We start from the raw sequence: 1,153,433 nt of genomic DNA, 5'->3' as shown, positions 1-1,153,433 counted from the left end.
CCTCACTACTCTTGGGTAGATGCACACTCATACCACAAGGACATTTGCTCAATTATGTCTATAGCAGCATTATTTGTAATAGCCAGAACCTGAAAGCAACCTAGATGCCCCTCAACTGAAGAATGTATTACTTCACAGTGGAATAAATAAACAAACAAAACAAAAAAAATGACATCTTGAAATTTGCAGGCAAATGGATGGAACTACAAAAAATCATCCTGAGTGAGGTAACCCAGAACCAAAAAACCAAAAAAACAAACAAAAACCCACAGCATGTACTCACTTGTAAGTAGATATTAGACACAAACCAAGGGGTAACCTGGCTATCCCAGGGAAGCCAGGAAATAAGGAGGACCCTAAGAGAGACTTACATGGATCCAGGAAGACAAGCTGTCCTGAGTAAACTGGGAACTCTGGGTGGTGGGAGGGGCGTGGAGAGAGGGGAGGGTGAGAAGGTAGGAGAGCAGGAGGGATCAAGAAGGTTGAGGTAGGGGGAAGGACAGAGAGGGAGAGCAAGGAAAGAGATACCTTGATTGAGGGAGCCATTATGGGGTTAATGAGAAACCTGGCACCAGGGAAATTCCCAGGAATCCACAAGCATGATCCCAAGGAAGAATCTAAGCAATAGTGGAGAGGCTACCTCTAAAGGCCTTCCCCTATAATGAGATTGATGACTACCTTATATGCCATCCTAGAGCCTTCATCTAGTAGCTGATGGAAGCAGAAGCAGACGCCCACAGCTAAGCACTAGCTGAACTCCAGGTATCCATTTGTAGAGAGGGAGGAGTGATGAGCAAAGGGGTCAAGGCCATGTTCAGGAAACCCATAGAAACAGATGACCGGATCAAGTAGGAGCTCAGTGAGTCCAGACTGACCACAGGGGAGCCTGCATAAGACTGAACGAGGCCCCCTGAATGTGGGTGACAGTTGAGGGCTTGGATGGTTTATGGGGCCTCTGGCAGGGGAACCAGGATTTATCCCTAGTGCCTGAATTAGCTTTTTCGGAGCTCATTCCCTATGGAAAGATATCTTGCTCAGCCTAGATACAGTGCCCCACATGATGTAATAGACTTTGATGATTCCCCATAGGAGGCCTCACCCTCTCTAAGGAGTGGATGGGGGTGGGGTGGGGAGAGTAGGAGGAAAGGAAGGAGAGAGAACTGGGATTGGTATGTAAAATAAGTATTTTTCTTCTGTAATATATTTTACTAAGCCTGTAATAATGTAGTATAGGTATACCATGCATTTTGACAATAGTTAGCTTTATTCCTTCCACTAGCCCCTTCTAGACTCACACACACACACACACACGCACACTCACACTCACTCACACACACACACACTCACATACACACACTCACACTCACACACACACACACACACACACACACACACACACACACACACACACACTGCCCCTAACTTCATCTCCTCTTCCTTTTGTATAACCCACTGAATTCAGTTTGTACTGCTCTTGTAGGTTTGGTCCTAGGGCAATCCCCTGAACATGGTCGGCCCTCTCTTTAAAAAACCGGCTACCCTCCCCCACTGTCAATAAATTCTCAGCTGTGGTGGGAGTCACTTTAGGTTCTGGGAGGATTTTGTTTTGTTTTATTTTGTTATTGTTTATCTTTTTTCTAAACATTCCTTTAGATTTTGAATTTAAGTGTGTTAATTTTTTATTTTGTTTTGGGTTTTTTTTTTTTTTTTTTTTTTTTTTCAAGACAGGGTTTCTCTGTGGCTTTGGAGGCTGTCCTGGAACTAGCTCTTGGTAGATCAGGCTGGTCTCAAACTCACAGAGATCCTCCTGCCTCTATCTCCGAGTATTGGGATTAAAAAGACATGCACCACCACCTCCCCCAGTGTTAGTTTTATAAATCTGGAATTTTCCTCTTGGAGAGTTTGTATTTCCCATGAGAAACAGCTCTGTTATTACTAAAAATTATCATTATTGCATAAACAGTACTGAAATGTTACAGAAAGTTTGGAAAACAGAAAAAAAAATAATTACATTCCCACCATCAGAACAGCCATCTGTATAAATTTTCTTCCTGTTTCCCCAGTGTTATTAAGAATAACTACATGGAAACCACCCATCTGTGGTATCTCTAAGTTCCACCTTAAATCTCCAATCTGTAGAGTGTCCTGAGTTCCACCTTAAATCGCCAATATACCAGAGCTGGGAAGAATACATCCCACTTAATTTTGTTAGATCACATATAGTTTCTGAGAACCTAGTGGGAGTTTGAAGAAAGTAATTAATGAGTGGCATGTTGGAAATTTCCACTTCGTTTATGCAAACCACTTCCCTGTGTGGACAGTCTATATGGCTTGCCTCTGATACTGCCTGCCACAGCTGAAATGTGAGGAGCTCAGAGTCCCAGCATGCTCTCTGTGGCTTCCACCTCCTTGACAAGAGGATGGGGAGGAACAACCATCTCCCACTGAAGTGATGATGGCTGAGTTTACAGATGCTGGCTCTGGCAGCAGGCTGGGTGGGTACAGGGTTCAGTGACTCAGCCAACAGCGGGCGTATGGAAGGACAGTGCCTGGAATTTAAAACTGATAAACAGCTTTGTGATAAGCTTTCTCAGTCCTCTGCTCTTTCCAAGTACTCCTCTTTGGGACTGTGAAATGGCTGCACTGTTCTTTTGTGTCCAATAACAGATTCAAGATGTGTAACATCTACAGGACAGCGAGAGCTGGTAGAGCCAAGTTTACCACCTATTACAGTGAACCTGCAAACACGCGCACACACGCACCCCCCCCCACACACACACAGAGGCAGGGAGGGAGGGAGGGAGAGGGGAGGTGTGCTTGAGACTGCCTTACAGCAGAGGACACAGCATAGCTACATAGATCTGAGCTCTCAGAATAACACACATAGACACGCAAGTAAAGGAACGTGCTGGAATGTGACCCAGAGCAGGCCAGCGGTAGGCTTCCACTAGACCTGATCTCTTACTTCTTCTGAATCCATCCGTTCGTTTGCCTCGCATTTTTCTCCTGTTACCACAGAGACCAATGCTAAGTAATCATGACAGCCAACACTTTGGCAGGGATTGAAGCAGCACATTTTACCGTTACCGTCTTAATCCCCATCAAATCTGTAGCTGTGAGCAAACCCTGACTCATGTGTAACTGCTTTCTAACTCTGCACACAAGTATTTCACTAAAAAACCAACAACACAAACAAGCAAACAAAAAAATCTAGTGGTGAAGAAAGAACGAGAGAGAAAGAAAACGAACGTCATTTAGACAGTCCCTAAAATGTTTCTCATCTCCCTGCACCCAACACTTGTCATTTTTGGTGCTTTAATTGGCCTTTCCCCGATCTTTCCAGGGTCTTTTCAGCCATGTGTGTTTCCTTTGAAAGATGGTTGGGTTTTCCTGTCTATAAGAGAATCACTGTGTTTAGTAAGCCGCCTATATCCTGAGCTGTCATGAAGCGCTCCCAGCTACTTCCCCAGTCTCAGATGCCACTCATTAGCTTAAAGCTTAATGATAAAACACAGCCTCCATGCAGCGCAGAACCCGTTTAAACAGGTACTCTACACAAAGAGAACCAATCCCTACAGACTCACGCATGTGAATATCCCCTGGTGGCATCCTTTTTGGTAAGGTACTAGTGGAAACATGTCATTGGGGGTGGGCTTTGAGGTTTTCTAGCCTGGTCCCACTTCCAGTTCTTACTCTGTTTCCTGCATGTGTGAAATTCGATCTCTTTCCTGGCTGCATGGCAGGCCTGTGCTTGTCCTTTACTTCCCAGCCTTGGTGGCCTGTAAGACCCAAACCCCGCCCCGGAACTGGAAACGGGAAGGCCTTTTCTCCTCTAAGTTGCATTTTGCACAACAGCAGAAAAGTAATTAACACACATAAGCGAAATATTCGAGCATTGGCTCGAAACAGGATTCAGTATCAGTTCACTTTTTGTTTGTTTGATTATAGCTTTTGGAGACAAGGTCTCCTGTACCCCGAGTGGCCTCCACTCCCTGTGTTATCAAACCCTAAACTTCTGACCTTCTTACTTCCACCTGCCCTGGCTGCCAAGCCCAGACAGTTTTAAGTGGTACTGGGCATTGAACCCAGGGCCCCGTGCATGACAGGCAAGCATTCTACCAACAGAACTACTTCTCTAACCCCAGCTCCCACCTTTTGAATGTGTGTTTGTAAGCATGTGCACATGTGCCTGCAGGCCTACTGAGACCACAAGAGGGCACTGCATTGTCCAGTGCTCCAATTGGAAGTAGTTATGAGCCACCAACAGGACTGCTATGGTGCATTCCTCTAGAAGACCAGCAGGTGCTCTTGGCTAAGCAGCCCTCCAGCCCAACATCCACATCTTCATCTTCTCTTTCTTCTTCTTTGATGGTACATACAGCCAATATTCATAGATGTCCTAAAGATTGAGAAATTATTACCTACTCTGTGGTAGATGGTTCTAACTTCGGGGCCTCGTTTTCGATTTCTCATTTGCAACCCATTTTTAAATTCCTAACCTACATTGTAACTTCTGCTTCTCCACTTTTTATGTGTTGAAATTTTTATCAGACTTATTTATTGTCATCTTGAAACCAAAGTTGGCAACCTTTGCTCTCTGTTACAATCTTGCTCACTTGAGTACATCTCCTCTTTTTTCCTATCAGCCAATCCATGTCCCTCTGTGGTGATATATTGTTTATGATCTAATAAAGCTTTCCTGGAGATCAAAATGCAAAGCTAGCCATAGCCTTGTTGGTGGCACAAACCCTCAATCCCAGGACTCAGGAGACAGAGGCAGAGGGATCGCTGTGAGTTCACGGTCACCCAGGGCTACATGGGAGTGTGGATCCGTGTAAAAGAGAAACGGAGCTCACGCCTTTAATCCCAGCACTAGAGAGAATATAGGGAGTTCTGTGCAGTCTCAGGCAGCAGTCTGAGATTTGTTGCGGAGCAGTGCAGCCTGGAGATGCAATCTGAGGTTGAGTAAATCACTGCTATGGTCTAAGCATTGGTAGAGGTGACAGTTCTCCAATGGCTTGGTCACTTGGCTTCTTTGATCTTCAGCTTGAACTCAAATATCTGTCTCTGGGTTTTCATTATTCATGCTACATCACTCCCAAACATTGAAACGCTCCATAGAATAGAATAGAAAGGCAAGACTGATTTCAGAGTTGTAAGTAGAAAATGTCTGTTTTCAAGAGGTGAATTAGCTGTCTTGAACTTCATGTTACTTGTTGAATGAGATGGTCTGAGCACCATCTAGATTTTTTACAAGGGGTTAACAAGGTTTTACTCAGAAGGGCCTCATAGACCCCGTGAGATGTGAACTCACTGGAGGGCTGTGACTCTACACTGGCTCTGGGGCACCAGCACACTCCTCAGCAACAAGGCTGCTTACCCACCTGAGCAGAGTTAAGAGCCTTCACCTCATCCACGCTAGAGAGTCACACATGTCATGAGATGCAGCCCTTGTTTTTAATTTTTGACTAGGATTCACATTTTGCACCAACAAGAAGACTTAGTGGATAAAAGTGCTTGCTACCAAGCCCAATAACCTGAATTTCAACCCCAGAGTACAGATGGTGAATACAGAAAACACACACACACACATGCTCACACACACATAAATAAGTGAATACAAGAAATCTTTTAAAGAACAATATTCTTCTTACTCAGGTGTATCTCCAAAACCAGGTAGGTTTCATTAAACAATGTTTGCCTCACACATTATTTCACCTTATTTTTTCCATTTTTCCACAACATTAATCCAACTTACTAAGTAGATGGCAGCAACCATCTAGGATAAGACCAAACTCAGAACCACTGGGACACTTGACAAAAGGGACTTAAGGCGCCAATACGATGCTAGAACACTTCTTGTAGAGAGTTAACATTAAATCTGTGTCAAGCTCCAGGTGACATCTCTTCCCCACATGCAAAGCCCAGAAGGGTGTCTCCACAGTCTGGAATGTGTTCTCTGCCCAGCCCGGAACCATCTTCAGGTTGATGAATGGCCAGTGGTGTTTGTTAGACATCTGTTCTAGGCCATGGTGGACCCCTGAGAATACTTAACCCTACAGCTTTAAGTACCACAAGAGTTCATCTGGGAACACCCCCCTTCAGAACTGCACTCTAAATCATCACTCTCCACCTTTGCTAACTTATTTTTTTCTCTTCCTTCATGCTACATATTTGTTCAATAAATGACCTTTAGACAGTTTAAAAGGAAGAGAAGAGGAATATTTTCCTTCTTTCATGCAGACCAATTTCCAAAAGTAAATAAAACAATCCACACTTGTAAAACTATTGACTAACTTCTATTTTTGAGTGCGTTTTTAGAATCAACTTCAGTTTCACTTTCTAATAATATATTCCTCCTAAAGAAACATGTTTTACCCCAGAACATAAAACCACAAAAACAGCTCCAATTCCTCTTCAGAATCAACAACTGGCAACTTTACTAACTAGAAGTTTCTATCAGTTTACTGTCACAACTACCAACCCCACTGTCTTCACTAACTGCCTTACATTTCCAGAATCTGCCCATTTATTTCAATTCCTCATAACTAAATTCTGGTACCTCCCTATCAGAGCTTAAAAACATCCTGTAGGATGCCCTTAAATAGGTCTGTACTGATTCTGTCCCGTAAGTGTTATGTTGTGGGACGTGGACTCTCTATTCAGCATAAAGAGACTTGAACCCAGCACAGCCATCAGTGAGATCAGACAAGGAAGTTGGCTGTGCACTTTAGGCCAAATTCCTGTGACATTCTGACCCTCCTTTCCAGGCCTCCCCTCACTTCCCATTAGCCAGTCATGAAGGTAACTGGTTTTCTTTTCAACGCTGGGCTTGTGCTGCTCTGCATGGCCAGGCTGCCCTCCCAGCAGAACAGAGGCTGTCACTCTTCCGAGAAGGCTGCCTACAGTTGCTCTGTCTCCGCTCAGCTCTCTTCCTGCGTCTCTATGCTGTAAGATTCCTATAAACAGGAACGGCTGCTTCCATGATGTAAAGTTCCTCGTGGTCCAAGATGCATACCTGGGTACTCTCCAAACAACTCCGAGCTAAGTTCTTAGCTCTGGCAGAATATACCAGAGTATAAATCTGGAGAAACATAAAATTACTCTGAAAACCAAGTAGGCAAAGAACTTTTCTTACCAGGAGAAGGCAGGAGGGGCCAGGGAACCTAAGACACAACCTGGCTGCTGAGCCTCAAGCAGCTGCCCAGGACAGAAGCCAGCATTCTCTGCATCTGAGAAATCTGGCAAACATACCACTGTAGGTTTCCTAGCCTAAGAGCAACTAGCTTCTCTGTGCATGACCCCTGTTCTAGGACACAGCCTAGCCTGTTCTGGACTGTTCTTACCCAGGAAAACAGGAAACAAAGGAAAAGGGAGACTCTGTCTCCCGGGCACTGACTTCCACTGTGCTCGACTCTTCTAGACCTTCATATTCAAGCTCAGAGGCCAAAGCTTCCCACCGCCACACTTCCTAACTGGAGACAAGAGTTAAGAAGGTGTGCGTGGTATGACTAATTCGGGATCTGAATTCGGTCTGTTTTTACAATTCTTTAGGTCTGTCTGGTGTAGTACAACCAGGTCAAAGAATCTGAAGTCTAGCCAGTACATCTGCTCTAATGAATGTCTACTACATCCTGGTCAAGTCCAAGATCCATGCCGGGATGTCAGGGGGTTGGCTGTTAAATCTGCTCACTAAAATGCCTTCCACATGGAACTTCAGAATTTCATTTCCTAACACAAGTAGAAGGAAAATGAAACAGTCTACCAAGTTTGAAGTTGAAGTGTGTGGGAATGGCTACTTCCAGTGAAACTTTATTGTCTCAGAACTAAATACACAAACACATTTGTTTGACATAAAAGTGAGTGTAACAGCTGTTAATCCTCTGAAATGTTTTAATAGAGTTTAACAGAAGTAGGATTATAGACTGTCACTAATGGTAATCTTCCTACCTCAGGCTGTTTAAGAATGTATTTAGCAGGTGCATAGATTGTTTAACAAATTGTTTCGTCACCTCAAGACCATTTGAAAGATCTGATAAAAAGATTCTAGTTTGACAAAAAACAGGACTTCAGAAATCTTTGCATCATTCTTCCCACTACACGTTCTCCTGATTTAAAAAGCAGGAAGCAAGTGAGGATCCTGACACCATATTAGAAAACAGTATCTGCTCATAGGGGCCAGACAAAGTCAGGTCCAAAATTCTTAAATTATTATTCCTTCTCATCAATAAAAGAGAGCAGAAGAGACACTGGTATAATAATCTGGTTAAGAAGATGATTGGTATATATGTTTAAATTCAAGCAACATGAAAAACACGAACACATGGATCTTCTAGGTAAACAGCAGTCAGTGAAGCTGGGCACAGAAAAGGAACAAACAGGGCCAGCAACAATAGTTTCCAAGGGAACAACTTTTGCAGATGGCCTAAAGTGGAGCTAATAAATAACTAACATTATTATACCAAATTCACCTTGGCTAAATTCCTTAAAATTTTCAAGTAACGTTGAACAGAAATTAAAGAAAGCAAATTATCTTTCCTGCTAGCACAAGACACAGAGGAGGTGTACCCTTTCAAGACACTGAGGACCTCTAGGGACCCTGGCGCCTTCCATTTCTGTTTCCCAGCTGTCAGGCGCTGGACAGTTTCCCATGCCATCTACCCCTTACCTCAGTGTTCTACCCTGAGCTTCTACAACATCAGAGAAATCAAGTATGAGCCAAGGGGAAAGCTCTGAAATAGGAGCCAAAATTAGCTTCTTTTCTGCTGAGGTGATCTTCTGATACATCTTATCAGTGATTGAAGAATAAAAAACGGATCAATGCAATTGCAGCACTCAGGAGGCAGAAGCAGGCTGGTCTCTGTGAGTTCAAGGCCAGCCTGGTCTACAGAGTGAATTCTAGGACAGCCAGGGTTACACAGTGAAAAACAAACAATAGACAAACAAATAAATAAATAAAGCCTGATTAACACACTAGCTAATAGTGATGTAATAAATGCTTGAACTTAATTGGAACGGATCTGTGGAATGGAGCCAGCTATCCCAAACTTAGGCTTGCAAACAGCCTCAGAGAAAGGTATAAATTCACCAGGTCCAGGTCCACTCCCAAGGCTACCAACTGAAGCCAATCTCAGGGACAGTAAAAGCCAGATACTGAACCCAGAGTCCTCACTTTCTCAAGTCAACTGTGATTCCTCTGCCTCAGCAAGTGTCACTTCAATATAATAATGCCATGTCTTGCTTCCTGTGAGGGATTTCCACAGAAACTGGCATCTTTCCTAGACATACACACACATACACACACACACACAAGTACAAAATAAATTAAACTCACTAGAGGCTCTGTGCTAGAATGGTTGTCAGAGATATATTCTCAACATGCTTAAAGCCTGAACCTACAATTCAGAAGAACCCTAGTTAGGAACACCAGTTATATTTTCATGGAACACCTGGGATAATTAATTGGCTCATTGAACTGGATGCTTGCCACAGCCAAATAAGACAGAGCAGACCTGTGTACTTCAGGATAGCCTGTGCCATAGAAATGTGCCATTTCCAAAGGACACAAATGCATTGCTCAGACAGAACTGCATAAATACAAAAACAAAAACAAACAAACAACAAAAAAAACGAAGTAAATAACCAGGAAATGGAGGTGGAACGGCAGGAAGGCAATGTTTGCACAGATTCAGAATCAAAGTTGCTAGCAAATAATTTACAGAGAATCTGATTAGAAACAAAAGAAGTTAAAGAGTAAAGTCTGAAAAGCTCTGTTTCCCCCAGTGTCTCCCTGACTGACTCACAGTTAGTTATCTGCTTAAGCTTTGAAGTTCATGGGCCATACACACACACACACACACACACACACACACAAATACATGCACACATACAAATATACACACACAAAAATGCATACATGGACAAATGCACACTCACACACATATACACACACAAATACATACACACATATACATGCATACATACACACACAAATATAAACATACACAAGTGCATACACACACAAATAAATACACACACAAATGCACATATATACAAATACATCACATACCACACCCCCCACATACACAAATACACACACACATACACTCACACACACACAGAGAGAGAGACACATGTATACCCACATACTGTGATCAGAGAAGCAAAGCAGCCAGACACTAGCTCTTACATGTACCTCAGGCCAAATGGGCCACCCAACCTCCATGAACCCTCAGACTGACGGCCTAGACTGCCATGAGCTCCTGTCTCCTCCTGCCTTGTATTCCTCCCTCGGCCCAGCCATTTCCCTTCCTGTCTCCACCTCCTTAGAGCTGGGACTAGAGCCCTGTGTTCCCAAGTGCTGGGGTCACCTGAGTGCTGGGATTAGAGGTGCGTGCCACCACTGCCTGGCCTCTATAGCTAACTAGTGTGGCTGCCTTTGCACTCTGATCTTCAGGCAGAGGCTGTGGTTGTACCCCAGCCCCTCAGCCTGCCAGGGCTTCTTAAACACCTGGACACCACAGGCTTCGTTCCAGAAGGAATTCTTCACCAGATGGAAGTCTTACTCAATCACATAGCAGATACATGATCCAATTTCCTTTTGGTGAACTGGAGCCCACTGCAAACCTTCCTCTACATAAAATGCAGCGGCTCGGGTTCCCTTTACATCCCGTATGTAGATGGTTTCAAACTCCTTACCTGTAAACTGCACCTGCAGTCTGCGGACGTTCTACTACAAAAACTGCAATGGAAGTATTTAACAGCATGGTGTGAATTCTGGACATAACGGTGTGAACACTCTATTACCATGATTTACTTAAGTACATTGTATTTAAAGTGTGTCCATTTTGACATGAAAGTTTAAATTAAAGGTGAAATACATTCCATCGTCATTGAACAGCCTGGAACAGATTCTTTATAGAGCATTGTAATAACAGTATTACTTTATCATTGTATGAGATGGGAGGGGCTAACCAGGGTGATTTAAAAACAAAAACTAAAAGTAATGTAACAGGGGCACAAGTCTATGTATATGAAAACCATCACTGAATTTTTAATAGGGTAAGAGTCATGGCAGTAATGAAACATAAAAAGCAGATGTCATCCCCTAAAAATTAAAAAGCAGCCCTTTGAGCTGGGTGTGGTGGTACACACCTTTAATCTCAGCTCTCAGGGGGCAGAAGTAGGTGGGGATCTCTATGGGAATGAGGGCAGTTTGGTCTGTGTAGGGAGTTAGTCAGAGCTACACTGTGAGACCTTGCTAAAAAAAAAATATCCTTTGAAATGGTACCCTGAAAATAAGCAATGTAGTAATTAATACAGCATTTTAACAACAAATCATAATCAGTTGTACAGTTTCACTTTTGTAGCAATGCCTCCTACATCTGAGTCACTATACAATATTATAGTTGCTGAACAAAAGATTCATTTTAGTGTGTGTGTGTGTGTGTGTGTGTGTGTGTGTGTGTGTGTAGCATGTGTGTGAGCAAAGGTGTAATGTTTGTACCTGAGTGTGGAGGTCAGAAGGTCACTTCTGGAGTCTGTCCTCTCCTTCCACTACGGATTCTGGGGACTGAGCTAAATTCATCAGCCTTGCGCCATCCCATTGGCCCAGGAGAAGATTCTCTCCTCCCTCCCTTCCTTTCTATTTAAGACAGAATTTGGTGTAGTCCAGGCTGTCCTAGAACTATGAGCTTGTGATCCTCCTGCTCTGCCTCCTAAGTGCTGGGATACAGGCACACTGCCACAGCCAGTTTGTGCAGTGCTAAGAATTGAATTGCGAGGAGTCTCCTACATCCTGGGCAAGCCCTCCACCAACTGAGTCATATCAGCCCACAAATATCAATTTTTTATTTTGTTGCTGTTCTTTTATTATGCATACAGTGTTCTACCTGCACGCATGCCTGCACAGTAGAAGAGGGCACCAGATCTCATTACAGATGGTTGTGAGCCACCATGTGGTCGCTGGGAATTGGAGTCAGGACCTCTGGAAGAGCAACACTGCTCTTAACCTCTGAGCTGTCTCCAGCCCCTACCAAGTTCTTATAACCCAATCTAATCAAGCTCACAGTAGTAAGATTCCATAGTATTCTAGTTCTCCTCCATGATTTTTCTTCTCATAGTTTTGGAATCAGTCCCACTATTAAGGGGTCTGATGACAACCTAGACTTCATCATTTCCAGATATTAGCCGGACACAACCTCTTGTCAATCTGGCCATCTAATGAGCACATTCATTTCATAGCATCATTAGCTAGAGGGAGGAAAGGATGAGAAAATTAATATTGAAGATCGTGCCATTCATTGTCCTATATACTCTGCAGATGTCAAGTGTCCAGTACGAGGCTGGAGAGATGGCTCAGCAGCTTTTCCAGGAGGAACCAGGCTCAATTCTCAACACCCACATGATGGCTGTAACCCCTGTTCCAGAGGATCTGTTCCCTTTTCTGGCCTCTGAGAGCACCGGTCACGTGCGTGTGTGGTACACAGCCGTATATGCAGGCAAAGTACCCATGCACATTGTATAAGTAAAAATTTAAATGTATTCAATACAAAGAGATATATGCATGTGAAGTAGACATCATTCAATGCTCTGAAGTGGGTGAGTCATGAGAGACACACAGGATAGGCCCACACTTACAAACGACAGCCGTGGAACTGAAAGGGGACATCACATCACTCACTCCAAAGCCCAAGCTCGGTCTACTAAATGGGACCTTCTGTTAATGCTGCATCTCCCACACGCCTACCAAGTGCTAACGTGTCCTAATGACCACACGTGACACACCAGGCATGTCTGTGAGTGACAATGCAAGCGTTCTCCTTGTCTGTTATCCAGATGCACTGGCATCACCTTGAGCTAGCGGACACCCTGACAGAAGTTCAAAGCTCAGTCTCAAACACAGGTAAACTGAAGCTTCCACGTGAAGCTTGGCCTGAACCTGACCATCTGAGACAAAACGCGTCTGCCATCTGGTCCTTTCCTGGTTTTCCTCTATGAGGGTTGTTCATTATATATTCTTTCTTTACCCTGCAAGGGTCATCTCTTCCAATGCTGTCCCCATGGTCAGACTTCCTGTCCATCCATCCATATTCTCCAGGCCTGGCTGTCCTTCAAAATCAGATTATATATGTGTGTGTGTGTGTGTGTGTGTGATCTGAACATCCCTCCCTCTTCCTTGAGACATCCTTCTTCAATAGTCACACTGAGACACATCAGTCTTCCTCCCTGATTCCTACTCAGTGTTCGTTACCCATCAGCCCCTGCTCTTGACTAGTCCACAGACCCCACCAAATTATTGTTGCCTTCTCTTACTAACAGCTGCCAGGATGACCTCAAAAGTAGGTGTCAGCCGGGTAGTGGTGGTGCACACCTTTAATCCTAGCACTGGGGAGGCAGAGGCAGGTGGGTTTCTGAGTACGAGGCCAGCCTGATCTACAGAGCAAGTTCCAGGACAGCCAGAACTATTTTGAAACACAGAAACCCTGTTTCACAAAATCAAAACAAAACAAAACAAAACAAAAACAAAAAAAAAAACAGGCTGACCAAATTCACAGGCCATCTGGGCCTTGCAGGCCCACCTGGAAAGTCATTTTCTAAGCTACCATCTTCCCTTCATACAGAAGCCTATGTGGGAAAACTTTTCTCTCATCTGCTGAAGATGGACCTTTAAGTTCAGAGAAACTGCTCACTCACTTGAAGAAGTCAAGGGATGATTGTCATATGACATTATTTATGATGTCAGAAAATCAACCAAATCAGATAAGCCAACCTTGTTAAAATGTCATGATTTTACAATTTTTTCCTTCCTTCCTTCATCCCTTCCTTCTTTCCTTCCTTCCTTTCTTTTCTTTTTCTTTTGTATTTTTTTGGGGGGGGTTGGGTTGGTTCTTCAAGACAGGGTTTCTCTGTATAGTCCTGTCCTGGAACTCTGTAGGCCAGGCTGGCCTCCAACTCAGACATCCACCTGCCTCTGCCTCCCTACTGCTAAGATTAAAGGCATGGGCCACCACTGCCCAGGGATTTTGCATTTCCTAAAATGCCCTTAGGAATAGTCTTTCAATAGCCAATCTAAAACCTAGAATGGGAAAAGAAAAATCAATGCTCACTACACTGTTCTGCGGTGTTCTTTCGATATTCGACTCTTGCCTCACTCCCTGCATGTCCATTATAATCTAAAATGTTATTTGAACTTGAGAATGCAAAATGTAGAAAATCTGACTTTCCTAATTTTCTAGGCATCCACATCTCTGCAAAAGTGAGAAAGGTTGAAAAAAAATCCCAGGAACCAAAACTCCCCAGCAGCCTGCGTAGCCTGTGTGCATCTTCCCTCTCTGCATTTGGCATGTTTCAATGCAAACATGCACTTTACACACCACTAATGTGTGCAGGCTCCACCACAACTCCTGCCTCAGTGCAGTAACTGGGTGTTTCCTTTCCAGACAGGGCCTGGTTGCAGAGTCCTGGAAAACCTGGAACTCAAAATCCTCTTGTTTGAAGATCCCAAATGCTATTTTTAAAGGTGTGCAATGAAAGCTAGATTATTGACAGTGAAGTCGGATGCTATAGAGTGTTCCCGTTACTCACATCCAAATAGATGCCTCCTAACGTTTAAATCTGGGCTGAGGAGATGGGGGGTGCTTGCTGTGTAACCCTGGAAACACTGGTTCCATCCCTGGAACCCAAGTGAACAAAAGAACCAACTCATCTCTGACACCAGCACCACATGCACACAAAACAATAATTTTTATTTTTGTTTGCCAAGACAGGGTTTCCGTGTCTCCCTGGGTATCCTGGAACTTGTTCTGTAGACTAGGCTACACTCAAACTCAGACATCTGTCTGGCTTTGCCTTCTAAGTGCTGGATTAAAAGCATAGACCACCATGCCTAGCTAATAATAATTTTTAAAATATAAGTTCACCCAAAGATTACATAACTTTCCTTTTCTCTTCTTCTTCCTCTTCTGCCTCTTCCTTCTTGTTCTTCTGAGACAGGGTCACACATAACTCATATTGACCTCAAACTCACTATGTAACCATGGATGACACTAGACTCCTGTCCTTCCTGTCTCAATTGCTGGGATTACAGGCATGCACCACCACAAATAATTACATTCAATGACCTTGCCCTTGCCCTTTGCCTCAGGGGCTATTGGGATGAACTAGTTTTATGTGAGTTGCTATGATAATACAGAAGCCAGACATCAACATCGTAACTCAAGAGCTAGGCTTCTATGAAAGATGAAGCCAGGGTTCCATGACCTACATGACCAGGCGCTTGGCGGTGGGCTCTGTCTTTCAAGGTGAAAGTTGGTAAAAGCAACTCTTGGTTGATGAGGCCTGCTCTACTGAAGACATACTATAGGGATTATTAGATTTGGGGCAGTGCTCTGGCAGGCTCAAAGAAAGGGAAAAGCTGGCAGAGTTCCTACCTGAACTGGGGACAGGTAGGGACTTGGTATCCGTTTGGAAGCTAACATGGGCAGAATGCGATCTAAGCAGCTTGATGGCTGGCACTGTGATCAGAGCTCTGCCAATAAACAAGGCTCATGAAAGAAGCTCAACATTGTACACATTTATTCCCTTTCTTCTCTCATCTGTCCATCACAAGCAATTCATTATTACATATTTACTCAAAGCAGCGTAATATCTCAATTTCCTAAATCTCCTGTTTCTGCTTAGGAATCCAGGGGAAAGATTAGCCACTTTCCATAGAAATGTATAAAACTCTCATAGACTTATACTTGTCACCAAAACAATGCTGAATGTCAACTGTATTCTTTTTATCTTACATAAGCCTAAATATCACTGTTTCTGAGATCAGCTTTTCAGTGACTCAGAATGTAATGGTTCCCCAGATTTCCTGCACTCTAAGAAGTTCCTAGCCCTCGTGACCGGAGGCCATGCAGGAAGTAGTTACTGGGAAGGTGTCCCTTCCAACACACAGGCACTGCCTTTCTATCCCAATTGCAACCCATTTTTCTGACCTTCTAACCCAGAAAACCACCTCAATGCCTATCCTTTGCGAGGGAAATCGGAGAAACAGACAGCATTCTAGAGTGCCCACTAAGTTCCTGTGGAACACACAATGAGCTAGACTGGAATAGTCAGCCATGCTGGCCGGCTTAGCTCCACTCTGATGAGTACCAAGGCACCCATTTAAATTAACACAAGTGTGATTGCCATCCCTAGGAACAAGGCCCCCGAAATCACCGTAAAGTGCCGTAGTCTGAACCCAGCTCCTAAAATTAATTACAGCTTATTTGAAAGGCTTCTGCTCATTTACCTTGGGTTCTAAGGACTATAAGAAGCAAATGAATGGTGAGGTAATTACACATTCACACTTTTGACTGGACCGCCTCATCCAGCAAGCGAAACCACGTCGGTGAAAGGCACAGCACTCCGGAGTAAACAGGCTCCGTGGATGCCACTTCCGCGGAGACAGCCCTACTGCAAGCTCAGATCCCAGGAAGATGCTGTGCGCTGAGGACACTTCTCGGCATGCCTGCAAATGACTATGTAAACAGGAGGGAACCATGGACAGCCTCTCAAATGCCGTAAACGCTTCCTTTCTCCTTTAGAGCAGGTCTGGAGTATACAAAGCAGAGCCTGGGTTAGTGAAAGTCCATAAAGAAGGTTGAGTTTGTGCAGCAGATGGGAGATGGCGTCTTTCCCACAACTCCTCTTTGTTATTGCTGTTGTTTCAGAAGGGTCTCCTGTAGCCCAGAGGGGCCTCCACCTGGCTACTTAACCAAGGTATCAAGTCAAACCATAGACTCCTTCATCCTCCTACTGCCTGCGCCCCCAGGCAGTAGGCTGATAGGTCCGTGCCCACACACCAGCTGCCTTTCTAAGACAATTCACTGTGGTAAGTGACCCTGGGTTTTCCTTTTACCTTTAACATCTACCTCATTTCAGATCACAAATACATGGGTAGCAGTGAACTTCACACTGAGGTAACCATGCTAAACTATGCTAGTTACCACCCTAGCGTATTCTACAACTTCAACTTGCACCTCATCCCAATCACTGCAATGAGCACAAGGCAGCTTCTTGGGTTCATGGGGCACTAGTGTCGTAAACATCTGCTTCAAGAAAGCAGGTGACAAATCCAGTGATTGCCTGGGTCAGTGAGGGAGGGCCATCAACAAGGCTCAGGGGGGAAAGGCACAAACTACAACTATCTCTGTGAGGAAAATTAGCTTCTGCAAAACAACATCATTAAATTAATTATACGGCGTTGACAAGTTCTGTGTTGGTTTTTTCAATATTGTTTACATTAAAATTGTAAGCGTATTTGCTTCTAAGATATATGAATGTAATACATAGAGTCCATTTCATGTATGTATTGCCCTAATCTGTGGTGCTGGGATTAACAACAGGAGCAAGGGTTGGGAAGGGAAGGGCTTATTCAGCTTATACTTCCGGGTCACATTGTGTCATTGAGGGGAGTGAGGGCAGAATCTGAAGAAGAAATCATGGAGAAACACTGTTTACTGGCTCTCTATCTCACTGTAAGCCACCTTTTGACAGCTCGGAGGGATGATACTGTCCACAGTATCAATTGACCAACCAAGAAAGTGCTTCGCAGACGTTGCACGGGCTGCTGCTGTGGAGGCGAAGCCCTCAGCTGAGGTTCCCTTTTCACAGGTCTTGTCAAATTGGCCACCAAAATTATCCATCACACATATATTTAAACAATCACAGTAAATGTGTCAGTACATATGAGTCTCTATTATGCTTTTTCCCTTTTAAAGAACCCCAAACATACAGGCTTAAGAAACTCTCAACAGCAAACCACATAGCTAGCCAGTTCCAGCATGAGTCCCCAAGAGGAAAGCCAGAATAGAGGAAAGCTGGTCCAGATGCTGCTGCAGAGCAGGCTGGAGGGAAGGATGCTGACAGAAGGGTTGTCTAGTCTGCCTATCATCGTATTTCTGTATCCACCAGGGTGCTTCCAGGACCCCTGGAGCCACTGAAGCCCAATAGCATCACTTAGTAAAGGGCACAGGACACACACACATCGCACTAGCTCTGTACCTCCTGTCTGGGACACTGCTGATGCCTACTGCTTTGGGGAAACGACAAAGGACTGTGGTAGTGAGGCTGCCTGCGAATGCCCCTCCCCAGGCTCATGTGTTTGAATGCTCGGTCCCCAGTTCGTGGAACTGTCTGGAAGAATTGGAAGGTGTAGCGTGTTGGAGGAGGTGTGTCACTGAAGGTACTAGGCCTTGAGGTTTCAAGAGCCTCCTAGAACCCACCCTCTTCCTCTTCCAGCTGCCTGCAGATCAGGATTTAAAGCTCTTAGCTACTGCTCCAGCACCAGGCCTGTCTCCTTCCTGCTATGATGACAACGGACTTACCCTCTGAAGCTGTATAAGCAAGCCCCAATTAAATGCTTCTGTCCATAAGAGCTGCCTTGGTCGTGGTGTCTCTTCATAGCAGTGGAACAGAAGTAAGGAAATGATAAAGTCTGTATAGTTATCTTTCTCTTTTCACTTTTTTTTCTGATTGTAGATACAGAGGGCAATAGGTATTTAGATTATTGGTTGATTGGTTTTAAATTACAAGATCTGGCTAGGCAGATGGCTTACTCGGTAACATGCTTACCATGTAAGCCTGAAGGCCAGGAGTCCGTCTCCAGAACCCATAAATAAATAAATGAATAAATAAATAAGTGGGTGTGTGGTGGTGTTTGTTCACACAGCACTGGAGGGACAGACAGAAGGACCCTAGGACCTTCATGGGCAGCCAGCCACACCTACTTGGTGAGTCCCAGGCCAGAGAGATCCTAAGTCTGAAAACAGGGTGAACAATAAAACAGAAATGACAACCTGAACTTGTCCTCTGCCCTGTGCGAGCACACACATATGCAAATGAAAACTACCAAAAATATAAACACGTGTGGCACGTTGAGTTACATTTGACACACATGTATGCTGCAGAACGGCTAACTGAAGCCAGCCTCTGCATCACTGCACACATCTCTCCTGTACAGTTAGAACAGGTGAAATCTGTTATGGTTCACCCGAGTCTATCTCTATGGCCACCCCACTTCTGTTCCTGCAATGTACGTCAAGAACAAGTTCATTTTTCTCTCAAGGATTCTTTAAATGCAACATATAGGGGGGAAAGCATACGGGAAAGAATATGAGAGACTAATAGTGAACTATTTTACCACGTATGATCCTTAAAGGGGAAATATCAGTAAAAACCTGTGATTTAAAGATTTTAAGACTGGCACCTGATAAAGGAATAAAGTTCACATAACATAATATTTGATAAGGGTGGGGCTTCTGAGTCACACGGTCTGAACCAAACTGGAATCACTGTTATCAAGAACAACGTCAAATAAATAGAACGTATGTGACGAAATACATCGATAACCCTAGGTGTAATGTTTGTAGCTAATTGGCAGCTATCACACTTGGAATTTGAACTCAAGTCAAGATGAATATGGTAAGCTACCACCCTCTTCCTCAGAGTGGGTACAAAAACGGAATGGAATCATTTAAAGCAGAATCATGTGAGCCTGTCAGACCAACAACTCTGGAAACTGAAGGCAAGAAAAGCAAGCGAGCTGAAATGTTCAAACTTATCCTGGCAACATAGGGGCCCTCATATCATAAAATAAACAAGCAAGTAAATAAGTAAAAATTGAAACACTAGCTGCCCTTCCAGAGGACACGAGTTTGATTCCCAGCATCCACAGTAAATAAATAAGTAAAAAATGGAAACACTAGCTGCCCTTCCAGAGGACGCGAGTTTGATTCCCAGCATCTACATCATGGCTCACAACTGTCTATAACTTCAGTCCAGAGATCTGACACTGCCCTTTGGTCTTTGCAGGCACTGCATACATATGCTGCAGACATATACATGCAGGCCAACGCTCATATGCATAAAATATAATTTAAATCTGGTTCAATTCATTATGGCAATGCAATGCTGTGATTCCTAAACCCAGGAAGCTGAAGCAGCTGGATTTCAAACTCAAGGACTGTCTGAACTACATAGTAAGATCTTGTCTACAAATACGAAGGAACAACAACAAAACCCACAAAATAAAACTATCTCATTCAAGATGTAAGTAATTTTCCATACAACCAGCTAGAGAAACATGGGTCTGGGACAGGCATGTACGTATAAACCATAAGAGACCAAGCACAATGAGTGTAGTGCTATCTGCCAATAATCCCGGGACTCTAGAGGTAGAGACATGAAGATAGGGAGCTCAAGGCCACTCTGGGCTGCCCTAGACTCTCTGCATCAAACAAACACTCAGGAATGCACGCTGAAAAAATGACCACATCATTAAGAATAGAAATCAGACACTGCTGACTTTAGTTAAACAGGTCACATTAGAAAATCACTATTAGTGAAACAACACGTTCAGTTAAAATCCCGAAATGGTCACGGACACAACTATTAAACCAGTTGAAGACTTCTTCAGATAGGTAGGAAAAGAGTCAGGACAGCCAGGCTGGAGCAGGGCTCCCTTGGTGGGCCTGGGAGAGCGCTAAGGCGACTTCAGCCCTTCCAACAGGGCCCTATGCTAGCAGCTTTGGAGGATGGGCACCTAGAGCTGCAGCCCGGCCTGGAGCATCATCTTCAGGGGTCAGAAGTGGAGGAGGCAGCACAAAGCAGCCCTCTCCTGCCTCTTCAGCATGTTTTTTGCTTCAAAAGTCCCCATTAGACAGCTGGTACCGGTGTGTGCACGTGTGTGTGTGTGTGTGTGTGTGTGTGTGTGTGTGTGTGTGTGTTGGCATGCCTAGGATCAATTGAAGTGAGTTCTGGGAGTTACTTCTCTCCTTCCACTATGGGTTCCAGCATGGGAAAACAGGTGGTCTGGCTTACATGGCCAGCCCTGGGAATTCATGTAATGAGAAATAAAAGTTTCTTCCGAAATGGAAACAGTGACAAGTTTGTGTTAGTTATGGTTATACACTCATCTCACAAAGCATTCCAGAACTACAGCAGGTTTCTACAGTCAAGGGCATAAGGCCAAATTCAGGAGGCAGGGTCTCAAGTGTGTCCAACCTAGGGCCGGCCCACAGGCTGCGCTCTTCCCAGGAAGCTGTGTATGCAGACCAGTGTGTTTTCAGGTCTCAGTGTTGCCAGGTTGGGCTTGCCTGGTGCCCTCCAAGGCTTCACACCCTCTACACACCCTCAGAGACATAGTCAAGAACAGCCCTAGAGAGCTAGACTGCAGAGTCCCAAGAAAGTATGTGCTATCACCAGTGAAATAAAACATGTCAGGGAATACTGTCAACTCACGAAACACCAAATGCTGACCACCTGCTACTCAAAGCGTGAGCCAGCCTGGCAGGGCACTCTGGGAAAGGGACCTCTCTGAGAAGCCATCACACTTGCTCCCTGGTGCTCAGGAAAATGTGTTCTGAGACCTTAACCAAGATTTCAAACCAGAGAGAAAGGAGTTTACATTTGTGAGATAACCACTCAAAGAACTGCACAGAAGCTTCGTTTTCACAAACCATGTAAATAATCGTCATCATAGTCTCTAATTCAGATTAATTCACAATGGGCATAAACATATTTTCTTTATTCTGGACGAATAACACAGGTGGTGCATAAATATCTGAGCGCTGGATATGGCTACAACCAGAAAAGATCTGGAAAGCATTCATTTCAAGACACCTAAGAGAAATAGTAATACAGTGTCCAAAGTATAGAGCAGACGCTGAGCCTGCTGCAGGTACACACAAATCCCAATCCTATAGACTTGCTTGCAACCCACCTGTGTATTGACAGCACCTCAGGAATGTGCTGGGGACCACCAAACCACCAGAGGCCTCTCTGGCCAATGGCAGTGCCTTCATGAGGGGCCAAAGACCCAGCCTCAGAAGCCGAGGTCTTCCCACGCTTCTATTTAAGACACACAGGCCTGGGGAAGGCAGTGGTGAAGCTTTAGCGGGTGGTAATTCATTTGGTTCCCAGTATGAGAAATTCTGGGTTGAGAAACTTTTAAAAGTTGTAATAACTGAAGGGGGGACGTTCTGGAGGAGAAAAGAAGAAAGAATATCCCGTCGGGAGGGGTGTGGGAAAGTGGGCAGAACCCAGACACTGACATCCATCAGATGTCTCAGAACTGAGTTCTCACCAGTGACCAACGCCACACACGATGCAGGCCAAAATACGGTAGTCACAGAAAACTCTGGGGCTGTAAAATCCACCGGCACTGTGCTGTGTCCCAACAGCTTTCAATGGCCAAACTGCAGACGTGTATTTTTAAACAGCCAAATCAATGACGAGTCACTGTTGTATGGGATTATTTTTCTAAAATAGTACTGAATTCTCTAGCTCCATTTTAACTCTGGAAACTAGGCTCTTGATGTCCCCAGGAGCATTTGTTTGAGACAGGATCTCATTCTGTTGCCCAGGCTGACATGGAATTTCATTCTTAATTCAGACCCCAAACCCCTGACATTCTCCTGCCTCAGCTCGCCAGCCAGAGCAAGCATCACCGGCATGCACCACCATGCCTGGCAAAGTCTAGGACTTTAAAAAAGAAAAACAAAACAACAACCAAAAAATGAATAAAAACAAACAAAACAAAGCACAGTCAGACACCTAAACCTTGACAACAACAAACAAAAGTGAACGTGCCCAACATCTTTTTTAGCTACAAACTACAAAAGTTGCCTGGGGATCTTTGCCTTCCCAGTGTTGCCAGGGAAGTAAATACGAACCACTCCGAACAGACTTTGTTGGCCACCAGCAGGGGAGCCCTTCAGCTTTTGTCCCCAATCCATTCAAACAAAAGAAGCTCGGTCTGAACTTCCCAACCAGGGTCCCGCACCCCGCGGGGCCCAGTACACCCCGGGGCCCGCCACTCACTCCTCAGCGCCCCGATGAGCAGGGAGCCATCCTTCAGCAGCTCTTTGATGAACTTGTTGGTTCTCTCCAGCTCGATCTCGTGACACTGAAGTCTCTCCCTGAAATCCGGGCTGTCCAAGTACGAGTCGCTGAACTCCAGAGTGGGCAGCCCCATGGCCCAGGCGCGGGGGCCGCGGTAGCGGCGGCTGCGGAGGACACTGTGATCGCGGGGAAGCGCGGGGAAGCGCGGAGGACCGGGCCCCGCGCGCCGGGCTCAGTGCAGCTGCCCGGTAGCCGGGCGGAGGCTCAGGGCGCTGTCACCGGGGTGCATCGTCGCTCGTTCGTAGCGTGGGGGTAGCGAGGCTCTGGCTGCGCCGCAGAGCGCAGCCTCCTGGCAGCGCCACTCGCGGGGCCGTGGGGACAGTGGCGCGCACTTAGCCGGTGGTGGCCCGCGGCGACTCGGGCCCGCAGGGAAACCCGCCCCCTGTGCCGAGTGCACGCGGGCCGGGCCGGGCTGAAGCTCCAGGGCCGACCCTCCTCCGCGCTCCCCGCCCCTCGCTGTCCCCGCCCGGTCCCCGCCCGGTCCCGCCGCGCGCACTTCGCTCCCGGCGCCCGGCACTGCTCCGCAGCCTCGCCCGAGTGCGACCTGCTCCCCTCCGGGCCCACTGTGATCGCCCGGCCCTCTGCGCTCCAAACTATCTCCAACCCCCAGCGTCCCTCCCAGGCACTCTGCAAGAGGCTCAGGCTCCCTCGTTAACTCAGGCTAAAGTCAGTATCCTCAAGCCTGCTGGACTCCCCAGCTGCTTCCAGGGTTCACTTTAGGTTTCCGACTTCCAAGGTGGAAAGGGTGTTCTGACTTGATCAGCAGTGAGGTGACTTGGGTGCCCCCCCTGAACCCCCAGCATGTAAGAAGGTGGGAAGGCTTTTTTAATTTACATATTTTGCACCCCAGTTTTAGTATCTAAATTGACACCAGGATGGACAGGCCTACAAACCCGGAGATTCTCGATGTATTGAACTGCTCAAGTATTTCAAAGGAATTTCTTCTCGCCAATACCCGCAAAGAGGCTGAAGCAAGAAAATAGTTGAGAGTTCAAGGTCAACATGAGCTACACAGCAAAACCTGTGTCTGGGGTAAGTTACCCCTGTAGCAGAGGTTAACCTAGTAAATGCGAAGTCTCTTGACACCCTGGCAGCCAAGGAGAGAGGCGCCTGTTCCACCCCATCCTGCGCCATCAGCAGGATTTCTGAGGACTCCTTAAGGCTCTGCTTTTCATTTCTACATTTCCATTGCTTTGTGCATTTGAACCATCTGTTAAAAAAAAAAAAAAATCGCACAAATCATGGGAAAAGTCCATCAAAGAGCTTTACATTTTTTCCCAATTAAATTTCAAGGAACTTTAAGCTTCATTTTTTTTCAATCATACATAACATTAAAAATAGCATGTAAACTTTAAAACAGGCAAAACAGTTTAAACAAATATGCTTGATGGCTTGCTTAAAATTCTTCTTTTAAAAGCTTACATCTATATTTTATTTTCTCTTTCTCTTTTTGTTTTTCAAGACAGGGTTTCTCTATGTAGCAGTGCTGGTTGTCCTGCAACTTACTCTGTAAACCAGGCTGGCCTCGAACTCACAGAGGTCCACCTGTCTTTGCCTCCGGAGTGGTGGGATTCAAGGTGTGCACCACCACATCAAGCTCACATTTTCATTCTTACTGTCCACATTTGCAAAGAATGTGTGATCACAATTGCATGCGTTTAATTTTATTATATTTATAAGGAGCAAGGAGCATCCACTTGTGACGCTTTGGAAGTCAGAGGGCACTTTGATGCAATTGCTTATCTCATTCCATCCAGTAGACACCAGGGACCGAACTCGCTGCAATTGCTTTTGTCAGCTGAGCCTTCTTGCCAGCTCCAGTTACAGTTGTTTTAATCTCCAAGAGTGGAACTTGTCTTCCAGTTGCATATAGGCCTCCTTTGGAAGCACAGGGGAAGACAATAACACTGTTTTTCAACTACAAAGGGGAGGTAGTGGGCTATTCCTTAGGTACTGTGATTTAACATCTATTTGTCACACAAACAGAAGGGCAGAAAACCAAGAAGACCTAACAGCTTCCTGCTCCAAGCACCTAAAAGCTGTGGACCGATCTGAACCAGTATAAAACGGAGTATCGCTTCTTCCAACTCATAACTTGGAACCAATTCTGTGAAAAATGCATCACACTCTTTGAGAAGCAGCTTTTAATGTTGGTGGCTGTTGTTCAGTTTTCCGCAAAAGTCATATAGTACAGATTCTATGACCTGGGTCATCGTTCCCTCATGTGGACAGGTAATTGTATATTTTACGCTGACTGTCTACCCCACTGGGGCCCAGGGCAAGTGATTTCTATGGGAAAATAAAGAAATTGGAGCAACCTGCTGGACCCTGGGATGTTCTTAGGAAAGAAAGTCCAGAGAAGGAATGAGCACACATAATCCCTGAAGCAGGTAGGCATGCTGGAGCCTGGCAGGGGGGCCTAAGAAGCAATGTGTTTCCACTGGAGCCCACTGGCACACTGCTGTGGAGCTGTGACTTTTCTGCCTACCCTTCATCCAGTAGGATCTAAAGTACAGTATGGTGTTGTCAGAGTTACTCGTGATTCAATCTGTGATTCATGCTTTAATGATACCTGCTAGTCTAGCCTCCTCGCATGCTGCATTAACCCAACCACCTGAGACACCAGAAATGGTTCAACTTTAAGAAGATTTTACTGACACTTTTGAACGATTGTTTGCATACTGTTACTCCCCAACTGTACATAATAAATGAATCCTCTACTTTGCAAGAGGTGAGCTTCAAAATGAAAGTTCTCCAAATCTGCAAGTGTGAAGTCTCCTATGGAAGTTTATTTCACTGGAGCCTTTCCAGAGACTTCCACTTTTGCAGTACGTGGCATTTGTTGTCTGCACAGATATTATTGGCTGAACACACCCGCTGGCACTGACATGGATATTGGCACAGTGAGACCTTTCTGTTTGTTTTTTTTTTTTTTTTTATAGAGCAGTGATGAGTGGAGCTTTGTGTTTCTATTAAAGAGTGAATAGGGAAGAGGGCTGTGTGGCAGATGCCCCCAAACTTCCTCTTTCTTAGGCAGATGCCTCCAGAAGTATTTCTGGGAAGGTATTATTTTGCCGTTATTGAGAGCAGACATTTCTTTAAGTTTAACTATGTGTATAAGTGTGTGTGTATGCGTGTGAGCATGCTATGCCACACATGGATAGGCATTCTTGGTGGTCAGAAAAAGGTGTTGAATCTCCTGGAACAGAATCATAGGCAACCGTGTGCTGGGAATCAAACTCGGATTCTTTGTAAGAGCAGTATGTGTTCTTAACCTCTGAGCCATCTCTTTGGCCCCTTGAGAACAGACCTATACATCCAAAAAGCAAATTATCTAGGACTACAATCATGTTTGGGACAAGATGGCTATGCTATGCATAACTGAGGCTTTGGGCCTTTCTTTGAAAGGCCACTGTCCCTGTGAGATCCCCAAACAGGCATTGACTTTTCTAAAGGGAATTCCCTCAGGGTAAGTTTTATATTATTCCATTTCATTCTTACATCACGGCTGTGTGAATGCACTGAGCTATCTCAGCGGCCCCTACATTCAGTTTTGAAGCAGTTACATTTCTAATATACTCTTCTACCAGCAGAAAAAGAATGATGAGATTAGGCCCTAAAGTGGCAAGTATTGTGAATTCTGCCGATGTAAACCATTACAGAGTGTCAGAGGTAACTCAGCAGGGAAGAGCACGTGCTGCTCTTCCAAAAGACTAGAGCTTGGTCTCCAGCACTATGTCAGGTGGGTTCACAACCATAGCTAATACCTGCTCCAGAAATACAGAAATGGCATTCTCTCTCTGGCCTCTGTGGGCACAGGAGAGTGCAAGCACATACACACACGCGTGCACACACACACATACGCACACACACGCACGCACATACACACGCACGTGCACACACACACTGCACCTAAACAAATAACAAATTAATAAAAAAAAGTGTTGTAATTATTGATGTATACCCTCAATGTTCTATCCCTACCATTCCTCAGATTGACTTCAATGCATGTGACTTCAATGCAGGATCTAGAAAATGTTATCACAGGGCGTCTCTAATACATACCTCTCCTTCCTTTGATCACTGTCACAATGAACAAACAAATGTTAAGTACAGCTGGGATTGATGTAAAATGGCTTTGGATGGGCATAAGAAGCCGTAGTGTACCGCAGGGTAAGGCAGACACATTGTATGGGTCTCCAGGCTCCAGGAGCTCCTTATGCAATAGATTAAAGAGCCATGGTAAGAGAACCAAGAGCTACAACTAAGGACATGAGAGTCGAGGAGAGAAAGCCTGGATGTGGTAGATCTGTGCGAGGCTGGGGAAGGCAAGGGGCAGGGAGAAAGAAATACGCTGTGGGATTTGAGAGATGAAGTGGGAATCACTCTGAAATGGAAAGGAATCAGTGTGATAAACTGGGCTGTCTAGGAAGAAGGGTAACCCTGATGCCTGAGGCCTGGGAGTGGGGTGAGGGAGCTGGGGTGAGGCTGAAAATGTGGGGGAGGGACGTGGAGTTAGTTTACCAAAGGCCAATGTCATCAGAGCACCAAGTAAGCAAGCATTAGTAACTGCAAAGCCCGTCCTGCCTTCATAGGGACAAGACAGCAGCGCAGGCACTGGAGACTGAGGTTGATGCTCTCCTGGCCTATTCTCAGAAAACTGCATGAAGAAAACAGGAAACCCAGTGTGAAGCCTTCATGAGCTACTACCATTGCCAGAAGACAGAAGAGGGGTAGATAAGGGGGAGGGAGAGATGGAGAAAGGAAGGGAGGGGGAGGGAGGGAGAAGAGAGGGAGGGGAAGATGGGGCCTCCATGTAGTCAAATTGGGCCTCAAACTCTATATAGGTGAGAGTAACCTTGAACTCCTGATCCTCCTGGCTCTACCTCTTGGACGCTGGGGTCACAGATATGTCCTACCAGGCTTAGTTTATATGGTCCTTGGAATAGGTCCCAAGGTCTTGTGTGTCATAAGCAAGGCCTCTGCCATCTGAACTACATCCTCAGATCCACTTTCATAACTCTTATTCCTTAAAGCAGGGGCTCTCAACATGTGGGTGCAACCCTGCAGAGGTTGCATATCAGATATTTACATTACGATAACAGTAGCAAAATTACAGTTATGAAATGGTAATAAAATAATTTTGTGGTTGGGGGTCATCACAACAGGAGCAACTGAATTAACAGGTTACAGCATTAGGAAGGTTGAGAATTGTGAATTAATGGGTTACAGCATTAGGAATTGAGAAGTGTTGCCTTAGAGAGTTCTAAATACTGTTGGGAACAGATGATGCCTTAAAATTGTCCAGAATGTTTGTCCCTGGCTTTGCTGTTGTAAGGGCGTCTTAGCGCAGGTTTGGAGAGATATGGGAAGGCGACCCTGATTGGCACTTGCTGCTTGAGATTGACCGCATTTAGAAAGAGAGTTTGCTTCCAGCCCCTAAGTGTGTGCTTGCTGGGCCAGCTGGCAACCTGCCAAGGACCCTGGCAAAGGCAGAGAGGGATGTCTTGAGGAAAATATCATGCCCTGCTGTGGTTTAAAGAAGCTAATTCGAGAAAATAGCTCCACATCCAGCAAAGAAAAGTCAGCACTGGAGGGCTGCACACTCATGAATGATTTAACCCTGGAAGCGGACCCACACTGTTTGCACTGGAGCATGCTCAACAGGAAGAACACACATGGGGAAAACCCCTGGATAGTAGTCCCAGTGCCCGCGCCCTCTCTGGGAGACTATTCCCTCCTCACGTGCACTGACTTCCACTCTGTTAGAGTGCACAGACAAGAGAGTCAGACAGCTTTTAAAAGACAGCTAGAACAATGGCAAAGCATCTTTCGTTTTTTCCTGTAAAGGGCAGAGTTATTACTTTTATACTTTATATATTTTATGATTTGTTAGTTAAGTTTTTCTCTCTTCATCAGTTTATTAAACTTTAACTGAGAGAAAGATGTAGATTACTGAGAGGAAGTGTTAGTTTTGCTAGATAAATAAAAGCAGACAGGGAGTTGAGAGACCTACACCTCCCTCCCCACAGACACCCCCCCCACACACACACACGCACACTCACACACGCACAGACACACTCACACGCACAGACACACACACACTCACACACGCACACACACACTCACACACGCACACACACACGCACACACACACATGCACAGACACCCCCCACCCCCACACACTCACACACGCACACACACTCACACACACACAGACACTCACACACGCACACACACTCACACACTCTCACACACTCACACACACACACACACGCACACACTCACACACGCACAGACACACACACTCACACACGCACAGACACACACACACACTCACACACGCACAGACACACACACTCACACACGCACAGACACACACACACACTCACACATGCACAGACACACACACACACGCACAGACACACACACTCACACACGCACACACAGACACCCCCCACACACACTCACACACACACACGCACAGACACACACACACTCACACACGCACACACAGACACCCCCCTCACACACACGCACACACCTCACACACACGCACACACACACAGACACCCCCACACACACTCACACACACTCACACACACTCACACACGCACAGACACACACACTCACTCACACACGCACAGACACACACTCACACACGCACACACACTCACACATACTCACACACACTCACACACACTCACACACGCGCACACACACACACACTCATACACACTCACACACCCACACTGTTAATGTCTGCAGCTCTTGCCCTCATCCCATAGTAAAGCCAGGTTTCAGTGCCCCAGAGCCCAGCATCTGCAGACATGACTTTCAGGTTATTCTGTTTTTCCTTTAGAGGTGGAGTTCTGTGCATCCCAGAATGGACTTGACTTTACTATGTAGAGAGGGTAATAATGAACTTTTGATCCTCTAACTCTTCATTGCTGAGAATACAGGCATGCCCAACAATGCCTGGTTTTATGTGGTGTTGGAGATTAAACCCAGCATTTCATGCAGCAAGAAAATACTGTTACAATTATAATGGAAACAAAGGAAACATTTCATTTCATCATAGATGCTGGGTTCAACTTCACACACAGAGGAGGGGTGTGCTTGACAGATGGGGTTGCTTTCCTATTCTAGGAGACCCTTCTCTTTGGGGGGAGATCTCTTGAGGGGAGCGGCTCCCGGGTGTAGGGTTAGTAACCAGTGTCTCAGGCACAGGTGTGTTGCAAACTTGTCTTACAGGTCCTTCTCTCTGGAGACTGAAGGTGACTCATCACAAACGTTCCCTTTCATGTCTGGATAGGGAAAGGAGGAGACAAGAAACAAGGATATAAATAGTGACAGAGTTTGTCTGATAAGGACGGGGAGAATCTCCAGGGCAAAGGATAGAGAGGATGGATAGGGAGGAGGAGGAGAGAGGATGGATAGGGAGGAGGAGGAGAGAGGAGGGAGAAGTGGGGGAGGGATTTCCAGGTGCTCCTTCCAGGAGAATCTAGCATCCATTTGCTTGGCTTCTGGAATCTCACAGTAATTTAGGAAGAGTGGTACACACCTTTAAACCCAGCACTTGGGAGGCAGAGGTCCAGGAGTCTGAGGTCAGGTCAGCCTGGTCTGTACGATGTGTTCCAGGACAGCCAGGGCTGTATAGGAAGACCCTGTCACAACAAAACAATACAAACACAAAAGGATGAACTAACTGCCCCACACCCTTGCAAACCAATGCTATGCCACACAATTATTGGTGAAGTTTGGTTCCTGTTAATGGCTTCTTTCTGCCACTCCTGAAATTGTGAGGTAGCTGAGGAGCGGCATGTAAGAAGGAAGCTGTGATCCACAGTGTTGTCTACAATAACCAAGTGTGTTCACATTAAAATACTAGGCTAGTGAGGTGGCTGAGTTGCTAAAGCGCTTTCCAAGCAAGCATGAGGACCAGAGTCCAGGTCCCAAATCACACACAAGCCAAGTGGGTGTGGCTGCCTGTAATCCCAAAGAGTCAGGAGGAGGAGAAAGGAAGTCATAAAGCAAGTGGCTAGCTAGCCGAACGTTAGCTCCAGGTTCAGCAAGATGCCATACCTCACTGAGCAAAGTGAACAGCAATCCAAACAGACAACTGACACCAACCCTGTCATCCACACGTGCACCCACGCATACATGAACACACATACATGCAAATGCACACACAGCAGAGAAACAACAAAAAACACCTTTTCTGCGCATCCAGGTATGGTGGTGCAGGCCTATAGTCCCAGAAGTAGGGTGCTGTGTGATATTCCGGTTGTGTTCTGACAAGGAAAGCTTTCTTGGAGTAGGAGGGAGAAGCCAGGCACTAGTTAACCGCAGAGGTCGGGCGGTCTGTACAGAGAGGAGGGAAGAAGAGCTGAAGCAGGGCAGAGAGTAGGCCCTTTCGGAGCAGGGAGCAGAGAAGGAGGGAGCAACTGGCAGTTGCTCCTGGTTCTTTGATCATCCAAGTTCTTACTCCAGTGTTTTTGACCCTTAGCTTTTTTGTGGGTTAAGATTAATTAGGTTAGGGAGGTGAAGGTCAGAGGATTGTTTGTCAGAGGCCAGCTTGAGCTATATATTAAGAGCCCATCCCAAAGCAAATAAGCAAGGAGGCATGATGGAGAATGTTCTATATATAAGTTTGCCTTACTGGTTGAAGACTCTAACACTGATTGGCCAGGCAGTTTGAGAGGAAGGACTAGGAGACAAGGAGGATTCTGGGAAGTATAGGCAGAGAGGAGTCATCATGTGTCCCAGGAAGTGACGTAGCTGTGCAGAAACCTAATACTAGCTAACCATAGAGGTCTGGAGGTCTGTACAGACAGGCAGGAAGTGACATAGCTGGGCAAAATCAGAATATAAGCAGGGACAAACGGGAAATCACTCTTGTCTCTTCTCTGTGAACACGCGAGTCAGTCAACAACCAGAGGAGTAAGAGGTCCCCGGGACCTTTCTCCAGTAAGAAAAGACCATGTGGAAATACTGAGATGAATAGAAATGGATTAAATTAAGTTAGAGCTAGCCAATAAGAAACCATAGCCAACAACCAACAGTTTCATAATCAATATAACATCCACATGATTCTTGGTGTCTCTGGGATCAGCTTTCTTCCCTTCTAGTCCTGGCTTCAGCAGTGCATTGATGGGGGATGTCCTTCTGTATATATATTTCTCTTATTGGTTGATGAATAACACTCTGTTTGGCCAACAGAAGGAGGAAGATAGGCTGGACAAGGAGATGAGGAGAATTCTGGGAAAGGTAGTCAGAGAGAGATCATGAAGAGATGATGTGTAGAGACCAGGAAGATAGGAAGTTCCAGGCATTCTCTGGTAAGATAAGGCCATGTAGAAATACATAGATTAGTAGTTATAGGTTCATAATTTAGACAGAGATAGCTAACTGGAAGCCCTAGTTAGTCATCGGCCAACAGTTTATAGATTAATATAGGTGTCTGTGTGCTTATTTGGGGCTGAGAAGGGCCCCAGGACATGCAGGACAAGAAAACTCCAGTTACAGTTCATTGGCCCTCAGTGCCTGAGAAATTAAAACAAGCCCTTGGCTCCTGTCTGTGGGTCCTGTGATCCATTTCATTCTTTTATTTTTATTTTTCATTTTATTTATTTATTGATTTATTTTTGAAACAGGGCTTCTCTGTGGCTTCAGAGGCTGTCCTTGAACTAGATCTTGTAGATCAGGCTAGTATCAAACTTACATATATCCACCTGCCTCTGCCTCTTGAGTTCTGGGATTAAAGGTGTGCACCAGCACCACCCAGCTATGTGTGCCATTCTTTAACAGTGGTGGAGGTGGATGTATCTTTTAGAAAAAGCAAGTCTTATTCTCTCCAAGGCTTGAGATGCTTCAGAGGCCTCACTGACTGACAATGGGGTCCAGACTCCTAAGAATGCCACTGCACTTGCTGTTACCTCTCCAGCCCTATTGATCTCATCTTTTTTTGTCTGGAGTTATGCTGCAGTTAAGCTTCATTTCTAGGAAGGCTCTTGATGGGCTGGTGAGAGGATTCTTGACCAAGAGGTCTCCACAAATTTGCATCTGAATGTGGAGATGTACATGCCTGTAATTCCACGACACACACATTACACATGAGGTTCAAATGATGTCACAACTTGCTAAATGATTACAGATCTGGCAAGGGTTCCATTTTTCATTTATAAAAGAAATTCCATATCCAGGAATTCACTGTATAAAGGGCTCAGATGCAGAGATCTGCCTGGCTCCCAAGTGCTAGGATTAAAGAAGGTATGCAGCCTCACACTCAGCTCTAATGTTCTCTATACATTTGAATACATGTGTTTGTTTACTGTCTTTTAAGTCAAATGAAAGGACATCATCTTGTGCATAATTGCTTCACACATCAGACAGGTTCAACAAACATCTCCTGAAAGAAAAATAGAAAGTACAGTTCCAGAAGGAACTGGACCCACTCCCAGAGTGGGTGTCCTAAATCCTCCATGCTTTCAGGTGAGTGAGAGAAAAATCAAGAGCCTAGATTTACTTTTCTTTACATAATTTGACTCCAGCGTTATATTTCAACACCTTACTGGTCTCACAGGGAATCTTCTGGAAAATGTATTTGCCCTCACTTTCTGGAACTTTGTTAAAGTTAAAGCATAGAGTTTTAAAATAAGGCAAAAGGAACCTGGTGATTACATTTTGGTTGATGCATCATCAGAACTAAAAAAAGTAGGATTGAAAATGGAAAATTGTTACTGGAAACTCCATCCAAAGCATGGATAACAATTGTGGATGGGCTGGAATCATGGCTGGCATTCATCTTTCAAACGTGCTGGGCAAGTTCTGAAGCATACAGAATCTCCTGGACTCAGCTCCTCAGTTCTGGCTTTACCAGGTGTTTTTGTTTTTTTTTAAAACACGTTTTTATGACACCCAGGCTAGCTTCAAACTCATTATGTAGCCTAAGATAACACGAAGCTCCTGATTCTTCTGCCTCTACCTCCTAAACTCTGAGATCACAGGCATGTGACAGCATACCCAACCCTGTTGTTCATTTGGGTTCTGTCATTTGGTTTTGGCTACTACCTTCCCTGGGACTGTAAAAGAGAGGGTGTATGTGGTTGGGTTCCATTTACCTTTGAAAACAGAACAAAGCTGCAAATACAACATTTGGTTTTATTTATGAGACTAATTTTCTGGCCTACGTATAAAATGCAGACTGCTTTCTCATTTGAAATAACCAGGATATGAGATGATACAGAGTCGAGTCACCTGTCAGGACTGGGGGACTGAGTGACAGATCAAGAACATGTTTGGTTCAATTCTGTCCCCCATGTGCAAATATAACTATATATATTTATTTATGCAAATACTCATAACCATATATGCTTATAAGCACAGTGTGTGCAAATACCGGAAGGCCAGTAATGGGCATCGGATCCCCTGGAACTGGAATTATATGCAGGTGATTGTGAGCAGCCTGGTGTGGGTGCTAGGAAGTGAACCCGGAGCTTCTGCAAGAGCTGCAAGCCCTTGCAGTCCCAGCACCATCTGGCTCCTAAATAAGACTGAAGAGTGCAAACTGAAGGACTGGCCTATGGAACAAAGCCAGGCTGCAGGAGTATGCATACAGATTTTTATTTCTTGTGCTTATTTGTTTACATTTTATTATTACAACAAGTATTTCTTGACCTTGGAGGCACCTCAGTGGTTTGACAGGATAATTCATAACTCGGGCTTCAAACAAGTATTTCTCTCCTTAAACTACAATAGAAGAAGGTGATTTCTCTTCCAGCTTCTACCGAGTTCCGGATCTTACTCACTGGTTGTACTCCAAGATTATCATCAGCTTCTGTTCTGTTTTGTTTCATGTAGCTGAGGCTTGTCTCAAACTCATTATGCATGTGAGAATGACATTGAACTCCTGACCTTGCCTCCTCAGTGCTGAGATGACATGTGTGCAATGTCACAGCCATGATTTTCTTAGGAGTATTCCTAAGCAAAAACATCTCTTTCAAAATCGTATGTAGACTCTAATTCCTTCAGAAGCCTTCCCCCAATCATCCCAAATATTATTGTCTCCTCTTGCCTTGTGTCTCCTGGCTTCATGGAGTAACACACACACACACACACACACACACACACACACACACACACACACACACACACACGGTGCCAGTAGGTATCAGATTTCCTGGAACTGGTGTGACAGATAGTTGTGAATCACCACTCTTGTGCTGGGAATCAGACTCGGGTCCTCTGCAAGAGCAGCCAGTGCTCTTAACTCCTGAGCCATCTCTCCAGCCCCAACTGTGAGTTTTTAAAGCCTCCTTTCTCATCCAGCCAAGTAAATATGTTTACTCTAGGATTCCTTGTCTGGGTTGGGCATCCATATTTGATTGCTCTACTTGAAAACAGAATTTATTTTCTCTGTCTGCCCACTCTTTCTCTGGCCCATAGAGTGTGTGCTCAAATGGTCACTATATCCAAGGAATTAACAGTTGCATTCTTTGGGTATGGCACTACCCTGAATTACAACACTCAGGAGGTCGAGGCAGGAGAATCAGGAGTTTAAGGTCATCCTTGTCTACACAGGCGATTCAAGACAGGCCTGGACGCTCAACAGAATCACAAGGCCTTTCCATTTGGTAAGAGGAAAGGACACAGACTAAAAACAGATTTCTTCTATTTATTTTCTGATGTGTGAGTAAATTGTCTGCCTACGCGCCAGCATGCGGTCTCTTCACAGTCTCTGCTCTCCTTGCCTGGCCTCAAACTGTACTTGCAAAGACGTCAGCCAGGTCTCCAGGTTCCTTCTACCCCTGAGGTTTTCACGTTACCTGTGCACTGAGTTCTGAATGGAGCTCTGTCCTGGGAATCTCAGTGCTCACTTACCCAGTCTGCCTTCTGAGCATCTCAAATGCCTATGCCCTAACCACAGCTGTTTGTTTAGTTCATTCCAGCCGGGACAAACGCTGTCACTATTCTTTCCCTTTTAAGGTAACAATCCAGTTTAATATGGTCAGAGGAAGGGTGGACAGGGACAAGCTACCATCATACAAGAGACAAAAATGCAAACTGTCGTAGCAGTCTGTTCTTTGAGTGTCCACTTTGAAGAGGCAAACACAGTTCATACTTTATATAAAGGAGCTGGGACAATGCCGTGGCAGACAACATAGCCAAATGGTGGCATGAGGTGTGTGTGTGTTGGTGCACATGTGTGGAGGCCAGAGGCTGATTTTGGGTGTCTTCTCTACCTTATTGTTTGATACAAGCCCTCTCATCGGCCTAGAGCTCACTGATCGGCTGCAATGGTTGCCCATCCTTCTGCTTTGGGATCAGAGGCACACATGGGCGTGGCTGCCATTTTGTGGGGAGCTGGGGATTTGAATCCAGATCCTCAGCTTATGTAACCAGCACTTGATTCACCGAACTGGCTCCACATTGAACATTTTTTTCTTTAGATTTATCTATTTCTTATTTAATGTATATGGATGGCATGCCCACTTGTGTGCTTGTGGAGGTCAGGGAGGGTGTTCTGTCCTCAGGAACTGGAGTCACAGATGGTCATGAGCCACCAAGTGGGTTCTGTGATTTCAACCAGGCCCTCTGGAAGAATAGCAATGGCTCTAATGGCTCTTGCTTGCTCATCCATCTCTCCAGTCCCTCGATGCAGCTCTTGTGACTACCAAATAAGATGGTTTGTTAATCTACAAATTGTTTCATCTGTGACATAAGCCATTTGTTTTGCACAAAAAAAAAAAATCTTTCCTAGAGTAAGGTGTCCTCTTTATTTTTGGTTTAAAAACCATGTAAGATATAAAGAAAGGCTATATCGTGATTATAAGTATGTTGTTAATGGACCCCATATAATACAATCTTTTCTATTTATGTGTATGCATGTGTGAGTTTATGAGTATATGTCACATGTATTCAGGGGTTTATGGAGGACAGAGGAGGCCAATGGATCCCCAGGAGCTGGAGTCACAGAGGATTGTCAGGCACCTAGTGTGGGTACTGGGAGCCACACTGGGATTCTCTGAGAGAGCAGTGTGAGCGCTCAGCAGAGTCCTCCAGCCCTGCACAGTCTGGACTACACTTTCCTAAAGGTCGCTTTGTCTCAGAACATCTATTATCTATTTTTCTGCAGAGATGGTGTGGCATTCCTCAAGAAAGATTAAACCCTTGCTTGTACAGGCCTTTACGTTTCTCATGCTGCCTTGTTTAACTCATTGTATCAGTCAGAAATACATCAACTGTGACCAAATGGACTTGAAGCTGTCTTGTTTCAAGGGGAGACCCTGTTGGTCCTGTCGGTCTTTCTTATTTTGAGACAGGACCTCTCTGTATATTCCTGGCTGCTCCGAAGCTTGTTCTGTAGGCCAGGCTGACCTCAAAGCCACAGCCTCTGCCTCTGTAGTACTGGGCTTCGAGGTGTGTGCCACCATGCCTGTCCTGTTGTTGTTTAATATAACATTTTTATCAGTAATTTGAGAATTTTATGCATACATGCAATGTATTTTGATCATATCCAGCCCCTACTCATCCTCCAACTCTCCCCAGGACCACACCCTCCTTCCAACTCCTCCCAACTTCATGCTTTCTTTCTCTCTGGGTCTTTTTCTTTTAACCCACGGAACCCAATTTGTTCTGCTCATATACTTGGGTGTAGGGCCATGTACTGGAGCATGGTGACAGAACTGTATCCACAACTTTAAAGAAAATTGACTCTTGGGACTCACAAGCCCCATCCAAGGGAACTTTTTTAAAGGCAGAGATTTACCTAATGTAAGGTCAGTGGCTCATCTGACTCTTCATGTGACACCATTAACATCTCTATGCCTAACTCTAGCCTTGACTTTTAATTGAAGTTTTCTCTCATAATAGCTAAGACAATCAATTCCAATGCTGCCTGTGTTTGAGTCTTGCTGTTCCAGAGAACATACAGGAAAGTTAAAAACAGACTATGAGCTCTCTGAGGGCTATGGGCCCCGTTGTAGTTTGAATGAGAATAGCCCCCCATAGGACCATATATTCAAATACTTGTTGGTGAGCTGTTTGGGAAAGACTAGGAGACCTGACCTTGTTGGCAGAGGAAGCTTTGAGATGTAAAAAGTCCCTGCCATTCCCAGTTAGCTTTCTCTCTGCTTTCTATTTACAGATAAGGGTGTGTGACCTGAGCTACTGCTCCATCACCTTAACAACCTGCCTGCTGCCATGCTGCCTGTCATGATGGTCACCGACTCACACTCTGGGACTGTAACCCCTAGAAACTCTTTCTTCTGTAAGTTGCCTTGTCATGATGTCTCTTCCCATCAATAGAAAAGAAATTAGGGTATGCCAAGACAATATCTCAGCAAAGAGACCTTGCTGACTGACTGCCCATTGGGTCCTTTGGTACACCTTGTGGTCTGGCGGCTCTCGGAGTCAACTACTGTAGCAGAATTGAAGGAGGAGGGAGATGTTCCTTTTGTAGGGACAAGAGATTGCTGAAGACTTGACAGTGACAGATGGCCATTGTTATCAGAAGCACTAAGAGCATCGGTTTTCCCAATTTTACAGGCTCCAAGATGCTGCCAAAATCCACAGCACAGTTAATAAATAGCTAAACCAACTCTTCGAACCATTTTTTTGTTGTTGTTGTTGATATTTAAGCTGGAGAGAACATTAGCTACTTTAGTCTTTGTTTTTTTTTTTTAAGCAATAAATGTATTTATTTTATGTGTATGTGTTGGGGTACAAAGTAAAATTTAGAGGACAGCTTTCAGGAATCCATTCTCTTTTTCTAGTATGTGGGCCCTAGAGATCAAACTCAGGTCATCAGCTTGGCAGCAACCACCCCTTACCCTAAGCCCTTTCACTGGAACACATTAGGTACTTTAAAAGTTTGTTTTCATCGGGCATGGTAGCATGCAGCTGCAATCACAGCACGTGGGAGATGGAGGCAAGAGGATCAGTAGTTCAAGGCCATCCTCCGCCACAGAGTGAACTCAAGGCTTCCCAGAGAGCCATGAGACCTTGCCTCAAACACATTTTGTTTTTTTTTTTCTAAACAGTAGTATATAAATAGGCATCTCAATTTCCTTTTCAAAGTAAAACAATTCAGAACATTTTATGACCTAAAAAGAAATCTGAAATATTTTGCAAGTGGTTGCAAACAATAAGAAAACATTGCTTTAAATATATCCTGACATTGTAAAAAAAAATACCAATATGCACACATAAAAAATCTGCATTTTTTTCCAGTTGGAAATGATGTTTTGTTAAAAAAGTTACCCAGTTTTGCTGTTTTTATCATTTAAAAAATAATTTTCAAAAATTAGAGCCCTAGGAAAAAAGCAAAACCTCAGTTAATACAGTAATAAACTGCAATGTCATTGTAGTTGGAATATAAAATATTGTGATCTATGAGTCAAATGTCCTCCTAGGCTCATGGTTTTGAGTACTTGTCCAAAATGTCGGTACTGTTATGTGGGGGATATGGCCTGTTCGGGCATAGATCTTAACTAGAGAAAAATGAGTCACCTGTGGGTCAGTTCTGGGGTTTTGTTGTCCAGCAATTCTCACCAGTTTGCAGCCTTTGGTCTGTCAAGGTGTGAGAAATCTTGGCTACAGAGCCCTGCAAACCTCAACTCTACCGTGTCTTCCTCACCATGGTGGATGGTTCCCCCTCAAACCATGAGCCAACACCAATCCTTCCTTGAGTTACTGCAATCATATATTCTATCACAGCAATGAGAAAAGAAACTAAAAGAGAAAAGCATCTAAAGTATGATATGGAGCTGGGCACTGTGGCACACTCCTGTAATCCTAGAACTGAGGCAGAGGCAGGAGGGTCTCCAAGTTCAAGGCCAATCTGATCTAGAGTTCCAGGAAAGCCAGGGCTATACAGAGAAACCCTGTCTCAAAAGAAGAAGAAAAGGAGGAGGAGGAAGGAAAGGAGGGAGGGAGGGAGAGAGGGATGGAGGGAGGGAGGAAGGAAGGAAGAAAATATCGATGATCCCTTCCTTAAAATATTCCAGAACATTCAGCAGGCGGGGCAGTAGGGAGTTTGGACAGAATGATGGGGGAGCCCTGGGGGAAAGAGCAAGCTCTTTAGAAGGGTAGTTTGTGCGCCCAGCTAATCTATATCCCTAAAGCGGAAGGGACCCCATGGGGGCAGACAGCTGTGTATGGTCCTGGAGACTGGACCCACGGCCTTACAAACACCAGACAGACAAGTGCTCCCCCTCTGAGCTACAGCGGGCTCCTTTTAAACACGTAAGGGAAGTGTTATGGTTAAGAGTCATTGTCAACTTCTGGGACTCAGGTATCTCCACGGAGACAAGCCTCAAGGCACCTTTGATCAGGTTCTTTGAGGATGAAGGAAACACAGTACGCATGGATGGTTCTATTCCCTGGACACAGGTCATACCGCCTAACAATGAGCTGAGCTGGACCTTTCATCTCTCCCCTCTTCCCAACTGGATGTGATATGGCCAGCTGCCTCTTCAAGCTGGGGAGGCCTTGACTTCCCGCCTGGGTAATGCACCCTCAACGTGAGCCGAGCCAATGTTGACCCTTCATTCCCCCTCTCTCTCCCTCTCCCTTCCTTCCTTCCTTCCTTCCTTCATTCTTCCTTTCTTTCTTTTTTCCTTTCTATTTAACAACACTTCTTTACTGAGTTTTTGGAAATTTCCACATCATGTCACCCAATTCCACTCACTTCCAGGTCTCTCTCCCTGAAGCAGCCTACAAACAAACAAACAAACACAAAGAAGCAAATCAAACCAAGGCAAAACAAGCAACCAAACAAAAAGAAAAAGAAAAGCAAAAACAAAAGAACAAACACAAAACAACAAAAAACCCTTTTAAAAGTATTTTTTAGATTTAGAAGCAATCTTATTTTACATATCAATCCCTCTCCCTCCCATCCTCCTAATGCCCCCCATCAACGCCCTCAGCCCACCCCCACCCACTCCCTAAGCATAGTGAGGCTTTCCATGGGGGATCATCAAAGTCTGTCACATCCTTTGGGGAGGGCCTAGGCCCGCTTCCGTGTATCTGGGCTGAAATAGTAACCCTTCCCACAGAATGGGCTCCCGAAGTCCATTCGTGCACTGGGGATAAATACTGAAGATCCTTTTGCTCCTCATTCTTAACTCTTCTCCAACAACTTTTCATTTGTCCTGGTGGCGTTGGGAGCAGTGAGTCTCACAGTACACCCTTTTGTCCAATCAGCTTTACTTGCAAATGTTCATAGCAGTGTGTCCCTGGCCTGTTCGGCCTCTGGTTTCTGGCACACGATCATCACTGGGGTCGTTCTGAAACGCCTCTCAGATATTCCTTGGTCCTGAAGTTAACCTCCCACAGGATCAGGCCCTTTGAGAGCTCCAGCAGGTCCTAGCTGGGGTAGATGTTAGGGTGGGCCAACCCATGGCCTGATAATGAGCCTGGTGGTGATTGATTTGGACAGTTCAAGCCTTGAGGGCTGCCTCGTCCAGCAAGGATTGGAGCCAACTGCACTAGCCCATGGCCATCAGGGTCAGCTCTCCCACGCCCGTGTTCAGGGGTGGAAATAGTGAGTGTGGGAGGGGTAGCTCTCCCGTGCGGGTCAGGCCAGCTCTCCTGCTGCAGTGTCCAGCAATGGGCAGGGCCAGCTTTCTCAGTGCCAATGAAGGGTAGGGCTGGCTCAGCATGGCCTCTGATTCCATCCCACATAGTTTCCATGGCTACCTGAGGGCAACGTGGGCCACAGATACCCACACAAAAGCCAGCTGCTGCAGAGGACCCCAGGCCCAGCCATGGCCCTCGGCAACAGCTTGGGGGTGGATGGCATCCTGGCTCCGGATGGAAGCACAGTCCACTCAGATCAGAATGGCTGTGGTGGCCATACCAACAAGGCCACAGATTATAGCCTCCACCATGGGTTTCTGTGCAACCTTTGGTGGCAACACAGACCCCAGCCGTGCTGAGACATGGCAGCAGCCAGGTCTGGATGTCACCATTGCCCCAGGCGGCAGTGTAGGCTGCTTAGATCAGCTTGGCCCTTGGACATTAACATGGCCCCAGCTCTTGGACATTCACATAGTCTTCAATAGTAACAGTAATATCACAGGTCAACACAGACCCTGGCTGCAGTAGGCCACAGAACCAGACATGGCCTTCACTGGAGGCTCTGGCCCGGACATCACCATGGCACTGGGTAGCAGCAAAGGCCTCTCAGATCTGCATGACCTTGCCTGCAACATGGCCTTTAGCCACCATCATGGATTCTGGTGGCTGACCTAATCCTGGGCATCCACACAGTCCTCAGTGGCATCATGGCCCTCAGCAGCAGCCCAGGCCTGGATGACACCATGGCCTTGGGTGGTATCACAGGCTACTCAGATCGGTATGGTCCTGGTGCAACACAGCTGCAGACTCCTACAGGGCCACAATTTGTAGCCCAGACCCTGGGCCCCCAAGTGGTCCCTGATGGCCACATGGGACCTCGACACAGGTTGTGGCTGTGGTAGGACCAGGGACCGAAACATGGTCATTGGCAGCAGCCCAGGTCTAAATGTCACAATGGCAACAGGTGGTACTGCAGGGCATGCAGATTGGCATGGCCATAGCCGTAGTTATGGCCCTCAGACACCAACACAGTCCCAGGTGGTGGCCCAGACTCCAGGAATCCTAGTGACCCTCCTGGCAACAGGAGCCATAGACATCAACACAGCCCCTGGCTGTAGTAGGGCCATGGACTCACACATGACTCCCAGCAGCTTTGATATGGATGTCACCATGGCATCAGATAGTAGTATGTGTCAGTTGGATCTGTATGGCCGCAGACGCAGCACGGTCCCTGAACAACACAATGTCCCAGGTGGCCAATCAGACCCTGCTCCCAGTTGCAAAAGGGCCCACAGACGTTGACTCAGACCCTTGTTGCTATAGGGCCATGGACTCAGCAGCTGCTCAGCCTGGACAGCTACACGCCTCAGGTCTCAGCATAGGACAGCAAGATCAACATGGCTCTTGGACACCTGTATGACCACTGGTGGCAGCCCAGACACTTGTCATCTTTATGGTATTCGTCAGCAACATGGACCATGGATGGCTTCACAGACTGTGGCTGTGGTAGGGACACAGACCCAGACACTGCCTTTGGCAACAGCCTGGGCCTGGACATCACCATGGCCTTGAGTACCAAGCCAGCTCCTACCTCATCCTGTTCTTCACCGTCTTCACTTCTGCCCAGGCTCTTTTCATAGCACATGAACCTCTCTGCTTCTCTTTCCCTCCAATTTCTCCACCACACACTTGCTCACCATGAAGGGACCCACCTGGCTGGCACCATTGCAAGGCTTGCACCTGCCTGAGCCACCTGGCATCAGATGGGCTGTGGATGTCTTCCTGTCTGCCCAGGTCTTGAGGACCTAGGCTCAACACTTCATGTCTTAAGTTGCTTTTGTCAGAATATTTTATCACACCAACAGAAAACTGAGGAAGACAACAAGGGCTGCCTAATTTACTCAGGCTGGCCTTGAACTCACGATGCCTCAGCCTCCTGAGTAGTCAGGATTACTGGCTTGGTCCATAAAGCCAGGTGGTAGTTACTGACATCCATAGCATACAAATCAATGAACCTTTCCAGGCCAGCCCTTGCCTGCTGTGCAATTTTACCATCACTTTGTTGCTTTATTTCCTGACATACTTGAGAAACACTGAGGTATCTCCTCAAGAAACTTGTTCAGAAGTTACAGAATGAATACGAAAAAGCCATTAAGGGAAGCGTTGGGATGAAGGGGCTGGAGAGATGTCTCTGGTTAGGAGCACTTGCTGTTCTTGAAGAGGACCTGGATTTAGTTCCTAGCACCCACATGGAGCAGCTCACAACCACCTGTAACTCCAGGCCAAGGGATCTGTTTCTCTCTTCTGGCCTACAAGGACACAGACACACATACACACACACACACACACACACAGACACAGAGACACAAACACACACAGACACACAGAGACACACAGACACACACGCATACACACACATACACACACACAGACACACAAACACACAGACACACACATGTTTGCACCCACGCGCGCATGTATACACATACAGACACACGCATACACACACACAGACACACACATGCGCGTGCATACACACACATGCACACACATAAATAATAATAAAATATTTTTAAAAGAGAAGCTTTGTGGAGAAAACGACAGACAAGAATCTTAGCTTCACACTGGATGGAAAGACTGGGGGGGCGGGGAATTCAATCCCCAAAGTGGGTTCAGCATGCTGATCTGAAGAGAGAGGAGCTGGAGGTTATGGGAGACCTTACTAAAACAAACAAGCCAAGAGGAGCGGAAAGCATACAGCTGCAGGGAAACACATCCACATATTATGTATCCTGGGGTCTGACTAAAAAAAAGGCCATCACTTAGAAATATTGCATAAATTATAGAAGCATCTTAGCCACATAATTAAGAGGCATTTCAAAACGATAGCCTGGTGCTTAAAATAGTCTTGTGGCTTTTTTATTGTGAAGATGGAATAATGCATAACGCTTTTGGTGTAAGAGAAAATGGCCCTGTGAGAATTCAAGTATGCTCTCAGTGTACAAAGTAAGTGCATGCTATTTTCAGAAAGTGGCTGTGGAGACATATGCTGACCCTGTGTACTCTCCAGGTTTGACAGTCTCTATAACTCTACAGACAACAATGTAGTAGATAAAATATGCTGATTTAAACATTTTCAGAGATGCTGTGGATACAATGACTTTAAAGAGTGAACATTTTGTACTATTTTGGCTTATTTTGTACATCGTTACATCGTTCGCTTTTCTAAAATACATTAGAACTGTTTACTAGCCTGTAGGTGTGAGTCTGTCTGTAGTGAGATTTTGTATGCAAGATCAGAAGGGTGAAAACTCAACATTGGAGATTTAAGTACACTTTAAAATAGGTCATAGGATGACTTAGGGGACTCTGTTCTCTCTTTATACAATGTGGGTCCTGGGGATCAAACTCAGGTCCTCAGCTGGGACAAGAAGAAGTCTTTATCTGCTAAGCCATCTTCACAACCCTAAATGCTCTATTACTCCGTCCTTGGGTTCTCAGTTGAATTCTGGTACAGCTGGAGAGTGATTACCTAAAGCCATACTAGTCAGTCAGGAATCTAGGTAATTGGCTGACAAATTCCCAGAAGCACTGTGTCTGGAAAGCGTGAGGAAACTGAGCAGGCAGAGATCCTGACTCCTGTTCATAGTCCTCCTTGAGTCATTTCTATTTACAAATCTCAAGACACCCAGTTCCATACATTCTGTAAGATATACAACCCCAAGTGCTTCATATCTGTTCATAAGCATCACTAAGGACAGTTAAAATAAACTTTCTTAGGCTCTTGAAACTTTACCTGTTTGGGAGCAAGGAAATTTTTGTATTTTCCCACATTCAAAAAGAAGGTATGTAAAAGAGGGGGCAAGTATAGTGGCATGTACCTGCAGTCTCCACTTTTGACAGATAGACGGAGAATCACAAGGTCAGGGCCAGCCTGGGCTACATGAGGGATCCTCTCATAAAAACAAAACAAAGAAACAATGGGCAGCATTTAATACTGGGAGCCATAAGTGGTCAGAGCACTGAGAATGAGTGATTGAATGTGGGACACACTTACATCATCTATATCCACGCCCCCCCCCCCATCCCACACAGAGCTAGGGGGACATCAGAGAAGAGGGGGCAGGAAATACGTGCGGCCCAGGGATCGCGAGAAACGCTGTGAATGCTGTCTTTTGAAGCGGACTTGACATAGCCGGCACCCTCATGAACTCAGAGAAACTGTGGTCACCCACATAAGACCAAGCAGAGCAAGATTTCATGTGTGGGGAGGGGACTCAGGAGGTCTCCCTTGTAGCAGCTATTGAGGATCAGTGGCTGTTGGGCGGAGGAGAGGAGGAGAGTCCATTCTCATCAGGAGGGTCGTCACTGATAGGTTGCCTATGCTGTAGTGGATGGCCACACCCATGCTGGGGGGGGGTAGCATTAATGGGATTCACAGGGCGGGGAGAAGGACGGAGTAGATGTGTGTGGACTGTATCACTCCCTATCCATTGTGCAGAGCTACCCAAGATTGCGTTGAATTGTACAACACTGGAAAACCTTTTAGGTTCATAGCCCCTAAATGAACCTGCTGATCCTGGCAGCGAATTGCACTCCAGGCGAAGCTGAAGACTCGGAGAGACCGGGCCTCTTCCCCCAGTAGCAGGAGCTGTCTTAATAAGCAGTTTTACAAGAAGGCATGTGCTGTGCTATCATCAGCCAGATCGCCAGCAGCTTCAAGGCTCACTTCTCTCTTCGCTTCCGTTAGGAACCCGTGGGTCACAGCAAAACAGCTCTGTGTTCATCTCTCCCTAGCTGCTTTCCCCAGCCATAAAAGACAAAACAATAGAACAAAACAGTTCTACTTTTCATGGCACTATGCCAATTTCAAACCACAGTTTGGACTCAGACTGAAGGAGCAATACTCACTGCAAAAACAAAAAGCAAAACAAACAAACAAACAAAAAACAACAAAAAAAAACCCCAACAAACTCATTTTTATGGGCTTAGCCAGATGGCACTTTTTAATTTTAACAATTCTCATGAGTGTTTCAATGTAATAGTGCATTTTGTGTGGTAATAACACATAATTATTAGTATCTGCTATTATGCAATGACCTCATGGTGGGGTATAAACACTAATTAATTGAGGTTTACAAAGCCCGTGAGCAGGGTGGCTATGATGCACTCACCCCTCATTTCTCAACGGCTGCTTTGAAGTCTTCGAATATTTAATTAATGATTATAACTCTTGCTGCTATCTGGGAAGATCGACGCTGGCTCCTTTTTCTTTCCCCATGGTTTTCAAATGATAACTAGAGAAATTTGGTTAGTTAATTCTGACCAAGGGCCAGGTGTGGTGGTGCGTGCCATAATCCCCACACTGGGAAGGTCGAAGCTGGAGGATCAGGAGTTCAAGGTTGTGCCCTGAACTACAAAACAAAACAAAGCAAAACAAACAACATCAACAACTAAGACAGAACAACAACTAAAACGTCTCAGCTAGACTGAACTATGTAAGATCCAGCTTCGATAAGACAGTAACAAAAATTTAAGGCTTGAAACTCCAAGCAGGCCAGAGCTATACAGTGACACCTTACCCCAAAGAGTAAATTAAAAAAAAAAAAAAAAAAAAAAAAAAGTACAGCCAAGAGCATGCAAAGTTCATTTTTAGAATACCTGCTTGATCCATATAATTTCAAGAAATGTCAAAAGCCTGCTGTTTTGTGCCAGATTATTTAAAGGACTTAGACAGCAGGGTTTCCTGACTCATGCCTGTATTTTCAGCATCAGTGAGGCTGAGGCAAAGTTTACATGCACAAGGCCAGCCTGGGCATAGTAAAGCTCTGCTTCAAGAACTACAAAGGGGGAAATCAGGGGTGGGCTGGGAATATAATAATATGTAAATAAATGAGACAAAGAAAGAATTGTGGTTTCATAGCAAGTGCAGTCTTACAGGGTGGGTGGTAAGCAAACATCTATACTATATTACAGGGCACTGGGATTTCAATGATTGTCCCCTCCAAAATTCATGTTGCAGTTTTTTATTTCTTGGTTTTCTTTGGAGAGAGTGTCTCACTATGGAGCCCTGGCTGTCCTGGAACTACTTACGTAGGTCTCTGTCTCCTGAGTGTACACCACCATTCCCACATCTAATGATGGTCCTTTGTTTATTTGTTTATTTTGAGACAGGGTCTCAATCTGTAGTTCAGACTAGCCTCAAATTCTCTATGTAGCAGAGGCTGGCCTTGAACTCCTGTCTCCCGAGTGCTAAGATTACAGGCATACACCAAGGTAGTTGGTTTTGGTTTTTGAGGCAGGGTCTTGCTAGACTGGGTCTGTCTTTGGATGCAGTCCATAGTGTGAGATGTGGACTGGCCTAAGTTTCAGAGAAACTCTGCTGCCTCAACCTGCCAAGTGCTAGGATTACAAGTGTGCAGCTTCTGTACCCAGTACTGTGTTGACATTTAATTGCCATCACTAGAGTGTTAAATGGCCAGACATTTGTTACAGTTTGAGTGTGAAGTATCCCCCAAGTCTCATGTGTTTGAACACTTGGCGTCCATCAGGTAGTGCTATTTCCCAAGGCTGTCGGCCCTGGGCTGGAGGGCAGCTGGTAACTGGGAAAGGGTGCTGGCCATTATAACACAGTCCTCCCACTTTGAGACATATGTGTATATGTGTCTGCACACATCCTTCTGTTCCCGAACCACTACCGTGTGAATGAAACAGCTTCACGTTCCTGCTGACATAACCATGAGCCACTCCATTGTCACTTCATGGCAGATTGCATCCTCAAGTTGTGAGCTAACACAAATCTTTCTTTCTTTCGTTCTGTATGTTCCTTTTTGTCAGGTATTTGGTCCCAGCAATGAGACCCTACTGATGCAAATATTAGGAGGCAGTAGGATTACCACTGTTACAGAAGATGAGCTCGGGTGCCTGTGGTTTCTTTGTTTTTCTGGCTTGAACATGTATGGTGAAGTGTTCAAAGCCCCGTCTTGGAATCGGAACCACGGATCTGCCCATGTGTTCATACGCCGTCATGTGCACTTTCAGACACAAAACAACACATTTCTGCAGTCTGAATCACCCAGAGAGTGACACTCTGCTCATGCACTGTGATGGTGATATCCTTTGGGGAGGGTCCTATGTCAATGTCAATACAGGCTCTAATACTTACAAGCTCTTCTTTTGGGAAAACTGCCTGACTGTACTATGTTCAGTTTTCTATGTCATGAAATGGAAAATAAAAATAACTCGTAGAGACAGATTGTTGGGATTTTCTTGTTTTTTTGCACAAATGGTTAAGTTTGCAACTCTAGTAAGACTAAGTGATTCTAAAGCCATTTAGAGTCAGTAGGAAAACAAAGTAAGGAGATTTTCCTTAGACACTGCTAGTATTCTTAGAGTAGAAGCCTGGCCTCTGCACTTAACTCTGGGCTTATGTCACCTTGAAGGAATGACTAAGAGCACGACACTTGTAATTTCATCTAATCCATGTAGGAACTCTATACAGATGAGAACATTAATGTTCCCACTCGAGGGCCCTCCATTGCGGAACTGTAGCATGCCTGCCAAGTGGGCAGGCTTCCTCTCTCAGAGATGAAGCTGGCCTTGTGCGGCCATCTCTCCAAGCTCCAGCTGCAAATAATGTCCACTCTCTCTGTGTGCCTGCAATGCTGGCTGTGTGTCCTGTGTAGGATTAGGTAGGGACACACATACATACATTTGACATGGCGTTTCATATCCAGATAGACCTGGAACTTGTTCTAGATCCAAAGCTGGACTCACACTTGTAATTCCCCTGTTTCAACTTCCTGAGTACTGGATTTAACAACATATACTACACCTGGCAATTTTTTTTTTTAATTGAAGACTTTAAGTCAATTTTTTAAAAAGTAAAACTGTGTCACTTTCTTCTTACATAATCAATGGAGTCTTTACAAGGGCTTATATTAATTATATATGGCTCTGCTTAAATATATATCATAAATAAAAATTGCAAATGGGGTATACTGTTGTTAAGTCAAATAAGCTAATATTTCTGATATATTAGTATACTGCTGATGGGTAAATCATCACATCAAAATTTCATACTGCTGAGAAAATCCATAGTCACTCTAGAAAGAGAGCTGGTTTTAAAATGTTTGAAATTTTTCTTTGTTTACTTTTTTTGAAAGGGTTTCTTTGTGTAGCTTGGCTGTCCTGGAACTGGATCTGTAGATTAGCCTGGCCTCGAACCCACAGACATCTGCCTGCCTCATCAAGCCCAGCAGAGAATTTTTTTTTTTTTTGTACTTAAAATATTTTGTTGTTGTGACAAAAAAAAAAAAAATATGTTTCTTCTGCACCTGATAAGGCACACTGTTAATCCCAACATCCCAGGATCGAAGGCAAGGAAACGCCTGTGAATTCTAGGCCAGTTGCTGTGATAAAACACTCTGACAAGGGTAATTTAGGAAAGGAGGGTGTGCTCGGCCCAGCTTCTGTGAGGAACTGGAGAGAGCTGGACAGAGAGCAATGAGCTGCTCAGCCCCTTTCTCCCTTCGATGCTGTCCCAGATCCCTGCTCAGGAAATGGTCCTGCCCACTTTCTTCCATGTCAAGAACCCTCGTGTAGTCCCTCACTGGTGAAACTGGAGGCTATGTAGTCCCTCACTGGTGAAACTGGAGGCTATGTAGTCCCTCACTGGTGAAACTGGAGGCTACATAGTCCCTCACTGGTGAAACTGGAGGCTACGTAGTCCCTCACTGGTGAAACTGGAGGCTACGTAGTCCCTCACTGGTGAAACTGGAGGCTATGTAGTCCCTCACTGGTGTACCCCAGGCTACGAAGTCCCTCACCAGTACACATGGAGACTTGTCTTCTGGATTATTCCAGATCCTCTCACCTTGACAGTTGACACCAACCTTCACATCATCTTAAAGATTTCTTTTAAAGATTTCTTTTTGGGGGACTAGAGGGATGAGTCAGGGGTTAAGAGTACTTGCTGCTCTTGGGAAGAACCTGAGCTTGGTTCCTGCGATTGAACCTGGAAGCTACATGGCAGCTCACAACTGACTGTTACTCAAATTTCACCATATCTGCCCTTTCCTCTTGTGAATGATTTATTTCACTCAGTATAGTGCCTTAGAGTTGATTAGTATTGTAGCATGTGGGGTGACTACCTTGGGGTTTTTGTTTGATGGTTGGTTGGTTTGTTGGTGTTTATTTAAAGCTGCCTGACAGTGCATTGCATGTTGTCCCATGTTAACAGAGATAGATCATAGAATGTTACTCAGTTCATGGTTCTCAAGCCAGGGAAACCTAAGGCCAAGGAGTGTGTCTCGGAGTTCCTTTTTGTTGTGCATACGTCATAACACACTGGGAAGACATCGTATGGATGTGGACATGGGCAGGACACTTAGCTGAGAAACTCAGCCTATCGGTTAAGCCCCCTTAACTTTCCAGAAGAGCAATAGCCAAAAAGGAGGAGCCTTCATGACCCAGTGTCAGCTTTAACACCCCCCCCTGCCCCCATCACACACGACATTACTGCCCACCTCCATCATTGTGGCACATAAATATTTGGAGATGTTTAAACCACAGGTTGTGTTTATATCAGAATTTCCTTACCCACTCATCTATGTGTGTCTTGTTTGTTTGTTTGTGTTTTAAAACCTGGGGAAACTGAGGCTCTTTTGGGGGGATTCTTAGTCTCTATAGTAGAAGAACAGAGTTTTTTTTTTTTTTTTTAAGTTTAAAGGCTGCCCAGTCCTTCTAACTGAGACTCGTGTTCAGGGGTCTGAGTCAGTCCCATGCTGGATTCCCAGCTGTCAGTCTGGGGGCCGTTAGCTCCTCCCTGTTCAGGTCAGCTGTCTCTGTGGGTTTCTACAGCCTGGTCTTGTCCTGCCTCTCTGAATCTGGATTCTAGTTCGGGTCAGCATTTAGCTGTGGGTGTCTGTTTTTTTTTTCCATCAGCTACTAGAGTCCCTACTCTAAATGACTTGACAGATTTTGTTGACCCCTCCTGGAAGGCCTCACCCTCCCTGTGGAGTGTGGGGGGGGGGTTAGTGGGATGGAGGGGGGCATGGGAGGGAGAGGCAACTGTGATCCATATGTAAAATAAGAAAAATAAATAAATAAAAAAGAAAAACAAACAAAACCAAAATGAGTTAGAGAGAAAGATTAAAAAAAAATGACTTCCTGTTTGTCTTATGTGTGTTTGACCCATCTTTACCATATGTGCTTGACCACATGTGGGCAGGAAATACACCAGGATGTATGCTTGCCCCTGATTGGACCTGATAGAAAATGTGGTGAATTGTGGAACTGCCTTTTTAAGCCCTTGCAAACTGTGGCCATTTTTCTGGGAACACAGAGATGGACGTGCCTAGAGTCCATTCTCCTTGCCAGTATTAAAGCTTGCTTCAGGATTGGCTTTAAATCGTGGTAGTGATCCTATTGGTGACTGGTGGAGTTAACAGTTCCCGGGCTCTTTTGTTTACCCTTTACCCTTGCCCCTCCCCCCTCCTTCCTTCTCTCCCACTCATGTGGCCCAGCTCCGGACCCTTCCAGATGCCTCTACTTTTATGTTTTCCCTTTTATCTATGATAGCCTTCTTCTCCACCACACCCAGGAGAAGGTCCTGTCCTCCTTTTTATTTCTGATTTACATTCACGGGTAACCTGTAAATCTTGACAGGTGCCTGGAGAACGGATGTGGGAAGAGAGAAAAAGCCATGCTGTTTGCGATGGAGATCCACAGGGCAGAGGTGAACTTTAGGAGTGAGAAAGCCCAGGAGGCCAGGGGAAGCATGCTTTAGCTTTGGACAATATCTCCCTCACTCTTTTTCTGGGTCCTAACACAGGAAAATGGGCAGGCCACTTGGCAGAGGCTTGCAATGTTGCCCACAGAAGGACCTGCCCGCACCTGCGCTGAGAGGGTGCCGGCCCTGAGAGGCAGTGGCACCAAAGTCTCAGCTCTTCAACGACTGTTTACTGCTTTCATAACCTGGAGGAAGAACTTTGTGAATCCTGTAGCTTGCATGAGCTTCCTGTGCTTTATACATTTCCTTAGCTTCCTGCGTCTACACCTCTCCACTTTCTCCAGGAGGCGATGCTGCAGAGGGAAGCAGACAGACCCCAGGAAAACACACAGGTTTTATTTCTGGGCTCTATTCTGCTGCATTCCGCTACATAATCTTCCTTGTAGCATCACACACACTTCCCCTCCCATCACGGGAGCTGCTCCTTTTGTAGTGTTTTGGAATTTGGAAGTGTGAGGCTTCCCACTTCGCATCCTTCAAGGACATTCTCATTATAGTTTTTGATAGTTTCCTCTTGGTTTGATTCCTAGAAGAGTATCGCAGAAGAGATGTTCTGCTTTCAGACATCCTGTGCTGTCAATCTCTTCCCTGAGGCTGATAGTGACTTTGGTGTCTGTTAGATGTTAGGACTCACTCTTTGACAGCTTATTTTTGTTTTTCTTGCTCATCCGATCCATGACTTCCTTCTCTGGATTTCACTCTCTAAATATTTCTCAGCTCCATCTGTTTTTCCTCTGAGTCTTTGATCCAACATCCATAAAACATAATGTTCTTTCTCTTAGGAACACAGCTTCTTCTCGACATTGTGGCCCTCAGACTATTTCTATCTTTTCTGTTTTTTCACATGTCAGATCAAACATCACCTCTTCCAGGAAGCCACCCCTGACCTTCACAGACAACAGAAGGCCCTGCTCTTATTCTCACAGTACTGTGCCTGTCATTCTTAGAGTTACTACTGCAGTCAAGTGAGATTTGTTTACATGGATCCTGGATGGGCCTTTACTGGCTTGACAAATGCTGAGCTCCCCAGTACTAGACATTATGTTAATGTGAAACATTAGGCTGCAGCATCCATAACACTTACGTGATGGACAGTCACAAAATGGCAGTGTTCCTTCTGAGTGCACATAACAGTCACACAATGGACAGCCACATGCTGGACAGTCACACGATAAAGAGTCACACGATGGACGGTCAAATAATAGGTAGTCACAGGATGGAAGCGTGCCTTCTGAGTACACATAACAGTCACACGATGGCCAGTCACATGCTGGCAGCATGCCTTCTAAGTGATCGTAATAGTCACATGATGCAAAGTCACGTGGTGGACAGTTATGTGATGGACACTCACACAATAGCAGAATGTCCTCTGAGCACTTGTATTGTCAAGCAACTTGGCTAAGTCCTCAAGGCTAAGAAAAGAAATGGGTAAGGAAGAGTTCACAACACTAACATTGAACTTTCCACTTATATGATCATTGAAAACACATTACGTTGTATGTCTACTTTTGGTAATTTACTATTTAAATCAAAGAATCACAGTAGCTTGCACCACCCCCCAAAGGATCACCATAAAAGGAGACATAATTTCACAGATTTTTGTAAATAATTGCTATTGTCTTTAAAAGTGATCTCTGTGTGGATAAGACATGCACTGTCTCTTGTCTATAAATTGTATGAGCTCCAACTGCACAAAGCATTCTTCTCAACAGGGTGATGACCTGCAGAGGACATGGGCAGTAAGAATGATAAACTCAATGGAAATAGACAGGATATGCATTTGTTTTTTAAATGAATGAAGTCTGGAGAGACAATGAAAGCATGTTCAAAGTAACAGTACTTTAGAACGAATGCCCCTTTTTTGTTCTTCAAAAATGATCTCCCCTTTAAGAAATCAATGAACTCATTTTAAAAAGATGTACTTTATGTTTATTGACATGCATGTGTCTGTGTGAACGTATGCCACATGTGTGACCAGAAGGGGTTCTCAGATCCCCTGGGGCTGAGTTAGAGGTGGCTGTGAGCTGACTGATGTGGGTTCTGGGGACGGAACTCTCATTGTCTTGATGAGAAGCAAGTACCCTGGAATGCTTAGCATCTCACCAGCTACTTCTCTCTCTCTCTTTAAAATTATGCAAATTAATTGATTAAGTGTGTGGGTGTGCATGTGTGTGCATGTGTGCGTGTATAATTGAGCATGTGACAGAGTACAACTTTCTCCTTCTACCATGTCAGTCTTAGGGATGAAACTGTGGTCCTCACACTTGGAAGCAAGTGCCTTTATCCACTGAGACATTTGTGTTGGCTGGACCCATCAGCTTTCATCCTCAAGTCCTCTTTTAAGGTCTTTGACTTCCATCACCCATAATGCATTGTCTGGTTTAACTCTCTTGCCTGTGGTTTAGTCAGCTAAAGATCAGTAGGGAAACATTTGCTTTGTATAAGCTTTGGCAGAAGAAGGGAATGTATTCTATTTATTTACATATTTATCTTTGTTATTTTAAGACAGGCTCTTGATGTGTAGCCCGGGCTGGCTTTAACCTTGCAAACGAAAATCCTTCTTACAACAGCTGAGATTACAGGCATCGCCCACCATGCCTAGCAACTTATTATTTAATTATAACTTGAGGTGTTGGAGAGATGAGTGCTTAAGAGTACTGCCTGCTTTCCCAGGGGACCAGGGTTTCATTCCTGTTGCCTAAAAGTGGCTCACAACCCACCTGTCCCATCCCATAAAAGGAAAGAGTCACTTTGCTTCTCTTGAAACTGTTCACAGTGGCTGACATATAGCCCATAATTTAGTGAGTGGTCTCTATTGCCCAGCTTTGAGATAAAGGGCTAAATAAAATATTCATATGCTATGGTATTTCATGAGATCTCGATGAACTCTTTATCTTCTGGGAAGACACTATGACCCATGTTTTTACCACAACAGAACAGTTAGTCTGTCTATTTAAATGGGAGATGTGTGAATATTCATCTTCTCAGGGGATGGCATGGCATTTGAGTGTCTTCATTCTTAGGAAAGATGGACAAAGGGACTTAGGTTAGCTCAGGTTTGTAACTCTGGCACTTGGCAGATTGAGGGAGAGAATTTATATAAGTGAAGCCAACATAGTGGAACTATGACTCAATGATGAAACAAGCTTAATGAGATTTTTGTCCATCCATAGTCACAGCCCTAGGTTCTGCAAATCCAAATTCCTAGGAATATGGGTGTATCAACTAATTACAGGCCCCAGAGGAAAACAGTCTTTTGTTTTCTAATTCTACTGTGTAAAATTTTACTTAATTTATGTATTTGGGGATGGGGCCTCATACAAGTCAAACAAGGTCTCTACTGTTGAGCCACATGCCTTACTCGGATAGAAAATTTGGAAGTACAGCTAGCTGCTTCCAAAGGGAGAGAACCAGGGAGCAGTTATCTCTCTAGGAAGCTCTGTCTTCACAGACCAAAGACACTTTTAAAAAAGAAACATGATGTGCTCTGTTTGAATTACAAAGTTGAAAAAATAGTGAAGTACTAGTTCTTTTTCATAAAATTAAAATCATAAATACTGCTAGAAAGTATAGTGAAACTAAATATAAACTTATACTTGATATACTTTCCCAGTTTCTCTATATATACACATTTTTCTTCTTAATACCCAGTTCTAAAAACCAAATACAGAGCTGGAGAGATTGCTTAGCAGTTAAAGCATTTGGTCTCTAGCACCCAGTTAGGTAGCTCCTAACTGCCTGCAACTCCAGTTCCAGGGAGCCTCCCAGGGCACCTGGGCACACATGATGCATGTAAGTTCATGTCTGAACACGCACATACACATAAATAGATCTTAAAAAATTAAAATCCAGTTTCATGCACTAAATTTCTTTTGTTCGTAGATACCAAGCCCACAGCTAATAAAAACTTTAAATATTCTTTTGTGAGATTTGTTTGGTAACTACTTTTTAAAACATGGCTGTTGTGTAGTCAGATTTTGTATTTGAGTATGAAAGTATATCTGTTAGAAAAGAGACTATAGTCCACACTATGGTAATTCTGTGGCCCCAGTGCAGGGGCACAGGTTTTACAGTGTATTTTCTATTGTGTGAGACCTTTTCTGGGGAGATATGGCATTAACATACTCACTAAAGAGTGAAGATCAAGGATGGGCAAAGAAATGGTGTCTGTTGACTCATGGAAGCTGCCCTATAGCTCTCTGCACAACATGCTCAACAGGCTAGACGCTCTCCTCTGCTCAGCAGTCCTTACGGAGAATGTAACTTGGACAGGGAGGAGCTTTGTGTATCTGGTAAATTTCAGGTACATCCTGAGACTTATGAGTTGTTTACTTCCTGAGTCACCACGAGCCTGTCTACATTTAGAGTCTAAAGGGGCATTTAAATTAGGAAGAAAGTGCTACATAACATTCTTCCACATAACTTCAAAAAGAAGCACAGTATTCCACAGTAAGACACAGATTCATCTATATAACATGCCCTAGATAATGAGCACCACCTTGCTCCAAATGGCTCATTGTTGGGTACCACAGTACAAGCACCATCCTTGAAAGCCACTTCATTAGTGTTGCCATGATTGCTTCTTTGAGATCAGTTTTTGAAAATGGAATTTTCAAGTGACAAATTCTGTAGTGTTAGAAAGGTCTTCATGTGGATTACCAAATTATTTTCCCAGCAGGACTTTACAAACTTAATGCATTGCCTTAGGAATAAATTTGAAGATTTCAATTTTGCCACAACATTGACATAAGTTTGCTGGTGCTATGAAAAGAAATGAATTGCTCAGTAAAGAATGTACCTTACCACAGACAAATGCTGACAACGTTATGCTTAACGAAATGAGTTAGTCACGGAAGACCACATGTTATATGAACTGTCCAACATGGACTAATTCACAGAGACAGAACATAAATGAGTGGTTTCCAGGAGGCAGAGGGAGCTGATAGTGACTCTTATGCTGGGTTTCTTTTGGGGGCAATGAGACTATTCTAAAATTAGACAGTGGTGAAGCTTGCATAACTGCATGTACTGAGATCACCGAAGTTTATAGTTTCAAAGGAAGAGAAGTGGCTGGAGAGAAGGCTCGCAGCGAAGAGTGTTTGCTGCTCTTGGAGAGGACCTGATTTCTTTCTCAGCATCATGCAGTGACTTGTAGCCACCGGCACTTCCATCTTCAGGAGACCCGATGACCTTTTCTAGACTCCTACACATGTTCAAATACCATACACAGGTACACCTGAATATATGTAATAAGAATAAAAACAATGACTTGATTGCTGTGGTAGTTTGTTTTAATTAATAGTGATTCTACTCTTCATGTCACTGATGGGAGATGTCATCCTGTAAATATGTTTCTCATACTGGTTAATGAATAAAGCACTGTTGCCCAATAGGAAAGCAAGAGAGGAGGGGCTAGGAGACAAGGAGAATTCAAGGAAGTAGAAGGGAGTAGTCAAGATAGAAAGACCAGGGAGAACATATCGCCAGCCCATTCCCCGATAAGATGAGACATGTGGAAGTACTTAGATTAACAGAAATGGATTAATACTTAAGGAAAAGCTAGCCATAAGAAACTAGTACCTGGCCAACAGCATTGTATCAAATACAGAGTCTCTGTGTGTTATTTAGGGCTGGTGCGGTGATGGGACAAGACCAGCAGCTGGCGGGAAAACCTACTCCTTACATGTCACAGTATTTATTCTTACTTAGTTTCTGTCATGTCTCCTCTCTTTCACAAATCATTCTTTTAGCAATGATTCTTGCTTTTCATCCACTGATTTTTATTACTTTCTATTTTTAAATTGAAAATATTTATTTATACACTTTCTTCTGTGTGTGTCTGCCTGCAAAGTTCAGAAGAGGCTATAAGATCCCCTGGAACTGGATTGACAGACAATTGTCAACAAGCATGAGGGTACTGGGAACAAATCCAGGTTCTCTGCAGGAAAAGCCAGTGCTCCTAACCACTGAGCTATCTCTTCAGCATAGATATATGTTTTTTTAATATACACAAAGGAAAAGTCTTTGAAAAATGCTGGCGTTAAGATACTGGCCACTACATAGCTATTTCATATCAATAAGAGGTAGAACGAAACCTCCACACTGCAACTACTCTAGACTCCTGATAATCTTGATGATGCTCTGGAAGATGAAAAGAAGAAGATAACGATTCGAGCTGGGTTAGTTTCAATATCACAGGTCAGTTTGGTGCTGCTGGTATGTGCTCAGTCACTAAATCACACAGAATTTGACCTGGCAAATCTCCTTCAGTATGTAGTGTCGATCTACTTTGGAAAGTTAGAAAATGCTAAATCAGTTGGTAGAGTTCGGCAGAAAATGTGTCCTCAGATATCTCACAATGCAGAGGTTTACATCAATATGCTCAGTGTAGCCTACAGCACATCACCATGTAGCTGGTGATAAAGAACTTCTGGTCTTCCCGCCTCCCCCTCCAAGCGCTCGGGTGTCAAGTGTGCGTTGCCATACTCAGCTGGTAACTGTTCCTGTTTGGGTAGTGAAACATAAATGAAAGAAGACTCTGTTTTGATGCACTGAAATCCAAAGTCTACGTTGTTGGCTCCGTATCTTATTATGGAAACCTCTTCTAATGCTTAAGTTGAAAACACAACACTCGCACATCAAATATATGTACAACTGTGAAATTCGTTGCAATTTTAGACTTTGGTTTGTTTTTCTGTGCTATTGACTCTAGTCTTGGTAGGCCAGGTTGGCCTAAATCTCATTACATAGCCAAGCGTCACCTCAAACTCTCAGTGGTATACTGCCATAGTTTCCTTGGTGTTAGGGTCACATGTATGTTTCACTATGCCAAGTTCTATATTTTGAATATCAAGGGTATCATAAATAATCAACCAGCGGGAGATTGTGTATCCAAGAAGGAACTCCACATTCTTTATTTTCCTAGTGTATGATAGTCTGTTCTCAGGCAGAGTCCAGGAGATGGCTCATCGCTTGCAAATGCGATGTCGTAAGCAAAGAGCAGAACTGTAGAGGCCAGATTGCAATCTGTATTGTCTAGTTTATTGTGAACATCATTGTCTAGCCAAACCAACACCTCCAACTCAGTCCCAGAACTAATTAAACCTAAGTCAGTACTTGCAAGTGGCTGTGGAGAGAGCTTCTGGAAGCCTGGAAGCATTGGGCGAGACTTGTTCATTGTTTCTGCAGCCCCACAGGGGTAGGGAGCTTGAGAAACTTGTTTTTCCATTTGGTTTGGGATGCTGGGAGAGTTTCTCTGACTGACAGTGGAGAAGGGGTGGTCTTAGTAGCTTTAGTAGTTACAGATGGCTGTGTACACCACAGACTGGACATTTTCTGGCCAGATCATCGTAAGTACTCTTACCCTACATACGAGAGACGGGTCTGCTATGAGATGACAGATTTAATTTACTTGGCTATGGTAACCATTGCATATGTGCAAATATATCAAAATAATATGTTGCACATCCAAAATATATTCGAGAGCCAGCCACACATCACTAAGGATCTATGGGCGGTTAGTGATTTCTATGCTGTGGAGAGACATTGTCTTCATGTTGTGCCCACTGGAAAGTAGCTCATGCTCCTGTAAATAACTCCTCACCTGTGAGCCTATAAATAATCCTAATTGATCTCAACATCTTACAATAAAAATAACGAAATTGAAAGGAGACTCCTAAAGAAGAGGAAGGAAATCATGAGTGGGAGGGGACAAGAGAGAGAGGGGGAGAGCAAATAATCTAGAGAGACTATGATCAAAGTTATATATGTACAACGATGTCACAATGAAGCCCATTATTGTGCACAAGTAATGTGCTTACAATAGTAGGAGTAAGGTGGAGAGAAGCAATAGGGAGTCTGGGACCCCAGCAAGAACTTAGGGAAGGATGGAAGGCAGGGAATGAAAGATGACAGGAGCAGATGCCTGCCGGGCTGTCAGAAGCCAGGAACTGGGTAGTATGTGGACCTCCAGGTCAGGGGTAGTTCAACTAGCCTGGATTCACATGAGAGTGCAGACAGCCTTTGCAGTGGGAAAACGGATGATGCATCACAGCATAAATAAACAAGCTTCCTGGGGAACGAGGCACATGTCCAGAGAGCTGAAAAACAAGAGCAGGCAGGCTCTGCAGAGAGCTCTGGCTGGGATGAAGGGAGCTTGCTCCCTGGGAAGCAGTCAGGATTGTGTAGAGAGTTTGTATGTAAACATGTTTTCCAGGCTGAGCTAAAGAATGTGTTTATTTAGCACCTCTCTTGTAAGCACTTAGGGTCTCACAGTTCTACATGTACCTAGTTCTCACGGGTTCTGTAAGAATGGAATTGGTTCTTGTGAGTGCGGCAGAGATCAGTAACAGTCCACTGACACACAGCAACCATAAGGGGATAGAACGCTGGGATGTCTTTGAGTTCTGAAATGAGCAGCTGGGCGGCACTGATGAATAGGAAGTTCTTCAAGGCTCTGATGGTCAATAAGGTTGGTTCTGCACTGAATTTCATGTAGCTTACAGTTCCATGCACGCACACAAAATTACCATGGAGCTTCAGCATTTGCTTTTATACAACCAAGTAAGATATTACCATGGAACAGTAAGGATTGGGAAAAACAGGCTGAATAGATGCTTATTCAGGGAGAAATAACTTACAACAGAGACAGATGAAGCCAACAGGTTCCCATCCAAAGGATGCCTCCGGATGCTCGCTGGCTCTGTCCTGCAAGCAAGAGAGCACTCAGGGGTCCCTACCCCAGACCTAGTTTCCCTAGGTCACCTCGGCATCTGTCCCCATCCCTAATGGGCGTGGTCAGTGCAACAGGTACGGACAGAGTGAATATCTATCTCACTACAAGGTATAATAAGTTTCTATGGCCTAATATGATGCATTGATTTGGGACACAGTTTTCTAAAAAGTTACTCATCTTTTCTCTCCTTTTCAAGTTGGGTACACCCCTTTAATCCTAGCAGTTAAGAGGTGGAGGTAGAGATAGGCAGAGGCAGAGGCAGGTGTGTGTACATTTGAGGCTAGCCTGTTTTAAATAACTAGTTCCAGGTAGCTATTCCACATAGCCAGGGCTATGCACTGAGAGTTTTTCTCATTTTTTTTTTTTCTTTTTACCTCTTCTTACTGCTTTTCAGAAGCAAGACTTTTTATAATGAATGCAACTGCTTCCCCAGATTTCAGAATTAGAAAACTAAAGACAGTCTTCAAGTGCTCAGTGTGATGTATATAAAAGCTTTTTTCCAGGGTAGATTTTTGTGCAATATTTAACCTTTCTTCAATGAATAAATGTATTTATTTCTAATATCATGGATACTTTAAAAGTATAATTTGAGATAAAAATGCATTGCATCTTTATTTATTTATTTAGTGTGTTTGAGTGTGTGTGTATGTGTTTGTGTGTGTGTGTATGTATGTATGTGTGTGTGTATGTGTGCGTGTATGCATATGTGTGTGTGATTGTGTGTGTATGTGTGTGTGCGTTTGTATGTGTGTGTTTTATGTTTGTGTGTGTGTTTGTTTTGTATGCGTGTGTGTGTGTATGTGTGTGTGTGTGTATCTCTTTGTGTGTGTCTATGTGTGTTTATTTGTGTGTGTATGTGTGTTTGTGTATGTGTATGTGTGTCTGTGCATGTGTGTCTGTGCATGTGTGTGTGTGGTTATGTGTGAACATATATATGCTTACACCAAAATGTGCATGTGAAAGTCAGAAAATAGTTTTAAGAAGTCAGTTCTCTTTTTCCAAAGTGTGGGTATGAAGGCTAGAACTCAAAGCCTTAGGCTTGGCAGAAGCACCTTTCCCCTCTGAGCCTTATAACCAGCCCCAACTCAAGATGCTTCTGGCCAAAGGGAAAAAAATCATAACAGAAGGAATGTATTTGTGTTGTTTTATTAGCAATGTGTCTTTCCTATGTAGAGCCTCATCTTAAACAGGAGGACACCCACCCCCCTGAGAAAAGGCCCATTCTTGGGCTATCAGGACATCTGGGAACAACAGATGGTGTCAGACAGAGGATGGGATGAGGCAGAGGAACAGGACCATTGCATACACAGGGGAATTCAGCTTCAAGAGGCCAAAGTGTTCCTGGAGACACCAGGGACTCGGATCTTGATGAGACTTCAGAGACAACGTACTTCAAAGCCTGTCCTTTTTAAAAAGAGAAATCTCAGGCCAGGCAGCTAGGAGACATGTGTGGAGTCACGCAGCTTGCTCAGTGTCAGGTTGAAATCTTCTCATTCCTATTTAGCAATGGTTCTCACAAGCCATGTGGGTCTCCCAGATTCTGCTTCTCCAGCTTGGTGGTCAGAATTCTGAACTGTGCTCTTCCCTCAAGAGCAATCTCAAGACACCCTAAGACACCCGCAGATAGCTAAGTCCCCCACCCCCAGGAAGACAGGCGTCCTCCTCAGAGTCTCCCCCACATCCCCAGGAAGACAGGCATCTTCCACAGATGCTCGACCCCCACACCCCCAGGAAAAAGTGTCCTCCTCAGAGTCTTCCCCACACCCCCAGGAAAAGGCATCCTCCACAGATGCTCTACCCCCACAACCCCAGGTACACAGGTGTCCTCCACAGAGCCTCCCCCACATCCCCAGGAAGACAGGCGTCCTCCACAGAGCCTCCCCCACATCCCCAGGAAGACAGGCGTCCTCCACAGAGCCTCCCCCACATCCCCAGGAAGACAGGCGTCCTCCACAGATGCTCGATCCCACTTCTCTGGCTATGCTGTTGCTTTTCCTTGGTACTCACTTTGTGATCTCTTCTGAATCTTTCTATGAGAAGCACAGCATGGCACCTTGGTATGCAGACACAGTGTCTCTAAACCTGAGCTTGACTGACAGACTGGAGAGAACTACATAGACAAGTTAAGCTGTTTAGTCTGTGTGCCTCAGTTTGTCCAATGCAAAGTAAGAATGATAAAATGGGCATCCTGTCTCAGGCAGTTCTGCTCCCTGGAGTCCCTATCTCAGTATGGTGGCAAACTGCACAGAAATGCATTCCTTCATCTGAGAGGCTAGAAGTCTACTCAGGTACCAGCATAGAGGGGACTCTTCTGTATTCTACACTGGCAAATTTGAAAGATAAAGAGCAGGAAGGTTCAAGGTCTTGTGTAGCTTGGCTTGGCCTTAAAGTTTTATATAGTTGAGGATGATCTGGAAGCCTTGATCCTCTGTCTCCACCCCTGTAGCACAATAAATAAAAGACCCATAGACCCATAGATATTGGGGTTCAACCTTCAAGCTGAAGATCAGAAAAGCAAAGCAGCCAGCCACTAGCTTCTTACCTCTACCTCTGTCTACCTATTAATCCCAAGTCCTGGGATTAGAAGTGTGTGCCTGGATTCTGTGGCTAACTAGTATTCAATGCTTGACTATTTTGATCTCCAGTGGTTTTAATAAATCATAAACAATATATCATCACATACCTTCCAAGTGCTAAGATTACTGTGTAGGTGTGAATTGCCACACCTGGCTGGAGTCCTCCTCAGGGAGAACTAATTCTGTTCATAAAAGTGTCATTGTTAGTGCCTCATTCCCTCTCAAATGTGTAACTCTATCACATTGACTCCATGCGTGAATATTGGAGGTGACCCATAATTTAGTCCATTCACCTTCAGCAGTGGTTGAGGGATTAAATAGCAATCATTCAAGAGAGACGCTTTCAATAAAGTGTCACTTGGTATTCAATAAACAGCAATTATTCTAATTATTTCAGGTCTAGTTCTTTAAATGTTGTTGTGTTTTCCACAAATAACCAATGCTACTTCACTTAGTGCCTCTGAAAGTTTAAACATCCCCAGACCATAACTTCCCTTTCCCCCCTTTGAACTTATACATGTGTTCTTAAGAGCAATGGTGTTGAGTAGTACAAAAATAAAATGTCAGACTTATACTTTAAACCCAAATGACTTGGGACCACTTCTGATTAGGTTCCGCCACTGAATTGAGTGGTTCTGCTTGGCTGAAGCATACCGGTGTTATCCTTTCTGGTGAAGAGGCTGGGATGAGGTGAGTACTTACTCAGAGAACAGATTTTCTGGGCACTGAAGCGTGGAATACAGTTGTTGATCATATGTAAACTAAGGCCCCCTGCATGTGCAGAGGTAGAGCCTGCTAGATGCGGCAGTGCTCATGAAGATGGAGGACTTGGAAGAATCACACTGCATTGCCTTTGGTCATCTGACTCTGATGGGGGAGAAGTCAAAGGCACTTGAGGTGGCTGTGATCTGAGTGCCATCATGATCTAAACACAACCCTAGTATTCTACACAAATGCCACATACTAGTGGTGTGTGCCTGGGAGAGAAGGAAAAAGTCTGGAATTTATAGGTGGGTTTGGTTCGCTGAATCATGAGCCTCCAGATAGCATTATCATAACCAACGCTAAGACGAAACTGCACTTAGTGCTTGTTATGGTGAGGGAATAGACTACCTCCATGAAGCTTTGGTGCAGTCTTGGTATACAGGAAGAAAAGTCATAATTTACTAAGAATTGAAGCTTTTGGGGGATAATGAAAAGATCTGTATAGTCAATTAACAACCCAACCAGGCACTCAGAGATACAGGTTACTGGGGACCTTTGTCAGCAACACTAGCAGGTCCTGAAAGACTAGAAGGGATGCAAGATTGAACATGTGGGGTGGGGCTTAAGTCACTTAATCCTCAGCCTTCAGGAAGAGTCTTCTAGCTCACTACCAACAAAGATTAAAACCATTCTTCTGAACACCTGTTGCAGTTCCCAGGTGGCCCGTCTGTTCATCATACATCCTGTAAATTTTCCCATGGGAGAGAAAGCTCATGGGTCTGATAAGGAGTTTGTTGGAATGGTGATCAAGTTGATACTGGAGCAGAAGTACCTGGTGGAACGATAAAATATTCCCTTTCACTTTAATTTCCAGACTGTAACCAGCCATGGCTTCTGAAATGTCAATCATGTCAGCCACAAGTCCAGACAACTTTGACTTACACAGTTTTCTGAAGCTGTTCTACAAGCTTTAAGACATTCTTGCGTTTCATTGCCTCTCCAGCCCTCTGTCATGGAATACTCTGAGTCTTGACCTTGCATCTCCACTGTGCAGAGCACCCTCAATCCTTCTGCAGGGAAAACACCCTCCAGGGCTTCCTTTAGACTCCCTAGTGGAACTGGCCTTTACATCAGGTTTTTTCTGGCACATCTTCCTTTCCAGTTTACTAGTGATACCAGGATAGAGACAGAAAGTAGAAAGCTATATCTGGGATTGGGGAGGGATGTGGGGAGGATGATTTTGTTTTGCTTTCGTGCTTGTGTGAGATGAGAGTATATGTCAGAAATACATAGTGATGATAGAGGCTATCCACAACTGCGAAGGTCAGGTCTAGAGATGGCCTCAGTAGCTGAGAGCTTTTTGTAGACAAGAGTTTCTGTTCTGCCTGGTCCCAGTGCCCTTCAGCCCCAAATCAACATACAAAGACTTGTGCCAATTATAAACTGTTTAGCTGATGGCTCAGGCTTCTTACTGTCTAGCTCACTCTTAATTATTAGACCATAACTACTAATCTATGTATTTCTACCTGGCCTTGTCTTACCAAAGAATGCCCAGCACATCCTGTCTTACCTGTAGCTACATGGTGTCTCCCTGGCCACTTTTCTCTGCATCCTCTCCCCAGAATTCTCCTCTTCTGGTAGCCCTGCCTACACTTCGTGGCTGGGTACTGGCCAATCAGTTTTTTATTCATCAACTAATAAAACATATATACAGAAGGACATCCCCCATAGCTTGTACTGTCTTCTAGAAGACTGGAATTCGCTTAGAGCAATTCCAGCTCCAGGGGATCTGACATCTTCTAGCCTCCTCAGGAACCGCACTACACAGCTGTCTCTCTCTCTCTCTCTCTCTCTCTCTCACACACACACACACCTTTAAAAGAAGATTGTGACTGAACAGAGTGCTTGCCTACCATTCAGTAAAACCCTGGCTTTGGTCCATAGCTCCATAAATATGGATATATTGGTGCTAGTCTGTAACCCTAGCATTTGGGATTTGTAGACAGGAGGATCAGAAGTTCAGTCATCAGAGTGCCTTAGTGAAACTGATATAAGCCTGAGTTAAGTGAAGCCCTAGTTCAAAAAATATTGTAAATACGCTCATCATACTTTGCTGGATACTTAAATTTAGTGACCATGAGAATTTTATGCTCTGTACATTTCTGCATGATTTATTACTATCAAAAGTAATTGTATAAGAACACAGTACATAAAATGTAGCAATTTCTGGGACTGGAGAGATGGCTCAGCCCTTAGGAGCACTGGCTACCCTTCAAGAAGACACACAACTCCCAGCAGCTCACAACTATCTGTAACTCCAGTTGCATGGGATCTGACACCCTCACATCAATGCACATAAAATAAATTTAAATAAAATAAAGCAAAAAAAAAAAAAAAAACCCTAGCAGTTTCCTAAGAACCTCTAAATTTTTATATTACCACCACCACCACCACCATCATCATCTACCTGTATACATGCAGATGTATGAATGCCATCATGTCCATGTGGAGTTCAACAACACTCAGGAATTGGGATTCTCTTCCCACCTTGGACCTTGGTGTCTGGAAGTAGAACTTGGGTCACCATAGCCTTGCTTTCTGAACATCCCAGTGGCTTGGAAGTAACATTCCGTCTTTCAGTGTGGAGGTAGCTGCTTTTTATTTTATCCTGGGATTCAACTTCGTATGTCTAAACAAGCTCTGTCTGCAATAGGATTTCACTGTGTATCCCCGATGGCTCAGAATTTTGGAATTTGCTATCTAGGCCAGACCGACCTTGAGTTTAGGTTCTCCTCCCTTCCTCCCTCCCTCCCTCCCTCCCTCCCTCCCTCCCTCCCTCCCTCCCTCCCTGTCTCCCTCCCTGTCTCCCTCTTTACCTTCCTCCCTCCCACCCTTCCTCCTTCCCTTCCTCCCTCCCTCTCTCCCTCCTCCCTTCTTTCTACAGTGTTGGGGAATTAACTCAGGACTGTGCATATGGTAGATGGTAGGCTATCACTCTATTGAAGAGTCACATTCAAAACCCTGTAATTATAACTTTTTTTTTTTTTTGGAACAAGAGCTCTTGTTTTATACTTTGCCCATCTCCTGTCCTTTCAATATTTATTCTGTTTCCCTTTTTTCCCTTTGCATTTTAACCAACTCTTGTATGTGTTAGAACTTGAATTCTGTATCATGTGTCCTTGGGGTGGCCATTGGCTCCAGGCATTCACTGAGTGGGCACAGTGCCACCGTTTGTTTTCTCCCTTGTACCTTTCCTCCAGGTTTGGTGAGATGCTATTCTGAATACCTTCTCATTTGTCTGCGTCTGGCAGCATGCCCCGCTCTGCCAGCTCTCCGCCATGGCTGGTTTAGAGTCTGCATGTGCCTGGCTGCTGGCTCTGGCTGGAGACCTGCTTCCAGCAGACACTGCTGATAGCTGATGCTACAGCCAGCCAGTGTGGCTTCCACTCACCCCTGGAGACTCGGCCACCCTGGTCCACATGCCGGAACCAGTCTCCTGGAGACGCGGCCACCCTGGTCTACATGCCGGAATGAGTCTCTTGGAGACGCGGCCACCATGGTCTACATGCCGGAATGAGTCTCCATGGACACAGACAGTGACAGAACCAAGGACAAGTTCACTACATCTTTTTAGCACAGTCAGGTTTTTATTACTTCTCCAGCCCCCAGTGCCCTAGCACACCCTGCCCTCCCTTTGGGCCATGGCCCTAAGCTTCCAAAATGGCTCACAGACATGACTTCCTACAGTTACAACAGAGTGACCCTTGGTAAGAAGCCAAAAGAAAGCAAAACACATGCAGAGGCCCAGAGGGGAGCTGAGCAAAGTTGCGGAGGAAATGGCCAAAAGGAAAAATAGGGGCTAAGAGTCAAGATAATGGACGGAGTTCTGGCTTTCACCTAGATGGCCCACACTGTGGTATCTTCAGCTTCTGTCTGTTTTCTCTCACGGTTGTAATGGTAACACCTGCTACTCTTTTTCTCACAGAGTTTCTACAAAGACCCACTAAACTACATGCAGGAGCACTGGGTATGGGGGAGCACTAGGTATGGGGGAGTATTTGGGAGGGGGGACACTGGGTATGGGGGAGCACTTGGGAGGGGGGAGCATTTGGGAGGGAGGAGCATTTGGGAGGGGGAGCACTTGGGAGGGGAGAGCACTTGGGAGGGGGGAGCATTTGGGAGGGAGGAACACTTGGGAGGGGGAGCACTTGGGAGGGGGAGCATTTGGGAGGGGAGGAACATTTGGGAGGGGGAGCACTTGGGAGGGGAGCACTTGGTAGGGAAGAACATTTGGGAGGGGGAGCATTTGGGAGGGGGGAGCACTTGAGAGAGGGAGCACTTGGGAGGGGGAGCATTTGGGAGGGAGGAACATTTGGGAGGGGGAGCACTTGGGAGGGGAGCACTTGGTAGGGAAGAACATTTGGGAGAGGGAGCACTTGGGAGGCGGAGCATTTGGGAGGGAGGAGCACTTGGGATGGGGGGCACTTGGGAGGGAGAACACTTGGGAGGGGGAACACTTGGGAGGGGGAACACTTGGGAGGGGGGAGCATTTGGGAGGGAGGAGCACTTGGGATGGGGGGGCACTTGGGAGGGAGAACACTTGGGAGGGGGAGCACTTGGGAGGGGGAACACTTGGGAGGGGGGAGCATTTGGGAGGGGACAGGAGGTCAGGAATTCAGGGTCATTCTTAGATACATGGTGAACTCAAGACTAACCTGGACTACCTTAGAGCTTGTCTCAAAAAACCAAAACAGGAATAAAAAGGAAGCAATATATATTAATATATAAAAGTATTATAGCAGGTTTGAATCTTATCCCCAAATGTCAGGACATGGGGAAATACAGTCAAATTTTAAAATTTACGTTTATTTTGTGTGTGTGTGTGTGTGTGTGTGTGTGAGAGAGAGAGAGAGAGAGAGAGAGAGAGAGAGAGAGAGAGAGAGAGGAGAGGATCACTTTCAGAGTTCAGTGTCGCCTTCCACTGTGCACTTCTTGGGAATTGAACTCATGTCCTCAGGCTTGGAGGTACACTTTTTTTTTTTTTTTTTTAACCCAGTAAGCCATCCTGTTTACACATACACACACAACTGAATGCTTAATTGTGTCTAGTCAAATGTTGATTTTGACTAGGTTAGAGTTCTCAATTTTTTTCCTCCCTTAGTTGTGTGAATGAGTTCCTTCAGATTTATGTTGTGAGATGCACTGATAGTTCCTTGCTTGGTTCACTTGACAGGTCTGAAGACTGAGCAAGTACAAGAGAGTTCTCTGTATAGGTTGGGTTGTCCATCACACAGCATCCTGGGACTCAGTGCTGTGCTTTTTATGAATCTGCATCTTGAGCCTTTTATGCTCACCAGGACATACAACTTCCTCTCCCAGAAATTTCCCACGGTTTCCCAGGCTGCTGCTCATAACTCACTCACACCAGACTCTGCCTGCATCAGCAGCAGATGCTACAGTACCTAACCACGTCACCAAATGCTGTCAGTCTGTTTGAAACACACTCTGTATTTTAACATTCACTACCTCCTCCATGTATCCCAGCAGGGATGCAATATTTGGAATAAGTAGGTTTATGATTTATGATTTCTCCCTGCCAGAAGGGAGAGAGAAATAGGCATTAAGGAAGTCGGAGGAGTACCTCTTCCAGCAGCACTCTAATTTTAGTTATTCCCTATGACGTGTGTTCTGGGATGTCATTTAATATTCAGTAAGTGTCCACAGTGTGTGCACATGAATGAAAGAAGGAACTCGGGGAGAGCCACATCATTTGGTTTTGCTATTGGATGGCAAGTGCTGGTTTTAAATGATTCATCCAGTGCCTTCTGTAAGCTCTCTGTGCAGCTCCCACCCCTGCTCATTGCTAAGGAAAACTGGCTCATTCGTAGAATATCCTCTCAGAGTTTATTGTGTGGGACACAGTGATACCTCATCCTCTTAGGATCCATTGCTCAGTCTCAGCCACCTGCTAGAGCACCTGCTAGTCACTGTTCCCAGGCTTCCTGTCCCCCTTAGAAATCTCTTGGAACTGTGCTGCTCCAGATGGGTGAGCATTCTGAGGTCCAGGCAGGAGATGCTCATTTAGTCATGAGAGGAATAGAAAGAGGTACCCTGGAGGACTGGAGAGATCAGAGGATACCAGATAGAGAGTTGGAGTAGTAAGTCAGCCATGGTCTTACTCAGACCATGTCTGTGATCTCAACTCAGAGGTTGCAGAGGCCACAGCCTGGCTATATGCCCATGCTGTTTTTCTTGGTCTTATTATCTCTATGCCCTCTGTCCTGGTTGCTCGACTACTGGTGTGATTAAGCATCATGACAAAAGCAACCTGGAGATTAATGGCTTTTTTTGGGCCAATGTTTCCATATCACTGTTCATCACTGAAGGAAGTCAGGACAGGAACTCAAACAGGGCAGGAACCAGGAGGCAGGAGCTGATGTAGAGGTCATAGAAAGAGCTGCTTCCTGGCTTGCTTCCCATGGTTTTTTCTCTGTCTTCTTAAATTTTTTTGTCTTTTTTTTTTTTTTTTTTTTGGTTTTTCAAGACAGGGTTTCTCTGTGTAGCTTTGGAGGCTAGCCTAGAACTTGCTCTGTAGATCAGACTAGCCTTGAACTCACAGAGATCCGCTTACCCCTGGCTTTTGGAGTGCTGGATTAATGGCATGCTTAAAGGGTTGCCATTAATTAAACACCACTGCCCAGCTCTGCTTTCTCATAGATCCCAGGACCACCAGTCCAGAGGTGGCACAACTCACAATGGGCTGGGCTCCACATCAACCCATTAGGTAAGAAAACACCCTTCATCTAGATCCTATGGAGACAGTTTCTCAACCGTGGATCCCTCCTCCCAGATGACTATAGCTTGTGTCAAGTTGACATAAAACTAGCCAGCAAATTGCCCCCTTGTCAACTTGACACAGAAGCATACCACTGTTAAGCCAAGAACTTTCCTTTCTTGTTCATGTTCAAGAATATACATTGATATCCACATCAAAATATAAAACATTTTATAAGTTAAAAAGTCCTTGCAGCCTTACAAATTCAAACATTAGAGTGTTTTAAATATTTTTTATAATTTATCTTTTTGAAAATTTCATTTTACAAGCACAGTCCTCCCTCCTTACCTCCTGCCCCCCAACCTCCCCTCCCAACCACTCCCCTCAACATGTAAGGGCTCTCCTCTGGGGAGTCAATAAAGTCTGGCACTTTAAGTTGAGGCACACCAAGCCCCGCCCTCTTGCATTAAGGCTGAGAATGGCATCCAATCCTAGGGAATGGATACCAACAAGCTAGCTCATGCACTAGGGATAGATCCTGGTCCTACTACCAGGGGCCCCTCAGATAGTCCAAGCTTCACATCTGTCTCTCACATGTGGAGGGCCTAGCTCAGTTCCCTGGTGGCTTCATGGCTGTTGATATAGAGTTCATGATTAAGGACATTGTGAGTGTTTTAAATTTTTAAAGAAATTAAAAAATGCCGAGCCTCTTTTATGATCTAAAAATCTCGATAAAAACCTCCCAAATCTCCTTTTTAAAAGTTTAAAAGTTTCAACTGTGGGCTCCTATAAAATAAAAAATGAATAAATTAAATACTTTCTTATTTTAAGGAGCATAGCCATGATCTGAACAAAGTAAAACCAAATTCCAACAGCGTAAATAACTCAATGCCCAAGCCCTGAGGTTCACTCACAGTCTTCTGGGCTCCTCCAGGAGTTTGGGTCACTTCTCCAGCTCTACACTCTGCAGCGCACGCAGCTTGCCTTCTAAGCTTGGGCATCTCCTCCCCGACTGCTCCTGGCCGCCTTTGGTCATCACACGGTGCTGATAAGTCCAAAATGCTGGGCTCTTCTGCTGCAACTGGGATACACTTTCACTGATAGCCTCTCTTGGGCTCTCTTCATCATGCTTCACATTCTCTTCCTGACCTTTCAGTATTGGGGCTTAACTGCTACTTCGGCTGCACCTTCTCCAATGGCTTCTCCTGGTTTCCTACAGCACCAAGCCTCAGCTGTTCTCCATGTCTTTATCATGCCTTTAAAACCAGTACCACCTGGATGATGCTTACACATGACCTAGACCAGCTGCCAGCATGAAGTACAATCTTAATGGCCTCTGGAACATGGCTTCTTCCTGCTATTTCTGATGAAACACTTCTCAGAAGATTTTACTTTAGTACTGCTGGTCTCTTCTTAATCACCACTAATTTCTCAGCTTCATTGACCAGCATCAAGTGTCCCAGCAAAGCTAAGTGTTCACTTTAGTGGTTTTGGTATCTTCTTCATCATAGCTGATGCTTTAGCCCCAGCAAACCAGAAACAGAATCTTTACTAAAATATGTGTAACCCCTGATAAAGGTTTTAAATGACTCAAATTGCTCTCTGGAACTTCTCAAGCCAGGTCTCCATCATCTGTGTTTCTCTCAACACTCTTACCCTCCAAGGCCCAGAGGAGAACTCACCAAGCTTTGAACATGCAATGGCTTTTCTAGCCCATAGTTCCAAAGTCCTTCCACAATCCTTCCCAAACTAACACAGTAAGGTCTGTCACAGAAATCCCTGTTCCCAGCACCAATGTATCTTAGTAATGTTTCTACTGCTGTGACTAAACACCATGAACCAAAACAACTTGGAGATGAAAGGATTTATTTGACATACACTTTCATATCATTGCTCACCACTGGAGGAAGTCAGGGCAGGAACTCAAATGGGACAGGAGCCTGGGGGCAGGAGCTAAAGCAGAGGCCATGGAAGGGTGCTGCTTACTGGCTTGTTCCCCGTGGCTAGTTCAATCTGCTTTCTTATAGAACCCAGGGTCACCAGCCCAGGGATGGCCCCACACATAATCATCTGGGCTGTTGGAATTTTGGGAAGTGGAGCTTTGCCAGAGGAAATGGACAGGCCTTGAGGTTAGTAGCCTATCCCAGATTCTTGTCCACTCTCTGATTTCTGTCTGTACAGAAAATGTAAAAAAAAAGAAAAAAAAAAAGGCTTTATGTTCTTTTATGTTCTTTCTTTCTTACATATTCCCAACCGCCATGGTGGATTATACCTTCAAATGGTAAGTTAAAAAAGTCAAATAAATCCCCCTTTGAGTTGCTTCTTGTCAGGTGTTTGGTCATGAAAACAAACAAACAAAAATGTAATTTATGTAGTTATGACCTAGACAAAAATATCACTAGCAAGCCTCCATTCCTAAAGGTGATGTTTGGTACGTTATGGCTCTGCCAAGCCTGGTCCTTCCTAACCAGAGTGTCTTCATCGTTCTGTAGGTGCCCTGTGTTTTGGCAGTTTCCACAGTGAAGTGAAGCCCCACCTCTACACGATCATCTGTGCTGCTTAATCCACAGAATGTTCTCATCTCACTTCTGCTTCTAGACATTTCTTGTTTCTTAAAAGATTCCTTTCAAGCTGGTAGTTAGCTCAGCCATTAGAGCCACTTGACGTCAAGTCTGAGGACCAGACAACCTGGGACCCATGTAAAGGTGGAACCAACCTCCCAAACTTGTACTCTGACCCCCACATTTGAAATGAGATGTAAATGGGTGCATGCATTGACCCTCACACATGTGTGCACACATGATGATGAAGAAAGGAAGGAAGGAAGGAAGGGAGAGAGACAGAAAGAAAACTGTTCAAACCATGCCTACCCACTGAACTTGTTTTATAGGTTGCCTTTGATCTATTTATTTCTGTGTGTGCCACAATGTCTGCCCATTCACCTTATTTTTTGAGACAGGGTCTTTGAATGGGCTAGAGCTTCCTCCTCTGTGCTGGGATTGCAAAGAAGTCACTATACCTAGCTGTAGGAGCCTTGTCTGTGAACCTGTAACGGTGGCCTCTGAGTGCGGCATCAGGTGGATGGAAGTGGAGAGAAGCTCGAGGTGTGGCTTCTGTTTGCCCTCTTTCTGGTGGGTCAGCTGATCTGGTAGGCATGGCAGAGAAACCCTCCCATGGCTCTTTGTATGTTTCTGTGTAAGTGTTTCCAGGAAAACACCCATTTATCATTTATCTTGGGTCTAGTGAAGTCATTACATCATTGCCTTTACCTAGCCTTTTTCAGTAAATTCTGGGGATAGAACTAATGTCTTTGTGTTTGTAAGCCAACAACTTTATCAGTGAAGGTATCTCCCTAGCCCCCAGGGTTACCTTTGCTATCAGGAGACCATGCTAAGACCGAGTCAGCAAGGCAGACTCCTGAGTTCTTTCCAAGCCACAAGGCCTTTAATTGACTCTCTGGACACATCTTTAGTGCCTGTGAGCCAATGGACCAGTGACCATGACGAAGATCTGCTGCCCTTGAGGTCACCATGCAAACTGCCTGAATTTCCTTGCACAGGAGAGTAGTGGGTGACTAAATGTTTAACCAGACTTAAGACATAAACAACCCTGACTTAGGTCATACAACAATTTCTGTGGTATAAATACATCATCCTTGATCCCAAGCCAACCACATGACATTCCTGAAAGCAGATGTCATGTAAGTCCTGGTCTTACACAAAGTTCACCCTGGATGCCAAGCTAAAAGGCACAGGGAGTGGCCAACAGCCAAAGTGAGCCCCACATGCTAATGGACTCTGATGTGGGAGACAGTGACATTTCTCTGGCATACCTCATGCCAAACATTGAACGTTCCCCTGCTCTGTCTTACTAATTGCCGAATTACTTATTTACCCACTGATCCTTTGCTTCTAGCAGCTTCTAGACAAGTGGTTCTCAGCCTTCCTATTGCTGCAACCCTTTAACACAGTTTTGCATGTTGTTGTGACCCCCAATCATATTACTTCATAACTGTAATCTTGCTACTGTTATGAATCACAATGTAAATATCTGATATGCAGGATATTTGCTATGTGACCCCCAAGGGTTTGGAAACCACAGGTTGAGAATGCTGTAAACCCTCCGACATCAGGTCACTCCTCAAGGCCCAGATTTTTATTTTTATTTCTTTTTATCATCTCAGCTCTATCATGGGTATCTACTATTGATCTTTATTGTTGTATTATTCTTAATATTTATGATCTGCATCTCTAGGGTCAAAGTACCCACTGCCTTTAACCAATTTTCCTTTTATGCATTTCCTCTGGATTCTGTCATAAAAACAAAAACTCATTTAAAAAAATCAAACCCACAGTGTTCAGAAGCCAATGTGCCACCTTCACTACTGTCAAGCTATCCCTCAGTTCCAACCTGATTTCTCACACTTCCTGACATCCAAGTGCCGTGTCTGTCACATTTCATCCTTACTTCCGTTTTAACTCTCTTTTTCTTTATTCTTTGTGTCTTTCGGTCCCATTCATCTCCCCTCATATTTACCCTTGCAGCCTCCCTGCCAAAATAAAGTGAAATAATACTTAAGAAAAGAAGGGAAAAGGAGACAGACAAAGGAAAAATCTCATCTCGGAAGTCATAGTGTGACTCATGGAGACTCGCACGGTATATCCTTTCATCCACGCATGTCCTCTTGCAAGGAGGCGCCAGCGTGGTTAGAGGCCTCTGGTTCCTCCTACACTATCGATTCGGGGCCCTCACTGGGCCTCCTCTTGGTTGTCGCCCTGTGTTGTGGAGATCCTGCAGCTTTGGGTCTGTAGGACTGGCCCTTCACGTGCTCCAGCAGATCGTAGATGGGGTGGATGTTGGGGTGGGGTTGCAGGAGTGGCCAGTCCACCAGGCCTCCTCTGTCCTCACACCAGGGTGAGCTCTCCCACATTGTCCTGACCACATCGCACTGTGCAATATGGGGCAAGGGGCAGGGCTGCCCTCCTGCCCTCCTGCCCTCACAGCTGGCGTCCACACACCTACACTCCCAGGAGCAGCGCTACTGTGTTGCCCAGGAGACGGGCACGGGCCACTCTTCTGAGTGCTGCAGCTGGTGAGGGGCAGGACCAGTTCTCCCTAGTGTTGTAGTCAGCTAGGGGCCAACACTGCACAGCCCTGTCCCTCAGCCTTGGGCGGTATCAGGAACCTCTGACGTCCACACAGACCGTGTGCATCAGGACCATGATCCCAGACAAGGGCCTCTGCAGCATCCCAGGCCCAGAGGTCACCATGGCGCTGGGTAGCAATCGAGTCACCCACGTCAGCCTGCTCCTCACTGCTCTCACCTCAGATACGCCACTGTCCACAGCACCGGAACCATCTGCCTCTCTCCCTCCCACACCACACCAGCGTTTGCTCACTATAATAGCGCACCACTGCTGCGAGGCACCAGCCAGGCCCGTGATCCTTCCTTGGCGAGCAGGGCAGAATCCCCAGGGCCTGCATGTGCGTCTCCTTGTCCAAGTTAGTCCATCATGGCCCTGAGCAGGACCATGCTTCTTCCTCAGTGCCTGGGGCGGAGCCCTTATTTCCATTTTCATTCCTTCAGCTCTACTTTTAAAATCCATGACCCTGGTTCTAAATGATCATAATGGGTTTTGTATAATAACTTCCATTTTACATAAAATGCATTTAAAAACGTGCTTGTTTTGTTTTGGTCTCAGACTCAGACATCTGCTCACCTTTGCACCCTGAGTGCTGGGATTGAGGGTGTGCTCAGTGGGTGAATGTGTTTGCCACACAAGAATGATGGAGAGTTTGGTCTCAGGACTTCATGATAAAAGGAATAATGGCACCTGAAAGTTGTTCTCTGACATCCAAGTGTACATGGTGGGACTCAACACCTGCACACAACACACTCAGGCTGCGGTTAGGAGAGACAGAATGTTTAAAAACCAAAAATCAAAGATAACTATATAAAACAGTTTATTTTCATACAACCCTCACATATGTTCATATATTTCCAAATGTTCTCTATATTATTTAAAGAATGTAATTCAGTACAAATGCCCTGTAAGTGTGCATGTTAAGAGCAAGTAATTTTGATCTATGGTTGGTGGGTTAGATGTGGAATCCATGGACCAAACCAACCAAACAAGAAGGCCCAAAATAAACTCTGAAATTCCACTTCCCGGAGGCAGCACTGTTAACCTCTTGGTTAGTCTTAGTCTAAATATTTTGTGTATGCATTGTTGGCGTACGTATGAATGAAAGAACATTTTCGTTAGGTGTAAATACGGTCCACATAGCTCAACCATATATCATATTCACATTTAAGCTAAGCAAGCAGTCCTTCTCTGAACACACAGGATATAATCATATTTTTTTTGTTGTTGTTGTTAATCTTGGCTATTCTTTGCTGACAGGCTTTTTCTGTGTGTGTGTGTGTGTGTGTGTGTGAAAGAGAATAGGTTTTTTTTTTATGACTTATTCATGCAGACACTTACTGTATTGTGCTCACAGTCAGCCCTTTATCTCCCATACCTCCTTCCACTAACTCTTCACACAAATCCCTTTTGTTTCCAGTCACATGATTATACATAGATGTTATTTATGTATGCCGGTCAGCCTTTCATCAATACGTGATACTGCTTCGTGTTCAATGCATATTTTATAATTATAAAATGAAAGCACATAAACCACATTTAAATTTAATAATCTGATATGAATATTTCACTTATTAGTTATTATTCTTTGTGTGTATATATGTTGTATGTGTGTGTAAGTGTGGGCATATGTTAGGGAAATCTTTCTTTCCACCATGGGTTCTGGGAATCAAGCATCAGGATTAGCCACATGTACTTTTACCCACTGAGCCGTCTGTGGTGGTTTAAATAGGAATAGCCCCTATAGACTCATGTGTCTGAATGCTTGGCCCATAGGGAGGGGCGCTATTTGGAGGTGTGGCCTTGTTGGAGGAGGTGTGGCCTTGTTGGAGAAAGTCACTGTGGAGGCAGGCTTTGAGGTGTCACATGCTCAAGCTAGGCCTAGTGTATCTCGGTTTCCTTCTGCTGCCTGCGGATCAAGATGTAGAACTCTCTGCTCCTTCTCCAGCACCATGTCTGCCTGCACACTGCTATGCTTACCATCATGATGATAATGGACTGAACTTCTGAAACTCTAAGCTACCCAATTAAATGTTTCCTTTTCTGAGAGTTACCTGCTCATGGTGTCTCTTCACAGCAATAAAACTCTAAGACACCATCTCACCAGCTAGAGTGTGAATTTTATTTTTCTACTTTTGAGAAAGGTTCTCATTATGAAGCCCTGGCTAGCCTAGAGCTCACTGTATAGACATATTAACCTAAAACCCATAGATACCTACCTGCCTTTGCCTCCTGGAAGCTGGGATTATAGCATGTAGAACCATACTGGTTTATCAGGTGCTAGGGATCAAACACAGGGCTTCCTGCATTGGACACAATCACTCTGTCACCTGAGCTGCCTTCACAGCTCCTCATACAGCCATTGAATGACTGTGTATGCTTCATTAACCCAAGTGTCACTTAGGCAACAGTCAGCTCTTCCCAATTTTGCACTATGAGAAACAAACACTTATGCTCACGTGTCTCCCCATGGATGATGGCTTACTAGAATTCTAAGCTTAGTTAAAATCTTGGATCTTGAGCACATATACACACACACCTCATACTGTTGAATGAGGTCAAGAATGGAGGAAGAACCAGGCCGGGCTGGGGCTCTGAGTGTGGGAGCCAGGGGCTGGGTCTCTTGCTGAGAATGCAAGGAATGGGAATGGAAGATGCAAGGCTGACTTGATGGGTTTACACGAAGTGATGTCTTTTAAAAAGTTGAGAAGAAAACAAGAAAGAAGACAACTTGAGCCTCAGCCTCTCCTCACTGGAGCTGGGATGCTTGCAGTCCAAGCTCCCACCTCCCCAATCGGTTCCCAGGACAAATGTGCACCCACACACTTACAGGATGACAGGCCACGAAAACTTGCCTTTCTATTCTTGCTCCATCCTTCCCTTTTGAAGTGCTTGGCACTGGTGTATATAAAGTCATCCTAAAAATACAACCCCCATGATGTCCCTTTGGGCCCCTGGGTCTGGGGTAAACCTTAGCATATGTCAGACAGGTGAGTGTGAGAACTCACTTGAGGGTACCCGTAAGGATGACCATGGGGGCAGTTACATGCAAACAAGGCATTTGAAGCATGGACGCCACGGAAGGAAGAACGCATGCAAAGCGCAGCCAGGCACAGTGGAATGGATGGAGCGTGAGAAGGGAGCTGTCAGAACAGGGCCCACAGCGGCACAGGAAGAACTTTTACTGCGCACTAAGAGGGCAGAAGACTATTCTCTAAACATGAACAAAATGTGATTGGTTAGAACTATATTCGTGGCAGCCAAATTAAAGGCAGAGTGTTAGTGTTTGTATATTAGCGAAGAAACGAAGCAATCCCCCACGTTTCCTGTAGTGTGGGCTCACAGAGCTGGAATGGAAATTATTAGCTTCAAGGTAAGCTGTAATGAGCTGTGGAGGGGACACGGGGCGAGCTTAGCTGGCTCTGGGTCCCTCACACAGCACACACAGCAAGCCAGTAACTGTGCCAGCGAAGACCCCTGACGCAGAAAGGCTTCGCTAGGCCCATCTCAGTGTCCCAGAAGACGTTCAGTCTTGGCTTGTGCTGGCAATTGGTTTCCGGTGCCTGGGTTTCTCTGTGTTTTGTAATGTTGACTACACTGATTTTCAAACCTCTGAATCCTGTTTGCAGTTCACAGTATTTGGAGAGTGGCAGGGAGCAAAATCTTGCAAATATTTTTGTCCTGAAAACAAAATAAAACAAAACAAAAGGACAGAAAGCAGAAAGCAGCACAAAAACATTACTTTTCAGATCTATTTTTGGCATCTGGAGGATATTCAAAACAAAATCACGTACACATAAGAAAAATAAAGTAAAATAGAGATTATGTTGTGCTACTCCGGGCATAATTGTGGACTTTTAAAAGTCTATGAGGAAAGCTATAATTTTAATCTTCCCACCAAATACATGATTCCCTGGGTTTTGTCACAGACCCTTTGAGGTCATCTGTAGAAGGTCAAATTATTGGTCTAATTTTGGTCTGCCGGTCACAGGACAGAACGGGCTTGGTGGCAATCCCACAGGCTGTCAAATACAAAGTCATCCTTGGGCAGAAAAGCTGCAGGCATTTTCACGGTAAAGTTCAGTTTGTACATAAAACGTCTCAGAATGAGAGGACTCCGTGTGCACGTGCTGTCCTGACTGCTGGGGACTTCGAATGCTCGGAGTGAGGTCATCTGGGTTTTGTCCTCCCTCTGGCTCTATTCTGCTCTGTGACGTGTAGGGACACCACTTGTCATGATGGTCTGGCCCTTCACTCTGTCTGCCAGACTTCGCTGCTTGTCTGCTTCTGGCCTCTTGGGCCCTGCTGTTCGCAAAGCTGGACCACTGGAGCTGAGGCTCAGGCCCAATCTCAGGTTTTATCAACCGTGTGCTGTTGGACACCAAGCTGCGGCCACCTCTGGACACGGCCTTTGACCACCCCAGGCTCCGTTTTCCTGATGAGCACGAAGCAGACCAGCAGATAGATGACATCTGCTGTGATCTTCACCCCTGTCATCAGTGCCTCTCACAAACAGGGACTGCAATTATCGTAATGACAGTAACTGGCGATAATTAAAGGAACGCACTCCAGAACTATGAAGTGTTTTTGTGGTACTGCTGTGACATCACAGACGCTAACAACACCTCCCAGGTTATTTGTATTTGATGTTCTCACTCTGCCTCACACCCCACAGTGGTTTCGTCAGTGCAAATACTGTCTGTTCCTCCTTTCTGCTTCATGCCTCTCTATACAGCTCCGGCTGGCCTGGAACCCACTATGAAGACTAGGCTGGTCTTGAACTCACAGAGATCCTTCTGCCTCTGACTCTAGTGTGCTGAGATTAAAGGTGTGCACCACCACACCAGATCCATTTTGCTTTTAATCACCATAAATATTCACATTTGAAATTATTCCCCCCACAGAGACTGTGTGAATTTTTTTCCCTTTCTTCCTCCTCCTTTCCCTCCCCTCCCTCCTTCCCTTCAAATTTTCCTTCCTTCCATCTTATTTCCTTGCTTTGCAGCCCCCTTTATCCTTTTCATGTCGTGTTTTCCAGACAGGGTGTTGCTGTGTAACTCCCGCTGGTCTGGAAGCCACAATTCCCCTGCTTCAGATTTCAGGCCTCAAGTGCTGTGATTCCAGGCACATGTAACCCTTAAAAAAAAAAGAAAGGAAGGAAGAAAAGAAAAATCAAACGCTATTCTGAGATCTGGCTGCTGCTGTGGTTACTCAATCCCCGTGGAAAGAGTTCAGCATAGATTTGGTTTATACTAGACTGACACAAAAAGATGCTGTTTGGCAGACGCTGAGACCTGGGTTCAGATCCAGATTCAGCAGTCACGTTCTACTGAATCCAAATGATGGATGATGCAAAATCTTGCCACATTTGTTGGCTTCTACACAACAAAAATTCTCAAGGGGACACATGTTGGCACCTGGGCATGGTAGTGTGCCACACACCTATAATCTCAGTACTCAGGAACCAGAGGCAGGAGGATCGTCACAAGTTTGAGGCTATCCTGGAACATGTAGTGGGTATCATGCCATCCAGGGATGCATTTGGAGAGACTATATGAAAAACCGAAAAACAAAACGAAGAAAGAAGGGCCTCTGCCTTTGGATGCAGTGACTTTTCTGACTAGGAAGATTTAAGGACAGACTTCTAGCTGGGCAGTGGTGACTTACACCTTTAATCCCAGCACTTGAGAGGCACAGGCAGGTGGATCTCTGTGAGTTCAAGGGCAGCCTGGTCTACAGAGAAAGTTCCAGGACAGCCAGGACGGTTACATAGAGAAACAAAACAAAACAAAACAAAACAAAAAAAAAAAATCCAAACCAAACCAACCAACCCAAACAAACCAAAAACCAAAGCTTCCCCCCCCCAAACCAAAAAAAGGACTGACTTCTAGAGAAAGCCACACCAGAAAAAAAAAAAAAAAAAAAAAAAAACAAGACCCAACCCATATGACTCATGAGAGCTAAAGAGCTAAACCAATTAACAGAAAAGGTGATGAATGCTATAGATACTATGATACTGACTTAAATTGCAACACGATGCCATGGTGACATGGCAGCATCTTGCTGGTACAGAAACAAGTACCAGCAGGATAGGACAGAGCTCTAGAAGTAAGTCCACATGGACACGGCCATTCAGTCTTTGACCAAACTGTCAAAAGACAATCCACATGCTGGGGACAAGGGAACTTCAGTACATGGTGCGTGGAGAATCAGACGTCTATAGAAGAAGAACGAAGGTGTGCCCATATTCTCAACCTAAACAAATATTCATTCAAAATGCATCAAAGATCACATGGGTGATGGGAGCCAAATTTGGGGCCTCTGAAAGAACATAAATCTCACTTAAACACTAAGCATAGGTCCAGGTTCAAAACCAATTTTATTACGAAAGGCAGTGTTTTCTTTACTTCATTTAAGAATATTTTTAATTTTGCAGCATTATGGAGTCACAGGAAATTGCAAAGAGACTACAGAGGAGCAATGCATATTCATCACCCGTCTTTTCCCAAAGGTCATGTCTTTCTTAATTACACAACAACCTTAATACTGGGATATTTATAATTCTATGTCATCTTATCACAAGTGCACGAGTATTTTTATAGAAACGACAACAGCAAGGAGTAGTTCAATTATTATGCCATGAATTTCATCATCATACTAATACTTTGCTGTCCTATTTTAATATCCTTTCTGTGGATGTGGTAATATACTCTGACTCGAAGCAACTTAAGGGGAGGAAAGCGTTTGTTTCTACTTATGGGTTACCGCCATCATTGAGGGACATGAAGAGAAGAACTCAAGTAGGACCTTGGAGACAGATCTGCTTATTCTTCCACACAGCATTCCCTCCCACCACAGAATCCACTTCTCCAAATAATTTTTTAACTTTTCCTTCTTTTTAATATACTTATTATTTTTCCTAATTTTACATATCGATCCCAGTTCCCTCTCCCTCCTTCCAAAGCTTCCTGACTCCCCCATCCTCCCCCCACTCCACAGGGAGGGTGAGGCCTTCCAGGAGGAAATCATCAAAAGCTGTCAAGTAAATTGAAGTAGGGACTAGGCCCTCCCTCCTGCCTCTAGGTTAAGGGAGTGTCCCTCCATGGGGAATGTGCTCCCAAAGTCCTTTTGTGCATCAGGGATACATCCTGGTTCCACTGTCAGAGCTCCCTTAAACAGACCAGGACTTCTAAGTGAGACCCATGTTCAGGGGGTTTGGGTTGGTCTAATGCTGGTGTCATAGCTCCCCTTGATCAGGTCAGCTGTCTCTGTGGGTTTCTGTAGCCTGGTCTTGACCTCTTTGCTCATCACTCCTCCCTCTCTGCAACTGGATTCCAGGAGTTTGGCTTAGTATTTAGCTGTGGGTGTCTGCTTTTGTTTCCATCAACTACTAGATGAGGGCTCTAGGATGGCATGTAAGTTAGTTACCAATTTCATTATCAGGGAAGGGCATTTAAGGTAGCCTCTCCAGTATTGCTCAGATTGTTAGTTGGGGTCATCGTTGTAGGTTTCTGGACATTTCCCTAGTGCCAGATTTCTCTTCAAACCTATAATGGCTTCCTCTGTTATGGTCTCTTTTCTTGCTCTCCTGCATCCCTCCCCTGACTCAATCTTCCTGGTCCCTCATACTCTCCTCTCCCCTCCTCTCCTTCTCTTCTCTTTCTCTTTCTCCACTCATTGCCTCCCCCACCACTCCCAATATGCTCAGGAGATCTTGTTCTTTTTCCCTTCTGTGAGGGACCTTGTATGAATCTCTTAGGTTCCTCCGTGTAAGTAGTTTCTCTGGTGGTGTGAATTGTAGGCTGGTGATCCTTTGCTTTATGTTTAAAATCCATATATGAGTAGTACATACCATGTTCTTTTGTTGTGACTGGGTTACTTCATTCAGGATGGTTTCTTCAAGTTTCATCCATTTGCCTGCAAGTTTTAAGAATCTATTGTTTTATTCCTCTGAATAGTATTCTGTTGTGTAAATGTACCACATCTCCTTTATCCATTCTTCAGCTGAGGGACATCTAGGTTGCTTTCAATTTCTTGCTATTAGAAATAATGCTGCTATGAACATAGTTGAGCATATGTATTTGTTTCATGGATGTGGATCATTTTGGGTATATGCCTAAGAGAGGGATTGCCTGATTTCCATTTTCCTGAGGAACCACTATACTGATCTCCAAAATGGCTGCACAAGTTTGCATCCCCACCAGCAGTGGAGGAGTGTTCCCCTTTCTCCACATCCTCTCCGGCATAAGCTGTCATTGGTGTTTCTAGTTTTAGCCATTCTGGCAGGAGAAAAATGGTATCTCAGAGTTCCTTTAATTTGCATTTCACTGATGGCTAAGGATGTTGAGCACTTTCTTAAGTGTCTTTCAGCCATTTTGGATTCCCCTATTGAGAATTCTCTATTCAGTTCTGTACCCGACTTTTTAATATGGTTATTTGGTGTTTTGTTGATTAGTTTCTTGAGTTCTTTGTATATTTTGGAGATCAGCCATCTGTCAGTTGTGGGGTTGGTGAAGATCTTTTCCCAGTCTGTGGGCTGCCATTTGGTCTTGTCAACTGTGTCCTTTGCTTTACAGAATATTTTCAGTTTCAGGGAATCCCATTTATTTATTGTTGCTCTCAGGGTCTGTGCCCCTGGAATTATGTTCTGGAAGCGGTCTCCTGTACTGTTAATTCTCTAATGTGACTATCCTCCATTTTTTTTTCCATATGGGCACTTAACACAATGAACTTTCCTCTTAGCATTGCTTTCAAAGTGTCCCATAAGTTTGGGTATGTTGTGTCTTCCTTCTCATTGAATTTTAGAAAGTCCTTAATTTCTTTCTTGATCCAGGAATGGTGCAATTGTGCATTGTTCAGTTTCCATGAGTTTGTAGGGTTTTTCTAAGATTTGTGTTGTTCTTGAATTCCAACTTTAAAGCATGGTGGTCTGATAAGATACAGGAGAGTATTCCAATTTTTTTGTATCTGTTGAGGTTTGTTATGTTGCCTATTATGTGGTCTATTTTTGAGACGGTTCCATGTGGAGCAGACAAGAAGGTATATTCTTGTGTGTTTGGATGGAATGTTCTATGTCTGTAAACCCAATCGGGACATAACTTCTGTCAGGTTTTTATTTCTTGGTTAAGTTTCTGTCTGGTGGTCCTGTCTATTGGTGAGAGTGGTGTGTTGAAACCTCCTACTATGAGTGTGTGAGGTTTTATGTTGGCTTTGAGTTTTAGTAGTGTTTTTTTTTTTTTTTTACAAATGTAGGCCCTCCTCTGGCAGAGGGCCAGGGATGGGGTCCAGAGATCATGTGAGTGGGGCCTCAAGTTACTTCCCCGTGGGTAGGCAGGTCCAGTGTGCTCAGAGCAGACCCAGGAAGTTCCACCGAGGTAGAGGGGTTGTTGGACCCGCACTCTGGCCCAATGCTCAACCTGAGCAGCGGGCTCAGCAGGACAATGGATGAGATGAAGGCAGGCTCAGGGGGGTGTATGTACCAGAGTACCAGGACTGTCCTATCTAGGGCCAGGTTATAGGGGGGAGTGAGATGCAGAGCTTACCCAGGGAGTTCCCAGGGAAGAATTTGGGGGTTATTCCGCCTGAACTGGTCCCAACCTCCCCTCTGGCAGAGGGCCAGTAATGGGGCCCAAAGATCAGGTGAGTGTGGCCTCAAGGTGGTCTCGTGTGGATAGGTGGGTCCAGTGTGCTCAGAGCGGACCCAGGAAGTTCCACAGAGGTGAAGGGGTTGTTGGACCCGCACTCTGGCCCAGTGCTCACCCTGAGCAGCTCACGCAGCAGCAGCAGACTCTCCTTCTCAGCCAAGGAAGCACAGCAGGAACCATGGGAGATTCTGCTCGTTAGCTAACAAAATAGTTCATTCTCTGCTTTCTTATTTAGGTCAGGACTTCCTGTCCAGGGAATAGTGCTGCCCACAGTGGGCTGCGCTCTCTTATGTCAATTAATAATCAAGACAGTCCTTCACAGACAAGCCCACAGCACATCTTGATCTAGGTAATCCCTTAGGCGAGCCTTTCCTCTGAGATGCATCAAGGAGACAATCAAAGAGAGCTGGGCAGATCCCAATAAAGCTGTATGGGAATTCCACGGGGAGCTCTGTAGAATTCTTTCTTTCCCCAGACCCAGAAATTCCTGCAAATGAGACACTGACGGCTGAACCTGGCACATGACTTCTTTTCAACCAATATGATGACACTGAATCCATTCAAGTAGCTGCACACATATCTCACATTGGTATTTCCAGGGAGACAAAACCCTTGCAATTAATACATCCTGGGAGAAAGAAAATCAGTTTTCTTCAGTGGGGTGACACTGAGTATATCAACCATACTCCAATTTAGGTCCCATTCTCAGGAAGAGCTGACCAACACAAATCTTGCTCTCGCTCCCTCCTTCCTCCCTCCCTCTCTCCCTCTCTCTTCCTCCTTTTCTCCCCCTCTCTTTCTTTCTCTCTCCCTCTCCCTTCCTCCTTCCTCCCTCCAGGGGATGGCTCTAGGCATTAAATCAGGATATGTGTATCGTAATCATGCTATCTACTACTGAGCTACACTCCTGGATTTTTTTATTTTTACAGGCAGTTGCATAGAACACAGACTTTTGGGATGATAGCTCTTCTATTTCAGTCCTTGCAAGGCAGATTAACCAGGGGCCATTGCGGTGCCTAACGGGGCTTCTCCTGTGTGGTTCCCCCCCCTTTGGGTGACAACACTCCTCCCTGCTTTCTTTCCAGGTTTGATATTCGCTTCTCACTTCCGGTTTTGTGGAATTTGCCTCTGATATATTTTGGTGTTGGCTTTTGTTGAGCTGCTTGGATTCAGAAGTTTATATCTGCTGTGAAACTTGGGGAAATTTGTAATTATTTCTGTGAATATATTGTTCAAACTTACCCTCCTTCTGCTCTTTTTGAACTTAATACTTACTGTCTTTCAGGCTCCTAAGGACATTCTGATTAGTTTTCTTTCCCAGCATAGTTTTTGTTTTTTAGAAATGGACATTTTACTTTATCATTATGTTCACTGATTTTTATTTCTTCTGAATTCTGCTGTTGAACCTCTATCTGTACATCATATGCACGTGCATTTGTGTGTGTGTGTGCGCGCGCGCGCACGTGTGTGTGCATGCGCATGTGCGTGCATGCGTGCTTGCACATGCATGTGTACGTACGTATAGTCTAGTTGGGGGCGTTGAGATGAAGAAGGCGTGTGAGTGGTCCTGTTGCTCCTGCTTATTTGTGAAATCCCCAATCTCCTCCTCTGATACCATCACAAATTCCTATTTACATGGTCCAAGCTCTAGTTAACCATTTCTGTTAGAAAGTTCACAATTTCTTTTTCTCATTTTTCCCATTCATTTTATTTTGTTCGCTTTATTTTATTTTGAGACGGGGTCTCTCTTTGTGGTCCTGGCTGTCCTAGAACTTGTGTGTAGACCAGGTTGGCCTCAAATTCATGGAGATGCTCCTGCTTGACTGTGGAGTTCTGGGATTAAAGGCGAGCACAACCATGCTTGGCCTCTTCTTTTCTTTTGGGCACAGAGTCTCATATGTTCTAGATTAGCTTCCAATTCACTCTGTAGTGGACTCAAAGGGCCTCGGATCTGGTCTGGCTGAGTCTGCTTCCCAGCATTTAGGGTGTGTACTACTGCACCTGTTTTTTTTTTTAACATAGTTCTGGCACTTGAACCCATTCTCTCAAGTTTGCTAGGCAAGGACTACCAATTGTGCTACCTCCTTGCTAAAGCCGGCACACTTTCTTTCTTTCTTCTGATTGGCTCTCCCCTGCTCCCTACCATAGTTTCTTTTTCTTTCTTTCACACTTATTTTAAGCATACTTAAGGAAATGATAAATGTTCATAAGTAAATTAATACTAGTCCTTTAAAACTGTATCTGGGTCCAGAAAGATGGTCCAGAGACTCAACAGGTATCTGACTCACACGTTGTCCTCTGTCCTTAAATGCACCATGGTACATGCCCGCTCCCCCCACCATGAATTTCTCTCTCTCTCTCCATTTCTCTATTTCTCTCCCTCAACATAAATGTAAAAAAAATGTTTCTGGATATAATTCCCACGGAGCACATTAAACTAGAAACCTTGTAGCCTCCAAGATGTAAGTACTTCACAAGCCCACAGGTCTCTACCGTGGGAAGGCGATGCCATTGAAAGTGTTTGGCAAATGGTGTTGAACTGTGGGTTTCCTGAGACATTTTCAGTGTCATTCTGCATACAAGTCTCTGTTTACCCTCAGCGGGGCTTTCAGGGGTACTGGGATCTGGCTCAGTTGCTTTTCCTTGTAGAATGGTCGCCATGCGGTATGCAGAGTTTTCAGATAAAAGAGGACTTGTCAGGTTGTTTTTGTGAACTACATTTTCCACAGGATCTTAGGGAGCCCATGAGTTTTACATTACAGGAGGAGGAGAAGAAGGAGAAGGGAGAGAGAGAGAGAGAGAGAGAGAGAGAGAGAGAGAGAGAGAGAGAGAGAGATTGGTGAGTCATGCCTTCCTCATATCAGATGGTGAATCTTGTATCAGAAGTCACAGTGATTCTCCACCTGTACACACACACACAAAATGGCATCAAGGAAGCCAGAAACACCTTAAAAATGTCTCCTGACATTTGTATTTTTCAGCAGCACCCCAGTCTGTGACAGGAGTAACTTAGCACATGCCTTAACAAGTGCTTCGTATCCCATGTCATCAGGAGGTCACATGGAACTAATCCATGTAGGTTCGTAAATCCATCAAAATATTTTTCTGCCCAAAGAAGAGACAATCATTGCCTTAGACTGGTCCTGCTGTACTGCAGGCTTCTGTTGAGACAGGGAAAGCATGCACCCAGGGAAACCCTGTTTACTAGCATTCTTCAAATGCAAAGAAATTATCCTTGTACTTCTTATGTAAAAGCACTTACAGTTATGGGTATGGGCCTCTTGCTTTTTCCTCATGTGACAATAAGCATGCTAATTGGAGGCAGGAGAATGACCATAAAGATTCTTAGCGCACAGTCATGCAGTAGACAGGATGGCCCAAGCATAGATATGAATCAATAAACACCAGTAAATAAACACCTCCTTCCATCCACAGTCAACCGTGCTGAACAGGAGTGAACAATTCACAAATATGATATTACGGGCCATTCCCCATAGTGTGGAGCTTTAGACTGCCCTGCCCAGGTCCCTCAAACCCGACTATCACTTGTGCAGTGTATGCATCCATGTTTACATGCCCTTTGCCTGTTAGGCTCCTAGTAGCTGTCCTGGTCATCAAATCAACTTGCAATGTTTTCAAGTAACCGTTGTCTTGTGTAAGAATGGCCTTGTGATGATGAGGTCACACTGTCTACTTGTGACAATTTAGGATGAAGGGGAAAGAGACTCTCAAGTGAGCAGCTGACTAGGTTGGGTTGGCCCGCTGGCATGTCTGTGGGAAATTGTCCTGATTGTTAATTGATCTAGGAGGAGCACTCCAATGTCCCAGAGAGGGGAGGTGGTCCTAAGGAAGGAAGCTGGCTAAGCATGCACCTGCCAGCTAGCCAGCATTCTCCACGGTCCCTACTGCACCACTGTCGGAGTGAATACCTTGTTTGAAGGTGATGCTGTGTGGAAGAGCAAGGAGGCCATCTTGGACTTTTAAGTTGACATCAAGCTTTCTTCCTCTAGGGTGCTTTTTACCAGGTTATTTGTCACGGTATCCGTGACAGTAGAAAAGGGCCCAAGCACAGTAGTTGTGACACTGGCCTCAGGTGTGCAGAGGCAAAGCCATAGTTTATTTCCTTTAAGTGAAAAAGTGTAAGTTCCTACTTAATACAGAAAAAAAATCACATTGTTGAGGTTCTTTGATATTTAATAAGAACTGTGAAGAAAGATAACATGAAGCTATTATGTCTGGCTGCACTAATGTAGAAATCATTTGTAATACGTGTTCTGGGAAGAAGGCCAAGCCAATAAATTTGTATGTGCCTATGTATAAGAAGCAACAGCATTCCTGGGCCCAGAACTCAGCTGGCCCAGTGCTCCCCTAGCATACAGAAAGCCCTGTGGTGGAGTGCTCCACTAGCAATAGAAGTTCTGGGTTTGATTCTTAGCCCTGAAAATACTGGGTGCAGGAGTACATGCATTTGGAAGGAAGCTCAAGGTCATCCTCTGCTACATTGCTAGTTTGAGGCTAGCCTGGACTAGCTGAGAGTCTGTTTCAAAAATAAAAAGGATGGGCTAAAGAGAAGGTTCAGCAGGTAAGAGCTCTGACTGTTTTACCAGAGGACCTGGGGTCAATTCCCAGAAGCCACATGGCAGCACTCAACTGCCTATATCTCCATTTCCGAGGGATCCTATGCTCTCTTCTGGCATCCCTGGTCACCAGGTACACTGGGGTTCACAGATAAAGATGCAGGCAAAACACCCATACATCTAAATAATAACAATAAATAAAATAGACAGTTAAACATATGACTACACGAGTAGAAAAGTAAATGAGTAAAAGTCTACATGGTTACCTCTCCTTATGACAGGGCTGTGTCCTAATAAATCTTGTGACCCCACCCCTTAGTAGTGTGTGTGTGTGTGTGTGTGTGTGTGTGTGTGTGTGTGTGTGTGTGTATAGCCCTTGGTGTTTGCTACAGTTGAGAGAAGCCTCTTTTGGGCTGAATAGCAGTGACATGAGAAGTATTATAGAGGGCTAGCCCAGAAGACCATTTGAAGGAAAATGTTCCCCAAGGGAGTAGCATTAATGGAGGTGTGGTCTTGTTGGAGGAAGTGTGCCACTGTGAAGGCAGGGTTTGAGGTCTCGTATGTGCTCAAGCCGTGCTCAATGAGACAGACCACTTCCTGCTGCTTGCAAGATGTAGAGTTCTCAGCTGCTTCTCCAGCACCATGTCTGCCTGCACGTTGCCATGTCCCACTGCGATGATAATGGACTCAACCTCTGAAAGTGTAAGCCACCCCAGTTAAACAACTTTCCTTTGTAAGAGTTGCTGTGGTTATGGTGTCTCTTCCTAGCAACAGAAACCATAACTAGGACAGGGTCATAGGTCAGAACCTCCGCTTCAGTCCTTGGACAATGAGCTTCAGTCAGGAGTCAGTGCCCAAGGTCCCTGGCACAGGGATACTTGAGCCCTTCACTATTCCTATTGATGATGTGTTTTGTTGCATGGTGCGAAATGCAATTTCCTTGTATAAAGGAAGATTGTGGGACTTTTTCTTTTCTTTTTTTAAAAGTGGTTTCTCTGAAGCCCAACCTAGCCTAGAATTCACAGCTATTCTCCTGCCTCGGCCTCCCAAGGGCTAGGATTAGAGTTGTGTGTTGCCACACCTGGTACTTTCTTTGTTTTGTCATTCCTTGCTTCCCACTGCAGCTTTTCTCCTATAAAGAGAAACTCTTGGGAAGCAACGGTGCTTTTCTTCTCCTGGAAATGCAGCCGCCATTGTGACTGCACATGCCTAGGAGCAAGGAGAACACCAAGGAAGGTAGAGTGGACCGTGAGAAAAATTCAGATCCTTGACGATGTTACTGAGCCTGTGGCATATCAACAGTGGGCTTTAGCGCATGTCATATGTTCCATATTTGAATTCCAAATCTTCAACTCTGAGGGACAGCCAAAAGAGAGAGGTTATTGAGCTGTCTGTCATAAGTGTTAGCTAGGAAAAGGACTGGGCTCTGGAACGAGTTCCTGAAACTACTCCTACCATGGCCCGAGTTAGGGAAAAGCCAGTAGTCCTAAAACTAAAAGTGTATTCAGGCTCTTAGAGATGTGCTTATTTGTTTTTATTATTGTTGTTGTTGATGGTAGTCGTCATAAAACTAAAAGTGTATTCAGGCTCTTAGAGATGTGCTTATTTGTTGTTATTATTGTTGTTGTTGATAGTCGTCATAAAACTAAAAGTGTATTCAGGCTCTTAGAGATGTGCTTATTCTTGCTGTTGTTGGTGATGGTGGTGTGTGGTGCACGCACACACATGCACACACGTACTGCCTGCTGAGGCTAGAAGAGGGCACTAGGTTCCCTGGAGATGGAGATGGAGTGCTGGTGAACTGTGCTGCAGGCTGGGATGGAAACCTCGGTCCCCTGAAGGAACAGCAGGCACTATGAACTATGCGCCATCTCCCCAGAATATTCTTGGTTGCTTGCCTTGCCTCCCCATTGGCTGTAACAAGGTGGGAAAAGGAGCAGCTGTGGGGAAGGTTGGTGGTCCACAGGCAGGAATGAGTGCTGCTTCTGGGTGGGTGTGGCCTCACGGGTTAGAAAGCTCACAATCACTGCTCTGAGATGGTGGGAGCAAGGCAGTGAGAACTAACAGGAAGTAATCTTTTGTTGCTTTTTACCCAAAGCTCTTCGCGGATTCATTTCTCCCCGTCTTTCAACTCCTATATCAAAATATAAGGCATACCAGAAAATTTCTCTTACTACACACATTAAATCCTCCATATTATTGTAGTCTTTTGTGATTTTGGTTTTCTTCCCTTTGCAGTGAAAATGTAACCTTATTGGTGAATATTTTAGTATATTAGACTTGGAAACACACATACACGCACACACACACACACACACTATTAAAAACTGTTCTAGTGAAAAGCTTGACTCTCAGTAAACCATAGTTGTGCTTATTATTAGCCTTGTGTCTTGTACTTAAGGAACTGAATGCACATCACCTGTCTAACACGGAGTTAACAGGATTCTGCAAACACAGCCAACACCCTGATTGAATCTGAGCTGCTGTGGCCTTGGATGAGGCCAGAGGCACACAGCACACTGCTGGGTGAAGGCTCCAGGAGTGCATCAGGTGCTGCCAATGCCTCTGCTCCATGGAAGTGCTAACCCTAGCACAGGGACCACTTGAAAGTGGCTCCATGTCCAGAAGGTCTGGGCTTCACTTCATTCAGCCAGCCTGTCATAGGGAATAACCATAGCCTCACCAGATGGAGGGATTGGTTCGCTGTGCCTGTTGCACTCCTATTTCTAATGACTATAATTACCTGGAGTGATCTCTCTACCACACAGGGTCCTTTAGGCTCAAAATAAAACCAATAGGTGATCCAGAGGAATTCTTTGCCTAGGAGAAATTAGTGAAGTCTTGCCGGGGGAGCATCAGGGAACAGAAGGCCTGTCATCCAAGGTGGAGACAGCCAGAGTGCCATGATAAGCCCTTGGATAACTGGAGAGTGTATTCCTGTAGGCCTCGGGTTGCCAAGGAGACATGCGCTGTGATGGGCTGTTTAGAACAGAAGACGTGTTCTGGGGACAGCAAATATATCCAATTCTATTTTGCTAGACACCATTTGTAAATATCTTTCTACTTGGGAATGAAAGATTATATGCAAGTGCAATGCCTATAACTCTTTCAAGAGACACTCATCTAAACTTGGCCAAGAAACGCAACATTTACAACTTGTTGGCAAGTTGTTAATGACATGTTTCTCTTTCTTGATATCAACCAGGCCTGGGGCAGTGAAACTTCGCCTTCTGGAAAATGTGTGGCCAGGATGCCCACAAGTCCTGAGACTACATTCCAGATGTGGTAGTTATAGCATGAGGCATGCAAGCTTCACATGTCCGGGTGATGTGTGACATCTCCGAAGGGCATCTCCTGCCTCCTTACTTCTCTGTTAACCTCTCAGTGTTCTTCTGGTATGATCTCCATGTCACTTGTCCTCAGCTCCCTGAAGAATCAATGCTGAGAGCACATCTTTCTCCTCCAGATCCCTTCTGCCTGGGATTCCCTATTCTGGTCCCTATGAGATCATTCTTGTTAGAAAGTCACCCTTGAGCACACCTTAATGTTACCCCTTTCTTTGCTCCCTTGCAGGCAGGTACTGAGTCTCATTCATAATCAGCTGTATGCTCAGCATGTGACCTGCGATGTAACGGACATTCAGTAAGTGCTTAATAGGTGAATGCATGATGAAGGGGTAGATGTATTCTCGCGCCGCATTGTCAGTATGGTAGTAAATAATTCAGGAGCAACAGGCGTGATATAAAAACATCGGGTGGAGAAGTTATACTTCAAAACCATTTTATTTTCAAATAATCTTAATTTATGAAATGTCCCAAGAACATTGTATGAAACATAAGGAACTTTTGTGAACATTTTCATTTCCGGAACGAGCTATTTGAACTGCCTCCTGTGACAACTTGAATGGATCTATTGTCGACTTGAGTGGATTTAAAATCACGGAGGAGACATACCTCTGGGAATGTCAGAGAAGGTGTTTCTGCCGAGATTTGCTTAAGAAAGGAAAATTCACCATCTCCGCAGCCAAGGTCATGGAGAGGATAAAAGTGGATGAAAGATGAGAGAAAATAACCTTTGCCAGGCTCATCTGTGCTTCCTGAGTGCAGATGCAGGGTGACAGCTGCCTCCTGCGCCTGCTGTCTGTCACACCTACAGGCACATTCTCTCCATTCCTTCTGTGCCATAATACCCCCAAACCGTGAGCCAAAGCACACTTTCCGTCCTGAAGTTGGACTTGTCAAGCATTTTGTTAAAGCGATGAGAATCGTCCCAGGAGCCACATCCCTCCCACGGGCCCCTTTCTTCCATTTCCTGGACTCTGGCCTCATTTGTTGGGCCTGTGTCGTAGCTACGGCGTTGTCTTCCGCACTGTTCCAGGGTTGGTGGCTTGATCAACAGAGCCTGGAATGGTACCCTACTTTTGTCATTAGATAATGGAGGCACCATTGTGTCTGTCTCTGTGTTGGTGATTTGCTCCAAGGAATCTGTGCTAGATCATGAAGAGAGGTGGCTGGGATGAGAAGCACATTTGTGAGATGCCTTCAGAACAAATCTTTTATATATTGAGAGTTCAGTTGTTTGAGGCCTACTTGTAACACTATGAGAAAGCCTGGGTCAGATCCAACCAGTTACTCCTGGGTTCATGACCCTTTGGGCTGAGATAACTCAATAACCACTGCTCTTGGCCTCTGAGTTTTGGGATAATTTGTTATGTAGCAGGTGATAACTAATATAGCTCCTGACATTCCTGGTTTCCATATAAAAGAAACCTCATGTGCTGAAAAACCTTCCAGTTCTACACAAGCAGCACATGTGTAGAGAGAATGTAAGTTATATTGACATTACAGAATCATAAGGCCATGGATAGTAGCAATGGCTTGATTACAGTATTTTTCCCCTCAAGATGATGTGGCTGAAATAAGTTATCCCTAAATTCTTTCTCAGCATCAAATCAATTGTGACTAAACTTTCTCTCACTTCTTCTCCTTCCTTATCCCCCCAGCCCTCCTCCACACTTCCTTCCTTTCTTTATTCATATGGTAGTAAAGCTCATGCTCAAGCAGACAGGCTGTGGCTGCCCAGTAAGCGTTAGTGTGAGCACTGGATTTACAGCTTGCAATACAGACAGCGTTACATCACTTCTTGCCACAAAAACATCTCCGAAAACATGAGGTTTTAATTCCAACTCCTGTCTAGCTGAAAAGGATTTATGTTGTAATCTCTGTCTTTGATCCTTTCCCTTACTCTAGACTACACAAGATTTCCCCAAAGCATGAGCTAACAATCTCAGTCACCTGTCATTTAAGCAAGAGAAGATTTATTATTTTTTACCATGAACAGAACGTTACCGCACACAGTAGTTTTGCGTGAGATGTCCTTGTGGTGATTTTCATTTTCTTCCTGTGTTCTGAATGTGTTTCTGTGTGCCACCCTCTCCAGCATTGCTATAACAGTAGGAAGCTGGTGTCCTTACTGTGGTGACAGGGGAACAGGCTGCTGTGATGGCATTAAGGTTACAATTACGGTGTGGCGAATGGGGAGGGGCGTCTATAGGGGGTAAAAAGTCACGGGGGAGGGAGAGACATTTTCCTCAGTGGTATAACTGCCGGGGGGGGGGGGCATGCTCTTTTAAATAATCCCTCACCCAGATCTTGGAAGAAAACAGAGAGCAAAATTCACTGGGTCACAAAATACAGAAAGAGAAAGGAAGGAAGAGAGGAAGGAGGAAGAAAGGGAGGAGAAGGAAAGAGAGAGAGGAGATGGCAGGTGGGGGGAAGGAAGGGGTGGGTGAGAGGGCTAGGGGTTTATAAAACGCAGCCTATGCATGCCTTCAGGGTTATAGGCACGCCGCTATTATGGAGAACTAACATGGGAAAAGCGTTCCTCCTTCCCTTCCATCCCCTTCCCTCCCCCCTCCCCTCTCCTTCCCTGACCCCTCCCCTCTCTGTTTCCTCCCCTCGCCTCCTGCCCCCTTCTCTCTCTTCTCTGCTCTTACTCCCTCCTTCCGCTCCGCTCCCTTCTTCTGCTCTCTTCCCTCCCACTCCTTTTTCCTCTCTCTTACACTTCCGTTCTTCCCTCCCTTAGTTTTCCTCTCCTCCACTCCCCCCCTTCGCCCCTCCTCCCTTTTCTGACCTTTTGCCCCTCCCTTCTTTTTTATAGAAAGGAAATGAATAAATATCGCGTAAAAGGAGGGAAGTCCTGCAGGCAGGGAATGTACACGGACTTCCACACCCCAGAGATGATGAGGAAATCTCATTCTCCCCACAAATCCAAATGGCAGGGTTGGGCAGTAGCCGAAGGTCCTGGAAACAGAAGGCTCCTGCTGAATCTCAGCACAGCACACAGGCCTTCGAGGAGGGGGAAGTTTGTATGCGCGACTAAGAGGAAGGAGAGGCTCATGGAGTAATTTCCAACAGTCCCCACCGATGTTGGGGGCTGTACCCAGGTCTCCCATGAGCTATGGCATTCTCCCACTGGGCTACACGTTCAGCTCTAATTAGTAATTAAAAACAGCAGGAAGAGCTAGGGCTGTGCAGACACATGGGACTAGATCTTTGCTGCATTTCCTGTTTGTGTGGTGTTAAGTCCTTTAAGGGTTTGGGAAACAGGGAACCAGACTGGGTGTCATAATAGAGGACTTGCAGATCTTCTGATGTGATGATTTTACAGTGGGCCATCAAATTCTTTAATAGTAGTCCACCCCCAAACTGGAACCTAATTAAAGTTCTTTTCACATCGACCACAAAATGGACAGAGAGCTGTGCCTTGCATCTCATGAATAGTGGAATGAACTGTATGTGATGTGGAGAACATTATAGTGGCTTTTCGGCCTTTGCCTGGTTCTCTCTTTCTTATGATTGTTGTACATGTGCCTTACGATTGTTACAGCAAGGTCCACGGGCCAACTGTGCCAGCCACCTGGTGACAGTCAGCAAGCAGTTGAGGCTTCCTGTCAGCAGTCACGTGGAACGGCCAACTTTGTGCAAGCCTTGCTGTCCATCAAGACTTCAGGCTACAGATCTGCCCATGCATATTGATGACTACAGCTTCATGAGAGATGTCCAGGTAGAGCCACAGCGAAACCATGTCCATATTCTTAGTCCCAAGACACTGTGAAGTAAGATTACTGCTTATGGTTTTTAGATAATTTGAAATGTATTTACATTGTATTTGTATGCCTGTCCATCTTTAGGCTTCCGTAAACATAAGTGAAATAAATATAACCATACTTACCTTCTGTCTTATAAATAATTCTAGTATAACAGAGAGACTGAACACATGGTCCAGGACTTGCGCACTATCTGAAAACAGCCTGCCTCTGCACATGAGCTACAGCTAAAGCGCTATGTAAATCAGATGCCCAGGCACGTCTAGCTCCTGAGCTGTGTTGGCTGCTAGAACTTTTCACACATTTCCTCTTCTGTCCTGCCTCATGGCCACTGGGCATCTGATCTCTGAGTACTGGCATTCTGATGACATAACCCCTTGGAGATATCACATACTAACATGGAAGATTTGAGATCATCTTCCATGGCAAACCAGCGTGGAAAATCTGGCTTGTAGGTATAAGCATGGGCAATGGAAGAGAGAGGGTGAGAAAATAAATCTGTCATCTTCCTGGGAAACACCTATATAAAGACCTTACTTTTCAGGACCAACCACTTCCAGTCATCTGAGACTCACTGTATCCTTCTAATTGTCCCTTTTATCTTTGGAGAGCTTGCCTTTCTTTGCAATCAAATGGTTCTTTTCCAGATAGTGTCCCAAGGCCTCATTACTTTGTCCCTTATTTCCACTCTGGAATAGTTCCTGTGGAGTAGAAGCAATGTTTTATGTTCCAATTTTCAGTAAGCATAGGTTTCGTAACCCAAGAGTGGCCAACATGGATAGTGCCATTGCGGTCACAAGGTAACCGGTAACAATGCAGCCATTTCTTAGGTTTCCAACATACAAGCTCTGAGGGGAGGGCAGCGTGTCATAGCAATGGGAATGGAGATGTAGCTCAGGTATTGGAGTGCCCGACTAACGTGCCTGCAGCCCTGGGTTTGAAGACTTGGGCAAAGGTTAAGTGTTAGAATCTCAGGGCAGGGGGACCAGAATTTCAAGGTCATCTTTAGCCACACAGCAAGTATGAGGTCAACATAAGATACAGAAGACCCTTCAAAGAACAACAAAATACAAACTGAAGAGCTCATTCTGAGCCTTGAAAGCATGAGAGCTTGAGTTCACACTCCAGAACCCATGAAAACTAAGACAGAAAGCCAGGCAGGGTGACACTTGCTTGGAATCCCAGAGCAGGGGAGGTGGAGGCAAGAAGATCCTTGGGGCTTGTTAGCCACGCAGCCTTGCTAAGTTGCACATCAGTAGAGTTGCTTTCTCAACAAGCAAACAAGCAAGGTATGTGGAGCGCCAAGGAGAAACAGCCAGATGTGTCAGTCCTCCACGTAAATACATGCGATGTGCACAAAAGAACATGAGCACATATATTCAACAAAGAAAAGAAAATGGAAATATGTTCCTTAAACATATTCATGTGTGTGTGTGTGTGTGTGTGTGTGTGTGTGTACCGTACTGGTAAATGTGTGTGCCTGTGTATGTCAAAAGGTGGTGCTTAATGCCAGCACCTGGCGTTATAGGCAATGATGAGCCACTATAGGCGTGGCTGGGAACCAAACTCTGGTCCTCTGAAATGGCAGGCCTTTTTTTTTTTTTTTTTTTTTTTTTTTTTTTTTTACATACAATGAAAATCGAGACTATTTCTAACAGCAGGTGCCGAAAAGAAAGATCGTGGTTAATGATCTAACCTCTAACTATATTGTGTGCTTTTGAGCAAAGCAATAGTAATGGGGGGTTAAACATCCAGCCCTTACAAAGAAAGCATTCAAGCACTCTAATCCTAATGAGGCTGAAGAGGAGAGGGAGTGGAAAATGAGAAAGACCCATGATACTTAGACTCCTCCCCTGTGCTGGACACCTCTGCGTAGATTTTAAATATTCGATTTTATTTTTTGTCTTTATCATTATTTTTCCCTACTTTACATATTGATCCCAGTTCCCTCTCCCTCTCACCCCCACTCCTTCCCATCCCCCTCCCCCTCCCAAACTGCACAGGGAGGGTGAGGCCTCCCAGGAGGGGTCATCAAAATCTGTCAAGTCATTTGGAGTAGGGTCTAGGCCCTCCCTCCTCTCTCTAGGTTAAGGGAGTGTCCCTCCATGGGGAGTGTATTTCCAAACTTTCCTGTATCAGGGATACATCCTGGCTCCATTGTCTGCGGTCCCTTAGACTGCCCAGGCCTTCTAACTGAGACCCATGTTCAGGGGGTCTGAGTTGGTCTGATGCTGGTTTCCCAGCTATCAGTCTGGGGTGCATGAGCTCCCCCTTGTTCAGGTCAGCTGCCTCTGTGGGTTTCTGTAGCCTGGTCTTGACCCCTTTTGTTATCACTCCTCCCTCTCCAAAACTGGATTTCAGGAGTTCGGCTCAGTGTTTAACTGTGGGTGTCTGCTCTGTTTCCATCAGCTACTGCATGAGGGCTCTAAGATGGCATATAAGTTAGTTATCAATCTCATTATCAGGGAAGGGCTTTTAAGGCAGCCTCTCTACTGTTCAGGTTGTTAGATGGAGACATCCTTGTAGGTCTCTGGACATTTCTCTAGAGTCAGTTTTCTCTTCAAACCTATACTGGCTCCCTCTTTTATGGCCTCTCTTCTTTTCGCTCTCATCTATTCGTCCCGGACTCAATCTTCCTGGTTCCACATGTTTTCCTCTCCTCCCTTCCTCTTTCTCCTAACTCTCTCTCCACTCACTGCCCCCCCCCACCTCCCATTATGCTCAGCAGCTCTTGTTCCTTTCCGCTTCTGTGAGTGACCCTGTATGAATCTCTTAGGTTCCTCCTTGTGTCCTAGTTTCTCTGTTGGTGTGAATTATAGGCTCTATATCCTTTGCTCTATATCCAAATTCCACATATGAGTGAGTACATACTGTGTTCCTATTTTTGTGACTGGGTTACCTCACTCAGGATGGTTTCTTCAAGTTCCATCCACTTGCCTGAGAATTTCAAGATTCCATTGGTTTTATTTCCACAGAGTAGTATTCCATTGTGTAGATGTGCCACATCTTCTTTATCCATTCTTCAGTTGAGAGACATCTAGGTTGCTAGCAGGAAGCACTCTTAACCACTGAGCCATCTCTTCAGGCCTTTTCCTCCTTTGGTGAACAAACATGTTATTTGTGCCAATAATTAAGTTGACAGCACTTTCTGTAGTTTCTTTGTATAATGCTAGCATCACAATAGAGAACAATGCAGTGTACTGAGTCTGTATCCTTTAAATCTCTTTAGTACAAACTGTTCTCTAAGCACTGAAGAACAAATACGAATGGCAAGAAAAGCAAAACACCCAGTAAGAGAAATCTCATCCTCCAAACAAATTGAAACCATCTGATTACATTTTAAATCAGCAGCATACCTCACTTCTTGAACATTTTAAGGTTGAATTCCTTAAAATACATTTGTAAGAAAGATGAAACTGAACCCCTACTAAATTGTGTGTCCTTTGTGATATCAGATATTAGTAGCTCTTTATTTCTGGCTTTATTTATTTAGTTTTGTTGTTGTTTGTTTGTTTTGTTGTTATTTTGTTTTAGTTTTTGCTGTTTTGTTTGTTTGTTTGTTTTGAGGCAGGGTTTTTCTGTGTAGCCCAGAATTTGCCCTGTAGACCAGGATGGCCTCGAACTTTCTGAGGTTCACCTTCCTCTACCTCTTGAGTGCTGAGAGTAAAGGTGCGCACCATTGTTGCCAGGCTTTATTTATGTACCTTTTGTTTTTGCAAAATAAAAACATTTCCCTATTTCCTCTCCTTCCCATTTCCCCCCATTTTCTCCCCCAGCCAACATCCCCACCCCTGTCCCATCCAGTTCACTCCTCTGTTTCTCTTCAGAAACGGGAGGACCTCCCCTGGAAACCAGCCAGCCATGGTATATCAAGTTGCAGTGAGACCCTGTACCTCGTTCTATTAAGGCTGAAGCAGACAATCCGGTAGGAGGAAATGGTCCCGAAGGCAGGCAACAGAGTCAGAGACAGCCCTGTTCTCTCTGTTAAAGAGCCTCACCATAAGACCAAAATGCCTCTTATCTGTAAGCCCCTTGTCCAGGGACAGATAGTTCCTGAAATTCTGGAGGCTACTGTTTATGGGACAGAACAAGCCACATGTTTGACTCCTCTAAACAAGTTTGTCTGACTCATCTGCATCACACATGTGTTTGATCAAACATGGGCAGGCAATATGCCTCTGACTAGATGTAGGCCGGAGGTGTGTAGGCAGGAAGTAGATCGGGATGTGTGTTTGCCCCTGATTGGACTTGGTGGGAAATGCAGTGAATTATGTGTCCTTGGGGTGTGGGGGGAGCTTCCTTTTGGGTATATGCCCAGGAGTGGTATAGCTGTGTCTTGAGGTAGATTGATTCCCAATTGCCTGAGAAACGACATATTGATTTATGCAGTGGCCGTACAAGGTTTCCCTCCCACCAGCAGTGGAGGAGTGTTCTCCTTGTTCCACACCCTCTCCAGCATCACTTGTGTTTTTGATCTTGGCCATTTTGACAGATGGAAGATGGAATCTCAGAGTTGTTTTCATTTGCATTTCCCTGATAGCTAAGGATATTGAACATTTCTTTTAGTGATTCTTGCCCATTTGAGATTCTTCTGTTGGGAATTCACGTTTATATCTGTGCCCCATTTTTTAGTTGGATTATTTGGTTTTCTGATGTCTGGTTTCATATATATTAGCCTTCTGTTAGGTGTAGGTTTGGTTAAGATCTATTCCCATTCTAGGCTGCCATTTTGTCCTCTTGACAATGTCCTTTGCCTTACAGAAGCTTTGCAGTGTCACAAGGTCCTGTTTGTTAATTGTCGGTCTTAGTGCTTGCATGATTGGTGTTCTGTTCAGAAAGCCTTTTCCTGTGCCAACATGTTCCAGGCCACTCCCCACTTTCTCTTCTACCAGGTTCAATGCTTCTAATTTTATGATGAGGTCGTTTTGATAGATATGGACGATTTGCATTCTTCTACATACCGATAACCAGTTATACCAGCACAATGTGTTGAAGATGCTTTTTTTTTCTGTTGTATAATTTTGGCTTCTTTGTCAAAAATCAAGTGTCCTTAAGGGTGTGGGTTTAGCTCTGGGTCTTCAGTGTGATTCCATTTATCACCCTGCCTGTTTTTTATGCCAATATCATGTGGTTTTTATTACTGAAATCAGGGATGGCGATTCTTCCAGAGGTCTTTTAAAATTATCTTTTAGGATATTTTTTAACTATCTTGGAATTTTTGTGTTTATTCTTTCAATGTCTATAAATAGTTGCATTGGGAATTAAAGGGGATTGCACTGAATCTGTAGACTGATTTTGTTAAAATGGGTGTTTATACTGTGTCAATCCTGCCCATCCAGGAACATGGGAGATCTTTGACATCTTCTCTAGTTTATTTCTTCAGACTTGATTTTATTTTTCTATAAGTCTTTTACTTGCTTGGTTACAGTAACCCCCGAGATATTTCATATTTGTGTGGCTGTTGTGAAGGGTGTTTTTCCCCCCTCTGGTTTCTTTCTCAGCTCATTTATCATTTGTGTATAGGAGCATTACCAACTTTTTCAAAGTTAATTTTGTATCCAGCCACTAAACTGAAGGTGTCTGTCATATGTAGGAGCTCCCTGATAGAAATTTCGGCGCTTATGTATACTTTCATATCATCTACAAATACAAATGACTTCTTCTTTTCCAGTTTGTATCCCCTTGGTCTCCTTCAGTTGACTTATTGTTGTGGCCAAAGCTTCAAGTTCTATATCGAATAGATACGGGGAGAGTGGACAGCCTTGTTTTGCCCCTGATTCTTTATGCTTTATGTTTCTCTCCATTTAATTTGACACTGGCTATTGGACTGCTGTGTATCACCTTTATTATGTTTAGGTGTGTCCCTTGTATTCCTGATCTCTTCAAGACTTTTAACACGAAGAGGTTATTGGATTTTGTCAAACGCTTTTCCAGCATCCAATGAGATGATCATGTTTTTTTTTGCTTTTCAGTTTGTTTACATGGTGGATTACATTGGCAACTTTTCAGATGTTGAACCCTCATTGCATGTCTAGGATGAAGTTCACTTGATCTTGGTGGACGATCCTTTTTTGCTGTGGTCTTGGATTTGGTTTGCCAGTATTTTATTCAGTATTCACGAGGGAAATTGGTCTGTAATTCTCTTTCTTCATTGAGTCTTTGTGTAGTTTGGGTATCAGGGTGACTGTGGCCTCATTAAAAGTATTTACCTTCTATTGTGTGGAATGATTTGAGGAGCATTGGTATTATCTCTTTGAATGCTCTGGTAAAATTCTGTGCTGAAAACGTCTGGCCCTGAGAGAGACAGAGAGTGTGAGACAGACAGACAGACAGACAGACAGACAGACACACACACACACACACACACACACACACACACACACACACACACAGAGAGAGAGAGAGAGAGAGAGAGAGAGAGAGAGAGAGAGGAGGTCTGTGGGCAGCCTCCTTGGTTTTCTAGCTTCTATGGCCTGTGTTTGAGCAGGAGGTGCCTCCTGGAAGGGGGGGGCTGAAATACAGTGATGAGTGGGGGGAAGAAGCTAGGAAGGGATGGTCTGTGGGAGCTGAAGGTAATGTGGGCGGGGGAAGGGAGTTGCAGTTGGTGACTGTTGCAGCTGAGAATATGACCCATGCCTTTATACCCAGAATACATGATCTCTGTGATTTTCAGGCCAGCCTGTTCTACACAGAGACACAGAGTTCCAGGTTAGCCAGGGCTTCATAGTAAGACCTCCTCGCAACTAACTCACTCACTCAAACTCACTCACTCACTAACTAACTAACTAACTAACTAACTAACTAACTAACTACTAACTAACTACTAACTGACTAACCCCACCAAAAGAAAAATTAAAAGTAAGTTAAATGCAAGAAGACAAGAAGGAAAAGCATGCTGACCCCAGGAGGGAAAAAGCTGTGTACCATCTCGGGAAGGAGATAGGCTCCGGAGCTGCAGGTCACTGTGCTACCACGCACATCCTGTCTGTGACCCAGGGGTGCTGTGGAGCACAGCTACCGTGTCTGGCACTACTGATGGCATCTTCCAGGGAGAAGCAGCCCCCTGTGCATGTCATCACTGAGGTTGCTGTTCAGAACCAGTCAGCAGCAGAGAGAGGGAGGAGGGAGAAGGGGGGGGGAGTTGCCAGCTCTGCCCATGGCCCAGCACTTTCATTGGAGTCCCAGAGGTTTTGTTTGCTGATTCAGTCATGGCCTGATTTAGGTCTAGGGATTATGCATTGACAACTTCATTTGTGAACTTAATTTTAGGTCAGAGACGATTTGAGCAAAAATTGATTGCATAGGTCATAGTGCTATGAAAGCATGGAAGAGAGTCACACACATGGAACACACATGGTGATCAAGCATTTACTAGGGAGACATTGCTACATTTGGCCAAGTGTACTTAAAATGACATTTTCTGTGCTAAATACCTTCAATTAACAAAATAATTTCCCAGGACACCCATTAGACATTTTTCCTGGATTATTTTTAATATGTATTTTATTTTTTATTTTAGGTGTATTTGTGTGGGCCTGGTTGAATATATGTGTACCATATGGGTACAGGGACTTATGGAGGTGTGTGTGTGTGTGTATGCATGTGTGTTCGTGCATATGTGTGAGTATATGACTGTGTGTGTGTGTGTTTGTGTGTATGTGAGTCTGTGTGTATGTGTGTGTGTGTGGTGTGTGCATGTATGTGTGTGTATGTATGTGAATGTGTGTGCATGTGTGGGCATGTGTGTGTGTGTGTGTGTGACATGTGCGTGTGTGCTCAAGTGTGCATGACTATGAGCACATAAGTGAGATTCCCTTGAAGGTCAAAAGGGGTGTTGGATCTCCTGGAGTTGGAGACACAAGCAGTTGTGACTGCTCCTTGTGGGTTCTGGGAACTGAATCTGAGTCGTTTGTAAGAGCATCAAGCTCTCTTCAGCACAGAACATCTCTCCAGCCCCAGTTTTGTTCATGTCTCAAGCTCCGAGAAGAAGAAGTGTGATCTCTGGGCAAGGATCGTTAATGTTCACTCCAAGGATTTATTTCTAAAGTCTCAACGAGGCAGCTGGGCCCCTGCTCTCTCAAGATGTCCTGATTCTTGGGGTCGCTGTGTAGCCTCGTACTTCTGGAGGTCTGGGTGGGATTTAAGAACTTAATGGTTCTTGGTAAAACATTGCAGATGGTTTCTCAAACATGTTACCAAAAACGAGTGGCTTAATCCCTTGGTGGAGTCAAACATGAGGGGATCATTAGCAGATGGCAGAGCTACGGAAGGCCTTGGAAGTGGTTCTCTGGGGTTGTGTGATGGAACGGAAGGCCTTGGAAGTGGTTCTCTGGGGTTGTGTGATGGAACGGAAGGCCTTGGAAGTGGTTCTCTGGGGTTGTGTGATGGAAGGGCGTCTTTGCCTTGCTTCTTGGTGTTACTCTTTCTGTTTCCTGGACACCATAACAGGAGCACTGTTAATCCTATGCGTCCTCTGTGCCAAGACGCTTAATCTCATTTCAAGCACAAAGTAATGGGGCCAAACGACTATGGGCGGAAATCTGAAGGTGGAAGCTAAAATATGTCCTTCTTACCTTTAAGTCATTTCTCTCAGGTTCTTTGCCCATTGACTAAAGGTTAACAAAAGATCAGAGATGGGTTCTGGTTATGTGATTTGACTACTGCACTGGTGGTTAGAAGACCACATTGGAGAGCACCAGAAGCCAAAGGCATATCTAAAGAATGATGTGGGTAAAATAAAACGATTTTGGGGAGCTAGAATCCAGAACAAGCCACAGAGGTGTCAGGCCGAAATTTCCCCAGCGTGGCCTGGCTACCTTGTTTTTGTAGAAGTAGCCATGCCCTTAGGACATTGTAGGACCCAATAAACACCATTGCCATTTCTGGGCACTGTCACAGCGTGGGTCACTTCTCTGACTCCCAGCCGACCAGGGGCCATGCTGTGTGGTGTGGCATTTCTGCTTAGAGTGTTTCCATTTAATCACTGGTATGGGAAGCTCTGGCCTGCTTTCTCTGTAACTTGTCTGACGGGAGCTGGCGAGCTCAGCCCTCACCAGACACAAATACTTGATGTGTATGAGTAAACTGAAACTGCCTGTGAGGGTTGGTGTATATAGGGAGACAAGGCCGAAGTCTGAACCGCAACCGTATTTACAGGGAGAAAATAAACAACAGGACAGGCCATCAAATAGCACTTTCTGCTGCTTTCTTCCCTTCCCAGCTTTCCTGGTCTTTGGTGCCCAACCCATGCTCTCTTTGTGAGAACTTCATTTTATCCCTGAAGCTGTTGCATAGCTTGGAGTTGAGAGCAAATTGATATGACCGAGGCTGGAGTGTCAAGATCCCTTTGTCTCTAATAAGAAAAACTGAGGGTCAGGACACATGCACCATGGGGGCAGAAGGATGATGTCATCATTTTGAGGCATTCACTTGGCTTCCCTTTAAACATGGGTCAGCCACTCATCACACATTTAAAGGGGAAACACCATTCCAGGTTTTTGCTGCTCCCCAGAGGAGAGAGGAAGAGAATTTCCTAGGACCCTTCTGAGTCTCCAGGTTGATAGAGATGCATGCTGCAGGCTGACCAAGTCAACACATGCTGAAGGTGGAACCAAGAGCTGGTAGAGATGCATGGTGCAGGCTGACCAAAGCAGACAGGGAACACTAAAAGTGGAACCAAAAGCTGCACACCCCTGTCTGGCTCGGTTTGCTGGAATGTTCGGTTCCTACTGTGTTCCAGGTATCTGTGATGTTAGAGGAGTTTGGTCAGTATTTGTGCTCATTGTCTCTGAGTGAAAGATGAATAAAAGATGGTCACATAACTGCTGGCAATCAGGATTTAGTTGGCCTTCGGCTTGTTTTTTCCTCCATCTGGTTTAGGTTTTGTGGCCCTGTTTCTAGCTCCAAGCAATTGCAATAAAAAGAAAGATCAAGAAAATAAAAACCAAGTATGATTGGAGAATTCCATCCATCCCGAACTTGTAAATAAATATTTTTAAACAAATCAAGGCTAAAATATATTAGGCCAGAAACTACATTGAATGTCCATCTCCCACGCACAGATGAATGAGTTCCAACACTCTTGAATGTATGTTCAGTAGAGGACAAAGACTGTGGTATCCCATCCCACCCTGAGGGTGCCCTGTAAACACTAAGAGGAAAGGTGTATGTGTGTGGGGAGCGGTAGGGTAGGAAGGGAAAGGAAGGGAGGGGAAGAGAAATAAAAGAGAGGAGAGAGTGAGCATGGCAGAGGAAGAGGGAGGGAGAAAGAGACATGGGAGGAGAGAGAGGATGAGGGGAAGGAGAGAGAGAGGAGGGAAGGGAACAGAGATGGGGGAGGAAGGGGGAAGACAACAGAGACTTACCATAACCCCGACCACAGACTTCCCAGCTGAATTCTCTAAGACTCAGTTGTCAGTTTGCAATTGCACATCAACTTTTAAAATGTAGGCAGGTGCAGTTGCAAATACAGTTTGATGAGTAATTGCCATTATAACGCTTGGCATTTGCAAATTTAATTCTAATTACAGAATTAGCTGCTGTATAGTATCAGAAAGAAAAGGAAGTGTTATAATTTAACATTTTAGCAGGAAGTTTATGCATATTTAGCAACTTCATTATAAAACTATCATTAAGCATTTTTTTTTTTTTTTTGACACAATGAGCTGTTTTGATGGAAGACATCATTGTCTTTAAAATAGTGTTTTAGTCACAGCATATTCTTCATTTAGTCCTCAGGTGCCCTCTAGTGGACATAAGTAGTGATTAGTAAAGTAGGTTTTACATTTGTTTTGACTTACTAGAGAGATATACTAGAGAGATAAAGTGACAAAATTTAGTACAATGTTTTCTTTTCTTTCCAACTTAATGCAATGAACACATAATATGTTATATAGTGTGTGTGTGTGTGTGTGTGTGTGTGTGTGTTCATTTGTTTTGCTGTTGTTTTTTGAGACAAGGTCTCACCACGAATAGCCATGGCTGGTCTAGAACTCTCTTTTTAGATCAGGCTGGCCTCAAACTCAAAGAGGCCCACCTGCTTCTGCCTCCTGAGTGTTGGAATTAAAGTTTTGTACCACCACACCTGGGACAAATGTCACACACTATTAAAGATAAGTCAGACGACAGACACTAATGTATTAACATGCAAACATATATTTGTTATATCCGACAGAATAAGAAAATGTTATATCCCAGGGCATCTCTCAAGAAATGAAAAACACTGGCCGTTCTTGCAGAGGGCCAGAGTCAGATTCCACCCCTGTGCTGGGTAGCTCCTAACTGCCTCTCACTCACCTTCTTCCGGCCTTCAATCATGTGCACACACCCCAGCTCCTCATAGTCAAAAATGAAGTAAACATTTAAAAAGAAATATAAAAGTAAACAGGAACATGGGAACAGAGTACTTTCTATCTTCTCAAAGTAAATTATCTCAAAGCCATTCCTCACAGAACCTCCCCCCCCCAAATACCCAGAAGCAATTGATTTCTCAAACTGCACTGATTTGAAAGATCACTTCTTCCCACAGCATCAGAATACACACGACTCTGAAACAGTTTGTCATTTTACTAGAAATTGACGTGTGACATTTAAATTTGTAGAGGGTCAGTCTGTATGTTGGTGTTCTCAAACTCCAATTTGAATCCTGAATTCAGTCTGGTTCTCACTTTGTAAATAGAAAAGCTACTTCTGAAATACTCAGAACAATGTAGACACAACAGGAATTTCCACAAGATGTCACTATGGTACCAAGGAAATACAGCCACAGGTTTATCTGTCTGTGTCCTTATTTTCAAAAATTGATCCAAAGGTATGCACACACAGGGGTATTATCTTGGACTTAAAGACATGCAAATTAATTCCACTTATAGATGCCCAGTAGCCCTTATGACCTGTTTGCAAGCAAGCATACCTATTTAGCTATATGGCACAATTCTTAATTAGATGCATCCAAAGGGAAATATAAAACTAGTCATCTAGTTTTACACAGAAGATGATAGTTGAGGCTATTTATTAGACACATTTTCCGAGGGTGCGTGTCATGTTGTTAGCAGCCCAATCATCTCACTGGGTACTGGGACGTTTAGATGGAGACTATGATGAGTGGATTTAGGAGTCATAGCCTGAGACCTAACAAACCAGGGTTGGCCACCCTTGCTCAGCATGTGGCTGTACTGGGAAGAGGTACAGTGAGATTCGGTGACGTCTTAAGTCATCTTCTGTGAAGATGCCCACCAGTGTCTCACTTCCAAGTCATGTCTGCTGGTCATCCCAGGGTCCGACCGCTGCCCCCAGCAAGAGCTTCCTAGGGAAAGTCTAGTTTCATGTTGTCTCTCCTGATGAGGGACACAGTGTCTCCTTAGAACACTTGCTTTCCTACCAGGTCAGTTACAGCCGCACAGACACTTAGCTCATACTGGTGATGATGAAGGACCAATTCTGAGGGACAGATGTCTGATGATGAACTACAAGATGCTTGTATGTTCTCTGTTTCTGTTTTTAGTGAGCTCCAGGTTAAGAAAGAAGATGGCAGGGAGATCAGAGTTGACAAGTTGACAATCCACCCCAGTCACTGGGGTAACCAGCTCAAGTCAGCTTCCCAGTTTGTAGGTGGGGATGGTAGTCTCTCGTGGTTTCTGCTGGGGCAAACTACCACCACACATGTAAAGCATTTACAAAGAGGACATTGGGCCTGGAGAGACGGTCAGCAGCTAAGAACGTCTGCTGCTCTTCCGGGGGACAGAGGTTTGATTCCCAGCACTGACGAGGCTGCTCACAACTGTCTATAATTCTAGGTCTAGGGAACTGATGTCCTCTTCTCGCCTCTGCATACATGTGACACATAGACATACATGCAGGCAACACACACACACACACACGCACACATGCACGCACACACACGCGCGCACGCACACACATGCACACACACGCACGCACACACACATGCACACACACGCACATGCACACACACATGCACACACACATACACACACAATGCACTCACACACACACGCACACACACACATGCACACACACACACACATGCACACACACACACGCACACACACGTACTCAGCAAACAGTGGTGCTTATAATTCTGAGAGGGACATGATAATGAGAATCACATTTAATGTTCGGAGTATAGCTTTATTATATACAAAGGCTCCACAGATAGGGAATTCCTATTTTTAAAACTTAAATGTAGGTACAATGATTTAAGCATTTTGAGTAAATGATAGTGTGGAACGGCCTTTAATCAAGATTTTGTTTGTTGGACTCAGCCACTTGTTTGAAGAGTAAACAGATCTGGCCCTGCTTTTGTCAAGATTCCCCTCAGCTGGTGACTGGAACCAGAATTTGCCTTAAGTCTGGCAGCTACCTAGTTAAACAGCATTTGGTCATTGTTAGTGGAACTGGGATTCCCTGTCCTCAGCCCCTGTTGATCTGGCCATGCTGCACTGTAGGCTTCTCCTGTGTTTAAGCCTCGCCTAGCTCCCCAAGGATAAACCGAAAACATGGCTGATGTCTGCAGCTTGCTGAGTTAGTCCAATCAGCCTCAGATGTCGAAGCCAGGACGCTCTCGAACCAGTTCATCAGGCACACTTCACTAAAGGAGGATCCGAGGGCCAGAAGCCCGAAGGAACTGGAACGAACTGCTCAATGCACTGCTTGTCCTGAGGTGCTGAGCCAGAACCACAGTCCAAACATCTTTGCTCACTGGCATCGGTTCTGAGTCAGGAGGACTCGGGGCAATTTCCTTCCACTCAAGTGCTCTTAAAGACAAATAACAGGCTTCATCCGTGGAGACCTGCAGGAGATTCAGTCACCCAAAACACTTCTATCTGTATAAAGATGTCTCCGGGGTAAAAGAAATCCTTTTGTGTCTGCGCAAAGATGTCTCAAGGGGGAAAAAAATCCTTCATTGTTTGTTTAATACTTTTCACATTTTTAGACTAACTTTTTTTTGTTTTATTTTAATATTTTAACCTCTGGCAATAGGATTTTAGGCTACAGCCCAGGCAAGCTAGACTCACTGTGTAACCAGCAGGACTTTGACCATACATTGATCCTCCTGCCTCTGCCTCTGCCTCTGCTTAGTTCTTGAATGGCAGCATGTACTGCCATAAATAGCTTCTCTAGAATTTTTAAAAAATGTGATGGTTAACAGAAACAGCTGACCCGAAACAGGGTAGCTCATGGACCCCAGTCTGATAACTGGGAAACCAGTATAGGACCATCCAGATTCCCTGAATGTGGTGTTAGTTAGGAGGACTGGGGAGTCTATGGGGCCCTCTGGTAGTGGATCCGTATTTATCCCTAGTATATGAATGGACTTTGGGAGCTCATTCCACATAGAGGGATACTACCTCAGCCTAGACACATGGGGAGGGCCTGGGCCCTGCTCCAAATGATGTGACAGACTTTGAAGATCTGCCATAGTAGGGGATGGGACAGGGATTGGGGGAGGCAGGAGAGGAGGGGAGGGTAAAGGAACTGGGATTGACATGTAAAACAAGCTTGTTTCAAATTTAAATAAAAAGATATTGTCATAAAAATTTTTGATGGTTAAGTACAATAAAAGAGTCCAATATTGCTAATCATTTTTACGTGGCTTATGGGCCACGGCTTCAGTGCTGCCCAACAAATGGGAAGCTACTTTAGCAACAGTAAGGGCATGTTACACCAGACATCATTTTTTCTTTTTCTTTTTCTTTCTTTTTTTCTTTTTTCTTTTTTCTTTGTATCCCTGGCTGTCCTGGAACTCGGTGTGTAGACCAGTCTGCTCTCAAAATCACAGAGATGTGCTTGCCTCTGTCTCCCATTGCTGGTTTAAAAGGTGTGTGCTAATGAAGGGGTCAGACCCTCACCCAGCCCCCTGCTTTGGCAGCCATGACAGGCTGCAGAAAAGACCCAGCAAGACCTAGGCCTCTGACTCAGCAACATGTGCTGAGCTCCTGACCTTCCCTAATTACTGGGAATAAACCTCCAGAAACCCTTCATGTGGCAAGGAACCAATCAGAAGTTAGCCTTCGGGCTCTGGAATGCAGAGCATAGCAACCACCCTAGGGGGGCCTCTAGGCCATAGCAACCATTCCTGTAGGTGCAGCTGACCTATCACCACAGGACAGGTTGTCCATGTTTGGAGGTGCATCAGTCCTGAAACTGTTGGTTCGCAACTGTGGACCCCCAGACACTTCCCAATATAGTTCCTGCCCTACCACTGCTTGAGGTCCTTCTCCCTCCACCCGCCCTGTCAGACCTTCCGAGGACCGGAGTCAACACAGTTAACTGGTTAATAATTAAAGACTCTTTGCTTTTGCATTGGACCAGCTTTTGCATTGAGCACAGCACAACACTCCCATTGCCCAGCTACACTAGACTCTTGCTACTCCAGAGTACACTCTGCAGCCAGGCAACATGTCTCACTGAGGATTTGGTCTGAAATACAAAATCTGAGGACTCATCTGTTCAGACTTCCTCAGCTGGAACATGCATTATGCCAAGATTCCCATATGGCTGTCATATGAATGGACACTGAAATTTGAGGAACACTTTTTCTCTTTGTTGTGCTGGGATCAAACCTGGGGACTTTCAAATGCTAGGCAAATACTTCACTGCCAAGGTTCCACTGAGCTCTGCTTCTTAGGTACAAGGAACACTTTCTGAGGCTGTGGGGCAAAGAGTCTTCTGGAAGTAGCATGCTGTGGCTGCCTGTGGTGATATATCGTTTATAATCTAATAAAGCCATTGAAGACCAGAAAAGCAAAGCAGCCAGCAACTAGCTCTTACCTCTACATCAGACTGAAAGGGTGACCCTGGCCCTATGAATCTTCAGCATGGTTGGAGACTGAATGCTTAATATTAAATGCCAAGACCCTGTTTCTGTCTTGTATATCTCCCTAGTGCTGGGATTAAAGGCATGAGCTCGGTTTCTCTTTTAGACTGATTCACTCTCATGTAGCCCCCTGTGGCCTTGAACTTACAGAGAGCCATCTGCCTCTGTCTCCTGACTCATGGGATTAAAGGTGTGTGCCACCACTGTCCAGCTTCCGTGGCTTATCTTCAGTGGCTTTATTAGATCATAAACAATACATCTGCACAGCTGCTGCCTTCTGATGCACAGCTGAGGCACATTTCCCAATGCCCATAGTGGCACTCCACAAATGATGACTTCCTGTACCTTCCTTCAAAGTGTGTTGACTAGATTTTGGTTGACAAGAACTTCATTTTGTAAAATAGGGTGGGGAATGTTTCACTTGGTTACTATTTTTCATTTAGGAGTAAATCTATTGCTGCAAATTTAAAGAATTCAATACAGAAAGATTTACACTAGCTTTACCATTTTGATCGATCGAATTTTAGTTACACACACACACACACACATTTAATAAGTAACACATCCACTGGATTAACAAAAAGAGAGGGCTGTATAGAGAACTGTGTTTCAATACCCTATTTACACAGCAATGTTTTCAAGCTGAGGATACATCCACTTAGTAATTTTTTATGTGTATCCTTCCAGAGAAGTTTATGCATATTCCAATAAATATGCATATGTAGAGTTTCTCCATTTAAATCAAGTTTTGCACCTATATGTGTGCAAGTATTAAAACATCCACAGGTACGATAGGTTTTTGTGAGTTACTTTTTTGCTCTTTATTTTACTCCAAGTTTTCTACATGTTTATTTCAAGGTTTACATAAGTGGCCAAAATTATTTGTACTTCCTGATAATTACACACTTAACAAGTAGGAGTTATTTTTGCAGATTTTAGTTCCCCCTCCAATCACAAATACTCTTTTGATGGGATTCTTTGCACAGAATCATTGTTTACTGGGAGCTGTATGGAGCTTGAGGAGACATATACACCAGATGTCATGGCATCCCCAACTCTCTCCCTCCCCAAGCCTTGGCTATTAGTTCATATTCAATTCTGTGGATAACTCTGTAATCTGCTAATATAATCTCCTTCTTGAAAACACTAGGGAGGCATTTAGAGCTTGTAACACTTAAGACTTAATCACTACATACAACAATGAGAAAGAGAAGATGACATTTCTATCTGGTTAGGTGATAGTTCTCCTTATGGTTGAAAGGAATGCCTTCCTCTAATGCAGAAAGCAGAAGCAAACTCCGCAACCACCTAAAACCAATCAAATGACAAGGGGCGAATGTAAAGTGAACCCTGAAGAGCTCATTCTCACTGCAGGAGGGAGGGAAGGAACTCATTCCAGGGAAAAGCTTCCTAAGCTCTAGAGAAGCCTACCAATTGAGGAAAGAGAAGTTCATGAAAGAGTGCTGGTCTGCTTTCCATTTGTGAAGCAAAGGACTGGGAAATAATTAGACAGAATACTCTTGATCAGATAGATCCCAACCAGACAGACTCAAAGTGCTGTAGCTTGTCTGTAGAGCTCATTGAGGGCAGGGGGAAGCTGCCACTGTAGTGGAAGGAGCTGAGGAAGAAGGACTCAGAGTTGCAGAAATACATAGAGAAAAGTCAGTCTGACGTGTTTGGGCAGGGCAATTCTTGAGATGAGGGGTGGGTAAAGAGCACTGAATACTTCCTACTCTCCCCAAACTCAAAGTTAAATTCTGTCTCAGGGAGTCAGTTCATCACAGTTTAGATGAAAATTAAAGTCTTAATTATTTCTCATAGGCTCCAAAGGGAGGGGAGGGAGCTCAGGAAAGATCTGGACATTGTTGGGTTGGGTAACATCTGTAGTTAATAGCTAGTGAAGTGGAACAGCAGGATGTGGGGGGGGGGCACCATGAGAAGGAAGGGCAGTAGTGTTTTCTTACTTTTCCACATGGGCCATAAGAAAGCTGCTCTTTCAGTCACTGCAAATAGGACTTCACTTGCTCAAACCATGCCGAGAGGTTCAACCTTTATAGAGAAATCTAGCCAGCCTTCCCCATTTTGCATCTCTCAGTCATGTGAGGTACCAGTGCTCCATCTCCCCAGCCCTGGAGTGCATTTTTATGTTAAAGCATTTGAGTGGTTTTGGAGATTTAAACCTTTAGCTTAAAAGTGTTCATTTTTTTTTCCAAAGGAAAAACAGCCATAGTGTTTCCTGGAGGAATAAGGAAATGAAATGTCACAACAGAGGAGACAATTTAGTTGTAGATTTCGTATGTATGTGTACCTTGCTGTATGTCTGAGAGATAAATCTATATGGAGAAATGTCATTTGGGGACTACATTTTTATGTTCTGGAAAAATGGTAGAAGAGAGATGAATAATTGACCCTGGCCGTTTTCTGTTTCCCTTGCTTTCTCCTGCTAGTAAATAAAGGACATAAATACTGAAAGCATCCACTCAATCTGCGTTTGGAAGGTGTGGGTTATATAGTAATGGACATTCATGTTGAAGAGCCTTGTCCAAATCACTCATTATCTTTGCTTTCTAAGAACACTGTGGCATGACTCTATGACACTATCATGTGGTGTTTACAGGGCTCTCTATAATTGCTCTCTTGCTGGCTTAGCCCTCGGTGAGCCACACTTTGAACAAACCTTCTATAAAATTCAACTTGGACAATTTTATATGTTGGAGTTGGAGTGTTGTTTGTCTAGCATGGAATAACTCTTTCTCTTACAGACAATCATCAGGAATTTCCTCTACTATTAAACTGTCTACAGTGTGATTTTAAGAGAATAAATTTACACAAAATTGATCCAAATAGCACATTTTCACCAGCCCAGGCCTTTCTTTGAGAATGCTTATGGTATGTAGAGTATTATTTAGTTACCTCTGGAGTCTTAGGGGCTGGCTGTGGAGGGAGGCTTCTGGAAGGGATGAATGTTAGCAGACCTGCTCTATACAAAGAGAAGGCTCATCTTACCTTTGAGAATTGCACCACATGCTAGGGGTCAGTTAATGAACAGCAGAGAGGATGTGTGTCAAAGTCCTTTCTCTTGGGAATAAGCTAGGACAAGGAACTGGGGGAATTCAGGGTGTGTATTATGAAGACTTTTCTTTTCTGTTGGGTCTTTGTCCATATATTTAAGTAACAACAACTTCCATAACAAAGCAGATCCTGAGGTCTGCTTATCCTCCATAGAAAAGAATGGGAGAAACATCATTTAAAAAACAAAGTAAAAGACTTGAGCTGAAAGTCCCAAGCAATAGATCAAGCAAGAGGCAGAAAACAAGTTGTTGAAGGCACAGACAGTATCCTATATAGCTTTTATGTACGAGTGCTCAGGGGACCTAGATAGAGGTCCACCTTGTTTTCAGACATGGAGTCTCACTGGCCTGGAACTCACCAACTAGAGTAGATTGGCTGGCCAGAGAGTCCCAGGGATCCACGTGTGTCTACCTCTCCACTGTTGGCATTATACACAAGTGCCACTGTTGTGGTTGCAGGGAAAAATGTCCCCCCGTAGGTTCATGTATCCACAACTGATTCCATCTTTCTGGGGCCATAAACCCAAATAAAACAATTTATCCTCTAAATTGCTTTTGTCAGAACATTTTATCACAGCAATGAAAGAAGGCTAGGACAAAGACTATGCCTGGGGTTTGAAGTAGGTGCTCATCATTCATTTGCAATCATTTTTCTGACTGAGCTGCCTTCACAGTGCCTCATTTGGATTATTACCCTTATAATTTCCCATGTTGCTTGTTAAAGAATTTCTATCTGGATGTGGAGGCTCATGCCTACAATCCTAGCACTAGAGAGGAGAAAACAGGCGGATCAAGGGTGCAAAGTCACACCTATCTACATAGAACGTTCATGGTCAGCCTGGGCTACATGAAGCTTCCTCCCAATAAAAATCAAAGGTGAAAGGAAAGACTCAAGCTAGGGATGTGGCTCAGTGTAGAACACCTGGCTCGTGAATACAAGGCCTTGGATTCAAATCTCCAGCACCACACATAGATTGACAGAATCATGGGGGTAGGTAGACAAGATTCCAGTTGAGCTGTGTGTGCAGCACAATTCTTAGAATATCATTTCTTTGCGGGGGCCAAGTCCACCCCCTTTTCTGATTCCATCTGTGCACAGGTGCCTTAGATGATTGCATGCCTACACTGGTAAGTACTTGTCCAGGATAATTATGTTGGAGTCATTTATTGGTAACAATTAGCTACTTTTGTTTGCTGAGATAACCTGACAAGGAGAAACTTAGAAAAGGAAGTGTTGTTTTTGGCTTGTGGTTCCAGAGGCAAAGAGTCCACTGTGGCAGAAAAGCCCTGTTCATAACAATCAGAAAGGTTGACTTCATTACACTCAGGCAATAGAAAGGCCCGGAATGGGGGTGGGCGAGGCTATAAAAACTTAACGTTCACCCCCAGTGATGCGCTTCCTCCAGCAAAATTCCACCTACTAAAGTTCCATAACCTTCCTTGTAGTTTTTGGTTTTTTTTTTTTAATTACTCTATTGGTTCTTTTCTCATTAGGGGGTCTGCCACCCAGCTCCCAAATAAATCACAGGGAGGCTTATTCTTTCTCATCAATGCCCAGCCTTAGCTTGGCTTATTTATAGCCAGCTTTCCTTTAATTGTCCCATCTTCAGCCTCTGGGCTTTTGCCTTTCTGTATTCTACACACCTTTCTTTGCTTCTGACTCCATGGCTCGCTGTGTAGCTGGGTGGCTGCTCCCTGAGGTCCTCCTCCTCTTCTCCTTTTCGCTCCTCTATCCTCTTGTTCTTTCCTCCTGTTGATTCTCTCTCCCTGGCAACCCCACTTATTTCTCTCCCCTGCCTAGCTACTGGACGTTCAGCTCGCTATTAGACCAATCTAATGTTTCAGGCAGGCAAAGTAGCATAGCTTTACAGAGTCAAACAAATGCAACAGGAGAGAATGCAATGCATTTCTTTTGTATCAACAACAACAAAAAGAAATAATTCCACAGCATAAACGAATGTAACCCATCTTAAAATAATATTCCACTACACTTCCCAACTGGCTTTCCTAACTTGGGACGGAGTGTTCAGATACATGACCCTGTGGGAGGCATGTCTCATTCAAAGTAGTGCCGAGTATAAAACAGAGTAGTGGAAGACACTCCACAGTGGCAGTCAAGATAGCAAGATGGATACCATTGTTTGTAAAAAAAAATTGGGATCACATGGTATATATTGTCTGTATCCTATTCTTCCTTCTATTACAAACTGTGCCTATCTTTGCTGTAGTGGTATTGTAGGCATACCCTATTAATGGATTATCTTTGACCGATGCCTTCCACTGAGATTAATTTGAAAACATTGGGCAGTGACCTTTCTGCTATGAACAAGTCACTTTCATTTATTGTTCCTCCAGGATCCAGCAAGCAAAGCCAGTTCTTCATAAGATACAGAAAAGAATGGCTTCTGTTGGATGGCACTCTTCCGAGAGACACGAGTGAACATCTCTTTATAAAATCAGGCTAGCAACCACAGACCGAGCAACACCATCACTAAAGTTCAACGTGGTGTACGGAGGGATTAATTGGGGTTATTTACAGGAGCATAGGTGACTCAAAGGAAGTTGTATCGTCAAGAGTTCACCTAGTACAACTTACTAGAGTTACAACCCTGGGGTTCTATCCATGACTTATTGGTAGCTTGGCAGGTTAGAGTTTGCTTCCCTGACAGTTCTTCCTGCTTATATAACCTTGGAGAAGGAGGGACTTTGTGAATATGGTAAGTATTAGGGACTTCCTGAGACTTATGAGTTGTCTATTTCTTTACTCAAAATGAACCCCTGTCCATGAAGGAATACTTCAATTAGGAGGAAATTGCTGTATGGCAGGTTTGCCCAAAAAGGGAACACTTAAAATATCAAACTAAAAGTAAACAAAAGACTCACGAAGTCTGAAGAGAAAGCTAAGTATCACCAGAAAGAGAATGCCATGTAGAGAAGATCCTGGGCCAGTCATCTTCTTGTTCCCCACAGCTCTTTTCCCACTGAGGCACCAAGAGTGGTTTCAGAGAGGCCAGGTATTGTGGTTTCTTGAGCAGCAGAGAAATTTTTGGACTGGGAAGAAATGGCTCTTCATCTATCTATCTATCTATCTATCTATCTATCTATCTATCTATCATCTATCTAATTATTTTTTTCTTATATTACATATCAAAGTTCCTTCTTCCTCCCATTCCCTCCTCACCCCTCCATTCCCATTCCCCACCCACTCCACAGGGAGGGTTAGGACTTCCAGGAGGGACCATCAAAATCTGCCAAGGCCCTCCCTCCTGTCTCTAGATTAAGGGAGCATCCATCCATGTGGAATGTGCTCCCAAAGTCCTTTTGTGCACCAGGGATACATCCTGGTTCCACTGTCAGAGGTCCCATAGACTGCCCAGGCCTTCTAACTGAGACCCATGTTCAGGGGGTCTGAGTTGGTCCGATGCTGGTTTCCCAGCTATCATTCTGGGGCCCATGAGCTCCTCCTGGTCAGGTCAGCTGTCTCTGTGGGTTTCTGTAGCCTGGTCTTGTTCTCATTTTCTTATTACTCCTCCATCTCTGCAACTGGACTCCAGGAGTTCAGCTCAGTGTTTAGCTGTGGGTGCCTGCTTCTGTCTCCATCATCTACTAAATGAGGGCTCTAGGATGGCATATATGATAGGTTAGTTATCAATCTTGTTGTTGTGAGTGAAGAGCATTTAAGGTAGCCAATCCACTACTGCTCAGTTGTTAGTTGGAGTCATCCTTGTAGGTATCTGGACATTTCTCTAGTGTCAATTCTCTTCTTCAAATTTATAATGGCTCCCTCTGTTATGGTATCTCTTTTCTTGCTCTGGTCTATTTGTTCCCGGACTCAAACTTTCTGGTCCCTCATGCTCTCCTCTCCCCTCCTCTTCTCCCCTTCTCTTTCATCTATCTCCCTCTCCACTCACTGCCCCCCCAATATGCTCAGGAGATCTTGTCGCTTTCCCCTTCTCTGGGGGACCTTGTATGAATCCCTTAGGGGCCTCCTTGTATCCTAGCTTCTCTGGTGGTGTGAATTGTAGGCTGGTGATCCTTTTCTCTAGGACTAAAATCCATATATGAATGAGTACATACCATGTACCTCTTTTTTGTGACTGGTTTACTTCACACAGGTTGGTTTCTTCAAGTTCCATCCTTCTGCATGCAAATTTCAAGATTCCATTGTTTGTTTGTTTGTTTGTTTTCCAATGAGTACTATTCCATCTTTATCCATTCTTCAGTTGAGAGACTTCTAGGTTGCTTCCAGGTTCTTGATATTACAAACAATGCTGCTATGAACATAGTTGAGCACATGTCTTTGTTGCATGGTCCCAGAAGACAGGCCAGAGATAGGCCCAAGCTTCCAGACTTCCTTGTGATACATTAACAAAACAATATTTGATTTTCACAGAGTGGGATTTTAATGTTTTCATCGAGTTATATCTCCTTCATGCCTAGTAAACTGTAGAGCATTTCATCGCTACCAAATGAAGTCTAGTATCTGTTAGCAAGGTTCTTGTTCTTTGCATTGCTCCAGTGCTGACAACCCCTCAACTATGGGTCTGCCTGTTCTAAGTGCATCATATTAGCAAGAGATTCCGTGTGTGGCCTTCTGTCACAAACCTCTTTCACTCAACTTCATTCCTTTTTATGGTGAATGGTGTACACAGTCTCACAGTTTGCGGCTCAGTTCATCAGGGGATGGACATGAGGGTGAGCTGTAGTCTTGGCTATCATGAATTCAGCTGCTATGCACATCTGTGCTGACATTTTCATATGAACATCTGTCTTTGGTCCTGTTGACGAGTGAGCATGATGAGTTGGAATACCCCTTCAAATAAAAATGCATGGACTGGGTAATCACGGTACATTTTCTGCTATTTTTTTCTAAGACTTTTGTACAAATAAAGGTGAGTTACCTTTTAAAATGCGAACATCACAGCTCTTTAGGGTGAATGGTGACTTGAATTTGCTTGTGGAAGGGCAGTGACACGGTAAGGATTTGGCTTTTTCAGCCCCAAGGAGAACAAGCTGCAGCCCTGTGAAGCAGTTGGGCATGAGCAAAGGCTGGGCAGGAGGTCCAGCGTCTATGCTGTTCTGGAGGGCTGTGTGGCTTCCACGGAGAGCCAGTCTTTGGGTAAAGGGGATGAAGCATCTCATAAGATGAGTGAGAGTCCTGTCCTTCCCAATTTGGAAACCAGGGTGCAAACTGAACTTCTTTCCTTTAAAGTATTAAAAATTGTAGATTAATGGTATTGGTCTGCGCAAATTAGGAAACAGATGAACATAAAAGAGAAATTAAGTTTTTCCATCTGAATTTTAATAGAATGGGTGATAAATGCACACACATCCATAGTTGTTATTTGTGTATTTGTCTTTGTACCTATTTATTAATATCGTCTTTGTGTCTGTGTATGTATCTATATATATATCTTCTATGTATCTATCTATCATCTATGCATGAATATATCTTTTTGTGGTACTGGGGATCAATTTGCACATGCTAAACAATGATAATATATATCCTGCTTCTCTTAACATTCTTATTCATTCTTTGTGTCTTTCATGTCATGGTCCCATTCGTTTACAGTTTAACAGAAAAAAAAAAAAGAAAGAAAAGGGAAATTCGGTCTCATCATGGAAGCTGCAGTGTGACACAGTGAGTCATGCAGTTAACCCTTTTATCCATACATCTTTACTTGCAAACGTTCATTGCAAAGAGTCAGTGGTCTGGTTTGAGGTCTCCGGTTCTGCTATACTATCGATGCTGGGACCTCACTGGAACTTCTCTTGGCTTGTGTCATGGAGATCCTGCAGCTTTGGGTCAGTAGGGCCAGCCCCATTCATGTGCTCAAGAAGATCGTAGATGGGGTGGATGTTGGGCTAGGCCAACTCATATTCCTGGTTCTGAGCCTGCATAGTCGCAGGATTGGTCAGCCAGTCAGATGTCCCCTTTCATTACCACCATGGTGAGCTCTCCACCATTGCCCTGGTTAGTTTACCTCTTGCAGCCACGAGCAGGGGCAAAGCCAGGTCTCCTGCTTTCACACCCTCATGGTTGGCTCTCCCAAGCCTACACCTACACCCACCAGGGCCAGCTCTACTGTTTTGCCCAGGTGAGGTGTGGGGGCCGCTCTCCTGAGTGGTGCGTCTGGTTAGGGGAAGGAAATCTCTCCCACTCTTATGACCTCAGGGCCAGCTCTCCTACCTACCACAGGCTGTGAGGGGTTTGGGGAGGGCACCTTTCCCCGACCCACACAAACACACACCAGATGATCTCCCACCCTCGCGTTCCTGTTCTCAGGGCTAGTCCACTCGCTCCCCTGTCAATAGGGTCAATTCTACTGTGCTGCCCACTCCGAGGAGCGGGGCCTGCTTTTCTGATGTTGTAAATGGTAAAGGGGAGAAGGGGAGGGCCAGCTCTATTGAAAGCTGGAAGTGGTAGGGGGAAGGGAGAGGGCGTATTTCTCCCCCCCCCCAACTACACCTCACGACCTGCAGCACAAGGGAGAATGGGCCCTGTGCCTTACCTAGGCACCACAGTAAAGCTGACCCTGTAGACAGGCGTGGGGTGCGCCAGCCCTGAGGGTATGCGGGGCACCTCACACCACACCACGTATTTGCTCACCATAATAATGACTACCTGTCCAGCACCCGGCTCATGTTTTCTCGTCAGAGCCCAAGGCAGACCACTAATAACCTATTTTCAAACAAGATGTTCTGGATGAAGACACAGAAAATGCTGGTGACCTCACCACCAATACTAACTTGCACAGGCCCCACTTAGGAAGCGCACACATTTCCTGACACAGATGCTGTGACGTCAGTCTTTCCGGAAAAAGTGACTGAATTGGGAGTCACTCAAGAAGCACACACTGGGTGTGTTTGTGAGAGCGTTCCCGGACAGGTTTCAACAAGGAGGGAGAGATGCACCTCTGCGTGAGGAGGGTTACCATGGCATGACTGGGGTCCCAGGCAGAGTGGAAGAGAGAAACCTGGGTGAGAGCTAGTGGACCTTCTCCAAGCTTGTATCGAGATGTGGGTGTCACAGCCCCTGCATTCCCAATCCCATGCACTCTGCCATGCACCCTGCCAAGAGGGACTGCATCAGTGGCTCTCAACCTGTGACTCCTATTTTCACCAAAGACCTTGAGCATGCTTGGGGTCTGGGTTACTACATGTGCCATGTTGGTGCCCAAGGTCCATGCCAATACAGGGGTCACACCAATCTGAGTGGCCTATATTGCCACGTGGCTCCATGAAGGCATTAGTGCTTGGACTATAACTGAGGGTCCATGGCCTTACTGTGGCCAAAGTCCGTGTTTTTCGTACTGAAGCTGTGGTCCATGTTGATGTCCATTGCCTGTGTTTCCACCAAAAGCCAAAGGATTCTGGGCTGCCATCTGTGGCCATGTTCAGGTCTGAAGGGACATGCAGTTGTTGGGGTCAGGCTGATACAAATGCCCTGAGCTGCTACTCATGGCCAGGGTGTTGTCTAGGCCCTAGCTGCTGCTGAAAGTCATGTCTGGGTCCATGGCCCTATGGCAGCCAATGTCTGCATTGATGTCCTTTGCTCCCGTTACCACTGAAGAGTGTGCAAATGTCTAGGGTCTAGGCTAATATCTGAGGACATGTTGGTGCCTAAGCATCAGGCTGCCACCAGAGCCATATAGACCAGGTTGGCCTGTACTGCCACCCGGGGTCATATTGACGTCTGGGTTCAAGTTGTGGTAGAAGGCCACATATGGGGCTGTGGTCCTACTGTACCCAGGGTTTGTATTCATGTCCATGACTTCTGTTACCACAGAAGGCTGTGAAGCTGCCAAGGGTCTGGCCTGCTATTTGGAACCATGTTGAATTCCAGGAACAGTGCTACGAATGGGCCCGTGGTGACACGAGAAGCATGTACAGCCTCTGGGAGCCATGGTGACAACTTCTGCTGTTGACCTTGTCTGGGTCCATGGTCCTGATGCAGCTGGGGTCAATGTTGATGTCCATTGCCACAGGTGTCCAGTTGCCACAGGGGCTCATATGAACCATATTTTGGACCATGTGTTGAAGTATGATGGCTGTGCTGAGCTGGCCTCACCCTTCACTGGCCTGGGGATATCTGATTCCCCATCATGCTGGAGAACAACCATTGCCCCCTGCTGGTCCTTCCCCTCATAGGAGAGCTGGGCCCTGCACTTGGGAAAGCTGGTCCCACCTCTCAGCATGGGTGTGGGAGAGCTGACTCTTCCTCTTACCTGAGGAGGTGTGGTTTCAGCAGCCCAGACTGAGTGACTCAGCTGCCATCCAGGCACACATCTAGGGTTGTGAGTGGGCACTCCCCAACATCTAGCCCACCTATGACCTGTCGCAGCGTGCTATGAGACTGGTCCTATGGAAGCACGGCCTCAGGGTCTTCATGACTGGGAAGAACAGCAGGATATCCAAGAGGAGATTCAGTGAGGGCCCAGCATTGATAGTGTACCAGGAGCCAGAAGCCTTGAACCTGACCAAAAGTAGTGCAAAGTGAAAATCTGTAAGTAAAGTTCTGTGAACAAGGATATACTGCGTGGCATACCACAGCGCCAATGCCACTAAGATGGATGAAGAGGTAATGGAGAGACAGGACAGATGGAAGAGTGATTTATTTTAGTTGCATGTTTGCCTTTTTTTTAAATTAATATTTTCATTTTATTTTATTATTTTAAGTTATCTTTTGGGAGGTGATGCTAAGGGTAGAGAATGGATATGGAGGAACTGGGAGATGAGTAGAATTGGGGCGCATGATGTCAAATTCCCAAAGAATTAATAAAAATTATGTTTAAAATTAAAAAAAGAAAAAACATCTAGAACAATACCTTCTATATTAGGGTTTCTATTGTTGGGGTAACATTCTATGACTAAAACAGCTCGGGGGTAGGGAGGGGAAAGGGTTTGTTTTACCCTGAAGCTTATATGGCTCTCGCTGAGGGAAGCCAAGGCAGGAAGTTGGAGCAGGGGCTTGGAGGTAGGAGATGATGCAGAGGCCATGTAGGGATGCTGCTTACTGTCTCCCCTCATAGCACGCTCAACCTGCTTTCTTACAGACTCAGGACCATCAGCCCAGGATCTGACCACAACAGTTCTCAATCAAGAAAATGAACCACAGACTTGCTCACAGGCCAAACGTGGGAACATTTTTTCATTTGAGGTTCCCTCTTACAAAACGACTCTAGCTTGTGTCAAGTTAACATAAATCTAGCAGAATATTTTTGAGAAACCAAAAAGGAAAACCAAAAATTTAATAAGTGAATGGGACCACTAATCTGCTAAGTAATAAAGGACTGATAATTGAACAGAGTTAATAGTTCATTCACTTTTAAAGGTATGATTTTAGCTTTTAGACTTTAAAAGCAGCGCAAATAATACCGATTATTTTAAGGAGAATACAGAAAACAAATACTGTGACCAAATGGTAATAATTAATGTTTTTATGATAAGCTTTAGGGTATGTTACTCTAAAACATAACAGTGCAGGAGATAAAAGCAGAAGGAAGAGCTCACCCATCTTCTCCCTGCTCTTGTCTCCTGAAGCAAGATATAAAACCTAGAAATACCACTCTGACCTTTCTCATGCCCCACCCCCTTTGGAGACCTTCACATGAGAGTCCTGTCTTGTGCCTAGAGGGGTAGAATGTTCCATAGGGACACCAAAGACACTTTCTGAAACAGGCTCTTTAAATATCCTCTGGTTTATAACCATTGCCTTATACTCATTTGCCCCAAACCACACTTCTTCTTGTCTGTCTATAATAAACACACTTTCTAATTCCTTTACATCTTCACTTCTTAGAATTCACATTTGTTAGCACAAAACACTGTACTTCAAAACAGTGTATTCTGAGGTAAATATGAGTTACCATGGTACAGTACCAAGGTTTTGGGTTGTTCTGAAAAAAATGTTCCATCATGGAAGTTTTTAAAGGAATGTTTTATAGTCTTCTCTCAGACCCCTCTGAGTCTTGGGTGTAACATGAATGAATAAGAGACCAGGAGACAGATATTGGGGTTTAAGCTGAAGATTAGGGAAGCAAAGAAGCCAGTCACTAGCTTTCACCTCTATCTCAGGCTAAAAGGGCTGATCCATACATGAGCTTTTCACCAAGTCTCAAACTGTTACCTCTACTCAGTGTGTCTGTGAGTTTGAGATGTGATTTTGGATGCAAGAGAAGGATGGATTCTGTTTTCCTATCCAATATATTAACTTGTGTCTTTTTATAGGTGAAATTCTTTCGAATTTGCTGGTATAAGTTCATCTATTTCCTGTGTTCTTGTGGATGTAGATGATTTCCTTGTGTTGGCAATTTCCTTATAGTGTTTTCAGTAGAGCTGGGTTTGTGGATAGATACTGTTTACATTTGGTTATATCTTGTTTTCTCCATCTATAGTTTTTGGAAGTTTTTCTGGGTGAAGTAGTCTGAGCTGGCATCTGTGGTCCCTTAGTGTCTGTGTAACATCTGATGAGGACCTTCTGGCTTTCAGAGTTTCCACTGAGAAGTGAGGTGCAATTCTGATAGGTCTGTCCTTGCATGTTTCCTGGCCTTTTCCTTTGCAACACTTAATATTCTTTCTTTATTATGTATGTTTATTGTGTTGATTATTATGTGGTGGAGGGAGATTTTTTTTGGGGGGGTCATCCAGTTTATTTGGTGATCTGTAAGCTTCTTGTATTTTCATAGGCATATCTTTCTTTAGGTTGGGGAAGTTTTCATCAGTGATTTTGTTAAATATATTTTCTGTGCCTTTGAGTTGGACTTCCCTTTCTACCTCAATCCCTATTATTCTTAGGTTTGGTCTTTTTATGGTGTCCCAGATTTTCTGTATGTTTTGTGCTAAGGATTTGTTGCATTTAAAAATTTAAAAAAAAAAAAAAAACGCTTTGACTCCAAAATTTAAGTTCAAGGACAAGTTACTGGGGAAAAGGATTTCTATTTTTGTTTCCACAGAAAACGAAGAGCTGCGGATTCCTTCCAGATTAATGTGGTTTGATCAAGCCAGACTGCCTGAAGCAGAGTACCAGGTGATCCTGCATTCGGAGCAGCTGGACAAAGCAGCCTTGTAGACTACAGCCAGGATTTCTGCATCTTATTAGAATCCCCCATGACAGCGCCCCTTACCAGCAGGAAGTAGTTTGAAAGAACGATGCCCAAATTCCCAAATATTGTCTATAAATGTTTGTTTTCATTTAAATGGACTATAAAATAAATAAAAAATTCTTTGACCAACAAATCTATTTCCTCTATCAAATCTTCAATGCCTGAAATTCTCTCTTCTATCTCTTGCGTTCTGTTATTTACACTTGCATTTGTGGTTTCTGATCATTTGCCAAGATTTTCCATTTCCAGAATTCCCTCTGTGTTTTCTTTATTGACTCTATTTCAGATTTCAAGTCTTGAACCATTTCCTCCACCTCTTTGATTGCCTTTTTTTGGTTTTCTTTAAGGAATTTGTTAATATCTTCCAATTTTTCAATTGTCTTTTCCTCCATTTCTTTTTTTATTTTTTATTTTATTTTTAATTTTTTAAAATTTATTTTATATAACAAAGTTTATTTAAATGAAAACAAACATTTATAGACAATATTTGGGAATTTGGGCGTTGTTCTTTCCAAACTACTTCCTGCTGGTAAGGGGCGCTGTCATGGGGGATTCTAAGAAGATGCAGAAATCCTGGCTGCAGTCTGTAAGGCTGCTTTGTCCAGCTGTTTTGAATGTAGGATCACCTTTCCTCCATTTCTTTAAGAGAATTTTGCATTTTTTCTTTAAGGGCCTCAATCATCCTCTTGCACTTATTTTTTCGGCCATTTTCCTCCACTTCATATGTATTGGGGTGATCAGGTCTTGTCGTAGAACCACTATTGCTATTTTTATTGTTGAGTGTGTTCTTACCATGTTGTCTATGCATCTCTTCCTCTAATCAGTGCAGGCGGGGCTTTCTTTCCCTGACTTTTATAGGTGGGGGCTGTGGCTCCATTTACCGTTCCTGTAGGCTCACCAAGCAGATCAGAGCCTCTGGGGATCACTCCTCCTGGTGGACGTGGGCCCTGGGCTGCTCCTTGAGGTTCAGGTGGAGCTCCAGCTCCAGTAGACGCCCCTCCCATTGGAGGTGTAGCTGGGCCTGACTGAGAGTTCAGTGGTTGATGTAGTAGCAGATTATCTCCAACTGAGAAATGCCAGTGGACGCTGGGACACAGGTGCTCTTTCCCAGAGGAACGTTTTGCGATAATTTCTGCAAGTTGCTGCTGGAAACTTCTGCTGTTATCTCACCTGGTGATTACTCTTCGTTCCTGGGCCTGAGGCTGGGGTGTCCCTCTAACATTGCTAGCAGGTCTGAGGCTAGTGACTCCCTTGACACTGCTCCAGGCATGAAGCTCTGGCTTCCCTCTGACTATGATAGGGGCCTGAAGTTCAGTCCTACCTCTGGTACTGCTCTGGGCTCTGAGGGTCATGGCTGCCTTGATGCTGCTCTGGGCCTGAAGCTCAGGCCTTCTTCTGATGCTGCTTCTGGGCTGTGATTCAGGCCTCTCACTGATGCTGCTCTGGGACCTGAAACTCGGGCCTCCGTCTCATGCTGCTTGGGGCTTGCCGCTTGAACCTCACTCTGATGTTGCTGCTCTGGCCCTGCAGTTCAGGCCTACCTCTGATGTTGCTCCTGGGTTTGAGTCTAATGGCTTCCTTTACACTGCTTCAGACCTTCCCCATATTTTAATAATAGCTCAAATAACCTAAATACCTCAGAACAAGGAAAACTCTTGTCTGTCCCTTTCATTCCCAGCTTGAATCCATTAAAGCAAAATTATCTCTCCATGACTGCATTTATCAATCAGAATCATTTGGCCTCCTCTGAAGGATATGATCCACAAATATGAGGGTTCTGTTAGCCATTCAGACATGAAAATTCAATTTCTATCCCCAAACTCAGGTCTTCTGGGAAGCAGTGTATAGTCGTAGCTCTGGAGCCATTTCTTTGGTCCTTAGCTGTAACCTCTACTGAATCTTTAGGCCAAAGGAGTGACCCTGTCCCTGTCAATGCTCCGGTAAGACCCCCACTGTTAACTAACAGTCCATGCTAATAGGGTTGGAAACTTGCTCTATATCAGGCTGTCAAAGCCCATCTGCCTCCCTGCAACTCCCCTATTCATCTCTCTCCTTCACCTCTGCCTGATTTTTCCTATGGCCAAAAGGAAGATTACTGGGGGGGGGGGGTGTGGCCAGAAACTGACAGAGGTTGCCCATATTGGTTCTACAAATATTATAAAACCAATGTGGGTCACCCCATTCCATCCTTTCATCTTTACATAAACCTCTACATTTAAGACCCATGGGACACCAGATGGGAGAGGGCGTCACTGGCAAACTGGATTTGGACTTGTTCAGCAGGCACCCAGAAGGCATGATCAAAATACAAAGAGTGTGCATCTCACGATCCCAATATCTAGGTCTAGAAAAAAATTAGGAGATGTGACCCAACATTTACCAAAGGTTCTCGCCTCCTTTACATCTCCTTTTTCGGTCTCTATGTCCTCATGGTCATTCCATCTCTTGTTTCAGACCTTAACCTCTGCATATCCGTTACAGAAAATACTCTGCCTGGCACCTTGGCGAATGCTGGATGTGCGCTCCTCCTGGGCGGAGCTTCTGCCTGGCACCTTGGCGAATGCTGGATGTGCGCTCCTCCTGGGCGGAGCTTCCAATCACTACGTTTGCCTTTGCTCATCACCTCACACCTCTCCCCTCAGTGTCCCTTGTCCACTGCCGAGCCGAACGTCACTGCCACCCCGTACCTCCCACATTTTTCTCTTCAGTATTGCAGACTGCTTTAACTCCTCAGGGACACACTGGGGGACATTAGATCTTTCAGACTGTCATAATCCCCTAACCCGTAGCTCTAATGTCCAGTCTCTCTGCCTGAATGTTTACACTGCCTGCGTTCCCTGTAGCACCCAGACTTATCGAAGCCCACCTGCAGTGTGGTCTGGAACTTGTGCTGTGGTGTCTGTTCCCCTCTCCTACCCAGGAGTGAAGTCAGGTGAATAACCCTTGCAGGTTCCCATCACGGGGTTCACAGTGGCAGTGCACAATAAGTGAGTGGATCAATGCCTACCCCTTCTTGAAGCCCTGGCGTAAACACTGGCGTCATCGCTGGAACAGCAGGACTAGTTACTTCCCTAATTATCTACTATCGGATTTCCTTTCAGTTCATCTAAGACTTCCAACAGGTGGCTCAGACCATCCTTACCCTTCAGGGCCAAATAGACTCCCTGGCCATGGTACTGCTCACGGTTGAGGATTAGATCTACCAACGGTGGAGACGGCCGGCTTTGGCCTTTTCCTCAGGAAAGAGTGTTGGTTCTATGTCAGCCAGCCAGCTATAGTAAAAGACCAGATCCAACAACTCCAAAGAGATCTCCAAAAACCGCCCCTTGCCTCGGGCTGGTGGATCTTTGATGATCCAATATGGAAAGGGATATTGCCATTCTCCTCTTATCCTTCGTTTCCTACTCCTGCTAACTTCTCTCTGTTTCATAAACTGTAAACAGAGGTGAAGCCTCTTTGTTGTTGCATCTACCTGGTCCCAAATAATCACACAAGAGCTTATATTAATCACAAAATGCTTGCTCTATAGCTCAGGCTTGTTATTTACTACATTTTGCCACATGGCTTGTGGCTTTGCTTGTCCTCTAGCATGTCTTGTTTCTCTGGTTGCTAGCTGGCATCTCCCACTGACTCTGCCCTTCTTCATCTCTGTATTTTCAGTTTGGCTTTCACACCCAGCCTTATTCTGCCTAGGCATAGGCCAAATAAGCTTTATTATCAACCAATGAGCGCAATACATTTTCATAGCATACAGAAGGATTATCCCACAGCAATAAACTTCTTGAATATATTTTTCTTCTACAACAAATTCAAAAGATTTCTGGCTAAACCTTGGATCAGTTGTTATTACAGCATTATGAGCTTCTAACTATGAAGCCAGAGTCCTATGATCCCCAGTTACACACGATAGTAAAGAACAAGCTTGCCCCAAGGACTTTATGCCCCCAAGCTGCAAGAAGTAGTGTAATGATAAAAAATCACCCCTCTGGCCCAAGATTAGTTTTCAAAAGTAGATAAAAAAAGGAGCTACGTGTGACTTGATCAAATAGGTTGAGTTGTACTTGTTCTCAGAAAAAGAGTGGTGTTTTGCTTACCCCTGGATGAAAGCAAGACGTTGTCAGCTGTGTGCTTGGCCAGAAAGGAGAGGAGTATGATGACATAAAACACACAGCTTAGTTAAGAGTAAGGTTTCCCCCCTACCGGCCTGGACCTTCTGCGGTGGCAGCCCCAATTAACACATGGAGACTCTGTATTTGATATAATGCTGTTGGCCAGGTACTAATTTCTTATCACCTAGCTCTGTCTTAAGTATTAACCCATTTCTATTAATCTAAGTATTTCCACGTTGTCTCATCTTACCAGAGAATTAATCTAAGTATTTCCACGTGGTCTCATCTTACCAGAGAATGGGCCCGGACCTCTGTTCTCCATCTTGACTCCTCCTTACTCTTTCCTTGAATCCTTCTTGTCTCCTAGTCCCGCCTGTCTTGCTTTCCTATTGGCCAACAGTGCTTTATTCATTAACCAGTATGAGAAACATATTTACAGAATGACATCTCCCATCACAGCTTCACATCACACAAATACTTGTGCCAGTTCACTGTAGTACTGTTCACAACATCCAACACGTGACTGTCCATGAAAGGTGAATGGATAAAGAAAATCACGCGCGCGCGCGCGCCACACCCCCCCCCCCCCCCCCCCCTGTGGTATGTATACACAGTGGAGTGTTGTTTAGTTGTAAAGAAGAACATGATAATTGTGTTTGTAGGAAAGTGGATGAAATCATTGTGTTAGGTAAAGTATACAGCAGACTCAGAAAGATACGGATCATATGAAATGAAAACAGGAAGAGGACTGTGAGGGAGGAGGGGGCAGGGGTTGAGTGGTGTGGGACATGTTGTGATGTGAAAACAGAAGGGTAGAAGTAGGGGCAGAGGGAAGGGGACAGGAAGAGGAGCACAGGAGTGACCTTGCTTACAGTGTAACGAAATGTCATTAGCAACTTACTAAGATTCTCCAACGATGTAGTCTTCAGGACAAGTAGAAGAATTGTAGAGAACACAGCACTCCAAACCAGATTTGATCCAGGAAATCCAGTCCAAAAGCAAAATGTGGGCTTCTACAGTGAGTGTGCTGTCTAACGCACATGACAAAGGCTCAGTTGCCATCCTTGTTCTTCTCAACACAACTTTGTGCATCCTGTGGTCAAGGTAACACAGCAGTTGATGCTGGTGCATCTCCAGCAATGGCCACAGCGAGCTGGAAGGGGTCTTTGAATTCCAGTCTTAGGGACTGATGTAAGGAAAAGGCTCTGAGACATCCTGTAGGACCAGAAAGTTGATCATAGTCATACCAGGGTTGATAGTGTGTGTCAGGACTTTGTCTGGCCAGTGAATGTTGCAGGCAGCTGCAGACCCTGAAAAGCACCCAAGTGTGAGAAAAAAGCCAGGCCAACAGGGGCTTCTTCTGCTTCTGCCTTGTGCTGTTTTTCTCCACTGTTCCCGAGTTCTTATTTGGTCCAAGGAAAGACACAAAAGGGCATACCACTGTGTGCAGTCCCTTCCTGCAGGGATTGAACACATCTGCAGTAATTTTACCCTTTAGTGGCTAAAATAATCTAAGTAGCACAGGTTTGTTTAAGGCAGAAATGGCCATGACATCCAGAACCAGGAAACATGGATTTGGGAAAAGAAAAATTTTGGTGACCCATATTAAATATGCTTTACAAGCAGAGTTGTTTTGTTAATATGGCCATATTCTGGCTTTTCCCCATATTATAGGCCGAAAGATCATGTTCCTGGCATCAGATTTGAATTGCACTCCAAGTATGAATCCTGTGGTTCTTTATTCTGTGTCTCATATCGCCTATTGTTAAATTTTCTTTTTCTGGCAGGCATCTATACTTCTGTTTCCTATTTCATAAAATGCAACGACACCCATTGTTTCTAAGGTGCAAGAAAACAATGTTAAGGGAAATGGCATGCCCTGGACTCAGTTTTGGTGGAAAGTACATGTAAAGAGAACCTGAAAAATGGGCCCTACAATAAGAAGAGCCAGTTTCTTATGTAGAAGGAGAAAGGCAGAGAAAATGCTGGCCTTTCCTTTTCTGAGTGACTCATTCTTGTTGCGCGTGTGCATGTGCGTGTGCGTGTGTGCGCGCGTGTGTGTATGTGCATGCATGTCTGCATGTGTGTGTGTGCTGTGTGTGAGAGAGAGATAGAGAGAGATTGTGTGTGTGCGTGTGTATGTGTGTGTGTATTTATGTGCATGCATGTTTGCATGTGTGTGTGTGCTGTGTGTGTGAGTGTGTGTGTGTGTGAGAGAGAAAGAGAGGGAGACAGAAAGAGAGAGAGAGATAGAGAGAGAGCGTGTGTGTGTGTGTGTGTGTGTTTGTGCTTGTTTCAAATTTTAGGTAACATAAAGTGACAGAAACAACACATGGCAAATGAACACTAGTAAGGTTCTCCTCTGTCTAGAATATATGGATCACTTATTGATGGTTATGATGAATGATTCATTCAAAGAGGTCATTTATTCATAACCCTACCACAGGAGTGCGCTGTATTTTAGGACTGCTACGGTCACACAGTTAGCACTTGCTAATTAGAGCATAGAGAGAGGCGGTGGAGGAGGCCATTAGTCTGCTATTCACTTGTGGTAGCACAGCCTCTCTTCTTTCCTCTGCTTGCTCCCTCCATCTGTTGTCTATTTTTACCTCTCGACTGTGTTTTCATCAGTTACTTTGCAATTCATTTTTGTCTTTGTTCCCCAAAGTGATGTCTGAGAAGAGGGTCACAATCTCCAGCTGCTGTGCATCCCTACCTACCCCGATTACCCAAATGTTCCTCCCGTCTCCTCAAAATCCAGGGCTCTTCCAGGAAATCTTTCCTCAGCTTTTGGTACTTAATACCAAGTAAACCTCAACCAACCCAACACCATGTGATCTGACATTGAGAAGAAGAAGGAAGTAGTGGAAACCGGGAGGTTGAAGAGAATTCAAGGCGTTGCAGCCCGATATTCTCCTCAATAGCCTAAAGAGCACTAGCGGGCAGAAAGTAGCAGGCACCCAGACACAGACAGCATATTCGGGTGGCACAGAGGTAGACACAGACACAGGCACACATGTAGAGTAGCACACAGGTTATAGGACAGTAGGCACACAGACCTACAGACAGACACACAGGCAGGCTGGTGATGGGGTGATGGTGAAGGCCAAAACCTGTGACATCCAGTACATATTTTTATAGAAGCTCCCAAAAGTGACACTTTCTCAGAAATAACTATATCACTGTTTCCTTTCAGCTTCCCTGGACATCCAGTCAGCTAGTCTGTGCTGACTCATTGGACCCGGATGTCCAGTCTTAACCATCTTAGCTCATGCCCGATAGCCATGTGATCACCATATTGTCTAAACACGAACTGGTCCTTATGGCCCTCTCTTCCCTATGCATATTTCAAAGATTATGAAAAAGATAAAGCAGCACACATAACGGCGCTGGGCTCCAGTAATAGCTAGTGTTGTGGATGTGATGAAGAGACAAAAGGAAATAAACCTTCATTATGAAAGAGAAGGAAACAAAAAAAAAAAAAAAACATTAGTTATTCCTGATACAGAGAGAGATTACAATAATAAAATAATCAAACTTTGTGATTTTACTGACACTGTTACCCAGAACCCATAGAGGCCTCTGGGACTCAAAGAGGACACTGACAAGATGAACCATGTGTCCGTAAGCCTAGCTTCTGCACTCTCCTACGATTTCTGGTGGGAAAACCTAGGGATCCTCACTGGATTAAGAACCAAAGAAAAGAAGGGCTGGAGAAACCAGTATGTGTTTAAGAGCAGGTACCACTCTTAGGACCAGAGTCCAGTTCCCAACATCCCCCTGTCCAAAACGCCAGCTCCAGGGACATCCAATGCTCTCTCCTGACCTTTGTGAGCACTGACTGCTCTTGGGTGCATGAATCCACAGGCACACGCGCGCGCACACACACGCACACACACAATCCAAATAAAAATAAAATATTTAAAATAAAATAAAATAGAAGCAGTAGAACCCTTGTCAATGTAGGAAGGAAGACAGTGAAACAAATATTGCGTTCCCAGAAATATTCCCTTAAAATTATCTGTATTGTTTTAATATTCTCAACTAAACAGCAAGAGAGTATCTATTTTCCTTAAAAGGAGGTATATGCTTTTTATTAAGGTGAAAAGATCATTAAACTAAAAGGCAGTTGAGAGTTGTTCCTTCTCTCCCAGAGGATATATATTGAGTTCCTAGATCCCAGACTGGGTGGTTCCTAATGGCTAGAACCTGAGTAGCATGGGTCTTTGAACCCCAGCTAAGGGTCAGTGACTGGCGGGATGAAGAAAGGACAGGCACAAATACAAATACACATTACCGTAAAGCTGGGATCTGCTGGCACCACAACCCAGAGCCAATACATGCTTATAAGACATAGCACGGACAGACAAGGTGGCTAATCCCAGTAGGTCTCTGCAGGGCAGCTGTCTCAGTGAAGAAGCTGTACTTGGTAGTGTTTGCCTACATGTATAGATTAATTGTTCATAAACACTTACTCTCAGGCTCTCAAGGAGAACACTACTATCTTTCTTGAGCTTGGCATATATGGAGAAATGGCTTTGCCAGTAGTCCAAGCATCCAAGCCTTGAGTCCTTGACATGACCATACCCATTTTTAAATTATATCTGCACTCAGCACTTCATTCCATCCCTCACTGAGAGCTTCCTCTATCCTATACATATAGCCATTTGTAGTGTCACTGCAAAAGGGCTCTAATGTACAAACACATACATGCATACATTAATAAAAATAAATCTTTAAAGTAAGTGTCCAGTGCTGTTTCAGCAGGAAGAGTGTTTTAGGAAACCTCAATTCATTTAGAGTACATGCCATATTTCTCTTCCAATTTGATTGGGGGAAAAAGGCTCCACCAGAGGTCACACCTGTCTTCTAAACCCCTGATGCACCCGCAACTGGAAACCTCCTACTCTACCAGGTGCCATGCTCATTGCCAGGACCCCTGCTTTTGTGGAGGATCCAACGGTCATGCCCCAGCCTCCAGAACATCAGCTCCCAACTTGGATGGAAATCCCCTGCTTGACCAGAGGCCACCTCAGACATAAGAAGTCCAGCCTTCAACTGGGGTGGAGGCCCTCTACTGAACCACTGACTATCCTGGTCAGAAGACAAAAGAGGAAACAGAAACAAAGGAACAAAACACACACCTAACAAAGGCAAACACAGAAGTCAGCATCTAGATCTACAATCACCCTAAACCTAGATGAGTAGAAACCAGTGTAAGAAGACAATCAACAACAGCAAAGACAATATCTACTACAGCAAACATGAATATTTCAACACAACTGAAGCACAAGAAATGACCTTAAAACCAATTTTATGAAAATTATAAAGGTCCTTGAAGAGGAAATGAGTAAGTCACTTAAAGAAATCAAGTAAAAGAAAATAAAAAATCAGAGGAAGTGAATAGTCCTTTAAAGAAAACCAAGAAAAAAAACAATCAAATAGGTGAAAGAAATGAATAAAACAGTGCAAGATCTGAAAATAGAGAGAGAATCAGTAAAGCAAACAAAACAGGGAATTCTAGAAATGGAAAATCTGAGTAAGCAAACAGGAACAGATGCAAGGATCATCAGCAGAATACAAGAAATGGAACAGAGGATCTCAAGAATTGAAAATACAATAAAAGAAATAGATAGTCAAAGAAAAATGTCAAATCTAAAAAATTTCTGACACAAATCATCTGGGAAATCTGGGATACTATAAAAAGATCAAACCTAAGAATAATAGAAATAGAAGGAGAAAAATCCCAGATAAAAGGCCCAAAAATATTTTTAACAAAATACTAGAATTTTCTTAACCTAAAAAAGGACATGCACATAAAAGAACAAGAAGCTTACACACCATCAGGGAAAGATTGGACTAGAAAAGGAAGTCACATAGCTACATAATAATCAAAACTCTAAACACACAGAACAAAGAGAACACAAAAAGATGCAAAAGAAAAAGGACAAGAAGCATATGAAGGCAGACTTGTTATGAAATATTAGTTGAAGATGTGTTACATTCATTTTTGCTGTAGAATATTTGTTTAATGTTGCAAAGACGTGTTATATTATTTTATGTTGCATTTGTTTAGTTCTGTGAAATTGTGTTACTTTGCCTGCCTAAAACACCTGATTGGTCTAGTGAAGAGCGGAGTGGCCCATAGCTAGACAGAGGGAAAGGATATGCGGGACTGCCAGTTGGAGAGAATAAATAGAAGAAAAGAGAAGAGGGAGGATTGAGAAGGGAAGGCGGGAGGGAGGATACCAGGAGTCAGACACCCAACCATATAGCCAGCCACAGAGTTAGAAGGGAAGAAAAGTATATAGAGTAGAGAAAGGTAAAAGCCAAGAAGCAAAAAGTAGGTGGAATGATTTAAGTTAAGAAAAGCCGACTAGAAACAAGCCAATCTGAGGCCAGGCATTCATAAGTAAGAATGAGTTATTGTGTACTTATTTGGGAGCTGGGTGGCAGGCTCCCAAAGAGCCAAACAACAACAACAAAAACAAACACACAGACCTATTAGAATTGCAACTGGCATCTCAATGGAGAATCTGAAAGAAGGTCCTAGACAGATGTGTTACAGACTCTAAGAGACCACAGATACCAGCCCAGACTACTATACCCAGAACAGCTTTCAATCACCACAGATGGGGAAAACAAGTTATTATACGATAATGTCAAATGTAAATGATATCTACCCCAAAATGTAGACCTACATAAGGTACTAGAAAAAATTTACAGCCCAAGAAGTCTAACTACACCTACAACAATGCAGGAAATAAATAATCTCATACAAGCAAATGCAAATGAATGGACACACACACACACACACCATCACCACCACCACCACCACCAAAACAACAACAATAACACAACAAAATAAAAGGAAATAGTAGTCATTAGCCATTGATATCTTTTATCTTAGGGTTTCTATTGTTGTGTACAGAGACACCATGGACAGCAACTCTAATAAAGGAAAACATTTAATTTGGTGGTTTACAGTTTCTGAGATTTAGTTCATTACAATCATGTTGGGAATTATGGTGGCATACAGGCAAACACGTGCTGGATCTGAGAGTTCTACATCTTGATAAGAAGGCAATAAGAACTGGGATGAGACACTGTGTGTGGCTTGAGCATAGAGGAGACCTCAGAGTCCAATTCCATAGTGACACTCTTCTTCCAACAAGGCCATATCTACTTTAACAAAGCTACATCTTCTAATAGTGCCACTCCCAATGGGAGCCATTTTCTTTCAAACTACAGCATCTCTCAGTATGAGTGGACTCAATTCCCTAACAACATCCAGATTAACATACTGGATGCACAAACAGTATTCATACTTCTGCATAGAAGAAATACACATCAGTATTAAAGATAGACATTACCTCAGAGTAAAGTGTTAGAAAAAGGTTTTCCAAGAAAATGGACTAAGAAACAAGCTAGTGTAGCCATTCTAATATCTAACAAAATAGACTTCCAATCAAAATTAATCAAAAGAGATGGGGAAAGATACTGCATACAAATTAGAGGAAAACTTTACCAGGGTGATCTTTCATTTTTAACATCTGTGTTCCAAATGCAGGGACACAAACCCATGTTTGTGAAGGAAACACGACTAAAACTTAAGTCACATATTAGTCTTCATACACTGACAGTGGGAGACTTCAATATCCCACTCTCCCCAATGGTCAGGCCATCCAGACAAAAACTAAACAGAGAAATACTGATGTTAACAGAAAGTGGGAACCAAATAGATGTAACAGATGTTTATAGAACATTGCACCTAGACATAAAATAATAAACTTTATTCTTAGCACCTTATAGAACATTCTCCAAAAGTAACCACACACCGTGTCACAAAGGCTCAACAGATACAAGGAAATTGAAATAACACCCTGCATGTTACCAGACCCCAACACATTAAAGCTTAATTTTAGCAATAACAGAAACAAGAGAAACCCTACAAACTCATGTAAACCAAAAAACAACTCTCTAGTGAATGACTACTGGGTCAAGGCAGAAATAAGAAAGAAATTAAAGACTTCCTAGAATTCAATGAAAATGAATGCACAACATACCTAATTTACGGTATACTGTGAGGGTGGTGCTAAGAAGAAAGTTCATAGCACTTAGTGCCTACATAAAGAAACTAGAGAGATCTCATTTTAACAACTTAACAGCACACCTGAATGCTGTAAAATAAAAATAAACAAATGCATCCTTGAGCAGTACACAGTAGGAAATAAACTGAGGGCTGAAATCTATAAAATATAAACAAAGAGAACAATAAAATAGATCAAATAAACAAATAGTTGATTTTTGAGAATATCAAAAGACAGAAAAATCCTTATTCTAACTAAAAGACACAGAATGAATACCTAAATTAACAAAATCAGAAATAAAAAGGGGAATATAACAATAGACACTGAGGAAATCCAAAGAATTATTAGGTCATACTTTAAAAACCTGTACTGTGATCTGGAGCCTGCCTTCCCCTTAACCTTGGCCCTACTGGGCCCTTTGCTTGGGGTGAGTGTTTTGCTAGCTTTGATCCAACACCTCCACCCTCACCTTGGAACTTCCTGAGTCGGCTCTGCACATACTGGACCCGACCTTCCATGGAGGACCATCCAGAGCCTACCCTATCCACATCCTTGGCCCTGCTGCAGCCTCTGCTTGAGAGACCTTAAAGAGAGCCTGGATCATCCACAGTTACTGATAGCAGAGACCTAACCCACTTACACAAGTAGAGAGAGAGACCCACCTCCACCCACTGGAAGTAGGGATGGAAGACAGCAGTACAAGAAACATTCAACAATAGGAAGACCAATATGACACCACCAGAATCTAGGGATTCAATACCAAGTAGACATGAACACACCAAAGCAGATGAAGCAGAAGAGAATGACCTAAAAAACAACTTCATGAAAATAATAGAGGCCCTTAAAAATGATATGAGAAAATCCCTTAAAGCAATGGAAGAAAAAAAAAAAACAAATAACACTTGGAAAAAATAGAGGAAAAGACTAAGCAACAAATGCAAGAAATGAACAAATCTCTTAAAGAAAGAAAGGAAAGCCAAGAAAAAACAAAAGAATAAAAATAAAACCAAAACCAAATAACAAAAAACAAACAGATGAAGGATACAATTCAAAAAGTTTGAGACCTGAAAACTGGAAGAGACAATAAAGAAAATACAAAATGCAGGAATGCTGGAAATACAAAAGCTGGGTAAATGATCAAGAACTACAGATGCAAGTATAACCAGCAGAATACAAGAGATCTAAGAAAGAATCTCAAATGCTGAAGATAAACTAGAGGAAATAGAAAATCTTAAATCCAAAAAATCCTTAACACAAAACATCCAGTAAATGTGGGACACCATGAAAAGGCTAAATGTAGGAAGAACAGGCATAGAGGAAGGTGAGGAAGTCCAGCTCAAAGGTGCAGAAAACATATTCAATAAAATCATTGTAACTTTCCCAATCTGAAGAAGGACATGCCCATGAAAGTACAGGAAGCATACCGAACACCAAATAGACTGGACCAAAGAAAAAAGACCCCTGGACACATAATAATCAAAACACCTAGCATACAGAATAAAGAAAGAATATTAAAAGCAGTGAAAGAAAAAAGCCAGGTAACATATAAAGGCAGACCTATCAAAATTACACCTGAGTTCTCCATGGAAACTCTTAAGGCCAGAAGGTCCTGCATAGATGTTCTACAAGTACTAAGAGTCCATGGATGCCAGCCTAGACTACTATACCCAGCAAAACTCTCAGTCACTATAGATAGAGAAAATAAGATGTTTAATGAGAAAACCAGATTTACACAATACTCCACCCCAAGGAAATTAACTACACTCACAAAAACATAGACAATAGATAATCCCACTTTACCAGAACCCAAAAGAAAAAGATGGGTAAATATACTCACAATACTACCACTACCACCACCAAATCTAAAACAAACAAGAATTAACAATCAATGGTCCTTACTCTCCCTCAATATTAATGGTTTTAACCTGACTATACAATGATACAGGCTAACAGAATGGATTCAAAGACAGCATACATCCTTGTGCTGAATACAAGAAACATCTCAGTTTCAAAGACTGATACTACCTTAGAGTAAAGGGTTGGGAAAAGATCTTCCAATCAAATGGAACAAAGAAGCAAGCAGGTATAGCTATCCTAATATCTAACAAGTTAGATTTCAAACCAAAATAAATCAAAAGAGATGAAGAAGGTCATTTCATATTCATCACAGTAAAATTCCATAAGTACAAAGTCTCAATTCTGAAAATCTATTCCCAAAATATATAGGTACTCACATTTGTAAAAGAAACATTACTAAAACTCAAATCTCACATAAAACCCCACACACTCATAGTGGGAAACTTCAACACCCTACTCACCACTAGATAGGGCCACCAGACAGAAACTTAACAAAGAAACAAAAGAACTAATAGAAGTTATGTCCCAATTTGGTTTAACAGGCATCTATAGAACATTCCATCTGAACAAAAAAGAATATATATTCTTCTCAGCAGCATGTGGAACCTTCTCTAAAAGTGAGCAAATACTCAGCAGTATAACAAACTTCAACAGATACAAAAAAATTGGAATAGCCTCCTGTATGTTATCTGACTACTATGCTTTAAAATTGGAATTCAACAACAACACAAATGGCAGAAACCCTACAAAATCATGTAAACTGAACAATGCGCAATTGCACCATAACTAGATTTTAACGAGAATGAAGACACAACAAACTAAAACTCATGAGACACTTTGAAAGCAGTACTAAGATGAAAGTTCATTGCACTAAGTGCCCACATGAAGAAAATGGAGGATAGTCAGGTTAGAGAATTAACAGCACAAGTGAAAGCCCTAGAACAAAAAGAAGCAAACTCACTCCGGAGAAGTAGACCCCAGGAAATAATCAATTTGAGAGATGAAATCAATAAAGTAGAAACCAGGAAAACCATACAAAGAACCAATGCAACAAAGAGCTGGTACTTTGAGAAAATAAACAAGATAGACAAATCTTTATCCAAATTAACAACAGAGAGAGAGAAAACATGCAAATTAACACAACCAGAAATGAAAAAGGAGACATAACATGGACATCAGAGAAAATACAGAGAATCTTCAGGAAATAACTTGGAAAACCTGTACTCCACAAAATTCTAAAATTTAATAAAAATGAACAATTTTCTAGATAGATATCACTTATCAAAATTAAATCAAGAACAGACAAGCAGTTTAAATAGACTCATAAGCCCTGATGAAACTGAAACAGTCATCAACATTTTGCCAATGAAAAAAAAAAAAAAAAAGCTCAGGGCCAGATGGCTTTAGTGCAGAATTCTACCAGAAATTGGAAGAAGAGCTAAAACCAATACTCTCCAAGCCACACAAAGACACAACCGAAAAAGAGAACTACAGACCAATATAGTTAATGCAAAAATACTCAACAAAATACTGACAAATCAAATCCAAGAACACATCAGAGAAATCTTCCACCATGATCAAGTAGGCTTCATCCCAGGGATGGTTCAACATATGAAAATCTACCAATGTGATCCACCATATAAACAAACTGAAAAAGAAAAATCATAGGATCTTCTCACTAGAGGCTGTAAAAGCCTTTGACAAAATCAAACACACCTTCATCATAAAGGTCTTGGAGAGATCAGGGATAACAATACATTAACTGCCAACATCAAACTGAATGTTGAGAAACTTAATGCGATTCCTCAAAAATCAGGAACAAGACAAGCTGTTTACTCTCTCCATATCTATTCAATATTGTAGTTGAAGTTCTAGCTAGAGCAATAAGACAACAAAAGAGATCAATGAGATACAATTGGAAAGGAAGAAGTCAAACTTTCATTATTTGCAGATGATGTGATAGTTTACATTAGTTACCACAAAAACTCTACCAGGGAACTCCCACAGCTGATAAAAACCTTCAGCTAAGTGGCAGGATAAAAGATTAAAAAAAAAAAAAATCAGTGGCCCTACTATATACAGATGATAAAGGGGCTGAGAAAGAAATCAGAGAAACATTACCCTTTACAATAGCCACAAACAACATAAAGTATCTTGGGGTAATTCTAACCAAACTAGTGAAAGACCTATATAATAAGAACTTTGAGTCTTTAAAGAACGAAATTATAGAAGATACCAGAAAATGGAAAGATCTCTCATGCTCTTGGATAGTTAGGATCAACACAGTTAAAACGGCAATCTTGCCTAAAGCAAACTATTGATTCAATGCAATCCCATCAAAAATCCTGGCACAATACTTCACAGATTCTGAAAGAACAATCCTCAACTTTATATGGAAAAACAAAAGACCCAGGATAGCCAAAACAACTATGTATAGTAAAGGAACTTCAGGAGGCATCACCATTCTTGACTTCAAGCTCTATTATAGGGCTATAGTCCTGAAAACAGCTTGGCACAAAAATAGACACTCAGACCAATGGAATCGAATAGAAAATCCTGATATTAAATCACTCACTTACGAACAACCAATTTTTGACAAAGAAGCTAAATTTATACAATGGGAAAAAAACAAAATTCTTTAACAAATAATGGTGGCATAAGCTTGATGCTGACCTGTAGAAGACTGTAGATAGACCCATGTCTATCACCATGTACAAAACTCAAGTACCAATGGATCAAAGACCTCAACATAAATCCAGCCACACTGAACCTCTTAGAAGAGAAAGTGGGAGGTACCATTGAACAAATTTGTACAGGAGACTGCTTCCTGAACATAACTCCAGTAGCACAGACACTGAGATCAACAATTAATAAATGGGATCTCCCAAAACTGAGAAGTTTCTGTAAGGCAAAGGACACAGTCAACAAGACAAAATGACATCACCCAGAATGGGAAAAGATCTTCACCAACCCCACATCTGACAGAGGGCTGCTTTCCAATGTAACACAGAACTCAAGAAGCTAGTTACCAAAACACCAATTAATCCAATTAAAAAGTGGGGTATAGAACTAAATAAAGAATTCTCAATGGAGGAATCTAAAAATGGCTAAAATACACTTAAAAAAAGTGTTCAACATCCTTAGCCATCAGGGAAATGAAAATCAAAACAACTCTGAGATGCCCTCTTATTCCTGTCAGAATGGCTAAAATCAAAAACACCAGAGAGAGTTTATGCTTGAGAGGATGTAGAAAGGTGTACACTCCTCTACTGTTGGTGGGAATACAAACTCGCACAGCAACTTTGGAAATCAGTATGGCGGTCCCTCAGCAAAATGGGAATTAGGCTACCTCAAGACCCAGTAATTTCATTCTTAGTCACATACTCAAAAGATACACAATCATACAAGAAGGACATCTGTTCAACTATGTTCATAGCAGCATGCTTTGTAATAGCCAGAACCTGGAAGTAACCTAGATGCCCCTCATCTGAAGAATGGATGGAGAAATGTGGTACATTTACACAACAGAGTACTACTCAGCCAAAAACACAATGGAATCCTGAAATTCACAGGGAAATGGATGGAACGGGAAGAAACCATCCTGGGTGAGGTAACCTAGTCACAAAAAGACAAACATGATATGTACCCAGTCATATATGGATTTTAGACATAGAGCAAAGTATTACCAGCCTACAATTAACACTACCAGAAAAGCTAGGAAACAAGGAGGACCCTAAGAGAGACATACATGGCATCCTGGAGAAGCAGTAAGGGACAAGATCTCACAAGCAAATTGGAAGCATGGAGGGAGGGGAGAGGGAGTTATGAGAAGAGGAGGGGAGAAGTGGACATGAGGGAACAGAAAGATTGAGACAGAGAAAGAATAGAGGAGAACAAGAAGATGCCATAATAGAGGGAGCCATTATAATTTAAGGAGAAACCTTGCACTAGGGAAATGCCTAGAGATCTACAAGGTTGAACCCAACTAACAATCTAAGCAGAAGTGGAGAGGCTACCTTTGAAGCCCTTCTATGGTTATGAGATTGAGGACTACCTTATGTGCCATCCTAGAGCCTTCATCTAGTAGGTGATGGAAGCAGAAGCAGACACCCAGAGCTAAAACTAGCTGAACTCCTGGAATCCAGTTACAGAGGGAGGAGTGAAGATCAAACAGGTCAAGACCAGGCTGGAGAAACCCACAGAATCAGCTGACCTGAACAAGGAGGAGCTCATGCACCCCAGTCTCATAGTGGGGAAAGAAGCCTCGGACTGACCCACCCTGAATGTGGGTGTTAGTAATGGGGCCTTTAGTAATGGACTTTAGGAGCTAATCCATACTTTCTTAGCCTAGACACATGGGGGGAAGGCCTAGGTCCTGCCCCAAATGATGTGACAGACTTTGAGGACTCCCGATGGAAGGCCTCACCCTCCCTGGGGAGCAGAAAAGGAATGAGCTAGTGTTTGGTTTTGGTGATATGGGAGGATGGGAGGGTGAAGGAACTAGGATTGACATGGAAACAACCTTGTTTCAAATTGATTTAAAAAAAAAAGGAGAAACAAAAAAGAAAATAGAAGATAAATACAGGTTAGTCAATCCCCTCCTAGGACAAAAGAAAGTTCTAGGGCAAAAGAGCATTTGCCTGGAACCTCGCTTATTTTGTGTGTCCGGTTGGGAACCTAGATTTATTCCTACAGTGAGTGCTCTTGGATTTGGTCTTCACATGATTGCCTGTGGTTGCCCCATCTATCATGTTCAAGCTTGATACTGCATTTACTGCCATCAGTCAATGTCTAGCGCTCACTGAGGAGCTAATGGTTGTCGGCCTGTTAAGTTCTCAGTTCTGTAGACTTCTCAGCCATTGTTCTGTATGGCAGAGTTTCCACTGAGAGTAAGGAGTCCCCTGGATGTTGAAATAGACTTCTGTCAGCCTATTCTCCAGCAGTGATTACTGTCCCTGGGCTTGACTCTAGAACTGCTATGGAAAATTTGGTTAGTTTTGGAGTGCAGACAGGTGTCTGTGGAGTTCCATTTCTGTCCTCCTCTACAATAGACAAACTCAGGACAGTGAGGTGGGGATGAGGATTAGCTGTGAAGTCTTTTCCTAGCATGGGCCAGGTCTTGGGTTGGAGCCTCAGTGCCACATGAGTAGTACTCATCTGTAATACTAGGACTATGGTGGTGGAATTGGGAGGAGAAATTCAACATCATCCTTGCATGTATGGGAGGCTTGAGGCCAGCAGCATGGGATAGAAATCCTGTCTCAATAAAAGACATTATGAAACTGACAATAGACCTAGTGAGTTCCTTGGAGCTCAATGCCTTCCAAATTGGATGAAGAGAGGGAGTGGTCATTGGAATTCTTTGAAGCTCCATGCTAGGGTGGAGGGATAGAAGGTCAGAAAGGAAAGAAGAAACGAGTATAAGTCTTGAGAAGAGATGGTATTTCAGGCAGACATTCCTACAGTTAGAGGTGAAGCAGAACAAATGGACTGACCTTTGTACACAATCTTAGTAATGGTTTTATGGATTTTTTTATTTTTGCCTTCCCACATAGTAACAGCTGTATTTGATACTCTCAGTCTAGTTTCAGCTGATTTTCCAGTGTGCTGGGCCTCCTGATTCTAAACTTTTCAAGGCAAAACCATCAACTTATCCAGCAGAGTACCAGGTCAAATAAATACAAAACCCTCTGAGACAGTTAACGATAAAAACTGAGGTGAGAATCCACATGAAAATGAAGCGAGAAGATGGATTTTTTCCTTCTGGGAATACCAGTGGGATCTAAGTGTCTGGGTCCCATTTTTAGTTTCTTAGATTCATGGCCTTGCGTGAGCTCCTTTCGTGGGCTATCACAGAGATAGGATGCGTGGTCCCTTTATGTCCCCTGTGTGTTAGCTACTTTTCACATTACAGTGACCTAATAACTGACAAGCAAGACAGAGGCACACACTTCTGCTTATGGCTTGAGCAATTAGCCCATGGCAGCGTGAAAGCCACAGCAGCACAGAAAGGGACAGGCCAGAGCTCTGCTGCCTCTCTACCTCCCCCTTCTATCCTCTCTATGCTCTTAGTCCAGCGGATGGTGACATGCACATTTGAGGCAGGGCTTCCTCCTTATGACTCCTCTGTAAATGTCCCCCCAGACATGATCAAAGAAGTTGTCAGTGGTGCTGTAGGCATTTGGAAATGCAGTAAGATTGACAATGAGACCATCATAACCATCCTACAGAGTACCTCCACTAAGGAGATCAACTTTAGCCTCAGTGTATTTAACTATTAGAGGGCTTATATTTGCATCAAAAGTAATTTGAATTCCAATAAAAACGAAAATATAGCTTTACATGCAGAATTTCTCTGTAGTTGGCAGCAATTCAGCAGAAATCCAAATACTTGAGCAAGGTATTTTGAACATTGTGGAGAATTTACTAGCCGCTCCATGAAAACACACCTCGTACTATTTCAGGCTTTTCTTTTCCTGTTCTCAGCACAGCATTTTGGTCTCGAGTCCTTGAAGGCTGTGTGTGTGCATCTGATGGCTTCCTGAGACAGGCAGAATGGTTTCATGGCAGAGAAGTAAGCCAGAGCCTGACTGGAGCTGAACCAACTGGCCTTACATTAAATTGCCTTTCCCACTTGAACAGCCCATGACCTCTATGGCCATGATTTTACTTAAATGGAATGAATGCCTTTCAGTCTGACCTTCCTTGGTGTGCTCATTTTTGAAGTGTAGAAAACTGTCTCTCATTTAAGGTCATCTTCAATTTTAAACCCTGTCAACCTAACACTTACGTTTTATTCTCATGTCTTAAGGTTTCTATTGCTGTGAAGAGAAACCACAATCACAGAAACTCTTATGAAGGGAAACATTGAATTGGGGTGGCTTACAGTTTCAGAGGTTTAGTGTGGGGCATGGCAGCGTGCAGGCAGACAGGGTGCTGGAGAAGTAGCAGAGAGTTCTACATCTGGATCCACAACCAGAAGGAGGTTGCCTACTAGGCCTAACTGAAGCCTATATGAAACCTCAAAGTTTATCTTCACAGACACAGATTTCCTCCTAGAAGGCCCCATCAACTCCACCAAGGCCACACCCAACACTGCCACTCCCTATGGGCCAAGCATTCAGACTCACGAGTTTCTGGGGGCCACACCTATTCAAACCATCACACTGCCAGTCAATGTTAGAATCAGAAATAGGAAGTTTGCAAAGAATTCTCCTATTCTGGCACTTAAATGGGGTCAGACAGCAGCAGTGGGAAGAAAAGGCCAGGTCAACACCCTTCACACAGATTGCCTGGTCACCATGGCATGGCCATATCAATTCTAGCGCTACCCACAAGCAGCAGATGTCTGACCACTGCCTAAATTTAAGTAAGTAACAGTCTAGTAGTCTTTTAGTCAACTTTAAAATCAAGAAAACTTTTAAGTGCAAAAAAGTCATTAAGATTTATGTCACTCTCCACTGGAAGAAACAAAACAGATGAAGCTCAGTGTCCCTCAAGTGTAGCCTGTAAGGAGTGGTTTTCCCCTGTGGCTGGTCTTGTCCCGCTGCTGAGCCAGCCCCAATTAACACACAGAGACTCTGTATTTGATATAATGCTGTTGGCCAGGTACTAATTTCTTATCGGCTAGCTCTGTTTTAATTATTAACCCATTTCTATTAATTTAAGTACTTCCACGTGGTCTTATCTTACCGGAGAGAGAGGCCGCCGGCGTTCTATTCTCTCTGTCTTTCATCTTGACTCCTCCTTACTACTTCCTCTTTCCTCCTTGTCTCCTAGTCCCTCCTCTCTTGCTTTCCTATTGGCCAACAGTGCTTTATTCATTAACCAGTATGAGAAACACATTTGCAGAATGACATCTCCCATCAGTAGCCCTCGCTGGGTGGTGGTGCTGCTCAGGCTGGGTGCAGGGCCTACTCCCTGAGTGCTGCAGCTGGGGAGGGCCAGGGTCTGCTCTCTCACTGTCACAACGCTGGGACCAGCCTTTCCTGTCTGCAGTAGGTGGCAGGAGTAAGGGGCAAGGGATGAGGAGCAAGCTGGTATCTCTCCCTCACCTACACCACCAAGTGACGGAACAGAATGTGGGGCTAGCTCTCCCACCCTTGCATATTCATGGCCCCAACATGGCTCAGATATGGGTCCAGATCCTGGGCATCTACACTGCCTTCAGCAGAGGTCATGTCTGAGGCAAGGTCATGGACCTAGATATGGCCTGGCTGCAACTCAGGCCCTTATAATATCCTGGCACAGGGTGACAATCCAGTCTGTATGGGCCTAAAAGGAGCATAGCCTTTGGGCACCAAGAAGACCACAGATCCTGGACATCACCGTGGCTTTGGTGGCAACATGGGTCACAGACATAGCACATACTCAGGCTGTGGTAAGACCACAGACCCAGACATGGTCCTTGGCAACAGCCCGGGCTGGTTCTCATTGTGGCCCTGGTTGGCATTGCCCTACATTGGCATGGCCCAAATAGCAACATGGCTCCTAAATGCCAACATGACCCCAGGTGGTACTATCAATAATTACAGGAGCCATGGACACAGACCATGGCTGCAATAGGGCCATGGACCCAGACATTCAGGACCAACAACACCATGGCCCCAGGTGGCAGTATGCACCACCTAGGTCTTTATGGCTCTGGTGTCAGCTTGGCCTCTGGCTTGGTTTCATTTAAGTCATTGTGAAATTATAAGTATGATAATCAGGTAAATATTCAGTAGTTTAACTTGTCCTATTATGATACCTATGGACTTCTTGCTTAAAGCTACAGGAAACAGATATGTCCATTTTTGTGTTTTACTCTTTTATTTTAACTAGGTATAAGGCAGAATATATATATATCTCCATACTATAACTGCTCAGATTTGGAGATAGTATGATAATTTTATGTGTACATATAAACTGTTGTGACCATAGGAAATCACTTAGCTTTCTTCTTGGCTTGGTATTCTGTGTTGGAAATCTTTGAGCTTTAGTTATATAAAACATATATTCAAAGTCATTGTGAACTGTAGTATTTCAGAAGCTGGAATCTTCCATCATGAACTATCAAAGTGACAATTAGCTTTGTCACACTTCAGTGGTAGGAAGAGGTCGGCGTCACCCATATCTCAGCACAGATGTGTGGTCTCTGCTGAAGGAGTTCACAGGCATGAGTGCAGAGGACTGGGGGTTTATTACAGACAGGCACAGGTAAGGACAGAGCATTCCTCTACATATCCTCTAGGTGGGCACTATGCTGTCTTCTACAGTGAGTAGAACAAGCAGCTTGCCCTGAAGGCTTTATCCCGCCCAGGTTGTTGACTGGCAGCTTGGATTGTCTCTTACAGGCAGGAGCAATGATGCCTCTTTATTCTTTATAAAAAGCCTCCTCTTACATACAGAAGCACTAAGGGTTAGGGAATTTGGAGCCAGGAATGACTGTCCAATCAGTTCAGGGCATCAGGTCTCCTTCTATGGGCAGAGGAAGACTCAGGTCCCATTCTTCTGAGCAGTAGTTAAACTCCTGCTATTCCCATCTTGTGTTTTATAAGTTACTGACTATGATGGAGGTATGCACAACCCCAATGTCCTCCAAGCCTGATCATGCTTCACTTGCTACCAATACAGGACTCGGTTATACTCAAGGGCAAAGCATTAAGGAATAGGGACAGTGGCAGATATTTTGGAGTCTCTTCACAACCCGTAAATGCAATGTGACAACAAATTTTGATTAAATAACATGGAAAGCACTGCCCCCAGGCAGATGGGAGACTGTATTGTGGTAGCATATGCGCTGCCTGTCTCTGTGGACTTGTCTCTTTGTGTAGGAGAGATAAACTAATCCAGAGTGCACAGGTGGTCCCAGACACCATGGCTGCGGAGTGACTCCGCTATAAAATATCTTTGCTACTATTAGTTATGGGATGGTTTATTTCAATTACGTTTCTCTCTTTATTGTGCAGATGCTGCAGTGTGGCACGGTTAAGTCAGATACAACTTGAGGGAGCCAGCTCTCTCCTTCCACTATGTAGACCTTGGGGACTGAGCTCAAGGTGTCAGACATGGTGACAAACACCTTTACCCACTAAGTCAGTTCACCAGCCCTCAAAGGGAGTTCAAGGGTCATCCAATTTGAGATAGTCTCATTTCTTAAAGGGATTAAAAATAGTCACAGTGTGACTTAAAATGATTTTATTTACTTATTTATAGCATGCTCTGCGATATATATTTAATCATATTTTTGTTCCTCCCATCCCACCCTCCATTTTCCTTTCATTTTATTTTATTTCTTTTAAGATTTCTTTTTGTTTTATGTGTATTGATGCCTTACCTGAGCGTGTGTCTGGAGCGAGGGTGTTAGGGCTTAGAACTCCAGTTACAGACAGCTGTGAGCTGCCATGTGGGTGCTGGGACTTGAACCCAGATCCTTAGGAAGAACAGCCAGTGCTCTTAACTGCTGAGCCATCTCTCCATCCTACCCCTTTCTTCTGCAGATAATTTCGCTTCCACTTTCATTTAACATATACATATATGATTTTGGGGGGTGTCATTTTGATACATAGTTTCGCTGTGTAGCCTGGACTATCCTGGAACTCACTCCATAGACCAGGCTGACCTTGAATTCACAGAAATCTTTCTGCTTCTCTTTCTCAAGTGCTGGGATTAAAGGCATGTGCCACCACCACCTGACTTGATTTGTGTGTGTGTGTGTGTGTGTGTGTGTGTTTACATACAATCTAGAGACCACAATGAAAAAACACTAATGAATCTCCCTCCCCCTCCCCTTCCCCCTCCCCCTCTCCCTGTCTCCTTGGAACAAATGAACAAAAACAGAATTCAGGACAATGGGAACTAGCTTTGATGGGCTATTGCCAAGGGTCTCAGAACACTAAGAGTTGTGTGCCAGAGAGTAGAACAGGGGAAAAGAAGCCTCTTAAATCATTTCTGTTTCACTCAGGACAAACATGAGCCACTGTGTGGCTAGAGATTGCTCTGTCCAGACTAGGTATAGAGTTTGGGCCTCAGGGAGATGTAGAGGGAGGTCAGGCCTGGACAGAATCGTCGGGAACTCCCTGGAAAGCAGCAAAGGTTCCACGGTGCATGGGCTGGGAAAGCATCAAGGTTCAAAGCCAGCTCCAGCACCCTAACCTGAGAAGCACTGGGGTCCATCACACAAACAGGGAGCTACTTACACAGTTGGATCAGACAGCAGAGGAGTGATGTCAAAAGCTCAACCCCATCTCGGCAGAACACATTCTTTTCAGATGAATCCTTAAACTAGGAGCCAGTAGGGAAGAGTACATGAAAATAATACATGAAAATAACTTCCAAGTGTCCAAAATAACTTTAACACTGTCTCTAAAGATCACTGGCTCTTTTATAAATGCCTATTTTTTGGCTTGCCCTTTCCGGAAAAGTCACATCGACCTTCTCACCATGCAGTTAAAGCTCTTACATCCACAATTATAGGGTTAGTTCGTTTTCCTCCTGATATCTTCCATTTTAACTCCATGAGAAGAAGGATTTTCCCTCTATCCTAGTTAGACAGCCCTGCCTATGAAGGAGACAACCTGCAGGCAGAGAGGACACAGAACATACTGTTTTATTGTTTTCTACTGTTGTCTGCATGAGCTATCGGAGAAACCGAGTGAAGGCTGGAGAGATGGAAAAGTAGGTAAGGATTTTTAGCAACTTTTGAGCATGAGGACCCAGGTTCAGTCTCAAGAATCCATGGACAAAGCTTGGAGGTGTGTGCTTGTGAACCCACTTCAGGGGAGGCAGAGACGGCAGAGATCTGAAACTCACAGGTCAGCCTGGCCTAACGGTGAACTCTGGGACATTAAAAGACCTTATCTCAAAAATAAAATGGATGGGCCTCCTGTTCTGACAAATGACATCCAGGGTTGTCCTTGGGACCACACACACACACACACACACACACACACACACATATGTGCCCAGAATCTGCTGAAATCTGAGAATTATGGATAAGAAAAAGTACATGCCTTTGTCACCTATTGCCTATTGCATGGTTTTTGACTGAAGTATCTATGAAGAAGGACTAATAAGGGGAACACACATGTATCTAATATGCTGTAAATGACAACCATGCTTCCACAAAGGGAGTCTCACAGAAACCTTTGTAGTGTTCTATTAAATGTGACACATAGTTGGATAGTCAAAAGGCCTATGAACAGTAAACTGGTGGTAACTTAGCAAGACTATGTGCTCAAGATATTCTCCATATTGTTCTTCAGAGGTAAGAGCATTATTTCCCTTCCTCACAGAAGGGTGTCTCTGATGGACATTACTGTCCCCTACATTCTCAATGTCAGCGAGTTTCACTGTCTGCTTAGATCTTCCAGATTTTGTTTTCGCAAATGTCAGTGTTTGGGGTGATATCATGTCCTGACCACCTTCTGAGGGTTTCTCCAGCCTGGTCTTGACCCCTTTGCTCATCACTCCTTCACATTTGTGGTTGGATTCCAGGAGTTCAGCTCAGTGTTTAGCTATCGGTGTCTGCTTCCACTTCCATCAGTTACAAGATGAAGGCTCTAGGATGGCATATAAGGTATTCATCAATTTCATTATCAGGAAAGGTCATTAAAGGTATCCTTTCCACTATTGCTTAGATTGTTAGATGGGATCATCCTTGTAGGTCTCTGGATATTTCCCTAGTGCCAGATTTCTCTTAAAACTTTTAATGGCTCCCTTTATTATGGTATCTATGTTCTAGCTCTCCTCTCTTTCCCTGACTCAGTCTTCCTGCTTTCTCATGCCCATCTCTCCCCTCCTCTTCCTCCTAACTCCCTCTCCCCTCTCTCCATGCTCCTAATTTCTTGGGAGATCTTGTCCCTGTCCCCTTCTCCAGGGGACCATGTATGTCTCTCTCAGGGTTCTCCTTGTTTCCTAGCTTTTCTGGTGATGTGGATTGTAGGCTGGTAATCATTTGCTCTGTGTCTAAAACCCATATATACGTGAGTACATATGTTTGTCTTTTTGTGATTGGGTTATCTCACTCAGGATGATTTCTTCTAGTTCCATATATTTGCCTGCAAATTTCAAGATTACATTGTGTTTTATTTTTTTTCCCACAGAGTAGTACTCCATTGTGCAATGTACCACATTTTCTTCATCCATTCTTCAGTTGAGGGGTATTTAGGTTGCTTCCAGGTTCTGGTTATTGCAAATAATGCTGCTATTGAAATAGTTGAACAGATGTCCTTGTTGTATGAATGTGCATCTTTTGGGTAGAATTACTGGATTTTGAGGTAGACTTATTCCCATTTTGCTAAAGAACCACCATACTGATTTCCAAAGTGGCTGTATCTGTATGAGTTTGCACTCCCACCAGGAGTGGAGGAGTGTTCCCCTTTCTCCACATCCTCTCCATAATAAACTGTCTTTGGTGTTTTTGATTTTAGTTATTCTAACAGGAGTAAGATGGTATCTCAGAGTTGTTTTGATTTGTATTTCTCTGATAGCTAAGGATGTTGAGTTCTTTCAGCCATTTTAGATTGATTCTCTATTTAGTTCTGTACTCCAGTTTTTAATTGGATTATTTGGTGTTTTGGTAACTAGCTTCTTGAGTTCTTTGTAAATTGTGGAGATAAGCCCTACATCAGATGTAGAGTTAGTGAAGAACATTTTCCATTCCAGGGGCTGCCGTTTTGTCTTGTTGACTGTGTCCTTTGTGTTACAGAGCTTTTCAATTTCAGGAGGTTCCTATCATAGTTTAATAAGGATCAGGAGAAACAAATATGCTGAATAGATGTTTATTCAGGGAGAAATAACTTACAGCATATATAGATGAACACCAGCAGGTTCCTGATCCCAAGGATGCCTCTGGAAGAGAGAGAGCTCCTGGGGCCCCTCCTCAGACCTAGTTCCCCTAGGCAATGTCTGCCCCTGTCCCCACCCCCATTGTTCATGGTCAGTGCCACAGGTTTGGACAAAGTGAATATCTCCCTACAGGTCCCATTATTAATTGTTGGTCTGTGCTACTGGAATTATGTTCAGGAAGTAGTCTCCTGTACTCAAGGCTACCTTGCACTTTTTCCTCTAAGAGATTTAGTGTGGCTGGATTTATGTTGAGGTGTTTGATCCATTTGGACTTAAGTTTTGTGCATGGTGATAGACTTGGATCTATCTGCAGTCTTCTACAAGTCAGCATCCAGTTATTTCTAGCACCATTTGTTGTAGCTGTTTTCTTTTTTTTTTTCCCATTGTATAGTTTTAGCTTCTTTGTCAAAAATCAGGTGTTCATTGGTGTGTGTGGTTTAATATCAAGGTGTTCAATTCAATTCCATTGGTCTTCAAGGATTCCCAAACCTTTATCCAAACTAACCAAAAGGCAGAGAGAAAACATGAAAATTAACAAAATCGGAAATGAAAAGGGGGACTTAACAATAGACACTGAGGAAATCCAAAGAGTCTTCAGGTCATACATTGAAAACCTATACTCCACTAAATTAAAAAAAAATTAACTAAAATGGACAATTTTCTGGATAGATATCACTAACCAAAATTAAATTAAGAACAGCTAAGCAATTTAAATAGACCTATAACCTCTAATGAAATAGAAGCAGTCATCAAAAAATCAAAAGGTTCCCCCTAACCCTCCCCCCCCCCCAAAAAAAAGCCCAGTGCAGAATTCTACCAGAAATTCAAAGAACAGCTAATACAAATACTCCTCAAGGTATTCTGCATAAGAGAAGCAGAAGGTTCATTGCCAAACTCTTTTTATGAGGCTACAATTACCTTAGCAACAAAGCCACACAGAGACACACCTAAGAAAGAGAACCACAGACCAATATCCCTTATGAATATTGATGCAAAAATACTCAATAAAATACTGGCAAATAAAATCCAAGAACAATCAGAGAAATCATCTGCCATGACCAAGTAGGCTTCATCCCTGGGTTGCAGGGATGTTTCAACATAGAAAAATCCATCAATGTAATCTACCATATAAACAAACCGAAAAAGAAAAACTACATGATCATCTCATTGGATGCTGAAAAAGCCTTTGACAAAATCCAACTCCATTTTATGAAAAATGTCCTGGAGAGTCTAGGGATACCAGGAACATAGCTAAACATAATAAAAGCAATAAACAGTAAGCCAACAGCTAACATCAAACTAAATGGAGAGAAACTCAACATGATTCCTCTAAAATCAGGAACAAGACAAGGCTGCTCACTCTCTCCATATCTCTTCAATATTGTACTAACTAGAGCAATAAGACAACAGAAAGTGATGAAGGGGATACAAATTAGAAAGGAAGAAGTCCAACTTTCACTATTTGCAGATGATATGGTGATTTATATAAGTATCCCGAAGAAAACTTCTACCAGAGAGCTCCTACAGCTAATAAACACCTTCAGCAAAGTGGCGGGATATAAGATTAACAAAAGAAAAAAGTAGCCTTACTATATGCAATTGATAAATGGGCTGAGAAAGAAATCAGAGAAATTCTTCCCTTTACAGTAGCTACAAACAACATAAAAATGAAGGACCTATACAATAAGAACCTTGAGTCTTTAAAGATGGAAATTAAAGAAGACACCCCAAAATGAAAAGATCTTCCATGCTCTTGGATTCGTAGGATCAACATAGTAAAAATGATAATCTTGCCAAAACTCATCTACAGATTCAATGCAATCCACATCAAAATCCCAGCACAATTATTCACTGACCTTGAAAGAACAATACTTAACATTATATGGAAAAGCAAAAAACCAAGGATAGTCAAAACAACCTTGTACAATAAAGAACTTCAGGAAGGATCATCATTCCTAACTTCAAGCTCTACTATAGAGTGATAGTAATGAAAGCAACTTGGTGTTGGCACAAAAACAGACAGGTAGACCAATGGAATAGAACTGAAGACCATGATATTAACCCAGACATCTATGAACACCTTGTTTTTGACAAAGAAGCTAAAATTAATCAATGGGAAAAGGAAAACATCTTCAACAAATGGTGCTGGCACAACTGGATGATGGTGTGTAGAAGTCTGCAGATAGACTCATGTCTATCTGCATGCACAAAACTCAAGACCAAATGGAACAAAGACCTCAACATAAATGCAGACACACTGAGCCTCTTAGAAGAGAAAGTGGGAGGTACACTTGAACAAATTGGTATAGGAGATTACTTCATGAACAGAACTCCACTAGCACAGACACTGAGATTGACAATTAATAAACTGGGCCTCCTGAAACTGAGAATCTTCTGTAAGGCATAGGACATAGTCAACTAGACAAAATGGCAGCGCACAGAATGGGAAAAGATTTTTATTAATCCCACATCTGATAGAGGGCTGATTTCCAAATTATACAAAGAACTCAAGAAGCTAGTCACCAAAACACCAATCTATTCAATTAAAAAGTGCGGTACAGAACTAAATAGAGAATTCTCAATAAAGTAATCTAAAATGTCTGAAAGACGCTTAAGAAAGTGTTCAACATCTTTAGCCATTGTGGAAATGCAAATCAAAACAACTCTTAGATACCATCTTACACTGACCAGAATGGCTAAAATCAAAAACACCAATGACAGTCTGTGCTGGAGAGGATGTGGAGAAAGGAAACACTCCACCATTGAGGGTGGGAGTGCAAATTTGGATGGCCACTTTGGAAATTAGTATGATGGTTTCTCAGGAAAATGGGAATCAGTCTACCTCATGATCCAGCAGTTCCACTCTTAGGCATATACCCAAAAGATGAGTATCTAGACAACAAGGACATCTTTTCAACTATGTTCATAGCAGTGTTGTTTGTAATAGTCAGAACCTGGAAGCAACCTAGATGCCTCTCAACTGAAGAATGGATAGACAAAATGTGATACATTTACACAATGGAATAATACTCATTGGGAAAAAACAAACAAAAAACAAACATACTCTAATGGAATCTTGAAGTTCGAAAACAAATGGATGGAACTAAAAGAAACCATCATGAGTGAGGTAACCTAGTCACAGAAAGATAAGCATGGTATGTACACAGAGCAAAGGATCACCAGCCTACAGTCTATACCGCCAGAGAAACTGGGAAAAAAGGAGGAACCTAAGAGAAAAATACATGGTCCCCAGAAAAAGTAGAAAGGGACAAGAACTCCTGAGCAAATTGGGAGCATAGGGGGAGGGGTGAAGGGAGGGAGGAATAAGAGAAGGGGAGAAGAGGAAGGGGGGGGGAGAATAAGAGGGATCAGGAAGACGGAGACAGGGGAGGAATAGAGGAGAGAAATTAAAGAGATGCCTTAATAGAGGGAGCAAGTGTTAGTTTAAAGAGAAATTTGGCTTTAGAAAAATGTTCAGAGATCCACAAAGATGACCCAACTAAGAATCTGGCCAGTAGTCGAGAGGCTGCCTTTGATGCTTTTCCCATATAATGAAATTGATGACTTCCTAATTTGTCATCCTAGAGCCTTCATCTAGTAGCTGATGGAAGCAGAAGCAGGCACCCACAGCTATGCACTGAGCCATACTTCTGGAATCCAATTGTAGAGAGGTTGGAGGATGAGCACAAAGATTCAAGACTGTGCTGGAGAAACCTACAGAACCAGCTGGCCTGACCTAGTGAGAGCAGTGACACCAATCCTAAAGCTGGGGAACCAGCACTGGACTGAACCAAACCCTCTGAATGTGGATGCCAGTTAGGAGGCCTGGGCAGTCTATGGGACCTCTGACAGTGGAACCAGTATTTATCTCTAGTGCACAAAGGACTTCAGGAGCCCATTCCCCATGGTGGGATACTAATTCAGCCCAGGTACATGGAAAAGGCCCTAGGTCCTCCTTCAAATGATGTGACAGACTTTGATGATCTCCCATGGATGGCCTCATTGTCCTTGGAGAGTGGGTGGGGGGATGGGGTGGGGGAGGTTTAGGGGTCACGGGAGGATGGGGGAGAGGGTAAGGGAGGATTGGTATGTAAAATAACTATTTCCAAATAAAAAATTATAACAAACAAACAAAAAACCCATCTGGGCATGGGCTTTTGTTGGCTGAGAAACATTTAATGAGGGGTGTTATCATTCTATTTATATTGTCTATCTGGTCTTGATTTAACTTTTTAAAGTGGTATCTATTGAGATAATTATCATTTTTATTTGATTTTCCAATTTGGTAGAGTACAGGTTTTCATAGTAAGACCTAATTATTCCTTGGATTTTCTCAGTGTCTGTTGTTATGTTCCTGCTTTTAATTTTTGATTTGTTGACTTGGATATTTCTGTCTTATACTTAGTTTGCATAAATGTTTGTTTATCTTCTTGATTTTCCTTTCAATGAAACTCTTTGATCCATTGATTCTTGGTATTGCTCCCTTTGTTTCTATTTTTATTGATTTCAGTCCTTAGTTTGATTATTTCCTCTTGTCTATTTCTCTGGGATGTATTTGCTTCTTTTTATTCTAGAGCTTTTAGATGTACTATAAAGCTGCTTGTATGAGCACTATCCAGTTTCTTTGTATAGGATGCAGTTTTCTTGTATCTGTTGAGCTTGGCTTTGTGACTCAGTTTGTGATTTTGAACAATGTTGCATGAGGTACTGAGAAAAATGTATATTTACTATCAATGTGAGGTTGATGTATGATTTAAGCTTTAGTAGTTCTTCCTTTACAGACATTGTGTGCCCTTGCTTTTGGGACATAGATGTTAAGATTGAAAGATTATCTTGATTGATCTTTCTTTAATAAGTACAAAGTGTCCTTCCCTGTCTCCTTTTGGTTAATTGAGGTTTGAAGTCTATCTTGTTAGATCTTACAAGGCTTCTTCAGTCTATGAGGTAATGTTCATCTTTGATGTTGAAATATGTTTCTTGTATGCAGCAGAATGAAGAATCATGTTTTTTCTGTATCTTCTTTTAAAGATATATATATATATATATATATATATATATATATATATTATGTACATTGGCATTTTGTCTCCATGTAGTTCTGTGTGAGGATGTTAGTCCCCTGGAACTGGAGTTACAGACAATTGTGAACTGCCATGTGAGTTCTGGGAACTGAACCTAGGTCCTTAGGAAGAACAATCAGTGATCTTAATCACCAACTCATCTCTCTAGCTTAGTCTGTGTCTTTTTATTGGGGAATTGAGTTCACTGATATTGAGAGATATCAATGAACAATAATTGCTAATTCCTATTATATTATAGTTGTTCATGGTGGTAGTGTGTGTTTTTCTTTCTGTGTCTCTCTCTGTGTTTCTGTCTCTGTCTCTGTCTCTCTCTCCATGTGTGTGTCCTCCCTTCTTTTGATTTTTCTGGAGTGAGATTATTGATTTCCTATGTTTTCATGTATGTAGTTAACTTCCTTGGGTTGGAGTTTTCCTTCTAGTATCTTCCATAAGGCTGGATTTGTGGATAGATATTGTTTAAGTTTGACTTTATAATGGAATATCTTGTTTTTTCCATATATGATGATTATAAGTTTTGCTGGGTATAATATTCTGGGCTGTCATCTGTGGTCTCTTAGAGTCTGTAGGACATCTGTCCAGGCCCTCCTGGCTTTTAGTCTCCTTTGGGAATTCAAATGTAATTCTACTAGGTCACCTTTATATTCTACTTGGCCTTTTTCCCTTACAGCTTTTAATAATCTTCCCTCATCCTGTGTGTTTAGTGTTTTGGTTATTATGTGGCGAGGGGACTTTCTTTTCTGGTCCAATCCATTTGGTGTTCTGTAAGCTTATTGAATCTTTATAGGCATGTCCTTCTTTAGATGGGAGAATTTTACTCTATGATTTTGTTAAAAACATTTTTTTTTTTGGAACTTTGAACTGGGATTCTTTTCTTTCTTCTCTCCCATCATTCTTGGTTTGGTTTCTTCATGGTGTGCCAGATTTCCTGGATATTCTGCATCACAATCTTTTTATATTTAATATTTTCTTGGCTGATATAAGTACTTTTTCTATGGTATCGTCAATGCCCGAGATTCTGTCTTCCATCTCTTGTACTCTGTTGGTAAAGCTTGCATCTTGCATCTGTAGTTCCTGTTTTCTCACCTAGAGTTTCCATTTCCAGAATCCCCCTTTGTGTTTTCTTTATTGCTTCTATTTCCATTTTATTCATTTCCTTCACCTGTTTATTTTGTTTTTCTTGGTTTTCTTAAGGAACTCATTCATTTCCTCCAATTGTTTGTGTTTTTCTGGATTTCTTTAAGGGGATTTATTCATTTTCTCTTTCAGGGCCTCTTTTATCTACATAAAATAGGTTTTAAGGTTGTTTTCTGCTTCAGCTCTGTTGAAATATTTAGGTCTTATTGTGGTAGGGTAGCTGGGCTCTTGTGACATAGTGCCCTGCTGACTGGCTGTTGTTGATTTTCTTCTTCTTCATCTTCTTCTTCATCTTCATCTTGTCCTTCCTCTTTTCAAGATAGGGTTTCTCTGTGTAACGCTCCTGGCTGTCCTGGAATTTGCTTTATAGACCAGGCTGGCCTTAAACTCACTGAGATCCATCAATTTCTGCCTCCCAAAGGCTGGGATTAAAGGTGTGTGCCTCCACCACCGAGTGTATTGATTTTCTTCTTATGCTGACCTCTAACCATCTGGGTTTTTGGTGATTATAGGTATAGGTGCCAATTAGTGAGTTTGTCCTTGTTGGATGGATATTTTCCCATTGGTTTCTCTTTCCTCTCTGGTCTTCTGGCCTGAGTGGCCTGTGGTTCTGGTGGCCGGCAAGTCCTCTGGTCCAGTGGGGTTTCTTTACTGGAGTTCTGGAGGCCTGAGTGACCTCCAGAGTTCTGAGTGCCAATGTGGCCTCTGGAAAAGCAGAGGGTCTCTGCCAGAGTCGTGGACTTGGATGTGGTAATCAGAAGAGGGGATCCTGTTGTGGGGAAGGCTAGGCAGGCTCTGAGGAAGTGTTGGTGGTGTGGGGGTGGGGACTTATCTGGAGTTCTGGGTACCAGCCTGGCCTTTGGTAGAGCAGAGGTCTTCAGCTGGGGATTTAGGCTGGGATACCACAAATAAGGTTGTTTAAAAACTCAGAGACAGGCCAGCAGGGTAGTGCAGCAGGCACAGGGTTTTGCCATTTAAGCCTGATCACACAGGTTCCATCCCTGGTACCCACAGTGGGAGGAGAGAGCTGATTCCTGAAAGCTGTCCTCTGATGCCTAAACATACTCTCTAGTATGCACAAATAGCTCTCGAGTGTGCTCACACACACACACACACACACACACACACACACACACACACACACACAGGAGACGGAGAGAGGGGTGGGGGGGGGAGAGAGAGAAACCGTCTCTCTCTAATAAATAAAAATCAATATAGTCATTTGTATAGCAGCCCAACCCAGAAGCAAGACTGAGTGTTCTTTCCAGAAGGGGCATCTTGATTTCTCTTGCTTGGTGTCTGGTTTGAATCCTGTAAAGGTCACATTAATAAAGTGTTGGAAGCTATTTTTCTGGGTCAAACTCAGCACTACAATAAATATGGATTCAACCAGAAAAGTGAGCCTTAAATTGCTTACTCTTTTTTTTTTTAATAGTTCTTTCAGCTATGGCCCAGATCATTATACAAGCAAATAAATCCTTTTAATTGGCCCACTCCCCAGGGGGCCAGTAGCCCACCCTAGCAGGCCATCATGGGAATGAGTATAGGCTGTTGAAGTGGGGTGCATCCTGCTGAACAATTTTTGCTCTTATTTTACCAACTGATTTTAAAAGGCAGCATTGTAAGTTGGCATTAAATATTTAAGAATGATATTAAGGTAAGATTGATTCATTTAGCAGGCATAATGGAGTGGGAAAACCACATGGAGTGACTAAAGCGTTTCACAGTGGGAAATCTATGCTAGCAGGCATCAATCCGCACCTGGTAATGGCCATGAATAGGCTCGCCCTCTTGCTATTTAAATAAATTGATGTGCAATTCATCTGCTGCTTGGAGCCTCTGGAAATGCGCTGTAGTAATGCTGTGTGTTGGCAAGCATCCCAATGAAGTGCCTGGACCATTGGTCAGAGTGTCGGATGTCGTTCAAGTTGTTTCCAAGCTTCCACCACTTAGCAAAATGGCAATTTGTTCTCAAAGGGGCTCCAGGGGGTGGCTGGGGACAGTGGGACATAGTTAAGGGAGTGGACTAGGGCAACCACAGTTCAAGCCCTGACTTCCAATGGCACAGATGCCACTGAATTGCCCCCAGATTGTTCCATTATCTCTGCAATGAGAAGAATAACATGCCCAGTTGACTTACTTGTGAGGCACCAGCCAAGATGAAAGTGCAAGTACATTTCCCTTAAAATTTCTGTTCCAGTTATGAGTTATCTCGAGGAGCCTGATTCTTGCAGGGCTGCCGAAATGCCTGCCATTCATTTCTCTTAGCATTCTACACTGTTTTCTCTCTCTGCCTGATTTGTCTTGATCAGACCACATTAGATGGGGAGGAGAATAAAAGTACCCACCTTTTAAAAGGCTCACCTTGTGAGTGACACAGGTTTCTATTTCTTGGTGCTAAAATGTTCAGACAAATCTTGTGGTTTTATTAGCCACTTCCTGGTGATGAAAATGAATCAATAAGAAAGCACTTTCAGGCAGGTATGATTGTGAAGAGCAGCCAGCTAATTGGAGACTTTTAATAGACTGTTGTTGATTTCCATCACTTTAAAGCATGATATTCTTTCTTTAGCCCTTTTTCTGTTAGATGTGTTTGGCAGATTGGTTGCAGAATATGGGCATATGATTTATGCTTTTTAATTTTAGAGGGATGTATCTCAACAAATTAAGTGCGTGCTTTGCATTGAAATGGGAGCTCAGAAAGACAACACTTACTTAAAAGGTTTTGTTTTATTTTTGTGTGTCTCTGCACATGGGTATATGCCTGTGTGAGAATTGGTGCCCACAGAGGCTGCCTATGACTGGCGGTCCTGGCAGTTTTTAATTCTCTGACATGGGTACTAGGAGCTAACATGGTTCCTATAATGTAGCCACATGCTCTTAGCTGCTGAGCCAACTCTCTAGTTCTAAAGGGCTTACTTTTTATGTCACTTACATTGTGTCCCAGAAGAAACTTTAAGACAAGCGGTAAGAATGTTTACAAGTATTGTCTTATGGTCTATAGGTCTCTGCTGTTTCAATTAAAGAAAACCCATATACAATCCTTGAGAGAGGCTATCTTCTACCTTGACTTAACTTGCCTGCTATCCTGTTTTCTTTTCTAATTATTTTTCCCACATTATTAAATATAATAATGAACAAGATGGCTGACTATGGTTTCTAAACATTACTTAATCATTAGCATCTAATATACTTCAGTATCCACTCTGATTAAACATGATGGCTGATTTAATCAAATGGAGTTATTACATAAGGGGAAGCAGACTGCAGTGTTTTAGCTACCCAGGAGCCCCTGTGCCAGGTAAGCTTTTCTGTAACAAGGTGATACTTTCTAAGTCCTTGCAGGCAGTTACCATTGCTATAACTCATCTGTGTACAAGGCTTCCTCTACTGCTTTTCAACTTTCCTGGCTGACTCTCCCCAGCATAATGGTTGCAGCAAGAACTAATCTGGTATCAAGGTCTTTTGGTAAAGACATCAGTGTGTATAAAGAAGTGTTGGTTATACTGGTCATTCTCTTGCTACATTTGCTTGGAACAGAGCTTGTGACATATTTCTATATTATAACATGGAATACCATTTATTCCTGTATATTCAGCTGTGCATTTCGTCACAAGGTATTAAGGGAGAAATGCCAACAGTGTGAGGCTGTGCATTGCATGTTCAGGGCCCTTTACCTCAACGTTATAGGTTGAAGCTACAACTCCCAATGGGGTAGTATCAGAGGTATTCAGGAATCAATTAGTCCTCCATCTCAGTGGTGCAATCAGAATACAGCTGCCTGAAAACCAGGGAAATGCTGCTACTAGAAATGATTCCATCAGTCCCTTAATTTTAGATTTTCAGCTTCCAAATCTGCTCAAGCCCAGCTTCTTAGACTGTGATAACTAACTGAAAGTAGGTTTGCAAAAATTTGGGACGTTGGGAAAAGGTATCTGAAGCGCAAGGACCAGAAATTAATTGAAAATCAGTTGCCAGTGAGCTGGCGAGTTTCTGGCAAGGCCTTGGTTCTGAGCACACAAGGCAAACGTTTCACCCTACGGTGACACTGTACTGCACATGTCAACATTCACACCCGAAGCAGCTCAGCTCAGGTTCCAACTACTGTATGATAGGAACTGCAGCGTTCCCCTGTCCATGCTCAGATTTCAGCTCTTACAGAAATACAGGGGTAAAACTACAGAAAACAAGGACTTCTTGCATGTTTTAAACTGTCCTCTTCAGAATGTACCACATTAGTCTGTTTTGAATTGTGTCATTTAGAATACTTGGTTTTACAATTTGCTGTTTGAGATGGTGACATGCATCTCACAAAATAGCTTTAAGTGAATTTCAGCTTGCGATTAGGACAGACTTTCTAACTATTTTTGATACTGCCCTGAACATGCTTAAACTGTGAATTTATGTGAAGGGAGGTCTCATCGCTTTGATAATACGATGTTCATCAACTCTGAAAGACGGACGTTGAAGATGCTCAATGCCCTGCATATACAATTATCAGGGGAATCAATGTTCAAGTCAATTCTTATAAAAATAAACATGCACACCTGTCTTATTAGTAAATTTTGCTTTATCTTTCACATAGAGTAAAATGACATATATATCAAGAATAGTGCTTTAAAACAAATCTCATTGTGATTGATTTTCAAACAGGGTTTGTCCTATTTCCTGTTTCATTTGCCTATACATCTAGGACTGAGTAAATGTGTTTTCGATGGAGACTAGTCACTGTTGAAAGGCACTTAAGAACCCCTGCTGTAAACCACTCCACTCATGAAACTTCTCTAGTAACCTGAAGTGAAACATAAACATTTTGGTGGTTGTAGAATAATCAAATCGAAGGAAAAAAGCCCGAAGCTAAGAAAGATAAATTCCAACTTGGTGAATAGTGAGTGTGCAGAAACTAGTTCTGCGACATGGTCACAGTCAGCTCGTCTTGTTACAGGTGCTTCAAGTGACCCCTGCTTATCTGGGGCAGAAACATTTCAACATTTGCACACCTCTTTTCTAGGTTTAAAAACAGATTTTCAGATCCTCTCTTCTGGAAAAGCTTCCCACACAGTTGATATGCATTTCTCAGGAACAGGAGGGCAGAGATTCGGAGCTCATGAGTCAGGGATTTGAACTGCAGCCGAGAGAGGAGACAGGGATGGTAAGCAGGCAATTTGGAATGGGAGGAAGGAGCCTCCAGTGCTCATCACTGTGAACTCAGGGTTGGCCTGTTATTGTTTGTGACAGCCACAGAGGTGAATATAATATTAGAAACCATGGTTTCCCAGTCTTGGCCTGGAACCCAGGTGATAAAATGATTGCTGAGCATTCGCGGAAGTCTGGGTTAGATCCATACTGTTGCATAAACTGGGTGTGGGTGTGGCAATATGGGTGTAACATGAGCAATAAAAGACCAAGAGATGGACTTTGGGGTTCAAACTTCAAGCTGAAGATCAGAGAAGCAAAGCAGCCAAGCCAGTAGAACTAATCTCTCTCTACCTCAGGCTGAAATGGCACTCCTGGCTCCACAATTCTCAGAGGCAAAAGGCTCTGGATTCCTTTCTCCTCCTCCTTACATTCCTTTCTCCACCCAGCCATATCCTCCAGTCTCCACCTCTCTTCTGATGGGATTAAAGGCGTGTGATCCCAGGTGCTGAGATCACCTTTGTGTGAGTTGTTTCTTTTAGGACTGGATCAATTTTATGTAATCAATGTGGCCTTGAACTAACAAAGATCCCTCCACCTCTTAAACCCGAGGCCTGGGATTAAAGGTATGTGCCCAGCTTCTATGGCTAACTAGCACTGGAAAGGATTAAAGCCTTTACAATAGTACCCAATATTGAGTGCTTGAAAAATCATCTTATTCACATTTTTTTGATGAAGTCATTTAATCTATGAAGTAAATAACTTTTAGTGAAAAACAGATATCTTCCAATAGCACCTAAAATTCCCTTTAAAGGAAGTTGGTCTGTAATCTTCATTTAAGCTTATAGCCTGCAGATGTCTGCAGTTTAGGTAATTCCCTGATGTGATGAATATTCAAGAAAATACTATAATATTACAAATGAGATCTATGATCTCCTTTACTTATGCCCTATAGATAGCCTGAGAGCTGGCTGACTAGCTGTGTCTTTACTACTATGTGAAGACTCTGGTCAGCGATAATGTCTCAGTCATCTCAAGAATTAAAGACTTTTCCTATAAGCCTTAGTTTATTTATTCATGCCTTGAAGATAATTGCTGACACTTGGTGTAGTGGAGTACCATGTGAATTAATGAATACGTGTATTAGTATCAGTTGCTCTAAATGCTCATCAAGTGCCTTTTGTTACATTTTGCTGGCTCCATTAAGTGTCTGCTTACCTAGATTATTTTTTTTTTCTCCAAACTGTTTTTTTTTTTTTTTTTCCTGTGTGAAACACAGACTCCTGTCATTGGTTCTTAAGCTAAGAATGCCTTTTCTAAGCTGAAGCTACCCTCTCAGGATTCTGCGTTGTATTTTTCCTAGCTCCAGGAACTGGTCTAGTCAAACCACCATGTCTCAAGGAAGGATGCCAGTGTCACCTTGCCCAAAGCTGATGGGCCAGTAGTGGAGAGCAACTGCTGAATAGTAAGTATAGCCGATGAAAATGCTGGCATTGGCTTACATCATTCTTGAGGGGTTGGGGAAGGCAGGTAGACAGAAATATTTGGAAATGATTAAGATTAAATGACCTTTAGTTCATAAAGCAAGTTGTAGTAAGTTTTGGCATGTTAGGGTGGAGGTTAATCTACTGGTTGCGTTTACTCCAAGTTGTATCCAAGGACCTGGTCTTCAGCCACTGGAATTAAATGGTTTCATGTCTCCAAAGGCGTTATCCTAAAGTGCTTTGGAGCAAAGGACAGAAAGAAGCTTCAGAGCACAGATGTCTGACTCTCTTCCATCTCCTTTCCTTTCCAAGATGGGTCATGCAATGCAGAATTTCTTTTCTCCCTGGTAAGTCATGGAAATGAAAAAACTTCTATCTTTCAGAGCAAACCATATGATTTAGACAGGTCACTTTCTGCTTGCTTCCTCCCCCTAAATGCAGGTTATAGAATCCCTGTTCTCTGTGCTGTGGACCTCTATCGAGGGGGCGGGAATGCTATATGGAAAGGCCAAGTGGAAGCTAAGCAAGGAGTTCTTGATGGTTTCCCTTGAGACTGTGACCACTGGGTCAGATGCTTTATCCAATAACATTTCTCTGTGACCGCCTACTTCAGTGAGACTGAGCACAATACTACTTCCTCCTGACTCCCCAGGATTTCCTTTGGGATCTCCATGTGACAGGGAACGAACATAGTTACGCAAATTTGCCCTGCTTCCCTCCTGCTGTCCTGCCCTTTGAGTGTCAGCATTGGTCATCACTTTTTTGCCCCTGCACTGATCTTCATAGACCTAGTGGTTTTCTTTAAGCTTGCATTCTCCTTTCATAGTTGGACTAAGCATAGTTGCCTGCCAAAGACTTTGAAATGAAGCAGGATATGTAGGTAAATGAATCCTAAATGTAAGATTATAATTATAAAGGGTGATGTTTCTCTGATTTCTTTCTCTGCCTCTTTGTCATCTGAAAAAAGTAGGGCTACTGATTTTTTTTGAGTTTATCTTGTATCCTGCTAGTTTGCTGAAGGTGTTTATCAGCTGTAGGAGTTCCCTGGTAGAGTTTATTGGGTCGCTTATGTAAACTATCATATCATCTGCAAATAGAGACAGTTTGACTTCTTCCTTTCCAATTTGGATCCCCTTGATGTCCTTTTGTTGTCTTATAGCATTAGCTAGAACTTCTAGTACGATATTCAAGAGATATGGAGAGAGAGGACAACCTTGTCTTGTTACTGATTTTAGAGGAATTGGCTTAAGTTTCTCTCCATTCAGTTTGATGTTGGCAGTTGGTTTGCTATATATTGCTCTTATTATGATTATGTATGTTCCTGTTATCCATGATCTCTCCAAGACCTCTATCATGAAAGGGTGTTGAAGTTTGTCACTAACTTGTCCATGGAGCCCTCATCTAATGCCTGTTGGAAACAGAAGCAAACACCCATATCTAAACACTGAGTCGAACTAGAATCCAGATGCAGAGGGAGAGGACAAGACCAGGTGCAGAAACACATAGAGACAGCTGACCTGAACAAGGAGGAGCTAACACCCCCCCCCCAGACTGATAGCTGGGAATCCAGCATGGGACTGACTCAGACCCCCCTGAATATGGGTCTTAGACAGAAGGACTGAGTAGTCTAAAGGACCACAGACAGTGGAACCAGGATGTATCCCTAGTGCACAAATGACCTTGCGAACACATCCCCCATGGAGGGATAACTGCCTAAACCTAGAGACAGGGGAGAAGTCCTAGTCCCTACTTCAAATACCTGTCAGATCTACATGACCCTACCTGAATAGCATTGCCCTACATGTGGAATGGGGATGGGGGCATGGAAGGGGAGGGTGGTCAGGGTGCATGTGAGGGGGCAGAGATGGTAAAAGGGAGGGAGGGAAGGAAAGGGAACTGGGATTGACATGTAAAATAATAAATTAAATTTTAAAAAAAGATTGTAATATATTGCATTCCACATGCCTTCTGGCATAATGCCCTCAGTTCCCTTAGTCAGTTTTGCATCTGTCCTTCCTCCTAGCTTCCTTGTGGAAGGCCAGAACGGTGCATGAATTTGACAGTGACGTTCTAGTTGGTAGTTCATGGTATCAGAGAGCTTGGTAACAAAGCTACACCACATGAAAGAGGTTGTATCAGAGCTAGCTAACAGGAGATGCAGAAGGATGAGACATCCTAACAAATGAAGCTGGTGAGAAAAGAGAGAGCAGCTTGAAGATACCGGTGCACAGGAGTCCTAGGGGGACCTGAGCAGAGAGCTGACCTTCATACTCTGATTTTCAGGTTATGTGGTTATTCCTATGGGTATAGACAAAGTAAGCTAGGGATTTCTGAATGCATAACTAAAGCAAACACAGGCCATAAGATTTAAGATCATGTACACTGAGATTCAAACCCACACTTGGGGAATCTTCACATTTGGCTTTGGATGGAGAGAGCCAGATTGCTCCTTCTCAGAAGCACATGGCCTCCTAGACTAGTGACAGCACCATCTGGATTTAGTAAGCAAGGCCTAAGGAGAGAATCAGCTGTCACTTATAGAAGCAGGGCCGCTCTCCTGCCTCCCACACTGTCCTTCCTAATACTGATGTAAGACGTCATTCTGTAAATATGTTTCTCTTATTATTTAATGAATAAATCCCTGTTGGCCAATATGAAAGTGAGATAAGCAGGCTACGAGACAAGGAGGCTTCTGGGAGATGTAGTAGAGGAGATTCAAGATGATGTAGAGACTTGAGAGAAGAGGTCTGGAACCTCTCTCCAGTAAGATAAGACTTAGATTGATAGAAATGGGTTAATACTTAAGACAGAGCTAGCCAATAAGAAATGCTAGTAACAGGCCAACAGCTTTATATCCAATACAGTGTCTCTGTGTGTTATTTGGGGCTGATGCTACACTGGGACCAGGGTGGTGGGAAACTGCTCATAACAGTGTACCTTTTCTCAGGAGGAAAGCAGTTTTTCTTGAAATGAAGAAAGGAATCACACTTGTAGTCTGTGTTGTGAGTCAGATGCCTGTGGTGGTGTCAGAGAGCTCAGTGTATCTGAGATATCAAGGCCAAACCCTCATGTCATTTTAGTAAAAACTTGTTGAAATTGTAATTAGTTAAGTTTTCAATGTATAGCTTTAAATTTGTTCTTTGTCAATTTCATACAAATAAAGAGTGCATTGCATGCCATGTAACCTCATGCCTATCCTCTTCTTTCTCCTCCCTAACAACTCCCTCATTTTTAAAAACAATGAGGCAATTTGTTACTCACACATTAACAAAGTGAGTCTCTAGAGCATCCCTGACCAACAGTTGGGATGTTTATCTAATAACTTAGGCTTTTTTGGAGAATGATCCACCTATACAAGCTACTTCCATTTAAACTTTGTAAAATGTACACCCCCCTACCCCCACACGTGTACACACACACACACCCGCATGCACGCACGCACGCATGCGCGCGCACACACACACACATACACACATACACTTTAATTACATTTATTAATTTATTTTACATCCCCTTCTTCCTCTCCTCCCATTTCCTCTTTCTTTCTCCCCTTTGCTCCCTCCCCCACGCAATCCACTTCTTCCTGTTTGGAAAGGGGCAGGCCTCCCATGGATATCAACAACGCATGGCATATCAAGTTGATGTAGGACTAGGGTCCTCCACTTGTATTAAGGCTGGGCAAAGAAACACAGTATGAGGATAGTTTCCCAAAAGACATCCAAAGAGTTGGGGACAGTTCCTGTTGTGACTGCAGGACTCACATAAGTAGACTAAGGTATACAACTCTCACTCATTGTAAAGGACAATTTCTTTGGCTGTTGATCCAGACCCTGTGAGCTTTTATGAGCTCAGTATAATTATTTCTGTGGGTCCCCTTGCCATGTCCTTGACCCCACTGGCTCATACAATACTTCTTTCCTCTCTTCATTAGGAGCCCTGGAGCTTGGCTCAATGCTTGGTTGTAGATCTCTGCATGTTTCCATCAGTTACTGGATAAAGGCTCTCTGATGGCAATTGGGGTAATCACCAATGTATGACTATAGCAGAATATAGTTAGGCACCATTACATTGACTAAACATACAAAACAAAGAAGGAATATTAAAAGCTGTAAAGGAAAAAGGCCAAGTAATATATCGGAATAAAACACAACTCTTCAATGGGAACTCAAAAAGCCAGAAGGGCCTGGATACAATGGGAACTCAAAAAGCCAGAAGGGTCTTTAAGATACTAAGAGATCACAGATGCCAGCCAAGACTACTATAGCCAGCAATACTTTCAACCACCATAGATGGAGGGGTTTCTCAAACATACTAACTTGTAGCAACCATGATTAAACTCAGTGGATCAATAGGACAACTACAACAAACAAGAAGCAAACCAAACCCCACAAAACCAAAAAAGGACATGAAAAAGAAGGGGTTCATAGGGACACAGAGGGGGTGAGACAGTAGTTGAGGGGGGTGGTGAAAATGACTAAATCCAGTTTATACATGTACGAAATTGGGGGAGAATAAAACAAATTGAAATAGCAGATCTTTACCGCCAGGGAGAGTCTTAGACACTATATAATCAAATTCCTTCCCTTTGAGAGTAGACTGTGAAGGCTCAGAGAGATGAGAGCATCATCAAAAATGCACAACTCTAGCGCCAGGCCCCTCTTCCTTCTTCCCAATGCCATGTCTTCCTCCCCGGGACAACCTGCAGTCCACGTAAGCCAAAGTTACCCATTCCTTCACTGGCTTGTGTTTGTCAGACAGTTTGACTCAGCAGTGGGAAAAATAACTAAAGTAACTGGAAGAGAACAATGTGATGTCTTAGCTGGTCGGTACCTTGGCTTCTGTCCTCTTGTCTTTGGTCAAAAACCTCCCCTCTTCAAGGTGCAGTTTTCTCTCTCATAGAAAGTGAAAGTATGACAGCACATATGTGCACATCTCACATACTACGTAATTGATATAAAGTGCATGGTGCCACACTAGACAGTCAATGCCTATTAAACAGCAGTTATAGTTCTTCATGTGCATTTAAAATTTTTTACTCATGCTTTCTGGGATCAGAACCCATGTCATTGCAAATATGCTACCAAGTAATTTTGTAGTCTTGATGAGCAAATGGAGGTGTTTAAAAGGCAAACATCATATGAACAACTCTTCAATTTTCCTTAGAAGAGCAGTCCTCCCTGAAGCTTTCTTTGAGCCAAACTGCTGTCATTATTGTCTACTAGAAGGGCAAGTGTGAGAGCTTTTGGGGGAAAGATATAGTCAAGGCAGCCTTTCAGCCTTCACCCCAGCTCTTCCTCAGTGAGGAAAGTCATTGTTTTCTCTACAGAGCCAGTTTCTACTCATCTTTCTAGGGCAAGAGGGGCCCCATGATAAGTCCCTGAGCCTGCCCGTAAGTGTCTGAATGTGGGCATCATTCATTTGAATGCAGGTACATGTGATGGCCAGTGACAACCTGCAGTGTTATCCCCAGGGGTAATCTACTTTTTCTTGTTTTGAGACAAGGTCTGTCTAGAAATCCCCTGAGGTCTACTTGTCTCCATCTTGTTAGTCCTAGGATTCTAGATATGTTGTGTGATCATGCTGGGCTTTTAAAAAATGACTTCTGGGATTGACTCAGATCCTCAAGCTTGCAAAGCAACCCCTGTCCTGGTTGAGATATGTCCCCAGTCTCACATGTTTGCCTTTTGAAAAGCACACATCTCTCTGGTGTTAAGAATGGATAAAGAAAATGCGGTATATATTGACAATGAAGTACTATTCGTTGGAAAATCCCAACGGAATCCTGAAATTCCCAGGGAATTGGATGGAACTAGAAGAAAACATCCTGAGTGAGGTAACTCAGTCATAAAACTAGGGACATGATATGGACTCACTCTTATATGGATTTTAGACATAGAGCAAAGGATCACCAGCCTACAATTCACATCACCAGAGAAACTAGGACACAAGGAAGATGCTAAGAGAGACACGCATGGTTCCTCACAGAAGGGGAAAGGGACAAGATCTCCTGAGCATATTGGGAGGGGGGATGCAGTGAGTGGAGAGGGAGCTAGGAAAAAGAGAAGGGGAGGAGAGGAGTGGAGAGGAGAACATGAGGGAGCAGGAAGTTTGAGTCAGGGGAAGAAGAGAGAAGAACAAGAAACGAGATACCATAATAGAGGGAGCCTTTATAGGTTTTAAGAGAAATCTGGCACTAGGGAAGTATCCAGAGATCTACAAGGATGATCCCCAACTAACAATCTAAGCTGTCGAGCGCTGTCGCCTCGCCTGCAAGAATGACACTCAACAACAGGATTCTTCTGCAGCTATGTTTATTGCGTGGCTCATTCCAGCAAGTTGAGGGAAGGACCCCGAAGGAGGAAAAAGGCACTGCTTATATATGCTTTAGGGAGTCATGTCCTAAACTGATAGGTGCAGCCTGCAGCGCTCATAACGGTCACCCCATGACATGGATTGCGCATCCGCGCCTTGCTGGCTCATGGACAGGAAACAGGCGCCATCTTCGGGAATGGCACCGGTGGCTCTCTACATCTCCCCCTTTTTTGTTTTATAAACACAACAGGCAAGGGTAGTGGTCTGATCTCCAGTAACGAGATGGACATTGTAATGACCCTGAATCCTGGTAGTCAGCCAAGTCAGTGCCATACCCGTCCGACATCTTTTCCCTGGAGGTGGGGCCTTGGACACCAACCCACATGCAACCAGACTTGCGCTTCTCGGGGCTGCTCATGGCCAGAGTCAACACAGAGTGCAGTGCTAAGCCAAACAACCTGAGAGTGAAGAATTTATTACAGTGGGCTAAACTAAAAGCACCTGTCTGAGTGCAATGGGGAAAAAACCCCGCAGAACTTTAGGGCTGTTTCTGGTTAAAAAAAAAAAAAATGGACACCCTAACCTGGTGCAATGTCATAGAAGACTCAGGGTGCAAGGGCTGTCCCATATTTTAACATGCTTAGCCACACAGTGGGAGAGGAGCCTATCTCCATAGCAGCTAGGGCTTGAGCGATAACCACTTTGTCACGTGTCTGTTGAGCACGTAGCTTACACACCACCAGAGCAGGAGCACCACCCCACCACATAACAGCAGGCCAAACCCCATTATACCCGCCCACTCCTTAAAGTGGGAAAAAGCAGTGGAGATCCAGGAGAACAATCCTTCTGATAGAGAGGCGCCCACACGGGTGGAATTCACATGGACGATGGCCATTCAGAGTTGGTCCATCAGGCTATCAAATTCTCCTGTCCATTCACCTAAAAGATACTGAAAAAGTTGTTTAGAAAGGTTTGCAGCTCTTGTATAATTTTCATATTGTACACTGGTGACACATAAACTGGAATATTTCCATTGACAGCCCAGTTGGGCTAGCTGCCAGAGTGTGTCAATTTGTTCCTGCACCAAATCAATTCTCTGATTGACTACCATCAATCCTCCTTTTAATCGTGAATCAATGGAGGCCTGTAATTGGCTAAGATCATGCCATATGGCTTTCCATTCCAAATATTGCCCCATAGTGAAGCATGCTTTTGTGACAAACATCCAGTCTGCAGGGGTCATAGCCATAGCAGACAGTCTCTCTACTATGAGGAGGTGTAGTTAGCATTAATGCCATGTGCACGGACAGATTCAGCCAATTCCTTAATAATTGTGTGTTAAGTTAGCTCAAACTAGAGTCATTTGAAGAGGGAGCCTCAAATTGAGAAAATGCATCCAATTAAGATCACTTGCTTATGTTCCAAAGGTTGATGAGTACGATTTCCATCCTCCTCAAAAACAGGAAACATCTGAGTTAATTCCTGCCTGGTTTCAGGTGAGCCGAAAGAGTATTCACACTCCTTTTCTGCATAGGGAGGAGGTCCGGTAGGAGTGATGGGGCTTCGCTCCTTTGGTTTCATTTTTTGTAAGTCTCGGACCTGGCCCATATCGCTCCCTTTCGTATTTTGCCGCCTCCTCCTCTAAGTCCTCTTCCTCAGAGGACGATAATTCATCCTCAGACTCATTGCTGGATAACCCTAAAGCTTCCAGCTCTTCTAAGGGATAAAGATGTTTTCTTTTTTCTCCGAGAGGTTGATCAATCTCTCGGGGCTCTTTCACTTTCTCTTTGCTAGCCTTTTTCTTTTTGCACGCACCCAACTTTTCGTCACGTTCTGCTTCTGACATGCTTTCCTGATAGCATGTCTATCAGAACTTACCTTATTTTGTTACCTGTCTGCCACAGTTCTGAATCCTCTCCAGCTGACTGAAGGGTCCCCCCTGTGCCGCTGATGTCAGGTTCCCAGGTTTTGGCACCACTTGTTGAGCGCTGTCACCTTGCCTGCAAGAACGACGCTCAACAATAGGATTCTTCTGTAGCGTAGCTTTATTGTGCAGCTCTTACCGAGAGATGAGGAAGGACCCCGAAGGAGGAAAAAGGCGCTGCTTATATATGCTTTAGGGAGTTGTGTCCTAAACTGATAGGTGCAGCCCGCAGCGCTCATAACAGTCACCCCATGACGTGGATCACGCATGTGCATTATCAAAAACAACCGCGCCTTGCTGGCTCATGGACAGGAAACCAGCGCCATCTTCACCTGTGGCTCTCTACACTAAGCAAGAGTGGAAAGGTTACCTTATATGCTCTTCCACGATAATGAGATTGACAATTACTTTATATGCCATCTTAGAGCCTTCATCCAGTAGCTGATGAAAGCAGAATGAGACACCCACAGCTAAACACTGAGCTGAACTCCTGGAATCCAGTTGCAGACAGGGAGGAGTGATGAGCAAAGGGGTCAAGACCAGGCTGGAGAAACCCACAGAAACAGCTGACCTGAACAAGGGGGAACTCATGCACTCCAGTCTCATAGATGGGAAACCAGCATAGGACCGACCCAGACACCCTGAATGTGGGTTTCAGTTAGAAGGCCTGAGCAAGCTATGGGACCTCTGACAGTGGAACCAGGATGTGTCTCTAGTGCACCAAAGGACTTTGGGAGCACTTTCCCCATGGAGGGTTACTCCCTTAGCCTAGAGGTAGGAGGGAGGGCCTAGACCCAACTCCAAATGACTTGACAGATTTTGGTGATCCCTTCTGGAAGGCATCACCCTCCCTGTGGAGTTGGGGGTGGGATGGGTAGGAAGGGGGGGTGTCGGGATGCATGGGAAGGAGGGAGAGGGAACTGGGATTGATATGTAACATTAAAATTTTATAATTAAAAAAACACACACAGCCTATCTCATATGGTCATTATCAGGCTTAAGGGGTTAATTGAAAGCTATAAGTGTTTAGAAACTATCATTGTCACAGGGGACACAGGTCCCCTTTGTACATTTTCTGTTTTATTGTAAAAAAAAACAAAAAAACAAAAAAACAAATGGGCTTTGAAGGAAAGTCAAGGACACTTTTTCTCAAGTTTGAGAATGAAAATAACAGGGCAAGCAACCTGGAGCTCCTGACAGCTGTGGCGATGAGAGAGAGAGGGAGAGTGAGAGAGAGCAAGAGAGAGAGGGAGAGAGAGAGAGAGGGAGAGAGAGGGGGGGAGAGAGAGAGGGGGGGAGAGAGAGGGGGGGGGGAGAGAGAGCGAGAGCGAGTCACAGCAGGTGCATCTGTGGAGCCCTTTCAGGGCATTTAAGTGCAGGGCTCATAGGGAGATGGCACTGGTTCTATCTTCCCATCACACCCTCATGAGTCATGGCTGTAGGATGGTCTTTAGGATGTAAAAGAGGATTTTTCCCCCTTATAGTAGGAGGCCTGCAGAAGGACCTGTTCTTTATGTCAAAGAGTGTTGTCAACCACGGGAAGAGGATCTGTGAAGGAGACTCTTGGCTATTACACTGTTATTTATGTCACAGAACGTCATCATATAGATGTTTGTATGTCTCAAAATGGAATTCTCAGCGTGAGAAGCACCCACTGTCTACATGGGAAAGGGTCATGTCATTTGTACCAGATGAAGGGGACAAGAAGAGGCATCAGCCCTAAGCATTGTCTGGCAAGGTGATGGCTACAGCTCTTTTCCCTTCTTTCCCACTGTAACCTGTCATCATTATCTTACATTATATTGTGATATAACAACATGTCCTTCCAAGTTATAAACTCCCCCAAAATCATTGTATTCTCCAAGGCCAAGCAACATTTCCTGATACGATAGAAGGAGAGATTCTGAGATCTTAAAGGGCATAGACGAGCTAAAGAGTTTGCTCAGGGGCTTAGAGAACCTATTGCTCTTACGAATCTAAGTTTGGTGTCTCACGCTGTAACTCCAGTTCTATCAGGTCTGACTCTTCTCTTCTGACCTCCTCTGGCACCCAAACTAACATGTGCCAGAGGATAAGGACTTTGTGTTGCTTACTTGTATGCACAGTATCCGGTGAAGACTGGAATCATTGTCATTTATGCTCATCGACATCTGCAGAAGGAATGAATGCACATTCTTCCAAAAGCCTTTTCCATACTTGCTCTGCAGAGCTCTGGGATGAGTCCCTTATTCCTTTGCGCCCTTGGGTACTTACCACACTCAGCTGTTTTGTCTGTAGTGCATGGCGGCCTTGTACTGTGCTTGCTTTTGTTTCTTTTTCCTTGAGCAGGGGTGAGCTCTGGGAAGAGAAGCTCTGGGTGCATTCTGTATGCCTAAGAACTCAATTCTGTATTAGCAGCCTGGTTCATGTTTCCTGGGACATGACACTGCAAAGCTCTAACTTCGGCAATGGTGACCCAGAACAAATGTTGGGGATGTTACTGTTTGCTGAGTCTCTGGCACCATCACAGTTTTACCACAAAAGTTGTAAACATGACCTCCCATGAAAGAAAGCACCTTATCTTTTAAGTAATTTTAAAACTATTATTTAAGAGAGAGAGAGAGACAGAGAGAAAGTGTGTGTGTGTGTGCGTGCGTGCGTGTGTGTGTGTGTGTGTGTGTGTGTGTGTGTGTGTGTACCTGCCTGAGGATATTAGAAGAGTGTCTAATCTCCTGGAGTTGGGGTTCCAAGAGGGTATGAGCTTCTCAGTGTGAGTGCTGGGAATTGCAAAAGCAGCCAGCACCCCTAAATGCTGAGCCATCTCTCCAGCCCCAGGACCTTATTATTATTATTTTTTTAAAAGAGCTACATAACCCATCTCAGAAAAATTCTAGAAATTGTTTCTGTATGCTCTGAATTCTACAATCCATTATTCAGAACTGCATACTATGTTTGTTTTTCTTTTCTCTAGTATACCCTGTTATATATACATCAGGGCTTCTTTAGAGAAAAATGGGTATTTCATCTTAATTTAAGGTTCTGAACTTTCTTGCTTCTCTCTGGAGGTGCCAAAACAGCCTGTTATAATATAGGCACTGCAATAATTTGAATCAGCAATATCTGGGAAAGGCATGTTGTACCTGCACACAGCATCTAGAATTGTTTGTGCTTCTTATTTCAAAACCTCATATGTCAAGGTTAGAACATAGCTTCTTTTCCTGGGTTGTGAATTCCGCCAAGATGCCATTTTTGTCAAAGTATTTCCAGAGGCCCATGGTAGAAGTTACAAATAGAGACCCAGGGCAAATAGCTGCTAATGTGATTTAGCTTTTGCAATCAAGATCCCATCCTGAGAGTTTTGGTTTTGGTCATACCTCAGCAGGAATACTTTTATATGTGCTTGCCTTCATAAAGGAATTAATTTGTTGAAATACTGCCACACAGCCACTGATTAGGTATTAAGAGTGTCCCAGCATCCCACTGGAGATCCGTGGGTCACATAGGTTTATATAGGCCTAGCTAATGAGTTAGACTCATTTAAAAAATTCATTTGTCATGCTTATTAGAATGAACCTATATTCCTTTATTACCCAGTACAAATCCTTTGCACATCAAGCCCAGAGCATAAAATTAAAATTGCATGAAACTTTGATCTCCTCCTTCATTAATCATGGAGGATAATTACACGCAGGTGCCAGCCCTGCCTAACAGCAGATGCTTCCTGACCCTCAATGTAAGGCTGCATATTTGCTATGTATACTTAAAAGGGAATCAAGGTGTGTACACTACAAACTACAGCCCTTTCATTAAGCCATGGGACATGAAAGTCTATCCATACAATGCCTAGCGATAGTTTTAATTAGAAATCTCTAACAGTTAATCCAATGATAATGAATGGAAGAGTTTCAATGAACAAAAGGATGGAAGAGGGTAAAAATAGGTCAAATTAATTTTTACAAAATTATATATTCATTTGGATCATGTTGGAACCTTGATTTGAATTTCTTAGTTTAGCCTATTAATGCTACCTGAAATAAGTAACCAAGGAATGATCGTTCAAATTGAATAACATAGTATTGCACCCAGGAAAGGAGACAGCACACAACAGTTTGTAAAGCAGTATGCAGTGACTGTTAGGAAAGTCCCGTGTAACTGAACCTATATGAGAGAAGACAGAATCTGCAATCCATTGACTTCCCCTTGGTATAATTTAGAAATAATTTCTCTTTTAACTTTCCCTTTGCATTTTGAGACAGGAGCTCAGGTAGCCTGGCATTGCCTCAAACTCACTACAAAGCTGAGTATAGCCTTGAACCTCTGATCCTCCCACTTCCCACTTCTACCCCAACTCCGGGTACTGGTATCGCAGACATGGACTACCATGCCTGGTTTCTACAGTGCTGGGGATTGAAATTAGTGCATGCCAGGTAAGCACTGTCAACTAAGCCACATCCCAACCCTCATTTAACCTTCAGTCATTTTCTCTCCATTAGAGTATGAAGAAGTGATATAACTTATAAGTTATATATGTATGTGTTTAATTTACTGTTTTGTTTTTCTAAGAATCTGAATCTCAGAACCTTATAACTGACACTAAAAAATAAAGCAAGAATTGAAGATGTTTTTTGTTTCTGTTTTTTTTTTTTTTTTTTTTTTTTTTTTTTTGAGACAGGGTTTCTCTCTATTGTTTTGGGGCCTGTCCTAGAACTTGCTCTGTAGACCAGGCTGGCCTTGAACTCACAGAGATCAGCTTGCCTCCTGAATGCTAGGATTAGAGGCATGTGCCACCAACACCAGCTAAGAATTGAAGATAAAGGAGTATAATAGTAATAATTTTAGAAGAGAATAAAACCCATGAACATGTTAGTTTAGTACATTGGTCAGCAAAATTATTAACATTTTCTTGATTTAGATATCCACTGTGCTAAGTGAATAATAAAGAAAATTCACTTTATTTTAGATATCATTAAATGTGTGATTTTGAATTAATAGAAGAATTTCCAATTACCATATGCTAGGATCTGGAGATGCAGAGAATTTCAGAGGTTAAGGAGCCTGTGAGTTACCAGGCAAAGAGGAGGCAAAGCAGTAACCACAACTCTGTCCTAGAGAGTATTAACTGTCTGTCACTTGACAAAGCTTAGTGCCACCTAAAGAAAGTTCCAACTGAGTAATTGTCTTTGTCAGTTTGGTTTGTCAATTCTTCTGTGAGGGATTGTCTTGATTTTTATTGACACAAGAGGATCCAACCAACTGTGGCCAGCACCATTCCCTGGACCGTGGGCTGTGCAGAGAGATCGTTCACCAGCTAAGGGCACTGGCCGCTCTTCCAGAGGTCCTGACTGCAATTCCCAGCAATCACATGGTGGCTCACAAACATCTCTAGTGGGAAACGATGCCCTCTCCTGACATAAAGGTGCATGTACAGATAGAGTACTTATGTGCATAAAACAAATAAATCTATTTGCTTTTTTAAAAGGAAAGTTATCTAAGCACGAGCATACAGATGAATCAGTGAGAAGTGTTCCTACATAATTCCTGCTTCAAATTCTTGAGTTCCCTGAAAGACAGAGTGTGGTCTAGAAGGATAAGACAAATAATACCATTTCCTGTTCTAAATGACTCTTAGTCAGAGTGTTTATCACAAACAGGAGTCTGGAATGAACAGAATGGTTTACATGGAATGCTGCAGACACCTGAAAAATAGTTTCTCAGTTGTAAAGGAGGGAATGGAAGGGGGATTTGGAGGAGAGAGGCCAGCAGACAAGTTTGCATAAGAGAATAATAGAGTAAGAGTTCTAGAAAGAGGAGATAGCATGGACAAAGGCAGAAAAAGTGACCACACCAGTGTTTCTGCCTCTTGGCTTCAGGGTGAGCATATGCTGAAGCACAGCAAGGGATAAGGGTTGTCCAGGCAAGGACCACAAACGGAGGCATCTCATGGACCAAGCTACCTGTGTGTTATTCCCCCCCTGAATGTAGTCCTGAGGTTTCAAAACATTCCAGACAGGCTAACGATTATGTCCGACTTCCTTGTTAGAGAATGAACTCTGGTCAGTGTGTTAGGTGAAGATGCAGCATTTCAGATTAAACATGTTATAGCTCCAAGTCACACAGTGGCATTTGGGATGACAGGGAAAGAGAATTAGAGATATTAAGAACCAACAATTGACTATCTGTACCTACACTAACAGGATGCACAGTCACAGTCACTTGGCTCCCGGTGAGGGGTTTCTCTACCTGTGTGTGTCCACTTCTCTCTTTATATGTTTCCATGCACGTGTGGTCTTTTGTGTTCATGGAGGTATGGGCTAAAAAAGTGGAAGTTATCAACATATATTCTCCTGCTTTCTCAAAGCCCGGGCCTTAGCAGAGGTTAGAGGAGATGACAGAGCTTATAAAAGGAAATGGCATGCATAAAGGAAATATCTTCCTTAGAAAACAGTAGAAGGACCGTCTGTGTTAAAAGATGGCGTGGGCCAGTGTGTGCTATCCCACTTTTGCATAGTGATTTTGGTGGTGAAAATACTCAGTCTTACAATATGAGGAGCACTTGTGTGTTATGTACAAAGACCACCAGTCTCCAAAGTTCTATTCCTAGTACAGCATCAATTGGACAAGGCGTGAGTCTCCTGTGCAGGGGAGGTAGAAGCAGTAAGATCTGTAGCTCAAGGCTATTCTTGACACATAATGAGTTCATGCTATTTGGGGCTACAAAACAGTGTTGGGGAGGATCTACACAGAGAGGGAAATTTGTGGGCACTGTCTCTGCCCCCGTCAAGGTCAAAAGCAATAGTTTGGCAAACGACAAACCTAAGTCGGCTAAAGTGGTTCCAAAGACAGGGATAATTAGGCAGGGCAGAAGGCTTTAGGGGATGGTTAGGAAGGCAAAACGGGAAAGGCAAACTACAACACTGTGAACTGGTCTGGACACAGTGGCAGCTGCTGGCAGGAAGACTGTTTCAGACACTGTTCATATATGTGACCAAAGAGTCAGTAAACATGTAAAACGTTACAGGAGAATTAAGAGAGAGAGAGAGAGACAGAGAGAGAGAGAGAGAGAGAGAGAGAGAGAGAGAGAGAGAGAGAGAGAGAGAGAGAGAAAGCCCCAGAAGAAATAAAAATAAATCACCCAAGCCAAGTCAGTCAAAGAATTAATTAGCTATAAAAAAAAATGATTGCTGTTGGGTTTTGTTTCCATGATGCAACCCTTGCCTCAGAAGCCCAGGCCCTAACTTTGGTTCCCAGCACCAATTATATGACAGTTGGTCTTTCCTGTATAAGACTGATAGATGAGGATGCAGCTTAAGAGCTATTTCTGGGAATCGATAAATGACGCAACTCTCTCAGCTGGGACCTGCAACAAAGTTTGTCTCTGCAACAAAGCATATGACAAATGCTAAGAAAACATTTTCAAGTAGTCTGAAGTATACAGCTAGTGTTGTCTTATACCTCACAGCTGATTAGAAACTTCAGCTCTGTAGACTTAGAAACATAGCTTATTAACTGCTTTGATGTTTAGATCCTTCAGCGATTTAAAAATTTCTCTACAGAACTCACTCTGGAGTTTGGAGGGCCCTGAGCACCAGTTTCCATTAGCAACCATTCACTCATCTGTCCCATGAATAGGTATGTGTTGAGCAAGCACATGGTGCTATAGGAATCAGAATTTGGTGTTGTCCAGAGTCACCTAGGAGATAATGCTCTTGGAATGAAGGACTTTGGTAGTGCCAGGCGAAGTTAAGTGACAATATAATACCAATCCCTTAGCACAGGTCCTGGAGTGTAGCAAGTTTGAAGAATCTTTTTTAAACTGTTATTTGCTATTGACATGGTTGTTATTAGATGGGAATCACTGAACTGGCTCACTGGGCATTTGTTATATTGCGTTTGAAACTGGGCTTCTTGTAGTAGCTGCATGTTTAGGTAAATTAGGTGTTCACCAACCCCAGGGGCTGCCTGGCAGTAAGGCATCTTGCTTTGGAGAAGTCCTGGCAGGTGCCTTTTATCTGAACTGAAGGATGGGTCGCTGACACTCACTTCCTACTTGTCAACACAAGATGTGGTTATCAATCACTTCATGGACGAATTCGAAAGCAGTTTTGTGAATGATGGAAAAGATGATCAGGTTGATAGGGAATTTACTGTTGACACTCTGACTGGCAGTTGCTGCTCACGGCACTGTGTTAAATAAATCTGAAAAGAACACAAAGATATCTGTGAGAGCAGCAAAGAAGGTCTACAGTTTATGGATAACCTTCTGGGATTCCACAGAGTCAGACAGGAAAGTGGCAACTATGACATCCAGTGTGTTTGTGTGTGTGCCTGTGTGTGTGTAGGTGTGTGTGCGGTGTGTATCTGTGTGTGTGTGTGTATGTGTGTGCATGTGTGTGAGTGTGTGTGCGGTGTGTACCTGTGTGTGTGGTGTGTACCTGTGTGTGTAGGTGTGTGTGTACGTGTAGCTGTGAACATATGGAAGCCAGTTGAAGACACTGTGTGTACAGCTCTATAACTGTATTATTCTCTTGAGACAGAGTCACTCACTGAACCTGGAACTCATCCCGGCAGTCCTCCATTTCACTCCCCATAGTGCTGAAGTCTCATGCACATGAATGGTTGGATTTGGGTCCTTGTGCTTATGCAACAACCACGGTTGCCCATTGATGTATCTCTCCTGCTCTTCTGTTCTGGTTTGAGGGTGAAATATCTCCATCAACTTGTGTGTTTAAAGATGCGGTCTCTAGATGATGGTGCTGTTTTGAAGGCCATGGAACCCATGGGAGGTAGATCTGCTTTGATCATTGAAGGTTGACAATCCATCCATGGCTCCCTTCTCATCTCTGCTTCCTGACCGTGAACTTAGTGTGACCAGCTGATTCAGCTTTCATGCCTTTTACTCACTAATGGATCTGGTCCCGTCAATCAGCAAGCCCAAAATAAATCCTTTCTTAAATTGCTGCTTGTGTCACAGCACTGAAGGAAGCAAATATATCAAATATAGAATGCAACTTAGAGCAGTAGTTCTGGGAGTTAAGAGACCCTTTCACAGGGGTTGTATGTCAGATCTCTTGCATATCATATATTTACATTAAGATTCATAACAATAGCAAAGTTACAGTTATAAAATAGCAATGAGATAGTTTTATGGTAGTGGTCACCACAACATGAGGAACTGTATTAAATGGTCACAGCATTAGGTTGAGAACCACTGACCTAGAGCCTGATTATGAATATTAATCCAGAATATGCTTCCCTGAGGTCTAGGGACATAGCTCAGTTTGTAGTTGTTTCTGGACTTCATGTTATAAAAGACAAACTCAGAAGAACGAATAATTACATGGCTTTCTTTTCTTTTTTAAGAAACAAGAAAGGACAACTAATTTTTTTTGACCTATTAGCATCAACATTTTACAGAAGAAAGAACATTTTTAAATATCAAAAAGTTAGGAAGGTCGTCATCTCAGAGTAGAGCAATCTGTGAAAATATGATTCATTTTTTAAAAACAAAATCCTTTTCTACATTGTCCTTATTTATCGCAATTTCTAGGCAACATGTTATAAATTAATACTAGTCAGTTATTATGGTTTAGTAATTTCACATAGACACAATGAACCTTCCCAGCATGCTTTGGGAGAGCTGATTAAACAGTGAATACTTTTCATTTACTTACACTGGAAAGACTCAGCTAGGTGACATTACAGTTCATGCTAAGAATGTTTGAATGAATGTCTTGTATGGTTGGGGATGATCACTAGTTCATATATTTAAATCTTATGTATTCAGTCATCAGAGGTCTTCAAGCATGGGCTAAATGACTTGTCAGGGATGACTGGAAAGAACATGTTTCTCAATCTGAATTTTCTGGAAAGATTTTTCTGGGGCCAGAGTTAATAACTTAATGCTATTTGACAGATACCAACTTAAGACCGAGTTGGGGATGGTGAGAAACAAGTCAAGGCAGGTTATGAGCGAGCATAAAATTATATGACTTTACAACAGAACATGGAAAACACAGAGGGAATTTAGTACGTGTGAGACTCTTTTGCCTAAGGAATTTTACAAGATGGGTTAGAAGGAAAAACTGTTTTTGGCTTAACTCTAATAAGCAAAACATAGAGGAATTATAAGTCAGTCTTTGTCTTTGGTTGAACTTCCTATACTCCAGGATTCAGTCATCAGGTATGCCTGAAGGATGCTTGCTGTCAGATTCCACACCTATGATGGGGAGTGCAGAATCAGTTCTGTAAATGACCTGAAGACCAGAAAGCCCATGAATAGCTGCATTGGTTTTAGAAGATCAAGATGGTTTGGAAAGAGCAGGAACTATGGCAAGAAGGTTAATGGCCCCAGATAGAGAACCTCAAATAGGTGGGATGAAACTAGAAAAAGAAAAGAGACTTAAATGGTACCAGATGGAGAAACCATGTGGACACAGCTCTGTCTCACTTTTCTCTTACTGTGATTAAATACAAACACAAAAGCAACTTATAGAAGAAAAGTTTTTTTTTGGGGGGGGGCTTATGTTTCTAGAGGATTAGAGTCTATAATAGCAGCAGCCAAGTCCTCACATCTTTATCCACAAACAGGAAGCAGAGGGGGTGTACTGGAAATGTGTAGGCAGCCTCTTGAAGCTTCTAGCTTGCTTCCTGTGACATACCTCCTCCAACACGTTCATGCTTCCCAATCCTTCCCACAAAGTTCTACCAACGGAAGTCCAAACATTAAAACTTCTGAGTGTATAGGGACCATTCTCATTGAGACCACCATGATAGCAATGACTCAAGGAGAGAGAGGGTCAAGAGAAGTGGTACTTACAGAAGCTGGGCAAACATTTATAATAAGAGCAAACATGCACGTCTAATAGTAGTCAAGGACAGAGTTGAATTAGATTCAATATTTTCCAGTATTTTTACAATAACTTCTGGTGGTAACCAGGGAATTTTGCTTCTGAGAAAAGGTCTCATGTACTCCAAGCTGACTTTGAGCTCCCTGTGTTGCTTAGGTTTACCTCCGAGTCCTTTGTCTCTAACCCTCCCTGTCCCACATGCTAGGATTACGGACATTCACTGCCACACCAGTAATGCAAGAAAATTTTATGTAATTTTAAAATGGTATTGTTTGAATACTTTTTACTATAAAATAACTAGTTCATAAGTATGCTTTGACACAACATTTTAACAGAGTGTAGGCTTCCATTTGAACATGATGTTGGGAAACAAAGAATTGAGTCAATGTGTAGAAAAATATTTTAGGTGAACACATGGAGATATGACTAAAACTACTACATAAAGGTCAAAGCTGAGAGATGACACATTACATATTCCTTTATCTGGATGTTCATGGTAGTTTTATGACCACGCAAAATCCTGTGTTGGTGGTAGCTGAAGCTGAAGATGCTGACAACATCTGTTCAGTGAGAGAATGGATTCTGCACAGTACTGAATTTTAGAACCTTGTACTTTTTCTCAATAAAGCTTTACTGGATACCCTGTCTGCTTTTATTGAGTCCCATTTTTTCTTTCATTAAATATTTATTTTTCCTTCTCCCTCGAAGGGAAGAAAAGGTAAGCCTAATAGTCATTTGTAGGCACCCTCCTTCCCTCTCTCCATGCTGTGGCATTGCCTCTAACTAAGGCGATTCATCTTCATCCTTCATTAGAAGGTGTGATTTACTGAAATGCTTTATGGGCAAATAGAGTTGCCAGCCTTGCAGATTCTCTTTGGGGTGGTATTGAATCAAATGTGTTTCTGCTGTCTGCATGAATCATGCTGTAGATGCTCTTGGTTGAATCTGTGTTAATTTCCAGTGCTAACTGTCAAAGAGACGAAGACCTTACTAGCAAAACACACTGATGTGTGGCCACTCTGATTCAGTTTTCCATTAAACACATCGTACCTTCCATGCATCAAATGAATAATGAAAATACTTTATTCTAATTAATGATAAAACTCAAAAGCTATGAAAACTCTGGAAACTTTATACAGAAGAATAAAGCAGATACAGAGAATAAGAAAGGTAATTAGAAATCACCAGCAGCCAGGATTTTGTCTTTGACAAATTGTGTACTTTCATATAGATTATACATGGTTTCTTTTCTCCCCCAGTTTTATTGAGATACAAATAGCAAAAAAAAAAAATGGAATAAGCTGTAAAACAACAATATATATATGTATATGTATATACATATATATTTACATTAAGAATTATTAGCAGAATCAAGTGAATTAATATATCCATTCTCTCAAATGGCTTTTGATTTTTGGGATGTGTGTGTGTGTGTGTGTGTGTGTGTGTATGTGTGTGTGTGATAAGAACACTAAAGATTCACTATTGGTGTAAATCTCAAGTTCAGCACACATTATTATCTGGACTCACCACGAACACTATATGTTAGTGCTCCAAAGCATCTTCCATAACTGCAACTGTGCTCCTTAGCTTAGTGCCTTCGTGTGCTGTGGTACTCACCTGGGCATTCCCAAAGCCCTTGGAGTTCTATGCAGTTCTTGAGGAATCTCTGCTACTATCAATGGAATTTTCTCTTATTTGTTTCTGACTGTACACATATAGGAATGCATTGATTATTGTATGTGGATCTTGCAGCCTGAAAGCCTTTGCTTTGCAGAACTTTGCAGAACTTATTAGTCTTACAGTTTTTTTGGTCTGTTTCTCTTCCTTCCTTCCTTCCTTCTTTTCTTTCATTCTTTCTTTCTTTTTCTCTTTTTTTGGTGGCAGCCAGCTTTTACATACATAAGATCATGCCACGTGAAAACTGACATGTCTTCCTTTTCCTAGTGTATATCTTTTATTTTTCTCATGTCCATGTTTTATGCTACTGTTGTTATAGAGCACACATGCACACATCTGGATATGGTGAACACATTAAAATTATTGTAGCTACAATTACTTTAATATTTTTGTCTTTTAGCTTTTGCAATAGAGTTGAAGGTGGTTTATGGGCCACCATTAGAGTACTAGAACATTTTGAATTTAATTCTATACTTTTGTCTATGAATGTACTTTCTTGTGTTTTCCTCCACTTTAAGATTCTTGTAAGATATGTTTATTAGTAATGGACTTCATAGCTTTTGTTTTTTATGAGGAAACATGTATCTATTTCTTCTTGTAAAGATGGCTTGCTGAATTTGGCATTCTATGCACTTTGAATATATAGTTTCTGTGTCTCCTGGCCAGCATCTTCTGACCCAACCACTTCTACAGTAATAGGTAATTTCTTGTGTATCAGTCAAAGGAAGAAACAGAACTAATAGAACCTATCTCTATCATCTATCTATCTGCCAGTCTGTCTATTTTCTATCTTCTGCATCATCATTATATACCTATACTATCTATCTATCTCTCTGTATGTCTGTCCGTCCATCCGCCTGTCCGTCTGTCCATCTGTCTGTCCATCTGTCCGTCCACCCACCCACCCACTCATCTATCTATCTATCTATCTATCTATCTATCTATCTATCTATCTATCTATCCACCCACCCATATATCTACTTATCTGCCAGTCTGTTTGTCTATTTTCTACCTTTTTCATCATCATTATCGACCTATACTGTCTGTCTGTCCGTCCATCCATCCATTCGTTCATCCATCCATCCACCCACATACCCACACACCTGTCTGTCTATCTAATCTTCTATCATCTATCTATCTGTCATATAATTATGAAAGTGGGTTTATTAGATTGGTGTTCATGATCAAATCTAAATTGTCACCCAATGACTGCAGGCTAGAGATCCAATGGAACTTGAAGCTGTTCAGTAAGAACTGAATACCTCAGAAGAGGAAAGTGAATAATGATGCAGTCCCAGTTGGAGTAGATGTGTAACAGGCCACCAAAGGACAACAACTGAATACCTATGTTTACAGGCTGAAGAACATGAAGGCCGGGGACCACAAGTGGCAATCAGAAGTAGTCAACACTCCTTGTGTCTAATAAATTACTTCTGTCTTTCTGAATTTAAAATTATTTCCTCATTAGTGCAAGTTAGGGGAAGGAAAGACATTAAGCCTGAATCTAGCTATATAGCCTAGACTGACTTTAAATGGACAATTCTACCTCAGAGTTCTGAGTACTGAAATTATAGGCATTTAGTGCCTTTGGCTATATTTTAGTGTTGACCTTAGTTATAGATTTTTGAGTTTCATAAACTGAAAAGACTGTGTTTTTATGAAGATTTGGAAAAATCCCTGCCATTATTCTATTTTTCTTGAATTTTAAAGTTATTTTAGAAGACATCATGAGGACATAAGAGTTGCACATATTTATGGGGTAATGTGATAATTTTGTGCTCAGGATAAACAGGACTACATACCTATCACTTTTTTTGTGGTGAAAGATTCAAAACTGTTTCTTTTAGTAGTTTGAAATGAACGGTGCATTGTCATTTTCTATATAGTCCTATTGGTGTGCAATAATAAGCAAGAGAACTTCTATATCATTCTAAATATCAACCAATTACAGATTTCTTGATATTACTTAAAAAGATTTGTCTAGAAATCTTTATTAATAAATGCATCTGAGATTCCTTATCAAATCCCTCTGAAATGAATGTTTGTATAAGTAATGCTATTGAACATTGCTCCCAGGTCCTGAAATTGTAGATCTTACATGCTCAAGCCCTGAAAATACTCACACTTTCGTACTTGTTGTCTCTGTTGTTAATTTTATGTCAACATGACACAATCTTGATCATTTCAGAAGAGGGTTCCTTAGTCGAGAAAATGTCCCCACTAGATTGGCCAGTCTGTGCTGCATTTTCTTGATATGGGAGGGCCCAGCTCAATGTGGTGCCGCTACCCCTGGGCAGTTAGTTCTGGGTCTAGGTGCTGTAAGAAAGGAAACTGAGCAAGCTAGGCGGAGCAAGGCTGCACCAAGCTCCTGCTGTGATTGAGTTCATACCCTGACTTCCTTTAGTGATGGATTGTCATTTGGAACTATAAGATGAAATAAACTCTCTCCTCAAGTTGTATTTGGCCATGGTATTTTTTATCACAGTAATAGAAATCCAAACTAATCCAGTTCTTAATCAAAAGTCAATATCAGACAAGGGCCATATTGCTGTGGTGTTCTCTAGAGAATGGCACCTCTTATGGTATCAAATTTTAAGCTGTCATATCAAATATGTCTTTAAAAATCCATTTCCCTTTTTCAGGCTGGCAGCTGCCATGGAAAGTAAATACCATGAGGCTATACTCTTGTGTACCACTTGGTACATGCACCTCCTTTGTTTTCAATCTGCCCACATCTCTTAATCTGCATCTGCTCAACTATCTAAGGGCAGGCCTGGAATATGTCAATGTCATCCAGAAGAATGGCTCCCCACAACAGGAAAAGGATGCAATGTTTTGCAATTGCACTCAGGAGGTTGGGATTTTGCATACAGGTTGGTGCTGTGCTGGAGCCTGATGGTGTAGGCTCTGCTTCTCACAGAGGACATTTTCAGCACTGGCTGCAGACATACTGAGTCTTAGTGAAGGGAAGATCACCCTGTTTGGCTCCTTGTCTCCATTGCTTGAACAATGATACTGGAGTGGCTGATGACAGACACTGGTTGATGTCTTTGGCTTAGTTGATTTGTCTGAGTTTCCATTTTCAAGGTGCATGCTCTTCTGTTGGCGTCATCATAGACTTCAATGTTCATAACTGCTGCAAATCTTTCTCTCAGACCTCCTCTTCCAGATCTGAAAATCTTTTTTCTTCAAGGCTCCTGGACAGCAGAGCCATGTCCCACTGTTCATGTTATCTTGTATACTGCTCTGACCACATTCCCTCATCCAGGAGATTGATGTAGGTACACGCTCAAAGCCAAATGATGCAAAGAATGCCCTACTTCCATCTCTCTTTAAGGGCATACCTGAATGAATCTGTATTCTATTTCTGTGCATCTTCAGCTCACATGTATATATCAAAGTAGACCCACTTGTGAATCAAGATGAGTATTTGTTGGAATTTCCGATGAGCTTATCTGTTCATAAGTGCTTCTTTGTACCTCTACAACCACGGTGATAAGTGTGAAGTGACGGACAGGCACAGGTGCAACAATGCTACCAGATGTGGAATGTTAAACCAACTGCTTATGAGATTTCCTCTCACTCCCAGTCGAATTCAGGCCAGTTCTACGTGAACTTTTCTTTCACTGGCATATTGATCCACTTAGTGACTCAAACACAATGGGTCTCTAGAAGCACAGGTTCTTAATTTCCCAAGAATAGACCCTCCATATGCAGTATCCGTTTTGTCCAGTAGTATGCCAGAGCGCTTTGTAATGTATTTAATCAGATTAGCTTCCTGTTACTGCAATGCATGCCCAATGTAATCAACATATAGACTAGGGAAAGGGTTTCTTTTCAGTTAAAGTTGTAGAGGGTTTGGCCTACAAAGTTCTATAAAGAAAGTGTGGTTAGTTGTTTTTTTTTGTTTCTCAGATGACATGCTCTTACACAGCTTATTAAGTGACCTAAACTGTAATCCTTTCTCTTCCTGTAAGCTGTACACAACATCTTTCCCCATTATTGATGTTTCTGATGCCCAGGGATGAAGACAAGTTGAGTCCTGGATGGCAGAGCCATCCAGGGCTTCTCTAGAACCATCTATGCCACCTATGTCTGAGATCCCAGCCCTGTTCTTCTCTGTGACTTGGTCGTCAAGTTTAGAACAGAATTCCCAGGTGTTGAATCAGCTGTCTTGCGAACATGTAGCTACCTTGTGGATAATTACGCTTCCACGCTCCATCTGTCTGACAGTGGGAGTTTTAAGATACGGCTTTTTCTTTTTCCTTGGAAGAATGCCTCGGTCTTCACTAAACCATTGCCTTCTGAAAGCCTCAGTTGTCACGCATACCCCAGTTTTCATAGGCTTTATTGTTACTTTGACGTAAACACTTCCTTTCAAGGTTGCTACCATCTTTCCTCTCCTAGAGTGTTCAAATGGTCCAGGTCCCTGGAATTTTTTTTTTAAGATCAGGTGAAAGGAATAGCATGATCCCTGCACAGCTATGGGATAGATATTGTCATTCATCTCATGAGAATGAAGAACATTTCTGTTTCTCTGCTCTAAAGAAAAAAATGGAAAAAGAAGCCATCTCATGTGGCAGATCAAGGGTGACATGTGATAATGCGGGGCTCCTTGCTCTGCTGTAGAAGGAACTCTGTGCTAGGAATGAGCCATAATTTAGACCATACTTAACCTGCTTGCCTTCGGTTATTGTCACCAATGGTATCATCTTGAGTCAAATAAATTTCATTGGCTGAAGGAATACAGAGAGAAGAGATAAACACAGAAAGAGACAGAGACAGAAAGACAGAGACAGAGAGGGAGCTGTGAGTTATCTATCAAGGCATAAAATTCTCAGCTCCTCCAACGCCATGTCTACCTACGTATTGCCATGCCCCACCATGGTAATGGACTGAACCTCTGCACTTTAAGCTGACATCCCATTTAAACATTTTCCTTTATAAGAGTGTCTCTTCACAGCAGTAAAAACCCTAAGACAACATACAATTAGATAGTTTTTAAATATAAGTCTCTTTTTAAGTAAAAGTTAGCCTCAAAATTCCAGGCCTTACAAGCGCCTTCAGGCATTATTGATCATATCTAGACACAGGACCCCTCAGTGGCCACTTGATGACATTCTAGCTTTTCCCTCATACCTACTAACAGGCAAGGCTGTCCACAGATGCCCAAGCCTACAGCTGTGACAGGCCAGAAGACAAGAGTGGCAGGTTTCTGGCCCATCTGGAACATTCTCTATTCTTTGATTTTGTCTTCTTAGATAATGAAATGCTCTGAGCCCAAAGTGTGAGCTTGATGTTCTTCATGGAAGGAAAATCCACACACAGCAATCTGAAGATAATTTAGGCGGAAATGGTTCCTTGCAATTTAGGCATTTAATTAGGGGTTTTAAAGCTTAATTAAAAAGTTAAATCATTTGTCTTTATTTCTGAAATAATGCCATTGTAGATGGTTCAATTATGCAAAATAAAGCATGATAAGATAGGTATTTCCCTGACTGAAGTTATTGCATCGTTCACACATAACAGCACAGTTTCATAAAACATATTTGAGAAGATGGAAGGAAATTGAAATATAGAGCCATTAAAGATGCTATTGAAAGTAACTTCTGGCCTGCGAAGTTGTTTTTCCTTCCTTTGTTTCATGATCCTTGCAAGATATGAGCTTTTCCTCAAAAATGTAAATTAGAAGACAGGTTTTCAGTATTACCTATAATTCCTCCAAATAAGCTACAAAACCTGAGTGAGTTTTCTCATCAATATTCAGTTATTTATCATGAGAAAACAGGAAACATGGTCTGCTTTGGAATGTGTGGATGCACAGACATCAATTATTATTATTATTATTATTATTATTATTATTATTATTATTGTATCTATATGTCTGTGCATCTGTGTGAGTATAGGTTCACATCTATTTGTCTGGATACCCAGAGAGGTAAGAAGATGGTGTCAGATTCCTTGCATCTAGAATTGGATGTAGTTGTCAGCCTTCTGACATTGGTGCTGGAATACCAACTCTGTTATTATGCAGCAGAAATCATTGTTCTCCAGGTCCCCAAAATAAACTTTCAAAGTTTTTAGAGACTGTGTGCTATATTTTGGACATTTATTTATTCTGGAGAATGCAGAGCTTCATATTTGGTCTATAAGTATTCTACTATTGAGTGTCGTTTGTAACTAAGATTTGTATCGTACATGCTCCTTAGAAGTTCATGCCTTGAAAGTTCAGTCTCTGACTTCTGGTACTGTCAAGAGAGGTGAGACCTTAGGACATGATGGGCAGCTGGAGGAAGCAGTGGAAATCTGACAACTTAAAACCAAGAATGCCAAGGGAAGAAGATTGGCAGTCTGAGTGATGCAAGCATCAGATAGAGAGTGAATATGTCTCCACTTGTTCACTCTGTTTAGCCTTGAGTGGATAGGATAATGCCCCGCCCTGTTGGGAAGGGTCATCTGTAGTGATCTTCTATGGAACACTTTCACAGATCTACCACAGCAAAAAAACAGTTGAACTAGTTATCTGCCTTCCTGGGGTCTAGTCATGTTGACAGAAAATTAACCACCACAGCCTCCATTTACCTAACCTCAGGTCCTCTATTTTGGAATAACTCTAGGTTCATCTGTTGCTTTCTTTTAAGGATTTGATATATTTTTTTCTCAAGTCAAAGTTGCTGTGATTTTTTGTAGTGCATTTTGCCTCAAGGCCAGGCTGTTAACTGTGTGAAAAATGCACATGGCAATAAATCCTCAAATTGTAAAACTCTTGCCATTGTGTGAAATTGAGATGGACCCGAGTGCTCTTCATTCTGTTGAGTTGGTTGTATGATTAAAAAAAAAATGGCAATAACACTTTAGACCTGTGCAAGAATTACAGCAGATGATGGTTTATACAGAGAGAACTCAATCAGGAATAGGGGCAGCAAGTCAAGATGGCTCAGTTTCTATAAGCTTGGCCAGATACTCCTAGTTATCCACCTTCATGTTGTGTCAATTGACCTATATCAGTGGCTCCTTCTTAGCCCTGACTGAACACTGTGATCACTTGGGGGAGACTTGAAAAATTGTAATATGTGGATTTTATGTCAGTCAAATCCAAGCAAAGTCTCTAATGCCAAGCATTTTAAAATTCTCTCATGGTGGATCTAACATGTACCCACATTTGGGAACTACAGATATGTATGTATGTATGTATATACATATACATGTATATATATACATATATACATACATACATATATATTCCCAGTGACATTGAATCTGTGATTCCTGCTGAGGGCAAGGGAAGGAGTGTGAGAATAGGACAAAGTTTAGAGGTGGGATAGAGTCATTAGAAAATAAAAATCAGTGAAATCCAGTGCACGTTATTCAGAATATATTGATATATTGAGGAACTGAGGACGTGGCTCAGTAGATAAGAACATGTGTGCATCACGAGAACCTGGTGATCTTTATCTCCCATAGAAAGAGCCACCTGTGGCTGCACACACTTGTGACTCCGGGCTATGGAGCAGAGAAAGAGGACTACTGAGGTTTGTTGGCCGCCAGTCCAGCCAAAAATCTCACTGAGCTCCACGTTCAGTGAGAGCCCCTGCTATGTGGAATGATGGCAGAGAATGGTAGGGTAAGATACCCAATTACCTCTTCTGGCTTACACCCTCTACCATGCACCCATATACACACATACACATATATGCATGGAACACACACATAAACACATATTCATGGAGAACACACACACACACACACACACACACACAAATCTGGAGTCCATAGCATCTAAATGAAGAGGATCAAATCAGTCAGAGCGGCCTGTGATGTTCTTTAGCAATGCTTGGTAGATAAAGAACTGGAGAAGGCACAGGGTTATGTGGGCAGAGGCGTGTCAGTGATGGTCTTTCTCAGGTCATATTCATCATCCCAGAAAGCCCAAGGGAAAGGCAACTTCCAGGCCTCCATGTCCAGCAGGACTGTTTCAGTAGATTTGGATTAGTTGTCTCTCCTTTTAAGAAACACGGTGTGAGGGTAAGTAGCCAGTCCAGTCTTGAATGGGAGAATTACAGAAATCAAGGATGGGCAGAGTGTCAGGGAAGAGAGCAAACTCTGTGATTACACTTAGCACATGTCTGAAATGTCACATCTGGAGAATTAATTAGGACAGGCAGTAGCTGTAGTCAAAACGACAGTGGGACACATGGATGGGGAAGGAAGGTGAATGGTTAACAACGGGGCACATGTATATATATATAATATATATACATATAATATATATATGTATATGTACATGTATATATATCAGAGAGAGGAAGTTCAAAGCATTTGATTCAGGCATCCTAGTCCTTGTTTAAATTCTCCCCCTTCCCGTGCCCAGGCAGCTGCCTAACATAGGAAATAACACCTAAGAAAGTGGAGAACGACAGCACCGCACTACTTTGCTGGGAAGATAGGACAGGGAGCATCGGCTCGGGGCTCAAACCGCAGCCCTGGATTCCCTCACAGCTCTCGAGGCCACAGCCTAAGATCATGATATTGACAGGGATAGGTTTCTTCGAGGGCTTTCTAAGCCTCTGGTGTATGCATGGCTGCTTCCCGGGGTCTTCATGCTATCTTCAGTGCAACTGTGCTTTCTCTTTACATAATCTCTTCCTAAAAAGACAAAAAGCATGTTGGATTAAAACCCCATCAAATGGCCTCCTTGAAAATTTTGTTTTGTTTTAATTACCCCTTTAAATGGTTCAAGTAGAATTTTCTAAATTTTATTTTCAGGTTCAGGGATTAGAAGACTATCATGTGAACTTGGAAGATATGACTTGAGCCAAACCAGTACTGATGGATTTTGGTTCTTTCCAGTGTTTTCGTTGGCTTAGCCTTCCCTAGTGTAGACTGTTGTTCCTGGGCACTGTTTCTTGGCCCTTGAGAACAATGGACCTTGGGGAAGTTGGTGAAACTTTTGCCTTGCCAGCACCATGGTTTAAGTTTGGTCCCTGAGTCGAGGTGGGAAATAACCGCGCAAGAAAGTGTATACTTCGAATTAGTAGTCAGTATGGCCCTGGGAGCCTCCTGCTTCTGCTCTGTAGGCTCTGAGGTTATAGGCTGGCCATCTTACAAACATGCTGGGCAACCTAATTGAGGTCCTCATGCTTGCAAAACAACTTACACACTCACCCATCTTCCCAACCCCAGGAGATAAATCCGAGTCAATAAAGGGCTAAAACCTTGTGATATTTAAGAGCTCCACCAAGAATTTTAGAGAGATATTACACACTGTTTATTTCTTGGCATACTACCTAGCTACCATGTAAGAAAGAAGAGATTTTAGGGCTCTGAGATATAATGGTATATTTTACTGATTTGGATTTTGATATTTATGAATCTCCTGCTTATTTGCTGAATAGTCTGGGGACAAGAACATTCTAATTATCACCTTCCACAGTTTATCTTAGAGGCCTCTTGGCACCACAGCTGCGGAGAAATTTGCTATAAACCCAGGGGTCCCATGGTTTTACTTTGGTTTTAACATATTTTATTGAATATTTGCATATTTCACTTAATATAGCCTGATCAGATTTCCTTCCCACTCTTCCTAGGTCCCAGAATAAAAGGAAGAAACAAGAAGAAAAAAAATAAAATTACCAAGTGAAATTAGTGTTGCCCATATATTCATTGGAGCATGGTCAAACTCCCGGTGACCAGCCCCTTAAAGAAAACCAAGTCCTTCCCTACCCCTGCCAGAAACCACCAACTATCAGAATTTTTCCACCTATTCTTTTCTTTATTTATTAAATTTATTCATTTGTTTTACATCCCAAGCTTCCCTTCTTTCCTCCCATTCTCTCCCTCCATCTATCCTCCATTCCCTCAATCTACTTCTCTGTTTATATTCAGAAAGGGGCAGGTATCCTATGGGTGTCGACAAAGCATGGCATATCAAGTTGAGATATGACTCAACTATTCCCAATGTATTAAGGCTGGTCAAATCAAATCAGTATGAGGAATAGTTTCCCAAAAGACAGCCTAGCTGCCACTGCTAGGAGTCCTACAAGTAGATCAAGTTATACAAGTTGATCATATGTAGAGGACCTAGGTTGGTCTCACTGGCTCCCTGGCTGTCAGTCCAGACTCTGTGGGCTCCTATGAGTCTAGGTTGATTGTTTTTGTGGGTTTGCTTGTGATGTCCTTGATGGCCCCTGGCTCACACAATCCATCTTCTATCTCTTCAGCAGGATTCCTGGAGCTTGGCTCAATGCTTGACTGTGGGTCTCTGCATCTGTTTTCATTGGTTACTAGATTAAGGCTCTCTAATGACAATTGGTAGTCTTTAATCTATCAGTATAGCAGAATATCATTAGGTTAGGCATCATTACATCGACTTTTCTTTTTGCAGTTATGTTTGATTATGTCCTAGGACTTTGGGCCATTAAGCCACTGTAGGTCAAAATGTTGTGAGGCTGGCCAGCATTCCAGTCGCTTCACTGGAAGTCCTGTTCAACACAAGAAATGACCAGGTCAGGATATGGACCCACTATGGCTAGAAGTCTTGGCTAGAGTCATCCTTGTAGATTCCTGGAGTTTTCCCTTGTACTAGGTTTCTATTGGACAGTGAATTACTCCCCCTTTCCAGTTATCTCTTTCAGTACTCTCCCAGTGATGGGGTCAACGATCAGGCAGGAGGGGATTCAGGGTGGTTCTGCATGGATATAGGCGGGTCCAGTGTGCTCAGAACAGATCCAGGAAGCTCCCTGGAGGTGGAGGGGTTCCTGGACCTGCACTGTGGCCCAGTGCTCAAACAGAGCACTTAGTAGGACACAGAGTAGAGGGAGCCTATCATCTTCTTAAAGTTATCTCAAAGGTCATGTTCTTGTGCTTTAGCTACATTGGAATGTTCAGATATTATTGTTGTAGGGCAGCTTGGCTCCAGTGGAGACATATTACTCTTTCTGCTATTGATTGTGTTCTTAGTGCTGGTGTTTAGGCATTTGGAATTGGAATTATTATTCCAGAAATCTAGGTGATTTCTGAATTCATCTTTGCTATATGGACTTTTTGTTTCTTTGTTTTTGTTTCCTCTCTGGTCGGCCCAAGTGGCCAAGGGTTCAGGTGACTGCAGAGTCTTCAGGTCTAGTAGTAAGTCTCTGCTAGAGTTATAGGACCTTGGCTCCCTAGATCCAGCATGGCCTCTGATAAAGTAAGAGTCTTCTGAAGTTGTGAACCAGAATGTGGAGCTCTGGGGAGGGAGTGCTGTTACTCTGATTGGCATAGATTATACCTGGCCCTATGGAGTCCTCTTGAGTTCTGGGGAAGGGCTTGCTATGGGGTGGGTGATGAGGTCAGAGGGCTTGGTGGTAGAATGGGTCTTGGGGAACAGAATGGGGTCAGCAATTCAGTTTGCAGGTCAGTCAGTCACTCACCTGTTTAGACTGATGAGGAATGCACCAGAGCAGTAGAGTTCTACTAGAGTTTGGGGCAGGGCCCAGCAGATGTACCCATGTTGAGATTGGAGGGAGAGGGGCAAGGGATGTGTCCTTCGGCTTAGAGTCTGGAGATTGGGGCAGTTCAGCTGGCAATCAGGCCACTCACCTGTTCTGGTCTTCTAGCTGGTATGAGCTATACCTCAGTCTGCGAAGTCTGCTAGAGCTGTGAGGAAGGACTGGCTGTGGGTGGGATGATGAGGTGGAAGGGTTAGGGTAGTCATGTGGGTCTTGGAGGAACAGAATCCAGTGGGTAGCAGCAGTCTAGCTGGTAGGCAGGTCACTCCCTAGCTCCTTGGTTGATGAAGACTGCACTAGAATTCTACTGGAGTTGGGGACAGTTGTGCTGGTACAGAGAGGGGAGGAGGTGGGATGCCAATTATCACAACTTTAAAGAGTTCTTGTTAATAGCTCCATGTCTAGACTGGTTCCTTTGGGGCAAGTGGGGAGAGAGGTTAGAGAGGTTGTCACAGAAGCCTTCTATTTGTCTCATTCTTGACTGTGAGCCTGAAGTCATCTATACCACTTCCTTGCCCTTTATAGTCAGCAGCAACAGGAGTCATGGATTTCCGGGGGGGGGGGTCTCTTCTGAGGTATAATTTGCATGCACAGAAGTGTACAATTGTACAATTTTCAGGAAATATGCTAAGAACACCATCCATTGCTACAGTGCAATTTTAGATTAGTCCTACTACTCGGTGACATAATTTACTTCCCTCCATAATTAGTGGGTTATTATACCCAGCCCTAGCAATGGCTGCTCTGGTGCCATAGCCTTCTACAGAACTTCCCCCTCCCCCTTTTTACATGTGTTGTGAAAGTAAATAGAATTTTACTTCTAGGACATAGTTTAGTAAAATAAAAACTTACACATTATCTTTCCCTTAGACCACCTAAGCAAAGTTGCTACTTTAATTGTAGTTACAATGGATTTTAAAATGAATTTTGGTCATCAGGCAAATATATTACTCGAAGAAATGTCTAATAGTCTACTTTATTCTCATAGATCCCTCTTATTGCCAAAGGTTAAGTCAGGCATTTACTTAACCCATTAACCTGCCCATGATTTATATGTAATTATTGCTTTAGAGATCTCTGAGGTAGTCAAGATGTCAGATAATGTGATGGAAGCATAGAGAAGTGTACTTGTTAACAGTGAATTATCACTTCCTATTTCCCTGGGCTGACAACCTTTTATTATTGCTAACATTTACAAGGCGACAAATGAGCTGTCTCAGAAAACTCATTTGGTTCCATTGGAAAGGGAAGCCTATTATTTTCATTTCAGTAATTTGCCCAAATGGTCATCACATTTGAATTCCTTTTCTAAGAGAGTCCTTTCCATCTACTCCTTCATAATCTCTGCTGAAAGCCAGAGGTGTGCTTTATTAAAAGTGTTATGTTTGAAAGGGCACATGGGGTGTGTGGTCCACAAGGCTGATCCTTGCTGTATAATTGGCACAGAAAAAAGCAAACATGAGTCAGATATTTAATTATATGCTGTCAAAGTGTGATTGAAACGTTTACTCAAAATATTTTTTAATCTATGCTCAAAGCACATGTGAGAGATCAACACTACCACTTATAGAGTTTTTGATTCTTTTTCTATTTTCTACACAGATTAATTATATTCTCATACGTGCAATAATTATGATACTTTCTGATCATACCACTGACATTGTTATTCATAGCCATGGCTAAAAGTAGAATGGATCAAAATTATTCTGGAAACTTTAGTTTTCTATGTATGAACACAAACATCTGAGTGATTATTTTTTTTGGTTTAGAACAAGAAGAATGGGACATAACAGCTTTTTTCTGGATATCTAATTAAAGCTCCCATCCCCAGTGGTCTGTTTACTCACTGCCAATAAGGCATCCTATAACTTGGCTGTGGCACCAGATTTCACCTGGTTCTTTGCCTCCTAAATCAGCCTCCCGTGAGGCATTAATAGTGTGTGTGAAATTTACTGGATCAATTTCTCAGTGTATTAAAAGGGAAGTCTAATGATTTACAGGTAATGGTTTTATCAAATGGTTAAAATAAAAAGAAAATTAAAAGCCCATAAGCAGTTACAGATCAAGGATATAACAATGGAAAGATTTAAGGTCTGAGTATGTTCAAAGAGACTGTCCATTCTGCAGAATGACTGAAACCAATTCCCAAACCATTCCCAAATTTCTCACTGAGTGCATGGCCCTTGACTTTTCTCTGCGGATATCTGGCCATGGTTATGGTGCATTCCCTGGGTCTGAGAACTGAGCAGAATGGCGACTGAGGAGAAGCTGAGGAATCACAGACAAGGGGTGGACTCCTCACACTGGGCAGGCATTGGTCAGTTTCCATAAGGAAAATTCTGCAAGAGCTATACATCAGAAGGGTCACTGTGGAGCAGAATCTCTTTGTCCACTGGTGTTTATACCTGAGTGTTGGAAGTTCACCCCTCTAGGGTTTGAAGATCCTGGGTCTAGTGTGTGGAAGTACAGACTAGGCATATGGGCTCTGTTTCTCATATAGCTAAAATATAACGTTACAAACAATTCTCTCAATGAGTTCATTCAAGTTCTTTCTCTTCAGAATTGAAGCTTGATTGTCAGGCTTCAGAATCTTCTAGTAGCTCTGAGTCAAGAATAGCCCAATAATATGAAAGTGTTTTTCCCCAATGCAGGGAAATTACTTTAACTCTTTCAACCATGTTTAAGTTGGGGAGTTGTGCTTGTGAATGGAAAGGGTTTCCTTAGTGTTATAGTCAATTATATTCCAAAATGGTGATTTTGCCACTAATTCTGTTGACATTTGTCTGTCACCACACTTTCATCTTCATTTCCATCAATCGTTTTACTGAGCACGAATTGTTAAGCCTCATCCCCAATCCACTTACACCCAAACCATTCTTCAAAAAAAAAGCATGGCCTTTGTAATATGAAAATCTGGCTATGTTATTTATGCAGCATCTTAGGAGATGCTCCAGAGCTGTCAAGACAAGAAATCATCCTATGTGTTGTGTCATGCCAGACATTTTCCTAATCTGAATCCATTATCCCAGGAGCTTCATTTACCTCCACTATCCACTAGCTAACACTCAATTGATTTCCCCTTTCCTTGGTCTATTTTTTCATTTTTCTCATTTATTTGTGTGTGTGTGTGTGTGTGTGTGTGTGTGTACACCCCTGTGTGCACGTGCGTGAGCGCTGGCTCTCATATGGAGATTGGTGGACAACTTGCCAGGTTCTTTTTTACTCTACCAGTTTGGGATGCAGGGGCCAAACCCAGGTCAGGCTGGGAATCAAGCACCTGTACAAACCACTGAGCCATCTTGCGGGGCCCCCAGCCATGACTCCATGACTTCCATCTGCAGAGTTGCTTTAGCACACATGTTTTCTACATTTTACTTTTCTCATTACCACCCGGTTGTCTTCGGGATTTCAGTGATGTTTCTTTGGGCGTCATGCTGCTCACTTCACTTAAAATTCTTAAGCAATCTGTTTTTACCTCTATGTAATGACTTGTTTTTGTCTCTTATTTATTTCCCTACCAGACTGAGAGCCTCCCAAGAGCAGGCAGCAGATTTGGTATTGGTGAGATGCATACAGTCTGCTGAGTGCCTCCGCGAAGACTCCCATATGTACTGTGTAGAGTATAGGTACTCTTTAAAGTGTATTGCACATATTGCACATGGGTGTTGACTAAACACCTTTCTTGGAAAACAGAGATGACATTTTCTGTCTTTTTTTTCTGGGACATCAGTGCTGCTTTTATCTGTTCCTTTTTTCTTTGTTTCTTTTTCAAACATAAGATCTGTACTTTGTAACCTAGGACAACCCAGAACTGTGTAGCACAGGCTGGCCTCGAACTCATTGATACAAGGTTTGCAAGCATAAGTACCCTGCCCACCTCCTTGCTACTCTGTAGCTACTGCTTGCATTTCTTGACAACTGGAATGTTTTTCTTTGTGACTAGTTTTCATCAGTTTTACTATAATATCACTTAATTAAATCTGATTTGGCTTATTTAGGTTCTTAGATCTGTGAATGAAAATTTAGAAGACTTTCAGCCATTGGTTCCATCATTTTTGTTCTTCTGAGTCTCCCTTTCCTGTAGATCTGATGGGAAACCGGTGCAATCCGTGTTGGAAGGTTACATGTCTCTCACTGCTGTTTGAGCACTGCTGCCTTCAATGGTAACTTTCCTTGTTTCACACAAGTGGTTTCTGCTCTAGATCCTCAGGTACAGTGGGGCTTCTTACTAGGTGCCTATTTTCTTATTCACATTCAGTAAATCGTTCATTAAAGACAATTTAGTTTTCGGCTATAGAAATTCTATTTAGTTCTTTTAAAAATTTCATTTTCCATCTAATTATGGTTCTATCCTTTTAAAAATCCTTAGTGTTATAGTCAATTATATTCCACCACTGTTTAGTTTTATGTGATCAATCTATTGTTTTTGCCTTCTAAGTTGCTTTCTTCTCCTTTTAGCTCACAGTTGCCTGTCTATTTGCATGTTGCGTAATTTGGTTTGAGATAGAGAGAGATTCATGGTCAACCTGGCCTTTGTAAGCAAAGATGACACTGGAGCCCGGATTCTCCTGTCCACACCTCCTGACTGTCAGGTTTACAAATGTACACGGCCATATTCTGCTTGTATAGTGTATGTATATGTGAGCGGCTATGTGTGCATTTGTGTGTACACAAGTACAGAGGCCAGAGACGAACATTGGGCACCTTGCTCTTTGTTTTCTTCATACAGGCTCCATCACAGAAATGGAGACCGAATATGTGGCTAGACTAGCTGATCAATGAGCTCATGGCTCTTTTGATCACTACTACCCCAGAGTTGGGTTAGAGATGCTCACTATGGCTAGCCTTCACACAGGTTCCAGAGATCTGAGCGTAGATCCTCGTGTGCTTGGTCTAGGCACTTTACTGACTGAGCTGTGCCTGGTAATTTTTGTTGCTACTGTTGCTAAATATATGAAGATTTATATTTTCTGGACTTGCTTTAGGGCTTATCGGATAATCAGTTCAATTTTTAGATGATCAGTCTCATGGTTTTGAGGTTTATTTTGAAGCCCTGTTAGGGTTATTCCAGGGTGTCCACATAACTATGTTCAGCTTTTAACATGCTTAATTCTCTAAGCACCTGGAATGTGCCAATATCATTTATGATTATGGTTATGATTATCATCAGGTTATGCGTTTTAATTTTGTTAAATTTCTGATGACTGGTTCATTTAAGAATCATGAACACAAAATAAAGAAAATAGAAAAAGTGACTGAGAAAAATGAGATTGTAAAAAATAATCTTAAGGTTACAAAGGAGTTTCAGGAGGAAAACAGAAGGATTTATGGATTTCATGGCCATTGATAATTAGTCCCTAATATGGGGCTTCAGCAGCCTGGAAGGTCCTATTGATCATTTCCTAAAGCAGGGAGATCTTCTGAGTGACTGAATGGGAAAGATCATATTAACTGGCATAAGATACAACCTCAGCCTTAGGACATCTCTGACAAAAGGACCCCATTTTTTTCTTCACCACTACCATATGCCTTTGTTCTTCATTTCTGTGGAAGGTGCTCCTTCCTTTCTTCCTTTCTTTTCTTCCTTCCTTCCTCCCTCCCTCCCTTCATTTCTTTCTCTTTGTTTTATTTTCTGTTTTTTGTTTTTCTTTTGATGTTTTAGTTTTTGCAACCCTGGCTGGCCACAAACTCACAGAAATATTCCTGCCTCCACCTCCCAAGTGCTGGGATTAAAGGCATACAATTCAGTCAAAATCACTTATTTGGAGGAATGTATTGATGCTTCGGTATATCTTAAAATGTTTCATTTCCTGGTTTTGCTTTTGGTGCTGTGATAGCACTGTGACCAAAAGGACTTGGGGGAGGGACAGGTTTCATTTTAGCTTACAGGCTCTAATCCACCATCAAGAGGAGCCAAGGCAGGGTCTCAGTGAAGAGGCTTGGAGCAGACAAAGGAGAGGATTGCTGCTTCCTGTCTTGCTGTTCAGTTGATTCCATATCCAGTCAAGTTGAAAACCAATCATAGGCATCACGACTTTTGTGATAGGATTTTATTCTGTATGTTTGGCAGGAATATGACAAAAGGGATGTTGCATCCTTTTGAGTGCCACAGGACAGCAACCCAATGCAGAAAATTCAATTTTTCAGAAATGTACCCAAGACAATAAACTTGAATCATCCAACTGAACTTTCTTGTGTAAAAGAGAAGAAATAAACACACATTATTATTATTATTATTATTATTATTATTATTATTATTATTGCATTACCCCCTCTCACATTTTCCTCATACATAAAGTGCAACTAAAGTGCCCTCCTGATATTTTTTTCATGGCACTTTTTCATTCTAAAATATGTTTTTAATTGAAACAGAATTACATCACTTTTTCCCCTCCAGCCTCTCCCAGGTATTTTATCTCCAATTCCTGCCCCACTCCCCCACTCCTAAGTTGACAGCCTTTCTCTTTCAATTATTGTTGTTCTGTATGTATGCACGTGCACACACACACACACACACACACACACATATGCATACACGCATACATGCATACATACATATCACAACATGCAAACTCCATTTATAATGTTTGTGTATGTATGGTTTCAGGGATGACTGCTATGCTTTGGACAGCCAATAACTAGGCTCAGTTTGGGAAAGGCTAATCCTCCTTTTCCCCAACAGTCATTAGTTGCCTGTAGTTCTTTGTCTAGGAGTCCACCTTCAGAATCCCACCCTTCCACATTATTATGTCCATTGATGTTGCCATTATTATGCAGTCATTTCTAGGACAGACTTCCTGGCTCTTACAATAACCCTGCTCCCTCACCTGAGTTGTTCCCTGAGCCACAGATACAGGAGCTGTCCCCATGTATCTTTCCAGGCTGGCTTTGCATGATCCTTCCATCTTTACATTGTGTCCAGTTGTGGTCTTCTGTAACAGTCTCAATGTACTGCAAAATGAAACTTCTTTGATGAGGGTGGTAGCTACACTCATCCAGAGAATGTGGCTCCTGGACCCCCTTTGATTTTCATGACTACTAAGAATGTTTTAAGCCAATATATAGAAAAATGAAATAATCTTGACTGGTGTGTCTCTCAACAACCCCTCTCAATTCCTCCCCTTCTGCTAATTTCTAAGCATGTTTCTTTTTGCATGTTTTTGTTCTCTGCTACTTGTAGATTAATAGTTACCTACGGATACAAGGTTATAGAGACAGATCTTTGGCTTAGCAATGGGAATTACAGGCTGTATAAAAGAAGGTCCAATTCTACCACTGTAAATCAAAGACTAGAGTTGTTTTATCTCTCACAGTATGATATATCTTTAAAAGACTGGACAATGTTATAAAGTGTCTGAGAGGGCACCTGCCAGTGTTTTTAGAGACAGAGAAAGCAGAGCTGTCCCTGCCTGTGTGGTATGAGCACAAGGATAAAGTACTTTGGATGTTCATGGGCCCATCTTTCATGCTCTATGACCTTGGCCTTTAGTTCAGGTATTAGTCTTTATAAAGTTCCTGTCAAATAAAAACGTCTACATTGCTGTGCATTGGTCACTTCTGAATTGCCATACCAGTTTATCTTAATAGTAGAAAGGTGAGCAAGCCTCGGGCAATGAAATACGACATAGGTACATGGTAGAAGGGTATAAATTAGAGAGCAGGGTTCCAGAGGACCACATGCAAGTAAAAGAGCACCGATTCATTGTCTCACCATTTTTAAAGCCAGGAGTCCAGGATTTGGCAGGGGTCTTCTCTTTCTGAAGGCTGCAGATGAGAGTCTTTCCTGGCTTGTCCTCAGTTTCCTGTACCTGCTTAGTAGACACATTGTTATAATAGCTCCCTTGTTTTCAGCCATGTATCCAAGCTTCCCTCTTCCAAGAATGTCATTTCATTAGGACTGACTCTGATCTAACATGGTCTCACTGCAGTGGCAAATGCCAGATGTGGAGTGACTTAAGGGAAGGAGAGTGATCTCTGCTTACAGCTTGGTGACATAACGTCTACCATGACACGGAAGGTGGGTAGCAGGAAAATATGTCAAGTTGTCATACTGAGTTAATTGTCAGGGAGCATAGAAAAGACAGGAAGTGGAGCTGGTGTATAAAACCAAAGCCTTACCCTCAATGATACACTTCCTTCACCATAATTTCACATTTAAAGGTCATACAGCCCTCCAAACAGTGTCCCCATTCCAGGACAAAGTGCTCAGATACCCAAGTCTATGCAGGATGCTTTATATTCAGACCACAATAGCCTCATTTTAGCATGATTTTCAAAGCCCTCATGTAGGATTAAGGTCATATTCACAGGTCCTTGGTGGATGGGAACTCTTTGTTTGTGTGTGTGTGTGCGCGCGCGCATGTGTGTGTGTAGGCAACACTATTTAACCCAATACACTTAGTTTCCTTATTAAAGAAATAAAAATCTCTTATACTCACGTGCACGCGCGCACTCACACACAGTGTTTTTTTCTATTAAGTTTTGTATGAAATGGATAAGTTATTAATTATGAACTAACCCTGAGGGTGAGTGTGAGAGTGTGAGAACATGGTTATGAACCTTTCACTTCTCATTTTGCTTTTTCTTTCAGTGTCCTTAATCCCTTTTGAGATTTTATGTCATCATCAACAGATTGGGTTTAGTGCCTGGGTCATCATGGACCCAGGATTCCTTAGTCAGTGGATTTTCAAGTGATCAAGTAAGTACAGATTAGGTGGGATATTCCAAAGAACACCACCAATACTTCTGAATGTAAATCGAATCTGTAGTAGGGTCTTGAGCAACATTGGTTCTAAAGATGATGTGACAGATTTGATACCTCACCTCTCAACTGTGACTCTGAGAATTAATTAGCTTTCCTGTACCTCAGATTCCTCATTTGTGAAATAGAAACGACAGTGTCTGTATGTGTCTTCTGCTATGTTTGCCTTTAGGTATCCATTAGAGCATACAATCTACCTACAGGGAGCCTTCAAGTTTGGAGAGAGATAGCTATAAACATAGACAAGTGGACATTGCAAAACAGTGCAGTGTACACTTACACATCATGTAAAGTGCTTAAAAAGTACTTGAGCACATAGATGTGAACCTACTTGTATGAGCATAGACTTCTCTCAGTAGTATTGCTGTGAGCACATGATCTCTGTAGCTTCTGATTCTTCTTTGTCTGATTTAATGTCTGCTTCATTTCTGTTTCTATTCTCCCCACAGGACACTCAGCTCCCTAGCGTCCTCCCAATGATATCCCTTTGCTGAGTTTCACCCTTGTTAGTTTCCACAAGATTGTTGTAAGGACAAATACGATCATGTCCACAAAGTAGGCATTCACAGTTGGCAATTACCTTGGCAAGGCTGAAGTAGGGTGCATCCCTAGCATTCACAATGCCTTGGGTATGACCCATAGCCCTGCAAACATGAAACAGTCATTGAGAGTGCACAACTTGGGTATATTGAGAGTCAGAACAATAGCAGTAAATAGCTGTGAATATTCTGCTAAGCAGAGGTAATTATTTGGGTATCTGGACTTTTTTTGTGGGGAAGTCTCGTGCAATATGCTGATAAAGGAGTGCTGGTTTTCATTTATAGGGCTGAAATTTTGAGAATTTTTGACAGATCAATTTTATGAACAAACAGAATTGAGGACTAAAATGGAGCACATTTCAGATACTGTTTATTGTTGACAGTGATGCCCTAGAAGATTGAACCTTATATCTGCAGCTCTATTTAGAAGCAAATGCTGCTTCTTTTGTATCGCTCAGAGAAAGCATTCTATAAAACAAACTTTGAAGAAAATGGCCTTTGTTCCTGGCACAAAAGACTATGAAAGGAAAACTAATAAAGAATGGTAGAGCCTTTTGTTCGACATGCATCCGTGCAGATTCATTATTCCGAGGTGAAAAGGTGTATACCTAAAGTCCAATGGGAAAGGCAATATCGTGCTGATGGATGCAATACCCTAAATATGCAATGCATATTCATAGGTTGCCAATTATTCTTTTGAAGCTGGATAAATTATGCATTTGAAAACTAACAACTGGAAATGTGATATATATGGAAACTTTCAGCACCCTGAGATAAAGATGGAAGGAAAGAGGATTACTGCAACAGCCCTTGCCCTGTCAAGTTTCTCCGATTTCATTTCTAATCACCAATCCCTGCCCAGTCCTTTTGACTACCTCCATAACCCAATTATCCTTCAAGCATTGGGGAACAGGCGATACCCCAAGCTGCACGGGATTTAATTGCCAACCATAGACTTGGTGTTTGAAGATAAGCTCCTACTTTGAATTAAGGACTGAAACTATTGTCAACTTCTAACATTTTTCACTATGAGATCAACTTGTCAGCATCCTTCACTCTGCTGGGATCCATGGAGTCTATATTTTTGTCACATACTATCCTGTGTGTTAGATAATTATGAATAATTACTCTTAATTCTCAAGATAGTACAGAAGACAGGCTATAAGTAGGGAAGAAAAATAGCATTGTTTCCAAGTTGCAGTGTGTGCTATGAAGAAAATGAACAGGGAAAGAGTTGTGGAGATAGCTCATTTGACTGAGTGTTTGCTCTTCCAAGATGAGAACCTGAATTCACCACTAGAATGTACATAAAAAGCTGAATGTGCTGCCATATGCTTATAACCTCAGCACCAGGAAGGCAGAGACAGGCTCAGTGCTGGGGCTTGCTGTTCAGCCAGCCCAGCTTACTTGGTGAGTTCTAGGCCATTGAGAGACTGCCTAAAAATAAGTTGGATAGTGTCTGAGATAGAGCACCTGAGGCTTGCCATCACCCTCTACACATACACATGTATGTATGGCACCCGTACATACATGTGTTCCCGAGCATGGAAACATATACAACTAGACATGATGGGAATGAATGGAGGAGGGAGAGGAGACCAGTGGTGGGGTTATGGCAGGCCGGGTATTTTCACATACCTAGGGATAAGTTCTTCTCTATGTGATGAGGGATGTGATATCAGTGGTAAGTGGCCTTGAAAAGACCATTTTTGAGAGTTAACATCATCATGAATATTAAAGTATCTGCATGTGTCTGTATGTTTTTTTGGGGGGAGTTGCTTTTGTTGGTGGTGACTTTTGCATTATTTTTTGTTTTCATTTATTTGGCAGTTATTCGGTTCTCCTACTCTGTTTCCCAGATAACACGACTCCTGTAAAATCAGAATAATGTTCTTTGTGGGGTCTTTCTCTGTTGACCCTATGGACAACTGTCTGGGTCTCTGAGGTGCTTGAGTCTCTCCTTCATCTCTCTTCTTTCTCCCCCTGTGGGACACAATCATCACAAAAGGAAGGCAAGGCTGCAAATTTTGGTAGTGGAAACATAATCTTTAAAAATAATTGTACTTTTTTGACTTGTGGTACAACTCTGTCACAGTTTCCAATCTCTTCTGGCTCTGATAAGAATTAAATGGAGATGGATTAGTGAAGGCACATGGACTTGAAATCTAACATATAAGACAATCCCTCTACTGCATTTGGGTTCTAGGGCTAATAGCCAAAGGAGAAGGCACCACACACGCATAGATGGATGGGCAGAAGAGGACCATAAACAACAGCAAAGTGTTCTGGGGGAAGGTAGTCCTACACTAGGAATTTGATTTGTTCCCTCGTGCAGTGGATACATCTGTAATCTGAGAAGGATGTAGCAGTGTGTATCTGTCCATAAATATTGGCCTCGCTTAGGCAGTTGGCTTGGCTGTGATTCTGTACTCACCAAGCAGTTGTCTGCCCATAATTTGGCTTCCCAAGTGGATCTGCCTATGTTGAGAGCATATTTTGTCAGGCTTACAGATACATTTCAGATGCACATAATGGTTCTATTTTTCACTGAAAATGAACTAGTTGGGTTTCTGTTTGTACTTCAGCCAGTTGTGAGTTTAGTTTTCTGAGTTATTTTCTGCATCTTATCTACTCTGTGGCAAGGATGGAATATATGCTCTGTGTCCTCAGCACAGAGCATCAGAACGAGAGCTGTGGAAATCAAGCCTGGCATACCTAACTTCTTCCTGGGGCACCACTCAGTGGAACTGTTGAGACATTCACAGGATGACAGAGAAGACTCTGATACCTCAGATATTTGAGGCTAAGATAGACTTTCAGTTTGTTTTTATGATGGTATATTTGAGGAAAGGATACCAACCTCATAGAGGATTGTGGGTGTTAAACTTACCACTACCCCAGAGGTACTGACCACAGCATTCGAAACTAGCGACAGGTATCCTCTCTCATGCCTCCAGGACTCATGGGAGAAGCAATGAATAATCCAGATGGATGTATGCTAGACCCTCAGAGCTCCTGGAGGATGACTTTTCCTAAAGGTGAAGTCTTTAGACAAATGAGGAAGAGGAAGGAATTCTAAGAGGGTAATATTCCAGTAACTCACATGGAGTAAAGATACAGTCAGTGATCTAGATGGATGTTGCTCAGGCTTGCTTAGAAGGGGACATTTGGGAAAAACAGAGCCTTCTGTTTCCTAAGATTGCTAGAGGAGGCTACTCTATGTAGCTGTAAAAGCAGATTGTGGCTGAAGTATTCCCCCCCCCCCAACTTCTGGTTAAGAAGAGGGGCATTGTAGTAACACAAACAATGGGTGGCAAGACCATAAGCAAATATGATTCTCAAAGCAGAATACTTGGTCATTTTAGTGAAGCCATTGCCTTTAGGCACATGATTCTCATAGTTACTTTTTCTGTAGCTGCAATAAAAATACCAACAAAAGAAACTTGAGGGAGAAGTTCTGGAAGGAAAACTCCAACACAAGGAAGTTAATGACACTAACAAGACTTAGACAATAGATAATCCCACTTTACCAGAACCCCCAAAGAAAAAGCAGCACAAGTATACTCATAATACCACAGCCAAAAACAAACAAGGATTAACAATCAATGGTCCTTACATTCCATCAATATCAATGGTCTTAACTAACCTATATAAAGACACAGGCTAACAGAGTGCATAGAAGACAGAAACCATCCTTCTGCTGCATACAAGAAATACATATAAGCTTAAAAGACAGATACTACCTCAGGGTAAAGGGATGGGAAAAGATATTCCAATCAAATGGACCCAAGAAGCAAGCAGGTGAAGCTATCCTAATATCTAACAATTTAGACTTCAAATCAAAATCAATCAAAAGAAATGAAGAAAGTCATTTCATATTTCTCACAGGAAAATCCACCAGTACAAAGTCCCAATACTAAACATCATGCCCCAAATACAAAGGAACCCACATTTGTAAAAGAAACATTAGTAAAACTCAAATCTCACATAAAACCTCAGACAGTCATAGTGGTAGACTTCAACACAGCACTCTCACCACTAGACAGGACCACAAAACAGAAACTTAACAAAGAAACAATAAAACTAACAGAAGTTATGTCCCAATTCGGTTTTACAAACATCTATAGAACATTCCATCCAAACACAAAAGAATATACCTTCTTCTCAGCTCCACATGGAACCTTCTATAAAATCGACCACACACTAGGTGACATAACAAACCTCAATAGATAAAAAAACAAAACAAACAAACAAAAAAGGGGGTAGTCCCCTGTATCTTATCAGACCATCATGCTTTAAAGTTGGAATTAAACAATGAAACAAATTACAGAAACCCTACAAACTCATGGAAAGTGATCAGTGCTCAAATGCACTATTCCTGGGTCCAGGAAGAAATAAAGAAAGAAATTAAAGACTTCCTAGAATTCACGAGAATGAAGATACAGCACACCCAAACTTATGGGACACTTTGCTAGCAGTGCTAAGAGGAAAGTTCATTGCATTAAGTGCCGATATGAAGAATTAACAGCACAACTGAATGACCTAGAACAAAAAGAAGCAAACTCACACTTGAGGGGTAGACACACCAGGAAGTAATCAATTTGAGGGATGAAATCAATTAAGTAGAAACTAGGAAAACAATACAAAGAATCAATGTAACAAAGAGTTGGTTCTTGGAGAAAATCAACAAACCTTTATCCAAACTAACCAAAAAGCAGAGAGAGAGAAAGAGAAAGAGAGAGAGAGGGAGAGAGAGAGAGAACATGCAAATCAGTAAAAGAAGAAATGAAAAGGGAGATATAACTATGGACACTGAGGAAATCCCAGACAATTTTCAGGTCATACTTTGAAAACCTGTACACCACAAAATTAGAAAATTCAAAGAGATGGACAAATTTCTGGATAGGTATCACTTATCAAAATTAAATTAAGAACAGAGAAGTAATTTAAATAAACCTAAAACCCTCAATGAAATAGAAGCAGTCATCAAAAGCTTTTGAAGAAAAAAAAAGCCCAGGGCCAGATGGATTCAGTGCAGAATTAGACAAGAAATTCAGAGAACAGATGATGCCAGTACTCCTCAAAGTATTCCATCCAATAGAAGCAGAAGGTTCATTGCAGAACTCCTTTTCTGAGTCTACAATTACCTTGGTATCCAGACCAGACAAAGACACAACTAAGAAAGAGAACTACAGACAAGTGCCCCTAATGAACATTGATGCAAAAATACTCAATAAAATTCTGGCAAATCAAATCTAAGAACTCATCAGAGAAATCATTCACCAGGACCAAGTAGGTTTCATTCTAGGGATTAAGGAATGGTTCAACATACAAAAATCTATCAATGTGAACCACCATATAAACATATTGAAAAAGAAAAATCATATGATCATGTTATGGGTAGATTTTCCCACTGGCCTGGGCCCACCTCCATGTCAGCCCCACATAACACACAGAGATGTTGTATTAGATATAAAGCTGTTGGTTTGATACTAGCATTTCTCATTGGCTAGCTCTGGCTTAAATATTAACCCATTTCTATTAATCTAAATATTTCCATGTGGTCTTAACTTACTGGAGAGAGGGCCTGGAGTTCTACCCTGTTGGTCCTATATCCTGAAACTCCTCCCTACTACTTCCTGAATCCTCCTTGTCTCCTAGTCCCACCTATCTTGCTTTCCTATTGGCCAACAGTGCTTTCTTCATTAATCAATACGAGAAATATATTTACAGAATGACATCTCCCATCATGATCATCTCACTAGATGCTGAAAAAATACATTTGACAAAATCCAACATGCCTTCATGATAAAGGTCTTGGAGAGATCAGGGATAACATGAACATACCTAAACATAATAAATCAATATACAGTAAACTAACAACCAACAGCAAACCAAATGGAGAAAAATTTAATGCAACTCTTATAAAATCAGAACAAGACAACAAGCTGTCCATTTTCTCCATAACTCTTCAATATTGTACTCGAAATTATAGTTAGAGCAATAAGACAACAAAAGGAGATCAAAGGAATACAATTTGGAAAGGAAGAAGTCAAACTTTCACTATTTGCAGATGATATCTTTACATAAGTGACCCGAAAATATCTACCAGGGAACTTCTACAGCTGATAAACACATTCAGCAAATTAGCAGGATACAAGATAAACTCAAAAAGTCAGTAGCTCTACTATATACAGGCAACAAAGGGGTTGAGAAAGAAATCAGCGAAACATCACCCTTTACAATAGCCAGAAACAACATAAAGTATCTTCTGGTAACTCTAACAAAACAATGGAAAGACTTAAATAGCAAGAACTTTGAGTCTTTAAAGAAAGAAATTAAAGAATATATCAGAAATATGTTCCATGCTTTTGGATAGGTAGGATCAACATAGTAAAAATGGCATTCTTGCCAAAATCTATCTACAGATTCAATGTAATCCCCATCAAAATTGCAGCACAGTTGTTCACTGACCTTGAAAGGATAATACTCAACCCTATATAATAAAGGAACTTCAGGAGGCATCACCATCCTTGACTTCAAACTCTTTTATAGATCTATAGTCCTGAAAACAGGTTGGTATTGCCACAAAAATAGGCTAGTAAACCAATGGAATCAAATAAAAAATCCTGATATTAACCCACACACCTATGAACACCTGATTTTTGACAAAACAGCTGAAATTATACAACGGAAGGAGAAAAGCATCTTCAACAAATGGTACTGGCATAAGTGGATGAATCTGTGTAAAAGACTTCAGGTAACCCATGTCTATCACCATGCACAAAATTTAAGTCCAAATAGATCAAAGACCTCAACATAAATCCAGCCACACTAAACCTCTTAGAAAAGAAAGTAGGAGGTGCCATTGTACAAATTGGTACAGGAGACTTTTTCCTGAACATAACACCAGTATAACAGACACTGAGATCAACAATTAATAAATGGCCTCCTGAAATTGAAAAGCTTCCATAAGGCAAAAGACACAGTTAACAAGACAAAAGAGCAGCCCACAGAATGGGAAAAGATCTTCACCAACCCCACATCTGATAGAGGCCTGATTTACAAACTATACAAAGATCTCAAGAAGGTAGTTACCAAAACACCAACTGATTCAATTAAAAAGCTGGGTATGGAACTGAATAGAGAATTCTCTATAGAGAAATCAAAAAATGGCTGAAAGACAGGTAAGAAAGTGCTCAACATTCTTAGCTATCATGGAAATGCAAATGAAAGCAACTCTGAGATACCATCTTACTCCTGCCAGAATGGCTAAAATCACAAACACCAATGGCAGTTTATGCTAGAGAGGATGTGGAGAAAGGGGAATAGTCCTCCACTGCTGGTGGGAGTGCAAACTTGTACAGCCATTTTGATGACCAGTATGGCGTTTCCTCAGGGAAATGGAAGTCAGTCTACCACAGGATCCATCAACCCCACTCTTAGGCATATACCCAAATGATCCACATCCGTGCAATGAAGACATCTGTTCAACTATGTTCATGGTAGCATTATTTGTAATAGTGAGAACTTGGGATCAACTTACATGCCTGTCAACTGAAGAATAGATAAAGAAGATGTGGCATATTTACACAATGGAATACTACTCAGTGGGGAAAAAACAAAACAAAACAAAAAACAAACAAACAAACAAAAAACAATGTAATCTTGAAATTCACAGGAAAATGGATGGAACTTTAAGAAACCATCATGAGTGAGGTAACCCAGTCACAAAAAGAGGAACATGGTATGTACACACTCATACACAGAGTTTAGATATAGAGCAAAGGATCACCAGCCTATAATTCATGCTGCCAGAGAAACTAGGATACAAGGAGGGACCTAAGAGATTCATACAAGGTCCCTCACAGAAGGGGAAAGTGACAAGATCTCTTGAGCATATTGTGAGTGGGGAGCCAGTGAGTGGAGAGGGAGTTAGGAGAAAGAGAAGGGGAGGAGAGGAGAACATGTGGGAAGATTGAATTGGGGGAACAGTAGATGAGTGAAAAAAAAGAGATACCATCATAGAGGTAGCCATTATAGGTTTGAAGAGAAAACTGACACTAGACAAATCTACATTGATGACCCCAACTAACAATCTAAGCAATATTGGAAAGGCTATCTTACATGTCCTTCCCTGATAATGAGATTGCTAACTAACTTATATGCCATCTTAGAGCTCTCACCTAGTAGCTGATGGAAACAGAAGCTGACACCCATAGCTAAACTCTGAGGTGAACTCCTGGAATCCAGTTGCAAAGAGGGAGGATGAGCAATGGGGTCTAGTCCAGGCTACAGAAACTCAGGGAGACAGTTGATCTGAACAGGGAAACTCATTGGACTTACCCAGACCCCCTGAGTGTGGATCTCAGGTGGAGGGACTGGGCAGTCTAAGGGACCTCTGACAGTGGAACCAGGATGTATCCCTGGTGCACAAAAGGACTTTGGGAGCACATTCCCCATAGAGGGTTAATCCCTTAACCTAGAGAAAGGAGGGAGGGCCTAGGCCCTACTCTAAATGACTTTACTGATTGTTTTTTTTTATTTAAATTATTAATTTTTTTTATTTTACATGTTGATCCCAGTTCCCTCTCCCTCCCTCCCTCTTACCCTCACATGCACCCTGACCACCCTCCCTTCCCATCCCCCCTCCCCAATTCCACATGTAGGGCAATGCCATCCAGGTGGTGTCACGTGAATCTGTCATTTCAAGTAGGGACTGGGACTTCTCTCCTGTCTCTAGGTTAAGGGAGTATCCCTCCATGGGGGATGTGTCTGCAAGGTCCTTTTGTGTACCAGGAATATATCCTGGTTCTACTGTCTGAGGTACCTTAGACTGCTCAGTCTTTCTAGCTGAGACCCATATTCAGGGGGGCCTGAGTCAGTCCCATGCTGGCTTCCCAGCTATCAGTCTGGTGGCCTGTTAGCTCCTCCTTGTTCAGTTCAGCTGTCCCTATGTGTTTCTGCAAGACCTGGTCTTGTCCTCTCCCTCTGCATCTGGATTCTAGTTCAACTCAGTGTTTAGTTATGGGTCTTTGCTTTTGTTTCTAACAGGTTCTAGATGAGGGCTCCATGATGTGGATAATTTAGTTGTTGATCTCACTATCTGGGAAGGGCATTTATGGTAGCCTTTCCACAGTTGCTCAAATTGTTAGTTGGGAGCAGTCTTGTCGATCTCTAGACCTTTCTTTAGGTTCAGTTTTCTCTTCAAACCAATAATGGCTCCCTTTTTTATGTTTGCATGCTCTCTCTCTTCTTCTTCTTCTTCTCTCTCTCTCTCTCCTGTCTTCTATTAGTAGGAGAAAGAGAAGAGGAGGAGAGGAAAGCATGTGCGACAAGGAAGATTGAGTCAGGGCAAGAATAGAAGACTTTACTGATTTTCATTATCCCTCCTGGAAGTCCTCTCCCTCCCTGTAGAGTTGATGGGGAATGGAATGGGGACATGGGAAGAGGGGAAGAAGTGGTAACTGGTATCAATATGTAAAATAAGAAAAAAAGAAAAAAAAGTTCTTGGTAAGTCTTCTATAAATCACCATCTTCATCTTTGTATTTAGAGAAAATATTCAGTAAAGAAAGTTTGGACCACAAATTTCCCCAGTTAAATGAAAACAAAAAACTATCATTAATTTCAAGTAGTTATACATAGGACCCCAATTCAAATAGCTTCTGTTAGTAGTTCTTTGATAATCATTGTAATCTGAGGAAAAGTACAAATTATAGAAGTCTATAGAGATGACAATGGAAAATGTCTGGAGAAGCAGACATTACTAATAACGTTAACTCAGGAAAAAATAAAGCATGGAAGCTCACTGAAGTGTTTGATCTATGCCCCTGTGTCTTACAAACCTCAGACTTACAGTTGTCTTTGTAGCAACAGAACTTTGGGCTGTGTTGAAGTCCCCAAAGTAATTCAACAGCCTTCTTTGACATTCATCTTTCATTGCTAATAGACCACATGGCAAGCAGTGATGATGCCCTGAGATGAAGAATGTTCTGGTAGAAGGGAGATGCAGGATCTGCTCACTCCAGGAGGCACAGGACAGCTGGGTGACTAGACAAGAGACTTTTCTGCCATGTGTTACCATGTGTGAAGTTACAGAACCCCATCAGGCCATGAGAATAATGCCCATTGAAGGACAGAATTAAAGGGTCCAAATGTGGGTCACTGAAAAAGGACGTTGAGAGGAGTAGTTGAGAGATTTTAACTTTGTGTTACTAGTATAGGACCAATGTGATTCCCATCATCAATAGAACCAATTGCAGACTTATCAGCAGTGAGGAAGTCTGATTGTTTTGCTATCTATTCTATTCCTCAAGCTTTAAGCATCATGTCAGACATAAAGTAAAAGGTAATTAGGAGACATATTAGCAATGATTGTGCCACCATTAAGAAATTAATTTATTTGAAACATTTTTATATTTAGGTAATGCATTCTGTTCACACTCTTCACTCCATTCTCTTATCATCCTTCCACCTATCCCTTTTCCTACAAGGCCTCATTTTATTTTCTTGATTTCTGGGTATAACCAGAGCCACTAGCATGGGCATGGGAATGAAGCTACCCCCTGAAGAGCATGAGGGGCTCATTAATGGCTACATTACTGAAGACAATGACTTCCTGTCCTGCCATAGACCCCCAACTACCCCATGAGGGCCTAATCCGTTGTGTGAGCCTTTTGCAGGACATAGTAGCCTTGTAAATTTATGACCACCATGGCCATGACATACTCGAAGAGATAACTTCATGACCTTTCTCCCTATATCCAGGCTTGCACATTCTTTCCATGTCTTCTGTGATACTGCCTGAGCTTGGAGAGGGTGAGAAGGGCCAGAATTTTCATCTCATTTTCTTTCTCTTTCCTGCTGATGTTCCATTGTCTTGTGTTGCATTTAAAACTTCCATGCCCTAAACTCTAGGGTAGCTTATCCTTCTACAGTCAGGTTTTCTGGAAAAATCCTTCAAACACTTTGGAGTTACTTCTATATTTCATGGCTCCTTAAACAAATTCTAAGAAATATTGATGAAATTTGTAGAAACTCCTGCATGTCAACCTCAATGCCCCAAGGTTATCTTTCTTACAGGGGATTAGTCAAGCTTTGGAGTCTGTGGCCAATCTCCATTACAAATGAGTCTGCGATGGCCAGAGGGACATGCAAAGCCCAGGGGGAACTTAAGGGAATTTTTAAAAAGTTGAGCTGTCATGCTTGTCTGCTAAGCAGACAAGGCATACAGACATTGAACTATTTTTTTTTTTAACATGTCTTAGAGAGAATAGAAAGTAGCCTAGTTTGAGAAGATCAATAATCACCTTTCAAATTATATAAAAAGTAAACATTTATTTCAAGGAAACATTCTCAGCTTTTTGAGATGGATATAAGAGAGGGAAGAATTGGTCTTGGTAGTCAGAACCTTGGGTGTTTGATAACAGCATGTGTCAGAATCAACTTCAGTCCTGAATTTTGTTTTCCTCCTTGTGATTGAATTGTGTTTTAGGAATCTAGGCTTTAGTCTATTTTGCCAAGTTGGTCACAGTGTCTTAGGTTCGTCAATACCAAGCATACCCCAGGTTCCAAGCATCTTCTTTGACTGGAGGTAAGACAGATATGGTCCCTTCCCTCATGAAATTTATTATGTGTTAGAATATGACATGCAAACTCCCAGTTGTGTGATACAGTCTGGTTTGTGTTGATGGAAGTTCAGACTTCTCTGACAATAAAGTAGAGGCCTAGAGGAAGGGTTATGAAAGGAAGGTGAAGAGGAAGCAGAAGAATCAGGAAGTGTAGAAGAGAGTGGGGACCAGGAACATGGATACACACATTAATACAGGTGGAGAAGCTGGAGGTTTTGGAGATATGTCCAGCCCATTGGGGCACAGGTTTTGGCTGCCACATGAACTTAGTGTGCTCAGCCCAGAAACACAATATAAAAGGTGAATGCCAAAATCCAACTGATAATTCTTTTATAAGCTTTGTACCCTGCCATGTTACTCCGAGAAAATTTTGCCTTTTTTCGTTACAAAGATGTGTCATTTGGGATAGCTGTGGCTCCATGAAGTGTGCATTCTACCAGAGTATGAAGAACATAGTAAATTCTGGATCCCAGGGCTGAGAGAATTGGGAATAATCATTGATGAGGCTACAGATGGTCATTCAGACCAGAAGCGATGGTATAGACTACAGAAGGATAAGAGAGGTTAAACTACCATGTGTGGTATCCTGGGAAGATGACCAAGTGGTTCATTGACACAGTCATGATTTTTGGGGGAGAGTGAAGATATTGGTACTCTCCTCAGTACTGTGCTACTGTGCTTATATTTTAGGTAGAAGATACTGCACGTACTGGGATATGGGAGTTCACCTCAGAAGAAGATTGGACTGGAGATGTATAGTAGAGTATTTAGAGTATTATCGATATAAAGACAGAAACTTTATTAGCTCAAGTTATTCACGGGAGATGTGTTAAAAGGAAAGTGAGTAAAACATTGGATTCCATTAAATGGGCAAAGTTTACATGGTATGCAAAAAGCTGCCTTCAGAGGATACTGACAAACAGTAGCCAGAGAGTTCAGGAGCTTGTCCATACAACTGTGTTGTCATTTAAGAAATAGGAATGCTGGTGGGAAGAGCAAGAATGAGTTGAGAGACGTTATGGTCAGAGGCATTTTAGAGCAGTGTGAGGTGTTAGAGTAGTCAGTGTTTGGTCCAGGATGAAAGGAGAAGACAAGAAGCATAAAATGTTAGGGTGACATGAGGCAGTGTAAATGTAAAGTGGTGTTAGGTGCATGGTTTCCAAAACTATGGGTCATGGCTTGGCAGCACTAGCCTGTGTTGAACTGTTTTACTCTGCTGAAGGCTTAGCTCTGAACATACAATGTTTGCACTTGACCTTGTGCATGCCATATTATCACACAGCATCCATGAGTACTGCCCAAAAGGCCTTTGTGCACATATAATATAAATTATAGTGTTTTATGGTATGTATAAGCAAATTTCTGATTTTAAAGAATGTCAGTGGTTTCATTACAGAAGACAAAGGCTTTAAGTATTTTCTTACTAAACAAGGCTTTCCAGACAACAGGAATGGCATACATATGAACTCACAGAGATGGTGACAATATGCACAGAACCTGCATAGGTTCAAGTTAGATGAGCTCCCAGTGCTGAAGCAGAAGTGGACATAAGCTCCCATCTCTTACCTAAAAGCTAGCTATAATTGACAATCGCTTGCAAAGGAAAAATTAGTTATATTCAACAGAGTCTCATTGGCTATATTTTAATCCCTGCAGTAGATGGGCAACATAAAAAAGTCAGTGATATTTTTGGAGATTTGTTCTTTCTTTTCTTTTTCTTCCTTATTGGTCTTTTCTTTGCTCATTATTGTTTCCTGTTTTTTATTTTTATGTGTTTTCTTTTCATGTGTTTCTTTGTCTTTCGGTATATATGTGTTTCTTGTGCTTTATCTTTGGTTTTATTTTATTTTTGTCTTCTGTTTTTTTTTTCTTTTTTCTAAAAAGAGAGAAAGAATGCATGGAGTTGTGGGAGTGGGGTAGGAAAGATCTGGGAGGGCAAACCACGATCAGAATATATTTTAACAAAATTTATTTTCAATTAGGAAATATATTCTTACCATCATTCTTTAGCACACAAGTATGAAGTATAATGTTCTATTATATTGTGTTAAAGTCTCTGATTTTTGAAAATTACAGTATAGGCTACTGACTTGAATTTCATAAAAATCTGTTAAATAAATTTTAGCTTGGAAGTAGGGTAAAATTTTCAATAATTTCTGCAAAGGCCCTTAATATCCTTCTGCCATTTTATACTACATATTTATGTGAAGTAGTGGTCTCAACATTGATAATTTAAAAAAATGTGAGTATCAGTCCACTCTGAAAAACACCAAAAATGCCCTGTTCTGAGTTATTCAATATTTATCCAATATTTAATTCTTTATGTGAAAATAAATACTTATTTCATTAGCATGCAAATTTGCTTTCCTTTTTAATATGGTAAGACTATATAATTATTATTTTTTTAAGACAGATACTCATGTGTCCCAGGCTGGCCCAAATTCTCTATGTAGTAGAGGATGACCCCTTGGACTCCTAACAGTCTTATGTTTATCTCCTGAATCTATAGTTGTCTTCCATCACAACTGTTTTTTTTTTTTTTTTTTTTTTTTTTGGTTTAGGAGGTTTGAATAATCATGGCTCCAATAGCCTCAAATATTTGAGTGTGTAGTCTACAGGGAGTAGAACTGTTTGAAAGGATTATAAAGATTAGGAGGTGTGGCCTTATTGGAAGAAGTGTGTCCCTGGGAGTGGGCTTTGAGTTTTCAAAAATCTCATGCCTGATCCAGTCTTTCTCCATGCTGCCTATGGATCGTGATTTAAAATTCCCATTTACTTCTCCAACACCATGCCTGCCTACGTCCATGCTTCCCAACATGGTGATGGACGAAGCCTCCAAAACTGTAAGCAAGCCCCCAGTTAAATGTTTTCCCTGAGAAGAGTTTTCTTGGTCATGGTTTCTCTTCACATCAATAGAATAGTGACTAAAACAGAAGTTGGTACCAGGAGTGGAGTGCTGCTGCCACAGGCCTAACCATGGTGTTTGTTGGAGGAATATGAAAGACTTTGAACCTTTGGACTAGAAAATTCACTGGACAATTTAAACAGGGCTTAATGGGTCACCCTAGTAGAAGCTTATAAGGCAGGGGGTATTAAGAACAATATTAAGTTGTGATGAACAGACCTAAAAAGTTTCAGAGTGGAAGAGTATTAGTAAGTGGCCTAGAGTTCCAGCTCATCAAGCAACAGAACTTGGCAGCTTTGGCCACATCATTCTGGCTTTAGAATCAAGGGTGCAAGAAAGGAGATGTGGGATTTTCCTCTGTGGCTAAGGAAACTGCTGAGACTAGGTGTGTCTCTTTCTGGAGGCATAGAGGCACAGAGAGGCTATTGCATGAGAGTGAAAGCCTGGATTGTGTTGAAGAGTCCAAGATTCTGAAGATATAAGAGCCATGGGTTACCTGTCAAGGAGACCTGCAGATGGGATATGTGACCAGCCCACGAGAGAGAAGTGTGTTGACAGCTGAAAGAATTAGAAGTACACTTTGACACTGGAAACACAGATGCAGAATGCGAACTTTGCCCTGCTGGGTTTATGTTTTTCTTTGGTTCAGTATTTCCACACTATGGTTCCTTTCCTTCATGTTTGCATGGTATTGCATATTCTGTGCCATTTTATGTTGAGGATGCATTATATGCTGGTAGCTGGAGCTTCCTGCAGTCATTTGGCCCCAAATAAACACACAGATATTTATATTAATTATAAAACTGTTGGCCAATGACTAGGGCTTCTTATTGGCTAGCTCTGTCTTAATTATTAACACATTTCTATTAATCTAAGTATTTCCATATGATCTTATCTTACTGGAGAAAGGTCTGGATGGACCTGTTACTCCTTTGGTAGCCTACATGGTGACTGTTGTCTTCTTCCATTTCCAGAATTCTCCTCATCTGGTAGCCCTGCCTATCTTTCCTGCCTAGCCACTAGCCACAGAAGGGCAGCCTCCATCATCTGCTTTTTTACTTCAATTTTATATGTGTCTACATTAAAAATGCCTTAAGTCTTATAAGACAGTGTACTTTTAAACAGGGTTGAGATTGTGAAACACCATGGGGACGTTTGAAGTTGGGCTAGATGCATTTTGCACTATGATATTGCTATAAACTTATGGGGATTAGGGAGTAAAATATGGTGGCTTAAGAGGAATCATCTGGCTCATACATTTGAATTTGTAGTCACCATGAAGTAGAACTATTTGAAAGGATTGTAAGGATTAAGACATGTGGCCTTGTTGGATTAAGTGTGGCCTCATTGGAAAAAGGTTGTCACTGGGGGTGGATTTTGAGGTTTGAAAATCCCATGCCAATCTCTCTTCCTGTTACCCATGGGTCAGGCTGTAGAAATCTCAGCTACTTCTCCAGTACCATGCCTTCCTAGCTGCAAGCTGCCATATTCCCTGCCATGATGATAATAGAGTAAACCTCTGACAGTAAAACTAAGTTCCCAATTTAATGCCTTGTTTTGTTTTGTTTTTCTTTTAAATAAGAGTTACTGTGGCCATGGTGTCTTCATAGCAAGGATGACTATGAGAGTGGTATTGTACATAAAACTCAGGGCCTTGCCCATACTTGTCTATCAACTACCCTGCATCCAAGGCCAAATTCTCCTTTTAAACAGATTTCTTTATGTTTCATTACCAATGATATTTTATTTGCATAATTATTTTGTGTACCTCTATATCCATGGTCAAATAAAAATTTATCAGGAGAGTAGGTGTCAAAGTGGAAAAATGTATAAGAAGCCAGCTCTGAGTTTTTTTATTCAAGGGAGAATCATGTCCCATGTTTTTTCCTTCATGTACATACTCCGTTTGTTTCCTTCTCCATCTTCATCTCTATTTTCCTGTGAAGGGTGGGCTGGCTGGTGGGAAGAAAAAGAGTTTCTTTATGAGTGGGCAGTACCAGAGTGGAAATAATACCATTTTTAAGTTAACTAAACCTCAGGAGATAGTAACTTCCAAGATCAAAGGAAAAAAAATAAAGCAGTAAATATAACTTGATAAAAAGGGGGGCAAGCAAAAATGGCAGATACTTAAGGTACAGTATATGAAAAAAACCTTGAAAGAGTATTTTGGGGAGATTTATATTTGACATCTTTCAATATGTGTCACCACTGATACAAATTGGCTATGAAATGTAAATCTATGATACAAAATAATTTCAAAATTCGAGTCAACTTTTAATTTGTATGGGGGCCTGTCTTTGCTCTCTTTTCTTTTTTATAAAAATAGATTATTCACTTTATTCTTATTATTTTGTGTATATGAGTGTTTTGTCTATATGCATATATGTGCATTATGTGTCAGGTGCCAACAAATCTGGAGGAAACACTGGATTCTCCTGGGATTAGAGTTACAGGTGGTTGTGAACTGCCGTGTGCATGCTGGGATATGAATCTGCCAATTCTGCAAGTGCTGTCTGTGCTGCTAACCTCTGAGCGATCTCTTTCTGTCTGGATTGTGTTCACAGTTCTTAGGTGAGGCAAAGCCATTCAAGTGAGGGATGACTCCTCATTTGTCTTATGTAGATGTCTTTGGAACCATCGTGTAACAACTGTGAGGGCTTTGTTAATAAAAGCTTCTAGTTTAGCCTGTTATTGCTGAATGATTTTTTTTTTTCATGGAGTGCTTATTCTCACTGCTGGAGACATCAGTAACTTTGTCATTTTAATAGCCTGTTTTTATGGTGGATGCTGTAAGCATATTTCCTGCCCCTTCCAGCATACTGCCTATTATGCAGATACAGCTCTAACCAAGCAGAGTTGTAAGAGGTATAAATAAATAATTTTGCATTTTTCTTACAGGACAAATGACTAAATGCTAATTTGGAACCTGGCAAACTTGGCTTGCTTGTTAGAGAATGTTAGAATAATATGCCCCTTCTCTGCAATCCACACCATATATCCTATTCTATATCGCAAATTCCCCAATGAATAAATGAATTGTGCCTCTCCTAATGCCATTTTCTGGAAGACAGGAAACTTATGTGGGCTGAGGCAGAAACATAGTCTTTTTCCTGGTGACTTAATTCTGTTTTTCATTTATGTATTCCTATAATACTAGGTAGAAGTGCAATGCTTTTTGTAAGTTTTCTATAGTATGACCCATGATATCACCTAGTATTTCTAGAACCTCCCTTTTTCTTGAGATTTCAAGAGTCTGTCATTTGTAAAAGCACAGGCAAGGACATCTTTCAAGGCTGAGAATTCTATGATTACCTAAATTAAATGGCATTTCTTTCCAAACTTACTAGAAATTATTCTCTGATTCATTTGAAACTGAATCAACTATTTAAGGGCCATAATATAAATAGCAAAATGTGGAAATCTCGTGTTTTAATTGCTGAAAACCTCCATTTTTTGCTCTTAAATAAACCACTTCTAGACAAATATCTTTTATGCATTGCTAGGTGATATCTACTGTGTGAAGACCAACATGCGAAGACCACCATGTTGTAAGCACCCTGTGATGGCCATTGTGTGATAGTCACCATTTGATGGCCACTGTGTTATAACTACTGAATAATTGTCATTGTGAAATGATTACTAGATAATTGTTACTGTGTGATGGCCAATGTATTGAGCATTGACTGATCACTGTGTGATAGCCAGTGTGTGAGAGCCACCATGTGATGGTCATTATGCGATGAACACAATGTAATGGCCAGAGTGTGATGGTCCACTAAGTAATGGCCAGAGGGTAATGGTTGAAGTGTGATGGCCACTGTGCAATGACCTCCACTGTGATGCCATTGTGTGATGGTCTGTACAGACAGAAAGAAGCGAGATGGCTGGGTAGAAACAGGATGTACCTGGAACCATGTGTGGAGGGCTGAAACCATGCATGGCGGGCTGAAGCTATGGTCCAGGTTAGCTGTGCTGGATCTGGGAAGTTGCCAGGTCTGGTAGTGTGTCCCTTAGTCTAAATAAAATCTTGGTCAAAGCACTGAATTCAAAGAAACAATTCTAGGGATAGTGTAAGCCCATGGATCTAGGTTGTGGGGAGGAGCAGGGAGTCAGGCACAGCCTTGTTTTGACTGAGTCAGTCCATGGCAGCTGGCTACTTTCTCGGGGCTGGACTGGGGTCCTCGTGGCATGATTTGCCCCTGTCCTGCCATTAATGTTCTGGCTATGTGGGTGCCCAAAGGTAAAATGGTCTCTGTTATAAAAACCCAGAGTAAGATATAGAGAAAAACACTGAGAGATCAGAAAGATGAAGCAAGCCACAGGCACATCTTACCTCCTTAGCATCTTAGGAGACAAGAGAGTGGGTTCCTGTTTCTGCTCACTTATATCCTCTCTCCAGCCAGCCATCTCACTCCCTGTTTCTGTCCAGCCAGACCTCCAGAACTCTATGGTTAGCTAACGGCAAGCTCCATCCTCTGATCTCCAGGCGGGCTGTATTTGTAAAAGCAAGATATCACCACAATATTTACCTTGAGGTGGTCAGAGTCTGAAGGCAACTATTTGATGGTCACTGTCTAAAGGTCATGTTGTGATGGTCACTGTGTGATAGCCACTGGGTAGTATCTAACCTGTGATGACCACAGCACCATGGTCACTGTGATGGCCACTGAAGAATGTCCATATGCATATGTAATTGTCAAGTGATGATCATTGGGGGACGGCCATTGAAAGAAGATTGTTGTGTGATCATCACTGAGTTATGACCACTCAGTGATGGCCAGTGTTAGATGAACACTGAGTAATGGCCACTGTGTGATGGGTACCATGTGAAGACCATTGAGTAGTGGTTACTCTGCAATGAGCACAGAATGATGGACAAGGTGTGATGGTCAGGATGTGTTGGTCACTAAGTAATGACATCACACAGTCACTGTGTGATGTCTGATGGCTAGTGTGTGAAGGCCAATTGAGTGACATCTACTGTGTGTGGTCATTGTGTAAGGACCAGTGTGTAGTGACCATTGTGTGATGGTATTTCTGTGATTGCCACTATTGGGTCACAGTATGATTTTCCATGTGTGATGGCCTCTGCATGATAGTCAGTATATGTTCATTACTGTGTGGTGATCAGTGTCTTGACCACTCTCTAATGGTCACTGTGTTTAGTCACTATTTTATTACAACAAGATGATGGACACTGTGTGATGGTCATTGTTTGATAGCCATTGATTTGTGGTGAGTGTTTGATGACCACTGAGTAATGGTGACTGACTTACAGACACTATGTTATGACCACTGGGTGATGCTTACTATGTGATGGTCATAAGTGCTGGCTGTTGTTTGATGGTCCCTGTGTGATGACCACATTTTAATGTCCACTATGAGATGGTAATTTTATGATGGCCACAATATGATGATGAATGTGTGATGACATCGTGTTATGGTCACTGTGTGATGGCGAGGGTTTGATGACCATGGCCACTCAGTTTTTGGTCATGGTGTGATGGTGATTGGGTGAGAGCCACTGATTAATGGCTACTGTGTGATGGTTACTATGTAATGGTCAGGATGCTTTGACCACAGATTAATGCCCACTATGTGATGGCCATTGTTTCATAGCCTGTATGTGATGGTCTCTACGTGATGGCTAGGGTGTTTCGGCCACAGCACCAAATGGCCTCTGTGTTACGGCCACCTATTGATGACAACTGTGTGATTGTCCCTCAGTGATAGCCATCATATGATATCACTTTAGTGATTGATCTTCAGTGAGTGATTACTGCTGAGTGATATCCACTATGTGATTGTCAATGTGTGACTTGTTTGATTGCCACCAAATGATGGTCACCATGTGAGAGCTACTGTGTGCTAGCCACAGTGCAATGGGTAATTTGTGGCCATCAGTGTGTGATGGCCATTGTGTGTTCATCCCTATGTGATAACCATTGTGTGATGTTACTGTATGATGACCACTGTGTGTTCATCCATGATTATTGTTACTGTGTGATGGCCACTGTGTGATATTACTGTGTGATGACCATTGAGTGATGTACAATGTGTGATGACCACTGTGTGTTCATCCCTGTGTGATGTCACTGTTTGATGACCAGTGAATGATGACCACTCTGTAATGGCTGTTGTGTTACATACAGTCTTTGCATAATGGACACTGTGTAATGGCTATCCTGTGTGACAGTCCCACTGTGATGGGGAGTGTTTGATGACCTCTGGGTGATGGGCACTGAGTACTGGAGAGTACGATGGCCACTGGTCTAAATCCTAGGCTATACGCATGGGAAGAACCAACTCACAAATGTGTCATGGGTACATGCACATGCCCTTTTGTTTGTGTTTGAAGAATTAGATTGACAGTTACTAAATTATGTAGACTACTTAGAAAAAAGATAACCTTAGAAATACAGATGAGAGATTTATTTTTGCAGATGATATAGGCCAATAAGCATCTTTGGAATATTTTACTGAATAAGTCTACAGACAAAAGATGGATGGAAAATAATCACCCAATTATTATGCATATTCACGGAAATTTTATTAATATCCATGGCTCAAAAACAACCAGCTCACATATACCTAGTAAGAAGCAGTAATGTGTCCCTTAGGAATTCAACTTTTTGGTTTTACTTTCACTAAGGAAACAAAGGCAGTTTACTTATTCTGCAATTACTGTAGGTGGCAAGTTATCAATAAAATCACATGCTTTCCCCAGCGGTTATGCAATCCTAATAATTAAATCTACACATCTGCTAAATAACAGCAGATTCAAAGTCTAGCAATTTACATGGAAGAAAACAGATGTCATTCTGCTATAATCTTTTCCCATTCACCATGAGTGCTGTGAACGCTGCACACCCCGCAGTGATTAATCTATCAAAATATTCGACTCCGTTTATTCCTTTTTATTACATCCTGTGTCACCGGAGATGGAGCAGCTGTTTCTGGATGGATAGAAGAGAATTGGTACCAAATAAAGAATACTCTGAATACATTCAGCAAGCTTGTGCTATAAAATTATTAGAAAAGAGAGCTCCAGTGTCTAAAATGGGATGATTTTAGAACCTCCAATGGAGACAGATACTCTTTCCATCAGCCTCAAAAGTGAAGAATGATCTGAGATACATAATGCCCCCTCCACTGTAAAGTGATTGGAGGGTATTAATTCCCAGCTTCTGAATTCAAAAGTGAAGTTCCTATTCAGTGTTAAGCACAGTCATTTCATTTAAAAATAGGCTCTTTCTCAATTAAGTTGCTATTGAATAATACTTCACTTTAAAGGGAAAAGCATAGGAAAACTCAAATTCTGGAAACTTATGCTGAGTTGAAATGAGAAATTTTTTTTATTATAGGGAAATTTTATGTTGTCAAACACAGCATTGAAAAGCCACTAGGGAATTACTGGATTGATATTTATGAACATATTTGAGATACCAAAGGAAAGAAGGGAAAATAATTAATATGTTTTGCATGTTTGGGGGAAGAAATAAATTGTATAATCATGAAGTGTTCTTGGTGAGTAGGAATACCCACCCCGTCTCCTCCTCTGTCTTTATCCCCATTCCCTCTGGAGATTAAAACACACAGATACTCTGATTCACAAGCAGGGAGTAGGATTCCTGTTGGTTAGTTCTTATGGAGTCACCCTTGGATAATCCTGACCAATGATGCCTGCATAATGTTTCAGATAAACCCTTCCTGCTTCCGTGTATCTCTCCCCCTTCTCACACATACTATGCATTCAACACAAGCTTGTAAACCGACATTGGATAATTCAGAACTATTTGGTGCCAGGCATCTTCTGATTTTTCTTCTGCCTAGTGCTGTGATTTTTATGCTAAATGCACTCTTCCTGAACCTCAGTGTCTTAGCCCATGTTCTATGTCCATGAAGAGACACCATGATCAGGACATCTATTATAGAAGAAAGCATTTAATTGAGGATTGCTTATAGTTTCAGAGACTTATCCCATTATCATAATGGAAGGAAGCATGTCAGCATGCAGGCTAGTCCTAGAGGAATAGGTGAGAGTTCTACATCTCTACCTACAGGTAGCAGGAACACTGGACATAGCTTGAACTTTTGAAACCTCTAAGCTCAACCCTCTAGTTATACACTTCCTCAGATAGGCCACGCCTCCTCCAACATGGGCACATCTCCTAATGCCTCTCAAGTAGCGCTACTCCCTGATGATTAAGCATTCAAATATATGAGCCTGTGGGTGGCATTTCTATTTAACGACCTTACTCATGTTCTTTGTTTGTAGGATGACCAGGCATTTTTAGGGATAATTTGAAGATATATTTTCCATTATTTAATTCTGGAAGGTTTTGTCTATATTTTCTGTCTTCAATGTATTCTCCTATTGCTTTTGTTTTAAACAATATTTTATTTTAAAGACATATTTATTTTTATTTATGTGTATGGGTTTGTGTTGTATTTTCTTTGTGTGTGTGTGTGATTGTGTGTGTGTGTGTGTGTGTGTGTGTGTGTGATTATTATCCTTTCAAGGGCAGTAAAAAATTGTGCTGGAATTTTAATGGGAATTGCATTGACTCTGTAGATTGCTTTTGGCAAGATTGCCATTTTTACTATGTTTATCCTACCTAGCCAAGAGCATGAGAGATCTTTCCATTTTTCTGATATCTTCTTTAATTTCTTTCTTTAAAGAAACAAAGTTCTTATTACATAGGTCTTTCACTTGGTTGATAAGCGTTATCCCAAGATACTTTGTGTTGTTTGTGGCAATGTAAAAGGTGATGATTCTCTGATTTCTTTCTCAGCCCCTTTGTAGTCTGCATATAGCAGGGCTACTGATTTAGTTTTAGTTTTTTGTTTTTTTAAGTTTATCTTGTATCCTGCTAGTTTGCTGTTTATCAGCTGTAGGAGTTCCTTGGAAGAGTTTTTTTTTTTTTTGGCCACTTATGTAAATAATCATATCATCTGCAAATAGTGAAAGTTTGACCTCTTCCCTTTCAATTTGTATCCCCTTGATCTCCTTTTGTTGTCTTATTGCTTTTGTTAAAACTTCAAGTACAATATTGAAGAGATATGGAGAGAGGGCAGCCTTGTCTTGTTCCTGATTTTAGAGGAATCACTTTAAGCTTCTCTCCATTCAGTTTGATGTTGGCTGTTGGTTTGCTGTATATTGCTCTTATAAGGTTTAGGTATGTTCCTGTTATCCATGATCTCTCCAAGCCCTTTATCATGAAAAGGTGTTGAATTCTGTTGAAGACTTTTTCAGTATCTAGTAAGATGATTATGTGGTTTCTCTTTTTCAGTGTGTTTACATAGTGGATCACATTGATAGATATTCGTATATTATGCCATCCCTGCAACTCAGGGATAAAACCTACTTGGTCATGGTGGATGATTTCTCTGATGTATACTTGGATTTGGTTTGCCAGTATTTTATTGAGTATTTTGGCATCAGTGTTCATGAGGGATATTGGTCTGTAGTTTTCTTTCTTAGTTGTGTCTTTGTGTGGCTTGGGTACCAAGGTGATTGTAGCCATATAAAAAGAGTTTGATAAAGGATCTTCTGTTTCTATTGTGTGGAACAACTTGAGGAGTATTTGTCTTAGCTGTTCCTTGAATGTTTGGTAGAATTCTGCACTGAAGCCATCTGGCCCTGGGATTTTTTTGTTTGGAAGGCTTTTGATGACTGCTTCTATTTCATTGTGGGTTATAGGATTATTTAAGTTGTTTATCTGTTCTTGATTTAATTTTGGTAAGTGATAATTATCCAGAATCCAGAAGTTCGTCAATTTCCTTTGAATTTTCAAATTTTGTGGAGTCTGGATTTCCTCAGTGTCCGTTGTTATGTCCCACTTTTTGTTTTTGATTTTGTTAATTTGCATGTTCTCTCTCTGCTTTTGGGTGAGTTTGGGCTTGTTGATCTTGTTGATTTTCTCGAAAAAAATCCATCTCTTTGTTGCATTGATGTTTTGTATTGTTTTCCTGGTTTCTACTTTATTGATTTCAACCCTCAAATTGATTATTTCCTGGTGTCTACTCCTCCAGGGTGAGTTTGCTTCTTTTTGTTCTAAGGCTTTCAGTTGTGCTGTTAATTCTCTTATGTGACTATCCTCTGTTTTCTTCACATGGGCACTTAGTGCAATGAACTTCCGTCATAGCACTGCTTTTAAGGTGTCCCATAAGTTTGTGCATGTTGTGTACTCATTCTCATTGAATTTTAGGAAGTCCTTAATTTCTTTCTTATTTCTGCTTCGACCCAGGTATGATACAACTGTACATTGTTCAGTTTCCATGAATTTGTAGGTTTTCTGAGATTTGTGTTGTTATTGAATTCCAACTTTAAAGCATGGTTGTCTGATAAGATACAGGGGACTATTGCAATTTTTTTGTATTTATTGTGGTTTGTTACCTAGTATGTGGTCGATTTTAGAGAAGGTTCCATGTGGAGCAGAGAAGAAGGTATATTCTTTTATGTTTGGATGAAATGTTCTACAGATGTCTGTTAAATCCAATTGAGACATAACTTCTGTTAGTTCTTTTGTTTCTTTGTTAAGTTTCTGACTGGTGGTTCTGTCTAGCAGTGAGAGCGGGGTGTTGAAGTCTCCCACTATGAGTGTGTGAGGTTTTATGTGAGCTTTGCATTTTAGTAGTGTTTCTTTTATGAATGTGGGTGCCTTTGTATTAGGGGCATAGATGTTCAGAATTGAGACTTTGTGCTGATGGATTTCTCCTGTGATGAATACGAAATGACTGTCTTCATCTCTTTTGATTAATGTTGGCTTGAAATCTACCTTGTTAGATATTAGGGTAGGCACACCTGATTGTTTTTTGGGTCCATTTGATTGGAAGATCTTTTCCCAACCCTTTACCTTGAGGTAATGTCTACCTTTGAAGCTTAGATATGTTTTTTGTATGCAGCAGAAAGAAGGATGGATTCTGTCTTAGTATCCATTCTATTAGCCTGTGTCTTTTTATAGGTGAGTTATGACCTTTAATGTTGAGGGAAAGTAAGTACCATTGATTGGTAATGCTTCTATTTTTAGATCTGTTTTTGGTGCTGGTATTGTGAATATATTTGCCCTTGGGTTCTGGTGAAGTGGGATTATCTATTGCCTATGTCTTTGTGAGCGTAGTTAACTTCCTTGGGTTGGAGTTTTCCTTCCAGAACTTTCCATGGGGCTGGATTTGTATATACGTATTGGGAAAATCTGGTTTTATCATTAAATATATTGTTTTCTTCGTCTATAGTGATTGGGAGTTTTGCTGGGTATAGTAGCCTGGGGTGGCATCTGTGGACTCTTAATACTTGTAGAACATCTATCCAGGACCTTCTGGGCTTGAGAGTTTCCTTGGAGAAGTCAGGTGTAATTTTTATGGGTCTGCCTTTACATGGTATATATTACCTGGCCTTTTTCTTTCACTGCTCTTAATAGTCTTTCTTTATTCTGTATGTTAGGTGTTTTGATTATTATGTGTCAAGGGATCATTTTTCTTTGGTCCAGTCTATTTGTTCAGTATGCTTCTTGTACTTTCATGGGCATGTCCTTCTTCAGATTGGAAAAGTTTTCTTCAATGATTTTGTTGAATATGTTTTCTGTATCTTTGAGCTGGGATTCTTCCCTTTCTTTTATGCCTATTATTCTTAGGTTTGGCCTTTTCACAGTGTCCCACATTTCCTGGATGTTTTGTATTAAGGATTTATGATTTTCTTTGGTTGATGAATCTATCTCCTCTAGTTTTTCTTCCACACCTGATATTTTCTCTTCCATTTCTTGAATTCTGTTGGTTATGCTTGTGTCTGTAGTTCCTGATCATGTGCCAAGTTTTTCTATTTCCAGCATTCCTTCTGTTTGGGCTTTCTTTATTGTCTCTGTTTCAGTTTTCAAGACTTGAACTGTTTCCTTCATGTGTTTAATTGTTTTTTTTTCTTCTTCTTCTTGGCATACTTTCTCTCATTCTTCTTTTTTATCAAAGGTGTGCACGCCCCCAACCTGGCACTAAATTACTTTGATTTTTAAATTGATTAATTTATTTTATATAACCAAGTCCATTTAAATGAAAACATTTATAGACAATTTTTGGGAATTTGGGCGTTGTTCTTTCCAAACTACTTCCTGCTGGTAAGGGGCGCTGTCATGGGGGGATTTTAAGAAGATGAAGAAATCCTGGTTGTAGTCTGTAAGGCTGCTTTGGCCAGCTGTTTTGAATGTAGGATCACCTGGTACTCTGTTTTAGGCGGTCTGGCTTGATCAAACCACATTAGTCTGGAAGGAATCCACAGCTTTTCATTTTCTGTGGAAACAAGAATAGAAACCCTTTTCCCCAGTAACTTGTCCTTCAACTTAAATTTTGGAGTCAAAGCAATTTTTTTAAATTTAATTTATTATTTTACATGTCAATTCCAGTTCCCTCTCCCTCCCTCCCTCTGTCTCTCCCTCTCTCCTCCCCTCCCTCCCTCTCTCCTTTTTACCCTCTCTGCCCTCTCACATGCACCTTAACCACCCTCCCCTCCCATCCCCCCACCCCAATTCCATATGTAGGGGACTGCCATCCAGTTGGGGTCATGTAGATCTGACAGGTCATGTGAAGTAGGGACTAGGGCTTCTCTCCTGTCTCTAGATAAAGGCAGTTATCCCTCCATGGGGGATGTATTCTCAAAGTCCTTTTGTGCACCAGGGATACATCCTGGCTCCACTGTCTGAGGTCCCTTAGACTGCTCAGTCCTTCTGGCTGAGACCTATATTCAGGGGGGCCTGAGTCAGTCCCATGCTGGCTTCCCAGCTATCAGTCTGGTGGCCTGTTAGCTCCTGCTTGTTCAGGTAAGCTGTCTCTATGTGTTTCTGCCACCTGGTCTTGTCCTCTCCATCTGCATCTGGGTTCTACTTCGACTCAGTGTTTATGTATGGGTGTTTGCTCCTGTTTCCAACAGGCATTAGTTGAGGGCTCCATGGATAATTTAGTTGTTGATCTCACTATCGGGGAAGGGCATTTATGGTAGCCTTTCCATGGATGCTCAAATTGTTAGTTGGCGACAGTCTTGTAGTTCTCTAGACCTTTCTTTGTGTTCAATTTTATCTTCAAACCAATATTGGCTCCCTCTTTTATGTTCTCTCTCTCTCTCTCTCTCTCTCTCTCTCTCTCTCTCTCTCTCCTGTATTCTATTCCTAACCATGCTCAATCTTCCTGGTCGCATGTGTTTTCCTTTCCTCCCCCTCGTTTTCTCCTACTTCTCTCTCCATTCACTGCCCCCCCCCACTTCCCCTGTGCTCTGGGGGACTTATCCCTTCCTGGTTCTGTGAGGGACTTTATATGAATCTCTTAGAATATACCTTGTATCCTAGTTCCTCTGGTGGTATGAATTATAGGCTGGTGAACCTTTGCTCTATGTCTAAAATCCATATATGAGTGAGTACATACTGTGTTCCTCTTTTTGTGACTGGGTTACCTCATTCAGGATGGTTTTTTCAAGTGCCATCCACTTGCCTGCGAATTTCAAGATACCATTATTTTTTTTCTGCAAAGTAGTATTCCATTGTGTAGATGTGCCACGTCTTCATCAACCATTCTTCAATTGAGTGGCATCTAGGTTGCTTCCAGGTTCTTGCTATTAAAATTAATGCTGCTATGAACATAGTTGGCTTACTTTCTTTACGAGATTTGTTCATTTATTCCGATTTTTTGTTTGTTTTTTCTTCCATTTCTTTAAGGGATTTTTCTCATATCATCTTTGAAGGCTTCTATCACTTTTTTTCATGAAGAAATAATATTTATGTTGTTCTCTTCTGCTTCATCTGCTTGGGAGTGTTCAGGTCTAGTTGGGGTAGAGTCCCTAGATTCTGGTGGTGTCATGCTTGACTTTCTGTTGTTAGGTGTTTTCTTGTATTGCCATCTTTCCTTCATTTCTTCCAGTGGGTGCAGGTGGGGCCTCTCTATATATACACACTACTCCTGCGGTGTGCTTAAGTTTGTCAGAAGTATCTTTGTGTTCTGTTAGTGAGCTTTGCTTCTGAGGTACCTGTACAATTTCCTACTTTTTCATTTTTAGATTTCACTCATTTTGGTGTTCTGTATTGATTCTATTTTTGTTTGGGGGTTTTGAACTGTTTTATTAATTTTCTTTTGTTTTTTTATGTTTCATAGATTATTTAAGAGATTCACTAATTTTCTCTTTAAGGACCTCCATCATATTCACAAAGGCTATACTAGGGATTCTTATCTGTGCTGCCATTATGTTACTATTCTCAGTGCCTACTGAATTAGGGTTGCTGTACTCTAGGGTAGATATATTGTCCTGGCTATTGTTGATTGCTTTTATGCTGGAATCTAGGCATTTGGGTTTGGGGTGATTCTAATTTTAGGTGTTGAGTGCCTAGTTTGTTCCTTTGTGGTTTTGTTTTTGGTTCTTAGGAGGGTATTTGACCAATGGGAGTTCTGGGTATAACTGTTTCCAGTTACTATGAGCTGACACTTAGTAATTATTATGGGCTGTGGGAAGGATGGAAGGGGCTCACATGAGGGAGGAAAGGAAAGTGGTCCACCAGGATCTGTTTAGTCTTCCTGTAATGGAGGCAGATAGTGAAGAAGTTCACAGCAGGTAGTCAGCTACAGATATGCAGATGAAAGTGGGGTATTTAATTAGGAGGGAATGTGAAATCTGAAGTTCATCCTTCTGCTTCATTGGCCTATTTGTTTCTCTGGCAGATTCCCAGAGAGCTGGCTGGAGTTCAGGGCTGCTTCCCTGGCTGGATTGGCCTGTAGGTTACCAGGGAAGGCCTGCTGGAGATTGGGTTGTAATAAAGTATTGAGAGGGGTGAAGGAATGTTGGAGGGCAAGTTCTGTGGCAGAATTTCCCCAAAAGATTTGCAGAGTCATCTTTCTAAATCTTATTTGCATCAGGCTTCTTCCTTCAGGGTGTTATCCCAAGCACACATGTGGTAACCATTGACTTCTATGTTGCTGCATCTAATGAAAAGCCCTTAGCTTCCTTGATTGTTGACAGGGAGTTTATGCTATATGCATCCAGGAGAGTTTCTCTGTATACTTGAAAATAAATCAGAATTGGATTCTTTTCCCCTTCACCACCTGGCTAATTTTCAGTCTCTCCATTGGGATGCCCAAAGGTTCCTCTTTATCAGCATTGAGTCTTTGGTTTTATATGACATGTCTGATAACCCCAGGTTGAATTTCTCTCCTTAGGCTACCAGAATCAAATACTAAACAATAAAGTTGATGTTGCCACTAGGATGCCTACTAGATATTTGAAATGATCCAAACTGAGTAGATGATTGTTCCTCCCTTGTTACATGGTCTACTTGTGGTCTTCTTCATCTCCTCTAATCTTGTTATGTCCAGTTCATGGGAACCCAAAAAGGCCACCCCCAAGGAAGCAAATTGCCTAATGTAAAAACAAAGGTTTCATTTATTGACAAGTTGCAACCTGGATTCCAATGGCTTGGGAGCAAACAGAATATGATTTAGAGCTAAGTAGGGTTTTTAAAGAGGAACATCACAAGGCTAAAAGCCCCGAGATTACTAGTTTCCATTGTTCCATAATGTAAAATAATAACCATATGTTTAAGTAAGATACAATTGAGCAGAATTATGGCAGGGGATAAAGGTTTGTTAATTATCTCCAGGGACAGAGATCTTTATAACCATGAGTGGATGGTGATCTGGTCTTCTTTGGAACAAAGGAATGTTGACAGAACTGAGGGTTTGTTATCTGGTCTAAGACCTCTAGTCAAATGGACCTGTGTTTAACCTTATCTGTTGGGCTGCCTTTGGGGAACTTAGAGAGGCTTAACTTTTTTTCCCTTGTGGGATTTGTAGTCTAAGTTTTTAGACTTTATTATTATTTTTTTCCATTTCAATCTAATAACCTAACCTTTCCAGTATCTTGGAACAAAGAGCTCAGCATCATGATTACTACCTCTTTATCAAAATCCAGGTTATTAGAAAACACCTTGGCTCCATCATTTACTACCACAATATTTTCCTTAAAATACTGCAAAAACCGAATTTCTTTGATCCCTCTGTTACTTCCCTAGAGCTCATTATTTATGAAGCAAGCAGAAAAATTCTTTGAAGTGTAAATCAGAAAATGCCACTCCCTCTTCTAACCACTGAATGGCATCTTATCTCACTCAGGAAAAGTTTGCACCATGTCATGGGACTAACCTTGTGCTGTGTCCCCTTCTCTTTTGTAGCCTCATGGCTCACTGCCACTACTTGCTTGTTCCCCAACCAGTGCGATTGCCCTATCTGCCCCATTCATCTAGATAATCCTACCTATGCTCATGGCCTTTTCCCTCTCCTTCTTTCAGCCTTTGCTTAATTGTTAGCTTTTTCTTCCCTTCCCTTTTGAGATCTTTCTCTGTGGCCAAAGGCCACAATGGAACTGTCTACTCATTACACTTGTGTCAGCCTCCTCAGTATTGGGGTTAGTTTTGCCACCATACCCAAATAAACATTAGCTTTTTAGTGAGCCCTTCCTTGGCCATTTTATCTGAAACTACAACTCAAGTTCCTCCCTATATTGCCTTCTATGTAGCATATATTACTGCCTACAGATCACAATTTATTTCCTATTTTAACTGTTAGTTGGTTATAATCTCCATAACAATGTTTTCCCTCTTCTTTTCTGTTTATTTTCACTTTCTTTGAACCTAAAACATCTCCAGAATCATGATAGATGCTCTCAAAAGGCTTGGTGACTAGAAGAATAAAGGAGCTGGGCTTTGGGGTAGATTCTGCTGACCCAAGTGCTTGGGAGACAGAGGCAGGAGGATCATGAGCTCCATAACAGACTGGGCTATCTAATGAGATGCTGTCTCAAACACAATCACTCAAATAACAGCAAGACCAGAAAGCAAAAAGCAGACAGAATAATGAGCTCCCCTGATTTTATTAACATAACCTATTGATGGATTATATTACTATGGGAATTAATGTGGCTTTCATAAGAGGGTAAATATGAAAATAATATCTTTTGATATTTACTTAATATACTTCTTTCTTTAAGTTGATTACAAAGATGATACATGGAAAGGGGTTTGCAATGTACTAACTTCTCTTTGTGCCTTTTGTGCTTCTCTTATTTAATACTTGCAAAAAACTATGAAGTATTATTACAATTATCATCCCTATAGTGCACATGACTCAAATGATGAAGACATGAGTAAAGCAATCCATACACGTTACACAGCTCTCATGTGGTAGAGACAGGTCTTCTGAACAAGGGGGCTTCTAATGAGTGCTTTGCTTGCATGCCAGAGGAGTGATCTGAAACCACATGGTGACCTCTTATATTCAAATACCTATTTATGATGCTGAAAACTACTTTAGAGAAGGCATGAAATGGATGTGGTCAGCCTTTGATTTACATTCTGGATCATTCTCATTGCATAAGCTAAAGCTTTGAAAATTGCTAAGTATCTCTATTTTATTGTAATTTTGCCTGCAGGAGCCTAGTGAAGTGCATGCCCTATGTGACAGGCTATTAAGGACTTTGAGGTTGGTCCATTTTCATCCCTTCTCTAGAAGTGACAGCTTGGCCTCAAACAAGCTTTCAAGGAGACCCAGATGGTAAGTAATAATTTTAATAGATCCTTTGTTCATTTTCAAAAAGATATCAGCCTGGTCATTAATGAGAGTCAGGAAATTGCTTTACTGTTCTGAAGTACTATCAAAAGACCATTTATACATTGTGAGGCTATTACTTTTCAATTAAATTTAAACATGATAATGAATGTAGAAAAAGATATACCTGTGCTTAATTAGAGAAACCTGGGCAAACAGAAAGGTGAGGAAACATAAGAAGATGGTCAAAGTCCTTACAGCTTCCATGCTCAGGAACCTGAGGAGCTCACTGCGAGGGTTAGTGCTAAATGACCATTGTATCTGAAGCTAGACTGCTTGGGTTATTTTTAATCATTTGACTTCTACTGTAAAACTGTGTTATATAAAAAAGACCAAGTCTTTTATTGAGTTCAAATTCTGGTGGAGGTCATCAGTGATTGCTAGAAGACTCATAAATAATATTCCCTATTTTCTGGCTTGAGATGGCTTTTCAAGAGCCCATTAATAATGGTTACTCTTTACTCTTCCCTAAAGTTAGACAGAAGCAAGGTTAGGCTGCCCCAAGGAAGACAGAGAAAGTTCATACCCTGCCTTCTGAAAATTAACTGAACAGCTATGACCAAAGGACTAAAAAAATAAATAATTCATTAGAAAAATGTAGACCTCTTTTGGTTTTATTCACAAATAATTTATTTTGAAACTCAAAGTCATTTCTGTGGGGGTGGGAAATGAGCAGATGCCAGAGTGAGTCAGGAGTCATCTCAATTATTGCTAACCTTGTTTTTTCAGACAAGGTCTCTCCATGAGTTGGATTTCAGTGGTTTAGCCAGGCTCTCTTGTTACATACCCCAAAGAGCTCCATGTCTCTGCTTTTTATCCTTGGGATTAGAGATGGTTGTTTTTTGTTTGTTTGTTTTGTTTTTGTTGTTTGTTTGCTTGTTTATGTAGGTGCTGAGGAATGAACATAGATCCTCATACTTGTAAAGTTACACTTAGGTCACTGAAACATCTCCTCAGACCCTAAAGTCATTTTTGTGAGCTTATCATTATATACTGAGCTATGGCGTGAGAGATTTTGTCTCCTTTTGACAAAAAATAGCCCCTAAAGCATATATATATATATATATATATATATATATATATATATATATGTTTCAGGCAGTAGTATTTCTCATGAAATTAGCTTTACTATCTCTCTTTTTAAAAATATTGTGCTTGTTATGGCTTTCATGTTCTCCAAGACAGTATTTTCTACAGGTCTCCATGCTGGGGATCACTAAACATCCTTCATGACAAACATTTTTTTCAATCATACACCTTAAAACTCAGCCATTCAACCAGGAATTATCTTTGTGAAGCTTTCACTTTTGTAGATATTTGTTATACTCCATTTATCAGGGCTAAGTTTTGTATTACTCTACTTCAGTTGCTATAACAAAACACAATGGAGTAGGCTTAAAAAATAAAATTCATTGTATCATAGTTTTGATGATGCAAACTTCAATGTCAAGGTGACAGGATGATTGGGTTCTGCGACCCCCCCCCCCCGGATTCAGATGGCGGTTTTCCTATTTGTATTCATGCAGCCTCTACTTGTTCACACTCACACACAACTAATATATATATATATAAAATAGATCATTATATCGTGTAGGCATATGTGTATATATACCTATCTTTCTATCAATCTATTCATCAGTCACTAGACATCTTTTCCTCTTCTAATAAAGACTCTAGGCATCATGAGACTTCTATCTTTATGACTGCATCCTAAACTAATCACTGTCTTCCAGAGACCCCAGCAAGAGATCTTTATGGGTTCTATCCTGCTTAGTTTTGTCAATTTGACACAACCTACAGTCATCTGGAAAGAGGGCACCTCTGTTGAGAAGACGCTCCAAACAGATTATCCCGAAGGAATACCCCATTTTCTTGACTAATGAGTGGTGTGAGAAGGCCAAGCCCGCTGTGGATGCACCTACCCCTGGGAAAGACAGAGCTACTCCTAAGAGAGAAGATTAGCAAGCCATGAGGAGCAAGACAGTAGGCAGCATCCCTGCATGGTCTCTGCTTCAATTCTTGCTTTGAATTCCTATCCTAACTTCCCTTAGTTGTGGGGTGTGACATGAGAGTTGTAAGATGAAATAAAACCTTTCCTTTCCATGTTACTTTTGGTCATGAGATTTTATCACAAGAGTAACCTATGACAGATAAGCTGGATTTGGGGTAATATTTGGAATCAGCAAATGCTTGTGTCCCTGTTGGCTTATCTAGAAGTATAGTAGGGCATGAAGAGACAGGTGATATATGCTGGCTGACCTTGCTTAGCACATGCAAACAAGGGGTGATTTCTCAATGGTTTAGGTGCCATGAGCACCAGATACAGAAAATCCATAGATAAATGGGGATCATAGAAGAGCTGAGAGAAGTTGCTTCATGGAACAGTCTGGAAGACTTAAAGAAAGTTTCTCTCCATAGTCTTCTCCAGGGAAGAGCACACCAATTTTTCAACTCTGAAACACACTCAAGTAACATTATGCAGACTCAGAAGCTTGCATTTCTGTATGTAGGAATAAAGTTAAAAACAAAATGGGATGGAACCTTGCTAGGCCCAGCTTATACATAAATGAAATGCCATGAGTGCTAATATGTACCCTACTGCTTATCTTTGCAAGGGACCTTTTCCTATAAAATACCATGAAGGGAGAACTTTCTTTTTTCAATTATTTATTTTATTTTTAAGGTTATAATTTCATCATTTCCCCTCACCCTTCCCCTCTCAAACTGTGCACGTATGTGCACATGCCTATGGAGGAGACCCAAAGTTGATGCCAGGTGTCTTCTGTACCTCATGGATTCAGGCAGGGTCTCTCATTGAGACAAGAATTCTCCAGTTAGTCTAACTAGCCTTCCTGTCCTGGTTTGTCTCCCAAGGTTAGGAATAGAAGTGGCCATTTGAATTCAAGCTCTAATGTTTGTACAAGAAGCACTTTATCCACTGAGCCATCTTTCTAGCCATTACAGCATTACCCTTCAAGAAAATATTTAAAGTATTTAAATCATTTTTTTTTTCAGACACATAAGAAATGGGGTAGGTGGGCTGGTTTTGGCCAGGCAAACCACAACTTGCTGACTTCTGCAGCAGACAGTATCTGGCAAGGGAAGGCAATTGGTTTCTCTCCTACTAGGATGAGTGAATGCCAATCTCATTACCAGCCGGGCCTCTTGAGAGCAGGTTCTCTTGACTGAATTACCTGCAAAGCGCATCTCTCTCCTAAAGATAGGCATTCATTTTCCTGGGAGAAAATACAGCCAGTCTGGTGATGGGGAAAGGGTATCTTTTCTTGAGCTTAGATTTGTGCTTTGTCCTTTATGACAGCAGATTGCCCTGTTATGATGCCAAGCAGCATTTGGCTCTTTCTCTCCAGACCTGAAACTTGGCTGAATCACGAGAACTACCACATTGGCTGTCGATGGATGTTCTTTTCTGTGCCAAAGGGAAGGCTGCCAACTGTGATTAAATCCTGTGGATTTCTTGCCTCCCATGGATGGGAACAATGAAGGGTGATTTTTGCTAGCTCTTTGCAGTGCATACATAATACTATTTTTCTTTTTAAATAAAAATAGCATTATATTGCCCACAACTTTTTTCTTTAAGAACATAACCATTGGACAATAGAGGCCATGTGCCTCTCAGCATCCATCCTCTAATTCTTCATAAATTAGAAAGAAATTTGATCAGACTTCCATTTTTTGGCTTTGAAATAGTAGCTATTTTTTAATATTACAAAATATGGTGTGTAGATGAATTTCTGTGCAGATTCATGGTTTTATTTTTCTTAGGATGAGTTACAAGTAGAAGAATTACTAGACTTAGTATATAGTAAGAGAATTTTTTTGATAAATGTCACAAAAATACTCTAGAGTTAGCTCAGTCAATTGATATTTCCATCCTTGATACATAAACACATCAATTCCTTCCACTCTTCACATTAAAATTTAATTTGTTGGTAAAGCACATAGTTTTAAATAAAACTTTCTATTTATATACATTTTCTCCAGTATCATGAATATTTAATGGGTCAGGCAGCTTGTCTCCTTGGCTGTTTCTTCTAGAAGAAGCCTGGTATGTAGGAGGCACTGCAGTTTTGATGATAGATAAGGATAAGTAGATCATGTTATCAGTATCTAGCTATGCATTTTATAGATTCCTAAAGACTTTCTAGACAGGCTACTTTGTTACAAAACCTGCCCTGATTGTTTCATGAGAGCTGCTTTCTCAAAGCCATGTTTGTTCATGGAATTTCCCCAGAATGACTTAAAACATAGAGGACAAAATGGGCCTGTTGTGAGACTCTTTCTCAACTAACCAAACTAAACCCAAACAAAAGAATGCAGGCGAAATGATAAAGTGACTGTAGTAGGCATTTACTTCTGTCTGTATTTGAGTATCTTCACCATTGTTACGAACTTTGGATTGTTCTCTTGTCTTCTGTGTCTTCTAAAGTGCCCGAGACATGGAGGTCTGATTTGGGATATGAGTGTATCCAAAAGCCATGGAACATTTTCTCTTTGGATATTCATACAGGTTGCATATCAAAAGCATACAGGCTTCGACAAGCCCTACACTGAAAAGAGCCCTCACTGTCAGTGGAGACCAACTGGGATCTTGCTTTAGTTGTAGCTGCAGCTGGGATTTCCTATAAAGAGACATCTGGGAGGGCAGAGTCCTCTTTTCAGATGGATATCCACCCCCTCTTGATTGTCTCAGTTGACTTATAGACCCTGCAGTGCTGAGTGAAATGATTGTCTATTTATACAGGCAAAGTAATTTCAGGTCCCAAGGTCATTTGCAGCATATAGAAAAGGGAGGTGTTTTGTCACTCAGGTGAGAGCCTGGGGAGAGAGTAACAAATTCCCCGTGCTGAACATTTCAGGAGATCTTTCTCTTCCATTATCAGTGTTGTCGATTTAAAATATTAGCACACTGTGGGGGACAGTTTCTGTGTCTGCTTTATTCAGGAGTGAATGTCAGGCATTGTAGATGCTTGGCATTGTCTCAATAGCTGTTTGTCAAGTGGAGGAGGATTTCTGTATTTTCATGTTTTTAATTTCCCAAACAATAAATATATTCTGGACAGTTACAAGTGTTCAGTGTTTCAAAAATTTGTTTTGAAAGACCATGTAGTCTAATTGGAGAGAAGAAAGCACAACTTATATGAAAATACATTACTAACATTTTTATCAGCCGCTTAATGGCCACAAGTTACTGTCCTAACAGCTAGGACTATGAAGCATAGTCTCGCAACATCCCTGGAAGAAATCACTTACATAGAAGTAAAAATTCTGTTATTCAGAATTATTTGTTCTTTAATTCTCTTGTCCCTTACTCCTTGTTTCAAAGTTCTTTGTTTGATTTAGTATGGTATTCAGTATGTCTTTTCATAGATGAAAATCTTTTGGCCAACCTCATCCTACTACAAGACAAGGTCCAAATCTCTGAATGACACAGACAACCCTCAAGGCTTTGTGAGGTGGTGCCTAGTTTCCACTCCTTCAACAGGGGTGGGTTCCATGGCTGTTGTGACCCTCAGGTATGTGAGAAGAGTTATCTAGTTTATATGTCACATCCTTAAGTGCAGGACATCTTCAGCTTCCTGTATTTCTGAGTACCCACTTTTGAAACCTGAGCTACCAAATGAAACCTTAAGTTAGCCAGCTGTACACATCCTAGGAAATGACCACGAAGCAATCAGTAGAGGGAAGGTGGCCAAACTAAGCCCAGATTTGTCATCTTCTCCATGACAGTGTAGGTTAAACAGCAGATCCCAGTCTATGCTCTGACTCAGACTTTTAAATGATTGTTATTGGGCCATCATGTCTTGGGGATAGGTACAGCAAGAGATGGCTGGAATAAAAAAATCAACAAACTTCTTACATTTTAACACGAGTCTCTTTATGATTTTCTTTTACTTAAAATTAAAAAACTATATTAATTTTTTAAAAGATTCATTTATCTTTATTTTTGTATATGAGAGTTTTGCCAGCATGTATATATGTCTAACACATTTGTGCCTGGCACTCAGGCAGGTCAAAAGATGGCATGGGTGCACTGGAATGTGATTATAGATGGTTGTGAACAATCATATAGGCGCTTACAATTATTATTCTGAAAGAGCAGCAAATGCTCTTAACTTCTGAGCTCGAGACTTTATTACTTTTGACCAGTTGCTATTTTTATTATTATTAATTTGTTCCTTCCATTTTTTTCTCTCCTCCATCCTTTCTCTTTGACAGGGTTTCACTCTGTAACCCAGGCTAGCTACTCACCAAGAAACCCAACCTGTGTGTGTGGCATTCCCTGAGTGCTGGGATTTCAGGTGCCAGCTGACATGCACAGCTTCTTGAAGCATTGTGACTGTTTTGTTGTAGTAGTTTCCGAGGTTCAGGTCTTAGGTTAAAGTCTATGATCTATTCTGAACCGATTTTTATGCAGCTTGAGAAATTGATATGGTCTCATTCTTCATGTAGAAATGCAGTTTCCACAGGACACTTTGAAGAGGCTTCCCTTTCTCCAATTGTGTTTTTGACAGCTTGTCAAAATGACATGGCTAGAACTGCATGGGTACACATCTGGGTCTTCTATTCCAATGTTGCATGTGTCTGTTCTGTGTCAGTAGTATGCTGTGTCTCTAAGGCCCTGTGATATCTAGGATCAGTTACTGTATGTCTAGTATGGCTCTTTCTGTCTCAGAATTTCTTTGGGTATTCTGAGATGTTTTCCTACTTCTATATAAATTTTGAAATGTTTTTTCTAGCTTTGTGGCTAAGGTCATAGAGATTTTAATAGAGAGTGCAGTGAGGGGCTATATGCCACTGTCAATAACATAACCATTTTCACAGTATTAATCTTTGTGAATCATGAGCCCAAGAGGTCTTTTCATCTTGCAGTATTTTTTCTTCCTTTCCTAGCTCTATCACTTTTGTTTATTTCTTTTACATTGATAGCCTGGTCTCATTGCTGAATTTGTAGGATATACTTTCAGCTCTTCATTTAGTATAAAGTTGGAGAGTGATCTTTGGTACATAGCAATTTTAAAAGGCATACTATTTTTGAGTCCTATTATAATTTTTTTGCTCATTTATCCCCTGGGGGGCATGCCCATGCCATGGCCCATATGTAGGTCAGAAGGCAATGTGGAAGAATCAATTCTTTCCTTCCTCCATGATGATATTAGGGATTGAAGTCAGGTTATTAGGCTTACCAGCAAGGACCTATACCCACTGAACCATCTTGCAAGCCTAATATGTTCCTTTTGTTTTATTATGTTTGGGGATTTTATTATGAAAGAGTGTTAAAATTTGTCAAATGTCTATTCTATGTCTACTGGGATGATCATATGATCTCTATCCTCAAGTCTAGTTATGTGCTCTATTACACACATTATTTATATGCATGGAATGAAACTAACTTGGTCGTGATGTTTGATCTCAATGTGTGTGTCAATCATTTTACTGAGAAGTTTTGCATTTATGTTGACCAGGGAAATTGATAGTTGATGGTTTAGTTTTTCTAGAATAGTCTTCACCTGGTTTTAGTATCAATGCAATGCCCTCAGCACAGCATGAATATCACAGTGTTCTAATTCTGTTTTATGGAACAGACTGAGAGCATATATGTGAGTGAGTCTTTAAGGGTTTGGTAGAATTTGATAGTGAATCCCTCTTTTCTTTATTGGGAGCACTTACAAAATTTGCCATCATATTAAATTTTTATGTGTTGTGGATGTTTGGCCTGCATGTATGTGTATGTACTATATTCATGCAGTGTCTGTGGAAGCCAGAGGAAAGCATCAGATTCCTTGGGCCTGGAGCTACAGATGGTTGTGAGCCACTGTGTGGGTGCTGGGAATTGAACCCAGTCTGTTGGAAGAGCAGCCAGTGCTCTTAACTGCTAAGCCATCTGTTCAACCATGGGATACTTTTTTTTTAAACTACTGTTCAATTATACTGTTTGTTGTGGATTTGTCAAAGCATTTTATATCTGTCACATGTTCTGTAAATATCTACTAGGTCCATTTGACCTCTTGTGCATGTTGAGTAAGCTTTTAACTTGAATTTTGGTCTTTAACCAACCTAGTGGCAAGAGTTGAAGTCACACACTATTATTGTTTCAGAGAATTTATGAAATCTTTGTAGATTTTCCAGATCTTTTTGAATATAGGCTTTCACAATATTCCATAGTGATTCTCTAGACTTCTCTGCAGTCTGTTGTAAAGTTTATTTTTAATCTCTACTTCTATTAACTTTTGTCAAGGGCCATGAGAGATACAGCTGGATAACTAGTGTTCAACAGGCTCACGTAACAAATGAGTGACTCTGTGATAGGGAGCCCCACATGGTGTGGTCATGGAGCTCCTGGCTGTAGAAACCAGTTACTCCTGTCTGTAATTTCTCCCACAAGTCATTTCATCTCTTCCCTAAGAACTTCATTTCTTCCTAAGAATGTTTTTTTTTGTGTGTTTATCTCATGAAAATATTCCATTTACTGAGCACATATATCTATGAGTGGTCAGGAAGATGATTTTTCATTTGTCTGTATAATTTTGATATATAGACTATATACTGGGTGCCTTGAATTCACCCACAACAGACTTGGGAGAGGGCAGCCTCAGTTAATTCCTACTCTCCTCTGACAAAGTATTAATATTCTGCAGTTACCTTCACCTAGGTTTTATTGATACAAGATCTTAGTCTAGGAAATTAATTGATTGTGTCTTTACCCTGAGAGATGCAGGAAAAAGCTATTGATCACCTAGCCAGCCCTGAAGAAAGGAAATCCTTCTCATTTGGGAGTTGGCCTCCAGATTTTATACAACCACAGCTTTCCCTTTGATCTAACCACTTTAGATGTAATCTTTAGAGCTGAGACATCCCCTTTGATTAGCTAGCATTTGGCAAAAATGCTGATGCAGATCAAAGGCCACATGTTTTGTTTCCATACCTTATGCTGGTTGCCATGGCCACCATGAGGCTTTCCCTGCTGCCATGGAGTGAAAGAAAGTGCTTAGAGAGCATAGTTCTGCAGTGTCTTTCCACTCTCTGTTTACATTTATTGATTACAAACTTCCAGCTTGACTAGCCACACTTAGGAATGCAGTATTAAGACATGAACTCCCCTCCTCTCTTCTTAGAAATTACAGCCCCTCCTATTGATCCGTTTCCCTCTTACGAAATGTTCAGGCACTCATGAGTCACATCCCCTCTGAACCAAAAAGAAAGCTGACAGGTGCTTGCTTTGTTTTGCCTTTATCTGTTTTCATGACCTGGAGAAATACATGCTTGGTAACCTTGAAATTGCTACAGAATTTCAGATTGTGTATGTATATAATCTGGAAGCCTTGCAGTGTGAAGAGAGAGAGAGAGAGAGAGAGAGAGAGAGAGAGAGAGAGAGAGAGAGAGAGAGAGACAGACAGACAGAGAGAGAGAGAGAGAGAGAGAGAGAGAGAGAGAGAGAGAGAGAGAGAGAGAGAGAGACCAATGGAGAATAAAGGAACTGATGTTAAATGTGCATAGTGGAGAATTCATTTCACCCTCAGATCCAAGTCTCACATTTGCTATAGATTTCACTTTGGACCCAGAGAGGCCTATAACGCTGGTACCTAATAGCTCTGGATATATTTTGGTATTTTCTCTCTCTTGGTTAATGTGGCTATGGACTTTTCAATCATGTATTTTTTTCTCAAGGAACTAGTTCATTGTTTCATCAATTAGTTGTGCTGTTCGAGGCTCATGTCATTACTTTCTGCCTTAATCTTTATTATTCATCTTGGTCTTCTGTTTGGGCTTTTCAACTTGTTCTTGTTTTATCAAAGTTGTAAGGTGCATCATTAGCTTATTTGTGATTTTGTTTTTAAAGGTGGCACTGACAACTGTAAGTGCTCCTCTTTGCTGTGCTCCCAAGTGCTGATAGGTTCTGCTTCTTTTTCATTTGACTAAGTGGGGTTTTTATTTTATTTTATTTTATTTTTTGAGAATTTAATATGTGGATACTGTATTGACATCATCTCCCTCATGCTCTCTTCCTCTAATTCTTCCTTTGTTCCTTCCACTCCTTCTCAGCTTCATGGCTTTTTATTGTTTAGTTATTATTGTTACACACACACACACACACACACACACACACACACACACACACACACACATATATATATATATATATATATATATATATATACAACCTGCTGAGTTCATTTAATACTGCTCATATGTATATATGCATTGAACTTGATTCAAATGATTAGCAGATGCCTGCTTGGTTTGACTTCATTTTAGTCGCTTGCCCTATTTTGGTACCAGCATCTGCTGCTGGCTTAGGCAGGCTTTGAAGTTTATAGCCTGTGCAAGCTCTCTAAAGACTCCCCAGTTCATACTCCCTGGCTAATGTACTAACTGGGGTGAAGGTAAGAAGTGAACACAGTATAGGGATCTGTAAAACAGATTTGTAAACCCTGCTGAGTATTAATGCCTCAGCTGGATGGACTCAGCTATAGAAATCACACAGTCTTCTGATGATTCAAAGTTCTTAGATATTTTAGCAGGGATCCTCACAGCTGTCTGTAGCAGTCAATCCACACAATAACTGCAGGCCAGGACTCTCAGTTCCTAGTGTTACCATCAACTGATGAGATCTGTCCCCACTGAGGGCAGGGCTGTCCTTTGCACTTCTCACTGTCTGTGGTTCATCTCTTGCCACCTGTCATTTTCTGCCTTGCACTGTTAAACCCTCCAGTTTCCATGACTGCTTCTCAGATAGTCTCTTACCCCAGAATTACAACAGACAGGATTTGGAATTGCTGACTCATAGCTTTTCCAATATTAGGTCATTAATGTTTTAAATCATAAGTTTATTTCCAAGATGCTACATGATAATAGCCTCAGAGCAGGGAGGACTTCTGTTTTAACATGTGATTTCTTTCCACTTATTACCTTTCGTGCAAGGGAAAGTCACGTCTCAATGATATGAGAGTAGCTTCCCTGGGAAAACATAATTTCTCAGGGACAATCCAAAGTACCAAGCCATGGATGTTCATCTAAAGGACCCAATGAGTTTCACTGAGCCCACACACAAGGACAGGGGTAAGGGTTATGGGCAGAAGTATGGATGATCATAGAGCAGCTACTGTGTTAGGTCTGCACTTAGTGTGGATATTGGGTCACATGATCACATAGTTATCAACCCACATATGCCAGTACCTCCATGAGACCTCCAATTCTGCAATTTAGGCAGAATTACATTCGAATGTCAGGGAGGAGCGGCTGGAAGCTTATTTGAGGGTCCAGTGACTACCCATATCCCTCCTTTAATGAGGGAAAGTTAAGCATTAACAAGCCAGATCCTAAGGGACTCTGTTAACATAGCTGATGCCATGAAGATGCCAGCTGACTTTTCCAGAGGACAGAATTCTACAACACTCAGCATCTGAAACTGCAGACAGGGATTTCAAGAATCATGGGATCCTCCTGTGGATGGTGCTGCAAGTCTCTTCACACCAAGACTACTACCTTTCCTTCAGCTGTGTCTCACTTCCTCTCTCCCATTGCCAGCCAAGAGCCTAGGGTTGTGTTCAGCTCAGCAGAGCCATAGGAGTAGCTCAGTTTGTTCTGTCAGTGCTTCCAGTTTCTGGAGCTCTTTCCTAGACACCCCCATTTCTATTACTGACGCAACAGCATCTGATGGGTCAGCATTGGCAAGTGCTCATTTGCCACTCATATATCTGTCTTCTTCAGGGAGGTATCTGCTTTAGATCTTTGACTGATTTGAAAATGGTGCTTCTTGTTTACATTTTGTTGATATTTAAGCACCTGTGTGTTTTAGGTATTGGTTCCCTATCTGACATGTTTTGCAACAATATCATCCAATTTTCCTCCACTTTAAATCTTCATTGTCTCCTAGACACAAAACTATCTATCTGTCATTAAAAAAAAAAAAAAAAAAAAAAAAAAAAAACCCGACCTGCGCATTATCTCATACTCTAATTTCCAGTCAGTTTGTAGGCAGGTTTCCTGCTATTTGACTTTGGAATGGAAGACTTGCTCATACTTGAGGTATAAGCAGGCTGAGTAAGACTATATCATGTCTTCCATGAGATCACTCTTGATTCCAGATTGGTCTCTGCTCACAACTTACAGTCCACATACATTAATGCAAACGCTGAATACAGTCTTGTATTATTCCTGTTGGTTTTTGAGTCTCACATCTCAAGTAACATGGTCTTTCAAGCAAGGGAACTTTGCACAAATTCCGTTTTCCATGTTTCTTTAAAGATATGTGACAGAGACTTTATGAGGAACCCTGAGAGTAAATAAATATAAGCAAGAACTTGTGGGGGGAGAGATAATGAGTTACTCTTTTCGGCACTCATGGATGCTTTGGGTTTCAGGATTGACGGATAAAGAATAACATTAGATTAGAAGCAGATGACAAAGTTCTGAAAGTGCAAACACCATCTGTGTATGGCAATTAAAGTTTTTTTACTCCTAAATTCTCCTCCTTTACTTCTTCCCTCTCTCTCCTTTCCCCCCTTTACTCTTCTCTTCCTCCTTCTCCTTTTTTTGTGGTTCATACAATCTAGCACAGCATGTTGTATACACAGGTATGGGTTCTGCCACTAAATTACATTAGGGAACACCCTTTAGTAATTTTTATTCTTCTACTTTTTCATTCTCCCATATAATAATAATAATAATAATAATAATAATAATAATAATAATAATAAATATAAATATAAAATAAGTGATAATCATGCTACAATCTATAGACCCAGGGAGGCTAAGTAACAAGGAGAACTAAAGGGGGTACACTTGGATCTCCTTGGGAAGGGGAAATAGAGTAGACTTCTTAGGTCGGAAAAGGGTGGGTGTGGATAGGAGGGAATAGGTCAGGGAAGAGGAGGGAGAGAGTACTGGGAGATGACTGGAATTGGGAGCCATTTGTGGAGTAAGAAAGGTAGAAACCTAGCGAAATGGTAAATCCTTGGAATCTACAAGGGTGACCCTAGTTAAGACTCCTAGTAATGGAAGATATGGAACCTCAGCTGGCCATCTTCTGTAACCAGGCAAGTCTTCTAGAGGAGGGATTGGTATATCAACCAAGCCTTAAAACAATTGACCTACAATTTGTCCTGTCTGTCATTTGTAGCATGAATAATGAAAACCTAGCAACAGATATTGGGGTTCAAGCTAAAGATCAGAGAAGCAAAGGATCCAGCCACTAAAGTATTCTCACCTCTACAAATACTCACACTAAAGAGGTGATCCACAGAACCTCAGATTGCATCTCCAGACTGCACTGCTCTCCACCAAGTCTCAGAATCCTAGACTTCTATGTTCTCCTCAATGTGGTTAGAGACTAACTGGCACTTGAGACCCTTTGATTCTCCTCTGTATTCCTCTCTAGTGCTGTGATTAAAGGCATGAATTCTGTTAATCTTTTAGACTAATCACTCCCATGTAGCTCTGGGTAGCCTTGGACTCAGAGAGATTCATCTACTGCTGTCTCCAAGTCCTGAGATGAAAGGTGTATGCCACTACCGCTGAACTTCTATTACTACCTAGTGTGACTGGCTTTGTGTTCTGATTCTTATGGCATGATTTGTTAAATCATAAATAATATATCACCATGCCTGTCTGGAAGCTGTGCTGGGGTAAAGGTGGCACGGAACTTGTGGGAGTGGCCAACCAATGACCTATGCCTCAAGAGAGGGAGCCCAACCCTGACACTGTCTGGATGGCCTGGACCCAGAGGTTGGATAGCACAGAGACCTCTGCTAGAACTAAGCACGCCAATGAAAAGATTCCTAATGATACTCTGCTGTACTTGTAGACTGAAGCCTAACATAACCATCGTCAGAGAGGTTTCATGCATCAACTGTTGAAAGCAGATGAAAATTCCCATAGCCAACCATTAGGCGGAGCTCAGAAAATTCTGGGGAAGATGCAAGGTTGAAAGATTGTCAGAGTCAGAGGGTTCCAGGACATTGCAAGTAAACAGCACACACAATCACCTAACCATGGCCCACAGGGGCTCACAAAGACTGAACCTGCAATGAGGGAGCCCACATGAGTCTGACTATGTCCTCTGCATATATGTTGTATCTTTTTAGTGTGGTGTTCTTGAGGGACACCTAACAGTGTGAGCAGGAGAGGACTAGCTCCTTTGCCTGCCGCTCAGACCATTTTCCTCCTACTGGATCGCCTTGTCCAGCTTTAGTATGAGGGATGTAACTAGACTCATTGAAGCATGATAGTCTATGTTTGGTTGATATTCCTTGGAGGCCTGCTCTTTTCTGAAGGGAAATGAAGGAGGGGTGGATCTGGGGAAGAGAGGAGGCTGGGGGAGTATTGGGAGGAAATAATTGTAGTTAGGATGTAATATGATATAAGAATAAACAAAACATGACATTTTTATGCTGTAAAACCAGAACACAGGAAAATCTTAAGAGAAAATAAAATCAGCTAATATACTCAACTTCAATATAACTAAACTTATCAGTAATGCTAATGTCAGGTTATGAAGACAATTTCTTTATAACAGTGTTCATATTGAAATGAAGAAAATCTTATCTAAAATAATATTATAGGAATGTAGAGATGGTTCTGTGGGTAAGATCATTGCTGAACAATCCTGCTACATTGAGTGTGGCACCAGACTTTCGTAAAAAGTCAGTTGTGATGACAGCTGTTGCATGCCCCTGCACTTACAGCCCTTCTATGGTAATATGGGCAACAGAGACAGGAGGATTGCCTAGAAGCTCACAGCATAACTAGCCCAGAGTGTACCACACAGCATCAGAAATGAGAGTGACCCTGCCTCAATCAGGTTGAAGGTGAGAACTGACTCCCAACTGTTTTCCTCTGATGTCTAAACAAGCCATACATGCACATGTGCCCTAGCCTCAAACACATGACAAATAATATGAGGTTGCATTACATTATACATCACGGGAGGAGAAAGATTCATAATATATTTTCAGAAATTAGTATGTGGGTTAATTTCTGAAATACCACCTGTAATACCAGCACTCTGGAAATAGAAGCGGGAACATCAGAAGTTCAAGGTCATCACCAGATATGAAGAAAGTTTGAGGGAGCCTGGGGTACAAGAGAGCCTGTCTAAAAAATTATTCTTGCATTTTTATTTGTTCATTTGTTTGGTTTTATTTAATTTTTTTTTCTTCTACAAAATCCATGGTCAGATATTTAGCTGCATAGCCTCATAAACTAGTCATAAGTCTGTTGGTGTCTCTCAGCTAGCTTCTTCTGATGATAGCCTTCACAATGGTACTGATGTGAAAGTGGACATGTTCCACATCAGAAAAAGCTGTACCATAACTGAACAGTGACTCATTCTATTCTGTAAGAAGGAGTATAAACAGTCATTGGGTATTTGTATACAATAGTATAATATGGTATTATTTTAAACTGGTTAATTATGTCTTGCTTATTTGGAGTGTGTTTTGTGTGTGTGTGTGTGTGTGTGTGTGTGTTTATGCATGAGGGACATCATGTGTCCTGCTCTATTCCTGCTCAATGTCTCTCACCTTATTCCCTTGAGATATGGTCTCTCACTGAGAGAGGGACTAGGCTGGAGGCCAGCTTCCCCCAGCAATCCTCACACCTCTGCCCTAAACAGTTCTGGGCTTACAGTGGCTAATGGGGTCATGCCGCCTTGTGTGTGTGTGTCTGTGTGTGTGTGTGTGTGTGTGTGTGTGTGTGTGTGTGTGTGTGCTGGAGACATTATTTCTGTTCTTCACACTTGTGCAATGAGCTCTTTAGCCTCTGAGTTATCTCCCTAGTTCCTGATAATGCCCTTTGAACATGGCAATGTCTTGGGAATTCCTGAATTATTTGATAAGATCTTAAATGAACATTAAATGATTCCCAAACCCTAATAAAATACACTAATACATCTTAGTGTGTTTTGTCCTATCTAGGTATGGGCTAAATACACCAATTGAAATTTAAAACACAAAATATAGAAACTTTAATTAGTTTCTCTCTAGGCAGACGATGGCTTCTGTTGGATGCTCTCTCACTTTCCTCTGGGTCACCTGCTTAAGGCAAAGCCCATGCCATGTGAAAAGGTGATGGACTGAGACCTTTCAGTGACTATTCAACTGAGCATACAAGAAGACATCTGTGTCTCAAGCCGGTCAAGCTGTCAGAAGACACTCTGCTCCAAGTTGATAGATTCCACCAGGGTCCTGAGTAAACCTTTGCTGGTGGGACCCAGCTGATTTACACACACATTTGGTCTACAGAAAAGATAACACACTCTCTGCTGTATACACCACTAATTAGTTTTTTTGAGGCAGGGTCCCTTGTGTAGTACAGGATGGCCTTCAGTTTAGCAATCATCTGTCTCTCCCTTCTAAGTACTGGGATTACAGGTGTGCATACCACTCCTAGATTAAGTTGTTCAACATTAAAAGGTACTGTTATTAATGCATGGTGACAGGTGGCTAATATGGCTGATTTAGTCTGTAACTATGGAAGGAGATTTGCTGTCCTCCTTCCAAAGGTCTCCACTTGTCTCTGTGAACTTTCCCATGATTAAATGGATGTTCTTATCATTTATCCTTGCCTTGTTCAGTGTGGGCTCTCATTGTCCTGGAGGTAACAAATATTGGTGAGCTTTGGGAAGTACAGTTCAGCTCCCAAGAGTCCATGCAAGGCCAATTCATTAAAGGTCATTCTTTGCAGCTAGCTCCATTTAGGAAGTCTTATAGTCAAGTGTTGGTCTCCTGGAGGCCATAACTTCCCATTAGATTACTTTCTTTGGTTTAAATCCAAGTACGAATGGAACAGGCCCACAATTCAAATATAAAACCAAAAATTTTGTTTTGATTTTTTAAAGTATGCTTCAAATGCATTTATAAGTTTCCATTTTGATATGAGGTTATTTATAATATTTATTTCTCTTTCTTGTTTGAGTATTTACATGCCTGCCTGCCTGCAACCTTTGTGCTGTGTTTGATGATGGTCTGTTGATACTTTGGAAATACAAATTCTTTGAGCCTACTACTGTAACTAAGTTGGTAGAATGCTGCCTCCCTGCCTAGCATACACAAGTGCTGTGTTAAGTCCTCAGCACTGCATAGTCCAGTCATGGTAGCACACACCTGTAATCTTAGTCCTAGTGTCATAGAAGTAGAAAGACCAGGAGTTCAAGATCAGACTCAGCATAATAATGAGTTTGAGACAGCCTGGGCAACATGAGACTATGTCTCAAAACATTATCAATAACAAAATATAAATTCTGAAGGCTTGTAATTCTAAGTTTCTGGTCATCGGATTGTAGACATTTCTTGGCTCACTTGGGATATTCTGTCATTATTTTACAGTATAAAATGCAACATTGAGAATGAGTGTCATGCGGAAATAGCAAAATGGAACTTCTGGCAGAAAGAAGGGCTCATTTAATATTCATCAAAATTTCTCACCCCAGGCCTCCACATGGGTACATTTCAAGGTGCCCAGGTTTACAGTAATATGCTCAGATTGTAGTTTCCTTTGGCTCCTTCTGAGCCAAAGCTGTGCTTGCTATCAGATGGTTAGGGAAGTGAGTCTTATAGCTTCACCAAGAAGCAGTGCTTCGTTCTGCAACACAACTCAGATCTCCCTCCCTGCCTCCCTGCCTCCCTGCCTCCCTGCCTCCCTGCCTCCCTGCCTCCCTGCCTCCCTGCCTCCCTGCCTCCCTGCCTCCCTGCCTCCCTGCCTCCCTGCCTCCCTGCCTCCCTGCCTCCCTGCCTCCCTGCCTGCCTCCCTGCCTCCCTGCCTGCCTCCCTGCCTGCCTCCCTGCCTCCCTGCCTCCCTGCCTCCCTGCCTCCCTGCCTCCCTGCCTCCCTGCCTCCCTGCCTCCCTGCCTCCCTGCCTCCCTGCCTCCCTGCCTCCCTGCCTCCCTGCCTCCCTGCCTCCCTGCCTGCCTCCCTGCCTCCCTGCCTCCCTGCCTGCCTCCCTGCCTGCCTGCCTCCCTGCCTCCCTGCCTCCCTGCCTCCCTGCCTCCCTGCCTCCCTGCCTCCCTGCCTCCCTGCCTGCCTCCCTGCCTCCCTGCCTCCCTGCCTCCCTGCCTGCCTCCCTCCATCCCTCTTGCTTCCTTCCTTCCTTGCTTTCTTTCATTCAGTACTTGGGAAATTAAGTCAGGGTCTCATGCATCCTATGAAAGCATTTTACTGTTGAGCTGTATCCTTAGGCAAGACCATTTTGTTTTGTTTTGTAGGTTTCCCTCTTTTGTCTAGAGATAATAGGGTACCAATTCTGATTAAGCTGATTTTCTGGGCAGAATTCAGCCCTGTGATCTCCACACAGACTCAGAAGTCTTGGGCTACACAATGGGACACTCTCAAAAATATCTAATTCCCTTCACTACAATGAAGGGCCTGAGGTAGACACTGTCTCACTTTACAAAGTGTGTGTAGCTCATACTTCAGGGGCTTCTAGGACACAGCACGGTGTTGGTTCAGTTCTGATAAGAGCCCTCTCAGCTGCAACACACTACAGCAGAAAGGGCAGCAGGAATAAATGCAGGACTGAGTGATCACATCCGACTGGAATTCAGAGTGACATGGACTCCCAGGCCTCACTTTTCTTGATAAACTCAAGAGTCCATGAGAGCTACTTTTAGGGATTTCAAGTGAAGCCTCCCATCCACTGAGAGCTAAGGACTTACCATCAGGTCCCAGACCATTTCCCAACATTAACATCCTGAAAGAAACATTTCACACAGGTCCCTGGGAGAAAAGGCTTGTCCAAACTACTATACATTTTACTAAATTCTTGTGTTAGAAAGAGTGTAACTGCCATTTAGTTAAAACTGCTATGTGGAAATAAGGTAGGCTCAGGCTCAGTATGGTGGTCTAAATAATAACATGCCCCCCATAGGCTCATGTATTTGAACACTTGGTGAGTGATATTGTTTGGGGAGGTCTGAGTTGCAGCATTGTTGGAGGACTACCTCACTGGGGGAGGATTTAAGAGCACCAGCTTGATGCATGGCGGCATTACTAGTCCACCCTTGTAAGGATTGCAGCATTGTTGGAGGACTACCTCACTGGGGGAGGGTTTAAGAGCACCAGCTTGATGCATGGCGGCATTACTAGTCCACCCTTGTAAGGAGTAAGGTTCTCTCATCACACCCTCTACTTGATGCTTTGGTGTTTGCACTTGAAGGTGTGAGTGTAGCCTCCTGTTCCCGTGCCACGCCTTGCTCTTCGCTGCCATGCGTCCCACTCCATGATGGACTCTTTTCTCCCATGGAACTATAAGGCAACATAAACGTTTCATTGGTCATGATGTTTTATCACAGCAGTAGAAAAATCCGTAGCCCACTCAGATGTGTGTGAGCCCTCTGATATGGGTGCAGGGAAAGAAGCCAGGTCTTCTGCAAGAATAGTAGATGTTTTTAATCAGTGAGTCATCTCTGCAGCTCTTAAACCAATTGTTTTGCTCCCTATCTAAAAGAGCCAAAAATAAATAACAACTAAAGTTGACACGTGAAAGTATTGGCTTTGGTTTTCCTTGTCATGAAAGATGCAAACCTTAAAGGTAATATAAATCAATCTTCTAAAATTCCTGACCATCCATCAACTCAATAATAATTTGATAAATGTTTCAATTTGAGGACAGTTGTTTTCCTTAAAGAACATTTTTGGAATTTATATCATATTATCTTTTTGTTTGTACGTGAAACTAATGTGAGAAACATCTCACATGATAGAATTTACATATGCAGATATCCCGAGGTAGATTTTGCCTCCTCTGCCTGTGTTCAGAGGCAGAGCTGTCTTAAAATTGTCAGTGATAATTTACAGACCACCTGTTCTTGGACCTCCAGAGAATTAGCCCAGCCCAGGAATGCCTACTCTGGAAATAAAATAGCTGCCAGTATGTGTGTTTCTCACCATACTCAGCTAGTGTTCTCCCAAGGCTCAAACACAAAACAAAATAGCCCTTTTCAGTGCTGAGTGTTAAGTTCTTCATGGAAGGAAACTCAGATTCCATTTGCATCTGTTGCTTTGGCAACAGATTGTGAGCTTTACCAAATGAGATGTCCTGAGGTTACAGACACTGAGTTGAACCAGCTTACTCAAATGTGCAAAACACACGCATTACTGGGAATCTATTTGCTGCCACTTCTGCTTACTAAGCTGTGTCTCTCACGTAATCTTTAACTGTGGGAGGACAGGGACAGAGTTTTATTGATCTCTGTATTTGTAAATCTAGCATAAGGGCATGGAGACCTAACTGCTTCATGAACACGAACATACATGCTGATTAGGAACAGCCTGGAAAAGTTTCTTATTTCTGACAAGGCCTTTTGATTATTATTATTGCTATTGCTGTTATTATATGGAAATTGCCACAAGGTTACTTCGGTAGTAGGCAAGGAATGCAAAGGACAGATATATGGAGGGTGAAGCAAGAGACGCAAACATTGATCACAGGAGTATGCATCATTGTGATGAGTCTGAGAGAAATAGGTAACCCAGGTGAGGCAGAAAGGGGTGTGTGTGTGTGTGTGTGTGTGTGTGTGTGTGTGTGTTTTCCAGGAGGATCTAATACCTGAGGTGAATTTTATTACATCTACTTTGCGTATGTTTATGGGTGTGTTCATGTCAGAGACGAGGAAATAAGAACACAAGCCAGTTCTCTACTTCCATCATGTGGGGCCTGGGAACTGAGTTCTGCTTATCAGGCTTGGCACAAATTGCCTTTACCTGCTGATCTGTCTTACTTTCCTGGAGTCGAACTTTGAAGCTAGAGAGCTCTGGGCGACAGGAGGATACCCTGTTGTGGGAAGAGGCGAGCACGCGAGCAGAGTGCAGTCAGCACAGTGTGGGGAGAGATATGCCCAGCATCCCTTTTCTCGGCATCACTCCTTTTATAATGCTCCCTTACCGTCTCTCCAGTGGTCAGACGTTCTCGATGTTCTGAAATGGAACCTCTCCCTGTCTCCTTGAGGGTTTGTCTTTCTCCTTCCCTGTGTCTGAACAGTTCCACTTGTGAAGTTCCTCTTACGATAATAACCGTTTTGTGTTCTTTATTTTTATAGTATTTGACCTACTCTCTTGCTTGGACCTTATCTTTGACTTGACTTTTCCTTACTCTTTGTTGTTTTCTTTTACTGTAAAGGGATCTGGAGAGAATCCTGGAAAGCAGCATGTTGGCAGTTGAAACTGAGGATCCGTAAGCGTAAGCAAGTGCTCACTTAGCCTCCACCACTGACTCTCAGCAGACCGGAGGCTGCAAGGAAACCCTTGGGTGGGAATGCCTGTCTGTTTCCTCATCTCCACAGACTCTTCCTCTCTTTCTGTCCTGCCTCAAATCACCCTGTGCATTTTTCAAATATGTATAAATGAAGGGTTTTCAGACCCTAGGTGAACACCCTTCAGATATAATATTCTGTTATGCTGGAGTCAGCAAATTATTGTGGACATTGGGATAGTGCTGGGTCCTAACATCGGCTAAATATGACCAGAGAGTTAGTTTCTCTGAGAAGACATCCAAGAAGTGAGTCTTCATTGTAGCTAATTTCTGGTACAGAAGGACACTGATCTCAAATAAGACAACTTATGCAATATAAATGAACCCAAAGCAGACACTAAACAGTGTTGTGATATTATCTTTAAGTGGCATGCTACAAAATACTTAATCATGCACAACCAATTTCTCTCTTTGTGCATATCTGTGTGAGTGTGTCTTTTAAATATTTCATGTTGAAATGTACAATGTTCATAAAATATGGCAATAATCTGAGGAACATTTTTGTCCCTAACACTATACATAAGAATTATCACCTTAACTACATATTTGGAATTATTTTTACACAGTTCCCTCTTCCACATCATCCCTCCTCTCTCTATCTCTTCTCTCTCTTTCACCCAACCACATTATAATTTCTTTCCTTCCCCATACACAGATGTAAATACATTCATGCTATTGAATATCTATGGACTTCATTGTTGTTCCACACCGGCAAAATGTAAAAGCCTGTGCCTTATAACCAAGCCCATAACCCAACAGCATTTATGGAAACAGAGTGCCTTTGGGAGTCAATTAATCGGTTACAGAACCTCCTCAAATGGCCACAGCTCTGTTATGGTAGCTGAACTGTGGGTTAGCCTGGTCTGTTGGTGATTTAGATAAATTCACTCCAATTCGGTGGCTTCCCAGAAATTTTATTTGGAACAGCTATGCAGTATTCTATATTTTCTCAGAGCATTGCAGAATGTCTAATCCCTTATGCATGAGCATAAGAAAGGTCTGCATTCTTTGTTATTACAAATAATTCTGCTATAAAGACTGTATCACATACTTGCTTCTTCCCACATTTAAAGATTTCATGCACATATATAATTAAAGTAAAACTAAAGTCAACAGCAACTGCCCTTCTTATTTGCAATATAATCTGACATACAATTTTCTAAATAATTTTGCTCTAGTATGGCCTAATATGAATATGTATGTATATATGCATGTATGTATTTATATTTAAATGGCATTTTAACCTGATAAATCTATGGTTTTCCTACTTGAACATTAATCAGAATAGTTTCAAAAGTGTCTCAAAACACAGTTGTTGTAACTTTCTCCTAAGGTTTCGTTTCAATACATCCTTAGTAAGGATTCCAAATTTTAACTTTAAAACAAAGCTTGTGTGTGATTGTTTATTGTAGTTCTGGGATTGTACCCAAGGCTGCTTTGGTCATGGTAAGTAGGTGCACTGCCCCAAACCATGGATGAAACCATTTGCCTAGCCTTAAATTTGCACTTCTAACAAAGCCTCAGGTGCTCTTGGTTAGTAGACTTCATATTGTGAACCTACAGGACTAGGTAGAACATTGCAGTTTTCCGGCAATTAGTAAACTTCAAGGCAATTTGCTGAAGAGTGAAGTGGCCAGCCTGAGTGTGGATGTACATGGGAAACCATGCACTCCATAGCCTTCCCAGCACCTGCAATTATCACTCGGAAGTCATTTATTAATGATGAAAATCTTATGATTTCTTGATAAAGCTGGGTGATTTCTTTTCAAATAATTACTAGTTGCTCAAGTTTTTCTTCATGCAAAGCTCCATCCATTTTTCTGAAGCTACATATTATTAATCAGTATAAACATAAAATAGTAGTCTTTGTATTATAAATATCTTACCATAGTTCATGGTTTTAAAAAAAAACATTATTTAATTTTAATTGCATGTGTGTGTATATGGATTCATACAAGTACTCTGTGCTCCAAAGACAGAAGAGTGTATTGATCTGTGGAACTGGAGTTACAGGAAGCTGTGAGTTGCCCTGATCTGGGTCCCAAGAACCTGATTTGGATTCTTTGAAAGAGCATTACGAACTCTTAACCACTGAGTTTTAACTTACTGTATTTTGAAGAACATGCTGTATTAATTATGAATTAGTAATTTTTTCCTACTTTTTTGTTTTCATTTTACTTTCCAACCACAGTTCTCCCTCCTACCTTCCGACCCTTCCTCCCGCCCCTTCTTGCCTCCTCCCACACTCCCTAACCTACTCTGTAACCTTCTACTCCTCACTGGTAAGGGCTCCCATGAGGAGTCAACATAGTCTTGCACAATAGGTTGGGGGACAGGGCCCTGTCCCTTTTCCATGCATTAAGACTGAGCATGGGCTCCAACAAGTTAGCTCATTCACCTGATTTATATAGTGGTCCTACTGCCAGGGCCCCCTATGATAGTTCAGGCTTCATGACTGTCTCCCACATACAGAGGGCCTCTTTTGGTTCCCTGGGGTCTCCACAATTGTAGGTCTAGAGTTCATGGTTTCCACAAGTTTGGTTCACACAATGTAATTTCCCTATAGGCAAGGCAGCCAGGAAGGCAAGAAGGGATCGCATAATATATGGACTTCAATGTATTGAGGAAATATGGAGAATTGTGAAGCCAGCCTTCCTACTAAATTGTGACTTCTTGACTACTTTCCAGACATGAGCCACTTTTCAGACTAAGAATGGTAAGGCAAACTAGTACTGTAATTCCAATATGAAGGGCCCAGCAACAGCACAGCCAGAACTCACAACTGACAACCTCCCTCTCTATTCAAACACACCTCGTCACATAGCTGTCTGTCCTATGACAAACAGCTTAAAAGCTTTGTATGGGTCGTAGTTGGTTGAATTGATGATCCTGTGCCTCTTACTGTATTTTTCTTAGGATATAGCCAACATCTTTCATCTCTGCTTAGTAGGTGAAAGCTAGGTTTTAAATACCTGGTCTAAATAGTTTGTCTTTTAAATGTCAGGCTTAATGTCATTATGATGATGATTGTAATATTTGTACCAATTTCTGTGTTTTCTTTTGTACTTACTTTTCTGTTTGCTCGCCTCCCTCCACCCTGATTTCTGCTCTCTTCCATACTTGCCTGTTTCTTAATCAAACTGTTCCTTCTCCCTTGTCCCTTCTTGTCCTTTATACTACTTCAGATATGACAAACCTGGATGTGCTTTATCAGATAACTCATCTGCTCTAGCACACAGGTGTAACACAGTTTTATCAGATAGCTCATCTGCTATAGCACACCTACGTTAAAATGTCCAAGTAGTTGTACCTTCTTTTGGAAGCATTCAGATAGTTTTAATTACTTTTTCTTCTCATATATAAATCTACCCTCTAGGATTTTACACAGAAATGTTTTAAAGCCCTTAATGTCTGTGTACACTAGGCTGTTCTCCTAGGTCATGTGTTTGTGGAGTATCTAGTTTTATGTGTGATCCCTACATACATATACAGATACAAAGATAGATGATAAGTAGATAGATAGGTAGATAGATATATAGATGATAGGCAGATAGATAGATGATAGATGAATAGATGGATAGGTAGGTAGATAGATGAGGGATGGAGAGATGGATGATAGATAGATGATAGGCAGATAGATGATAGATCGACAATAGATGGATAGATAGATGATAGATAGATGATAGGTAGATGATAGGTATATAGGTAGATGATAGATGGATATATATATGTGTGTGTATATATATGATAGGTAGATGATAGACAGATGATAGGTAGATAGATGATAGATAGATGATAGACAGATATATAGATGATAGATGGATAGATGGATAGTTAGGTAGATAGATAGATGATAGATAGATGATAGATAGATGATAGGTAGACAACAGATTAGTAGATTGAGAATACAAGTGAAAGTGCTTTGTATCCCTGAATTTTCATTTAACATGATAACATGACAGGAACATCACAGAGTCTTCCAGATAATCTCAAAATGATTAAGTGACTTTTAAATATCCTATTTGTGGTTGAACTACAATTTATTTAAGCTAACTCTCAATATTGTTGTGTGAGTGGCCGCAAGGGTTTACTATTGTGACGAATGTGGCAGCACACATCCTGCTACATAAATCTTTGCCCTCGTTTATTAAACTTTCTTAAAGGGATATTGCCACAAGTGGAGTTTCTGGGTCAAATTATCACAACCTTATAAATTTAACTTAATTTTATTCCCCTTCCTCATGACTCATCTGTCTCCAACCAAGACTCTGGAGTCACTTTAAATTTAAAAAATTTGCCTACATTGAAGTAAAGCCAGTACAAGATTTTTTAAAAAGTCTAATGGTATTAAGGGATTTAAGATGAGAAGAAATTGACTCCTCTTCAATTTTTCTTCTTTATACATACATTCACATTGAGAAACCTTCACTGTTTATTTATTTAGTAACCAGAAAAGAGTTCTACTTAAGCCATACTTCAAAAAGTCAGCTTGCTCTTTTTCATCTCTATGTCCCTTCTTTCCGTCCTCTAAGTGGGTGTTTTAGCACGCTATCTCATCCCTTGTCTTTCCTTTACATCCCCTTTATTTCTTTTCTGTTCTCGCCCTATGGTCTATATGCTACATACAAATTTACACCTGGAGGATTAATAGGCAATGCATTGTTTTTCAAACATTCCAGACATTCTAGAGGTCAATTGTTAAGGTAGGAAATGCCAAGCTTCAGATGATCATAATTGTTCTCTTGTGCCCATATACAAATAGAGAAACATACAAACATGCACATATATGCATAATGCAAACATATTCACAGATATGCATACACATACACACATAACATAACACATACACATGAATGTGAAGATGATCTATGATCCATGAAAGTATCCTTGCATCTCCAGACAGTTTTTATCTTGAGAAACTTGTTTCTTGAACTTCGGAATGCTACAATACCCTACTGTTATTCAGTTATGATAAGTATCTTGAAAACTATTTTCACTGCTTGACTTTTGAGTTAAAGAGAGGGAGAAAGTTGATATTGGAGAAGAAGAAAGAAGAAGAGGAAGGAGGAGGTAAGCCATCGATTTCTTTTCTTGAACATCTCTACATTTAGCTAAATTAGATTCTGAAATACCTAGACAATTCATTTTAAAATCTATTCCAGATTTACCCTGTCTCTTAAAATTTAGTCTGCAACAGATATCTGCATAAGAAACACAGCTCAGTTTATCACTTAGCTAACAATAAAACCAAATTCTGTCCCTGAGATTAGAACTGTAAGGGGGCCCTTGGATTTCCCTGATGCTTTGATCCCTTTAAAGTAAGAGAAATAACTAAGGGGCTAAAGAGGTGGCTCAGTGGTTAAGATAACTTCCTGTGTTTGCTAAGGACCCATATTCATCTCCCAGTAGCTACAGTAGGCAGCTCATAACTGCCTCTACTTCAGTTCCATGGTGGCAACATATTCTCCTGGCTTCTTTGGACACTGCTCCTTATGAGGGGCACATAACTCACACAAGCCCAGACATAAGAATAAATTAATAAATCTTTAAAAACACACTCAGAAATTACAGCATCATAGCGCATTAAAGCATCTAGATATTTTAGAAATAAGTTATCTCCAAGTCCCATTTATATCTACACCTCAAATCACAACTTAAAAAAAATAACCACATTCTGTGCTAACTTCCATACATCATCTTAAATTTTGGAGTCAAAGCATTTTTTTTATTTAATTTATTATTTTACATGTCAATCCCAGTTCCCTCTCCCTCCCTCCCTTTTACCCCCTCTGCCCTCTCACATTCACCCTAACTACCCTCCCCTCCCATCCCCCACCCCAATTACTGGGGGAAAGGATTTCTAGTTTTGTTTCCACAGAAAATGAAAAGCTGTGGATTCCTTCCAGACTAATGTGGTTTGGACAAGCCAGACCTCATGAAACAGAGTACCAGGTGATCCTACATTCAAAACAGCTGGACAAAACAGCCTTGTAGACTACAGCCAGGATTTCTGCGTCTTCTTAGAATCCCCCATGAGAGCACCCCTTACCAGCAGGAAGTAGTTTGGAAAGAATGACGCCCAAATTCCCAAATATTGTCTATAAATGTTTGTTTTCATTTAAATGGACTTGGTTAGATAAAAAAAAATTCCATACATGATCTAAATCCAACTTAACATTGACATCTCATGTCCAGTCATGGGGACTCTAAGTTACAGTGCTATTAAAAGACAGAATTGTTTTTTTTTTTAGAGCAGTTCCAGGCCCATAATAAAAGTAGAACAGAATGTAGAGAGCTTTGCTGTAGGTGTCCTACCTCTCACATGCCTGCTACAGTGGTGGTACCTTTGTCAGAACTGATAGATCTACACCAACAATCATCTGAGACATCAGTGTTTATTGCTTGGCCCTCTTGGTTCTCTGCAACACAAACCTGATGAGAGGCTATGTCACAGTGTGTACCCAGCTTAGAGTCCAAATAGTATCAGTGTCCCCAAACCCCTCTGTTCTCTGTGTCTTCACAGATTCCCAAACACTGATTTTGTTACTATCTTCATACTTTTCTTTCCCAGAAAGTCCTGGAGTTGTCCTCTAAGTAAATAGACTCCGGCTTGCTTTTTCCCTTCTTTCACTTTGTGATAGGCATTCAATTGTCTTATCTTTTCATGCCTTGGGAGTCCATTCCTTTTCAGGACTGAATAAAAATCTGTTGTCTAGGTTAATTTGGTTTGTCTGTTAAGCCACTGAAGGACATCTTAGTTGCATCAATATGTCAGCAATTGTGTGTATAAAGCCACTGTTAACAACCATGTGGGCGTAGGTTTTACATTGTTTTGGGAAAATAGAAGATCAATTACTAGAATATAGGGCAAGACTCTCTGTAGCTTTGTAAGAAAGTGCTGGGGAAAGTTGAGCATTTAGAGCACTGGCTGCCCTTTCAGGGTACTCATGTTCAGTTTTGAGCACCCACATGGCTGACTCTCAATTTTCTGTAACTCCATGTGTTAGTCAGGGTTCTCTAGAGTCAAGGAACTTAGGGAATAAATCTCTCTCTCTCTCTCTCTCTCTCTCTCTCTCTTTCTCTCCCTCTCTTTCTCTCTCTCTCTTTCTGTGGAATTTATTTGAATGATTTATATACTGCACAGCTAATCCAGCAATGGCTAGCTATGAATGAAAAGCCCAAGGATTTATTAGTTTCCAGTCTCACAAGGCTGGATGTCTTCTGTATATGCTGGAATCCCAAGAGGTAGGCTCCAATACTAGTGAAGAAATGTGCGTGCTAGTGAGGTGAGGGCAAGCAGACAAAGAACAAAGCTTTCTTCTTCCAAGTTCTTATAGAGGCTTCCAGCAGAAGGTGTGGTCCAGTCTAAAGTTGCGTCTTCCTACCTCAAAGATGCTGAGTAGAAGTGGATTCCTTCTCTTCAATCCAAGCAGGTGTGCCCTCCATTTCTGGATCGCAGTTCATCTCGGATACAGTCAAAGTGGCAACCAAGAGTAGCTATCAGTTCTTGTGGATTCAGTGCTTTCTTTTGAACTCTGAGAAAACTACACACATGTGGTTCATATTTGTAAGTAGACACTTTCCACCTCACATTTCCTAAACAGGAAAGTGACAATATGCTTTGCAAAGTGATGCCATCACATCATATTCTCACTCAGTGAATAAGAATAGTCTTTCTTTCTTTTTTTTCACATCCTTGCCAGCAAATGACCTATATGGTCCGTGACTTAGGTCTGGGTCTTTCTAGTGTGGCATCTCTTATTTGAACTTTCATATTTTGGACTGCATGGCGGCGCCTTCCTGTGCTTGTTTTCACCTTAGATTTTTGGGGACATGCTTGCAAAGGTCCTGCTCTGTTTCACTGGTTTGCTATTACTACAAGCACATCAATTACTGTTCCTGCTATCTGCAGAATGCATTCATTTGCAAACTCATTTCTATATCTGATAATGTTCTTTGTTCTGAAGTGAGCTCTGCCTGAAATTAATGTAGCTATTTCTGCATTCTTTGGAATATTACTAGTACAGTGTGCTTCTCCATTATTCACTTCCATCTATATCTGCTTTTATATTTAAAATGGATTACTGTTATTTAACTTGTAAATGATCTTGTCTTTCTTTTCTTCTTTTTCTTCCTCCTACTCATTGTCATCATCTTTGGTCCTGGGGTTGAATCCAGGGTTAAAATAAGCATTTTATCAACTGAGCTATACCCTTGGTTCTTATCCTAAACAATATTCACTCTATTGTCTTTCAGTTCCACAGTTTCTTCGATTTTTGCTTTAGAAATAAACGATTACTTGAGGTATAATCATTTACAAGATGCATGCTATTAAGTAACCTCTCTCTATAAAGGAGACTCTAAGGCAGTGTAAGGGATGAGCACCAATGCCTGGCCAGTGGCTATATAGTTGGTGTCCCATTCGGGCATGTCGCTAGAACAACAGAGTCCTTCTGAATGTAGCCCCAGCCTGACCTAGGCTGTTCTGCTATCTCTTTTCTGTGCTCTCCAACATGGATACCATGCACTCTGCATCTCTACCCAAGCTGTGTGTTCACTTTCTCTGTTGTTGGATGCTAAACATACTTTCTGAGGATCAGAGCCTCACAGGTTTGCCTCCTGTGTGTTTAGATACTTTAGACTTTGATTCTCATCAACACACAGAGACTTTTCTCCCATCTGGCAGATTGCAAAGCATTGTACCATCTCTGACAAAGTCTATGACAAAGTCTATGTTCTAAAGTAGCACCGATGCAGGATTGCCCAACTTTAGACATTTCTATCCACACTAACTATAGCCTATAGAGACTTCATGCCATCTTTTTATTGTTCTTGTTTTGAATCAGGGTCTCATAATGTAGGTCAGGTGTCCCAGGAACTCATTTTGCAGTTCAGGTTGACCGCAAACTTGTGACGCTCCTGTGCCATGTCATTTTGCAAATATGTAATATATAAAATATAAGATTTTCCAGTTATTTGGATCTAGTTAGAAATAGTGGAAAACAAAATTTGGAGGATGATATAAAGGGTACCTAAGCATCATACTCTTTGGGGAAAAAAGTTCGTTTGAATGAAATTTTCTAATTTCTATTCAAATCAAGCCAGTGTTCTCCCTGAGTCCTAATGGAGAGCAAATCTTTCCGAGAGGAGCTCACTCCTGGAAGTTGGTAACACCCGTATTTATTGTAGGCAAAACAATTATCGAACTAATGATAATTAATTTGGGAACATTAGAGGATTGATTTATTTAATGAACCTACAGGTGATTGTGAGTTTCTTTATGAATGCCATTAGGGAAATGAGACCTGTTAACATTTAAAGTAGTTTGCAATGGACATGTGTGTCCTTTAAAGAATGGTCTCCTATTCTTCACCTGGAGTCTATCTGAGCAGATAGAACAAACTCCAGTTTGTTCATTTCTCATGAGTAGATTCATGTCTGTCCTTGTGATGAGGGCACAGTGGCACAGGGTTTAGTTTTCATTCTGGCCTTCTTGAAAGCACATGACAAATCTAGAGGCTGAATTTAAATCAGGGTAGGTCCTATAATGTGCTAGGTGCCTGCTATTTATTTGATACTTATATCAGTTGTTTGTCACTTACAATAACATAGCATAGCACATCAAAAGTCAGTGGCTTAGGGAAGTAAGCATAGAATTGGGGCAGAGCCTCTGGTGCTTTAGGTTGGATTTATCTGTGTGACGTTGTGGCTGGCCTTGGTGGTGGCTGTTGGAATGCCCCAAGCTACATTGAATTTGGGCGACTTAGCTTCCGCAATTTTCGTTCCTTCCTCCTTTAAAATCAGTTGCTTGAGAATCTCATATCCACCTCCTTCTCTGACTCCTCTGAGATTCACCCTCACCTTTTGACCTACCCAACTCTGTGTCTTCTTTCTTATCTTTGCAAACCCCATCCAGTTGGGTTCACTCTGTTCACATAACCATCCTGCCTCAGTCTTTCCAGTGATGAGATTAACGGCGCGTGCCACCATGTACAGTGTGTGGAGGGCAAGCAGAGGACAGCAGCAGAGGATGAGAGTGAGGGAGTGGCAAGCTATGAAAGTGTCCCAGTCCCAGATGTGTCACATAAATGGACACAGGAAGTGTGTGCTGCATCAGTTCCAATAAAGCGCCTCTGGCCGTGTAGCCTAACAGCTCTCATATCTTCTGTTGCTGCCTATCCATGCAGGTCCGCATGTGCCAGGGGATATTTTATTTGGTATGTACTTCAGTTGTTTACTGATAACAGTAATTGGGAGGCATAATTTAGCCAAAAAACACATGATTAAACCCAAAGTGGAAGACAGAACGATAAAATAATGGGGTACCAAATTTCTTCATCTGTCACAGTGCTCCAGGGATCCCTCTGTCCCTGTCTCCCAGTACTAGGACTACAGATCTGTCAAGGATTCCCTATGTGGATACTGGGCATTTACCTCAGGTCTCTATGCTCACATGGCAAACACTTTACCAACTGAGCCATCTCCAGCCTTGACTGGGATACTTTGGTATAGGCAAAGCTTAAAATATACCTGATACATAGTGAAGAATATGAAATATTGGCTATAAGAATGATAGTTTTCATAGCTCTTTGTTGTTTAATGGTTACGATTCATAAACGAAACAGTTCTTTTTTTGGTCAGGGTCCCAGGAGCTGATGACAAGCGTGATGGGCAGAATCAAGTTTGATTAAATTCCTACTTGTTAACTGTTTCTGTTTGGGGAGTATACACTCCCCAAATTTCCAGTGAGGACATTTCAAGACATGATTAATTTGTGTTTTTTAAAAAAATAAAATTGCAACCACTACCACCAGCACTCCCCCCGAAAAACTTCAGGATGGGCTCCAAAGCTACAGAGAAACTGTATATCAAACTAACTAACTAACTAACTAACTTAGAAAGTAAATGTGACATTTCATGCCATTTTCTACAACTATGTTTATGAGATAAAGGGTTTTTCCTAACTTTAAACTAATTGTCAGTGTTCGGTTTATCTGTCCCCTAAACCGTGGAACACACTGAGGCCAGGCCCAGATTCTGAGACACACTGATTTCATCACTTCATCCGCTTTCCAAGGCTCAGTGTTCTGTTGGTGTCTGAGGTGATTTTACACTCTATTTATCTATTTGTTTATTTATTGACAGAACCTCTCTACATAGCCTGGTTGTCCTGGAATCTTTCTATGTAGGCCAGACTGGGTTTCAGCTCACAGAGATCTGCATGCCTTTCCTTCTCAAGTGCTAGAATTAAAGGCTGGCGGCACCATGCCTAGTCCACTTTCATTATGTATTCATATATATATATATATATATATATATATATATATATATATGTGTGTGTGTGTGTGTGTGTGTGTGTGTGTGTGTGTGTGTGTGTGTGTAAACATATTCATGTGTATGTGGGTGTATTTGTTGGGGAAAGTGTAGACCTGTCTTTGATAGTGTCTTTCTCTATCACTTTGAACCTTATACATTGAGGCAATACCTCTCTAAGTCTGAAGCTTACTGCCTATGCTATTCTGGATAGCTTGCTTGCCTAAGGGTTACCACATCTTCATGGGACATGAAGGCTGATACAATGACACAACTTCTACATGGGCTCTAAGGACCTGAACTATAGTCCTCATGCTTAGGCTGCAAGGACCTTACTTGCTGAGCCATCCTCTTAGCCCTTCAGTTTTCTCTAGCATGCGAGGCCATACTGAGAAAGATGGCTTCACTTCTTGCAGTTCCCAGCATGCACCCTTGCCACTAGGCAAGTGATGAACCTTAGTCACTTTTCCAGTATGGTTGTGATTTTCCAACTACCATTACTACGTGCACATCTGTTTCCTTAATGAGTCTCCTAGCATCTCTAATGGAAAACATTTTCCTCTCATGCTAAATTTGAAGTTTGGTGTCGGCCTTTTGGCTTGTCAATTTGCTGTCATGGAGAACAGAACATCTATTATAATATTATTTTGATAATTTATTAAATTAATAATGATTTAATAGGTCTTTATACTATGCTCAACCAAATGCTACTGACTGAGGAGTATGGCAGTGTGCTATGTCTAGCTTCCTTTTCCTGAAGGTAATAATAACAACCTTGGTAATTTGCACCCTTTTGTTTGTTCTCATCACTAACTTTTCATATGGTGCAAGGCTTCTTGTTATGATTTCCACAAGGACGCTTGTGATCCTCGGTCCACTCCAGTTTATTTTCCCTGCATATTAACCTCTTCATTTACATTGGAATTCTCTGTTTTCTTCTTGTAAATGTCTTTGCCTTCCTCCTAGGTCTGCCCTTGGCACATGAGACTGACTGAATAATTTGCTTTTTTGTTTCTATGTTTCTTAAGCCGTCCTCTGCATATAATGAAATGGCTGAGGAATGACATGGGCTCAGAATTGTAGTGTGCGTATAAGAACTGTATGAAGAAAGAAGACATAATCAAGATGTTTCATAATGGCTTGAGTCTGACCATATTCTGTTTCCATTGGCTTTTAGCAGCAGAGCTAAGGGAGTGCTGAGTGCTTGGGAGAAAGTCATGGCAAACACAGGCTTCTGGCTCTGAGTCAATCAATTCTATTTTTTTTATCTTCTGTGGGATATTGCCAGGTATAATTTTATACCATGAATATATGTTTAAAGCAAAACATTGAAAGAGTCTTTGCTTCTGACTTACTATCTGCAAATTGGTAGCATGTTCTTATTTTCTCTTCTCCCTTTGTTTACTTTCTGTATTTCCTTCTTCTCTTACTGTTACATAAATACTTGCAAAGGATCCACTGTATGCTGGGTCCTTGCACATTTTACATTATCAGCTATTAGTGTATTTCCAATACTGTGGATGACAGTATCCATTTAACAAAGGGATGGTCCCCAAACTGAGTTGTCCACATTTTATTAGAAAAAGGAAACCTAGCATGTTTCAGAGTAAACTCTATCTTAGGTTCTTCCTCATTGATGTGATAAGATGCCCTTACCAAAGCACTAGATAGAGGAAGGAACTCATCATTGGAAGAGTTGGCTTTTGGCTTAGGGTTCCAGGGGATAGAGTCTACTGTGGCAGGAAAGACAAGGCAAGTGAAGCATCCCAGGCTGGGAGGCTGTCAATCAAGTTACATCTGCAAATAGGAAGTGAGCAGGAAGTGGGTCTAGGCTATCAAGCCTCAGGTGCGATCCTCAGTGCCCTGCTTCTCACACAAGTCCCTGCCTCCTAAACACTTCAGTTTTCCAAACAGCACTGCCAGCTGGGGACCAAAGGAGAGTCCATATTTAGACCACAACATGATTCTCCATTTTCTTACTCAACTGTCTATCATTCTGCTTTCCTCTTAGCATTTTTCTATTAACCGTAGCAAAAGAAACTGTCTCTAGAATATTTATTTAATCTTTTATTATATTTTTTGTTGAAAATCCAGACAATATTTTCTTATCATAGACTCTCTCCCCCATCCATTCCCAGATTTTATCCCCCTTACCTGCAACTGGCTAATAAAACAAATATACCAGGGTAAATACCTGTATCTTTCAAACAAAACATTGAAGAATGCATCATTGCTTCTGACTTACTGTATGTGAGTTGCACAAGGAACACACACACACCATAAAACCACAATTATTTGTTTTTTATTTATTTTTCAATGAACAGAAACATGGTCCAAGGAGACTTGTGATCCACCAGCTTCCTTTGGATCAAAATTGCTATTGATCATTGTGTGTTCACCTCAAACATTTGTATGGGTCTCAAAATGAACCTGAATTGCTAGAGTAAGCCTGTTAAACAGAATCTAAGGAATCATACTACATAATTTCAAATCATTTCATTAAGCTACAGTAGTGAAAATGGTGTGATCCTGTCGTGAAAATAGCAGACATACAGACAAATGGAACAGGGTAAAACAACTAAAGCCAGGAGTTCAGCAAAGTAAAGGTCTTTGGAGAAGACTCCAAGAAAAGGTGGAAGAGGGCATAAGTAATCTTTCCAATAAATGGTGCTTGGAAAACTTGATGTTCACAGTGTAAGGGTAAAGTGGAGATTGATTATGATATTGAACCTTGAATTATCACACATGAGAATTCAAACCGATTAAAGATTAAATATAAGATGTGAGTCCATGAAACTTCTAGAACAAAATGTAATACTCACCTCAGGATTTGTCTTAGATATTATCATAGTTATTTGTGTTGATGATAGGGGACCAAAAGCAAAAATAACAAGTGAATTAAAAAACAGACAAACAAACAAACAACAAAAACCTTAGAAGTACATCAAAATACAAAGCATCAGCAATGAGGAAAACATCCACAGGGTAAGAAGGAAAATCCAACCTCTGATACAGAGTTAAGATATAATACATACATGGAACCTATATAGCTTGATAGCAATAATATACGTAGCCTAGTAGAACTTGTAATAGTTGAAAATGGTTCTTTATATAAGAGATACAAATGGCTAGTGGACTTAGAGGATACTCAGGGTCTGGGTTCTGAGACAAGTGTAAATCTGAGCCACAATGGGGCATTATTTTATATCTCCTGGCTTGGCTGTTACCAAAAAGAATACAGATAATAGGTGCCGGCAATGGGGAAAGCGAAGGGTAAAGTTGTACTCTGCTGATAGAAAACCAAATGGCTACAATGCTGAAGAAATCTATGTATATGTGCCTCAAAAAATAAACAATAGAGCTCCCCCCAAAAAATATCCTAAATTGGGGACTACCCTGTGACCCAGAGTCTAATGTGTTTATTAATTTCAGAGAAAATGAAACTAACACTGAACAGATGTGCCAACACCTGTTTTCATTCTAGTTTTGCTCACAATTGACAAAACATATCAACTGTTGTTATACATAGGAGACATGAATAAGATCAAGCCAGTTAAAACTTCCATCGTGGAGGTAGGAAAAGCACTGGTTGTTAATGGCTGCTAATGGAGAGAGAGACACTTTTGCCCAAGTGGATGAGCCCATAACCATGTGAATATGGGCAGCACTAATTGGACTGAGGTAAAACTAACAAAGCAACTGATTTGAATGAATAATTTATAAAGGAGGATATGAATTTGGAGACATGTGTGCTGGTGTCTTAGGGGAGATTAAAAGGTGGTGAGAAAGGTAGATATGTTCAAGATTATTGTATGTGTGTATGCAATTTTCAAAGACTAAAAAAACAAAAGCAACCTAAAACTCATCTGAATGTCTGAACAAAAAAATACATGTATATCATTAAACATTATAAAGCTTAAAATATGTGAGTCTGCCACTTGTAATAGTATGGACACAGCCACAAAATATCATAGAACAAGCCATATACTGAATGGTACATGATTTCTCATAGATAGAATCCTAGAAAGATAGAATACATAGCAACAAAGAGTAGGATGGTGGGTTTTTTTTTTTTTTTTATCAATAAGTAGGATGGATAAATACAGAGACTTAAGCTGTAGCTGAGGACAGGAATTAGTATTGTATATATGAAATGTCTACAAGTAAGTTTCAGGTCCTCTTCCTGTGAAGACAAGCAATGGTGTGAGCCTGTGGGTCAGATTGCTTCCCTGGGATGATCATCCGATCATATATATGTATATGTATATCAGCACATTTTTACACTGTAATTCACACAAGAGAGCCTGTTGTCTTGAGAATATTTGTGTGACTATAGAGAAATTCCTTAAAGTTTCAAGTCTTGGCATAGATCATCTTAACATAACCCCATTTTCTTATTATCTTGTTGACTCTAGTTGGCAATGATGGGAATTCTTGAGTTGTGCAAGCTTCAAGGTGAATTGCTCCATTCACCATGAATAAATGGGACCTCAACACCTTTCCCTTAAATGATTGTTTCTTCAGTGTTCCCTATTTTTGTCAATTTCTCTATTCCTGACACTTGACATTTCTTGCAGTTTCACTGAAATGGTTCCTAATTCTTCATTTTTTAAAAAATCATTTCTGTCTATCAAATCTTTCACCTTTGTTGACCACACACACCAAATCAATCCAGCAATGTCTCCATGATAGCTTTTCAGTTGATGGAATAGTCTCTTCACCCAGCTGGACAATGACATCTTAATGTGGACACCAATGTCTCCAGCACAAAGAGCTCAACCAAATCAACACACGGTAATCTTAGAATCTCACCCCAAGATTACATTCTTTCTACTTGAAGTTCAGACAGTTATGTAGATTTTAGTTTGATATTGGCCAGCTCAGACACTGACATATGTTTCCTGATCTTCATAACCCAACTCCAAACACATTACAATTAGCCTGCTAGCCTGACTTTTTAAATTTCTCATTTGCCTACAGATTTCCCTCTTGTACCTGGCTTTCTTGGTTTGGAATTAACTATTAATTCTAATCATGGGCTATGAAAGAAGATTCTAAGTGTTATAGATGGAGGTTTGCTGTTTGGTTTTGCATATAATATATACTCAAATAACTTATCACTATAGGAACTTAGGGAAAAACCAAGTAGCTTAGCTCTGTAGTGAACTGCTAAAGATAAGCAGAAGTATTTTGAAGGTAGCTGTAATTCCAACAGATTTTCCATCCAGATATGCTAAAGAAGGCACCATGACTGTGACTCTATTTTCACAGTGTGTCATCCCACAGAAAAATGACTCGTTGATAAATTATTTACGCAGTCTATACCATACACCAAGAATTGTAGTGGAAGCTTATGTTACAAGATGAATGAGGGCTATCACAATGACTCTGTAGACAAACATGTATATTTAATTATAAGTGTGATTAAAATGCACCTTCATCTAGTTGTTTTGGGGATTAAAATGAACAGATGTAGTTAAAGGGCTTAAAGCCGTGCCTGACAAACATGATTCTTGTATAAATGTTTGTTGTTAATTTTACAACATCTTTAATTATGTTGTCATGCTAGGGGGCTATGGAATTTTTACATAAATATTACTTGTTCATTCACAGATTTTCCTGAGGTTCCAACACGGAACTTATACTACTAGTTGCTTGTCTGTTCATTAAGCCAGACTGCCTGAAACAGAGTACCAGGTGATTCTACATTCAAAACAGCTTGACAAAGCAGCCTTACAGAGTACAGCCAGGATTTCTGCATCTTCTTAGAATCCCGCATGACAATGCCCCTTACCAGCAGGAAGTAGTTTGGAAAGAATGACACCCAAATTCCCAAATATTGTCTATAAATGTTTGTTTTCTTTTAAATGGACTTGGTTAGATTAAATAAATAAAAACCAAATAAAAAAACTTAATAGGTTTTATGTTTAGACAGTGGTAGGCACAAGGTAAGAAAAAGGACAATGTCTCCTGTCTCAAAGCTGAAATTTATTTCTGAGTTTCATTTGAGTAACATGATCATTCAATGGCTTGACTTTCTACAGCTTTCATTTCATATATTTGTTTATGATATAAGATAAACACATTTTGTGTGTGTGTGTGTGTGTGTAATACATAAAAATGCAGTCAGGCTATTAGGATCAGTCCAGGGCTTGTATAGGGTTAGGAGGACACTGTGTCCTGTTTCCAAGACTAGGATTATAACAGTGTATGGGATGCATCATGTTCCAAATTCTGAGCTCCAGAAGAGCCATGCCATCAGAGAGGTCACGTTTTCAGTTCTTACAGGTTTGAAATTTATACATTTTTTTAAGTCCTTGGAAAATTGATGATTCATACATATCCAGTTTTAATGAAATACTTTATCCTAATATAACTTTATAAGATACAGGAAAGGAGTTCTGAAATCAGTTGAGGGCTGATCCTGGGTTCATTCATCAATTCCAACAGTGTGACTCTGAGTGAGTCATTCAACTTCATCTGTGGAGTATTATGAAGAATGCCAGCCTGGGATGATGGGAAGATGACAACTGCCATTATTTTTCAGTGCTTTAACAAGTGACACATGCTGGCTGCAATTGAAATAGGTTTGGTTGTACCCATTGGTATGTGTATATAGCTAGGCTATAGGCATGGGAGTATGGGTAATGTTTCTAAAATTCATATTACTTTGCCTGACTTACAGAAGACTTGGAAGTACTGTTTCCTTTGTCACAAGCTTCTTACACATGATTCTTGATGTTGGTTGTCAGGTTTATGTCTACTTTGTCCTCCAATGTGAGTCACAGAGAAACATTTTCTCTTGTGTACTAAGTGGATACTTGATAAATTCACAGACAGCCTAATTCTGGTAACACTGACATGCTTGGTATATTAGAAAGCTTCAGTTGTGTGCAAGGAACTCATGTAAGCAAAATAGTAATATACATCAGCTTTCTTGGAGGTCAGTCATCTATTACAATGACCATGGTGTGTCTCCTCATTCCTAATTTATGCATGCTTTCTTAATATCCTTGTAACAGCAAGTTGTCATGTGTCATACTTGAAAAGAAATTTGATACCATTTGTCAAGTCTGATTATGAATAATGTAATGCATTTGTCTAGGATCTGATGGCATGCAGGCAAGTGACACTCAAGGTGTTAATGCCTCGGGGTCATGCTGTCCTGCCTTCTTCCTTGACTCACTAAACAAGGCCATCTTTCCTGTGAGTTATAGCCAAGGCTGGCTCTTTCCTTAGAGGATAGTGGGACTCCCATCAAAATAAATTAATGATGAAAATGAGACTGGTCTAATTGAATTCGCCACCTCAGGGTAGGTTTAGCCCCAACACTTAATATTGTGCTCAGCAGCTTGGCTTCATGACAAAGCTGTAGATGCTGTCACTGTCAGCTTATGGCTTATGAAGACTTTTTCCTCCTTAAAACGGAGTGGGAGGCCGGGGATGTGCCTGGAATTGAGATCACCACAGATGTTCACTTTGACCACTTAGGAGCTTTCAAAGCCTGACATCTCAGCGACAAGTAAAAATCAAGTTGGCAGGTCCCAGTAAAATGAGTTAAAAAAAAAAAGAAAAGAAAAGAAAAGAAAAATTTGTTTTTCTCTTGAAGGTTCTAGTCTTTAAAGAACTTAACTATAGTCTTAGGCTAGCCTCTTTAGAAAAAGGGTTTAATGAATATCCATAGGATCCCCAAGCTTCTGACACAGAATTTATCTGCAAATTGATTTTTAAAAATTGCGTTCGACTCTCTAAGGGCAGAATTCCCAGCCCACCCTACTGTGAAGCCTTGGCCCCTCCTCCCCATCATCTGATCCTGCTTCATTTAAGTAGCGATGCTTGAGAGACGGGATTGAGCCTTCCATCTCATTTCGCTAGGTCTCCAAAAGACAATCTAGTGATGAAATGGATCCATTATCTAGAGCTGTTTAATGTGTGCCTGAAGATGACTTAGGAAATAAGTTTTGGTTAAAAGGTGAGGCTAGCAATGCTCTCTCAGTGTCTCAATGCAGACCCTGCTTATCCCTGCGTGCCAGATTGAACCAAAGCCCCTAACTCCCTCAGTAAGTGTGTGCGTGAAAAGAAATAGGAAGCCATAACAATCCCAGATGTCTCTGCTCTCACTCTTGTTTTAGCATCAAATGGGCTATGCAGCCAGAATTCCAATCATAGTCTCGAGTGTCTTAGGAACAAATTTCCCCCACCCAGTAATAACGATTAACAACTGAGAAGCATATGCTACAGAGGTACTTGTGTTGAAGCATACAGCACATTTCCAAGGACAGATGTTGGAAGCTGGGGGGAGAGATAGCCAGACAAGAGGGTGTGGAAGAGCTTCCAGCACTTGCAAAGCCCACCTGTGTCATTTTGTGTCTCTTTAGCTTCCTCTTTTCTGCAAAGTTACCGTAAAATGAAGACCCCCTCGCCATCTGGTGTTGTATTCTTCTGACTCTACTGTACCTTCAGCCCTGATTGAGAAGAAAGGAGCCCCTCCAATTGTATGAGCTCACTACTACCAAGAACTTGCTGATTTTGTAAACTTTTAATTTTTTCTGTTACTGAATACGTTCTGCTTTGTCATTGCTTAATTGGGAGGTCAAGAAACATGAAGCAACAATAGCATCAAGACAGAAATCATAAAAGTAGAGTGTGGGGTTACTTTTGTTACCTGGTTAAAGTAAGATCCAGGAGAAGCAGGTATCAAAGGGGCAGAACTCAAGGCAAAGGATGGAGGCCTGGGACTCTTGCCAAGATCCAGTCTGTCACGGGGCAGGTACTTTTACTAAGTCACTAAGCTGTTATGAATCCTCTGAAGGCCCAGAGATTTCCCATAGTGTAGTGAGTCGGCTGCCCGCTGTGCTGGAGGCCTGGAGTTCTTATAAAACATTTAAAGGCCTGAAGGTCATTTTCTTGATAAAGCAAGAAAACTGTTAATTGAATTCAACCTGGGAGCTAGTTAAAATAAAACAGTAAAGTTTTATTTTTGGCTCTAACATTTGGAATATATGTTCATATACAGAGGTCCCAAGTGATCGTTACAGATAAGATATAGTTAAAAGGTGAATGTTTAACTAACATCCCATGTATGCTTCTGCCCAGAGCGTGTATGGATCTCATCACTTTCCTGCTTTTCTGCAGACTGGGGAGGCGGCCCTCACTCTTCACGTCTCTTTATTAACTCTGCTTCTGGCCAGTGGCAGCCTTCTGCCCGTTTTGCACGCCTCCTGGTCTGGATCTGGGATGCAGTTCCTGGGGAAGGAGCAGTCTCAGATCCTATTGACCAAGCATGGAATCTGGAGAGCAATTTGCTGATTAGCAGTACATACACAGCACACAGCTTAGAATAGTGAGTTAGAAGGGAACATGAAGGTAGGAGCTGTGTCAGGCTGGTAAAGGACTCCATGTAGTTAGGTTCCCATGGATTCCTGCAGCTTTCTTCTTTATGGAGAAGGAAACAATGTACAGAAGCCGGAAGCAGGTAAAGGTGGGGTTTAAGTTCTTCTGGTCTATGGGCAACGATGCCTCCAGAAATGCTTGCCACCCTCTGTACATTAGAAGTGCCATTGTCCTCAAGTATACTGGAAGTGGCTCAGCCACCAACATTGATGACACAAGTTCTGTGTTATTTATTCCTACTTTTTATGTTGCCTCACTCTCTAGAAAATTGCTGGCGTAAAATAATGCCTTATGCTGTTTGAGTTGACCAGGGCCTTCTTCACCTCACCCCGCTTCTCCAATGAGAGGGTTGCTTCAGTGTTCCTGGGTATCTTGCACTTTTCCTGTCATCCTCTTCACAAGCACCTTTAATGTCACTCCTAGCCAAATGCACTTGGCACCTGCCTTCCGCCACAGTCCTGAGCTCATTTTCATGTTTCCAACCAAGATTTTGACCGGCAGTCTTATACAACTTAGTAATTTATGTTTTGTGTTTGTGCGTGGATTGAGAGAGTGGAGTTAGTAAAACCAAGTAGCTACAGGACACAGGTTATCCTGACTAGTGAGTCTTGTTAGATGAGATGGCGAAAGCTGATACAGGTAGACATCTTTGTAGGTTTTCATGGCTGAGAATAATCACCCTCCATGCCCCAATGTGCTGAATTATCCCTGTATTTAACAACCAAGACAGCTGACGTCCCAGGATGACAAGAGTAGGTCATGAGTGAGTCTGGATAAGACCAAGGTGTCTCAAGGTTTGACTCCAGATGATTTTGTACCTATCTGATTGAGTATGCTACTTATGTTGTTCTTGGCCAAGTTTCAATCTACGAGCACACTTGATTTATTTGTTTTCTGTATTGATGGTGAGGCCCAGGGATATGTGGTACTAACTTCTGAGCACACAAAGAGAAGATCTTGTCCAACGAGGAAAAAATGAGGAAGTCTACTGCGTACCTGATATCAAATCTGGCTCTTGAACAATGCTAATCCTTTAGGCACCAATGGGAAGGGACAATCAGCAACGAACCTGGCAATGTTAGTGCCAAAACACATAATCTTTCCTGGATGACCTGAGCTCAGGAAGAGTCTGAGAGCAGAACAGGTGGCAGACATCTCAGCCAGCTGACTGGCATGAGTGTAAATATCTGCCCTGGTCAATTGACTTTATTTTTTCCTTAGTCTTATTTGCTGTTTAATGATAGCAGGGAGATGCAAAGGACAGAGTTCTTATAGGGATTACAAGGGATAAAGCAAGTGAAATCCTCTTTTCTTGGATGTATTGCCTTTCCAGAAAGAGTTATTTTGTGGTCTGCAGAAGTCATTCAGGGGTCAGGTAGGGCTGAGTTCTGATGCTAGCCCCAGTCACTTTATTCTGCCTCTCTAGTACTCAGGGGTATGTACACTATTTGGAGTCACATAATAGTGTGGTGAAAGTTAAGTATTTCGTTTTCTCTCCTCCTCTTCTATGAATAAGATTTGTATTTCTTGATTTTGTGGGATGCAGGAGTGTGGACACAGCTGGGCAGGGAGGTGGTAGCAGCACCCGCTCTTATGTGGGCACTTACAAGCCCCTTCCTCATTTCCCTGTGTCACATGGCAATTTTCCAGAGGCAGGCTACTCCATAAGCTTGGAGGCTGGACTGAAGACAGACAAAGCGTGCCAGTAGTTGATCTGTGAGACACGTCCAGCACAATGGCAGTTAGGTTTGTTGCCACCAGAACCTAACCACATTTTTCTCAACAGTAGCTGTTGAGTTTACCATGTAAACTGAGACCTACCTCAACAGGTCAGGTCTGTCTATTAAGCGTTCATGATAGAGCTTGTAATTTTGGAGTAAGCTCAATAGAGGGTCAATTCTCTCCCTCTCTCTCTGTCTGTCTCTCCTTCCCTCCCTCCTTCTTTCCCCCCAATCTGTGTGTGTGTGAGTGTGTGTGTGAGTGTGTGTGTGTGTGAGTGTGTGTGAGTGTGTGTGTGTGTGTGTGTGAGTGTATGTGTGAGTGTGTGTGTGTGTGTGTGTGAGAGTGTGTGTGTGTGAGTGTATGTGTGAGTGTGTGTGTGTGTGTGTGTGTGAGTGTATGTGTGAGTGTGAGTGTGTGTGAGTGTGTGTGTGTGTGTATGCGTGTGAGTGTGTGTGTGAGAGTGTATGTCTGTGTGTGAGTGTGTATGTGTGTATGTCTGTGTGTGTATGTGTGTGTGAGTGTGTGAGTGTGTGTGAGTGTATGTGTGTGTGAGTGTATGTGTGAGTGTGTGTGTGTGTGAGAGTGTATGTGTGTGTATGCGTGTGAGTGTGTGTGTGAGAGTGTATGTGTGAGTGTGAGTGTGTGTGAGTGTGTGTGTGTATGCGTGTGAGTGTGTGTGTGAGAGTGTATGTGTGAGTGTGTGTGTGTGTGTGTGAGTGTATGTGTGAGTGTGTGTGTGTGAGTGTGTGTGAGTGTATGTGTGTGTATGCGTGTGAGTGTGTGTGTGAGAGTGTATGTCTGTGTGTGAGTGTGTATGTGTGTGTGAGTATGTGTGTATGTCTGTGTGTGTATGTGTGTGTGAGTGTGTGTGTGTGTGTGTGAGTGTATGTGTGTGTGTGTGTGTCACAGTTTAAACTCTGTGAATGCCAGGGTTTTGCATAGCTACTTGCATACAAATAGCCGCTTACACTAAGTCCTGATGAGAGTACACATCTGATTTTTCTCCATTTTTGCAACATATTTTTTTTCTGTATTCGAATGTCCTATCCCAATTGTTAACACATATGTTCATGTCCTTTGTCTTATGGATGTCTGTGACTTATCACTGACCAAAAGCAATGGGTCCATTTCACATGCTATGTCTCTACCATTAGTACAGAAATACAACTGAGCATCTACAGAGTGCTTTTGAGGCAAAAAGAGAAAATTCTTAATTTTGAGAAAAATTTCCATTCTAGTAAAACAGAATATTTGTTTAATATAAGTTTGTGTAATTGTATAATAAAGACAATGTTTCACATAATACAGGCTCTTTCGACTACGAGACTTCTGGTATTTCTGCCTCCACGTCTCAAGTGCTGGCATTTTAGGCGTCTGCCCTAAATATGCCTAGCTCAAGAACATCTTGTAAGGACACCTTCTGTTGGCAAACAGTTGTCTTATAAAGAGTCTGCATTCATGTGTATCGTGTACTGTGACCACATCCACCATTGCATTCTCTGCCCCCTCCCCTGCCCCGCACAGGCCCATTTCCCTTTTCTAGACAGTCTTGACTTTTAAGTCATCTTTGTATATACATTCATGTTTCTACCTAAAATCTAGGCTCCACATCTGAGACAAAGACATGGATCGTCACCTTTCTAAATTTAAATTATTTTGCTTAATATAATCTCTACTACATTCTTTTTCTTGCTCACAACTTAATTTCACTGTTGTTTATGGATAAATAAAAATTCCATGGTATATTTACACCACATTTTCTTTATACAGCTCTCTGGTGACTACCATCTCTGCTGCCTATAGCCTCACTATTGTCAACAATATGGCAGTAAGCTCAGATGTACAGGTGTCTCTGCTGTGTGCTGACATAGGTTCCTTTGAATATATTCTAAGCACATTTTCTTTCCTTTTTTATTTAAATCCGAAACAAGCTTGTTTTATATACCAAACACAGTTCTCTCTTCCTCCTCTCCTCCCCGGTCCCCTCCCCCAACCACCATCCCATCTCCTTTCTGCTCCATAGGGAGGGAGGTCTTCCAAAGGGGTTTCTCGAAGTTTGTCATATAGTTTGGAGCAGGGCCTAGGCCCTCCCCTATGTGTCTAGGCTGAGAGAGCATCCCTCTATGTAGAATGGGCTCCCAAAGTCTATTCGTATACTAGGGATAAATACTGATCCACTACCAGAGGCCCCATAGACTGCCCAGTCCTCCTGACTAACACCACGGTCAGGGTTTCTGGGGTGGTCCTATGCTGGTTTTCCAGCTATCAGACTGGGGTCCATGAGCTCCCACTTGTTCAGGTCAGCTGTTTCTTTGTGTTCCTCTAGCCTGACCTTGACCCATCACTTCTCTCTCTCTCTGCAACTGGATTCCAGGAGTTCTCCAAAGTGTTTAGCTGTGGGTGTCTGCTTCTGCTTCCATCAGCTACTGGATAAAGGCTCTAGGATGGCATATAAGTTAGTCATCAATCTTATTATCAGGGAAGGACATTTAAGGTAGCCTCTCCACTACTGCTTAGATTGTTAGTTGGGGTCATCATTATAGATCTCTGGACATTTCCCTAGTGCCAGATTTCTTCTTGAACTTAATGGCTCCCTCTATTATGGTACCTCTATTCTTTCTGTGACTCAGTCTTTCTGCTCCCTCATGTCCTCCTCTCCCCTCCTCTTCTCCCCTTCTCTTTCTCTTAACTCCCTCTCCCCTCCCTCCATGCTCCCAATTTTCTCAGGAGATCTTGTTCACTTCCCCTTCTCCAGGGGAACATGTATGTATCTCTTAGGGTCCTTCTTGTTTTCTAGCTTTTCTGGCAGTATGGATTTTAGACTGGTAATTCTTGGCCTATGTCTAAAATCCATGCATGAGTGAGTACATACCATGTTTGCTTTTTGTTACTGGGTTACCTTATTCAGGATGGTTTCTTCTAGTTCCATCCATTTGCCTGCAAATTTCAAGATTCCATTATTTTTCCCACTGAGTAGTACTCCGTTGTGTAAATGTACAACATTTTCTCCATCCATTCTTCAGTTGAGGGGCATCTAGGTTGCTTCCAGGTTCTGGCTATTACAAATAATGCCGCTATGAATATAGTTGAACATCCTTCCTTGTTGCATGAATGTTCATTCTTTGGGAATATGCCTAAGAGTGGGATTGCTGAATATTGTGGTAGATTGGTTTCCAATTTTCTCAGCAACCTTCTTACTGATTTCCAAATTGGCTATATAAGTTTGCACTCCTACCAACAATGTAGGAGTTTTCCCCTCTCTCCACATTCTTTGCAGTAAAAACTGCCATGCCATTGATGGTTTGTTTGTTTGTTTGTTTGTTTTTGTTTTTTGGGGTTTTTTTGCCATTTTGATAGGAGTGAGATGTTTTCTCAGAGTTGTTTTGATTTGCATTTCCCTAATGGCTAAGGATGTTGAGCACTTTCTTAAGTGTCTTCCAGCCAGTTTAGATTCCTCTATTGAGAATTCTCTATTTAGTTCTGTACTCCACTTTTTAATTGGATTATTTGGTGTTTCAGTGACTAGCTTCTTTATTCTTTGTATATTTTGGATATCAGCCCTTTGTCACATGTGGGGTTGGTAAAGATCTTTTCCCAGTCTGTGTATAGCTATTTTGTTTTGTTGACTGTGTCTTTTACCTTAATAAAGCTTTTCAGTGTCAGGAGATCCCATTTATTAATTGTTGGTCTCTGTTTCTGTGATACTGGTGTTATGTTCAGGAAGCAGTGTCCCATACCAATTTGTTCAAGGGTACCTCCCATTTTCTCTTTTAAGAGGTTCAGTGTGGATAAATTTATGTAGAATTCTTTACTGAAACCGTCTGGCCCTGTGCTTTTTCTTTGGTTGGGAGACTTTTAATGACTGCTTCTAATTCATTAGGGGTCATAGGCTCATTTAAATTGCTTATCTGTGTTTCATTTAATTTTCATAAGTGATATCTATCCAGAAAATCGTCTATTTCCTTTAATTTTTGAATTTTGTGCAGCACAGGTTTTCAAAGTATGGCCTGAAGATTCTCTGCATTTCCTCTGTGTCCATATTATATCCTCCTTTTCATTTATGATTTTGTTAATTTGCATGTTCTCTATCTGCCTTTTTGTTAGTTTGGAATAAGGTTGTCTATCTTGTTTATTTTCTGGAAGAACCAACTCTTTCTTACATTGATTCTTTATATTGTTTTCCTGGTTTCTACTTTGTTGATTTCAGCACTCCATTTTGTTACCTGTATGTTTTTCCTGCTGGCCTGGACCCATGCAGCGCCAGCCCCAAATAATACACAGAAACATTATATTAGATATAAATGCTGTTGTCCAGTTACTTGTTTCTTATCGGCTAGCTCTGTCTTAAGTATTAACCCATTTCTATTAATATAAGTATTTCCACGTGGTCTCATGTTACCTGAGAGTGGGGCCAGCCTTTGCTCTCTCCAATCTCTACCTCCTGACTCTTCCTTACTACTTCCTCGAATCCTCCTTGTCTCCTAGCCCCGCCTATTTTGCTTTCCTATTGGCCAACAGTGCTTTATTCATTAACCAGTATGAGAAACATGTTTACAGAATGACATCTCCTGTTACCATTTGATTATTTCCTGGTGTCTGCTTCTCCTCCTCCTCTTGGGTGGTTTTGCTACATTGTTTCCTAGAGCTTTCATTTGTGCTGTTAATTCTGTAGTGTGACTATTCTCCAGTTTCTTCATGTGGGCACTTAGTGCAAAGTGTCTCATAAGTCTGGGTACCTTGTGTCTTCATTTTCATTGATTTCTAGGAAGTCTTTAATTTCTTTATTTCTTCCTTGACCCAATAATGGTGCAATTGTGCCTTGTTCAATTTCCATGAGTTTGTAGGGTTTCTGCAGTATGTGTTGTTGTTGAATTCTAACTTTAAAACATGGGGGTCTGATAAAATATTAGGGGTTATTCCTGTTTTTTGGTACAGTTATTTTTTCTTAACAGATTGCATTGAAAAAACGAATACACAGAATGTTGTCATCTTCCAACATTAAGAAAGCAATTATTTTAAGGATTTACTTTAATTTTTTAAAAATGTATGTGTATGTGATATGTGTGTATGTGATTGTGTGTATGTATATGTATGTGTGCACATGTGTATGTATGTGCATCTGTATGTTTGTGTGTGTGTGTAGTATGTATGTATATGAATGTGTGTATGTTTGTGTGTGTATGTGTGTGGTGTGTTTGTATGTGTGTGTGGCATGTGTGTATATGTGGTGCGTGTGTATATATATATGTGTGTGTGTGTGTGTGTGATGTGAGTGTGTGTGGTATATGTGTGTGTTTTTGTGTGTGTGATACGTGTGTGTGGTGCATATGTATGTGTGTTGTGGTGTATACATGTGTGTATGTGATGAGAGTGTGTGATGTTTATTGTGTGTATGTGGTGTGTGTGTGTGTGTGTGTTGTGTATGGTTGTGTGAATGCAGGTATTTCTGGGGTCTAGAAGTGGGCAGCAGATCCTCTAGAGCTGGAGTCACAGATGGTATGAGCTCCTTGCTGCCGTTGTTAAGAATCAACTCTGATCCCTGGCAGAAGCAACAAAGAGTTTTTAATGTCTGAGCTGTCTCTCCAGCTCCACAGAGAAGCTATTCTTAAAATCACTTACATCTTTATATCATCACCAAACTCAGGTATTGGTTTATCGTAAATCAGCCCTCAAATAAATAATAGTGTCTGAACAGTAAAATATGTAAACTAATGTGAATGAAGGGAAGGCAAGGGAAGTTTTATTCTTGGCATCTGAGGTAAGTCCACTTCTTGGGGCATAATGGGGTCCTCTGCAAATGCTCTGCAGCCTGGAGATGCAGGGGTGGGATTTGAAATTCATGATCAGATCTATCAAATGGGAAATGGGATTAATGTCATTAAAAAATAATGAAAAATGATCCAAGCTGGCCTCTGCATTGTCACTATATTCAAATTATAGCTGAAGTACTGTGTTAATATAATTAGGGACAAATCCCCATGGAAATTAGGAAACTCGGCATAATGTAAATGTTTTTTTAATGACTGTAGAGAGTTTGTGAGGGATATCCTGGTTCGTGATGCTAATGGTGTAGAGTAACACTTGTTGTTGCATCCGCTGAGATCCTGAGTGTAAAAAGAATTGTTTCACTTGAGCCTCAGCCTGTGAGGATGGAGAAAGCTAAGCACCACACACCTGGGTGAAGCATGAGGCGTGTTTGTAAATTGCTGGCACCTGGAGAGCCGGAGCACTAGCCTCGTTGCTCATGGGCTGCAGCACAAGAGAGAGAGGGCACTCCATGCCACCAGGGAGGCACACTAGAGCTGACCCTGTTGGCGCTGGTGCAAGTGAGCTGCCCTGAGGGTGTGAAGAAGCGAGCTGACCCTGCCCCTCGCATTTTCTGCCATGTAGTAGCATGGGCGAGGGAAAGATGGCTCCCCCTCCCACCCCTTGCTAGAGATGGCACCCAGTCAAGAGAGTGGGAGAACCTGCCCATCTCCAGCTGCAGCGCACTGCAGCTAACCCTGTTGTGGGGACGTAGGTTAGCCAGCCCCGAGGGCAAGGGAGCGGGAGAGCTAACACCTGTCTCCAAAACGGTACACCTTGCACAGCAATCGAGAAAAAAAGAAGGCCCTGTGCCTGCCCCGGCAAGATTCTGGAGCTGGCCCTGGTGGTGTGAGTGTGGGTGAGCTGGACCCGAGGGTCCTAGAGCAAGGAAACTAGCCCCATTCTGCTGGCTGCAGGAGAGCTCATCCGGTAGCCACAAAGGGGAGAAGCTGGTGAGTTGAGCAACTCAGCTACCATCCAGGCCCAGAATCAAGACTATGAGCTAGATTGGAGTTTGTGAAGGGGAGGGACCTACAGATTCAAAACTGTAGAATCTCCATGACAGGGAACAGTAGCAGGATATCCAGGAGGGGCCCCAGTTCGAGCCTGTAATTGATTGCTTAGCAGAGCAAATGACTCATGGCAATGAGCACTTCCAAGTACAGACAAAAGAACCCAAAGGGTTAATGGTGTAACTCAACGGGCCGGGCAACAGTTTCTATGATGACATTCTTCTTTAGTGTTTTATTGTTTTATTTTTTGTTTCTTTGGTTTTATGTTTCTCCTTTAAGTTTGGGGAGGTTGCAAGGGCAGAAGGTGGCTGGAGGAGCATAGGGAGATGAGTGACATCAGTATGCATGATGTAAACTCAGAATAGAACCAATAAAAATAGAAATAAGAAAAACAAACCCCAGTGCAGTCCCTGTTTCTATCTAAAACAATTATTTTAACATGAACTTAATAGTTCATCATTGTCGTTGAAAATATTTATTAATATTTTTTTAATTTAATTGAAATTTCAAGGCATTTTTATTTTACATTTTTTTTTCTAAATTTCTTATGAAGGAGGAGCCTCTGCTCTGTCCTGCACCTCCACACTGTCATGAAGTGGGAGCCTCTGCTCTGTGCTGCTCCTCCACACTGTCATGAAGGAGGAGCCTCTGCTCTGTGCTGCTCCTCCACACTGTCATGAAGTGGGTGCCTCTGCTCTGTCCTGCACCTCCACACTGTCATGAAGTGGGTGCCATCATAGCTAATTAGTCCCTAGTGGCTTCACATATCGCCTGTGTATTCTGGTGCACAAACTGTGCAACTGATATAGGTTGGTAAATTTAGGTTTATTTTCAATTATGGGCACTTACACTAGTATTAATTACAGCTTACAGTAGTATTACATACTTCATACTGTATTACCTCAGGTTGTCAATAATGTAGGATTGACCTGTTTTAGGTGATGCTGAAATTAGTAAGTAGGTTCTAGTTGCAATCCAAAGTCAGATGCTTCATCATTCTTGTAATGATTTTTCTTAGCAACCATTGATAGATATTGCCAGAATCAATATTTCATTAGGAGTTTAAAATAATGATTTTCCAAATTTCTTATTTATTTGCCATAGGCAATTGGGGCAAGTCAAGACAGATCTTCCATCAAGACCCTGTTTATTCACCATCCTAGATTCCTGGCATTTCTGGCTGATACAGTTTTGTTTTATGTAATTTTTTTTTGTCAGTCATCAAAACAGTCATTTCTCCTAAAGGCCACCTATACTCTCAAAATATACTAGAGAGTGATTCAGGCCAGTTATCTAGGAAACAGGTTTTGGAGAAGTCTCAGGGCAAGGTGTCTAAAGGAAAAAGGAAGTGAGGAGAAAGTAAGATGATGTGCACACAGTCTTCTCAATCTCTGCTAAGATTATGTGGACTCACACCTGCCAAGGGCATCTTCAGGTTGTGTGGTACATCGTGGAGAAGGCTAGACACTTGGACAAAGCTAGGGGACACTCTTATTTCTGTAGCTCTATTCATCTTCAATGTTTACCTAGCAAGCTACCGGCTTTGTGGGCTTCTGCATGAGCCAGTATTTCTAGGAGCTACTCAGATTGGTAGAGCCTTGCTTTGGATTGTGGCATTGTGAATGAAAGCATGCCTAGCCTGAGAGCATGTCTGCTTTAGGGAGACAGGCATGGTGTATTGCTCGGAGCACCACCTCATGGTGCTGCTTACCCCAGACAGTAGGGTTGTAATGGGTGTCATGGGGGCCCATTGGCTTGGTAACAGCTGGGGATGAGTCAGCACCTATCATGGTCTAGGAAGCAGATGAGACCCAGGGAGTGTGGAGATGTTGCTCAGAAGTGTTTATTTTATCTTTCTGACTCAAATTGTCATTGTGAACTCAAAAACTTCATACTCAGAATGTTTGCTTTAGACCTAGAATACTTAGAAATAATTTGCATTTGAGCAAGTTTGTAGGCAGTACACCCTTGACTGTAAGTGGTCGGACATGGATAGGTGGCACATATTTGACACATTCCATTCCACTCTTGAGAATGCTCCTCACCTCAGTCTGTTTGGTGCTCTGATGTGCTTCAGCTATGTTGGTAGGGATGGGGAAGCAGGTGTAGTGAGCCAGTTTCTGTCACATAGGGAATGGCTGCTGCTGGTCTACTTCTGCGCTTTTGTGATCTCTTCTATCAAACAATAATCAGCTTAACGTGGAACTTATCACAGAGGTCACTGACAGAACTCCAGATGAGTGAGCAGATATAGGTGTTTTTTTTTTTTTTTTTTTTTTTTCTCTGCTTTTAATGATTTTAGCAACTGGTATGAATTTATTCAAACTGAGAAAGCAGCATAAGAACTTGGCCACCTTTGAGTACTTTTGAAAAGTTTTCTCTTCTATACAAGATCATTATTCGTTTATGTATTTATTTTGTGGAGAGCACATGTAGAGGTCAGGCGACACTTGCAAAAGTAGTTTCTCTCCTTTCATCATGGTTCTGGGGATTAAACTAACCTTGTTGGCATGCAACAAGCACATTTGTCTACCTGCTGAGTCACTTCCCTCACCCATCCCTGAATATTTTTAGTGTAGAATGAGGCTCGGTCACTGTTAATAGACCATGGGCTATGGACAAGTTTCATAGTGACTCATTGTTAAAAACCGCAGTCTCCATTTTTGGTGGTGAGAGAAAATAGCTATTTTGTGAATTTTTCTTTTGATCTTTCTAATATAACAAGACACAAAAATGCATTTTTGGATGGCTAATAGTCATTAATTATATGTATTACAAAGATAAAGATGTATTGTCACCATGGCATAATAAGCAGAAAACAAAATTGGAACTATTCAAGTGTCATGTTACGTTTTTCTGAGGAGATTTTTTTTCTTATTTTTTTGTTAAACACAGAGGAACAAGATCAGTTTTATTTGGTGTAAGTTTTTTTTTTTTTTCATAAAAAGTCATCTATAGACAGGACCTGGCAGTTTGCCAAGTCACTGAAGAAGGCATGGCATGGCTATCTCTGTTCACCACCAAGGTTTGGTGGTGTTTACCAGAGAGCTCTGTTCCCAACCAAGGGTTGATTGGGTTTCAGAGGTCTTTCCTATTACACTTGAATGCAGAGGCCTTCCCACTTCTCATTATGTAGAGATATTAAACCCACACTCATAGAATAAAGTACTATACTATAAATTCATGCTCAGTGATTAGAAACATTCTGCTAGTCTTTCATATATTTCACTGCAAAATTAGTTTAATTTACTTAATTATCTTGAAGAAAATTCCAGAATCATCCCATTCACTCTCAGTAGTTCAGTTTATCTCTAACTGATAAATACTTAAAAAATCATTAGTAATACTTCTATTTCTTCCTTTTAATACTGAGCTCATATTCAAAATTCCCCTACATTCTCACAGGCTCCCTTCTTAGCTTCAGTCTGTGTGAATCAGCACCCCAAGAAGTCTCCATACTGTGCTTGGCAGCTGCCAATCTGTAATATACAGCAGATTACTTCCCATTTTACCTCTGTATGACATTTATTTGTGGAAGAAAGTGGATCTATTGTATTGTTTAATACCTCACATTGAGATTCAGTCTGCTTCCAGTCTTGTGATATTATTTAATTTTTAAAAGAATTTCCTTCAGCATTTCTTGCAAAATAAAAAAGGAGAAACACTGATGAGATTCATACTGAATTTCAAGAGGTATTGGAAAGATAGTTTATACCCTCCCCCATTCTGCCCTCACCTCCTCCTCTCCTGTTCTGATGTATGTCCTACCTCAGTACCTTCCAGTGACACTAACACCATTGGGTTCACATGTTACACTTTTCCTTAGCATTTCACCGAGTAGCTCCAATGTCTGATAATCATTCTCGTTTCTCCCACTGTCTTTACCTGGGGACCAAACTCAAGGTCTTATGCTTCATCCTTAACCTTTACTTTTGGAATTCTGCTATTTCTTCTGTATTTCCTCCTCCTCGCTACTCTCCTCCACCTCTTTTCTCTAGTTGATGTTGTTAGGTCAGACAGTAAATCAATATATAAAATTATTAAATATTGCTAAAGTCTCCATAGTAGACTTGTGCTATTTTTTGTTGGAAATATTTTAAAATAGTTCCCCCCATCTGTGAACCACTGAACAGGAACATAGGGATGTAGGGTCTTGGGTGAGTTGACAATCATCGAGATGTGAAAAGTCTGTTCTCCAAGCAAGCTTAAGCTGAGTTTACATTTATCTGACTTACTGTTGACTTGTTATATAATCTGTACTATGCTAGGCAGTTCCTCTGCTTGAACCTAGAGTCAAATAGTAGAGAAATTGTAAGTAAAGAACCCTATGACTGTTGGTAAAGTAGAGGTGAATGAGTGGTCCTAAGAAGGCATGAAAGAGCATGCATAAATACCTGTGGCAGAGTGGGCCTGACTTGCCCGTCAAAGAATCCAAAGCATGCCTTTTACATACACTCTACCCGGCTGTTTCCAGAGTGCTGTCTTCAGACGGAACAGCTCCTGAGTTTGACCCAGATTTTAGTCCGTTTCTAGTTGATTTTGTTTGTTGTTTTTGTCTTTGACATCACTGTAGATGTTCAAGTTGAGATTAGAATAACTCTCTATGCATAATTTTAAAATTACACTTTATCTATTTGTGTGTGTGTGTGTGTGTGTGTGTGTGTGTGTGCAGTTTAGGGCAACATCAAGTAGTCCTTTTGGCTTGGTGGCAGGCACCTTTGTTAATGGAGCCATCTCCTTAGACCTCATGAAGATTTTTGAACCCAAAATAATAGCATGTAAAGTTTTAACAATTTTTTTCCCCCACACAAATCCATCACTATAAAACATAGCCATTCTGTGGCTTGCTTGACATATTGACGTTCATGTAGTTGACAGGAGAGAAAATAAAAGTCAATAAAAATGGAATTATTTATTAAAAAGGTCTAATGTTACAAGAACAGTACACAGAACTATTATCTTACTGTGTCTTCCACATGATATATACCATTATATATAGTATATATACAGATTGTATACAATATATTTAACTGTTTGACACAGAGTCCATAGTACCTTCAGTTACATATGCAAAACATTTGCTGTCATGAAGTGTCTCATGATAAGGAAGGCTGTTTTCTTATGGTTCAATGGGCATTATAAAAAATACAGTCTCTGTAGTGATTTAAGACTGTGTGGTTACCATTCCATGAGAGAAAAAGCTTTCTCAGTACTGTTGTTGAAAAATAATGGTCCTTGATAAGAATACTGTCTGCTTGCTACAAAATAACAAATATGGAATACAGAAATACAGATACAGTGAAAACCTGTTTTATTTTAAATAGGTTCATGATGCAAAATACATATTCTGTGCATGTTCAGTAAAAACATTCCACCTCTGATTTCTGCGAGAATGTGACATCAGATGCTCTGTATGTGGATACCTAGGTAGGGATGTACTAGCCACCAGTGATTTGGGATTGTTGATTAATCAGAATCTGCCATAATAAGACATTTTTATTTTCTAGGTTTCATATTAGGATAATTTAGTTAAGAAGTTGAGTATAAATTTCTTCAGTAAATCTAGATTACATCAGTAATAAATGAAGAAATGTCTCAATTTACCAAATATGGAAAACATTATTTTAGAAAAAGAAATATCATTCTACAATTTTTCAGATGCATGATATGTTCCTAAAAGTGACACCACACTTGGGGAAGCTCATCTTTTGCCTTCAATTTGTGAAATTCAGCCTCTCCTATTCCCCAGGAGGCACATGAGAAAGGCCACGTGGTTTTATTATTCATAAGCTTGAAGAGTCACTGTCTTAGTATTTACTGTAACAGTGTGTTGACTGAAATAATATTTTATGTTGTCTTTCCTTAACTTAGAGCTGTCTGGGATACAACTTTCTCCAAAGAGAATATGAACACCTGGCAGATAGTTGCCCTGTAATCTGAAAACTCTTTTATGATATTCAGGATAGATGCCCCCAAGCATCTTTGACTTCTTAAGCCTGGTATTTTCATTTTGTTTGTGATTAAAGATACAAATAAAGTTAATTGGCTTATGTCACATAAAGGCAAAGCAATGGAATCTACCTTTTTTTCCTCATGCAAGCATTGTTCTAATAGCCAGCATCTCTAGGTTGCTTCTGGAAAGCGAGGTTGCTACAAGCATCATTTCTGGAATCTTCATAGATGTGGTATCCACCTTGTGCATCCCTGTACTCTGTGTACTGTCACATCAAGAAGCAGGATTATCTCACTTAGCCTTTCTGTGACCTCTCTCGTAGGCTGAATCTGATTCCTCAAATTAGTTGATGGGATTGTCTCAGAAGGCATGGAATCCAGCAATGCAGACTTTGGCTAGACTAGCTGAGGCCCTGTGGCAATGCCATGTTTCTGCCACTCAGTTTTAAGACCATCAATGAACCTAAAGAGCCCCTTTATTACAGTAGTTGGGAATATTATAAGTGGCATATGATACATAGCAGTGACTAAAAACTCAGATTTTTTTTTTGAATCATCTGTTTCATTACTTCATTCACCAACTGCCCCTGTCCTTAAAAATCATTGGAAATTAGGATCAAGTCTTGCATTCAATTCCATGTCCGTTTTGACGGCAGGTGGAGAGATGGGACATCCCTGTCCCATCTTCTCTACACTTTTATGTTAGCACCTGTGGCATTCCGCCATTTCAGTTTTCAGTGCTCACTGTTTGTTGTGACTTTAAACTATCCTTCTGTATTAAACATGGAGTGTGTTTGCTGTTATGTCACATGGCACTCAAGGGGAAACAAAAAATCAATTGGGACTCACTTTCTATTTAACTTCCACTCATGTAAATTCCCTACCATAATACCGTACTATATACCGCACACAGTTAGAATGGCCTATTAATGAGTCTCACTATTTTGCTATCCAGTCATACAGCGGTTTTTGAGAATTCTTTTTTGTATTTACCCTATCATGGACCCCGATAACTGAAGCAATTTTTATTTTTCCTGCTGGTTTGGTGTCAAAGCAATGATCTAATGGGAAGTTTGGAAAACACTAGACTTGGATTCTTGAGAACATGTTGCCTTCTTGTTTTTGAGTAGGCTGATTGAGACCACCGCTGTAACAGATGGATGGCACTCAAGAGTCATCAGATAGAAAACCAAATTCCAACATATTAAAAAAATTAAGAGTACATCTGACAGAAATTACCTTTGCTTACAAAATTTCATTACATACAATCTGCATATTTTTATTGGACCATGAACTGTCCTCTCCATTTACAAAATCCAAAGAGAAACTGGATGAGTAACTCATACTCTCCCCGCAAACTCCCGAGAGTGCACTGTCTGTGTTCCCATACGTTCAAAACTTTTCTCGGGATCCTGGCTCTCCACGCTGGCACGGTCTGCTGCTGCCTTCTCAAGCTAAAGCAAAGAAAAGCAAACTGCATGAGCAGCTTTCACCAGGAACTGGAAGGAAGCGTCAAAGCCAAGAGCAGTGTTACTGACGAGCACTTGGAGAGAGAGTGCAGGGTTGACTGAGCGCTCGTGATTTTCCCACCTGTGAACAAAAGAGAAGCCTCCAATGAAGCCAGTTGGTAAGGAACGTTCTTAGCCGTAATGGACGGTAATGGTCTTCTGTCCCGGGCATTGTTCTGCTATGAAATAAAGCATTGTCTGAGATCTCTGTCCTCACAAAGAGGTCGAAGTCTATCTGCAAAATGTAGCAAAACTCTGTACCATTTCGAATAGACAAATGGATGATTTCTGCAAGTAGTGCACAGGTGGGAAGTGTTTTAAGGTTAAAGAAAGGGAATAAAATCCTTGTTCTAGCTGGGTGTTGGTGGCTTATGCCTTTAATCCCAGCACTCGGGAGGCAGAGGCAGAGGCAGATGCAGGTGGATCTCTGTGATTTGGAGGCTAGCCTGATCTACAGAGCTAGTTCCAGGACAGGCTCTAAAGCAATACATAGAAGCACTGTCTGAAAAAAAAAAAAAGAAAGAAAAAAAGAAAAGAAAACGATCCTTCTTCTACAGTGCAACAGTTCAAACAGTTCAAGAACTGAAACAAAAATAATTAGGAAAAGCATGATATGATATGATACATTCATAATAGTCTATAAATAATAGAATTTTATTTATTACAGTCTTGGCTATTTGGTTATTTCACCTGAGCAGGGTTAACTCCTATATCCTCATTTCAACACTTGCAAAATAAAAGGCAAACATATCCATCTTTCTTAGACTTAGGGGAAATTCTTTCATGAGATTAAATCATCATATATAGTTTCTTGAACTGAACTAACTGGTCTGAGTTGATTGGTCTAATGAGGTTTGGAAGCATCATATATCCATAAATTAAGAACCACTTTAAGACAGTGACTTTAGGAATGGTTCTTCACGTTAGAAGTGTACTGAAATGTCAGAGTCACTGGCATAACTGCTCTTTTGTGTGCCAAGCATGGTAATAAGCCCTTAATACATACTCTTTTTCTTGATCCTTGTAACAGTCTTATGTGGTAAGAAGCATGGTCCTCCTGTTGCAGATGAGAAAAAGTATTTCTTAACAATTAGTAAAAATAAAGAACCCATGAATTTGAAGGAGAACAAGGAGGAATATAAGGAGAGGTCTGGAGTAAATAAAGGCAAGGGAGAAATGTAATTATATTGTAACCTAAAAATAAAAAATATATATAAAGAAAACCAAAGATGAGGGACGTGATTAAAGTACTGAGCTGGCGATTTGTAGGTCCGGATGCTCTCCTGGATTGTGTCTCTTAAAACAGTGACTTAGTTTCCTTTCTTGTTGCAGTGATGAAATAACTCTGACAAAAGGCAATTTAGGGAAGAAAGGATTTATTTTAGCTTATAAGTCTAGATTATAGGTCACTGCTGCCAAGGTGGCAGCAACTTAAATTGTCTAGTCACACGGCATCCTCAGTTAAGAGCAGACAAAAGTGAGTGGATGTGTGCCTACTTACCTGTCATCACACCCTTCCTACTCCTGTCCAGTGCAGGGTCCCCAGCCTAGGCCTTTCCACATCAATTGTTGCCACTATTACAGTTCCTCACAGATACGATTACAGGGTCACCTCATCTGGACCGCTCTTTCTTAAGACTGACTTTTCAAGTGATTCCAGATTATATTTAGGTGACAAAAGTATTAGAGTCACTGACTCTAGGTATATAACCTTAAGAATAAGGATTCAAAACACATTACCACAATCTTAAAAATCTTCTGGCAATTTAGCTTTGCTAGTTAGACAAGTGCAATGGCATCATGGGTTATTTTTTTTTTGTTTGTTTTTTAGAGATAGGGAATTTAAATTTATTCCCCGCATAAGAATAATTTTGCTAATAAACCACATCTGCATATATCTACACACCACACATGCAGAAGATAAGTCTTCATTTGCTTGTCAAGTTTTATCACTAATGCAATAGTAAAGGTCATTAAGATATGGGGCTATCTTGAGTAATTTCATATTGTGCAAAATGCATCGAATGTAAAGCTAATGGCCACATCTGGGTCATGACATGAGAGGTAAGTTAGATGATGGACCTCAATGGGGTGAACTGGGCAGGTGAAATAAGTAAAGCATGTTCAAACATCCTTTTATTTGTTCGAAGTGGCTGTGCATTGATGGTCCTGACATGTTCTCTTTAATGATGCTGAGTAACGTCTATCTCTCAAGTTCTAGATCAAACCCTCTAGTTAGATGTGTTCTCTTAACACAGCCAAATAAATAGAGAAGAGTGAAGCCTAAGCACACAGCAGCAGTGTTGCAGGATACGATCCACCCCAGCTGTGAAGCTGTCCAGCTGTTTCACCTGAATAAGGAATTTCAATTTCTTAAGTACTAGTTTTTGACAATATAACGATGAAACGAAGCTTCAGTTTTTTTTTTGTTTTTTTGTTTTTTTATGGGCATAAGTTAGCTAAATCTATGCGATTTCACTTTATTGAAATATAGAAATTGGTAATTACCCAAATGCCATTAACTACAAAATAGAGGTTGCTTTTTGCATAGATATTACAAGTTCATTAAAATATAAAAGGAAAAATCAAAGTCTGCAGATGTACTTCCAAACTATACAGATGACTCAACAGAATCTGTGTTTGAGTGAAAAGTAACCTCTCTGAGTAAGCATAATAAAGTTTCTAACTCAAAAGATGCTGTGTTGGGTGGGGAATGGCCCAATGGGCCAATAATTGCCACACACACATGAGGTACTAAGTTCAGATCTCTAGCACACATATGAAAAGCACTGACTGTGGACTGCATGTGATTTTAGTTCTACGTGACTATAGAGGTGGATTCTGTGGAACCCTGTCTAGCCAGTCTGGCCAATATAGAAAACTAAAGTGTGGCTAATGATGCTTTCATGTCTGGAATACATTGTTTTTCAATAGTTATCCACAGATTGGCTCTTCTAACCTCACTCCACATACTTCTTCAATGATCATTATTAGTTGAGTTACAATCCATTTTCTTTAGAGATGTGGCCCCACAAAAGCCTCTCCATAGTAGAGTAGAAGGTTCCACGTCCCTGAAGATCCTTGCAGCACTAAGTGGCTTTGTGGGTTTTAAAAAAAGAGCACTTAAAGTTGGGGTGGAAAAGTGGAGGTGGTGTGGGCTAAGGAAGGAGTTGGAAATTCACAAGCAGTACAAAGAAAAGTTGGAGGCTGTGCTTGTTTGAGTAAGGATGGTTCCCATAGGTCTGTAGATTTAAACCCTTCATTACCAGGGAGTGGCATTATTTGAACTGGTTAGGAGGTTGGGCCTTGCTGGAGGAGGAGGGCCTTACTGGGGAGTGTGTCACTGGGGGTTGGCTTAGACATTTCAAGGGCCCAAGCCAGGCCCAGCTTGAGTCTCTTTCTTCCTGTTGCCTGTGGCTTTGGAGGTGGAACTCTCAACTTCTCCAGCACCATGTCTGCCTGTGTCTGCTTGTGTGCCACTATCCCCATTCCATGATGGTTATGAACTAAACCTCTGGAACTGGAAGCAAGCTTTATTTTATAAGAGTAGCTGTGGTCATTGTGACTCTTCCCAGCAATAGAACACTGGCTAACACAGAGAGCAATAAAGGAAGACACTAGACGCCAACCTTGGGTCTCCATATGTGCACACAGAAGCATGCATACACACATACACTGTGAGAGCCCACAAGTGACTCAGTTTCCATCTGGAGTCTATTCTGACTTATAAGACATTAGTGTTCAAGCTTGCTTGTTTCCGTACTTTTGAGAGCAGCGAGAAAGTTCGGATTGAGCCCATGGGAAAGAGCACATTGTCTAACTAACAAGCTACTTGCTGCTACCAGGACTCATGTGATAGATAGTGAGCCTGCCTGCTCCGCTAATTCAATGAGAGTATAGGGAGCTGGTTAACTGCTTATGCTGTTCTTTGTGCTGCTTTGCTTGTAGTCTGTATATGAGCAGGATCGAAATTAAACTTGTGGCTGTTTAGCATTGACCAGACAATCCTCCCAAATCTACATTGTGTTGCTGTTTCTTTTCTCTGACATTTCTCAGTTCCAGCGCCCTGTTTCAGGTACCCTAGCTGACTTGTTGGAGCAGGTTCCAAAACATACTCCCCCCCACAGAAACACAGTGATACACACAGACACATAGATGCACATACACAGACATACCCCCCAGACACACACACACAGAGTAGGAGGAACTAAAATGGAAAATATCTTGTACAATATCAGAAACAGGATGAAGGTCAGCAAATGCTAGCTATGTTGTTATTAGAAGCTCAACACGATGCCAAGGAAGGCTATTATCCTTTTCATTTTGAACCAAACATTTTTTGTGTGACCCCAAGGTATGTTAATTCTCAAATCTCTTCACATAAACATCTAAGAAAGTGAGATTTACCCCCATTTTATGGATACATTTTTATTTTAAGGTTTGTTGTCATGTTTTTATTTTTGAGACAAGATTTCTCTGTGTAGCCCTCTGGACTTTAGAATAATTTGGCCTTGAACTTAGGGATCTTCCTGCCTGTTTCCAGCATGTAACACAACACTTGGCTTTGTTTTTTTCCTTTTAAAAACTTTCATTGCACACACACACACACACACACACACACACACATGCACACTCACACACATACATGCACACATACAAGCGCACACACATAAGCACAAACACAGAGTATGTGAATAGAATTCACTCAGATTCCTTTATATTTTGTCATTTTTGTGTAGCTATTTCTTATTTATATCACTTATGCAGCTACGTATCACCTATCTACCATGTATTAACCATCTATCTATTTTTCTGTCTATCATCTCTCATTATGTACCTTCCTGCAATGATTTCAGATGTTTACTGAAGGCCTGAGATACCCTTTCCCTTACATTCTCCAATGGATGGCCACTTTATTTAATGAAGTGTAACATTTTTGTTCACAGTCTCAAAACTTCATGCGCACAGACAATGCAAACCGAAGTACAGACTTCAAAGAGAAACTGATGCTGAGCTGGATGCACAGGCTCTTGTCAATCATGCTCTGTAGTTCTGTAAACTTTCATTCAAGAATTTGGATTAATCAAGTACTGTGTCAAGAGTTTTCTCTTCTCCTCAGCTGTCTTTGTTATCAGCATCAACTTATGGCATCAAAATAGAATCACAGACAATGCCGCTGCTCTAACTCTATATGATGGGCGCAGTAATAAGGTAAGCCACAGGCAGAGCCTTCTATGGCATCACGGCATGTACTTTGAAGTTGGAAATTGCTGCCCAGTAAATGGTACAGACAATCAACAATTAATTGCTAATAATAAAACTGATGTCTACAATATGTCATTGGTTTAGAAGTCATACATATTCATTTTTAATTGTATAAGGCTTCCCTATAATTTCTCTCCTTCCATCGGACAGACATGTTAACAGAGAAGTAGGTATGTGAAACTCTCATAGTATCAGTCGAAACACAGCTTTCAAAACCCAAGTGGCCAGTTATTACTTAGTCCAGGTTAAGCAAAGAATTTTATAGCAAGTACATCCTAATGAAAACATCACCTGCTTTCTAGGTTGTAGATATCATTTGTGCTAAATATAAACTGTCATGGAATCCATGGAAGAGAAACACCTCAAATATTTCTGAATTCTGCCTTGTACCCTCCATTGCCAAGTAGGTCTGTACCGTACTGCACTGGTGAAGCCCATCACACTGAGCCTGCTGTCAGACTTACCTGAATATGAAGGTACCCGAATTTGAGAGCTAGCTGTTCCGTCCCCTCCTTCACTGTATGCTCGGACTTCAATGATGTACACTCCAGCTTCAGGGAGAGGCACTACAGCTTGAGGCTTCTGTGTTTCAATAACTTGACCTTTGCTGTGACCCTCTTGCCTATAAAAAACCTGCGAACAACAACAGAGGCCTCAGTTATTTGTTATTCAATTGGGCATTGCAAATATTTACTGACGGTTCTGCTGACTACAGTCTGAGCTAGACACAGGACTCCACTGCTTAGATACATAAATAAACGTGCTGCAAGTGTGATGCTCTGAGATGGGAGAGCATATCTGTCTAGAGAGCAAGGAAAGACTTTGTAGCAAGAAAAGGCCATGCTAAGTTGAGTGTTTGAAGAAAAACTGAAAGCACACACGGTGGTTCACAAAAGTAACCTGAGTATTTGAGAGTGTGGCAGAAAGACTGACCTTAGTTCAAGACTATCCTCAGCTACAGGGTTAGATTCTGTCTCAAAAAATTCTATAAGTAAATACAGAATTTTCCAGATGATATTTCTAGATATGAGAAAATAGAAAAAAAAAAAAAACAAAAAACCAAAACAAAACAAAAACACCTAAACCTCAACCTCTTAAATAATTAAAAAAAATAAAACTATGGTATCCATGTATCAAATATGAACAAGAGAAATAAGGTCGTAAGTCCGTCATGAGTAAATTTGAAGCCTGGTCCTTGAAAAGAGCTGTGTACAGAGTGCACGCTCCCTATCTGTGTTCATGATAGCTCCTATAAAAGCAGAGACACAGTTAGCAGTGTGATTGAGGATGACACATGCTATAGCATGACGTGTGCTTGGAGACACAACAGCGCACAGAATGGATGGAAGCTCCTTGAATGGGAAGGCATTACGAGAGAAAGCTGCTAAGTGTAAAATGAAACTCCTAATCTGGCAGGTGACAACCAGAGTCAAAACTTCATTTTTCATTTTAGCAGAGTTCACATACTGATGAACTTGTGTTTGGATGGCAATGAGTTGCAGTTAATTTTTTTTTTTTTTTTGACATTTGTCTGTAATTAAACACATTGCCTGGGGAACAGATACACACCTCTGGACACAGTATTTTGTGGCTTCATACACAACTGAGCCTGCAGAGGCAGTGAGATCCTTTGCCAATGGCTGTGGCTTGTTAGGACAGGAATTTCATTAGGAGGTCACTATGTGCTTTCTTGATTTGCTGTCTACCCACTGTGCAATGCTTTCCTTATGCTTTTGCCTCCAATAACAGCTGAGTATAATGGGGGGGTGTATAATAGCCAAAGAGCAGCAGTTAAGATACATTAAGTGCATGTTTTATTATTTTCATTGTTTTATGCATTTTCATAATTATCGGTGTTACGATTCCATCGCCTAATGGGAATAGCAGAGCTTGGTCATTATGCAAACATGGCTTAAAAACAGTCTTCTATGAAACCAAATCAAGCCAGTCTCCCATACCTGCCTGAATGTGTAAATTACTGACCTTTCCTAACCTGAATCCACTCTTTTGTTTGAAGAAATAATACCGCTTATTTCATGATTTTGTTAGGAGAACTAAAGGGTCGTATGAAAAGAATCCAGCATGGGACCTGGTGCATACAAAGTCATTCCGATTATCACCACTCTTGACTGCCCGTGGAATGGAACAGTGCTTCGATTTTCAATTGCAGGTGCTTGAAGCAAGATAGATCACACACTCACACACACACACACACACACACACACACACACACACACGCACGCACATACACACACACATAACATTCTTATAGAGAACATGTTTTTGAGCTTGAGCTAACTTGCATGCAACAGAATAAACCCCAGGAAGGCAGAATTGGGTGGGGGTTGTGTGGAAGGAGTACAGACTTTGTGTGAGTGCAGAACCCAGAGGCCAACCTGGGGTATTATTTCTCAAGAGGTATCTATCATGTTTGTTGAAACACAGTAATTCATCAGGACCACAGGCTAACATAATCAGACGGTGTGGCTGGCCAAGGCCCAGGGGTCTTCTTGTCTCTACCTCCTCAGATGACTGGCTTTTTCTGTGGGCTTTCAGAATCTAGCTGAGGTTCCAATGCTTGTGTGGCATTTTAATGACTGAATCCTCTCTCAGCTCCAAGGCAACATTTTATAACTTTTTTTTTTTTTGAGACAGAGTCTTAGTATTAGCCTTTGTTGGCCTGGGAGTTACTATGTAAACCAGGGTGGTCTTGAACTCACGGAGATCTACTTGGCTACTCCTCCAGGTGCTGGAATAATGCATATGCTACCACACCTAGTTCAAAAGCAGTCTTTTATATGTTGATGTGTGAATTAACATGATCCTCTCTTTGCTCTTGGATCCACTCTTGGTTCTAAATTTGCTTCTGGGTCTATAGGAAATTGCCTATTTGAATATCTAATACTCTATAGTTAAACGTACTTAAATCCTTTCTGGAAAAAGATGTCATAGCTTGACTATATATGCAAAATGTTGTGCAAATTTCTATATCCTTATCTGACTGCACTGTGGTTGAATGTCAATCAGACAGGCCATCGGTGCCTAATTTCCTGACATACTCTGATGTCAAATATGCAGCACAAGCAAGGATGGTGTGTACTATAGTGGTAAACATTTGATATCATTAGCAATGCAAAGAACGAATGCTTAGATTCCTGGAAGATGGGTAGAGGAGTATTTTAGGCTAAAAATCACAAATATATCAAAATTCATTTTTGTAATTTTGACTGTAACATAGTTATGAATCACAATCCTATCATCTGCATGTAGTAATTAGAAATCAAATTTATGAGAATGGAGATGTATGTAAATTGGTCAGGATTGGCAGAGGAGTGACTATTTCAGAAGACACAGTTAATGTGGTTTGATAAATTACAATATTTATGACAGAAGAAAATGTGGCCAGCAATGCACATCTCACATTGCTATAAAAAACAGAGGTAGAGGAAAACTTGTGAATCAGTTGAGATTTAAGAACAGAAGGTAGACACAGCAAAACTTATTAAAAGTTAGTTAATAGCTACAGAAAGAGTTTAAGATTAAGTGTGGGTTTTATAAGTGTGTAGGAGGAAGATACACATATTAGTAAAGACAGTTACCAAATAAAAAGTCAATTAAACTAATGGTTAATCTTTAGTACTTTGGGGCATCTTAGCCTAGTTGAAAGCCCTGATTTAGAAAAATGAGTAAGAAATATAAAAAGCCTAAAGAGTTCTAAAGACATGACAAAAATAGTTACTGACACTAAGGAAGTTAGGGAGTGTTTTAAACAACCTGGGCATTTCTAGATTGGTCATTGAACTGACAGCTATCTTTATTCATAAAATAAATTGCCTAGTGTAATGTCAAGATGAGTTTCAAGTTCTACGTAAAAGGACAAACAAGAGTATTAGATTATCCAAATAAATACAAATTTAGCTGGTCTTGTTTTTTTTTTTTTTAATATTACATTTTCTTTATTTATTGTCCCCATGAGTGTGTACTTGCAGTCACATATGGTTCATGTGTAGAGGTCAGATGTCAACCTGCAGAAGTTGGTTCTTTCCTTTCATTATGTGGGTTCCAGGGATATAATTGAGGTAGACAGCCTTGGTCACAAGTCCCTTTACTGCTACACCATTCTGCTGGCCTAGCATGGCTATTTAAAAAATAATGGCTGTTCTAAGCATATGGTGGTAATGGAGTATTGAAGTCAGTGTGCAGAAAATGCAATAAAAATGTGTTGATAATGCCTTCAGATGTCCCTGAGAAGTTGACATCCTGTAAAGAAAGCCATTCCATTCCTCAACTTAGTATCTTGGGAAAGTTGGTGGGACCAATGATATGGGTTAAAGGTTATGAAGCTGAAGGAATAAGAAGGTGAAGCAAGACACACTACAGGTGGATGAGTAGCTGAGCACAGCCAGGCATTTCCCGGCACTTGGAAGGCTGTGAGTATCAGGAGTTGCATTGGTCCACAATGTAGGTCAAGGGCAGCCGTGGATGATTAACACGGCTATGTCTCAAAGGCAAATACAACCCTCCAGAAACTTTGGAACAGGAGTGTGTAAGTGTAGTACAACTGCTGTAGGGAGCTGAAAGGACATTCTCAATGGGCAACTTTCAGACATTTATGGACGACCCCTCCTTCCTCACATGCTGTGCTAGGCTTTTATTGCCGACTTGACATGAGCTATGGTTGAACCTCACTTGAGGGGGTGGCTGCAACAGAGCGACCCATACACAAATCTATGAGGGCATTCGGTTGCTTGGCAGTTGGTATGGGAGGCCCATCCTGTTGTGGTCAATCCCATCCCTAGATAGTTGGTACAGGGTTGTATACAAAGGGAAGCTAAGCAGGGCACAAGGGGCAAACCAGAAAGCCATGTACTTCTGCGGATGTATCTGCCTCAGTTTCTGCCTCCGTCCTCCTCTGAACTCCTGTCTTGACTCCCTTCAGTGATGAACTATGACGTGCTAGTGAAAACCAAATACACATTTTCCTTAGCAAGATGCTTTGACCATGATCTTTATTGCAATAGGAAACTAAGTAGCATACCCAGCTCCCCCTTGTTTCCCGAAAAGTGTGTGTGTGTGTGTGTGTATGCATACGTGTGTGTATGTGTGTGTGTATACATATGTGTGTGTGTGTGTAGAGAGAGAGAGTTATTTATACCTTCTCCTGTTTTAAAAAAGAAACTTTGTCTTAAACAATATTGAATATAACCAAATGCAGATGGCATAATTACATTATACAGTTTATCTAAGTAAGTATCACATTCTATGTGTCTTCCCACTGTCCTACAGGGAAGAGGTGGAGATCTATATTTGGAATGGATATAGAATGAAAAAGACTGTAAAACTGTGGGGACTCAAAGTCACAGTGTGTCATATCCATTGACTGGTAAGCTCCTGAAGAAATGGAGAAGTATGGGTTTGAGTGTTGTAATTATGTCAGAATGTGACATAACTCTTAGTGTTCATACCTGTCAGGTGGCAGAGGGCCTTAACTTATGACTAAATTGTGATAACCAAAGAAAATCATCTCCATGTATATTGATTGGCCATTTGATAATTCGCCAACTTTGCACCTATTTAATAGCTACTCTTCCTAGCTTGTATCAGATAGAAAGGTTGAGACAGGAATATATAGAAAGGGGATTTGATGTAGAAAAGAAATTTTCTAGGTGTAGTTTGGGCATAGTAAATATTTGACTCCTGGTTTGAAGCCTGAGGTTGTCCCTTGAATTCTCCTTGGCAAACTGTGTCTCTTCTGAGTGAGAACCTTTTCAAGGGAGGGAGGAGGACTCTGTACAAGCAAAAGCATACCCTTTTCTCAACTTCCATGAGTACCAAGATAACTCTACCTTTAGTTTTCCTAGATACCAGGGACAAATTCTGTTTTACTAGATCGGGATGACCTTAAATGTCCCCATGGAAAGAGAAATGTCTAGTGTGCTCTGTTATGCTCTGTAGATCCCTTGTGTATACAGAGAGTTGCTCTGCCAAGACTCTGGTGTCACTCTTGACCTGGCAGCAGGATTTCTGGAATACAGCTGGAACAACACAGGAAGCATTGCTCCCCTCCCCACCCAAGTAGCAGTGAGGTATGTATGCCTTTTCCTACAGATGACACAAATAGATGTCTGTCCACTGCAGGGAGACCCTTGCCTAGACTGCATTACTCCTCAGTCATGTTCCAAGTGTTCACTGGGTTACATCTCTTCATTTATATTCTCAGTCATGGTTTCTAGCTACATTCTGGTTTCATGGTGCCTGTGTAAGGGGAATGCTGCACTAAAGTCACTGAACAGAGGGCTTCTTGCCAAGGGACCCCTTGTGTCCACAGTTATCCTGAGCACCCTCCTGCTAGCATAGCTTCTAATAAGGTTTAACAGCAAAAGACGGAGTGGGGATGGCTGACTCGGTATGTTATTGGCAGCTTCCTTTCTCTACTCTTCCTTCTCAGGTGTGGGTAAGGGTGTGGAATTTCTTCAGAAAGATGAAAAGGAAAATAACATTCTTCAATGTGCACCTGCTTTTGTGCATTTATACAACTAGGATGAGCTGTGCTGGAGGCTCTTCCCCAGGGAGAAGCTAGCTATTCCAAAGTCAGGTGTGTGGTCTTCACCAAGAGAAAACAGAAATTGTCAGTGTCATTTGTTAACGTTTTTCACCTAGTCAGGTAGTTTTCTCCAATAGAAAAAGAAATGGCATCTATTTTTCCAATAGATGCTATTTAAACATCAAATTATTTTGTACAAATTATCTGATTCTTAAAATAATACTGTATCATAAATATTGCTAATGCTATTTTTTGACAGTTTTAACTGAAGAAAAATGAAATTCAGGGAGGTTAAGAAACTTATTCAAAATTATGCAAGTAGGATTTGAACTGAAGTCTGTCTGATTTAGAAGCCAATGATCTTTGTCTGTCATATCACAACACATGAGAAAGTCATGCTGAAAAAATACATTTTTGGTAAGACCCATAGATGAATAATTACATGAGAAATTTCTGGCTTGGTTGAAATTATTTTGAATGAACTCAATGAATTTATTCAGTCCTCCTAAGGGTACCAACGATAAGTATTCTTGGCTTCGAGGTGCTCAACACTGTTGGGTAACCAGTCACCACATATAAAATATTAGCGTGGAATAATCGCCATTGCAGTAGGTTAAAGTGATAACAAAGTGTCACTGGATATGCTGGTCAATTTAATTGCTAACTTGACACAACCCAGGATCACTTGGGAAGTTAGTCTCAATAAGGAATTATCAAGATGCATTTAGCCTGTGGACACATTGATAGGGGTAATTTTCTTGTTGTTAATTGATGTTGAAAGATCCAACCAATTGTGGGCTGCACTATTCCTTAGGCAGGGATTCCTATTATGGCAATCTATTAGAAAGGTTTGTACATTAGAGAAAGCAAGCCAGGATCTATACATTTATTTTTCTCTGCTCTTAATTGTGGACAAGATGCTTCAAGTTCCTGCTTGACCACTCATATGCAGTAGAATTGTAAGCTCCAAACTCACTTTCTTCTTTAAGTCTCGTTCATAAATTCTTCTACAAAGAAGTATACAACCGTGCATTTATATGTGAGAATAAATTAGAAGTAACATTATCTAGGGCCCTGGTCCTCAACCAGTGTATAGTGGCATCTTGTATTGCCAATGGACAACCCCTTTGGAAGTTGAATGACACTTTCACAGAGGTCAATGTCATATATTCTGCATATCAATCATTTACATTATGATTCATAACAGTAGCAAAACTACAGTTGTGAGGTAGCAATGAAATAATTGTGTGATTGGGGGTCACCACAACATAAGCAACCATATTAAAGGTTGAGGAGAACTGGTCTAGAGGGATTGAGAGGATCAATGAGAAAGGGGTATGTGAGAAAATGGAGGCTGCAGGTAAGGAGAAAAGATGTAAGAATACATTTATTCAAGTGTCAGTAACCACATCTATAAAAAGAAAATGCCATCAAGGGAGCACAAAATGCTTGTCAGAGCATTCGGATGCCCCGTTAATGGTCACTCTTGCAGGCCCAGATTTTGAGCTGTGCTCATGTTTCAATAAGATACTAACCTTGTAGCCCATGACTTCAGACTCATTGGCTAAGGGTCTGACTGGCTCCCAGCCTAGGGAAACCTGAGACCCCTGCTGCTCCCATCTGAGGTTGCCAGGAGGCTCACTGGGGGCTGCAAGATAAAAAGGGAAGTCAATTGACAAGCCCCAAATGAATTCCTTCCTTTCTGTCCTGAGAATTTCTGTCCCCCATGTTGGTAGGTTGCTGGTGCCTTAGGCTCCCCTCCAGCTGGAATCAGATGAGGAGGGCTTTGCTCCAGGAGTGCCATTTTAATAGCTACTCCACTGAGCTTTCGAGCTTGAATCCTTTTATCTCCCTTCTGTGTCAAAGTCGCTTAGCCTTGTTTCACAGGATGATAACCTTTACAAACTGTGAATGCAAAATCTTTTGAGCTGGTTTTGGAATTCAGATCTGAGCAACGAAGCAAGACTCCCTTTTGACCATGCTCATTATGCAGCTCGTGTGGCATCTGAACGTGTGGCTTTCAGAAGCTTGGAAAGATGTCCAGTTTTATCAGAAACAAACAAAAGCCCAGGTCACTTACGGGGTCTCTTGGTGGTGGCACTCACTTCCCTGCTGAGCGGCCCATAGCCTGCTCCATTATAAGCCCTTACAGTCAGGTGATAGAGAGTGTCGCCTTCCAATCCCGTCACCATGACAAATGACTCATTCCCTCTGGTTCTGACTGTTTCTGCAGCGTCTTCTGCCTCCATGTCTTTCCAGTAGCCAATCTGCCAACACATTATCACAAGACAAATTAATTTCAAATTTTCCCTGGGGTTGTGGCTGCCTGACTTCTCCCCTTTCCTCTCTTCCCTGGCTACTGTGGGGTTGAGGCCAAATGGCATTTTCCAGATTCTCTTTTAGCTGAGCTTGCTGCTCTAAGAAATGGGCAATGAGGATTGAGATTGGAGTCTTCAGCTTTCTTCCAGCGTGTCTCAGGTGGCTGTGACCTAGGGAGTTACTAAGGGCTCAGGTCTCAATAGGGAACCTGTGTGTCACTGTGATATCTTGGGGACCTGAGGCAGCCTCGATGCTGGCTAAGGTCATAAGCACAAAAAGCAGAAGAAGACAGTTACAAAATGCCACCGCAGCCTTGCCTTTTCCTTTTCTTCTTCTCATGTGCATGTGTGTGGTATGTGTACCTATGGGCATGCATGTTTGCATGTATGCGGAAGCCCAAGTTTAATTTCAGGAGGCTTCCTTGATCTTGCTTCACTTTATTCATTTAATCAAGGTTTCTCAGCTAAATCTTGAACTCATCAATTAGCTTGTCTTGCCAGGCAGCTTGCCCTGGGAATCTTCTGTCCCTGACTTCAGTAGCTGGAGTTGCTGGTGGCCACCACATCCACCCAACATTTACAATGCATATGGACATCCAAGCTCTGGTCTTCTAGCTTGTACAACAACCACTTTGACTACGGAACCCTCACCTTAGTCCATCCCTGTTTGCCTGGCATTGTTTTGAACATGTGTATAAATATAAACTGGAGTTGCCTTCTTCTCCTGTCTAATACAGCAGTGTCTACTCTTAGAATTTACTAGAGGTGGAACAAACTCTCATGCTTAGGTTGACTGATGAGGGTTCCTTAGGCTTTCCTCTTTGGAGACAGAATGTTTCATTTATTTTTCCTTCCTATTGAGGCCAAAGTACACAAATGAGAAACAACCTAAGCCAAAGAGGGTCTGTCTGTGCTTAGAAATGTAGAGTTCAACAGGGTATGGCGCCAGATGGCAGGGCAGGCGTGCCAGCCAACGGGGCAGTGTCTATCTAGTCACATTGCCTCAGGTAATTAGGAAGCAGAGAGAGAAAGGAAGTAGGAGAGAGCCAAAAACCTTCAAAGCTCTTCGCTCAGTGACCTGCTTCTTCCAGTGCAGTACCAACCCCTGAGGTCCCACAGACTTCATAAACAATGCTGGGGGCAGAGCGCTCACACACTAAGACTGTGAGGAAATTTTCATATTCAAACTGCAGAGGAGGATTATGGCAGCTTTGTTGGCGAAAGTGATATTTGCCCTAGGTATCATACACCATCCTTGTCACACTGAGGCTTTGGGTCACTTGTTGGATGAGTATGTATAGATGCTGAGTAAACAGATGGAAGTCATTTATTCTCAGGGTCAGCCTTCCATTGTTGTGCTTTGCTTTGCGGACGGAGAACCAACCTTTGCATTTGCCAAGCTCTCTGACATTTTGGGTTCTGGACAGGGTTTTGGTTTGTCTAGGAAGCAGGTGCATGTGGTAGGAAACCACACGTGAGCAGAAGTGGCTTCATTCCAGCCCTTTTGCTGGCAAAAAGAAAGACGTGGAGGCATTTCCCCCCTCTCTCCCTCCCAGCAGTATTAACACTTGATTTGTTGCCTGGTCACTGGCATGGTAGGGCTCTATAATTAGACCCATTGCTTATATGTTGCTAGTTCAAATCAGAGCAGACATGGTGGGATTCTGGACCTGTCAGTAATCACAGGGTCCCTGGGGTAAGGATGACTTTCTTCCTGTCACACTGCAGTAGTCTTGTTGTATCCCTGGTCATCACAAGGGCATTAGCTTCTGACCTTGATGGCCTTCCCGTTTGATCTTGAGAGTCATTCTTGAACTATCTTCCTGCATCGCTGTCTCAATTTGCTAACTGTTCTCATACAATATACCCTTGCATACAGGAAAGTTATTAGTTCTTCACAAGTGAGCTACAATGGAGACATCTGTAGGTATCTCTAATTAATATATAAAAGAGGACTGGTAAAATGATCAAATCTTTTGAGCCAGTCTTTCCAAAGAATTGGAGGAACATACAGTCATGTGAGTGAGCTTTAGAAAAGTAGTTTTCTAAAACCGGAAGCCCTCATCCTGCCTTCAGAGGCTGTTGGCCCCATTATTCCCAAGTCCAAAGCGCAGCTTGTCTTGCTTGGACTCTGAGAATATTCTGAACAGAAGAAAAAGTCCAAGTTATTTTCAAGCTAAGGAGTTGGCTGGAAGTTACTGGCTCAACGAATGCTCATTTTTCTTTTCCAGCAATGCATCTGATTTCCTGGCTTCTGCCTCTGTGTCTCCTAACCAGTTACATTTTTAAAGTATAAGTAAGTATATCTTGATGTAGCCCAGTGATTAAATTAGGCAAAATCTAGATTTTTGTAAAGTTACACAGTTTGGATTTCTAAAGATTGGGTGTTTGATATTCTGAGTAGCCACTATAAAGTTACACACCTCAAATCAAGAACCAAATGTGTGTGTCTTGGACAACCAATACTGATGAAAAGCATTCTGACTACCTGGATTCACACCAAGAAGTTTAGTTCCCCAGAGCGGAATCTAAACACTCATTGTTTACATAAATAATAAAGCATTAACAGGTCAAAGGAGTTATAATTAACAGTGAACTTGTAATTTTTTTACCTTTCAGGTGTGGGAGAGAACAAAAATTTGCAATGAGATATAACTTTTCTTCAGTGAATTTTAAGCCCGGCTTGGGGCTATACAGTAGCAGAAAGTCTCTCTCTCTCTCTCTCTCTCTCTCTCTCTCACTCTCTCTGTCTCTCTCTCTCTCTCACACACACACACACACACACACACACACACACACACACACACACGCTATAAAGCTGGAAGCTTACTCATCTGATTTCTGCCATCAGATATTGTTTCCATAAAATCACAAATCTTGAGTTCCACCTGTGAAATTGTTGTAATGAAGTTAGAAACACCAAAAGAGATAAACATGTAAGAATGGAAACTAGGAGCAAAGTGCAATGGTATACATGGATGATTTGTACATCATTAAAAGTTAAATTAGAAAGATACTCAGTTCCAGCATCATATAGAATCCATTGTTCCATTACCCTCCCAGAATTATGTATTTTATCCCTGTATTTATGTATGTATGCATAGACCTATAATTTTATGTCTCACTTTCATTCCTTGACATTGCTGTACATACTTTCCCATTTTAAAGATATTATATGTGCCTATGACATAGACAATGTGACCAATATTTTATCGTGGTACATTTGAGTAGTTTACAATTATCACTTTTACTCTATTTATTTAATGTACATTTTCTGTGTGTGTGTGTGTGTGTGTGTGTGTGTGTGTGTGTGTGTGTGTGTGTATGTATGCATGCACACTCCGGAGATCTTAGGTTGAGTGGGCACCATCCTCTAATGCTTCTCCATCTCCTTCGCTGATGCAGGCTCTGTCACTCCAAGCCTGATCTCAGTGATCAGTCCAATCTTTTGCCTGCTTTATCTGAGGATCCTACCTCTGCTTTTCAGAGCTGGTTACAGGCAGCTGCCATGTCCATCTGGCATATGCTGGCTTCTGGGATCTGAATTCCATTTGTTTTTGCTTCTCTGAGAGGTGCTCTAAACATCTAGGAATTTACACGGTGCTCCCCACCTTTTGCTTGTGGTGAAAGTGCTGCTGTGGCTAACTCACAGCAGATGCTTTCTGCATGCCATCTTAATTTCCCAGAATAGATCTCAGAAAAGAGTCTATGGGCTTGAAAGTGAGAAGACAATCAAGCCTTCTAATATAAGAATGTCACATTACTTTTCAAAGAGTTTGTACTATTTTTTGTTTCCAAGAGAAACTCATAAATATAAGAACATTTCCATATGGTTAAAAGCTCTCAGCAGACCATGCTATTGAAGCCAGGTTTATATTTAAATCTTACTTTTGGTACATGTAAGCTGCATGTGGGGCAGTTTCCTTAGCCAGTGAGTAGCTGTAAGCCTCTTTATCAATGAGCGAGAGCCCTTGCTTCCCCATCTCTCAGGGATCGCTCTCACAGAGCTTCCAGTTCCTGCAAGGGGCTCTGTTCCTGCTGTTACTTTAAAGTGTTTGCTGCTTGTAATGCATAATATCTTTTTGTTCCTTAATGCTTATTTTGATCTTTTATATTTTCTTATGTTAAAATATTGGTTTTTATTTAAAGTATAACTGGCATACTTATTGTCTGGAAGGAAATGATGATTTTTGTTGTTTTTGTTGAGTGGATGAGATTTTTGTTCAGGGATCTTTTCTACTGTGATATTCTACCTTGTTTGCAGTGACCTGTGTTCAGGAACCCATATTCTTTTATCCTTCACATCCACCCTCTTCTCTCTGCTTTTACAACAGTTTTCTAGTACCTTTACTCAGCATTCCGAGGTCATTTCCTAGGTTTTTACTTTGAAGATTCAATTTAAACATTTAACGATTTAAATATTGTGGCTGGAGGATTGGCCCAGTCAGCGATTGAGAGCCCTGGCTGCATCTCAGAGGACCTGGGTTCACTTTCTAGCACCCAAGCTAGCAGCTTGCAACCATTTTTAATTTCAGTCTTAGGGGATCTAATGCCCTCTCTTAGCTTTCCTGGGCATCAGTCACACATGTGGCACACAGGCATACACTCAGGCTAAACACCCATACACATAAAATAGTAAAATACAATTATTTAGCAGCTTTTTGCTTTTAATGAATAGGCATCTCATTGCTTTTAATGAATAGTTTATTTTGGCAATTTGTATCCATATTTTGATTGTGTTTTCCTCTTATCCTAGGATGTTCTTTGAATATAGAAAAGATTATTCTCACTCATTTCCTGAAAATGTATAACCATGTACTTAAAGTACTTCTGAGTAAAAGATTATCATCTAGCTACTATCTTTCTAACTTCTGTTATCTATCTACCCTTTATCTATCAAACCCTTGTCTGTCATCTATCTACCATCTTTCTATCTTCTACTATCTTTTTAACTACTGTCTATCAACCTATCTATCATATATCAACCAAGTGTCTCATCTCATGTCTATAATACATGCACCATTTTTATATTCATCAAGCTGGCTATTGCATATATTATTTGTCATCTGTTTATCTAATATATTTATCTATCATCTATTTCAATTATCTGCTAGAAGAAACTTCTTGTGTCAGACAGTGAGTTCTGAAAATATACAAAAGTAATATTAAACTGACAGTTTATATTTATGGATATATATTCTCATGTATGCATATACAAATGCGTACTATAGTGGTTAATGAAACAAGATCTTAAGTTGTAAGGGTATGTGGGAGAGTTTAAGAGGAAGAAAGGCAAGTTAAAAATAATGAAATTATAAACTCAAAAATAAAATAAACCAATTTATGTAAAATAAATACTTTTTAATTAAAAAAGAACCTCACAAGTTCATTTTTAATTTTTTTTTTATTTTTATCACCCTATATGATTACCCTTGCATCTTATGCAACTGATTTCAAGAAGATAGAGTATCCTAAGAGGATGTCAAGGCTAGTCTGAGTGAGGAGACTGCATCTCTGAACTACACGTGTTAGACGTTTGGACCACAATGTGTGGGTCAATGCCAGATGCCTGGCTGCCAGCACAGGCCCCGCTCCCTTCTTCCCTGCAACAAAGAGAAATCTCCTCAGGCCTGAACTGAGGCGCAGAGCTTCGCATGCCCGGCCACAGTTTGTTTCAGTGAAGCAAAGATAAAGGAGAAGGAGGCCAGAGGCTATTACATTGCTTGCTTGAACCTAGAAAATAGGATTTTGAGGCCGGGTCATTGCACAAGGATGAAAGGAAAGGAAAACATAGAAAGCTCTGTAATAATTTTACTTCATGCCACTCGCTGGGTTGACAATGAGGTTGTCTGTCTCTTCATGAGTCCATCCTTAAAGAGAATTAGGAAAGGCTGGGTTTCTGTAATCCCAGAGGATCCCCTGGTGTTGCTAAAGAACAGTCATAATTAATGGAAACCGAGGTTACAAGCTGCCTAGCTAGTCATTCTCCACCTGCAGCAGCGTTTCCAAACACTCTAACCTTTTCCTGACCAATGCTCGAATTGCATCCAACATGCCTTCGGCTTATGCACCATTCAATGTCAGCATGTCCTCTGTCTAGGGCTGAAAAGTCCTCTGGACCAGCCGGACCTGCTTCCCACAGAAGATGCATTTGTTTGACTTGGCGAAGGCCAGCTTTCCTCAATTTGTCTGCTCCAGCTTCAGACTGTCCTCTTTCTAGAATTAAGCATATTATCAAACTGGCTCTTCACAGTGGACACTGAGATGGGCTGCCAGGCCATGTGATTACATTATATGCGCATTAGTTGCTCTGTGCCCACAGGTAATTTTATCATAAAGGACACAATTTAATGAATCAAATAAGATACATGAGCAACGTTTAGCGAAAGTTTGAACATTCATGAGGCCGTGGAATAGCGGATATGAAGTGAGGAAGGTGGAAATGTGACAGGGACACCAGTGGCGCCATCACTTACTGAATCAGTGTGTATTTATTTTTCTGAGTAGAGTTGCTTTTACTACTTAAAATCCAGTGAAAGAAGATTGGGTGCACAGAGAATCGAGTTTGTCCTTGATCTGTGTTGTTACTACAGGCAATAGTTTTTGTCCACTCTTTATCAACTTTACTGAATTTTATTTAAAACATCCTTTTTCTCTTGTTTGTATTATTACATCTATTTGCCTAGTGTGCCCTGGTATGCGCAGTCATGTGTTGTGGTCTGTATGAGATGGTAAGAGGACAGCTTGAGGGAGTCCAGTGTCTCTTTCCACCATGTGGATTCTGGGTGACAAACCCAAGCCATTGGTTTGGCAGCAGATACATTCACCTATTCACTATTACTCTGCCACTCTTCACTCATTTTTCAAAATAGAGAAAATTCTGGACATATTTAATTATCAGCACGACGGTGTTTAAATATGCTTTATGATATGACCCACATACTCAAGGGTCTATTAATATGTTTTAATGAAACAAAAGAAGGAAAGTTTTGATCAGAATATTAATGTTTTAGTTAGAAAAATGTGCATTTTGAAAGAATTATGCACTTACTACTATATGATGTACCTATTATATGAAACTCAGAATGCAGTCTTTGACCTGGATATATCAGTAAAAGATCAAAAGGGAGAATCAGAGATACTGAGGTTTATAGAAAGATCCTTTTTATACCAAATAAGCTAGAAAGAGGGAATACCAATGACAAGTGTGGTATTTAACGACTTAGGAAATGAACATAAAGAAAATAAATAATCAAACCTAACTCATTGCGAAGTTTTGGAATGTTTGAAATGTTCGGCACTGAACGTACTCAAAGTGGGCAGAAGGAAGGAGTGAGGGGTGGGGGGAGGTGCAAGTTGCTGGTGCACAGTACATGGCATTGCAGATCCGAGGGATAGCACAAAGACTCCCAAATGAGCAGTGTAGTCTTCACCAACATCCTGAAGCAGTCAACGCCATGACAATCTTTCCTTGAGAAGCTGGAACTGCAGTTAGCCTGGTGTGTGCATGTGGCTATTTTGTTTGAGGGATCTCATTACTCTAGTCCCATTGGCTGTGGTGAGGGAGGTTTGGGCTGGCTTAAGAGCTGGAGGCATGCAAGGGAGAGGTGCTGTAGAAAAAGCAGCTAGGAACAGAAGGGACAGTCAGGAAGTGAAGGAAACATAAAGATGGTAAGACACCACCCTACCACCTGCTTACCCCCTCCCACCCCCGCCCCCTCCTGAGAGTGTGTGCCAAGGGTGCTTTACATTCTGCTGACCTTTGTTATGCTGAGAGGAACACGGGGGTCCTGGGAAAGGAGGAAGGCAGAGGCAAGGTCAGGTGACAGAAAGCCACATCAGGTTTGTGCCCTGTGCTTACTGCTCTTGAACTCCATAAAACTAAAGTCCTCTGTTCAGCTAAAGAATCAGTCATGGCGAAAGAGAAGCCCACAGGGTGAGACAGAAGCTTTGCTAGGTATACATCTCAGAGAGGGTTAATATGAGTCAAGGAAACAAATGTGCACCATTAACAACTAGGGCTAGAACCCAAACATAGAAGGAGGAGGAAAGAAAAGAGAAAATTGGGGAAGAAGAGAATAATAATAATTAATAATAACAATGATAATACAATGGCTAAGAAATGTCTCAGAAATAATGTTCATTGCCCCTACTAAATCAAAACAGCTTTGAATTGTATCTTACCCAGTTTAGAATAACAAAGATAAACAACCTATAATGAATGTTGGAGGGATTGTTGTATGGCGAATGGAACATTTGCTCACTATTGGCACTATGGGATTGTAAACTGACTGACACAGTCCCTCTGAAAATCAGTGTGCAGAATTCTCACAAAGATGACAATGAATCTAACACATGACCCAGTTATACCATGCTTTGGCATGTGCCCAAAAGGATCTACATCCTACTCTACAGATCCTTGCTCATCCAAGTTCATTGCTGCTCTGTTCACACTAGCTAGGGAATGGAAACAACCTAAATATACTTTTTGCATAATTTTAAGAGGTTTACACTCATCTGCATGTATATGCACACATATGTGAGCAGGTGCACACATGGAAGCCAGAGAAGGTGTTGGGTATCTTCAGTTGTCTCTCTCTACTTATCCTTTGAGACAGGGTCTTCACTTGAATCTTGGGCTCAGGTTGTATTGGCTTGGCTAGAAGCTAGCAAGCTGCAGTAGACTTCCTGTTTCTGCCCACTTGGATCAGGGAAATTACAGGCATGTAGGAGATGCCTGGCTTGTTGCATGGATGTTGGGATCTGACCGCTAAAATTCACACAAGCGAATGGAAGCAGGGAGCATCTCTCCACCTCCCCTTTTATATGATGAAGCCAACTACATAACTGCTGAGATTTGCTCTGAAGAGGACTAAGTGGAGTTATCCACAAAGTGGATCATTTCCCAGTTAGCAACTGTTTATGGTGAGTGTCTGAGGATGGGGTTCAGTTGGTGAGATGCTTACCTTGAATCCCTAGGGTCACATACCTGGTTTGATAGCAAAAGCCTGTGATCCCTGAATACAGTGGGTGGAGCTAAGAAGATCAAAAATTCGAGGTCATTCTTGGCTACAGAGCTACTTTAAAGCTAGCTTGGGTTGTGTAAAACCCTGTCTCAAAAACAAACAAACAAACAAGCAAATAAATACATTGTGGAAAAATCTAAGAAATGATTTGCAAAACATTTTGGTACTTTTTGGGCAAGTATATCAGGCAAATAATTGAATAGTCTTGCACATCACTTGAAGTAAAGAATTTCCTCCATGTAGCCCTTCGTGTAGCCCAGGTGAAGTAAAAGCCTCAGAAAACTGAGATTCACTATTGGTTGCTTTTAAAAAGATTTCTGTGGAACTGTCCTTCAATAGGACCAGGAATGGTCAGTTTAAGCACCTGAAATACTACATGTTTTTTTTTGTCTACTGATTTTTGAAATGAACAAACTGTTTTATTTGCTTCACAATCTATGAAAATCCCCAAAGAAGGAAACCTAACAACAATGACACGACAAACATTTGGTTCATATCAGGAGCTGCAGAACTTCAGGAAAGAAAGAATTGGCATCCCCTCACAGGCTAGGTCCTTGCATTCTTATTTTTACATATTTGTAATAAAAGCACAGAGAGTCTGCAAAACAAAAGCCACCCATACACCATACAGAAAAGAAAGCAGGCTTTGTCTTAGCCTTTCACAACTGACTTTGTTTCTGCATCCTCTTCCCTTTAGCTTATATCTGCAATTCCATTTGTACTCTCTCTCCTGATAGACAAATTGAGTGCAATCTGCCTTCCATGGGTTATTGTCAGACAGCACCAGGGCCCATTTGTTTTCATCTTCTGCTCCGATGATTAGCAACCAGATCATAAAATAAACAACAACAATCAGGTTGCTTCTCCCCTTAAGAAATTTCCGCCACAACTTATTTTATAAAGTGCAGCACAATTGGTATCTTTCAGGGCAATCAATAAGCTGAAATGGCTTTAGTGACAAGCCTGAAATGAACTCCTAAGTGGCAGATTCGCCTGAAGCTTAAAAGTGAACACACATGAGTGCTGCACAACGCCCAGGAAGAAGGTCGCCAGGGCTACGACTTAGAGACCACTGTTAAATGGGACCAATTGTCTCATCTTTTGCCTTCCTCTCAATAAGCATTTAGCTCAGATCTGAAACCAAAATACTCAGCATCCGTCTCCCTTCCAAGAACTGGCGCTGTTGCTCGCTTACTATTAAAATGACTCCATCTATAAAAAACAGTATAGTTAAAACTGTTACGACTGGGAAGAATAAAAATAGATGCCATAAACTTGGCAGGCATGGGAGACTTTTTCATAGGCAAAATGAATAACTTTTTTTTATAAGAATTATATCTACTGGAAATAATCCTCTTTCCTATTTCACCCAACAAATAAACTCTTTATTTAAGAAAATAGGGGCTATTTTAGGGACAGAAGTATATGCTCCTGTAAACAGAAACATAAACTTGTGAATGGTACTGGCATGGATTTATCCTTGCCGTTTCTTGAGGGTCAAGATGCTACAGATTCCTAGGATAATTATGGAGATAGGAATCTTATTGCACATAAACTTTCTCAGTATTAGGATGGTGCAGATTGCTAGGACCTGGCCCAGTACCTGCCTTGTGTTAAAGGATGAAAGGAGGAAGTAGCTCGGGTTGCATTTCACCATCCCTGCCAACCTTCTTCCTGATCTTAGGAAACAAGAGAAGGATGATGTAGACTGGCCTGATGGCTTACCCTGATTCCTGCCAGGATGACATCTGCTTTGAATTTGCAGGCTCATAAAAGTTCTATATGTTCTCAGGAGCTTGGGGAATGCTGCTTGAGGATCCGAGGATTCCCATTCAACTGGACTCTTGAGTGCTGGTGAGCTCAAAAATTTAAAACAGAACCTAATAATCTACTTGCATGGGCCAGAGACAGAGATAATATTCCAGATGGGACCGTCATGGTTATTCATGAATTGGAGTTGTTCCAACTTTCAATCAAACTGCATCTCACAGGCTAAAAAATCTCAACATATTTACATGACCATACTTTCTACATTTAATCTTGGTAGCCATAAATTTTCAAGCAACTTGTAAAATTCTCAGATGAGTTGTTCTATGAGACCATCCACCCAACTGTTGAAGCTATTTAAATAATGGTGACTTAGTTACATTTCTATTGCTGTGAAGAGACACCATAATCATGGCAACACTTACAAAGGAAAAACGTTTAATTGGAGTAGCTTACACTTTCAGAGATTTAGTCCATTATCATGATGGTGTGACATGGAAGAAATGCCGGCAGGTGTGGCATGGGAAGAGGAGCTCAGAATCCTATATTTGATTTACAGACAACACAAAGTGGTCTAAGACACTGGGCATGGCTTGAGCATTCATGAGACCTCAGAGCTCCCCCCTCCCCATCGAGACACACTTCCTCCAGCAAGGCCATACCAACTCCAACCAAGCCACACCCCCAATGGTGCCACACCTCATGAACTTGTGGGACTCAATTACATTCAAACTATAATAACTGGATAATTGGTTTTGTGTATTTAGATTTCAGAGGGTGTGGTTTTTCTTGATTGTAAGGTAGAGGACATTTTAGAAACTCAATGAAAGTCAGGGGATTTCTTATCTAGCCTAACAATAACTATTGGAAACTTCTATGAATGGATCACAAAGACAAAGAAAGGATGATAATGCTCCCGTGAACTCAAACCTCTTGACCTTGTCTATCTGCTCTCCCTCCCTCCCTCCCTCTCTCCCTCCCTCCCTCCCTCTCTCCCTCCCTCCCTCCCTCTCTTCTTTCCTTCCTTCCATACCTCCTCCTCCTCCTTTCTTCCTCTGTCTTCTTAAATAAGGTCTCAGTGTGTAGCACTACTTGTAGCTAGCCTGTTACTCACTATGTAGACCAGGCTACCCTTAAGAGTGATTAGTTAACTTAATAACAAAAAACAGAGACTTTGATTGGGATCAAGTACTCAAAAATATTTGAAGGAGTTGGGTAAATTGCAAATGAAAGCTAGCCTTAAGTCAAAATTATTGCTTTATTATTTCTTGAGCTAATTAAGATGCATTGGCAGACTCCTCATAGTACAAAACCAAATGTGAGTAGTGTATTGACAGGGAAACCTAGACTGAGTACCTTGTTGCTACCGTGCACAGCCACACCAGGGGAAAAATAACAAAACCAGGTTGCTACCAAAAGGAGTTACCTGGAGTTAGGACCAAGACCTTACTTTAAAACTGAAACAAAATCCAGAATATAAGAACCAAATGCAACTCAAGAAAATAGAAATCGCCTCACTTGGCAGATTAGAACTTGATTTTGCTTTTTGCTTTGTTTTCTATCTACTTTTGATAGTCTCACTGTGTAGAACAGTTTGAGCTTGAAATAACAATCTTCCACCTTAGCCATCTGAGTGCTAGGTTGGTGGGTAGCAAGCACCACCTTCCATGGCTAGCATGAGCGCTTCACAAGGGCCACCACGGTTGCCCATTCCACTTTCTGGTTTAGCAACCACACTGCACCTGAGCATTGCAGGGCGGTCCTTAATTGTTCGCTGGGTAAGTAACTAAATAATGAACGAGATCCAGACAAAACATCCAGAATGTGAGACCAGGAGTGTCTGAGGTCAGAATTTACCTGACAACTTGAGAACACAATTTCAGTTAGGTGGCAACCAGTTTGGTTCAGAGAGTTAGGGAGTCAGAGGCCAGTGATGGTGTCTTGGCTGAGGAGATGGTAAAGGTTATCAGACCTTGCTGGTCTCATTTTAGCCTTATTTCTTCATGATTTTTGCTAAGGGTAGGTAGCTTTCCTCAATTACTTAAGAAAGAGTTGAAAGAGAAACTACAAAACCTTCAGTATCAAGTGAGTCACCTGTAAATCCAGTTTGTTTGACAATTGAGGTGATAATTATTAATGTCATTCTGTGTATACTAGTGATTCAGCTGTCCATGCTGAACCTGGTAGGAGATTATGCATTTGATGGGAAACATTAAAGGATAGGAATCTGTTCCTGTGGTTTTAGAAATGATTACTTGTCAAACCCCAGTTATCAAATGTATCATGAGGATTTTCTAATGCAAAAGTATGATCTTTGAGCTGTTGGTAAGTGTGGCTAATACAGTTTCCTGCCTTAATTATGCTTATGCTGAATGCTCTGATGCAAAACTATGTACATATGTTGAATCTTGTTCACAATAATTATTGACATAAAAGTGGATAGTTTTAGCTCTCAGTAACATCAGAACACTGTGGCATTATGACAGGGCCTCAGGTAGTTTCACTGTGTGGAAAGATGAAGGTGTCACAGAGGTCTGAATGGGGGTCCCCTCTTCCCAAATCACTGCCGCTAATCTTTATTTAGAGAGCAGTAGTATTATGGGGCTGTTGAGTGTTTACAAGAAAAATGACAGAATTGTTAATGGAAGAGTTATTAATTAAATTTTTACAAACAACTTCTTAACTTCCCAACCCGTGTGTTTGTCTGCCTCATCTGGCATGACATTAAGCAGCCCTAAGCTAAGGCAATCGCTCGCTTCTCCTGTCAGCATTATAGTCTAGTCTTGTTTTATTTATTTATTTATTGTGTGTGAGTATGTGTGTGAGTGTGTGTGTGAGTGTGTGTGTGAGTGTTTGTGTGTGTGAGTGTTGTGAGTTTGTGAATGTGTGTGTGTGAGTGTGTGTGTGAATGTGTGTGTGTGAGTGTATATGAGTTTATGTGTGTGTGAGTGTATGTGTGAGAGTGTTGTGAGTGTGTGAATGTGTGTGTGAATATGTGTGTGAATGTGTGAGTGTATGTGTGAATGTGTGCGTGAGTGTGTGTGTGAGTGTGTGAGTATGTGAGTGTGTGTGTGAGTGTGTGTGTGTGAATGTGTGTGTGTGAGTGTGTGTTTGGGTGAGTGTGTGTGTGAGTGTGTGTGTGAATGTGTGTGTGTGAGTGTGTGTTTGGGTGAGTGTGTGTGAGTGTGTGAGTGTGAGTGTGAATGTGTGAGTGTGTGTGTGAATGTGTGTGAGTGTGTGAGTGTGTGAGTGTGAGTGTGTGAGTGTGTGTGTGTGAATGTGTGTGTGTGAGTGTGTGAGTATGTGAGTGTGTGTGAGTGTGTGTGAGTGTGTGAGTGTGTGTGAGTGTGTGTGTGAGTGTGTGAGTATGTGAGTGTGTGAGTGTGTGTTTGGGTGAGTGTGTGTGAGTGTGTGTGTGAATGTGTGTGAGTGTGTGAGTGTGAGTGTGTGAGTGTGTGTGTGTGAATGTGTGTGTGTGTGAGTGTGTGTGTTATCGGTCAAACCCCTCTTCCTTGCTGGTACTGTCTCTTAGGTGAAGCTTTATAAGGTCTGCCTGCAAACTCCTCTTTGCTTTCCTCTCCTCTCCTCTAGCCTTGCAATTTTCCCTTCGGTCGTTTTCACTTAATTACATGGCTTTCAATGACACTTCTATGCCTTCCACCCTGATCTCTCTGTTACACTCTAAACTCCCATGTCCTGCAGCCTAAGCTGGTCACATCCTTGTATTTCTAACAGAAACTTCAAACTTAATTCAGACAAAATAGAACTCTTCCTTTCTTAGCTGAAAATCTGTTCCCTTGCTTTTTGGAAAATGGCACAATTTACTAATCCAGCAAATGCAGAAATAGTCATTTCTCTCCTGTCCACAAATTCAGCCAGACCACCTCTAAAACCCTCCGCTTTGCACTCACTTTGCAGAGGCTGCATCTGTCTAGCTCCCAGCGGGCCTGCAGCAGGAGGACAGTAATCTCCTCACACTCCCTGGCCTCCCTGTCCTTCTTGTTCCACTCTGTGGAGAAACTGCCTGCTACTTTAAAGCATGTCACGCAGACATGGTCTCTCCCAGTCCTCCTGACTTTTTGCATTGCTACAGTGAAATACCCAGCAGAAGCAACAGTGTGGGAGGAAGGTTTGTTTGGGTGCACAGCTGGCACAGCTGGAGTCTATAGTCCATCACTGTGGGGAAAGCATGGAGGCACCAAGAGGAGGTAGCAGCTCCCCTGCATGGCATCTGCAGTCAGAGTGCAGCAGATGAGTGCTGCCGTTTTGTTTGCTTCCACCTTTTCATGCAGTAAGGAACCCCAGTCCCGTGTCAAAATGCAAGCCCCTATTCCCGGTGGGTTCCCTGTGGAAAAAACTAGGCGCACGCGCGCACGCACACACCCCCCCCCCACACACACACCCCTAGAGCTGTGTTTTCATGTTGGCTCTGAATCTAGTCAAGCTGTCAGGAGGACTGACCACTGATCCTCTGTAAATCACTCCACTAATTTCTGCTGCCTCCGAAGCTGGGCTCTGTCATCTGTGTGTTTCTACACAACCTGGTCTCTGCACAGCCATTTACTTCTAATTCGATGCATGCCATTGCCCACTGGCTTCCCCCTTCTGCTTCTTTCTGTTCTTTCAGGAACTAAGTTGGCTCTGCCTTTGTCTTTTTTGAAGTTAAAACAAAAGTTTTCAAATAGCATATTTTAATCACAATTTCCCCTCCCTTAGCTCCTCCCAGGCTCTTCCCCCACAAGCCTACCCACCCCTCTTCATGTTTTCTCTCTCTTTCTCAACCTCTGCAACCACACAAGAAAGAAAATCAAAACAAACAAACAGGCCCAATAAACCAAAATACTAACCCCAAACAAAGAGTGTGCAATAACAACCTGGAGTCCATTGTTTATGTTGGTATGAGACCTGTCCTGAAGTATAGAGAAAACTGATTTTACCTCTCCCAGAAGGTATCAGTTACAAATAACATCTTTGTTAGGGGTGGGTTTTGTATTCACTTTTTCTTCTCTGTTTGAATTTCAACCCAGTCTTATGACATTTATTTGTTGATTTGTTTATATAATCTTTAATTTACTCTTTCTCCATTATAGTGTGGCATTCATAAGCCTAATCTGCCTTTTACACACTCTCATTCAAGAAAAATAGGAGGAGCCACCAAATACATTGTCATTTGCATTTCCCAAAAAGTCCTAGTAATTTGGAAGTTTATACATTGCAGTAAAATTTGAACTGTGTGCTAGAAAATTAAATATAAGACACATATATGTGTATAAAAACTAAAAGAAATCTTCTCATTTTGGTAACAAAGGCTCCTGTTCAAAATTCCTGTTTTGTTAACATGTTCCTCATTCTAGCATTAGTAAACAAAGCTAGAACATGGCAGGATCCGAGTGGAGGAGATAGGGAGATGACGAAATATGTGTATGATTTAGTCATCATTTGTTGACATTTTTAGTAGCAGAGATCTATGGGGAGAAGAGGAGAATAGGCTTGGCTGGACAGAAGTGCATGTAGCTTTAAGGAAGGAAGAATGGAGAAAAGAGAGGTTGGGTGTGAATACTTATAGTCATAAGTTGACCTGTATCTATCCAACAATGAAGCAGAGCAAGTCAGAGTCATGGTTGAATATGTTTCACTTATACTAACAGGTAATGTCATACTTGACCATTGAAATTTGTATTTTGTTCATCTTCTGTTTAAAAAAAAATGTGCTGGGTTCTATAAGAAAGAAGCCTAAACAAGGCTCTGGAAGTAAGCCATAAGCAGTACCATGGCCTTTGCATCAGACCCTGCCTCCAGGTTGCTGCCCTGCTTGAATTCCTGCCCTGCCTTCCTTGAAGATAATGAGCAGTGATATGCAAGTGTAAGCCAAAGGACCAAAGGACCGTTTCCTCCCCAATGTGGTTTGTCCATGATATTTCATTGCATCAAAAACAACCCTAACTAAGACATCTGGTTTGACTGTGTGCATGCATATTTGGTGTGCATGCATGTGTGTCTGTATGCGTGAAGGCCTGGGATCATTATTGATTGCTTTCACTTTATTCAGGGAGGCATCATCTTTCATTGAAATCGGAGCTTGCAGATTCATCTTGCTAGTTAGTTTGTCTTGGGGTCTCTGTCTCTCTGCCTTCTGGGCTGGTCCCCTCATTCACTTGACATTAACAGATTATGGGGATTCTAAATCTGGTCCTCACAGCTTTGATGGTGTCATTTCCAAGCCCATAGTTCCTTAACTTTAAAATTTATTTTGTAATGTATGATAGAATGAATGTGAATATGCTCGTGGAGTCTTTCCTGTTTAAACTTTTCAGAATTTAGTTTAAAAATACAGCCAGCCATGGTGTTGCTCCTTCCCGGATCTGTATCACCTTGACCAGCTTGTAATCAATCACTGAGCGCATGGCCATTCATGGCTGTGAAACTTTGCCATTCTGAAGGAGACAGGCTGAGCAAAGACATGATGCTCCAACAAAAGCCTCACTTTCCGGCCAGCCTTGACCAACAAGACACCAGCGTCTCTCAGCAAGTCTGTTCATCTCTGCTGTACTATCTGGAGATGTAACATCTTTCTGTGATTTTTTTGAAAGTCCTCCTGTGTTGCTTAGGGCTGGTGGCCTGAGTAGGTGGTATTTAAGGTGTGTGCCATTGGACTTGGTTTTGACTTGGCCTTTTTAAATTTTTAGCAGCATTTGGGTCAGTGGCATATTCTTGATCTTTTGAAATTTCTCTCCGGGGTCCAGAATTTCTTCTTAGCATGTTTGGTCAGACCCTTTTCTTGTATTGAGCATTAGGTCATAGGATAGCACAGGGCTCAGTTTCTATGTAACCTCTTTGTAGTGAGGTAGTCCTTCTGTAGCACTGACCACGCCCATTGGGGGGTGGAGCGATGGGCGGAGGTGACCTGAGGAGGAGGTCGGAGGGGGCCAGGAAGGCGCTCTCTTTCTGGCGTGACTCGGACAGGAGAGGATCGGGTTGAATTTCCTGGTGTTCATCTGTCTAGGTTGTAAGTTATTTCTCCCTGAATAAACATCTATTCGGCCTATTTGTTTATCCTGACCCTTATTTACCGCAATACCTCTTTATTAGCGTTCAGTGACCACAGCCAGTCCAAGATTAAAGCATAATTTAATAGGTTGAGTCTTCAGAGTGACAGACTGCTCAGTCCTTAATCTTCTAGAAATAAGGAAGACTAGGGGGATGTAGCTCAGTTGCTAGACTGGTTGCCTAGCATGTTCAAAGCACTGGTTTGATTCTTAATACCACACAAGCAAAGTGTGGTGGTGAATGCTTGTAACCCCTACACTTCAGAGGTGGAGGAGTCCTCTTCAGCTTCTTAGGGAGTTGAAACCAGTTCCGGGATACATGATCTCTTGTCTCAGACAAAATAATACAATCATTTAACAACAATAATAACAGCATAACAACAGATAGCTGCAGAAATAAAGAAGTCTTACAAAGCTAAACATCCAAAGCAGAATCTTTGACTTCTGTGTGTCAGTTATCCAGTGTGTTAGGTCATACAGACCTTGGATTATCCTTGGTTTCCTTTCCATAGCCCAGAGCCAATTCAGTCTTGCTTCTAGTTGAAGTAATGGTCCATTTCTCATCAGTTCCAGAAGACAACAGCCTTGTTCATACCTGATTGGGCCAGCTGCTACTCTATTCTTCTGGAGTTCTCCTCTGAAGTCTGCCCTCTCCACTCTAGACCAAGAGGCTTTCTAATACAAGACAGATCTTGATATCAACGCTCCACTGAAAAATGCTTTTAGGGCTGTCCCTGTACTTAAGCTAGAATATTCAAGATCACAGGTAACCCACAATCCTTCAGTTGATTGCAGACTAAAGCTTTATGATGTCACTGACTTGATATGGCATATTCAGGATTATAAGGTTGTTATTTCTGTCTGAAAATAGTAAAAGTAAGTAAATACCTACCCATAGGTATTATTGGTTTGTCTAAAACTCCATTTTATTTCCTTTTCTATTTTTGCACAGTAGTGTGGAAACTACAAAAAGTAAGCCCACTAATGAGAGGCAAAATACTTGTTGGGGGAACAGTGTTTCTTTATCACAGAGCAAAGTTTCACAGGAATATGGTTCTGGTGAAGAATCATTGAAGCATCTCTTTAGCAGGACGCAATGCCAGAAAAATAAAAGGCTTATTTTATATAATTCTGTTCATACCTCAAATCCCTGTGGCCTTCCAAGACTCTCCTTAATATGTTTCCATGTAACAAAAATCTCTGACACAGACACACTCGTCGCCTTGACATCAGTGGGTGCAGCAGTGGGCTCTGTAGGAAGAGAGGTGAAGGTGATGAGTCACAGTCCCCACATTATCTCTTCAAGCACTGCTCTGGGGTCTCTTACCTGCTCATGTCTTCTTGACTCATTTTTGAATGATAGGTTGTGACGTTGTGAAAAAACACTAGATTAGAAGCTGATCTACTTGGTATTTGATTTGGGTCAATTTACATTAGAATCTTACCAATAACCAGTGATAAATCTAGAATACTGAGGAGAGAAGGCCTTTATCCTTGAGTCTGGGAGGGCATTTCTTGGAAAAGAGAATAATCTGAGTTACGGTGCCTGCCAGGCCACTCTAGCAACAAAGACCGTCAGCTGGAATTGGTAGGTTTATTTATTTATTTGTTTAATTGCATTGGGGGCAAAGTTATGAAAACAACCCAGCTGTCCATCCACAGAGGGACGGAGAATGTGGCATTTATTCATGATAACGGTTATACCTGGAGATGATCATACACAGTTTCCTGTCTCAGAAAGACAAATATAACCTTTTCCCCCTCATTTGGAAGTTGTGAACTCATACAAACATGAGATTTTATTTGTACTGATGGCATGAAAATGGAAGGAAAACTCTCTGGGAAATAATAGACACCAATGGGAAGGGAGAGAGAGTTGGGGAGAAAGGGACAGATAGATGTGTTTTCAAGTGTACATAATCCACTTGTGGGAAGATGACCTTATTTACACTGCATAAAGAAAGACAATGCCTCTGGGGATGCTTTGCCTGTAAGAAACTATAGTCATTGCTGATTGTACAGTGTATGCATGTGTTCCGAGTATGACACGGTATCCTGATGCTATGAGTAGATTCTATGTTGAGTTAAACATTTAACAAACAATACCCAAAACCCCTACTGGTATTTAGCTACCTTCTGACAAATTATTTTTCCATCTTTGAATACCAAATTCTTTCATATGTAATAATATGTAATAAGGGAATAAGAAAAGCATCATCCAAACCAGGAACAGTGATAAATTCCCGTGATTACTGCATTTCAGCAGGTGAGACAGGAGGGCCACAAGTTCAAAGCCAGCCTGTTCTACATAGTTAACACAAGACAAGCCAAGGTTTCACAGCAAGAGACTAGCTCAAAATCCAAAATTAACAAACAAGAAAGTATGGCATCACATACTTTAGATTTAGTCTTCTAGAATGTCTAGTCCTGTAGTTAACCATGTTCATTCACAAAAGTTATTATGGTAATACTATATTTACCTTGTGTAATCAAAGAGGGAATCTAAGTTTTATTAGCTGTTTTGCCACAAAACTCAATTTCTATGATAATGGAAATTTATATTATATACCCTGATATTTAAAAGGCATTCATTGGCTTTATGACAGGTACAGACAGAGTAGAAGAGTCCCTGAAGGTCTCAGTGCTGTTGCTCAAAAACAGGTCTCCATTTGTTTCTATGCTCAGTGACCTTTCACACCATGTTTTTCTATTACACAGTGTCTGACTGACATCCATCAAGAAGTGCATTTTCTTTGACATCACATGGTATATGAGCAAGGAAATATTTCTAGCTTTGACATGGCTGAATCATAAATACCGTCACAAACACATGTTAACTGAAATGGTAGAATAAAGGTCACAGATTAGGTCAAACAGTTCTGTACAGATTATTTTTTTTAAAAAAAAATCTGTGCTATACAAGTTGTGGAGACTTTTGTACTAACTTCAAATTAATATCTCCACCCCACCCCTACTGTCCCCAAACCCCAGGTTCAGGAAAATATACAGCAAAGACATGATTGTAAAGAACACCTTTCAAAAGGCACAGTGAGGTACCTAGAGTAAGTATGACTGTTTTCTAAAATCTTGCCTTAGCTATGAGGAAACAGTTACATGTCTATGTAGATGCTTTTGAATATTACTGATTTAAAGATGCCGGTCCAGTGCCTGGAGTGACAGTATAAGCACCAATGCTTGCAGTGGAGGGGTAGAGACTGGAAGATCAAAGTGAGTTCCAGATGGGACACATTGCTTCCTGGCCAGCTTGTGATCTAAGAGATCCATCTCAAAATGAACACATATAAATAAATGAATGAATACAATCATTCAAAAGGCACCTATCTATTCATAGCTGTAAAGCCTGTAAAAGACTTTTCTAGACATTTGTACTAAGAAATGGTTTACTTTTGGTAGTCTCAGACTGAACTTTGTATGCTGGGACTACAGAGATGGCTGTTCAGTGAAGTACATGCACTGCTCCTAGAGAGGACTTGAGTTTGGTTCTCAGCACCCACATCAGACAACTTACAATTCCCCATCACTCTAGTCCCAGGAAGTCTGACAGCCTTTCCTGGATTCCTTGTGTACTCTCATATGCACAAACTCATACACACACACACACACACACACACACACACACACACACACATATACAGACAAACAAATACACACACACAGAAACATACACATGGACAGGCACACAGACACAGAGATACACACATACACACACACACTCAGGAACACACACACAGAGGCATAGACACACACACACACACACACAGACAAACTAATGCACACACAGACACACACATATAGACAGGCACACAGACACAGAGATAGATACAAATACACACTCAGGAACACACACACAGAGGTACACACACACACACACACATACATAGACAGCACACAATGCAAACATACACGTTATAAAAAATAAGTCTTAAAAACACTCCACATGATATAATTGAGCCAAAATTCATTTGGTTTTAGAACACAGGTCAACACTGATTACTGCACTGGATCAACTGTATTGGCTCATTTTGGGAACCACGAACATCTTTTCTATTCTGTTTGCTCAGTCCTGTCCCTCGCACTACCTCACAATCTACTTTCAGTCTATTAATTTTTTCTTAAAATAGAAAAGAAGAGCTTCTATTTCATTCTAGAATTATAACTAGCAGACTTGTAGTAGACTTTTAAAGTTGTTTAGCAGGAATTTAAACTCTTGACTGTGTAGTTAATGAAGGGATACTGGTGGTTTTGGGAGACAAGTGACTGGGTCACTCAGGTTTGGATAAGATTCATTTCAAAGGGAGTCACACTGTGGTTCTTGTGTGCCACTCTGTGAACCTGTCACTTCCCTTCAGAATGAATGCATTGCAGAGATTCACCTGCCAAATGCTTTCCATCTGCTTTCATATTATTCAGGCAATTACATCTTTGTCAGAAATGCTTGCAGGGGGATAAATCATTTCAGAAGCAGAAAAACACATGACTTGGTGCAGCCTTCCTATCCTTCTTCGTCTGCAGAGAGATCTCATTTCCCACTTACCTTTCAGGGGCATCAGACACATTTAAATATGTCTCAGATAGAAATTTAAACAAAAACTAGAGATTGTAAAAGAACACCAGAGGTGGTTCGGAACCACTTTCCAAACAAGAATTCCAATTTCTATAGAAAAACTTGAAGATGTTTTAACTTCAGAGCGGTACTGATGTGTGGGACACAGCTACATCACCAGAATGAGTGTGGGCCACCCATGCTGACCCGAGTCTCAATTTCAGCATGGGAAAAAGCATGGTCTCATGGTCTCATCCAGATTATCCAACACTCTGCTGTGAGCTAGTTGAACTGACAAAGTGTTCATGTACAAACAAGAATAACATTTGGCTGGGATCCCCTGTCCTGTTGGGAAGGGTGGTGAAGCCACAAGAGGGAGAGACACCATCCACAGACTTTAAGACTGTTGCTTGGATCACAAGTCAGGAGCATGGCCAGTGGGCTTCAGGGTTCAAGCAAATCAAGCAAATCTAATATATCCTACAAAATTAAAAAGGTCTAGCTTTTCTTGGGAAAAGGTGGCTTCATTCAAATGCTGCTTCTGAAAGTGCCACTTCCCAATGTGCTCATCGGGGGGACACTCTAAACAATTTTCTTTGTTTGTTTTAAACTTGGCAACGAAGAATCAGCTCAGAGTTTCTTTCCTTTGTCTCATATGTATGTGTGCAGTGTCTGTATATGTATGAAGGCCTGAGGTTGGTACCAGGCATTTGCCTCTAGCAGTTTCTAACCTTGCTCTTCCAGGTAGAGCTTGGCCTTGCAGCCTCCTTGCTCCAGGATGCCCCCCATCTGCTTTCAATGATCCCAAGGGCAGCCAAGCAGCAAGGGTGCCTGGCCTAATCAGCTTCTGTGTGGATTCTGGAAGTTTGAACTCTGGTCCTCTTTTCTGGCCACAAGCCATTTAGCTTCTGAACCATCTCCCTTGCCCTTCACTCTCAATTTCTGAAGGGTCCATTTTTGGGGGTAGAGAAGGGAATTTAAAGGAATCAAATTTAATTCATTCTTTTACTGTTCAATTGCCTCCAAAAACTCTAAGAGGGATGGGAGAATGTGCTTAAGCAGATACATAACATGCTTAAACTTAAACACCATAAAGGAAAGAACTCAAAGTCGTCACAATTGACTATGTTCCAAGAGTTGTTAATTCCAGACATGTATTGAAACACCCAACAAAACTATTATATATTATGCAATTACTTTTCATAGAGGGGTAGAGGGACTATGAAAGCTGTCACAAGGCTGCTAAATGGTGAAGGGAGTGTTTGAGTCCAGGCTCGGGACACACTTCCCTGGTGCTCTTGGCACACTCAGCTGTGCATACACCACATCTACTGTTGCTTTTTTGAAAGTATGTTAGTTTTGTTTTCTGTGTGTATGTGTTTGTAGCATATGTGATTAAATGTATGTATGTTTCATATGGATGGCTATGGAGCCCCAAGTTGACACTGAATACTGTCTTCTATTACTCTCCACCTCATGCTTGTATTGTGGCCATCGCTGCATATGTACGTGGTATGTGTCAGTGTGTTTTTACATGGACATTAGATTGGTTTGGCCCTTCCACGTTTGGACTGCACATCCCCAGGTATATGGGCAGGACTCAGGTCCCCAGGCTTGCACTGGAAGCACTTTTATCTGCAGAGCTATATTATAGTCCCGTCATGTTGAGATAGGGCTTCTTACTGAACCTGAAGCTCCTCAATCGGCTAGACTGCCTGACCAGTAAGCCCCAGGCATCCTCCTGTCTCTGTTTCCCCAGGGTTACAATTGCAAGGACATGTATGTCAACATGCCTGCCCTTTCATGTGGGTCCTGAGAATCGGAACTCAATTCCTACAGATGTGACTTTTCACTCAAGTTAATAAAAGCTCACAATCATATCTTTGCAAGTATAGTAGACTCTTTCTAGTAGGCAAAGACTTGAAACTCCCTCCTCTTGCTTAGGGTATGATATAGGCTGTGGATAGCTCCTCCACTCCAATCTGGGGATATGTAGTGGATGCCGCACTGATTGATAGATTTCAGTATCAGTTAGATTAAAATTTAGGACAGAATTATACTCATGAATTTAGATGACACAGTTGTGTTAAGTGACCCAGCAGCTGGAGTCCTCCTAGTGATTTGGGGGGATGTGCTTGTACTTTTGATTGCACATCTGACTTCCCAGGAGAGGTAGCAGCAGCATTAATCAAAGGGGAGTCTAATAAACTCTGTGGGAGAAGGGTTATGGTTTTATTAGTTAAAAAATCCATGAAGACAGCGCCGTTGAACTTTTATAGTCACTAATCCAAATGGATCACACAGCACAGATGGGCGATTATTCCTTGTATTTTATAACTAATGTGCCAATTTATAAATTTCTGACTTGATATAAATCCCACTGAGCTCAGTTTCAGCTAAGAGCCTATCTGGAGAATAGCACCTTTTGAGCCCTGGGATTTAATTTGAGCACTGGTTGCTCTATTTTCAAGGGATAACTGGAAAACAGTTCCCTCAAATGAGGAGTGAGTTCTTCAACTTTGTAAAAAACAAGTCATGCAAATCACCTCAAGAGGCAAACGCCCCAAATGCCAGAAAAAGCTGTAGAACATTACAAATAAATAAATCTTCCAATCTGTAATTAATAGCTATGGAATTTCTTCTGTTTTAATGATGGCTATAATAGGAATGTAAAGGTTTTGAAGTAGAATAGTAAAAGTTGACCTGTTGTTATTGTCTTTTTGGAAAAATTACTTAAAGAAAACTTCAGAATATAGAACAAGTGGGTTGGATTTTAATTTTCATATTATGAACATTCTGGAACTACTCTGCTTCAGAAGCTTCACTATCAAGGAAGAAAGTTAGATCCTAGAATGGTGGATAAGCTTTCTGTGATCACTGAGTTGTGGTGTAGGCAAAGGTATGTGCTCCTTCATCCCTGATCTGCTTTTAACTGATACAATTTAAAGATGCAAACCCTTAAGCTTCACAAAAAATTCTAACTTTGTAAATGTAATTAGTGATAAAATTCCAAATGTACATGTTTACAACTTGCAGTCAGAAGAACGGCAGGTTGTACATACTGCAGGACTGGTATCTTTCATATTTTCATTGACAAATGAAGTGATACAATGAAATATTTTGTAGTAACAACCCCAGTGTCTTTGAAAGGAAATATGCATGTTTCCTGTCTAACTTGAAAGAGAAAGCTCCAAAGGTAAGCCATTCCAAGTATAATGACTCACAGTCCAAATAATTAAAAAAAAAAAAAAAAAAAGTGAAAGTAACCCATGATGACTGCTATAATTTAAATTCAAAGCTAAGGTTGACAAGGAACTTATAAAACTGGATTTCTTAAAAGGCAATCCTGGCGTTACCCTACAAGGCAGTTTTTAAATTTCTGGAACTCACCGTGAGCTCTTCTGCCATGTGCGTGGGCCAGTTTAAAGCAACTTTAAAACCACACTGATACATACTTTCTGGTGAAATACACATTAACAAATAGCTTTGAGGAGTAAGAAGTCACATATGAAATATTTACTGTCTATATCCCTAGTGAGACACTGTATGGGGACACATACTTAAAAAGAAAATATTTTCTTTCCCCTTTAATTATTTGTGAGCTCCTGTGAAGGTGTGTGGGTATATGTGCTTGGGTTCAGTGACTGGGAGACCAGAAGAGGAAGTGTTTGTGAGCCATCAGAGCTGGGGCTCTCGTCAGAAGCAGATGCACTCTTAAACTGTGGAGCTGCTTTTCCTGTCCCAAACCATACACTTATTCCTGTACTACTGTGGGAAGTCCAGCTGTACAGCTGTGCCACTTACTCTCATTACTCCACAAAGCTGTTGTCTGGTCTCGTGCATCTGGGTCTGATTGTGGGGCTTGAAATCATTCCCTCATACTTTCCTTAAAACATTAAATTAGATACCATGCACGCACACACACACACACACACACTTACACGCACACACACGCACACACGTACACACACACATCCAGGAGGCATGCATGACAGAGCTGTACCCAACACAACCAGAAATACTGACTGCATGGAAATCTCAGAGGGTCTCCTACGGTTTATCATTTGATCCCTCACCTTCTTGGCCATTGCTTTGCCAGGGTAACATTTTGCTCCACTTCACAGCTTGGCTCTTTATTGCAAAGATGTATGGCAGCTTTTATCAGAAAGTATACTTATGTAAATCAATACTACCTTTGCTCTTCTACACTCAAATGATCTTAGTTATTTCTTCATAGGAAGCACATAATAGAAAACGTTGATAATTCTCTTGAGCTATTCAAGATACACATGTGGGCATCAAAGGAGCCCCAGACCCAGTTAATATTGACCTTGCCTATTCAAAACAGCTTCTGCCCTTGTGAAATGTATTTTGAGTTGTTGTTATTATTATTATTATTATTATTATTATTATTATTATATTTTGTTGGCTGAACCCATTGAAATTCAGCACTTGAGTAGAAAAGCTAAGGGTTTCGGAAAGCTAAGATGCATGCAATTTTCAGAAAATTGCACTTCTGTATCTAAACTAAGCTTATTAGAGACAGGATGTTGATAGCAGAAGTTGGGCTTGTGGTTTAGCCACCGCACCTATAGAGAGCTACAGGTTTATAGTTTCCTCTTCTGCCAAATGTACACACTTACTTATTATATGTTACCCCATCTAGATGCTTAAGAATAAATTGAGCTCATACATGTGATGATCACATGCTATAGAAAAATCAAGGATTTAATGGAGAGATGTGCACTTAATTAGCATACGATGCCTAAACTATCCTTTGTTTAGGGACCCATTTCTAACAGACAACTGTGTCTGAGACTTTTTTATCAGTACTGTGGTTTACACAATGGTTAGACATAATTATTTATCAGTTATATGTCAATGGAATCTTCAATTAGATTCAGCACACACACACACGCACGCACACACACACTAATATATCCAGAGAAAACAACATTCTATAGATTACTGATATTATTCACTCAATGGAAGCATGTTGGTCATACATTATTAGTGAACAAAAAACACAAATCAACATATGTTAAAAAGATGACTTTGGGAATGGTTTCGAGGACTATATTTAATAAATATAACGGGATTATGAATGAGATTTTCAAACATTGGCATACCAGTATTTTCTAAGACAGTCATACAACATCTCATTAGAAAATCAAAATAAAATACAGAAATGTAAGAAGATGGTGGTAAAGACACTGACCTCCCTCAGCTGAACGGATGACTACAATCTGACTGAAGGGTCCATCACCTTTGTTGTTATAAACTCCAACTTTGACTTCAAAGGGCGTGAGAGGGGGAACACTTTCATCTCTGTAAATGAATTTAGAAGCTTCGGAAGACGTCACCATCTTCTCCTTCCAGCCACGGGTTCCATTGGGTCTGAATGCCACTATGTAGCCGAAGCCTTCCCCATTTTGAAACTCTTCTGATACTGGCTAAAGAAGGATAGTACAGTTAACAAGCAGCAAAACAACTGGCTGAGAAACTTCCTTTTGATGCTTAGCTTTGCGAAAGTTATAGCCAACTACAGAGAAGAGTTTCAGAACTTTTTTAATATGCTGGAAGCTAAGATTGCATGTGTGCTTTGGCTGCAAAGGTACAAGGTAGAAATGGAATCCTATCAGTTGGTGTCTAAGGAAACACACCAGAGTATTGGCAACTCTTGAAGTGGAACAACTTTACTTCAATTAGTCATGCATATGAGCTGATGATTTTTGGACTCTACTGTAGAACTGAGCATGCTAGGGAGAACTGTCTTGATGTAGGGTTGCGATTCTCTCATCTCTAGTTAATGCTCTACAGAACACTCAGTAGATTAAGTCAAAGAGAGATGAATCTATCTTCCGATGTTCTTTTCTATCTATGTTTTCCTAATGTGCAAACAAATAAACAACCCCACTCTAAACTGTTACATATGTTTTAAAAACAATTTCTCATACTACACATGACTTGCATTTAAATTTATTCAAAGGTTTCAATTGCTTATTACAGATAGAAGTAACTGTACTGGCAAGGGAGTGGAGGGAAGTCACCAGCCACTTACCACTTCCTAGCAGAGCATATGATGCCTTCTAGATATCCAGTAATTGTGAGTTAATTTCTAAAGCTTGAATTGTGATTTAAAGATAAAACTGTGTACTGAGTAGAGCAAAGTCTATTAAGTCTATTAAGTCAAGGCCATAGGAGAGGGTCAATGGGGGTCAGATGTGGGGAAATAAATACCTCTATAGAAATATTAGCGCATGGCATAACGTTTTATTTATGAGAGGAATGGATAGAAGAATATTACAGACAATTCATTGCTGGAAGCCACATGCTTGCACATATATTTTCACTGCTTTCTAAGACTATCCCATTTCTACAACAAATGTGACCCATATTTTTGTGGTTAGGGTGGAGTTCTTTAGCTGCATAGATACATTTTATAATGAGATTACATGATAGCCTGGAAATTACCTTCCCTGAAAAGTGTATTCTTTACCCTTATTCTATTCTCATTCTTTTTATTGTCAAAAGGTATTTGGAGATTGCATGGCATGTTCTGCAATGTGACTCAAACTCGAGAATTTTGATCCCTCCTCTGATTGTCAGAGAAGGCAGTAGATCATTGACTCCGTGTTAGGCTGTTAAATTAGGAAGCTTTCACTCACAATAGGATTTCATTGTGAATTGAGGTAAACCAGTCACAGGACCATGTACTTAGTGTGGTGACATACTTCCTGTCTCATGGGTTTAACCTAAGTCACCATAGTAATTTACCAGGGGCATGCTTGAATTAGTCAAGCTTCATTCTGAGAGAGCCTGTACCATAGCAAGCACATCAAGGACTTAGCAAAGGTCACCTGGGACCTGGGCTGAGGAGGAGAAGGATTTACCTAGTCCACATTCCTCTGAGTAGCAGATCTTCAGACTGTTACTTCCTTCAAACAGAAACTCCCAGCCTTATACCAGGGCAGAGGCTCTGTGCAGAGCCCTAGTTTCCAAGCAAACAACCTCTTGCGATAATTGCAAAGGAATTATTTTTACCTCCCAGGCGATAACCAGTTCGTGCCTTCTTCCGCTCCTTCCACTCACGTTACTGGGTGCTGTCTTTGGGACTGTGGATAAAAATGCACGGAGGCTTAACAGAATGAAAACACTTGTGGTTTCCTTTGGCCATTGTCACCCTACTTAGATTTTGTTGAGTACTAAAATGAGTCAGACAGTTGCCTTAAGTTAGAATCTTCACATTAAATATTGAGACAAAATTATGTAATAGATACCTTGCTCTCTGGACCAACTTGATTGCCATAATTAGCAGCAGAGCTAAGGGTATTTACTAATAGTTGGGTAAATTTTACTTTTTAAATGCCTCTCTCTTCTCCTCTTTGCCACTGTTGAATTTTTATCATGTTGGAGTCTACAAAGGCTCTGGAAAAATCCGCAGGTCCACACTTGCAATATCTCAAGGATCTCCAGTTTAAGGAAAACGTACCCATAATGCCACTGTGTGAGGATCTATTTAAATGGATAAGCATTAAAAACAACTGCCAAAATCAATCTTTCTGCCACTGCAAACACTCAGTCACTCAGTGCAAGTTTTACAAATGAATAACGATTAAAAGAATAAATGTGTCAGAGGAATAAATTTCCCCTTTCCTGCTTCAAACTGAGAAATCTGCAGCTGGATGGGAACATTTCTAAATGAAGTGTTGTTAACAGAGGAAAAAAAATGTTAAAATGAATCACTTTCCAGACTCTGTGCCTGCCTTCACAATTGTGCACTCTTTCCTTTGCACCCAGCATGTATTTAAAATGATATTGGTATTCAAATAAACAATAAACTCACTGCAGTACATTACCTGTTAGGATGAAAGGCTATTAATTGCTGATATACATTGTTATACAATATTTTACATGCTACGAAAAACCTTAAGTAGATTTTGTATAGTGCTAGAAAGCAAAATAAGGAAGCATGCTTCTTGAACTAGGGAAGTGGCAAAGAAAAACCTGTAAACATTAAAATCAATAACTTTTATTCGGTTGCATTTCCAATTTAAGTGCTCTTGGTTTCTTTTCTCTTTGGATGTAATTCCTTTCTTGTTCAAGTACTTGCAGAGTTACCAACACCAAACTGTACAAAGTGTGGTAGCATTTCAGCAGCTGTCAATTGCTTTCTTGCATAGCCACATTCATTTAATATTCATCTATAGAGTTCACTGCCATGGCTTCCCCCAGAAGTATCTAGAATTAGATAGCTATTACCTTCATACAAAGAAACCACATGTGATTCAATAAAGAAGGTAGGACAGAATTCTGAAACAGTCAATATGTCCTAATTAATATTAATGGCAAGAAAATCACTTATTAAAATGAGTTTTTAAAAACTTTTATTGAATTTTTGACAGTTTTATATTTACATATAGTTCACTCTTATTATTATAATCCCATGTACTCTGGTTTGCTGCATACTTTTATTAACCTTTATTCTCCCTACAATTCCCTTTCAAAAATTATTTTCACTTTCTGACATCCACGGAATTTAGCCGGGATCATTGTGTGACCTTGGATTTGAAACCATTTGTTGGAGAATGGTAGGCTCTTCAGTGGGCACATATGTCATTGGAAATCACAGTTATTGCTAATGTAACAAGGCATACCCATATACCTGGGCATTTTTTTTCCTAAGAAAACCACTGTGATATTGAATATGACTTTAAATTTACTTATTTCCTGCCAGTGATAGAAAGGAGACTTAAAAGAACGGAACCGGTAAAATGATACATGCCTGTGTTGGTACATTTCTTGTTTCCGTGACACAAGCTAGAGTTTCACAGGAAGAGAAAACACAGTTGAAAAAGCTCCACCATCAGATTGGCGTGTGGGCAAGTCTGTGGAGCATTATCTTGAGTAATGACTGGTATGGAGGTGGGGGAAGCCCATTGTGGGTGGTTCCAACCTTGGCAGGCTGTGCTGGCCTATGAAAAAGGCAGGCTGAGCAAGTCATGGGGAGAAAGACAATAAGCAGCATTCTTCCGTGGCTTTTGGTTAAGTTTCTGGCTTAGACTCCAGATGGACTGCAAAATAAAACTTTTTCTAAAGTAACACATTGCTGGAAGAGTGATTTCCAGGTAGAGTCATCCATACATAACCTGTTTGGTGAGCTATGCTTTGAAATCAAGATGCCCAACATGACATTTTGAGACAATTAACCTATTGTCATGTAATAACTAAGATCTTCTTTGTCTCACTCTACCATGATTTTTAAAGAAACATGCACAATCCAAATGCGGCCTATGACAGCATTTTAGACATTACTTCTATAATGTATATGTATGGATTATGAAAAGCTTATTAGATGTAATGGGACCAACTGACAGAAGTCGCTGGTCTTAAGAGCCGCAGCCGAGGCCTATGCTTTGCTGTCGGTATCCAATGCTGCAGCCTCTAATTCTGCTTGGCTTACATTTCTTAATTTTATGCAGAGATGGGGGCTTTCATGCTCATGCATTTCCTTTTCAAGTTGGTGACACACGGTCATTACCTCTGCCACACCATAGTGGAGCTTGCTGATTTTAATTATATCATGTTTCTTTATAATAAATTATGAAATAATATATTTGACTTAATCTCCCAAAGCTCTTCTGGTAGGAGAGTTCTATACCTCCTGTTAGATGCATAACATCCATAAAATCAAACTCTCATAAATGCTTTCAGAGGAATATATACTTTCAAAACCAAATCTATCTTCAATTTAATTAGTGAGAACCTGACTTAAGCATTGAGGTGGTTTTCTCCCTCAGCCAGCTACTGATAAATATCAGGAACTTAGTAACTCAGAGGATCAAGCTTATACACATGCTGAGCACTGAAACCAATTCTCCTGCGTTTATTTGTGAGCAATCACCCTTCATGGATAGATCATCTAATTGAAACTTCTTTACACACCAGCCCCAAATGCTTAGTTGGTTCATGTTTTAATTGGCATGTTGAAATGTGAGCTATTTTGTCTTAAACAGTGGCATCATCCTTGGCAGTATCCAGAATGAGCAAAGGTTAGTACACAACCTTAGTATAAGCAGGCTAGAACAACATATTATGATTACCACCACTTAACTAAAAACAAAACGAGTCTCCAATTTCTCTTACAGTATTTACATGGTTCATTAAATAATAAGGCTTTGCAAGGGACCATGGGAAGTGGTGGTAATTAAGACGCTAAGTGGTTATCCCAGTAGCTGGTGTGAGGTATGAAGCAGAGAGGCAGCATACTGGAGAATGTAGGGGATAGCTACAAAGGAAAGGTTGAGTCAGGAGGCACACCTCAAGACATTTTTCTAATAGAATTCAAGTACACTGCACATACATGTACCCATTAATCATTATCAATTGTGCCAAGTTGGTAGAAAGATTAAAAATAAGAGCCTCCTAAAACAGACATCAAATACCAGCAGTGTTTCTTAAAGAGTTAGCTTGGCTTTTGTCCTTCCCAATAGGGCAGTTGAGTACAAAGAATGACTGTGTCCTGGGACAGAAGGAAGATATGCACCAGCCTTCCCATCTATCATCTAACTTGTCTTCTAAAAATAACAATATCTGCTTAGGGTTTTTAAAAAACAGTTTTTCATTTAGCCCTGGCTGGCCTTGAACTTATTGTTTGGCTGAGACTGGCCTTGACTTCCCAATTCACCTGAACCTACCTTTAAAGTCCTTGAATTACAGAGAGGAGCCACCACACTCAGGGAGCATCTACTTGGAAAGGTTATCCTCACAATTACTTGTCAGAGAACCTGGAACTAGCATTAATATTACCTAGTTTGACATCTAGTGCTGAGACCTATGATAATACTGAAAGTTGAGTAAGTTCACACTTGTGGCCCTGAAATCATACAGTTTTTGTGGGTATTTGGCTCTGCTTTGCCTTAGTAACTATGCCTTTGGTCTTGACATAACATGCATTTACTTGGAATTTGGGGCAATATACCCCTTTTGATTTTCACAAGAAATTGCTAGAATATTCCAGGGAATGTAGTGTTTTTCTTAGTTTAAACCTTCTCGCTAACTATTGTCATCACAAATACGGGGGCACAGTTAATCAGCAATACTGTTGTTGATCTCAACTCATATTTTCTTCATTTTTAAGGGTCAACAAGGAAGAGGAGAAAATGGGTGGTCATTGAATCAAAACTGCTGATGTGTGTGCTATAAAAAAAGAAACAAAGGAAATGGCAAGGAGAAGAGAGCCTGGAGAGATGGTTTGGAGATCATGCACACTTATCGCTCTTGCAAAGGTAATGGGTTCGGCTCTCAGCACCCATATCTGGTGGCTCATAGCTGCCTGTCACTCCAGGTCTAGCAGATTCGATAGCCTCTCTGGCCCCCATGGGGAACTTCATTCACATGTAGGCATTCACAAACAGACACAAATACATACGTGCCATTAAACATTTAAATAACACCCCTTTTAGAAACGAAAGAGAACTGTGAAGAGGAGGATTACACACAAGAGGCATACTTTGGAAGTAGGATTGGAGTGAGAACATAAGGCCTGCCATTTACTCAGTGGACCACCTTGTGATTATTTTCAATGCTCCTTAGCTTTGTTTTCTGATCTGTGGAATGGGATGAAGCACTCCATTAGAGGACTACTACTTGCATGGGACAATTAAAGCTTATACAGAAGTTGAAGTGCTTAGCACAAAGCCTGAACCTAATGTATTGCAATTGCTCAGGCTAGGAACAGGAGTTTCAGACTCACTCCTGGCTTGAAATCTTCTCAGATCCATTCATGGTTGATACCTTCTCATCACCCTGCACCTTTGATAACTTCTGCTCGTTCTTTATCTTGCAGTTCACCTTCCTTGTTGTTTTGAAACCTTTGCAGCCATAACCAGCTTGCTAAAGAATAGTTTCCCTTTAGGAAGGCATTTGTTAGAATCAGCAGATTGGCTTGCAAACCATCTCTGAACTGGGAGACATGCTTCTAAACTGTGCTTTGGAGAAAGGATTGGCTTGGACCTAAGGGATTTTTTTTTTTTTTTTTTTTTTTTTTTTTTTACTATCTGCTACATAATAATACTTTATTTTTCTAATCACTGAGATTTAGTTTTTAGGGGTCTGTTACTTGTTATAATTTCTGTCTTATTTTAATTTTACTGGGGACCATTTATTTTACATTATATAATTAAATTACTCTTTGGCTTAAAGGCAATCATAATGTTGCCTTATGGAATTCTCTTTAAGATTTAACCAACTATTTCAGCAGAATACATTACATTTTCTTTAAGACAGAGGAGGAAAACTAAAGTGTTAAAATACCCTTCCAACCTGGGCCCGTTGTACACAGCAGTGTATGACGACTGTGTATTTTCTAATTGTCCCCAATAAATAATTCAATCCAACTCTTATTTGGATTGGATTAAAACTTTGTTTTAATGCATTCAATGTATTCAAGTATGTCAATACACAGACTTCCAGAGAAAACTAATCCAGGCTTATCTTATATGGTGTTAGTATACTTACACCTTCAAGCTATTTTTTACTATAGAAGGAGAATATGTATTTATCACAACAGGATTTTATTCCTTCTCCTCTATTAACCTCTGAAATCAGATTTTCTCAATAGCAACCATGGGCAGGGAGGGTTTCTGAAGATGCAAGTCTAAAAAACAGAAAGTGCATGTTTTCAGGGTCTAGAAGATAAAGTACAGCCGAAGAGCCTGTAATCAAAAATGAGCCGAGTCTGTTCTCTGCTTTTAGTGAGCCATGCAATCTCAGATGCTGGGGCAAGTCTGGGGCTTGTAAGGAGCAGAGCAGCCAGCCTTGCCTTCCTGTCTTATTTCCCTTTCTGGCTTGACCCAGGGGTTTCTCTCCAAGGTCAACTGCCAATAGAGATTGGTCATTTTCCCATCAAATAAAAAAGCAGCAAAGCAGCCTCGGTAGAGACCTCAGTGCTTCTGACTTCCCCCACAGATAAGACAGTGAGCTGCAGAGATTTGTGCAAGAACTCTCCATCCCACCCCGAGATACCTGATCAGAGGTACAAGGAGCTTGTGGAATGTTTCTTGTTTCTAGGGCTTATCAAGCAGTTGTGTGTGGACAGTCACAGTGGAGGCAAAGGACATGGAAGGAAACCTTGACTAGGCCTAGTGGAAACATACCCCGCTAGAGTTCCTATATCCTCCAAAAACCCAAACCTTATTAGAAGAGGAAGCTTGTTGACAAAAGAAGTCATGGCAGCATCTATCACCCAGTGAGAGGGCATGAGATGGCATCGTATATACAGACAGAGATGGCATCATCTACGGAGAGCTATGGCCCCTGCTTTAGTGATTGGGAAGTGCTGGCCAGAATAGCAGTTCCAGGGTGAGAAAGGCAGCAGAAAGAAGAAAGAGATAGATCCCAACTCCCCAGGGTCAAACCTGAGCTAGGCTGGAAAGGCAGAAAATGGGATGTATGTGGAATTAAAAATGTTATTTAAATCAAAAAAGACTTTAAATATATAAAAATGGGCCTTCCCTCGAACCCAGTAGAGAAGTAGGTGGGACTGAGGATATGGAGCAGTAGTCTGTGCCCATGTGATGGGTACACGCATGTGCACCTGTGTGCTTCTTTAGTACAATCTGACCATTTCACCCATGTGTTCAGATGCATCCTGGGTTCAGATGGAACCTAGAGATGAGCCCACCAGGCTCTGATGGACACTTAAAAATCATGGTCACGCAGACAGCCTTGCTTACACCACAGGTGACATAAGACAAAACTGAAAGGTCTGGAATATGAGTAAGATCTCTGAGAGCTGCCAGTAGTGGCTGTGAAATTAGGAGGCTCAGGAGAAGGAAGTAGACAATACACATCAATCAAAGGTGGTGGGCGGAGAATGAGGCTGTTTCGTGTTTGAATTTTCAAGTAGTCTGGTCTGTTTTGTGCACAGGAAAACGAGATAACACAACATAGGAAGCATGTATCTTGGAAAGGCTTTCGACTGCATGTCCACTTGGTACATGTAGCTGCAAGGACATTGATTCAGTAAATGTAGAGATAATATATTTTGTTGTGTGGCTAGAAAAGTTTGCGTCCCATTTTCCATTTCAGAGTAAAAAAATGTAACAGTGGACAGAATTCAATGTGCTCGGCAGCTACAGAGCTATTTCTGAAATAAGCAATTTTATACATGGTTTTCATTCAATAATACTTGCTGTTCTTTGCTTCTTTAGCCTTCTGTTTTGCTATAAAAACCAAAGAAAAATGTCACTTTGTGTGAAAATATCAAATTCCCATTATAGTCTCAGTACTAGGTGAAAAGAAGAATGTAGTGATGTAAGGTTAGCAGGCTAGGGAAGGAGATGTTTAGCTGAAAGCATATCCTCAATACAAAGAGAGAACACTGCATGTTCATCATTGCTAAAATTCCCATTTTGTCCCATATTAACCCAGTTAATGATGACAGCGATAATAACAACATAGGTGCTAATATTTATTTATATGTGTTGCCTGTATGATACAAGGATCAAGAGAGGTAGGTTGTAACATGTCCTCATTAGCATTAGCACTAATTGTCAAGATGACACACTCTGCGTCTATTCAACAAAAGAGATGCATTGAAAGCATTGCCTACATCAAATTGGCCAATGGGAATCTTTGAAGGGTATTGTCTTATTCTTTGTAGGAGGGTCCAGTTCATTCTGCATGGTGCCATCCATTGATTCTGGTCCTGGATTGTGTATGCAAGTTAGTTTAGCATCAGACTATAATTGAGCCTATGAGCTAGCCGGCAGGCATTTGCTTCCAGGGTTTTTGCTTCAAGTCTCTATCTAGACTTCCCTCAATGACAGTTGTGACCTGAAAGGGGAAAATCCTTTTCCCTGACCCTCCCATCCTCCAAGCAACAGGAAGATATTTCCCTAATGTGACAAATGAGAATAAGATGGACTTAGGCAGCCTTGCCTGTGTTTAATAAGCTGCAAATCATACAATAGAGCATTAATTCAGATCTAAAGCCATGTATGTTGATAAACTTAACACATGTGTATATGTGCATATATATATACATATACACAAACAGACACACTGAGCTCTCTATGAAATGCTTTAGAAATAACGGTTGTTATTTGACAAAGAATGCAAAATTTTCTGAATGACAAGTTACACAGTTAGCCATGACTACTTTTTATTGACTCTTCAGAGGTTTCCAATGTGCTACTTCAAGAGTATTGAGGCTTAAGAAAAGAAACTATTACAACTATTGTATTCATTTTGTTTTACTGTTTCAACCTTCTCATGTTTTCAAATGCATTTCTTATTTTATAATCATATCTCTTGTGACATCTTTAACAAAACATTCACACTGTTATATTCCAAATTTACATGTTAGTTTGATGAGAGCAGCATATTTCATTAATTAAACATGTTATCTATTTATATCTCCCTCCCTTTCTGGATAATCTAATTAAAACTTGTAAGGAAATTGAAATTGCTCTATAAATAAAAATGAGCACCAAAGCAAAAATAGATGTTTACTATGCTATTTTGACCTTCTTATGCCAATCCATATATTTTGGGTATAAAGGTTTTGTTGGTGTACATTCATTATGCAAAATAGTGAGTTATATTATCTTCATGGAAGTGCTTTAATGACCAGAAACACCAAAATCTATTCTATAGAAAAATTGCAAATAACTTCTTTTTGGTATGTGGAAAGGAGAAAATTTAACAAAGAAATGTTTCACTCAAGTTTTTATTTTTTATTCTTTGAAATTTAGAAATTTTATTAAGAGGGATTTACAGAGGCATAATCTCTCATAATCTCAATGTTCTAATGTTGATACATTTTTTTCCTTCAATTTAGCTGTCCATATTTAAGGTTCAGTTGATCCATTAGAGCAATTTCATCTTGGAATATAAAATGGGTACTTAACAGAGGCACAGTGTGTCACTGGAGACTGCTAGCTGAGGATATTGGTATATCTTTTAATCTGTGCTGCTTGAGGAAACAGCTACAAAACTCAACACTTGGTTCTATGCCTTTAGGAGCTCAAGCTGAATTTGACATTCAAGTAGAAGCCACATAAAGTAGGCAACGCTCACCTTCCCCAACTCACTGTAAGAGGCAAGCTCTTCATGTACTTTTCATACCATCTCTTTCCTCTCCTGTAGGGCTTTAATGAAATAAAGTGTGTCATGTATGCAGATAGTTGCGATAAAATGTAGAGACAGCAATTCATGATGGAGGCAGCTATAAAGCTGGGTGAAATCTTTGTAATGCATCATCTGAACACAGTTTGACTTAAAATGCCTTGGTGGTTTGCTAACAGTTTGTTTGTTTGCTTGTTTGTTTGAGACAGGGTTTCTCTGTATTGTTTTGGAGACTGTCCTTGAACTAGCTCTGTAGACCAGGCTGGTCTTGAACTCGCAGAGATCTGCCTGCCTCTGCCTCTGGAGTGCTGGGATTAAAGGCACGTGTAGCCCAGTCTGGCCTCAGAACTCCTGCCTCTGCCTCCTTCAGCAAATCCTACCAACGTGCGCCACTACAACTTGTCAGTTTTTTAATAGCACAAGTAGGTTCATACTTGTTTAAGCCCAAAACATATAGTTTTAGATAGCCGCTGAATTACACAGTAATCTTTGTCTGTGATTAAACACAATTAACAGTTTGTAAAGTAAGGCAGTGATTTTAGAAAATACACCTGTGTACTATTGTAGGCCATTATCTCAGTATCTGCATAGTGAGCTCAGAAGATGAAGAATGACTAACATGTTGTGATGTTAGTTAATGAACACCTGGGCACAATGACAACATGGCTGATTTTTATGGATGCATGAGAATCCAACCAAGCAATTAAAGTTCAATTTGAAAGTCACACAATTTAAAAGAAGCAAAAAAGAAAAAAAAAATGAAGAAGCAAGTTGCAAGGCAGAAAAGTTGAGTTTTCTTGTGGGTAACTTTTCCTAGCATATTTAGAGTATTTTTTTAAATTGCTTTACTTTGATGGAAAAAATGCTAAGCATCTATTGTTTGGCTATGTCTTCCTTTCCTCCCTCTCTCTACTCCCTCTCTCGCTTCTTTTCTTTGTTTAAACTATTCCTTGTAAAATATGGTACATATAGCTATATTGGGGGGAATGCCTGCAATTGCAGCACTCAGAAGACTGAGGTAGGTAATTTATGGATTTCAGGGCAGGATGTATTGTATGCATATTTCAGGCCAGTCTGTGCTGCCTAGAAATACCCTCTGAATAAAAACAAAACACGAACACAGAATAACCAAGAAATATGTTAATATGTTGAATGCTAGCTTCTGACATCATTTCACATTTCAAATAAAGAACTGTGAAGGAAGTAGACATCTTCACTTTTAGTAATCCTCTTGTTGATACTCATACGTAATGACTGAGGATAAAATATTAAAGTGTTCTTATCTTCCTTCACATCTGAAACCTGCTCTGCTCCTATTTCTTTATCACTTTCACACTGCCCTCATCAAATATTTGATGTGTGTTTTTTTTTTTCTGTGTGTGTGTGTGTGTGTGTGTGTGTGTCACTGGGTTTTTTCCTAATATATGGTTTACTTATGTATTCTGTTATACATATGTGCAATAATTCAGTGTGTGTATACAATGTGAAAAGATCAGAGGAGGAGGAATAGAATTACTATTTCTTTAAACACATAGCATTTCTGAAATTGTCTACTTCTTTACAAAGTTAATATAGATTCTTATAGGGAAATATGAAGTAGAACTTAAGACATGGCACTTATCAAGGGAAGCAGTAAGAACAAGAGTTCAAGGTAATTCTTGGCTACACAGGAAGTTCAAGACCAGCTGGGGTTACATGAGAACCTGTCCCAATCCCCAGAACAGTAACAAAAACAAAAAGTTAGATCACACACACACACACACACACACACACACACACACTCACACATACACACACACTCACACACTCACACACACACACACTCACACACGTACACTTACCCCCCACACAAACTCATACACACAACACACACACACAGACTCATACACACACTCACACCCTCCCCCAGACACACTCACACATACACACACACTCACACACTCACACACACACTCACACACACTCACACACTCACACAGGTACACTCACCCCCCACACACAACACACACACAGACTCATACACACACTCACACCCTCCCACACACACACTCACACATACACACACACACACTCACACACTCACACACGTACACTTACCCCACACACAAACTCATACACACAACACACACACACAGACTCATACACACACTCACACCCTCCCACACACACACACTCACACATACACACACACTCACACTCACACACACACTCACACACTCACACAGGTACACTCACCCCCCCACACAGACTCATGCACACAACACACACACAGACTCATACACACACTCACACCCTCCCACACACACACACCCTCACACACACACACACACACACACACACACACACACACACACACACACACAACTACCTTCCAGACTCTTAATCTTTACTCCCCTTTGTTTGGGTTCTTCTGTGTGATAGCAAGGTATCTTGATTTAATTTTACATAAAAGCAGTGAGTTTCTTTTATATGCTCATTTGGATCTTTTTTTTTTTTTCCAATTAGACAAACTTCTGGAAGATTTGGAAGAGCCCTTAATTTTTCTAAGGTATTTAGCAAATGGGTAGCTCATGCATACAGACTTCCAGAAAGCACTAGGTCAAGGAGGGGCGGTGTCTCTTCGGAGTATAATTTATACAGTTTAGGTGGTGAAGGCCAGCAGAGAGGGGCCTAAAGAAGTAGAGTATAATTAAAGGCAAGAACAATCACAGGGAATGTGAAGGTGAGTTAATCTGTTCTGAATTTAATAGCTTTTCTTAGAAGAAACGAGTAATTGCCTCCACTTCATGAGGACTTAAGTTTAAGGATGGGAGAAAATCAAAGATTTCATAAACCTTTGTTTATGGAAGCAGTGACCAAAGAATGGCTGGAAAGAAGAAAACTAAAATGATTACTTTAAAGGAAACAAACTCAGGATACTAGGAAACTGCATCAAACAAGTTAAGTCCATGGAGCAATCATGATTGGTTCAATTTGCTTTCGGGATGACAAGAGGTATACAGAACAGGAGTTTCTTGCCATGGTTCTTACCTGCCTCGCTTGTGCGGATCATTCGAGATGGAATGCTTGGATCACCTGTCCCAATTGGATTGGAGGCCACCACTCGGAATTCATATTCTACCCAGGGATTTAGGTCCACAGCCATCGCTGACTCCATGTCTCCTGTGATGACGTCTGGGACTACAGATTAGGAGCAAATTTAACACAAGTAAGAGGCTGGAGAGGTGCTACAATTTATGGTGGCCAATGATGTCACCATTATTAAACTCTCCTCATTCTGTGTGATGATGTGATCCTAATTTCTCATAATATATGACCATGATCCTCCATCTCAAAGTGCCTGATTCTGTGCTTCCAGTATAACTGCTTTGATGAAAGGAACTTTCTGGAAGTAAGCACTGTATATGTTAAATTTGTTTGCAGGTCATTGGAATTCTTCTCACCTGGCTGTGAAAGAACTTACCATTATTTACACTAAAAATCATTTCCCACCCTCAACTCTGGATAACAAGCTAAGTTACATAGAAACTCAGTTTTGTTTCACTTTTGAGGGATATTTGAAGTCGTTTTCCATTCTCACAAACTTATTTTGTTTCCTGTCCACAACACATTAAGAATATATCGTTTAATTAGAAATGATGGTGTGTGAGGAATAGGTACAAACTCTGCTCTCTTCTTGGAGAAGTTTTCAAACTATTTTCTTCTTTTATTTTTATCAAAAAATGAACCTTCTTAGGAACTATCTGTAAAAACCATGTCCCATTCTTTCCTGACCACTTATCAGACCACTGAACCTGCATTGTTAGAGTTGGCACTGACCCCTATGTATTTAAAACCAATGATCATTGTCAATCCTAAGTGGACAAACGTGTAACACAAGCACACTCAATTACTCTATCTTCTATCTTCTTTGATACTTCCTGCCTCCTCTTTGAGCTAGTTTATTTTGCCATGCATTTTTATAACTATAGTATACCATAGTTAAGTTTTGATATTATTCTTCAGTTTATATTTATTTTCTTAGAATTGGTATGTTTCATGATTTGTGTGTGTGTTTGTGTGTGTGTGTGTGTGTGTGTGTATGTGATGTGAAGGGGATACATATAAGTATGCCTATGCACATATCATACACATGTAGCAACCAGACCAAAATGGTAGTTAACCTTCCTCTATCAATGCCCTATTGCTTTGAAGTGAGGGATTTCAGTGAATTGGAACATTACCATTTGTGGGGGTGTGGGCGCACTGAACAATCAACACTCACCTGTCTCCATCTCTCAATGCTGGGGTTACACACATGTGCAACCACACTCATCTTTTTATACTCAAACCTCCAAGCTTACACAGAAAGTTCTCTTACCCAAATGACATCTAACCAGCTTCATATTTCACCATTTTAAGCATAATTTATAAATCAATAAATTTCCAACTTATAACAAAATTGAAAAATTGATTATCAAACTCTAAATTTATTGCTTTTTTATAAGGGGTGTAAAACAGTTGGTGTATTAATATTCATAAACAAATATAATAAATTGTAAACAGCTTTCCTTATTGAGACAGGATTTTGATTTTCAATATTGAAGAGATTAAGGATAATGGATAGCTTTCACCAATTATAAATATTTAATACCTTTGCTGGCACTTTTTTAAATAAAGATATTGTGGCTGCAGCCATGAGCATAGGTTTCTTTCAGGGAAAACACATGCTTTACAGAGAAAATAATATACATTATAGACATTATTAAAGATAGTCAAGAAGTGCACGCTGAATAAGAAGTGAATCCCATTGGAATGTGTTTCCTAGTAGAAGCATCACATACAAGAATGTGATAAAATACTTGAAAAGCTTGACAAATTGAAAAATTTAATCAACCACCTCACAAAATTTATATCCATAGGCAGACTATAGAAACAAATGGTGAATGTTTAACATATATCCTGGAGTTATACAAAGATAGATCAGTAATGGTTATGGGTGATTTGATAGTTTTAAGTAAACACCAGGGGGAAAAAGTCACTTAAGAATTTTCAGTAGCATAAAAAACAGATATTTTTAAGGTATAATAAATTTGTGAAATGGAAAGAGAACATAAAGATGTATTTTTTCCAAAGATTGTTTTATACTTTCTCCAAATTATACACATTATTCTCTTATTTTACTTTGAATCTCTCCTGAAGGAGAAAAAATTTATAAGTCAATTGTAAGATGCAAATTTTAAGTCAATTCTGAGATATGATTAGTTAGAAGGACCATGCTCAATTTTTTCCCATGTAACATAAAATAAAGAACTTGCTTTCATTTTGGCATATGAAAGAATGTTAAATGATTTTCAAATAGCTTATAAATTGCACCGACTTCTCAAAAATTATAAACTGTGTAGTTATCTTTTTTTGTAATATGTCAAGATTAGAAGAAATTTTGGCTTGAATTATTTTGGATTATGAGAAAAATTTTGAAAAAAAACTGACCAGTTGAGGCGCTGCACCCATAGGCACTTTCCCCCAATATAGACATTAAAACTATGGCTAGATTAGGGACAGGGCTAAAGCCAAACTTGCTTGGATCACCAAGGACTTGGAGACTCCTCCATGGACTTGTCCTAGGGGCGGCATGCCTTCGCCAATATTGCAATGCCTACTGTGATTTGGACAAAGGATTCAGATACATTAGGAATCAATTTTCCAGATCCTTCACCCTATGAAGGGTAGAAAAAAAGAATACTGGTATTGCTATAATTATGAAGATGTATTTCTTTATATATAAAACATAATCATTGTTTTTAAAATAAGTACTTCTCCCTGAAGAAAATTAAAAACAAAGCTCTAACTTTAAAGTGTTTCCAGTATTTATGTTATCTTAGAAAGTGAAGATATAGCTTTCTAGTAGAGCATTACCAACAAACATAGCTCACTTTTCCTTTTAATCTTCCCGGCCCCTCTAGAAACATGCATCAGGAGACCAGCAATAACAAAATGATAGGCAGGAATGGGAGAGCAAGGCAGTGAGGGACACAAACTCAAGGCTGTAGTCGGTGGGCTATAAGACAAAATGCATTAGTATATCATCGAGCATGTAGCCATAAGCATCTCTCCCAGAAGCATGGTGAGCAGTCTGAGTGACAAACAGTGGCAGGAGGATGCACAGCAGACACACAATGATTCTTTCTCATGGCTGCAAAGCCAACTTTATCAACAGCCACATGAAAGTTAAGATGGAGAACTGGAGAGGAATAGATGCGAATTCCAGAATCCATCTGCTCAGGGGGTTTGAATTTGTGCCCTTTCTATGTCTACCAATCATGATTATTCCTCTCATTTTTTTTGAGGGGCTACAATTGTTCCTCAAGACTATAGTGGACCCAGGAATGAGGCCAGTGCTTTAGATATATGTGAAAACTATGTGTATACACGACCATGATAACCATAATGAAGTCTAAGTTCAAGTAGTATCCTAGTATCAAGTAAGATCTGAAATATATTGTAGGAAGATACATTTCAGTTTACATAGTTGTAATCTGAGTGTAGCTAAGCTTGTGTCAAGGTTTCATGTACTAGACATGATAACCACTCCGTAGCCAAGGCATCACATTTTAGTTTTATTGTGAATGAACTCATGCGCCATCGTGATGATTTTCACATTACTTATTTGTTGTTGTTGTTGTTGTTTGAAATAGGGTTTGATATGTAGCCCATTTGGCCTCAAGCTTCTTATGTAGCCAAAAAGCTGGATTAAAATATGTGACAGTACTCTCTGGTTTCTATTTCGGAGGAGCTGAGATTTTGCATCATGAATAGATTGTTTTTTATATTCTGCTTTTAAACAGATGAATTAACTCTAAAATACAGCAGAAACCCTGTCCCCAGTCTATGTGGACAACAGAAAATTCTCTTTTCTAGTCTTAAAGTCTATTTGAACATGATGCTAAACACATATCTAGTAGCCCTTGGGGAATGTGACTTTCCATATCCTTGTCATTGCTCCCTGCCACATTGTACAACTAGGAAAAAAGTTTTATAACATTCAAAGGAAATTACTAGTGAAGAAAGTAATTCTAAAGCAGTGAAGCTAAGACACAAACCATGTTAAAAGCAGAGATTAAAATGAAGCACTGTTTTTAAACACATTGTCCACATTTGTTTTACATTTTATAAATAAAACTGACATAAGCCACAGCAGAAGCTTCTGGGATTGTGGGCAGTTCTGTATCCCAGTCCTCCTGTGGGGACATGCGTCTACACAATGGAATGCCAAGTATCCTGTAGAGCTGTACTCTGAAAACAACTGAACATCAAACTGAGAAATTCCCAGGGAGGCCTGGAGTCTCCCTGAGAGCATTGCTCAGTGCCCCATCTCTGGCTTGATAACTGTTGTGAGTCATACGTAGTGTGATAATGGAGGGAGGCTGGGGAGTGGCTCCACATGGCTTTTTGTATAGTGCAATTTTCACAACGTCTTTGTGAATCTAAAAGGTAGTTCATCATACAGAGACACAATGTGGCCTCTTATTGCAAATTATGAACAGAAGAAAGGGAAAGGTTTTGCTTTTAGAAGGCACAGAGAAAAAATCCACAGTGGAGATCAATGCTGTAAAGAATAATGCATTTCTGCAATCGACAAATGGCCTTGAGTGAGCTTTAAAGCAAGTGCAGCTGGTACACCGACATGATCCTTTCACATGTGACACTGTTCCAGGACCTCTTACCTGTCTTCACTGTTTGCCAGCCCAGGGAGAAAGGGCTTCGAGCCTGCAGGTTGTAGGAGGAGATGGGGCTGTGGTTGTCAGTTGCTGGACTCCACGAAAGAGTGGCTGTGCTTTCTGTGATCTCCTCCACGATGACAACCCCAGGTGGACCTGGAGGGCCTAGAGGAAATGGAGTGGATACTGCTAAGTACAGATCATTACAATCAGCCACAGACATTGTATTTCCAATGTGGATCACATCAAATGATGTGATCATCTTAATGGCACACATATCGAGTAACGAAAATTGACAGTAGAAACTTGTGGAATACATGCCATTTTCTAGAATTTCTGTGGGGAACTTATCAACTTGCAATTAGTATTATATTTTATAGGAAAAGCAAAAATACTCAGAAACAGACACTGGGATATGAATGTCACTGTGAAATGTGGCTGTTAAAATCAATCACAGCTAACAGGCAGGCAATTCTTCAGGAACAGACATAATACCATTTATACTAAAGAGCTATAGGTGGGTGGAGCTAATGTTTTAGCTTAGGGACCACACAGTGTGAAAGCCATGTAATGTTCTATTCTGGTCAAGAGGATGCAGAGCATCATGAAATGCTCTGTAGGGAAGGGAAGGACATTCTCCAAGAGGGAATTATATGTAATCCACTGTGGAAATTCAAAGAAGGCTGTTATTAGCTTGTTTTAGAATGGGTGATGCAGTAGGGTAGTAGTGATACACAGGAAATGAATTATATTTTTATCTTTAAGGGATGGTGTGGAACAGAAACAACTGGTCTATCTCCGTGTAGCTTTTGTTTTCAAGAAATAACCAGAATATGATTTGTGGAAAGATGTCCCATTACTTAATTATGCCCAAAACATCAATTTTAAGGGCATGAAAAATGTATACTTAATTCAATTTTAGTGACTAAAGGAAACACCAGTTTTCAAGTTGTCATGCCCATGTTCCACAATGTAGACCATGCAATGCAGAATTGCGTCTATACTGCATGAAGAAAATACACCTGATGATACTTCAAGTCACTAATCTATGAATTGATATGTATGTGGCAAATTACTTTCTGGATTTGATGATCAGGATATCTAGGAACTAAAGAAAGGAACAGTGAGTTGGCGCATGATAAAGCCTTGGCAAGCAAGGAACTTTTAGGAGATAGGAAACAAGCTTTTTAAATTTTTTTTTCACTTAGCTGATCATCAACAGCTAAGGCTTGGAAGTTAGAGCTCATCCTATCATGAAGGTTATAGAGTTGGGCTTTTGATCAAAGGAGGCAGAGGAAAGCATTGAGAAGTGGCAATTTTTCCTCTAAGTGAAGTGATGGAAGAAACAGTGAAATAACAAAGCACAGAATGACTTTGAAATAACAAGAGGAGAAAGTACAAAAGCTCCTCCTAGAAGGCAATCATAGTTTTCTTCACAGGAATCGAAGTCCTCCAAAGGGAGGGTGGGAGTGTCTGAAAGTGAGCTCACAGGTGGGAGGGCATCAGTGAAGGGTCTAGGGAAGACATGTAATGGAAGGATGCGAGAGGGAATACAAATAACAACATTTTTTTTCCAGGTTTTAGTTGAAATGTGTCATTGAAAGGAAGAAACTGAACAATGAAGCATGCTTTGAACAGCTAGGAAAGAAATCAGAGAATGGGTTCAAGGTAAGAGCTTTGGATGTGTCCCTGCTCCTCACCAAAGATCCAGAGAATGTGGGTGACTGTGGGGCTCAGGTGAAGTCAGGAAGGTGCTAGTGACTTACAACAAAATGGGGAGTTGGGAAACTGGACCAATATAGGAAGAAGAACCAAGAGTAGGGTTTGTGTTGTGAAGGACAATTGGCAGAATTTGTGACATTCTTTGTCCAAGATGAGGTATTTCTGAGTAAAACTATGGTGTTCTAGGTTAAAGTGAAGAATATAATTATTAGTATGGATAATCCCAGGACTGTGTAAGAGTATGTTAGTGCACCATCAATATCTATGTTCAAGTCATTACAGTAGCTAAGGAGATGGTAAGGAAAAGAGATGCAGATGTTGAAGAATGCATCTAGGAAGATGTCAGACTGTAATGACAGGAGCACAGGGAAGCATCTTTAAGAACAATATAATTATGTCAAGACGTTGATTGCAATGTTATTACTACAATAATAGAAATAGTTACCATGCTGTCAGTATCTCACAATACATCAAAGCGGCACACTATATGTTTCCTTGACTTTAATTATTAGTTTACTATTTCAGAGGTGAAATAGGAACTCTAAAGAAGCTATCCATTTGATAATTATTCAGTCTGTATGTTTGGTTTTGTTCTAGGCACTGGTAATCTGAGCATTCATTCTAATGAAAGGAAACTACTTGCCACAGCCACTGTACTAATGGATAGCTCACCCAAGGTTTAAATATGGATCTGATGGCAAAATTTGATTTAGGAAAGTAGCAAGGGATACACAGACCTTTCTTTAACTATTAATGCGGGATATAGTTTCCAATGAAGGGAGGACAGAGAAAGTGTGTGTTAAAGAAAAGTTCCGGTGAAGTATGCAACAGACAGGTGCCAGCTGAACAGCTATTGAAGACCATGCATATAGTGATTGAAATAATTTCCTTCCCTCTCTCTAAATTCAATTCATTTCTTCATTGAACAGCAGAACAGCCTTTCCCTCTTTGAACCTGAGCTGTCCCATGGGCATTGGACATTACCCATGAGGCCACTGGACATTACCCATGAGGCCATTAGAAGCTTTTGATATTCTTCCATCCTTCTTCAGTGCTGGTTAGGGTTAAAGCTAGTGGGTAGTTTTGAATTCAAATTATACTGAGGATACCATTCTCTCAGGAATTCCAAAACCATGTTGACAGAGGCATGGAGAGAAAGAAACATTGAAATTGTTTCCAAATCTCCTGTGTGACCCAGCCCATGTGCCAGACACAGGGAGATAGTCTTCAAAGATCTCCAGGTTCTGCAGGCATCCATGTAAGAAATCTTTAGGATGATTTGGCTGTTCCTTTCATCTACTCAAGTCCTGAGAGCAGGTGATTCAGATATCTATAAACCGACTAAATATGAGGACAAGGATGTCTAATAGGATTAGGCTTAAAAATAGTTCTTGTTGTGGGTTTGTTTGTAGGGAATTCTGGGATAGGGATCCTCAAACACTTTAAAAACAGTTGAGAAGTTTTGATGATGTGTGGCCAAGATTTGTTTATCTCTTCCGCGGTAAACCATTTATTCTGTTGTATGTTAACATTCTACTTATTTGTCTCTTTAAGTGACATTTGTTTACAACTACATACATGCAAGCTCGAAGTAATATGGAGAAATAAGTATCTGTTAAAGCAAGTGATTTTCCCTTCTGAATACTAAAATTCTAGGAAGATGTTGAGCATATCTTGAGACTACGGCTAATAATTACTCAATATTTTCTAATGCTTAAGCTGGAAAAATACTTCATTACTCAAGCTTTATACCATGATAAATCTTTACAAATCTTCAAGAACTTTTCTCTATTTGTGTCTACTTCCCAAAGTATGTTTTGTAGCAAAATAGTCAGTAACAATGATATATGCACCCAATATACTGTCTGGGCTGATCACTCATTAGTAATTGCAAATGATTATAAACAACAAATCATCCAATATTTAATATTAGTTTAATAACTGTCAAACATTTTATCATAAGGATATATAATTTAAAGTCTATTTAATAACACAGTCTTCATGGAGCCAAATAAAGCACATTGTAAAATTATATGTAAATACAAATGAGTCAATAGTAATTTGTCAAATATGTAGAGGAAAATGCCAGAAATAAATGAATTGACTTATTACTTGCAGTGGGGAAGCAGCTTATTTAAGCTTTATTCTTTATGCATATTTCTATTTTTAAAACAATTTGTTTTTGTTTTGTGCATATGACCACCCTACATGTAGGGTGGTCAACAACATACATGTTGTTGGGTGATCAGAGAAGGAACTGGAGTTACATATGGTTGTTAGGCAATATGTGAGTTCAGGGAACTGAACCTGGTCCTATGGAAGAAAAGCCAGTGCCCCTTAGCACTAAAACAGCTCTCCACATCTCAGTGCTTATAAGAAAGTGCTACTTCTAAAATGACTTTCAAGTTAGTCTTTAAAGCGCTGGTTCTTAACCTGTGGGTCATGACCCTTAAAGGGATGTATCTGACAACACTGATTTCATTGGTTATTACATTGGTTATAACTGTTTCTCTGAAATTTGTACTCACATGAATATCCAAATCGGTACCTGACATCCATTAGGCCCTCAGTAAATATTTATGAAAGAAAAGATTTATGAAAGACAGAAAGATGGACAAATGCTAAAAGAATGTACAGTTAGAGTAAGCTATATTCTGAGTTTGCAACGCTGTACAAAGAAGTAAAGGAATGTTTTAAAATATGATCATTATGTTGCACAGGGAACTTACGCAATGGTTTCTTTTTAAAAGCATATTTGCATTAATGATTTTTTAGTCATGTTTGGAATGGCAATAAAAATGACAGACTAGCTACCAAATGAGGGAGAAAGTAATTTTGTAGTTATCCATGCTAGAAACTCTGAGCATTGTAACCTATGCAAAACTGATTTTTTTCTAAATCCTTATAAATATGAAAGATTGCTTATGAATAGATTACTGCAATTCTACTCTAAAAAAAATCTGGTGGTGTAATTTCCTTTTAAAGAGAAATTAACCATAATTTTCAGCTATAATAAAGGTGAAAACAATTTTTAGTATTGGCTTATCAATGCTTTATTCACAAAGAAAATATTTTTAGACAATATATGCTAACTGCTGGCTCAATTAGCTTCTTCTTTATATTTAGAGAGTGAATTCATTAGCATGCTAATGTATCAACTGTCTTTGTTTTTAAATTTTGTTTCTAATGGCCCTGTTTTCTTCTGTTTCTTATTTTTTCAAATCAAAGCTGGTAGAAAACACTTTTTTTTTTTTTCTAAAAGGAGTTTGCAGCTATTTACAGAAAGCATCTTTGGAAATAGATTATTGGAAGAAAAATGCCTCAGTTCCAATGGAGTTGTGACAATAGCTGGTGTTTGCGTATAAGAAAGCCACCACTCATTCTGGAGGAATGTCAGGTTATTTTACAAGGAGCTGTAAGGATGGATGCCCAGAAATCAGAACCCAACCCCCCAACCCCGATGATGGTCAATACAGTTGTATTAAATAGGAAAGCTAAATGAATACGTTGTTGTTCAATAGGAACACAAGAGTGGGCACTTCATTGGAAAAGCAACAGTTTAGAATGGCAGGCATTTTCTGTTAGTGTCTCTGTGCTGAGGACTCTTCAGCAAGCCAAAAGCGGAAGCCACATGTGGCTAGCCTGAGTGCTCCCATCAAGTTTCCTGAGAACTGTTACAGGTGAGCAGCTGAAAGCGTCCTCTCTTTCTTCCTTTCTTAATTGAAAAACAAAAGTGTTTTCTTACAATGCATTTTGATCATGCTTCAGAGGGGGTGGTTGTAGTCTCGGGCCTTCATAGATTCAACCCAGTGCTGAGAGAGCAATGCTGTCCTGAGCTTCAACCCCAAGAAGTTACCGGAAGTTGGTAGCTTCTAGGAAAAAAAAAAAATCTTTTCTGGAGGAGCCCTTGACTCTGCAGGAAGGAGTAGATCTGTCTCCTCTTCACCACAAAAGCCTGTTATTATTCTGCTAATGACCTGAAGCAAGGATCCAGTACTTCAGACACTAATTAAGAAGCATTTCAGAGCCTGGGAACTTTTAAATAACTGAAGTCATCCAGTTCAATTCAATTACTTTTCTTATCAGCAAGTTATACCTGAAATGGGAAGCGTTTTCCTATTCCTCCACCCCAAAATGATGTTAACGGGATTCTACTGTTCTTTTAGGGGTGTGGTGTAAGAATGAAGGCAGGGATAAGCTTTAGTCGACAGCCAATCAGATGCTTAGGACTGATAACCCTGTGGTGTTCTTGCCCACCTTCCCACCAGTCTTGGACAGAAGCTGTGATGTAGGCTATAGAGCTGCCTTTCTGCCCATGCCTTCACACAGCTGACTGCATCCTCTCCTCAAGGGGAAAGCTGACACTATGGCAAGCTGAACTTTCCACCTGACTAATTGCAAGCTCTTTCTGATTCTAAGACTTACTGTCTCAAAAATATCCTACCGTAAAGCTTTATTTTTCATAATAACGTAATTCACGTTATTTTTATTTTTATTTTGTATATGGCAGGGTTGTCCTTGTCTTTTTCCCACACAGAGAAATTTTAAGAGGAAAACTAAGTTTCTGGTACTTAACTAGTAAATACATCTTGTTTTTAAATTCCTTAAACTCTGAAGTGAAAATTTGATACAAATATGCCATGCTGTTCCCGATGACTTGTGTTGTCTTGTTTTGTCTTTTCTTTTTTTACATTTTCGCTCGTGTGTATAATGTGCTTTCATCACATCACCCTCCAGACCAGAACCCTGCTCTCACTCCCCATGATTCTGTGTTCAGTTCTCTTAAATATTGAGTGAAGAAAGTCACATCTACTGAACACACACTGTAGATGAAAGGAAGTGGGTATGGCCATTCTCGCAGAAAGGAAGTCATATTTTCTTCAAACACAGAAGAAAGAACAGACTCATCTGCTGCCTGTGCATTAGGTTAGTATGGATAAATGACCCCAAGAACTCTACAGACAGCTTCTTTTATCTTTATCATGTAACTTACACATCTACAAAGAACCATCACTACAAAGGATCACTTTCTCTAGACTCAACTGAAAATAAACAATGGTAAAACATTTCAACAATGTGTGTGTGTGTGTGTGTGTGTGTGTGTGTGGTGTGTGGGGTGTGTGTGTGTGTGTGTGTGGTGTGTGGGGTGTGTGTATGTGTGTGTGTGGGGTGTGTGGGGTGTGTGTATGTGTGTGAGTGTGTGTGTGGTGTGTGTGTGGTGTGTGTGTGTGGTGTGTGGTGTGTGTGTGTGTGTGTGTGGTGTGTGGGGTGTGTGTGTGTGTGTGTGAGTGTGTGTGTGTGTGGTGTGTGTGGTGTGTGTGTGTGGTGTGTGTGTATGTGTGTGTGTGTGTGAGTGTGTGTGTGTGTGTGTGTGTGTGTGTGTGTGTGTGTGTCTGCTGGTTGGTATTATTACTGTGCCTCAGACTGGCCTGGACCTCACAGGAGTCCTACAGCCTCCACCTTCTCCGTGTTGGTATTACAGGTGTGAACTATCATGTCTAGGATCAAAAGTAATATTTAGTCAATAATATGGCTGCTTTTTGTAATACACTATGTATTAAAACATATTAATGGATGTTAATAAGTGATTGTTGAGTGTTTCATCTTTACAGGAACAAAGGAAAGGAGTATATACTTACTCAGGAAGCTTGTCATTGACAGCCTGTTTATTTTTACACAGGAAAGTATGCCCTGATATGCTGTGCACATTTTGAGCTAGCCAAGTTTAGCTTTCTGCAGCCTTGTGCTGAGCCTTCTTGGGTCTTAATTAGATGCTTACTGTCATTAATGTCTCTCTTAAAGAATGGAGGATGCCTTAAATTGTTTACTATTTACTCACCTAATTAAATTGAGCCTTTCCTAATATGTTCAGTCCTATGAGAGTAACCAACTGATTTTAGAAAGATAATAATGAAAAGGAGAAATTAATAGTTATAATGAATTTTTAAAAACTAATTTTGGTAAATCTCATCATTCCTTAGTATCTATTAATTGACAATCTTCCAATATCCATATATCTATTATTTATTTGTCTATTTATATTAATCAACCATCTATTATCACCATCTATATACCTATCTATCCTCTATTATCTATCTATTATTATCAGTCAATCTAGTTATCAATCAATCATCTATCAATCTATCTACTATATCTACTATTTATCAATCTGTCATCTATATTTATTCAAGTTCTCTATCATCATCATCTTGACACATCTATTTATCTAGTCTCTCATGCATAATACCCAGTTCATCTGTTTGAAATTGTTGCCTCTCCTCAATCTGCCTTTCTAATGGCTGCATAGACTTTATGACCAATACTCTGTTCATGTTTTATCCCCTCAAAGGCTTCCCTGACTGCCCTGTATGGGCAAAGTTACTGTGTTCTCATGTACTTTTCACTCAGAGGTGAAATCATTAATAGAAACAAGCAAAATCTTCATTACTTTCCTAATGGTTTCTTCCCTCTTTGGCATTCACACACAGGACATTGAGACTGAAATTGCATATGTGATATGTTTATACTATATTGCCAGTGCTTAGGATACTATTTAAAACAGTATATTATTATGTACATTTGTAATAAATGCATGCATGATATTTAGTAGCAAACAATTTTAGAACAAGTTTTGACTTAATATTTAAACTCTTTCACTTTTGACCAATCAAAAAATGAAAGAAGAAATATGCTTTACAAAACTCATCATGGAAGTATTCTGAAAAAAGACACTATGTACATTGTAAAAATAGAAATCACACTTTCTTATTCTTTTGGTTGTGAGCCTAGCCTTTAACGGCTGAGCCATCTCTCCAGCCCTCACTTTCTTCTTATTATTTAATAATGCTGATTAGATATCCACCTGTCAATTGTATATCTCTAATCAATAGGGTAGAGGCCATGTAGTGTGTTTCAAATTAGGATGAACAGTAAAATTTGTGGCATCTCTGTAAAGGCAGTACAAATATTTTTGAGATTTTCCTAAGCCATGGAATTTCCAGGTTTATAATTAGAGTTTTAGAATTTACATTTTGCAGAAGACACCTACGAAAGTCCTACATACTTTGTACTTCAAGAAAAAAAATGAGTCAGATGAAAAATCAGAAGATTATATTCTGGGCCTAACATTTTCTTGGGAAGGCTTTGGGGACCCGGGGAAATTACTGAGCCTTGAGATGTATTAGTCTCTTGATATTACATAGCACAGTGGCAATTTTGGTGTGATCAGGAATATTATGTTAGATTACCATTAAATCAGTAAATAGATACAGTAGCAGTGAATGGACCCTTTACTTAGTAACTTCGACAGTTTTCTTAATCTCACAATATATCTTGCTATTGAAAATAATCCACACTTTTGTTAACTAGAAAATTCTTGCAGACTGAAACATTCTCTCCAGTAAAGAGGGCTCTCGTAAGTAACCTCCTTACCAATACTTTAGAATAGCTAAAATAAACTCTACAAACTCATTGATTTGCCGAGTGGGCCTTGGGTCGCATGGACTTAGGTCACATGGTTACTCTGGTTGAATCATTATGTCTATCCTTGGTTTTCCATCTGGGAAGAGTTAATATCTGTGTTATGTTTGTAGAAAAAATATCTTACTCAACAGAAGCATATGCAGAATCATATTAAAACTACTTTGAAAAATAAGAACATGTACCATCAACAGCAGATTCTGTAGTATCTTATAAGATACTTAAAATTTTACAGTGGATCACCGTCACTCTCATTATCTCCTTTATAATTCTAACTGAATAGGTGTATGCCTACTTATAAAGTAGAAGGTCACTGGTTGTCTCTCTAATCTTCATCAGTAAGTTTTGTACTGATAATACCTTTTACAAATGAAACACTCAGCCTTAGAAAAGTAGAGGTAACAACCAAGCTTTTGACCTTCCAAAATCACATCTGCAGTTTGATTTGGATTCTTATCTGCTGATGTTATCCTAGCTTCAATTCTGTATTGTCCATCACAATGTAGCATACTCTACATGATTCTGCATTGACAGGACATGCATACATTAAAAGACTTTTTAAAATGTCATGGTGACAATAAGGAGGCAGACAGCTTTGTTTTTGTCAGTGGGGAGAGTGTGTAGAGATAAAGAGTGCTTTATGCTTGATTCCTTGGCAGTTACTCTACCTGTCTCAGTGTGGTGTAGAGGTGTTCTTTCCCTCCCTTCGCTTTACATGAGATGTCCTGGCATCTTGAAAAACTAATCTGCCACTGGTACTAATAGATTCAAGAGCCCATGGAGAAGTTAATCTGATAATGGCAATTTATAGTGATAGATACCAGATTAAGAGAGAAAACCTGCCTTATTTAAATATGTGGATAGACAAGTATGTACCCAACTTGGGAACTGTGGCTGGTTTCTTCTATATTTGTACAACAAAAGATTTAGTCTCTGTCATTCCTGGAAGTCAACTGAAATCCTTAGGAATCAGCGTCACAGGAAAGCTAACAAAATAGATGACAATGTAGAGATGTGAAAACAATGTGGGTCCTTGCCGAAAACCTGAGACATTAGATGTGACATTTAAAAACCTGTTTGACCTCCTGTCCTCAAAGCCAGTAGGTTTTATATCTTTTAAGGCAATAATTGGAATTAGGCTTATACTGCTTGCTGAGCAGTGTCCTTTCATACACAGGATATCTGAGCACTCCCCTTTTGTATGAAGGATAAAACCTAGAATAATTCCTCATCTTTGTGAAGACTGGTTACTCAAACACAAACAACCTGAAAAGGGAATCTCCAAAAATATCTAATTACCACAAATAAACATTTTGGAATTGAAAAATGACAAACCAATTGGGAAAACTGACAGAACAGCTGGCCAACTAGAAGTAAACAGCCATTTAGAGGGATGCGAAATGCAATAAAGTCATTAAAATGATCTAAAAATATATCACTTTTGGAGAGAGACTACACACTCTCTAGATAATGAAATATTTAATGTAGTTTTATGGCCACAAAGTTCAGCAAACTATTGAAAATGTATTTTTACAATAAATATAAGACAGAAGTATGTCACAATCTCTTAACTCAATAATTATTTCGTATTGATGAACTCATCGGAAAACAGACCCTATAAAATTTGGAGAAATTATTACATAAAGGTAAAAATAAAATGCCATCCCTGACATTTTTGAAAGGAGAAGGCCTAGTCGACATGTTAGGGTGAGGCTCTTGGCCATGCCTTACCTTTTCCCAGCAATAAACCCATGAGTAAATTTACCATCAATGAGTAAAGAAAGGAGCCTGGATTCTATAGAGAGTTAAAAAGTTGAAGAACTTGACTGCGGGGGCAATACATTCATACGTAATTACTCTGGTAATGGAGAAATAGTAAAGGCTTCTGGACTGGAGGTAACTGGACACAGCAGGACTTATTAGGAAAAATAAGAAAATGAAGGATCCAGTGTAAAATTTCATGGTTGGAGACTCTGGAATAACAATTGTACAACCAAAAAGCAATTTGGGAGGGGATTGTAGAAGGGCCTTATTTCTCTTTCCATTTCATGCATCTTTAACTGAAACTCTAATTTCCTGCTGATTCTGAAGTGGATACAGAGTAAGATGGAAGTCTAGAGCCAGTAGAGGCTTGAGAAGCTTGAAGACAGCCATTGTGAAGGACTGTGGCCAGGAATCAATCTGGAACAGTGACAATGCTGAGCTTTACTGAGAGCCAAGAAAACAAGGAATGTTTTACAGGCTCCCATGAGTCTATGGACCAGCACTTTCTTGTGGTGAGAAACAGATATGGTAGAGTTTAGCAGTTGAAATAAAACAGGTCAAGAAGGTCAGAGTTTTCATTTAGGAATTAAGTTGACATAGCTGATGCCTATTCACAAAAATGAAACTCAAAGATAACTCAGCATGGGAAAGCATCTAGTTCAGTAGATTAAACACATTGTCTGAGGTATTATGTCCTTGGTACTAGGTCAGTACCTGGTAAGTGGGGCCCAGCATAGGATCCCTGCATCTGAAAGTACAGCAGGATAATGGAGATGCTGGCTGCTAGCTATCTGTGATATCAGGTCAGGAATTCCTCACTTGGACACACAATCTCAGAGCACATGTAGCCTTTTACTTTCTCCCCTGTTGAGTGTCTTTCCTACATAGTTCATATAGCCAGCCCAGAAACCTTTCTTTGCTGTTTGGATTTGATCTCAACTATTGCATCGATATATTCTGAGAGTATGAAAGGTGGGAGGGAGCAAAGAAAGAAAATCCCAAGAGAATCAGAGAAATGCCAGTGCTGGGCTTCAAATGGAATTGCTAAAGCTCTTTGCCACCCAAGATTGTATCTCGCTGTGTCTCTGCTTTAGTGGCAGGTTCTAGGACATAGTGACCTATTATTAAAAGCCCTTGATAATTATTTGTTCAGTTGCTATCATATTCGGTCCATTCTTCTCTATCTGGACTTTACAAATTTAATGTCTAGGGAAGAGAATATCATTACTTATTCATTTAGACATCGAGGGACTGGTAAGCAATTTTGAGAAGACATTCCCTGTGTTCTGGACTCTGGGGATACGATGGTGGAAGAAGATACTTCATACCCTTTCCTGCTTTACTTCCTGGAAAACAAAAGGACGTGAAGAAGAGAATGAGCGAAGTAGATTCAGATAGCAATAAATGCAATGAGGGAAAAAAGGAGAAAAAAAAAAAAAACATGTGCAATCACATGGACACCATGTGAAGAAGGGAACAATACTGGTTAGGAAACTCGGCAGTAAATGATGAAGTCAGCCAGCTGTGTCAGTTCTGCAGGCAAGAGCGTTTGAGTGGATAGCACCTACCAGTGGAGTGCTGAAGGGTTAGTGATCATGGCAGCTGCAGAAGCAGACGGCTCCTGTGGTTGGATGGGGAGGAGAGGTAATGACATTGGGAAGGCCATCAGGCACAAAAGCAGAGGGATCTGACGGGCATAAGAAGGCTTGTACACTTTCTTCTGAGTGTGACTTGGATGGTGTGAACTCCTAGGGCTGAGACTTTGAAAGGAGTCCTGTGAGGGTATAGAGGCGAGGCTCTGTATATTTTACTAAAACACATGGATTGTTTTGCCATAGGCTTTGGTAACAAATATTACTTTTGATGATTAACAAATGGCTCTACAAATGCCCTCGTTGCTCAGCATATGCTGATACGGTGTCCATGCTGTGACTGTCTCCAGGGGACTGTTGCTAAGTGCTCTTCTGCCATCCTTTTCCAGGATGAGAAGGGAAAACATGAAATCACCCACTCCTACACTAGTGTTACCCAGCTAGAATTCAGTAGCGTTTATCCTAAGCTTAACTTTGAATATGTGACTATGAGTCAGGCTGGGCAGACACGTGTGAACTGTTTGTACGATGGGCCCTTAATCTCCTCTGAAGGTGCTCCATAGAATTCTTTACAGTTCCATTCTGTAGTTGTTTTGCTTTTTTTTTTTTAAATAAATGTTTTCTGCCAATTATCACAAACTTCAAGTGGAAGCAAAATCAATCAACCATTTCAAGCCATGGAGTATGAATAAATATTTAATGTAGTTTTACATGAAATTGAGCCATACACGACTTTTACACATGCTGACATAAAAGTATCAATCCATCCATCAAAGGTGAAGGTGATCTTCCTGAAATGGAAAACAGATATATCAGAGTCTATTGTATACACTGTCAAGAATAATTAAAAATATTGAACTCGCTTATTTAAAATTTCAAGCAACCCAGATGCTCTCTGAAAATTCATTCATTAAGCCAGTATTACATAAATTTTGTGAACAGATGAGGTAAAAAAAAATCCTGTATGAAAATATCATATGAGGTGCTAAAATATGCAAGGAACCATGTTTCTGCACAGCTTTCTATAAATCTAGTGCCTCTGAGCTGTCACTGCTCATTACGATTCTGCAATACAGATCCAGATAAAAAATAATATATAGCTATATGGTCTCTTAACTTTGTCCAATCTCACTTTTCATTTATGAATAATTTATATATACCTCTGTGATCTATTTTACACAAACATACCATGAGGAGAATTTGAAATTATTATTTCAAATTACAAAGTCAGGTGAATTGCATATAAAGCTGTGTCTTTAACATGACTTCATCTTTGACCAAACTGTAGACTAAACTGTAGGGAGATGTTTGTGGTATATTTTGATTGAGAAGGTGAGCATGACAGCTCATCCCTATAATCCTAGCATTTTGGAAGTGGAAGCTGTAGGAACAAGAGTTCAAAGCCATCCTCGTTCACATAGAAATGAAAGGCTAATCTGAGACATGAACTACTATCTCGAAAGCAAAACAGAAAAGCACAAAGAATGGTCCATGTGTGTGTTTAATGTACTGTGGGTACAATTGTTGCATTGCTTCTGATAGTGTTTCTGGAAATCCATGTTTTCTATAAGATAGATGCTAAACTGTGGACATGTTTCTCAGAATTGAATAGAAGTTGACAAAAATGAACCTGGAGTCCATCATCCCTTGTACTCTCCTCCTTGGGCAATGTCTTAGTTATGGTAGAGAACCACCATCTTTGTGGTTTCCTGACAACATAGCTTGTGAGTATTTTGTCTTGCAAGTATAAGATTCCATACTGGGTGATTTTCTTCCAGGATTCACCACACACTGAAAGATGACTGTTACCACATATGATGGCAAACCTGGTATCATGTTGATGCCACCATGTAACTCATCAGCAGAGATGGAGATGATATGCTGCTGCAGAAGCATTTAGATAGAACAGACTATTGTTGGTTAATCTGTAGCAGGTGTTTCCTTTAAAGAATGGATAGCATAGAGCGGGTAATGTGGACTACGCTGTTCAGTAGGGGTGTGATGGATGCTGCTTATTAGCTTGACTTAACATTCCGTGAGCCAAGTCTCGAGACAAATACCCAAGTTTTGATTTACTGATCCATGCAGATCCGGTGATAAAATGCCTTTGCAAGAATGATTAGATATTTGAAATGAAGTTTAGTAATAACAGTCTTATTTCTTGAGCTGGCATAAAAGAAATAATTACAGGAAGCAATAACATCCTGAATGAAACCTGTAATTAAGCCAGACTTGTTCCCTGCCACATTTCACTGTGATTAATGAATACATAACCAAATCAGAATGCTGACAGGTAAGCAAGCTGACACTTGGATAGAAATGATTAACTTGGGTGATTTGCAAAAACCTTCCTTCCATCAATATTTTGTACTTTTAACCTAGACTGATTTAAAATTTAAGACATAGTTTTTGGGGAATTGAATCATTCATACTACTTGGTTTCAGTTTTTTTTAAAAAAATCCTATCTGTTTTATCTGATTATTTTATTTCACAATGACTTTAAAGACTTTTAGTGTTCTTGGCAATAATTTGAAATGGTTCCTACTCTTCTGTTTGTTTTAATTTTCAGGGCAGGATCTTGGTAAGTAGCCAGGCTGGCTTTGATATCAAAAAGTTCCTGCCTCAGCCTCCATAGAGCTGGGTTAATGATGTGTATCATCATGATTGCTCACTAAGCTGGAGGCATAGTCATATATAACCATGTAAACATCTATGGAACCAATATCTATATTTAACAAATATTGAGTGGTATGATTTAAGTCAGTCCCATGCTATATGTGGATACTCATTTTAAATTCACTCCTGAATGAAAACAGTATTGATTTATAGCAAGATAAAGGCTACGTTGCTAGAGCTATAACCTTTAATTAGTTTTCCTGTCCTCTCATCTAATTCTATCTGAAATATAACTTATACATTTATATTTGCCGTACTCAGCCCTATCTTCAAACTTAAAGAGATACCTATTTTTATGTGGTATGTTTGTCTATTGAGTGTGTGCCAGTGTTTCTGGAAGTGAGATGAGGTTGTAGATCCCCAGACATGGCGTTACATCCTGTTATAAGCTGAAGAAATGTTTAACAGATTTGGGTCCTTTGGAAGAGCAGCAAACACTCTTCAGGAAGGAGCCATTTCACCAGCTAATCCTTGATGGGCTTTTGTGAGTGACCCTGAAGTGCTTGGGTGAGGACAGAATGTGGTCAAATGCTCTGACCACCTTCAGAGCACAGCATCACACTGTCAGTGAGTTTGCAGAAGAAAGCTGTTGATATTACTGGCTATTTCAGTCAGAGTAAATTGAACTAGGATCACCTGGTGAGTGAATGTAGACCATGGTTGTGATTATATACATCAAGAAGATCAGTGGTTCTCCTTGACCTTGACGATAACTTGAAGAACTTCCATTTTCTTTAAAGCTAAACAGTAGTCATTGAGAAACATGCTACCATCTGAAATTTCATCTCATGATTATCTACACTAAGAAATATTTTCCAATCCCTTTTAAAAAATGTTTATTTGGTGTGTGTGTGGTGGGTTGAGGGACTGAGGGTGATTTAGGAAAGTCTGTTCTCTTCTTGAGGATGGTTCCCAGGTCACAGGCTTCAGTGACAAGTGCTATCACCCACAGAGCCATCTTGCCAGCCTCGCTCCTTTTTCACTTTTCTCCCCCCCCCTTCATTTTTTTACTTCAGTCCCAAAAAGTGGGAACTGGACTTCCTCATGTCAGGATTGTCCACATTGTTGCAGAATGAGATAGAATATTGGTCTGTGTCTTTTCCCAATGGTTTTGTATCAGCTGGGTCAAAGAGTTACAGTCATAGGAGTTTTACAACACTAGAGGGATGTCAAGACCAGTGATGTCGCAAGCGAAGTTCTGACCTGAGTTTAGGGCTGAAGCTGACTAGACTCGTTCTTTCTCAGGTGCACAAACAAAGCAGGTATTTCCTCTACAGTGGTTTTCTGGCAACACTTAACATGAGAAGCAGTCTTCTCTAATTCAGTTCAGGAGTGCTTTTTCTCTCCGAATCAAGGACATGTTATTCTTTATATTACAATGAATTCTGTGTGTATGTGTGTGTGCGTGTGTGTGCATGTGTTTTAAGCTGGATGATAATTTTCTACATTGCTTTAAGTTTTAAAGCAGTAGAGCCAATTTCTAACTATAAAGGCGACACTCTACTCAGCCAATAATAGGAGAGAAACCTATGCATTCAACAAGAAACTGGCAAGTTAGTGTCTCCCAGTTTCCATAAAGTAATAATCTATATATTGTTTAGTATTGAAACAGAATTAAGAAATCTTTGTAAAGTACTTTTACCAAGAATGAGTGTGCTGTTTTTTTTATTTGTCTCTTGCAGACATCATCTGGTGTTATGATTTTTTCTTCACTGCTGTTGCCGCCTCCCTTGCCCTAACTCATTAGAGAGCTAATGGTCTTTGTAATTCCTAATTGAAGATCACTTAGTGAGACAGAGACATTACCTCTGCCAGGTGTTTGGGAGGGCAGAATCCAATCAGCAGTTAAGTTTCGTCCCATCCCTTCAGTTCCTTGCTCTGTGAGGTCTGCATGGCTTTTGGATTGTTCAGTGAGAAGATTCAGTGAGACACGACAATGCTACCCAAAAACAAGTTAATCAAGAATCCAGTTCCTGAGCACATAAGATAAATTCAGCAGGAATTTGGAACAGAGTCTCTGGGGAACTTACCAATGTGCCTTTGTCTTCTTTGGCTCTAGGAACAGACACTGGGGTGGCATCCAGAACTTCTTCCAGCCTGGGTACTTTCTGGCCACATGCAGGTTATTGCCATTGGGCAGTGGAGTACATGTGCAAGCACGTGTACTCTATGTTTCAAACATTCCCACTCAGTACACTAAGGACCTGCTCAAACAATTGCAATGAGAGCCACAGGAATCTTCCTGAGAAAAACAGAAGGGCCAGATGTGAAATGGGACTGGCAGGCAGCTTAAGGTCTGTCTGTACAGTCCTATGAAATGGGAAGGAAGAGGATGGTCCCACCAACAGGGTTAAAGAGACAAAGTCCTCTCGATGGCTTAAGGGTGTGCTGGTCAAGATCACCCTTCCTGGTATTAAAGGCCATGCTGTTTTGCTTCTCTTATGTCAGTACCAGTAGCCAAAAGCAGGCAGGAAAGTGATAGCAAATGGTCAGAGCTCAGGAATTACACTGAGAGTCTCCCAAAGCATTTGGGAGTTTTGTTCTTGTCTTAGTAGAGTGGTGACTGCAAGCATTGAAAGGGAGAACAGAGGGAGAGCTACATTTACTGGAGCTTAACATTCCTGGGACCATCTCATCAGGAAAGGATTCCTTTATGACATTATATCTGCTAAGATATCCCGAGAAACTAGCAATTGGAATCTGACATTTCAGTGGGTTGGCCAGACACGGGGCCTGAAGGGCAGATTTGTTAGTATGGTCAGTGGCTATTCAGACTAAGTTCTAAAAGAGAAGGTGGCAACCGATCACGTCTGCTGGGCAGGTGCTCAAAGAGCAGGCACTTTAGAGGATTCAGGAATGCACCATCTAATCCTGGAAGACACAGGGGATGGCAAGTTTGCAAGTTTCTACCATCTTTCTTGACTTAGCAAATTACTACATATCTTTGAGCTTTCACCTGGCATATCACTCTGATGAAAATCCTGTCTCTCAGGTAAAGCTTATCCCTCTATCCCCTCTTTCATCCCTCTTCCTGCATTGTCTTTTCCTACTTTTCTAAACATTAATGTTTCTGAACCTATTCTATATAGGAACTATGTGGGCCTAGAGTTACGATGGTGAAGGATATGGAAATGATATGTCTGTTGGCTACAGAGGTCAGAACAGCAAATAAAACTGAAGGCTTTGAAGCCATACCCTGTGTACTCTGCTTACTGTTCTGAGCCATTTCGGGCGGCAGTCAACATGTTCCTAAGTCTTTCTGTGCCTTACTTTCCTTATCTTCATCCTGGAGCTAAAACTGGTGCTTCTCTCATTATTTCTGTAGAATAGAGTGAGCAGATGAAGCCACACAATTCACATGGACTCATTATTGCAGTGACCAGCAAACGGGAGGGAGACACTACTGTGAACTGTTTTTATTATTGTTATGATGGAGCTCAGGGCCATATGTCTGTGTTAGGACTTGTCATGTAGCAGAATGATAAAAAACATGTCCCTTGTTTGATAGTTCTCAACCAAGCACCTAACACATATGATGTACTGATATACGCTATAATGTGTGTGTGTGTGTGTGTGTGTGTGTGTGTGTGTGTGTGTGTGTGTGTGTGTGTGTGTGTGTGTGGAGACCAGAGGTTGATGTTAGGGATCTACTGCAGTTGTTCTCCCTCTTATAGATTTTGCAATAGGGTCTCTCATTGAACCAGGTGCTCATAGATTTTGCTAGCATTACTGACCAGCAAGCTCCAGGGACCCACCTCTGTCTAACCTATTCAGTTCTGAGGATATGACTGTATACCAGCACCTCTAATTTTGTGGTGGGCATCCAGATTAAATCCCCTTGTGCAACAAGCCCTTTACCTACTGAGCTATCTCTTCAGCCCCTGCCTTATAAGTATTTGACCAACAACCATTAATTAATAAATGGAGAGTGAGTGAGGTTTAAATTAAACACGTTGGCCAGCATCTTTTAGAAATACCTTGTGGGGCGGTGACAAAGTCTGTGTGACTGCAGCTTCCAGTTTATTCTTCTTTTTGTTTTCTAAGACACTCCTTTTCACCCCTCCTTGCCTGTCTCTCTTTGCCTGATGCCATTTGGGTGTTTCACTCTTCAACCTACTAAATTTGCCTTTGCCAAGGTCATAAATGACTTCCAAATGACTAAACCCAAAGGTATAGATCGGCTCTTATTTCACTTGTTGGTGGTAGTGGGAGGTAGTAGGTGAGAGTCTGTCAGTTTTGGAAGTTAATATGCATATGTGTGTGCATACATGTGGAATCCAGAGATCAATCTTTGCTCTCGTTTCTTGGATGCTCTCCACCTTGCTTATTTGAGACAAAATCTGTTCATTGACTCATTGACTCAACAATACTGGTTGGCCTGGAAGCTAAGGGTTAACCTGTCTCTGCCTCTAGCATGAGAATAGGACATGTGTTTTTTATCACAACAAGCTTTTCAACCTATGTTCTGGGATTCAAGCACAGATTCGCATGCTCACGCAGATGTCATTAAATTGTCTGTAGGCCAGTGGCCCCTGTTTGGCAAGTCCTTGAATCTCTCGCCCAGTTACTCTCTCCAAAAAGTTTCTCCTGTCTTTTTTCCATGACCTGATTTATTTGAATTTTCTTGCTGATAGATGTATGTCTTTGACAGATTCTTTGCAATTTCCATGACAAATCCCCTCTTGTAGATTTCCTTTCCATGGGCTTAATATGCTGTTAGTGCTCAGGCTAGCATATCCACTCCAATTTTGCTATCTTAACATTCGTGACTAAAAGACTGTTTGCTTTCTGCATGTTTGTATTGGAACCCTTATCTTAAATGTTGTCCCCTTACAGTGAGCTTCTCCTATATCTGCCACATTAAATGGATGTGTTCCAAAAATGACCATGACTGCAAAATTAATTTTCTTAGCTGGAGGTACATAGGTTGTGATCTAATACGTGGCCACATTTGAAAGTGAAGGTGGATCATGATAAGTAGACCCGGTGCAACCAGGATATAGACACGGGCCACTTTCACACTGAGATCAAAATTCACATTTGCGTTGTCTCTCCTGGATTTCATAGTCAGAGGATCACAGTACCATGCAGATTCAGTCTCCCTGGTGGTCTGGGTCTCTATCTCCCTTCTTATCTTTCCTTCTCCACTATTCCCTGTTCTTCTCATCGGGGCAGCTGTGGTGTGCTGTGGCTCTGTGAGCAAAGCATTGGCCTCACTCATCTATGGCACTCTCTGAGGTTCTCTCAGCGCGCATCTATGCCTTTTGCACACTGGTTCTTCTCTGGACACCTTTGTTCTGCACCCATGGTTCCTTCTCATGGGATAAGGGGACCCTTTACTTAGCAGTCATCATTGACTTGGTACTCTGTACAGACCCTGTCACAAAGGAAATAGTCTGTACAATGTAATATCATATTAAGCATTCATCTTCACATGTTTATGTAAATGTGGGAATGATATGTTTATATTAGGATGCCTGTATAGGAAAGATGGGAACAAAAATGGAATGGGATCCTCATAGAGTTTCTGCTGGGGAATATCTATGATGTGAAGCACAACGGTGAGAATGTTCTTAAAAGTGAGCTAGAGACGCCAGAGTTTTGTTCCTGGATAGTGGCACTTTTCCATCAAGCGACCCGAGGAGGTCCGTGGGCTAGTGAAAATGTCAGAGTCTGAGGGAAAACTTGAATTACAGAAGGCATTCCATCCTTGCTGAATGAGCAGCATGCCAACGAGACTCAGACTTCTGCAGCTGGACATCTTCGTGTACTGACACTACACTTGATTTCTTCAGTTTTATTTTCTGATGTGTATGCCCATGAGTGCAAGCTACGGAAGTAATTTCAGCTTTGCTGGCCTTGACACCTGTGACTTCCATACACCAAATCAAGAGTGTTACAGAGAAGCCAAATACTTTATTGACAAAAGAAATACAACTTTCGTAGGTTGAAAGTTCTGCTGATTAGCAAATAACTCTCTGAGTAGTGTAAGAAAAAAGAAACTTGCTCCTAAAGAAAATCTCGTCCTAAACACAGATGTTGATATCAATTTAAAATCAATGCTGATATTACGGGTGAGGAGTGAAGAGAACATTAAGTCTGATTTATTTCCAAGTCAATTGACAAAAATCTTAGGTTGTTTCCTCTGAGCTTGGAAAGTGACAGTGCAGGCAACCCCCTCCCCCCAGTGTAGAAATTTTCCTAGACATTTTATCTTGCTATTGAGACTCACTAACAGAACTTGGAGTAAATGTGGACAGTATTTAATCAAACAATGTCAAACTGTTTTCCATTCAAGAAGAAACTGGTATCATTATTTTTCAACAATCTTAAAAATATGCAAATAGATAGAAATTTAAAGCTAACTAAAAAAGTTGTCTCTTTGAAGTTGTCTGGAAAGAAATGTCTGGTTTGGCAGCATCACCTATCTTATGATGAAAAAAAATGTTTTTTTTTTCTTGAATTAAAAGATAACGATTGAGATAACAATGGCTCTGCAAGTAACAGTACTGTCCAACAAGCCTGGTGAGCTGAGTCTAATGCCCGGGTCTTATATGATGAAAAGAAAGAAGTAACAGCCACAAATTGCTCTCTGATCTCAACATGGGTGATAACACACACACACACACACACACACACACACACACAAACACACACACACACACACACACACACAAACACACACACACACACAAAGCATAAAGCACATACAACTCACAGAGAACAATAAAAAGTTAAATGTCAGAAAGGGGATGGAACGGGGTTAAAGGGAGCAGGGGAGGATGGGAGGGTGCAGGAACTGGGATTGTTTCTAATTTAAATAAAAAACATAAAAATAAAACAACAAAAAAGAAATATTTATAAAGATCACTTCAGACCAATATGCAAACTTTCAAAATACAGGACCTGTGGAGTAAAATAACAGGTTATTTTTGTTTAAAAAAAAATGGTATGGAGGCTCTGGCTATCTAATTTTGTGAACTAATTTTTGAATAATCTATCCCATTCTCTTTCTTTGCTTGGCCACAGTTGTACATCATTTAACAGTTACACATGTTGGCTTCACATGCGTGTAACCTGTTCTCTTCCAGAGCCCTGAGCCTGAGAGAGCCCTGTGAATAGAGCCATGTCTCACCACCACTCGTTTGGGCCTTCTAAATAACCTTGACTGAGGCATCTATTGTCTCTCTCTTGGATGGGGTCCCTCACATTGTGCATCGGGACCACCGCTATCCTTACGCTGTTCTTCCTAGTCCCTCCCACTTCTCTTGCAAGGTCAAAGGTCACCAAAGGACCTTCCCATAAATGGAACATTAAGTGGAACCTCTGGAGGTGTGAGGCCTCGGCCTGATCTTTTCATCCTGAGTGCTGACCACACCTCAGCTACCACAAGACTGGGGAGGAAATGAACAGCAAGTTATAAACAAGTGCCTGGTGACTTATCTCATAGAGCAAGTGCTGATATGATATCATTGCTTTGCTGCGGAAAATTACTAAGCAGTCTAGGAAATATTAAATTATTGGAGTTTAAAAACTGGAAAAAATAGATGGAACCGAGTTGATAAGAAAAGTTAAGGACTTAGAATTGAATATGAGTTTAATTCTCAGGGGAAGAAATAGTGGTATGGGGTTAGAGGCGCATGCCTGAAAGCAGTTAATGTGCCCAAACACCTTATACTTTCAAGGGGTCCGTTCATCTCAAAATCATTTAAGCACATGCTAGCTGCGTCTAAGAGGCTACATAGATTTCAGGGAAGGAAATGTATTAGAAGGACCCAGAAGATGGTTGGTTTTCTGATTGTTATTTTATTTATTTATTTATTTATTTACTATTTTCATAATTTCTCTAATTTCTTTGAAACAGTCTTATATAGCTGAGGCTGATCTTGAGCTCCTAATTATCCTGTTCTACTGTGTAAGTGGAACAGGAGAATTAGTAAGATGGCAGATGTACACTGTCCCTCTCTACTGGTATACAGCTAACCCTCGTGACTCAGACTTCCACAACTTATCTTTTTTCATTGAGAACACATTGAAAAGAAATACAGTTGAATGAAATGTGATTTTCTTAATTGCTTCCTCTACCTGTGAGCAGTATAAAAGTAACTCGGGCTCATGTTCCCGTTCCCAGTAATGCTAGTTGAGCTAAGTATGTCTTATTTTAAGCATGTCTTTATTTAAACCAAGGAACTTTCCTACTGTGCTATTTACTGTTAGAAATTTATGTGACATTGATTTGTGAATCATCAAATAACAAAATAATTCTTCTATCTGGAGTTGTGTGTACTATAATAGACTGCCTCTTATATTACCTGAACATGTTAGGTCCTTTGAAGGAGTGTGTTTCTTCCCATGAGCTTCTGTCCATCTTTTATGGGTCCCTACAGCATGGCATCCTCTTGCTCTCTCTATTGCTTTTGTATACACTTCTCAAAGTAAAGAAAATGGTGTCTGGGCATAACTTTATCTGTTTATATTCATAATCTAGCACAATAATTTCTTTTATTATATTCATGTTGCTGGAGATTTTGTTGTTCTGCAGATTACACATATGGTGCCATCATAATGCTGGTTCAGTGAAATCAAAATTAGAAGAGATGATTGATTTTATGCTGTATATAACATATACAGTTACAGCCAAAATTATAAGCAAGAGTAAAAATAAGTTTTTTTCTGGCGACATGAGAGCCCTTAAGACACAATGTGTGAGAGGCAGGGAGATGGAGTCTGAAACATTCTGATTCCAAATGAGTGTGGGATAAACCTCGGACTCAGCTTAGAGGATATATTAAGATCTTTAATGAAAACTGAGACAATAAGAGCAGCTGTGAGAGTAAGGACTCTTTTCCTAAGTCAGCATCAGGGCATTATGTTAACATATCCCTTGCCTGATCAACACTGGGAAAAGTGTACTGCCCAATCCATGGTGTTTTGCAAGTGGATGCTCTTCACTGATCCCACACACATTTTGGTAACATAAAATAGTAACCTTGCCACTTGACTTTTGATAGCCTTTAGAAAAACTTACTCTAGAGTAGTCAGCTTTGGCTTCGCTGCCTGGAATGGAAGACCATCCCTCCTTTACAGAGAATGGCGAGATTGGGTCACGAGACATGGAGAGTAAATCCACCCTCACAGGTCAACACTAAAACAAGCAACATTCCAGCGTGCAAAATACCACTGATGGCCAGAATGCGCTAATTTTCATCACAAAAATGATGATAGATGAAGCATAACCCTTAGTTTAGTTTTAAAATCTCTCTAAGACTAGCTGGGAGGTAGAAGCAAATTATTTTCCCTAATTTCTGAAATCATAATCAAAACTTGAGTGGCTGGATTGAACTCACTTCAAGGGAAAGCTTGAGCTTACTGGTACATAAATATTCAGACACTAACAACCTGTTTGAAATTGCTATTGGGTGCAATTCCAAAATTAATGCATTTAATCATCTCCTAGGCATAAAGCCAAAGGCTAAAAGAACAGAACATGAAAATGTTGGCCTTGAATTATGTTCTGAACACTGTTGAGTTTAATTTTACTTACAAAGCAGGATATGTAGTTTGCCACTTAAATTTGTCCCTTAGAGTCCTGAAAAAAAAATTACCTGGTTTCTTGTTATCAGTGTCTGAATTGTGGTATTCAACTGGAAAGTTCTAATTTTAGGAGGATCAATCTAAATTACTAGTCAAGTGTACCAAGTAAATACACACAACCAAGACAGACAACAGCAAGAAAAGAAAGTGATGTTCTACCTATTTGACTGTGGGGTATAGTGTGCAGTTACAGGAATCTTGCACATTCAGAAGGTACAAGGAAAATTTCAGCTACACAGAATATTACGCATTGAAATAGGAACACTTTAAAAATTTTGGTTTTACAATGAAGTGATATAACATAGATTCATGACACAAAATTTCGAGACAAGATGAGCAGTCTTATAAGTAGAAGCAAGCACACCAGATACCACTAAGCTTATTCTCAATGACACAGATCTTTAATATCATCTCATCAAAGCATTGGTGGATGCACTACCACACATCAATAAACAGCTGGAGACAGAGCCAACTAAGAGGTTGTCCGTCACCTTTATGTTTACTGTGTGAAATTCTTAAAAACATCAGCTCTTAAAATGATAACTGAAAAACACTTCACATGGTTAAAGACCACTGTTTTAAAACATGATCTGTTACTACAGACTATGAAAGTGTTTATTGTGTATATTGCACAAGAATTGGAAGCATGCAACAGCCATCTCTGTGTAAGATTGAGGGAAAGCAAAGGGTACTGGGTAGGGTCTTGGTGATTACTTTTGTCTTTCTTGTGGCTTTGCACAATTCAAGAATTTTGGGAACTGTCTATGGGTATACTGTACATGCTATGAGCAAAGAAAGAATTGCAGTTTGGAGATAATAAGGAATGGAAAAAGGAAGATGGAAGGCAAAAAGAAGAGAAGGACAATACATGCTGGGATGCATACTTCTCATCTAGAGAAATAATACTGCAAAGACAATTCATGCTACAGACACATATTTAATTGAAATAAGACAAAAATTCATAGGGTTGCAATTTTGGGGGAGTGGCTTGTAATTTGAAAACACTTAGTTGTCATTTTTGCACAGACAGGATGTAGGTTGACATTTTCAAGCTTAGAAAAAAATATCCCTGCCATTTAACAATTGTCTGTATCATATATGTGAAGTTTCCTTCGTTTTGAAAGCTGGGAAAGTGGGTAAAGGAGAAAATTATAATGCCTGGCTTTGTACTTGAAAGCTGTATGTGCATACACATATATTTAAAGCCGTATGTATACATACGGTTTTAAAACACTCACATACACACACAGAGCATCCTTGACTCTGTGACCCATGTGTCACAAAAGCAGCTATGCTTTTGACTTTGGGGTTAAGTTGGTTTGCCACTTAGCAGCTACTCATTACTGCAAGTGTTTTGGAGATGGCTTTTCGCTTTTGTCTGTTCCTAAGGAGAGGTTTCCTACATCATCATCTCAAAGGCAAAAAAAGGTTAAGCAAAAATGACAGAGATCGTGAAATTGAGAGTGAACAGCACAGTGCTGTGGCGCCCCAAGTCCATGCATTCCAGTCCCTTTGTAGGTAATTTATAGTGATCGAGTCTGCAATCTGAGCTATTAGCATACTCACCCCTAACAAGAAGTTCTGCCTCATCTGACACACTGTCTGCTGTGGTCTGTACCCTGCAGCCATATCTCCCAGCATGCATCAGAAGGATGTTCCTGATCATTAAATCTGCAGAGGATGCTTGCTGAAAGAGGGATGAAGTGCCAGTTTAAAATGTTGCAAATCTGCCTGATTCAAGGTGGGGAAGGGGAACTTTGCATATTCAAAGGGCCCATCTTTGGCCTTACAGTTTATATGACAACAATGTAGAAATCAAACATGCCCTGTCTGAAGGAATACACCAAGTTATACTTTTCACAATCGCTCAAAGAGTTTCAACATTGACTATCGCGTAAAATGATTTAGCAGCAATAGATATTTAAATATGTATGTCACTCACAACTTTAAAAATATAGGACAATCAGTAACATTTATTGCTTTGCTATAGAAAGGCAGGTCTATTTTTTTTTGTGACAATAAAACTGCGTTGAAAGAAATAGCAACTAGTAGGAAATTAATTATGAGAAGGTAGCTGTTGGAAGATTATCTCATGAGGGTTCATTGAGTATTTCCTTTTGTAAGTACACTGTGGGACACAGAATGTGATAGCACTTAGGGGAGAGGTTGCTGCTCCACAGCCATGCATCTTTATGTAACAAAGATAGAATCTTCCCATAACCACCATCACTGGGGATCAAGGGCCGCCAGAACCTGTGTTAACAAAGTCCTAAAACAAAAATGCTTCTTAGAACACTGGACCCTTGTTGGGAACAGGATGATGAGAGCCTAGTTCAATAATTACTGTTATGTGATCAACAAGTGCCATGGGGAAAATCTTTTGATATATTGCTTATGGGATCTTATGGGAATCAGGGATGACCCCGACAAACCAATATAAACCCTTCCTTACCTAGCACTGTCCTTCAATTACTTTGTCAAAACTGATGGCTTCACTGTGATAATGCAAAGACCATGGTTTCATTATGTATGGGCTGGACTGGAATTCAATAGTCAGTGCATGATGAACTTGCAGCAATCTTGACCTTTCTGCTTCAGCCTACTGAGTGATGGGATTAAAACATGGGCCAGAGTACCTGATGATTTATCCACCCCCCCCCCAACCCCGAGGTAAAATGAAAGAAAGGCCTCAATATCCCCTTGTTTTCATGCGGCAAAAGAGGAGAGGTCACCTTGGATTTGCACCCTTTAAAATAACATCCTCCAAGAATTCATGTATAACCTGAACACTTAAAAGAATGCTTGATATTATTCCTGAGAAGGACCCCAGATCCAAGGGCTTTTGATTTGGATGGGATGGAGGCAAGTTAATTTAAAAACAATTGTTTGTCCTTACAAGGTAAAACATAGTAATAGTTGTTTAAGAATTTAGTTGTTTGCTTTTCTTTTGAAAGAAATGAATGAGTTTGACATGTCATAAGAAGCAAGCTCATGTCTAGGAGTCCCTGTTTTTTATCCTCTGTGTTTATGGAAAGGGTGTGTTGTGAGCTTTGAAGGCTTTCATCACACAGACGTTCTTTTCTTTCAATGAATTACTTTCTTATCCCCTGTGTTTTAGACTTTTTTTTTCTCTCTGCTAGTTATTTTTCCTTCCAGATAATTTTACAATTGGAGCATCTAAGGGCATTGAATTTTTTTTCTTATGAAATAGTTTGTTGAGACACAGTCTGATTGATTCCTATACAAGAAACTGCTTCATAGCAAGAATGCATTAAGATATACTAAAATGTCACAGCAATTATTCTTAGAATGACATACCTGTCCATCAAATGTCTTAATGATGACCTTATGATAGGTCTTTACTCACTGCCCATTTGGCTGCTTTCTGGTGGAATGAAGAGGCAAGACCCACCTCCTCAGCTCTGAGGAGCTCTGAGCACCCAGTGCTCAGATCTTTCACATACAAAATGGAAACTTGAAAATACTCTCACCTTTCATTTTAGTGGCCAAACAAAAGACAAGTAAACACCATAAGCAGTTGCTGAGATTCTAGTCAAGATCATTTATGAGAAATAAAATATTTGCGTCCAGTAGTTTGGGTCCACCTTAGCCCACATGCTACAAGGCCTCTGGGGCTCATTCACTCAGACACTTCGCTCAGGAGCTGGAAGTCACTGCATAAATCACTGAGCCAGATGTCTGATGAGAAAGCAGAGGAAAAGCCACAGACAACAGATATGACTTTGCTTTCTAGAAATAACTCCACTTTAAGGGTGGCTTTTATTTCCCATGCTTGGTTCTGTTATTTTATTTATTTGTCATTTACTTGTTGATTTATTTTTGAGACAAAGTTCTCAATAGGGTGTCAAGACTAGCCTCAAAGTCCTCCTTTGACAGCCACGCAGCTGCTGGAATGACAGGTGTGGCAATCACCTCCGCTTTGCTCTGGGCTGTAAGCATCTCACCACCAAATACATATGGAGCAGTTTCAAAACAGGAACGGTCAGGCTTTTGGCTTTAAAAGTCAATGCTTTAGCAGCACACTCCCACAATTAAATAACTCACATTTCATTTTACAGACATTTTCCTCTCAAATAATTTATTTTCTTTTGAATCTGAACTACATTTTCAGGCCCTTTACTTTCTGTGGAGTTGAGAGTTAACATTGATGGAAAGATGAACAGAGTATTTAGGTTCATGGAAATGTGCAAATAATTCAGGGACCACTGAAATCATTTCTCTTTCTCTGTGTGTGTGGCTCCTGAGATTATAACTCCATTACTATCTCTTGGTCCAAACGTCTACAGCCTGTTGCATAGGCCTGGGTGCCAGGCCTATTAGAGGAGTGGAAATTGGCTCATTTGGGGCTGATCTTTTTTCTTTTGCATCATATTTTTAAAATCTTAAACAGAGGTGCTTATACGCAAAGTGAATGGACTATGAACAGTAAACCTAAATTACTCTTTCTGTAGATTTACTGCTCTTTCAAGACGAGTAATGAGGAGTATTCACACGGGAACCCATTATCCTTAATCTGAGCCCACAATGTGCAGCTCCTGTGAGAAGCTCAGCATTTCCTGCAACTCTAATGAAATGGTTATTTACATTGAGCTTTGCTTTCTTCCATTGAAACTCCATTTCCACATCTTGTCTCTCAGGAGGCACTCTCTTCTAGGACTCTTATTTTACTTCCTCTCCTTCCTTCCTTTCTTTAGCTTAGTTTTGTTTTGTTTTGTTTTGGCTTTGGCTTTATAATCAAATGCTGTTCCTGTTGCTTCAAACGAACCTCCCCCAAACCCGTGCTTATCCTGGTGCTCCAACACAGCACACAGCCCAGTGGGCACTGAAGTCCCATGTTGGTGCATTAGGGACTGAGGGACTAAATGAAGCCTTGTTAGGAGGGGCAGTTCCTTCCATAGCTGCCTGGAGAACAGTGGGGATTGGCTGTTCACTTTTCCTGTTTACATGATGTTGTTAGAGAACTTGGGACTTCTACTTATAACTTTTAAATAAAATAGGAAAATGGCGGCCATCTTTCCTCCTAAGTCCAGTTTTTTTGTTTTGTTTTTGGTTTTTTGAGACATGGTTTCTCTGTATTGCTTTGGAGCCTGTCCTGAAACTAGCTTACCAGGCTGTCCTTGAACTCACAGAGAACCACCTGCTCCTGCCTCTGGAGTTCTGGGATTAAAGGCCTGTACCACTAACACCCAGCCTACGTCCAGTTTTTTTTTTTTTAATGGCCTACCTATCTTCTTACCTACCTACCTACCTACCCACCCACCCTAAATAACTAACACGTGAGATCTACAGCCCAGGCTGATATCAAACTCTAAGTAGCTCACACTGGCTTGGAACTCCATCCTGCTGCCTCAGAGTGGTCAATGACAGATGCGTGCCTCTATACCCAGAAGTAGCTGTTGTTTATTAGACTTCATTATAAGAACCTTGAGCAGCCCTGAGCCCAGAACACTGACAATTGTATTCCTAAGAAATGGGAATTCGCTGGATCTGCTGCTTAATGTCTGGGGGTTCTGTCTGAAGTCCAAGTACTTCATGTCAACAGCGAAGGCTCTTTAGAGACACATTCCACCTGCCTCTCCTGCAGTTGAATACTGTCATCCAGATCAGCCCCTCCCAGCTGTGCATCCTTGGAAATTCCCCGACTCTGCCTTTTTACAAAGGCTTTGTTTAGGGGAAGATGTTCTTTTCCTGAGCAGTTGAGTTCAGATCTATTCTTCCCTTAGCTCACAGCTCTGAACATAACCCTAATGCCCTGGAAGTTTCCCCCACTGTTCACTGTGAGCATTGCCAGAGCTGAACAAGGGCAGAGGTGCAGGGGATGAAGTAAGGCCAGTGAGCAAGTTAAAGAAGGAATGCACCTAAGGCTTCCTTCCTCCTCCCTTATTTGCAGTGGACAGTACCTCCCCTCTATCCTCACTGCATTTCCTAGAAACAATTAGGGAAAGATAGCCAGGAAGGCTGTTTAGGAGTGTTGCTGTATGAATGCAAGCTCTCCTTCCTGCAGACTGAACAAAATGGGAAGAGGATTCAATGGCTCATGTAGTCTCCCAGGCTTTTGTGAAGGTGCCAGGAGAGGCTCACAGCAGTATGTCAGGGACAGGTTAAAATGTGACACACTTGTCAAAGGGCCTAACTTCACTTCAGCCATAGAGTCTTCAGGATTCACTCCTTCTCCAACCGGTATCAATTGTTTCAGCTGCTATAGAAAGGTTTTCTTTCTTTTTTCCCCAATAAGTACTTGACTTTATTTTAGACACAGATATCTCCTATACCCTTTCTTCCACTTTTGTATCATAGTAAACCTCCATTGGACACAGATATAGTTGACTGAATTCTGTCATTGGTACAGCACCTTTTGAGTATCCCCAAGCTCTGGAGAAGTAACAATGCATACAAATAGATAAGCTCTCTCTCTAGCTCCCTTCTCCTCCTCCTCCTCTCTTCTCTCTCTCTCTCTGTCCATGTCCCCATGCTCCTCCCCTGAGCACTGTGGGAATATCAAGTGAAGCATTGTGTATGCGTGAAATGATTGGGTGATTGATTCTTCACAAGAATAAAGTGCTAAGTAGCATTCTAAGAGTAGGTTACAGCAGAAATCTGTGCACACAGTACCATAGTAACCACGAAGAAGATGTTTGAGAGAAACAGTCATTGAATTCTAAGATCATTTAAACCAGATTCAGTAGACCAGGCTGGCCTCGAACTCAGAGATCCACCTGCCTCTGCCTGCCTCTGTCTCTTGAGTGCTGGGATTAAAGGCATGCACCACCACCATTTGGCATTCAAGCTCCATTTTCAGTGAATCTCAATACTGTTGTGGATGGCAGTGTCGGTTTTTGGTTTAAGGTGTAATTCGCTTTCTTTGTGAAAGTTTATGTAGCCTACCATGCCCAGCTCTGATTCCCTCATGCCTATAAAAAATTGCTCATTGTTAAGTAAAATGAGATGATATAACTTATGTAGAATATAATTTAATAAAACTGGGCATTATCTCTGAGGCATAAATTATGAGATATTATTAATGTCATAAAAATCAAGTCTTAGACATTGAATGTTTTCTTAGTAATAGTGTTTCATTTCCCCTGGTGATAATTTGTTTAAACTATGCTATCATCATATAGAAATTATACATATATTATCTTTACAATAATTTTCCCTTAGGCCTTAATAGAAAAAGGTCTAGACTAATGCTGATATGGGTTTAATACCATTTCTAAAATAGTTTATGCTGATTAATTATCATAATTAAATGAAAGTATGCATTCTTTGAAATAGAAATATTAATTGCTACAAATAGGGAAAATAATCAAAGTACTTCTTAGCAAAAATTATTTCTATCAGGGTTAAATATTAAAATATTCTTAATACATTCAATATTCAAACTATTTCTTGGTGTTTAACTTCCAATGTAATGTTCTCATGAAGATTTTCCTGCACTAAGAGCAACAGTTTTATATGGTGAGAAAAATTAAAGGGGAAAATTAAGCTGTGAATCATTGGTTGAGTTTAAGGTAGCAGATCCAGTGATGTAGGCACCAAGTCAGGAGTTAATGGTGTCAGTCCATTAGCCTGGGTAAGTGAAGAGAGCTTTATAAATACATTCAAAGCAGACAAACACTAGCTCAAGTGCAATTCCATTTTAAGACCATTCATTTTAAAGTCAAGAGAATCTTTTCTACTATTTAGATGCTAAGCTTGGGTACAAAGAGTGCCATGAATGGTTGATACAATTCTCCATGTACCCCACATGTCCTCTTGTCTCAAGTACAAATACAGGGTAAGAGAGTGTGGTACCCAGCTGGTTGGTGGATGTGGAGTTGTACCGTGTTATGCTCATTATTTAAGAGTGTCTTCTTCCCCCATGATGAGATCTGTGACTTCACCTATCTAGATGGATGTAAATGACACAAAAAAGGACTTCTGATGTGGGCTGTATATGCTTATAACTGAACTCTTCTAGAATGCTTTTCTTACTTCATTTTTCTTGGACTTACTCTTCACTCTTTTCTGTGGACAGAAGTTTACTCTCTATGATTTCTGGGACAACTTATCTCACCTTTCTTCCATTGTATGCTATTAATCAATTTCCCATGTACTTCTTTAAGCTATGTTAAAGTTGAGGTATGGGGATATAGACTGCACTGAACAAGTGTCCCTTTAATCTACCTTCAAGAGAAGAAATGCAGGGAAGAATCATGGACTGGGATTTCCATACCTGCATGTGGGCTTTGAAGAGCTGAGGAGGGAAGTGGATCTCTTTGTCCTGCTAGACCACTGCAGGGTGAGTCCAGAGAAAGATCCTTTCTTTCAGCATATCTCATGGACTTTAACAATAATTCCTTTATTAACAATAATTAGGAGTACTGACTCCTAAGATTTGATGTTTATTGTAGACAAGGTCATACTATGTTGTAGTGAGATAGTCACCTTATCCACACCTGTGGCATAGACCACGCCCATTGGGTAAGAGTCAGGGTAAGACAGCTTTCTACCTCCCTGCTGTTGTTGTGGTCTGTCAGGTACTCTAGGCCTTAGACAAAACTGGCTGTACCAACCTTGCTGTAAGACCTAGGGTGACTGTCTAGGTAGCAGGCTGTTTCTGTCCTCACTGCACCTTTTGGAAGCTACCCATCCACACTTCCTGCCTAGTACTGTTATTTTCCTTCTCAGGTCTTTGATGAGGTTGAAGATTAAACTATCACAAATATTATTCTCTCTTCCTAGTTAGATGTATTAGGTACTAGACTTAAGCTTTCCGGCTTAGGACAACTGTATTGTAAACCCCATTTTGACTTCACCTTAGGACTTGATAGTTAGGTCTTAAGTTTGTATGTTCTCGATTTTCCTTTTCTTAGAGCACACTTGTTATTCACTCTTTTGTATATGGTTTTTGTATCTAGCCCAAATCTTTTCTTTAGACTATAAGGGGAATTGTAGTGAGATAGTCACCTTGTCAGCACCTGTGGCATAGACCACGCCCATTGGGGGTGGAGAGATGGCCAGATGTTACATGGGGGGAACTAAGGGTGAGGAGGGGACTCAGAGAGCTCTCTTGCTTGCAGTCCAGGGACAGGAGGACTTCCGGAAGCATCCTTGGGACCAGGAACCTCCTGGTGTTCATCTGTCTATGTTGTAAGTTATTTCTCCCTGAATAAACATCTATCTGGCCTATTTGCTTCTCCTGATCCTTATTAAACATCAATACTATGTAACTTAGTCTAGCTTCACACCTGCAACCTTCCTGGCCTAGCCTCCAGAGTGTTGGCACTACAGGCCTCTGCCACCATCCCCAATTTTCTAAGTAACATCATGTCATCTTTGTCCTCTCCTTTCCATTTCTAACATCTACCCCATGGGTATGCAATGTGAGGCTGGCCCTTCAGACTGACTTTGCTGACCTTGTCAACCGGTTTCAGCGGCTGCTGTTTAAGATGTCCCCACACCAGTCTGTATCACGATCAGACCCAGTTAGTTTCCCTCAGTTGATCACTTGATCCTGTAGAAGTGGATCTTCTGATTCTTTTTACAAGTATTTTCTCCATTGACATGCTAGAGTATCCAAAGTGCCTCATGTTAACATTTGCTCAAATCTTAGCTGCTTAAGAATGACTCCCCCGATATCCAGGAATATCTGTATATTTTGTGAGCCCCAGTACAAAGTGAGAGGCAAGATCTTTCCTTGAAAAACTAAAAATTTTCAAAGGCAACATATAAAATATTACTTTTCACACAAAATTTTGCCATCAGGAGACCCAATGACACTGTACAAGTCACATTGATAGGAAAAGGTTTGTCTGTTGAATCCAACCCACCTTGGTCACCTTGATATTACTTGTGTCCTTCTGCAACACTAATGACCATTGGAGGACATGGTGCTATGTGAGATACAATCCCGTTGTAAATGAAACATCTTTCTAAGTGCTTGCAATTCTGTACTTCCATTTGAACTCGTTTCTCAATGTGGGCTGATGTGAATAACAGACCACACATTTTAGGCTAGAAAATATAGGAACACATTTGACCTTTTATTCTGAATGTCTAGCATGTTCTATTCTTATATGACTGTATTTATGTGTTCTGTATTATTTTCCAGATATTCTTCATAAACTTTTTTTTGTTCCTACAGCACAAACCACACATTGACACAACTTTGTCAGGCTTACCTAATGGCAGGCTTGCTGGTGACAGAGAAAGGCCATCTTACACTGGAAAGAACCATGGTAGGTTCATCTACACCTCACAGTCCTAGAGCTATAACGGCCACAGAAGGATTTTCTTTCTCACTTAGAACCTGGAACTCTTCGAAATACAGCAACACACTGCTTCTCTTTAAGTAAATTCTCCACAGGAGATTTAAACTCACATCATTAAAACTAGAAGTTCCTCTTTGTGCTCTGCCTGATGGGTCAGCCTACTCCAGTGATGCTATCCTAACTAATGCCCACCCATGGGTTAGCTCAATGAGGCAGTACTGGAAATAACAAGATCTTAGCAGTCACTGCAGGCAATAAACATTTTGCTTCAACTGAATTCTTCCACTATAGAATCACTATAGAATAACAGTATTGTCATATTGTCTTCCCGTAGGTCTGTGCTCCCCCAGTTCTCTCTCTCTGTGGAGTTACTCAAAGATATTAGTGAGATAAAGACCTTGGTTCATTTTTGAATGAGCTTGTGATTTGCTAGCAGCTAGCAATGGCATGGCCTCTTGGAGAGCTCCAGAATAATACCTTATAATCCCTTCTCATTTCCCTGTGTGAGTGAAGAGGGAGGGAAATGAGCATTCGTTTGCCAGGTATTTCTTAGGGTTTCTTCTCATGTAGGCAGGAAGTGGCACACTTTTGGCATCCTGGGAACTGCTTCCTCTTCTTTCACTTGGATGTGAGCTGTGACCTAGCTACAGGCTGACCATGCTACAGTTCTTCAATGGGAAGAGAAGGAGCATATACTACTGGGTAGGATAACACATACCTTTGAGAAACTTAAATGCAATCTGAACAGGTAACCAGTCATAGCACGATGAGTTAAAACACCCAATAGTACAAAAGCCACAGGGAAGAGTGATTTTAATATAAATAAAGACATTAAAACTAACCCACATCTAATAATTACTTACAGCAGAGAGTAAAGTTGGAGGGCAGATTACAGGAGACTTGACCAAGGGGATAGTGAATGTATTGGTGGGAAACCTCTCAGCGCCCAACTCTCGGGTTATAGTTTTGAAGGTCAGTTATGCCTCCTATAGAATAACACGTTGCTCTGATTCAACCTACATGTAATGTATTACATTAGTTAAAGCAAGATTTGGAAATATATCAAAATAAATTGGCAGTTTGAATAATAGTGACCATGAAAGTGTTAGTAGAAGCCATTTTCTTAACACTAATTTTAGGGGAGTTCTTCAAGCTCCATTGTGACTGGTTTTGATGAGCCACATCTGGACATAAAACATACTACCTCCCTCCAAAACACCAAATTGGCATTCTAACATCATAAAAACTACAACATCATTTCCCCATTTACTTAGTAACCTTTCCTGTGATTGTGGACTGGCCTTGAGAAAATCCTCTACATGTGACCTATAACTAACATGTCCTCATATGAAGTATATTGTGATCCAGTATTTGCTGAATAATTTTTGGATTTGAATCCATTACCTAATTGTATAATTTACATAGATCTATTGACATATCCATGTTTCCATTCTCTCAATGCATCTTTTCATATGTCCAATGTCTTTCAGGATGAACACTACTAGCTTATTAAATCACAATATACTGTATATTGAAATTAAATGGCATTTACCCATGTATTTACAAATGGTGTCTACACGAGAATCTAATTTCTTCCTGGCTGTATGGATGAGTGCACAGACCCTTGGCCAGAGGGTGTTCGTTCCCTTATGCCAGTAGAGCCTAAACAGGCAGAATAGAGCAATTTTATCTCATTCATCAGGCCCTGAATTGACCTGGCATTGTGAGTCAGAGCAGGTCTTGGCAATGGGCAGCAGGTCCTTGTGTTACTTTGATCTTTCTCTGGTCCTAGAGATTGAAACTGGTTGTGTGTAGTAGTAGTTGAACTGTACACACACCCACATACCTTGGTGCTCCATACCAAACCTTGTTCCTGACTTTTGTAGAGGACTTTAAGAATTAGCCTGGAATACGTCCAGCATATCTCCTTTATGTTTGAAACTTAAGGACATAAGTAATCCGTTTACAACAATTTTATCCTGGCGTTATGGGAAAGGGAGGCTAAAGTTTATCCTATAGAATGGGAAGATACATGTCGAGTTCTGGTTTGCTCTTTCTCTTATGGTATCATATTCAATTTCCATATGATATTGCCCACTGTTCCTTTCAGAACATTATATGTGCCCTTACTTGTGAGCCATGATGTCTGCAGAGACTTCTGCCAATTAAACCCAGCTTCAATGAGTTAAATTCACTGATTTCCATTTCTGCCTTGCTCAAATTTACACTTTCCTATTATTATCCATTATCCTTCTCAATACATTGACCAAGCATCACAGTGTAGGGTATTTAGGTTGCGTGTGTAAAGCCCATAGTGGTGAGAGCTCTGTTGTGAATGGGTGGGATGAAATATTCTAATTATTTAGCAAGCTTTCAGCATGCTTCCCACTCCCCAGGCTGTTCTGCTTCTTCATATTGTGATTTATTGTTCATTCTCCTATATTCTGCTACTTCTTTTATTCAGAGATGGATACTCACTTTTTGGTCCTTAACTCTGGATTGGTCACTGACTTTTTGACAAATGGATTCAGTGGAATTAGTATACTGGAAAGTCTGTGAGAGTCTCTTGAGAAGATTTGCAGCCCCATTCTACACCCTATGGAATATTCATTTGTAAGAATGTATAAAAGGTAGTCAATGTTATGAAGATCATGTCATCTGTGTAGGGAATGGCATAGAAAAAAGGGAGACATTCAGAAATTTATAATTGTCTCAACAATTTGAATCAAGCTTAGAGACTTGTGAGGAAATAAATCTCTTACAACTCCAGTGGTAGCAGCATGAAGACCTCGAAAATTCAGCCAACACTCAGAACTGAGGATAGTATAGTGCTATGTGGCACCTAAGGCACCACCCTATTTCCTGATTCTGGACAGTGAGTCCTGCTGCGACTGTGGCCTAAGCATTTTGTGAACACGTCAGGTTAACTAGCAGGGGCTATACTTTACTCGTGTTGATGGAGTGAATCTGCCTAAATGGGATTTCAGAGGAAGAAGGGTGCTAATGTAGATGCTTTTGCTCAGATACACATGTAGATAAATTAGCTAAAGGGGACTGCTCATTTCACAAGCACAATACAGCAAAAATGTAAAGAACCTGATCCTACCCATTGAAAAACAAACCTGATTTCCATTTATAGACTCTCCCAGAGACAGAAGAATAGGAATAAAGGAAATACACCATCAAACATAATCCTGGGATTCTCCCAAGTAACTGGAGTCAAAGAGGCAAAGGTATCAAGTGAATGAATTTCAAGAGCATTTCCACACAGTATCCAAATTAACCTTGAGATAAACTCAAAGAATCTGGTAATGGAGAATGGCAAATGGGTAAGAAGGTTGCAATTGGAGGTAAGAATAAGGAACTGGTAGAAATCTTTGCTGCAGTCTTTGGAAGATGTAGAAGGACTCCTATGGAATTGTGGACTCCATTAAGGGCTATCCAGTCATGACATTGACGACTGACTGACATCTTTTATGGTGAGGTCCAGAAGGAGGTACAGGAACTAAACACTGGTCATCATTTTCAAAGAGAAGTTAGAGGAGACATTTCAACCCACAATTTGTTAGGTAACATAAGAAAATTGATATGGGTTAATGCTCTTGTTCACTGTAAATATTTGTCACTCACACTGGTTTAATAAGACTCTGATTGGCAGGAAGTGTAGACAGGGTTACTAGAGTAGGAGAATACTGGAAATAGGAAAGGAAGAGATGTAGTTTCCAGTCAGATACAGAGGAAGCAAGATGAGAAAGCCTTACTGAGAAAAAAGTATTAAACTACATGGCTAAACATAGGTAAGAATTACGGGTTAATTTTAGTTGTAAGAGTTTGTTAGTAATAATCCCGATCAATAGGCCCAACAGTTTGTAATTAGTATAAGTCTTTGTGTGTTTATTTGTGACTGAATGGCTGTAGGGTCTGGGCAGGACAGAAACTTCTGCCTACAGAAAATGCTTTTATTTTCCTGAGCTTTTATAAAAAACAATTGAAAAGAAGGGAACATCTGTATTATCACTGGATAATATAACCTGAAGGTATTCTTCCCTGTAATTTGCTTTTGTGGGTATCAATGATTTTGCATTTCCTTGTAATGAATGGTAAACCATATTTTTACCTAATGCTCATTAATTTTAGCCACATAGAAGCTTCTTCACATTTGTTCTTCATATGTGGTATGATATGAATAAGTATATTGGTAGATATTTAAGAGAAACAATAAACAAAGATAAGTGAAGGCATTTTTTTACACCCAGGCTTTAAAACAACAATAACAAAAAACCAAACAACCAAACAAACATAAAACCCACAAAAGCTCTAGTGGAATCATTTATGTAACACTAACTGGTCTTCAGAGTATATTCAAGTTCGTCAAAATCATGCTTTAGGAGGCATCAGATCTTTTGAAAGAAACATAGCTAAATATATCAATAAGCACAGAGCTTAACAAGTAGTAACATCATTTTGGGTCTCTGCTTCAACATCAAGTACTGAAAGTGCATTTGCTAACCCCGCTCAGAATCAGCTCCTGCACAGCTCCACCTCTGAAGTGAAGCACACCTCATTACAAAGGAAGGAAATTCGTTACCGAATCTGCTCCTCTTTTCCACCACCAGGAAAAGTCTAGCCAACCTTGAACATGCTTAGAATAGAGCCAACCAAAACACATTTATATGGGAAAAGACACTGGTGTGCCCTCTATGAAGAGGTAGACACTGTGATACCATAGCCATCACCCAATGAAGACAAGGGCAGAAAACATTTGGTAAAAAGGTGAGAGGAACTTGTCAATCGAATCAACTCTGAGGAACAAGGTCCATCTTGAGTCTGAAGACACATTCACAAGAGCTGGACGTGCCCTGTGGAAATGACATTTGCCACTTTTTTGCTATTCTGTTTTGAGGGTTTTATAGAAAATGCCCTTGCTTCTTCCAATGTTATGAGGTTCTCACAATTTCCTTATGTTTTCTTAGCTTTCAGTCTTTACACTTAATAATCTTTAATCCATTTGAATTTTTTGTTTTGTAACTATGGTCTCTGTAGGGGTATGTCTTGCTTTCATTGTTTTACATGTGGATATACAAATTTCTCAGCATCACGTCTTAGAAAATCCTTGTTTATAGCACCTTTATTTAAAAAGAAAAAATAACAGTAACAACAAACCTCATTGGCTGTGGATACATGGGTTCATTCTTAGGTTTTCTACTTTTTTCTGTGAGTTTCCTCTCTCCACTGTATGTCCTTTATCTTCACTTTCAGCATAGGACATTTCTATGTATTCCAAGCTAAATTCCAGCTGGCTGTCTCCCTGCCTTATCCTCCATTGCTGGAATTAGATATTAAACTACCACACCAATCTTCAGTTACATGGTTTAGTACACTTTGAAATTAGATAGGGTAATGCCTCCTGCTTTGATCCTTCTAGATTTTTTGTTTTGTTGGTTTGTTTTTCTTTTGACAGCTTTGGCTGTTCACCTTTTGGTTGTTATCTGGTGATTGAATACAAACGTTTGGGATGGTTTTCCATTTTTAAAAGGTGTTTCAATGGTGTTCTAGTAAATATCACACTGATGTTGTAGAACACTTGGATGGACATCTTGGCTACATTGATGTTTCTAATTTGTGAACTCAAAATCTCTAACAGACAGGGTTTTTTTTTTTTTTTTTTTTTTTTTTGTAATGTATTTTCTTCAGTGCTTAATAATTTTCCTTGTAGAGATCTCTTATCTCTTTTGTTAAGTTTATGTCTTAGTATTTTTATAGCTATAGAAAATGGGATTTTTTTTATTTCTATTTCAGACAATTCATTATCAGAGAACAGCAACGTAACTTGTTTGTTGTTTTCCATATGTGAGATCCTGTCATCTGAGAATGGTGACAGTGTGTATTCTTTCTAATTGGCATGCTCTTTATATCCTTTACTGATGCAGCTGAAACTTGCAGTGTCATGTTGAATATAAGTAGTGAAAAATGGACATGTGGACCAAAGGTTTTGTATATGCTAAGCATTAACCTTCTGTCACTGAGTAACAACTATAACTCTATTGTTTTACACACACACACACACACACACACACACACACACACCACTCCATGCATTACTTGTATAAAACAAAGGGATTTTTAATTTTATCAAATGCATTTTTACTTGTATTGAGATGGTGATCATGTGAATCTGTCATATTGCTTAATTTGTACTTGTAGACATACTCTTACTTTCCTGGGATGGTTCCCTCTTCACCATGGTAACATAGTAATTCCTTTTTTTTTTCTTATTTTACATATGGATCTCAGTTCACTCTCTCCCTCTGCCCCTCCCACCCTACCATCCCACCTACCCACTCCACAGGGAAGGTGATGACTTCCAGGAGGGGTCAACAAAATCTGTCAAGTCATTTGGAGTAGGGACTAGGCCCTCCCTCATCCCTCTAGGTTAAGGGAGTGTCCTTATGGGGACACTCCATGGGGAATATGCTCCCAAAGTCCTTTTGTGCACCAGGGACACATCCTAGTTCCACTGTCAGAGGTCCCTTAGACTGCCCAGGCCTTCTAACTGAGACCCATGTTCAAGGGGTCTGAGTGTTGGTCCAATGCTGGATTCCCAGCTATCGGTCTGGGGGGCCCCTTAGCTCCTCCTTTTTCAGGTCAGCTGTCTCTGTAGCCTCGTCTTGTCCTCCCTCTCTACATCTGGATTCCAGTTCAGCTCAGTGTTTACCTGTGGGTGTTTGCTTCTGTTTCCAACAGCTACTTTATGAGGGCTCTATGATGGTGGATAAGTTAGTCATCAATCTCATTATCAGGCAAGGGTATTTATGGTAGCCTTTCTACTGTTGCTCAAATTGTTAGTTGGGGTCAGTCTTGTAGGTCTCTGGACATTTCTCTAGAGTCAGTTTTCTCTTCAAAACTTAATGGCTCCCTCTTTTATGGTCTCTCTCCCTCTCCCTCCCTCCCTCTCTCTCTCTGTCTCTGTCTCTCTCTTCTCTCATCTATTTCTCCCCTGAGTCAATCTTCCTAGTCTCACATGATTTCCTCTCCTCCCCGTCTCTTTCTCTTAGCTCCCTCTCCACTCACTGCCCCCCCCCACATCCTCCATATGCTCAGGAGATCTTGTTCCTTTCCCCTTCTTTGAGGGACTTTATATGAATCTCTTAGAATCCTCCTTGTATCCTAGTTTCTCCGGTGGTGTGAATTATAGGCTGGTGATCCTTTGCTCTGTGTCTGAAGTCTATATATGAGTGAGCACATACCATGTTCCTCTTTTTGTGCCACCATAGTAATTTCTAACATGCTGTCAGAATTGGTTCGCAGGTTTTTTTGTTTTTTGTTTTTTTGGCAATTGTTGGTATGCGTATGCTATGCATGTTTACATGTGTAAGGGTGCTCAACAGTGTGTGGCATACATGCATATGTGTGCAGGTATGTAGAGGCCTGAGTTGATATCTAGTATCTTCCTCGGTCATTCTCCACCTTAGATATTGAGACATGATGTCTCACTGAACTCCACAGTCACTCGGAAGATTTCTTGTCTTTGTCTCATAAGCACTGAGATTACATGGGTTCTGTAGATCACACTCTGGTCCCCAGGCTTGCATGGCTTTCCCTGCCCAGCCATCTCATTGATGTCTTTGTTTTACATTTGTAAAAAGCACCAGGAACACATGGCTATAGTTTTCTCTCTTGGTTGCATTGCATCCGTATCTGGTTTTTGGTATCTGGGTACCAATGACTCTGTAGAATTTATTTGTAAGCATTAGTTTCTTGTCAATTTCTTGAAATGTAGGTTGAATTAATGTTCACTCTTTGAATATTTGGTATTCTGTTTCTGGGGTCTTCATTGATAGTATACTTTTAATTACCAGTTCAATCTCTTTACTCTCATGGTCTGGATTTCTATTTCTTCACAATTCCCGACTGAAAGACATATGCTGTCAGGAATTTGCTTGTTTCTTCTGTGCAATCAGTTGTTAATCAAACTTGTTTCCATGAATCTCTAAAGATGCTCTGAGTTCCTGCCCTGTAATATGCAATGACTTCTTCATCTCTAACTGTATTTACTGCCTCTTCTTTTTCTTGCTTGGTCTAGCATAGTGTATCCATTACACTTTTATCAATGAACCTTGTTGGTCTTTGTATATTCACCTTTATTTTATTTATTTATCTGCCAGATATTTATTATTTCTTTTTTCCTATTAAACTTGCAGTCTTGTTTCTCTGGTTTCTTGCCTGAGATATGGCATAATTGCTACAAATTTTTCTCTAAATAATATGAAAATAGAACTTAACATTCAACAGTTTTTGGCATGTTGTTTCCATTTTCATTTGTTTCGCACATTTTAAATTTCCTTTTAAAAATTTCATTCATAACCCCTTGGCTGGCTCAAAAGCAGCCCAATTTCCATATGTTTGCATATTATCCAAAAGATTATTAATGGCTTCTAGTTTTACTGCCTTGGGTTCAGAAACAATACGTGGTGTGTTTTCAGGTTTTAAGTTTTCTGAGTCCTTTCATGTTTCATGATATATGTCATATGGGATAGCTCAAGAATATTCTGTTTGCCAGTGCAAAGAATGTATATTCTACAGCAGTAAGATAGCATGTTCTGTGAGTGTCTGCCACGTTGCTTGTGTACTAAATCCAGGTCCACTCTAACTATCCCCCTTTATTTCTTTTCTGGGTATCCATCCATTGGTGGAAATGGGGTATAAAGTTCTCCAGGTATTATCTCATTGGAGTTTGCCTCTTCCTCTAGGGTTATTGATGTTTGCTTTATTTGTAGAGTGTGTTAAGTGCACAGGAACTTATCCTTGCTGAGACAGTCTCTTTATCCTTATACAACAGCTTTCCTCTTCTATTTCCTGTTCCTAATTTAAAATCTCCTTTCTGAGATTAATTGAGCTATATATGCTTTCTTTGAACTTAGTTTCTGGAGTGTCTTACTTTTTCTTTCCAGTTTCATGCCTTTTATGCCCTGGAGTTACAATAAATATCTTATGAGCAACATGTAGTTGAATATTTATATTATTATTTAATCCATGTATTCCTTTCATATATTCTAATTAGAGAATTGAATCCATTTCCATATAATTATTGATGATAAAACTGTTATTATAGTCATTCTAAAGGTTGTTGTCTGGTTCTATTTTAGTTTCTTTCTCAGTTGTCTTATATAGTTTAGTGCTTTACTCTAATAGTACATATTAATTTTTTGTTTATCATTTTTGACTTATTATAGAACTTTGCTTTATGGTTACATGAGGCTTACAAAAATGTCTTTTGATTATATCAAGCTGTTTTGTAAAGACATCAAATTAGTGTGACAAAAAGATAATAAAAGAAAACTTAATAAATTAATAAATTTTACTTCTACAGACTTGCACTCGTGGTGGCTCAGTTAGTGTCTATATTTATTGCCTTTCATTAATAAATCATTACTTCATTAAACAATTGTGTTTGTGGAAGTCTTATACTGAAGATATTGTTTACCTATGAATTTTTCAATATTAAATGAGGCTGACTTTCACTCATTCCAAAGCTTCTTTTTTTTTTCCCTACTCAGTTCTCTTAATTTGCACAGCCCCCAGAAGCATTTCTGAAAGACAGCTCTCTGGAGATAGTCTCTCAGCATTTGCCTGGTGATGTCGTTGTATTATTTTCTAAGGGATTTTATTAAATGTAGTATTCTTGATTGGAAGATCCCTTAGTACTCTAAAAGCCTCATAATATCACCTCCTATCTGCTGCTAATGTGTTGTCCAGTGAATTGGGAGACCACTGTATATGAGTTGTTTCTTCTCTTTCTGCCTTAATGTCTTCTAGATAATATTGTCATGTATCTTTGAGAACTCAATTGCAACAGATCTGGCTGTAGACTTGGTTAAGTGTGTCTGATGACCTTTGGCCTTCATGTATTGATATTGGGCTGGGTTTGACTTATCTTTGGTTATAACCCTTTGAATTAGCTTTCCACCCCTTGGACTTTCTCAAGTGGTTATTGGACCCCAACAATCCAAGTTGTTGCTCTTTTTTTCTCATGTTACTGAAAACTCCCAGTGTGCTTTATTGTTTCTATTTTCTTTCTCTTTTCATTCAGACTGTCTTTAAGCTTACTATTTCTTTTCTTTTGACCAATTTTGTTGATGATGTCTTCTATTAACTTTTAATTTCACTTGGTTTAATTTTCATATAAATGATTACTGTTTCATTTTAAAGACGTGTTTCCATTTTGGGTTAAATTCTCCACTGAAGAGTCAAACCATTTCCACATGTTCTTTTGAGAGTTGCTGAGTTTTCTTAGAATAGCTGTTTTGAATTCCTTTTGATGAACTCCACCCATCCTAATGATGATGTGGTCAATTTTCCAGCATAATATTTTAACCTTTAGTTGAAGTTAGTTTTCTTGACAACTTGGTCTATGTTGGCATACACTATATCTTGGAATTGAAGGATTAGTTATTCATTATATTTGCTAAGACTGAATGGTTATGGCTGTCTTTCCAGAAATTCTGAGCAAGCGGAGAATTTCCTCTCAAAAATACTTATTTATTTTACATGTATGAATATTTTATCTGTGCGTGTGTGTGTGTGTGTGTGTGTGTGTGTGTGTGTGTGTGTGTGTCTGTGTGTACCAAGTCAGAAGAAGGTGTTGGCTCCTTTTATGTGGTTACAAGTGGTTGTGAGCTACCATGTGGGCACAGGGAATTGAACTGAACTTTTCTGCAAGAAGAGCCAATGTTCTTAACTACTTAGCTACTTAGGCAATCTTTCCAGCCCCTGGAGGTGTTTACTTTTAACCTGTAATCTCTGCTAATTCAGTCCTAAGTGAGACAGCAAGTCTAGATTTGCCAGGGACATATGACAACTCTTTCAACACTAGAGGGAGATGCAAGCTCAGGCTTCCTTACATCCGTGGCAGGTATGTGCTTGAGGAGAAATCTAGAAAGAATATATTTCATTAAAATCTCTCCATGGGACTAGGGCAGACACAGATACTTCATCTATATTCATGGTTCTGCTCCCAAGCCCTGTGGACTTTGGTAGCTCTAGTCAGGGTCACTATGGAGATGAGCCATATAATCCTACAGCACCATAAAATGTGTCATTCCTTGAGCCTACATTCTGCCATGATGAGGTGGCACTGAGGTGAAGCCTAGTCTTACTGTTGGCAACAGTCTTCTTATGAAGTAGACTTGTGGTTCATGACTACCTGAATAAGCCACAGTTAACGTTGGTTACTACGTACGTTTAATAGATTGGGTATATCTACCTGTCATTGTGGTTCTTGAGGTCCTAAAGCAGCCTAGGGGCCAATAGGATCTGCCCATGGTTAAGTTTTGCCAGTCCAGAACCACGTTCTATGTCCAAGTCCTGCGCCACGTTCCTTGTACAACCCTGAGAGAATGCCGTCCTACTTCATTCTCTCTCATGGGCTACTGTTGGGAAAGGCAGTTTCCCAATTTGTCACCAATTTGTCCCTAGTCTCACCTGCACAGAGCTTGCATGGTCTCTGGTGCCTGTAGGCTCATGCAGCGATGCAGGGCCCAACTCAGCCTCATAGTGGCCAGAGTACAGGCCTGTGCTACCGCCACTGAGTTTCCTTCAAGTGTTCACATTCACAGAATGCTGAAGTAGGGTGATATACACATGTGTATTTGACCTAGAAATTCACTGTGACAGGGACTCAATGCTTGTATTTGAATTTTTAGGAGACTGGTTACATAAAATTAAGGATGCTAGTCTCTTTCCTAGAGAAAAGGACATTTTTTTTTTATTCTATAAACATTGTATTTCTTTTAGAAGACATGTTAACTTTAGAGAAATCATTTACCATTTTACCAGGATCATACATATTCAAACACTTCTTTAGCTAAAGGGAGGAATTCTGATTTTAGATACTTTTCCCCCCAACTTTGAACTCCTTCTGCATTGAACATTTTGTAATTCTAAAAAATACCATGAGGTATTTTTTTATTTAAATTAGAAACAAACTTATTTTACATATCAATCCCAGTTCCCTTTCCCTCCCAACCTCCCTTACTCCTCACTGACCCCCCCCCCCATTCCATTCCCCTTCTGCTCCCCAGGGAGGGTGTGGCCTTCCATGGGGGGTGTTAAACATCTTCCATGAAGTAAGGGTTCTTGCCATATTGTAGTGAGAAATGTGTGACCTGGGGCTATTGGGGACCACTTCTGAGAACTGCTTGATGTTTTTCCCCAGTGTTCCTTAGACGTTCATTTTTGCACATAAAGTGGAAGGTCATTGAACTTTAGAATTATGTTGGGGACACATAGAATCTTTGGTTAAACCTATTCTTTAAAGAAGAGACTGTGGCAGATGGCAAGGCTCATGCATGGGTCTGAAGCTAAGGAGGGGCAAAGTCAGGACCACAATGGACATAGGCTCATCTCTCTGCTGATCCCTTGGTGTGTAACTCTGTCACCCCACGGTGACAATTCATGCTACAGAGCTTCCACAAAAGCTATGGTGGCTTCTGTTCCTTTTCATAGTTTTGGATTTTGGAGGGAGGGTCTCCTTCAGTCTGTCTTTGAAATTGAAATCTACATGTTGGACTCTAACCTACAGAAAGGAGATTGTAAGTGTACAGGAATACATATGTAAACATATGTTTTCTGTTCCTAAGTATCTCAATATAGGAAATCAATTAAAATTCTAATAAGAAAATGTCTTATTAAATTGGGGTATAAAAAAGCATGCAATATTTTGAATCTATTAAAAAAATGAATTAGTATTTCTCCCATGTAACCCTGAGGAGTTTTCAAGATTATTACTGAATGAGAGTAATGGTAATTGAGGAAAATAGTAACTATAGTGCAATTTTTGTAAAATGTCACTTAAGAATCCCTTGTTGGTGAGAAATCCTCTCTTGTAAAAATAAGGAGAATGGAAAATTGGAAGCATATTTTTCAACATCAAAAAGCTGATCCTGGTGTGTTAGATGTTGTCATGGATTTGTGGGAGGGTAAAGGTGGGAAAATGTTCCTAGAAGTAGCATGTACTGTGGTCTCTCCATATATTGTGTGCCTGTGTATGACTGAGGAGATCAGAAAATCATGGTTAAAAATGTCTCAGCTACAAGGCCTGAGCAGTCTAAGGGACCTCAGACAGTGGAACCAGGCTGTATTCCTGGTGCACAAAAGGACCTTGCAGACACATCCTCCATGGAGAGATACTCCCTTAACCTAGAGACAGGAGAGAAGTCCTAGTCCCTACTGCAAATGACTTGACAGATTTAGAAGACCCCTCCTGGATGGCATCACCCTACATGTGGAGTGGGGGGATGGAGATGGGAGGAGAGGGTGGTCGGGGTACATGTGAGGGGGGGAGAGAGGGAATGAGGAAGGGAGGGAGGGAGAGGGAACTGAGATCAATATGTAAAATAAAAAATTAAATTAAATTAAAAAATGTGAGTGTTGACAGTGTTATGGTCTTTAAAATTGTTATTCTTTGTAGATTTTGCTGCAGGTTCAAACGCTCTATGCTAAGCTTGACCTATACATATGTGTATTTATATGAGCATTTCACCTTTGTCTTGGTGAAAACTAGAAAACTGATTTTGATTCAGTAATTAGTGACTCATATTTTAGTACGGAAAGAAAATAAGCTAAGTGTTCCTAATAACTGCTGGTATTATAAGTTAACCTGATTTCTTGGCTGAAATGGTCCACATCTGAGCATCAGTTTTGTTTGTACACTTTGCTCAAGCAAAGACTCTTGTGCTTACATGGGGGTTACTTAGAACTCAGCCTCTTCATGGCTCTGCCTCTAGAACTCAGCATCTTCCCCAAACATCTGTTCATATTTCTTATGATTTAGTATCAGACCCATCTAGGACTACGTATGTTTTTCAGCCATCTATAGTTTTATTTGGTTGGGTTTCCATTGACCCTGCCTTGTACATTATTTCAAAGTTTCTTGGCAAAGTTTCAAATTTAGTTTGTCTTGGGGAAGGTTTTGGGATGTTGTCATCTATTCTTACTTTTCAGTCCTGCAAAACTATATTTCAGGACTTTCAAAATCATATTGCCTTGCTTGTAGCATTGGTGACACAATTAACATAAAGCTTACGATGTTAAAGGAGACCTTTGAGGCTGATGCAGAACTTTTAGAAACACAAATGGCATTTCTAAGTCCTGGGGCCTTCAGCTTTCACTACAGTCTCATGGTCTGAATGTGCATCGTTGACTTACGGCCATCTGCTAAGCATTATATCTACACTTTTATCGGGAAATACTACATAGTGGGTATTATGTCTGTTGCAAAAGAATCCTTTTAAGTTTTAAAACTTATATATTAGAAACTAGCCTTCACGTTTTCTTAGCAAAGAGGAACAGTGTTTTAGCCCAGCCATTGAAGCATTAATTATTCAAGAATATTTTGTTATTAGAATGTATTTTAATCTGTTGACTGGGGTTCAGTGGCAGACAGATGGGTTTCCCATATAGCTGCCAAGATGCCATAGCCAGTTCATATTCTGTTTTGTAACTTTTAGATGTTCATAGCAACTTATCCTGAAATCTTTGAAGCCCTAATAGAGTTTGTCCTTCTAAAGCCTTCTCATTTCTGATTGCATTAAAAATACCAGGAAACTTAATAAAACATGAGTGCAGCAGGAATTCAAAGACTTCATCTTTGTTTTGGGCTTATTCACAAATCATACAGTGTCTTGACTGTCTAGGAGTATTAAGTTGTAGGTCATTATATGGAAATTTTATGTAGACAAATATATAGTCAAACCTTATTTTTTATTTATCTCATGATACAGTTTTCTGGATGTTACAGTCTTCATGATGTTCTTTGGTGCTATTTGTTGAAAGGCTATATTAGATAAAATTAATTTCTTGTCATTGTGTTCACATAAAGGCACTTTATCTTCAAGCCCAAGCAATTCAATCAATGTGCATGCGGTAATATCTTGCTTGTACAAATAAAGCTTGTCTGAAGATCAGAGGATGGAGCTTGCTACTAGCTAACCATAGAAGTCTGGAGGGCCGTACAGACAGACAGGAAGTGAGATGGCTGGGTGGAGAGAGGAAGTGAGAATGTTGGGCAGAGAGAGACTATAAGCAGGAAGAAACAAGAACTCACTCTCTTTTCCCCTTGGAAGCTAAAGAGGTAAAAAGGGGTGTGGCTTGCTCCTTCTCTCTGATCTCTCAGCATTTTCCTCTGTATCTGACTCCAGACTTTAATTAAGAATTCCATTTACATGTATATGCTATAAATGTTCTACAAGTTTCAAGTCTCAAGTTTATACATTATAATGCATTAATCGTCTGTGTTTTGTTTGATCTTCATTGTGTTTAAATATTTAAACTTATCTTTAATTATTATGTCTAATATTTGCTTGATGACACTTTACACTCTATACATTCATATTCATATCATGTTAAAACCATAGTCATAAGCACAGGAAAATGAATGAGTGACGTAGGAAGAGGAGAATTACATGATTCTATCCTGACTTGTTTTGCATGGGGGGTGTGTTAGCCTTTTTTATTCCTCTTCGCTACTTTCCTTAGATAAACTCGTGTGATCACAGCTTTATAAAATAAACGTGTAATTTAATTCTGGAGTCTGATCGATTTTCTAAATTCTTTGTCTTCAATATTTCAAGCTTATGTAAAGTTGGCAATATAGATAATCACACATCCATTTACCAGAAACCATGAGAGCAGGCTAGATAAAAGGTTCCACTAGTTCAGTTTTGTGATGGGCGCTACAATATCTTTCAACTTTAGTCATGCTCATATTTTTATAGTTATTCATTAATAACAAAATATGCCTGATGTTTTTCCTAGAATAATAGAATGCAAGTAAGAAAACACCTAAAAATTTTATGGAAGTTTTTGACCTGGCTTATTAATGAGCCATGGGATTTTTGTTTTGTTACTTTGCTGGGAAAGTGACATTTAGAATCTTTCATAGTGACATCGGCATAGCATGGCTGGTTTAGCTAACCAACAGAGTAACAAGTACTGTATTTAAGCTTTTTTTTTTTTGATAAAATATTGATTGGTCAGTTAATTTCACATTAAAATTAATTTTCTCTGCTAATTTCTTATAAACATTTATAATTTACTGTTAACAAATAAGCTGATTAAAACTTTCTGAACATTCTAAAGGAGACTCCAAACCACATGGCATGGGGAAAGGACTCTCTAACTATATCAAGTACTTTGGCTTAAAGAGAGTAGCTGGCTAATTAGTCTGAGCAGCTGACTTATTTTTTACTGACAATTGCAGCATTTGTGTCTTTAGTTTTGTGTAGGTATTTTTCCAGAAACTCACTTCCTTCACATACCAAAGTAGTTACATAATTTAGGTACTAGTTTAGTCTTAAGAATCATAGTTGAACAAAACTGACAGTGATATTAGCTATGTAGATTATGTGTTAGATGGCCACAGCAGGGACCCCAAGATTTTCCATGTTTCCTTGGACCCAGAGCCTTGGGCAACTTCCTACAGAGGCTCTGAGTGACTTCCACATTTCAGAAGAACATACAGATGTTTGTTATGGGTGTACTTTGCAAATTGTTATTTTGAAACCCCATGTCAGCCCTGTGGCGTAACTTGAGCTTGAGTTCTTCACAGGGGACAAACAATTTAGAGCTAGTGACAAGCTATCGAATTTGCCACTTTTCTTAAACAGCTCTTGGGCCACTGGAGAGTTGACTTCAATTAGCATTAACATGTCCAAATGAAGCTGGATGCAAAACCACCTAACTGAATCCAGCTAAAATGATTGAGTCACCAAGCAGTATTTACATTTCATTTACATCAGATGGTAACTGAAACCTAAGTTTGGAGCTAAGACTAAGGCTTTGGTGACCCTGTCACAGGAGTTGATTTGGAAAACTATAGAAATTGTAGCCCTTTGACAGCTGATCAGCTGGTGACAGGTAACACAAATAACCACAATACTTAGCAGTTCCTTCTATGAGGAGGTAGAGTTTATCATTTGAGTTACTAATGACTTGTTTTAATGAATAAACTGTGGCAGACATGACAATGAACACATCCCAATCCTAACTCATTTTGGTCTTCACATTTCTGCCTTTAAGTTTCACATCCTTGAGGGATTTATGCAAAGAAGATTGAGCTAGGCTGGTTTGCTGATGAGACCCTGGTGGCCACCTGCACACGTAGCGCTCCTCATATCCAGTGGACTCCCCACATTAGTGCCTTGAAGTTGATTGACATCTGACTGCTGTGTTTTTATGAGAAGAAACATGAATTCTAAATAAGTCAAGCACACAGAATCATAGACTAAATAAACTTGTTTGAAGGGTTTTGCTTAGAAAGCTGGATTCAAACTGCTTAATACTAATTTCAGCTTGGTTACCGTAACTACTTCTTAGTTTCTTTTTGTACAATTTATATGTATACCACATTTCTTATGAGAGACATATTAAATCATTAAAATGTATTTAAACATTAAGTTTTCTCCTTTCTAAAGACATTTAAAACTACACTCCTCAAACATAAAAATGAGAGAGCAGTGGATTAGTTTGGGTGATATTCTTGGGGGCTAAAATGTGGGTGTAACAGCAACATACTCAAAAGAAGTTAAATTAATAAAACCCTAAAACCTCCTTCACCCCATCTGTCTTTTTCTCCGAATATGCCCAAGCCTGTCACAGCCAAAGGTTGATCTCCTCCTGTGTTATCGGTCAGTTTGCGTTACACAGCAGGCTAGGCTGACTAGCCAATGAGCCTTGGGATGCACCTGTCTTCACTTCTCAAGTTCTCAAGTACAAAGAGCTGCATTCCCAGCTTGACCCAGGTGCCAGGGATGGAACTCACATACCTGTGTTTGGGATGCCTCCAGCTGTTGTCTGAGCTATCTCGCCAGTGCTTGGTTGCTCTTTAAAAAGTACATATAAACGAACACTCTTACTGAAGGTGCACTTATCTGCCACGTAAAAAAAATAATAAAACCACGAGAAACACCAGAGCAGGTGATTCAAATCAACCAGAATATATGCTCTGGGGGCACTTACAGCATCTTATTTCCATATTTAATAACACCCTATAACAGACTTTGTGAAGATGCTGTTTGAATGGCTAGTGCAGTTATTAATAATGATGAATTTGATAGGTTTCTAGGTACACCATTCTCACAGTGTTAAACAAAATATTGGCCCTTCATAGTAAAAGCAGTCTAAATGACTTTAGCTGGTCTACCTTCAAAATTGGAAATTCTTTGGCTTTTGTGAAATACTTAAGATATGCAATAAGAAACAGTTGATTTTAAAGTAATTAAAAACTATTAATCACTGTATTTCTTACCTTCTGCTAGTTGATTCAGCAGGCTTTAGTAATGAGCTTTGTTGAATATAACTGATCATTAACTTTAAAAATAAATGCTTCAGCTAAGGTTGTGGCTGTTTAATATTTTGAATTTCCCTCCTACAGTTTATTTCAATAGTACTCCATCTCAGCTCTATGATGATTATCTTACAGAGTAGTTTTGAAATCTACCTGTGTACTTGAGAGTTTTTGAAAGGACAGATAATGCCTTATCCAACAATTCATACCTGTTCTTGATTAGTGCTGTTCATATTACAGTTAATCATTAGGTATCTGTAAAGTGAACAAACATTGACATTTCCCCTTTTGACATTGGCATATCCACATTTTGGTGGTGACAGTTTACCACTTATGTGAGTGTACTAAAATCCACTTTTTTATGATTGAGTTACGAGGTGGTTTTACATATACATATAACATATCAAACATATGTGCCAGGTATGGTACCAGGTGCTGGCAGCAAAGAGCATAGTAAATGTTGGTATTTCAAACAATATATAGTATGCGAAAGAATAAGTGCGAGAGAAAGCAGATATTTTGACCTTAGTATCTTTTTTCCATGGCTGTGTTTCCCCCTCAACTGTTAGATTGAAAAGCAGACTCTATATAATCGTCATGCAGCACTCAGAAAATTGTTATCTCCACAGCCTTGAACATTTCATCATAGTGTTGTGACAGCTACTTTCTAGTTCACATATTCCACAGAAAAGTTCAAGAAACATGTAAATTCCCATGAAATACATGTAACTATGCTATGCAATACACATATTACCTATGGCTTTAAATGGGAAATCTTTCAAAACATTACTTGTTTTGGTTATCCATGGTCTTTTATTTTTCCATATAAACTTGAGTATTATTCTTTCAAGGTCAGTGAAGAATTGTTCTGGCATTTTGATAGTGATTGTATTGAATCTGTCGATTGCCTTTGGCAAGATTGCCATTTTTACTATGTTTATCCTACCTATCCAAGAGCATGGGAGATCTTTCCATTTTCTGTTATCTTCTTAAATTTATTTCTTTAAAGACACAAAGTTGTTGCTATATAGGTCATTTATTGTTTGGTAAGCATTACCCCAAGATATTCTGTTTGTGACTATTTTAAAGGGTAATGTTTCTCTGATTTCTTTCTCAGCCTCTTTATCTTATGTGTATATTAGGGATCCTGCTAATTTGCTGAAGGTGTTTATCAGCTGTAGGAGTTCCCTGGTAGAGTTTTTTAGGTCGCTTATGTAAACTATCATATCATATGTAAACTATCATATCATCTGCAAATAGTGACAGCTTGACTTCTTCCTTTCCAATTTGTATCCCCTTGATCTCCTTTTGTTGTCTTATTGCTTTAGCTAGAATTTCAAGTACAATATAGAAGAGATATGAAGAGAGTGGGCAGACTTGTCTTGTTCCTGATTTTAGAGGAATCACCTTAAGCTTCTTTCTATTCAGTTTGATGTTGGCTGTTGGTTTGCTGTATATTCCTTCTGTTATGTTTAGGTACATTCTTGGTATCCCTGAACTCTCCAAGACCTTTATCATGAAAGAGTATTGGATTTTGCCAAATGCTTTTTCAACATCTAGTGAGATGAAAGGAACTTCAGGAGGCATCACCATCCCCAACTTCAAGTTCTACTATAGAACTATAGTCCTGAAAGCATCTTGGTATGGGCATAAAAATAGATAGGTTGACAAATAGAATTGATCGAAAATCCTGATATTAACCCACACACCTATGAACACCTAATTTTTGACAAAACAACTAAAAGTATACAGTGGAAGGCAGAGAGTATCTTCAACAAATGGTGCTGGCACAACTGAAAGATGGTATGTAGAAGACTGCAGATAGACCCATGTCTACCGCCATATACAAAACTTATGTCCAAATGGGTCAAAGGCCTCAACATAAATCCAATCACACTGAACCTCTTAGAAGAGGAAGTGGGAGGTACCCTTGAACAAATTGGTACAGGAGACTGCTTTCCGAACACAGGAACACCAGGAGCACAGACACTGAGATTGACAATTAATAAATGGGACCTCCTGAAACTAAGAAGCTTCTGAAAGGCAAAGGATACAGTCGACAAGACCAAATGGCAGCACACAGAACAGGAAAAGATCTTCACCAATCCTACATCTGACAGAGGGCTGATCTCCAAAATATACAAAGAACTCAAGAAGCTAGTTACCAAAACACCAAATAACCCTATTAAAAAATAGGGTACAGAACTGGAGAAAGAATTCTCAATAGAAGAAATCAAAAAGGCTGAAAGACACTTAAGAAAGTGCTCAACATCCTTAGCTATCAGGGAAATGCAAATCAAAACAACTTTGAGATACCATCTTACTCCTGCCAGAATGGCTAAAATTAGAAACACCAATGACAACTTATGCTGGAGAGGATGTGGAGAAAGGGGAACACTCCTCCACTGCTGGTGGGAGTGCAAATTCGTACAGCCATTTTAGAAATCAGTCTGGCAGTTCCTGAGGAAAATGGAACATCCATGTTCATAGCAGCATTATTTGTAATAGAAAGAACCTTGAAGCAACCTAGATGCCTTCAACTGAAGAATGGATAAAGATGTGGTACATTTACACAATGGAATACTACTCTGCAGAAAAAAAAATCAGTGGAATCTTGAAATTCACAGACCAATGGATGGAACATGAAGAAACCATCCTGAATGAGGTAACCCAGTCACAAAAAGAGGAACATGGTATGTACTCACTCATATATGGATTTTAGACATAGAGCAAAGGCTCACCAGCCTCTAAATTCACCCTGTCAGAGAAACTAGGATACAAGGAGGAACCTAAGAGATTCATACAAGGTTTCTCACAGAAGGGGAAAGGAACAAGATCTCCTGAGCATATTTGAAACTAAGAAAACCCACAGGCATTTATGTCTAACAGGTGAAGTGGAAATATGTCTTCAAGATATAATCACACAGCATTGAGTTTCACATGCATTGTGAAGGGTAGGTTTCTTGGGGTGTTTTTATTTAGGGGTTTGGTTTTTTCTTTGTGCCTTTCTCCTTAATTTTCTGCTCTCCTTTTCGTTGTTTTGCCTACAAAATCCTTTATTAACTTTTCAGAAAAGACTCAGGTATTGTTTGCTCACAGTCTGCTCTGCTTGAATAGGTTGGTGAAGGTGTTACTTTGAGACCTTGAAAGCATTACACCCACTATTCTTGATACCCTGGAAGATGTTATGCTTCTGAAAAGCAGCCCACATCTTAGCTGTATTCATAGAGCTCCCATGGGATGCTTGCTATTAATTAGCACAGAATCCTCCCTTCCTGGACCACTGCCTATTGGATAGGTTCTAATTAATCTTGTGGAATGCAGATAAATGTACAAGTCTTATATTGTACTCTGATAAATACTCTTCTGGCCATCAATTAGTCATTAACAGTGATGGTACCTGACATAGGAGTTGTGACTAAATGAAGAGAGTGCAAGCTTCTGGTAACCTGAGACAATTCAAGTCTGCCATAATGCGGGTGTGATGTCAATTTTCAAGTATACCACTGGGTTTAATATATATGGGAAATACATTTTATTTTGTATGTACTGAATCCTCTAAGATGTTTTTCTCTGCTCTCTTTATGTAAGGATATAAGATGAAGGCAGGGAATAAACTGCAGTTCAATAGTTATTTCTAAATTTTTCTATTCTCCCTCTTCTGAGGGAGAAAACATCTTTAAGATGCTGCTGAGCTATTAAAGCTAGACTTACATTGTAATATGATAACAAGTGGCTCATGAAAGAAACTGGGGGATTTTGAAAAGCTAAAAGCAAAATACATCATAACACTTAGGCATCCTTTAGAATTCAACACAAAATAGATGTAGAAAATGACACTGTGAAATAAAGACAGAATTACAAAGATATCTTGGGGATAATGGCTTCTCAGAAGTCTAACTCTTTGAAAGCTACTGTGAGAAACAATGTAATAGTTATTCTAAAGTGTAGTGCTTACATAGCAACAGCATGCCAACTTGTAAAATTAAGTCATGCTCATTCATAAAATTCTAAACTTTCTGTAGGATACAATAATGGAACAATATCATGCTTATTAAGGTTTTCAAAACTACTAAGAAAAGTCTAGTATACTCTTCTCTACCAAGTAAAAGTAGTAATGTTAATAGTCCTATTATAATATACATGTTCTCAGCCTACTAGTCAAACTATATCTCAATTCATAGGTAGATGATCTGCATCCACTGAAAGCAACACAAAACCAACACAACCTAACAGTATTTCAACAACATAATTAACTGACATATTTCATTAAAAATGCCCATGATTGTTGCTGGGTGGTGGTACACACTTTTAATCTCAGCACTGGGGAAGCAGAGGCAGGTGAATCTTTGTGAGTACCAGGCCAGCTTTGTCTACAGAGCAAGTTCCAGGACAGGCTCCAAAGCAATGCAGCGAAACCCTGCTTCGAAAAACAAAACAAAACAACACCCCCCAAAAAACAAACAAAAAGATGCCCATGGTCATGATTTAAAGATTTACAGAGAAACTACCTCCATCTTAATATTAGTAACACTTTAGTTTTATGATAAAATAAAGTGAATAAAAATCACTGATTTCTACTATTAAGTAGAATAGAAATTTATCACTTGGTCTGTTTACCATAAAAAAAATGTGGCTATTAAAATCAATGTTAGTTTCCTGGTGGCCTAAGTGGTTAAATTTTAGTCTATCCACTGCCTTTTCAACTGCAGAGATAAACATATTTACTTAAAGTAATTGCTAAGTTTATAATATAAGCATGCTTCTACCTTCTACAATTATAAAGTATAGAAGAAGAAAGAATCAAGCAAAGAACGGTCGTTTGAGTTCAAAACTTGCCTTGTGGAAGAATACCAAAACTACTAGATGCCCCAGGGAGAGGTGCTAGCCAGTCCTGTGGGCAATAGAGGAGTTTTCTCAGCTTTTAGGGAAGTGTTACGGTAATAGATCATCTTGTCAAACATGGTATTTTAAGAGGATTGGTATGTTTTAATGTTAATTAAATGCAAAGGGAAATGGTAGCAGTTGATGAAATTTGAAAGGTAGGCTGGAGTTACATGTAGAGATGTGTGTGTGTATACACAGCATTCACGAGTCTTCATGTACATGCAAATGTGAGTATGAAAATTCATTTGTATTTATATGAAAATATATCTTTTTGTATACATTGTTGAAGTTAGTGGAATTGGGAAGGCATGTTGTGATAACATTGCCCTGTAAGGAATAGCATGATGCAGTTTTAGCACAGAAGATGTATTTTCATTATCTTTTGCTAAGATAAGTTCTGTAGCAAAGCACATCTCATATCCAGTTTTAATCTTCCAATGACTGGAAAGTAATGTTCACAAAAAATGGTTTACTTGGTCCAGAATGTACCAGTGAAAGCAACAAGAAGCGTGAGTTTTGGCTAACAGAAGGCACTCTTCAGAACACTAGGAAAATATAGTATTATTTTAGCATGTCTGGCCATGAGTTCTCAGGAACCTACATAAATGTTTAAGGAGTTTGGTGCTTCTATTTGACAGCACATGATTTTAATATTTTGATAGCTATTAAGGAAGCTTTGTCAACACAGGCTTCTCTGTCAGCTAAACAGCTGAAGTACCAAGGCAGACTATGATAGGTACTCAGAAGCCTCAGTGAACAATAATGCTCAGTTATATTTTTTCCTTTTGGAACTTTGAAACAGAAAATCAGATTTCAAATACCTGTCATGAGAACGTCAGACTTGAAGAAACGTAAGTGATAAAATACGTCATTGGTGTAATCTGCTTGCTCTCAGTGTTATAGGCATCAAACAAGGGGCATAAAGATGGGTTAAAAATTCCCCGTCATAAACTTCTAATTACATGTTTCAGCTTAGGCCTTGCTAAATTAAACTTTGCTCAAGTGGCTTCTGCATCCCGATTTCCTAGTGTCTTACTTGCTTCCTGGCTTGTTTGTATCTGTCTGCAGGTCTCACTTAGAGTTTATTTGAATGTATCCTGGACACCGGGCAGAGCAGCTGGTTTTCACCCAATCACAGACAAGTATTCCATTATGGCATATGACTGTCTCTGGTCAACCAGGTGATTGATTCTTGTAGTATCCAAGGAGGAGTTTGTTTTCATCTTAGCTAGGTGGAGCTCATTACATTTCTCTTCATTCTGAGTACTGTGTGGTTAATACACCGTCCCGTGATCACATAAACTCTGCTAAATTTAGTTTGTGTAAACTTTCTTTTAATAGTCTGAACCATATAAGGAAAGTCTTTTAAATTTATTGTGACAATTAGGCTGTTAAGCGTCTGATCTGTAGGTCTTCTCTGTGTGTGTGTGTGTGTGTGTGTGTGTGTGTGTGTGTGTGTGTGTAAGTATTTATCTTTGTGTATGTACAAATGTAGAGTCCTGACATTGCTCCAAATGACCAGAAGACACCTGATATGCAGTTACAGAAAAAAGCTTTGCTTTTTAGAAAAACCAGCATACTGGGGCTCATCCCAAATGGCTTTGTCCCCAACGGATGGTAAGGCAACCCCTTTTAGACCTGCTTAAGGGAATTCCAGCTGTGGTTAAGTGTACTTTGTGAAGTGATTGGGTATAGACCCTTACTGTTACAGGAATCAATTTATGATGGCACATGACATCTGGTCAGCAGCTGGTTGTGGAGTCAGGGGTCTGTCTGCTGTGTCAGGGCTATCTTGCTGAAAATAGCATGAACAGCTCCTGCTTGTGGCCAGATAGGACACTGATTGGCTACCAGACTGAATGCCCTTCCTGACGGTCTGGTTTAAGCCAGACATGAGTCAACATAAGGATTGTGGGGTAATATGGGGCAGAGGTCTTAGCAAACTGGCTTGCGCTCTCTCTCTCTCTCTCTCTCTCTCTCTCTCTCTCACACACACACACACACACACACACACACACAAAGAGAGGATCAGAAAGTTGTTTATGGTAGTAGAATATAACAGTATTAAAAAATGAAAACTGAGAAGCATTCAGGGCAGTGCATTCCTGTAATCCAAGCACTCAGTGAGTGGAGCCAAGACAACCCAAGGCCCCAGGTTACCCTGCAGTACACAGTGAGTTTGAGGCTACAAGGCTACCATGTCTAAAAATGAAAGGAAAACTCAAAGTAAATATAACTGTATAATCACACTAACATCTTTGCAGGTGTTTTGAAGGAGAATAATTGATCATGGATGAACTTGTTTAAAGTATTATCAGGAATGAACTGCATGGACATTGTTTGTAAGATGATATATTTTAATGCTCTTCTTATTGATTATATAGTAAAGTTAAAATATAATCTTATTGAACAGTTTTAAGATATGTTCTAGGTTTGGTAAAATGTAAGGTTTGGTTTGATTACTAGTTTGAGTAAGAATTTGGTACATAGAAATTATTCATACTTAGTAAAGTTATTTATCTTTATGAGCTCTGGTTTTTTTCCCCATCAAAATTTCCTATATTACATGACAGACGATCTACAGTAGGAATGTAAGATGACATTTTCAAAGACCAACACATTGTGAAGTTTCTCATAAATTCTCGGTATGACAGGGTATTTTTAGTGTGCGATTCTTCTGCCTATTTCCAGGGTTGGGGCAGGTTGAGTGCTCTCATATTTGTCTTTAGTGATAGCATTTATAACTATATGTATCTTAGTACAGGAACTGGAGAAGAGGAACTTCCATGGAGATCGCTTTGCAAGTTCTATGGGAATTAATACTTGTGAAGTGTTGACGAGAAAAGAATTGGACAGAGAGGAGGTTCAAGTGTGGTGTGATCACACCAGTCTCCACCAGTCCCATAGAGAGAGAGAGAGCTCTGGGTCTCAAACAAGCCTCCAGAGCTTTCCTCAGTTCTGCAGAAGACTCACCTTCACAATAGCCTTCCACATTCATCATTCATACACACATACTACTCATAGGTTAGGGAGTGGAGCATGTGTGGGTCTATTCTTTAAAATGAAGGTAACTCCCAGAGTGAGACTAGGTCAAATGCCAGCCACTAATCAAAGTTGCTAGGTGCCAGAATCCCTGGGGAATGGAGGTCCTTAGTACTGAAAGTGGAACCTGGATCACCAGAGAGTTTACTACCCTGGTCAAATAATGCTCCCAGTGGAGATACATTTGGTCATATTTCCAAGGGGATTCATTTGAATAGGCTCCCAAGGCAAATGGAGAACAAAGACATGTTTAAAAATAACTGATTTGTAAAGTAAACCTCTTAGCCAGTTCTTGCTGTTTTCTTTCTTTGGTGCAACTTGAGAAGCTGGGATGGTAAGAGTGTAGATGTGTCCTAACTCCAACAAGAACATTCAACCTAAGTAGAGAGTGGTCATTTTATAAGGAGCCCATTAACATCCTTGAGTATTTCTTTGGTTATTCATTCAAAATAATAGCACATACATTATATATACAGAGTTTACTGTCTTGGGAATGTAATTCTTTGTTGGATTGTGGAAGGGAAGATGTTCAATAATCAAGCTGTGTTATTTTTTCTTCAAGGTAAAACCACAGGAAAATTCATTAAAAGTTAAGTTAGAAGTTTGCCATAGATTTTGAAATAAATAGTTGTCTAATTAATTCATTGAGAAAAATGACATGCTATGTGAGAATGAGAAAGACTATAAGAATGAATGTATGCATAAACTTGTGTGAAAACTAGCAGACACACCAGTGATAGCTTCAACATTTACCTGGGGGCCCTTCAAGTTACATTTTCAAAGATTCAGACCTTCCAGAGAAATTTGCCCTTTGGTCACACTGAAAACAGCCAAGCCAGGAGCACTACAGAATTACAGATATTTAAGTTTGAGCTTTAGATTAAACAACAAAAGAAAACAATTAGCAAAGGATAAAACTTTGGTAGGCGCAGATCTGTATCTGTCCCTATCTATCTATCTATCTATCTATCTATCTATCTATCTATCTATTTATCCATCCATCCATTTACCTTCCTACCTCTCTGCATTGTCTATACTAGGTCATCTTTGTCTATTCCTGGACTTAGAAGTTAGAGGATATTAAATGTCTGGAGTTTACATTCTAGGAGAGAAACACTATATTAAAGAGAAAGGATAGTTTCCATTTCTCACTCTCTACAACCCTTAACTAATGAACTAAAATAATCCATGGAGTAAGTCTGTGAAGTGAGGTGCTTTATTCCCTCAGAGACCACAGAAACAAGGCCAGCAAGGTCCAGAACTAAGATACTCTTTCCCTTTAGGGAGCTTGATTGCTGCTCTGTACTGAAACTAAGCAAACAAAACTAAAACCCAAAACATTGCAGCTCTACCAGTAACTGTTCACATTCTACAAAGTGCTATTACAACACACGACAGTGACAAAGTCACCAGAAATTATGCCTCTAAATCAACAAACATGTTGACTATAGGACCAGTGGGTTATTTTGGTGGACTATGTTTATTTATATGTGTGCATGTGAGTGTACAGTCTCTGTGTGTACACATGTTTGTGTTGGCTCATGTGCATGTCTTGCTCTACCACACCTAGTCTTGCTGCCTTTAGACAGAGACTTTCCTGAAACTGGAGCTGGCCATTTGTTAGCTAAGGAGGTGGCCACCCTCTTCTGGGGCTCCTCCACTGCTGAGATTTTAGGTGTGAATAGCCATGCCTGTATTTTGTTTGTTTGTTTTTGTTTTGTTGTGATGTAGGTGTTGGATGTCTGTGCTAAGGCACGCATGTTTGAACAGATGTCTTGTCTCTGCCCAAGGTGGGCTGTAGATAACTGAATGAAATATTTTTTTGTTTGTTTTGTTTTTAACATTGGATGCCTAAACCAATCTTGTCCTATATGATGAAATTATCATCAGATTTTATCAAATTTGAAAACATTTAAAAGTACTAAGTCATAACTATCTGCTTGGTTGAATATTTTGCACCCTCAGCATGGTGCTATGGTCTTACTGTGCTCCTGGCTGTATTGCTGTCAGCAGATCATACACTGAGAACTAAGGAAGGTGTTCCAATTAGAGTCTCTTGGAGGTGAATCTTTTATTTAACTCCAAACTATGTTAAAGGGAAATTTTATCAATTGCTTCTTACTCAAATTAGTTAAGGAGAAAAAAAAAACAAAAGAAAAAGGAAATTAACTATTCTCTATGGAAGCATGTTTCAACAGAAAGTATTTATTTTTAGTAGTAATGACATTAGAACCTCTGAAACAGTAGATGAGTGAAACTGAGAAAATGACTTATACCTTTTTTATGCTTTACTCAACCAGCACTGATGGAGTGGCTAGTCTGTGGACATCTTTTGTACAAAGTGATAAAAAAAAGTGATAAAGCATTGTGTTAGACTCCACTTTTATGGAGTTCAAATGATTTAATTGTAGGACCACAGATTAAAGTGGCCTATGCTAATATATGATCACATTAAATATGCATACACACTTAAAGAGATGGACATTATTACCTCCCCATGAACTGATACCTCCTCTGACAAGGCACTTTTTCTAACATAGATAAGGTTGGAAGAATAGACTCATCTGAAAATTCTGAGTGCTTTGAAAAGAGTTTCTTTGCATGGCAGCTTCCTAGAGCTTTGGTTGGTGGTTATTTTGTGTTCTGTCCCATTTAAACACTTTGTAGTATATTGAGGAAAAGCTGACATGAAAAAAGTATGTAGCATTCAAGAGGCTGTTGGGGAGAACAGAAAGTTGGCAACCTCCCAGGTTTCCAGGATTCAGATCTAGACAAAGAGTCAAGAGCAGATGCTACACTGGTAGGAAGGCTGAGCTCTGAACCACACAGTTGGAGGAGAGGAGATGGTCCAGAGGCCCAGATCAACTTGTAAGTGTGAATATTACTAATGGTCAGAAGGAGCCAGATAAAATGTGTGCCTTGAATTGATGTGCTCCAACTCATCAGTGCACTGATTAGTGATGCTGAATAGCAGAGGGTATAGCAGAATCCTTGAGTTTTTCCTAATACCCTGCTGTCCTAAACAGCATGTCTGAGGAGCTCATTGACTTTTATTCTCATTAAACTTCTCGGAACTGGAATGGTCCAATCAAGAAATCACTCTGTTCTGAAACTTGCTCTCCTCAGTAAAGATACTCATCCCCCAAAGACAGACTAAGAGCAGAGGCATCTGTAACAGGGAAACAGATGTGCTAAGAACTTTTCATCTGAGGCAAAATCCTCTAGGTATTAAAGGTTTTATATTCTGATTTTTTATTCACCCACAACTCTGCAAAACCCATGGATATAAATTAGGCATGCTTATGATTCTCAGACTTGGAAAATGGGTTATTAAATCATCATCCCAGTACCACTCCTAGCTAAGGAGCTATTGGCAATATGTCACTGTAGGAGAGGGAGTCGAGTACACTTCAGAGCAAGCCCACACACTTATGAATGTATAGGTATCACTGGATAGAGTTAATGGATTAAAAAAATAAAGAGAGAAACAAGAGGTTGTACAGTTGGATGTGGGGAAAGTGATGGATCTAGGAGGAATCAGGAGGGGAAATTAATATGGTCAAAATAGGCTGTATGAAATTCTCAAAGAACTATTTTCTAAAATGAGAGAAACAAGTAAAGGCAAAATCCTATCCAGTTTTCTGACAGTCTGATCTGTCTTGTAATTGAATTGGCTCTTTGGAAGTGTATGGATTCCTTATTGCTGAGGGGTCAGTGCACACATTAAACCCGAACAAGAGTCAGTTACCACTTGGTTCAAGGGCAGTCATCTCTTAGTCCTTGCTCAGCACTGAGATGCAGTATCCTTTCTCCAGCCTCAATTTCCTTTCTCTACTTTGATTGCCCTAACACTAACATATAAATCCTACATCATGTAGAATGGACAACATGATTCATCAAATAACATGAATTAATATGGTGGTTCTGAGAATCAATGGTGTGTGTATATCTTAGTGATTGGTGAACAACAGTAAATCTCTTGTTCATTTCTACAAGAACAAAATATCTTTTCATCTTGTTTCCACCAACATTTGACTATGATAAAAGAATTAGCAATTAACTTTCTTTTAGTTCTTCAAATATAATCTTATTAAAGGTTGGAGGCAGGCCTATAATTTACAACCATGCAGTCCCAACTCATGAGTACTAGTATTATTGTACATACCCCCACCCCTAGCCACTATTTATTTATTTATTTATTTATTTATTGTTCTTTCTTTGGTTTATGACAATATCCTTGAGTTGCTTAATGACCTGCACAATCATTATCTTTGCTAAAGACTAGGACAAAGGTTTTGGTTTTCCTTCTGGTGGGTTTTAGACATGGTTTGGGAACACATTCTGCAGCCAAAGAAATCAGGGAGGGTAAACTTTGTAAAGTGTAGTAAACATACTATAGTTTTTAAGTCTACAGCTTTTAAATTTGTTACCCCAATTTAAAACTCACTTATGTAGCCTGGAAAAGTGTGACTTCTCAGTTTTTTTTATTCAAAAATAAAAGTAGAATGAAGTCTATACCCTGTCTCCCTGTATTTTGTGATCTGTGATTGATGTCAGTAAAGACGTGGGGAGAGGAAGGATCACCCTAACAAGGTGTTCACTCTGCCTGGACCATGCATTTAGTTTCAGTTTAGGAAGTGATGTTGAAGAGTCCACAATGGAAATGGAGCTCTTTGATCAACTACACCAATGGCAAATGTGTAACAATCTCTCTTATTCTTCAAACTCTCAGTAGCCAATTACAGTTCATAAAGTCACAGGTTGCTGTGATGGTCAGTGTTGTAGTTACTTATGCCTTAAAAGGACTGATGTTTATTAGGGCCCCTAATAAAGGTGAAATTTTCAAGTGTTCAGGAAAGTATGTCTTTCATATACTCCTCAATGAAGCCAGAGACTCTGGGATCATATGGCAATGCCAGGTGCTATTCCAACAGCCTGACAGTAGGTATTTTTGGAGTCACTGTTAATGGCTACAATGTCTCAAAAACTGTTAATGCTTTTGTTTTTCAGGAGCATGGTAATTTGCAGACAATTCTATGATGCCTGTGTCTGCCTTGTAAAGTTTATTTGGCCAGTCTGAATTGAATATAAATTTATCAAGTAGTGAGTGCCTGCCCTAAACTGGCGTTAAGGTTATCATCCATCAGCAACATTCAAAATGCAACTCCAATTCTTAGAATTCAGGAATCAATGTCTTGTACAATATTGCCTCTGCTACTTTCTCTTGAAGTTACTCATTGAGTATTGACTTCTTGTCTACTAGGACACCTCACAGTGTTGGGTAGACCACCGGTTCTTCTTTTCTCCTGAGACATGCTATAATCCATTTTGCCTTTCAGCTGCTGCTTGACTTTTCACTCTTTGAAGTGATGCAGATTTTTGTAGGCATCTGGTGAAAGTTTGCTAACCCAACATCTTTTCAGATAGCAACTCTTTCTGGCAGCCGCATGCTTAAATCACCAAGTTACAACAGACCTGTTCTCTACTTACTGAGATTGTTCTCTCTTAGGGGCAAAGGGCTGTATCTTAATTCTAGGTCTCCAACATCACTTAGCTTACAGCACTGAATAAGTTTTTAAAGAATAAATTCACTAATTTGCTTCATTTGGTATACTCATATCATTAGCCCAAAGGGATTGGGTAGAATTGGGTGAAATATTTATGGATAGATTTTTTGGCCCCTTCTAGTGATGGCTTTTGTCATAGACTCACTCCAAATCAGCCAGTTTGCCAGTTTTGTAAACAAGGCCTCGGGAAAGAGAGCAAGCAAAACAGAAGCAATCCATTGTTGTCAGAGAAATCCTGTTGTTTGTAATGAACTTACACCAACCCCATCTTTTTCTACTTATTCCTTTAAATGCAGTCCCAAAGCCACTGTCTGCATATGAGATAACAAATTACAATATATGTAGATAGTTTTCAAAAGCCCCACGCAGGGATTTAGCTAGCTACATCTGCAAACCAATTTAAAAATTTAGAGCTCATAAATAAACTAGTTGTAGTACATCCTATGATTAACTTCTGTACCTGTTGAGATGCTGAGTATTATCATTGAGGTTCGGCTGACTCATTTTTTCTTACTGAGTGGTAATTATATGAAGTCACACTCCTTTTCTCCCTCACTGCCTTCAGCCCTGCCCTTATGTCACCCATTGGCAATATCAGCAATCCCTTTTCAGGTAGCAACATCCAGAGCTTCAGACAGGGACTTGCTCCGTGCTCTCCCCAGTCAGTCACGCTTGGCTTTCCCAAGGATCCTTAATGTTCCATTTCCAGATCGTCTCTGTGCCCAGGCTTTGGCATTCAGAATAGACCTAGTAACCCTAACCCCCTCCCTGCATCCTGACTTCTGGGGTCGTCCCTCAGCCTCTCTGGTAGAGGCCTGCAGCAGCTCATAGGGCCTCTCAAAGCTCCCTTCCTGATAGAGGCCCCATTTCTCACACTAAAGCACCATTACCGTCCAGACAGGAATCTGCGAAGAAGCAGGGGCAAAAAGGGACCCTCATGTGCCTGTATCCCTGGCACTAGCCACGGTTTGAAACACTTGAGAGATTTGTGATGAGAAAAGCCTTTGACACTTCACTTTTTGATGCCACAATATATCTTAAGTACACACATTTCTAGTAATAATTTCAAATATGTTAAAACACAAGTCTTACATTGCCTTAAAACTAAAGATTTTTCACTTTAAAGATTAATTATAATATGGCTTGTAACTGTGCATAAGGTTGTCATAGAGCAAAGGACTGGCTTTGGATCTCTTAAGGAAAAGATAGAATACATGCAAGAGGGTAGATCAGGCCTTCATAAAAAAACACCAAAAATATTAATTTATAAAAATGATATAATCCAAATATGTTCATACCTAAGAGGCAACAACAAAATTCTTTTATCTTAGAACTTTTCAAAGCCCATCAATTTATCTATTGCTATTTTAAAAGGTAGGGCATACTTTTATATAGAAAGCCATTGATCATTTCAGATATATTTTACTTTATATCTCTTATTGTTCAAAGTATATATTTATAGCTAATCTTGAGAAGATATACTTTTATCAGTTTATTTTTGTCTAGGTAATAGTTTGGGTTCATTTAATTATTTGATAAAACACTTATGATTGTAAAATTAAATCAAATTAGAGGAAAGAAAAACCCATCCACATTTTAAAAAATGAATTTGATGCAATCTACATATTGTATACACAACTTAGCCAATTATAACTGGTTTCTCAATGAGACAATTAATAATTCAGTTAGAAAGTGCTTCTAACATATCTTCTCCCCTCTTAGCTGCAAAGGAAATGGATACTTTGGATGAAAGGGTTGAATGTGTGTTATATTCACAAATACAATAGAGTCCACTTTCCCCTTTTTAAATGAAAGGATTTGACTGGAATCTAAGCTGAAAAGGATCTCAGAAAATATCTGGTTCAGATTTTACTTCCTCGTACAAATACAAGGCTCAAGAAAGTACCTGTGGCTGACAAGGGATGGATGTGGACTCCATTCAAAAAATTCCTACCTGTAAGTCTAAGACTGTTCCTTTTTATGGTATCACAGAGTGTTTAAGCTAATTCCAATGCAAAGTGAGTTTCACCATTTGGATTCATTGTCATTAAAGCATTCTAATGGTTCTCACATTATTCTTAGGGGAAAACCCTGACATTAACAATAACACTTTGTATTAAATTTTTAGGCAGAAATGTAGTTGAGCCAAACATGTCAGTCAATACAGAAAGAAAATTCAGGCCCATATCACTGTCCTCATGATTTGTTCCATGACCTTTCTCCCTCTCTCACTGAGTTGCTCTTTCATATTGCAATGAGTTCTTGGAGCAAGGGCCTTCCCTTGCTTCTTCATGGGGTTCAGAAAATGAGGTGGCCTCTGTTATGCAGTGCACATGACTTCTCATTACTTGGTTGATTACTATCAACACATAATATTCAGTATTACTAAGATACAACGATTGGACAGACAAGAAACATACATATCCATGAATGTTTATTGGAAGCTAGTGAACATGTATGACTATGGGTTGTGGATTTAACCTTCATAGCTTAGGAGAAACTGGTAAGCATCTAGAATTTTTACTATTCTGGAGTAGGGGCTAGGGAAGACTCATTTATTATATAATATATATATAATATATTATATAGTTACAGCTAAAAATTCTTTAAATAGTAGAGTAGTGACTTTATATGACAATCCAACTTCTAGAAACAACATGGAAACATTTATGCTATCACTCAACTAATTTCACAAATACAAAGAAACCAGACTCACATACTAATGATTGCAACATTCTCTATGTTATTTTTGGCCTTTCATAGATGAAACATTTTTACATTTGAGTCAAAATGCATAAAAATACTACTTATGAAGGAAAAATAGAAAAACTTACAGCCCTGATGCTTTCAAAATGTCCACCTTCTTTCTCAAAGTCAATAGGTTGTCCTTTTAGTGTCCAGTAGAAAGTGACATCCAAACTGGAGTCATGGATGGCTTTGCAGTTGAGGACAATGCTCTCTCCAACTGTTAACTCTGTTCTTTTAGGAGTGAGCTCTATCCTTGTTGGTTCTAATGGGATAAAACACATGCATTAGTAGAATCACCTCCCTACACCTTAAACATGGAACACATACAGCTGTTTCAGATACATGCACAGATTTTGATTTGTATTTTCAACTATATCATCAAAAACTGAAATATTAGGGTTTTTGGGAGCTGCACTCACTGCAAATGACTCTCTCAATGGAGCTAAAAATATAGCCCCATAGCACTGTACTCACTTTGTGCTGGACAAAACCCTCTATGAATTTGGTGGAGGCATAGAAGAGAGACTATCTAATTATGAAATATAATTTTTGATACTTTGTGGTTGATTTAACTATATAAAACCTTTAAAGAGCTGGGTGATTATGGTTTTATTGCTGCAAAAATATTCTAACTGCTAACAACTGATTCCAAAACTGACATTTTAAATATTATTTTATGTACTTATAGGAACATTGTACCAATAAAACTGCATCAGCCATGTGCCCAATGATTAAAGTTAAATGACTGTGATGTGATGTGTCATGAATAAAATGGGGAGGCGACAGAGACAGGTTTTTGCTTTCTCCCTCCTCATTAGAGGCCCAAGTGTAGACAGAGGAAGAAGACAGGCATGGGGCTTAGCACGAACTTCATTTCCTTTCATACTCTATCATTGTGAGTGGATCCTCCCACAAGACAATACCACTCCTAGCTGACTGAGGGGTCTTTTCATACCTAACGCCCTTCAGAGCAGTTCTGGGAAAAACACAAGCTGAGGGCAAGAGTGATACTTTAAAGATGAATGCTCTTGGTACTACATCGAGTTTGGAAGTCTAAGTCATGGCTTCACAGACAGCATAGGTAAATGGTGTGTTGTAGTGGAAGGTTTGTGGGGATGAGGCATTAGGAAACCATGGCATGTTACCTGTTATCTTACCTTTCACAAACAAGGAAGCTATAATCTCTGCAGAGCCGAAGATGTTCTCCCCTTGGCAAATGTACCTTCCCTCATCTGCTTTAGAAGCATTAAGAATCCTCAGGCTTCCGTCTGGAAGAATAGCTATTCTGAAAAGTATTAAAAAGGTTTGTTCCTGTTTCATGGCAAAATAAATGCAGGAGCTTCCATGGGGTCCAAACTTCCTCTAAGGTAATAATATGTAAGATGAAGGAACCCTGTTGAAAATAAGTAGTGGTAGATGACTTTTCCTCTTCAAGACTAGATGCAATAAACCCACTTAATATCTTCTTTTATCCAAAAGATGAAGTTACTTTTCCTATGATGGGTTTTGACAGCTAATTTTAAAAGTGATAGAGAAAGGTGACCCCAAATTTAGCTAGTATAGCTTGATGCTCTAATACCATTTAGCCATATTTTACTACCAAGCTTAGGTATTTTACCTTATACCAAAAGTGACCTCAAAAATCAAATAGAAAAAGAAACAGCATTAAAAAGAAAAAAAAAAAGATGAGAAAAACTACAGGCATGAAGTTAACTTCACACAGCTGAGAGGAGATTGGTAGCTATCCCAGCAATATGCCGGCTTAGCAGGTGTGGAAATGTGTCCTCCTAACCAGGCTGCTCACCCTGCACTCGGAATCACAGCAATGCAATGTTCCAGTATGCAAAGGGGCTCTTGCCTGACCTTTGGTAAAAGTGGATCTTCAGTTTTCTATAAAGGTGAAAAACTAAAGCATTATTAAATATTTTAGAAGTTCAGTGCAAATGAGGTTGGCATTTGGAATAACCACATTCTCCTATGTATTTATCATTCCGGGAATTTATGCACTTCGGATTTAATTAGCACTTGCATGATTTTCTCCCTTCCATGTTCGTGCAGTGTAACCCATTATTTCACCAGCACAGCAATCCACACGAGAAGTAAGATTTGTCCTTTAGGTGATGCTGAATCTAAAACCCCAGAATTAAACCCCGAGGGTTCGGACAACAGCTTACTCCATAGTAATATCATACTAACCTGTGAAAATTAAAGAACAATGCCTACATTTGGTTTAGCTGAATTACTTCATCTTACTTTAGGAGGTTTGTTCAGTATTGATTATCACCCAGGGCTATTTAGAGCTTTGAACATCATGACAATTGATAAACAATTCTAGGCTGCTTAAAAGTCACTGTCTATAATGAACTTACACATTGCCATGAATAAAGATACTGGTTTAAAAACATCATATGGTTGTCACTATAGTGCAGTCTTGATTTGCAAGATGTAAGAAAGGAAGATCACATCAGAATCAAGACAGACTGAGAATGGAAATTTTTTTTCTTCTAGTTCATTAGACAGATGCTACTTGAGATCCATGGAAATTACAGAATCTGTAAAACCTTTGTAGTCTGTAGTGGGAGTGATAGCTTAGCAGTTAAAAGCACTTGGTGCCATGCAGAGGACCTGAGTTCAGTTCCAAGAATCTATGTCAGGGAGTTCATAACTGCCTGTAACTCTAGGAGAAATGACACCTTCCTCTGGTCTCCATGGCTAAACACACACACACACACACACACACACACACACACACACACACACACAAATGAAATAAATCTTTTATTAAAATGTACATAAACTAGGTGGTGGTATGGCATGCATTTAATGCCAGCACTTGGGAGGCAAAGACAGGCAGATCTCTGTAAGTTTGAGTGCAGTCTGGTCTACAGAGCAAGTTCTAGGGTATCCAGAGCTACACAGAGAAACCCTCTCTGATGGGAGATGTCATTCTGTATATGTTTCTCATACTGGTTAATAATAAAGCACTGTTGGCCAATAGGAAAGGAAGATAGGAGGAACTAGGAGACAAGGAGGAAATAGGAAGTAGTAAGGAGGAGTCAAGATGGAGAGTCTGGAGAAAGCAGAATGCTGGCCAGCTCCCCGGTAAGAGAAATACATAGATCAGCAGAAATGGGTTAATAATTAAGGCAGAGCTAGCCAATAAGAAACTAGTAACAGGCCAACAGAATTATATCAAATACAGAGTCTCAGTGTGTTAATTGGGGCTGGCACAGCGGCAGGACAAGACCAGGTGGTGGGAGGAAAAACCTGTACACCTTACACCTCTCTTCAAAACAAAACAAACAACAGCAACAAAAGTTATCTAATCTCTCAGCATGGACAACATAAATTCTGTTTATTATTTGGGAAGTGCACATTTATTATCAAGCAAGAAGATGGTAACATATAATACAAACCACATATTTGAAAGCAAAAATTATACTTTGTATACAAACTGAATTTCTTGCACAAATTATAGACTGTTGAAATTTTTCTAAATTACTATAATTTCCACAGATTGTTAATATCTTGAAAATATTTAGGTTTTACTCACCCAAATAAAGCTTACTATAATAGGAGAGAAGTTTGACATTTTAAAGAAATAAACTTAGCTGCTGTCAGTATTTAAACTCTTAATTTAAGATGAATGCAAACTCTGTGGTAAAAGATACCCTGGTTTTCTTTCTGGCACAGCCATATCTGATGGGAACAACAAACGTCATATAAGGCCAGCACAGCTGTTTGGTAAAGATCCAGCAAGGCTAAGCCACATGATGGTTTTCACCTCTGCCTGTTGCATACTTGAGTGACTTTAAATACTTTTACAATTTTGGGCTATTAGATTGATGGAAATTTTCTCATGGATCATTTATGCCTTCCCCAGGAATGCTGCTTCTAAGCTCCCCCATCAAAGTCCTGAATGTTCTGCCTATCCTGCTTTTAGGGAGATCTCCTTATCTACTTGAAGGTCTTCCTTAGGCCTTGGAGGTTGTGGCACACATAAAGAAGCCAGATAATGAGACACACTTGAAGCATCTGTCCCTTTACTTACCCAGGAACAAGTTATTCAAAACAATGTTAACTCAAAAAGGTCAACAAGATTTGGTGGCCTAGAGAAGTTGGCCACGGTTCAGATTGTAAGGCTCTTCCCACTGTATACTCGGGTAATTACATGGCAAATATAGCAACAAAGTTGATTAGCTGAAGTTACCTTTGCCCTACATAGAGACGCATATTGCTGGGCAAAGAATGATGCAGAAAGATGATAAAAGAATAAAATTGCAAGTACCTTCTTTTCTTATAAAAGTTAGCATGTGCAGAGCCACTATGGTGTCATATGACCAAAGAACAACACAATGCCAGGATTAGACATATAGACAAATTCCATAAAGATATAAGATGTGAACATTGTATTACATCAGAATTTGAATACACTGTAGCAGCTTTGGCCTGAGGACTTTTTCTTGGGCACTAGAACCATTAGGAATTAATAATACACAGCTTTGGACATGGCTGTGTGCCTGGCATCTCTTAAAGATTGTCTTGGTCTAGTGTCCTTGTACCCACAAAAGCAAACTAGCCTAAGAACAGGCTGTCATATGCCTCAAAATTCTTAAAAATTGGGTTATGGGGTTAATGAGTAAGAATGATTACAAAAGATAATTGTTTATCAATGATGTCAAAGCTTAAAGGAAAATGATTAGAAATGATAATTCTGTTCTGTCCTAGTTTATTTATGATGAGTAAAAGATGAGCAAAAGGAAGTGAAACACATGTCAAAAACCAAAATGATATTATCTTTGTTTTGGAACAATATGAATGCAGACAGAATTGCTATGGCATCTGCATGTGTTCCTCGTCCCAGATTTCCCCTCATCTGGTAGCTCAGCCTATCAAGTTTTCCTCTACCAAACAGAGTCCACCTGAAAAACATGCTGCTACTAAGAAGCCATGCTTGATTCTGTTCTTTTGTGGTCAGAACCCCTTTTAAGCTTTTGTCAGGTTTTATGTGGAAATTCTTGATGAACATTTGGGGGCAAATTCTGTATCAATAATCACTCCAACATAAACTGTCCTCAGTTGGAGTGCTTTCCTGGTACATGAGCTAGTTTGTTAGAGCCTTCTCCCCATTGTGGGATGCTATGCTCAGCCTTAAAGCATGGGAGAGGGGCCTGGCCCTGCCCCAATCTATTGTGCCAGACTATGTTAACTACTCACGGGAGCCCTTACTCGTGAGGAGGAGTGGACTTGGAGTGGGCTAGAAGGGAGTCCAGGGGTGGTGGGAAGAAGTGAGGGGGGTTGGAGAAGGGGTGGGAGAGAAAACTTTAGTAGGAATGTAAAATGAAATCAAAAATCAAAATAAAATAAAAAAAACAATTAAAACAGGAAGCACTCTGTCTGCTAGTCAGTCAGGCTGCAAGATTCTCCAGATTACTATTGCCTGGCTCACTCCCTACCTTGCCTACTCTTTACATCCCCTGCTGGGACCTGTCCACTGCCAGGGATGGCTCCTCACCTTCCTGTTGTTTCGATAAACTACCTTGACAAAAAGCATGTGATAGGGAAAAAAATGTCTATTTTAGCTCACAATTCTAGGTCATAGTCTATCATAGCAGGGAAGTTAAGTCAGGAGCTCAAAGCAGGTAGGTCTATCCATCCACACCCAAGGGTAGAGAGAGGATGAATGCATGCAAGCTTGGAAGTATGCAGCTTGTTTTCAACACTTGCACACTCCAGCATCCCCTGCCTAGGCCACAGAGCTATTCACAGGTGACTGCATCTTTACACACAAATTAACATAATCAAATAACCTACAGAGACATGTCCACTGTATAACTTGATCTAGTCAAGTATTTATTGAAATGTTTTTTCTAAGTGATGCTAGATTATGTCAAGCTGACATTTAAAATCAACCATCATATTAAGTAAGAGATCTTTCTTTCAAAAGATTATATATGGACATTCTTATACTTTGGACCATTAGTCTGCTAGTGAGGATGATGACTTTGAATGCTTTGATATTCATCTATTTATTAAACAGAAGTGTCATTTAACTGAAATTTTCTGATTTAAAATGTAAATCTTCATATTTTCTTTTTAACTTGGAAAAGACAAAGCAGGTAATGAATGAGATTCACATCACAATGTCTGGATACCACACTCATAATTACTCAGGTAATTGAAGACTAAATTAATATTTCCAGCCTCATTATCTTCTCCCCTTTTTTGTTGCTATTTCACTGCACATTTTTGGATGTTCAGACTTGGGGAATAACTCTCTTTAAGGCTTCATGAACTTGGAATTGGGTAGTAAAGGAACAGGGAGGAGGAAGTTTTCAGGGGATGGGAAGTGATTTGAGAACTACAAACCAGCCTATTACTTGATATGAAGCAATACAAATTCTGATCTCTAGATTCCATGAGGATTTTTGCTCTCACCTACAACTAATGCCTGGGTCATTGTTAATCTGTCCAGTGCCCTAGACTATCACCAAGCTCCCTGACTCATAGGGCATCTTGTTAACACTGTGATGTATATGTTTACTTCCAAACATCATGGCCAGTTTTATTTTCATCTTGGTTCTCCTGTTGCATGTCCTCAGTTAGGGTAAACCTTTCCAAATAGACTGCTTGTCTAAGAATATGATCTACTTTGATGCTGTCATATTTCGTGTGCGTGCGTGTGTGCGTGCGTGCGTGAGTGCGTGCGTGCGTGCGTGCGTGCGTGCGTGCGTGCGTGCGTGCGTGTGTGTGTGTGTGTGTGTGTGTGTGAATCACTTTCTGTTGTACTGACAGGACCTGAGAGAGTCAACATAAAAGGAGCACAGCTTAAGTGGCTCACAGTCAGAGGTGTTCCTCCATGTTAGACTGGCTGCATTGCTTTGAGCATGAGGAAAGGCAGAAGATCATGGAGGTACATGTCAAGTAGAAAACCCAATCATCTCACTGCACCCAGCAAGCAGGAAGGAAAGGATGGCCTAGGGACAAACAAGATATGCCCTCGCAGAGCACACCCAGAACGGCCTGCTTCCTCAAATCTCTGCACTGCCTCGGGGTTTTCCCCACACCCAATAAATAGTATAGGAATACTACTATTAAATAAGAAATTCATCCATCCAATTATGACTCCGGCATTTTCATGGTTCAGTAACCTCTCCGTAGAGCCAACAGTTAAGCTAGTGCCTTGGAGATGATTGATATCTGACCTGTGAAAGTCATTAGGCTTTCACTGTTAAAGCTTGATCGACCTTCCCTGTAGTGTATCCTTCCCATTTCCCTTTCCATCCATTTCCTTGTATTACTTCCCCTTCCCTTTCTAATCTGATTTTTAAAATCGTGGTTTTTTTTTTTTAATTTAACAATTTGCGGTCATATTTTTCATTTATTGAAAATGGACTTTTTCCTACAAGACATCCTGATTGCAGTTCCCCTTCTCTGCCCTCCTCTGCTCTCCTCCCCACAGCTCCTCTCATCAGGACGCACAACCTTTCTTTCTCTCTTCAAAAACAAACAGGCCTCTAAAGAATAAAAACAAAAGAAGATTAAACAAAAACCAACAGAAGGAAATCTGTCAACTGCATCTATGCACGGAAGTGAGAGAAAGAGGAGAGACAGGGTTGTCTTCCAGGTCTCATAAAGTCACAGATGCAATGTGTTTGGACACTATCCTTAACACTTCTTTAATTACCCCATAAAAGGTCATAGGTCAAACATACACATGACATGTAGATTTTTCGAGTACATTATTGCATTTGCAGAACTTCCTTCCTCTGCTCCCTCATATTCCTCAGTTAAATTTGTTTCCCTTTTCCTCTTTAACAAATATCATCCTTGTGGAAGTGAGGACATAATGCCACAAGTATCCCTCTCCATCACTACAATCTCCTGATACTGTCTTTCCTCCCACCCCATTTCTGGGAACAAGGAAACATACCAGTGAGGTTCATAGGGACCAGCTTCCTGGACCAAAGCTTAGAGGGGAGGAGAGTGTATCTACAGAGAATGTGGGACACATGGGCAATATATGCACAGATGGTAAAATGCAATCTGGTGACACAGGATTTTAGAATAGAATGTAACTAGGCTTGTCAAGCCTCATTTTACAGATCAAAAAACTGTAAGCCAAAGAAATAAAACTCGTGTATTTTGAGCCCATCAGTTACTAAAAGAAGAAAGAGCTATCAATAATTTCTATGTGCTGTTCAGTAGAAAGTACTTGTGACACTTCTGCTCCGTGATGCATGATCACAAACTTGAAAGCAGAAATACCTTTGATTACCCCCTTTTTTTTATTTGTAAGACAAAGGATGGATGGCCTACATAGATTTGTTGTTTAAAATGTCCCAAATCTTCAGGAAAATCTAGGCATGACAGGTAGGGTCATATCTGCATGCTATGATGACCTGCTTTCCAGGCCCATTCCTGTTTTGAGTAGAATTCACAGCTATAAATGTTGCTCGTTCCTTGCTAGCTTTTAACTGGCTGCTGCTCTTACTTTACAGAAGCTTCGTGAAGTCGTTGACTTCTCAGCCAGATTATATCATGTTACATACTATAGCAGAGCGTATACCATTTCTTAGACGCTTTAGTGATTTATTAGTAGTATAAGCTTTCCAGCCAGAAAGCACTGGGTGCAATTTGCTACCATACATAGGTGTCTTCCATGTTTGATATCAATCAGCTACTGAATCTCTTTAACTGTAAGAGTGGTGCAATAAAACCCAACTTGCTCTTTGAAAGTGTTGCCTAGATAATGTATGTAACTTATTATTTTTCATTTGACCTTAGCGTGTGAGAATGGAGGGGCAGTCACCGAGGTCTTAAGATAATAATAGCTATAAAGTCTTGAAGAACCAAGTGGGCAGTTCTAAGATGGCAGCACAAAGGGCACAGGATGAGGGCAGATGAAAGAGAGAATCATATAGACACTGGAATAGTGTCATTACAACCGGGTTCCTCAAAACAACACAGAGCTGGCAGCTGTTTCATAGCTTTACTGAGTTATGAAAGGCATACCAGAAGCTTGTATATTTAACACATACTGGGGAGTTTTCTCCTGTAGATGAAGGTCATGCAATGACTAGAGAGTGAACACATGCATCACCCTGAAGGCTTCCTGTGCTCCTCTCAGGGTGACTTCCCATTCCTTTCTATACCATCATATACCAGATACCTGCTTGTTTGCTCTTTTCCACTTTAGTTTGGATTTTTCTACACTTGAATTACATAGAACCATGTACTGAACACGTGTGCATGCTCCTGTGTGTGTGTTTGTTTTACCAGGATTTGAGCTCAGGACCTCATGCACGCTAGGCAAGAAATTGCTCTCTGAGCCACATACCAAGTCAAAACATTCACTTTTGTGTAGTTTTATTTACTCAGTAAAACCAAGTTGAGATTTATCCATGGTGCTGTAAGAGTCAATAATGAATTCCTCTATAGTTGAATTTTTGTCTAGTGTGCACAGATACTGTAATTTAATCTTCCAGTCATTTGTGGATCAGTGTTGAGGTTTCTTTCAGTTTGGGGCTTGTTTCAAATCACGTGATCATGAATGTTAGTGAATATATCTAGGCGAATATGTTTCCTGGTGAGAAAATGCTAAGTTCTGTGATGAGCAGAACATTTTTGAAGAAGCTTGAGCACTTTTCAGTGATGTTTCAGTTCCTGATTTTTGAAGCAGTATATAAGGAGTCTTCTTGTGTTAAGACAATTTTTATTTTATTTTTTTATTTTATTATTACTTTTTATTTTACATGTCGATATCAGTTCCTCCTCCCTCCCGCTTACCCTCTCTCCCTCCTGACCACCCTCCCCACCCATCCCCTACCCCATTCCATGTGTAGGGCTATGCCATCCAGGTGGGGTCATGTAAATGTGTCAAATCATTTGAAATAGGAACTAGGACTTCTCTCCTGTCTCTAGGTTAAAGGAGTATCCCTCCATGGGAGATGTGACCCCAAGGTCCTTTTGTGCACCAGGGATACATCCTGGTTCCACTGTCTGAGGTCTCTTAGACTGCTTAGTCTTTCTAGCTGAGACCCATATTCAGGGGGTCTGAGTCAGTCCCATGCTGGATTCCCAATCTCAGCTGTGATAGTAGGTAGTTAAAAGGCTTTCTGTAGGTTCTTCCAGAGAACACTGGCTTTTTGTGTGCTTACATCCTGTCTCTGTCTTCTTTGGTCAAATGATTATTATGATACCTAGGACTATTTGTCAGCTTTTGACATTTCACAGTACTTACAGTCTAGAAATATCTAATCTATAAGACACTGAATGTGCAAGTATAAGATACAGAAGTTTCAATGCATATGGACCCTTAATTTTATTTCATACCTTGTAATTTTGTCCTATTAAGAAATCATGCCACAATGTATGCAATAAAATTAGGGTTCAGAAGACACTGTTCCACCTAGTTCTCTCTGAGCTCTGATTCTTCAAATCTTTTGGCCTACTCTTCCATGGTGGCCCTGAGCCTTGAGAGTAGGGTGACAAGGATGTTCCATTTGAAGCTGAGTAGTCCATGGATAATTATCCTCTGTGCTTTGATCAGGTGTGGATTTGTATGACAACAGCCATTCCCTGCATAAAGAAATTTTTCTGATGATGTGTGGAAGCTGCACTGAACTATGGGCACAGAGTCACAAATGTATAAGGCATTTTGATATGATGTACATTTAGTATAATGATTGCAGAAAAGTAACCTTTGGGTCTAGAACCCGAAGGTGGTTGATTATTACGACAATTCCCAACACTGTTGGACACACACACACACACACACACACACACACACATTTATATATATATATATATATATATATATATATATATATATATATATTTGTATGTATGTATGTATGTATGTATGTATGTATGTATGTATGTATCTTTCCATGCTGGTCATTGTTATTGTTCACAGGATTCATGGCTGGGCAAGACCACTGATTATCACCTCTGTCCCACATGGTATTTATATATAAATTATATGATGTGATTAAAAGGGTAAATCTTGTCAAAATGTTAATTTCTAGGAGAAATGTTCAACTGCTTTGTGATTACAAGATATGTCTCTGATTTACAATATCCTGGAAATGAGAATTAATTCTTTTGTTTAGACATTTCTGTCTTTTTTTGAGATGTGTCTCTTTATGTCATTTGCCCATTTTAAAATCATACTTTTTTCATGTTCAACTTTTTGAGTTCCTTATACATTCTGGATGTTAACAACTTTTGATAAATGCCCTGTAAATGTCTCCTCTTCTGGAGGGTAGCCCTTAGGTTCATTTTTTGTGCTAAAGCATTTTAGTTTTATACATCCCACTCTTTCTTTCTTTCTTTCTTTCTTTCTTTCTTTCTTTCTTTCTTTCTTCCTCCCTCCCTCCCTCCCTTCCTTCCTTCCTTCCTTCCTTCCTTCCTTCCTTTCTTTATTTCTTTCTTTCTTTTTGACACCGGGTTTCTCTGTGGCTTTGGAGGCTATCCTGGAACTTGCTCTTGTAGACTAGGCTGGCCTGAAACTCAAAAAGATTCACCTGCCTCTGTCTCCTGAGTGCTGGGATTAAAGGTGTGTGCCACCACTGCCTAGTTTATACAAACCTTTCAAAGATTTAAATTTCTGTTGTTTCACCGTGGAAAACACCAGTCTCTACCAACATTTTGAAGTGACGCCCTATGTTTTCTTGTAGGATATTCACAGTTTCAAGTTTCATATTTTTAAACCCTATTTTTGTTAGATTTTTATGTGTAGAAAGAAGAAATTAGTTCTATTTCATCTTGTCCATCCATACATAGGAATTTGAAGTCATTATTTACTAAAATAGAAAACAAATCCTAAAATCATAGGGAATTGAAAAGGCACAGGTTGAAACCCTGAGAGGAAGTAAAAGAGAGCAGAAACAGGCTTCAGTAATCACTACACCCAGACTCCTCACACACTTAGAAACTGCTGTAATTGGAGCATGGCATGGACACATAGACCACAAGAAAAGAGAAGGGACCCAGATTTCAGTTTGCATTTGTATGGTCAGCTGACTTTTCACAAAAGTCTCAAGAGCGCACTATGGAGCAGGCTTACGTGTTTTAAAATGCTTTAGTTAAAATGTCCGCACCTTGTGTGGAGGTCCAATAAGTTTCTTTAGTTTTGATACAGTGTTCCATTGATGAGATGTTGAGATGGTCCTTTCTGTCATGGCCAGGGTGACCGATCACTTTTACCATGCAAGATATCATGCCAATTTTCCTCGGTGCTTCACTTCCTGTAATACTTTTATCCCCAGTATGAGCTGCTGTCTGGTGAGAAAGTTCTGTGCTGTTATTATCCATTACCTGACATGGACGTTCTTCAAGTGGCAGAGACCTGATTCCAGAAAAACTCTTTGATTTGTTGTTTGTTTGACTGTCAGCTTTTCTGTCAAATTTGTAGCATGCTTCCCTTGTCTTCATGAACAACTCAATAACAGACATTTAATTTAGTGTTTGTCAAGTATTAGGCACTCAATGGATGCAGCCTGAAGAAAATGCTAGGCTGTATTTGAACCCTCTCATTTTGTAGATGAACAAGTTGAGTAGTACAACAGATAAAAGGCCGTTAAAGAATACAGTGGTGTTCTCTGATAACATTTATTAAGATTTGCTTGATATAAACTTTAGACAGTGCTTTTCTATGTTAACACACTTGGTCATGCTCGAGATGGAACCCAAGGCATTGCACATTCAAGGCAGCCACCGGACCACTGAGATGCATCACTAACTCCAACATTAGCTTATTTCATTCCTTACAAAAACTCCAAAGCATATCATTTTACTCATTTGGTGTGGAAGAAGAAGGTAATGTCTAGCAAAGAGACTAAAACAACTGAATAGGCTTTTAAAGTGAGCCTGCTGGTTTCTGAAATTCATACTTTAGGCGATTCTTTGCTGACCTGAAGTAATTTTCCAAAGAAATCTTTACATAACCTCACATTCCACCTGACAGCTCAGACAGACCACGGAGCTCACAGAGCATAGACTGTAAGGTGAGGAGACACGACACGTGTTTCTTACAGCTGAAGGAAACAGAAGCAATTCATAGTCTTTAAAAGCTAAGTGCAAACACACTCAAGTGGGCTGTGCTGTCACCAGCCCTTGCCTTTAGATGTAACTGGAAGGAAGCAGGGAGCTGACCCATAAAATGCATCAGCTTTTGGAGAGTGACGAAGAGAGCTTAAGTGTGGAAGTTACTTTAATTTATACTCTATACACATTGGATTCTAGTTTTTATATTTTCCTGCAAACTGATTTCTCATCCCACTGTTTTGTATTTTCCGTGGGTAATCCTGAGTATGCATGCACCTTTTTTGATGGCATAGGAGGAGGCTTTCCTCAATCTCAAGGGAGTCTGCAATAAAAGCCAGGTAAAGAAACACTGTCAAATAACTTGTTCTCTAGGTCAGCTTGTCCAAGGAGGTAAGTCCAGGGTATTTCTGTTGCAAATTTAGAAATCAGTTTGCAGGAAAATATAAAAACTAGAATCCAATGTGTGTACAGTATAAATGCTTAATGCAATTCTCAATGAGACACCTTCCAGAAAAAAAAATAAGTTTATTAAACAATGTTTAATGTTGTTTTTCTCTCATGCACCATCTACTAAGCTGACAAAGAAGCTCATCCTCCTCACCCCTGCTTCAGAGCCTGGAGATTGTTTGATTACATAGTGGTTCAACACAAGAGCTCTATGCTTTCTGAAAAATTCCAGTGGTGATACTGAAACAACAGAATACAACAGATGGAAGAGAGAATTTCAGGCATTGAAGATAATTTGGAGGAAATGGATTCGTCAGTCAAAGAACATTTTAAATCCAGCAAATCCTTAACACAAAACATGCAGGAAATCTGGGACACCATGAAAAGACCAAACCTAAGAATAATAGGGATAGAAGAAGGAGAGGTCCAACTCAAAGGCACGCAAAATATATTCAACAAAGTCATAGAAGAAAACTTATCCACCCAAAAGAAGGACATGACTTTGAAAATAACAAGAGGCTTATAGAACACCAAATAGACTGAATTTAAAAGGTCCCCTCACAACATAATAATCAAAACAATAAATGCACAGAACAACAACAACAAAAAAAAGGTTATTAAAGCTGCAAAGGAGAAAGGCCAGATAACACATGAAGACAAACCTGTCAGAATTACACATGATTTATCAACAGAAACAATTAAAGCCAGAAGGTCCTGGTTAGATGTTATGCAGATACTAAGGGGCCATGGGTGCCAGCCCAGACTACTTTACCCAGCAAAGCTTTCAATAACCATAAATGGAGAGAACAAAATATTCCATGATAAAACCAATGTGAACCTATGTTCACAAAAAACAGGAAATACATGAACTTAAAGCAGTAAATCCCAAAGAAGGGAATTGAACATGCAATGCCATCACAACCAACAAAAATAAAAACAAAAGGAACTAGCAATGACAGGTCATTAATATCCATAAATATATATGGTCTCAAATCAACTATAAAAAGACACAGGCTAGCAGATTGGATATGAAAACAGAATCCATCCTTCTGTTGCATACAAGTAACACACCTCAAATCACAAACAGACATTACATCAAAGTAAATGGTTGGGAAAAAATTCCAATCAAATCATTCTAAGAAACAAGCTGGTTAGATATTAGCTATCCTAATATCTAACAAAATAGATTTCAAACTAAAATCAATCAAAAATGATAAAGAATAGAATTTCATATTTATCACAGGAAAAATCCATCAAGAGGAAATCTAGATAGTGCCACATGCCAAAATTAAATAAAGAACAGATAAACAACATAAATAATCCTGTAACCCCTAAGGAAATAGAAACAGTCATCAATAGTCTCCCAACCAAAAAAAGTCCAGGCCCAAATTGATTCAGTGCAGAATTCTACCAGATGTTGAAAGAAGATCTAATATCAATACTCCTCAAATTATAGAAACAGAGGGAACATTGCCAAACTCTTTTTATGAGGCTACAGTTACTTTGCTACCCAAGTCACACAAAGACACAACTAAGAAAGAGAACTACAGAACAATATCCCTCAATAAAATACTGACAAAACACCCATCACTGGGCCTCTGCAGGAGGTGAGTCTGGGACCAGTTCAGGTCGAATCCCACCCACCCACCCCCACACACCCTTCCCTGGAAACTCCCTGGGTTAGCCCAAATCTCACTCCTCCCTATATCCTGTCCCCAGCCAGAATACTCATAGTACTGATCCACAAACCACACCATACGGAATGCACTCTCCACCAACCCTGTGACCTGTGCCCTACTCAGCCCACTGCCCCACTGTTCGGTTGAGCACTGGAACTGCCACCTCCAGGGAACTTCCTAGATCTGCTCTGAGCATACTAGACCCACCTATCCATGCAGGACCACCGTGAGTCCCTGTCTGGCTGATCTTTGATCCCCATTTCCAGGACCCAGCCGGAGGAGAAACCTCCTAGAGAACTTGGACCACCCAGACATACAGACATCGAACTTCTGACCCACTTAAGCCCCCAGGGGGAGTACCAGAGAGAGAGAGAGAGAGAGAGAGAGAGAGAGAGAGAGAGAGAGAGACCCCACTTGTAACTACTGGAAGAAGTGATGGAAAGATGGCAATATAAGAAAAACACCTAACAATAGAAAGACAAGCAAGATACCACCAGAATCTAGGGACTCTACAAAAACTAGACCTGAACACGCCAAAGCAGATGAAGCAGAAGAGAAGGACTTTAAAAACATCTTCATAGAAATGATAGAGTCCCTCAAAGATGATATGAGAAAATCCCTTAAAGAAAAGAAAGAAAAAGCAAACAAAGAATTGGAAGAAATGAACAAATCTCTTAAAGAAAGTAAGGAATGCCAAGAAAAAAAACCAACCAAACAAACAAACAAAAAAAAAAAAAAACAAAACAAAAAAAAACAAACAAAAAAAAAAAAACAATCAAACAGGTGAAGGAAAGGAAACAGTTCAAGACTTAACAACTGAAATAGAGACAATAAAGAAAACAGAAACTGAAGGAATGCTGGAAACAGAAAAACTGGGCAAACAATAGGGAACTATAGACCCAAGCATAACCAACAAAGTATAAGAGATGGAAGAGAGAATATCAGGTTCTGAAGATAAATTGAGGAAATAGATTCATCAAACAAAGAAAATCGTAAGTCCAAAAAATCCTTAACAAAAAACAGCCAGGAAATGTGGGACACTGTGAAAAGGCCAAACCTAAGAATAATAGGCATAGAAGAAGGCAAAAAAAGTCCAGCTCAAAGGTGCAGAAAAGATAGTCAACAAAATCATTGAAGAAAACTTTCCCAATCTAAAGAAGGACATGCCCATGAAAGTACAAGAAGCATACTGAACCCCAAATAGACTGGACCAAAGAAAAAATACCCCTCAACACATAATAATCAAAACACACAACATATAGAAAAAAGAAGGAATATAAAGAGCAGTGAAAGAAAAAAAGCCAGGTATCATATAATGGCAGATCTATCAAAATTACACCCGACTTCTCCATGGAAACTCTTAAGGCCAGAAGGTCCTGGATAGATGTTCTACAAGTACTAAGAGTCCACAGATGCCAGCCCAGACTACTATATGCAGCAAAACTCCCAATCACTATAGAAGGAGAAAACAAGATATTTAATGACAAAGCCAGATTTTCACAATATGTATCCACAAATCCAGCCCTACAGAAAGTTCTGGAAGGAAAACTCCAACCCAAGGATGTTAACTACATTCACAAAGACATAGGTAATAGATAATCCCACTTCACCAGAATCCAAGGATAAAGCAGGGCAAATATACTCACAATACCACTGCCAACAACAAATCTAAAAAAAAAAAAAAACTGACCCCAATTAACAATCTGAGCAACAGTGGAAAGGCTACCTTAAATGCATTTCTCTGATAACGAGATTAATGTCTAACTTTTCCACCATAATAATAACTTTTCCACCAGCTCTAATAACTGATAGAAACAGAAACAGACAGCCACAGCTAAACACTGAGCCAAACTGGAATCCAAATGCAGAGAGAGAGGACAAGACCAATCTACAGAAACCCACAGATACATCTGACCTGAACAAGGAGGAGTTAATGGGCCCCCAGACTGATAGCTGGGAATAAAGTATTGGACTGACTCAGACCCCCTGAACATGGGTTTCAGTTAGAAGACCTGGGCAGTCTAAGGGACCTCTGACAGTGGAATAAAATAAAATAAAAAGTACTGGCAAATTGAATTCAAGAACACATCAGAAAAATCATTCACCATGACCAAATAGGATTCATTCCAGGGATGAAGGATGGTTCAGCATATAAAAATCCATCAATGTGACCCACCATATAAACAAATTGAAAGAAGGGAAAAAAATCACTATCATTTCACTAGATGCTGAAAAAACCTTCAACAAAATTCAACACCCCTCAATAATAATGGTCTTGGAGAGAATAGGGATACAAGGAACATAACTAACATAATACATAAAGGTAGTATTCACGAACCCTATAGCCAACATCAAACTAAATGGAGAGAAACTCAACGCAATCCCACTGAAATCAGGAACATCACAAGGCAATCAACTCTCTCCATATCTGTTCAACACAGCCCTTGAGGTTCTAATGATAGCAATAAGACAGCAAAAGGAGATGAAAGGGATACAAATTGGAAAGGAAGAAGTCAAACTCTTACTATTTGCAGATGATATGATAGTATACAAAATTCTACCAGAGCACTCCTACAACTGATAATCACCTTCAATAATGTAGCAGGATACCAGCTTAACTCAAAATAATCAGTAGCCCTACTATATACAGATGGCAAATGGGTTGAAAAGGAAATCAGAGAAATAGCACCTTTCACAATAGCCACAAATTACATAAAATATCATGGGGTAACTCTAACCAAACAAGTAAGAGACCTGTATGACAAGAACTTCAAGTATTTAAGGAAAGACATTAAAGAAGATATAAGAAAATGAAAGATTTCCCATGCTCTTAGGTAGGTAGGATCAACATATTAAAAATGTCAATCCTTCCAAAAATAATCTACAGGTTCAGTTCAATCTGCATCAAATTTGCAGCACATTTTTTTTCACAGAACTGGAAAGGACAATACTCAACTTCATATGAAAAACAAAAACCCAGAATAGCCAAAACAATCTTTTACAACACAGGATCATCTGGGGGGAGGCATCACCATTCCTGACTTCAAGCTCCAGTATAGAGCTATAAAAAAACAGCTTGGTATTGGCATAAAAACAGACAGGTATGCCAATGGCATTGAATTGAAGACCCCAATATCAACCCACACACCCATGAACACCTAATTTTTGACAAAGAAGCTAAAAGCATAAAATGGAAAAAGAAAGCATATTCAACAAATGGTGCTGGTAGAACTGGCTGTCAACATGTAGAAGACTGCAGATAGATCCATATCTATTGCCATGTACAAAACTTAAGTCCAAATGGATCAAAGACCTCAATATAAATCCAGCCACACTGAACCTCACAGAAAATAAAGAGGGAAATATATGTGAATGCATAGGCCCAGGAGAGCACTTCCTAACTAGAATACCATTAGCACAGACTCTGAGGGCAACAATCAATAAATGAAATCTCCTGAAACTGAGAAGCTTCTGTGTAGCAAGGAATACAGTCACTAAGACAAAACAGCTCCCTACTGAATGAAAAAAAAATCTTCACCAACCCCACATCTGACAGAGGGCTGATCTCTAAAATATATAAAGAACTCAAAACTATCAATCAAGCTACCAAATAATCCAATTAAAAAGTGGGGTACAGACCTAAACAGAGAATTCTCAACAGAACAATTACAAACGGTGGAAAGACACTTAAGGAAATGCTCAACATCCTTAGTCATCAGGAAAATGCAAATCAAAACTACTCTGAGATTCCATCTTACACCAATGAGAATGGTTAAGATGAAAAACACCAATGACAGCTTATGCTGGAGAGGATGTGGAGAAAGGGGGACACTCCTCCATTGGTAATGTAAGTGTAAACTTGTACAGCCACGATGGAAATCAGTCTGGTGGTTCCTCAGAAAATTAGGGATCAATTTACCTCAAGACCCTGCAATACCACTGCTGGGCATATACCCAGAGGAGGCACATTCGCACCACAAGGACATTTGCTCAGCTATGTTCATAGCAACATTATTTGTGATAGCTAGATCTTAGAAACAGCCTAGATGTCCATCAACTGAAAAATGGAAAAAGAAAATGTATATTTTACACAATGGAGTACTATTCAGCAGTAAGAAACAGTGACATCCTAAAATTCACAGGCAAATGAACAGAACTAGGAAAAAAAAAAAAAAAAAAATCCAGCCTACAATCTACTACCCCAGAGAAGTTTGTACCCCCTTCTAGAAATAGATGGAAGCAAATGCAGAAATCCACAATTAACCAATGGGCCAATCTCCTGGAGTGCAATCGAAATGAGGGAGGAGCAAAAATATGAACAAAAGACTCAAGACCATGGTAGGGAAACTCAAAAAATCAGCTGACCCAAGCTAGTGAGAGACCACTGGCTCAGGTCTGACAAATGGGGAACCTGTATAAGACCAAACTAGACTCCCTTAACATAGGTGACAATGGTGTGACTGGGATAATAATTGTGGCCACTGGTAGTGAGTCCAAGATGTAACACCAATTCACAAACTGACTTAGCGTAGGCCATTCTATATGGAGAGATACCTTGCCCAGCCCAGACATAGGTGTGTGGTGGTGGAGAGGTGTCTTGTTCCTGCCTCAAGGAGATGATGGAACAGACTTAGTAGACTTGCTGAGGAGCACATGGGGGAAGTGGGAGGACAGGAGGGGGAACTGGGATTGGAATGCAAAAAATAAATAAATAAAAAAAAAAGATGTGAGCCTCCAAAGGTGGATGCTTGGAATTGAATTCTGGACCTTTGCAATAGAAGAAAATGCTTTTAATTACTGAACTATCTTTCTGGCCTCTGTTTAATTTTTCATACCCTATTAACTATTAGAATGACCCTAGCTTTTAAATAATTCTGAGTTCATAATAGGTGAAGCACATATCTAATTTCTTGCTTTTTGTGATCTCAGAACATTTCTTCCCAAGTCCTTCCAGCCCCTGGGATACTCAGATTACCTTGCCTTTCTAAATGGAGGAGTGAGGCTTGTTAGTATTTCTTTCTTATTGCTTTTTCTGCTGCTCTATGCCTTCCTAACTTTATTCTCCTTTGGTCAATATAATGTCAGAACTAGGAAATTCTTTAATAAAAAATGTGATACAAGTTACCTAATATGTGTGAATTAGGACTTGGAGCCACCCCTGTTGTTAGGATTTGGAGGTAGGAAGTGTAGGAAGGTCCTCACAGACCTGCCAAGCTAAAGCATGCAAAGGATGTCTCTCTCTCTCTCTCTCTCTCTCTCTCTCTCTCTCTCTCTCTCTCTATTCAATATGGTCTATAATGAAAGATGAGGAGAGGAGGGTGGCATGGTGGCCCGGACAGTGGTCTCAGGGATTGATCCTTAACAAGCAGAACTGCTTCAGTGACCTGGGTCAGGAAGGAACTATCTGGGTGTGTTCTGTCTGCCTCTCAACCATTCGGGAGCCTCATGCTTGTCATGAGATCCCACTTACATTGTAATTGAGGCTCAGAATTCATCTCTATTTTGTGTTTTTCCTTTACCTGCAGGGCTGAGCTATCCCAGTCACAGTGTGGAATATGTTAGCAATGTCTTCTTTTTGTTATGAAGCAACTGTGTCACTGCATGTGGCATTCTACCTATCCAAGAGCATGGAAGATCTTTCCATTTTCTGCTATCTTTTTTAATTTCTCTCTGTAAAGACGCAAAGTTCTTGGTATATAGTTCTTTCACTTGTTAGGTAAGTGTTACCCCAAGATACTTTATGTTGCTTGTGGCTATTGTAAAGGGTGATGTTTATTTGATATCCTTCTCAGCCCCTTTATCATCTGTTATAGTAGGGCTGCTGATATTTTTGAGTTAATCTTGTATCCTGCCACTTTGCTGAAGGTGTTTATCAGCTGTAGAATTTCCCTGATAGAGTTTTTCAGGTCACTTATGTAAACTATCATGTCACCTGCAAATAGTGACAGTTTGACTTCTAGATAGTCTTAACCTCTTCCTTTCCAGTCTCATCTTCCCAGCTGTATTTTATTTTCTTTATAACCACACCTTCCCTGACTTGCATTCATAACAGACTGTTTGAACTCTGAGCCATCTTATTCATATCCCCATGAGTCTTTTCCATAGAATTTCTCTTGCTTGGCAAAGCTCTTCCTGATTCCCACTTTACTATCTGGTAGAGTCTTTTTCATTCTGTGGTTTCTGTTGTTTCTCGTATCATGCCTGAGTAATGCGTCCCGCAGATTCCTCACTACCTTTTCGTCACACAATTACTAATCCTCTATGTTGATGAATTCCTGCAGTCAGTAATGTATTGGTATAAATGTTATCCTTAGATTGAGTTGGTTCAGAAAGAAAACAAACATCATAACAGCACACTAACTGATCAATAAATGGCAGTTATTAACCACTCACATCCTCATTGGGATTCTGAGTTAATGAGTCTATTTTAATGTAGCTTTATATTTTCGATGAGGTTTGTAATGAGAGTTCTGGGCATCTAACCACTTGGAACGTGGAGAATGATAGCAGTCACAGGTAAAGGACAATGCATTGTGGGTAGAAATGAATGAACTGGATTGCAACTCCTGCCTTTATTTTCATTTGCTATGCGATTCATGATTTTTAAAAGTGATTTTCTTAAATTACTGAATTCTCATGAAAGAGAAACGGTATCACAATATAAAATGTTAAGTTTACACAATGTTAATCAAGTGTTACAATGTGAGTTCGATGTTTATTTGGCATAATGTAATAAAACAGCATAGTTTCAAAGAAAAAAGTGATTTAGCATTATGTCATACAAGTATGGTACATCTGTTGACACAAACAGCCTATTTATTCTTGATAATACTAAGTCACTGAGAACTTAATCAATGTCCTCACTTTGAAACCACCACTTTCTAGCTAGCTATGACCCTGTGTGTGTTATGTTTCTATGTTTTATGCTGAAGTAATTTTCCCCTTCTAGGTTCTTGAAGGTTTGATAAAGCCTTTCTCAACTTATACATGTTTCTTCAATTTCCCCTGCAAGCTTTTGGCTTAGCACTAATGAGAAATCGACCTCTCAAATAGGAAGAAATTAAAACCAAACACAATAAAGGTAGGGAATGCTTTCACAGTGATTTTGCCCAGGATTCCAGACTTTTTCACTGAGAAACTCCTAAAACCAAACGAGAATGCAATATGGACACAGATGGGAAGTGTCAGTAAAAGCAGCAACAGAAAATGACCCAAAAAGTTGAGGTGATGTTGAATCATCACCCTGGAGCTTTTCCCAAGGCTTTAAAGGGAACAATTCATTTGACATTAACTTGAGGGGTGAAACCTGCCTCCATTCCCTGATGTAGAATGAGAAGACAAGTATTTAGAAAGAATGGCAATGTTCATTACTCCTTGACGAACATTAATGTAGATTCACTATGTTCATTGCTTCCTGGATTTGTGTGAGCTTTTTGCACATGGGCTATCTTTTCAGACTGTTGTCCTTACAAATATCTACATCTCACAGGGTTCAGGAGTAAATTATTGCCCTTTTGAAACATGCATGGTCACGGAGATTGAATTCCTGGCATAATTATGAATTTTTGATATTTGAGCTTGAAATGGTTAGAAAGCTTGACCATGGCTAAACTGTTTAATATTGAAACATTGCATTTTATTTATGTAGGACTCTCCTAGAGCATAGCCATGCCCTTAAGGCACTCACTGGAGTCATACTTCCATTGGCATTAACTCAATATCATCTAATTGATTTTTGTACCTTGTAGTGGAGAGTGGGGTGATGTACTCAGGATGGTCAGTACAAAAGCTTCCTTTGCTCCTATGTGTTTAGTTATCTGTATTTGAATTCTCTGCCTAATCTTTCTCATTTACCCAAATGAAAACGGTTACTTTGATTTGCATGACTTGTTCTCTTATGTAGCTGTAGAGCTGAGGTGTTATTCTTAGCCTGGGTGGCTTTCCATGGATTCTCTTCTATTTTACAGTAATGGTGTGCTTTAGGGAATATCTGCTTTTTATTGTTGTTTTGTTTTGACTTGGATTTGTCTAGAACTGTTTTCTCATCAAGTTTGTCTCAGAACAAGAGAGGCTTCCAGTTTCCGTCTTCTACTTGGGCCACATCAGGCAGCAGGACACTGTCTCCTGGGCAGGTAGCATGTGAGAATGCTGAATATTGCTCAGGGCACTGGAGACCGCACTGACCCCCTTCTGACAAGCATCTATGAAATAATTTATGTGAAGTATCTGAAAACCGTTTTAGTATTGCTATGTGTGAGAGGAAGTCACAGGTGGGGTAGGATTTTGGCTGAGTCTCAGTCTTAAGCATGTACAAAGACTCTGAAAACTGTGAAGGACTTGCCCGCTTACCTAAACCAGGACTTTGTTCCAAATTCATTTGACTTTTAGGAGTTACTATATTGCCAGTGTTTTTGAGTTCTTTAATCTGAAGTCACGCCGTGTGAAAATTTGATTCAGAGGCTCTTGGCCGAGACAGTCTTTACATGTGGACTAATTGACATTGCACATACAGGTTCGTTTCTGAAACAATGTGTTTTGTATAACAGAAATGGTGCTAATCTGGAAGTAATGAGAACTGGAAAAGTATGAGCAATTTGCCGTTGTGTAGGGGCTAATAGAAAGCTCTCAGTTACTTAACAGTACACATAATTGCTGATCTTCATGCCATGCTTTTGATGAGACAGGCCATGTGCCAGGTTCTTTTACCCAAGAAAGTCTCTATAGCAACAATAAGCTAAGGACCAATGAAACAGAAAGAGGCAGTCGTTCCAGATGCTAAGTGTATTTTTGTCAACAGGAGTAGCAGGTGCACAGATCTGAGTGTAGGGAAAGAGAATGCTCTACAGGTGGGGCATTATCTAGGGGAGATGGGAAGGTAAATCAAGGTGCTGGGAAATAATTAAAGCAGATTCGCTACACAATTTAATTTACCGTGAGAAAAGTATAGAATATTTACAGTTTTCTTTGGCTGAGAATAATCCGAGTAGCACCGATGCCAGGTGAAAGACAGAATTGAGGCCACCTCATAGAATATAAAATTGATTGGCAGGAAGTGAAAATTCATAGTCCTAGTCAAGTTGGGCTACATCGCCAAAAGAACATCCTCTGCCTAGGAATACTGCAGGCGAGGCTGGTTAGCATTTCTTTGCTTTGAGGGCAAACATGACACCTCTGGAGTCAGAGGCTTAGCTTCCAAGTGAATTTGAATTTTATACTAACCAGTGCTCTGCATTCTCCTATAAATGTGTTGAGCACAGCTCACACATCTCCTGCTTTTTCATGACTTCCTCCACTGGAAGAGAAAATAATTCATCCAGAGGCCAAGTTTTCAACCATGTCCTGTAGTAAATGCTCTACAAAACTACAGCACATCCATGTGGGCCACATGGTCTGGAGCGCTCAGGGCCTACGCTAGTGCTCTTCCTTGGACAGTAACCTGACTACCACACTTGGTACGTGTGCATAAAACCTGATTTCTTTTCTGCAGGAGGAAAGTTAACTTTTGAAAATGAGTATACTACAATTAATTTGTGACGTTTGTTTGAGTCTGGTGTGCCAGTGGTATTCCAGGCTCTATGAAGACAGTTGTCTTCATTTTTTCCCTTAACTCTAGCATGGCATCGGGCATTACATGATTACATGTGAACGGAGTGTGTGAAGACATGAATGTAGTTGTGACTAAATTTTCTTTAGAGAATATATTGCTTTAAATGTATTGTATCAGTTTTGTTTATTATTATTATTATTATTATATCTTGTCTATGGAAGGCTTAGGTAATATGAAGTATGAAAAGAGTAGTCTTCAGATCAAAAGCATTGTATCTTAACCACTCATGATGTATTAGCAAGAGATGACAGCTACATGAACACTTTCTTTTGATTAATAAATTTACTTTCCTTGGTGCAGTGATTTAATTAAGACACTTTGGAATCACAAGTTGAGGCTATGCCTAAAAATGGCACTTTGATAGTAAAGAAGATGACATGAATTTACATGGCAGTACAATTAGGAAATTGTTCATGGAACCACAAAACAAAGAGCTGGGAAATTAAGACACTTGGGGGTCTAAGTGTTGTCCTGCCCCATTGTGTGCCGTTAAGCAAGTCATTTCACTGCAAAGCAGTTTCTTTCATCTATAAAATTAGGACATTAGTCTAGCAGGCTTCTAATGCCTACTTCAATTATTATCACAGTCTCCTACAACTCCAGGGAGAAGAAAGTTTTTTTTTTCTTCTTAATCTAAGTATCTAATCAAACATGAATAGATCAGGTAAGCCAGATAGACTTCCTAGTCAGAACCTCAGTGCATACGAACTGAATTCATGAATACAAAGCTAGTTAGTGCCTTTATTTCAATGCATTTTAACATCTACTCTGGTTTAGTTGTGACAAGCTCAACAATGGGAGAACACTTTGTTTTCCACACATTTAAAAAATTGTTGCGTACATTTAGCTGATCTCTGAAGAGAGCATGAGTTAAATTTAATAAGTGTTCTTGGAATAATTGCATCACACAGTGAGTGATGGCCTGTGTAAGAACTTACTTATTTGGAAACCAGATATAGTTGGGGTTAGGATAACCCTTATATAAATAGTATGAAATAAGAAGGAACCCTTTATCCCCATTGTAAGGAAGAACATATTGCCTTACGGTGAGATCCCTTTAAAACTTAAATTTATAATTATATTTGATGGACTATGTTCATATACTTTAATATACTATTAAAATATTATTGTAAAGGTTGTAATAAAGGCTGAGGTTGAATTCATAGTTCATTCTTAGGTTCTATCAATGATGCCACAACATTAAATACTGCTTTCGCTACTGTTTATTGATATCATCAAGCCATATCTAGCATTTGATAAATAAAAGGAGTGAGCAACACAGAAATAGTACTTTTGATTTGGCCCGACTAATTGATTGCTAGGAAGTCAATCAAGTCTTTTGGTAGATAAAAAGAATAAAGGTGGTGATTTCATGGTCAGTGATTGCCATGGTAACAAGTGGTTCATGAGATGATGTAATATGTTCATACACACTTTAGTGTGAAGGACTGGGTATTCTGTAATCTTCATCCCTTCATTACTTCCTAGATTTGATACAGGACATGTTCCTGCATGACTGCTGTTTCCACTTTGTGGAATAATATCAGACAGAGCAATACAGGATATTAATCTGTAATATTTTCCATCTATATCAAGGACTTAGTAACCAATAAGATTCTAGAATCCCAAAACTTCATGGATATAGTTTTTCACTCCGTGTGTCTTAGCCACATGCACTCTGACAGATGACTTCACAGAGTCAAGGGCAAAGGGGTGTGACACTGGCTTTAGAATAGAGACAGGAATACTGTTACCATAGTCACCATCCACTGATTCTGGTATACTTCAACCTTAATACTATTGTGTGGATCAGTCCCTAGTATGTGAATGGACTTTGGGAACCCATCTCACATAGAGAGATTCTCCCTCAGCCTAGACACATACAGGAAGGTCTAGGGGCCTTTTCCAAATGATAAGACAGACTTTGATGATCCCCCATGGAAGGCCTTACCCTCTCTAGGGAGAAGAAAGGCGATGGGATGGGGGTTGGAAGGGGACAGGGGAGGGTGAGGGAACTGGGATTGACATGTAAAACAAGCTTGTTGCAAGTTAAAAAATATATCAAAAAAATACTATATGTACCTTTAACCATCGAGATTCAAACTTCAGATTCACTAACAAGGGGTCTTCCTGTTACGAACAAAGAGCTGCCATGCATTCATGTCCTTAAACTTCCTCTGTTCCTCCACTGAGTGACTAGAGCCCATGGGCAAGAAACAGATTCTCTGGGGACTTTGTGCAGACGTAAAACTGAATGTTTATGCGAAATTCTAAAATTTGGCAGCTTATTTTCATGTATAATAGCTCACTTGATTCTTAAAATGTGCCAGGTTAGGGGTTATCAACCACCTTACAAATTACTGAGAAATGTAGTATAGCTTCAACAAGTTAGCAATTAAAAACCCAGCCAGGACTCTTTTTGCTGAATTCAATGCTCCTGCCACTATTAAATGTTGAACTCAAAAAAGAAACCAAGTCACCATTTGCTAAATTACCCAGGAACTTTTATCCAACTGTTTCATCAATTTTATTTAGTATTTTTTTCTTATATGACTAAAGCATAAATTATTAGTGTTATCTTTTGTGACATCAAAAACTATACAAAATAGGGAGAGGGAAATCACTGTTTCAGATTGATTAAAGAGAGCATTCTCTGCTTTTTATCTTATGAGATTTTTTTGTGTTATACCTATAACTTAAATGTGGATTTCTTTTTTCCATTTAGCTGTCTGGGCACTCATAAGTATAATAAGATCTGTGGATTGTTAAATAGAAGTCACAGTTATCATCTGATTAAAATTGTATTTTGTTTAGAGGGCACATAGCAAATAGCAATCAGGAGGGCTAACTAAACGACAAAGACGAAGTAACAAGTATGGGCTCATTGTGAACTACATAGTGTTAAGTAGTGACATTGTTTTGGGCCTGTCAGATTCCTCTTTCAGATTCTTTCCTTTTGTGCACATCACTGACACATAGGGAGAGAGAACCATGGCAACGACATTGCTCAGGCCCCTGCTTTAAAGAGAAGGGATTGTAGGAGCCAGAAAGGTCAAGGACGTCACAAGAAAACCCATAGAAACAACTAACCTGGCTCATAGGAACTCACAGAGTCTGAACCAAACCAGGGAACCTGCATGGATCCAGCCTAGGCCCTCTATTTATCAGTGAGAGTCGTGTGTCTTGGTCTATTTGTGAGACATCTGATGAGAATGGGCGCTGTCCCTAACACGTTGGCCGGCTTTTGGGAACCTGTTCCTCATATTGGATTGTCTTGGCCAACTTTAAATCAAGAAGTGCTTCAGCTTACTCTACCCTGATATGCCATGCTCGGAAGATACTCATGGAAGGGCTGCCTCTCTCTGAACAGAAGCAGAGGAGGCGTGGATTTCTGGGCAGGAGGGAGAGAATAGGATGAGAGGAGGGAGAGGAACCTGGGGTCAGCATGTAAAATAAATAAATGACTTAAATTAAGAAAAGTTGAATCAAGGCCAATGGCTAAGCAAGAGAATTAGGAAGGTAAGCTCGCCCTGCATAGAGATGCTTCTGAACTCAGTGTTTTCCTCATGGTTTCTAACTTGACACTAATGGCACTTTAACTCTATGAGGTATAGGATTTCTCCAAACATCTGCTATATATGTGTGTGTGTGTGTGTGTGTGTGTGTGTGTGGTGGGAATATATGTGTGTGTGTGTGTGTGTGTATATATATATATACATACATATATATATATACATACATATGTATATATATATGTGTGTGTGTGTGTGTGTATGTGTATGTGTTTATGTGTGTGTGTACATATTGAATAACGAAACCTAAAGCATATACAAGGCTTTTGCAATGTTTAGTGGAAAGTCCTAGGTTCTGAGACTGTGACTGCTCAGTTGTAAAAGTCCCATGAGAGAGTGGAAGATCCTAGTGAGGCCAGCTCTTCCAAAGAAAGAAGACGAATTTGAGGAAGTAGGATAGTGACTGAGAAGGGCAGAAGGTTCTTGGGTTAGGGTATAAAGAAATCAACTGTGAAGAAGAACAAAGCCAGGAAAGAGGGGAAAAATTTGCAAGATGCTAGATGCACTGTTTACTTTGAATATATAGTTCCTCAAACGGGGTCAAGAGTAATGATGCCCACGGAAGTGCACTTTCCAAGAAATGTCCCTGCCTTGCTATTTAAAAATACTTATGACCTGTGTCTATGTACATGTCGCCACCTTGTTATTTACAAAATACTAATGAACCATGTCTGGGTACACATCTTTCCCTGTCTTGCGGTTTACAAAAGACACTCATGACCTATATGTGTACATGCCCCTGCCTTACTGTTTAAAAGTACCTATGACCTGTGTCTGTGTACATGTCCCTGCCTTGCTATTTACAAAGCACTGATGACCCTCATTTGTGTACATGTCCCCAGCCTTGCTATTTACAAATACTTAAGACCTGTGTTTGTGTACATGTCCTTGCCTGGCTATTTACAAAACAATGATGACTTGTGTTTGTGTACTTGTCCCCAGCCTTGCTATTTATAGAACACTGGCAACCTGTGCCTGTGTATGTGCCCCCTGCCTTGGTATTTACAAAATGCTGATATAGACCGCAGGATATACAATCAGTGTAGGCAATACTAAGAAGTCTAACATAAAGAATTACAACTTTGACAACAGATAATCCTTGAGAGTTGGATTTCATCTTTTTATTAGTAATTAGCTCTGTAACATTCTTCAAGCTCATTGTAACAAAGGCTGTGTCTAGCTACCTCTAAGAGAGAAATACATTTATGGTTTCCAACTTATTAAAGCAACTTAGCACAGAAATCTGGGGCTGTAGATCTTACCACATTCTCTACAATGTTTTCTTTTTATGTGTTTAATTTTAAAATTTTTAAGAGAAGGGAGAAATGATATAATCTCAAAAGTCAAAGAAAACTTTAGTATGGCATTATGCAGTAACGACGTTCCCATACCTTTTGACGCTTTCACTTTGTTCTGATGTCCTACCCCACTCCGCCACCATCTTGCCCCTCTTGCTGATGCTCCTCCTGCCTTTATGCCCATTTTCTTCTTACTTTTAAGAATGTCTTTAAATTTTTTACTTTCTTCTTTTACTTCTGCCATTTAAACCATCCCCTTAAGATCTTTGCTTGCTTTCACACATTCAAATCCATCTTTTGAGGCAGGAGGAGGTGTGGATACAATTGAACTGGGGGGGGGATGACCTTATTTGCATGGCTTTGGCTACTTTAAGTGACACCAAAGCCTTGCTTAATATTCTCGAAAATAGTTGAGTTCTCAAGCATTCTGATATGCAAAGCCAGTTAAGTGCCATTTGTCTTCCTTCTCTGATGAAAATTGAAAAGTCCCTGGCAGCCCTGATAAGACAGCTGGAAGATGTGTATCCTACCCAGCTACTGTATCACTATCAGTAAGAATGGGTAGAAAGCTCTTGCCCATAGTGGACATCACATAGAACAACATGTTGGAGTTCCTCTGTTCTCTATCTGCTTTTGGTTATGCATTTCCCTGAGAGATGACAAAAAAATCTAACCTTGTTGTAAGATGGAAATGATAGCATTAGTGGATGTTTAATATTAGACAATGTCTTAGATCTGAGGGCAATGCATCCAAATCAGTGCTTTTTATTTTTTTTTTTTTTTCTTATTAAAGAACAGTCATTTCTGTCAGTGAATGTTTGAAACTTAACATGCATTATAACAAAGGGAATCAGATGTAATAATTGAACAATGCTAGTTTTTACTCTTTAATGAGAAGAAAAATGTCACTAGAATAATGAAACGCTGGTTACTTCATCACTGAGTGGACAGCATAAGCAGGTTCTTTACCACACACCGTGTTAGAGCACCGCAGGCTGTTTCCATCACTTTGTCGTTAGGAGCTCATCAAAGACTCATCAGACCTACAGTTTCACTGTTGTGAACAGATGAGAAGACTGAGGGGCATGGAGTTGGAGGAACAGGAAGTCTGGCTCCAGGGCCTGAGTTTTTTTCCATAGACACAGATGGTGCCTCCTCTCAGCTTTGCCTTTCCTCCTGCCTATGATTAAATGTTAATCATCACAGAGGATGACTTCTTTAAAGAAGGTCCAGGGAATTTGGCAGGTCTAGGGAGACAAAGCATTTGGGAGGTGTTCCTCAGGGGCCACAGTGTTAAACCTATGGATGTACCAGTTTAAAACCCACAGATCTCTTTTTCTGCTGTCTCCAACTTCATCGTCTGCCACAAGTGTACCTTCAACATTTATTGTTTCATTTTACTTACAACATTGCATATATTTGTTTTTGATGTGCAAAGTGTTCCCTTCTTGGTATAAATGGAAAAATATTAGTCTGTACAGAGTGAGGACTCAAACACTGTTCTTTGAGTCTAGCCTGAGGTTTTATTTTTTACACTGAATGTAAAATCAGTCTAATCTCAGATTAAGATGTATTCCCTGATCTTTTAACTATGGACACAATTTGTTAGTTACACATAGAATGTCTCCTAACATAGTATGTTTACAAAAGGTAAAATGTATTTAAATGAATTTTGTATATGACTGAATACTGAGCCAGCACTTAATATCAATGAATATGGGCTAGTGGTAATATTTAAAATCCCAGTTTCCAAGAAAGATACCTGATTCTTCTCAGCCTCATTCAGAACGTGTCCAACTCTAAAGGTATGTTGACAAACCCACAACCAGTCCTTTTAGAGAACACCATAGCTCTTTTCTGAAGAGCTATGACAATACATACTAAAGAAAATTGAATTGATGTACTATTCAATCTTGTTTAACAATAAAAATTGCCTTTATGGAATATCTGTTAATTTTTCACAAACAAGGATCTGCAAGGACTGCATGGACTACAGTGCCCTTCTGGTTTTAATAGACATTTTTCAGATGGTAAGGAAGACATTACAATATGGAGAAGATATTTTGATCACTGCTTAAAGCATCATTTCTGAAGCAAGATGGATCTGGACTGTCCCATCTGGTCTTGTGACCTTGTCAGTTTGTCACACAATGATGTCAGTTAATCTCTATTTCTCAGTTTCCTGTTGGTCTAATCAAATGTGAATCCTTAGGAGAATTCAAATACCTTGATCGTTGGGAGACGACAAGAGGAATGAAATAATCCACACTTCGTGAGCATCGTGGACCCTGGTGTATATTTTAATGAGGCTTTAAATGTTTCCCATTTAATGTACAATAGGTGACTTTGACCCCAGTAGACAGAACGTGAGTTTGTCTAATACAGCTGCTCTTCTTTACTTTTTACGAAGTCCATTTTCATTCCAAAGTAGAGTTTCTACTCAATGGATTCATTGCATTCAGCTGCTCAGCTTTCTGTGTCCACATGGAATAATTGTGACAACATGAGTGCATAACAGAATAATTTAAAATAGAGTAATAGTGCTTCATGGTACTGTCCATCACTCTAGATTATGTCTTTGGAGAGGACGTTTGCGTGACAAAAATATTGCAAATATTGATAAGCAATGCCTGGTTTGTACTGTTCTGTCTGCTGTCTTTGGAGAACCAAATGAGCCTTTCACAACACTAAAACAAAAACTGCTACCTACAACATAATGGGAACGGAATGCAGGAGGTCATATTCAGAAGTGGAGCAAGACAATGGCTCAGCAAGATGAGGGGAGTCATTTTGCAGCCAAGCTGAGCACATACCAAAATATGTCCATGAAAGCAGAGGAAATCAAGTGGGGAACCACAGAACTCATTTTTAGTAAACTAGAACAGAAAGACATTTAGGAGGTTTGAAGGGAATCTCTCATTCATCTCTCCTGAAAATAGCTCCCCACGAAGAATCCAGTCAAGGCTTTAGATTTGGTAGAAACTTAGAACCAGGCCCAACATAGTTGGCCAATCTCTATGTCTCACTGTCAAGCCAGATGTGGACAGAGCTGATAAAGCATCACTACAGGGAACTGACAGTACTCCAAACCTTGGAAGTAGCACAAGAAGCAAAACTCCAATTGCTTCAGAGCACTGCGCAAAGCTGGAGGAGGTTTTGATTTGACACTCAGGTCCAGGTCCATGAAGAAAGTCCCAGCACAAACTGAAAATAAATAGGTCAGCATCACAGATGATAGCTTCAGGCAGGCCTATGCCTTCAAGGCATGGCCTTAACACACACCTGAGACTGTGCAGGTTCTTACAGCTGTGAAACTTGGGCCTGACCAAACTTACCATGGCCTAGCTGGCCAAAATGATCATAACTCAGCATTTGGACATGACATAGACACTATTTCCTGGAGTTAGAACATGATGGTAAGCATGGACAGCCCTAGCCATAGTTGTAGGCTAATGAAAGTTAACTCTGGGAAGATCCCTATAGATGAAATCCCACACCAGAAGAAGATATGTGTATTTCTCTTCTAGATAACACTGATGTAGCTGGCTGCTGTGCTCTTGGAACATTATTCTTGCTCAGTAGCAAATAGGACCTGGTCACATTACACAAGCATTGGCAGACTTGAGTGTTCAGGTTATGACACACTGAGGAACTTACCATGAACATAAGTGTGCCATATCATCTGGGACAGATCCATACTCAAGGACTCTAGTAAGAGTAGGAGAGATTTTTCAGTGTCCAACACATGTTAACAATCACAGGCAAGATATCAGACCTACCTGGAGTCAAGGATAGGCTTTCGGAGACATTCAGATCTCTCTTCTCCCTGAACAACAGACTACATATGATACAGCCTGAGTTTTGAATTTTCCTGCGGTACAGAAACAGCAACAACAAACTTCCAGTACACCTGGGCACCATTAAGAACTAACATAGCAAACACAGAATAAGAATTTCTGAAAATACAGGCATAAACAAAGCTAAATTCAACAGTAAGAATGCATTATTAATCCTTCAATTCATATATGGTTTTCAGACTGACAAGAAATGAGTTTTTTTTTAAAACCATGTCATTGCCCAGTACTACATACTAAGCTGCCAGAAAGTGACCAGGTTGTAACTGATCTGGAAGAACAGAAAAGCTGCTCCACAGAAAATCTGCGCACTTCAAGAAAACACTGGGAAATACTTCAGTATTCTAACCAAAGAAAATTAAAAGAGAACAAAAATTCTTCAGCTGAAAAACATACTCAAGAAAGTTAAAAACATATCAAGCAATACCAAACAGACTAAACACAAATGAAGTCAAAGGCGGGCTATTGAAGACAGTGGGAAGAGAAGAGAAGGATGAAGAAAGCTCAATGGCATGAGGACGTCGAGAGGAGAATATAGTCATCAACAATGAGAGAAGAAACAAACAGCACAGTCCAATTGACACAACCGGCCAATTTACAGGAACCTCATAGGCTTGAGGTCTGGTTAGCTTTAACTCTCAACTGGACCCACCCTAGTCACCACATGAAAAGGAAGTCTTAAATGAGGGATTGCCCAAACCAGAATGGTCTGTGAGCTTCTCTGTGTAGCTCTGTCTTGTGCTTTGGGACTAATGCAACTTTGGGACCAGGCTGGTGGGAAAGTGTTCCTAAAAAATGGAGCCTGCAACTTGGGTACTAAGAACTTCCACTTAAAACTTAACAGCAGCTTAAAAAGAGGTTTCAGAAACAAAAGAATAGAGAGACAAGCAAGGCTACTTGGTAGCAGTATTTTTCTCAAGTGGGCTCTCTTTTGCCAGAGTCAAACAGAGACTTGAGAGGCTCTCTTAAAGGAAGTCTTCCTCAATTGGCATAAACAGCAAAAACAAACAAAAACAAAACAAACAAACAAACAAAAAAGCCCACAGGACACTTTTAAGAAGCCCTGCTAACAATTCAATGGTGTGTACCAGCAGCTGGTAATGGCAGTGACCACGTCTCCAAGCCAGCAGCATGCTGCTTGATGGCAGCATAGACCAAGGTGGTGAGCACAGCTGGCGGTAAACATACCCATGGCATATTGGAAAGCAATATTGTTGTTTAGCAGATAAAAAGACTCATGGCCAGAAAAAGGTTAAAATTTACAGTAAAGACAAATTAAGATTAAAAAAAAATTCTAAAGGTTGAGTGTGTTTTAAAATATACGTAGGCTTTGGAGACAAAAAGAAACAGGATAAAGTGGTTTTAAAAAATGAAAGAGGGCTGGAGAGATGGCTCAGCCAGTAAAGGCTAGGCTCACAACCAAAAATTGAAAAAAAAGAGAGTAGCTGGGTATAGTGGCACACACCTTTAATTCCAGCCCTCGGGAGGCAGAGGCAAGCAAATCTCTGTGAACCTGGTGTACAGAGTGAATTATATGGGCAACAAAATTTACACAGAGAAACCCTGTCTCAATAATCAAAAAAAATAAAAGTAAAAAAAATAGAGTAATAATGAAAAAGCCACATTAAAAAATGGAAACTACACGGAGAATCTGGATACTGTAAGCTATTGTGTTGTTTTTTAATTGCTCAATTGCTAAGGAAAAAACAACAGCTAAAATATACTTGATTATCAATGCTGCTGAATTAATCCTATTTATATATTTTAAAAATGTTTGATTTCAAAATTTAAGTCTAAGGATAGGTTGCTGGGGAAAAGATTTTCTATTTTTGTTTCCACAGAAAATGAAAAGCTATGGATTCCTTCAAGACTAACATGGTTTGATCAAGCAAGAACCCCCTGAAGCAGTGTCTCAGGTGATCCAACATTCAAAACAGCTGGAACAAGGCAGCCTAGCAGACCACTACTGCCAAGATTTCTGTGTCTTCTTAGGATCCCCATGACAGTACCCTCTACCAGCAGGAAATAGTTTGAAAGGAACTGCACCCAAATTCCCAAATGTTTATAAATGTTTGTTTTCATTTAAATGTGGTTGGTTATAAATGGTTAATGATCACAACCAATCTCTTTTTAAAGGTAAAAGAGGATTATAACATAGAAATAAATACTTTGTTTTGGAATGGATTTCCATTTAATGATACAATTTAAAGTCAATTTTGTGATATGTATATTTCCCCTCTTGTTTAGGTATTGTGTTTATAGAGCTCATTTATAAATGTAATGTATACTTTAGTACAGATTATAGGTAGTTACCTATAATAGACAAAATTTATAGTTATGTTAGGATTTCTAGATATGCAGAGATATATTTGAGATGGATAAATATTTTTCAAACCTTTCAAAGACCTACAGAATATGGCATTTAAAATGATTTAGGATTTTTCTTGACAATGAAACATAGCTGCTCCTGGAGACACCACCTTTGCCAGAAAGGAAAATGGACATTGAAGAAACTCGTTATGGAGTTTGCTTCTAATATGCAAGCCTAGCCATTTGGGTAAGATACTACTCTTGTCTAGACTGTTTAACTATATGCTTTATAAAGTAGATGTATAGGACCCACAGAAAAGTGATTGCTGATACAAGATGGACGTTGCTACAGGGTTCCTGTTTCATGGAAGAGTCTGCCAGACTTTCTGCAGGACACAGAGAAAAGTGACTGACAAACTGCCAATACAGGTGGACAGTTTAAAGTTTCCTGCTTTTCTGAGGAGTCTGCCAGACACACTATGGTCTATAGGCTGAAGATGGAACATTACAGAATAATTTCAAGTGATTGACAAGGTAGCAAGATGTCTCTGTTATTTCTAGAGTTTATATATTATCCTTCCGTGGTCTGTGATGGAGTTGAAGAGAGATAGTTATGGTTATACTTTTCCTTATTAGGAATAAAGATAAGTTATATATAAGGCCTTAGACTCACAAAGGTAGGATTGATGATGGAATATTTTCTTTAAATCTTTCTAAATGTTAATGGGCTAAATATTGTTAACTATAGTTCTTATTTGATAACTGTTTTGTTATATGTAATTTTACTATGTTAAAGTTATCTAGACAGAAAAGAGGAGATGATGGGGAATGTCATTCTGTAAATATGTTTCTCCTATTGGTTAATGAATGAAGCCCTGTTGGCCTATAGGAAAGAAAGATAAGAGAGTGGTCAAAATGTAGGACCAAGAGAAGTAAGAGGTATGGACCCTTTCTCCAGTAATATAAGACCACGTGGAAATACTTTATAGAGCTAACCAATAAGAAATGCTGGTAACATGCCAACAATTTTATAATTAATACATTGTCTCTGTGTCTTATTTGGGGCTGATGTGACTATGGGACCAGGCTGGCGGGAAACTGCTCATAACAGGTGCCTACTTCACTGTTGGTGGCAACATTGCCTAGGCTGGTAGACCTGAATTTCACAGTAAGGCTAGTTAATCATGAGTCTATGAAGGAGTGAGCAACCAGCATTCTTCCAAGGTTTCTGATGTACGTGCTTTCATGAGTTCCTGTCCTGACATCCCTCTGGGAAGGACTGTGATCTGCAAGCTGAAATAACCTTTTCCTTCATCTTAGTTTTTCTTGCTTATGGTGTCTCTCACAGAAATAGAATGGAACTGCAATACCTGGGTAGAGTGGGGTAATATTGTTTTCAGAATTAATGGGGTGATGGGAACAGAGGGCAAACAGCTGCCAATAGGGAATACCGTATTAGCAAAGCCATAAGACCTGAAGCAGATACAAGCACCCACAATACAAGCAGACTCTATATCTGCTGGACCTATCTATAGGAAATTTTTCAAGATCAAAGACATGAGCTTTAGTGAGTAATAAGAAAACACAGGAGAGCATAGACTCACTAATAAGTAATTACATAATCATTACAGAATTCTGCACTATTGAAAACACAATGTAAAACCATTCCTATGTTTAGAATGAAGGCTGAGAACAACAACAACAAAAACTATGTTACCATCATGAAAGAGAAATAAATGAAATCTTCAACATTCAAACTGTGGGGAGAAATGGCTATAAGTGTAGAGGTCTCCAGGGCATTTTCTTTTGTTTTTACAAATTGATTTTTTGCTTTATCTTTACGCTCATATCAAGGTGATTTCACTCCAGAATAGCTTGTTATATGTTAAAGATTACATGAGCCTCAAAGCAAAATCTATATGAGACAAACCTAAAATAAACAAGTTGGTAAAATGCTGCTCAGGTGAATCACCTGGATACTGGGAAGAATATAAGAGAGAAAAATTAAGACAGCAAGCATGGCAAAGCAGAAAAGAAGCTATGTGAGGGCTGAGTATAACTTATCAATCTGTAAATATGATCTATATTAATATGTTATATAAATTATATATATTATATGATTGATTACCCAATGAGAAGACACAGTGATTTTGCATTAAAAAAATGATACAAGTATGTTTCACAAAATTCATTTCTGAAGGCACACAGAAACCTGAAATGTGAGGGTGCAGTCAAATATTTCATACAAATTGGATCTAAATCTGCATGGGCATATCCAGATTTATTATGGATAAAGTAGAATTTAAATAAAAATGTATGAAAAGTATAAATGAAGGCCAATTCTAATGACACAGAGGTCAATTCAGTGAAAGGAAGTAACATTCCAATGAATATATGCACCCAATATCTGAATATCTCATATATCAGACATATTAACAGACCTAAAGAAATAGACTTGGCTATGAGTGGGACATTTCTCACTATACCCCTCAATATAGGTTAAAGATATGGTCCTTAGCTAGTGACCTGATTGGAAGATCACAGTGGGATTTTTGGGAGGCATGGTCTATAGAAAGAAGTTATGATACTGGATGGGTGGTTTGGAAAGTCATTTTGTATTCTAGTATTTCCTCTGTCTTTTTTATTCCTTAGCTCCTACAAAGTTTTCAATACATACACTGAAGCTATTATACTGCTTTTCTAGAGGCTCACAAGCAGTAAACATCCATCCAAATTCCAAAGCAAGAAACTAAAGTGTTCAATTAGAAATGAAAATGGATACATTAAAATTGATACTACAGCACTGAAGTGATGGCTCAGCTATTAAAGGCTAGGACCAACACCAAAAATTGATACTAGAGAAATTCAAAGGATCATTAGCTAGTATCATGAACCAGTATTTGCCCTATATGCTACCCTAAAGGAAATAGATAGATTTGTAGACATATTCACTTTATCAAGACGGAATCAACAATATGTAGAAGATAGAAAATTTCAATCACTGATAAAAGAAAAAGAAAAACTCAGGATATTGGTTTCACATGTGACATCTACCAAAATGAAAGAATAAATTATTTTAAACACATTTTATTAATATAATATTCATACTAACATACTATATGCATGAAAAGCGTGGAAGACAGACAGATGCTGAATTTCACTGTTTAGTCAACCTAGTAGCAAAATCCTAGTCAAGGAAGTCAGGTAAGAGGAAAAATAAGAAGTTCCAACTGAAAAGGATATCATCAAACACTCATGGTTTTCATGTGATATGATTTTATCTATAGATAGAACCCCAAACACCACACAGATATGGCTATTTGTTAAAACCAGCAAATAAATTCAGCAAAGGTCCAGGATACAAACTCAATATACAAAACTCAATAGCGTCTCTATAAGTCAATAGTAAAGTATATGAAATGGAAATCAAGAAGGCAGTCTTACTGATAATAATTACAAATAACAGAATACATAAGGAGAAAATTAGCTGAAGAGGAGGAGGGCCTGTACAATGAATGGTATTAAAAATTAATGAGAGTTAAAGAGTAAAGAAAAAGTGGGAAAACAGTCTATGTTCCCAAACTGGAAAACATGTAGTTGAAATGTCTATAATATTTTTTTGTTATGTATAGGTGCAACACAACCAATCTATGTAGGCTAATTCTATAATGAATTTTATAGTGATTTCAGAATGTATATGTAATCATCAAAACTTGCTAATAGCCACAGGCATCTTATACAACAAATCACGTTTTAGAAAATATATAAAGCCATAATAAATTAAAATGATGTTATTTTTATGAAAACAGACCTCGAAAATCTCAGTGAGTGACCATATTAAAAATCTTTTACTCAACCAAACTAAGAGAGAGAGAAAAGTTATAATTGATAAAATTATTGAGTAAAGGGTGAAATTGCAACAGATACCAATAAAATAAAAAAAAAAAAAAACATTTGAATACACCTTAAAGACTTCTGTTCCATTCAGTTCTAAATCTAAAAGAAACTGATTAAGTTCCAGACACATGGGACCTACCGAAATAGACATAAACAGCTAACCAGATCTAAAACAACTAGATTGAAACTGAGATAAACAAAACAACAACAACAAACAAAAATCAACCAACCACAATTCCAGGCCAGCTAGCTTCGCTGAAGGATTCCTTAAGAACTTTTAAGCAAGGTGAACAGTTAAAAAGCTATTTACAAAGCTATTTACAAAATAGAAAAGGTGCTACCAGACACTTCTTACACCGATTCTAAAACCAGATGAAGATACAGTGATTATTGTTTCACCTCCTTTAAGAAAATAAATTCAAAATTCTCAAAAATAATTGCCACCACATTCCAGAACATTTAAAAATTAATCATTCATCATGGTCATGTAGGCTGCATTTCAGAAATGTTTCAGCATGCACTAATCACTAAATATGTTGTGGCACAAATCTATTCAATCAATAAATTATATGATCATTTCAAAAGACATAGAAGGAGGCATTGACAAGTTCAGAACACTTGATGATGAAAGCCCTGAGGGACACATCTCACACAGTAAAGCCACCTTTCTGCTCCTCCTTTGGGGACAGCAATCCTTTTCACTTCCATTTGATGGTGATACAGGGCACATATATTTTGTACAGGACATTTTGTTTAACATGTTATTTCCATTTCTAACCATGTTGTCCCAAAGGACAATACTTGATTCTTTTCTTTTCTGGCTTAGTTGTTTTTCCTTGTATATACTGTATATACTGTCACATTTCCTTTCCCATTCATCACTTTTGAACTCTCAGAATGTTTCCATTTTCTGATTATTGTGAATAGTTCATCAGTGAACATGGGAATAAATACAACTCTCTCTTCAGCATGCTGATATACATACATACATACATATTTAGAAGAACTTTGGGCATTTTTTTCAAAGATTCAATCTAACTTTTTATTATTTGATGTATATTTGGATTGATTTGGGAGGTTAGATCATAAGTAGAATTTGAAATGCTTGATGAATGTAAACATATTTTGCAACTATAATATTTTTAAAAAGACTCTACATGTTCTCCTACTCAAAAACGAAGTATTTGATTTGTTATTCAAGAGAAGATGGTGAAGAGGTCATGAGGCTCTAGTCTTTAGGAGATGAGTCTTTTGAAAATGATGCAGATTTACTGCCTGGTCATATAATGCCTAGATAATGTGACAACAAACATGTCATACTTACGAATATCATACAATGCTTCTGCCAACTCCAGTCTGACCATAAATACTTCCAACTGGACTCTAGTTTCAGAGTGTTTGCTTAGTGGCCCTGGCTTCTAGTAAATGAAATGGAATAAGAAGATCTTAATTTCTTTCTGTTCTGAGGTTTGTGAGAATATGTTTTGTGTTAAGCCCATTAAAAAAAGCACAATGGCCTCTTTACACCCCTGCTTTTTATTTATTAATGTGTAAAACCATATCATTTATTATTCTTGTGCACAGTGTGTGTGTGTATGTGTGTGTGTGTGTGTGCATATGCATGCATGTGTGCTTGTGTGTGTGTGTTCTCAGCAATAAGTGAATTGGGAAAGGGGTTGAACAGGGAGTCAGGGACCTGGATTCCAAGGTGGGATCCTCTAGTAATTGTCCATCCAGCCTGAAGTCAATCATATACACCTGAGTCAGGAATTTTAATGATGCTTTCTGTTAACTTCACAAAATACAATGAGCCTTCGGGACATGCCAACTTAAAAAAAAAAAAAAAAGTACCAACTGAAAGCAGCCTTCTCTGGTTAAGCAGGAGACAAATGAGTAACTGGAGAAGTCACAACGATTCAGGCATGCAGCCAAGTCCCCACTGGGGCAGAGGGTGGGAGAAGCCTGAGCGGTGATTTCACTTAGAGGGTCAAGGTTAAAGACTGTTCATTTCCTTCAGGAATAAAATTGTGGCTAAGGACTTGTGGTTAAGAGTATCAGAAAAAGTAGCAGATAGGGGCAGGAGAGATTTCCGACTGAAAGGTATTATTACACAGAGCAGAGGCCAGATGATTGGCTTAGCCACTTGCCAGGAGCTGTCAGTAAATTAGTAGAGATGTTATAGCCAGGAAACCGAGAGACCCAAAGCTATTATAATATTGCTGAAGACATTTCAAAATACTTCAAGTGTAGAGACAGAGAGAGAGAGAGAGAGAGAGAGAGAGAGAGAGAGACTACAAACATGCACATATCCACAGACAGAATTTACAGAAAGAAAATATACTCATGTAACTTTGAACTGAAGAAAATCATAACCATCTAAATTATATAAGCAATTAATAAAATCTAAGATTCAAGCATATCCAAAGAACACCATGTGAAGAAAATAGCAACCACACAGAGCGGGCTACAAGTGCAGAAATGTCTGCAAATATATGTATCTGAAACAAAATGAGCTAGGTTGATGAGTACTGTGAAAGACAGCTCACACTGGGGTTTTTATGCAGGCTCAAGCTCTTTACAGTAATAACAAGCTGGAGGACATTGGCCCCGTGACCTCAATTTGAAAAACACCACCTTGTGACCAGTTTCCTATGTTTGAGTTTATTGACTTAAAAATCTTCTATTTTGGCACAGACACTGCAATTCATGAATTCTAAGATATATTCACTGTGCTTGACAACTCCTTTATTTGTATCCTGTCCCAATTTCAATCTTATGACCAAGCATTAAAAAACACTCTTTGAAGCATGTGTCTAAAAGAATTGCAGCATTTAGAATTATAAACTATAATGATTTGAATAATTACCAGGGTATGGATTATCAAGTTCCATGAAGGAATCTCATGTTGTGTAAAGGCAATGAACAACCAATGCTTCTTTGCCTTCTTCCAAATGGAACATATCTGGAGTAAGACACTAACTAGTATGAGCCCACCCTCATACACTCTGACTGTAAATAATTTCTTAAAGCTGCTTGGTCCCTACTTTTATAAATCTTTAATTTTGAACTTAGGCCTGAGAAGATGGCTCAGTGGATAAAGGTGTCTGCTTGTGCAAGTGTGAAGATCAGAATTCCAAACTCTATCCTCCTCATAAAGCTGTGTAAGGTGTCACATCCAGCTTTATCTTCTCATGAAACAAGAGGATCACTACAAAATCATGAGACAGATAGCCTGGCTTATTCACCAGAAAACAAGGGACCTGTCTCAAAGTGGAAGAATGATTCCCGATGTTGTCCTCAGACCTCCATGTATGTGTTGCAGCACAGAAGTGTACATACATACACAATTATTTACACAAATATTTACAAAATGACCACCTCAAAATTCTTTATCCTGCAGCCTCAGCTTTCCTTGACTTGAACTCTATCATCTTTCCTTTGTGTAGGTTACCTGTCTTTCTGTTTCATCGCTGAGCTGTCCCTATTCCTAGAAAAGGTGACCTTCGTACTCTCAGCAGGTCCAGGAGAGGCCATGTGAATTGCATATCTTTTTCTTATAAAATCAACCCCCACAGACTTATTATATATCCATAAATATATTCTCTCTCATTTACAAACCTGAAAAAATGCATCCTTCTCTTGTACCATTCCAATGACCACAGCATCTCCACATCTTTCAAAAATAACACATTCTCTGTCAGAGATTTAGATTCTACTGCTTGCTCTGTTGGTTCTCTACTCCCAGATAGACATATAGCTCCATATAGCTTATATAATTTAGATGGTTATGAATTTCCTCAGTTCAAGTCTTCTCATTGGCTCCTTTCCTGAACACTTCCAAAGATTTTTCTGTCCCACTGTCTGAGTCTTCATCCATGCTCTTCAACCCCACTCCACTGCATTTCCCCCTAAATTTCTCATCATAAGTTATTCTTTGTGTAATTTTGTTCTGGTGATGGTACCTCCCTTAACCCCATACAGACATTAGACTGAAAACTCAATGCCCACAAATAATTTTTCCCTTGGAACAGTGTGATGTCATTTGCATATCTGAGTATAATCACTTCCAATAATTATACTAATTATAAAGTACCTCTGCTTTGGTTGGCAAAATATTCAACTGAATGACCTCATCAAGACATGCTTATTTCTCATAATCCTGGAAATCCAAGACCAAGACATCAGGGATGAAGCATCTCTTCTGGGTGAACAGATGGAAGTTGCCTTACTGTGGCATAATGAGAAGTCTAACTCCTCATTATAACATGAATCCTATCATTGTGGTCACACCCCAGTGACATTAATCCTACTTATCTCCCAAAAGCCCTGCACCAAGTATCGTCACAGGTTCAGATAGTTAGGACTCCAATTCACAATTTTTGTGAACCCAAACATTTACTTTATAATGAAATGGCTTTGTTGTTAATAGATAGATTTTCTTCACGAAATAAAGATAGATGAAAGCTCTGGCCAAATACAGCTGAAATTGAGCAAAACTAGATATACTCACAAACTGCAAAAGATAGGACTGAATTTAAAATGGCATTCACAGTGGTGTCTCATAGTTCATTTTTAATAGAATAGGCTACTGTGTGCTAAATATTGATTCTACGGTTGGGATAAAGTATACACCTTGCTTAAGTAAGCTTTATTAATATCAAATCTTGATCATATTATCATATCAAGTGATGTCAGTTAGCCACTCACAAGGCTACCTTCTGAGAATGGAGACAGTATGGAAGAGCTATTGCTGTTTGTTCTTGCGGAAGAAAATCTGGCATAGAAAACAGGAGAAAATAGAAGAGGAGTCATGTATCTAAATGAAAAGTGACTGACACCCCAGAGAGTGATATGCAAATTCACTTGAGGTAGCTCAGGCTTCTTGTTAAATATCAAACATTAGGTACAATTTATGTTTACCAACTTTCTTCCTGATCAAAATGCAGTACTTAATATTTCCATTAAATCTACTTTATATTTATAAATCATTATAAATAATAAGAATAAAGATGTTACAAGTAAGTGTTACATAATATAAATAAACATACATTTTTAGTGTGTCATGCATCACTGTTGTGAGTTGTCACAGTTTTGGGTCCCATTACTAAATTAAAAGTGATCTAATATAGATTCATGCTGTCAAATAAGCACAACACCCTTAAGAACTTTGGCACCATGTCTGTTTTCTATGATGTGAGTGGCTGGCCTCTGTTTCTACATGGGGGGATCATCTGACCTTTAATTTTCTAGCTTTTCCAAGTCTGTCATCAATGGCTTTAGGACATCACGTATTGCTTAGCACATTGGACCACAAGTGGCTAGTGGAGGCAAGGGTGCTCAAAATGTCTCAGGACATAACTTGGGACCAAAAGTTGGTCGACGCTTTCTTGGAAATACAAAGCCACCTGTACTGACATGTGGGAGGGGGCAGAAAACTTTGCTCTGTTATCAGTGAGAATCTTGGATTCTAGTTCTAAGGGGACATACTGATGCCCAGAAAGATAAGAGGCAGAGAATGATGCTAATGATATTTGTATCTCATCTTTAAACACAAAGCACAAATAGTTCATGATACATGTGTTGACCACAGCCCAAGTAAGATGAAGACATAACTCTTACCTCTCAGATTGACTTTTGGGGGATTGTATTATCTGTTGTCTCCATTAATTGATGCAGATTTGGGGGCTCACAGACAGTAAGTCAATTCAAGTGCAGGAAAGTGACAGACTCAGAGAATAGAAGAGACATAATGTGGAGTTTTATTAAAACTAAAGAGATGAGAGCCACTAAAACCTAAAAGCCAGAGCCTATGAATGGATTTCAAAAACCACTAAAGCTGATAAACCTTCTAGAATAGATTACACAAGAGGTGAAGATTTTAAAATTACCTTTTCAAAATTCATTCTTGGCAAGACATCGATTTAAGAATGCCTATGAACTCTTTGAGGCACTAAACACATAACCTCCTCCTTCTATGTTTTAAGCAACTGAGAACTACATTTTGAAGGAAAAGATGCCCCAATGTTGGTAATCAGCTTTTTAAATATTTTTAATTAAGATTTTGAAATTAAAATTAAATTGAAATCTTATTTAACATACCAATCTCAGGTCCCTCTCCATCCTGCCCTTCCATCTCCCCATCTCCCCATCTGAACCCCCATCCATACCTCAGAGCCCATTATCTATGGAGGGTTACTCTCAGCTTAGATACAGGGGTGAGAGTCTCTGTCCTAGCCCAGAGGATGTGACAGACTTTAATGATCCTCCCTGGCAGTCAGCTTTATTTCAAACTGATTTCTGTTCCTAATAGTGTTTCTTATCTTTCACCACAGACTGAAAGAATTGCCTAGTCTCTAGAGAGTTCTGGAACTTCATAGGTTTGGGATTTGTATTTGTATCCAAATCCTATCACACAGTCTCCCTTATGACTCAAGCTCCCCTGGTAGAGCTGGGGCAGGGAATGTGATGGAGCTTGAAGTACCAGGCAGGCTCTGCACAGAGCTGAACCAGCTGCATTAGATCAAATTCAGATTTTACTCTCAGGGCTGCTCCCAAAGCACTCCATTTACAGGTGCAGAACTGAAGTAAGTTACCAAGGGGCATGAGAAGTTATGCAAACCTAAACAAAAAAGTCATCAAAGTAGGAGATGGTCCAGTTGAGAAAGGTGGATCAGCAGCAGGGGGAAGGAAATAAAGCAGGGTAATGGGGGTGAATATGATCGCAACACAATTATCCCAGTGCAACTGTCAAAAACAGAGGGCAAGAAAAGTGACATTAAGTTAAATGAGGTTGCATCTGGCTCTCCATCTCAGAACTGTTCTTTCTTCTTATCTCCTGAGGAGAGAGGACAAGACGATGTGGAGGGAAGGACTCTTGCCCTCGTGAGAGTGCCAGTCACAGTGGATGAACTCCTGCAAGCTGGCTGTACAGCAAGATGTGGTAATTCCTGTAATCCTAGAAGAACTCGACCCATTTTACATTATTCTAAAGATAGTCTTGAGATGAGTTGGTAAAAAGTGAATCAAAGATGGCTCAATATTGGTTTCCATGTTAAAGATTCTGGATGGTCCAGTGCTGAGGGATGAATGAAGACACATTTGGAGATAACACCTACACTGACACATAGTTGGATGCTAGAAGATAGGACACTGGGGTTACAGACACAGTGATCAGACCTGGGTGAGAACTGGTAATGAGAATGAGGTATATCTTCCATGTTACTTTTAGCATTCAGTGACCCATGTTACACCGGATGACACAGTTATGTTTCTCTTATATTTTACTTTAAAAAGTTCATATGTTGATCACACCACTTAAAAGCTCATTTTTCTATCCTTCATGAAAGATGACCAAATGGAAGAAACTTCCAATTACACCATTTTCAACATTGTATATAATCCTGTGGGTAGTATTTACACATCTCATGGAATAATTAGTGTCCACTGCAGACCCAGTTATCGTGAATTTTGTCAGTAATTTAATATTTTCTTCTTTAAGAATATCATAGTGTATTTTGATCCTATCCATTCCCCCTCCTCTTTACTACTAGTCCAAGGTTCACCAACTTCTCACTCTTCCAAACTTTACACCCTGTCTTTTTTTTTTGTCTTAAAGTCACCTGCTGAGTCCAATCACTGAGCCCGTACTCATGAGTGCAGGGACATCCACAAAAGCATGATCATTGTCCTGGTTATTTTTCTGTCAACTTGACATAAGCTAGAAAAGGAATTCTCAGTTGGGAAATGCCCCATAAGATTGGCCTCTAGGCAAGTCTGCCTAGCACCTTCTTATTAACAATCAGCGTGGTGATCTCAGCATGTTGTGGTGGCACAACCCCAGGGCAGCATCCTCTATAGCCTCTGCTTCAGTTCCTGCCTCCGGGTTCCAATCTTGAGTCCCCCCCCCACACACACACACAAGATCCTTGATGAAGCACTGTGATGTGGAAGATTAATCCCATATAAACCCTTCCTTCCTCTCTGCTTTTGGTCATGGTGTTTTATCACAGCAATAGAAAGCAAAACAAAGACAGTCACTTTACCAGGGAATACTTCATTAAAGTAAATTAACTATCCCTCTTTGAAAAACCATCAGTTATGAAAAGCTCTCCAGTTAGTGGCTGAGCTCATGGTCCACCCCTACATGGTAGAGGCAACCACAGATACCATGGGGAGGTATCTGATTTCAATACTGGAGCTGGCCCATTAATGAGCAAATCTTAGCTAGCCACAGATTTTATTCATGGAGCAGTTTGGGACAACCACAGACTATAAACCCCTTTAGAGAGCTCTTTTGGCTTTTCAAAGCTTCTACTCAGTGTGCTTTGTTTTGTACTTTGTTGTGGTTCCTGTTTCTTGAATGTATCTAAGAAGCAAGCTATGCCTTGCTTTTGCCTAGAGCTGCAAGATTCCTGGGCCTAAAATTTCAGGAACTATAATCAAAGCCAGGCAAGAAGGCTCCCTCAAGAAGCCAGCAAGGTCAAAAGGGCATTTTACAAACACAAGTCCCCAACTGACTCAGTGGTCAAGGTTGGTAGGCAGAGATCACTCTCTAGAGGGTCTGGTGAAGCCTCACTTTCCAACTAAATACAAGCTGCATGCATTTCACATGGGAAAACCCTTTCTCCAACCCAGTCAAAATCACACCAGGAATTTCAGCTCTTCAGCATCGACTGAGCAAAGATGAGTGAACCGTGAGAAAAGGGTCCATCTACTCACACCACCTCAGTGCGACACAAACACAAAGTGCAGCTCTCATTCCAAACAGTGGAGATCATGAGCCAGGAAAACTTGCTCAGGTGGCCCACAACGATATTTTACCATAGATGTGATTACATTAAGTTTATAGTCACAAAAACAAAGGCATAAGCCAAGGCATTTACCAGACACATTGGCAAGAACAGCAGGTAGGTAGGTCTCTGGAAGGAGAAAACAAAACCTCTGTTTAGGTCTCAGGTGCTGAGGATAGTCTTGCTTTTTGTGCTGGTGAATGGAGTGCTCTTCTGTGTTAATACATTTCAAAAGATTTACATGCTAGTTAAAGGGGTCTCAGGATCTGGCACAGAGGTGAGTGATGAGGATGTCTTCTGTACATATGTTTGTCTTATTGGTTAATGAATGAAGCACTGTTTCGCCAGTGGCCAGGCAGGAGGAATAGGCAAGGCTACCAGATATGAGGAGGATTCTGGGAAGTGTAGGAAGAGGAAATTCATCATGGGAACCCTGGGAAGACAGGACTTGAGTTAGGTTTTCTCTGGTAAGATAAGACCATGTAGTTATGGGTTAATAATTAAGAGAGAGCCAGAAAATAAGAAACCCAAGCCATTGGCCTACAGTTTCAAAATAAATGTAAGTCTCTGAGTCTTCATTTGGGGCAAGGTGGCTATGGGACCAGGCTGGCAGGCAGAACCATCCACACCAGTGGGCCATTAAGTAGATGCTAAGCTAGGAGGCATAAATAGAGCTAATAATTTGGAGCCTTCATGTCCAACATTCCAGCTTTCCACGAGCCCGGCCCTCTGATGCTCTGACCTACCAGCCAGCCTGTAGGATCTTCAGCATAGGTGTGTGGCTTTTTCAGAGAAGGTCAGTTCACAAAGCATATTGCTTGGGGACATAATGAGCCTTCTGCCAACATACTACTGAATCATAACACTGAAAAAATGTCCCTGTTGCATTCAGAGATGATTTGGTAAGTGCTTCACACGTGTGACTTTATTTTCATTAAAGTTCCATGTAAGTGGATGGTATTATCACTTTTCTTAGAAGTTATTAGTTTCTCATGATCACCCAGCTAGTCATCAGAATGTAATGACTAAATGTAAGTAGACCACACACACACACACACACACAGGCACACAATGTTACACAAGGACATACATGTAGAAATAATCATACATGTTAACACACAGACACACAGAAAGGAAAACAGATACATACATAGACAGAGTCAAACCTACAGGCACACATAATCACATAGATGAACAAGGATACACAGACACATGTATGTACAAGGATATGCCGATACATAGATACATATAGCTACACACTACAATACAGTCAATGAGTCTAGAGAATCATCGGAATGAATAATGAAGAAAAAAAAGCTACTGTCCTTTATGAGGCAAACAAAGGAGATTGGTTTTATCATTAGGCCTTTTGGGATGTTCTCAGACTGAGATCCTCCACTCAAACCACTTAAGTCCTCCCTTCTGACATTGCTGGTTTATCTACCACTGGCAAGTTTAAGTGCCTGGCCAAGCTTGGCCCCATAAGTTCCCCTAATTCTTTGTACCACAGTAGAGGGACGAACTGTAAGAAAGAAACACAAAAACAGTAGGTACTACATCCTAGTCTGGTGGAGACAAGGCCTAAATGCTGAATTCCGGGGTATAGCCTCGGCTTCCCTAGGATGGGTGTTTCATTCCAGGAACACACCGGATTCCCATTGCTATTCTGTCCAATATGGAGAGCAGACCTGCACAGACAGATTCTTTAAAATCTAATTTAAGAGACAGAGAGATCTATTCTCTTCCCTCACATAACTCAATTTTCTTTTTGTTTGTTTCCTGTGTCATGTTCATTATTGTCATTGGCTGGAGTTGGTGGAAGAAAGACTCAGGCACCAGCATTTAGACATTTAGAGGAGTTTTTTTTTTTTTTTGCTCTACCTTGCTCCAGTAATCAGAATATTACTCACATGTTATCATTGCTTGCTAATAATTGGGAGGAGGCATCACCTTCCTATTGTTGTCAAAGAAACATAAAGATGGTATCTTCAATTTTGTTGAAAAAAAATCAAAGCCAAGATGGAATAATTCACAGATGATGTCATCTAGATGTATATAGTATTCCTTAGCATATCCTAAGGAACATACATTTTTTAAGGATATGCTGATATTTTTATCTTTAATTATGTCTGTGTGTGTATCTTTGGATGCTAATGCAGTGGCTGAGGAACTCAAAAGCAGGCTTTGATCTCCCCTGGAGTAGGAGTTAGAGGTGAGTGTGAGCTGCCTGATGTGGGTGATGGAAACTGAACTCAGGTCCTCTGTAAGCATCACCTGCACTCTTAACCACAGCCATCTATTTCTCCAGACCTAACGTTCGGTATTTAACTCAGTCATTTAAACATCATGTGAGATCAGTGTTTCTTCTTCAGTTCTATTTGTTATACAATACATGTTTTTTTTTTTTTAATTTACAGCAGACCATGCCATGCATTTTGAAAAACACTGGGAATACCAAGTAACAACATTATTATGAAAACACCTGCTTTCAAGATGCTCACACTTCAAATGAGGAGAGACACAAGTATGATTAAATACCTGCAGAGCCAAACAAAGCTACATAGTCCCTATTTTCAGGACCGTGAAAAAAGTCCCCACCTGTGCAATCCATCTATTGGCAGGGGCCAAGCAATATTCTATATTCTGGTTAGTCCCTCCTGTGCCACTGGGGAAGCAGAGGTCAAGCTCACACTTCTGTAGGTTCCCCACAATTATGCCAGCCCACCTGCTATTCTACTCCGCAGCCCTTGGGATCAGGAGCATCTCATTCCCCCTCCTTTTGATCCTTAATCTTGACAGTAGTGAGGGATTTCCACAATTTCTCTTACCTAACATGTCTCTGTTGCTTCACCTTCTCTAGCCTTCAATTCTAATTTTCCCAGTTGGAACAAGGATGCTTTGATTTTTCCTTTACTGTATTTCATGCCACTAACAAATGATTCTACAAAAACATGGGCCTGAAGAAAATGGTAATTATTGGATGCAAAAACTGTTTTACTCGCTGTTGGGTTCACAGCAGCAGGAAAGCATACACACGTACTAGATGTGGGACCCTTTATTAAATCAATGAAGGAAAGTCGAAATACTTATTATCAGTTTGACTTTCTCCATAGTACCAGAGTTTTCATTAGTCTGTAACAAACACCTAGTAGGATATTCCAAAAGTCTCATAAATCATGTTTTGCTCATTTTTTTTTCCTGTTTCTCTTCCCTTCCCTTCCCTCCTCCCCCACCCCCTCTTGTCATGGTTTTAAGGAACCTTGGTATAGTCTGAAGATCTCTTCGGCTTTATTTTTTCTTTCCATCTGTCAAGTTCTGTTAATTCTGTCTCTGCCATACCTTGCAAGTCGGCCTGTATAATTCTTCATGCTTCCTGCCATTGCTGATATTTAAAGATTCGTGATTTCCACCTGGAAATCGTAACAGCATTTTCGTGCCTTCGCTGGCTCCCTTCCTAGCTCTCTAGTCTTCACAAGCTTCCAGCACAACTCTTAACAATGTAGGTAGGTGCTCCCACCACTTTGTTCTTGTCACACCCTTCACAAAACTTTGGGGACCAAAAGAAAGTAAGACAAAAATGCTTTTCAGAGAGTGTTTCACTCATTGTTTTCAAACTGTATTTTCTTCAATCTGATAATTCCCTGGAGCTCCCCAGAAACTCACCATAGCTCACAGAGATAAAGGGGCCTGTATGCTTTCTCAGCAAATGATCAGAGGATAGGTATGGTGTACAAAGTTCATACACACACATTCTGCATGATGAGCTTTTATGGCAGTACATGGCTAATTTCAGACAGTCATTTAAGCAGGAAGACCTCACCTTTCTATGTAATTATCTGAGTATTTCAACTTACAACCCATAATGTAATTATTCACTTTCTTTCTATTAGTGTTCTGGTATTTATTCACTGGCACATGGTTACTGCTCAGTAAATATACATATTTACCTTTAAAAATGTGTATAACTGCATGACTAATTTCTTCTATGTTTATAATTTGAAAAATTCATATTTGAAACTATGAATTGTGGCCTGCAATTATGATTTCTTATTATAAGCATCAAACATTAAGTAAAATATTCTAAATACTCAAAGAAGTATTTGAATTTATACATTAGAATAGTGTTTTATAAGGAAAATAGGAAAACATAATTTGATTACAATTATGTAGAAACACACACAGTTCCTCTATGTGCAAATATGTTGCATGTTTAGGTTAAGATCTGGGTACATAATGTATATTTTCAATTAAAATGGTAAATGACAACTACACCAAAATTTCTAGCCTCACTGTTCCCCATCCCTTTAGAATATAGACTTGCAGCCATGTTGACACAGATATCTCATGGTGTCCAATATAAATAATGAGGGAAAGCAAAAAATATATATATATATTGTCATTTTTTACTCCAAGTGTTTAAGTACCCACCAGGAGAGAGAGAGACACCAACAATACACACTGGAAGAAAGATGGGTAGACAACAGTATACGAACACAGTCAACAATAGAAAGATCAATATGACATATGACATCACCAGAGTCTAGGGACTCCATACCAGCAAGACCTGAACATCCCAACACAGATGAAGCAGAAGAGAATGGCCCTAAAAACAAATTTATCATGATGATAGAGACCCTCAAAGTGATAATCCCATAAAAAAATGGAAGAAAAAACAAACAAAAAGTGCAAGAAATGGAGGAAAAGACAAACCAAAAATTGCAAGAAATAATTCAAACAGTACATGGATTAAAAGCTAAAATAGAGACGAAAAGAAAAAACACAGTCTGAGAGAATGCTGGAAATAGAAAAGTTGGGTAAATGATCAGGAACTAGGGATGTAGGCATATCTAGCAGAAGACAAGAGATGGAAGAGAGGATCTCAGGCATTGAAGGTACACTAGGAGAAATAGATTCATCTTCATTGACCGAAGAAAATCTTAAGTCCAGCAAATCCCTAACACAAAATATCCAGGGAATATGGGACACCGTGAAAAGGCCAAACATAAGAATAATAGGTATAGAAGAAGGTGAAGAAACACAACTCAAAGGTGCAGAAAATATATTCAACAAAATCTTTCCCAACCTAAAGAAAGATATGCCAATGAAAATACAAGAAGTTTACAGAACACCAAATGGAGTGGAACACAAATATAATCCCCTTGCCACATAATAATCAAAACACCAAACATACAGAATAAAGAAAGAATATTAAGAGCAGCAAAGGAAAAAATGCCAAGTAACACATAAAAACAAACCTGTCAGAATTACATCTGAGTTCTCAATGGAAACCCTGAAGGCCAGAAATCATGGATAGATATTCTACCAACACTAAGAGACCACAGATGCCAGACCACACTATTATACCCAGCAATGTTTTCAATCACTATAGATGGTGAAACACAGATATTCCATGACAAAACCAGATTTAAATAATACAAATCATCCAATTCAGCACTACAGAAAGTTCTGGAAAGAAAACTGCAACCTAAGGAAGTCAACTACACCCACAAAAACATAGGCACTAGATAATCCTACTTTGCCAAAAGCCAAAAGAAAAATGGAGGGAAATCCACACACAATACCACCACCACCAACAAACCGAAAACAAACAAGTATTAACAATTGATGGTCATTAATATCCCTCATTATTAATGGTCTTAACTTGCCTATAAAAAGACACAGGCTAACAGAATTCTATATAATTATTTCATTTACCTAATGAAGAGTATTTCAAAAAACTGAGAAGACTAAGACAGGCACTTAAGTGAGTTCACTTCCCTCCATAAATGAAGATAGAATTCTTCAAGGTAATAGAATGTAGTTCATTTTGTTTTTTCAAATGAAATTAAAGAAAACAAAATAATTACTGTAAAACAGACTTCTGAAGGCTCTAATTCCAAATATAGATGGAAAAGATGACAAAATACTACTACAGAATAACAGGTAAAAAACAATTATTTCCATGCATAGTTAACAGAATGATTGAGTTGGCATGTCTTATATACCGATTCCAAAGCTAATTATCTGAAAACCCCAGCCGGTATTTTCACGACCTCTGTTATTTTGTACCTGACTTTAACATCTAGGTATTATCTGATCTTCATTGATAATTTAACCACATCCATTTTCCTAATTCTACAAAGTAGCATTCCAAATGAGTAGCAAAGGAGCCACAGATGCAGGTTATTGCTCATATCACTGAAATTGAGATGAATAATGTCACATACTGCAGTAATTGACCATTAGCAAGAAAGGCAAGTCCAGCCAGAGAACAGCAGAGAGATGCTACCAAAGCAGATAACGGACCACTATGGAGGAAATATGTAAGTGATGACTGAAACTAACTGAAAACAAGACACAAACCTAAATAATAGATGAAGAAAAATTAATGAAGTGGCATTAGTGCCTACACCACTGACAACAGTCACTCTTATTAATCAGATAGGCATAGAGAAACTGAAGCAGCTGCCTGAAAGAACAACATAGTTGTTTTACGCTGTCTTCATGACAATGAACTATATTATTGTATAGCAAGCAGCAGATGCTCAATGCATGTTCACTAGTATTTCAGTAAATAGACTAGAGATGGACATAAGGAGAGTTTTTCATTTCCCCCCTTTTTCTTTAGAAGGAGATTGACTGTCACCATTAGCCATCTATAATCAACCCCATATAAATGAAGACAAACATTTATAAACAATATTTGGGACTTTGGGCGTCGTTCTATTCAAATTGCTTCTTGTTGGTAGGGGGCTTGAGAATAATGAGAAAACAGAACCCTGGCCAGATATTGGTTCTAGTACTCGGAACTGCATTGTCCCAGGTGTTTTCAATGTTTTATCACTGGCCATTGCTTGAGGGGTTCTGTTTCATCAAACCATAGTACTCGGAAAGGAATCCACAGTATTTCTTTATTTTGTGGAACACACACACACACACACACACACACACACACACACACACAAATTCTCTTCTAAAGTAACATATCCTTATCCTTAAATTTTGAAGTCAATGCATTTTTAAAATGTATAAGTTTGCAGAGACAGTAAAAGGGAGGGAGGGAGGGAAGGGGGCAGGGAGGGAGAGGGAACTGGGATCGACATGTAAAATAATAAATTAAATTAAAAAAATGCTTTGACTCCAAAATTTAAGTTCAAGGACAAGTTACTGGGGAAAAGGATTTCTATTTTTGTTTCCACAGAAAATGAAAATCTGTGGATTCCTTCCAGACTAATGTGGTTTGATCAAGCCAGACCACCTGAAACAGAGTACCAGGTGATCCTACATTCAAAACAGCTGGACAAAGCAGCCTGACAGACTACAGCCAGGATTTCTGCATCTTCTTAGAATCCCCCATGATAGCGCCCCTTACCAGCAGGAAGTAGTTTGGAAAGAACGACGCCCAAATTCCCAAATATTGTCTATAAATGTTTGTTTTCATTTAAAAGGACTTGGTTATATAAAGTAAATAAAAAAGTATAAGTTTGATTAATCTAGCATCATTTCTTTTGTTAGTTGTTGCTATTTCCTCAGCAGTCAAACAATTTAAAGACAACATAATAACATACAGTATCCAGACTCTGTGTATTTTCCATCTTTACACGTTTTTATTATGACTCTATTTTTTACTTGTATTTTTTATTCTTTGAGACAGGGTTTCTCTGTGTAACTTTGGCTGCCCTTGACCTCACACTGTACAACAGGGTGTTCTTGAAATCACAGAGATCTCCTTGCCTCTGCCTCACAAATGCTGGGATTAAAGGTGTGTGCCACTACACCCAGCTACTATTTCTGTTTTCTTTTTTACTTTATCCCGTTTCTTTTCTCTCACAAGTCTATGTACATTCTTAAATACATTCTAAAATTCTTTTAGATTTTACTTCATCTATGTCTTTTATCTGCTAAACAACATTGCTAAATTTAAAGCCACAGCTGTTTTAGCTACTGTCTTTCCAAAATGGCGGGGTACGTTTGCCACCAGCACTGAGAACTGTACTCACCACCTTGGTCTATGCTGCCATCAAGCATCGTGCTGCTGGCTTGGAGATGTGGTCTCTGCCACTGCCACTGCCACCTGCACACCATTCAATTATTAGCAGGACCTCTGTTTATGCTGAGTTTGAAACCTCCCTCAAAGGGAGCCTCTGCTTGTCTATAGTGAAACAGACCCCACCTGAGAAAAATCCTGCTACAAAGAAGTCATGTTTGTCTCTGTTCTTTTGTTTCTAAAATCCCTTTTAAGCTTTTGTCATTCATGCCTCATGTTGCTGGCACCATTTTGTAGCGGGGGCACTGCTTCAGCCCCAAATGAAGGAGCAGACTCTATATTAATGATGAAACTGTTGGCCAGTGACTAGCATTTCCTACTGGCTATCTCTGCCTTAAATATTAACTCATTTCTATCAATGTATGTGTTTCCATGTGGTCTTAGTTTACTGGGAATGCCAGACATGTAACTCCTTTGCCTGCTCCATCTCTGCATAGATGAGAAGAGAGTGATTTCTTGTTTGTCCCTGCTTATATTTTGATTCAGTCCATCTACATCACTTCCTGCCCGTTTGTACAGACCTCTAGACCTCTATGTTTAGGTAGTGGCAGTTTCTGCCCACCAAATCACTTCCTGTCTAGACAATCATTTAATAAGTGTTTTATTCATTAGCAACAGGAGAAGCATATACAGGAGAACATTCCCTATCAGATGGAAGGGAATTACAAGAATGATGTGACCCAGTACTTACAAATTTATAGTTAGAGGCACATTTTACCATACCACCATAAAAAGGTAATGAGAACCTGAGGATCCTGCCTCATAGATCTTCCTGGAATAGAGGAAGTGCCCAGCAAAACTTTGATAAAGTATGAAACTATAATGTGAGCTTTATCAGGTAGTAATCTTGTGCACATCACCTTAGTCCCTGCTGCCTACTTCACAATGTGAGAAGCTGAGCTGAAAGTGTTACTGTTGTCAAGGACAAAGAATCATAGTGCCTGGATTTTGCCAGAGAAGGCAGGCTTTGAGCAGGATGGAAGAAGCAGCTCTCTGTTAGCTTGCCCTTCCAAGTCTATAGTTCATTTATTTTCGTCAAAACCAAATTGAAGAGGAAAGTCAGCCTTGGTAAATTCATTTTTGAGTGTAAATGGATTACTGGAAGCCACTATGAGCTCAATTCAAGCCAGCATGGAATGACACATTTCCTTTATCTTTATTTGCTGGCAGACTTAGGGCTGTAAAAGTATCTATTTGTATCTTTAGCAGCTTCCATTTCATTTTTCTATTTGGCTTTTCTGATTTCAATCCCGGCAGTTTTACTGTTTCTGACAGACACCTCACCCAACGGACTTTTTTTTTGCTCTTATTAATTCTCTCAACTAAAAATCTGTCTTTGGCACCACTAAAAAGCATTGAAATCAAATAAAATCATAAATTGAATTTGTGGGCGAACCATCTTTGAAATTAGATACAGCGCTGTATTGTTCAATTTTTAATGCCCATTTCCAGTAAACAAGGGTGATGAGATGTGCTTGGCTCTCTCCCAGTGGAACTAAAGTCTTTTTCCTGTCCCATGATGCAGGAAGGGGACTGAGAATAATGCTGAGAAAAAAGAACTTAATAAGTCAATGCGGTGAGTAAGGCAAGGAGAGTGTGCAAATGCATATCATGTTTACTGTGTTATATCAGTGTTAAACGATTGGTCCTGTGTCTGAAGAGTCCTTATAAACACATCATCATTTGAACCATGGTTAGTTTTCTTTGTGGAGATAAATAGGTTGTCTAAAACACTCTAATTGTTAGTGCACCATTTTCTTTGGGGTGATGTTTCCAGGATCCCTACAAAATCTTATGTTTCAAGCAGAAAAATTATATATGCTGGGCTGAATCTTACAAACATGATGAATACCATTAATCAACTGGACCTCCTAAACAGAGAAGTTGTGCTGGCAAATTTTTCCATATCTGTGGGTAACAAGACATTTTGTGCGAAGACAGGCTGCTTAAACAGTGATATGTCTATCATTAAGTTCACAGAAGAGCCTGTGCATGAAGCTCAGTATTTATAATACCTTTTTGAGAAAATTACATTTAGGATTTCAAATATCATTCACTTATATTGTTTGCTTTGTAATAAAATAAAATTGCCAGTGTGGTGCAGACACCCCATAATGTCTTATACAATTTATAATATTCTATATTTTTTTTACTTTTTACTTTAGTGGAGAAATTAACCAAATTCAAAATGTGGCTGGCTTCTCTATTTAAAAATCATAAGAGAAAACAAAAAAAACCACTAATATTTACAACCATTAGGTTTATACGGACAGGTTTTGCTCAAAGACATTATTTACATGGGTGTATTCAACTGTCCTAAGACCCTTTATTGTATCATCAGTACCTGGTTTGTGTGGTAAAATGAAAATATGAAAAATTGGGAGATTTCACAGTTTATTCAAATTGAATGCAATGTCATATTCTCAAGTTCTTGCAAATCTCTAAAATGTCTTTAACATCAGTTAATGCACATCTATGTGAAAGATTGCTAAAGAAAGCTGAGCAGATATTGAGCTTGGCATTCAGAGAGCTCAGCCTAATAGGTAAACCAGTCTATGCAGAACAGATGGAACACAGCTACACAGCAATGAAGAACACTCTTTAGGACCTGGCTTTCCCTTTCTTCAATGTCTTCAAGTGTTTAGTGTTCTGCTGAAGACCTCAGTTGGAAATGAATCTGAAACAATGTGGTGTTTCTGTCTCTCAAAGTAGAGTCTGTGCACATAAGAGATCCTTGTATGATCCCTGGATATTAAACCTTTCTCTTTGCCAAAGTGCCAGCCTTGCCAGTATTGAATAAAGACTCTTCTAAGGTCACCAGACTGCCCTGGCAATATTTATATAAGGGTGCTGCCACACTGAAGGAATTCTTGTCTAAATCACACTTCTCAAAATTCCCCTTATCTGCACTCTGAGAAAATTATGCTGTTGAAGTACTTTTATGCTTGCTTAATGGGTAAATATCCTTCTGTATGCTGTGGATATATGTTTCTATTATTAGTTGATAAATAAAACTGTTATTTAGCCCGGCAGGAAATCCAAACACAGATAGAAAAAGGTCATAGGTGGAATCATGAAGATGCCATGTAGTAGCCCAGGAAATCACAGGCATCATGGGTAAACCAAGACCATGTGGAGACACACAGATTAATAGCAATATGTTATTAATTATGACACAGCTAGCCCTGGGCAATAGGACGACGAGTTCATAATTAATATAAGCCTTTGTGTGTTTATCAGGGACTCAATAGCTATAGGACTGGGAAGGACAGAAACTCCCTTCTACATGTGGCACCCAAATGTTTGGAAAGAATTTCCATGTAAAACATGACAAAATCTTTAAAAGGGATTCTGAACACAAAGAACAGACTCAAGCATGGCTCCTTGGTAGCAGAATTTTCATAGGTGGGCTCTTTTTGCTAGAGGCAAGCAAAGCCATGGCTCTTTTAAGAGAAGCTTTTAGACTCAGTGTTAGTGGCAAAAATCACACAGTTATTTTAAGAGGCCCTGCTACCAAACACTTAAAAGGTGTTTATGCTTCTTGGTCGTGGCATGGACTGAGAAACTCTGCAGAGCTGTGGCAATAAACGTGGCTCCCATCAGTACCTCTGCCATGAAGCTTCACTTTCAAGGAGCCAAGAAATGGGGCAGAGCCAGCCGCCGCTTTAATCCTGGCCAGCTGTTTAGCAAATTAAAGGCTCCTGTGGTCAGAAAAGATGGAGATATCCAGTAAAGACAGATTCAGTTGAAAAAAATAAAAGAAGAAAGAAAAAGAACCTCTAAGCAGTTTACAGTGTGTTAAAGATATACCAAGACATGTGTAAGCTTGGGAGAGCAAAAAAGAAAGGATAGAGAAGCTCTTTAAAAAAATAAGAGTAGTTGGGTGTGGTAACACATGCTTCTAATCCCAGGAGGATCTCTGGGATTTCAAAGCCAGCCTAATCCACAGAGTTAGTTCCAAGACAGCCAAAGATACACAGAGAAACCCTGTCTCAAAAAATAAGATAAATAAATAAAGATAAATAAAAATAAAAGAAATAGATAAAAAAAAAGTCAGATGAAAAATACACAGAGTCTAGATACTGGATATTATTGTGCTGTGTTTAAGTTGTTTGACTGTTGAGGAAGGAGCAACAGCTAATAAAGGACTTTTGAGTATAAATGCTGCTGTATTATTCTGAAATATATATATATGTATATATATACATATATATATATATATATATATATATATATATATGTCTAAGAACACATTACTTTGGAAAAGAGGTTCTGCTTATATTTTCACAGAAGAAAAATATCTGTGTATTCCTTTAAGACTAACCTGGTTTGATCAAGCAAGACTCCTTGAAGCAGTGGTCCAGGTGGTCCAACATCCACAAGAGCTGAAACCATGCAACTTCATAGACCACTATAGCCAGGATTTTGACAAGGTTCTGGGTTTTCTCAGCATCCCCATAGGATTGACTGCACCCCACAAACAGCAGGAAGCTGTTTGGAGAGAACTACAACCAAATTCCCAAATATTGTTTATAAATGTTTGTTTTTATTTAAACAGATTTGGTTATAAATGGTTGATGATCATAATCACTGTCTTTCTAAAGAAAACAGGGGATATTTTGTATAAATATGAATACTTTGCTTTGGTATGGATTTTGGTTTGTAGATACAAATTTAAGGTTAGTTTTGTTATATGTATATTGCTAATCTTGTTTAGACATTGTGTTTATACAGCTCATATAAAAATGTGAAGTGTAATTATATACAGATTATAGATAGTCACCTATATAGTCAAAACCTATAATTATCTTACTTAGGATTTCTATATATATACAGAGATGTATTTTAAATGATTAGGTATTCAAAACTTTTCAAAGACCTACAGAGGGTTTATTAGGTTTGTTTGTTTGTTTGTTTATTTTCTTGACCTTAAGATACAAGTGCTTCTGTCAACACCAATTATGTCAGAGAGGAAGATGGGCATAGAGGAAGCTCTTTATTGAGTTGCCTTTAACATGGCAGGGATAGATACTTAGATAAGAAACTGCTCTTGCCTGGACAGCTTGACAGCACCCTGTCCAAACTGGACAAGCAGGCTCCAAAGAAAAGTGATTGCTGAACTTGTCAAGGGACAGGATATTTTTTCAAGGTTCCTGCTTCATCAAAATGTCTTTAGACATTCTGGGCCAATAGGGTGAAGAGGGATGCCCCATTGTTACAGAGGAACCTTGGGTGACTGTCCAGGCAGTGAGATGTCTTTGTCAATTCTACAGTTCTTGGCATTTTGGTGGCATTGAAGACAGGGAGTTATGGTTATGATTTTCCTTAGTTATGACAAAAGATAAGTTACACATAAAATTTTAGACTCACAAAGATAGAATAGATGGTAGAATGTTATCTTTAAATTTTTCCAAATGCTAGTGGACTAAATATTTTTTAATTTTATAGATTTTGCTCGATAAATGTTTTGTTATATACAATTATACTATATTAAAGTTAAAACCTTCCTTCTTATTTAGACAGAAAAGAGGAGATGGTTGGGAATATATTTCTATATGCTGTGAATATGTGTTTCTATTACTGGTTGACAAATAAAGCTGTTTTGGCCAATGGATAGGCAGGATTTAGCCATATGGGAAATCTAAACAGGGATAGAGAAAGTTAGTAGGCAGAGTCAAAGAGACACCATGTAGCTGTTGAGGAAGCAAGAGGCCTGGGAATCACCAGTAAACCAAGACCACTTGGGGATACAGAGATGAATAGAAGTGGGTTAATAAGAGAGAGCTAGACAATAAGAAGCCTAAACCATTGGCTAAACACATCCTTCTAATGTGTTTAATCTTAAAATACTCCAACCTTTAGGCTTCTTTCCAAACACATCTTGTTTTCATCTCCTACCTCTCTGGCTTTTTTTTTTTTTTTTTTTTTTCTGTTTCCATTTTAAGTCTTTGGGTGTTGCTTTTTTATTGTCTGTGGCATAGATGATGTGATTATTAAATGGCATATGATAGAGAATAGAAGGCCTATGATTCTGTGCCTTCTCACAAGACAATCTTTTCTATGGGTTGTATTTTAACTTTTGTCTACATGGCATAGGGAAAAAAATGATTCTTTGTTTCATTTGTTTACAAATACAGCTAATTTCAAAGCATATATATCTCAACTTTACATGTCCAAAGTTTAATCAGGACATTCTGTCTTAGATTTTACCAGAATCCAGCTTCCCTCCATTCCCCATTGATGGGGGATGTCCTTCTATATATTTTTTTCTCTTATTGGTTGATGAATAAAACACTGTTTGATGAATAGAGGAAGGAAGATGGGGGCAAGGAGATAAGGAGAATTCTGGGACAGAGAAAGACTGTGACAGAGTTGCCAGGTAAGGGCAGGGAAGAAAGGAAACACCCGTTGTTCTCTGGTAAGATAAGATCACGTGAAAATACATAGATTTATAGAAATAGGTTAATAATTATGACAGAGCTAGCCAATAAGAAGCCCTAGTCATTGGCCAAGAGTTTTATAATTAATATAGCATTCATGTGCTCATTTGGGGCTCAAAGGTGGTGGGACCTAGAGAGGACAAGAGACCCATCCTCAACACCCCACTGCAGTAAACAGCACACCCTGACCCAGTCCTCCACTTTGAATTTCATTTCACATGTGTTTGAGTCCTGTTCTTTCTTTCCCATTGCCATATGCACATTAGTGAACAGCATCAGATGAGGTCTCCTAACCCCCTTTGTAACTCACTTCATTTTATAGAGGAGGCAAGACAAACTTTGTCAATTCAAAATATGATAAAGTGACTCTCAACTTACTTAGCTTTATAAACAGATTTGAGGAAGACACCTTATATAGTTAACTGTCTGTTCAGTTTCTATCTTCAAATTAATGTTAAAGTACTGAGAATTACACAACTCCACTTACAACCAATGATGTGCCTGTACATAAATATACATATACACATAAAATATATTTCCACATAAATAGCTACATACAAATAAGAATGCATATATACACATGTATAAAAATATATCTATCTAGCTCTTACATATTCACAAACATGCACATACATACCCACAAATTTACATACATATGTATATATACATAGTGTATAAACACAAATAAGTTTATACACATATATATATAAATATGTAAGCATATATAACATATTTAAACATACATACATGTATAAAGAGAGAAACATATAAACATATCTGTAGACACATTACATATATATGTAGTTTCCTAAAGTTTTTCAAGAGGAGGTAACTTACTTCCATAGAAGTTCCAGTAAAAATCCACTTAAATAGCTCAATTTTATTCTGCTGAAATTGGATTTCCTGTTTACCATGCTTTCTGTCTTTCTTATCTTCAAACAATAACCTATCCAAGCTCTTTTTTTCATCTTTCTACTTTTGACCCATGTCCACTTTCAAATCTTATCTTAGACCACATCTCCTGCAAAGATCCATGGAGTTAGCCTGTCCTAGCTGCCTTGATAGACATGTGTCATAGTTTCTTCATGTTAGAGACCATAGCTCTTGGAGCTCAATATTCCTTCCAGTTCCTGAGAGTCTCCCTCAGGCAGCGAAGCATTTGGGTGGCTTTGTGTTTTTCTGTATGCTTCCTTAGTAGTTAGAGAAGCATAAGTCTTAACAGGACAGTTGGTCTTAAATATTAATCTTGTGTGCCCTGTATAGCTTGCAAACTTGGTTATATCCGGGCAACTACAACTGAATTGATTCTGGCAATTGCCATTACATTCTGTTTCTGATAAAGGTATGAGAAGTCTGATTGCCCACAATAAAATAGTTACAGCCTCAGTTGTATTGTAGCCACTCCATCCCAAGCCTGTTTTCATTTCTAGTGACAGCCGGGTAAGTAAGCAAGGAACTCATAATCTCCTGAACAACGCGAAAGCTAAAAAATTACCCAATATCCCCAAACCAAAGTGATCCAAAACCTGCCTTTCCATTTGGTCCTCCAGGATCCTCTTCATTTGGTCCTCCAATATAGGACTAGAAGCATCTTAGAGCGCTAGGCACACCTGCCTTGCAGAGCCTGCCTGTAGGACCAGGTAACTGCCCTTGTCTGCCACTGGATAATTTGGTATGTGCTCACAATCCTTCATTCTGTACCATCTCAGGGCATCTATAATTAACTACCCCTATTGCTCAAGATAATGGTGTTCCACCATCATGTTTAACTCTGTTCTGTTACAACACTTCTGCAAGGTCTACTGTGTTAGCAGCTGTCAGTCTCCTGTTTACTACATGGCTGTCACAAAAAGAAAAGTACTTAGTAAATATGCAAATGGATGAGAGAAGAAAAAGATGAAGTTATGGATTGAGCATAAAGCCATAAGCATTTGAATTAGTGAGACTTGCAAGTATTGGGATTTTAAAATTTATTTCCAATTATTTCTCAAAGCACAGTCTACAAATTTCTTTCCAATGGGGGGATTTCCAGGCTTAAATCTTATTTGGGCAAGTTTTACTGATCAGATAAAATGTAATGTACAGGTATGTAAATATACTTAATCAATTAAATTTTAGAATGTGGGTGTTGTATCCCAACTTCAGGTGTTAGGAATGATCATGAAAAAGTGTCAGTCTGAACAGCTCTGGAGTTTCTTGACTAATAAGATCATCCTGAGGAATGTGCCACAGCATAGACTTATCTTAAATTTGGGGTCTATTTAAATGCATGTACAAGAAACTAAAGTTCTGTGGCTTCCAGGAAAATCAGGAGATATCAGAGTCTTATATTTATGTCTCTTGAGAAAGCCTGATGAAAATGAGTGTTAGTCACATGTCTAAGAACTGAAGTTTTGTCTGTGATTGCAATCCAATCTTCATTCTTCGAAGGAATTCTGATGTGACAAGTGGCCAGTCATAAGTGTTAAAATGGAAAATAATCACACAATGGCAAATGGTTCTGATGGATTAGAATTTATGCTGGATCACTTGTGAGGATTAAGATGAATTTCCTTTGGAAAGTCATCACACAGGTGATTTTTTTTTTTTTTCGGCAAATTTCTAAAACTGAATAGAAAAGAGACCACTGAAATTTTAGCTATCTTAAAATGCGTCCTGAAGTGGCATAATTTTGTACAGACATATTTTGTAACTCCATATGTCTAACACCCATCCATCCATTCACCCACCCATTCACTCATCAACCACCCATCTGCCTAGCATTCACCTTACCACACCCACCCTTCGATTTATCATCTATGCTCTATTTAGACATCCCCCCCACCCACCTGCCCCACCATGCATGCGCCAATCCATCCACCCACACTTCCATCCATCCATTTACCCACTCACCATCCTTCCATGACTCCCCCATCCATCCATTCACATGGATATGAAATGCATGATAGGAGATGGAATTCAAATTTATATTAAGAATACTCAGGGAAATGATTTCTGGAGCATTAATGTGTTATAAGAAACCTGTTGTTATGAAAACTGGACAGTAGCTAGCTAAAGGGGTGGTGAAAAGTGGGGGGGGGTAAAAAGGAAATATTTTAACAGAGGGAACAGCCTGAAAAATCACTCAGAGTCATAGATTCCTTATCCTCTCAAGATTCTTAAGGTTGCCCGTTGTCTTGGGTTCATTTTCTGTTACTGTGGGAAAATACACTGAAAAAAAGCAATGTGTGGGTGAATGGGTTCATTTTAGCTGATAGTTCCAGGTTATAGTCTATCACAGCAGAAAAGTATGGATAGGATAGTTTGAGAGAGCTATCCTTACCCATAATTTGGAAAAGAGAATGAATGTGTCCATGAATGAACACATATTTATCTGTGCCCAGTTATCTCCCTACACTATTACATAGCTCTGAATCAACCCCTGCCTAGAGAACAGTGAAACCCATAGTGGGTGAGGATTTCTCTCTCATTGTAATCAAGGTAATTCCTATAGACATGCCCAGTGTCAACTTGATGTAAACAATCCCTCACTGAGACTCTTCCAGGGGTTCTAGATTGTATCACCTGATAATTAAAACTCCTCATAATACATTCTTTGCTTGAGACTCTTGCACTATGTTCAATGTAGCAATGCTTTATGTTTATGTGCTTTTCTGTGACATCTTTAAAAGGTATATGAAGGTCCTTGCTTCCAATCAACATGATTGGAGGGACCTCTTGGTTGAGAATGAGGTTGAGATAATTAACCTAGGTTAGAGCATACTAAAGTGATAACCAGTCAAGTGGAGTTGTTTAGTAGACCATTGGATATGTGAACTGAAGTTTCAAAAAATTCCTCATTTATGTTCAAGTTGTTATAAATAGGTTAGTTGGTACTAAGTACTATGCAGAGTTGGATTATTACAAATCCAGAGCCTAAATCATCTTGGTGTGTGTGTGTGCATGTGTGCATGTGTGCGTGTGTCCCTTAACAGTTACTCATTGGGCCCCTTTGCCTGACTGAACATCTTCTTGACCATCAGGTAAAATGCTTGAAATATTTTAACTTGACAGACCGCTAGTTTCCATCATTATAGAAGATTAAAATATTAACAGAGATCTTATGAAATCTTGAGCAAAGATTTCTCTCCCTTGCTATGACCTGTCTACCTGCTGTTTGCATCCCTGTATCTGAAAATGAGTGCTTTTATTTATGACTTTCTTTTGTTCTACATCTATGAAAATGTCACACAACTATTCCCAAGCAGGAACACATTATTCAGAACAACACGAACCCATACTCCTGAGCCATCATCATTTATAATAGGTTCAAAAATAAACTAGTTCTTATTTCCTTTGAGAGAAGAAGGGCTATGTTTTGTGTCAACAGATATTTGGATATGAAATTCAGCATAGATATACACAGATACAAATTTGAAAATATTAATTCACCAATGATATGATGCAATAAAGATGATTTGCAAAGATAGTATTTAAGTGAGGCTGGACTCCTCTCAGATTAAATTCCCACATGCAGGGAGCTTTAAAGTGTCTTTTCTTGGTTTCGGCTCAAACTTTCTAAGAAAAGGGGAAAATATGCCCAAAATCTCTATTCACCATTTTAACCACTTGATTTTATTCCCTTAGACCTTGAGTTAAGTATGCTTGGGAATTTGGCTGCTTCTTTACTTCCCAGACTGGCCTTAAGTTGAGCATGCTCAGTTGATGTGCATCTTGAAGAGCATCCCCTATAAGGCATCCTTTCTACAAAGAGCTTTTAGTTGAGGGCTCTATACAGGCTCCCCCAGTTAAAATCCCTACAATTGCTATGTTCAAAGAGAGCACACATCTTGAGATATTCCATTGTTCTCATCTGTTGCAGGTGGCAAACCTTTCTCATTCTTTCGTGTTCTGGCTGTTCTCATTGACTTTGCATGAGCCAAGTGGAAAACACATTGTGTTTAATTATGAGAGGAGATAAAAGCCATAGTCTTGTATTGAAAGGAGCCATGATTCCTAATGAGTAAAAGTCTGTAACTGTTTTTCTTCCCAGAGATCAGAGGCAATTTTTATTCATTTCTTGACAGGTCTCCCATCACAAATCATCTTTATGTACTTCACTTAATGTTTTCTGTGCAGATTGTTTACCATCTCCCTCTCTGACTTCTCTGTCAGGGTCTATCATGTTTCAGATACACTGGTAAGATATTCCATTACATTTTGTTGATATTAGATGGCTCTTAATTATTTAATAAACAGATAATTTAAAAAGATACAGTGATTTTACTAGTTTTTTTTTGGCAAAAATTCGAGAGTATGGGTGGTGGCATTAGAAATTTGGGGGCTCAGATTCTGCTTCTATGACTCCTGGTGTATGCATCATGCCTTAATCTCTACATCTTTTCCATGGAGAAGCAACAATATTATGTTCAGAAAATTTTGGGGGGCACTCAAATAGTAAGAAGTGCTTATCATATTACCTAGAAAATGTCAAACATTAAATAAATTAAATTAATAAAGAAAGTGTGTGATCTGTAAATCATGCTGGTACACCATTAAAAGTGTACCTTATAGCTGAGATTTTTCACTGCAGATTTAAATTGAGCCTCTGATAGCACAAAAGAAGTCAAAATTAGATTTCCGTCATATTACATCATAAGTAAAATTTAAGAGTTTTTAAAGTCTAATGTGGTGTGTAAGTCAATAAATACTGGTTTGTATGTTACTCGTCAAATCTGTTTAGTGATATTTATCTAATCTAGTAAGCTTCCAACCCATCAAACCCTTTAATTGTCCTCTAGGTTGGTGTATAAAAGCTAGCTCCATTTGCATTCTAAGCATTCACTGTTATTAATTTGGAGCTAATCCCTTTAAGCTGGAGACCTTCCTTTGCCTTCCTCCCTGCCTCTGAAAGCATCTTGAGTTGCATAATTTGTTTCAATTCCCATGCTAAGGCAGAGTATAAAAGCTGTCTGTACTTGGCTTAAACAATTGCCTGAATATTGAGTAAAGGACAAATTTGAGATGCATCTTTAAATTAACAACAATGACTAATTTGAACATCTAAAATGAAGTATTAATACTTCAGTCACTTAAATGACATCAAAAAGTTGGCACTAATGCTCCAAGTGGTATCATACCCATGATAAAAATGAGACCTCTCTATATTCAGATTTATTCCACCTAGGAGTCTAAATGTATTATTTATGAATATAATTCTTCTTTCAGCTGAAGTATAAAGACCAGATATAGAGAGGAATGTAAAGAGCTGATTTTCATCTACAGTAACAGAAAGACCTGGTGGCCAAAAAAAACATCATTTCATATTTAAAACTAAAATTTGTAATGGACTGATTAATTGACTCTATTTTTCCAGCTTTGGAGCTGGAACGTTACTTTTCTTAGACTTCTGAAATATGAGAGAAAGATGAATATATTTTCAGGGAAAAAGAACAGGTCAAATACTGGAGTTCCAGCATCTGTAACTCTGCTCTGCTGAAGGTTAGACTCAGTAAGTTACTTGTGGATGCTACAGTGAACATAGTTAGGTAAGGGGGAAAAACGGGTTTGAACATTAAATAGAGAAACATATAAGGTCTCATTAACTTTAATAACTCACACAGTAATAAAAGGAGTTCCTAGAAAGTATCTATTGACTGTATCTACATAAAAGTTCATTGGTATCAGATAGTTATTCTTTCTTTGGACAGGTAGATTTTTAACCCAGTGAGACAGCACTTGTCTCTATGCAATCTTACAACATAGATTATTCAGCCTGGACTAGGAAGGTAGTACATGGTGAACATTGAGGAGAAGCCACTTTCAAATTCTACCTTCATCCAGCAATGAAAATAGAGTTGGTATGGAAATGCCTAACTTGACTTGATAGGTAGCTAGTTAGATGTTGGAAGGTTTGGAGAATACTGGACTGGATGCTTTCCTTAACAAATGGAAGGTGTTAAAAGGAATGGCACATCTGGATTTTAGTTACTGCTCAGAAAAAATAGAACCTGGTCCATTTCTCTGGATCTGGAAGGAGATGTGTTATCCAAGGTTGTCTGGAAGGACATTGATACTTAATTTTCTAAACCTTATCCCAGGAATTCTGTACCTCCTTAAAGTTCAGCAGAGGCTTTCTCTGGTAAAGAACAAGATTATTTCAATCTAACAGACAGTGTGAACACACCCTCTGGCTACCTATATGGAACAGGTGGCTTGTAAACCACTTAGACAGCAGTGTAATGCAAGGGTGTAGGTCTGAGCAAGGTTTCTCTTTGGTCTTATTCACTTCTTAGGCAAGTGCTCTGTTTGGTTTCATAAGAAACTCTGTTTTCCCCATTGCTATTTCCTCAGCTTGTCTGAGTTCTTTCAAAGGACATCTAAATGACAGGAAGATCCAAACTGTTTATGCCAGTGACAGACTAAGTGTGTGTGTGTTTGTGTGTGTGTGTTTGTGTGTGTGTGTGTGTGTGTGTGTGTGTGTGTGTGTGTGTGTCCATCCCCTTCTGTCTACCCCAGCAGCACGGTCCATCCCCTTCTGTCTACCCCAGCAGCACAGTCCATCCCCTTCTGTCTACCCCAGCAGCACGGTCCATCCCTTTCTGTCTACCCCAGCAGCACGGTCCATCCCCTTCTGTCTACCCCAGCAGCATGGTCCATCCCCTTCTGTTTACCCCAGCAGCACGGTCCATCCCCTTCTGTAAGTTCTCAGGCACCAAGCACCTAAAGCCTTGCTTCTCTGTACCAGCCTCCCCTCCATAGTGGCTGTGACTCCATACATCGCAGTTCACATCAATTAGTTCAGAGCCTGCTCATTTTCAACCTCTCCAAACCTGCCTTCTTGTGAGGCAGTATGTCTTCATCCTCCACCACTATTCTCTTCGCTTTCCTTCTTCCCCTGTCTGTGTTGTGTTTTCAGAAGATTTCTGTCTATCTCTTCTCATTGGAATGGATCTCCATGAAAGAAATGAAAACTAAATAAATATTGCTTTTTTACCATTATATCCCTTAACCGAAGTTAACATCTAGCACCTGGAAGTTCAAACATTTTTCAAAAACAAATGTGGATTATCTGTAGAACTGCACAAGTGTTAATAACCATGATGTACTATTATAATAAAAGTGATTTATAATAAATTTATTTTATATTACTTTATAAATAATTCAATAAAAAGTAAGACTATGACTTTTTGTTTATAAATCTGTATATTTTGTGTGTATATAGCATAAGCCTTACCTTTAAATGCTTTCAAGTATTCTGAAATTTTATTAGGTCTTTTCCAGTATTTTGGCATATGCTCCAGTAAGGAAAAGCTGGAGTGAGCTTTGGATCAAATGAGCTAGGATTATTTCATTCAGTAACTGATCGGTTTTTGTCTCCCTTCCCTGAGACACTCTGATCCACCTTGAACTTCTCTGGATTGATTGAAATTCTATGAACCATGGAAATGGAGGAAGATAAAGTGTCACTCTGTAAGGAGACTATTGACACTCTGATCAGTTCAAGTGGAATCAAATGAAACAACAGGCATTGTCTTACACTTCTAATGTTGATGAAAACTGGGCAATTTCCTCACAGGGTAATTTATCAGTTTATCTAAGAATCTATAAATGCAGAGTTTGTAATGTACAAACTTGGACTCTGAGTGAGTAATTAAATAACAAGGCAATAGTATGTTCTTAAACATGTCCCCATTAAAGGGGCATGGCATGGTATAGTTATGGTATAGTTTTAAAGCATTTGATGATTGCATATTAAATGAGAAGCAACAGTGTTCTCCTGAAAGGGAAGTTTAGAGAGTCATTGAACTTTGCTGTAAACATCACCCTTCCTACAAAAACTAAGGGGAAAACTACACAGAAAATTTAGATTGTGATTCACTTGTCAATATATGTATAATTTTAAATAAAAGTACTTTCATTTTTGTTGAAAATTTAAAAGGTGACAGCTGGGCATGATGGTGTAGGCTATGCCAGCCCTTGAGAGGGAGAGGTCAGAGGGTCTCTGTGCATTGAGGCCAGCCTGGTCTACTTGGTGAGATCCTGTCCCCAAATTAAATAAGTAAATGTAAATTTAAAAACCAAAGAACATCAAAGCCTTAATAATACAACATTCTTTCTTTTTTTCTCTCTTTTTCCCCCTGATTTTGCTCAGCTCAGGGCCCTTCTCATGACCTATAGGTAAGAACTCAGTGAGGGCCAAGAGAATTTCCTGTGACCCGGCCAGGGGTGACATTTGGAAATGAATATCTTTAATCTCTGTCCCTGCCCATCAGCCTAAGTGCTTTCAGCAGTGCTAGAGTCTGTTCTGTTCTTCACATCTTCACATTCTGTGGAAACCTTCACAGAACACATCGCTCCCATATTTTTCTAAAGTTTTTTTTTTTTTTTTTTTTTTAATTGTAGAGTTAATGCCTCAGATTCTGGGTGGGACTGCCTTCATATATTATTCATTCTAGAATTACTTTTCTAAGAACTGCAGATTCTGAAGGATGATTCTTTTAGGAAGTACATGGTGTAATTAATCTCGGGTAGTTTAGGAAGAGCTGCTTTGTTGTCTGGGTACTGGGGAAGAGAAAGAGATGCTGGTTTCTTTTTCTTTTTTCTTCTTTTCCAAGCAGTAATTTACATGTGAATGGCAATAAGGAGCAGCAACAAGAGCAGGGTATCATTCGATTCTTAGGGACCCCAAGGAGGAACAGAGATGAAGGGCCATGCACGATGGATCCAGCTTCGTCCTTTGCCATAGAAATGCTGTGTATGTTTCCCGCCATTCCAGGCGCCAGCTGAGAAAAGGGAGCGTGGCCCTGCTAATGAACAGGACCTCTGGAAAGGTCACCAGTATTCTGCACCTTTTGTCTCCTGGGAGTGGTCACCCCAGGGACCTTGGGAGTGTGTTTTGTATGAGGTACAAAGAATGCTGCAATCATTTCCTATGTGTGAACCGAATTTGTTCAAGCAGAGATTAAATCTCACAGAGATGTGGTTAATTTAGAACATTTCTGTGGCTTATGGGGCAGAAATTCAAATTGACAGGCTTTGGATTCATTTTTCTAGTAACCAAAGTAAATAGAAACTCTGTGAATGGTGCTTTTAGTTTGTATAAGCTATTCTATGTCTTTTGTTCAATTTTAAAATAGAAAGTCTTAACACTTATGAATAAGGAACTAGGTGCATATTTTGGAAAAGAAAAACACTCTACTCGCTGAAATAGCTTAATATATTCAAAAGTAGTATTTGGTTATTATTAATCTTGTCAAAATTGCATGGTCAAGTAATCCCATAAAGGAAAAAGGACACCAATATATATATATATATATATATAAAAAAGTTTTCGAAATGGAAGAGATGTATTAAAATTTCAGTGATTTCCAACCCTCATTTACTTAGCCTGACTGAAGAGACTAGAACAGATTCCAGGTAAGTTCCAGGTAAGTTCCTTATTATTGGAGAGTTTGCAACCCGTAATTTATTATTGACCCAGAGACTCATTTCTATTTAATATCAATGATTTTTCAAAACTTTGCTATGACCAAATAATAAAATCACTATAATGACCTAGCAGTACTATCTTCTCACTGGCTTCCCATGATCTTTTATATTGATTAAAGGAAATCCAAAATCTCTATTATCAGCACCTTTTACTCTGCTCCAGTGAGCAGAAGGCTAGCCCAAATGAAGTGAAAAACTGTCCAGCCAGAACAGAGAGAAGTATATAAAAATATAGTTATTTTTAAAGTACATGATATAGTCAAATTTTAAAGACAATTATGTATCTCAGGCACATTAGATATTATTTTAAATTTTGTCAAAATCCTTAAATTAGGTATTATTGTGCCTGAAACATAAACGGGGTCAACCAGAGGACCAAGAATTTAGATAAGTATTTCCAGGTCTTAGTAAAATTCCAGAACTTTCTGTTGACAAGCATAGATCAAATGAGATTGTATTGGTTCCCTCATAGTCCAGTGACATACCATATATTCATATGGAGGTAAATAGCGAACTCTGTTCAGTTGACCCATCCACTCATTTTTCTAAGTAATATACATTCAGTGGATAGCTAATAGATAATAAATGTACTTGAAGGGTAACACTTGGGATTGTAATCTTAAATTCCCAGAAAAAAAAAAAAAAGCCACTGCTTTGTTAAAGTTCCTACAGAGCTGGTGGACCAAGAGCCTGTTGTGATTGTGGAGCATTAATGGTGCAGATCTCAAGCCAAATACTGTGAGCTGTACGTAGTTCCCCAAACAGCTATTCATTGCACACTTCTGGGTCTGACCTACCGAATTTTACATCTGATGACCTCCTTAGCTTTCAGCTTTGTGGAAGGCAGTAGTCTGTCAAGCTAATTGCATTTCAAATATTTTTCCCAATAAATCAACAATAACTTATTGTCCTATCCATGTATTTTTAAAAATGTCACGGTTTAGGGCTTAGTTTTTTCTGTGATTATCAAGTTCACGTAACCACATCCATGAAGGACCTTATTATATGAGGCAACATGAATTCATGTTTCTGGGTCACAGACATTTATATTCAGTTCAGAACAAAATATTTTATTACCGTTAATGTGTGTGTTGTGTTTTATACTGACAGTGATCCTAAGTGACCTCAAGACTGTGTTTGTATTTTACCAGCCCCCTGTAACCACAGTGGCATCTACCATTCCCATCACTAAGGTGATAGAGGTTTTTTTCTATGTGAGATCCTGGAAGTGATGCTGGCCTGTGGGGATTAACATTTGTTAGACACAGGCACTGCCAGAGACATTTCAGACACAGTATAACCTCTCAGAAACGGGTAGGTGTTATCAGAACAATCACCACACATGCTTGACACAGTAATATTTTTCTTGTTCAAGCAATTTCTTATCATGTGAGTTCCTAGAATCATTCTTTTTGTTTGTTTGTTGTTGCTTGTTTTGCTTTGCTTTGAGTTTAGTTTTTTGAAAGCAAGTTTCTCTGTGTGTAGCCCTGGGTGTTCTGGAATTCTCTATATAGACCATTCTGGCCTAAAACTCACAAAGATCTCTCCCAAGTGCAGGGATTAAAGGCATGTACCACCACTGCCAACTTCTTAGACACAGAAACTGGCATCCCCAGGCAATCTCCCATCTAGTAGGCCTGACCCTGCTTAGCTTCCAGGATCAGAAGAAACTGGAGTGTCCAGGGTGGTATGGCCATAGACTAGTGTTGAGACTAAGTGGCATGACTGTAGAGTTCCTACAGCCATAAAAACGAAGCTGAAAGGCCATTATTCATTTTGTGAAGCAAGAAGGAAAGTTCAGAGAAGTGAGTCACTCAAGGTCACAAAACATATTGGTGTTTGCCCCAGACCCAGATCAAGATCAATCCAGGTCTTGAAAGGTCAGCTCGAAATGTTTGTGAGCAAGGACAGCCTGTAAACTTAATAAAAATGCAAGGCTGTCATGGAGTATATATTTTCCTTGCAGAAGAGAAACTCAAATCCCCTGAATGAAAATAAGCATGTACATACCTGTCTCTGCTTACTGTTTTTGTTTTCCCTGAATGCAAGCCCAGTCTTGAAAGTACTGCTGACCCTGTAACTTTGATGGGCACATTCACTGGCTGGAAGTGAGTCAGGGAAGCTGAGAATTTCTTCACCTGCCACCTGTGATGTGCTTTCAAGGCAGACAATTCAATTTGCACCATTATCTCAAGAGAGCTTCATGGACAATGCTTTTCTATTTAAATCTTACAGCTTGCCTGTTATCAAAATTCAGACTTTCAAGAAGAAAGTTAAAATATCTCAAGACTTCTTTTCTAAGTTGACATTAGTCAAGAATAACAAAGTAATAACTATCAAATATAGATACCCTATTACTATTATTCAGGACAATGTAAAATGAAATAACATTACACTTTCTCCCCCCATGGATCTCGGAAGCTATTTTCTTCATACCTTGAAAAAAGTAAGTAAAAAAAAAGCAAAATGAATTGATTTTCTTCTTTTACTCAAGTAATATTATCGAAGTTCATTAAATTATTTTCTTAAAGAGATTAATTCTCTGGGAGGGTGCAATAGAAAGAGGAGGCTTTACGGAGGGGAAGACGAGAAAGAAAGGTAAAATATAAGGAATCATTACAGACACCTAAAATTACACACATGTCTGTGCACACATATATAGTTTCAATGAAAATTCCCCATCTGGTCTGTCAACACTTCTTCTGAGAGCCTCAGACCATCTAACAACACTCCTAACAACAGGCATGAGAATCCCTCTTTTGAGTTGTTCAAGAGACTCCTCAAACAGTGGCAGAAGGCAAGAATTTACTGCTGAATATACCATGCACTTTGGATACTGGAGGACCCTGAGAACCTGAACTTGATCTGACTTGAAAGCCTCCTCCCTGGTGATTAGCTTTTGTGGTAATAGAATGTGCCTTGCAAGCTTCCAAGGTAGGAAAAGAAGCAATAGCCCTACCCAGACATGACACATATGAATAATAATTATTCATGGTAGGGTAACCTATAGGGTACAATAATTTCATGTATACCTTGTTGGTAAAAAAAATAAAAAAACAAAAAACAAAACAAAACAAAAAATAACTATCTAGCTGCACTTACGAATGCTCAACAAGAGGAAAATTATGACTGGTACCAGCAGAAACCTAGCCAAATAGCCAAATTAGCCAAATATCTGGGGCTAGTAAAGTATGACTCTTAGAGGAGAACTTACAACTACCTCTTTATTAAACTAGCATAATCTCTAACTAAATTCTAAATTCTTATCTTTATATTTACAGGTAAGTGTAGTATTCAACACTCAACAAATAAATTTTTTTTTGCAATAAAGGTCATTACGGAAAAAATAATAATAAAAAGTAGCAGCCAAAAGGCACAGAACAATTAGAACAATTGTTTGTGTGGTGCCCAGCACATCTGATATTTTTCTGGGATCTGGGATAGGGAAATAGGGAAAGGTTGTAAGAGTCAAATAGGGAGTTTGCTGCTACACTGTGTCTCCAGAAATGTCAGAGAAGCTATACTCATGATGTCTCACCAACATGACTGCCTGAACAAAACCGGAACAAAGATGACATTACAGATACACACTAACGCAGAAGAGGGACAACTGGAGACGCCTCAATCCTGACAAAGAACCCAGGCAACAAAAATTCTGAGCAGGGGAAACATAATCTTTTCTAGGAAAAGGCACAGCACTTGACTGTCCAATGTCAAGTAGTCAACCCTGAAATCATATACATATGAGTAACATCTGAACTGACAGATTGCACATATATTTAGGAATGCAAATATATGCGTACACAACACCAGCAACAATGTAAGAAAAGGAGGTAATGATATTAAGAGAGGGGAAATTTGGAGGTATATGAGATGGTTTGTATGGAGGAAAGACAAGGACTAAAATGATGCAATTATAATTTCAAACACTTGAAAACTTACAAAATGTTGAAAAAGTTTTGAAGAAACTTGTAAATAAAATAATTATGGTAATAAATCTAGAAATATGAGAACATGCTATGTCCATATTCTTCTGAGCATGTTTTATAATTATCAAACTCTTAATTATATAGGACATCTTCCATATTTCATGATGTTTTTACAAATTGTGATAACATTCACAAATGTAAGTGTACTGGCTAGTTGTATATCAACTCAACACAAGCTAGAGTTACCTGAAAGGAGGGAGCCTCAGTTGAGAAAATGCCTTCATAATATCTGACTGTGAGGCATTTCCTTAATTAGTGACTAATAGGGTAGCATTGTGAACCATGTTTTATAAGAAAGCAGTCTGAGCAAGCCATGGAGAGCCAGCCAGTATGCAGCTCCTTTCCATCGCCTTTGCTTCAGCCGCTGCCTCCAGGTTCTGTCCTGACCTTCTTCAGTGATGGACTATGGTGTAGAAGCCATATAAACACTTTCCTCCTCAGCTTGCTTTTGATCGTGGTGTTTCTCTATAGCAATAGTAACCCTGGCCAAGACAGTAAGTTGATGCCTTTTTGCTTTATTAGTTTAGCTTTCAGTGAGGAAAAACATAGATGCTTTCTACCTCATAAGATTTGTCACTGCTGTTTTCTGCTTACTGAGCATCCAGAAGGACTGCCTGTGCTTGCTGCCATGGGTAGATCCTATTGTGGCTTTGTTATATGAAAACAGTGAATGCAGGTCCAATTCTGGGCCATGTGCCTGGGTAGGGGTGGTTGCTGTTTACTGGCTGGAGATTGTCTTGGACCCCAGGAGAACCTAAGCCCAGCCAGAACATATTCTCTTCCAAAAGCACTAACAGCTCTAGGCATTTCCATCCAACAGTTTCTCTTTCATCGCTTCTATAGCCATTGGCCTGAATTTCTCTTAGGCAAGCCTCAGTGACCTCCATGAATGGACTGTTTGGCTTCTGAGTTCCAAACCCAAAGCTCTCTCATAGTGTTATATAAACATAATGCCCAATTGTTTAATATGTTGGAATAAAACTGTTATTTGCCATTATTTTTACTCAAACATCTCTTCTCTCTCCTCCTTGCCTCCTCAACACCTCCCCCTCCCTCGTATCAAGACAAAATTATCTTTAATCTTTCAATCTTGCTTCAGCTTCTGAAGTTCTGGGATTACAGCTGCATACTACCAAACTTATCTTCAAATATATGCATCTTTTTTTGTTTTATAAATTACTGCAACGTCTGGAAATATAAATAATGCAAAGATAGTCTCCCTATTTGTCCTCAATTTCTCTGTTAAAATCTTGTCTGCTGGGCATTTCTAATTTTGGTTGTGAGCCTAGCCTTTAACGGCTGAGCTATCCCTCCAGCCCAGCATTTCTCAGTGTGAGACATGGCATAAGAGTGCATAAACAACCTTCCTCAATACATACTTATCAAATTCTCCATTTGAAATATTTCTTTCAATGTTTTTCATTGTCCCTTGTTCAATAAATTACATATATGCATATTTGTGCATATATGTCGTTACCTTGCATGCATAGTCATAACTTTATAAATATATCTTGTTCTTGATTGAGAATAGTAAGTAGCATATGAATGACTTTCTTCTACTTTTAAATTCACTGAATTTGTCAGTGGGAACCCAAAGGCCTCTTGAAATTGCTACATATGAAAAGCAGGGCAGAATCAAAAGGCCATCTTGCTAACTAAATAGCCATTACTTCTACATTGGAATCCTCCAGGAACTACCAGGTTCATGTTTTATTAGTGAGATCTTTGTTTCTTGTTCTAAGCCTACAGCTGTCTCCACAGTTCACTCAGTTCTACTCTGAGATTTTATTCATGGAGAACAGGCAACCTACTAAAATGCCCAGATTGGTGACAGAGATGATCATTTGAGTATTTGAGTGCTGAGTAATAATAGAGCTGTGAGATCTGGTATCCACAGTGGGCACTAACAGTTCTATCTCATGATAAACAGACAAGGACGACTCTTGGAAAGTGAAACAGAGTGGTGGGAAGTTCCTATCTACCTCCTTTAAAAAAAAATCTGTGTGTGTGTGTGTGTGTGTGTGTGTGTGTGTGTGTGTGTGTGTGTGTGTGTGTTTCTCTGTGTAACAGTGTTTCTCTGTGAAACAGACTTGGCTGTCCTCAAACTCACTCTGTAGAACAGTCTGTCTTTGAACTCAATCAGTCTATCTTTGAACTCAAGAATCAGCCTGTCTCTGCCTCCTCAGTTCTGGAATTAAAGGCTTGCACCACCACCTCACTGGTATAATTCTGATGGTGTAATATCCATGTCACAGATTCAATTGATGGGGTTCAGTTAATTGATCCACCAAGCACTCAGTATAGAGGCTGGCACAGAGAAAATGTTCAGCATAATTTTGTTGAAAGTACTGTGGAACTGAAGTCAGTCTAGCAGGGTAGTAGTGGGGTGCTGTCTCGTCCCCAAATTTTAGCAACAGAGCACTTTGTAAGAATTGGCAAGTTCCGGATAAAAGGAAGCTACTGCTCAAAGTAGGAGTGAAATAGGGAAGCTGACCTCAGCGTAAGGAAGTCTTACACCCTGAACTAATGAGTTTCACAAAGGGAAGTGGGAAGAAGCCTCTGAAGTTTTTAATAATGAGATAATTCACCAGGCATTACTCTGTAAAAGAGGTTAAATAGAAACAAGTGTGATAGAGTTCTAAAATATTAAATCATTTATGGTGGGGATTAATGATAATATTTAAAATTCTCCTTGGCACAAACTGTTTTGAGTTTCTTTCTATATTTGCACTTTGCAATACGACCCAAATACAGACAAATGGAACCAGATTTATACTAGACAATTTGTATCATTGATAAATCAGATCATCGGCAGCTCATATGTTCAGAATTCATCTCTGTGAATTGATGTATTTCACTCAGTTTACACGCAAAATTAATCTCAAGCAACATAACTGATTTTAATATTTTGTTTACAGTAACATGTTTTGTTTCCCAAATACAACAAGGATCATTTTAATCTCATGCAATTGAATACAACCTGATAATTTCCTTTCAATTGATAAAACATAAAACTTTTGATGTACAGCCAAAGGCCAGATATCTGTACCCATGACCCAAGTTTAAATTGGAATAGGAGTGTTGTTTACAGGGATGCCATTTCAGTCTGATCAAGAATGCGTGTATCACAGAGACATGGGAGGGTAGATGTGAAGCCTGAAGGCACCATACTTAGGATGCTTTTTGCTAACACTGCCTTCATGGGAGTGGAGCTCGTTAGGAAGAAATGGGTCATTGGGAGGGAGGGGAAAGGGTAATGAGCATGAATGCAACCATAGCTCATTGTGTACAAGATGATATTGTCAACATTTAAAAATAAGTAGTTAACACCTGAATTAATATTGGTTGGACAAATGCTTTTTCAAATACATCAAAAATATTTTAATGGCTTCAACGAATTGAGTTGTGTTGCTGGTGATGTACTACATCTCGAGTAGTGTGCTCAAGATTCTGAGTTTAAATCCCAGGCAACATTACAAAGGGGAGGAGTTATGTAAATGTCAAGGTCTAGAGAGTTACACAGGAATCTTGTGTGGTGACAATTAAGACATATGTTGAAAGCTTAAGATGAAGTTCAGATTTTTCATAAATGACGCCTTTTTAACTTGTTTGAAAGCCAACTCTAAGTAACCTATAACTTTTATAGGTGATATAAAATAATTTAATCCATTGAAATGAAACCTCACATACTAGAAATACTAGCTACATTTGACCATTTCAGGACTAACTAGCTCATAATAGAACTGATAATTTGGTTTCTGAATGTCCTTAGGCACAAATCAAGTTCTCAGTTGTAGCTGTGGTGTTGGACACTATAGGTGTATAACATTCCTAGAGAGAGGATGTGGATTGACTTCAAATGTGAGAGACTAAATAATGTGAGATGACAAATATGGCTGGCTGTGTTTTCTTTCTATGGTGAAGTGGAAAAAATGGTACCAAAGTTCTATCACAAAGAGGTTTCCCTGCTTGTGCCAATCTAGACAACACTGCTTTGATTCTGTGTTCTCTTGAATATAAATATATTGCTTTCCTCTTCATTGTTCAGCCAAGCACTCTTCCCCTCTAGTTACGCAATTGCTTATTGTTTTGTACTTCATCAGAACATCATTTCAAACTTTCTCCATTTCTTTACCGTTTGATTTAATCGCGTCATTTCATCAATTTAAAAACCAACTCTTCTAAGTAAAAAGAGTGTGTCCTTTCTGTATTCTAGTCTTTCCTGAGGAATGAAAATGTGAATATGTTTCAGAATAGTACTGTTCCAGCACTGATTGACTTAGAATGAACTAAGACAAGGTGGGATGGGGTGGAGTATGTGCAAGGTCTGAGAATATGTACCATCAGTTTGTGCTATCAGTTACAGCATTTCAACTATTGCTAGCATGGGTATCATTAGAAGCATGAAGTAAAGTCTGGAATCTTGAAATTTTCACATCAGGACCACATAGGCTCTTCAGCCTTTCTCCTGGACAGGGTCAGTGAAGGAGAGTTGAGCACTGTGTATATTAATTGTGCACACTGATGGTCTTGACTGTTGGGGAAATGTACCTGTCAGCATTCATGGAAAATGCAATGAAAACAGGTAAAAACAGCCAGAGTAGTAATGCACACACATGAAGTTGGCCAATCTGTCTTCTTGGTGCATGCCAGTGGCTAGTACTTGTTACATGAGTTCTACAAATTCAAATCACTAGTGTGAGGGCATTTGATTGTCATCTTGCTACAACCCAGAATCACTTGAGAAGAGAATCTCAGTTGAGGAATTGTCTAGGTCAGTTTGAGGGTTTCTTGATTATTAATTGAGGTGGGAGGAACACTTGGGTGTGGGTGCCAACAACATTATTCCCTGGACTGAGTCCTAAAATTTATGAGTGAAGAAAATTGGCTGACCATAAGAAAGCAGGCACCACAGATGCATGAGTTTCTCTCTGCTCTTGACTGTACATATGATATGACTGACTAGCTCTTTGAGTTCTTGCCTCAACCTCTCCTCAATGATGTGATATACCAGGAATTGTAAGCCAGATTAACCCTTTTATCCACTAAGATGCTTTTCATCAGGGTGTTTGGTTGCAACAACAGAAAAGAACCTAGAACAAATAGGGAGATGATGTCTCTATAAGTGACAAGAATAAGTCTGAGTATCTATGAACAATCCTGATGACAACTATGGCTGAGGAAATGAAGCCTCTTAGGAAACTTGAAGAAACTTGAACAAAATGGAACTGGTAGGCTAAAAATCTAATGCATCTATGAAACTCAATAACACAAAGAGTGCATAAGTAACTTGCATGAAGTAGCCAAGTTTCTAAAATTCAGATTGTTGAGTTGTGGTTACCAGGGATTGAGCTAGCAGAGAAATATCATTCAATGATCAGCAGGCATAGAGTCTCAGTGTAAGAGAGTTAAGTGGTGGAGAGCTGCTATGTAGCAGTGTACCCAGGGCCAGCCAGTGGTTATAAATTATTCACTTGATGTAACAGGATAGATAGGTTGTATGTGGACTATCTTTACTATAATAAAATAAAAATAAAAGCTAAACATCTTAGTTCTTATATGGCAGGAAATCAAAGGATAAAGCACGAAGCTCTGGGAGTGAGAGGATCTGCTGCTGCTGTTTCTTCCTTTGCAGATGATACAGATGAGGAGGGGAATGGGGATGTTAAGCCCTCTTAGGTACAGACTGCATCTTCCAATCTTTGCAGCTGCTTCCAAGCCACTCATGTCTCCTTCATTCTGAATACCAGGTTAGCTTGGCTTTCTGATAGGTGCTCGTAACCCTTTTCATCTTTTGATTTGGAGATGTATCATCATGTTCTCTTAGTCTCTCTGCTCAAGTAATTTTCTGTCTAAAGTGAATTGCTAATTAGATAATATCACCCAAATAGGGAATATTTAAATATTAAGCATGAAATACCAAAAAATTAGCTAAGTGAAAAGGATGGAATTAACTTTTTCTCTTCCCATTCTCTAGTATTTGCCTTTGGTTGTCATTTATAGCTGGTTTTAGCGTTGACAGGCTCCACATTAGTTCTCAGGTATTTGTGTTTCTTGGTCTGTCTTCCCCTGTCCTCTGTTTCTTTCCTCTGTCTCTCCCCCTGAAATTGTGCAACTATATATAAATGCATTCTGTTACAGTGAGGATGATGGTTAAAAATCTACTTGTATACACATTGTTCACATTGACACTTTGTAAAGAAGTCTATCCTGTCAAGGATATGGCTTCAAATGGCCTGTGATACTCAGTGGGCTGTAGCATTTGCAGGAGCATATGCACAGATGCTGAAAGCTAATAAAGTGGTATCATTGATGCTATGAGAGCCTAATCATTCTGAAATGAAACATCCCAGACTCAAATAGCATTAATCACATGATTTGCTGTTGTCATAGTAAATGGCTCCCTTGACCTTGTGCTCCTATCAATCTCTGGTTCTGAAGATGCAATCAAATTTTTCATTGGATATTTAATTAAATACAAAGCCCTTCAAGGTACTATTTGCAGCAAATGTCAGTCCCATTTTCTCCCAGTGTAGAAAATTATAGTCTCTAACATGGACTTCAAATTAGATTGAATACTTTGTTTTGTGTTATTTGGTTTATAAATTGTTCCTTTCCCTTCTCTAGTGCATTTTATAACATCTAATGAGAAAACTCATATCCAAGCTTATGTTCTCATTAGGGCCCTGAGGACATGTTGCTTCTAGAAAGTTCAGAGTACAGTTCAAGTATATATTTGGGGAAAATAATCTCCCTGAATTATTGAAAAATATCAAATTGTCTGGAACTTACAATTATATGTAGTGTTGTTCTGTAAACCTATCACACCCACATCCTTAATGCACAGAACAGATTGCTCGTTAGATTTCTAGGAGTCATAGAGAAAATTCTGTCTTCCTCATGCTCTGTTTTTCTAATTCAGCTGGTAGAGCCTGGTGTGAATGAGGTAACTGAATTAGCTAGAGCATGGGTGGGGACTCAGTGGTGGAAGCAGGTAGAGATGAATGAAAGGCAACAGATTTGGAAAATACTTCCCTACATCCCAACTTACATGGACCATGGACCTCTATGCCAGTGGTTTATGTTTTGAGTATAGGGGTTTTCATTTACTTTATAAGCTACTACATGTTATTCAAAGAAGTTGTTGATGGATATGTTTTTGGTAATATAAAGAAAAAGCTTCAACTCCCCAACAAATGTGGCATACTTATGCCTATCTTTGTAATAGTCTTTTTATTTGGTTTTATTTAGTCCTTCCCATTGGGTGTTGGTGTAATTCTGCACATCAGATTCCACTTTACTATGACCTAATTTGAGGAACCACTGAGATGTTTAGATTAAAAAAACAACTACTAACTACAATATCTGGAAACGAGCCTTTAGCTCCATAATCCAGTACATGCTGGGGTTTGTTGGGAAGTCATAATTAGGACATTGCATTATTGTTTATGCCATGAAATTTTTTCATTAAGTCTATTGACCTCATGCTAAGATAGAAAATTATTTTTAATAAATAAGAATTTATCTACTGGTTGTCAGAAACTTTTATATTTTACACCAGGGGCTTTCATGTTCCTCAGAATCTGCAGGGTACTTGGCATTAAGGAAATAAAGAGCTAATTTATGAAGAAGGAGATGAGTTGGGCGGGAATGAAGGGAAAGTGGTCTGGAGGATCCGTTTATTGATTTAAGTTTATTATTAGACTACTTTGTAAATGTCTAAGTTATGTTTGGAAAGTTAGGAGTCCAAACCCATTCTCTAAGCTACTAACTTTTGGTGGATTTTTCTTTTGAACCTTTAGTCTTAGGTTTAAAAATAGCTATAGTATTAGTTTATATGCTTTCCAAATGCCAAAAAAGAGAAAAGTCATTAAATTGCTTTCAGAGCTAACTGTCCTCTGGAGGTAGTCTAGTGGTACATGTCCTTACATTCAAGACAGAATATTTTTGGTGACATTGACAATTATGTATTTAGCCTCATAACATCGATTGAGGACCACATTTTTTTAATTATTATTTTTTTACATGTCGATCCTAGTTCCCTCTCCCTCTCTTTCTCCCTCCCTCTTACCCTCTCTGACCCCTCACATGCACCCTGACCATCCTCCCCTCCCATCCCCCTACCCCAATTCCACATGTAGTGCAATGCCATCCAGGTGGGTTCATGTAAATCTGTCAAGTCATTTGAAGTAGGGACTAGGACTTCTCTATGTTAAGGGAGTATCCCTCCCTGGGGGATATGGAGGACAACATTTTATACACAACTGTGGCAACTTAAATATTTTCCTATGACAGACACACACACACAAGTATGGGAGGGGGACATTCTTTTGTCTTTTTGCTTCTTGAAACAACATTTTTTTTTGTGCTCAAATATGGACAGTATTTTCTGTGCATACAAATGTGAAGATGTGTGTGTATTTGGTTGCACACATAAACAGATGTGTACAAAGGTAGGTCACATGTCAGTGTTGGGTGTCTTCCCTTTGAAGAACCTGCATCTCATAAAGCTTTACCTTTATGTGTAATTATTGTTTGTTATGTGGCACTTGGAACAAAGCCTGGAAACATACAAACATGGCTGATAGTGTCTGGAGCTGGAGGAGGGATTGAGAAGTGTGGACAGGGTAAGCTGGGTGGGCAGTGCAGGAGGAAATGAAGCAGGATGAGGTCAAGAAAAGAAGTGATTCTCAGATAAACATCAGTCAGAAGAGTGACTGTGCATCTTGCTGTGAGAGATTTCCCTTCCCCCATCAGTCACATGCACCTATGGATGCTTTGGACCCTCTGAGCCAATCAGAGAGATACGTTGAACAGTGTTCATGCTGGGTAGGAATAGAATTTGTTCTAAAAGGTAGACATTCACAAGACAGGTGTTGGGTTTTCCTGACATCTCTTATTTGAAAAGGAGGTAATCTGACTTTACTTTAAAAAAAAAAAAATCAGTTTGGACATCTCTTCTAGAAAAAATCCCTAAAACTCAGGTGATCTGCTGCCTGGAATCTTCATCAATTAAAGCCAAGATTACTGCATTCCAATCTTCCCATCCATCCCCCAGCAGCAGAGAATCTGGGGAAGCTATCCAAGCCCATTTAGTTTCAATAACTTACTCCTTGGAATTAATCCCTGAGCATTAGTTATCTGAATTGCATACTAAAAGCGATTTCTCCATTGTGATAAAAATGGCCTGCCTCCACGAAGGCAAGACAGACAGTCCCCTCTTCATTTCACATCCCCATGAGCGTGCCTACTTCTGTTCTTGACAGTGCTGTTGCTTCAGAATCAAGGCGAGCATATCAAAGATATAGTGGAGAACTCCTGACTGGGACAGAAAGGGAAAAAGACATCTCCATGAAGGGTACTGTGGGAAATTCACTGGAAAGAGGAACACCAACAGATTCAGGCAGAAAACTGGTGCAGAGTTTGATAGGGTACCAAGTGATGTCCCATTTCAACACATTATGACATTCTGGGTTCATACAAAACATCTTGTGCTCTGTTAGTATGTTTAATGTATCCGATGCCAACTTTTCCCTTTTCTCAAGAATGACTATCCATAATGTCTTACAGTATTTTCTGCACTGAAGTCAGGATTGAATTCCATAGCATTAGAAATTATCTGGTATGAGACTTGATTTCTGTGAACAAACATTGAAAATTATTAAGTGTGCCTAGTTTTTTCTAGTACATTGTGTTTCTGTGCCAGACTATACCAAGATGTCTGGAAACTGTTCTTGTTTCAGAGCAATATTTCTCTCTTGCCTTCTCAGACTCTTTTGTTCACTGTTTTTTTTTTTTCTTAAGTAATGTGTGAGAAACATATTTGTTGTGTCCAACAAAGTAAAATAGAAAACTTTTACCAAGAAAAAACACACTAAAAAATTTTATACCTCCAAATTATCACATGATTTCAAACTTTAAATTTGCTCATAAGCTCTTGTAAATATATTCCAGAACATTAACATTTTTCTTAGTATAGGGAAGTTGCTTTCTGTAAACCAGGCGTTATTCCTATTACAAAACACCTCACAGTAGAAAGCTCCCTCCTAACTGCTGTTTCCAATCACATTGTGATTGGAACACAGTAACTGCTGGGTAGACTAAGGGTCATTTTAAAAACTTCCTTTCCCAAGCCCATAGCCTGGACCAGAGTAGGGTTTACAGGATGAAAGCAATTCTTACAGGTGAGTGAGTTTGCGTGTGTGTGTGTGTGTGTGTGTGTGTGTGTGTGTGTGTGTTATTCAAAATGACATTTCACAGCTAAAGAAAGCAGCTTTGTGGAACTTCAGCACATCCAGGCAACGTGAGTGGTTTAAAAAGTGACATTCACAGTGCTTTGCGCCCTGTTTTAACACGAATAATGTAACGTGTTCAAATCCCCATTACAAAGTTGTCAGACCCAAATTAGTGCATGGTGTGCTCCAAGACACAGATTGTTCAGCATTTAGTGATGTGTGAAATCAGAATTAGGCAAAATGCTACCATCAGAAAGAAAGTTGGCAGAGACTCATTTACAACTACTCAAATTTCAACAAAAATAGTTACATTTTTAATGACCTTTCTCTTAAAGTGTACAATAGGAATATGCATGAACCAATGATTCTTGTTTATAGATTGTTTGCATTTACTACCATTTAAATGTATTTTTCATTAAAATATACCTTTGACTTAATTAGTACACATATGCAATCTGACTTGGCTTTATTTTATAATTCCTTTAATTAAGAAGTAAGAGCTAAAAGCGGTTCAGAGACAACTGAAACCCAGAAAAGTTAAAATAATTTGGAAGAAGTTTTATGATATATGAGAGCAAGATTACCTTTAAACTTAAAGAGTACTACTGTGTCTTGTCCAAAGTCATACAACTACTATAGGAGAATAAACCACCTATCTTAGGTACATTAAATCCTGTGCTCTTGTGCTCACCATTGGTCACAGAGAAGAAAGAAACGCCACACACCATGGCCATGATTACTGACTCTAGTTACAAATCTTATTCCTTTGCTTTCTTTGCAATTTAGGAAAAAGAAAAAAAAATATATACAAATAGGCACACACACACACACACACACACATACACACACACCGCATGCACACACATGCACACACACACATAACATCCTTAACTGCAGTGTCTTAGCTTATTAGTGTATGTGTGTGTGTGTGCGTGTGTGTGCGTGCATGCGTGTGTGTGTGATATGCACACAGAGGCTTATGTTTGCTATGGGGTGTAGGTCAGGAGACAACTTCTTGGACTTAGTTCTTTCCTTTCACCTTCACTGAATTCAGGGTCACCAGGCTCACATAGAAAAAGCTTCTGTCTGCTACCCACCTTGCTGGATGCCGAAATCATCATTTTAAATACATCCTATCAACTTCTTGATAAATTCTATTATTCTTTGTTTTTATTGATGTTTCTACTATATTTGATATTGTTATGCCCCCTTTTGTAATTTTAGAAAATTGCAAAATTGACTCTCCCCCATATTTTTTGTTCCCCAGACTCTACTTCTGCTATTTTCAATGTTTTTAATTCTGATTTTCATTTTTATCCTCTTCTTCTTTCTCCCCTCCCTCCTCATTTTCCTCATAAACTCCTCTTCCTCCTTTTTCATTAAGATTTCCAAAGAGTGGTTGTCTAGGCTGGCTTTGAACTCGTGGTCCTTCAGCAAAACCTCAGCTTCAGAACATATATTCCAAGACAGAGTTCTTTTACGAACCTGACACCATATCCCAAACAACTTATGAAATTCTTCAAGGAAACGCTAACTCTATCTGATTGTGTTCTAGTTGTAAATGCTAAGATCTAGTCCTCAAACTAATTTACTTTTCTCAATAGTATCATTATTATGATTACTCTTTACCAGTCACTCTGATTGACTATGATTACAAAAACAAATACAAGAAGGTAGAGTGGTAACTTTTTGTCTGGGTCCCTTAGTGCATTTGCCTCTTGAAAGACACAGGGATTTCTTAGGAGCTTAGGGAAGGATCGAGCCGAGGCAATCTTGTGATCAAGACAGTGGGACTCACAGATGACTAAACTGCTAATTAAGCATTTCCCATACAGGACTGAGTGGCCAGAGCCAAGATGAGAAAGGGGAATTCAGATCTTCTGTCTCTCTGTTCAGAAATGTGAACATACCAGTTTCCTCATTTTCAAGCACTTCCGTTCCCCCTGCTTTCCCTGATAGAATATTATATCTGTTTATTGGGATTTTGTTGTAAGTACTCCATCATAAACCCTAATGAGTGCTCCCCTTCTATTTGCAAGCAATGCTAAGCTTGGTCACATCTCCCAACTTTTCTTCACTCCTTCACCCCAAGCCTACACTGCTTATCTGAGTATCTTCACTGATACAACAATTGATTCATTAGATGTTTCTATTTTCTTCATCTCCTTCCATCAAGCCAACTCCTATTTCTCACCAGAGGACTAGCTAAAGCTCACATCTCCCATGGCATCTTTGGTGATGAGTAAAAGTCTGATAAGTGTTGGTACAAACACAGTGATGTGTGGGAGTCATCCACGCTGTAAAGTGTCTAAATTTAGGTGGTGTGAATTGGAGAGGCTCAGCTAGCCAGCAGCTGGACATTTCCTTGTTCTGACAGCCAAGTCTTGTAACTAACTATACAAGTTTGCCAAATTGTGGGAAAGAAACAGACCATTCTGGATATAGAGATCTATTACAAAGTAAACACATGCCAAGGGGAGTCATCTTTTTTCTTTATATGACATTTTCCTCTGAAACTTTACTTTGAAATCTAAATTTCTTTTAATTGGTGTATAAGAACATAAAGACTATTCACATGAATAGGATGACACACATTTTGATACAGGTATGTTTGAATCTGGTTAAATGGTAATCATATTCAACTCCTCAAGCCTTAATTATTTTTATATAATAAACGCTTTTACAGTAATTTCTTCCAGCTCTTGCAAGTATCCAATGTATTATTGTTGTCTGTAGTCATAGTACTCATAAAGGTTCTCTGGCTGTCTCCCACATGCTAGGCACAGCAGTGGGAATCAAAAGATGCCACCCTCAAGGGATTTATAGAGAGGAGGTGTCATAATGCAGATTTGAGGACACATGACTGAATGGATGGGGATTGGTCAGAGAATCTTCCAGAAGGATAGGGTGCCTAAAGAATACACAAAAATGACAAACTGGAACTGCAAAATAGGGAGGAAGATTTAGGGGGCAATGGCAACTTACATATACATTGTAGTAAGCTCCAAGAATAGTGTATTCATGAGTTGGAGAGGTAGGATAGTTGCTAAGAGAGAAAACTGTTTGCAGAAGACCTGTTATTCCCAGATTCAACTTCACACTAAGCATCTCACAAGCACCTTAAATCCAGTCTGCTCTTCTGACCTCTGGGCACTGTGCAAATTCTCACCCTGTACTCAGATGAATAAATACCCCAATTATCAGCATAGAGCTCTCACCCACTAATTGATGGAAATAGATGCAAATATCCACAACCAAGAATCAGGTCTAGCTCCATAAATCCAGGTGAAGGGAGGTGGGAGGGAACATAGCAGCAACAGATGTTAAGATCATAGTGGAGAAATCTGTGTAGACAACTGATCCAAACTCACAGAAACTCATGAACTCTAGACCTACAAATGTGGAGAGCTCAGGGGACTGAACTAGGTGCTCCACATGTAGGAGACAGTTGTGAAGCTTGGACTATCTGTGGGGCCTATGACAGTAGGACCATGATACAAACCTGGTACATGAGATAGCTTGTTGGAGACCACTCCCCATGGTGGGATGCCATGATCAGTCTTAGTACATGGGAGAGGGGCTGGGCCCTGCCCAACCTATTGTGCCAGACGATGTTGACTCCTCATGGGAGCACTTACTTGTGAGGAGTAGTGGAATAGGGGTGGGCTAAGGGAGGTGAGGGGAGAGGGAGGTTGAGAGGAGGTGTGGGAGAGAGAACAGTGGTTGGAATGCAAAATTAAATAAAAAAATTAGAAGTGGAGAAAAGAAACACCCAGAATAATGAGAAAGATAATATAAAATCTTAAAAATTGAAAAAGATATAGCTATTCTTTCCTTAAACAAAATAATTACAAAAGAAACAATGTGGAAAAAAAGACATCATAGGAAGCTCAATATTGGAAATATCATAAGGAGAGGGATCAGAACAGGGTTATGAGTCCTGGGAACACATATGTTGAGGAATCCTTCATATAGGAGAAAGCTTCATAGAGAAGGGCACCACTACGAAGTGAAACATTTTATAAGAAAAGCAAAGGACAGTTGCATTGTGTAAAATGTGCCTGTGTGTATTAAAATATTGAGAAATACTTCACTCGTGTATGTCATTTATATTGTACATACCAGCTAACAAGTAAAAAGAAAAAATTGTAACTTTTTTTTTTTTTAGTAACTTTACCTCCTTTAGTCACAATACCTTTGACTATAAAGTCAGATAGTAAAGAATATAACAAAAAGTATTTTATAGCTCATTAGCATTTTCCAATCCCATAAGTACCCAATGAATATAGAACAGCTATATTCAATATAAATATTTACTACATGAATAAAAACATAGTACATTAGTCATAACAAGTGTTAGTCTATAATACAGTCCCAATCCAGCACAACTGTTGTGACTAACAGAAGAATAATCCTGTGAGTAAAGGGTGATTGCTGAGTGTGTCTCATCTCCAGGAGGTTGGTATTACTCACACCATATGTTTTACATACATGACTCACACTGCATGATGTGTTAAAAGTCAGAAATAATGACAGAAATGTATACCTTTTTAATTCAAGCGATCATCTCAAAGAGCTATCTTTGAATATAACAAAGGATACTAACCTTGCATTTACATCACAGTCAGATGACACAGCCATATGAATAGCTTTATGTCAAGCCAAGGAGTCCCTGGTAATTGTACGTAAGTGTGAAGAGTTGCCTCTTTACACTCAAATACGCACAAATGCAGGAGAGTAGAGGCCAAAAGGAAAGTATGCAGCTTGTTGAGAGCTGATGACATTTAGATCATGGGGCCGGCCAGCAAGCTCTTATTCTTCAACAAACTTGGGAATTCTGACAATGGAGCGAATGAAAGATTTTTTTTTAAAATTGTTTCCCAATTAGATTTCTTTTACAGTGCCTTTCTCTGTCTCCTAATCTACACTTATAATTTCAATTGGTTTGCTATTGGAGGAAAATACATGGGAGAAACTGAGGGTATAATTTTCCCATCAATACAGATTGCAAATTTTATCTTGTTACATGAAAAATGAATAGCTGTTTTTAATAACATTTTGTGACAATGCATGAGTCTCCTGGTCCCTCAGAAATTAAGTAACACACATTTATTATTTCTGCAGAACCTTTTTATCTCAAGGTTTCTAAATGATTCCCAAATGATTGCTAAACCCAGACATCAGCTTCCTTTCCTACACTCTCCTCTCTTTGATCTCGGTGGAGCCCAAATTTGATTTATCTCATCACATTATTCATTTGTCTGTCATTCAGGCTTTGTATGATTTCTGTCTCCTTTAGTGAATTGCTAGGAATAACTTCCTTTATTCTGTACAGCTTTTTTTTTTCTTTTCCATTTTTACTAACATTCCTCCACATAGGCATAATGGCGATACCCTGAATCTAGGAAACCTCTTCCTTTTGACTTGAACCTATATTATTTTTATGGAAAATAAACCTGTTTATTGTTATGCAAGAGCAGTGTCCTATTCTGGGAAAGCAGTTGGCTGGAAATTAGAGTAGACTGGTTCATGAATTTGGGCAAATCATTTTACTGTCTCATCCTCTGTTTTGTTATCTATAAAATGAGAAAGCAGGAATGAGTGATAACTAAGATTCCCATTGTGCTGGAAGCATCTGCTTCCTCAGCATTGCCTACCAAGGAGATTATAAAATATGAGGGTTACAATGGGAATTTCTACCCCAGAGTGCCTTAAGAGCAAAATGAGTTTATACGATATCTCCACAATTCATGGAAAACTTGTTGACCCCAATTTCCCCGAAAGGCAATGGTGTTTTGATGAGTGGAGGCCAAGAGGTGCCTACCCAGACATTCCACTTTCCTTTATGAGCTAATTTAATAGGAACATGCTCCATCAGCTCATGTATTTGAATTCCCGGTCCCAGTTGGTGGCTCTATTTGGAAAGGATTACAGGATGCAGCCTTTCTGGAGAAAGTGTGTGAATGGAGGTGAACTTTCACAGTTACAATCTCTCCTCCACTTCCTGTTGCCTTTCTCTGCTCCATGCTCATGGATCAAGGTATGAGTTTTCTGCTTCTGTCCAGCTATGCCTGTAGCTTGCTGCCACACCTCCACTCTGCCATTACTGACTCTTATCTCCCAGGAACCATAAACCAAAGTAAACACTTCATTATTGTTGATTTTTAAATTTGTAGTTCTACTACAAGATCCAGCAATTCTACTCATAAGCATATACCCAACAGTTGCACATTCATGCAACAAAGACATCTGTTCAACTATGTTCATAGTAGCATTATTTGTAATAGCCAGAACCTGGAAGCAACCGAGATGTCCCTCAACTGAAGAATGGATGGAGAAAAATAGGCACATTTACACAATGGAGTACTACTCAGTGGGGAAAAAAACAAACAAAAAATGGAATCTAGAAATTTGCAAGCAAATGGAAGGAATTAATAAAACCATCCTTAGTGAGGTAAACCAATCACAAAAAGACAAACATGGTATGCATTCATTCATATATGGATTTTAGACATAGAGCAAAGAATTATTATTAATCCACACCACCAGAGAAGTTAGGAAACAAGGAGACCCTAAGAGAGACATGCATGGTTGCCCTGGGAAGTCAAAAGGGACAAGATCTCCCGAACAAATTGGGAGCAGTGGGGAGGGGAGAGGGAGTTAGGAGAAAGAGAAGGGGAAAAGAGGAGGGGCGAGGAGGACATGGACATGAGGGAGCAGGAAGACGGAGTTATGGGAAGAATACAGGAGAGCAAGAGCTACCATAATAGAGGGAGCCATTTTAGGTTTCAGAAAACTCTGGCATTAGGGAAATGTCCAGAGTTGACCCCAACTAACAATCTAAGCAATAGTGGAGAGGCCACCTTAAATATCCTTCTCCAATAATGACATTGATGACTATATTATATGCCATCTTAGAGCCCTCATCTGGTAGCTGATGGAAGCAGAAGCAGCCATCCATAGATAAACACTGAGCCCAACTCCTGGAATCCAGTTGCAGAGAGTGAGAAGTGATGAGCCTAGGGGACAAGACAAGGCTGGAGAAACCCACAGAGACAGCTGACCTGAACAAGGGGGAGCGCATGGACCCAGACTGATAGCTGGGAAACCTGCATAGGACCAACTCAGACCCCCTGAACGTGAGTCTCAGTTAGAAAGTCTGGGCAGTCTAAGGGACCTCTAACAGTGGGAACAGTATGTATTTTTAGTGTACAAAGGGAATTTTGGAGCACATTTCCCATGGAGGGATACTCCCTTAGCCTAAAGACATTGGGCAGGGTCTAGGTCCTACTGCAAATGACTTGACAGATTTTGATGATCCCTCCTGGAAAGCCTCCCTCTCCCTGGAGAGTGAATGGGGAAGGGGTATGGGGGTTGGTTGGGAGCATAAGAGGATGGGAGTGAGAGGGAACTGGGATCAATATGTAAAATATTTTAAATGAATATTAAGTAATACAAAGTAAAAAATAGTTTTAAGTTTTTAAAATAATTTTTATTTTTGCATTCATAATACAGTTATATCATTTCCCCCTTTTCTTTTCTTCCTTTAACATCTCCTGTTTACCCTTTGCTGTCTTTCAAATTCATGGTTTTTATCCTTTGCTCTCTCTCTCTCACACACACACACACACACATGTTCCACATATGAAGAACATGTTGTTCTTCAATAATCAAGCCTACAAACCTGTAATATAAACATGACATGCTGGAATGTCTTCCATGTGTCACTGAGACATCCATTTTATTCATGTCACTCTGGGATAGAAATTACAATTCTCATATTTATACACACTATGTTACATATATCAACATTAATCTGTACTAATATGTGTGTGTGATCCTAAGTGTATAATAAATACAACCTGCTCAGGCTTTATCACATTACTTATGTGTATGTTTCCATGACTGACCATTTCACATTTAATAACCAGCTTCTATGCTCTCCATGCCTTTGTCATAGCAACAGAAAAGTAACTCGCACACCTGGCCACTGTGCTGACTTTAGAAGCAGCTTTCCTATCCACTGTGAAGTTTCTATTTTCTTTCAGATAAGCAGGACACGTGGGGAAACTTTTTTCTCTTGTCAGGAAGGTTAGGAAGAGTTCTATGTCAGGTCCTGGGAATCAGTGGCCTAGGAGAATCATAACAGTTCATGCAACAGTTCATGTAGTCTAATATGCTCATTGAAAGTGCATTGTAGATGTCATTATAGGTGGGCCTGGTAAATGAATTTCAGTCGCTGGGGTCAAACTGCCTGGCAGTGATATGAATATCACAGTTGATAAAGTTTTCTGGCCAAAATGGCTTTGGAAAACCATTTGTCCAGGTTTGAAGAAACATGGAAAATATACATAGTTTGTAAAACAAAAGTTATCTTTTGTGAGGGTCCTCATACAAGGTTCACACTCTAAATTCCTAACTACTGTCCTAAGCCACTCTCCCCAAGGCTGCTCACCTGTGTGAAGGATTTTACCCGAAGGCCAGGTCCAGTCTCTAACAGAAGTCCTTGATATGAGGGTCAGAGGATTCTGTGGGAGACTTTATAGCCTCAGTGCAGATCAAGGTTGTATCTCTCCAGAGGTACAGAGTAGAGCATTGCTCTTGGCCTCTGCTTGTAGACCCCATGGGTGTCATGGGGTCTAAGACTGTGTCTGGTCATCTTGAGTGAGTCATGTCACTGAGTTCCTGTTATTAGGTGCAGCTTAAGGTGTAGTGGGGATCCTGAATAAGTTATTTTTACATGTCTAAAAGGCTTTTTTCTAACTATTGCTATTACAGTATATGAGTGCTATCTGAGTGCCATCATCCAAAACTGCTGTGAGTTCAGGAATGACTTCTTGTAATGCCCATAAGATCCTGTTTATCAGATGTCCTGTCCTTCCAACCTGTGACTCTTAGAGTCTTCATGCTATTCATCCCTTTCATGATGATGCTCCCCAAGCCCTGTGTGTGTGTGTGCGCGCGCGCGTGTGTGTGCATGCATGAGAAAGAGAGAGGGGGGGTTAGGGAGAGGTCGGGGAAAGAGGAAGAGAGGAGAGAGAGAAGGGAGAGGAGGGGAGGAGGGAGGGAGAGAGGAAGGGAGATTTCCTCTGCACTTTAACAGGTTATAAATCTCTGGTAAAATCTGCACAAACCAGTAATGAGGCCTCACTCTCCCTAAGGGCCCGTCACTGTCGCTGGTGTTTGGGGGCAGGTGTGTCACTTTCTCCAGTGGTGGAACAACTGCTAATTACCCCATTTTCAGTAAATAATCTCCTACCTGTGTTCACACAGAGGCCCCTGACTAAACACAGTGATGCTGTGATTCTATCCTGCGTATCAACGTCACTGCATCTGGAATGAACTCAAAACCCAAAGCAAAGAGGTGCTTTTAATGTAAAATGGAGGATACACTCTGCTTTGGATTTTCGAAGTGGGAAGACTCATCTCTAAGCTGAGCATCACTGCTTCTTCTGGAAACCGACATAATATGTGGAAAAAGGAAGATTTGCTCTTGGCTCGCCTGCTCTCACCTTGTTTTGCTGGTGTTAGAGCCAGCTTCTTTGAGATTCCAGCATCTACTGAAGACCAGCAGGGACCTCAGATTCTAAGACATGCATAGGCAGCAACTGTTGGAGTAGCTGGAGGTCATTCTAATAAATACGTCTCACGTATATATAGACAGAAAACTCTTGAAAACCCTGAATGAAAACACACACACACACACACACACACACACACACACACACACACACACACAAAGATAGGAGGGGGACTTATTTAGAAGGAGAAAATATTCATCAAAAGAAAGATGATAAAATGCATCGTGTACATATGTGAAATTCTCAAAGAATAAAACATATATGCACACATGTTTTGAAAGTACTGTGATTCCAAATTTGGATTGCTAGTTGAGCAGAGATCAGATTTTAGGGAAAAAGAGGAATGAGATCCTGAGTAGTAAGGACAAGAGGTCCCAAAAGGAAGGCTCTCTCTCCCAGAAAAGGTGGGTACCCATGGGTCTCTGAATATTGTGCATGTAACATGAGCTACATACTGTATTAATCGTGTTGAAAGCATGATAACTAAATCTTCGAAAGGATCTGAAAGATGAGCCATTTTCCTCCTTCTAAATTTAGGAAGTAAAGTGTGCAAAAATCAAAGCCTGCCTCTGGGACCAGGCAGTAGTCAGACATTCTGGCAAAAGGACCACATGTAGAGTTTATGAGGCCTGGTAGGAAACATTAACATGGGGTTCCTTGTTCCAAAGGTAAAATTGTTCATTTGATGAGAGCTACATATGACTGTACTAGGGGGATCCCAGTACTGTAGGCCTCATCAAGAACGCTGCCTTAGGTACCTCATCACTGGCCTGCAGTGAAACCTGCCAGCTTCCTAATAACCAGTCCCAGCCCATGCTGGAGCCTGCAGGGGATGCCCTTGATCTCTTTCATAGAAACACATTCCTTTTCTGTTGAATGAGAACTGCAATGTATTTGATAGAAATTTAAAATGCTTATTGTGACCAGGAGTTACAGATATTAGCAACATCTCTTTACTAGAATATAATGTCGACACATTATCTCGTGAAGTATTCGTATGAATCACCAAAGGCACACATGTATGTAAAAACAAGTAGAAGAATTTTCTATAATTGCTTTCTCTCTCAGACTTGAGAAACCACCAATAATATGTGCCCCAAACACATACACACACACACACACACACACACACACACACACACACACACACACCTCAACAATTTTACCTGTAAAGCTAGCCAGAGCCCAAAGTTGAGACTGAGTTATTGATCAAGTATCGTTCTGGAAAGAATGTTAACATTTTTCAAAATGTACTCCAAATATCATCTTGCCCCAGAAAGTTTTAATAGAGCCTCTTTTCTAGGGCCAGGTTTTTAAGATGGAGATAACGCTGAAGTTGACGCTATGGGAGTATCATCCAAGGGTGTGTGTGTCTGTGTATGTGGTAGGTGTGGTAGCAGCATCCATTGAGATGGGCCTTTGGCCATGCACATCTATACATGAACTAACTAGACGTGGGGATGCTCAACTACTTTCAAGCACAATCTGAGTCGTTAACAAATATGAAAAGACGATACAGACTACTCAAAACCACAGTTGGCAATACAGACTACAGTATGACAGTTTCCAGGTCTGAAGGGAATATCTGAAAATATATAGAGCACTCTCTCAGCTGCAATCATGGCACCTCAGCTTACTGCCTTGGCCTTGCCCTTATCTTTTGGCAGCTGTGTCAGTGAATTTCAGCTGCTGTGATAAAACGTCATGACCAAAGCCAATGTATAGATGAAAGCATTTGTTGCGGCTTCTGATTCTAAAGGGAGTGTGGCAGGGTCAGGAAGCTCAGAGATCCCCTCTCCAGCATAGGCACAGGAAACAGAGGGAAGTGGGATATGTTTCCAAATTCCCAAAGCACTCCCAGTGACACACTTCCTCTAGCAAGGCTCCGTGACCTACAAAGGCTCATAAGGTCCCCAGCAGCACCACCAACTGGGGACAAAGTGTTCACAGACAGCAGTTTTGAGGGGACATTATTTTGCTCCAACCACACTGAGAACCAATGTTTTTGCAAGGCCCCTCCTTAAACTGTACGCGGGCCTCTGTATACCACATCCTTCCCTGAAGATATGCACACCAATTCAGTACTTTCCTTTTCATCTTAACTAAGAGTTCATCATACACCATGTCTACAGCCTTTGCGATCAGAAGGGTGGCTGCAAAGTAGACACAGAGCCCCCTTTCCTTCATCATTCCTCAGGTAGAAGATGCATCTTGCCATAGATCTTTGGCATGCAATATCATTTCTTTCCTTATTATATTCATAATGTCTGTCTTTTAATGTAAGGGAATCACCTCATGGCTTCTCTTAGGCATGTTGAAAATGTCAACATCACTACCTTTGTACTTCCTGTCCTCAGATACTGTAACACCATAATGACTGATCTAATAACAATATGGCCACTAAATAACTCATGGGCGCTTAATGTATCCAGTATAGATGCTCAAACATTTGAGCCTACAGGGACCATTCTCATTCAAACCATAATACTGGCATCGGTTAATTCTGAGCTAGGGAAAAGATGGCTTTTTCTGTTAGCCTTTTGAAATCAACCATAACATGTTCTAACATACATGTAACTAACTGGTTAATAACTCAAATCAAAGGTGGTCACTGAGAAGCAGAGGCGATTATCATATATCATCACTCAGAAGAATATGAGCTATGGGGATAGGACACTGCTGTGTGCTGCCTTTGCATACCTTGTACAGCTTGCATACACATCGGACTTCCTTGTCATTGTGAACATCCCAGGCTCTTCAAGAGAAAGGAAACTGGAAATCTCTGCATTTTAAAGCAGGCACACAGGTGCAGGCACATTTCCTCCACTGACACCCCTCTCAGCATGCAATATACACACACAGAAGGTAAGCACATAAAATGTTAAGCATTGACTCAGTATGGGGGAGAACACAGCCTTACCCCACATACGTGATTTACACAGACGTAATATATCTAATGTGGTAATATATCTAATGTGCCATGTGCTGAATATTTAATAACAATTATTATAATCATTTAAAACTATATAGGAATATTTTAGAAAGTGGAGTGTCATCAGGAGTTTAGTTAAACTGATTCACGTGTGAGCTTTAAAGACATTAAGGGGTTTGTGAAAAGTATTCAGATTTGTATTTGATATGGATGGTGTCTAAAATACTGGCCTCTGGAAAGGTGCCCCCCAGGAGCCATATTCAGCAGAAACACACAGGCCCATTGAATACAGCTGAGTGTTAGATCTGAGGCTGCTCTTCCAAATATCACCATTTAAGCAATACACAAAGGCTTTGAATGGTTCACTGGGTAAGTGCTGGAGAGATGGCAGAACTGGGATCTCATTGCTGTTTCGTCTTAATTTAGTAATCATTTCGTTAATTCTGTTGACCAGAGAATCTGAGTTTAAGCAAGCAAGGAAGGAGCTTAGCTTTCATGGATAACCAACTTCGTTTAGTTAAAAGTCTTCAGTAAACAAAGAAAATCAACTCACTTTTCTTTATAATGGTGAATCAACACCTGGCTGCTGCGACTTAATCCTCTAAGAGAAAGTTGAATTTCTATGCAAACATCTGTAATGATATTAATTATTTTATTATGGTATCTCTCTTCGGAGAAATTTATGGTGTCATTTCTTCCACTCTCTGTATTACCCATCACAGTTTTGCTTGAGCTGACCTCTGTGCATCTTTGCTAAACTGCAGGGCAGAGATATGAAAGTGTGAAGCTAGAGAAAAAATTGCGTACGTGTTTCCTGTGACCTCATGATTATGCTCTGTTTGGTTTTCTACTGTGTCGTTCCGTGCTCAGAGGTGAGTGGGTGAAAAGAAACAAAGCCCTTGCTGCCCACACATTCTCTCTAAGCCATGCATACTGATCGTGGAAGACACAAACAGGAGCACTGTGGAATAACCGGGTGGTTTAAAGAGAGTTGCTGGGACAGCTCTGCCCGCTACGTCCTTACCAAGCAAACACCAACCCCAACACTCCTGGAAGGAAGAAAAAGAGTGCGGCTTCATTGTGGCCACAAAGGAACCTGGTTGAAAGGTAGAGATGTTGTTGTCCAGAGAAAGGCCTGGGGCTGTTAGGGAAGGATGCTGGGTAATGTGCAAGTAGCTGGGGAGATACTTTGAAAAGTGTCAATGATTAATTCTGCTGAACAAAATGATCTGTGTAGAGGATGTGGTTAAAAATTGGTATTAAAGAAGAAAGCGAAACCCATGAGCTTTCCACACTATGTGAGGACACAGGGATCAGCAGGTCCATGGGCTAAGAGTGGCCCCTGGCAGCCAGTCAGCCCATGCCGGGATGTTGGGCTTCCAGCTTCTCAGAACTGTGACACAAGCTCTGACGTAAGTGGGCCAGGTTCAGTTATCTTTTTAAAGATGGAATTCAAAGGTAAGTTACGAAAGCACACTCTCTCCCGGCAGGTGAGGACCACCCTGGCTTACATCCACAAGGTGGCCATCCTCTACGGCAGAATAGGTGCAGTTTTTAAGTATCCTTCATATGCCAGAGGATGTTGAAGATCGTGTGCCCAACCCTCAAGATTGCACTCATTTACTTATGATGGATTCATTTCAGGAAGAAGAAACTGAGGCTCAGGTTAGGCATGTTCAGTATCTGAGAGTCAGTGCCTTATGACCTGTGTAAAAGCTTGGCTCCGGCTGCCTTTCCCAGATGTGAGCCTGCAACCCCACTTATTGAGCAGCTATGGGCAGGTGATTTCACAGTTCCAAGACTTAATTTACCTGTCTATAACACAGGGGTGATTAAGCAAATAACTGTTGATTAATTTCACTAGCTCATCTGATGCTTCCTGTTTTCCTCTGGTATCTGCACATAGTTAACTTTTTCTTTTGATCTCTTGCAGTGCTGGGATCATCTCTAGCAATTTTGATGATTGCTACTGATCAAATCGTACAGCTTTTATTTTCAGTAACAATTTTATCAATGAATATTAAGTATAATAAAAATATTGACTCTTAGCCAAACATCTTCCAGACATAGAAGTTACTTTTATAAGCTTATTTACTCATTATTAGTAGTGGTGAGATGCTAAAGGTTTCCCAAGTACTGTTTTAATCATTTCACAGGCTCGCACGTGTGTGGTGTGGTGTGTGTGTGTGGTGTGTGTGTGTGTGTGTGTGTGTGTGGGGGGGGTGTGTGTGTGTGTGTGTGTGTGTGTGTATCTGTCAGCTTTTAAGTGTAGCTAGCCAACCAGAATAGTACGATAATTAAGTTAAAGCTTCACCACCAAACATGGCGTTATACACATCAATCTCTGGTAAAGGCGGGAGGAAACAGTTGAAAGTCATCCTTCTCTGCATAGTGAGTTTGAGGCCTGTATATCTTACAACCCTATCTCAAAAAACAAGCAAGCCACAAAAAAAAAAAAAAAAAAAAAAAAAAAAAAAAAATTGACCTGCTTTGACACAGGAAGTCAGGAAGTACCCACACCAAAAAATTACAGGCTAACCTGCTTCTAGAAAAAACACAAAAGTGAACTATTATCAGTTTTATACTCAGATGTCTTATACCATTTCTTTCCATGTTTTTGCTCTCTTATACAGGTCATGGACTGATACACACACACACACACAGCTGGGGAACAGAGAGAATTTGTCTTTAATAAAAGACAAAAGTAGCTATCTGTGCAGGGGTGTTAGGACATTAACAGTTATTTTACTCTAGTAGCACTGGTTTTTGATGAGGTGATAGAAGACACAAAATGTCTTGGAGTTGCTGTGAGAAAATCTGAAGCCCAAACTATTTGTAGTCATTGAAATTACTTTACATGTTTGGGTTTTTTTTTTTTTTTTTTTTTTTTTTTGTTTGTTTTTTTTTAATAAAAAAGCTGTTTAGGAAAAAATTTGAGAATACGGTACAAAAATGCTTTTCTGGCTTCAGTCAGGGAAAGACCGATAAAGATACTCCCAATAAAATATGGGGAGCTGGAGGAGAATACAGTCTGGGAAAAGTTAGAATTCATGGAAAAATTGAACTCTATTTTAAGGCAAAGTAGAATTTAAAATGAAAACATCTCTATTTCCAAAGAGCATGCTATCCTGTCTTCCACACAGTCCTAAGCCTTCCTGTGGATGCCGTTATAAATTATTTTTTCAGCATTTTTGTTTCATTGAATAGAAATGCAAATTTGGGGGAGAACTTGTATTTTAAAAATGTAATCAAGCTCCATAAAAATTGAAGTGCTTTTCCTGCTGATTATTTTGGGCTTTCTTTAAAGACAGTTAAACCATCCACATAAAATAGGGGTTTTGTTTTCCTGCCATTGTGTGTATATCTCAAAGGGAGGCTGATGCTCATGGAGAGGGCCTGGCCTCACACAGTAGGGTTTTGAGAAGTGAACAGAGCCTCCTCCACCTTATCAATAACTGCATGGATGTAGTCATAGCTCACTTGACATGGGTGACAGCAGAAACATACAAGATGGTATATCTTCTTTAGGAAGCAAATGTATGGGAACATTCAAAGGGAGCAACACTGCCACTGTGGACCCCTGTGTGTTTCCCGGCTGCCAGGAGGTGAGCAGTCTCCCGGATACACTGCTCCCCATCCTGATACTCAGCTTCTCCACAGGACTGGACACAAAGAAGCCAGATGACCCTGACCATACACATTTGAAACAATGAAGCAAATCACCTTTCCTCCCTTAACTTGATTTTCTCAGGGATTCTGTCATGGTAAGGCAAAGCTAGTACCTTTTCCTAATTTTGAGTTCTTTCTTTCTTCCCACACTGGCTAAGCTGTCCAGTAAATAGCTTTTCTGTTTATTATTCTGTGTGAATTTATAGGCATGACTTTGTGTCTTCCAGTCTACCTGTGAGACATCAAGTTAAGGACTCACCTGACCTGCCCCTCTATGCCCCTGTAAGTGATTAGACCACAGCTATTTGAACTATCCTGTTTATTTCTTTTTTCTTTTTTGTACCTGAATCCACACTTTGACCCAAATACAGATTTTCACAAAGCGTCCTGGATTCATGATAATACTTTCTACAATTCTGAACTCTTGTCCTAAAACACACTCTATCTCTACAAGCCAAATACATATTCAAGAATCATTTTTGAATAGTTCAACCAAAACCTCATTCCTTGCTTTCTCTCCTGATTTTCAACTTTACTCCATGAACTCTCACATTGTTTTGTGGGGTTCTGCAGTCTAAGGTTTGGAATTAAAACAGAATTGGCTATTGTATCTGCCTGAGCTACTTGCTGTGTGTATGAGCCTTAACCATCCATGACTTAGTTCTTTAAAATGGACAATTACACCTTTCTTAGAATAGTGTCTGATTACAAGGACTGCATAAAAAAGTAGTACACATCTAACATTCCTTGTGCTTAGGACATAGAGTAAATTTCATCATTGCCTTAGTGGGCAAGGATTCTCCACCCAGTGATATGGGGACCAAGGCCTGTGATGCCACTGGGCACTTAGCAGTGCCACTTTGGAGAAAGGGCCTCTTTCTCTTACATTGATATAAACTGGAAGAGCATCTTACTTCCTACATCTGCTAAAGAAGGTGTTTTTTTTTTTTCTTTTTTTTTTTTTTTTATCTTTCTTTCCCCTGAGATGTGTCTAATCACACATAATTGTACCTGGTCTGTTCTTTTATGGATGAGGGAGGAAGTGCATAGATTATGTGCAAATGGGGAGAGGAACAGAATTAGTTCAGTGCCCTGATTCATGCACATATCACAAGAACATAGAAATCATTTTAAAAGACAGGCACTGCTACAGATCGATACATCTACATATGTTGTAGATATACACACATATATATGTTTTATATTTTACTGTCAGTTTTTGATTAATTTTATGTTGGTTTCTATATCCTATCAATTGTTAGAGAGTGCTATGCAATGTCCGCCCCAAACTCCTCCCAGACCAACACCTCCATGCGTCCATGCCTTCCCAACTTCAAGTCTACTTTTCCCGTAATGCTCCACAGAGTCAATTTGTGCTGGCCATATGCTCATGGTGCAGAGCAATGCCTCGGAGTGTGTTTCCCATACCAGGGCCACACCATGAAGAAAACTTACACTTCCTTCCCCAGACACCATCAACTATCAATAATTCCTAGTTGGCCCCTCCTCACTCCATCCTAGAACAAAATGATCTGATCTTGTGCATCAAACCCTGTCTCTGAGTCCATGAACACAGCTGTCCTATCATGTCTAGAAGACACCGTTTGACTGTGAACCTCTCTAACGTCTGTCCCCTTTTCAAAACGTTCCCTCTGCCTTGGGAAGGAGGTGACATAGAGACCTCATTTGTCACTGAGCACTTCATTGACACTTATTCTCTGCAGTTTGATCAGTTGTTAACTTCCAGACTACACTCCTGCTTTTTAATGTGAAGAGAAGCAGGAAAGCTACTGCTAAGGTCTTTTGGTGTTTGGGTTATCTTTTTCTTTTATGTAAATGGTCTGTAGATCATTTTCATTGTAGTTAAGGGTTTTGTCTTTGTTTTCTGTTTGTTTTGTTTTATTTTTTTTTCAAGGCAGGATTACACTGAATAGCTATAGCTGTCCTAGAACTCCCTCTTTTGACCTGGCTGGCCTTCAAATACAGATCCACCTGCCTCTGCCTCCCTTAGTACTGAGATTAAAGGTGTGTGTCAGGGCTGCCTGGCTGCAGTCAAGGTTAACACAATATCTGCAGTCTAATTTGTATCCATGCCTTTAATTCCCATTATGAACTAACCATAGTTAAATTGGAGAATGATTTATGCAAAAACTGAACAGAAGTGACTATTGGGATTAGAAACTAGTCCCAGAGGCAGCTAACCATTTCCACTGTAGAATGCTTTTTTCTTAACATTCTCTGAAACTTCTTTCTTCACCATTTTATATTCAACAAAGAGTCACTTGGGGAGGTTGCAGGATCAGTCAGTAGCATGCACTTGAAGGCTTGAATTCCCAAATATTTTAGCTGTTGTTTGTATTAAGGACAAATTAAGCTGGAAGTTGCAGTCTGGGGGGCTTTTGGAAAAGAAAAGCCTTTAAGCGAGTAATGGCTCGTTCAAGTTGTGCCTACTTGGAGCGCACAGCCAGACAACTTGTGCAACTGTTTATAGTAACTGGGGTAAATGAACCATTGTTAAAAGTAGAATTTATGAACTGTTTGCTCAACTAGTAATTAGGTAGGGACGCAAAGCTGCAAGCTAGAGAGGCTGCTAAGACACCAGGAGCAGCCTTATTCTGTTGTCATTTAAGGCTTAAATTGCCAGAGTTCTTCTGTGGCACTCCCCTATGGGAGTTGATGCCTGTTTTGTTGTATATTGACAATTAAGAGAAAAAGGAACAAGAGACAGGCTGGTGGTGACAAGGCATGTTGGAAGGAAGGTCTTTGGGGAGGAATCTGAAGCTCTTCTGTGACCTTCAACTTGGGACATACCAGGAAAAAAGAATGTCCTCTGCATGTTTTGCAGGCCACATGTTTGAAGATTTGTCACCACTATTACATTAGGTCAACAGGGCAGCAAAGGTGTGAGTATTTGAATTCATCAGAACACATTTTCCTCCCTTATTTTTAATCAACAATTAGACAGAGTGTGGCTGTTGTTTCTCAGTTTTGGGTTATGCATTCTAGGAATAGAATGAGTTTGGAAACAGTGTATTTTGCTCAAACCAAGTGAGATCAGGAATGAAAAACCATGGACAGAAGCAGTGAAATTGTGATGGTGATTTCACAAGTGATTGCAGCATACTATCAGGTTCTCTGATCAATCAGCTCTGTCAGAAGACAGAGCCACAGGCTTTTCTTTTTCCTTTATGTTTTTCTGTTGTTTTTTCTTTTTCCTTGTTGGTACCAGCATCAGTGCCAGTGTGGTTTCATTTATTCTCATGTAGAGAAAATGGAAAATAATAGTAAGATGGAATTCTGGTTACTGAGTCCATTAGTTTGTAACTTGGCATCATTTCCTCTGTTAGAAGTAAAGTTAAAAAAGTAGCACATATTCTCACAGGAATGTGCATTCTCAAAGTGTATGGAATGTAGGAAACTGGACTCATAGGAACTGAGGATAAATGGAATTGTCAGAGACTGGAGAATTAGGAACAAGATGGAGATGAGGAGGAGAAACTGGACAATGGCAACTAGATGGAGTAACTCAATTGTATGGCAACAGAGCAGCAGGTAGATAGGGCTAAGAAACCCTGGCGCTGGTGAGTCAGCTCAGTGGGGAAAGGCATGGAGCCTGCTGACCTGAGTTTCATCCCTAGCACTCACATGGCTTCGGAAGAGACAGAACCCTGCAGGTTGTACTCTCATTTCTACAACACTGTGGCATGCATATCTCTAAACATACACCAGCCACAAAACAAATGCATAAAGTAGAATTTAATAAATTTAAAAAGAAGTCTGTTGTGCTATGTCTCAGACAACTATAGACAGTGACAATATATTTATAATTTAAAAGCTAGAAGGAACTATTTCTATATAAAGACTTGATAAATTTGGGGGAGACAGAAATTTTTAACCTGATATAAACATTATATAATGCATGCATGTAAGAGAATATCCTATAGCTGTCACCAAAATAAGCAACTTTCTGGTTTTTTAGTGTATCGGTTAGAAATAGATTTGAATATAAAAATAAAAAACATGATTAATATGCCAGCAGCAATTTTATCTTTCTAGAAGACAAACAAATGACTGAGTCTCCTCAGAAGTGTAAGAAAAGAAATGAAAAATTGTCCACATTTGGGTTTCATGGGTTACTTTTTTTCTTTTCTTTTTTTTTTTTTATTATTTCACATGTGGTTCCCAGTTCCCTCTTCCTCCCCCCGCCCCCCTCCCTTCCTCCCTCTTACCCTCTTTCCCCCCTCACATGCACCCTGACCTCCCTCCCCTACCATCCCCTACCATTCCACATGTAGGGCAATGCCATCCCGGTGGGGTCATGTAAATCTGTCAAGTTATTTGAAGTAGTGACTAGGACTTCTCTCCTGTCTCTAAGTTAAGGCATTATCCCTCCATGGGGGATGTGTCAGCAAGGGCCTTTTGTGCACCAGGAATACATCCTGGCTCCACTGTCTGAGGTCCCTTAGACTAATCAGTCCTTCTGGCTGAGACTCATATTCAGGGGGTCTGAGTCAGCCCCATGCTGGATTCCCAGCTATCAGTCTGGGGGTCCATTAGCTACTCCTTGTTCAGGTCAGCTGTCTCTATGTGTTTCTGCAGCCTGGTCTTGTCCTCTCCATCTGCATCTGGATTCTAGTTTGACTCAGTGTTTAATTATGGGTGTTTGCTCCTATTCCCAACAGGTACTAGATAAGGGCTTCATGGGGTTTTTTAACTGGATACTGGACTTATTAACACAAGATGCCTTAGTTATAGATAGCAAATGGCTTTAGAAGATCCAGTGTTCCTTTCTCAAACAAAGCTGGGTGTGGCTTGGGTGGACAGAAAGCAGCCCATGCAGCCACTGAGGGACTGACTCTGCTTGTTTGGGTTTTGTCCTCGTACTCTCAATTCAAATTCCAACAATAAAGCTGCCACACTGCCGTGGGGCACAGGGAGACAATCAGTGAGAGCAAGCAGCTCCTCTTCAAGGCTGCTGCTGAGAAACCAGTCAACTGCTTTCTTATTGCACAGAATCTCATTATCTGGCAAAAGAGCTTGGGACACGAGTCCTCCAGTTCTATGATTTACACACAATTGAAAACCCAAGACCGCTTACTGTTACAGTCACAAAACGTGCGGACAGATTACTAAAAGTTCTTTATTTAGGTTGTCTGGGCATGTGTGAAATGTCAAATCTAGTTGTGAAGTTACTCTCAAAGTGTTTGAATTTAGAACAGAAAGTTTGATCCATAAATGATACTATGAGGGATTCCTGGGCATGGTGGTTTATGTCTATACTCCCAGCCCTGGGTCTCTAAGGGGGGAGATAGTGCGTTTGAGGTCAGCCTGGGCTAAAAAGTGAGACTCTCTGAAAAGAGATCTGGAGATGAATTCCTGTTGTTGGGTGCTTGTCTGGCTTGTGTGAGAACCCAGACTGAGCCCAACACAGAAACAGAATGGCAAAACATAACCTCAATTTTAGCTAGACACAATCTCAGGATTCAGAAGGCAGAGCAGGAGGATGGACATGAACTCAAGGCTGGCTATGATTCCACAGCTAGCTAGAGTCTTGGGAGACTGTCTCACAAGAAGGGAGAGGTAAATCCTACCATGTTCTCCATGTGATTGGAATGAAGTTTCATTTTCATTTTTGCTCACTTTGATCGTAGAATTGAGACTTGACTTTAATGTTGTTTTGTCACTGGTTATTTTAAGCAAATCACTTAATGAGTTTTGAGTTTAAATGCTAATAACTGACTTAGAGTGTTCTTCCTGGGCACTTCAGTAAAAACCAGTGTTGAAAGTTAGTTAAACCATTTACCTTCTCTCTAGCTCTAATCTCTCAGAGTTGTGTTTGCTTAAACATTCCCGGTAAAGTGACACAGCTTTGTTCTGAGTGAGATTGCGTTGTCCATGAGAACGGTCAGTGTGTGCAAAGGAGAAGAAACAAGTAAAGGCAAGTGTTGCAGTCTTAAAATCATGCAGGGAAGGTCCTGCCTCAGGACAGTGGGAGTACAATGTAGTTTAAAGTAAGAGTCCTGACAGCAACATCCTGCCTTAAGTCTGAGACCAAGTCTGAGCCCGTGTGATTAGCAATGAGTCATTTTAACACTTTCAACAAGTTCCTACTATAAAATTTTATACCTCCTAAATGTTCCCCTTCCATGAACAGTTATAAAAATGATATATAATTTATACAACACAGAAAACATAAAAATGGAAATGAAAATTTATTACTAATTCACACATTTCCAACCTTTGAACAATTAGCTCTATGTAGTCACATTTTTGTTTTAGATAAAAGAATAAATGTGCCTGGTTTTTTTTCTCAAAATAAAATTCACTTCACATTTTCATGACTTGAAATACACTGGTAGTATGACATCATTTCCTCATGTGATCATCAAATGCTCATCAGAAACCGGGTCAGAAAAACTGCAGTGTTCCCCATCAATCCACCTAATACACGTACATATATCAATGCTCTAAAACTGTGTGCCACCAGGGAACTGTGTGGTATGTGTAAGCATGTGTGCAGTGTATATGTGGTTAGGGTTAGGGTCAGGTCCTATCTGGGGCTATGACTCTGGGGCCATGTGTATGTTGCATGTATCACATGTAAGATGTGTGTGTGCTGTGGTATGTGTACATGCTGTAGGAGTTCCTAATCTCTGATTGTACTATATCTACTCTGCTTTCATTGCTATGACTCAGCTCATTCATGGCTGTTTCTTGTGAAAGCTCTAATGATTATAGATTTTCTTATTTAAACACACACACATTGGGTATGCTCATATTAGACTATGATATGTTTCAGACTAATGCACATTTTCTGACCGCTCATTTGTACTACTGTTTTCCCTTCATTCTTCATGTGCATTTGAACTTCGAACTCTTGTGCTCCTGTGTCCACAGGCCTAGTTTGGTCAAGAGATACTATTCTAACTTGCTCTTTTTACTGGTTTCCTCAGTGTCCCAAGACCTCACCCTCCACTTTAATCTTGCAGTTAGTCAGGCACAGAGTTCTCGGTAGTCATGTAGAGTGAAGTGAGTGTTCATTGATTCTGATCATCTTGGAAAAGGAGGATCTTTATTGCTATGTATGATTACTTAATAAAGTAAACAGTACACATGGATATACATGGCCATTTGAACACCACTGTGAAGCCATTTGCATTCTGTTTTGCTGGAAGTGTAGAAATAATGGATTTTACCAGTCATTCTCTGTATCACTATTCACTGACACTACTATTTATTAATCACTTAAAACCCTGAGGTTCATGGAATTACTTTTCATGGTTCTAATTTCATAATTTCCAAAGGTGTTTCAGATCAGAATGGATGGATCAGAGAATGGAGAAGATCATCCTGCTGCCTTCAAGAGTGGTTTCCCTGACAATGACAGTGAAGGCGGCATCTACAATCAGAATTCAGTGATAGGTCATGGAGCAGGTATGAATGGGAGAGCCTTTCTGCTGGATTAAATGTGATTCCTGAGTGTTAGGCTTTAATAAATTGTTGATAATTTCTTTTGTTTGGCCTGTCCATTTTTTAAGGGTCTCAAACTCATGTTCTTACTGCCTTGGCCTCTAGTTGCTGGGATAACAGGTTTCTTGATCATTATTTAGTTTAGCCTATTTCTACTTGGAAGGATGGTATACCTAGAAGTCATGAATATATTTATCATCTTCGTTTCCAATGTGACCATGACTCATTGCTTTTGGTGCTGTTATGAGCATTTCATGGGATGGCTGAAGTAGGTTGAGTTCGTACAGTTCAATTGTACCTGATTCGAAGAAGTCCACCCATAACCCTATAATAATAAGTGTAAGATATCTCCCCCACCCAGGAGAACAGTTGTGGGTGACAGTAGAGTGCACATTGCCAGCAGCCCATGTGTAGTCAATCATATGAAGGCAGATATCACTGTCATTTTCTTTGCAATTAACAACATCAATTGATTATTTCATTTCCTCTAAAAAGAAAAAAAGCCATAAGTTTTAAATTAAAAGGGGACTAAGCGACATACTCTTGATAAGTGAATGCTCATTTACCCTAATTATACAACTTCTAGATGCCAAACATAAAAGAAGATACCTAGGGTCTGCATTGTTTTATGCCCTTAATATATAAAAGACACTGTCATTGAGAAAACAACACAACAGCGTGTTCATTAACAAACGCAGCATGGAGGTAAAAACAGGGGGTTGGAAACAGGACCATAATTGTACTCATGAATTCCTCTTCTTTCCCACAAAGAGCAAGAAGCCTGGTTTCCCCTGCTGTAACAGTGTCCTGTAGTGCTTTTATGAAGAATATATTTTCCCATTTGTCTGTGAGTCAGTGTGTGAGCTTGATCATTGTTGCCCAATAAACACAACATGAATTCCCAGAAGAAGTCAACTAATAGGTACTTCAAGTACAATTTTCTATTTGTGTTAAATGAGGAAGTTGAAAAGTTGGCCATTAAGAGATGCCTTTGGAGAGCAGGGGACTGTGCAAAGGATTGTGGACAAGTGTTTCTTTGATTTCAGTAGCATAAAAGACCACTTATTGTATTGTATAGAGGGTATTGTCCCTCTATATTATAACTTATTTTTTTTAAGTTTTTACTTCAGAAATTCTAAAGAACTTGTATTATATTCTACTATCTCTATAACTGCTAACTTACTCTGCCTAGAAATAAAAAAGCCATCATTGAATTAAAATTTTAATAACTATGAACAAGTTTTAAACATCTGTAGCATTTCTATGATGGTTGATAATAACCGAGACAGATGTGATTGAACAGGATGCAAAGCTATGTCTCTACTCCCAACCTTGTATCCTCTCTCAGCCAAGACTGCACACAGAAAGTAGAGAAGTTTAACATGCAATAATGAAGATTTAATGTGTGTGCACTGCTGGAGTGTTTCTGAATGATTATATTTTAACAAAAGTTAATGGCCAAGTAATGGGAATAATGAGCTGGAGTGGAAATCCAATAGGAGCTTGATGAGCAGAAGAGGCTTGGATAGTATGTCGGAGGAAAAGGTCCCCATTCAGTCTCCACAGTCTCTGTGCTGAGGACTCCTCAAGAGCACTCATTTCAACAGGAAAATGGACAGGAGTGATAAACCAACCCAAGTTAATGTGTGCTGATGGGCCTTGGAAATAATGTGCTAAAATCTGGAGCTATCTATCCTAACATAAGTGGGGGGGAGAAAGAGACACACACACACGTATGTATATGTGTGTGTGTGTGTGTACACACATATATGATAGAGAGAGCATGGTGAAACTTGTGTGTGTGTGTGTGGTGTGTGCATGAGGGTGGGTGGCATACACAGGTGTACCAATGTGCACACACATGTATATGTGGAGACAGAGGTTGTTGTTATATTTATCCCTTCAACTTTTAAAATCCTTTTACACGTAGTTTTTCACATTGGTTTGTGTGTAGGACTGTGTGTAACAGTGCGTCTGAGGAAGTCAGAGGACAACTTGCAGAATCCATTTCCTCCTTTCATCGTGTAGGTTATGGGAATGGAAGTCAGGTCATCAGGCTTGACAGCATGTTGTCTTGGCTGCTGAGACATCCCAGTGGCCCTCCACTGTGATTTCTGGAACAGGGTCTTTGGCTGAATCTGAAGCTCACTAAGTGGCTTGACTCAGGCCAGCGAGCTCCAGAAATCTGCTTGTCTATGTGGACAAACTCTTACAATGCTGAGGTCACAGATATGCACCCGAGCTAGGCTTTGGTGGGGAGGCAGGGGATTAAATTTCGGTCTTCTTATTTGAACAGCAAGTACTTTACAAACTCAAGCATTTCCACAACCCTTGCACTTCCCCTTGTAAAGTCCCACAGATAGTCATTGAATTTAACATAGACTATAGAACTGATATAAGCAAATATTCATCCCTCTGGTACAGAAAGTTTACCAAGGCACTGACAGGAAAATTGGTAAAGGAGAGTGACTGGTAACGTAGGGATAGGTTGCAGGAGGCTGAGATGAAGTAAAAGTGAGTCAAACAGGAGGTGACCAAGAGGAAATCAACTTTGCTTCCAATGGGGCATAGCTCTGCGGGTAAAGACATGTGCTGCCATATCTGATCACCAGAGTACAACCCCCAGGACTCCCATGGTAGAAAGAGAACACTGACTCCCACAATTTGTCCACTAATTTATACACACCCACCCACACACACACACACACACTCTCTCTCTCTCTCTCTCTCACACACACACACACACACACACACACACACACACACACACACACATGAAGTGTTTCAAATGTATTTTTCTCATAAACTTTGGAGAAAGAGGAGAGGTATGGAAATCTATCATACTACTCACAAGAAAAACAGTTGTTACCACTAAAAACCCAAGATTTCAATAGTGATGCTATTACCACCTCTGTCTGTTCTACCTTTCCTTCTCCTCTACAGGAGGAAATGAAAACTCGCCCATTTTTAATAAGAATTGCATCCTAACCTGCCATAGACCAACCAGCAAACTTACTTTCCATATAGCATTTCATTCAATTATCGCAAGTCAACAAGGTTACTATTTATTTTCAAGAAGTACTTGTTTTACTGGTGTTCATAAATATTCTGTGTGTGCATTACCTACCTGTCTGGTACCAGCAAAGCCAGAAGAGGGCACAGAACTGGTGTTACACACTCTATGTATGCAGGGGAGGACATCCTAGGTCCCCTATAAGAACACCAAGTGCTCTTAACTGCAGAGCCACACTCCACCTCCCAGTTCTATAAGTCTAAAAAAGAAGGTCTATTACAGAACACCATTCACTGAAGTATGAGCAAGGAAACCGCATCCTTTTCTTATACATAGTTCTGTTACCCCAGGCTGGAAAGTGCTTTGGAAATTGTGAGTGCCCCTGGCTAAAACAGCTATCGCCATTATAAATGATGCTGAGATAGATCAACTGAGTAACTGTTCTCACCAGACGATCATTATGCTACATAGATGATCCCAGGGACACAGACATCAACTGTACAGACTCCTGAGCTCTGACACAATCCATTCCCTTCTGCATTCAGGACCAAATTAAGGGGAAACTAACAGAAACAGTGATTACTCAGTGTGCTAACTCATTGTCCATGAAGGATAATGGTATTTTGCTACTATGTCTATTTTGTTTTTGTTCTATGGATTAGAAATAGGGCCTCACATACGCTATGTGCACTGAGCATGACTGAGTTCATAATCTCACTCTTCTTTTTAAGTTTCATTATTTTTGATCAGGGCCTCAATGCACTGCCAAGTTTGGCCTTGAATTGCCCTCCAGTCTAGGATAACATTCAGTTTTTGATCCTGCCGCCTCACTTCCCCAAGTACCTTGGATTGCAGACGTGAGCTGGTCCAGCTATATCTATCAATCTCAGAGGGGAATGTATGTAAGCAGAGCCAGTTTGTAGATTTAAGCATATAGTTTGGGTAAGACAGATGTGGATATATCTTGCTTTTCCTTTAACAAGTAAAACACAAATAGTTCACTTTTTGGTTTCCTTCCTGAACAGCATCTCAGTGAGCAGAACTGAAATTTGCAAATATCGAGGTACCTAGGCTTGAGGTCAGCATCCATCTCATGACCTGAGTACTCAGGGTGCATGGGACGTGGGGCAGATGCACCTAGAAAACCTTATACTGTGGCTTCACTTCCTTGGAAACACTAGGTTCATTTTGTTTATATTATCGTAACACGCAACTCCTAACTCTGTTACTCTGTTAATATCTCTACTCTCATAAAAAAGTAAAAACAGATGCCACCTAATTTTAAACTCATAGTGTGGCATTTCTGAACAGCTGATGAGCATTTGTGTCATGAACTGCCGCAAATAGCAGAAGGCTCACAAGCTCCCTCAAAACATAAAAGACAATAATACATTTCCGATGGAATGCCTTATATCTTTGGACAATGTCTCCAAACTTTAGAACATTCAGAACACATGATAATGATAATCTAGCAATGCAAGCTATTTGTTCTTACTCCACAGCAAAATATAATTTCCACACTTTAATAAGAATTACATATGCAGCTTCTCTGTGTCTACGAATGGTAAATTTTCATAATGAGCCATGATTTAATTGATCCAGTCAAAGGAAAAACGCTGATATAGCAGTTTGTTATTCATTCCCTTACCCAACAGAAGAATTCTCTGTGAAACCCGGAAGCTCATTCTGCCTCCTCATTCCCTTGTAATCACCCTATGCAAGCAACAGAGACCTGAATCCCTACCTGAATCCCATCATGCAACAAATCTCACTTGAGACTATTTAAATCAGTGTATCTTAGACTTACTGAGACTCCACATGGTAAAGATGGTGAGGGTGATATGGGAGGATGGAAGATGAGGGAACTGGGATTGACATGTAAAACAAACTTGTTTCCAATTTAAATTAAAAAGAAAAAAAAGGAATTTTTGTAAAATAAAAGTATTTCAAAGTAACTTAAAAGAGTATTCAGCTAGACTGCCATTGGTGACTTGAATTATTTAAGTATATTGGTACTTACCTATGAACACGCAGATCTTGTTCCTTACTTTTACAGGTAAACTCAAAGTTCTTATACAATAATATACACCATTAGGTTTCCATAGTAGAAGATGCTTTATCACATCCCAATCAGTACCTCAAATATCAATGGATAATGACCAACAAAGCTTGGGACTTGACAGTTTGGTCCAGATAGGAGACAGAGTATAACAGAATGGGTTCATTCTCATCTTTGGTCTATATCTATTATTTTTTTCTTTACTGCTGTGATAGTCTTTTGTTTGTTCTTTGCTTTCCAGAGATAAATGCTTATATGCCGAATATTCTTCTACACATTTCAAATGTGCCTTTTGCCATCAAAATAATCCGATTTTATTTTTCACTGACATGATTAAAAATAGAAAAGCAAGCATTGGTACAAATACCACATGGCACAAATTTGATCATAAAATGACCATGCAGAAGACCCAGAATATGTTCACATTATTTAAATACCAACATCAAACAAAAGCACAGACCATAAAATGATCACAGACAATATGTAGCCCATCATAATGCAAAGCCAAAATGAAAAGCAAAAACACAATTAGTTTCATTTAAAATGTAGTGAAATTCTTACTGGGCAGCAAAGAGCTTGCACTACATTGTTAAAAGGAGCTAAGCCTTGTTAGGATCACATAGAGAAAAAAATTATCTCCTTTCAATTAGCATATGAAACATCACATAATCTCCACAGGACTCATATATATTTCATGCGTGTCATTTGCAACTTTCAAAATATCTTATGTTAATGAGTGCATAGGGGGGTACTGTTGGGGGAGCAGAGAACCAGCAAGAGAAGGGTAGAGAATAGGAGAGGTTTGTAGGAGAGAAGAAAGCAGACGGGATGATAGGATGATGCTCGTGTAAGAAGGAATCTGAGGGAAGCCCACCATTTCATATGTTCATAAAAGAAATTAATTTTGATGTTAAGAGGTTGAAATGCAAAATCACATTCTCACCTTTTGCTGCTTCTCACTGCCTTGTCTCCCTTCTTCCAGGAGATGGCCGGCTTGGGAGCACCCTGCGGTTGACACTCTATGAGAACTTCCCGGTCCTTGGTAACAATGATTGTTTTCTTTACTTGATTCAGCTCAAAAGACGGTGGTGAGGCTATGGCAAAAACAAGGGTGTGCCATCAGAAACAAGGCTGGGAATTAAAGGTATTCAATCCTGTGTTTAACTCTTCTCTGGCACACATGTCTCTCAAAATCTCATTAAAAATTATATGACATTAGCACACAATTAATTTGTTACTGATTTATAAATATGTTGTGGTTATCTGTCCATTATGACCTTTCCATGTGGAGTCTACAAATAAATAGTATCTTGATAAATGACAGGCTTTATTTATGATCACCCAGGTCAACCGTGAGGAGTCACTTGGACATTGAGAGTCAATCTGGGTCTCTGTGCCAAGACTGACTTAAGTTCTAGGGAAGACAATGGTGTCTTCCACTCCCAACTTATTTAATGGCGCCCCCTTACTTTACTTTAGAATTATACAGAGGTGATGACAGTTGTCAAAGAAATGGCTTTTGAAGAAATGAAGCTGTATGAATTTGAACTCAAAATTGTATTTCTATTGTCTCAGTTACTTATCTAAGTGTAATTATGACTTACCACATTCATATCAAGACTACTTTGACTCTGAAATAAGTGGGTGTATAGCATCTGAGAGAGCCATTGTTTATGCAAACTGAACCTTTGCATAATTCTCAGCAATAATTTATGCTCTTGTTAAAGCCATATAATGCATGACATAGAAGTGCTAAGTATAATATACATTGCAATCTGGGTGTCTCAAAATATTGAAGACAAGTGAAGGAAGTTATAGGAAGATTACAGGTAACAGTTTTGGTTGCCATCTGGGGACCTGATTCATAACAGATACTTTCGAAAGTATAACTATTGAATAAAAGGGTTTGAGAATGTTTCTGGGAAAACTCTGAAGTAAGCTATGCCCTAAGCAGCCTTTCAATTCTGAGATGTTGAAACATGTGTTAACAAGAAAATACATTAATATTTGATTTGTTAAAATAATGGAATTGTGATGGAATCATGTATCTATTAGCTCTGTGTGTGTGCGTGTGTGTGTGTGTGTGTGTGTGTGTGTGTGTGTGTGTGTGTGTGTGTGTGTTCAATGTGGAGTAATTTCAGTTATAAACCTGGAAGTGTAACACAGACCCTTTCCTCTCTTAAGCTGCTTTGGTTAGGGTGCTTTAACATAGCAAGAGAAAAGAAACAAGAGTAGCCTCTTATAGGCCCTCAAGGCTTTCTCCGATGAAAATTAACGTATGCTTCTACATGATATTATTTCATAGCAAAGACATTGAAGGTGAAGACTAAACTCATGCACATAAACATGGTTGGAGAAACTGCAGAAGGAAAGCTGTCTTCAAGAGTTTACAGGAATATCAATGAGATACAGTGCTTCATTTCAAGTCATAAAACAGGTTTTAGATTCACGTCATAAAACTTTACAATAGGAAGGATGGGTAAGAGAAGAACCCAAACTTCTTCCCTGTTTATTTGCTGAGAAACTGCATACCTAGAATCTTCAGCTCAGCACTCGCATAAATAGCTCCATATTTATTCTCAGCCAAACACTGATACATTCCAGCATCTGATTGATTCACACTATGGATCGCCAAAACTCCATTAACTGTGTCCACTCTGCTCTGTAATGGAATAAAAGGAAATGAGATCTAAAACACAGCTCAAGCCAGCCATACACATAAAAATCTTAGAAACCATCCAAAGGAGTTCTCCAATTAATACAGTTAAAAAAATGTAAGTTAATCATTTTCTATAGTATTATGCCTTTTGGAAATCATGATTTCTTGCTCAGTATTTTTGTTTCTTTTCTGAGCTACCTTTGTTTTGTAGACTAGTTGAATCCAAGAGAAGACTCAACAGAGAATGAGTTGACAGGCATTCCAAAGCAGAAGTCAAAACTAGGCCCAGTCTGGAGAGGATAAAGTGTTTGGAATAAAATATAGGTAAAGAACAACCATAGCAATGGTCCTTGTGTCCATCTAGCCAGATATTTGATTTTTTCTTTTACTTGTGAACAAACTAATATAGATTAACAATAACAAAATAACAATTATCCTATAGTTAGGTTATATACAGAATTATCAGTTGGAAAATACAAACTAATTATGTGGTATTATGTGTAAGTTTTTAAAAAGATAGAACTCACATGTATAAATCCAGGAAAGTCAAGGTCAAAGAGTACAACTAAAACAAAAGAGAACATCTCAAAACAAATTTTACTTTTAAAGTACTAAAAATAGATGTACCTTTTTTTTAAACAATTTGCACATTCTAAGGTTTTAACATCTTCATGATTCCACTTTTAATCCTTAGAGATGCCAAGGAATTTTATACCATTTTCAAAATAAACCTATTCACTCAGCAAAGAGGCTACCTGGCAGAGAGATTTTGTGTGACCTGGATGTTGGGAATAAGAAATCCAACCATGATTGCTTCTCCTGGGAGGAATCCTTAAGGTTAGTGAGGAAGAGCTTATGAAGTGGAACCTAAGTTTGCTTTCATGCCTTTGTATTTGTATCTTTGTGTGTGTATGAGTGTGTGTGTGTGTGTGTGTCTGTATGTGTGTGTGGCCTCATTTTCTTTAGGTTATGCTGGCTACAGAAGAAGACAATATCAGATCTGGATAAAATTAAGGGGGAAAGTCTGATTTAGAAAAGGAAGAGGTATACAGTGCATGTGTCAACGTGGTAACATCACACCTGCTTGACAAGATTTTGCACTCAGTTAAAACTGCCTGTATAGATCCTTGGTTTTTGGTTGTAAATATTGAATTATTCCTCCTCTGATCATAGCCAAGGAAAGTCATAGCCAAGGAAGAAAGGCATCAAAATTCACTTCCTTATAGTGCAATTAAGAAGTAATCAATGTAAATCTGGCATAGAGAAAATGGTTTTAAAAGTATGCAATAGATTTACTGAAAATATTTGTTAAGTTTGTACATCACAGAAATACCCCTCCCCAGGACACAAGGCACCACAATTCTTTCTAGTTTTTTTTCTCATATGAAAAACTAAACATAACTAATCCTGAATTCTAGATAAGTTTCATCACGTGTGAAATGGGAATCACTAGCTAAATGATCTAAAGGTCAACTAGAAATGGCAGCAAGTCTATAATGATCAATAATGCTTTTCTATGAATTCATAGGCTTTAAACAACTTTTGTATTTTGTACTATTCCAACAATGACCAGATAACTAAAATATGGGCTTTATATATTACATAGGTATATACACACACATATAAAAAGGAAAAGAGGACCTTTTTGTGCTATATATCATGTATACTGGATAGTTTTATGTTAATATGACACAGATAGAGTCATCTTCTTAGCTGTAGGTAAGCATGTAGGTAATTTTTTTTAATTACTAAATGATTGGGGAGGGCCCAGTCCATTGTGGTTGATGCCAGCCCTGGGCTGGTGGTCCTGGGTTCTATTAGAAAGCAGGCTGAGCATGCCCCGATGAGCAAGCCAGTAAACAGCATCCTCCATGGCCTCTGCATCAGCTTCTGCCTCCAGGATACTGCCCTGCATGAATCCTGCCCTCACTGCTTGTGATGATGAACTGTTACAGGGACCTGTAAGAGAAATGAACCCTTTCTACCTGATAGTCACGCGAAGACACCTGAGTACTTAAATTACTAGGCAGAAGTTTTGAGTCCCCCACAATACCTGTGGCAGGAAGGGCGCACCATTCTTCAGCCAGCGGTATGTGGGCTTGGGCTTTCCCGTGGCCTTGCATTCCCACTGCAGAGGGCTCCCACTGTCTAGCTGGGTATCATTCAGTTTTTGAACCCAGTGTGGGTACGCTGTGAACATTAAGTAGAGAAGAAAAGTGAACTCTTCACTTCAACATTTACCACATTTAACCTTCACAGAGATTTCTTGAGGTTTAGTCCTTACTTATGTGTAGCATTCCAGTAAACACAGGGGAGCACTTCATTACACAGGGGAGCATGTCTTTGCACACTGAACTGTTTCCTGAATGATAAATAATTAGGTCAGTGTGAATTTTAGGGTTATTGAAGATATTTCTTTAAATGTAAATTATATCTTAAAACACACACACATGCATGCACGCACACCCACATGCACACACACAAACGCATGCATGCACGCGTTATTTAAAGCGAGTAGATTGTTTCCCTCCAGAGTTTCCATGGTGGGGACTGGTGACTGCACACAATGACTCTTGTGAGCAGCAGCACACACTAGGTCCTGTTAAAAGTTGCTCAGATGTGTATGTGTGTATGTGTACATACGTGCACAAGTATGTACATGTGTGCATATGTACATGTGAATGATTTTGGAAAACTAATTTTTTAGTTTGAATTTTACATAGCATATTTTTTTCAGAATTTATTCACATTTAACATAATTAGTGAACAAAGTTTCAAAATAATAACATGTAACAATTCCTTTATCAATAAGTGTTGTGGGACTTCTGCAGAACATACAAAATAAAAATTATATTGTTTATTCTCCATTGGCCTACTTGCAAATAAATTTCTTTAGAGGAAATTATTCTGTGTTCCTGTGTTTTGTTTAGAACACAAACAGGAGAGTGTTTTCCTACACTTCCTGGTATGTTCAGCAATAGACAGCAATATCTGTATTACAATATCTGCCCCTGTGTGTGACTTGTTATGTCCTCAGATGCTGTTTGTAGTTAGTAGATACAAGGTGCATGTCCACTGACAAAATAAAGGTTTTATTAAGTGTCACATAAATATACACTTATGTGTGTTTACACACATGCATGCACACAGACATAAACACAAAAGAAATGAGTCATGAATCATGAAGACAACCTCTGTATTTCATAAGTAAATCTAACTCATCAAAGTATCAGGCGTGTTTGTACTTATCACCTGTGACAACACATGTGGAGTGCAGTTACACATAACACCCGGTCGTCTCAGTTCTTGGGCTTTTTATGTTGCTTCAGCATTATGAAGTATTTCACTATGTGTGCTATGTGTGCATTAATTATGTGAGCCAAATGATAAAGGATGCAGTGAAATGGAACTGATAATATATTTTTAGAAACACACGCTAGATCATAGCCCAAAAGTATTTCATTACAGCACAGTAAAAAATCAGGTAATTTGACATAGAGACACAAGGTTCCCTTTATGTAATTTTTTTCCCTCCAGCAGATTACAGTTGCTCAGGGGATGGGTTTTCTCTAACTTCTGAATGGCAACACAAGTTCAGCACAAAATACACCTAGGTCTGCATGGTGGGGATTGTTCACTTATCTAGAAATTGAAAATCTTAGCCAGTGAGATAGCTTAAAGACATTTTCCCCCACACCTTACCACCTGAGTTCATGTGAGCCACATGGTAGACATAAGGAACTTACTTCTGCAAATTGTCCTTTGCTCTTCACATGTACTATATGATACACACACACACACACACACACACACACACACACACACACACACGAACACATAGTACATACACATACACAACACACACAAAAACACACACACAGACATACACAAACCCACACACATAAACACACTTACACATGCATGCATGCATGCAGACACATACACACAAAAAGACACCACGTATTGCACAAATATGTACACTACACACATATACACATGTACATATACACACATGTGCTCACACATGCATGCATCTACATATATACACACCACACATACATATACATACACACTATAAATATATACACTACACACATATACACAAATACACATATACACACATACATATGAACACATACCACATACATATACATGCAGACATGCAATTTAAACAGAAAAAAATCCCAGGTTTGAGTGCATTTGAGATAAATTTCATAACTTCAGTCTGGCTTTTGTTGAATCATGTCTTTCAGAACTTAAGAAACCGAGGAGACATATGGTCTTTTGAAGTGAGAAACCTTAGAACCTCACCAGATGCACTTTATCCTGGCAGCTACTTATGTGATACATTTGGGTTTCAGAACCATCTCCGGGTTCTGTTTTGTAAAGCACAAAGCAGATGTGCATAAAGAAAGTCATAGCTTATTACTTCTTGTCACTGGGAACTCTAAGTGTCTCCGGACGTATGCTAAGTGTTATTGGCTGCTTCCCTGTTCCTGTACCTTCAGTATTGAGGACTCCATATATTTTACTGACACAGATCAATTTTAGTACTCTGGCTCTCAGCTGTGAGCTGCCAAGACAAAATGTGCAGCGCTGGGTGATACAGTTGGGGGTGAATATAGTTCAGGCTCCAGTCTGTGCTCCCTTACTGTAATCCACAATTGGAAATGAGTTCCTCCACTTTAATGAACCTCATTTGTAAGCTGTAGATGGTAATTCCTATTTCATTTGGAGGCTATGATGATTGAACATAATAAATACTGAGTGATTCTCTGCCTTAAGCATCACCCACAGATAGCTTCAATTTTATTTTGATCAAGTATGAGCACATATGTGACACCATTTTCAAAACAGGAGATTCACAACAAGAAAATGATTCTGCATAGAAACAGGGTTGTAGCATCATAGATGGTTACAGAATCCAGGAATTTATAAACTTACGTAATTTCCTATCGTAAATCTGTGTGTATTCCCAGTAGTAAACCACCCTTTAGAATTAAAACATAGTCAAATACAAGTTTGAAGACTCAGAATAACTGCAAGATCTTTAATATGCACATGGAACCATCCCCCAGTAATGTCAAGAATGGTGGTAGAAGGTGAACCCCAATCACCAATTCCAGATAAGATTCTGTTCTTTGTTTGTTTGTAATTTTTAAAATTCACTTTATTGTTTTGGTGATGGGGAGGTTAAGTGTAACACCACACATTCCTTAACTTTTTTTTTTAAGCAAAGCTGTATGCTCAGACGCTACTGCTAAGTTCTCACAATTGCTTGTAACATCTCTTGCAGGACACGTGCTGTGTAAGTGCAGTGCTAGCTGGGGAGATGATGGGAAGAGGAAGATTTGTACAAGTTGCGGCTCAGATGGCTCAGATGGAGCCCTTCCCTCCTTAAGATGGTGTTCTCAGCTCACCTTAGCTTCTTCTTCCATTTGTAAGAGAATGTTCTTTCTTGTAACATCCAGGCCTTCCCTTTCTGGAAGCCTTTTCCAGTTTTCTGTCTCACGGGCCCTTCCCAGCATCCTGCATTGTACACACACTTACTTCCACCTGAGCCCAGCACATGCTTTTAACTCAACGTGTAGTCATGCTTTGACGTCTCAGTAGGTGTAATATCCTCACTGCTATGCACCGGTGTGGTTACTGTGTGCAGCCCTGACAATGTGCAACCTGGACCATAAGCTCCCAGTAACTGTCTGTCAAGAGTCATTCATTCTTTAGTCTTCCCATTCACTTGCCTCACCCTGAAGCCTGCAGAGGCATAGTCACATAGAAGCAGAGTCATTATAGTAAGATTTATAATAAAATGTATCCACTGCTTCTTGAATAGCATGCTTAGTTCTAGAAAGAAATATAAAAATAACCTTAAAAAGATGACTTTCAAAATGTGGAGAATTAAACTGTAGATATTAGAACATATTCAAATTTATGGAGATGCTGCCAGAGGCTCCAAGACAGTCAGGAGATCTAAAGGATTATCAGCACCCACAATGCACCTGTGTCCTTCCTTGGCTGTTTGAAATACAACATACCTCTACCCTGAGCACCCTGGTTACAGATACATTAAATACTATTCAACCCTAAGCCATAGATACAATCCAGAGATCATCACATTTTCAGCCCTAGTTTGAAGTTCACTTTTGTTCTAATCCAGTGCCTAATTGCTAGCATGTGGAAGAGTAAGAGGCAATTGATAGACATGAACGAATGAACGCTTGTGGCACGTTCTGCTGATGAGATGAATTTCTGAAGGAGTTAATGAATTCATAGAAAGTAAGGTTGAATTTCCTTATCAACACTATTCCTTCAGAATCTCTGCACAGGTTATTTATGTTTACAAGAGAGACAGTCTTGAGATAGAGTTATGCTGACTGAGCCATGTGCATATTCCAGGCCTCTGTTCTCTGTGCTCTGGTTTCCTGTGTCCCCTTCTATTTGTCGTCTTAAATGGGACATACGCACATCATCATTGACCTACCAGTGTAGGCACATGCGAGAAGTCAACGTGCATGGCCCTGAGGAGCAAATGTGAGCGTGCAAACCATGTGAGTCCCATCATCCCTCTTCCTATGTTTCTTGGCTGGCTGACTGGCATTTTGTCAAACAAACAGCTCAGCTTGCAGGAGCTATCTGTCATATGGACAGTTCAGGCCAGAGCTCAGTAAACTTCTTAAGACTACTTGATAGCAAATATTTTAGTCTTTGCAACTCAGAAGGTACCTGCAAGCAGATGCTGAAATAGAAAATTTATAAACAAGCAGATATTTACTCAAATCAGCAGCTGGGAAGGATTTGTTACATGGACATAAAATTTTTAGCCTTGAGTTAAGCCAAAGTCTAAAATAATTTAAATATAGTTTATAAAATAAAAATTTAACTTATCTGATGATAGTTGTTAGTTGCAGGTAAAGGTCTAATTGTTATTGGTGTAAACTCTTGATCATCTACACAGAGGCTGACAATTCCTTGTTTATTTTTCTTTCAACTATTTTTATATGTAAGCTCATGTTACATGATATTTCCCATACAAAAGATTCTGGTTTCAAGTTTCTACTGGGATTATCAGTGCCAGGGAACAATGTTCAGTTTCATTTGCATTTTCTAGCTCACCCTTGGGAGAAAAGCTGTGTGCTCTCCTGACTTACTGTATATTTGTAGCTGTCCACGAAAGGAGTTTCTTCCACGGGAGTTCTCAGCTGTGCATTCATACATTCCGGCATCGTCCAGCTGCAGGTTGGGGATCTCCAGCACAGCCTGGGATTTCCTCAGTCTGGACTTACTGGGAATGTAACCATTAACCTTCATCCAAGTGATTGTCGGAACAGGGCTGCAATGGAAACAGAGGCACTGTTAACATACTCTCTGCTCTTAGAAACATAGATTCAGTTATCTGGTAATTTAAGCACTTAATAGGCTGAGCACAATAAAACGTAATCACAATTAGGGCCCCGTGCCAGTGGCTACGAGTTGCTTTGCACGTGGCAGTTATATCATCGGGGAATCAAGTCCTTCTGTTTCAGATTTCAGCAGAGCCTTAGAAAGCCTACACTATTATTGTCTAAATGGAAACGATGCATTTTTAAGTGACAAATGTACCTTGGTGAATTTGCTGACAGTTTTGCAGCAGGGATCAAACAAAAGTGTTGAGGATTAAATGGAAAAACTTTTCTGCCCTCACCTGTAGCAAATGGCAGCAGTTTGCAAGAAGCTACACCTGGCTCCCCATATGAGCCATGCAGTTGCTTTTCTTTTATTTAAAGCTTTTATGTTTTCTATTTAATCGAAAGGCTTTTATTGAGTAATTATTAGCTTGCCTTTTCTCTTTCTTAGCTGCATGAAACCCCTTTATAGGGAGGTATTGGCCAACTGTCCCCATAACTCAGGTTTGAGGACAGCACACTTCCACGGTATGTCTGCTTCTCTCCCATTTTGTGTCACACGGAGGCTCTGATGTCCCGATGCTTCCGTGGTGTACAGGAGACAGCCAGAGAAGCTGGATTGATGGGTCAAAGGGCACGCCCATCTTTCATTTTAGTAAGTACTGGCAGGCTGATTTCCCATCACACAGTAGCAGTTCCTACACCTATGGGTGACATACCCTGCATTCTTGTCAGGACTGTGTGAGATTTATTTATTTACAAAAAAAAATCTGCACAGGTTCAATCCAGACAAAAACCCCACCATTAAGAAGGACAAGTGGACACAAAGTCATATCCCTGACCAAGAAGCTGTATAAATACCCACTGGCAAAAGATAATCTCAGTTTCCATCCAAATCCTAGTGCAAGCCCCATGCCCAGAAGCCAATAAAAAGAAGACTCTGTTTTTTCTTCTTTGGCTATACATTGTCTCATTGCATTTTTTTTGGTTTGTTACACTTTTTAATTTGGAGAGAAAGAAAGAGAAAAGAGGGGGTGATCAGGTGGGTAAGGGATGTCCAGGGTGCTGAGAGGGGTTGGGGAAGTGGAAATAACATGATCAAAATACATTATATGAGAATTTGTTTCTAAATATACTCAGTGGACGTGTGCATAATATATATATATATATATATATATATATATATGCATCTGTATAATATAGCAATAACACTTAAGGAAGAGAGCAGAAATTTGGAAGTGAGGGATGGTGTGGATGTTGTGCTCATGTATGAAACTATCAAGATCGAATTTGTTTCTCAGAAATTCTACCCTGTGCCTCACTCTTATCATATGATGGTGTCTAGCATGGGATCTTAGAAAAGCTAACAAGACTATGTTTTTCTTCTGAGCTCTGAACATTTTCTTGTTCAGAAAGTGATTTCAAAACTCAAGTTTAGGTCAATATTTTTTGCAGCGTTTGGATGGCAATTTTGAAACTGCACTTTACCAGGATGTATCCCTGGTGCACAAAAGGACTTTGGGAGCACATTCCCCATGGAGGGACACTCCCTTAGCCTACAGACAGGAAGGAGGGCATAGACCATACTCCAAATGACTTGACAGATTTAGATGACCCCTCCTGGAAGGCATCACCCTCCCTGTGGAGAGGGGGTGGGATGGGATGGGAGGAAGGGTTGGGGACAGGGGCTTGGGAGGATGGGAGGGAAAGGGAACTGGGATCGATATGTAAAATAAGAAAAAAAAAAAAAGAAAAGAATCTGCACTTTGACATTTGGTTGTCACCCACTTGAACTACAGTACTGTTGATGTATGATATAGGGGTGGAAATCACATCATCACTAATGATACTCAGTGGCCCACAATGGCTGAAATGTTGCCTTTAATGATACTCAGTGGCCTTTGCTTCTGTGAGTTCTCCTGCACTGGCATCTGTTCCAGGTTCAGCTCTGGTCCACCCCCTTACTCACTGCTATCTACACATACTACATTTTTCAGGATGGCCCCTATGTATTTCTTTCTCATGTCCTCCTTCCCTATCCTCTGACCCAGGAACACACCTCTGTGCCCCAATTCCTTCTTGGGCCCAGTTCCTGTTTTTATGGCCAGCTAGATGATGACTCCTCCCTTGCATTCTAAGTGAATCTCCCATAAATTCTTCTCTGGATAATAAATGATGAGTGCACAGGACTTCCAGTAAGCTATTTTAAACAAAAATATCTTCTCTAGTGGGAATGCTAACATTGTTCATTACCTTACATATGTGTGTGGGGGTTAGGTGGGCAGTGGCACCAGCAATCAAATCTTGAGCATGCTATAACATAGTACTATTAAGCCACATATTTCTGGTTCTTGGTCCCCTGTCCTGGGGGATGGGAAGAAGGATGAGGAAAGGCCACTGTCTCAGTATCTCCATTACCTTTCATACTGTTGGGTACCAGAGCCACTTTCTATATTCATACGTATCTTAAAACATGAACTATTAGGCTGCTGAGATTGCTCTCCACCAAGGCTTGATGACCTGGGTTCAATCCATGAGACAGACAAGGTGGAAGAGAAGAGATGACTTCCGCATGTTTTCCTCAGACCTCTACATGTATGTCAGGGTACAAGTGCTCCCTTCCCACATAAATACATATATGTAAAATGTTAAATACATATTTGTATAAGACACCATTTCCTGGTTTTACTCTTTATATTTCCAAATATAAATTTTACTAGATGTCATATTTTAATGCCTATACTTCTCTCTACCGTTTTCACAACCTTTGCTTAAGTGATATCTCCGGTTGTTTCAACAAGCCTTTGGAAGAAATACATAAAATACCTGAAGAAAAATTATATTTTGCCATTATTCAATTACTGGCTTCAATTTAACAGTAGAGGACAAAGGAATTTGAACATTTTAAATCAAGTTTTTCATTCTATGCTAATTAATTCAACCATATACAAATACTCAAAAGGACAATATTTTCATATATTTCACCTCATAACTTTTAAATCCGTATTTTTTATTTTCCCCAGAGGAAAAGTCAGAGTTACTCAGCGAGCACTTATTTTTCACTTCAATTTCAATACTTTGTGTCATTTCTTCCTTAGTTTTAGGCTACAGCACAATCAGTAAGATTAGTTGTCCCTGATCATAGACACAACGCATACAACCCCAAGCTGTTAAAAACAAAATTAAAGTTGCTACAAAATTAAAGTTGCTAATGTTGTCTTTCCTAAATGCTGAATTTCTTAATTTTTAGTAGTTTATAGACACTGCCGGAGTCATCTCAAGCTATTTTATTAAGAGGTAATAAAATCCTAATTTCTTTGAATGTAATTATTTAATTTACTAGGGAAGGTGATATTTCAAAAATGGGGAGAATAAGTGATAAACTTGACTAGAGATTTGTAGGGAACATTAGGAAGTGATCCAGAATTACAGGCTGTGTTACACAGGAGGAACAGTTTTGCAAGTAAGAGGGACAAGAATACTCTGACGGTAAGGACAGAAAGGCGATGTACATAGAGTCAACAGCGCTTCTGTATTGAAAGGGGCTAGAGCCAAGTGTGTGATGGAGGGGGCAAACATTCTCATCTAGATACTGGATCCAGTGGCAAAGCTTTACAAGGTCCTTGGTGTGTGTCAGAACAGTGTTTGAAATAAGTAATGAAATGCAAGACTCAAATGCAGATAAGATGGGAAGTTAGCTTGGACCAGAAGACTGCTGGATCAGAAAGGAAGAGGGAGTTTGTCCACAAGAGATGTGATGCAAACTGGAAGGATAAAAACAAGTTTTCCTGCAGGAAAACAAAACCAGTTTTGGCATGGATATTCATGGACATGAACACTCGTGTGGATAATAAGCGGTTGGTACTTTGTATGCATTCGTATGTGGACAGTGCATGGTTTACACAAGAAATCGGCACAGGTTCATGGGAAGTGCCTGTTTCCCCTGATGGCTTCATAAGGTGAAAATATTTAATGCTTTTTATTTCTTTCCATTTCTATGTTTCATGCTAAAGATTACCAATCAAAAAAAAAGCTTGCTTTAGAATTATTAGAAATTTCAGAATAGGAAAATAATAAATAGCATTGGTGGGGTGGCTGAACATTGATTTGGTTTTCTAAACATAAGCTACTGTTAAATGAAATGGAGACCTTGAGTTTCTTGGCGCTGAGAATATTTTATAGGCCTTTGGAAACTCCTGTATCATTTATGCTCTTCATAACAGCTAAGAGCAAACCAAAGAACTTCTGTTATTTTCAAGTACTTTGTTTATAATCTACCTTCATTTTTTGGTGGGACCAGGGCTTAGCATTAAAAAAAAATGTATCTCAGGATGCTCTTATATTTTCATTGATTTAATATTGTAATGTTATCCAACACATATTTCCCAGCACAAAAATCTGAAAATGGAATTGTTACTCAGAAAGTTACTAGAAGAATGGGTAGAAATATAAATTTTGACAGAAATGCAAAGTACAGTTATTTCTATCTTATTGAAGATGTGTTTAAATTATATTTCTTTATCTACACATTGGATTCACATGTGCAATAAGCACAGGAACTTAAAAAAAGATAAAGGGTGTTTAAAGTTTGCATTATATTGTCATTCATCTGGCTCAGAAATATCTATCAATAACAGAAGATTATGTGAAGCCACATTGAAATTCTGACACGGTTTTGTGTTAGCATCATCAAAGTGACAGGATGAAATGTCTCGAAATGTAGCTCTGAAAATGTAAGGCACATGTTGGATGAACTTTAGCCTTCACTGAAGTCATTAAGGCATTACTTAAAGATCATTTTATACACATGATGAAGTAATGTGTAGAATCTGTCAAGACAGAGGGAAGACTTAGCTATAAAGATTTAATGATTTCAAAGGAAAGTACTCCCCAGCCGCAAATCGCTATTCACAGACAAATTGTAGGTCTGTCTAATGGAGCTTCCTATTTTCCTTGCATAAGTCACAAGTGAGACATGAATTTTACATCGGATGTGGAAATACATAGAGTTATGGTTCCTCTGTGACTTGCACAAAAAAGAAGGGAACACTGTATACCTCTGGCAGAAACTGAAAGACCCAAGTTTTATAACTTTTCTCTAAGAAAGCACATAAAAATCCATCATAAAGAATAGGTATTGAGCCAAAGGATTTTTTCTTTTAATGATACTATAGATCAAAAAAAATCAGTTGTTAATGTGGTTGATTGTTGCACATTTACATTTTATGCAAGAGTGTTGAAGGCAACAGTTTCCTTTGTAAAACCTTAGGGAATTTCCAGTGGTGGGGGGGTGGTTATCTTAAGGCCACACCTTTGTTAAAGGCAAAACACAAAGGGTGTCCTCTGGAGACAGGGAAAGGTACACAGCAACATAGCAATTGGCCTTCAAGGAAAGAACCAATTGCTGCTGTCTTGAGTGTACCATGAATCCTTCTGCTTAATGATTCTTGTATGAAGAACACTAACCCACACCCTTCCCAGGCTCTTTGCTGTGCTGAGGACTTCAGACTATCAGCTCAGAATATATTGATCATGGTAATAATCTTAGGCAAGTAGTTGAAGGTAGGAGCATACTCTTAGTTGTGCTATTGGATTTGTGGTCTGCTATAATCTTTATGATCTCATTACTGTTTTTAAATTTTGCTACTTTTGTTTTTTTGTTTTTTTTTTTTTTTTTTTTTTACTTAAAAAGGTCCTATGGAGTAAAAGCAGTTCACCCCAGAGCCAGGCATCTGTGACATACACAAGAAAAAGCAAATGCATCTGTTTCCCAGATGTGGTTCAGTCCAAGAGCTTCCTGTCCTTCAGATCTGCCAGATCTGTGACCTGGCAGATATGTAGAAGACAGCAGGACCACATACTTTCAGATAGCTGAGGGTTTTTTGTTTGTTTGTTTTGGTTTTTTGCATTAATACTATAATTATTCACTCATTTTCACTTATCTGATATCCAATGTACCTAACATGAGGTAAGTTTTGTAATAGATTGAGGTTACAGTGGTTAATCTGACTGCATGTAACTCACATAAATCAGTTACAAATGACTCTAATAGTAAGTGTGACTGAAGTTAAACACAAAGACAAAACCCAGCTAACTTAACACAGTGAGGGGCAGGACATGATTTTACTAAGGTTTCAGTAATGAGTAGTAATTACTCAGGCAGAGAAAACAGATAAAGTTATCCTAGAGAGAACCAAGAGCAAAGGCTGGTTCCTGGAGTCCTGTGAGAAAACTGTTTGAAGAATTAAAATATAATCATTGTGGCTCTTTCTGGGTCAGCAGTAACTGGTGGTGGACTGGAAGAGGAATACAGAAGTGAGCAGGGAGTACCATGGAAATTATCTTCGTGCAGTTATCTTTTCCCAACCACCATTACAAATTGTGACTTGCTTTAAGTATTAGAGAAAGGCTTGTATTAGTGTTTAAGATAGCACTAAGCAAATGGCTGTCCTATATAGAGAGAAAGATTGTGAGCGAGCATTTCAAGTGTTCTAGTTAGATGGTCTCTTACAAATACTAGGTACCACCATTGCAGAATGCAAGCAGTCACAATCAGCAAATGTATCAAGAGAGGGGCCTCACTCACTCCAATAAATCTTGATGTAAGGTACCAGTGGCCAGAAGGACATGGTCCACAGTTTGCAAGTAGGTGAGGATAATGCCCTACAAATAAGTAATAATGGAGTCAGAGTAAGGGATAGGAGACTTGTGGAGAAATCTAAACGAATGATTACTGGAGTTTTAGAAAAGTAAAGTAGTAGGATTAAGCAGTGAATACAACACAAATTTCAGAGTTATAATTCAGGAGGCTTGATGCTGACTAGAACAGAAGAGTAAGAAAGATAGATGGAAGGAAGATAAATAATGGATTGATAGATAGGTGATAGAAATAATTTTCTTTTCTAGTTTTCTTGCTTCTCTAATAAAAGAATGATAGTGGATCCTTATGGTATGTCAGACTTTTAGTACTATGTATATTTTAGCTGATTATTTCATAGTGACTCTTTGAAATAGGAGTTAACATGTCACACACTTTACTATATATATATATGTACATATATATATATATATATATATATAATCATGCACACATATGTGTATATAGGAGTAAAGAACGAGATTAACTCTTTTAAGACTAGAGAAATGTGATTATGCAGAAATAAATATAAAATATAAAAGGAAAAGTGTTGAAAATAATAGTTAACAGGGCTAAGAGCAGGAGACAGCAGAAAACAAAGACTGGTTTATATTTTGAATTTGACTCCTGTAGCTCCCCTTCCATTTATATTGGAAAGATTAGGGAGGGAAGGTTTGTATGATGAGAGGCTTGTAGATCTCGAGTCAGCAAATGAAGTGTCTGTCCAGTTCTTCCAATTGTCCTGACTATTGCCTGCTGCAGCTGCAGTGGAAAGGATGGTTGGAGTTAGCTACCAGGAAGACACTCAGGGGCAGGCATCATTGGAGCCAAGATGCAGATCAAACACACATGTCCAGTTCTGCAAGTTTACTTCCTTCTTCACTGAACTCAGCAGTTTAACTAGAGACACACAGACATGAGAAAACTAGAATTGTAGTAAGGGACTCAAAGACTCGAGGGGCCCGAACCCTGCACCATCAGGGACAGGCGGCAAAGCCAGAGGGAAGATGGACACAGTTGGTCAGGGAGGGTCTGGGTTTGGCTCCAGACACAATGAGGTGAGATGGTGAGCAGATATGACAATTGAGTGGGTGTGAAGTGTTCTAACACACTTTGCTCTTGCACGTTCGATGTAACAATGCACAGGAATGCACTTTGGAGCTACAGAAAATTCTACAGTCTTTCTCTAAAACACTCTCCTTTCTGCCTCCTGTCACATACAACTGTCCGAGTTCTTCCATGAAAGCTGACTTTTTCCCCCAGTATGCCTTGCAGAGCTCATATCTATGCATTGAGATGAAACACAGTCAGTTTGTCTAGGCTTTTTGCAAATTTATGATTGTAGAAAATCTGAAAATCCTTAGCAATAGTAGGAATGGCATCTGAAATCTACAAAAAAGTGTTTACAAACTTTAAAGTTACAAATTTGTGACTATCTACTTTTCATATTAACTTCCTGCTTAATTTTCAAATGGTTTCACTTACACATGGGATCTCATTTAAAACTCAAACCCTTTAAATATGTTGCAAATAATAGACAGTCTGTTAAAACACAAGTTTAGGTAAGAATTGAAGAATGTTTTCTGTCACCAAAATAGTGGAAGTTAAGATGATCATTTATTAAAGATTCATATGAAATTTTAATTAAGAATTAAGTCATAATTTATTGATATTTTATGTTGGTTATGCCCTGTTTTGTGTTCAAGAACTATATAATAATCACATAAAAATTTCTCACTTAGAAAAATTGCTTGCCAATATTTTCTTCCCAAACCCAGGTCATAACAAGAAATGAGTTTCCATATTTAAAAGCAATATTTATTGATGTGTGAATGTCATAAGTGTACGTGACAGATTTGTGTACATGTTTTTTTCTGTTGTAGGAAGCTGATCCAGCAAGCAGTGCCAGAGACCTGTGAATACCCCAAGAACTTTTCCCTTTTACAAACATATAGTCATGACAAATCCAGTGGATTATACATACATGATAATACTCATTGGATATGTTTTCTTTTCATAGTAGTACAATGCTTGTTAACTTGAAGAAACTTGACACTCCTTAATAGACATTTCTTGCTAACACAGCTTGCAAACCTATTTTTAAAAAACCATTTTCCCCTAGACCATTAATAAAATCAAAGGCATAACTGTTATTTTTTCACATTTTCTCTTTTGTCTTTGTCAAGGCATAGATTTGACACTGCTAAAATTTCAAATAGCATCTAGTAAAATGAAATATAGTTCTTAAATTGATGTTCTTTAATAATTTAATATAAAAATATGTGTGGTGTAAAAATCCGTTTACTCTTTCTAACAAAATCTAATCATGCTGTCACACTCAGAATGACTGTTGTCTCAGGACATTCATAAGACAAACATTCTAAAATAAATTGTCTTTCACTTGCTTCCCACTCTAGGATCTTCAACTCTAGGAAAAGTTGGTCAGAATAAGGGCTTCATTACATTGGATGATTTGTTATACAGTGTAGGGCACATGAGCCAGTCCAAGATGGCAGTGAGGGGAAGTCAAGAGGGCCAATCTTAAGTTGTTTACAAAAAAAATATGGTTGGTTGTTGAGGTCCAACCAGATGAGGTCACTGCATGAACAGCTTGTTATCACTAGGCAAAGCAGAAAGACATCTAGGTGTGTGATAGGCTGACCTTTAAAACCATTGTCTGACTGTTTTTCCCATCCACACCAGCTCTGTGGCTCTGTGGTCCTTTCCTTTAAAAGATGCCTGTTATGGGACAATAAATGAGTTCCTGCTTGACTAGGCTCCCTGCTGAGTCTGACTGTCTCTGGGAATCTTGGAGGCTGAGATGGGAGAGCAGTGCACTTACCTATTCCTCAGACCAAGCTCAACCTTCCATGGTTGGGCTAAGAACGTCAGGAGCGACACTTGACTCCATGAATTCTTACAAACAGTAAAGAAAACAAAATCTCTCTTCTGATCCTCAACAAGAGGCGAACTATTGACACCTATGTTCCCACCCAACAGGGGACCCTGCAAGCTAGTGCATATAGACCCACAGCCAAAGATGTATAATCTAATGCTATTTTACAGAGGCGGGAATTTTATACCTACTTCAGTGACTTCATGAAGGAGTTTTGTTACTTGTTTAATTTCTATCCTGGGCTATAATTCATGGAAAGATTACATTTTGGAAGTGTGTTCTTCTTGATATGCTTGTGATTGTTGGGTAATAACGCTGTATAACTATGATTGATTGGCCATTTATTTTGTGTCAGAACTTTATAGACTATATCATTTGTCTTTCACAAAAGCCAAAAAGTTGGTTTTATTTCCCCTTTCTCACAAGAAAGCAAACAAATAATGAGATGATGAAATCTTCTAAACAAAATTAAAAGATAACTTGAAAGTCATTATTGTATCTGTTCAATATACGTCATCATACAAATAATGTATTTGGGAGAGAAGGGCAATCAAGCATCCAGATGACATGGCACACATGTAGCTTTTGTGTATAAATGATTACACACGGCTCCGGTATATGTTAGTCCCTCAGGTGGGAGAGGTAAAGGTCATGCTAGCAATATAATCCTACATGAATGAAAAAGCTGTGTTTCCACCTATACTTCAGTGAATGCTTTCCTCTACAATATCTATGTATTTGCTTTTATTTAAACATTGCAAACAGTATATCAGGCAAGGCATCTTGATTATACCACACAAACTCCTACCATCCATTTTTTTCCATTCACCATTTGTAAGCCTAAAGGGTAATACACTCAAGTTCAATGTACATCACGGAGCCATTTGTAAAGACTGACCCCTACCCAGATGGTTTGGATTCAGCTGAACTTATTAATTGACTCTTCCTTGGAGTTAAAATTCAGAAGAATCTATAATAATAACATTTATAAATTATAGAAAATAAATAGATATTGAACAATTACTCAACAGATAGCATTAAACATTATTTTGGTATAGGATAGCATTACTAGGAGGACTGAGTCCCATTCTTTATGTATCTAAATTTAACATTACATATTAAAACATATTTGACATTACCAAAAATACCCCATGGTGCTGGGGGCCATGAGAGTTATAGCAGGTGTTAACTAGTGTTAACTCTTAATAGCCTGCCTTGTTTAGACTACTACACACAATTAGCTTACTTTCCTCTCAGAGCAAGTTCAGACTATACCAAAGGCTTTTTGTAAAAAGAAAACTTTATAGCTTTCACAAGGTCAGAGTCAAAGATATCTGTCAGTGTTCCTAAGAAAAGCATGCTAATTCTTCACTTGCCAATCTACTAACAATACATGTGTGTCTTAAAGTTGTCATTGGGCACTGTGCCCTCCCTGTCATGGTTTTGCCCCAATGGTCTTGGACCATTGTAAATGGCTCATCCCCTTATAGTTTACTGTAGGAATGTGCTTTTGACCAATGAGAGAAACTTCTTTATCACTTCATGACTCCTGAAAAAGGGATGGTTAGAATAGAAGAAGCTAGAAGAAGCACAGAGAAGTTATAAGTAGGACAGAGTTATTCGAATAGAAACAGAACAATAAAGAGCATATGAAATAAAGAGCATGACCCTCAGATTGTGTGTGAAGTTACTAAAGAAATCTTTTACCGTCTTCTCTCCTGAGAAGCATTTAATCTCTAGAACCCTGAGTAGAGGCTGAAGCAGGTCTCTTAGCCTTATACTACAGAAATTCAATGAAACAGATAGTCTAGAGTCACTGCAGGTTTGGGTTTAAATTAATCCTTAGCTATGTCAGTTACAGATTGATTGTTGAATTCCCTTATACTTAGTATAGATGCATTATTGGGTGTTATAGACATGGTGCTTTAAAAAGTTGCAACATGGAAGCATGTAATTATGTCATCCATACTGTAATTGAAAGCATTATGTTGCTCAGATACTGCTTCAAGGTACTGTGTGTTGCAACAGTATTCAATGACTTTATTAGTCTTTGTGCTGAATATTCATGAAGCTAAAAACCTGACAGGTATTTGTTCATCTCATCAGAAGCCATTTTCCCCCTGAATACCCAATACTGTCCTTATTTGGATTTTTAAGTCTAAGTTTTGGCATCCTCTAATACTGGTATATCAAATTTGATGCAATAGCAATAATACAAAATATTTTAAGTGTTAACAGAGTAAAATGTTACCCTTAATATAGAAAATCAATTTTAAAAAATAGTGCTGAACTCACAGGGAAGAATATAAAAGGGTATTGACCTAAAGGAATTGTTCAGCAAAATAAAACTGAAAATTTTCCCAACATTTCATATCTATTGAAATGTTTTTTTAGGCACAAAGTGACTAGGGCACATGACAATATATATTATAAGCAGGAGAATTTCCTACCATCAGTTTTCCTTCCAAACCATTAAAACCCAAAAGGCAGTTGACAGCAAGAGAACGATGGGGTGTGGGGATTGGAGGAGAAGCTTGGAAGTGGACTGTGTTGAGGGCACACTAGAAAGCACGCCTGTTGTTCAGAAGTGAGCTGTGCGGGGTAGTTATCCTCCACTGGCACAGGGAAGTCCTTGCATCCACGATAGTCACAGGCTACAAGAAGTGAGGGTTACTGTACAGTAGCAAACCGTTAGATGGGAGTTCTCTTGGAGACATTAAGGGCTAACTGAGCAAGGAATTTGGTCCATCAAGCATGTCACAGACTGGGAAAATGTGAAGGGAAATCAGCTGATGTTGTGCAGCTGTTGAATAATCAAACTGCTCTTTGAAACTGTCCCATCATTTGGTGCTGGCACAGAGACACAGGCCCCTAATGCTTAACCAAAGGAAACTTTGTTCTCAAACATTGGGGCGGGGTGAGAATAGCTCCTACAGATTGAACACTCCGATTTGGAGCTATTTCTGAGAAGAGATATCACCATAGCAGTGGCTTACTTTTGTGTGTTGCCAGAGTAAGTGCATATTTCCCAAAGACAGAAATAAATTTCATGTCCCACATGGATGTCACCACATAGTTTTGATTGCTTAAAGATGAATGACATAGGCTTGACCTAACAATCTCTCTCTTTTTTTTTTTTTTTTACTGTGTTCATTTTCACTAGTGATTAATAAGAAACTGAAAATGAAACAGTAAGAAACATTAAGAAACTAGGAAATATATTAAAAGACAGTCTCTTCATCGTGGGCATTGGAAGGTGAAGGGCAGTGAAACATTACATAAACATGCTGACCTACTCAACTGTACCAGCTTACCACAAGGACAAAATTTCCAAGGTCTACCACAAGTTGGGGAGCTGGGCAAGCTTAACTGTCTTCTTGGGGGCAAGGACACTCCTGTTCTCTGTGACACAGAGGCATTTCTCATTCACAGTAGCTGGAGGAAAGCTGTGATGATGTCAGAGATTTACAGTACATCTCATTTTGTGAGATACAGCAGTACTAACTAGTATAGACCCAAAGAAACTAGAATTAACAGGACATTCTGAAAGGCTTAGTAAGAGAATCATGAGATGACCAGAGACCAGAGTATTCACAGGGAAATTTGATGGAGCTGGATATCATCTGTTAAGGAAAATAATCTAGAGCCAGAAAAAATACAATATATTTGTGCATGTGGAATACAGGTTTATATTACATATGTGGTGTGTGTGTGTGTGTGTGTGTATGCTTGTGTACGTGTGTGTGTGTGAATTTTTGACACTAAAGTTGAAATAAGATACGAGAGGCAAGGAAGAGGTCTAAAGGAGACAGAGAACAAGAGAATGTATGAAATAAATGTACATGAAAGGAGAAGGGGATTCTTTTTTGGAGATAAAGGGGGAATCAGAGGAAGAAGAGGAAGAGGAGGACAGCTGTGGGAGATAAATAAAAGTTAATGTAACCAGCTAATAATAAGGCTTGAAGAGGGCGCTGGTCAGCCAGACCAGAGATTGTCCCTTCCTCAATAGTAGGACGAAAGGATCTCATTAACTGATGCCAGGTCTGACAAAAGTCCCATCTCAGAGAAGAGAACAGTGAAGCCCAGGCTACACATTACTCTAGATCCTTATAAAATTGTAAAAGCAAGAGCAGAAAGAGTCACATGTCGCTAAGTAACTTACTGAATATGTTTAATATATATATATATATATATATATATATATATATATTATCACACAATTCTGTCTGAAGGATGTAAACTTTGCAATATGAAAGGAATTTTATTTTAAAAAAAAATAACATTGAACAAGGTAGTAGTGATGCATTCCTTTAATCCCAGCACTTGGGAGGCAGAGGCAAGCAGATCTCAGTGAGTTCAAAGCCAACTTGGACTACAAAATGAGTTCCAGGACAGCCAACACTCTTACACAGAGAAATCCTGTCTCAAAAAAAAAATATTGGCATCTATTTTGGGAAAAATCAATTAGCTTAAACTAATTAAAAAATGACATATGTCTTCTTAGTTAGGGTTACTGTTGATGTAATGAAATGCAATGACCAAAGCAAGTTAGGGAGGAAAGGACGTAATTGACTTAGACTTCCATATTGCTGTTCATCAGTAAAGGAAGTCAGGACAAGAACTCAAGCAGGCCAGGAACTTGGAGGCATGAGCTGATACAGAGACTATGGAGGGATGCTGCTTCCTGGTTTGTTTCCTGTGGCTTGCTCATCTTGCTTTCTTATAAAACCTAGGGCCATAGACACCACTCACAATGGGCCTTCCCCGTTGACCACTAATTGATAACATGACTTACAGTGTATCTTATGGAGGCATTTTCCTCACTTAAGGCTCTCTCTTCTATGGTGCCTCTGGCTTATGTCAAGTTGATGTAGAACTATCCAATACACATGCACTAGAAATTATTTCTGTAATTGTTTCCTATGTCTAGGATCCCAGAGGAAACAATACACACTTAGTGGGGACAGTAAAATGAATTTCATAAATTGAAACTTAGCCATTTTGACAAGAGTAAGATGGAATTCCAAAGTAGTTTTGATTTGTATTTCTTTGATGGCTAAGGATATTGAACATTTAAGTGGTTCTCAGCCATTTGAGATTCCTCTGTTGAGACTTTTGTGTTCAAATCTATATTTCATTTTTAAATGGAATTATTTGGTTTTTGGTGTCTAGTTTCATGAGTTCTTTATATATTTTGGATATTAGCCCTCTATCAGATATAGAGTTGGTGAAATCGTTTCCCACTCTGTAGGCTACCATGTTTTGCCCTATTGAAAGTGTCCTTTGTCTTATAGAAGCTTTTCTGTTTCATGAAGTCCCGTTTATTGTCAGTCGTAATGACTGAACTATTGGTGTTTTATTCAGAAAATTGTCTCCTGTACTGACACATTCAAGACTATTTCCTGCTTTCTCCTCTATCAAGTTCAGTGTATCCACTTTAATGCTGCGACCTTTGGTCCACTTGAGTTCTGTGCAGGATGGGTACATTCTTCTACATACAGATACCCAGTTAGACCAGCACCAGTTGTTAAAGATTGTTTCTTTATATAAAATATTTGAGTTTTTGTGTAACTCTGAACAGTGGGAGTAGGGTGTCTCTGATTCTATTCCCTGATCTTGGAACCCTTTTCCTCCCCCTGGATTGTCTCCTCCAGCCTTGATAGAGGGTGTGTGTCAAGTCCCCTTGCATCTTGTTATGCAGTGTTTGGTTGATTTCAGTACAAGGCTGGCTCTTAAGGAAAACAAAAGAGCAGTGGATCTGGGGGAGAGTGGAAGTGCGGATAAGTGGAGGGTGGAGGAAGGGGAGGCTACAGTCAGGATGTATTGTATGAGAGAAGATTAAATCATAAATTAATTGAATAAAATTTTAGAGATGAAAACTATAGGAGGTAAGTCGTAATGATGTCAAATTTGGTGATGTTGTAGCTACCACAGCAGAGGGAAAAATATCTATGAAAAACAAAAGAACTGAAATGTTATGAAATGTTAGACTTCATTAAAATCTGGTCTGCCGATGTAGACCAGTGGTTGAGCTCTTGCTTAGAATGCCATAGGTTCAGCACAACAAATAATGGTGATGAGGAAAAGAGAGTAAAGAACAAGACAGGAGAAATATTATGAAATATTATCAAAAGACATATCAGATAAATATTTGTCACCAAAATGCTGCAAATAACACTTGTTTCCACAAGAAGAAAGTAAAGCAAGCAAAAAAAAAAAAAAATGGGATGAAAGACAATATAGACAGCTTACTAAGGAAGGGATTGAGTGGCCAATAAAAGATACTTTACACCATACACACAAGCTGACCATGTCATCTGCAAAGATGATTTACAAGAAATGATAAGTCATGAAGACCAAGGAAAGTCATCTTCCACAGAGAACAGCCTAAAGTTCCAGAGTGTGTCAAATTTCGAAGAGTTAAAACAGCACAACACTGACTGTTAACTAAGACAAATGTAGGTCATAGAATAGAGTTTATACCCCAGACATAGAGGCAAAGATCTCAAAAAGCTAAATTTTTAGGGAAATCCCTAGTTGATTCTACAGTTCTTGTGCTCATTTAGTAGCTGAAGTAGACACATCCACATTCAAACACACAAAAATATTGGGTGAGCTGTGCTAACTCATACTTTAATTAAGAAGCTGCAGCAATCAAGAGTGTGGTATTACTATTTAGATGGACTTGTAGCATAAGACAGCTCAGTGGGCCAGGGCTCTTGTTGCCAAGCCTGATAATCCTGCATTCAAACTATAGCTCATACATTGTGGAGAGAGAGAGAATGGACTCTCAGATTGTCCTCTGACCTCTACTCATCCACACAGAGAAGCACACATATGAATAAATTTGTAATAAAACGAGCAAAGTGTCTGAAATAGGAAATCATATACACAATCAAAATCTGCCAAAGGTGTCATGAAAATAATCTTATATTCTTAAATCACTTTAAATATAGCTCAAAATATGTTATGGACATAAACACAAAATAAAATCGATGAAGTGTTGATATGAAAAACTCAATGTGGTTTAAGCAAATATTGCTTTGATATGGCACAAAAAGTCTCCTGCATAAGAAAACATAATTGAAAAATTAGCTTCTTCAAAGTTGAGAGCCTCTGTTAAAAGACATTATTTAAAAAGCCAGAGTGGTAGAAAATATGTACACATCACATACATGATAGAGGATCTACAACTTGTAAATAAATACAAAATGTGTTAATAACATCAATCATGAAATGCATGACACATGTTATAGAAACATGCACACAACTGCGTAGAAAAATGAGTGCTTGTAAAAGCTGTGTAATAACATGAGTTCTCCAATGCTGTGCACATAGGATCATGAAATAGCACATATGCTTTGTAAAAACAGTCTTATGGTGTCTTTAATACTTATGTATCTTGCTGTTGCTTGCTCTAGGGATCAATACCCTAGGTTTTTATCCAATAAAAATGAATACTATGCAATATTAATATGTGTCAATGTTATGGAAACTTTACAGAAATAGCTGAAACATGAAATTATTTTAAATTCTTCTCATTAGTAGATAGATGTGTTTTCATCACAGCAGTCAAGTGAAAAACTGCTGGGCAACACAAAGGTAAATCTAGTGACACACAACCTAGTGTGACTTACCCAAAACAAGGTATCAATCTGAAAATGATATGCCCAAGTACACATATCAGTAGAAAATGCAACCTTATCTACACTGGTAGGCAATAAAACATATCAGTGTTTGCCTATGGTCTGGAGCATGTATGGGAAGAGAGGCAAGATTATAGACTTTCATGTAGACATTTGAAGGTGGTAATAATCTCATCATGTGGATTATGGGATTATTTCAGGGAAACAATACATATAGTACAATATACTACACTATATAGCATAAATATTTCACTTAGCTCCAACCTTAATAAACCTTTCCAAAGGACCATGGACACTTTGCCATGAATTTCAATTAGCAAATTAACCACAATATACATATTTTGTGTACATTGTTAAGTCACTGAAAATAGACTAGAGTGTTACTTCTGTCATGTTCTCTTAATCTGAACACAAAACAAATAAAACCTAAACTAGTGTTTTCCCTCATCTTTGTTTATTCTGTTTTCTGGTATTTATGGCATGGGGTTAATAAAAAGCACAGATTCCAAGTGGGCAGAGGATTCTTTCCAACTTGGTTGACTGACATTTCAGTCTCCTCTCTTCCAAGGAGACTGGATACAGGGGTAATGGGGAACTGAGATTACTGTTACTTCATTTGTTTATGTTGATTGGGTAAATATGAAATATACAGTCAAAAATAATTTATTTTGATTATTTAAACTATGAGGAAGAACACTTCACCATTTAGGTTCAGATTGACGTAGACAACACACCAGGGTTTAGTAGATGAAGCTTACTATTGTAAGCTTCATCAGTCCTCTTCATCATTTTCAAGAGACCTGTGATTGTTTTAAGATCCCCAAGAAAGAAACCACTGATCAGAGGAGGACGTCCCTGTGTTGTGATGAACATCCATATTTCTACACCACATCATCAGACCTGTGTTTTCTCTTCAGAGAACATGGTTAAGTGTATGAAATCGCATGGGTAGAGGTGGCAAAATGCCTACTTTCTATGGAGTACACACTGAAATGTTGTCCTTGCCACAAGCGTTAAGAGGGCTGCATTTCTCTGCAGGGATATTTAAAACAAGTGACCTGATTTCATAATGTACCCTCCTTGAGAAAACAACCATAAATAAGACATTCTAAGTGTTTTCATGTAGATTGATTCAACTCCCGAAAGAAAATAGAAGTGGGAAATAGGAAAGTCTAAAAGCTCATATTTGCTCTGGTTGTATAAAATAGCAGCAGAGCCAAGGCCCAACCAAGGGTTATCTCAGGATCTGTTGGTATTAGATTCAGTTTAATTTTAGTCTAAAAAAAAAATCTATGTTATAAGTATTTATTCTGCACCTTAATTTTTCCAGGCATACAGCCCTGTTACCCAAGACAGTAACATGTCCCAGAAGGAATATGAATGAGCAATATTGAATATATGGCTTAGAGTCTGTCCCAGTTGTACCATGTGGCTATGACAGAACACACACTAATCAATAACAGCTTGGGGAGGAAAGCATTTATTTGCCTCACATTTCAGGACACAGTTATCTTTGAGAAGTCAGGGCCTGGAGGAACACCTCTCTCTGGCTCACTCTCCTTCATCGCCAGGCTCATGTTCAGCCTACTTTCTTGTACAGAAGACCACCTGCCCAGAGAATGGCACTGTTTACAGCGAGCAGGGCTTGTTTGTGCCTAATACGTTTTTCTATTTTATTGTCATTTCTTTTATTATTATTGGTTATTTTTTCATATTTTACATATATGTCCCAGTACCCTCACTCCCATCCCAACACCCCCCCCCCCAAACGCACAGGGAGAGTGATGCATTCCAGGAGGGATCATCAAAATCTGTCAAGTCATTTGGAGTAGAGACTAGGCCCTCCCTCCTGCCCCTAGGCTAAGAGAGTATCCCTCAATAGGGAATGTGTTCCCAAAGTAATTTCATGCACCAGGGATACATCCTGGTTCCACTGGCTGAGGTCCCTTAGACTGCCCAGGTCTTCTAACTGAGACCCATGATCAGGGGGTCTGGATCAGTTTCATGCTGGTTTCCCAGATATCAGTCTGGGGGTCCATGAGCTCATCCTTGTTTAGTTCAGCTGTCTCTGTGGATTTCTGTAGCCTGGTTTGTCCCCATTTTCTTATCACTGCTTCCTCTCTGCATCTGGATTCCAGGAGTTCATCTCAGTGTTTAGCTGTGGGTGTCTGCTTCTGTTTCCATCAGTTACTAGATCCACTGTTGAGAAGGGCTTTTTAAATCTATTCAGGTAACCAATGAAATATCACACATATGTCCACAGATCGACCTGGTAAAGACAGCTACTCAGCTGAGACTCTCTCGGGTAACTCTTGGCAGTGTCAAGTGGAAAGCTGATCCTAACTAGGATGTAGATTACTCAGAGATATTTATTTTGTGGAGTTACCTATTATTTAGAACACATACAAGCTCACAAACATACCTACACAGACATTTTTCTCTCACACACAAAAATATATCAAATCCAACTACAGCAAACAAGCAAATCTGCATTTGAAAATCAAGCACTGGGAAAAGGACAATGAATATTTTAAAAATATAAAAAAATAGAAAGGACAACTTCTACTTCCCTGTTCTTTACAATAGAAAATACTTAGTGAAGAGTCACAAAATGTAATGGTAAAAGAACCATAACACAATTCAGAACCACTTGGATCATACATTGTATATAGAAACATTAGATAGTGCCTCTTCAATTAAAATGTGTAATTAAATAAATGTTTCTATATACAATGTAATAGGAATTGAATAATACTTCAAAGGCAAATGAAAGCTTGCCAATTTTCTCTATAAATTATAGGCTTAGACATGTCTTAAATCCTTTCCTACAGCTTATCCTCCCTCGCCAATCTCTCAGTGACATTTGTTTGCAAGTTTTATTATAGCTAAAATTAAAGAAAAAGAAATGACAATGCCTCTAGCATCTTCTAAATTTCTGGATAAACCCTGAAATGGGAATGAAAAAATTAACAAACGATAGAATATATATACTGCCTTCTAAAAATGATTTATATAGTTAAAAAAAGCTAACGAGACAAAGGAGCCCGACTAAAATTCCTCAATAAATCTCCCACATAAATACCTAATTAACAGGAGAAAAGCAAGGATGTTATTAAACATCATTTAGTTTATGAGATCATAGGACATTCAATGTTTGTGCTGTAAATACTCTGTGTCAACAATTCTCATGATTGTTAAAGTTATCTTAGAAAGTGAAGAGTAATAATGGCAAGTTAATTAATTATATACATTAATTTTAGTGCTTCCCTAAGAAGAGATGATTTTAATCCATTACCCTACAATGACTAGACTTTTAAACTCCATAATTAAGTCTATTCACTTTTCTATTTTTCTCTTCAGAACCTAGTAGATAAATATTATTCCTAAAACTTGAGTATAAAGAAGCACACACAACTGCATGAGACCCTACTGTGAGACACAGGTTCTGAGAAATTCTTTCCTTTGATTTTCACAACATCACTACCTGTGTTGGCTCTGACTCAAAATTCAATCAGCACAGAAGTTTATCCCTGGTTTGCTTTATGACACATGACATATTATGTTGATAAGTGAGCTTATCAATGAATGTTCATCAAGTAGCAGTAGGGATGGATTTAAGAAATGCTTTTGGTGACAAAACAGATGAAGATGAGAAGGAAGATAGTGACAAGACAACTGGGGTTTTACATGGGTGTGAGGGCAAGTCACTCATGCTAACTGAAAGCTATGTCATGGGTTTGGGCTAAGTGCAGGAAGTTTTGGAATCCCAGTATGGTCCCATGAGCTATCTCAAGGGACTGAATAATAGTAACAGCAACCAACTAGACCAAGTTAAGAGATGAAGCATGATTCAACACTCAAACTAAGAGCCTCAAATAAATGCCAGGTTCACTGAGATGGAAGTGATATAACAACCGGGAAGCAGACTCAGAGAGGAGTACACAGATACATAAACTACAAGTGACAGAATCTTTAGGAAACAACGGGCAAGTCCCCAAAATTAACTCAATGTCAGCAGAGTAATTTTAGAAAATACATCTGCATCTTCATTAGCAGCAGAGGTGAAAAGGCTAACTGAGATGGGAGATGTCATTCTGTATATGTTTCTCATACTGGTTAATGAATAAAGCACTGTTGGCCAATAGGAAAGTTAGGTAGGCGGGACTAGGAGATGAGGAGGGAAGAGGAAGTAGTAAGTAGGAGTCAAGATGGAGAGACTTGGGAGAGGAGACGCTGGCCCTTTTCCCCGGTAAGAAGAACACGTGGAAATATTAGATTAACAGAAATGGGTTAATACTTAAGACAGAGCTAGCTGATAAGAAAAAAAGTAACTGGACAACAGAATTGTATCTAATACAGAGTCTCTGTGCATTATTTGGGGCTGGCGCAGCGGCAGTACAAGACCAGGGGGCGGGAGGAAAAACCATACTCCTTACAGCTAACCTAATTCATCAGTCCTGCATTGGGCTATGTTCTGACAGAGAAAATGAATTGGAAGAAATAAATTTGAAGGTTTACCAATGATCAGTGATGTGGGGTTGTGGTCCATGCAGTTATTAGGGTTAAAAAGAAAGATTGCTAAGGGTAGGAAAGACAAGTTGATTTTCATCACCACATATTCAGATTCTCAGTGAAGGAAAGTTTTACAAAATTAGATTTGAAGTCACTTTACTGATTTCCTTCTAATGGTCACCATTAGAAGAAATAATCATTGAAGAGAAAAAAAAAAAAAGCAGTTTTACCCTCTAGCAGTACTCTCAAAGGGATTTGGAGTCAGTGTCCACATAAAACTGGAATCCTAATACTGTAAGAACTCACCATGGGGGAAACTGAGGTAAAATCACTAGTCTGGGAATTGAAATACCTAGTTTTATGGCTACAGTTTTCTAACTGGCTTTGGGTGTGAATGTGTGTGAATCACTAATACTACATGTCTTAATTTCCAACTGCATGTCAAGCCATTCCAAGAATTTGATATACAATATTTTAAAATTTCAAATTGACGATTTTTAGTGACTACATGCTGTGGCTGTCAGAGCTTGACTAGTACTACTGTGGGAACAGCAGACAAACTGACAAGTAAGCTTAGTTCATCATACAGTGATTCAGATAGACTTAAAACACATTTGAGAGTCTGTATACTATGATATATTTAAAAATTAAATGTTGTCAAAACATATCACCAAGGATGGTATCTCAAATAAAGATATCTTAGCAGGTTTTCCACTAGATAAATCAAACTTTAACAGTAGCAATCTGAGTGTTAAGCCATCATTAGAACCAAATTATCTATCTAGTAGAACGTAGAAATTATTTGTGGTGGTAACCACATAAAATTTACGGAAAGTTAGGAGTGTAGGAATGTAAAATAAGGAAACTGGAATCACAGGAAACACTTCTGATTTGTAATGAGTCTCTAAGTGTATGTGAGAAATATCCAGGTCTAGGCAGGACTTCAGTTTGAAAAATTCTGAGATTGTTGGCAACTTGTATGAATACCTGTGTTATTGATCCAGCAGTGATTAATTTATATATCAGGACTATATACTTAGGGATGATTTTGCAATGCAGAATAATATAAGATAAACATGAATGAGTATAATATTTTAGAACTCCTTTAAGAATGTCAGGATTTAAACATTTGTAGCCTCACAATCCACAACAAAGAAGTCATTTGGTGGATACTGAAGGGAGGTTGACCACAAAGCCATAGTACAAATGAGCTAAGTAAAACTTTCAGTTCCTTGGGGATTATTATATGACTCCCACCTACGGTGTCCTCTATCCTAATTGTCTATCACTGAATTAATTGATGGGGGATGTCCTTCTGTATATATGTTTCTCTTATTGGTTGATGAATAAAACAGTGTTTGGCCAATAGCCAATACAGGCAGGAAGATAGGCAGAACTAGGAGAATTCTGGGAAAGGGAGGCAGAGAGGGTTCACAGGTAAACACCATGAATGGACCAAGAGGATAGGATGCATCAGGCATTCTCTGGTGAGATAAGGCCATGTAGAATTATATAGATTTGTAGTTATGGGTTAACAATTAAGACAGGACTAGCAAACAAGAAGCCCTAGCCATCACCCAGCAGATTAATAATTAAGGTAGTATCCATGTATTTATTTTGGCTAAACAGCAGTGGGACCAGGCTGAAAAGAAAACCAGCAACACTTAATTGTGTTCAGAAAGTCCAGGACAAAATAAGACTTACTCTTAATGACTGCAGTAGTCTACAGTAAATTGAGATACCGGTACAGAACTGGGAGAGCTGGTGGTGTCCCTGTGGATTTATGTCTGCTAGACTTCCATATGTACTCAGTTTCTCAGCCCTGTGGAAGCTGTGAATGCAGAGCCAGTTAACTTTTAGTGTAAATGTGAGTAATAAACTGGCCCTGTTCCTCGAGAGATACACATCACATCTAAGTACAAATGGAGTAAAGGCAGGAATTCCAGAGAACATCTTGAACATCAAGGGAAGTAGCTTCACACATAGGCTTAGCTTGCATGTCTTGATCTGCTCATCTGGGTAGTGTGCCTTCCATCTATAGAGTGGTACCAGGCTAGACTCTGCATTTGCTGATGTAAAGTACCAATACCCTTGGGTACCACTTAAAATGAGGATACATCGCTGGTCACTGCAATTTTGAAGCCCACCGCACTTCACAAACTAATTTCTTGACTCACATGCACTGCTTCCCAGAGAGATCCAAGCATTTATTGATTCCTAGATCCAATAATTGACTCCTCTCCCTGGTCTTCAGTCAACTCAATGATTGGGTAATTTGATTTTAATCTGATAAGCAAATGTCACATCAATCAAATTCATTTTTAACTCGTACAGTTGTTGGTAACTGACATTTCTAAACAAACAATATTAATAAATCATCAACCTATACATAATATAAGTAAAGAAGTTTCTTTGGCAGTCACAGACTGTGAGATGCTCAGGGACACTGGTCTGTATCACAGTACACAGGAATGTGAGAGTAGTCATTTGAGACAATTTGGCAAAAGACCAAGAAAACTGAAACAGAAATTACAGCACAACCCAGCTGTATTAGTTAATACATACTCTTTTCTTCACCACAAGGATGCAGAAAGAAAAGAAGGAAGAAAAGAAATAAGGAAGAAAGAAAAGGAAGAAGATAGGAAGGAAGACAGGAAGGAAGGAAGGAAGAAAGGAAGGAAGGAAGAAAGGAAGGAAGGAAGAAAAGATAGATGGAAGGAAGGAAGGAAGGAAGAAAAGATGGATGGAAGGAAGGAAGGAAGAAAGGAAGGAAGGAAGGAAGGAAGGAAGGAAGAAAGGAAGGAAGAGAAAAAGTGTTCCTGGGCCTGGTTTCCTAATGGTCATGTAATGAAGTGTGGAAAGCATGATTGTAAACTCTCCTGGAGAGATAAGCAGGGGCTAAGAGGGGCAGGGAGTCAAATGTATTTTTCCATTCCAGTCCCAGGTTTCAGATGAGTATAGAAATGTCGTTATCATTAATTATCACACTAAGTAGTTTAAGGCCTTTTGAACACTACTAATCTGATTGAGTGTTAATAGCTGCATGAGCAAGATAAGGAACATGTGAAAAAAAAAAAAAAAAGAGGCAATTTTTCCCATACCACTATTACCTGACACTGTTGGCTTGCAGGTTTGCCCTGGGAGATAAACTGTAGTGCTTTACATCATATGGTATTTTTATTACAGAGCAAGCTCGAGTTTGCCCTTGTGCATGGGGGGCAGCTGAGCACCACTGACCACATTTTCCTCCTCCTTTGGTGGCTATGTGACATATCTAGCCATCTTTCTGTAGGCTGTCAAAGGTCACATGGTGAAATTAAAACTGCCAGGAAACTGCGGCTAATGTAAATTGTGTATTATGCTTTGCAGAGCCAGGATATGTGACCTGCACTTACAGGAATTTCTTTGACCAAACCAGTAGTAATTATCCAGTCCTGCTGTGAAAGAACAGCCCCATTTCTCACCCTGGAATTTAATATAGTCGGCATATTCAGTACCTGAGACACTCATCTAGAAAAGCCAGCACTATGAAGAAGACCGACACAGACAGCTGTCCCAGTGGGGCGGGTGAGATCGTGATATGGATATGGGGTCATACATAAGTCCTGAAGGTGAGAGATTGGCTCTAAAGAAAAGTGCAGGGCATTTAATGAAGAAGTGGCATTGGATTTCAGCTTCAAGTCAGTGGAAATGGTGATGGAAAGATATTTTAGACTAAGGGAACAAGGCCTCAGGGGTTCAGATGTGGACATGCACATAAGCCTGAGGTGTAGGAAGGAGAGGGCAGATTAAGAGAAAGCTTTGAGAATGTGAAATGGAAATGGTGCCACCATGTCAGTCACCAGCTATTAGCACCTGTCCACTAAAAGGGGGGACCTAGAGTATGCAAACTTTATCTGTTCAGACAGGAGTCATCTACTTGTTTCCTGTGGGCCTGCCTAGGCTGATGGAGAGCTGGAGAACACCGGCTCTGTTCCTAGTGTGCCCACTGGATGATTGAGGCCCGCAGGACACTGCCTGTGCTCCTCCCGGGCACCCCTGGACTGATGGAGGGCTCAATACACAGACTCGTTCTCCATCGGCCTCTGAGCTGATAGAGGAACTGACTGTGTCCCCCATTGCCACACCGGGCTGATGGAGGACATGAGGGCACTGACTGCTTGCTCCTCCTGGGCCCCGGGCTGATGGAACACTTCAGATGACTGTGAACATCATCTCAGAGAGATATCCTGTCCATATCAGCAAAGAAACACCATCTGAGTTTTCCAACCTATAGGACAAATATTCCAAGTCCTACCTGAGCCATTTTCAGATACCTGGATGACAACAGGACACCTATTATGTATTATTTTATTACATATGAAACACAGTCTCACTAAGCCCAGATATGCCTTGAAATATTGATCTCTATGCCATAAATTCCTGTTCTGGGGTTATAGGCATGTTATGCCACACCTAGCTGAGATAATGTTTAATATTTTCAACAGTTATGCCTATCAGCTCTCACTATTCTAAAAGTCAAATTATCAGTCTGTGTATTCAGCTAACAACTGGAGTACACTCACACAACGGAACAACTCACAATTGAAAATATCAACAACTTTTAAATAACAAACACTGTGGACGAGAGCCTTGGAAGGGAACTATTTATTGGACCCCCATGGCAGTCCTTTGCCCCTTTATCTACCATTACATTTCAATATTTCTGTGCCTAGTGTTTAAGAGCAGGAAGAGGCCCTGGCAGAGAGAAAACTTGTACCCCATCAGGGCTGAACATGCCATCAAAGAGCTTACCATTTTCTCTAGGAGCACACATGCACGCAGTTAGCTAAGCTACTCTGCTTGAGCCCACATTATCCAACCTTTACTTCATCCAGCCATTCTCAAGCTTAGATGTCAGGTCGCACTATCCCTTCACAGTCGTTGCATATGTACTAACCCTGCTTATCAGACATTTAAATGGTAATTTGTAACAGTAGCAAAATTACTTATGAAGTAACAACAAAATAATGTTATGGTTGGGGGTCACCACAACGTGAGGAACTGTGTCGAAGGGTCACAGCATTAGGAAGGGTGAGAACCAGTGCTTTAGCGTCTTGTCCAAATGGTGGGGAAGAAAATAGCCAGCAAACAGGACCGTAGAAAGGTTTCATTTACAAGTCTGACCTGAATGCCTCTCTTTTAGTGAACATTAGAACTAAATCATCAGGCAACAAATGGGCATTACTACATTCTTACAGCAGCAGAGGGTAAGGCCCGTCACTACCTCTCCCTATGGCCCATTTTCTCCATAACATCTCATTTTGTCAAGAGTTTCTACATTATACCCAATCTAATTCTTTTAGTTTAATGCTATAGTGCTGGAGTTTCCCTCACTCTCTACCTTGTTGAGACTGGAGAACAGCTTGTGAGCAATCTCTTGATAATAACTTTCCATATGCCTACAACAGCCTTTTATTCCCCAATAATTAATCCCTCTCTGTTTTTTTTTTTAACATCTTTCTGTATTTCCCAAGCCATTACAGAACTCCATTTCTGTATGGATCATACTGAAGCACTTCACATTTTTCTGGGAAATACCTTTTGCAGAATTGACCATCATGAAACTGAGTCTCTCCCAGCCACTTTATAAGTTCTGTGCTTGATATTGTGTATTTTCATTTTAAAAGCAATTTTTAGGACTGAGCTAGTCTATACTGCTCTGTCCTGCCACAAAAGACTGTAGAGAAACCAACCGATTTATTTTTTTGTTAAATTTGGATTTAACTAGAGTCCACTTTAGAACAAAACTTGAGGTTGGCTGGTAGGAACCCAAACTCTAATTACCTGAAAAATTAAAAGTCAGTAAACTTTGGTGACATTACCGATGATAAAATTCCATAACCTATACTTGTTTATTTTCTTCTAACTCCCTTTAAGAGCACAGAAAATTATGAACTTATATATTTTGATGTCATTTGTGTGCTATATCTCGTTGATCATGTACTCCATAGAAACTGAACGTGATGAAGGACAAGCTATTAAGATGTGCAGTTGCTTTTCAAGAAGATTAAGCCATTGTCCATGAGCAAGGTGATGGTGATGACTCTTAGAGTCTTTAGTTAGCATTCCTTAACAACCACACAGTTCCTAGTTTAGCTCATCAGAGATTCATGCCATCCTCTCATGAGGCAGGCAAAGTTCAACTGAATAAAATCTGCTGTTTAGTGTGTTTTAAAAGTCAAGACAAAAACAATGGAAAATAGTGCTTCTAGCAGTAAAGGTTCACCATGGTGGGGTTACCTTGCTCAAGGTGTCCAAAAGGAGTTTGTATCATGGCTGACATTAGAATAAAGAAGGTGTGATATCAGAGTCACCTGAACAAAGAAAGGCAGAATGGTTGCTATCTTGTAAGCCATGCACATCTTGTAAACAAGGAAAAAGCTACCATGTGGTTGGCATTTGGCATGAAAAGCCTTCAGACCTGCACTGAGTACTTTCATCTTCTCAAGGAACTTGAGCTGCTTCTCTGTATAAAATGAACTATGCAGATCCCAGATCCTGGATTTTTCTCCTTTTCATTAATGAGTTCACTGTTTTTCTTAAGTCAGGAACTACATCTAGAAGGTACTTGATTCAGACTATAGTAAATAGGATGAAAACCTAGGCTGCGCCAATATCATCTAGAAATGTTTAAAATATTTAGTAATTTATATTTATGGTGTCCTATTATTTAACCCTCAATTCATTACCGAAATGAATCTCTGCCTCCCTCCCCCCTTCTCACATACACGCTTCTTCCTTTGTATGTGACAAATGTTTCCCTTAGTTACATCCAAGCCTCTCTCATAGAATAAACAGCAACAAAATTCACCTTGGGAAGAAAAGTAAAGGTTTAACTATAAAGATCTGCTGAGTAGCACTGATTCTGGCCTTAACAACCATGATGCTGAACATGTAAATACTTTTTATCAGACTAGATCTCATGATAAATATTCTTATATAATCAAAACAAGATAGAGAAGCAGTAAATCTAAAACAGTAGGGAAATGAATAAATGGAGGCAAGAATAGGCAAGGCAAGGAAACATTCAGAGAATGATTCTACATTTGAAAAAAAAAAGGATGATCATAGAGTCATGGATTGAAGTACAGAATACACAACATAGGTGCATTTTAGGGTGTAATATAAAGAAGTCATTTATGAGAAAGTATTTGACTTAAGTAGGCTTAGTATGTCTAAGTTATTTCTTGAATACTGTCTAGCTAATGGATACTGGGGGAGGTAACAGTGATGAGCAAATGAGCAATACAAGCCATGCTCTCGGAGGCTTATGTCCTTAACACAGAGAGACACTTGACTGGCTATTGTCTGTTTTCCCTGTCTGCCATTGTCTTTCCTCTAAACTTTCTCTGATGACTATATCTTCTCTGCTTTTTGGTCCCATTTAGTGGGGAATTTCTACTTGGCCAGAAGAAAAGATAAGAAATTATAAGAAATGGAAATCAATATGTAAATTCCTGAAGTTCTCTTCATCCGTATTCTTGTCCTGGCCTGAGTGATTCTCTCCACTGCCTAGCCTCTGATATGGTCCCATCTTGAGCTCATCCTTGTTCTGGTGTCATGAGCTCTCTACTCTCTCGCAGATAGTAATGAGTTCTTAGGTGTTCCAAGTCTACAGATGTTCCATTTTGCTTCTCCTTTTCAACCTTACCACATTTGTAGAGGAATCTCATAGAAGTTTTTGAATGAAGAGTAGTAAGTATAAATCATACCCAATAGCTCATAGATGTATATATTAACCATATATATAATAATCTAATATAAAGTCTCTTTAAGGGAGCAATGAAAGGCAGCTGCTTTGGAAGTAATGGGAAATGTTCCAGGCCTAGGAAAGAATAGATCCAAAGTCTATGAGACCATGAGACAGAACAGAGCTTTGAGAATGCCATTCTAGAATCTAGTCAAGAGCAGCAGTTTATGAGGGACACTGATTGAAGCATACTATGCACACACAGTGAGAGGCAGAGTCTGTCTGTGTAGTTAGATCCTGACTGATACCAAGTGACAGACAGTTCTACAGAAAATGTTCAGCAGGGCCTCCTTCATCAGGAAAGTAGCCAGAAGCTCATGCAGGCTACGAGTAATGACCAAGCAGTGAATCTGATGGTCATTTCAAACTGTTGTGTGTGGTGTTCATGTTGGAAGTGATGGCCTGCTTCTTACAATGCTAGAAAGGAATTTAAACAGGTCAAGATGCTCCTTTAAATTATTTTATTTTTATGGGGTGGCAGGTGAATTTTAAGTATTGGTATATTTCCTCATAATGATTTTTCTCTCCCATCACCACAATTTATAGAAAGAGAATTAAGCACACCTGAGAGAGAGAGAGAGAGAGAGAGACAGACAGACAGACAGACAGACAGACAAACAGACAGACAGACAGACAGACAGAGAGACCTCTTTCACAGAGGCAGTAGGTCTTTTTTTTTTTAAGTACCCACTTTTCAGCTTATTTATTTAATTGAGTGGAAACAAGAAAGACCTAAGAAGTTAGAGAAAGCAAAGATTTGACAATGTAAATAACTTGAACTGTTGGGTCCCGCCTAGGAGGAGAGAAACTGCAAGCATCAATTTGCTTAGCATAATTCAAACCTCCTCCAAACAAACACATATAACTTATTAAATAACTTGCCTAGAGAAAGGCTGTATGTTTTATGTTTTTTTCTCTATAAAATGAGTTTTCTAATTTGTTTTACAATATGACCCCTTTTTGTTTGGCTTTAGTACCAGTTTTTGCCATTGAAGAATCATTTAACTGTAGGACATACTGAGTCTTTGAAATCCCATTGGAATATATTATTTTTCCATTTGTCAAGATTAGGGGTTTGACTTTGGTTCCTCCCAGGAACATGAGTGCAACACACGAGTTAAAGGGTATCATCCTGTTTCATGCACTTAACTAATGCCTTTGGCTTTGCACGAGTTCTTAGGCCACATGGTCACATGACCACATACTTCCCACATGCATTTATGCCTTTAAATTGTATTTCTATTGTGGATTCATTTGTTTAAACAGTGAGCTACATTGACTTTGGGGGGGGGGGTCTACCATGATCTTAAATGTGAGTGGAACTGCATAGACATGTTATCACAATTTGTCTTAAAAGTGCAACACGTTTTGCTGATGGTATTTCTCCATAAATTTCTGATTGAATCTCTACTATTCACTATTATTCCCCTCACCCCCTCCAACTCCTGCCTCCGTGGGCTAATCCTACTGCACATTTCTGAAGCAAGTTTTATATCTATGTAATACTGTGGGTGTTAGTTTAGCACAACTGGAGTTACATGATTAGTAACTCTGAAAGAGATGCATTTATACAAATTATAATTATAGATCTTGAAGGGACCCTGAGGCCTTGTCATTCTCAAAATAATAACACTGTGTTTGAAACAAATCAGATCACCATAATCAAACATCATCAGAACTACACTCCTGCTCCACATGTTACGCACACTGTAGACAGCAACTATACCAGCAGCACAGGCTATAACCTTCAGAGCCAGGCTCACTCAGCCTAGCCAGCCACCATCTTCCATTTGCAGATACTGTGGACTGTACACGTTACAGCTTTGTTCTGATGCTACTATTTTAGGAGATAATGAAATATTCAGTTTGATCCCTGTTCCTATCTCTTACAGTATGTCTCCAGTAGGTGTGCATATGTGTGTATGTTCATTTATATGCAGACATGCATGCATGCATGGGCATGTAGGAGTCAGAAGAAAAACTCAGGTGATTGTTCAAACACTGTTTTTCAGTGACACAGCCTCTCACTCTTATGGAGTTTGTCAAGAAGGCAGGTGACTGTACTACTTACTGCACAGGACCCACCTCTGGTTCCCAGTTGCTGCATTACCAAGAGCATGCAATGTATCTGATTTTTTTCACATGAACTTCGATGACTCTTGCATGGCAAGGACCTCATGGAGAAATACCCCCCATCCTCCTGAAACTCTTGTGATCCTAGAGATTTTATTCAAGTCTGCACTAGTAGGCCTAGGAAAACATTCTACCACTGAGCTGTGTCCCCTGTAGTCTTCACACTCCTGCACATGGGTAGCAGAGAGTACTTTGTCCTTTCACTCTCTTGCCGGAGGAAATCAGAGAACAATGCTGAGGTTTTCAGATCACTAGACAGAGGAATGAAAAGTCTCCTGCAGTCTAGACAGACTTCCTTGATGTCAAAACAACACCTCAAGCACTGCTGTGCATAGAAATGACTTGACATCTCAAGGGACATGACTACTCCTCAATTCCCAGCCTGCCTTCTAAAAACTTTATAGTCACTATGGGTCTTCTGGGAAACTGAAACCTAGCAAATTAAGTGATCCAAACTGCTGAGTCATCTTTTAATAAACAATTTTGTCTAATTATAGAATAATATGTACTTACTTGCCAAGTGCAAAGCATTCCATCTTAACAGTTGTTCCCTTAGCAGCCGTAACCGTGAAAGGAAAATGGACCTCAATTTTCGGCTCATATTCTCCCATCACACCTGGGAAATAAAGAACAGTTTTTAAGCATACAATGAATGTCAGAGTTTTCTTTCCAGTCTTGGAGATATTACATGGGAAAATCACTATAGTTTGGTAGTTGATGCGTGTTGTGCTGGATGACTACTAAAGTTTTTGATATGCTGAAACAAAAGGCATATTTAGGGTCTGTTATCATGGTGAGATCCAAATACTCCTTTAGGAATGGGGTTGTCTGATCTCTTCATAGACATTATTCAAAACTATAATCAGCATGTAGAGTTTGGATAAGTTTTTAAAGGTTAATTATTTACATGTATGTATATCTTTATTTGTGCCTATATGTACAGTGTATATGCACACCCATGGATGTCAGAAGAAGGAAATGGATTATGTAAAGTATGCGTTCCAAGGTGCTGTGAGGTGCCCAATATAGGTGCCAGCAACTAAACGTGGCTCCTCTGCCCGAGAGCTTCAAGCACTCTTATCTACTGAACCCCAGTTACTAGACTTATTTTACAAAGTACATGGACAGGTTTATTTCCCATGATAAATAATTGTACTTTTGAATGAAAATGTTAGAAATTTAATTTTGGCATGTACATTCTTATTTTATTTACATTTTATTTTCGTGTGTGTGTATGTGTAAGCAAGTGTGCGTATGTATATGCAGGGGATCATGGAGGAAAAAGAATGTTTTGGATCCTCTAAGGAGTTCCAGGCAGTCATGACCTGCTCAATATTATTGCTGGAAACTGAACTCCAGTCCTCTGGAGGAGCAGCCAGCATCATTAATCTCTGAGAAATTCCTTCTACCCCTTTAAGTAGTATTTTTAATAGTCTATAATTTGCAAATAATTTTGCTAAGAAGTGTGAAGTCATTAGTCATGTATTTTGCTCCCAAGCATTCAATAAAGACACCTTTAAAGAGGAAACCGGTATAAAATCAAGTGAATGGAAAAGCTATACTACATCATAGTGGCAGGAAGGAACAAGGTCCACGAATGAGGTATATCCAAAGTATTATGTATTCTGGAGTATGAGAGCAAGTGGGCAAAGGGAGAAAGCTGAAAATCACTTCAAAGGAACCATGACAGAGAAGAACCACCAAGGGTGGGGTGACCTGTTTCCTTGGTGTGTCATTATGGGAAGGAAAATAATGTGCAGCCCTGGAAATGTAAACAGGAATCAGAGAACACAGGGTGCTGATCCTCAGAGAGGGCCTTCCTAAGGGGACCATCTGGGTTCCCATCAGATGGCATGGATAATGAGATGGGCGCATACACTGGAGCTTGAGCAGAGGCAGTCCAGTCAACCACATGAACTCAGGTATTCTCAGAAGTAACAAAGATCCGAAGTCCAACAATAATTGGAGGCAGAGCAAGGGCAGCAAATGTGCAAAACTAAAAAAGAAACAAACTGGAGTACGTCACACACAGTGCAGTACAAGGATAAGTTGACTTCCAAGAAAAACACTGAAGTTTCCAGGTCAGGGTAGATGAAAAGAAAAAAAGGCAGAGAAATGGATGGGTACCAGTTTACAGCTCACGTATAGAGTTTGTGCCTTGCACACACAAGGCCTGGGATTGAAATCTACACCACACACAAGAACATAAATAGCTTTGGAAGTACTAAGTTTGAAATACAGAACACGCAGAAATAAGTTTGTGGCTTATTGAAGAAAGGAATAGATCTGTACAGCTGAAAAGCACCTTGTGTCACCATGTAGAGGTGTCAATTACACTGTAGTTTGTAACTTTTGCCTGATAAAAATCAGTGCTCTAGCTGTGGACTGGAGGATTCTGGGACTGTTGGCATCAGGTAGCCTTAGGGCTAGTTTTCTCTTGAACATAATGTTTAGGAGCTATGTGTAAAGCACTGGAGGATCCCAACAGACTCTGCCAGATGCTGTTGCAAGGAAGCTCAGTACGTGTTTGAAGATGTCTGTGTTGATGAACACGTATGCCTGCAGGCTTTTATGTATACAACTTTGTGTGATTTTTTTTTTCTTGTGTATGTAAGATGAGAGGAGAAAGGAAGAGGCCAGGACACTTTTAAAATGACATAAAATATGAAGATAAGACACTAGGAGAGTTGTCCCAGAGAAGGTATATTTTTTGTATGTTTATCGTTATGATGCATTTAAGATAAAACGCAAAGGGGAAACGTACAATTTTAGCAAGGACGTCTTTGAAACTTTAAGATTATCCTTGAACTTTTGTGCTAGCTTGCAAATCAGTGACTGAAGGGAAATTACTGATGATGCTTTTATCACAGAGTCAGATGAGAATCAGTGCATGATTTCCCAGAGCCCAGTGACGTTTCCATTCATTTTTCTAATCCTGTAAAGTGAGGCATAGAAGGGAACTACAAGTTACACCCTGTGTGCTCCAACGGGTGGGTTCTGGCAACTGCTCTCTGCTTGCCTGTGTGCCGCATACAAGAGCCTGATGTGAGTGGGATGGCTTGCATAATGGTATCACTCAACCCATTTGCTTAAGCTCTGTCTCAGCCTCTATCTCTAAGCAGTGCTTTCCTATCTATACTGCTTTTCTGAATATCTTCCCTCTCCCCATTTCCAAACCTTCTTCCTCTCATGTTCTTCCAGATTCTCCTTTTCTACCCTGCTCCTTGTTGGCATTTCAGTAGTGGGATCTGCTGTAAAATCAGCTGAGTGTATCCAGCTGTGTAAAGTTTATCCTCAATGCCCTGTTTGTAAGTGCCATGTCAGGACTCCTAGACATCTTCACTTCTGCCTTTACTGAAGTAACATCATCATCTTCAGTCAGTTTCTTACAATAGATTCTTCACTTTTCCTTTCTATTGATTGATTATTCTTCTGTACTTCATAAATCACGAGGTAAATTCAATCTAAAGTCTTGAGTTTTATGAGGCCCTGTGCTGCCTGGGAATTCCTAGGTGCAATTGATACTATAGAAAAGTGGGACAAATTGATCCCAACTCAAAAAGTACTTCTATATAGTTACTTCTAGAAAATTCTACAAAGAAAGCTCATCAGAAAGGTATCTGAATCTCCAGTAATTTATTTTGGTTTTCTTTCCTAGCCTAAATAAGTACTAATTTTGGAATACAATTTTATATTAACACAACATAATCATTTGATAAAAGCAGCTGAAATAAAATTACATATTAAAACAAGACGAAAAAGGGAGAGTAAGAGGCTTTAAGCTACAAAACTTAAGCTGAGCTGGACTGTAAGGAGTAGGGATGTTCTCACTGACTTCACCCAGAGAGCAATCATACCAGGCACACAAGATAGCACATCCTTCATGCTGTGCTCTTTGCCAGCTGATGAAATTCAGCAATTATTCTAGCTTACCCCATTTCATGAGGTAAACATGACATAGCCATCACTGTAGTACAGTGTCTCAATTCACGTGTCATTTAAATGTTAAAGTCTTATGTTGAACATGATTTGACGCAGAAAGGAAAAGTAATAGGCTTAAGAGACACCCTGTTGGAAATGGAAGTACTTGGTCTGGTTTCCTCACCAAGGTGGCTTTTTGAACTTCTGATTACCCCTGATTCTGGCTGACGATTGTCTAAGAGCCCCTGCTGTATGCCTTGTATTGTTTTCCCCACACCTATCTCTCCTGACTTACTGACAACCCTGCTTTACAATTACATGCCATTAAGATGACTTCAAATTGCCCCAGTTCCTAATAAATGGATGCCCTCCAGCTGAGGGGCCATTACTTTCACTGGAGTCTTTATGAATGTTGATTTCCTTCTTTATTGCAATTGCTCATAGGGAGCCAGGGCTCATTCCCTTAAATTGACTGCAATTCAGACCATATTATTGAAGAGAAAGCTGATGCCACCAGAAGAATCTGCACAAATTATGAAACACTTACAACCTAGGCATAACACTGAGTCTGGTGAAGAACTTAGGTGGTGCTCTGAACTCTGTCTGAGTGGATTCTCTGTACTTCAATACACACTCATAGGATTAGTGTGTAGAAGACTAATGTTCATGGATGTGTCCCATAAGTACTGAAAACATCAGTGACTTACCCTAGTACTAGGGCTTCCTATGATTTGCAGGGGATTTGTTCTAGTTGGTTATTCTATGTGATAGCTGACCTTTCTGGCACTCATGGTAATACACATTTCTAGAATACTGGATTCATGCCCAGTAAATTTACAACATTTGACTAAGACAGTGAGATGGGAAGACTTGGCAAATCTCTTTCTTATGTGCAAATGATGGATATTTACATTGTACCTGCTGACCACATTCAGTATGTTTTTATCTTTCAAGAATAATAGCATGTTTCTCAGCAATTCTTTGGGAGAAACCTAATACTACATCTCAGGCAGAAGGAGTTGTACAAGAGGCACCCTATTTTTGTATAGTTTCTGCCTTCTGGTTATTATTATTTTGGATTTAACTTGCTTTGAACATCTAGCTCAAGGTTGACCAATCAGATTGTGTTATTTCCTATTCATCACATATATTAATTCCTGGAAGGGTAGCTGTGGTTAAAAGTTTTCAAATATAGACAGAAGAGAATCTAAGTCTTGACTCTTTGTTGATATGTGATATTCTCTGAACCTTCACTCCATGGAAGGAAATATTCTGCCATTGACAGAAGTTATTACTGATAGCATGCCACTTGTCATTTCTGTTCAAAGTCTAGTGTTCTGCCCTTTTTTTCCGCAAATAAATGAATAGGAATGTTTTGGTGATTTCGGTTTGGGGTTTTCATTGAAACATGATTTGTTCAATGTATTACATGCAAGACAACCGATGGTTATCCGATTCCAGATTCTGGCTCTCCTTAGTAATATTCTAAACTCACCATAATCAAAATACTATCCTAGAAGAAGGACAAGATAGAGGTGATAAGAATCTGTTAAATTGAAACAATAGATTTGCTCTCTTTAAAAGCACTTTACAATTTAGTAGAGAATTTAAATTTTAAGGAAATAGAAGTCTCAAGCTATACAAAAACTATTATAGAAGAGGAAGTATGTGGCTTCAAAAGCTTATGTAGCCTATAATAGGAGATAAGAGAAAAGAGAGATGCTGAACAGACAAGTAGGAGAAATATTTCAATTGTGTTGAAGGAGTTATCTTAGAATTAGTGGATGTTATGTGTGGGAAGTTTAATGACGATGTAGAAGAGACAATTTTAGTAAAGATATAGATGTTTAGAGTGTCTGTGTGGCTTCTAGTGGGTACTAAATTTTGTTACATGGGTTATGCAGATGCAGTAAGAGAAATTTCAAAGATAAGTTGGTGTTAGTTGATGAATAATATTTAGTGATGTAGTTTCTCATTTTTCTGTAATGATACTAGTAGTGACTATAAATTTATGTGAGTGCTTTTAGAAATGTGTGCTTCCTGACCAATAGCCATTCTGCTTCATTTAGAGGTAGTAATAGTTAGCTTTAATTGTAATTTGACACAACCTGAATCACCCAGGAAGAGACTCTCAATGGAGAAGTACATATATTTGGTTGGATTAAGGGAAATCATCATACCAAAGTTAATTTATACAGGAAGACACTATCCACTGTAGGTAGTACCATTCCCTATGAAGAGTGTCCTGAATTCTATAAGAATGGAGAAATCAAATAACCACAAACCAGGAAGTGAGGTCACATGCACTAATTTCTGTCTTCACACTGTGAATGTGGTATGACCAGTATCTCAGGATCCTGCTTCCTTGCCTTCCTCATTGTGATGGGCTGCCTTCTGGAATTGTGAGCTAAAACAAGCCCCTGAAGTACTTTTTTTATCATAGCAACAGAAACAACTAGAACAGATATAGAATCAACATACCTTTTACCAGTGATATCATGTTGGTGAATTGAATACATAGTGTCAGTAATTAAGATAAAAAGAGGACTAGAGGAAAGCCCTGTGATTTGGGTTGAAATTGTTTAAAATATAACCATGTAATCTATTAGAAATGTATGGAACAGTAGATTCCCTACTTTATATTATTTATAATACTTGAGATTCTGTACAAATTTTAATTCTAATTTTTTTGTTAATATTGAGTAGAGCAAAGAGAAATAGTCATTTTACTATATGTGTTGTTGTGTTATATGTGATAGTTCTAAACCTAGAGCAATAGATTATAACGGTAACAGAATGACACAAATGAAAAAGAAGATCAATTACTGAAATGTGAACACTACATCTAAACAGATGTGCTATGTGTGACAGTAGCTATTGCACTTGTCATTTCATCATGTATTTCATGTCACAACACTTTAAACTTTAGGTCTCTGGTGCAAGATTCCAGTCACAGCCCTGACATGGATGAAACATCAAGGTGACCCAATTTTCTCATATACAATAATGATGCCAATGTTCCTGTGAGTTTAGAAACTTAGCATCATATTCAGAAATATATAGTATTATAGAGCAGCAGGTATTTTGTTGTTTGCTGTTTTCTGGAAAATACAGAAGCTGTTATATGTTACAAAAGTGCTCTGAAGCATCTTCTTTACAACTTCCTAATGAGATGCATGTAGGTAGTTACTGCACAAGCTTGGGTGAAGAGCCAACACAGTGCTTCGCCTTTTCAAAGGTGTGTGCTCTCCTGAGTTATACATTCAGGCTCTGCATTGTTGCTATGCCTACCGAACAAGGAAGGATTCCCAGACACGAGGAAATACAAATACAAGCACCATTGCAGGTACTGCTTATGTGGGAGAAAACCCACAGTGTTTTTATTCACTGGGAGAAAGTATTTCTATTACTATTATATATGCTCTGAAAATCAGGGGGAGGGAAACCCACAGATTTATTTTTCCCTTTAAGTATCAAAATTAATTGAGGAAGGGGCCCACTTTAGGCTGTAGTTGTTTTCCTCTGGTTACTGAGCTTTAGGAATGATTTTCTATTGTGATTCAGTAAAATAATATCCATCTCTCTCCATCATCACCTTAATGCTTATTCCATATATATCAGTAATTCATAAAATTATTTATAAATATGAAACATAAAGAAAGAAACTTTTACTTCCCCTGTGCATATAAGCTCCCCACTGCATTAAAATAATGTACCAGAGAAATCAAACTCTTCCAGTGTTACCATGGGGATAGTGAGGTGGCTGAAGGAGCAAAGGCTCTTCTCACACAATCCTGGAGCCCAGCCCATGACTCCAGCAGCACATGTGTACAAGTGGAAGGGGAGAACAGAATCAACAAACCTGTCCTTCTGCACAAGTGCACATTGAAACATATACAAATGATAACAGGAAAAACAATGACTGCTGTGTAGAGAATCAACAATCTCAAAGAAACTGACACCATGGCTCAGTATGAACTCGAATGAGACGTTAGTTGAGGAGTTTTTCTCAGACCGTGGGCATAGGCTTCATTTTAATGTTTCTATGGATACAAATATAAGAAGGTCTCCATCAACATATTAACATAGCAAAATATAACTATTTTACACACATGTCACTTAAAACACATATAGGTGATTTTGTAAATTACGTCCCTTTGACTTTGTGTTTGTCTTCATGCCTTTCTAGCTGTCCATATTGTTGGAACTGGAATGATTTCAATGTGTGTGTGTGTGTGTGTGTGTGTGTGTGTGGCTGCACAAACACTGTACTTTAGGGCATGCCACCAGGCCTTCCATAACTGTACTTGAACACAACAGACTGGGTGACAATGAGGAAACTGGTTGCAGAGGCCTTTCTCGGAAGCTTTCCTTACAGCATCCCATCCTTCCTTGGAGGCTAACACTGACTAGAGACATTAGGAGAGTTGCTTTTATGATACAAAACTAACTTAATCAGAAAAAAGTAGGAATCCCAAATAATACATCAATGTTTAAGTCATTAATTACATATTGAGGATTTCTGAATACTCAGCAGGAGAATCCCAACATAACATTGGTTCTTTGCTCCTATGAATTAACCAGAGACCATGGTTTTTGTGTAATTTACTAGAACTTTTATGCCTTCTGGAATGGTTTATAATTAGAGGGAGAAGGGAGAATGCCTTATGCCTAGGATAGATTTACTGAATATTACATACAACTTAATATGGCCGCATATCCACAGTCATTCAGTGAGATCCTGAACAACACAATGATAGCAAAAGAGTCCAGGCCAACCTCAGCCATAAGGAAGTGGTATCTTCAAACTCATTGCTATCAAGTTAATACATGCTGGGTGAGACAACTGACCAGAAGAAAAGCTGTAGATTTTAGCTGCACTGCATGGCTGCAGAAGTATTAGCAACCAGCAGAGCCATCTGTTGCTTGTTGTGACTCCTGGAACCATGTGGACTCATCTGCCTTCCACCACAGACTCACAATGTCATGGCATGTCACAGACCCTAGCCATGGCATCTATAATAAATTCTTTGTCTTATGAACACAGAAAGTCTCTTAAGCATTTATCCTTGGTAACTACATTGAACACTATTTTCCATACCTTTATTACTTTCTATTTCTGAGATTTTATGTTTCTATAAAATATTTCTTCCAGTGAGTTTTCTTAAGCAGAGCTATTTACAAATCCACACAGCAACCCCACAATGCCAATAGTCTTCCAGTACCCTGGAGGAATTACTTCTGTCAGTTTGGTTGATCAGCTGCTTATCATAAAACCTTAGGAAAAAATGTCACAAATAACTGGTTTCAAACTATTGTTAAAGGTTTATTTTTATTTCCTTCTGCATGGATTGTTTTCTCAAGGCAGTCTGTTGAGAATGTCATCATTCCTGCTGTTAATACTCACATGTAACATGTTTGCATACTCTCCCCCATTTGTTCAATAAGCATCACACCATGAGTTTTATTTTACAAACTCGACTGATTTCGATGAGCACATGCATGATACTGTACAAAGAGGCAATTGTATGATCACAGCTTTCTCTCAGGACGTGATGTGCACAAAAGACAATGTAATGCCAAGAAACTGAGCACCTGATGAAAACACAAGGCTACGGTCAGCACATGCAGTAATTTCAATCTTGCAAAACACAGCAATGGGCAAAATTTTCCATACTTGAAGTGAGAGAAATGGGTGTTAAAACATTTGAGTAGTCCTAGCCCCCTCAGCATTGCTGAGCCATTGGATAACATAGGCCTCAAACTGAAGGTTCTTTTAGTCATGAAACCACTTGCTTTCTTGTGCCTATGTTGTTCCTTAGGAAGAGTTCTTGTTTGTAAAGCAGAACATTCATCTTCAGTTTTCTATACAATCATGTTCTGTAGGAATTAAGACCTTGGCTAAGAATTCACTCCCCTCACCCCACCCCCATCCCCGCTGCCCTCAGGGCAGGCAGCTGTAACCACAGGAAAATAAGAGACATGTTTCTAATGCAAAATGCTAATGCTCTTTTGGCTTCTGCAGCCCTGAAAGCACCCTAACTGGTTCTTAGAACATGAGATGGCTAACTGCCCCCTCTGCTTCCCCCTCCTCCATCTGGTGCCAGGGTATATATGCTATCCCCCAGAGTAAAATAAGTAGAATAAAAAAGCCTTCTTAACATCAAGCCAGAGTCCTGTGTTATTACAAGCAAGAGTCCTGTGTTATTAACCTAGACACCCTCCTCAGTCTCTTGGCACCCCTAGCAGCACAAGCGTCGCAATGGTGTTCTTCAAACTCTGTTTTTATGGGAAATTCTTCCCAAGTCATTGCTCAGCACCCCTTTTAGACTTTCCCTCTAGCTTGTCCTGATTCCTTTGTGATACCCACTGGCCCATAGAACAACTCTCTACCTGGGATCCCAGTGGTAAAACTAAGCTGGAAGGAGACCTTTATCTTCCTGTCTGCCCTTGTTTCAAATGTCCTGTTGCATACTACTCTCTGTATTTCCTTTACATACCCAGTTTTCAACCCTTGGGGTCTCCACTCTTGATGACCAAGGATTCCATTGGCTCTCTCTTGCCACTCTTACAGTCTTCCCTTTTAGCCAATCTCTATTGCTTTGTGACACTTGCTGACCTTCAAAAACACCCTCAGCCAGGGACCTCACAACCAGCAACCTTGGCTAGGGCTTAGAGTGGCCAACAGGAACCAAAGAAGGGAACACAGACCCAACAAAGAGGAGATCAGATATCTACCCCAAGTGATGTTTAAAGCATCATAACTCCAGATGTCTGTATCCTAGCACACAAACACAGACAAGACCATAAGTGACAACATGTGTCCTCCAGAAGCCTAAGACCCTATTACAGAGGTTCTCAACATTATTAATGCTGCAATTCTTTAATATGGTTCTTCAACTTCTGGTGACCCCAACCATACAATTACTTTCATTGCTATTTCATAATTGTGATTTGCCTACTATGATGAATCATAATGTAAACATATGATATGTAAGATATCTAATCTGTGACCCCTCTGCAAGATCTTTCAACCCACAAAAGGGTTGTACCCACAGGTTGAGAAGCACAAACATTTCACTTTATAAGGTGCCACAGGACTTACATATGTATGACTTTAACACAACACACTGAATGTTAACAAGAAGCCTTGTTTTAGTTACAAAGGGCTCTTCTTAGAAGCTAACCTAAGAGCAGGGTGGTGGTGGCTCACAACTTTAATCTTTGCAATTGGGAGGCAGTGGCAAGTGGATTGCAATGAGTTTGAGACCAGCCTGGTCTACAAAGCAAAAGCAAATTTCAGGACAGTCACCCTGCAATAAATATATCAATAAATAAATAGAAACAATTTTTTAAAAATTAATTAATTAATTAAGAAGCTAATCTCTGGTCATTTGGTGCTTCTCAAGTCTCACACTGGTCCGCAAACATTTTTTCACCACCTTCTGAGTTAGTCTTGCAACTATTTCCTCCTGTATTTGGTTATTTTCTGTACTGTATGAACAATCCCACTCAATTTTCAAAATCAGCCTGATTTTATTCTCTTTGTTTTCACAGCAGGCAGATCAAACAATTATTTTATTACCTATCTCATTGCATTTTAATGATGTTTACCTGTCTGTTTTCTTGGTTTCTTTGTGTTTTGGAGCAGTGAAGTAATAGAGTTTATGTTTCTTTGTACATGAAAAGCTTGACTATAGATTTATTAACTTCTCTTTGGTTACATACCACTTTATGTACTCTGGTGTAGAACACAGCCAGCCTCTTCCTGAATACTTAATTTCATTTTTAATTAAAAATGTGTTCTTTGATGGTTTGTTCTGAGAGGCATTTCTTCACTTTGAGAGTGTTTCTAGTGTTTGTATACATGCACCTTTCCTTTTCCTCCCAAGGACATAATTCAGTTCTAGCCTTCAATGCCTGAATCTCTGTTGCTGATGTGATTGGCATCTGCTCCTTGTTGCCTTCTCTTCCAGGCCTACTCTATACTATGAACCCAAATAAATCTCTGGAATTTTATTTTCATGATTTATTTTCCTTTCTAAAAAAGTCAGTGATGTCTCTTGGATTTATTGATGGAATTAAAGTTCATTATTTTGTCATTTAAAGCCTTGAAGAACTTTTTTGTGAAGTGAATCCTTCAACTTTGGTTTTCATTTGATCATTATAAGTCCATTTGACCTGGTCATTTTGTGTCTCCTTGTCTATTTATTTGTTATAGTGGTATGCTAACGTATCTACCCAAATACTTTGAACAAGTCTGGGTCTACTAACTATACTTTTCAATGAACCAAAAATTAAAATTAATAAAAGTTTTAAAACTTGGCCCCTAAATCTATACAGAGAAAGGCAACTTCTAATGGTAAAGAAAAATTTAACTCCTTAAATCAGGAGTGCCATGGATGGCGCCAGAGCCCCCTGACAGAGAAGGGGAGGTGACTGTCCACCACTTATGTCAACATTCCTATGTCTGCTAATTGCTGGTCATAAAGGTCTCCTGATGGTTGTAAGGATCACTCAGCCCAGGGGATGACTGACAGTCCCTGTGACCCTGTAACTCTGCAACGCCATGCCCTGTCTTATCTTACTCAAATGTATCTTGCTTAAAATATATAGTTACTGCTTTACTCTGTACTTTGTATGACCTTAAGTAGCCATGAAAACTCTGGAATTTGTGGCTTTCAACCTCATGGTCTTCCCCTTTAAAAGCTTCCCTTCAAGGCTGGTTGCTGTCTCATTCCCCCATCACAGAGTGAGATCCAAGCGGGCCAGCTTGAACAATGAAGAGAAACCTTTGCATTTGCATCAGATTTGTCTGGCTCCTTGTGTTGGTCTGGGGCTCTGTGAACCTGGCACAACACTCCTCTCTAGACTGTTTTTTATAACTCAACCCACTGGAATGGTCCATCCCACAGGCTGTGTCAGAATCTAAGATTTATGTTTCCTCTCTACTTCATCATTCATTACTTAATGTTTTACCATTTCACACATTGTTCTAAAATGATACATAATCCATGAAGGACTACATTTTAAACTTAGTAAATTCTGTTCATGAATCCTGATATGAACCAAAATGATTAGAGCTCATTACTGAAAATAAAAATAGCCTTCTATGATGAAGACTTCTTTAAAGGAATTAGCGAAATTAGCATTACTTAAGACTAGAAAGAAACTATGAAACTTCTAGGATTTTCTCCTAATGATCAAAGTGTCTTATAAATATGAATATATTTGGAAGAATGGTCCATTTCATTTTGACTAATGGTCATGAAAGGATGAAAAATTGCAATCTAATTCTTCAGTGACCACAGAAAACTAGAAGTCTAAAAAATAGTAGTAAATACCTTAAATTTCAGGCCCTGCCCTCAGCCAGTAAATAGGAAAAATGTCACACTCCTTGCTGCTTACCTGACTTTGTAAACTGCTTGTGAAACCCCCGCCTCAGTGACCTAACGTAACTGCCATTTGTCACCCCGCCTAGGAGCCCGCGCAAATGCAGACCTCCTGGACTATAGAAAACTGGTTGGTCTATAAAGCCAGAGCTTGGAGGGTTTAAATTGATTGGTCTGCACCATGTGGGCTCTGGATACTATAAGATCATTGGTTTAAGATGTGCGGGCTTTGTTGTAACCCTATAAAAGCTGTCTCAATTCTGTACTCAGGGTCCTCAGTCCTCTACCCCTGCGTGGCGCATGACTTTCGACCCCAATGCACTTGGAATATAAAAGACCTCATGATTTTACATCAAGACCGCTTCTCGTGAGTGATTTGGGATGTCGCCTTTCCTGAGTGGGAGTGTGAAGGTCCACGCTCTGCTGCTTGGCAGTCCTTTCAGTCAGAGGGTTTAAAAATATCCTTATGTCCTTAATTCTATAGCTCAGGGTCTACAGGATGTTCTGGCCTTGGCAGAGGATGTCTCTCATCTACATAACAAGGTGCATTTACTCTCAGTTCAAATACCTGGAGGATTAAGAGAAGTAAATCTCTTTGCCCAGCACACATGATAATAGAAGTCCTCACTCACTGTTGGTTGAATACCTAAGAAAAAACTAAGAGCCCATTCAGTATGGATTGAATCTGACCTCCTGACAACTATCCTGTGTCTCTGTCTTGGATTCTTAACCTCTTAAAAGCTAGCCTTTCCCTCATCCGCATTCCCTCACTCTGGTGCGAAACTGGGGCTGCCAGGTGGCTCTTATTGCAGCCTCACAAACACAGCCCCCTAAAGAAGGAATTCTTGAACTGACCAGTTTTGAATTCTGTATTGATATAGTCTGATGGATATGACAATGATATAATAGTTTAAGATAGACTAACACACGACTATGCCATGCTTCTGTTTGATTGTTTATCAATAAGGACACTTACCTAAGGTGTTGACACAGACACATAGAAATCCCGTCCTAGTCTTAGTCTCATGGGGAGGAGTTAATCTCCTTGAACTATGGTTTTCACCTGTCTTTCATTTCACAAATCCTGTTTCTGACTTGGCAAAATACACCAATTGGACTAAGTCAATCAGTTTCCTCGTACCACACTGTTGCACGTATTAGGCAATATTGACCCAAAGTATGAACAAAAATAATCTGACCATGAAAAGATAATTATAAAATAATACTATATTAAGAAGCAATGACAGCTAGGACCTGGTACTTACTAGACATTAAAATGCATGTACTTGGGGACCTGGGAAGATAATGCCATCAATAACACACTTGCATTGTAAGCATGAGAAACTGAGTTTGAACCCAAGTACTCACTTTGAAAGACAAAAAAGTAATGTTAAAGAAACCACTTGAAATAAAGGACAGTCTGATCTAGAATTTGCTAACTTCCCCTCACAGGGCCCTGAGATAACAAGAAACCAAGAATTCACATTGCCCCTCCTTCTCGTGAGTCAGCAGGTGGTAAATAGAGTCCTTAAGAAACAAAGAGATAGCTGCAATTCCGGTTTGCCCAGACAAGATTAATTAGCACACCTTGAGGCCCTAAGGTCTGTTAACCCTAACAGCAAGATCATCCAGCCTCAAAGGGTCATGTACTCAATGGACAGAGGGTCCCACCCTTCCCTAAGCTTGTGGGTTTTGCCTTTAAAAACACCTGTGCCCAGGGAATGAGGCTTCTCTCTGGCCTGCATGATGAGGGAGCCTGTTTTAGCAAATGTTTCCTGTTCATTAAAGCCTCTTGCGTGTTGCAGCAACTGGACTGGACATTGAGTTCTTGGGGGTACCAACTGAAACTGGGAGACTCCTCATTCTGAGGGTTTTACAACTTAAATTCCACACTGCCCTATCCCAGCCTGGCAAATCTGTTGGTTTTATAGGCGAACATGGGCTTGGTAAAATCAAGGTTTAGCAATGTAAGAAATTTGATGACAAATTCAAATATAATCTAGAGGGTCTCCCTTCTTCAATTCCTTTATATTGTCGGTATTTGAATTTCTGAATGACTTTTGAAGGTTATAAGCCACATTTTCCTTATTTGTAAGTTAGCTTTTACTAAGACTTCTGAAGTAAATTGAAATCTACAATGATAATTATAAGTCTACATGGCATTTGAGGTCATGTACCAAGCTTTGTGGCATAATCAAAGGTGACATAATATTGGAAATAGCATTGGATCCTTATAAGGATTTTGTTTCATGATAAATCCTTTGGGTAACAGTTCTATCCCCAGTAACCCCTTGAACAGCTCTGCAGATTCTCATCTTGTCTCTAAGGAAATTAACTCAAGGAAGTTGAAAACTTTCCTGAAGAAAGCAGGCAATTATTAAAGTCTTGAGTCAAGATTCCAGTTTCTATTCACAGACAAGAAATTAGTCCCAGACAAATATGGAGTGGGAAGAGGGTTTTGTTTATATTTTGTTTTTTTTTTTTTTTTTTTTTTTTTTTTTTTTTTGCGTATTCCATTGTCCTCACCCAGTTTCTTCCCAGGGGCCTTTGCATATTCTTTTGCCTACTTCTGGAATGCAACTCAATTCAGAGCAACCAGCAAGCCCTTTGTCTTTCTTCCACCCTCCCTTTAAACACTCATTTATGCAAATTTTCCTGAAAGCCCAGCAGAGGTCAGTCCTATCTCTGTGTCTCCAGAGCACAGGCTCCCTGGTTATCTTTTCACATGGCCGCATGGCTTTTCTTTTTCAGGGCTATCATTTTCGGTTTCCTGCCAGACCACACGCTTGTTGACATTTTACTGGTATGTTATCTTTAATTCCCAGAATGAAATAAAAGATGGGAGGTAGGTCCTTTGCAATTACAATTATTTTAAGTTTAAAATCCATTTCAACCCTATATAGACTGTTGCAAGAATCAAGATACCCAGATTTAAAGGGAACTGAAATCATGGCTTCCGGTGACCCTGAAGAAGGACAACTCAGTGAAGGGTTCCTTGAAGTACATGCAACACACATCTTTAAAAGGTGCCACACTGGTGCACCTCCTCTGCTTATCTTCACACTTCTGCCTCACTTCCTCTTCTCCCAGAGAGTGCTTCAGTCAGAGTTAAAACCATGAGATAAACTAAGCATCAGCACACTACTGTGAAAATAATCGATCTCTAATTCTCTTGACGGAATCTCTCTTGTAAAAACAGCATGCTCATTCACTGTAATGACTATTTACTCAGTGGACGTTTAGCTTGAGTGGTGCATTATGTCACAGGGAGGGAGAGGCCAGTAGACACTTGCATTCCACTGATGGCCTGAGGGCCCATTTCTGAGTTTACAATCTCTAAATTATCCTTACGATTTTTTTTCCTTAGCTAGTTTTGTTTCTTTAACTGAATTTCAGATTATCTGAAAGCTTCTTGAGATTATGCCTTTCATTTAAACAAAAGCAAACTGGGAAAGGCCTGAGGCAGTAATTGGTAAGTGGGGAGGCAGTTGCTTATGAAACATGTGCCAGTTGCCCACCCGTATAATTCACAAGGCAGGTGTGTGATCATGTTGGTGGCTATAAACTGTCTCCACATCAGCACTCATTGTTTATTAAACCAGAGAGTGATGAAAATAGTCATTAAAAATCAGAATATCCTTCATTTTCTTTTTTCTTTCATAGTTGATTTTGAAGTATTACATTTTACAAGGAAGCCCACATCTGAAGAAAAAGCATGTCACGATATTAAGCAGACCTTACTAATTATAAAGGAAATTAGACTCTGTATTCTCTTGATAGCTATTCTGACAGATAATTAACACACTGAGGAGCAGGCAACCTCACATTCTCTATAGATGAATCCTGCCATTCCCAAAGATCAGTATAACCCATTTTCCTTATGTGGGTTACTTCATACTTTGCCTTGTTTCACAAGTTTTATGGATTCGTGTTTTCTTGCTAAATTTAGAAGAATAGACATTGCAGTATGGCTTCCAAGGAAACCAGTAGGGTCTTGTTAGCATGCCCTGCAGATCTCATGCCAGACGGATCAGAGAGGGGATGGCTCAGTGGTAGAATGCTTGTTGCCAAGTATATAAATGAAAGAAAGAAATAAAAGAGAAAGAGTATGGCTGCTCCCAAGAAGGGTGGAGGAGGTTTATTATAGATGCGAGGGAGAGTCCTGAGTGGGCATGCCGACATGACCATGGGCTATGTGAGGAGAAGGGCATGAGAGAGAGAAGGGAGAGCAGGAAACCAGGTGCAGCAGCCAGGAGGCCAAAAGAACAAGAGGGGAGGGGTAACTAAAATGCCTGGATTACATAGGGAAGGTCCTCTTGGGGAAGGACAGGCCAACTCCTGGGCTGGAGACGTAAGGGTAGAGGACAGGATATGCTGAAATCCATACCCTGTAACAGGTGGGGATTGAGGGATGCTGGGAAAACCTGGCAGCCACATCTGCTTTGATATGTTACATAAGCACTTCAGTTGTTTGTCCCTGAGTTCGGCAGCATGAGCTTAGTGTTTATAATGCTAGAACTGTGCAGGATAAGGGACACAGCAGAATCTCAAGACCTTGCTATCTAGCTGGTCCAAGTAGGATCAGGGAGAAATCACGTCTCAACTAATAAGTAAGGTAGAGAGTAATAGAGAAAGAGAACTAATAAATAAGGTGGAGAATGATGGAGAACGACATTTCATATTATCCTTTGGCCCTACACATCTTTACCTATGAGCATCTGTATCTGTAATACACACACATGTAAACACCTCTACATGCATAGAAAACAAAGAAATGAAGAAAAGTTGGATCCCAGAGAATAGTATAGAAATGTTTAATACCCAATTGTGATACTTATGAACAATGTAGGAGACTTGAGACACAGTCATCATCCCAGATATGTCACTAGTTGTCCCTTGCAATGATGGGTATGGTACTTTTTGCCAGCTGACCAGTAAAGCCAAAAAGAAAAGTACACTCTCCAGTGAGACAAGAACAGATAGGAAAAGAGTTGTAGATTTCATAAAAACTGTGTGCATTTGTCTGTGTGTATGTGTATATTAGTATGTAGATGTGTGCTTCTGTGTGTGAGTATGTGTGTGTCTGTACTTTCACAATGCTATTCAGTTTGGGTTGGGAAAAATATAAAGTGCTCATCTTAAAACTACACTGACCTGCCCTTGATCTTCAGAACCAGCCTAGCAGTTGGCCTAGCTGCGAGCTTTTCATGATTCAATGTAAGAGATATAGAGATCACAACTCAAAGAACTGGGTGGATGGACATTTTCTGAAGACCAGAGCCTAAAACTGACTTCTAGACCATACACACGCGCATACACACACACATGCACGCATGCACACACACACACACACACACACACATGCACCCACGCACTTGCATAGACACACACACACAAAAGGCTGTTTTCTTAAGATTATCAGCAGCAGCAGATATAGGAAAGGCACAGCATCAGAAGGATTTTGTCAGCCTGCAGCCTTCTATTTACCTCACCGATTTCCTTCTACAGCACTAAATGACAAGGACTCTGAGACAGAAGGACATGTCCATGAATTTTAAATAAATTAAATAATGACGCAACATATTGGCCAAAGTGAATTGCCTCCCAGGATGTGTATTTTAAAGAATGCAACACTCACTTTCATATATGAGTTGTAGTATAATTTTTGATGAAAACTAGTCTTTTCATTCTGTGGTAAAATATGAACTATCTCATAAGGTAATCTGTAGGGCCAACTTTCCTAAACATTTCAGATTGTTTTCCAGAAATGCATCCAGAAAGCTCAATATGCTAGAACTGATTTTTAACACAAAATATAAATTCCAGTGTTCTTGCAGGACAGAGAAAAACCTTAAAACACCCCCATAATACTCAGTTTTAGAAAAATTAACTGAGAAAAAATGTGAGAGTCAATTCTGCGGGAGAAAATCGAAGGGAATGATTTTAAGTGACTCATACAGTGTCTTAAGGTAATTTTTAAACACCCCTCACTGGGTGTTCAGCAAAGAACCGGGCACATTGCTTAGCAGAACAAACCAAGACTAGAAAACCTGAGAAAAGTAGAAAATCAGCAATTTACTCATAGAAAGATAATGCAAACAAAGCTTCCACGACAAGATTTGTCTTCTTTTGAGTGTGTGTGTGTGTGTGTGTGTGTGTGTGTGTGTGTGTGTGTGTTGTTTGGATTGGTTTTTTGTTTTTCTCTTAAATTTAGTTTTGATTTGGAGGGAGAGGTTGCAAGAGCAGAGGGTAGGTCAAGGAGATAAGTGGAACCAGAACGCATGGTGTTTAATCCATGAAGAATCAATGGCAATCAGAAGAGAAAGAAACCTCCCAGTTTCCTTCAAAGAGTTTCAAACTTCATCTACATGTTTGCATGATTCATCGGGTCTGACCTGCTACTCGGTTTGAGACTTAACCTACCTAAGCCTCAGTGTATCCATCTGAACAAGGGGCTAACATTTATTATCTGTTGTTAATGAACATCAGACAACGTCATCAAGTGAAAATGTGCACAGACAGCATGTTTCCTTTTCAGGGCAAGCATTTTGTCAACAAGGAAGTTATGCACAGAATTAGCTAGTTACGTAGTCCTCGAGTCTCCTCCCTGAATTCACTCCTGGGGATAGAAGAGCAATACAGACATGAGGCCAGTACGTCTGGAGCCGTGGCAGGCCGAGAAAAGCTCTCAGGCTGTTGCTCCTGTGCTGCAGGTCACGTCCCAATGTGATTTGAAATGTGCATGTAGCACAAGTGTCTCTAACAGGACAGGGACGATTGAGAGGGCAAGAGGGTGAGATTTGGCTTGGTAGTGGACTGTGGATGTGGCATAGTCTCTCTGACTTCCACAGCATTGCACAGAAGAGGAAGTCCCTCCTCCTCCTTCCTCTTCTCTCCCGTTTTTACCTTTCTTTCCTGTTCCTTGTCAAATGCCCCGCACTGAACCCAGGGGTTATTTCTCTCCCCCTGCTCTTTACTGAGAACACTTACTTTACAGATGCTTGCAAGGGAACTTGGAAAGTTCCAAGGAGAACTTTACTGTCTGAGTACAAGCATCTCAGCCATGAAGCCTAACAATATTGGAGCTTTACATCAGTCTCCACAGGAATATATGAACATGCTTTTCTTTTATTAATATTTTATTTATTTTGCTGCTGTGTCTCTCAAAGCTATATCATTCTGATAGGAAACAAATTAAATGAAAATATCAGGAAGTTGTTGGACAGATTCTGAATGGAATGCATGTTTATTTGTGCAAACACTTTTGGCAATTAGTCATTCTAGCAAGTCAATTTTTCTTGAGCAGTCTTAAAAGTAATTTAAACCCCTGTCCATAGAGATAAGAATTTTTATCATGAAAATCAATACATATCATCTTATTAACTCACAGCATGTCCCAGAAATTTTGAAGAATTACTTATTAAGTGCTTACAAGTAAGATAAATTTACCAAATATATATGCAGCTTATGCCTTTCTCCTGGCTTTCTAAATGAAAACCAATCATTATAATTCAATTCTATACACTGTGAATCTTTTATAATGGTTATGACAGTAGTGAATATATATACAAGTCTTTTAAAGATGGGATCTCTCTTTCTGTCTCTGTGTCCTCTCTCTTTCTCTTTCTCTCTCTAGTAAAAGCTGGCCTAGAATTTACTATATAACCCATGACGCCCCTGTGCTCATGGCAGCCACTCTGCCTCAGCTTCTCAAGTGCTGGGATTCCATGTGTGGGTGAAAACCATTGGCTTTACATCTTTCTGAGCCTTGAAAGTGGAGTGCAGGCTATGAGACAAGGACCCACAGTGAATTTACACTTAGGGTTCTGGCTTCCGTTTCCATGTTCAGATTTCCTGAGAGACAGCATTATACCCTGTTTTCCTATTTAATGCCCTCCTATCTGGTACTCAGCATTTTCTCAAAATGCGCCAAGAACCTCTTAACTGTTACCCTCGGCCTTTCATCACTCTTGGCTTGTGGCAGGCTACATTTAAAACCGAAAGTATTTCTGACTTTTCTCCTAAGAAATTGCACCTGTACCTTTCAAGATCTGTTCTCAGTTTCCCTCTGAATCCATCTCTCTATGCTCCCCTCCGATTGTGTGTGTCGCTTAGAATTCTCTAATGTCTTCATCACATGTGTACAAGCTTCTGCCAAATGTGTGAGGGCCATGGTCCATGTACACAAAACCATTCCCATCTTCCCCTTCTTTCTCCTTCATTTCATCCCATACCCTGATCAGTGGCCTCGATATTATCCCTACCCAAACTCCTTCTCAAAAGCATTGACATGTTAAATAAAGGAAAGCAGCTTTATACTCCTCTTTGACCAACCAACAAGAAAGTGCATTCATGAAATTGGCATTGCACTCGAGGTCTAAAATTGACTGTAATGATCTTTTTGCTTTGGGTTTAGAGGATGCTGTCTTTCTGAAATGCAAGCCAAGAGGGATGGTCAGCTCATTGCTCCTCAACTTCTCTGAGCTACCAAGTTTTCACTCCAGCCTCTGACTCCTGAGTCTCATGGATAAATAGAAAGAGACTTAGTTAACACTTACATTGGTGGCAGCCACAGGAGGGAGATACAACAGGACATAAAAGTCTCTCTGGGCTGATGACTGAGAAGCCAGTAACTGTGGAGCTGCAATTACTGGCTAAAGCAGCAGTAGATGCTGATGCAGCCACTGTGTCCATGGAAAAATAACAAGACAACCTGGAATCTCATAGTCAGAACAGGCTGTGACAGGTAACCTTAGGGAGGGTGTGGTAATGAACAGGAAGACTCCATCTGGATGCAGAATGAGGATTTTAGTCTTATAAATAAATAATGGATTTGGGGAAGAAAAGTTTAGCTTTTCTATATTTCCCAGACAACCACATTTATTATCACAACTCAATGATTTGCTCTGCCCCTTGAAATATATGTGGTATTTTATAGCACCAATTATTATTTAGTTTAATATTTTCCCAAATGTTTTCATTTTATATTAACATTTGAATAGCTTTTTTTTTTTAAGATTAAAAAAGTGGAGTGTGTGTCTTTCTGTGTGCTCTTATGTGTGTGTTTGTGTCTGTTAATGGGTATTTGCATCTGAGGGTAGGTTCCTGAGGAGGCCAGAAGAGGAATTCAGAACTTCTATGGACGTACAAGTTGTTGAGGAAAGTTTCGGCCTTTTTTTCCCTAGACTTCACCTGGTCTGGTAGCTCTGCCTATGCTTTCTGCCTGGCTATTGGCCAAACAGTGTTTTATTCATCAACCAATAGGAGAAACATATGCAGAAGGACATCCCTATCAACAAGTTGTGGGGATCCCCATGTGAGTCTAGACATTCCATTTTCGGTCATTTTCAAGAACAGTCCCTGTTAATTACTAACCTGTCTCTCTAGCCCCATTCAGTGGTTTTGCAAAACATTTCTTTTCATGAAGTAAACATATAGGTTCAAAATACAGTTTAAAACAAGATGTCATAACTGGAGTAGGAACTCATGCAATATGCAATACTGCCATGGGGCACAAAAAAAAAAAAAAAATAAAAAGACCCTTACAGTAAAATTCTATTGGTCTTAATAATAAAACCCAGAGCCAGATATTGGGGTAAATGCAGAAAGATCAGAAAAGCAATCAGACAAGAAAGTTCTTATCAACGGCAAATCCTCAGACTAAAAGAGGGCTGACCTCCTGTGTCCTCCCACCTTACATTCCTTTCTCTGCTCAGCCATATCACTTCCGGTCTCCACTTTCCTAGCGCCTGTGATTAGATATGTGAGCACTGTTTCTCTTTTAGATGGGTCAGATCTCATGCAGCTCAATGTGACCCCGAAATCCAGATCTCCCAGCCTCCACCTCCAAAGTGCTGGGTTTAAAGGTGTGTGCCCCACTGGCTGTCCTCCATGGCTAATTAGTGTGGCTAGCTCTACCCTCTGATCTTCAGGCAAGCTTTTTTTGTTTGAGCACAAACAAAATATTACCATAGACCCTGGAGGACAGATCCAGTGCTAGGGTTGGGAGGAGGTAGAAGTGTTGGGAGAGAGATGGCACATGGCAGGACGAAAACTAAACAGAGAGAAAGGTTATAACGGGTATCTAAGACCTTTCTCTTCTATGTAGAGGACAAATATTTGATTCATTACTCCCCAAACCACTTTAAAAAAAACTGACTACAAATAAAGTTTCTAATAGGTAGATTTGCTTCTGTGTGTTCAGTTTAGTGATGTATGAGGCAAGCATCCTCAGGATGGTGAGTGATGAGGCAGAGGCTAGAATGTGTCAAGCAGCAAGGCTCCATCCTCTGCTTCCACACAGGGATAGCTGCTATGTTCCTTTACTTTTCTTTGTCCTCGGTACCTAATGTACTATTTGACCCTACTACTATCTATCTACACTTAAAAGTGCAAGGAAATCCCTGGGCATAAGGCCTGGCCTGAGGGGTGATGCAGAGCCCCACAGCTGGACAATGCACAGACACTGGGAGACTTTGCAGCACTCAGTATGAAATGCTGTGGAAGATGATGTAGGAAGACTATAAGAGCCAGAGGGTTTGAAGGACACAAGGACACAGTGTATTCGCCACACAGCCAGACTGACACACATATGCACTCATAGACCGTGGTAGTGTACACAAGACCTGCACAAAACCAAGCCAAATGGGATCCCAGCACCAAGAAGGGCAAGTGTACAGGGGTTCCCACCTTTAACCAAGAACCTATTTGCAATTGTCACTCACTGGCCAAGGGAAAAAAATCAGGTTTCTACACTGGAGCGTCACTGGTAATATCTGGGTTTTAAATTGAGTTCCTTTCTATGGATAAATATCCAAGATCTCAGAGTGATAAAATCCATCAACACTCATTATTTTCTGTACTACTTATGTCTGTTGTTACTTGGGCAGGCTACTTAAACTCCAGCAAATGTCACCACTAACAGGACATGATAGCTTTGATCAGTTTCCTGAGTTTGCAACTTCAGGGCATCCAGAAGGAGAGAAGTGTCCAGTGACTATATTCAGTCCAGGAAATGGAGAAGGAAACACAGCTATACGTCCTCCAGACCCATCATCCTGGGAAGCCATTAGCAAGCTCCACAGATATAGTTGAGTTGATCCTTCATGGTTCTGATTTTTCTGTAGAAGTACTCATTCCTATAATGCAATATCACACACACACACACACACACACACATATTTCATCCTACATCACCACCCTCCCCTCTTACCCCTGCCCTCTGGGAATTAATTCAGAAATTCTATCTACAAGTAAATACCATTTCAAAGTTTTCTTTAGAACAAACTCAAACTATCACAGTGCATTTTCTATCTGTTTAAGTACAATTTTACTTGCACTTCAAAGAAAAACTTTTACCTACTCGTGCATCCTTCATTATTTTTAGAAAACTTTTTCAGAACTGTAAAATTTCAATATTCTTAAAGTGACTTTTATAGCTAACTCTATGGTCACAGTAGATTAAGTATAATTTTTTATATTCAACCCCTAGATAGGTGTTTTCCAAGTTTGCAAAAATAGCAAATATAAATGCTATGTCTGCATTGAAAAATTTAAACGCCTGTCTCCTTCCTCTGCACTGAAAGGATAGAACCTAGTGGGAATTTCAGCTGACAGTAGTGTCATCAATGGGTTTATACATGATCGTCTTCCATTTTTATTTTCAGTGTGTGCATTTAGTATTTGACAACCATGAGGGCAAACATTCAGGGTTATGTCCTTTGTGTGAAAATGTCTTTCGTTTATCAAATAGTAAGGGATAATGAAACAGTGACAGCCTTTGAATTAAAATAATTTCTTATAATAATTTGCACCCACTTTTGCATATTCTCTTGCTGTTAAACTTGTAATCACCTAATTCCCCTGCCAGTTTTAATCAAAATTATTAATTTAGGAGATTATTTAAAATTCACTGTGTTTAAGAAACTTAAAAGTTGCTATAGACACCTCCATTTGTTCTAGAATTGGTTACCCAGTGAGGTGTGTTGGAGTCACCACTCACTGAGAAATGTAGAGGGTGAGTGTAGGGATCTCACCTAGAAAATGCATACATATCAGAAGAGGAGGTTGCTTAGAATGGGCTCATCACTCTTGTGGAAAAATTCAGTTCCACTTACTTACTCAAACCCTTTGTCTATAGAGAATAGGAATTCTTAGGCAAAACTATTCAATACATTCATCTTCAACCCCCTTCCTTAGTAATATATATGTATATTATATACGGTGATTACACACACTCAATTGGAAATAAAGGCTTGAGCCATTTGAATTATTCTGTTTCATAAGTGAGGAATCTGAATGGAGGAAGGAGAAAGAAGTGGAAATAAAAGAATCTGTAACTTCATTTTGTTTTCCTTTTTATTACAATTCTTCACTATTTTTAAAAGATTTATTTTAATAATATATGTATGGTTTTTATGACTGTCAGTACATCACATGCATAAAGGTCCCACAGAGGCCAGAAGAGGGTATCAGGTCCCACAGAACTGGAGTTACAGGTGTCTTAACTGCCATGGGGGGGGGGCTAGTAACTGAATTTTGGTCCTTCACAAGAGGAACAGAGTCCATTGTTCTTTCCTTCCGTCCTTCCTGCCTTCCTGCCTTCCTTCCTTCCTTCCTGCCTTCCTTCATGCCTTCCTTACTTCCTTCCTTTCTTTCATTGATAGGGAATTTCACATTATGCACCCAAATTGCAGTCCCTCTGCTTCCATCCCTCACCTTGGTAGTATCCCCCCCCTGCAAAAAAAAAAAAAAAAAAAAAAAAAACAAAAAACCTTACAAAGACATAACAAAAACAAGATAAAGATAAAAAGAACTATAATGATAAATAAAAATACAAATAATAACATCAATTTTAACTATAAAACAACAAACAAGCACAAAACACCATTTTTCTCCTCCATCTTTGCCTCTCCATTCTCTATTGCTTCTTAATTGGTCTTCATAGCACTGGGAGCTGTTGAATCATATTGCAGACTCTTTTGTTCAAAAAGCTTTCCTTGCACATGTCCATTGTGTAAAGTGCTGTAGGTCAGGTTCAAGGCTTCTGTCCTCTGGCATGCTCATGTCAGCCCCCACAGAAATTCCCAGGACATCCCATTGTTATCCCAAGCTGTGTAGATCATGTGACCATGGCTCTGCATTCTAGGATGTCACAGATAGGGTAGATATTGGGGTGAGCCAGCTCAAAGCCATAGATGTGTACCTGGGTGGCTGCTGAGTGGGTCAGTCCCACATGCTGGGTCCATCCCCTTCAGGTGAGGGGCAGGGGCAGGGCCAGCTTTCCTCTGTTAGGGTAATCTGTCTGGGTCCATTATTCTAGGGCTGACCAGGAACTGGATCAGCTCTCTGGTGAGGAGAAATGGCTCTCCTGTGCCAGTAGGGGTCAGACCAGTTCAGTGAGTCCCTCGAGTTTCAACTCATAGTTCAACACATGGATCACATAGTCCCTGTGATAACAGGGACAATGGATATCAACACAGACCCCAGCTGCACCAGTTTCAGGGATCCAGATATTGCCATCAGCAGCAGCTTGGGCATCGATGTCACCATGGCCCTGGGTGGCAGTATAAACATCACATCAGCATGGGCCAGTAAAAATGTGGTTCCCAGACTCCAACAAGGTTCCAGGTGGAGATAGAAACCTTGACAGTCAAATGGCCCCTGATGGCATCAGGAGCTACAGACCTGAAAACACACCCTGACTGTGGTAGGACCGTGACATGGCTCCCTGCCATAGCTTAGCTCCAGATGTCAACATAGTTTTGGATGGCATTGCAGGCCAGGCCAATATGTATGGCCTGGCAGCAACATGATCCTTGGGCACCAACATGGCCTTAGGTTTTGGCCAGATCTTGGGCATCTATATTGCCTTTGGTGGAAACCTGAATCACAGACATTGATGTGGACCCTGGTTGCAGTGAAGTCATGGACCCAGGCATGGCCCTCAGCTTCAGATCAAGCCAGGAGATCTCTATGGCCCTGGTTCACTCAGGTTGGGATGGCTCCTGAGGAGGCATAGTCCTCAGGAACCAATGTGACCACATGTGACTGTACGAATCCTTGGCATCCTCATGGACTTTGGTGGTGACAGAAACCATGGACATCAACACAACCACAACTGAAGTCAGGGTCATCAACCCAGACATGTGCTTGGCAGTAGCCCAGGACCAGGCATCACTATGGCCCCAGATAGGAAGCAGGCCTTCCACAACAGCCAGGATCTCAGCGCCTTCACCTCTACAGACCGGCCTTTCTCCACAGAGCATGAACCTCCACTCTCTCTCTCTTTCTTCCATATCCCTTCAATTATTTGCTCACATTAATGGTGTCCACCTACCTGGGATGGCAAGGAAGGCTCTTAGCGTCAACCTTTCAGCCCAAGGAAAACTACCCTGGCCAGCATATGTGAGTTCATTACTGCTGTTAAAGAGGTATATTTTAAGTTTTTATGTTACCTTAGTGAAAGTGCCTGCATGTTTGTATGTGTTCCATGTGTGTGTGTGTACTATCCCTGGAGGACCAAAGGGGCCATTGGATTGCCGGAAAATGGAATTACAGGTAGTCACAAGCCACCTGATATTAATGCTGAGCACAGAATCTGTGTCCTCTGCTACAGAGAGCATCAAGTGTTCTCCAGCCCCCATTCCCATACCCTGATACAACCTTATTACTAAAACTGACTTCATTGTATGTGTGTGTTTGTGTGAATGCATGTGCACACGTGTTTATCCCTTAAGCTTCTGTTGGATATGTGGTTTTCAGCCCCTTCTGTGATCCCTTTCATTTTATTCTACATTCTAGTATATTACTGGCTCTTTAATCCCTTAGTAGTCAAGAAGCCTTCCTTACTAGTTGAGAAATAAATCAGCATGGATGATTTCTTATGGTATTCCTGCCCTATTCTGGAATTCTCACAGGACGACAGCTTTCTTTCTGTAAAGTCTCAGTGGGAGAGGAGACAGATGATGCCCTAAAATTGCCCTGTGTACTCCAGATCTATGGCTACATCTTACTGAACCCTTCCTTTCCTTGGCTTCCTCACTCGGTACTCTACTCTTTGTTTTGTTATCTCCCTACCTTCTCTTGATTTTTTAAAATAGAGTTTCTGCTTTTTTATTTTCTTAAGTAATTTGGATTATTCAAGGCTTTATTTGAATCTCCTTTTTTTTCTTAATTATATGAGTAGTTTAATTTTTATATGCATTTGATGCTATCTTGACATCTGAACATTGTTATTCAAACCAGTAATTTATTAAAGAAGAAACTTAAGAAACATTGCAAAGATAACTTTATCAAACTAGCATTCTTAGCTTCATTATATATTTGACTTTTTATACCTTTAAATTTGTTCTTTGACAGTTTTATTCATGTATATAGTGTGTTTTGTTATACTCATGTCTTCCCTCTATCATCTTCCCCCCCCACCCTTCCTGTCAATCACTCTTTCTCGTACAAGGGTCTTTCTTACTCTCATTGATTTGCGAAGCAATGGGCTTAACAAGGGCCATAAAACCATACAGCCTACTGGGGGGAGACAAGGCATTATTGCTCTTACCCAATTTTGAACACTAGGAGCTTTAATACCACTGGGCTGGCAAAATGTGGCCTTGATGCAATAGCATCATGACAGTTGTGTTTGTAACGTAATATTGTCTGGTTGGCTTTGAAGCTTACCCCACAGGAGGAACTCATGACTGGGTCTGTAAACTTACACAAAGTCTTGTGGTTGAGAAGGTTGCAGTCTGTATAGGAAAACTTAGTTCTGATTTCGTTTAAATTGGCATGGCTGACCCACTGCTAAGTATTTGTGTCTATATCCATATATAAGCACAGCTCTCATCCTTAGTCAAAGGAGCATCTCTTGGCATTGGAATGCAATATATATGGAGACTCACGCTTGCTAAAGCTGATGAGAATAAGTGATGGGTAAGTGCTCAGGAGACTTAGACCACTGCCTTAGACACTCATAGGTTGCTGTGGAAGAGGGAAGAATGTAGGAGCTACAAGACAAGGAGTATGATGCAGTAGTTGAATTACACCCACACAGGAGTTCTGGTTGCCTAACCGAACCTGTCAATCATCAATCATGGATCAGTGAAGGGCCACACAGCCCTACTCCTTGCTGCTTTACTATTGGCTAATTATGGATTCTTGGGGAAAGGAACTCATTGACTTCAGTTTTGTGCCCATGGGCAATTCTGCTGCCAGGCTCCAATGCCTAGTGGTGACATTTACTTTGAAAGGAAATATTTTAAGCATGCACATCTCAAAATTGGCCTAATATTCTTGAATAATATGTTGCCCAGTCATTCCATATTACTGTGGCAGTGAATCATAAATCTCTGACTCTTAGCTTTCAAAGTTGATTATTGAGAAAGCATAGAAAAAAAAAGGCCACAATTGTTAAAGTCACCATCCAATAGCCTCTGTACTGGACTTTTAGTCTATGTGGACTTTTGTTTGTCCAATCATCTATGCAATATTGGGTTTCTCATGTTCATAGTGGATAATTCATTAGTAGTTTACTTTTAGAGTTGCATATATATATATATGCATATATATATCAGTTTTTGAATTTTGAATTACTATATATTCCATAGTTCATATAAAACATATATGTATAATGTATATATACACTGGCAAGCACATTACTTATGGTAGAGCATAACTCTAATGTATTCCAAAAGTATCTTAGTGTTCTATTGCTATGAAGAGATGCCATCACCACTTGACCATGGCAACTTTTATAGAAGAAAGCATTACATGTGTGCTTGCTTATATTTTCAAAGGTTTAGTTCTCTGAAATTATCATCACAGCAGAGAATGTGACAGCATGCATGCATGGCACTGGAGAAGTAGCAGAGAGCTACATCCGGAGCTACAGGAGGGAGAGGGAGAGAGGAAGGGGGAGAGAGGGAGGGGGAGGGGAGGGGAGGGGGAGGAAGGGAACCTGATTCTGGCCTTGGATTTTGAAACCTCAGAGTCCACCTTTATTGTCATATTCCTCCAATAGCACCACATGTAGTCTAACAAGGCCACACCTAAGCTTTGTAATCTTTCTGTACAGTTTCACTCCCTGGTTACCAGGCTTTCAAATATATGATCCTATGGGGAACATAATCATTCAAAACCCAAAAACACTATATATATTTTTAAAGAAACATTATAAAAATCTGGGTGTGACAATACATACTACAACACTTGATGGAAGAAGGCAAGAGATCAATAGTTCACAGCTAGTCTCAGCTACACAAGACTGTGTCTTATGAGGAAAAAAGCATATAGAATAAATATAAATGTGCTGAAATATACTTTTTAATACTTCAATCAGAATTCTCATTCTCAAGTTCAGTTCTTAATAATACCTTCATAGGTAATTTTTGTTGCACGGGAGAGCAATCTGCATATCATATATCACCTATAATAGAGCACTTGACTATGTTAATGCAATGCCTAACTGTAAATGTCTATAAATACAAATGAGGTGTTTAAATGTGAAGATCCTGTGGATATATGGCAATTCCTATAATTGTAGCATCATTACACCTGCCTACACTGCACTGAATAGTTAAAGTTACAACTGTCCCTATTATTGGAAAAGTAATAACAATTATAACTGTACAATGAAGGATTAAAAAGCCCCATACTCAATTTGAAGGCAGATGAACTACAAATGCAATGAATACTGAACTCATAAAATCCATACAGCTAACACACATATGCTACATATAGACACTAAGGAGTAAGAGGGGAACTGTGGTGTTCACATGACTCTCCTTTCCAGACACTTCCATTTTTATTTTTGAGTAGCATTATGGTTAGTATTTAATCACCCATGAATCATCACCTCTGTGTGTGTGTGTGCGCAGATTCATGGAAGCCAGAGGTTGACATCAAGTGTCTCCCTCAATCCCTTTCTACCTATTTTTTAAGGCAGTCTTCATCACACCTGGTTCACTGTTGGCTTTTGTTGGCGAGCATGCTCTGGAGAGTCTTTTGTCTCTGCTTCTCCATGCTGGAATTATAAATATGAAGAGTCTGGCTGTATACATAGGTACTTGGGAATTGAACCCAGGTCCTGAAGTGTGCAAACATCTTACTCACTAAGCCATCTCCCCATCTCCCATTTCAACATTTTTAGTGGCATGCGTCGACTCACACTGAAGGGATAAAAGTGTAAATGAGGTAGATGCCTTTCAGTTTATTTGTATTGAGGTCAATGGCTTAAAAAACTGAGAATAACTCACCTTTAGTTTTACATAAAAATGTTCATCTTTTACATCTGTGCCAGGTAACTCACCATCATTTCGCAGAGTGAGTGGTGTAGGAGGACTGAGCACCCGAGCATTCGTCACAGCGTTTTTCACCAGACAAATATAGCTGCCAACATCTGATGTTTGCACTTTAGAAATGTAAAGGTTGCCTGTCTCTTGGGATATGAACCGCCGGCTGTCCTCCGCCACAAAGGAGGGGAACTCGTTAAAGACCCAGCTATAGATGATCTCTGAAAACACACAGAATTCAGTTGTTAAATAATACAGATCACTTAACTAACAGTCAAAGCTCAAACTACAGGGCTTTACAAAATGTTATTAACATCCAAGGCAACATGTATTTGATCTACAAATAATTTAGTATGTTATATTAGAGCATGATTCTCACTTATGGCTATGGGAAAAAGTCACATAATTCTCAGGGATTCTCTGCATTTACTCATTTTCCCTATAATTTTAAAGAGTATTAAACATGTGCTTGATATTAAGCATTGTGATAACATAAAAGTTGAAAATTGCAGAGAAAATTGATTTTTCTTCTACATCAGCTTAATGGATTGATGTATTTAATGGGTTATCAAAACTTATGAGAGTGTATAAAGAGATGGCAGCACCTCTTTATGGAAAACATGGGAGATATGTGCTTAATCCTTCTGATCCACATAGTCTTTCGATTTAGGAGATAACTGGAATTTATTTATTACTGGTTTGTTCATCAAATACTGATTGTGGATTACCTTAGACATCATTCCAAAGAGAAAAGGAAAATGTCACAATTTCTTGGAGCTATCCATCTAATGAGGAGAAAGCAAGATTATAATGATAATAGAGGATGAAGAATGACAGAGAAAAGGAGAAGAAAACTAAAGTATCTGCACAGAACTGAAGAGTGACCAGACTTCAACAGTACCTGGGAGTTGTATGTAAACAGTATCTCTGGCTCTGACGAATTAATGACTAGGAGAAAAGCAAACAGGAGGAATACAACCACAACCACAGGAAGCTGGTGTAAGCAGTTACAAAAGACATTCTGAGTGACAGTGAATATAGGCTATAATGGTCGTGAGGAGCCATAGGCTCTTGATTGTGTAGAGAGCATTCAAGAGTGCAGGAGCAGAGAGATACTCAGCAGGCAAAAGCACTTGCTGCTCTTCTAGTGACTTAAGTGGGTTCATAGTATACACATTGTGTGGCTCATAGCTGACAACTCAGGTTCCAGAAGATCTCACACTCTCCTCTGGTCTTTTCTGGGCACCTGCCTTCACAGGTACACAAACACACATACACACTTACTCGCACACCACACACGGACAGACATATAGCCTATGTATAAATAAACAAATTTAAAATAAAAATATGATAAAGAATTAATAAAAAGATCAGTCATGATAAACAGGAAAAGCCAAAGATTAAGCATTTGGATTTAATTAACTGAGCCGTGTAAGAGAGAATATACATCTATCTCTTCTAGACAGGACAAGGATACAAAACAAAGTTCTTTAGAGATGTTGACACAGTGAAATTGTTGCTTTAACCATCAACCCTCAAACTGATACAATATCAGTTATGCAATTTGAACTCAAAAAGGAAGGCCTTTAAATTTTGAAGACTGAGACATTGAACTCTCCATTGTCTTCAAATTCGCATATGCTGTACCTGGAAAAACAGATTCCACAGCCTCCTTTTTGCAGACTTACTTCTTTGACAAGTCAAGTTAATTAAGGCTTTAAAAGGCCCAACTTGTTATTATAATCTATCTTTGGAATTATGAAGATTCACTTTATATTGTATTTTTCTTTAATCCTTTTAATCATCCTCTGTTCTCTCTTTATCCTATCATGGATTATTAAAAGTCAATTCTCATCTCCTCTATTTACTTCAGAATGGGGAACCTGGCCTTGAGCCAACATTTTAGATGTTCAAGCAGATCTGAAAATATTAAAGGAGAAAAAGCTCCAACCAGATATCTCACACCACTAAGTGAAATAACCAGCATTAGACTCTATTTGCCAATGTGGCCCTATAGAAATCCCCTAAACAACCCAGATTATCACCAAGGCTGTTTGTTGTTCATAATCTGATGGCGAGGCCGTATTCCAGAAGACAACAACTACATAAGTCACTGAACACAGAGAAGACAAGCTGGTGCCTACCTAGAGCCCTTACACCAACTGGCTAGTGTTCATGACACTGGAGGGTACATATTCTGTACTAGAGAAGAAATGTATAAGTACTAATCCAGATACAAACCCATGGTATACAATAGTGTCTGCCTGCACAATATACTAGTGCAATAGTATCATAAAAGCTGTTGGAGTAACCAACCACAATGTTATTGGGAATAAAGTTCCCTCCATAAGATGGAACCCTTGCCAGACAGTGCTCTGGTGGCCAAGAACCTGAGACTACATAGGGCATGGTCTAGGAGAAAAGCCAAATACTATTGCTCTGCTAAGGAACATTGCAACAAATGGACTCCTAATGCATTCTGCTATACTTACAGATCATCTTGCTTAGACTTCATCAGAGAAGCTTCCTTCTATAGTAATTAGGAACAAATACTGAGATTCACTGATAGAAAATGTTCAGAGAGTGAGGCACCCTGGAACATTCAGTCCTAAATGGGATATCTCCTTCAATCGCTTTCCACAGGGCTCAGTGAACTGTGCAGAAGAGGAAGGGAAAGGCTGTAAGAGCCAGAGGGAATAAAGAAAACCAAGGGAGCATGGTCTTCCAGGCGGAAAAGGACTGGCACATTAATGAACACACAGAGAGTGTGTCAGTGTTCACAGAACCTATACAGACCAGATGGAATCCCAGTTTTTAAAGGGAAATGACACAGACACAAGCCCCCATCACTAACGCAGAACCCAATTATTAACACTCACAAAAGAAAACTTAGATATCTCTAGTTAAGTCTCATTGGCTATATGAAGCAACCCTAAGGTTAGCTCTGCTCCCTGTAGCAAATAATCAAAAAAGACAAACTCAGTAACTCAGTGGTATCTTTGGAGGATTTATTTTTACCTTATGGACCTTTTGCTTATGCATTATAGTTTTATTCTCTTTAATTTAAATTAGAAACAATCTTGTTTTACATATCAATCCTAGGTCCCTCTTCCTCCCATCCTCCCGTGCCCTTCATCGAACCCCCATCCCATCCCCTTCTGCTCCCCAGGGAGGGTGAGGCCTTCTATGGGGGGGTCATCAAAATCTGTCACATCATTTGGAACAGGACTTATGCCCACCCCTATGTGTCTAGGCTAAGAGAGTATCGCTCTATGTAGAATGGACTCCCATATATACCCAAATGTTACTGAGGTTTTCTCAATTATTTTGCTTGCCAATTGAAATTTAAGGGGCCAGAGAATGACCAAATAGAAGTTGTCACTTAGAGAATCACTATTTCTTATACTGATAGAAATTTGTTAAGCCAATAATTTGTAAAATATTTTGAGGCTCAGACACTGGTACACTTTTAACATCTCACTGTTTAATGGAAATGTGGGGTCTCAGAATTGCTGAATTATTTCTATAGTTAAGTTTTCTTTTTCTCATAGCCTAGCAGTTAATAGTGCCAAGAACAGAGAGTACTGCACAACAACACAGCTGATGCCCTGAAACTGGGTTAGATTTCCTGCCTGCACCCAAAATAGAAACACTGAGTGGAGTCAAACATCCTCTAAGATCTCTGTTTACATTCTCTCTCTGTGAGGGCTTTTTATTATCTCTTAACATTCACTTAAAACCTCTTCAAAATTTACTTTCACAATAAGGAAGAATACAATTACTTTAAGGAAGATGTTATAGTCTGGGGACTATAAAATAGTTCAGGGAGACTAGAAAACATAATTGTTTCTGTGCTTTAGTCTTTACTTTGTGTGCTACCTTAACTATTCCTGTGTCTTTAAAATAACCAAATATGTATTGATTTATTAAATAATAACATTTTGATATATATTATGTTTCATTTAAGAATATATTGAGACTAAATGTGAAGCAATGATTTCCCCATTTTCAAAGATGTTTTTTAAATAGAATATTAAATATTTCTCCCATTTATAAATTTGTCTTATAAACCCATGCTTTTGGTTTTCTCTTGGAGACTTTTTGTATTTTTATGTTGAATTCAAAGGTATTCTAGTTCATTAGGAGCTTAACCCATCCAGATCATGGATTGATGAATGTGTTTATATCAACTTCTGTTCTCTAGCTACCCTAAATACTTATCATTAATGATGACATACTCAAGTTTCTAGACTTAAAGTACATTTCCATAATATGAAAATACACAGACATGCACATCACACACATAGACATACACATAGACACAGACCCACACACAGACATAGACACACACACACACACACACACACACACCACCTCTTCAGGATAAAAACTCTGAACAAATTAGATCTAGAAGGAATATCTTAACATAATAAAGGTATTCATATAAAATGTCTAACATTAATGTTGTACTGAATGTAGGAAAGCCAAAAATTCTCTCTTCCTAAACTCTTAAAGAAGACAAGGATTTCAATCAACTCCTGCTGTTCCTGTGATATCCCACAGTCCTAGAACTCCATTCAGAGCTGTAAGCCATTCAATTTGTATGAGAAGCAAAATTCTGCCTGTGACTGTATAATATCACCTTATATTCAGAGACCTTCTCTCCAAATTTCACCTCAAAAAATATTAGAATAAATTAATTCAGCTTTGCAACATACCAATTATGAATTATTTGAAATACAATCTAAGAACTTAGTATCATTTAAAAGAGCCACAGAAATGAGATGTCTAGGAATAAGTGTATACTATGTAATAAAATATCTAGTCTATGACAATTATGACATTGATGAGAAAAAGTGATTGGAATGCCAAGAAATATAAATGTATCACACATGCATGGATTGGAAGTAAGTATATTGATAAAACATCAGTATTGCCCAAAGTTATGTAAAGTCAATATAAAGTAACAGTAGCATCCATCAAAGATCTAAAGTAGCATTCACAAAATTTACATGACTGCAAAACCCCACTGAATAACCAAAGCTATCTTGAATTAAAAGAACCTAATGATCTATTGCAGACCTGATTTTAAATTTCAAGACAAGTACATACTTAAAAAATAATGGTTTTGACATCAGCACATTTACTGATGAATGGGATTGAACGGAGAGCCTAGACATAAATGAACACATTTATATATAGCCCATCAATAACAAAGGTTCTAAAGATAGGCACCAAGAAAGAACAGCCTTCTCAGTAAATGGCGCTGGGAAAGTGGTGTATTCGTATAGAGGACAGTGCAAGTAGACCATCTGTTACCTGTAACCAAAAAATGAGCCGTGAATTAATTTGAAACCTTAGCTGAACCTAGGAAGCTGAACTGAAGCACTAGTTATATGATTTGGAAGTTGGAGTGGACATTTGTTTGTTTATTTTAAGATGATTCTGTAAAGAACAGGAAATAAAAGCAAAGATTGATACATGGAAATATATTAGACTTGAAAGTTGCTATGCAGAGAAGTATTCAATAAAGAGAACTTATGTATAGTTGACACAATAAATATTTGTAAGCTCTACATCTGAAAAGGAATTTGTTCTTACAATACACAAAGAACTAAAAACACAAAACAAAGAACAACAAAATGAGCTGTAGATCTGAGCAGATGTTTATGAAAAGAAGACATACAAACATCCAATCATTGCACACAAAAATGTTCAGACTCATCATCAGCAAAGAAGGAGCTAAGTGGGCTGCAGAGATGGAGCAGCAGTTAAGAGCGCTTGTAGGACTGATGTTAGATTCCCAGAACCGACACCATAGATCACACCCATCCTGACTCCCATTCCAACAGATCCCACCCCCTCTTCTTGCTTCTTTGGGTAATGCATGCACATGGGACTACAGAAGCTTTGGAGAAAGGAACATGAGGTATTACATACTTGGCAGCAACATCTCCCAATAGGGAAAACTAGAATGATGATGAGATCTTGCAAGCCTACCAGTTATATATTCAAAGAAATGAAATGATATGAAGGGATACCTGCACATTCAAAGCAGTGTAATATGATGCAGCAAAGACATGTAAATAATCTATGCATCCATCAAGTGATACATAGACAAAAACATAGTGTGAATACACAGTGGAATACCATTGAGCCACTGACTGAGACTGTCATCTGTGGTAGCATGGATGAGACTGAATTTCATGATGGTAAATAAAATAAAGCAGTCCCAGAAAGATGAGTACATCCTCATGTTACTCACATGTAGGGTCTGAAACAGGAGAAGCAGAAGTTGAAGATGGAATGCTAGTTACTGGAGGTTAGGAGAAGGACTGTGATGGGTGAGAGTTAATTAATGTTCACGATGCTGCAAAGAAGGAAGTAGAATTTCTCATGTGTGGTTGAACATCACACTTACTATAAATGCTTCTTTAATGTAGTACTAAAAAACTAGACTATCAGGTCAGTAGATAAAGCTCAGTGGTCATGAACCCTGGTTCTAACAACTTCTATTCTTAGCATCCATATGGTAGCTCACACCATTTGTATCTCTAGTCTGGGGAAATCTACTACCTGTTCTGTCTTCCACAGACAATAGGCAAGTAATGCGCAGGCATGCATGCAGAAAAATCACTCAAATACCTACTTTTCTTTTTAAAGCTAAAAAAGTGAAATTCTATGAAGGTGTTATAAATGAAATGACTTTTGCCTAATTTAACATATTTTAATCAAAGTGTTAAAACAACATTATGTGTATATATATATAATTATACATATACATCATATACATATATATGTGTACACATACACACACACACACACATACAATCACACATACATTTTACATTATGGATAGCTAGAACAAACTTACTTTAAGAAGCTCATATCTATCTTTAACAATACCGTATCTTGGATACACATCCCCATTTACTATAACACATAAGGATTTTCTTTTCTTTTGTGAGTTTATGATTGTTATTAAGTTTAATAATAATCCAGTGACTCTAGAGAAGAAACCAATTTGGGAGTTATTTTTTAAAACTTTGTTATTTTGCCACTAACTTATTCCATTTTTCATATCTTCTCTTAATTAAATCATAACAAGGAGAGATTGTGATAATGAGCAATGGAATTAAAACTAAAATTAGTAGGGAAGTTAAATTTTCATCTCTTAAATGTTGTGGTGGGGAAAATTCTGATAGGCTCTGTCTGTCTTGTAACTGAAGAGGCAGGCATATAGTTTCACACATTGCAAACCTTCAACACTGTTCTGCAATTTATTCAGTGCCAAAGTTTTTGTTCTTCTCTTTGCTCTTCTGACAAATAAAATCATTACGTAAATGATGATCTCCACGTCCATGGGGTGTGAAACAAGCATTTCCATGGGAGTGAGGATGCTCATTCCTCAGGGTCATATTGTATGTATTGAAAAATAAAAGTGTAAAAATGGGGAATGAGACCATGCACTGGGCTCTAAGGTCCTTGAAAAAAAATCTCAAAGATGGATCAATCATGTGTGGTTAATTTCAGAATTCTCTAATATAGTTGCAATTCTGGAAATAACTATTCTTCTTTCTCATAATGTGTATACACAGAGAAACGATGGGTCAAGGATTTAGAAAGGCCATCATGCAAACAGCATCAGTGAATTAACTGGCTCAGTTAATAATGGCACTCTCCCCCAGGAACCCAGCTTCTCTATCCCTGCCAACCACTGAAGGGGAGATTCAATAGCTAACAATTTCTTATTTTTATGCTTTCTTCAACTTTATTCTCTATGTTAAGTTTCAGGTAATTATGTGTGTTAGCAAAACGCTCTGGCTGTCCCTGGGTCTGGCTACTCCTATGGCATGAGATTTAATGGTATTTGTCAAATAACTAGAATTTGGTTTATTACAAAGTATAACTTACCTTTCAGTTTTTAATGATTACATTTTGTATTTTCAATTTGACATACTTTAGTATTTTGCATTAACTTTTTATGCAGCTGAAGTAATACTATAAGCACTTTAATATTTGCTAATTATAACATTTATTTTAATTCCATTGCCAATTATGACAACCTCTCCTTTTGATGATTTAATTAAGGGATGATATTTGAATATGATAATAGAATAAGTTAGTGGCAAAATGTAAATTAAAAAAATATCTAGGATTGTTTTCTTGCATGGAGTTGATGCAACCACATTGGGTTGTTAATTTATTAATGTCACAAAAGAAACAATAGAGAATTTTCCAATATCCCTTGCAACTGAGCATAAGCAAAAACACAAACTAATAAGAAACACCATTTTAAATGCTATTTTAAACTATGTATAAGTCTGTAAATCTTATGTGTATAATATATGGGTGCATATGAATTGCAGAAGAAGTCAAGAAGGGGATATATATGATCTTCTGGAATTTAGTTAAAGGTAGTCCTGATCTGTGCAATATGGGTCCTGGAAACAGCACTCTAGTTCTTTGCAAGAGCAGTAAGTGCTCTTAACCACCCAGCTAGCCCTTGACCCCAAGATGCCCATATTTAACTTATTGACAAGTATTATTGCTATAACATAGAATGTCACTGTTTGTCATGTCAAGTGCTATTGGAAAAAATAAAACTTATCTTCCTTTTGCAACACTGTATTTTCACAAGTTCACTGTCTGTTCTGTAGCTGAACAGTAAATACTTACCAAATATGTGACTAGTTATGACAAAACATATTTATACAGGTATGTAGAACTTGTTAAAATTTTAAGCACAAATATGGGTTGGTTTACATACTTTAATTTGCACTGAAAGTTCTTGATTTGTTCTACTGAGTCAGTTAAATTGATCCTTAGAGGTTGTAAAATTGAAGATATTTGGGATTATTTATATATTTTTAATTTTTTATACATAGTTATTATTTGTTTTCATTTTACATATCGATCCCAGTTCCCTCCCATGCCCCCCCAAACCTCCCTCCCATTCCATTTCCCCCCATTCCATAGAGATGGTGATGAGTTACTGGTGATAACTCTCAAAACCTGTCAAGTCAAGTAGAGTCTATGCCTTCTTTCTGCCTCTAGGCTAAGGAAGTGTTATTTATAATTTTATGTGTGGTCTGTTTCAGTGCCTTTGCTTGGAAATGTTTAATTGGTACTTTGTTGAGATTTTGATTTGACAGTTTGAACTGTTAAATGGAGCATATATAAAGACCATTTTGGGGGCTAGATTCATTGTGAGTTTTGTAGTAAAGACCATCATAAGTCAAGTATAGTGATAGTAGTGATAGGAGTGAGGAGCTTCCTTTCCAACAGAAGTCTTGCTTACTATGAATAAAGACATGAATTTGATTCCCAGAATTGATGTGGCATAGTTTGCAACCCCAGTTCTGGGGAGGGACAGGCAAATGCATTCCTGGGGCTCCTTGTTTAGCCAGCCTGGTCTACTTGATGGGTCCAGTCCAGGACAGTGAGTGATTCTGCCTCACAATAAAAATGTGGAAGATTCCTGAGTAAGGAAGACAAAATATCCCCTCTGGAAATTATATGCAGGCTTATGAATGTGTATCTGTGCCCACAGGAACATGCACTCATACATGCAAGTTACACAAAGTGGTAGCACTTTATTACACACAAAACACTACTTAGGGTATTATGGAAAATAATTGGGGCTGGGAAAAGAATGTAAGAGAGTGTAATATGAGTCTCACATTACACATTATCCAGTTAATTCTTCCTTCTTCTCCATACAACATACATATGTGACAGTGTCATGGTGAGGAAGACTTTTGGTTTTAAAATCATACCATCAGAACTTCAGAAATCTCTTTATCTTCTGATCCATGATTTTGAGCAGGATAGGAGACTTTACTAAAGCTCTAGTCTTGTTATCTATAACCTGAACTGACAATAGACAGAGTAGATTAAATGAGATAATACAGAAAAGGTTAATACTTCTGAAATGGGCCAATTCATTTTAATTACCACTTAAATCATTTTCAACATCGAAAATCGTGGGACAAGCAGTGTTAGAAGACAAAGTCGAGTTTGCCTAGATCACACAAAAGTTACCCATTATCATTAGGCCATATTGTTTCAAATATTGTTTTTTGAGTTTTGTTTTCAGTTTTTATAAAAAAGAGATGATGACATTGTTTGACATATTAATGTCCAAGAGAATTGGACCACTTATATGAGTGTCCAAAATGAAGGAACTGTTCTACAAAGGCAGTATTGCCTCACAATAAATGTCTTAGTCCATTGTAACAATAGAAATTTATCTTGTGCCTTGTACAATGGAATTTAACCTCTGAAATGTGTCAAAAGTTTCTTCACATTAAATACAGTCATCATCAAATAGTGTAAGAGAAATAAAAACAATAGAGGTGTCCTATTAATCGCTAATCCCAAGAGAATCAAGAACTTCTAAAAGATGTTGTAAAAGATGCAAGAGAGAAGTTGTCATCTGCTTTAAAAATAAAATTATCCTAATACGAAGCAAACTCCATTGTCACTTTGCATTTAGTTACCTTGGCTGAGCAAAACAAAGCACCAATTCTCTTTAGGATTTTAAGACATGTATTTTTATTATGCTTATTACCTAAAATCAAAAGAAGTAGAAGTCTACTTTAAAATTATAATGTCAGCAAGACAAAATACAATTTTATATGCACATAATTAAAAGCAATGTTAGCCAAATGGAAGATAAGAAAGGAATGTTTATAACAGAAGCAGTGGCAAGTTGGCATTATACTGATCCACAAGTTGAAAAGTTCTGAGCTAGTGAATTTCGGGCTCAGGGTTTCATGTGACTACACCAATTAGGTGAAAGCAGCTATTTTTATTTTTTCTGCAGAATGTTTCACACCATAGATACACCTTGCATCCCAGAAGCCTTGTGTCTAGATGTAAAGGTCACTGGTTACTTTTAAAAAGCACAACCCATATTTCTAGCTTACCTAAGAGGTTTTGAAATTATTTATTGTAAACTCTAAACGATGTCAGGTCTGGGTCAAGCATTTATTCCACAGTGCGCAATAGTTAGCAGCACAGGTTCAATTTAGGCTATGAACTTCACATTAAAATGTATCTACTCAACATTTCCCACTATGCACCAGTAAACTTTACATATTCCAATCCTGTATCAGTAGGATAAAATCACTGTTCTATAATATTGTTAGGAATTCTGACTAGATATGCTTATAAAACTGTGAAGATTTTACTTTAAAATAGATATGTGTGAAGAACTACAGACAGTTGTGAGGTGCATCCACTGGGCACTACCAAAATGATGGAGAAGTTTATTTTCTCATAGATCAGAACACCGGAGGGCATAATGGCAACAAAGTCAGTGAATATTTATGTTCCCACATCAGACTCTCAGACTCAGAGTTAGAGAAATGGTTCTGGGGATGTGATTTATTGAAGTCATGCTCCCAGAGGATGGGTGCTGGTAAGAAAGCAGCACAGCAAAGCAGGGATGTGCTGTCTGATACAGACTGACTTACAACTCTTCCCCTTTATACTTTCAGATGCACATTCCACTGCCGAGCAGGCAAGTGACAGACTGGAAACAACAGAAATCAGCCATTGTATCATCTGGCCCCTGTCACTTGGGTATTGTTTCCTGGGTGAGGATGTTGGAGTGGAGTATGATAGAAAACATAATCCATTATGTATGAAAATGTCTAAGTAAGGGGCAGAAGCCAAAACTCATAGCAGCTGATGCATGGGTGCCCTGGTTATGTGAGGTCTATCCAATAGCCGTTGATTGGATCTGAGACACTTAAAACTCACTATGTTTCTGGTAGTACACTCTATGCACATGATTCATTTACCCTTTAGCCAATATTAAAGATGAAGAAACTATGCCATAGAGATTAGTAAATTATTAATAATTATTAAGAAATGAAAAATTTTGCATTTGATAGATTGAGTTATATTGGCACAGGTTTGAACTTTGCTACTGAAAGGTGCAGTGATGGAAATTGTAACTGATCAGAAGAGTGTCTACATCCTATTGTCAAAAAGAAAATCAAATTGCAGATGTCTCTGCTGATGTTGTGCTGCCATGAATGCAGAGGCACACCGTGTAAGCCATGTTTTCCAGATGTGGGAGAGCAGCAGCATGCCTGGAATGTTGATGTCAGCATGAACAAAAGAGACTTGCAAACAATTAACAACCCAAGTCCCATAAAGTAAAGAACAATGTTAAGAGTTTTGGGTGCACGAGATCCTACCAGATGGAGAGTTTCAAGAATTCATCTTAGGTAAAATTCAATACCAGGAAAATAAAGTCCATGTCTAGCAAAATAAAATTTTCTCATTTTCTTGTATGCATTTAATAAAACATTATCTTCATTCAAAGGATATTTCTCATCATTTATAACTAAAGAGAACTTTAACTTTACTATGTGTACTGAGAACAAAAGTAAGTTCACCAAGCATACTATCGAAAACATTCAACAATTTTATTTACAGTGAAATTTTAAAGTATTTATTTAAAAGTAGTTTACTGTTAATTTTATACTATGCAAATTTTATCTTATAAATGTAAATATTTGCCATCATATTTATATTAACAGAAACAAATATGAGCTTTACGATAGATCTCCCTTCAGGGTAGAGACAAAGAACAAACCCACTAAGAATTATGATTTGCCTAAATTTTAGATTGTAAATGTGAAACTCAGACTTTACAGGGCAGTTTGCATTTACCTTATACGTGCAGCATGCAATTACAAGAAAGATAAATTGAAATAACAAGATTGTCTCTCAACTTCTAACACTCAATGTCATTTTTTTCTGTTTATGCTTTCACAGCTTAAATAGCAGCCATTAATCCTGCATGCAACTCTTTAATGCTTTAATCAGAAGGAGTTTATTTGTCATGGTACCACATGCCACACAGGAGTAGTAGGTGCTGTCTCTTCATCAAGAAAATGTGAAATGGTTTATTTTCTGCTCCAAGAGTTTGTCCCTATGGCTCACCTGCTCCAGAAAAAGAAATCTAATCATAAACACATATTAATCTAGGCTGATGTGCAATCACTATAATACATCTTCAAATTACTATTCACTCAAATTCACATACCGTGACAATTTGGCCTAGTCATTTTATGAGTCCTTTGGAGAAATAGAAAGATAATGAAGTTACAGAAATAACATGTTCAAGACTTTTGAAAGATTTTTGAAAGACATGTTCAAGATTTTTTGAAAGTTCTGAAGGAGAATTCTCTGTTAAAAATGTAAATTGTTTTGAATTTTTAGCTATGCTTAAGTCATAGTCAGTTTTGTGAAACTAGCATCAACATGGCTCCGTCTATTATTAAATAGCACAGGGTTCTTAGTAATTAAGAAGCTCATTATAAAGGAAGACGTGGGAGGTGGGAGGATCTGGAAGGAGATAGGGAGGGAAAATCGTGATCAGAATATATTGTATGGAAAAAAATGATCTTCAGTTTTAAAAAGTAAATAAATGAAGGCAATGTGCCTTGGAAATATAGATATATTTAAAGTACCTAAGTGGCCCCTGGATTGATTGTAATAAGCATGTTGTCAAATACATATGTTATTTCATATGTGTACTAGAGAAACAATAGGTCTGAGTGGATTAAACCATGACACTGAGGCAACTCTTTCTCATTTTTTCTCTTTTATTTTTTATTCTTGATCAGACGTTTGGGTAAATATCATTACTTCCACTTGTTTTATTTATTTATTTGTTTGTTTATTTATTCATTTTTTTAGGTTTTAAAAATTGAAGTGTGTATGGATTTAAATGTGTGTATATGTGTGCACATGTGCTTTTGTGTATGTATGTGCATGTGTGTGTGTGCGCATGCATGTGTGTGAATGTGTTTGTGTGTGTATGTGTCTGTGCATGTGTATATGCGTGTGTGTGTGTGTATGATTGTGAGTATGTGCATATGTGTGTGTGTTCCCTGAATATGTATACAGGTGTTAGAGTTACAGGCAGATGTGAGTTACCACTGCTACTGGGTAGTAGGAAATGTACTTGTATCTTTTGCCAGAGCAGCAAGTGTTATTTGTCATCTCTTCAGCCCTGACCTCAGTTTTTTACACAGGTGCTTTGCTCAGGGAGCTCCCACACAGTTTAATCTTTAACAGGTCTCCTTCTCCAGAACGTTTACTCTTCAAGTCAAAACACGCTCAGAATCTTTACGTGCTGTTGATTGCCCAGATGTGTTCTGTGTGCTCTTAGCAGAATGGTCTCTGCAGTTATTTTACTTTTAGATCACGATTTCTAGTTTATTTTTCTCAATAATTCTAGAGATTGTCTCAGTGATCTATGTGGACAATTGCTAGGTTACTAAGAACTATAATAAATAACATAAAATATGTAATTTTTGTGATTCAGGAGCAAACACTACAGTTTTACAAATAGGGAAACGTGTCTTTAGTGATTATTTGAACTTTTAAGAAGAGACACGAGTTACAGATTGTGGATAGATATACTAAAGGACCATAGAGTTTAAAGTTTGAGGAAAATATAGTTTAAGAATGAAGAGGATGTATTCTGTCACAGAGCAGGTAGAGCAAGAAGACAGATTTTTTTTTTTTATTTAACCCAAGAGTGTATCCTCTAATTGTAGGAAAGAAAAGCTTAAATCGTTGGAGCTATTTGCCCAAATGGCCACATTAAGTGAAAAAAGAAAGTGACTTTTGAGTACTCAGCTTTCCATTCCTGATCCAAGCCACATGGAATTCCCACTCATTGAATACATAAGAAACAAAGGGACAAAACAAAACATGGTTTCATACCGATGCCACCACATGTTTCAATCTTGGTGTCATCACCTGGCATTAGTGGGGTCTTTAGCTAATTGTCTGGCCTTCCCAGTTTCTTCATCTGTGAAATTGTCACAGTGACTATTATTTGGGAATTTTACAAATTGGTAACCATGAATTCAGGAATGCAGCAAGTACATTTTAGATTTAAAAAATAAATAAAGGACATGTTTGCTAGAAGACTAGGCAGGCCTCCAGCTCATGGACCTTTCCTCTCTCTAGATTTCCTCCAGCAAATAATTTCTGTACATAAAGCCACAGACAATATCTCCCAGGAGAACAGTTTAGGTCTAGCACATATCAGATACATCCACCTATCTCCCCTTACCACACCTCCCCCTGGAAACCACAGGTGGCCTCCCAGAAAAACAGGTAGGTCATCCACCCTACTTCTACTACTCGCTCCCCTGATCCCAGCCCCAAACTCAAAGGATACTCTGTACTGAGCCAGAAACCATAATGACCACTAGAATTCCAGCCTCTAACACCATCAAAGACACCCTGCTGGATCAGAGGCAAACAGTCTGCCCCCAACTTTGGTGGAGACACTTTGCTCTAGTAGAGAATACCCCAGCCACCACAAGAAGTCCAGCCCTTAACTTGGGTTGAGATTATCTGCTCAACCACAGGCCACACAACTCAAAAGACCAGAGAAGAAACAGAAACAAAGGAATACAATAGTCATTCACCAAAGATGAACCCAGAATTTGTTATCTAGACAAATAATAAGCACAAGTTCAGATGTCTAGACACCAGTGTTAAAATACAATCAAGAGCAGCCAGGGCAAAGTGTCAACACCAGAGCCCAATTATCCTACTACAGCAAAGCCTTGAATATTACAACACAATTGAAGCACAAGAAAAAGCACTTCAAACCAACTTCATGCAGACAATAGAGGTCCTCCAAGAAGGGAATAAATTCCTCAAAGAAAGACAGGGAAATATAAAGAAAGGCAAGAATGAAACAAACAGTTGAAGAAAATAAAAGTATTCAAGAGCTGAAAATGAAAATAAAAACAGTAAAGAAAAGACAGACGGAAGGAATTCTGGAAATGGAAAATCTAAGGAAGTGAACAGGAATTAGAGGTATAATTATTACCAACAGAATATAAGAGAATATCTTGGGTGTTGAAGAAACTATAGAAGATACATCAGGGAAGGAAAAGCTTAAATCTACATAATTTCCTGACAAAAAACATCTTAGAAATCCGGTACACTATGAAAAGATCAAACTTAAGAATAATAGAAATCAAAGGAGAAGAATCTCAGCTCAAAGTCTAAAAACATTTCCAACAACAGCAACAACAACAAAAAAATAGAAGAAAAATTTCCTAACCTAAAGATAAACATGCCTGTAAAGATACAAGAAGCTTATAGAACACCAAATAGACTGGACTAGAAAAGAAAATCCCCTCACCACATCATCATCATCATCATCATAATATTAAAAGCAGCAAGGGGGAAAGGCAAAGTAACATAAAGTAAGATGTATTAGAATTACACCTTACTTCTCAATGGGGGCTCTAAAAGCCACAAGGTTTGGACAGATGTCTTACAAACTCCAAGAGACCACAGATGTCCCCAGAAAAATTTTCAATCACCATAGATGAAGAAAACAATATATTCCATGATAAAGTCAAATTTAAACAATGTCCATTTGCAAATCCATCATGATGGAATATAAAATGTACTAGAAAAAAAAGCCATCCAGCCAAAACAGGTTAACTATACACATAAAACACAGGAAATAAATGACCTCACACTAGCAAATCAAAAGAAGGGAAGCATTCATAATACACACACACACACACACACACACACACACACAGACACACACCGCAACCCATCCACTAAGCACCACCAACACCACCAACAACAAATTAACAGGAATTAACAGTCATGTGTCACTGATATATCGCAATATCAATTGACTCAATTTTTCAATGAAAAAACACAGAATAACAGAATGCAAGATCACGATCCATCATTCTGATACATACAAGAAACACACCTCAACATCAAAGATAGATATTACCTCAGAGTAAAGGATGGAAAGAGGTTTTCCAATCAAATGAACCTGAGAAACAAGCTGGTGTCAACATTTTAATATCTAACAAAGTAGAATTCAAACCAAAATTAATCAAAGGAGACAGGGAAGGACACTTCCAATTGACCTTTCAATTCTTAACATCTATGCCCAGAACACAGGGCACCCATAATTGTAAAGGAAACATAAAGCTTAAATTATTTGATTATCACACATCGATAACAGGAGATTTTAATACCCTATTCTCCCCAGTGCACGCATCATCCAGACAAAACTATACAGAAATATTGGAGGTAACAAATGTTATGAACCAGAGACCTGACAGATATTTACAGAGCATTTAAACGAAACACAAAACAGTATACCTTCTCATTAATACCTCAGAGAACTTTCTCCCAAATTGAAAACATACTCAGTCACAAAGCAAGTCTCAAAAGATATAAGAAAATTGGCATAACCCTCCACATCCAATCAGATAACCAGGCATTAAAATCAGAGTTCAACATCAAAAGAAACAACAGATTCAGTAGCCCTCCTTTTACAAACAACAAGTAGACTGAGAAAGAAATCAGGGAAACAATACCCTTCACAAGAGGCATAAACAATATAAAATATGTTGGTGTAACCATAATAGAACAGACCACAAAAAATGATCCCATGCCACATAATAATCAAAACACCAAACATACATAGTAAAGGAAGAAGAATATTAAGAGCATCAAAGGAAAAAGGCCAAGTTACATATAAAGGCAAACCTATCAGAATTATATTTGACTTCTCCATGGAAACTTAGAAGGCCAGAAGGTCCTGGATAGATAGTCTACCAACACTATGTGACCATGGATGCCAACCCAGACTACTATATTCAGCAAAGCTTTCAATCACTATAGATAAACCAAGATATTCCATGACAAAATCAGATTTAAACAATACTTATCAATTAACCCCACCCCCCAGAAAGTTCTGCAAGGAAAATTCCAACCCAAGGAAGTCAACTACACCTACAGAAACATAGGCAATGACAATCCCACTTAACCAACAGCCAAAAGTAAAATGGGGGGGGGGTAGGGGATCCACACATAATACCACCACCACCACCAATTCCAACACAAAGAAGAAATAACAACCAATAGTCATTAATATACCTCAACATTAATGTTTTAACTAGACCACTAAAAGTCAGGCTAACAGAATGGGTATGAAGATGGTAGTCGTCCTTCTGCTGCATACAAGAAACATACTTCAACTTCAAAGACAGACATTATCTCAGAGTTAAGGGGTGGGAAAAGATTTTCCAATAAAATGGACCCAATAAACAAGAGAGTGTAGCAATCCTAATATCTAACAAATTAGACTTTAAACTAAAATCAATCAAAAGAAGGTCATTTCTTATTCATCACAGGAGAAACACAAAGTCTCAGTTCTGAAAATCCATGCCCAAAACACAAAGGCAACCACACTCGTAAGAGAAACATTACTAAAACTCAAATCACACTTAAAACTTCACACACTTATAATTGGAGATTTTAACACCCCACTTTCAAAACTAGACAGGTACCAGACAGACATTTAACAAAGAAACAAAGGAACTAACAAAAGTTATGACCCAATTGGGTTTAACAGATACTTATTAAATATTCCATCCAAAAACAACGACAACAAGAATACATTCTTCTCAGTGCCACATGGACACTTCTCTAAAACTGACCACATATTCAGCAATATAGCAAACCTCAACTGGTTCAAAGAAAAAGAAAAAAAGAAGAAAAAAAAGGACTAACCCATTGTATCCTATCAGACCACCATGCATTAAAATTAGAATACAACAACAGCACAAATTGCAGCAACCCTACAAACTAATGGAAATTGAACAAGGAATTGCACCATTCCTTGCTCAAGGAAGTAATGAAGAAAGAATTTAAAGATTTCCTAGAATTCAACAAGAAAGAAGTTACAACATACCCAAACTTATATGACACTTTGAAAGCAGTACTAAGAGGAAAATTCATAGCACTACGTGCCCACATGAAGAAACTGGAGATTAGTCACATTAGAAAATTAAGAGTACAATGGAAGCTCTCCAACAAAAAGAAGGAAAACCACCTTGGAGGAGTAGATGCCAGGGAATAATCAATTTGAGTGCTGAAATCAATAAAGTAGAAACAAGGAAAACAATACAAAGAATCAATTTAGCAATGAGTTAGTTCTTTGAGAAAATCAACAAGATAGACAAACCTTTATCCAAAGTAACAAAAGGCAGAGAGAGAACATCTAGATTAACAAAATCAGAAATGAAAAGGCAGACATAACAATGGATACTGAGGAAATCCAGAGAATCTTCAGATCATACTTTGAAAACCTATAATCTACAAATTCAAAATTTAATGGAAATGGACAATTTTCTATATAGAATTAAATGAAGAACAGATAAGCAATTTAAATAGACTTATAACCCCTAATGAAATAGAAGCAGTCATTATATGTCTCTCAACCAAAAAAAAAAAAAAAAAAAAAAAAAAGGACAGGGCCAAATAGATTCAGTGCAGAAATTCAGAAATTCAACGAACAGTTAATACCAATACTCCTCAAAGTGTTCCACACAATAGAAGCAGAAGGGTCATTGCCAGATTCTTTATTTTTTGTTTTTTATTTTTTGAGTCTATAATTACATTATTACCCTAGCTACACAAAGACACAACTAAATAAGAGAACAACAGTCCCTCATGAATATTGATGCAAAAATACTCTATCAAATACTGGCAAAGAAAATTCGAGAACATAGTGGAGAAAATTTCCACTATGACCAAATAGGCTTCATCCCAGGGATGCAGGGATAATTCAGCATAAGAAAATCTATCAATGTAATCCACCATATAAATAAACTAAAAAGAAAAACCACATGATCATTTCACTATTGCTGAAAAAGCATTAGACAAAATACAACACTCTTCATGATTAAGGTTTTGGAAAGATCATGGATAACAGGAACATATCTAACATAATAAAAGAAATATATACAGCAAACCAACAGCCAACATCAAATAAATGGAGAGAAACTCAATGCAATTCCTCCAAAATCAGGAATGAGACAAGAGGGTACACTGTCTCCATATCTCTTCAATATTGTACTTGAATTTCTAGCTAGAACAATAAGAAAACAAAAGGATCAAGGGTACAAATTGAAAGGAAGAAGTTAAACTTTCAATATTTGCAGTTGATATGATAGTTTATATAATTAATCAAAAAAACTCTTCCAGGGAATTCCTCTAACTGATAAACACCTTCAGCAAAGGGGCAGAATACAATATTAACCTAAAACAATCAATAGTCCTACTAAATACAGACAATAAAGAGGCTGAGAAAGAAAGAAGAGAGACATCATCCTTCACAATAGCCACAAACAACATAAAATGATTTGTTGTAATGCTTACCAAACAAGTGAAAGACCTATATAATAAGAACTTTGAGTCTTTAAAGAAAGAAATTAAAGGAGTTACCAGAAAATGGAAAGATCGTCCATGCTCTTGGATAGGTAGGATCAACATAGCAAAAATGGCAATCTTGCCAAAATCAATCTACAGATTCAATGCAATCCCCATCAACATCCCAGCACAATTCTTCACAGACCTTGAAAGAACAATACTCAACTTTATATGGAATAACAAAAGAACCAGGATAGCCAAAACAACCTTGTACAGTAAATGAAGTTCTGCAGGCATCACCATCCCTGATTTCAAGCTCTATTATAGAGCTATAGTCTTGAAAACAGCACAAAAACAGACAAAATATTAGAATCAAATTGGAACCCCTGTTAATAACCCACACACCTATGAACACCTGATTTTTGACAAAGAAGCTAAAATTATACAATGGAAAAAGAAAGCATCTTCAACAAATGATGCTGGCATAACTGGATGCTGACTTGTAGAAGAAAACAGATAGATCCATATCTATTACCATTCACAAACCCAAGACCTCTACAAAAATCCAGCCACACTGAACCTCTTAAAAGAGAAAGTGTGAGGTACCCTCGAAAGAATTGGTCCAGTAGACCACATCCTGAACATAACACCAGTAGCACAGACACTGAGATGAACAATTAATAAATGGGATCTCCTGAAATTAAGAAGTTTCTGTAAGACAAAGGATACAGTCAACAAGACAAAATGCCAGTCCACAGAATGGGAAAAGATATTCACCAGCCCCACTCTGACATAGGGATGATTACCAAAATATACAAAGAACTCAAGAAGCTAGATACCCAAATAATAAATAATCCAATTAAAAAGTGGGGGTACAGAACAAAATGGAATTTTCTGGACAGAGGAATCTAAAATGACTTCAAAAACACTTAAGAAAGTGCTCAACATCATTAGCCATTAGGGAAGTATAAATAAAAACTCTGAAAGACTGCTTACTCCTGTCAGAATGGCTAAAATAAAAAAACACCAAAGTTTATGCTGTAGAAGATGTGAAGAAAGGGGAACGTGTTCTACTGTTGGTGGGCATGTAAACTCATATAGGCACTTTGGAAATCAGAATGGCAGTTCCTCAAGAAAATGAGAATCAGTCTACCAAAAGATCAAGCAATTCTACTCATAGGCATATACCCAAAAGATGAACATTTATATAACAAGGACACCTGTTCATCTATGTTCATAGCAGCATTATTTGTAATATCCAGAAACTGGAAGCAGCCTAAATGCCCTTCAACTGAAAAATGTATAGATAAAATGTGGTACATTTACACAATGGAGTACAGTGAAAAAAATCAAGCTCACAGGCAAATGGATAGAACTAGAACAAACCATCCTGAGTGAGGTAACCCAGTCACACAAAAGAAAAACATGGCATTTACTCACTCATATGTGGATTTTAGACATAGGGAAAAGGATTGCCAGCCTATAATCCACACTGTCAGAAAAGCTAGGAAACAAGGAAGAGCCTGAGAGAAACATACATGTTTTCTTATAATGTAGAAAAGGAAAAAGATCTCCTGAGCAAATTGGGAGAATGGGGGGAGGGCAGAGTGAGTTTGAAGAAAGAGAAGGGCAGAAGAGGAGCGGAGAGGAGGGCATGAGGAAACAGGATGTTTGGTTCAGGGAAAGAATAGAGGAGAGCAAGAAAAGAGATACCATAATAGCCATAATAGAAGGAGCCATTATAGGTTTAAAGAGAAATCTGTCACTAGGGAAATGTCCAGGGATCTTCAAGGATAACCCCCCAACTAACAATATAAGCAGTAATGGAGAGGTTAAATTAAATGCTGTTCCCCAATAATGTGGTTGATGACTACATTATATTTCATTCTAGAGCCTTCATCTAGTAGCTGATGAAAGCAGAAACAAACACTCACAGCTAAACACTGAGCCAAACTCTTGGTATTCAGTTACAGAGAGGGAGGAGTGATGAGCAAAGGCATCAAGACCAGGTTGGAGAAACCCACAGAAACAGCTGACCTAAACAAGGAGGAGCTCATGGACCCCAGCCTGATAGCTGGTAAATCAGCATAGGACTCACCCAGATGCCCCTGAACATGGGTGGGTATTAGGAAGTCTATGGGGCCTCTGGTAGTGGATCAGTATTTATCCCTAGTATATGAATGGACTTTGGGACTCAGTTCCACACAGAGGGATACTCCTTCAGCCTAGACACATGGGGGAGGGCCTAGGCCCTGATCTAATTGATATGACAGACTTTGGTGATTCCCCCAATGGAAGCCCTCACTCTTTCTAGGGAGAAGAAAGGGGATGGGATGGGGATTGGTGGGGGGAACAGGGAAGGATGGGAGGGTCAGAGAACTGGGGTTGACATGTAAAACAAACTTGTTTCAAATTTAAAAAAAAGTTTGATCAAAATTAAGTAGATATTTGCTGTTAAGTAAATATTAATCACACTATAATCCAGAGATATACAGAAGTTAGGTGCCTGTGTGTGTGTGTGTGTGTGTGTGTGCATGTGTGTGTGTGCACGTGTGTGTGTGTGTGTGTGTGCATGTGTGTGTGTCTTTGTGGATCTCCCTGGGAAGGGGTAAAATACTAGATTTTGTGGGTAGACTGGTTATGGGTGGGGATGGGGACAGGAGGGAATATGGTGGGAGACTAAGGAATGGAAGGAGACAGTATGGTGAGAGACAACAGAAATAGTTGGGCCCTTAGTATGTAAAGGAAACCTAGTACAGCAGAACCTTCCTGGAATCCAAGAGGTTGACATTAACAAAGACTCCTGGTAATGGAGGATTTGGAGCCCAAACCAGCTATCTTCTGTAATCAGGCGAGGCTCCCAGTTTTGGGATTGGAATACCAACCCAGTTACAAATTCTAGGACCCACATCCTGCCCTGCAAGCAAGATGTGCTTGGGCAATGGTGCAAGTCCATTATTTCTCCTCTCTCTCTCTCTCTTTCTCTCTCTCTCTTTGTGTCTATGTATGTGTATAACCATATATAATTTAAATAAAGTGTCTCTCTTCATGCTCCTAAAATGGTTGTGAAAATTGGTCCATATGTAATTAAGAATTATTGATAGATAAAGGAAGCACAGATAAAGAAATTTTGACTTCTCTATGTCATGAAGAAATTCTTTTGGAAATTATGGTACTAGTTGAAGATTTAAAGTAATAAATAAAAAAAAATGTCAGTGTTCATCTGGAAGGATTTTCATAACACTGTGAAGATCTCCTTATGCAGACCTGCTGTGAGAAGGACTTGGAACCTGAACTAAGGCAAGTATTTTTGACCATTGGCTGAAGTGACACAGAGCAATAAGTAGTCATGGACACATGACAATATCATTATTAGCTGCTTTAATAAGTGTTGGAAGTGGAAACGTAAACAACAGCATACTTCTCAGTGAGGAGAGAAAGCTCCTCCCACGCAGTCACAACATCCACCCCTTTCCTCCTGAATTCAGCTCCTGAGTAAATAATTCTTCATTTACAACATCAAACAACTCATGTCACAGCCTTCCTGTTAAGCTTCCCTCCACTGTCAGAGCATCACTTCAGGACAGGTGCCCCTTGGATTAGTTAAGCACTAAGATTTTTTTAACACAGTTTGAACCTTAATTTTCATTATAATGAGATACCATAGAAGGGATGTTTTAACCTCCCTGGGTTAATAAAAGCATAAACATTTTACTATGACCATTTTTACTACTGAAGAGTGGCACCAGAGCCACGACTTTATTAGCTCTGTTATGAATGCCTCAGATGGGGGGGGCACAATTTTAAAACACAGCATGGGAGTTGAGCTTCAGTGAGAGCAAGTCCTTCTTTATGACCCACTCTTTGCATCAATGACTGTACCCGTGGAATAGACGACACTCAAGCACAGAGGGTGATCGAGGAGATGCTGCTCATGCAGGGGCCTGGGAGAGACTCTGCCTGCATAAACCCTTTCTGTTTGGATCATCGAATGGTGTCTTGATGAGAACATCAGGGTGTGGGTCTGCAGAGAGCTGTTTACATTTTAATAATGTCAAAATCCCACAGCAATCTTTGCCCATGTCCCACTCCATTTGTTTGCAATTTTACTTCTGCAAAATACCATTTCACTGCTATCTTCTGTGTCTGTATGTCTGAGACTGAGTAGTCTCCAGTATTATTAAAATGTAAGCTTTCTAAAGTAAACAAACTGCAGCCATTCGGTACTAGCATCTGGTAGCACCTTATTGTAACAAGCTTCTTGTCATCTCCATCAAATTCGCTCCGATGACATGGGGGCCATGCACCTCACTTGAGATACTGTTCTACCCACTGCAGGATGTTCAGCGCCATCTCTACCTGCTAGATGTAAACCAAGTTTTTCCTTCTTCCCTCAGCCCCGTTATGGCACCTGAAACAATTTTTAGATATTGCTGATGATTTTGGCATTAGGGATCATCTTTGTGAATAATGTACTGATACAGAGTGATATAGGACTCATTATTTTATTTACTAACTAAGTTATCCTGTGAATTATATATATATATTATATATATATAATATGTATATTATATATATGGTGTATGTATGTACGTATATATATATATATATATATGGTGTATGTATATAAGTATGTATGCATGCATGCATTTGAGACAGTCTTGCTAGATAGCTCAGGTTATTATTAAGTTTTAGCATACAGAAATCCTGTTCTTAAAGTGTTAGAATTAGAAGCTTGTATCAATATGCCTATATAATGTGTTTATATCTATTTCTTTATGTATGCGTGTGTGTGTGTGTGTGTGTGTGTGTGTGTGTGTGTGTGTGTGTGTAGAGGGAGACAGATAGGACAACTGTCTTCAGTTCAGTTTTCATTTTATTTATTTATATTCGGGACAGATTCCTATTGTGTAGCTCTGGCTAACCTAGACCTTATACTTGTTCTCCTGCATCTGCCTTCACAGTGCTAGGACTGTAGGCATGCCTGACATGCTTGACCTCATTTTATTCTTAAGGGAAGACAGGCATTCAGTGGAGTGTATTGAATTGAATGTGAATTAGAATTCAATCACATTTACAGCACAGAAGTGTAAGGAACATTACTCATTCTGTGAATTAACAAATAAAATATATCAAGGCTTGAATAATCTTTCAAGGTCTTATCTTTTCTATTATCAAAATAACTTCAAGCATATGAAATGCTTGGATATCCAGATACAAAGGCATAAATTCTATCTGGTTGTCAATTTTTCTTCTTAATATAAATATTAACAATATGTAAAAATATTTAGTTGTACCAGCTCTTCAGTTATTTGATTCTGCATAAATAATTTACCTTGTATACACATATACTTGCAAATAACATGACAAAGTCTGCAAGTCATATAATTTATTACTTTTTATTCAATCACTTTGAGGCTGAATTTTTTTATACTTTTAAAATAATGATGCTTGTGTTCCTAGAATTTATTTGATTGTATTAAAAATGAAACCCATAAAAATTCATTCAAGGTAGTATGAACAATAAAAATATATAATCGATATAATAAAGTAGGAGGGAATTTTTTGTGAGTGTTTTTTGTTCTTGGAATTTTAATTGAGTATGCACATTAATATTAGCTTCTAAGAGACATTTTCAAATTTCTTCATCACCACATTACTGGGTTGGCATGACCCAGGAGGATCCAAATAATGTTGTATATTTAAAATATTGAGATTGCCCTAGAAATAGTGGATACATTGTACATTATTCCTATAAAGGTTAAACTAGTAAAGCTATATAGCTTCAAACTTTTTATAAAGAGTAATAGATCAGATCAGGATGTAAAGAGGGTCAAACCACATAGACATTAATTTAGATACAAGGCTGGCAACTACATTACTTTCAAGTTTTCCATTTTTAATTTTCTTTTCAGTTTCTGTCTTCACCATTTCTCTCTGCAGCTTTGGCCAATTTACTCACTCTCCCTGACTTTGTGGGTTTTTTTTTTGTTTTGAATATGGAAAGACACTTCTTTCTTATTGTCCATTAAATAAAGATGCCTTGAATAACTATATAGCACCATCCTTGGCATCAAGTGAGAATTCACTAGGTGGAATTAGGTTATCAGTTAAGTAGATTCTCAAGCTACAATACATCCTCCAGTCATACAGGCCTACATGATTTATGTGTTCTAGGACTTATAATCATGTGCTACATATTTAGGTAAATACTGCTATTTGTAATAATACATCAGGTCATGTCCACGTCAACAAATTGAATCTAAAGGTTAATAAAATTAGTTTTTAATATGTTTCCTTTATAACATAGAAATCATGTGGGCAATCAGAATCCTTGGATGGATGTAGAACACTCGGATACTTTCATGATATAGGGAGAGTCTTGCCTAATAAGATGATAGATCTGGAAACAATAAATATTATCACAGATTGTGGGAATGAAAATACATTGTTGTTTTACTTTTTGGATCCCATTCTTCAGAAAATATCCAATATTCAATTTGAAAGCTATAGAGTCCATGTGTATTATATAAATACTATTCCAAATTAGCAGTAAGGACCCCTGTCTTTCAGAATATGTGTTTGTTTGTTTGCTTGTTTGTTTGTTTTTGTATTGAGATGGGGTTTCACTGTGTAGCTTTGTAGACCAGTCAGGCTCAGAATAAGTTTCTGAGAACTGCAATTTGCTTGCGATGAGGTGAAGGATGTGAAAATGGGATGCTGTGTGCTTTCTGTTCAGGCTGCAGCATCAGTCAATGAATGCTCCGTGCTGTTCCTTAATCCCGCACTGATGCCCTGTGATGTTCAGGGCCCAGGGCCGTGGGTGTCCACTGAAGGAGAAAGGCTTCCTCACCTCCCTGAACCATTCCTCAAACCCAGACAGTAGCCTTATAAAGGCCCAGGAGGAGTCTGTGTCCTTGGGGACCAATGACATTCTCTATTACATTAGAAGGCTTCCCCTTCTGTCTTTCTCTTGGGGCCAACATGGACGCACTGAAATGGTACCCAGAGTGATCCTTGCTGACATGTCCTGGACTGCAGCCTGGGAACACAAACACCCATCTCTGAAATACAGGCCTGTCACTGCGGGCCATTATGCCTGCAACTGTGGTGTGCTAATTGGGCTAGGTCAGACAGTTTTATCTCTCCAGACTTTCTTTCTCCTCAGGGGAAAATGGTTCTGGTGACTGATCCTCAGTCCGAGGGCACTTAATCCGGTGCTTGTTAGCTTGGTCCCTTCTGCAGTGTGGAACGAAAACACAGTTCATCGCTTCACACCAGCTCTGTTGAGGGAGCCTGAGACCGCAGCCTTCCACGGCGACACGTCCTTCCCTTACCACACATGGGCTGCGAAATATCCTAATTAGAACCACACTGTGTACTATACTTTATGACCCCAAGAATTCCTGCTTAATAATGTATTCTAAAAAATGAAAATGGTGTCTTAAATCAACAAATTAATTTAGGACAGAAGCAAAACTTGGAAAATTCCTATCCATCTCTTCTCCAAGAATTTTCATATACAAAATAAGATAACATAAAGATGTGTTTTGTGTGCGAACTGACTATAGATCCATATACTACTGCATGTTGTCCTCTGGACCCCACACTTGAGCTATGGTACATGCGCCAAAGCAATACACATGCACAGGAAGTCTACCACTCAATCATCAATCTGTATGAAAAACGCTGAAAAGCTTTGAGAAAACAAATTTTATGAATATTAATCAGTGGCTGTGCTGGGGGGGGGGAAGGAATGTGACCAGAAAGGGCTGTTAAATAGTTCCTGTGGCAAGAGAGGTGTCGATACAGTGATGGTGGCTAGAGACACTGGCATGAACTCTTTTTCTCAAAGTTTGCTTAAAACTGTTGATTCTTATCATGTAAACCATGCTCCATTAAATTTCATTCAAAATGATTAACATTTCACACATACAAAGAAAAATGTCTCAAATAATAAATTTTCAATTGAAGGGTATTAATTAAAATCTAACTATACATGATCATCTTTCTATTTACCTATAGGAAGATTTATTTTTGATGTGATGAGAAATCTCTGTTACACCACACGTTTTCTTGAAAATGCAATAGTAATAATCAATGAAATTGTGCATGTTTTAGATGAGTTTTTCTGGCCTTGTCAATCAGCTCTTGAAGATTAGTTCATGCATTTACTGAACATTTACTGGATCCTCCTGACAGAGTTAGCAAGCATAGAAGATTCAGGTACATGGAAGACCTTGGCAGAGTTGATCAGTCAGAAACATGAGACACCCAACTTGACTCACACATGCTGAAGAGTGCAACAGGCTTTTCCCAAGAGGAGAGATTCTGTATACCCTTAAGACTCTAGCTAATGGAACAGGACCCATTGTCCTGGACAGACTCTTGTTACCTAGTTGACTCAAAAAAGGTGAAAAGGAACCACAATAGCCAGTGTTAACTACACAGAACCACTATAAAAAGCAAAACAAAATCACACAAAGTCTAGTTAAATCAATCCAGTGCCCATACACATGCAAAATTCTGAAAGGGGAGAATTATGGTAAGAAGATATTATATGTTCCAAATTCACACTGCAGAGAAGTAACTAAATTTAATCTCCATGATGACTCCAGAGCACAAAAGTTAAAATCTGGCACAATATTTCAAGTTTGAACATTAACATTGGGATTGTTTGAATGCATACTGATAAATGAGATAAGATGTCATCACCTTGGCTTGCTGACATGATTGCTGTTAGTCTCTCCACTGAGGGACTCCCCCATTTCCTTCTCTAAACCTCACACTTGCATTCCTGAACAAGGCTCCAAGCTCCTCTCACTGGATGCACCCAAAATGCATCATGTTTAAAAATAAGGCATGGTCATCTCTTCACTGAACTTTCCTTCTGTGCACTGTATCCAGCAACGTTCACCCAGCACCAGAAAGTCAGCCCCAGAAGAGCCTAAATCTGGTGCTGCTTTGGCTGACATGTATGTTGGGTTGGGAGAGGAGGTCTACTTCCAACTTTCTGCTTCCAAACACAAGCAGGAATCTTAGTGAAGCTAGCCAGGGTGTCTGTTCTGATTCACCTTATGAAAATATTAATACTTCCACAGTGTGATGCTCATTTTTGTAAGGTCTTCCCACACACTGAGTGGTCTGCACACTCTTCTATCAAGAGCTCCTGCCAGTTGCCCCAAACAGTTCAAGAACTAGCATATGCATATATTATATATACATAGACATGTATACACATACATGACATTCAAATGCACGTATAATGTATATAGACACACATGTATATGCATACATATTCATATATGCACATACTCATATACATATATATGCATACACAACATACACATACTTATATATGCATGCAAACATGCAACATTGCTTCGATTTTTTTTTTTAATTAAAAGACGACAATAACTACAAGGATTCTTAGCTCTCCTCCTTTCCAGATCTCTAGATGAGAAATGAGACACATCTATTGTGCTCATTAAGACAGCTGTGTTAGTGGTCAGGAAGCACCGAGAAAGCCTGTAGGCATCACGTAGAGACACATACAGTTATGGTGAACAGCCCTGCTTGTGTCTGTTTAGTTCATAGAGTAGCTTCATCTGTGGCAATGTAGATCTCATGCAAATCTAATGTTTTAGCTATTTTGAGGTGAGCTGTAGTCATTTACAGCCAAACACGATAAACATGCATACATAATCCCTGCTCTATGCCGACACACAAAAGTCTTAGAAGGTCCTGAAGAATTAGGAAGAAAATATGGATCATCAGAAGCACATTTTGACAAGCACTGCCCAGGCAAAAGACTTTTAAGTCCAGGGATTTTCAGATGTTTGGTTTGGTTAGCTTATTATTTGGGGAAAGGGCTGGGGGAGAAAGAGAAAAGAATCCACTCTGTAGCCCATACCAGTCTCGACTCATAATGATCCTCCTGCCTCAGGCTTCTGAGTGGTGTTATTATAGATGCGAATTGCCTCACCCAGCTGAATCAGGTTTAAGTGAGGGATAAGCAAACAGCAACCAAAGGCAAGGAAGTGACTGCTGCTTACCTTCTTACAGAGTCAGGGAAACACTCCAAAGATAGTCAAGCTATATAACATTGAATGCTGGCATGCAGAACACTTTTATATTAGGGTCAGTATCATGTTCATATTGCCCATGGCTGTTTCATGCTGTAGAACTGTGAGGCTGTGGAAAAGATGCTATGACCCACAACACCAAGCATATTTAATACTCAACCATTTGTGGAAAAGTTGGCTGGCCCCTCATTGAAGGTAATCTAATTTCAAAGAGGTCCTGTCAACCTTGGTGAACTAATACAACAAGGGAAGCAGGAAAAGCACCACTGAGAGGGAACAAAGTCTAAGGGGACTGCTCACTGGCTTTGCTGAGTGTATTATATTTGGTGCTGTACAAGGTTCATGTAAAGCCAGGACCTGCAGCTGGCATACTCTCTTTGTTTCTCCTCCTCTCTGAGCAGCCTGCTTTTCCTCTTCCTGTTAACTGCAGGATCTAATGCCTTAGCGAAAGTTGAAGAAAAAAACACCAATACCTTATTTTAGTTGTAAATTAGTTAGTTATCTCATGTATGTGGCTGTTTGCCAGCATATATGTCTGTGTGGCATGTTAGTGTGCATTCTCAAGAGCACCGAGGATGGAGACAGATGCTCCCGGAACTGGAGTATTAGACAGGAGTGAACAGTATGGGTGTTGGACTGGAGCCTGGGTCCTCTCAAATAGCTGTCAATGGTCTTATCTTCTGAGCCCTCTCTTCACCCCCAACAATATCCTATTTAAAGTATGTCATAGATGGAGGGTAAGAGCAGAAACTGAGACAATTTTTTATATTCTGTATTTTTAATTAATCATATCTATTCTTTTATTTTACAACCCAACAGCAGCTTCCACTCCCCTCTTTCCTCCCACGCCTTCCCATAACTTCCCCTTTGTCCCATGCTCCTGGACTCCAATCCTCTACTTCTTCTCAGAAAGGGGCAGGCCTCCCAAAGCTGTCAACAAATCATGGCATATCAAATTGAGGTAGGACTAAGCTCCTCCCCCATATTAAGGCTTGGTAAGGCAACCAAGTATAAGGAATAGATTCCCAAAAGTCTGCTGAAGCATCAAAGACAGACCAGACTACCACTGCTAAGAGTCCCACAGGTAGGCCAAGCTATACAACAGTCACCATATGTAGAGGGCCTAAGTTGGCCATTAGCTGTCAGTCCAATATCTATGAGCTCCTTTGAGTCTAGGCTAGTTGTCTCTAAGCATTCCTTTGTGATGAGCGTGGGCCCTCTAGCTCATACAATCCTTCCCCTCTCTCTTCAAAAGGAATCCTGGAGCTCAGCCCAGTGCTTGACTGTGGATCTCTGTGTCTGTTTCCATCAGTTATTGGAGGAAGGCTCTCTGTTGACAATTACAATGGCCAGCAATCTGATTATAAGAGAACAAGTTCAGTTACCCATGCTACTATTGCTAGGAGTCTTAGCTGGGATCATCCTTGTAGATTCCTGGAAGTTTCCTTTGCACATGGCTTCTACCTGACCCTGAAATGTGCTCCCTCCTCCCTTCATATTCCTATCTCCACCGCCTCCAGTTTAACCAGGAGACCTCTTCTATTCCCCTTCCCACGGAAATACATGTGTCCCTCTTTGGGACATCCTTGTTACCTAGACTCTTGGAGGGCTGCTTATTATAGCATGGTTATCCTTTACTTTACAGATAATATCCACTTTATGAGTGAGCACATACCATGTTTGGCTTTCCAGACTGGGTGACCTCACACTTGATGATGTTTTATAGTTTTATCCATTTCTCTATAAATGTCCTGATGTCATTGTTTTTAATAGCTGAGTTTTAATAGCTCCATTGTGTAAATGTACAATTTTTTTTTTATCTTTTTTTTTTTCGTTGAGATACACCTGGGTTGTTTCAGGTTCTGGCTATTATGAATTTTGTTGCTATGAACAAAGTTGAATAAGTGTCCTTGTGATAGGATTGAGAAATTGAGTATATTCCTAAGATTGCTATAGCTAGGTCTTGAGGTAGATGTATTCCCAATTTTCTGAGAAACCACTATCTTAATTTCCAAAGTGACGATACAAATTTTTACTTCCACATCCTCTCCAGCATAAATTGTCAGTAGCATTCTGAAAGGTATTATATGGAATCTCAGAGTCCTTTTGATTTGCAGTTTCTTTAATGAGTGATAAACATTTCTTTAAGTGTTTCTCAACCATTTGTGTTGAGAAATCTACTTAGATTTTTACCCTGTTTTTAATGGGATTCTTTGGTATTTTGATGTCCAGTTTCTTGAGTTGTTTATATATTTTAGATATCAGTCCACTAACAGATGTGGGTCTGGTGAAGATCTTTTCCTATTCTATAGGCTGCCATTTTGTCTTATTGACAGTGTTCTTTGCTTTATTGAACCTTGTCAGTTCATGGAGCTCCATTTCATTGCCAATTTCAGTGTCTATGCTACTGGCATTCTATTCAGGAAATTAGCTCCCGTGCCAATTCAATCAAGGCAACTTCCTACTTTCTTTTCTATCAGGTCCAATGTAACTGGATTTATGTTGGGGTCTTTTATCCACTTGGGTGTAAATTTTGATGAGGCTTATAGATAGGGATTTGTTTGCATTCATCTACATGCTTACAAGCAGTTATGTCAGCAACATTTGTTCCAATTATTCTTTTTTCCAATGTGTAATTTCAGCCTCTTTGTCAAAAAGTTAGGTGCTCATGAGTGTGTAAATTTATGCCAGAATCTTTGATTGTATTCCATTGACCCACCTGTCGGTTTTTATGCCAATACCAAGCTGTTTTTATTACTACAGTTCTGTAATAGATTTCAAAATCAGAGATGATGATACCTCTGGCAGTTCCTTTATTATATAGGATTAAATTAGCTAACATGTTTTTGTTTTGTTTTGTTTTTCTGTATGAAGTTGAGTCTTGTTATTTCAGGATCTGTGAAAAATCTTGTTGGAATTTTGATGGAAATTTCATTGAATCTGCAGATTGCTTTTGGTAAGATTGCCATCTTTACTATGTTAATCCTACTGATCCATGATCATGGGTGATCTTTCCATATTCTGATATCTTCTCCAATTTTTTTTTCCTCAGTGACTTAAAGTTCTTTATATCAGGTCTTTCACTTGCCTGGTTAGAGTTACCCCAAGATATTTTATGTTATTAGTGACTATTCTGAAGGGTGTTGTTTCCTTGATTTCTTTGTCATCCCATTTATTGTTTGTATATAGGAGGGCTACTGATATTTTTTAGTTAACTTTGTATCCTGCCACATCACTGAAGTTGTTCATCAGCTGTAGGAGCTCCCTGGTGGAATTTTTGGGGTTACTTATGTGTACTATTATGTCACCAGCAAAGAGTAGTACCTTGACTTCTTCTTTTCCATTTTGAACCTGCTTGATTTCCTTTTGTTGACTTATCACTGTAGCTAGAATCTTGAGTACTATATGAATAGATATGGAGAGAGTGGACAGCCTTGTCTTGTTCCTAATTTTAGTGGAATTGATTTGAGTTTCTCTCCATTTAATGTGATATTGTCTGTAGGCTTGCAATATCTTGCATTTATTATGTTTAGGTATGTTCCCTGTATCCCTGATCACTCCAAGACTTTATGATGAAGTGGTGTTAGGTTTTATCAAGAGCTTTGAGCATCTAATGAGATGATATGTTGTTTTTGTTCTTTCATTATGTTTATATGGTGGATCACATTGACAGATTTCTATATGATTAATCAACCCTGCATCTATGGGATGAAGCCTACTTGGTCATGATAGATGGTCATTTTGATGTGGTCTTGGATTTGGTTTGCCAGTATTTTACTGAGTATTTTCATATCAATGTTAATGAGGGAAATTGGTCTGTAATTCTCTTTCTTAGTTGAGTCTTTGTGTGGTTTGGGTATCAGAGTAACTGTAGCCTCATAAAAATAATTTGTCAATGCTCCTTCTGTTTCTACTGAAGAGCATTTTTAATACTCTTTTCTTTTTAAGCCTGGTAGAATTCTGTGCTGAAACTATTTGGCCCTGGAATTAATAACTTTTATGAGGGTTTTTATTTCCTTAGGAGTTACATGTCTGTTTAAATTGTTTATCTGGCCTTGATTTAATTTTAGTATGTGGTACCTATCAAGAAATTTGTCCATTTATTTTACATTTTGTGGAGTATATGTTTTTGAAGTATGACCTAATGACTTTCTGGATTTTGTCAATGTCTGCTGTTATATCTACATTTTGTTAATTTGGATATTCTATGTTTGTTGATTCAACTTTTTAAAAGTATTTTTCAGTTATTTTCATGTGTGTGTGTGTGTGTGGTCACATGTACATGAACTATGGTGCTCATGTCAATGTCAGAAGACAACATGCATGAGCCTGTACTTCTTTCCCCCATGTGGGTTTCTGGGGATGAAGCTCAGGTCCTCAGACTTGGTGGCCAGGACCTATATCAACTGAGTCATCTCACTAGGCCCTGAGGAAAAAAGATTTACATCTTTCCTTCTATACAGAGTTGGACCAAATTCTCCAGCCCAGACTCATTTGGCATCCTGTCACCATGGTTTTTTCCTTTTTTCTTTCTTTCTTCCTTTTTTGTCATTTTTTTCTATGCTACATTTCTCTTTAGAGTCAGAATAGGTAAGAATATGTTTCAATCCTATTGGAATATAGGAACCTTAACATTTAAAGAAAACACAGAATTGGAAATTACAATGTCATTATTTTAACCTAACTTACTTTCATTCTTATTTGTTCATTTGCTTGACTACCACGGCCATACTAAACTGGAAACACTTCAGTGCAGCAGAGACTGGGGCTACCCCAGCAGGTGAAGGGCCACACTGAACAGACTTTCTAGGTTCTTCAGGTCCCTAATCTCTACATCTTTGTGTACTGTGTTTCTAAAGAGTGGGGTGGGAAAACATATTAAGTTTATGAACACATGGTCAAATCCAATGAAATAATCGAAATAGTGTTAAAATTGTATACTGAAGAAGTGCATCAGATGTCTAGTCAGCCTCTAAATCATTCTTCCCACTGTGTTGGAATGGTCTTCAAGGAACTCCTGGTATGCTTATTGGCTGATATTTAGTATTCTATGTACAAGCTTGGTCAAAATGTCTAGAAGTGCAAATGATCTGCGCGTTCCTCTCCACCAGCATCAACTATACATGTCCTACAGCAGCAGGGATAAAAAAGAACATGGGCATGATATTAAAATCAAATTAAGATTTGAAAAGTATGGAAAACGTGAGGTAAGTGTCCTAACCACTACACCCCTGAAACAGCAGGATGTCTACTAGGAGTTTCACTGAGCATCCAGTGACGATGGTATGCCAGAGGCCTGGAACCAGATCCATGACTCACTGCGAGGATCTTCTTGAAGTTGGGGCTGATTAAACAAAGGGTATACTGTATGACACACAGCAGCTCTCAGCGCCCCTGGAATGAATGGAGAGATGTGGCAAAGATGGAGGAGCAGGGTATTTGTCTTGTCTTGTTTTGTTTTTAATTAATTTGCTTGGGACTTTTTAGGGGGTGCATGCTGCAGTGGTGAGGGGCAGATATGAAAGGACTTGGAGGTGAGCCAGATTGGGATGAATGATAGGAAATTCCAAAAAATTATTTTTGAAAGTCTGCCTCAAAACAAAAAAACAACAAAACAAAACAAACAAAAAACAAAACCTAAAACAAAAAACAAAACAAAACAATAACAAGAAAAGCTTGGACAAGTAGTTCTGCAACACTCTTGGAATAAATGTTTAAATGGCTACCATGGTTTGGGTAGAAGCAATCTTTTTCCAGGTAAATGAACAGTTAAGATCTTATATTATCAGCTAATCATGGAATCAAACTCCTGGAATCCAGTCGCAGACAGGGAGGAGTGATAAGCAAAGCGGTCAAGACCAGGCTGGAGAAACCCACAGAAACTGCTGAATTGGACAAAGGGGAGCTCATGGACTCTAGTCTGATAACTAGGAAACCCAGCATAGGACTGGCCCAGATTCTATTAATGTGGATGTTAGTTAGGAGGACTAGGCTGTCTATGGGACCTTTGGTAAAGGGTCAGTATCTAACCCTAGTATACGGATGGACTTTGGGAGCCGTTTTGACATAGAGGGATACTCCCTCAGCCTAGTCCCATAGGCTAGGGCCTAGGCCCTGCTCCAAATGATATAACAGACTTTGAAGACTCCTCATGGAAGTCCTCACCCTCCCTGGGGAGAAGAAAGGGGATGGGGTGGAGATTATTGGGGAGAACAGGGGAGGATAGAAGGGTGAAGGAACTGGAATTGACATGTAAAGCAAGCGTGCATCAAACTTAAATAAAAATAATTATCAAAGAAAAAGAAAAGAAAATTCTGGAAATTGAAATAAAAAGAACTTGTATTATCTTTTATTTATGTATGGACCTATTTGTAGAAGTAAATGTTTAGATAAGACAATCAAATTATATAATGAAACACCTTATTTATGTGAATTATTTAAGACATATGTTTCATCGGTAGCCTATGTTTGCTTAAAGTTGGACTATATATAAAATACCCATGGGCTACACGCAGCCATGCAGAAGGACACAGAGTTAGAACTCACATAGGTGTGTAAAGCTGTGGACTGCAGGCATGGAGCTCTGAGCTCCCATATCCCCAGTGATAAAATAGTTACCGACAGCAAAAGTATAAAGCAGAACTAAAAATGAAATAAAATACATAAGGAAGATAGTAAACGCTGACTTTCTTTCCTTTTCTTCATCCTGGGACAAGGCTGATTCTAAGTGGGACTTAAAAGAATCTTTTGAAGCCAAATTACACATCTCATGTCCTGCTTTTGACAATAATTTTTTAGAGTATGAAGGATCATAATCATACCACAAGGACAACTTAATTGAGCACTTAAAGCCTCATTCTGCCCGAGATAGAGCTTAAAGAATATTTTTACATCTTATCAATGTCTTTGGTTTTCACTGTTTATGATATGACACAACACTCCCACATCCCACTGTGACTTTTGTAACCTTGCAAAACCTGTGAATTCCATAGAGTTAAAAATGCAGATTTCTAAAGTAGCTTCTACCACCAAAATGACTACTAACAAATAAAAATCTGGTCAAATGGCAAGACACTGTGTCAGGATGAAGGCCTGCATGGACCCACACAGAGTGGATGGAACTATGTGATGACAGGATGTGGAAATTTCAGATCTTCTGAAATATCTTCGTTAAAATTAGTTCTTTATAATCCTGATAAAAATGTTAAATGTTCAACTTGTCATTGTGTTTTGTAGAGTAAAAAGTATTAAAAGCAGTTCTTGAATTTATTTTATTTCAAAGTCCTACCTATGATTATCACTTTGACGTAGGAGTTAGTGATTTTTGTAAGGTGACATTGTATTATGAATACAAAATACCAACCAAGTTTAATTTGATGCCTGTTGAGTTTCGCTTCCATATTGTATAGATTACTTCGTGTGAAGAGACAATTCGGGTTTCCAATTTGTCTATGATACAAAGATCTAAAGACCAAGATTCCCTCTCTCTGTCTGTTAAGATCACCTTTTCTCTGTCCATGGTTCTTTGCTTTTCTCTAAGAATCATACTCACATTTCCAAATTTTGTTCACCTTCCTCTTGCATTCCTCTCAACTTAATGTTAACAGGTAATTAGTGTTAGCAGATACTGATTTAAAGCTTCACCTTTCTCAGAAGCCATTGTATTTTAAAGAGGATTCTGGAAGAGGGATCTTTAAGACAAAATTGAATTTAATGCTTACTTTCCTCTAAGCACTGGGCTAATTGCCTTTCATAAACTGTCTCTTAATACTACCATCCATGTGGTAGCTTTTATTATTCCCTTTACAGGTAAAATAGGACCAATTTAGCAAATAAAGCCAGTAATAAGTGTCAAAGCCAGGATGAAAATCTCTGGCTGGAAGCCTACTCATCCAGGTGCAATGTAAGGGTATAGAGTAGCCTTGCAGAAACAGGGGCAGTGTCAATCAGCCTGCAACAGCTGGCCCCAAGATTCTACCGGTTTGTTCACTATTAACACCAGAGTGCTTTCCCTGGTGAACCTACCTTCCAATCTGAAAGAAGGACAAGATATGCTTAATCTAAAGAAAAAGAAGCCTGTTGTTTCCTTTATCAATGAAGGGTAAGCTTAAGCATTGCAGCTCTAACACCACACTCAAGGATCTCACAGATTCACTTCAACACTTGTAAAAAGAGAAACTTCGGCCCCAGGAGGATCTGCTTGGTGGAGGGAGGGAGGACTGGCTAGTGAAGGGAGGACTGGCTAGTGGAGGGATGGGATTGATGAGGAGGACTTGTTTCAGAGCTGGCTCTAGCTATAGGATTTAATTTGGGGGGAATCAAAGATATCAAGGACTGGGCATTTATTTCACCTGAAGTTCAGTTTTAGAGAACTTCACATGATCATGAAGATAAAACCACAGTGGAATGAGGATCACGTAGGTTTGCTAGTTTAAATAAGGAAAATAGCTTCAGAGCAAGTGTCTTGATTTGCTCTCTCTCTCTTTCTCTCTCTCTCTATCTCTCTCTCTCTGTCTGTCTCTCTCCCTGAAAGGGTCTTTATACACTGTGGCATGGCTTCTATTAAATATTTAGCCTATTGGATGGAGATTTGCAACTTTAATGCTCTTTTTGCTTCTTGTGCCAGAAGCTGGCAACAGTGTCTACAAAGATGCTAAGCAGTGGCTGAGGCTATACATCCTTCATATAGCTCTTCACCGTTTGTGATGCAGAGCCACTGTGTTCTGGTCATTTAGAATGTGCATTGACTGTTGGAGCTCCTAATGTAAAACGATCATCTCAGTGCTGGAAGAACTACCCCACCCCAACAGTTACTTTTATAATCAGCTGAGGAGAAATTGTAATTTTAGATACTACTAGCAAGGTGCTTATACTATGTCACATAGGTCTTCCAATTCTGCCTACATTAGACAGTTACTGAGAAGGGTTGCTATGTTTGAAACATCCCAATCAATGTTACTTTGTTCCCACAGTCCTTATACAATAAAGAAAAATGCACTAGCCTACTGTTCCTGTTGACCACACCCTGAGTGTATATTGGAGGAATTTCACTCAGTCCCTCAGCTGCCTCCTCTTCTGTCTATGTGCTTATCATGTCCTAGATTTCTATGTTTTTGCCATCATATGGCTGTTTGCAGTTAAGGCTTACTGTATCCACAGTTTGACTATCTTTTTATTAGCCAACATCTTCAATTTGGGCTCCTAAAGACTCTGGCCAGAGACTTAAGTATTCTTCTATCTTTAAACTTATTTTGACCAATACATGAACAGAAAAAATTTTCAGGAGCAAACACATTTGAAGCAGCTGAGGATCTTTCAGTGGGTGATGGCTGCTGAGGGGGTGCCATGTCCTTTCCTTCGGAGGTATGGCTAATCTCTGCTGTGTGGCCCCATGCTGCTATGTGCATGGGTAGCATTAGTAAAAGTGAGAGGAGAAGAAGAGGAGGAGGGAGAGGATGGGGAGGAGCAAGGAAGAAGAAGCCTTGAAGTTGGGACGAGGCTGTGGTATTGGATCAGAGAGGAGTTGGAGATCAGGTGGATTTTATCTAAAATATATTTCATTCATGTACTAAATTTAAAAAATAAATGTAAAAATACAGTATTCAAACTAGTAAATATGCATTAATATTTTATGTATGCATTGCACTTTCAAATAACAAATACAATTTTAATATTCAAATTAGTGAGCTGTATTCCTTCACATAATGTTTCTGAAGCTTGTCTCTTCGTTGGTACCATGAGGATGATAATTTCTATGTCATAGCCTTTCTGAGGACAGTGTGATTACTGTGCTATTGGGTGTTATATTCAAATACACAATCATTATAGGCTTAAGCTTTTTATTCCTAGTACTTAGATAGAATCATGAGCCCCTTGGAGGTTCTGCAAGCCTCCATCAATCTAAACCACATCCTGAGGCTCTACAGCATCCCACTTGTTTGTTTGTTTGTTTGCTTTGTTTTCTCCTGGAAATGTTAGCCCTCAGTGTAATCTTCAGAGTACTTCTGCACATAATGCAACCACACTTTATTTGAGATGGTATAGTAACCACTTATTTCTTTAGCAGGGGCAAGGTCTACAATCCTAAAATCCTAGCTCTTCTGTGGCTTCAACCGGATGATCCTGTCAGTTCAGGCTAGCCACTTTGGAGTTGGGCAGGGGAATGATACACACGCGTGCACACACACCACACTCACATACACCCCATATACATTCCACACATACCCATGTGTCACTCTAGGATATAAAACAAAATTGCCTTTCTAAAAATCAGAAAAAATGGTTAATCAAAATAACTAATTTTAAAGGTACTATTTAAGAGGATTTTCCCTATGTTTTTATACAGATTTTCTTCCTTATATATAATACCTTGAATTTCAAAATGTTTGATAAGACAATGCTTAATTTTGTTAATTAAAAATCAGTGTGGGGAAACGAGTTTAACAGTATCTGGGTAGACAATTGTTTCTTTCTAGAGAAGCGAGCAGCTGAGCGGAAACTAGTTTAACAGTATCTGGGTAGACAATTGCTTCTTTCTAGAGAAGCGAGCCCCTGAGCAGAAACGAGATTAACAGTATCTGGGTAGACAATTGCTTCTTTCTAGAGAAGCGAGCAGCTGAGCATGTAGGTCAGATGTTTTCCTCACATGTTACTAGACATGTTTTCAAGATAATCTCTTGGGCAGTAAAAGGGAGATTTAGAAAGAGTCCATTGTAGATTTCATTGAGATTCAAAGAAAATGCGCTTTGTACATCTCTTTGAGGGAATGAGAAACAGACCTTTGAGATATTTCTGACTGTTGAATCCTGTCTGATGACTGATTTGTCTCATCACTTAATATAACTCTCAGGGAATCACGGTAATCACTTTCCTTTGAGACAGCAGTGTTTGAATGTGATAAGAAATGATACAAGTGGCTTCCGTGAATATGGTCTCCAATAAACTAATAGCAGAGAACAGGTGTCTGTTTAAAATGCTTTGAAACTCTACCGTAAGAACCAGCAGGTTTTCTCGAAAATTCCCTGTGATTTCAACGGAGCATCCACTAAGTGTGGGCATTGTGCTACAGGCTGGGGGTATAAACTGGAGAACGGTGGGTTTACTAGCATGAATGAAATGCCAACCACCTCTGAGATTACTACAGACTTAATTTTGATACTCTATGGCACATAACAAAATTCTCCTAAATGACACAGGAAAAAACATATTTGAAAGAAGGAAAATAAGACAAACCCGAATGAACCCCAGAAAACCACGTGTCCCATGTGCATCTGCACCCCTGTGTGGGGGACACTGGAGTTTGGGTTTGGGATGTGGATCTCACATCAGGTTATGGTTCTTTCCTCATTTTACAGCTCTTAGTTTCATGTTATCAAAACCAAGGCAGCTGATGAAGTCAGAGATTGTGAATGGTGGCGTAGAGACCCAGCCTAGGCCCCCATTTTCCATGACCTGCGTCCACAGCAATTATTTGGAGTACACTTTCCCAAGGCATTTTCTAAATGTTCCTTCCAGTAGAAGGAGCACAGCCCCGGGACAGAATTTCTATTTCTCAACAACAGTGACCTCTACCATCTCAGGCTTCAGTCCCTGCTGTGGCGAGAATATAAAGTGTTATAATGTGGTTCTCATACCAATGCAATGAAGTTGAGCTCATTTTCATCCTTGTAAGTTGTCTTCATTTACAAAACAAGGAATCAAAAAGGGAAGCGGCCAGAAAGGTTTGCTTGCTACACAGCTGATCCTCTTTATCCTGTTCTTACTTATGCTCTTATGCCCAAGTCCCTGATACTCATTTCTACCCCAAACTCTAACTCACGACTTTCACCCCTGAACGCAGGCACAGATTCATTCATTATTATTTTCAGCCCCAATTCTATGCCAATCTCTGTCTTCGGCATGTTGGTGAAACAGGGAGAAAAAGCCTACAAAATTTCAGTCTTGGCAGAATTTACGTTATAACCAAAGATAACGGAAAATGACATTGTAAAGTAAATACATCTAAACAGTGGGTTAAGTGATGGATATTGGGAAGAACACAAAGTAAAGGAAAAAATGAAAACAGTGACGTGAGAACTTTGACAATACAGGTCAGGAAAGGCTAAGCTAAGGTGTGTCTGAGGAGGATGGATGTGGTCATATGCCTGCAGCAGAGAGAGAGGCCTCAGAGACAGCTAAGGCAGGGGTATGCCCAGGCACTTGAGGCTCATTGGTCAAGTGTGGAGGAAGTTAGAGAAACCTTATGTAGCCGGATGGTGGCTTAAATCCTCCCTCTCTCTCCCAGTCTTTCTCGTGTTCTCTCGAACATGTAAGATATAGTAACGCAGCAAGGATGTCAATTACAAGGCAGCAATAGGACTCTCAACAAACCCTGCCCATGCTCACCCTCACATTAGGGTCCTACCAGCCAGCACTATTGAAAAGTCCCTGTTGTTTAAGCCATCCAGCCTGTGGTGTTTTGATCTGGCAGCTGGAGCAGACTAACACATAGCCTCATTTAGAGCAAAGCCAGGCTCCTTACAGTGGCTTGAGAATTTACCATCTGGCTGCCCATTAATTGGTGTCAGACTCTCTTATATTGTTTCCTCGAGAGGATATACAAAGAGATACACATTTCCAGCTCCTAGACTTGAAGAAAATGAATAGAATCAGCAGCAAGTTGGCAAAGGGGTATATAACGATTTGTAGCATGGTTTACTGTTCTTTTTCCCACAACTTCAACAGGTAATTACCTCTTACCTCACTTTGATAAGCAAGACTGTTGCTAACATAGACATAAGGTAGCTCTGTTTGAAACTTAGAAGTTTGGTTCTAGTGTGGCAAAAAAGAAAAAACAAATACCAAAGTAATCACCTATGGAGCTTATATTCTGAAGCAAGTGACCCATTATAGTCGCTCACTCAGTTCTGACACTTCAATCAGTTTACAAGCTTTCATGTCTCTTGCACTCTGGACAATATACTCCTCACCAATGGTGGCAAACACAGAATGACAGCAGTTTACAGAATGAGGAGAAAACAATAGACCTCCCACTCAGTGCTATGTAAGGTGTATGACGGGGGATTTCTCATGCATGTTGATACGCGTTATGGCAACCATGCACATGTCAGCTGGAGAGGTTCCTAGATATACACTGTTATAAGAGTGAATAAACAGCACAGGAGAACAGGGATAACGTAGAAGGATGCTACTGTACCTGGAGAATGAGGCGGTGGGGAACACATCAGAACAACCCCCTGGCCTTCCCTCACAGAGACTGCACTTCTTGTCCGGCCACTAAAATTTCCCAGATCTGTCAACACAACACAGCATTTAGATGTCATGTACAAAAGAAAAAATAAAAATAAAAAAAAGCACTGTGGTAACTTTCTATTTTTCTATTATCCTGACAGTTATTTTATTTTATTGTTGGGAGATCTGATAAATAAATGTAGAGTCACCCAGTGTTAAATACAATAGTTTTTATTTAACAATAGTTAAATAAGTCTAGTTTTTACAAAAAAAAAATACTGCATTCTTTGTGTCTATTTACTGTGCAATCTAAGTGGTCAATACAGAAAGAGACTAAAGAATACAGTATTTGAACATATTAGTCATTTCTTCATACTGCTTGCTACATAGTAACCTTTCAATGAGGAAAGCTTGCCCTTCACAGGGAAGTATGCATAGTTCTTACAGGTGGAACAGGTCCAGACTGCTACCTCATTATCTGGAATGCTATAATGGTATGTAAAGCTAAGCATGAGTTTGCAAAATGAGAGATACTTTGTGCTGAAGCAAGATATAATGAGACTATGAAATGTTCTTTTCTGTGAAACTGGATGTGAACGTCATGTTCTTTCATTTTATGGAGGGAGAAAAGAGGATCTCTGAATTAATTATACTCATCTATTTAGGTTATCCCAGGCATACTAAAGTTATTGAAGCTTATGTGTATGTGAGATAATGGTGCCGGGTCAGTTGCCATTCTCAAGATTACATTATATGTACACAGTTGGAAAAACAGTCTTAAAAGAAAGTGGTCCTGGAGTGGACAATGTGATTTTCGTTGCATTAATTGCTGGTTATTGATCTAGTAATTATACCACCCACAGACACTATCTCCCTGTCAGTAAATTAGTATGACGGATGTGATGATTTTGAAAATATTTACTTGCAAATGGTGGTTTATTGGCTTAGATAAATATTGTCTTTGAATTGAGGTCTATAGCATCATCTTTCCATGGTAAGACATGCTTTCTAAAAATGTTCTACCATTCTTTCTATTATACATATTTTTAAAATGATTTTCTGTATAAACAATATGTTTTATAGAAATATAAGATAGAGCCTCAACTGTTCATTCATATACCAAGTGATTAAATTAATTAAGATAATCTACAAGATATATGTGAAGGAGACAGTAACTAGTTTTACATATTTTCCACCCATTTTTATGGTCATAACAATTGACTCCAGACCCTTGTGAGTGCTTAGACAGTATATGATACTGAGGTAGACTCACCATTCTGTCATGCTGGCCTTGAACTCAGAATGTAGCCCAAGTCTATCAAGTCCTCCAAATCCCCACTCGAGCCTCCCTAGTGGCTGGGGTTAGATGAAGGCACTGCCATTTTAATGAAACATATCTTCCTTAATTTTTAAATTAATTACCAGATTTTTTCAAACAAAGCCACAGTGATGGATATATGTCATTGTACAGTTGGATTGGTTATAAAATGTTGTTCCTTATGATTAGGAAGAAAGTTGAACAAAGGGGATTCTATTCAAGTTTTTTTTTTAATCCAAATATTATAGGATAAAAATGAAAACTTATTGAATCTACTCTGAAAATAATGTAAGGAGGATATAGATATGACAAATGGAAAGATAGATTATTGAATCTACTCTCAAAAAGCAAGTACTAGTTTTAAATATTTTACATCGGATTGGACTTCTGTATATTGTATACAAATGTTGTATATTGATACAAATTTGACAGTAAATTTTCTAAAACATTCTGTTTCTAGTCCTTGAAAGGTATTATTACCAACTATATAGGGCAATAAGCAAATGTAGATTAGTAATTAGTCAACAATTATAATCTAACTTGTTGTCACCTTAGGTGTGTTTATAAGGTTAAACTGTTATTTTGGAAAGATAGGTCATCTTCAAAAACTTCAGAGATCTACAAATATGGCATTTAACATAGGTTCTTTTTTTATGACAATGAGACATGTCTGCTCCGGGTAGCACCAATCTGTGCTGGAGAAGATGATGGGCATTGAAGAAATTACACACGGAGTTTATTTTCCTTGTGGCAAAGATGAGCCACTGGGCAAGGAATTGTCAACTGCTGACAGTGTGCTGTCCAAATAGGACACCAAAAAGAATGACAGCAAACCTTGCCAAGACATGGAGGTCCAGTCCTCCAGAAATCCTGCTTCACAGAAATGACCATCAGATATGCTAGGCCTATGGCTGAAGATGGATGCCCTAATGTTGCAGAGGAACCTTGCGTGATTGTCTAGGTAGCCAGCTGTTTCTGTCATTTCACACATTTTTTGGAAGTTACTTGCTTGCATTTCCTGTTTCCTCAGTTAATATTATTTCCTACTTAGGTCTCTGAGGGAGTTGAAGACTAGATAGTATAGTTACAGTTTTCCCTGTTTACCAGACTCTGTAAAGAAATTTACAAAATGTTTTAAGTGTAATAGATTTGAAAGATATTAAAAGATAAGATAATTTGATATTGCAAATTAGGATGGAAAGTTGATTAGGTACAAAACTTTGGACTCACCAAGAAAGAATAGATGATGGAGTATTTTCTCTGAATTGTCTAATATTAATGGTCTAGACACTGTTAATGTACTCATTGCCTGTATATATTATATAGACTTGTTGTACTTATTGTATATTGTTTTTCTTATATTAGTTATAATCTTTTTTATTTTAGACAAAATATCGGAATATATGGTGATATCATGCTTGCACAAATAAAGCCTGTCTGTATGTCAGAGAATGGAGTTGCTACTAGCTAACCATAGAGGTCTGTAGATCTGCACAGACAGACAGGAAGTGAGGATGCTGGGCAGAAGCAGGATATAAGCAGGGAGAAACAGGAAATCACTCTCCTGTCTGCTAAGACAGGTAAGATGTAGTAATGACTTGGTTCTTTCTGATTCTCAGCATTTTCCCCTATATCTGATTCCAGGTTTTTACTACTTAGACCAATTAAAATCTCCATTTACAGACTCAGACTTAATGAAGATATAATGGTGGGTAGAGAGCAGAATGAGAAAAAAAAGTGAGACAATTACATTGATTGCTTTGCTACATGGCGAATAAGGTTTTTTTAGACAGCGACAAGACAGAAGAAAGAACAATATACTTCAATTATTTTAAAACATGGGGTGTCATTGAAAAACAAGAAAAAAAACTGCTTTGGTAAGGAAAGAAACTCTTCCATTTGACTATAAGTGTGCCACCCTCAAGGCTACTTCTGCGGGAGTCTGCCAGGGAGAATGTCTGCCTCTTAGTGAGCTTTGTTAACCCAAACTGATCCAATATATGTGTGGTTGTGTGAGGCACAAATGCACGCGGCTCATTTCATTAAATGCATGTGCATTGGCTCTTAAGGATAAAGCTCTCAATATGAAGGTAAAAGTATGACAAAAGTTTTAATTTGGCTCTTTTGGATTTTCCTGCTGAAAGAAGCAAAGGGTGTCCTAGGGCTCCAGGGCATCTCCATGGAATGTTCTTCACCAAATAACCAAATATACACATTTATAAAACACATAACCTGGATAGATATCAACTTACTTAGACTGACTATTAAATGTTTATTAAAACACACATACATAATTCACACAGTTACTCCAAATATTTAATATGTGTGACTCAGCAGTCCAATTGACTATTAAGCTAAAAGGAATATTTTAACAGAAAATTGACAATTAGAGCCTTCACCTGGGGATTTAGATCACAGAGATGGCCTAGAAATCAAACACGAGCAAAGGTAAAGCACAGAATGCTTATCCTGAAATCTAGGTTGAGACTGCAGTGACCCGAGAGATCTGATCCTGCACTACATGCTCCACTGTACATCAGTGGGAACACAATACAAGACGCTTCACAAAGTCGCCAGTGACTCACGATTTCCTGGGAACCACAGCACTAACATTACAAACCAAATGGATGTTTTTCAATTACAAATACATTTTAATGTTGTGAGCTGTATTTTGGGCCTGAGAATAGAAGCACAGGCCTTCTATAGACTAGGTAAGCACTCTATTACTGATTTGTATTCCCATGTCCAGAAATAATTTACTTTTGGCTGATAGTTCTGGACTGTGGTCAAGTAGCCACATCTGGTGACATGTCTTATCTTTTACCTTGCTCAGTCATCGGTCTCCTTCTAAAGGCTGGTGCTGTTGAGCAGGAGGGCATGTGACAATTTTACACTAAACTCCTTATGATGCATGTGTCCCAGCCAACTCCTGCATGAATCTAGCTTCCCTTGCCTCTGATTGAGAAAGCAGACTGCCATGTTTCAATTGTGAATACATTTGGACATTAAACACAGAGAAAAAAATAGACGTTAAATATTTTGTGCTTCTTTTCCCCCACATAAGACTCTGGCTGATTTAGTGAAGCATGATTTTTGGGCAAACCTCCTGGCTGGTATAAACTTGGTTAAAAGCATACCTGTCTTGAAGAAGACAGAGCATTTGGCAGTACTCAGGAGATTTAGAAATCTTTTAGCAGACCATCATGTAGCATGGATGTTTATCATTTTTAATACATCTTATATGTTTGTATAAAAGAGAGGAATGGGAAGTTATAGCTTTCATTCACATAGGCTTCATTTTCCTGCAATTGACACAAAGTGTGAGGATACAAATTTATTTCACTGACATGGTGCTGAAACCACAATTTTAAATTGAAAGGAACTCTTACTGAAACTCCCATAAGTCACATGACAACCAGACAAGTAAGAGTCTGTGTCTGTGATCCAGAACCCAGGAGCTACAACTCTAGCCTATGATCTGAGCTTTGTACAGTAAGAAACACCAAGCTCAACAAAGAGCTTGAATTACATCTGCAGATAATAGGATCAATAGACCTTTGCATGCAACAAGAGGCATACAATAAATGACATGATTGACAGCCCCAGATGACAGACTGTTGATTTTGCATACATGTTATCTTGTACTCTTGCCAGAAAGAAGGCAAGTGTCTTCCTTGCTTGCCTCCATGAACCCTGCATGCCACACAGAATTGGGTACCAATGATCCAGAAAAGGATACAGATATGTAATCTAATCATGCTGACTTGGGTAAGTTTGCCATAGTTCAGAAATATCTGCACCATCGTATGAGTGAGTGCATGAGCCTGAAATGTCATAGCACTGCCATAACAACATTTATGAGTAACACATTATGATTAACACATGTATCATAACTGTAAGAAATAAATTCAAGGACACCAATGCTCATCTCTTCCTTCCTGTCTCCCCTCTTCCCCCATCTTCCTTCTCCTCTTCTTTTCCTCCATCCCTTTTTTTACTTCCCATCTGTCTTCCTAAATTACTTGTTAGTTACTATTTTTTTCCTTGAGTTGAAAATATAAATCTTTCTAAAATGGATCTACTTATGTTGCCCAGGCTAGCCTTGAAATCTGAGTTCAAGTGATCCTCCTGCTTTGGCCTCTCAAGTAGCTTCAACCACTGGTCCATGGGGACAAAGATGATCACATATTTGAGTAAACTGAAGAGTAGGTAGAACAAGCAATGAGGACTCATGTATATTTTAAGTCCAAAATTGACTGGTAGCTAAGGATCAGCATATATTTATCTGATGTTACAAGTTAAGAAGGATTTCCTCTGGCAATACTTCAAAACCATCACATTTCTTTGGGGGCATGGAGAATAAGAGATATGTTTGCAATTCACTGGGAAGCTTCTCATCCCATACAGATTCACACATGTGCACCCAGAACATCCTTCCCTGGAAAGAATTATTTCAAAGCCCCGGAGAGAAAGAACACAGTGAACTGGAAAAAAATGGGTGTGAGGGATCTATACAAGGAATTTATAATAATTTATGCATGCTAAACTCAGTAAATTAAAGCAACTCTCTTAACCCTTTAAATAAGAGGAGATTTTCTTTATTCATTCTTCAGCTGAGGGGAATCTAGGTTGCTTCCAGGTTCTGGCTATTACAAATACTGCTGCTGTGAATGAACATAGTTGAACAGATGTCCTTGTGTTTTGAATGTTCTTCCTTTGGGTATATGCCTAAGAGTGGTATTGTTGGATCTTGAGATAGACTGATTCCCATTTTCCTGAGGAACAGTTATATGGATTAAAGGAAATGTGGTACATTTATACAATGGAGTACTACTCTGTGGGTGGGAGGGGGCAAAAAATAAAAACAAAGACAAAAACAAAACAAAAAAAAAAAAAACAATGGAATCTTTAAATTTGAAGGCAAATGCATGGGACTAGAAGAAACCATGCTTATTGAGGTAACACAGTCACAAAAAGACAAACATGGTATGTCTTCACTCATATACAGATATTAGACATAGAGCAAAAGATTACAAACCTACAATTCACACCTCCAGATGAGCTAGGAAAAGTAGGATCCAATGAAAGGCATACATGGTCCCCAGGAGAAGGGAAAAGGGACAAGATATCCTGAGCAAATTTGGAGCCTGTCGGGAGGAGAGAGGAAGTTAGGAGAAGGAGAAGAGAAGAGGACTGGGGAGGAGGACATGAGGGATCAGAAAGATTGAGCCTGGTGAAGAATAGAGGAGAGAGAAAAGAGCTACCATAAGATAGGGGCCCATTATAGGTTTAAAGAGAAATCTGCCACTAGGGAAATGTCCAGAGATCTACGAAGATGACCCCAACTAAGCATATAAACAATAGTGAAGAGGCTACCTGAAATGCCCTTCCCCCATAATGAGATTGATGACTACCTTATATGACATCCTACAGCCTTCACCTAGTAGCTGATGGAAGCAGAAGAAGACACCCACAGCTAAACACTGAGCTGAACTCCTGGAATCCAGTTGCAGAGAGGGAGGAGTGATGAGCAAATGGGTTCAAGACTGCTGGGGAACCCCACAGAAACAGCTGACTTGGACAAGGGGGATCTCATAGACACCAGTCTGACTGCTGGGAAACCAGTATAAGACCAAACCAGGCCCACTGAATATGGGTCTCAATTAGGAAGTCTGGGAGTCTATGGGACCTCTGGTAGTGGACCAGGATTTATCCCTAGTATATGAATGGACTTTGGGAGCCCATCCTGCATAGAGGGATACTCTCTTAGCTCAGACACAGGAGAGGTCCTAGGTCCTGACCCAAATTCTGAAAGAGTTTGATGATCCTCCATGGAAGGACTCACCCTCTCTGGGGAGCAGAAGGGGGATGGGAGGTCTGTGGGGGCCATGGGAGGATAGAAGGAAGAAGGAACTGGGATTGATATGTAAAATAAGATTATTTCTAATTTAAATGAAAGTAAAACCAGTAAGAATGTTAAATTCCATGAAATCGCAAACAACTTGTGTTTTATTTGTTTTCCACAATTAATAGATATTTGACTGCAAGAGTTCAGTCTCTGAGTTTTCCCTACCCTGACTGCTCTAGGGACATATTTTCCAACATTATCTTTCAGAGTGCTTAATTACACAGGAAGCCTAGCCTCAGCTAAGCCCTTGTTTATGTTTTAGCCTCAGGATTATTTATGCCACTGTCTGATTTCTTTTTTTTTCTTTTTTTTTTTTTTTTTTTTTTTTTTTATGTCCTACTACACAGATGCCAAAATATCCCATGAGAAAATCGGTCAGCTTTAATTCAGAAATACTTTTAATATTAAAAAAAATTCTAAAAACAAAATCATTGCAAATACAATGTATTTAATTAAGGTAATTGTAGCAACTGCTGTCTTTACCACAAGTATTTCTGCAAGTTGTAAGTATTGCACGAGAACCTTTCCTTTACACATTGCTGGCAGTGTGTGTGTGTGTGTGTGTGTGTGTGTGTGTGTGAGAGAGAGGGGGGCAGAGGGAGAGAGAGAGAGAGAAAGTGAGATAGAAAGGTGGGGGACAAATGTTTGTGTCTGTGGATGGCTATGGATGCATATGCATACTTGTGTTCAAACACAGGTGATTTTTGTATGCTAGCCAGGCATACAAAATTTACCATTTATCATCAGTACCAAATATCACTAAGTTTATATGAAAAGCAAACATAAACTGCTTATGCTCACATACTTGACAAGTGGTAAGTGGGCTCATCAACATTCATATGATTGATTCCCAGTGTCTGAAACTGCCATTATGTCAGAAGCCAGTCAATATTTTGAAGTCAGACAAAAATGGTTTTTCCAATTTAGACATAATCTTCAACAAGAATAGTTCACTGAAATGTAGTTTCTGAAAGGTGAGTTGCTAATAGGTGAGAAGGTGTATAAGGAAGGAAATGTTTATTTTATTTACAGAAAGATTTATATTAGCATTTTCTGGTTATATAGCCACTCATCTACATGCAAGATCTACTACCATGGTTTAATGGCCAGGATTCTTGTTGGAGTATTTCACTAGTTTATCTTGGGAAAAATGTGCCTGCAGGCGATATGCACCTGTCATATCATGTGGGTAGAGGTCAGAGGACAGCTTGCAGGAGGTGGCTTTCTTCTACCACCCTGTGTGTCCAGAGAATTCCATTTAGGCTGCTGGGGATGGTGGCAGGTCCCCCTACCCATGGAGTCTCACTAGCTCCAAACCTAAGATTCTTAATAGCAGTTCTTAAGATAAAATTGTGTTCATTGAAAGGTAGCTAGATGGAAAGTCACAAAAGACACCGAGCTTTGTGATGTTTTATTGTTAGTTGTGAACTTACAGCCAGTGATCAATGCGAATCACAGAGCACAATTGAGAGCGCCATTTACTGAAGAGGACACAGACATTTACAAAGGTTAAGTGACAATAACAGAAACTCAGAGCCAGGAGGACAGGACCATTCAAAATGATTATATCAAGATTTGTAGAGCAAGATTTTGTATTCTTACTTTACCCTAAAGCTACATTGTCAATTCCCATTGATGGAATTAGTTCTTTATTTTTGTTACTATATATGGAATAATTCTGTAATTCTCTTAATTATTTGCTCTAAGTTAGCTGTGAATAGAGAATAGTAGCACATGTCCAATAATGTAATTTAATAAAACTTACTTCTGTAGAGTATCAGTTTAGTTAATTATAGGCATTGCAATAATATACTCTATTATGAAAAGATAAGGACTGAATTTAGATACAGCTGGGATAAATCTACAAGCCATGATGGCAAGTCCTAATACTTCTCCTGGGTTTGCGTTTTTCATGGTATTACACAGCAGGCCAGTTGAGCAAGGGCTTGACATGCCTTGCAGTTTCTGCTGTGTACTATAATCAAACACAAATCATCCAGCTGAAGGTCCACCAACTGCACATTAGGCTACAAAGGAAGCCAGCCCATTTTTGCCTTGGAAGAGGCACTTTAAAGCTCATTTATAAATGAAGCTAATTTATGACTACTTTTGTGGAACAGAGCATGATGAACATAGTTTTGATGTTAGAATTTTTATCTGGTGTTTGTAAGTTACAAAATGCTGTTTCAGTCATGGATGGCACATATGAGGAAATATTCTGAAACGCAGCATGATGTGTATAATTGTGTTTGTTAATGTAATGTGGGGATGGTTTATTAGCCAGGAAGATGCTTTAAACTTTATTTTACAAATATGTATGTACCATATAAATAATGTAATTTCTAAGTTCATTTCTTTCCAATTCTGATCAGTGTTAATTCCACAAAACTTTAGGAAGATGAGGCTTAGGTTGATGGTACACGGTGTAATCCCAGCACTAGGAAGCCTGAGACAGACAGATAGTGATTTTGTAGTCAGTCTGTGCTACATAATGAGAACCAGTCTCAAATGAACACACACACACACACACACACACACACACACACACACAGAGAGAGAGAGAGAGAGAGAGAGAGAGAGAGAGAATAAAAAACACCTTGTGTATGAAACTTTGCATATTATATTAAAGACCCATAGAGATAGGAGAGTGGTGTCACATAGTAAAACTCACAAGTTGCTTAGCATATCATTCCTGAAAGCCACAAATCTCTGTCGTCTCTCAGTTTGTAGTCGTCTGGTAAGTGATCTCTACCCTTCACTCTCTCTCCAGTGGGGACTGGGTTCAGGCCTCAGTGAACGTATGCTGTGGACTTGCACACATCCTTGTCAACGACCCCAGTGCCTCAGACAAATGGGATGACAAAGATTCCCTGCCCAGGCTCAGAGAAACGGCAAAGCTTTTCTCTGGTCCAATAGTGGCTGCTATGAATAACTGACCTTTAGCTGAAAATAGAATGTGCAGAAACTGAGCCACAGATGCTGGGGACTTTTCACCTAGATCCGCCAAACTTGCCTCCTCCTATAGAGTAAACCCACTGCTAGGATCAGATGGCACAGATCCACTGAGTTTCATGGAGGCTGATGCTGCCACTCCATCAGAGCGAATAGCCAGCCCCATCCTCGCACTTCCCTCAAGTGTCTGTGTCTGTCCTTCCCTCATTCCTTCTCCACCACCCAGCCATGTCCCCAGGTCACAACAGTCTGCTTTTATTTCCTCTCCGACAGATCACAGCCTTGGTCAACTGGACCACCTGCTGATTCTACTTTATGTGCACAAGCGAACATTGGGGAGAGACAGAAATAGATAGAAAAGCTACAGTCACTGTCTTCCTCCGGGTTCATGATGTCCACGGTCCAGGCCAGCCACCACTGACCGCTGGGGCTAGGATGCTGCTCTAGGCAACAGAGATACTTGTTTTCCCCACAGTAACTGAAACGTTCACTGGTGCTCCGACTTTGAAGAGGGTGTTTTCGGCTCCGAGTGTAGAATTGTCCCTGTCAATCTAAGCATTGTGCACTTTAATAAAGTAACATACTTTTTCTTTCCTGATCAAACCTAGTTTCAAATTACATGAGACTCTTGGTAACCATAGTCTCTTGGTTCATAATGTGGATAAAGGAGGATTTTCCATAATCAACTAATATGTATGCTTGAGTGTTTTCTTCTACTAAATTTGTTTTCAACTGCCGTGTGTACCGCAGAGCACTTGGGACAGTCCCAGCGCCATCTGAAGCGCAGTGCGATGGAAACCGCTGCCATCTCTATTCCCACAGCTCATTTACTGCTTTGCACTTAAGGCAAACACAGCCAATTTGCATATATTTCTTTTAAACGATACAACCTTAACTATTCTATCTGCATTTTTTACACTTTGCTTAATTAAAACCTCTTAGGAAGCTTCTCCAGTGCATGACTCAGCAGCTAAGTGATCAATTTTCAATCCATCTTATAATTTGTCAAAAACCTCATGTTTTCCTTTAAGGCGATTATCCTGTCACTGCCCTTGGGCCAGAGTTTCTCTCCTCATTAAATATGTAAAGAAGTTGTCATTGGATCTTTGTTTATGCTATATGTATTTATTAAGGATAAATCATTTTTGGATAATGCACAATTTTAGAGATGATTATATTTGCTGGGTAGATAGGTCCATTATGAGAAAATAAATACTAAATCATCGCAGGTCAGAAACCAGAGCCAGGGAATGGATTCTCTGTGCCTAGCAAACAGTAATTAGTTATTGAATAAATGTGCTTTTAAAAAATTAGTTGATGCAAAGTGAAGTATTCAGATCTGATTCAGGAATTTCTTCCTACCTGATTTATGTCCTGATTCTATAATTATTTTAAAGGTACTTTTAAATAATTTATTCAGGATAGGTTACTTCTGTGTAGAAAATTTAAACACATAAAGTAAATCTTTAGAGAGTGAAACTAGCTGTGACATGAAGGAATAACTCTACATAATATGTAATGTATTTCAGTTTCCATTTACTGTCCTTCTACCTGCTCCTCTGCAGTCAAGTATGGGAAAGCATTGTCCAGGAATCATTGGGTATTTCAGAAAGATACACTCTTTCTGCATGCATCTTTCTAATGCATCTTCATTACCCAGACTGCTGAGGCCACCCACACTCTACTTGAAGGGCAGGCAGACTATATATGAATATATATATATATATATTCATAATCATATATATATATATATATATGGTTTGAAGTACATATTTGAAGCTGTGTAACTCAAATACAAAGCCAAGGGTATGATGAGTTCTTCTAGCACACAGCCCCTGAAGAAAACGGAAAACGCAGTGAATGAATGTTGCTTCATTAATGCATTATTTAGTGTTACTATTAGAAAGAACAGGTGCCTTTGACCTTGCTGAGGACATAATTTGCATGTTTTCTATATGATTCCTCATGCATGTGAAGATATATTTGGTAACAAATTATAATTGGTCACAAACATATCTTTAGGTATATGAAAGACCATATAAAACACACATATGTAAGCACTACTTTCAATTTTAGTAGCTAATTTAAAATGGCTACATGTGCCACATGTATGTCATTTTACTCCTCAATGTGTGATACAGTTCTGTGTAGACCCAATTTCAGGCCTCTTCACTGTATTTTCTTCATCTCAACTCCGATACAATGCACACCTATATAGCTATATCTGTCTCAGATATTTTTCACATATCTATTTTTGTTTTCCAAATTCCCTCACGTTGATGTGAATAATATGTTTATACTTTTATTAGTAGTGTATGGCAGGACAAGATTCTAATTTCCCATTTGTTTTAATGGAGAAGTTTAACAGAACTTTAAATCATTAATGCTCCTCTAGTTTAGGACTTAGAATGTTTTTTCCTTACTACTACCTTTCCTGTTAGTCATCTCCGGTTCCAGCATCGTTGATATTCTCTCTCCCTAGCAACTGCATCAGCACTGTGTTTACGATTCACTGTATGATAAAGCCCTTCTCTCCTCACAACTAAACTGGAAACATCTTGGAGTCTTTCAAAATTTCAAAGCTAAGTGATCTTTATCTTTCATTAAGACATGAAAACTAACTGCTCTCGTCCTTTTACATGGTTGTAATTTTCTTCCACATTAACTGATGTCTCTATAATATTTTTAATATTTTGTATTGAGAACTGAGATATTAGCCAGTTTTTTTTTCATTAAGTAAATAATACAAAATGTTTTCCCATTTTTTTTGGTCAGTGTTGTTTTTCAATGTATGCTAAGTTTTGTGTATTTTATGGACTCCGGTTGGTTCTTCACACATCTCCTTCCTCATCTTCAACATTTGCCTCATTTTGTGTTTGACAAGTGCTTGATTTCTGTTTCTTGCTTTGTGTGAGATTTTTGTCTTATCCAGTTTTTATTCCTTGACCCTTTCCATGTTCAGTGCCCTATCCTCACTCACTCATCTTAGAAGAAAATTATGGTAGTAATCCAGGTTTTTCTATTAACAGTACTCACTAAAGCTGTGTTCTTAGACTCTTCTGCTTATCTCCAAAGTGTCTTTCATCAATTTGCCATCCTGGAGCCATCACACCCCTTCTTCCTGTGGAGTTGATGTTTCTATCCTGAGTGATGCACTCACTCTCTGCAACCCTGCCGATTCACTCTGCCTTACTAGCTTGCTGTGTACTCTCTTCACCACATTGCTATTTATGGCAGGTTTCAGCATCCAGTTATCATTGACAAGCCATATTACTAAGACTTTTTTGTTTACATAGTACTTATTCTTGTTATTTCATCTTCTCATTGTTATGACATATCTCCCTCCCCTATATTGAATATTTTTCTTCGGAGACACATCTTGTTGATATTTTATTCTTTAAATAAGGGTTGGCACACCTAGTGTTTGCCCCAGAGGGTATTTTTTTCATTTCATTTACAGTGAAGATTGGAATTCCTCAGCTATAGTTTGGAAAGTCAGCATTTCTAAGTCTTTCCTCAGTTGCCTGGTTCCCCATCTGTTAGCAGCATCTCTGATGGGCTCCAGGAAGGTTTTGTCTCCTGGAAGACTCATATTAGATAGTGAATTCAGACACCAGTAGAAGCTAACTTCTCAGTATCTACAACTATCCGATCCCACTCCCCAACATCTTCAGAACTTCCTCACTGCAGTTATGGGACATAAAGGCAAGATGCTTCCTCTGGGCATCTGAGTTCTACCCTCAGAAGGGAACCCCTGCCTACATGCTGATAAACCCTTGGTGGCGTAAACAGAAATCTAATTTGGTGACTAAATAGCAAGCACTGACCTTATAATGTCACGTCTGATGAAAGGGATGTGTGTTTCATACCAGGTTTTTCCTCAGCAGGGCTACCATTCTTTACATGGTAAAGTTAAAGTGCTTCTTAATGTAACACTGCCTAGTTCAGAGTCCACGGGAGCTCCTCTCTACTTTGATGTTGGGTTTCTGATAATCTTGCTGTTAGACTTGTAAAAATTTGTCTTTTTCTACATAATCTTTGGTATTTTTCTCTGAGTGATTTTTTTTTTAAAGGAAAAGAAAGCCAATGCCATTTTTACCAGAGTGAAAGTTGACTTTTAAAGTCATTGATCCAGCTACAGTGTATTTATGCTTCTATTTGCTGCCAGAACTTGTCAGGATATACTGGGAATTCCTTTTTTTTCCTTTCCTTTTTAAGTTTTAGTTTTCTTTTGGCAGGTGGTAACTATAAAGGTTATGAAGAAAAATCCTATAAAAGTGATACACCCCTCTACCTACTTTTTCGCTGTAACTTTACATTTTGGTTGATCTAAGTGAGTTTTATATCAGTTATAAGTCTGGTGCCTGTGTTAGCCTTTATAGTGAACAGAGATTAATAGTTTTAAAACTAAATTCTCTCTTTCTCATTCTGTGTGCATGTATAGACCAGTATCCTTCCTTTCTTCCTTCCTTCCCTTCTCTCTCAATTTCTTTATTTTTTATTTTATATGTATTGCTGTTAAATATGTGTCTATAAATATCATATGTGCAGTATTTTCAGAGATTATCAGAGGCACTAGATTTCCCACATTGTCAATTACGTTGTGGTTGCTGGGAGTTGAATCACTAGACCACTTAGGACAGCAGACAGTGTTCTTAATTCCTGTGTAATCTTATTAGTCCCTACCAAAGTTTTTGAGACAGGGAGGGCCTCTTATTAGTGTCTGAGACTTGCCAGTTGAGCTAGATTGGTGAGCCCTAATGATCTACCTGCCTCTGCCTCCTGAGGAACAGGATTACGTGGTGTTCTCATGGACACTGAAGATGGATCTTAGGTTTCCATTTTCCCTGGCAAGCACTTTACCCCAGCCCTGAACTCAGACAGCTTGATGACTGATATGGCCAAGACTTCTCAGAAGTGATAACAGGAAAGAATACTTATTCTGCATAAACAGAAATCCACTGCTAAACTTTCTTTGAAATATGAAACCATGAGGACTACATTCAGAACCTAGAACAACTGATAGGTAGAAGGTAGTGATGGCAGTTATGATTATTACTATGGAAGGGGAGACAGGAAGCAATAACCCTCTCTTTCCTGTTTAATAACACAGTGACACCAGCTGGCAGGATATCAGCAGCCCCCTTCAAGAAACAAGGCAAGGTAATGGTAACAGCTGTAAAAACTCCACAGAACAAAGTGGGATCTTATCTTTCTTGATCTTCAACCCAAAGGGAATAAGTTACGCAAAGCTTGATTAAACATAACTTTTAAAAGCACTCAGAATATTATCAGCTGTAGTAAAGTGTATTAATTTTTTTGTGCACATATGCATACATTTGTAAAAACACACTTTATATTTAGATGCATACAAAACATGATGTTTCATAGCACATGGTGTAGGAATGAACAGAATAGTCAAATATTTTTAATCAAAGTATATTGTGACATACTATAATCTTAGAGCAGACAATCAAGTTTACACTATTTATGAAACAAAAATAATCTGTTTCCTGTCTTATTTCACTGTGTCTTAACCATCTTGTCCTGCCAAGATTTTTAAGGAATTAGCATGGGAAAGACTACTCTTCTGTAGTTATGGGTAAAAAATCCTGCATGTTATATAAGTTTGGCTTAGTACATTTTTGTTCAATAAAGTAATATGTTAGTGAGATAGTATTGATTATCAAAGTATATGCTCATTGCTAAATTGTCTCTGGCTACCTTGAGAGGTGAGAAATTTCAAAATCAATGTTTTTTTTTTTTCTTTTGAATCTGAACCTTCTGGTTATTGTTTACTAGCAACAATGATGACATGTGTTTTAGGCTGCCAGATGTTGAGTAATTACATTTGGTATATTTAGCATTCTACAGAATGCTAAAATATACATGATGGTATAGTTAAGTGACACTATTGTATACCTGCTTATGTTGGAAATTCCCAATGAATTAATTGTGATTCAAGCATATAATTTTGTAATTTATATGGAATTCTGCATGAAGACTTTATCTATTTTCCCCATTGAGCAATTTTTGCATTACTTGCCATTATTAGTATGAATCACGTATATTTATTCCATCATTTAGATTGTAATTCTATAGTACATTGGTATTTTTCCTAGATGTTTTTTAATCAATTGGTGACCAATGTGTGCAGTCTGTTCTTTTGACTTGATAGAAACCTGTGTGTATTGATGACAATGATGATGGAAACAACAATGTTGGATAACTCAGTTGTGTCTCTGATGCCTGCTTGCACATTGCTAAGCATTTAAATGAATTAACCTTGTAACGACTACAAAATTAACTTGCACATTTAGTAAATTTTCAAGGTTGTGCTTAGAGAAATTATACTTGCTCATGAGCCACACAGACACAGGGGAAAGGCACAGGAGTCAAATTCTGGAATGTCTGACTCTAAAGATTGGACTCTACTGTGGTTTATCATCGATGACCATTTTGGCAGAGGAAAGCACTAAAGATAATATCTCCTGGGCATTTTCCCACCTCACACAGATTCTTTCTTGAGACATTTATCACCACTGAAAAACAAATGTGGGCCAGCTTTACGTTTTCAACTTAGGAAAAGAAATTGATCTCCTACTCTTTCCATTTGCCCCAGATGCTTCCTCCGCGGCACAGTGACATATTGTCGCCAGGGCCATGGGCTCATTAGGCAGCTTGCTCTTGTCAGCTGTCTGTTGACTGTTTCTTTAAACGGAGTCTCTGTGCTCTTTGGAGTCATTTAAGTTAACATCCTTAGAGCAGAATCAACATTCTAACCTTGTCAGGTGGTGTTAATTGAAAATAAATACCCAAACATTGCAGCTGTGCTCTCCTCCTCTGCAGCTACTCAGAAAAATCGAAGTGTCAGCACCAACTGTATCTTGTGACAAGCTGAGTCACGAATCATAGATTATGATATTAAGATCTAAGAATCCTGTATGTTTCGCAGGCTCTGAGCAATAGGATAGGAGCATCTGTGAAACTCATCCTATGGAGGAAAGAATGTAGCCCCTACATTGATAGCATTCCCAGGACACTTAGCTCATGAAACAGAAAGCTCATTTTCCAGTAGGATTTGTTTGGCTGGGTTCTTAATTATTGTGTAATATTTCCACACTGCTGGAAAAATGGTTCTTATTATTGTGTAATATTTCCACACTGTTGGAATGATGCTTCTTGGGGGTTATAAATCTGAGTTCACATGTGTAGGATGGTTCTATCTGCCAACATGAATGAAGAATTTTCTTTGGTCTCCTTATCAGGGAGCATATCATTGGTCAAATGCATGGTGAGAGCTTTGGAGGATGCTACGGATGTCCTAGGGAGGATTAAATGAAAAACTGTGATGGTGAATGTTAGGTTTATTTTGATGCCTAGAATAATTAATACATTTCGTGATTTTTAATTGTATATCAACAATGTAATATATTATATACCCACTAGAATTTGTGTAACATGAGTTACAAAAGCTTAAATGAATGCCCATGAACTGGCCTGCAGTATTTAAAAACAGGGTTTCGGTGGTGTGGTTGAGATTTCGATCCCAGTCTCTTCCACTCTTGCTAGGCTCCTACCCCCATTGCATTGGTCTGAATTTTGAGTTTTCTGTTGATCATCCTTTCCTTTTTTTCTTTCTTTCCCTCATGTATGCTTATCACAGAATGTATTTTTTGAGTTTGAATCTTATAAAAGTGATAGTCTGAAAAATGTATGACTTATGTGCACCTAATGCTGTTTGCAAGGTTTTCATTCTATGATATGTGTTTGGGTTCCTTAAGTTTCACTGCTGTAAAGGAGTCCATAATTATCAATCATTTTTGTTTTATTAATCCAGCTTTGTGCTAATGAACATTTGCGTCATTACTGGATTTTCTCTTAAAAAATAAGAGAAACAACACCTGAGATACGTCTTCCCCATGATTTTATTACTAATTATATAAGAATTCTCAAGAACCTATAACAGTCCAATAATTTATATGCTTTCAAAAAGGTTGCTCACTTTATCCAGCATGAAATTATGAATAACATGGACTTAATTTGAATCTAATTATCAAGTTTTAAGCATATATGTAATACACATAACATAGCCATACACTTTCCTTAAGTGAATACTTGTAAATATTTATTGACTAAATTTCAATTACTATACATATGCAAGCAAGTACTTAATGCATGTGTTAATATGTAGAAGCACTTTCTATAGATTAACAGTCGTCAGCTATTAGTCATTGTTGAATTAAATTTGGCTTATAAGTAAACCCTGTGTTGAACTAATATTTTATATGGATGTAATATGTCCTCTTTCAAGGAAAAAATACTATTTATATGCATGTACTATTAACATTTTAATTTTTTTATTTTGACAGTTAATTATTAAGATTATTAGACATTATTTGATATAGGATTATTTACATTTTTAGAAAATGTAGGTCCTATTTCTTCCTGGACATTGTCTTGCAGTATTGGTAGAACCGATCTAAGGTAAAAATGGCTTGATATTTTATTCATGGGATTCTTGAAATTAACAATTAATTTTTAATGTTGAAAGTTTTGTCAAAGCCTACATCTATCCTTGATTGAATTATGGAAAAATTTTAGTTTTCTGGAGAATTTAGCAAACTGACAAATTTATCCACTCCCTTCTGATTTAATTTTATATTATACCTGCAGTCATTCATTTTTTTATTATCTATTTTTATTCATTTTACAATATTTAGAGGATTGCCTATTTTACTAGTTGACAAATTATCATTTATTATTTTGTGTTATAGCACATGCTTAACTGGATATCAATTTAGTAATTTATTGCTCATCTTTCTGAATCTTATTATACCTTTTTGCCCTCAACACTTTATTTCATACTGGAATATGTTTTTATGATTCATCATAGAGTTAACACAACTGTGTGTGTGTGTGTGTGTGTGTGTGTGTATAGAGAGAGTGCATGCACCCATGCGCATACGTACATGTGTGCATATGTGCAAGTGTGTGATGTGCATGTGTGACCTTGTGTTTGAGTACAGATGTGTCTGCCTCAGGATAGGTGTGGCAGTCAGAGGATGACCTTAGGTCATGGTCCTCACCTTCTGCCTCCTTGAGCATACCTCTTTGTTTCTCACACTGCATCTGTTAGGTCAGCTGCCTTCCCCGGGGTACTTCTACTTCTCCATTCTGCCTCTCTGGGTGCTGGGGATCCATGCTTAGTTCCTCATATCTGTTCTTCAAGTGCTCCCCACCCCACCCCCTAGCTGTCTTCTTGGTCCTAACCCCTGTGCTTGACAGTAGTTTATTCCCAGCAGAAGTCTAAACAGGCAGTTGTGGTCACCATTTTCAAGACTTGGCAAGCATCTCCAGGCTCTGGTGATGCTGCTTCAAGCTCATCGGCTTTTCTTTTATGGGCGCTTTGACTTCTCTCTTTGCTTTTAAGACCTTTGGAACACTGGCTTCTCCTCAGCTGTGTGCTGTCCAGAGGTTGGCTCCTTTCTCAGGCTGCTGAAACATCCTGTACTTCTTACTCCCTGGGACAATTTCAGTGAGACTTAGGAAATCACAACAAATTACCTTGGATTACTTGTTTTTGGATGTTATTTCTTTCTTTTTCCCCTTCAAATGTGTTCATGCTATTCTAACAAGTCAACAGAAAGATTTTATTATTGCATTTGTATTTGCTTCCTTTTCAGATCTCAGGCCAAAGTGGACAGCATTTTGATTCATATTTTCCCCATGTCATGGGTGTTCTTTAAACGGTTCATATTGACTTTATATTCTACATATTAAACACACATCTTTTTAAAAGATGATCACAAATCTGAAAGTTTGATTCTCGGGCTACTTTTTGCTCTTTGCAACATCTCTTTCTGATTTGAGATGGTAGAATGGTCCTTCAAAGTTTCACATTAACACTTGTGAGTTGGAGGCTATTGTTGGGAAGCAGAGCGTGCTGCTAACCTCCTTCCCAAGTCACTTTAACAAGAAGCCTAAAGTCAGAACCACAGGGGACAGAAATGTCACCAATCTTCTACTTTACCAGTGGTTTGAGAGAAAGATATAGACTTCGTTTTTTTCTATAATCCATGAGCCCGTAATCACTCAGCATAGGGAGCTTCCAGCAGCATTTTAATTTTTGCAAAATTACCTCATTTCTGCTTAACATATGTCAATTCTTAAAACCATATAGAAATACTACTTTTAAAAAATGATTATTTTATTTTCAAGTTATTTTAATATCACATAAATATAAAACCTATAAAAATAAAGTATTTCTTCATATTAATGGAAGCATATTATTTTTATGTAAGTAGTTTTCTTGTTTGTTTTATTCTATTTTAATTGAAAACTTTGGGCATGCTTCATGCTTACTAAACATTTTGTTATTTTCAGATCAATCAACCACAGAGAAAAAAAATAATAAAATCATGGTCTTGCTTTTTTTTCTGAGCATATAATATAGCTATTTTTATTCTATGTGCATGTATGGGAGCCTCCATGGGTGGATGTGTGGCACATGCATGTTGATGTCCACAGAGACCTGTTTAAGGTACCAGATTTCCTAGAACCAGAGTTGTAGGTTGTAAAACATGCAGTGTGAGTTCTGGGAATTGAACCCAGGTCCTGTACTATAGCAATGAGTGCTCTTATCTACTGAGTGCTACCTTTCTGTCTGTCTGTCTGTCTATCTATTCTATGTGTGTATGTATGCACATACATGTGTGTATAATGATCACACAAGACCCTGCATGCATGTTTAAGTTAGAGGAGAGCTACAGGAATTTATTCTCTCCTGTAGTAATCGGGCCTTGAGGACACATTTATGACATTTTTTCAGGACACTGTTGTTAGGTTTTTCAGCAAGCAACTTCCTCCACTCGTTCATCTCATCCATCCTAGAAATGACTACACTGAAAGGAAGCCAATACAACCTGAGGGCTCCCTGGTTCTTCCTCCAATTTGTGATCATCTACACCAATAAAATGCCGAATCCCATATTTCCCTAAAAAGCCATTCTTAATACTTAAGTCTGGGTTCATTTTTAATAAGAGACACAGACGGATGAGCAACAATCTGATTGATTATAAATTCTTCATTATTTGTTATAGTTTTACTGCTGATAATAATATTCTTCACTATTTTCTCCTAGTGAAATCTACAAAGATTTTAGCAAGAAACAGTGATCATGTCAGTCAATCCCCAAAGAGACAGCTTCCTAAAAACTACTTCCACATTTTCTCAGGAAATCTCATTACTGGGGAAGAGACAAGGCTCTTGGGTAAGTCACTGCTGACAGTGTAGACTCTACTGCTAAATCTACATGCTGCATGCTTAGTCTCTAGACTGTAGCAACTTTCCCCTCTCTTTTTGTAGAATGTGTCAATGATTGGTAGTGAGTCTGCTCTCCATCATCCTCTTTTGTGGAATGCCTGTTTATCTATGCAAAAATGTGTTATGTTTGTTTAAATATGTCAAGATGTGATGCACTATTTATGTTGCAGAATATTTGCTTATGCAAAGAAGTGTTGCATTTGTTTAACTATATAAAGATATGTTGTTTGATCTTGCCTGCCTAAGGCACCTGATTGGTCTAATAAAAAGAGGAAGAGTCAATAGCAAGGGAGGTATAGGTGATAATTCTGGACACAGAGAGTGGAATTTAGGTTTGAGAGGAAAAAAGAAAAGGACACAACAGGGAGACTCCAGGACCTGACCTGTCAGCCAGTCAGACACAGAAGAAGCATGAAAGTAGGACGTACAGAATCAAAGAAAGGTAAGAAGCCCCAAAGTAAAACATTGCTGAATAGAAATAGTTCAAGTTAAAAGAGCTAATGGGACACACCCAAGCTATGACCAAGCATTCATAATTAATAATAATTTTCTGTGTCTTTATTTGGGTCTTTCCTGTAAAACCAGCATTGAATTTTACAAAGTACAAGGTGATTTTGAAACTTCCAGACTTACGTTGGTCATTATGGCTATTGGCTCAAATGTAACACATAAACCATCACCACCATGAGTGTGATCCACGTACATCCATGTACAGTCACTTTGTATTTGAAGTCAAATTCGAGGACAGAAGTTAGTAGCAGTATGCATCTATTATTGACAGTTCTGCTGTCCTTTAAGCTAGACCAGAGCCTAAAGACTGTGTAAGGGTTTAGGTGGCTGTGCACTGCTTTGGTGCTAAACGATGCCTTTCTGAACTCATCTGGAGGACTTCTTTTGGCACCATACAGCTTCCACACAGTGGTAATAAACTCAGCTATATTTGGTTACCGTTTAGAGAAAGGACTGTGATCAACTGTGATGAACAAGAGGAGATAGTAGTGGCTTCTTGGAATCTGTGTAATGTGGCCAGCAGGTCCCCTGAATCTCTCAGGTAGCAGCCATTGCATCAAGGGTTAGCTGGACAGCACAAGGCTGCGGGAAAAGCTCTCTGCTACAATTCAAAGTAATGACCTGCAACCCAATGACAGTAGCTTCAGCGGCTGAAAGAAAGTGCCTCAAGGCAGAGTCAATTTATATGTAGCTAGTGACCAGCATACTTTCTTACTGTATTTTCTTTAAAAAGAATGATGCTGGAAGCAGTGGACACTGCCTGCTAAGTCAAGTAGGTTTTTTTTTTTTTTTCTTTTCATATATGGCTCTTAAATCCTTTTGGATATAATATACATGAATGGTAGGAGAACTATGGTACTATAATCCAAGATGAAGGATTCCAGTACATTTATTTTAAACATGAATAAACAATGTTCATTTAAAGAGATTCTCCAAAATAAGTGAACAGGGCATTGTCTATCCATGAAAACATACTCTAATCTGCCTGCAACTTACAAAGTTTGTAGTCAGGATTTTAGTTGGTAAAACTTGCAAACTCTTTCTTATGCCACAGTGTTGGTTCACAGGGTCTGCAGTGCATAGATCAGTACAGATTCCCAGAAGCAGCTTTCCGACTTCCTTCAGCTCTGATCATCCTTTCCATCATATGGTAGCAGCCCAAATCACAGCCCATTCACATCATTGTTCATTCTGGGTTCCGGGTTAGTCTCAGGTGTGGGCTAAATAATTGCTGCTGGGTTTAATTAAAACCTACTTGCATCTCTCACAGTCCATTAACATCTTCATAGTTGGCCTTAACATTATCACTGAGTAATCCCTCTTATGAAGCATGATGCTTTGCCATCACATAATGTAGGTTTCATCTCAGAGTCACCTTTAATCTCTTTCAGTATTAAAAAGAATCATCATGAAGTCCCCTGAGCTGTTTAGCAGAAACATGGCTGAAGCAGTAGAGGTGATTCCTTAATCTTTCAATATTGTTCTCCATGCTCAATAAAGACAATAGTGCTGTTGTTATGAGCATCCTATGTTCATGTCCTTGGGATTCTCCAATGAGAAAGTGATTTGAACAAATAATAACTGGCAAGCCTAGGGAACAGCACTGTCTAAAGTTTCAAAACAGTGTATCATGCTCCACAGCTTCCACAGTTTCAGGTGTGTTTTCCACAACTGATCAAGAAAGGTCAAATATTGTTCTCTTTCAATAAGAAAATTCAGTGGCTCTTTCAGAGTAATCTTTCAGTTCTATTCTTCTGCATTGTCTTCCAATGTCTAACAAAGCTCATGAAATAATAAAGAGACCACGGGTGCCTGCCCTATTGTGATCAGGCATATGTTCTGTGGCAAGTGAGAGTAAGTAAATTAAAAGCTTCTAGATGTTGATAGCTTTCTTGCTTGAGTGTTGTCATGAAAACTACTTTTAGCTGCTTTTAGGGCATGCATCTTTAAGTATTTAAAAGAAATAAAGGACTGATATGAGAACAGTGGCAATATCAACGCCTCATCTTATTTACATCTTAAATTAATGTATTCTATTAGTTTTAGTTCCAATCCAATATTAATGCTATATACCTCTACTCATGCTCTAGGGGAGGTAGAGGCAGGAATATCAGGGGTTCGAGGCCAGTCTCAACTATACAGTGATGCACAGGTAAGTCTGGGCTACTACATGAAATGTTTTCTGAAAAAAAGAAAAGCCATCAAAATTGAAAGACGAGGAAAAGGACTGGAGATATCACTCAATGGGAGAGTTCTTTTTTTTTTTTTTTTTTTTTTTTTTTTTTTAAGCACATATGCAGCTCTAGGTTCAATCCCCAATATCCCAGAAATAAGCAAGCTAATAATAAAAACATGCTATACATACATGGGAGATGGTTATATTTAACAGCATGTAATTCATTTCTTTTCCATGGAACTTAAGAACAGCAGAGCTGAGGAAGGAGACTGTGACAACCAGCAGGAACCCCTGCATTGAATTTGTGTGTATTTGCTTTGGTATCCATGGAGTAATGAGATGAACGGTCCTGTTTCCCTGAAACCTAGCATTCAGCTACCAGTGAGAACTGAGTTCAAACAAGACAGACCGCAATTGCTAACCAGCAAGGAGTTAAGTCAGGACAGATGCCAACTACCTGTTAGTGTGGGGTTCATGAAGGACAGACTGCAGATCTCAGTCAGTAGAGAGTTCAAGCAGGAAAGATCTCTTTCAAGATGTGCTAGAACATGTTTACTCAAGCTCAGGGCGGTTGCAAAGCCAGCTCCCCTATATATCTTGTGCCGGTCTATAGTTCCTATTAGCTCATATATAATTGCCACTAACATTCTATGGGAGAGTGAATTCAGGGCATTTGACACAAGGATATCAAACGAACAACCATAGTAGCTTGTTATAGTAAAACAAAAAGTACAACCTCATCAAGAAAGCCAAGAGGAGGAATTAACATTGATGGCTGCTCCATTCATAAGTCTATGACATCTTAGTCTCTAGGTAGTGTCTGGTTTGATTCCCTACGGTCCTGTCCACCGTCACACTCAAAGTTTCCCAATACTTCCTAAAAGCTGCCAATGTGCTGTTTGGTCTTATTGTTCTTATCACCAAGAGAACTGAATTTTTTAGTGGCCACAAGGCTTTCACATGTGCTTTTGTGGTTTTGATTTAATCGGGTTTGAGTTGGGGATTTAAGAGACAGAGTCTCACTTTGCAGTTCAGGGCAGCATGGAACACATTATATAGCCCAGGCTGGCCTGAACTGGTGTGGGTCCTCCCTGTAATGAGATAGTCTTTCTGTAGCACTGACCACGCCCATTGGGGGGTGGAGCCATGGGCGGAAGTGACCTGTGGAAGGAGGTCGGAGGGGGCCAGGAAAGGCTCTCTCTTTCTGGTGTGACTCGGACAGGAGAGGATCGGGTTGAATTTCCTGGTGTTCATCTGTCTAGGTTGTAAGTTATTTCTCCCTGAATAAACATCTATTCGGCCTATTTGTTTATCCTGATCCTTATTTACCGCGATACCTCCGGACTCTAGCTTCCTGAGTCATGGAATTACAGGTGTGACACACTCAACTTGTTTGGAGATTTAAATTTGCTGCCTGTATGATCTTTTTTCTTCCATTTTGCTAAGCACCTCTTTCCCGCACTGCTGTTGCACATGCTATCTTAAGTAGCGGCAACGAATACACAGATTCATAACAGAAAATTATGGAAGCATGTAGAAGTTGCTGATCACTCTTGAAAATTGCAGACAAATGGATGGAACTAGAAAAAAAACATCCTGAGTGAGGGATCCCAGTCACAAAAAGACAAACATGGCATGTACTCACTCATATACGGATTTTGGACATAGAGCAAAGGATCACCAGCCTACAATCCACAGGGCCAGAAAAGCTAGGAAACAAGGAGGACCCTAAGAGATACATACATGGTCCCCCACAGAAGGAGAGAGGGACAAGATCTGTTGAGCAAATCTGGAGTCAGGGGAGCAATGAGTGGAGAGGGAGTTAGGAGAAAGAGAAGGGGAGGAGAGGAAGGGAGAGGGGAACACGAGGGAGTAGGAAGACTGAGTCAGGTGAAGAATAGAACAAGATAAGAGACACCATTATAGGTTTAAAGAGAAATCTCGCACTAGGGAAATGTTCAGAGGCCTACAAGGATGATCCCAACTAACAATCTATGCTACCTTAAATGCCTTTCCCAGGTGATGAGATTGATGACTACCTTCTATGCCATACTAGTGCTATCATCCAGTAGCTGATAGAAGCAGAAGCAGACACCCAAAGCTAAACACTGAGCCAAACTCTTGGAGTTGAGTTGCAGACAGGGAAGAGTGATAAGCAAAGGGTCAAGTCCAGGCTGGCGAAATCCACAGAGACAGCTGACCTGAACAAGGGGAGCTCATGGGCCCCAGTCTGATAGCTGGAAAACCAGCATAGAACTGACCCAGACCCTCCTGAATATGAGTGTTAGTTAAGAGGACTAGGAAATCTATGGGTCCTCTTTTAGTGGATCAGTATTTATCCCTAGTACACTAATGGACATTGGGAGCCTGATGGGAGATGTCATTCTGTAAATATATTTCTCATACTGGTTAATGAATAAAGCACTGTTGACCAATAGGAGAGGAAGATAGGAAGGACTAGGAGACAAGGAGGAAAGAGGAAGTAATAAGGAGGAGTCAGCATGGAGAGACTGGGGAGACCAGATGCTGACCCCATTCCCCGGTAAGATGAGACCAAGTGGAAATAATTAGTTTAATAGAAATGTGTTATTACTTAAGATAGAGCTAGCTGATAAGAAACTAATACTGGGCCAACAGCATTATATCTAATACAGAGACTCCGGTGTGTTATTTGGGCAGACATGGCGGTGGGACCAGCGGCAGGAAAACCTACTTGTAACAATATGGCACTGCAACGTGGCTAATAACAACTTCCACTTAAAATTTAACAGAAGCTTACAAAAGGGTTTTATAAAACAAAAACAAAAACAAAAAAACAGAAAAAAGCAAGGCTTCTTGCTAACAGCATTTTTCTGGGTTGGACTCTGTTTTGCTATATTCAATCAGAGATTTACGTGGCTCCTTTAAGGGAGATTTCCTGACTCAGCACAGGTGGCAAAAAAACCACAGGGCTTTAAAAAAAGCACTGCTAACAATTTATTGGTGTGTATGAGAGCAGGCAATGGCAGTGCCCATATCTCCAAGCTGGCAATATGCTGTGGGGTGCAGGGCAGACCAAGGCGGTGAGCACAGCTCTCACTGCTGGCGGTAAAGGTACCCACCACCATCTTTGACAAACCTAGGCAGAAACAAGTATGACTTTCATTTTAGCAATGTTGTTGTTTACTTGATAAAAGACTCATGGCTACAAAAAGATAAATATTTACAGTAAAGATTCACATTAGGAAAACTTCTAAAGATTTACAGTGTGTTCTAAAATATATGTAGGCTTGGGAGAGAAAAGGAATAAAATGGTTTTAAAAAGACAGAGAGGAGCTGGGTGTGGTGGCACACGCCTTTAATCCCAGCACTTGGGAGACAGAGGCAAGCAGATCTCTGTGATTGCAAAGTAAACCTGGTATGCAGAGTAAATTCCAGGACAGATAAAAGTTACACAGAGAAACCCTGTCTCAAAAAATGAAAAATTAGGAAAAAAAAAAAAAAAAAAGAAAGAAACAGTAATAAAAAAGCCACGTAAAGATGAAAAGTACCCAGAAAATCTGGATACTGTATGGCATTATATTGTCTTTGTATTGTTTGACTGCTGAGGAAATAACAACTGTTAAAATAAATGCTGATGGAGTCTCAGTGTGTTAATTGGGGCTGCTGCCATGGTGGGTCCAGGCTGGGAAAAACTACTGGTAGCAGGAGCCCATTCCACATAGAGGGATACCCCCTCAGCCTAGACACATGGGCCCTGGTCTAAATGATATGACAGACTTTGAAGACTCCCATGGAAGCTCTCACCTTTCCTGGGAAGAAGAAAGAGGATGGGATGGGGGCATTGTTGGGAGGCATGGGAGAATGGGAGGAAGAGAGAACTGGGATCAATATGTATAATAATAAAAATGTATTAAAACAAACAAAAAACCAACCAACCCAAACAAGCAAACAAAAAAGAAGTTGAATCACTTGTTCTTTGTTCTTTTATAATATGTATCTGTCATCTATCACATGTGAACACTGTGAGTTGCCACAGATGTTCAGAATTTGCCGACATAGAAGTGGGTACAAAATGTCCCATCCAGGCTTCCATCATTCTCTTCCATCTATTGCCCTTAATCAGGGCAAAACATGCTCATCTATCTTTTATGACAAACATGAAGGAAAGCAGCATCAAAGAGAAGAGGCAAAGCATGGGAGTACGAACACAGTATCTGTGACGAGACTACATGATTCCATCAGTCAGCTCTACTATGTTAGAACAGCCTTAATTCCTTAGCTCTTAGTTTCTTTAACTCTAAAACAAGAAAAGGGGTTATAAGAAATCACCCCCAAATTCATTTCTGCTGTGCATTTTTAAATCCCATCACATTTCAGTAGAGTACAAATATGTTGCTTATATACCACACCTGGAATGGAACTCCCAGGTCCTTAACTGTGGAGGTCGTGAAACTCCTGGATTGTCAACAAGCCACAGTGTAGGTCCAGTAACCAATAGGCCATTTACTATGAAAATGATTTTCATTAAGAGTCACTGAATACTCATCTTCAAAGACATAAAAAGGAGGCCTGTTATGAATATTCTAAAATGTGGAGCCAGGCAGTGGTGGTGCATGCCTCTAATCTGAACACTTGAGAGGCAGAGGAACGTGGATCTCTATGAGTTTGAGGCCAGCTGGTCTACAGAGTTAAGTTCCAGGACAACCAGGACTACATAGAGAAATCCTGTCTGGGAAAACCAAAGGGAAAAAGAGAGTAAAACAAATGTTGTCTATAAAGGCTGAAAAATCAGATTTAATAGTTCTGAGATGAGCTTAGCAAATAGGAAGATTGATGACCCAGATGCAAACTCAGGTGCAATACTACAAAATCCTGCACAATGCTTCACACTACTGTAGCATTGCCCTTGAGCAACTAAGCAAGGATAGTCTGTGGGAAGAACCCCTTTGCACACAGTGCTAGGCTACACCACATAAAATATATGGAAGGGCCGTTAAGTGAGAAAAGCCCACTTACTCAGAACCATGGGTGGAAAGTGCAAATGTGAATTCATCCTGATCTGATTTTTGATTTTTTTTTTTTTTTTTTTATTCTGGAGACACATGGAAAGGTTCTGCCTGATATTTAGGAGCCAGGCACAGTTCTAGTAAGTTCAAAGGGCACAGTAACTTACAAACATGACTCCTTTTCAGTGTTTTTAAAGACCAGACTTTCACTCTCTTTGGGAATATGGATGTCCTCAACGAGAGACAGCAATATCCAGTGATCAAGTAGGGTTCCTACAGTTTTGAGTTTTGTGAAACTTTAGTGTTTTCTGTCATAAAGAATTTCATAGTCAAGGAGAACAAAGTGTCTTTTAGTATTACAAAAGAAGAAACACACTTTTCAGGTTAACTTCCAAAGGGTATTAAAAATCCATATTAATGGAAATATGGAAAAATTTTATTCCATGAACCTTTCAACTCTATTTAAAACATGTATAATACCTTGGCATCTAATTATCACTCCTACAGCTCCATTTTTTTTTTTTTTTGGTCTATTTTTTCCCTTAAGAGTTCAGAGCAATTTGCATAGTTAGTGTACTTTGACAGAGAATATCATTTAGCAGGATAATAGAAACTGAGGCACATAAAATCTAAGAAGTTTGGTCACTATCCTATAGTGGATAAAGCAATGAGAATTACCACTTGGTGTGGAAAAGCAACTGGGTGAAATTATATTATTCCACTTAATTTCTGTGTAATCTTGGAAAACTAATAAATTTTATTGAGTCTCATTAATTCTATGAAAACTAAACAATCTCTATTCAGGGTTATATAGAGGGACATTGACATTGCATAGGCAAATGCTTGCTAACCTGCAAAATGCACTTTTACAACATGTCCACTGTTATCAGAAAATCAGACTATGAAGATTGAATGCCTTATGCTCATTGAAGCACATGATAAACATACATGTATTCATGCTATTTTCCTCAATTACTACTTAGTGTCCTGGAACTCCAGACATGGGTGCCAAGACCGGGATTGGATCATGAGGGTGAAGGTCAATGGTGGTCCTGTAAGGAAAGGAACAGTCTGGATAAGAAAAACAGATACAGCTAGGGAGAACCAGGGACCAAGATTAGGGAGATAACAACCACCAGCTATCAGAGAATGGTGAAAGAACCCAGAAAATAAGGAGAAATCAGCAAGTCAGGGAGGAAACAAAGCTCAGAAGCAGCCAGGCTCTAGATGTACACACAGCTCAAAGGCAGCAGGGAATTCTTTTTCTTGGACTCTGGCTGCATGGTACCAAAGGATCCACAACTCAGTCAAAAGATGTCACTAGCCAGAATGTGTCACAAAGCCAGAGAAGGACATGAACACTTTGTGGACTCCTTTCAATAACCATTCATATGAAATATTTTGCTCCCATTCATTTGATAATGTTCCACAGTATTTTCTAGAATAGAATCATCAACTATTGAACTGATCTAATATTTTTTAGTATTGATCAAATAATATTTAATTGACCCACTCATATTCATTTATGTATTGTTTCTCATATGTTAGGCTTGTAGGAAGAGACAAACCAGAGGTTAGACCTTTTGTGAAAACAATGTGGAAATAGTTGTCATGTCCTTGTGAAATTTAGGGTATGTTGTGATTTAGAGCATGCAAAATACTATGAGAAAAACAGAGATGTACATCTGGGTTGCTTAGATCCTGAAGGAATTGAACAGTAGAAAGAAAATGCATCTAGAGTCTAACCCTTAGTACTAGAACAATTACATCTCAGACTATTTAATAGTTTTTAATTATTTCATGCTTTGCAAAAAGTTATGCCCTTCCTATTGGTGGTAGAAACAAAGAACATGTAATAATACAATCAATTTGAAGAGAAGTGCACTTTGGGTGGAGACTTCTCAAGCAATCAAGATTCCTTTATGATTAACTCAACATTAAATCAATCTCCAGAATTAAATTCAAATCAGGACAATGTTTGCAAAGAAAAAGTATTAGTAAATAATTTTAGAATGATGGAAAAATTGTTACTTTATACATACTTCTAACTGTAAAGTAAATAAAGTGTTGGCAGGTATCTAGTCAAGCATATATGGCAACTGCTCTCTACATGGAAGAGAGGAGATGCAGTTGTTTTTTTTTTAAAGAGCAAAGGATGAGAAAGTACTATCATCTAGACTTGTAAGTCTAGATGTAAATACCAACAGATGAAACATTGTAAACAAGTTATCCACACCATTTCTGTAACTCTGGGGATTTCTTCTTACTCAACTGTGCTCTTGAAATATTTTTCTATGAAAGTAGTCAGAGTTTCCAGTGGGTCTCTGATTCTTCTGCCTTCTCTTGGACACTTTTCCTACTGTGGGTTTGTCTTCTCCAACTCTGATATGATAGTTTTTGTTTCATCTTTTCATATTTTATTTTATTATAGTGTTTAAATAAATGAGTGAACAATTCAATGAAAAAGGTTATGTCTGAGAAATATGAGAGGTATAAAGTAGGGATAATATCTTTAAATTGAAAGCTTTAACTAGTACTTCTTACTTATAAAATTTCACCATGAACTTACTCTTTTTTAACTTTCAAATAATTTACTAGCAGAGGATTATAACCCATAGGTTATTAACTCCAGTGTCACACAAAATAAAGTCTAGAGATATCAGTATATAAAACCCACTTTACAGAAAGCAGTCAGTTCATTTCTTCCTTTAAATTTTCAAAATCTATTAATGGGTATATACCTGATTTAAACTTATTAATGCACATTGTTGTCCTTGTAACCAGAGACAAGAATTCTCCTTATGAATGGGTATTTAGCATGCTCATTAATGTATGTCCCAGCTTTATGACATGCATATTTTTGTTAAAAGGCATGCCTATGGAATCACAAGAATAATGAACAGACTGTAGTGGCTGAAATCTTTATAGCTAGGTCTAGGTTAATTATTAAAAAGTAGAGAGCTTCAAATCCACCACCAGGGATCCTGGTTTCAAATGCTGTACTTCAAAAACTTATCTCTAGCTGTCCATGGTCAATATCTTGGATTGAAACACTATTTTCTTAACAACAACAACAACAACTACAGAAACAATACCCCCCAAAAACCCAAAAAACAAAACAAACAAAACAAAACAAAAACAGTGCAAATTAACAGGTTACAAGTTTTACTCTCTCTCTCTCTCTCTCTCTCTCTCTCTCTCTCTCTCTCTCTCTCTCTCTCAGGAATATTTGTGTATCACTTCATTTTTATTTCTGAATACCAGGATCAGTTTCCGTGAGATCAGTAGTGATTTTTTAATCGAACAAATATTTTGCTTCCTGTATAATAACTCTCTTACTACTCATGTTACTGCAATAACAAGGCAATGGAATACTAGGGTCTCATGAATGTTTCCCTTTGGGGCTGGAGAGAGACCATAATAGTCAAAGCAAACTTTCTGCCCCTCCTCTGCAGGACCCCATGTGTTCTGCCTACTGTTTGGCTATAGCACCCTTCACCTGCTTCCTGTTGGAGGCTTTTTGAATACCCAAAGATTTTATTTTTTAATGGAATAACCTGTTTCTAGCTATACAGTTGCTCAGCATTAGCATAAATCTCTAAGTTAAGAGCTTTCTGTTTGAATATTGTAAACAGGATTAAATAAAGTCAAGCATAGGTTAAGAGACCAAACAAGCAACCAGTTGACAGGAAGTCAACATAGGATTATGATGGGGGAGACTGATAGCTGGGAAGCCAGCATGGGACTGACTCAGGCCCCCCTGAATATGGGTCTCAGCCAGAAGGACTGAGCAGTCTAAGGGACCTAAGACAGTGGAGCCAGGATGAATCCCTGGTGCACAAAAGGACCTTGCGAACACATCACCTGTGGAGGGATAACTGCCTTAACTAGAGACAGGACAGAAGCCCTAGTCCCTACTTCACATGACCGGTCAGATCTACATGACCCCAATTGGATGGCATTCCCCTACATATGGAATTGGGGTGGGGGGATGGGAGGGGAGGGTGGTTAGGATGCATGTGAGAGGGTAGAGAGGTTAAAAGTGAGGGAGACAGAGAGGGAGGGAGAGATGGAGGGAGAGGAAACTGGGATCGACATGTAAAATAATAAATTAAATTAAAAAAATGCTTTGACTCCAAAATTTAAGTTCAAGGACAAGTTATTGGGGAAAAGGATTTCTATTTTTGTTTCCACATAAAATGAAAAGTTGTGGATTCCTTCCAGACTAAATGTGATTTGATTAAGCCAGACCGCCTGAAACAGAGTACCAGGTGAACCTACATTCAAGACAGCTGGACAAAGCAGCCTTGCAGACTACAGCCAGGATTTCTGCATCTTCTTAGAATACCCCATGACAGCGCCCCTTACCAGCAGGAAGTAGTTTGGAAAGAACGATGCCCAAATTCCCAAATATTGTCTATAAATGTTTGTTTTCATTTAAATGACTTGGTTATAAAAAAAAAAAAGGATTATGATGGGAGATGTCATTCTCATACTGTTGGCCAATAGGAAAGCAGACTAGGAGACAAGGAGGAAAGAGGAAGCAGTAAAGAGGAGTCAAGATGGAGAGACCAGGGAGACCAGACTCCTGCCTCACTCCCCGGAAAGGTGAAACCACATGGAAATACATAGAAATGGGTTAATACTTAAGACAGAGCCAGCCGATAAAAAACTAGTACCTGGCCAACAGCATTATATCAAATACAGAGTTTTGGTATGTTAATTGGGGCTGGTGCGGCAGTGGGACCAGACCAGGGTTGGGTGGAAAAACTTTACTCCTTACAGGATTATTAAGACAAACCCAGAGAGCATAAGAGGGAGTCAGGAAGATGGATGGAGAGATGCACAGAAAGTAGAAGGGATGGGCTTTCAGTTTCAGGAAATTTGTTTTGATACAGTAGGAGAAAGAGGATGCTTCTGGGACAACGGCAGAGGGGCAAGTTTAGCTGGGTGCTTTTTCTCCTCTCTGAGCTAGCAGGGTTTCAGCCTAGCATCCCAAGTCTTTTTTAATGAAATCAAACAATTGAGATTGTATTAAAGCAAAACTTGGTGATACAAGCATGGCATAATTACAGGGACTAAGAAACCACATCAGCTGCAGGACAAACTGAGAAGCCATCAGATTTAGTAAGATACATGACAAGTTGTCAAGAAGAGAGTTAAGTAATAATAAAAGAAAAAAAATCTTTCCCATATTAAGAATGGTAAATTGTTGTAGAATAATATTTTTGTACACTGCAATGATGTGTCTTTGACATAGTGCCTTCTGAATTGTTTAATAAAGAGCTTAATGGCTAGGCAGGAAAGGGGGTTAGGTCAGACTTTGAGGACAGAGAGAACTCCAGGAAGAAGAAAGGTGGAGTTGCCAGCCAGAGAAAAATCAGTATGAGGAGTTTAGAGCATAGATAACCAAGGCACACAAAAGAATGTAGATTTTAAAAAATTGGTTAATTTCAGTTGTAAAAAACTAGTTCAGTATAAACCTAAGATATCTGCCAAATTTTCACAATTAATAATAATTTCCCATGTTATGAGTTGTGAGCTGGCAGATAGGACAGAAAAAATACCTATAGGCAATATCATAATATTAGCAACCTATATAGTGCCTCTTTAGATGTCTTAAAAAGAGAAGCAGAAAATGAAAAGATAAATGACTTAGATTGACACACACAGATTACAATTAGTGTCAGCCTGGCAATTCATATTTTATCCTTAATAGCCATAGTGAGTTTTTGTGCCAAAAAGAAAGAAAAAGCAGTTTGATAATTGTACCAAATATAAAATTTAGATTGATAATATACAAGCCTTAGAAAGAAAAATACTCAGACACAGACAGAGGGATTTAAATAAGAACCTACCTCATCATCACGTGATGAAACTGAAGAGAGTTAGCCCAAGGTTGATTTAAGACCATCCTTAGTTGATGCATTTACTATTCAAGAACTACCAGCAGATGAAGGTTGCATCAGTAACTTAAATGGAATCTTACAGAAATATTAGATTGGGGAGATTTAAGGAAGCAGTCATTTCATATGGTATGTATTAATCCTAAGAGGAGCAGATGTTAAATTCTTGGGAAATTCAAAAATGAAGTGTCGCCCAAACTAGAAAGATAAAGCTACAGCAATATTGTAAGGTACATAGTGGAGAGAGGAAGCTGGGACAAGAGAACAATGAAGCAGAGCTAGAGGTATTGATATTTCCCAAGATCAGTTTCTAGATGAAAGGTCAATATCTGAATTACAAAGGTAGTTTGAACTTGATGATCACACCATGGTGCTATGTCCTTTAGCAGATTTAAATAGTTGGAAAATGTTTGAAGAATCAGGAAAGGTCTAAAATGAACCTCACTGATTTTTTTTTCTGCCAAGAATGACTTCAGCTGTAAATAGAATAGTATCAGATTCAAAATCCAGACAAGTGTTAGCCAAATCTTTGGCTTTTGAGAATGCAAAAGTATGATTAGGCTTTTAAAGTCGGGATCAACACCACAGATGAATGAATTAGAAACATGGCTGATATTGCATCTCATGGTTATGATGCTACTCTGACAAGTGAGATAATTTCTAAAAGTTTAAAAAAATTCAAAATTATTTCATTGTGGCAAGCAACTGTAGTCAAGCCCTTCCTAGAAACAAAGCTTTTTCTTAAGATAATCAAAAATAAGGCCACAGTATTGCAGAAGGTGTGGCAGAAGATACTATCCTAGAATGGATATTTTTTTGCCATACTTACAGAGCAAAAAATTAAAGATCTATGTAGAAAATATTTTTGACCTTATGTTAAAAGGAAAATTCAGACTTCATCACTTATTGTGGTATCTTTACTAATACTTATTTACCTTAGTAGGGCAAAATCTAAACTTTGACAAAGATCTTGCATTAATTTTTTTTTGGGGGAGAGTGACGGCAAATGTCCCATAAGCAAGAGACTTCCGTTATAAAAAGAACTAAATGGATTCTTCCTCCAGAACACCAATTTCTGGAGACTTAACATTCTATACTGATGCAAATAAATCAGGTAAGGCAGGTTATAAGTCAGAAAACATAAGTAAATGCTCAAAGCCCTTTTGATTCAGTATAAAAAGTAAGAGCTGTATGTCATTCTTGAGGTATTATTAATATTTTCTGAGTAACCAAATATAGATATTGACTCTCAATATGCAGTAAGACTTGTTTTACCTATTGAAACTGCTGAACCTACATCTACATCAGATAATTCAGAATTAGCTTTGCTATTTATTCAACCCTAAAGTAATCCAAAATAGAAACCACACATTGGACATAACACATGTCAGATTCCATATGGGCTTACCAGTCTATCACTAAGTAATAATGTAATTGATTAGCTATTATTATGGAATACGCCAAAAGACTCAGACTATCACAAGAAATAGCATGTTAACAGCCAAAGGTTTGAAGAAATATTTTTCTATCACTTGGCAAAAAGCCAAGGATATTATAAAGAAATATCTTACTTGTTTTGTATAAGCAAACTATATTACCTGTAGGAAGTAACCAAAACGGTACTCAAAGAAATTAAATTTGGCAAATGTATGTGTTTTTATTTTTGTAGAGTTTGGAACTAAAGTATGTGTGCCATACTATACACACACATCCAGGAATGTAATGGACAACCGCTTTAAATTCTGAAAAGGCTGATTCTGTAATTACATTACATTTATTAGCAGTTATGGCTTTTATGGGGACACTTGTAAAATTAAGACTGAAAATGCTCCAGATATGTCTCTAGTAAAATGAAACAGTCTTTTGCATATAACAACATAAAGCATAATACAGGTATGTTACAGAATCCTATAGGACAAGCAATTAGAGAAAGATATAATTGAGGTTAATAGATAAGCTTATTAAACATAAGGGGGTCACAAAGACACCCCAGAGATAGGTTACCTGGTACTTTATTAACTTAAATTTTTGTAATTTCTAATGAGGAAAAAACAATTGGAGAGAGCCCTTGGATTATAGAAAAACTGCTGAATTAAATCATCCTGTATATTTTAAAGGTGTGTTGATCTCAGAATGGAAACTGGGATATGTGTTACAGTAGGGGAAGAAGTTTTGCCTTGTTTCCACAGAAAAAGAAAAGCTATGGATATCATTAAGATTGATGAAGATTAGGTTTGAACATGAGAGGCCAACTGAAAAAGAAGAGGTTATATTTCACCAAACAGCTTGGTCATTTAGTCCAAACAAACTTATAAAGAATAACAAATGTCTGTCATTTGATAAGGCATCAATGCTGAACGTAAAAAAAAATAACATTTTTAATGACAATTTACAAAGGCATACTGGCATAAAATGAAAATTGGATTTTCTTAAATACATGTCATGTTTCTATATTGGAATGTTAAACTGGCCCATGCCATTTAAATGAATTCAAAGGGTTACTACAGTTCAAACTTGTATTCTAAATCTCTAAGAGTGAGGCTATTTTGAATCTAAGATAATATATTTGAGCAGAGTAACGATAGATCATACCTTTAATTCCAGCAGAGTCAGACAAATATCTATAATTTAGGTTTGTTTTCTAAATTCTGAAATTACAGTGAATTGGTATTCGTGGTGCATATCTTTAATCCCACCATACAGGGACAAAACTCAGATATAGCTCCTAATTTGTATGTTTGAACACCAGAGAAAGCACACACCGTATCTACAGATCATTATAAAAACCATCTAAAGTGTTACTACAAGTATAGGTAATCTTCAATGGGAACAGAAACAAAGAACATATCTTGTGACTGCCTGTAAACTCCTTTCTATGCATGCAACTCTGAACAATATTGAAGCACATGATGCCCTAGTTATGTATATCATATTTATTGGTAAATTGGCAAGTGGAACTTTTTCATACAACAAAAGGAGTCCGCCAACATTTGCTGTTTGTTTCTATTGCAAACCCATTCCATATATGGGGAATAAATAAGAAACAAATTTTAACATTTTACTAGACACAGAGAACATTATACTCAGTCATTGCTAACCACCCTAAGGTGCCCCTTACAATGAATGGTTGTGTCCATTCTAAGGCAGAGTTTTTTGTAGGCTTAGTCATGGAAGGAAGGTACTACAGTGGAAATGGTACCTATCTGAATTACTCCATGACCAGATTGTGGGAGTGAAGGGCTCTCTGCCTTCTCACACTGAGGAAATAGCTCAATTGCCCATGTTCCACATTCCTTCCCCCAAAGAGGCACCTGTTGGACAGTGGTGACCAACCAAATTGTCACAACATTTCACTAAGGCATGTTTTAAGGATGGTTCATTAACCACTGCTGAAACCAAAAGAATAAAAAGTGGCCAGCTATATATAGACCAAGAAATAGAATGGCTAATACAGAGGAAGGATCCAATAACTCAGTGCAGCACTATTGGCTATAGGACAAACATCTAGCAATAGATAGAAATCTCTATCTCTTCCAAACTCGTGGTATGTGCAATGGTCATTAAAATGAAAACCACTAACTGTCTGAAAATGATAAAGACATCTGTTCATGTGAGACATGAATGGAAATTGCAAAATGCAGCAAAACTTAGCAAAGACATCAAAGTTTATGTATGTCATACAGGCAAGACAGACAAATATCTGAAAATAATAAAATACTAGACAAATTGGATTCATGTTTAATTAAGACTAGAATATTGAAATTTGTCAGGGAACAAATTTAGAATAAATCAAAAGGAATAATACATTACACATTTGAAACACTTGAAATTTTACCCCTAAGACTAAAAATAAGGGAAAATGGAGAATCAAATTAAGCCAGGAAAACCATACAAGAGTAACTATTATAAGCAATACATAGCCAGACAATGGTTTACACCTTTAATCCCAGCACTTGGAAGGCAGAGACAGGCACAAAAAAATTACAGTGATTTAAATTTAAAAGCTATTTGCAAAGGGCTGGCTGAAATTCAATGTAAATGTCCTTTGTGGTCTAAAAATAATTACACTTAAACCTTGAATTTATATATAAAAAGAAAGAGGGATATAGGTATACTTATCCACACATACTAAGGTATATTTAGTTTCAAAATTTCAAAAGCACTTTTATAATTGAAAGATATTATTTTTTCTGTTGCCAACAAAACCATTTTTCTCTAGGAAAGATATAACCTGACAAAAAAGGAACTCCCCAACCCAGATTTATTGTTTGGGAAGAGTTTTGCTTTTATGTTTCCAGGAGAATAAAGGCAGACAACTAAGGGATCCAGAGACCTCTGTGCAAGTAAAACATCTAAAGGAAAAGGATATATCATCAAGAGACTATGTCTCAAGAACAAGAATAAATTGGTGAAGTGGTATTACCCACCTCCAGCTGACAGGCCAGAAATCCCTACTTGGAGCCCCAAACCACCATTTTGCCTAAGCATCTGCCCCTTCCCACCAGACAACCACCCAATATTCCTCACAGACTGTGTACACCTATGGGTTGACTACTCTACCTAGCTAGGATAACCACTAAGCTGACAAACACTACCCAAAGATCAGCTTGACTACGAACTGCTGAGAACATTCAAATTGCTGAGTGATTATGAGACTGAGTCAAATATTTTACAGAATTTTGAACTCAAAAATATTTAAGTCTAAGACTACCAAATTGCCAAGATCAGCACTATGGATAGTTTGGCAGAAATAGCTCTATTGTTGTAAATAGTTTTACTGTGCTAGAGTTAAAACCCCTTTTCTTTTTTTAAATAAAAAGGGGGAAATATTGCAGCATATTTAATCAAACTGTTAAGGTCAAAATTGTATTTTATACTGGGAAAATCTCTTTCTAGTTGTGGAGTGGATCAGCCCTAGCATGTATCTTTAATTCAAGAGATTTCTATTTGAATATTGTAAACAGAATTAAATAAAGTCAACCATAGGTCAAGAGGTAGAGGAAGCATTTCTAACAGAAAGTCAACATAGGATGATTAAGAAAAAAAAAAAAAACCACTAGAGAGTAAGAGGGAGTCAGGAGGAGAGATAGAGAGACACACAGGAAATAGAATGGATGGTCACGTTCAGGACATTTGTTTTGAAATAGTAGGAGAGAGGGGGGGACATCTGCAAGGACAGCAGAGGAGGAAGGTTAGCTGGCTACTGTGGTGATATCTTCCTGTGCAAATAAAGCCTGTCTGAAGGTGAGAGAATGGAGTTTGCCACTAGCTAACCATAGATGTCTGGAGGTTTGTACAGACAGACAGACAGAAAGTCAGATGTCTGGGTGGAAACAGGAAGTGAGATGGTTGAGTAGAGATAGGATATAAGTAGGCAGGCACAGGAGCAGCCCTTGTCTGCTGAGATGCTAAGGAAGTAAGTTGTGGCTGTGCCCTCCTCCTCCTTCTCTCTGATCTCTCAGAATTTCCCTGTATATCTGACTCTGGGTTTTTATTATTTAGACAAATACAACTCCCTTTTATACGATACTTTTACCAGTATCTGGCTCCTAGTCTTTAGTGGTGAAATCAAATGATTGAGATTTTGTTAAAAACAATAGCTCCCATCAGTTACTGGATGAGGTCCCTTCAGTTTCTCTGATGATGGTTATGTTCAGTCCTGGTCCCAGGACAAGCTATAGGTTGAAGGTTTTGTGGCTGAGTTGGTATCCCAATTCCTCCACTTGACGTTTGCCTGGGCAACACAAGAACATGGCTCACAGAATCAACTGACCAGGACCCTTCAGGGCTCACAGAGATCAGGGACCTCATAGGGATCTCACCTAGTTCCTTTACATATATATATGTTATATCTTAGTGCCTTGCTCTTCTTGTGGGATTCATAACAGTGGGAATGCAGGCTAACTCTGACAGTTTTGCCTGCTTGTGGGATGCCAATCCTTTTACTGGGTTGCCTCATCCAGCCTTGATGTGATGGCATGTGCTTGATCTTATTGAAGCTTATTATGCCACGTTTGGTTGATGTCCCTGGAAGGTCTGCTCTTGTTTGAGGGGAGACAGGTGGGATGGATTTGTATGAGAGGGTGATAGGGAGAAAGGGAAGGAAGGGAGGAGAGGAATGGGAAGGAGAAGAAACAGCATTTGGGATGTAATACAAGAGAGAAGAATAAAAACTTTTAGAAGTGGTTGAAAACAAAAAAATTCTTGCTGCTCTTGTAGATGACCTGGGTTAATTTATCACCTACACTGTGCCTCAATTCCACCTATAACTCCTGATCCAGGGCATACAACACTGCCTTGTGACACATGCAGGTACTGCACATTTGTGGCATATATACATATATGCAGGCAAACACTCATAGACACATGGAAGGAGTAAGGTTTTTCCACCCGCCGCCATTCTTGTCCCGCCGCCGCGCCAGCCCCAATTAGCACATAGAGACTCTGTATTAGATATAATTCTGTTGGCTCCGTACTAGTTTCTTATCGGCTAGCTCTGTCTTAAGTATTAACCCATTTCTGCTGATCTATGTATTTCTCTTACCGGGGAGCTGGCCGGCATTCTGCTTTCTCCCAACTCTCCATCTTGCTCCTCCTTCCTACTTCCTCTTTCCTCCTTGTCTCCTAGTCCCTCCTATCTTCCTTTCCTATTGGCCAACAGTGCTTTATTCATTAACCAGTATGAGAAACATATATACATAATGGCATCTCCCATCAGACACATACTACCCAATTCCAACATGTGGAATTAGAGTCAGGAAAATCAGGAGTTCATGGACAGCCTTTGCCTACATGGTGAGCTATATGTGACATTGTATCAGAGAAACAATTTTTAAAACTCAAGTAGCCAATAATATCACTTATTTGCTGTCAAACTGGACTATGTTTGATTCACAGCTTATAAGGGACACACACACTAAATTGTATTTAAACACTAGGGGAAATTTCTACATGAAACACAAATACAATTTTCAGACTCAGGTCTAAATATTTGTTGAGAGAATGTTTATTTCTGATGATACAAAACAGTTACAATGGTTATTTTACTTGAATTACATAGTGAAAATAATTTGCTTTGGAAGTTTCTAGTGGAATTGGGAGTGGACTAGATGCAAAATGGAGTGTCTGTGGGAATCAACTTCTATTCCTAAGAAAAGGGACTCATACTCTCACAAATGATACAAAACTAAAAACTGAATAGGGCTATTTCCCCCTATGTATATTGTGTAAGAACCTGTGTGTATGTGTGTTCTCTTGTACATAGAAATATATGTGGTACAAGTCAGATGCTATCTTTCATCATTCCCCATTGTATATATGCATGATGTCTCACACGTGGACTCAACTAGCCGTTTTGCCCCAGGGATTGCTGGGCTTTGCCTTCCAAGTGTTAGGCTTATAGCTGGGTCACCATGCTTGTCCAGCATTCAGGTAGGTGCCAGGGATGTGGACTTGGGTCCTCATCCTTGAGAAGCAAACATTTTAAACAAAAAGCTCAATTGTTAACTTGCTACATTTGTGCAGCCAAATGTATTTGAGAACAGTTAAAGGTTTTCTTTCTAGATGTATGCTCAGCATCCTTCTCAATCACAGACCTACTCAATAGGTTGTTTCCAGTCGTTTGGACAAAAATAGGCACATCAAAGTGTCCCTTCCACTGAGGATACTGCTGTCCAATCAGGTGGGGATGCAGGAGCTGATGGTATATCTATATCTCAATTTCAACAAAACATCCTTAAGCCAACATTTTTGTTCAATATATTGCATATTTCTGTCTGTCAGGAGGCCAACTTGCTTGAAATTTTCTAGAAAATTTTAATTGTGACATTTAAAAATAGATCCCTAAGGGAGGAGTTATCCTTTTCTAATCATCTTTAACACATTAATTTGAGTTTAATACCTCAAATACAGAAGAAACTGAAAGAAGTCAGTGAGAATCCCTCTGTCCTAGAGGATGCAGAATTTTACTTCATCCAGAGAAGTTGCTATGTATGATCAGTTTTTCACATTTGAGCTATCAGGGTGCTAAGGCTGGAGATGAGTTTCCATGTGTGTAGATGAAAAAGAACCCATGTTCAGCTGTGTACCCATGTTGAATACTCTTCTCAGGAAGAGAGTAGGAGCTTACGGGAGCAACGGACCACAGATGTGACAGTATCTCACTAAAGTTACTATATAGAACTGGCACTTTGTCACAGGTGTATAATCACATGTAACCTGGGCACTTGGGTGGCAGAGGCAGTGGGCTGGTGTATACCCAAGGCCACCTTGTTTACCTCTCATCTTTGTAAGACCAACAAGAAATTACATGCTGAATTTAAATTTAAGAAAGTGTCAATTATATGAAAAAATATCAAATGATACACATTCTTTAAGGTCTATTAAATGTTTAAATTATATAAGCATATACTACCCATCTTCTTTAGTTTAAAAAAAAATGTATCCTTTGGGATAAGTTCAAATTTGAACGTGTCAGTCTACATCCAGACAATCCACAGCTCCTCAGAGTTTCTGTGTTTTCCTGGTAACCTAAAAGAGACTACATAGCTCATCAAATACAAAGCATGGACATTGAAATGTATGTGAAAACCCTTTACAAACATTTAAATCTATAAGACTGAAAGAGATTTATTAAGAAATAAACTCTTTGAAGTTCCCTGAAACTCAGCATTGAATTAGGCAACATAAGCTCTGTGTGCCAGAGTTCAGAGATACTGCTCTAACCTGGTGGCTTTTTTCATTTGTTTGTGCTTGGTCAATTGACACAAGCTAGAGTCATCTGAAAAAAAGGGAACAACAATTGATAATTGTCTCCTCAGATTGGCCTGTGGGACACTTTTTAAAAATTAGGAATCATGCAGGAACACACAGCCTGTTGTGTGTGGTGTCAGCCCAGTGTAATGCCTGGGTTCTATAAGAAAGTAGGCTGAATAAGCCAAGGGGAACAAGCCAGTAATCAGTACTCTATGGCCTTTGCATCAGCTCCTGCCTCCGAGTTCCTGTTTTGAGTTCCTGCCTAGACTTCTATCAGTAATGAGCAGTTGCCTGAAAGTATAAGAAGAAATAAGGCCCCTTCTCTCTACATTACTTTTGGTCATGGTGTTTTATTTCAGCAATAGAAAAGCAGGTAAAATGGTACCAAAAAATAGTTCCTTCACATCTGTCTTTCTGTCACTCCTTTAAAACCCTTGTTTCATTAATTGTCTTTCTATTGAAAAACAGACATTCCGTGCCTAAATCTCTCTTGTTTCCTAAAGGTATCCATCTCCTTTCCTGGCCGCCAGCTGCGTGCTCCAAATCTACCCAACTCCACTGCCACTCACTGTCTTCCAACACTGATGTCTGCTTCTATCTTGTCCTGTGCTCTTTACTTCTGTGAACAGACTCGAATCACCTCATTTTAAACTATGATTTACCATTTGAATGATCTGCAAAATGGTGCCCAGGCTTTGAATTCGGAAAGCCTAGTTAAAATTGTTTCTGTATCCAGGAATCTGAGATGCCTGACAAATCTGAGTCTATTCTTATACCAACGTGAGGTAGCATGCATTGACTCTAAAAGTTGTTCTGAAAATACAAACAAGTATGTGCATAAAATTACTAAGCACAGTAAACTAGTGTGCAACTTATTTTCAGTAATGAATGGCCTTAGTTATAGCTATGAATAATATTATTTTCATGCCACATTTTTCTATATAATTCTTTATTTTTATGTTTCTCCTTATCCGATATTTTTGGGTGCTGGCTCTTTTTAAAATTTGTATGTTGGGTTAGTTGACATTACACATATAAGGTAACTTCAACTGGGTTATCGAGTTACTCCAGTGTACCAGAATGCAATACAAGATTAAGAAGAGGCAAGATGTGATTATGGGAACAACCAGAGAGCTGTGATGTTGGCTCTGAGGATCAGTAGAGCAAAGAATGATCAGGGATTATGAAATAAGGGCAGTGTCTGGAGAGAGCTCTTTAGTTGAGATTACTAGCTATTTTTACAGTGACTGGATTTGGTTTCTAGCACAAATGTGATGGCTCATACTGTCTATAACTCCAAATCCAGGGGATATGAGGTCCTCATCTGCCTGTGCAGTTACTGTACACATGTGGACGAGCAGGTATGCAGGCAGAAACACTAATACATAAAACATGAAACTTAAAAACAAACTTTAAAAACTGAAAAATAAACTGAAGGAGAAAAACAACAACAAAAAGAAATGCTCTCCTAAACCTCCAGAAGATGCAGACCTGCTGTCCACTTGAGTTTAGCTGCATACTAGACAAACCAACCAGACTGCAATGCGATGATCTTTCTGCCAGTTAAGCTGTCATGGGATCATTTTCCCAAAGAACAAAAGAAACAGATAGACTTGGTTCCTTTGTAATAGCACATAGAAGCATGCGTGATAGTCTACATAGGCAGTACTCAATAAAATACATTTTTCTACATATCTCTGCTTCTCCTTACACTTGCTTACTCTTTCCTGCTCCTTTTGAAGCTAGAGAGAAGTGGCACTGGCTATACCTAATATATTTATTCCTCTTTCTTTAGGGAGGGAATTAGTTGAAATAACAAGGCTTTAGAATCAACCCCAGAGAGTGGGATTCTTGGTTCACATACAAATAAATATGCCTGACATTGAAGATTGGAGCATTGATATTGCATAAAATATCTGTGTCATCTACCATGGTTTCTACGTATCTAAAATATTCCTGCCATCCTCACATTTCCAAGTATTATGTGGACCTCTGTTTCTCAAGCATTATGGATCTTTAGCTAGGTTCCTTCGTATTATGGTATTGGAAGCCCAAATCTGCCATGCATGTCAGGCTCCATTGAAATAGAAAACTTTAAAAAAAACTTGAGAAAGAAACTGAGTACCAGTTTCCTCAGCAAATACAAATAGATTTTTTTTTTGAGGCAGCATTCTCTTTAAATTATGCATGCTTACTTCCTAACAAATTACCATTCACACTGATAAAATTAGTAAAGGGGAAACTTCTGTTTTAAGTGGAGCAGAGGCTAAGAGTCTGGAGAAGGCACATGCTGTAGCGGTAGGAACCATCAGCATACATTGTGGAGCTCAGTCTCTTCCTAAAACCGTCTGTACAGGTAGAATAAAAAAAGGATAGTATATTGGCTTATTACACAGACATGCTCTTCAAAGGACGTCCAATCAGGGCAAGCTGCTTAGAAAACATTTAAATAGTCCCGATGATCACACAATACTTCATTACAAATTATATCAGCAGAATATTCCAGAAGCTGGAGTGCTCACCCCCACATATTCCTGGATGCTGTTAGTATGTGAAAATTACTGAAAACTCAGTGAAAAATAGTTAAAAAAAAATAGTACAGGACACACACACACACACACACACACACACACACACACACACAGGTTCTGGTATAGAGCAAGAAAAATAGACAGGAAAGCTTGAATTCATATGGTTAGTGTCTTAAATCATCAAAAATTAATTAAAACAAGTGAAGCAAAAGCTGCTACAAGTACATTTAAGCCCAGATTTAATGAGTTGTGGAAAATGCAATAAGCTAAAAAAAAACCACACATTGTTATTAATTAATGGGCTGTAAAAGATGTCCAGGTGGCTTAGGCAAATAATTTTTTTTTTGTATTTTAGCAGGAATCTGGCATAGGAGTACAGCAGGGCCCCTGGTAGTGTTTCCACAGCCAGGTAAAAAACAGTGCTAGTGATGGCATATTCGAGGACACTAGGGGGAGAGAAGGAAGGAACCCAAACAGCTATACCAGCAACAGAGATGGTGCAGGCTTCCTTTGTTGAAAATACTCACTAACAGTTAAGGAGGAAAAATGCATCCCTCATGCTAGGGCAGGACACACAACAAATAGCTTAAAAGAAAAAGTATACTTTACTGAAGATACATAATAGTTCAGTTGCATCTTATACCTTTTTGTGGATTATTCAGCTTTCTGTGGGTCAATCATTGCAATATATTGGTGAATAACTCAAGGGCTACCTACCTCACAGGTACCAAGGATCAGGTTTTTGTATGCTTCTACATATTTTCATGGAGATGAGTGGCAATTTGTACATTACTTCCCTGTAAGGAAGATGCATTTGGAACTAGACAATTTTTTTTTTTTGGCTTCAAGTCATATAACCAGGAGACAAAGATTACAGAAAATGAGATGAAACATTTTGTGGGACGAATCTAGAAACATTTGGGGACCAGGACACAATGGTTTTTAATTTTAAAGAAAGTGAAATGAGTCTCAGGGAGGAAAGGAAGGATGAGCAGAGTGATCTGGGTTGTAGGTGAGGGAGAAGTAAGAGAGAGATGAGTTAAAATATGTATTTATAGCAATAGGGAAAATAACAATTGCCTCAGGAATTAGAAGCCTCTTCAGATAGACATGTCTGGGGAGGCAAAGGGAGGAAAGATATCATAGACTGACTATAGAAAATTAAAAAAAAAAAAAAAAACGGCATATACAAATCTGAGAATGTGTCTAGGAAAGTTGAATTCAAATGTGAATGTCCTCACTTCTGTGGATATTTGGTGGAGTGGCATGGCTTTTAGCAGGTTAGTCTCAGTAAGGAGGTGAGGGGATTGGATTTGAGAAAACTTGTTAACTTGGGTGAATGTGGCTCCTGCTTGCACAGGGATGAAGGCATCCTGAAGGAAGGTGAGGGTAAGTACAGTCACTTAAAAGCTAATTAGACACAGAGAATGAGGATGAGGAGGAGCAGCTGAAATGACTCTGGGTTTGTAATCTGTCACTTTTTCTACAGCTCACTAAAGAGAAATACAGAAACCAGAGGAATTCTACGGAAAAATTACAACTTTCCTCAGGGTGATATTTAACAAGAAAAATACTAGAGAACAGATGTAATGATACAAATACATATGTCCATGAAAAAATGCATTTGCCTTTCATTTAGATAATGCAAATTAACTGAAATATGTATGGTTTAGTTGCATAAGATTATGAAAGACACATTGTGGGGTGCAGGGGAAGTTTGGAGGAAGAAAGGGAAAGACAGAGAGAAAAGACAGATTTTCATACTTTGAAATGTGTATGTAGAGTAAGCATTAACAGCGGCAGGATGTTTAGATGCAGATATGTAATAGTACATATGCAATAAATAGTGGTGGAGTATTATGGAGGAAAAACCATTCAGGCATAGGATATATGAAAGCAGACTCTTCCTAAAATGATGATGCAATAGAAATGCAATATAAAGGCTAATTAATCTGGGGGGATTAACATTAATGACTTGAGAATCACAAAGAGTAAGGCCAAGGTAGGGTCAGGGGATGTCTTGAGAAACCAGATCAAGCTTACCATAAGTGTCTGTCCCCCAAAAGCCTGCCTTTGTCCTCTCTCTAAAGTCACAATTTGGTGCTAACTAGGGATTGGTTTTAACTCAAAAAGAGATAAAGGAGTATTCGTTGCCTCCTCTGTCATATGAAATGATTAGAATTCAGAAGATTTTAGTTTGTCCAATGCTGAAATTTAAATAACTGCTTAATCCCTAAATTTGGATATGACAGGAGACACATTTAAAACATTATTTCATAAGGATGAGAGAGAAGCCAGAATACCCATGTGTTTCACTGATGAAGAAAAGAAGCCAATTTCAAAACAATTCTTAATTAAGTATAGAGTTTGCAATGTGGCTTGTTTCTCTCTGAAGTTATTATTAAACATTCCCTGTTCCAGTCATTGCCTAAAGCTTAATATTATCACTTTAAATTATTATTTATTATTTAGCTGTGCATCTTGGGTGTGTGAACATGATTACAGGTACTTACAGAGGCTAGAGAGGGGCATGATATTCCCTGGAACTTGAGTTAACATGTGTTTGTGAGCATCGTATGTGGGTGTTGGAAGCAGAACTCCAGTCCTCTGGAAACAGCCAGCGTTTTAACTATGAATCCACATCCCCAGCTCCCTTACTTCCTAACTTTTGAAGAAGCCCATTTCTGTTTGTTTCCAGTTTATTACTATATGTTTACTTACTTGTATGTTCTGTACTCTAAAGTCTAGATCATTCTACTAATGGAATATTATCTTTACACTCAAGTACAGTTGCTTTATATAACTTTCCGACTTTGATAAAATGGGCGGACATAGACAATCACACTTGACAATCTCTTTATTTCTTTAAAGTTCTGTGCATGGGTTTATGTGAGTGCTGTGGATTTATGTTTGTAAATGCTATGTGCTTGTGTGTATATGTGTGCATGTATATGCATATATACATCTGCATGTGTGCTTGTGTGTATGTGAGAAAGATAAAAAGAGACACACAGAGAGAGACAGAGAAAGAGAGACCATATCCAATTCTTAAACAAGTGTTAAAATAATTCAGGAAGGGAGTCATTTGAGGAGATTTCTGAGTGTTGGTGACAAAACTCCAAGACAAGGTAAGAGTCTTGTCATCTCAGTTTCTAGAAACCATGAGATTGTTCTTGTAATGTGTTTTCCTGCTCCTCCCAGGTGTAGTGGACAGAGGTGAGGTTGCCTCAGATTACTACTTAGTGCTTGATGTTCTTTTTTGTATGATAATTTTTAACTTAAATTTAAAAATTATATCCCAGTTTTCTCTCCTTCCTCTCTTCTCCTGACACCCCAACCCTTATTTAATCCCCTTTCTGATCCCCAGGGAGGATGAGGACTTCCATGAGTGATCTTCAAAGTCTATCCCATCATTTGGAGCAGAGTCTAGGCCCTCCCCATGTGTCTAGGCTGAGGGAGTATCCCTCTATGTGAAACTGGCTTCCAAAGTCCATTCATATATGAGGGATAAATACTGATCCACTACTAGAGGTCCCATAGACTGCCCAGTCATCCTAAGTAACACCCACGTTCAGAAGATCTGGGTCAGTCATATGCTGGTTTCCCAGGTATCAGACTTCTTGCTCAGATCAGCTGTCTGTCTTTGAAGTTGAGGTTTGTTTCTTTTATGCAGTAGAAGGATGTATTCTTTCTTCATATCAATTCTGTTAGCCTGTGTCTTTTTATATCGAGTTTAGAGTGTTAATATTGAGGGATATTAATGACCATTAATTTTTAATTCTTGTTTGTTTTAAATTTGTTGTTGTTGTTTTTGTTGCTATTGTGTGTGTATTTCCCCTCATTATTTTTTGTTTTTGTTTTTGTTTGGCTGTTGGTGAAGTCAGATAATCTATTGCCTATGTGTTTGTGGGTATAGTTGATTTTCTTGGGTTGGAGTTTTCCTTCTAAAACTTTCTGTAGAGCTCGATTAGTTGTTATGTGTTGTTTGAATATAGTTTTGTCATGGGATATCTTGGTTTCTCCATCTATAATGATTGGAAGATTGGTATAGTAGTGTGGGCTGGCATTCATGGTATCTTTGTACATAGATAGATAGAATATTTATTCTGGACTTCCTGGCTTTCAGAGTTTCCATGGAGAAGGCAGGTTTAATTCTGATAGGTGTTATATGTTACTTGGTGTTTTTCCTTTGCTGCTTTAATTTTCTTTCTTTATTCTGTATGTTTAGTATTTTGATCATTATATGGTGATGGGACTTTTTTATAAGGTCTATTCTATTTGGTGTTCTGTAAGCTTCTTGTAATTTCATTGACATGTCTTTCTTTAGGTTCGGAAAGTTTTCTTCCATGATTTTGTTGAATATATTTTCTGTACCTTTGATTAGAGTTTCTTCACCTTCTATACTTATTATTCTTAGGTTTGGTCTTTTCACAGTGTCCCATATTTCCTTGATAATTTTGTATTAGGGATTTTCTTTGGTTGATTAATCTATTTTTCCTCTTGTAACTGCAATGCCTGAGATTTTTCTTTCATCTCTTGTGTATTGTTTGCATCTTTATTTCTTCCTGACCCAGCTTTTCTAATTCCAGCATTCCCATTTTTTAAATAGCTGTTTTTATTTTTTTCATTTTTATTTTACATATCAATCCCAGTTTTCTCTCCCTCTCTCCCTCTATTCCACCCTCCCATGCCCACAACCACCCTCCCACCCACCCCACTCCACATGTAGGGTGATACTTTACAAGAGGGGTCATCTAAATCTGTCAAGTCATTTGGAGTAGGGACTAGGCCTTCTCTCCTGCCTCTAGGTTAAGGGAGTATACCTCCATGGGGAATGTGCTCCCAAAGTCCTTTCATGCACGAGGGATACATCCTGGTTCTACTGTTCGACTGCCCAGGCCTTCTAACTGAGACCCATATTCAGGGGGGGTCTGAGACAGTCCAATGCTGGATTCCCAGCTATCAGTCTGGGGCCCGTTAGCTCCTCCTTCTTCAGGTCAGCTGTCTCTGTGGGTTTCTGTAGCCTGGTCTTGTCCTCCCTTTCTGTATTTGGATTCCAGTTCGGCTTAGTGTTTAGCTGTGGGTTCAATACTCAGAGTGGTATTCTCATCAAATGGGTGGTGGCTGGACTGGTTCTCTGGGAACAGTTACCCTGTACACAATCTCCAGTCCTCAGCAGGCTCTGAGTAGGGCCCTAGAAGACCCGGTCTAGAAACAGACCAATGGTTACCCCCTCCCGTGGATGGAGGTGAGACTAGGGCACAGGCAGACTCTGGATGGGCTTGTCCACCAGAATGGGCTTCCTGTGCGTAGTCCCCAGTCCCCAGGAGGTTCTGACCAGAGCACTGCAAGGCCTCAGGTAAATGTTTAAACATTCCTTCCCAAGCCTCTATGGAAAAACATGCTTTGGCATATTTAGTTTGTTCTTGAGACTGTATACAGCTTGAAGTCATGAGAATTTCTCTCCTTCAGAGTATAAATCTTCTGAGGCTCTAAGAAAATTGGCTATCGAAAGAGGGTTTAGTCACCTCTTTATTGGCTCCATTCTCCCAGGTCGCACTGCCTGTAGATCAGGGGCAAGTCAGCACAAGCATAAATGCATATCCACAATGATATTTCAGAAAGTCTCACCATTAGGAAACCTGAGCAGGGTTACATGCAAGTTCAGATGTTAAATGAGGTCCTAGGATTCAAGCTTTACTTTAATGAGCTGTTTTCTCTGCACAAGAACAAAATTCTAGTGAGTTATTTTTCCTTTGCAAGGTTCTTCTAAAACACAAGCTATGAATTATTTTTGTTTTTCTTTTCAGTGGTGACCAGGGCTGTGAAAAGTTTTTTGTGGTAAGCAGTCAGTCCGAATGTAGTCCTAATCTCAGTAATGATTTTGATTCAAGTTTAGAAGACAGACATCCAGGACTTTGATTTTGGTGCATGTAGTGTTGAAGTGCATGCTGACTTTTTTTTTTTCTGTTTGTTCTCCACTTGAGCAAAGCTGTAAATTTTGCAAATGAGATAGGCCTACAAAGTCTGCATAATCTATGAATGAAGAAAAGCAATTTCATTTTATAAGGTTTATAGGGACATGGTAATTTGTCTGCATGTAAGATGCCAGGAGAAAAATAACATCTGCTATAAGCAACAACGAAGGGTATCACTTTGAGGTATAGTAGTTTCTACAGGCCCTCTGCAAGGACATACCATTCCGGTTCAAAAGAACCACATAAAAATGTATGTATTACTGAATTTTATTTCTCCTTCAATGACTGTCATACTGGAATATATTATGAAACACAGAAGGAAACATCATATTCAAAATGCTACAGAGATACAAGGGTGATGAGGGTAAGCAAGATTAGGTTGACTTAATTTTTATGTTTATGTCATGCTTATATTTATGTTCTAAATGTTCACTAACACTTAATCAAGTTTACCATGCCATCCTAGTTATGAGGGAGAGATGAAGGCAATTTGAGCTAATATTATAAATTACTAGTTCTTCCAAGAAAAATCAGATCATAAAATTTTTACTGAAATTTAAGCTCACTTCCCAATGCTAATTTTGAGAGTAATATGGACTTTTGTGCCATTACTAGCTCTTTAGCTATCTCATTTTCTGCCCACAACACTATTAGAGATTATAAACTTCAGGTGCTAGAATAATGCTTGACCTAATGTAGGATTTATGGAGGTTCCTAATCTCTAAGCCATTGCTTCTTCTAGTATGAATATTTGTGATAGGCTAGATTACATTTAGTTTGGGAGGCAAAACTTACATGAACCACATAACTGATACTTTTACAATCCATAAGGTATTCCCTAAATTCAGTATAACTTGAGGCCATAGACATCTGAATTGCATGAGTTATATTTATTTTATCCCCTTCATTGGATGCTATTACCATTATTTGAAAACCGGACATGAAGCAACTGGAAGTAGGAAATGTTTATTGTGGCTAATTATTAGAGAGATGAAGTCCATCCTGTGAGGAAAGTGTGGAGATGCGAGAGGCTCTATGGCTGAGGTTCTTGGTTCGTGGTATCATCAGGTAAAAAGCAAGAAGGAAGCCGAAGTGGGTGCAAGCTTTATTCTTCAAGGCCACCCCCATACCAGTGCATTGCTTCCTCCATATGTGCTCACCTTCCAAATCAAGAATTGCAGCTGGGAACTGAGCATATTAGGGTATAAGCCATGACCTTCCTCCTCTCATCCCACTGGCTCAGATTGCAAACATATTTGCGGCAATTGCAAAAGTGCTTATACTTCTAACAGCTTCAATGCTGTGTGTAAGCCTACAGTTCAAACTCCTAAAACCTAAGGATTTCCTTGGTAAATCTGAAAATGAATTAAAGCCATCCAACATACAATGGCATAGAGTAATCATTCCCATAAGGAATCATTGGTCCAAAACACTATAGAAAGACAAAGCTTAGTTTATTGGAATAAAACATCAGAGGAAAGCTTTGGTGCCCATGTACTCTGTAAGTCATTGCATTGCTGAAATCGGTGAGAATAAACCAAAGGGAATCTGTGCATGAATATTCTAAAGTACAGATTTTAAAAATGGCCAAAATGTGCTTAAGACTATGAGAAGCATTGCATAGGTCAGGTTTACTATTATTCAGGACTGAATGGCCATAGTAGGATTCATGAACCTTATTATTTCAATTTTCTATTCCTAAAATCAGAAGTTATAAAATTCATCAGCATAATGTTTGGATTGATTAGACTGTTGATGACATGTGCAAAAACTCCCATAGCTTTGAGTACTATTATTTATTTTATATTATTTAGGGAATGTACACACAAATAGAATAAGAGAATTCAGTTTTCTCTCTTTCTGTTGTTAATTCTTTCTGATAAAATTTCTTAATGCTCCAAGATTTCATCACGGATAATGACTGATAATGGGTGAATGTGACATTAGATGCTAATAGTTCATTCCACTGCCCACCACATAGCATAAGTAAAACTTTGCAATCACTCTCTGCATTGTTCCAAATATTAGCAATGCTTTTACCGTTAAATGTAAACACTAAATATTTTGGTTTCCACACTGGTGGAAATTATTACATTTATGAGACTGTTTATGTTTTTTTCAATGATAGCCTTGCTCATTTTCTACTTCCAAGTAGAAATTCAATCAATCAATGAATTTGGGAATTCAGAAATCATTTAAAACATAGCTTCTGAACACATCCAAAATAAAATGTTGCCAAAATGAAGAATAAAAACATTACCATGCAATATTTTATGAAACAAAGATACAGCATTACTTATCAAGACTACCTTAAAGAGGAAGTGAAGGAACCATGTGATTGTGTAGCTGTTAGTGTTCTTATGAAGTAATTTAGTACTTCATTATATTTCTACTTCTCTCTACTGGCTCATAAACTAGTACGCGGAAACTCAGAGATTTTCCTTTCTCCATTGAAACAATTAAAATTCTTGTTATTCTGCAAATTTAATTCTTGTCTCTAAACTTCATGAATTAAATATTACATGGATATGTTGAAGTTGGGATGCCAGGGCATATGACTTCCTGTGTTTATATCACAGAAGGCTTTGGTGGCCTCATTTGATTTTCATTTCTGACTATTTGCACATACTTTCCTTTTGTGAGAGACATGATCCATTAAAAGAGCTATTTAGATTCCTGAGCTCTGAGAAGTCAATTTGCTCACTTCATATAACCATGAGGTGACAGGCACTAAAATAACAACTGTACGTGGAGCCTATAATATCTGCATGTCTTGTAAAAAAAAATTGGTAGGGGCTCAATGGTTAAGAACACTTACTGCTCTTGCAGAGAGCCCTAAGTTTGGTTCCCAGAATTCACATGGATGCTCACAACTAAATGTAATTCCAACCGAAGGGTTCCGATGCCCTTATCTAGCCTCCATAGGCTCCTGCGTGCACACAGTACACATACATTAGGCACCCACTTGCACATACACAAAGGGAAGGTAAAATTGGCATTTGGAAGACATTACTTTAGTAACAGACAAATGGAGTAGAAAGGATTTGCCAGACATTCTTCCAGAAAATACGGCAGAATCACAGCACAGAGTGGTAAATTCTGTTGCTATGGCCCGATTCTAATGGAATGAGATTATAAAAGGTGGATAGAGAACACTAATTTGCCACCAGAATCAATAGAGAAACTAAGTTAGAATCCTCGAACCTTTGTTTAATTTTTTTAAAAGCCAGAAACATTGTTCTGTTGTTGTAGTCACAGCTTGCATTAGATTTTTAAAGGGGACTTTGATATATTCCTCTTATATGATGTTGTTTTACATGGACATCTAATAGAATATTGAAGATATTACCAGTAATATGCAAAATAACATGTAACTATACTACTATGTACAGAATGAATGTAAAAACCGGGGTTGATAATATTAATTGCATTAATTAATACTAGGATAGCTATCATTACATTTTAACATATCTTATAATATTTACTTTTGTGAGTATGGAGACATGAAGGCAAGCCAGAACATGGACATAGACATCAGGGGGCAACTTGCAGGAGTTAGTTCTCTCCTTCCACCTGAACTCTCAGGTTTGGTAGCAAAGGTATTTACCTGTAGAGCCTTCTGTCTTGTCCCTATTTTGCTTAAAGTAATAATATCACTATCATCTATATGAGACTTAAAATCTTATACTATTTTGACACAAATTATATTATTTAATTCTTTCTTGCAATTATTAGAAGTGTGTTTTATGTACCTCCTAGGGAAGCAATCTTCTTTCAGGACTTGGAGCAAATGTTTTAGGTGGGTAGTATCTATCTCACTAGAGGCATTGCATTCAGTCACTCACTGGTCAGTCACTTAGAAAAGGGTGATGATGGGCCCACACGACAGGGGTGACTATTTAAGCAAAAACTTAGAAGAATAGATGATGCATGAGATGTATTGTGTGCTCTAGACTAGTGTAGTTAATGCTTTATATGCCTTGAGGTATTGTCAAAATAGCTGCCATGCAATATAATAAGAAAAGGTTAATATAGGGAGAGAGGGAGCTTGAAGCTGGTGCAAGCCATCAGAGATCCACACAGAGAAACATAGAAGAATTGAATTTTATACTCTTCTAGTTAGGTTTTCTAATCTTGACACACCTAGAGTCAAATGAGGAGAGAAACCACTAATGGGAAAATGTTTCCTTTGGATTCCTTGTAGGATGCTCTCTGGCCCATTTTCCAGCTGGGAGAGGTGTGCCCAGCCCATTTGGAGCAGTGCCATCCCTGAGCAGGTGTTATTGAATGGTGCCAAGCCAGCCAATCGAGCCATGACACTGGTAGTCATCTGTCACACTGGAACTCAGATACTAGCAACTGCCACAAATACTGAAAGTAACTATTTGGGTTAATGTCAATAAGTTAAGCAATTGTAGATTGCATTTCGTGTAATAGAATTAAAGATGTGAAGGTCCTCTACCAGATTTGAGATTTCTTTACTCTTTACTTACTGATTTTTAACCCATGTCTAATTGCTTTTCCTTACATCACAGTCACAGCACTGTGTCAGCCTCTGCAAAAGAATTGTCCTTTAAGCAAACAGTTAAGATATCTTTAAAACATAAGCAGAAATGATGTTTTAGTTGTTGCAAAGGAGGTATGTAGTCAGGAATGGTGGAGCAAATATGAAACTCCAGCCCTAGGGGATGTGGAGGCAGGAAGATTGAAAGTTCATTCATTTTCAGTTACATAGCTCAAGTCAAGGCTAGCCTGAGCTACATAAGACTGTCTAACAGAACAAAACAAAACAACAACAAAAAAAATGCACAGTTGTTTTTGTATATTATAGATACAATGAAACATACCTTAATTTATTTTATAGAAATAGTCTAATATTTTATTGAACTCACTCAGGATAATTACACTCCTCCATTTAGATTAATATTGAAATAAATTCATAAAGTTATTATAGGCAAAGCTTAATAGGCTAATGAAATGAGCTTGGGCTATATTGTAGAGTAAATGATTATTCAAATAATTTCATCAGATGTTTAAAACTAGTAAAATATGGTTTTAAAGTCTAAGGTCAATTTTATTTTAGAGGAAAAAGTTATGAAAAACACAGAGAAGTAATTTTTTAGTTTTATATGAAAATGAAAGGTTAAATTAAAGGGCTTAAAAATAAAGTCTACAAGCCATAAAATCTCTCAAAAGTTAAGGAGGTTATTTTAATCAACTGCTTCAAGGAAAACTAATGGAATATTCTGGATCTAAATCATCTAAATGCCCTGAAAAGCAATAGGTTTAAATTTAGATATGAACTATCAATTTACTGAGGATTGCATATAAAGATATATTCTGAAGCAAAAGACAGCGCTAAGAGATTTTATTCTTGATTCATTTTCTATTTGACTTGCTGACATGAATTATTTCTAAAAAGAAAAAAAATTGCCAACATTGGAGAGATTGCAATGAGGTTTGGGTTAAGGATATTGAAAAGTGTACAATGTCACACTATTCATTTCAAGTTCTCATCAGGGTGTCTGTAAGCTAACAGAGTGACAAAGTTTGATACGGTATGTTCTCACTTGTCACTGAAGAGAGATCACCCACTATGTAAGGAAATTACCCTCATGATGAACATAATTTCTGGGAATAAATATATTTTTGTCAACAGTAATCTTGATAACTACTAACTTTCACTAGTAGCAAGAACACATCAGCTTTGGTTCATTTATGACCCCTTCCCTGAACTTGAAAACAAGATCACAAATGTAAGTTTTTCACTTAATTAGTTTTTACTATACTCCTGTGAGTTACATATTTATTAATGCTAAACTAAAGCATCAACATTAACTGGGTTGAAACATGTTAGCAGCTATTCCATTGGGGATAACTTCATGTGAAAATTTTCATGAGTAGACAGCTAAAACAAGCCTGTGCAGGACAGGTTAGGAGAAGTGTCTTTTTTGAGTCAGTCACACATATCCACTAGCTGCTATTCAGAATTAGGATATATATTATAATTATCCCCCCGTATAAAGATATATGAGTAAATTAAATAAATTCCTTCATGACTAACTTAACAGAATAGATGAGGCTTTATGCCAATCTAATTAAATTTGCTGTGGATTCTTGTGGGGATGTTACTGAGATCGCAACACAAGCTTCAGAAGAAATATTAAGAAAATTTATAAGAGAAATTTTCTTTTGAAGTAGAGCCTTTAATTTCTATGCTTTGTCTACCAGGAATTCCAGGGAAGTATTTGCTTTACTCACATGATTAGGAGACTTCCTGGAACATGCTAATCTCCAACTGACATGTTATGCATTTTGTGAGAATTTGCATATGTATTCCTTGCTTGCTGCTCAGAACTCATGTATCAAATAAGTCACATTTTTAAGATGTTCAGAATAAACATGCCAATAAAACAATTTGGAACAATTCTTGTATAAACATATTATTAGCAAGTGAATAGAAAGAAAATTCCCGAGAACTTAAATTATCTTACACTTGTTTAATTTTAAATGTATTATATATAGTGCCTTCCTTTTTCCTCCTTCCTTCCTTCTTTCTTTCTTTCTTTTCATTACTGGTAAACAGAACCAATATTTATATTCTTACCAACTTTTGTCTTCAAAACCTAGAGCCTATGGTGATAATGTCAGCGTTTGGTAATAGAAAGAGCTTTCTTTGTGTGGTATCAGACTACATGGAACATGTAGTTTTCTGCATCCTAGTTGTGGGCAAGCCAGTAAATAACATTGTAATAATTACAAAGTTTTTCTAAGTCCTGATGGTTCTTAAACATCCCCAAGAAGAATTAAATAGTTCTTTTCATTGAATAATGAGAAAAAAATGTACAATGTGGTGATTTCTATACTTAATTTTCTTACTATAATTTACTTTTGTGAACTCATATATTTCTGAAAATTAATCACAGTGCAGCAATTGGTAAGAACAGAACATGAATTGTTTAGATTATAATACACTTCCAATCTCCAAGTAAGAATTAAAATCAAATTTGAGAAAACATTAAAGAAAAGTCATGCTGTATCTGTCGGTAAGTGACCATTCTCCTCAATGGAAGGGAGGCAGGAGGGGTACATATTTGGTTTCATGGGCTAGTTTGTTATTGGGAATATAAAAACCTATTAAGATTCTATGATTTGCCACAAATGATTCTATAAAATAAAAAAGGTGAATTTGGGCAACTTTTTTTTTAAAATTTCTAACTACATTTTTCTGAAATCAATGTAAAAAAATAGGATTTTGATTTTTCTAGGACCTCACTCAGAGTACTCCAATATGATTCTATTTCTAAACCTTTATTCTTTTTCCTCTTCTCACTTTTATACAAGGGTGTCTGGATTTCAAGTTAATTTTAGAAATGACACAAGGAAGATGCTATGAAGCAGAATCAATTACTTACTTCATTTCTCAGAGTTTAAATTAGCTTAAAATCATTTTGATAACTTTTATAATGAATATACTTCTATGTATTAATTCAATAATTCGTCATCCTCCCTTTCAGTTTTTGCTGATTGTAATCCTCAAGAATTTAAATTAAAATAGGATTACTTACTGTCAAATAATATTAAACTTTTTCACATGGTAGACTACTCTCAATTTGGCCTAAGCTTGTCCATCAATGACAGAATTTCACGCAATTTTAAAGCATTTATGCATCTGATTATTCATATCTATGATGTACTTTAGACATACCTATATTAGAATGTCTATAAGATCATACCTCACTTTCTCTCACCTCACTTTCTAATGGGATATATTCAGTAAGACAGCACTGAGTAATCTTGTCTTTCTGCAAATATCATGAGGTATAATTAATTGCAACAACCAAGAGAGCTCCAGCTTTTCCAGGCATAGTAACCTTAGAGAAGAGCAGTCATATGTATATAATACTAATGGCCAAACAGTGACACGCTGGCTGTATGAGCTTGTGTACATGTGTGCACATGTGCATGTGCATGTGTATGTGTGCTTCTGTATGTGTGTGTGTGTGTGTGCATGTGCACGCACGAGTGCTTGTGTCTGTGTGTGTGTGAGACAGAGAGAGGAGAGACAGAGAGAGATTTCCATTTAATAAAAATCTGTATGGGGGTTACAGTTGCCACCTGAAGGTCTATTTTTTATAGTGTTTCTATTGTTTTAATACATGTAGAACTTCTGAATGTGCTCCTGTTTGCTTTGTTAGCCTGCAGGAAATAGCAATTATAAAGAATAGAAGGGGCCAAGCATGTTAAGGACACAGTCTAAAACCATCTACTTTCATGAAAGAGGTTTTATGCTCACGAATAGGTCATTGAGTTTATTTGGGATCTATTAAGTATTCCAGGGAACTTGAAGACACCCCTCAGAAGAAATTTGTTGGTTTTCAAGTTTAAATTCAGACTATGGTATAACACAATTTTGAAATTCAGTCATAAGCTTTGTAACTGAAGGTTTTAACTTGTGCATATACACTATAGTCAAAATAATCTTACTTTACTCACAGGCAAACTGAAGTGTAGCTTCTCGACTGAGGATACTTCCGAAAGTGTTCGTGGCTAAACATTGGTAAAGCCCAGAATCCCTGACTGCATTTGGATTGCTGATGATGAAGGCCCCATCTATCGAACTGTAGCGATAGTCACTTTCCACATCAATTTCTGTTCCATTCCGGAGCCATCTTAGAAAAATATCAGAAGATAAATACATTAAATTATGTGAGACATCGCAATGCTTCCTGGGAGTACACATACCCACATACAATGCAGGATCTCACTATGTAGCCCTGGTTGAACTTGAACTTCAACTCAGACATTCCTTTCCTGAGGAAAGCCTCTTCCTTACTTGAGGAATTATTTAAAGCTAAAGAAAATCAACACACGATTAAATTTTACCTGTAAGTCGGAGTAGGGTTGCCACGGACTTCACAATTCAGGGCTACCTTCTTTTCATCAGAATCGGTTGGAAAAATGACATCATCAGGTTCTTGCACGAATACTGGCCCATAATCCATACTTTCTGCAATGACCAAAAGATGTATGCTTTAGAATTATTCAGTGCACAAGGCTAATTCACCCCTGACTCTTGACTCTCAGAACTTGTGACCCTCCTTTTTATTTAGTAATCAAATTTGTAAAAGACTGCATTGGTAGGCAACACGCCTTGTAGATTACTAAAATAGTTTTTATTTTTTATTATCTAAATTTATCTTCACATAGGATCACAAGATGAGAGCATCATAAGTCTATATCTACATTTCATTTTAGTCTAACAAAGCAACAAAAAAAGAATATAAAAAAATTCAAATTCCCTAAGCTTTATGAAATTTTTAGAATGTTAAAAAATAACGTATTACAAGGAAAGTTTCCAGATTCATAATGTGCCATAAGAACTCTAGGTATGAAATTGTTTATTTTAATTCATTCTTTGATTTATATTCCTATTTTTATGATAACTTTTTATTTAAATTTGAAGCAAGCTTGTTTTACAAATCAATCCCAGTTTCTGCACCCTCCTGTCCGCCTTTCTCCCACCAACCCAATCCTATTTTTAAAATACAATTTCACTTACCGTTGGAAATTTTAAACAGTTAATGTGTTCTGATCAAATACATCCCCTGCTTTCTTCCTTTCAACTTCTCCCTTATACCCTCATCGCTTTCCTTCCCCAAACTCCTGTTCTTTTAATCAATTAAGGCCAATGAAGGCACATACTAGTGCATCTAGTATGTGTATGGCCATGGAGGCAGGCAACGTCCCTAGGTACTACCAGTGGTTGCATCCCTGAAGAACCAAGGTTAGCCTTGAATTCCTTATCTCCCTATTGAGCCTCACCAGGACAGGGATCGTTGGTATGTGCCAACATGCACAGTCCGTCCTGTGTACAACTCCCCCATTCACTGCGGACTGCCACTTACTTGAGTCTCAAGTGTAAGGAGAAAATGATGGAATGCAAGTAACACGTCTTTTTTTTTTTTATCAGAATCAATGCACATGTCCAAAAGTAGCCAAATACATAAATTAAGTTCTGCAATATTATATGTTTAAGGATAGGTAAACATAGGATATAAGATTAGTCAAGGGGACAAAGGCATCAAGTACTGGGATTCTGTAATATAGACCTTTATCTCTACTATTACATCTTCCCTCCCTCCCTTCACTCCTCCTCTTAAAACTTTAACATTTATGAAGTATTTTGTGTTTATTATCTAGCTCTCTGATGTCACCATTGTGCTTTCTTTCACTGAAAAGTGAACACTCTGAAGTCCTCAAAGGAGACTTTACTACACTAGTCCCATGGAGAGTGGGCTCATAAGTATACACTTAGTAACTAAAATGTGCCATACAATACAGTCGGTATTTAAAGTGTGTAATAAGTACACAATTTGTAATTAAAATGTGCCACAAATGCACAATGGAGTTTCATTCAGCCAGAAAGATAAGTGAAATCATGACAATTTCAGAAAAATTCATGGAAATAAAATAATTATGTTTGTAGGCGTCTGGTCTGTGAACCTGTAACCGTGGCCACACTCTTGTGTGTGGCTTCAGGCAGACTGAAGTGGAAAGATGGAATCATAGACATAAGGTGTGGTCTCAGTTGCACGGGTCCTTTCTGGTGGGTTAGTGGATCCAGCAGGAAGGACAGGGAAACGCTCCCGCAGTTCTTTGTATTTTTCTGTGCAATTGTTACCCAATAAACATCTATTTTCCATTTATCTTGGGTTTAGTGATATCATTACATTCTCACCTTTAATTGGCACCCACATAGGTGTGGGTGGCTTCGCATGATCTGCCCAGATGTAACATATGTTAAGTAAAATAAGCCTAATTCAGAAAGACAAATAGGACTTCTTTTATGTATGACTTTAGATATTCCCCCTCTTCCTTTCTCTCTCTCTTCCCTTCATTCTATCTGTCTCTGTCTCTGTGTCCCTCTCTCTCTCTCTCTCTCTCTCTCTCTCTCTCTCTCTCTCACACACACACACACACACACACATACACACAGAAGTCTCAATGCACATCATGTACTAAAGGAGACCATAATGGTGGATGTCCTATTGTATGCTGTGAATATATGTTTCTCTTATTGGTTGAAATAAGAAATATAGAAATAAGAAATATGGGCAGGGCGACCAGACTAAGAGAATGCTGGGAAGAAGAAGGCAGAGAGGAGACACAAGAGAGATGCCATGAACTGTCAAAAGTGCAAGAGAGCAGGGCATTGCCTAATAGCTAAGACAAAATGGAGAAACTTAGATTAATAGGAATGCGTTAATAACTAAGAGAGAGCCAGCCAAAAAAGAAGCCTGAGCCACTGGCCAAATAGCTCATAATTAATATAAGCTACTGTGTGATTATTTGGGACTAAGGGGCTGCTGGGCCAAATGGGACAGAAACTCTATCTACAGAGGATACTTTGACTAGAGCATGTATGGAACACATGTGACATGAATAATGAAGGGAGGCTACTGGGAAAAGGAAGTGGTCACAGAAGGAAGCAGGGTGATGTCAGGAGCAGCAATAGATGAGTAAAACACAAAAATATGCCTGGATTATCATAATAAACTCATTATTTTTATGCCAATTTTAAAAATAACTGTCAATATTGTTTTTATTCACATGTTTTTATTCACATGTCTTATTATATTATTTATAATTATTTTATCTTATTTTAATTTTTCTAAGTATCTTAATTTTTCTGTGTAAAGCACACATGCACACACACACACACACACGTACACACACCCGTACACACACACACGCACACACATGTACACACAGAAAATGTATTGATTCACAAGTTTTATTGACTCTTGTGTTTTCCTAAGACTGATTTTCACAAAATACCATAATTTTTACTCCCATGCTTGAATATATCTCAGAAGCAGAGTACTTATCTAAAAGAACTCAGAAAAGACTCTGGAATCTTAGGATCTATTTTTTCTTTGACTTTTGACAGTTTAAAAGTCATGCAAGAATTTACCTCAGTTCTAAGTGCCATTACTTGGCACGGCTTCATACACTATCATCCTCAGCCCACAAAAAGACTCTTACCCCAACCATGCTTCCCAGCCATAAGAGAAAGCAAAGCCACCCATCTTTCCCTTCTCTTTAGTGCCAGAACCCCTGCTCTCCTTGGAAAGCTTTGTACAATGTCATTCTCTACATCTGTGCTAGTTTGAGGATTTTTTGTGCAATAATTGTGTGTCTTATAGAAAAGTGTACTTAAACTTAGGGCTCAAACGGTTGGAGCTGAAATGTAGAAGTGTAAAGATGAGAAGGCTTACTTTGGGTAGCACTCCAACAGAACAGGAGGTGAGCAGGAGCCAGATTGGCAGATAAGCATAGCATAAACTGGAAATGCTTAAAATATGTTTGTGAATCATAGAGCCACGCTAAAGAAAATGCATCCTTTCCCTTCCAGGTATTTCTAAGATTCAGAAGCAACCTCAGTCGCAGTAGGCTCAGCAAACATAGGACATTGGAAGTGTTGAGAGTAAAGGGCCCAACATCTGCCCAGCTCTTTCCAGGTATTCTAAGTGCACATACTTTGTGCACTCCTTTCATTACTCTTAACTGAAATTCATGATTATTGCAATATAATTACACACAAAGTGATGGAAATTTAATAGAAAGTCAAATAAAATGGAAATAATATATCCAAAATATTATTCAATTAAGTAGGTAACATCTAATGAGAAATTATAATAGATGACAAAACATGTAACTAAGAATCTGATTTTAATTTTCCATAAACTACTCATGAATAAAATCCCTTAAAATAGAAATTGATCTGGGTGTATGATATTGGTAAACCAAACATCAAATTATAGGGTAATATAATTTTAAATAACTCACTCTTTCAAAAGTGCTCACAAAAGTTAGTGAATTGTGTATATAGTTTGTAAAGTTTTACATTGATATAGTCATGATACTTAAGAATATCTTGCATGGAAAATACAAGTGAAATTATTTTCTAATAATTATAAACAGAATTCTTTCTTATGACAACATATGTTATGATATTCACCAGTCCTATAAATGCAAAGGATTGGCTCTTTAACACTCTCAGGGCCACTGTGTAAATTAAAGCACTGGTTTGTAATGATGTTAGTCTTGAGATAACCCAAACTTCTTCCACAAGTTTAGTGGGGAGGTGCCACACCTGAGCATTAATGGAGCAGAGCAGTGACAGCTATGCATTGTGACCCTGGGGTAGGGGATCTCTTCCATGGCACTTTCTTGGGCAGTTAGGACTTGAGGGGGCACACTTGCTTTCCTGGGATGCATCCCTCTGGAGAGAGGCAGTGATGCAATTTTGCTGCAGAGACCACACTCTCCTTCTAGAATACTGTGCTGGATCACACACTATGCATTCTTCTCTTCCAGCTCTTGAAATCAAGCTTGTCACCTTCCCCAAACCTTCCCAAGTACCAACTTCATTACTGCCAAGATTGGCTAGGAAATTAAGACTCTGGGAGCCCCTGAGCTCAAATGTGTGTGTGTGGGGGGGGGGGAGCCTTCCAACCTGATTTCTGCATCAGTGTCTATAAGGGTCATGACCAGCATCTCCACTATTGCCAGGAGTCTTAGCAGGAGTAATATTTCCGGCTTCCTGCTAATTTTTCTAGCTCCAGGCTTCTCCGTAACTCCATAATGGCCTCCTCTATCAAGATAACTGTTTCATTGCTCTCTCCCTCCATCCTTCCTTCAACTTGGGTCTTCTTGATCCCACATGTTCCCATTCCCCATCTTCTCCCTTCTAACCCTTCCCAGTTTGTCTAGGAGATCTTAATTACTTTCCCTTCCTGGGGCCTTCTATGTGTGCCTCTTAGATTTCCCCATTTTACCTCGCTTCTTTGGGGCTATGCATTGTAGCCTGATTATCCTTTGTTGTACATCTAATATCTACTGATAAATGAACACCTTTGTCTTTCTGGGTCTGGGTTACCTCACTGAAAATGAAGAGACTGTCAGAACTGGTCTTCACCTTTTATGTGATTAGTGGCTTCCCTAATGGTCATCATTGGACCTATATCCAGTAACAGAAGCAAATGCAGTGATCCACACCCAAGCTCTGGGTTGAGAGCTCCTGGAGTTCGATGGAAGAGAGAGAGGAGGGATGCATACGAACAAGGGGGTGATCAGAGCTGACCTGAATTAGAGGGAGCTCACACACTATAGACTGGGAGCTGGGGAACCTTCATGGGATTGAAGTAGATCTTTTGAATGTGGGTGGCATTATGTGACTTGATCTGCTGGTGGAAGTAGAACCAGGATCTATCTCAGGGGCATGAAATGACATTTTTGTTGCCCATTCCCTAAGGTAGGATGCCTTGCTCACCCTTGATACAGTGGGAGGGCTTGGTCCTAACTCCACTTGTGTGCCAGACTTTGTAAACTCCCCATGAGAGGCCTTCCCCCTCTGCCCCTCTGAGGAGTGGATGAGGGTTGGGAAGGATGGTAGGCAGGGAGCAAGAGGAGGGAGAGGAGGGTAAACTGGAGTTGGTATGTACAATGGAAACTTTTTTTTAATTAAAACTAAGAAAAAACAAAAAACAAAACAACAAGAACAACAACAAAAAAAATAACAAGGAAATCCGGGCAGCAAAATCAAGGGGAAAATGCTGTAGCGACATCTTTGGCCAAATATGCCTGCAAAGGCGTATGCGTGACTAGTTATCATCTCATTATCCCTGCTGCTGCTGTTTTCATTTAGACAATTATATCTTCCCTTTTGTAAGTGTGATGGCAGGCTACTAATACGTTCATTTCACTCCTACCATCAGAGAGATGTTATTATTGTCTACAGTCCAGATGCTCAGAGGTCCCGGGGAACTGCTGGTAAGCCTGTATTCTACTGCCTTCTTGGACAGATTTTCCTAAGTTAGATAAAAGTTGAAACTCCTAAAGAAGTATGTCTATTAATAAATGCATTAGTCTCCCAGACATTGCTATAGGAATTGTTTATTATTCACAGTTCTAACAAAACAAGGCATGTTCCCTCTGTAAAGGCTGCCCTTGAACATACTACTGAGATGGGATTGCTCTTCCAGGAGTAATCTACTTTTGATTGAAGACAGCTTCACTACTGTAATTATTGATGATCATATACCTTGTTAAGTGTGGTGGCCTCTATGCTCACACAGCACTCAGTACATCCTGCTTTCATGAATATTACACATAAACTGTGTGCTTTCTGTGTAGATGTGTCTTATTGTAAGGCCAAAACCATGAGATTATAAACTGATTACAAACCATAGGCTTGAGAAATGAAAGTAGAAAGGATTTCTTGACTCTGAACTTAATCAAATGCTCTCATCTCTTGTCATAAATGATCGACTCTAATTATTCCAGGCATAGCTACCTAGAATCACCATGAAGTTCTCTCTTATTTGGAGGTAAGAGAAGCTGGCTGGGATATTTACCAGGACAGATAAACATGCTGAACAGAAGGAGAACAAAATGAGTTAAATATCATCCACACCACAGGTGCCTGCAAAAACAAGAACAAACAAACAAACAAACAAACAAAACAAAAACAAATTCCAGTATAGACTTAGAATGACACAAAATGATTAAAGTCAGTAATAAGAACAATAACTCATTTTGGATGAAACATATATTAATACCCTAGAAAAGGTCTAGAGATCCTTAAAACCCACCAAAATGACTGAGAAAGAGGTTTGAAAGACAAGAATAGAATATTGACCACTTCGAAAAGATTTTCATCTCATCTTGAAATTATTTTGTAAATAACTGACAGATTTAAAAAATGTAAGTCCACTTGGGAAAGCTACATGGCAAACTATAAACTGTCAACAGATATAAAAGGACAATTTGCTGAGAACATTTCATTTATCAAGAATAATTAAGTGGGTAACTTAAATTCTTACCTGTCAAAAGAGAAGCCAGAAAATAACTGAAGTATTAAAAAATTACTATCAGCTTCAGACCTAAGGCAGAGTGAAGGTATTTCAAATAAAATAACACTAAGAGTTTTTACATGATCATATATTCATTATTTTGTGATATGCTTCATTAAGAAAAAATACAAAGGAAGAACCCTGAAGGAAGAAATTATCACTTTGGGGGATTAGTGAGTAAAAGTTTCTCTCACCACAGCCTGGCCATTCTGTTTGATCCTAGGCACCCATGGGGTAAAAAGGAAGAATCAATTTCCAAAAGTTGTCATGTGACCTTCACATACATGTGGTTATGCGTACTGGACCATGCTCATGCACACGCACGCGCGCGCGCGCGCACACACACACACACACACACACACACACACACCCCACACAAATAGGTACATAATAACAATTTAAATATTGAAGTAGAGGGCTGCAAAGATGGTTTGGTAGTTAATAGCACTTGCTGTTCTTGGAGAGGACCTGGTTTCATTTTCCAGCACCCACATGGCAGCTCACAGCCATTTGTAACTCCAGTTTCAGGGATCTGACACCCTCTTTTGATTCCTGAATGCCTGTGACACATTCCCAGACATAAAATTAAATTAGAGAATCTTCAAAAATAGTAACAAAGAAGGCAAAATATTAAAATTGAATAAACCTAAAATATAGTCACAAAATTTCCTTTGTGCTTCAAACATTTCAAAATTTAATACATTTAATGTAGATGATTAAGTGAAATAGTAGGAAGAATAATTTTATCTCTTCAAGTTGCAACATTTGCCTTTTTCTTTTTTGCAGCATCTGCTAAAGTAACAAATAGAACTAAAAAGTTGGTTTTGCCCAGAATATTAAGAAGAACAAAAAGAATGCATAATTAAGTTCTGAATAAACAACTCTTGGCTGACTATAGTGCTTGGCTGCCTAAAAAAATATACCCAGATGTAGAATGATCACAAGATGACACAGAAAATTAAAATAGATGAAATGTATGATTTTTTTTTTTGAGTATGTAAGCGTGAGAAAAATCCTCAGAAGAGAATAGAGAAGTGTGGCCCACAAGGGATGACACCCACAGCATGAAAACGGGAAAAGCTTGTTTCCGCACATACTATGGCACAGGGAATCAGGGGAACTTCCCTCTGGTTCACCTAAGGCTCTCTACTTTCTACGAGGTGGACAAGAGACTGCCCCCGATGCTCCAGCCGGCATATATCCACCTGTAGATCTTCACAATGATTGTTCCCCAGCACTAAGTCCCTGGGAATTTTTGGATGCTGTATCTCATCTATTGTGAATTGTCTTTACTTATGGGCAGCTCTGGGGATGAACTAAAATCTTTCAGCTCGAGTAACAACACAGCAAAGAAAAGACAAGATGAGGGGAAGCGGGTGTCTTTAAGTAGGGTGTTCAGAGTCCGCCTTTGAACCCAGTCCCAGTCACTTCTCAGGTAGGGACATAGGAGCAGCGGAGAGGTTAAACACAGAAGTTGAGGATTCACTGTGCGTCACATTAGATGCCTGTTGGTATCCAGATACTTGGTTTATATTCTTTGGTGGCACTGGGGACTGAACCCAGGTGTCAGAAAACTGTTCAAGAATGTAATCTTGTGAGAGCTTGTGAGGAAAGCAAGACAAAAGTCTCGTGACCTCAGTATTTTCAAAACATCGAATTGTTCTTAGAATGTGTTTCTGGGATTTTGCTGTAGTGGGTAAGAGTGAGTTTAATTGAGATTACTCACTGAAATTGGCTTTTGCTATTTGTTTATATGGCTCTGTTGAAAACATGTTTTTGCCATGTGTAACTTGTCTGCCAATGTAGCTTACCCTTGTGATTGTAACTTTACTCATGTGGTTGTTACCCTCAGAGTGTAGCTTATCTGAAACTGTGAATAAAGTTGGCTATGTCATGAGACTTTAGTCCTCCTCAGTTATTGGCTCCATTCTTCCAGTTGCCACTGCTTCTGGAGTGGTGACTCCCAGGGAGTTGGTACAAGACAGGCAAGTGTTTATCACTGAGCTACTGTAGCAAACGTATATCTTTTAAGAAACAAAATAGTATTAAGTCAAAGTCTCCTGTATTTCTATCCTGATACCACTTCCTTGTTGCCCCCTTTATCCAGGGAGGAAAGTACGTTAGTCTACCTTTTTTCTGCCATGCTTTAAAGTTTCCTATATGTACATACAATTTATATTTAAACTTTTACTTTTATTCATTTAACTGTGTCTGTGTGGATGTATATCGTGTGTGCATGTGCCCACAGAATCCAGAAGAGGGCACTGTATCACTTAGATACGGATTTAGGTGCCGGCAAATAAATGTAGGTCTTCTAGAAGAGCAGTCAATTCTCTTTATAGCTAAACCTTCTGTCCAGCCACTCACATTACATTTAATTACTTTAGGGGGATGCCGTCACTCCACCTTTAGAATCACCACCATATTTTGAGATATGTCCATTTCATCACATAAAGATAAATTATTCATTTTAGTAGTTTTCTTTTTTCATGGGGTGGAAAAAAAGAATACAAGTTTTGCAGTGTCTGTTATGATGCATATATTGCGATTAACATAGTCTAAATTTCCTTGTGCATGTCCAGTTTCAGCTGAATGTTTGATACAGAGTTAAACTGATTCTCCATTTTTCCCAGGAAACTAGGATCTTAGCTTTATCAGGAAAACTACGGCACATCCTTCTGGCTTGGCTCTGGGCAGGATCAGGATGGCTTCCTTTTCAGGCTCGGTTACTTTTCTCATTTTTCACAAGAGCTTGTCAACCTCATGTTTACTCTCTATTAAAGCTAAAGGGAATTGCCTGACAAAAGCCATATGTCAGATTCTTATCCAGGAGAAAGAATTCAAAGTCAAATCCAGCCAAATCTATCAGATACTCAGGTAAGCACCAAGAGTCAGAGAAAGTCCTTGGAATATTCTCTTGGATATTCTAAAATGTGGATGAAATTACATTGGAAGACTTAAATTAGACTAAATTGGATTCCAGATTAGAGACTTTTTTTTTACTCAAAGATTAATTAATAAGATAGAGCCATAGATATTTGATAGGGATATAGGAACTTGTTGATTTCAGAAAAGGAGTCTGTACTTTAACAAGATTCCCAATTGGTGTGTGTGTGTGTGAGAGAGAGAGACAGGGGGGGAGAGAGAGAGACTTAGGAGACCAGGTACACAAAATCAGTGTCCTTACTTGTATCTCATCACCCCGTGTCAAATGGGGTGAAAATCATTCGTGTTTTGTAGTGATGTTTGAGTTACAGGTTATTATACAAGGTAATAAACTAATAATGAGATCCATTCAGAAAAGTGTATTTTTTTTCTCAGAAAGAGTAAAGCTATTTCATTTGAACTTTGATGGTCAACAAGCCTACATCTTAGATTAACTGTAATGCAAAATTCTGGTTACATCTGTGAGGAATTGTTCTTGCGTAGATCGTTTGAGGTGGGAAGACCCGCCTTAAACCTGCACCACACCTTCTGGTGACAGCCTATGAAAGGGACATGGAAGAAGGGTGTGCTGGCTCCTCACCAGTTGGCCCTCACTCTCAATGGCAAGTCTACGCCTTCACTGCCATTAGAGCCTTCTTCCTCAGATAAATATCCATGCTATCACTTTTGTTTCTCTAGAGAGCCCTGGTAAATACATTTGGCCAGTATTTAGTCCAAAAGGTGTAATACTGTGAAGAGGGGTGGTTAAACAGTAACTTTGAAGGTGCCTGACAGTAGTTTATGCCCTTATGTATATTGATTTTATAATGTACATTTATTCTATTTCAGACCTCTGGCTACATTTTAGCTATATTTGAGAGGTACCTTAACTTCTATTAGTTGCAAGAGAGCATACCAGCTGTCTAGCAGCTTATAGGAAATTAAGACAAATATGTAAAGCTTGTGTGTCTGAACATGTAATGTTTTCTAAATAATCCCATAATTTAACAATGCCTAAAAATTAGTAATCCTTTTGTAAATCTGTCTGGTTATAATACTGCCACCAATGACATATACACTGATAAGCCCAGTAGGTTTAAAGGTGAGTAGTTAAACACATTTACAAAACTAACGTACATAGATGCGATAAAGCAAATAGGGTTAAAAGGGTTAGGACTGGGCTTGGAGATGGTGCGGATAGTCAGCCATCAGAATGCACTATGTCATCTATGAAACTTCCAAGGCACAAATTTAACAACAGTAAGAAAGGAAATTAAATACAATGTAATTGGATTTTGAAAACCCGTGTCATGTATTTTGACATTAAACATGTATTTATGGACCAATCGCCCTGTGTGAATAAACTGTAAAGTCTGGCATCATGAGATTAATCCCTTAAAAGGAATGATTCATATAATTATGAATAATGATTTTGCTTGTACATGGCAATACAGCCTAAGTTGATGCTTTAATCTTTGACATAAAGTCTTTCAAAAATGTGTCTTCAAATATCTTATCTGTTCTTTGTCAATAATGAATATACTGATTACTACTCACCATTGCTCTTAAAATCAGTAACGTTATAAAGAAAACTGTGCATATGGTCTATTAGCAAGGGGATTCTGGGAGAGACACATCATCCCTCTGTTTTCATTTCTACAGAAGGCAGTGACAGGACCTACACCACATATTTTTTGGAGAAATAGAGTGAGGTAACCTATGTTTAAATAATGGCAATGTGTCTGCTAATAATTACTCGAAAGAGCCTACCCTCAATGTTAGTTAACCACATTTTGTAAGACATGTAATGATGACAGATCTAGGGAACAACTAGAAAATTATTTTCATTCCATAATGTTAGTAACTGTAGAATGGTTCTTACTTTAACTGTTATCTAAGTGTGACATCTGGGTTATTTATTTATCACTCAAAAATAAATTTAAATGTAAGCATACGCTCTTAGGATATGTGATACATTATGCTTAACACTGTTTTACTAAAAAAAACTAGAAATATAAACATTACACTTAATATGTTTACTTTGATTATTTAAAGATTTACTTTATTTTAAATCATGCATATGTATATATGTCTAATTGTGGGTCTGTGCACATGCATGTGAATGCCCAGAGACATTGCATTCCCCTGAAGGTAGAGTTTGAAGCTGAAGTTACAAGCAATTGTGTATAATTTGATGTGGTTATGGAACAGAACTCAGCTCTACCCCTCCAGTTCTCAGTATGTGTGTTTTAAAGCCACTGATACTCATTGCCAAATTGCCAATACTACCCCTCCAAACAAATGTGCTTTTACTTTCAGACTATTAATTCTGAAATTTACTTTTAAATAACTCTGGTTGTGAGTATATTTAACAATTAATTTCATGAAGGACCTTGAGAGGTGTTTAGAATAGATGCCAAAGCTTTAAGAGGCTCCTTCCCCGTGTGGCCTTTTCCTCTGTCCCACAGCTTGCAGACTTCCTTTTGCTTTCCAACATTGCAGTTTACATAGTTGCATTATTAAATTCAGTGTGTGCTCCTATAAGACATAGATAGTTTTCCACCCTCTTCATATTTTTAAAAACAGAAATTTTGTATGAGACTTGGAGAGCTGCCTGTTTGGGGATCAAGAAGCCCATCCCCCCAACCCTCCTAAACGCAGCAGTTAGCACCCACAGATGGTATAGACATGCTGAACACAAACGCCTCTACCTGAACTCCATCTGCTTTCCTCTGCCTCTACCTCCCTACAACATGGCAAAGCCCAACTCTCTTGTCACTGCAGCAGGCTTGAGACCTGCCATAGAAGTCTTGTAAGATGTGTGCCTTTCCTGACCTCTGCTAGTTTGTATTTTTTCTGCACTTACCATCTTGTCTGAAGGCATCCGAGGAATGATAAAGGTTGACGGGAGAGTGATACTGCTGAGCTGCCCCTCGCCAACTCGGTGGAGAAACACTCAGGGTACCTAATGAAGGACTGCTGTATCTCGGTCTGGTCTTGGAACCAAAGGCGGATGAGGTTGAACTCTTCTTAATTCTTAGCAGAGCAGCATAAGAAGTGGGAATACTGGAAGGATCTTCAGAGTTCTCTGCAAAAAGGAAACAGCAACCCAGAATCAAACCCAAGGCCCCTGGTTTGTGCTTTTTCCTTATGGAAATAGCTTCTTCTGGATGAATCATTGGAAATAGGCTACCACTGGATTCAAACCAGAATTAAAAATGAAAACAGAAATTAAAGGCTAACTGTTAGATTTGGGAATACTTTATGAAACTTTCCTGGCTGTAATAGGTTTCTTTAAGAGGTTAGGAGTGGATAAAGATGTGAAGTAGAAATAGAGGAAGGAAAGCAAGAGAAGATAGAGAACGGGGGATGGGAGGGAGAAAGGATAGAGACAGTAAGGAGGGACGGGGGGGGGGGCAAGAAAATATTTAAAGACAGCCTTATATATCCCTGACCAGGAGTGTTAGATATATATTGAATTTGTTTAAATCTATTCCATGTAGGATAAGCCTGTGCCTTCTTTGTTACTGAAACTGGGGAAACTACTTCTGCTTATATTTTATAGCTACAAAGATAAATACACAGAAACAGGAACTTCAGTGGCTGAAAAACATCACGCCATACCAGGAGTTTCTACTGGGGCACACATCAGTTTTACACTAAAAGTTTCACCTTCAGTTCCTCAAAAGTCCTGAATTAAATATTAAAGATGAAAGGATCTTGATAGACTTCACTTTGTATGTTTTCTCATATAATGTCTATCAGTTAATATCAAATAAAATGATGTGAAAGTTTCATTTTTCCCATTATTAAGAAACATTTTATTTAAATTTCTAAACTGTACTGTAAAGAAAAAGGAGTGCATAGCATCTAAAATAGATTGAATTATTAGGCGCTTAGAAAATAATGTGCTAGTTCGAACGAGAATGTCCTTTTAGGATTATATATTTGAATACTTCCTCTCAAGGGAGTAGAATTGTTTGAAGAATTGCAAGAGGCATGGCCTTGTTGGAGGAAAGTTGTCACTGTTTTTAGGTTTCAAAGGGCCATGGCAGGCTTGGCCTCTCTATTTCTGTCTCTCTCTCTCTCTCTCTCTCTCTCTCTCTCTCTCTCTCTCTGCCTGCTGACTGTGGATTAGGATGTAGCTCTTAGCCATTTCTACAGCATCATGTCTGTGTACCTGCCACCACATTCATGACCAGACCATGATGAAGATGGACGTACTTTTGAGGTGGGTGGGAAGTTTCACCTGTAGTCTTCCCCATACTTTCTGGTGGCAGCCTATACAAAGACTACAGAAGAAGGAAGCCTGCTCTGCTCTCTTGGCCTGCATTGGAATAGCGCCTACTTCTTTTGGGTTCTGGTGTATACCAAAGACCAGCTGAGACTACTAGATTTTTGAACCGTCCATTGTTAGACAGCCATTATTGGAATAGGTGGACCACAGCCTGTAACTCATTCTAATACATTATCTTTATAGATATTCATTTTATCAGGTCTGTTCCTCTAGAGAACATCGACTAACACAGATAATGATTTTAGCGCATAATTTTGGAAACAAATCTAAATATAGTGAGTTAAAAAGGGACATTGGATTTTTCATCTCTCATATAAACTGAACTGAACAATTTGCTAACAATGGGAGACTTTTCATATTTTATTTGATGTGTATGGGTGTTTGGCCTGAATGTAAGTGTGTGCACCACATTCACATCTGGTGTCCATATAGGCCAGGAGACAAAAGCAGATATCTTGTAGCTAGGGTTACTTTTGGTAGTAAGCTGCCAGACAGGTGCTGGCAATTGAATGCAGGTCCTCTAAAAACACTAAACATTGCTCTTACCTGCTTAACCATCTCTCCACTATCAATCTTGGAATACTTTAAAGAATCAGAACTTTGCAGAGAATGTATTTTATGTTAATGACTACTAACTCAATTTAAGATGAAAGTCATGCATTTACCAGCTTCTCATAATTAAATTACTTAAACTCATATCACTGCCTCATACAGATATTTTGGGATGTAGAAACATTTCCGTGATTTAGAAATAGCACTTTAGGTGCTAAACTATCAAATTAAATTTAACATTCCTCTACTGTAAAATTGTAAATATAATTTTTCTGAAAGTCAAGAAAAATATATTTTTGGATATTTTACACACTTAAAATGAGCATGCTTGTGTCCTAGCCCCTCAGTAGCTGAGGAAAAAATCTTTGCCCTCTAGCTGCTGCTGTTCTACAGCCTGTAGAAGGTGGATCATGTCCTCCTGGAAATCCTTAAGTCCTTTTGAACAAAGTAGTTGAGACAACATCTCCTTTAGAACCAGAAAGCAAGTGTAACTTGTAGGTAGCACCTAGATGCCTCAGGCAACTTCCTGACGGATTTTCCTTTATGTCCTAATCCCGAATGTCCTTATTTTCAGTGTAGTTATCTGCATTATGTTACAACACCCTGCCTTGCCAGGTTCTGAGAAATAACGATGAGAAACAACCCAGCTACTGCTGAAATATAAAATAAGTATAAAACTATGAGCATGAGTTTTGTAATCTGGGCAAGCATAATTAGTAGGAAACTAGGAAAACATTTAACGTTTATTTATTTTTAGTTAGCAGAAATAGCCTTTATTGTGATATTGTCATGTTTTCTGACATGTGTATCATTATTATTTCTTACTATTTGTTCCCCACTACCCTCCATATTCTCCTGTTGATTATTGTGGTGGTAAATCTTATGTTTACACATATACATGCATGCACACCCATATATATACACATATATGCACATACGAACACGAGTTAAATACTGTCACACACACACACACACACACACACGCACACGTCGAATACTGTCAAGAAGGGCAGAGATTGGTTTGTACCATTAGCAGATAGATGAACTGAACCTCTTTTGGGCTGGGTATTCCTATTGCATCAGTTTACAGCTGTGATTCCCTTTGTGTTGATGAATGTGAACACAAAGTTCTCACTGTATATTATTTGTCCATGTATTCATGCATGCAGCATTCAGGAAATGCATATAGAGATGCCAAACGCTGGAAGGCCAAATGTAAGGAGTAAGGTTTTCCGCCCCATGCTGGTCTTGTCCCGCCACCGTGCCAGCTCCAGTTAACACACCGAGACTCTGTATTTGATATAATGCCTTGGCCAGGTACTAGTTTCTTATCAGCTAGCTCTGTCTTAAGTATTAACCCATTTCTGTTAATCTCCACGTGGTCTTATCTTACTGGAGAGAGAGGCAGCCGGCATTCTGCTCTCTATGTCTTCCATCTTGACTCCTCCTTACTACCTCCTCAAATCTTGTCTCCTGGTCCCTCCTATCTTGCTTTCCTATTGGCCAACAATGCTTTATTCATTAACCAGTATGAGAAACATATTTACGGAATGACATCTCCCATCTGCCAAAAGCCTCTCCAACCTCCATGAAGCTCTAATCTAGTGGAAATGAAAGGCAAACATGCATTTACTTTTAATGCAGAGTGGAAGAAAAGTAGGCTTAGAGGGCTACGGGCTCCATGCCATAGCTGCAGAACCCCCTCATTCCCCTGGTAGCCATGGAAGATGCATTTAAAGAGGTAAGACCTGAACTGATACTTCAGGGAACAAAGGCTCAATTGGGTTTGAGTTCCAATTTGGAATCATTTTTGGAAGGGCTGGGGGACTGGACCATTTGTACCCTTTGAAATCACAATGCTTGATTCCATTTAACAGCAATAAACACATTTTGTGACCCAAGCCATTCACTTCTTCATTAGCCTGTACTGATAATTTTCAAAAGGTATTTATTGAATTACTAAAATTTGTTAGAACTCATTTGGATATAGTCATGAGCTTCAAACATTCCCTATGTTTGTGTCATTTATAGTCTAGTCATATTGGTAAAACATTAAATGCCTTAAACAATAACATTCTGTACATACATAAAAACAAGACTATGTACACAGGAGGAAAAAGAGGTAAGGGTGCCTTACTTAGTGTCCACACTGCTCAGGGCAGAGCTCTCACACTAGAATGAAAACTCACCTTAGCTCTGGGGTCATATGGCTTCCTCCTGTCCTCCAGGTGCCCATTCCATTTATGGAGACTTTTGGGTAAGAGAGGGCAGAACTTAAATCTGGAGTCTACACCAGAGTGGCTGTGCCTTTGATCATGCATGAATAGCCCTGTTCCTCAGCTTCTTTGAATAATGGGAATAACAAAGCTCATCTTTATGACATCATGGAATACACCAAAGTCACATGTAAAATTAGGAATCAAATTAATGACAGTTTTGCATTGTATTCATTACCGGTAGTTCCCTCTTAGCCCGTGCTACTATCTGGCAAGGATAGCCTGTGCTCGATTTATCTCTTTCAGTTGTGATTAATTCACAATTTAAGAGCATAAATACTGTCATATAATTCATGTTTTACCCTGGAGACTGGGTAACAGAAGTGAAAGAGTAAGCCTTGTATTTTCCTGCCCTATAATTATGCTTATTTTCCTATATAAATATTAAGTAAATTATGGGGGAAATTAGGGTAAATGCAGCAATTGTGGATTAAAGAAAAATTAACATATTGTTGTGATTTCTCTGCTACAGCAAAGACTGTTCTTCTCTCCATTTGTCTGAGAATGGATTAGGAAAAAAACACGACTCCTAATTCCTTTCTGAAAAAATCACTTCTCAGTTGGTCAGCCTTTTAATAAGTACCAGTGCTGGTAATGTCAGTGGAACCTGGTTAGACATTCCTCATTTCTCCTTCTATTTTCTCACTTTATATAGATCAGACCTTAGGGAATGTGCCTTACAGTAATTTCTAAAGTGGCCGGGAGATTTTGTGATAAAACTCAATTAACCTGGTGCTCTCACACCATGGGACCCCAGCTGGAAATGGGTAGGAGTAAATATTAATGCCTTCATTACACATCTCTTCCTCAAGTGACCCTGAGACCACTGAAGTTAGATTATTTAATAAAATCATGGTCTGCTAAGTCACTGTGACATTGGCACATCTTACGATGTCAGAACTAACAGTAATCTTTTTCATTATTTTAAAGGTCGTTTTATAGGTTTAAAAAACTGCCACTGAATATGAATAATATTAATACAAGTGGATTGAAATACATAAAGCAGGCATTCCTTAGGGTAACATTTACAAATAAAACAAAATAAAATTACATTATGATAAAGGTTATATTCTGATCCCTCACCATACTTTAAATATTTGTAAATTTTCTGATACCTATTAAATTTCATGATTCCCCATTTTTCCTTAAGTGTGAAAATATCTCTAGAGAGAGTTTAAAATCTCTACAGTATCGATGGTAGCACTAGAACATGTGAACAGAGTCTCTGCACTGGAAGGTCTTCTGTCAGAACCTCACACTGGTACACAGTTGAGTGCTGAGGACAGGTGAGTAAGCCACACCAAAGGTGCATGAAAAATCAAGTTCCTTCTGTAACTTCATGCATTGCCAGTAGTTTGGGGTTTATTTTTAATAAAAAAAAACACTATAAGACACCAAAGTGATATGTGGTAGCTGTCCTAATTATAACACATAAACGCTTAAAGACATGTTTCCAGAAAGCAGAGGACCATTGCATGTCAATGACACAGCATCCAGAAAAAGCAGAAGCCATGAGCTCTCCAGCCTTGCCTTGTGACTCGATTTGTCATCAAAGGCATTGTGAAGAAATGTGATATCTTACCTTTGCCAGGGCAACGCTAAAGCAGGCCTAACTTTGATGAGGATTCATGTCTACTGTGTGATGTTATGTGATGTCAGGCCACTGATGTTTTCTGAATGCTTAAGGATGGATGGAACACCTCAGCGACGGCTGATATGCAAAGCACACTTAGAAAAGTTTAATAATTTATAAACACTGTACATTATCTCTACTGAGTTTATGCATCCACAGTGGAGGAGAATTTGAAATAGCCCAAATCAGAAGTACTCCCTGCCTCGACTCAGCAGTTCTGTATTGTGAGTTAACTTTACACCATTTCAACTGTATGAGCTGGAAAACACCATAGAAAGAAGTTCACTATGAGAGAGCACTGTTTGAAAGTCAAGCATCTGAACTATTATTCTTACATATAAAAAAAGCATCTCACAACAATGCAGTCATGGAGTCTTTGCAGGAGAATGAAAGTCAGATGTAGTCACGGATAATGGAGAGCTGAGATCTGTCTGACCTACCAGCCTCTCAGATCCACTATGGACAATTGAAGCTATAGTGACACAAGACCGGAGAGCTTCATCTCCCTTCCCATGTTGTTAGGGCTTGGTGACATGTATGTATGTATGTATGTATGTTTGTATGTTGACACATGTATGTGTGTATGTATGTACGTATGTATGTGTATATATGCATGTACATGTGTATGTTTGTATGTATATATATATGTGTGTACATAGGTATGTGTATACATGTATGTATGTGTGTATGTATGCATATATATGCATGTACATATGTGTATGTATGTATATATATGTGTGTGTATTTACATAGATAGATGAGTCATGAAGACATTACAAATTAAATTGGATATGATAAGATTCATTTCAAAAAGAAAAATTTCCTATCTTAATTATGGTATTTATACAGTATCTCTTTAAATAATGAAAAGCATAATGTGTATTTATTTAAATTAGTATTTCTTTTATAGTATGAATCATTGAGAAAACAAGTTCAGTACTAGCTGTGGAGTATATCCACGTTAGTGATTAAATGATACCCTCTTCTTTTGGATAATAAAAGGTTGCAGTTTAACTGTAGTAGTTATATTACTTTTCACTGCCTTATTCTCTTTGTGTTTCACATAGATTAGCAGTGTTTTATAACACACTCCACATATGACAACATTGTTCACTTATAAATAGTCCAGCTAAAATGATAGTTTCAGAAAACTTGTTTTCCTAAAAGTTTAGAATCTGTCTTATGGGCAAAGTGTGCATTTGCTACATCAGCGAAATAAATACTGAATGTAATGCTTTTTGTTCTGTATAGGACAAATTACCTTGTACACTGCTTCTTCAAAATGTAGGCACTCTCAGTCACAGCAGGCTTCAAATGGGAATTAAACATGGCCGATTCCATTAATGAAATTCTAGGTAACTGAAGATAATCAATACATTTGGCCTATTTATGCAACGTGGTTTAACACTTATTTCCTGCACAAGAAATGATTATCTGTTGTGCAGCCTGCACTGAACAAGATGCAGGAAGAAAGCAGAAATAAAATATGAACCCTACGTTCAAATGGTTCCTATAATCCAAAAAGTGCATAGTATGAGCTGCAGGGAAATGACGCTAAGACAATGTGGACAATGGTTTCAAAGCCATTATTAAAATATCACCTTCGCTGATTCAGTCCTTTCTCCTCAGCGAAGTTCATCTCTTCACTTTCCAGAAGACATGGTGAGTGCAACGAGACAGTGTTCCCCATTTCTTTCATTAAAAGCAAAAAGGGCTTCCTAGTCCCGGTAGACACTGTGCCCCATGGTGCTGTCTTGGGCAAATGGAAGGAACTTGACTGGGATCAAAGAAGTTTTACCATCCCAGTTGGCTGTGTGCATGGAACAAATACCTATCTCCACGAGTGACAGCAAAGCTACACTTGTTATGTTAGATGTTTGTTAATGCCTTTTCTCCTGACCACACATGCACTAAAATGGGTGAGCCACATTAAGAGTGAGGGCAAAGAGAGGTGAATTAGCTGGGCGCAATGCTGGCGAGCTCACCCTGGTGGTGAGGACAGGGAAGAGCAGATGAGCCCAGCAGCTGTCCAGGCCCAGAACCAGGGTTATGACTTGGCCTGCCCCCAACATCCGTCCTGTCTGTGATCTGCTGGAGCACATGCAATGACCTGCCCTGCAGATTCAAAGCTGCAGGATCTACACGACACAAGGCAACATCCTTGGAAGAGTCTGGGTGAGGACACAGCATGGATAACATAGTAGAAAACAGAGGCCTCAGAACAGACCAGACTCTTTACAATGAAGGCTTGCAAGGTATATGGGTAAAGGGGTTCATGGCATGACTCGCTAGGTCACTTTTTTTCCCATTTCCTCTTACATTTTATTTATCTATCTATTTATTTATTTGTGGGGGAATGCAGGGTGGAGGGCAAATGGTAAGGGTTGGGGAAATGAATGGGATCAAGATACACAATGTAAAAGACACACAGAATAAAGAAAGAAAAAGTCACAAACTAATAATGAAAGTGAGCTTGAAATAAGAGAGTAATAAAAGCATGTCTTATGAGGCATCTTTTCTCTTTCAAAGTCAGTCTCCATATCTTTGACTCCAGGGACGAAGGGCTGGTGAGGCACATGCCAGAGTAAATGAGGAACTCTGTTGCAGAAATGCTATGCAAGGGAATTCTGTATTGCTCTTTTCCCATTTAATGTGTATCCGTTTCACAGAAGATACCCTGGAAATCAGCAAAATTCATGCAACTCTGATTCTATCACTCTTGACTAATCTAAAGGATCTTAACCCTGAAACAAAGACAGAGCAGGCTGGCGTAGTTCAGCAAGACTCAGGGTGCCCCTCTCACTTTCAGTGCCCACCCAGTGTCCCACAACAAACCTTGTATTGTCCCCATACCCTACTGCCAGATACCAGGTCTGAACTGGAATTGCAATGTGGACCTTTATTGGCAGATTGTCAAATGTCACTCCCCAAGCCAATTCTCACACAGTCATTACATTTCAAAGGAATTCCCTCACCCATTAGTGAGTAGCTCACCTGCCATTCATTTCTTTTGGCATTCTTTGGGGTCAGGGTGACTTCTCCCAATATTCCTTAAGGATCAATTGCAGGAGTTGCATCCAGCAGGAGCCCTGGGGCACCACATTTTCCTTGAGTTAGTATTTTAAACATTCTGAATATAACAAATACATGAAGAATGGAAACAGTCTCTCATCTTGCTCCGTAGCCATCATGCATATTTTCCTAAACAAAGGACCTTGCCATTATTTTATCTGTAGATCAAGGCATACTTTAAAGGCAGCAGCAAGCTGTTTCACAGAACACTACTGGATCAGTGTTCTGACCAGAAAAACAGGCGGGTTCAGCATGGTTTTGTTTCAAGGAAATTGAAGTTGTTTCTGTTTGCAACTTCCTGCTTACTTATTATATTTTGATAACTTACTCCTTCAGAAGTACTTATTCAGTCTACACACACACACACACACACACACACACACACACACACACACACACACACAGGCTGACCTGGCACTCACTGTGTACACCAGGCTAGTCTCAGACTCACAGAGATTTGATTGCCTCTGTCCCCTGTGTGCTGGAGTTAAAGGAGTGTGCCATCATGCCCAGTTAATTTATATTTTTACCCAGATTGATACACATTATATAACCATATCCCTGTGATTAGGTGAGTTGTCTTTTTCACACAATGTTGTGGGAATATCACTGAAATATATCCTTTTCCTTGTAACTATGGCAGCACCTTAGTATTAAAAGTTCTTGCTAAAATTTTGGAGGGATTCCTATGTGGTTAAGAGCACTTGACTGGGCAGTCTATGGGGTCTCTAGTAATGGATCAGTATTTATCCCTCATACACGAATGGACTTTGTGAGCCCATTCCACATAGAGGGATACTTTCTCAGCCTAGACACATGGGGGAGGGCCTGGGCCCTGCTAGAAATGATGTGACAGACTTTGAAGACTCTGCATGGAAGGCCTCACCCTCCATGGGGAGCAGAAAGGGGATGGGCTGGGGTGGGGTTTGGTGGAGGGGAGGATGGGAGGGTGAGGGAACTGGGATTACATGACAAACAACCTTGTTTCAAATTTAAATTAAAAAAAGAAAAAAGAAAAAAAAGAGACCTTGTTCTTGTTCCTGCAGAAGACTCAGGTTTGGTTCCAGGAAGCCTATCTGATAGCCCACAAGCATCCATAACTCACGTTGGATCTCACACCTTCTTCTGGCCTTCGTGGGCTCCAGGCTAAGCACTCATACACACAAAACAAATCTTTTAAAAAAAATCACATAAAATATTAAAGAAACTTTTGTTTGTAAATTTCTTGCTAAAATTGTTTTCAACTGCTTTTGACTTTTATCCGTTTTCTGGCATTATAAGAGAGCAATATATTTGTTCATATTTATAGATCTTTTGCATATTTGACTAGATGATGAACTAGGGACAAACATTTGCTTTAGTTTGTACATATGCTAGCTGAACGTCATATCTCATCATTAAACTTGATTTTGACTGTTAGTTATATGTTGCGTTTTTCCAGGAACACAGATTTCTTCATGACGTCATGTATCAAGGGCCAGAGAGGTGGCTTATCAGACAGGTGGCTCAGGGAACAGGTGGCTCTGTAGGTCTGCTGACAACATCTCTGACTTCTAACTGCAGAACAGTGACATGCCCACATGATCTTACCGACAAGCAATAAATAACATCAAAATACATCATGTATCAAATGGCTTCCTTTTTTCCCTATTGGAGTTCACTTTCATGGATACCTCAAAGCAGTCTAAATACTATGACATGCACTATGACATGGTGTGGCTGGCTTTGCGTGCTTCTACAGCAGAGCAAAGTCACGGCACAGAACACTACTGCAAGTATCACTGCTGCTGTCACAATATTTTCTCTTCTTAAACTGTTTGAGATTGTCATTAACCCACTTATCTTGATGCTGAACACACTTAATTGTGGCTATGACTTTTTATTTCATGACAATGCAAAAAAAAAGTGACTTTTTTAGCTGACATTTTTCTTCTTTCCTAACATGACAGTTGGTCAGTGGCTAAGGCACGATGACATTTATCAGCTACCTAATTAAAATGTAGACACTCTTATAAAAATTGCAAATGTGACCTTCATTTGTGTATTTTTGCTGGCTAGCATGTTTATTGAAATGTCACAAAGAACCCCACTCTGTTCTCTCCCATAATGTTCAATTATATTATATTGAAAGTGTTCATTACTTTGTTACCAATAGAATATAAGATCACATTGACTCCCTGGAGAGAGGAACACTATGTTTTCACCCTGTACAGAGAATGGATTTCAAGGATGTGTCTATAGTATGCCAAAACTAGGTGAAAGTGGAAATTTGTTCAATTAACAATTTGGCTTGCTTTCCTAATTCCAAACAAAACCTTTTTTTTTCTCCCCAGTGTTCAAACAAAACTTTGAATAAATGGGCTTGATTGCTTGAGCATTCCATAAGGATAGCCCAGACCTTTGTGTCACCTTCAGACCTGGCTATCTAACTGCTTCTAATAACTTTCACACAAACTAGCAAATTTTATCAACTATCCATCATGGTGTAAATCCAACCTGCTCTGGATCTGGGTCCAGCATTTGTAAGTGCTTCTGTAATACTGGGTGTGATTCTTTGGAATCAATCCATTCAAACTCTCCAGTCTGGGGGAGTAGTGTTTCTGGTCTCCGTCAATGCCTGACCCCGATAATGTTGTCTTTCCTTCAAGTCTGCACAGCAAAGCAAATGTTTCCTGACTAAAGAAACAATTCCCATTACTCATTATATTTTTATATCCAATTTTCTGTGTTCCTTTTTCTTAAAGATTAGTCAAAATTGAATTATCTTTTGATTTTCAAATGAGATAAGCCTTTAACTGATTCTTTCCCCTCTCCTACCACTTATCAATCAGACATCAGTGAATATTTTATAAAGATATAATTTGAGTTTTCTACTTATGTAAGTTTTATTTAGAAAACTAAATTTCTACAAGGTACTTTATATCTTATTTTAGAAAAAAAATTTAAATATAGTTCAAGAGAGAGAATCAAACATAAATAAATTATACACATTTATAAATATATACATCTTTTGTTTTGAAATATACCTATGGACCTTTAGGTGAGTAATCAACTCCTTCATAATGTCTGTCATAATATCACACTTTATTCCAAATATCAGCATCACTAAGAAGCATACACATCTCAGGGTAAAGTCAAAAATATAGTTGTACACACATGGAATTTGGAGAACTGATGTAGTATTAATAATTTTGGAGCCTAAAACTAATTTTGTTGAACAGTAAATATCATTATAATCTCTTTAAAGTTTCATTATCTCAAAACTCAGATTTTTTTCATTACAATGTTGATATTTCAAGTGAAGATACACACTTGGTTAATTCATTTTTATTTAGTCAATTTATCAAATACATTTCCCCAAATGAATGAATCTATTGCATGGCTAAACCGTTAACTTATACACGCCTATTCTTATTTATTCTTCTAATTTGACAAAATATGGTATTATAGACTGTAGTTAGCTAGCTTTTTTTTATCTTATATTTGGTTGTTTCCTGAGGTGTATTGCCAATAAAATTTTATAAAAGAAAAAAATGTCAAAAAATTAGCTTAAGTCTTACTCAGAATTTCTCATCCCAAATATCCACAAATATTTATGGCTGTAGAAGAACTGAAGTGGGACCTTTTGGTGGGAGATGATATTTTAAGAGATGAAATTTAAATTATGGATTAGGGATGTAACTCAGTTGGCAGAGTGCTGTCTTAGTATGCATGTGCCCCTATGTTGGTTCCCCAGTACCACATAAATGTGGCATGGTGGTACCAGGTTATATTTTTAGCATTGGAGACATTCAGTAGCACACCCTTAAATACACAGCAAGTTCAAGGTCAGCCCAGTATACACAAGAGACTCCCTAAAAACCATTAAAAAGTATAAAGTATTTCAAATATTGTAAAAATTTCCTGAAATGCAAGAGCACAAAGTGACATCCTAATAACTTACTCAGCCCTGGTGGTAAGCACCACAATTATCAGAAGCAAAGAAAGGTATGGCAATGACCTTATTTCTATAGAATGAACACTATGAATAGTGTTTATTAGAACTTCATTTATTCAGTGTCATCTATTCCATAACTTATACTACTACACAAAAATATGTAGCTTCATAGACTTAGATTCTTACACATAAAACCAGTTTTTTGAAGTTCAAACCTAACTTTGTTGTTCAATACATGTGAAAGTAAGTCAACACTTAATCTCTCTGAGATCCTTTAAAACTGTAATACTAATTCACAGTAGCAATTAGAAAAAAAAGTTAGTCTATCAATTATGTAATGAACAATAATTTACTTTTATTTGTTTCTGCTATGGAAGTTTAAATTTTAAATCACCGTGATAGATATTTTTTTCATCATTCAAAGTAACTTGGTATTATTGCTTAAAATACAGTTTGATTTTGAAGAACAGAATTCCCTGGTTTGAGTATCATTGAGTATCACTGAATATCTTCTGGGTGCTGTTAGTGTACACACTAGATACATGGTTCAGTGGTTATTAGCACTTACTGGACACGCCCAGTTTTGAGTTCCTGCAAACATATACATACATATACACATGGATACACATACAATAATAATTAAAATATATTAGAACTCAAGATTTGAAAGTGTTTCGTGGATAAATTGGATGAAAAATAAAGCCCAAGGATCTTTGCTGATGAAACAGAAAGAGAGCTCCCTTGATGCAAACATCGTCAAACAAAAAAGAACAGACTTCTTTTTCAGAACTCGCAGTGGAAAAGTACACATGATGAAATGAGATTTTTGTTTTCTGTCTTTACTGAGGAAGAATCTAATCTGGCCAAGAGATAGCTGAATAAAAATATTAACGTTTCCTGCTGATATTAAAGTACATAATGCACTAGCTATCCTATGGGCTTCCTCAGAGGAGTCCTTACCATAAGCATTAAGCATCTCCCCTGCTGCAGTGGAGAAATGTGTTGAATTAACCCCCTACAGGTCTTGCTGCAGGCCCCTTCATATGGCCAGTGCTGAGTTAGAATGATTGAATCCAGAAGCACCTAAAAGCTGTAGGAATGATTTTCCATACAAATGTACATAATATTAAGTGACCATTCTCTTGGAAGCTATACAATGAGTACAAAGATGTCCCTACTGTTGCATGTATAGGACGGGGAAAGTCTTAATGTTGAAAGTTTTCTCTTCTACTAATCGACTGCTCTTTTTGCTCCAGACTTTATCTTCCATTTTGAAACAGTCTCCCCATTTATATGACTTTGCTATTAATTGTTTTACATGTTATTTAAAAAGTAGCCTTATTTACAACATTAAATACCAATAAAGCTTGAGGAATCGACAGTACTAATTAAACAAATAAAAAAATAGAAATATCAAGGCTAGGATACTGAAAATATACCCCACCAATGGGAACTACAAAATATATGGAGATAATAGTAAGAACTGCAGGAGATGGCTGCAATTTCAGGGGTAATTTTTTGTTTGTTTGTTTTGTTTTGTTTTGTTTTTCATTTTTTTCTCTATGATAAGCCCAGTACTTGAAAGGTATTTAACCCAGTGAAATGTAAAGTTTGAGTTGTTTTAGGCACTGGTTTTAATTGCCCAAGCATACAAATGCCATTGCAAAGAAATTTATTAAAGCAAACAGTAATTAAAATCAGAAGTAGTCATTGTCTGCCTAGCATTTTGACAAAAGTGTCGAGGGAATTTCCTCAGACTTAAACCTCAGAGAATCACAAGTGAACATTGAAGTCATGCATTAAAGGCTTAATTATAGATGTAACATGGGACTGGTTAGTCCTCCACTGGCTCAGGTCATGGTTTACTGTGTCCTGGACTCACAAGTATTCATATCAAGTACTGCTGTTTCTTCTTCTGACTAAAGCAAAATGGCTAGTTTTCCTGAGACTCATGCCTTCCTTTCTTTACCTTGACCTTGCTGGCAGACGCAAGGTCATAAGTAGAAGAGTTGACTCTGTCACAGGGGACAGATTGCTCCTTGGTCTTTTTTTCCTTCCTTCCTTCCTTTCTTCCTTCCTTCCTTCCTTCCTTCCTTCCTTCCTTCCTTCCTTCCTTCCTTTATTCCTTCCTTTCTTTCTTTCTCCATTTAAAACCCCTTTCTTTGTGGAACAAGAGCCTGAGGCCAAAATCTCAATCCCATCCTTACTGCCAAGGATAAAAGTGCAACACTTAATAGACAAAACAACTTAAATGATAATATTTTTAAATGATACATTTGTTTATAAAGTCAAACACACCATTAATTGTAAAATCACTCTCTGAAGAAGCAAACACTGTTCCATTTTCCATTTTTCTGTATAGTTCGCAGTTTCATGCCATGCCCACTTTTCTGAACTTCTCCCCTGTCATGATGACCATCTGGAGAAACACTTATATTGCTGCTTTTGAGACAAGTGAGAAGACTATAGCCTTAACACATTTAAGATGTAACCAGTCACCATCAAATCAGAGCTCCGATCTTCGTACAGTGAAGGGATTTCTGAGAAGTTATGTACATAATTTTTCCATCAATATCCATATTATTTTCAATATTTTGTGGTATTGTGAAAAATTAATCCATGAATGGGATCTCGTGCCAGACACTGCCTGGAGGGCCAGGAACCAGTCTGGCCACCCATAGACCAGAATAAGACCAAATATGATCCAGTGGGTGGAAGTCAATGAAATGATTCCTAATAACATTCAGCTATACTCGCAGACAGGGTGCCAGTATAATCATCTCTGAGAGGTTTCATCCAACAACTGATGTGAACAGATGCAGAGACCCATAGAAGACTTGGTGGAGTTTAGGAACTCCCTCAGAAGAGAGGGAGGGAAAATAGTAGGAGCCAGATGAGTCAATGCACCACAAAACATGGTCCACACAATTAACTTATTGGGGCCTATAAGGGCTCACAGAGACTTAACCAATAACTGAGGAGCCTGTAAGGGTCTTCCCTATGCCTTTGCATATATATTATTCTCTAAGGCTAATCCAAGCTTCAAAAAGATAAAATCTTATTGACCATATTGTTTCTGCTTTGATCTTTTATGACAATGATAATCTGTTTTGCCACACATTTGCAGGCATGTATCCTAATATGTAGAGTAGAAATAATTGCATGTGTGACTATTAATCTCTAGAAACCATAAAGGTAAAGGGTCATAGCACCAGCAGTGATTCTCAGCTATGTACATAGACGGTAGAAGAGTAATGTCACAAAAGGTGTCAGGGTATGGACATCTGTGACATCTATGCCTCATCTTCTATTCACACACACACACACACACCACACCACACATACATACAAACACACATACACATATACACACACAAACACATACACACATACACATACACATACACACATATACACATACACAAACATACACTTATACACACTCACATACACATAGACACACACATACACTCACATACACACTCATATACACACACACATGCACACTCACATACACACATGCATGCACACACATACACACACCTACACATACACAAACATACATACATGTGCATACACACACACACACAAACTCACACAGAAACACATACACTTGAGCGACTTGTGCATGAGGAAGCTCACTGTACACCTACATTCATGTTCTAGTATAACACAGACATGCAAATACAAGGGTGACTGGAGGAAACATCAGCAAGGGGGCAGGACACAGGTCCTGTAGTAGACTGCCTCTGGGAAATGTGTAATTCTGCACAGACTCCTTGCTGGGACATGTGCAGGGATCTTGTCCCTGGTCACACACTCATGAATTAAGAACATCCCCTGAACAAGCACATAAATTTTCACATCCTTTCCCATTACTGTTTTTCCTATGCCTCCTTTTCTTTGTCTGTCTCATAGGAGTTATGATTCTATTTCTTCAAGAGCTTGCTACAAGGATGGGAAGAAATGAGCATATATTAAAGGGCTGTGGCCACAAGTAATGCTCAGCATAGAAACTAGCCAATAAAGCTTAGCCACCATTGCGACTCTAACATAAGCTGGGGATTTACTGGTCCTCTGGCAAGTTACCTGAGGCTAGATTTTGAATCACATACTCTAAAGAAATATAAGCAAAGAATGACATAGCTAATATGGTTTAGCTTCACAAAAAGATTGTGGAAGTCCAGTTTAATTTTCAGAGTTACTGAAATCAATATTATTTCCAGCAACTGAATTCATCCTGAGTCTTAGACAAAAAGAATGGATGCTTTATCAGAGTGTTGTATATAATTTTATTTCTTCTCAGTTTTTATGTCTTCTTGTCTAATCTACAGGTTAAGAATATGGAAAGTATTTACTGTAACAAATTATTCTGTATATGTATGCTTACAAAATTGACTAATAGATAATTTATTGAAATAAATGCAGTTGAAATGCTTCAAAGAGTTGGATTAAATGATTAAAAAGTAATAGGCACTTCTTTCTATTTTTTCATAAACCATGAAATAGTTGTTTGGTTTCATTATTAAGAAAGTACACATTTATATTCTTTCTGAATATTGAAAAACGTGACATACCTACCAAGGATAAGTGCTAGAGAGTGTGCCAGGACTAAGTAACTAAATTAATTATAAAATATGTTTACAAATTTAACAAGAGCAGATTTAAGACCATTGACATTCTTGCCAATGAAATTAGAAAACAGAAAGTTTTACTAATTTAGTTACTTATGAGCTCACCAGTCCTCAACTTCATAACATAATAATAACAAATTGTTTATTTTTAGCGTCTCACTCTTCCATCTTTGAACAGCGTCTGAGAAGCAATATAGAGAAGCCTTCTCAATCGGGCTGTTTCTGTGAATTCCAGCCTGTGCTCTCAATCCTAATCACAATGACTATGGAAAGATGAGCACATAAGTTTGTTTATGTAGCACATATGTACTGGCTAACCACCTCTACATTTCACCATGAGAACTTTATTATTCTAATGTAACATATGTTCATTTTCAAAAGCTTCAAAATTATATTTGCTAGGTGATCAGAAATATGTATTGTTAAAGCATGTTGGATAGTTAAATTAAAAAAAAAAATACATGGCCCTGATCCTGCTGCTCTTATCTCCTGTCCCATCGAGAGCACCCTTGGAGCTCTGATACACCCCCACTCATCCCCACCGCGAGCCTGCCCCCCCTACCCTGTGCCCTACCCTACCCATGGTCCTGCCGCTCTGGTGGAGCACTGGGACAGAGGGTGGAGCCAACAGTCAACCCTACTTTGGAGACTTCTCTGAGCAACTCTGAACAAACAAAGGAGACCTGACTATCCATGCAAGACAACCAGTAATTTCCACCTGCTTGGTCTCTGACCACACCTCCAGTGCTCTGCTGGAGTCCCAGGCCCCTCCCAAAGAACCACCTATCTCTGCAGGACCACTATGAGTACCTGCTGGCATCTTCTACTGGATCCTCATCCTTGACCCCATCCCTGGGTCCCTGTTTGCAGAGAAACCTCCTAGAGAGCTTGGAGCACACAGAGCTACAGATATTGAATCTCAGATCCACATAAGCCCACCGGGGAAGTACCATAGAGAGAGGGGAGAACCCACCAACACCTACTGGAAAAAGCTATGGGAAGAAGGCAATACAAGAAAACACCTAACAACAGAAAGACAAGTATGACACCACCAGAATCTAGGGAATCTATACCAACTAGAATGGAACACACAACAAAGCAGAAGAAACAGAAGGGAATGACTTAAAAATTACCATTATAAAAATGATAGAGGCCCTCAACGAAGATGTGAGAAAATCCCTTAAAGAAATGGAGGAAAAAACAAAAAAAAAAAAAAAAAAAAAAAAAAAAAAAGTAGAAGAAATGAACAAATTCCTTAAGGAAAGTACAGAAAACCAAGACAAAACAATTAAGCAGGTGAAGGAAACAGTTCAAGACCTGAAAACTGAAATAGAGAAAATAAAGGCAACACAAACTGAAGGAATGCTGGAAATAGAAAAACTGGGCAAAAAATCCGCAACTACAGACACAAGTATAACCAACAGAATTCAAGAGTTAGAAGAGAGAATCTCAGGCACAGAAGATAAACTAGAAATTGATTCATCGACCAAAGAAAATCATAAATCCAACAAATCCTTAGCACAAAACATCCAGGAAATGTGGGACACCATGAAAAGGCCAAACCTAAGAATAATAGGCATAGAGGAAGGTGAGGAAGCCCAGCTCAAAGGTACCGAAAACATATTCAACAAAATCATCGAGGAAAACATTCCAAATCTGAAGAAGGACATGCCCATGAAAGTACAAGAAGCATACCAAACACCAAATAGGCTGGACCAAAGAAAAAAGACCCCTCGACATATAATAATCAAAACACCTAGCATACAGAATAAAGAAAGAATATTAAGAGCAGCGAAGGAAAAAGGACAGGTAACATATAAAGGCAGAACGATCAAAATTACACCTGACTTCTCCATGGAAACCCTCAAAGCCAGAAGGTCTTGGATAGATGTTCTAAAAGTATTAAGAGAACACAGATGCCAGCCTAGGCTACTATATCCAGCAAAACTCTCAATAAAAATAGATGGAGAAAACAAGATATTTAATGACAAAACCAGGTTTTCCCCAAAATGTATCTACAAATCCACCCCAACAGAAAGAATTAGAAGGAAAACTCCAACCCAAGGAAGGTAACTATGCCCACAAAAATGTAGGCAACAAATAATCCAACTACACCAGAAACCAAGGGTAAAGCAGAACTAATATATTCACAGTACCACTGCCAACAACCAACCTAAATCAAACAACCATCAACAATCAATGGTCCTTACTCACCCTCAACATTAATGGTCTTAACTCACCTATAAAAAGACACAGGCTAACACAATGGATACAAAGACAAAATCCATCCTTCTGCTACATACAAGAAACACATCTAAGCTTCAAAGATAGACATTACCTCAGTGTAAAGGGTTGGGAAGAGATTTACCAATCAAATGGAAATGAGAAGCAAGCAGGCATAGCTATCCTAATATCTAACAAGTTAGACTTCAAACCAAAATTAGTCAAAAGAGATGAAGGCAGTCATTTCATATTCATCGCATGAGAAATCCATCAACACAAAGTCTCAGTTCTGAACATCTATACCCCTAATACAAAGTCACCCACATTCGTAAAAGAAACGCTACTAAAACTCAAAGCTCATATAAAACCTCACATACTTATAGTGGGAGACTTCAATACACCACTCTCAACACTAGACAGGACCACAAATCAGAAACTAAACAAAGAAACAAAAGAATTAACAGAAGTTATGTCTCAACTGGGGATAACTGACATCTATAGAACATTCCATCCAAAGACAAAAGAATATAGCTTCTTCTCTGCTCCACCTGGAACCTTCTCTAAAATCGACCACATACGAGGTAACATCACAATCCTCAACAGATACAAGAGAATAGGAATAGTCCCCTGTATCTTATCAGACTACCATGCTTTAAAATTGGAATTCAACAACAACACAAATAGCAGAAAATCTGCAAACTCATGAAAACTGAATAATGTGCAATTGCACCACTCCTGGGTCAAAGAAGAAATAAAGAAATTAAGGACTTTCTAATATTCAACGAGAATGAGGACCCAACATACCCAAACTTATGTGACACCGTGAAAGCAGTGCTACGAGGGAAGTTCATTGCACTATGTGCCCATATGAAGAAAACAGAGGGTTGTCACATAAGAGAATTAACAGCACAACTGAAAGCTTTAGAACAGAGAGAAGCAAATTCACCCCGTAGGAGTAGAAGCCAGGAAATAATCAACTTGAGGCTGAAATCAACAAAATAGAAACCAGGAAAACAATACAAAAAATCAATGCAATGAAGAGTTCGTTTTTTGAGAAAGTCAACAAGATAGACAAACCTTTATCCAAATTAACAAAAAAGCAGAGACAGAACATGAAAATTAACAAAATCAGGAACAAAAAGGAGAACATAACAACAGACACAGAGGAAATCCACACAATTTTTAGGTCATACTTTGAAAATATGTATTCCACAAAAATTGAAAATTCAAAGGAAATGGACAAATTTCTGGATAGCTATCACTTACCAAAATTAAATCAAGAACAGACAAACAACATAAATAGACACATACCGGCAATGAAATAGAAGCAGTCATCAAAAGCCTTCCAACCAAAAAAAGTCCAGGGCCAGATGGATTCAATGCAGAATTCTACCAGACATTCAAGGAAGAACTAATACCACAATCCTCAAACTGCTCCACAAGATAGAAACAGAAGGTTCATTGCCAAACTCTTTTTATGAGGCCACAATAACCTTGGTACCCAAGCCTCACTAAGACACAACTAAGAAAGAAAACTACAGACCAATATCCCAGATGAACATCAATGCAAAAATACTCAATAAAATACTAGCAAACCGAATTCAAGAATACATCAGAGAAATCATCCACCATGACCAAATAGGCTTCATCCCTGCAATGCAGGGATGGTTTAACATATGAAAATCTATCAACATGATCAACCATATAAACAAACAGAAAAAGAAAAACCATATGATTATCTCCCTAGATGCAGAAAAAGCATTTGACAAAATTCAACACCCTTTCATGATAAAGGTCTTGGAGTGGTCCGGGATAACAGGAACATACCTAAACATAATAAGAGCAATACACAGCAAACCAACTACCAAAATCAAACTGAATGGAGAGAAACTTAAGCCAATTCCTCTAAAATCAGGAACAAGACAAGGCTGCCCTGTCTCTCCATATCTCTTCAATATTGTACTAGAAGTTCTAGCTAATGCTATAAGACAACAAAAGGAGATCAAGGGGATCCAAATTGGAAAGGAAGAAGTCAAACTGTCTCTATTTGCAGATGATATGATAGTTTACATAAGCGACCCAATAAACTCTATCAGGGAACTCCTACAGCTGATAAACACCTTCAGCAAACTAGCAGGATACAAGATAAACTCAAAAAAGTCAGTGGCCCTACTTTTTTTAGACGACAAAGAGACAGAGAAAATGAAATCAGAGAAACATCACCCTTTACAATTGCCACAAGCAACATAAAGTATCTTGGTGTAACGCTTACCAAACAAGTAAAAGTCCTATATAATAAGAACTTTGTGGTTCTAAAGAAAGAAATTAAAGAAGATACCAGAAAATGGAAAGATCTCCCATGCTCTTGGATAGGTAGGATAAACATAGTAAAAATGGCAATCTTGTCAAAAGCAATCTACAGATTCAATGCAATCCCCATTAAAATCCCACCACAATACTTCACCGACCTTGAAAGGATAATAATCAACTTTATATGGAAAAACAAAAGACCGAGGATAGCCAAAACAACCCTATACAATAAAAGATCTTCTGGAGCGATCGCCATTCCTGACTTTAAGCTCTACTACAGAGCTATAGTTCTGACAACAGCCTGGTATTGGCATTAAAATAGACAGGTAGACCAATGGAATCGAATTGAAAATCCTGATATTAACCCACACACCTTTGAACACCTGATTTTCAACAAAACAGCTCAAATTATAAATCGGGCGAGGACAGCATCTTCAACAAATGGTGCTGGCACAATTGGATGAGGGTGTGTAGAAGACTTCAGATAGACCCATGTCTGTCACCATGCACAAAACTCAAATCCAAATGGATCAAAGACCTCAACATCAATCCAGCCACATTGAACCTCTTAGAAGAGAAAGTAGGAGGTACCCTTGAACAAATTGGTATAGGAGACTGCTTCCTGGACATAACTCCAGGGGCCCAGACACTGAGAGAAACAATTAATAAATGGGACCTCTTCAAACTTAGAAGCTTGTATAAGGCAAAGGACACATTAGACAAGACCAAACGGCAGCCCACAGACTGGGAAAAGGTTTTCACCAATCCTATATCCGACAAAGGGCTGATCTCCAAAATATACAAAGAACTCAAGAAATTAGTCAACACAACACCAAATAACCCTATTAAAAATGGGGTAGAGAACTGAAGAAAGAATTCTCAATAGAGGAAATCAAAAAGGCTGAAAGACACTTAAGAAAATGCTCCACATCCCTAGCTGTCAGGGAAATGCAAATCAAAACAACTTTGAGATACCATCTTACTCTTGCCAGAATGGCTAAAATTAGAAACACCAATGATGACTCATGTTGGAGAGGATATGGAGAAATGGGAACACTCCTCCACTGCTGGTGGGAGTGCAAACTCATACAGCCATTTTGGAGATGAATATGGCGATTCCTCAGGAAAATGTGAATTAGTTTACCACAGGACCCAGCAATCCCCCGCTTAGGCATATACACAAAGGATTCACATCCATGCAACAAAGACATCTGTTCAACTATGTTCATAGCAGCACTATTTGTAATAGCAAGAACCTGGAAGCAACCTAGATGCCCCTCAATTGAAGAATGGTTAATGAAGATGTGGCACATCTACACAATGGAATACTACTGTGCAGTAAAAAATAATGATATCTTGAAATTCGCAGGCAAGTGGATAGCACTTGAAGAAAACATCCTGGATGAGGTAACCCAGTCACAAAAAGAGGAACACAGTATGTACTCACTCATATATGGATTTTAGACCTAGATCAAATGATCACCAGCCTATAATTCACACCACCAGAGGAACTAGGATACAAGGTGTATTCTAAGAGATTCATATAAAGTCCTTCACAGAACTGGTAATGGACAAATTCCCCAGAGCTCAGGGGAGTTGAGGGGGGCAGCGAATGGAGAGAAAAGTAGGAGAAAACGAGGGGTTGGAAAGGAAAACATGTGCGACCAGGAACATTTAGCCTGGTTAGGAATAAAAGACAGGAAAGAGAGAGAGACAGAGAGAGATAGTGAGAGAGAGAATGAAAAATAGAGAGCCAATATTGGTTTGAAAATAAAATTGAACACAAAGAAAGTTCTAGAGAACTACAAGACTGCTGCCAACAATTTGAGCTTCTTTGGAAAGGCTATCATAAATTCCTTTCCTGGAGAATGAGATCAACAACTAACTTGTTCATGGAGCCCTCATCTAATGCCTGTTGGAAACAGAAGCAAACACCCATATATAAACACTGAGTCGAAGTAGAACTCAGATGCAGAAGGAGAGGACAAGACCAGGCGGCAGAAACACATAGAGTCAGCTTACCTGAACAAGGAGGAGCTAATAGGCCACCAGACTGATAGCTGGGAATCCAGCAAGGGAGTGACTCAGGCCCCCCTGAATATGGGTCTCAGCCAGAAGGACTGAGCAGTCTAAGAGACCTCAGTCAGTGGATCCAGGATGTATCCCTGATGCACAAAAGTACTTTGCGAACACATCCCCCATAGAGGGATAACTGCTTTAATCTAGAGACAGGAGAGAAGCCCTAGTCCCTACTTCACAGGACCTGTCAGATCTACATGACCCCTACTGGCTGACATTCCTCTACATATGGAATTGGGGTGGGGGGATGGGAGGGGAGGGTGGTTAGAGTGCATGTGAGAGGGCAGAGAGGGTAAAAGGGAGGGAAGGATGGAGTGAGGGAGGTTGGGGGGGGGGAGAGGGAACTGTGATCGACATGTAAAATAATAAATTAAATTTAAAAAAAAATGCTTTGACTCCAAAACGTAAGTTCAAGGATAAGTTACTGGGGAAAAGGATTTCTATTTTTGTTTCCACAGAAAATGAAAAGATGTGGATTCCTTCCAGACTAATGTGGTTTGTTCAAGCCAGACCGCCTGAAACAGAGTACGAGGTGATCCTACATTCAAACATCTGGACAAAGCAGCCTGACAGACTACAGCCAGGATTTCTGAATCCTCTTGGAATCCCCCATGACAGCGCCCTTTGCCAGCAGGAAGTAGTTTGGAAAGAACAACCTCCAGATTCTCAAATATTGTCTATAAATGTTTGTTTTCATTTAAATGGACTTGGTTATATAAAATAAAAAAAAATATGGCTATATATATATATATATATATATATATATATATATACAAACACACACACGCATATATATATATATATATATATATATATATAATTTTTCTTATTTTACATATTGATCCCAGTTCCGTCTCCATCCCACCCATGCCCCTGACCCCCCTCTCATCCCATCCCCACCACTCCATAGGGAGGGTAATGCCTTCCAGGAGGGATCATCAAAATCTGTCAAGTCATTTGGAGCATAGTATAGACCCTCCCCAGAGTCTCTAGGCTAAGGGTGTATCCTCCATGGGGAATGTGCTCCCAATGTCCTATTGTGCACAAGGGATACATCCTGGTTTCATTGACAGAGGTCCCTTAGACTTCCCAGGCCTTCTAACTCAGACCCACATTCAGGGGGTCTGAGTTGGTCCGATGCTAGATTCCCAGCTATCAGTCTGGAGTGCATGAGCTCCCCTTGTTCAGCTCAGCTATCTCTGCAGTTTTCTGCAGCCTTGTCTTGACCCCATTTTCTTATCATGCCTGCCTCTCTGCAACTGGATTCCAGGAGTTCGGCTCAATGTTTGGCTGTTGGTTTTAGCTTCTGTTTCCATCAGCTAATAGATGAGGGCTATGTGATGGCATATATGTTACTTATCAATCCCATTATCAGGGAAGGGCATTTAAGGTAGCCTTTTGACTGTAGCCCAGATTGTTAGTTGGGGTCATCTTGTAGGACTATGGGCATTTCTCTAGTCAGTTTTCTCTTTTTTCTCTTCAAACCTATAATGGCTCCTTCTATTAGTGTCTATCTCTCTCTGTTCTTTCCTTCCTTCCTTCCTTCCTTTCTTCCTCACTTTCTTTCTTTCTTTTTTACCTCTTGTCTATTCATTCCCCTACTCAATCTTCCTAGTCCTAGTCTCCTCTTCTCTCCTTCTCTTTCTCCTAACTCCCTCTACACTCGCTGCCCCTCCCCTCCCAAAATGCTCAGATCTTGTTCCTTTCCCCCTCAGTGAGGGAGCTTAGAATCCTCCTTGTATTCTAGTTTCTCTGGTGATGTTAATTATAGGCTGGTGATCCATTACTCTGGGTCTAAACTCCATATATGAGTGAGTACATATCATGTTTCTATTTTTTTGTCAAGGTTTCCTCACTCAGAATGGTTTCTTCAGGTTCCATCCATTTACCTGCCAATTTCAAGATTCCATTGCCCTCCCCCCACTGAGTAGTTTTCAATTGTGGAAATGTGCCACATCTTCGTTTTCCATTCTTCAGTTAAGGGGCATCTAGGTTGCTTCCAGGTTCTTGCTATTACAAATAATGCTACTATGAACATAGTTGAGCAGATGTCTTTGTTGCATGGATATGGGTCATTTGGGTATATGCTTAAGAGTGGGATTGCCAGGTCCTGTGGTAGACTGATTCGCATTTTCCTGAGGAACCGCCTTAACAATGTTATCATTGTTGAATATTCAACAATATGTACTGGGGAGATGGATCAAATGGTAAAGTAATTGCCATGCAACCATGGAAACTCCAATGCAGGTCTTCAGAAACAGGCTGAATGAAGATCAGAGTTCGCTGTTCAAATGGCCTTTGTGAAAGGGACATTGTAAAGTGTGGTGAGGGACACTGTCTCAAGAAAATAAACTGGAGAATACTGAGGTGATGAGTCTGTGTTATAGGACCATCACTTAACCAACTTATTTCAAATACATTATTGTTGATAAGTCATGCAACAACCATTTATAATTAGATATTCTTGCACAAATGTCTCCAAGCAATCATGCAACACAAAATGTCATAATATATGAGATGTTACAATTGGCCCATTACTGAAAATCAATGTAAGGGTTTGTTGTAGTGAAATTATCTTGGCTATACCCGGGTTTGCTCAATGCTAAAAACAGAGTGAAAATTCCCAGGAAGCATGCACTCACTGGTCTAATAGAAGAATAATATTATGCACAATTTGTCTTCTGGCATTTTCTATTGAAAATTAAAGTTGCCTGTTTTGTCTTTCAATTTGGACTCTCTCTCCCTCTCTTACTCTCTCTCTCTCTCTCTCTCTCTCTCTTTCTCTGTCTGTGTGTGTGTGTGTGTGTGTGTGTGAGAGAGAGAGAGAGAGAGAGAGAGAGAGAGAGAGAGATTCATATTGTCCAGGTTGACCTGCTAACCTTGACACCTTGACATCCTTATTCTCCTTGTTTCCAACTGTGAAGGTTTGAGTTTTCAGACATGTGTCACCATGCCCAGCCCAAGTATTAATACTTTATAAATGAACATGTAAACATGTATTACCAATTCTCTGAGAAGAGGTTTCTTTAAGAGGAAGTTTTCTCAATAGCAATATAAACTTTAAAGATGTCTTTAAACAAATAACTTGACACCTTATTATATCATCATTTACTCTAGTGATTTTCAATGTATGAATTCGTAATTTGTTTTGTGAAATAAATTTCTTTAGTATTATCATTCATAGCTACAGGCATATAAAAACTAGACAGGATAAACGAACTCTTATTTCTTTGAAAACAAATGCAAACCTTAATAACGGTGTGTGAAAATGTAAAGGTCCATGGATGGGATATAAATTAGCTATTTAAAACACATGTGTGAAGTTAGGAAATACTGTGTTCTCACTACAAACTATTTCCTTCTTGATTATTAAAATATCCTAAGGAATCAACACTGCAATATTTTGCATAACAAACATCTCCTTAATTTAATGTCTTATGCTCACAGAAGGCATCACAGAATTGCAGCACATGAGAAATGGAGAGCTTTTTCCTCTCCAAAGGAGAAGTTCTGAAAGGCAACAAACTTAGTGAATAAACATGACATTTTGGCAGTTTAGAAGCTTTATCCTATTATTTTCTGCTGTGGCCTCAGTTTCTACATTACAGACACATAATTCTGTGGACTTGATTTTTAGTTACATGTCTAAGTGGGTTCATACAAACGTCCAGCAGTGCTCTCTACTGATCAGAACCCAGTCAGTTCATATGGAGACTGCTCTTTGAGGGTAGGATGCATCAGGATAAAAGAGCTTAAGGCCAACTTAAACAATAATTAGTAAAGCCTCAAGTATGTAAACTCACACTTCATTCTTACATAGCATACTACAAGACAACTTCCCTCCATGGAATGAGTACTTGAGCCCACCAACCATTACTAAGTCTCCAAGGTGAGGAAGCAGGAGCTTTCATCATTTGGCAGCATAAACTCTTGTTGGAACGTGTCCAGCCCTTTTTCTCAGCCAAATGGCATGCATATTCACTGCTAAGTTTATTGGATTTTACAGAGATTTGGGAGGGTTTTGAAATAAATTTTAGTTTTGAAATAAAACCCTTTACGTTTTGAATTAAAAATTCTCTTAATCACAATTCTTCCCCATGATACTCTCAGCCCTCCATGGGAGAGGTAGTTCTGCATCTTAAGCCCTAAGGGACTCAGAGGTACATGCTCAAAGAGTACTGACAAATAACGGACTGACTTCACCAGCGTTGCCCCGGAAATCTGCCTCAGTTCTCTGACGTCCTCTGTAACTGTTTCATCATTAAAGTACAATAAAGAGCCAGCTTGAACATGGTCATATTTGAAAGCAAGATGTTTGACTTCACAGCATCGTTGGAAACAGAACTATGCCAGCAGAATGCGCACAACTGTGGCAACGTTAGGGCAAGTCTTTTATGGCCAAGCAGTCAGTGTGCCCACAGTAACGCCCAGTGTGGGTTGACATAGCAACAGAACATCTGTTGTAGAGGTTTAAGGGATTAACCCCAACTCCTTTCTGATGGCTTCATCAAGTCAGGGCCAGTATCTCACATGTTTATAAACACGATTCAAGCCAGACTGATTGTAAAATGTACCCAAGTAAAATTTCTTAAAGTGCATGCAAACCACCAGTGTCGTTGAATCCTACTAGTATTTTTAAGACCATGTTTTTTCTTTCGAAAATATTTTGATAATGGCTTTTATGTAGCACAGGAGTGAATATCTGGGAAGCAAATTAATTATGGAATATCCAGAATAGATTCATGTTCCCAGAAGAGCAAAGGCTCTGCTGATTTCCAGAGTCTGAAATGGAAATGCAGTTTGAAAACATCCAAGGTAGATGGGGAGTGGCAAATCCACACACTGTTGATGGGAAGACCAAGAAAGAAGAATGGGTGGTGACAAATGACTGCTTGTCTCCTGTGTGGACAGCTGAGCACAAACAAGGACAACAACCTCCCACAGAGAGGCATCCCATCTCCAGGTTATGGAAGAGAATCTTCTTTACATCTGCTATCAGTGTATGAAAATACTTGGGCTTTATTTCTTGATTTTTTTTCTCTATCTCTGACCTAATGAGGTTTGCTGTCACTGTGACATAATACCATGACAGAAGGCAAGCTGAGAGAAAGGATATATGTGTCTATCATTGAAGGAAGGCAGGGCAGGAACCTGGAGGCAGGAGCTGATGCAGAGGCCATGGAGGGTGCTGCTTACTGGCTTGATCCCCATGGTTTGCTCAGCCTGCTTTCTTATAGAACCCAGGACCTCCAGCCCTTGAATGGCAACCCTACCATAGCCTGTTCCTTTCCCATAAATCACTAATTAAAGACTTTCCCTATGCCCTAACTTATGAAGACATTTTCTCAGATGAGGTTCCCAACTCTCAAATGACTCTAGCCTGTGTCAAGTTGAAATTAACTAAATTTACATTAAACATGCAAAATAAAGAAGGTGAATGAGATTGCCACTTTTTTGGGCAAACCAAATTTGACACTAAAGTAAGGTGATCTTCACATAGATTGATTCATGGTGGGCACGTGCACTGCTATTTCTGCAATGCTACCAGAATGTTGGCTTAAACTCAGGACCACCCTTGAGATTCCGGATAGAGGTGATTCCAATAGTATTCTTACTTCTTAGCTCACCTTCCTGTGAGGATTGCTCAGAAACCAAATTTATTGTGGTTGGGTTGGAGCAAATGTTTTAATAGACAGTGGGAGTTGGCAAATGTAGAAATCAGATTAGCAATGGCTTCAGAATACACAACAACTGAACAAAAGAGGAATTGCAGTTGGATTTATGAAATAAGAAGACCTTTCCACCAAACAAAGGACAGGACACTCGGGTACTCATTCATACTGAGACCATGGTGGGCATGGGTGTCTTAACACTTCCTGACAAATGATTCTTGGCTGGCTTCTTTCTGTACACAAGAGAGGATGCTGGCTCATGGTTGAGAGAGGAGAACCATGTCACAGATGCTTGTCCTCCATCCTACAAGTGATTGGGGGAATTCAGCTGTGGGTTTTATTTAAAGGAATCAGAGTTGGGTAGTGAGTTTAATTGGTAGCATATATTTGGCTTAGCATTAGTGAGAACAATTCTATTACCATATTGTCCATTTAAAGAACTATTTCTAGTACTTTTATTGGTCCAATAAAATGACATATTAATATAGCCCTTTATTTTCCTTATGTATAAGTGGCCTTGGATATTATTTCAATATCAATCTTTCAACAATTACTTTCTAGTCTAAAACACCCCAGTGTAGCATTAAAATGTAGAGTGTAGTGCAAGTAACCTTGATATCCAGAAGCTTTGATGATGCCCCAGAAGGGATTTCTAATAACCTGTGTAAACTGGTCTAAGAGAAATATAGAAATGTGTATGTCCATGTAGAAATTTGCAGCTTACAAATATGAATAGTATAGCTAAACTAATTAGACATGTTGTATTTCGTCATTTTAAATAGTCTGTGAAGGAGAGATCATTTCTCTGAGGGTTTGAAGTGGTGTTCAGTTGGTATATGTAGCAAGCAAGATCTGTTTCCCTTCTAATTTCATGCCAACTTTGATAAATATCATAACCTTTATTCTCCTTGGAGGGAAATTAATATTCTAGGTGATGCATAGCATGTTTTTGCTAATGTGCTGGGTGAAGGGACACAAGGATGTCCTTCTGGATGCTGATGTGACTTGGGGCACCCTGCCCCTCAAAGACACACAATTCATTGTGCTGTACTGGCTATTCTTTAAGATTAAAAAGTGACCACGAAGTTGCTTATTTATAAAATCACAGCAAATTCTCAAATTCAGAGGAAACACATCAAACCAGTCAGACAAAGACAGAGTTATCTTCAAACTCTGTCCATAGGTCAGTGGATATGAGACACAGGTGGGAATTTTAGATATCTGAGACTTTCTTCCCTATTCTTTCTCACAGACGTGATTTTAAAATTTGGATATGAGGGAATGTAACTTTCCATTTAACCACAGTAGTGATCTATATTTAGAATATGCTTGACAGGTAAGAATGAAAAAATAACCTGTTTCTAGAATAAAACACGTTCACCTTCAAAAGTGTCTTGAGGCTTGGCTGAAAAATAATTGGGATTCATTAGGCAAGGTTGTTTTCTTTAATCCAGTGCAGCTTCAGTGGTAGTAAATCAGGAAGCATTCATGTTTTATATCCAACGGGTCACTTGAGTCAACCTGAAAATCTGTTGGATGCTTAGGGGAATATGTCAAAGGGAATCCAAGAGCTCTTGTCCTAGCACAAGTAACAAGTGATCAGAAAAGTATTTCTGGTATTTGCAATGTCAAACAAAAGGAACAAGAGCACACATGCAGTGTCTCTGTCTCTCTGTCTCTCCCCATCTCTCTCTCTCTCTCTCACACACACATACTGAAATTATTATTATTCACACTTTGAATGTACATGAATTGCGAGGGACTGTATATAAAAGTTTGTGTGGCTGTTGAATGACACTGTATTAACCCTTAGCTTCTTCAAGTCAGTAACCTGAGAATCAACTCCACTTTCCTCTCCAGTGACTAAAACAGTAACTTAGTTCGTGCTTAAGGAAAACCTCAAATTACTACTGAAGTAGAAAGGTGTTTATAAACCTGAGAAGGTGCCCAGGATGGCAGACCCCAGTTTGTAGAAGTATCCTAAAATGCATCATAGGCTCAGTAACTTGAAAGCATTTATTTTGTTCACTTAACCAAGTGAGTGTCTACTATATCTGTTTGTTAGTCTCTCCAGAATATTTCTCCCTAAATGTCCCGAGGTAAAAGCAAGTATAGTTATAATTTAGTGACATACCTGTAATCTCAGCTCTTCAGTGACTTAGGCAAAAGACCAAAGTATTCTAAAATGATACCTATGGTTATCAAAATCATCTGGACTTTATTTTTACTGGGAATTCAGAATTTGTGGATAAGAAATTCTTTTTTAAGTGTTCTTTTAGCTTGTTTGCTTTAACATAAATCTACACATTCTAGTTCTTGGTTACAATGGCCTGGTTCATATTTTATTAAGACTAACAGTATAACTTTTAATTTCATAAATTATTTTGCACACTTACAACAAAAAGCTTCATTTTTTGGCTCATGCTAAAGTTGTGTGTGTGTGTGTGTGTGTGTGTGTGAGAGAGAGAGAGAGAGAGAGAGAGAGTAAACATTGTAACCCAATGAGGAAATCAAGATGCCTGTTCTATACTGTCCAACTCTTGAGACACTGTATATGGATGAACATGGACCTCAAAGTTTTCTGTTAGCCTAGAGGTCAGAAACCTCATTATCCTCTGTCCTTCATGCACTAGGATTACAGATACACAGGGCATGCAAGGCTCTTCACACAGGTTTGTAATGCAGTCTTCATGCATGTACAGCATGTTCTACCAGTGAGATATCTCCCTGGGCAGATTATACATTTGTACACTAGTCAACACTTAATGAGAGTAGGAAAATGAAGAATTAGTTCCATTGAAGAGCTACAAGACTTTCAATTACTAAAGAAGTAATTTTGGACATTCATGCTGTAGAATTCAGGTCAAAATAACAGTTAACCAGTCTTATTAACACCACATTTCTAAAAAACACTGATAAACTTTTAAAGAGATTGAGATGATCTCTCCTTTACCTTAAGCACCTGCAGACCAAAACAAGATCTCTTTATAGGGAAACTAAATAAACTGGCACGATCTCCTATGCACCAGAAAGACATAAAACCTGAAGAGAAAGCAAAATCGCATCACTGATCAAGAGATAAATTAGTATAAAAGTAAACCTAGAATAGAAACTGCTGTTAGAATCATCTAACAAGGGCTTTAACTATATCAGATCTACCAAATCAAATAAAGGTAGTAGTGAATAGTTGTCACATACACACACACACACACACACACACACACACACAAATGTACAATTTTTAAGTTCAACTAAACTCTAATTTTGTATACCAAGAGAAGTGACTTAATTTCTTATTACTTTTAGTATAATCACAGTGAGAAAAAAGAAAAAGAATTCACCACAATAAACAGTGAAATATATTTCACTTAAAAAGGGGGGGGGAACTTCAACTTTATTCAGAAGAATTTGTTTTGTTATTGATAGCAATACTACAATTATTAATATGTTGTTTGTCTTACAAAATAAATCTAATAAGTAATTCTACTCTATAATTGGAAGTTAAAATTCTCAATATGGAAAGATCAAATGTATAATGGGATCCAGGGAGTAAAACATAAACTCAAGGTGCTATGTTTGAGTTATGGAATGTATTGATATGAATGAGAATGGCCCCAAAGCCTATATATTTAAATATTTGGTCCAGAAACTGTGTAACTGTTTGGAAAGGATTAGGAGGCATGGCCTTATTGGAGGAAGTGTATCACTGGGAACAAGAGTTACAGTTTCAAAAGCCCATTCCAGGCCCAGTCACTGTCTGTCTGTCTGTCTGTCTATCTCTGTATCTAATCTTCTGTCTGTCTATCCATCCATCCATACAACCATCCATCCATCTCTACCTTGTGGTTACAGTTCAAGATGTGAGCTCTGAGCTGTTCTTTGGACCATTATAATGAACCATAGCCCTCTGAAACCATAAGCCAAATTAAACACTTTCTTTTATAAGTTTCCAAGTTCATAGTGTCTTGATGCGGCAATAGAACAGTAACTGAGCAGAGCAAATGTTCAAGGTAATATAATAAGCCCACACTAGTTTCAGTGCCAGTGGCCAAACCTAAGACTTAGTGCTCATGTATTTTTTTCAATAAATCTAGGGTCCCTAGAAGCACAGTCCATGCCAGGTTTCAAATGGGGAATCTAAAAAGATCCTCACACTTAATAAGGGTTAATTAAATAAGGCAAAATTTTAACTATGGCCAGTTGATAATGTTTCAAATAACCACTTTTGGATTATTTATATGTTTAAAAAGCATATTGCAAGTGATGTACAATTTACACTGAAAAAAGAAATTAACATGCCCACAATATTAAAATGTCTTTTTAAAGGAATGAGGTGAGGAATAATAAAATATATTTTAATAGAGAAATTCTTGTTCATTAGTATAAGAAGTAATGACAGAGTTTGAAAATCTCATTCATTTCACATATCACAATAGTATGCAAGGAAAGATTAAAAACTATCATATCTCTGGGGTTCTGAATATTTACAATATTTCAAAGTATCATTCAATTCACTACAGTGGTAAAAGCATATATATATTTAAGATAGTCTCTTTAATAAACATATTCAAGTACACAAATACATACAGCAAGCAAATGGATAAGCTGAAGATTGATCTATCCATACACAAATGAATCAAAGTGCAGCAGGACAAATTGCTGTCCTGAGCTTTTCATCTGTTGAAATGGAAAGTATGTGTTATTCCTTATATAATAATGAAAAATATTTTCTATATCTATGAGTCAACCATTATACACATCCATATTGTGAAACACAGTAATTCTGGTCATTGTGGGAAATAACGTTTTCTCAATAAAATGGGTTTTAAGATTTCTAACAGCAAATTTCTGATTTATCCTTGATGAGATGCCATGCAGGGTAACTGAAGACAGCTGAGTATAGATTATGCATTAAATAACATTATTGTATGCAAAGGGTCCTGGGCATTTGTGAGGAAGTTTTGAACATGTAGGAAGCAGGATAATGCAAGTGGTGATCTTAGATATTACCAGCCACTTGCTTTCAAATAGCTTAGAATAAAAATCTGTCATTGGATTTGTGTTTATGTGCAGTATGGCTGTGACCTGGTATCTATAATTGACTGCACAGAAGTGGAGACAAAACAAATGTACTAAAATAATAACCAGGGAGCCTGAATCGAGGCTGACATACTTTTTCTCAGTTGAGACATATGGCAAGTATTTTAGACTTGGTGATCCATATGTTCTTTGTCACAGTGATTCGAACCTGTCCTGGAGTGCAAAAGAAATTAAAGGCATCAGGTGATTAGCTCAAATAGTCCAGTGTCTACATCTTCCAACCCCATGACCTCTTTGAGCATTGATGAATGCTCATTTTTCTTTAATGAAGATTTGAAAATACTTCAAAATAAGAAGATGGTGGGAAAGAAGTGCTATTATAATAGATTTATGTATTTGCAGTTATTTGGTATAAAAGTAAAAATGAAAGCATGCAATAAAAAGCCTTGTATCTTTTGTGTGTTTAACATCCTGGCTCTTCTTAGCAAGATAAAGAAGAGAAGGTCACAGGCTGTTTAGAGAGAAGTCTTTAGAGACAAAGAAAAAGCATCACTAGACAGACAAAAAACAGAGTCTTTTCAGCACTACACACTCCTAATTCTGAGGTTCTTGTTTAAAGAATAAAATTATTTGTGATGACAAAGATTGAAAAAAAAACAGATTTTTTTCTGGAGTAGGTAAAAATGCAATCATTTGTTATCAAACATTGACTTGTACAACTTTAGCCATGAAATCTTAGAAAACATGTCAAAGAAAATTAAACTGTATTGCTTTGGCTGACTGTAAATTCAGTGACCTGAAGCATGCTGGGTAAGTATTAGCTTATAGTTACTGGAACTAAGATACTTGTATGAAGAGGATTCCACATGAAAAAATGCCTACTGTTTCACTGTTTATACAACCCACATCTCTCTACTAACTTCCTTTGTCTATCTTTTGCCAGCCCCTCTCCCTGTTTAACATTAAATGCTCATTTCTTAATTTAAATATTATTGCTGACTTTGCTCACTCTGTGTTTTTCAGTAAGTTTGAAAATATGTTATTCAATATGATTTTATATATGTATAGATACATAATGGATGAATGCATGGATAGGTGTATGGATGAGTAAATCTTCTATCAATGGAAACCAGATATAGAGACCAAGATAGGAAAGAAGTACTACAGAGAGACCTATTTATCTTAGATAATTGTAGCTTTTGACCAGATAGTAGGAGATGAGGAAGAATGCAGTGAACAGCACATCATAGAAAATACAGACACAAGACCACTGGAGAGACAGAGTGACAGGCAAGCATCTAAAGAACAAAGGTATGCTAGAGGTAGTCTCTTATTTTAGAATGAAATGGGTGGGTCCTACACTCATGGTGTCAAATAAAAAGCCTCCAAGTGTTTAATTTATATATGGAGACAACTGCCTTATTCAGGTTAAAAATAGTCTGTAACACAGGTATGTAAAAAAATAAATTTCAAAGTATGTTCAACTCAATCCAGTCCTAAGTTTGACAGGGAGATAATGGAGAGATAGACTAGGTATTGGGATCTATCATCTGTGGGTATATTTTTAAGTTTGTGGATATTTTTTAAATGCCAATGGAATATGAGTCATTTTTTATTGTATTAATTTATTTTTTATTTTTATTTTACATATTGATCCCAGTTCCCTCTCCCTCCCTCTCTCCCTCTGTTCCTCTTTCCCTCTCTCCCCTCCTCACATACACCCCGACCACCCTCCTCTCCCACCCACCCCCACTCCACATGTAGGGTGATTCCCTCCAGGAGGTGTCATCTAAATCTGTCTAGTCATTTGAAGTAGGGACTAGGACTTCTCTCCTGTCTCTAGGTTAAGGGAGTATCCCTCCATGGGGTATATGCCTGCAAAGTCCTTTTGTGCACCAGGAATACATACTGGTTCCACTGTATGAGGTCCTTAGACTGCCCAGGCCCCTGAACATGGGTCTCAGCCAGAAGGCCTGGGCAGTCTAAGGACCTCATACAGTGGAATCCAAGCTTGGATTCCCAGCTATCAGTCTAGGGGCCTGATAGCTCCTCCTTTTTCAGGTCAGCTGTCTCTATGTGTTTCTGTAGGCTGACCTTGTCCTCCCTCTCTGCTTCTGGATTCCAGTTCAGCTCAGTGTTTAGTTGTGGGTGTTTGCTTCTGTTTCCATCAGCTACTAGATGAGGGCTCCATGATGGTGGATAAGTTAGTTGTTGATCTCCCTATCCAGGAAAGGCATTTATGGTAGCTTTTCCATGGTTGCTCAAATTGCTAGTTGAGGTCAGTCTTGTAGGTCTCTGGACATTACATTAGGTTCAGTTTTCTCTTCAAACCCTATTTTATGGTCTCTCTCTCTTCCTCTCTCTCTTCCTCTCACTGGAGAGGGAACTAGGAGAAAGAGATGGGAGGAGAGGAGAGGAAAGCACATGGGAAGATTGAGTCAGGGGAGGAATATGCCTCACATTTGGCAAAGAAATGTGGTATTGAGTCCTTAAGCAACTGTAATGGGCAAAGTGGTGGTATAGTCTAGTGGACACCAGGGACAGCTGCACTGGAGAAGCTGACTCAAGACCAGCCTTGGCTAACAGACACACTCTGCCTTCTAAAGTCAAACAGATGAAAATTGAAAATAAAGAAAAGCCAGCATCCTTCTCAGGGAAGGAGAAGTTCCCTAAAACTGCATTAATTTTCAATATAATAGGAAACTACTTCAATGAAGGCTGTCTGAAATAAAGTGGTTTTACCCACAAACTCTTTCATGCACCATGGTTCACTTTCATACAATTTATCTCACACTCCGTTTACTTGAGTTGAAATAAAATATGTTAGATCGCTCTTGTTCTCTTTTGGGCACTACATTGTACATAATGAATTTCTTTATAGGAATAAATTATTAATTCATTCAATGTATGGTTAAGTTCTGATCTGATTTACGAAAAGTGGATGCCAGGAGATAGGTGTATAATCTTTTCAGTAACTTCAATTTAAAAATGTATCTTATGAAACTGATTTGAGTTTTAATCAAGTGATTATTCATGATTTGAGATATAGCTCTGATATTTTTTATTTCCACAAATCTATTTACCTAGCAGTTACATCCTGCTGGAACAATATATTTTGAGGGTGAGGGGTGTTATTCCCAGTAGCAATTGATTACCTGAAAAAATAGCCCTACTCTCTTGTCATGGGTAGTTTTGAAGATACTAATAAAATTATTCAAAATGGTTAAAGCCTGGTAACCCAGAGGCTGCTTTTTCTGCTTTTCCACAAATATAAATGTGCTTTAAAGTATTTTATGTTAGGATTATGTAGTTTTGACTCTGGGGCACTTTCACATTACATCCAGAAACAACGCAGGTGTGTGTCTTGTCAAGGATTTCCTAAAGGTAAGTAGAGTCACGGTTCCTGATTCCTCGTCCTCATAAGCCTTTTGCACACACAGTCATCCAAAGTCAATAAAAGACAAGGTGTCACCAGTGAAAGTCCCAGAATGCCTTTTTCTCCTATTTGTCCAAGTACCCTATGCATTCAGAGAGGCTAGCAAGTTAGATAATTGTGAGATAGCCTATAGAACATGCTAAAACTTTCTATGATGGAAATGTAAAATATAGAAAAATTGTAACAATAAAATAGTTTTCTTGGGCTCTGCATGGTGACACACACTTGCTTTTATCTAAGCACTCAGGAGACAAAGGCTAGTGTGGTCTACACAGTGAGTTACAGACCAACCAGGTATATGTACTGAGGCTCCATATAAATAATAATAATAATAATAAAGAAAAAGAAATAATCACATCAGGTTTTATTCTTCTTTGTCAAATCAAATTCCATTACTCAAACTATTTATTTCAGTAAAGGATTTACAAACTTTTCTTGGTGATTATATTTCAGCATTGAAAGAGAATTCTGATGCCCTCGGGTTGCTGCATGCCAGCACAGGGTCTCTGGGGTAAACAGTTGGGCCTGAAGTTACCTCTTTCCCTCTTTAATCCTGATTATTTTAAGGAAGTATGCTGTATGTATTTGATAGCTTTAAAGATGACTTAGCCTTTTTGACAGATAAACTGCCCTCAGGATCAAAGTATAAGCAAAAATATTTCAAGCAATATCTTCAAATGCATTTGTTTAATCCTTAGCTGTTGGCAAGTGTGAAAATGACATCATTTTTAAAATTAAAATAATAAACAAAGTTCAGTGAAAAGATGAAATAATACAGAGGTAAAAAGATGAAGTTGGTTGTGCACCATCTCCTCTGAAATGAAACATTTCTTACTGTAGGGAGGAAGAATGTGGAAGGAGTAGGGATGCTAGCAACGCCTAGGAAACTGAAGAAACTTCCATGACTCCTCAGGCTTTCCAAGGTTATACACGCTTCCATTCAGATGCCTCAACTGGAGCAGGTTCCTCCTTGAAGAGACTCTTCAGCATGTCCAAATGGGGGGTGCAGTGATGCAGCTGGGTTTTCATCACTCAACCCCACATCTGTGATCTTGTAAGAACCCAATAAACTCCCTAGCTCGCCACACTTCCCTTAGTTGGAATAATTTATGTGTTCTCTTTTCAGTGACTTCTCTGGAGTGATGAGGCTAAATGTTTGTTCCTATCTCCCTAAGAAAGGCCACAAGACACTGATGGCATTTGTGCAGTATGGAAATATACCCTGGGAGCCAGAGGTAGAAGTATCAGCTTCCAAAATCAGAATGTTGGTTACATTGTGACAAAGAGACAAATAAAGTTATAGCAGTGGTTCAAACAAACTCAGAAAGAGTAGCCTAAATTTGAACTATCGAGCAAAGGAAGCAAGGTTATGTGAACTTACTTGGCAGTTATAATATTGCAACCCATATGACAGTACCAATGCTAGTTTTATGTGATTGTATATTAAAACTGAGTTGCATTAAATTTTATAAATCTTGATTTCTCCTGGGGCATGAGAGCTTAGTGGGTAAAGGCATCTGTTGTCAAGCCTGAGAACTGAAATTCACATGGTGTAAGGAGAGAATCCTCTCCTGTAAGCTGTCTTCTGAACTCCATACACACATGAGCAGACACATACAATATAAGTGTTGTTTAATTACCCTCTAAATTGAATATAATCATTTTAATATAGTTATTCACTGGAAGTGTAATGTTGTGCATCATAGTCTGTTGGTATTAGTTCAGGCAGTGTTCATTCAGTAGAGCAGGAGTTAAAAGTGTTTCTAAGCAGCTACCGACTAATTCAGTCCCACCTCACAACCCCATATATTTTCTGTTCTTATGAATATTTGTATATACAGGTCTTTTCATACAAAAGAGGCCTTTAAAGTATTTATTTTCTAACAGTCCATAAATAATTTCAAATTAGACACATTATGGATCAACACTGAGAAATATCCCAGCTAATGGGTGATTTGAGACACTTTGACCCTCAGTTGAGCAACATTTGTCATGTCACCTTGGGTAACTATACACTATTATAATGTACACCGCTCTTACTGGAAATGAAATGTGTGTGTGTATGTTGTACATTTATTACTTTAATCAAACATCTTTCATAAAACCCTGTATTGTATATTTTGGGATCATATTAAATGTATGGTTTTGGATCATTTTTCTTTTTTGTGTAAGGTAAGAATTAAATATTTCCAAGTATCTCTTTGTCAAAGGAACCACTATTTGGCACTTGCATTTTACATATTATTTCTTTATTAATCTTATTTTATGTTTGTGAGCTTCAGTTTCAGATGCTGGCCTCTGCAAGAGAAGCAAATTCTTGCAACTGCATCTGTTCATTCACCATACCTCACCTTTCTTATGTAAGTGGAAGAAACAGGAAAGAGTTAATGAAAGGAGTTTTTGAAGACCTGTGAAACCACACAGTTTAAACACCTTGAGAATGTGTGTGGCAACGCTGAAATTTACCCAAGCATCTGTGTAAATGTTCAAAGGCTTTACCACAGTAAGCCTGGCGGTCAAACTAGTCTTCAAGTGTGTATTTAATGGGACAACTCCAATTTCCAGTGATCCTCACAGAAAGAAATGTCTTCTACTCACTCATTGTGCTTCTATTTGTGACAAGACGCAATCTACCCTTTCCTAAGCCTCTTCGTAGTTCAATTGTGACTGCTATTTATATTGGTGGAAAAAGAATAGATAATTGTCTATGAAAGGCTATGCTAATCTATGCAAATAATCCCCAATTGATGTGACAATTTATGTGGCTTAGAAGGGACCTATTTAAAAAGTACAAGGAGATAGTACTGAGAAAAAGGCAGACTGAGCATGTGACTCTCTTCTCTCCTTTAGTCTTGCTTATTGTTATCCTGCTCTTCCCAAGGAAGTGAACAGCACACTTTGGATTTACTTGTAATTCTTTTGCAGCAGCTGGGAACTTAACAAACTATCCAACTACTAGCTTTCTTCAGCTTAGACACTTTAAGACATCTTTTGTTCTTTCTAGATAACTCCACCCTAGTATGTAGTAATGTATTATTAATATATGGGGAGCATTTTGTTTTCAGCACATAAAGCAAGGTCCCTTTTGGAAAGCAATAGGTTTTTCAATATGTCTGTATGTTTAACTACTAGATGATTTTGAGTCCTATGATCATTCCCTGTATTACAAGAATGACACTTGAAGATGCACTTTTAGAGTTAGAGTTCGATGGCAGATTAGAATAAATACAACTACATGACTAAAATTTTCTCTTACTTAAACTCTCAGGCCAGATACTAAGGAATGACTGCAGGGGCTTGAAAACTGGAAAACCTTTATAGAGACATACACTGCCGATTAGAACACAGTGTTGACACAGCGAGACCCGTGTAAAGAATGCTATCCAAAACATACAAAGAGCATCTAAAGGCTGACCATGAAAAGCCCAACTTAAAACACTGGATAATCTAGTTAAACATATGTCACCAAATCAGATGTTAAGATGACAGGTATATGTTTGAAAAGATGTCCAGACCAGAGGTCTTTCCAAGGAAAAATCCAGACTACCACTACCACTATATATCATATGAATCGTCAGTCCCAGAACCCCAACCATAATGAAGGCTAGTCAGGGAACATAGCAATGGGGCGGCATCATGCTTTGATGGTAGGGATGTACAAATGGTGCAAGAAAATGTGACAGATTATGGAATAACCAAACATACTTACATTCACCCAATCAGTGAGTTGGTACATGCCCAGTGAGGGACATGGGCCCCTGGGATGGGGAAAGGAAGCATAATAACCCCAGGTTATGTTTTTCATTTTTAATTGTTTTTTTTTTTTTCATTTCATCCCCAGCAATGGACGGTAGGTTTCCATTTCTTTGTGGTGTTTGTTCCACAGCAGTGAGTTTCCATTTCCTCTCAGGTGACACTTGCCACTCAGTACCTGTTATATCACAAAGGGCAGAGAAGTTTGGTGTGCCCATGCTTACTCAATTAGCAACCCAATGGTCTCCATGCCACTTTAGGGGCCTAGAGTTCCTGTGCTTGCTATGGATGGGGTACAGAGACAATTAGACCACAGAAGAGAGGGAGGGAGGGAGGGAGGTGAACTCACCGTGTAGGACAGCCTAAACCTAAGTAATAACCCAAGTGCCCTGGAGCCAATAGTGTCCGCAGATCTGAAGGGATCCTTGTCTTGCCTAAAATACCAAAGTTCAAAACTTTTAAAGAAGTTGAGGAATAGAGGCACATTATAGAAAATCAGGAAACTCAAAACCTTGAGCGAAACTATTCAACAGTGTAACTCTTCATAATGTAAAGGTGGGGTTATGATGTCTAATAAGAAGTCCAAGTGAGAAAGGATTGGGGTGGGTGAGCTACACCCTGATCAGATTAGAAATGGATCCCTTCTTGAAATCCTTTCATGGGTGTCCCTTCTGGAGAGCTCCATCCTAATTCTGTCAAACACACCCAGAAACAATAATAGAGCATTGAGCGGCTCACACAGCACTGCTGAGAGGTAGGTACCTCAAGCATCCGTCCATGGTTTGCCTTCCAGCTGTTGCCATTTGCTCATCCTCTCCAGACTTGTCCACCTCTGGGTACATTTCAACAGCAGCGAAGGTTCTGCTGTGTGGAGTTGGGGCCTTTCTCTAGTTTTCATGGGAAATAGAGATTCCTGTCTGAGAGGAACTGTGACTGGGCACAGAGCCCCACAAATAAGTGATGGGGAATTGTCCTTCTGTGTACTGTGGATACGTGTTCCTCTTATTGGTTTAATAAAACACTGATTGGCCAGGAGCCAGGCAGGCAGTATAGGCAGGCTAGCAGACTAAGAGAATGCTGGGAAAAGAAAGGCAGAGAGTGAGTCACTGAGGAGAGGCCATGTAGCTTCAGAAGGTGCAATATGCTGGGCCGTTATGAGTAAGCCACAGCCTCATGACACATCTAGTATCCTAGAAACGGGTTAATAATTAAGAGGGAGATAGACAAATAGAACCTGAGCCAAACAGTTTATAATTAATATAACCCTCTGTATGTCTATTTGGGATTAAACGGCGTCAGGAAGACATGCAACAGAAATTCCATCTTCAAATAAGTAATCCAACTAGTACAAGAAAGACAACGGATATCCCGAGGACACGGAACAGAATAGCACAATGCTTGGAGAGAATTCTCCTCCCCTATGCAGGGTGCCCTCTTCCTTCCTTCCCCTGTGTGTAACTTCTGGGGTCAAGGGGAGAATTAAGGGAAACAAGTATTAAGGGAAATGCCACTTGCCATGCTAACCTGTAAGAAAGCCAGGCTCTGCACACCCTCAGTTTTCTTTTATGCTGGTTCTCCGTATTAGTGGGCTTACCGGGCACAGCCTTTGGCATCTACAAGGCTGCAGTCAAAATGAATGAATGTAGTTATGAAGTTCATACGTCAGGCAGGTGTAGCCTTCTGCCTTCATTTCCTGGATGCTCATTTTTTACCTGTGTTCTCCTGACTTTCTAGTACCCTGCAGTCCACTGTGCAGATGCAGCATAGTTAAGCATTGATTCTAAGACCCTCGGTTTAATACTGTTTTTTACTTTCGTGCATGGTGACTAGAAGAGGAAGTCATGTGGTTGCTCCACACTCTGCCTTATTTAAGACGGAAGCAGCTGATAGTCATTGGCAATTCCCAGTTCAGGTTAAATAGAGTAGATTTTGTTGTTTTCTCTTGGACATTGCTTTGTAAAGTTCTGAATTGGTCACAATTTAGTAAGACATTAGGACTTGTTTGTAGGAATAGTTAATTATGATATTAGAGATTGAAAAATATATATGTGATGGGGGGATGTCCCTCTGAATATGTTTCTCTTATTGGTTAATGAATAAATACTGATTGGCCAGTAGCCAGACAGGAAGTATAGGCAGGACCACAAAAAGAAGCAATAGAAAGAGACACCATGTATAAACTGGGAAGGAGGCATGGGCCAGGTGATCTCTGACAAGAGAAGGCCACATAGAAATACATAAGTTAGTAGTTATAGGTTGATAATTAAGAGAGAGCTAGCCAGTAAGAAGCCCTAGCCATCAGCCAACAGTTTATAAATTAATATGAGTCTTTGTGTTTATTTGGGGCTAATAAGCTGTGGTACCAGGCTGAGAAGAAACACCAGCTGTGTGTGTGTGTGTGTGTGTGTGTGTGTATGATATCAGAAGTGTTTACATATGGGAAAATATAAGTAGAAAAATCAAAATAATTAACAACCAGTTCAAAGTAATATTAAATACATTTTCTTTGTTGAGAGCTGAAATAAAATGAAGTTAAGATATTTACTTCATTCATGTTTTAATCTTTTATTTTAATCTTCAAGTAATTACCTATATCATAGGAATACTTGATATTTTAATTCTGTATTTTGCTACATATTAATCTCTTAATTAATTGGCTTATCATGAGAGTAGGTTGCTAATGATGTTTATCTTGCAAAGGAAATCTCTGCAAGTTTGACATCTTTCTAGAGGTAATGAGAGAATAGTTCAATTACAGCTCATGTTTCATGGGTCCGCCAGAAATAATAGACAATGGGTGCGATACTGGGTATTTATCAACCTCATACAACTCCCCTAAAACAACTCAAAACACACTTAGCTAGTGAGCATTTACATGAGGGTCCACTTTAAACGCTGTAGAATAAACTGGATTTATTATTGAAGTAAGAGAGTAACCAACAATATTCACATGGTGTTTTAGTTCTTGTGCTTCTGAATTAGTTTATTTGTAACAGAATAATTTTTAAAAAGAATAAATTAGTTTCTTATATATGGAAACTAGCAATTCAAGTGATGGATATCAAAAGGACTTGCATGGTGGCTTCTTGAAAACTGTATCCTTCTAAGGGGATACATGCTATACCTATGGATATTCACATAGACAAAACAGCAAAATAGTGATGGTTTTGGGGAGTCTTTTTCTAGAATTTTCCTTTTTTGTTTTTAAATTACATTAAATGTATTTATTTTATGTTCATGGGTGTTTTTTTTTTTTTTTTAGCATGTATGTCTATGAACCATAATTGTGTCTGAGTTGCTTGGAGGTCAGAAAAGGGCATTACGTCCTGAGGAACTGGAGTTACAGATGTTTGTGAACCGTCATATGGATGCTGGGAACTGAACCTCAATCTTCTGAAAGTTCAATGATCTTAACTACTGAATCATCTGTGTAGCCCTTGGCCAGAGGTTATAATACCACTCACAAGGTAGTTGTTTTCAGACCTGATGACATTCTTCCATAAAGACAAATTTTTAACAGGATGCTTATATATCTTTGTGTAGGCAGAGATGTGTGAGGTGTGCCTGTAATGTATCTTGATACATTCATCTCTCACTGTCCCACTCAAATTTCCCATAAGAACCCATATATATATATATATATATATATATATATATATATATATATATATACACACATACATATATAGAACTTATGTATGAATATCAAACTTAAACTTAGTATTCTCTTTGTGAATTATTTATGTATTTGTTTGTTTGCTTAACCCACTGCCCATATGCAAGTGAATGTAGAATCACTTACTCAGGCATGGTTAATCTCCTAGTAGCCACACTACCGAAGAAAAGTTGCCCTCTCCTACAGCAGCCATCAGCAGCTAATAGCTCCTCAGTTAGGAGAAGGACCTCAGAAGCCCCTCCTGTGTTCATGTTCAATTTTTTAAACCTGTTGTCTTTGTTCAGATAAACAGCGCCTGTAAGCTCATGTGTACAACAGCATGTCACCAGTCTTCTCCCATCTCCTCTCTCTTAAGTTCTTCTGTCCCATTTTTAAGAGGACTTGACATCTTACTGAAGAGACATTTGCACATCCCTGTGATTTTCTCCTCTATCCACAATAAGCCTAAGGTGAACTCAATTGACAAATGGAGAGTGAAAATGTACTCTATGTACACAATGGACTATTACTCAGCTGTAAAGAAAAATTAAACCGTAAAACTCATCTTACAGAGGTATTGATGGGTAAAATGTCCTTTGGAATTATTGGCAAGCACATAAATCCATCATTTTAAATTTGACAACTTGCCGTAACTCCCACTTAAATAATATTTTGCTTCTGTGGGTGAACAAACAAAGGTAATGAAGAGAATTATCACACTATACCACATCACCTTTGTACTATAACCAAGAAAGACAAATACCTAACTTGCTCAACACTACACAAGGTACAGAAAATACTCTAGTTAGTTAATTACAAGGGTACAGTGATTTCCATAAACCAGCTCTACTGTACGTTTTGATAGCCCCAAATCATTGAATTTCACTTCCTAATGACATTTTTAGAAGTAAGAATGAATGTTCAGGCTACATATTACTCACAGAAGAGTCTAACAAGATGAAAAAAAACCATGAATATAAATTCCATGTTATTGCTCATGTTTTAAGATGGATTTTCCATAGAGATTATGTTTAGAAAGCTGCTGTAAGTGAGATGATTTACTGATTGCATGCTGTGTCTCCTACAACACAGCTCTATGCTACAGTTAGATTTTAACAATAAGTAGTCTTTCTTTGTGGGGAAATGTGATTTAGTATTTTACCCATTTTTATATGACAAAGGTGATTAGCTCAAGAATCAACTCTTTGAAATCTCTCAAACTTCCTCATAAAAAGTGTGTAGAAGTCTATCATTCTGATGAAGTTGTGATGTTGCTACAATAGATATTTATAAGCTGTGCTTCGCAGCTCATCTGAGACAGTCACTGAGATGTGACTGAGTTCGTCACATCTCCCTGCCCTAACTGTCAAAGAAATATTTCTTACTTAGAGTTTGAATGGATATTAATTCTTCACAGTAAAACTTCAAATATAATATTTTGTAGTGGAGAGACTTGGAATATCATTATAAAAATGGAAACACTTCAAAGCATATTGAATACACACACACACATACATACATACATATGGAGGACTAAATGATGTCTTTACAAATTACGAGAACTTATTTATGTGTTTAGGCCCATCCTAAGCTTCTTTAAATAGAGACACAAGAATCAATGTTTACTTTTCTCTTAAATATCAAGAAGCAAAAAGAGTTTTGAACTTATGTTGTGGTGTTCTCCTTGGCTTTGTGTGTGTATGTGTGTGTTTGTGTGTGTGTGTGTATGTGTAATTTAGCTTCTGCCCTTTCTCAATAGGCAGAAAGGAAAGGAATGAGTGAAAGCTAATTTCTGATGGGTTTAAAGGCAGAAATGACTAGCAGTGTTTGTATGCCTTTGGTTAAAGCGTAATTACATAGCTACATTTAATACTGGGGAAAACTGGATTTGATGGCAGTTTTTGTACTGGCTAGCAATGATGCCCTTTGTAAACTAAATTAATAAGTAATTACTATGACTTGTTTCATAGCAAACATGTGTTGAATTAAGAATATAGGGAACATTTCTTTTTGACACAGTTGGAAAAATTCACTGGGGTCTCTCAGTGAATCTGCTACTGATCTCCATGTCAGCTAGTCAGGCTGTTCTGCTTGCGGCAAGAATTCTTCATTTCTGCTTTCTATATTATGGGATGGCAGGAGGGCTGTCAAGCCTATCCATGAGCTCTGGGAATCTAAACACTGGTCCCCCTGCTTATTAAGTAAAAGTAAGCTCCTTTACTTAATGTACTCACTCAACAATCAACACATAACCTTTTCTATTTTTGCAAGTGGTTTATAGAATTTTATTAGAGCTAGTCTCAAACTAGGAACATCCTAAGAAAGGCAAAATGAAATATATTAAAATTGGTGATTTTGGGTGAGTTCAGTATCAGGTATTCTCCTCGAGTCATTTAATAACAAGTCTATCTAAGTACTTTCTGTGTAGCTACTATCCATTTACAAAGTAAGGTAAAGTAAGGACTGCTACAAATATAAAATAAGAAAATAATGTACTCCCCTAAAATAGTGTACATGACAATAGGAAGTATCTTGTTCAGAAAGCATTCCATTAGAGATCAGGAATAAGAGAGTTCTGTCCATTCCCATCACTTTTATTTATCTTGTCAGTATTTCATGATGCAAAGTTAATGTACAACATTAAGTAGTAATTTTATATTTATCAACAACTGAGAGAAAGACAGACAGAGAGAGAGAGAGAGAGAGAGACAGACAGAGAGTAACATATCATTCCCACTAACCCAAAATTAAAACAAAATATTCAGAAATAAACTAATGAAAGAGATGAAACAATCTGTGTGCTGAAAACTATGTAAGACTCTAATGAAGGAATTAGGAAGAAAGACATCATAGCTAGAAAGATTCCTAATGCCATGAATTAGAGGACTTAAATTTGTCAAAATATTTGTATTTCCTAAAGCATCATTAACAAAAAAAAAAAAAAAACCTTCAAATCCTATTTTAAAAAATACCCAATGATGTTGTTTACTGAAATAAAAAGTACTGAAATCTACACAAAATAAAAAAAAAAAAACCCCTTATTGGAAAGCCAATTTTGAGAAGAAAGAACAAAGCTTGAAATATCAAGACGTCATAGTACATAACAAACTGTGGTTGCCCATGTATCCTGAGGCCAGCATTAAAATGAGTCATGTCGAGTGATAGACTAGATCCCAGAAATAAATCTGCACAACTGCGGCTAATGAGTCATCAGCAAATGTTCCTGGAGGACAGGACAGAGAAGATATAGTCTTTAGAAAACTGTGTTAGGAAAAAACGGACATCTTCACATAGAGAAAAAAAAAATGTCAGACACATGTTTCCCAATACAAAGAGCAATCTACTAAGGCAGATCAGAGATTTATGTCATGAAACTGTGAAACTCTTGGCTGAAAGCGCAGGGAAGACAGGCTCCTGACACCATGCTAGCAAACACTGATGGACAAATGATATAATGAATAAAATGTATATATTGAAGCCGGTACTGATGACATTTTATGATGGATTGACATCAGCACCCAACTCAAGTCCCTGCACACACTAGTCATGCATTCTACCCTGAACCACACACACACACACACACACACACACACACATCATTCCCTATATTAGATTTTAAAGGAGCTGAAGCTCTGAACCTCAAAGATCCTTGTCTTCATTGTTTTTACCCCCTCAGAGTGAAGGAATCCATCGCATCTCTTTGTTCCAGCGGTTGGAGTTGTGCATTGAACAAATTCTTGTCTTCCAATGTGCATCTCCCTTGGCTGACTGCCTTTCTTGTTTGCAAATCTCACAAGCAGGGTCCTCACATCTTTTGTGTCCCCTGTGCATAACTTGGTTCCATTGATTCTTTATGAATGTGTACTAAAGAAAGGGAATGGTTTATGGTGCACAGGCAAGATTCACAGATATTGGCATCAAAAAGAACAGCAAAGATTGAAATCTGTGGTGTGGGTCCCTTTTCATACCCACAGTATTAAAGAAATTATCCCTTGTTTCTAATATAGAAAGTTCTATCAACTGGCAGGAATTGGTCTTAAGAGAAAGCTGCTTCCCAGGACAATTGTACTGGTTAGCAAAGCAAAATCTGCTCAGCCTAATTCCCTCCATTCTTATCTTGAGATAAAGATCTCAACATCAACTACTAATGCCAATATAGCCACCTAGGTAGATATTGAAGCTTTTACAAAAGAACAGAAAACAAGTTCAGGCCAGAAATACTTGTTGATATTTGTGAGGTAAGAGACATATAAAGGCATTTTACACTGACCTCAGGGAAGCTTTGGTTTCTTTCTCTAGAGTCAGTTAGACAGGTGCAATTTTTCCTCAATTCTGTGCTACAACTGTCCTAATTAAAACATTTAGAAGGTTGAGCAAGGAGATGCCCAACAATGCACTTTCACCAGGGAAACATTTCCAAGCCAACGAAACACATTTTACATCTGCCAATATAAACACTTAATGGAAGAAACTTGCTGAAATGCTGAGCGAAGTGTGCAGGCATTTTTTTTTCCTTCTTACCTACCCCATACAGGATCGATGTTGGCAATCCATCAGCTACCCAGAAGGATTGATCTGTGTAATTGTGAAATTGAATTGTAAGGGAAATGAAGGAATGGACAGCTAAAAAAGAGGTCTCCCATAAAGTTAAAATCTAAGGTGGTAAAACAGTTTTACCACTGGCAGGTCAGTCGCCTGTTCTTATTTTTCCTGTGTCCTTCTGTGCTTAAGTCTTGCCCTTTCTCCAGGTAGGGTTAGTGTCTACGTGTGACTATGCATGTTAATGGCTCCAAAGGAAATACTGTCTTCCCTGTGCCCTGTTTCCACACAAGGACTGTGTGATGGCTGTTCTTGGTGGTCAGTTTTACCACATATGGAATTAACTAAAATCCAAAAATGGGGAGCACAAAACACTGAGGGATTTTTGCTTAACTTGAAGCAGGAAGATCCACTTTGAATCCAGACCTTTGATGTAGGAAACCACGTGTCTTTTAATCTGCATCTTCAGGTGGAAAGACACACCGTAAGTATGTGCCACACTTTCTGTTGGAAAGCTATTTAGAGACATAGAAGAAGCAGGTTTTGTTCTTTGCATGCTTGCGCATGCCTTGCTAGAAATGTTATTGGACTAACCATTCACAGCCAGCCATTGTTGGATTAGAAGAATGCAGCCTGTAAATCACTGAAATAAGTTCCCTTCACACATGCACACGTGTGTGTGAATCTCACAAATATATTTCATATATATATATATATATATATATAGTATATGGGATTAATTCTATACATTGTTATTTACAGAGAATATTTATTAATGCAGTTTTTGAGATCAGAAATTGTTCTAGAGCAGCAGAAATGTGAGGAAGAATCGTTTAAGTATCTGGAATAGGCTTTTCTATTCACCAACATCTACAAGTACTGAAGCTCAGAGCACTAAAAGCCTATGATGTGAACTATTATAGAAACTCCAGGAGATGAATGTGTTTGATTATTCTGACTCAGCAACTATGAGGGGCAATGGATTTCATGACTTAATATAAAACTTTGATAGTCTGTGGAAAAATACGGAAAATGATACTGCTAAGCTGCTCTTCACATCTCTGAATAAATTTACAAAGGATAAAGATGAGCTATGTGGTAAAATTTACCAACTTCTCTCATTCCAGAATAGTGTACAACAATGACTTGGTGATAAAATTGAGACTACAGAAGCCCATAAACAGTCTAAAGGTTTCTAACTATGCCCTGGAAGAGAATCTTCTTTCCAGTAGCCGCAGAGCTTGAGTTACATAAAATAAAACCAAAACCCTCATTATAGGTTGGCTGAACTATATTAAAAACTCAAGTCCCAGCTCAAGAGGGTGTTGGTGATTAAAGTAAGGGCATTAAGTGATAAAGAATTACATCCTGTAGTGTGGGATGGGGGTGAGTGGGAGAACTTTATTGGAACTGAGAACTTTGGACCCTCAGATTCTCGAGAGCTTATCTCAACTGAGGAAGGAGCCTCTCCACCTTCAGCAGAGAATGTACTACCACCCTCATCATCCTGAAATTCTTCCTTTGTCAACTAAGTCTGAGGAAATTTATTTTTTATGATCTGCTAAACCAGCAGTGACTTTCTCTGAAGGAGATGCCAGGAAAGAGAATATTGATATCTCTCAGGGCCCACCAGGAGTTGCCTCCAGCTTTGTAACCAGACTCTAGACTAAGCAGGTTCCCAGAGGGGACATAGAGAAAGTGTACCATGGTAAGGTATACTACACTACTAAAGAGCCTGATGAGTTGACTAATTTATTCAAGCAGAAGTCTGGGAAATATTTGTGGGATGAAGGTGGAAGGAACATAAAACTAGATCAGGTTGAGTTGATTGATATGAGTCCTTTGTGTAGAAATTCTAGATTTAAAGTAGAAGTTCATATCATTGAAAAAGGTGTCTAATATTTGTTTAAATCGTTGGCTGACATATTTGTCAATAGATGGCCTACTGAAAAGGAGCTGGGGATGCCTGATAGACCTTGGCTTAGTGTTAAATAAATTTTACGATGGGGAAATAGCAATGCTAGAGTGAATACAATGTAAAACCCAATCCCCCACAATGGAAAGGCCCAGAAACACACCCTTCACTTGATGGGAGATGTCATTCTGTATATGTTTCTCATACTGGTTAATAATAAAGCACTGTTGGCCAATAGAAAAGGAAGATAGGAGGGACTAGGAGACAAGGAGAAAATAGGAAGTAGGAAGGAGGAGAAGATGGAGAGTCTAAAGAAAACAGTATGCTGCCAGCTCCCCGGTAAGAGAAATACATAGATCAGCAAAAATGGGTTAATAATTAAGACAGAGCTAGCTGATAAAAAACAAGTAACCGGGCCAACAGTATTGTATCAAATACAGAGTCTCTGTGTATTATTTGGGGCTGGCGTGGTGGCAAAACAAAAACAGGCGGCGAACAAAAAAAAAACCATACACCTTACATTCACTAATCATATAAGATGGAAAATGGTGAGTAGGGACACCAGCACATTGGAAGAGTTTTGGTGTTACCCTTATCCTTATCCTTATGCCAAACCTTAAGGTTGGAGATGCTGCTGCTCAGCTGGTTGAATTAAATGCAATGAGTGTAATTGAGCCTGAGGCAGCAGGTGGCAACACTGAATTACCAAAGGCAAGGTGATTGTAGTTATTGAGGTAGGCAGCTCAGACAAAGCAATGTCTTTAATGGCCTGACCTATAATGGTCAGCACAGGCTGACTGTGAAGCAGTTTCCAAAACCCCTTGAATGAAGGCACAGCCATATTCTCCTGAGTCAGTATCTTGATAAATACCTAAAAGTTTTACTGTAGGATTTCTCCAGTCCTCCCCAAGGGGACATATATATATATATATATATATATATATATATATATATATACATATATCTTTTGTTTTAACAAGCGTAACTGTAGACTGGTGGGAAGGAAACAATCAGACGTTCTGGGATCTATTGGATACTGGTTCTGAATTGATGCTGATTCCGGGAGAGGCCCTTCAGTTAAAGTAGGGGCTTATGATGGAAAGGTTATTTCATGGGCTTTTGGCTGAACTCTAATTCATAGTAAGTCTAGATGTTTCCCAAACTCATTCTGTGGTTATTTTCCCAGTTCCAGAATGTGTATTAGGCAGAGATATGCTTAGAGGTTGGCAGACTTCTCACATTGGTTTCCTAAACTGTGGAGTGAGAACCATTATGTCTTAGAGTTTCCTCTATCAAAGAAAATAGTGAATCAAAAACCTTATCATATCCCTGTAGGAGTTGAATTAATTAGTGCCACTACAAGGGCATGAAAGGTGGTGGTTCTCACAATATCTCCCTTTAACTCCATTATCTGCCCATTGCAGAAGACAGATGGATCATGGAGATGATTGTTGACTATCAAAAACTCAATCAGATCTCAACTTTGACTGTAGTTGTTGTATCAGATGCGGTATCCTCACTTGAGCAGATTAACACAAATAATGCTACATGGTGTGCAGTTATTTATCTAGCTAATGCATTTTTCTCAGGACTTGCCCATAAGGACCACCAGAAGCAATTATCATTTAGTTGGCAAGACCAACAATATACCTTTACAACTTTCCCTCAAGGATATATTAGGTCTCCAGTCCTGTGTCATAACTTAGAAGTGATCTGTATCATCTGTCTCTTCCATGAAATACCACATTAGCACACTATACTGATGACATTTTGCTGATTGGACCAAGTAGGCAGGGGGAAACAACTATATTGAACTCATTGTAATACATATGCATGTCAGAGCATGGGAAATAAATTCAAACAGACTTTGAGGACCTTTACTTCAGTGAAATTCATAGGAGTCCAGTCGTGTGAGGCATGCACAAATACTCCTTCTAAAGTGAAGGATAGATTATTAGACCAGGCCTCTCCCACCACAAAGGAAGAAACACATATGTAGGTTCAGTGATTCTTTCTTGGTGGTGGGAAGGAAACAGTTATAGTGACAAAAGGTGGCGGCAGCTGGAGGGCTGTGTCAGAGATTCCTAGAAGGCAATATATGTTATAAATCAGCAGCTAATATATGGTGCAGTTTTCCATAGCCAGGATCCATTGGTCCAGGAAGCAAAGGGTGGTAAAGTGAATAGTTTCATTCACTATCACCCCTAATGACCCATTAGGGAATAATTTGCTTCCTGTTCCCACAACCTTAAGTTCTGCTAGACTAGAAATTTTTGTTCTGGAAGTTGTTGTGGGGGGTGGCACTCCTGCCAGGAACCACAATAAACATTCTATTGAATTAGAAGCTCAGACTATCCTCTGGCCACTTTGGGCTTCCAATAGGCAAAAGAAAGGAATAACAGTACTAGCAGGGGTGTGACTGATACAGATCACCATGGGGTAATTGGTTTGCCTGTCCACAATGGAGGCAAGAAAGTTCACTTCTAAATTGCAGGAGATCCTTTAGGGCATCTCTTGGTGCTTCCATGTGCTGTGATTGAAGTCAGTGGGAAACTAAAGCAATCTAATCCAATCAGAATGACAAAAGACACAGACAAATCAGGAATGAAGGCTGGAGGTATGGGTCATTCCTCCAGAGAGCGAACCAAGACCTGTAGAAATTCTTGCAAAGGGTAGGGGAAATACAACTACACCAGAAACCAAGGGTAAAGCAGAACTAATATATTCACAATACCACTGCCAACAACCAACCTAAATCAAACAAGCATCAACAATCACCCTCAACATTAATGGTCTTAACTCATCTATAAAAAGACACAGGCTAACACAATGGATACAAAGACAAAATCCATCCTTCTGCTGCATACAAGAAACACATCTAAGCTTCAAAGATAGACATTACCTCAGGGTAAAGGGTTGGGAAAAGATTTTCCAATCAAATGGAAATAAGAAGCAAGCAGGCATAGCTATCCTAATATCTAACAAGTTAGACTTCAAACCCAAATTAGTCAAAAGAGATGAAGGCAGTGATTTCATATTCATCGCAGGAGAAATCCATCAACATAAAGTCTCAGTTCTGAACATCTATGCCCCTAATACAACGTTACCCACATTCGTAAAAGAAATACTACTAAAACACAAAGATCATATAAATCCTCACACACTTATAGTAGGAGACTTCAATACACCACTCTCAACACTAGACAGGACCACAAATCAGAAACTAAACAAAGAAAAAAAAAGAAGTTATATCTCAACTGGGGATAACAGACATCTATAGAACATTCCATCCAAAGACAAAAGAATATAGCTTCTTCTCTGCTCCACATGGAAGCTTCTCTAAAATCGACCACATACTAGGTAACATAACAAACCTCAACAGATGCAAGAGAATAGGAATAGTCCCCTGTGTCTTATCGGACAACCATGCTTTAAATTTGGAATTCAACAACACAAATAGCAGAAAACCTTCAAACTCATAGAAACTGAACAATGTGCAGTTGCACCACTCCTGGGTCAAAGAAGAAATAAAGAAAGAAATTAAGGACTTTCTAATATTCAATGAGAATGAGGACCCAACATACCCAAACTTATGGGACACCTTGAAGGCAGTACTATGTGGGGGAAGTTCATTGCACTAAGTGCCCATATGAAGAAAACAGAGGGTAGTCACATAAGAGAATTAACAGCACAACTGAAAGCCTTAGAACAGAGAGAAGCGAATTCACCCCTTAGGAGTAGATGCCAGGAAATAATCAACTTGAGGTCTGAAATCAACAAAATAGAAACCAGGAAAACAATACAAAAAAAATCAATGCAACGAAGAGATGGTTTTTTGAGAAAATCAACAAGATAGACAAACCTTTATCCAAATTAATGGAAAAGCAGAGAGAGTACATGCAAATTAATAAAATCAGAAATGAAAAGGGGAACGTAACAACAAACAAAGAGGAAATCCAGACAATTTTCAGGTCATACTTTGAAAATCTGTATTCCACAAAAATTGAAAATTCAAAGGAAATGGACAAATTTCTGGATAGCTATCACTTACCAAAATTAAATCAAGAACAGACAAACAACTTAAATAGACACATAACCCGCAATGAAATAGTAGCAGTCATCGAAAGCCTTCCAACCAAAAAAAGTCCAGGGCCAGATGGATTTAATGCAGAATTCTACCAGACATTCAAGGAAGAACTAATACCACAATCCTCAAACTGCTCCACAAGATAGAAACAGAAGGTTCATTGCCAAACTCTTTTTATGAGGCCACAATAACCTTGGTACCCAAGCCTCACTAAGACACAACTAAGAAAGAAAACTACAGACCTTTATCCCAGATGAACTTCAATGCAAAAATACTCAATAAAATACCGGCAAACCGAATTTAAGAATACATCAGAGAAATCATCCAACATGACCAAGTAGGCTTGTTCGCTGGAATGCAGGGATGGTTTAACATATGAAAATCTATCAACGTGATCCACCATATAAACAATCAGAAAAAGAAAAACCATGTGATTATCTCCCTAGATTCAGAAAAAGCATTTGACAAAATTCAACACCCTTTTATGATGAAGGTCTTGGAGAGGTCAGGGATAACAGGAACATACCTAAACATAATAAGAGCAATATACAGCAAACCAACTGCCATCATCAAACTGAATGGAGAGAAACTTAAGCCAATTCCTCTAAAAAACGGAACAAGACAAGGCTGGCCTCTCTCTCCATATCTCTTCAATATCATAAAAGAAGTTCTAGGTAATGCTATAAGACAACAAAAGGAAATCAAAGGGATCCAAATTGGAAAGGAAGAAGTCAAATAGTCTCTATTTGCAGATGTTATGATAGTTTACATAAGCGACCCAATAAACTCTACCAGGGAATGTCTACAGCTGATAAACACCTTCAGCAAACTAGCAGGATACAAGATAAACTCAAAAAAAAAATCAGTAGCCCTACTTTTTTCAGACGACAAAGAGACAGAGAAAGAAATCAGAGAAACATCACCCTTTACAATTGCAACAAGCAACATAAAGTGTCTTGGTATAACACTTAACAAACAAATAAAAGACCTATATAACAAGATCTTTGTGGCTCTAAAGAAAGAAATTAAAGAAGATACCAGAAAATGGAAAGATCTCCCATGCTCTTGGATAGGTAGGATAAACATAGTAAAATGGCAATCTTGCCAAAAGCAATCTACAGATTCAATGCAATCCCCATTAAAATCCCACCACAATTCTTCACCGACCTTGAAAGGATAATAATCAACTTTATATGGAAAAACAAAAGAACCAGGATAGCAAAAAACAACCCTATACAGTAAAAGAACTTCAGGAGGCATCACCATTCCTGACTTTAAGCTCTACTACAGAGCTATAGTTCTGACAACAGCCTGGTATTGGCATGAAATTAGACAGGTAGACCAATGGAATCGAATTGAAAATCCTGATATTAACCCACACACCTATGAACACCTGATTTTCTACAAAACAGCTAAAATTATACAATGGGGCGAGGACAGCATCTTCAACAAATGGTGCTGGCACAATTGGATGAGTGTGTGTAGAAGACTGCAGATAGATTCATGTCCATTACCATGCACAAAACTCAAGTACAAATGGATCAAATACCTCAACATCAATCCAGCCACATTGAACCTCTTAGAAGAGAAAGTAGGAGGAACCTTTGAACAAATTTGAGACCGCTTCCTGAACATAACTCCAGGGGCCCAGACACTGAGAGAAACAATTAATAAATGGGACCTCTTCAAACTTAGAAGCTTCTATAAGGCAAAGGACACAGTAGACAAGACCAAACGGCAGCCCACAGACTGGGAAAAGATTTTCACCAATCCTATATCTGACAAAGGGCTGATCTAAAAATATACAAAGAACTCAAGAAACTATTCAACAAAACACCAAATAACCCTATTAAAAAGTGGTTTACAGTACTGAAGAAAGAATTCTCAATAGAGGAAATCAAAAAGGCTGAAAGACACTTAAGAACATACTCCACATCCCTAGCTATCAGGGAAATGCAAATCAAAACAACTTTGAGATACCATCTTACTCTTGCCAGAATGGCTAAAATTAGAAACACGAATGATGACTCATGTTGGAGAGGATATGGAGAAATGGGAACACTCCTCCACTGCTGGTGGGAGTGTAAACTCATACAGCCATTTTGGAGATCAGTATGGCAGTTCCTCAGGAAAATGTGAATTAGTTTACCACAGGACCCAGCAATCCCACTCTTAGGCATATACCCAAAGGATTCACATCCATGCAACAAAGACATCTGTTCAACTATGTTCATAGCAGCACTATTTGTAATAGCAAGAACCTGGAAGCAACCTAGATGCCCCTCAATTGAAGAATGGTTAATGAAGATGTGGCACATCTACACAATGGAATACTACTCTGCAGAAAAAAATAATGGTATCTTGAAATTCGCAGGCAAGTGGATGGCACTTGAAGAAACCATCCTGAATGAGGTAACCCAGTCACAAAAAGAGGAACACAGTATGTACTCACTCATATATATGGATTTTAGACCTAGATCAAAGGATCACCAGCCTGTAATTCAAACCACCAGAGGAACTAGGATACAAGGTGTATTCTAAGAGATTCATATAAAGTCCCTCACAGAACTGGTAATGGACAAGTCCCCCAGAGCTCAGGGGAAGTGGGGGGGCAGCGAATGGAGAGAGAAGTAGGAGAAAATGAGGGGGAGGAAAGGAAAACATGTGTGACCAGGAAGATTTAGCCTGGTTAGGAATAGAAAACAGGAAAGAGAGGGAGAGACAGACAGAGAGAGAGAGAGAGAGAGAGAGAGAGAGAGAGACAGAGACAGAGACAGAGACAGAGAGAAAGAACATAAAATAGGGAGCCAATATTGGTTTGAATATAAAATTGAACACAAAGAAAGTTCGAGAGAACTACAAGACTGCTGCCAACTAACAATATGAGCTTCTGTGAAAAGGCTATCATAAATGCCCTTCCTAGAGAGTGAGATCAACAACTAACTTATCCATGGAGCCCACAACTAATGCCTGTTGGAAACAGGAGCAAACACCCATACATAAACACTGAGTCGAAGTAGAACTCAGATGCAGAAGGAGAGGACAAGACCAGGCAGCAGAAACCCATAGAGAAAGCTTACCTGAACAAGGAGGAGCTAACAGGCCACCAGACTGATAGCTGGGAAGCCAGCAAGGGAGTGACTCAGGCCCCCCTGAATATGGGTTTCAGCCAGAAGGACTGAGCAGTCTAAGAGACCTCAGACAGTGGAGCCAGGTGTATCCCTGGTGCACAAAAGGACTTTGCGAATACATCCCCCATGGAGTGATAACTGCCTTAATCTAGAGAAAGGAGAGAAGCCCTAGTCCCTACTTCACATGATCTGTCAGACCTACATGACCCCTACTAGATGACCTTCCCCAACATATGGAATTGGGGTGGGGGGACGGGATGGTGGGTAGTGTGCATGTGAGAGGGCAGATAGAGTAAAAGGGAGGGAAGGAAGGTAGGAGGAAGGGAAGGAGGAAGGGAGGTTATGAGGGCTGGAGAGGGAACTGGGATCAACATGTAAAAAATAAATTAAATTAAAAAAAATGCTTTGATTCCAAAATTTAAGTTCAAGGACAAGTTACTGGGGAAAAGGATTTCTATTTTTGTTTCCACAGAAAATGAAAAGATGTGGATTCCTTCCAGACTAATGTGGTTTGATCAAGCCAGACCACCTGAAACAGAGTACCAGGTGATCCTAAATTCAAAACAGCTGGACAAAGCATCCTGACAGACTACAGCCAAGATTTCTGAATCTTCTTGGAATCCCCTATGACAGCGCCTCTTACCAGCAGGAAGTAGTTTGGAAAGAACAAGGCCCAAATTCCCAAATATTTTCTATAAATGTTGCTTTCATTTAAATGGACTTGGTTATATAAAATAAAAATAATAATATCTACAAAAATATGCAACACACCTTTACATAGTTAAATCTTTACACAACACTCTCAGTTCTCAATGCTCATTTTTTTTTCCCCTTTGGATTGTGTGAATTTATATACACAAGAAAACTGAAAGTTTGCAACAAGGGAGGTACTCTTAGGAAAACTGGTTTCGGGAAAGCAGAATGACTTATGTTTCTTGTTAAGTCTGTTTGTCAGCACAGGTCAGAAATAGTGACTGGCGCTATGATCAACATACCCACAGTTCCAAAACTGTGCCAGAGACATACATGCGGGGTCCACAACCATGCATGATATCAGGAAAGAATACAGTTTAGTCTGAACAACTGATTCTAGGCCTCCCTTAGCTTGCACTTCTTATTGTATCACAGTTGTAGCTCTGTTATACAACCTTACTTAACCACTAATGTTTTGCATTATATTCTCAGGAACTGTGGTCAAAATATGATTTTCTAGAGCTACAAAAGTCTCAAGAACTTCTTCCTCTGTCTTTCTATCACAACTCTTTTTAACCCCAATAATCCCACTCACAATTAACAAATACCCAAAAATATTGAGTGAATTTACAATACTAAATCCATTTTTTGCTATTAAAGCAGAATTTCTTTTTTCATATTTACCATTGCATTAGATAAAAGCTTATATGGGATGCTAACAATACATAGTATAACTCCCATTTTGAACCTTCTCCAGAAATAGAGAGAAGGTGTTTACATGTAAATCAATAATTCTGCATTTCACAGCAGAAAGCATAAGCTCTAATAACTTAGATCAATGTATCCTAAGCTTTTCCCTCCCCCAACATCATGTGTGTACTTGGATTCTTCATCAAATTCTCAACATAGTTCTTTGAAAAGAGTAGTTGATAATAAATTAAATTTAAAAAGAAATGCTTTGACTCCAAAATTTAAGTTGAAGGACAAGTTACCGGGAAAAGGATTTCTATTTTTGTTTCCACAGAAAATGAAAAGATGTGGATTCCTTCCAGACTAATATGGTTTGATCATGCCAGACTGCCTGAAACAGAGTACCAGGTGATCCTACATTCAAAACAGCTGGACAAAGCAGCCTTACAGACTATAGCCAGGATTTCTGAATCTTCTTCGAATCCCCCATGACAGCGCCCCTTACCAGCAGGAAGTAGTTTGGAAAGAACGACACCCAAATTCCCAAATATTGTATATAAATGTTTGTTTTCATTTAATTGGACTTTGTTATATAAAATAAAAAAGAAAAGAGTAGTTGAATTGCTAGTTAATGTATCCTGGCTTAACAATGAGCCTATCTTATATTTTCTGTCTATAACATTTAATAATTAAATTGTCTTTTATAGATTACAATCTTCAAAATATTTTCACCCTGACTTATAAATGATGAACTTTAGCTACTGCTTTAAATTTCTGGGCACATTTTTGCAAAGTCATCTAACAGGATGTATAACATCCTCTAATTTCAGATAGCCACATAGCATCAAGAGACAATGGATAAATGCAATGAAAAGGAAATACTTAACCTGCCTTAAGGTAGATAAAGCCAGTAGGTTCTTATTTAATGAAATTTTCTAAATTGAGTAAAACAAAATGTAGGAAGCTTTGGAAGGGCTTTATGTTTAAGCTGTGAATTAACTGTAGGTGGGAAATCACCTGATGGGTAAGGTTTAGAGCAAACTTATCTCCCAGTGGCCAAGTTCACTAAATAGGCATAAAGATACTTCTATTTTAATAAGAATAAGAATATCTGTTTACTCATATAGATAAGGTAAAGACTGACACAAATAACATGTTGACTTGGCTTTCCTAAAGTGAATTCAGGCAAATCTTGGGTAGCCTCTGTTCATTCAAGTGTTCTTCTATGCCCTGTGTTATCTTTATATATATATATATCTCCAAATGGCTTGTGAATGAGAGGAAAGTTCCTGAACAACTCTGAGAAATATAAGACAGAATTCATGGGACATGGCTCATCAGGTTAAAAGCCCTTGCTATGCAACCTCATAACCTCATTTGGGATTGCCTAGAAACCACATAATGGCTGGATCTGTCCCTATGTGTCTATAATTCCAGTACTCCTACAATGAGATGGGGATGTAGATAAGAGAATATCCTGAAAACTTGGGGGCCAAAATTTCTGTAGGAATCAATTAGTAGCAAGCCACATCATGAGGCAGAAAAGGAGAAATGGCCCCTGAGGATTGTCCCCTGATCCTCATACTCGTAAAATGACATATGTGAACTTTCATATACAGATACATACACCAAAAACACACACATCATCGAAACCAAATTTTAATAAAGAAATACAAAAGATAAAGATAAAATAACCGACTGAGTTGAATGAAGACATTACCTCATTTGCCTAATAAAAGGAAAACATATTCTTAGCATTTAGTGTTAATTTCTAACATACAAAAATTAGTGTCTTCCATGAGTTTTATTTATTTTCATTTTGATTTTCATCCAGTACACTGAGTTTCACTATGATTAATTTATTAACATTCTACAATGCTTCTTCCATATTTGGGTGTATTCTCCCCATTCACTTCTTTCTCTATAATAATCTTCAAGTTAGACTTTGGGTCATTTGAACCATATTGCATATTATTACCATGTTACTGATCTTATTGAATATTACCCATTATAATATGGATGCTTTATTTAGCTATTTTAAGGCATCAAGTTAATTCTGTTCAGGACTGAAATCTCCTTTGTAAATTTCCAATGTTAAGTTTGCAGACATTAGACTCAGGATACAATTTCAGCTCCAGCTTCAGACTTTTTTTTACCAGACTCCATGATTACACAAAATCAGTATCTCTTTCTTCCTATCTTCATGTATTATTTCTGTTTCTTTCTGAGAGCTTTAATGCGCTCTTCTATCTTTATTTCTCCAAATGTTTCAATTGCTAGTCAAATAATATGTAAACCATCAAACTCCCGCAGAACAAAATGGACAGTAATTTAGTCAGATACTACACTATGTAATTCTAAGCAGTAATGTTCTATCAGAATTACAAAGACAAAGAATACCTTGGGATAAAATATGTTTTTAAATGTGGAATTTAGGCTGAATTAAATAAAGTGGGTACAACATGAACAGGTAAAAGGATTAAGTCAACAACGTACTGTAAGTTGACAGAAAACAAAAGGATTCAGAAACACCTCATGTCCTACTAGGCAGCAAGAACACTGTCTTTACAACCTGTTGACTTTTCTTAGAGAAGAGTCATGTAGACTATTTATTATTAACAGTAAACATCACTACTTATAAGGATGAAACATTAAAGCTGACCATGGTTGCATACACCTGTAATCCTAGCACTGGGAAAAATTAAGTCGAAAGAGTACAAGTTTGGGCCCTATTTGGGCTACAGAGCAAGACCCTGTTGAAGAAGAGGGAAAAGAAGAAAAGGAGGAAAAAGAAGGGGGAGGAGCTGGAACTCAGCAACATGTGCTGTATGTCCTGTGAACCTCTGCTGCTATGTGAAGTCCCAGGTCTCCAGACATGCTGCAGCAAGCACACCGAGTGCTGTGTCTGTTTAGGTATGGTTGGCGGATGCTTGGGTGGCTGCTGAGGGCACAGGAGGATGCTGAATTCCAGCTCAGGTCTGCTGAAATGACAGGACTAATTTACACAGCTCTCTCTAGGACCAGAGGGTTCTGGGCACAGAAACATCTCAACCTTATTGCCTTTCACCCCACAAAATGGACTCCTGTCTTTTTGTTTTCTCAAAATCAGAAATAAATCTAATTTTCATTATATATTAAGCCTTAACTCATAAATTGAAAATAGCTATGCCAAAAAGGGTGAGTTCATCATACACTATTCTAGCACTGACTTCAAACCCAATGCATATTAACTTTTTCCACCTTTCACTTCCCTTTCCTTCTATTTCTTTCCTCCTTTGCTGAAGAAAATTCATAAAGTTGTTCCTCCATCTTACATACATAGTTAAGAACAAAAAACAGAAAAGAGAAAATGCTGTCTTTATTTTTTGAAAAGAACGTTTGCTGTATGATTAGAATTTTTCTCTGAAGATCTTTCCAGTGTGAGAAAACTTTAATAAATGTCACTGTCGCATTTAAATCCCACAACCCCACAGGTGGGCTGAATGGTGACATTTAAGTGCCCCACCTGGACCTAGTGTTTCCATGTGCTTTACTTCCACATTTTTTTAATGAACTGATGTATGAAGACCATTTAATGAAATGGATACACAGCGACAGAAGTCTCTTAATTTAATCAAAAAGAGAAATTAAAAATCTTAAATCACCCTACTCACTGGCTAGGGCAACAAACTCAACTTCACCCAGTAGGGGGAGGTCTTATGCAGACAAACTGGAAGAGCTTAGCTCTAATCCCCCACCCCAGTCCATTTCAACCCATCATCTTTAATAAGAAGATATAAGCTCAAGTCAAATGGAATCCTAGAGTCTTCTGGGGAGTTGTGTTTTATTTATTTGTTCATCCAAAATGAATGGGTATTTTAATATTTATGTCTTCCAATCTATATTTCCTTGATCTTTGTTTAAGATTGTGTAAATGCAAATCTGGAGATGTAAATAATTCTCTCAAGGGACATTCTGTTTTGATGTGGAACTTCATAGTCTTCATTCTCTCCCTTCATTGTTCATCTCAAAACTAAATCTAGGTCTCTCTCTCTCTCTCTCTCTCTCTCTCTCCCACAAACACACACACACACAACATACACACACACGCATACACACACACTACATTTATCTGTATACTGTGTTGTATTGTGTATGTACACATGTTCATACATTCTTCATATGTATATGTATATATACATATGTATTATATGTGTATATATGCTTAATAACTTGAGTTCTGTGAGTTTCACCACTCACTGAAAAGAACCATCTTGACTTAAGTACTGCTCAAAGATTTTCAGAAAGGTAACTTTTGACTTTGTGTTGATTTTTGTGAACTTTTAAACGTTAAGCCTTGAAAGAAATGTTTGCTGCTCTATGGAGGAATAACAATGCTGTAATGTGTAAGGATGGTCAGACAAAAATGCGCGGGGTTAGTCTTACCACAACTGGAAAAGCCATGCTTTGCTGATACCCTTGGGAGGCCTGGCCCTTTATGAACAGAAACAGAGTAGGAATAGATTGTGAGAAAGGCCGAGTGGAGGTGGAGAGAGGGAATGGGGTGAGAGGAGGGTGGGGAAATTGTGGTCTGGATGTAAAGTAAATGATTGAATAAATAAATAAGTGGAGACACATTTAAAGAGAGTGAAATATAACTCAACAGAAGCAGTACAGAGAGGAGATGATAAGGGAAACCTTGAGAGGATGAAGGAGCCCAGAGGACCTGCATTTGCTCAGCTTTTATAATAGGCTGCCTTCTAAGCCAGCCCATTATCCACACACACGAACACACGCATGATACACCACTGATCCCCAAGTCTGTGTCATATTTAGGGGACAGATGATTCTAGTCATTTACCCATGACAGAGGTGAAGGCTGGGAACATGACTGACTCTACCGTATAGTTCATGGCATGCAGGCCATTTCTTTCCCCGCAAATGTTCAAGTTCCATGACTCTTCCCTGTCTCTCCAGCCTCCGTTCTCATTTTCACTTCTTAACTAAGCATATTTTCCACATTGTAGGTTACACACACGTACACACACCCACACACAGACACAGACACAGACACACTCATGCATGCATACACATACATATTTATGTTTATTTTCCTTATAATTTACCATTTTCAGATGACATTTTGTACTGTGAATACTGCTATAATTTTGTTATCCAAATATCCTGACTAACTGATATGAATTGTACATGAGCTTGTCCAGGTATTCTTTGGATCATCTGTGTTACATTCCTAGGACTGTTACAATGAAATATCACAGATGTTGGAATTTGACCACAGGCATTTGGCATTTGCTTTCTAAGACTCCTACAGTTCCAAATTAAAGGTATGTCACATTTGGTTTTTTTAAAGAATGCTCACCTTGAACATGATCAACCAGATAATGAGGCTTCCATACTTCTGTATTCAGATATGTTTTTCCACGAAGCATACCAGCTAGACTAGTTTAGTAAACACATTGATGACCTCAGTTTTGCATACAACGTAGTTAAATCTTTTGACATCAAATTCCATCGCATTTCTGAAGTACTGCAGTTAGGATTTCAGAATACAAATTTGTGGTGGGAATGTAGAGCCAAAACTGTAACAGAGGACATCCATTTACCAAACCAAAGGAACTTCAACCTCCCTTCCAACTTCTATCCCAAAGTGATTTTGTCTATGATCTTATGGTACATTCTATATTTTCTAATAATATTTTAGGCACTTATATTTACAATTAGTTTTATGTACAATATTCACAAATATATCTGTAGGCAATAATGAAAATATTAGTGTATTTCATTATGCTCTTCCATTTCAGGCATTTTGAAATGTAAAAATACAGTATCGAACAATTAGAACTGTTTTTGAGACATCTGGTTTTATGGATGTTAAAATGTGGGAAAGGTTCACCTTAAAAGGAAATACAATCCTATTTTTGTTCTAACCTCAATATCTTGATTTTGCAGAGTGAAGTTTGGAATTATACCAGTTTCAAGCAGAGTGAGTCATGTTTCACAAAATTATAAAGTACAGTTAACTTGGAGAGAACCCAAAGTTCATAACCCAAGTTATGCTTAGATGAATTTTGTAAAAACTTTGCTGTGTATTTTAGAGGTAATAGATTCAATATAGACATAGAATACTGTCAGTATGGTGGTTAATTTCATAACTATAGGAAAATGAAGTTGATCATCAACTTGACGGAGTCTGGGAACACCTAGGTGACAAGTCCCTGGGCATGTGTGTGAGGGATTACACAGAGTAGATTAATTAGGTTGGAAAGACCCATGCTAAATGCAAGTGGATCCTTGACTGAACGTAAAAGATAGTTGGCTGAGCAACAGCATTTGTCACCCAGCTTCATGGCTGTAGATATCATGTGACCAGATATATCATACTCCTGCTGCCATGATCAGCTGTACCTTAGACCCTGAGCCAAAGTTAGTCCTCTTTGATTAATGTTATTTTTGTTAGGCATTTGATCATATCCATGAGTGCTTAATGTAATTTAAATGTGCCAATAGGTTTTCAGCTCCCTGAAGTAAGCACTTCATATCCTAGTTTCCAATTCCACTGGACAGAAGTAAGGTGTTGCATGCCTTCATGGCTATAATGTCAATTTTCATCATTACTAATGTAACATTTGTATTGCACTTTGGATTGTAATCATCCCTTAACTGGAGTGTAGCTTGAGGGTTGCAGGAGGACAGAAAGCATGAATGATGTCTTTAGTCACTGCTATAGATTTGTTTGCTCAGACAATAAGGACTTGCAGTGAAAGCAACACTTGAGTTAGACTTTGAAGGGCTCTGTGTGCTACGTGTGCATATGCCCATGTTCCTGTGCACGCATGTGTGTGTGTACTATAGGATAGTGCAAACAATTTTTCTTTTTATAAGGACAAAAGTGTAGGCATATAAATTGTTCAGAGCATTTTGCAACTTGATAAATTAGTTCCACCTAAGGCTGGATGTACCCACTCCTTTTCAAGTTTAGACGATTACTTTCATATAATATTGTGAATTTCATCTCTAGTATAAAGACTGAAACTTTTATGTCGCCATTACTAATTCATTTGTTTTTTTGTAGAAGGTGCTAGAATTAATTGTAGAAAATGTGGCAGTATATGTTGTATGTAACTAAAATAGGAATGTAATGATTCTTGAAACACACCCTTTATAAATCCATTGTCCACTTGCTATTGTTTTTCTTGCCTAATAAAATCCAAATGTTGGTTAACACCAACCCCTAGCCTTCAACAATTGTGCAAGTGGCTTGTGGCCAACTTGTAGAAGTCAAAGCATAGGCGACAGGGATACCGGTCTGAGACCTGGTGCTTGTGGAAGAACTTGTAGGGAGGAGGATTTTAGCTAAGGTCCAGAATTTCACATTCTAGTGCATCGTTGAGTAGGGAGGGCATGGAGCCATAGCTGCCTCTGTTTTACATCAGTTTTTCAAGTTTACACATAATATTATTATTTCTGGCAAGTCACTCCATCAAAGGAAGTTTGTTGGCTCACAATGAGGATTTGGAGTCTAAGGCAGAAGCCTTTGTGTTTTGAGGACATTACCAACAGTTTGATGCATCCCGTGATCAAGAGTTCAGAGCGTGACTCTAAATGTCTGTGTGACACTTGAGTATTGTCATCTTCTCCTGTGAAGCAGTGGTTGTGCCACACCTCAGAATTCTACTGTTGTGGTCAATGACTGGGTTTCTGGTGACATACTCATGTAAAAACGACACACTTAATTGATTAGATGACTGTTTTTGATGCGGCCTCTTTACTTTCTATTGCTGAGGAACACATTATGATTATCATGCTCCTTTATTAATAGGAAAGAGGTAATATCAAGCAAAACTCAGAACCTAAAGCAAAACCATCAATGAGGAAGTTTAAGCAGACATGTAGTCTTTCATCTGTGGTTTCCATCAAGTTACAAGGGACCCGTCTCTCCACTGCAAGAGAGACTCTGGGGAGCATGAGAGTGAGTGGGGAGCAGAGGGTATCTCACTTTGAATTTCCCCAAATCATCCTTATACCCTGTTAATATTAACATTCCCTATTGAAGATATGGGTTGATGAAACCTAGAACTTAGTCTTGAGATAGTAAGATGAATTGGAGAGTAAACTGTTAGCAGCATAATTCTAATAACTTCAATTTGTGTGTGTGTGTGTGTGTGTGTGTGTGTGTGTGTGTGTGTGTGTGTGTGTGTAATCATGTTTCTTCCTTTCCTCTTCTGATTGATGTAGACTTTGATGGGTGCCATTCCAATACATCAGGTTCATCCTTCAATTTGTTTTCACTAACACTTGCCTTAGAAATAAGCCATCCACTCTGATCTCAGCAAGTGATGGCCACTCATTCTCTTTTAAGGTGAGCTGTGTTCTTACTCTCCCTGGGGTCATGGTTTAGAGTGTTCAAACCACCAACCAGCTCTGACCTCTTAAGGTCCCCATCACTGAAGCTGCCACTGAAGGAGAAACAGTATCCTTGGCAACAAGGGCAGGATCCACTTCTTTTTAAAAAACTACCTGCCTCCTGCAAGGTAAACTTTGACACACTTGGCTGCAGGTTGGCTTTGACAAGCCTGGCTGCTTCAAGTACACTTATACATTATAATTAGCAATGCTGGTCTTAAAATGTGCTTGGTTTTGCTGATTTAATGACTGTCTTGATTATAACTCATTTGATTCACCTGAGTTTACTAGAGTTGTGGTACTTAAGCTTGACTCTAAGCCTGAAGTGAACCTCATGCCTAAATAATATTTAAATACACTGTCCACATGATGTTCACCTGATATATTGGCTAGTAAAATAACATCTAAGTGAAACCATATTTAGTCTTCACAGGGTGATGTGTGTGTACAATCCCCAATCTCAGGAGCCATTCTTTCTCAAAAATCTTCCCCCCCCCCACAAATTCCTATTTTGAAAACGAAATAAGTAAGAGGTTCTATTCTTAGGGACCAGCAGGAAGGTGTGTTAAAAGAGCAGGGTTTTGACTCACTGATGTTTCCTTTACATAGCTGCTATCTTGGTTTCTCTGAAGGCATATAGATTCCTAATATTCTACTTAATGTATTTGTATCCCATTAAATTATTACTAAAACTGTGGAAGGTGCTAGAAAAATGGCTCTGCTGTAAGACAACTTGTTCTTGCAGAGGACCTGTGTGGTTCCAGGACTTACATGGGGGCTAACAATTAAATAGAGATCTGGCCCTGTCCGCTGGCCTCCACATACATACATGGTACATAGATATGCACACAGGCAAAACACCAACACATGAAAGAAAAGATAAAATAAATCTTAAAAATCTGCTTATGCAAGCTATGAATGCCAAATCACCATCTGTCCAGATTAATAATAGTTTCAGGATTTTATCAGTTTCAAAACACTCTTAAAACTATTTTTACTCATTAACATCCTGTCTTCTCATAACATCAGACTCCTCATATGTTTAACAATGTATCATTACTTACCTCTTTCAATGATGTTCCTAATAAAATAGTTATAGCTCTTGCCTTGAAAGATGGAATTCACAAAATTTAGTATAAAAGTACATATTTTTTTAAATAAAAAACTGTCACGACATTGAAAATTGGTTGGAGAGGGATGGCATTCTGTTAATACAGAACGCTCATACTTCTCTGCACCCTCTTAAAAGAAAACCCTGAATGGACATATTGGTCTATGCAAGGCATTCCCTGAATAGACTTACAAATTGCATCTATGAAGATGAGACATTAACATCGCTTTTGGTTCTTCTTTAAACATTACTTGTTAGAAAGCAGAGATGATTATTTCTAAAGTTTAACATAAAGTGCATAGAGAGAGCATCTGTCATGTGGTCACTGCTGCCTGCTAGTTCAATCTATTGTCTCCCTATGAGGTATCAGCCTCTCTTTCATTCTAGCACTGAGGGCAGGCTTTCTACTATACTTACCACCAACGTTAAGGAAAATGCTTTTATGCAGTACAACTTGTGGTCCAGGCCTGTACTCCCAGAACTAGAGAAGGCTGAAGAAAGAAGCATGAGGCCTGTCTGAACAATACAAACTGAAAAAATACCCCTAGAGGTGTAATGCTTGACTAGCATGCACAAACCCCTATGTTTTGCACTCAGTACTGGAGAAAAAAAAATGTGTGTGTGTGTGTATTCATAATCATATATATATATATATATATATATATATATATATATATAATACTATAATTATTTATTCCATAGTACACACATATATAAGTATACATATAATTATATTATTATATTATATTTGTATAATTATATATAATATTTTGTTATTATCTGTTATCTCACATTCCATCAAAAATTTCACAGACACACATTAGATTTCTCCTACAACTTTCAGAGGATTCTCCCTACTAATGCCTCAGGACTGTTGAGAAGAAAAATCCTGTTCGTTTACCTTAGCGTATGTACATGCGGAGTAACAAGGCCCCTGAGACAAAAGGAAAGGTTTGTAGTGTTGGCACTGTCCTATCCAAGAGAAAATGATACTGAAGGGCTGGAATGTGTCTCCACCTTAGACAAGGAGCTATCCCACCGTAAGTAATAACCTAAGCCCGAGTCCAGGAGGTTCCCCAGCAAAGCTTAGCCAATCAACCTGTTTCACCCCAGCCTTATAAGGCAGAAAGGCCCAAAATTTAGAGCATACGACTGTTATTGACATTACATGGCTCAAAAAGCTCAAGATGGGTAGAACTTTCCTAGCCTCATCTGGACCTGTCCAATCAACATGTACCTCAAGTAAGTCCTCCCCGGCTGCCTAGTTCGAACAGAGATTTAAAAGGGCCTTTGTGTCTTCATCTCGGGTCATCATAGCCGTTTGGTGTGGCTATGCAGAATAAATTCTCGTTTTGCTTGCACACTATTTGAGTATGGGGTCTTCAGTGATTCTCAGACCTTTATTTACAAGAGTCCTATAACAGCACCTATCTTCCAGATTACTGGTGAAGGGAGGGGAAAGGGCTCCTTACTTGTCCAGTAGGAAAGCAGACAGCATTACAGAAGGGATGGTCATCAGAATTTGAAGAGCCTTCAGCTTCTACATAGTAGAGCTTGCCCACATTTGCTCCTGAACTACTCAAAAAAGGAATGACCTCAAAGGACCACACTGGCATCACAGCTTGAATGGTGTGCAGATATACTCGAGAGGGGTGGAGCTTAGTCCGGAGGGAAAGCAGACACACTGATGGAGAGGGTGTGGGGCGTTTGAGCTGTACAATGCATGATTCTGAAGAATACAGAACATATTCTCGTTTTTATTTGCTGTCTTTGTGGTCCCTGGGATACAACCCTGGGCCTCATACAAACTAGGTAGGTGCTGCATTTAAGAACTTTGCCACCCCCTATTGTGATTATCTGAGAGCATTTTATTCTAAAATTATATATAATACTATATATCAATTGTAGCAAATTAATTGAAAGAAAACGTGAAATTGAATTTTAGTTTAAACAGTATTTAAATGGCTCAAATAGCTTCTTTGTCAAAAAAAGGGGGGCAAATAAAAAACGAACAATACAATTTTGCTTATATTATTGTATTTCACTCTCTGAAGGTTAGGGTAAGTTACCATACACAACACAGAACAATACTGCTGCATGGCAGGCTTTCCGGGGCCACTGCTGAGCCAGCAGCAAGAGGAAATCCTCATAGTAACACAAGCAAGAGGAAATCAGATGCTTCCTGGGACTTGCTGGGGCTCAGCAACTGGCTTCCTTTTTACCTCTGAACCAGCTCACCTTAGGCATAAATCAAAGACAGTTTTAAAACTCTAAGCATTAATCCAGGCCATATCTTATCTCTTTACAAGGAATGTTATTCTACCTTATTTTACACATTTGAGCATAGTCAGCCTTTTGCCATCATTTATACTAGGAAACTATTTAAAGTTTTAATAATATCTGTCACTTTAAAAAAAATGGGGATATTATTCTGTCATCTGGAATTAACCAATATTTACCATGGCTTTACCAATTCCAATCCTGAAGTTATAATCTTCCACTTAAGTCCTATGGAGCAGGTTGTATGGGTTCAAATCCCCTTTCAAATAATCAGTTGCTGTGCAACTTCAACACGTTTTTTTCTTTTTTCTTTCTTTTTTTTTTTCCCCCTTTCTCATTTGAAAACTGAAGGTAATAATAGCAGCCTTCCTCACAGGATCAGGAGGACTGAATTAATTAGCATAGTAATAGCTTGAAATAATGGCAGCCAGTGCTCAGATTGCTGGTTGTAACTGCCAAGTGAGTAGTGTGTAGCAGTGTTCCCACACGGACTATATGGAAATGTGAAATTGCAGCAAGGAGCTGAGCTCTGCCAGGGAGCCAGGAGGAACTTAAAACACACAGGCTTTGTCTCCTTCTCCTTTGTAGTTTAAATAGCTGAGCTCAGACTGATGTGTGGCACTGCTTAGGGTGACAGGAAGGGAAAGAACCCAGTTACGAGGACTCAGATAAAAAAGGAAAGGAAGACAGAGCATCCATTCTATACAGGTCCTTGTGGAACACGCAGTATTTAAGCCTGTAGCGGCTACAGCACCTCCTGGTAAGGGGACCTGGGTGCTTGGCTTAGCTCACAGTACCATGAGTGAAGAAAGACGGAAGGGGTAGTGTGAGACACAACCACCAAGGGTAGTTCTGTAGGATTAGTATTTTTGTCCGTCACAGCCTTTAAGATTTTTGTTTATATTCACTTGTGCTAAGATCCTGGGATCCTAATAAAACTTTCATAGTTCCTGACAGTCAGTGCTCAGTGCTCAGTGCTCACAAGTCATCATTCCTGGAAAGAACACCATAAGACCAATCTCAGCAGACCATTTGAATACGATGGATTTTTGGGCACAGCAGTATGCTAGTTATTTACTATTTACTGTACCATTTAGTTTCAAGATGTTTTATATATGCACACAATAAGATAAATAGTGAAGGTCATACTTTGGCACACTTAGAAGTTAATCATGGCTGGGAAGGAGAAAGAATATACAGTCAACAAAATACTAAATATTTACAGAAAGGGGAAACAAACATACATACTTTTATGTGTGTGTGTGTGTGTATGTATATATATATATATATATATATATATATACATACATATATATGTGGGGGGTATCCCATACTCATATACATATACATATATATATATGTGTATGTATGTATGCCACATATATTCACATATATACATAATATTGGATGTTTTTTATACATACATATGTGTGTGTGTATATATACATACATATTTATTTACATACACATGAAATATATTAGCATTGCTTACAGGCTGTGCTCTCTAACTAGTCCAACAACAGTTATTTACCAATTGAAATTACAAAAATCCAACAGCTGTTCAGTCCAGGTCACTGGATGTCTAAGCTGGTCTTCAGTATAAGTTGAAATCCTGAAGAAGTAAGCTCTAATGCCAGTGAAGGAATGAACTTGACAGCAAGAATACGGGCAAGCAGGCAAAGAGCAAATGTTTCCTTCTTTCATGGCCCAAAAGATCCAGATTAGAGATGGGAAGATGGGTCTTCCCTCTTCAAATTGTTTAATTAAGAAAAACTCTCCACAGGTGTACCCAGCCTCTTGAGTTTAGTTAATTCCAGGTATATTCAAGCTGACCACAAGGATGGCTATCACAGATAGTCAAGCTGACCACCAAGGATGGCTATCACAGAGGTGAAGATGTGCTCTCTCAGCTTCCTTCTCTTGCTGCCATGCCTACACACCTTGAGGAACTCCTATCCTTTTGAAACCATAGCTCAACTAAACTCATCCTTCCATAATTTGCCTTTTTCGGGGCATTTTATCACAGCAACTGAAAAGTAACAAATGCAGTAGGTGACTGGAAATCATAGCTGAACATGAAGGAGATGTCTCAGAGACTCAAGTATGGCGGGAAAATTCTCATCCATAACTCTACAAGTTCTCTGGGAGTATATCATACTTGCTTCATCAATTTCATTCTGCCTCATACTTTAAGAACCCTGGGATTAACTTAATATCTTTACATTTCTAACCTATTGCCACCTATTATTGCATTACCTTTGTTGATTTTTGCGTTGTGGTATAAAAGGCTCATCTCCATAGGTCTTATTCCCATAGGTAACATTGTTATCTCACCCACAGGTCCTTGGACTGCCCTAAGGAAAAGTGACCTTCTTAAATAAAATTTCATGAAGCAAATGATCCCATTGTTTGGACTTTAAGTACTCTATCACTTTTTTATGTCTCTTGAATTTAAAAATTATTCCTACTGCAGGTGAAAAAATGCTTGATGAGGGCTGTATAAATAATCCATATACAGTAAGCACATCATACAGAACCTTGAACTGCTTACTGTTGGCTGCCATTTCCTAAGAGTTATGTATACTTGGTGAGCAGGTTAACACAATTCCCTAATGTGATTGTAGACATAAACCTCCTAATGGTTGTAACACTTCGTTTGGAATATCTTAAGGTATCAGGAAATGTCAAAACCAGATTTATTCTCTAGTTCATTTTTTCTAACTTGAAGTTCTGTGGATTAGCCCAAAAAGTCTTGCACCTGCCATACAAGTGTTCTCTTCCTGAACTATGCCCATAGACAGAACCCAAACTCATGATTGCACATATTAACTCATTCATAACTTTTCATTTTATGTCCCCATCCAGTTTACACAAAAACTTCTGTATTTTATTCTTTCTGCTTTGTAATTTCTCTTTCTTCTCTTTTCTTTTCCCTTTAAAGTGAGTGTCAAAGAGCATCTCAAAAGTGGAAAATATCAAATCTGTTTACAAAATTTCAAACACAAATGGCTCAATCATCTATCAGAAAGGGTGAAGGAAAATTCTGAACACTTGATCCTCTTCCAGACAGACGAAATTAAACTCTCTTGGGATAGGAGCTCTTAATCAGATGCTAGGAGAGATTAACAAAATGGCAATTAATAGTATGAGTAGAATACTCAATCAGAAAGTATTTTGTTTTGCTTTCATTTTGACATTCAATGAGTGATTAGTAGATTCTTCTTACTTAAATGCATGCATGAATACACAGTGAAAGTGCATTAACCTTTAAAAAAGAAAGACTTTATCATAAGAAATACATATGACTTCTGAAGACAATAAGGAATAGGTAAGGCAGTTTGTCATGGCCAAGGACACGGAATTAATAATAATCAACTCGGATTCTTTAGCAAAATTTGCCACAACGGAATATGAGAATGTATAAATAAAACAAAGATAAGGACATGTAAAGGAGGAGGGACAACATGGACTGCAGAGAGAGGGAAAGATGTTCTAAGAGGAGCCAGTAGTTGACGTAATGGTCAAGTTAGAACTAAGTACTTCAGAGATTTTTAACTCAACTATTTGACTTCTTTGAATAATGAATGTTTAAATTTCTCTAATATGAAGTTTTTCTGAAGCATTTTGTTGAGAATAGTATTCATAATATTATGTACCATGTAAGTTAACAATCAATTATCTTTTGTGCATATGCTTCAAGAACACCGCATATCACATTTGTCTAGCATTGTACTGTGGTTTACTTTTTAAAAATACTGTGGATATATCCCTATGTGGGGGATTTTCTGCATTTAATTGAATAAATGATGTTTATAGAGTATAGACATACACATTTGACTCATATTTCCTGTTAAGAATTGACATATTCTCAAACATCTTTGACTCATTGGGAATATACTATTACAGTTGATCTCTCTCTCTCTCTCTCTCGCCTTCTCTCTCTCTCTCTCTCTCTCTCTCTCTCTGTGTGTGTGTGTGTGTGTTCCTTAATTACCCACAATCCCTTTTAGTGAAATCTCCACATTTACCTTCATATTATAAAAGGAAATGGAAAAATGCATATGACTATCAATCTGTGCTAAATAGTATTTCTTTTATCTACCTATAATATAATCCAGAGAATACTGTTAATATTGGAATTTCTCTTTCTCCACAAGTTTAGATCAAAAGACATAGCAACATATAAATAACCTATGAATAACCTAGTTCTACAAGTATTATCACCAAAGGACAGAGATATAATCGGTAAGGCATGCACAAATTACTGATGAGTATCTTGTGCATCCCAACCCTATAGGGTGATAAACAGAGGAGAAAACACCTGGAAGACTGAATGTCCCAATTTAATTTCACAAATGCTGCTAAGTAAAACAAAAGATGAAAGCATCGTTGAATCACACGTTTCTCCCCTTGCATGATTCTTGAGGATGGAGCTGTGACATAAGCATGTCCTTTTGCTTCCAATGCTTGCTGTATTTCCCATGGCAACTGAACATAATCATAATTCCATTTTTAAAGCTTTTAAATAAATCAAACTCCAAATAGTAGTGGGCATTCAATTACCATATTCTTGAGATATTTTCTTTAAAAAGACTGTTTTAGTTTTAGTTGTTGTAGTTTTAGTTGTTGTTTCTGTGATAAAATTTTCTGACCAAAAGCAAATTAGGTCAGGAAAAAGGGTTACTGCAGGAAAAAGGACACAGCCCATATTGAGCAGTATTTCAAGCAGAAACTATAAAGGAATGCTGCTTGATGGTTTGTTCAAAGCTTATACTTAGCTAATTTTCTTATACATCCAAGATCATCTGCCTATGTATCCTACCTACAGTGTTCTTGAACCTCCCAAATCAATTAATAATAAAACCCCGGTCTTCAAATAGAACTTTACAAAGTTTAATGACAGAATGCTCCCTTTGTATGTAGGAGGTTCTGGCTCCAGTCATCAGTACTCCCTTAAACATCATACACATACATACATACATACATACATACATACATACATACATACATGCAGGCAAACATTGTTAAACATAAGAGCAACAACAAAAATCTAATTTTGGGTTTGAAGACCCACTAGGTGCATTGCAGGGGAATTCTATATTCCTCATTTTAAGTCCCACCCTCCAAAGCTCTCTCCTACTCTCTGCTATCAGAAACAAAATTTCTCATAAACACAGACAGACATGTATTGGATATTTACTACAACCCTAAGAATAATAGTGTTAAGTTAGTTAGTATTCCCTTCACTGCATGAACCACTGCTCAAAGCACTAAAGCAATGTATAACTTGATTAATTACAATAAAGCCTTTCTTCAGTGCAAGCTTTTGGAAATCACTATTTTTGTCATTAACCATTCTCAACAGTACTACACATCATAAACACACATTCATGTATGCATGTCTGCACAAATAGGAAAGAAACAATACCTAACTCTAAGCATGACGTGTGAAAGATTCTTAACCTATGGGTATTGACCCCTTTGGGGGTCACATCAAATATCCAACATAACAAATATTTACATTAAAATTCATAACTGTAGCGAAATTATAGTTATGTTGTAGCAATGAAGTAATTTTTATGGCTGGGTCACTACAACGTGAGAACTATATTAAAGGGTTGCAACATTAGGAAGGCTGAGACTCACTGAAGCGGATTAAATCATTGATGTATTTGTAATGTGCACACTTCTATTTCCATCAAATACTTGATAGTGCTTTTTTAAGTAGGCAAAATATTGTGAGGATAACATGTAATTTATGTATTAAATTGTTCTTGGCTCTAGCTTAAATCCCATTTTCCTTTCTGGTGGCAAGAGGATATTTACTAGAAGTCCCCAAGCTTGTATTTCTTTGTCTACCCCCTACCATGGGATAATAATGTGTATGTCTGGACTACGAATATCACTGTTTGAGCATGTAATATAATGCACATCAAAAACAAGCACAGTGCTCAGAACTCTTGGAAGACAGCCCCCAAGTATATGAATACCTGTCTTCAACCTCTTATTCCATACATAAGAAAGTTAACCAGCTACTTGGTGTCACTACCCAGTGATTTGAGATTCAATTGCCCTAAGTTGTCATAAACACATTATGTCATTTCCTTTTGCAGTACAAAACTCGGGGGCTGAGGGTATTTCTGCACTAAATTCATTCTGCTGTCTGGAGATTTTCTTCTATAGACTGAGGAATGATTCAAGCCCAGCTCCCCAATACAGCATTCTCTCAATGCATCCCCCCATCATATTGGAACAGTTTCCAATATGGCATTCTCTCTATGCATCTCTCTGCCCCCCATCATAATGGAACAGGAATCGAATATGGAATAAAATGTAACATCAGTGTCTGTAAAATACCACAGAGTCATTGCTACCAAATATTCTACAATATAAGTGGTCAGAAAATCATCTGTTTTTTATTTATAGATATAATATTTGATTATATTCTTAATAATATTAGCTCCATAATTATATCTTTAATTCAGAAGCATAATATAATCTTCAATCAGATTGTAGAGTGCACTGTTCTCACATTCTAATGATAAAATAACGTGTTCCCAAGAGTTCAGGAACAGTTGTTATATGAACTCTCCTGTGTTTAGTGGAATGCATTTTCATACATGGTCTCCAAGCTGCTCACAAAAGGAAGTATTCTATTAAAACTCTTCTGTTAGCATAAAACACAGAACAGCTGCCAATTCTTCATTGTTTTGTTCTTTTATCACACACAGACAATGTGGTTGTTTTTCTTTAGTAACACATTATCTTTAAAAAGGTAGAAATCGATTGTTTACTTTGCACAGGATAATGCTTTAAGCATGGCTTCATTCAAACTCTAAGAACAGAGATTCTAATGTTTTCTTAGTTCTACAAACACATAGCTTATGTCATTGAGCAAAAAATAAATGTGACTCTTAATAGTTAGCAGCACTTGGGTTTACCTGCAAAGAAACACACAAAAACATGTCACCAAAATCAACCACTTCTCCCTTAGTCAGCTCTGTACCCCTTGTAGACACCAGTCTTACTCAGAGGCTGGGCTAGAAGAGGGGCAAGTCTTCAGAGCAAAAGGACATTACTTCTTAAGGTAAATGCTACATAAAGCTCAGGTTGCATTACGGTCATTTCACTGAATTCTAAGACCTTCTTGACAACGAGCTGCTCAAGAAAATTCAACCCAACTGTGAACCAACAATACATCAGCCAAAGCCACTGGTCCTGTATGAGCAATATGCTGCTTCACTCGAAAGACACTCTCTTGGAATTAGACAGTCACACAGAGAATTAGCAATGCTATCTATCCTTGTACAGTTTCTCTGAACAACATATTTTTCTATATACAAATATATAGAAGACTGACAATACTTTAAATGCTTATGTAAAAATGGATAGAGAAAATCAATCAAAGACTTCATTAGGAATTTATAATTACTATAGGCCATACCTAATTGAAGATACAAGATTTTATAAATGAAGAACTGTTTTATGTTTTTCATGAAATTATAAGGGCATGTTAGTACTCAAAAAGCATCCTTTATTTGAAATTCAAATGTGGCATCCTGTATGTTGTGTAACAGTTGCTGATACTAAGTGATACGTTTGTTGAAACTGTCTTAGCATATATAATCATATGAAGTAATAGGATCATTATATATTCATACATGCATATAACACACTGGTCAGCCCCACCCTATTCCCCTCACATGAAACTTTCATGCTTCCTGTTTCCACATCTCCATTCCTACAGAATCCACAATTAGAGGATATTTACTTATTACTAATTGTTACCAGTCTCTGCATTTCCCTCTTCTCACTTACATACTTTTCCCCCTTTAAATCCTCAGGACATGTTTCCAATATAGGACTGTGCTCCGAATCCTTGACTAGAGACCTGAGTTTGGTCATAATTTTAATTTCCTGAAGTGTGACACTTGATGATTTAGGAAAAAGCATCAGATCTGTGTTGTAGCCATTTATCTCTTCCTTTCTCCCTATCCCATGCCCCAAGAACATGGAATCTAGGTTGAGGATGCTCCCTTGTATTAACTAACTACTCATTCCCAGCAAATGTCTTCCTCCCCAATGTCAACAGTACACACAGAGTCTCTCTCTCTCCCTCTCTCCCTCTCTACCATTCCCTTTCCCTCTTCTCCCCCTCCCTCTCCTTCTCCCTCTCTCTCACTGCTGGGGTAGTATCCTTGTTGTTTAATGTAATTGAAAAGAGATGGAGTGAGATTTCAGGAATCTGGAGTTTGTTTGCACTCTGAGGTGCTCAGCTATGATGAAAGGAATGCATTCTTCAGGGTGCTACAAACAGGATGCTTGATGCAAAGTAGAAACATGTGCCAGCAATGCTGAGGATCCCTGCAGCAGTGCGAGCCCTGGTGGCAGTACAGAAGGTACTGTGACTGATCAGAGAACTGGAGAGCCAGAGAAATGCCACCCACGAAGCACCTGCAAGTGTGCTTAGGGTAAAATCAGCATGCATCCTTTTTTCTAGAATAAAAACACTTAGAGCATAGCAGAATATGATGGAAAGTCCTGGATGAGCAAAGATGGAAACGGTCTGTGTTGTAAGGCTAAGGCAGCAGTCAACTTCCCTGCTGGAGATTGTCACTGAGGAGACTCTAAGACAGACACAAGAAACAAATTTATTGGCAATCAATTTTCATTACATCTTCTAATATGAAAATATGAACCTCTGGGCTCTTATTTAATCCCTTCCTTTCTAAAATCCTCAATGCTCTTAAATTACTTCAAATTCTTACCTTAATAAAAGACCCTATAATACAAAAATCAAGCCATGTGTTATGTGTTTTAATAAATCCCTTTGAAAGTTCCATTAAGCTTTCCCAGAAACATAAACTAGAAAATAACATGGGTTTTATTATAAGCTCACAGTTTTTTAACTCCTCTGCCCTAATTGAAATATTGTTCATGGTGTTCGACTTGGGGTTTGTTTTCCAGAAACATCTGTTCTCCTACTGAGGTTTATGTGCAAAGTTTGCATATATGTATAACTATATATACATGTCACATATATAACTATATATAGTTATATATAACTATTTTAATGAATGGAAATTCATGCATGTACCCCCTCAGTATTTGTATGATTATTTTATTTTTATTTAATTTAGAAACAATTTTATTTTACATATTAACCCCAGTTCTCCCTCCCTCCCATCCTCCCATGCCTCCTACTAACTCCCCATTCCACCCCCATCCATTCACCAGGGAGGGTGAGGCCTTTAACAACTTAAATATCTTAAATCTCAAACTTTAGACAAGCTGAAATGTTAATTTTAAGAATGCCCACTGAGCAATTTCCTGCAAAATCCTGCCACAATTTAACCTTTTCCCCTAGGGCTTTGAAAATAGATTTTCAAATCTTGTTAGAATTTTTTCACACAATATATCCTGATTATGCTTACCAATCCCCTAGCTTCACCAAGATCATCCCCACCTTCCTTTCTACCAAAATCTACACCCTTTCTTTCTCTCATTAGAAAGCAGGCATATATAAATATTAATAATAAAATGAGAAAAATGTGATAAAACAACACAAATAGAACAAAAAGAACCAAATGTAAAGAGCAAGAAACACATAGGCAGACATCCAAATGAGTAGGCATGTTTGATGCTGTGTATGGTTGATCAAGGACAATTTAAGAATACATTTCCTACATTTTCTTAAAAAGAATGTGAAGAATACATTTTACTAAATAAATCAGGCTCATTTGTGGTCTTCCTGGTGAGTTTACCATATCACAAAATCAAACATGAAAATTATATCAGTCTTTTCCTCATCTATGATAATTCATTACAACAAAGGTTAGGAAAACATTCACTTATAGTATCCCCAATCTGGGAAGATGGCCATGATCTAGCAAGGCCAAAGTTATTAGTCATTGAACATATCCAACCAGGATTGAGCTCTATTTATGCCCCTGACCAATAGATTGGTCATGAGTTACTTAATACATCAATATTTAAATTTCTTCATGAAAAATGGTCATTAACTTTAGATTTTTCATATTTTATTTGAGTTGTAATTAACTTCATGTTTGTAAGTGTTTAATGGCATCAGAGACACAATAAGTCCTGTATGCATAATTAAAAATTCTATTGCTTTACCAAACAAATCAGAGAATTAATTCATAGATATTTTTAAAAAAATATGCTGATTGTAATAAAATCAGAATATGCAAATACTATAATCCAACATTCTTGTAATGTTGCAATACCTATGCTCCTAGAATTATATTGTGTGCCAATGAACTTGACCATTTCAACACGTTTCTACTTCTTCAGCAAATCAGAAGATATATTATTAATTTTCAGAATAACAAAAAAGAGTTTGCTTAGATACAGGGAGTTTCTCCAGGAAATTAGGTGAACAATGGTGGGCCAGGATAGACACCATTTCCCTTGGTCTTTTACTCTGGTGACTTTATGATGAGAACCAAAGGAATGATATAATTATGACTCACTCTTCATTGTAAATACTGAAACACACTTTCATTTTATTCCTTTTTCATTTAAGTGGTTATCACTATTTTCAAACTATACTAATGCAAGATGCCTTGTATAGATTTTTAAATTCCACAGTGTAAAATTGATGCATTATACATTTATGGATAAAACTTTCAGGTTGAGAGGGATTAAGCAACTTATGCAAGTAAATCCTGATATAAATTATCTGATAGAAGCTAATCAGACCCACGTTTATGGGGCTTATTTCAATGAATCTTGTTATATTTATCTAAATACTTTTATCTCCATGATCCTATATTTATTAAATAAAAATTGTAGTGGTATCTCTATATTAAACATAGTTTCACATTTTCCTATAGAAGTTTCAACTGTGATAGAGCCCCTTGCTTTGTTAGACTGAAAGTTTATTTCACTCAGAAGACTGATGTTGAAATTGCTGTCTGACAGCACACAGAGGCTGTTCAAGTGAAGTGAAGGTTCTGTCCAAAAGGCTGCAGAGAGTTCTGGAGACCCCTCTCTTCCCTTCCACACAAGGCTTCATTGACAAGTCATCCATATGCTATCTGATTAAGAACCCACACCAGAAGCTGGAGATTCTCCAGTTATAATGAACTCAGACTTCTAGTCTCCAAATGTAACGAGTATGGTTTTTTCTGCCCGCCACCGCTGGTCTTGTCCTGCCGCCACGCCACCAGCCCCAAATAACACACAGAGACTCTGCATTTGATACAATACTGTTGGCCCGGTCACCTGCCTCCCATTGACCAGCCCTGCCTTTAATTATCAACCCATTTCTGCTGATCTATGTATTTCTCTTACCGGGGAGCCGGCGGCATACTGCTTTCTTCAGACTCTCCATCTTGACTCCTCCTTACTACTTCCTATTTCCTCCTTGTCTCCTAGTCCCTCCTATCTTCCTTTCCTATTGGCCAACAGTGCTTTATTATTAACCAGTATGAGAAACATATACAGAATGACATCTCCCATCATCTCCTCTTTTCTGTCTAAAATAACATGAAGGGTTTTAACCTTAACATAGCAAAATATATCACATAACAGTTATCAAATAATCACAGTTAACACTATTTAGTCCATTAAAATTTAGCAAGATTTGAAGAAAATATTCCATCATCTATCCTATCTTTGTGTGTCTAAAGTAACTTATCTTTAATACTAAGGAAAACTATAACTATAATTATCTGTCTTCAACTCCTTCAAAGACCACAGAAGGATAATATATAAGCTCTAGAAATGACAGAGACATCTTGCCTTTTCAGTCACCCGAAGTTCTTCTGTAATCTTCCATCTTCAGCCCATAGGCCATAGTATGTCTGACAGACTCTCCAGTAAAGCAGAAAACTTTAAACTGTCTTCTTTATTGGCAGTTTGTCAGTTACTTTTCTCCGTGTCCTGCATACTGTCTCGAAGACTCTTCCATGAAGCAGGATCTCTGTAGCAATGTCCATCTTGAATCAGGAGTCACTTTCCTGTGGGTCCTGCATGTCCAGTTTATACATCACAAAGTCAAACAGTCCAGACAAGAGCAGTATCTTGTCCAAATGGCTAGTCTTGCCATATTGGAAGCAAACTTCATAATGCATTTCTTCGATGTCCATCTTCCTTTCTGGTGCAGGTGGTATTGCCAAGAGCAATTATGTCTCACTGTCACGAAAACCCTAAACCACTTTAAATGCCATATTCTGTAGGTCTTTGAAAGGTTTGAAGAATTCCTATCCATCTCAAATACATCTCTGTGTATCTTGAAAAACCTAACTAACTTAACTCTAAGCTTTGACTATCATAGGTAATTATCTATAATCTGTACTATATTATATTTCTATATAAACACAATACCTAAACAAGAGGAGAAATACACATCTCACAAAATTGACATTAAATTGTATCAATAAATGAAAATCCATTCCAAAACAAAGTAATCATATCAATACCATAATTCCCTTTTTACCTTTAAAAATAATTGGCTGTGATCATTACCCATTTATAACCAAGTCCATTTACATGAAAACAAACATTTATAAACAATGTTTGGGAATTTGGGCGTCGTTCTTTCCAAACTACTTCCTGCTGATAGGGGGCGCTGTCATGGGGATCCTAAGAAGATGCAGAAATCCTGGCTGTAGTCTGCAAGTCTGCCTTGTTCAAGCTGTTTTGAATGTTGGATCATCAGGAACTCTGTTTCAGGGGGCCTGGCTTGTTCAAACCACATTAGTCTGCAAGGAATCCACAGCTTTTCATTTTCTGTGGAAGAAAAAAATAGAAATCCTTTTCCCCAGTAACTTGTCCTTGAACTTAAATGTTGGAGTCAAAGCATTTTTAAAATATATAAATTGAATTAATCCAGCAGCATTTCCTTTATCAGTTGTTGTTATTTTCTCAGCAGTCAAACAATGCAGAGACAACACAATAGCATACAGTAACCCGATTCTCTCTGAGCTTTTCATCTTTACGTGGCTTTATTATTACTCTGTTTCTTTTATTTTTTATTTTTTGAGACAGGTTTCTCTGTGTAACTCTTATCTGTCCTGGAATTCACTCTGCATACCAGGTTTACTTTGCAAATCACAGAGATCTGCTTGCCTCTGTCTCTTGAGTGCTGGGATTAAAGGCGTGTGCTACAACACCCAGTTCCTCTTTGTCTCTTTAAAACCATTTTTTTTCATGTCTACGTATATTTTAAAACACACTGTAAACCTTTAGAGGTTTTTCTTAATATGAATCTGTCTTTACTGTAAATCTTTATCTTCGTCTGGCCACAAGTCCTTTATCTGGTAAACAACATTGCTAAAATGAAAGTCATAGCTGTGTCAGCTGCGGTTTACCAAAGATGGTGGCGGGTACTTTTACCCGCCAGCACAGAAAGCTGTGCTCACCGCCTCGGTCAGCGCTGCCACCCAGAAAGCATGCTGCCTGCTTGGAGATGTGGTCACTGCCATTGCCATCTCTCATACACACCAATAAATTGTTAGCATTGTTTTTTTTTAAGCCATGCGGTTTTTTGCCGCTTATGCTTAGTCAGGAATCCTCCCTTTAAGGAGCCACGCAAATATCTGTTTGTCTTTAGCAAAACAGAACCCAACCGGGAAAAATGCTGCTACCAAGAAGCTTTGCTTGTCTCTGTTCTTTTGTTTCTAAAACCCTTTTTTAAGCTTTTGTTTAATTTTAAGTGTAAGTTCTTAGCCACGTTGGGCGCCATTTGTAACGTGTAGGGTTTTTCTACCTGCCACGGCTGGTCTTGTCCTGCCGCCACGCCACCAGCCCCAAATAACACACAGAGACTCTGCATTTGATACAATACTGTTGGCCCGGTCACCTGCCTCCCATTGACCAGCCCTGCCTTTAATTATCAACCCATTTCTGCTGATCTATGTATTTCTCTTACCGGGGAGCCGGCGGCATACTGCTTTCTTCAGACTCTCCATCTTGACTCCTCCTTACTACTTCCTATTTCCTCCTTGTCTCCTAGTCCCTCCTATCTTCCTTTCCTATTGGCCAACAGTGCTTTATTATTAACCAGTATGAGAAACATATACAGAATGACATCTCCCATCATCCAAATAGTTTAGAACTAAACGTTGGCTATCCAAGCCATCTAGTGTTACTTTCCTGTAACAGTTTGCCATGGTGAGAACAACTGCTATTATAAGAGGTATTTGTAGCATTACTCAGATTTCTCATTGCTGCTTTATAGAAACATAGAAATGATTTATTCTTTATTCTTTAATCTTTATTGTGTTGAATAAATTCTAGTAGTTCTGTGAAATGCTTACATTAACCATGAATGAGTAATCTTATATCTTCCTTTCTGACTACTGGTTTAAAATGTTCTTTCTTGTTTAATTGCAATGGATAGTACTCCAATATTATGCTAAATAGAAATGTTGGGCATTTAAATATTTTATCATGAAATGCTCTTCAATGTGTGAAGGTCATCTACTGGAAAGATTATGTGATTATAACACTCCGTCTGTTGATATTTTCACATTTACTGGCTTGCATATACTGAACCACAGTTGGATCCCAAAGGTAAAGCTCTCTTAGTTATGATGAATTAGCCTTTTAGTGAGCATTGTATCTGCCTTGGTAGTGCTTTGTGGGGATTTGTATAGCTATGTCCCTCATGGATACTGGCTTCTTGAGTTTCAGTCTTTCTTGGCTCTTCTGTGAAAATATCACTGCACATGTAAGTTCGTAAGTGATATCTTGGAAAAGTTTGAGAAAGATCAGTATTATCTTAAAAATATTTTATTGACAAAGTCCAATTAAATGAAAACAAACATTTATACACAATATTTGGGAATTTGGGCGTCGTTCTTTCCAAACTACTTCCTGCTGGTAAGGGGCGCTGTCTTGGGGGATTCGAAGAAGATTCAGATATCCTAGCTATAGTCTGTAGGGCTGTTTTGTCCAGCTGTTTGGAATGTAGGATCAGCTTATACTCTGTTTCAGGCGGTCTGGCGTGATGAAACCACATTAGTCTGGAAGGAATCCACATCTTTTCATTTAATTGGACTTTGTGATATAAAATTAAATAAAAATAAATAAATAAATAAATAAAAGAAAAATCTTCCTAATAAACACACAAAAAAATATTTTATTGATGTTTTTAGTTAAGCCATCTATGTCAGTTTCCTTTTCTGTTGGATTTGTAATCATTGTCTGAATATTTTCAACCATAAAAGATCTGTTCATATCTTTTGTGCCCATCTTGACAACCAACAGTTTACCCTTTTCCCAAGGTTATCCAATATTCAAATACTTCCCAAATATGTAACCTTATGAGAGAGGGCTCCTTGTGAGAAGGAAACACGGGGGTTAACTTAGAAAAACACACTCTTTAGGAATTCAGAGAATCATCTAGTCTTATGATTCCTGAATCACATAGAAACCTCATACAAATTTCTTCACATAGTTGCTGAAAGCAATCTCCTTATCAGCATTTTTACATTTTAATTTTAGTACTTCAGGATGGGACCCAGAAATAACTATGTTTAAGACACATGTGATATTGCATGCATTGTAAATATGGAAAAAGCATTTCTTATGAGTAGAATGCAGTAGCAAAAACTGCAAGCTTATGTCAAAATACAAAGGGTGGTATGGTTACTGAGGTTAGATCGGAATAAAATTTGTGTGTAATTTGGAAACTGTAGACACATCTGAAATTTTTTTAAAAGGAATAAATGAGAATACCTTGGCTTTGTGATTTGAATACAGACACAGAGATTAATAATGTATCCTTCCTGAAACAGACAGTAACACTTCTGAATGTTTAATAGAGACAGGAGGAGTATAAAAGAAATTAGGGATGCCAGAAAGAACCAGGATGTATCTCTGGTGCATGAAAGGACTTTGGGAGCACATTCTCCATGAAAGGATACTCCCTTAACCTAGAGGCAGGAGGAAGGGTCTAGTAGCTACTCCAAATGACTTGACAGCTTTTGATGATCCCTCCTGGAAGTCATCACCCTTCTGTGGAGTTGGGGGGTGGGGTGGGATGCCAATACCATGTGGTTTTTATTACTATAGCTACATAGTACAACTTAAAATAAGAAAAATGAAGACTTCAGCAGTTTTTTTTTTTTTTTGGTTGTTGTTCAGGATGTATGACATGTGACATGACAGACTTTGATAATCCCTCCTGGAAGGCCTCACCCTCCCTGTGGAGTGTATGGGGAATAGGACTGGAGGGAGGTTGAGGGGGCATGAGGATGGGAGGGAGAGGGACCTGGGATCGATATTTAAAATAAAAAGAGTCAAGTTTAAGCATCTGGGCATTTTTACATACTTAGTCCTTTTTATTAAGTTAGGCACTTTGGTTTTCATTCGGAAGTCATATGTAACTAGATGTGTTGCTGTAAAAGTATTAAAATTTTTAATGGTGTGTCAGGAGAATTACATTAGCTAATCACATGGGCAGTTTCTTGAGTGTCAATCTTAAATGTCAATATTTGCTTAGGTGTGTTTACAACCAAAAGGTAAGTGTAATATGTATGGTGTATAAAAAAAAAAAACTTGACCATTTGGCTTTGTCCAAATTTTGCAAAGGCGGCTTAGGTAGCATTTATCTTCTATGCATATTTGAAATCAGGGATAGTTGGATGTAAATTTCCCCTGAGTGACAGAAAGTTGTAATGGCAAAGGAGTTATGAATGCAGGTTAGGTAATTCCCATCCTCAAGTTGAGCAGTGTTTAGAGAATGATAGCGAGGACAGATCTATGGCAGGTTCACAGACCCAGGAAGTCATCTCACTCACATGGCTGTTAATGTGAATTATGGATTTTAATAACCCTGGCTATGTGAGATGTATGGTACTGCTTGTGAGAAATGTGATTAATCATTGCTGAGAAGATTAATCAAGATATATAGAACACAAGTACACCCTGTGAGCTTAAAAATCTTCTAATTATGTCAGGGTGCATAGTTAATATTTTGTCCATATAGAAAACAAGACAAATGAATCATTGTATTATGACATAAATGATAATACTTCTTTCCATAGGTTCTCATAATCGTCACTACAAAAGTAAACTCCCCTAGAAGCATAGCTTTGGAAAATACAGATAGACTATGAATAAATAGAAGGCAAATAGAGTACACTTACCAGATGCTGAAACAGTCTCAATAGTTATGCATATCTTTTGAAATATATGTTTGTTTGCTCAAGAAAGAAAACTGAAGGATAGTGAGATGACTCAGCAGGGAAGGGTGTTTGCTGCCAAACCTGACCACCACAGTTTGATTCCTGAGTCATGTATGGCAGAAGGAGAAAAAGAGCAGATTCCAGAAATATGCTCTGAACTCTCCACATGCCAAGCCATGACAAGCTTACATATGTATGAAAATGTGCATAATCAGGCACACACACACACACACAAACACACACACTCACAAACACACACTCACACAATCTCATACACACACACTCACACACACATACACACACACATACACACACACTCACAAATACACTCTCACACACACTCACAAACACACTCTCACACACATACATACACACACACTCACAAACACACATTCACACACACATACACACACTCACACATACTCACACACACATACACACACTCACAAACACACACACAATCTCATACACACACACTCTCTCACACACACACACTCAAACACATACTCACACACTCACACACACACACATACATACACACAAACACACACTCTCACACACACACACTCACACACACTCACACAATCTCATACACACACATAACACACACTCACAAACACACACTCTCACACACACATACACACACTCACACACACTCACACAATCTCATACACACACATACACACACTCAAACACACACACAGTCACAAACACACAAATACACACTCACACACATACTCACACACACTCACATACACACTCACACACATACACATACACACACATACACACTCACATACACACACTACCACCACCACCACCACCATAAATATAAACAAAACAAAAAAAATCAATGGAGAGAAAAATGATTTCTGATTTTACACACACAAATTAGGAAATGAAATATTTATTGAAAAGCCTTAATGTTGAAAGTTTTGTTATTTAGATAGCAATTTATTCTTCCTATTAAATGTGGTTTTCTTTAAGGTACATGCAATTATTGACATATTTGAAAAATCAAGAAACTACAGAGCACTCATCTATCTCTGAGATCTTAATTCTCATTACTTGATCAATTATTGTAAAGGAATAAAATAATTGAATTAGTAAAGATAGTTATGTATGGAAAGGGATAGGAGAAATATCTTTCAGTGTTTTAACAAAATAAAAACCCCAATAGCATATATATATATATGCTTACCCGCATCTTACCCGCACCCCCTCCACAGGGAGGGTGATGCCTTCCAGGAGAGATCATCAAAATCTATCAAGTCATTTGGAGTGGGGTCTAGGCCCTCCCTCCTGCCTCTAGGCTAAGCTAGTATCCCTCCATGGGAAATATGCTCCCAAAGTCCTTTCCTGCACCAGGGATACATCCTGGTTCCACTGTCAGAGGTCCCTTAGACTGCTCAGGCCTTCTAACTGAGACCCATGTTCAGGGGGTCTGGGTCAGTCCAAGGCTGGTTTCCTAGCTATCAGTCTGGGGTCCATTAGCTTCCCCTTGTTCAGATCAGCTGTCTCTGTGGGTTTCTGTAACCTGGTCTTGACCCTTTTCTTATCACTCCTCTCTCTCTGCAACTGGATTCCAGGAGTTCAGCTCAGTGTTTAGCTGTGGGTGTCTGCTTCTGCCCAATAACATTTCTTAATACATGGGATTAACTTCACATTTTAGACACTTGTAGAACTCAAATCTTTCCCTTTCATTAATCCTTGTATTACTAGATCCTTCTTGGAGTTATCTAGCCACACGGTCTGGTATTTTATTTAACTTTTCTTTAATCTCTGTATGAAATATTTCTCAGGTATTGATACTTAACCAATACCTATCCCTCTATATTCTTCTTTTGGTAAATGTTGAAAAGTATTTTCCCCTGCTCACCCTCACTTAGACAAAGTAAGTTTGACCTCTTCCAGCTATCAAACTGGAGAAATGCACAGGAAGAAGTCAAGCTTACTCTACCCAAGAGGTTCTCTAGTTTGGTAGTTGGCTCTATTATTCTAGTAAGTGAAAATATTTTGATTCATCACTGTATGGTTAAGACCCCAGTGCTCAAGCATCAGACTGTATAATTAACACCAACATCTGAAATCTTTGTACAAAAATACAATAAATTAAAAATCTATCCATCCATGCCACCTCTACAGTCCTTCAAGGTTCTAGATTTACCTGTTTGCATTTAGTCTTCTGAACATGCTAATCATGCCTTCATGATTTTTTTCTCATTTTTTTTTACTTCATTGTCTTTGAGATTCTGTTATGAAAATACTTATTTTATCTATAATAACTAAGTAGTTGTCTCAATTTTAAGAAATAAGGTACCATGCATATTTATTATTTCAACAAACTGTGAGTCATACAATGAATATACCTCTGAACACAGGGTCCTATGTGAACGTGAGGGACCTTCTCAGTGTTTCTGCGCCCCTCAGCGCCATGTAACCTGGTCTACTGGAAGTGTTAGTCTCACAGGTCTGCCTTTAGTCCTAAAGGAAACTCATTTGGCTGTCATTGAAGTTTTACATTTCATCAAATCATTATAGTGAGATCTGAACTAACAGACAAAATTAGAACTTCAGGCCTACAGAGGATTCTCACAGATTGAAAGACTCATAAAGGGGCATTGTTTTTGTAAGGAGGGTTGTACAACAGTCTTAAGAAGAGATTAAAATAAAATGCAAATGCATTCAAGACTGTTTTCTATGGTTTCTATTAGAGCTGGACCAATTTATATTTCTACCATGATGTAGAAGGATTCTCATAGCCCTGTCAGTATTTGTTTTTTTAAAGCCATACTGAAGTGGAATTCCTCTGTAGTTTGGGGGTGCTATTTTTTGAGAGCAAATCTCTAAAATATTTTCAGAACTCATATTAACTTTATCATTTGAGAAATACCTATTTATGTAACTTTCCGATTTACTAACTGGAATGTTTGGTTTATTGGTATTCAGGATTATTTTTTTAATTCTTAATATCCTCTAGATGGCAATCCTTCAGACTTTCTCCCATTCTGTAGCTGTTTAATCACTCCATTACTTCCCTTTTGTTCCGTTTTGAACTTTTTGTAATGCAAGAATTTTTATTCAGTCATAAGGAACAAAATTAAGCCACAGATAAAGAAATGCTTGGAACTAGAGATCAACATAGAAAAGGAAAAGGAAAACTCACATGGCTATCATATGTTCTTTAAAATTTCTATCATATATACACAAAACAAAACCAAAGTACAACCAGGGAAGAGAAACAGGGATATCCAGGGATATTAAGTTATTAAAAGTGAAGGAAGTAAGATTAATTACATGATATCATTGAGTGGAAGACTTATCTATTTTTATTTATTTTGTTTGTTTGTTTGTTTTTCTCAAGACTGGGTTTCTTTATGTAGCTCTGGCTGTTCTGAAGCTGACTGTGTGGACCAGCTGGTCTCAAACTCACAGAGATCCACCTGCCTCTGCCTCCTTACTTCTAGGATTAAAGCTATATGCCACTACCACCTGGCAGGAAACAGATTTCAATGTAATAATATTCTTGTTCTTTCTGCATTTCATACACACATATTCTGTATGTTTATCCTAGTCAGCCTCACTCTTTCCTCCCTGGTCCCTGCACCTGCCAAACCAATTTCATTTTCTTTTAAAAAGTAACTCAGTAAGACAAGTTTTGCTGTTCATATAAACATTGATGGGGGAAAACTCCAGAATAGGTTGGACTTAACAGGGGGCCATACACTTAAAGAAAGTTGCTTCTCATTTCCCTGACTGCCATTGTCAATAGCTCCTCAATTAGTAAAAAGGGGCCTGAATGGAAATAGTTTTGTCAAAACTATCATTTTATACAAAGAATTTATGGCAGAGCAAAGGGAGATGAGCAGAACTGACCACACACATTTGGAGACATGGGAGGATTTTGGATCTGCTCACTTCCATTTGACCCAAATGAACTAAGTCATTCCCACAGCAGAATCACATCTGCGTGAAGGGAAACTGTATATAAAGGAAGGCAAGAGTCAAGTTCACTCAGGTTTACCATAAAGACCAGCTTAAAACCTAAGATATGCTCATTTTATGAAAGTATACATTATGCAAGTTATATGTTATATGTATTGAACAGCTAAGTATAACATTTACATATATAACAACAATGAAAGAAAATGATGCCATTAATTTGAGAATGATTCAGGGGGATACATGGGAAGGCTTGAAGGGAGTAAAATTAAGGGTGAATAATATAATTACATTTTAATTTCAAAAAAGTAAAGGACTCATTTAAAATGCAGTTCTTATATGTCATAGACAATGAGACTTGAATAAGATACAGAAGCATGTTAAAAACTGGACAACTGGGAAATTATTTACTGTACAAATTCAAGTGTCTATGTTACCACATATTTAAAAGAAATGATATGTGCTCTATTCTGTGAGAGAGGCAATGGCAAAGAGGAAAGACTTTTCTTGGAGTTAATTTTAAGAGTTTTATTTTCCTCCATTTCCATTTTGGATCTCAAAGTAGTTTATCTTCTAAAGTTGCATTAGCATAAGCTAGTTAACTCAGAAAGGCACCTAACACCAACCTCAGCTACCAGCCTTTATTTCTGGATAACCACATGCTAGCAGAAGACTACAAAGTCCTACAAGTTGTCATCTGACTTCCACACATGTGTCCCAGAGTGAACCCTGTCAAACATAAACAAACACATCCATTAAATAAAAATAAATAAATGAAAAGGGTTGAGGCATACAACAGCACTCATGTTTGCATAATTATTGATACTAATTTACAGAAGGTGATGAATGTGGATGTGGTCTTCGAATCAATCAACCCTAAATTTTACTGCTGTTTTGAGCTCTTGTGCCTCTGCATCTAAGTAAATCTCTTAAACTCTTAGGCCTTTATCTTCAAAGTAAAAACAATGTCCACTTACTACGATTACTGTAAACACTAAGTAAGCTACCCCTTTTCAGTGATTGGTACAAGAATTGCCTGTCTGTAAGCTTTCAGTAAACACAGTACTGTTCTCCCAAAGACAGCACATACCACTCATTGAGAAATTATGCATCATTTCAGATTATGAAACAGAGAAAGAAAGTGAAAAACCATCCTCTAAGTGAATATAATTTGTATAAGGATGATTTATTTGTTATAACTTTTGACCAGAAAACAAGAGGTAAAATATTTCAATGTGATTTTAGGTTTATATGAAGTTAAAATTTCAACAACAAATATGGATTAAAAATCATAATGTCATTGTCATTAAAATCCTCTAAGATGGAAAATTCTGGCCTAGTATTGAAGCTGACATTCTCATTTAGGGTTTGAGAGAAAACTTCATTTCTTTGGCTGCACCCTGACTTCTGGGCAGTGTGCATGTATTCCACTATTTTAGAAGGAAAGGAAAATGATAGCACACTCTCTATTTATACTTCACTGATTTTCTTCTGCATTTCCAAAGGTCATCCCCAAAACAAAACTAAAAAAGACAATCTCCCTCTTATTTACAGATAGTGTCCACTTCGAGCTCCTGCAAAAATCTTTAAAGTCGGTATTTTAGTACTTGAATGGTAAACAGATGGACTTTCTAGAATCTAGATTTTCTAGAAATTTCTGTAATATATCCTTATGCTACATTATTATAATATATAATAAAATGATTTCTCTAGAATCTAGAGAATTCATGAAGTATCTGGAAAGCCAAAGGACTTAACAGCTTGAATGTCAAGACACGGAGCATAATTGAAATTCTCAACTGTGCTTGGAAATATTAATAGTGTTGAATTCCTACAGATTTATATACAGTCCAATTTGAAATATTAATTGTTAATCATTGCAAATGTTTATAGAATAAGCAAGTATGTCTCTGCATTGCAAACATTGTACATATACTAAAATTGTAATAATGATCACAATATCTGAATTCTAGAACACTTTTGATAACCTAATAAACATGTTATTATTGAATACATACAATATTTTGCCTTTGACATTTTATTACTTTTTACATCTGTCCTTTTGACATGTGATATTTAATTTCAAACAGTTTAAAAAGAAGAAACCATGGTGTACAACTGTAAATGTTGTTACTAACAAGGCTCTGAAATGGAAGTGCTTTTTTAGATTTCTGTGAGATTTATTATTGTCTGTCTTTGCTGCCCATCTGAATATGGACCTTAAATGCATGGTTAGGCAGTTTCTTCACATTTTAAATCAATTGGAGTAATAAATTTCACATAGAGAAGTTGACATATTCCACCAGAATTGCATAATGCTTTTAATGCGATCACAATCTCATTATTTTTTCGTTCAGCTAATCTCTGCAGCTCCATTATTGAAAAATACAAATCAATAAAAACTCACATGCAAAGAAAGAAAAGAAAAAAGAAGAAGCCCACTCTATTCCTTGGTTCCATTGTTCCTGAAGAAACTAAGTGATATGCAACAACTCTAGATTACATCTGAGTATAAAAAAATGTTTCAGCATAAATAAATTAATCAAAAGCCAAGACCAGGAAAAATAAGAGCTAAGACAACAGAATGGGTTAATTATCTTCATAGCTTCTATTTAATGGACCATATTTTTGATAAAGAATTCTAGACACAGAATTGCTAAAAGTTGTTTTTTTTTGTTAAAAATAAATGTACAAGAAATACAAGAAAAGATAAAGCTGAAAATTAAAGAATTCATTTCTATAGTAGAAATTATTTCTTAATGTTATATAGGTCTACATAATTATCTAAATCTACAGCTACCTAAGTCTACACAGTAGGAACATATACTAAGCAGCTTTAAAATTGGAATTCCAATGTTTCATGCTTCACCTACTTACTTAACTTTTTTGGTGCACAAAACTTTCTATTGCAAATACAGCTTTGAAAATATTCATGTTTAGGATTAAGTTCTAGTTCTAAAATCAGTTGCTACTATTCCACATGAGTGGAATACATACCACCTATTGAAACCTATACAGCTGCAACAACCTCCTATCCATCACACACAAAAATAAATCTAAGACTTTTTGTGAAAACTCATCTCTAGGATATGACATATCAGCTTTCCCCTGCAGTGGTCTCCCTTCCAGATCTGATTTCCTTAGGAAATTGCCTTGCATGTGTTTCAGCTTTGGCTGATTTCCACTTGTATGCTATTTCCTTTCTGAGCAAGCAGACTTCTATTGCAATGTCACAAGTCTTTTCTGACTCCAGGAAGTTAACTTGTGCAAGAAGAAACACACTTTGGATGTTGGGTGCAGTACAACTTTAACTGGGCGTTCCCATCATGATTGTGGAAATTCGCATCAGAATCTTTCTTCTCCCATCTTTCTCCCACAGTCACAGTTCCAACAAAAATACATCCATTCACTCTCTACCTAGTTAAGGAGCTCTTGACAATGGATAGCTGGTGAGAAAGGGACAGTAAGTTTTCTTTTCAGATTATTGAGTAGCACTAAATGAAATTTTTCAAGCACATGAAGTTTATAGGAAAAAGAAAAGGATAGAGTAAGATTTAGAAGAGAAGAAATGGGTGCAGGATTTGATTAAAACACATTTTACATATGTATAAATTTCTCAAATAATAAACAACTAAACAACACCCCTCCAAACAGTAACTTTTCTGAGTTTCTTTCCTTATTTCCACCATAGAAAGTGGGAGGGGGTGCTAGCATATTTTCTGGAACAACTGAACCAGAGTGGAAGATTTACTAAGCATTCTCTGCTACTCCCTGTCTTTTGACATAATGACTGCACAACATTTTCTGGAATAAGACAAATACCCACTTACAAGTTGTATGACAATAGGCAGTTGGAGTCCTAGTTGAGAGGCCAATAATTTTGCTTCCTGTACAGTGTTGTTTTTCATATTCAAGGTGAAGCAAACTGGGATTGATTGGCTTGCATGTGTTGAAAAAAATCTAGTCTTCTAACTATTAGAAAGCTGAAGAATTTACAATTTCATGTCACTCTTTTAAATGTAGGCTGGTTCTTGCAACTCCTGCACATTGAGACTCTCAGAACCACTGAGGAATACTTGTCTAGTTTTATCTTTGCATTCTAATGATGATAGAAGCATTGAATCACAAAACTGAGTAAATAAAACATGCTTTATTTTTATTTGTATTTAGTTGTCATTCGAGACCTTCAAATTAAATACATTGCTAGGGAGAGTTAGAAACAATCAAAAAGCAATGCATTCCTGATGTGTATTTTGGAACCTTGAGAATGACAAGATGACCAGATGTAAAAGAAATAAAACCAAAGCTATTATCTGCTTTTGATATTCTTTGTCATATTCAAGGTGAAATCATTATTGGTAGACTGGGAATTGCACTGAATATGTGGATTGAAAGCAATGCAGCCCACAAAATGATCTTTAACATTGATTCCCAAGGCATATTTACACTTCTAGATTATTACAACATTACATTTTAAAGAAAAGCAATTTTTGTCATCATGAGATTCTCAGGGTGATGAGTACAGCCATACTCTCTCTGTCCATTGGGTATGATTCAGGAATGAGCCCAGTAAAAAGTAATATGCACATATGCATGTATTCATGCCCACTTTCTATGTTGATTAATGAAGTAATTAATTAATTCACATAGTATGTGTCTGTCTATGAGCTTGGGGTTTGGAAATGAAGCATATCTTTTTTACTATTATTTTTAAAATACCCTTATTTTACATATCAGCCTCAATTGCCTCTTCCTTCTGTCCTCCCACTCCCCTAACATCTCCCCAGCTGCCATCCACTCCTTAGAGAAGGTGAGGTCTCCTATTGGGACATAGATGCGATCTCCAGAGTAAATAGGTAGCTTGAGGGCAGCAGAGTGGGAGTAGGACAGTGGATAGGGGAGAAGAGGATGCGGAGGAGAATAGCAGAAGTTTATTTTTTAAGCTCTGTAAACCGCTGACAGAATTGTATGACAGTTTTACAATGATAGCGTATTTGCACAGCTTTTGTAAATATAGGGGCTGGATTTGTGGGTAAAACCTACAGAGAGTACAAAAACAGCACAATAATTGCTTTTTAACTATGGTGTGGTTGCACTCTGTAGGATTCATTAGTATCTTGTTTATGGCCCTTTAAATCGATCTATGGTCTAACTACACAGTGTTAGTTCACTTTTCAATTAGATGAAATAGATACACCTTCAGAGTCACTCCAACAGTAATCCCTGTATTTTCATGCAATACTGTGATAAGAACATATCTCTTTTTCTTTTTTTACTCTTTTATTAAAAATTAAAATGATCTTATTTTACATGCCAATCCCAGTTCCCTCTCCCTCCCATCCTTCTACTCCCCCGCCATCTCTGCATCCCACCTCCAATCCACTTCTTAAAGAGGGTGAGGCATCCCATGGGGGATCATCAAAGTCTGTCACATCCTTTGGGGGCAGGACCTAGGCCCTCCCCCAATATCTAAGCTGAGAAAGTATCTCTCCAGAGGGAATGGGCTCCAAAAAGCCCCATAAAGCCCCATAAAGTGCCCATGTCCTCCAACTGACACCCGTGTTCAGGGGGCCTTGTTCAGTCCTGTGCAGGGTCTGCAGTTGTCAGTCTGGAGTCAATGAGCTCTCACTTGCTCAGGTCAGCTGTTGTGTGGGTTTCCCCAGCATGGTCTTCACTCCATTTTCCATCACTCCTCCCTCTCTAAGATTGTATTGGAGACATTTGGTTCAGTGCTTGGCTGTGAATCTCTGCTTCTCCTTCCATCAGCTACTGGATGAAGGCTCTATGATAGCATTTAAGGTAGTCATTGATCTTATTGTAGGAGAAGGGCATTTAAGGTAGCCTCTCCACTATTGCTTAGATTTTTAGGTGGAGTCATCCTTGTGGATTCCTGGGAATTCCCCTAGTACCAGTTTTCTTGTTCAGCTCATTATGACTTCCTCTATCAAAGTATCTCTTTCTTTGTTCTCCCTCTCTGTTCTTCCCCCAGCAGATGCTCTCTGATCCCTCATGTTCTCCTCTTCCCTCCCTTTTCTCCTCCCTCCTTTTTACCCCCATGTTTCCAACTTACTAAACAGATCTTGTCCTTTTCCCTTCTCAGGGGGGTCCTCTTTGTTTAATAGTTTCTCTGGGGTTATAGATTATAGGTAGTAAAAGACATATATAACGAGAACTTTAGGTCTTTAAGGACAGAAATTAAAGAATGTACCAGAAAATGGAAAGAACTCCTATGTTCTTGGATAGGTAGGATCAACATAGTAAAAATGGCAAACTTACCAAAAGCAATCTACAGATTCAATGCAATGCCCATCAAAATTATAGCACAATTCTTTATAGACCTTAAAAGAGCAATACACAACTTTATATGGAATATTAAAAAACACAGGATAGCCAAATCAATCCTTTACAATACATGAACTTCCCGAGGCATCACTGTCCCTGACTTCAAGCTCTACTATCGAGCTGTAGTAATGAAAACAGATTAGTATTGATACAAAACAGACAGGCAAACCAATGGAATTGAATAAAAGACCCTGATATTAATCTACTCACCTATGAACACCTGATCTTTGACAAAGAAGCCAAAATTATACAATGGAAAAGGAAAGCATCTTCAACAAATGATGCAGGCATAACTGGATGCTGACATGTAGACTGCAGATAGATTCATGTTTATCACCATGCACAAAACTTAAGTCAAAATGGATCAAAGACCTCAACATAAATCTAGCCACACTGAACCTCTAGAGAAAGTTGGAAGTACCCGTGAAAACACTGGCACAGGATATCAGTATCCCAGACATTGAGATTGACTATTAATAAATGGGACATCCTGAAACTGGGAAGATTTTGTAAGGCAAAGGACACAGTCAACAAGACAAAATGACAGCCCACAGAATGGGAAAAAACATTCACCAACCCCACATCTGACAGAGGACTGATCTCCAAAATATACAAAGAATTCAAGAAACTACACACCAAAACACCAAATAATAAAATTTTAAAAGGGAGTGCAGATATAGAGAATTCACAATAGGGGATTCTCAAATGGCCAACAGACACTTAAGGAATTGGTCAACATCCTTAGCCATCAGGGAAAGGCAAATCAAAACAACTCTGAGATATCATCTTATACCTATCAGAAAGAATGGCTAAAATAAAAAAAAAAACACCAATGGCAGCTTATTTTAGACAGGATGTAGAGAAAGGGAATCACCCCTCCATTGCTGGTAGGATTGCAAACTTAAACAACCACTTCAGAAATCAGTAAGGTGGTTTCTCATGAAAATGGGAATTGATGTACCTCAAGACCTAGCAATTCCACTCTTAGATATATACCCAAAGGATGCTCACTCATACCACAAAGACATCTGTTCAACTATGTTCATAGTAGCATTATTCACAATACCCAGAACTTGAAAGCATCACATGTCATAAAAGAAGTAATTATCTTAGGAGTTGAGAATAATGAAATTTTACATTTCATATTTTCAAATAATTAAAATGATATATTAACAATTAAATACAATTAGTGAATTATTTCCCATTAATTTTATATCATTTTTATATCATTTTTATACTTATATTAAGTATAAAAGAATTGTTTAGAGTTGTTTTAAAGGAAAATAACAGAACATTTTTTAAAAAAAGAAAGAAAATATTGCACATTTCTATTATGGATTAGTACCCAGCCATCAAAAAGAATGAAATTATCAGGTAAATGGATGGAACTAGAAAAAATATTCAGAGTCTGGTATCCCAAAATCCCAAAATAAGGTAGATATTCACTTACATGGAAATATTAGTTATTAAATCATAAATAACTAAGATACATTCCATGGAACCACGGGGTCTAGGTATAGAGTATGGGACTAGGATAGACAGACAGATCTCTATAGGAAACGGAACCATAAAGGATAGCTATGGGAGGATGGGGCTACTAAATTGAGAGAATTAAGTGTGGAATGGATGGCGAAAGGGGAAGGAGAGGGGTATGGGAGAGAAAGGTAAAATTAAGGGCCATTTGAGGGATAGTATGATGGAAACCCAATATACTACAAGCTTCCTAAAATATATATAAATATATATAAATATATATATATATATAATTAATCTAATATAAATTTCCAAATGAGACAGATCCCCAGCAGGACATCTCTTGTCACTGAATGAAGCTTCCTGCACTGGGATTGAACTATATTTAATTGAGTGACTGGCCACTGGAACCTCCAAACAACCTAGGATGTTGTGAAGACTCTAGGTTGCTCCTGACAAACTGACAGTAAGTGCCCAATGTTGAAGGCGATGCCTACAAAAACCACCTGACATGGAGATGATGAAATGACTGGTACATAGAGCCTTTGCCTCTTTGTCTTAGAGTCTTAGCATCTTTGGTACATGATGCTACCAAAGAGAAACACAGACACCAACCTAGCCACAAGCCCTTTGACCTAAAATCATGTCTGCCTGCAAGGTACGCTAGGACAATGGTGGCACAAAGCTTGAAGGAGTTACTAACCAATATCTGATTGACTTAAGGCCGACTCAATGAGACGGAGCCAGTATCCAACATTGCTTGAGTGACCAAGAACCAAAAACTAGATGGTCCAGGGATAAAGGGTAAAACCAAATACAGCTGTCCTAAAACAATTAACAATTTGGAAAAAAATGTTGTGATGTAGAGTTTTTAATTGGTCTAAATAATAAAAACCCAGAGTCAGATATGGAGGAAAATGTGGAGAGATAAGAGAGAAGATATAGCAAGCCACAGCCACACCTTATCTCCTTAGGGTTTGAGTAGACAAAAGGGCAATTTCCTGTTTCTTCTTACTTATATCCTCTTTCCGCTCAGCCATCTCACTTTCTGTCAGTCTGTACAGACCTCCAGAGCTCTATGGTAAACTAATGACAGGCTATGTTCCCTGATTTTCAGGCAGGCTTTATTTGTACAAGCAAGATATCACCACAAAATATAGTGATAAAATGACTCCTAATGACATTCTGCTTTACTTAAAGATCAGGGTCTTGCTCAGCTGTCATCAGAGAAGGTTGCTCCTGTAGCACATGGGAACAAGTACAGAGACACACAGCCAGATATTATGCAGAGAATGAGAGATTCTGGAACACTCCGCATGAAATGAGAGGTCTCCCATCTGATTTCTCCCCTCAGAACTCAGGGCATCCTATGTAAGATAAGACAGTAGAGTGTAAGAACCAGAGGGAATGAAAGACACCAAGAAATCAAAACCCTGTCAATCAACATGAGCAAAGCTTATGTGAACACAGAGACTGAAGCAGAATGCACCGAGCCTGCATGGAGGGTCTGCAGAAGGTCCTCTGTGCTTCGAGCACAGCTTCCAGCTTAGTGTTCTCATAGGATTCCTGCGTATGCAAAGCATTCTGTATCTTATGCCTTGTCTTGCTTCCTTTTCCTACTGTTTGTTTTGTCCAATTCTAATGCGATAGTTTTGTTTCACTGTATTACTATATTATATTATCAGTTTGTTTTCTAATGAAAGAAAGAAATGAAGCCTTACTGGATGAAAGAGGAGGTGGGGAGAAACTGGAGGAGTAAAGAGAAGCCACAAATCACGATTTAATATGTAAGGAAAAATTCCATTTTCTATAAAAGTAAAAAAAAATTAAAATTTATTTTTCATATTTTCAAATCAATACATTTATATACTAAGTAGTTAATGATACAAAGCTTCAAGTCTTGTGTTTTCTGTCAATTTGACGTGGTTTATCTTAGGAAACACTGAATTTAAAAGTACTTGCTTATGGTTTTTTTATAAGGAGGAGAAAAGAAAATAAGAACACATCAGAGTATCAATAAAGGATGCCTCGCTGCATGTTCTCTACGTTTGGTGAGGCAAAACAGGGCCTCAGCTTTCTTCTCTGGGTCAAAGCCCCAGTGGCTACTTTTGTCAATAGTCCCTGACTCTGTGACCCTCTATTTACAGTTGCTGTAGGAAAAGAAGATGCTGCTCTCCACAGCAGCAACTCTTTACAAGCTGCCTTCTATGCTATGTCAGTTTTATTGTATTTCTCTACCCTTATCTTTCACAGAAAGCTTGAAAAACTGTGTTCCTGAGTGTCCAGCTGCTTTTAAGATTAATTTGTTCCTCCTGGATGCTTCATTATGGTTTTGACTTGGAGAATTTCTAAACTCCATGCCGTTTTTCTATTTCCCACTAACTGAATGCTATGCGGGAACATGAAATGAAGGACTGGGACAACTATAGGAATAACTGGACACAGAGGGCAGGTTCTGGAGCCCATCCTATAACCTCAGCTTTGAGGCACTGAGCACAAGCTTCCCTGGAGTTTATTACAAAAGCCTATTGAAAGCATTACAAAAATCCACTTCCAAGCCAGAAAGACCAGGACCGAAGTGGAGGAGAAAGGGCAAGGGAAGGAGACAGAAGGGCTGGGGAACATTGACTTATTAATTAATTCTAAGTGCTGGCTAGTCAGGCTGTGCCATCATGCAATGAAGAGAACAAGATGTTAAGAAGTTAGGAAGATTTGCAGAGGGGGACTCTGGAGTCTTAGCATGCAGCATGGACTGGACATGCAGGTGGTGGATGGACTCAGAAGTTGCATGCAGCATGGGCATGCACGTGGTGGACTCTAGAGTCTTAGCTCCCAGCATGCACAAGTAGGTGGTGCTGCCTTGAAGAAAGGCCTTTGTCACCACAGGTTTTGGAAAGCAGGAGAAGCTGTGGCCCCGTGACTGCTGGTGATAATGCACAGGGCACTGAGACCAAAATAACCAAGGATAGTTCCAGAATCCCATTTTTAACTGCCTTTTACCATTTCCTGTTTCCTGAGACATTTTCAAGTAGAGAATTACAAAAAATTATCCCTACCTAAGTTTCTTTTCTATTCTGTTTCTTATCTTGTTTTAAATTGCTAACCACAAAACATTCTTTAGTAAACTGCTAGCTGCTGAAGAAGGCTTGAACAGTGACTTAAAAGCATGGGGATTATGTTGTGAAAAATAACGATTTTATCCAAGAAATTTAAAAAGTACTGAAAAACCCTCAGCAGGAAATGGTGATGTCTGATACTGGGTTCAGGAAAACAAGTTGCTTCTGTAACTGAGGCAGTCTCTGGAAGAGTGCCCGGTTAGCATGAAAAATAAGGAGAATGTCTGAGATCTAAGTGCCAACTAACATGACTATATTTACTATGAACGTTCTTTTGAGGATACTTCATAGTTACAAAAGAGTTCCAAAGGTAAGTCAGACAATACATATCCCCAACCCAGTTTCTCCAAATATTGGTGGGCAACATTTAATAAGGGACACTTGTCTTGATTAATGATCCTTTATGTACGTTATTTTAATTAAAGTCTACTTCGTATTCAGCTTGACCTAGCTCTTTCTACAGTCCTTCCCTCCCTGCTTTGTGTCCCATCTTGGGTGCCTCTTTAAGTCACCTATCATCACCTCTCCACACGTTCTTCTAGCCCAGTGGTTCTTAGCCTTCCTAATGCTGGACCTATTTAACACAGTTCCTTGTGTTGTGGCAAACACCAACTGTAAATCTTTTTTGTTACCACCTTCATTATCATTACTGTAATTTTGTTACTCTTATGAATCATAATGAATATGTATTTTCTGATGGTCTGAGATGACTCCTGTGAAATGGATATTCAACCTGCAAAAGGGTCACAACCCACAGGTTGAGAACCATTGCTCCAGCTACAGATGGTTATTCTGTTATTCTTTATTTTTATGATCTTTGTGGTTACCAAGGACATTGGTCAGGCATATTGTATGAGATTTCTTTGTTGTCTGAAGGTTTCCCTATGGCTGGTTATATTGTCAGTATATGGGTCTCAGAATACTTTCCAGTAATTACTAGTTCACGGAGTCAAAGAGAAATAAGTGATCCTATGCCACTTTGCATTCCTTCCTGTGGGTGAATGAATCTCTAGCACATGCCTGGTATCCCTTCTGAGCTTCAGCTTTTGATGTTCATAGTCAACAACTTGTACCTATCTCCACTTAGATCCTCTTCAAACTCTTGAAAAAATCCATTATATTGCAATGTAATTTACCTCACCCTACTTATGGATTACTTTCTTGGCTCTACACATGTGTGTAGCCACTTTCAACCATCCAAACCATAAACTTCTTTCATGCATTCATCCCTTACAGACTCATTTATTCCATAAATATTCAGTAAATTCATTTAGAATCCCTTACTTTTATTTTTATTTACAGAGTTTGGATCCTTGGAACTCACATGACTGCCAGGCACACATATGATGTCCTTCTGTGCTTCCATCCATTATGAGGCAGGGTCAGGGCTCTATGGAGCAAGCTAACTAGCTGTAGTAGTTAAATTGGTGAGTTTTAAAATTAAATGAGAAATTAAGGCAGACACTTGAACTGAGGATGAGGTAGACCTTTAGCCTTCCCACATAAGCATGTCCAAAGCTATGCACGCTTACACATAAACTCACATATTTTCACATACCACAGGAACATAAATACATGCAACACAAGTATAAGAATGCCTAGATTATAGAGCCTGAACAATTCACATAAATTTCCTAAACTTCAAATCTTTTTGCATATAAAATGTAGAATTTTTATATTTACCTAAAATTTCAATCAAACGGTTGTCACATATGAATCAAATAGCTTGTCTAAAATATATTTCAGGTTCAAAGGGTAGTGTCTATACAATATAGTTCAAAGCAAGAAAAAAAAAGCTAATACTTTCTTCTTAAAAACTGTTCTGATGTAATGTTTTGATAGAAAGGTCAGTAAGTTTTCTAAGAAGGATACATAATTATTTGACCACTGAGGAGTAGATAGCCTGTTCCATCTATTCAACACCATCATGGAAGCATGTAGCCATACATAGGAAACACTAAATGAATAAATTCCATGTGACGTGGTCTTTATTTATTAGATAAGGTAATAAGTGGAAGTTAGCCTGATGACCACAGTTTAACTACTCTTGACGTTTCAGTTCTAAACACTCCTAGCATGGCTCCAAGAGTCATGTGCTTGGCCTGCCTCTTCTCTTTGCTCATGGAGACAACTCCTAGATCTCCACAGCACCATTATTCCACGCCTCCAGATTCTTCTTGAACAGAGCTTTCTGTATTGATCCTCCTTTACCTCTGCTTTATGCTTTGAATATTGATCTCTCATTCACCAGCTATAGCTTTCTCTCACTCAGATGGCCTTATAAGCTTCTTAGGTATGTAGACATGTTACACACCTGTCTCCATCAACAGGGCTTGCCATATCCTTTTTCATAGAAACACAATCTTACTTGATGCATCCTTGTTGAGATGAACTGAACGTTCATGTCATCAATGTTGCCTACTCCGAAAAAGCTACATTTGTATACATCAAAGCCATTATCTAGTCTGAAACCCACAGTTATTTCCTTTCATATAAAAAATTACACTTTTTCTTCTCAGATCTTCCTTTTGAATATTACTTGTGCAGAGAATGTAAGTTGCCTTCAAATCTTAACTTCCCCTTATTCACTTTACTCCATTCCGTATGCCTTCTAGTTTAGTCCCAGCTGACATGTCCTAATTCACAACATCCTTCTCATCGGTCCCACTCCGCTTCAACCCTCCAACTCAAATGCGTCTTCCTTTGAAACCCAGTAGCATAGACCACATACTTAAGACCATATAGATTAATTTCACAGTTACACAAATTGGTTAATTATATGACAAACAAGGCTACAAGTGTAACTAAATGGTAAAGTATATAATTACCATACCCTTAGCACCATGAAAAATAAACAAAAAGAAAGACAAAACAACACATGGATAGATGCGGTAGGGTACACCTGTACTTCCAGCACAGAGAGACTAAGGCAGGAAAAGCATGAAATTTGAGGCCAGCCTGAAGTCAACTGACAACCATTCTCAGACAAAAGACATCAGTGCTAATCTCGAGGCACATGGATGATGAGTCTCATTTCATGCTTTTATTTTTTTCTTTTTGACTCATTTTGTGCTATGACTCAAAAAATGACCAGGTATGAATGAATGCAAACTCAATAAATGTGTTCAATAAGTCAATGAACAAGCCAGATCCAATTTGGTCTTGCAATATTTATATTTGTCAATATTTTATTATACTTATAAACACTTTATTATATTCGTAATAACTAAGTATCTGTCGTACTATTTAGAGACTTTTTAAATATCAGGCCAAAGGTGATTTTTATATATATTTGAGGTTTTTCTGTCATGCATGCACAAACACATGAGTAGATGCAACATTTAAATAGTCTTTTGGAGTGTTGTTATTATGGACACTTATAGTTCAAAATATAGACTCAGATGTTTGTGCATTTCTAAAGGTTGAAGTTTTTATTTAGTTCATATATGTAGTTACTTGTTTTAGAGTCCACTATTAAAATATTCTTCCTTACTTCTATGTTCAAGCTACAGATCCTATGCCAATGACCCAATTCACAGACAGGGCCTGTAGATTTGTAACTTCTCTCAGGGTTAGTACTTGCTTAACTAATGGTTTCATAAAGGAGAATTTGTCCAAGGAACATGACCAGGTATTTTGGAAGAAGGAAAAACAATAACAAAAAAAAAAAAAAAAACTGGGAGTATAGATTATTAGCAAAGTTTCATGTTAAACTGTATTAGTGTTGTTTCTTTACTAATGGAGCCATCAATACCTTAAGTGTTATGCAAATTGCTAATATGTATCATGTTTTCCAAATTGATTTGACCACTGAGCTATTTTATTGCCTACTTCTCTAGTGAGGATTTGTGTATCACAGCCTGCCATCGACTCTACTCAGCATTACACTCCTTCAAATAGGATCACATTGTTATTTATAGTGACAATGCCATGGACAGGAATTTTAAAATAATTAATTCCTTATTCTTTAGTTGAATTAAAATGATGCAGCAATTTGCTCAAAATGAATATCTATTAGGCATTTCTAACATACATGCATACATATGTGTGTGCTGTATATATGCATATATATATATATATGCTGATATTGTTTTCCCTTTACATATGTATATGGTAAATATGCAATGAATTGAAACTTATTGCTTATTATAAAGAAATTAGAAGTGTGATGAACAATGAATCACTTAAATCTATCTCACAGATTCCAAAAGTCATGGAGAAAGGGATTCCTAATGCTGACTTTCCTTAAGCAAAAGTCCACACGAACACTCCTGAATATAAAATTCATACATAGTACTGTTGCCAAAAATGCTAGAAACAACTGGGTTCCTATTGTGTCACACAATAGAGCACAGACTTGCTTTCTTTTTATTTAAATGAAGTGAGCTGTATCAGGGCCTGGAAAAGGTTTCTGAGAGTAACTAAATATATCTAATGAGAAATGAAGGCAGCAGAGTCTTACATTTCCTTTAGTCAGTGTGTCTGGTGGTGTCAGTTACCAATAGACCAATTTCGTGAGCCCACGGTAGGAGACCATGAGAAGATGACTGTGTAACTTGAGCAATTAGAATGAGCCACAGTTCATAAAGTATGACTAACTGAGCTTCTAAAAAGTCATTGTGTGCCTTCTACTCCTGACCCCTGAGATGCAGTACAAGATGATAACTCTGATACTTCAACTTGGTGAAGTAGCTACTTAACCATCTAGAAAATGGTTTTAAAATATTTTAAGAAGACCTTATACACAAAGGGGCTCATGCTGTGAAGCTATTGAACTTCTTTATGTTTTTAAAGCATATGTAGTGTCAGCATCTAATTACTTAGTAAATTACAGTTCTGGAACTCTGAGAATGCAGTAACACAGTAAGTATCTGAGGGTACCGGTTCTTAGGTGCAGCTTGCCATTTGAAAGGGTCAATATGCTGGGATTTTTTGTTTGTTTGTTTGTTTGTTTACTTGTTTGTTTTCTAATTTTTAGTTTTTAGCTCCTTCTGTAGTCCCCAACTAAATAACAGTGCTCAAAAATGTGCAGTGTTGGAATTGTACATGGAAGTACACTGACCTTCAAGCTCTCCTTGGCTAAATAACTATGGCGAGCTCTAGAGTCAGAACAACCCGGTTTTTCTTACAGCAAATGTTACAGCAGTGTGTTTAATTCTCCTGTTTTGTGGTTTCCGAGGCACTTGGTTCCATGGAGTCTGGAAAGAAATACTGGATTTGAGGACTACTCATCTTAGGTAGGTAAACGCGTGCTAACGCCAGGAACAAAAGTTCTTGGCACACGGTGGCGTGAGAAAAATGAAAGATCATGTTAGAACCAGGATGCCAAGGAGCCTCTGAATCCTTAAACAGGGTCTTCTGGTGCTCCGGGCAGAGAATCTTCAAGATTTTAGGAATAAAGAGGGAGACCAGACTCCTAACTCTTGATATCCAGGAGAGAGAGAAAGAGCATGTGTCCATTGAGTTTGTGGGTATATTGATGCTTAAGGTCTTAAAAACAAATACCTCTACTGAAGAAGACATTAAACATAACCACAAAACATGTGTACAGGCAACAAATGTTTGAAATGGCCCATTTAAAAGACACATTTCAATTAAAATTAATTTAAATTTAAAAAAGAAAAAAATTAAAAAAGCCTCATTTGCAAATGGCTTCAGAGCTGGAAAATCCACCACTTTTTAAGAATGGTAGTTTACTACTGACTTCAAGGATCCAGTTCAAGAGTTACACTAAACACCAGAGAAAATAGACAAAGGAAAACATCAAAAACTCAAATTCATTATGAAACAAAAAAATGCGTAGTGGATCCTTTCACGCATGATTCCAACATGAAAATGTGACACACAAAAAAGTTCACAAATACTGTTATTTTACCACCAGTGAGACCATGTAAACAAAGAAAGTTCTGTAGAAAGGATTTTTTTTTTTAACCAGGAACTATATGGGAGGAAAGTGGGTAATATATAAATAAATGGAAGGGGAATAAATAATTGGGTAAAAGACCAAATGTTTGATATGCTTGGGAAGCAAAGGTGCCCAATTATGACCTGCTAGTAAGTGTGAAAGGATGTTCGTACTATCTATCTTACTCCATAAAACCCAAAAGCCGAGGATCGTTGGCAACACCTGCCCCAGTAAATACACACCACACTTCCAAAGCAGCTTTAAAGTCCCTGAACTTAGACGACTCATGAAGACATATTTTATTTCTTTTATGCAATGTTCATAAATACTTTGGGGACTTCAATGTATTTTTCCTTGTTACCTTAGCTGATAAATTATAAACACATTGTCATGCATCATTATCAAACACAGTTTACTCCACCATGATATTCCTGTCAAATTTTACATGTTATTTATGAAATAAAATCCTCTTGCTAATGGGTAGATTAGTACTTAAATAAAATTTTCTGCTTTTAGTTTACTTTTTTAGAAATTATTTTAAATTGTGTTTTAGAGAGAAAAAGAGGAAGAGAGAGAGAGAGACAGACACACACAAACACTCAGAGAGAGAGAGAGAGAGAGAGAGAGAGAGAGAGAGAGAGAGAGAGAGAGAGAGAGAGAGAGAGAGGTTTGAGTGCAGGCTTCTCTAAGGCCAGAAGAACATGTTAGATCAATTTAGAGCAGGGATGGCAGGGAGTTGGGAACTGCACAATATGGATGTTTGGAAGCAAACTCAAGTCCTTTGAAAGAGTCCAAGCTTCATGTCAGCTTGAAGAGTTGTAATCCCATACACAAGACACCTGGGCCATGTGTCGTAATTACTACACAGTCCTTTTGCTTATAGAACGTATAATCAGATGGAAGTTTCCCATTGCAGTGACCTGTATTTAAAACATTTATTTTTCCCACAATAGCAAGCTTAAGAACATTCTGCTGTTCTGTTCTTTTTTCTTTAACTGTAAGATTGTTAGAAAACTACTGCTTCTGCAAAATGATGGAGATTCAAAGCCTGCAGTGATAGCATTTCACATATAGAAGCCCTTGTAATTTTACTGCATCCAACTCCTAACTTGTACTATCACATCAGGCTCCCTGGGCAGAGGCTGACCAAGAGCTTGTGAAAAAAAAATTATTTCTTGTTAGAATCTTGAAGCTTGTCCAATGTGTGAAATACATAATTTTCTTCATTGTAGCTTTGCATACCACAGAGCTTCTGGATTTTAACCTCCTCTATTGTTTCACCACGATTCTTACTAGTCTTATGTTGCAGTTTGCTATATTGGCATAACTATTAATAATGTTGATCCATTAAATAGATATGTATTATGTTTCATGATGTTCTACAGGTTTGTAAGATAGCTTAACAAAGTAGGGCACTTGCTGCCAAGATGGATAATCTGAATATCATCCCAAGAAACCATAATCTTAAAGGACAACTGAGTCCTGAAAGTTGCCCTCTGACATGTACTCATGTATAATACAGGCACACATAGGCAGGTATGCATACATACATAAATTGTTTTCATATACTAAGACTTGGTGATAGAAAACAGTTCAATTTTGCCTTAACATGTCACATTGAATGACTAATATCAAAATAATATTCTTAACATGTGACATCTAGACTTTATTGCAAGTTGGATATTTTGTTCAGAAATTCACACACTTATTCCCCTATTCAAACTTTATTTCATTTGGGGGATGCAAAAATGAAAATGATGGCATTTATGAATTCCGTGAGAACTCTCAGGTGGTGGTAGTGACAACTGTTAATAATTATATAACTGGGAACTTCCCATTAATCTGTTTTCTCATTTTATCTCATTTTTATAACTCTCTATATGGGAATATAGATATAATTTTCTCTGGCAAACAGATAGAAAGATGCACTTAAATTTGAACTAGCAGGTGGCTAAGTAGCACTTCAGAATGTGGGCTTTGTACCCTCCTGTTTCCTTCTACTATTTTACATGTTATAATTTTGTATATTATTTATTTGTCGATTAAGTTAACACTGAATGTATTCTCAGCTGCCTATCAACTGCTTTGTAGTTGAGAATGACTGTGAACATTGGATCTTCTGCCTCCACTTCCTGAGTGCTGGAATAACTGGTGTGAGTCATTATTCCTAGTTGTATATTTTGCTGGGGACATAGTATAATGTCTCATACATGCTAAGCAGGCAACAGAAGTTCTATAGCCCATCATGCAATGACAGGAGAGGTCTATGTGAAGGCGTGCCTCTTGGAAACAGGAAAGAACAGGGCACTATCAAGTTGATGATGGAGCTTTAGCATAAGATAGTCATACAAATTCAAATGGTATCACGTTATGGAAATCAATTATTAACTCACTTTACAAAGCCATTATTATCTTTCTTTTTCAAGGAGTAAAAGGCTGGTGTCAGCAGGCCACCTGACTCTGTGGCCTATACTTCCAGCTATTGTTAGGTTGGCCATGAAGTTAGACTTTAGAGTTTTCATTTTAATGAAGTCATCTCTAAACAGCTCAACTGTGTAGCTAAGGTATTTACAGCTACAAAGACAGCAAGCTGCTTTTGAGTAAAAGGCTCTAGATTGCTCTTGCTCTTTATCAAGGAATCATTTTCAGCAAGTTGAAGCACCATTCTGTAAGGCTTCCAAAATTGCTGATTGTATGCCCACTACTGACTCCCAGTCTTGTGACATCTATGAGACATGTACAAAAGAGGAATAAGCCTACAAATTGGAGGCAAGGCTTCATCCTTTTGGTTGAACATGCTTATTCTACAGTCTCAGCTACTCCCCCCTTACAGCCTTCTAATAAAGAAAAGAGTATTGCAGAGAGACAGAATATAGAAACAGCCAGGCTGACAGCCTCCCAGAGTATTCTTTTAGGATCCTCAGTCCCTAACAAATTCTTACTGCTGGCCGTGTCTTTCTTCCTGCTGGTAAGTGTGAAGTAACAGTGTCTGTGTTCGTGTATTACTTAGGGTGTATATCTCAGGAGAGAAGCTTGTAGACAAACTCTGAGAGTCAACATTTTCTAATATTAAGTCTTTAAGGACAACTGGAACTTCTGCCACCATACTGAGGCTAGGGCGAATCCAAATGAGCCTACAGGCAGGAAAATGGGCCAACTCACCAAGTTCATGACCAAAGAACTCATACTGTAGCTATTGTTTGTGGAGATGAAGCAACAGACAAGACAGCAGGCCTGATAGTCACATTCAGAGGCAATGAAACAGTCACAGAGAAAAGCCAATCTCCTTTTGTCTCCCTGTAATATCTGAAAATTAGCATACATAACGGGGCAAAGAGAAAGACATTTCAGTGCAGTGTAGCACATACATGGTGCAATGGCCACTTATGAGAGGGCAGAGCAAAGCAGATAGAAGTTTCAAATAAGCCAAAAAAAAAAAAAAAAAAAAAAAAAAAAAAAAAACACTAAAATGAAGACATGGCTTGGAAATAAGAAAAGTGTATAAGAAGTTACAGGACTTAGACTTATTGGCTTCTCTAGGCAATTGCCAACAGCACCAAAGGGGATTGTGACAGAGCACCATTAGAGAAACATTACTAAGAAATCAATATTTAATAGAGCATAACTTCAAAAACTTTAATTCCAAAACAAGGCAGAAGTGTTCATCTTGGAGTGTGTGAGTTCTGAGTGTAAAAGTTTTGTGAAGTCTCTAAAGTTAAATTTTACTTTCAACTTTATTTTACTATTACTAATATTGAATTTCTCAGAAATTATTTTCCTTGTGGCTCCAAAAATATAATAACTAATTCCAGAAGAGTTCTGTGGATGTCCCAGCAATGGGACAAAAGCTCAACAACACACATAAGTAATGTTTTCCCCAAAAGCCCCTTGTTGACAGCATGTTTAATGTTTTCAATAAAATGAGACTTCACCAATGCTTCTGAGGTTTTCATATATTTTCCATCCCTCCAAGTGGATATCATTTTAGACATATTTCTTTCTTTAAAATGTGTTATGTGGCTTGGATACCTTTTATAATTCCATGAGATATACCTGTTCCACTAACTGACGCAGGGCTCTCAATGCTTTTATTTAAAAATAGTTAGCTGATATAGAATCCACATACATGAATACCTCTGTAGATGCATACAATGTTTTAATACCTTTCTACTTTTCAATATTTATTACTTTTATTTGGTGTATGTGCATGAGCTACATGTGTGCAAGTGTTCACAGTGGTCAGAAGGTGTCAGATTATGTCTGAACTGGAGTTGTAGGTGTTTATGAGCTACTTCAAGTGGCTGCTAGGAATTGGATCTTGGACCTCTGCAAGAGCAGTAAGTGTTCCTAACCACTGAGCAATATCTCCAGGCTATCACATTGTCTTCAAATACAGTAAAACATTATTCTACTCACTATTAGCTCATGTCACAATAAATATTGATAGATATCAGCAATTATGCTGGGCACTGAAAAATACTAATGAGCAAGAGAAACAATATGTTGTTGGGAATAGCAGATAAATAAAATGTGTTTTGCTATAAAAAATTTAATAGCATTAAACATATGTCTAAATTGGAGAGAACATCTCCAGATATGGGAGAAGATAGAATGAAAGCCACTGGAGTTCAAAGAAGGAAGGACATGAGGTACTTAGGCTCTGGCATTTCAGCTGCAGCCAATGGATCATGCCATGCAGAGTGAGTACAGGTGCCTTCCATCCACCCAGGCTGTAGTGTGCATGTCAGATCAGGAGAGTGATAGGCTGCAGTTGAGGCAGCATTTAAGAAGCTTTTGCAGTAATCAGGGTGAGAAATGTTGGTGGCTTGAACTAGAAATGGAGATAAATGAATGACTTCTAGCTATTCAAGGAGACTAAAGGCTCATAATTTTTCTAGAGAGGTTTCTTTAAAGAGAGTAGTAAAATTAAATAAAGTCTTTCATTCGGTCCTCTGTGTTGTAGAAGCTGCAGTTATATTATTTACATTGTTCTGCTAGGTTACCCTGGGATCTGCAGTAGGACAACTCTACAACCTTAGAATAATTCCATTTAACTTAAAACAGAAAACGTATGTGAGCAAGTGTTCAATGATGCTCTCCTTGGAGGGTTTTATTTAAACAACTCCAACACCAGTATAAAGGCTGGAAGAGTTGATAAAACATGATTTAAGAATTCTAATTTTCACAAACATGTCAAGAATACAATGCATCTAGCCTCACAGGGAGGGATTTCAAGGAGTAAGTGTCTGCTAAATCTTCAAAGCAGCTTATAGACTTAGTTGTGGAATGCTTAAAACTCCCTTTGGAATTAAGAAACCAAATACTTCATTATGATGCCTCACAGGTGCATTAAATACACACAGTGCTGCAGGAAGATACAGCATTCCCTATGCATCCAATTCTTCCAACTAGTTTAAAGAGATTGTTGAAATACTCCTCTGTCATTTACACTATGACAGGAGTTTTTGGACCAGTTCAAAACCACTTAAGGTATTATGGATATATGGATATATGATTGTACGTGTGTGTGTGTGTGTGTGTGTGTGTATGTATGTATGTATTTGTATACAGGATCTCATGTATCCCTAGGCTGTTCTCTAAATTACTGATATTCTGGCCACTGTACCTATAAGGTCTGCCATTATAGGTGTTTAAAATCCTACCTGTGTGTGTTATCAGTTCAATCTGGGGGTTGGGTATATGAGACAATCATTTCACTATCTGAGTTACACTCCCAGCTCAAAATATGTAATTGGTTAAGTTTTAGCCTGTGGCCATACCTAGGCCATCATAACTGCGACAAATAGACCATCTTGCCCTAAATTTTCTTGAGCTTCATTTGCAACATCCACAGTTCCAATTCTCCACAGCCTCAGAAATTGCAGGCCCAGAGTTCACTTACTGTAGGTCAGTTTGAGATTTTGTCAAGATTATACTAGACACTCATTTAGCTTCCATTCTTCCTTTGTGCTTATTTAGCAGTAATAACTCTTGCATTGTACAGAACTGCTGTCTATCAATCCTCCCTCCTTCCATTATAGACTGAAGTTCTTCTGCATGACTGTTACAGCTGCTTATTCATTCTACTTGAATATTTAGGTGATTTCCGTACCATACGTATCACAGATGAAGATCATATGAATGCTTATATTCAGGTTTTTACAAAAAAAAATAGCTTTCTGTGTCTTAGGGAAGTATTCCAATGAGAAGCATTTGATCATCCAGGAACTATACCTCTGACTTTTAAATGAGCCATCTCCAGGATCCTTGCTTTCAGAAGAAATTGTACTGTTTCCCTTTCACTCTGCCAATCAGAGAGCTAAGCATGAGCCTGGGAGTCAGTAACAGCATCCCTCCATGTTTCTGTTTCTGAGCTATACCCTGACTTCTCTCAAAGATGGATTCTGAGATGGACAAGCAAGCCAAATAAATCCTTTATTCCCCTAGGTTGCTTTGGTCAGAGTTTTTTGTTTTTTGTTTTTTGTTTTTTTTTTTTTAATCAAAGCAACATAAAGCAAACCAGAATGCAAGCTCTGACCTTCTCCAAAATACTTATCTCACCCTGGGGTGTTTATTACTTGGTTTTGATTTGTGTTTAGAAGAAATCTCTTAAGAACTGAGGCCTTTTCTTGATTTATGAACAACCTTATCCCAGCTTAAAAAACAAATAGGTCTAAAGCAGTGGTTCTCAACCTTCCCAGTGCTGAGACCCTTTAACATAGATCCTCACATTGTGGTGATCCTTAACCATAAAATTATTTCTGCTGCTGCCTCACAAGTGTAATTTTGTGACTGCTATGGATCATAATATAAAGTTTTTTGAATATAGAAGTTTGCCAAAGGGTTCCTGATACATACGTTGAGAACCACTGTTCTAAAGAAAGAAAAAACTTTAGACATACTATTAAAATCATGTAACACTTCAAACATGGCTCCAGTATTGAATGGACCTGCAGAAGGAGAGCCAATTGAGCTTTACTTTCAGGAAACAGCCTGAGAGTGTCTGGCTCTCTCCCCTCATCTTCAGGATTGGTGAGTACACTAACATTTAAAAATCGCCCTTGTTTTCTTCATGTCCACCTGTTCCAAGTGTCAAGTGTCAAGAAACAGTCATCAATGATTGAGCACTCAGATGTTTCATTATAATTATCATTCATTGTAGTGAGCCACAGACAAGGCAACCACACAAGCTCCCTATGACCACTTGCTGCAGTAAGCCCCAAAGTCACAGCCCAACCATAGGACCTCCCAGGTGCTTAGTCTCTGAGTGGATGTGTGAGTGCTCAGTATACTTTGTATATCCTCCAGCTATGTAGATGTTTCACTTTCAGGGCTAACATTCCTTTGTATCTGTTTTCAAAGGAGTCCATTTCTCAGTACACAAAATTAAATGTGCGAACAAATAAAGAAAACAAAAACATTTTTCTTTGGAAATGTGGTCATTCGTAGATTTCTTAGAAGGACCAGCATCAATTTAACTCAGAGTCAATAAGGGACAAAGGAAAAAAAAAAAAAAAAAAGAGGACATGAAGTTGGGAGCGGGATGCATTGTGGGTATCACAGGAAGAGACTGCGTGCAGAGTAAGAAGGTGGACTGTAATACTTTAGATGCATGTTTTGAATTTTCAAAGAATAAATACAAAATGTTATCTAAAAGGTTTCCTTCCTCATGGAAACCAATGATTTGATGATTCATTCTTATCATTCTGAAGCAGAGCAATGCTGTGCTATTTTGGGGTGCCATACAGAAAAAGCACAGCTTGGCAGATGCCTGAAACCTTCATACTCTGAAGCCACTGTGCACATTGCTTACACTGCATTTCCAGGTTCCGCTGCAGTCATGTATCTCTTAGCTTCAAGCATCTTCTCTTGAGGCCAGCAATCCCCAGGCAGAGATTTTGACTTTGCTGATGTCTGCTCTAAGATTTTGCCATCTCCCCAAGAATCTGTAGACTATAGCCTGGATCTGGGGCCAGCTTGCGACTGGCCTGATTGTGTTGCTTTCCATTCCTCAGAATTTCTGCCTTCCAATGCCACTTTTAAAACTTATAACCAGTTTTCCTCCTGCCCCACACATATCATAGCCTTTCTGGTATCTTAAATACCCACATAGGGTCTTGAGTATTTCAACAATTATTGGGTTGCATTTCCCAAAATTGATGAAGGAAGCATGAAAAGCCTACCTGTTAGTGGGAATTTGGAGAAAATGGGGAGAGTAAATAGCAATAAAAATATGAATTAATATTCCAAGCCTCTATACACATGCTACTTTTTGTATCTGATCTGGCTCCAAACATTTTATAAAATTCATTTCCTTGTAAACAAGCATTAACAGAAAATGTTACTAATAGTTTTTACACCGTAAGGAGCATCATTTAGGAAGCAAATTGAGTCAGACTAAGTGGGGTAAAATAAATCAGATGATCCTTCTTTGCCGCCCAGTCTAGTGACTTCCCAGGAAATCTGTGCATGGGTCTGATTCTATCTCTACCAGCAAGAGCTGATCCCATCCTCAGCAGCAAGAAAGGGTTTACTGTTATAGAACCAACCATTGTGTGCACAGTTCTCTCACAAGGGAGACTGATCCCATCCGGACCAGCAAGAAGTTAATGTTAGAGAACTGTTCTCTCGCGTTTCTTTTGCAGCATCATTAGATCTTCCTGGTAGAGCTGTACTTTTGCCACATTTCACCTTTGCTCATCCTCTGAAGAGTGCTAATTGTCCAGGGGAAAAGCTGATAGCCTCTACTGCCAAACCCAAAGATGTACCAACTTTCTGATCTGGCTTACCACAAACTAAATAATCCCAGTGCAATACTAAGGCTGTATGTCAATCTCCCATGCTCATGTTTTAGATTGAGTGTGCATAGACCAGATGTTGGACAGTTGCTTACTCATGGACAACTATTATTTTAACTTGAAAAATAATGAAGGTGCTTGCTTTTCAGGTAGCACTTTCTGAAGCACATCTGGCAGGGACTCAGACTTAAAGAAACTACTCATCCCTGAGAACTTCCTTTTGAGATTTTAGCTGCCTTGCTTATATGGCAACAGACTATTGATATGACAAAGTAAAAACTGAAAAATCTTTGTTAGCATCTTGTATGGTACCTAACTAGATGGATTTATGTTTTTAAGTTAAAGTAACTCCAGTCCCATGTTACAGCCTTGATTGACAGACAGTTCTGTCACTGTTTAGACACAAAGCGAATTGTCATTTTAACTATCATTTTAGAGGCTGCATGAAAATCTACCACTGATGTAGCTTTTGTTTTAAAGTTGTGTTATCACACTGTTCATTGCAAGGAGCTGAACATCCTGAATTGAATTCTCAAAGCCACTGACTAAAGTGAAGATCTAATGAGAAACTCTTCTTTTCCTAGGACTTCTTTAATTAATGCAATCATGGCTTTCAAAGAATAAGTTACAGGGCTGCTAATTCACATAGAATACGTGTGACTTAGAAGACACACTGGGAGAACATGAGTGGAGACTGTGTCACTTGTATTCCACTAATGACTATGTACTTCTTCCACTCTCAAGCATGGCAGTTCGAGTACTACTGTTTGTCACAAAGTCAACTCCCTTTTTAATGTGGGGATGAGATCTAGAAGGAAAAGCTATCACCATCTTCATTTTCCAAAGCTGACTCAAATCCAAGTACGTAAATGGGGCTCTTAGTAAAGCAAGTTTGACCTGGTGGCAGATATTTTAAGAGAGTTTTATAAAGGATCTGGGGAGACAACCTTGTGGAAATATGGTGCTTTGACATACACCACACATCTTTTGTAGGAAGTTTAGTAAGGAAACCACCACGCCCATCGTGTTACCCAGGATTGGTAGTAAGGAAACCACAACAAACCAATTCAGTTTTGCAGCTTGTCAAGAAACATGCTGGTTCCCTTGCTGTCTTGACTTAATAGCCTTATGATGGCTTTTTTAGTCAGCAGATGCTGAGATTGTGCAATGGCTTATAAATCTAGGAACATCCTCCTTCCCAATGGTCCTTTGTAATAACTTTTGTATACTATTTTCAGATTTTCAGAACTCCTCCTGGAAGGCCTAACCCTCCCTGTAGAGTGGGTGGGGAATGGGGTTGGGGGTTCAGGGTGCATAGGAGGATTGGAGGGAGAGGGAACTGGGATCAATATGTAAATTAGTTATTTTAAAATAGAATTATAAAAACAAAAAAGAGAACATTAGTATATTATTTTCAAACTGTGTTTTCTCAAACACTTGTGATTATGGAGAGACCAATGTGCTCTTTAGAGTTTGGAGAGTAATGGGAGATACCATTATGTATATATGTTTCTCATAATGGTTAATGAATAAAGCACTGTTGGCCAATAGGAAAGGAAGATAGGAGGGACTAGGAGACAAGGAGGAAAAAGGAGGTAGAAAGGAGGGGTCAAGATGGAGAGTCTGGAGAAGGTAGAACCTCCAGCCGCCTCTCGCTGGTAAGACCATGTGGATATTCATAGAAATGGGTTAATAATTAAGATGGAGCTAGCCGATAAGAAGCTAGTAACTGGCCAATGGCATTATATCTAATAGAGTCTCAGTGTGTTAATTGGGGCTGGCGCAGTGGAGGGACAAGACCAGCGGCAGGAGGAAAAACCTTACTCTTTACAGGAGAGTATCATGACACTTATTAAGTGCATGGCAGAACACCTTGGGCGAGGGCTTCCATAACACATTGATTTGCAATTCTGCAACAGTATTTGCACAGGATACCACATGAATCATATTAATATCTAGAAATCTAACTGCTATTTATGCTAAATGGGTTAAGTAAGTTATATAAATTATGTATTGATATAAAGGTCTCTGAGTTCTACAGCAGGTGAACTTCACTATTGGAATAATTGACTACACATATAATAATTCTATTGAAGTATGACAATCCATGGCAGATGAGAAAATATTAGCAAACCGTTTCACAGGTTTGGTGGCTCAGAAACCCCAGCACAGGAACTGTTTAGCCTCTTCCCTGACTAGATCAGAGGTGTTGTTGAGGCTACCATCTCTGCATGGGAGGCACAGGACCCTTTTCAAGGAGTCAGGGTTTCTTGTTGAATACACTACCTGTGACCAAAAATGAAGCACTAAGTTACGGGTGATTGTAAGATGCACCTCAGAAACCTGTCCCATCAGCGCACCTGCCCTGTATTGTCTCTTTTTTTTTAATATTGGCAGGAGCTACGAATGTAATGGGATGCCACTTTCACCATTGCTACATAAGAATGGTCCAAGTATGGCTACTCCATAGCGATGTACATTGCATTGCAGGCTACCACAGCCAAGTTCAGGAAGATTGTTCTATTGACTCAAAAGGAATACGCTGACATGTTGTGAATGGCCATATGGCTATGAGTTGATAGATTGAATGCCACACAAGGATGTCAGGTAGGAAGAAAATGAGGCACCAGTTCTACTATGCCTGGGAAATGTGTTCTGCCAGTAATGAAATCATTTATATGTTTGTATGTATGCATGTATATTCATGAGGCTTCTCTCCTTTGTTGGCTAGAATAAGAACAAGAATCTGCAGAGATCTCAGCTGCTCAGACCAACCTCCCTTTCCCACCAATGTTTTTCTGTCTAATAGAAGTCATAAGAAAGGAAAGAGAATGAAGTCTATGCTTTCCCCTTGGTACAGAAGGATGTGTTTAGGTCCAGGTGGGGGTAGGTGATGGGGCTTGGTGGGTCTAACATTGGTTTATGTTTATTTCAGAGCTCATGTATGTAGTTGGTCATGGCATTTCTCATGTGATACATGGGGATGACAAAATATATATTTGATAAATGAATTTTATTCTAAGAGGCATGTTCTTTTTATGTTAACAGTTCTGGTAGTTGTTCCTAATATTTGACTGTCATCCTACACATATCTTGCTTACTTAGAACCTACAGAATAAGATTGTTCCTCCAAGTCCTGTAGCTTTAAATCCCGATAAGTTCCCAGAGACAGAACTTTTAAACACCACTAAACACCTTTTGCTATTTAATGAAGTGGGTTGGAAAAAGTCCTTCAATAACCAAACAATGAAGCTGCTCTGCAACACACCAGCAGGTGGCACTATGACAGTCAGCTGAAATGTGAGGCCCTGTGTTACAGGAAGCAGGTAACTGGGGACAGGGTGATGGTATTCTTTAGAGGTGAATTATTTTGATGCTGGACACTTCTCTTGCTTTGTTCCCTGATTTCCAGAATACGAGCCCTGAAAGAGATGGCACCCCCAGACCACTGTCTGAAACTGTGAGCCAAGCAAACAATCCTTCATTTAGCCTGTTTTCCTCCGGCTATTTGTCACAGCATGAAAGGGTAACACAAACTATATTCAGGAAGGGTCATTAAGGCAATTATCAGTGGCCTTCTAAAGTCCAAATCTGACAACTCAAGATTGTTTCTTAAACCACAAATCATTAATTACAGGAAGCAGTCATGTTCATTAGCTAAGGAAAGAGTAAATGAATAGAAGTGAATGGTCTACATGTGTGCTACAACATTGGGCATGCTCATGAAGAGCAGCTACTTGTGTAGCTGAGGCAAGCCCATAGAGTATGGGTCCTGCTCATGTCATATGGATATTGGTAAACTAGATCTTGATGCATTATGCTAAAATGGCTCGATGTAATCAGCTATTTAACTTTTAGAGTCTATGATCTACCTACCAAGCTACCAGAATACTTAATTCTCTAGATTTTATGCTATGAAAAAATTTTGTCCCCTAATGATGAGTAATCCTTTTGATAGTTTTATTTGCTTGAACAAATTCATTGATATAATAGTTTTTGTGGCACTCTTGGGGCATAGTCAAATTTAGTTTCAACCTCAGTTAAAACATCCCATGCCTACAAATTTATTGCAGGAATTACTTTCAGTTATAGCTTGGGCTATAAGTCATTAACTAATTAAAAATACATATTTATATTCTTGGCATGTTCTAAATACAAGGGAAATGAACTTCAAGTAGATGAAAACTTTTCCTCCTACTGTATGACCTACGCATACACATTCCAGAAGTAATTTCCATGGGAATGAAAATTGGCCTAAACTGGTTGGAAGGAATACTTGTTAGTAAAGAGTTAGAGAGTACAAATAAGGTTGTAACCAAGTAGTGAAAACCAGCATAAAGTTTTGACAAAATCTTAGATACCTTTGAATTGAATAATAAGATCCAAATGTGTCTGGATTTTATCCTTAAAATCATTCCTTTGGATAGGACTTGTAGGAAAGAGGAGGGATAAAAGGGATGAGAGATGATAGAGAGGGTGGGGAGTTTATAGTGTTTGGAATATACTTTACATGTTTAAATAGAATCAATAAAAGGTTTTATAAAACAAACTGCTGACATGATCTAGCCATTCCTATCCGAGGTATTTACCCAAACAAAAATATATGTTACAATAAAAAGCTTAACCATGATAAAAACAAACAAACAAATAAAAAATAAACAAAGAAACAAAAAAAAAATCCCTTTGTAGACACTGTCAGTAAGACAAAATGGCATGCTCCAGAATGGGAAAAGATCATTACCAACCCTAAATCTGACAGAAGGCTTATCTTCAAAACAAATAAAGAACTCAAAAAAACTAGACTTTAAAATACCAAATAATCCTTATAAATAATTACTAAATAATTCTTATAAACAGAGAATTCTCAACAGAAGACTTTCAATTGGCCAAGATGACTATGAAGAATTGTTCAACATCCTGGTATCAGGGAAATAAAACTAAAGATTCTATGATACCATCTTATACCTGTCATAATGGCTAAAATAAAAAATGCCAATGAAAGCTTATATTGGAAAGGATGTGGAGTAAGGGAAAAACTCCCCCAGTACTGATGGGAGTGCAAACCTGTATAGTCACTTTGGAAGATGATATGGCTCTTCTCAGAAGATTGAGAATCAATCTATCTTAAGAATCAGCAATACCAATCTTGGGCATGTACCCCACGGATGCCAATCACACCACAAGGACACTTCCTCAGCTATGTTCATAGCAGCATTATTCATAACAGCAAGAATCTAGAAACCACCTGGATGATCCTCAACAGAAGAATGGATAAAGAAAATGTGGGACATTTATTCATCTGTAAAAGGAAAAAATGGCATCATGACATTTGCAGGCAAATGAATAAACTGGAAAAAATATAATCCTGAGTAAGATAACGCAGACCCCAAAAGACAAGCATGGTATGTACTTACTTATAAATGGATAGTGTAAATCAAAGGATAACTAGGTTACAGTCCACAGACCCAACAAAGTTAGGTAACAATGAGGACCCTAAGAGGGACTCATGGATCACCCTGGGAAGAGGAAATTGAAGAGATCTCCTGGGTAAACTGTAGGCAGCGGAGTGGGGGGATTCGTTTGGGCAAGTGGAGGCAGGATGGAGGGAAAGAGTCATGAAATAGACGTCTTGTTGGAGGGCAGGTGGCATTTCAGAGCTAGGAATTAACCTAGTGCCAAGCAAACTTCCAGAAATCCACAGGATGACCCCTGCTCTCTAGCAATAGTGGAGAGGGTACCTAAACTGGCCTTCCCTTGTTGTAGATTAGTGACTACTGTAACTGTCATCAAAAGAGCCTCCACCCACTCACTGATGGAAACAAATGCAGAGGTCCACAACCAAGGTCTTGTCTGAGCTCCTGTCATCCTGTTGAAGAGAGGGAGGATTGAAAGAGTGGGAATCAAGGTCATCACAAGGTAACCCACAGAAACAACTAACCTGGGATCATAGGAGCTTACAGACTCTGGACTTACAGATAGGGAGCTTGCATGGGACCGACCTAGCTCCTCTATTGATGTGTGACAGTTGTATAGATTTCTATTTGCAGGAAACCTAGCAGAGGGATCAGGGCCTGTCCTTAGTGCTTGAGCAACATTTTGGGAACCTATGTCTCATACTGGGTTGCTTTATCCATCCTTAATACAAAGGGAGGAGATTAGTCCTATCTTAACTTATTATGACATGCTTTGTTGACACCCATGGAGGATATGCCCTTTCTGAACAGAAACAGAGGACTAGTGGATATGGGAGAAAGGTGAGAGGAGGGATCGGCAGGAGAGGAAACTGGTTGGGCTGTAAAATAAATGAAAAAATAATTAATACAAAGGCTCCATAGGGAAAGAGAAATAGACAAAATTGCTCATTGAGAATTGACTCTCTAGGTGATATTCTTTCTTTAAGATGTTAAATTCCCCCATAAAAGAGGTCAACGATTTGCTTCTTTGCTTTCCTTTTATTATCTCTTCCCTTTTCAAAATTCTCTTCTTAATTTCACACAGGTATACCCTGTACCTTGGTACTGTCCATTCTACCACAGTCCTATAAAAGCCAAACCACTTAAGAATTCTGTGAATGAGGAGGGTATCCTGATGTCCCACCTGTAGCTGAGAAATTGATGCTAGTTGACTGACAGCTGAGAGTGGTGGAGTAATTTTTCTTTGCAGGGAACATGGTAGGTTGCTTGTGCACTGGTGGGTGAACACACATATATGTACATATGGGCAACATTAACTGGTCTTAGTGAAGGGAAATCAAAAGCAACATGAAGTAACAACATAGAGGAATATGAGAGCAGTGTTGGAAAGGGGAGGAGGAGAACTTGACAGATGTGGTGTGAGATGCATGTGACCTTTTCCATGTTTGCAGAAACTTTGTAACACTAACTTTTCACATAAAATTCAAATTTCACATCATGTACATGTTTCATACATGTAGGTAGCAAAAACAAAAACAAGCACCCCCTTTAGTAGCTTTGCCTTATCTGCAGTCTCCAGTATCCGTATCTACATGTGAAACATCTGAAGTATGTTTTATGCAAAGTTTGCACTACTGATATTTCCAATTTGATAATATAAAAACTTACAAGATTTCGAATTTCCTATTCCAATATATTCTACCTTAATTCTGATTCCTCTAGTTTATAGTTTGGCAGGGACACTGGCTAATTTTACATAGGGGATAGCTAAAAATGACTAAGAATAACTTCTGACTATTTAATGAGATTTGAGTTAGTAAAAGTAATTTGGATGCTAGTTCTGTAAAGATAAGTTACAAGATTATGTGACCTTAAAAAAGTGCATTTAACTGAATTGCTATTAATAAAAATCTTAAATTAAAAAGTATTTTAACCATTTTGTCATATATTCCCAATTAATTGCTACTTCAATAAAAATATTCACTTTTGTTTCAATTTATTTATTCAACAACCATGCTTCGAGTATTTATTATATAATAAAAGTGTACTTGACAAAGAATTATAGATATAACTGAGCTGCAGTGGTCTTCTTTAATGAACTGTCAAAATGCTAAAGAAGGCAGACCAACACTTGCCACTCTTATGTCTGAAGAAATAGTTGTTAACAGTCATGGAGACCTAAATAAGAGCAGAGACAAATGTGGATGGATGCTACTGTGCTACATTGTACACTCTACCTTTAGTTTGATGTCTGTGTTCCACTTTCTAGAAAAGCTTAGCAAGACTATTGTAATAAGCAAATTTCTCTGTATGTCAAGATACACACCATGTCCATGCAAACAGAATGATTTTACAGAGCCTAGATATGGCAGGAAAGAATGAAGAACCCACAACATCTGTGTATGGAGGTAGACAACACCTCCAATAAAGGGACTATTCGTCTCCTTTATTCTCAGATAGCTTTACTTTTGACATACTTTTTCTATGTTTCCTTCCAGCCAGGAACACGAGATACCCAACAAAATAAACAAAACAGCCAATGCTTTCAACTGCAAATAACTCCAACTCTTGGCAAAATACACCCAGATCCAAAATCAATACTGAGAAATGGACTTCATGAAAACAAATTAACTGTACTGGTGGCGTGAACAGTTTTGCAAACTTATGCTCTGCCATTGCTTAACCCTATCTGTAATATCATTTTAAAGAGAAGATTGAACATTTAGACAATTATTTTCATTAGCAAACTCTGTAGCATGCAAAGGCCAGGTGTGCTATGATTGCTGTCAAAACACCGTGTTCTCCTCCATCTTTTGCTGTTGCCCATATGTCTGAAAACAAGAAATTTCATCCAGAGTTTGATTGTTCCTTGACATCTACTCCTCTAGGGCATGCATGCTTCTTTTTGTTCTAGATCTTTCAGATGCTCTGTTAAGTCACTGGAATGAGAATCCTCTAATTTCTTTATGCAAGCATTTAGTGATATGAATTTTCCTTTTTGCACCCCTTTCATTGTGCCCCATAAGTTTGGGTATGTTGTAAATTTCATTGAATTCTAGGCAGCCTTTTGTTTCTTTCTTATCTCTTCTTTGACTCAGTGGTGATTTAGTTGAGAGTTGTTCAGTCACCATGAGTTTGTAGGCTATCTTGTGTTTCTGTTGTTGAAATCCAACTTTATTAAATGGTGGTCCAGTAAGATTCAGGAAGATATTTCAATTTTTTTTTTGTATATGTTGAGACTTTCCTTGTGCATGACTATAGAGCCAATTTTGGAGAAGGCTCCATGAGGTACCGAGAAAAAAGTGTAATCTTTTGTGTTTGGGTGACATTTTCTGTAGATGTTGGTACATTTGAGACACAGCATCTGTTAGATCCATTATTTCTCTGTTTAGTTTCTTTCTGGGTGACCTGTTCATTGATGAGAGTGAAGTGTTGAAATCTCCCGCAATTAATGTGTAGAATTCTGTAAGTGATTTCAGCTCTAGTAATGTTTCTTTTACCACTGTGGGTACCCATGAATTTGGGATATAGATGTTCAGAATTGATACATCATCTTTGTGGATTTTTCCTTTGATGAATACTAAATGTCTTTCTCCATCTCTTTTGAGTAATTTTGATTTGAAGTATATGTTATTAAGATATTAGCATAGGTACACCAGTTTGCTTCTTAGATTCATGTTATTGAATACTCTTTTTCCAACCCTTGATTCTGAGGTGTGTTTATTGTATGCATCAGAGTGATGGCTCCTGTTTTTGCTTTTGTTTTTTTTTAATCTAATCTGTTAGCCTGTGTCTCTTTCTCTTTCTTAGTGAACTGAGTCCATTAATATTGAGAGATATTAATTACCACTGATTATTTGTTTTGTTATTATGTTGTTGGTTGTGTGTTTGTGTGTGTGTGTGTGTGTGTGTGTGTGTGTGTGTGTGTGTGTAAGGGCTTGTATGTTTCCCTTCTTTGGATTTTGTTAGTGTAAGATTATCTACTGCCTGTGTTAATATGGCTCTAATTCACTTCCTTGGGTTGGAGTTTTCCTTTTAGTACCTTTCATAGGGCTGGATTTGTGGAAAGATAATGTTTAAATTTTACTTTGTCACGAAAAATCTTGTTTGTTCCATCTATGGTGACTGGGAAGGGGAAATAGAAGAGATTTCATGGGTGGACTGTGGGTGGATGGGGGTAGGGACATTAGGGATCAGGTGAGATGGGAAAGAGAACTGAAAAATGTCAATGGAAAGGGGTCATTTCGAGGTAAAGTAAAAACCTGGTGCAAGACAAATCCCTAGAATCTACAACCATGACCCCAGCTAAAACACTTAAAAAAAAAAAAGAGGATATGTAGCCTAAACTGGATCCCTGCTGTGGCCAGGCATGACCATCATTGGCAGGTTTGGGACACCAACCCAGTCATGTAACCTTTGACCTGCAGTCTCTTCAGTGTATGTGATGTGCTGGTGTAATGGTGACACAGAGATTGTGGGACTGGTCTAGCCTGAGAACTACATGTGAGAGTGAACTTACCCCTGACACTCCCTGGGGTATCAGAATCCAGAAGCTGGATGGCCCAGAGGCCTAGTGTAGAACTAAACATGACTGGAGAGGAAAATTTCAGTGTAATGATGCCTAAAGATAATCTACTATTCTCATAATCTAGTCTAATAATCACCACAGAGGCTTTCTTCAGTAAGTGGCAGAAACAGATACAGAGACCAACAGTCAACATTAGTCCAAGCTTGGAGAATCCTCCTGAAGAGCGAGAGGAAGGATGTAGGAGTCAAAAATGTCAAGGACATCACAAGAAAAACCACAGAATCAACTAACCTGGGCTCATAGGAGCTCACAGAGACTGAACTGACAACCAGGGAGTCTGCTTGGGACAGACCTAGGACCTCATCATATACGTGACAGTTTCGTAGTTTGGTCTTCCTGTGGGACACTTTACAGTAGGAGTGGGGGCTGTCTCTGACTTTTTTGCTGGCTTTTGAGATTGTACTCCTCATACGGGGTTGCCTTTTCCAACTTTCATACAAGGGATGATTCTTAGTCTTACTAAAACTTGATCTGTCATGTTTTGTTGATATCCATGGGAGAGCTGTGCTTGTCTGATTAGAAGTGGAGGAGGAGTAGACCAGGGGAAGGGGAGAAGGCAGAGGGGAGGGCACCAGGGAGAGAAAGGGAGGGGAATTGGACTCAGAATGGAAATAAATAAATTTTTTAAAACTTTTTTTTGTTCATTTTTTCTTATTCTACATATTGATCCCAATTTCCTCTTCCTACCTCCCTCTCTTCCTCCTTCCCTCCTTCCCTCCCATGGCCCCGACCACCCTCCCATCCCACCCCCACTCTACAAGGAGAGTGATGCTTTCCAGGAGGGATCAACAAAATCTGTCTTTGGAGTAGAGACTAGGCCCTCCCCCTGCCTCTAGGCTAAGGGAGTATCCCTCCATGGGGAAGGAGCTCCCAAAGTCCTTTTGTGCACCAGGGTTCCACTGTCTAAGGTCCCTTAGACTGCCCAGGCCTTCTAACTGAGACCCATGTTCAGGTGGTCTGAGTCAGTCCCATGCTGGATTCCCAGCTATTAGTCTGGGGTCCATTAGCTCCTCCTTGTTCAGGTCAGCTGTCTCTGTGTGTTTCTGTAGCCTGGTCTTGTCCTCTGTCTCTGCATCTGGATTCCAGTTTTGCTCAGTGCTTAGCCGTGAGTGTTTGCTTCTGTTTCCATCAGCTACCAGCTGAGGGCTCTATGATGGTCATCAATCTCACTATCAGGGAAGGACATTTATGGTAGCCTTTCCACTGTTGCTCAAATTGTTAGTTGGGGTCAGTCTTGTAGGTCTCTGGACATTTCTCTAGAGTCAATTTTCTCTTCAAACCTATAATGGCTACCTTCTTTATGGTATCTCTCTCTCTCTCCCTCTCTCTCCCTCTCTTTTGCTCTCATCCAAAAGCATTTTAAGAAGTAGAAATTGAAAAAAAAGTATCTAATGTGAAATAAAAAATAAAGAAAAAGTGTAAAAAATAAAATATGTAAAAAGTAAAAATTTTGAGACAAACCTGGAAAATACTTAGAATGCCAAGGAAAATATTTCACTGACAAACTGAACATACATGAATTTTTATTTAATGCGAAGTAAAAGAAAAAAATGTTAGGGAAGGAATCTTTCAAGCTTGACATGCGGCACTGTTGGGACTAGCCACTTAAAAAAAAATGCCAAGATGGTGTTGCAGACTTGTAATTCCAACCCTGAAGACTGGAGAAAGGCGACCCTCTGTGGCCTCACAGTGGCCAGCAACATATAGGGATCCAGACAGATACCTAAGAGGGACTCTCTCAAAAAGTCAAGGTATAAAACCACTGAAGAATGCCAAGCAACAAACAAACAAACACAAAAAAACAAGCAAACAAAAAAACATATCTTCTGGCTTCAAAGTCACACATACACACACACATACACATGCACGCATGCACGCACACACGCACACACATGCATGCACACACGCACGGCACGCACACAGTGCCAGGGTGCACCTGCACACAGGATTTCACGTAGTGTGTCTTTTGAGTACCACAAGCGTGAATATATTAGACAAGAAACATTGTAGTAGGAAGACATCCAGCATGGCTGCAAAATATCGTGCCTTGCTTCATTGCTTGGTAAAGATGTCTAATTACAGATTCTGCTGCTGTGTTTCTAGGAGAAAAAAGGATTTACTTAAGTTTCCAGAGCGGTGTGGTCCGACAAGTTCATCTTGCCCACACGTGAGAAGTAGAAAGTCTAATACAACTTTGCTGAAGTATGATTTGTTGAGTTGAAAATAAATAAAGCACGCATTAAAGTTTAGAAATCAGCTGGGGTTTGTCCTGATATTTCTAAGGTGTTTCCAACAATGTTTCACAATATTGACAGGTATCTGTGGCTGTGGAATGGAAATGATATCACATTTTCCCTTTTCAAGAATGAATTATTTATTACATTTATTAGAGTCTGAATCGTAAATCTTGAAATGATACAGAGTAGAGTCTGATCCTAGCTTTCTCACCTGAACCCTTTAGGTCTCTAGGATAGTGTATCTTCAAGACAAAAAGACATAATATCTTACTGGCTGTGTAGCAGCTACTGCAGAGGGACCAGAGAGCCCTGTTTTTCTTTCTTGAACATAAACTCCCAGGTTCTCACCAGGAGTTTGTGACAAAGGGATAAAGTTTCAGCTTCAAGTGAGACTCTTGGGAGGGAATCCCAGGGCTCATTTGTAAAGATGTGGTCCCTACAGCACAAACCACCCTTTCTATCTGTCCTGTAAATGGGTTTGGAGTGGAATTATGGACATATGTATGCGTTTGTAGCCCAACAGCTGGCTTCATAAACAGCTCCATATTTTTACATATAGAAACATATTCATGATTAGTTAAAAACTAAGTTTAAAAAAACCCGTGTATACATATAAAATAGTTTTCATGAGGTACAAGTTTCTGAAACACGGAGGAGCTAGTTTATATTGCAATATTGCCAAAATAATAAAACCACAGCATTATTTCATGAAATTAATATTGTTACTCTAACTGTAATTAAATACAGTTAAATTTGTAATTTTAATTATAATTATTTTGGATTATACATTTTTGAGTAAAAGATATTAACTTTTAAAATGTGGTGTGTTTTGCTGGAAGAGAAGCCCATTATCAAGCAGCAGAACCATTGCAGCCATTCCTACACGTGTCTATATGAACCGTAATCCATGTCATGCTTAATATGAGAACACAGTGTGAGGGCATATTGCTGTTAGTACTTTTATTATTTGTTTGTATGCATGTGGGGAAGGGTCATGAGGAAACCAGGGGTTAAAGTAAGCATTGCCAGCCAGGCTATCCTGACTCTACAGTGGGCATCATAGGTCTGCTGGCCCCGGCCTCATCAGAGCAGATGAGGAGCACACACCACCACACCTGGCTTTTGTATGCGGGTTTTGGTTACTAATCTCGGGTTCTCCTGCTTGCATGCTATGCTCTTTTGTTTTGTCATCCCAACACAAATTTAGATCTATCGGAGAGAGGGAATGTTAACCGAGAATTCCCTCCATAAGAATGACCTGTAGGCAAGTTGGTGAGGAGTTGCCTTGATTAATGATTTATGTGACAGGGTCTAATTTACGTAGGCAGTGCTACCCAAAGACAGGTGGTCTCAGGTTGAAAAAGGAAGCACACACGCTAGGAACGAGTCACAAGGAGCAAGGCAGTGAGCAGCACTTACTCTGTGGTCTTTGCCACAGTTCTGCCTCCTAGCTCCTGCCTTGGGCTCCTTCCCTGACTTCACTGGATGACATACTACAGCCATTGGTCATGGTGTTCATCACAGCAAGAGCAATTTTAGATAAGTTCCATGCCAGGCACAGTTTAGACTGCATTAGCTTTGCAGCTTCCTTTTACTATTAACACCTGTGGATCTGGGTGATCTACTCCATGTCTCATACTTTATAATGAGTTAAGTACACATTCTTAAAATAAAAGAGAACATTTATGATGAAATTTACACCTTTTTTCTAAATGGAAATTCAATGGATTAAGTATGTCATCATGATTATGGATGTTGAAAGCTGAAATCTCAAGTAGTTTAAGAATATCAAGAATACATTACTGATAATCCAAACCCAGAAAAAATTCTATTCCAATAATTGAGTGCAGATAAGTTCACTTAATCACAAGGCATTATGCATGCATTGCCTGTGTCTTTTCTATGTAGTGCATATATGTGTGTGCATGCTCTATGAGTAAACATTTGCTTAGATATTAGTGTAAGGAGTAAGGTTTTTCCTCCCACCACCGGTCTTGTCCCACCACTGTGCCAGCCCCAAATAACACACTGAGACTCTGTATTGGATATAATGCTGTTGGCCAGGTACTAGTTTCTTATTGGCTAGCTCTGTCTTAATTATTAACCCATTTCTATGTATTTCCACGTGGTTTCATCTTACCGGAGAGCCCGCTGGCATCCTCCTCTCTCCAGTCTCTCCATCTTGACTCCTCCCTACTCCTTCCTCTCTCCTCCTTGTCTCCTAGTCCCTCCTATCTTCCTTTCCTATTGGCCAACAGTTCTTTATTCATTAACCAGTATGAGAAACATATTTACAGATTCGCATCTCCCATCAGACTAGGAACACACACACACACACACAGACACACACACATCTACCCCTCTCCCAGCTTTACTATCGTTTCCCACATTCTTGCCTCAGGTTCCTGGAAAGACTCTCTTATGATTGCAAAGGCTGTGTGAGGTAATGCTTTCTAAAAGTTATATGTAACATGAAGCATACATAGATCGCTTATAATAAGGAAGTTTTGTGGAAAATGGCAGATATTCAAGTTGGGAAGGTATTGTATTTTTAAGTAAAAAGAGAAGTTGGGGGATTTATCGACTCCTATAACAGAACTTCAGAAGACTGGTAAGATTTAGTCACTTGGGAGACAATGGAGACAAGGAAATTGGATGCTCTCAGGACTCCCATTACCTGAGCCTTGTCTCTTAGTGTCAGCACATTCTCACTATTGCCTGACACACCAAATAGAATTTTTTAGTGCAGCAGGGAGCATGGCCAGCAGCTACTCGAGACTGGAGCATTACCCTTCAGATACACTTAGAAAGGTGCCAGTTCTGAATTCTGAAATACCAGTGAGAGCATGGACTCCATGCTTTCCACTCACCTGACTATCATTGCGAAAAGGAGGGAATGACAAGCACACCCTGAATCTAGGGGAAGCATCAGTGACTGGCGCTTAAGAGGAGACTGGTTCTCCTTAACAAGGGAGCCTGTTGCTGCCACAGTCTTCTTGATGAAAGGTATCATGGTAATGGATAGACTGGGACATGAGAGGTAAGTGAGATCAGTCAACCAGGCATCTTGCATGACATCATCTACCTGGTCTCAGTTGAGGCTTGCTGATGCTTCTTGAGCTTAAAGATTGAGATACTTGAAGATAATGCCAAATGATAGAAAACTATTGATTTTTGAAGTGTGGGATCAAACCTAGGGTATTATGCTGTTCAGAAGTCTGCTTATCACCAGGCATCCAAGTTGAGGAAGATGCTTGGTAATAGGATGGAGCCCCAGGCTCTGACCTGCATTTCAACACCCCAAAGTAGGTTGCTTGCCATTCTTCACCCACAAACTACCAATAAATGGCTGTGGACTTCAGTCTGGCTCTTCAGTCCCCGCTCTCCACACCACCATAACGTACAGTCCTTCTGAAGGTCAGCTTTGGGAGGAGTGACCCAGTACAACTGAGGACTGAACATTCAGTCACTATGATTTAGGTTGCTTTTTCTATTCCAACGAAATCATGGCTTTGGACTTCGTGCTGTATGCAGTACTTGGTTCCTTTCTCCCATAGAGTCGCTAAGAAATCCTGAAAGCTGGGACAGTGCAAGTTTTGTGGATGCCCTTGGGTAGTTTACCAGTTCCTTGTTAGAAAGAGGCTTTCAGTTTTCCGAAAGTCTCTTTATTACTATTATTATTATTATTACATTTGGTAGTTTTTATTTCTTTGTGTGATGGTGAGGGGACACCTTGCGGTAGCTGGTTCTCTTCCTCTACCATGGTGGGTATCCCCAGAATCCCACACCTGGGATTGAACTTAAGTTGTACAGGTTCAGAGCAAACTCTTCCTATTCTCTCTCTTTGTTTCACCAGGTAGAGAATTCTAGTTCTCACTTAAGCTCAGCTTTTAAAATAGAAATCAAGCAAATTGATTTGAAATTACCTTGAATCATAATTCATTATATTTCAAGTTTCCTCCAATAATTAAATTTTAAGAGCATGTTTAAATACCAAAGTAATGGCTTTTAGCCCAATTACAAATATTAAATATCATCTTTTTAAATATATTCTTAAAATATCCCAATGTCCATGGCCCATGACTCTGATTAATATAATTTTTTCTTTAGTGATTTTCAAAGAGTAAATGTATTTTCATTAAAGAATAAAAAATAAGTTTTAAGTGAATTTTGTCACTTTGAAGCATTTTTAAATTGATAAAGAATGCAGGCCACAGGTTTTTCTTGTTCGGAAATACTACCTTCACACAGGACTTGGGACACTTGTTTTTTCCTTGGGTTTTATATTTTTATATATGAAGTGACTGTAATAAAATGAAAGCTGTGAACTCCCAAGTGTCAGCTTGAAATAGTAACAAAACTGACATGAGCATACAAATGTATAAACATAATTTATTTACCGACCATGTGTTTGTCACACTCTGTAGGGAAGCTGTCGTGTAGAGGACATTTCTCTCTTGGTTCTCTGCTTTCACAGCTATATACATAGCTGATAAATACATGTGGAAAAATAAAATGCTTCTGCATCCCTGAGACTCCAAGTGTCTCCTATGTGTAGCACAGCAGCTTCTGCAGACTCCAGTGGGCTGGTGCCAAGTGGAGATGTAGCAATAACAGTCAGTAGGAGAGCTTTCTATTACCATTACTACAGGTGTGGCTTCTTATCTAGGATGCTCTAGGCTTCTTCTCTGCACTGTCCAGGTTACTTAGACATAAAGTAATCTCCAGTGCTTGGAAGGTTGAGGCAGCAGAGTTACCAGGAGTTCAAGGGCAATCGGGGCCAACTAGAGAGACTTTGTCCACTAGTTCTGCTTTCAAACAAATGAAATAATTGAGAGAAATTTAGGGAGCAAAAGACAAGCAGGGAGAGACAGAGACAGAGGTCTATACACATATATCTAAGTATAAAAGAACTAAATTTTTGGTAGCAATGTTCTCATCCTATTGAGAAACGTGTGCTTCAAAAAGCTAAAGAGACTTGGATAAGGAGAAGGAAACAACAAACAGATTATATAGGTCCAGCCAGAATATACTGATGTCCCTGGTCTGTGATTTTTGTTCTTAACCCTTTGGATTATTATAAAATTATATTTCAAATTAACAATTGTCTTAGGAAAATACATATGCTGCCATTAAAAACATATTGAAAAATAAAAAGGAAATTCTATTTCCCTCATACCCTTTCCCTTAAATCAAACCATAGAAATAAGAAATTCACTTTCCTCCATTTCTCTATTAAAACCCTCCTGTCTCTACCCTCATCTTATAATACCTCATTTGTATGGTAAAAAATATCTTTGCATATATTCTCCCCAAATTTATACAGAAAAGTGCATTACACTCTGTCAAGTCTGTCATCTCTTCACTGATTGTTCTGTCAAGAACATGGCCTTCCTTCTGAGCACTGGGAAGGTGAGTGTCCTTCCCTGGAGTTTCCGCTGTCAGGCTGAAGTAGAAGGAATGGCTCAGGCATCTGATGATGGTGTGAGTGTGTTTCCACCTGGAAAGCTGTCATAGAGATCCTGTTTCCCTTCTGTTGCTGTGATAAAACTGACTGAAAAACCTTCAGCTTACAGGTCACAATCCTTCACTGTGGAAAGTTAGGGCAGGAACTCAAGCAAGAAGTTGAAGCAAAAGCCACAAAGGAGCTGTTTGATGGCTCATGCATGTTCCTTGGCTTGGTTCCTTATACAGGCCAGAAGCATGAACCCAGAGAATGGTGCTGCCCACCAAAGAACTAGGTAGGCTCTCTTCTTTCAGTTAACATGCCCACAGGACAACTGAGCTTGGCAATCTCCACACTGAAACCTACTTTTTGAATGACTCAAGGTATATCAAAGTATACCCTAGACAAAGCCTCTGGGTTTCAGTATGTCACTGTTCCTGCTCAAGGTTGATGCTTGAAAGCATGAGGAAAAGTACCTGAGTAGGAATCCTCACTAAGTGTAAAGAGTCACAGAGGAATTTATGGTTTAAGATGCACACTAAGGTGGCTTTCATTATTTCTGTCAAAGGAAGAAATTAGATAATTTATTTTTCAGCTGCTCATTGTCAAAAGCTACAAAAATTCGAACTTTCTCCAGATCCAGCACGCTCTATCCTAAAATTCTAATAATGACTTAGAAATGGCTCTTTCCATTTCCATGGCTAAATTCCACAGCTATCACAACAATAACAATTCACAGCATCTGCTTCTGCCTAACAGGAATTTTGAAATGACCCCCCCCCATTTACCTACTTCCTGTTCAAAAGGAATCAAGTGCTAAATGCCAAGGTCAGTATTAGAAATCAAGTACATTTTTAGAGAAGCTCATTGTGTAACACATACTTATATCTTAACTTTCCTTGAGGGTTCTCCTTGACAACTACACACTTGTGGAACTTTCGTTCTGATAATTATGACTGCCATATTTCCCCCAACTTCTCTTGCCTTCCCTCACTCTGCAAGTCCCCCTCCCTGCATATGAGGTTTAAATTGTTATTTTGGTGGTGTTGTTTTGTGAGTCCCTGCAGGAAATGACTGTGGTCATTCACTCAGGACCCAACTATACCAGTTATCAGTGTGTGCTTTCAAAAATTGTCAAGAACACACTTTTCATACATTGGGTTGGGCATTCTCTTTAGTCTCACTTAATTTTCCCACTGTATATTCTGTAATGAGAACTGCAAGCCCTCAAGATTCCTTTCCAATGATAAATCCTATGATGCTTTTCATCTTGTGTCTTGTATTTGATTTTTGCTTAGACATCATCCGCTATTATCCAGCCTGATCTGGGCAGAACTCACTAGCAAAAACTTCTTAGATGCCTGTCACTGTGCCCATACCTCTTGAGTGTAGGGCTTATAGGTGTGTGACAGCATCGCCTGTTTTATATGGGTATGAGGATTTAACCTATGGGTTCACTGATGTCAGAGAAAACATTCTAACTGAGCTATATCCATAGCCCCTTGACTTCATACAAGTCTTTATTCTTTGCCTTTCACCATGCACTTAGACTTGTTATTTCTTCTCGCTACACCTGAGAGCATCCAGAATTAAGGTAGGTGTCCATCTGGCTAGCCCTGTAAACTCTGCGTTGACAGTGTAAATGCCTAAGAGCATTGCTCCAATTTGAAGTTCTCCTCAGTCCTCTTTTGATGTAGTTGATGCATTAAGATAGGCTGGTGTGCTCAGTACAAAGGTTACAGCTCTGGAATGAGTCTTTTAACGATGAGCGGGTGAGTGTCGACCTCATGTGTGGCCTCTGTTCCTCCAAAAGACCCCTCTGAGCATGTATATACATAGATGCTTCTAATCTATCTCCTGTTATCCATTTTCCTCATGCTATCTATGCCTATCTAAAATGTCCATTGGGACTGGCACCTCCACAACCCAGCAAACCCCAATCCCACTCTTCAGATCTAAGAGAAGCACTGAAGCTTTCCTGTATACTTTACCAGCCCTGAGGGTGTGTGTCTACAAAATGGCTTACACTTTTCTTGGTGGTCTAGGATTTCACTGCTTATGCTGCCGTCTTCCCCAGTTTATATAACCTCTTGTAAGAAAAGAAAAGAAGTCAGGTTCTTCCCATTCAGGGTCAAATATGGAGACAGTGTTCCTGCTTGCAGATCTTGCTTGATAAATGTGTAGCAAAAAACTTAAGTACATTGGGTAAATTTCAACTCTTGACTAATTATCTGGTACAATTTCCCTCTTCATTAGACACAGTTTTCCAGAAAGGCCTCATTTTTCAGGGCTAAAATCTAGTATAAATCTCCTTTATTATCTCTATGATTGCTGCTATAAAATACCATCCTGAATATGAACAAGGTCTGCATGAACCAGTTACAATAGAGCACAGTGCCAATGGAATGTACCAAGATGATAATTCTAGAATAGAAATTAAGTACAGTCAGAATAATCAAACACTAAAAATGGCCACTGGAAAATCTGTTTTAGAATTTTGTAGTTATTTATTTGGGAAAAGACCATTTTGGAAGGTCAAGCTACAAGTAAATTACTACTATATCAATATTTGAACTCAAATGCTTGTATAACTCTAAGTATGTAAAAATTACAAACTACCCAAGAGAAGACATGTGACAATGTCAATTGGACTGGGTTTAATGTCACATAGGACACACAGATCTGGGTGTGTCTATGAGATACTTTCCAATGAGGTTTAACTAAGGAAGCAAAATCCAGTTTATATGTAGGTGGGACCACCCTAGGCCCACTACTCTGTACTGAATTACGGGAAAAGAGGGAATCTGACTGAGAGCCACAGTTGTTTTTATCTTCTTCCTGATCCTGTGAAACCAGACAGGTCTAAGTCACATGCTCCTTCTAATTTGATATTTCCCATACTCTCTCCTGATGGGGTGAGACAGATCCTTTCTGCTTGTTGGAATTTCATCCTGCAAAGGAATAAAACAAGTGTTCCAGGCCGTGTACCTTCTGGATAGGAGACACAGCCAGCCGTACTTCCTTTGGATTAATTATGACAATTACTTTTTGTCTCAGAACTAAAAGAATGTGGCCATTTTTAGGATCTCCAGGATAATGTAATGCGTGTATACATTTGATTTAAATAAAACTCCTCTGAAAGTATGAAAGCTAAATAACTTAAAAGATCCAATAACTTTTCTGTTTTCAGTACCGAGACTCAAACCCAGGGTGTCACATACTTGAAGGTGAGTCTTCCATGGCTGAGCTGAAGCACAGCCCCATTAGCTTCCTGGTTCAGAAAATTTCGCAACCAGCAGGACAGAAAAGCATCCCCAAGATGTCCCCTGGTAATTAGTGTTCACAGACAGCACTGCAAATACAAAGAAAAAGCAAAGCAAAGCAGGGAGGATGGGGGCTGCGCCCCTCTGTGGTACCCAGGGCTCTATAGATGGAGGGGAGTGGGTGCATTACAAAAGCCCAATGCTGTTAGGATAGATGGATGACTATGCATGTCTTTAGGGCTGTGACTTCAAATCTGTCATTTTGATACCAAAACATCACAAGAAAAATTAACTTTAAAAAAAGAATGCTAAATAGTTTTTAACTCCGTGATTTCATACCTTAATCCAGCAGCTGATTGTATGCATAAAGATAATACAGACAAAATTCATTTTCAAAACTACTGTTTGTGACTCATACCTGCAAATCCAGCACTTGGGAGGCTAAAGTCAAGGAGACTGTTGTGAGTTTGTGGCCAACCTGGGCTACCTAGTAAACTCACCATCCAAACAAATAAAACTAATTTAACAAAGTTCAGCCTGTGATGGTAGCTCAGTGGTAGAACACTCACCTTACATGTGTGAGGTCCTATATTCATTTCCGCAGCACAGCAGGAAACCCATTAAAGTTCTCTAATTTCAGCCTTGAAATTGAAAGCAAGAAGTTGAGACGCCCGAGGTACTAGAGCAGAAATCAATTTTCAGAACTATCGGAGAAACAAGGAGTTTTGAGTACAAGAGTCTCTGAGAATTTCCATGCAATCCATTGAAGTCTGTCAGTGTAACTTGGAGGATTTTAAGTCATTTGGAACTGTTTCTCATCCTGGGCCACAGTCCAACCTCTAGGTTTAAGCTTTTCCACGGGAAAGATAATGTATTTACCATGAGCATGAAACTGAAGAAAAGCTATAAACTTAACTGCGAACCAAGTTCAGTGATTATAATTACTAGCAGTTTATTTACCATTTGTGATGTAATCCTAATTATAGATAACAGTGCGCATTGGATTATGTATACGTATTTACACTGTATGTCTTTGCATTTTAGTGCTAATCATAAAGCTAGACACAACCTGAAGATTGTAAGATTCCTTAAGACTCAAGATACTTTGTGTATCAGGTTCCCTAGTTAATTTCTTAGCAAACTTTGTCAAGATTTTTATTTTCATTTGTGACTCTCGTTAAAAAGAGAGAAAGAGTATGTGTGAGTGTGAGAGTGATGTGTTTGAGAGAGAGTACGTGCTTGTGTGTTTTTGTGATTGTGTGCATGTGTATGTACACCTGTATATATGTGTGCATATGAGAGTGGATACATTTGTATCTGTGTGATTGTATGTAAGTGCATGTCTGGGTGTGAGAGGGTGGGTTCTTACGTGTAAGTGTAAATTTGTATGTATGTGTGAGCATTGATGTGTGTGTATGTTTGTGCGTGCGTGTATGTGCGTGTGTGTGTGTGTGTGTGTGTGTGTGTGTGTGCGTGCGCGTGCCTGAAAGAGAGAAAAAGAGAGACCCAATAACAATGATAATACCTGTAAACTTACCATTGTAATGAAAAAGAAAACTGAATTTGAAAAAGCAGGAATATGACAGGTCAGAAGTCAATGAAAGTAAATGCCACGGCTGTTAGAGGACTTCATGCTTATTAGCGATGCCACATGCATGGTTATAAGAACACTATAAATGAAGGCAAGGAAATTAACATAAACAAGCAAAATAGTCTTCCTTCCATCACAAAAACATTGCAATCTTCCTTGTCATAAATTCACAACTTCAAAAAACTAAAACGTCATTCAGTTAGGCTTCATTTGGTCTGTCTTCATTAACATACGCTATTACCAATGTTTCCTGAACCCATGCTGTGCTTGCTACTGTTTCTTTACACATGCTATACCCCAACCTTGAATCATCCCTAAATATGTTTGTCATCGTATGCTCTTGAAACACATAATACCTATTTAAGATACTTTTAATTCAGCTCCTTATTTTAACCAAAAAGTGAGTATGTTGAGAAATCCACGAATCTCTCTCTCCTTGGAAATTTAGAAAGTTGCTAAATAATTCTCTAGTTTGTATGCTTCATTGCATATAGAAGGAGCTAATGGTTTATTTCAATATTATGAAAACACTGGCTGTGTGTACTCCCTGCTAATTTAGTATGATTAACAATGTATGGGCCCCAAATCAGTTGAACCTGTAAGATGAATTAATGACAACATTTAGTGCTTTTTAATCATGAGCAATAACCAACAACACTGTCTTTTGATCAGGGAAAAAAAGGCTTTGGGAGTTAATAGGAGATCTGCTGGCAGGGAAGGAACATGAGTCAGGGAGAGGAGCAGTCCACAATGCTCTGTTATGTACACTGACAGGATGCAATAAAGCTAATTTATTTCCGTACTAGCAAACTGCTTTTTTAGCAAATGATCCACAGGGGTGCAATAAGAGCAACAACTTTGGGGATTCTTTGACATGGTAAATAATTAGGAAACTGGTCCAAGTCTTTATGTAAAGTTTCTCCTGTCTCATCTCCAAATTATGACAACCTAGGAGTATATACTTTATGTATAAATGATCTCAGCCTCATGGTGGAAGCAAAGTGTCATCTCCCTACCCATATACTGGATGATTAAGACTGACTGCCCATCTGCCTATTGACAAGAAAATAGAAACATTCTTGTGAGATAATTCACATATATCACATATGACCAAGACCATGGGTTGTATAAAGGAGGAAGTGAGGTATGGTGGGTGTTTGCCATGGATAAGGAGGGTGCCATGAAGTTAGGATCATGTCAGTCACTCAAACCATAGCAATATTTCATTTCCAATGGGCATTAACATGACTAAGACAAATCAAGCCATGATAAGAGAGGTTGTGGAGAGCAAAGTCTCGGTAACTGTCCTAATCTGAAACCTTGGTGCTGCTTGTGAGAAGCAAGTGCTGGTATGGGACTTTGGGGATATTCTCAATGCTCATGTAGACTTCCTCAAACCTAGGTCCAGTGTTTGACAGAGCCAAAAACTCCAGCAGTGAACTTCCATCCGTACAAACCTCTGTTCTATATTTTCAGTTAATTCAATGAAATATAACTCTCTTACAATGTCCACACAGATCAGCATTTAAACTGATGCTGTGTTTAGTCTAGAAGGGAAAATATAAGTCATAATCTTGTCTTTATTACCTCCTACCATGAATATGCATATGCATCATCAATTCATCTAAGTTAAAACCCACTAGAAAGCATCTAAGGAGAATTTTATTCAACAATTATTTAAACACAAAGGGTCTCTATTTTGTATCAAATATTGTATCAAATAAATCACCATTTTAACATTATTTGAAATGTATATGCATAACAATGCCAAGAAATGGAGTGTGGAACTTATTTTGTATCTTTGGAAGAACCTCTCAGCAGACTCTAATGGAACAAATCAACAAAAGATTTACTCAAACTTTATGTAGTGGGAATTAAATTTCTTAAAGACTCTATGTAAATCTGATTGTAATGTTTCTTGAGGTTGAAAGGGTAATGTAAATCACAAGGATATCTTGGAATATATGATTTTCCTAGATGTTCTGCAGTTCTCATGGCTCCTCTGAGATGATTCCCTTGACACCTTACAATGTGGGCAAGACAGAAGTTTAGAGAAGCATGTCAAGACAGCAAGAAGGTGAGGGGAGACCTATGGACCTTTTTCTAATAGAACACAACTGAGTTTCATTTATGCAAGTCTGATAATTTGAAGTATTTATCAGTATTTAATTTTTATTTTGTCATTTATATGATCTGTACCCCAAATAGAGACGATATTAGCTCTCAGCCATTTGATCAGAGGCATTTCTGAAATAACTTCCTTTTTGTCTCCCCAGCGACTCCAGTGCTTTGGTAAATTTGATTTTTAGTGCTGAGTCTGGAGTCCAGAAAGCTCACACAAGGTTTGCTGTTGTTGCATCTTTTCTACACACAGCTATAGACTTGTATTCCTTCCATTCCTAGTCCTCTACTTTCCCTGACATACCTATTATTCAATCTGTGAATCTTCAGAAAGGAAAATTACATGGGCCTTTCACAGCTTTAGGAAGTTAAATTATTTTAATGTTGAACTTCTACTGTGAATGTGAACTGAGTCAACTGAAGTCTCCAACAATACTCATGGGGGGAAGTAACCCATGTCAATCACTTGAACCATAAACTTCGGGTGAATTAGCTGCCCAGAGCTTTTCCTTGTTTGAGCTTTTGTAAGCAGCCCAAGTGCCACAGCATAGGGGCTGACCATTTTCCAGATTGAACTCGATCTTCCTGACAAGCAGGGAAAAAAGACAACATCATCTGCACCAATGTATTTTAACTGTTATGTCTTCTGTTGCCTTTGCAAATATTTCCTTATCTATAAGGTTTCTAGACAGTTAAGCTCACTGGCTATAAATGTTTCTTCTCTGGTTACATACATATATATGAATTTAGCTTTCTGCACACAGGCTCATAGAAATATCTATAGACTGATAAAGTCAGATTTCCAAGCAGGTCTCCTGTTTTTATTTGCCTTAGCTAGTAATATGTATCTGTGTCATCTGTGCTAGGCAACTAAACTGCAATCAAGTTTTTCAAAGCTTGGTGCTGACTGAACGCTAATGCAATATCTTAGATGATTTGAGGACCAGGGAAGGGAAAAGCTTATCTGCAAGTACTAAGTCACAGCTGGACAGGAATAAGAAGTTCTATCTTGCTGCTTCCACAGTGCAGGAACTCTAGATAACAGTAATGTACCTTATATTTCATAAGGCTAGAAATGGGGTATGCAATGTTTTCACCAGAATGAAAGGTAAGCTTTTGAGGAAACATGAGATATGTCACCAGATTTGAACAATATATAATATATTATACAATAGAATATCATGTTACCCATTAACAGGTATATTTTTTAGAACAGTTAAAAATAGACTACATAAATATTCTAAAGTAGCCCATCGCACATAGAGGGATACTATCTCAGCCTAGTCACATGGGGAAAGGCCTAGGCTCTGCCCCAAATAATATGACAGACTTTGAAGACTCCCTATGGAAGGCCCCATCCTCCCTGGGGAGCAGAAAGGGGATGGACTGTGGTTTGGTGGGGGTGATAGGGGAGGATGGGAGGATGAGGGAACTGGGATTGACATGTGAAACAACTGTGTGTCAAATTTAATTTAAAAAAAAAAGGAAAAAATTCTAAAGCAAATAATATCTGTCTGTGTTAGCTTTTATCTCGTGTTAAAATACTCAACAAGACTTATGTGTGGAGTAAAGATGCTTATTTATTTATGGGTTTTTGAGTCTCTCAGACTCAAAACTCTGAGTAAAGTCTGGTGAAGTCCTCAGGGCAAGAGCAGGGGCAGGGACAAGCAACCATGTTTGGTGCAGGAAGGAAGGATGCTGTGTGGAGCCTAACTGCTCATGGCCAACAGGAGACAAGAGAAATACTTTCAGGGTTCAAGGCTCCAGTGACTTTGCATTCTTCCTAGGCAGCAGGAGGTATAGACTTTCTCTTCCCACAGCCTAATCCCCATGACCTAAGGGTTCCTAAAAAGCCCTAACTCCCAAGGCTCTCCATCACTTTCCCACTGTGCCGGGTAGCAATGGAGGGAGCTTCTATTCACATTGCTCTTTAGGGGATGCAATTAAGCCACGTACAAACCCAAACCAGACTGCTTTGTTGCACTCCAGTGACACAGCTCCTCAACTAACAGACAGAAATGAAGCTATGATTTCATTAAGTCATGGCATTTGAATCAAGTGTTACCTTATAATCAATCTAAGCACTGCATTCTATTTAAAACAAAACAAAACAAAACAAACAAAAAACAGTTGAAATAGACAAAATACACTATGTAGGTAATGGGTGAGTCCAGAGCTTACCCTAAAATAACAATGCTCTTGGCTGTATTACAAGCAATAATCACGACAAATTATAGCAGAATAAATTAGGTTTCATTTGCCTACTGTCTAAACCAGGTCAATGCTGGAAGGAATACTGTAATTGCTCCTGTTGTGAAACCTCAGAAAACCAAGGAAACAGTAGTTGCTCTCAAGATTCCCCTGCCAAGTGGCCTTAGTTTAAGTGAATTCACCACACAGATACTGGAATGTCCATAATACAGAGCTGGACCTGCTTCTCTGATCTGAAAGCTAAGCGGGGTGTGCATGCTCCTTCTGGTAGAGGACTTTATTTGGTGGGTGGTGCCCAAACAAGAACACCAGGAAAGTGTGAATGACCAGAAATGCATGAAGCATTCTTTCCAGCTTTCCTACCTGCTGGGATCCCAGCATGAAAGCAGCTTCCCTGGCATCCAGCTGTGACAGATAGGGTCTTAATCAGTGTTCTATTGAAGAGACACCATGCCTACAGCAACTCTCCTAAGAGAAAATATTTAGTTTGGGTGGGCTGACAGTTCTAAGAGTTAGTCCATCACCCTCACAACAGGGAGCATAGTGGCATGCAGGCAGACGTGGTGCTGGAGAGGTAACAGTTCTACTTCTGGTTGGCAGATATGAGGAGGAGAAGGCAACAATGGACCTAGGTTGAGCATCTGAAACCTCAATGCCCACCATCTAGTGACACACTTCCTCCAGGAAAAACACACCTACTCCAACAAGACCACACCTCCTAATATTGTCCTCCCTGTGGGACTGTGGGAACCATTTTCATTCAAACCAGCACAGGCAAGCTTAGGCATGGCATCAGATCTTCCTTACTCTTTCATAAATAAACTCTTGGGACATGTCCCTGAACTCTCCAATGTAGCCATATCCTTGCACTGATTCACATCTGTGAGGAGTCTCCAAGGACAATGGGAACACTGGCAGAGCCTTGGAGGAGACAGCCTTGAATCTCTGTATCTCTTTCCCGTAGCCTTCTGTATCATGCATGTGTTTTTCCTTGGAAACTGAGAACTATAGAAAAAGGGAATCTAATAAAAGCATATATATTATTCTTCATGGTGCCTAGGAAGCCATGCAGCACCACAAGTGGTATTCACTAAACTACTGGAATTGTAGGAAGATGGTACAATTCTTTGTTTTGTGCATTTCTTAATGCTTGCCAAACTCATATAGTTTTCTCAGTTTAAATAATAACAGAGTGGAAGCTCCCAATCTTTCCCAAGAGATAAATGATCAGTACTATAGGTGATGGAGCATAACACAGATATGAGATTTATACTAGAAAATAGCATGATCTATAAAAATAATTTAATTCAGTACTAAATATAACCTTCTGGCTTCTGGTACCAATCATTTCAGACTAGAGGGGAATGGGACATCCCTTAAAACTAAGGGGAATAGACAATCACTTCAGACTGGTTGGGGGGATGGAGCATCACTTCAGACTAGAAGGGAATGGGAGAACCACAAGTTGAGACATTTCTGCTCACTTGAATTTATGCTGGGCTTACAGAAGCAGAGGAGTTGAGAGGCATCTAATTGTAAGAACAACCAGATGATCAAGACCAGAGTATGCACATATCTTGTTTTTCCCCTCAAAGGCTATTCCCAGTGTTTCACTGTGTCATACCAAACTGTGATCCTATAAACTTACTAATTTCTCATGTCCCAGTAGATTCCTCATAACCTTCCCACTACACCAGACCTGAAGCATTGCCTTTAATGTCAGGACAGGTCTCTACAGTCAATGACATGAATCCTCTTGACAAACATGATGTTTCATTGAGCCTGAAGAAATCCCTGAGCACAGTCAGCCTCAGAGCACCCTGTGCTCATGTCTTTATTGACCCTAAGATAGCACCCCCCAACCTAACTTCTACCTACCAAATGCCAGGCTTCTTGAAGAGCCATCCTCTGAAAAGCATGAGATCTATCTCTCTGTCTCCATGTATCTCTCCCTGCTCTGAACCCTTCTTGAGTTTTGAGACTCCCTATTAATTTCTAATTCAGTTAGATATGTTTATAAACATAACTTATCCCTACTAAGAACTCACATGAGACTTGAGAAAGAAATCAAACATTTCTTATCACTACATTCCTCACATCACTAGGCAATAGTAAAGAAAGCCTCTTGCAGAAAGAAGTGATGAGCAAAGGGATCAAGACAAGGCTGGAGAAACCAGTAGAAACTGCTTACCTGGACAAGGGAGAGCTCATGGACTCCAGTCAGATATCTGGGAAACTAGATTCTCTGAATGTGATGTTAGTTGAGATGACTGGGCAGTCTATGGGGCCTCTGTTAGTGTATCAGTATTTATCCCTAGAATAGGAATGGACTTTGGGAGCTCATTCCACATAGAGGGATACTCCCTCAGCCTAGACACATGGAGGAGGGCCTGGGTTCTGCTCCAAATGTTATGACAAACTTTAAAAACTCCCCACAGAAGGCCTCTCCCTCCCTGGGAGCAGAAAGGGGATAGAATGGGGGTTGGTGGGGGAAACAGGGGAGGATGGGTGGGTGTGGGAACTGGGGTTGAAGTGTAAAACAAGATTGTTTCAAATTTAAATTAAAAATGTAAAAAATAAATAAAGTTTCTTGCATAGAAAGGCCTCTCAATAAATAACTTTTTAAGTAAATATATGTTACAATAACCAGAGTCAATAATTTCATTGTATCACCCAGAGAGAAGTAAGGGGTGTGTGTACACTAGGAATTCTTTTAAGATTTGATGGTAAATCTGCATAATACTATACCATTAATATCAGTGACATCTCTATGGGTAGAGAAACACTCCCAACTAACAGATAAAATGTGTGCATATTTTTTATTACACTTACACCATGAATTAAGTAGAAACTTAGTGCGATCTCTAATAGTACAAATTGACACTTTCTTTCTCATGCAGAATTAAATGATAATTAACATATGATAGAAAATCTGCATTCCCCATGAAAAAGGGGGAAGAAATCACACTTGATACTGTCTGTATTCTGTATACTGTCTGTGATTCTCCCAGAATGTTTTTCCCTGAAATACAACTACATTGAAGTTTAGTTACTATACAAGAAATATAAGTTCTATTATACTTAATGCACTTACAGCACTGAGCTCTTTTCTTCCACAAAATTAATCCTAATCATTTGGTGGAAATTGAATACCATGTGAATGTAAAAGAAAATTGTATTTAAACAGCCTACTCCATTTCCCTGTGATGGCTTTAGTGAATAAACATCCCATTTATTAATATCTGTGCAAAATTGTTTACTCATGGCTTTGTTAGAAGATGGGCAAAATTATCAGTGGGAATAAACCAGCAATTGCTACATGAGAGGGCAACAGGCCTGCATTTGGACTAGCCTCTGCATCTCTCTGTAGAGATGAAAGCTCTCTATACCATTTCTGTTGTCTCCCTGTGACACCTGGAATATAAATGCACAAGTGATGGGCTACATCTGCAAAGCAATGATTGCACAGAAGGAACAAAACATGTCACTAGAGATGGCTTATTGTAAGGAGTATGGTTTTTTCTTTTGTTGTCTAGTCTTGTCCCGCCGCCACGCCAGCCCCAAATAACACATTGAGACTCTGTATTAGATATAATTCTGTTGGCCCAGTTACTTGTATTTTATCGGCTAGCTCTATCTTAATTATTAACCCATTTCTATGTATTTCCACGTGGTCTTACCGAGAGCGGAGGAATGGCGGTTCTGTTCTCTCCAGGCTCTCCATGCTGACTCCTCCTTACTACTTCCTCTTTTCTCCTTGTCTCCTAGTCCCTCCTACTTTCCTTTCCTATTGGCCAACAGTGCTTTTTTTATTAACCAGTATGAGAAACATATACAGAATGACATCTCCCATCAGCTTATAGACTGTAATACCAAGAGTCTATTAACTAACTCTGCTGGATATAGAACAGTAGATTTCAACAGCTTATGTGTCCTAATATATTGATGAAAGATGATGGAGCTTTCTATCAATGGGTATAACTAATTGATACTGACTTATTATTCCATTTACAATTAACTCATACAGTAAAATGTGTGACCAAAACATTTTCACGTTCACAATTCTTCCCTACTGCAAACTTGACTTAGGGCCTTGGAAGTAACAGCATACCATAGTTTTAAAAGCTATTATATAGAAAGGGCATATAAAGGTCAAAACTTATGAACAGATGTGAAATATCAATTTTTATTGAATACTATCTAGTAAGATAACTTATCAGGTGACAAGGAAGACTAATGTTCACCTAGTACTTCTTGTAACTTTTTGCAAGGGGATTCAAATATCAAATGAAACTTACAAATCATTATGAGACATGAAAAGGCCCATCAGTCAATGAGGAGAGTGATTGGAAAAAGAAGGAATGCTCAAGTGTTAAACATGAGACTAGTTAATGGAGGAGAAAACATAATAATTCCTGAAAATGGCAATATGCCTTACTTTTAGAAGGATCAACACTTATTTTTATTTAGACATGTTTGTATGCCTTTTATGAGACATATTATGGTAATTCAGTGCATAAAGATATTATGTAAAGTCAAATAACTTAATAATTTAATGTCCTTGTATATGAAGCACTAGAATATACTAAGAATTTTAATGCATAGATATCCAATAAAGATAAAAAGAATAGTTCTGTGTCATGATGTCTGTTACAGAATATCATTCTTTCCTCTCCTTCATTTTCAATGCTCCAGTGACCATTATTATGTGGTATTCTCCTGTTCTCCACTATATTAACTTGCTAATTTCCAGACACAAATGAGATCTTACCATAGTTGTCTTTCTGTATCTGACTTATTTCACTTACTATCAAGAACTCATGTCTCAGCCAAGTCACACCAAGTGACAGGATTTTACTTACGTATTTTGTGTGGTCCATTGTATAGCTGCTCCACATTTATTCCTTCATCAGCTGGAAGTCATCTGAATTTATTTAAAATGATAACTAATATGACAGTGCTGAAGTAAACATAGAAGTTTGGGCCTCTTTTTGTTATGATAACGTCATATCCTCCCAAAGACTTGGAAGAGTAGTAATTAGGATGGGAAGAAATTGGAAGCAAGGTTTTCAGCAAGTAGATGTAGTATAGTGTGTGTGTGTGTGTGTGTGTGTGTGTGTGTGTGTGTGTGTGTATTAATGTTTATATGTATATATGCTGTGATTTTTTTGATAATTTTTTAAATTTAAATTTGAAACAAGCTTGTTGTACATGTCAATCCCAATTCCTACAGCCTCCTGTCTTCCCTGTCCCCATCACTTATCTGCTTCCCAGCGAGAGTGAGGCCTTCCACGGGGAGTCTTAAAAGTCTGACATATCATTTGGAGTCGGGCCTATGCCCTCCACCATGTGTCTAGGCTGAGGGAGCATCTCTCTATGTGGGATGGGCTCCCAAATTTCATTTGTATACTAGAAGAAACAATCCTAAGTGAGGTAACCCAGTCACAAAAAGACAAACATGGTATGCACTCACTCATGTATGCTGTGATTTTTAACTAACATATCTATATACAAGCATACCACACACAAACATGTGTGTGTGTGTGTGTGTGTGTGTGTGTGTGTGTGTGTGTGTATGGTTACAGAATACACAGTACACACATATAAAGGAAAGTTGTCTCCAGTGACCATGACTCCAGAGCCTTGTCAAGTACATGATGACTAACTGTGATTTTTAGTAAGGAGATATGCCAAATTACATATCTATCATTAGTAAGTAGGATGACAGAGAAAAAGATTGTCATAAGATTTCTATTAAAGTACATTTCTATTTATTGGTTAGTAAATTTACTAATGAGAAATGGCATCCCAGCTTCTTTCCCTCAACTTGTGCATTTCTGTAGCATTGTGCCTCCCACTATTTCATTAACCTAAGCTCAATTCTCGTTAGTGGCTACATTGGTTAGTAAAGTGGGCACTCCAAACTCAATCTGAAGTCAGATAAAATATACATGAACATAACTGCAAAAGTTGGCAAATGAGGCACATACTTCATCTTGCCTTTTTCTTTTTTAGTATTTTTCTTTAATGTTGAGTGTCTCACTCATATACTGAGACACGTGATCATATATGCTATTTCCGCTATTCCCCACTTCATCTGCCCCCATATCTCTCACTGCATGTTACTCAGTCAGCTTCTTGTGTTTTAGTTTTTGTTTGTTTATTGTTTCTTTTTCATCTTGATTTTTTTTCTTTCTCAGTTACAAAACAATTTCTCCAAACAACTGCTCATTGGTAAGAGACAAGTATGTACAAATTCGTTATTTCTCTCTGATTCCATTCATAAATGAAATTGTGGTCAAACTCAGGACTTAGATCTGTGGGCACGTACAAGGACATCCAGTGTCTCTGCCACAGTGTGGCTCAAAGCACAATGACACACTCAATAACATTGACTAAACCTTTATTAACACAGTCAAAAACAAAGGCCTTGTATCCCGAACGTAAGTCTGGAGTGACTGGTGTGTGTTGCTACCATCTCATTGGAAATAAAGACACTGAGAGTTAAAGGCTCTCAAAAAATGCAAAGTAGAAACAGACAAAACTTTGGTTGCAATTTGAGGCCAGGATCTAGATGAACTAACGTATAGCAATGTCCTTCTTTAAAATCAATTTCTGGGTCCAGTGCTCTGCTTCCTTTGTTGAGGGGTGCTTCTTTCTAGTACTTCGTCACTTCCTCTCCAGTTAGCACTGGTTCCAAGGGAGAAGTTGTGACAGGTGCATGTTTTAGGTAAGGCTTCAGCTAGTGCTGACAACATAGCATTGACTGATGTCTCAAGAATGAATAATTTACTAATACAAATATTGAAGACAGCGATAACAGCTTTTGGGAAGTGATGGAAACATGAAGAGTCGCTTTCAGCTCCTTGGTAATTCTGATTGCATGAAGGACTAAGAGTTCCGTCTGCCTTGTGTGTGTGTGTGTGTGTGTGTGTGTGTGTGTGTGTGTGTAATGCACTCATGGTGGAGTGTTTTATGTGGAAACCAGTGCTATTTCTGATGGTGAGGATTTGAGGGTTTTCTTTTGGGGGGGGGTGGATCCACTTGACATTTCGTTTTCTCTTAAGTCTTTCTGTGCAAAAGGTGAAACTGAACACTGTGGGTGAAAATCAGTTAGCCAGTTAGCAAAATCCATGTTTATAGTTATTCCAGGGAAGTGGATTTCTTATTGAACAATCGATGCTCTAGTACCAGTCTCCAAATCTTAGAACACAATGTAGTTTAGATTACCATCTCTCCAGTAATTAGCATTCTGCTGTAAACAAAGCCTAAGGAAGTTGGGTCATTGCCCATTCTTGAACCATCCTTTCACCCAAGAACTGACTGATAATATCCCACAGTACTACCAAATGTACCAGAGGCATTGCAGTGGACCTAAGCCACATCAGCCAAAAGTGCAGGTTCTAAGTCTCACCCAAAGAAACTAATTAGACATCTCTACTGTGCTGATAAACATAGAATAAATCTGTGCTTTAGTGTTTTAGCTCAGCCATGTTCCTCATGATCTATTTAGACCACAGTTGTTTTCATTATGAATTCAGCCAAAGACTACAATCATTCTTCTAGCTAATCGTAGTGTATGGCTTAATTTTATTAAGAAAATTGATTGCCAACTCATTTACTTAGGAGACAGCCCAGTGCTGTAAATTTTCTTTTAACAGGTTGGAATGAATGATATAAAAAAATAGGAGGAAAGCATCTCCTTCTGTTCCAAATATATCTTTCTTAAGATTCTGAATCTTACATGCTAATTAAAAAGCACAAAAAAAAAAAAAAAAAAAAAAAAGAACCAACAACAACAACAACAAAAAACTATGTAAATGAAATAAAGGTTTTCAGGGAATCAGGAGTTAAGCATCAGGTAAAGCTGAGTTCAATGGTCACCATTCTGCGAGAAAAACCTAAAGCAGAGTACCCTTTAAAGATTCATTATAGAATCTGGCCTAAGTGTAAGTCACCCAACCTTGCAGCTCCACATTCTTTAGGTAAAGTGAGTAAATTTAAAACATCGGATGAGAGACATCTGGCAGATGCTGAAGACTACAACCAAATTCCCCACGGTTGTCAGGTCCTACAGGAGAAATACAGTCATTGCTTTCTGTTGAGCAAGAAAGGCATGTCATACTACTCTAGAGTCACTCATCAATACTCAATAATATTCCCAGGTAGATTGATGCTGTGGAGATGGTTTTACCAGGATGGTCAAGGTCAATAATTTATAGGAAACTTGCCTTCTACAGGAAGGCTCACAAAGAATGGCCATTTTAGCAGTGACAGATACTTTGATTTTGACCTTCTACATGAATGATATAAGGATACAGGATTGCTACTGAGCAACCCAGACATGTAAGTAGAATATAAAATATGAGGAAATACATTTCCCTAAAAGTTAAGAAAATAAGTCAATAAATATTTATTCTACATTTAGCAATAATTTTACAATATTATACTATTATTAAAATGAAACTTAGTCATTACTTAGGTACAGTTTTCTACAGTTATATATGTTCAGGCACTATTTTCTATGTGGAGGAGATAATCTATTATTTTTAGACAATTTTCGTTCCTTATAGCTTCAATTTATGAATCTGGAGTTCTTATTTTCTTAAGGTATTTGCTTTATTTTTTAATCTATCTTACTTTACTTTAAAGCTTTTTTATGTTTTATTTTAAATGTATGGATATTTTGCCTGCATATATTTGTGTAGACCGTGTGCCTTCCTGTTGTCCATGGAGGTCAGAAGATAGCATTGGATCCCCAGAGCCAGGAGCTACAGAAGGATGTGAGCTGTTGTAAAAGTACTGGGAATTGAAACTAGAGTCTATATAAGAGCAGCCAAGGGGTTTTAATTGCTGAGGCCTATCTGACCCCTGATTTTGCTTTGCCTTGTTTGTTTGTTTAACTCTAACATTTAGCTACCCCTAAATCCGGCTGAGGCCTATCTGACCCCTGATTTTGCTTTGCCTTGTTTGTTTGTTTAACTCTAACATTTAGCTACCCCTAAATCCCAGCATGTGCTATTCCTTTGGAATGACTTTGTCTTATAACTCAGTTTCAATAAGGCAGTCTTAAACATTGGCTTACATGTGGGTTAGCGTTCCTTCCCTGAACAGTGGTTACAATATTATGTATACACCACAGTGTCCTATACCTGACCTTATTTCTGTTTTAAATATCTTTGAATCACAAGATCTTTGTTATAGACCCCAAGCACTTTGTTCATGGATGTCGTATCTTGTCTACAATTTCTATTTCCTGTTTCTTAACACAATGTCTTGTATAAATTAGCTATTACAAATCGTTGCTGAATTAACTTCATGGGAGAAAACTTTTTAATGGATAAAAATTTTTGACATATTATTAGATGGTTAAATATTCTCTAAGGTTTCTGTTATTTTTCCATCTCATTTATGGCACAGTCAGAATTCTCTTCAAAGAACTCACTGATTGAACCTGAAAACCATAGGATCAGGCTCTCTCTGCTGACCCTTGTGAGGCTACTGTATCTGCAGGATGGGATGAGTGTGCCTAAAGTCCTCTTTGATGGCTTGGTTTGGCATCAGGTTTCCTGTGAGTTCTTCCAGTACTAACTGCTGTATCACCAGGCTTGTAAACTAGTCATGTAAATAACTCTTTGAGGCATATCTGTATTTATTACATCCATGCTTCCTTTAGTAAAAAACTGAAAAGAAATAAAAAAGTTTTAAGGCGTGTTTCGGTTAAAAGGCCTCTACTCATTCAGAAGGCAAATATTATTGAACATTTGCAATATTTATAAAGTTATATAAGAATGTATATAGTTCCCTTTGACTTAATGTAAGATATGATAGTTGGAAAGATACATTTCAAAACAAAGACAAGGGTATCAAATATTATGAAGGAGATGGGTAAACCATTGTGGATAAAATAAACAATGACTGGAGAGTAAGGTGTTACCCCTCGCACCTATGTGACTGAGACAGAGGGATCGCAAGCTTGTCTCATGTCATATACAAGCCATGGCCAGAGTGATCTGAAATTGCTGACAGGGTTATAATCTCCACATCTATTCACTGCGACAGCCTGAAGCAAGGCCAAGAATCCTAAGCCTCCACAGACAGGACCACCAACAGGGAACACATAGTCCAATGTCCTAGGCATTTCTCATTGACATCACACTTTCCTTTGGTCAGTCTTTGTGTATCAAGTCTCCATGTTAAATCAAGCTTAAATATAGCATGGCATCTCCTTAAGGAGGTAGACATCGTTAAATTTTAAAATTTACATGTCATGAATTTACATGTGCATTTGTATGTTTTGTATATTCAGTTCTACATAGTTTTCTTACAGCATGCTTATAATATATAAACATATATTTCTTTAAGTCACGATCCAGAATTATTGTCCAGCTTTACAGTTCTTTCTTCCTTCTTGTGAGTAGTTGTGCGTGCCTCTTAACTCTTTGTTACAGATGATATGACAGACACAAGAGATAAAATGCCAGATATGACATAACTGGGAATAATTCTTTGCAGTCTAAACTGGAAAGTTAAGCTGATGGCTCCCATTAACCTTTACCACTCACTGTCTACATGATATCAAACAACATTTTTACATTAGCCCCTCATCTACAATGAGAGCGTGTGACCACACATGCTTGATGAAATTGCCATAAATTTCTATGATAATAGAATCTAATAAATTACTATGATAATAGAAATGTTTGTTATGAACTTCTTCTCTCTGTGGCTCACAATTCAGTGGACAAGACAGACATAAAGATGTTATGCAGAGATGCCACTGCTCTCAGGAAATGGCTGAGGAAAAACCTATACAAACACCACCATTGGAGGAAAACAATTAGAAGAATGGATTATACGTGAAAGCTGACTATAGTTCAGGGAGGGAAAGCCCAGACATAAAGGGGTTACAAAATTTTTGACAACTCTGTTGGGGTTTGGAGGGAAGGTTCCAAATGGATCCAACTCAAGGTCTGAGTGGGGGCACTGAGGTGCAATGCATTAAGGAGAGGAACTTGCATCTCAGCTACAGTCCAAGGAATGTAAGAAGGCATGATGATTAAATAAAAATGCATCTTAGAATAGTCTCTCAACTGTAGCACAAAGAAAAAGTAGGACAATTGTTGATTATATTCCTAAAAGCGTTACTAAGTAATTGAGTCATTTTTTGGATAAAAGTTATTCAAATTGAGGAAGCAGCTTATGGTGCTAAACTTGTGGCTAAATTCTAATCTTGTGCTTAAAACAAAAGAAAGTAATAAGAAGGCATAATTATCTCCTTAGTGTAAAATAACCAGCTAATTCAGAAAAACACCACAAGCCTAAATGGCAGTGGCAGTGAGGAGACTTTTTAATGAACAAGATTTTCCCACATATGTGATAAGAGAACAAATACAGTTTTTCAATTACTTGTGGAATTTATGTTATTAAATAAATAGGCTGTTTACTTTCCTAATTCATCTGCAGTAGCATATGGTTTCTCACTTGCTTCACTCTGTGTACATATGCATGATCCAATATATGTATGTTTGTTTATATAATATAAATTATTGATATGCAAAAAAATGTGAGGAATAAAAGTGGCCCAACAAAACACATACACCTCTTCCTTCAACTGTCAGACTATTGAAAATGTGGACCTCATAGAATAAAACATCCCCACAAATCCCATGCTGGGAAAAGGAAGAGGGTCAAAGCCCACATGCCAAGCAGAGGAGGAACTCCATGTTCAGAAAAGACTCTGCACAGTCCTAACATCTAAATTAATCTACGAGTGTTTCCAGGCTTTTTTCTTCTTTTCCATAAAACTTTAGCAGCTATAGAAAAGGACACAAAAAATGCAGAGTCTTTCTATGGCAAGTTTTGTCAAAAGTGTACATAAATCTATTCTCCATTAGCTGTCCCAATTACATCTGCACCGAACACTAACATATATTTAGCTCATATTACACACATACATACATATACCACAGCTACTCACAAGAAATAAAAAATGGTGCATTATCACTTTGTTCTTGATAAATTGTTGACCATAACTGTTGTGAGCTTAGAGATAGAGAGAATTCTTCATAGGAGCATGCATTGTGTTAACACTGGAGGCAAAGTTATTTATCACAGAAAAAAAAGCAAAGACTGGGAATAGGGCAGTTTTTTATCACTTCACAGTTCCATGCTCCATGTGCAGATTTCTCTAATTTAGTAATTTAGCTCATGGCTGAAGGTAAGAAGACCCAGCAGTGGCCCTTTAATTGGTCTGGAAGCAGAGGAGTCAAGAGGGGCAGGAAGGGGAGGTTTACCTTCCCACCCAGCCCTCAATCCTTCTGTTGTCCTACATCAAGGATCACCAATCAGCTTGATGCCTTCATTGCCTTTAAATTGCTATACAAGCTAAGTGAAGGGACCACACTACTTATGCCAGCTGTTCACAATCCCAGCCTTCCCCACTCAAACCTCAGTAAAAAGAATGCTGCTGGGTTGGCTTAGTGGTTTAAAGGTGGTTTCTGACAGTTCTGATAACCTGAGATCAATCCTAGGGCATGCATGTAAAAACACCTCCTCACGCACACAAACATACAAGTAAATAAAGAAAGTATAAATAAAAGGCTATTTCAGGAATATGCTTCACTTGTGTACTTCAAGTCACAAAATATTTCCAACAATAAAAGGTGAAATAGCATTTAAAAAAACATATAAAACTTGGGAGTGTCATCCATCCTCTGTATGCTTATAGTAGTCTACTGCATATCTTATAAAAAGGAAGAAATCATCATTCAGGAAATATTTTGACTATGGTTCTAATATTTTTTAAATGTTCTAGTGATTTAAATGAAATTACAGACATACATGTCAATAAATATAATACAAAATGCAAATTAACTATTTGGATAATGGATATTGGTCTACTATATACTTATGGAAATCACTTGGTTTTATTTATTCAACCTTAGTAGATGATTTTTATAGCAAACATTGTTAATTGCTATTGTTACCTTGATAGAAAGTCATTCTTTTTCTAAATAAAATCAACTCTAACATTGTAAGGGAAATCTTTAAGATTTTGATTTTGTTAGTTGATTTTAGAAAAGTAATGAAGTTTGCTCTCCTTCTGGTTCTTGGCTTTCATGTGCACCTCTCCTTGTCCTAACTGGTTTTAGCTGTTGATGTTCACCTTGCTGCCTTTCTTCTCATGTAACGTAGGTCCATCTCTTCTCTGCCTTCTCTTGCTCTGATTGTCAGTGCCTAGAACATCATGAGTCCAGACTGAAGATTTGAAGGGGACTCTCTGTCTCTACTTTGGTAACTCCTTTCCAAATCTTCTGGTATGAATTTGTCTTAGAAACCTGCCCATCAATTGGGCTCAATTCTAACCTCAGTTTTCTGTTTGAGCCTGGGTCCATGGTTGTCAGCTCATCACCCACCTTTTCCTAGAAGGCATCCATGTGTGGTGTCCAAAGTCATGAGATTGTTAATGTCACTAAGGCTGCAATTTTCCTTACAATTTGAATCTTCATTGACTGACAAAGAACATTTCAAATAACAGATAATGAATTGTTGATAGGTAGCATGGAAGAAGGAATAGTTAGATGCATGCAGATATTGCAGATTTGATAACACTATGATTAATTAGACAGGTACTTGCCAAAATTATAATGCCTTTGTTTTAAGAAGATATGAAGCATTTTCATTTAGTGTAACTCTAGCCAGCCTGGGCAAATAATTATTGGTTCATGAAGAATGCACATGACTCCGAAAGCCCACTAACTTCCCCCTACACCTTGTTTCCACTAGAGATTATTATAGCCTCGAAGTCATGAAAGCTGAGGTAGAATTCAAATCTTGCAGTTTAGTTATACTTCTGATTTCAAACATTTTATTTGAAAATTGGGTTCCCAGATTCCTTACCTGTGAAGTTTGAGTAATATGATTTACCTCTCAGCATCCTTAAGGGATGGAGAAAATTCTGATGCTGAACCCTGCTGCCTCTCGGTTGCTCACAAATGTTTTTGATCTTGGAGATCATGAGTCTAAGAGCCTTTAAAAATACAAAGTGCCACTAGAGGTATTAATTCATACATTTGGTTACCTCTGCCTGGAATAAACATGCAAAGTGTGTCTTTCCTTGTGGGATTATCGAATTCTGTTGCATACATTAGTAAAGGTTTTAAGGTCTTCACACTGCCTAAAGTTACTATTTTGTAAGTTACAGGGTTATCATTCTGGACAATTAGCAAAAAAGACAACATTCTCTCCTTTAAGTTTTCTTCCAGGACAAGTAGTGCTTCTACATCAAATGGAGCTGTTAGAATGATAGAAAGGGATGGAGTCACACAGTAAAAATATACACCCTCTACCTTTGTCACTGCTTGGGTTGATGGTAGTTCACATCACTAAGAAGGACTTATAACTAGAAGACTGGCCAGTATTGAATAGAACTCTGATTTAAATATAGTTTTTCTTGGAAATAAATTGAATACAAGTCCATTTTCTTCCATTTACTCTCAGCCACAGATGCTCCTGATAGAATAGTTAGAAATTTCACACTGGCTTCTATTTTACATTTAACATTTCTAAACTGCCAGATAATTACAAGAACCAGAGTGATAAATCCTATTCCTTTCCTAAGATTTATCTCTCCAGTCATCCTGAAAAATTACAGCTGTATATTTAATTCAGATGAATTATATATGATTAAGGGAATCTCTAAATACTAGTAGTTTTAAACAACTTCTGTACTGTATCTATTAGTGGATACGCTATGGAAATGCAAGAAATATTAACCCAGAATGCCTTGATGTTCTTTTTTCTGGGCTAGAGAATACCTGTAATAAGATTTGGTGTGGCTGTAGTGTAGAGGCGTGTGCTTTATTTCTCAATATTGGTGACAAGTAGGAGTCAAATCTGGTTTGTCTGCAAAAGCAGAAAGGGCTTTTCATTGCTAAACTATTTTTCCAGCTGCTACTTTTATAGTTTTTAAAATGAGATGCAGTTCTGAGTGTGTGAATGCCACATTTGTGTGGATTCCCGCTAAGGACAGAAAAGATCTCCAGGCCCCCTGAGACTACAGGTACAAGACGATGGAATCCATAAAATAAGTGCTAGTAAGGATAGCTTGTGTCCTCTGGAAGAAGTGCTCTTAACCACAGAGTCATCTCTGCAGTTACAAGCTGTTTCTTTTATTCCTCCTCCTCCCTCCTCCCTCTCCCCTCCCTCCTTTCCTTTCTGCTTCTTTTATTTCTCATGGTAACTAAGCTCTGATTCACATGGTTGTAGTACCTGCCATTGTTTTCCCATTAAAGCTCCCATCCTGAAGTAACAGACCCACCTCTGCTATGGAAGATTTACTTCTGCACCATGTCTCACTTCAGTTTTTAAATTTGTTTGCAGTCCTTGAATCTAGTTAGAGCCTTGTCTGAGGAAAATAAAATATGTTCTAGGAACCAATTCCACCTTCCTCCATAAATTTAGCATTTGGATCCCATTATTTGTCATGATGTTGTCTGTGCCTGAAGTAGTTCTACATTCTGATGTGTAACTGGGCGTCTATACCTAGGTGTGATACTATATTTTATACTACCTCTAAATTAGAAGAGGGTGCATCAGGGCCAGAATCCGACAAACCATTATGCGGGTGGAATTTATCTACTGGCAGCTATTTACAACAGTCTTTTAGTCTTCATATTTAGTGGTAGTGGGAATGAGACTCAACACTTGCTTCATGTGTTCATGTGTTGTCACCCTGAGTGCTCTCCATACAGAAGAAAGCAGAGCTAAGAGACTGGGCTTAAGACTATGAGTGTCTAGACTTTACATTTATTGTCTCCACAGAATCAAGCAAGTCTCCATCAATTATATATATATGTATATACATATACATATATATGTACATATACGTACATACATAATACATACATATATACAGAAGAGTTATTACATAAAGAAATATGCTAATCACCTCACACAGTGTCCAGCAAAGTAAGTACATGAGAAGTAATTGTGAAGTATTATTCTCATATATCTTCCCAACAGCTCTAAGAAAGAAAAGGCAAATGTCACCCGGGAAAAATTTAGTTTTTCACAAGCAAAGAAATAAAAGCACAGCTATAACTAGCTAGAACATTGTGTTTTCTGATTTCAAATTCTATACTGATTCCATGTTAATTGTCCTCCGGTATAGCTGTGGTGGCAATATTCTATAGGCTGCTAACCCAGAATGAAGAAAAGGCGAGAGAATGAAAACCACCTGAATACCAGGTTCCCTTTATATGCTTGCTGATCCATCCAGACCTCAGGATGTAACTTGGCTGGCACTTCTTCCTGCACAGCTGAGGGATGTTGATGATGAACTGTATTCTCAGAAAATAGGAGCCAAAAGAAACCCTCAGTAGCTTCAAGTTGGCTACTTGTTCACAGCAATAAGAAAAATTAAAGTGCAACTTCATTGGAAAGGAAAAAGTGGTAATCTCCCAACTCCTTTCCAATTTTATTGTGCTCTCTAATGCTCCCTACATTTTTACAAATCTTATATGCATCATTGCTTTGGAAAAATGAATATCCTAGGGGTGGGGTTGGATATCTTCAAGGTCAGAATGCACAGTGGCTATCCTTGACTACCAACAAATATAGATAGGCAAAAGGATACATATATGGATTTCTCCCGGACTTTTCCACCCAGATTTGAATATTTGCACTTTAATCTACTTGTGTTATCATTGGATCACACCTCCATAAAGGAAGGAGAATAACCCCTGTGTGGAGTTATGTGGAAGAATGTGTGGAAGAATGAAGGGCAGTCTTAAGAAGGTGAACTGTATGAGAACAGAGAACAAACGAATAGATAAGAGGTGTGATCCAAAGTTTAACTCCACTGCATGACTAGAATAGTCTCTCACTTCTATGCCCAAACTTAACTTTTAGAGCTGTGACCTTGGTACTCAAAACTCAGGCAAAGTCATGTAATCTATGCCCCACCCACATATGCATACATCAGAAGGACAGATGAGTTTACTGTGTGAAGCAGCTAAGTAATGCTAGCACAGGAAAGGGTAGGTGGGTGAAGATCAAAGCTCATACATCATGCTTTAGTGACCAGTGAGACTATGTCTGTTCACAGCATCATTCCCTGCTTCGCCTGTCTTCTATGCTTGAGTCTCTTCAGATCTTGTGTGCACTTGTGTTTCTGGAGCTAAATTTTCCCTTTTTATTAGCTTATCAAATGCAAAGAACTAGTATTTACTCTAGGGAAAGAACCACTGTAAAATAGCTATTTCTAAGCAAAGTCACAACATGGAATCATGAAGTCTTAGGCCTCATCATTTTCTTGAATGATACAGTGCAACATATTGTTAAGGAGTAGGTTTTTCCTCCAGCCGCTGGTCTTGTCCCGCTGCCGAGCCAGCCCCAATTAACACATCGAGACTCTGTATTAGATACAATTCTGTTGGCCATTTACTTGTTTCTTATTGGCTAGCTCTGTCTTAATTATTAACCCATTTCTATGTATTTCCACGTGGTCTTCTTACCGGGGAAAGGGGCCAGCATCTTGTCTCCCCAGTCTCGTCTCCCCAGTCTCTCCATCTTGACTCCTCCTTCCTCCTTGTCTCCTGGTCCCTCCTCTCTTCCTTTCCTATTGGCCAACAGTGCTTTATTCATTAAGCAGCGTGTGAAACATTTACAGAATGACAGCTCCCATCACCATATGATCTTTCCCTGCCTGTTAACCTAATCATACTGTTATGGTAGTCCTAGCCAAATCCAGCTGTCTTGGTAGTACTGCTTTAATCAAATCCCAATGCCTCAATAGTCCCAATCAACCTTTCTGACAGAAATTTACCAAATAAGCAAGCAAAGAAACAGGCCTAAAGAGTTACCTGTTACCCAAATGGTAATTCCTGGTATATAACATAGCACCTTGCATGGGGTACAACTTCAATTTCTAAATCATTTCATTAAAAGAAAAATGACTTATTTGCCAAATTTACAAATAAATATCAAGACAATAAAGCAGCTTCAAAATATATGATATACATCTGAATAGGGAGTTTTCAAAAGAGGACATATAATGGCTAATAAATATTTTAAATAGTGTTTGACATCATCAGTCATCAGAAACCTAGAGATGAAAACTACTTTGAGATTACATCTAAGCACAAATTAAAAATCCAAGAAATAAAATGAGAGTAAATGTTGACACGATGTGGGGAAGGGAGACAGCTTATCCCCTGTGGGTGGGAGTTGTAGACAGGGACAGTCTCCATAGAAATTAATGTGAAGCTTCTTCAAAACTAGAGGTAGATCTACCATGTATGTGGTCAAGCTACACCACTCCTGGACAGAGTCTCAAAGGACTCTATGTCCTACAATGGAGGCAGGTGCTCATGCGTGTTCACAGCTGCTCTTTCAACAACAGATATTCACCATTTGGAATACTGCACCTTGATAACAGACCAAATACTATATAATAATATACGGTGTGTAGCACATTTTGTTCTTTTACTGATACACTGAAGATGCAAACCCACAGACTGTAACACAAATTTGAACCTTTAATTTTGCATGTATGTGAACTAATTTTCTAATTTTGAAAGAAATAAATTAATATGACATTACACAAAAATATTAGTATAACACAGTTTATGTATTTATAGTAATATGGTACACATGCATATGAAGATGTAGGCACATGTGTGACTGTGCATGTAGAAGACAAAGGATAACATGGGTGCTCTTCCTCAGGAGCCATAGAGCATGTTTTTTTTGAGTCCGGGTTTCTCACTGGCTAGGAGTTTACCAAATACTGTGGAGCAGATGGCCAGCAGGGCACTGCCTGGCTCTGCCTTCTAAATGCTATCATTACATGTATGTGTGTCACCCTCCATGACATTTTATTTTCTTAGCAGCTTATCGTTTCGTTTTTTAAGTGTGTGAATTCTTAACACAAATTCCAAAATGAGTAATATAAATTCTAATATTTCTGGGAACACATTTCAACTTTATAACACTTATAAGTACACCTGACAGTGTTTTCTGGAATTTTTTTACATTTGCATTATAGATACTGAAAGACATCACTGACCAATAGATAGAGGAAAGAGACAATATATTCAGAAAACCTTTACTGTGGAGGAACAGAGTTATGGTCACAAGCATCCATGATCTGCCCTGACACCGGGGGGAGGAGGTGGCAGGTACACCCAAGAACCCTGAAAGAGGTTCACAGGCAGAGAGAGTCACCACAGACAGCACCACACTGCTGTCAGCAGGGGGAGAGTTAGACACTTCAGGTACACAGTAATGAAGGATTTCTATGTGGGATAAGGTTGGGGACTATTGTAGGAGAGAAGTAAAGTCCAGACCATGAGATCTAGCATTTGTGCCAGGAGTCTTAGACAGGAAAAGGTAATAGATGAAAGAAAAGTTATAATCCCAGGTTGTCTTAAGTCTGAATGTCAGAGATAATCATGTTCATTGCTGTAACAAGGAGACTACTAGGCTGTGTATGCTTTATCCACTTTAGTAGAGAGACTGCTTACCAGCCCCCTTTTAACATGGGTTCTGGGAATCTAACCCAGATACCTGATGTTTTAATCAAAGAAAACATCTCTCCAGCCATCTTTATTTTAAATAAATAGCCCAAATTATATCTTTCCCTTCAGTATAAAACGCACTCTTTAGAAATAACACAAAACGTAACAAGTGAGAAATTAACTTAGCTGGTAATTGGGAGCAATAAAGTATGTCTAACTCTACTGATATCTTATAGAAAGGGTATATAAAATCATAGACAAATCAATAACAGATCAAAATCATTTCTTACATGGGCAAATCAATGTTAGAATTATGGTTGCCTCTAAAACTGTCTATCAATACACAGTAGAGGTAGACACACTCACAAATCAATGCAATAAAGTTGTTAAAGATGGTTAACACAGTCAACTCTCTGGATGATCCCAGAATGTAGACTTTGTGTAACTATCTTCAAGTGACTAGCAGAAATTTAAAGGAACCTTATTTAGATACTGGTTGTCCTATAAGGATAAAAATTCTGTATTTTTTAATCAATTATTGATGTATCTGCAGTATTCTACATAGCTGGGGCTAGTCACGAGCTTTTTACATAGACTGGCCTTGCTTTGAATGCTCAGAGATCCACCTGTGCCTGTCTCCTCCGTTCAGTGCTTGGAGGAAAGATGTGTTCCTTATGCCCTGCTTCAGACACATGTTTAATGTGCAACTATGACTCATATTTTTACCTTTGCTGAATTCTACCACCTTAACCTAGTCATAGCATATCTGTTAATATTATTTCATTAATAAGGGTTTATGTTAAAGACATATATATGTACATATACATATATATTACAAGTATAGATATGACTTTTATAGCATTTAAAATTAACTTTTATTTTTTATTTTTCTTTTTTATTATTAATTTTTCTTTTTTTTTGCATATCGATCCCAGTTCCCTCTCCCTCCCATGTCCCTGAACACCCTCCCATCCCACCCAACCCCCACTCCACAGGGAGGGTGATGCCTTCCAGGAGGGATCATCAAAATCTGTCAAGTGACTTGTAGTAGAGACTAGGCCCACCCTCCTCCCTCTAGGCTAAGGTAGTATCCATTCATGGTGAATGTGCCCCAAAAGTCCTTTCGTGCACCAAGGTTACATCCTGTTTCCACTGTCAGAGGTCCCTTAGACTTCCCAGGCCTTCTAACTGAGACTCATGTTCAGGGGTCTGACTCGGTCCAATGCTGGTTTCCCAGCTCTCAGTCTGGGGATCCATTAGCTCCCCCTTGTTCAATTCAGCTGTCTCTGTGAGTTTCTGTAGCCTGGTCTTGTTCCCATTTTCTTATCACTCCTCCCTCTCTGCATCTAGATTCCAGTTTGGCTCAGTGTTTAGCTGTGGGTGTCTGCTTGTGTTTCCATCAGCTACTAGATGAGGCCTCCATGGATGGTGGGTAAGTTAGTCATCAATCTCATTATCAGGGAAGGGCATTTAAGGTAGCCTTTCCATTGTTGCTCAGATTGTTAATTGGGTTCATCCTTGTAGGTCTCTGGACATTTCTCTAGAGTCAGTTTTCTCTTCAAACTCTAATGACTCCCTCTTTTATGGCCTCTTTCTGGCTCGATCTTCCTAGTCCCACATGCTCTCCTCCACTTCTCTTTCTCTTATCTCTCTCTCCACTCACTGTCCTCCCCACTCTCAATATGCTCAGGAGATATTGTTCTCTTCCCCTTCTATAAGAGACCTTGTATGAATCTCTTAGGTTCCTCTTTGTATGCTAGTTTCTCTGGCTGTATGAATTATAGTCTATCCTGTGTTCTATGTCTAAAATCCATACATGAAAGAGTACATAAAATGTTCCTCTTTTTGTGACTGGGTTACCTCAGTCAGGGTGGTTTCTTCAAATTCTATCCATTTGCCTGAAATTTCAAAGTTCCATTGACTTTTATTTTCATCATGAGTAAAAAAGGAACACATCACTGTCTGAAAGTATAGGTGACATTTTCAGGTACATGGAAATATGAATTGTCCCCTCCCATCTGAACATTTCTCAGCAAGAGAAGCTGATGGTCAATGGCACTGTGGTGGGTGCTGGCATCACCCCTGAGTTAGCAGGGGGGCACTGGTCTTTGGTGTCAAGAATAGCATGAACATTAGTTTGAAAAGAACAAGAGGTTGGATATCTCTGAGGTCATAGGAAGAGGGAAGGAAACGGGGATTATTAATTAAAAATAATCCTAACTTAAAATGAACTTTTCCCGAAGAACACGTTATCTTAATCATCTTAATCAAGTTACGAAAGAACCTTTTGATTTAAAGGGGATTAAATCAAGAATATGGAGGAAGAGCAGATGGAGAAGGAAGAGAGAATAAGTCAGAAATAGAGAGAGGAGAGAATGGGGGAGAAGGAAGGAAAGAAGGATAGAGACAGAGAAAGAAATGTAAGGTGTGGTTCTTAACTCTGCTGTTTGGTTCTTTGGTCTTTGCCCTTTGGGGGGCTTACTACCCACCTCCCAAATAAATCACACACTGGGAGTCTTATTTACAAATGTCTGGCTTTAGCTTGGTTTGTTTCTAGCAAGCTTTTCTTAACTTAAAATACTCTTCTATCTTTGCCTCTGGCATTTTACCTTTCTCTATTTCTATTGACTTTACTTCTTCCTCCATGGCTTTCTGTATAGCTTGGCGGTGGGCCTCATCCTTCACTCACTCCTAAATTTTTTTTTCAATTTTCTCCTCCTATTTATTCCCTCTGGCTGCCAGTCTCACGTATCCTTTCTCCTGCCTTGCTATTGGCTGTTCAGTTCTTTATTTAACCAATCAGATGTCTTAGACAGGCAAAGTAACACAGCTTCATGGAGTTAAACAAATGAATCATAAAAGAATACAATGCATCTTTGCATCATTAAACAAATGTAACACACCTTACATAATATTCTACAACAATAAGGTACTAAAACAAATAGTCTACGTGAGAGAAGTTGTTTAGAAACAGTTATGAGAGCAAAACCTGGGATGTCTAAGACTGTGATCGCTGATGCATGTATGCAGAGATATCCAGACATGAAGTAGACTCATCTAACCTTCCCCATATATGATCTTCTACCAAACAGAGTATCATACATATCCTAGTGCCTCAGATACAGGGACAAACAACAAGTTAGACCATAGATGGGTACAGAGGTGGGCAGACAACAGTCCTAGCTGATTTCTGCAGAGCTAAGGCTATTTAGGAAGAAATGGTGAGTATCCCATGAAACAAAAGAAACAAATCAGGCATCCACTGCCTTGCTACCTCTCTGCTATCAGTCCAAGAAAAAACGCATGAAAGTGGATGACACAGTGAATGGCCAGTGCCATGAGGCTAACATACCGTATGGAAGAGTCCAAGTAAGATATTGTTTGTGCAAAGAAAGCCAAGTTCCTTCCAAGATACAGGTGGTGAAAGTATATTCCAAAACAGCTGAGCCAAGCATCCCTGCCATCTCAACCTGGAGATCACTAAGGGGCAAACAACATAAACAATTGCTGGCTTTTCACAGAGACAGACATAAAATTAGAGGCACAGCTCCTCCCAAGCTGAACTCCCAAGGGAGCTTCATCACTCTGTGCAAACTGAAAGTCTTTGGAAATTTAGAGTCAACAAGAGGATGATAGGAAATTTTAAGTACTTAAATTGATTTAATCTCTTTGTACATGATAACTTACTAACCTGGATTAATTTCAAAATCTACTAGAGTTTATTGAAATTATCAAGTGGGAGATAATTGCTTGTAGAAAGTCTTTGGTATAGGAAACAGCCTTGGAGCTCAAGCTCTCTAGCTTAGCATGTAAGTACATAGTTACATGTGTTGAAGGAAATGAACTATTTGCATTGCTTTATATACTCCCTCACAGGCTTAGAGCAGATGCCGGATCAGAAATAATTCCTCAACTCTAGTGTTTCATGTATTTGGGAATTCTTCACTGTATATGATTTCTGAAAATTGAGATTTGCAAAGGCATTTTCTCTCCATAATTTTCAAGTTCCCAGAAATCTTTGGCCTATCTGTCACAGATAGTCATTGATTAATTTGCCCTATCACATAGTACTCGTGGTTATTTTGAATGATATACTCAGGGCTGGGGTGATGCTTGATGTTTGATGCACTTGCAGAAGACCTGGGTTCAGTTCCCAGCACCCACATTGCAGCTCACAGGGATCTATTAACTCTGTGTGATGAGAATCATATACTTTTTTCTGGCCTCCCAGGGCTCTACTTGCATGTTGTATATACATGCATTAATGTAGGCAAACACTCATGCATGTATAATAAAAGCAAATGAAATTCTTTAAAAATATAGTGATGCTCTAGCACTACAGGATGGTGCTGCTTAGGAAACCAGTCACCTCTGGAATTTTTATCCAAAAATAATAAAGGCACTCTACTGTAATAACTTCCTTTATTATCCTACAAATACCTGGACTCTGGGCAGAATCTTCACAAAGTCCAACATTAACAGATGTTCTAGGTCATATGACCTAGTACTTTTTCAGACTTTTCGCTGAATCTAAATCAAGAGGATTGTGTGAAAATTAAGCTGTGACTAGGCAGATTTGAGCCAATTCTGTGATTCTAGTTCACTCTCAGTTGATGCCTGACATATTTGTGTGAGCCTCATAGTAAATTTTGAATAAGTTCAAGACCCCGGGGATATAGTGTAATCAAGAAACTCATAAGGTGTTCATTTTATTTCAACTAATAATTGACTGTGGAAATCTAGAGTAACATGAAGGAATTCAGTGAAACCCTTATCACTATAACATCATATTGCCGTGTATGTGTGCACTGCACAGTTCTTCGGAGGAAGATTCAGCGGACACGTTCACCACTGCTCTCGTCATGTGTGAGAGCTTAGTCTTGTGGACTAGGTAGCTTTGCTCTTCTATGGAAACTTTTCAATTGTGCACTGTACGCGGGATTTTAAGTCGACACTTTTTTTTTTAACGGAGAATACATCACAGAAATTTAATTTGTTATGGCATTGCTTCCACCTACGTTAAAGCAAGGGCACATTCATTAAAACTCGGGCTGTTATTGATACAGGAGAAAAGCCTACAGGTCCTTCCCATGTGATTTTATTGACTCATGATTTGGTGTGGATGGTATCAGACATGTGTCTCATCAAAAATCAACCCAAACATGAGGATCATGGGGCCTGAGGCTTTTTGAATGCTGGGAAAATACCATCTGGTACTCTGTTGTGCTGAGTTTAAACTTCCCACTCACAGGGCTGGACTCATCTAAGTGGTGCCATTAGCAGCAGTGTGGCAAGTCATCGTTAACCACCCATGGCTTTGTGCTGGGAGAAATTGATGTTACCTATGGTGTTGTATCTAAAGCACTTCCTTTTCACAGTTTCGTTCTAAGTTATGAACTCACATTGACACAACAGGCCAAAACCAACCTAACACCCCACTAAATCTCATTTAGCAGGAGGTGGATTGTAACAGTTGAACATTGCTGACTCCTGCTGCACGGGGCCCTTCCGCACTTTGCGCAGTTAGGAAGAGCCACATGGCATGACCTAAGCTTGCAGAAAGGTCTCCGCAAAGAGAAACAGATGAAAACTATCACCGGAGAGAACTTTGTGAGGCAATCTCCTCCACACAGGGGGAGAGCTAAAGCCTCACATGTGTGCAACCAGTCAGTTTTTCAAATTGCTACACTTAATGAAAAAAACTACTGAGCAAAGGATTGCACTAAGCAGTACTGTTTCCGCCAGGGGCTGGCAGCAGATAAAATAAATACCACCTTGCAGGCATACAGAGAGGAGTCAAGGCTGGATCTCTGTTGTCTGGGACTGAAATGCTTCCCAAATATGAAGTCTAACTGAGTAATAGACCAATGAGGGATCTGATGCCATACTGGTTACATACATGGATGGCAAGCTAGGAGCTGGGGCCCAGGATGTTTATGCTATTAAATGAACCGGACAGCCTGAGTTTGATCCCTGGAACCCACAGGTCAGAAAAGAGCAATGACTCTGGCAGTTCCCCGTGCACATGCACCATGACACATGTGAGGCCACACACACACACACACACACACACACACACCACAAAAATTTGAAAAGAAGTAAAAATAGTCAAAGTAGGCTAACAATTGGTGAAAAAAAAAGTAAAATATTTCTACAAGGCATTTGCTTTATAGGGCGCCAACATAAGACAGAGAGTCTTAGTGTACCATCTGCTGATGGGAGATGTCATTCTGTAAATCTGTTTCTCATACTGGTTAATGAATAAAGCACTGTTGGCCAATAGGAAAGCAAGATAGATGGGACTAGGAGACAAGGAGAAATCAAGGAACTAGTAGGGAGGGTCACCATGGAGAGACTGGAGAGAAAAGGGGTCCGGGCCCACTCTCAGGTAAGATAAGACCACGTGGAAATGCTTAGAATAATAGAAATGGGTTAATAATTAAGACAGAGCTAGCCGATAAGAAACTAGTACCTGGCCAACAGCATTATATCAAATACAGATTATGTGGTGGGTCCAGGCCGGCATGAAAACCTACTTGTAACAATCTGTGTATATGGAATAGTAGAATCTCTTCAAGCCATTTCTCTCTCCACTGGTTGAATATGTTTGGGCATGGTGGGAACCAGAGGTATGTGAAAATGCTTGAAGGCAGAAGAGGGCATCGTTCAAGTCAAGACATATGGTTGAAGGTCCGCATTCTGTTCCAGTCACTCTGCTGGCCCAAACAATAGGAGAGAGAACAAAGACATTGACCAAGGGACAGTTCTGAGATGCCGGGACTGTGTTGCTGAGGAGAACAAACCTACCTCTAAAAGGATGTTAAAACTTTAATGTTATTTTGCACATATCTAAGACCACTGCCCTGTTACTAAGCTGTTTGGTGTAGAATCGGTTGGTTTCTGCATTGTCTGCTCTGACTGCTGACAGAGCCCCAGAGGGAGACAAGGATGAGTATTTTGTGGCCTCATATTTCCACAATCACCTGTTGCTGTGCACTTGTATTAAAGGCTGTAGGAAGCCGCATTGTCAGGCATCCCAGGGAGCGACAGAATCACTTAATAGTGTCAGGACAATTGACAGTCCCAGTGGCACCAGTCACAAGAGTTACAATGAGTTTCTGTGTCTCCTGTACATGCTGGCCTGTAACTGAGTGGGCTTTTTTGTTATTTTTGTTTGTTTGTTTTTATGTATCCTTTGGGCTTCTAACAATCAAAAGGATATTACAAGAGAAGATAAAGTGAACCTTTATATTCCATAGGCACCTAAAGTCTGCTTGCATGTTTCAGGGCTGGAGTGGCATGGAGATCACTCACTACTGGACTAGGCAAAGCTAGGGCCAGCAGTTACAGAAATGTGGTGTCAGCTGTAAAACTCAACTCTGGTGTAAACATTTTCATTTATTCACTACTTTGTCAAATTTTATTTGAAAACAACATTTGTATACTAAGATGCTTAAATCCACCATTTTGCCTCTTTTTGCTCTCCCTCATCACACATGCAAACCCTGTAGGATATCCAGAGTGTTCCTAATATTAAAATACAGTCAGAGGTTGATGACCTAATAGTAAATTCCTTCACTGAAGTAGCATTTTTCTGGTTTTGGTGGTGCTTTTTTTGACTTTTCTGAACACCTACACTCATCACACACACACATACACACACACACACACTCACACTCACAAACATGCACTCACTAATAAATTCACACTACTAAATAATATCAATAAAATAAATAAATGCAAGTGTGAATTAGAAATAAGTCTTTTTTTTTTTAATATCGCAGATGTTGTGATCATGTTGCTTTGTTCCCATCCTGTTCTCCAGGCAGAAAATATTCACAGAGCACTATACCCTCTAAAGATGGATGTTGGTTCTAAAGCTGCCCCACCTGTTAGCTGCTCGAATTAGGACAGTATATGTGTGTCCCCATTTTCCTCCACTCCCCCCCTCATGCCGCCATGCTAGTCCCAACTCCACACCCCAGTCAAGAAACAAACAAGTCTGCTTGTGCTATTTCAAATTCTATTTTTTAAGAATTCAGGCTAAGTATACTTGAGGGAAAATTATAATTGCTTCAGATAATGGATTACTTTTCCACAGCAGCAACTGTGATAATTACTCAAACTAAGGAACTGGAATCTCACTACAAAAGCTTATTTAGGCTTCCCAGCTTCCAACACAGACAGGAACACTATTCTAGGTGATGCTCTGCTGACAACTGCTTCACCACCAGGCAGCTGTGACTTTGCCACTATCTTTCCCCATTTCAGCAGCAGAACAGGGAGCCTGTGCTGGACCACATGTGTCTTTCTGGGTGTTTGCAGCCCTCCAACTGCAACTTCCCTTTTGTATGACAAACACAATGCTTGTGGGACACTCCTTAACTCTCTACCAGCTCCTTCACCATTACAAAGGACAGTAGAATTCCCCAGCGTCAATCCTAGCTTCTGGGAGCTTAAGGGAACACTTGTGTCTCAATTCTGTCTTCTCCTGGACTGCTTACTTCACCCATGATTTCCAATCTGTTTTCTTAACCTGAATGTGACACCAACATGTATGGCCCTGAATGCCTTCTGCAAAGTATCATTTACATAAAATGCATTCTAAACTGACTGTGAGGTAGAGTTCATAGCATTTTCTTGCAGTGTTCTTGTTCTCTGCTGTATCCTTCGCTAGGTCAGCTTTGAGAACACATAGAAAGCTTCTACTTTATTAAGCTGAGCCATTCAGCCCTTAAAGTCTCTCAGTGTGGATCCATTTCATCCCAGCTTTAAAAGCATGCTTTTGTAAAGCAACAGCACCTTCAAAGTGTTTCTCTAACAGCTGGCATTTAGTTTGTTTGCCAGAGAGTTCTGCTAACAGCCTTTAAACTGGCCATCGTTTTGAGATAGTTTTTTCTGTAGTTTTCCTTTTGTAAATAATTGTGTTATTTGCAAACATTCTCCAATTTGAGGACACACTCCTCCCAACCTCCTATCTCAAGTTCTCTGAGCTGTCTTGGAAAGAGATGAAACATACCACCTAGGAGAGCTACACAGATGCTGAGGCTGAATGATTGTTAATGAGAGAAAGAAAAGCCTTGCTGCTGTCTAACTGCATCAAACTGTGGGTTTTGCCCAAAGAAAATTTAAAACTCCATCTGATTCTACTTCTCAGGGCACAAGCTTCCATGTCAAGTCTCTTTCTATTTTAAGGGGCACTTTACCTCTTCCTGCCATGTCTCCATGCCCATCATTCTGTAATATGTTACCTAATAAGAAAAACAGTGACATTTGTTTAGTGCCCACTATGCTCTGGCATTATACTAATCATTTTACAGAGAGGAACTCTAATGAAACTCAGTGGGCCACACATACAAAGCAGAAAGGAAAATAGGGGAGGCTTCAGGAAAAGTAGAAGGATGAGGGGGGAGTATGTTTTTAAACAAAAAAAATTAATATAAAAATGCAAGAAAGTATTCATAAATAATTTAAAAACAGAGGTTCTCTCACTAAATCTATAGAAAATGATGCAGAAAAGACCATAGGCATATGCATATGAGGATGGAGAATGGTTTAGGTGAATATCCCAAGGGTGGAATGGAATGTTCTTGGCATGTCACAGAAGATGAGCCAACTGCTTTGTTGAGATCTTCAGTTTTTCATTATATTTATTTATTTTAAAAAGAATCAGATGTCTGGCCAAAGAGAATAGACTGCTTTGGCCATCATAACAAGTTTATGATTGATCATCTCACCCATAGTTCAGAATACTGCTTTGATGATGGGCAATTGGGTTTAGGTGTTGATAGTGATGTAGAGGAGATTGGACATTAGTGAGCTAATTAGTCAGTAGGTTGGAGAGTAAGTTGAAAAAAAGAAAATGATGGCCCAGAGGCTAGACAGAAATACAAAGACCAAAAGTGATAATATAGGTCTGATCATGATTAAATGAACTGAAATAGAAAAACAAAAGCAATGTAAGATGTAAAATGAGAGGTCATGGACCATAGAGAAGAGCATAATTTGCCTCTTATTTAATTCAAATACATAGCACTAATCTAAAACCCTATCATCATACCCACAGATAACTAGAGCTCTTGCCTCCCAATCAAAGAAGCGTCTTTTGGCTGCACACAGAGACCATTATAGAAACCCACAACTGGTCAACATGAAGAGCCATAGATGACATATCTACAGCAAAATCTCTACACTATGGCTCAGAGAAGATCAAAGAGGAGGCAGACAGATTGTCAGAGTCTGAGGACCAGAGAGTCTGCTGCAAGATTGTGATCTAGCTAGTTATCTGTACCTGTTACATTTCAACAATATGTTCTCTAAGAAAGACCTGTGCAATAGCTCCATGAACTGGCATGACAACAAAACTGAGGGAGAGCGGGGGATATGGAAGGAGGTGGAAGGGTGAGATGGAGGGGTGGAAATGATATAAATACAGTACTCGTGTATGCAATTCTCAACAAAACTAAAAAGTGAGTAACTCACTGAAGGTGGTGTAATGAAGACATGGAAGGAGGAAGGAACTGATGAACAGCTTGCTTTGTAACATGGCCATGGCCATCACTAGCCATTAACTCCACCGGAGAAGGCTTACATTCAACAATTTACTTGCTATATCTGTGTTTGGTAGGCAAAACAGTCAATTTTTTATCCATTGTAAATTGCTTTAGTTGTTTCCTTCATGGTATCATACCAGACTCCCTCTCTAACAGTCACTCTTGAGACTTCAAACTGCAACATTGATTTAACATCCACACTATGTCCAGATTCTTGCTATGGTAGTTGGTCTTCATTGCAGTTTGTAAATGAAAACAGAGAAAGTTTGGTGGATCTATAAATCTATAATAACCCACAATATCTTAATGATATATTTAAAACAAAAGACCAGTAGGAACAACATCATTATAAGATTTACTGCAAGATAGATTCTGGTCTGGTAGAAAGAAGTGGGATTCTTGGTCTCTTTCATTGTCACTGAGATTTCTCTACTGGATCATCTGAAGGAAACTTATGCAAATAAGAAAGAAAAAGGGGAGGGATTTTGTTGAAATAGAGGGTTAATTTAAATATCTTAGCTATTACACAAGACCCTATGATGAGTTTTAAAATGTTTTATTTACTTGACAATGCTCACATGTGTGACATGCGCAGTAGCCAGCAGAGGGCATAGACTGTCCTCCCTTTCTCCACTGATCCCTTTGAGGCAGCATCTATCTGGGAGCCTGGGGCTTCTATTTTCTCTGGAAGCCAAAGAATGCCAGAAATCTTCTTTCCTCCACCCATTGTGGAGTTGAAACTACAGTGGTAGACAGATGTCTGGACCACAACTCCAGGTGCCACAATTGAACAGGTGACACTCAGCCCCTGAGCCATGCCTGCAGCCCAAATGGCAGTTTCAAAGGCCAATTGTAATGGGTGTTCTGAAATCCTACCTGTGAATATTTCCCTCTGTCTTTTCTGTGATTTGTAGCATCCATAGTGATTTACATCATTGGGAAACTTCCCATCATCCAGCTGTGCCCATTTCTTTAAAAATAAAATATAAACCCTTTGTTATCAAGACAGCATTGGAATGTGATGAAGTGATGTTAAGTTTCCTAAACTGTAGTTAGCCTAGCTTGGGGATGGAGGGTTGGATTATGTTGGTGGTAAGAAATGCTCTCAGTTGTTTACTAACATTCAGGCTCAGTTAACTTTTAAAGGTTTTATTTTACAACCATGCAAGCTTAAATAGCAGCTTGTCTCTTTCTTTCAAGAGAAAGGTAAGTCCCATGCAAATGTATACACAAAGCTTTACTTAGCATCTGTATTATCTCCATACCAGGCTTAAGAGTGTTATTCATGCATTTTATTCAGTTCTAAAATTATTAAATATATCTGAAGGTTTTGTTAAATAAATCTTAATATCCTTCGGGTTTCCTCAAGGATATTTTCAATGAGACTAAATTTAATTTTTTCAAATGCACTTACTGAGTGTGTGTGTGTGTATGTGTGTGTGTGTGTGTGTGAGACAGAGAGAGCGAGAGAGAGAGAGAGAGAGAGAGATAGGGGTGGAAACCCATGCCTTGGTGTAGAGGTCAGAGGACAGAATACCCTAGTCTTCTCTCTCCTACCATGTCAGGCTGTCAGGGTTGGCAGCCACTGAGAGACAAAACAAGGAGACACTTTTCCACAGGACATGGTTTTTACTTGAAACAAAGAGGCAAGCTGGTATTTGAGTTTGCATGCTTGTCAAAAATACTCTTTGAGAATTAACTCATCCTGCCACTTAAGCAAAACAACTGAGGGGTTAGTCTTTTCACTCATCTCAATGGCCCAGAGATCAAGTTCTCAACTTTTGGAAGATAATCTTTTTTGCTGCCCCTGTAGTGAAAGCCTGGTTCGCATTTTTCTCATCGTTGCTTTTGCTTAACTAGTGAAAATATCAAAATTCCATATAAGTTCCATAGCACTTTTGCATGGTGGTGAACATAGACAATGTGGTGGTTCTCAAGTGTTTCGGAGACCCTCAGGTCTATGGAACACACAGCGGTTGCACTGTGTCGGGACATAGTAACCGTCACTATCAGCACACGGAGAACTCCGATCTCTGAGCGAGGCTGGATAATTGCTTTTCAAGGAGGCATAAGCTGAGCCAGTTTTAGAAGGATGAGTGCAGAAATGGTGTTGTGTGTACAAACACCCACACACACAGCCAGAATGACCAAAGAAGTCTCACTTGGTGAACTAATGAATTTGCTGCAGTACTTCTAGAAGCATAGGTGAAGTATTGCCTACAAGAGTTTGGGTGAGTTAAACACAGGTGCATTTCTTAAAAGCCAGCTGAACATGGATGGCGGCTCAGTAGAGCTACGTCCCTGGAGTTAGCTATAAAACTACAGCTGCTCCACCTGGGAGTCTCCTCCTCTCCTGACATTATTCACTGTTTCTGTAACCTGCTGGTGGGTCTTTGAATCTTGTAAACTGTTGAGCTGCCTGAGTCTTTTATTTTGTTGGTTTCCTGATTCACATGAGCCTATGTCTTCCCTACAGGAGACAACAACTGTGGAACATCTGGTTACACGCCCTGTACACCTGTTCCCCCAGGAGAAAAGAAAATGGAATAGTATAAATGCTCAGTTTCAATAGTCGCAAATTTGAAAGTTGAAGGGATTCAGGTTAGTATATGGGCCCTGGCACCACGCCTTCTCCAATATTGTTGTTCACAGTTGTAAATAATTATGTGGCCTATCTCATTTCACGAGATCAAATTTATGATTCTCAAAGTACACAACAAGCAAAGACAGGGGGAAACTTGGAAATTAAATGCACACCTCTCTTTAGCTATTTTATAAGTAACAAATGGCAGTTATCGAACTTTATTTTTAATGCATGGCTGTGTAGTAGTTATTGTTTGATAGTCCCATGGGTCCTGTCAAGTTTTCTATTTTGTTCTGTTTTATGTGCCACTCTAGGGAAATATTTGTTCATAATTTCCATCAACATAAAAATATCTGCCACTCAAGTTTTTTAATTAAATGAAAATCATAACAGTCTGTAACAAACTACTATATTGACATAATTTACAGCATGATGCCTTGTGGAAACATAAATGTCATAACTTCTGCACATTAATCTCATAAAACACATCTATTTATTCTGGATTCCTGGCTTTCACCAGACATTAAGATTAATCATTTTGAGTCACCAAGTCGCATAGGCTCAGTTCATTTTGCTGAATGTGAAGAGTCCATTTAGAGCATATGGCTATGGAATATGTGTGCCCGGAAAGGGAGCTGAACAGGAATCAGGTAGCATGCCAAGGAAGAGACATAGGCAGAGAGGTTGCTCTGTGCAAAATGTTGCTAAGTCCTTGCTATTTCTGTGCCCTTTTCTTTCTCCCTAGTTTCCAAATGCCCTGAAGACTAGTAACCTTTTCTAGCATTTTCTGTTCCTGAAGACTTTTGGTGTGGTTTGCCTAATAAATGTGTTGTTTTATTTTACTAATAAAAGCAGGAGTAATATATGGATTGCATTTTATCATGGAGCCCCCTGGGTACTTTTCTCCCTTCATTGTGGATCAAGATTTGGTCATTCAGGCCAAAGGTCTATGCTATGGTCTCAATGTTTGAATCCCTTCCAAATTCACATTAAATTCCCCCTGAGGGGACAGAATTAAAAGGTGAGATGTCCAGGGAGGTAATAGGTCATGACTACTGTATGCTCATGACATTTTGAAACAAGCTGACCCCAAAGAACTAAAACAGATGCTAAACTCAGTAGAAAATGTTCATCTCCCAAACTGGTTTATTAGTGTTGAGTAGCCATCCATACTGCATGAAATATTGATTCTCATTGTATTTTTATTGATATATATATATATATATAACCATATATATCATAAAACATTTTTATTTACCATAGTGTGCGTGTGTGTGTGTGTGTGTGTGTGTGTGTGTGTGTACATATATGTCATGGAATACACATGGAGGTCAGAAGACAACTTGTGAAAATTGGTTCTATTTCTATCATAGGCTCCTAGAGTTTAAATTCATGGCATCAGCTTATCAGCAGGCGAACTATCTCACCAGCACCCCAAAAATATTTTTTACTTAAAACTAGATTTATGAAAAGACCACTGGGAGACATGTATATTGACAGGAAGAAAATGTATGTGTATACATTTATGAAATCTTCTGTTTCCCCAAATGCCACTTTAAATGTGGGAGCACTCTCTCCACTGTGCTCTGCATTGGACAATGTTGTTCAGAATCTCTAAGTGTCCATATCCTTTAGGTACAGTTTTAGAATGCAGTCACCATTGGTTTCCCCAGGGACTGAGCACGGGATCTTTTGCAAAGCTGGTATGTGTGCACTCTATCATTTTTTTTTTTACATCAAATGTGATGATATTGCAGGTACTGTGTGCATATTCTCCTGTTTAAATCATCTTCAGATCACTTATGAAATATAACACAATGCAAATGTTAATATAGAAACCTGTATAAAAGCTATATGTGATGATGAGAAAAAAATACTGTGTATATTGGGCAAAACCAATCTTTTAAAAATATTTTTGGCCCTCAATTGACTGAATCTAAGGCTGTGGGTTTGTGTGCCAGGGGGAAAGGAGAAAGGAAATAAGACTTCATTTTTCATTCTTTTCCTTAGTTCCTCTGTTCCCAGAGGTCAGTTTGTCTTCTCACTGGAGATGCCTGGTGAAGGAGAGGAAGACGTGTAGTAACTGCTTTTTTGATCTTTGCTTTTCTTCTCTCCAAGAATCCTTAGGCTGGGATCAGAGAGGTAAGAGCTAGATGTCTTCATTGATGCTTCAACTGTGACAGGGGCACTGAACCTGCGTATGCCACTTGATTAGATGCTGACTGAAAGGACTGATAACCACTCATGACCCCTAGGACTAAGTTCTCTGCACACAGGAGATTTATTTGTCCCAAAGGGACAAATAGTGGTGATAAGAAACAAAGACAGGAGAAAAGGAGAATTATTTGACTCAAAGGGACAAAGGACAATGATAAGAGACAAAAATAGAAGATGGGGGATGGATGAGACAAGGATGGTAACAAGGGAGGGGGGAAGGGGTATTTGCCCTTCATTGGGGAGACAAAGGAATGCCTCTGGATAGAGAAGTGATAAATATGCCCCTCAGGAAAATGATGGTTTATAAAAGCCCTGTATTAGGATGAGGTACTTAATTTTAAATGGGCATGTGAGCAGCAGGGGTTTTTGATTGCTGGACTTCAATACTTTGATGGTTGGATCTTGGTAGTTAGTGTAAGGAGGAGGAAGTGGCCAAATAAAGAACTGGGCCATGCTGAGTAGCTTGAGGCATGTAACCTAATTGTTTTTAGCAAGGAAGAGGAAATGGGGGAGAAAGACAAGGCCTGCCAGAGCTATGTGTGCCATTTCTCAGGCTGCCTGGAGTCCTTTCATTGATATTTTAGGAGTCACACGATTTGGCCATTGAGATCCTTTCCAGTCTACTTTGAACTCAGTTAAGGCAACTTTTGTTCAGACTGGTCTTGTACTGATACCTTCTTCCTAGTTCCAGTCAATAGTAGCCTCTTATAGCATGGGCGTTGTTTATGGCTCCCCTTAAATTTCATGTATTAGAAGTTTGATCCCGTGGAACGTGTTATTGAGATGCAGAACTTTTAAGGAGCAGGTCCTAGTAAAAACATAGCTAAGCCTTTGAGGTTCTGCCCCATAAGGGATGCATGGTGGCCTTATTACTGTGGAAGTGTGGGTACAAAGAACAGCTATCCTGTTTTCTGGACATAGTTACACTGTGTTTGTTCCTTTTCCTGCTCTTTATGTTCTAACCCAGCCAGGAACCCCTTTGACACTAGTGCTAATGTTATAACATGTTCTGGGACCCTTAGAATTCTCATTATGACAGCACAGAGTTGAGAAAGTGAGAGCCCACCTTACACTTCTGAATTCAACTGCTTCATTTAAGTACTGACCATCACGCACTGATAGCTCAAACCAGGAAAACTTTGTTCAGAACTGGCTCGTGAACCCTAGGCCTTCATGCAATCTCTTGCACTGCTATGTTACATGTTACTTGTTTTCAAAATCTACAGAAAAAGCCTGTACTTCTGTAATACCAGTGATCTCCTAATGGCAGTTGGGAAGCTGAGGCTTGAAAATCAACTAAAGCTCGTGTGCCAGCTACCCTGTCTTCTGCAGCCTTGAACAAGGGACACCTTGTCCCAAGCAAGCAAAGAGATGATGATGCTTAAGGTTGTACCTAGTCTCCATGCTGAGCTGTGGTGTACACAGGGGGCTGTGGTATTATAGCTTATCCCCACAATATTCTGTATTTGAGTTTCTACACATTTGAGCTTCTGTCGCTTAGTGATTTAACGATGTTAGGAGAGCTCCCTTTTCTTTCTGCAGATCTGTCAACATGGGCTGTTCCTCTTAGCTCCCTTCCACTGGAGGGAAGTTTTCATTTCTCTTATTTCAGACGGGGAAGAAAACCTGAGAACTCTAGCAAAAAGGTTTTGCAATTTACTAATTATTTGTCTTCAACTTAAATACAATCTGGCCAGGTGGTGGTGGCACATACCTTTAATCCCAGCTCTCAGGAGGCAGAGACAGGTGGGTCTCTGTGAGTTTGAGGACAGCCTGGAATACAGAGCCAGTTCCAGGACAGGCTCCAAAGCTACACAGAGAAACCTTGTCTTGAATGCCCCTGCCCAAAAAACACATTGTGTTAATATACAAAGAAGTGGATTTAATCACCATGTCTTGGTACAAACTTACCAGTATATCTTGTTCTTATTCATGTCCCAGTCTTTCTTATTTTCTGAATATCTAACTAGACCTCAATTCGCACCATTTAGTAAATGCAGGTGGTTGTGTATAGCCACATACTTTGACCTACATGTACATTTAACAACTGGGTTCCCTAATGTTGGAGCTTTAGCCTAGTGTTTGAAGGGACTGCTAGCCCAGATAAGAATAGGACAGATAACCCAGTGCTGGAGCTTTGTGTCATGCTGTAGAGAATAGGGAGGTGCGGACAGCTCCTGGCAAAGTCAGTCTGCTCAGCCCTTCTATGCTGCTTTCCTCAAAATGTTCTACTTTGCACTTTTACAGGAGTCATTTCTAGAAGGTTGTTAGGGAGCTATATTAAAACCAACTCCTGACCATGCAGGGCAGCCTCACAAAATGGAATCAGATGACTGCATAAATGACTATTTATGATCCAGTCAATGCTATTACCTCAAAAGAATTTCCTGGGATGGAATCCAAACCTGATTAGACTCTTGTTTACTAAGCTCCACTAAATGCATGTGTGTGCATCAGTGCCTGTGTACATGCATGTACACACACACACACACACACACACACACACATGCACGGCGAACTCAACTCATGCCACAAACAAACAACACCTATACTTTCAACACATACACCCAACATACATACTGGACAAAGACCTACATGTCCAACAAGTACTTCAGAATACACACCCAGCATAGACAGACATAGCAGATGCACACAGTACACCCATAGACACATATTCAGTGTGGTTCTGTTTTACTTCTCTCATTGTCTCTCCTTAGACTATAACCATTTCTTAAAGGCAATGTTCTGTTATGTTACTTTTATATCTTTATTTCAAACTCCAGTTTTGTCTCTGTCCTCTCATGATGCCTCAATGCAGCAGTCTAGAGCAGCTTCTATTGTCCTACATCTACATCCTCATGGGTCTTCCACTCTGTCACATGCTGCTCCTAGGCCAACCCAGTCTGTGTTCTCTGTTCAGACACTAATAAGTCGCTATCTTATCATGAGTAACCATCTCCAAATACTGTTGTTAAAAATCAACAAAATCACAGTTAATCTCCTTGCTACTGCTGTGAAGAGTCTGTCCATATATCTAAAGGGTAGTATAATCTGTACCAATTATACAATATTGAAATTCTTTTATGCAATTATCCTGAGCATTCACTGCAGAAAACAAAGAGGCTATCCCGAGAAAATCCCCTCATTCTGCACCTGAGCAACTCTGGCTCATTACAGTCACTCCTCAGAACATCACACCTCACCCCTCACTTTTTTGTAGACTTAGTACTTTCTTAGCTCCCGTGGTTTAGAATTAGTCTAAATGGGCTACACATGATGAACTCTGTTTAAGACAGTATTTTCATGTAGAAAAATCCCTGGAAAATGCTGGATTTTGTGCTAGAACTGTCACTACCTGCCTCGTGACAGGACTTTTCGGCTTTTAAATTTGAGGTTTGCATCTCACTGTGATAACATTGTTCTGAAATAATATGGGAGGGAGGGAGAGCAAAAACATTTAAAATAAAAATAAAAAAAATACATACATATATATACATATATGAATACTACACTAAAAATCATGATTTCTTTCATATGTGACATCTTTCAATGTACACAAATAGTTGCTTGGTATTACACAATATATAAAAGCTAACTAGCCATGCATGTCCCATGTGAAGAATATAACTTAAAATACTCAGTGTCAACAAAGACATGCCATAAGCTCAGAGTACACCCAAGTTCAACCACAATAAGAATTTTGCCTACCCATTAGCTATACCTTACTAACATCTTTTACTTGCTAGCTAGAAAAAGCAGACATCAAGTCAATGGAATCTTTATAAGAGGAATGTGTCCATTGAGGCTGTTGTGTATATGCCAAAAGGGGGCTAAAAGCAGTTCTAATATCCCCCAAAGATAGAATAGCAAGGAGTTTTGGTCCTTCCCAGGAGCACAGACATTTACAAGCACCAAATCATCTCTCCAACCCCTGCCCTGAGTTCTGAATTTGGAACTCCTGGACATATCAGGTCACTCATCCATTTCACTCCTCTGCTAAGTATCTCTGCTTTAATATGAACATTTTTCATCTTTCCCATCCTGATGGTATGCAGGCTTGTGTGCTGTATACCTTGTGAGCCTCAAACTGAATAAAACACCATAGATATGTATTAGCATGGAAGTTGCAACCTGGAACAGAGTACTACACCATAGGCAGGTTAGTGTAGATGATGCAAAGCAAATCTAGACTCCCTCTTGTGCAGCTGTTAATGTAACTGAGGCAGTTAGCCCTGGTAGGGTAGGCCTTTGACTGTATTGACTTAAATGAGGTCAAGAAATAGCCTTTGGACACCTACAGATATAAAACACTGATGGTGTTTTCGCTCCTCAATCTACTGCAAGTGTTTCTCAACATGTTCCTCCCGCTTCTATTCTATGCACAAAGCAGTAAAGATGACATTTTACTTAGGCATGTATGCCCTGCATCTCTAGAACTTAAGAAACTGTGATAGAAACATCATGAGCTTACATCAGCCGGAGCTACATAGCAAGCACATACCTCAAGCAAGCCGGCACACAAACGGAAGAGATGGTCCTCTCAGGTGTATCACACACTGCCTCCCTTATGCTCTAAATGTGTGCAAGCTCCTGGGTACAGGCTTGCTTCCTTGCGTCTGGATCTTTCCAAGCCTGGGTAGGATGCTGCTGAATGGAGACTGGCTGTGCCTTTGTGTCAGAACAGCGGGCCAATTTTTTATGTTGTTTCTGTTAAACGATGTCTAACTCTCTTATCAGGTTCCGTTTGAGCCTGTGGATTTATTGATGTGCAACACTTTTCTGCTATGGATCACAATCAAAAGTATTGTATAGATAAACTTTAGTGTATCAAAAATTTGTTACTAGAAATGAATGGAATTGAATTGTCAATGAGAGTCTCAACTGCGGAAGAAAAAATATCTGGAAAGTTTAGGGTCTGACAGGATTGGCAGTTTCACAATCTTTTCAAGTACAGCAAGGTGTTGCTTCCAAGATGCGCCCTGGCATATTCCAGCATCGGCCCTGCTGCTGCACAGACAGCAGACTGTGTCCAGACCTTACAACATTAACCACAAATGACTTCGACAGAATGTGGATGTCTTTATTTCTCCACCAATCACCCTTGTTAGACACTGTCTTCATCCACATGGTTGTTCTTCCTCCTCCATAGGAGACGTTCTTCATCCACTTGTGGTCTTTCCCCCTCCAGAGCTGTAACACCTGCTGTTCCTGCAGCCATAAGCACTTTTTATCAGAAACTCATTTGTCCTTCTTGGATTTTAGACATAGAGCAAAACATCATCAGCATATAATCCACACCGCCAGAGAAACTAGGATACAAGGAGGAACCTAAGAGATTCATACAAGGTCCCTCACAGAAGGGGGAAGAACAAGATCTCCAGAGCATAATGGGAGTTGGGGGCAGTGAGTGGAGAGGGAGCTAGGAGAAAGAGAAGGGGAGGAGAGGAGAGTATGTGGGACCAGGATGATTGAGTCAGGGGATGAATAGACAAGAGCAAAAAAATAGAAAAGAAAAAGAGAGACGTCATAAAAGAGGGGGGAGCCATTATAGGTTTGAAGAGAAAACTGACTCTAGAGAAATGTCCAGAGACCTACAAGGATGACCCCAATTAACAAACTGAACAACAATGGAAAGGCTACCTTAAATGCCTTTCCCTAAAATGAGATTGATGACTAACTTATCCACCATCATAGAGCCTTCATCTAGTAGTTGCTGGAAACACAAGCAGACACCCACAGCTAAATACTGAGCCAAACTGGAATCCAGATGCAGAGAGGGAGGACAAGACCAGGCTACATTATCCTTTGGCTTACACTGTGTGCATGTGTGTATGTCTACATGAGTATATGTGCACCACATATGAACAGGTGTCCATGAGGCCCTAGGGCACCAGACCTTTACAACAAGAGCTAGAGAAGCTGTGAATTGCCAGGTATGTGTGTGTGTGTGAGTGAGTGTGTGTGTGTGTGTGTGTGTGTGTGTGTGTGTGTGTGTGTTGGGAACCAAACCTGGACCCTCTGCAAGAGCATTATGCACATTCAACCAAAGTCTTTGCTCTAATCTCTATACATGTCATTTTCATTTTCCTAATTTCCATGCCCATTACAATAGCTAACACACTATGCAGACCATATTCCCATGTGATAGTCATTATCCATAGCTACAATAGCTTCTAGAGGGCAGACTGGGCAGTAACTGGAAGCACTATTGCATGCTGAGCTCTATAGGATGCCAGTTTTTAAAAAATGGTCAACTTCTTCAGGGTTATTCTGGAACAGATAAGAATCCCAGGGTCAGGTTGAAGTGGTTCTAAATTTAGGCATTAAACAAAAATAACTCTAGGCTAGGAAAGCCCTGTTAGCCAGTGGCTTTCTCTGAATTATCACAGAGGAAAGAGGAGAAAGACACGCAGCCGGCCATCTCCTAGAGACCTCCCTCCCACAGCAAATGTTGCTGAGGGAAACGGAGGGCAAAGGCCGACACGGTCCAAGTGACAGCTTGACTGTCTCACACATTTGACCCCTTCCTTCCTTTCCTTTCTTTTTACAGTTCTACTTTCTTACTTTATTTTTACAGGTTGTTCTCACAGTGTCCAAAACTCAGCTGTGGTGACTGTCTTGCTTTAACTCAGGATGGCTGTATGCATAGCAAATCTCAGCTGGGCTATTACTATTGAAGAGAATCAAGGTGATTAGGTTGTGGAATGCAAAGTTGTTCAACCAGTTTGAGTGTTTTCTGCATCCAAAGTACTAACTTATATACTCATTACCCAAAAAAAGAACTTTAATAAGCCTTATATGTATTAAATTTTAAAAACAATTATATTATACACCATAACGTGCATTTTCCTGCTTCCGTACATGACTTGTCAAAGAGCACAGACTGCCTCTACTATTGGAGAGCAGATGCCACTCATTTTCACTTAACAGGAAAATCACAGCCGTGAAACATGCAATCACTCAAAGTCAAAAGAGTGTCACCCTCTTCCTCTCTGCCCTGAACCACTCAGATGTCTCATCTCACACTATAATGAGGCTAAGGCCACATGGAAGCACACATCAGGGTCAATTCATCGTCACAGTGGAAACTGATATGCTCTGGCAAACTTACCAAGAAAGAAATGTGGATCATTCAAAGGCGAGCCACGCTTTTCTAACTTCTAGGAAGGAAAGGCATTATGATAGATAGCTGCAGCATATAAATATCCCCACATGATGATGTTGACAGATTTTCAATGACTTAATGATTAGTAAAGGAGGCTTTCTCCCAAATACCAAAGGTAAAACAGAAGACAGTGTGTACCATTTAAAAGTATTTCTTCCTCCCAGTGAGTTATGCATGATTTATTTTATACACAATGGATTACAGAATGCAGACTGTAAATCCTAACATAGTTTGCTTAAACATTAATGACAACAGAACTTCCCTGCATGCTTTGCTTGTCTTGGTTCCATAGACTTCCTTCGATGCTAGTGCTAGGGGAATGGAATTTTCTACCCACTTTATATTCTGAATACAGATAAAAGCAATAGGACAAAGGAAAAGGTATTTTCTCACTGACCTGGCGAATGACTGAAATGACTACACATGGGCAGTCTCCCTCCTCCCAAGTTTATTCCAAGTAATGTGAAATTCCACTTTATTAACAGGTACATGTGCATTAGTGTTGATGGGGTCAAAATTTACCTCTGCTTGAACACTGGTCACAGTTATACACACGTGTTCATGGACAGCATTGGCTATGAATCCTCTGAGCGTTATTGTAAAACTAGAAAAACTGATTTAATGCTCAATTTTATACTAGTAAAGATAAATAATTACTGGAAAATAATGGCACCCATATAACTAGGTTAAAGCACACTTGAATGCAATCACAACTTTTCTCAAATGACATAACACTTTGGCATATACAGCTCAGCCCTGTCCAGCACCGAGGTGTAAAACTATTTTCAATGAATACTGTAATGCAAAAGAAATCACATTTAGCTCAACTCCTAAATTAATTCTCTGTGTAATCTTCATTAAACAGAGACACATACTTGCAATCATTTCTTAAGCCCCTCAACTGGTTTGTTAGTTGATGACTTAATTTTATTTCACCCCAGGAATTGTGACAATTATATATTACTTTAAAAATATGGTCTTTGCTGTTAAGATAAGAACAACAAAGTGCACTAAATTCAGGTAATCCAACCTTTACCCCCATCTCTTCCCCAACAAGGACAAAAATTAAATTGTTTGTGGAATAATTACATTTCTAATAGCACCAGAGCATAGTTGATAAAGCCAGCTTGAGTTGTCACAGTGAGGTAACTCCTGTTATCATCAGGACTTCCCGGGGGTCTAATACAATGTGCAAATGCATTATTTAAAAATGATCAGGAAGGAGCCATAACCCATTTTTCTCTCTAAATTCCAGTAGGCCACTCAGAGTTATTGGGTACCTGTTTGCTGCAGCACCTTTATTTCCCTTTTCCTTTATAATCTGTGAGGTAACACTCTGACAATGACAAAGGTTTGTGTGATATATCACACCACCACCAAGGAAGACAGTATTGTATAAGCTTATCAGTGACAGACATTCTCTGTTCTCCAGTACATCATTTGCTTGACAGAAGAAACAAACTCTCTCCTTTTCAGTAAAATGGATTTATCCCAAAGAAGGAGATTAGGACCAAGGGAGAGAGTGCCTTTGTGTTTGTCCTTGTTATTATTTTAAACCAAGACAACACTTGCAGCATTTGCAAGTGACTGAAAAGTAATTACTAAAGCGTATGTGAGGATTGGCAGATGGTCGTTGTTGCTGATCAGTTGGCCTTCCCATCACATATTGTGAGTTCAAAAGCAACCCAAACATTGCTAATCCACTAGTTTCCACCTAAGAGCAAAACTATCAGGGACACAAAACATAACAAAAGAGAAGAAAGTGATCCCCATAGATATCGTGCATGTTAGCATTCAGAAGCAAGTATGGATGTTACTGGTTGAATCAAACTGCTGTTATTGGAGAAATACGTATCTTTATCATGATCCAACACAACATTGCACATGCTAAGGAGATATTCTATATGACATCTCATCAGTGTCACCAATAATGAAAATTTATACTATATGAAAAGAAACCTTGCTATAATAAATACTATTAGAATAACTTCCAATGCTAAATATTTTATGTGAACTAGCATAATTCCTAGCCATTGTCCAAGAGGACTAAGATGACCGAAGAACCCAATGGACATGACATTTTATATAATACAGAGAATCAATTCACAGCTTTTGTTTTACTATTTTTTCAAACATGAAGAATAAATAATAATAATTTATAAAGAGCTGGCATAAGTCAGGGAAGTTGCTTAGTAATTCAGCATACATTAAGGGTGAATTCCAGTGCCTTCCTTATTGCTACTTTTGCATTTACTTCTAGAATGCCATGTCCTCTGGGAATCATTTTTACATTGAACAATAATATGGATCATTATAATCCAACAGAGGTTAAAATGTTGATGATTCTCCCTCTTTCTCTCTGTGAGTATATGTGTGTAAGTAGTCACAAAATATATATTCAAAAACATACTACATACATAGCTTTTGCTCAAAATGTTTCTTATATACTATTATAGAGAGCTTATGTTTCATTGAGGTTAATTTAGTGTTAAGAAGATTATTTAGTGATATTTAAAACTTCTATCTAATAGTAAGTTTTAGGTATGACTCTCTCATTTGTAACTATGTCAATGTTAAAAATACAGAGACTCACCCACTCCTTTTTGGTGTTAATTATAAATAGAATTGCTACTAGTGAAATTATCCTGAAAATAAATATGGATGTGGTAGGTCTAAGAACTAGGAATTTGTGTTCTATTGCTGGATACATACACATCACAAGGTGCTTCTTTTAAAAGGTTCATTGTTTCCAGCCCTAGATTATGTTTAGGTCTCATGGGATTTGCTTTGGCAAACAGAATATCAAGCTTGCACAGACTTGCACACTCTGGTTCACTCTTTCTCTTGTTACTGCAGACCTTGAGACTACATGCACCTGAAGAGGTTCTGTAGAGCTGGAAGTACTAAACAAGCTTCTGTGAGAGAAATCACCCCCACAATCTTATTGAGCTGTAAATGCTGTGAACTACAAAACCAACATGTCAGAGAGATTGGGATAACAAAGGCAAGACACTTACAGCTGTACCCAGTCGAATTTCCAGAGGACAGGGTGAGAGCAACACCCTTAACCAGAGAAGCTTGTGTTTATAGTGGATGGTGATGAATAGAGAGACATAGAAACTCAAAGTGCTGAGAAGAAAGACTGTTGCTACAAGTCGGTTTTCTCCCCCGCCGGTCAGGTCCCACAGCCACACCAACCCCAAGTAATACACAGAGACTCTGTATTTGATAGAATGCTGTTGTCCAGATACTAGTTTCTTATCAGCTAGCTCGTCTTAAATATTAACCCATTTCTATTAACCTAAGAATTTCGATGTGGTCTCATCTTAATGGAGAGAGGGGCTAATGTTCTGCTCTCTCTATCCTCCATCTTGGATTTCCTCCCTGCTACTTCCTCTCTCCTCTTAGTCTCCTAGTCCCACCTATCTTGCGTTCCTATTGGCCATCAGTGTGTTATTCATTAACCAATGTGAGAAACATATTTACAGAATGGCATCTCCCATCAGACTGTGTAGTTCGTTTTACTAAATCAGACATGTATGCCCAGGGAAGAATGTAAATGTTGAGTATGGGGAGCAGCTCTATGAAACTCCATCTTCTGGACATGACATTTCCACTAGACTCAGGAACTCACAGCAGTTGTAGCAACCTGAACCAGATATGCACAAGACATTAACAACGTACAAGATCCATGTGTTTGGACATGAAGTGGATTTCACTTCTATCACTAGTAGCTTTTTGGTCTTAAACACATCCCTCTGAAAATTTTCTTCTTTTCTGTTCTTTCTTCTTCCCTATCAGACTAGCCCATCCTTCCTGGTGCAGACAAGTGGGTACAGATATTACAGAGGAATGTTTACTTTGCATACCTAAACTTATCTCATTGAAAGGTAATGTTGCTGTGTCACTTGCTTCTAAAGTTCCTCAAAATAATCAAATATGAAAGAGGCATTTGTCAAGTTTGCATGTATGCTGGTCTCTCAGGGCCATGATCAGGGTAGAGACAACTGAGAAATCTTTATTCATGTTTTCTTAGATTTTACACAATATTCTTTTCATTGTGTTTGCAATTACATCCAAAACAATAAATTGATTTTGTCTTTCTCCCCAATCTCCCCTTTTTGCCACAGTTTACTCAACTTTGAAAAATCTGAGGATGATTTAAGAGATGGTTGGTCCCCATAGACAGCCAGGCTAACTGTACAATCACCAAGGAGGAAGAACACTCTATCTCACTGGGAAAAGTTCCCATGCACAGTTCACAGCCAAGGAAAGGGAAATGTAAAGAACACCTCCTCAAGGACAAAGCATTTACACAGAGTATTTCACATTCTTCTACAGGAAGCATTCTCCATTCTCCTGCTTCATTACTTATTCAGTGTTTTCTAAACTCCAAACACAGACTCACTGTACTAATTTTCTGCTTTCAGCTATAATACAACAATTTTGAATTTAATTTGTAACACAAATATATCAGTTCTAAATTTGAGGAGCCTTTTTGGTTTGTTGCATAATATTTTCATTATGTTTTCTTTAGAAAAAAATGAATGTGTGTGTGTGTGTATGTGTGTGTGCTTGTGTGCATGTGTATGTGTGGGGATGTATATATGTAGTGTGTGTGCCTGCATGTGTAGTGTGTGTGTCTGCGTGTGTGTGTGTGTGCTTGTGTGCATATTTATGTGTGAGGATGTACATATGTAGTGTGTGTGTATGCATGTGGTGTGTGTGTGTGTGTGTGTGTGTGTGTGTGTGTGTGTGTGTGTGCGTGTGTGCATGTGTTTGTGTGGCCTCTGTGAAAGTCAGAGTACCTCCTCGCTTTTACCTTGTTTGACATAGGGTCTTCTGTTGTCCATACCTATGCTGCCAGGCTAGTTGCCTTCCAGATTCCAGGATCCTCCTATTCCTCTCTCATCTTGACATAAGGGAACTAGAGTTACAGACTTGTGCTCAGGTGTCCAGCTTATATCTGTTCTTGTAAATCTGAACTCACACTTACACTTACATAACAAATATTTTACCTCCCAAGACGTCTCCCAGGCCCCTATTTATGTTTCTCTTTTTTAAAATGTAGTTTTATTTGCCCTAGCTCTTCCATATTTTCAGGAGCCATAAGGTACTCTAAAATGATTTATATAGGACATTTCCTGCTTCAGTCCTGTAATCACTCATTTCTGAAATATCTCTTGTTCCTTCAAGAGCAAACTTAATAAAAAGATCTTGACACTTCATGTGCTGTTTCCACAGGGACACATTGCATCTGTGTCTTGTAGGATGACTGATATAAAACAGCAGTGTTTATATATTTATGTATATGTGTATTATGTATATATAATCAAATATGCAAGCATTTGTGTTTGTTTATAACCTGCATGAATACGTAGGTACATACTAATGCCACCAACAACTCTAAGCCATTACCAATAGATAATAGATAATTAATAATTTTCCAAACCTGTATTTATAAGTTGAGCTCCAATAACTACCTCCACTGACTTGGTGGCTTAGGTACAGCATACATGATATTTCTATTGCTCGTTAGAAAACTACATTATGAAACAGATAACCATACAGAAGTAAAATACCTTTAGTTTTACAGCTCACTTCCAACAGTTTTTATTTAACACTGCCCCCCAACTGAAACTGCTTTTTACATGTGTAATATGATTTGCTTCCTTGTCATATTTAGAAACTGTTTGGAGACTCTGTGACCTTCTAAATCATTTTTTATTTAATTTGCATATATTAATGTTCAATCTATGATTTACTTTCTCTATGGTATTGATAAACACACCATATCATGATTTAGCATCTCATCCATACAGATTGCTCTCTCCCTGACTGCAAAATATTAATTGCTTCATCTGTCCCTTTGGCCGCCTGCTCAACCTACTATTTGGTTGTCACTGATCTATTTATACTCTGTATGCTTTTCCTTCTCATATAGCACAAGCTATCTGCATAGTAGCTTCTTTCATTTAGCAATGTGAATGTAATAGTCATGAGTTTATGAAGTTTGTACGTCATTTATTTCATCACTGAGTGTTCCATTATTCAGATAGCCCACTACTTGTCCATTCATTCATTGAAAAACATCTTTCTTCTAGTTTCCTCCTTGGGGTTATTATTATTATTATTATTATTATTATTATTATTATTATTATTGAGAAAGGTTTTCTTATAGCCAAGGCTTGCTTCAAGCTCAGTATGTAGCCCAAGATAACCTTACCCTTTGGATGTCTCTGTTTCTACCTCCTAAGTGCAGAGATTGTGGACATATATTTTCCTACCAAGTTTATGATCTACTGGCATCAAATCAAATGCTTCTTACATGCTAGGTTATATATACACACAACTGAACAACATCTCCAGCCTATCTATTCATTAATATTTAATTAAATAAAACCATTACCAAAAACCTTGGAAAAATATAATTTTTAATAATTTAATTATTAATTAATATTAAGAATGCTACAGATACAGGTATATATGGATTTTCTTTTTCCTTTTGATTTACATATAGTTCTCCATATTTCCAAACCAACCAGGTTAACACTTGGTGAAGACAACATGATAAAGACAACTTAAGAAAGATCATTTGGATTTCTAAAAATTGTGAAGCTCTTTCAAATGGGCATACCATTTTGCAAGATGGAATGTAACCCCAATCCTCACCAGATTTTTCAGTGTTCTTTCTATGTAAGCTAATTTGGGATGTGAAATTTTATCTTGCTCTACTTGCTGATCTGATTCCACCATAAGGCCACACAGACCTGCCTCCAGCAACAGCCAGTTCTCAGGCAAGGCAGAACTGTCTAAGAGCTCTTCTGTGTTTCTCAGGGGAGCAGACTTAGGGCATTCCAGACACTTATAAATGGGCATATGAAGCAAAACTTACATGTTGAAGGTGATCTTGACATACAACATAGTCACCCTCATTTCTATCTCAGTGATCAATGTGGTAAGTGTCTTACAAAGTTAAAGCAGTAACTGAGAACACTAAAAGCAAGACGAGAGATAATAAAACAGTGAAATAAATATTAGGCCATAGGAATTGGTTGAATATCAGAAATTAAATAAGAGTTTTGTCTATAGATCATGGTAAAGACTTCAAATATAAGCACCCCTATGCATGATCCATTTTAGTAGCAATGAGGTGTTCTCTTAAGCAGGTGTCAACAGGGAAATAAAATTAATGTTATAAAATAAACCCTTCTATATTTTTTTTCTGTATTAAATGTAGATATGGTGAAAAAGTTTAAATGCTTTACAATGTTTCCTTTAATCCACTGCCAATGACAACTTGATACACACAAGATTTTGGGAGTTAGCAATCACAACTCCCTGGAAGACATAGCATACTTGTATTTCCTAAAATACAAAGGACAGCTCCATTGAAGGGAGTATTTTCTTGGAAAAAACCTATTGTTGGGTGGTAGGAGTAAGGTTTTTCCTGCCTGCCGCCTGGTCTTGTCCCGCCGCTGGGCCAGCCCCAAAGCCAGCTCTCCTACACATTAATAAATTGTTAACAGTACTTTTTAAAAGCCTTGTGGGGTTTTTTTGCTGCTTATGCTGAGTCAGGAATCCTCCCTTAAAGGAGAAGCGCAATTATCTGTCTCTTGCAAAGCAAAGTCCAACCGAGAAAAATGCTGCTACCAAGAAACCTTGCTTGTCTCTGTTGTTTTGTTTCTAAAACCCTTTTTTAAGCTTTTGTTAAATTTTAAGTGGAAGTTCTTATTAGCCATGTGGGCGCCATATGTAAGGAGTATGGCTTTTCCTGCCTGCTGCCAGTCTTGTCCCTCTGCCACACCAGCCCCAAATAACATTCAGAGACTCTGTATTAGATATAATGCTGTTGGCTAGGTACTTGTTTCTTATTGGCTAGCTCTGTCTTAAATATTAACCCATTTCTGTTGATCTATGTATTTTCATGTGGCCTCCTTACCGGAGAGTGGGGCAGGTGTCTCGTCTCCCCAGTCTCTCCATGTTGACCCCCCTTCCTCCTTCCTATTTCCTCCTTGTCTCCTAGCCCCTCCTATCTTGCTTTCCTATTGGCCAACAGTGCTTTATTCATTAACCAGTATGAGAAACATATTTACAGATTCGCATCTCCCATCAGTTGGGTGAGTTAATTCAAGAGAAACTAACTTGGACTGTTATTTCCTACCACCAGCATTGTCAACTCACTCATCAAAACAATAAACAGGCAGTGCATGAGTTCGAACAGGAAAGGAATTTGAGAAGACAGGAGAGATACTGAATTCAGAGAGTGAATAATACTGCACAGATAGAAACAGCATCAGTCCATTACAGCTTTCTGAGGAGTCATTTCCTAAGTGATCATGGGATCATTTAATGCCCAGTAATTTTCTTGCACACTGTTCAAGTTTGTATACTGGCCCCAACATCTTATTGAGGTCCCAAATTTTATGTATCTTATGACATTTGCTGTTTAATAAACAATGTTTATAACAAATAATATTACTAATAAATGAATAATTACTGTCTTGATTGCTTTGCAACTAATCAGTTGTTGGTAATAAGGTGGAAGCCTTCTTTGTATACATGTCTGAGGCATGTAAACATGTCCATGTATTTAGCTACTTAGCTATCACATCTTCACAATATTGATTTCTAGAAGTGAAATGCCAAATTTATCTCTCCACACACAGAAATGACTTCAGATTTCAAACTAGCACATTTGGAGCAATTTTTGATTGAGAGCTTGTGTTCTAAAATAGACACATAGTATGTATATTTCATGGGAGGTATGCACAGATGGAGAAAGGTATTGTACAAGTGCTAGGAAAAAGTTTAGCTTAACGATTTCAATAGTTTATATTTACCTCTAAATATACATGTGATCTTCTATCTGCCCTGTTTGACAGTTTGTGTTTATTTGAGGGAACACTGTAATGCACATATGTGATAGTATTCTGAGAATTTATTTGATTCTTACGCACATCAAAAAATATATACATCAATGGAAAACTTTCACCACAGAGTAATATAGTATTTTATAAGTGATAAAAATTCAATCCACTACATGTACATTGAATGTTGTTATATCATCCACATTTCCATATATTAAAAAGTGCACATATATGTGTTACATAAAAGATATTTGCATACAATACTGATTCACCAAATATAAAAATAAATGTTATTCTACTACAACTGTATTTAGATATCTAAAAGTTTAGAAATATGTTTATAAATAAAAACAAAAGCATTTACTCGAAAGTGAAGGCCGCAACATTTTTAGAAAAGATCTTTACCATGTAGCTTTCCAAACTTTATTTTAAGCACTGAAAAAGGGTCTCAGTGTGAACAGGCAATTGCCTCAATATCTCTTGACCTGTATGTGGTCATTGGGACCCATATGGTACAACAGAAAACCAATGCCTACAGATTTTTTCAGACAGCCACAAGCAGACTATTGCAAATGCACACTTGCACACATACAGATACACAGATACAACATAGATAGAGGGAATATAAAAGCTTAAAAATAAGATTTTGTGTGTGCATAAAATAAAGCAACATACACATGTTTCAGAGGCGATATTTCGTATTGCAAATTGACATGATTACATTATCCAAAGATTCTCTCAGTTCTTTGTGATGGAGAGCTTCATGTGGTTTTGTTAACTGAGATTTAACAACAATCCAATAATTATGTGTGCATCTTACCTGAAAGACACCTGGTGACAGACAGGAATAAGATGAGTCTCCAAGAGGAAGCCATGCTTGGTCACTGGAATCTTCTGGATCACAGGGTAGTGATCAGCACTGATGCTTCCTCATTGAAGAAGCCCCTGTTGAGATAGACAGAGATTTCAAAAACAGAGAAAGGTTGCCTTGCCAAATTTAAAAAAAAAAAAGCAAAAAATGAAAACAAACAAACAAAAAACCAAACTCGTACTTCATTACATACAACTTTCAATGTGCAGGTCGGATGTATATAGCATTCCTATTTTCTCAGTTAAGATTTCCACTTGCACTTAGTCATATGATAAACATCAGGGCAGGAACTCAAGGCAGGCACCTGGAGGCAGGAGCTAATGCAGAGGTCAGGGAGGAGTGCCTCTTACTGACTTGCTCCCATGGCTTGCTAAATGGCTCCATGAACTATTTGCCAGTGGTGGTCCTGCTCATAGTGAGCTGGGCACTTCCATGTCAATTATCAGTCAAGGAAATGAGCCACAGACTGGCACACAGGCTTATTTGGTAGGGAATCTCTCTCAGTTCCCACATTCAAAATGAATAAATCCGGCTTGTATCAAGTTATCATAAAGCTAACCAACACTCCTACTGATGATATGAAAATAATTCTGCAACCACACAGATACTGTGCAACACCAAACTTCAAAGCATGGATGAACAGTCCCTATTTGCTTCCATTGAGTATTCTCTCACAGACATTAAGAGCACCAGGACCTAGGAGGGATAAGTCCTCACAGGGCATGTATAATTATTTATTACACTAGACAAATTATTGGGCTTGAAACACAGGAGGAAAGCACAGGTTCCACTAATGTTAACTCCTAGTCTAGAAAGAAACTAATCATCAGTTAGCCAAGAGTTGTTATACACCATGCCTGGAGTTTGTGGATATCTCCACAGAGGACTTCTCATTTAATTATTAATATCAACTGCCTTTGTTTATAACTCTAGTGATTATCTGTAGTATGTTACAGTCCCCTCGTTTGGTGCTTAATATCTCTTAGCATCTTTTGCTAGCTGGAACCTGAGGGAAATAAGGATTTTTCATGAATATTTAATATTTTTGTAATGCTATTTTTATAACAATAAGCAGAATAGTACAATGATATCTTTTGGTTTCTTTTTCTGCCCCCAAAGGCATACTAACCATGAAAAAGAACATAAAGTTCTAATATCAAACTTTCTGAAGGAGCTTGGTCAATGTTCCTTAAAAATTATTACTTTTCACTAGGCTGCAAATTTTGAGCAGCAGCTATGATTTGGTGGCCCATAGTTTCCATTTAGTTAAGAGGCAATTGCATAGTCCTTTGATGGTTTTTACATATTGTTCTCTTGATATATGTTTTCATTATGAACTTTGAGTTAGGGGTTATCTCTGTCCTTTTGGAAATGTCTTCAAACATAGAAATGCATTCCGCACTAACTAGGTTATAACTTAATAGAGTCAAACCAAAGAAGAGTCATTCTTGCTAATTCTTCTGTGTGAAAAGGTTGCTTTTCACTTTATTTATATTTTGAATTCCATGCCTGTTAGTCTAACTTTGTGATTAGTAATAAAAATAAAGTGTGAATAATGATGGACTGATTAATAACTAACTCTAATTAATAAAATTAACTTAATGGCATCGTTTTAATGAGCAAATTCCATAAATAAATAAAACTTGAAGCACACATTAAAATAACTTTAGATAATTTTCAAAATTTAAATCTGTTTTATTATTTAAATATTATGCCTGACAAAGAGATGGGGAGAATGAAAGCCACAGGGATTCCAACAATTATTCATGTTGGTTGCATATTTGGATTACCACATTTTTATTTCATGATATGGTTGACTTTCTTGAATAGTGAATTTGATCTGGATGCAGTTTCCATGTGATTAATTTTGGTAAGTTTGCACTTAAGCCCAAGTCCCTAAAATTGCTTCTATCAATGTTCTAACATCCACTATTACTTTTACTATTTATCTTCATCAAATACAAATGATTATATAGAACATACATGCTGCACCCTGGGAAATTGCAAAGGAAACATTCACATGCCTAGAGACACAGAATGGAACCATAGTCAAAGACACAAACAGCACGATCCGCACGATAGCTAAGTGTAAGCCCTGTACTGTTACACATAAAATTTAATATTTCTACATTTTCTTCTTATAAAATGTAAGTTTTGGCACACTGAATTTCATGACAAAAGGATACATTTTAATATAAAATGTCTTTTCTTCTATAAACTGTGTGTGTGTGTTTGTGTGTGTGTGTGTGTGTGTGTGTGTGTGTGTTCATTAGTAAGAATCAGCAATTGATTCAAAGGACTTAAAACCAAAAAATTATAGTTTTTTTTTAAATGCAATCCTTATCACATAACTAAATTGACTCCTTTTTAGTTTGTTTTCTCACTTACACTTTCTGTTTTAGGAAAGGGAAAAGAGTTTGTAATTTAAAAAGGAAAAAAAAAAAAAACAAAACCAGTTCATAATAGGCTCCAAAGTTCAAAACATGCAAAACATTTACAGGATTTCCAGGAAAACAGTTACATCATGACTTAAATTCTGTGTCAAAGTAATAGCACAAGATTACTTATCAAAAATATATTATGTCCTTGCTAGATACCAGATTAAATTTTCATGTCTGAATACATGCTCCTGAAACTAATGGGAAGGTTGTGTTCTCAGAAGTACTGTCTCAGTGATAGCCAGTACATTATTACACTGCTGTGAAGGGAGAGACTGTACCTTTACATAGACTAATTGGAAAACACTTAAAAAAAAGTCATGCTTTTATGAGAATGTGTTGTACTTTCGACAACAAGCACTATGCACACCTGTTATAGTGAAAGGCCAGTATCTGAAAGACATATCTTTCATTTGTCCCTGGATGAGATGATCACAAACCTTTGCAAACCATGGTAACAGACTTTACTCAGAAATAATGAATCATAGTGAAGTTGACCACATAGACAAGTACTTAGAACTTCTATCAATATGGTGGAGTATGTCTTGTATAAGATAAATTAAATAATAAAATATTATTGCATAATTACAAGTCACTCTTGCTCCCAAAGTTGCACAAGACAAACTGTTTTGTAGATGGTCTAGGTACAAGGGGAGGGAAGAATACAGATCAGAAGCAGGAGCACACTGGCTAAGGGGTCATGTCAGGATTCTGTCACATCACACACAGGGTTGCTCTCTTCCTCCTACCCTTTCTCCTCTCCCTTATCTATCCTGACCCCCATAGTTCTATAATGTTATATCTCAAGGCTGTATCATGTCTCTGGTTCAGTACTTTATTCTTAAAATGAAATATACAATTATTATATAGTTACAAGGCCAGGGACAATCTGGTTGCTGCCTAACTTCCCGACTTGATTTTACAAGATTCGAGGTGCACTCCCATCTTCCACTGAGGTATTTGTGTCCTTAGTTCAATGAAGTGGTTCTTGTGCTCTCTGTCTGAATTCCTCTATTATTATTGGCAGTTTTATCTTGTTTGAAACAGTTCTTTCCAGAAGCCTCTTTTGGCTTCCTTAAAATAAGGTTATCTCTATCATATAACCCCCCTCACCTGCCTTATTCCTCTTTGCATCTGTTACCGCCCAAGGTTGATTTATTATTTAGTCATTGTTTTATCTTTCTTCTTGAATGTTATAAATATAAAAGCAAAGATATTTTCCTTGTTCATCTTTATAGACCTAGTACCTAGAAGAACAATATTTAGAAACAAGTGGTCAGATATAATTACTGAATAGGAAGATGAATATAAAACATGAAAAATAAAACACTGTATAATATTTATGCAATTGTGAACACTGTAGAGTTTATCCAATAAATTTCTTATTGATAAAAATGATTTTTATGTCAGAAAATGGATAGATCTCCCATGCTCTTGGGTAGGTAGGTCAACACAGTAAAAATGTCAATCTTACTAAAAACAATCTACAGATTCAATGCAATCCCCACCAAAATCCCAGCACAATTTTTCACAGACCTTGGAAGAACAATACTCAACTTTATGTGGAATAACAAAAAGCCCTGGATAACCAAAGCAACACTGTACAATAATGGAACTTCCCGAGGCATCACCATCCCTGACTTCAAGCTCTGCTATAGACATATAGTATTGAAAACAGCTTGGTAGTGGCTCAAAAACAGACAAGTAGACCAATAGAATCAAATTGAAGTCCTTAATATCATTCTATACAGCTATGAACACCTGGTTTTTGACAAAGAAGCTAAAATTATACAATGGGAAAAAAAGCATTGTCAACAAATGGTGCTGGTATAACTGAATGATGACATGTAGAAGATTGCAGATAGGTCCATATCTAGTGCCATGCACAACACTTAAATCCAAATAGAAACTCAATATAAATCCAGCCACACTGAACCTCTTAGAAGAGAAAGTGGGAAATACCATTGAACTAATTGGTATAGGAGACCAGTTTCTGAACATAATACCAGTAGCACAGACACTGAGATCAACAATTAATAAATGGGACCTCCTGAAACTGAGAAGCTTCTGTAAGGCAAAGGACACAGTCAATAAGACAAATGGCAGCCCACAGAATGGCAAGAGATATTTACCAACCCCACATCTGACAGAGGGCTGATTTCCAGAATATACAAAGAATTCAAGAAGCTAGTCACCAAAACCACCAAATAATCCAATTAAAAAGTGGGGTACAGAATTAAATAGAGAATTCTCAATTGAAAAATCTAAAATGGCCTCAAAACACTTAAGAAAGTTCTCAACATCCTTAGCTATCAGGGAAATGCAAATCAAAGCAACTCTGAGATACTATCTTACTCCTGTCAGAATGGCTAAAATAAAAAAATCACCAATGATAGCTTATGCTGGAGAGGATGTGGAGAAAGGGGAACACCCCTCCATTGCTGGTGGGAGTGCAAACTTGTATGCAGCTTTGGAAATCAGTATGGTGGTTTCTCAGGAAAATGGGAATCCATTGATCTCAAGATCCAGCAATTCCACTCTTAGGCACATACCCAAAGAACGTACATTAATACCATAAGGACATCTGTTCAACAATGTTCATAGCATCATTATTTGTAATGGCCAGAACCTGGAAGCAACCTAGATGCCAATAAAATGAAGAACTGATAGTGAAGATGTGGTACATTTACACAATGGATTACTACTCCATGGGTGTGTGTGGACGGGGTGTGTGGCTGTGAAATCTTGAAATTTGCAGGCAAATGGGTGGACCTAGGAGAAGCCATCCTGTATAAACTAACCCAGACACAGAAAGACAAACATGGTTTGTACTCACTGATAAGTGGATATTAGAGGTAAAGCAAAGAATAACCAGCCTACAATTCACAACCCAGAGAAGCTAGGAAACAAACAAGGAGAAGTCTGGGAGATGGGGAAAGGGACAAGATCTTCTAAGCAAATTGGTAAAATGGTGTGGGAGGGGAGTGGAGAAGGAGGTAGAAGAAAGAGGAGGGGAAAAGAGCTGGGAGAACATGAGGGATCACGAAGATTGAGTTGGGGGAAGAATAGAGAAGGAGAGCAAGAAAAGAGATGCCTTAATAGAAGCATTATAGATTTAAAGAGAAATTTGGTATTATGGAAATGTCCAGGGATCCACAAAGATTACTCCAACTAAGAATCTAAGCAATAGTGGAGAGGCTACCTTAAATGCCATTATTCTATAATGAGATTGATTACTACCCTAAATGACATCATAGAACCTTCAGCCACTAGCTAATGGAAACAGAAGCAGAGATTCACAGCTAAACACTGAGCTGAACTCCTGGAATCCAGTTGTAGAGAGGGAGGAGTGATGAGCAAATGGGTCAAGACCATGCTGGAGAAATGCACAGAAACAGCTGACCTGAGCAATGGAACTGACCAACCCCTGTCTGAAAGCTCAGAAACTGGAATAGGACCTAACCAGTCCCCTGGACATGGGTGTCAGTTGGGAGGTCTGGGCAGTGCATGTGGTCTCAGGCATCTCTAGTGCACAAATGGGCTTTGGGAGCCCACTCCCTGTGGAGGCATAGTCTTTCAGCCTAGCCACACAGAGAGGGCCTAGGTCCTGCCCCAAATGATGTGTCAATCTTTGATGGTCCCTCATGGGAGGCTTAACCTTCCCTGGGGAGTGGATGAGAGGTTGGTGGGGGGGGCATGGAAGAACAGGAGGGAGAGGGAACTGGGATTGGTATGTAAAATAAAATTGTTAACAAAAGTGGGGTAAGACCTCTTATACCTTCAGTTATCTTATCCCACACTAGGGCCGATGTCAGGGTCCATGCCAGGGTCCACAGCAACACTTCCAGTGAGAGCTGAGTGAGTCTTACGTGACAATGCAATCGCTGCCAAGTTAACTAACAATAACTGACATTATTTCCTGTCTATATAGCTTCCAAACTCCCATCTGACTAGCAGAATTTAACTTTTGTTCTCTGGCTAATATTATTACACAGAAATAATTTCTCTGGGGGCTGGGCAGATGATTCAGACTTTAAGAGCACGTACTGTTGTTCTTCAAGGGCCTGGAGTTTGGTCGCCAGTGTATAAGTCACGAGGCAACTACTATAGCTAACTCCAGGTCCAGGAAATCCAATATTCTCTTCTTGCCTCATATTCACAGACCCCCTACAAATGTATATAATTAAAAATAAAATAAACAACTGAAGCTTTCTTTCCTGGTTATTCAGATTCTGATGAAGAAACCCTTTCATAATTATATAAAACAATACAACACAAAATATTGCTGCAGTGCATCATAAACAAGCAACTCAAAGTTTATTCACAGTAGTCTGGAACATGAGAATCAACCAAGTAGTCGAGGGTATATTGAGGACTGATCTTTGGAGACTGCTGTTATTTTTTTTGAAACATATATATTCCTTTAAATTTTTGAATTGTATCCTATGCTGTAAATTGTACAATCTGTTATTCACTTTTAGTTTTACAGGAGGAGAAGTTTTGATTTCCATTCTAAATACTTACAAATCTGCAGATTTTTTTTTTAGCTGAGGCAATTGTTGACAGATTATCCTATACCTGAAATTGACATTGACTGTAAAATATTTAATTCCTTAGTTTTTGAGGAATTGGCTAATCCATTCCCACAGTAGTGTGCTGTATTTATGTACATGATCAAGGAGAGGTTAGATACTATAATTTTCTTTCAATACCAGATCTCTAATTAGGAATAAAGGTGAATTTTTCAAAACAGAGTTAGATGGATTTCATTAGTTTGCTTAGAAAATGTCCATAGTTGCTAGGCTTTGTGACACACAATTTTAATCTCAGCACTTAGGCACCAAAGTCAGGTAGATCTTTATGAGTTCAAGGCCAGTCTGTTCTACAAAGCAAGTTCCAAGACATGCAATGATACACAGAGAAATCCTGTAGTATTAGCTATGTGTGAGAACTATATAAAAATGCAAAAGCCTCACATTCTGCAAGGCATATTGAAAATGTCCTGGAAGGGCACAGCTTTTCTTACCCTAACAATATCATATTACAGTCTGGAAAACCTGAGTTCTGCAACATTCAAGGAAATAAATTAAGAATATCAGCCAATTATCACCATGATGATTTCATAAAAAGAGCAGTTTTTCATGTTTGTCTGTGAATGGGAATCACTGGCAGTCTTATTTGATCAAATATGTATATTCAAGGTCCACACTGGCCTCTTGGACTTTTTCTTATTTTATACAGTTCTCTCTGCATACCTAGTACTATAGAACCTGTTGTCATTTTTGTTGAATGTGTACAAAGCACTGAGTTTTTAGTATGTATACTCTTGTTCCTATACCCTTTTTCCTGGTCTGTGTATAATCGCAGCACTGTTTATTAGATTATAGAGCTCCAGTAGCATACAGAACCCACACGGGCAGACTTGCAACAGACAGATTAGGGTTAAGGTTAGGGTTAGGGTTAGAACTTACTCAGTTATGAAGTGGTAGTAAAGAAGGTAGAAACTAGCAAATTATGGCTTATTTTATCCATAGGTGGGTAAACACTGTCATGTATTCAATTTAAACCTTGGACATGACATAGCAATGTTTCTGCCAAGCCAAGGACCCATGGATATACACGTTGCTGAAGGGAATAAATCAGGGAGCATATCATTGTTCCAGGAAGATGCTTCCTGAGTAAGCTTAACACAGGGCTCACAGGGAGAATTAGTATGTTTGGAAGTGGAGCAGCTCTTTCTTACATACCCTTGAAGTTCTCCAGTCTAGTGCACCTGCACAAAAAAAGAAGATAATAAAATACAACTTGAAAGGTGGAAGGAATGAAAGCCAAAATGTGTGTTTGTATTTGTATGTGTGTAATCATATATATCCAATGAGGCCCAAGTAACAAGGCCAGGAAGTGGACAGACTTTCACACACAACCAGACTGAGTTAGGATTCTGCGTGTTCCAGGAAGAAAAATGGCAGTTGTATGTCACCACGATGTGCTTGGTGATGTAACTAACAGTGTAACAGTGTTTGCATATTTGTGGATATTCTTAGCCTGGTATTGTGTGTGTGTGTGTGTGTGTGTGTGTGTGTGTGTGTGTGTGTGTGGTTAAGCATAGTGAAGATGTTTCATTTGACTACAAATCTATATATGTCTTTTCAATGCAAGTCTGTCCTTGTAGAAGAAGGTTCAGCAAGATCTCAAGAAATGGTGTAAGTGTTCTGAGACTGCAAATGAGGTTTATAATTTATGGATCATGGTTATTTATTACTCAGTCATGCACATGGTGGAGGCCGTTCAGACACTTATTGCAGAAGCTTGCCATGACTTCCCTCCCTGATGGATGGCATCAGGCAAACGCAGGCCAACACCTCTTACTCCCTGCTGCTTCTGAGCCCTGGCATCTTCCTGTTCAGACCCTGCTTCCTGTTTTGCATTCTGGTGAGGGCAGGTAGCCTTTCCTAAAAATTTGGGAACGGGACCCTGTATTTCCCTTCCTTCTTAAGGTACTGTATGAAATAATATCAATATTTTTAAATGTCATAGAGAACTAGTAGGAAAAGAGTCAAAAGCCTGAATGGCCTGCAATGAGAAAACTGAACAGCGAAAACAAAGCTTAGTGGTAGGATATTTTTTAAATTCTGGCTAGGTTCTGGGTGATATCAATGTCTGCTCTGATATCGAGGTATAAAACCTGCATACCACAAAGATGGAACTGTAAACAGGAGATCCAAAAGTATAGAATATAAAAGGAATATTTCTCTAGAGAGTAATTTCCAGGGAGAATAACCTTAAATCATTGGTTTGAATGTAAAAGCAAACAAAAATTCCCATAGCATAAAATTTTCCATCAATATCCACAAAATACACAGGAATAACTAAGCCAGTGAATGAGGAGAAATAATAAATGTTAAGGATTTGAGGCTGAGAAGGAAAAAGCAGAACTATAGATGTCTAGAATGTATCCCAGGAGAACAGGGATGGCAGCTATGTGTTGGACCTGTCTAACAGGATTTCTGTAAAGGGAATAGTACGGATAGGCTCATAACTAAAGTATCACAGCTATTATTTTTCAGACCTGACAGAAGTTAACATGAGAAAGACCAGAAAAAAGATGGAGAAAACTAATACAAGAATCATGAATGCCAGCTCAGCCAGGATAAGTGTAGAACCCCCAGAAAGAGAAGGAAAACTTAACTACATACTTTCAGTGGAGTAACAGTGATGGATTGGGAAAAGAAAGAATGACAAAACAAATTAAAAATCATTGTTCATTAATATTCTCAATATCAGTAGACTCAATTCACCAATAAAAAGACACAGGCTAACAGAATAAATATGAAAACAGGATCCATCTTTATGAATGTGAATGTCTCCATGACTGATGTGAAATGAGAAGTACAAGAAAAATACCTCAACATAACTCAGAGTGAGGTGGACAAAGATTTTACAATCAAACAGACCTAAGAACCACTTAGTAGCTGTCCTAATATCTAACAAAATATATTCTGAACCAAATTAATCAAAAGAGATGAAGAAGGACATTTCACATTCTTCAGTCAAAAAAATGCATCAAGATTAAGTTTCAATTCTGAACATCTATGCCCAAAATATGAGGGCATCCACATTTTTTAAAGAAAAATTACTAAGCCTTAAATCACACAGTGAATCTCATACAAAATAATATCAGGAGGCTTCAACATCCTACTCTCAGCAATGGACAGGATATCCAGACATAAACTAAACAAAGAAACAATAGAACTACAGCTGTGTTCATAGCAGCATTATTTATAGTAGCCAGAACCTGGGAAAAACATAGATACCCTTTAACCAAAGACTGGGTAAAAACAATGTGGTACATTTAGACAATGGAGTACTACTCAGAAGGGAAAAATAAAACAAAAGCAAACAAACAAAACAATGAATTCTTGAAATTTGAAGGCAAATGGGTGGAACTAGGAGAAGCCATTCTGAGTGAGGTAACCCAGACACAGAAAGTAAATCATGGTATGTAGTCTCTCATAAGCCAATATTAGACATAGAACAAATGATAAGTAGCCTATAATCTATAATCCCAGAGATGCTAGGAAATAATGAGGAACCTAAGAGAGACATACATGGAACACCCCCCCCAAAGAGAGGGAAAGGGACAAGACTTAAATTGGGAGCATGGGGGTGGAGGGGAAGGAGGTGGAAGAAAGAGAAAGGGACAAGAGGAGGGACAAGGAGAACATGAGGGTCAGGAAGGACCTATTGGGGGAAGAATGGAGAAAGACTAGCAAAGAAATACTATAGGGAGCCATTATGGGATTAACCAGAAATCTGGCACTAGGGAAATGTTCAGGGATCCACAAGGACAACCCCAACTAAGAATCTAAGCAATAGTGGAGAAGCTAACTTAAATGCCCTTCCCTATAATGAGATTGATAGCTACCATCATAGAGCCTTCATCTAGTAGCTGATGGAAGCAGAAGCAAAGATTCCCAGCTAAGCACTGGACCAACCACCTGTAGAGATGGAGGAGTGATGAGCAAAGGGGTCAAGACCATGTTGGACAAACCCACAGAAACAGCTGACCTGAGCAAGTGGGAGCTCGTGACCACACACTGGCAACTGGGCGAACAGCAGAAGACTGAACCAGGCTCCCTGAATGTGGGTGTCATTTGAGGGTCTTGAACAGTCTATGGGGCCTCTGGCAGTGGAACCAGTATTTACCCCTAAGCACAAATGGGCTGTGGGAATCCATTCCCTGTGGAGGGATACTCTCTCAGCCTAGTTACATGGGAGAGGGAATAGGTCCTGCCTCAAATGATGTGACAGATTTTGATGATCCCCCATGGGAGGCCTCAATCTCCCAGAGGAGTGGATGGGGGGTGGGGTAGGGGAAATGAGAGGATGGGAGGGAGAGGGCAACTGGGATTGATATGTAAAATAAGACTGCTTTTAGTTTGAATAAAAATTAATAGCAAAAGAAATAATGGGACTAGATGTTATGATTGAAATGGACCTAACAGATAATAATAGAATACCTCACCCAAACACAAAAGAATATACCTTCTCAATACCTTGTGGAATATTCTCTAGAACTGACAAAATACTCAGACACAAAGTAAGTCTCAACAGATGCAAAGTAAATTAAGTAAACCTTGTATCTTATCACATCACCATGAATTAAACTGGATTTCAACAATAGAAACAACAGAAAGCCTACAAACTCATGGAAATGAATAATTGTATACTGAGCTATCACTGGGTCAAGGAAGAAATAAAGAAAACAAGTATACATTGAGAGAGAACCTAGGCTCTGCTCCAAATGATATGACAGGCTTTGAAGACTCCCCATGGAAGGCGTCACCCTACCTGGGGAGAAGAAAGAGGATGGGATGGGAGTTGGTGGGGGGAGTAGGGGAGGGTGGGAGGGTGTGGGAAATGGAATTGACATGTAAAACAAGCTTGTTTCAAATTTAAATATAAAAAAATATTTTTGGCATGAAAAAAAAGTCTCAACAACAAAAAAGCTCAGTACCAGATGGTTGTGGTGCATAATTCTACCAGAATTCTTTGAATATTGCAAATATTCCTCAAATTAGTTCACAAAGTAGAAACAGAAGGAACAGTGCCAATTTCTTTCTATGATGCCAAAGTCACCTTGCTATCAAACTGCACAAAGATTCAAGAAAGAAAAAGAATTGAAGACCAATTTCAGTCATGAACACTGATGCAAAAATACTCAATAAAGTATTCAAAAACCAAATTCAAGAACACATCAAAAAGATCATCCACCGTGATCAAGTAATCTTCAAACCAGACATGCAGGGATGGGTCAAGAAAGCATAAACAAACTAAAAGAAAAAAAACTGCATTAGATGCTGAAAAAGCCTTTAACAAAATCCAACACCAGTTCATGATAGAAGTATTGGAGAGATCAGGGATACAAGAAACTAACTTTAAACATAATAAAAAGCAATGCAAAGCAAGGTAATTGCCACCATCTGATTGAGTGAAGAGAACTAAAGCAATCCCACTAAAATTAGTAACAAGACAAGGCTGTTCACTGTCTCCTTTTCTATTCAGTATAGTACTTCAAGTTCTAGCTGGACCCATAAGACAACTAAAAGAAATCAAGGGGGACAAATTGGAAGAAGTAAAAGTAACATTATTCACAGGCGATATGATAGTGTATATAAGGAACACCAAAAATTCTATCAGGGAATTTCTACAGCTAATATACACCTTTGGTCAAGTGGCTGAATACAGAATTAGCTAAAAAAAAATCAATAACCATCCTATATACAAATGATATGCACACTGAGAAAGAAAAGAGGGAATCAACACCCTTTACAATTGCCCCAAATGAAATAAAATAATTTGGGGTAATGCTAACCAAGTAAGTGAAAGACATGTATGACAAGAACTTTAAGTCTTTGAAGAAATATGAGAAGATATCTGAAGATGAAAGGATCTTCCATGTAAATGGATCAGTAAGACTAACATAGCAAAATGGCTATATTCCGAAAAACAATCTACAGACACAATGCAATACCCATTAAAATTCAAACACAATTCTTTATAGCTCTTGAAAGAACAATACTCATCTTCATATGGAAAAACAAAAGACCCAGGGGAGCTAAAATCATCATATACAATAAAGGAACTTGTATTGCAATCTCTTATTTTATTATTTTAATCTTTTCTCCAAGTCTTATTTTTAAGCTCTATTACAAAGCTATAGTAACAAAACAGTATGATATTGCCATAAAAACAAACAGGTGGGTCAATGGAACAGAATCAACGACCTATACATAAATCCTCAGACCTATGGACATCTGATTTTTTGACAAATGAGCCAAAATAATAGAATGGAAAAAATAAAGCATCTTCAACAAATGGTGTTGACATAACTGGATGTTGGAAAGTAGAAGAATGCAAATAAATCCATGTCTGACAACCTGCATAAAACTAACATCCAAGTGGATGAAAGACCTCAACATAAATCCAGATACAATGTGTCTGATAGAAGAGAAAGTGGGAAATGGCCTTAATCTCATTGGCACAGGAGACAAATTCCTGATCAGGACACTAATAGCACAAACACTAAGATCAATGCTTAATAAATGGGACCTCATGAAATGGAAATGTTTCTGTAATGCAACGGACACTAACAACAGAACAAAAAGTCAGCCTAGAGAATGGGAAAAAATGTTCACCAACCCCAAATATGTCAGAGAGTTTTTTTCCAAAATATATAAAGAACTCAATATACTAGACATCAAAATACAAAATAATCCAACTAAAAATGGGAGACAAATTTAAACAGAGGCAATTCAACAGAGAAATCTCAAATGTCCAAGAAACACTTAAAGAAATGATCAGCATCCTTAGCAATCAGAGAAACGCAAATTAAAATGACTCTAAGATTCTATCTTACACCTGTCCAAATGGCCCAGATAAAAACCACATGAGATAGCTCATGCTGGAAAGGATGAGGATCAAGGGGAATACTCCTTCATTGCTGGTGGGAGTGAAAACTTGTATAACCATTTTGGAAATCAATGTGGTAGGTTCTCAGAAAATACAAAATAAATCTTCCACAGGACCCAGATATAACACTCTTTGGCATATACCCAAAAGATGCTCAGTCATACCAGAATGCCACTTGCACAACTATATTCATAGCAGCTTTGTTATACCTAGAAACTGTAAACAACCTAGATGCCCATCAATGGAAGAGTGGATGATGAAAATGTAATACATTTACACAGTGGAGTACTATTCAGCTGTTACAAAAAAATGACGTCTGTCTGTTTGGGTCTCTGTAGCCTGGTTTTGACCCCTTTTCTTATCACTCCTGCAACTGGATTCCAGAAGGAAGTTCTGCTCAGTAATTAGCTGTGGGTGTCTGCTTCTGTTTTGAACAGCTACTATATGAAGGTTCTAAGATGGCATATAAGTTAGTTATCAATCTCATTATCAGGGAAGGGCATTTAAGGTAGCCTCTCCACTATTGCCCAGATTTTTAGTTGTGGTCTCTGAACATTTCTCTAAAGTCAGTTTTCTCTTCAAACCTGTAATGACTCCCTTTATTATGGTATATCATTTTTTTTTTTTTTTTGCTCTAGTCCATTTGGCCCCTGACTCAATCTTTTTGATCCCACATGTTCTCCTCTCATCCCCTTATCTTTCTCCTAATGCCTTCTCCACTCATTGCCCCCCCAATAGTCTCAGGAGGTCTTGTCCCTTTCCCCTTCTGTGAGAGACCTTGTGCGAAATTCCTTGTATCCTTGTACCCTTGTATTCCTCCTTGTATCCGCACCTTCCACCCCAGAGAGGTAGCTGGGAAACTGGCATTGAACTGACCCTAACCCCTGAACATGGGTCTCAGTTAGAAGGTCTGGGCAGTCCAAAGGACCTCATACAGTGGAACCAGGATATATTCCTAGTGCATGAAAGATTTTGGGAGCTCATTCCCCATGGAGGGATACTCCCTTAGCCTGGATACAAGAGGGAGGACCTAGACCCTACTCCAAATGACTTGACAGATTTTGATGATCACTCCTGGAATTCATCACCCTCCCTGTGGAGTAGGTGGGGAATGGGACAGGAGGAGGGGTTGGGGGCATGGGAGGGAGGGAGAAGGAACTGGGGTCGATATGTAAAATAAGAAAAAATAATAAATAAAAAGAAAAAATTTAAAAATGACATCATGATTTTTGCAGACAAATAGATAGAACTAGAAAAATATCATCCTGAGTAAAGTAACTCAGACCCAGAAAGACCAACATTGTATATAATCACTCATAAGTAGATATTAATAAAATAAGGAATAACTATGCTACAATCCATAGACCCAGAGACAACAAGAAAATGAGGGCTCAAAGGGGGGCATTTGGATCTCCTTGGGAACAGGGAATAGAAGATATTTTGTGAGTTGGCTCTGGGCAGGTGGGGATGGTAACAAGAGCGAGCAGGTTGGGATGGATGGAAAGGGAGAGTACTGAAAGGGACTACTGGAAAGGCTAGGGGAGCATTTTGAGGTCCGGTAAAAACCTGGGCAAGAGAATCTCCCAGGAATCTATCATTGTGACCCAAGTTAACACTCCTAGTATTAGTGGATTTGTAGCCTGTACTGTTCATCTCCTGAAGGCAAGGCTTCAAGTGCATGGAGTGGGAAACCAATCTAACGTTGGACTTACAGTCTGCCCAGCCTGTGGGGTATGCTTGGGTACTTGTGGCCTAGAAATTGATGGAGTTGCCAACCAATGACTGATCTAGCCCATAAAGCTCATGCCATGAGAGTAAACCGAGGATCCACAGGCTGGATAACCCAGAGACCTAAGATGGAATCAAATAGGATTAGAGGAGGAAAAGACATTTTAATGATGCCTACTGATATGCTTCTATACATAGATTGATGCCTAACTCAATGGTCATTAGATAGGCTTCATCCAGCAACTGATGGAAACAGATGCAGAGCTACAGCCAAACACTAGTCAGAGCTCAGGGATTCCTGCAGAAGAGGTGCAGAAAGGATTGTAGAAGCCAGAGCAGTGGAGGATAGCACAAGAAAACCCACAGAATCGATTAATCCGGGCTCATAGGAGCTCACCGAGACTTAGCTGACAACCAGCAAGCCTGAACTGGACTGATGTAAGCTCCATACAGACATGTTGTAGAGGTGTATCTTGGTCCTCTTGTGGGATGGCCTAATAGTGAGAGCAGGGGCTGCTTCGACTCTTTTCCTGGCTTTTGGGGCCGAACTCCTCATACTGTGTGCCTTGCCCAGCCTTAAAACATAGGTAGGTGCTTAGTCTTATTGCAAATTGGTGTATCATGTTTTGTTGACATCCATGGGAGACCTCTCTTTCCTGACCAGAAACCAGAGATTAAGGAGGAATTGATTACTGGGGGTAAGAAAAGAGGAGTGTGGGGAGAGGGACTGGAAAGAGAGGAGGGAAGGAAACTGTGGCAGGAATGAAAAATAATTAAAGTGTGATGGTCACTTTGCTAGAAATAGTATTTTATAAATGGGTTAAAACTGCTAAGACACATGAAAATGTACAAATTAGGAAAAATGTGACTGGAATTAAACACATCTCTGCTTCATCATTATCCAAAATGGAAGGAGAAACTATTAACTTTAGGTTTTTATATAAAAAAAATCATACGAAATTTTTCTGTGTTATCTGATGGAAAATATAAGTTTGACAGAGAACACATTTTTTTTCATTCATCTTACTATTTGCCCCCTGCTGTTCTGAAATGAAGAGATGTTGAAATTATGGTAAAACTGTCTCACCCAAAACTCAACACATACAGTATAATTCTACCTCCACTAAAAGAAAAGTCTGGTTTTGGTTCAGCATCTTTAGCTGTCTGTATTTTCCATTTGGGCCATCATCAAGTCATTTCTATTCCTTTCCTTTCAATGTTTTGCAGACAATTTATGTGAAATAATTTTCCATTCACAGCCCTAGTTTGTGAATGGCCCACATACTCTGTGTAGGGGTCGAGGTTTCCTATCATGTAAGCCAATTTCTAAAATTCTCCCATATATTACAGTACTAGGTTGTTTTTTCACATAACATACAATGAAACTTGTTGTATCTCAGAACAACAGATGTGAAAAATAGGATGAACCAGATGTTTCTTGGACTTGTCGGCATTAAAGCAGCCTGGCCATCTTCTGGTTCTCAGCTGAGAGCTCTAACTCAGAAAAGCTGCCATTTCTACTTGCCAGTGAACAGAAGACATAGCCTCAGTTCAAGTCATAGGAGGGCTTAGTAGAAGGTGTCTTCATAGACAGAAGATATATTCTTCTCAAAGTGAATAGAATTCCCCAGAGTTTCAAGAATGGAAATTCAAGAGAGGAGGAGCCAGGTGTGTGGTTTATGAGAGTGTGGACTAAGATTTCTGTGTTCTCGGAAAACTATCTATGACATAATGGTAACACACAATCAGCTTCTCATGTGTCAAGTAACTTGATGAAATTACAAATAGAAATTTTTAATCTCACAGTATCCAAGGGAGATATTTTTCTTTACCAAACAGTAAGAGATGACATAGATTTAAGATTAGTAAATATGTGTTCCATGCAATCAGTAGCTGAGAAGGAGGGATAGTGACCTGACAGGTCGAGCAATACAAATGAACACTGGGGGATCCCAGCAATAGCAACTGCTCATTATTTAATTTTTTTGGAATCAGAAATTCCCTATACTTTACTTAATAATTAAATAGTCCTCCAATTTAACTAAACATGCAGACAAGAAACCTTTGAAAGCAGTGAATATATGGGCAACTGTGTTCAGGTACTCATGTTACATTAGATTTGATAAAGCTTTGCTTCAAGTTTAACTGGTGTTTCCTCAGGAAGCAAATATTTTGAGCCTCTATCTTTACCTGTGTGTTGGATCCATATGACTAAATTGCACTTACACAATGCTCCTTTAATTGAACTTTAAGTGAATTCAAAGTGACATCTGAAGCAGCTAAAGTACCCTTGTTGGGAATTACAAATAATGTCTTTCTTCCATATTAAATCCTGCCAAAAATGTCAAAGCAAAGATGGTGGATTAAAACAGAAGCCAGCCACATGGGTGAACAAAAGGCATTATAGCTAGTCTTATAAAAAGATACAGTATTGGCACTTGATATTAGGTACCTGTACTTATGAGACTCTATCCTATGTTGCTCAATAAAGAAGTTACACAGACATCTCTATGGCTGAATAAGAGAGACTATAGTGGCAGTGGATGGTTCCATGCCTCAAACTCTAATCCATGTGCTAATATTGATTTCTTTTTAACAAAACATTAGTCATTGTGAGCAGATAGAAGGGTACTGGGAAAGAAAGGTCAGCAGCAAGTTCTAGGCTCACCAATTCCCAACACACAGCTGTCCTAGCCTCATTCCCCTAATCTGTGCTGTGCAAGTTCAGCCTTTGTCAAGTGTCCCATTTGCTACTTCATGTATCAAAACCTCAGTCTTCAGAGCAAGTCTAAACAGGGTTAGTAAAAGTTTCACTCAGTTCTCCTTGAGATCAGGAAATAGCTTTAAAGAGTTGTCAGATTCAGTTTCTTGTTTGAGAATCAGCCTTTAAAATATCTCCTACTTAAAAAGTGAAATATTCATTTCTTCTAGTCCTTAGCATACCTTCATAGATAGCTAACAAACCAGTAGATTGTTGCACAGTGTCTAAATAATCAGAAAACAAAATACACCTTTTGTTCACAGCACATATAATTATTAGCTCTCAGTATCACTCATTGAGGTTACACTTGTAAACAGTTTTCAGTTAGATATAATTCACTTATGTTTGTATCTAATAAAGCAGCACCAACATACTCTGTATGGCAGGCCAAGCTTAATCATTCACTGGTGAGGAATTACAGTTATGTGATAGGTCCAAACAGTATTGGAAAATCTCTGAGTCTCAGGGAAATGCCAAATCAGATTAGGAAAGGAAGTCTGGTGAATCTACACCCAATTGAATTTGATGCCAGTTGTGGAAATAGATGTGGTCCACATCTCCGTATCTCCATCCATCTGCAAACCACTCGGCAGATCCCTTGTTTGTTTTCCATGAGCACAGAAAGGACAAGAACGGGTGACCAGAGTGGGTGAGGCAGTGTCCTAAGTATAAGACAGCCTGCACAAAACAGAAGGAAGCCAGAGGTTTCTCTTCTTTCACTATTGTTCAGTTGCAAAATTTATATCCAAAGCCTATAAATTGTCTATTTCAGCCTCTGAACAGAGAGATGCATGATTCTGTGGCAGCAAAAGTGAAGTTGTAAATCCCCATGAAAGGAGCAGCTGGCTGAAGTTGCTTGAGCTATCCCAGACAAAGAATGTCATCCCTAGAGTATGTAACAGATTACTGATCACATATTCTGGAAATGTTCAACAGGAATGACCAAATAATGCATATAAGACATCACGCTGTAAAGTTCTGGTTTACACAAGACACTCTCTCATGATCTTTTGGTGGCAGCCTTGTGAACAGGCAATTAAAAATCCCTTTCAATAAAATTGTTTCTCCTTAGCAAAGTTTCTGTAACAAAGATCCAATTATACCAAAAACAAAGCAAAACAACAAAAAATATGTATCTGCTCAGAAGCACAGCATACTTAAAGGTGTCCAATAGCGTCTTCAAAATCTGTACTAGTGGCTACTGGGTAGTCTAGACAATGCCTGGAGTCCTGGAGATCTTTTCTTTGATAGGTGACTTTTGCTCTGCAGTACAAGGTTACTTCGACTAAGCCATTTTACATACAAGAGATTTACATCAATAGTTGAAGTTTTTGTTTGTTTTTTCCATATGGTCTCCATTGGTATGCAATAGCAGAAGCAAAAATAAAAAAATGCTAGAAAACATATTCAAATTCATGTAAAAGATTTCCTAAACAATGAATGTTCTGGCCTCCAGTTGTCATAGTCTTGAGTTTGAAAAACCATGGTCCTCATTGTATCCCATCTGCTGATGGTTCAAGTCTCTCCTGCATGCCCTGATTCTTTCTCTTTTCACAGATGCCAGAAAAATTTGTTTCTTCAAAAACCTTCATATTCAGTTGCATGTCATCTCTCTTTTGTCTTTCAGGTATTAACTAACCCTACACTATTTATACATTAGTTAATTATTTAGCATGGTGTCTGACACTAATTTTTAAAATTAACTTCTCAATTATAATCTGGAAAGAAAATATCCTTAGTAGCATCATTAAAGAAACCTCTGGTAAAACAAGGTCACTACCACCCATCACAAATAAGTGTAAAATATTTCATATCCAAAGAGACATATTGTTCTGCATTTATAATAGACGATACAATTTGCCATCTTTGATGGTAGATGGCAGTAGGATGTGCTGAAGATATAGAAACTAGAGTAGTTCAAGGCTACTCTCTTTAATTCCCAATTCACCCAAAAAGTCTCACTTCTTGAGTGCCCAACAGAAAGACCTCCTTTAATAGATATTCATTAAGAATCAGATTCAAACTCATCAACACACAAGTTAAAAGTAAAAACAAAAGGAGGATCTGTGACTGTGTGGGTGGTATATCAAGAAAAGCATGCTGTGGGAGATGGGACACTTTTATGGCATAATGCATAATCAGTATTCCCATTGGGAATGAACATAAAGCTGTGTACTGCAAGACTCTAGGAGGATGAAGTACATGTAAGACAGATGGCTCAGTAAGTAGCTCATGGCTAACATGGAGGCTGGGAATTCTAGTGTAAGAAGACTTATTGAGAGGTTATAGAGTTAGCTCAATTCTTCAAATAGGACCAAGCAACATTAAGAATTTGGCATCAAAGGGGTGAGATCCAGGGTGATCACGGCATAGTACTTACTACACATAATTAAGTGTTTCATCTGGCTACAAGAGAAACTGATATCTTCATTTAGAAACGGGTTTACTGATTCCCTAAGACTTACAGAGACTACTTTACATAGTTCGTAGTACTTTTCAGCATCCTTCACTTCTGACTGATTCCTCTGATCAGAGACAAAATTTGTCTTCTCAGATTTCCCAGAATGTCATGTATTCCTTAGGGGTCTCATGCCACACACAAAAGTGCAATGGGAGATTGATGTCTCTGTGATGGAAGCCCTAAATTCAGGTCCTTGTAGCCTTTTAGTGGTATCCTATCTTTTCCAATCCTGAAATTCAGGCTGCTGTAGCCTTTGAATTCTGCCCTTCCCTTTTCAAGCCCAGACTGTTATTCTGCCCATCCCCCTTTCTAAGTCGGTATAATGCTGTTTTTCCATTTGTCAGTCTGGGGGCCCATTAGCTCCTCCTTGTTCAGGTCAGCTGTCTCTGTGGGTTTCTGTAGCCTGGTCTTGTCCTCCCTCTCTGCTTCTGAATTCTAGTTTGGCTCAGTGTTTAGCAGTGGGTGTCTGCTTCTGTTTCCATCATGGAAGGGCATTTAAGGTAGACTTTCTACTGTTGCTCAGATTGTTAGTTGGGGTCAGTCTTGTAGGTCTCTGGACATTTCTCTAGAGTCAGTTATCTCTTTAAACCTATAATGGCTCGCTCTTTTATTCTCTCTCTCTCTCTCTCTCTCTCTCTCTCTCTCTCTCTCTCTCTCTCTCTCTCTGTCTATCTTGTCTATTCCTCCCCTGACTCAGTCTTCCTGGTCACACATGCTTTTCTCTCCTCCCCTTCTCTTTCTCCTAGCTCCCTCTCCACTCACTGAATCCTTGAACAAATTACTAATGTAATGATGATTAGAATTATAGGACTATCAATTAGAAAAATGACATAAATATATTCTGTATGCTTATGTATGCTGACCTCATTTTTTAAATGTTTTTGCAAACTTTTAATACTTCTGTTAAAGTGACTCTCATAAGGGAGACATGTATGATATCACAGAAGGATCGTGAAACAGAGACACAGCTTAAATGTAATATGTGAAACAAATGTAATTCATACAACAAAGAATACCTGGTCTCTAAAGCCTAGTGTTTCTCCATAATAGAAATTTATAGACCCTCAAGCTTGCCATTTTAATATCAACAAATGTTTAATAGTAAAAGTGACTCATATACTCTTTACACCATAAACTGTACTTTACTTTGTAATATACTCTGACATGACGACCAGTCTTAAATGCAAGTGTATCAGTTTAAATTTATGACTATATAGCCACAACCAGCCATGGTATTCAGATTGTCAGTAATAAAGCCTGCACACCTGATCACACTGCAGTGTTATTTCAACAATTATGGGTTTGTAAAGTCAAAGAAATATTTTTAATCCCCACCCAACAAAATACAATCATGATACCATACCTGATAGAGCTGGGAAACACGTGCAAAGGCTGGGCTGATGATGTGTTTGGAAGAAGAACACATGGGAATTTATCTTTGTTAGAGCAGGTTAGGGTTTATAGCTAAAGAAGGAAGAGGTTCCTGGTTGTATTTGTCACTCTCATAGCCTGTCAGCTGGGGTTGTTGAGTGTCTTGTATGTCCCCAAATCTGGGGACTCCCACGGGCCACACGGGACATTCCTCTGGGTTCCGGATCCTGCAGTCCCACACATGCTCTTTGTGTTACACAAGCTAGGTTCGTTTAGTTTCCCCAGAGCTTCCAAACTTTATGGGAGAAACTTCTGAGGTACATATCTCCTGAAATAAACTACACTGGCTCCTCACATGTTGCAGAATATTATTTTAAGATGTTAGTTTTGTTTATGCTGTGGAACTTTTAATGGTGCAAAGATGTGTTGCATTCTTTTATGTTGCATTTGTTTAATTGTGAAACGGTGTTACTTCGCCTGTCTAAAATATCCGATTGGTCTAATGGCATCTGAATGGCAGGAGAGGTTGGGCTGGAAGGGAGAGAAGATAAATAGGAGAAATCTGGGGAGAAAAAAGAGGAGGAGCAAGAACAAGGAGAGGAATATGCTAGCAGCCAGCCACCAAGCCACACAGCCAATCACTCAGTAAGAGTCGGATATACAGAAACAGAGAAAGGTAAAAGTCCAGAGGTAAGGATTGATGGGATAATATAAGAACAGCTGGCTAGAAATAAGCAAGCCAAGGCTGGGCATTTGTAAATAAGGATAAACTTCCATGTGATTTATTTGGAAGCTGGGTCAAGGGCCCCCAAAAGAGCCAAAGGGGGAAAACAGTAACTACACTAAATACTGAAGCTTCTTTCCAGGATTATTATTTGCAGTAGCACCATTTTCAACTAATTGTATTTAGAAATTTTTGCTTTATAAGATTAATTTTTGTCAGAGACCCAGGGTCCATAAAGGAGGCAAATAGCTAGCTTGAAGAGGGAGTGAGCAAAACACAATCCCCTGCACGGTTGCTAAAGCAGATCCTGTTTTTCTAAACTAGCTATGGCTCTTTAAATGCTAGCAATTTCCTTCCTAGCCATTTTCTACTGGAATTGTCCAGATATGTTCTTAAAATTGCCACACTGAATGATATTAATGATGTAAAAAATTCACTAGTATTATAGGAATGTATCTGTCATTTTTATTGGCACACTCAATTGTCCTGGTTTCTTTAAGTTTATAATTAAAATCAGTGGTAAAAATGATTCTGTCATGGGTAAGCCAGTATTATCAGAGTTAAACATTCCTCATCATTAGCACTAATATGCAGATATCTCTGGAAGAGGTAATGTAGTGCTTAAAAGCAGATTGGGAATCTTAGTATTAGTCCTGTTATTAAAACAGACCCTTGTCAACAGCAGGGAGAAGAATGAAGAAATAAACCAGTCTAAATGGAATGTGTTCAGCTTCAGTTGCTTTTCATAAATTTCCTGACATTATGGGCTAAATGTCAGAGAGATCAAGGCATAAACAATCCCAAAGGGGCGAGTTGATCAACCCCACTGTATTTAATACTGCGTTAAGCATGGCACATTTTATATACTGTCTGGAGATTTTATTACAGACTTTACTCTAAAATAAACCATATGCATTTGTTACTGGGTGACAATTTAACAAAGAATAATTTTTAACTATTTTTACTCAGCACTATGCACTTGCCAATTAGAATTGGAGTTCTCAGTCTCTAAGGCCAGTTCCACACTTCACATTAGCAGTGGCAAATTGTATGTGACAATTTATTTAAAACCCACGACACCATAACACGAAACCTTCTAGACCATTAATGACATGACAGTGAATTATGGTAGCCACCTCCATGTTGCCTGAGGTTAATGCTGGCATATTTTAAAATACTGAGTCCTTACTACAACTTCACCCCACCCATGGAGGTAGGTGTTGCGCCCGTCCCGCCAGTGGGAAGAACGACAACAACAGGATTCTTCTCAAGCACACTTTATTGGGAGCTCCAAGCTGAAAGAGAGAAGGACTGAAAAAGAGAAGGAGAAGGACCCCGACCCTACGGAGCGCCAAGCTTATATACTCATGATGATGTAGACATGCAGCGTTGTCTGATTGGCTTAGGTCTCATCGGACGATTGTGCATCACCCAATCGGGATAGGTGAGCAGCCATCTTAGGATAACGTCACAATGTTCATGCTCAGACGATTAGGCATGCGCAGACGATTAGGATACAAGAATAATAAACAAGCTGAAGTGGCAAAGCCTGACGAAGCCAACGTGGCCAGCGTGGCTTCCCACAGGTAGGTGTGAGTGTGTGTGTGTGTGTGTGTGTGTGTGTGTGTGTGCATGCACAGGCACAGGAACATGAGTACATGCACACCCATGGATGTGTGAGCGCCTAAAACACACACATAAGGAGAATACTGGGCCTGTGACTCCCAACAGCCTGTCTAGGCCTCTGAGCTAATAGTAAATCCAGGACAATCATATGGGAGTCTTACAGGAGATGAGTTACTGAATTTCTGATAGTGGGTAGCTTTGCTTTATTTAGAAAGAGAAGCAAGATGCATAAATATATTTTAAATTAATTTTTTTATTTGCATTTGTGTTTTTCTGAATCAGCTTATGTGCAAAAGAGGCCAAGAGCCCTCAGAGGCCAAAAGACAGTATCAAATTCCCAGGAACTGAAGTTATAGGCAATGTTAGCAACCATGTAGGTACTGAGAACCAAACCCTGGTCTGCAACAAGAACAGCAATCTCTTTTATCTGCTGAGCCAGCTCTCCAGCCCCAGCACAGAACATTTTAAAAGTTCCTATGAGAGTTCTTAGTTCTAAGAATTTTTTTCTGTTGTTTGCAATTGCCATTATATCCAGTGGAATAGAACCATGTTAATACATGTGTTTGGGGGATATTGTTTTTTATAGGTGGCATTTATGAAAATCCAGAATTTTGAAACTCAGCAGTTGAATGTGCAATACCTGATTGCATTATAAGGTAATTGTGACTCTTTCCGGAAGGTTTTGGTTTCTTGCTTGTTAGTGTACTTTCTGTTTGAGAAGAAATTTCTTGTATAACATAGTTGTCTCAAACTCTTTATGAAGCCAAGTATAACCCTGACCACTTATCATCTTGGCTTCATCTCGAGTACTGGGATTACATATGTGCATCATCATATGTTCATTTAGTGAACCTGTGGTTTAATACTTGCTAGGCTGTCACTCTACCAACTGACTACATCCTCAGCCTTCTGAGTGTTATGTAAACTCAAGATCACTTTGTGCACATAATAAAACACTTCATTTTTATTTTTTGAAATTCTATGGTAAGAAGACCCTGTGTTTCCCTTATTAGACACAATATATGCCCTATTATGAAGATCATCTCCTCAAGATAGATTTAGGAATTCTACTAGATCCCATTTCCCAAAGAGCACAAGGTACCTTTTAAGAGCTCAGACATTGACTTAGCATCTCCAAGATGGAATTTCAGTTTCTCCTTTATCCAGTAGCTGAAACTTAGACCATCTATTTAAGATCTCTGAGTTGGGGCTGAGGTGGTCCCTAACCATACTTGACTCCAGAGGATTAGGAATGCATTTAGCCCATATTATGAGTTTCTAGGTGAATAAAATATATATGAAGGATTAATATAAAAGGAGGAAGTAAAATTCCTCATTAATTTGTTTTCTACTTATTTTATGTTCAAGTGATTATCTCATGAATTATATATCCACAGGAACTTATGATTTATTATAATCATTTACACATTATTACTTTTTATGCTACTATTAACAACTTAAAATTGCATGCACAGCTTGCCTCAGTGGCTCATTTTATCTTTCTATTAGTATTTCTTAAGACTTTCTTTCTCAATAAAAAGAGAGTGATAATATTCTCATGTATGCTATTAAATCACATAAAACAGTTTTTCTAATGTGTAACTCCCAGGAATTCCAATACTGTCATTCCATACCTCTTGTAATTCTTCTCCAATTGGGAAGGCAAGTGTCACCAACATGAGCCCAAGACTCTTCTTATTTTATGTTGCCTGCTTGCTCCTTAGATGAGGAAGCTCAGGCTTTCAATGGTCACATGTGGGCTCTATTTGCTCATGGTACTGAGAAGTTTAATATCTCATTCAGTTTCTTCGGGGACCCATTTTTTAATGAGTCCTGAAAGAGAGAATATGCTTTAAGGCTCCTATGGCCAGAAGAGGGCTCTGGAGTTTTACCTGCTATTGGATTAACAGTATTTCTTTTAGGTCTTCAGAATTTAAAAACAATAATATTCAATAAATTGTCTACTAGTTCCAGTAAATTGTTATTTTGTTATTTAAAGACTGGTATCCTATTCCACTTGTTATTCAAATAATGCCTTCAAATATAGAAAATAAATTCATAAGCCATTGGGTCATGAATACTTTATAATTTCATTTTTAAATGCTCACGTTCTGAGCCTAAAAGACATTTCCACCCCTCTAAAGGAATTCCAACCAATGAAATTGTCTTATTTCCTCTCCTATTTACACACACACACACACACACACACACACACACCTTTATCTCTCCTATCATCTGGTCTCTAACTTAGTGTAGAATGAAAGACTGGCCGACTGCAAACTAGTAAGAATTTCCCTAACAGATTATTTTCTGTGTTAGGTCCTAACGAAAGGAATCTAATGTGAACAAAGGTTTCAGTGAATCCAAAGCAATTTCTAATGCCCTCAGTGGGTTCCATTTAACCATTTAATCAGAGGAAAATTAAATATAATCTGTAAGTAATGAAAGATGGAGATATATAGCATTTTTCAATGAGTTGGAATGTTCCTACCCATTCATAAAATATGTACTTTGGTAGCAATTCTCGTACAATGAAAATTAAAAGGCCCAGAGACAGATGTATGTGTTCAAGCTTCAAGCTTCAAGATGAAGATCAAAGAAGCAAAACAGCCAAGCCAGTAGATCTTACCTCTACCTCAGGCTGAATGGGCTGATCCTGTCTCCACAACCTCTCACCAAGCTTCAGACTGGTGCCTTTTCTCACTGTGGCTGGAGAATAATCCTGAGACTAACTACTGAAGACCTTGCTCCTCCTATTTTTTATACCTTTCTAGAGTGTGATACCAGATGCTGAGATCACCTTTGTGTGTGCTTTTTACTTAGGCCTGTATCAATTTCATGTAGTCAGTATGGTTTTGCACTAATAGAGATACATCTATATCTTGATCCTGAGTCCTGGAATAAAATGTGTGTACCACCACCACCTAGCTTCTATAACGAACTAGTGTTGCTGCTTTGCTATTTTGATCTCCAGTGGCTTTAACAAATCATAAACAATATATCGCCAAATTCTATTTTTCCTGCCATCTCCTAGCTGAACCATACAGTTCATTCCATTAAATCTGTACATTAGAATTGCCAGGCGCTTTTTAGACATTCCCATGCCTGGTCCCTAGTACAGACTATTTAAACCATGTTCATGAGGATGCTGCTAGATGACTCAGTAGGATCCATGTCAGTTTGGAAGATGGTATTACAAAGGTCTCATTTTGTTTTTCTGAAGCACCAGAAGAAAAATAAAAGAAAGTAATTTGTGTGTTTGCACATTAGTGGAAAAGTCACCAAGTTCAAGAATGAATGTGGATGTCTCCTACTTTATCCATCATTCATTCTCTGTCACTTTCAGTGTCTAACAAACCCTTACATCCTACCAAGTGCTCATGTTCGTCCATTAATCCTGTGTTAATACATTTAGCACGTCCCCTCTTACATGCGCTACTGAAGGTTTTTAGTATTGAATCTTCAAGCACTCTCTTAACCCTGTGGTTCCTTGTCCACAGTAGAAGATCACTGTCTAAGTTCAATAGTCATCACAACATTATGATCCATAAATCCCTCGATACTCCACGTATACTCCTGTTTATACAGCTAGGTATCCCTATTTGGTTTTACATTCCTCAGTTTTAGGGAGATGTTCATATAGTATACCAACTTGAGGATAAAAGCAAAAGTTATGCAATTAAAATGTAAATAAAATATATCTTAGTGTCTTATTCAAGGGTCAAGGTTCTATTACTGGGAGGAGACAATGAGCATGACAACTCTTACAAATGGAAGCATTTAATTGCTTACAGATTCAGTGGCTTTGCCCCTTATCCTCATGGCATAATTGATGGTGGCACATGGGCAGAAGATGTAGCCGAGGACTCTACATCTGGATGCAAAGACAACAGGAAGGAAGAGACACTGGGCCTGGCTTGAGTCTATGAAACCCCAAAGCCTACCCTCAGTTGATGTACTTCTTCCGATAATGCCACACCTCCTAATCCTTCTGAAGTAGCAACACTCCCCGATGGCTAAGCATTCCAATATATGAACCTATGGGGGCCATTCCTTTTCAACCACTAGACCACATATGTATTATTTGTTTTATTATACTATAAATATATTCCTCACTCTCTAAGAAGCAGACATATGTTAGATGTTCATATCATTCAACAAATATGTGATGTGCTACTACCCAGGTCACCTGATTTTAACACTGCAGCTGGAGGACCTTTTGCTTAAGCCAGATACCCTGAACTAAACAAAATCCTTTTTGGCACTATGGAAAGACGTAAGGAATCAGATAAATGTCTTTAAATAGCAGTTCCTCTGAAATAATCATCATTGATGACCATATCAGGAAACCAGATACTTCTCTTCACACTCCAGTACTTCACACAACAGTACACCTTGTGCCGACCTTCCCAGCTATTGCACACTTAACACAATTACATTGATTTTGCTTTTATTCCAGTAATAATGTAACAATTGTTATAGGTCCAATATTTATGTCTGTTTCAGTTTTCACTGTTTTCTACATCTTGAGCTCTTATTAGAGGCAAGTGGTATTTTCTTCTGATTCAGTTGTAACTCAGAGTTTTCATCTTGTCCTGAAATAAATCTTTATTATCAGTGTGTGTGTGTGTGTGTGTGTGTGTGTATTTGTGTGTGTGTTGTCATGTACATGATTGTTCAGGTGAACATTCCTATGCTTTTGAATGCAGTGTGGGGGCAATAGAATATATCTGGTGTCTTTATTGCACTCTACAATATCCTCTTGAGGAAGGATTTCTCATTAAATCAAAAGCTGTTTTGACTGTGGTTGCTGGGTGTGAACCCCAGTATCTGCCTGTCTTAACCCCTCTCAATGCTTGATGTACAGAAACACAAAGCTATGTCTGGATTTTTACAGAGTTTCTGGAAATTCAAATGTGGGTCTTCATCTTTGTATAGTAAGTGTTCCTGCACAATGACTTAGTGCAGTGGTACTATCATTCTACTGGCTTTCTCTTTTTAGGCTGTATTGCTCTGAGGCCAACAGAGTCTCTGCAAATCATGCACTCTATCACTGATGCAAACCTTCAAACGATAGTGGAAATGGAGATAATGTTTACTTTGTTGCTTTTGTATAACATATATAACTATAGAAGCAGCAATTACTGTTTATCACCCATCTTAACCCCAGGAATCCTGAGAATTCACTTTACTCCACATTCATTTGCTATATTGAAGTTGTTGGAACTGGTCAAGAATAAATTTCAGGATTTTGAAAAAGCTATTTTAAAGCCGTGATACCCGTGTGTTTAAGTCAGCAAGTGCATAAAAGTATTAAGGTTCTTTTAATGAGAAGAAATATGATGAATATTCCTGTGCCTATACTCTGGGAATGTTATAAAGGAATGTGGAGCCAATCACACAGACAATACTAAGGATACTGGATTAGGGTCAAGAGCTGTGCTGAATAAATGTTAGATTATAATCCTTGAGAGGACTCTGGGTGAGAGAGTTATAAGTTAAAACACAATCAATAGATAAGCCAGCCAGCAGGAGATGCATTTAGCACGAGCGCAAACATGTAGCTCCTCAAACATTGCCGCTTTCCTCTGGAGACAGGAGGCTTTTCCTGTAGTTAAAAGGGCAGCAGAGCTCAGGGGAGATGGGAGATGTTAACAGGCTTACAATGAGCACGCAGGTAATTGGGTCCTTGGCATTCCCTCTGCACATGCTTAATTACAAATGCACAGGCTGTTTGTTTAATCATGCCCAATTGTGATAGCAATGTAAAGGTTTCTGTCTGTAACTAAAAACATCAGAGTCACATCTTGATCTTGTAAAGAGAAATTACAGCTTACCTTATTGTTGGATGATTTTTACAAGCTTCATCTTAACATAGCATATGATTCATTTTGGAGTGGGATAAGCCCACACCCAAAGTAGAGGTGGAGGTGTCTGTGCAGAACACCAGCAAACAGATTTGATTTGTATTGAGCCACCAGGCCTTACATAGGTAAGAGTGGGTTCCAAAGAAATGCCCAATGATGTCCATGAGAAATTATCATCACATCTCAAAGATCATAATTTGCCTTGCTCAAGCTGATCATTTACTGATTACCTCTAGACTGTCTTCCATAGTGATGCTCACTACTATTGAAGTCACAAGAAATCCAATGGACCCATACTCTTGTTGCTATTCTTGTACACGCTATTTCATCTTTCTGTAAAGCTAGTTGTGGACTTTGTAGCTTTCAGATTTCAGTAAAAAGCATGATTTCTGAAGTGAAGTCATCTAATAAATTGAATGAGGTATTTTGGGTAATGCTAAGCAACCAAGGTGACCACAACTTAGCTATCAGGTTGTGTATGTTCCCTGCAAGGAAACCGGAATTAGTGTGACCTTAAAGAACCTGATTCTGAAACACTCAAAGACCACACTGCTTCTTTTCATTTGTTCACCCTTTTTTCCCATTTATTTTCATCTATGAGTACTGGATCATGCTACTGGCAAGCCAGAACCAAACTCTATTAGCAGACCAAGTTTGAGACACGCTTGCAATAAGGTACTGAAAAATGATTTTAACACATTTAACTCACATACCCAGTAAGCTGAGTGGAGGCTTTACTTTCGCAAAAAAGAAAAAATATTTAAAAGTTTGAGCATTAAAAATAAAAGCCTATTTACTTGTAAAGGGGGCTTATGATGGGTTCATTCTTTGTGTTCATCATATGTTGGTATCTTTACTTTGCCTTTAATAACAAATGAATAATCACAAATTTTCTGTTCTTAAAGTAAGTGTCTTGGGAAACAACAACAATATCAACAAAAAACATTAAGTCCTATGGGAACATATTTTTCTGAGAAATGTTTCCCCAGTGTTGGTGGCCCACGCCTTTAATTCTAGTACTCAAGAGGAAGAGGCAGGTGGATCTCAGTGAGTTGGAGGCCACCCTGGTGTACAGAACAAGTTCCAGGACAGGCTCCAAAACAATACAGAGAAATCCTGTCTTGTAAAAACGAATCAATCAATCAAAAATAAATAAATGAAAGCTTATTTACTTTTAAAGAGTAAATTGCTTTTAAAGGGGGCTTAAGATAGGTTCTTTCTTTGTGTTTATCACATGTTGCCTTTAATAACAAATGAATAACCACCCATTATCAGTTCTTAAGGGAAGTGCTTTGGGAAACAATATCAACAAAAACCATCAAGTCCTAGGGAGCATTTTTCTTCTGAGAAGTGTTTAAAGTTTGCCATTTAAAATCAAACTTTTACCAGACTTGTGATTGAGTTTATAATGTGATTTAAGATCATTATAACTAAGCATTCATACTGCTTACATGCTGTGCTCAACATTCTCAGAATTATCTGACCTCAAAGTAAAACCTCACTGTATTCTGGATTTCCAAAAATAATTAACACTACAAGCTCAGCTGAACACACAGCCTCCATGTCACTGTGCTCTCTTTTTCTCCTTGGTGAACTTGTATAACCCCTGACTCACAACAGTGAGTGTGTGTGTGTAAGAGAGAGATATAGAGACAGAAACAGAGAGAAGTAGAGACACAGAGAAAGACAGAAAACATCACACAGTAATGCAGAAAGAAACAGAGTGTGAAAGAGGGGTGGTTACTAGATAGATCTAAGACTCACTGGAAGCAGTAAGGCATTGGAAGGAACAACCCACTTTGACCTTTCATGCAATATGTCTGCATGGAATGGTAAGATCTGATTGTGACCTTTTGTGCATCACTGAGTTAATATGGCCAGAAAAATAATTTTCTTCTTATGGGACTTCTGTAAAAGACTGGTTAAGACAAAAGTTCCTTATCCCTTGTTTTACTATATTCACTGGGGTTCAGGAAATAAACAGGATGGCCTTTGTGATGGTTTGAATAAGAATGGTCCCCATAGGCTCCTGTATTTGAATACTTAGTCATCAGGGAGGGGCACTATTTGAGAACTGTGGCCTTGTTAGTAGAAGTGTGTCATTGAGGGTGGACTCTGAGGCTTGAAGGACCTATGCCACGCTCAATGGCTTTCTCTTCTGGTTGCCTGTGAATCAAAATGTAGAACTCTCAACTCCTTCTCCTATACCACCATGCTTGCTAACTTGCCATCATATTTCCTGTCATAATGATAATGGACTAAACCTCTGAAACTGTAAGCAAGCCCAATTAAATGCTTTCTTATAAGAGTTGCTGTTGTCATGGTATCTCTTCACAGCAACAGAACACTGATTAAGACAGCCTTTCTTCTGATTCTACTTTTCACTTAGACTTATTTTCTTACATCAGACCTTCTTAGATTAGGTTCCTTTAAAATAGAATAGACAACACCTAAGCTTTTCTGGATAGATCAGGCCCAAACACATCACACCACAGATTTGTCTTTCTTCTTCTATGCATCATGATTACAAGGAAGAAATTTAAGGTCAGGATCCCATTGACTTTGCCAGCTTTTCGCCTGGCTCCCAACACCATACTCCTCTCTGGATTTCCTGAACTGGACATTCCACCCCATTAGAGAAATCCTAGATATTCCTTAAAGCATATATACCCTATGATTTTGCCTTATCCCATGCTCAGTCAGAAATATATCGTCACCCTCCTTGCCATCCTCTAAATGTTTCTAAATAATCTGAACTAATTGTGAAGCTTCAAATGTAGCAAGTCCCAGCAATATACCTGCCACCAGCCCCACAATGTTGGGTAAGTGGCATAGCAACAATTATTCCAACCTTTATGAGGGCACAACATTTAAACTAAGGGTCTCAGTCTTGCAGCATAAGAAACCTGATCCATTGAGATTGCTCCCCAATACATGACTCATTTTTTTTCAACTTATCATTATAACAGGCAACAGTATGCATGGACTGCCATGGCTGCCTAAACAAGACCTAAGTAATGACACCAATGATCATTCTAACACGTAAGGGGAAAGCTCACATCTCACAGAGTCTCAACCGGAGACAAAGAATTACAAACAAGGGGGATTCTGAGAGCACAGGAATTGGTCTTCCTCACCAAGGAGCCCCAGTTTGGTTACTTAATGCAATAGTCATCCCTAAGATCATATGCAAAAAGGTAACATTATACAAAGTGAGCAGGCTATATTTATGCATTTACAAATATGTAGCAAGAATTAAAGTAAAAGAGGGTATGCATTTGAGGAAAAGCAGGGAGGAATGCCTATGAAGGGTTAAAGTGAAAGGGGTATGGTGTAATTATATTATTAGTTTAAGAAATAAAACTGTAATAAAAATGAATTCTCTGAAAGAATTGTTTAGATGTATTTATTCCATGTCTATGACCTGAGTACCTAGATGTACATATGTGCACCGTGTGGATGTGTATTGTCTACAGAGGCCAGAACAGAATAACATCAATCTTCTATCTAGAGTTATAGGAAATTTTGAGCTTCCATGTGGGTGCTTGGACCTAAGTCCAGGCCCTCTGCCCAAGCAGCAAGCCTTTTAACTACTGAGTATTCTCCCTTAGCCCTGAAAATATCACTTTTATTTAATATTTTTGCTGGGTAAGATTATTGAGAAGGGGCTTGGATAGACCTATTTTATTGTTTCTTTCTTTTTTTTTCCTAATTTTCTTCTCTTCCAAGCAGAACTGAAGTCCTCTGTTAGGCAGAGCAGGGTTATGTGAAAAATATGCTGTGGTCAAATCTAGGCTCCTCTGAGAATGCTGGCCCTGTTTCGAACCCGAGGGTGACTGCCTGCACCCTTCTAATATTTCCTGGGGAGACACTTAGGCTGAGCATACCTTAACTTAATGCAAACCTACTTTCTCTTGGATAAACTGTGTTTTCTAGATACGTGTTATGGAGACAGAAAACACACACATATACAAGCTCTCTGTTCTCCAAATCTAGATGCTTATTTCACATCATAGTTACCTACAATGTGAGAGGAACAATCGCATGTATCTCAGACAGTCCACGGATCGTGCAGTGGGCTGTGGGTAATGAGGGTTAAAGGGTGGAGAAGGCAAGGCCCCTTCAGGGAGTGAACTGTGGGAGTGTTATGGAACTGTGAAACAATGAAGGCGATTATGACCACAAATTCTTACAGTTGGATGTGAAAGGAAAGGAGGGGGAAGATTTAGTTAGAGCCAGATCATAATAAATGCCCTGGACTCCATTGGGAGTTACAGTGCAAAGAGGGGAGAGGGTTGTTAAGCTGTGTTTGGTGGCAGTGTGCTCTCCTCGGATGGTGTGGAAGTAAGGAGTGGTGATAGTGGTGGAGGTAAGCAACAAGGGGGGCACCGAGAGCCTATTGTGTCGCCATCCGTGCACTGGGAAGACTATCAAGAAGACATGTATAAGCAACATTGCATACAGAAGCAGCCCTGAGCAGGAGTAGTTAGAAAAACAACTTTACAGTTCTCCCCTTTCTTTATTACTTCATGTGACATGTGTTCCTTTGATTACAATTAGAGCAGAAAGCTAGAACAATCTCAAAAGGTGGGTAATCCATTGATAGCATTACAAGGTATTCATTTACATTCTGCAAATAACTTAAGCTTTTTAAAGTGAATTCCTCTAGAGAATTAAAGGAAATATGTTTCTTTAAACTCTATGTAAATGAGAACAATACTTTCCTGGATTATCCTCACTTGTCCCTGCAGAACACTACAGTATGATATAATTGATATGGTCAATCTCTAGATTGGTTATTCAAATAATAATCACTTTATTTCAAAATCAGAATGGATGCCTTAGATCAAGGATGGGAATTAGTAATGTGGTTTAAATTTAATAATGTATGGAAGTGCTTGCTAATTCAATGTAAAAACTACCTATGATTTAAAATATACACATATGTAATATATATAATATAATATATATATAATATAAATTAATAACTTGCAATGCTATCAGTGGATTATCCATCTTGTAAGCATGTTCTAGCTTTCTATTACATATACATACATTTATACCCACACTCATACACACACACATACACACATATCTACTATATACAAGCCTACACACACACACATTCCTATATAGCTTTACCCTACTCAAAAGGCTCAAGAGGTTGCTGAAAGTTTTTTGGGTAATGGTCATTACACTGACCTTGAATTTTATGGAAACAGGAAAAAATAAAACACATACTCTGTTCTATAGCTTTCTCTGTGATTTTCGAGATGGGATCTGATGCTCTATGCTTCATTCCCTAGTGGTTGACAATCTACCTGCATGCCAGAAGAGGGCAATGTATCATAGTACAAATGGTTGTGAGTCACCATGTGGGTATTGGGAATTTCACTCCGGACCTGTAGAAGAGCAGCCAGTGCTAATAACTGCTGAGCCATACTGCAAGGTAGAAGAAGGAATGGTTTGGTCCTACATCAAGTTAATGGGCCAGGCTTTGTTGACTTCTCATGGGAGCCCTTACTCTTTGGAAGGGGTAGATAGGGGTGAGCTTGGGGGAGGCATGTTGAGGGAGGGAGATTTGTAATTTAAACATAAATTGAAATTAAAATATTAATATACTAACATTATTTTCTATTCTCATCATTATGCAAGACTTAAACACCTACTACTCAGGAGAACACATGTAGAAGGGAACTCACTGCAAGGTAGAAATTACTAGTGTCTGCATTTTGAGCATATTGCATATTCTCAGTCCAATGACTAGCTAACTCATCCAGATATATGTTTAATGAATTTCATTCTAAAACACTTCTAAGTGCTGGCAAAAGCAGGCATAAGAAGAGATAACTGATTGCTGACGCTGTAGTAGGGTAGGTTGTTTTGTTTGGTTATTTTTTCTTTTCAAATTTAGAAGAGATTATTAGCATTCACAGTTCACAGTTAAATCAGGAGAACACATAATCCTCCAGACTTAATGAGCAGGGAAGATTAGAGTGTTGAGAGAAAAGAACAAGCTTGATTAAGGGGAATTTTTTTTTTCAAAAATATTTGATCCATGGCTAGGTAGGTCATAGGTGTTGGGGACAATCTACTGACACGGCCTTGATAGGAGTCATATTCTCAAACTTCTGCTTAAGCAAATATACTTAAATCCATAGATTTACAGTGCTCTCAAACTTAGTCCTAGGAATATTTTATAGTATGGGCAGTGGATAGTGCAGAGACTCATAATCTTTCAAAGAGCTAAGCATGGGTGACTGTTCAATAATTTATGTGTCAGGGCCTTCAAGGCTCAGACAATATTGCAGAAAAATAAGGACAAGATATAAAAGAGATTGAGGAAGGATAAGGGATGTGGGAAATATTGTTTCCTAGACATGACATAGGTACTAATCATGTGGACTCACAGTATTCCTCCAAGTTAGTTATGTACTACTAAATAAAAAGGATGGGCTGGAGAGATGTCTCAGTGGTCAAGAGTACATACTGCACTTCCAGAGGACTAGCGTTCAGTTCCCAGTGCCCACTATAGGAAGCTAACAGTCACCTGTAACTTCATCTCCAAGAGAATCTGATACATCTGACTTCTTTGAACACTTGCAACCACATGAAAAAAAAAAACCCATACAGACATACATACATGATAAAAAATAATAAATAAATAAACCTCACTTGTAAAATTATAATTTAAAGCTGTTGTGTATTGAATGAAATTGTCATTTCAATATTAATCTTTGGAAATTTTAAATAGAACTAAAACAAGTCTAATATTTATTCTTTTTTTTCTTATACTTGACAGAGTGTTCTGATATGATTTTGTCATGACCAACAATGCCCCCAGGAAACAAACATTTGGAAACTTCACTTCAGAAAACCTGCAGATGCAGATAGTCAGCAGCTGTGATAGCAGATTCACCATCTGGAAATATTAAAAATGCCTTTCAAAGAGAAGTTGGCTAGCATTTGCCAACTCTCGTCCCCAAATTCCTTGTGCGATCATAGTTAAACACTGTTAGTTTCAGTCACCAAGAGGAGGAAGAGGAAATGGGAGAGGAAGAAGGAACCCAGCATCCACAGAGGAAGGGTTACTAAGTTAAGACTCAGGATATTTTAGCTTTGCACCGTAGAGGCATAAACCACAGTCTTAAACTGTGATATCATACAATGTGATATCATGTCATATCATATATCATATCATATATCATATAAAGATCTTAAAGGATTTATAGAGGCTTCCTGTTTCAGCAATTGTCAGCTCTTGTTCAGAAAGCACAGGCCTCCATAGACCTCTTTCTTAACAACAAACTGAAATCCTTTTGTTTATTTGTTGGATTTCTTGTTGTTTTTCCAAAAGGTCTCATGTAGGCACTATGTAGCTGAACATGACCTTGTACTTCTGATCTTCCTGCCTTTTTTTTTTTTTTTTTTTTTTTTTTTTTTGCTCCCCTGTGCTGAGATTATAGGTATGGGTCACCACAACCTGTTTATACAGCATCAAGAACAAAATCCAGGGCCTCAAACATGCTGGTTAAGTACTCTGAGCCACAAGCCCAACACTGTTTTTAGCTTTAACTATTACAAGAAATAATCTTCATTTACTTAGCATACTTATTGATGTTGTCTGTACATCTTCATGATGTAATGCAGCATTTCAAAAACTTCTATTCCAAAGGCTATGTTTGTTTCCTCCTTGGATTTTAAATTATTAAGCAAGGGAAAGGTAGGAAAGGGTACATATTCCTCTCTGTCTTCACTCTTAACCCTACCCCTGACATTTCTTAATGAATGGATTCCTTCACACTCTTCTCTATCATCTTCCTTTATTAAGTGAACATTGCCTCAGAGACGGTGACTGTTCAGCATCAAGTATTCAGAATGCCTTTGTAGAGCTGCGCACTGAAATCTTGTTTCCCTGATCCTTCAGTGGTTGAAGAAATGTGAGAGGTGAACACAGAGATTTAACTTGCCTGTAATGAAATATTCAGCTACTTCTTCCCACATTTTTTCCTCAGGCATTGAAGTGAGAAGTCCTCTATATCTTGCACATCTATTTTGACTATTTATACAGCGTTTTGTATGAATATTTTTGACGGGCCTTTCATCTAGCTTTGTTTTATCATCACTGGCAGTCAGTGGATGTTGTGAAGGAAATAAAGTCGTGGTCTCAATTTATAGAAGCAGGTAGCCAAGGGACACCAAATACATTCCATGTTACTCACCTGGAAAGGCTGAATGAACTTGCATTGTTGACATGGGAATGAATGACCTCAGCCCCATGGGAAAACTACAAAGTCTTCCTTTTGGCTGATGCTCACAGAGATGGCAAAACTTTCTTCCAGTGCTTGTGTGGGTTTTGGCTGCATGTGCATAAAATGCCTACCATGGCTCTCTTCCTCCTGATATTTAGATTCCAAAGAGTATACTCCTAGAGAGATTGCTCCTACTCAGATTAGACACAGCTGTATGTTACAAACCCTGCCTCCTTGTTTATCTGTATGTAATAACCCCACCTCTTTGATCAGTTGCATGCAGTAACCCTGTCTCCTTGCTCACTTATATATGATAAACATGCTGAACTTCCAGGGCACTGTAACATCGTCATCTGAGAGACCATTCTACCCAGTCCCTGCTTTTCTTATGCCCATGTTTTGCTGTTTCTCCATTTCTTTGCTGCCCTCATCCGGTCCATCCCTGGGGTTATGCTGGACATAGTATGTGGATCTCTTCCAGCATATTTAGACAGACACTTTGTACTTGAATGCTCTAAGAAACCAGACTTGGGGAGGTGGGGGAGATTGTCTGAGTTTGGATTCCCAGAATGAACACAGAAGCCAAATGTGTGTAGATTCTGCCTTCTACTTGAGATCTGGAGACATGGGACATGCTAAGACAAGTTGGATAAATAGTTAGCCTAGCCATAATGGAAGAGCTCCAGTTTCAGTGACAGATCCTGTCTCAGTATGCAGAGAGATCAAATAAGACACTTGATATTAATCTCTATAAACACATGCATACTGTCCACCACATGTGAACATGCACGCGCATACACACACACACACACACACACACACACACACACACACACAAACACACACACATCCCACATATTTACATTCCAAAGAAAAGATAGAATTCACTTCATATTGCAGGCATTTTAATAACTGTATATAAATCCACACTGTAGCTATCTTGTAAGAGAACCTAACAAAAAAGGTTTTCATTTTTAATTTATCAAAAACTTTTCTGTTTGTACAGAATTGTCATGTGTTGTAGAAGGCAGAGTGAGTGTAGCATTAATGCTATATGGAAACATTTAAATATTCTAGTTCAGTGAACTGGTATGGAAGGTTGCTGTAAAAATGGCAGAGAAGTCACTGAAAGCAGCTCAGGGGGATGGATATAGGAGAGAAAAGGCAGTAAATTATTTATTGACTACCTACTTAGAGTCTGGAATTCTGCCGGTCCTTTGGGGTCAAAAACATATTAAATTCATGGTCCCTGACCAAAAAACTTGCTTCCATCCAGTTAGCACATGAATCAGAACATATTGGCTCTATTGACAGGACAAAATGCTGCATTTTTATCTATGTAAACTATAGAGATTCATTCCCAGACTCATGCGCACATTCACTGAGTGATATTCTGCTTTCCATTGCCTGTCTCTCCCTGTGTCTCCCAACTGTCTCTCTTTCTCTGTCTCTTTCACTCTCTCAGTCTATCTCACTATCTCTGTATGTGTGTGTGTGTCTGTCTGTCTCCTCTCTCTGTCTCCTCTCCCTATCTTCTCCCTCTGTCTCTCTCTGTCTCTGTTTCTGTCTCTCTCATTATATCTTTCTCTGTGGGTCTCCTCTCTGTCTCTTTCTCCCTGTCTCTCTCTATCTCACTCTCTCTGTGTGATTTATCTGATCAGATATTTATCTACTTTTAGATTATAAATGTATTGATCTTGATTCTCTATAGCAGCTGTTCTTAACATATGGATCATGACCCCATTGGCAAACCTCTGTTTCCAAAATATTTACATTATGATTCATAACAACAGCAAAAGTACAAGTATAAAGTAGCAATGTAAATAATTTTATGGTTTGGAGTCGCCACAGCATGAGGAACTGTATTAAGGGTTGAAACATTAGGAAGATAGAGAACCTCTCTCTCTCTCTCTCTCTCTCTCTCTCTCTCTCTCTCTCTCTCTCTCCATATAATATATAATATTACATATTATATCTGGCTTACAGCTATGGTCCAGCTAGTCCAACAACAGGTATCTCCCAAGAGAGTCAGTCCATGATGCTAGATGTCTCAGCTGCTCCTCAGTATATGCTGAATTTCTTGAAGAATGGGCTCTGATGCCAGTGACGTAAGAGTAAGACCAGTATGCAAAGAGCAACGCTTTTTCCTCCCTTGTCCTTTAGGTTGCCAGCAGGAGGTATGGCCCAGATTTAGTGTGGGTCTTCCCCCTCAAATGATGTGGATTTAAGATGGGCCTTCCTATCTTAAATGATCCCATCAACTATAGATCCCACACAGGTGTACCCAGAAGTTTGTGTTTTTAATTAATTTCAGATGCATTCAGGTTGACAACCAAAACTAGCCACGATCATAATATCCATATTAAAATAGCATGTCAATAAATATCCTTTTAATGCATGTTAAGGTGGGCAGTTGGCTCAAGAATTAAAAGTACTCGCTTCACAATCATGAAGGCCAGAATTTGTTGCACAGTTTACTCGCAAGCCAGAAATCCTGACATGCCTATAGCCACAGTTCTAAGGAAGGATGAGGCAGGGTTGCTGGGGCCTAACTGACTTCTACTCTAAGAAAATGTTGAGACCTAGCATCAGGGAGAGACCTCATCTCAAAGGAATAGGCAGATCACATGTGTGCAGTTTGTTCTACTGTTTCAACTAAGTACAACTGTCTCATCTGGGGATACTTTAAACCTTTGAGAGATGCACAAATACTAGATAAGAATAATTTTAATGAGTCAAATCATTAAACTCTAAAAAGTCCACCCATGACTAATCCTTCTTGGGACACCTAGAATTTATCCTTAATTCTTTCTTTTTAGGATTACTTATGGAGACTCAAGGTTTTTCTTTACCCAATGAGCATGATCTATACCAGCTACACACACACACACACACACACACACACACACACACACACACACACACACACATATATATATATATATATATATATATATATATATATATATATATGCTGTAGAGCTTGCTGGCACCTGAGAACTGTGCCAGTTCCTGGGTATGTACATAAAACTACAACTTGGCTCTGGTCCTCACAATTTAAAATAAGATGAAGATTTAAAAACATGTAAATTAACTCATATCCTAAACCAAGGTGGTCTGTGGCGTTCTGAGTGGATTGAACCCTTTCAATTCATATGGAGTAGTAGTTGGATCCCATGGAGAATGCATGGATTAGAACCTCTTGAACAGAGTGGCACAGGCCTAGTTTTCCTTACCAGGAACTCTAAGAGAAAGCGGCAGTTAAAGTCAATGAGAAGTAGAGGCAGAAGAAGGCAGCTGAGAAGATACTTAGACAGAGAGCAGCCGAAAATAGGTTCCAAGCTCCAACTATCTTGGAATGGATGAGAAGTCTGGAAAAAAAAATAGAACTGGAACATGTAAAAATAAACCTTAAGTGATGAATGGAGACTGGATTGCACAGAGGCTTGCAGAGCTTGCCAACTTCTGCAGACTAGGGACATGGGAACATGTGGAGGGAAGCAGAGGACTGAAATGGTTACTTAGAATCACAGGAAAAGAGAGGCAGGGAGGGAAATCTGCATTTCCAGGGAAAACCATTCCAGTGTCTAAGCAAGATACAAAACAGTCCGAGGCAGTGAGAGAGGAGAATGTCAGGCAGCCTTTACCTAGGCAACTTGACAGAGATCAGGGGATGAGTGTATCTGTGTTAGAAGGAAGACAATGAGACACTTCCCATTTTGACTTCATACTTAACCTCTTTGCATTTCATTAATCTTTAAATGCAGACAAAAAAACCTATCTGCGAACCGATGTAAGAATTAGTTAGATAGTGTTTGTGTAGACTCCAGCAACATATGTAGCCCAGTAGAAGGATACAGAGAGATTTATATTTCTTTCCTTTCTTTGCATACTAGATAATTTAAAATAATCATATTAAGAATACTAATGTCAATTACAATTAACATCGACTCATTTCTCATTGTATGAACTGCTAATTATTTCGTTTGGGATTAAAACAAATCCCTCACAAAATGTCATCCAACAAAATATCTCAGGTTAATTTTTATGTGAATCCCAAATGACATGGAAAAAAAAATTAAGTTCTTACATGTTTTCTTGTTAAAAAATTTTCCACTAAGAAGTTGTTATCTATAGAAAAACAAGAACAATGATAGAGGTGAAACTAGACACTGTTTTCTTAGATTTTTTTTTAATGCTTGCATCTCTGTGTATGTGGTGTGTGTGTGTGTGTGAGAGAGAGAGAGAGAGAGAGAGAGAGAGAGAGAGAGAGAGATGTGTAGATGTGAGTGGTTGTGTGCAGGCAGTTAGAGAGGCTCCTTTTCTCTACACTCTCTACTGTATTATTTGAGATATGGTCTCTCATCAAGCACTGAAGTACTCTGGCTTCCAGCAAGCTCCGGTGTCCGCCTGCCTATAGTACCTGGCAAGGATAGGGCATATCCAGGTTTATTTATTTACTTTTAACATGAATACTGGGATCCAAACTCAGGTCCCCATACTTACATTTTTTTTTAACCTCAACAAAGAGAACAGAAATCCACATCTCTCTTGTATGTTTTTCTGTTGCCTGTTTGTCAGACTTGTGTGTGTGTGTGTTTACGTGCGTGCGTGCGTGCGTGCATGTGTATGTGTTCTTCTACAGAATCTTTTATATTGTTACTACAGAGGTTTGAATAAGGAAGGTCCCCAGAGTTTCTTATCTTTGAATGTTTAGTGGCACTACCTGGAAAGGATTAGGAGGTGTGACATTGGTGGAGAAAGTATGTCATTCAGGGTGGGCATTGGGATTTTAAAAGACCAATCAAAGACCCGTGTCTCTCTCTTCCTGATGCCTGCAGACCTGGATGTAGAACTTGCAGCTACTTCTAGAGGACCAAGTCTACCTTCCTGACACTATGCTTTGCATCATGATGACAATAGACTAAATCTTTACAGTTCGAGGAAAGTCCCAATTAAATGTTTTCTTATAGGAGTTGCATTGGTCATGGCATCTCTTCACAGCACTAGAACACTGACTGTGACAGTGGTTAGTGTAGTTCTCCAGAAGGAACACAGAGACATCCTGTGCCATTCAATTACAATCTTATATTAAAATTATTTGTAAAATGTCATGAACATAAAATAGGTTCTGTTGGAGAATTTTTTCCAGCCTAGAACACTGCTAAGGAGATGCTCTGCAAAGCTAACTGTTGGTTCAGAGCCATTCTTGGCCGCAAAGTGAGGTCAAGACCTGTGTAAAAGTCTACCTCAAAAGGCAAAATGACAACAATCAAAAAAATATAGGCCATTAACATGGTTTAAAAAATGTTTTTTTATTGCTAAATATCATTTTAACCTAAAAATAAAACCTGAGACTTGTGGTGCCCTCTGTGTCAGAGGCTGAGGTGGGAAGATCACAAATTCAAGGCCTACCTGAACAAAATGAAACTCTGCATTAAAAAAAATGAAACCTGAAGTTATAGGCTGGTATGTGGTAGACCCTGGGCTCAATCCGCTGTACTAAGACTGGAGTAGGTGTTGGAAGGCAAGCTCAATTTTGACACAAGTATTATTAAATCAATAATTCTATAATAATTAGCTCTTTTTAAAATAATTTTATTTTTTATTATATGTGTGGATGCATATCTGTGCATGAAAATACAGGTGTCCACAGAGGCTGCATAGGAACACTACATTCCTCAGAGCTGGAATTAGTGTCAGGCATGTGGTGGCTCGCATAGCGGTTAGGAACAGAATTAAGGTTCTCTATGAGGGCACTGTCAGCCTTTTGCTGTATCATCATCCCTATATTTTCCTTCCAAGCTGTCAGCTTCAGTATTGCCTATTAATCAGAAGATGGTCAGCTGGGAACACAGTTCAATGGGAACCAAGTTTTCTGTATAGAGAAGGTCAACAGGAAAAGGGACATGCACAAAAACTTCTGGTGTGACAAAGTCCACAGGGATGACCACCTCATTTTGTTTTTCATGTACACTATACAGACATGTGATTTATAAGTTTAAGGCTTTCTGTAATGTAGTGTTAAAACATTCATCCCAAGAGCTCAGGTAGCAACTATTTAATCAGTAATATCAACTCACATACGGAATGTTTAATCTATATAAGCTATTTCTTAAATTTCCATACATGATTTACGGGCACTTTACTAAAATAATATAGAAACAAATAAGCAAAAACAGGTCTAGTAACTAAGCATGAAAGGTTTAATAAGACACCCCTATCACCACACCCCAGTTCTAATGGGCTGGTTACTGGGGGACAATCAAGGTTAACATTCCACAATTCAAGACATATTTAAATTTTGGCCTTTACGAATCTACCGAGCATCTCAAAATGTATAATATTGCCTATTAATTACTTTCTATTGTAAATAAAGTATGAATCTCAACATTATCAGAACTACAGTGATGACAGGGACAGACACTATCTGTAGTTCATTGTACTGGCAGAATGTTTTCCTAACAACTACACACACACACACACACACAATCACAATCACAATCAGCTTTTCTTTTAGCTGGATAGAGTTTCAGAAAATAGTTATTTTTCTTTAGGAAGGTTTTTACTAAATTCTTCCAGTTCATGGGTATCTGCATATCTTCTTTTTTAATTACTTAAACTGAAACAATTCTGGTGGCCATTAATATGCTTCCTTTTTGCTAGACCACATTTAGCTCTTTTATCTTTACTTCACTGGTCCTTTTATGAAAAATACATGTAATAATTTGCTCTATAAGTGTGTACAAGTAAAAGATCCAAGAGTGAGGCCATCCAGGACAAGCAAAACTTCCTAAGCACCCTTTGGTTAAGAATCTTGGTGTCTCTTCTGTTGTCCTCATGCTGAAATGATTGCCTAACTGACACATTTTGGTAATTAGGCAATGCAATGTATGACTCAATGACATATTATTAAAGCAATTCATATTTAGACTTTGCTAAGGCATAAAGATCCAGCCATCAGGACTCTCCACAGTCGTGGTGACAATGGAGTCATTATTGTTTCCTGTTTATACCTGCAATCATTTCTGGTCCATGTGTAAGCACATGTATGCACATATTTTGCAAGAGTATGTAGTGGACCTTCCATGATGCAAATGCAACTTACAGAAAATAAATCTGCTTACTATAAATACTGTCCACATATTTATATACCAAGGATATTACACAGAAGTGGATTTAGTTTTTACTACTGCTTCTTAAATGACCAAGAATGTGTGACATTCTCTACTTCCCTACACATAGGTTCACAGAAAGCCATAAATCCAAGACTTTCAAACATGTATGTCATAGTAGTTATACAGTTATAGGCAAGGCAGGTTTTTAATTTATATACTTGGTGTTCATTTGTTTTTCTCTCCTTCCCATAAATATGTTCTGCTCATGTTCTTAAATTATTTTATTCTATAATAATTCTGGAAGCTAAAATACATTCACTATTTTATGACAAGCACTATGTTAAATAATATACCAATATGAACAATTTTAAGTCCCACCATTGACGCAATTATAGTTTCCTATTTTATTTCGAAGGTGACAACACCAGTGAGGGAAAATATCTTAGATAAAATTGCACAAGGGCTGTAGAAAATTTACCTAAGTTTGCAGAACTGCAAGCTGAGCCTGCCTTAAGTTCAACTGTTGGCAGAACTGTTTGTGTTACTAGATGTTTGAGAGTGTCCACACTTTCCTAGAGACATAATTTATGAAATAAGGTAATGAATTCCGAAAATTAAAATGTGAGACTGATTATATTTTAAACTTAAATAATCAACATTTAGGGATATGAATAACTGTTGTTTCATTGATACTTCCTATTCATTTATATGTTTAAATATATTATTTATTAAAGAGATACATTCAAAACCACTGGAATACTATGTCATGTTGCTAATTCATGATATACAAATGTTCCCAATATTTCTTTTTGTTAGACTCTAAAAATTTACTTGGTCAGTACTAACATCTTTAAAATGATTTCAATATCACTTGTCTTTTTTTTTCCTTTCCAGTTGTTTAACCAATTTTGTCACCATAAATTTGTCTCCATAACCATATTTTGTCTCCTTAAGTGTAAAGAATGATACCCTGTTTGGCTGTGAACGGAGATCTATATAAAATTAATCTTAATGTCTTCTTTTATTAAGTTATACATCTTCTTTTTGACCACAAATTCTACTTTGACATTTTCCATATGCTGTGGTGCCCTAGCTTTGGGTCTGAGCACACTGTGCTACAAATAAGCAGAAAACAATTACAATCCTGCATCACAGAGGCAGGTCAGATGGGATGCTGGGCTGAGGTACCAATTCCTGCTGCTGGCCAAGCTTCTGAAATATACATAAGCATTTGGTTCTTGGAAGCCCAGGTTGCAGTCGGATTGATATGGGGGCACACACTGGCTCCTTCTTTTACTCTGTTATAGATGTTTTTCTCGTCTATCTGTGAAAAAATGTGGGTTTTTTTTTTTACTAACTCTTTCTTATACTTAACACAGTTATTTTTAAAACCTTTGTTTGATATATATTGTACATTTTTTAAATCTTTCAAGCAGGGTTTTATATACCTTACACTGGCCTTCTACTTACAGTGCTGCTATGGGTGGCATTCAACTCCTAATCCTCCTGCATTTACTTCGCAAGTGCTGAGGCAACAGAAATGAACTACCATGTTATTTTAATTGCTTTGAAGGCAATCTTTGTTATGTAGTCCAGCATAGCTCCTAACCTTCAAAACTGAGCAATTATGATAATTGATTATCATACCTGATAGACTGTTCAAAGAGTATTCATACCTGATAAATACTATATTCTTTTCAAAGAATATAAATTTGTTTTTTTTTTAATTTAATCTTAATTACATCATTCAAACAACTAGATACTTAATAATACCATCCAGTACCCTGTGAAGGATACTAAAATATACCTAATACCTGTGGCCAGAAGAACTAGATTCATTCTGTATTCGAAAGTTAATGAATATTGTAAGCCAGCTTCTAAGTGGGTAAGTAGGAGCTGGGGAAGATGAGGTAACTCTGTAGGGACATGAGGAGGCACGCGCGGAGATTCACACCACAGACTGTTTTGATTCCCACGCCTGTACTCTATATGCAACAGTGTGACATTTCATATAACACTATCTCTAAAACATAGCTGTGTCCTAGCACTGAGCACATCTCTTGGATATGAGTTTGTTTTGAATATGAAAATGTCATCATTTGACTACATTAGCTCTCATTTTACTAGAACTTATGTTGCTCTGTAGTACAGTGAATAAATGGAGAAATACTAAGATAGAACTCATAAAAAATGTTTGGGTTTAGCCCATGGTAATGTACAGTTGTGATGCATATGTGTATGGTTTTGTGTGCACGTGTGTATGCATAAGTGTAAGGGAGTATATGCATGTGTGTGTGTGTATGCGTGTGTGCGTGCATTCATGTGTGTGTGCACGTGTGCACATTTATGTGTGTGTGTGTGTGTGTGTGTGTACATGCATGTGTATGTAAGGGGGAGGTTGTGTGAAGGATAGGGCACAACTTCAGGTGTTTTATCATGTTTTATAAGACAGGATCTTCATGTGAACAAAGAAGGACCACACAGACCATGCTGTCTGGCCAGCAAGCTACAGGAATCTGCTGTTTCTACCTCCCAAGAGCTGGATTTCAACTTCAACAAGAGTCCTATACACTATCTCTGAGAGTCAAACCCAGGTGCTCAGGCTTTTGAGGCTGGCAGTTTTCTGGCTGATATATCTTCCTTACTGAGTTGTGATTTATAAATAACTCAACTGGATTATCTCATTCAGTAATGGCTAAAATAGAAAACATATTTATATTTAGTGGAAAAAAAAAGACAAAGAAAAACAAATACCAACTGCAATACTTAAATTTTTTGCTGTCAATGTTTTTAAACATCTAAAATAGGATGAAGAAAAGCATTACAACAAAGCTAAATAAATGTTCAGATATAAAAATACTTTTCTGTGTTTCCTACAGACCTAGTCTCAAAATACATTATGCATTTTAGATGAGCAAAAGCTGCAGGTCAAAGCTGCAGGTCAACATCCATTTTATGATCAAGAAATTACTAGACTGTGGGCTGGAGAGTTGGCCCAGCTCTTAAGTGAACTGGCTACTTTTCCAGAGGACAGCAGTTTGATTCAAAACTTCCTTTACCTTCAATTCCAGGGAATATGACACTCTCTTCTGGATTTTATAGGCACGGTACACATAGTATATATGCATGTGTGTAGGCAAAACACACATGAAGATGAAATACAAATAAAATGAATCTAAAAAAAAGAAATTACTACAGTGTTCCATGGGTCCAAATTACTTTATTTTAAAGATTAATTCCAGACAATAGGGAAAAGACAATGTTGGGAAACATTGTATATAGTAAGATTATTATTTTTAGTCATTTTTTCATTTGGAGATGTACGTCAAAAAATCACTTATGTAAAATATTTCTCAGTGAGAAGAGGGATGAACACAGTAGAATGACACTGATTGAGGTATTGTGACACTCAGGGTGCCATATTTTATTTTTACATATTAAGGATACTTTGTAATTGTTTGTGTGTGACCATCATGTGGACATGGTAATTCATTCATATGTAATCATAGAAAAGGCAGAGGTTGACTTTGAATGCCTTTTACTGTGGCTGTCTGCCTTGTGGTGTAGTACACACATGTAAAACTCTGCACATACAAACAAGGGCTCCTGTGCAGAGGACAGACCGGGATGTCAACTGTCTCCCTGTATCATCTTGAGATAAGGTCTTCCCCTGAATTAGAAGCCCACAGTGTTGTCTAGGCTGCTGACCAGCTAACTGTTATGTCCCTCTTCTCCACAATGCTTAAATTGCAGGCACAAGCTTCCATGCATGTGCTCTCTGTGGGTACTGGGTGTATGAATTTGGATCCTTGTTCTTCAAAAGACATGCCCTTACCATTCACCTACCTTCTCAGTCCCTCTAGTGTGTGTTTTGTTTGTTTGTTTGTTTTGAGAGCCCAGAGCTCACTAACTTGGGTAGACTATCTTTTTAGCAAGCTCCCAATCTCCTGTCTCTACCCATCTACCCATAGAGTTGCAAGTGTGGGTTTGAATGTCTCAGGATACCTCTAACCTTTGCTCTACTGTGATCTGATCATTCCCCACACAGGCATTTTACTTCTGCACACATCTCAATCAACAACTAACACAGTGTTCTGCTGGGATCACATTTATTTTGCCAAGTAGATATCATTATGAAGTCAATACACAATAATGTTAAAATTGTATTTGTGATTACTTATTGGATTATGCTTCCTTACTTAACTATATTAATATTCTGACTTCTGTGTAAACAAAATAGGTATGTGTCAGAAATCTGAAATGAGAAACCCAGGCTGTTTTAGTCTTTGCATATGAAAGTTAACACAAGTACCTTCTTCCCCCATTTAGTTCTTCCAGTATCATTTAGTAAATATTTTTTTAATTAAATACCATGGAAGCTCAGAATAAGAGGAGCCAATATTATCTGCAAAAGTGATGTTAAGAAGAATGCTAACCAGCCTCATTTCAGCAGAGTCAAGATGTTACTGGAGAGAGAGAGAGAGAGAGAGAGAGAGAGAGAGAGAGAGAGAGAGAGAGAGACCATAATAGAGAGAGCCATTATAGTTTTGAAGAGAAAACTGACTCTAGAGAAATGTCCAGAGACCTACAAGGATGACCCCAACTAACAATCTGAGCAACAGGAGAAAGGCTACCTTAAGTGCCCTTTCCTGATGAGACTGATAACTAACTTATCCTTCATCATAGAGTCCTCATCTAGTAGCTGATGGAAACAGAAGCAGACACTCACAGCTAAATACTGAGCCAAACTGGAATCCAGATGCAGAGAGGAAGGATAAGACCAGACCACAGAAACCCACAGAGACAGCTGACCTGAACAGGAGGAGCTAATGGACCCCAGACTGACAGCTGGGAATCCAGCAAGGGACTGAGTCAGACCCCCTGAACATGGGTCTCAGTTAGAAGGCCTGGACAGTCTAAGGGACCTCTGACAGTGGAACCAGGATGTATCCCTGGTGCATGAGAGGACTTTGGGAGCACATTCCCCATGGAGGGACACTCCCTTAACCTAGAGGCAGGAGGGAGGACCTAGGCTGCACTCCAAATGACTTGACAGATTTTGTTGATCCCTCCTGAAGGATGGGATGAAGGGGAGGGATGGTAGGGAGTTGGGGGACTTTGGGAGGGAGGGAGGGAGGGAGAGGGAACTGGGATCGATATGTAAAATAGGAAAAATAAGCAAATAAATAAAAATATGTTGTTGAAGAAAGCTATCCATCCCACCCCCCCCCCTTTTTTTTTTTTCCAACTGTTGAACTTATTTGGGAAGAATTTTCCTTTTTAGTTCTGTCCTGAGCAAGGTCCCCAGAGCACCTGTCAGAGCAGTGTATGATGAAAGTAGAGGCCGGCCACAGCAGTCAGATTCCTAGATCAGGGAGTGGAAGATGAGCCACCTATGAGGAATACTGAAGCTGTCAGCTGTACTGAGTGTCTGCCAGAATGCATTATGCAGCGGCCTGGGTGGGGGCTTCCCTCCTGCTGTTCAGTCAAACACAGACAGAAGCCATTCTAGCTGATCTGACTTTACCCTGGAAATAAAAAGGAGCACACAGCCGTAAAGAGCACAGAACCCAGCCAGGCAGTTGCTCACCTGTTGGTGGAGAGTGTTATTCATTTATGGGCCACCCAGCCTGTGTCTGGAAGGGCGCTTCTGATGATGAGGCTCCCAGAATTCTGCCTAGGAGCGAACATAAGATTTTGCCTCAATTAGCTGAGACCTGCACTCTCAGAGACCTGGACAAACAAGTTTCCTATCGTTGCACAAACCCCACAGAAACCCATTCTGAAAAGCCCTACTCTATTGGTGGACTGGAGGGGAAAAAAATCAGTTCTACATCTCCCTGCCTGAGGCATCAATACTTAACGGAAACAGGGGCATGCTTTTAGGAATATCAGGAAGTTTTCCCAAGGCTGCTGGAATTATCTTGATTTAGGAAACTCTGCTAGCCCTGTAACATTGCTAACTGGGGCTGCTTCCAAAATGACAAGGGGGTTATTCAAAGGATATATTACCGAAAAGTCCTTAAGATCTCAGGAAAACCTATCTTCTGCACATCACTCACTTTTCCAAATTTAGCGAGTGTGACAGCTCGTTCTCTCCTCTGGAGCTGACACACAGCGGAGCAAAGACCCGATCATTAATGCCCTGACCTCAGAAAACTGTGTGGCTCTTTATGTTCTTAGCGATTCGGTGCATCGTGTCTAATGTCATTCCTTTAAGGGGAATCTTCGGCAGAACACCACAAAAAGTAAAAAGTGGGGAACGGGCCAGCGGCAGTGTTTGCTGTTAGAGTATGAGTGTGAGGCTATTCTGAGATAGAAGGACGACTAGAAAGCTAGCTCATTGTTTAAGAGAACTCACTCTTCTACTAAAGGACTGGAGTCTCCACATCGGGTGTCTCACAGTCACCTGGAACCCAACAGAAAGGGATCCAACAATCCATTCTGGCCTCTGTGGGCATGCCCCCCACACACACCTGACATCTAAAAATAAAATACATCCCTTAAAAAGTAGTAAATTATGTTTAGGTGTGTCCCATCCCTTATATCCCTGATCTCTCCAAGACTTTTATCATGACGGTATACTGAAATTTGTCAGAGGCTTTTTCAGCATCTAATGAGATGACCATGTGATTTTTTTTTCTCTGCAATTTGTTTGTATGAGGGCTTACATCGACAAACTTTTGTACTTTGAACCATCCATGCATCTCTGGAATGAAGCCTACTTGATCATGGTGGATGATCTTTCTGATGTGTTCTTGGATTCAGGTTTCAAGTATTTTGTTGAGTAATTTTACATGAATTCTCATGAGAGAATTTGGTCTGCACTCTGTGTGGTTTGGATATCAGGGTAACTATGGCCAAGGCCGCCACAAAAAGACCCACAGAATCAACTAACCTGGACTCCTAGGGACCCACAGGGAGGGAACCATCAACCAGGGAGCCTGTATGGGACTGACCTCGGCCCTCTGCATATATGTGACAGTTGTGTAGCTTGGTCTTCTTGTGGGACTCCTAACAGTGGAAGCAGGGGCTGTCTCCTTCTCTTTTGTAACACCAATTCTCACACTGGGTGCCTTGTCTAGCCTTAATAAGAGGAGAAATGCTTAGTCTTACTTCAACTTGATATGTAATATTTTTGTTTCTATCCAGGGGAGACTTAGCCTTTCCTGACTAGGAATGAGGTCGAATGGATGGCATGTGGGTGAGGGGAGTAGAGAGGAGCTGGATGGAGGACCGGGAGGAGGAAAGGTAGGAAAAACTGTGGTCAGGATACAAAACAAACAAACAAACAAGAAATGAACAGTCAATGCTCACCCAATTTTAATGCGAAATAAGCATTTATTTCTAAGCCACTAATTTCTAGGGCATTGATGAGGGGATGTCAAGAGGGTGGAAATTGAAACATGTCAGAAGGCAGAGTAGTACGAACAAGAGCATGCAGGTAAATTCAGAACCAAGAAGAATCAGAGGTAAGGCTTATATGATGGAGTCTTAGCCTGTTGCTTTCTGCTTGCCTTCTGTCTGCATCCACTGGACATTCTGAGGTCAGCAGCCTATTTCCCCTGTACCCAAGGGGTCTGTGCTTTAATAGAAAGCAGAATCACAGACTCATATGCCCAGAGTCTATGCCAAGTGGACAAGGGAAAAAGGAAAGACATCTATGAAATTACAAAAAACAGGTTGCACAAAGTGCCTGTTCATCAATTCTTATGTTTTCATACCAAATGCTTAAGGTACTAAAGTGAGGGTATTAACTTGGAAATTTTAAAGGATACATTTCAAATAAAACAGTGTTTCCAAAGCAAGTGTGCCTAAATTTATACAAGAAATGATGAAATTCTTTTAAAAACATAAAATACTACATGTATTTACTGAGTGGAAAACTGAATGATTGAGTAAATACCTTCTTGGTCTGTCAGGTTATAAAAAGACAGGTTTATTTACTTTCATTTTATGTGTGGGAGTGTTCTGCCTATAGGTACATATGTGTACTACATGCATTCCTAGTGCCCATAGAATACAGAAGATGCCACACCCCTGAAACTGGAATTTAGGAGGATTGTGAGCCACAATGTGATTGCTGGGAACTAAACCCAGGTCCTCTGCAAGCACAACAAGTGTTCTCTATTGCTGAGGACCTCTCCAATGTGCCCAGATGGGAAAATATCTACCAGCATTGTTCTATGGACACCACCTTTCTGCTGAAGATAAAGTAAGTTATACTGTGACCTCAGTATCTCAGGGTCAGTGAACACTGGAGCTACATCTGAGACTCAGGTTTACACATTAGGGAAAGAAACCACTGAAGAGGGAGTTCAAATGTCCATTAAACTAAATGTGAAACAAATATAGGGTGATTTAAGGCCATTCTGCATGAATCACACCAAGTCAATGTCTTCTTCCTTCAAAGTTGACTTAAACTGGACCTCACTCATGCCATATGCTCATGAAGGGGACTGAGAACAAACACTATTCAAGACTCAGTGGCTCAGGCAGTCAGTGGAAGCCCACTTATAGACACCCCATGATGAGTAGAATATATTTTTAAAAATCTAAACAATACAAACAAACAAAAACAGACATCTTTGGCTAGTATATGAAGAGTATAAACAGTGTGTGTGTGTATTTGAATACATTAAATAGTGTGTGTATGTATATTTGTGTGCATCTGTGCATGATTGTGTGTGATCTTGCATGTAGGTGCATGATGGGATATGTCATTCTGTAAATATGTTTCTCTTATTGGTTAATGAATAAAGCACTATTGGCCAACAGGAAAGTAAAATAGGCATGAGTAGGAGTCTAGGAGGAAAGAGGAAGTAGTTGGGAGGAGTCAAGATGGAAGATGGAGAGAACAGAATGCCAGGCCCTCCGGTAAGATAAGACCACATGGAAGTACTTGGATTAATAGAAATGGGTTAATATTTAAGACAGAGCTAGCCGATAAGAAACTAGTACCTGGCCAACAGCATTATATCAAATACAGAGCCTCAATGTGTTATTTGGGGCTGGCGCGGCGGCAGAGGGACAAGACCAGCTGGCAGGAAAAACCTTACTGTTAACAGGTGCATATGCATGCGCATGTGTATATTTGTACAAGGACATGTGTGTGTGTGTGTGTGTGTGTGTTTGTGTGTATGTCTGTTGTGATTACATACAAAGCATTTTTATTGGAAACACAAATCTCTATTTTTATTTCAAAAGGCTTGTAGTTAAACAAGTACAGAAAATGAGTTTTCTAGGAGTATAAATTTCTGGTACATTTTCAGAGGAAATTTTAATTTCTTAAATATTTAAATAAAACACTTTGGTAATCATTTTCATTCAGTAATTTTTTGCAAGTTATTTTTGTATGCCTCCTCTTTCATTATCTCTCAAAAGTAACCAGCTCAGAGTTTGTCTGTATTGTTAACTTTTGTCCCTCATAGATAGCTGGGTGGATAATTCTATTGTCAGTTCACAAACATCTGTAACTCTCCACTCTTATTTCTATTATCACAGTTGTCTGGTACATTAATAGTTCCCTAGATCCTTTATCATCAGTAATGCTGTGTACTATAAATGTAAGTGTTAAAGGAGAGCTAATTCTCTCTTCAAATCATTTCCTCCACTCTTCTCAGTGCTTGAGTCTACAAGGTTCATCTGCCCCAAGACACTATATTCTCTCCTTTCTCAGGTCTCCAAATTCTTCCACATTTAGGCACTTCCCTGAAGTATCTCATTGCTGTTACTAGCTCAGATCAAGCTTTATCAATTCTTAAATATTTAATTGTATTATCAATTGCTCACTTGAAGTGAACTTTATTCATTCCAGTTCCTTTTCTAGCCTCAATATCAAGTCTTTCTAAAGGATTGAGCTCTGAATGACAGCCTTCCTTCATTGTCATCAGAACAAAACCCAAGTTTTATGCTGTTGCATAGCATGACTTTTGAGTGAAAACTGCAGTCTCTTTTCTGACTCTGAGTCAGACAGTAGTAGGGCACAACTTGTTAATCCCAGTAAGCATCCTATCTCGTGGTATACTTCATGACAAATTTCTTATTCATAGGAAGTGATGTTACCATTTAATGAAAGATACCAGAGGTATGTGTATATGTGAGCAATTTTATAACTATGACATAGAAACTAGAATTGATATTTTAATTTTAAGATCATATCTGATTCTCAATTGAAAAAGTCACCTTTCAAAATCATTATTATTATTATTATTATTATTAACAATGGAATCTGAAAATCACAGACAAGTGGATGGAACTTGATAAAACCACGCTGAATGAGGTAACCCAGTCAAAAAAAGAGGAACATGATATGTACTCGCTCATATATGGATTTTAGACATAGAGCAAAGGATCACCAGCCTGCCATTCACACCACCACAAAAACTAGGATATAAGGGAGATTCTAAGAGATTCATATAAGGTCCCTCACAGAAAGGGAAAGGGATAAGATCTCCTGAGCATATGGGGAGTATGGGGGCAGTGAGTGGAGAGGGAACTAGGAGAAAGAGAAGGGAAAGAGAGGAAAGCATATGGGACTAGGAAGATTGAGTCAGGTGAGGAATAGATGAGAGAAGAGAGATAGATAGAGAGAGAGAGAGAGAGAGAGAGAGAGCATAATAGAGGGAGCCATTATAGGGTTAAAGAGAAAACTGAACCAAGAGAAATGTCTGGGAGACCTCCAAGACTGACCCCAACTATCAATTTGAACAACAGTGGAAAGGCTACCATAAATGCCCTTCCTTGATAATGAGATTGACGACTAACTTATCTACCATCATGGAGCCCTCATCTTGTAACTGATGGAAACAGAAGCAAACACCCACAGCTAAACACTGAGCTGAATTAGAATCCAGATGCAGAGAGGAAGGACAAGACCAGATTGCAGAAACCCACAGAGACAGCTGACCTGAACAAGGAGGAGCCAATGGACTACCAGAGTGATAGCTGGGAATCCAGCATGGGACTGACTCAGACCCCCCTGAACATGGGTCTTAGCTAGAAGGCCTGGACAGTCTAAGGGACCTTGGACATTGGAACCAGGATGTATCCCTGGTGCACAAAAGGACTTTGGGAACACATTCCCCATGGGGGGGATACTCCCTTAACCTAGAGACAGGAAGGAGGGCCTAGTCCCTGTTCCAAATGACTTGACAGATTTGGATGGCCCCTCCTGGAAGGCATCCCCTTCATGTGGAGTGGGGGGATGGGAGGGAAAGGTGGTGGGGGGTTATCAGAGGGTAGGAGAGAGGGAAAGAGGGAGGGAAGGAGAGAGGGAGGGAGAGGGAACTGGGGTAGATATGTAAATTAAAAATAAAATAAAATAAAGAAAATCATTATTATTTGTAAAGAAAGATATAAGCATGAGTTTTCTGGCCGAGCAGGTCCTGAAGCCCTTGAACCCCAAATGAACACAGGGGCACTATTTCAGTTATAATACTCTTGGCATGTGGCTTGGGATTCTTATTGGCTAACGCTTTCTTAATTATTAACTACCAATCTGTGTATTTCTACCTGGTCTTACCTTACCAAAGACTTCCTGGCTTGTATCCTCTCTTCCTAGACTCATATTGAGACTCCCCTCTGCCTAAACTTCTCAGAATTCTCCTCCTCTGGCAGCCCTGACTGTCTTCCTGCCTGGCCACTTTATTCATTAATCAGTAAGAAAAACAGGTATGTAAAAAGGCAGTCCCATCTTAACACAAAGATATAAAATCAAGCAACTAGTATCTTTAAATATATGAAAAAGAGATGAAAAAGAGGCATCGCTCTTAGAAAATCATAGTATTTCATTTGTATTAGTTGTCTCAGCTTGAGATAAATACCATCTGCAAAAACAAAACAAAACAACCACAAAAAAAAGTCCATATTGCTTTGGAAAATTAGGTAATGGGTATTGAGGACTGTCTGTGGGAGTCAGGCGGTTCCCTTGCCCCTCTGATAGGCTAATTCTCACAGAGTACCTGATGCTAACAGGGAAGAAAACATATATAAAACTCTTGCATTCCACAGCACATGATTTTTTTCCCACTTTTTCAAAGTCCCTGAGGTGTTTTAACTCACATGTTAATGTTACACCAGCCTCTTGGACACCATTACCACAAAGTAACAAGATTTTCTTCACCTTTTAAACTCAAGATCTGAAGCATGTTGGGAATTGTGAAATAATTATTTATTCCAATTAAGATCAAAGGCACACAGTTCAAAGGCTATAGCTGTGCCATTGAACGTGGTAGACAAATGGATGCGTTTTAGGATGTAGTCTGTGTAAGCGCTGTTGGAGAAGTGCAGCCTGTTGGAAACCAGAAGGCCATGCAGTGTTCTTGCTTTGGTGTTGGACTTTGACTACAGATGAACACATGCTTCAGTAGGCTTCGTGAGTCCTCAGCCACATGCAGTTGACCATGTCTGCAGTGGATGGAACCCTGGAGTCTCATCAAGACAGGGCAGCTTGCTTCCTCTGATTTGTAGATCTCATAGTGGAGCTATAGCTTATGCAACAAAACAGACTTCCTGAGCTATTCCTCTCTCCTATAATAAGTGACTATTAACAATTAAAAAAAACTATCTGAATAGAAGTAAAATAATGGAATGTAGTATTCTTAGTAAATCGAAAGTTTCACAGATACATAAATATCACATTATTCAGTTTTAATAATGAGATGCACTGACAATATGCAAGACATGTGACTTTTAAAAGCACTTTGTCAAAACTTCAAGAGCCAAACACCTGTCCAAATTTCATGTCACTGGGTAGGGGATCTCCGTGAAAACCCTTGCACTGCTCCTCGGCCAATTTCTACCCTGCTCCTGTGTCATTTTTTTGTCTGTCTGTCTGTCTGTCTTTCTGTCTGTCTGTCTGTCTCTTTGTGTCTCCCCATCTCTTTGTGTATCTGTAACCACTAGGATGTTTGTAGTCCTTTTTTATGTAGAGTTTGCTGTTGGCATATATGAATTGTGCCAAGTGGCCTAACCTGGATTTAATATTTGTGAATTAGTATTATCTGAAGGATGTCATATCTTATCAGGACACTAGTTTAGCAGTTAATTTATGATCCTTTCCTTTAAATGAAATAAACATTGATCAATTTTTCCTACCTTATATTTAAGAAAATATCAATTTATTTCTGTGAAACTGTCACTTTTGAAAGTACAGGAATATAATTATATAGTTGTCATGGAGAGAATGATGGTATGAATAAATTACCCAGAAACACACACACACACACACACACACACACACACACACACACACACACACACACACACCTTTGTTGGTTATTCCACAATACTGAGTGATCAACGCTGCCTTTGTGGGAAGTGGAAATGATGCAGAATTGGCACCAAGTTATCTTGAACTCTCTTTATTTCACTTAAAATTCATTCATTGTCTACATTGTCCAATCTGACATCCTCGGACTTTTGTCTGACCCTACACCTTTAGCTTTTATAGCATATTCTTAGAAAGTCACTAGCTTTCTCCAACCCTTAAGTTGAGAATATCCCCAGAGGACATGGGTACCACTGACATGGAGCCTTCTGACCTTCTGTATGTTCCCATGGCTCCATTTTGTTCTGTGCCTGAGACTTCCATGCAAATGCTACTTAGGTGGAAATTTAATTTTTATTTGAAAGCAACTAGATTCCACATTCCTAAACTGGAATCACTCATACATGGCTCACACTATGATGCCTCCTGATCCCTCTTGCAGTGAGGCTTTTTTTTTACACTGACAGTGTCTGTGTCTGGACCTATCTGTGGCCCAGGGGAGATTATAATCATTTCCTGGAAAGGCTAGGAAGGAAAGTGTCAGTAGTGAGTTTCACAAACCTAAGGGCACATTCAGATGGAGAAATCAGGTGGCCTGACAACACCTGGAGCCTAAAATCATGCTGAGCCAACAGCCTTCTCCAGAGCCTGCCCAAGCAGGGTCTTTATTCCAGGAAATAATCTGTAAGTTATATTAACTGATTAAATAGTCTTCATATTTACACACTGGAACCACATTAGCTTTGCATTTAAAGAAATGCCCACGTAATGCAAATGTATTCATTTAAATTTATTTCCCTTTTCAGTAGTGCTCAGTCTTAGTTTAAAGGTCAGGGTCAATAGGCTGCACATCCTTTTTTCGGAATGCATATACTAGGAGTGTTTCAGGCAGCCATTGAGCTGCTGTGGAGAACTCAGCTACCTCCCCATTGAAACCCCTCTCTTTCTCTTCCCTTGCTCAGTCTCCATCCTGCCACCATATGCCTTCTCCTACAGCTGCATTCAGCAGGCCACTGAGAAAAGCAATCTTATCATATGACCATTATCCTGAACTTTGACTGTTTTGACCCCTTTACTGATGCATGTAAGTATGACGACCTGCTTCCCACTGGGACTGAGGATTATATCCATATTGCAATTCAACAGAGAAAGACAGGAAGACCATGACCATTGTCCACGGTTTACAAAAAAAGACAACTAGGGGAGGTGTTTAAGAAGAAACTTGCCTGCCACGGTACTGTAACTGAACATAGAGAATACAGAGAAGTTATTTCATCTACAGGGTGACCATCGCAAGAACATGTCAGTTGCTGATAGAATTTTTCTGGCAAAGAACAATTGGCTGAGGGTTCATTGGTTTTAGGTGCTTGGGATTCTCTGAAGCCTATGGCAGGATTTTCTTAATATGAATGTTTATTGTGTTTGTGTGTGTGTGCACATGTAAGCATACAATAGCACTTAATTGAAGGTCAGGACATCATCAGGAGTTGGTTTTCTGCATTCAATACATGGGTTCCAGGGAATGAGCTCTGACTGCAAGGCCTGGATGCAAGCAAGCTTACATGCTGGGTGGTGCTGAAAGCCCTGGAAACTGATTCTCTATAGTATTTTTAGTGCTAGGACAAGCATGGAATTTCCCTCTGTTGAATGGTGTAAATGTTACAATATTACAGCTCTTAGGGAGTTTTGGATTGTCCGAATAGGGATACATTGTTTTCCTTATAAGGATTTATTTACTTTTATTGTATGTATGTAAGTGCTTGCCTGCATGAATGTATGTATGACATGTGCCTGTTCAGTACTTGCCTAGGATGGAAGAGGCAGAAGATCCCCTAGAAATTGAGTTTCAGTTGGTGGTGAACCACGAAGTAGATTTTGATAACTGAACCTGGATCCTCTGTAAGAGCAGGAAGTTTTCATACTACTGATCCATCTCTGCATCTCCAGTATTCAACAAGTCTGATTGACAAGCAAAATGGACTGGAGCAAAGAGGTATGATAACTCACTAAACGAAGAAACACTTCGTGTAAGATTAGCTTGCCAAAGTATTTTTAAAAAACAAATATGTAGATAATAGTAATTTCAGTCTCTTTTTTTCCCCATGGGAGATCATGATAATTGTGGAGAGATATATGTGAGAGGGAAAATTAATGTTATACACATGGAAATAAATATTCACCAATGCTCAAGCATAGCTGACTATTGAAGACCAGCAGCAAGAATTTCTGAATGCAGGTTAGTGGCCATAAAACAGAAAAGTAAGCACTATGATGTCCTAGCAATGGCTAGCATTTGTGTACATGACTGGGTGGGAAGTGTGAGGGGGGGATACACAGCCCTTCGTCGTCACCGTAGGCTGCTGGAAATGAGGAACAGTGCCCACCCTTCCCCAGGGTTCTAGGGTCCTCTGACTCACTGCTTTAACACACCAATTAGTGCTTATTGGATACGGTCACCCCTAAACATTTGAGAGATCCAGTGAGCGAGCTACAAGGTGCTCCAGGGATGAAACCCATTGTTGGACTTTAAAAGTCAGCTAAGCCATAATGTGCATTTCCGGTGGGAATTAGACCATACATGTAGGTAAACTCCTCCCCTCCCTCCTCCCCTCCCCTCCCCTCTCTTCCCTCCCCTCTTCCCTCCCCTCCCTCCTCCCTTCCCTCCCTCTTTCCTTCTCTTTCTCCTTCTTTCCTTTCCACCCTCCCTCTCTCTCTTCTTCCTACTCTCTTTTTCATTTTTGACAATTTTAGTTTCTGCCTAACAAAGCTGTAGGGCGTATTATCACAGAAGAAAAACAAAATAACTCAAATTTGAAGAAGTAGTTATTATATTCTAGAAAAAAAAATCTCCAATGTTACAATTAAGGTTGAAAAATGTCAAAATCTGATTAAATTTGAACAGTGATAGCCTTAAATGTCATCTCTTATCTCTGTTCTGTATTGTATGTTATAATGTTGTCTCAGCTAGAGGAACATTTTATATTCTACAAAGAAATATTTGGCCTTTTGTTATTTATTTTTACTCTCAGAATGAACTTAATCCCTCTTTATCTAACTTGATAAAATGTGAAAAGCTTAATAATATCCAGGTAATTTATTTAATGTTTTGTTCTTATTTTTCATAATATATATATATATATATTTCTGCTTCTGGAAAGCAAAATTAACATCATTTCAGTAAATTTAATTAGTCACAGTATTATTGTATACATTTAGATGAACATGGTTTGCTTAACCACTTGAAACTTTAAATAGAAGCCTGGTCTGTAAGGATACTCCTGGAATCCCAGCTACTTTAGAAGCCAAGTTATGAGGACTCCCGTGCTCAAATTCTGCCCAGGTAATTTATATAAAACTTAAACAGTAATATTTAAATAGAGTACTAAGAAGTATTTCACACATTAAAATAATACTAAAAATCCTTATTTTATGGACTGGAAGCATTACATATATTCTATTTCAGATTTTAAAATTGCTGTCATAATTATATGATGATTATTTATATATTACTTAGATTATTTAAGTTTAATTACCTTCAAAATTGAACTCATACAATAGAACTTAATCCAGTCCTTTATTTTACATATTTATAACATTCTAAAGTTTTGCTATATGATACCTAAAATTAAATGAAATTAATTTAAAACATACAAATAGATGAGTCTTTCCCCATAGTCTATTATGTGGACCTGTTGCTGTGTTTAGAAGCTGTAAGTTAACAAAATGCCAGAATTTGAATTGCTTCTTTATTTTTCATGACAGTAATCTGTATTTACAGTGGAGACCAGCAGGCCAGGCATTCTGAAAGTCACACAATTTACTTCAGTTTCTGTAAACACTCATAACACAGGAAGGATTAGCCAAGCCAAGGGAGGACATTATCACCACTTGATTCCTTCATGCTCATCCTCCCCAAAAAAACAGAAAATAATATGGATTTTAATTCATTGTTTTACGTTTTAATATACGACGTTAACCTTGCACTCACTTTGATGAATGGCTTTTACGCTATTTCTCGATTAATTCGAGCACTTTTGTATCAAGGGGCTAAAAGAAGTCCCAAACACACTTTTAAGCTAAACAATAGAATTCTGAAACACTCAGTAGGAAAGCTCCTGATAGAGCATGGCGCATGAAGTCACAGGGGCTGTGAAGTGTGAAGGCTGCTGGTAGACATACTGAAGTGCACATCTGCTTTTGTAAAACAGAGTGTTTCTCTGTGGCCGGAATGGACCACATTGTATTCCTTCCCCAGATGGTTTATTTCCAAGCAAAGGAATGATACTTTCATTTGAAATGTGTTTTAACTGTATTTGCTGTGAATGTTATTAGCTGTCATTGGATTATTAACTACTTAGGGAAAAGTTCCACCTACACAGTTAGAAGTACCTGTTTTGCCCAGATGTGCAGGCACACATCTTTAATCTCAGTACTTGGGGCAAACACAGGTGGATTCCTACCCATTCCTGATCAATCTGATCTACATAATAAATTTCTGTCTAGTCAGGGCTACGTAGCGAGATACAGTCTTTTCTAGAAAGGAAGGAAAACTGAAACTTATATTTAAGGAATGAAAAATTTCTAATTTACATATGAATGAATAAATTAAGCTATATCCACATTATACACATTACACACCACACAGACACACACACACTCACACACACACACTCACACACACACTCACACACACACACACACACACACACACACACACACACACACACACAAAATGGTTCCCCTTTGTCCATGGAGACACAGTCTCCGGTTTGTCATGAATACTAGAAGTCCTATATAAATAGTGTATTTCTATACACAGGAAAAAAGTCCTCATAGTTTTTGTATTGAGATGTCTGGAGCAAAGGAGATGTAAGAAACTGCAGACACACATACTTTGAAGTATTAGTTGAAGATGTGTTACATTTGTTTATGCTGTGGAATATTTGTTTAATGAAGCAAAGATGTATTGCCTTCTTTTATGTTCCATTTGTTTAACTCCAAGAAGCAGTGTCACCTAAGGCCAGGAACTGATAAATAATAAGTCTATCTGGATTTATTTGGGTGGTATGTGGTAGGCCACTGAGAGTAAGGAGAAAAAGAAAAAAGAACAAGTATATGCACATATGTAGCTAAAAACTGGAATCAGGTGTGATTTGTCCTACGATGGAGACATACTGGCACCCTGGAATTTCAGTAAGTTTATTATGTATGTTGTATAAGAAAGTAGGTTTTTATAAACAGCTAAATGCAGACAGAATAAGTTAGTCTCAATGGGGCATCTCTGCATGGGAACAGGCTGAGGTCACAGTCATCTGAATGGGGAATGTGTACTTGGTGCTTTCTGCACTCAGACCAGGAAGACTTCATCATTCCTGCGGCTCTAAGACACTGGTTTTCTTGACACACCCATGCTCATATCAGTAATACACATTTACTCAAGACTTTCATCCGGCCCTGACATAGACATGATGATTTATAAATTAAGTAGGATAAGCAATTATCAATATGCAGGCTTATAGGATGTCTCAGATGGGGAAAGTACTTTCCACCAAGCTGATAGCCTGAGTTTAATTCTCACACCCCCCATGTTGAAGGGGAGAACTAACTTCCTACATTTATCCTATGATCTCTTTGTGCATTGCAAACTTATGTATGTTCACACATCTACATGAACCTTTCCACAACAAGATAATTAATATACATTTTAAAAGATATAATATTATGAAATATAATACTTTTAGCAAAATGTTTGACTAACAGTTAACATGAAAGTGGTCTCTGTCACATCAAGACAAACACACACACACACACATGTGTGTGCACACATACACATTTGTTGACAATTTATATAAGACAACCTTTTGGGATTGGAGGATTAGAGGACAGCATGAAATTTCACCACTATACTCAGAACTGTTTATGACTGGATCATCAATATGCTCAGCTCACTGTTGGTCACATATAAAAGAAATTGTAAAGGAAACAATGGCAGAGAAGAGTGATTGTTTCCACTTTATATATAAACTTTAGTCCAGGAAAGTAGGTGGGCTAACATTTTCATCACTTAGTATCTCCTTTTCATATCAACTGAGACCATTTTATGCACATACAGAATGCTATGCATTTAACAAAATAACTTAGTGAAAAGAAATGTCACACATTAATCAGCCTAAGTAATAACATATTTAAAATAAAAATGATTATCATTTTCTTAAAGATGAGTAAAGGGTCATTAAGACGGCTCTATAGGTAAAAGTACTGCCAACCTATCTGATAACCTGAGCTCAAATCTCTGAGTGAAATCAAAACAGGATAGGAGAGAATACTCCAGAAATTTGTTCTTTGTAGACACATGGGCTATGGCACCTGTGGGCCCATACTCTCACACACAGCACATGGATAATAATAATTACATATATATATATATATATATATATATATATATATATATATATACACACACACACACACACACACACACACACACACACACACACACACAAAGCTTACATACAAATAGCCTTCATTTGAGAGGTAGTATGACATATAGCATAATACCTGGCTTATAGGCCACAAAGTAAAATTAATTCTTGCTAAAGTGGAGCTGGGAAATTTAAATTTCATTTCTGACATACTTTGCTTAATTGTCACTATAAAATGAAGTGATTTGAGACTATTTGCCTTGAGAACAAGAGTTTTGCTCTTCACACACACACACACACACTTACAAGATTAAAGGGCAAGTTCTTCTCAGGAGATAAGATTATAAAACTTTACATATTGGCCAAGCACAGTATGACAGTCTAAATTCCAGGTTTTTAGGTAGAAGCAAAAAGAAAGATAAATTGCCATGACATTTTCTGTTTCTCCCAATATTAATAATTTTCTTTATTTAACACATTTGAATACTAATCTACATGACAGAGGAGACATTATTCACTTGTTTAAGAAAAGTTTATCCTAAATTTCTAAGACCTTTAAAAGTTCAACAAGGAGTACATACGGAATGTCACAGTGTGGTGGTTGAGATCACACTAGACAGTTTCAATATTAGCAGCACATCAGCTTAACATGGAGGTATTATTTTTTATATGAATACATGTGATTCTAGCAACCAGGGTATAAAAGATGGCATCAAATGAAGCCTCTTAGATATTTTAGTGAAGTTGTAAGAGGCTTTATGCAGGAATAGCAATGTACTCTGAAACTTAGAACTTCTTCTAATTCAGCTTCCTAAGATGGGATATATTAGATAAACCTGTCCTGTGTAGCTTTCCATTGCCCTAATAACACACCATGGGAAGACAGCAATTTGGGGAGCAAAGAGCTTATTTCAATTTACACCATGAAGAAAGTCATGTCAGGAACTCTAGGCAGGAACCTGGAGCTAGCAACTTCAGAAGCAGAGGATCCAGGAGCCATGCTGCTTACTGGCTTGCTCAGCCTGCGTTTGTTTTATACAACCCAGTACCACCTGCCCAGGGGTGGCACTACCCCCCCCCCCTGTGGAATGGACCCTTCACATCAGTCATTAATCAAGACAGTGCTTCTCTAGCTCACCCACAGACCAGGCTTTCTCTCAACAATTGACTGCAGCTGACAGAATCCTGACCACTGCAGACTTCTTGGAATAAGTTAAGCCATAAGAAACCTTTGTTTTCTGTTTTTAAACATCTGCTGTGGCCATATCTTGTCACTGAGAAATGTAATATTCAGTCATTTTCTACAGTCAGTGAGTGCACATAAAGAATGGTACAAATTTGGTGGTAAAATTTCAAAACCCATAGTGATGCAGATACCCTGCCACTATATAAACATCTTTCAGTCGTATAAACACGTCTAGAGTGAGTGCATTTGTGTTTAACAGGTTTATCTTTATACTCTGTATCTATTCTAAAATGTTCCTGTGGGGTTTTTTTTCTATTTTATTTTTTATGAAGACTATATTTGGCCATAAAGCTCAAAATAAATTTTACATTCATGAGTGGCTTTCTTGAACCATGAATTATGAAATCAAAGATTGCTCAGTTAGCTCAATGGCACATTAACAAATTAATCATGAGTATCTTCCATGTAAACTTTATTCTTAAATAATGAGCATGGAGCTTGCTAATGTTCACTTAAAAAAAAAGTAAAATTGCCCTTCTAGAGATTTGAAGATTTAATTTATAAGGAATTTAATCATTTATTATTGCTCACACACAAAATTTTCTTGTCAGTATAGACAGAAAGCAATTACTCAGCAAATCAAGAGATTAGAAATTATTTTCAAAATATGTGACAAAGAAAATCTATTTTTTTAAAAATCACATTTTATTGCTACTTGTCTCATTGCATGTTTTGTGTATATTCACAATAGTTTACAACTCAATATTTGTAGCTACAGACACCAGTCAAAATCAGTTCCAGTAACTTTAAGAGTTGGTGGGTTTGTGTTCATTTTAGTTTTGCCTTTTTGAGTTGGCCCTAGCTGTCCTCTAGCTCTATGGACCAGGCTGGCCTTGAGCTCACAGAGGTCAGCTTGCCTCTGCCTCCCAAGTGCTGAGATTAAAGGTGTGTGCCACCACTGCCAGGTGTAACCTTCAGTTTTGACGTGCAAAGCTTTTCCACAGTTTTTACTAAACAGCAAAACAAGTATACATAAGTAATAAGAGGAAAAATAACTGTCTCCATGGGGAAACGAAAGTATTTTCATATAAGAATTCGCTCTTTACTTTTGAACAAAATATTTTCAGAAAGAGAAGGAATACGTGTGTATTTTTTTAAAACTGAAATGTGTCTCAAAATTACAAGTTCTGGAAACATTAAATATTTATATTATACATAGCTATATTATATGTTATTAACTTGGGGTTTGTACATTTTGAGCAGATTAGTTTAATGGGGATATGAGCACTTAATACAATCATGTGTAAAGGGACTCTTGTAAACACATGGGAGAAAGACAGATTTCACATTTCTAAATTGTTTTATAACGTGGGGGTACACAGATGAGGGGATAGCAGAGACAACTGGAAATAACAATGTGCAATTTCAGAAAGTGATGAGGAGGGGAAAATAACAGAGTAAATGAACAGAAAAGTCTCTGAATGAAAATATGCACAAAAACACTGGATTCTGCCTCACTGGACCCTTGTTTCCACGAAACACAGGAAATCTACAATAGTCAGAGCTTGTATAATGTGTAGGTATGTTTCGTTAGAAACACTTTTACAGAAATTTGTAAGTCTGTTACTGACAGGTACTGGTCAATCCGGTTTTTAAAGGATGGCCTATCAACATATGAGTTACAGGTACAGAGTAGCTTGTCAATACCTATTTAAAAGAGCTTAGGAAAGGGGGGATTCAGCCAGCATGCTCCATCTCTGGAGGGTTAGAAGACAGTGTGGTGATGGAAGCATTAGTTATTGAACAATTTATATGAATTCATATTCTCCATAAAACTCTACTCTAGCATTCTATGCTATGGCTTTCAAATTCATAGCTAAACTGAATTAATATTATAGTGAACACAATTCACCTTACACTTAGGTTTTATCCTTAGCCTGTAGATTGAATAACAATGGCTGCCATGGGCTCATAGGTGCTGGTGCTCTAGGGAGGTGTGGCCTTGTTGGAAAAGGTGTGTCACTGGATGTGGACTTTGGTGTTTCAAATGCTCAAGCAAGACCCTGGGTCTCTCTCTTCCTGCTGTATGTAGATCTAGATGTAGAACTCTAGGCTCCCTCTCTAGCACCATGTTCCCAGTCATAATGATAATGAACTAAAGCTCTGAAACTGGAAACAATAATGAATTTAAATGCTTTTCTTTAAAAGTGCTCCACATCCTTAGCTATCAGGGAAATGCAAATCAAAACAACTTTGAGATACCATCTTACTCCTGCCAGAATGGCTAAAATTAGAAACACCAATGATGACTCATGTTGGAGAGGATGTGGAAAAATGGGAACACTCCTCCACTTCTGGTGGGAGTGCAAACTCATACAGCCATTTTGGAGATCAGTATGGCGGTTCCTCAGGAAAATGGGGATTAGTTTGCCACAGGACCCGGCAATCCCCCTTTTAGGCATATACCCAAAGGATTCACATCCATGCAACAAAGACATCTGTTCAGCTATGTTCATAGCAGCACTATTTGTAATAGCAAGAACCTGGAAGCAACCTAGATGCCCCTCATTTGAAAAATGGATAATGAAGATGTGGCACATCTACACAATGGAATACTACTCTGCAGAAAAAAATAATGGTATCTTGAAATTCGCAGGCAAGTGGATGGCACTTAAAGAAACCATCCTGATTGAGGTAACCCAGTCACAAAAAGAGGAACATAGTATGAACTCACTCATATATGGATTTTAGACCTAAAGCAAAGGATCACCAGCCTATAATTCATACCACCAGAGGAAGTAGGATACAAGGTGTATTCTAAGAGATTCATATAAAGTTCCTCCCAGAACTGGGAAGGGACAAGTACCCCAGAGCTCAGGGGAAGTAGGGGGGAACGAATGGAGAGAGAAGTAGGAGAAAATGAGGGGGAGGAAAGGAAAACATGTGCGACCAGGAAGATTGAACCCGGTTAGGAATAGAAGACAGGAAAGAGAGAGAGAGAGAGAGAGAGAGAGAGAGAGAGAGAGAGAGAGAGAGAGAGAGAGAGAGAACATGAAAGAGGGAGCCAATATTGGTTTGAAGATAAAACTGAACACAAAGAAAGGACTAGAGAACTACAAGACTGCCCCGCCAACTAACAATTTGAGCTTCCTTGGAAAGGCTACCATAAGTGCCCTTCCCGGAGATTGAGATCAACAACTAACTTGTCCATGGAGCCCTAATCTAATGCCTGTTGGAAACAGGAGCAAACACCCATACATAAACACTGAGTCAAACTAGAACCCAGATGCAGACGGAGAGGACAAGACCAGGCGGCAGAAACTCATAGAGTCAGCTTACCTGAACAAGGAGGAGCTAATAGGCCACCAGACTGATAGCTGGGAAGCCAGCATGGGACTGACTCAGACCCCCTGAATGTGGGTCTCAGCCAGAAGGACTGAGCAGTCTAAGGGACCTCAGACAGTGGAGCCAGGATGTATCCCTAGTGCACAAAATGACCTTGCAAACACATCCCCTATGGAGGGATAACTGCCTTAATCTAGAGAGAGGAGAAAAGCCCCAGTCCCTACTTTACATGACCTGTCAGATCTAAATGACCCCAACTGGATGGCATTCCCCTACATATGGAATTTGGGTGGGGGGATGGGAGGGTAGGGTGGTTAGGGTGCATGTGAGAGGGCAGAGAAGGTAAAAGGAAGGGAGGGAGGGAAGGTGGGAGGGAGGGAGGGAGGGAGAGAGAGGGAACTGGGATCGACATGTAAAATAATAAATTAAATAAAAAAAAATGCTTTGACTCCAAAATTTAAGTTCAAGGACAAGTTACTGGGGAAAAGGATTTCTATTTTTTGCTTCCACAGAAAATGAAAAGATGTGGATTCTTTCCAGACTAATGTGGTTTGATCAAGCCAGACCACCTGAAACAGGGTACCAGGTGATCCTACATTCAAAACAGCTGGACAATGCATCCTTACAGACTACAGCCAGGATTTCTGAATCTTCTTCGAATCCCACATGACAGCGCTCCTTACCAGAAGGAAGTAGTTTGGAAAGAACGACACCCAAATTCCCAAATATTGCCTATAAATATTTGTTTTCATTTAAATGGACTTGGTTATATAAAATGAATAAAAAAAAATGCTTTTCTTTATAAGAGTAACTTTGGTCATGATGTCTCTTCACAGCAATAAGTCACTTACTAAGACACTCAGCATCACCATATTTTATTGGGAAATTTGAACTCTATTTGTCCTATCTATTCCACTTCCTGTAATTTGATGCATCTCAAAGCAAACGGCAGATACCTGAGCCATCCTCCTTATGATTCATCCAATCACATATCTGTTATTTCAGAGTGAAAAACACATACAAATGAACAACAGAAATCTCACCTGCATGTACACAGAAGGTATTTTTTATTTGCTTATTTACGTTAATTGTTACTTTGGCTTTCCTTGTAGTTAGTCTCTGGGTAGAAAATGCTGTGGTAAGGCTGATAATGGTATCTCATCTCCTTGGCAATAAATCACATTTTCCCTAAACCACCTTTGCTAGGTAGTCAGCATTCCAGACTCACTTCAGCTCTGACTGTGATAATGTGTAGTTTTAAAACAAAGAAAACAGAGCATCAGTCTATGTAGCAAAGTTAAAAATAAAGAGGAATATCCAGGCAACAAACAAAACTTTATCATATGCATGGTCTTCATCTATCTAATACAAATTTCCTAATTATCAAATTCATCTATAAACAAAATCTGAGAAAGGTCAAATGAAGGACACAAGTTTTAATTGAAAATTGAAGGCAAGTGGGATTTTGCTGTGCAGTGCAATATGTAAGCAAAAAACTATCCTTGATTGGCCAAGGACATTTCATGTCAGAGAGTGTTAATGTCCTATGGAGTTTGCATCATCTCCATTAGGTTACAGAACCTATTAGTAAGAGTTATATAAACAGACTTTGTCGCTTATGTTTACAAATTAGTGTGGCATTGCTCATTGTGGAACATGGACTAATGGATCAGAGTGCAGAAATCACTAACGTAGGGATTATTTAAAAGCCTATGATGGTCCAGATAAGAAAAATATAAAGCACAGGCTGAACCAATTGACCAAAGAAAGGTAGTTAGACTTAGTGCTATCATTCACCTGGAATAAATGAGCAAAAAGAGTACATGCATCACTAAAGGGAAAAATTTAAGGACATTCAACGAAGTTCACAGCTCATAGGATAGAGGGAAATCAAGTCAGCCATGATCAGAAATACAATACCTGTGAATGGGAGTGAAGGGAAATAATCTTTGAAGAGACATTCCTCTTGTAGAATATATTATCATAGCTGTCTGAAAAATTAAAAATGAAAATTTTAAAGCAAAGTTGGATTAGAAAAATTATTAAAAGTCTATTAAAATGTAGCTCAGGGCTTCTCAATACTGGTCTTGGGATCATTAGAATGGAGAAAATTAAATTGTTAAAAAATGCAAAATGTGGTAGAATGTCTTGGGTATGGCAATGTCTTGGTATGAGACACACTTGACAAATTTTTCTGTGGCTCTAGTCAAAAGTTCACAAGAGCAGTAAATAACTCCAGGGACACTTCTTCATGTTTGGAATTGACATGTCAGTGTGACAGTACAAATGGAGCTTGGATAGTGAATTAGGACAGATCTTCTGAAGATTTACTACATAACAGTGGTCACAAGGAGAGACTGTCCCAAACTGACTATAAATATCAAATTCTTTAAAAAACTTGAAGTCAAATACTGGATCAAAAATAAATACATTTTCAATAATACTTGTATTTTAATATAATAACAAATGCTTTAATGTGTGTATATACAAACATGTATAGTGCTATGCATTATTTATCCAGACACACACACGCACACACACAAAGTACTCCCCCCCAATACATATATATGCACAATTTATATATACACTATGCATTTATGTGTGTGCATAGTGATATTGGGGTCTTAAACCAGGACTTTGTGCATTGCAGACAAACTCTGTACCACTGAGTCACAATCCTAGCCTAAGATATACACCTGGTAATAAAAATTGATAAATAATAGTTAAAAATTCAAATAACATTAGTATATGATGAGGGTCTATCACTGTGAATATAGGTATATGCTCACTTTGGTATATAATTTCTATATAGGTATAATTGACAAAACTTCAGGGGGAAAAACAGTATGGAAAAAACTAGGGAGAAGCACAAAGAAAAAGTAATGTCAAAATACTGAGTTAATAAAAATATTGTGCATATCAAGAATTACAGCCTCAGGTGGTGACACAGTGGCAAGTTCACAGGGATGAAAAACAGACTCCCACAAGTAAACACAGGACTGGACATTACCCAGATACAATGTGTGGTTAGGATGAGCTGCGAGATACAAGGTCAGAAAAAAGCTCAGGCTATTCAACATGTGAAGCAATCTGTGTTTTTGGAAATTGCTTGGCCAAATGTTTTAGGATGTTTGTAAGCTCACACTACAGACTTACTTTGTAAAATCTCTTGAGTGTTCGATTCATCTGAGAATTGACTGCATTCCTTTCCTGAATTCTGTGATCAAGTATATGATGAGCAGGTTAAGGGGACAAAATGCATCATCTGGGACACAGTCCAGGGCACAGTCCACCTCCAGAGAAGGCATGGCAGCAGGAGCAGGAGGGAGCCAGTAGACAGGGACCAGGCTGGCTTGTAAACCTCCAGACCCGTCTCCACGAACCATTTCCACAGTCAGCTTCCACAGTCTAGATAGATATCCCACAAGTTCCCAACAGCACCACCAACCCAAGGCCAAGTATTCAGTCATGGGAATGTGTGGGGCCATTTCACATCCAAACACAACATCTCTTTGGACTGTGCAGGGGAAAGAACTTGGATTTTCTAACATCAGTGAAGACTGAGGCTGGATGACTTCTATATTTGTGAAACTCGGTCTTTCCTTGGTCCTGGGTTATTCATGCACGTAAATTCCCATCTCTGTCCCCGTGTCTTAGTGGGAGCCTAGTCACCTAATGCCTTTCTCCTAGATGTATTTATCTTGGCTTACTTATTATCCTGACTTAAGTGTTTCAGGAATTCTATGGCAAACAAAGAGAGACAAATTCCTGTCTGGATAGAAATCTTCTTCCTAGGAAAAGGAAAAACCAAACAAGCAATAATAGTAGTGAGCCTATGCTAGCCGTCGGAAACTGTGGACACTGTTGCCAACACTTAGCCTACTACGTACTTCCTATTTCCACGCATCTGTTCAAGATTTTACGTCTTAAATACCATCTGTATTTAAAGGAGGTCTGGGATACAGAGATCTTAAACAGGTCATGGTAATACAGGTTCTACAGTTCAGACGTAGGGAAAAGAGTTTATGCTGTTCACCTGTGGCTAATCAGCCTCCCTCCTGATCAAACAGAGGCTGCTGATGCTGTACCTGAAAGGCAGGTAGTTCCGAGACAAGCTAAAGTAATGAGGTAGGAGTGGGATTCAGACAGAAGGGACATGAAAGTAATAAGCAACTTCATTTCTAACAAGATTAAGGAGCAACTGTGAGTCTAAATTTAGGCTCTGAATGACGACTCCATCTACACTTTGATTGGCTTCAGGAGACATTTTATCTGTGGGAAGCAGATGGGTATTTTATGGAGTTATAAAATATCATTGTGAGTTATTATTGTGTTACTTTTTATTGCAGTTTGAGAATGGTATTTATTACAAAGTATATATTTCTTCTAGGTTTGTTAGCAGCATTACTGTAAATATAAGAAGTACTTGTTGCAGTTACAGAAAATATGTCTGCTGCTTGTGGGATGGGACTTTCAGAAGCAGAATTGAAAGGCACAGCAATGGGAAAGTCATCCATGACAGCAGTTCTTGGTTCCTGGAGTTGAAAAGCAGTAAATTGTTTCTGTCAGCTTTTTACTCATTAAAAATTCAAGTATATAAAGAGAGTGGTAAAAGTACTCTGTGTGTGTGTGTGTGTGTGTGTGTAGAAAGTGGGGAGTTGAGAGTAATGTATATATATATATATATGTATGTATGTATGTATGTATGTATGTATGTATGTACACACATGTATTTAGGAGGGTGAGAGTACTTTATTTATTTACTTAATGGTTACTTGTTTTTGTGGTACTGAAGACTAAATTTAAAGCATTGTGAATGTTAACCGCATGCTTTAACATTTAGCTATATACCTCACCCATAAAAGAACGCATTTCATAAGCACCCTGTCCAGTCTAAGGGACCTCTGACAGTGGAACCAGGATGTATCTCTGGTGCAGGAAAGGACTTTGGGAGCATATTCCCCATGGAGGGATACTTCCTTAACCTAGAGATGGGAGGGAGGGCATAGTCCCTACTCCAAATGACTTGACAGATTTTGTTGATCCCTCCTGGAAGGCCTCACCCTCCCTGTGGAGTGGGGGGATGGAATGGGAGGGGTGAGGGGAGAGAGGGAGCAAGGGAGGGAGGGGGAACTGGGATCGATAAGTAAAATAAGAAAATTTAAGAAAAAAGCTTCATCTGTATCCTTAATTTGAATATGACTCTGTATCTGTAAAGTCTTCAGTCCTTTATTGTAATATTTCAGCTTTAATTTTAACATGTATGTTTCTGTTACTTTCATTACTAAATATGTTTTCTTTATAGGTATACAATATTTGAACTTATGAAAAATGCTTTAGTTTAGTAAATCGTGAATTCTGACTTTTCCTTTTATTTTTTATAATTTTTAAACGTTTGTTGTATTTTTATTATGTATGTATGTATTATATACATGTGTGATTCCACTCAAGGAGTCCAGCAGGAGGTATTGGATCCCTTGCAGATAGAATTACTAGAAGCTATGAACTGCTTGACTAGAGTGTCAGATCCCCAGCAAGAGAACAAGGTCCTGTTAACCACTGAGCCATCTCTCAAGCCTCAGACCTTCCTTGTTCAAGTATATCATATTCTCTCATTCCTGCAAATATGTATCTCTGTATGTCTCTGCTTCCTCAAGCTATGAGATAATTTTTTAGGGAAATTTTTAAGGAATATCCAGGCATCTTAAGCATGGATTTGTATCTAATACCAAGAGACAATACAAATTTAAGCAAAGCAAAACTTTATATATGTTCATTTACCATTTAAAAGGAATGAACTAAAAACTACAGACAGGAGTCATGCCCACTGTTCTCTTCAGTCTTGAGACTTCTGAAGTTAATTGAGGTGGCAACCAATCTGTATTAGTGATGGTTGGCTTCACCATTTAAGGATTCTTGTGAAGAGCATGTCATTCTCCGCAGGCTAGGATACAGTTTGCTCATGTGGAAAAACATTCTGTACCTTACTATCTCAAGAGAACTCAGATAGATATATTTTATACTTCCTGATAAAACCTAAAGTTAATAATAGTCAATGAGAAATAACTTCAGTCAAGAGCTACTGAAGAGTATGTGGGTGAGTGTCCAACTTAAGAAATACTACTCTGGTTATATTTCAGAAGAACAAAATGTCTGAGCTTCAATATGCAGAGGGCAGATATATTTATCTTAACCTATAAATACACATTTAAATAAATTTTACAGTTTGATTGTGTATGCTTATGTTGAATACCTTCAACATAGAACATAAGTAAAAATACATGATAGGTATATTGTGATATGAAATGAAGATTTTCATCTGTAAAAATAATATAAATAAAATGAAGAGTATCTAGGATTTCATCAGTCCCTTCCAGTGCTAACATGTGCTCATTTATCCCTAGTTCCCCTAGAAGGGACAGCTGCTTAGTCTCATAAAATGAGCATGCTTTTAAAAAACCATGATTACCCTCAAAAGCAGAACAAGATGCTTCCCAAATGAATATGCTGAAGAGGGATATCACTAATGGAGTCTGAGGCATGCTTAGCACACTTCTGCTGCCCAAGACACACTGTTCTTGCCACATTTTCAATAGCTGTATCTACCTAATGGTCGATGGAAGGAAACTGCCGACCTGGTCAAAGCTTGTAATAAATAGAGCGTAAAATCTGCACAGTACGCATCACAGTGTCACTATTCTCAATGACGCGCTGTTTTGTCTTTTATTTGATTAAAGTTGAAGAAGAATATAACTTTTGCATTCAGGTAAATCAACACATGTAATTTTGCTTTAAAATACTGCTACCCAAAGGATACAACCACGTCATAAGACAAGGTTCTTGTCCTTGAATATTTTGTCTTTTAGTATTCAGGTTATTTACAGTACCACAGTTAATTTGTGACATCACAAATAAATTGAGAAGAAATGTTGCAGATGCCAGGGGCACTTTTAATACAATGAATCTTAAAACTCATGCATAGGATCGAGCAGAATACTAAGCACTGCCATTTCTTCTCTTTATAACTGTTATGGGTTGATTCAGTCTCAAGTACTCCATGGCCATTATAAAATAAACATACTGGCCAGCACTATCAGACAGGTTATATTGAGTAAGACCAATTGTTCATTAAAAGTTGGATTCCTTAGGATCTCTGCCTGAAGGTCCTTGAAACTAGTTTACAAACCGAAGATATTACTGTGAAGGGGCCGGCGGTCAATGGCAATCATGGGATTGAGGTAAAAGTAGATTGCAGGTAGGGCCATACTCTACAAGCCTGAGCATCTTGTGGGCCTCAGCTCCAGCCTTCTCCTTAACCGAGTGATAGCAGCCTTATTACAACTGAGTTCCTCACAAAAGATGGATACACTTCAAATATTTACACTCTATTCATCACTATGCTAATGGGAACTAATTAAGAATCAATTTGCATTAATGAAAAGCTCATAAGTTAGGATTTCTTTCAGGGCATATCAGTCTAACATTCAATCATGTCAGTTATAGAACTCACGATATTTCTGTTAACGTTTTTGCCAATGTGCAATATGTAAAAAAAGAGAAAATAAGGTCTTCACTCTTTCCTCTGCTATATTTTCTCCATGTTTCCTCCTTGAACATGTTTGAGCTCCTGTCAGTTCTGCTGACTGAGTTGGGTGAGGAACTTGAAGAAACTCTACTGAATCTCTAGTGTCAACAGAACAGTTCTCACTGACAGGAACTGCACTGTACTGTGGAGTGATCACATCCACAATGACAAAAAATCAGACTACATTAAATACTCAGCTGTTCTGTTACAACAGCCACGACTCCTATGTCAGTGGCTAGAATCGCTACTAAATAGTGTTCTGAGCAGCATCAATAAAGTGCTTGATATTTTAGACATGAGTTTAATAAGCTCAGAAACCTATACTAATTATAAAAAGAAATAAATGTACTTATAATTGAATATAGTCACATAACCAGACATTGTAACACATTGTAACATAATTGTACTTTTAGCTGCACATTTTAAAGAGGCTAGTATAATCTGTGAAGAGTGAGCACTACTGTAGAATATGGAATATGAAAAAACTGTGTATTTGGAAAAGTGAGTGACAGATCGAAAAAAAATGCAGCAATGAAAAATTCAACTTATAAGACAAAACACAACTTAGAGCAGGCTCTTTTATAATGAGGAATTCCTGATGCTACTTTTAATGTTAGTTACTGAAAGACTGTTATAGGGAAAGATACTTCAAATGAATTCAAGGAGCTAGGCTGTGTATATTCTACATGTAACTTTAGCTGTGTTACCCATTGTTCTCTTCACATATTCTTGTGGGAATAAAACAGACCCACAGGAGGCATTTAATAATATTGAAAGTATTTATTATTTGGGGGCTTGGTTGAGGCAAGGTATTGCTCTAGTTTAGGTTATCTGGGAACTAGTTATATAGTCCATAGTCCAAACTATGCTTCCAACAAGCCTCCGCCTTCAGCCTCCTGGTTGCTAATGGCTAGATACTTGCCATCACATTTAGCTGAAAACCACAGAGAAATTTAGGTGTCAGTAGCTAGAAGCATTGAGATTTAGTGACAGGGAAGCAGAAACTAGAAGGCTACTATACCCTTATATGGTTAAATAGTTACCCAAAAAGTACGACAGTAACCTACCACGGGCAGGTAACTATGAAAGTTATCACTGAGACTGTGGAGTCCCAGGGAAGCAATGCCAGAAGAGTGTTGAGTCATAACATGCTTTATTTAAATGCATATGCTAATACAGTTTTATGTATGTTTACTAGGGGAAGCCATGGCTGTCATACAAATAACTCAAGTAGCATTCAACCACAAACATTCCCTGACTAGCTCTCACACCTGCTGGCCCCCTTCACAGTCCTTGGCAATCAGGGATTCATTTTGGCTCTCTCTATATATGAGTCTACGTTTTGAAATCATTCTGTACAAATGAAACTAAAGAATATGATAATGTACATTCTTCTCCTGAGTTTATTTTACTCAAATAATTATTCTGGAATCAATCTCACATCGTTGGAAGAATCAACCTTTCATGAACTTTATTGATCAGCACCCCATCAGTTGGATAAAACAGCGTGTTACCTGCCCACCTCTTGATGGGCCCTCAGGTTGTGTGCAGTACTCAGCTATAGTTGCCTGCAAACATCCAAGTGCAGGGGAAGTGTTGGAGAGAGAAAAGTAGAAATAAAAATGATATATTTTAAAAATAAAAATACATTGGTTATTTATGTATGAAATTCTCAAATGAATTTTAAATTATTTTTTTACTTTCTAGTCCTTATATATTTGTTCAAAACAGAATTCCTAGTATTGCCTTTCCTGGAAAGAGTGTACATGACAATAAGCCAACTGGAGACACAAAATAAACAGTAACTACAAACTCGGGATTTTCTTTCTACCATAATACATGCACATGACAGTGAAAGTTTTGTAAAGGCAATTTCTATTGTTTCCCATTTAAAGTACTTCAGTGATTATTTCCTGAGAGCTGCATGTCCTATTTTGAGAAGCATCCTTTATTTTGAAGTACACCCACAATCTGGTTATATGTCTAAATGTGTGACTGACAGTTTTACTTTGGCCCATGAACATCATCACATGCAGAAAAGGCAAATTAAAGCAACCATTTGTTGCTTCATTTGAAATGATCGGCATCATAATTTCTGCTTTATTTTCTTAAACCCATCACTTAGGACAATGTCCCCCCTTTATTTTCCTCTACATGCCTCATTGTTTTCCTGCCATGTTCTCTCTAAAACACTTAAGTCCCTCACTTATCAGTGGTACTGAAAGCTGCTATTACTGCTTCTTTCCTTAACCTCTATTAGGTATCTAATTCTTTTGCACAAGCATTGGCCAGCTGAACACTGGAACAGAGAAAGGAAAAGAAAAAAAAGAATTGCTGGGGGATTGGATTCTACATCCTCTGGCACATTTTATTTGACATGCCTTAGTAAGTCAAACACAAACATTTCTTTATATGTTTTAGGTTCAGGTCACTGAAAAACCCAATTTTTTTCTCTTATATGCTAATTCTAGTGCAATGTCCATTAATAAATGGGACCTTATGAAATGCAGAAGCTTCTTCATGGCAAAGGAACAATCATTTGGGCAAAGTAAGAACCTAAAGAAAGGGAAAATATTTTTTTTTTTTACCAATTACACATCCAACAGAGGGATACTATCCAAAATATATAAAGAACTACCAAAAGCACATTAAGAAAACTACCAACCCAAATAAAAATTCTGTACAAATATAAGGAGGGAATCCTCAAAAAATAAAATTCAAATGGCTGAGAAACACTTAAAGAAATGTCTAATAACCTTAGCTGTACAAGAAATTAAAATCAAAACTACTTTGGGATTTCATCTTACACCTGTCAGAATGGCTAAGATCAACAATACAAGTGACAGTTCATGGTGGCAATGATATGTAATAAGTGTAAGCTCATCTATTGTTTGTAAGAACATAAACTTGTACATCCACTATAGAAATTAGTGTGACTGTTTCTCAGTAAAATAGGAGTAAATCTACTTCAAGATCTATCTGGACCACTTCTTTGGGCATATACCCAAAACATATACCACCTGCCACCAAGACACTTGTATAACTAGGTTCATTGCTGTTCTAGTCATAATAGTCAGAAACTAGAAACAACCTAGATGTCCCTCAGTAAATGAATGGATAAAGAAAATGTGGTACCATTACACAGTGGAGTATTACTAGGCTGTTAAAAACAAGTGGCATCATGAAATTCACAGCTAAGTTGATATAATTACAAACAAAATATATTGAGTGGGGTATTCTAGACACAGAAAGACAAATATGGTATGTGTTAACATATATGTGAATTAGTAGTTAAGTCAATGATAACCAAGCTATAATCTAAACAACCTCAGAAGAGTATGAGTAAGGGACAGGGTTGAGGGGCACAGATAGATCTCATTAGGAAATGAAATTAGAATAAATAGCTATGGATGTGGGTTGCAATGGGAGCATCAAGTGCAGAGAATGGATATGGGGGACAAGGGAGGGAATTGGTGAGAGATAGCTAAGGCTAAGGGACACACAAGGGGATGTATAGAAATCTAATACAGTAGAAGCTTTTGTGTGTGTGTGTGTGTGTGTCTACACATATTTATGAAGGCAGTTGTGTTAGGGTTACTATTGTTGTGATGAAACAACATCACCGCAGCAACTTGACAATGAAACAGTATATTCGGCTTACCCTTCCACATCATAGCCCACCAATGAAAGAAGTCAGGACAGGATTTCAAATAGGGCCAGAAGCTGAAGGCAGGAGCTGGTGCAGAGACCGTGGAAAAGAGATGCTCTCTGGCTCCCTCCTTATGGAAGGAGCCTACTTTTATAGGAGCTCAGCCTACTTTTATAGAACCTAGGACCACCAGCCCAAGGATGGTACCACCCACCATGACTGTGTCCTTTCACATCAATTGCTAATTAAGAAAATTCCCTACAGGTTTGCCTACAGCCCAGTCTTACATAGGCATTTGCATAGTTAAGGCCCCTTCCTCTCAGGTGACCACAGCTTGTTTGAAGGTGACTTAGAACTATCCAGCACAATTGACCCCTAGGCAACTTGTCGACAAACAAATGCTTCACTGTTAAGGCACACGATTTCTTTTTCATTCATCCCAGGTTTTCATATTAAAAATATTAATAACTTATAGATAGAATATAGATTGCTCTCCACAAACTGGCGGCAAGGCCATTGCTGAACAAAATACCTACAAAATTCATTGAACATGGAAAAAGAGAACCAGAGCCCACATACATCCTTCATCAGAAAATGCGAGAGCATTTGGTACAGGAAGGTTTTCCACACACCACCAAAAGAAAAACTTAAACACCAACCAAGCTACAAACCTTTGACCTACAATGATGTCCTGCCTGGAAGTTATACTAGGTCAATGCTGGCGCAAAGCCAAAACCAGAGTTGACTTAAGGGCCATTGCATGACATGGAAGCCAGCCCAACACAGATTGGGTGCCAAGAATCAGAAGTTAGATAAACGAGGAACATAGGGGAAAACTAAATGTTACTGCTGTAAGAATAAAAAGTAGTACTAAAATTTTTCTTAATGATATTTTGCAGTACTCATATACAAATGAATGCCTTGCTCAGCCATCATCAGAGAAGCTTCTCCTTGTAAGCAAATACAGATACCTCAGCTGGAAATGATGAGGAGAGTGAGAGACCTTGGAACACTTTGGTGTGAATGGCATGTGTCTATCAAATCCCTCCCCTTAGGGTTCAGATAACTGCAGAAAAGTGGGGGTATAAGATCTTGCCAGAGGGGATGGAGGACACCAAGCAAACAAAACCCTTATAAATCAACATAATTGAAGCCCCATATGAACTCATGGATCCTCAGGAAGCATGCACAAAGTCTGCATGGTTCTTCACCAAGTCTTCTGTGTATATTCTATTGCTTTCTAGTTTTTTTTTTTTTGGTTCCTGAGTGTATGAATGAGAGTGGGTCTATGATTCTTGTGCATTCTCTTGGGTTCTTTTCCTTCTGTTAGTTTGTCTTTTCCAAGACCAATGTGATAGTGTTTTGTTTTACCTGATTATATTTTATTTTGTTACATTTTTATTATTAAAGAAATAAAAGGACAGGGCTGGTGAGATGGATCAGTGGTTAAGAGCACTGGATGCTTTTCCAGAGAACCTGGGTTCAATTCCCAGCACCTACATGGTAGTTCACAGCAGTCTGTAATTACAGGATCCAACACCCTCACACCAACATAAATGCAGTCAAAACACCAATAAAATAAATAAATGACAAATAGAAGGAAAGAAAACCTCAAGTGTTCCTAAATGCCTGGAGCCCATTTATCATTCTTTCAATTTATATTTCACAATGACCATTTCTGGTCTCCTTCCAGCATTTTAATCATCTCTCTTTATGAAGTGCACTTTTTCTCACCCACCATGATTAATTTCCACCTTTAATCAACATTATATATTTACCCACCCACATAATGGGTACTTCAATCCATCTTCTATGATCTCAAATCTTTCAAATAATTATCATTGCTTCTGTTCTTACAACAAACACCTGCAAGGAGTTTCCTGTTGCTTCTAGATGTCTGAACATCAAGCAAATTCCCAGAACTGTGTCTCCTGTGAAAATTCATTTAATCGTTCATGTGTGCTGACAAGGCAGGTTTGTCTTCTGTATCATGATTCACAAGGTTCATCTTTTTGTCTGGTTCTACTAATGTTACTGGCCACTTTCTGTATCACACCATGCCCTAACTGACATGAGACTTTTCAACTATCCCATCCTCCAATACCTAACCTTCTTGTGTTCCTCTAGTCTTGGCCGGTGTGGCCACCACTACAAACACACTGTTCTTGTCCCCAACCAAGATTTTTCAGTATGTTCCTCAGAGGTTCATACCTTCCTGTCTAGAGAACATTTACAATTGTATTGTCTTCATAACTTCACCTTCAAATATGGATACTCCATTACCAAAATCTGTAGCATCAGCCCAGATAGTATTAAGGAACTAGTTGCAGAATGTCAGCATATAGTTTTTACTATAATCCATCCATATATAAATAAATTGATAATGTGGCTGTAAATTTACCCTTACCATTTTTAATTTATAATCAATTATCTTTTACAATCATTTTTCTTTTTTACTTTATGAAGGAGAACTGTTTTGTTTCTCATCATCTCCATTTTTTTTTCTGTAGTGAACACCATGTTGTGAACTTTGAGTGCAATATAAATAATCATTAAAATTATTTTCATTATAAAATGTTATCTGATTTTATAAAAAAATTACTGAAAGATTTCAAAGAATTAAGTGCCATTGACATTTCAAAACCCTTTTGACTTCATCTAATGGTTCATATAAATGATTTTTTTCTCAGAACTTTCATTTTTAGGCAAAGAAAATAGGGGGAATTAAAAGTGCAATTATCACTCTAACAATATAATAAGAGTAATGGTGAACCAAGTTTTACTCATCTCATTGAGAGATATAAATAATATTTGATTATTAGTTCAATTTAATTTTAGTGTAAACTTATACTTTTTTATGCTACATATTAGAATCTGGGCACTAGTTGTAGAATTCAAGCAGATATAATGTTCAGACTAAATAGTCATATTTATTCCCACAAAATTTTATAGAATTATAGAATATATTAAGAAGCATCAACAGTAAGAAACACTACATTATTTCAAAATCCTACAGGGAAATGAAGTGAAAAACTGAGTTACTGAAGAAAATAAATTATTCAGAATTTCTGAATATTGAAGATATATGGTGTATGTGTGTGTGTATGATGCTAAGCATTGAGCCTAGGTCCTGGTGCATTTCAGGAAAGTACAATCATAGTCTATATATAATTATGGTTTTATATATACATGCATGTTGTATATAATTACATTTATCAAGCTGCCAGTTTCTACTGTATTTGAATTTCAATGGCTAAATTTACCATGATACTATACTTCCATTTAATAAAATCAATAATAACACTCTGAAACCATAACTTGTAGAGCTTTCCAACAGTCATGATTAAAATTATATTTTAATAGGTTTAGGGATTCATATAATTCCATAAAATGTCTATTTCCAAAAAGGCCTGTTTAAGTTGTGCCCCTCTGCAAATACTTAGGATAGCAGAGATGGTTACCAGTTGTCAGCTTCTTGACCCCTTGCCCATGCATAGGTGCTGGCTTCTCTGGGTACAAGTAAGTTCTCCTATTCTTCACAGAGATAGATTGAATCGTGCATCTTTTATTAGTTTTTTTGCTTTATTACAAGTTTGGCAAAACTGAAGCAGGATCTTGCTAAAGTACTCAGCACAACTTCTTTGTAATCAGTTTAGGCACTCCTTAGACATGAACATGAAGGTAGACCAGTAGACCAAAGCTGAATCCAAATTAACTGTTTTCAAATAGGAAAGAAATGGATTCCATATGACAGGAACACATTCCCTTTTACATTCTCTCAGACGCTATCATGACTCAATGGCTGCAAAACCTCTGAAGAACACGGACAGTTCCTCACTTCACACTAAATATAGGCTTGGCTGACTTCCCTCATCTTTAATTCAACTGACCTGTCATGTTGCCACATATACAAGAGAAATGAAAAACCTTGTGGATCTGATTCAAATGAATCCATGGTTGCTTTTATTAGAATATTTAAGTTTGTCTAGAAATGTTTTTTGACATTACAAACTCTAATTCTACCAACTATAAAATAGCAATATATCACTCCCATTATATTACCATAAATTAATAATTATGAGTATCCAATCACTAATCATTGTGTTTGACAGTGTGTGAGCATCTTGTTTCCTTGAGTAAATACCAAAATAAAATACATTCAGTCTCAAATTGTAAAAGAACCAGTGCTATGAAAGGCAATATGGAAAACCACTAGTCTCAGAGAAATACATACTTTGGAGATAACTGTTTGTCACATTATTAAGCTAAGTCTGTAATTTTTAGACTCCATAATTCCTTGCTTAAAACATGAAAATAAATCTTCAGTTGTCTTGGAGATTGATTTTAAAGCTTTGTTCATTAGGCAGTCCTTTCCTATCCCAATAACTTTCTACAGGACATCAGAACATCCTTAAGATGTGACGTGAGATTCTCATTTGGATATTCAGCATCCATCCATTTCCATTCCAGAAATGGTACCACAAAGTAATCCATCAGCAGTAGATATTTTTCTTCACTTTTCTTTGGGCTGAAGCCCACAAAACAGTCCCCTCCTTACTCTGAGTGAAACCAGTGTCACAGGTGACTGGGTGGTCCTGTGGTCCTGTCAAATGTACTGGCCAGGTGACATGACTCTTCATAGTTCTCTTTACATTGGAAAACCTTCTAAATCAATGATCACAATCATTTGGCTGAATGAGGAGAGGTTAAGATGAACAGAACATCCAACAGAACAGGTGAGGTTGCTTTACATATGAAATAGTTGGCTCTCTGTATTAAATAGTCTTCCTAAGCAGTAAGTCCTCTAAGTAGACATAGTTCCTTGTAATCACAAGTGTCATAGCTTAAACATTATAATGGCAAGTGCTATACCTGTGATCGATGGTTGGAACCAAAACCATCCTTTGAAAATAAAAATAAAACAAAGGAACATAATAAAACAAATAAGATTAAATAATAAATAAAATAAATTATGGGAATTTGTGATTATTAATTAATACCCTTAAAATAAATCATAAAAAAAATGAAAAATGCCTTTACCAGATGAAAGCCCTCTGCTACATCAATAGCTCCAAAATTTCCTCCAAGTAGATTATTCTGTTTCCTTATGCCATCTTTCATGATTATCCCTCTTAGCAATTTGAAGAGGAAAATTCAATGATCTCTGTTCTCACACTTTGCTTTTCTGGTCAGTAAATTTTGCAAACACTTTGGCAAAGGCCAGTCAGTCAGACCAGAGTTTTATAAGAATACTGACCAAACCGTCCTCTCTGGATTCCCACCACGCTATGTTCTCTCCATCAGCCCCATCTACCTCAGGTTTATTAGCGTATTCCCATTATAAACCTTTTGATATTTTCAGTTAAATCCTTATATTTCTAGGAAAATAAACCACTCATCCTTCACATGGCTGTTTTCTGCAGAACACTTTTATTCCCACATGCATGTTAAGTGTAAACATTTACCCACTATGGTTGCTGAATAAAAGTGGTGTCATAGGCTCATATGTTTGAATGTCTGGTCATCAGGGAGTAGAACTCTTTGAAAGAACTACAAGGATTTGGAGGCGAAGCTATTTAAGGAAGGTTTGTCACTAGGGTGGGCTTTGAAGTTTCCAAAGTCCCTGCCAGGCCCAGTCAGTCTTTCTCTATCTCCCTGACTGTGGATCAGCTTGTAATTCTCAGCTGCTGGTCTAACGCCCAGTGCCACTATGGCCTTGCCATGATGATAATGGACTAAACCTCTGAAACGCTTAGATAAACGCTAATTACAAGCTTTCCTTAAGGAGAGTTACCCTGGTCATGTTGTCTCTCCACAGCAATAAAACAGTACCTGAGGCCAAATTTGGCACCAGGGTTTGGGGTAAAGCTGTGACAGGCCTGACAAATGCTGTTCGTTGAAGGTATATGGAAGACTTTGGGACTAGAAAAGTGGTAGGATGTTTAAATGGAGATTAATGACCGATCTTAGTAGGATCACAGAAGACAGCACTCTAGGTAATTTGAACTATGGGAGCACATATCAAGAAGTTTCAGAAGGAAAGAATTTTAACATATGTCTAGAGATCATTTTGTGATATTTTGGCAAAGTATGTAACTACATTTGCCCTCATCCTCAAAAATATGCCTAAGGATAAACTGAAGAGTATTGGCAGAGAAAATTTTAAAACAGCCTTGGTTTGATTGTGTCATGTGATTATTGGTAATCCTTTCTATGTAGAAATACAATATGTACAGTTTGAGGAGAAAGGGGTACCAGGAAATTTAATCCTGGAACTAAGCCCAGAACTCAAGAAGATAAAAAGTTTAGAAGAAAGTATGATGACAAATGGAATAAAGGGAGTAGTGACCTCAGGACAAAACACTATCTAGCTACTCTTCACAACTGCAAAAATTAGTTAAAGGAAAACTTAGGTAGCATAACAAAAGTGAACACCCACAACAGTAAGCTGAAACAAAGAGGTAGCCAAGTTCCAGTCCCATGAGGCAACAAAATCTTGCAGCCTCATCCTTATGGTTTTGTCTTTAGAGTCAAGGATACAAGAAATGTGCTGAAGAATCATCCTTCATGGCAAAGAAAAGCTAGTGAGGCCAGATGTGTGACAGAAGTATTCCTGCATGGAGGCCCAGGGATGCCACCATGTAACGCTGTAAAGGTGAAACCTGGATTCGTTTTGGAGACTGCAGGATTTGGGAGATGCCAGAGTCCCAGGATACCTTTCCTGGAGAGCTGCACACCAGGTTGGAACCAGCTCAACTGAGAGAAGTGTGTTGCAGTCAAGAAAGCTAAAGGTGTTGGAGATCTGAAGAATGTTTTGACAGCAGACATGCAGATGCAGAATTTGACTTGCTTTGGTCCATTATTTCTTCACTATTCTCCCTTTTCTCCTTTGTGGAATGATAATGTACATTTTGCGCCATTACATCTTTGAAACAGATGGTGTTTCGGTTTTGATTTTACAGGATATTACAACGAAAAGATTGCATTAAACCTCATAAGAGACTATAGACTTTGGATTTTCAAACAGTGTTGAGACTGTGAAAGATTATGGGGACTTTAGAAGTTGAACTGATTTTTTTTTTAAATTTCTATCTATCTATCTATCTATCTATCTACCTATCTATTTATTTTATTATTATATAATTACAAGGCTATGGGGCCAGAGAGTGGAATGTAGTGGTTTGAAGAAGAATGACTCCATGGGCTCATATATGTGAGTACCTAGTTATCAAGGAGTGGTACTATTTAAAAGGGCTAAAAAGATTAGGAGATAAGGACTAGTTAGAGGAGATATGGTCTTGTTGGAGGAGGTGTGTTAATGGTGCTCAAGCCCTTAATCTTCAATGCTCATTTCAGGCCCAGGCCTTTGTGCATGCTCGCTCTGTCTCTGTCTGTCTGTCTGTCCTCTATCTATGTTTCTCTCTCTCTCTCTCTCCCTCTCTCTCTTTCTCTCTCTCTTCCTCTCTCTCTTTCTTTCTCTCTCTCTCTCTCTCTCTCTCTCTCTCTCTCTTTCTCCCTCTCTCTCTCTCCTCTCTTCTACGTGCAGATCAGGATGTCACTCTTACCTACTGCTCCAATACCATGCTGGTCAGATTCCCGCCATGATGATAAGTAACTAGCCCTCTGAAACTTTAAACAAGCCTCCAATTAAATGCTTTCTTTTATAAGAGCTGCCACTTACATACATACAATGTCTGCTTATGGCAATATCTAAATTCATTGATATTGTGAACTAAAACTTCTGAATCTCGTTTGTATCAACATTTATATATGGTATCCAATGTCCTTGAGGGCCAGATGAGCTCCAATTTTTTGTCATTATTAGTTGGTAATAGGGAATATCTCTAGAGAAAATCTGGAGGTTCTACAGAGATGATTTCCATTTGTTTATCAAAAAATATCAAAGATCATTCTTCAACAGGGGTGAAAACCCCCACCTGCCCCTGAGCATACACTCAGGAATACCAATTCTTCTCGACATTGGAACTTTGTGTTCTTAGATAAACAACCAATGGCTGGTGAAATTGCTAGTGGGTAAAGGCTCTTGTTGCTATGATTAATTCCCCAAGGTCACATGGTAGAGGATAACTGACCTTATTAAACTGTACTCTGACCCTTAAGCAAGAACCTTGGCACTGATGCTCCCATGATGCTCCCATACGTACACATATGCACATGCTCACACAGACACATACATACACATCACATACTCTAATACCACATTTATGCCACACACATACACATATACAATACACCATTACATACACATGAATGAATGCACACATGTACATGTGTGTATTTGCACGTGTGTATGCTAGATGTAATTGATGCACAATCTGGAGTTTGGATCCCCACATTCACATCCACCAAGGGGATGACACACTCTTCTAGATTTATGTGCACCTACGTATCTATGTATAATATAATGACACATGGGTACGCAGAAATAATAAAAATAAATGCAGTTATCATGCCCACAGGGTTAGCATTAAAATTATCCCAATAGTCAGTGTGTAAATGGTATGCTTCATGTAGTATTCTAGTTACAACCTCACATGAACTCCCAGAAAAGCCTAAAAGTCTGGTACTTCAGTTACCTATATTATAGCTAGGTAAGAAGCCAAACAGCTCATCACATCTACCATCCTCGAGATCATCTATGTTCACCCAGCCTGAGATCATTGAGTTCTACTATAATTCCTGTAGTGAGATGTTCACTCCCACTGCAACTGTTGCAGTGGCCACACCCATTGGGGTGGGGACAGGTGCTGACACGACCTGGGAAAATTAGGTCTGGGGTCGCGGACCCCAGAGGCTGTCTCTTGCTTCCTGGTTGGAGACAGAGAGCATCCGGAGGCATCCTTGGGATGGGAAATTGCTGGCATTCATCTGTCTCTGTTGTAAGCGATTTCTCCCTGAATAAACATCTATCAGCCTATCTACGATAAATTTCTACAGTGCAGGTATCTGCGTGGAGAGGGAATTACTAACATTTTTCAAAGCCAAAACACTGTGTCTGAAGTTTAGTTTGAGAACTGGCTTTGCTTTCTCTGCACTGATTTCAGGAAACATTTGTCAGGTGTACTGTCTAGGCTGAGGCCTGTGATCCAGTCTGAGCGAGGCAAGCAGTGCAGAATTTACAGTTAGGCAAGGTGCTGTCAAATACTAATGGCCTGGAAACCCATTAGACCAAGGAGCCTTGTCAACCTGTGAAGCTAGAAAAGCACTAACACTGTTAAGCTTATCTTGTGTCACTTTGCAAAGTATCAAAGACAAAAATCTACAAATGAGCTAGTAAAATATTTTACATTTTAAATTGCCTGTGTGTGTGTGTGTGTGTGTGTGTGTGCGTGCATGTATATGTGAGTGTAGGTTTACATGTAGAGATCATAGGACAACTCTCAGTGATTAGTTTCCTTCTGTTTTGTGGGATCTGGGGATTAGTCTCTACCTCTTGAATAACCTTGCCTTCTACTGTACTGTCCATAAGGAGGGTGTGTGTGTCTGTATGTATAAATTCAGTTATATGCATGCCAATGCATATCCACAGGGTTAGGAGGTTAGAGGACAATTAGCAGCAGTTTGTTCTCTCCCTCCACAATGGGGTCAGAGAGTTGAACTCTGGTTGTCAAGACTGGCAGCAGATCCTCTTACCGACAGAGGTATCTCAAGGCCCCATGTGACTTTCATTAACAGCTTATTACTGTACATCCTACACATTCACTAACTTAGTGCATACAGTTAAGTTTACATGCTTTAGTTTCTTCATCCACCAGAAAAGAATGTTTGATAATAACTACATCATTGATGAGCCAAATACCTGTACTGCTAGATGGTGAATTATAAAAACTCATTGTAATGGGTGGTAGTATTACTAATTACCCATACTGTTGTTACTGATTCCATCAAGGAGTCCATAAAATGTATTCAAAGACAGAATAAAGGTGAAGTGTCCTCGGATGCTAGCTTGGTGTGTGAGTTAGGAGTTTTAACTCTTTCTCCTTTATCATGAACATTTTTTTTAAATAAGCATTTGATACAAATGCTGTCTTACTTGCTCATTTTTCTTCTGCTTCCCATTGGCAGAATTAGATTTCATTTTATCCCAATGATTTCTTTTGACAAATACTGTTACATTTTGTGATGGCTATTCTTGGTTGTCAACTTAACTGCACCTGGAATTAACTGAAATCCCAAAACGATGCGCACTGATGAGGGGTGTTTGCTTAAGAGGAAAAGTCCATTTCTAATCTGGATCATTGAGATGGAAAGACATTTCCATGTACACCATTAGAGGTGGGAAAATGTAGTGGGATATTCACTTTGTCTCCTTCTGTGGCACTGACCATGCCCATTGGTGGGTGGGGCCAGGGGAGGAAGTGAGGTCTGAGGAGGAGCCTGGAACTCTCTCTTGCTGGTGGTTGTGGAGAGGAGAGCATCAGGTGGAGCCTGCTGGTGTTAATCTGTCTAGGTTGTAAGTTATTTCTCCCTGAATAAACATCTATTTGGCCTATTTGTTTATCCTGATCCTTATTTAACTGCAATAGGAAAACACACCTTTAATTCAGCTCTTTTGAGTTGGGAAGAGCTTTCTGCAGTCTGGACCACACCTTCTTCAGCTAGCCTTTATAAGGGACATGTAAGAAGGAAGCATTTGCTCTTTTTCCTGTAGCAAGCAAGTCCATTCCTTCACTGGCATTGACACCTACTTTCTCTGGATTCTGATGTACAGTAAAGACACCCAGGCTCATGGAATCACAACTACAGGATGCTTTGATCTTCTGGTCATAGGCAGCCATTGTTGGAGTATCTGGACCACAGCCTGTAAGTCATTCAAATAAATCCCCTTTCTATAATATAGAGAGAGTGTTTGATTTTGTAAGTCCTGCTATTCTAGAGAAAGCTGACTAATACATATTCTTTCAACCATTGTATGTTTTGTGGCAGATGTATGGAGGACTGAGGAGAGACATCCAGGGTTCTGCTTTCTACCTTATGACTCCTGGGACTGAACTCAGGTCTTTAGACTTGGCAGCAGGTGCCTTTGTAAAATGAACAATATTGCCAGCCCCATTTCCTCTATATTTTGAAAACTATTCTTTGTCCACTCAACTATAGAACTTCAAAAATTTGATCACGAATAAGGTAATTACCATCACAGGTGCAATTATTTTAGTAGTTATAATATGAAAAAAATCTATCATTTCAGATTTCAAATATCTTTAAATCAAGTCTCCATTTTAATAATTAATATGACATGGTTCACTCTCTTCAGTAATTGCTTTTGCCCTGAGAGTGGGGAATACCCCTAAAAGAGTATCTTTTTAAAGGAAAGTTTTGGGAAGTTTTAAAAATTGACTTAAATGTATTAACATAGGTTATACAGTCCTCTGAAGAACCTTACTAATTACAGAGTCCTGCTGATGAGTGAAAATGCCTATAGGAAAATTTGCTGGTTAAGCAGCTGTATAACTGACCTTAGACATCTGCTTATATGTGTGATTTCACTTTTAACCCTGGGAGACAGCCTTCTCTGAATTTTAAACAATAAGATGCTAACATTTCTTAACAAGCTTTCCAGGTTTCTTATTTGAAAATCTGGTTTGTTTGGGGACTCACATGGCTTGTTAAGAACTATTAGTATTTAAGCAACCCAGGTCCTTGCCAAAGCTATGGATTGCTTTCCCCAAAATAATGATAAGATCCTATTTCTGAAGACAACACCTATACAGCTTACTGAACAGGGGAGAAGTCAAGGGGCTGCCTACTTAGAGTCTTAATATCTAAAGACTAGTGTCTGTGGTACTGGAAGGTACTCTGCACACTACAAGGAAAAATGTAAACAGCAACCCAGCCACACATCTTTCAATACACTGGGGACCAGCATGCAAGGTACACTGACTCAATTGTGGCTCAAAGCTTGTGGGAGTAACTCACAAGTATCTGATTTGAGCTAAGGCCCACCCCATGAGACAGAATAAATACCCAGTGCTGCTGGGGTGATCAAGAATATGAGACTAGACAGTCCTTGGGGCTGCAGTAAAGCCTAATACCACTGTCCTGCTTAATTAGTATGGCAGTAAGGTAACTCCTGTGACATTCTGTTACACTGACAGATTAGTGCCTTGCTCACTCATCATCAGAGACGCATCCTCTGAAGCAAATATAGAGACCAACAAGCAGAAAATATGCAGAGTGAGAGACCTTGGAATACTCAAACCTAAATGGGATGTCATAAAATCCCTCCCCTAGGGACTCAGGGAACCACGCTCAAGAGGAGGAGGAAAGAGTGTTAAGAGTCAGAGGGGATGGAGGAAGCAAGGTCTTCTGAACTTACATACATAGAGACACCCGGGGACTGGCAGTGAAAGACCCGCAGAGGACATGGACCCTCACGCCCCGACTCAGGAAAGGCGCCCCCCCAATCACTCACGAGAAGCGGTCTTGATGCAAAAGCATGAGGTCTTTTATATTCCAGTGCACTGGGGTCCGCAGTCACGCTCCACGTGGGGTAGAGGACTGGGAACCCTTGGTACAGGGTTCAGACAGCTTTTATAGGGATACAACAAAGCCGGCGCATCACAAATCAATCATCTCATAGCATCCAGTGCGGACCAAACAATTTAAACTATCTAAGCCCACACTTAGCCCAGGAAGTCTACTCTCTCTAGGGCTTCTGGGTAGTGTGGCACGGCTCATTTCCTGTGTTCACTCACTCACAGGTGCTGTTGTGACCGTTTGCCTGCTCACCGCTAGGGGGCAGAGTCTAGGGAGAGTTAGGCTAAATATTTCCATCCTTACAGCAGGATGCACAGGGTTTGCGCAGGTCTAAACCAGATGGGGTCCTAGAGCTGAAAGGGGAAATAGATACACACCCTTGTTCTGTAATTTAAGAAAAAACAGCACAAGAGAAAGACACCATGCTACAGGATTCAAGTGTAGTTTTGTAGTTGTTGCTTTAATTAGGGAAAGAGATCATTAAAAGGGGAGTAGAGCAGGGGACTGGCCTCCAGGGACAGGAGCAACAGGAAAGAGGAAAGGGGGGGAGGGGAAAGGGAGGGAGGGGGAGGGAATGGCAGGCAGGGCCCCTTTAAAAGGGAACTTAGTGAATGTGCACACAGGTGGTGCTCCTTGTGGCTGTAGCTGAGTGGATACCCTGTCAGAACTCAAACTACAGGCTGGTACAGATGCCTGGATACTAACACTCCTCACTAAGCTAGAAACTATCTCCAACTGATAACCACCTGCAAATGGAAATTTAAATTTAGTTCTCTCCAAGGGAGAAACAAACTGCTCTTAAGGCTAGGCCTTAGATGGCTAACTCAAAATGAACTCAAGGGCATCTGTGGAGGTTCTTTCTCATGTAATGTTGAGTCAGCAAATTTTCTTTCTTTCTCTCTTTCCTTCTTTTTTCCTTTCTTCCTTCCTTTCTTTTTCTTTTCTTTTCTTTCTTTCTTTTTTCTTTTTCTTTTCTTTTTTTTTTTTTTTTGACATTATTGGTTCATTGTGTAAATACTATGGTTTCCAGTTTTGTATTTTTATGGGATTCCTGTACCTTCACACATGTGTGTCCCTGCATCTGTGTTTCTTGTGATTTTTCCTTTGGCTCTTTTCCTTCTGTTTGTTTGCTTTGTCCTATTCCAATTTTTTAATATTTTTTTATTAATATTTTTTTAATATTTTATTATTATCCTTTAGAAGCCTGTTTGTTTGCTGATGAGAGACAGCAAGGGTGTGGTTCTGAAATGGGAAAAAAATACTAAAAGTCTAATAAGTTAGACTCCAAAAGCATATATAGAAAAAGGAAAACTTTTAAACCTAAGTCCCCAAAGGCGGCCCAACAGATAAGGCTAAACAAAAAAACTGGTATGTGACTAGAGGCCTGGGAACAGATAATATACCCCAGCTGTATAGACATTCCTCAGTCCTAAAGAATATCAGATAACTGTCAGTTCCCAGTTGTAGAAGTCCCTGGCCCAGGAGATAATTAGCAAACTTATTTCCTCTACAAACATCCTGCTTCATTGCATCCTGTCTGAAACACAGTTATTGTTTCATCCTATGTAAACATGAAAACCTTGTAATCTGAAGACTTTCATTTTTTGGAACTTTACCTTTAACACCCCCACCCCACCAGCTGAAAATGGCACTCTGCTTGTTCCTAAATGAGCAGAATCCAGGCTGCAGCTTGAAATAAACAGAGACCTTTGTGTTTACATTCGGTGTGTTGCCTCCTCCATGGTGAATTTTTGGGGCTCTGGGATCTGGGTATCAGAGATCCAGATGGAGGTGAGGTGGGGAGGAGCTAGGAGGCATAGGAGGAGGGAAAATGGTCAGAATATATTTTATGAAAGAGAAAGAAAACAATTTTCAATAAAATAAAAATCCAGTATGGTGGCTAATAATGTCAGGCTTGCAAAATAACCCTACCTAAACTGAGTCAAGACTTAATCCAGGTAACCAGATACCAGGTAGAGAGCGATGGAGGCTTGATAAGTGCATGAATGAATGCCTTCAGGGAGTTTTCAGCTAAGACAGAACATTCCTGATGGAGCTGTTTGGGAGAAGATGTCCCAGATCATCCAGTCTGCTGCTGACCCCACAGGTAGAGCCCATCACCAGAGTGCAGCCAAATGAAAAGTGTAGACAGCTTGCACTAACCCTACAGAACCAGGAGAAATAATACATTGTTGTTTGAATTCCTTAACTTTTAGAGGAGTTTGTTATTCAGAAAAGATTAATTGAAATAAGTAATTATATAGAAATTTAGCAAATCCTCAAGTCAATTCATCAAAATAGAAAGGGCATTTAAAATATTGTTACTAATTTTCAAATTGTTCAAATATAAGTTTTGAGAACGTAATTAAAGTTCATTAACATTTTTATCCACCATCCCAGAGAAATGGATTGCCATGGGAAATTAACATTCAATAATATCTATTTAGCTAATGGCTTTTACTTAACTAAGCACTAAAGTGAACATTCATGATCATTACCCGTGAGCTTTCCTTGCAGTGAGGAAAATTCACACATATTTCTGTAAACTGTGAAAACTCGTTATAAAGTCCATCAAGCAAGTGGAAACTCCTCGAAGGAGAAAACAGGCTTCTAATAATATAAAGTCATTTGGGTGGGACACATGGTATATGAAACAGTTGTGTAATTTTAGACTGATCATAGGATGCTTTGAGTCTCAATTTATATTTTTAAAAACTCAACAAAAGTAAATGAGAACCATAGGAAAATTGAGGTATAATTTTACAAAACCAGTAACTAGAGGATTCTAGATAGGAAAAGAAGTTACTAGTTTTAGCATGATTGATTAGTTTGAATCAGATATTTTTAAACCTGTATGTAGAATTGAAAGATTTGTAAATTATGTTTCTTTATTAGTATTTTTCCACCTGTTCCTTGCAATGTCAGTGATTTAATTATGCACATGTGTGACCTAGTTATTAGCAGACAACAGCACAATACAATTAGGCCTAGCCTCACCTGGCATAAAGTCAATGTGTTTATTAATTCTGTCAAATTCCCTTCTACCTTAGCCCCGTGTAGCATCCATGGGGATTTGACTATTTCAGGGATACCAGTAGTAACTAAAACAGTTTAGGTCCCTGCACAATGCCAGGGAGGTTTTCTGTTTTTTTTTTTTTTTTTTTTTTTAATGTGTGTGTGTTTTGTTTTGTTTCTTCCCAACAAAGGAATTGTTTTGAAAGACCTCTTATTCTCTGCCTGTTTTTTTGTTGTGAGATTGTTTTTTAAAACTCTAACAAACTGTGTGTGTGTGTGTATTGTAATGTTAACTTGATATAAAACTTAAATAAACGTAAATTATTTTTCTAAAATATTTCTTCAATGTCCTCACAAAGAGGTTAGAGACTCTCTTTGTGATAGTGAGTCCACGTTTACACTGGAATTTCCATAAAACCAGACTTTTGTAAGTGCTTTAATGATATTAATTTAATCTTCACAGGAATCCTAGAGTTAGGAAATTAACAAGGACTGAAGTACCTCCCCCTATGTCAGGATGCTAGTTATATTGCTTCATGAATATTGACACGCCAAAGGGAGGGTTTAGACTTGATTGTGGCATGAGAAAAGCACCTTAAGCTATTATATTGAAAATTTAGAGATAAACTCAAATGTCTATCCACAAAGAATATGGATAAAGGTATTTTTCTAGGAAGGAACACACAAAGCTTGTGCATGCAGGCATTTCTCTTGGAAGGGACACACAAAACATACATGTGCAGGTATGTCTCTGGGAGGGAATAATTTCACCTTTCTGTAATTTTGTTGCAAGAAAATGGCCATTTTGAAGAAATTCATCAAAATTTTCCATAATGAGGGCTCAGTGGTAAAAACAGGTACTGCTTTTGCAAAGAAGAGGGTATCCGGTTCTCTGCAGGTAGAATTACAGGTGGCTGTAAGATGATGAGTGGGGTACTGGGAACTGAAAACAGGTCCTTTATAAGAGGGGTAAGTATGTACTATTAAATGCTGAGCACTCCCTCCAGGTTTCAATGAACCAATTCTTATATATATATATATATACATTTTTCTTCAAGTAAAATTATCAAGCTATAGGGAGAAATGGACTGAGCTAAATGTACACACATTAATATTACTATACTACAGTTAATTCTTGAAATACATAAATGGAAGACTAGGGTCAGAGTGTTAAACTCTGTATAATTCCAAAGTACTGTTGAGGTGTAAGTGGCTCAGTTCCAGTGCACTTGGAAATGAAATGTCGAAGAGGTTGTTTGCTGAAGCACAGGTTCCACACACCCTGTATTTTTTCTCCACTAGAATGTGCATGTGTAGAAGGAGGTTGCAGTGCAGAGGATGAATCATTTCCATTCATCATTTTTCATCAAAAGTGGTACCCTTTTAAAAAAAGCTGTTGTTCCCCCAACTTCATAAAGTCACCAAGACCAGTGCATTTTTTAAAAAATTCTGGTTGTGGAGACTGTCCTCTGATAAACCTTAGAGAGGAAATAATGTGTTGTCATGATGTGAGTTCCAGGCTGAACTGCCATGTTTCTCTATGCTCACATTTCCAAATTGTGAATGCTCTTAGCACTTCAGCTTCAGACAGAAAAGTTAATGATCCATGAACAGATACTCTAAGTACAGTATTTAGGTCAGCAGCCAATGACCTGCTTGCTATCACCATCACCTTATATTAAGCTGTTTCTTCTGTTTGAGTAACATAGGTCTGTGCTTGAGTAATATCTCAGTATGTACCATGAACGCAAACAGATATACCCTTTAATGGCAAAATAAATGCCACTGTGACCCATCGCTATTCCATATTTATAGATTCCTAATTTTCAACTGTCTTACAAATGAGAAATGACATCAATTTGCATTTCTCTTAGAAGTCTGGTCTTGCTGCCAGTGGACACTGACTTTTGTTACCCATTGTAAAAATTTTTGTCAAAATGCCATCAAAATACACACAAGGCTACATTTTTAAAAAGTAAATATTTACACAATAAAGCATCATAACAACAATGCATTTGAGACTGTAGAGTCTCTCTGAATAATTCAAAATATGTGTACATTGAGATGAAAGGGAAAGGGCAGTCATTTGGCACTCTGTAGTGACTCATAGTGTAGATCCACCTATGCTAGAATCAAAGACAGAATTTGCATGTTTTTGTATGTCTGATGACTTTATGCAAACACTCTTTTATCCAGCAACCCCCTAGTGACTTTAATCCTTGTCTTTCTGTCTTTAATCTGGGACCTTTGCCTGTTTGTTTTATTTTCAAAGCACTTTCATATTCAAAGTAGAATGCTTTTAGGAATTATTTTATTATTCACCTCCTCTTGGATACTTACAATATAACCTTCATGGTGCTAGGTATGTAAAAGAAGAAACCTTCTCAACTTTTGATATCCTGTAGGGGATGAGATGTGCATGACTATCCAATCCATGTCATTGAAGTGAATCAGCAACTCCCAAAGAACATTCCTCCCACATCTCCTGTTACGGAGCGGTTGTGATTTTAATATGAAATGTCTCTTATAACCTCGTGTGTTTAAACATTTATCCTCAGCTGATGGCACTGCTTGGGAGGCTTGAAAGTTTCAGAAGGCTAAGCCTGGCTGGATCCCTTAGAGTAGAGCTTGATTTCCTATAGCCCACTCTACTTCCTGTATCCTCTCTGTTTACTGACTGAGAGGCTGGTTTCCTGCTCTGTTGCCAAGCCTTCCACATCATGGTGGGCTATATCTCCTCTAGATTTGTAAACCAAAATAAACCCCTTCTCCCTAAAGTTACTTTGTGGCCACATATCCTAACACATTAAGAGAAATAAGATCATTTGAGCGCTTCTACATTTTGTAACATTTGTTTTATAAATCCCAGTTCATGTTGATAAACTCGAGTTCATACACAGTTTCCTTACCACTTTTAGTTAAATTAGCGTTCTTCTGCCTCCTTTATTTAACCCTGCCATACAGGTTTAAAGTGGAAGAATTTTTTTTTCTTGTGTATTTGATCTAAGCTTTAATTTTGGTGTCACACACACTTATTTGCAAAAAAAAAAAAAAAAAAAAAAAAAAAAAAAATTAAATTAAAAATGGAAAGTGATAAGCTCTTTCAATAACATCCCTCCAAATTCTTAAATTAACAATGAAACACCTAAACAATATCCCCCCTAATTAAAGTAGCCGGTATAGATCCAGTGTTTTCCTTGGAAAATAGTTTGGTCACACAACTATATAGTACATGAACAAGGAGGCAAAAGAAGTACCAAAGAGGGGGGGAGAGAGGGAGGGAGAGGGAGGGAGAGGGAGGGAGAGGGAGGGAGAGGGAGGGAGAGGGAGGGAGAGGGAGGGAGAGGGAGGGAGAGGGAGGGGGAGGTTCCACTCTAGAGGAGGAAAACTTGGCTGTGGAAATAGCTGACTTGGGATTTGAAAGACAAATGACACATCCTCCCCAGGTCTGGAATTCCCTTTCTCCTTCTAATGAAAGGAAACTCAGGGGGAAGGGAGTTCTACTGCTCAGTCTAGTAGTATTTTGAGCTAAACATGGTGATTATGCTTGTGGAGCCATAAGCAAAAGAGGCTAAGTACAGTTTTAAAGATGTTCATTTTCTTTTGAAAGTATAAAAAAGAGTAAGCGAGCAGAGCACAATGGAGTGCTACTCAGTGGTAAGAAACAACGCCATCCTAAAATTGTCAGGCAAATCGACAGACGGAGAAAATCCAACCTAAGTAAAGTATCCAAAACCAGAAAGACAAATACAGTATGTACTCACTCATTTGTGGATACCAGACATAAAGCCAAAGATACCAGCCTACAATCCATAACCCCAGAGAAGCTTGAACTATCTTCCAAAAACAGGTAGAAGAAGCAGATACAGAAATTCACAACTAACTGATGGGCTAAGCTCCTGCAGTACAACAAAATGAGGGAGCATGATGGGAAAACCCAGAAAATCAGCTGACCTGAGCTAGTGAGAGATCACTGACTCAGGTCTGGCAAATGGGGAGCCTGCATAAGACCGAAGTAGACTCCCGTAATGTAAGTGACAATGGTGTGAGTGGGACAATATGTGAGGCCACTGGCAGTGGGTCCAAGCTCTAACTCTAATGCACAGACTGACTTAGTGGAGCCCATTCTATGTGGAGAGATAGCTTGCCCACTATAGACACGGGTATGGGGTGGAGAGGTGCCTTGGTCCTGCTCAACTAGATGATGGGACAGACTTAGTAGACTTCCTGGAGAGGCCTTACCCGCTCCTTGGAGCAGATGGGGGTGGGGAGTGGAAGAGTGGAACTGAGATTGGAATGTAAAGAATAAATAAAAAAAGGAACGCTGTGAAATATGCCTGGGAGATGACTCAACACATAAATGCTCAGAGAAGCAGAGTGACACAGAGTTGCCATTCCAGGGAAACATCTGTAACGCCGGGGAACCTGTTGAGATGCAATACAGAGCCTGGAGGACCCTTAGAAGTGGCAGTGTCGGCTAAGCTGAACCATGCAGCAATAAACAACAAAAGACCCCACATAAAATGGTGACTGGTAAAGATTGACACCTGAGAGCATCCTCTGATATCCGCAATATTCTGTGCCATGTATGTACTTTCACTAATACACATGAGTATACACAAACACATATTTTACACACATATACACACATAATAATTTTAGAGTATGAGTTTATGCTACAATCACAACTGTTATTGCTGATCCCAAATGACTACTGAACCCCAAATTCATAATTTAAGTTATGCAAAACTGAATATGATAAGGTCACATTCCACACTGAGTCAACATGTGATAGGTCACTCTGGTTTACCTAGAACTGACAGTCAAGAACAGAGAGAAAGAACAAATATTAGTTTAAGTGTGTTCCTTGCCAGACTTTCATATTGAAGATCTATGTGTGACGCTAGAGCATTTCTCCAAAGTGAAAAGCGCCGAAACATTAGCAATTTTCCTAAAACCCTTCAAGGCTGACATGCTTCTCAATGTCCCAAAGTCAAGACACCATGACTCGATCAAGCAAAATGTGTTGTTTGAGGTGGTTCTGATAAAAAACAGTCCAGAAGATACTGCAGACATGGGCCAGATGGCCCAGTGATAAAGAGCCATTGCTGATCTTGCAGAGGACTGGAATTTGGTTCCAGCACCTACATCCGGAAGCTTGCTATTTCCTATAACTCCAGTTTCAAAGGATCTGGCACCCTCTTCTGGATCTGTGGACATCTTCACACCTCTCTCTCTTTCTCTTTCTCCTTCTCTCCCTCCCTCTCTCTCTCTCTCTCTCTCTGTCTCTCTCTCACACACACACTTATTTTTTTAAATGCTGAAAACCCTGTGTTAATATAATTTCTTGGAACAGGTTAAGAAAAGGTAACCAAAGTGAGTAACAGATGCCAGCAATTACCACAATATTTTCAATAGCCAATTAGAGCAACATCTTTAAGTTGATCTTAACAGAAATTTCAAGTGCTATACTATTTCATGCTTGGAACATACTATCCAGTGTCAGAGAGCCTGTCCCTGTGCTTCTCCAATTTTCTCATGACAGTGGGTGAGATGACATGGCTTCATTATCCTCAGAGAGCTCTTTAGAGAACGCTCGCCTGACTACATTTCCCAGCTGTCTTTGCAACTCAGTGTGCTGACCCTGTGAGTGCCCATTAGCTAAAGCTGGACTTGTGCAGTCCTTCACTGTTTCCCCTGTGCAGCTCCATTCTTCCTGTCTTCTGATGTTTCCAAGACTGTCCCTGCACTATTCTAAAAGAAAACACCCGGAGAAGAAATAAAAAGGGTACAGAAAGTAGCATGCAATGAATGAGACATGTCACCATGTCTTTGAAGGCTGTGGATAAAGTCACCACAAAACCAAAAGGCATTTACTCTTGTGTCGTTTTCCTGGTGTTTTTTTATTTGTTTGTTTTGTATCTTGTGTTTACCTTGTGGATTTTTTGTTTTGTTTTTAGGGGCGGAATTAAGCATGGGCACTTGGTCTTCCTAATCAAATGCTTGATTACAGAGCTACACTCTGCATTCTCTTTTGTAAAACTACTTTATTTTAATGTGTGTGATGTTTGTGCATGTGTGCGTATGTGTGTGTAACATGTCAGGGAGGGTGCACATGGAGGTGTGTAAACATAGAGGACCCAAGTCAATGTAAGTAAGTTGTCGCTCTCATTGTTTTGTATCTTTTTTTTTTTTTTTTTTTTTTTTTTTTTTTTTTGAAGCAGGGTCCCTCAGTGTACCTGAAGCTCATCAATTCGAAGATTAGGCTGCCCAGTAAGCCCTAGGGATCCCTTGTCTTCACCATCCACATCTGCCATTACAGGTGAGTGCAGCCTTTTCCAAGTTTTTAAGATAGGTACTGGGATCCAAGTCCAGGTTCTTAAGCTGTTCTCAGGGGCACACCTGCCTGTATCCACTGCCTCCTCACTGTCTTGTAGATTTCAACAATCTTTAATGCAATAAATGCCCATGTATGTGGCTACTCACTGAGAAATACTGAACTCCAAGCAGAAACCATGAAGGATTTTTCAAAGGCTATGGTGCCTACTCGAATTAGGACTAAGGGCACAGAAATGCCCCTTTAATGACAGTATGCACAGAATTTCTCAACTCCAGAGGTTCCAAATCAAGAAAACAAGCAATAGTCCTTTATGTTCGTAGGAAATGATTTGGATTTTAAATGTTACCAATACTTCCTGTTGTCATTTTAGTTGCACACAACGTATTTAACTTAGTATTAAAATTTCAATAGAAATGCATAGACCTTCAACCTTAACACTATCCCAATAACCCTAATTCAGTAAAAATTAGCTGCTGCAATTTACAGAAACACCTATCAAGATGAATCACTTTTAGCTGTAATTATCCTCCTTTGTTAGAAGTTATGAGGAAAATTTGATAAAAATATATCTCTAAACTGAAGGAAATATGAACTCCACACAGACTAATGAACTCATTTCTGATTCACCCACTTTAATACTTCCTCGTGTGGTAGTTTTCTAATTTGTTTGATTATCTATACTATTTTGCAAATTTTTTATCTTGCTCATGCCTTCATTGATATATATATATTTTGTATATTTCAAATTTTATGCCCACTTCATCATCAAAGGTGATTCATTTTGCTTATATAAACTGATTTAGAATCTTAATTGTTATAAAAGGATAGTATCTATCCATAGGGTGTGTATTTATACATATTTAAATACAGCAGTGTATAACCAGCTTCTGAATAAGATGTGCAATATTTGTGCATATTTACTTGCAAATCATTTTGAGGTAAGATACATTTAAAACTGACACATTAAACTTTATCTTAACTTTAAGTTAAACTTTATCTTAACTTTAAGTTATATATGTGGTCTTTAACCTGGGCTTCATGTACACACAGCTTAGCTTTCTCACCAATAAAATGTGTTTCAACTTGTGGATGTTTTCATGGGAATTTATTCCTTTCCCTTCAACATAATTCAAAAACATTCTCACATTTAATCATCATTTAGCCACTTTGTCTAAATCTAAAATGAAACCTTCAGACATATGACTTAAAATGTCATTATCAATTTTTACTTTTACTTATATTGGTATAACTCTCAGAAGTTACTTATGGTATATGTTTGCTTATTATTATTTTGTCCACCACCCATCAATCACCAGATCTGAAGAGTTGCTATGCTATATTACACCTGGCAATAGTTTTGACATTGTATGAGGGGTCAGAGTTGATGTCGCCTTGAAGGCAAACAGTATCTAATGTTGATTTGCTAACAAAAACACATGAGTTTCTGTATTCCTTTTTTTTTTTTTTTTCATATATATAGTCTGGGAAGATGGAAAATTAAATGAATGGTTAATTATAATGTTTAGTTATTATCAATGAATAACATATCAGGACTTTGGGTATCATGGTAAAATAGATCAGAGATCTGATTCCTTCCACATATAAGGACATGATAAAGTATAATGTTCTCATAAGCATAATAAATCCATTGAAAGAATGGTGGCTGAGGGATTTCAATTACTCCCTAACAGTCTCAGGCAGTGAGATGGAGAGCACATGGCAGCCTCTCTTTTGTATAGATGTATCTGTTTGTATAGGTCTGCATGTATCTGCCATGTGAGTGCAAACCTCCTCAGAGGTCAGATGAGGATGTAGGATCTGCTGGAGCAGGTTACAGATGGCTGTGAGCTATAGGGTCCTGGAAGGGCACTACGAGATCTTAATTGATGCACTATCTCTCCAGCCCAGGCTGCCTCTTTCCTATATTAGCATCACACTGAGAATGGGGAACACTATTAATACTTTTTCAAAGTAAATGCAGACCTAGAGGGAATATCAATGAATGATCTCATTTATTATTCAAAAAATCTGCCTTTCACAAAAGGATTCTAGAAATGTTTTTGAATAAATCATGACACCGCATTTTTATTATATTCCCTTAAATGGTTTTTTGGGGATGAACTTACATTTTTTGAAGTTGAGATTCATCTTAAGGGACATAGATGAAACATTTTCACTTGATTAGTAAAGTTTCTAACCTGAAGGAAACTGTTTGTATATATATATGGAACTTAATTGATGGTTTGTAAAAATTCATTGGTTAAACATTTTTATTCTGTGACAAAGAGGATACAGAAGTGTATATTTAATAAGAATCCATTTGTGACAAACAATAAAAAGTAAATAGGTAACACATTGGCATCATGGTAACTGTCTCATATTGAATAATATTTGGATATTTATTTTTGTGTATGAGAGGAAGCCATGGCATATTTGTGGAGATCAAAGGACAGTTTGCTTGAGTCTTACAGTAGCCTAAATTTTTTTCACTGTAGATGTATGCCATGACCAACTAAGTGGGATCAAATGAAAACTAATATATAATTGTCTTTGGGGAAGATGGTGCACACATTCATAGTGCTGAGACAATTTCTTTCAAGCATATTGTGCACTTCAGGCAACATTGTGTGTGTTTCATTGTATTGACACAGAGTCCATGTCACTTATTGGATGACTCTTGATAATTTTCTGTACTTCATTTCATTTAAAATTAAGTTATGGGACTGAAACAGAGAGCACATTCCAGAACTGAAAAGAAGTGAAAGGGAAAGGTTGGTAGCCTTCAGTCTAAGGTTAGGTTACAGAGTTTATGGTGCCTACTATGAAAATCATGGTAAGGAGATGACAAAATACTGAGAATATTTTATAAATTTGATGGCTTATGGGGCAAATAGGTGAAGCTATCTATCTGCAAGCCTAATCCCCGGAAGTATGATCCACATACTCAAGGCAAGAATTGATAGGAAGAACACGTTGTGACCCGAGCTTTATATAAGCACATGGTACATGAACATCCTCCCCCCATGAACCTCCTTCACAAATATTTAACTAAATAATTAAATATAAAAAGTATTTTTAAGCAGCCAAAATAAAAACACTAATCGATTCACCAAGATTTCCACTCTACTTCATTCTCAATCTTAATACAAACGGTTCAATCTTGTGAAGCTACTTATCTATCTATGAAACAGACCCCAGATATACAGGGATCTCTATGTAAATTATTAGGGTATTATTTGTAATGTGCTTATCACAATATGCCCTGAAGTCACTGAGAGTCAGTGGACACTCAAATCAGATGCCACTCCAATCTCTTCTTGCTTCTGTAGTTAACCCAGATCTTGGACAGCACTGTCATGGAGGGTGATCCTTTGTATTTGACAACACCTCAGATTACTTGCCTGGCTCTGAAGCTTCCGTGGTGCTTTGTTGGGCTCAGGAATGTGTCACTCTAACCTGAATTCTTCTCTATCTGATTAGTACAAAGAATTGTTCTATAAGTACGCGTCTCAAACTCTGTCTTTCCCATATACCTCTTCAAAAATAATTTCTTAGCCTATAAATATTAGTCTGGGGGACTGTCTAATTCAACTTTCTTTTTATGGTCTCATCTCTGGCAAGGACTGCTGTAAACATCTTCTGTTTGAGTAGCTAATGTCCACCAAATAGTTACCTTTGTTTTATAAACATTATCTGCAGGGAAGAAAAGCTATATGCATGACATGGACCAAACATTCCAAATGAGAGATGGAGCCACATTGGGCTGCTGCAGAGAAGGCATGGGCAAGTTTCATGATGAAGCAACTCTTTCCTGTTTGTGTGCAGAAGCATGCGTCTCAGACTTCCTATCTAAATCTTCCAGATTGAAGCTCATTAAGAAGTGTAATCTAATTTACATGTCCTTAGTAGTAATAAAGACAAAGTTTTGTGGGTAAGAGCCCTGAATTCTCTGGCAGAGGACCTAGGTTTGATTCCCAGCACCTACACTATGGTTTGCAAGCACGTGCTACTCCAGCTCCAGGGTACTCAGTAATACCCTCTTCCCACCTGTGGGCTACTGCAGACATATGGTGCAAGTGAACTCACTCAATTACACACAGAGACTTACAAAATAAACAGATAGATACTTTAAAAACAGAAATACATTTTAAAGGATCATTAGGCCGAGATTTATTCAGTGTTCATTCACCTGCCTAGCTCTACCATCTTGACAAATGTCCTTTTCTTCAAAGAGTGACATTTGCATGAGTCTGATATAAATATCACGGCAATGCACAAAAAAATTGTCTTTCATGGGAGTATTGATAAACCCTGAAATTATGCCGCTGTTATTAAAAGAAAAACAAATGTTTGATCTTGTCAAGAATACTGTCAAACTGCCTTTTCTACATGGAAGAAAAGAACATTTTCTTTTTCTTCCAGCATCATATAGAAATTCTCTACTTAAAGAACATTGTGTCAAACTTTGAAAGGTGGCATTGATCCTAAAAGATACCCTAGAGTGATGTTTCAGTAAATTTAACTGGATTGCAGCCACATCAGGTTCAAGTGTGTCTGAGTGACGTGTATTGAGTCTATTTTCTTTGCTATAAGTCACATTAAGTACTGTCCTCAAGCTGAATGAGACTAGATCTTAAACAGTATTCTCAGTTACTGACTTAACTGAGAAATTAAGGAGAATGGTATTCATTTTAATGAAGAAAATTTTCTTAAGTTGTCAAAACAACATGCCTAGTAGAAACGGGAGCTTTCTAAATATGTACACCATTCCCACAGAAATTTCAGGCACCTGTTTCATATGAACACATTGTGAAATGAATAACCAAACAAGCACAGCTGGGGAAGCCAACTAGCTTTAGCATCTGAGCTACTGTCTGTAGATTTCAAAAGTTCATCCTGGAAGCTGCAATCAGACAAGTTATGTCTTTTTTGCAGAAACGCATTCCCTTCTGTTTCTGCTTAACAGTTTCCAAAGAATGGGAGGGAGCTAGGATTATGGCAAATGCTTCTGAACACAGCAAAGGAAATGAAGAGGTATGCATCTCGGGTTCAGTTTCATGGAGCCAGACAGGTAGTTTAAATGCTATAGCTTTTACCTGCCATTTATAACCAGAACTGGTAGACTGTTCCCTAAGACTAAACTCTTCAAACCTCAGCTCACTAATGGAGTGACTACTTACAAGTGAGATGTTGTCAGCTTCCTGGATGATTTTAGAAATGGCAATATACCTCGGAATGAATAAATGCTACTGCCTGCTTAACAAAACAAAACAAAATGCAGAATGACAGTAAAATGCTAGCACTGCCTGAAAACATGTGTTTCAATTGTTTTTCTGACACCAAACAGGAAATCAAAACTGCAGTGTCAAATATGCCTTGTAGGACGAAGCCTGCTTTGTTTGGTTACTCCATTAATGCAGGAATTCAGTTAGACTGGGTCACATGCCTTCTGGGCTAAGATAGTATGTGTCTGGACCCTACACCTTTGTTTATAAGCTAGGAACTAAAGGCCTCCCTGAATTAACAGGAATGGTTACAACTTCCTACAGCTCTGAGTTCTGCTTCATTGCTTTCTGATGCAAATGAACTGGTATTTCTTTGAGCTCTGTGGAATGCAGTAAAACACCACCTGCATCCTTCTGATGGCAAATGTGGGTCTTTTAATCATTGTTCAAAATTCTTTTCCTTTCTTTAAAGATTACTTCACAAAAAAACATCTGTTCCATACATCACATCTGCTAGCATCATCCAATTCCTTACATTGATTCAGCTGAAAGTATAAGCATTTCTAATCTTCAGAATATACAGTCAAGCAGGCTAGATGGCCCAGTGTTCAAAGGTATTTGATGTACAAGACCTGTGATCAGAGTTTGACTTTGGAACCTACAAAAATGAATGGAGATATGCTACTCCATGAAGTTGTCCTCTTACCTACACAAGCATGCCATTGCTTATATACACCCCCACACATCATATATATATATGTATGTATATATGTATATACATATATACATACATATATATATACATACATATATATACATATATATATATATATACAATTATAATAAAAATTAAGTAGCTACATGAATTTGACAAGGGTGATCTTTTTGTTGTATAATGTCTCTTATAATGATCCTCCCTGGAGATCAAATGCTAAGTTCAATCACTTTAGCCATATTGGAATTAAACACTAATTTAAAAATGTCAAAGACAAGCATTGGAATATTGTTTAAGCCTTGAATCCTAAAAATATTTCTTTAATCATACACAGACTATCCTAGCTCTGAATACAAACATGCATTACCTGATATGATTATCATAAATGTGGACACTAATACCCCAAATACAAAGTAATATATTACAATTTCTTTGTTAAGAAATAAACTACATGGAAAATAACAATTACAGTTTTTGTTGCTCTTACCAGTAAATCATAGGAAAACTAGTGGGTTTTTGTTTGTTTGTTTGTTTTTGTTTTTGTTCACGTTATCTTGTTCTAAATTAGATGAGGGATACACCCAAGAATTGTGGCTCACACTGCTGCATTCACTAGGGATTATGTTTCTTCACAGACTCAGAAAATCTGAGCTAAGGGGAGAGGAAGGTTGTCTTACTCCAATCAGTCTTAAGAACTTTTGCTCTCCACCTTTTCTGAAATGGCTCAGCAATAATGTTTTGACTCTTAGCCTCTTCTGCCCCCCACCCCTGCCAAAGAAAATCACCTCCTGGTAGTCACTAACTACCCTCTGAAAACAAGACAACTCCTTACTGCCTCCTCCACCCAAAGGAATCCCAACATCTTGGTAAATTACCATAAAGTCATGGAACACTATGATTCCAGGATTCTCTTTTCTTTCAAACTTTATTCTTAAGGATCAGATGTAGCTTGGAGTTTTTGTAGGACTCCTAACAGTGGACATGGGGGCATTTCTGACTCTTTAGCCTGATCTTGGGACCTGTTCCTCCTACTGGATTATCTCATTCATTCTTGCGATGAGGGTTTGTGCCTAGTCTTACTATAACTTGTTATGTTGTGTTTGATTGATGTTCATGGGAGGCCCACCCTTTTCTGAAGAGAAGTAGAGGATAGTGGATCTGAGGGAGAGGGGAAGTTATGGGAGTAGGGGTGGGACAAAGATGAGTGCATGGAGGGGATCGGTAGTCAGTTGGGATGTAATATTTGAAAAGGAAAGACGGGAAAGAAAAGAATCTAATGCCTTATCACACTTGAGCCAATATTAACTTGGAGTCCCACACCTCATCACACAACATCACAAATTCTGCTACCCTCCACCACCACTTTCTACTGCAGGACACCTTCAGGTTAGCCACCTGATTCTGCACAGTCCTCTGAGACAGGGTTCTTGCTTTCTCTATACATTCTGTCCTGCCTTCATTCTTTTTATTATAATTCTGTCCTGTAATTTCTATGCTCTGTCTTCATGTCACTGAGATTTTATGGCTCTTTGTAGAGACACTCTCTTGCGTAAAATCTCAAATTATTTCTCTTTTTTCTCTTCAAAATTTTCCAATTCTATTTATGCCCTAAATACAAGGGCACCTACATATGTAAAAGAAACATGACAAAAGCTTAAATCATCTATCAAACCTAACACACTAATAGTTGGAGACTTAAACACCACACTCACACCAATGGACAGCTCTGGGGGAAAGAAACTTAACAATGAAATAAGGGAACAAACAGACATTATGACTCAAAGAGACTTAGCAGAAATCTATAGAATGTTCCACCCAAACACAAAACAATGTACCTTCTTCTCAGCACCTCATGGAACCTTCTCTAAAATTGAACACATACTTGTCAGAAAGCAAATATCAACACATAAAAAGATTAGAATAACCCACTATATCTTATCAGGTCACCATAGCTTAAAGTTAGAATTCAACAACCACACAAATTGCAGAAAGCCTACAAACTCATAGAAACTGAACAATGCTCAGCTGAATCAACACTAGTTCCAGGAAGAAATAAGGAAAGAAATTAAAAACTTCCTAGAATTCAATGAAAATGAATGCACAACATACTCAAACTTGTGGTACACCATAAAAGCCATGCTAAGCACTAAGTTCACAGCACTAAATGCCTACATAAAGAATTTGGAGAAACCTCACTCTAGCAACTTAACAGCACACCTGAAATATCTAGAACAAAAAGAAACAAACTTACCCAGGAGTAGTGGAAGGCAGAGAATAATCAAACTGAGGGCTGAAATCAATAAAATAAAAACAAAGAGAAGAATACAAAGAATCAAGGAAACAAAGAGTTTATTAGATAAAATCAACAAATGCACAAATTCATATCAAAATTAAACAAAAGGCAGAGAGGGAATTCCAAATTAGCAAAATAAGAAACAAAGGGGACATAAAAACAGACACTGAGGAAATCCAAACAATTATTAAGTCATACTTCAAAAATAAAAAAATAAACAATTTACTGGATAGGTACCAAGTATGAAAATTAAATCAAGATCAGGTAAACAATTTAAATTTAATATACCCCCAAGGATATAGAAGCAGTAATTAAAATTCTCCCAACCAAAACAAACAAAAAAGCAATCAAACAAAAACCAGAAATACACAGTTTCATCACAGAATTCTACAAGAATTTCAAAGAAGAGCTAACACCAATATTCCTCAAATTGTTCCAAACAATAGACACAGAAGAGGCATTGACAAACTCTTTCTATGAGGCCATAGTTACTCTGATACCAAAACCACACAAAGATGCAGCAAAGAAAGAGAATTGCATACTAATCTCATTCATTATCATTAATGCAAAAATAATAAAATACTAGAAAACCAAAACCAGAAACACGTCAAAAAAGTATCCACCATGATCAAGTAAGCTTCATGCCAGAGATGTAGAGATAAATCAACATATAAAAAAAATCTGTCAAATAATCCAACATAAAAACAAACTGAAAAAATCATCTAGTCATTTCATTACATATTGAAAAAGACCTTGACAATTCAACACCCCTTAGTGATAAAGGTTTTAGAGAAATCAGGGATACATTGACCATGCCCAAACATAATAAAAAGCAATATACAGCAGGTTGATAGCCAACACCAAATTAAGGGAGAGAAATTCAAAGCAATTCTACTAAAATAAGGAATAAGACAAGGCTGTCCACTCTCTCCATATCTATTCAATACAGTACTAAAAGTTCTTGCTAGACTAATAACAAAAAAAGGATATCAAGGGAATACAAATTGGAAAGGAAGCTTTCACTGCTTGCAGATGATATGATAACACACATAATTGACCCCAAAATTTCTACCAGGAAACTCCACAGCTCTAAAACATCATCAGTAATGTGTGGAGATACAAAATCAACTAAAAAAAAGTCAATAGGCCTTCTACATACAAATGATAAAGATTCTAAGAACGAAATCAGTGAAACAGTACTCTTTACAATAACCGCAAATAACATAAAATGTCTTGAGGTAACTCTAACAAATAAATGAAATACCTTTATGACAAGAACTTCAAGCATTTGAAGAAAGAAATTGAAGAGGATATCAGAAAATCAAAACCTTTCCCATTCTCCTGTATAGGTAGGATTAACATAGTAAAAATGGCAATCTTCCAAAACCAAATCTACAGTTTCAAAGCAATCCCCATAAAAAGCCTGATGGGAGATGTCATTCTGTAAATATGTTTCTCATACTGGTTAATGAATAAAGCACTGTTGGCCAATAGGAAAGCAAGATAGGCGGGACTAGGAGATAAGGAGGTTTCGAGGAAGTAGTAGGAAGGAGTCAGCATGTAGAGACTGGAGAGAGCAGATGCCAGCCCCACTCTCCAGTAAGATGAGACCATGTGAAAATACTTAGATTAATAGAAATGGGTTAATACTTAAGACAGAGCTAGTCAATAAGAAACAAGTAACTGGCCAACAGCATTATATCAAATACAGTGTGTCTGTGTGTTATTTGGGGCTGTCACGGTGATGGGTCCAGGCCAGCAGAGAAAACCTACTCGCAACCAAAGCCCAATACAATTCTTCATAGACCTCAAAGGAGTAATACTCAACTTCATATGGGAAAAATAAAAATCCCAGGAAAACAATCCTGTACAGTGAAGGATCTTCACAAGGCATCACAATTTTTTACTTTAAGCTCTACTGTAGAGCTATAAAAATAAAAATAGCTTGGTATTGGCACTAAAACAGACATGTGGATCAATAGATTCAAATCAAAGATTTTGAAATAAATTAATGTATCTATGATCACCTGCATTTTGACAAGTAAGTCACATTTTCATTATGGAAAAAAAAAAAAGAAAACATCTTTGACAAATGGTGCTGGCATTATTGGATGTTAACATGTAAATAGCTCCTATCTATTGCCATGCACAGAGCACAAGTCCAAGTGAAGCAAAGACCTCAACATAAAGCCAGTTTCACTGGACCTGATAGGAGAAAGAGGGAAGTAGCCTTGACTGCATTGTCATCGGAGACCACTTCCTGATATATTGAGATTGACAATAAATGGGACCTCCTGAAACTGAAAAGTTACTGTAAGAAAAGGACACAGTCAATAACTCAAAACAACAGTCTACAGAATGGTGAAAAATCTTCACCAGCCCACATCTGACAGAGGATTGACCCCAAAAAGATCTAAAGAACTCAAGAAACTGGACATGAATTGGGGTACAGATATAAACAGAGAATTCTCAACAGAAAAATCTCAATTTGCCAAAATACACTTAAAGAATTGTACAGCATCCTTATGCATTAGAGAAATGCAAATCAAAACAACTCTGAGGCATGTCTTTACTCCTACCAGAATGGCTAAAATCTGATGACAGCTTATATTGGTAATGATGTGGAGTAAGGGGAATGCTCTTCCACTGCTGATGAGAGTACAAACTTGCACAGCCACATTGTAAATCAGTATGGCAGTTTCTCAGAAAATTGGGAATCAATCTACCTCCAGAAGCAGCCAAATCACTAGGGCATAAACCCAAAGGATGCTCAGTCATACCGCATGGATAACTGCTCAACTCTTTCCATAGGAGCATTATGTGTAATACCCAGAATATGAAAACAATATAGACATACCTCAACTGAAGAATGGATTAAGAAAATATGGTAATTTACACAATTGAGTATTATTTAGCTGTAAAAAAAACATGGCATCTTGAAAATTTCAGGCAAATGGATGGAACTAGAAAAAAAATCATTCTGAGTGAGGTAACCCAGACACAGAAAAACAAAACAAAACAAAACACTGTATGTACTCACTCATAAGTGTATATTAGATGTAAAACAACAGATAACCAGGCTATGATCCACAACCCCAGAGAAGCTACATGACAAGGAGGACCTTAAGGGAAGTAGATGAGATCTTCTGGGTAAACTAAGGGTGGAAGAGTAGAGTAGAGGCAATAGGAGATGGGAACATGAGATATTGGAGTGGCTAAGTTGGGGACAGAGAGAGAAGGAGAGCAATAAACCATATATTTTTACATAGTGTGACATTATGAGGTTAGTAACAAACCTAGTGATAGGCAAAGTCCCAGAAATACACAAGGATCACCCTAGCTAAGACTCCTAGCAATAATGGAGAGGGTCCTTGAACTAGCCTTCCCCTGTAATGAGATTAGTTACTAGCCTTATTGTCATCATAGAACCTTCATCCAGTAACTGATGTAAGCAGATGCAGAGATCCACAGCCAGGCACTGGGCTGAGCTGCAGCAGTCCATTTGAAGAGACGGTGGAGGGATCATATGAATAATGGGAAGGTCAAGAACATGATGGGGAAACCCACAGAGAAAGATAACCCAAGCCAGTGGGAGCTCATGGGCTCTGGACCGACAGCTAGGGGGGCCACATGAGCCCTTAGTAGGCTCTCTGCAAATGGACAGCAGTTGTATAGTTTGGTCTTGTTGAGAGACTCTGGCAGTTCCTTCTTCTGTGTTTTACTGGGCAGCCTTCTACAGTCTATTTCCCACTATGTAACAATGTGGGTTCCTTCCTTGTAAGCCTACATAGTGAATGCCCCTTTCTGTTGCTGTTAAATTCTCAAAGCCCTTAAACTTATTCAAACCCTAAAATTGTTCAGATCATCTACAAGGCCCTAAATGTTTTGCTTCTTCCTCCCTATGCCATTGTATCCCTTAGCCAAGTTGTGTCTTTCAGGTTGTCCCCTCCCCCTGCCTACCCAGGTGCCCATGTAATGGTTCGCCTGAATCCAAGCAAGGTCCCTGGCTAGTGACAATGGCCTCACTGGGGTCAAGATTTTGAATGCAAGTATCTAGGCCTTGGTATGTAAAGCAGTACAGACCTAAAAAATATTACCAGGCAATTTACATGCACATTAGATTTTTTCAAAAAGAAAAATGATGTGTGTGTTAGTACCAGAATGAGGAAAAAATCAAAATAAAATTTTAAAGATTAATATCTTCTCTTGAAACTCCACTACCTTTTCATTAAAAATAATACCTTAGAAAATTTCTTTGAAACATATGCATTTTTTATATTAAATAAGCCTTTTGACAGTTTTATAACCTCCAGTATCCAAGTCAAGGACCTAGGAGCTATCTGTTTGAAATGCAAACATCAAGGAAGATAGTGTGCCATCTCTACTTTCATTGGGAGAGTAACAACCTGATTTCTTTGGGTTCCTTTCTCCAAATTGGAGAATTATATCCTGTCATTTTTGCTGTAGATTAAGGCAATTAGCTAACATAGATAGTCAACCCCCCAATTTAGCATGAATTGTTCATTTCAAAGGGTATTGTCCTCTTACTTGAGGACCTGTTATTGTTCATCTTCATGTGTGATAGATTAAGCAGTTTCTGCTTGCTTGGAAGAAAGAACAAGATTGTTCCCGTCTTTGCCAATCCTTAATCTGTTACTTCTTCATATTCCATTTCAGTGCTTATTCAGTATTATAAGTGTTTTCTTCTCCTAGTACCTTGGCAGAGAGTATCTCTGGGTTTGGAGCTCTGGACACTTGAGATTTCTACCCTAGATGCAAGCTGCATTTGATGTCTCATTTCCACATCACCTTGAGCCATGTTGTAGATGAGCAGACATGCCTCCACCCTCTCTCTCCCAACTTTAACCACAGCAGCAACCTCTGTTCTTATGATCACCAAGGGCAAGAAGAGTTCACTAGGAAACACATAGAGTAGTAAGTAGTTGAGCTTGGTATTTCAGGAACAGTGAAGTCTGACCTCCACAGTGCAGCCAAAACGGGGCTGAGCAGCAATGGCAAAGGGCTTCCTCGAGCTACTGGATGTAGAAGTCATGGTTTTCTATTTCTCTTGCACTTGGCCATCTTGAAGACATTTGGGATAGTGCTTTTCCTGGAAGAGGTGGCAGGTTTCTTAAGAGGCCATGTTTACTCACAATTTCATATGCTTTACATGCAATATACATAAACATGTTATTATTCATTCAGACATTTACTGGGGAAAAAACTAACACAGCCCTGACTTGGTGATTCAGTAGGAGATTGCAGGATCAAAGCAGAGCCTGTCAGGACTGGTGTTTTTGTTTACCAGGGTCTTGTACTTTTTATCTAGCCAGCATGGATAGCTTAAATTCCACTGCATGCCCCTTGTGTAAATGATTCAGAGACCACAACCTTGGTGTTTTAATCCTAATATTCTTTTATAAACCTAGAATTCACATTAATCCTAGCATGTGTGTGAACATGAGTCACAATTTCCCCTTTTAATTTTCTAAGCATTTAAAACACATTGTATAGAGGACACATTCCATTATCACTATCGATGGTTTCTTCTTTACTGTTTTATTCTTTTAACATTTCCTAGTAGTCTCTGGGCTTCTGAAAATCTGAAATAATACTGGAGTATTTTATTTTATAATGATGACATGCACAATCTTTATGCATTTTGTCCCCGTCACTACAGATCCCAGTACCTGGAAGTGCTGTTCATAATTCTATGTGGGCATGATTGGCTGGAGGCAAAATTAGAATGAGCTGTCATTCATAGAATGTGTTAATGATCCTAATCAGATGCATAAAAATATTTTGTTTTTCATCTCAAAATATAAAACCATCAAACCAATTAACCTAGATGGCATATTACAGTGATTTTAATGACTGTCACTATTTAAATTATTACTGCACAGTAAAATATTAGAAATAAATTAAGCTTCTTTCTTATTCTCCTTTCAAATTTCTGTTCATAATTCTTCCTTTGTCTCCTGTCCCACTCCAGATTTCTACCTCAAGCTGACTTGATTGCTCTGATGACCTCAATCAAAAGGCAATTACCTCGTGAGGGGTGGAAGGTAATTATTCCTATCGTGTGGAGATTGAACACTCCGGAATAGACAGCTGCCGTTTTTTTACAGGATGACATTATTACCACAGAATTGGACCCTGAAAAATTTTTGATGCATGTAAAAGTCTACGATAAGTTGTTGATTTATTTGCATGATTCCCATGGCAGCCATTCGTCTCCCTGCTACAAGCCTGTTTCTATAAAACAACCTGAATAAGACTGTATGTAGCCTTTGAAGAAACTTGAAGGTGGACTCAGGTTTTCAAATCAGGCTCACAAAGCACAAAGTACTATGAGATGATTTCACCACACTACAAAAAGCTTACAGAAACTACTGCAAAGTGTGTATTTATAAAACTGATAAAATTCAGAAACATGAAATGCACTAAATAGCAGGAAAACTTCAACAATGGGGAAAAGGAAGTCATAAAATTGCCAGTTACTTTCCCTGCATACCATAAAGCATGCTATTTGTCAATCTGAACATACTACAATTGGGTGTGTGCACGTGACCCTGACGTGACCAATGGACAGTCGTTCCTGGATTTTTTGCTAGGACTTCGGACTGGTGTGAAAATTGCCGTCCGTCATCTCAGACATTTACCCCCTTCATTTCCAGTTGATCCTGCTGTTTGGGGAGATTTGGGAGGTATGGCAATGCTGGGGGGTGATGCGTCACTGGAGGTGGGTTTTTGAGCTTGTGGTTGGAGATGTGAGATCTTAGCATCACCCAGTCTCAGCCTCTTTCCCACCACTTGCTGACAGGTCTCCCCACCACAGAAATATGGACTTTCAAAACTCTGGAAGCATAGCCCCAAGGAAATCCATTCTTCGAAAAGTTGTTTGCACATGGTGTTTTACCACAGCAGTGGGATGTGCACATGCGCATGTGAGTGCATGCGTGCGTGTGCATGCGTGTGCGTGTGTGTGTGCTTGTGCGTGTGCATGCGTGTGCGTGTGTGTGTGCTTGTGCGTGTGCATGCGTGTGCGTGTGTGTGCTTGTGCGTGTGCTGTGTGTGCTGCGTGTACATGTGCGTGTGCTTGTGTGTGTGTGTTGCGTGTGCGCGTGTGTGTATGTATCCACTAAATAATATCTCTACCCCTACACTAGAATGTATCAACGGAAAACCACATCCTTTGGAGAGTGCCTAAGGTAAGAACTGAGAGAAAATGTTCCCAATACAACAGCAGGAACGAAAGAGCCCTCTCTTCCTTCCCCTTCCCTCGTGTAGTCTCTCTGAATTACAGTTAGGCTCTTGGACATTGAATTGATCTCAAAATTAGTCAATGCTAAAAATTATTTATTTATTTACCTCAGCATCATACCAGTTCAGAATGAAATCTGTATGTATTTACTTGTAGAAAATACCAACTGATAGTATGGAATTTGGATGTTCCCTTAAATACAAAAGACAGTTCTTTCTGCATAACTGAACACTTTTCTGATGGGAAGATAGTCATAGCTTCCAGATCTCAGGGGAGGGATGAGGGCCAAGTAAAACAACAAGGGAGCTAGCGTTAATATGGAACTGCGTTTCTTAAGCTAAAATTTGCAAAAATCTTTATGCTTATGTTAATACTAAATGGTTATTATCTAAACTGTAACAGCAGTTGGCATACCTATTTGTGCAAAGCATTTGTCCATATTTTCTGCCTCGCTTTTCACACATTACTATCCATTGCTGGGATTTCTTTCTTTCACAGGGGACCACATGATTGATGTTTAAGATTCATCAAAAAACAAATCTGAATCAAACTAAATCAGTCTGTGGCGCTTCATAGCCGGACTTTATAATTAAGAAAGGGCTATGCTAAATCAACCTGGATGGTTTTCTAACACCATGTATGTCTGTTTATCCCAGCCTCAGATTTATCCTGAGTGTGGCTCTTACTTTGCCTTATTTTAATTATCTGTCTCCCTCGCCAGCCTTCCTCAAAAATCTTCTCAGCTCCTTGTTATCACACATCAGGGAAAATCAGTATGTGCTGCTGAACAGTGGATGTTGCACGTTGAATTAATAAAGGCAATAGTGTCTAGGAGGTACTTATGTAAGTAATTTATTTGTGTATTAAATAAGGAGCATGTATACAATTACTTGATTGTCAAAGGAACAATCACAATGCAAAAACTCAAGAATAAAAATTGTTTCCTCCTTGCCAATTTAAAATGTCCTAGAAACTGACCTCAGTTCCTGCAGACTCCGCTATTGAATCCATCCTACTGTAAGTAAAGATACTGATTTTAAATGGAGCATGATATATACCACTCATTAGCTACAGTCCATATAGCTCTAGCTTAGTATCATCACTGATTTCCTTGCTGTGGGGCTTTGTATTTAACACTTCCCAACCCTAATAAGCTAAAACAACCAATTAGCCCTTCACGGCACAGCATGGTTCCAGCATCCATCCAGAGTTGTGAGAGGATAAAAACAGAAGCCACCATTTCACCCAGATATAGAAAATTGGGACCATTTGTAAAACACAATTTTAAACTCTATGAAATAAATCTTTCAACTTCCCGAAGGATTCCATTTATTTCATTGTCCTTCATTCTACCAACAACATTCTCTAGGCTCTACAAAATTAAAGCGCTCACCCTACCAAGGAGCAGGATCTGTCTGTACCTCTAACACCTGCAGCCTATGCCAACAGCAGTTTAAAGAGCATCCCTGGGTTGCTACTGTGGGCCTCATCAGTTGAGTGTCCTCTAAAGGAAATGATAGTAGAGTGAGAATGGGCCGTATTTACTGTTTGTTTGGTCAATGTTTAGGCAAATGTTCTCATTTGCTGAGACAATAGAGCATTAAAACATTGAAGTAAACTTTCACAGCTAGGGACGTGACACGCCTTTATTTCTTTGTGGATGGTATACGAAGCTTGAACTTTTGTACAATATCCATTGTTCAATTTGGACTCATTGACAGGCTTGTGAGGTATGAACTTTGACAGTGGCTTTATTTGTAAGGAATATAGAGACATTTTACACTGAGTCCTGATCTAATTCAACAGTTATTTCATGAAAAAAAAAATAAACAAACAAACAAAAAACAATCATTGTCTTCGGGGAATGGAATTTTGAGTGGGGTTTAATGATTGGACATTTTTCATTTTATCAGTGAACTAGAAAGGGAAAAGTTCTGAGCATTCTTTCCCCTGGAAATAAATCTGGCTTCTAGAATAAGCCTTGGGAATAGTCCCATTAATCAGAATGCCTACTCTCTAACAAAATAATCTAATATGGAATTTAATTTTGGCCTTTGATAAATAGTTCAATCACATGCTATCTGCATGGAAAAATCAGGAGTGAGAAGCAGAGACACATAGATGAAAACATATTAGAAGAAGTGTTGGTATTGGAATGAAACAGCTGATTGCCAGGAAAGGCCTTTCACATGACCTGGGGAGCTCAGGCCTGAGTTGCGCAGCTGTGGTGATATGGTGAAAAGTCTTTCTGATTGGTGTTATAAATAAGGTTTATATTGTAGGGTATAGTGTTTGGGGAAATATCTTTAAAAAGATCATTTGCTGGAAATTTTTTATCCTGTAAGGAACTAAGCGTATACAAACGATAGTTTTCATTTGTCTCTGATAATGTTGCAGTATCAGATTTGATGAATTTCACTCCATAACAGAACTGGGGAGGGTTTAACACAACTCTCGGAGTAAGCTTCTAAAGACTTCATATCTGTTTGGTTTTATTGCCTTTTTGGGTTTCAGACATAGTTCTAAAACACTCCACAACACAAAAAAACAATTGTGAGTCAGACAATTTTTTTTCCATTTAGAATAAAACTCCATAGATTTTCTTTTTTACAAAGTTATTTACAAAGGCATGTGAAAAAATAAAGTAACTTTACTGTCCAGAAACTGGAGATGATTTATTTTTTCTAATATGGCCATTCTGGTAGGATTCTGCCAGCCCACTCTGATATTCTTGTTGAAGTCATATAGAAATCACAAATGTAATCTTGGATTAACCTTTACAAGATTGGCTTTTCAAGCAGTGTTGCAAGCAGCAAGAATACAGGGGCAGAATGCAAGATACTTTGAAATGTTGTCCGGTTTAATCTTTAAATTACCTCTGCACTAGGGCTGTATTTTTCATAAATCTAAAGAAAAGTTGTTCAAGTCAGCATGGTGTTGCAGTTTAGAAGATACCACAGTTGAAGCATAAAAGTTTTCTGTCATCACACTTCTCAGCTGGGCTCAGTGGAACCTACCTATGCTCTCAAAACTCATGCAACAGAGACAGGGAGGGTCATAAATTCAAGGTCAGCATGGGCCACAAGCTCAAAAGACTGCAAGCACAGGGTGTGGCTCATTGGTAGAATGCTTGTCTGGCATATGCAGACAAAATCCTGAATCTGAACTTGAGCGAAAACAAAGCATTCCATTGCACACAACTGAGGTTCCCAAGGTATCAAATTAAGAACTTAATATGTATTAAATCTAATAATATCTAGTTACCATTACAGTATTCAAGGACATGAACCAGATGTGCTTGCTGGAGAGTAAAGATGATGGGAATATCACAAGGACCACGATGTGGTGAATTTGTGAAAGAACAGAAATAAATCATGGCTGTCTTCAAGATATTTTCCACAGAATATATATTAAATTCTTCAACCTTGTCTTTGACACTATAATAATGTACATAATGTAAATCATGGGGGAAGCTTATATAGTGAAAATGATAATGGCCATGATGATAGTTTTATTAGTAAAGTCACTCAGAATCTTCAACACAATGCATTTCTGGGGACATGAAGATATGGGGACTGCATGTGTGGAGGGTAGTGTTCAAGTACAAGTACAAGTACACTCATGTCATATTTTAACACTAATCAATTTCTTTCCATAATAAATCTTATCTAATTAGAACAGGGTTTTTTGTTTTTGTTTATTTGTTTACTTGTTTGCATTCATAACATAATTTCTTTATTGATTCTTTGCGAATTTTATATCATACAACCCAATTCTGCTCTTTTCCAAGTCTTCCTATATCCTCTCCTCATACTTGCAGCAACACAAAAGAAATTTTTTAAAACTTCAACCCAAAAGATAACATAGCAAGAAAACAAACAATCATAAGAGTATAGCAAAACAAAATAAAACAACAAACACCGCCCCATAGAAATCAATGCACTGTAGATACTTTTCTCCATGTAGCCTGATCTCACTTGGACCAGTTACTCTCCACCAACTAGGTCCCGACAGCTGCTTATATAATAACCATTCCTGGGTCATGGAAGAAATAAAGAAAGAAGTTAAAGATTACCTAGAATTCAATGGAACTGAAGACACAACATACCCAAATTTAGGGGACACTTTGAGGCAGTGCTAAGAGGAAAGTTCATGGCACTAAGTGCCCATATAAAGAAAACGAAGATTAGTCACATTAGAAAATTAACAGCACAACTGAAAGCCTTAGAACAAAAAAAAAAAAAAAAAAAGCAATCTCACCATCTCACCCCAGAGGAGTAGATTTCAAGATATAATCAATTTGAGGGCTAAAATCAATAAAGTGTAAACTAGGAAAACAATACAAAGAATCAATATAACAAAGAGTTGGTTTTTCAAGAAAATATGAACTAACCAACACACAGAGAAAGAATATGCAAATCAACAAATCAGAAATGAAAAGGGGTTCATAACAATGGACACTGAGAAAATCCAGAGAATTTTCAGATCATACTTTGAAAACCTGTACTCCACAAAGTTTGAAAATTCAAAGGAAATGGACAAATTTCTTGATAACTGTCACTTACCAAAATTAAATCAAGAACACATAAGCAATTTAAATAAACCTATAACCCCTAATGAAATAGAAGCAGTCTAAAAGTCTCCCAACCAAAAAAAAGCACAGGGCAGATGGTTTCAGTACAGAATTCTAACAGAATTCATAAAAGAGCTAATACCAATACTCCTCAAATTGTTCCACACAATAAAAGCAGAAGGTTCATTACCAAACTGTTTTTGCAAGGCTACAATTACCTTGGTACACAAGCCACACAAAAACACAACTAAGAAAGAAGACTACAGACCAATATACCTCATGAACATTAATGCAAAAATACTCAATAAAATACTCAAATCAAATACAAGAATACATCAGAGAAATCATCCAACACGACCAAGTACGCTTCATCCCAGGGATTCAGGGATGGTTCAACATACAAATATACATCATTGTGATCAACCATATAAACAAATGAAAAAGAAAAATCATATAATCATATCACTAGATGCTGAAAAACCCTTTGATAAAATCTAATACCATTTCATGATAATGGTCTTGGAGAGATCAAGAATGACAGAAACATACCTAAACATAATAAAATCAATATACAGTAAATCAAAAGCCAATATCAAACTGAATGGAGAGAAACTTAAGGCAATTCTTCTAAAATCAGGAAAAAGACAAGGCTGCCCAATCTCTCCATATCTCTTCAATATTGTACTTGAAGACAACAAAAGGAGATCAAGGGGGGTAAATATATGAAAGAAAGAAGTCAAATGGTAACTATATGCAGATGATGTGATAGTTTACATAATTGACCCGAAAAATTCTACCAGGAAACTCCTATAGCTGATAAACACACCTTCAGCAAATTAGTAGGATACAAGATTAACAACAACAAAAAATCAGTAGCCCTACTATATACAGACAATAAAGTGGTCAAGAAAGAAATCAAAGACACATCACCCTTTACAATAGCCAAAAACAACATAAAATATCTTGGGGTAGTGCTAACTAAACAAGTGAATGATCTATATAGCAAAACCTTTGTGTCTTTAAAGAAATAAATAAATAAAAGAAGATAACAGAAAATGGAAAGATCTCCCTTGGTCTTGAATAGTTACAATCAACATAGTAAAAATGGCAATCTTGCTAAAAGCTATCGTCAGTTTCAATGTAATCTTTATCAAAATCCCAGCACAATACTTCACTGACCTTAAACTTTCTATGGAAAAACAAAAGACCCAGGATAGCCACAACAACCCTGTAAAATAAAAGAACTTCAGAAGGCATCACCATTCCTTACTTCAAACTCTATTATAGAGCTATAGTCCTGGAAACCACTAGATACTGGCACAAAAAATAGACAGGTAGGCCAATGGAATGGAATCAAAAATCCTGGTATTAACCCATACACCTACAAACATCTAATTTTTGACAAAACAGCTAAAATTATACAATGGAAGGAGGAAAGCATCTTCAACAAATGGTGCTGGCACAACTGGATGATGGTGTGTAGAAGACTGCAGATAGGCCCATGTCTATTGACATGAACAAAACTTAAGTCCAAATGGATCAAAGACCTCCAAATACATCTAGCCACACTAAACCTCTTAGAAGAGAAAGTGGGAGGTACCCTTGAAAGAATTGACACTGAGACCATTTCCTGTGCATAACACCATTAGCACAGACAATGAGATCGACAATTAATAAATGGGACCTCTTCAAACTGAGAATTTACTGTAAGGCAAAGGAAACAGTTAACAAGACCAAATGATAGCCCACACACTGAGAAAAGATCTTCACCAACTCCACATCTGACAGAGCGCTTATCTCCAAAATATACAAAGTACTCAAGAAACTAGTCACCAAACACCAAAACATAAAAATGGGGTACAGAACTGAATAGAGAATTCTCAATAGAGGAATCCAAAATGACTTAAAAACACTTAAGAAAGTGCTCAACATCCTTACCCACCAGGGAAAAAAAAAAAAAAGACCAACTCTGAGATGCCATCTTACTCCTGCCAGAATGGCTAAAATTAGAAACACCAATGGCGAGTTATGCTGGAGAGGATGTGGAGAAAGGGGAACACTCTTCCACTGCTGGTGGGAGTCCAAACTTGTACAGCCATTTTGGAGATCATTATGGTGGTTCCCCAGGAAAATGGAAAACAGTTTACCACAGGACCCAGCAATACCCCTCTTAGGCATATACCCAAAAAATCTACATCCATGCAACAAGGACAACTGTTTAATTATCTTCATAGAAGCATTATTTGTAATAGCAAGAACCTAGAAGCAACCTAGATGCCCCTCAACTGAAGAATGGATAAAGGAGATGTGGCACATTTACACAATGGAATACTACTCTGTTGGGGGTGGGGGATGGAATCTTGAAATTCACAGGCAAATAGATGGAACTTAAAGAAACCATTGTGAATGAGGTAATCTAGTAACAAAAAGAGGAACATGGTATGTACTCACTCATATATGGATTTTAGACATAGAGCAAAAGATCATCAGCCTATAATTCACACCGCTAGAGAAACTAGGATACAAGGAGGAACCTAAGAGATTCATACTAGGTCCCTCACAAAAGGGGAAAGGAGAAAGATCTCCTGAGCACATGGCGAGTGGGGGCAGTGAGTGGAGAGGGAGTTAGGAGAAAGAGAAGGGGAGGAGACGAGAGCATGTGGGGCTAGGAAGATTGAGTCAGGAGAGGAAGAGACTACAGCAGAGAGAGAGAGAGAGAGAGAGAGAGAGAGAGAGAGAGAGAGAGAGAGAGAGAGAGAGAGAGAGAGAGAGATAATAGAGGGAGCCATATAGGTTTGAAAGAAAATTGACTATAGAGAAATGTCATCCTACAAGGACCCCAACTAACAATCTGAACAACAATGGAATGGCTGCCTTAAATACCATTCCTTGACAATGAGATTGCCATCATAGTGCCCTGGTCTAGTAGCTGATGGAAACAAAAATCCACATCTAAGCACTGAGCCAAACTCCTGGAATCCAGTTCCAGAGAAGGAGCAGGGGTCAAGACAAAAAGGGGTCAAGACCAGGATACAGAAACCCACAGAGACAGCTGACCTGAACAAGGAGGAGCTAACAGGCCCCTGACTGATAGCTGGGAGACCAGCATAGGACTGACTCAGACCCCCTGAACATGGGTCTCAGTTAGAAGGCCTGGGCAGTCTAAGGGACCTCTGACAGTGGATCCATGATGTATCCCTGGTGCATGAGAGGACTTTGGGAGCACATTCCCCATAGAGGGATACTGCCTTAGCCTAGAGGCAGGAGGGAGGGCCTAGATCCTACTCCAAATTACTTGACAGATTTTGATGACCCCTTCTGGAAGGCCTCACCCTCCCTGTGGGTGGGTAATGGGACAGGAGGGGGAGTCTGGGAGTATGCAAGAGAAGGATGGAGAGGGAACTGGGATTGATATGTAAAAAAAGAAAACTAATAAATACCTATTAAAAAGATAACCACTTAGAGACATATATATATATATATATATATATATATATATATATATATATATAAAATTGTTTGGCCAATGGCTTGGACATATTACTAGCTTTCTCTTTCTTATAAATATACCCATTTCTACTAACTGGCTGTGGTTTACTGGTGATGCCCTGGCATCTGGCCTCCCCTGGGGTTACATGGCATCTCCTCTGACTCTGCCTTCCTTCTCTCTCTGAATCTTCCCTTGGAATTTGTGCCTAGATTTACTATGCTTAGCCATTGGCCAAAACAGCTTTATTCATCAAGCAATAAAGGCAACATATATTTGTACCATACAGAAGGATATCCCACATCACTTCACGTTCCCATCTTTCCCACCTTTCCGACACCTCTTTATCCATCCTGGTGCTATTAGGAGCAGTGTGTCACGTAGTATACCCATTTACCCAATAGGCTTTACTAGCAAATGCTCATGGCAATGAATCATTGTTCTGGTTCTAGGCCTCTGGTTTCTGGCAAACTATCATCACTAGATCTGCGCAGAAACTTACCTGGGATATCCTGAGTCAGGGAGATATTGCCTGTACCTTTCCACAGGACAAGTTCCTTCATATGCTCCGGCAGGTAGTAGATTAGGTAGCTGTTAGCTGTGTACCTGGTTGGTAAATGAACTGGCCATTCCAAGTCACTGGGGCCACGGGACTCAGGGGATGGGACAGAGCCAGCTCCCATATGCCTATGCCATCATAGTCATTTCACCCTTGCTTATGGTGAGGGGTGTGGCCATCTCTCCCCTGTGCAGGGGTCAGCTCTCTAGTGAGAATTGAGATCAGATCTCTTCCTGCAGTGTCCAGAAAGAGGGAGGGCCAGCTTTTGCAGGGTCAGCAAAATGCTGTACTGGCTCAACATGGCCCTTTGATTCTGTCACACGTGGTTTGTTTGCCCTCCTGAGGTGGCACAGGCTAAAGATGACAACACAGGCCCCAGCTGGAGTTGAGTCATATACCCAGACAGGGCCCTTGGCAGCAGCTCAGACCTGTACAGCATCCTGGCTCTGCTTGGAAGCACTGGCCACTAGACCAGGATAGCTCTAGGGGTAGCACGGCCCCCTATATCAACAAGGCCTCAGGTTGCTGCCCCAACATGCAACTTCGACGTGACTTTGGTGGCACCACAGGCCTCCATAATCAGTGTCCTTAATAATAAATCAAAATTTGCCTACTAGACCAATTCCATTAAAGTAAGTTTGAAAAGATCATACATGAATACTTAGCTTGTTGATATGAAAGTTTTCTTAGTGTTTATTTTTACATGTACCTGTAAGTTAGTATGTACTTGCATGTGTTTTTGCATGTGCCTGCAGATGCCCATGGAGGCCAAAGGAGGGGACCAGACTCCTACCCACAATCCTGAGGTGAAGTTACAGGCAGTGTGAGCTCCCCAGTGTAGGTGCTTGGAACTGGAGTCCTCAGCAAGAGTAGTCTTCTTAACCACTGAGCCATCTTGTCAGCCTGAGTTAAATGACGTTAAAGGAAGCACACATGCACACATTTGTTGTTAGACTCTGTGTGTGTGTGTGTACGCATGATCAGTATACCTTTGTAGGGCTTGAGATTTTTTGATTTTAATGAATTTAAGTTTTTGAAAGAAAAAAATTGACTAAATTAAGAGCAGAAATAAATGTGTTTTTTTCCAGTTTAGGGAAATCATTCAACTTCAGAGAACTTCATTGCCTACTTAAGATTACACCTTAGCATTACAGATTGTTATAGAACTGTTCGGCTTCCCACAAGGAGAAGAGCTGCCCTGACAATTATTCTCCACTACTCTAGGTTCTGGTATTCACAGGTATCAAAGCTAGTCTTTACCTAGGCTTTGTTATAGTAATGCATGAGAATAAGTATTTTGAGAATTGCAGTGCAGGCTTTTCATGTCATCTGAGCTTTCTTAATTAGCAATGGTTATTTATAGCATGGAATCAAAAACTCCAGCAAGCCTGTGTCTGCTTCCCTTCGTCATTAGATGAACTGAATATTCCTGCTCTGACTGTGTCTTTCTTTGCTAAATGTCCCTCCCCTCTGTCTTTCACTCCAGACACAAAGGCTTCCTTCCCAGATCTCAAGAAAAGTAAGAGTATTGTTTGCTAGGGAGTGGGACTTGCCTTCCTATGATTTAACACATCCTCCAGACACCCTATACTCTGGACCCTCCCAGACTGCCTGTCTTTGCTCAAGTGACACCTCAATAGAGAAAGCCTCTCAGATATGCCTCCCACATGGCTCCTCTGTTCATTCTATTGTGCTCTGTCTGCATAGACTCCATCAACTCCATAACCTTCACTTGTTCTATTGGTTGGATGTTTCAACGTCTTGTTGCCACTTTCTTTGGGTTTCATATTTAGAATAGTTTCTGGTACTCAGTATCTACACAGTCAGTATAAGCGTGTGTGTGCACACAATCAAAACCTTTTTAAATTTTAAATTCAGTATATTCACACTGAGATACCAATACTTCAAACTAAAGGCTTTCGGTTCCCCAGTTTTTTATTCAGTTGGGCGAAGACATTATAAGGCATAGCTGGACAGAAAGATAATACAGCAGCTTCAATGTCCATTGCAGTTAGTGGGAAGGAGACTTTCTGTTCAAACATTGACTAATTAACACTGGCACACACAGGATCACTAATGCTTTTCTACTGTGTCTATTTGTTGAGTAAATAGAAGATACAGTCATTTGTATGAAATCTGTCTCCTTGCCACAGTTCCTGGTTTTGCCATAAGTAGATTTGTGAGAGATGTGTTGACATTTAATTTATGCATCAACAAAAATCAATTTATTTTAGGCAGGAAACATTGAGTTTGGCAGAATGCTTGAGATTATAAATGAAAAGATTTTTTTTTTTTACAGATGGAGAAATCTCTTGCTTTCACCAACACAAAAATGTTTTTTTTAAATAAGGAAAGCATGGGCTATACAGTTTTATTAACACAATAAAGATTAATCAAGAAAAATTGTTATCAGAACCACTAATGTTTTCTTCTGTGCAATGCCTTCATAGCGACTTTTCAGATTACCAATGTGCCTGATTGTGTCCCTTGCTCCTGTGTCACTTCGTGTGTGACTGTGTATCAACCATAGGCTTCTCAGTTCCCTTCTACAAATGCTCTTCTAACCATCTCCTGCATTGTGCTTTGACACAGAGAGATCTGGCTGCAGAAGATAAGGAGCAGCATATGCAATTGTGACTCTGAGTTCTCCCTTAAAAGAACAGTGAAATGAAAACTCTAGAAGTTACAAGAAGAGAAGACCAGGCCATGAGAATCAGAATTCATCTGCTGCTTTAACACGCAAAAAATGTCATGAGATCAAGGGTAACTACAGGCTTCCTTTGGATAATAAAACTGTTAACTTGATTATATTTTCTCTGCTATGATAGCATATTGATAATTCAGATTTAAACATTAATATTTAGAAAAAAGACAACAAATCTGATCTACAAGCTAAAGTAACCAATGTTGTTCTAGAAGGAGAATTTTTTTCATGTGAGAATGTGGATCAGTAATATAGAGGAGAGTGAGTCCCGAGTCACAGGAACTGTGGGAGAAGAACTTGGGGATTTGTATAAGGATTCCTCCTGGTTAATTTATTCCTATGAAAAATTAGACCAAAAGACCATATATGTGAACAATGCAGCAGTGCAGCCCATACACCGTGATGACACCCTGGAGGATGACAGCGTGGTGAGGACAGTGGTTATAGAGATATGGTTAGAGTTACTTCACATGCATGTGAAGGCCTGTTGTCCACCCCAGGATCTAGTCCTCAGTAAGCGAAGAGCTTGGGTTTAGAGATAGGTCTTTCACTAGGACAGGAAGCTTACTTCCATATTAGGCTTAGGCTGGCTGTCTAGTGAGCCTCCGGGATCCAATCTGCCTCTGCCTCCCCACTGCTGGGATTACAAACACTTGCCACAACAATGGCATCTAGTAGGTGTGGATCAAATGCAGGTCTTTATACTTGAAGGACCTAGATATCACCCTGGCCTCTTAACCACACTGCTTCTTCTCCCCATCCTCCTTTTTCAAGACTGGGTTTCTTTGCGTAACGGTCCGGGAACTCACTCTATAGACCAGACTGGCCTTGAATTCACAGAGATCTGCCTGCCTCTGGCTCCAGAGTAACAACTTCTTAACTAGCTTAACTAGTTACAGTTTATAAAACAAAATAATTGAGAGTTCTGTTATATTTTCACCATAGCTAGAAATATACCAATTAAGTACCAAACAGCATGGGGGGGGGAACTATGTACCCATCTTGGTTTACTGCAGCCTCCATTTCATTTATACTAAAATAGCCACAAAGCCTCAATGATCATCTCTCTTTTTCTTCTCAAGAAGGTCCAAATATCTTCCCTTTAAATAAGACTCATAAAATGCCATATATCCAGGGCATTTTAATGAGCATAATTTGAGATAATTTCAAATAATGATACTTAAAAGCTTCATTCCTGAAATAATTTGTTTTTTACTGAGGCATGCTTCTTCCCGTAGTAAAATAATTCACAGTAATGCATTCACCCTGGCTCAGAGGTCATAGTCTGCAGGTGGGTGACATATGTCTTTTCTAACCTCCAAAATAGGGACTAGGTATCATCTACATCCCATAATGTTAGCTAGGTCTGAAGTCTGTTTTATTGATGAGCCCTATGGAAGATGTGATACTCACATCCTACAGGTTTCCAAAGGTTTTCTTTGGCTCAATTTAACAACTTTTAAGTTTTCTATTTATAATCCTTATCTCATGACCCAGAGCCTTCCAAACAAAGGCAATGCTCTTATTCCTTGAACTCTAAGCTGTAGAATGGTAGTAACTTGAAATAGAAAAGCTTCAAAGGAAAGGGGATCCTGAGATCTTGGCTCATTTGCAAACAACACACAGGGGAACTTCAGCTAAAACCCGCAGGTCCTCCCACACCTATTTTATACTTGTGATTTCATCTTTGCCTTTTCCAATCAATAACTACACTTATATAACATGGATATTTCAACCCTTGGAGGGATTTATGCTTTCCAGATGGAACTTATTGTAAGTTTAGCATCTAATTATTTTGTAAACTAAGCGAATTATTTTGAGAGATTGTTTTGAGGGTATAATTGAAAAATGTATTAAGAGAACCTAATGGCAACCTTTTTTTTTTATTCATAAAAGGTAAGAGAATGTTAGTAACCACTTAGCTCAGAATCTAGACCTAAAGCTAGGCAATGTGTGTGCTGTCTATTGTTCTCTTCTGTGGTTTGGACATGTCTATTAGATTTTTGAAGGGAGTTTACAAAAGTGCTGATTCATTGCTTTGCTAATAATAAACCGTGATTAGGAACTATAAATGATTATCAGGGAACAGTATGAGCAGTAGCTATAGTGAATACAGAGGGGTACACTTCCAGAATAGCATGTGCCATATGTACATACAAAACAATTATGCAAGGAACACATGCATTGCTTCATGTGGTGTTTTACAAATCAGTAAACATCCTGAAGTTCCTTCTAATGGGAAGTTTGCTGATTGGGGCTCAGGGAAAATCAGGCAGGGTGTGGGTGATGATATCTGGGAAGCTCACAGCTGTTTCATCTCATTCTGACTTTATCTTCGTCTCTTTCTCTGAAGCACTGGTTTTGGAACTCATTCCTTCAGTCATCAAGAAAATGCTTGCAAAGAAAACCAACTCTTGGCTGGGCATTGGTGGCACACATCTTTATTCCTGGCACTCTGGAGGCAGAGGCACGCAGATCTCTGTGACTTTGAGGTCAGTCTGGTCTACAGAGTGAGTTCCAGGACAGCCTCCAAAACCACAGAGAAACCCTTCACGAATAAATAAATAAATAAACAAACCCAAACCAAAAACAAACCCAAGAAAACCTACTGTCCCGGATCTTTTGGAGAAGTCAGGTAGGTAGCCAGACTTTCATCCACCTTTCTCCTTCAACTTAATTCTTGGGGCTGTTTTCAGGTTTTGCTTTAACCATGGACACTAGTGGAAGGACTGTTGACTGTGTTCCTTGAGAGAAATCTAACAACACTTCATGTTTTGTGATTGAACATGACTATAAACTCCTTCGCATTCCACCTTTGAAACACTAAAATTCAAGCAAACCTGAATTCACTTCGTTCTGTAATGAATCACACTGCATGCTTGTGTGAAGACATCTGTCACCTTCTTTGTAATTATCTGTCTACAAATGTGTTCCCCTACTACACCTTGAATGAGGATAGAACATTATTAATGATCACATTGCTGGCAATGGGTACTGAATGCTTGGTGAGAGAATGGTATTGCCTGTCACCAAAATTGCCTTAAAAGTTTCCTGTGAGAACAATATAATCTGACAGTCAACAACACAAAACATAAATCTGGGAAATAGTAACTTTCCAGAAAGCAATAGTTGAGTATGCTTCCTCATGATGGTTTCTTACTTGACTTTTCCATATGACATCCTTTTGTTCTGCTAAGTAATCACATATTCCAACAAATCAGCTCTGTCCCTGAATTGGTGCTTAGCTCACTCCTCTGCATCCTGTCAGAACCTCTTCCTCCTTCACTATGCTGGCTTCTGTGTATAGCCATTCACTGATTCCTATTAACACTTGATGGAATTTGTCTCTTCATAAACTCCAAAAAGATGGGAAGTGCTCTGCTCTGAGCAGTGACATTTCACAAGAGTACCTCAGAGCCTTTGGAGATAAATAAAGCCCCTTCACATTTCAAAGGCCACTATAAATTAAAATATTTTAATAAATGATGACTGAATAATCATTCTACTTAAGAAACACAGTATTTCACTACTATTACAATTAAAAGTCATTTAAACAAAGTCATAAAGAGGCTCACCATTAAAAACTACAGAAGGTTGGTGTCCTGCTCAGAGCATCCTGAAGACTGAGAACTGTGTTCAGGGGAGCCTGCCCTAGCAGACCAGTTCACCCAGAGTCGACCAGCATCCTGGTCCCACCTCCAAACATGAGAGGAGTTTAAGTGTGGGTCTATTTCTAGCTTGCCTTCAGGTGAGCTGCATAGGGACTCCGGAGGACTAAGAACTGAGGAATGCATGCAGGGAAGCCCACCTTAACAGACCTGCCCATCCGGAGTCTGCCAGGTTTCTTGTCTAGTCTCCAACTACAGGAGGAGTCCCACAGTCCCACCACCACCCATTGGAGCAGGAGAGACAATGATAGAGACCGTCAAAGAGGTAATGAGAAAATCCCTTAAAGGAATGGCAGAAAAAAAATATCAAGAAATGGAGGAAAAGACAAACCAAAAATTACAAGAAACAATTCAAACCGTGCAAGGTTTCAAAGCTGAAATAGAGACAATAAAAAATGCAATCTGAGGGAACGCTGGAAATAGAAGAGTTAGGGAAATTATCAGTAACTACAGATGCAAGTATAACTAACCGAATACAAAAGATGAGAAACTGTTAGCCATTGCAGATATACTAGGAGAAGTAAATTCACTGACTAAAGAAAATATTCAGTCCAACAAATCTCTACACAAAATATTCAGGAATTATGGGACACCATGAAAAGGCCAAATCTAAGAATAATACGTATAGATGAAGAAACCCAACGAAAAGGTGCAGAAAATATATTCAACCAAATCATAGAACAAAATGTTTCAAACCTAAAGAAAGACATGCCAATGGAAGTACAAGAAGATTACAGAACACCAAATAGAGTAGACCACAAAAGGAAGTCACCTTGCCACATAATAATCAAAATACCAAACATACAGAATAAAAAAAGAATATTAAGAACAGCAAAGGAAAAAGACCAAGTAACATACAAAGGCAGATCTATCAGAATTACTTCTCCATGGAAACTCTGAAGGCCAGAAGATCCTAGATAGATATTAAGAGACCACAAATACAATCCCATACTACTACACCCAGCAGAGCTTTCAATCCCTATTGATGGAGAAACCAAGACATTCCATGACAAAAACAGATTTAAACAATACACATCAACTAAACCAGCCCTACAAAAAGTTCTGGAAGGAAATCTCCAACCCAAAGAAATTAACTACACCCAAAAAATAAGCAATAGATAATCCCACTTTACCAACAGCCAAAAGAAAAATGGGGGAAATTCACACACAATACCAACACCACCAACAAATCCAAAACAAACAAGATTAACAATCAATGTCCATTAATATCCCTCAATATTATTGAACCACACTCGCATATAAAAAGACACAGGCTAAGAGAATGAATACAAAGACAGAATCCACCCTTCTTCTACATATAAGAAACACACCTCAGCTTCAAAGACAGACATCACCTCAGAGTTAAGGGTTAGAAAAAGACTTTCCAATCAAATGGACCCAAGAAACAAGCAGGTGTGGCAATATTTCTAACAAATTAGACTTTAAACTAAAATCAATCAAAAGAAACAATGAAGGTAATTTCTTATTCATCACAGGAGAAATCCATCAAAATGACATCTATGCCCCAAATACAAAGGCACCTACATTCATGAAAGAAACATTACTAAAACTCAAATCTCACATAACACCTTACACACTTGTTGTGGGAGAGTTCAACACCCCACTCTCAACAGCAGACAGGTCCACCAGACAGAAGCTTAACAAAGAAACAAAGAAATTAATATAAGTTATAACCTAATTGGATTTAACAGACATTTATAGAACATTCCATTCAAACAAAAAAGAATATACCTTCTTCTCAGTGCCACATGGAACCTTCTCAAAAATCAACCACACACACGCCAATATAGTAAACCTCTATAAGTACAAAAAAATTGGAATAACCCCATGTATCTCATAAGTCCACCATGCTTTAAAGTTAGAATTCAACAAAATGAATTGCAGAATACCTACAAACTCATGGAAATTGAACAAAGCCCAATTGTACCATTCCTGAGTTGAGGAAGATATAAAAAAGTAAACTAAAGACTTCCTAGACTTCAATAAGAATGAAGACACAACAAGCCCAAACTTATGGGACACTTTGAAAGCAGTGCTAAGAGAAAAGTTCATAGCACTAATTGACCACATTAAGAAACTGGAAAATAGTCACACTAGGGAATTAACAGGACAACTGAAAGCTCTAGGGAAAAAAAAAGAGGAAAACTCATCCCAGAGGAGTAATGGCCAGAAAATAATCAATTTGAGGGCTGAATTCAATAAGGTAGAAAATGGGAAAACAATACAAAGAATCAATGTAACAAATAGTTGGTTCTTCGAGAAAATCAACAAGATAGACAAATCTTTATCCAAACTAATCAAGGGACAGAGAAAGAATATGCTATTTAACAAAATCAGAAATGGGAAAGGGAGACATAACAGTGGACATAGAGGAAATACAGAGAAGCTTTGGGTCATACTTTGAAAACTGGTATTCCACAACATTTGAAAATTTAACAGAAATGGACAATTTTCTGGATATATAATACTTACCAAAATTAAATTAATACCAAATAAGCTATTTAAATAAACATAATCCCTAAAGAAGATGATATAGTCATCAAAAGTCTCTCCCCCCCCAAAAAAAAGCCCAGGGCCAGATGGTTTCTGTGCAGAAATCTACCAGAAATTCGAAGAACAAGTACTGCCAATACTCCTCAAAGTGCTCCACACAATAAAAGCAGAAGAGTCATTGCCAAACTCTTTTTATGAGGCTATCAATACCCTGGTACCCAAGCCATACAAAGACACAACTAAGTAAGAGAACTAGTGACCAAAATCCCACAGGAACAATGATGCAAAAATACTCAATAAAATACTGGCAAGTTGAATCCAAGAACACATCAGAGAAATCATCCACCATGACCAAGTAGGCTTCATCCCAGTGATGCAGGGATGGTTCAACATATGAAAATCTATCAATGTGATCCACCATATAAACAAACTGAAAAAGAAAAAACCATGATCACCATTTCACTAGATGCTGAAAAAGCCTTTGACAAAATCCTGTACCCCTTCATGATAAAGGTCTTGGAGAGATCAGGGAGAACAAGAACACACCTGAACATAATAAAAGCAATATACAGCAAACCAACAGGCAACATAAATACAGGTGGAGAGAAATTCAATGTGATTCCTCTAAAATCAGAAACAAGACAAGGCTATCCAATCTCTCCATATCTCTTCAATATTGTAATTGAAGTATTAGTGAGAGCAATAAGACAACTAAGGGAGACCAAGGGGATAAAAGTTAGAAAGAATGAAGTCAAATTTTAACTATCTGTAGATGATTTGATAGTTTAAGTGACCTGAAAAACTCTCCCAGAGAATTCCTTCCTACAGCTGATAAACACCTTTAGCAAACTAGCAGTATACAGTAGCCCTGATATATATATATATATATCTGACAAGGGGGCTGAGAAAGAAATCAGAGAAACATCACCCTTTACAATAGCCACAAACAACATAAAATATCTTGGGATAAAGCTAACCAAAAAGTGAAAAACCTACATAATAAGAACTTTGAGTCTTTAAAGAAATAAATTAAGGAAGATACCACTAGAAAATGGAAAGATCTCCCACGCTCTTGAATATTTAGGATCAACATAGTAAAAATGGCAATCTTGCCAAAAGCAATCTACAGATTCAATGCAAACGCCATGAAAATCCCAGCACAATTCTTCATAGACCTTGAAAGAACAATCCTCAACTTTACATGGAAAAACAAAAGACCCAGGATAGCCAAAAACAACTCTGTACAATAAAGGAACTTGCTGGGGCAACACCAATCCAGACCTCAAACTCTATTATAAACCTATAATCCTGAGTACAGCTTGGTATTTGCACAAAAATAGACAGGTAGACCAATGGAATCGAATTGAAAACCGTAATATCAACCCTCACACATACGGACACCTGATTTTTGACAAGAAGTGAAATTTATACAAAGGTAAAAAGAAAGCATCTTCAACAAATGGTGCTGGCATAACTGGATGCTGGTGAGTAGAAGACTGCAGGTAGACCCATGTCTATCGCCATGCACAAAACTTAAGTCCAACATAAATCCAGCCATACTGAACCTCTTAGAAGTTAAAGCAGGAGGTACCCTTGAAAGAATTTTTACAGGAGATTGCTTCCTGAACATAACACCAGTAGCACAGACACTGATATCTGCAATTAATAAATGGGGCCTCCTGAAACTGAGAAGCTTCTATAAGGCAAAGGACACAGTCAACAAGACAAAACAGCATCCCACAGAATGGGGAAAGATCTTCACCAACCCCACATCTGACAGAGAGCTGATCTCCAAAATATACAAAGAACTCAAGAAGCTAGTCACCAAAACACCAAATAATTCAATTAAAAAGTGGTGTACAGAGATAAATAGAGAATTCTCAACGGAGGAATCTAAAATGGCTGAAAACAATTAGTAAGTGCTCAACATCTTTAGCCACTAGGGAAATGCAAATCAAAACAACTCTGAGATACCATCTTACTCCTGTCAGAATGGCTAAAATCATAAACAGCAAAGACAATTTGTGCTGGAGAGGATGAGGAGAAAGGAACACACTCTTCCACTGCTGGTGTTATTGCAAACTAGTACAGCCTCTTTGTAAATCAGTATGGTTGTTCCTCAGAAAAATGGGAAATAGCTTACTGCAACATCCAGTAATTCTACTCTTAGGCATAAACCCACCCCCAAATGCATTCATACAACAAGGACATCTGTTCAACTATGTTCATAGTAGCATTATTTGTAATAGGCAGAACCTGGAAGCAACCTAGATGCCCCTCAACTGAACAAGAAATGGAGAAAATGTGGTACATTTACACAATGGAGTACCGCTCAGCAGAAAAACACAATGGAATCCTGAAATGGATGGAACTAGAAGAATCCATCCTAATGAGGTAACCCAACCACAAAACGACAAATATGGTATGTAATCACCCATCTATGTATTTTAGACATAGAGCAAAGGATTACCAGCCTACAATTCACATCTCCAGAACAGCTAGGAAACAAGGAGGACTTTAAGAGAGACATACATGGTCCCCTGGGAAGGGAAAAGGGACAAGATCTCTAGAGCGAAATGGAAGCATGGAGAGTGGGGAGAGGGAGTTAGGAAAAAGAGAAGGGGAGAGGAGGAGGGGAGAGGTGGGCATGATGGAATAGGAAGACTGGGACAGGGAAAGAATAGTGGATTAAAGAAAAGAGTTACCATAATTGAGGGAGCCATTAAAGATTTAAGGAGAAATCTGGCACCAGGGAAATGTTCAGAGATCTACAAGGATCCAACTAACAATCTAAGCAATTTTGTAGAGGCTATCTTTAACGCCTTTCCATGATAATGAGATTAACAACTACTTTATGTGCCATGCTACATCCTTCATCCAGTAGCTGATGGAAGAAGAAGCAGACACTCACAGCTAAACACAAGCTGAAATCCTGTTTCCAGTTGCAGAGAGGGTGGAGTGAGGTGCAAAGTGGCAAGACCAGGCTGAAGAAATCCACAGAATCAGCTCACCTGAAAAAGGGCAGCTCATGCACTCCAGTCTAATAGCTGAGAAACCAGTATAGGACCTACCCAGAGCCCCTGAATGTAGGTGTTAGTTAGTAGGACTGAGCAGTCTATGGGGCCTCTAGTAATGGATCAGTCATTTTCCCTGTTCTAGGAATGGATTTTGGGAGCCGATTCCACATAGATATTTTCTCAGCCTAGACAATGAGGGAGGGCCTAGGCCCTGCCCCAAATGATGATAGACTTTAAAGACTCCCCATGGAAGGCCTCATCCTCCCTGAGGTGCAGAAAGGGGATGGGCTCTAGTTTGGTGGAAGTAATAGGAGAGTATGGGAGGGTGAAGGAACTGGAATTGGCATGTAAAACAACTTTGTTTTAAATTTAAATGAAAAGGGGGGGGGGGGGAGACTACAAAAGATCTACACCAAGACAAGAACTGACTAGAGATTTATTGTAAACATTGTTAACAGAATACATGCTATAAAATTATTCAAATAATACATGGGTATGCTCGGAAAATTCAGATGAATTCTGTTTACTGTATTCAGCCATGCAATTCTTTTACATAAAGCGATGCAGTATATCTTCATCTGTGCTCTAAAGGGAACAGGCTCTGATTCGAATTTCATTTCACAGCCTATACCTTCAAAAAATGGAAACTCCTATTTTTAGAAGGTTCAATTTGAAGAAGTACAAATCTGAATTTATGAGAAAAAATAATGTCTTCAACATGTTTACACATCTAATTTGAAAGTAATGTATGTATAGATAATCTAATAAGTTTACAAAATGTCAATGGTATTAAAGCTTATTTCTACTTCATAAGTGACAAAAAGTTCTTTTAAACTATTGTTAAAGTACATATTTGTTAAGTAATGAACATTTCTTTTAAGAGATCAATATTTTTGGAAGTCCTTCATCAACACTTAATTAAAAAGTAGACAACACCCCCCCCACACACACTATACATTATTTGTACATATTATTGAAAAGATTTAGATTTTTAGCCCACAATTGTATTTTGTTTTTAGATGATATGTCAAGTGAACATAAAAATATTTTACTTGTTTTATAAATCTTCAAAATGTGATACACTGCATGACATATTTCAATATATATTTTAAGTTATTGAAATAAAAGTTTTCATACTCCCATGAACTGATCTTTTCTTGCAGGATCACTTTTCAAAATAAGATCTTTCTTATCTAATTATTTTATTTGATTATTTGCATCTGTGTATAGATCTGTGCAGTGAATGTAGTGTCCTTCATGACTAAAGGAAGGAGTTAGATAAACATGCATCTAGAGTAATGGGAAGTTGAAAAACATCTTACTTGGATCTGAGAATCAAGCCTGGGCCATCTAGAAGAGCAATGTGTGTTTTCTTAATCAGTGAAACATTTCTCTAGAACCAAGCAACCATTTATTTTCTAAACAAAAAAGCCCTAGCCCTATTAATTAGAATATCTTAAGTTGCCTTGAAATCTACTAATTTACAATAATACAAAACATTACTCCCTGAATCCTTCCATGAATTTTTTTGTTTTTCCACAAAAATTTGCACATAGAAATGATCTACATGTTGTATATGTAAAAGTATAAATATGTTCATACTTTCACTGGTATGCTGATTATGATAGATGGTGCTGGGTATCAAACCATGTTATTTATATAAGCTAGGCATGCACTTACCACACCAGGTTTTCATTTAAGTCCAGAACTGCTTTTTTAAAATATATATATATATATATATATATATAGCTTGTATATATATTCTGGGCAATATGTAAATTAATTACTTTTTTCCCTCAAGGAAATCATGCATTCTGTTGCAGTTTTCAATCAATGGAAAGAAAATGAATATCTGGAGAATTCTGGGAATAAAATCTGTGAATGAGAAAAGGAGAACAAAGCATGTATATGTGTATGTGCATGTATTGAAACATATTGTCTACACAACTGGTATGGGAAACATTATCATCAACTGTCATCAGCTGGTACGTCCATGATGATCTTTAGAGAAAATATTGTTAAAGAGTTATCAAGTGAAACATGAGCTATCATGGTAATGGGTGGATTATCAAGCATAGGCAAGAAACAAAATGACCCTTCACTGTGTAAGGTTAAGGAATGGAAGAGAACGTGAAGAGCTACACCTCCCCCAGTTCAGGATCAGAGGTGATGAAAGGGATGTTCAATGAGTATTAGGGGTGGATTGACAATATGAAGCCTAGAGGAAGTGTCAGCATGAAACACTAGCCGCTATAATGATGATGGAGCACAGTGGGCATTTGTTAAAATACCATGTGACTATTAATGCAAAAGGACATCTTTATGTTTGTGAGTAAAATTAATTAAGATGAAAACTCATAACAGCATCCAAATTACATCACAGTACAAAAGAAGGAGGGAAGGAAGGAAAGATTGCCCATTTAGTTTGGGTTAAATAAAATATCATTTGTAAGACTAAAAACAAAGAGGAGAAAAAACCCCACTGTTTTATAATTAATAAAATATCCCCATGGAGTATGAAGTTACAGTTATTAAGTCACTATAAGTGTATACTAGAGAAGAGCAGACAGCAAAGTGTTGGTTATAGTGAGAACAACATTTTCCCTGTTGGAATGAGAGGTTACAAGGAAGCAGAGGATGAGTAAAGATTTTCAATGTGCTAATGAACTGGAGTTGGAGATCCTACATGAACTCATGAACAGCATGATTTAGCCACAGTGAGGTTAGTCATGTAATGTTTATTTTTTCTGTCATCAGACAGGCCCTAACATTAATAATACCCCTAGAGTGACAAGGAGGTTTAGGACTAACATACAGTTTCTAATTTTTTAATAACTGTATCTGGGATCTCTGTGGGAATTAATAATTATGAGGGTAGGGAAACTAATCTGTGAGTTTGGATCTTTGTATTAATACTACAAGAAATAATCTCCCCAAAAAATAAAATAATAAAGATGAGGCTCATGTAAAGCAAGGATGGTGTACATACACAATCCTAACCCTACCATTGTCCATGAAGAAGGAGGAGGATCGAAGTTCAAGGTCATGCTCAGCTACATCATGAGTTTGGGACATAACGAGTTATATGATACTTGATCTTAAAAAAATAAAATAAATAATAAAACAATAACAACAAAACAAAAAATAATGCAGATTCTGCCAAAACTTCCAAATGATCTGCAAAGAGCTAGAACAATATAATAAGGTGCTATTGAATAATGATAGAAATAAATATTTAATTGATACAAATAAATGATTAAATATACTGCTTGTAGACAGACCATAAAGGGAGAAGAAGGAGAAAAATATTGTGCATATGAATTCCAGACAACTCCTGTAGCTATGGTTTTGTTCAGGTGACTGCTACTTCAGACAGGAGATCTGAAATTACAGACTTATCAATGGGACAGTTTCTGTAGAGGTACCATGGAGTGCTGATGCAGTTTGCATCTGCTAACAGGGATCATGACCTGTTACACATGAGAGCTGCATTTCACCACTGTGGTCAGCCCATCCCCTGTCACATCTCCTCGAGGAGAAGTTCTACAAATTGCCTGAATAGTGACCCTCAGATTGTCAGTCAGTTAACAAGTACCAATGATTGAGAAATGCCACAACATAAAACACTGGCCTGTGTCTTCGGAGTCCAAACTAAAGTTTGCGTCTCTAACATCTTACCTGGGTTTAAGGCAAAGCAAGATGGGTATTATTAACAACAGAACAGGGTCTAGAAACAACTAGGAGAAAGGCCTCTGGGCACACTATGCCAGATTGTCTAGATCAGGTTAGCCTCTGGGCATGTCTGTCTGTGAGGGATGATCTAGATCAGATTAGCCTCTGCTCCTGTCTGTGAGGAACTAAAATGAGTCAATTAATTGAAGAGGGGAAAGACCCACTCTAATTTTGGGCTGGACCATTCCCTGGATTTGAGTCTTGGACTAGATAAAAGGAGAATCTAGCTGAGAAGCACACCGCCATCCCATTTCTTATCTGTGCAAACAACGTGAGGGGCTGCCCAAGCTCTGCCACCATGCCTCTATACCATGGGGGACTCTGACCTGGAACTGTGAGCTGAAACAAACACTTTCTTCACTACATTGCTTTAATCTGGTATTTTGTGCCAGCACCATAGAAACTAACTAAAATACAAGGTCAGACGTCGTGAGGAACACTGTTTGTTCATTCCTATAACCTGAACGAGACGATTACAAGGTAAAAATACAGCAAAGCCTGGCATTTCCAGCAAGCACACACCTATTAGTTTTCTTTTCCATTTTTGCGGTATCCTGCCAATAGCCACAGCAATTCCAATGCTGTGAAGGGTGACATCACATGCTTGATGGCTAGCTGAGGTTGCCTGCTATTTTTTTCATTATTGAAAGAAATCATGAAAAGGTTTTCTTCTTACTGCTTGGTTGATTTTTTTTTTTTTTTTTTTTTTTTGGCAGCCTTAAATATTCATTGAATTTATAACAGGAGACCCTTGCCAGAAAATGTTTCCTTACAATCAAAATATTTTCAATTTTTCTTTAGATGTGTAGTACATATTATTCTCTTATAAGAGCAATTGAACCATTATTTCTTTAGAATGAAATATATTGCAGAAATGCTTCATTTCAAAAAATTTTCACATTTGTCAGTATTTATAAAACTTGAAGAATATTAACCAAGTGACATCTGAGAAGTAAGGCTCTGGCTGGACAAACATGACTCTCATGACACTTGAACTGCTGTGTGTTTGTGAAATGACAAGCATTTAGATCACTTTGGACTACGGGAAACTAGATTTTTATCTATTTTATTCAGATAAAGGATCACACACCTTGTATGTATTTTATTAATTTTATTTATTTTCATGTGTTGCAGTTTTGAAAATCTAATTTATTCTCTTGAGGTTTCCTTTGAGAATAGTCAAAAGTCACTGAGAAATCTAAACCTATTTCATGTCAGTTCCTCATAATCATAAGAGTTTAGGCTTTGTATGGATCGGAAACGTAAAAGGAAATCCTGAGTTTGGCCTACACATTAGGGCTAGAGTTTATTTAAATTTTTGAAGGGAAAACTCTTGAATATGAATCCCAATTCATTTGTTTTAATTTACAAAGATACATTAAACACAAAATTTGTAATATTTTCCCCTTCGTAGTATTTTGCTGAGGATTTATGGAGAACAAGGAGTATAAAATATTTCTAACCAATTTCCCCTTGCTTACTGTTGACTTTAATTTTCCTCAGCCAAAATACACACAAGTTGATATTCAATAATACTAAATTGAGTATAATTTTCCTTTCTCTTGGGGAGAAAGTTTCATTATCCACTTACACCCATAGTTTGTGAATAAAGAGGGTGTTTCACATATTGGCAAAGACATAGAAGGCATGCAACTCCCCTAATGTAATTTCAGCTAATTAAAGGCTCGTTAAGAAAGAAATAGAAATGAGAATTTGCCTCAGAACTTGCTTAAGTAATTTTAATTTTTAATCATTTTCTTCTCTCACTAATTAAACAGTTTGATGGGTACCTATCGGCTATTTACCTAATTTTCTGAATTTTATCCCACAATTTAACATGTGCCTACTAATCAAATCACTCTGCTCTCTGCAGGTGTTGGCTCATTTCCACACTGTATATATTTCTTTCTAACTATAATGCTCATAATATATATGTATGTACATATATATGTATGTGTTTGTGTGTCTGATATATACATACATATATTTACACATATGTATTTATATCTTACCAACACATAATTTAGTTTCCTTATAAAACTGTATTTCCTTTACATCTTATGAAAATGAAATTTGGACATAAATATGATATTTAAAGGACAAAGGAGACAGAGGAAGAAACGTCAGCAAAGGCAATAATAATAAACGGTAAAGACCAGTCAAGGAGAGAAACATGGCACAATAAGATGTCAGGGCTGGAATCATAGAACTCTTTGCCTGGAATCAGAGTTTTCAAGTTTATGAGTTGTAGGAACATGGCTGCTCAATTGAGCTCCCTCAAACTTGCTGTCTTCATGTAAAAAGAGGTCACAAGACAACTTACCATATGAGACAGCCAGATCAAGAACATCAACCATAAAACACACAGCACAGTACTGATTGCCAATTACTTTTGTTCAAATGAACACCCTTGTTCATAGTCAGCCTGCTGGTTTCTTATCCAATCCAGGCTTGTACGCATGCATTCCATTGTTCCACATTCCTCATAGTGACTTGTGTAAGGAGGAAGGTTTTTCCTCCCGCTGGTGGTCTTGTCCCGCCGCCACACCAGGTACAATTAACACACAGAGACTCTGTATTAGATATAATGCTGTTGGCTAGCTCTGTCTTAACTATTAACCCATTTCTGTTGATCTGATATTTCCACATGCTTTCTTCTTACCGGGGAATGAGGTAGGCATCTCGTCTCCGCAGTCTCTCCATCTTGACTCCTTCCTCTCTCCTCCTTGTCTCCTAGCCCCACCTGTCTTGCTTTCCTATTGACCAACAGTGCTTTATTCATTAACCAGTAAAAGAAACATATACAGAATGCCATCTCCCATCAGACTTCTATGTCAGGTTTCTGTCTTTCCATGTTTCTGACTTTGTGCCTGTGCTATTTGTACAACTAGTCGATGGGTTTATCTCCAACTGTAAGTTTTATGATGGGAAACACCCGTCCTTCTTTCCACATTAGGCGGAGGTCTGTCTTTAATGAGTGTTTTCTTTATAAAGTTTAAAGTCAGTCTTTCGTAAAATAATACATGCATAACTAAAATTGTATATGTTAATGGAGTATGTTATGTTTGGATATGCACATGTGCAGTCTTATCCATTGTTCCCCACAACATCTGTCATTGTAATATAGTACTTGTTTTTACCCACCCATTGCCAAAGGAAAGGAGATATCTGTTCTTCCCAGTTCAGTGTAGCTCTAATCACAATAGGCAAAGCAGGAAACAACCAACGTGATACTAAAGTTAAGGATGGGCAAAGGAAAGGCAAGAAGAGAGTGCAACCAAATCCTATTCGACCATAAAACTGAATGAAATACTGTCACTTATCACAGCATGAAAGGAAGTAGAGACCATCACAGAAAGGGAAATAAGCAACACAGAGAGAGACAAAGACCTTCAATCTGGAATTCATAAAATTTAACGTCATGGAAACTGAGACTAAAAAAATGGTTAGCAGAAGCTGAGGTTAGTGGTGATGGACATGGAAAAGAGAAGGATTATTGACTGATCAATGGGAATTAAGTTACATTTAATGAGATTATCTATTTATCCATACACTTATGGGGTACTACTGTATAGCAAGATGATTACAATTAACAATAATTTACTGTGAGTTTCAGAAATCTAACTTTATTTCCCTTATCGATTTCTATTTTCAGTCACTGTTGGCAGAAGCGTTACTTGACTTGATTTCATTTTTTTTTCAATCTTTTTAAGCTGTGCTATGTGGCCTGTCACATTATCTGCCCTAGAGAATCTTCCACAGGCAGAAGAAAGCAATCATGTAACTCTGCTGTCACATGGCATGTTCTGTAGCTCTCTGCCAGTCAATTTTCCTGGGGTGCAATTTGCAATTTCACCCATTCCTTTGTTGGTTTTTTTTTTAACTGAATGATCTCTCCATTTGTGCAAATGGGCTGTTCACATTCCCTAAAATGACTATATGGACACTTATCTGCACTTATCTGTACTATTTATCTTACTAATATAGTCTTTGAATATTTTAGTGTTCCACAAGTTAGTACATATATGTTATAATTGCTACTTTTTCATACTGTAATGCTATCCTTATCGTTATGGGATGAATTGACCCTCTTTTTTTCTAATATTTTTGAATTAAATCTAGATTACTCCAAAACTATAGGTTCTCTTGCTATCTACTGGGTTCTGTTTTCATATAACTTCTTATTCCATCCTTCCCTTTGGCTGTATCCATATTCTAGAGAAGTTTCTGGAAGGGGCCTATGGTTAGGTTCATCTTAACAGTGTTAGAACATTGTGGCTACATGTGGATTCTGTAACTGTTATTGTTCTTGTCTTACTCATTATGACTTTCTCAGTTTAAAAAACTCTCTAGTGTATCTTGCCAGTAGCTGCAGTAGATCTGTGTTCTCACCCATTATTTGTCTGGGAATGCTAGGGGGCCCTGGATTCTAAACAGTAACTTTGCATGGTCCAGTATTCTTAATTGTTTTCCATGATTCCTGTGAGTTCTTTTGCCACTCTCTGTTATGGAATAGAATATTTGTTTGATTATGTAAAGATGTGTTGCTTTTGCTTATGCCGCATTTGTTTATCTATGTAAAGGCATGTTGCTGTTTCACCTTGCATGCTTATGGTACCTGATTGCCTAATAAAAAGCTGAATAACCAACAGGTAGGCAAAGGAGGGATAGGTGGGGCTGGAGGGAGGAGAGAAAAGGTGATCCAGCAGTCAGGAAGCCAGAAGCCAGCCAGCTGGGACCAGTCAGCCAGACACAGAGGAAGCAGGAAAGCAGTTTAGATAGTACATAAATAAGGTAAGAAATCCTTAGTAGTAATGGGTTAATTTAAGTTAAAAAAAAAAAGATGGCTAGACACAAGTCTAAGATAAGGTGAAGTATTCATAATTAATAATAAGTCTCTGTGTCATAATTTGGGAGCTCAAAGTCCAAGAAAGCCTTCTACAACTCTCTCCTGGCCTGAAGGTTAATGTTGAAAGTCAGAGAAGTCCTACCACTTCACATTCCATTTCCTTTTTATTGTAGCCCTCAAAATCTTTCACTGTGGTTTTATGGCTGTGTGAATGTGTGAAAGTGTGTGCTAGCCAGAGATCAATCTCTGGCATCTTTACTCAAGACCATCCTTGTTTGGCTTAACACATGATCTCTCATAGCCTTGGAGTTTGTCGATTAGGCTAGGCTGGTAGACTCGGGAGTCTGCCAAAGTTGTGATTACAAGCACTGTCTCCTCCATCTGGCTTTTTACATGGTTACATGAGATGGAAATTGGGTCTTCAAGCATCTGCCTTGCCAATTCCTCTCCTCTTTGTCTTTTGAGAGCTTTATTATATTGTGCCATGGAAGCAGAGCTCATAATATGTCAGGGGTAGAGTTCACCCTCACCAGTGACTTTTAACCTTCCAGTACCAGATGTTTGAATCCTTTTCCAGACCGGGGAAGCTTTCATTTATTATTTTATAGAATACATGTCTTAGCTCCTTTGGTGTTTTCAAGTAAAGTCATTGAGTTAATATGTTAATTTATGGAACCTTATGAAGTTACATCATGATCATCCAAAAGTCTGTAAAGTTTGTTGGTGTGTGATATTATCTAGCCTTTAGTCTTTGAATGACTGATGTTTTAGTCCATTTTTCCTTAAGTAACTTTGTTAGTATTGGTATTTCTGTAAGCACTAAGTTTTCTGCTTACTTGATCTAATCTATATTCACTTCCACTACTTAAGCACTGGGCAGTGTCCATATATAGGTCTGCCAAGAGCTTTCTGCTGTAGTTTTGTCAATGTTGCAGAACTAATCAGAAAGTGAAGCCCAATTTTCTGTCAAATCTTCCATTGTTGTACTATTCAAAATGAACTAGTGGAATGTCTAGGGAGAATAATTCATCTGTACCAGTCTGGTCTTGAGGTTGGGGTAGGCCAAGGTATTTACCTCACCATCATCTGCCTAATGTTAGGAATTATAGGATTCTGGTTGGATCTATGCATAGCCATCAAGGATTACTAACAACAAGCTCCTAAATCATGTCTATTGTTACTGATAATACATATCTGTGGCACTTCCTAGGACTATAGTCCACAAAGATGAGAAACATAGCATAGACCAAAGTCTATGCTATGGGATGCCTACCGTGTAGATGTGGCTCAAGACCACTGCATCAAAATGCAGTGATCCTTGCTGGATTAGATGTCCAATAGAATGGAATTGTATGTCTTTCATTACTGAAGCTCTCTCTATAGAAAGACTTGGCTGGGCATCACATTTCACTAATTCATCATAAGTAAGTCTTACTATACCTGTATACCTTGTTGAATAAGGTTCTGTCTTTACTGTGTTGCTCTAGGATAATGTGGTGTTAAGGAAATGAGTCTAGGGGATTGCCAGTACTGACAGTCACTGATCTCACAGTTGCAAGGTATACACTTAGGTCCATTTTCACAGTGATATCAACCAAATAAGATTCTATCCTGTTGAACTCATGCTTGCTTTATGGTACACTAATATACTTCCTGTGTGGTTACTGGGTATCCATGCTACTTCAGGGTAAGGCACCTGTAGGCTGACACCCAGTCTAACATATATGGGGAATTGCCAGTCTCAGAGGACAGAGAACAGAGGATCAACTGGAGACTGTCAATAATGTAAGCCAGAGCTTAAACCTGTCCTTCCAAGCACAGGCCTGATCCCTCTGCCACAATAGGTTTAGACGCTCTCTGTGTGGCTCTGGCTTAAGTAGGGTCCTTTCATTTCTGAATAGTGCTGGTGCTCACTGATGTAATCCCAAGTCTTGTATCAGTTTCCATGCCGTAGCATCCACTGAGTAAAATTTCACAGTCTCAGACCTCAAGGATTTGTGCAGAGGTAGTGAGGCAATAATGTCCTAATGATAAACAGGGTACCAGAATCCCAGTCTCTAGGTATTGGTTTGGTGTTAATGGTTGTGGGCTCGACCTGGCTTCTGCTTTTGATATGGAAGCCTAGTGATTTTACTACTTACACTTGGACTTATCTGAGGAAGCATTTGCATTTAGTCAACCAGTAATAATATATTTTATTTTTGTACGGCTATGAAAAACTTTTAAACAAAAATCAGATGCTGTGTTTTGTTTGTAAATATCCCCTCTAACAGTCTTATTTATCACTGTATTCTTATTCCAGGCACTAATCAAAGTTGATACTCAAGAATATTTTGTTTCATATTGAATTGACTATAATTATGTAATTTCCTCTTTGTAATAACTAGGTAGATCCTGATTTTCTTTTTCAATGTTGGGTGGTAAATTGGGTTAAAATATCAGCCTATGTTCTTTGAATACTATTTAAACTTTAGAAACTTGAGACGTGATAGATTGGTGGAAAATTGAATACAGCTGCTCCTGTTCATGGTACCGCCATTTGTTTTGGGCAAAGATTAGTTTCAGGTGGCCTTTGAAATGATACATTTTTATGAGAAAGCATACTGTCATTATTTGAAAATGTCCCTAGAGAATATTTTATTAGGTGCCTCCAAGACAATCACATCTAAAACCATTCATTTAAATTAGAATAATCATCTGACAATGCAGATAGTAATGAAATTCACTAATGATTGATAGGATGGGTGAAGATTAGCCTTGCCTGTCAAAATGGGAAATATTTGATCAAGAAAACTAGAGTCGGTATCAGGAAATGTTCCAGGTTTCCAGTCTCATCAACATCACCTGAAAGGATGGTCATTCCTGTCAGTGTAGAAAGGAGGAGGCATAAGAAGCTGTTCTTCATGCTTGAATTAGTGATAGCAATACAGTAGCAAAAATAACTTCTGGAAAATATGATCTGCTTAAGTACACACTGCAGTAGGTTTCATTTATTGGATGCAGTTATAACCTGGGGTCATTTTTATTTGTTGCATCTCCTATACCCGAGGATGTCATATCAGATCTTATTTGTCATCAGATGCTATGAGGTATTTGCATAGTCCAGGCCCACACAATGGGAAATGAACTAAGGATCAGAACCCTGTTGTTTTATTCTAAAGCACATAATACACACCCTTTCATGTATGAACATTTTCAGTGCAATGACTCACTTATTTTCATGACATTACCCTTTTTAAGATGTATTTTGTTATGCATCTGTGTGTGGGGGGGTGAGTGCGTATGTGCACTATATCTGCCATGACTAAAAGAGGGTATCAGATAGCTAGAACTGAAGAGCATGGTTATTAGAGTATGGAGAAATGAACTTTTTTCCATTGAAATAACAAAACATGCTTTAAACTGCTATGGTTTCATGTAGAGGGAATTGTAGCAAGATTTACATAAATATTCTGACTCTACCTACCCATACAGAGTGGTTCCTGGAACAACGCCAGGGAACTGTTTACCAAAAACAGTGTTTCTTGGGGATCAGAAGAAAGGCATTTTGGAGCAGGTGCCCTGACATTAGGCCTTACTCCTTAGCAGAGTTTTACAGAAGATACCAATCCAAGTCCACACAAGGACACCGATGCTTGCCATTTCAGCTTAACTTCTCTGTACTGTACTCTGTAGTAATTTTTTCCATTGTGTCACTTCTACATTGTCAGATGAATCAATAGTAAAACATCAAGGGAAAGTGATTACACATCTCTGAAGGAGTATGTGGGTGGGTGTATTGTATGATGGCCAAGTATGGTGATCAGAGATTTAATTACTAACTGTTATCACACAAATTCAATGTTTTCATTCTATTTCATTAATTTCTTCACCATACAAGTATTAGTTGGATACCTAAAACTGTTTTCACACTATGATTAGTGGTAGAAGAAACAGATTTGAAAGCTTAAGTTTGTTTTTAATCAATATTCTACTTGCTTCCAATGGGTATTTGTAGTAAATGCACATAATCTTTATTTTGCAGAAGAAACTAAATACATGTTGAGATTTAGAAAAATTTTAAGAACTTAATTAGCACATGGAGTTATTAATATAGAAAAAAATGCTTTACTCTAGTTTGATTATATTATTATAGGATTCATTTTAAGTTAAGGTGATTTAATTAAATGACTTAATTTTTCACAATGAAATATAGATTTTTCAATTAGTATAAATCAATTATAAACCACTGAAACTTGAAAATATATTTTCCTTTAACATCTTCAGATGTAGTGTGGTATTATATCAAAATAATACAATTTTAGATTAAATTGATAACCATAGAGCAAAATAACAAAGATTTGTTTCCAATTCCAATCTTCAAATTGACCATTAATAGCTACCATAATTTCATAATAATTTTATTATCAGCTTAAGAATGATCACTGTATAATTATATGCTTATGTTAGTGTCAAGATATACATTTAGTAGATTATAAATACTTCTAAATTAAAATATAATTATTTGGTGATAATTTATTTCAGTAGTATCTTAGAATTCTGAAATTATAATCAGGAACACTTGCAGCCTGTTGACTTTTCAAAAAAATACATTAAGAAATTTTAGTATATTTAATTTAAAACAATGTAAACACAAATTTTTAGTTATACATTTTTTTAGTTAGTAAGAAAATGCTTAAAACTTCTGGGTTTGACTATTATGATATGGTGACCATCTGAAGTGATGATTCACTATTATGAATTAAACAACTATAACCTTTAATATATATATGTGTGTGTATTACATTTTAAGAAAACATTTTATCAGTTTTAAAAATAAATATTTCTTCTAAATAGTTTTTCTGTAAAAAATCATTTTTATTTCCTTTATCCCATTTCATAATAAGATTTTATTTTATTCCTTTGCTATATCATTCAGCAATATTTTCTATCATGTATGTCAGACACAGTTAAGTGCATTTGTAATACTCAATAACCAAGCTCATTTTAGAATCTGACATTCAAGCTGGACAGTTTTATACTTAAGGATTAGAATAGTAACGGGCTAAAAATTAAATTTTAACCTGAATCCAAAAGTAATCAAACCTTCAGATTCATTTAAAGAAAGGGTCCATTCTGGTTAATATGGTTTTTATTAATTACAAGATCATTAAGGAATAGCTAAATGAAATAGATGAAACCCAGCACCCTACCTTTCCAAAGTAATTTAAATCTCTAATCAGAGTCTGTTCCCATTGCTGGAGGCAAATCCCAGGTTCTGATTTGCAGCTATCCGTATTCTGATACTTCCTTTACTAATGTACTCTACTTCCTTTCCTAATGTTACTTCTCATTATACATTCTATAGCTTACACTTTGATAGTAAGTGCATGTGCATAGATAGAACCATATGAAAGAAATGTTCTTATTAGATAGATGCCGCTCTTTGAAGAAAACCACTCAGTCATTTGCTTTAATTGATCAAACATTACCTGGTAAAGTTCCAGGTACAGGACTCCATTTTACTATTGAACAATTTTTATACTGTCATCTTACACGTTTGAGGCCCTACACGGGTAAAAGCAACAGTGCTGATTTCTATTACTCATCTCATTGAACAGGGATCCAACCTGGGGCAGAAGATAAGAACAAGGGAATCGAATCTAAATTGAATAAGGATAAAATGTTCTATTGTTTTATTTGCGTGTTTGGAAAACTGGCATGGAATCCATATTAAGTTACATGCAGAGCACCTCCATAGAGGTTGCCGTGTGTTGTGTGTGTGTGTGTGTGTGTGTGTGTGTGTGTGTGTGTGTGTGTGTGTATGCGTGTGTGTGTAGATGCCTTATGGAAAGGAATTAAGCAAAACTGTAAATATCTCAGAAATGAGTAAGATGGGCCAAGTCTGTAAGCTCATTTACCATTCTAGCAACAGATTTACCTCAAAATGTAAGGGGGAAATGCTATTTTTATAATACTGCTTCTGCTTATGCTGTTTTTATGCTGTTCCTTTTAGTGATTCAGAAATGTAATTACTTAACTATGAGACAGTAGCTTCCACATTGCTAGGCTTTGGGGGAGCAGGGACTGGAGATGGAGCCTAGTATTTATTAAGCATGCCAGGCTAACACATTATCTCTTATGTCCTTATTACTAACTTTGCTCTCAATATGGCCAGCACTGTGGCTTCAATGGCTCTGTCCTACTAATCAGGATAAGTCAGATTGTATTTCCTACCATTCTAGGGACTCAAGTTATACTTTAGAGACAGTCGTTGATGCCAGGACGTCTGTCCTTGTCCTTAATAACTGTGTGGTGCTGCCATTCAGAAATGCATGGGCTTCAGAAGCCCGATGCTAGTCTCTCTGGCATGATTTATACTTAGATGTGAATGAGAATCAGAAGGTATGAGATTACGGAATGAATTTTCCATCTGGCTGTGCCCTGAAAAGACCTGGGGGTTTTAAAAGTAATAGGGATAATAGGGATTCCTGGACCTCACCCCAGATAATCGAATTTAATGTCTTGAACATCTCTTCATCAACGAGATGCTTCAAAGCCCTTTTAGTGATTCCATTGTGCAGCCAAGGTTGAGAGCCACGCATGCTTCCAGGAAAAGGTAACATTGAAAGGTCAAGTATGGAAAAGAACTCAAGTACTTAAAAATACTCCACCATAGAGGGAATAATGCGAGAGGAGGCAGGCGGAGGGAAGGGAAAGCAAAGGCAGACTAGTAGAAGCTCGAGAAGGAAGAGCAACAGGCTTGAAGACAGAAAGTTAGGTCCTTTGATGGAAAATTATTTCATTGTTGACAGTCTTGAAGAACTGGAAATACAAGGAATTCTAACCAGTGAGTACTAGGTTTTTATAGGGAATTATCTATTCCTACTCATGAAAAGTGGTGTAAATGTTAGTTCAGCTGGCACAAGAAATGTGTAAGCAATGATATAGGATTAGAAAATTATAGTTTATTTACAGAGAGGTGCTTTGGTAATTTAATAACTTCTAAAACTAAAATTGCAGTCCAGTGATATAGCTCATGAACTAAAAACGTCTGTCACATGGTCATGATGATCCGTGTATACTCTCTGGAGGACACAGTAGAAAAAGAGAACCAACTCCTGGAAGTTGCCCTTTGACTTCCACACACAAGCATGAGCCTGTATGCGTGCGGACACCACACACACATACACACACATGCACACAGACACACACACAACCACCACAGACAGAGTGAAGTATCACAAAATTAAAAAAAAACTGTGTAGTTATAGGACATCAACTGTGCCTGCACTTACGAGACTGCAGTAAAGCAATGGTATAATGGGGAATAATGAAATATGGGGGATTTTATGTGAGAACCACAGTCTTCACTGTGACTGCTTCTCATGCACTATGCATTTCCCATAGTAAAGAGCTGTGAATAAAAATAAACCTCTGTAAGCTCCCGTTACCCACTCTTCCTGAAGCTCTTCAGAGAGGAGAGAACATGGAACTCCAAGGAGCATCTATGGACCAGGACAAATGTATGTCTTGTTCAATTATATGACTAGAGCCATGACCAAAGAGGGGTAAATAAATGAATCATTCCCTGGAAATCTGTAATACCATGAGTTCATAGAAATGCATGACCAATCAGGTGAATTTTGATGGTTTTGTTTAAATGTTTAAATGGCAGTACACAGACAACTAACCTCAGAATGTGGAAGATAGGATGATTTCTCCACCATCATGTTCATCACCTTAGAAAACCCCTAGATTCTATTATATTATCTTCCTCTTCCAATGCTACCAGAATGTTTGAGAGGAAACAGATATTACTGCAGATGTGGAGACTGGGCCCCCCCCACTGTACTAAAGTGTAATGAAGGTGACATTTGCACACTGTTAAGTTTTAAACTGCACCATGAAAAGAGGTCTAGACCATCAGCATGTGCTACTCATGGTTGCTATCAGAGTTTTGTTTACAGAAAGCCAAATGATATCACTACCTCCTTTAAAATAACGTGCAGAGATGTTCTTGCCAGTGTATGAGTGTGGTGATCTGGATTTCAGCCATTTGCATATCATGAGGATGGCTGTGTAAAATGTAAGAAAGAAGCCCATCTTACAGAGCACACCCCAGAGATGGCTTAGGGAGACTCTGATAGCACCTTGAACTAAACTTTCTTTTAACTTTGTACTTCCTAATTATAGAAGCCAATATATCCCCTTTATTGTCTATTGTATTTTAAATGGGTTTGTCTCATACTTGGTATAAGAACAATAAAAAGAGTATGTTGATATCCAAGCCATCTGAAGACAGAAATATAATTCTTGATTATGACAAAGTTACTCCAAATTTACCTTGTAGTCTTTCTTCTAAAACAACCTCTCTCTACTGGTATCATGACCTGTATTCATTTCCAGTATAATCTAGCCATAACTCAAAATTTCACTAAATCATTTACTATATTTTCTTTCCTTGCTAACATTCTACCATATACTTATTAGTTTGTGAGTAATGTCTGTGCATATGACCTGAGGTGTAGCACTTGCTACTGCATAACCAAGTGGACTGTTCTCTTGGGAAGATCAGTTCTGCTCTCTGCATTCACTGACTTTCCAAAGTTCTTTGTTCTGGGATTGAGGCTCCTTGGTGTTTGCTTGAACTCATGATTTCAGGTAACAGTATATCATGATGGAGAGTCATGTGACATGAGCTTGAGGAAGAAGCTGGTTGCATCGCATCTATAGTTGGGAAATGGGGAGAGATGAATACAGAGGCTGCTTTGTTCAGCTGCTTTTCTTTTTATGTAATTTGGGATTCCAACCCACAGGATAATATAGTCCATGAGAAATGATGAGAGCAAAAACAGTTTCACAAAGATCTCTTGAAGAACCAGAGATGAGACACTGATGTCTCAGATGAAGGTCATATGTCTAGTCATGTGTACACACATCAAGTTTCTCTTTTTCCCCTTTTCTGCAATAACTGAATGTTCCTCTCTTGAAGACAGCAATCAGGTATTGTTGCTTGTTTGAAGTGACCACATTAACCTTCCTTTCCACACCACTGACTAATACTCCTCCTCTTGCCCAGCCTTAATTGCTCAGACTCCCAGAAAAGGCCTTTCTGCTAAAACTCCACTACTGACCTCATTTCTTCTCAATGCAATGACATTAAGTTAAGTCATTCATAATGAGGTGTGTTGATATTGAGTTAACCTTGGGAGTGGTCAGAGAGAAGGATGGGGGAGTTGGTGGGAAAAGGAGACCATACATTTGTCTAGATATGAAGTGTTATTTTGAAAGATGGTTAGATCTCAGGGTGACTGACTTGACTGGTTTTCTTTCCTTTTTTATTTTCTTTTTCTTCTTTTTCTACTTCTTCTTCTTCTTCATTTTTTTTTTTAAATTTTTTGTCACTTGACAAAGGCTAGGATTATCTGAAAAGAGAAAGTCTTAATTGAGTAAATTTTTAAACAAAGTGGCTTATAGACAAGCATGGGGACGTTTTGTAGATTGATGACTGGTGACTGATATAAGAGGGCTCAGTAGTGATATCCCTGGGATATCGCTCCTTATTTGTGTGAGAAAGCAGGCTGAGCAATCCAAGATGAACAAGACAGTAACGAGTACTCCTCTGTGGCCTCTGTTCTAGTTCCTGCTTCCAGGTTCCTGCCATGAGTCCTTGCCTTGACTTCCACCAGTGATGGATTGTGGCATCAGAGTTGTGAGTCTAAATAAATCTTTTCCTTCCTAAGTCAATTTAGGTCATGGTGTTTTAACACAGAAACGGAACCCCTAACAAAGAGAGTAACCATGGTTAATAATGCACTATATTTTTCAGAAAAAATGAAGACAACATCTATAAAGTATTTTATCCACAGAGAGTAGCCACAGGAAAGGAACTTATTTTTCAAGATTATTATTTTATGGCATAAGAATAGTCTTCTGATACTCATTAAAAAACGAGTTTTTTATTATATTTCTCAAATGGGAAACATTTTAATTAAAATAGTTACTTTTTACTATCAACTAATGAACTAATGTTTTATAATGTCAGGAAAAAAAATGTACACTAGAAAGCTTGCTCAGAAGTTCAGAGCACTTGCTACTCTCCCAGAGACTTGAGGTTCAGTTCCTAGCACCTACACAGGCATGTAATAACTGCCTATTTCTCCATCTCAGTACTTCAAGACCCTATTCTGACATCAACAGGCACTGCAGTCATGGGGTATATATTCACACATGTGGGTATTAAAATAATACAAATAAATCTTTTTAAAAATCAAATGGAAATATGAATGGTAATGTACTGTGTATTTCAAAAATAGATTCCATAATTCTACAATGTATTTAAATATCAAACTATCACATTAAATGCTGTAATATTATAAAATTAGGCTTAAGTGCGGCTACTGTTTTGGACTAAACTTCTGTATCATTTCTATCATCCATCTACAACTTCATAGAAAAGTAACTTTGAAATGACCATACTGATTCTTTGTGCTTTTCATTTCTTTTTCCCTTTATTCCTTCTTGGAAAACCTATATCTGGTTAGTCCATCATAGCACTTATCCTAACACATGTGATGGAGTGATATTCAACTCTAGAACTAGAGCTAGTACTGCACAATAGATTGTTTTATTAAGATCATGACGGGTTCCCCTTTGACAATGTTAATTAAAACCTTGAGATGGCAAAATGAGGGCTTGGCACCAAGAGTTCAGTCACCAGAGCTTACATGATGGAAAGGAAGAAAAGAGTCATCCAGATCTCTCTTTACCCCATGAGAACACCATAGCATTAATGCATGACCACCCCAAATGAATACATATTAAATATGTAATGATAGCAAAATTTAAGTAAAGAGGGCAGACTGATCAAAATTTTGTTATATTTAAATGGTGTTTACCTGTTTAAGAAAGTTAGAACAGTCTAAGAAACATGTTTTAACTTCAAGATACCAAATCTCTTACAATCTGGGCCGCTTGTTGATAGGAAGAGTTAAGATATGTTGCCATTGCAACAATCAAGTATCAGTGAGACATAGACAGTCGGAATATTTCCAAGATTATTATTACTTCAAAGGAAGTATGTTTCCATCTTTACAACTTGAAGGATTTTGCCCAGGTTTTTCAAAGTGCGAGCTGCCACCCAGGAGTGCTGAAGCTAATGACAACAAGCTGAAATTCCTGTGCTCCATTTAAGCTCAACTTCCCACCGGACCCATGGTGTCTCTCTCAAAATGAACTTGTCAACACATCTAGCATTTTACAGCAGTGCCCTGTGTAAACTTTTTGAGGGCTGAGAACCCTTTCTCCAGGATAAACCATGCTATCATCATCCACATACAACCAAGGGAACAATGACCAAGGAATTGTGGCTCTCCAATGATGCCTCAGAATGATAGGATTCCTCACCTGTGTGACGTGTGATGCAACCTGTATTGTCTTTTTAATACTCTTTCTTGACAGAACATAATTCTTTTTCATTTTATGTGAAAAGAATTTAAAGAGACTTCCAACCCTGGCACACAGACCATGGTGGTGCAGTTCCCAGCAGTTCCAGCAACTGGGCAGTCTCTCTGTCTGTCTGGCTACTCTCCTGCCACTTTGGAGGATGTGCTATTATCTGACTGTCCTCCACAGCCCTGTGTAGATAGACCAGTGAAAAGCTGCTTTTGCTTTGTGAAGAAAGTACTTCCAGTATTGTTCATTCTAGTTGATAGCAGCTATAGGAAATCACAAATACAGGAGACATGCAATTTAAGTTATGGTGACTAACAAAGTAGAAACACCCTTTCTACATATAGACTGGATTCCAGAAGAAACGGCAAGAAACCTCAACTTGAAGATATAAGTGACAAGCTAAACAATGGGAAAATCATGCCTGGTTTTGAACATCTAACCATCTACCCAGGTCTAGTGAATTCATAAAATTTTGAGGACAATCTACAATTGTGTTACACTGAACTTGCATAATCCCTAACTACATTCTAAATACTTGTCCTTATACCCAGGGTTAAGTGGAGTCCTCAGCCTACATCAAGAATCTTCTCTTTGCAACAGATGGTGTCATTATAGAAAACCACACGAATCGAAACATAGACTTGGTGGAAGTCAGAACCAATGGATACACCTATAGAACACTTCCACACCTGAGGCTCAGGGAACATTGTGGCAGAATATAGAAAGATTGTAAGAGCCAAAGAACCATCAAGTTTGCTGTGAGGTTGTGTCTCCTAGAAATGTCAGAGAATCTACACTCAAGGATGACATCATGCAAACATGAGACTACCAGCAGCTAAGGAACGCTTACAACAGGAGAAATAGTCTCCCCTAGGAAAGAGCAGACCAGTTGGTTATCCAAATCCTTATCCTTGAAAATATACATACAAGTAAAATTATGCAGACTGCACAGGTTTTATTTATATATTCATGACACACAGACACACACACACACACACAAATACAATCATTAAAGAAAAAGATGTCATGAATTTGAAAAAGAGCAGAAAGCAGGGAGGTACATGGGATATTTTGGGGTGGGGAAAGAAAAGGAAGGAATGACATAATTATAATATAATCTCAAAATATTTAACAAACAAAACATAAAACAATTCAAAGAACAGGGGAGGGCCTAGGTCCTGCCCCAAATGATGTGACAGACTTTGATGATCCAATATGGAAGGCCTCACCCTCCCCATGGAGTGGATGGGAGGGGTGGTGGAATGGGGGGATGGGAGGGGTCAGGGAGAGGACTGGAGGGAGAGGAAACTGGGATTGGTATGCAAAACAAGTTTGTTTTTAATTGAACAAAAATATTTTTAAAAATAAATCAAATATAAAATTGGAAACAGAAAAGAATACAGAGAGTTCCAAGCATGGGCAGGAAATAACTTTCAATGTGCTTTCTATGGAGTGAAATTATGGAGTGCCACTTAATAGAGAACCACAAGCTATGAATGAAACCATGTGGTACTTACACTATCATTAACTAACTAACTTATAAAATATTTTGTTTCCTCTATAACACATAACCGCAGTCATTTAGGATCAGATTTTCAATAAATAAATAACAAACCAAACCAAGTAAGCCAACATTACTAGCTGCAGTGGCTTATTTATATAATTGGTTTCTATTGCTTTGACAGCTTTACATACTCACACATAAAATAAATTAAAATGGGTGCAATAGATCCTGTGTGTTCATCTAATTCCAAAGCTGGGGAAGCAAAAATGGGAACCCTAGGGCTTCCTGACTCTAGCTAAGTCAGTTATCTCCAGATTTAGTGAAAAACCAAGTCTGAAAAAAAAGGTGAGGGACCAGTGAGATGGCTCAGGGGTCAAAGATGCTTGTTGCCTAGTCTGGCACACAAAGGTTGATCCATGGGATGTACATGGTTAAAGGAAAGAACTGACCATGGAACATTGTCCTCTGACCTCCACAAAGCATGCTGTAGTATGTGAGTACTCATCTCCACAGAACATGCTACAGTTTCTATGTGCACTCAACTCCACAGAATGTGCTATAGTATTTGTATGCACTCACACAAAAATAAAAAAATGAAAACAAAATCATACGACAAAAGAGTTATTTGTAGAAGCCATCTAAGGTTGACCTCTGGCCTCCATATATAGGCATTATCTCTCTCTTAAATATTTTCTTTATTTTCATGAAATATCTGTAGTAGAATAAATTATTTACGGTCTTTCTGTACTTGGTCTGGTTCCTCTGACCAGTATGAGAAGAAAAAGTGTGTTCTTGAATTCCATTGTAAGCCCCAACCCCTCTCAAAAAAAACCAATAAACAAACAACCCCCCCAAAACAAAACAATAAAACCATTAAGAATATGGGAGAGAGCTAGCATGCTGTTTTTTAGATTTCCTAAGTCAATAAATTAACATTATACCACTGATTATTCAAAATATCATGCAAAAAAGGCATTTGAGTTCAGGGGAAAAGAGCAAATGAACTCTAAATCACATGCAGGTACTTATCATAGTCAGTCATAAAATAGAGGCAAGAGAATAATAAGCTATTGTAACTAGCAATCACTTTGTAAATTGGAGCCTGCTTAAAGTGTGCCAGAGAGTCTGCTCTGCATCTCTAGCAACTAGAGATTCCTTCAGTGCCTCTCTTTCCTTCCTCCTCTTCTTCTTCTTCTTCTTCTTCTTCTTCTTCTTCTTCTTCTTCTTCTTCTTCTTATTCTTATTCTTATTCTTATTCTTATTTTTCTATCTAGCCATGCCTCCCTGGGAATTCATGATCACTCTATTTTGTCTAGCAAATTTCATTTTTACATTTTCTATATACCTGCAGAGCTGGAGACTTGTACTGGTAGGTGTCTGTCTACACTCCAATATGACATCATGGTAGCTGTATCCATACTTTTCCTGGGACATGCTATGTGAATGTCCCAGACAACAAATAAACAAAACCTAAAACCCACAAAATCTATTTTAAACATTGTATAAAACCAATTGACTGGTTAAATTTTTGTAACTGCAAAATTTAAAGGATCAAGAACCCAAATTATCCCAGGCTTTGTGCAGACCCCTTAACAGCTTAGGCTTTGATCACCTTTTTGATCACCAAGGGAAACTTTAGCGTGTGTAAGCCGAGAAATGTACCCATTTCTATCAGCTCACACCTATGGATGTCAGATATTTAAATCCTACTTCAGAGATTCCTTCACTTTGTTATAACCAGCCTATCTGCTGCCCCATCAGGGACTATGACAAATGCTTTGACATATGACTTTCTTTTATTCTGAGACCATAAAAACTTCCTGAAACTACTTCTCCCCATGATCGTATCATTAGGTATATACTGAGTCTATGTTTTGTCATAACCATGAATATTTAGGTCAGAATAAACACTTTCATTCTGTCTGAGGTAAGAGCTATGGTTTCACCCAAAGACACTCCTTTTTTTTTTTTTTTTTTTTTTCAGTCTTTGCACTGTAACTGGGGTATTGGGTGGGGGAGTAGGAGAGGAAACTGTTGTCATTTCTGGCACTATTCATTGGCTCCATATGTGGATAGATCATTTGAGGAACACTAAGGTCATGCTTGGCTGATGAGTGTATAATCATATCTATGATGGAAATATCATTTCTCAGTGATAGTTGAAAATTTTGAAGGCAGATTTTCGAGCCATGCTTGAGTCAAAGACCATGATATTCCCTTTTATTTCAGAGACTGATCTTTAGTGTTGTTCAGTCAAGACTTTTCCCTCCTTGCATGGATGTCAAACTAAGGTGGGAGGGCACTTGCAAGCTACAGGTACCCTCATTATTCAGATGAATTGTTTAGACCCACATTCATCCATTTCTCTTGGACATAATTGCTGTAATTAGTCATTATTTCTAATATGAGAACTATCGCCCTAAGCTAAATAAACAATTACTGAGAAAACCATTAAAACACTGGGATTCACAAATAAAGTGAGTGGAAGGCTGTTACTATTTGAGAAACTGGACCACACTTTGTGCCAGAAAACACGGAACTAACCATGTGCAAGGAAATAAGAATCAAGCCCCCCTCCGTATTTTATAAGTACAAATAATAAAAGACAAATTCTAAGTGGTATTGAAAATTAAACTCTTATGTCTTTCTAGAAAGCTACTGATGCCCCTTTAGGGAGTCCACACTTCTCATTGATGTTGACAAAGTTGTCAGCATGTAGCCGTTACTCTCTTCCAACTTTATGTCTGTTGTCTTGAGAAACTTTAACTTGCTACAATATTCCACTACATGTTATAGCTACTGGAATTTTTGCTACTTTTAAAATAACATCTATAAACTTTCACCTAATTTAAATTCTTCACAATTCAGCCTGCTACTTCCTTCTGTAAGAATTTTAGTGCAGTCTCCTCTTCCCCCTGTGTCTTCACCAGCTCATCATCTTCTTGTCCTTGTTTGTTTGTTTGCTTGTTTGTTTGCTTTTTCTTATATTGAGATGGCATCTTGCTGTGTCACTCAAACTAAACTTTTGCTAACACCTAGCTTCAATGAATCCTCCTACTTCAGGCTCTGGAGAGACAGTAGGAGTTTGTCAACATCTTCATTGTTTCATTGAATCTTTTTGTAGCACTTACCACAATGCTTTGAAATTTTATTTACTGTATAGCTTGTCATTTGGACAAAAAGTTAACAGTGTGGGCAATAGGTTGGTATCACCTGAAGATAATTAAAGAGTACTGAAATGTCCGAGAGTTTTCCATTCATGTATCCTGTAATGGAACTGATTCTTTGAATTCTCTGGATATCCTAATAAACATTTGGGCTTGAAAACCACTAGGATGGGTGGTACTTTCTAATACTTTCTATGGTCTACACATAGCCTGGGTAGTCAAGGAGTACTTAAAAATAGTACTTGAATAAATATGCTTGAGGATGCTGCTTTTTAATGTTGCCATAGATAATCTTGAATATGTGTATTTATAAAAGGGTTCATAGTCTAGAAAAGATCGGCAATATTATTTTCTCCTTTCTTCTAAAGTAATGGGACTGCCTTCGTTTGGTATTAAAAGAATTGAATCTTAAAATATGTATGTCTATGCACAAATGTACTATATATATTCACAAACAAATTAATAAACTCACTAAAATATATGCAGAATATGTGCAACTTGTGCATATACCTACACACACAATTTAGATTTGTTTAATTAATTATATGTGTATCTATGTACATGTTAGTGCAGGTTTCAAAGGAGGCCAGACGAGACTGTCAGTGAAGTTCCAGAAGTTTTTGGGCCACATCACGTGTGTGCCAAGAACCAAATTCAGATCACCCAGGTCTTCTGGAAGGTCAGAAAGTGCTGTAACCACTGAGCAATCTCTCCCGTCCCTACTTTCAAGTGTTTGAGACAAGATGATCTTTATCAATTTGTGGCAAACTTACAGAGCATCTCATGCTGATAGTTACTCCATGGTCACATTACTGTCTCTGAGTTGGGTTATAATATTCAATAATTAATATCTTCTTTCATGGCATATTGATTATACTCTTCTCGGTCCGAACTGGAACTTGAGTGGAAACACTAATTTGACTTGACATATCAATTTAGAACGTTATTGAACCAGAAATCAATCATCCCCAATATCTACCTACTTGTGTTATACTATTTGTGACAACAGATGTAGAGCAACAAGCAACTCTGTTAATATTTTTAGTCATAGAATGCTCATAAAACAAATAGGAAACTCATTTTAGTTATACTACTTAATGTATTAATTCAAACAATGAATATTTTAGAATTTAGTAAATATTAAACACTTTTTTGAGACTGGTACTATGACAAAAGGAGGAAAAATAAAGAAAATCATCTGCCCTTATATAGGATCAACAATGTTTAGCAAAGGCGGTTACTCAATGTACAGAAGAATTCCTGGACTATTTGAGAAGAACCAAAATAGTGAATAACATTAAAATTGTCAATGGAAGTAGGGGCAATCTTATTTTATTAGATAACATATACAAAGGACACTATTAAGGAAAACATTGACATCTCATGTTAAACTATGATTATCCATAGAGCTCTGAATTAGTCCTGTCTTATAACCTAGTTACTTTCCTTACCACATTGGCATAGTCCAATGGAGAAGCAGCTACATACACTGATGTCCTCTGTCTACTGTACACCCTTTGCACATGCTCTCTTAATCTAAATGTGACAATATAAATTATTTGTAGTGATTTTTATAGATTTGTTCCCTTTGTATTCAGCCCTATGATTTATGCATATGCATTGATTCACTTGCTTATAAGTTATTTATTATAACTCACTACTACAATGAATCATTTTTTTATTTATTCTAGAGTTCTACTTAATGTGAAAAAGCCAGCCCAAAGTCCCCACAGAGGGAGGTGTGGTACATATTGAAAGTTAGTTGCTAAGAGTTGGGAACATCTGTAACCTCAACATCCAAGAAACTCAAGCAGGATAGTTACTTGAAGTTCAAGTAGAGGATGGCCTATAAGCAAGTTCTAGACTAGCCATAGCTACAGAGTAAGACCCTGTCTCAAAACAAATCTTTCTCATATGATGGATTGTTCAATTGCTTTCTTTGGAATCATATTGACTGAGATATAAAGTTCTAATACTGTCCAGTATCACTCTATAATCAGTTCTCATATTCCACACATGAGTGCCTAGTCAATATAAAAATCTGAATGGAGCATTTGAATATATTTAGGGATCCTTACTAGAGATACACCATGGCAGAATTAGACTGTTGTGACCATTAATGAGTTATTTCTCATCATCAGGGAAATAATTGGTGAAAGTAAAGGTAGGAATACTTAAACAAAAGTTGCAAGTTACCAATGCCATAACTATAAAGTTGCATTAGAAAAATAGAAATTAGCCAGGCAGTGGTAGCTCACACCTTTCATCTCAGTAGTCAGAAGGCAGATGCAGGAGTACCTCTGTGAGTTTGAGGACAGCCTGAGCTACAGCGCTAGTTCTAGAACAGCCAAGGGTACACAGAGAGACCATGTCTCAAAAAAGAAAAATAGGAATTAAGAGTCAGTGAGATGATACAACATTAAAGCAAATGTCACAAAAGCCTGATGACTTGAGTTTAAGTCCCAGAACAAATATAGAGGAGAAAGAAGATGGAGAATCAACTCTACACGGTTATCATCTGTCCCACACACATACACCATGGTTCACATTGACATACAAACATATAAAATACATTCATTTATTCATACACACTGATAAATAAGTAGTCAGATAGGTGATAGAAATCAATTGATCATTCAAGTAATCAATCAATCACTGTGAATTCATTCAGTAGGACGTTCAGTTGGAAACATTACCCAGAGTGTGAAAAGAAATACAATTTTAAGTCAATGATGCTGGTTATTAGAAGAAAAACACTCCCACAAACTCTGAATGCAATTCCAGGAAGGAAACTTGGAAATCTCCAAAGCTCAAGGCAATTGAGCATTGACAACTGGCCTTCTTAGACTTTAAGTCAGAAAATACTATCTTATAATTACAGAGGAGATAATAAACTGGAGTTCCCTTTAAAGTGTCCCAACTTTCTGCCTCTCACTGGACTTGTGAAAGGAGCAGGTGTCCTGTTCTCCTTTTTGAAGAGAACACACAGAGGAAATGTCGCTTGGGAGTCTAGTGTTATGGCTGTGCTGCACAGGGTAGATGAACCTGTCTCTAATTGGTAGCCAGAGATGTGAGAAAATGCAAAATCGACTCTGAAACATACTGACAATACCCCAAATGCTTCTCTTCTTACTAAGAACTACTGTGATAGCCAGGCTACCATCACAGAGAATTTGCATATGTGTAGTTAAGTAGAGCTTTAAAAGCAATCCCTACTAGAGATGAGATTCAAATGTACCTATGTCCAAGGCTTTGTGTTTGTTTGTTCTTTGGTGGATAAAACTCAGGGCCTTGTCCACTGCAGGCAAATTGGCCTGCAGAGACAGCTTAGCAATTGAGAGCGTCTATTGGTCCAACAAAGGAGCTGAGCTCAGCTCCTAGCTCCTATGTCAGCTAGTAACTCCAGCAGAAGAAGGGCCTGCCAATTCTGACCCCATAGGTCAGGCACTCCCATGCACAAACTTACACACAGACTCACAGGATATTAAAGGAAAAAGGCAACCAGGCAAGTGATTCACCATCAGGCTCTGTCCCCAGCTCAAATCCTTGGACTCTAAAAATAGTTAAACTGAATTTTTAAAACAGTTTAATATCATCTACAAGGGAAAATAGATGTGAAATTATAAATAGCTGTTCTGGAAATAGCCTGCATTTTCCAACCTTCAAACTAGATCTCTGACTATTGATCACTAATGGGATAAAATTAGAGTGTGTCAAATCCTACTGAGTTATTTTGAGTGAATATATAGGCCTTGCTGATCTCATTTTTGAAGAACATTTTTCCCTTGATTTTTAAAATTTATTTCTTTATTTATTTTTGTCATTGGTGATATATGGATCCAAGGACTTTGAGCATGCCAGGCAAATGATTTGTCATTAAGCTATGTCTCCAAAATTTGATTTCTAGAGATTTACTTTGAAAACAGTAAAACTATTTCAAACAAAATTTAGGAAAGGGCAGAAATTCAAATGGATCTGGATTTCCATTTCAGAGAAATTATGTGGTAAGCTTATGGAGAGTTGTAAAGCAAAAAAAATAATTTTTTCAAAGCACATGTTATTCAGTGTGCAAAATGATGCTATTTTTTAGCAAAATGGAGAGGTATTGATGAAATGAAATTTACAAATTTATATGACTGGCTACCATCTTTTTTGCTACATTCTGAAATTAAGAATTATAGTGAATGTTAGCCATTCAGGTGAATTACAAGAAGGTAGTGTAGTAATAGAGAGTGGGACAAGAAATGTAATTGTCAGTCTTCAAGGGATGCCACAGAGACCCTGAGCCCTTCTTTTCCTACCCCTTTATCTTTTGTTTTCATAGCCCATCTTTTATAAATTTTGTCCTATAGTGTCTAATGATAGTATGACTCAATGTTCACTTTCTGATGGCTTTCTTTGATGCTATTTGAATTTTCACTGGTTTTCCAGGCTTGTAAGAATCAAGATTTCTTTCATCTCTCTCTCTCTCCCTCTCTCTCTCTCTCTCCCCTCTCTCTCTCTCTCTCTCTCTCTCTCTCTCTCTCTCTCTCTCTCTCCCTTTTTTATTTTATTTTATTTTTTTTTTGAAGACCTTTGTGTACCTTTGGAGCCTGTCCTGGAACCAGCTCTTGTAAGACCAAGCTGGTCTCAAACTCATAGGGATCTGCCTACCTCCCTCTCCCAAGTTCTAGGATTACAGTCCTGTGCCACTACTGCTGAACTCAATTATTATTATTTTTTTTGATAGAGAAATCTAACACAGAGCCTAAAGAATAAATTGTGTAATAGTCAGGAGGTTTTGATCAGCCAAAGGGGAATTTATCTCTGAAAACTGGGTGTCTAGTTTAGGAAAGAACTTGCCAGAATTTTATATTCAGTTCCTCATAGTTCCCTGCCAATAGACACTTATACTTTTTTGTGTATGCTTCCCTAGTGTAAGGTGGCAAATATCTAGAGGTTTGAAATTTGACATTTGAAATTTGATAGCCAGGGAGAGATCCGTCTTCTAGCAAATAGTCTTTCCATTCAGTAAGTATTTATTTCTTCAGGGTTTGGGAGATGGTTTAGTCAGTGAACCTACACAGATGTCACTGTCCACCTGAAATTCCTGAAATTCCAAAACTGGGGAGATAGAGACAGGAGGGATCTTAGGTCTCAACGGCCGACACACCTGGGCAAAGAGTTAAAGGTCCTCTGAAAGACTCTATCTCAAAAAGTAATGGGAGGAGATTGAGCAAGATGTTTTCCTCAAGCTTCACCTGTATACACACACACACACACACACACACACACACACACACACACACACACACACCATTCCCTTCCCAAAACACACAGGAAAATCTTTGATATTCACTGTGGGCCAAGTATCAAGTAAGCTCTGGATTCATGGACAATACATCTAAATCTTTGTCTACTAATCGATCTTTCAATACAAGGTTTAATATGTAGGTTCATGTTTGTAGCTGCTTGGCATCTGATTCCTACCATGGAAAGGAGGGCAAATGATTAGTCAGTGTTCAGTATAGGAGGTTAGCATGAGGAGTTATGCAAGTCATTTGCAGTTATGTAATCTCTGCCCCAAAAGTGAGGGTCATATGCAAATTAGGGCAATTCTTTGGCTTCAAGGGACCCACCCTTGGCTTCTCAGGGAGGTAAGGTTTCAGCTCTGTGAAGTCCAATTATAGCACATCACAGCATGAAGCAAAGTTTATGAAGGATTTCTGGACTAGGCAAGCTTTCTATACACAGTCCATAGCCCCATCCGTGGCCTTCTCTTGCCTTTGAATGAAATGTAAAACTCCTGTCAGCACCTCAAAGAGGAGCTTGAATACTTAATATCTACCACTTCAAAACAACTTTTATAAAAATTCCTTCCTGACTTTTCATGACTGCTTTTGTTTCCTTTCTTGGGTCAGGTGGCTGGACCTGACATGATGGCACACCCAAAGTCACATCTCTGGCCCTGGATTCCAGTTATAAGGGCACATGCTCAGCTTGAGTCTAATGCCCAGGGAAGACCTTTATACTAAAAGCTTGGTCTCCAGCTTGACACTTTTGAGAAGCTGTTATGGAGTCTTTAGGATTATGACATAGTGGAAGATTCTACTTCACTGAAATCATGCTCCTCTATGGAACTAAAAGTCCATGAGGAATAAAAACTTAATAGTGGTAGTGAAAATAGTCAGCGCCATCTGTGAGATGCGCTGGGAAGGGGGGAGTACACGTGCATTGTGGTCTGATAACACCACGGAGAAGTTAGGCACGGCTGCAACTAGCACACAGCTGGGATCTGACTTTGCCAGAGGAAGGTGACAATCTGAGGGGTTTACAAAGGCCTTGGTGCATTTGCTTAAGCATGTGACAGCATTTCAGATTTATGAGATAAACAAAAACTGATATTTTCTATTATTTCTAGGCTAAGAAAATATAAGCCTGCAGTACACTAGCTTGAGAAGGAAGAGTCAAACTCATATACATAATACATTACCTTCAGGTGGGTTCCCTCCTGCCTCCTGGTAAACAGTGCCAGTATTCTCTTTTTAAAATTGATATAGAAACAGTCAAGGATTAGCTTTCACACACACACACACACACACACACACACACACACACACACAGACATAATAGCATGTATGCAATAACTTAGATCATAATGTTATAAAGAGGAAAGTGGTGTTTGGAGCTGTGGTTTGGGAAGTTACACTGCACACTAAGTTGTCACTGTTGATTTTAGGCTTGTAGACAGGCAGCAATCACTGCAGAGAGCTTCTTGTATAGCATGTAGCAGCCAGGGTGTGATAAAAGGAAAAGAAAGGAACTCAGAAGCCAGGCATTGCATGTCTTTGATTCAAGTACTCAGGAGGCCGAGGCAGGTGGATCTCTGTGAGTTCCAGACCAAGTGGTCTATAGAGCTAGTTCCAGGACAGGCTTCAAAGCAATACTGTCTCAAAAAATGAAAAAAAAGAGAGAGAGAGAAAATAAAAGAAAGAAAGGAAGGAAGGAAGGAAGGAAGGAAGAAAAAAACTCTTGTTGGACCTCACTGTCTCCCACCTGTGAGAGGAAGGAATCTTGGCTCTCTTCATCGCCAATGCCACTTTACCTCTTAAAGCAGTCCCAAGCAGACAGAGATATTCAATAAATATATAACCTGGCAGATATGGATACTCAATACAATTATGCGAATAAATAAACTCACATTTCCCTTCATTTGTACCATTCTCTGAGTAAGTTTTCCCAATTTTGTTTTGAGATAGTTTTTTGAAGCATTTACCAAAATGTTCATAGGATACTTACATCCATACTTACCCAACAATTTAATATATTAGCTGAGAGGAGTTTACAATTACAGCGTAATTTAAAATAATGTGCAATCGTGAAATCTTCCACCCTTCTGTGGATAAGCAGAACACTCCCAGTTATGACCAGGAAACCAGGGTAATTCAGTCAGTATAAAGAGGACCTCAGAATTTCTGCATTGCTGTAGTTGACCATGGCTGTTGAGGTCACCTCAGCTTGAGTGGATATTAGACAGGGTCCTTCCTACTTCATCCTTTGGCCTTCCCTTTTCCTTAAAGACTTCAGGATATTCTCAGTACAAATTGTCTGTTCTTTAGAAGTTGTCTAAATCTCTTCTGCTCGTTGTCCATTTTAGGACCTGATGTTTGTCCTTATCCTAGACATGTACTCTCTGAAATGCCTTAATCAAGAAAGGTGGCATCTCCATTTGGAGACTCTGGGAAAGCAGGAACCTAACTGTCATGGGTCCCTGAAAGAGCTGATACAATCTCAGATAATCTCCTGTCTCAGTGGAAAACTATGCCCCTGAGAGCAAATTCTTCCCTAAGGCCAGCCAGTGTTTTCAGTGTAGCCACACCATTGCCGAACATCTGCCCTACCTCAGTAATCCTATGAGTTCGGTTTCTGATCCTCACTGAAATTGCCCTAATAATGGGCGGGGGATGTTTTGGGGATTTTGCCTCTTTGATTTTGTCTGATACAATTTTTTTCTTTGAGAACTCATATCACTGGAAGGAATTTAATAACCAGGATAGGAGAAACAACTTACTTTGTGTCAGAAATACTCATTCAACTAAGAACAACAAAAATCAGCACTATTGAGAATTATATATGTAAAGATTTCCACACAGACTATGTCTGGCATAGTGTCAGTGTATATTAATTATTAACTAATTTAATAAAATAAATCAAACAACAGCAAGTGAGCATTTATTAAATTTGACTGTTTGGGAAAATGAAGATAAAGCTTATGTTCTCAAAATCATTTGAAAGTTAAAATAACTCTGAGCTTTTAGAACTAATACAATGATGTGTGTTTTTTCTTCTGTAGGCTGAGTGTCCCCATCTGCATCCTCAAGGGTATGCTAGAATGACCCAAGAAAAATGAAGTTATTACAATTACTCTTACTTGATTGATACAAGGGACTTTGGGAATAGTAAAATGGATGACAACAAAATTAATTAGTTTTCTGTTCATCTGATTTGCACAATATCATTGTCATCTCAGATTTGTAAGTAGTTTGGCCTCATCAAAATCCCTTTAAGAACTGCTATGAAAGAGAACCTCACAAGGTCTGTTTCAACTTTCTGTCAGCCAGGTGACAGAGGGGTATAGGAAAGGGAGTCTTAAGGATCCAGAGAGACTCTCCCGTCACATGACATGCAGTTGTTGGATCCAGGGAGACTCCAGTCACATGCAGTTTTTTTTTTTTTTTTTTTTTATCAGTGTTGTTACAATAGACACTTTGAAATCTTTGCATTTACTTTTTCAAATATAACATTTTTATTAATTCTTTGAGAATTTTATAAATGCTTACAATATATTTTTGTTGTTATTTATTCTTTGAGAATTTTGGGCAAAATATTTTGATCATCATCTTTCCTTTCCCCCAACCTTTACCAGATTCTCTCTGCTCTATAACCACCTATCTTCATGTTCTTTCTCTCAAAAAAAACAAAAACAAATCACACACACACACACACAGAGAGAGAGAGAGAGAGAGAGAGAGAGAGAGAGAGAGAGAGAGAGGCTGCCCTGGAGCTGGAAGTGGTAAACAATGTCAAGAAAACTGTTTGCCACACAACAGAGTTGATGGACATATGAATCCACAGACTTGGACAGCATGAAGGAGACAGACGTAACCTGAAGCCAAACAACCCCCAGCATGGAGAAGGGAACTGGGAACAGTGACACAATGTGCCAGCCTTAGCTAAACACCTAAGTGCACACAATGTTTCTGGCTCCTGTCCGTCCACAATTCCTTCCTCTGACTCCTCCCAGGTCCACCCTTAACCTGCTACCTTTCCAACTTCATTCCTTGTCCCTTTCTTGCTCTCTCTTAAGTATCCCACAGAGTTTGGTTTGTGCCATAGAGATATGCATGGGTATCAGTCTGCCAGAAGCTACAGCTTTAATGAAGATGGTGATGGTGCACACCTGTAATTCCAGCACTGGGGAGGCAGAGGCAGGCAGATCTCTGTGAGTTCAAAGCCACCTTGGTTTACAGAAATAGTTCTGGGACAACCAGAGCTATTACACAGAGAACCCCTGTCTCAGGAAAAAAACAAAAGACAAAAAACAAAAACAGAGAGAGAAGGGAGAACTGATCTATCACCCACCAACTCCCAGTGAGTTCTCTTTTCCTTGATGTTTGGCTTGGGAGGTACGTAGTGAGGAATTAGTGTCAAAGCATTCAAATGTGTCCATAAACCCCTCTACTCTCACTCTTTCTTTCTGTGCTGACAGAGAATAAACCATCTCCTGTAGAACCGTGGACAATGTTACTCGTTTATAAGAATCCCGGATCTTACCCTTCTCATATTAACTTCACAAATCTTTTACACAAACAAAACTGTGGCTCAGAATGCCAGGTAAGAACACTTTCTCCTCACCTGCAGTCACATATGGTAGATGTATGCTAATTTGTAGCCTATACAATACTCTCCCAATGCTAGAGATAAACAATATAAGAAAAAAATCTTTCCTCAGCCATTTTAACTCGAAATTCAGGTCTAAACTCACATTTGTAGAGTCTATTGTTGGGCAAGGCTACAATTAAATACTTTTTCGCATGTTTCACTTTTCAAAAAGTTTCACACCATTTAAAGTTCATGAATAGGTTTCTAATGTCCTGGTTTGCTCTTGTCACCTAGCATAATGACAAATTGCGTGCCAGTGTTCTGAGAGGGCAGCTGTGCCAAGTGACAAGCCTGGCTCTATAGCATAGCAACTGCACTGCACTGGCTATTTCTCTGTTCACTGTGCTTACATTTCAGGTGATTAAATACTTAAAAAACCACTTTAGCATTGGGTGATTCAGTCTCGTCAGGTAATGTTAAAGCTTTAGAAGCATTATACCACGAAACATTTTAGTATCTTTGATTTTATTGTATCGCAAACAAATTATCTTTCAAGTATATAAATATCGTACATCTAGGATGAGCCCCATCTATCAATATTACAATGTGACAACATGCAGACACTTCTTATTGGCCAAGCCAAGGAATTGGGTATTTGTCACTAAGCAACATTCGGAGACAAGCTTCCCCTTTCTATTATTATGCAAAATGCATTCAGGACCAGAAAGGCACACAGAGAAAATTACTCCTCTGGTGAGATATTTTGATGCAGAAAATCTTTCTTCCTCAAAGATGAAAAGCACCTTGTCGCTCACTCCTAATTGCTGCCCGCTTTCTGTGAGTGTAGAGAAGCCAAGCCCCCATGGTGGCATCACAGGGCACTGGAAGCACAAAAGGCTGTGGACAGTATTGCAGATATTAGCCAGGTCTTAGTTTCTCAACGCAAAGGCGATTTTTAATTGCAACTATTAATTTTCTGTAAGAAGAAGAAAGGACATTTTCTCTTCAGCATCTGTGCTATTTCATCTTCATGTCAATGGAGACCTTTCTTCTCAGATGCCTGTGGCATAAAAGCATAATAATTGCCTACATTTGCAAGACACAAATCAATCTGAAGAGCTGCAAACTTATTAAACATTAGAATAAAACATTTCCTTTGGATTAACAATGCTAACCAAAGGCAGGGATGAAGTTTGTGAAGGCTAAACAGCAAGATGTGAAGTCACTCTCCAGGTGTGGAAACAACTTTTGGAAAACTAAACTCCTGGTCAGGAGCTTATGAGAAAATTCCACACAGGGGACCAGGAAACAGAGTTACATGACATCACTCATGTGCAAGCCCTCAGTGTCACTGATGTTTCCAGTCATTACCCTCTTTGTTGAGTGAAGGGGCTGGAGCCTCTAGAGAAGTGTTTTTTAACTTGGAAAATTGTAGTTGATTATGCCGTTATTGAAACTTTCTCTATTAGTCTTTCCCTGACTTTTACTCTGAAGGAAGAAACTAAGAAAATATCCCTGATAAATCCAAGAAATTACAGAAGGATGATAGCCAGCTTTGAAGTTATTTTGTTGTCAATTATTGATCAGTCATTTTTATTGCAAGTATCTCTTGATACATTTACTTAACTCGATAGCTCATATAGATGTCTGTGTGTGTGTGTGTGTGTGTGTGTGTGTTGAAGAAGGAGAGGGAGAGGAAGAGAAAGAAGGGGAGGGAGGGGAGGGAGAAAGAGAGAGGCTGCCTATTGGAAACACCAAGAATTGGGATCCCATGCATTCTTAAGTAACAGGCAGTATTCGTCATTGGACCTCATTAATCTAGAGGCAGCACTAGAGCTAAGCCTTGAATAATGATCAATTTCGGGCACCAGAAGGACATTTATTAGGACATCTGGAGTGGAAAGATGGGTAAGATCCCTTATGCATATGCAGCTGTGATGCTGCATACCGTTAAATAATGCTATAGCATCCTCTTCCGTGTCTCAGCAGGTTCTGTGAGGCAATGTGTCCACCCCATCTTGACCAAGTTCTAAGGACAGGTTTGTTTTATGCCAATATCTATAAGCATGATTTTAGGAACTCTAATTCACCTGTTGTAAAATGTTAGTTCTGATTTAGTAGATGCTCATGTGCCTCTGACAGGGGAAAAGATTAGCAGGCCATTCTGTTATGGTGGAAGCTCCACCCAAGCCCCCTCCTGTATCTCTCCCCAAACTCTGCTGCATCTCAGAAATCCTGCCGAACATTGACTCCTCCCCCAGAGATGCGAAAGACCACTCCCACAGGGTATGTAAATTGTTCCCCAGAAAACAGACCAGTAGTTTTCTGATATCTCTATCCTGTCCCCTCTCTGGGGGGAAATGGAAGGCTATCAGAAGCCTTGTATCCGTTAAATATGGGCTTTTTCTAATTCTAATTCAATTTGATTTGGTCTGATTTGGATTGCTGCATAGGTGGAGAGGCTTATCAGGGTGCAGAAATTTTTCACCTGGAGTTTCCACCAAGGGGAGCTCTCCAAAAGGCTAAGATAAGCTTTTGACTCAGTAAGTTGTCCTTTCCAAGTCATTGCCCTACAGGCCCAGGGTCTCCTGTGATTTTCAGGGTGTCCTCCCATATATATAAATATACGTACACGTATATGTATATCTATCTTTATACAGCCGTGCCAGGCCCCCAATCTGTTACTGGGATAAGGACCTGCCTTATCCAGTTGGAACGCTTCTTCAGAAGATGTTCTGTTCAAGGGATTCTCCCACACCCCCTCTGTTTTGACCCAGGGCCTACTACAGTGGATGCACTGAATTAGGCTTTGGGTTCCACCATAGACTTGTGAAATGGGCACCTGCCATTCAAAGACAGATCCCCAAATGACCTTGATCTGTCTTTTATGTTATTTTTTTTTTTAAATTGGGTCTATCTGACACCATAGGTCACAACCCCTAATTTCTCTGTGCACTAAGGCCTGGTCTCAATATGCCCTCCACAGTGGGACACAATGGCCACCAGGGGAACTTTTGAATTTCCCATCCTCTGTGATCTTGAAAGTTTTTGCTGTATGGGGACGAGTGAAGGAATCCCAGTATGTGCTTGGTTTCCGGATGCTCTGCTCCCGTCCTTCCCTCAGAAGCCAGTGTCTCATAGCAACAGTCCCAGGCTCATTGGCTAGGGTCCAGATTCCTGCCTATCCACCCTGACCTTGCTGCCCAAGACACTGGCCCTTCCCCCACCTGCCAGCCAAGCCTGCCTGCCCAACCCTACCTGTGGGGCCATGCTCATCTTTCACTCAGTGGCCCACATTCCTCTCATTCCTACCCCTATCCACCTCCTCCCCCGCCTTCCCCTTCAGGACAAAGGTCCAGTAAGAACTTCCTGCTTACACACCTTCCTCTTCCCTTCCCTTCACCATTGCTCCCTGAGAAGGGGCAGCTGAGTCCTCCTTACAGACAAGCCCATGCTTTGAGACTAAGTTACAAGGGAAGTCAACAAGGTTCCCTCTTGCTGGAGCTCAACCCAGGTCAACTCTGCCAGGAGCCTGTTACAAATGGGATCATGACAGTCACTTGGCAAGACATTGACTGTCTCTCTCTCTCTGTCTTCTCTCTTTCCTTCCTTCACTCTCCTACCTTTGCCCAGTAAAGTTTTATCTGTAGGTCTCTGTCTAGCTCTCATCACCATTTGCCTCTCACCTGCCATGGGAACCACCAAAGGCCCCAACTTTGCCCCTTATTTATAATATATACCCTTGTCCTGCATTGGATCTAGGCTGGAGTATGTCAGGATGCATGTTTGCCCCTGATTGGACCTGCTAGGAAATACTTAAGCCACTGCAAACCATTATTCAGTACATTTTTTTTCTGGGAAACCAGAGATGAATTTGGCCAAAGAGCCCATCTACCTAGCCAGATTTTAATTACAGCTTGCTTCAAATTTGCCTTTAAATTGTGGTAGTGATCTTATTCTCTACTGGTAGGATTAACAGTCTTTTCCTTTGTAAGTAGGGAAGGTTTATGTGAGAACATTAAACAATACTATGTGTTCCTCAATGAGGAAAGTATGCTAAATATACCTTAGATAAGCTGGGAAATTAGCATTTGATGCTAATCCTATAAACATGGGAGAATCGGATAAAAAAGAATTTATTAGTGTCGTAAACTTTGTTACTTCAGGAAGTTAATATAACACAGTGATACTTCTGAGCTTTGCAAATAAGCAATCTAATTTAGTTAAAGCTATCTTATTAGGAATTAAACACAATTAGCACATTAATTGAAATCTTAGTTCAGACTAACTTTTTGAGTTACTAATATTGCATCATTCATAAATGTTATCCACTGATACTTCACTTTCCACCCCTATCCCCATTTTTTCACATGCACACTTGCTTGATACTTTAAAATACTAAGAAATTCAATGGTTGTTTAGGAAGCACAATAAACTGGGAAGCTACAAAAATAAAGTCTTTTATTATACTTACATCAATTTATAACTGTAATTCCACTTACTTTCTCAGAAGTTGAGGAAAAAAAGAATCCCCTTTTATGTGTTTCAAAGAAAGACTAGAGATGGGGAGCATTCGCAGTGGGGGGTTGAACTAAATTAATAGTTCAGCAGTTAAGAGCATTGCTACTCTTTCAGCGGACTTAGTTTCAGTTCTCAGCACCCATAAGGAGGCTTCCCACCATCAGTATTTCCAGTTCCAGGTAATCTTAGACCCTTTACTAGTCTCAGAAGGTATCAATCATGTATGTGGTGCACAGATATCCATTCAAGCAAAATACTCATTAAAAATAAGTAAAGTCCTTTTTTAAAATAAATTAGTCTTAAAAATGTATAAATGTTTGTTTTCATTTAATTGGACTTTGTTATATAAAATTAAATAAAAAATACTCTATATGCAAAAAAAAAAAAAAAAAAAAAAAAAAAATGAGATTGCAGATAGAGTTCAATGTGATCAAGCTTACCATGTTTTGAGAGACCTTTTTTTCCTTATATGTTTCTGTCTAATTTCTTTCTATTAATTTAAATTTTTCATTTATTCTACATACTGATGGCAGTTTCCCCTCCCAACTTCCCTCCCATTTCCTCCCCTCCCCACCCACCCTCCATCTACCTCCTCCCCATCCACTCCTCCCCTATCACCTCCATTCAGAAAGGCCTATCTAATATCTTCATGCCACTGATGTGGCCTTGGCCACAGGATTTGTCTTGACCTATAAACTACAATCAAGAAAGAGTCGTGCTAATTCCTAGGAAATATTTTTAAAAGCTCTTTGAGTGCCCTCTTACTGCATATTCCAAGGACTCGGTGTTATGATCCATTGTGACAGTCCTGGGATATAGAAAGCTGTTGTTGGTTTGTTCTTAGGCTGCTTCCGCAGCCCAGCACCTCAGTCCCAACACTAATGTGAGTATTGAATAAGCAAAGTCACTGTAACATTGTTTCTTATTTAGTAGCATATGATATTAAAAGCTGACTGGAAAGTATACACTTTCTCTTATACTTACAGATTTATATCATTTCTATATTTACTTGACAACTGATTGAAAGTTTCTTGACCAGGAAATATTTTTGGTAAATACATTTGCTAATAATAAAGAATAAACATGTAGGGAAAAATAAGCTAATTCCATGGAAGCTTTATATAATGCTATAAAATACCGATATAAAGGAATCACAGGCACCCCCACCAGCCTGTGTGAAATGCAGGCAGGTGACAAACCTGCCTCCAGGGTTTGCCCCAGATCCTGCCACCCAATGGACATTGTCCCAACAAGACCCAAGACACCACCCAAGGCCATGCACAGGGACATCATCCCCATGGCCAACTTTCCTGTGCAACCACAGCAGATTACATAGGCAGAGGCACAAGTGATCCTAGTTGCAAAATCAGGCACTTTCAATCAACATAGACAGAGAAAACATGACAACACCAGATTTAAATAATACCTATCCACAAATCAAGCACTACAAAAAAATTACTAGAAGGAAAACTCCAATCTAAGGAACTCAGTTAGACCCATAAAAACAGAAGCAAAGGATAATCTCACACCAGCAAATCCCAAAGAAGGGAAACATGAAACATGCACACTACAATCACCACCAGCAAAACCAAAAAATGAAAGAAAAAAAATATAGCGGGAATTGACAATCCCTTGTAAATAACATCTCTTAAAATCAATGAACTCAATTCATCAATAAAAAAGCACAGACTAACAAAATGGATATGAAAACAGGATCTATCCTTCTGATGAATACATGAAAATAATGCAAAGCATCAATGAAACAAAGAGTTGGTTCTTTGAAAAAATCAACAAGATAGACAAACCCTTATCCAAACTAACAAAAAGGCAGAGAGAGAATATCCAAATTAACAAAATAAGAAAGGAAAAGTTGGACATAACAACAGATTATGAGGAATTTCAGAGAATCATTAGTTCATACTTCAAAAACCTGTACTCCCCAAAAGTGTAAAATATAAAAGGAATGGACAACTTTCTTGATATGTACCTCATCCTAAAATTAAATCAAGATCAAATAAACAATTTAAACAGATCTATAACCCCTAAGGAAATAAAAATAGTCATTAAAATTCCCCCAGCACAAAGAAGCCCAGAGCTAGATGGTTTCAGCACAGAATTCCACCAAAATTTCAAAGAAGAGCTAATATCAATACTCTTCAATTCTTCTGCACAATAGAAACAGAAGGAATATTGCCAATTTTTTTTTTCTGTGAGGCCATAATTACCTGATACCCAACAGATGCAAAAAGAGAATTACAGACCAGTCTACCTCATGAACACTGATGCAAAAGTACTCAATAAAATACTGGCAAACTGAATCCAGGAGCATAATCAAAAAAAAAAAAAAAATCATATACCTTAGTCACGTAGACTTCATCTCAGAGATACAGGGATGGTTCAACATATAAACAAACCGAAAGGTCAAAACCATATGATTCTAACTGAGACCCCATGTTCAGGGGGTGTGAGTCTGTCTAATGCTGATTTCCCAGCTATCATCCTGGGGGTCCATTAGCTCCACCTTGTTCAAGTCAGCTGTTTCTAAGGGTCCTCTGACAGAGGAACCAGGATGTATCCCTGGTGTACAAAAGGACTTTGGGAGCACATTCCCCATGGAGGGATACTCCCTTAGCCTAGAGGCAGGAGGGAGGGCCTAGTCCCTACTGCAAATATCTTGACAGATCTTCTGATCCCTTCTGAAAGGCATCACTCTCCCTGTGGAGTGGGGGGAGGGTGGCATGCAAGGGGTTCAGGGGGCATGGGAGGGAGAGGGAACTGGGATTGATATGTAAAATAAGAAAAAAAAGTATCAGAGGAGCAGATTCAAAAATAAATATGATAGATTATATAAAAATATAAAAGGTGGTCATTTTGTAGAGTAAGTTTACATAAGAAATGACAACTATAGGGTCAACCAAAATTTTCTTTAATAAATTACTCATTTTTAAGTATTTATGGTTTCAATTGTATGTGTTAGTGTCCTGTACACATTTGTGTAAGTGCACTGTGTGCATGCTTTGTACACGAGGAGGCCAGAAGAAGGTGCTGGATCAGTTACCTGGGACGGGACTTACTGATGGTGGAAAGCCTTTGTATGGGTGTTGACCACTGATTCTGGGTCTTCAGCAAGAGCAGCAAGTACTTTTAGATGCTAAGCCATCCCTCCAGCCACAAGAAATGAATTTAAAACAATGAGGAAAAAAACATATGATTATCTTATTAGATGCTGTAAAGTCCTTTGACAAAACCAATACTCCTTCACGGTAAAGGTTCTGGAAAGAAGAAGGATTCAAGGAACATACCTAAACATATAAAGACAATATATGGCAAACTGACAACCATCCAACATCAAATTAAACAGAGAGAAAACTCAAAGTGATTCCATGAAAATCAGGGACAAGACAAGGGCGTCCACTCTCTCCATATCTATTCAATATAGTATTTGAGGTTCTAGCTAGGGCAAAAAACAACAAAAGAAGGTCAAGGGGATTAATGGAAAGGAGGAAATCAAACGTTCACTATTTGTAGATACTGTATGATAGTATCCAAAAGTTACCTCAAAAATTCTACAAGGGAAATTCTATACCTGATGAAAACAAAACAAAGCAACACCATAGAACCAAACCAAAACAACAACAACAAAGCCCTTCAGTAATGTGGCTGGATACAAAATTAACAGAAAAATATCAATATATCTCCTATATATAAATGATAAAGGGGCTGAGAAATAAATCAGAGAAACAACACTTTTTACAATAGCTACAAATAATACAAAATGTCTTAGGGCAACTCAGTGAAAAACCTATATGACAAGAATTTTAAGTCTCCTAAGAAAGAAATTGGGGAGGAGATCAGAAAATGGAAAGATTGCTCCATGCGCATGAATCGGTAGGATTAACACAGTAACCATGGCAATCTTACTAAAAGCAATCTACAGATGCAGTGCAATCACCATTAAAATTGCAACACAGACCTCAGAAGAACAAAACTTCATGTGGGAACACAAAACAAAACCAGAGTAGCTGAAACAATCCTGTACAATAAAAGAATTTCCCAAGGTATCACCACCCCTGACTTCAAGCTCTATTACAGAGCTATAGTAATAAAAACAGTTTGGTATGTTGTCATAAAAACAGACAAGTGGATCCAAGGAATAGAATCGAAGTCCCTGATGTAAACCCACATGTATATTAACACCTGATTTTTGACAAAGAAGTCAAAAGTCTATAATGGAAAAAAGAAAGTATCTTCAATAAATGGTGCTGCCATAAGTAGATGGCAGCGTGGAGAAGAATGCAAATAGATCCATAGCTATCACCCTGCACAAAACTCAAGTCCAAATAGGTAAAAGGCCTCAAGAAAAGTCCTGCTATGCAGACACTGATAGACGAGAAAGTGGTAAATAGCCTTGAATGCATTGACACAGCAGACTGCTCCCTGAATATGACATCAGTAGCACAGACAGAGATTGACAGTTAATAAAGCTTCTGTAAAACAAAGGATACATTCAATAAGACAAAAGGCAGCATACAGAACGAGAAATGTTCTTCACCAACCCCACATCTGACAGAACCAATTTCCAACATACATAAAGAACTCAAGAGACGAGACATCAAAGTATCAAATAATCACATTAAAAATGGGATACAGATTAAACAGAGAATTCTTGATAGAAAGACCTGGAATGGTACTGAGATACAAATCAAAACAACTCAGATCGTAATCTTAAACCTGTCAGAATGGCCAAGATCAAAAATGCTAATGACAGCCTATGTTGGAGAGGATGTGGAATAAGGAGAACACTCCTCCACTGCTGGTGGGAGTGCAAACTTGTACAGCCAGTTTGGAGATCAGTATGGCTGTTTCTCAGAAAATTGGGAATCAGTCTACTTCAAGACCCAGTGATACCACTCTTGGGCATACGCTCAAAGGGAGTTCAATCATATCACAAGGACACTTGCTCAACTGTATTAGTAGCAGTATTATTCATAATAGTCAGACTTTGAAAATAACCTAGATGCCCCTCAAATGAAAAAAATGGATAAATAAAAAGTGGTACATTTACACAGTGGAACATTACTCATCTCTAAAAAAGAATACATAATGAAAATTGTAGGCAAATGGATGCAACTAGGAAAATTTACCCTAGTGAGGTCACCCATATCCAGAAAGAGATATGGTATGTACTTACAGCATTATAAATAAAAGACCCAGACACTAATATTAGGGTTCAAGCTTCAAGCAGAAGATCAGAAAAGCAAAGCAGCCACCATTAGCTCTTACCTTTACCTCAGACTGAAAGGTGATCCTGGCTCTATCAAATCTCAGACTTCAATCCCAGGCTGTTATGTTCTCCTCAGTATGGCTGGAGAATCTTGAGACTTCCTACTGAAGATCCTGTACCTATCTTTTATACCCCTCTAGTACTGGGATTAAAGGCATGAACTCTGTCACTCTTTTAGACTGATTTAATCTTGTATAGCCCTCGGTGGCCATGAACTCAGAGAGATCCATTTGCCCTTGTCTCCTAAATCTTGGGATTAAAGGTGAGATTAAAGGAAGGGGCTGTCAAGATCATGATGGGGAACCCCACAGAGACATCTGACCTGAGGTTATTGGATCTCAGACTCTGGATGAGCTGGGGAGCCTACATGGGATTGATCTTGGACCTCTGCAGCTAGGTGACAATTGTATAGGTTGGGCTTCCATGGAGCCCCTAGCAGAGGGACCAGGATTTATTCCTGAACCATGATCTGGCTCTTTGGAACCTATTCCCTATTGTGTGATGCCTTGTTCAGCCTTTGTGCAGGAGGGAAGAGCTTGCTCCTGTCTCGGCTCCATGTGCCATGCTTTGTTGATTCCCACGGGATGCCTTACTCCATCTAAATGGAGTTGGAGGAGGACTCGATGGTAGCTGGATGAGGGGGAGGAAGCCAGTAGGAAGAGATGAGGGTTGGGAACTGTGGTCACAAACTTAGTCCAGTAGTCTGGTAGCGTAAGTACATAACCCAAGCTATTGAAGAAACAGGAGGACCACTCTTGGTTCAGTGATTATTTGGCCTACACAATATATGCAGTCTAAGCTATAGGAAAAGCTCCCATCTCAAATACACTAAAATAAATAAATAAATAATCGAATAGGACAACATTAAGTCAAAAAGCAACATTTTTTTTTTCATGGACTGAGTGACTATTAAGATATACTTTTACTTCTTAAAGATTCCATGGGATCTTTATCAAAATTCTACAACATTGAATCTCAAGGAATTATTAAGAGAAAAATGGATCTTGGAACTAAAATCAAATGAAGTTGGTTAATTCAAATTTCCTGCTTTGAAGCCTTTTATATAGCTCCAGTTTATAAAACAGAGTGATAGTTGTATAAATATAGAAACAATAGTAACTCCAATAGAAAGCCCAGGTGTAAAGTTTAACATTCATTGTCAGCTTATTTTCATAAGTCTGCCAAGACCACTTCAGCAAGTAAGCAGTGTTCTCCACAAGAGGACTTAGGAAAATTGTATACCCACCCATCATGTACTGAAGCAAAGCTCTGACATTATGATACAATTCAAGACCTAGCAAAAAACTGTTCAAATGACTCTGTGCAATTCCTAAAACTATGATGCCTTCAAAGAACATGTATGGGCAAACTGTTTTCACTTTGCCATGCAAATTAGATTTTGAATATGACCCTTAAAACAGACAACAGAAAACAAATTAGTCAAGTTTGACCTTATTAAAACTGAAAACATTTGCTCCTCAAAAACTATTGTCATGAGAGTAAAAATAAAGTGAAAAATTGCATACATACACCTACATATAAATACTTTGCAGATCATTTTATATGCAAACCACATATATGTATATATGCAATATATATGCATATACACATATATATGCATATACATATATATATATATATATATATATGGTTAGAGATTACCTAATGAAGTCGAAACTTACTACAATAGAACAAGTAAGGTAGCATATTTAAAGTTTGACAAAAGACTTGAGTAAATGCAAATGAAAGGTAATATATGAATATTCAGGAAACACATGCAAAATGCTGAGTACCAGTAATCTTTGGAGAAATGTCAATCAAACCACAGTGAGTCCTATCTTACATCTACCAGGATAGTTGTTATAGCAAAATGAAATAAAGAAAACTATAAGCCCACCTAACACTTTATAAAATAAACAATAATATTTTTTACTTGAATACATGTTAAATGTTTAAGGTGATAGATACCGAATTTCCCAAATCAGATTATTATATGGAATACATACATACTGAATTACACCATCTTCTAAATATATGCTGATATGATTAATAAAAACTAGAAAGCAGACTAATGATAACACCAAACAGGACTGTTCACAGATGTAAGTAGATCCATGGTAATGATTCCTAGCTAGATGTAAGATGGTAAATCCAGAAACTTACTGTGGTAGTTTGAATGTAATTGGCTCCCATAACCTTATATGGAGTGGCACTGTTAGGAGGTATGGCTTTGATGGAGTGGGTATTGCCTTAGTGAAGGAATTGGCAGGCTTTGACATATTCTTAGCTCAGATATTACCCAGTGTCCCAGTCCTTTTCTCTTCACAGGAACAAAAACCCTAAAACACATGCTACTTAGAAAAATCAATTTCATAAAGATCATAGCTCTAAATGTAAATGTAAAAATAAGCTTTCAGGAATTCGGGGAGAAGTCACTTATACCAGAAACAGATGACCACCCACAGGTTTCCATCCCACGGATGCCTCCAGATGCTCTCTGTCTCTAACCAGGAAGCAAGGAAGAGAGCTGGGATCCAGGACCCCAGGTTTCGTCCCCCTTGGTCATGCACACACCAGTCCCCTTCCCCCATTGGGCATGGTCAGTACAATAGGTGTGGGTAGCATGGATATCTCACTACATAGGTCCTCATATATTATTACTCACAGCAGCCAAACAGCTTGGACTATCCATATGTCTCTCAGATGATGAGTGCATAACAAAACTCGTTTATAGGTACAATACAAAGACACACATGCACACACACACATGCACACATATTTCAGCCTTTAATAGAAATAAAAATTTTTGTATTTTATATGCCAATGGAGAAATTTGAGCAATTATGTCAGATGACGAATGTTGTCACCTGGGAACAATCACTACCTAGTTCTATATAGTTCTGATAAAAGCTATAGATAATAGCACATTCTCAGGGCATGGCACAAAACAGAAATGAAGAGGTGAGAAGAGGAAGCAGGGCTGTTTAGTTTCTGCTTTGAATAACAGGATTCTGAAATAGCTTTGATAGAAATACAACACCCATGTTGAATTTAATACCATGAAATTTATGTGTGAAATAATCCAATTGTTACGTTTTGAATATGCATACAATTCATTGCACATGCAAAACAAAAAGAAGATGAATCTATGAGGTAATCAAAGCATAGTTGTAGCTATCTATTTTCCAATATTTTGTTCTGGATTCTGTATTAGGCAATGAATGATCTTATCTAATAGCCCACTGGTAGCAGGAACAAGATAGTGGAATGCTGAAGTGAACTTAAGAAATAAAACAACATTTCAATAACCTGAGCATTAAAGATGAATCTGCAGATGCCTGAAAAGAAATAGAAAGCTTCTGTTTTTAGGGTTTTGTATAATTGTGATTGTGCTGATGACAAAAATGTGGAAATAATGGCCACTTTGAGGAGGTCTCTGATGCAAGTGATGACACGTGAGAAAATGTGATACTTAGAAGATTTTGTTAAGGGTTGCATTCTGGGGATGAAACCCAGATCTATATACACCAAGAAAAGAATTCTACCACTAAACTGTACCCCCAGGCCAGCTATTTTATTTTTAATTTTGAGACAGGGTACCAACAACTTGCTCAGGTCAGATCTGAACCCACTCTAGCCAAGGCAGGCCTTAAGCTTACACTTTGACTTCATCTTTCAAACCGTTGGGATCACAGACCTATGCCACCAGCTGGACAATTCTTGTTATGTGGTAAAGACATTACTGAGTTGTGTGGTGTCATAGCGTTCAGGGGGATGGAGGACTTTGGTATGATGTGCTGATCTATTTGGGGGGTAAAATCACATAAATATTTGAGGCTGTATTATAGTATCTCCTGGCTTCAGATAGTGAAATAAAAGGAGAGAGAGAGAGAGTGAGAGAGTGAGAGAGAGAGAGAGAGAGAGAGAGAGAGAGAGAGAGAGAGAAGAAATCTAACTCAAAACAAAAAAGTAATAGAACTTAAAATATGTAAATTTCTAATCATGGTCATATGAGAATAATGTCATTCAGAATGAAACATTAAACCTATGGTCAAACCAACCTTGAATCATTATTCAAGATGATACAGGTGTGGTTACATGAGACTTGCTGTCAGTCGTCAACAATGGATGAAAGGTCCCCATGATATTTTGAGAATTTAGGGAAGGGACACTCTCCCCTGATGACTGACAGACATGCCATTCTTCAGGGTAGACCTTTGTTATACCTTGTTCTCGCAGGCACAACTCCATGGGGCTGAAGATACAGTGAAGGACAGGAGCTGTCAACTCTATTAGGCTGAGAAATACCTAGTTAGGTGCCTTTGTAGGTGTGCTTATGAAAGCTTGTCTGGGGATTCAGAAAGCAAAGTCAGCTATGATCTATAGAAGCCAAGCACACCCTTTAATCCCAGCTGCCAGAAGCTAGGAGGTGGTGGTACACACATCTAATCCCAGGACTCAGGATTAAAGGAAGATAGATCTCTGTGAATTGAAGGCCAGCAAGATCTACACAAGAGCGAGTCAACTACAGCTCACACCTTTAATCCCAGGACTCATGAGAGGTACATAAGTATCAGGATTCATAGGAGGCATTCATTCTCCAGCCGTGGTAAGGAGAGGTTACATTCTGAGGCTTGGTGAGAGCTCATGGAGACAGGATCAGCCCATTCAACCTGAGGGGGAGGTAAAAAGCGAGTGAACAGCCTTTGCTTTCTGATCTTCACCTTGGATTATGAACAACAGTATCAGCTTCTAGGTTGTTTATTTTTTTTGTGTTACATGTCTGACATGGTATGTCCAGGGCAGTTCACCAAGAGGGAGAAGCCCCATCCAAAATGTGACTATTACTCTTAAAGTCAGAAGACCTGCTGGAATAAAACAACAGATGCTCTTCAGTATATCCATGTCCCTCTCTGCTTCCTGACCATCCTTGGGGCAATAGTGTCCACAACCCTTTCCTACCACAACATAGTCTCAATCCCAGCCCAAAGTAATGGTTCCAGCCAATCATGATCTCAAATATCTTAAGTACAAGCAAGAAAAAGAAAGAAAGAAAAGAAATTCTTCCCTTAGTCAAAGCACTGGAAAGTTTGACAAGGCCAAGGGACTCAGCTATATGTGCACATTGACATCTTCATGGTTGTACTCAGTATCAGCACTGTGGGATCATGGCTCTCTCCACCTTCATTCCAAAGGACATCCCACAGTACCTTGGGCTTGGGCTGAAGATAGCTATAGAGCTACTTCAGGGAATCTTCTCCAAGTTCATGGACAGCATAGCAACCCTACTACCCTAGCACAGAACCCTGGCCTGAGAGACCCACAGATACACAGTTGTGATCCATGGGAGATGCCATAGGGATTACTAGTCACCAAACATTACAGTTGGCTTCCTGAAGAGCAAAGGCATAGATACATGCCAGCATGCCTGCAAGGAAGGTCATGGACTTGAGGAATGGATAAGGTTTGCCCACATGATGTCATTATCCTAGTTCCTTCAGAACAGGACTATCTTCCCTATGCTAGTCACATAAGCTCACTATCCAAGAGTACAGAAGAAAGCACCAATCAGGGACTAAGAACAGTTTCTGCAGTGGAGAATAAATGATCATGAAACTTGGCTTCAGTAGGCTCATAATTGCCTTTTTGGATAAAATGCAGGATATGAAATAAGCCAGGCTGCCTCCTTTTGACACTTTTGGACTCCTGGGCCTGTGATGGGTTTGGCTACTCTATGGCATTCCATGGGCAATGGGAGTCTTAAAGCTTGGGCCTATGTGATGACCATGATTTGGGGGCCAGGGATTTTATATCTTAACAGCTTTGCAGATATGTGACAAAAAAGCTTAGTGTTGGTCAGTGATTCAGAGATGATTTAGGAAATGCAGTGAAGTCAGGAGAACAGCTACTTACAAAAGGAGGCTGTGATCTGCTATTCTGTTCGTGGTTGCCTCACTGGGAATTCTACTCCCCCAGACTGTTAATTCTCAATGCCCAGACACTTGTGCTATTGTAATCGTGTGTCTTGTGTGTATGCTTTCAAGCTGGCAAAGTGTGTGTGTGTGTGTGTGTGTGTGTGTGTGTGTGTGTGTGTGTGTTCAACTAAAGTGAGGGAGATAATAGCTCATTGTGTTGTTTTGCAGGCAGCCACAGTGTGAAATTCGTCAGAGTGTACAGCAGACCCAAGTGGGAGTTTATTAGGGAAGAGGGGTGAAAGGAGTTTGTGGAGATAACCGAGAAAGGTAGTGAAAAGGAGGAAGATGGGCAGGCAGAGTTTGCCTAAAGGGAAACTGTGCATTCGCACAGAGTCTAACACAGTCACAGACATTGCCAAGCAAAGGCCTGATGGATGGTCCCTGGACCCCTGAGCTGGTTAAGTATTTACCTGAAAGCAGATGGGCAGGTTCCTCCTGCTAGCTGACAGGAGTAGGCCTGTATAACGCCTGGATTCTAACATATTTCTCAGCTATATCAATTGTTAACACTTTTGGGCTCTAGGTATTCCCAGCTGACTGCACTGAGAAGTAGAGAAATATTAGAGGACATCTTTTTTTTAAAACAACAGTATAAGGGTTGAGATACAACAGGTTGTAAACTGAATAGAATCCAATGCTATGAGTTCAAATGATACTTCTGTCTGTGGCCAGGTAAGCCACTTTGGACAAATTCTTTAAAGATGTGAGTTGCCTTTGATATTTACAATTAAGATGTAAAAATATATCTTAACAGATTACTAAATTGAGTGATATTATATTATATTCAACTAGCATAATATAACAGTGGGAAAACACACTTACGACTCCTGTGGCCAGGTCCAACACCTTGCTTTTAATCTTTCTATCCCTTATGGTTGATGGAACAAGCTGATACTCATAAATTGTTCTATATATCTACATCTACTTGTCAATAGTGTTAAGTATGTGTGCATTAGTGAACACATATCCAAAGACACACACACACACACACACACACACACACACACACAACTGTCAGAACATGGTGAAGAAACGATGCCTTGAGAAATTGTGAGAGAGGCTCTAGAAAAAAAAAGGCAGAGGGCCTTTTATCTCAAGTTCTTGGACTTGACTTCATGACTCCTGTGCCAAAAATTTACATTCAGTTTATAAGACATGTTTATTCCTATTGTCCTGTTGGATGTCAGAAACATCTGATGGATAAACCCAATCTGGTTAGTGTATCCTGAACCTGGGTATGGCTTCTGCCTTGCTTTCATACTTTCCCTGTTATAATCTATATTATGTGCCAGGCAATTGTGTTTAAATTGGTCTGTCCTAAGAAAGTTCTGGGAAAGGGCTGCTCTGTTAATATTTAGTATATGCTTATTGGCATTTATTTACATGTTTTCCTGATCCTGTTTTTCTCAATCCCAACAACTGTCCTTGGATCATTGTTTTCTTTATTAAATGTATGTATAAAAGTGCATTGAAACTGAAGATTGTCCATAGCATTAGACTGTAGTCTATCCTATTCTTTTTGGTTCTCAGATCACAGGTCCATCAGACAAGATCTGCCCGGGTCAACAGAAGTCAGCACACAACAAGCAAATCTGTAATGAGCCAAATTTAGAAGATGGACCAGAATATTAAGGCTGAAACCCAGAGATAGAGTGATGTCGGCACGCACAAGGCCCTGGTTGGTGACCCACTCGGGGCTTGGCAAATTAGGCAGTTATTTCCTTTTATTGCACTTCACGATCTTAAAGTTTCCTATTTCTCATTGGTCTAATCATAATCCTTTCATTTTTCCAAATGTTGAGGGAAGACAGTTTTTAAAAATAGAAACTTAATTTAATACCAAATAAAGAATCTAATTATGTCCTGAATCAAATCCCACCAAATAAGAGGACTCATTTACTTCAGAATAATTCCATTAATATGGCTGACTAAACAGAATTCTATTGTTGTTATGTTCTCAGGAAGATTCATCAAATGTGATTCCATTTTATACATTGAAAAGCAATATCATATTTGTCAAATACTAATTACCCTAAAGTTACTATTAAAGACAAACAAGCTAAGAAGTTGTTAGAAGCAGGGATAGACTGCTTCCTATTTCTAGTATGACTCTGAAAATAACCATACTACTTGCTGATTTTGAGAAAAACTGTCTGTTGATGGGAGGAGGGACAGGCAATGTCCTCACAAATACCAGAAAATGTGGGTTTATAAGGATGCGGTTGTCTAAGCTGAACGTACAGAATGTACTCTCTATCCTATTTTTCGCATCTATAAATCACAGATCACCATTGACATTGGTTCCTAATTAATGAGGGTTGTTCACACTAGATGCTCAGAAACCATCCACCCTCATGATCAACTTGATACATGCCATCACATAATATTTTGAGTTTTAGAAATATTTTTTGATTGAAATTGTTTCTAATGTAAAATAAAACAAACACACAAAATAACCCAGAAAAAACCAGTAAGCCACATTCCAGCAAGTTCTGATGGAATAATTTCATCTGTTGTGCATAAAATAGGTTCTTATTGGAAATGAAATTTTTTGCTTATACGATTATTTAAATTGAAATAACTGTATCATTTCTCTATTTCCTTTTACTCCTTTGAACTTCTCCAACATCTCCCTCCTGCTCCATAACTATATACATAAAAAAATAAACATGTAAATACAACCTGCTGAGTCCCTCAGTGAGTGTGTTTAGGGTTGACCAGTTGGCATTGGGTAACTAATTAGAGGACCCATAGTTGAAGAAAACTGATTCTTCCTCTTAGCAGTCATTAACTGCCAATAGCTCTTCATCTAGGGGTGGGACCCTTTGGGATTTTCCTTCTCTTTGGCATGTCAGCTGGTATTACTGTCCAGGTCTTGTTTGGGCAGCCATATTATGCAGATTTGATGGGTGAAGCATTCCTAACATTTCTAAAAGATACTATATCCTAGGAGACTTCTTGGACTTCTGCACTTCTGATATTTCTACCCTCCCCATGATAGTTCATGGGACCTAGAGAAGAACCTATTACTGCTACTTTCTTAAAACAGTATAATTCTGAACTATTGTCTACATACTTACCCTTATAATCACAGATAAGTGTAGATCTCACCCTCATAAAGAAAACTGCTTCTAGCAGCAGATAGAGATCATTGCAGTGAAGGGACCAGACCCTTACCCAGGACCCTGCTTTAGTAGCCCTGACAGACTGCAGAAAAGACATGTAAGCCTCTGACTCAGTACATGTCTGCCCTGCCGGACCTGCCCCAGTCACTAGAAGATCAGATACCATCAGATGCCAATCAGAAGTTAGCTGGCAAGTTCTCGACATGGTTTATGGTGCATTCTGGTAAGAGTATTATAATAGTAGCATTCAGAGCATAGTAACAACCCTGGAAGGGCCTATAGGGCATAGCAACCAGTTGACCCATCACACGTGCTGTCGTCCAAGCAGCAACCCTGAGACTGTTGTGTGCCCCTAGACACTCTCCTTGCTCTCTCCAGCAAATTCCCTACCTCAGAAACCCTTCCGGTCCTTCTCTCACCAGCTGCTGTATTGGACAGGCTAGGGAACCAAGTTAAGACAGTTAACTTGTTAGTAGTAAAAGACTCTTTGATTTTGCATTGGAGTGCATCTCTTGGTGATTTGGCGATTCAGGATTTTGGCACAATAGCAGAAAGTCACAACTAATCAAAACACAGAGAATCGATGAGGTGCCCAGCCCCAAGTGATTACATACATACACACACACACACACACACACACACACACACACACACGTGTGTGTGTGTGTGTGTGTGTGTGTGTGTGTGTGTGTGTGTGTGACAACCATTCAAACATAACACTAAAGCACTAAAGCTCAAGGAATATTCTTACTACAATTACTGGGGTATGGCTGGAATATCTGGAACACAGTGGGAGCCTTTGTCCATCCAGTGAGGTGGAGAAGGTTGCTTGCTGCCAACCCTGACAACCCATGTTTGATGCCAGGGAGCCCCATGATGGAGGGAGAGAACCAGTTCCCAAAAGCTGTCCTCTGACTTCATGGCAAAAACAAATGTGTAACATACAAATGCAAAATAAATCTTTAATAAAAATAAATAAATGTCCATGGCAAGAGTCATTTTCCAAACAGTGACACAGGACTCATGGAGAAACATATATTATTCATAAAGCATGGCTATTAAACACCTAGAAACCCAGATCTCACTAAATATATTAAGTCACTGTGGGAAACTACTTTTTGCAATTTTGAAAATATTTCTTAAAAACATGGGTGCCAAAATGCTTTATATTTTCAGGCTACCATATAACTCGCCTTTGAATTCAGCTCTGTCTTTTGAAAGATTAAGGAAAGTCTTTGTTATTATGGCTGAATCATCAGATGTCAGCTGAGACCCACATTATCCTTTATCTATTTGTTTTGTGTTACTTTTTGTTCTTGTGTGAAACTGGTCTCAAGGGGAATTCTTAGAGCACATAATAGTTCCATTTTGTTTCTGGAAATGACTTATTTTGACATGTGAGCATTCCATGCTTGGTACCTACCAAAAGTCTATTCTAAAATTTGAGAGTACTCTGTTGAAAGAAAACCCAAGTGCTGTCCACATGAAGCATTTGTTCTATGGGTTGGAATTACAGTAGGCAAACAAGCGTGTGTGTTCTGGTCAGTGCTAAGGGGAAAACAGTAACAACAAAACCCATGCTAACATGGAAAGGACTGGCTCAGCAAAAATTTGCTCACATTTCCTCACCACCTCAATGACTCAGTGCCAACAGCTCCATCATCACTAATCACCAATGTGACACATTACTAGGCGCATGCTCCATAGCTCCTAAAAAGCCTGCTATCAAAGCCTGGCCTGCTGCTGCCTCCATACCTGTTCATTGGTAGCCATTTTGTATAAATAAATCTGTTCTCTGGTAAGATTTCTGTGGCATTCCTTGACCACCCATTGCCAAGATTCTCTTTTGCTACAGAACACTTTCAGTGGGGATTGTATTAGTTAGCAGCTGAGAGAAGGTTATGTAAGGAGTCAAGAAAACAAACTCTCAGGTGTACCACACGGTGGCATTTGGTTAAGGATGAGAAGTATGTTTACAGGTAGGACAGGAGAGTAAGTAGACTAGAGACTTCCCTTTCCTCTTCCACAGTATAAGCATCCACCTGCTTTTAGTCAATCTTCCAATTAGTAGTTAAAGACAATGGGATTGATGTTTTCTCATTGTCAGGTGTAAAGGAAACTCCACTTCCCCAAATTCTGTTGCCTCTCATTTCCCTCTACCAAAGGAGCAATTTCCTTACTTGCCAGAAGGGACAAATGGCTCTGTGGTGCCTTTTAGCATATCAAGGCTCATGCTGCCCCCCCCCCCAGGCTTCCACAGATCACAAATACCCAACTACAGAGGCTCCATGCTGGCACCCTGGCGCTTCTCACTGTTTCTGTCTGCTAGACTTCTCCAGCTCATGTGATTCCTTCCCTTCCTCCCACTCTGTTCTTGTGCTCTCTATTGCTCTTCCTTCTGTCTTCCTCTCTTTGTGTTCCCTTCTCACTCTCTGCCTCTCTGTCTCCTGCCATGGCCCAGTCCAATCTACTGGCCATATTTACTCTGCCATTTTCTCTCTGTGCTTTGGACTCTTTCAGATACCTCTGGCTGTATTCTCCCTCATCTTTCCAATAAAAATCTTCCCCTCAATCAAACCTTGGAGTGGTCATGTCCTCATTTTAGAGACTCAAGACATTTTGTGAATTCATTGCAAATGGCAGAAAGCAGATGAGAATAAAACCGTGTATCACGTTTAATTGTTTTTATTATTTGTCCAGATTCTATAAAGACATTTTGCAAAGCAACACAAGGTCAACTGGAGAAAAATAGGATTATATTTTTCTCTTGAAACACAAGTTGTTGCTATTATGTAAATGGAGAAATACAAACCAGAAACAAACATCTCAGCTATACTAATACTCTCAATTTTCATTGATACCTGACCATGCATGAGACAGCAAGGTATAGAATGACTCCACCTCTACAAAACCCTGGAGTCAGGTGACTGTTTCAGGATGTTCACAGGCATCAGGCACTCTGGCAACCTAATGTCGTCCTCTGTAGATTCCTTGGGCATATTACTCTTCCTGGACATTCACACAGCTCTTATGTACAAATCTGACATTCTGAAGAACCCAGACTTAATCTTTTCTTTGACTGCTAAGATATAATATCTCAATTAGTGCAGAATACTGGCACATTCCTCTCCATGTTAATGACATCTGTCCTGTCATTGTCATGTACTTTAGATTTCAAGTTCCAAGGCAGGAGCAAAATCTATTTGACAAGAAAGTAAAGAGAAATGTTTTATAACCATTTGTTACATTCTATTCTGGCAGTATCCCAGGTAGATATCCTAACTCTACTTTTCAAACTCAGCACTCAATTGAATTAGAGATCAGAGCATCCTTGGCCAATGCCTTATCTGCTTATCCAGAGAACAAAAATGACGGTTGGCAGCTCTTGGCATTTTTAACTCAAATGAAAACCTCAGTCACATTGAACTCCTTATTTTCAGACATGATTCATGCAGAACTTTACTGGAGGAGCATCAATAGTGCTTTCCTTCTGGAAAGCCAGGCCTTGGGGGGGCAATAATACACATTTCAATAGGAAAGTAAAACATGTGAGTATAGAAAACACAGATAACTCAACTTCTACTGAAAGTAGGTTGTTCTTGTATTGGACCACCATTTCACCAGGCCTGTCTCATAGCCTCTTCAAGGATGGTGGAATCTGCAGGTCAGAAACCCTTCCTGACTCAGCAATTAGAAAGCAAGAACACAGATGTAATAACTAGAAGGAGTTTTGTCCTATAACAGGCACCAGAGTTGCACTTTCCAAAAATTGGTTTATGTAGGTTGTTGTTGGAGCAGGTAGCTGAGTTCTTGTGAAACCTACCAGAGTTGCACCAAGGCTATTAGAGACCTCAGCTGCAAGACTAGATCTGTCACAGTACAGTCTAGGGGCTGAGCGACCACTCTAGTCGTAAGTGATCCATCTCAGCTGCAAGATCAGAGTTGAAAGAGCACAACCTAGCGAATGCTAAGGATCTCCTAGAATAAATAAATATATCTTGGTGATCAGTACTGTAGGATACAGATATCAAGAAATCAGGAGATGGGTTACAGGGGGAACCAGAGAATATTGACAACTACCATGAGATAATTATTTATCACTAAGTATAAGTATGCTATCACTAGGAAGCTCATGGACTCACCCTTGTGTGATCTCTCTAGTGTCTTTGGCCTTGGTTCCTAGTTCTTACTTCACACATTCAGGTTGCAGAAATAAACTAAAGAGTTGCAAATGTACAAAACGTGAAGAGACATTATAAACAATACTTCCACATTTACTATCTGAGTTAGATTCTTTGTAAGCTGAAATTAATTTAGTTATTTATATTTTATCTGTTGTTTGTTTTGTTTGTTGAGTCAGGATTTCTCTATGTAACAACTCTGGCTGTCCTGGAACTCACTCTGTAGACCAGGCTAGTCTCAAACACACAGAGATCTGTCTGCCTCTGCCTATCAAGTGTTGGGACTAAAGGTGTGTGCCAATATCAGCTGGATAGTTTTTTATATTTATTTTCTCACCTTAAACAATTTTATTCCTGTTGTCTATGTTCCTGTGAGTGTCAATTGTCCATACGTAAACCCTTGGAGATTTCTGTCCTTAGTTTTGAACCATATATGCCATTTCCTTGTTCAAGAAGGTAAGAGACACAGGTTCACACAGTAACATACTGCTAGAGCCAAGGTTTTTTATAACTGGGATATACAGTTACTTTAGCACCCTCTTTTAATGGCATCTTGGTTCTCTCTTTTCTGTCTGTTACAAACATACCTGCTTTGCATTCTCTTGTGTATGCTTTGTACATGTCATTTTTCTCCAGAAATGGGATGGCTGATTTACAGTGTACCCTACACTTAGCTTTAGAGAAAACTTTAGGTGTTACTTTCCTGAACTCACTGTGCTATTGTGTATTCCAACCAGTAACACATGAGAAAATTTTAGCATTGTGTCACTATTTGATACTGGCAGACTCTTTCTTGAATGGAAAGCATTTGATGGTGATAGGCATATCTAGGCCTGGATGCATAGACAACTATGCTCACTCATGGATATATATGAGTGTTTTCCCATGTGTGCTTATGTTACCTTGTAGAAAATTATTAATGAAGCATAAAAAAATGCTGGGGAAGACAGAGTACACTGATTATACATACGGTATTATATATATTTGAGTTTAAGTATTACAAGCAAATATTCATGTTTACTGCTAGAAATCAGCTGGTCATCAAAATACAAAGTATAAATCCCAAAGGACATAGTTACCAATATAGTTTGAAAACAATCTATTGTTATACAGTATTTTCTCTGAGTTTCAATCATCATCATCATTCTAGCTATGCATGTACATAGGCTCCAGGGGCACTCTGTTCCTGCCCAACTCCATGTAAATGAAATGAAATTATTTTAGTCACACTATATACACTTTCTAGAAATGGAGAAACAAAGGCTATGAAGTTGCCGGATTATTCTAGAATGCCAGCTTCCAGGACAGAGATACACCATGGATTTAACTTGTACCCATATAACTTTCCATCTACCAGTCCTTCTGCCTATCTTCAAGAACCAATAAATATCTTCTATGCTGATTAATGTTTCTTGGGAACTTGACATGACCTTGAATGGCCTAAGAAATAAATTCTGGATGTTGTTTTGAAGAATTATTTACATTAGGTTAGTCGAAGTAGGATTGTCAACATAACTATGGACAGCACCATCTCATGGTCTGAGCTCCTAACCTGAATGAAAAATAGAGAGTGAACTGAACTGACCACTATCTTTCAACTTTCTCTGCATCCTGACTGAGGAAGGAAAGGAATCAGCATCTCACATTCCTGATGCTGTGACTTCTCCATTATGATGGGCTGATCCTTGGCCTCTGAGTCAGATAAACCACCTCTTTTAGATTTTGTGGGTATTTTTCACAACAGCAAGAGAAGTAGCTAATATAGCCTGCTTTTAATTAAGGTAATCCTAAATTTTTACACTGATTTTTACTTCGCTTTAAAATCATGTTTCAGGAGGAAAGTAACTTTCATTTCCTTATATCTCCAGATGGCCTCAACCAGACCTGCTGCCATTCCAAGTGTTCAGTGCCCCAAAATGATCCATTACACCCTGGGGCATCTAAAATAAATAAAGGTTAAAAGATCAGCGAAGCGGGACCATATGTCCAAACATGTTGAGTGTAACTTGGCAATAGTAATGTAAGGGCAGAATCAGATTTACTGTGCTTGCCAAAAAAGTACTAACCAAAGGAAAGGAGGGGAAGGATAGTGTCCTCAGGGCCAGGAATGCAAACAGCAGTTCCCTTAAGGGTGTTGATGAAAAGAATGACCAATGTGCTACCTCTATGTCACAGTTTTTTCTTGGCCAATAGAAAAATACATTGCAGTATGATTCATGAGCTGTTTCTTCAAAGGTTTGGGTTTCTCAATGTCATTCATACTCAGGGATGAATGAAGGGATATCCTTCTTGTCACAGACACATTGTAAATGAATTTATATAAGGTTGCACTATAGCTGTACATAACCTCTGTAAAACCTCCCTTACACTCTAAGTCATTATTAGTTTATTCACAATACTTGACTTAATCTAGTGTCCATGGAAATTATTTCCATAGTATATATTGTTTAGGTCTTAAGGATAAGAAAAATAGACAAAATTATTTTCCCACCTTTTTTAAAGTATTTTTTGTTGTGCTATGTATTTAATACAAATTCTCATGTATGCCAGGAAATCCTTCCCATTAGTTTTGATGTGTGGTTATTTGAGTCCACAGATATTAAACTTACCATTACAAAGAGATAATGACATGCTAAATCTTATTAGGAACCCTCCTTTGTTCACTGGATCCCAGGGCTCTTTAGATGGAGTCTGTGGTCCCCACTTGACATTAGACATCTCTGTTTCTGTTCTGTGCAGTGCTTCCTGCCTTTGAATGATCATGTAGCTTCTTCATTCTTTGCATTAGTTAGATCAGTCCACTAAAATATAAACTTTTTTATAGCAAAAATTATTCATGGTGCAAGAAAGGACTTTGAGAGCACATTCCCCATGCAGGCATACTACCTCAACCTACAGACAGGAGGGAGGGCCTAGTCCCTACTCCAAATGACTTGACAGATTTTGTTGAACCCTCCTGGAAGGCATCACCCCTCCTGTGTTGTGGGGAGAGGGGATGAAATGAGAGATGTTGCAGGGGGTATGGAAGGGAAGGAGGGAGGGAGAGGGAACTGGAATTGATATGTAAAATAAGAAAAAATAATAAAAAAAAGAAAAAAATATTATCTTTCACCTTTTGTTAATTTGTTCCACTCACCTGTTGAAACTCTGTCTATTTGTGGAGTATTAGTTTGAATGAAGGAAAACATGTAGTCCACTCTGGGGCTCACAGTGCCCTATTGAAGAGTGATGGGAGATGTCATTCTGTAAATGTGTTTCTCTTATTGGTTACTGAATAAAGCACTGTTAGCCAATAGGAAAACAAGACAGGCGGGACTAGGAGACTAGGATGAGAGAGGAAGAAGTAGGGAGGAGTGTAGTGAGATGTTCACCTTGTCGGCACCTGTGGCATAGACCATGCCCATTGGGGGTGGAGACAGGGCAGGATGTGACCTGGGGGAACTAAGGCTGAGGAGGGGGCTCAGAGAGTTCTCTTGTTTGCAGCACAGGAACAAGAGTACATCCAGAGGCATCCTTGGGACCAGGAACCTGCTGGTGTTCATCTGTCTATGTTGTGAGTTATTTCTCTCTGAATAAACATTTATTCAGCCTACTTGTTTCTCCTGATCCTTATTAAACACCAATAGAGGAGATTCAAATGTAGGACCGAGAGAGAAGAATGCCTGGCCCTCTCTCTGGTAAAATAAGACCACGTGGAAATACTTAGATTGATAGAAATGGGTTAATATTTAAGACAGACCTAGCCAGTAAGTAATGCTAGTAACAGGCCAACAGCTTTATATCCAATACAGTGTCTCTTTGTGTTATTTGGGGCTTGCGCGGCAGTGGGACCAGGCTGGAGGGAAAAACTACTCCTATCAGCAGAGGAAATGTTTATATTAACATACTCCCCTAAGGAGTCTTCTAGAGCTAAAATTGCTAGTGATGTGAATATGGAGCAAAGATCTTCACTTACTGGAGTTTTCAAGAGAGAAGGGGAGCATTATATCACATGGTAGCCAGAGAACTGTGGCCATGCTCTACGACTTGGAGTTTGATGTTGTATGTTTTCAGGAGACAGTGTAAATCTGTTTTAGGAATATAATCCAAGTGCAGAGAGTGTCTTGAACTATTTAAATTCAAAGTTTTAATAATATAATCAATTATTTTTATGAAATAACCCTATGACATTTAAAATATATATTTTTAAATGACTAAAATTGTTCCAAGACTGAGGCAGCTTAATTTGTGCTTTAAAAAACCACCAACATCAAAAACTCTAGACAATGACTGTGTGTGTGTATGTGTGTGTGTTTGTGTGTAGCTATGAGTGATAAATGTATATAATCATGTGGGTGTGTGTACCTCTGCATATATGTGCACAGTATGTGTGTATGTTTGTTTGTGCAAGCCTATGCATGTGTGCACATGTGTATGTGTGCAGTACATGTGGAAGCCAGAGACTAACATCACTGATTTGCTGTTTTGTCAGTTGTCCTGTACATGCATTTGGGGACAGGACAGAACTGACTCTGGATGTCACTGATTTGGCCATGCTAATGGGCCCCTGAACTCCAGGGTTTTGCCTGTCTTTGCCTCACTAGAGCTGAGATACAGACTCAGCCACTCCACCCAGCTGGGTATCTGAACCCAGGTCCTCATGCTTGCACAAGAACTTCAATGACTAGGCCATCAAGGCCTTGGACCAATCACACTGTTAAAGTAATGAGTGTTACTTACACTACACACAGAATGTCAACAGAATTTGCATAATTTGGGGAAACATTGATGATGAAGTAGCTGAGTCAGAGCTCCACTAATAGAAAACTACTATGCACCTACTCACCAAGCACAATGAAGGACCTATGATGAAATTGTCCTATATCTGCAAATTAATAAACAAATACTCTATGTATTGATTACTCATGTTACATGACTTCTTAATCTTTTACTTTTCTCTTTTACTAAAAAATAAAATGGATTGATCTTAGAGGCATGGAAAATAAGAGTGTGATACTCATTAACCTAACACTGACTATGTTTATACCCTTTCTGCATAAGAAAACACAGATGCCTGAACAGCTATCATTTTTGTGTGATCCTACCTTTTTTCTCAGAATGTACAATTGATATTCTATTATGCTAATTACGTTAATTTTCAGTGAGTGGAGGGCTAAGCATCTTTTCATTCAGGAAATACATAATAGACTCTAAACCTTAAATCGCTCATATATCTTCTAAAAGGGCACATGTTTGTGCAGTTAGACAAAAATAAATGGCAAGGATAATTCTAAGTTTGACTGTTTTCATAGTGTTAGTGACATAGCTCAGTGACTAAAAGGGTTTGTGACTAAATTTGAAATGCTAAGACACTAGGACTCATGGATAAAAAGTTGGAAGTGCAAATTCTCAGGAAGATGATAAGAACTGTCTGCTTCATGCTTTGATCTAAAAAATAAATGAGATACTGCATATGACATAGCAGTACCTGGAACTTAGTAATCACTAGAGAACTTTCAGCTAGTGGAAATGAAGACTAAGTCAACAGTAATTGTACTGAGCTAACCAATACCCAAAGTTTTGTACTGATTCATAAACTATCACAGCCATTTGACTTAATACAGAAACATGTATTTTCCACACTCTGAAAGCTGAGAAGTACAAGTCAAAGGTCTGAGCAGATTCTGTACCACCATACTTTCTTGGCTGCCTTCTTGCAATATCCTTGCATAGTCAAAGAGTCTATCTGCCTTTCTGTTTATGTCAATTTGCATGAGTGCAAATTGGCAGAGCCACTATAAAGATACCAATCAGCGTGGACATTTCTGAGAAACTGAGAAGGCGCTCTGTCACAGGATCCATCATTAGAATATATCTAAAGGATTTTCTATAATACTGCAGATATATTTGCTCATCAATATTCTTCATGTCTTTAGTCACAATAGCCAGGATATAAAAACAACCTAGATGTCTACCAAGGGACAAATAGATTATAAAAAGATGGTAATTTATACAATGATGTATTATTCACTTGTTAAGAAAAATGAAATTTACAGGTAGATGGACAGAGCTGGAAACAATCATTCAGAGTGTGTTAACTGAAGTCCAGATCAATGGACAATCTATGTTGTCTCTTGTATGAATGTTCCTTTTCTTCTTAAATAATAGAGTTACTATCATCCCAAGGACCACATCTAATGATTGAAGCCATCCATATTGACCTCCTGAGATCTGTATGCTCAACCATCATCATATTAGAAAACAAGTTTTACCTGTATGAATTTGTGCTATTCAACAATAGCATCCAGCTTTATCCAAAAAGTAAATATACCATACAAGCCGAATAAATAGAAGTCATTGAAAGGAAATCTGCAGTGGAGTGAGTCCTTTGGGTAAAGGTTAATATTGTAGACTTTCTAATAAAATCTATTATAAATTTGGTAAATAAAAGCTGACATACTATTGAGTTATGTATTTCACAACATGTGATGACTTGCAACATTTTAGTGAAATTTAAAGTGTCATGATATTTGATAGTTTCTTTTTGGCTTTTGCAATGTTATTATTCTAGGACACAAATGTGCTTTGTGAAATGTTTCGCCTCGTTTTTGGAATAGGGGGCAGATGACTCCACAAGAAGACAGATCTAGTTAATGCTTACACAGCTCCACGTATGGCTTATCTGTAGTGAATGTCAAACCATATGAGATATGAGCAGCCTAAATTAGAAATACAACATCAATTAAACAGAAATCTGCTTAGAAACAAATAATTAGAAAGCATATGTGAAGATCCAAAAGCCGTGATTTGGAGATGACTAATGTTTTCCTTTATCTGTTCCAGCACTGACAATAATTTTCTGTTTGCAGAAACACCCTCTGAAGAGTGCATTTTTAGACAGCTTCCAGCTCCAGTTATTCCCAAACCCAGGACACCTCAGTATGTAACTTCAAAAACCATGGAGCTGGAGTCCCAAAAGATCCAATTAGACATTATACACTGCATGGGTTATAAATACAATATAACTCAAACAAATAATATTCTGCACGCATTTATCAACACTGCACTAAATTCACCATTACCTTCCCAAGAGCAATGCAAACACACCCTTCAGAGACAGTCATCTTTGGATCCTGTAAACTGCTAGGCATGATCTCTGCCAACAGCTAATTATCCCTATTTCCTAAGGGAGAGAGAAGCCAGACCTGTACCAAGACACAACCTTCTGTACTCCATCTTTATGTACACAGAGCTTTATTGGCTGCAAGAGTTCTATATGATTTTGTAGCAGGCAATCAAAAACCGTTTTGATCAAAATGCATCATGTTATCACTGGGGTAAAACTCTTGTGTGTCTGGCCTATTTTGAGTCTGCTTCTCTAACTTTAGATCAGAAGTCAGTTGACCATACATGCAGAAGTTAATCGCTAAGAATGTCTTTCTACCTACCCTATCCCATTCCCTTTGCAGACTGAAGCTACGAGAATCATTGTACTAAACCCAAACTGCGTGGAATTCCAGGAGCTGCAAAGCCTGCTGGCAGATATGACCAATGCCACATGAGAAAACTCATCTGTCCTGGAGATGACCCACCCAGGGAATGCTGAAGATCATCTTGCACGATCAGGACCAGTGCCCTAGAAGCAAAGTGAACCAGCAGATTTGTGTCTGCTTATCTGACCACCATGCAGTATTCTCATGTTTACTTTTTATTTATTTGACAACATTTCCTACACAGCTGACTAGGCCCACTTGCAACTTACTATGTAGCCCAGTGTTGTCTTTAACTCAGTGATTCTCCTGTTTCAGAGTCCCTGAGTGTGGGATTAAAGGCATAAGCATCCACACATGACTTTGAGACTGCTTGATCATGCAAATTTCTTGTGAATTACCCCAGATCTTTCTCTATTTAAACCTAAAGCTTACATCAGTACTGGAAGTAGTAGCTTGGCGGCCTCTGGACTCTCTATCCCCTCTTTTCAATGCACATTGAGGACTGATTAGGTTTTATTTGCTCTGCTTGCAGGAGTCCTTGGAATAGAGGGCTGAGCCTAACCTGTTCTGGCAACAAAAGCACTGGATTTTACCTTAAAACTCTGGCTACAATTTAAACTAAAAATATGGAGAAAACATCAAGGCAAAAAGATAAAATTTTAAGAGAACAAATGGGATGGATGTAGTGCATATAATTTGGTAAATTTATGTAATGATGATTTTAAGTTACTAATACTTTACAAATTGCTTCCTCAATGATTTAAGATTTTTATTAAGATTACAGAAGTTTCTTTTTCTAAATAACTAACATTGCAAAATGTTATTCCTAATCTGTGCTCAAAATAGCAAATCCTGGTTGCTTTGAGTGGAACACACATGTTTGAATGTGGGTTATTATTATTCAGTACTAAGTATTCTCAGATCAGCTGTCCCATGGTAAGTATTGGACCCAATTGTGATGATTAAGACACAAGTCACACTGCAAAGAACACTCCAAAGCTGCTAGTTCCTTCTTGTGATTCTATCTGTTTGGAACTGTAAAGGGTGAGTCAATGTTCCGAGCCTACAGTGGTCTAATTGTGCAATTGTTGGATTCCCACATTATCTCATAAACAATAAAGGCTACTAAGTGCATGACGAGATGATTTCAAGTTTATGGAAGGGTCAGTGAGACAGCATAGCAGGTGAAGGTACTTTCTACCAAGCCCAACATGTAGTCATTACTTTGCATCCATATGGTGGCAGGTGAGAACAGACTGTCACAACTTGTCCTTTGACCTCCACATCCACAATAAGGTGTATTGCACATGTGTGTGCATGTGCATCCACATGCACCCTGAATAAATAAAATTCAATGGAAATGAAGCTTATGAAAGGCTCTTTATAAGCCATTTGCAGACCATGTGGCATTTAACATAAGGGACCTGACCACTTTGATGTTAATATTTTTGTGTGCACTGCAGCTTGGGGATTATCTTGCAGGCTTTGTAGTTAACCAAAGGAAAGCTACATAGACATTTCATTCTTTACACATGAAAATAGCAACAGCCTTGAAAGTAGGTCAATTTATATTCATTTTACACCATTTGTGAAAACTATGTTTAGGCTCATAGTTTTCCTTAATAATTCCTAGAGACACATTTTGATCTGTGTTCCTGTTTGTCCAACAAACATGTTACTGGACAGTGTTCTTCCGATGCACATTTGGCAGTAGGTACAATGATAAATGAACCATGCTTTTTTAAAGAAAAAATATAAAATCTAAAGGAAGGCTAAATCCTGCATACACATGATGTAAATACTACATGAAAACAGCAGAAACTCAGCAAAGGGATCTTTGAGTGTCAGAGTGTCATCATGCTATGACATGGCAGATTGTGTCATCACGGTATGACATGGGAGAGTGTGTCATCATGCTATGATGTGTGAAAGTCTGCAATCATGCTATGACATGGCAGAGTGTGTCATTATACTATGACATGGGAGAGTCTATGTTGTCATGTTAAGATGTGTGGGAGTCTGTGTCGTCATGTTATGACATGGCAGAGTCTGGATTACAGCATCAAAAAGAGAAATATGCCTTGAACTGATCTTGAAAGCATCAGAAACATGTATACCACACTACAACATTTTTCTCAACTTGAATAAATATTATTTCATCCCAAGACAGATAAAATTCTTCTAAATTCTAACATGTACTCTTCAGTAGGTTTAAGAAGATAAATACCAGCAGCTCTACAATAACTGGTTTCATTGATTCCACAGATTGAGTGACCTGGGAAAGTGCTGAATTACCTCGTAGAGGGCAGGATAATTAACATGTTCCTCTGTGAGGAAGAGGGAGAGGAGAACTAGCTATAAGCACTTGGGAATTAGGAAAAGGCATTCGCATGGGAGGAAATAGTTAGGCCTGAGCACACAGTCTGGCAGGTTTAACCTAGACAGTATTTTGTGAGCTCACATTTCTCCCTTGTCCATCGATCATATGCTATGAGCATTCTGCTGGAGTATATAAGAAGACCATGATAGGATAGCTCAGCATGTAGAATAATACTGCCAAAAAATAAATAAATAAAATAAGGAAGAAGGAGAGGAGAAAATGACACTATTATCAACAGAGGTTTTTTTCTTCCCATGATTTGTAATATATCTGTAGCCTCCTTCTCAGGGAATTTTTATAGAGAAGTTTCACATCTTTCTTAAAAACACTCAAATAAGCATTTCTGTACTTGGTACAATGGGGCTGTTCCCAAGCCTTACATAATATAGCAGTAGTGGTGTGGCTAAGCTGTGCAGCTAAGCACAGCAGCAGGCTGTGTACGAGCACAGTGTGTTCTTAGAAATGCCCCTTTTTGCTAAAGGCAGTGAGGGTACCATGGCCGGCCTTCCCTTACCTGCCACAGTGATTCAGCAAGCCCATTTGATTTTCCTGGTGCGAGTGCACCACACCCAGAGCTGTGATCATCTCCAGGAGACTGTGTGGGTGAGTCTCCCTCAGGCGGATGCAGTAAACTAACCCTAATGACCAGTCACCCAGGTGGCATACGGAAGCCCAGACCTCACAGGCACAGAACTTAATGGGTGTTTATGGAGTGAAAGAAAAACATGTGCTTCCTAAAAGCATAGACGCTCCTGAAAATTCATTCATAAGTTTGATATAATGCCTTGAAAATTATTTAATTTCTTTCCTGTTGGATTATCAAATGAGCAGAATTTTCTGCCTAAGTGGAAATCTCATGAGCGGCACTTAATATAGAGAGGTAAAAATTAAGGTGGCTTTCATATGAGGATGGTCCACTATCAAGTAAAACAATCAAACGCAATTATGTCTTTCCTGTGATTAGAGCAGTGTCAGACTACTTCTTATCTTTAAAGCAAAATATAAAGCTAGAGGTGACTTATAAAACAATGCGTTATGATGTTTGTTAAATTTGTTTCTCATAATTTTCTCTAATATTTAATATACCCACTCATAAATGCAATCAATATCTAATGTATGCTTCATTTTCAAAGTGTTGAAGTATTGTGGTTTAATAAGGATCAGGATAAACAATTAGGCTGAACAGATGTTTATTCGGGGAGAAATAACTCACAACATAGACAGGTGAACACCAGCAGGTCCCTGCTCCTAAGAATGCCTCCAGCAGTCCTCGTGGGGGAGTGGGGGAGCATGCCCCCACTCCTCCTGAGACCTCCTTCCACAGGTAACTTCTGCCCCTGGCTCCACCCCCCAATGGGCGTAGTTAGTACCACAGGAGACAAAGTGAATATCCCACTACATTGAAGTTTTATATTTAGTTATTATTAATTATTAAAATTTCTGTCTCGAAGGGTTGAATGAAATAGTGGAAGGGAAATATTTCTTATAGTTAACATGAGAAGTAAATATCTATGAAGAAATCCACAAATTAAAATATTAGGGATTCTTATATGAGATTTTATAGTTGGATTTTAATGTTATATTTTTTGTCAGTTTTAAATGTTATGTATTTTGAATATTATTTTATCAACAAGGCTAAAGCTCAAGCCTCCTTATAGTGATCTTGAAACACATAGCTTAGTGTATTTTGATCACAGGCTTACTTATTCCAGTTCATATATGGCTTGCTATTTGAGACTGACATTATCTTAGGTCAAAATGGGATAATTATCTTAAACACCAGCTTAAGCGTTCTTCTTTTCAGTGGGTTTGTTTTGTACCTGGGTTGTTTGTTTTCTTGATATTTAGACTTTCTTTCTTTTATTTTTTCAGTACTTTATATATTCTAGACATTAAAACTCAACCATTCCTGTAGTGAATCTTCAGCTTTCTCTTCAGGCTGTGGTATCTGTTGCTTTAAAGAACTTTTTAGAGCCATAAAGTTTATTCCATTGGTCAGTTGTTATTCTGTGAGCTACTCAAGTTCTGCCTACAAAGTCAGGCCTATAACTGGATAATTTTGGTTGTTAGAAAAGAAGGCTTCTAAAACAAGCCTTGGGGAAATTTTCCCATTTATGCAACTTCAATTATGCAGTTTCTAACCATAGGGTATGTTTATGTATGCATGTATAGATGGATGGATATAGATTTCAAAAGAAGATTTATCTGACTCTCATGTGTGTGTGTGTGTGTGTGTGTGTGTGTGCATCTGTATTTGTGTATGGCTTGTGTGTATCGGAGTATACAGAGTACTGAAGAAATTGGGTGCCCTCAAGCCAGTGTGGTAGGTGATTATGTTGAAATAATTTAGCAGTGGGAAGTACCTTGGCGAGGTGGAACCAAGGGAAGCCACAAAGTCACATCATTCAACAGATATCATATGAGAGGGTTATGGAGATGTGGGCAGAGTTGGACTATGAGTGAGGAATTTTACTATCATCACAACAGGAAGCTTAAATTTGCCGATTTATCTCAAATAAATAGTTACGATGCTCCTCAAAATAAAAGGCACTTGCTTTTTGTAAGGGGATATAGAGCATAAGGAGAGTGTACAACTCGTGGACACAGACACATCTCAGCTAGTTATTATGATTTGTCCCACTGTGGCCTAGTCCCTGAGGGCAGATGGATGGGAATGACTGAATGTTAACATGTGTGCCACCATCTATGGGTACTGGGAACTCGGCTTGGTTCCTTGGGAAGTCCGAGGCAACTCATTATCATCAAGATTTTGGATTTTGAGTGTAACAGAAACAGAAATAGGGGCAAGGCAAAAGAAAATAATTTAGGTTATCTCAATTTTCAAGACTTTAATATTCAAGCTTAAATGAGAATATTATTGTTGGCTGGAATTTAAACAATCACAGATCTTCAGTGTGGAAAACAGTGTCAACCTTTTCCCCAGTACAAGAGAGTTTTAACAGTGAAGCCATCACTAAAAGTCACAGGAACAGCTGAGCTTCTTTTGATAGCCTGCACTGGGAGGGAAACGGTTCTGTGGAGGACACAGACCTGAAGTTCCTTTTCAGTGACAGCTTTCACACAGCTGAGAACAGGCATATCATCTCTCTCTATGTCTCCTTGGACCCAGACCGCATCATTTCCCAGGCCAGAAAGATTCATCCTGGCCTGCTCTCCTCACCCAGCTCTGCAGGTGGCTAATGCTGCCCTTCCAGATGGAGTTTGACAAGCACAGGCATCACATTGGAGCCTCTACTCCGGCAGCCTGGCACCAAGATCGACTACAGCAACCAATAATCCGTTCTCACTTTTCAAACTTTGTATGTTGAGCTGGCTTTACCTCGTTTTATGTTTCTCCTTTTCATTTGATTTTCTCATAGAAGAAAAGAAAAAAAAAAGAAAAGAAATGAAAAAAAAAAACCAAACCAAAAAAAAAAAAAAAAAAAAAAAAAAAAAAAAAACGGGGAGGGAGAGTACTTACCACGAACCAGGAATTTTACGAGCATTACAGCAGGAAGTTTTAATTTGCCAATTTAGTTCAGACAAATAGTCATTATGCTCCTCAAAATAAAAACAATAATTGAATTTGGACAGTAAAATCTGTTTCTGTAAAATATTTAGTTCTGTTTGCTTTTTTTTAGTATAAGGAATTAACCAAATATATTTTCATGAAGTATAATTTCTAAAACCATTCCCCTAATTTTCTTTCAATTATAGGTAAAAGCCTTAATGCTTAACAAATTATCATTTATAACACTGATTTGAGTCTCTCACTCAACACCCTGTCCCCTGCCAGCTGTCTCTAAACATTATTATAAAATAAAGTTTAAGGAAAACTACCAGGCAACCTGCTTTCCCCAGGTAATAATTTCTATAATATTTAAATTCTATGAATTTTTATTTATTTTTTAGCAAGTAGCACATTCTTCTTTCTCATTTAAGCCTTTGCAATATATTTTCTGGTACTAATAAACCTTTAAATATGAGATACATCAGCATGGCAAACAATAGCAATTATCACTGTTTATGTCTAGATATTTATTTTATAAAGGGCAACACGTTCCTCCATCAAACTCAATCACACTCTGTGACGCAGTAATTTATGTCTTAATTTGGATAACTGCAATGATTTCCAGTTGGATGGAAATTATATAAGGATACTTCTATTCATCCAATTATCTATCTACCTATCTATCGAAAGATGCAGTTACAAATCGTTGAGCTTGTCCTTGAGCTCCTCATGATTTTTCTATCTCCACCTCCTGAGTGTTAGCACATGCAAACAGGTCTGGCTATAGTCGTGGTTTCTCACGTAAATATCTAAACTGAACTGAAATGATTCTTCATAATTGTTTCCCTCACTCTGGTTTTAACTTCCTAATATTTGACAGAGATTCCTTCTTGGCCTTCAAAATAATCCTGTTTTTCTAAAGCTCAGTTGAAGACTTTGCTTTTTTTTTTTTTTTTTTTTTTTTTTTTATCGTTTCCAGCTCAAGTGCTTCACCTTTACAACATTTACAGGGTGTGAGGTTTATAGTTCTCCGGATACCCTAATGTACCCCACAGTGAGCCACCAACCTAGATATCCTGAATTCTTCTCCTACTGTTTGTTGAACCTGAGAATATGAAAGATTTATACAAGGCATTCAGCTTGAACCAGCAGAACTGAGACTCACATGCACACTTTCTGACATCAAATTCTCCATCCCTCTGCATTTACAGGTGGGACCTAATTCTGATGAGAAATAGAATAAACACAGCTAGGAAAGTATATGTCAGAAATAACGTCAAGCAAGGCTAATAATGTTCACTATTTTGTATTCATATATGTTTTATCTAAGCACAGATTTTAAATCTTTTATTAAGGAGCAACACATTTTATATTCTGACACATATTCATATCTGTTTTAAATCAACATGCTACTATTTATTAGTACATTTAAACTGAAATGTTAGCAGTTACTTCAATTTGTTTTGGGTACAATGGGATACAAGTTCTTTTATGAAGAAATCTCTTTCACCATTATAAAACATGATTAAAATTTTATTTTATCTACTGTTGAGCTTTAATTTAGAAAAGGTATAATTCATATATGCTAAGATCCCAAGTGTTCTTATACCTACCCACTCAGTAAAGTAGACTTAATGGATAATTATTTCACAAGAAATCCAAACTGCAAATGAGTTATAGTAAGAACAGAAGCAAGTAGACTATCATATATAAAATATAGAATATTCAGCTCAAAGACATTTTGACACATTTATATTTTTAATCTTTTTTCTTTTTATTTAAATTAGAAAAATCTTATTTTACATACATTCAGGATAAACACAGGTGATTTATACCTATTTTAATTTATTATTTTAAAGATTTATTTATTAATTATGCATACAATGTTCTGCTTGCCTGTATGCCTGCAAGCCAGAAGAGGGCGTCAGATCTCATTATGGATGGCTCTGAGCCACCATGTGGTTCCTGGGAATTGACTAAGGACCTTTGGAAAAAAGAGCTAGTGCTCTTAACTTCTGAGCCATCTCTCCAGCCCAGTTATTTTAATTTATACCTAAGACACTATAACCACGGCTATTTGTATGAATATTTATTTTTTGGGGTAGAAGTCTCTGTACTTGATCTTTTTACTCCACACATTAGGTCTTAAATGCTTTCTTTACATTCTTCCCAACCCACCTGAAAGTATTGCCACAATATCAAGATACAAAGAATGTCAATTCAAAGTTTCTTTCTCAGCAGACCTGGGACACACTTATGATGTGGAATATTAATTTAAGACATGTTACATTCATTTATGCTGTGGAACATTTGTTTAATGATGCAAAGTGTTCCATTCCTTTCTGTTGCAATTCTTCGACTTTTTAAAGCTGTGTTACTTTGCCTACCTAAAACACCTGGTTGATCTAATAAAGAGCCAAATAGCCAATAGGTAGGCAGGGCTGGTAGACAGAAGGAATAAATAGAAGGAGAAATATGGGGAAGAGAGTGAGCAGTGGGAAAAGGAGAGGATGATGGCAGGAGCCAACCACCCAGCCACACAGCCACCCATGGAGTAAGAAGGAATGAACGCTATAAAATAAAGATAAAAAACCCAGAGGCAAAATGTATATAAAGAGAAATGGGATAATTTAAGTTAAAAAAGCTGGCTAGAAATAAGTAAAGCCAAGGCTAGGCATTCATAAGTAACAATGAGTGAGTCTCCGTGCATTTATTTGGGAGCTGAGTGACAGACACCCAAAAAGTTACAAAATGAATTATACCCTTGTCATGGTCATCCCCTCCACCATTTCTAATAATAAGGTTAAACATTGCCTCTACAATCCTTCACTATTCTTTCAGGCTCTGCTGCTGTTCTTTCTTTAGCCCCTTTCCTTTGTAATCATTCTTCCTGATTCTTCTTTCAGATTCTGTTGCTGCTCTGCCGTTGGCCACTCCCTCTAATATATCTCCTTCCATTTCTAGCCTGAAAGGTGCATGGAATCTTCAGTGATCTGTCTTCATTCAAATCGTCATTCTGGCATTTGGGTTTTATCAGCAAACACTTCCCACTTTTTATCTCAAGACAACCCAGCGTTCTTACTTTAGTTCATATGTCCCATGGCTCAATGTGCCCCATGACATTGTATGGCTCTACAACATTACAATTTTGCCATCTTCACCATGTGACAGCCTTATCTGAAAGTGAGCTCCTTCAATCCCATCCCACACCTCTTGTCATCTTTCTAGTCTCAGTAGGAAGGAATTACCTTTTCAGTTGCCAAGGCAACCCCTGCATTGCACTTTCCTGGGCATAAATCCTTTCATTTTATTATAAATCTTACATAATCCATCAACAAACACGGAAACTTCAATTAAAGAGTGACACTCATCCAAAAAAGTTCCAATCATTTTCATTATTTTTTTCTACAGCTATGGCTCATGTTCTAGTTCTTATGCTAATGTGAATGAAACATTTTTTTTGATTAAACTCTTCTTATATTTGAGGAAGTGGATACAACAATTTAAAGGAGTTGGTTGATTTCATTAGTGCACATTAATATATCTTCATTTACTTTTAATAAATTAAGATAAAATTGGTTTAAATTCCCAGTTATTTTTAGATCAAGATTAGTGTTAGGATGAAGAATTTGCATATACACATGTGATTCAGAAATCCATTCTAAGCCTCAGTGTACATTCACAGGGCTGAATCTGACTCCAGTTAATTATATCATACCTGTAGAAGTCATTATTGCATCCTTTACAATCTCTCAAATGCTCCCCTACAGCCATATAGAGAAGCTGGTGAGTTCATTGCCATCTTCCCAGCACAGTGGTCCATAGGGCACTGAACTGTCTTGATCCTTTTCTGCCTCTGTGTTTTCATGAGCATTGTAGGAATCTGCTGAGCCCTCTGCTGCACATTGCTAAGACTGAGTTGCTCTAAATCCAGTCTTTATATCCTGATACCTGATGGAATCAATCATAAAATTAATGAGTTTGTGACTGTTGTGATGTGTAGTCACCAAGGGCTCCTCTTACTGGTCAGCAAATGTTGGATTTCAGTTCTTGCAAATGGCACAGGGTTTTTGTTTGTTTGTTTTTAATTCAGCTTGCTTTAGAAATGGTTGCTGAAGCAACCCTGGTGCAACTGAGTATGGCCTTCAAAGGCAACATTTTTCAAGAGGTAACCAAGTATACATTATTTTTTTATTAATAATCAGAACAATGGCATTCTGATATTTTAGTTGAATACTGGAGTCACAGTGTCTGCACAGACCAGACAGTAGAGCAGTAATGTGCATTAGAAATACATTTTCTTGAGAGAAAATGTTTCTACTTATCTGAAACTTTACAATCAAGATGATTTGGGCAACTTTAAGTAAGCAAGCATAGAAAAGCATGAGGGATTTCCAAACTGAATTTCAGAAATGTGGCTCACTCTCAGAGTAATACTACACACGTGATCTCAGAACTTGGGAGATTGGGACAGGAGGGGTAAGAATTCAAGGCTGTTCTTGACTATTCATTGAGTGTAAGGCTAGCTTGGACTACATGAGAACCTCCTAGCCTGAACTACATGAGAGCCTAAGTCAAGAAGAAAGGATTAATACTTCATTTAGAGCCCAAATAGAGTTATGGCTCACTGTGTTAGCAGTACTGGCTCATTTGAGGGATTTATTGCCTATCATTCTGATCCTCAAATTTAATGTAAGTCATTGATTTTGAATAAAAAAATTAAATCAACTTTGTTACTACTGTTACAGTTCATAATGATATCTTTGGTCATTGTCACTCAATACAAATATGTAAGCCAAAATATGATCCCTAAATATAATGTTGAATTTACTATTAATTACTCATGAGAAGGAAATCAGAGAAAAGGCTGAGGTAGTTTGTTTCATTGATTTTAAATGTTCTGATTTTTAAGATGTAACCCAATTGATTATTAATGAAAAACTTGGTACTTTTTATACTGAAGTTTGTTAATCTGTATTGTATCTTGTCTATTACGTCTATTGAAGGATTCTGTCCAGGCAAGTATCTGCCTATATGGGACAATACAAACTGGGGTAATATTATATTGTTAAGGACATGGGTTAGGCCCATTTATTTTGTCAGTAATTTTCCCAGTTATAAGTTACTTTATGAAATATTTCTAAGTTGTTTTCCAAGTTGAGTTATTTAACGTGCCCACTGTCTTCCAGTTTCCAGCTCGAGGACATTGACTCTTAATTCTCAATTCAGAATAGACAGGTTTCTATTTGTAGAAAACTAGTTATTTTTTTTTTTGTATTCTATTATTAAATTGTGAAGCATTGAGGAGCTAGACTATAACATCTGTTACAGATCATTTCTGAGAATTTTTGTGGTTGTGGATGAGAATATTCAAAGTTCTAAGAACAAAGAGCTTCACACTTTCAGGACAAAAGCTGTGTGTGTGTGTGTGTGTGTGTGTGCGCGCACGTTCATGTTTGTTAGTCTTTTGTTTTTGTTTATTACAAGGGCCTGATGGTGTCATCCTTGACAGTAAATATTTTCTGACAAAAGGGCAAAGTTTGGAATGGAAATATGGCTCAGCAGTCAAAAGCACCGCCTGCTCTTCCAAAGGACCCAAGTTCAATTTCTGGAACACATATAGTGGCTTACAACCTTTGTGATTCCCTTCCAGGGCCTCTGATATTATCTTGTGTTCTCACCGGTATCAGGAACACACATAGTGCACAGGCATACATGCAAGCAAAATACTCACACACGTGAGTTAACATTTAAAATGTAGAAGGCAAAAGATCACCCATACAAATGTGTGCATATGTATGTGATAGGGAACACATAGGAATGGAGGGGATTAGGAGTAGGGAAATGTATCATTTAAAACAATTCCTACAAAAGAGGGTATAGTGAGGAGGATAATGTAAAAACCCACTATTGTTATTATCGGTGCTGGAGGTCGGAGAACTAGAGGGGACTCCGTCCACTGGAAGACCCTACTCTGGGAAATTTCTCTACTCTTGTCTTCTTTCCGCTGCATGCATCTTTGGAGTCTTTGAATTATACAGTTAGCTGCTGTGACACACAGACATAGGGATGACTTTCCACTTATTTCCACACGTTAGCTTAGTGTTAGGTATCTTTAAAAATACTTATTTCTATTTCACTTATGAATGTTCTATTTCAATATACATGTGAGTACCACGTGTACACTTGGCAGCCCCATAAGTCAAAGTGGGCATCAGGTACTGTGGAATTGGAGCTACCTATAATAGTGAGCCACTCACTGTGTTCTGAGACCATAACATGGGTGCTTTGCAAAAGCAGAAAAGCAATTTTAACCATGAAGCCATGTTTCTAGTCCCTATCTTAGATATCATAATTAGCAAAACAATATTAATAGTTATAGCCAGAACTTAGTTTTGAAATACTTGATTGCTTTAATATTTTAGTTATTTGAAAAGCATGACTATAGTGGGAAGAATGAACTCTGACGGAGAGCTTGTCTGTAAAGTGATGTCAGCATCAAGTTGAGTCTGTCTTTCCAAGCTCCACTGCTGGAAGATGGGACACTGAACATTGCTATAAGGAGTCCTGGATCCTCAGATTGTTTGCTTCCGTCAAGTGTTATTACTAGAGATTCTGCACAGTCTCCAGAGCACCTAGGAACAGAGACCTCTTCTGAATGGACTGTGGGTCTGTTCATCCTAGTCAATACATGCCAGAAATGAACAGGCTAAGAAGATGGGCGAAACTTAAAACAATGCGCTTAACTGGAATTAACACAGAATCATAGAACTCTTTTATGGCAGTCAGTCTTGAGGACAAAAGACTGTAGGCAAAGACCGGTATTACCATGTCTCAGGTAAAACATGTCAGGATTTGAGGACTATCTACTTAAATCTTCAAAAAAAAAAAGAAAAAAAAAAAAAAAAAAAAACCAGAAAGCAGTACCTACTTCTAAATCACAGCACACACCAAAAGGAAAAAAAGATAAAGACTGTTGTCTAAAGGGAATAATATCAATGGAACAAGTTTTCTTTAAAATTTTTAGTTTTATTCATAAGTGTGTGTGTGTGTGTGTGTGTGTGTGTGAGTGTGTGTGTGAGTGTGTGTGTGCGTGTGCGTGTGCGTGTGTGCATGTGTGTGTGTGAGTGTGTGTGTGTGTGCGTGTGTGTGTGTGTGTGAGTGTGTGTGTGAGTGTGTGTGTGTGTGTGAGTGTGTGCGTGCGTGCGTGCGTGTGTGTGTGTGTGTGTGTGCGTGTGTGCATGTGTGTGTGTGTGTGTGTGAGTGTGTGTGTGTGTGTGTGCACGGATGTGTATGTGCCTGGATACAATTGCCTGAAACACGGTTGGATATCTTGAAGCAGGAGTTGCAGGCGATTATGAACCAGCTGCCACCGATGTTGGGGCCCAAACTCAATCCTAGCAAACTTTCTAACCCAGTTTCCTCTTTCAGCCTCATGTTACACCCTCTGACAGTGTGCTAAGGCGGACACTTCTAGTAAGAATTTACATCAGAGTTAAGGGTGTGGGATATTTGTTTGGGGGAATTGTAAGTCATTACTTAAAGAAGACCTAAGGCTATTTGCATTTGAAACATGGATTCTGCCAATCATTGTCACTCATAAAAAGGTAAAGAGAGGCTGGAGAGATGGATCTGTGATTAAGAACAAAAGCAGCTTGTCCCAAAGTCCTGGCTTAGATTCCCAGCACCCAAACAGCTGCTCAAAACTCCATTCCTAAGTAATCTGACACCCTCTTTTGGCATGTGTATGGCGTACCAGCATATGTCTAGGCAAAGTACTCACACACATAAAATAAAAATAAGTATGGAGGGATACTCTTTCAATGTGGATACACAGGGGAAGGGTCTAGGCCCTGCTCAAAATGATGTGACAAACTTTCTTGATACCCCATGGGTGGCCTCACCCTCCTTGGGGAGAGGATAGGAGGTTGGATGGGAGGTGGTGGGGGGCTTGGAGGATGGAAGGGAGAGAGAACTGGGGTTGGTATGTAAAATGAGATTGTTTTTAATTTAAATAGAAATTCATTAAAAAATAAGT

At 39.3% G+C, this 1,153,433-nt stretch overlaps 2 protein-coding genes across 2 annotated transcripts in view; both read right to left on the bottom strand.

The window, feature by feature from the left end:
- Arhgap42 (Rho GTPase activating protein 42) overlaps positions 1–23,228 on the bottom strand; it is a 224,096-nt gene extending 200,868 nt beyond the window's left edge. Inside the window, exon 1 of the mRNA XM_051199100.1 lies at positions 22,858–23,228. Coding sequence (XP_051055057.1) covers positions 22,858–23,011 — 154 coding nt within the window. The 5' untranslated portion in view covers positions 23,012–23,228. The remainder of the gene's footprint in view (positions 1–22,857) is intronic.
- A 276,665-nt stretch (positions 23,229–299,893) lies between these two features.
- Cntn5 (contactin 5) lies at positions 299,894–935,334 on the bottom strand. Its single transcript, XM_051199086.1, has 23 exons — positions 935,200–935,334; positions 737,310–737,531; positions 724,485–724,608; positions 724,095–724,270; positions 663,218–663,313; positions 619,702–619,905; positions 588,601–588,703; positions 556,238–556,419; positions 551,140–551,276; positions 548,960–549,089; positions 547,371–547,521; positions 431,177–431,304; positions 430,106–430,281; positions 386,725–386,845; positions 360,337–360,495; positions 355,661–355,810; positions 343,544–343,614; positions 341,718–341,952; positions 333,077–333,186; positions 313,859–314,045; positions 313,314–313,426; positions 305,699–305,867; positions 299,894–300,051 (listed from the first exon to the last, which is right to left on the bottom strand). The coding sequence occupies exons 1-23, from the start codon at positions 935,252–935,254 to the stop codon at positions 299,951–299,953; spliced, it is 3,300 nt and encodes a 1,099-aa protein (XP_051055043.1). The 5' UTR covers positions 935,255–935,334; the 3' UTR covers positions 299,894–299,950.
- Positions 935,335–1,153,433: the final 218,099 nt, after the last annotated feature.

Source organism: Phodopus roborovskii, unplaced genomic scaffold, assembly GCF_943737965.1.
Source record: "Phodopus roborovskii unplaced genomic scaffold, PHOROB, whole genome shotgun sequence".
NCBI classification, from domain to species: domain Eukaryota; kingdom Metazoa; phylum Chordata; class Mammalia; order Rodentia; family Cricetidae; genus Phodopus; species Phodopus roborovskii.
The sequence above is the reverse complement of the archived record's forward strand: the minus strand, read 5'-3'. Positions and strand labels throughout refer to the sequence as shown.

What these genes read in the sequence shown, in the direction of transcription:
- Cntn5 (XM_051199086.1), bottom strand. Translation starts at nt 935,254, where the DNA reads ATGGCTTCCTCTTGGAGACTCATCTTATTCCTGTCTGTCACCAGGTGT. An exon ending in GATCCGCACAAGCGAGGCAG is followed by an intron (nt 343,615 to 355,660) that starts GTAAGAACCATG and finishes TTTTATCCACAG; the next exon opens with TCCCAAAGACAGCACCCAGT. An exon ending in TCGGGTACCTTCATATTCAG is followed by an intron (nt 300,052 to 305,698) that starts GTAAGTCTGACA and finishes TTTTGTTCACAG; the next exon opens with GTGGGAAAATCACGAGCGCT.